Raw genomic sequence first — 982800 nt, 5'->3', positions numbered from 1 at the left:
GCAGTACACTGAAAAAAAAAACTTTGGTAATATTTTATATGGCTTTTCTAAGTTTTTTCTTCAGCTGCTACAAAAACAATGTCTTCAGACTGAATGTGAGACTCTTTCAAGATGCATTTTGTAATCCCTCCCTCTCTTCCTCTTTCCCTCCCTCCCTCCCTCCCTCCCTCCCTTCCTCCTTCCTTCCTTCCTTCCTTCTTTCCTTCCTTTCTTTCTTTTTTTCCTTTCTTGCTTGACAGGGTCTCATTCTGTAATCAAAGCTAGCCTGGAACTCACTATGCAGCTCAGACTGGCCTCAAACTTGTAGATGATTTTCTGCTTCAGTCCCCTAAATGCTGTAATTACAAGCATGAGCCACCATGCCTGAGAAAGTTCTGGAATTTTCTAAGTAGAAAAATCATACATTCATAACTTATATTTATTCACTGGTCTCATTTTTGCTAACTATAATTTCCTAAACAATGTATTACACTGGCTGAGTCATCCAGAATCTTGTTAAATAATTAGAGTGATTGCATTCTAGCCCATTCACAGTTCTAATGAGAATGATGTGTATTTCTTTATTTGGCTTTGACTCTGTGTTTGGAATAACTGTCAGTCATAAGAATGTCCTACTTTTATAGTAGAGTAAATTTTAGTCATAAATAAATGCAAAATGTTGCCAATGTATTTTTTTTTTACTCTTGAGATAACTGCTAGGTTGTAGCAAAAAACCAAAAACTGCTTTATTATTTATTTATCAAGTAGTACCTATTTTATATCAAGGATTGGGGTCTCCTTCTACCAGAAGCAGTGGTCCTAGAATGTCAATCCAAGCCATAGTTTGTGGCTATAAGAGGAATGTAGTTCCTACCATTACTCTGTGGAGCAAGGTTTTTTCTCAAAGAGAAGAAAGACAAGACAGCAGGACCCCTCAGTAGTGGACTTTAGTACCCAAAGCCTACTAGGTCTTGTCTTGCCAGTGATGTAGGGTAATTATCTGTCTGTATCCCCTTCTTGATGCAAATAAAATATCTTTTGGTTTTGGCCATCACACGATGGGATTGTGACCAAAGATCTATGAGAACTTAGTCTAATCCCAATACAAAGGCATAGATAAATCCTTTAACAGGGAATGATGCTGTTGGATAAGGTAAGACAGTAGAACAGGTTATGAGTGTGCCTCTTCACTCTGTTAGGAAATGTTTGGGGTCTGAGGATACATTCATTCTCTGGTTCAGGAGTTAAAAGACAGTGCACATGATATTGACTTTATCAGTTTTTAAGTACTGAACTATTTTCCATTCTGAATATTCAACAGTTGCTGTAATGAACTAAATGCTGTGTCCCCAGCTCACCCATCCATATGCTGCAATCCATACTCTGTAATGTGAAAGGATGAAGAAATGGGCTCCTATGAAGGGAATTAGTACTGAATGACATGAGGCTGGAGCTCTTCATGAATGGGATTTCAATTGTGTTAAGAGTCCTGAGACAATTTGTTCCTCCTCCTCCTATGTGAGAACACAGTGAGAGGAGCTATTCGTATTGAATAGACATAGGCTCATTAACTCACGACGATATTATGAGATCATCTCCTTGACCTTGTTCTCTCCATTCTCCAGAACTGTAAGAAATAAATTTTGGTTGCTTATAAACCATGTAACATATGGTATTTTTTATAGTAGTCTGGACTAACACATACACACATATGCTCACATACATACATACATATGTGTGTGTGTGTGTGTGTGTGTGTGTGTGTGTGTGTGTGTTTGATCTATTTACTTCAATTAAAGTTTCATTTCTGTACTCATATGGGGCTTTTGTATATTTTATATAGCTAAGTATTTAAATTTCAATGATTTTTTTATCATTTAAATCTTTAGGATTTTTTTGGAACTTAGATTTTGAAACAAATAGTACTCAATTTTCTGGAAGAATGATGTAAGTGTGGTTGTTAATCTTGTCAAATTCTAACTTTTACCCATTCTATCTATATTTTCTATGATTTTGAAAACATACAAATAATTTGACATATTTATTTTGGTTTTATTAAAAGGAGATCACTCCATGCTATGATATAATCTTTTCAATAGTTAAACAATATTCTACAATATGAATGAAGTACAACTTATTTTAATTTCCTCAGCTGAATTAGTAGTCATATGAAAAATGAAAAGATTTGATTCTTTTGTCATTTTAATTTACATTAGAAACAGTGAATATCTATCAAGGTGTATTGGTGCACACCTTTAATGCCAGAACTCGGGAGACAAAGGCAGGCAGACACTTGTGAGTTCAAGTCCAGCCTGGTCTACTTAGTGAGTTCCAGGACTCTGTCTCAAAAACAAACAAGCAAACAAACAACAACAACCCCTCCCCGACCAAAAAAAACAAAAAACAAAAAATCCTCACTGAAAATCTTACATAAATTATATTGATGTATTTATTTTTAGACTTATAAAATACATTTATCAAAGTGCAGAGACAGTACAATATATATGACCAAAATTTTTGTACAAATTTGTATTAGCATACTCCCATCAGTAAATATAAGGGCTACCATTTCCTTATATTATCTTTATTGCTGAATTGTATTGAATTATCAATAAAAGATACTATAACATTTTGGTATAATTGTTATTCTCGGCTGTAATTATGGACTATTATTTAAGCAATTAAATTGGTCATTTTATGTGTTTATTTTTTGAGTGTTTTGATCATTAAAAATATAATTTTGTAAAATCCCTTCACTTCATTTTTCTATAAATGTGCAGAAACACATTATTGTTCAAAAAAGCAACTTTTTTACTATATGTGTTGCTAAAAATTCCTCACGTGAACATTGTTTATGATATTTTTTTGCATAACTTCTCAAAGATTCCCCCATATTAGATATAACTTATATATTGCAACATTGCATGGCCAAGTAATTTCTCACGATTTGAACAGGCCCAGAAAGTCATGACTCAAACCAACATCTTTCCCACTGCTTTCCTTCATTCAATGTGGCCTTCCCCATGACCAAACACAAGCTCCACTTTCACAACAAGGGTTACATTAGCTATTTTTAAAAGTTCATGTATATATCATGTATATGTATATAAGTGGGTCATTCAATTGTTGTTGTACAGAATCAGCCCTCATATCAATCTCTATTGAATATACTGATTTTCCACTGCTTTTCTCCCCTGTTTTACCCGCCCTTTTGCACAGTGCCACTCTGCCTTAACCACTCTACACAGTGTTCAGTAATTGGAGACTTGACCATCACTTCCCTCTTGTCTGTCTGACACTCTCTATCTGCCATATGCTGAAGGCAGTATCTCTTGGCACATTGCCCTCTTTGGTTCATGCTCTTCCATTGTCCTACAGCTGTCATCATTTGGTTGGGATGTTAGCAGTATGCCTACGTTTGCCATTCCTTTGCTTTTGCCATTTCCTTAAAAATATTTTATTTTATTTTTTTTACTCAGCAGCCTTACTTGATGTCATAGATGTGTTTTCTTTTTCTATCCTGCTTCATGTTTACAGCAGCCTTGAATGTTCAGAGTGAGGTCCATTTATTATGGAAACATTTCAGTCATCATCTCTTCAACCATGACATATTTAATCCCTACCTGTCACAGCTATAAAAATTCTAAATTTAGAGCTCTCAAAATATAATGGGTATCTTTCATTCTTCTCTCTCTTTCAGCTTGCTTTTTTCTCATATATTCATTCTGCCTATTTCTTAGGATCTGTCATTCACATTACTTCATCTGTCTATGGTAATCCTTGTCATTAAATCAATTCATAATTTCAATATTACATTTTTCAACCTTGAATCTAGATATATGACAGTTTTGATTTTTCTAGTTCACTGTTGGAATTTTCCTTAATTATATTAAGTAACATGTTTTTTTTACATTTGGCAAATAATCTTAACCTTCTGTGGGTGAAAGTACTTTAACATTTTTACCTCAGGGTGAGTTGGATAAATTTCATATTGGTAGTTGTTTCATATGAGTAATTTGATTACATCACTCCCTGGGATTTAGACATCTATCTAAGGACAATGAAAGTAATGTGTAATCATCTCTTATTTTCAAGGTAATATGTATTTTGTAAATAATTTGATAGTTATTAATCCTTTATATTGTCATATTACTATGATGTGCCAATATGTGATTCTTTGCTATATGCTATATCTAGTAATTTGAGCACACACTCTTAGCCCTACAAATATCTCATTTTAATTTTAGATATTTTCCTATTTCTACACTATAAATTTTTTTTCTCTAAAATTTCCTTCTCTTTAGCTCTTTGGATGTGTTTCAGAGTATCTTAATAATATATTCTCAAAGCTTCTTAGTTCTTTTACATGTCTGAAATTGTACTTGGGTATTCCTGTATTCTAACGTCTTGATCACTTTTAACTGTTTCCTCTCTTCATGTCTGTTAGTTTTGGAGCCTTGTGCTATTTGTTTCAATGATAAAGATTTCTCAAGATTTCTAAGTTTTTCTATGTTAATATTTGTTTCATTAAAGTTTACTTAGCTTCATTATTCATCCTTTAATGAATGTAGCTCCTCATATTTAGAGCATTCCAACTAAGTCTCCTAAGATCTGTTTTCTCCTATGATGTGAGTTGACATTCAATAGCTGGATTTATTTTGATCTATTTTTAAGTGTCATATTGCAGTGTCCTAGGATATTAATTAGTATAGTTATTTTGAGGTCTGGAACTCCTTTCCTATACTCACACCTCTATTATCTTCATCCTTATATGACTAGCTTTCTCCTTTGTGCAGATTAGCAGTCATCTTAAACTAATACTAGAGCCCCCAGGGTAAAACTGGGCCTTATTTGGGTCTTTTGGGATTGTCATGCTGTTATATTGTTGCAGGACATGATACTCAGACCTTAAAGCAGTGTGTGATTAGTTTTACTTTCCAGTGTGAAGTAATAACCTTCTGATTTGTGCTTCCCTAACTAGCAGGCTCCAATCTTACCTTAGTTCATTCCACCCCAGTCTCTGTTTAGAGTCAGAGAATTGGCATTGATTTGCTATCTAGTAAAGGGCCAATTATTCCCTGGGGGTATTGTGTGATTCAGATGTTCCCCTTCTCTTGGCCAGAGTCCAGAAAGCCTGTAGATTATCCACTGTTTAGTTGTTTTCTTGATGATGCACAGAGCTAGTCATCTTGGTTTTAATTCAGATAGCAAATGTTAAACATTCTTCTTCTACATGTTGTCTATCATTCCTCCATGTTAGAGGTAGAACTCCCATATGCTAAGGAGCAGAGTTAATTCATCATATTGGCCAAATGTCAGATCCTTATACCCAAAGTTTTAAAGGATGCATTCAAATATCAGAGTTCTCGTGGTTCACACACACAAAAACACCCACCAGTTATGTACAAATATATCTGCGTCTGTATCTATGGCTTTTTTATTTGTATAAAATAAATGGTATACCTACCCAGTGGATATACATTTGCAACTGCAAGAGTTTTCTCTTCTCGGCCCAGGATACACTGTCATTAGTTTAAGTTCATGACAGTCAAAGGAATTTCATTTTTTTTTTCTGCATGAATTATCTTCTCTACAGACACCAATGACCACAGCCTTGTATTAATCCCTATCACCTTTACCCTGGTGCCAACCTACCTGTCTCTAAAGCTAGAGGTACTCAAATTGGAATTAAGTAATCCTTATATCTCACAAGATGAGCAGAATATGTGTCTGAATCAAATTGCAAATGAAAGTCTCTTAATTTTTACTTTCAGGAAAATGCTACTTAACATGTAAAGTAGACCTTTTTCCTTTCAAAATGCATGCCATCCATTTACTAATGAATGCTTTTAAACCAATTGCCTGAGCCTTAAAACATAGAAAATTGAATTTTTCCCACTATACCTATGGATAAAGAAGAACAGGTGTAGGTTAGAGGCCAGAAAAGTAAAAGCTTTATTTAAAAACTGGAAAAGGATTCTGTTTGTTAAACTAGCATCTTCTATTTGTAAATCTTCAATTACTAATCATGTACTGGTTTTAAGTACCACTTTAAAGAGTCTATGAAAGGTGTAATTCTTTCATATTCTTGTAATGTCTTAATTCAGAATAGAAATCAACTGAAGAGAACAGAAAAGGGAAAAGAAAAATATGCCCAAACGGAAAGCGATGTATATGGAAAGGGTTGTAAATAGGAAGGGATGTATATGGAAAGGGTTGTAAATAGGAAGGGATGTATATGGAAAGGGTTGTAAATGGGAAGGGATGTATATGGCCTGTGCTTTTTACTTTGTATTCCAGGGAACGCATTTTGTTCTTCTGGTACTTCCCAGGTGGCATTTTTATAAGTGTATATAATGAGTAAAGCATGCTACATCCTGATGATGGTGCAGGCTGCTTACTAAATCTGTATGGACCACACTCACACTATTTGCTGTGTTGTATTCCAAAGCTCCAAAATATTTATTTATTTATTTATTTATTTATTTATTTATTTATTATGCTCTTTTTTCTTAGGCAAACCATACATTCTACTCTTTCTTCAAATTTGATGTTCAAGCACTCTCCAGTACACATTAATTTTTCAGCCCTTGATGTAGAGAAAAATGGGCAGCTTTGCTGTAAAGACATACTCACTGGGACTTTCCAGTTTCATGTACTAGAAATTGGACACGTTACCTTTCCTTTCCTTCAACAGCTTGCTTTGATTGGTTGGCTTCAGGTAATGATCCCTGGATTGCATGAAGGAATGGGGACTTTGAAATGTGACCTTGATGAGATTTTTACACTTTTAGCATATATTTGTGTTACGGAGCAGAATCTACAGGGCCATCATCTTCTTTGACCTTCATTCTTATACCTAGAGATAACTATGTGGCTAGTAGAGGATTCATGAAGGCATGCAATGTGAGCATTTCATGTTCTGTTTAATTATCTTTGAATTATTAAGTGAAATGATAATTGATATTTTTTTTTATTAATTCTCTTCTTTTATCTTGATTATCCACCAGGAGGCACAGTGTTAGCAGAGCCGATCAAGAGAGACTGATAGAAGAATGAATGAATGATAGGATGAATGAATTAATGATACTCCAAAGGGGAATAAAGAAGGTACAAGGAGTAAGAATGTAACAGAAACATATGCATCAAACATCTTTGCCAGCTTCCATTAAACAGTGAGAATTCTGCCCATGTTCCTTGCAGTACGGAGTGATATCAGGCTGTTCCTCCTGAGCTGCCACAGAGGCCACCAAGTGATGAGATGTGGAAATGGTTGCATTTCTGATACCAAAGGCCAAAGTCACATCATTCCAAGGTTGCCTGCTCCTCTGACATCAAAGGCTGCATCTATTATGAGCTGACACATATTGTCTTTTCTCATCAAAGTTTATTATTTTGAAAGCACAAACACATTAATTTTACTGCCAAAGACTTGTGTTCTTGTTATTATTTTTAAGTTCTTTTCATTCATCTGTGTCAGCGGCTGGAGCTGAATCTCTGGGAAGCTGGTGCTCAGGGAAGATTCCCAGGGTACAAGTAGGAGGCATACTTGCAGTTCAGGAAAAACTTGTTTAGTTGGCGTCTTATCTTGGTGCCCTGCTGCCCTTTTTAAACAAATGTATTGGATTTTCACACTTTATTGCTGTTTTATAGCCCAATCTCTAAAATAGACTTCTCTAATTTTGTCTATGTGTGAGAGAGTGTTTACTTAACAAGTGACCTCATATTGTCTTATACAGAGACGGCCGTTAACCTGGATTATTGTACACAGACAGAACATCCCATGTGAACTGCTTACAGCTTTTAACACCCGTGTCTCTCCTCTGCTTTCCAGTATGTTCATGAATTAGGTGCCAAGCTGAGCACACACCGTACTGAATACAGGACAGCATGCCCACAGTCAGTTGCACCCATTTCTGAATTGTGCCGCTCTTATTGAACAAGACTGTCCTCGGAAATGACTGCCATGCAGCATTCCCACACGGGAGATGTGCAAAATATCTCATTTAATTGCATTGCCAAGTTCACCAATTGAGGCTGCCAGCTGTTGCCCTCTCGTCCAGTTCATTTTCAGTCTTCTCACATGTATTAACATAATTGTGTGATTAATGGAGACAATGGCTTTTATCACAAACATCCAGCAGTTGCAGAGCCAGAAATAGATATTAGTTGGATCTTCAGAAACAGTGGACAAGTTCAAGGGGGAAGAAGCTGCAATATTGTATCACAAGTGTAGGGAGATAACTGGTCCTTGACCGATGCCCAAGAGAAGACACGTATTTTAACCCCCTAAGAAGATTAATTCTAACATCTATTACAACTCAGATTGCCCACTTAGCTCGTAGGCTAGGTAAATTCTGACACAGATATACATTGCATGGTATTTTCAGCTCTTCTTCCAGAAAGCCTTACTGTGCTTCTCAGCGTCTTTTTTTTTTTTTTTTTTTTTTTTTTTCCCTTTTTGGTTATATCTCTGCTCTGTGCCCAAAGGTCTTTATCTCACTGGCTTCAGCATCTTGCCTTTGTTTATTTTTTAAATGAGTCATGTGCTCATCCCAAGAGAGTTTAATCCACTGTTTCAGGCAGCACACAAACAAAGAAAAAGTAAAGAAAAGAGAAAAAGAAAACATCTGCCCCTTCATTTTGAATGCTTTCCTGTCAAAAGTCATGGTTTCCTTTCTTGAGTGTTAATGTTAGTTTTCAGTAGGGTACATTAAAAATACAATGTCTCTGCCCATTGTCGTAAAGAACGATGCTACCTCCACAAACACAATGCTTTCTTGGGATTCCAAAAAGGAAGGTCACATCTTTGGCAAGCCTTCCTATGAACTCTAAATCTCCCATCGTCCCTCTGCATCTCCTAGAAGAGACTGTTTCTACTTTATTCACTTTTCTTAGAGTTCTGCTACTTATACCAAGCAGATTGGTCAAGTACTGTTTTCCCAAATGCAGACAACTCTCCCTAAATGTGCTGAGAAGGATTTGTCCATTGATACAAACATCACCAGAGAAAGGAACGTCAGTTAAAGCATTGCTCCCAGTGATTTGGCTTTGGGCAACACTGAGAGGCTTTCTATTTATTAATGGTTGATATGGGAGGGCCCAGTTCACTGTGGGCAGCGCCACAACGGGGTCAGGTGATCCTGAGTCCTAGAGTAAAGCAGGCTGAACAAGCCCCGAGGAGCAAGCCAGGAAGCAGCTCTTCTTCATGACTCTGCTTCAGTTCCTGCCTCCTGGTGCCTGCTGAGTTCCTGGTTTGGTGTCTCTCAGTGAAGGAGCATAAATAACCTATAAGACAAATAAGCGCTTTCCTTACTCAGGTCACATTAGCACAGTGTTTTTATCACACTAAAGACAGAAACTAAATAAGACATTATAATGCCTATGAAAAATGCATATATGTAGAAGGAATATATCTCCAAACTCAATAGCTATTGCTTCTCCTCCTAGGGTGAGTCATTTCTTTTTTCTTTTTACTTTTTAGAAGTAGAGATGATCTAAGTTTCATACCTCTTTCCTTTGTGGATGAATTGTTATAAAATTATCACCATCAATTCAAAAAGCAAAAATATAAAAATATAACACTTTACTAACTCTCTTCCTTGAATTAATATTAGCTTTGGTCTGAATGTATGCCCCTTTCACCCATTTCATAGTTACCAAGATGATGGGCTCAGGAGGCAGGACTTTTCGTAGGTGATGAAGTTGGAGACCTCATGAATGGGATCAATAACTTCATACAAGAGACCTTCCTTTCACCTTTCCACTGTGAGATGGTGAGAGGTGACAGAGCACCATCAGGAAATGGGTCCTCAGTAAATATTGAATCCACCAGCTCCTTAGTCTTGGGTTGTCTAGCATTCATAGGCGTAGGAATAAATTTATATTATTTGAAGCTAGTCACTCTTCAGTATTTTGTTACAGCAGCCTGATCCTACTAAGACATACTGGGTTATAGTTAATATTAAAGCTTAGCTATAATCCAAGATAATCTCTCTGGAACACAATGTGTTTCTTAAACAATTATTTCAATTCCAGAAGACATAGCTTAATTTCCAATGCAGTTGAGTGACTTGTATTCAAAATCATGATACCCCAGAGTTAAAAATTGATGATTAGTAAATGCAACTGGTTATAACATTGAACTGTTTGCAAACCATTGGTTTGCGGTTGAGGAAACAGGAGGGGCTGATTTGTCTGCCCTAAACCAGCCAACTCTTGGCAGTGAGGGTTTGAGTCCCTTTGTATTCAGAGTCTTAGGGTAGTTATTTTCTTTCTCCTCCCTCTCCTTCTTTTCTTCTTTGTGGTGTGTGTGTGTGTGTGTGTGTGTGTGTGTGTGTGTGTGTATGTGTGTATGTGTGTATGTATGTATGTGTGTGTGTATGTATGTGCGTGTGTGTGTGTGTGTGTGTGTGTGTGTGTGTGTGTGTGTGTGTGTACATGTAGGTACAAAGGTGTTTAAGTCGTGTTTGTAGCTGTCAGATAAGGCCTTTTGAGAATAGGGTGCTCTCCTTCCCCTACTGGATCCCTGGATCAGGCTCAAGTGGACAGGCTTATGCTGTAAGCAAGTTTACCCATAATCCATCTCACCAACCCCAGTTCTCCCATTCTAAGCTGTGGCTGCTTGAACAGAGGAACTAATTGTGAGTGACAACCGCCCAATTGTTTCATCCAAATAGATATTGTTATTTATACAAATGGAACAGCTGCACATGCTGCATTTATCTGAAGTTAAACGAATACAGGAAATTCAGGTGTACCTCATAATATGTCGTGTATAATATAGGGTGTAGATCACTTCTGGTAACACTGAAGCTGCAACCGGTTGTTCAGCCAATAATTAAATAATCCTCTGGCGCCAAACACGCCTGTGGCTTGCACTGTGAGTTTAGAATTACACAAAATGGATCTAGTTCTTGTTCTTATCTTCAACAACCACTTACTTAGACTGGCCTTGGGCAATTTACTCCTGAAGTCAACTTCACTGTCCTTACCTTCTGATAGTGATACTATATCTGCCTTATAGAGTCTTCTTTGAAAACATGAATGAAGACCTGTTCCGGAGACTAGGGTTTGTTCAAAGGTAATTTGATTTCTTCCTCTTTCATTCATCGATTTTTGTTGAAATTATTAATATAAATTTAGCTAATCTGTTTCTCTGAGTCTTTCTCAAAATAAACTGATTTTTACATTCGCTCCCTGTGGGGACAATAGTTAAGAATTAACTATGGCCATAGAATCTTGGAAATATGACTATTTTTCTTAAAAAAAAAACAAAACTCATTTGTAACAGGACTGCCACATAGTCTTGAGGAATACAGAAAGGCAGGCAATGAATGAGTAGCTTCTGGGAGACAGGTGAAGCATATTTGGTAGATTAATTTTCAATTCACCTTCTCAGAAGAAAAGGACAAACCCCTCATTTACCAAGATTCTAAAGAGATTTCCAGGCGAGTCCCTTGCCAGCCTCACATTAGTCTTTGCTTTGAAGTATCCATTCCCCAGAGCTTGGTTTTCTTGCCCAGGACCCACACCTGTTATTGAGCTGCAAGAGCTCTGTAGGAAAAATCAGCTCCTTCTGCTGACATTCACAAGCCTGGTGTCCTCAGAGGGGGATGGTCTATGTGCTTATCAGGTAATCAATCTTTCCATCTATCAGCCTCTTTGTCTTTAGGACAAAGTAAGTTAGTGCAATTACCTCATCCACAACAATCACCTCACCTTAAACTGTTTATTCTCCATAGAGAGGTGTTTGGGAGCAGGAAGTACTTCCGCAAGACATGTTCCCTTGTTGTGTGCATCTGTCAATACTGAGCTTGATAGCACTGAAGAAGAGTCTGCAATGCTGTCTTGAAAGCCAAGTTTTCCTTCTCCCTTGAGACTACCCTGGAAGTGAGGACCCAGATTTCTGACCAGCTGAGTCCTAGAGGCGTTTTGATGGCTTCAGACCGAAAGCCATGGTCTCACTGCGGAGCCCTGGACAGGAAGCCAACCTATTGTCTAGGGGAAGAGAGGTTGTCTGCCTGAAGAAACCAGTAGCCTACTGCAGAGGATAAAAAGCGACGTTGAGGCCCTTCCCAGATCAGTTAAGAAAGATCTCACCACCTAATAAAGAGGAAACAAACAAAAAACTTATTTTTTTTTTTAAACTTTCCCTTTACTTACTAAAAAGGCAGTTTCCAGGGTCTGGGTTGAAATCAACAAAAATATAAGTGGCCAGCAATGAGGCAACCCTTGAGAACTTTGGAGATTCCGGAGTAACACCTAAAACAGAAAAAGGAAAACGAGGAAGTGAGAGTGCTTTCTTCAAACAAAGCAAAGCAAGACTCGATCCCACACATCCACAAGCACCCTCCATTCATCCTCTGCTTCTTTAATTTTCACATTTGGGCATAATTAGCACAGTCGCAGGAATAGTTTATGGTGTTATTTATTTATTTATTTTTCTGCTGCTGGTTAAACAGCAGTAGCTAGGAGAGTCAAGACTCAAAGTTGAGTGAAACCTTGCTTTTCCTGGAAGCCTCTGTCTCCCTCACTCTGAGGTAGCCAGCAAGACGCCTTGCATCCCGCCGCTGGGCGCCCGCCTCCAAGAGGTCGGGCTGCTCCGCACAGCTCGGCTTGCGGACGCGCGTCCTCGCCTCGGGCTGCGGGGCTCGGGCGCGCCGCCTGCCTTCCCGCACGCGCGGGCTCAGCCTCTGCAGCGGGGAGGCTGAGCCCGCACGTGCGGCTGCTGCGGGCTCACCTGCGGCGCCCGCGCTCGGCCCCGCCCTCCGGCCCGCCCCGGCGCGTCTCATTGGTCGCCGCCGCGGAGGGGCGGAGCCAGGGGCGGTCCCGGAGCTCATTAGCGATGCGGTCTCCTGGCTCAGCTTGGTAGTCCCGGACCCAGAGAGGAGCTGGGGCTGCGGTCCGCACAGCGGGGACGGCGGGCGGCGCCGCAGGAGGCGATGGGGACGCGCGCTCTGTCCCGCTGCCCATCCGGTGTCCCCGCTCCGTAGGGAACGGCGGTGGAGAGGATAGACTCACCACAGACCACCACCCTCCGGGGTGGGGGGAACCTACTGGAGGTGGTCCCCCCACCACCACCCAGCCGTCGTGTCTCGCGGACTCCCAGGGTGTGGAAGAGGAGCGTATCCAGAGTGGAGCTCCGAGCATGGGGACGGCAGCTGCGGGCGGCGGCTGCGGAGCGCGCCGATGGCTCCCGTGGCTAGGACTCTGTTTCTGGGCGGCGGGGGCTGCGGCTGCCCGAGGTAAGCTCTGGGTGGACGGCGGTGCGCGCAGAGAAGCGGACGGAGGTGGAGGAGCGGGACCCGCACCTTCAGCGTGGGCTTCCCAAGTTGTGCTCGCTTCTCTCCCGCGTGCGGAGCGCGACTCGGTGGGAACCGGGTGGAGGAGCTCCGGGGGACCACTGCCTGGCAATCCAAGTTTGCTATCTGCCTCAATCCTACAGGTTGCTGTGACCCGGGCCCCTACCCTTGAGTCTCAGCACCTGTTCGGTTTTTCCAAACCCTCCCTATTTGCTGCAGGCTGGATAGCTTGTCTCTTTAATCTCATCCTCGCTCGCCTCGGTCCTTTCCACTTTTCCTTCTTGTGCGAGCTCGTTCCTGGGTGGGCGCCCACGATGATCTTAGGGTGTACATAGGGAAAGAGGCAAGCGAATGAGCTCCAATAGAGACTGCGCTTTTTTTTTCCCCCTTCAGGGGAAGCAGCGGAGCTGGTCACCTAGCTCTGCGCCAAGCCCAGTACCCCTCGGGCGACCCTAGCTCTGGCTCTAAGCCAGCACTGGCTTTGCTTCGCCGAGGCCGCGTGGATGCGGGAGCTCTGGGGAGCTGTGTGTAACCTCAGGGTTTAACAGCGCCTGCAGTGCCCAGCCGGATAAGCAGTTGGCCAGAGGCTTCACTCCAGGTGCATCTTCTCCCTACTCGGTGCATACTCTAGCTAGGAAACCGGGGCCTCCTTGAGCAGCAGGAAGATTTCAGCTTCTCAAAAAGCTCAGGACCCCCTCCCCGCCCCTCCGCGCTTCCCCCCCCCCTTTTCTGGATCCGCTGCACTCTAGCAGAGCATCAACTTAAAGATACACCCCACGGACCTGTTTTGAAGCTGATCACAGACAGTTTCAAACAGCCCTGGTGCCCTGGCTACCTTTGAAATAATCCAGAAGCTTCTCAGTTCCCTGCCCTTCGTTACCTTTCTTTGCTGCGTGACATCCAGCGGGCTTAGAATATGTAATTGTATTAAACGCTTCCCCTCACCTTCTCCTCTGTCTCCTGAACATAGTCGCAGTAGCTGTGAGGCCTTTGGAAGGGTTGACAGCGATCCCCGGAACTGGTATAATGTCATTCTTATAGCAGCTAGCGGTGTTAAGAGCAGTTATACTGCCTGGAAAGAAGAATTTAAAGGGTGAATAGAGGTTTTCAGCTGTACGATCCTATTTTGCGCCTATTTGCATTTCATTTCCTGAACTTTTTTTTTTTTTCTTTAACGGAGCTGGTTTAAAAAACAAAAAGCAGGAAAGGCTTAAATATGAGCTTTGGTGATTCCCACATACTGTTACATCGAGGCATGCTTCATTCTCTTGCTGGAAGAAGCTCGGGCTTCAGCCATTTAATTTACTACAGAGAACTGCAAACTGCATCACTGCTTAGTCAACTCTGAGTGTTTCTTATACTATTAGGGGGAAAAGTGAGTGCCTTTCCTCTTTTTCCTTCCCCGCGATCAAGATGTCGGAGTTTTTACTTACTGTTCACAGTGTGGGATCACTCCAGGTACTGGCCCTTAGAATTTGGTTTGTGGAGTTGTCTTTAAGCCAGCTCAAAACAAGAGGTGGGAACATGCCAAAAGCCTCTTGGATGGAGTTTTTCTGACTGCGAAACCAAGGCTAGCACCTCTAGTCTGCAAGCTGTTCTGTAAAGGTCTCCTGGAAAACATACTGTACACTCTGCAGGCTTATTCACAACAAATGTTTTGCACAGATCATAGAGATGCCTAAGATACATGGAGCAGTAAATCTGAGTAATGCATCTCTTTTCATGTTTCCATTCACCTTTAACAGATGAATTTGGAGATACTTAATGAAATGCGAATTAAGCAGGCTACAGAACCAGTGAATTCTCTTGCACCTGGCTTTGGATAGGTGGACACAATAGAAGTTTTCAAATCAGAGGTGTTTCCCATGTTAAGTTATCTCATTTCAGCAAGGTCTGGTGTGTTAAAACCTGGATGCTGTGGACTTGTGTAGCATCCTTGTTTAGCAGTTTCACTGTGCTGTGTATGGTTGATTAGTTCTATAGGTAATTCCCACATTTGCAAGTCAATAGTTTATAATTCTGATGACTTTTTTCCTTTGGTGGTGCTGGGGGATTGGACCTGGTGCCTGGAGCATGGTGGGCAAGTACTCTCCCATTGACACATAATTGTAGCCCATCCAAGATATCTCTTGTGGGTTTGATCCAAGATGTTATAACTTAGTGAACAGGATATATAGAATGACTCTATTTGCTTTGGTGGTATATCATGTATGAGATTCCATGGCAGTGTCCTTAGAGTACTTACCATGTATCAATTTCCGTGATGGGTACCATCTCCTTTCCCTCTAACTTTCCTTTGCTTCTATACGTCATATAAAAAGATCTGAAAATCTGAGGATCATTTTGGATGATTGATTTCAAATATTCTCAATGAGGAATCCACTTGGGACAAGGCACTACACGAAGGAAGAATGTCTGACACAGAATGCCATTCAGTTTTCTGCCTTCCTAATCAAAGCTTATGCCTTCAGAGAGGAAGTTTCATTCCTGCTGGCAAAGTAAAACAAACAAACAAACAAACAAACAAACAAAAAAAACGACAGCACCCTGATACCATAATTATTGTAGGTTTTGACACTTTACAACTTAGACAAAGGATGTTTAAAGTTACTTGTGACCTGCCAAGTGCTAATTGAATCCACACTGTGTCATGCTGATTTGTTTTATTCTTAGAAGAGAGTGCTGCTGATGGAGTTGTGATCTCCACTACTGTGCAGAGGAGATCATGTCATTAAGCAGGCTAGATGATGATATTTATTTCTGATAACTAGAGGGGTACACTTACACCAAAGAACATACACATTTAGGTCATAGGGCCATATGATTTACACATGCTCACATCTACTTCTTCCCATTTTTTTTTTATAGCTGTTGGCACTTTCTTAGTGCTATTTGAGAACCCTTCCTTTTATTTTTCTTCATGTGTTCCTGTGTTTCAAAAAATATAATCTGCTCATAAGACGGAAGGTAAAGCACCTTCCACCCTCCCAACTTCCTGCCAGGCTTTCTCTGATTCAAGCATTGTGCTCTTGGCTTGAGCAGTCCTGTGGCACCTTCTCTTCCTGCCCAACAAAGCACTCTCTGCTCAAGAGATCTTTAAAGTATCTCATTTCTAAAGAGATTAATTGCTTTGTCTTATCTAATGAAGGTTGTGAAAGCACCTGAACTCTTTATGTATTTCCTCACTATGAGCAAGCTATGGATGAGTTTCAGTCTTGAGGTAGTAAGTACTCAAGTCCCAGGAAGCCCAGCTGGTCCCAAGGGTTCTCCCTGGATGCTCTCGGGACTGACAGGATTGGTCAGGTAGACCCAGTGGATGACAGATTCACTTCTCTCTTCTTTCCTAGATGACTTGTAAACTTGTGTTTTACTTATTTATTCTTCTTTCCCAGAATACAGTACCCATCTTAAGATGTTGACAACATGAAGTTTATGAAGAAATTGGTTTCTTGGGAGATAGAGGCTATTCACCAGCCTTCTCTACTGCCTCTTTTGTTTTGTTTTTAAATATTAGAGTACAGATCCAAGCCACATGTATGAAAATTGACTCCCAACATTGTGGCCTTTAAGGAAGTAGTAGTAGTATTGTGGAGTGCCCTCGTCATGTAAAGGTTCACATGTGTGCTCTCTCTCTGGATTATACCTTTGACAGAAATCCTTATTGTCTTTACCCCAGGCAATGCCCTCTGAGTGACATTGTCCCCCTACTGTCTATTCTGATGCTGTCATAACCTGTGAAGTAGAACAATAATGGAACCCATCCTATCCACCCCAAGTCACATAGGTCATGTAGAAGCCACATGCTTATTCTTCCCTTTGTGAGTGTATGTGAGAGTTCACACAGAGAGAGAGACTAGAAGGTAACATGGTGTCTTCCTTTAATCACCCCCTGTCTTATTTTTTAATATTGTAATTATATTTATTTATTAACACACACACACACTCATTCACTCACCAAGAGACAGGGGTGAGGAGGCATGTGCATGCTATGGTGCCTAGATGGAGGTCAGAGGAAAATTTGCAGAAGTGTTCTCCCCTTTCTAGCCTGTGAGACCCAGGGATAGAACTCAGGGCATCAGGCTTGGTGGCAAGCACCTTTACTGACTGAGCCATCTTACTGGCCCTTCCATCTTATGCTTTATCAAAGGGTCTCTCACTGAACCTGGACCTCATTTATTGGCTGGGGTGGCTAGCCCCCAAGTACCAGTGATATCCTGTCTCTGTCTCCCCAGTGCTGGGGTTACAGTGTGTCACTTTTTGAACCCCGCTTTTAAGTGGACATTGGAGATCCACACTCAGTTAGCAATCTCTGCCCTTTATCTTTCATTGTCTACACTGTTGGTTTGAGAACAGTCATTTTTACTCTGTATTCTGGCTATTCTTTGTAGGAAGGCATTTTTGCATTTTGGATATGAACTGATTTTGATATTATTCAGTATGTACCATTAATTATTCTGAGTATGTTACCCACATCAATTCATTTATTCCTTAAAATGATTCAGTATGGTAAGTGTTATTATTTGTAAGCTAGGAAGAGAGGAGCATGAGGGTTAAATAAAAATCCAAGACCATGGAGTAGTAAGGATATGCTAGATCTTGAAACCAGTCATTCTGACTTAAAAGCTTACAATATATAGTGTAGCTAAGCTGTGCTGGAAATAAGTGGTCCCTTGCATTTTGTTGACAAAAGTGCTAAAATGGTATCTTCATAACTATCAAGAATTATAGAGGAATTTGAAGTAGCTTAAATATATCTGCGAATATATTCAGATAAATCCAAGAGATTTATGTTGTATGAAAACAACACTCTTAACAGCATTCAGTTTAGTATACTTTGAGATTGGAGTCACGCTTAAAATGCTGAATACCACTTTCTAATATGATAGCTTTTTTTTTTTTTCCCTTTCCAGTCTTGAGTGTCAACAGAAAATATTACTCTGATTGAATACGCCATCCATGGAATGGAAGATCCCAAAAGACTATTTGTTGCATGTCTTGTATTTTTAGCCTTGTTTGCCGGGGAAATGTGGAGCATGAGATTTGAGAATAGATTGTTAACACGAGAGGCTGCTGTTTCTGCTGTTTTGGGTACTCCTGCTGCTGCTGCTTTTGCAAGGCAGATGGCTAGATTCATTTATAGAAAATAGATATTCGTTCTATTTTGCATTTCTACTTTGAAAGGAACTTTTAATTGTTTGTGCTGCATTGCATCGTATGGCCTTATTGTGTGCACACACGCCGCACGTAGATAATTTTCCGAATTAGGCGGATGTTAATGTATTCAGTTTGCTTGGTTCTCTCTGCACTGCACTGCTAACTCTGTTTTGGCTTGGAAATTCTCTTTTAGAAGTGGGTATGTCTGTGGCGCTATGTGCACCAAGACTTTTCAGCTCAGTTCACTGCTGCTGTCTGCCTTGCTCCCACTACAGGGAGCTAGAACTCAGGGATAGAAATGGTCTGGCTGTGTTTATGGGGCTAACATGGAATCCTACAAGAAGGCTGAGTATCCCCTAGGAGACATACTTGAGAGAATTTTGAATTAGAAATTGCTCAGATTTTGGACTTTGCCTTATGTATAAATAAGGTATATTGAAAAGGGACTCAAGTCTAACCAGGGTTCATTCATGTTTCACATACAGACTACCTGGTGGCCTGAAGGTAATTTATACATCATTTTTCATGTAGCTTGGCCTTCACTAGACTCATGTGGTCAAGTTTGAAATTTTGCAATGTGGCATAAGGTAGGTGATCCTAAACTTTTTGATGTTGGAGTTTTGTAGATTTAGATTTTTGGAGTACAGATGACCAAACCTCAGATTTGTCTCTCAGATTACATCTTACCTACCCCACAGGATATAAAATATTTCGTGGAATTAATGTGTGTGTGTGTGTGTGTGTGTGTGCACGCGCGCATGATTATATATGTTACATGGGTGTGCATGCGACACTGTATGCATAAGACCAGAGGACAAAATTGTGGTCATTTCTCTCCTGCTCCTTTATGTAGGATTTAACTCAGGCCACCAAGTATGTACTGATCCATTAAGCCATCTCGTAGGCTCAAGGTTTATTTTTATGCTCAGCTTTTGCCATGACTTCATGAATAAGGGCACTAACAGGCTGAAACCTGTCTTTCAAGGGAGTTTCAGTGATGCACTTAAGTTCGTGCACATTCAATCATCCCTGGTGTCTGGAACCAAACATGGTATGGTTCCTTATTAAACACAGGTGTAATAGCCATATATATATGCATGTCTTCCTGCATACATGATCTCTAGGTTTCTGTCATTCCTAAAACAATGCAAATACTATGTAGATACTTAGGGTACTGTTGTAAAAGTTGGGTTTGCAGAGTTGGTTAGGCAACAATAAAATACAATCTGTTTGTGCTCAGTAGAAAATAGTTATTTTTTTCTAATGTGTTGATGTGCAATTTGTTGAGCAACTGATACAGAACAGATGTACGTGGAGGAGAGCCAACTGTATTGATTTCATAGCCCCAAATTCTGTTTTATAAACTTCAAATGATTTTTTATCTCCTGGAAGATACCTCTATAGAGTTAATTATCACATGACTTCAACACTATATAATAGGGATAGGAAGGATAAGGTGGGGGAACTGTCATAGTGACCTGTGGGAACTAAAGATGGACTTTATAGATGCTGAATTGAATTCTGTGATGTCTCAGCCAGAGAAGTCAAAAAATGTGACATCCATCTCAGATAGTCCAGAGGGTAGATTTTTGGCAGACAGGCATAAAAAATAGTAGGACCCAGAGGCAATATTGAAGAAATCATGTTGACTAACTCAAGCGCCCAACCAACAGGAGGATAGCTACATCCCTGCAACATCATTCACAGATTTTGGGAACATGCTAAAAAGCAAATTAATTGGTTAAATAGTAGATATAATTTGCCTCAAAATAAATTCATGGGAATGTCTTAGAGTTGCCTAGATGTCTTTGGTGGCTTCTGCTAGGAAAATATTTACTGCATAGTTTTCCTCTTTATTTAAATATAGTTCAATAAATCTGCTGAGGAAGGAGGGGGAGGCATATGATGATGGGTTATGAAAGCTACAGGGTGATGTTTGGAACTCACAAATTAGGGCTTTTCAAATGATACTATTCATTTGAATAACAGCAAATCCTGTTAAAATGCATATTCTGATCTAGTAATCTGAGGAGGGGCTGAAAGTCTGCATTTCCAGCAGGCTCCTAGATGATCCTGTCTACAGGCTCCATAGATGATGATCCTTTGTGGTGCTGCAGACTTTGTTTTTCATTTGCAAGCCAGTGGGAAGTAGGTTTCAATACAAGACTAAAAAAAGTCTAGTAGGAGGGGAGGGAAACACAAATGTCAGTGTTTATCAGATAGACACAGCTACTTGTAAATGAATAGACATTCATGGACACCATTCTTTGTCTTGGAGTTGATTTTGAAAAAATTAGGGGTCTTATGTCTGAATCTCATTAATTTCTTGTAATAAAGAGGAAATTGACTTTCCCAGAATGTACACAGTTTTCCCGGTGTCATGTTTGCTGAGAAGCTTCTCTAGTCCTCTTCAGCACTCCTTCAATTTATTGTGTTCTCTTGACTTAATTTCTCTGTACTTCAGAGTGATCTGGAATTATGGATAATGAGAGAGGTAAGAGGTAGAAGAAAAACCATTTTAAAAAGATGCAGCCATGTCCGCCTTCAGGTTACTGTAGTAAGAGCATGATGCAGGTACCAAGGGATTGGGGCCATCTGCCTCTGCTCTTGGTTGATGGTGCTCACTTTTGCTTCCTGTTCCCAGGTGGTGGATTGTCCTGCAGCCCAGTAGCCTTTCTCTCCATAACCTTGCTATGCTAAGATATAAGTAACACTAAGGTAAAACTTCTAAAATCTAGTATTGGGCAAACCCCCCCAGCAAACTTTAGTTGCAGAGTAATAATGAAACATCTGTAAGTGATTTTAAGGCATTTAACCCCACGATAGATTATAAAATCTGCACCCTTAGATTTCAAGAAAGATAGTTAATGGTAATATGTATCATCATGAATGTCTCTTTTGAATTATAATGTATTTATATGGGATTTGAAATTTTTACTTTAATTAACTGGTAGTTGTGTTACACATTCATGGTGTAAGGTGATATTTCAATGTATAGCAAATCAGTACAATTTGCATTTCCATCTTTTATTTTTTATCATTTCTTAGTGTTTGGTACCTTCAAATTTCTATCTGCTGGTTCTTCAAGAAATATATAATAGGTTGTTCTGAAGTTAGTCACCCACTATGATTAGAATTCTACATGTTCTTTCTGTGTTCTGAACCCGATTTCCAGGAACCCTTTCACTGTGTGATCATCTCTATGTTCCTCTCTGTCCCTGTACTGAACAGATCACTACCACCACCACCATCACCACCCCAGTTACATGCTGATTACTAGCACCAGAAAGAGAATTCGAGTCTCCAATTGGTGTCAGGGATTTTTCAACTACATTTTTATGTAATTCTATTTTATTACCAGATAGATTGATTGGACTAAAGTTGGATGATAGAGTACCTTTGCTTGTGTTATAGGTGATCAGTGTGTGTGTGGATGTGTAAATGCAAGGAATGAAAATTAAATGAATGGAAATTCTTCCAAATGTCTACCTTACCTTCCTGGTCTGCGGTGTTAGGTTTCTGGTGGTTTTTAGCAGTAATGGCTTCTTCCGGGGGGAAAAAGAGCAATAAGAAATGTGTTGGGAGACTGGGAGAAATCACAGAAGTGACTGCATTAAAAATAGCACACTGAAACCTGGAGTAAGTGGTAAGTAAAATCATTTTAGGAGCTTGCTAAGAAACCTCATCATCTTACATTTCAGAAGATTAGGCCTGGGGATATGGATCAATGGTGGAGTGCTTGAGCACAAAGCCCTCACACACACACACACACACACACACACACACACACACACACACACACGAGAGACAGAGAGAGGAACACACACACACATACACATACAAACACATACACACCTGCACACATACTCACACACATGCACCAACATACACACACAAGCATGTACAACCCACTTATTCAGAATTGCAGTAAGCTCATCAATTTGTGTGTAGTATTCTAAATACATTGTCTTTATTATTAATTTCAAGTGTATTATTAATTTCCCTCTTGAATTTTGTCATCTAATGAGGTCAAAATCTCCTATCTTGTATTTGAAAGGAATTTAGTGGCACAGTATAAACAGACTTCCAATAACATTTCCCATAACTGTCTTTAATAATTATTTAACCCGTCTTTAGGAAGATAAGGAATATTATATATTTTCCAAAGTAAATTTTGATTCTAGAGAAATAGTGATTTCACTGTAAGCCCTTTGGAGTGAGTCATGTACAGTGCCTGTAAAGTATAGGTATTCATCATTTGAGTAGCAGACCATAGAGCTCCCATTGGAAGTCAAGACAGTTTTCTGAAGTTTTCATCTGGACTTTTACAAAGTTGTTTCCCTTGAAAAAAAAAAGAAAAAAGAAATCAGGAGGTTCACAGATTTTGCTGGTGTGAGGTGCGTGGGTGAAATGGAAATGCTTGGGGTTTGCTCTGAAGAAACATGTCAACTTAAAGATCTGTCATTAATTATTTTTTTTAAACTTTGGAGCAAAAAATAAATTCACCTGATGTTTTCTGAAGTTTACCAGTTAGCCTGAGATGCATGTCAGCCTCTGGATGTCAATATAAAAATACAACACTATCATATCCCATGTGTCAGAGGAGACAGTTGTACAGCTAATTATTAATAATTGTCAAGGTGCCAAGTGCTGAATGCATGGATATCTCTGTGTGTATTATACATAGTGGACTGTCATCTATCATCATTATTCCAAATATATATCATCAAAGTTCTTTGCCATTAGTTTAAATGGCATTAATAACAGTTAAGTTGGTGATATTCTTGACTTGAAAGTCATTGTCTAGATGATGTTACTCTCAATTTTACATGTGGCCCTTGTGTCCAGTTTTTCTTGTCCTTTTACTATTTCTAAAGCCTGGGCTTCCTTCATATTGTTCTAATACAGGAGACTGGAAGGTCAAGACTATAGGTACTTATTAGAGTTTGGATATAAAATATTCTTCCAATAGGTTCATGATTTTGATGCTTGATTTTAAACCATGTCTTCAGAGGTGGCACTTCTGAAGTAACTGGATCATGAGGGCTTTGACCTAATCAATGGTCTAATCGAGTGGTATTCTCAAAATTGATAGGCTCAGGGGAAGGAATTGGAAAGTGAGTAAGGTGGGTACTGATTGGAGGAATGTTGGGTTGTGCCTTTGAAGGACATATCCTTCAGACAGACAGACAGACAGACAGACACACACACACACACACACACACACACACACACACACACACACACACTTGCTACTCATATTCTCTGTCTCTCTCTGCTTTCTGGTTGTCTCACTTTCTTGTCATTGTGATGTTCTGCCTCCCTGTGGTCTGTAACAGTGGAGACAGTTGACCATGGGCTGAAAAACTCTGAAACCCTGAGCTGAGATGGTTTACTTAATCTCTGCCAGACTGCAGAACAGGGCAATAATCAGTCTTTTCTAAGTTGTTTTTATCAGATGTTCTTAAAATAACAAAAGGTGACTAACAGTACAGTTCCATGAGTCACCTTTTCCTTCTCCTTTTCCAGAGTGAGATGAATTGACTCAATAATTTTTTAGTTTCCTTCCTGCTTTAACATTACATGATGCCACCTTTTGCTCCAGGACCACTTATTCACTGTAATGTGATCATTTCAAAAGTATATTTTAAGTATATATCAAAACCTCCAACAAATTACTCTGGGAATAAAATTTATGAGACAAGTTAATGGGGCTTTGGGAATGATGCTATAGTCTTGGGCTTATGATTTTTCAGGAATGTACACATGATAAAAGACATTTCTGTTTTTATTTCTCCTAAATCAGTGTCTGTTAGTGAATATGTACAGGTTGAACACCCCTATTCCAAAAGTCTGACTTGGAAAGGTTCTCATGTCTAAAGCATTACATTTTTGTATTAGGGAGGCTCAGCCAGTAAGGTTTTTGCAAATGTTCCCAAATGTGAACAACTCTGAAACCTGAAGCACTTCTGGTATCAAACACATTGGGTAACAAGTTCCTACTCTCTGTGGACTGAGCAGAAGTAGCCCCATTGGGACCCAGCATAAAGAGGTGAGGTCCTTTCACTAGAACACTTGGCTGTGTATGGCATGAGTCCCACTAGGTTGATTTTTTTTTCCTTAAGAAGAAATCAGATGTATGGAATTTTATATTAATTTTCTATCATTGAAATCTCACATTAGATTACTAAAAATCAACTCAAAGGTCAAAGGCTATGATTTCTCAGTTTTCCAGATTATTGGAAATCAGCGGAGAGGACCAGAGTGGACTTGTACCACCTTTTCTCTATGTGTGAAGTAGCTTTGTCTCCTGGAAGGGGTAAAGCTTAAAGATGACCTTTTAGTTTGTGTTTTACTTTGCTGAGGTATGGAACCCATGGCCTCCTGCATGATAGACAAGTTCTCTACCACTGAGTACATCCAGTCCTGAAGTAACCTTTATTTAATAATTGATAAGGGCTGATTTGAACACTAAGTTTATGTGTCTTCTCATAACATTTCAAATAAGGCACAAAATCTCAGTGTGGAAATTATCTCTCTAGAGCCAAACCTGCGTTTATATATGAATAAGCAGGACCTTGTGAAAGGAAGTAGCCTGGCTTGTTGGGATTTGCATACCTTTCCTGCCCAGGAACCCAGACCTTCATTTTCTTACCACTGTCCTTGCTTCTTCTCTTTTCAGACTCAAATAAGGAAAGTAATCAATAAAAGCACAAAAGAATTCAAAAGAATGACACCAGAAGACTAAAGACTATTGATTATTTTCCCTCTTGTCAAAGGATGTTTTCCTTTTATTTAATGTTTCCATTTTTCTGAAATTTCTTTGAAGTGAGCTCTCCCTCTTCTATCTGAATCACTGAACGCTGGCACCACGGTTTGAAGGACGTGGTGTAGCTCAGTGTTAGGATAGCTGACATTATGAAAGATGTTCGCTTGACAGATTGTTTTGTGTTTGGAGGAAATTTAGAGCTAGAATTAGACTTCTGTATCCTTGCTAATTCATTTGTGGAATATGAATCTAGTAGTGGAGTCTATCTTCTGCACATAATTATTTTGAAAAGAACCTATTCATAGGAAAGAGAACATACTCACCTCATTTCCACTCATTTACGTGACATTAGGGCTATGAGTTGGAACAACTAACCTTGTAGCTTAGCCAAAGGAAATCATTTTAGAGAGCCTTTTGCTACAGCCCCTAATTCTTACTAATTCCTGGCTGTTGCTTGTTTCAGTCTGGTTTTCACAGGTGGAAAGGTCAGACTCATCTGTGTGAATGGCCCACTGACCCTAGCTTATATGCTGGTGAGATGTCCCTGGGTTCCATAAGTGTTTATGTTGCTTACTTGAGAGGACACTAGGTGGTGCTTTTATTGTGAGACTTGCTTTATGCACTCTTGAAGAAAGCGTCTGAGTTGGCAGTGACATATTAATGAGACCCTTAAAAAGCCACAGATCAGCCTCCAGAGAGACTGGCTGGGTCTCATAATAAAAGCTTTAGTTGTCTTATTTCTTTTCCTGTAGCCCTGTTGTCTTGATTTTAATGTTGAATGCTGCATCTCTGAAGGGCACAATAACTTGCTGAGTGCCACCATACACTGGGCTGGAGCTTCTGAACATCATGATGATTATTCATGTGAATGCCACCTTGCTGAGAAAGTGTTAGACACAGGGGGTGTTGAAAACTTCCGATTCTTGGAGATTAGGTGGCAGAATATTCAGTTTGGCTATATTTAGTAGTTATCATTGAATGATTTTGCTTCTGGAAATGGTAGGGAGGTTTTATCTCAACAAATCCCTTTTATCACCCAAAGCAGTGTTTTCAAACTTCTACAGGAGCAAACATGTACAGTAGTGCCACCCAGGGTTAGGTTGGAGCATCACAAACAGATGCCTGCTGTGTGTGTGTGTGTGTGTGTGTGTGTGTGTGTGTGTGTGTGTGATGTTCATTTCTGTTTGGTAAGCTAAAAACTGAGTTGTTTGAAGCATACTTATTATCAGTTTCAATGAAATATACTACATTGAAAGCTGAGCTGTTTATAAGGTAATATTGCCTAATAGAAAATATATGTGAGTGATTTTAAATTCTAAAGAGAACCAATTTGACTCCAGTGTTAGTAGTCAGCTGATTACACAGCCTCAGTCTTAGCAATATAGTCAACAGTTGAGCAGGGGCAAGATCATTCTCTAGTAAGGTACTTAGCTGATTCTTGATTTGGGAGTCTAAGATTGAAAGCCACTGACTAAATGTTTATAAATGTAGAAATTCAATGTGTGTAGATGTAGAAATGGATCAACTTTGGGGTTGAGAAGAAAACTAGCGAGACTATAAAGGGATGCAGGTGACTATTCCTCATCACCATCCACCTGCCCCATTAGCTAGTTCTTTCTGCACTCAATTTCAGATGACTTGGATGAATGCAGCTGATTATTTGTGTTATAATGGGCCTTGGATATTCTTGTTAGGTTGGAAAAACTAAGGTATTTGTAAAAGGGGCAAGGCTATAGGAGAGCAATTTTTATAATAAATCAGGAGACTTGAGAACAAAGGATTAGGGATGGACTGTATGGAGTACAGGGCCCATAAATGGAGGACCCCCCCCAACACACACACACACACACACACACACATACAAGCCCTATCTAAGGACTCTTACTCACTTGTATTACATTTCTGTTACTACAGTGGAATACCTGAAGTAATTAAGTTACAAAGAGCAGTCTTTGAATTGCAGTTGTAGAGGTTGCATTGTGTGATGGATAGTGTCTGTGGTAAGGCAGATCACCCTAACATCAGAACCACTCATCTTGAGACAAGAGAGAAAGATGAATGGGTCGGCCTCACAGTGCCCTTCTAAGGGCCAAGGACAGTGGCCCAAAGGCCTCCTAAAAGGTTTCACAGCTTAAAGGTCCCAGAACCTCCCAACAGTGCCACCATGGGGACAGAGACATTAACACACACACGCAGGATTTAGACATGCAGTAGCCAGCATGTGAATACTAAGGAGTGGGTGAATGCATTTGTACTAGTCTAGTTGTCCAAGGGATATATATGGCAGCATGTGAAATCTGGAAAACATTTTGTGATTTATTGTTGCATCTGAGTGAATATGGATTTTTAAATGTATTCAATTTGATGAGTATCTGTGAAGTTAACACTACACTTAAAAATAGACCATAATCAATGTCGGCCATTGGTTCTTTAGCCTATCTCTCTTGTTCTTAGTGGTGTCAGCCTTGAAGTTCATGCTTGCTCTTAACATTTGCAAGCAGGCATACACACGTAGCTGATTCTGTCTCCCTTTGAGATGCCCTTATGCTGTGTTACAGAAGGTAGTCTCCGTATTTTCTAGCAATTAGCTTTTTCATCCAAGATTATGTCTTGTCTGTGTTCCTGTATGTAACGTAGCTGGCTTACTTCCCTAGAGTACAGTGTTCAGCTAAGTGCCAGGAATACTTATGACACTAACACAGTATATGTCTAACTACTTCTTCCATATCTGAAAATAGGTTATTTGGACTTAGGGCATAATTAGGTTAGTTTTCACACACAGGACTTCGTCATTTGTTTCTATGTATGCATTTAACTTTCTTTTCCATGTTCGTTGATGAAGTTAAACATTTTCCCTTGTATTTAGTCATCATGTATGTATCGAGTACAAAATACACACTTTGCTCACTTTTTGTTTGTCTCTGAATCAGGAAAGTTTTAAGTGTGTGTTCCTGTGTGGATATAGAGATGCTCCTGCACTAATGATGGACAAATGCAGGATAAAACCACCATAAGTTCAAAGCACTACATGTTTAAAGTGCAATGAATGTACTTAGCCTTCCTAACCACCAGAACCTAGTAAGACTGCATGCTGGGCAGTCCTGTTCACTCTCTTGATCACATGGGAAACTGGCATCACAGGAAAGCATTGTACCATGCATCACAGCCCACAGGAGAACCAACATTCAGAATCCAAAGTGACAGTTTTCATTGAATATGTCATTTCATATGGTTGTGAAGTGGAAATGTCCTATTTGGGGATGCCTATGAGCATCTCCTTTATGTGATTTCAATCTCCCCTCCCAACTTGTTTTCGATGTCTTCTGATAATCTTTTTTAAACTTTTTTTTTTTTTGAGACAGACTCATACTTTGTAACTTAAGCTGGCAAGGCACTAACCATGTAGGCCAGGCTGGCCTCAAACTCATGTTCCTACTTCAACCTCTCAGGCACTGAATAAAATGAAATTATCTGTGGTCTTTTCATGGACTAGAATTTTGAATGTAACCAGTGGGTTCACTTTGTGTTTAGCTTGTTTTGTGCTGTGCTTAGGAGATCATTCCTAAATTACATTAATGGTACCTATGGTCCTTTATCTATGATCCTTACATTTTGGTCATTCATATTTATGCCTCTCCCTAGTGATTGCAATGTCACATTTGTAGTTTATGAAGGTTTCATGTATTCAAAGCCAGTGAGAAACTGGCTTTACATGTTTCTCAGTAACCACCTCTTTTTGTTTGGTTACTATTGCCTGTCCAAATATCCTCTTCAGGTGACTTTGTACCATGCCTCCTGACTCTCCAGGGCTTTCTTTGTCTTATGGAATTTGTGCTTTGTTCTATCCCCCTTGGTTATGAGCTACTGTTTGGGCATCTTTCTTTCTTTCTTTTTTTTTTTTTTTGCTTCTTTATTTCACTGTCATCTATTGAAAGTAGCCATGGTGTTTTGTCTGTTATTGACCCCCTCAGGAATAATAGAGACTATGGTGTCTTCTACCCAGAGAGTATCTCATAAATCATTGAAATAAAATTGAAATGATTTTGAAATTATGCAGCTCATCATATTGGCCCACCCTTACTTGCTATAATGTATAGGCTTTAAATGTAATATTCAAGTAACACAGGTTGGTAGAAACATGTCTGCTCTCCTTCCCTGCCCCTGTCCCCTGCCCCCTTGAGCTTACTCCAGAAATCCCTTCACTCTCCATTTGATGAACAAATGTATGACTTATTAAACCTCTGCCCAGAAGTGCGAGGCACTAGGAAGAAGATACTGGAAAGCCAAATGAAGACACACATAGACAATAGGACCAAGACCCTTAATCATGTGTCTTAAGCAAGAATGAGGTTCATTTGGCATTTCAGTGGCTGGCATTGTACAACCGTAGCATAGACTTGCACCTCTGTGCCCTGATTTATTCAGTAGACCAGTTACCATGTGACACTGTCCGTATGTCTTCCCAGCTGTAGCTTTTAAATTCTATGGAATGTTGTTCCTGCTACATCTCCTAGCTAGACAGCAGTCCTGCTGCTGCACCAGGCCGGCCTGGCCTGAGTTTATTTGCTAGCAGTTAGATTTATAAGATAGTCTAAATGCAAAACCCATACTAACAAAGAACCAAAAACTCCAAGTATATTTGTAAATTTGATCAGCCAGCATACTGTTTAATGTGTGTTCATTTGGGTAAAACGATGGTGCTGTCTTTCCCCAATAAAACAAACCTGTGGGAGAAGTATACTTGAAAAACTAGCTCTTGTCACAGTAGTCTAATTTAGTTAAAGGACTTGAGAGATGTATCCAGAGGCACTAGTAAGGGAAGTTTTGCAGAGTAAAAATGGTATGCTGAGACTGTGATTGAACACACGTGATTGGAAATTCTAGTGTAACTGGAGGCTTTCCTCTGTCCCACCCCATCCCATAGCTGCTTTCAAATAATCACTCAGAGGCTTATATTAATTATAAATGTTTGGCTGAAGGCTCAGGCTTATTACTAGCTAGATCTTACACTTAAGTTAATCCATTTCTATTAATCTGTGTATTGCCACATGGCCTGTAGCTTACCGATTCTTTCACATGTGGCTTCTGGGGCAGCTCAAAGCATCTGCCCTGACTCCACCCTTCTTCATCTCTGTCTTCAGTTTGAATGTACAGCATGCCATTGGTCAAGCAGCTTTATTTATCAACCAATGAGAGCATTGCATATTGACAGTGTTCCGAAAGATCATCCCATAGCATTCCAGGTTTGGGATGTCCAGAACTGAGCCAGTCCAACAGTCCCTGCTTGCAGCAGCATTCTCTTGAGCTAGGGTTTTCCATCCCATGAGCTGTGAGAGGCTTGTGGCTTTTCTTTCTACTCCAACAGCTTCATTCTGAATTCTAACATCTTGCCCACTTATTCTAAGAAGTTTGAAAATAAAGTAAGTGAACAGAGGTCCTCAGTAGGTTTTCCAAATGCAGCCATCTCAGGGAGTCTCTGAGGCTCACACTACACCCTTCACAGGGCCTCTGTTCACATCCAGGACTGCTGGTCTACTGGTTTTCACCATTGGGAAGAAAAACAGCCAGTTATCTCAGTGCAGAAGCAAATACTTGTGTCTGCAGTTCTTGTTGGGTCAGAATGCTTAGTATTCCTGTACAGTTTGTACCATTGGAGCTGTGGGTGTGAACGTACAGTACATTTGTTTGCAGCACTTGCCCTGGGCGAGTGGTCCTGCCTGCCATGGTGCTCAGGCTCGCAGCAGCCAGCTCAGGCTCGCAGCAGCCAGCTCAGGCAAGTGATAGGTGGTGCTTCCTGTGAAGTGAGCCAGGAAGACACACACACTGGCATCTTTTTTTTTTTTTTTTTTATGTCAAGATGAAGGTAGTGTGTGGTAGTCTGGACCGAAGTTTTGTTTGTTCATTTTAAACTTTACCAAGGCACCTTTGTTTCATAGTTTTTCATTTCTGGGGTGCTGTGTATGTGTTTTTGTCTCAGCATCACAATGAGTGCGAAATGCAGAACTTATAATGCTTATGACTCTTGGAGACATAGGTGAATTGGCAAGCATGCATTTAGAAAACTTAGTGTTTATTTGTGCAAGAAAGTTGGCTCAGTTGTGATGGAGCATAATTTTGTATTAGCTATGATATCATATGCACCACCTAATTTTACTTGGAGTGAGATGGAAATAAACAATTAACAAATTTGATAGGCAAATTTAATTAAGGTTAGACCTTGTAGTCTTTGCCAAGTTCCTTTCTACATTTAAAAAATTATTTATTAATAAAATGAAATTGAAGTAATTAAGAAATAGAAAATAAAATCTGGAAAACACATACACACATACAAATATATATATTTGGAAAGCTGTGGCTTAATATGATGAAGGGGTTAATTTATCCATCTCTCTAGCTCTAAGTTGAAGGCTTCTAAAATTTTATCAGCAAACTTTCCTTTCCCAATTTATTTTGTGTGCATGTGCATATATACATGTATACATACACACATAACAAATAATTGAAGCTTTATAGCTTCTTACCTATGTTGGAAATTGAATATGGTTTCATTTTTCTTTTGAAGTACCTGTATGACATGAACTTCTTTTTGAATCTTTATTGTTTGGAATGCTTACTAAATTAATACATTCTGGCTTCATGATGTGTTTATCTGTCATGGACTTCTCATTGTGTTAGATTTTATATATATATATATTTTTTTTTACTATAACTATGTAATATAAATGTATATTCCCAGGTTTAGCCTGGAAGATTCACAAAGACCATTGCATCTGTGGCCAAAGTAACAAGCCTGCATCTCAAGCTGGCAGCAGAACTGTCCATTTGCATGGTTCTGACCTACAGACATACAAGATAAATGACCCTGGGCTCCTAGAGGTTTGTACCATGGTACAAGAAACTGGTTGAGGTCAGGAAACCATAGCAGGTTCAGACTTTCTTCATGGAGCTCATGACTATGCATAAAGGTCAACTTTCAGTAGAGACTCCAGTTACTGGTGAGACCAAATACATGGATACACTAAGCAAAGGTCATGACATTGAGTGGAGATGGACCAAGAGAGAGACAATTGCTGCAGACAAGAGAATTGGAAGAATGGAGCTACTCAATCCCTTTCGAATACAGATGCTAGACATGGAACTAGAGTTTGGTGTTGGGTTTTGTTGGTTTGGTCTGGTCTTTATTTGCCACACCCCAATTCCTCTGTTACAGAACAATAATGTTTACTCTATGCCATCATGTATTGGATTGCAGCTATATAACTTTTTTAAAAAATATTATTGGGTTTAATGTTAAGAGATTTCCCTCAGTCCCATAGGAGACTGTGGATATGGGGCATTTGAATGGTGTTGGAACTGGGAATTTTGAAGTTGGACGTTATGAAATGTTTGTGAACTTCTGGTGGCTAGAGGGGAATGCAATAGGTGAAATGTGTATTTTGTTCCCTGGCTGGTTGTTCTCTTTCGGGAAGTTGTAGACCCTCTAGAAAGTATAGACTTGCTTAAGGAAGTAGGTCGCTGGGCACTGGCCTTGAGGATAATAGCCTGGCCTGCTTCTCGTCTGGAATATATTTCCATTATTATCCAGATGTAAGGACACAGAGTTGGAGATGTTGCTTAGTGCTTAAGACCCTGAAAGGTTCTTGTATAAGACCTGAATTCAATTCCCAGCACCCATGCTAAGTGGATTATTATTGCCTATCTTCCAGCTCCAAGGCATCTGACACCCTCTTCTGGAATACATGACAATCTACATTCATATACACATTTAAAAATAATAAAAATCTTAAAATAATGTAAGACATGAAGAGTCCCAGCCACATACTTCTGATACCATGGAGCTGCATGCTGCCATGCATTCCTAGCCATAAAGGACCAAACTGTGAGCCAAAATAGAGCATCTTTTGAGTAATTGAGTTTTGTTATTGTTTTTATTTCATTGGCCAAGAATTTGGGCACAGCAACATGAAAAGAAATTAATAAAATGGAGAAGTAGGGATTTGAACCCAGGAAAGTTCAACTATGTCACATGTATTCTTCCTTAGTATCATGTCAGAGTGCCTTCTAACTTTATAATGAAGGTGTAGGCTCCCCAGTTCTTTGGCTATATTAATTCTAGCACAGCCAGCTATTGTTAATTTTCCATTGTAGCTTTCTCTAGCCTTGTCTTAAATAGTGGATGAGGCCAGGAGTTCTCTGAGCAAATGTAAGTTGGAACCCATCATTTTTGTACTTTTTGTTTTTCTGTGATCTCTGCAATAGCTAATATGAAGTCTACAATAACCTCTCTTTTCCCTTTTGGTGCTGCAGAATCACAAAAATCATAGACTATAGATTTCTGAGCATTGGATGGCTAGCAAGCCTTTGGGTCTCAGCTGGCTAGTGGCTGGATCCCAGCTCTCACAGTCTTTCTAATTACATGACTTACGATTTCTGTGTATCCAGACAACTTAAGTTTGAAATGACAATAGTAAGATTTCTTCTGTGAAGTATTTGTTATATATGACATGTCCTTGCTCTGGGCAAAGATTGCACATGCACTGGCTGGTATGAACTAATAATAGGTAGTAGTGGGAATTATAGGTCAAGTTATGGCCTTGGATAAAATTAGTAACCTGCATTTCTAACAGCACTTTATTTCCAGAGTTTTAACTCATTGGTTGTGATTTGTTTAATTATAAATGAGAGAAAAATAACATTGCAGAGAAGAAAGCAAAATTGAAATAACTATTATCCCTCGATCATAACAAATTATTTAAGATGTACGTAAATTAAAAAGAAACCTAAAAAGCATTTGTTGAAAAGCATATTGTCTGCATGTGTGTCTCAGTCTATCCCACCACTGTTAACAGCTGTGGCATGTTTAAGTGTCCCCTAAAAGTCCTCTTTTTAAAATTATGGTCCTTAGCTTTGGGCCACTGGAAAGTAAGTGACAGAGCCTTTATGAGGGGGTGGCATGGTGAGAATCTGAAGTGTCCCCATAGACTTGTGATTTGGAGCAACTGATCCCAGGTAGTAACATTGTTTGGAAGGTTGTGGGGCCTGGCTGGCAGAGATAGGCCATTTGAGACTGGCCTTGGAGAATTATAACCTATTTTCTCTTCTCGTTCTCTACTTCCTGGTCTGCCAAGACAGGAGAAGCTGCAGCCACAGGTCCTGCTGTCAAGAATCGAGTCACTGTGCTGTGATAGTTTGTGTCCTATGAAATGATGAGCCAGTTAAATCCTCACCCCTTATTTCTGCTGGGTGTACTGGTTAAGGACAAGGACAATATCTAATGTTTATGGAGAATTTTATACCAGTGGAGGCACAGCCCTGAACAGGATTGTGAGGCTTCATTTCCTGGCTACCATACTGTGAGCAGCTTGTTCTCTGTCCAGGTATGCTACCTCACCCCAGGCTCAAAAGCAATGGAGCTGACTAACTACAGACATCACCAAAACCATGAGCCCAAGTAAACCTTGCCTATTCCAAGGTTGATTCTCTCAGCTGTGTGGTTATAGAAACAATACGTTAACTAAAGCAATCCAATAACAAAGACTGGATGACTGAATACGAATTACATCTTATAGTTGTGGAGACTAGAAACAGCGGCACTAGCCATGGTGAGGGCTTGCTGCCTGCCCATGCCACCTGTCTGGAGGATGAAAGATGGTAAAGTACTGCTGAAATTCCTTTATAGGGGACTGATCACAACTGTCGGGACAATGGTATCAAGGCCTAACCCTCCCTTACACCTCTTTTAATAGTGTTGTGTTGAGGATTAAGTTTCAACCTGAAGTCTAGAGTTACCCAAAATATTCAAGCTACAGTAATGTGTTAATTTTGAAAGAGACAGTGATAAAGGGTTATAAAGTACCAGGTGGAAAGACAGACCAAATGAGTACCTATTACCTGTGAGACCGTAGGGACATTACCTAATTTCTCTGGGGTCTCCTTTCCAGATTAATCTGGATTACTAATGCTGCCTACTGTATTGCAATACAGAGAAGACAAAGTGGATTACTAAGTGTAAAGACCCCTAAAAGTCTTCAGTACACAGTACAGAATCTGTATTTCTGGTACTGCATTTGAAGCACTGTGCAGAAACTGGGAAGTACAAACAAGAGCATCCACAGCTGCTATCCGCAGATCCAAGGAGTGAGGGGGATGCATGCATGGACTCGGTGTGATGGTACAGGAAAAGGAGGAAGTGCAGTATTTCAGGGAAATAATAACAGCGTAGCAAAGAGCCCCTCCCCAAACGAGGAACTGAGTTTACCAAAGGATTTGTTAACTGAGTCAAGTGATGCCTTTTGGGAGGGAATTATCTAGGGATGGATAGGAGATAGAGGACATTCAAGGGCTGCAGGTGAAAGGAAGTCCCATTAAGGAATACTTTTTTTTTTGTATTGATTTTTTGAGATAGGGTTTCTCAGTGTAGCTTTGCACCTTTCATGGAGCTCACTCTGTAGCCCAGACTAGCCTTGAACTAACAGAGATCTGCCTCCTCTGCCTCCCAAGTGCTGGGATTAAAGGCGTGTGCTGCTGCTGCCGCCGCCACCACCACCACCACCACCACCACCACCACCACCACCACCACCTTTTACCCTGGTTGTCTGCTTGTCTAGTTGTGGTTTGGGTGTTGTCTTGTGATTGCCTGAAGACAACCATCTATTCCACAGTAAAGGCTAAGCGGGGGGTTGGGGGGTGGGGGGTCCCCAGGAAAGATATCATTTGTCCAAATCCTTTCTGTGCAGTCATTCCTGATGGGGTAGGCAGACAGGAGAGCTAGTGCTTTAAAGAAAAATTGTGAACCAGTCAGGGGGATAGAATCCTCTCCCAAGGACACATCTCTAGTGCAGGCAGAGCACGTAGCTGGCACTTGGTTAGAGAGGAAGATCGGAGAGCAGAGTACCAGTTTTACCCACATCACCATTTTGTTCAGGGTAGTAGTGAGTACTGGTCAGATAGTCCTCATCAGGACCATCCTTTATAAAACTATTGGTTCCATCAACAGCCAACACCTTGCGTTGTGGTGTGCCGGCAAGTGCCTGGTGGTGTTTTTCAGGCACAGACTCCAAAATGCTCTCTATATTATTGTAGGGAACTCCTCACACCCATAGTTCATTTTTACCTTTTCCAAGTGAACACTTTAGGCCGACTGATTTCCGTTCTTTCCTCCTCTCTGAAATAGAGGAGTGCTCTTTAGCACTTTTACCCTTTGAAAATACAAAATCATTCAAGGGCTTTCATATTTTCAAAGGGCAGAGGCAACTTTAGTGCTCCAGAAGAGTACAAAAAGCTGACTGATCTTTCCCCCCCTTCTCTCTCTCCCTCTCTCTTTCTCTGAGTGCTATAATGAAAGCATGCATAAGACACATCCTCCAGGCCAATGTGTGTGGACGCCAGTGAGCAGGTGAATGAGGGAACAAGAGTAGGGGGCAAAGCTGGGTGCATGTTCACAAAGCCAGGCAGCTCCTCCGAGGATACTATTTTATTTTATTTTTCTCTTTTTACTTAGTGGCACGTAAATAGTCTGTACTATTTTCCCCAGGTCCCTGCTAAAATACAAATGGGAAAGTGGCCCTCACAATTTTAATTGAGAAGACAAATCCTTCTTATCTTGTGCACTGGTTGGCTATATCTCTGACTCCCGAGAATAAACCATCACCATCAGAAACTTGCTGGCGTTATTCCTGAGTGAGTTTTGCCTTTGGAGTGACAGGTGTAGTTATGTCCCCTTGGAAATGCAGACAAAATGGCTCAGCTGTCAGATGGGAAACAAATAACTGAGCCACCGCCAGGCACATTATCTCAGCCCTCACCATACCTACTCCGCATAGCAGACGCCTCTGCAGCGGTCCATCATTCAAGAGGACCATATTTTACCCAATGAGGTGCTTACTACAAGCAGCTGTAGAGATGATCTACTAACTTGGGCTCCGTCAGCAGCACCAGACACTGGCGTTCTTTTGGAGATGGGCTGTTTGCCTCCTCTGCAAAGCACACAGCTATTATGTGTAAGAGGTTTTTGTTTATGCTCATTATTAAATATAAATATGAGCAGCAGCCTGTGCGGTCTTTGGCAGCTCTGACTCTAAAATGGCATCTGGCAGGAGTGTTGTCTCTTTCTGGGGACCCCAGTGGGAATAGCTTAAGCTGTAAACTGAGGATTGCCCCAGACCTTGTTCCGGGAGACCCCGGGGGCACTGCTGGCTCTTTTTAGGAGTTTCTTTGGATTTTCCAGCCTCTATGTTGAATAAGAAATGGGTTTTGTCATTTTCTTATTTCAGTAACAGCATAATCTCTCTCTCTCTCTCTCTCTCTCTCTCTCTCTCTCTCCCTCCCTCCCTCCCTCCCTCCCTCCCTCCCTCCCTTTTCCCCTCTTACTCCATCTCTATCTCTCTCCCTCTCCCTCCGTTTCCCTCTTCCCCTACTCTCTTTCCTTCCCCCTCCTCTTCCTTCTCTCTTTCTGGTCTCTCCAACATTGCTATGGTCAGGAGCCAGGGACAGTCTTCTGAGTGGTTGAGTCATTGTATTTCATCCCTTGAGTTTATGGCAGAGAAGTGATTAATTGTAAAACTATGCATGAGTTTATGGTGCTTCTTCAGATGAGTCTCCCCCCCTCCCCACATCAAAGGGCAGCTTAAAATTCATGCACAGTCGCAACTGTAAAGGAATACCTAAGACTCATAAATAAGGCAAACCTATCTTAATTTATTGCCGGTACCTTCTATACCCACATTGAGCTATTCAGAACCTGTACAATTGATGTTTCTTTCCTCCAGTTATTTCAGTAAAAAATGAACCCTATTTTATGCCACACAAGAATACTAATAAACCAGTGTTTTGCTGCTTATAAAGGCAAACTGTCACCTGTTAAAATATGTAACTGTCATAGAAAGATAAAAAAGGATCATTTAATAATGATGAACAATGTGCATGTGGCATAAATAGAATCCAAAAGGTAAACAGCAGTTTATTATGCCAGAGTCAACCATGCCAGTCCCTAGTAGAGGCCCTCAGTGCTCATCTTTGTAGTACCCTTCCTTTTAGGGGAGGCAAGATCAGGACTAAACAGTGCAGGCACACAGCTGGTTCTTCTGACCATACACACTTGTTCTACAATGGATGGAAAATATTTTCCAGGCTTGGTTTTTATTTCTAATAAGAACAGTCTTAAGTACCCCGTGTTGTTGGGTATTCAGTTATATTTTAATGATATGGAGCATTTGGAAGCTTCATTGTCCTAGTAAGCCTGGGAAGGAGATAATTTGCAATTACGCTTTTGAGCTTATTTTGAAGGCCAGTACATCTCTAGCAAGAATATGTCTAGTGCTACTTATTGTAGCTTGGGCTGGGGAGCTGTAGTTGTGGTTGTAAGAGTCTTTTGTGTTTCATGACCTCTTTTTATTGACTTGTGTGAATAAGACCACCAAGGGGACAGTGCTTCTGGGCAGTGGGACAATGTTAAGAACATTTTTGTTACAGCTATGAATGGTTCCTTGGTGATTAAAACAAATTTTCATGGTGAGTAGGTTCTCCGGTTGTAAACTTTAGGTGTGAAGCTCGGGAACCCAGCTCTGAGTGGGAGCTTCATCTCTTCTGATGTCATTTCTCCTTGTTTCCACTTGTCACAAATTTATACTGATGAACATACACTTGATGGAACTACAGTCATGCTTGACTGAATATGTGTTGAATGACTGAAGATTATTATCTACATATTTTCCCCATGGAAAGTTTTGACTTCTTAAATGTTTGGCCTTTCATAGACCATCTAATTTAAAAATGGCTTGAAAACTTACCTAACAATGGAACTCACCCCTATCAGCTTAACACAGTGATGACAATAAACTTCCCAAGCATCCTCCAAGCTGGGTAGTAAGTATGAAATAGATGTTGTCCCAGAACACAGACAGGCTGTATTGACCTAATGAGGAGGGTTTTCTCAAGGGCGAGAGCCACATCTGTGGGAATGGATGTGGAGCAGCTTAGATCCCAGCTTCAATTCTCACTGAGGTGGCCTCCTCACAGTGGGGTTTTCTCATCTAGAAATTCTTTCTTAAAATAATTGTGGTATTTTCTTAAGCAACTTATAGATGGAACACTACTTTAAAGCACAATCTTACCATATTTGAACATGATCTGATCCCTTATGGTCAGCCATATTCCTACCACAGTGACAATAGCAGGAAAATGAACTGTGGGGTGTCTGGGTCATGGTTTCAGTGGTATTTGCTTATTGTCGATCACCTGACCTTTTGGGTTGGACTTGTTGCTTTGAGTAGAATGAGACAACAGGAGCCTTTTCATTCCATAGTAGCTGGGAAGAGAAGGGAGGAGACCCTGTGTCCTTTTATCCTCTTCAGGGAATACCCACAGTGTCCTAACTTCCTCTGCTAGGATTCCCCACAAATAAAAAACATCCATTACCTCAAGTTACACATGCCTGGGAACAACCCTTCAACACATGGACTCTGGGTTACATTCAGGATACAAGCTTAGTACTCACGTCTATAGTCCAGTTCATATTCAGATGAAAATCACGTGTTTCTCTGATGCCTTTAACATTAGCATATATTCACTGACAATAAGAGTTTACCCTAGTCTACCATCCTACTTCCATTCTTTGAAGAAAGCCTTACATTAATTGCATGTTTGCATGAGGGGGTGCTCAGTATGCATGTGGGGGTCAGAGGACAACTCGTCATTTCTAACCCTCTTCTTCCACCACGTGGGGCCCTGGGGATGGGACTTAGGTGGCCAGGCTTGGTGTCAAGCATCTTTATCCACTGAACCATCTCACTGGCACCCACTCTCATTCTTGACTGCTCTTTATTCTATACTTTACATCAGCTAGAAGAACTCAAGCCTCCCAGCTCAGTGTTTTCGGTGTTTCTGTGCATGCTTTTGTCTATGACACAAGCTTATGCCACCTGTTAGGCTGACGAACAAACTCTTCTTCAGGCTTCTGAGCCCCTGGTAGAGGTGGCTGGCCTCCTCTAATTCTAATTCTAATAAGCAAACAGAGTCTCTCTCCTCTGAAGATATTTCTTAAAATACAAAATTTATTTTATGAGATTATAATAAAAATATTGCCTTGTTTCCCATTTAAACTAATTGGGGGGGGGGTGCATTCATTCTGTGGTATATTGTCTATAGAACTTCCAAAGAATAATAATAAAGTTTTTAGTTTAGAGCAGTTACAATGTATTATGTTTGTGTATTAAGAGAGTGTTTGAATGGCAAGCCTTGGTAGTGCTACAGTAGATCTGAGAATGCACACTAATTGATCTGACTTTGGGAACTGGAATCAGGTGGTCAAATTGTTTTCTTTTTTTTCCCCCTCAATGATCCTTATTTTACTTCAGACTTGTCTTGTGGTTTTAGGAAGATTCCACAGCTGCAACATTTCCTATTGGACAAATGAGAGTATAAATATCTACTTATACTGTATTATATACAAACTTCAGGATGACAAAGTTTCTACAAACATATCATTTAATATTCACAGGTTTTGTTATTATTGATGCTATTATTCATTTTGGTAAATTATTTTTCCCCTTCAGAATATATTCCACAAACATCCAACCTTCTAATGAGACTGAGATTTCATGGATCAGCCAGTGTTTGGTAGAGGTAAAAACACAGTCATAGATGAAACAGGAGACAGGAGACATGTGGAGGATGAGAACAGGGTCTTGGGTGTCTAACCAGAGAAATTAAAGACCAAATTGACAGCACAAGCTGGAGCTTATCAGTCATTGATCTGTTTGCTTGAGCACTACTGATGTTGTATACACAAACAAATAGGGTTTGAATAAGGGCAGTCTTTCAGAGCAGTGCTTGCAATAGATCTCTTGGGAGTTCAGGTGCGACAGACTCTTCATGTGAAATATTTTTAGTATTTAAGCAAGATGAGGAGACTAATTTTCAATGATTAACCATATGTACACACCAAGCTTTGTTGAGTATCCAATTTTTAATCTTAAAGATAGTAAAAGCATTATTATTTAGTTTAAGAATGTAAACTCCCAGTTGACTCTTCTGCTTACCAAGGTTATTGGCAGGACCATCCTGTGGTGCATGAGTTCTCTCACATGAGGAGTGGGGCTGATACTGCCCAGAGACTGTATAATGATGGCTGCTTGTTTCTGGATAATGGAGAATGGGCAGAAAGACTGTGTATATATTCTTGCAGACACAGTCCATTGAAAATAGTTTTAATAAGGCAAACACATGAAAGCACAAGTATATGGGAGAGACTGTATTCCAGGTCTGAATGTGTACTCTTCTGTACTGGGAGGAAAGCAGTAATAACTAGGTCAGGTTTGACATGATATCAACTCTGTCATTTCAAAATGACCCTGTTTTCTCTGAAGTTAGAAATAAATGTTACCCATACTTATATCAGCTTTTAATAATTTGAAGCTATTAACTAATCTAGATTATTACCTAATTTAAATATGGACCTTTTTGCAAGGGATATAATGCAATCTCCTCACCAAAGATTCTGGATATTTAGAACAGGCACAGCAAGGTTTTCTTGTTTTCTCTTTGTTTGTTTGTTTAGTAAAAGGAATACTGAAAGCATTAGACTTTGCAGGCCATGTGTTCTCTGTTATTATGCCAAAAGATAATTGGTTGTATTCGATTGGAAGAAAAGCTTACTCCTTTTTCTTGGAAAAATGACTGAAATATGCCACAAGCATGGTATTCAGTTGAAGTGTTTTCCTTTGTTGACAAATATCACTGGAAAAATACAGTAAATACTCTAGAGATTTGAATGATGAAGTGTTTATTCTTCATGGGAGTTGGCCAAATGGTTACCTTAAAGTGCAGAAATTTCAGTCTGTCCAAGCCCATGCTCTTGATTAGACTATGTTCCACCAGTGAAATACATAATGGTTGCAATTACTGTTATATCAAACTATCACAAACTTAGTGGCCCCTCTGTTTCATTCTTCTTGTGGGCTCTGTGGAACAGGAGTTTAGTTTAGCACAATGTAATACTGATGGCTGTTCATGGTGTTTGGGGCCTCAGCAGGAAGGCCCCAAAAGCCTGGATGTGACTGGAATGGCTGCTGCTGGAGTCAGCAAGGACATTTGGCACTCATAGATGGTATATAACCCGGTGACACTGAGGTTCACTCAGGGTGGATGACACCGAACCTGCAAGGGACTTGTTTATATAGGCTCCCTTCCCTCCTGGGTTCTGAAGGACATTGAAGGAAGCAACCTCCAAAGCCCCCCCCCCCCCCAACACCTGCAAAGGAACCAAAGGGCAGTGAGTGCTGCAAGAGAACCAGACAAGTTAAAGGACCTAGTTCTGGACATCGAGCTTCGGTGGAGAGGGGTGGGAGAGTGAGCCATGTGTAAAATGGCCACCAGGAGGAACTCTTCTTTTGTTGAACTGTGGTGGCAACGGGTGATGATTCATTAACTTTCCATCTGGCAATTATTTTTAAAAGTGTAGCTCATGATTTTAGTTACGGCAGTAAACTGAAAACAGTGACCTTTGAACTTCTTTCACATAGAACACATTTTAAAGGGGACTTTGGAGATGATGGCATTCAGAGCCTGGTTTATACTGCCAAACACAATTTATATTTCCCGAAACTCTCAGGTCTATTCACTTAAAAAACATAGAAACAGAATTTTATTAAACCTATTTGAAATTGTTTTAAACAGTAAAGTTTTCAGTGGCTTTCAATCTAGTCACAGTTAATCGTGGAGTTTCATTCTGAGAAATGTCCTGTGAGGTGATTTGATTATCGGAGGAACATTGGAGTACACTTACTGAAACTAAGGCCGTTATGCCGAGTCAATGTCCATTTCAAGCTTTTAACCCCTGCTGTTTGTCGTAAGGCCAGGTGCGTCCTATGAGCATTGTCCTCCTGCAGTGCTGGTCCTGGAGGACCAGCCCTGGTTCATAAGGGGTGCCTGTGCTGTGGCCAATGGCAGTTGTTTCAGCCAACCTGAGCAGTAGTAGCCCAGTGAGGTAACCAACTCCTCCGGGAAACCAACTCCTCCGGGAAACCAACTCCTCCGGGAGTTAGTAAGAAATTCAAGGTCACACTTGGTGAGGAGGTTCAGTCAGATCAGTGACGCTGAAGGGCTGGTCTGCACTTAGAACTGCATGTTTGGTATGGGTTGCTGCCACCTTGAGACTACTGAAGTCTGAGAGGTCTTAGGTGGTTCCGAGTATGACCTTAAGTTTGTGGCACAATGATTCCTTTGTCCATGTTTGTTGCTGTTTATCAAAACACATGATCCCTAGGTGATGGATAGGAAGATCTCTCTCTCCTCTCCTCTCCTCTCCTCCCCCCTCTTCTCTTCTCCTCCCCTGCCCTCCCCTCCCCTCCTGTCCTCTCCTCTCTTTTCCCCCTTCTCTCTTAACCTCTTTCTTTCTTTCTTTCTTTCTTTCTTTCTTTCTTTCTTTTTTTTTTTTTTTTTATCTTGAGACAGATCTCACTATTGTATCCTTAACTGGTTTGGAACTCTGTGTAGCTGACCATGAACTTCTGGAAATTTGCCTGCCTCTGCCTCTGCCTCTGCCTCCTAAGTGCTGGGGTCAAAGCCTTGTGCAATCATGCCCAGCCAAGGACAAGGTGTTTCTCTGTCTCACAGTTGGGCAGGCTCATAGGCATGGCACCACCTGGCAGCATCCCATGACCTATTTATTATATATCATGGCTGGAGTCTGTGTAAGATGGAAAGATCACATGGTGAGACAAGAAACCAAGAGACATCTGAGGTTGCTGAATGTGTGCTTCCTAACACATTCCTATTCTATGCTAACAAATCTAGCCCTCCAACCTGCATTATCCCTTCTGCAATATCACCTGCCACTGGACTCTACTTCATAAAAGTTCCAGTACCTCTCAGTGTTGACATTTTAGAGACCAAGCTTTAAGCATATAGGACTTGGGGGATACACACAAACCATATCCAAATCATCACAGCTGGTGGATACACTTTGTTGTTTCAATGTTCCTTTTGTGAATAAAATGGGGAAATTGAGGAAGAAGAGAAAGAAATGGAGGAATCTGAAAGAGAATCCTTTCTTTCACTTCTGAGATTTAGCCCAGTTTTTATCCATCTTGAAATTCGTCATATTTTTCTCATGTACTTGCCTGTTTCATTTTAAGCAGTCATCTACTGGATAGCTTGAGTGTGGCTAAGTAACCTCATTATGGGCTATTCAGCCTGTGTCTCCAGTTTCAGGAATAAGGTTGACTGCAGTTGTAGCTGATGCTCGAAGCATTGGGTGCTAGATGGCTGCCACACCTACTTCTGCTCACATCAGTCATTTTCATTCAGCCAACGGTTATGCTTGTAAGGGGAGTCACTCAAACGCCATGAAAAGCTCCTGTTGTGATCCTGATCACTCCAAGCCCTGAAGGAGCCCCACTTACCCAGCTTTTACCTTTGGAGGGGGTTAGAGCTGGGAAAACCAAAGTAATAACACAACATACAGTCTTTGTTAGTCATTATGGCAAATTGATAGACTGCACAATTATCTTTATAGGAGTGGGTAATGCATTTCAGCCTATTACTCAAATTAAAAGTAAAACCTTGTGTTCTGGTGGCTCTTAAATGACAAGATGTAAGATAAAGCCTCACTGCTCATTTATATTTTTATGAACTCTTTGCTTTGCACACATCTCTAGCATACACCTGCTTGTGGCCATTTAAAACAGTGCTCATAACATACAGTAAATTTATAGGCAGCCATTTCTTTCAGTTACCAACTTATGGCACTGTACTTGTGACTGCAATAAAAAAATCACTATTTATTTCTTTAACTTTAAATGTTGAAATGTGCCCCTCTGATCCATTATGGATATATTGCAGTAATGCTTACTGGTCATAGACTCTTAGCATTTCCCATCCACATAGCACAACTCTTTAAGTGAGTTCTGTTATTAAAATACGTATATGTCATCACCATGACTACTATTTTAAGGGGATTGATGGAATTCTGTTGTCTAATTCTGTATCATGGAAATAACGATCCTTAAACGGCTCATAGAAGCTGAGTTCCACTGATTCTTTTTTTAGTCAACAAATACTGTGTGTGAGTAATTTACCAGGCACTCTGGGAGACACTGGGAAAAGGAAGGGTTTCTAACAGGGGATTCCATTTGAATTGATATGTTTAAGAGAAGTCTCCTGTCACTGCTGTAGATGAGGACGTCTTTGCAAACACAATAAGGCTGGAAGCTGTCCTTTGCTGAGCTTGCATTGTATTCTTTGAAAGGTATATGCCATATGGTCAGTCTGCCCACCACTAGCCCAAACTCCAGAGAACACAGCAGCTGTGGAATGGAAATAATGCTGTGCTGGTTTTCAGATTGTTGGCTTTTCACATACAACAATTGGGAGGTTGAATTGCTGAGTGTTTATGCAGTCCCAAACAAAACTGTGAGATGATGTTTAAGAAATAAATATCACCTAAAGTATATTTTTGGTTGAGTAGCTGGGGTATTTAATTTTTTTTCCTCCAATTTTTTGTTTTTCATTTAAAGTAACTTGTACTAGCTGGGTTTCCTGGGACATAGATTGTGAGATATACACTGGTATAGGATGTCTCCTGGGACATAGACTCTGAGATACACACTGGTATAGGATGTTTACTGGGACACATCCAGGGAGTCAGCTCTTTAGGGAAGAGGAAGGCAGGGACATAGACAGGAATGTTGATCAGCAAAGACCCTGCAACAGAGTCCTCAGTTCATTGTAGGGAGTACCTGTGAAATTAAAGTGGCCTTTTAAGCTTGTCCCATATTGCCACAAGTGCCATGGAATCAAAACATACAACTTTGTTCTACTTCCATGCCTTAGTGACCTGACCTGGCTTATCCACTGGGAGAAAGTGATTCAGAGTGTGATCATTTTTTCAGTCTACAACTAGTTTCTAAACTGTGCCCTGAGCTGGGCGGTGGTGGCCCACACCTTTAATCCCAGCACTCGGAAGGCAGAGCCAGGTGGATCTCTGTGAGTTCAAGGCCAGCCTGGTCTATAAAGCAAGTTCCAGGACAGGTACCAAAACTACACAGAGAAACCCTGTCTCGAAAAAAACGAAAACAAAAACGAAAACAAAACAAAACACAAAACAAAACAAAAAGAAAAACAAACAAAAATTGGTGCCCTGGAAGCACTGGGGCTCATCAGTGGACTCCAGGACCCCACAGAACTCTGCCAAAGCTTCCAGTTTAAGGTCTTTCGCATCTCCAAGTTGTATCACCATTTCCCCTTCAAACCAGAATTTTAGTCATTAGCATGAGCAGAAGCCATTGCATGCAAAGATCAGTATGAAACAGAAAGAGTAGCCATGTGAGATTCTGAAGTTTGCAGAATTGCATAGTGTGCTACATTGTTTGGGCATGAATGCTTATTGTGTGACCCAATTACTACATTTAGGCTGGGGAGCCTTTTTATTTTCAAGAACATCGGGGAAGGCTTCCAGAATTAATACCGTTTGAGAAACTCTGTCATATCTACAGTCCTAAAATGGGGTGACTCACAATTGGGGAGGACAACTGAGTACTGATGGCCCCAACATTCCTGTTGGTGCGGAAGGAATTTTTTGTCTGAAAGATGGAGATGACTCTGTCTTAACACATGACTTTCATTCCTGACTTTAACTAAGTTTGGAGTAACACAGTGTTTTCCTGTCAGCCTCAAGTCTCCAAATTCTAAGGTCAGAAAAGCAAACAGAAGGTTACTTCCTAAATTAGTCAGCTAGAGCCAGCTTAAAACAAAACAAAACAAAACAAAAACATAAATTATGGGTGTGGGATAATATATCTATTTTTTTTTTTTTGATTACCCTGTTGCACTCATTATAACACTACAGAATTGTGAAGAAACAGGTAGATGTTTCAGGATGGCTTCAGGTAGTGTGATTTCAGGACTTAAGCATCTTGCTCTAATTTTACACCCTGGTGCTGTTCCAGTTTGACTCAGAAGTGGCTGCCCAGGCTCCTGTTCTGAGTGTCTGTTTCTTGGTTAGTGGTGGTCTTCTGCAAGACTGAAACTTTAAGGATGTAGAGAGGGGCTGATGACTAAGGATGGTTTGTAGAAAGTTCCAGGTGGGCCCTAGGTGCCTCGTCTTATCTGCTTCCTTAAATGGCCACAATGTGAATAGCTCCTGACTCCCCTCCCCTCTGCTCCCCTAAGGCCTGCTCAGGCAAATGAGCCCAGCAAGTGTGCACTGACATTTCTAAAACCATGAGCCAATATCCATCGCCTCCTCCTGCTGGGTAATTACGTTGGATATTTTGTCTGAAGGTAACTAATACTTGTCTTTACACTGTATCTTGATGTGATAGAAAAGCTTAAACAACCTCGTCAGGACTTAAATTGTCAAACCACAGTGTTGTGAGTCTGTCTGAATTCTGCCATAAGGCAGTAGTAAAAGCTCCGGAAATGTGCATTTTTAGGGGGATCCCCAGAAGAGGAATTTCTGAAATATTCCATCTCAGGGATACCAGAGAATACTGATGGCCAAAACACAGCAAACGTATTCAGATTTAATTTCAGTATTTTACTTCCATTCGCAACCATTTCAGGATGGATGTTTATTGGCTTCCACAAAATTGGTTGCTTTTCCAATGTAAACTTGGGTCCAAAAACTCTTAGCATGTGTCTAGAAAGCTTGGAAAAGTTCATTAAATATAAATTTAATATCTTTGCCCATTAATTGAGTATACAACCCTGGGAAAAAGACAGACTTTATAACACATAGCATTTAGTTTTCTAATAGGTATCCTAGCATCACTTTTATGCCTTTTATGGAATTTTTATATTAGTGTCAATTCAGCTTTTTTTTTTTTTATTGTTTCTTTGTAAGAAAGTTCTCAGGAATGAAGACTCATTTGTCTACTTCAACTGACTGTGCATAATTACATTTTGAATGGAGCTCATTTTAACATTTGAGAATCTCCAATCTTGTCTTTGTAAAGTTCAGCCGAACTGGCTGGTTAGCGGGTGGCATTTCAAGAGTAGAATTTTCATAGCCATCATAATGTATAGTTCCTCCAGCTGAAGTGTGAATGCAGGTGTTTAAAGACATCACAGTGGGAGAGAACTGTCAGGGTGAAAAGTCAAGAGTGAAATGGTTTCTTCAGATGATTTAGCAAATCTCTAGAGAAGGATTTGTCTTAAGAACCCTTTGTGGAAGTTAAGCGTAGCGGCTATCAAGTCCGAAGAAGCTAAACTGTCTCAGAAGGGTGAGAAAATGATTCTCTGGTTGGACTGAGTCTGTGACCTGTTTGCCCTGCAAATGTTTGTTGAGGATAGATACTTCTGATTTGCAAAGCATGAGTGTGTGTGTGTGTGTGTGTGTGTGTGTGTGTGTGTGTGTGTGTGTGTCTGTGCATATATCCAGTGTGGAAGAGTGAACTTGTGTATTTATGACAGCCTGCAGATCTCATTGCTGTGTGGTAATACTCCTTGTTGTCATTTGCTGGCAGAATCTGGTAACATTAACTCATTGTCTCATGCAACACCACCCCCCAACACAGGTGTCAACTTACTAAAAACCTGTCTGTATCTCAATTTCTGAATATAGACTTTTAATACAGTCACCTACAGCCAGAGGACATTAGTAGATAATGTGACTTAATATACTAGTAAGAGTGTTTTGAAATGTCGTCAGTCTGTGAATGTGTTTGTAGCTGATGAAAGGGACCACAGATCTTCCTTGTTCTTGACCATCGTATTTACTTACATCTATCTATAGCCTGTTTTACTGCCTATTGGCTTCCAATCCACCCCCCTCCCCAAAGTCAGGCTAGAATAAATCTCACACTCAGGATAAAAAGTTACGACAGATGTCACCAGCCGCTGTTACACATTAGTGTGCCCTAATTTCAGACAAAGTGTTGGAAAACCTAGTTTCATAAATATAAATCAGGATCAACACTTCAGAACATGAGGCGAACAAAGCCTTCCTACAGAGTGCATTTTCTCCAGGCAATGGATTTAAAATTTCCTATTTGTTTCCTAGCTGTGTTTTCTCCTTGTTTACATTTATTTCAGTTCCATGTAATTACATTTATTTAATTATTCTTAATTCCTGGAAGCTGGGTGGGATTTCCAACATGGTGAATGTAGACCCTGAGCCCGTTTTCCTTGTTTACCTGTGGTATGATATGGCAGTAAATACAGAATCTTCAGTTTTCTTATTGGTAAAGTGGGCATTTTGATACCTCTTGGGGCTTGGTTAGCACAGGTAAAGTGGTATTCACAGGCCATTTGCTATGATTTGCCTTAATTTGATATATCCATCATCTAAATAGGTTTTCACTTATAGCTTAGATTTGATTTTTTTTTCTATCTGTGCCAATTCCTTTTTATAAACAAAATAGTTTGACATTTCTAAGGGATTTGGAGCATTTCATAGAAAAAGGAGATGGGTCTTTGTTCTGATCCTAGAGTTTGGAAGAAAGGAAGTAGAGATATAAGATTTCCTTGGTGGTTTAATATATGATCAATTTCTTGTTAATGATTCATGGAAATTGAAGATAAAATGTGTATGTTTTATTGACAGGCTTGTGAAGGTTTCAATGTACATCTGTTTAATTACCCTTTTAATAAATTTTTCAGATCCTCTGAGGAAGTTCTCATGACAGAGTTGTACAGATTTGCCTCTCAATAACAACACTCCAAAGCAGGAACTTGCCCTTCAAGTGTTAAGTTGCGTATTGACATAGAATGGATCAAAGCTTAGATATGTGAAAGTCCTATTGTTCTTTCCTCTACAGCCTCTGCCCATATCTGCCTCCAAAGTCAGAATTGCTTCTGGCCCAGCAAGGTTTGGCTGGAAGCTGATTGATTGCATTAGCATAGCTAATAAGTAAGTCATCAGGGTGTCACTTGGATTCCCAATGCATAGACAGCAGGAGTGAATGGGCCCCATTTGACCTTGCCAGTGCAGATGCTCTCCAGGTTAGGAGAACTTTGGCCACAGGAGCTCAGGGATTTTTATGTGGGTTCTGGGGATTCAAATCTGGGCCCTCATGCTTGGGTGGCAAGCTTTTTACCAACTCATACAACACCCCAGCCCTGAGCTAGGCATTTCTGATAATGGCTGCACATGTTGGGTTGTGATACCAGTATTCTATCAACTTATCGTCGATCCCACTAGTTTTGATATTTCAGCTCTTTCCATTGCTTTGGTTTCAGTATACAATCTTCTAAATTACGATAGTGTCTCTCATAGATCTGTAAAAATGCAAAATCTAAGCGTGGGGAGATTTGCATAATGGTGTTTGGGGCACTTATCTCTTGCTTCAAATTAATAAATTAACACTGAAGTGATTGGCTTGCTAAAGGACAATTTTTTTTTTTAATTTTTTATTTTTTTCTTAAAAGACGAGTACACTGAGTTTGCTCTTTTTGGAAGACTTTATTTTTTATTTTCTTTTATTTCTTTTTTTTTTTTTTTTTCTTTGAGACAGGGTCTTGCTCCATAGTTGTGACTGGCCTGAAACTTGCTTTGTAGATGAGGATGGTCTTGAATTCACAGATACCCTCCCGCCTCAGCTCCTCAAGTGCTCGGATTAAAGGTGTGTGCCACCATGCCTGGCTTTCTAAGGAAACTTTCACATAGGATTCTTTAACAACTCTTTGCCTTGGCATCTTTTACTGCTGTGCTGTATACCCACTGCTGTGGGCCAGTCTCTGTTGGTGCGTTTCCTTATTAGTCTTCTTTGTGCTTGGCCCTGTGTCTTGGAACACTCTGCCGAAGCTTTTGCTGAGTAGTGTCTTCCACAATGCTGACTGCTTCCCAGAGCCATCATTGTGGGCTCTCATTGTGTGGGCCTTCCTGTCTTTCCCTGTCTTCCTCTTATGGCCCTCTACTTATTTCAGGGATACAGTGTCCTTTGAAGTTCTATTAAAATAATACTTTCAAAATAACTTCTTCCCTGTACTGTTGTCTTACATAGGAAGATACACATTTTGCTTTTTCAAACTTGTGCTCGTGTATGGGAGGAAATGTATCTTCCTGAGGGTGACAATTGGAGTGTCGCCTTTCAGAGATGCTATTGCATGTTCATCAAATGGATGTCTTTAATGAAAGAAGGAAAAACAAATTTGAGACAGGGATTCTCTGTGTAGTTTTGGTGCCTGTCCTGGAGCTTGCTCTGTGGACCAGGTTGTCCTCAAACTCACAGAGATCCGCCTGGCTCTGCGTCCTGAATGCTGGGATTAAAGGCGTGTACCACCATTGCCCAGCAGAAAGAAGGAACATTTTAAGGAAGCTTAAGCTTGGGCTGTAGTGAGGACTCAGGCTGCCTGACCTGTTTACCACTTGTCTTTCTCTATTTAGTGGAAAAGTTAGGGTCTTCCGAGCAGTTGCCATTAACGATGTCAGTGAAAGCCAGGCTTACTCTAGCAATGAGTTCTGTATGTACTCCCTGTTCAGGGCTTGCATCACTTGTGGCCCAATGTCCTTGTGTTCTAGGTGGGATGAAAAATATAAACAGATTCATTTTGTTTTATTCATGATTTCTTCATTAGTTGTTGCTACACACTACACACACACACACACACACACACACACACACACACACACACACACACTCTACTCAGTCCTAATGTTGCTTATATGTATATGTAAGGCTGACCATGGGATTGGCTAGCATACTAGGGGCTTGTCTATGGAGAAGACTGAATCTTCTTCTCTCAGGAGCAATTGTCTGTAATTCTTCTTGTAGGGATGGGGTCTTGTAGACTTCCCCATATATGTTGGCCTATCAACAAGTATTGTCATTGTGCTAGTCTTGTTTAGGTGACTATATTGTGATTTCACGGATGTAGATTCCCTGGTATGCTGAGAAGACACTGATTTGTCAGGTCTCCTAATCCTTTGTATCCTACAATCTTTCCTTTCTCTCTTCTTAGTTGTTCCCTGAGCTTTAAGTGTAGGGGATATATTGGAGATATATTAGTTGGGGTTGTGCACTGAACATATATAGCATCATCAGGATTCAGTGTACCCTCATCATGGATAGTTGGCAAGATTTACAGTACTAGGCTTGAATTCTCTTCTACTAGGTGGGCCTTAAGTCCAATTCGATGGCTTTTTGTTACTCCCAAAATAGGAGTACCACCATTGCACCCTTGGAGATATCTGGCTCTGCTCGACATTGTTGCAGTTTGAAAGCTTAGTTTTGAGTGGCGTAGCACTATTGATTGCTTTATTCCCTTTTTAGCTTTCTTAGCACCTCAGGAAATGTTGAGAACTAATACTCAGGGAGGATCCTTCCATGTCAGTTCTAGCTCAATTCCTGCAAGTCTGTGTCCAGAGTGCAGTATCTTCAGCAATAGGGTCTTCCCTGCAAGTTCTGGGAAACAACTGAGAGCAATGATAATAGCCTCTATTGTTTTTGGAGCCTCTTAGGCTCTGGACCAACAACTTCAAGGGAGGTTTCCTAAGACTGCTACTGGGAATTTTTGTTAGAAAGTCTATGGCTTTTAGGTAAGCATTATCACCCTATATGGTATCATTTAAACTGTAGTGTATGTTAAATGTAATGCATATCAAATAAAAATTAATATTATATTAATATATTCCTAATATATTCTCTTATAATGTTAATATGAATATAATTGCTATTAACCAATAGAATATGCTTGATATATTTAATTATATTACTATATTAAATATGTATATGTGTTCACTTGTACATGCATTTTTAGGTAAATGTAAATTAATTTTTCCCTATGGCTTTTGAGCTAGCCTCATCATCCCTCCTTCCCTCCTGCCCCATCCACAGCTACCATGCCCTCTTCCATTTTCTCATTTCCTTTTTGAGAGCACTGAATCTAGTTGGTTGCCATTCCGGTAGACTTCAGAATGAAGAGTTTAGAATGTCAAGGGCTGATGTTTATGTTTCCCACAGAAACAAATATTCCATTGGGTATCAATTTGTTTCTTTTAAAATGAAAACTGTCTATATTTCAAGAGCACAGCATGATGTTTTGATGGAAGTGTATGCAGTGAAAAATGCTCACTGCTGTCCAGCCAGTGACTGTAGTCATCGTTTTTTTCTATGGTGGGAGCACTTGAGACATATTTCCTTAAAACCTTTTGGTATACAGCGCAGTGTTATCAGCTATGGCCACCATGCTGTGCATTTGGTCTCCAGGCATCCTCATCCTACAGTCACTACATTGTGTTGTCACTCTCTGATGGGCATCTACCATATCTCCTTCTTTTGCTCCATAATACCAAAATACATTTTTAAATAGGAGGCCATTTATATACATACATATCTCGAAATGTCTGACTGTACTTAGTAAATATGTGGAATTTCTGAGCCATCTAAAAACAAAAACATACTTATAGAAAATATGCATTAAATGTTTAAAAAAAGTGTAGTATGATGGTTTCCAGTTATTGCCACCAGTAGTTGAATACTTATCTACCCTGAGATCTAGGATTCACAGTCTGGATGAAGTTGAGGTTTTTTTCCCTGCTTCAGGCTCCATGCTCTGATTTTTAGCCCAAGATGTAGGAGTGCCCATCAGGTTCTCTCTTGCAGAGTTGCAATGAGAAGGATGAGGGTACACGGAAACTTGATGATGCTGTATGCGTCCAGTGCCTATGTACTCAGTCACTTTGTAAGTAGTGTCTCAAGTGGCAGAGTTGAGGCATCTTCCCTAGGTGTTTTTACAAGAAAGTTAATTCAAAAGGGATATTTTGGGACCTCACTCATTGGTCCAGCCTTTACTTGGTAAGTTTTTATTTGCAGTTGGGAGACATGATGTTGAGAATATGAACCTGCTGTTCCTGAGATATAATGATGAACTTCTGCAATGTTCAGAGAACATAAAATAATGTAAATTTTGTGTGGTGGCAAATTACTCTCAAGTGTACTGATTGATCCTTTGCAATGAAGAGAGTGCATGTCAGCATGTATTTTCTGTAGTAGGTCTTTGTGGTAATTAGTGAACACAGGTACCAATCATTCCCCCATGACCAGTTGATGATCAGGACACTACTACAGTGAACCTCAATGAACACTGTGACTTCCTTCATCCTAGCTACAACTATATAAACACATCAGGCTTTGGTAATTAAGAAAGGTGAAATACCCGAGCTTTGCTACAGACAAACATAGAAAAGAGGCTAAAAGTTGCTAGTGTGTCTCCCATTGACAGAAGCATTCTCAATTCCAATTAGCAGAGAAAATTAAGCCTAAACAGAAAGCAGATTATACAGATATAGAGTGGATAATGAAGGAAAATTATGGATGCTGGATACTGTAAAGGCAACATGGGGCAATGTTTCAACCATGCCTTTAAAGAATAAACGTACCAAAAGGTATAAAAGCTTGTCTTCCCAGAAGTGACGGTGCACACTGTTAATACCAGCACTTGTTCTTACTACCAGGACTCAAAAGGCAGAGGCAGGAGATTGCTGTGAGTTTGATGGCAGCCTGGTCTACATAGCAAGTGTTTGGTGAGCTAGGACTGCATAGTGTGACCTTGTAGAAAACAACAACAAAATGTTTTTCATGGTTATTTGCTTTCCATATCTCCATTCTTCAAAATATATGTGAAAGAGTAAGTTTGTAAAGACTTTAGTGAAGTCTGTCTATTTAAAAGTTTGGTATTTCATGAAAAAGTCCATTTTATTCCAGGGATTAGATTAGATCCAGAGGTAAGCTCATTGCTATTTTTCTATGTACCTACATGAGATCTGTGGAATTGTGGTTAATGGCCGTGGTTGTGTGTTTGTGGTGATTGGGATGTGTTCTATGAAGACACAGGGCAGTGTGAAGGTGAAGCTGTCCTCCATTTGGAGGATGGAGCTCATGCCGGTTTGGGAATACTTGGAGTGTTTGGTTCATCCTCAAACAAATTATATGCAAATTACAAATATGCTGATTTCAAATTAGTGTTGTCTCTTGTCTTCCCTCTCACTAGTTTCAGTTTCATCCTGGTTTTTTATCTTGCCTGCTACGTTTAAGCAGCCTTCTCTGTTACTGGCTTTTCCCTCTGTCCCTTTATTCCATCCTTGGTAGTCAGGTTATTTTTTCCAGTGCTCTACCCTAATAATGCCTGTCTTCTGCTCATATTCTTTCTGCTTTCCCATTGCCTACAAGTTTCAAATGCTGTTTGTTTAAAGTCTATGTGGGCCTGGCTCCCAGCTCATTACAGCTCTCAGCTTGAATCATTTTGCTCATCATCCCAGGCACAAAATATTCTCTTTCTGATCCCCTCTCCAGGACTCACTTGGATCATCACCACCTCACCAAGCCTCACTGTGCCTCAGATGTGTCCTGTGATCATAACTCTGTCTATTCTTTTTGCTGAGGGCAAGCTCTTCTCTCTTCTCTCTGCGACTAGACACCCCCCACCCCCTGTCGCCCCTCTAATTCTCTGCATGATGAAAGTGAGGAAGTCCGTGCTAACAATTCATTTTCTCATACTCTGTTGTCTCTCAATGCTCTGTTCACAGTGCCATCATATTGATGGGCATCTGCCTGTTGCATGAGCTTTGAAGGGGTGAGGGGGTCCTGTCAAAGATCCATGATTTTAGACTTAAAAATGTGTTCCTAAATTGAAAAGTAGTTGGTCATAGTTTGTCTCATTTGGATATCCCTAGAAACGGAAGTCACCCTCTGGATACTGCTATTGGTTCTGCACATGAAGGCATGCCCTAACTGGCATGTTTAGGCAACTTTGCAAGTTTTCCTGTTTTTATTGCTAAATATAGTTGGAAGTGAAATACATATAATATAGCAGCTTCTCTTATGGGGAGTTATAAACCAAAGTTATGCCAAATAATTATTTGACTATCCTTGATATCAACTGTAATCACTTCTTGAGTTATCAGGAAAATTTTAAGTTTCTATAAGGCCTCCTTAGCAATGGGTAAGGGCTGCCAAAGAGAGATGAGAAGTTTTCTGTTGTTTATAACTTTGTATGACTCGTGCTATCCTAATATTGAAGTTGGCATCGAACCTGAGTCCTAACCCTTGATTTGGTGCAGTAATCCTCAAAGTAATACCATCTTCCTTTTTTTTTTTTTAACCTATGCTCTTTAACATGTGTTTTCAATACTTTTATTCTTTAAAATTTTCATCTATGCAATGTCTTAATCATATCTGTTAGGCACCTTGTTCTCTAATTTCCCCCAAGAATTCCCCACCCCCAATTTTTCTCCTAACTTCATGTCAAACAAAGAATCCATTGCATCCAGTTAGTGCTGCCCATCATCAGTGTGCCTTCTTCTCTGTTTTGTTTTTTCAGGATGGAGTCAGTACAGTGTTCCTTGCTTACTGGTTTGGAGCAATGGTATTCTTCTCCAATTCAGGGTCAGGTGCTGTAGGTAACCCTCACGGAACTCTTTAAATACACTGATCCTGGTGTTTTCATTTTCTGGCTCAGTTAAGTCCCTGCAAAAGGATTCCTCGTTGGGGCAAGGTTCCACATGTGGAAGTATTAGCATGTTTTTCACAGTGGACTGAGCATGGACTACTACCACTTCAGCTTTTAAAAATGAACTTTGAAGGTGACAAAAACTACTCTGAAGACATGTCATCTACATGCACACTGTTTATTGGATAATTTTATACCCTTTTTTACTCCTTTGGTTAGAAGATTTAAAATGATGTCATGAGAACTAATGAATTGTGAAAGGCATGAAAATAAAGAGGGAAATAGTATAAAGGACATCGCTCCACCTTGGGCTAGCTGGCCTGAAGAGACACAGTGCTTCTTGCCTGTATGTATGCCTGCAGGCCAGAAGAGGGCACCAGATCTTATTACAGATGGTTGGGAACAACTGTGTGGTTGCTGGGAATTATACCCAAGACCTCTGTAAGAGCAGCTAGTGCTCTTAACTGCTGAGCCATCTTTCTAGACAAGAAGCACCGCCTCGATTGGGCCATCTAACCCAAGGTCATGGGGGAAGTGAATAACCACTACAGAACTGGATGGGAATAACTCAGTGGGTAGAGTGTTGAGAACCAGCGATGTTTAATGCTTGGAGTCCACTTAGAAGCATTACTACTCCTCACCTCTTGAACAGTTGGTGGAGGCTAAGAAAAGGGCTTTTCCGAGGAAATGGACTGAGGGGGCGGGGTGAAGCCAATCTGTGGATTTAACAGTCTAAACAAAGCTGAACTTCTAAGTCAGTATTCAAAGTATTTCAACTATTTGAGGAAATTGTTCATGGTTTTAACACATTAAGGTGAAAATTACATAATATACAAAAGAATTTTTTTTTCATTTTAAAATTACTTTTATATTTTTGAATGAAGGTGTTACTGTGTTTTCCTAACTGGCCTGGAACTGGCTATGTAGACCAGGCTGGCTTCAAACTCACAGAGATTCTCCTTCCTCTGCCTTCTTGGTGCTGGGATTAAAAGTGTGAGCCCCCAAGCCCAGCTGAAAACAGTTTTTAATTTCAAAACAATTGCTCTTATATGTGCATTTTTCTTTTTCACAGATTGTCATTGTCTGTTAGCTTCCTTGTTGGTTCATTACCCCCTAGGATACAAATATGAGGACTGGTCTCTCTGCTGGGCAATAGAGGCAGAATTTGTCAGTAGGTTGCATTCAGGAGCTCTGGAGGAGAGATGGTGAGGTGAAATCATGTTAGCCCACAACTTCACAATGCTGATCCCTTGGCCCCAACATCAGAGATTTTCTCTCTGATGACTGGAATGGGACCATAATGTTAGTATTTCTTACGTTCCTAAGATAATTCCATCCCTGCCAAGTTCAAGGTCCTTGTACGTGAAGTTACTGAGTACCTGGACCAGTCAAACTAGAAATATAAATGTTTTTAACAGCAGTAGTTTCTAATGGCAGTATTTTTAGGTTGGATTTATGTTAAATTGAGAAAAGATTTAAAGGAGAATTCTAACAGAAACCTCAGCATTGGCTGTTCCTGTGAATTAATAGAAAAAGATAAAAATGCAGTGCATAAAACTATATTAAACTATTATACTCGTGTATGTTTTTGCTGAAGTAATCATACAGATTAGAAATTATGCACATAAAACAATTACAAACTCACAGAGCCTATATAAGTGGCTTTTATTAAATGTATAACAAATGTGTATCTTTAAAAACATACAGGTTACAAAACACCCTTTTAATTAAATGTTTAAGCAATTTCCTGCTTTTGTAGATGGCATATTTTTGCACAAGAATGGCAACAATATTGCTTTTCTTCTCGCCACCAGCTCCACCCATCTCCATCCCAGGCTTAATGCAATGGACTAGAGATGTGCTACCAAGTGACATTTTCAGACTTATCTGTGTCAGTTATCACTGGCAAATAAACCACATCCATTTTTTGACTTGGCAGTAGAAAAAAATATTTCAGAATACAATGCGGAGGTAAAGAAATTTTCTCTCCAAGTTACATGAAGTCATTGTAGTCTGTTCGCCTCTTTTAACCTGGAGCATGCTGCCTCCCTTTAAGATCAATTCCTGACTGGAGATTACAAAATACATTGTCCTAGATGACTTGAAGATAATATTCTATTAGCTAACATGTGTATTCTGTAAACAATAACACCCATTTTTTGTTGTTGTTGTTCTTTTTGGTTTTTTTTTTTTTTTTTTGAGTTTATAATGCCATACAATAGCACCACATGTGTGATCCGCTTCTTTAAAACCCAACACCAGAATTTAACTTCCCAGATCTAAAATTGCTTGGGGATCATGCTGTGTTTATTGTTAGGCTCTCAGAAAAGCCTGTGGATCCCTTCTGCCCATTCCTTGCAGGACAGGGTCAGTTTATCTCCAGGAAAACACCTGTCACTGCCTGTGCCTGGGAGGATTAGAACATTTGTGGTAGGATGCTTTGTGCCATAGGGAAGAGGATGGATGCTCTGAATGCCTGGCTCCAGGTTTGTTTGGATGTAGTAATTGGTTTCAGATGGAGCTCTGTGTAATTTCAATTTCTGGGTTTCTAGGAATCTGTAAATAAAATGTTCTCTACAGTAGATGACAGACAAATCTGGGAAGCATTCAGTGTACTGGTCTTGGTAGCATGCACTTTGCTTTTATGAGAAGAAAGGAAGTAATCAACTTGATAGATTAATTATATTTACTCAGGGATTTGGAATAAGCAGACCCAAAGCACAGAATGGTAAGGAAGAAAAAAATCACAGCCTTTACAAGAAGCTTCTAACTAAGGTCCAGGGAAGGACGTTTGATGGGCAGGGCAGCAAAGACACCTTTAACCTTGCCAGCGGCTACAAGCTCACAGATCCACTCCCTCCTCTAGAAATCTAACCTTGCTGTAAGCAGTTTCATTCTTGTCTAGGGCAACCCAGAGGCCACGGAGGTGACAGTCCTACGAAGACACAGTTAGGAACTTTTCTATGATGGAGTACATTTGAAAAGTAAAAGTTGAAGCAAAACTCTAAGTCACAGCTTAGGTATTGTGTCAGTTTTAGGGAAGAAAAACATAAATATAATTATTATTCATGGTGTCCCAAAGTTTTATATAAAGATGAGAAATCCACTGGGGTTCATGCATTGCTATAGCCTTCTGTTAAATCAGTGTTGACAACTGTTAAAAGGCATTATCATCAGAAATAGGTTTGTATTTCACTGTCTGCCAACTATATAAAACACTTGAGACTTTAAGAAAGTGTGGCTAGAAGGTGTTTCAGAGCAGTTATTAAAAGAGACAACCAGGGCTGGTGAAATCACTTGGTGGGTAAGAGTACTTACTGTGTAGGCATGGGAACGTGAGTTCAAATCCTAGCACCCACCTAAAAAGCTAGGCATGGGGGTTGGGGATTTAGCTCAGTGGTAGAGTGCTTGCCTAGTAAGCACAAGGCCCTGGGTTTCGGTCCTCAGGTCTGGAAAATTAAAAAAAAAAAAAAAAGCTGGGCATGGCTACAGGTGCCTATAATCTCAGCATTGTTGGTTGTAGAGGTAGATCATGGGAGTTGACTGGCTTGCCAGCCAAGCAGAAATCTGGACTTCCAGTTCAGTGACAGACCCTGTCTCAAGGGACTATGATGGAGAGTAGAGAGGAAGATACTCAACTTTTTTTTCTGATCTCTTCATGCATGTACATGGGTCTCTGCCGTACCTCATATGAATGCACCATAAATATATATGCATGTACATATACTCCACAAATAATTAAAAACATACATAAAAGATATATAGCCAATGGTTAGCTTCTGGCCACTCTTGGGGAGAGGGCTTTGGGCTTTGGGCTAAAACCCAAGCCAATACACAGAACTCCAGTGAGAAATGAGCTGCTATAATTGTTCATAAGCTCAGGAGCAAATAGATAAAGAAGTTTGCTGTATAAACACTGCACAACTCAACTAGCCAGCTATTTTAAGAGACAATGCCATTAAGAAAATAGCTCCACTAAGTTCCTGGAATGTCCTCAAATATTTTGAAGATTAGACATGTTTAACTGTAGCTGGAATTTTAAAAGTTCTTATCAACAAAATCAAACCCAGAGCCAGGTATTGGGGTGAATGCTGGAAGATCAGAAACACAGAACAAGCCACAGCTTCCTCACCTCGCCAGTTCCTCAGCTGGTCTTGTTTCCTCAGACTGCAAGCTTCTGAGTCCTCATCCAGAATGAATCTCAGCTGAACTGTGCTGCTCAAAGCCTAAAAGCTTCACCAGCCAAATGCTTCTAGTTTCTGGTCTTCACGCCTTATATATCTTTCTCTTTCTGCCGTCACTTCCTCAGATTAAAGGCTCGCTTTCTGGGATTAAAGGCTTGAGTCTCTATACTGGCTGTATCTGTGAACACTCAGAGATCCAGCTAGCTCTGCCTCCCAAGTGCTGGGATTAAAGGCTTGCACCACCACCGCCCAGCTTCTGCTATGGCTTGCTTTGACCCATTTTCTAGCCACCATTTTTGGCTCTGTATCTAGTGGCTGTCTGTTCTCTGAACTCAGATAAATTTATTAGGATGCACAATATTTTGGGGAACACAATATCACCACATTTAACTTAGGATCTGTGTGGTCCTCTAGAGCTTGCTCCAAGAAGCCTAGCCACACTTGACAGGAGGGCAGTACAGAAACCCTGAGCTGGCAATCGGGGGACTTGCTTTGGTCTCCACAGTCCTCAGATGTGATGGATGGCTCTCATGTACTCATCTACTTTAGGGTCCTGTTTCTGTGTCTGTATGTTGAGGCAGGTGATGGGCTATGACTTTAAAGATGATTCTGCTTCTCCTAGGTTTTTGGCTTGCCCCCATCCAGCTCCACTAGTTTTAATGAAGTCGTGGTGAAAAGTCAAAGCACATGGACATAAAGCCCCATGTTTTACATGCTAGGACTTGGTTTCTTCTTGGGAGGAGTTTTAAGTGAGAGCTACTCCTGAATCTTCAGTCTGTGGTGAAGTAAGGTCCCAGGGCTCTGGAGTGCCATGTGTGTTGAATGTATGTTTTTCCCACATACATTTTGAGCCATGGGGAGTTTCTGATGGATCTTCAGCAAAGAGGTCAGGCTGAGGAGGTAGCATGTTTCTGCAGATACCACAAAGGATGGTTTTGCCATCCATATTCATGATCTATGAAACTCATGATTAGGACCTAGTTATGTCTATATTCATATTTTCCTGCCCTTCTGATAAACTACCCCTCACATCATTTGCCATAAAGGATGTAGTTTGTAGCCTCAGAAGCTGCACCTAGGGCTCAGGAACTACTGAAGTTTGTCCTTAGCCACCAACTCCAAGCTTCGTTTCTTCTGTTTCTGTCTCTGACATGGTTGAGTTTCAACTGACAAGTTATAGGAATGCCCCAGAGTGACACATTTACTCTAAAGATGAGGTTGGGTTTGAAGGGGCTAAGTGAACACTTACTTTGTATGTAAACCAGATTTATTCCTCAGAGGCTGAAAAAAAAAACCATGCACTTCCTAAAACCAATGAGATGTGAAAATAGAGTTGTGTGGCTTTGCTTCAAAAGATACATTTTCCATAAGACATGTTTCTACAGGTTTCCCTAAGTTCCTTACTGTCATTGGCTGCTAGTGTTGGCAATACAAACTGAAGTTAGACACTTTCTAAAGGTTCAGATTGAACTCTAAGGTGCCTGGTTTCTTTGAGAAATTTCAGAAAATCAAAGTAGGTAGGGGGAATTGTTGCAATGTTCACATCCCGGATCCCTTTTGGTTGCTGCAGCGAGATTGTCTCTTAAATCTTAGTATTTCTCCCCTCCACCAATTTCCCCATTTCTTTCCTCCCAAAGAAGGAACTAAAGGGCCCAAATTGCATGCAGGGCATTTAAAAGGAATTGGTTCTGCATCTCTAATTACCTTTATCTATTATGTGAGGATTTTACTCACTTTGCCAAATTGCACTGCTACAAAGCCCATTAGGGATTTTAAAAACCAGGATTAGTGTATGCTGCACGTTCAGAACTTCAGTTATTAATTCATTTCTAGTGGAAAAATTTTGTTCTAATTGTGGAAGCCTTGTGATTTTGGAAGTTGGTCAAAGCTCTTAGCTGGTAATAAAGCAACTTGAAGTGATTGCTTTTCTACTCTATTTTATCCTTTCTCCAACTTCATTGAAATAAAATTGACAAATAAAACAGAATGTGTGTAAGGAGTACTAAATAATTTGACATAGGCATGGACACACCTCCACCTTGTAAAATAAATGTTTATCACATTCAGGCTCAGCAACATATATATATGTGTGTGTGTGTGTGTGTGTGTGTGTGTGTGTGTGTGTGTATGTGTGTGTATGCTGAGTCCACAATATGATCTGCTTTCTTAATAACTTTTACATAGGTAATACAGTATGAGAAACTATAGCCACAGTGAGCTATATTGAATATCATGAGTTTATACATCATATAACTGATAATTTGACCTTTGACCTGCCATGGTCTTTCTCATCTAGATGTTTTAAGTAGCCTGATACTCTTCAGACTAATCTGCATTGTCATAAATGGTAGGCTTTTCCCCATTTTTGTGGATGAAATGGTCATTCATGTATGTGCTATGTTTTCTTTAGTTTTTGATCTTCTGTTGGCCCTGTAGGTTACTTTCATATCTTGCCTGTTGTGAATAATGTGAAGTGTACATGGAACACAAATAGATGTTTTTGAGACATTAGTTTCAGCTCTCTAATATACATATACAGAAAAGGGATTGTCACATATCCTGGAGTTTATTTTTAGTTTTTTGACAGACTTTTATCACTGTCTTCTACAGTGGTTGGATTAGTGTACCCTTTTACCCACCAGGCCTAGGATTCACTTTTTCATCAGATGCTTACCAACATCAATCCTGATTTGTCCTTTTGATAATAGACATCCTTATATGGGTGCCAGACTGTCCCCTATGTGGCTTTGTGTTGCTCTAATTATTGGTGGTCCTAAGCATCTTTCCATGTATTTGTGTTTATTCATTTATGTTTATATCCTTGGAGAGTTTCATGCATGTATACAATGAAATATAATCCTATTCATCCTCCATCTCTCTTCTCCAATATATCCTCCTCAATTGAATGTTCTTTTGTGCTCAGAAATAAGGATACCATTTCTTTTACTGTTTACTTGTATTTGTGTAATACATTCCAAGGTCATTTAGCAAATATGCCATTGAACAGTCTTCAAAGTCAACTACAAAATAATATTGCTATTAATAGATCACTTAAGAGTCAGTTCTCCTAAATATAAAAATAAGTTCAGGAGCCAGTGTGTTGGCTCAGTCAGTAAAGGTCCTCATGGCCCAGACTGATGCCCTGAGTTGGATCCTGAGGACCCACATGGTGGAAGGAGACAACTTCAGACTGTCCTCTGATTTTACATTTATGAGATGATGTATATTCACCCACACATACACAATAAATATATGTATTTTTGAAAAGTCATTTCAGGACACTTATGCAAAGTACCCTTTTATAGGACTGTGAAGATGGTCTGTAGCAGGAATCTTAAAAGGTCTTATTAATAAAATCAAATCTGAGGCCAGTTATGGGGGTGAATGCTGGAAGATCAGAAAGGCAGAACAAGCCACAGCTTCCTCACCTCAGCAGTTCCTCAGCTGATCCTGTTTCCTCTAACTGGAAGCTTCTGAGTCCTCATCCAATGGCTCTCAGCTGAACTGCTGCTCCAAAGCCTAAAAGCTTAACCAGCCAAATGCTTCTAGTTTCTGGTCTTCATGCCTTATATATCTTTCTGCTTTTGCCATCACTCCCTGGGATTAAAGGCTCGATTCTTGGGATTAAAGGCGTGTGTTACCAAGCCTGGCTGTTTCCAATGTGGCCTTGAACTCACAAAGATACAGAGAGATTTCTGTCTCTGGAATGCTAGGATTAAAGGAATGAGTGCCACCATTTTCTAGCCTCTGTATCTAGTGGCTGTCTGTTCTCTGACCCCAGATAAATTTATTAGGGTGCACAATGTTTTGGGGAACACAATACCACCACAGTGGTCCTGTGGATAAAGCACTTCCTATGGAAGGTTAAGAACCCGAGTATGAATGCTCTGGTACCAAATAAAGCTGAGGGTGGTAGCACATGTCTGTGATTTCTTTGTTCTTATGTTGAGATCCCTTGAGGGGATTTCTACCAAGATCAAGAATAGAAGCTACAAGTAGCTAAGGATTCTAATCTGAGGGATATTCAATGAATCTAAGCAAATTGTGTTCGTTAGTCCATTCACTTTACTCTTCTAACTCAGTTCTTTCTACACAGTTTCTTTTCTGTTCTGTCACTTGGCTCCTTTCAGTCCCTCCTGCTCTCAGTCCCTTCTGCTGTTCGCTCATCATTCTGCGGAGTTCTTTCCATCTCCGTCCTCACCTTTGTTTTTTTCAATCAGTTCTCTTCTTGCTGTTCTCTCATATGTATCTAGGTCTTTCCCATCATCCCTCTTTGTCCTCCAAGCACATATATAATCATATAGCAACTTGTTAGTTAAAAACAACAAAGTAAATTCTTAGGGACAAGTATTTTGATGAGTCACACTTGGCCAAGACTTGCTCAGCTTAATTGGTGATTGACAATAACTGTAGGTTGTAAAACGGTCTGACTATCCCTTAAAGGGATAGTTACAAAGGTTATAAGGAAAGAAATTAAACCAATGAAAGATTTAAGGAAAAGGCAAAGAATATGGGTACTATTTTATGTGATTACTAATATCCAGACATGTTTAGTCAGTTAACAGTCTTTTTCTGTTAGTTACCTGAATCTCAGGACCTATATATAAATAGTCTTGTGAACCTAAAATATTGCATTAAAAACTGGTATAGAAATAAATGCAAAGTGTTAATTGTTATTTGTATCAGAGTGCGGAGGTGCCATTGGAGGAAGCTTAGGGCAACATAGGTGCTATTGATCTTTTGAAGGACTGAGCTATACCAAGGCCAGACACCTGCACTATCACTTCTGGTTCACTATAATTCTTCTGAAGGGTTTTGATCCAGCAAGGCCAGGGACCTGCAATTCCACTCTGTGAAAGTTCTATGAGGACACTTTGGCCAATATTTACCTTGTCAGTGGCTAAGGATGGAGAACAAGACCTCTAAGTGTCTACAGGCTACATGGAACAATAGATCTAGTATGGAGTATATTTTAGTATGTTTCTATTCATAAAAAAAAATGTACAGTTAAATAAGAAACAACCTTCTAGACTATCTACAATTATGTGTGCCCATAAGATTGAGATACAATCATGGAATTACATGTACACATAACATGAAAATGAATGGTAAATGGGGGAGAATCATGGCTGTTAATGCACAAGAAGTTTACCAGAGACAGCCGGTTCATTCAAAAGGCAGTAATTCCATAACACCTTGTGTGATGCTTTCCTCTAACAGAACCCTTAATTCTGATAGGTTGACCTTCTGAACTCTAGCTGTCACTGCTCCATATACCATGGAATTTTGCTACTAGTTGGATTTTTGGAGCCTGAAATAGAGATCAGGAACCAAATGTTCAGTCGGTGGCCTACATACCTCCAGAGTCAGCATTTTTCGCTCTTTCTGGCAGTCTCAGTGATGCTGCCCTTCAGTGTAGTGCTGTAGCTGACCATGAGCGCTATAGGGCAGCATTTTCTGCCTTTGAGCTAGCCTCATATGCCTTGGCTCCTACCTGGGGTCTGAAGAGCCAAGTGTATTTCTTCCCAGTTTACTGATGCTCATTAAAATATGTTTTGGGGTTTCTGTAATGTTTCCATTAGCATCTATTAATTATATACAGTAATGGGTTTCATTATGACAGTCATACATGTGTAGAATGTAGTTTGGTTACATTAATACAGTTACCTTTTAAAAAATAATGTTGATAGTTGGCTATCATTATTCATTTTTGAAATTAAAATATAGTTACATCTATTTCCCTTCCTTCCTCCAACCTCCCCCATGGTTCCCCCTGGACTTGCTCCCTTTCAGATTCATAGACTTTTTATTGGTTATTATTACATATATATGTATTAATGCATAAATGTATAAATATAACGTGCTGAGTCTGTTTAGTGTTGCATGGTGTCTGTATATAATTTCAGGATTGACAACTTGGTATTGGATAACCAATTAGGGGACTCAAACCTGGGCAAGACTGGTTCTCCTGTTTTCTGTTACCTTTTTTATTCCTTCCTCTTCTCCATGAGTGCCCCTTCTACTTTCATGTCCTTTTGTGTGTATGACCCAAGGGATTTCAGGGGTGGTGTTTATAGGGATCTTTGGACCTTTGTATCAGTGGCTACCACTGAAGAAAATGTTTCTCCCTTCTTTATCTACTATTAACAGCATATAATTCCTCAAGGAGGAGTGGGGCCTGTCTGTGAAAAGATGTTGACAGGTCTAGACTTGAACAGATGTTGTTCAGGTAATCATAACTGCTGTGAGTTCAAGAGTACAATAGCCATGTCTTGGAAGTCAGCATTCTACCCTGACACCACCCACCACCCTTCCTTCTGCTCTGAGTGTGTGGGCTATGGTTTTCCAACAGAACTAGATAGTAAGGTCTTTATTGCTGAGCCACCACATCTCAGAACATATAGACATTTATTGCTGGAAGTGTGTTAGAAGCTTCCTCCCTGATGGCTAGCTACCTCTCGTGGTGCCAGAAGGTGCTATGTAGGCTGCTATTGGAGAAAAGGCATCAACAATCTTAGGAGTTTTGAAACCCGTGTGCAACGATACCACTGGCCAGACGAAAATGAGGCTACTGATACAATAGTGGCGACTCGATTAGAAACACCCACTTTCTGTTTGAAATCGATGTGCACTTCACAGAAAGGAGTTCAAGTCTGCTATCATAAACCCAGTTAGAAGCCTCTGGCTGGGAGGTCATAAGCAGCAGTGGGAAAGTTCCTCTGTTGTTTTGCTAAGTGGACATATTGTGCCTGTCAGATCGCCTCCTAAATAACTATGCTTACGTCCATAGATTAGTGCCGCTGTCAGTTCTGCTCAGAGAGGTTTCTTTGTTGCCGTGGTCAGTGATGACTGCAGAGGCTCCTAACCATTTAAATTTAATGACTGTGGAATGCTGAGCCATAAATGGAGCATCTATATTACCCCCTCGGAGGCTTTGGGAATTCTGTGAATAAGATACAATAGTCTGTTTCCCTTGGAGTGCTTTAAAAAAAACAAAAACAAAAACAAAAACAAAAAAAACAAAAACAAAAAAACAACAACAAAAAAACATTCTGCTATAGAAAAGGGGCAGTCTGTTTTTCTCGATTCAAAGGCATGGTGTTCTTCTGAGTGTGCATTGGAGATGGGGTCTGGACAGGGTTGCTGAAAAACAGAAGAAAACACAGTATGAATGTCTCTTCAAATTATTTAAATGACCTAAATTTTCATTAGATTGAAGGTATACTTCAATTCTAGATATTTTTATTTTATTTTAAAATTATTTTTTTAAGATTATGATGTAGTTAAGTCATTTCCCTCTCTCTAATCCCTCTCAGAGACCCTTCTTTGCTCTTTTCCTTTTGGCCTCTTTTTAAAAAACTAATTGTTGTAACATACACAGATGCACGTGTATAAACATATATATTGTTAAGTCAATAAATTTATTTGCTTTTTAAAATGTTTGTTTATATAGAAGAGTGTTCAAATATTCATGCTCAATTAAAGCAAGGGCTGAAAAGCTTCCTCATAGAACAAAGCAGTAGTGCTAGAGGATTTTCCCAAGGATGATCAGGAAGTTGGAGGGATGTGTATTTGCCAGGACTAAATGTAAGTATTGGAGCCTCCTCCTTCCACTATGGGATGGAAACAAATGAGAGAAAAGTCTGCTTTTGAGTAAAGGGTGACGTTATTTTCATGTTATTTACTAATTTTAATCCATGGAAGCTTATGGATTCATTGGGGCCTCACAGTTAAGCAAGATACTGTTCCCATTGTTGGAGGTTGAGAGGTTGACCATTTACTTCTCTCTCTCTCTCTCTCTCTCTCTCTCTCTCTCTCTCTCTCTCTCTCTCTCTCTCTCTGTGTGTGTGTGTGTGTGTGTGTGTGTGTGTGTGTGTGTGTGTGTGTGTGTGTAGGGGGGCCCTGAAAGTGTATGGTAGGCAGAGAAATGAACCATAAAGAGGTGAGAATAAAGTCTGTTCAGCCTTACTTAGTCATTCTGGATCAAGCTTCTAGAGAGTCTGATGCCAGGCAGTTTATTGTAAGCATATTTAAACAAAGTAGATTTTGGAAAAAGGTTTCTAGGCAACATTCATTCCAATTCCAGGTGCACAATAAAGTTTAAGAGGTGTGAATACAGCCGGGCGTTGGTGGCTTACACCTTTAATCCCAGCACTTGGGAGGCAGAGGCAGGTGGATCTCTGTGAGTTCGAGGCCAGCCTGGTCTCCAAAGCGAGTTCCAGGAAAGGCGCAAAGCTACACAGAGAAACCCTGTGTCGAAAAAAACAAAAACAAAAACAAACAAACAAAAAAAGAGGTGTGAATACATAGGAATTCCTTTGCAAAATACATGTTACCATGAAGATGGATTCTATAGTTTAAAGGTCTTGGACCTGGTGTAGTCTCTGACTAAGACAGCATAGAGGTCAGTAGGCATGTGACATCTCTTCTAAGGATGAGTTTTATTAATGGGGAGCTAAAGATAAAGGTCTAGGGAGGGAGGATCTGGGACAAACATTCTGAGGGATTGGGGAGAGGTCTGGGTCTACAGAGAGCAGAGGTCCCCGAGGTCATTAATAATATCCACTCATAGCCTTATGGGCAGAAAACAGCTATTTACTCCTTTGAGGAGACAACCCTGTATGATTAACATTCCTGGTTTCCCAAGTGTTATATGGGCACAAGGACATTTGTGCCCTCCACACTTCCTAAAAACAGTTGGGTTTGCCTGGATCCAAAAACGTAGTAGGTTCTGTGTGAATGAAGAACTTTCACAAAATAAAGGAGTATGTAAGATCTATACCTGCTCTAAAGAAGTGAGTTTGACATTTGAACTTGACTGACAGATGGAGCTAAGAGCCAGTGTATAGAATGACAAGCAAAACAAGCCTATGAGCTCATCTGTAACTTGTGATCTGAATGCAGGGTCTCTAGGAAGAAGGGTCAGTATCAAGAGAAATGTTGCTGAAGATGAGAGTCGCCTAAAGCTATTTTAAAACAGCCTTGAGTGAGCTTTGAAAATCATGGACGCTTATTTTATACACAGTGGAGAATTACTTGTTATATTTAAGTTGGAGAACAATGTGTTCAGTTTTCTGGGTCAATTCTTCTTTTCTTCTAGGTTACTTCTGTATATGTATACATACACATACACACACACATCTATGGAAAGAGAAAGGAGAGACTGATGCATCAAGGAATGAAGTTTATTTATTTGGAGAAAAGCTATATAAGGGCCCCAAAGATCAAAGGAACTAGTCAGTGTGAATCCCTTGGTTATCATAGGTCTAACTAAGGAAACAATATCAAATTTGACTCAGCTTCTCCCTTCAAAGAATTTATGCAATCGTGAAAAAGGTAATTTATTGCAGTATTGTTTATAATTGTAATTTATTGGAAACAATTTTCATGGGGATGAGTTGGATAAGTTATAGTGCATCTATGCAGTTGGAGTACTATGCAGCTGAACATGGAATGACAAGATGGAGGAAGAGGAACCTGAGCTCACTGCCTTTGAGTGTCATGTTCTGGAAGTAGAAAATGCTATTCATTTAATGAAAGAAAACGGATATGTGAAAGTACGTGTGCATATGCTAATTTGTAAAAGAGAGACACACGGAGAACAAACAAGACAGAGGTCAGTGAGCTAGGTTATTTCTGAAGGTGGATAAAGAATAATGCAACAGACTGAAGATGTAGAGTTGAGAGTGATGCATCATCGCAGTTATTACTTCAGCAGGGGCATCTTATAAAGTATTAACCAGGAAGGAGAAAAGTTGATGATTTTAGAAATTTTGACTCTATTAGGAATATTGCTCAGAATCCTTTGCAATAGGTTATATAGTATTAGTAGAAATGACCACTTGTGCTGAGAATGTCACTAAGTGGATGCAAGAAGCCCAAGGTTAAATCCCCAGCACCTTAATGACCACCTGTGGTGTGGTGGCATATATTTGTAAAATAAGCACCTAAGAAGTAGAGATGGGGGGGGGGGACAACACACCAGCAGTCCAGGGTCATTGTTGGCTGGATAGTATGGGCCCAGTCTGGGATACATGACAACTTGTCTCTAAAAGACCATTTATTAAATGGCATAGGAGAGACTGGAAGAAATGATAGTTGTATGTGTATTTTATTTCAGAAGCTTCTACAATGTGCTGATTACCCTCACATTTTATAGATGAAGAAACCAAGATTCAGATCAGCTCTATCTGAAAGCAACTTAATACAAGCTACAAATATGACCCATAAATGGAATTAAAATTTTTTCCCAAAGCCATTATTGAAAAATGTAGAAACATAAGTTATGCTGGGTAATATATATGATTTTAAAATTAATCTTATATAAAAGATGATTTCAAGCTATAATCAATATGAAATGTTTTAAGTCTTTTTTTGTTAGTAAGTCTTTGAAGCCAATGCCTATTTTATTCAGAGAGCAGTTCACTTCAGATGCTGTTAGTTGTCTATTGTGGTGATAAAATACCCTTAAGTAAGTTAGAGAATTTATTTTGGCTTACTGTTCAGAGCAGGTGCAGTGTGGGGCAGGCCTTTAAAACCTCAAAGGCCACAAAGCTCCACCTCCTGTTTCCATAACCTCCTCAAACAGCACCACTCACTGGGGACCAAGTGTTCATATGCATGAGCCTATGGGGCCTTTCTCATTCAACCCACAACAAATGCTAACCCTTCATTGGAAATATCTATTTTTGTGTTTGCAGTTGATTGAAAGTTCATTGGAAATAATCAAATAACATGCTCTATTTGATCCAACATTGTTGAGAAATTTTCCTAATAACCAAGAAGAATATCTACTTCTGAATTTAAATTTTAATTATTTGAAGTAATGCAAAATGTGAAGTTCAATTGCGTTTGCTGCATTTGACATGCCCAGTGACCAGAGGTGGCTGAGAACAGACTATTTGAGTTTAGACATCAGAGTGAATGATCCAGGTCTTCACAGGCCTGTACTGCTGAGACTGGTTTCTTAACTCTGCTCACACCACCAACCCTTCATGAGTTCAACTCTGGCTCCTTGTATGCCAGAGCTGTTGATTAGCAGGTTTGTTAGTGATGAGAGTTCATGCTGCTGAGCCTTCCAATAATTATCCCTAAGTTGCTGGGAGGAATGCCTCCACTCAGTGGCCACCACAAGGCAGCTAGCTGATGGGCCTAGTGAAAGAAGCTGACCTCAGAGAGCAGTTAGCTGCACATTTCTCAGGCTGAGATGCTAATCTTGATCATCACCATAGTGAGATGGAATGGAAATGCAAAGGGTCAGCTCAAATCCTTTCCTCTGGAGGCCTGTAGGGTTTCAGTAGGGCTCCCTGGCTTCCTCATTAGCAGTCTGATTTGTGTGTCCTCTTCATAATACTTTTAATTTTGTTTTTCCATCTGGGGCTCTTCCTTGTTAAAAATACAAAGGCTATTAGACTGCATTTCTCATGGGACTCGCATTGATCTCCCCACGAAGAGCTCTAACTTTTAAGACAAAGAAACTTCTAGATAAAATCCTTTGAGTGTCAGGGGAATTGCCAGGGACTTGCTTCTTTTGTCCCTTCATCATCTTGAAAAACATTTTGATGTTTAGTATTTTTCATTAATGATAATTTACAAAACACAAATACACTGGCCTTACTTTTTAGTAAGGTTGTCCTCTGTTACACCCAGCTGCTCGGGTGGTAACTTTCTCAATACCCATTTGTGGTTTTTGATAGCAGGTTTTTTCTCTACTTAAGGAAAAAAAAATCTGTTGAAAGAACTCTGTTTCTTAAGTTAGAGCATTCTTTTGGCGATGGCAGGTTATTTTTGCAGAGGGGAAAGGAAAAGAGGGAAAAACGGAAAATTGAATGACATGGCAGCAATTTTAGTTAATTTGATAATAACTTAATCTGTGTCAGACAAAGTAAAATGGATTACAACCTGAAAGGAAATGAATTCTTAATGAAAATTGTTCAGATATGCCGTGTGTGTGTGTGTGTGTGTGTGTGTGTGTGTGTGTGTGTGTATTCCTGTTTCTTAGAGAAAATCTGTTTAACACAAATAAAAAATAAGAAGAATAATTATTAAAAGGCTGCAGTAATTTTCTAAGCCAGTGTTGTTTTTCTCTTTAGTTTCCCGTATGAAATGTTGGATGCAAATTATATGGGGTAAAATAATTGTTCTCTCCCTGAACTATAGTCACAGTGTGACCTATTGCGTTTGCTCTATTTACTGTGTCTGCAGCATAATTATGAAGACTTAGCTGCTCTCCCAAATAGTTACAGATGTGGGAGAAAAATAAATTACTTTTGCATGCTAGCCCTGGAAGTCGTGCTGTTGTAATATAATGTAATCGGCCACGAACAAAAGGAAGTTATTATATTCATTTATATTAGTTTGAAAGCCACAGAAATGTATTCTATTATTTCAGGCTGAAGAACTGAAGTGGGGCCAGTGATGATTGCTTCTCCATGATCATCCAGTTTTACTCTGAAGGTCATCTTAAGAAGTGGGGCATTTCAGCCTTTTCACTTGGGTTACTCAAGCTTGGGTGCATGCCATCACACATAGGAGGAGAGGAAAGTGGGGTTCTTTGTCCTCAGTAAGGAATAGGAATGTTAGATGCAGGTGACAGACTGGTTTTAATTGAATGTAAAGATGTGATCTCTCAGGACTACCTCAAGGTATACAGTGAAATTGTGATATGTTTTACATGTTACCTTGTTTTTGTTTGTGAGATTGCTTAAATATATTCTCGCCTAAAGGTACTTGTTTGAAGATGGCCCCTGGGTATCTTCAGTTTCTCAAGGGTAGCATTATGTTTTCAAATTCCAAATGTAACTTTGTATACATTTAATTTTAGTGATTTTGTATATGTTTATCAGTGCTCTTACTATACATGCATGTGTGGAGGCTAGAAGATGGCCTAGGTGTAATTCCCTATTTCTCTCCATCTTAGTTCCTGAAGTAGGAACTGTGACCGGACTGGAGCTGTACTATCTGTAGAGTGAGCCTGTCTCTGTGTGTCTGTGTCCCCATTTCTATCTACTACTCACCCTATCCCATGCTGGTGTAACATATAAGCATCTGTCTGTGCTGGTTTCTTGTGTGTTCTGGATATCCTTGAGTTTGCGCAGCAAACACTTTCCCATTTTGCCTTGCCCCAGGCCCTATCTGTATTTTAAAGTGAGAGATACTATAACTTTTAAAATCATTTTAAAATCTTCTGTGGCTTCCCTTCTTGCCCTGGATCTTACAAAGGAAATATCTATTAAGATAAAATTCAGGTAAGAAGGAAGATCTGTGCTGTCTAAAAGCAATTGATCTGAGTAACTTTTCTGAATTGCCTACATTGTAAAATCCTCAGTGAAATATAAGTACTTGTTGGTTAGAAACTCTCACCGCTTGCCTCTGGGAAGAGATTGCTTTTGACTTAGTTGGGGAACTGGAGACAACAAGCTTCATAGGAAATCATCAGTACAGTGAATCAACTCTGAAATCTGACCCTGATTTGCACAGTGTCCAGGGAAGTTGAACTGCACTTTGAGCATGGCTAGACCTTGTGTGAAGTCTGCATTTCCACTCCATGTGGGATTTTTTTTTTTATTTTATTATTTTTTTTAAGGCTGGAAGCTGGAGACCCTGTGATGGATTAGCCTCATTCTGTTTTGTTGCAATTTTGGTGGTTGAATTTAGTTTGCCATTTGAGATTTCTAGTTGAAAGACAATTTGGCAAATCTCAGGTTTTGTTAGTACGGATGTATTCACAGTTGGGGAAATAAAAATAATAGTGGATCCCATGTGTTCATTTAGAATCCAAGCACAGGACTGATTCGAGGTAAATAATGTGCTTCTCGATGACTCGTTATCATTGTAACTGATTACAAAGCAATGGGATGAGAGTCCTCCTCTGACTGATGTCCTCGATTCCAGATTTTGTGTTTTCACCAGAGGTTCAGGGGAAGGGGCCTCATTAATCTAAGTAGCTGGTATCTTCAGGATTCCATGAGCTGGTGGCAAGGCTATCTCTTGATTGGGGCTAGTTACTGATGGGACTGTGAGAAGAGTGAAGGTTATTCTTCAGTTAAAGAAGATGGGTCCAAGATAGTGAGAAGTGATGGATAAGGGAAAAAGAAGTCTGAGTGAATGTAAAATCATTTAGATTGCCGTAGATGTAAGTGATAGAGTTTGAAATAAGAAGGAAAGGCAGGCAATGCATCATCATTTGCAGTGTACCTGGTTTAATTAACCTTGCATTTCCACTTGCATAGTCTTTTGGGTAGGTGTTGAAAAAAAAATACTGTGGGATAAAATTGAACTTGCCTTCCTCCACATGCATATGGAAATGCCATACAGGGACTTTACAATTAATATTGATTCAATGTCAGAAGGGCAACATTGATTGCGATGGAAAGACTGGGCAGGGGGTTCCTGCAGTCTTCATTTGAAATGTATGAAAGTACAAGCTCTAGTTATTGATCTATGTCGAGATAGTGAAAGCATGTGCTGAGGCCTGTGGTAATCTACTTCTCATTTGTTGCACAGGCGTGTTTCTCAGGCTGCTTTGATGATGATGCTTTCTGTATTTTCTACCTAAAAAGAAGGAAATGTGTTTGATGCAAGCAGTTGAGAGATCTATTTTAAGCTTTACCCACACAAGGTTATACATGGATGTATACATGTATAGATAGATAGCTTAGATAGTGCAGGCTTTTCCTAGCACTGGAATTTTGCATACCATGGGTCTATCAGAAGTAATTCTGTCAGCAAGTAATTCAACAAAAGCCTCACATCAAATAGGCACAGCCTCATTCTTATTGGTCACTATAAAGCTATCCTCACTTGATACAACATTTTGCTACATGAACCCAAGGACATTCCTGCAGGGACACTGCAGGCATGTGGGCAGGTTTTATGACCACAATTCTGAGTTAACAACCACTACAGGGAAGTTGAATTAATAAATTTGTTCATCAGGGTGCTATTTACACTTCTGCTGTCAATGCCAATTACTTATTTTTGAAATAAAAAACTTTGGCCTTCGCAGCATTCTCCAGGGCCTGTCAGTGAATGATAATGTGTTTGACTCTCTTCAGCTATGTTACAATTCTCAGGTCTGCCATCTGCTAGGAGGAAGGAGAGAGCTCAATCAATATTTATATATACAACATGACAATTCTGGGAAGGGGAGCCTCAACTTCAATGGACACATGGTTGATGTTTACACTAGAGTTACTAACAGAGCCATGATTTATAAATGGGTAGTGATGCTTTCATGCCATGGTTGTTTGGATATTTTATAGGAAGATTAATAACTTGAAGACCTACAGGACATGAAACCTGTGCTTTCAGTGGTTAAAGGCAAGAGAGCGATAATATGGGTAGATGGATGGTGTCTTAAACAGGATTTGTATAGCTGTACTAACACACCCTGGCCAATAACACCTTGGAGAGGAAAGGGTTTATTTTGTTTATTTTAAATCACAGTCCATCTTTGAAAGAAATCAGGGAGGAACTCAAGGCAGAAACTTAAGCAGAGGCCATGAAGGTGTACTGCATATTGGTTTGTGCCTCACGGCTTACTCAGCCTGCTTTCTTCTACAACTCAGGACCATTTGCCCAAGAGTGTCCCCCAACCCTTGCTGTGGGATGGGCCTATCCTCAACAACCACTGATCTTGAAAACACACTGCAGACTTGCCAACAGGCAATAGGAAAGAAGGACTTTCTCAACTGAAGTTCCTTTTACCAGATGCCTCTAGCTTGTGTCAAGTTTCCTAAAACCAAGCCAGGATATCCTATATCCTAAAAGAGAAAAACACAATAAAACACTTCATTAAAGTGTTTAAAAATAAAATTCCCAGGTGTGCACCCCAGATATGATGCTGTGGTAGGGCAAGGGGTTGAAATCCAAAACATATTTTTTGTGTATATGTATGCACCTGATCATGTGGGCATATGCATTTGTGTGCATGTTTGTAGGCTAGAAGAACTTTTGATATCTTTTCTCAGGCATCATCCACCTTTATGTTTTGAGATAGTATCTTTTCACAGCCTGGAACTCACTAACTAGGCTAGACTGGCCAGCCAGTGAGCCTCAGGAGCTACCCATTTCTGCCTCTCCAGTGATGAGATTACAAGCAAGCATACATTATCACAGCTAGGTATTTTTTTTTTTTTTTTTTTTGTGTGTGTGTGTGTGTGTGTGTGTGTGTGTGTGTGTGTGGTGTGTTTGGGACATTTCTTTTGACCAAACTCAGTACCTCAAGTTTGTGCAGCAAGCATTTTACTAATGGAGTCCATTTCCCTAGCCTTAAATATGTATTATTGAATCTTGAAATAATTTCAGGTATTTTTTTATAATTGTTTGAGAACTTCACGCATGACCACATCTATATCACTGCTGTCCTTCAATTCTTCTTATGCCCCCAATCTCACTTCCCAATTTGTGACCTCATTTTTATTTTTATTAAACACACACACACACACACACACACACACACACACACACACACACATACCCTACTAAGTCCATTTAGTACATGTGTCCAAGACTATCACTTGGGAATGCACAACTTATACAGGAGCGTGTGCTTGGAGGAAGATGACTCTCTCAGTAGCGATGGACCACCTATAGCTCTCCATCTTGGGGATGGGACTCTGTGGAATTTCCCCTGTCTTTGTGGGCATGTGAACTGGTGTTTACATTATATCTGTCCTGTTCAGGCACCATATTGTTGAGATTTCATGTGTGCACCTTCCCTGTCATATCTAGCAGCAGACATCCTGGTTTTCTGGCTCTTGCAAATTTCCTTGAGCCTTAGGGGAAAAAAAGTGTTGCATTTCAGACAATTAGTTGGCATCCGACAGTCACTTCTCTTCTGCATTTTGACCAGTTATGAATCTCTAAAACAGTCTTCATCTGCTGGAAAGAGGGTCACTAAAGCTAAAGGTTCACCCTTCTCTGATAAAGGGTGAGAGCCATACTTACCTGTGGGTCTAAGCATAAATATTTAAAATACATTTAGAGATTGCGTAAGTTAAGGAAATGGCAGTAAGAGGTTCTCCTCTCTGGACTGTGACCTCTTTGGCCATGGGTAGTAACTAGTTTTACAATTTTAGGTATGACTTCTCTTCCAGCGAGCATGTCTTAAGTGTAATTAAAAAGCTTTTTTTGTTACCCCCAACATAAACTGCTACTTTTTGAGCATTGAAGATATCTTTTCAAGCCAGTCCTTGTGGTTTATTTAGAGCTGAGTAAGACTGGGTAGGGTTGCTTGCTTCTTCCCTTTTGCAGCTTGCCTAGCACCTTCCAATACTATGACAGGCAGTCCTCACAAATGAGAAAAGATAGTAAAGAATTCCCATGGGCTGTTTTTCATCTGCTTTCCCCTCATATGCTCATACACTGACATAGTGTATGTACTAAAGCTAAGAACTTTTGTACTGTGTGTATTACTATCAGCTAAATTACAACCTTAATCCAAATCTCACATTATTTTTCTCATTTTTCCCCCAGAATCCAAGGCATGACTTTATCTTTCACTATCCTAACCTGCTGGTCTGAGAGGCAGGAGGGAGAATCTGGGAACAGGGTTCAGACTGCTGTGAATAAGAATGGAAATAGTTTTTCAAGAGTAAGCTTCAGTGAGACAGCTCAGCCTTATTTCACAGTGAAGGAAAATATATAGAATAGAGACAAGGGATGGGCCATCACCTAATTTGCTTTTGCAGCATAGTCCTACCATACAGCTGGAGCACAATACCTAGTAATCATATGGGCAGCAGGAGAAGAATGTCTGCATGGATCTGTGTAAAAGGTCATGCCCTGAGCTAGATCAGGCATCCAGGCTTGGGGACAGCTTGAAGATAGGATCAGGCCTCTGATCCTAGAGACACAATCCAGGATCTAGTTAGGGAGGGAGCCCTGCTGGAAAGAGAGTCCTCCATTTTGTGCTGATCTCAGAGAGCTGTGTGGACATGGTGGATTGCAGCCTTAAGTGCATGGTCTTCCAACATTTTATAGCTGATGACAGATATTTCATATGGGACCCCATGTGGCATTTTGGTACTTGGTTTTGATTTGTTTCCACTGTGCTAGAGGATGCTGACTTATTTTTAGCATATTTGAATATACCATTTAGATTCTTGTTAAATCCTTGACATAGTGTTTTCCTAAAGTTGTACTGGGAAGAAAGAGTAAGAATGTTTTCTCAGTAGAGGTTAGTAGGCTTAGCACCACCCGTGGTAGGCTTGGCCCTCCCATATCTGCCACTAATGTAGAAAATATTCTACAGAATTCACTAATGTAGAAAATGCTCTACAGAATCATCTATAAGTCATCTGTATGGAGGCATTTTCTCAAATGAGAGTCACTCTTCCCAAATGGCTAGCTTGTTGACATAAAGCTACCAACACAGTAAAGGCAGTAATGGTAAAAACCTAGTTGCCTTGCCTATCACTTGCTTTATTCCTAGCACTATCTAGAGGAAATACTTTGAAGGAAAACATTGCCTATACATATAGCAGCAGATGAAGCATGATTCGTGTTAATTATACTGCTACCAAGGGTCTTATTTTTTAAGAGTATCAGAACTTAGAGAGTTGTATTGCAGGTAGCACACTGAGTTATGAAGATATTGTGACTAGTGTATGTTGACCTGGCCATGTCGTCCTATGCTCAGGATGGAGCACAGAATAAGTGAAGATCTAATAATTTCCTTGTAGCTCATGAAAGATGTTTGTATTCTCTGGGTCTTTGTCAGTTAGGAAGTAGGTATGTGGAAGAATAATTTTCTGTAAACAGTATAAATATTGGTTAAATATGAGTGTTCTTTGAAGTAAAGGAAGAACAGTGAAATATTATACCATATTTTTTAATTGTAGAAAGTTGTTTTGGGCTTTCATTATTTATATTTTTATAGAAAAACAAATTATAAAACACCAGAAGTTCTGTGTAATATTTTTCATTTTTTTTTGGGTCAGGAAAAGTCTGAGCTGTTTACCTTGTGGTTTAGATATTTCTCAAGCTTGAAAAGACATAAACCAATCCTGAGATACTTAAGATGCATATCCTTAAGATGTAGCAACTGTGTAGTTCTGTGTTGGGCTTTACACCTAGCATGTTAAACATATGTTCCAGGTAATTCTAGGTAATTGTATGCCATTCAAGATTCTTGCTTATTTGGCTTCTATTTGGAAAACTTGAATTTTATGTGTAGATATTTTATTCACATTTTTTTTTTGCTTTGTTTTTATTTATTTGTTTAGTTTTTTTGGACATGTTTTCACTATGTACCTCTGGAACTTGCTATGTAGAACAAGCTCTCAGTGGCTCACCTCCCAAGAGCTGGGATTAAAGGTGTATGCCATAATACCTGCCTATTCAAATGTTTGTTTCTTAAATTATTTAGATCAATATTCCATAAAAACTGATAGTTATCTTTCCTACTTAGCTTCTGTAATCCACTGCTGTCCACAATTCTTGTGGGCTACTAGGTTTTCAGGGACTTGTGAATAAAATTCTGAACTCTGCTTAGCACAAGGCATTCCATACACCACTATGTCCTTATCATATCTTTCTTATTTGTATGCTCGTCCCCCCCCCCACTTCTCTTCTTGTCTTTTACAATTAACTTTTAGTTATCAAGCAAAGAAAGGGCTCTGCCTGTGACATTTTCATACATGTGTATTAATTCAACTGTTTGTATTTATTTCACCTGCACATTCCTCCTCTTCCTAGGACAGGCATCCTATGGAATTAGAGCACCATCCTTATGATGGTATTTTGCCCTTATCATAACTTTAAAGATGCTGAGACTTTGTATGACGTTACCAGAGAATTAATACAAAATATTTTAAAAAATTAGACTCTGGATTTAAATCAAGTCACACAGGGGCTTAGAGAATCAATTTACAGATTTGGGGTAGACACAATTCAGTGATAATGATTGCTAGATAAGTCATATTAGGATGGCTGTTTTTCCAACAAATGAATGAACTAACAGGGCTGAGGTCAGTGTCTAATATGGTGAACAATTTGATAAGTAGAATCCACAAAAGCCTAGAGATGAACAAAGATGTCTTAAAACCTGATGGACACTCTGTTTGAACTAAGTCTTAGAATTGGACAAAAATTTATGAAAAGAGGAGAGGTAGGAGAATTGAGGCTGGGTATGTATTATAGTGTTCAATATTTCATCATCTATAAATGGTTGTATGGTGATAGAAGCAGGAATAAATAAATATGGGGAAATTGTGAATCATATCTGGGAGAATATAGTTGCATGTCATTTAGTCGCAGGGATTTCTTCTGAGTAATGCATTTTGGGGTGATTTTATCACCTCCCAAACTTTATAGAATGACAATTAAGATAAACATTACTGTGGATGATATGATTTGCACAAAAGTATGATGTGATTTGATTTTTGGATTATATGTTGCTGTAGTTTAGACCTTGAAAGGCCCTAAAGGATTGATGCTCAGCTTGATGCTATTAGAAAATGATGGGAACTCCAAGAGTTGGTGGCTAGCAAATTAGGTCTTTGGAAGTGGGCCCATCAAGTGGATAATAGAAATCTAGCTCTTTCCTTTCATGGTTGCCATGAAGTAAAAGCATTTGTTCTGTCACGAGATCCCTGCCAGGTGTGTTGCTTCATCATAGGCCAAAATCAACACAACTATAGACCAAGTCTTCCAAAATAAGGAGCCAACATGAACATTTTGTTTGATAAGATGATTATCTTAGGCAGTTGTCATAGAAATAGAAGACTGACTAGCACATCTGGCATAACACAATAAACTAGAGTTGTACCTCGGTGGTGAATAGGCCTGAGCTTATAGAATTATTGTTGGCCAAATTACTGAACCCCAGAAAACATTTTATTTTTCATCTTTAATGTAGGAATAAAAACCCCCTCCTTCACAGGAGTGTCATGAAGACTAATGACATAATGTATCTAAATGCTGTCCACAAAATAAGCTAACAGATTTGAGTAGGGATTGGTGTTACCTTTAATAAACAGTACATATATACTCTAGCTCTGGTGCTTGAGTGATGGTCTGACTCAGATATGCAAATTGGATAGAATTTAAAACAAACATTCTAGGGGTTATCTTCAGCACCAACCTGCAAGACAAATGGTCTCAGGATTGGGTGCAGTGAGGAGGAGAGAGACCAGACCAAAGCCATTTCCAAGGTCTGAAGAAGGCAACCTGTATCAGGTCTCCTTGAGAAATACTGATGGGGTGTATTTTTAATTTGTCATTTCTGAAATCTGTGTATTGATGCTCCTGGACTCCACGGTAGCACAATGCATTTCCATCTATTCCCTAGAGTAATAAGGGAGAAAAGAAGAGCTCCCACATGAAAGAAAAACAGTTCCTTCCATTGTTGAATTCTGACCTTTGGTGCTAGTGCTGTGCTTCATTCAATCAGGATTTCATCCTCTGAGGCAAAGTCATGTTTCCCAAACTAGCACTGTTTCCCAATTAATTAAGATCAGTTTAGAACAATTTAATTGAATGCTGTCACAAGTACCATAAATCACTGTGAGGCCTCACGGTCGTCACCTAGCTCTGGAAAAACACCTCTCATGGCAGGATCCAGTGCAGCTTGGAGTAAATACTCAAAATGTTTATCTAGGCTGACATAATTGTCAGATCTGTGACTGTGCTTGTGTTGCCTGTAGCCTGCTCTAGCATTTTAAAATGTTGGAAATTACCGATGTAGTTGAGCCAGCCATTTAAATATGTGTTGCAAGTTTTATCTTCTTCCAATATTTTAAGAAAAGCATCATTTTTTTTCTTGATGATTGTAGGCTTTAATGCTCTATGTATAAGGAAGTGCCTTCCTGTATGTTCTCACTGCTAGATAAGGGAAGAATATTGGGTAATCTGGCTTCATCTGTACAACTAAGAATTATTAGGCATGGAAATTGGATACAGAGATCCTTTGATGGGAATTAGGATGGTTTAATCACACTGGATAATATTTCAAAATGAATTTTGACATATTGAATAGGCTTCATAACAACTGATGAGCATCTTGAAATACGTAGACACTCCAGTGACACCCGTTGCCCAGTGAAGTATGTCAGAACCTAGGATGGACTCACCCAAACTGAAGGAAGTGTTGAGACTGTGTTGAATTTTGCCTTTTGTTTACACTTAATTTTTAACACAGGAAAATAATTTACAATAGACTTTCCAAACATAGGGCAACTTTCCAAAACAAACACAGTAAATTTTAACTGTTGTTTTGTAATTTTTCATTGCTCTGTAATTCAAACTGTCACATTAATCTGTCGCCTGTGTCCTCCTTCACCTAGGGTACCCAGCCTGTCAGTATGTCTGTTTTTCTTTATTTTGATTCTTCACTGAACACAGGAAAGGTATTAGGGTATTAGAAATGCCATTCTAATGTTCTCAATTTATGGAATATTTGGATTCTGAAAATACTACATTACAACAGCTCTTTTCCAAAAGAATTCTAGTCATAACTGGTAAGCAGATGGCTTTTGACCACTGAGAAAAAAAGCAGGGTGATCACTAACCATCATGTGTTCATTAAAAGCCAGTCATTTCAAAGTAGTTCCCTCTCATTTGTGGAAAGTCACTAGATGGCTTGACTATGGGACAACTTCTGGGTATATGAATTTTTCCATTATGCTTTTCATCAGAAGAGGCAACATGAGCTTGATCAAGTAGAGTTACAGTTTCACGCATACAAACATGACTGTTGCTGTGAGGTGTTAGAGTAACAAACACAAGTAAACTTATTTCTGCCAATTACCTTCCATGTTTACACTGCATGAGCATATGACAAGCATACTATCCACATTTTAGAAGGGTTGGCTAATGTTAATGATGGATATGTGTAAAAACAAACTAATAAACAACAAAGCACACAATGAAACAAAAGAATCCCAAGCTAGGCAATTAAGTGAAACAATGGTTGAAATGAATAGATGTTTATTACTTACACACACACACACACACACACACACACACACACACTCACAATCTTTAAGTTTATTTGAAAAATTCAAATAACCATATATTCTAGGCTCAACAGAAATGTAGCTAAAAGCATTTGAACCTTGACACTTAGTAGTTTTGTTTTGATTGATCAATGCTGGTTGATTGGATCAGGTTGACGTATACAGCAAAGAGTGGTGGAGGTGGACCAGCTTGAGTCATAGTGGTAAGTCTATTCCTAGAAAGGTAATGTGGGAAAGCAGTCTTCCGGGAAAATGAGGATGGTGCAGTACAGAAATGCTTCTGAGAGGTAAGTAAAGTTCTTGTGCATTCACAGCAGGAGCATTGACACCATGCAATGGCATCAAGAAATAACTACAGAAGAGGGTGTAGTTAAGAGAGTTAGGTAAACTCATGCTGAGATTAAGGACAATGTTAGTCTATCTCAATCAACTTTAAGGTTGTTTAAAGTTAGAATTTGTTTTTTTTTTTTTTTATGTATGAGTGCACATATACAAGGATACCTATGTGAAGGTCAGAGAGAAACTTGCAGGAATGTGATGTTTTCTTCTGCCATGTGGTTCCTGAGGGCAGAACTTGGGTCATCGGCCTTGGTGCCAAGTCCCTTTATCTGCTGAGTTATCATGTTAGTCTGAGGTATGAGTGTGTGATAGAGACTAAAATGCTTAGAGCAGTTGTCTTAACAACATGCAGGATGTGGCATAGATGCTCCTAAGTTATGATAGTTAGGAGAGGTACTCATGTCCAGTTCCCATCTCAGCAGTGGGACCCTATTTGGCTTGGACCAGTGTAGGCTGTGTGCATTCTGAGGTCATATAATGTGTCAGGCCTGCTGTGTCTATAAGACATTGTTTCTTTGGTATATACTATCCCTACTGGCTCTTATAATCTTTACTGTCTCCTCTTCTGTATAATTAGTTCCCTGACCCCTGAGGGGAAGGATTTGATGACTATATCCCCTTTAGAACTGAGTGTTCCAAGGTCTCTCACTTTTTGTACAATCTTTCGTTGTAGGTCTCTGTATTAATTCCCTTCTACTGCATGAGGAAGCTTCTCTGATAACTGATGACAGCTGAGCAAGACTTGAACTATGGATATAGCAGAATATTGTTAGTAGTCTTTATATTGCTGTGTTCCTTTAGCAGAAAAATAATCATTGGTTTTTCCCATAGGTCCATGGCCTATCTAGTCTCAGTTTTTTGCTTTTGCCTGGGGAACTGGACATAGCTGGACTATGTGAACATGGAAATCCTGGAATGTTTAGCTGACAGTCAGGGCTTGAAGATCATCAAGAGGAGAAATGCCAGGGTTTAACCCTGTTCCTAGTCTCTTTGGCATAATTAAGGCACATGGTCAGCCCAAATTGAAGTACATGCAAAAGACTCTCATGTTAAGGAGTCAAAGTTTGTTGACAGCTAATTTTGTTATTTGTTACAACTTAGAGATTCCCATTGAGGTAGGTGATATTGTCAACCCTAGTTACATCTCAGGTACATAGAGGTTTGTTAACTTGTTTGCTCCCACATAGCCAATAAGTGGAAGGCCTGGGACTTTGTAGGCAGGTAGTCTGATTTAGAAGTATGGTTTTTAATCACCAACTTCTATCAATATCCTAGGGCAGATGAACAGACAAGAGTGAACATTTTTTATTAAAATAAGAAGTTGATTGTCTCTTTGCTTGTTTTATTTCCTATACTAAGGCTTTTTAGTTTGGCAACTTTTTGTTTTTGATTTCAAGACAGGGTTTCTCAGTGTAGCTTAGGTGCCTGTCCTGGATCTCACTTTGTAGACCAGGCTGGCCTCGAACTCACAGAGATCTGCCTGGCTCTGCCCCCTGAGTAGCTATTTTTTTTTTTTTTTTTTCATAGTTGTCTTAGTCAAAGTTCTAATGCTGTGAAGAGACACCATGACCATTACAATTCTTATAAAGAAAAGTAATTGGGGCTTGCTTACAGTTTAGAAGTTTAGTCAATTATCATGGCAGGAAGTATGACAGCATGCAGGCAGATATGGTGCTGGAGAGGAGCTGAGAGTTCTGCATCTGAATTAGCAGGCAGCAAGATGAGAGTGAGACACTGGACCTGTCATGAGCATCTGAATCCTCAAAGCCTGCCCCCAGTGACATACTTCCTCCAACAAGAACACACCTACTTCGACAAGGCCATGCCTCCTAATAGTGCCTCTTCTTATGTGCGTATGGGGGCCATTTTCATTCCAACCACCACAGTACCAACGCGTATTCAAGGCATTTGCCTTTGTGGTCCATTTATTCTTATGTTTTATTTTGGAAGTACTTTTTTGGAATGGAACCCTGACCCCCAAATTGCTTCCTCAGTGACTTTATTATTAGTATATAGAAAGGCTGCTGGTTTGGGATATTTATTATTTTTCTAAATTTATCAATTGTCATTTGGTGGAGTGTTTAGAGTTTTCTAAATTACTTCAATCTGAAAACAAAACAAAATTTTACTTCTTATTAGTATTCCTGTTATTTCTTTACCTTGTTTGATTGTTCTGGCTCAAGTACTATATTGAATAAAAATGACAAAGGTCAGGGCTGGAAAAATGACTCAGTGGTTAAAGAGTACTTGTTGCATTTTTAAGAGTATTGAGGTTCAGTTCACAGCATGGTAGTTCACAGCTCTATAACTCATGTTCTAGAGGACATAATGCAATCTTCTGACCTCCGAGGATACCAGGTGCACAAGCATACATGCATATGAACCTTCATACACATGAAACAAACAAAAAAAAATAAGAGTGACAACTGTAGATAGCCTTGTCTTGTTAATGATTTTAGAGGAAACACTTTTTTCCCTCCCATTTAATATGATACTGGTTATGGTTTTGTTACACATTGTGTTAGGAAGTTATCTTTCTGTATTAAGTTTCTTCTGCCTATGCTGTGGAGGAAAGGTTTTGCAACTTACTTATTTGATATTGAATATTGAATGGACTCCCAAAATATAACTTTAAGTGAACAAAGAATAGAATTAATAAATTTTCATAGACCACAACTTTTTTAAAGAAGTAAAGCTGATCAATAATAACATGAAGGAATATTCAATATTTGTAAACATATAAGTCAGGCAGTGGTATCACACACCCTTAATCTGATCATGTGGCTGGCAGGGTCTCTGTGTGTGCAAGGACACACTAGGGAACAGCCAAGGGTGGTGACACACATCTTTAATCCCACTACCAACCGCAGACACCTTGAGGTCTGTACAGACAGGCAGTGACAAGGAAGTGAGGTAGCTGGGCTAAGAGCCAATGAGAGGGCAGAAGAGCAAGGCAATACATGAATGGGTTGACAGGAAGTAACTCACCTTTTTATGGCTGCAGAGCTGGAGAGGGAAGGTTGGTGGCTCTCACTATTTCCCTGATCTCTAAGGCTTTCACCCCTATATTTGGCTCTGTGTTTCTTATTTAATAAGACCATTTAGAAATTCGGCTACAGCAAGCAAAAAGGATGGAGGGGATTCAGGGAAGAGAGAACATTTAGGAAGACAAATTGATGAGGCAGAAGATAGTAGGAAGATAATTAGTGTTGGAATGGAGTATATTATGAAATATACCATGTTTATATGCTATGTATGTATATAAATGTCACAATGAAATCTATTAATATGTACTAATGAGGGGAGGAGAGAGAGAGAGAGAGAGTGAGTGAGAGAGAGAGAGAACATGTATGCTACAGTGATTCTGAGGGAGGGAAGGGGATGTATATTTTCCTGGGGCTCTAGAGACCCTCTGAAGCACAGTGATCAGAAGATTGACATTATCAGCTTGACAGCCTAGAAAGATCAGTTGAGCTGCATGGTGGAAAATGGATTATAGCAAAGAAAGACTAGAAATACACTGACCAGTCAACCAGTCAGCACATGAACTGAGAGGATTACTAAAGGAAGCCTGTTCTGAGGCAGTGACAATTGAATTATTAGATGGTTTCATTTCAATTAAGGAAATACCATGATAAAATTTTCCACATAAATGCAAGAGTATTGATGAGGAGTTAATAAGGAACAACGGATGTTCTTAAGGAAAACTAGAATTGTGCATATATAACACATTTAGGGAAATGCAATCACCTTATGATTTTTCAATAAAGTCCAGGTAATAAAGGAAAATGATTTCTCTATGATGTAATAAATGGTAGGAGTTGGCAGCATAGGTATACAAGAGATGTAATAATATACTTGCTATATTCCCCATTCTGTTTTTGGAAGTGAGAATATAAAATCCTTGGTAATTGTCAATCTGCAAAACTAACTCAAAAGGTGTGAAAGTATATTTTGTAGACTGTTGACTAGTCAGCATCTTAGAAAAATCAGAAGCATTGTCCTAAGTATTTGGAAACAAAAGGGGGCTTTTGTTAGTGAGAGTTAGTCCTTCTGAAGCTCTGGATTTCTGGGAGGGCTGTTGAGAGCCTGAATGAACATGATTAGGGCTTCCATGGAGAATGTAATTGTTCAGGCTAAGTAAGGTTTTATCCAACCTCATTCTGTGTGGTGAGCGAGGTCAGGGATAATGCACACACTGTGGGCAGTGCTCCCTTCATTGCTTATATCACTTTGCATTTTCAGGAAATATTCTGTCAGATAGGTTGGCAATAGTAGAGCCACCAGAGGACGTTCATTTAATCACAGAGAGCAACCGTGACAGCCAAGAGCCAATATTTGAAAGAAATGAAGTCATTTCAGCACAAAATAAATGGTCTGACTTTTAGAGGATAAGCCAACATCGCAACTTAGAGCAAGAAGATCCTAGGGCCTTTGCAGGAGCCCAGACAGGATATATTTCAAGGCCTCCATCTTATGGATAAAGGTATTGAGGCTTGGGACAGTTAAATGATCTTTTTCCTAGGTTCTATACCTAATTAGTGCAGAGTTATGGAAATAACCCAACTTTCTAGTTCCCGTTCAATACATCTTCCATCATCTTGTGCTATTTCAATAGCCTATAATAGTTATGATTAATTTATCCCCAAATATTATATGTCACAGGAAGATTGGTATACCTGTTACTGCTAAAATAAAAAAATAAAGTCTCTTTGCTGATATATATACCCTTATTTTTTTCTTGCAAAGAGTTAAAGGGGTTCTATAAATGTCAGAAAAAAAGGCCATTTTGCTCATTCCGGTCACCAGTTATTAATCAGATGATATCTCTGGCCACAAAGATTGTTAAGACACTGTTTTGGTAAATTTGTTGTGGTCAAAGGTATAACTTTTATCTTAGCCATCCCCAAATTAAATTATGCCAGTATATCAGGATGTGTTCAACCAGGGTTGCTGAATCACATTAACTAAACTTGAAAGAGACCAGCGGAAAGCAGAATGCCCATCAGTTTATAATGGGAAGTGTCACCATCAGTCAAAGCAGGTCGATGGGAATCGACCTATTGCATACTCTCTCCCTTGCCTCCACCAATCTGAGAAGCAAAGTTTCTGGGTGAAATCAGAGTTCAGTGGAGGGTAGGTACATTAATTAATCCTGTGGGGGGGGGAGAGACAGAGAGAGAGAGAGACAGAGAGAGAGAGACAGAGAGAGAGAGACAGAGAGAGAGAACTTACTGAAAAATATATAGGTAGATAGACTCTAGAATGCATTTGTTAAGAGAATTGGCTCATGTGATTATGGATGCTATGCTATCTTATGGAAGATTGTCTGTCAGACCTTGAGATGGCAGTTTATGGCAGCTCTGTCTAGTCTCAAAATTTCAGACCCAGAGAAACCAGCAGTGTAGACCTCAGCAGTTATAGGGAGAGCCACTTGGCATGGGTCCTGGGAACCAAATTTGGGTCTTTGCTAGGACAGCATGTACTCTTAATATCTGAGCTTTCTCTGAAACCTCAATCTATAACTTCTTGGTGATATCTATTTTTATTTAAGATTTAAATTTTTTCCTTTTTAATTATGTGTTTGTATGTACACATGTGTATGGATATATGGACACGAGTGTAGGTGTCCAGAAGCCTCTGATAACCCTGGAAATGGAGTTACAATCACTGTGAGCTATCCAATGTAGGTACTGGGAGCTGAACTCTAGCCATCTGGAAGATATACATGCACCTAACAGCTGAGATACCCTCCATCATGGATACTTCCTTTTTCAGAGTTGTTTGAGCTTAGAAACAGTTTTAAGCTAGGTGTGGTAGTGGAGGCCTTTAGGTCCCACATTCAGAGGTAGAGGCACACAGACCTCTCTTGAGTTCAAGGCCAGCCTAGTCTACATAGAGACTTCTAGGGCAGCCAGTAACTTGCATCATTATAACATTAATATGCCTTCTCAGTAAGAAATCACTCCAAGCACTTAGAGATAAATAAAAAAATAATCTTATTTTAATTTAAATTTTTGAGAGCATAAATTAATTACAGTTGTCTCCTTCTGTTTACTTCCTCTAAACCCACATACCCCTACTCTCTCTCACTTTCAAATTCATGGCCTCTTTTCTCACTGTTATCGCATGTATATATGTATATGCATACACATATTCCTAAGAACAACTTAATCAGCCCTCAGAATGTTACTTACTGTATGTTTGTTTTCAAGGTTGACCATTTTTGGTTGGACAACCAATCAGTGTGCTTTTCTTTGGGGGAAACCACCCCTCTCACTCCCAGCATTCCTCTGTGGCCTATGGTTCTTTGTGTGGGCCTTTCCCCAACCACTTTGGATGTTCACTGGTGTCAGCCTTGTTCATCTCTCCTTTGGGTGGTCACTGGTGAGACCTGATGGCTGCAGCTTCTGATGTCACCAGAGACACAATGTCACCGCAAACTCCCTGACCTCTGGCTCTTAACAACCTCCCCACCCCCACCTCCTGCAATGCTCCCTGAGCTTTGAGTGTGAGAATCTATTTTGTAGATGTATCCATTGCGGCAGGGCTCCCTCTTATGCACTCGTTTAGTTCAATTCTACTTTGTGTAATGTAATATTTTCTAAGCAAGTTTAGTAGACATCCATTTATTATTTCCAGTTTCTCTTATATCAGCAGGAGGTAGTAACTGGGACTAGGACTTCTTGGTTTAAAGTTGACATGTGTTGATTACAGGCATTCCTCAGATATGCTAAATCTAAGGTTTAATAATGTATTCCTTATGTTAAAAAAGAAGTCAAAACCAAGGTAGGCTTTAAAGAACTTGCCTCCACCCCTGTGAAGTTAGGGAATAAAATTCTGTCTTCAGGAGTGTCTCCTAAGTGGATGGTTCTTTCCCACCCCTCCTGGGCTACCTGGGAACAGCTTCTGCTTTGGATAGCTCTTTGTTTCTAGTTGTCTGGCCTTCCCTGTGTGGAGCTATTGCTGTCACATAATACATTTTCTGATTCCCCTAGGGGAAACCACTTTCCTGCAGCTTTCAACCCCTGCTTTCTGGAGAGGATTTCATTATGTGTATGCGAATGGCCCTCATTTGCAATGCATGTTGTGTCTGCCTCTTTAAATAAAGTAAAGGTTAATATGTTGATTTCCTATTTATAGGTAACTTAATGCTTCTAATTTTTCCTAATCATGGCATAAGGTTTTGGCTCAGTACCTCCGATTTCTTTAATGATCTTTCTAAATCGTTATAATGATTTGATGAGTTTACTACCCTCCAAAGAGGGAAGAGGCTGGATTGACAGGTTTAAAGAGACAAATCACATATGCTCTTTCTTACCATATAATATGTAGTTAAGTAAGGAAGTGTTAAGTAAGATGTAATTCTTGATATGTCTGTTGACTTTTTTTTTTTTTTTTTTTTTAAGCTTTGGGTTCTGCTCTGGCTTTCACTTTTAACAGTAGAGCTAATATGACTTTATCAGAAAAGAATCAGGTGCTACTCATGGGGAAGGTGAGTAAAAGCTTCCTATCAGAAAGGGAGGATACATTTGAATAAATCATCATTTCCATTTCTGACATGCAGAAACTAGTTGATGTTTACAGTTTGATTCTCCTGCTTTCTTATGAATATAAAACTTTAAATGAAGAATCTTTCTCATTGATCCTTTTGAAACCTGGAGCCTTATAAGGTAATGAAGATACTGCTTTGACTCAGTAGAATGGCCAGTGTCTTCCACAGAGAGATTGCTTATGGATCTTCCTTTGTTTCTGTTGTGGGAAGCAAAGTGCCTGAAAAGAAGCCCTGCCTTCAAAACATGAAATGACTGTTTAGAACTTCAGTGATTTTGGAGAGGTTGGGATGTTGCAGGGTCAGATCTTAATTGCAAACCACCACGGGCATCTTTATCTTCCTTAAATGATTGTTTGGGTCTACTTCCATAGGCTCTAATGTCAGTGTAATTATTAGGTAAATTCTTGGTAATGTCCTACTAGACTTCCAGCTTGTACCAATCTACAAGCTAAGAATGTCATCAGATAACCTCTGAAGCCTGTAGCAGAGATCACCCTACTTTGCTGTAACCCACCTACTCAATGTACTTGAAAATGTGTTGACTTATTTCTTTGTTCTGTTACTCACTAAAACTTAATGAGACTTCTGTGACATTAGAACATAGAGTTTGGGGTAACCTCAGTGTGTGTTCCTGCCAATGGCCAGTCATATTTGGTTCCAGAATAAACTATCTCTTATCCCTTTAAGGTGAGAACTGTGTGGTTGTGTGGACAGTTGGGTTTGACTGTCCAGTTTTGAGCCCCTTGGTTTCTGTGGAAATACAGCAAGCCATAGTTAAGAAGTTGAAGTTGTGCAGTGTCTGCCTGAAGACTAAATAGTCAGTTCTGTATTGTTTTTGAAAAATTTTTCTAAGTTACTTCTAAATGATTCCAAGTTCCATTTATCTCCTTAGCAGATATCTGTGAAAAACACTTTGTTAGACATAGAAATATTGTTATTACTAAATCAAAATACATACATGGGATTTACATTGTGTCCATCAGTATTATTAAATTAATACAAGTTTGCTTAGAACCACCACATGGGGCAGGCACTCTTATCTCTGTTAGTGATTTAAACAAACAAACAAAAAAAACCTGAGGGACAGCTAGGTAAGGATCCGATGTTCTGCTAAGTGCTGCAGTTGAATCATTGTCCAAGGAATATTTCCTCATAATCTAGCTAATTAGACTCTGCATACATTTAACCATTGTTCAGAAATGACTGATGACAAAGTCAGCACCCTCAAGATGCTGTCTGGCTAGTTTTTCATTTTCATTCATGGGTCTTGAGAACATGCTTCCTGCCTACGGGTTCTGAGCAAGCATAAGGAGTCATTCTGTCCTCAATTCATTAACTGACTGTCCTTGAGACTTGAACTCTATTCCAGGTGTACTGCCACTGCTGTTTTTGGTGATGATCTTCATAGGGTCTTAACCTGATAATGTTTCTTGAATGCTTCTCTGGTTAAAATCTTGGGCACAAATACAAATGTAAGGGGATCTGTAATATTTTTGTGACAATGGTGGACAGAGGCTAGTGCCGGGAGAGAAATCCTGGGAGAGAAAACTGAAAAGGACCTGTGGCAGACTGGATGCTGGACACTTTGAATTGAAGAGGAATGATGCAAAGCCATTTGTCAGTCTCTTGCTCACTGCATAGTTTCCACATCTTGGTTAGATGCTCTGCTTTGGCTGAGCCCATAAAGTAGGCCCTCACTGTAGGCAACGCACAAATGTTTCATAAGTTTAAAACACTGGGCAGACATTAATTCCTACCGCTTGTTTTATTGGGCCCTTTTCACACGTGCTTCTCATAGGTTCTTCCAGCCACTTGTGAATTTCATTTATATCCCTGCGTACTGATTAAATTTGGTTATGATGGTTACTGAGTAAAGACATTTTGTCAATCAAAATTTAAAACTAATATTCCGTGTGAGCTGAGCATCGCTAAATGAAAATGATTCTCACGCGATAAAAGGAAGCTGCAAATTCACTTGAATTTTCCTATCAAATTAGCAACTTGCTTGTTAGAGAAAATAAAACCTAATTAGCTCTCTGTGCTGTTCGAGGCAGCCTACACCTGTCCCAAGACAGTGTTTGTGAAACAGCTTGCTTTAGCTAAGGACTATTCTTGGCCTGTTTTTTTTTTTTTTCCTTTTATTTTTTCTTTTCTTTTCCTAACATTGACACATTGACATTGGGAAGAAGAGGACTAAGATAGGATGTACATCATCACCGGCCTGTGCCAGGGCCCATCAACACCCCTGTCTAATTCTATCGGCACAGCTGTGTACCAAGTAGTCACATCTCACAAAGTAGAAACGGACTTTGGCAGAGGAAGTAAATTGCTCCCAGCCATCAGAAGACTGAAAGCAGAGGTGGTCTCAGAGGTGGCACTGTGAGTCATTAGGGAAAGTGGCAAAGCTGTTTTTATCCATGAATAAAGAACCCAGAGCTTGATGGTTAATGATTAACCAGTTAACTTTAATAACTAATCTTTAAAGCAGTTACACTAAGAGGCTCAGGGTTAGGAATGGAAGGAAAAATTCTGGTGATCATTTTAAAAGGGTCTTAACTCAGTAATGCTACTTAAACATTTCTAGGGTTAGTGTTGATTGAGAACATCAGTGAAACTCGAAGAGGAAACAGTCATGGTTCTGTGACAAAGACAGATTGAAGTTCTGGGATGAGAACTAAGAACTTTCAGGGAGGAAAGGATGAAAAGACCTGACATTATGTTTCAGGTTGAAGGAGCTGAAAGCAGACCCAGGCTTTTTCATCCATCTTAGGCTGCCAGAATCCATGAGGACAGCATGATGTGCACTCCCAGAAACAGAGTTACCATCAGAGCAGCAGTGGTGTTGCGTGATGGCCTGGACACAATGGCACTGTTGTAGTTGGAATAAAGTGCCCTCCTGGCCTTATGGGTTTGGACACTTAATCTCCATCTGATGGTACTGTTTGAGAGGTTGTGGAAACTTAGGCTTCAGGGCCTGGATGGAGGAAGTATGTCATGGGTTGTAGCCTGTTCCTGTTCATCAATGCTTCCTGATCTGTTGTGATGTGGACAAGTCCTTCCTTACCCTTGTCGTCACATTACCACTTGCCGCCATGGCTTCCTTGCTGTGAAGGACTGTATGTAACTCTTGACCTGTGAACTAGAAAAAAAATTCTTCCTTCCTTAAGTTGTTTCTTGGTGGGTCAAGGACAGAATGGTGACTAATCCATGAGGGTAGTGTATGCCCTTCTGTGAAGCATGCTAAAAATAGTCAGAGCATGTTCGGTAGTGTCAATTTGAGTCCAAGAGACTTTAAGGGACCCAGCATAGTTCAGCATATATCTGAGAGTGATCCCCTGGGAAAGAAGCAGAAATAGGAAAAGTGGAATACTTAACTGATGTCCATTGTGTTCTAGGCCCTGCAGGGTTTTGAATAGTATGTTTATACTACAAAAAATCCTATCTTGTAATTTAGAGAATGAAACTCCTAAAGCCTGGGTATTATACTATGTCTGTTCAGCAAATAGTACGATATCAAAGTTGGATTTTTGGTCTTAGAAGTTTATATTCCTTGTGTTTTCCACTTTGATCTATCCTGAAGGGTTAGAAATGGGAATAGCATATCAAAACCTTAAGGACTTAGGTTCAGTATATGAGTTATTTTGTACCCGATTCTCACACTGGAAGAGCAGGAGATATCTCATCATGGAGCTGTTCAGGCCTACTAAGGATATCCTCTCAATGGGAATGCTGTAGAAGGGGCTTGTGCGTGTGCCTCAGGTTACTTTGCACCCTCAAAGCAGGTTGCCCTGACCTTATGAATAAACCTTTATTGAGCACCACAGTGCAAGAGCATGTCAGAAGCCAAACAGAGAAAATGAAGGCAGGCAGAGAAGGGAGAGGTCAAAGGAGAAGCTCAGAAATCAGGAGACACATTTTGAAAGGCAAAGTGATGGTCCAGTTTGTCGTAAAGAATCAGAAAACCTTCCAGAGCCCAGACAATAGGGTTTCCAGTGAGGAAGACATGAGATACAACACATTAGTGCACAGATACATCATCTAAAGGTGAAGTTCTTTATCACTTAGAGTTCCCAGGGAACATGTAGAGGGCAGCATGCAATACAGAGCCCTGGGATGATGATGGCCAGTGCACACCTGTGTGTTGCTTGAGAAGAAGGGCTAGATCCCTGATGTAACATCACCTTTAATTTGTTGTGAAATTTAGCTGTGGTGGAGCCATTATGAGTGTTGCCCCCAGCTGGACTGATTGACTGGGGGGGAGATTTGTCTGAATTAGTGGAGATGGCCAGCCATGTATCTTAAGAAGGGCCAGGCATGCAGGCCGTATTACCTTAGTGCCTTGGCAGAAAGATGAACAGAAGGGATCTGTTAGAATTAGACGCCCACTGAGCTCTGCCACAGCTAAACATAATAATATTTTCTAAACCATGTTTCCCAAAGGATGTTTCAGCAGAGATGAGCACACAACTCTCTCACTTGCAACTATGTGAATCAGATCAGTTCATTTTTACATGGACCAAATAGCCTTTGCAAATGATTATTATAGCCATGATGTTTGTTCAGGCAGGTTCATTTTTTTTTTTTTTTTAAATCATGTCTGACTCTCAAATTGTGTTTGTTTAACACATATGTATATATACTCAGAGCCAATTGGATACCCCAAGATTTAATAGTAAACCCCTAGTTTAGAAGGACTGCCACTTAGTCTGTATTTGGCCAGAGGACCATGGCCCTAGTCTGACTTCTGTGACCACATGAGGTTTTGACCAGGACCGGTCTGCCAGGCCAGTCTTCTTCATGTGTTCCTTTCTGCACAGGTGTCTCTTTTGAACATGCTATCCTGTAGCTAGGGCAGGTGATCCCAGCCTGCTTAATTGACTGCAACTGCTCTTTCTGACTCAGGTTCAGGCTGTGGTGGTTTAGCTAAGGCTCTTCTGGTGCATGATGATGGATTGAAGGTGACAACTTGAGTTACAGTTCTAAGCACCCAGCTGGTCAGTTGGTTTCACAAGTACAATGTTGCAAGAATCATTTATTGGAAGTGTGAACCCAGAGATTTGAGTGCCCAAGGTGACAGCTGCTAGATACCGGCCTTAGAGAAACACCCAGCAAATGAGATGGCAGTGTGGGCTCACTTGTTAACTGTGAAACTGGGGTAAAGAAAAGTCTCCATTATATTTGCATGTTTAAATGCCGGCGTGCTTTCCTTCTTTTGACTGTAGCAATATCTGCAAATATCTGGGAAGCAAAAATAGTTCATGAAATCCTTATGAAATATGTGTGTTGTGTGTTTATTTTTTGTGTGTGTCTTTCAGACATAGAGTCTCATGATATTACCTTGTGTTGGCTTTGAATTTGTGGTTGCTCTGCTTGTCTTATTGCCTTTAGTATGAGAATTGGACAATCCTGGAATTCAAGCACTACTGCCATGTTGGGCCTATGTATGGGTGTATCTGTAAATGAATTTAAAAGCTTGAGATAACAGTATCTTAAATGTGTGTTTGGATAACAGATTTTTTTCTTCCTTTTTTGAGATGGAATCCATGTAAATGATGATGATCTTGAATTTCTGATCCTTCTACCTCTACCTTCTGAATGCCAGGATTACAGACAAGCACCACCACACCCAGTTTTGGTATAATGTATTTGCTAATCTCTTTGAGGAACCACAAAGTGTTCAGTTAATCGTTTCAATCACAGACTTCAAAGTCAATGACAGCTCTGTTCTTTAGACTATGCACTTGTGTCTTCTAGTAGGAAATAAAGTGGAATAATCATTAATGGCTGTGTTCAGGGTTTGATTGAGAAGATCACTAGCATTCACTTCCAGCCAGGAACATGGGCTCAATATACTTTGTGAACGAATCATTCCAATCACCAAGGCATAGACTCAAACTCATTTTTTCCCTTCCCACTATAATAATTATTGAAATTATACTTCCAAAATACACCCACAGATCTTCGTTCTTAGAAACTTTAGTTAGTATCAGGTCTCTTGGTGTTACATAGCAGTCCCCAAGGCAGGTAAGACTGGAATTTGAGAGAGGATTTTAATACACTGGCTCAGCCATCATATATAAACTTAATAAAGTCAGATTGGTCCAAAGTGTAAGTTCTCTCTTCAGAGGCATCAGTCTGGATCTGGAGCTGCACATGGTCTTCGGGCCACAGGAGTGTCATTCAGCATATTACTGCTGAGGTGAGCTGCTTCTTTCCTAATACATTTTGGAAGCTATTTTTGTTTCTTCCTGGAACACACACACACATATATATATATCCATTTCTCTACCCTCAGCCCAGTTTAAAACAACACACTCCTGAATTTGTGTCTAATCCAATCATGTTTCCTGAGATACTAGTGAGTGTGTATTTGTTGAGTCTTTTACAATATTAAAAAAAAAAATGTGAGCAGGCTTTTTTCATTTGTCAGCTTCACCTTTGGCATGTGTAACATTCACTAATCATCATTTTATGGTATCTGTGAAGTCAATTTTGATTATTTCTCCTTTGTGCAGGAAATTGTGCTCAGAGGTTAAATGCTGTTGTCAGAGTTAGAGCCAGAAATGGATTTTGAAATTGTTTAAGTGTCAAGTCTGACTTTGGTCCACCTTCTTGTGGTCTCTAGAGCTTCTGTGATTTTCCTATTGTATAGGAACAGTGCATCCTTGTGATATATATATATATAATCTTTAATCAATATGGGTGTGTGGGTGGGTAGCTGTAGAGGCCAGAGGCCCTGGATCTAGAACTGGAGTTACAGGCACTTGTGTACTTGTGTGCCTCCCGACTTTGAGGTGCTTGGAATCAAACTGAGTTGCTTGAGGTCTTTGGAAAAGCACCATAGAGACACCACTCTAGCCTCTGTGTTTTTAATTTTATTTTTACTTTTGACATAGTGTCTTACTATGTGACTCTGGCTGGTCTGGAACTTGCCCTGTGGTGCAGTTTTGCCTGGAACAGATATCTACCTGTCTCTGGAGTGCTGCATTGAAAGGCAGGGGCTACCACACCTAGCTATATTTCTGATCAATGACAAAAAACAAAACCAAAAACAAAACAAAACTTTTACCATATGAAATCAATGGAGGTGTAAAATACTCCCAACTTTCCATTTCTTCTGTTGGGCTGGCCTCTATTTGGAAATGGGTGAATAGAAGAGTGTGACGTCATTCTTGGCAGCAAAAGGAGTAAGGAACATGTTATTCATGTTCTAGACAAAGGTGTCCCCCACCATAGCTATTGTCTCATTCTTCCTTGTGGAGTCCTTTCCTTGTATTACATGGGAATAGTTTGCTGGAAAAGTAATCCACTAAAATATCTTGAAAAGGAAAACCCAAAACAAAACTGAGAAACCACTGAAGTCTGTCATTGGGACCCAGCCTGGTTTTCCCCTGGGATCCCTCATCCTCAGTCTAATTCATGACTGCACCGAATTCTCAGCCCTAGCCTGCTCACGTGCTTCCTGTGTTGAGCTAAATCTATTGTTATTTGTGACTTCTCTGCTTGTGCCTAGACTGGGAGCTTCTAGACTCTGAGAAAGTAGGGGCATTATTGTACTCAGCTATCATCATCATAACTGTCCTTGAATGGATTCCTACAAATAAGTACTGTGCCAGGTGCTTCTTCAATTGCAGTACCTCATTTAAATCACACAATGGCCCCTGGGTAGAGGTCTGTGGGTTAACTACACATCACATGTAGAAAGGAAAAAACTAACAGTGACCTCTCCAAAGTTTCAATCATTAAGAAGTGGGAAGACATCACCTAGCTCTTAAGGTGCAAAACTCGATACAAAGCCTTGCTTCTTCTGATTTTAGAGCCTTCTTCCTTAACCCTAAGTTGCATTATGCTCCCCTAAAGTTTGCCATAAATTAAGTGCTCAGAAAATTCTTACTGAGATGAAGAAAAAGATTGTTTTGTTGAAACAAGTGACTTAGAGTAAACAAAGGTTTGAGTGCCTCCATTTTCTTCCTCTGTAAAAAAGAAGGGGGGTTAATTACCACTAAGAGCTCACCTAAGTGGGAGAACAGGAGAAGTGACTGGAAGCTGAAATCTGAGCTGGTAGCTGCTGCTCTGCAGTCCTGAGCAAATAGCTACTGCATTATTCCAGTTGATCTTCAGTCCTGAGGTACTGGCGTAATTCCATTTAGATCCAATCTAGATAGGCGTTTGCAGGGCCTCTATCATTTTTCAGAATGTTTGAAAAACAAAATGCATTTGGGCTTCTAACCCCGGAGTTTGGAAATCTGAAATATACATAAGATGATATGAAGGAGGCTGGCTTTGATTACCATAGAGCAGCCTAGCTGGGGGCTGCCATAAAAACCTATAAAATTGAACTGGGCCTGAACCATGACAGGCCTCCTTAATGCACGGGGCTTTGCTTTTCAAGTGCATTCTTCCCTGTATTATACAAAATGTGGATGAAGTGATAAGTGAGTTTAAAAATGATTGTATAAGTGAAGTTCACTGTCACACAGTGAAACGTTTGCCCCAGGGGACCAGAAAGCGAATGCAGCCTCATTTCCTCTTAAGTGTTTTCTCAGGCTGCAGAGGGTTTCTGATGATAGGTTTGTTTGTTTGTTGTTTACTAACTCGAGATAATCTTAGGCCAATTTTTGTTGTATTATGAGAATTTTTTTTTTTTTTTTAATCCAAGGGGGGATTTTCAAGAGTCAAAATTAAAGACAGAGATATCTATAAAGAGTAGAAAGGTGAAAGGAGAGAGACAGAGAAGGAGATGGGGGATCGACGTAAAGAAACAGGGAGGTGACGGCCCAATAGGAGAGATTTATAAGTTGCTGTAGATACTTGAACTACTCGAAAGGCTACTGGGTATGCTTTAAGTCCAATGAGCCAATAAAAATTAAACACACAATTCGGTCCCCAAGACCATGAAAATGAAGAAAACTCCAAACTGATGGCAGTGCTGACTGCCTCCTGAGGGAGTGTCTGGTCTGAGCAGAGATGCTTGTCCCCCCAGCTTCTGTAGGGTGAGTGTGTCAGGGCTGAACTGTTCGCTGTTCAGGGATGTAGTTGGCAGTGCCGCAGAGTATCAGCAGGATTTCCTGAAGACCAAAGGGCAAGACAAGAAATGCATCCTGGTGTTGCACCCTCTTCTCTGACACCATTGGCCCTGCTTGGGTGCTGGGTTGGTGGTTAAGGAGAGAGAGCAAGCAGTCGGAGTCTGCATTATCAGTCAATGTTGGTGTTAGCTTTCTGTCTGCGCAGATGGTAGCTAAAAGCAAATCGCAGACAAGAAGGAGCCATGCCTGATATCAACTTCAAGGACACACCTTCCATGACCTGACTTCTTCCCATTAAGTCCCATATCCTCAAGGTCCTGCTTCCTTTCTTTAGCACCATTACCCCCCCCCCCCTTAGCACACAGGGGTTTAGGGGACATGTCAAATACAAGGTGTAGCACTAGTGACCTTGGTCCAGCCTTTAAGGGCTTCTCTGACTCACAGTCTTTTTAATGTTTCTTTTTTGTGTGTGAACCAGATCTCATGAGGAAGGGAAAGCGAACTGAATGGAGTGAAGGAAGGGCTGACTTGAGTCAGGAGTGCAATCTACTGCACTCCTGCTAACTGTGGGACACTTGCCAGCAGCCTTACTTCATAGTGTCTCACTTGAACAGTGGAAAAGGTTTCCTTTGCCCTATTCTTGGCAAAGGAGGGGAGTGCATATACTGCAGAATCCAGTCTGTGGTATGAACTTGAGATTTGAGGGTCAGTACTGAGAATGCAGCCTGTGCCTTGGGCTTAATTAAGGTCTGAGGGTCTGCAGCATGCATTTCCATCCTACTTTCTCTGTTCTTGCCCAAACATAGCAAACTCCTTTGTAACAGTAGGATGCCCCACCTTGCATTGTCCAGTATGTTCAGGTATCAGAATGTGTTGGCAAGGGAATTCTATTGAGGGATAACTCTAAACATTGAGATTCAGGCTTAAACATACTAAAAGAAACACTGATGCAATGATAGGTTCAGTGAGGAGTCCCTCTTTCACAAACAAACAAGCAATAGTAGCTGAAGGGCGATTGAACAAGGTACCAGTCTTGACCACTGGCCTCCACAGGCACAAGTATATATGCCTGCACACACAGATGTAGATAATACACAAGAAATTCATTAATAAACATGACTGATTGATTCCTACACCACAAGAAAATTCAAGAGACAAAATATTAATAATGAACTAATCTTGTTATATAAATAAACCCCCAATATAGCGCAGCCCAGTCATAATTAAGACAGAACAAAATTCTAGATAAAATTCATTTTTAGATTAGGAATTTGGGTAGCAGGCCTGCAGCCTTTGCCAACTTATACAAAAAGTACAGTGCATTTGAAAGGAGAAAGGAAGTGGGCCTAGTTGGAGTTCTAAACTGGGGACGAAGACACAAGGTCCAGGTCATCAACTGTATTATTTTTCCAATGATTGGACCATATACCTGGAAAGAAAAAAAAAAACTTAAAGGGGTAAAGATTTGTTTTGTCTTGTAGTTCAGAGAGATGCTGTCCTTTATGGTGAGGAAAAGATGAGGAGGAATATGGGGTAGCTGGTCACATTTGACCCTGGGGAGGAAGGGATGGGGAAGTATATAGGGCAGCTGGCCACATTTGATCCTGTATCAGGAGGCAAAGAGTGGTGAATGTTAGTGCTCAGCTTACTTTCTCCTTTTATTTTTCTCTTCATTCCATCAGGGATCCCATTCCCAGGGTTGGCACTCCATTGTTCAGGCTGCCTCTTCTTCCCTCTTCAGTTCCACCTCTCTGCAAACTCTCGCACAGACCCAAGTGTCCATGTGTGGTTCCAAATCCAGTAAGGTTGATCATGAAGATTAACCATCACATCACCCCAATAGTAACTGAGTGGTAGGTAAGTCCCAAGTCTCACAGAGTATGGCAAGCATAACATTCTTACCAAGGGCTAACCATTAAAATTTTGAGCCTCTCTGGGGAGATGAACATGGCTTCAGTCTGATGTCATCATGACTTGGAGATTCAAGATAGATTGTAGCTTCATATATGTGTTTGTGGGTGCACATGGAAGTGTATTTTCATATATGGACCCAAGTTTAATGTCAGATGTCTTTTTTAGCCACTTTCCCCTTATTTTATGAGTCCAGAGTCTCTCATTGAACCTGGAGTTCCCCAATTTGTCTAGATTAATTTGTTTGTTTCCCACAACAGTTTTTCACCTTTAGTTTTTTTCAAAAAGTTCAAAACTTACTATTGGTTTTAATGACGACTTGGGAATTAATCGGTTACTACCAATTGAGTTTAGACGGTAAAGTGCTTTTTAATACTTAAAGGAAACACAGATATTAATACTGTAATACATGTACAGTGTTGCCTGATGTTAAGATCCCCAAAATTTTCAAAAGTTCCAAATTTAGCCTTAAGTAGTCTAAGTGAACTAGCCATCAATGTTAATAACACAAGTCTATCAGAGTGTTTTACAGTTTATGGTGATAGGTTAAAACCTTCCTTCTGCACACATCCTTTTGATAATATGTCTGTTGTATTTTGCACACTATACATGCTTATCCTTTTTATTTAACTTCACAACCAAAGGTTCTAAAGTAGCAGACAGTGAAGAAAATAGATGAAATGGGTAAATTAAAAACAGACCCATCTAGGTGAGCAAAGGTAATTTCAGTGATCAGAAATAGCAGAAGAAGGCTGGAAAGCTTCAGTGAACACCCTGCAGTTCTGTGAGGCCATTCTGTGCCCAGGTAAATGGATCAAAAGTAAAGTAGTCCCTGAGGAGCTAGCAGTCACTAATTAGAACCATATCAGTTGGTCCTTTATCTCTTACAGAATAAAAATAGTGTATAGAGTTAAAACAGGGTTCATTGTCTCTTGGTATCATATCTAGTAAAGGGAATGATGTAACATTAAAGCAACATTGAATTAAGATCAGTACGCTGTGCTAAGTTGGACTTTTTATTATATGAGAGGCCCTGTGCTCTTGTTGGTGAAGGTCAGAGGCTTTGGTTTTGAACTGCCTGGACCTATAAAACTTGGGTGTAAGTAATGTATAATAAAGTGCACAACTTAACAGTGCCAAGTCTGATAAATTTTGACCAATATAGTCACCTGTGAAATTAAAATCATAATTAAATTACTGAACTAGCTCTCATGTCCAAAGTTTCTTCTTGATCCATTGGAATCCACCTCACCTGTACTCTCTTCTAGTCTCTCCCTGGGCAGTCTTTGATTAGCTTTGTAACAATTTGGATGAGCTTGCATTTCCTTGAAAATTATGTAAATGAGACCATATGACATCCCTTTTTACTGTGCAGGTTACCCTTTATGAATTATGTTGTTTTAAGTATCATTCATGTTGCTTACATTTTAGTTTACTTGTACTCTTTTATTGTGTGTGTATGAGGTAACATTTATTCCTTATCAAGGACTGATGAACATTTGGACACTTTAATTATTTGTTTATTTATTTTAACTAATTTACCAGGAAAACTGTGACCTTTCTATGCAAGTCTTTGCATGGACATGTTTTCAGATTACGGGGATGAACTACTTTTATGGAAGATCATTTATGTGGAACAGATCCACAGTTAGGACAGTGATAGGCAGAACTGTTTAATTATGTACTCTCCTCGCCTCTGCCATAATTTTTACTGCATTAAATTGAAAGTCCATCATGTTGATCCTAGAGCATAGACCTGGGGTTACTGAATTCCTTACTAGTTTCTCTTCCCTATTTGTACTGATGAACTCCCCTTCCTCTGCTTTTCAACTTTCTTTGTCTCTTTAATTGGTGCCCTGAGGAAAGGGTCTGAGATTAGCCTAGGATAGGTAGCTAAGGCTAACCTTTTGGGCTGCTAGAACCAGGGCTTTTGCTATAAAACTTGGGTTAAAACTGCTGTGCATGGCTGTTAGCTAATAAGTATGTGGAGTGATGGGCACCCAGCCTTTGAAATGATAGATTGAAGTAAGAGATTTTAATTTCTAATACTTCATATGTTAAAAGACCACAGTGCATATAATTAACCTAAAATGAAAGTCATTGATAATTCTTTCTTATATGGAGAGTCAGTGAAAGAAGACGAAAGGTAAAGAAATGCAATCTTATTGTTTGATGTGTAGTAATTGCAGAATGATGTCTAGAGAGAAAGCTGACCAGTCTGCTATTTAGAACAGTTGCCCTGGGGCTCAGAAGATCTGTGGTTCTATGACGTTGTGTGAAAAGATACTTAACCATTCTGGCACTCCATGAAATCTGAACATTATGCTGAGATCATAGATAATTATCCCCACAGAGAATTCTTATGATTGGTTAAGGAGAGGTAGAATATGTTCAGGTCACTTTATAGAAAGACTTCTTAAAGAGTGTCTAGGTGCCCTGCTGCCATTTGGTCTCAAGGCTGGAAACCAGCCAAGTGTCCCAGGGAACACCACAGGCTGTCACCATTAGAAGGTCTAAGGTAGACCTCCCTTAGCTGATACAGCAGTAGCCTGGATCTGGCTGGACACCACTCCCCCTCTATCCCTCTGTGGAACGATGCTTGAAGAAAGGACCATCTCCAAAAGAGATGAATTTTCAAGCATGCATCTGGACAGACAGACGGACAGGATAATTGTCTCCCCTCCCATTGTAGATCTACTGTTTAGCTTTCCTTGTAGTGCTGGCCTGTGTGGGGAGAGCTCTATGTTGTATTTCATTTTCATCTGCTTTTTGGCTGCAGCTGGATGAGCAGATGTCAGTGAGTGATGCCTCCCACTAACTCTCCCTCACTCTTTTGTTTTCCTGTTTATGTATTTCTACACATAGCCACTTTCCCTTGAGTAACATTTGGAATGCTGACCCTAACAGAGGGGTAATGATTTAGAAATCCTGCAGTATTGATAAATTCTGATGCAATACATCACAGACCTCAGCCCAGTGATCTTAATTTTGCTGATTTTTAGATATACACTTGAAGAGACTTCACTGTCCTCAATAAATTCATCTTTGGTCCCACAACTTCCTTACCTAGCAGGGTTCAAGAGATCATTTGTGAAACCAATTTTTAAGACCTCTATTGAGCCTTCTGAATTAAAACCTGGTTATCAGAGTTTCTGGGAGGTAGAGGGAATGGAACCCCTATGTCAAACCCTTCTTTAAATCTTGCCTTTTAATACATTTTCTTTCCCTTCTGAGTTAGAGAAAGAATGTCGGGTGGGTGCTGACATTTTACTTTTGCATTTAGCCTATTCAGTTGGTCCATCGGGACAGTGTTCATGTATTGACTTCACTTGCAGCCCTCTGGAAAGCAATCAACTTTTCTTCAGAGTTAAAAGAGTAAGCCCTATCCATGGGCAATGCCTCTTGGCATTCTGTTTTGGTACAAAGCATTCATTGAATTTTGCTCCCTTCTGTAACTTGCTAGAATGTTTTCTCTCAAACAAACTTAACTTCTACTCATCTTTCTTAGAAAAACTATAAGCCTCATTTTGTGCAAATATCTTTATAGAGAGACTCTAATGTTTGCCTTTTCAAAGGAGAGAACAAAGAAAAACAAAAACCAAATCAGATAGCTGAGAAGGTCCATTGTTGATTAAATTTCAAAATTTGCAACTTGGTAATCATATTTTAGTTATTACTGTTAGGGTCATAAATTATTCAGCATTTGTGTTTGGGATATTACTTTACTTCTCCATTATCCAAATTGATGGGCATACAGTAAAAAAATTAATTTGCCTTTGCATCTCATTGCTTTACAATGTTTACTGAATGTAAATGATGATATTAAAATGATAATATAATGTTCATGGTAAAAGCACACTTTGACGCACACTTTTAACATAGCCAACTATGGTAGCACATGCTTGTACTCTCAGCACTGGGAAGGTTGAGGCCAATCAGGACTCTGTAGCAAATTGTGGACCACCCAAGGTCACAAAAATCAGAACTGCAACAAGTTAAAAACAAACAAACAAACAAAAAACAAAAACAAAGAACTGTGATGTTTAAACTCAGACTGAATCCCCTGAACTTTTTATCCATGGACTCATTCCATTGTGCTATTTCCTATGTATTTCCCCATGATTCTTTAACACAAAGTAATGCATTTCCATTATGACATAGAAATTCCCATAGAATTAATTTTCTCTTGGGATAGGTTGTCAGATGCCAGTCCAAAGAGAGCTTCATTCAAATTGTAAATTGTTAGACTTTTCTTTCTTTGTTTTGCTCCCTTGTTCTGAGCCAAAAATAATGATTGGCAAGTATGACTGTTTAATATCCAATGGTAAGTTCAGTAATTGATACATTTAGCCAATATCGTTTTCTTTGTTGTATGTTGGTGCAATGTAAAGGGGGGCAGTGTGATGATCTGCTTAAACATGACATTCGATTCCCTAGAGCTGACCCCAGAGCCAAGTGATCTGAGTCATGAGCAAGGCTGGTGCTACATACTCACTTTCTCCCTGACCATAGAGGCTTTGTGCTAGAAACCAGGCTCCAAGGGCCCTATATAGGCCTATTGTGAGCTCACTGTGTGATCACTGTAGGTCTATTTCAGGATCCACAGCAAGTCCTCCAAAGATCTGCTATAGACACACAGAGGCTTGCCACTGGCTGTGATTAGGCAGAAGAAGTTGTGGTCCCGGTTGCCGTGGAGACAGTTGATTGAAGGGATTATGGAAAGAGCAGAGAAAGAGTGACAAGAACATCAAGGGAGGGCGTGAGTGATGTTGAAGCCTCAGTTGCAGTGTAGATCCCAGTATGTTGGGCTGTGGAATGCTCACCAAAGACAGTGGCCCTAGTGGAGTGGAGTGGACATAAATCTACAAGACACGCTGTGTGCGATGTGGTAGCACAGCAGACCTGAAGCTGCCCAAGCCCTTTGGGGCTCAGAAGATAATGAGCAAGTCCAAGACATTGGCAACTGAGCTGTTAGATGGTTGGAATTTGTTTTTACTTTGATATGATTCTAACTATACGCTGATTCTGCCTTCTTGGAACAAGAAGGTGTGTAACTTATTTTGAATTTTATAGGGGCCCCCAGTTAAGAGGCTTTGGACTTTTAAAGGGATCTTGAACTTTTTAAATTGTTGGAACCTTTTAAAGACTGCACGTTTTTCTATGGTGTACTGTATTTTATGATATCAGTGTGAGATCTTAGGGACAAATAGGAAACAAAAGGCTGTGATTTAAAGTGAATTTTTTGTGAGTCAGAGTTGAAAATGAGGATAATGTTGTAGTTCGCTTCACCTGTCAACTTGATAAGAACCTAGAGTCACCTGGAAAGAGGGAACTTTCAACTGAAGAACTGTCCATGTCAGACTGGCCTGTGGCCACGTGACCGAAAGGCATTTTATTTATTTCTAATTGATACAGAGCACACTGTTGGTTATGTCATCTCTAGGCATGTGAGCCTAAATGTACCAGAAAGATGTCTGACTCAGCCAGAAGACAGGAAGTCAGGAAGCAGTGTTCTTCCATGTGTTCTAGCTTTGGCTTTCTCTGATGTACTGTAACCTGTTAGCCAAATAAACCCTTTCTTCTCCAAGTGTCCCTTGGATAGGGACTAAAACTTAAATTGTATGTTAGGTAGGTGTGAAGTGTTTTGTCCAAAAATATTCATTTGATTCTCTCTACTTGAGATTATAAATATCTTCAGGAAAATATGACTTTATGGTCCTAAACTTCCCTAATTCACAAGTTGATTTCTTAACATGGAGACAGATAGTGACCAATGAATGTTGCAACCCTAGTTACCTAGGATATCTCCCTACTGTGATTACTGTTGTTGTATTTAAGTCACAATGATTTTCTTCAATTTTCAGAAGCTATAGCTCTCAAAGCAAATATATTTTGGAAAGTATAAATCATTTTAGGAATATTCAGAATGGTAATCTAGAATTCATTTTTAATAAACATTCAAAGCTCTTAAATACAAGAAAAGTGTGTAAACACACACTCTAGGAGGAAAAGAATGCCAGAAAATCAAATTAAAAAATTGTCTTTAGGTAGAGTTGCATGGATTCTAATTTTTATCTCTTCCCTGTCTCTTTTGTGCTGGGGATTGAACCCAGAATTTTTGGCATTCCATGTGAGCACTCTACCTCTGAGCCATATTCATACTCCTTATTTCTTTCTTGTCTTATCACTCAATTGTCTTTGCAAGTAATAGCACATTAAGCAGGAAAGTCTAAACTTAAATAGGGGGCAGGGAAGAGCTTTTGCTTTTTGAGAGGCTGAGTTTAAGGAATAAACTGGTCATTTAATATTCTAGCTGTCATCCACCCTACTTCTTCTTTGAGCATCTTGAAACATCTTTAGTTTGTTATCTTGATATAACCTCTGTACAAGTACTCAGGAAAGCAAGATGCTTTAATAATTATGTAAATTAGGCAGCAGAGACACATCTCTGACAGGAGAAATAACTAATAGCAAGTATCTTATTAACTGGTGGCCATAGATGTGACACATACTTTGTGTAAATGAAATTGATAGTGAAACATGCAGCAGCCAGCTAATATATTTTAGAAATGGGACATTCTTAATTAATTCAGCTTTATTAATCAAAAGCATTAAAATTTTATAGAGATGGTTTATGAAATAACTGTGTTTTTTCTTTTTTCCAATACTTTTACATTTTGGGGGACAGAGAAAAAACATCAAATACTAAATGTCATCCTTCACACCTTTGAAAGTGTTGGATATAGTTTTTCTTTTCCCATCTTCATGGCTCTTTGCTGTCAATCTTGTAACATGCTGAAAAGTTTAAGTTAACACTGATTCACTGACTTGATTCTCTACCACTTATTTCCTGTCTGAACTTACCTTTCATGGAATTTGTAGGTCCCAGTAGAGCTCACAGGCAGGAATCATATAAATAATTTAAAATTGAGTAAGACATGTCAGAATTTAGACCTTTTGCTGTGAGCCTAGCGTCCAAAGAAGATCTGAACTTGCTTTGAGAATAAATATGACAATATTTTTTCTGTTTTTATTTGTTTGTTTGTTTCCAGATTTACTTTATGTCTGTGTGTATGCTACATGTATGCAAGTGCCCACAGAAGCCAGAAGAGGGCACCAGATCCCCTGGAGCTGGAGTTACAGGCAGTACTTGGTGATGGGAGCTGAACTTGGGACCTATGCATGAGCAGTATGTGCTCTTAATTGCTGAACCATGACTCTAGCCTACAGTGATTTTTTAAAAAAAGTCTTTCTGCAGGCTTGCCCCTCCCTAGTAAGTGATTTCATAATGAGTTGTGTGCTTTCTTTTGCTCTCCTGGGATCATGTGAGGAAGTGTCTTTTCATTCTAGGTAGGGCACTGACAACATGCCAAAGAAACCATTACTGAAATGGAGCTAAGTAAAGCAATGAATTTGGGGTTACTTACAAGAGGGTGAGTGAGAAGAACTTAGAGGAACAAGGAGGATGATCCACAAAAGCTACATCATTGGTTCTACCTGCACAACTGTCAGATAGATTAACTGACTCTCTTCTCTAGGTCATTATCACTATTTATATAACCTGGAAACATTACTTATGAATCTTGTGCCCATCAAGGTTTTTAGAGCCTTGTAAATTTTGTTTATTTCCTTAAACTTAAAGAGCTTCCCTCTAGGAAGGGACTGTTTACAGGAAATAGCCACACAGCATGTGTTTACAAAATTGCTGGCCATGTTGCCTTCATGTTAGCAAGATGATGGAAATGCAGTCTGTGATGGTGGAGGGAAACAGCAATCATCAAAGGAAATGTTGAGAGATCATTGTTTGCAGATAACTAGAATGGAGATGAAACTCTTATAGTTTTCTCAAATCCAAGCAATTCTTCATACTTATGAAGTCAGTATCTAAGAAACAGGGATGACTTCTAGAGCTGAGCTGCTTGGTGTGATGCAGCCTATGGAAAAGCCAGGGTTCTTAGTCAACACTCTGATTCCTGGGTCTTGGCCCATTGAAACTCACCCTCTACTCACTATTATCATCTTTCTATATTTCTATCTTTGAATGGGTAGAATATAGAAAGCTATTGTTTCTTTTTCTATTCCAAAGTAAGTTTCAGATACTCTGATACTTCATGTCTAACTGCTGTGGTGGAAGACATTTTAGCAGCACATCTAATCTACATTTTATACTAGCTATGGTCTGATACTAGCTTTCTGAGCAGGAGCTCCATTCTTTAACATATATCAGAATCCCTCTTAGCTTCAGCTTAGCACCATTCCAGCCCCATACTCAGAGTTTCTGGTTCAGTGGTGTAGGGTAGGGTGCGGCAGAGTCAGGCTGCTGTTCTGGAGACTATGCTTGAAAGATCGTTTTTTGCTTGTTTGTTTTTGTTTTTGTTTTTTGAGACAGAGTTTCTCTGTGGAGTTTTGGTGCCTGTCGTGGATCTCACTATGTAGACCAGGTTGGCCTTGAACTCATAGAGATCAACTTGGCTTTGCCTCCTGAGTGCTGGGTTTAAAGGTGTGTGCCACCACCATCCAGCCAAGTAGGATCTTAACTGTGGCATACTCAGATGCAATTGTTTCTAGTAAGAAGCCACAGTAGATATAGTCTAGTCTCTCTGTCTCTACTACTTTTCTTCTCTGCTTCATTTCTATACAGAAGGAGAAGGGGTCAAGCTTTGTATTTCCACAACCAGCAAGGGTTTTTATTCCCACAAATTATGTTCTTATTTTTGATTACTGAGTTCAGCATTCACACAACAAATGTCCCAGACAAGACCACATTCAAGCCCTGTGTAATGCTGAAGTGATTATGGCAGGTAGTTCCCCAGTTCTTCATTCTAAAGGCATTTTATATGATATCCAGACATACTGGGTGAGGTTAGTGTTATTTTCTTCTAAGACATTTGATTTGTGTGGGTACATTGGCTGGTAGGAGGAAGGGGCCTTTTAGAATGATATATGGCTTCATCATTAGGTACCTGCCTCTGGATTTTTTGCAAATAAATACATTTGCAAAGAAATAAAGCCTATATGTCTATCTTTGTCTGAGCATATCAGACTTGAGGAACAGGCATGCCAAAATATCTAAAGCAGTAAGTCAAGGAAAGTATACACTTTCCCTAAACAGGGACAGTATAATGAACATATAACAGCATTTTTCAGAGGTCATCTGAAAGAGTAGTTCCTATGGTTCAGAATCCCCTGTTTCTTTCCCTTCTCCATTTTCCTTTCTGCACCTATGATGACTTGTAGTGTCCCTCAACAATATAGACAAGAAAACTATATTAGCCTATGTTACTACAACAAAATATCTAATATGGGCTATATTTTAAAAAAAGACATTGACTCATAGTGATCAGAATTCAAGATCCAAAGAGAATATTGTATATTCAGGGGAAAGTCCCCCTGAGCTGTATCACATCATGTCAGAAGTGTATGTCTGTGTGTGTGTGTGTCTGTGTCTGTACCTTTAACTTGAAAAGCTAACAGTAATTAATTCTAGAGGCTCAATCATAAAGATCTAATCACTTCCTCAAAGCCTCACCTCTTTACCCCACAATCATATTAACTTTCCATGGTCTTAGTACCATTAATATGAGAGACTTGGTGAATTGTATTTGTCAGGGCTCTCTAGATGAACACATCTAATAGATGAATATATGTTAGATTTGCATGTATGATAGCATCTGGGTGTTTCAACAATGGCTGTCTCACACTGGAGAGGCTGAGAATCTGGGAGTTACTCAATTCATATGCCCAGTGCCTCCAGCATATCTATAAGGTTCTGATGAGTTCCTGGAGAGCCACCAATTTTTAGACCATGTTGGAAGCCCAAAGAAGCTAGACTCTGATATCAATGATGGAATGCAGCAGCAGTAGCCACAACAGAATAGATCAACATGTCAGTGAGAGTGAAAGCTGTCGATGAATTCCTAAGTGGTCTTTCTGCAGCTCCCACAAGTGAGCTCCTTCCTGTATACCCACGCCTTTATCGCCTTGCTGTTCTGTACTCTCATTGGCTCTTAGCCCAACTACCTCACTTCCTTGTCACTGCCTGTCTGTGGTACTCTATGGTTGGTACTTGGATTAAAGGCATGTGTCACCACCTTTGGCTCTGTTCCCAGTGTGACCTTGAAAACACAGAGACCCCGCCTGCCAAGTGATTGTATTAGGGGCATGTGCTACCACTGCCTGACTTTTGTGTTAATGGCTTGCTGTTTTCTCTGGTCACCAGGCAAACTTTATTGATTAACATACAAATAAAATATCACCACAGAAAGCAAGTGGGCAAAAGGGATAAAAAGCTCCTTCTTTCATCACTTTTTCTCTGGGGCACCACTAGAAGACATTGCCCATATTTAAGATAGATCTTCCTACTTCAAGTAATCTAATCAAGAAATTCCCTCACAGAAGTGCCCCAGTGCTTTTCCTTTTAGTTGGTTCCACAGCCATTCAACTTGACACAATTAACCATTACAGTGATTAAAGTTCTTACAGGAGTTTGAGGGCACAAATAATATTTTAACGGTATAAATCTAAATCATAGGTTTGTCTTGTGTATGGAAAAGAATGATTATTTGATGATTTGCCCTGAGAAAGTGTGTGTGTGTGTGTGTGTGTGTGTGTGTGTGTGTGAGAGAGAGAGAGAGAGAGAGAGAGAGAGAGAGAGAGAGAGAGAGAGAGAGAGAGAGAGATAGTTAGTTAGTTAGTTAGTTACAAGGCCAGATTTTTATATTTCTTTGTAAAACCTACTTTATATTTGTAAGCATTAGGTGTTCATGACAGAAGAATCAGACAATTCCAGTAGACAAACACTGTATGTTCACATCATGAAGCATCTAGTAGTAAAATTACACAGTAACACACAAGTCTCCTATGACCCACAGGGGGAAAGAACAGTATTATGTTAAGGAAAATTCTAGCTGTTGTATAGCATTTTTCTCAGGTTTCATCATAGTGGGTATCTCTTTGAAAAGACAGAGTGTCCAACAAGGAGGTGAAAAATTCCATGCTACTGGGAATCTCCATTAAACTCGGGAAGCACACAACTCAATAGATTCAGGAAGTCCCTGAAACTGTGGCCGCATTCTCCTCAAACTCATATGAGATATAGGCACTGCTTAGAGACATCTCAGGACAGCAGCTGAGCTGCCTGGAAAAGGCTCAGAGCAATAGAGCTTCCTGGAAAGACTCTCCAATCTTTTGTGATGCCTGCAAGCTGTGCAGTGTACTCCAGGTTTCCAGCTTTCATGAGCTGTCAACCATGCTGGGTTGGGGTTTGGTGATGCAGATGTCTTTGAGTCATTTCTGCTCCTACAAGTAACTGCTGACGCATATTCCTATAAGCAAGCACAATAAAATGCATTGGTTTACCCAGTTAGACTTTGGTAGCATCCTTGCTTTGGTCTTTTGTTAGTCCCTGTCTGTGGTGGGGAGACCTTTGTTCACATCTTCCTAGGAAACTTGTTACATGACATGTCACAGAAGATCTTTTGTTTCTTAGTGCATGGAAAGAGTGTGGATTAAAAGTGATAATTCATCTCTGATATGTGATCACTTCTGTCTGTATCTGTCATTGGGGTGATGTCTGAATATTTTTCATCAATTTCTCCTAAATTAAAACTTCCATCTACAAAAAACTTCATGTTAACTGGAGTGCAATTTCACCCCCCTCTCTAATCTTTTTCTTTTGCCTCTGTGTTTACATGAGATGAGAAAAGTTAATGTAGGACAAGCTGGTTCACTCCTTGCAAGGCTCAGGAGAGGGAGACACAACAGAGATATATGTTTAGGAGCCTAGAACACAGAAGAAGGTGGAGGGAGGAGGGGAAAAATGAAATACATCACTACATCGCATGTGCCCCAGCAAGTGAATGTTCACAGCATACCTCAGTTCTATGTGACTGTTTGTGAAGCCTTGAAACACATGGTCTACTTTCCCTTTTTATAATTATGTACCCCGAGTCAACATCCCACTCATCATCATTATTAAATGTGTAGATTCAATTAAAATTATAATTTATTTGTCCAGTGTTCTATGACTTGATATGTGTAGTATTTCCATGTTTTCTTCTACTATACAGTGTTCAGCCTGCCTGCTTTTAATTGCCAATTTGATGGGTGTCTCAGAATAGCTCATAGAAGTATGATTAGTAGGTCAGAGGTTGTACTTGTGAAGTGTTTTGATGCTTGATTCCAGGTTATTTTCCAGAAATACACCTGTTTTTGTTTGTTTGTTTGTTTGTTTGTTTTGTTTGTTTTAGCTAGTGCCTCAAAATTTTGTGAGGTCATCATATTATTTTAATCTCCACTTATCTGATTAGGCCAATAATGGATTCCTTTAAGCCCCCAATATTTCTGGGTGCCTTTCATGAATACTTTCTTTGCATTATCCAGTGCCCTTTGAATTTCTTGAATGATTTTTAGCTTCTATTTAAGGAGTAAAACAGTGTACCTGTTGGTTAGAGCTATTTCCTATTTTGTCATTTTTTAAAATATATTAAGCTTGCATACATATGATGCTTGAAGAATTGTGTTCTCTGTGGACAAATTAAAAAAGCCTGCTTTGCCACAACTGTCCCTTTTCCCTTGTGGCTCAGTGGTTTCCATGCTTCCAGCCATAGCAACTCAGATGAAATTGCTGTCTTGGTTCCATCATTTCTTATTTAGTTCCCCAGTAATAAGGGAGATGCATCTGGAAGTCTTTTTTTTTTTTTTTAATGTAAAGGATTTGGTTTTTGTTTTATAATTCTACTGAGGGGACAGGCTTTTATAATTCTTGCAGCTGAAAGTTATTAAAGTATACACAGAGTTCAGCAAGGTTTCATCTTTATGTAAAAATTTCATACCAGCGCTGAGAATTTCACAGAAGGCCTTGGCCAGTGTCCCTAAGTGCAGTTGATTCTCGTGAAAGACAGTGACTTGACATGTCTCTGTTTGGATCTACACAGGTGGAGAAGAGTAGAATGATGGTTTAAAATCAGTTGTCTGTAGGAGGAGAAGAGACCTCTTCCAATGTAAAGCACTCAATGAGAATAAATGGCAGTGGAAGGCCTTGGGCCACCTGCTTATCCTAAATTGTTGCATAGCAGCAAGACGCTTCTGTGTACATCAGACCCAGCTTGCTTCTTAGCCTGTTTCCTACACCCCAGGTAACACAGTGGCTTCAAGTATTGAGTCAAATGTGTTGCTAAGGTGGCATGGTTTTGACTCTACCTGGAGACATTCTTGGTCCCTTAACTATCTTTGTATCAGGTTCATGCACTCTGCTTCAGATGATCATATTGTGCTACCTACAGTACTGAGTAGCTGTGCAGGCATATAAACGTTATTTATGAGGATGTTGGGAGTGCATTAAATATTGTGAAAATGCTGACTTTGACACATTGAGGATAATGATGCAGAAACAGTAGGCTCTTTGTAAACTGTTTAATGGTAACAATTTTCTAAATCAAAGCAATCTACACTTCTCCATTTACAATTCCTCTGCAAGTACCACAGTCTCATAAAGAGGTTTACTATACAGTGACTTCTTCTTTATACAGTGACTTCTTTTCTGAATGGTTATTTCACACTCTGATATTTCAAACCATTTATATTTTATCTTTCAGTAGCATAAAGGTGTGACATGGGATATGAAGAATTGTGTACCTTTTGGTATCATGGTATTGTTAACAGGTAGAAAAATTATTTAAGAAAAGTAAAGTTTAGGAAATGTGAGCTTATCTCTTCATTTTGTGAGTGTTTAACCTGAAGCTAGCAAAGAATTGATGCTTCTCTAAGTGCACTTGTGTGTAGAAAGTTGTAATCTACATGTGCTGTTAGCCTATTGTTTAATGGGTTTGCAGTAGTAAATGCCGAGAAGATTAAGAGGCCAACTCAATTACCTTTAATGTTTCAGATATGGCAAAGTTTAATCTATACATTAACAACTTTTGCATTTTGTAAATCATAGGTATTTACTGAAAAAAAATGAACATTTTTTCCTCCATGTGTAAGTTGAAAAGAATGTTTGTGGTCTAATTACATTTGATTGTAAGAGCCAATACTGTTTGCATTTCATGTCTACATTTGTTCCTGACCTGCTGTGGCTTCACTTAATGAGTTTCTTCAGGAATTTTCTGTGACCTCCTTTGCTTGCATCAAAAGAGAAAATGGCTAACACAAAAATAGCAGAAATATGAGCAAGAAATGCCTGATGGAAAAATGTGAGGTGTTTCCAAGGGACTTGGGAAGAAAAGTTCCTTGTAGTGGGCCTTCTTGCCATGTAAATCTTTTCAATAAATGAGAATTATGTGGCATTTGGCTTTGCATTTGGCATTCAGATACTAGTCACTTCTACTTCATTTAATGGAGTATCTTTCATTCAGGAAAGTAAGCATCATTGTCAGCAGGTTAGCATGGGAGGGAGAGTTAGAATAGCTGTGTGCTAAGAAGTGTAATAAGCCAGCGTTACATCTTTGGGACTTGGCTATAAATTTTTATTTTAAATGTTCTTTGTGCTCACAAAAATTTAGAGGATATGAAATATGTTAGATTTTTTTTTAAACCTCAGACATTGAATAAAATCTCATGCATGAAAGTGCCTAATAAAATGGATAATGTCCAAAGTAAGGAACAGGGATTTTATGATTCTAATAGACACCTGACAAGGAAAAAACATTAACAAGCAGACTCATCTTTTTGTGAGGAGCACCCCACCAGTTGAAACACAAAGATCTGTATGCTTCCTTGCTGGTGGTCTCAGGTCATCTTTACCTTCCAGGTCATGAGTGTTTTCTCTGAAGGGATCCTAAACCAAGTTTAGCTGATGAAATCTGAGAGGGTGAAATTGTATACCCACCCACCCCCTGCCCTCAGAGTTAAAAAATGCTCTGCTTTCCCTGATGTTTGATTTCTGCTTTGTATGTTTCCCTGGGCAAAAGAGAAATGAACTCTAGTTTAGAGGAAGCAGGCCACTTTGTGAGTAGAAGGCAAGGTATTGTGATTGAGAAAAGCAGGGCCTTACCCCTAGAGTTGTGTGCAAACAGCTTTCTCTTTGTTAGAGTGGAAATTATGAATGGGAACTAATTAAACATAAATTTGTGTAAGAGTAAAGGAAACTGGTTAGAGCTGCCCAGACTTTCCCCCGCAACCTATAGAAGAGCTAGTGTAAACCATTGGTGATGTATGATGTATCAGTATGGATTTCCATATCTAAAGGCTTGGGTTTTTATTTTTTTCCTCATACATAGCTGCATAGTCAATTCATGGACTAGTTAGAAAAGGTTTAACTATCAGAGCAGAATAGAAAAATAATGTTAAAGAGACTTGTCATTTTCAGAAAAGAGACCACAGCGAAATGGAAACAGTGCTCCATATACAAAATTTAATATATACATATATTATAATAAATAACTTTAAGCTCAAATATGTAGCATTTGATACAACTAAAAATTAGAAATTTTGTAGTGTGCCTTTGAATATATAATATAGTCAGTCTTTAGCTTCTCCTGAACACAGGATGCTATTGCTCTAAATATTAATATCTTTGTTATAGCATTAGTCTATTAATCCTTTTGACTGGGTAGAAAGCCTTCAATGGGTGCATATTACTGTGTTCCTTCTAATGCCCTTGTGTTAGAAGTTGGTATACAGGGCAATTATTTTCTCTTTTTGTGTGTGCTTCTGTAAAATCATATTGGACCTTATGAGGGAAGCACAATGCAGCTGTGCAACCAATGATGTGTCTGTTAGCCCACAATGGCTACTATTTTTCAGATTCACTGAAGCTGAGCAAACATTGGAATAAGATTAAACAAATATGAAAGAGAAATGCGTATCACCTTTAAAAGGATAGTGAAAAACAACCAATATTTTGTAAGATGACCTTGGAGTCTACTAATGTAAATGTATTCAAGAGACCATATCAATTAACAGGCTAAAATCATTGGTTCATTTGGAGCAGAATTAGGTTCTCTGAGGCAGAGTGCCCAAACAGAGTCCAACCCCATCAATAGCAACAATGACAGGTCATGAACTGGTAGTCATTCCATCCATGTGGTAGGTTTTATAGGACATCTACACCTATCCATTCTCTTTTGGGGGTTTGACTCCTAAACCAGACTTTGTTGTCATTTTGAAAAGGACATTGCTTGCATGCTTAATGCACATGTTGTATTTACCAAGTATTTTTAATGGGTGCTTAAAAATCATTCACGTGTCACTTGTCATTGGAATGTGTTTCAAGAGTGCATCAGTAGATGTCTGTGTTACTGAGTATCTCTGTGTGCACTCATACAGATCCCTGTGAAAAGCCTATCACAGACTTATTCTATATTGTGTAGTCTATTGCTCAGGATAACACCATACAGTAATTTGCTGTTTTCAGTATTATAAACAGTTGTGACAATTGCAATTAAAAGGCTGATAGGTGATAGGAGTTTTGGTGTTCTATCAGTATATATTGGGATCTACTACTCTGTGTGCTATATTCTTGACCATAGTACCATTGTTAGATGCATATCTCTAAATGCCTCATTACAGGTAATTTGCATTCTTTATGAGCTATTAAGTATGTAACTGCTTTCAGCTCCTCCTTACTATGCTTAGAGCTCATCCTTTCCAGCTTGGGATATAGTTAGGTTAGAATTTAGTTGGAAATATTTGAGCAGTGTCATACAAAATTGATAAAACTCCCAAAGTTCCTTCTTTGTTAAGCCTACTCCTGGGAGCCTTGCTATGGTAATATGTAGGAATGGTTGAAAGTGATTTGGATTCCCAGATCAGTGTGCCTTGAACTTTATGATAGTATTCTTACTTAATAATTCTGTAATAATGAATACATGTTTCTTGAATGTTTCATTGGGATAAAATTGATGTCTGTTGAATTTAGTCACAATTTTATTGATTCAATATTGCCAATAATGTTACATAAGTCAGACTAAGGAAGTGTGCTTAGGACCACTGAGCATGTAACAGAACTTATGATTGGGAACTAAGTACAAAAGAGAAATACAAAGCTTCATTTCATATTCCTGTCTTTGGATTCTCTTAGATTACAACAGTAATATGTCTCCTATCAGTTGAAACCAAATAAGATGAAGTCGTTGAAAGGCAAAGCTGATCACTTTTCCCCCACTCTACTTTGTGGCCACCATTCTACTGACACAACCAGCACTGACAATCTTGTTCATTTTTCTGTCTTTTTAATTTCTCGTGTGAATATTTAAATTCATTTAAATTCCTATATCACTGGTGGATATTTTTTTAGCTGAACAAAATCATTCTGTGTATTAGTACGTAATGTTCCATTTTTAAAAAACAGAACACACACACACACACATATTATGAAAAGAAAAAATTGTGTAAATGTGGCAAAAGAGAGCAAATATGAGTGTGTGTACTGTTCCCAGGCAGGGTAGGAGAAATGTGTCCAATGCTTTTGAATGTTAATGAGCTGTACTGATTAAAATGGGGACATTAAATAAACAACTTTTGCCTCTCTGTCTCTACAGAAGAAAGATTTATAAATGCTATTTGGGGCTTTGTGTCTACATGGAAGAATCAATGGAGGTTACAGTGAGATAGAGTAGGAATTTGAAGAGCCTAGAAATGTTTCTTGGCCGTCAGAATGACCAAGATTAAAAATTAATATTTCTAGAAATTGAAGGCTCTGGAGGAAGGAAACATTTTCTCTCAATGTCTCCGTGAACTATCTGGAAAACTTTGTGTGTGTGTGTGTGTGTGTGTGTGTGTGCATGTGTGTGTTTATTCTAAAAGTTGAAGATGTGTATATTCTAACCCTCATGCTGCTGTACTGCGAATGTACTTTGAGCTATTCAGATTATTTCAGAACCACTTTAGAATCTGAAAAATTAGAAAGAACTTTCAAGAGTCTTTGCTGTCACCAGCTTCATACATTGCTGTTGACCAACATTACACGTTAGACTTTGGGCAATTTGGAAGTAGTTATTGTGTTTAGAGAGAATGAAATAAGCTTGTTGATGTAGTCATAAATGCCTCTTTATGAGAAGGAGTTATTATTCTGAAGAAAAAAATTACTAAAAAACCTGATGTTGTTTCAAATTTGCTGAATCTCTTAAAATTTACCTTAATAGGAAACATTTGGTTCACACATCTGCTAGCTTATCCAATTTGTCAGGATGTGTATCCTTTGGTGCCCATCTATCATGAGAGTCTGGTCCCACTCTGATGTGTTCCTGACAAAGGAAGGAGTATCTTAATAATCTTTTCAGATATTTATGGTATGTTTTGGTACTCCACTGAAGCTTCACAGATGTTCACTTTTTCGAGTGCAGTGGAAATGTGGAATGTGGAACCATGTGAAAGAAGGGATGGAGACAGCCTTTATCTTCTGTTAAGCTGTATTTTTTATGCATCTTCATCCATGCATAATTTTGTAGTATCAAGAAAGAGCCAGTTAGAAAAGATTGGTGTGCACATTCCACATATCTTCCAAATGCTAGTGTACTTCATTCAACCCCATGAATATCATGTCCACTAATACTACTGCTGATTTCCCCCTGGAAAATCTCATCTTAGGAAACTCTAGAGTGGCAGGTACATGTTTGTTTTTTGTTTTTTGTTTTTTGTTTTTTTTTGGTTTTTGTTTTTTTGTTTTTTTTTGTTATTGTTGTTGTTTTTTGCTTTGTTTTTTTAAAATCTGATTTTAAACTATCATCACAATTTTATCACTGGTAGGGAATTTTGTTATTCCCTTATTTTTACTGGTTGTCTCTCCTAGGACTAAACCCAGAGCCTAGTACCTGTGATATTATCTACCACACACTCCCTTTGGTATTTCTAAGAAAACACCTGATAAATACCTTTTAGAACTTTTCTGTAATTTTCTATATTTTTAGGCATTTCGACATAAAGGATATTTTATGAAAAAAAAACCAAACTAAATATGTAACTTTATCTTTTAATATCTTTTCCTCAAAATCACCATTACTTCTTCAGTGTTCAGTAAAATGGCTTTGTGCCTAAATTTCGGAATGAAAATAATGTACTCAAAGGTGCACGTTTGAGAATTTATTTATTTTTAATTACTGTATTTTATTTTTTGAGAATTTTATATAGGCACTCTATATTAACATCATTTTTCCTTCCCTCTTTTCTTTCTACATCCCCTCCTGTCCAGATTTCCCTCCTTATCACCTTCATTGCATTTTATTCTTTATTATTGTTGTGTGTGTGTGTGTGTGTGTGTGTGTGTGTGTGTGTGCGCTCGTGTACCACACACATACACATATGTATATTTATAAACACCACCAGCTAAGCTCCTTCAGTCTTTCTCATATGTCTATGTGTTTAGAAATGACTACTTGGAATTAAATTATCTATCTGGGCGGTCCTACCTGGAGAGGACTGATTCTCCCTCTCTTAACAGGCATTTGTTGCTTGTAATACTTCATCAAAGGTTGAGGCTTTCTGAAATTTCTCCTATGCATGTTGGCATATGAGTTGTTGGTGTTATCTTTTAGATTTTGCTCATGCAGCCATGTTCTTTAGAGTTCATGGATACAGCTTCCTCCTCACATATAGAAGATACTACCTCTCAGCAGATGTCCTGGTCTGCTGACTCTTAAAAGCTTTCTGCCCTCTCTTACATGATGCTTGCTGAGCCTTTAGTTTAGACATTATTTTATAGATGTATTGGTGGCAAGCACTCTCCAGGCAGGTGTTCTCTATATTTTGACCAGTTGTGGTTTTCTGTAATGGTCTCCATCTCCTGTACATAAAAGATTATTTGATGAGTGGTGAGAGCTACATTTATATCAACTATGATAATGGATCTGACGCTTTGGTTTATTGGGAGGGAAGTGTGTGGCAGTAATGCATACACGATCCCTGTTTAATAGAGTTCTATATTCCTACTCCTTTTTCACTAAGGTACTGGGAGTTTAGGAACCATTGGTTTCATATCATCAAGATGAAGAAAATGCAGTGGAAATTTATATTCCATTTTTCTATTAATAATTTAGTGTGTATTTCTTGGATATCAGATAGTATGGGAGTCCATATTTATAACAATTGTCTTAGAAAGGCATGCATATGTACACCAGATAATATGTACAGAATGTTTACAGGTTCATCATATGTAACATAAAGACTCTTGGATGAAATTCAATTTTCCCCTGAAGATGTGTCGATTGTAGAACACTCTTCTAATAGAGTTCTGGTTCAGGAACACATAATGATAGATGAATAAGGAGAGTACAGAAGAATATAGTCATCTCCATGAGGTGTTATCTTTGTTCTATTTACATGTGTGTTTAAAGCACCTCATACAAAGAGTGTACTAAGTATAGGTTTAATGCATTAACTATTCTATTAATAAATTAAAAAATACACAAAACAAGGGTCAGTGAGATGGCTCGGTGAGTAAAGGTGCCTGCCACCAAGTGTGATGTCCTCAGTTTGACCCTGGAGTCTTCATGGTGGAAGCAGAAAACCTACTCCTGCAAGATCTCCACTGACCTCCAAATCCATGCTGTGATGTGAGTCCTATCTTAACAACCCCCCCATCAAAATAAATGTTTTTAAAATGTAAAATTATGTGAAGCTCAAATGCTCAGAGAGTACTGAAGGATTAAGGTCTTCTAATCGTTTGCCTTTTCAAATTTCAAAACCTGTTTCTAGTTTTGACATTAACACACAAAAAATTGTTCAGATTTATTCTGATGATTGTTTGTGCATAATTATCTAGAAACAGCCAAATTTCCTATTCTCTGTCCCTGCTAACTCTCAGAAGTGCACTCTTAAATTCATTCAGTGGGGAAATGGGAAGCATCATGTCTAAGAGGCTGTGTGCAAACATGCTGTCTCTGTGTTTTTGCATTCGTTTTGATTTCCAGTCTGTGCACCCTCTCCTTTTGTGGTTGTCAGCTGCTGCAGAGTGTTGTAGTTTTTATTGTTTTCATTCAGCACAGTCTCATTCTTCATTAAGTGGATCATTAATGTTCCACTTGTTGGGAAATATCCTGAAAATTGATCTTAAAACTTATTTCAAACAGACACATCTTGAGAGATACCTGTTATTTCCAGTGAGGTTATTTTTGCTGTCTTTAAACAGAGGTAGGTATGTGTGTGTGTATATGTGTGTGTGTGTGTGTGTGTGTGTGTGTGTATGTGTATGTGTGTGTATGTGTAGTATGTGCACATGTATGAACATGTATCTATGTGTGTTTATGTTTTATAAGCTATAAAATATAAAGCATTATCAAAAATATGCCTATTTATGCTAGGTATGATGGCTTTGATGACTGAAAATTAGATCAATGATTCCCCAATATATGCCAATACTTTTAATAAAGGTCCTTCTTACTTTTAAAATTTTATTTAAATGTTCTACTACATTCATTAATTTAGGTGTTTGTTTGCTGACATGTGTGTTTGCAGGTATATATATATATGTGTGTGTGTGTGTGTGTGTGTGTGTGTGTGTGCGTGCGTGTGACATATGTTCCATGATGCTTGTGCATCATAGTGCTTATGTGGACCACCACATAGCTCATCTGGCTGAAATTGGTTCTGTCTTTCCACCATGTGGGTCCCGTGGAATCAAACTCTGGTTGCCAGGCTTTGGTGTCTAGAGTCATCTCACAGACCCTGGTGATCCCACTTTGAAATCTTTGTGACTGATTCATTGTTATCTAGAATAACACTAATAATCTCCCCCCCAACACCCAACTGGTCCCCTACCTGCCATCTTTTAAAACACTTGATTCCTTTAAAATGGGAGGTAACTTTAGAGAGGGAAATCAGTAATATTTGAAATAATGGTATGTAGAGCAACCAAACTCAGAATATGAAATACACATTTGAGTTGTACTTTTTAGAGAGGGATAGAATGAGTGATGACAATGTATGTTTAACTCTCATGGGTTATGGGGCATACAACCAACACTATACTTGCCTCTCAACTGTATTGCATTCCATACTACCCAATGTGTTCTTCAAGATCTTAGGAATAAACAGTGATTTTTCTGCACATCCATACTTGAGTGTTCTTATGCCTAAGGGAAAAAAAAACTATATCATAGTGTGAATTTTACTAATTTTACTCTCTCAAGCCTAGCAGACAATCATTAGGCTGTTTCCTACTAAGAACATATCCATATTCATAGTTCATGTGCTCACAGAATTACAAACAATGAAGGCCTTAGTTAATTTTTAAAATGATTGAAAATACTACAAAATGCAAATTATAATACCTTTTTTGAGAATATCAGAGAGTTAGGAGTTTGGTAATGACTCCTCTTGGTGTTGGCCTGGCTGTGGCAGATGAGCATGTGGTATTCCATGGACCATTCATACCAACTTACATATGGGGAAGTTTATCAATAAGCATTAATTTGTCTCTTAAATTGATATACATCTTCTAAGCATTAAAAAAATCATAGGAAATCAGAGAAAACAATGCATGTACACAACTGTGTTTTTTATAAGGCCATTTTGAAATAATTTTACTTTCTCTGAAATTTAAAAAGAGCAATGTCACTATTAAGCATTAGGTCATTATAAATATTAATGGATATAGAAGAAGAGTATTGGTTAAAATCATTGTCCCCAGACTTGTAGTTATTGGCAATTATCTTAACCCTTTGTTACTTTTATAAAGGAAGTGAGATGGAACTGTAATTGGGCTTGCATGTTTGTATTATCATTAATATTGAAAATTAGAACCATTATTTTTCTTGTACAGTGCATTTGTCATAGAAGGCAGTAGCCTAGTAATGCTAAGGTTAAGGTACTTTGAATATTGTGAACACTTTTGTTCATTTGTCTAATCATGTTTTCATTGTGATTCAGCCACACAGAGGAGTTTGCTTTCATATGATTGACGTAGAATATTATAATGTGACATTTTCACAATCAGATGCAAGTTTTGATTAAAGGTTTCACATAAATACATAAGAATAAACCATTGGAAAGATACACACAGGAAGCAATTGTGATCCAGGATTTCTAATGATTTTAAGTTGATTTGATTAATCATTTTTATTTTCAGGGTTTTATATCAACAATTTACTGCATAGTGATTATAAAACAATGGAAATGCTACCAAAATAAAAAAAGGTACAGAAATTTCAGTTGTCTAGTGAAAAGAAAGAAATAATGTTGTTTTTATTACAATATTGATATGATGGATGATCCAAATATTGCTGTTAATAAATTAGTCATTAATGACATAAAGATTTTCTCCATGATAATGCTTCTTAATAATGTCAAGTGACTAATACTGCTTTTTCCTTCACTGGGGCATTAAGTATGCACTTAAAACCAAGTAAATTGTCACTCTGGGTCTCACAACTATGACTAGGAATTTAGGAGCTCTTGAAAAAGTTTCATGAGTTCAAGTGCTTTTAAAAATTTCTCACAGCAAAAGTCACCAACCAACAAATTTAGCAGCCATTCCAAAAAGTAAATTTTTCAATTCCAGTCACATCCAGAGGGCTATTGTCTATAAAATAAATAATTCATAAGAAAACTGAGAAGACAGAGACCAATAGTTCAGAAGAGAAACAGAAAAAAAAGGACTTAATATTCCCAATACAGTCAAGCATGAATGGCTCTTCCATGTGGAGAGTGAACAGTAAATTATGAAATAAAACACACACAAACCCCCCTTTACTGACAAAAGTGCATATACTTAATATAACTGTTCTCATCTCTAGGGATAAAATCAGTCATTATTACCTTTAGGAATGTAACTTTTGTAGCCAGAAATTTCTCCGGTCCCACCCAGCTCCAGGGTCCCACAGCTGCCTATAAAATAATCACTCAGAGGCTTATATTAATTACAAACTATATGGCCTATATCTTCAGCTTCTTGTTAGCTAGATCTTTTATCTTAAATTAACTCATTCCTATTAATCTATATGTTGCCATGTGGCTGTGGTGTTACCAGTCTGCTTGATGCTCTTTTGGCAGCAATTTGGGGTCTCTCCTGACTCTGCTCTTCTCTCTCTTTCTCTGCTTGGAATTCCCACCTGGCTGTAAGTTTACTTGCCATAGGCCAAAACAGCTTTATTTATTATCCAATAGGAGCCACATATATTCACAGCATACAGAAAGATATCCCACAGCACTTCCCCCTTTTCTGACTAATCTAAAAGGAAGGTTTTTAACTTTAAACTAGTAAAATTATATATAACAAAAGAGTTATCAAGCAAGAATTACAGTTACGATATCTAGTCTATTTATATTTGGCAAAGTTAAAGAAAATATTCTATCATCTATCCTATTTTGTGAATCTAAAGTTTTATTTATCTGATATCATGACTAAGGAAAAGTATAACTATCTAGTCTTCAACTCTATCAAAGACCTCAGAAGGATATTATATTACCTGAGTAAACAGGAAGTGCATTGGAAGCAACTTCCATAATTATAGAAATGAAAGAGACATCTGGCTGCCTGGACAGTCCTCTAAAGTTCCTCTGTAATGTTGGGGCATCTATCTTCAGCCTACAGGCCTAGAGTCTCTGGCATAGCTTTCAGTGAAGAAGGAAATTTTAGGGACTGTTCTGCCCATTCTGGCAAAGTGCATCAGTTGCTTCTCCCCATGTCCTATAGAATGCCTGATAGTTTCTTCTGCAAAGCAGGAACATGAAGGACCATTTTTCCTTGCAAAGTTCAGTGGTCACCTTCCTGTGGTTTCTGCATGTCCAGTTTATATAACATACTGTCAAGCAGTCTAGGCAAGATCTGGTTCTTGCCCAAATCGCTAACTTTTGCCATAAAGAAAGCAAACTCCTTATGGAGTTTCTTCAATGCCCATTATCTTCTTTGAAATAGATTGTTGCTGCCAGAAGCAGACATGTCTCAATGTCCAGAAAAGTCTAAGTTCTTAAAACATTTAAAATGCCATATTCTGTAGGTCTTTGAAGTGTTTGAAGATTACCTACCTAATTGAAATATATCTATGTATACCTCAAAAACATAACTAATGTGACTATAAGTATGATTATCATAGATGACAAATTATTAATTGTATTTAGTTATATATTATAATTTTAATGAGTTGCATAAACATACCTTAAACAAGAGTAGAAATATATATATATATATATATATATTAACAGAATTAACTTTAAATTTGTATCAATAAACCAAAATCCATAGCAATGTAAAACATTTCAACCAAGCTGATGCTCTTTAAAAGTAGGTTCAATAAATCTACCCTTTCATCTTATCATATCTATATCCCCTTTTCTTTTTGACAAAGAGATTGTATATAATCAACCCCCTTTAAATAAAAACAAACATTCATAAACAATATTTTGAGAATTTGGGCAAAGCTTCCCATACGACTTTCTCCTGATTGGAGGTGCTGGAAATCTTATGAGGATCCTGCAAAAATTCAGAATTATAGTTAAATCTTGGCTGTAGTAGTTGTGAGGCTGGATCACATCAGCTAGTTGCTTTGAAGCTGTTTTGGATGTTGGATCACCTGGGCCATGGCTTCCATCAGAGACCTTTCAAGGGGTCTTGGTTGATCAAACCATATTAGCCTTGAAGCAACCCATAGGTTCTCATTTTCTGTGGAAACAGAAGCAGAACCTCTTTTCCAAAGCAATGTATCCTTAGACATAAATTTTGAAGTCAAGATACCTTTAACATATACATATTGCTTTAACTTTATAGCCTCTACAATCAAATGTCTTTCTGCAGTTAAAAATCCCCCAAAACTATATAATAATATGCAGTATTCAGATTCTTTGTGTAATTTCCATCCTTATTGGCTTAACTTTCATATTATTCTTACTGTCTCTTTAAAGACTTTATTTTTTGAGCTATTTGTTTATATAACTGCCTATATTCCTTTTCCTCTCTCTTGTAAGCATACACATACTTTTACATATATTGTAAACTGTTTAGAAGTTTTGTGTATCTGTAACTCCCCCCCCCCCTCTTATTTTAAAAGATTTATTTATTACATATACAGTTTTTTGCCTGAAGGCCAGAAGAGGGCACCAGATCTCATTACAGATGGTTGTGAGCCACCATGTGGTTGCTGGGACTTAAACTCAGTACCTTTGGAAGAGCAATCAGTGCTCTTAACCTCTGAGCCATCTCTCACCATTTTTTTGACCATTGATTTAAACTGCTGTGTGGTTAGGACCTAAGCACAGCCCTGCCTGTTGACTCCGCCCCCCTCAGCTTCCCAACAAGGCACAAGTATGTTCTGGGAGCCATGCTCACTACTGACTCTGGGAAGCAGTGGGTCTATGCCTCCATCAAGCAGCATATATTCAAGAAATGTTTTTTTTTTTTTTTTTAATTTTCTTTTGTCTGTAGTAACAAAAGCTAAATCCACCATGCAGTACACTGCAAGGCTTGTAGACACCTCTGTACTGTAGCAGGAATCTGCCATGCCACTTAGCTTATGGGACTGGAAGCCAGCTCCATGTCACAGGCAGCTATTTGGAGACAAGTCTCTGCACTGCCGCTGGCATGAGATGGTGAGACTATGAAGCTCAGTGGGGTTCCATTTCTGTGCGTTCAGAATCTTTAAGCTTTCTTAGGTCTTTGTGGATCAATGCCCAATGGCAGCGAACTTTAGTTCTATGTAGTTGAAATTGACAGTGAGTACCTAAATCATGACCTATATACCTTTTGATCTAGAAGTTTCACATCGTGGAAATACTTTCTGTATTGAATAGTAGAATTGGGTGAGAATGAGGTCCCTTATCCAAGCACTGCTCTTAAGGGACAAGGATTTCAGGTCTCCTGGTATTTGTCAGGAGGTACTGATTCAAAGGAGAGCAATATGGTGCATATCATTAGTCTAAAATTAACAAGTGTCCATATCCACTACTATTAATAAAAAATGCAAAACTATATTGAAAAAGGAAACATATTATATGAGAATTTTGTGGAAAATGGACAAGTGACACACCAAGTTACACACAGCCACTCACCCTTTATAAATAAAATGTAAATATATTTAGATAGATAGTACCTAGATTTTTGAATATTTTATACATGAAAGCTAATGTGCATTCGTTTTGCTTATATTGGAGAAAATGTTTCTAGAAAGATATAAATTGATGGTAGTTGTTGCATCCTGGGGGGAGTGTGGAGTAGATGGATATGAGGCTGGGAGGTTGACTTTTCATTCTGCTCTTTACAAAGCTTAGAGTTTGAATAATGTGACTACATTACTAAGCCAGAAAGTCAATGAAATCTATATTTAAAATGAAATTGCACAACAACTTAATATGACTGCCTGTAATAGTTTGTTTTGGGTAATATTTGGCAAGAGATTTTTGTATTGAACATAAGAAAATTTACTGAAATTGCATAGCTCTATTGTTTTGTTTTTATTGCCTTAATGTATTTATCTGGTGTCATACTACAAAGGAAGATATGATGGCATACCGTTCATTTCTTTAAATAGCTATATGGTCTCCCAGATCCCGTCTTGTATTATTTGATCTATTAAGCAAAACAGAAACAGTGTTCAAATGTGAGGGACACATTGCCCTTGAAAAAGTTCATGTAGGAATTTTTATGTTTATGACTTCACATCGTTGTTAATAAGTAATTATGGTTGGCATCTTATGAGATGTTAACAGAGAGGTCCTATGAACTCAGTGTCTCTGGAACTCTTTCACGTGAATATGTCTTCAAGGCAACTGAGCTGTGCCTTTTCATCATGTGTAGATGATTTCATTTTGCTTAATATGCATATTATCCCCCTATACACTCACTATATGAGATGTTCTCCCTAAACCATAAATGTAATTAAATACTTAAGTTTCTCAAAAACTGACTTTGTCTTCTTAGTTCACTTAAAATATTTATTCCAGTTATCCTTTATTCCCTAACTATACACTTGTTAGCTTAAAAAAACAAAAACAAAACAAAACAAAACAAAAAACAAAACAAACAAACAAACCCAAAAAACTGTTGTATACAGTATGATGGTATCAGGCTCATTACACATCTCCATTGGACTTTGTTGTCATGATGTGAGAAAATGAGAGCTGCTGCTGGGTGACTTGGGACTCTGCTGTGACACAGGCATAGAGTCTCTTCTGCCATCATCCATAGGGCCATGCATCCAGAGACTGCTCAGAGTCAGAGGGAAGAAACAGACCCTGCTTCTAGATGGGTAGCGGACCAATTAATTCGTGATTAATTTCACCACACCCTAATGCCTTTCTATGAAAGGATTTAAATGATGGCCTCAGAATACACTCAGAAGTTTTTAATCTCAACTTTTTGTTGAAACCCCAGTGTTCAGTTCTCTTTGCTAGCAATTGACTTTGCTTCTGCATCTAGGTCACTGGACTTCGTCCTGTCTATCTTGTTAAGTGAGCAGCTACCCAAGAAGGGATTGTATTGGCTCAGCCTCTATTGTCCCTCTCTATCATGGCAGACCTCAGAGCCTTCACTTTGATCAATTTTGGCTTATTCTTGGTGTGTCCGTCATTCAGATATCCTCAGAGAACCTTAGAAGCTGTGTCACTACAGGCTGAAAGTTCTTTTTCCAAAATGCTTTCCACTGAACGAGGTTCAGATTTCAGTTTTGGTTCTGTGGGGCGGGGAATACTTGCATAGCTTCCTGTAGGTCTCCCCACCCACACCATCAATTAAAACAACGAAATTCTCCTGAGTCTAAGGCTTCATGAACATCTTCCACACTCAAGAGTTTAGTATTCTGGAACGTATTTCTTTTTGCATTAGGCCTACCCAATGCGTATTACCAACGAGACACAGGATTCACCTTGTTTCTTCAGTTGCCTTTCTTCTGAAATATTTCCCCCTTTAAGTAACTAACAGTGTAACAGTGCCAAGAGGCAGAGAGTGACTCAGCCATCAAGGTGACTGGATTGTGTCTCTAAGTGGCAAGATAACTAGCCCATCTCGGTTGGCTATCTCCCCACTATGCCACATGGACAGCATGCCTGGGGCAGATGTCTCTGTGTAGGGTGCTAGACGAGCAGGGACTATGCCCTCACCAAGCAAGGAAATTATCTATGGTACCTGAATCTTGGATGCCCTGGCCTTGGCAGTGCTTAGAAACAAATGTGTCCTCTTTATGTCTTATCTAGTCTCAGGTATTTTATCATTCTGGCACAATGCACAGAAACCTGCCCAGTCAACAGTGTGGGGGCCTAGCTCTGCATTTTGCCAGCTCTTATTTCTTAGAACAAGGAGCTTCGGGAATAGGATGAGCCCTGAGCATGTTACCTATATAAATGAATAATGATTAAAGGGGCTCTCCTTAACCTCTTGTGAGCATAACCAGCTTCAGTCTGTGCCTGCCCCAACTACCTCAGCTTTGATGCTTGGTAGTTCATGCCTTTTATATTCACAGACTCCTACTGGAGATTTTGAATATGTTTGTTCTAGTTCATTTTTCATATTACAGCTGAAATGACTATTTTAAATTAAAAAAAGATGAAGTTATTTCCTTGCTGATTTTTTTTTTTTATTAATGGGTCTATTACCAGCAGAACGAAGTCACACAGGACACAGCTCTGTTCAGGGTGGCTCCTGCTTACTCTTGCCTCTCTTTGACCTTGCACCTCTTCACATGTGCTGTTCCAACTATGTCCCCTACCTTTGTTCCCACAATAAACTTAGATTAGAGCCATTTTCCTTCATGTGTCTGTTCATTATGAACTGTCTGCCTTCATAAGTCTCTCCTCACCTCTTTAGGATTAGATTTAGTTTGTGTGTGTGTGTATGTGTGTGTGTGTGTGTGTGTGTGTGTGTGTGTGCGCATGTACCTGTGTGCATGAATGTATGTGGCATTGTACACTTTTGGGTGTCAGTGGGAAACTGAGAGGATGTCAGTTTTCTCCCTACCATATGACTCCTGGGGATCAAACTCAGATTGGTACCCATTTCTCTATCCCTCATCCTTTTACCTTCTTTAACTCTCAATACTTCCTATGTTTCAGCATGGAGAAAAGTTTCCTCTAATGTCTGCCCTTTGACCTACCAAGGCTGCATATTTTTTTTTTCTCACCATCTTCTTCCCTCCATAATAAACGTTACTGGATATTGCTGTGCTGGGTTTGCATGTTTCCTAGAATATGTCTTTGCTTAGATTGGAACCATAAGCGAGAGGGGTTGGGGATGAGTATCACACAGCCTAGTTTTAAAACAGTGCTTGGTGCTTCCTGTGTGTGTAAAGATCACTAGGTGAATAGGACAGTTCATAGGAAAGTATCTTTAGCTAGTGGTTCTTTGACTTAAGCAGTCTAACCTGCTTTCATTTACAAGTTGCTTTTGCTTTTTGCTAACCAGGAAGTAGCCTCTTCCCCTTCCTTTCTTTCCTTCTATTGCTTTTCACCATCTTAATACTCTTTTAATCTAGGGTGTGTGGGTTCTATGTAAGGAATTCTAAATGAATGATTACTACAATATATAACATATTCCAATTTTTGTATCCAATTTGGAATACGAGAAAGTTTTTCTCTTGATTCTATACTTTTGTATACTAACTCAGAGTTTTAGAGCAAGTGTCCTGTTTCTTTATACCACCTGTTTAAATCACAGTCCAATTTCTATCTCTCTCAAGAAAGTCTATACCTATACCTACTGACAATCACTGCTTAGACCTATCATCTCAGCTGCTTGGGAGGCCAAAGCGGGTAGATCACCTTCAAAGCCTCCTTGGGCAACTTGTTGAGACTTGGTCTTAAACAGGTTCCTGGAAGGTGGAATAGTTGGTAACGTGCTTGCCACACATGCATGAAAATTTGGACTTGGTCCCCAGAAATTATGTAAAATGTCAAGCCTGGTGATGCTTCCTCATTTCCCCAGGTCTGTGAAGGCAGAGATAGGCAGATCCCGGGTAATTGGACACCCAGCCTAACCTCTCCTAATCAATAAGCTCCAGGTTGCAGTTAATGGTCCCTATGGTGGTCTGAATGAGAACGGCCCTGATAAGCTCATGTATTTTAATGCTGTTCCATAGTTAGCAGAAGTATTTGGGAAGGTTTTGAGGTTTCAAAAGCCCACACCATTCCCAATGAGTTCTCACTTTGCTGGCCTCCAACTTTCAGATAAGGCGTAAGCTCTTAGCTACTTCTCCAAGTGCCTTGGCCGGCCTGCCCCCTGCTGTGCTCTCTGTCACTCTCCATCTGAAATAGTCAGCCAAACCCCAAATTCATTCTGTCTTTTATAAGTTGCCGTGGTAACTGGTGTCTCTTCACAGGACTAGAAAGGTAACTAAGAGTCCCTGTTCCAATAGGACAAGGTGGATGCTTCCTCAAGAGCAACACCCATGGCTGGCATCTGGCACATACACAAGCACACACACACACACACACACACACACACACACGCACGCACGCACGCACGCACACACGCACACACACACATCAGCAGAATGTGTACTCTCCTCACCAACCCCACACAAAGAAATACCCAGACAGAGAGAGACAGATGGAACCACAGACAAGAGGGCTAGGGATGTAGTTCATGGTAGAATATTTTCTTAGGTGCACTGTTCCGTGGGGAAATTGTACTATCACTCTCCAGCCATCCAATTCTTACTTTCTCTTTTATGAGATGTTCTCATATCTGCATTACTGTGCCCATTGCTAGCCATTCATGCCTTTCTGCTATAAGGTTTTCTATTATAAGATTTTAGGAGCTGGTACAATGTCTATATTGTGGTATTCTCGTGCCGTCAATATTACAGGAAGCTTTTATTGGGTTTAGTGGAACAAATGATGTTTCCATAAATGAATAAAGAATTCATTCACCATATTTAAAATTATCAGTGCTATGAGTAGATTAAGCAGGATTGGGAAATGGCCCTACAAAGTATAAGCCTCCTTAAGAAGTAATTGGGTGGCTGTATTCATTTGAATATGTGTTCCCACAGCTGGCATGAAATCAGTAATATATGCATCTTTAAAAACTCAAGTTACAACTATTTACAGTGTGTAGTTTAAAGGCTCCTACTGTGTTTGGTGAATATATATAATTTTTCATAATCTTTTGGCTTATAGTCTGGTTGTTGTTCAGTTTTTTTCTCTCTCTCTGTTTCCCTCTAGTTCCTTCCTTCCTTCCTTCCTTCCTTCCTTCCTTCCTTCCTTCCTTTTTTCTTTCTTTCTTTCTTTCTTTCTTTCTTTCTTTCTTTCTTTCTTTCTTTCTTTCTTTCTTTCTTTCTTTCTTTCTGTTTTCCTTTTTCTGAGACATGGTTTTCTTTGTGGCCCAAGCAGCTCAAATGTATAATCCTTCTGTCTTAGCCTCTGAGTGCTAGGATTACAGGCATGCTCTGTCATTTTTGGCTTGTTACACATTCTCATTTAGCAAAATCTGAGCCTTGTGGTTTCTTTGACATTTATGCATGTAGGCTTTCGAATCTCTTAAGACAAAAATCCTTTACAAAGTCCTAGCTCTCATGTGCTTGCCAAACCAATGATGAGAACTGTTTACCTCCTAGAATATAAATTGCATCCTGGTTTTATATATATATATATATATATATATATATATATATATATATATATATATATATATATATATATATATATATATTTGTGCATAGTTACAGCGTGATTGAAGTCTCTGAAAGGACTGTGGATTTTGTGACAGTCACTTGTGAAAACACTATGATTCCTTGGCATGTGACAAATTTTGGTTAATTTAATGTCCTGGTTGCTAAAGATAGCACATGGTGATTAAAATGTGCAATCACATCTAAATTGTGAGCATAAATTATCATGGTATTGTAAAAGCTTGAGTGACAGGGTTGACAGAGAGCTTCTGTCCATTAGTGGCTCCTAACTGTTTCCTTCTTTCCTCTGAATGGGTTGAAATTACTCTACTTAGTGTGTAAAATCAAATAATGATGCACTGGGAACGTGGTCTGTCCTTGAGGGTGTTTTCATGTCCTCCTGCTATGAACATTCTCCCTCCCAATCCTGAATGCCTTTGTCTGAAGCCACTGTATCGCACCCCCCTCCAGGTGAGTATATGGTTTCTTGCCACCCTCCACTCCCACTATCCTGCCTAGTTTTTAGGTCAACTTGATACAGGCTAAAGTCTTCTGAGACGAGCAAACCTCAATTGAGAAAATTCCCCCATAAAATCGGGCTGTAAGCAAGCCTGTTGTACATTTCCTTAATTAGTGATTGGTGCGGGAGGCCCCAGTCCATTGCTGGCCCTAGGTGTTATAAGAAAGCAGGGTGAGCAAGTTACTAGGGGCAGACCATCAAGCAGCACTCTATGGACCTTGCATCAGCTCCTGCCTCCAGGTTCCTGCCCTATTTGAGTTTCTGCCCTGACTTCCTTAGATGATGGACTATGACATGGAAGTGAAATAAACCCTTTTCTCCCTAAGCTGCTTTGGGTAATGGTGTTTCATCACAATAATGCTAACCCTGATTCAGACACCCATCCTCAATGGTTGGCTCCCCGTTCCTTTCACATCTAAATGTGAATCGCCTTTCCAGAATTCTGTGACTTATTGAATTCTTATAACTCCTGCTGGGAAGTTTCATAGGGTTCTTTAATCATAGAATCTCTTTCCCGAACTTGCCCTAGAACTTCTTTCCTTTCAAGTACTTTTTCCGGACTTCATAGAGTCAGAGTCATCGAAGACATGGAGCCTGACCTCAGGCTTTGAAGAACCACTGATCGGCTTAATGTGAATCGAGGCCTATCCCTTTCAATGTAGAGTGTGCTACAGAATTCTAGGATCTGTCTTGTTGAGAGTTCTGTGGGTGAGTTACATTCATTACTTGGTAAGAACGTTGCCTCCTCTGTTCCATCTGTCTGAATCTTCACTGTCACCGTGTGACAAGTCAAGTGTGTGCATGTGTGAATTTCATCGGTGAATTTCTGCTCAGCGAGGACAAATTTCATGAGCATAGAAGGCTACATGGACAAGCTCTCCATGTCTTCATTTGAATATGTGGAGCTGCAGCTACAGCTACTGAGAGAATCCAGTTTAAAACTCCCATTGTGTTTGCTGCTTGGCCCCCCAGATGGGAAGAACCGTGCATGACTGAAACACTGTGGCAGAACTGCTGTTACTTTACATAATTTTATTTTTATTCAGCTTGCTTTTAAAAAGATTTTTTAAAATATATACCCTCAAACACAAGAAACATACTTAGATTCATTTTTTTTAAAGGAGAAAAATAAATTTAATGAATGCCAAGCTATCTGCAAGCATGTCTGTGAGGATTGTATAATGGTTTGTGAGTGAGGCAAGAGTTGATGGGTGATCGCAGATACTAAAAGATTTAATGTGCCATGACATGACTTAATCAATAGCATTTTAAACCAGGATGAAGGGGATCTGGGTTTTAATTGGGGCTCTTCTTCAGTAGATTATCTTTCCTATCTTCTGTAAAGAAGTTATTGATATATACTATCTTTACAAAATGATGGGTTTCAACATGATATTTTCATATATTCATAAATCATTAACATGATTTCTAGTTCCATACATTTTCCTTCAGATGATATAATTCTGTTTTACAGTTAAATAAAAACTTCACTGTGTGTATCTACCACATTTTTTTATCATTATGTATTGGTAGGTGTCTGGGCTATTGTGAAAAGCAGAGCAATAAACGTGAATGTGCATTTTGGTATTTTGACTTAGAGTGCTTGAAGTATGTACTAAGAATTGATATAGCTATGTTATACAGTTTTGTTTTGTTTTGTTTGTGTGTGTGTGTGTGTGTGTGTGTGTGTGTGTGTGTGTGTGTGTGTATGTATGTATGTATGTGTGCATTTTCTTAATTAGTGGTTGATATGGGAAGGTTCAGCCCACTGTGGGTGGGGACACCCCTGGTTTGGTGGTTCTGGGTGCTATAAGAAAGCAATCTGGGGAAGCTGTTATGGGCAATGTAGCAAGCAACACTCCTCTATGGCCTTTACATGAGCTCCTGAGCCTCTAAGTTCTTGCCCTGTTTTAGTTTTTTCTTTTTTGTGCGAGGGTTGTTGGTAGCAAAATTGCTCCTTGTCTAACATGTGAACCAAGCTAATGGTGGCTTTGTTTTCTCTTAGCTTCGGCTGGCCTGGACCACACTGCAATCCTTCTCTGTCAGGCTCCCACATACTTGAATGGCGTGTACAAGTCCACCATATCCTGCTTTATCTAGAAATTCTAGTTCTGCTTTTATGAGGAACCTCCATCCATCTCTATAGAAGCTGTACCAATTACTGATTACATTCATAAAAGCATTGATTTTTCTTACTGTCTTTGTGTTAATATTCTCACCTCTCTATGTTATGTCTCCCCATATGTAGAAAGAAGGAATTGGCCTGGAGGAAATCTAAGTATAGACATGCGACCTTAGGCTGCCCATGATTCTGATATGGGCACTACACAAGGAAACAGATGGGGTGTGTCTTTGAGACTCCATGCCCTCTACAGAACAACAAATGCCAAGGACAGAATTTCAATCAGATGGGCCACTGTGCTCAGTATCTTCACGATCATATATATCTCTGAGTGCTTAGATGGCTTATTGGTGGATCCCTTTCTTCCAAGTGGATGCTTATTATTGGTGCCACAACAGAGCACTAGAAGACCTGCAGAGGTGTGTGGGTAGGTGACTGGCTGCTGGTCACCACAGTCCCTGTGGTTTCTGTCTATATTCCCAGGATCACTTGTGTAGCTTTAATGATATTCTTTAGAGCTGAGATTTTCCAATTTTGACCAGCAGTGTGAGTCTTAGCCACAGTTCCACTTGGCCATCTGCTTCAGTTTGTATTTTCTTTAAGACAGACCTTGAAGGAGTATCATTCTACAGAGAACATATCCAATTAGTGAGTTAATTAATAAGAAAAAAATGCTATCAAGACGGCATACTGTCCACACACTGAGTTGGTTCTATGTATTTCATGCCAAAAGCATGCGTTTTGTATTTTAATTTCTCTAAATGGGGTGTTATTTATGAACACTGATGTCCTTCAAATAAATCACACCCCTCTTTTAGTAGTAAAAGAAATATGATTTTATTTACCCTGTGGTATCTTTGATTTGATAGGCAATAGAATTAATATTTACCACCAGAAGTTAAGACCCACTTTTCTTTGAACAATATTCATAGTGGAGGCAAAGCCAGTGTTAACTTAGTTTACATGTTAGACAAGGAAGGATTTTGCTACAAATAGCCCTCTTACAAGTAATGGTTACCAATTGAGCCAGCTGTCATATGTTGCCTTCTGTAGCCCTTGTTCATTTTCTTCACTGGTTAGTGGAGTGTTTTCATGGAGTGAGAACTCCTTAAGCAAATGGATTTCCCCCTTTTCAACTGTGCTTCTTTATGAGAAAGTATGTATAAAACACCCATCCTATAGCCCCATGTGAAGTGAGTGGTAGGCCAGAAATGTCTTCTTGATGGGGCACTTTCTAGCTCAGTGTTTGACTTTTACACTTCCATATTTAGTCTTTGGTGAGGGAAGGCAGCTCTCACCAGGCCAGTGAAGCACCAACACTCAGTGCAATCCGCCTAGGCATATGTGATTATTCATTTTTTTTTTTCTTTTGAATTGTTTTCAGACCAGTGTTACAACCTTTAAAAAAAGAATTCCTGTAAATCTTTCTTTGGAAATTCTCCAACATTTTTAAAAAGAAGATTTATTCTTATGTTAACATTTATGTATATGCTGGGGTATGTGTCCATAAGTACAAGTGTCTGTGGAGGCCAGAGGTGTCGTCGGTACCCCAGGATCTGGATTTAAAGGAAGTGGTGAGCAACTTCATGTGGATTTTGGGAATTGAACTTGGGTTCTTTTGGAAGAACAAGAAGCACCTTTAGCCTCTGAGCCATCTCTCCAGCTCTAAACTAACATTCTTAAGACTACAGCGGTTTTCAAAATCTTCACACTGTGTTGTAATAACACTTTTTGGGTCTGGTGATGAGCATTCTCTTTTTGTAGCAGGCCAGAGTCCAAGTATTTTGTCTCTGTTGGATTGCAAGATCTTTATAATGACTACAATTGCTTTCCTTATAGTAGAAGAAGAGGTGTGGAAGATCACTAAATGAACAATAATGGCTAGATCAAAAGGGAATGATCAGCCTGAGTTTGCCAAGCAATGATATCCACCAATATTATCCTAACTTGACAGTTTTTGCTTTTCTCTGTCCTGTAGTCCCATCCTGTACCACATGCTGAATACTGTTGTTGTATGCTCTTAATATCTAATTTGGAGCATGTTCTCAAAAGTTCAAAATCAGGTTATCCTGCTTTTTTGTATGCTGTCTGTCAGTTTGGGCTTTTCTGATGTTTCTTCATGGATGTATTTAAGCTGCATTTTCGTTAAGCACAGAGCAGGGAACCATGTCACAAGTTGCTTTATGTACCACATTAGGAAGCACATTACTAATGTGCCTGACTGTTTGTGTATGTCATCTGACTGGCTTCTATACTGTAAGCTTATCTTTCCATGTGCGACTGGAGTGTTCCCTTCCATTTCTATCTATCCTGTGGTGAGGTAGCTGAGGAAACATAGGCAGGATCCCTTCATATGCTCATAGGTTACTTTAGCATCCTTAGGTGACTCTGTCCTGAATCTCAGTACTGCGACTGTTGCCAAGGGATCACGCCTTAGTTTCTGTCTTGTTTCACAGCTATCACTTGGGGTACATGATCTGTAAATGCCTTTCCCCATTCCTTATTTGTTTCAATGAATCTGAACTTCCAGATTCCGAGTTCATACATTTGGTTAAATTCTACTGCTGTCAGTGTATTTTACACTTCTCAATACTATCTCATCTTTGCCTCTCGTGAAAACCCCACACTTAGCTGCCCTGTCCCTTTGGGTGTTTTCATCATTTTCATAATATTCTCCCATAATTTATGCCACTGCCAGATATGCCGGGCTCATCTGAGGCTTTTGTTTCCCTGGCCTTGAAATTAGGGCATTTTACAATGGTGTCTTCATTCTTTTTATCATAAATTAAAGAGTATGTAGAATCCAGGAGCAGAGGTACTAAGTTTGTTGTTGCTACTGGTCTGCCATTGTTCCAGAACCTGCTAGTAAACAAAACTAGAATACATTTCAAACTTATGCAACAGCCCATGTGCATACTGTCTAGTTCTACACTCAATGAGTGTAAACCCGTGGAATCCATAAGTTCATACAACACCTCTCTTTCAGTTGTATCTCATGGGAATACTTCCATAGGGATGTTAGCTTTTCTTGTGTGCATACTTTCTTGGTCAATCAAGGAACTAAAAAGGAACTTGTTTGAAGGTAATTCTATTTGTCTGTAGCCTTCAACCAAATAATAGTATTTCTAAGATTAGGTTAGACAAGTTTTCATCACTGTGATAAAACACCTGAGCTATGCTGCCTAAGAAGGAAAGGTTTGTTTTGTTTCTGTTTCAGAGGTTACAGTCTGTGATTGCTTTTGCCCTATGACCTTGTTTGTGGCCTGTAGCAGCACATTTATCCCAGCAGTAACATGTGTAGAAAGGTCCTGTGGAGCCTACTAGTAGCCATGGTTGGTATGTAAGGTGACAGTCACCCTATGACCACTTTTAAGAGTGTGCCTCCACTATCATCCACCAAACTCTACCTCTGAAAGTTCTAATACCTTTCAATAAGATCATCACACACTGGCAGCCAAAACTTGGACTAGGACATTTGGAGGCCATGCGATTTCTAAACTATAGCGGTTATCTAGGATGCCTCTGCATTTGATGTGGTCAAGTTGTTGATACATAATGGTTTCATTCTTGAGTGGCTGAAGACCTTCCTCCCGCCCTTATTTTAATTATATATGAGCCAGTACACCAAGTATTACTGTAGGCCTAAACTCAGAAATGTATGAAGAAGTTATATTCAGAGAATTGTTCCTCCCCAGATCCTCTCTCCTATAACCGCACTTCTTCATTTTTGTTCTTTTTGCTCAGGTCTCATTTTCTTTAGTCGTATAATGTAGTCCTACTATTGCCTTGTATAGGCTTTCTATGTTTCATTTTATATAACTGAGCTGATATGTGAGGTTTCTAATTCTTTACATAGAACCCAGAACCTCATACATAGTAAGCACATGGTTTACTACTGAGCTCTGCCTTAATCCTTGGGGGTATTTTTATGTGTTCTTCTCTTTCTACAATAGGAAATGAATATGCACAGATGGCTTTTGCATGGCAGCATTGGTGGTAATAGTAATCCATGGACATTATTTTAGTGCCCATATGGGTAGGGTTGAATTAGCTATTGTCCATCCAAAGTGAGATACTATGTTGCTGTAAAAGGACTACAAGAAGTCCTCACATGGAAATGATTCTAGCTAACTGGTTTGTAGAAATAGTGGAGAAGTGCATGGCCTGTTGGTGACTTTGGAGAAAGGTTTCAGCTGGAGGCCATAATGTGCCTTTCACACTCTCCCTACCATGGTTTGTGCCTGGAATTCTCTCCCAGGAGGGTTACCAGTTCATACTTTCAGTTTGTTGTTTAATCCCCATCATTGCTTACAAGTTACAAATGCAATATAGGGAGACAGGGATTTGGAACTCCATAGCCAAGGGTGACAGGGACTGTGTCTCCAGTCACCAGTCACTGGGAAACATGAACAAGAATGTCATGAAGCAATGTAGAGTTCCTGGTAAGTAGAGTTGATAGTTGTCATGTCTGGAGCAAGGCTTGGGTTAGGTCCAGTCAGTGCTGAGTGTACATTTCTGGGGAGAATGGAGTCTAGGGAACAGATAATAAATGCAGGAATCCTGCTTTCTGTGATAACCACTCCAGGGAAGAACCTGTGCTTTGGGATAAAGAAACAGAATAGCAAGTAACAGGAACTAAATCTCCAGGTATAGCAAGCAAAGCAATGATCAAAATGTCAAACCCAATTCCTGTCTTACGTTGTGTCTTCAAAATCTGTGGAATTTAGTTAGAATGTGAAGGAAAGGGGTAACAGAGATAGTGGTGTTGAAGGCTCTTGGGAAGCTTGGTCAAGCTGTAGGCATATTGAAATTAAATTCTATTTAAATTAACAAATTACACATTACCATCTTCTAAACCAGACATATAAGGATGCGATTGCACACAAAGGTGCACATTCTTTTTTTCAGTTTTTTCTTTATCCTTTCCAGAAGAGGTGCTCTGAGATCCTTCCATTTCTCTTGAATCCCATCTCTATTGCCACATGAATTTGCATTCACACATTACTTGGACACACTGTTTCTTAACCTTCAAAACACACACACACACACACACACACACACACACACACACACACACACACACACCTCCTCTTACTGTGTGGAATATGCTCAGTCCTCTGTTCTCAACCAAGATGTACTTGTACTTTACCAGGAAGTTTTGCTCTCAGTCGTCAGAATTAGCTAACTTGTTTTGTGCCTATTTTATCAGTGCATCTAGAAAACTACTTTATGTACCTCTGGCTCTCCCCATGTACCCATTAGAGCTTTAGCATGCACAAGCTGTGTCTACCTGTCTATCATCACATGTATTAACCACTCATGGTGTGTTTGTGAAGTGCATCAGTTTACCAACAACTCAATGATTTGAATGCTAGACAATGTGGAACCCTGGGTCTTTTTTCCCATAGAAATTTAAAGGCTATGATTATAATTGGAAACATATTTTAAAAAGATGAAAAGAAAAATGGTATGAGACACCATTACCATCATCTTTTAAGATTCGTTGCACATTTTTCCTCATATGATAGACAACTTGATGAAAAGCCTAATTACCTAACATTAGTGGAAATTATTTTCTTAGCTCATGTCATAATAGAGATTATTAGTGTAGTGTCGTCTTCTTTTGTATAACTCCAAGTAGGAAAAGATTAATAAAATAATTTCAAGTGTGTAGCTGTTTGACATGCCTGGAGTGGTTATAATTTGGCCAAGTGAGAACAGCCTGTGGATCGCTTGACTTCAGATGGTGCAGCAGTCTCTTGCAGAAGCCCTGAAGAGACCAGTTACATCCTGCTCATGGCAGGTCCCAGAGGATTTGGTGAGGAGTGCTTCAAAAGTGATCACCACAAGTCCGGTCTTCTGGAGCGTGTCCCATTTTTCTCTTCTACAGAGAATGGCTACGCAGTTCTCATCCTTTACTCCCTGGTTTCTGCATTCTTCCTTTCAGTTTCTCATTTACTCCAGGATGGAAAGAGTAGGGGAGAGGGAGGGCAGCAAGGAGCTTTTCAGATATTCCTGTGACCAAACCAGGAAGCTTAGCCCTCCCTGGGAAGTCTTGCTGGGGCAATCAGTGTGTAGATGTGGGAGTGCACCCTCCAGTTTCCTCCAAGGAGGACTATTTGTAATTATTGAGAACACATTTGCACCATTAGATAGCATATCACTGCTCTGAAAAATCTAAAGTGTTTATTTATTTATTTTTTTGCTTCTATGACAGCTGCAAACAGAAAATATAAAAAAAGAGTAGTGTCAACAGTGAAATAAAAATCTTTGATTAATCAGAGACATTCATAAAACAAAGCAGGCAGGAAGGGAGAATATGCGATGGCAGTATTTGGGCTGCGGGAGATTTGAAGTTTGCCTCTATAGGCTTGGCTGAGCCTTAGCTTGTTCTACCGAGTAAGCCAAACCAGTCCATCATTCTGTCACGTGGAGTGGGACAACACAGGGTCTCTAGTACCTAAGTCATTTGCAGTGCCCTCTGTGCCTGCCTCTCTGCCTGGTTGGTTTCTCTCCTGTCCCCAAGTCTTCCTCCTCCCTTCCTTTTTAAATTTTTTAACAAGCCAATTGATTTCTCATGAATCTGCCTGCAAGCTCAGGTGTGGTCCTACCTTATATTTACCTTGAGGTTGTAAAATATTTGAAAATACTTTTGTAAAGTTAGCATACAAATGAATAGGTCTTGCTCTAGTTGGCTTTCTGGTGCAATTTAAGGGAGAAAAGGCTTTGTTTTAGCTTTCAGGTCCAGGTAACAGTTAATCACCAGTGGAAGTCAGGGAAAGATCTAAAGCAGAAACCATGGAGAAATACTGCTTGTCTGCTTGTGCACATACCCATGTTCCTGTTCATGTACCTTTATTATACAGTACAGACCTAGGGATAGCTCCACCCCTCATGGGCTGGGCTTACCTGCTGCAATGAGCAATGACAATGATCTCGCACAGAAATGGCCATAGGTCAGTCTGATCTGGAAAGTTCTTCAACTGATGTTTTCTCTTCCTAGGTGAGTCTATGCTGTGTCAAGTTAACATTGAGAACTCACCAGCATGGATTTCCTTATGACATTTTTGAACTTTCTGTCACTATATTTCCGGTTTGTCTCTTTGCCCCTACCCACCTCCACTTCTCCTTTCTTTTGTTTTTTTTCTTTCTTTTTTTTTTTTTTTTTCTGAGACAGTGTTTATCTGTGTAGCTTTAATGCCTGTCCTGGATCTCACTCTGTAGACCAGGCTGGCTTCAAACTCACAGAGATCCACCTGGCTCTGCCTCCCAAGTGCTGGGATTAAAGACGTGCACCACCACCGCCTGGCTTTTGCCCCTTTCTTTTGAAGTGTTGCTTTTATGAACACACAATTATTTACTCATGTATGTGCATGTGTGTGTTTATGTGTCATGTCACAGAGTATTTCTTGTGGACTTACAAGAGTAAGTCTCTCCGTCCAGCATGTCAGTCCCGGCATCAAATTCTGGGTGGCCAACTTAAAGGCAAGCATCTTTGTTACCTGTTGAGTCATGTATGCAGCCCCGACCTCAGTCACTTTTACTGGTCTCCTTGCATCAAAATAGTTTCCATTTTGTTCTCTTGTCACACATGCTCTATCACTGTCTCTTCTACACACTCTTCTCTCTCTTCTCTGCCCCTTGTCCTGTTTCTTATCATACAAGTATGCATGCACACATGTGCATGCATGCTCTCTCTGTCTCTCTCTTCTCTGCTCCTTGTCCTATTTGTTATCATATGCTCTCTCTGTCTCTGTCTCTGTCTCTCTCTGTCTCTGTCTCTGTCTCTCTCTCTCTCTCTCTCTCTCTCACACACACACACACACACACACACACACACACACACAATTTCCTCCTGTGTATGAGAGAAAATGTAGCATTTGTCTTTCTGACTCTGGCCTATCATCGTGCTTACCATAATCACCCACTGCTGCATCTATCTTCCTGTAAATGTCATAATTTCATTGTTCTTTATGGCTGAGTAAAATTTCATTGTGTGTAGGTACCATAATTTCTTTATCAATTCATGGAACAAACAGGGACATTATGTCCATTAAATGACACTCCAAATGTCTAGTGAGACAACAAAAATATGTGACACAATTATAAAATCAGTGTTGTTTAGATTTAAAACATCACTGTGCCAAATACATTATTTTCTTCAATTAGAGATCCTGAAGAGAGAGAACAAAGGACATTTGTATCAGAGCATCTCATCCAGATTCCAGGTATCAAGTTTTGCAGTATTTTCTGTTATTTATCCATTCTGTTTTTAAAGTTATTTTAGTTGGACTCTAACAAATTTAGTTCATTGCTGAGAACTTTAACATGTGCTTCCTGCTGAAGACAAATTCCTGCAGATTACAAAAATCACCCTAGTCTATCACACATGTGAAATTCAATATAAAGTCATCTTATATGACTTTAACATGAATTAAGATATTTAATATACATGCAAGACAATAGTAATGCTTATAGGTAATTATATAATGTAAAAATGTGTATTACAACTTTCATGAACTGAGTTTTCTTTTTTTTTTTTTTAAATCCCACACTCTGGTATTTATATGTTAAGTTCATGACCTCTTAATGAGATAGTATGTAGGGGTAGTCAGAATCCTGATCTTAGACTACTAACCTCCATTCTGTTGTATCTTGTTAGAGTAGTCTGAGATAAATATATATAAAACATTGTAGATAATATAGTTTTATCCTATTAATCCTATTATAATCCTATTTTATCAGTGAGTTTGACGTTCAGAATGCCACTGTTGGTATTAGCATGATGTAATACAAGGAGCTTGCCTCTTCTTTTTTTCCTCAGCTTTTCTTGTTTCTTGTTTGAGACAGTCTTATTATTTAACGATGGCTAGCTGAGTCTTGACCATGTAGCCCAAGGTAGCCCCAAACCCATGGCCTTCCTAGTACTGGCACTGCAGGCATAAGCCACTGTGCTTGGCAAGCATGAGCTTCTTAACAGCTGAAAGCAATTCAGCCTTCATACAATGATATCTTTGCCTTCTCAGCCTCAGCACGATGCTGAGTGGAATGACCAACACAAAGGAAATGGACCCATCCTCTGATTATTTCACTGAGATTAACAGAATGATTAATAAATAACTTGTAAATAACTGCATTTTGGTGTCTATGAAACAGGTTGTTTATAAATCCAGCTCAAGGATTATGTTTGTAGTGTAGTTAGGTTGGAAATAGTGATGGCTAGTGGATGTATTGGTTGACGGCCCTTGTGTGAATGCTTCTAGAGGGACATGAAGGCCTCAGTTGATTTCATGTCTCTATGGTCTCCATTACCTAGCAGTCCCAGAAGTGTAGTTTATAAAGATGGCTATGTCCACCCACACGTATGTACTTTGGAGGTTACTTTGTACTTCTGGTTTATTTTCTCTTCTGACAACATCTCCAGAGGTAACACTAAAGACAGGCTAGAATGTTGATAGGTTTTATCTTTCTGAATACATTTTCTTCTTTATTTTTCTTCAGAGTAGACTTATAGCAAGGAGACCTATGTCTCCCAAGCAGTTGCTTGGCAAAGATTTCATTAGAGTTTCTCTCATGCTTTCCCTATGACTCAGTCCATTTCCTTTTGCTATAACTAGATGTGCAAACCAGGCAATTTGCAATGAACACTGGTTCATTTAGCTCATAGTTCTGGAGGCTCGCAAGCGCCTATCTCCTCAGCATCTTGGGAGGGCTTCATGCTACATCGGTGCGTGGTAGATGTCTCATGCGATGAGACAGAGCAGGTGTGTTCACACTGGGCTTTCTAGCTCCTCCTATAAAGCTGCTGAGACAATCATGAAGGCTGTATTCTCAGGTACTCTTTAATACCAGTGATACCCCCAGCATCTTACTTCTCAATACCATGGGAAAGTGACCTGCACGATAAATGTCAGTGTGAATCTTGGAGAAGACACAGTTTGATCATAGTACCATTTGTCTCCCCAATTAGAATGTCAGCGGAATAAGGAGAATTTAGCCTCTCATACATGTGTCAGTCAGGCTGCAGTTTTCTCTATGTTAACGTCTGTGTTTCTACCCTCCTTACATGCCCCAAACCTGGGCAGTATCAGAAATGAGTTTCCCTTTCTGCTTTCCTTACTGTTTCTTACCACTTCAGCTCAGATCCTCGAGGAACCTTCCACATGCCATTTTTAAGAATCCTAACATATATCTTGGGGAAATGAGTTTGTTTCATTAAATTACACCAGGGGTCATCATACCTTGAATCCAGTGAACTATGACGGTGACATTATTATGAGCAGGATGAATGCTATGTGTTAACTATGGCTACTCATTTCCAAGGAAGGATTCCAAATAGAAGATCAGAAAAAGGCATGTGTGCTGTGCCCAGCATATGGCATTGCAAAAGAAAGAAAAAAATACAGTTTGTAGTGACAGATGGATTTGAACCACATTTGGATCTGTTGAATACTTTTTAATATTTAATTTACAATGAATCTTTAATATAACATTTAACTAAGTCTTCTGTCATATTCCTTTGAAATGTATAAAGCCTTGTCAATGTAATTGTGTCTAGGAGATTTAATGGGAATATTGAGTGCTTAGAATTAGAACTGTTGTTGAAAAAAATGGTAATTCTCTCAAGATTTTTATGGTTCACTTATATTTATTTGTGCTGTTTAGAGTGGTGTATATATTTTTAACAGTCTGTCAGCTTTTTTATTTCCTCTTAGTTAGAAAAAAATGGAATCAAATAATGAAAGTAACTTTTAGCTATGGAAATGAAATGCACATGGCAGCTGCATATGGCATGAGACCCAGCCTGCTGCTGATGTGAACAAGTTCCAACAGTGAGTCACAATACAAGGAATCATGGTTGTAGCAAGATGGTGGCCACTGTATGCCTGGAATAGATGAGATAAATGAGGTCACCAATTGCTAAAACAGCCTCTCTGGTCCTGTCCAAAGAAGCCTAGGACTGGGTTTTGTAGAAGTCCTTATAAAACACTTATTCAAACATTTCAGGCACCGTGCAGTGGTGGCATGTGGTGGTATTGTGTTCCCCAAAATATTGTGCACTCTAATAAACTTATCTGGGATCAGAGAATAGAATAGCCACAATATTAAACATGGAGGTTAGGCAGTGGTAGCACACACCTTTATTCTCAGCACTCGGGAGGCAGAGCCAGGTGGATCTCTGTGAGTTCAAGGCCACATTGGAAACAGCCAGGCGGGGTGACTCACACCTTTAATCACAGAAAGTGAGCCTTTAATCCTAGGGAGTGATGCAGAAAGCAGAAAGGTATATAAGACATGAAGACCAGAAACTAGAAGCCTTTGGCTGGTTAAGCTTTTAAGCTTTTGAGCATCAGTTCAGCTGAGATTCATTCTGGATGAGGACTCAGAAGCTTCCAGTCTGAGGAAACAGGATCAGCTGAGGAACTGGGGAGGTGAGGGAGCTGTGGCTTGTTCTGCTTCTCTGATCTTTCAGCGTTCACCCCAATACCAGGCTTTGGGTTTGTTCTTATTAATAAAACATTTTAAGATTCATGCTCCAGTGGCACACACCTTTAATCCCAGCACTCAGGAGGCAGAGCCTGGCAGATCCCTGTGAGTTCATAGAGGCCAGACTGGTCTACAGAGTGAGATCCAGGACAGGCACAAAATGAACACAGAGAAACCCTGTCTTGAAGAACCAACCAAACAAACAAACAACCAAACAACCAAACAAACAAAAACCCCAAACATTTCAGGCAAAGTTCATGTTTAGTTTTTTTAAGTGTAGGATGAGGAGCATTGCAATGAAGATGGGTTATGATTTCTGCCTCCCCCTGTTTTATCATGGGATGGCTGTCTTCATCACCACTGCAGTACCAGGTTCCTGTAACCTAGGTCAGAAAAAATGTTAGTGTTCACACTTCGTACTGGGACTTATTAAGCCTTTCCTTTCATCAAATTTCATGATAATCTTTTTTTTTTTTGGCATATGTTGGGCTGACTTGATGCTTTTCAAACATTCAGATGGGGTGAAGGGTTGTTGAAGACATGTGAAACTCATCAAGGCTCATGGATCAAAGTCAAGTCTTTGTCTAGTCAACACCTGCTGTGGGAGACAGTGACATTGATGGAGGTCTGTTATTCAGGGTTTGGTAAGAGAGATTTGAGCTGTGCTCTGTGATTATACATGCTTAGCTGCCATCACTACAGAAGTTTCATTGGAAAAACTATTGGTCCACGTTGTTATTCTGCTCTACCCCACCCCTGTTGATTTATAATTCTCTCACAGGCATTTTTCTGTTTCTAGTCTTATTTGCTTCATTGACTTTGTATGGTGGTATTCCTGAAGCAGGGTATTTAGAGTTAAAGACAATTCGACAATCTTTCTTAATGAGAATCCAAGAGTGGTCATTCTGAAAAAGAAAATGAATATGAATAAAGAGAGTTTTCTAATTGGGTGCATTGTAATGGAGTTATGGCATTCTAATATTATTGTCTCTTTGGATATTTACTATTAGCTTTGAACTGAGGCTAGCTATTTTATTTCATTTTTGTCTCCTATCCTCATCATTTGGTAATGACCTAACAAGACATTGCTTTGGCTCATCATGAGTTTTTGTCCTTTGATCCTATATTAAACATCTACATTTTTAGGGATTACAATACAGTTGGTTTATATACCATGAACTATTCCCTCATATCTGAAACTGAGGCTTAAGAGTAGAAACGTAAGTGAAATATAGTTGTGCATGCCTGTTATCTCACAACTCATGAGTCTGAGGCAAGAGGATAGTGCATTTGAGAAAGTCCTGGTTGGGATTCATAGTAAGTTCTAGGTACTGTGTGAGTTCTGTGTTACGCATTGAAACCCTGTCTCAAAATAAAAACCATAATAAAAAAGAACAAAACCTCAGTTTCTTAATGGGTCAAATGATGTGACTATTCACAGTTGTTTGAATGCTGGCCTCATTAGCCAACCTGGTGAGTGACACAAACCTAGTTTGTCCTGGGATGGGGCTTCTTGGAATGACCGTTCATATAAATCAAATTGTTCCTGATGCCCATTTGCCTCTGTTCCTACACACTGACCAAGTTGACTATAATACCCCTACTTCTTTCTTTGTGTCCTCCACAGGTAAAATAGAATAAATTCACTAGTGCTCAGCCAGTCCTGATGGAAGGGCATCGAGTGGCAGTGCTACATCTCAATACAGTTTAGCTTTTTAAACAAATCAGTATGAAGTGAAACAGTTTGTGAGTTACTGGTGCTCCACTGCTGAGTGACATTATTGCACCATGTGGTGCTTACTGAATGATTTCAGACACACTGGGAGAAGTTACCCATGCCACATACAGTAGAGATTCCTTTTTAAAAATACATATAGCAATAAAGCAAGACTTATTCATCCTTCTCCTTTCAGGCCTATTCTCTTAACACAGAGAACAGCTAATAAGCATCACATAATAGGCTGCGTGCTTGTGCACTGGGACATGTGCATGAACTGGTGAAGGTTTAATTACCATCTCTAGTGCAATAACGTAGGCAGTTCATGTATCCAAAGAATCCCTTGTTAAGGCAAGTGATATTGTCATTTTGATATCAGCAATGCACTTAGGATTGATTTCACTGGAAAGGCACAGGGAACTGAGACAAGTATCAGAGTCAGCTGTGTGTGGTTGAACCTAATTTGAAAGTTCAAGCTTTAGAGTTACCTCAGAATTCAGGTCTATAAACTTTTCTTCACAGTTTTATATGATTATTTTTTTTCTGAAATGGGTTGGGAATCATTTTGTTTCATGGGGATATATAAGTGGGTAAGAGGATGTGTGAATTTAAAGAGCTTAAAAAACAGATGTATTTGCTTTTAAAAAAATATACCACAAGCTTTGCAGAGAGTCAGGTGGGTCTAGAGGTGACATGTTAGTAGTTTTATGTGCATCCTAAGTGTGTGTATTGATGATACCACATTTCAGTTGGAGAAATTACTACTGCATCTTGCCTTTGCTTTTACCAGAAACGGTTCCTTAGCCATTTAGTGCCAGAAGTAATTCACTTCAATGATGACAGAAGGTACATGTTTTCTAATAGGGTTTGTCTGGGCCTCCTAGCCTGATATCCAAAGACGATGATGTGATGTTGGGCACCTAAAGTTGTATTGGTTAAATGAAGGTGAAAAAAAAAATGGAGAATATTTTTTACAAAACGTATTTGCAACAAGAATGGGAAATTAATATAAAAAATGTCTTCAGAGGGATCATTTGAATGTGGTGTCCACGTTAGAAAATGCTCAGTCTTTGTTTGCAAAGAAGGGGTTTTGTGTTGGTCTGGGTTGGGCTCATAGAGCCCAATTGAATGGCAGATTTCAGGACTTAACATCTTGTTAACCACTTTCCTGCCTCATGTTACCTATCACTGTGGCTCTAAGTGCTTATTTATTTCTGTCTTAAAACAATACACTAAATTCTTGTTTTGTTTATGCTTAGCCTTCCTTCACTTTCTTGAAGAGCTGCAGATATACATGTGGGTCTTCATTGATTCAGACCCCATAGGAGTGAAGCCAAATTGAATTTAAAAATCTGCAGATGTACTTTGGTTTTCTGTGTATGATTATTTTGCTTACATATATGTTATGTGTACCATATACATGTCTAAAGATGATGAAGGTCAAAAGAGGGCCTTGGAGCCCCTGAAGTTTTAAAGAGTTGTCACATACCATGGAGGTGCTGGAAAGCAGACCCAGGTCAAGTGATCTTGACTTCTGGGCCATCCCTCTAGCACTACTTGTGATACTTTTGAACAACCAACTTTTTAAAAAAAGGCATTACAGAAGTTGTGTAGTAGGTTGAAAATTAGAAGCTTAAGTTTTTACTGGGAGTTTTGTGTCCTCCTACCCAACCCCAAGTGATAGAGATCAAACCTAGAGCCCTGTGATTGACAAGCAAGTGTTCTGGCACCTGCCTGTATAGCCAACCCAAACACTTGGTTTTAATGAGTAAGGCTGTTAATTTTAGGGGGCCTGGAGAGATGGCTTAGGTGTTACTAGCACTGGCTTCTCTTCCAGAGAATCACAGTTCAAATCCCAGTACCACATGGCAATTCACAACCATCGGTTAATTCTAAGTCCAAGGACTCCAATACCCTTTTTGGACCTCTCCAGGCAAAAGCAAAAAATTGGTTCACAGATACACATGCAGTCAAAACATCATATACTTAAAATAAAAATAAACATGTTTAACTGGCAGATCTATTTTTTTTACATACCTGAACCTCCCAAGAAGAATGAAAGTATTATATTATAAAGAGCTAAGTATTAAGTTTACAACACTTTCTTTTTTCATTTACTTTTGTAGTTGTTTCTTTTGTTGTGCTAGAGATAGTATGCAGGGTCTTGCACAAATAAGGCACACTGTATCCCCAGTCCCTTATAGCTGTTATTTCCAATCAGGCATAGTGAAATTTCTGAGAACTGTTTTCAAATTAGCTTATTAAAGCTGGTAACAAAAAGTTGAAATAATGAGATTATTTTATAGGAGAAATATTTAAATTATGATCTGGAGTTGGAGAAAAAAACTCTCTTTATATCTAGTTCATTTAATCTTTTCTCCATGGAGAAGTGAGGGGAAATGCTTCAGTGTTTGTTCTCTATATAAGTCTTTGTACACAGGAATCACAAAGTGTTTGAAGTCAAAGATTTGTTAGCAATACTCAGTTAAATGAGCTGAGCTAATTGCTAGGACAATAAAATATGCCTTTCTAATGTTGGACACCTAGTAATTGTCACACTTCCTAGTGCTGGGGCAGAAAGTGGGGGGAAGTGGGGAGAACCACCATGACAAAATCCACAGGTGAAAATCAAATGAGGTTAATGCATTTAACTAACAAAGCAGAAAAAAATGAGCACCAAAAATAACAGGAATTACATACAATGATGGCAGACCAAGCCTCATATAACAATAGCAACAAATAAGATTAATGACAATGGCTTTACAATCTATATTTAATTTTAACAGTAGAATTCTATTTGGTAGAAATTACCAGCATTTTAGAGAAAGCAATAGAATAAATAAAGGTCACTGAGAATTTTCTTCTGTAACCCAAACTATTGATTCAGCTGAATTTCATGGAGTCGGCAGTTCCTAAAGCTGTAGAAGAATTGCTGGGCTATTGGACTTGTTCCATTAGTTCATTTGTGGTTCGGAAGAGAAGAATTGTATTTTTAATCCCGGTAGAATAGGAGCCCAAGGCAATATGTGGGAATCCCAAATGCAGATCTTTTTTAGATTTGCCTTCAGTAGTACAATTCCAAAGCTAATCCAAGCACCTCCTTGTTCTTTCCTACCTCTTGAGTCAGGGAAGAAATCTGAGATGTTTTAGGAATGTGGTTAGGGCCGATTACACTCTGTATCTCACTGTGCTGAAAAGTAAGTCATCGTGCATTTTTGATCACACACAATAGTTTGCCATTTTCTATCAAAAGTATAGTTGATGTTATAAAAATGAAATAAAGTGTACTTTCCTGGAGCTCTTTAGTGGCTAAAGTGAGCATACTGAATCCTGCCCTTTTTAAGGGAACTTTTGCATCAGATGCAGCCTGGTTTGTTGCCATTCCTTGCATATGTCATCATGTGAACACTGGCAACAGAAGTGGAGAGGGGAATGCGTGAGTTCCCAGCAACTTCTGAAATTTACCTAAAATGAGAGCTTATAACTTCAGTAATGAGATAGCGAGTATTCCTACAGAATAAAATATAGATCTTGGAGTACCCTTTCCATCAGAGAATTGATTTGATATAAAACTCTGCAATGCTCAAGTCCCTTGTACAGATATAGCATAACATTTGCATACACCCACTTCAGCTTGCTGTGATGCACAAACATAGAGCAATGCAAATACCATTTATAGTTGTAATACTGTATTGTGTGTGGAATAATGACAGGAAAAGCATCTACATGTTAAATACGGATACATTCTTTTCTTCACATATTGTTCACCCACCTTTATTTTAATCTTTGGCTGCAGAGCATATGGAGGACTTACTGGATTTAGTGAAGAGGGTACAGTTAAGTTATGTCGTCAGCTAGGGTAAACTCTCCCACTCACCTTCAGTCCACAAAATCATCCTCTGAGGACGAGTTTATATTTTACCATCTCACACAAATGCCCTTGGCCAGCTTATATTGGGTAGTACTTCTTTTCTACCTGCCTTGGTTAATCTTTGGTTACCCTTTGGTTTTACTTTCTCCTGTGTGTGTGTGTGTGTGTGTGTGTGTGTGTGTGTGTGTGTGTGTGTGTGTGTGTGTGTGTGTTTATGTTGCATCTGTAGTATTTCCACAACCTCTCTAGGTAGCATATCACTCTGTCTTGTGCTCAGAAAATCATAGCACCCTGAGGCCCAGCAGTTCTTTGTGTCTGGCTGTATGGAACACTGCAGGCCTTCATCACAAATCATTTCAAGCATGCCACATGCTTTTGGATGCAGCAGCCCCTCACCTGTGTTACAGGGACAAGACTTAATGGGCGGAGTCTCTGTGTGTGTCCTGTGCTGTGTCAGTATAAGCCTTCCATCTGCATTTGTAAGTTACCTTCCAGAAGCCCAACACTGGCCAAAGCAAGGCTTCTAGTAGGGCACAGCAGGTGGCACAAGGGCAGAGTGAGCACCGTGTCTCTGCAGGTCCCAGGTTTGTGGTTATTAAAGCAGAGTGTCTCTATAATTGCAGCTCAGAGGGAAAGCTCACTGTGCTACGTTCCAGTCTGCTGACCCAAGCTTCCTACTGAGCAACCTGGGAATATATTAGTAACCAGCCACCAGACTGCAGGGCCAGCATGAATTCCTTTGATTCATCTGCCCTTGTTCCTCTGGTTTATCTGTGTTTACATAGAAAGGTGATGGTGGGTATTAGAGCAATCTATGGGTGAAGCGGAGGAAGCCTATTATATATGTGCATGCAGCTGGGATCCTGTGACATCCTAGGTCACTTTCTGAAGTCCTGAGCAAAGCTGCTGTGTGTGCACTTTAAAATGTGCTCCTCTCAATTTCTCAATGGCCTTGGAGCTCACAATCTCCCTCCTGAGAGAGGGGTCCATTTCAGTTATATGCACATGTTTTGCTTTTGTATTTAGGGGTTTATCTTTTATCCTCCCCATACCCCCATATTGCAAACATTACAAGTCTTCTGGGGCCTTTGCTGACTTTGAGCTTCTCTGTTTGGTACCCTGTGATTGGCTCATAACACACCACTCTGGGATATTTTGTGGTGGTCCCTCACTTCCTGCTCACCTCTATACCCAAAACCTTTGTGTTTTTCAAAACTTGACTGAGCGGGTGTGCATGCAAGCTTCTTCATGTCTTTCCCTATCTGCTTGCCTCTATTGTTTCTTCACAGTATAATGTAGGTGTTCCTTAATGAATTTCTTTTTTGATTCAAAGACCTATATGCAGCCAGCCTCCCACATGGGTTCCAAGCAGAGCAGAAGAATCTTATAGGAAGCTGGTCTGATTCTGAAGAGTCATCTAATTCTCAGTCTTGACTGCTTTCCATAATGCTGAAGCACAGGCTGTTGACCTCTGCCATCATCAAGCAGATCTTCAGTTGCTGTGTATTGTAGGAGTATTTTGCTCATCAGTTGCTGTGATCCAGGCTGTTGCCTAGTCTTTCTGATGGAGACCAACTCCAACATGTGACCTTGAATATTAATTTAGGTTGGTACCCTGAGATTTAGCCTATAGTTTTTCCTATATTCAAGACTCTGACTGACCCTATGGGTTTGCCATATTCCCCCATATGGAAACATATCCTACTATAAATGTGAATTGTCTCATCTTTAAGCTGTTTTGACCTCAGTGCACAATGTCCATTCTTTGGCTGCACTTGCCTGATCCAAGCTTGGTCTCTGGTTTTCAGTCCTTCTAGAGAGTAGGTGAATAGCCAGCGTGTGGTGCCTGTACCATCCATCCCTTAGTTTCTTAACTGAATCTTCCATATTGTGTAAGGAAGCACTAGAGACTACACCTGGGTTGTAAAGGTGCTGGGAGATAACAGTGTACTGAGGCAGACAGAGCCAGGAATGGAGCAGGTGTGTTCAGGAATTGTCATGCAGAGCAGCGATTTCCACAGCACTCCTAGTCAGTGCCTTCTCATTACACTTCATTTGCACTGTGAAAAACCAAAAGTACTGGCTCTGGCATTTACAGGTGCAGGTGTGGCTATGGTTCAATGGGTGTCCTTGATTATTTGGAGTGTACTAGAAAGAAGGATAGGAAATCCTCTTATCTCATTTTTAGAGCTCCTTCCCAGTTCCAAGGTGGTGGTTTATGTTGATTTCTTATATTGTTGATGGGATGAATGGGAATGTCATCTCCTGAAGTAAGGACATACTAAATGTCATCTCATTTTGGCCTACTTATTTGATGAGTGATCATAGATGATTTGTCCTTGAGTGGCCACAGAGTGATAGAGCGTAAGGGCCCTCCCCCACCAGCATTCTTTCCGTTCACTCAAACTCTGGAAATTACTTAGCAATGTCTCAGCTAGGCTCCCACCAATCCAGTGAGTCTACCACCATGGTCCTTTCCCTCTTCATGTAAACGGCATGGCAGCTTCACTACTGCCCCATAATGTAGAGCTCTTCATTTCATACTTTTTCTTCCTACCTTAAAAATGAATTTACTAAATCTAATTGATCTGATTGGGTCTACAGCTGTCACGTCTCACCTCTCTTCAATTATCTTCATATTCTTTGCACTTGACCCTTAGTTCTCCATGATCCCTTCACTTGAACAACTGCATTTGCGTTTTTCCCACTCTCATCATGCAGCCAGCTCAGAATTCGCCAGCCAGACCCACCAACTGGGTTTATCTCTGTTTCAAAGGCCCTCATCTCAAGTCTCCCAGGATTGTGATGCCTGAGAATGTTGACAAATATTTTTACTAAGAAAAAAGTAAAACCACCATTCATATTTACAGGAAGTTCACATGAAGAACAACATACAGAATATCAGAACACTCTACAGTTTGGCTTTCCTGCCTATTTGTCTGAACAAAATCTATTTTAATGTAAGGCTTGTTTTACACACACATATCCACACAGAACTACACACATATTTATATTGCCTATAGTCATACACTCTCTTATGGCATTTCATGAGGCTGAATATTGCATACAGAGCACTGTTACTGTAGTATCATTTTGTTTGGTTTGTGTGCCTAATCATATTCTGTGGCATTGGGGGATGGTGACAATTATGTGGTTAATTAATGATGTATTTCTCAGAAGCAATCAGTTAAGTCAATTATGTTATTTTAGCTTCTCAGGCTGATGTTGTCAGTTCTATAGAAGGGACCCTGAAGAACAGAACTTTACTTCTTACATCTTGAGAGGCCTGGAATGCCCGGGACAAAGGTATTAACCATCAATATGGCTTTTTGTCCAAGGTTTCTTCTCTTGTAGATACCCCACGATGCTGTGTGTACATATGGCCTCCACTCTGTGAATGAAAGGATGGGAAAGGGATAAAAGGGATGGACAAAGGTCAAAGGAACAGAAGGAGAGAAGGGAAAGGGAGGAATGGAGGAAGGAAGAAGAGCATGTAAGACCTGTTTGTCTTACAGAAATGCAAACCCTGATCTAAGGACCTAACCTCCAAGTCTCCATCAACCTAATGGCTCCTGAGGTTCCACATGCTCATCCTATCCAATGGAATATTAGTGCGTCAACATCTAAGTGTGAAAGGGTATAAACACAGAGTCCTTGACATGTGCTGTCATATGTAGTAAGAATGCGTGTGTGTGTGTGTGTGTGTGTGTGTGTGTGTGTGTGTAGTGTGTTTGAACTGATTACATATGGAACATGAGTTTTCCTTCATGTTTGAAGAAATAGCTTTACTTTATGAGATATAGTTACTCAAAGAAGTCTTAACCTTGCACCGGAAAGGTTCTTTAGGTGTGACTACTAATATTTATTATACTTTCTATTATAATTTTATGCTATGTAGACCCTAGAGTTGAGAATAATTCTTCATTGAACTTGTTCCATTAAAGAAGAGGGAGGAAAACTTGTCTAAAACTCAAATTAGGCAACAGGAGATCTTGGGCTTTAGAGTTGGGAATGGTATATGCTGAGAATTACAACAGTGTTGAATTCATCAATGTACAGTATTCCTGGACTGATCTTGGTCATGCACTGGGGTCCTTCAGTCCATAAAAGATTTTATGTCCATTTGAGAAAGAAACCCTAAAGACAAGGTGATTTTTCTTATGTCACATATCACAGGGTCTGGCTTCCCTTCTCTGGCTCATGGCTCTAAATGTTACATTCTCAACAACCAGAAATGTTCACTGAATGGTAAAGAGAAGGATGAAATTGTGCTAAATATTGTGGATAGATGCAAAGGTGTGTATGTGTGTGTGTGTGTGTGTGTGTGTGTGTGTGTGTGTGTGTGTGTATGTGTGTGTGTGTGTGTGTGTGTGTGTGTGTGCGTGTGTGTGTGTGTGTGTGTGTGTGTGTGTGTGTGTGTAATAGTTTGCCAGGAAAAAGTATTGATGCAGTCAAATGCATCATGCAGTCAAAATGTGTGTGATCACTGGCATTAAAAATCAGCCTCTTAAATGTTCCAAATGAATGGAAATGGAAATGCCTAGGAATTTGAATGAGATCCATGTAGGCCGACTGGGACAATCTAGAAAGATTTTATGGAGCAAATGACACTTAAATTTTTGCCTTTGGAGTCCAATAATTTATCTCGTTCTTTTTACCTCCACCTCTTCTAGCCCCTGGATTCTGGGTGATTTATAACACGAATTTTGCTTGGAGAGGCACACACTAGCTGGGTTAACAGGACCCTTCCAGCTACTGCTTCACACAAGTCCTTTTACTCAGTGCCTCGGCTTCCCTGAGAGCCAGATATAATCACCAGCTCCACTGTGCAGCTTTCTGCAGGACTCAGCTGTGGGCTGTGATTACATGTTTTTAACTATTCTTACTTAGTGAGTAATTTAATTCAAGGGGAGATGATCTATATTCTTTTAAGTTTCATTAAGTAGTCATTAGAAGGTTTAATCTCATGCATCTTTGTTTTTCCCATCTGAAGCACTGCCATTAGTTTGGATGGCACTTATTAAATTTTAGCCCTGCCAAGCCGCTCCAGCACCATGAGTAATGAAGTTTTGCTTCCTTGGCTTTTAAGCATAAGGTCTCTATCATGATACATATGTGGCCCCATGCTTTGTACATCTGGCTGTGTGAACATCCCAAATAAATGCCTCCTTCTCTCTTGTTGCTTTGTGTTGGGATGGAGTTCTTACTTCCCATTGTCTTCATTACTTTAATGGTGAATAGATATGGTATAGCAATGGTGCCAGCAAAACCTACTTGAATGGTGCAGGTGATATCCAAAGTGAGCATTGTAATGTTCTGAAAGAGTTCATTTACCTTTTGGGACTGCAAAAAAACCTTGCTATTATGGATTATTTTAGTGCAAATACATCCTTACATTACACGTGTCCCCAAAGGTTGACACAGTAGACAGTGCACAGTAATCTCAAATGACTTTGAGGGGTTCTTTATGGTTGTGTGAAGATGGAGACAAAATCTATCAAAGGTGAACTGAAAGGCATCTCAAGGGTTGGAGGTTGTGTGTTTTCCCTTACAGCACCTGGTGACAGGATTTGATACGGAACTCAAACCAGACAGGTGTATTCCTTATCCTCCTTGAGGTGTCTGTGATGTCCTTAGCTGAGAAAGAAAAGAAAGTTGGAGATATGTTAAGGTTTGCATCAAGTCATCTTTCCTTAGTGTGTAACTCAACTCCTTTAGGGCCCCCAGCTTACCCAGTACTGAATAGCAATGTCCCTTTTATATGTTTTATGTTAAAAAGAATATATTTTTTCCTTTGGCTGATTGGGGATTTTAAAGATATATTATTTATTTTAAAAAGGCAGTTTTCATTCACTCTGAAATTTACTGGCTAAAGGGCTTTGCTTTTTGTATTATCTTGAGATTCTTCATTCACATATCATTGGCAGTGAATTTGGAAGCTGAGTAAGACTTGGAAAGGTGGAGATTGCTCTGTAGATGTGTGGAAAGTGGTCGGGACTAAGTTTCCGCTGCCAGCTCTAGGAAGGGAGTTTGCAGCCCCGGCTTAGCTCCTGCTAGTTTATGGAGTCTGGTTGGTTGATGAGGTTCCTGTGGCTTTTGACTGAAACTGCTTCTTGGATGCTTTTATGAAAATTGCATTTCACTTTTACATTCTTTATCACAGTTATTTCTCTATCTTATAGATGTTGCCAGGATTTTGGAAAAACTGTTACCTACTTTTAACTGACAGTTCCAAGAATTCTATGTAGAGGCTTAGCAAATGTCAGGTGGTGAAAGTCATCTTTCTCTAGACACTGCCTCCTACAATGTAGAAGATTATATGATTATATGGCTAGTAATCACCAGAGAGCCAGTCACACTTTATGGGAGACTTTCCTGTAAGCATCACATGTGAATATATCAGTAAGTTCCACACTGATTTTTGGATCAGAAACTTCATTGCAGTGATGATAAATATTAAATAATGTGTGAACCATGGGTTAAGGAACAGCTCAGTCCAGGCACACAGCCTTGGGGTGTGTGTGTGTGTGTGTGTGTGTGTGTGTGTGTGTGTGTGTGTGTGTGTTTAGTTAGATAGTTACTGTGGTGTTTGGGCACAGGCTAGCTAAGTGTGTTATACTGTTCCATATCCTCAGCCCCTATCCTTTTATTTTTGAGATAGTGCTGGTCTTAAAGTCCTATGCCATATAAAACTATGTCTTCAGTATATGTCTCAGACAAGTGTTCCAGTTAGATAGCCTTGTGAAAAGGTAATAGAATATGGTAATTAGATCACATCATAACCTTAAGGTGCCAGGGTTACATTGATGGAATATAAATGAGACATGTTGCTATACTCAGATAATTAAATATCCATTCCTTTCATCTAATAAATAAACAACTGACCGATGTCTGAGAGTCTTCTAGGGAAAGTGATCATTCAGCAAAGGCTTTTAAAAGAAACTGACCCACAGTTATGGTGAATGACATGGATTAAAAAACACAGCAGGAGTGAGTGTGCTCTGTGCTTGTGCAGGGGAAGAAGTGATGGAAGAGTTGGATGTGCCAGCTGTAACTCAGCTACAGATTAATACTTTGTTTCTTTATTCTTCGTGTCTCGGTTTCTTTATTAACAAAGCCATGCCTGTCACATACATGTTATATGTAGTGATGAGAAAACAACTACAACATCATAGTAATGTGGTCTTAGAAAAATAATTGCTTAATTAGCTTTATTTCATGGGTTTGGAAGAGGTTGTGCACACAGAACAAAGACGCAGTGAATACAGGTCTTAGTGCTGTAAATGTGGATGTTTATAATTGTGCACATTCTGATACATCATGTCACACATGTCCTTATTCCAGTTTAACTGGGATGTCCGTTGTGATTTCACTGTCCACTTTGACAGAGTCACCTCCCAGAAGGAGATTTCTGAGGTACACCTGTGTAGTGTGGAACATTTCTGCTTGTCCCCAACACTTTCTGCTAGCTCATGAAATGCAAAGCTCCCAATCAAAGTTACAGGTGGTGGAAGCTGTGCAAACTTGAACTGGGACGAAGAACAGAAAGAGGCTTTATACAAGGTCCTCATGAATGGCCAAGTGAGAGCTTCAGTGTATTTTTTTTTTCTTCTTTACCTCAGCAGGGTGAAGAAAAATATTTTCCCTGAAAAAAGAAATCTAGGTGCCTCCTGTAATGTTCCCTGGTTTAGTATGACTCCAGGTTTGCCCTTTTAGGACAAATGATAGTAGCCTAGCTGCAGTATGGGAGTGTTCACATGGGAAGGCTTTGGAAAGAATGGTACCTTGCCTGGTGGGAGCCCTTAGGAAGTACTGGTGAGGTTGAGGTAGGAAAGGAAGACCATATTGTCTCCTTGGTGTAATGAAGACACATCCTAAGTGATATTCAGGGGATGCTGGTATTCAGTGGAAGGAGAACATGAGAGAAAGCTACTGCCCTGCATAGATTCTGCACTGATTTTCTCATGGCTTTTCTATGAAACTTTAGAAACTTCATATTCGCCCATCTGTTTAACCTCCAAACTCCCGAGGGCATGGGGATGAGTCCTCATGTTTTAATTTCTAGTTTTTCTTCTGGCCCACTTTTCTTGTTATTTTGTCTTTTTTTTTTCCAGAGCCGAGGACTGAACCCAGGGCCTTGTGCTTGCTAGGCAAGCCCTCTACCAATGAGCTAACCCCAACTCAACTGGCCCACTTTTCAATGATCCAATTCTTTTCAATTTGTTCAAGCTGTCACTCTGTACACAAACTGCTGCAGCAACCTCTTAGATTCCTGCACTCCATGAAGCCTGTGTGCCTCCAGTCTTTCCATGGGCACAGCTTATCTGGTAGATAGGTTTTTACATGTTGTTTTGTCTTCCAATCCTTCTTATTGCTTCTTTTCAAAAGATAGCAGCAGATGTTCTCTTCTGATGTAGGCAGAGAAATAAAGAGCAAGAATGCAATCTTCCTAGTTGAAATGTCTATAGTTTTACAATATCCTGCTCCCCTCTCTGGTAGTTACTATGATGGATCACAAGAGTTTTCTAATGCTAGGGCTAGTTAGGCAAGTGCTTTCCACTGAAGCTATGTCTACTGCTTTCAATTTGCATTTTGTCTCGAAACATGGTCTCCCTAAGTTAACCAGGCTAGTCTTGAACTCATAATACTCCTATCTTAGTCCCCCAAGTAGTTGGATTACAGGCCTGTGTCACAACATCTGGCTCACAATAATTTCTGGCAGAATCACATGCAGCGACAATTTTAGATTTGATTGTCATTGATTGCTTTGTTATCTCTTCTAATATGATACCTAATCCATGTGGTATACTAATTTAGCAGGTACAGAATACTTGTATGTGGTCAAAATTATAACATTGTTCTCCATTTGAAATCCTAACCTTCATGTCTAAATAATTATCTTTATTTTTTCTTTTCTCATGACTTTTCAGTAAAAATTCCAAAAGGGGAAAAATATAAGGGTCAGTTGCTATGGGTTTTTGAGCCAGTTAACACAAAACCTATCAAAGCAGCAAGTTCTGAATTTTAAAGATGAATTTTCAATAAGGGATTATTCACAATATTATCTAAGAAGAGAAATATGATGCATATTTTTTTCTAGAAGCACAAGTGCATATGTAGGCACACAGATGCATGCACATGCACACACACTGATACAATCAGATTTGAATACATGTACCACAATTTGCATAAGGCAATCACTCATCCCTGAGAGTCTGCAAATCAATTGTTTGCCTTGGTAACAATACTACCTCATTGCTTTTTTAACTGGAGGATTGAATGATTTCTTCTGTTAACTTTTTTTTTTCTTAAAGTGAGGCTCAGTGCTGTGAAAGGGGAATCGACTTAAAGCCTGAGAAGGGAAAAAACTGCCAAGGTTGTATTTTTTGAAGAGCTATCGCTAGATTGTTAACCAAACTCCATCTGCACCAGGTGCACCGAAGCTCTGACCTATGAAAAATTGTTTGGATTCCCCCATTTATCTTGTTTGAGCAGTAAAGAAAATATAATTGAAGAAATGGCATTGAAGAGTTTTCTGGGTTATTTGTTATCAAAAGTGGCATGCAGGAGGCTTTCCACATTAAATTTAAACATAAGAAATGACTAAATCTGGACTGTGGGAAAGGCCTATTCGAGTTGACCTGTTTTTGTTTCTTATTTTTTTCCAGACTTGATAGAAAATGATATAGATGGAGCTAGACTGTACACATTTACTCTCTCTCCCTCCCCCCACCCTGTCCTTCTCTCCCTTCCTTTCCCTGTGTGTCTGGTGTCTGTCTCTGTCTCTATGTCTGTCTCCCCATCTCTGTTTTGCTCTAACCTGTTGTCTGAAGGTGCTGGTGAAGGTAACTGAAGCTTGACCAGGACCAGAGACTTGTATTGAGACTGTGGACTGAAACATGATTATGCAGTTTGTAGATGATGGATGGGGAGAAGGGAAGAATTTCCCCTCTGCTGGAGTGGAGCATAACATCTTTGAGTACTTATTAGAAATTCAAACCAGGTCCTCTAAACCCTTCTGATGTCCAATGTCAGGATGCTGTAGCCAGAGCCCTTTTTTCTCTAAAGGAATTTCTTCTCCTGACCACAGTGCTTCCATGTTGGTCAATGCATCAAAGCTCTTTGCATGAATTAATACAGGGGGACATACAGAGTGGAGATTCAGTATGAGAAGCCTTGTATGAATGAGTTTGTCTGCTATGTGGCTGGTATTTGTTTCACATTGGAAAGCTCCTTACCTGGCAGATCTACAGTTCTTGCTGTGTAGGACAAGCTCTGTAGATGACTACAATGATTGTATTTTCCATGTTAGTGAGTTCGTGGACTTAGAAGCAGTGCCTGAGATCTAGGAAGTATGCATAAAGAATTGAATAGTATTTTAATTATGACCCTATGAGCTTCCCAGCTGTTTTTTTCTTCTTGCTTTGTAACCAACACTGTGTATGATAAGGATTAGAAAGCCAAAACTTCAGTCATCTTATTCAATGCGGGCATCTGGTCTCTGTGTTGTGTGGTTATCAAGGTGTATGAGAAAGCTAGTCCAAGCTATCATAGTTCTAGCCTGAAGTTTTCCTAACTAGTCATTATTTTTTGTTTGTCTGATTTTGAATTGACAGAAGACTTGGTCCAGATGATTGTATTTGAGCTAAATATTTTTAGAGGTAAAATTCAGGTGACAGCATGGAGTTAGCTTTCAGAGATGGTAAAACATGCTTTTAGTCAGAACACCTGAGGTTCCTTAGCTTAGTAAATTAATGCAACATTCTTGCTATGGCTGAGGAGTCTCTTAGAGTGGTCTTTTGTACTAACCCCCTTTAAGATCACTCTGATTGGTTTTTATATTTCATGGACTTTTGAAAAGAGAACTGATTTGAGAATCATTATAGGGAGTTATGTCCTAGTAATTTTGACCTGGGTGGGCACAAGATTCTTAGTGTTTTACATTGACTTTTATATTAGGAGAATTCATGGAAATTTAAAAGTGTATAGACACTTGGGGTCTACTGTTAGATTTCTGACTGAAGGTCACATTCTACCTCCTCTTCTACTGGACTTATAGGATTGTAAAGTTCGACATTATTCTTGATTGTCAATGATAAATAGCCTTTTCTTACAAAGTGAAAAAGCTGGCTCATGGATCTTAATGTCTTAAGGATCCTGAAAATCACCCAGGGGTCTTGATACAGTGAAGTAGGGGTAGAGGTTCTGTGTGTCTTAGAAGTTCAAGGATATGTAGATGCTACAAGTTCTGGTATAAGCTTTGAGTGGTAAAGACCCCATCATGCTTTGTAGTTGGGCAGAGAATGCAACCCTGTGACCACAATTAATGAGAGGTCTGAAGCCCACTGCTTCACCTCCTTCTTTCTACATTATCCTCCTTTCTGTTTTATAGTGCCCCAAAAATTGTACTACAGCTTAACTAAACAACTTGCCTTCCCTTTCTTAGCATGATTCAATACATGAAAGCTACTTTGCAGTATAAAAGGATTCTCTGACCATGGTTCACCTCCTTAATGGAATTCTAGAAGTTAACGTTCTGTCTATTGAAATAGTCAATCTCGTAGTAAGATATATAGAAGGAGTGAGAAGTCATAGGAATGGGAACTAATGTGTGTGTGTGTGTGTGTGTGTGTGTGTGTGTGTGTGTGTGTGTGCGTGACTCTTCAGATGAACTTACATGCCTGGTCTTTGACCACCAAGAGAGTGCCTGCTATAAGTGTGGGTTAAGAGAAGGAAAACGTAACTGAGTATTCTGTAAATTGTCATCACTGCCACTTACTACTGTCAGTGTTACCATATGTGATGTGGTCACTGTTCCTTTACAGATCTAAGAGAGCATTCTTAGTGTTGGTTACAATGCAATAAAAATAAAAACAGAGACTAAAATTCCAAGAGAGAAAGTCTTTATGAAATAGACTAAATCTGCAGAAGAGCATTTTAAAATACACACTTGTTCGTTTAGTTGTTTATGTGCACATGCATAAAAGTCAAAGGACATTTTGGGGCACTCAGTTTTCTCCTTTCTTCATGTAGGTTCAGAGATTTGAACTCAAGTCATGAGGCTTATCAGCAAGTGTCCTTATCCGCCAAGTCATCATGCCAAGCCTTTTAAAAGCACATTTTTAAAGCAAAATTGTTCTTTGTGTTGTGCAAACTGATCTAAAAGAAATAATTTCTCTGTTTGAATAAATACTCTGATATTTTCATTAGTCCTTGAAAGCTCTATCTAAACTAACTGATGCATGTATTCCATTAAAAAATTCTCATTCATTTCTCTTTATGGCTTAAAAGCCTGTACTCACTAACAAAAATCCCATTTCAAATGATGGGTATAATTTGAGGTAATGGATTAAATTCTTCTTCATTGTCACCTGAACTGGTTAAGCTAATAAGACAATGTACTGTCCTTGGCCACCTGACTATAGAGTGAATACAATAATCAGGAGAAAGAACACTGAGTTCCACATGTGGTGAGGCTGTGGACATCATGAGACGTTTTGAGACCCTGTGAGGCTGTGTCCCTGTGTTTACTTCTGTGACCTGTGAGCAGGCATTTCTGAGGGGGATAGAATCTGAAGGAGAGTTATGCATAGAGCCTGCTCTGTGCCCTGTGGTACAGGGGGTGGAGTTCTGCTGAGGACATGTGGGAAGGAACCAGAAATGATTATTCTAGGGGCAGTCATTAGTTTAGCCTTAAGCTCTGAAGCAGAAGGTCACACAGTAGAAGAAATTCCTGCTGTGCACTGTCCCTAGGAGCCACAGGATTTCTTTTTCTTATCACCTTTACTTCTGTGTAGTGTAAGTTAACCAGACGTTTGGAATATACACACACACACACACACACACACACACACACACACACATACACACATATATATATATATGTGTGTGTGTGTGTGTGTGTGTGTGTATATATAAGTGTATATATATGTATATATGTGTATATATATAAGTATATATACACACACACACACACACACACACACACATATATATATATATATGTGTGTGTGTGTGTGTGTATATATAAGTGTATATATATGTATATATGTGTATATATATAAGTATATATATATGTGTGTGTGTGTGTGTGTGTGTGTGTGTGTGTTCAACCTAATAATACAATATGGTATTTAAAGAAAACTCATTCTTTTTTTTCTTGGGAATGTGTTTGTGCAAGAATGTGGAGGTCAAATGTGCCAATCCTTGGTGTCATTCCTTAGGCATAGTCTACAGTTATTTATTTTTTAATTATTTTTGACAATTTCATAGATGTATACAGTACATCATGATCATGTTCATTTACCCCTTTTACCCCTTAATGTTCTCTTCCCACTCTTGTTGGCCCTGCGTCACACCCCCAACGTTGATGCAGCTTGCCACAGTTGCTGTGTGGCAATTAGAGCAGCTATCCAATCTTTCTTTGTTTTGTTTTGTTGTGTTTATTTTATTTTTTGAGATGAGTTCCCTTTCTGGCCTGGAGCTCACCAACTAGGCTAACTTAGGTGGCCAGGGAACTCTAGGATCTGCCTGTCGCTGCCTCACTTACACTGGGATTACAAGTATGCATCAGGAGGCCCAGTGCTTTTTAAAAATATCTTAATTTTTTTTTAAGTTTTAGTTTACATACCAATCCCAGTTCCCCTTCCCTCCCCTCCTTCAGCTCCCCAGCCCATTCCCCAATCCCACTCTTCATCCAATCCTCAGAGAGGACTCTGAGGGGAATCAACAAAGTCTGGCATACCATTACTTTTTACATGGGTTCTGGGAATTGAACTCAGGTTCTGTTTCATTACAACCACTTTAGTGACTCAGCTAATCTCCTCAGTTTTCAAGTTTCTTTCTTATTCTTCTAATTCCTTTGATGTATTTTCTCAGATGAATGAGTCTGGGTGTAGTCCGGACTCCATTACATATCCTTTATGAAAACATTTGCAGTTATGCAATGGGATGAATGCATGGCCTAGGTCATGTGTGATGTCCCTTGAAAGAGAGAAACTATAGACAGAACAGAGGTCAATTCATTAGACATTGTAAAAGCAGGGAGTATTAACCTGCAGAATCTTAGGAATAATCAAAGGAAGGAAATGATGGAGAATATCTAGAAGCAAGAAGCTTGACCTGGGTGATGTCAGCCCAGGCTCAACAAAGTGATGGACTGGTTAGGATCCATTCCTATCATCAAATCTGTGTTTGATGGGCACAAGGATATATGGGTTAAGAAAAAATATTAGACTTGCTAGTAAATCACCTATTGCACTTGTTTTTAAACCTTTGGAAATAAATATTTCCTTTTACCATCCCCCATTATTTTTTTAACATAGTTTGAAAAAAAATGCTTGTATCAGTTTTAAACATAGTAACAAAGGAATTAATTATACAGTGTCCTATTGTGGCCACAACAGTTGGTCACTATGCTGGTAGCTCCAAACAGTATAGATTCTTTTCAGAGGTTGGGAGGTAAAAGCACAACATAGGTTTCCCAATATAGGTTTATTCAGCAGAGTTCTGTGTGTTGGACTTCTTTCCATTCTGAATGATTTCTTGGGGAGGCTCTTTTTTTCCCCTTTTTCTTGAGCTTTCTTGCTCCTAAAAGTTGCCAGCATTCCTTGGCTAGTGTCTCTCCATTTCAAAGCCAGAGAAGTTGCATCTCTAACAGTTATTTGGAAAGTTACAGTTGTCTTTTACTTCAGAGGAGCCTTGGGATTCTTTTGGCCAGTTGGATAGCACAAGATACTGCAAGCTCATCAGTGCAAAACCCCTTTGTCCGTAAAGAAACATATTCACAGGTTCTGGGGAGTAAGTCTTGGCATCAGAAAGTAGAGCAGGGCAGGTGTTATTCAGTTTAGCACATAGAAGATGGATTCATAGAAATTGGAAGAGGCAGTAAGATTTGTGTTTTTTAAGCGGTTATGGCAAAAGAAATTATATATACAATCATATTGGTTACAAAATTATTTATATGACCAGAATTGGAAATTATGTAAATATATATCAAACAAATTCAGTTAAATACTTTACAAAAACTGTACATTCCTAGTGAACATATGCTGTTTTGGTAAATTGCAGAATGTCTAAATTCAATTTGTAGTATGTTTATATTTCTTGATTTGGGCACTAACTACAGAGGTCTGAAAGTGCAGACTTGGTACTAACACTATGCACTTTGGCTGAGTGTATCTTATTTTAATTACTATTTGAAGATGCTGTTATACTTCGACTATGAGGAGGGATGTGGGAGAATCTACTAATAGAAACAATGATAGAAGTAGAGTGTCTGATGCTTCTGCTTTTTATTAAATACATAGCTAGGTAATTAACATTTATGATCAGTAATCAACATTTACCATGTTAATAAACAAGGGCCATTTCTATTTCCAGAGATTTCTGCTATTATCTAACACTATGCACTGAGTAATTGTATAGTTGCTGATAAAAATAAATCATACAATGAAGAAGATTTTCCCTGAAGATGTGCTCTCAGAGGCAGAGGACTTAGCACAGCAGTGTTTTAACTGCATGGACAGTGGCAAGTTACCTGCCCTTTCAGGGTCAAGTGGGAAAAGGAACCCACGCAGGAGCAATGAGGGTAGGCCAGTGTTATGGTGATATATGTTTGTTTTGCATTTTTTGTCTGTTTCACTAAAATAGTTATTTTGTAGTTCAACTTTTTTTTTCTCTAAAAAAAATTAAATTCAGTATTAGAGCATAAAATTATTTGAGATACTAGAGAAGTCACATGATATGAACATATTTATTCTTATCATACCACACTGTTAAAATTCATGTCTCTGCATTTAATGTGGGCTCATACCCACCAAGGGTTAGTACGCAATGGCTAACATTTTCTTTTCACCAAATGAGAAAGCGCCTTTTATTTCAGCAAAATATGTGCAAGCCATTGTTCAGCCTCTGACATTTTCCTCAGATATTAGTTGGTGTCAATGTACCCTTTCTTTTTTATTTATAGTCATGCATGTTCTGTGTATCACACAGCTGTGGCACTCAGGCTTGAGTGTTTAGCAGTCTGTAAAGCCAGGACACTGAAATGCATAGAAATTTAATCGAGAAAATACTTTTCCCAGTAATTCTTTCTTTGTCATGGTGATTTTATCTTCTTGGGGATAGGAACTAAGAAACAATATCCCTAGCATGACTCCTATAAATGTCAATTCATGGAGGAGTTAATATTTTCTATGATTGGACTAAAGATGTTCTGTAGTCAACTCCCCCCGCAGTTGCTCTATGCTCTACACTCTTCCCTTCTTGCTTTTGCTATGACATTTTTTGTTGGAAGCCTTCATATTCCAGCTTGATCACTATGCCATGAGCTCCCTGGATTTTGATCATTCAACAGGAGGATTCCCAGAACTCAGACTAGAGTTGGAGCCAATTATCAAGATATATTATACCAAATGTCAACAGAGAGAAATTCACAAAGGGTAAGAAGCATGTGCGCAAAGCCAGGAGAAGCCAAGAACTGCCAGGAGTCCAGTCCCACCAGATTCACAGTCAATCTTTATGGCGGAATGTGTGAAGTGGTGCCAGCGAAAGAAGCTTGGCAGAGATTCGGAGCCTAGAGATCTAACTGGAGCTGGTACCAAATTTCCAGAGCCGCATGTAGAAAGTCTCAGTTCAGATGAAGCTATTCTGTCTGCATGCCAGCTTAGCAATGGACGTACTGTCAGTTCTGGCAATGGTGGAAGCCCTCATGAAACAGGAGTTCAAGACACCAATCAAGGACAGATCATGTAAAGAGACTGTTAAAAGGATAGCCTCTGGCCAGCATTAACCTCAATCTGCACAACCATGTGTAATACACAACATTTGCATCTTGTTTCCCAGAGAGAAGGGATTCTATGTGCTGCAGTTCTCAGACACTTCTCCCATGGCCAACATGGTGCTGACGTGTACCACGTGCTAGGCCTCTCTTCACCCCTCACTGCAGCATGCAGTCCTGGACATGTTCTAGCTCATTTGTCTCAACCGTGCCATGACACTGTCCTGATTCTTTCTGTCTCTTACAGCATTCTACTTCCAGCCCTGCTCCTCTAAGTCCTGGGGATGCCCCCTGTGGTGTCTAAACATGTTTCTCTGCTTTTCAGTGTCTGCGTTCTTGTACATAGTCTATGTTGAGGATCAGAGAAGCATAGCTGCACTGCTGTCATGCCTCTGTCCTGCATTGTTCAAAGAGTGTGCACATGCCGGGCGGTGGTGGCGCATGCCTGTAATCCCAGCACTTGGGAGGCAGAGGCAGGTGGATCTCTGTGAGTTTGAGGCGAGCCTGGTCTACCGAGCAAGATCCAGGAAAAGCGCAAAGCTACACAGAGAAACCCTGTCTCAAAAAACAAAACAAAACAAAACAAAAAAATAAACAAAGAGTGTGCGCATCAATACCCAAGCAAGGCATTTTTTTTTCCCTGTCTTTAAGTCAATCTCTGCATCTGGGCATGGCAGGTCAACCTGTAGGTATATGTCATTATTTGACACCTCTGTCTCTTCAACGGAAAAGAAAAGAAGTGAGAATTAGAATAGAGACTATTTTACAGATCTTAATTTCCATTGATCTTAATCCAACTGGAGTTGAGTTTGACTTGTGAAAACTGGGCACAGCCATAGTCCATTGCCTTCTGGCTAGAATTGCTATAGGTCAGCAGAGCTGCCGTGGACTATAGGAGTGAACTGCTACACTCAGCTTGTAAGACACTGGGAGACAGAGAATTCACCAAAGCGTGATGGGACAGGGAAGGCTGGCAGCAGTGTGAGGGCTGGTGACATTCTAGAGGGCATTGCTTTCTGGTAGAAACAGTCGTTGAAGGTAAAATACCTTGTTTCTGTCTTAGAGTTGAGCTAAAATGGATGTGATACCTACCTAGAGCAGTGAAAGCCTTTGGGAGCTGTGAAAAGCTATGCCTGATGATGGCTGAGTGCAAGCATGGTAAAAGCGGGGCCTTTAATAACCTCACTCGGGAGTGGCACTTGCCTCAGAAGCACTCAGCACTCAGCACCCAGCACCTAGCAGCTGTCTATGGAAATATATTCTTGTGGTTAAGATTACTTTCAGTTGAGTCTCTTCTCTGACCAGAGGGAACACAAACTCCGAAACCCAAAAGAAACACGTGTGCTGGTAAATCAGGAAAACCTAATTTATAAGACTAAATATACTTTTCACATATTTACGTTTGTTTGATACATTTACTGTAACTGCTTGTTGCGTATTCTAGTAACACATTGTTGACGTCCAACTTAAAGAGCGATACTTGATTCTTGTGCTTCTCTGTCAGGCCTTTTGTTACCCTGGGTTATACTCAACAAAATTTCAGCAAAATAAATAAATAAATAAAACAAATCATTTCTTTTTCATTGGCCTTCATTCTTCTTTCCCGAGGAGCATGACCACGGGTCTCAGTTTCATTTCTCATTACTGAAACCCAGCCCACTTCTTTCTTTTCCTAACCATGTCTTCCTGCAGGCCATTTCAGCAACGATCTGGAAGCACTGGGGCCATTTTTATAGGACTGGCTCAAAGACATCATTGGAGTAGTTAATGAAATGAACTTTGTCCATGTCTGTGACATGGACAGTGTCCTCACACTGAGGATGTCCTGCAGTCTTTGTTTTTGCTCCTATCCCTCCATTTTGGGGGAATGGGTTGACAAACAGGACTGGAGAGTCCTTTACCGCCAGCCACTGTGCCTTGCTTTGGAGGCCTTTGTGTTTACATGTTATTGAGTTGGGTTGCCCGCACAGTAGAGGGACATACCACAGCCTAAACACATAGCTACTGATCAGAAGCATCAGAAATGCCTCCAGTGGGCACTCAGTCCCAGTGATGCCTTAGTAGCAATCACACCACATTCTTTTATAATATTCTCGGAAATCAGAAGAAATGAGCTCCAGGGTTACGTAATTTTTGGAATACCAGCCCAGGCCAACTGTACCCTTCTTAGAGGAGAAGGTAAAAAGTTCATTATTTAAAGGGACATGGTCATGTAGCCAGGAGAAAGAGTGATGAGAAAAACAAGCAGCAGATAAATGTGGGTGGAGGATTTCAGAGTAGCTGGACACCTCTCCCCTGCGGGCACACCCACTGAAGCCCTTCTAGTAGCAACCATTTAAAAAGCTGAATAAGGACGTGACTCCAGGCATGTTCTATGCTCGTTCCTAGCTTTGAGGTAAAAGGGGTTTTAGCAGGCCTAGGGCTAGTGTACAACCCTACTAGGTCATCTGCAGGCTCATAGCACCACAGTGCAAATTCCAAAACAACTTCCAGACTGCACCTTTTGTTTGCTTGTTTCATTCTTTAAAAAGAAGAAGAAAGACACATTTTTTTTTCATTCACTTTGTATGTTTGTGTATATGCAGATGCATGGACATAATGGGCATGTGGAAGGTAGAGGGGAACTTGAAGGAAACTGTTAACTGTCTCCCACCATGTGGGTTCTGGGGATTGAACTTAGGTCTCAGGCTTGGCAGCAAGTGTTTTCAGCTCATGAGCCATCTTGCTAGACCTGGGCGCTCTCATTGGAATGCAAGGAAGACAGATTTGTATTTCAGTTTGGCTCACAAATACTATATTTAACTTGGAAAGCCTTACTCACTGTGTGTTCTCTGGTCAGGCATTGTGTGCTTGCTTTCGTGCTCCATCTTCTTGTGGTATATCTCGCTGGGTCATGTTGCTATGCTTCTGAATGTTGAAACTAGACCTGGAAGGAGTCTGTTGGATGGTTTAGAGCAAAGAAAAAAATTATCTGATTTGTTCAGTCAGTCCTATGGTCTTCTGCCTGTTCAACTGTGAAAGTTATGCAAAATTTATGCCTTCAAAATGCACTAGGAGATTTGTGCTCTCTCTCTGCTCATCGTCATGATGACAGATTATTTTATGTGTTTGACAATAGCCTCTCACCCCACCTTCGAACATCAGACTCATTAGAATTCAGCCTTAGAATCCTGTCGCCTTTTCTCCTGTTTAGTCTTCTAACAATGCTTACTATTATCACACAATTTTGTTTTTTTCTTTCTTGCCTCCAAAGTACAGTGTAAACTTGATTCTTCCAAGCCGTGTGGGACTGTGAGCAGTGTGCTGCACTAGCCATTACTCCATCCTGTGTTTGTGTCACCCAGGGTTGCTGTGTAACTGTTTCTGAGTTACTCTGTCACCTCGGAGTCTGATGGCCCATTGTCCACTCCTAGTACTGCCGCAGCCTTGGGAAGTCCCAGTGATGAGGATTCCTTTTTTTCCATATAGACACATTTCCTTCTCTGTGCTGCTCCCAGATCTTGCTGAGTTATTGCAGGACACACACTGTTGGGTCCTGAGAGGTGTAGAAGGTGTATGCTAACTCCTGCTAAGTTTTATCATTTCTGCCGTGTGCCCCCCCTTATTTATTAGGTCAGGCAATAGCATTATGCTGTCTCTCTCTGGTCCCTAAGGTGTATTTGCCACTAGTCCCACACTAGTGCTATATTTATGTCATATTTGTAAAGTTGCATTCATGTTTTTCCCTCTGCAAAGAGCTGTATGCTCACCTGTTGATGCAGCTGCTTATTCTGTGCAGGAAAGAAGCTGGAAGAGGTTAGCTCTGTATCCAACCAAAACCCTGCCCCTAGGAACTGCTTGGCCCTCAGCCTTTCATGAGCTACTGTTTCAACATCTGTTAATTCCAGGACACTGCCTCGGACACTGAACAGGTGAAGAAATGGCTGAGTGTCATAGTGTGGACTTTACTTATAGCAGGAAAATGTGGAGTATTATTAAAAGGAAAGGAACACCCTCACCATCTTCTCCCCTGAGCTCTGTGGAGTTAGACCTGAATCCAGTCAGTCAGTTTTCCCTCTGTCCCTCCATGGACACTGTCTTGTTCCTCCCAAGGATTCCTCATCTGCCAGCACTTGGGTTGCTGTGTAGGGATGACAATGTGACAGTGTAGGCGTTGGCATGTTCTGCCTGTGCTTGTTCTGCCAACCCGAGGTCCTGCAGATGGCGATCCCATCTCTAGCCATGACTCCCGGTGTCCAGCAACAGCCTGTAATAGGACGTGTCTTCCCTGTACCCTCTTGTATTGAAAATTACCATTCTCATAGATGGTAACTTCTGGGAGGGCTGTTAGAAAAGAAGGAAAGGTGGGCTGATGGCTAAAGAGAGCATAGCTCAGCACCATCAAATAGTCCTGCGTGAATAGACTACAACTTGGTCTGGGAAGAGGCTGGGAAAAGCTCATTCCCATTGAGCAGCTTGTCTGAGGAGGAAGAGGTGCTGTTTCTGAGGAACCTGGACTTGAAGAAGACTGGAGTTAACATGTCAGTCTACTTCTGCTGCTCATTCTGAACTGGGACCAGCAAGGTTAACATTAGGAAGTTATTAGAAATACTTGATTATTTAAGACCACTCAAGAATGATGCTAAACTAAAATCTACATATTAACAATATTTTCATGTAGTCTCTACAGACACTCACCTTTAATAAGCATGGGTTTACTAATTATGGCCAAGGTGACTCCATGCACTAGGTTCTTAGTGCTGCAGTATCCTTGTCTACAAATTCAGATTTTTAATAGCAGCCTTAGGACTATTTTATTATCTTAATAATAAAGTGCACATTTAAAAGCAGTTAAGAAAACATTAAACATATTAAAGCAATGTACAAAAGCTATTGAGGCTAAAACTAAAAATCATTTCTTTGTATAAGGAAGCAAACAGTAGCAGAAATCTTAGCCCAGGTCATGATGGCTGTAACAGTAGAGAAAAGAGGAGCAACCAGAATCCCTTTGTTGAGAATTGGAGGAGGCTACCGGTGGTGTGAATTATAGATACCAGATGGTTTAGAAGAAGAATGCATCATCTTCCAATGAAAGTGAGCCTTATACCCCAATTAATATGTGTCTTGTTCTATAGTTCTCCAAGTAGGCCAAGTCTGAGAAGTCAGATTCCAGTATAAGGCTGTCAGTTTACACATCACCTCATGTAGCTGTACCAACTGGCTTTCAACCATAAAGAAAGCTAGCCTGGTGATGGAAGTATGAGCTTGATAATTGGAATATTTAAACCAAAGCTAAGTGGGAAGGAAGTGTAAGAAAAAAATCCCCAACATTCTTTGTTTCCATCAAGATGCGTGTTCATTTGGTAATGAGAGTTCCCTCATGTTCAACTGCTTTTAGGAGTTGATATTTTACATTCACAGCTATTTTTAACAGGCTTTGAAATTACATTATCACAGTTGATTGATTTTTATTACATTCATCTTCATTTCTAGTTCCAACTCTGATCATCTTTTAGAATTTTTGCAGAAAAATATTATGACTATATGTTAAATTTTCAAAATTTGTGTGTGTGTGTGTGTATGCTTGCCTATGTGTTGTACTCCACATGCACAGAAGTGCCCATGAATAAGAGGGTGCTGGATCTCCTGTTTTGGAGTTAGAGATGGTTGAGTACTATCCAATTTAGATGCAGGTAATGAGGTCCTTGGTAAGAGCAGCAAATGCTAGAAACTACTCAGGCATTTCTCTACCACCCTGAGTGTTTCCTTTTGATGTTCTGGTCTAGAGTATATAGAAGCGGATCTATGTGGCTATAGTTCACTGACATCAGAACACTGACACATGTAACTCAAAGACTTATCTCTGTTCTAGGCTTGTATATTGAACTGAACTATGAGGAAGGAGAATGTAAAATTAAATGAGTCTGAGAATTCTCAACATTAATACTGAATTATTTGATAGTAACTGTGAAATAAAAAGATTTGATATATTAAAATTTTATTCACCAGCGGCTGTGGCGTATGCTTTTAATCCCAGCACTCAGGAGGCAGAGCAAGGCAGATCTTTGTGAGTTCAAGGCCAGCCTGGGCTACAGAATGAGATTCAGGACAGGCACCAAAACTACACAGAGAAATCCTATTTCGAAAAACACAACACAACAAAACAAAAAAAAGTTTTATTCTTTCATTTCTTCCACTTACATCACATTTCAGGTTGTCATGCTAAACTATATCTCATTTCCCTTTAATCCTTGGGAATGGAATGTTTACACTGGGCCATTGTATTTTGGAAGTCTTTTGTTGTTGTTGTTTTTAACAAATTGCCTTGAATCTCAAAAGACTTTACACTTTAGACAGTTAGAGGTCAAGGGGACTTCTAGAGATGGAATGAATGCATTCTTGACTCTGAGATGAAAATGAAATGCTGGGGCTTAGAATAAATTGCTGTGGTTTAAATTCATGTATTTGAATGTCAAGTTAACAAGGAGTAGAGTTGTAATGATTAGAGTCACCATGGACTTGTATTTGTGGATGTTTTTATGAGGGTGTTTCCAGAAAGGAGGAGGCAGGGAGGACCCACTGGGCAGTGTGGATAGCACCATGATGTAGACTGTGGTCCTAGACTGAAGAGAAACTAAATTGTGGGGTAAGCTTCAGCATTCCTCTCTGCTTCCTGACTGTAGGTGAAATGTGGCTAGCTGTTCGTGCCTTGCCCATCGTGAAGACCTATGCCTTCAAAGTGTGAGCGAAAGTAAAGCCTCCCTTCCTTAATTTCTTTAGATATTTCATGGGTATTTTGTCAAAGCACCGAGAATAATAATACATTTTTTTAGAGAAAATAAATAACTGAAAATTCTTCAGTGATGTATGTTGCTTGCTGAATCCACAAATTACTATTATTATTGCTCAATCTTAAATATTTTTACTATGTGTAAATAGAGAGACATTGATAAGTTATGCATATTTTATAAAACATAGTATTTTTGTAGGAACCATGTTTTCCACAAGTTAGTTTTAACAAAATGGATTTTCTATGATTTATCATATTACTTAGTGTTAGAAAATTCTGTCCCATTTTTAGACAGTCTCTGAATATAGTTACTTAATTTTCGTGGGTTGTCCTTTATCCCAGCTGTGTTGAGTTGCCTTTTCAATGTTGACATTAAGCAAATCAATATTTTTTTTTTTAAAAATTAAGAATGAAAGATGGTACCAGTTTTGCCTTCAGAAATCATTATATGTTTTGCAGAGAACATTCAGTATAGGAAAGAGGTATGGGAGCCAAGAAGGGGAAAATAAACAAGGAAGTCTTTCTTTTTGACACTTTGACACAGGGTCTTGCTACAATAGCTCAAACTGGCTTTGAACTTAGGACCTCACTTTCCTCTGAATGCCAGAGTGAGGGCTTAGATTACAGAGACGCACCACTGTGTCCCCCCTCCAAGGCTTAGGTTCTTTTGAAATATTTCCCTACACTTCGATAAAATGACTGTGATTTGAAAAGTGAAGATTAAAAATACAAATGCTGCACCTAACATCTCATTGCTAGGTGATGGCACAGTTACAATAGGCTTTCAGTTTGTATTCCAGTAATTCCATGAAGTTTCAAGCTTCCATAGTTATTTCATGTGATATATATATATATCTCCCCACATGTATTTATATGAAGTACAGGTATGAACACACCACACACACATATATATGCGCATACATATATGCGCATATATGTGTGTGTGTGTGTGTGTGTGTGTGTGTGTATATATATATATATATATATATATATATATATATATATATATATATATAAAATAATGCTTCTATAAACATTAATACAGTAGTCACCAACTCCACCTCCTAATCTGGAGTGGATACATCCCAGAATCAGCAGTGAGTTTCTTTTTCTTTGTGTTTTAAATAATCTCTATTATGTCACTTTGGCTGCCCTAGAGCCTACTATGTAAATCAGACTGAGTCCTGGGATTAAAGGCACATGCCATCATTCTGGCTTAGTTCTTCATCCTTGCATAAATCCTACATCTACCTTTTCCTGTACCTACATATACACATGTAATTACTTTTCTATTGTAAGAATTTATGCACTCCGGCTGTGCCTTGTGATTTGATGTGTGATAGTGAAATTAGCATGGATTTATTTTTTTCCCTGCTCTTTGTAGAGTCTTACTAGAGAACTCCCAAAGATCTGCCTGCCTTTGCCTCCCGAGTGCTGGGATGAAAGGCGTGTGCCACCACTGCCCGGTGAGATATTAGAAATCTTAATGTCTGATTATTGTTCTTTATTAAGTAGAAATACTGTGTTCTTTTTTTTTTTTTTACATAGGAAACATGTTATGGCTTCTCTTTGATATATCTGATGTATTGACATAACTACTTTTCCCTTTTGGGGCCACTCTTAAGTAACATAAGGATTCCCAGAACCCAGTCAAGTTCTGTGATACCAGCACAGTCAGACATGTCCCAGTGGCTACTCAGTGTCTAGCCAGAAGCTTGCATATACAATGTGATGCCTTTCAAAACCAGATTACATAAGATGGCATCACACTACCCAGAAAGGCACACAGTTAAAAGCAGGAGCAGCGATTTTCTATTTGATAGTTTCAGGTATGGCTGATGCTAAGTAACTGAACTATGGCTAGTTGATGCTTTGACTGAGAAAGAGATTGCTAGTAATCCCTGTCATTGGAACATTTGCTTGGCATAAAATGTTTTTAACTGTCTAAGGATGTTCTTGGAGAGAGACACCCTCACCACCACCACATTTGCTTATTTTCTCCAGAAAAGTCATCCATCTTCAAATGAAAGGCTGTCTTAGGATTTTTTCCCTTCACTTTCAGTGTATTTAGAATCAACTCTTGGGGTCAGTGAGATAGTTCAGCCCATAGATAGGTCTGAGTTCAAGTCTTGGTACCCTTATTAAGGCATACCATGGCATGTGCTGTGGTATGCATGAACCTCTCACCCTGTATCATATGCAGACAACAAGAGCAAATATAATTTATTTTTTAAAAATAATATGCTTTCTACTATGGAAATCTTGTTATCACTCTTATCATTTCCAGGCAAATATTTTTATGAAAACACTGAAAAATATTGGTGTTTGAAATAAATCCAACTGATTTTGAAGATGTTGGCCTGTGGTAGTTTCTGTCTGGTTTTTGCTCAGTACATTCAGCAGTTGAACATGGAGCAACCATTCCATTCTTCCTCCTCTGCTGTGATTGGCCTGTGCTTCTGAAAGTTCTTTCCTTTTATTTATGTTTCTGCTTAACGTTTTGCTATAGGAATGAAAAAGGCAGAAATATTCACACTTAAGTTGGAAATGACAGACTCTCTTCCCTGGCTTCACACAAAATGGAAATGACAGGTGGAACATGGAGGAACCTCCCCCTTGGGGAATTGCTTCCTGGGTTAAGACAGCTACACAAAGATCTGAAGCTGGGCAATAAGGCCCTAAGCTGCTGCTTTCTGCTAAGGGCTCCTGTTTGTCTGGTCATGACCGGCAGGATAGACTACATTGCTCAATGTAGGGGGAAGCAAGGGTATCAAAGTAAGAAGGAACAATACATATATTAAATTAGGGGTTTGTTACTCCTGAATGTTTTAATATCATTGCAATGTAAAGCCCATGTTCATCTCTGAGACTTAAGAGAAATACCACAAAATCACTATAGGTAGGGAAACAGACCAAAAAAAAAAAAAAAAATGACAACACACACACACACACACACACACACACACACACACACACACAAGCTATCACATACCCATGGATGCACCCTCTTTACACATGCCTCACTATTTAGCTCATGTTGGCCCAGAATTCACATGTGCCCAGGCTGTTCTTGAACTCATGATCATTCTCTGAACCTCCTGAGTGCTAGAGTTAGTAGCATGTGGCACTAAGCCCAATGGATGAATTTTATACAAACATATAACATTCAAAATGCATAGCAGTTCTGTCTTCCCCACTGCTGTCCCTGTAGTGACCCAGTTCCACCATTCTTAGCCACTGACAATTACTTAGCCTATATCTTTGCATTCTCCAAAATATTTTCTATATAGAATTATAAAACCCAACATGCAGCCCTTCCAATCTAACTTATTTCATATAATTCCTTATTGCTTCTTTGTTCCTGTTGAATGTATCAACAATTTGTCCATATTTGATTCTGAACACTACTTTATTGTGTGGATTACTCACTGTTATTCAATAATCATTGGAAAATACTTGCATTTTTTTTCTACCTTTAGGTTGTCATGAATTAAGTTCCTTTAAAAGCTCCCACACCGTTTCTATGTAGACATAAACTTGCATTTTCTTGGGTAACTATATATACAAGTAGAAATTACAGGCTGTGTATTTAATATATACTAACTTTAAATAACAGTAATCATGAAAAAAACAAAACAAACAAACAAACAAAAACTCCTTATAACCTATCTTCCAAACAGGCTAAATTACACTTCCTGTTTCAGTCCCTCACAAAAGTCTGAGGTTGTCGTTCTCCCAATCCTTTTCCTTTGGCTATGCTTGTTTCCAGTTGAGTCTTATGGTACATGGACGATGACATCTTATTGTGTCAACTGATGCTGATGCTGAGATGGCCTGTGTGCTTGGTTAGCACCTCTGCGTTTTCTGCAACGTTGAATGTGTTCAAATCTACTACCCTTTCAGGGTAGGAGGTTTTGTTCTTTTGGTCACACATACTGTAGAGTTTCATGAATTCTTTATATGTTCTGTATACAAGAGGTTATTGGACATGTGATTTTAAAGTATTTCCTGTTTTGTGGGTCATCTTTCCATTTCCCTAGCATTATATTTTCAGAGTCAAAGTTTTTAATTTTGACCAGGTCTGAACTACTTGTTTTTTCTTCTACTATTATGTTCTTGATGTCATGCATGTTAACCCCATGTCACCAAACACCGGATCACCCAGACTCCCCCCTCCCCCTGCCATGCCTTGTTTAATTTCAGAGCTATCTGTAGTTATTGCATTCTATGTTGAGATCTTTGATCTGTTTTTGAGTTAATTTTTGTATAAAATGTCATCTATGTATTTTAATTTCTTTTGCCTGGAGTATCCTGTTGTTAATATACTATTATTTCCCGGTTTTATGTGTTATAAAAAAATTACCTTATTTTTTGAGATACTAGTGTATCATTATCTTCTTCCTGTTCCTCTCTCCAAACGCTCTCATGTTCCCCTCCTTGCTGTCTTCATATCTGTGACCTCTTTTTCATTAACTGTTGTTACATACATGCATATATATATATATATATATATAGTGTGTGTGTGTGTGTGTGTGTGTGGTGTGTATGTGTGTACATTCCTAAATACATACCTATCCTTTTTGTTTTAAAAACTGTAGGTATGTTTGTAGGGGTCTATGCTTTGGCATCTTTTTGTGTTGTCTTTCTCTTGTCACTGCCATTTTACCAGTACCCCATTTTCTAGAGTCCTGTCATGGCATCTGGGGACTTGGTGTGTATGTGTCTTCCAGTGTTACTCTTCTGAATTCTTGACTATTTAGATCCTTAGCCTTTACACGAAGTCTTGTAACCAGCTTGAGGATGCTGCAAAAGCTTCTTGGATTGTGATTTTTATCTTCAGTGAATGTATGGACATAATTGAACAAAAGTGACCTTTGAAAGTAATGAGTGAAGGTCAGGTCACATAGTCCAGTGGTAGAGGATTACTTAGCACTTACTGAAGCTATGGTTTCATCCTCAGTATCTGGGGGCAAGGGCAAACTGATGGTATAATCAAGTGGTAGAATACTGGCTTAGCATTTGTGAGACTGTGAGTTCAATTCCCAGTACTGCAGCATGCAAACGAAAATTACTGATGAAAAAATGAGCCTTTTAAGCCACAAGCACAGTAACTAACAGTCTGCTTGGTTTTGAGTTTGCCTAGAATTACTGTTTTATTTTATTTTATTTTTCTAGAACTTGAGATAAATTTATTAATGCCAATAGCAAAAACTACCTGGAATGCAGTAAGCACTCACTAACTATTTATGGGATAATGTAGTTTATTTGTGATGATACCATTGATCTTGGATTTCTTCTTATATGCTTTTCAGCTAGGGAAACCTTGAAGGGTAAAGGAAATATATCAATTTCCTTTGGGGGAACAAACAAAGGAAGCCATTGGAGGAACTTATGAGTCTACTAATTACTGGGCTGAACTGCCCAAAGGACGTTCTCATCTACCATGCAGGGTTCCTTTCTTCTTCAAATAGTGGAAAGTGCAAGTGTTTATGTGAAGCGGAGCATGGCACAGTTGGTTTTCAGTAAAGTTCTGCCCCTCCTCCAGCTCCCACCGGCAGTAAAGCCTGAGAGAGACTGTTTGCTTCTCATGCAGTCTGAGTATTATAGCATAGAAAGATTCCCAGACTACCTCTTCCCATGCTTATCAAAAGCAGTTATTTTTTTTTTGAAGTCAAGGTACCTGTTTTTCAAAGGAAATCTCACCCAGCAACACAGTCAAAACAGATAAAAAGTAGAGCCACTCAGGTTGAACCAAACTCTGCAGAGGCATTTGAAAACCTCATATCATGACCACAATGACGAGAAAATGGCCTCAAAGAGATTATGTAACTTGCCTGAGGTTGTACAACAAATTGGTGCTGAAGCAAAAATAGAGTCTCCATCTTCTGATTCTTAGGACAGGGCTCCCAGTGACCGTCTCTTCATATCCCTTTCAAGCTGGATTACATGTTTCTATGGGAACTGTGTTTTCATTTCTTCTGTATGCTACAGTGAGAAATGTGCCTGGACTTTATCTGAGCTTCAATATTTGATTTGAGGGGAAGATATCTCAAAGCCCTTTCCACAAATGAGAAACCCTCAACAATTCTGCCTCTACTGCCAGTGCCAGTATTTTATATTATGTTATTCTTGGAATCCAAGCAGAAAACATTGGCAGGCAGGAAAGAAACAAAAAATGCACTGGAAACTTGTTTTGGTGTAGGACCACATTGTTCCAGCTGTTTCTCTATAGTGCTCTGGGCATCTGTAGAGATGCTCCAGGGCTTTCTATGTTTGCTTTTATCTTGGAGTAAAATGTGTATTGCATCTCCGGGTAGCTGGAAGGCCATTCTGAGAGGAGGTTAAGTTATTTGAGCTTGTTGGTTTTATAATTCCTTCAGTGTATGAATCAAACATGCCATGAAACAAAACAACAACAACAAAAAAACCCAGCAGCAGCAATTGCAAACATGAGTTGCATAAGTTTTCCTCAAGGCTACAAATACCATTCCCGAATTGAGTATCAGTATTCTTTCTTTCCCACTTTGTGTGAGGGTATTTATGGTGCATTCAGAGTCCCCAAAGCAGAGCAAGTCACACTAACCCTGGCAAGAGTTGGAATGCTCTGGATGGGTGTCTGGTCAGTTTTCTCTATCACTGTCATACTATTAAGTGGTGGGAAGAGGGAGTCTTTCACAATGAATAGAATGTCTCTCCTTGAAAAAGAATTTATTAGCTTGGGTGCTGGTGATGCCTTCAATCCCAGCATTCCAGAAGCAGAGGCAGGCAGATCTCTGATATCAGTGCCAACCTGGTCTACAGAATGAATTCCATGATGACCAGGGCTAAACAGAAAAAACCCTGTCTGCTGGGCGGTGGTGGCGCATGCCTTTAATCCCAGCACTCAGGAGGCAGAGCCAGGCGGATCTCTGTGAGTTCAAGGCCAGCCTGGACCAAAGCTACACAGAGAAACCCTGTCTCGAAAAACAACAAAACAAAACAAAACAAAAAAATAACAACAACAAATCTTAAAAAAAAAAATAGGAAAAGAAAAACGATTTTTCATGTGTTGTTACTTTATTGCCTGTTTGCCTGCTTTCTCTCAGTTCTCTGGCAATTTCATACATGTATAGAATTCATACCACCTTCTCCTCAGACCTTTGTCTCCCTCCCATTCCTATAAGCCTCCGTACTCCTTACTAACGGTTTCCCACTTCCCTAACCTCTGCTTTTGTCGCATGACCTGTTTCCTCTAAACCGGTCCGTCTCTATGACCGTTTGATTGGGACTGACCATTGGAGCCTGGTGGAGTGGTCACCACTGAGTATCCAACTGAAGAAAGACGACGAGTCCTCTTTTTTCCTGAGTCTATCCCTAGGAAACAGTTCAGCAGTAAGGGGTAGGGCTTCTGAGTCCCCTCTCTATCCTTGCCCAGCTGTGGATGTATCCAGTCATGAGCAGACCCAGCATAGTCCTCTGATGTGATTGTTAATCCCTCCTCTGCTGATGTCTTCCTCCACTGCCTCTGGTAAGTTCTCTTGTTCCATTTCACTTCTACTTCACTGTAAAAGCTGCAAGTATTTCTTCAGGGTTTTTTTTGGGGGGGGGGCGGAATGTGGGGCGTTGGCAGTTAGCTTCCCTGAACCCCTAGCATTTGTCTTATTTTTAGCGTCCTCAGTTGGGCACCGTTTAAGAACACATTTAAGTCACCCACACTGACAGTAATGGGGATAAAATTCTCTGTTCAGATGGGTGGTATTAGCTCTTCTGATCAGATCTTAGGCTAAAAATACAAGCACTATTGCACTGAGTGAAAACAAATGGTTTGACAGCAACTTGAGAGCTGCCCTGGTAGGCTGTGGGTGCTCACTGCTCATATTGCTTGGCTTTTCACACATAAGCACAGAAAAAAAGTCACCGAGGTATGAATCCAAATAATCACACTCTTGTAGACAAAGTCCACAGGTTGTTTAAGGCTTTGGGCAGAATACGCTAGCCTTGTCAGGACATTATTATTTTTAAAAGGGCAAAAATAGTGTCTTTGTTTTTTGGAATGGCCAACTTGACAGAGGTGTGTCAGCACGTGCAGGCAGTTTTCTTGAGCTTTTGCAAGAAGTTCTCCCAATGAGGTGAAGCACAGGGACACTTGGCATTCAGCTCCCCATGCAGTTGAGTTGTCCCAATAGGAAGCCGTTTGTTATCTGGAGTGGGGACTACCATGGCACTTTACTGCTTATCATGAGCAGCTAGTTGTATGACTGCTCCAGCTCCCAAGAAACTGAAGGAAACTCTGACTCCATTGAGTCCTGTGAGTAGGTGGGTAGCTCTTTTGAAAGGCAGACAGATATGCCATCCACACACACACACACACACAGAGAGAGAGAGAGAGAGAGAGAGAGAGAGAGAGAGAGAGAGAGAGAGGGAGCTGTGTTGCTCATGTATTGGTTCATTGCATTCTTTTTCAGGATATGAAATGCACTAGTTGTATTGAATGCCACTGTCAAGGTAGTTTCTTGTTTCCAGTGAATGGCTGCAAATGCACCATGTATTGGATTAGGAGCTGTACACAGAGATCACCAGTCCTGGTTTGCTTACTTTGAGGGGCAACCACAAATTTCAATGTGCAGTCAAGGCAACATGAATGTGTATGAGTTAGGTCCTATGCCCTGGCAGCTTCAATCTCCAACAATAATCCTGTCAGGTTTCCTGATTAGGTGTTTTGTGTGTGTGTGTGTGTGTGTGTGTGTGTGTGTGTGTGTGTGTGTGTGTTTCTTTGCAGTCTTGAGAAAATTGGAGATAGACATCTGGAGGCCAAGGTTTGAATAGACTTTGGATTAAAAAATGTAAAACATGCAGCTGTTTGTTCTCTGCCCTTCTAAACTCATTAAGAATATAGCCAGGGGACGGATGCTGCCAGGATCCTTTCATGAAACTATTCTGAATGTAAAAATAGCAGCCATCACCATGCCTCTGACAGGCTCTTATTAAATGGGCTGGTGATGAGGACGACAGTCAATGATGGTGATGATGATTGCCCTTTGACTTCCTGTCACCAAGTTCAATGACAAAATGTGCAAGTAGACAATTCCATCTTGATGAAGAGTATCTGTACTCAGGCAACTTGGAAGAGTGTTCAAAGCCCCCCGTCCTTATTCTAAATTCCTCAAATCATCCATTCAGCTTCATGAACGGCTGTGCTCTTTGTAAATGTCTGTGAGAGGTGGAGGCTGGCCTAAGAAATCATGGCCACTTTATTCTCTCTCTTAAATTGATAGCACAAGGGTTTCATTCTCTTTTAGGAGAATAGGTCTACAAATTTTCTGTAGTACAAAATTGTATAGAGCATCAGTGTTGCTTCAGTGGGTCTTGATACTGGCTGCACATTACATTCATCTTGAGAGCTTAGGAGGAAAAGAGAGAGGAAGGAAGGAAGGAAGGAAGGAAAGGAAGGAAGGAAGGAAGGAAGGAAGGAAGGAAGGAAGGAAGGAAGGAGGAGAGAAGGAAGAGGGAGAGAAGGAAGAGGGAGAGAAGGAAGAGGGAGAGGGAAGGACAGATCTTATGCCCTAGGCCCACCATAACTGCCCTCTTGATTCTTCACTAGAATGTGATGTAAAGATCATGTGCCTTTTGGTACTTTACCTTCTCATGCTCTGTAGGTCATTTTGAAGGGCTGCCAAGGTTGAGAATGACCTGTTGTAACTTTAATTGATCCCATTAGTCCAGTTTCTCCAGAAGAATTATATATTTTAAATGTATAATGATACTTTGTTCTTATATAGATATCTTACAGTCTGTCCTTGGAGTATAGTTTTCCCTTTCTATATTTTATATTATGTCCTTGTTATCCTTGTGATTTATCTGTCAAGAAATTAGTTAAATGTAAGTCTTCAGTTGCTTGTTTTTAAATCTAAAACTTAAAGAAAAACCAATACAGACATCAGTTATTTTTTTTCACAAAGCCCATGTACCTGGTACCTGAGTTTGATATTATGACTCCATTATGGAAGGAGAGGAGCAGCTCCAAAAAGTTGTCCTCTGACCTCCACATTTGCTCTTGGGCAAGTGTGTATCCCATCTGTCCCCTGCCATAAGTAGTGAATAAATAAAAATTTAAAAAAAGAAACCCAAATCTATGGTCTATCATGATATGCTTGACTTCATTCTTTCTCTTTTTTACCAGAAGCTTGCTGATCCTTCTGCCTCTGTCTTCTGTGTCCTGGGATCATAGGCAAGCACCACTGTGCTTGGTTTGTTCAGGGCTGCGATTTAACCCAGGGCTTTATGCATACTCAACAAGAAGTCTAACTATTGTGCTATATCCCCAGCCTCCAATACATTAACTTCTAAAAAAGGGTATTTAAGTATCAAACATTGGAGGACCAGAATTTCAATGAAAATTAAGCTTCTTGAAAACTATTATATCTTGCAATTTTGTTACATTTTCCCACAGACTGAAGACTCTTTCACCTGGGCTGAGGTTTCAGAACTTGGGAGAAATTATTTGGCCCTGACACACCACCAGTTCTCTTATTTTTAATTAGATTATCATCTACTGTTGCTGGTTTGGTTCTATTGGCCCAGGTACCCTTGTGGGCAGGGGGTGAGAAGAGGCAGAATCAACAGCACAGATTCTGGGAATTATAAGCAAGCTCATTTTATTAAACCAAGGGCTGAGGTATTTATGTGTGTGCTGTTTGGCAGGCTTTGATGCTATGGCTATCATGGTGTTTCTTGATTTTGCCCTGCGTCTTATGTGGGCAGTTGTCATCTTGGGGGTCTGGTTTCTGGATCCTATGGGTCAGGGCACTACTGTGTATGTCACAGATTTACAGCTTTTTTTATTTTATTTTTTAACTCGAGACTTAGCCCGTTCATCTGGTATGTGGGCCTTAGCTCCCTCAATCTACTTTTAATGTGTTCTTAATTGTAACAAACATAACCCCTTTTTCAGTTACAGAAGTAAGGGTGGGAATATCTGTACAGCCCTGAACATAAAGACCCTTTTGTGTTTATTTTACTCCCGAATTCTGTGGGAGTCAATGTCTGTCTGTCTCTCTGTCTGACTGTTTGAATCTATGCTCATCTCTGTCTCCTCACATAATAAAAAATACTAGGAAGTAAGGTCCTGGACCATTAGAAGCATAAGGCTACCCAGGTAATTCCTTGGCTTATTTATAATAGACTTCATTGAAAACCACAAGTCAAAATTGCTTTGAAGAGAAAGCCTAGAATCCAACTGAACACATTATGATAAAAACAAAAAACGTTTAGGCTTCCACTTAGATTTTGCTTCTGCTTGGGTTATTACAAAAAACAGTTACAGATTCCCTCCTATCACTTCATGTCTTTTTTATGAATCTATAGCTAATAAAAACATGATTGTGAGTTTAGGGTATAATAATCCTCAAGATGTAGCATTTTTGCTTTACATTTTATTTTTATATATCTGTATGTGTGTGTGCCTGCCTCTCTATATGTGTATGACATGTGTGCAGCTCCTGCAGACACCAGAAGAGGTCTCCAGACACCCTGGAATTGAAATTATAGGTGCTTTTTGAGCTGCCTTATGTGGGTACTCCAAACAGAACAGAATTCTTCTGCATGAGCTGTAAGAACTCTTAACCACTGAGCCATCTCTCCAAGATATAGATTTACTTACTTTTTTTTTTCTAAATGGTTAGTCAAATGGCAACTTGAGTAAGTGATTCTGGTGTAGATTCAGGGTTGGATATAAAATTTCTAGACCCTCGGCCAGGACAGGACAGTCCATCTGTATAACTTAGTTTTTAATTTTTTGTTTGTTTATGGAAGAATAAACAATAAGTGCATAGCATGTGTATATGTATAAGGTTACTCAGTATAAGACAGGGAAGGGAATGCCTCTGTCTCTCCCTGTCTGATGAAGATGTTCTTTCCCTTGCTTGCCACAGTAACCACTTCATTGCATATTACCCATCAGAGTCCTTCCTACTAGGAAGTGGGGCATGCTTCTCTTCCAGGCTAACTATGAAGGACACACAGTGCCTCTTGCACTTTTAATAGAAAACGATTCAGATAGCTTCTTTGAATTGCCAGCCCTCCCTGTTGATACAGTTTTCCTGGTTTTTAATTCAAAATTAGTTGCACTTTGTTTTAAATGAAAATTTCCAAAAAATATGTTATAAAGGTCATGCTGCTTCCTTTTCTAGGTTTCTGTTTTCCTGACATGCAATTTACCTAAAATCTTAAACTATTTTATGGACCATAAAAGTGAAATACTGTGGAGTAATGTTATAATTAGTATATAGTTTGTTTCTTCCAAAACCCATGTTGAGATTTATGAAAGCATATTAAGAAGTATGGGCAAGTGGGGTCTTAAAGAAATGGCAAGGAAGTAGAATCTCCTGTGAACCTTTAAATCATTGAAAAGATTTTACCTATGGGGTTTTGTGGGACAGTGGTCTCCTTTTCCCCTTTCCCATGGCATCCTAATCTTGCAGGGAATGATCCAGTCCCTCTGTATGTTGGATGGTTTGGAAGAATATAGCCCCCAAAGGGACTGGCACTATTAGGAAACATGACCTTGTTGGAGTAAGTATGGTCTTGTTGGAGGAAGTGTGTCATTGTGGAGGCAGGCTTTGAGGTCTCATATATGCCAGTATGATAGCCCACTTCCTGTTGCCTGCAAAATGTAGGACTTTTAGCTACTTCTCCAACTCCATGTCTGCCTGCACACCACCACGTCCAACTATGACAATAATGGACTGAACCTCTAAACTGTAAATGAGCCCCAATGAAATGTTTTTCTTTATAAGAGTTGCTATGGTCATAGTGTGTCTTCACAGCAATAGAAACCCTAACTAAGTCACTCTAGAATGACCTTCCTCACCCTAAACACACAGAAAGTGAGCCAGTTGATCATGGGTTGAAATCTTGAAAACTCCCTTTCCCTTTGTAAATTAGTTATCTCAGGTATTCATTACAGTAACAGAGAACTGACGCAATTATTAAGTAGAAATGACAATCTAGATTCAGGCATAGAAAAGGGACAAGATAAAGAGAAACAAAACCATGAAAGAATGTAAGCTTTGTTCATAATATTTTGCAGTGAGTCTTAATTCCTTTGAATTTAATTTAATGAATTAATTTAGTGTGTGTGTGTGTGTGTGTGTGTGTGTGTGTGCGCGTGCGCACACACACACACACACACACACATCCCAAGGCATAGATGTGGAAATCAGAGGACAGCCTGCAGCATGTTGAAGTTGGTTTTCTCTTTCACCATGTAGGTCTTGGGGATTGAGCTCAGGTCATCAGGCTTAATGTTGAGAGTGTCAATTACCAGCTGAGTCATTTCACAGGCTCTGAAATGACTGTTTGAAAACATAAAATGAATAATTGGAGCTCATTTACATCTGTCATTTGTTTTAGTCATACATGTGTATGTGTTTAGGTAATGTAAGTATAAACTAGTTGCTAAATCATGTGACAAGTCTAAGGATGACCCTTAAAAGGCCTTAATTGACTGAATGTGGGAAGAAAAAGACATGGTTTTTTCTCTCTTTAACTTTGATGTCTTTGACTAAGCATTTGACTTCCAGATATTCCTTTTTATCATAGTAAGAGGAGAGTCAGTTTTACTCTTTGAGATTTCCCACCTTAAGAGATAAAAATGGGCATGACCTTGGATTACTAATGTGGCATTCTACATGAAGCTTAGCATGTGTTGCTGACAAAATGCGTTAGTGGAGCAGGAGATAAACATATTACAGTGGTGGACAATACTTACCATCCATGATTAAAACTGTAAGCACAATTACCATGGAGATAGGACTTAGTATCTGAAAGTCCTTTGCTGTGAACCTTTGGGCAGAGGATCTGCAGTTGGGAACTCACACCAGATGTCTTGTTTTCAGAAAGATGTAGAGAGCAGTTTTCACATCCAATCCAGTAAGAAAGGATGAGTTTGGGTATTTGGATTAGGCTGGATATATATTTTAAATAGGATTGATGTGGCTAAGAAGTGAGCTGTACAGATGATTTATTTTCTCCAACAGAGCCATTTGAAAAAGTCTAGTGTGCAGAAAAGCAATATAACATGGGATGAATCAACCAGTGTAGCACTTCATTCTGATTTGCTAGAAGTAACAGGTCAAACATACAGGATTTTTAAAAAATGACAGGAGTCTAGGTGTTACACAAATGCATGGTCTTTTTAAAACATGCTAATGTCTTTGCATACACTTATTTATTATGACATCTACTCACCTTTTGGGTTATTAAGCTTTCCTGTTGAAATGTAAGCTGTCTTTTCATTTTAAAAGTGACTGCCAAAGTGATACCCTGGCCACAGGATATTTTGCATCCATATTTTAAGCAGACTAATGAAAGAATCATTATTGTAGATTCACAGATGTAGGGACAGCAGAGACATAGTATATATGTCACACAGTAAATCAGTGGTCTGAAGACAATGGGACTTCTGACTCCTATTTTCAGATTTAACTATGCTCATTTTCAACTTGGCTGAGCACTACTTAGATGAGCATGTTTAAGCAGGTGAGCACATTCATTTCTCTTGGAAAGCCACAAGTGATCCTCATTCACACCCTGAGTCCCTTGCAGGGTACAGCCTGAGAGTGGACAAACAATATTGCAATAAAGCCACTTTGTAGCTAGTTGGCTTTAAGTGTTGCTTGTGTGTGTGTGTGTGTGTGTGTGTGTGTGTGTGTGTGTGTGTGTGTGTGTGTTTGTGTGTGCGCGCACACGCGCGCGTGCACACGCGCTATTTCTTTTGGCTTCTTGCACTCAGAAATCTTCATTATAGTATTCAGAAATACCCTCAGTTGTTTTTATTGTAACCTTAGCCTCCTTCAGTTTTTTTCATACTCATCTCCCAGGCCACAGGGAGTAGTTGATACTACTTGTGGACCTAAAGTTTTGTGCCAGCATTTCACAGCATGAACAGGTGCCAGAAACTTGCTTCATTCCTGACATGTAAAGGTATTTTAGTATACTGTTGCCATCCAAGCATCTGTTATTGATGATTTCAAAGTCCTTGGTGTAGCTCACTTTTTCCTTAAGATATAGATTCTGGATACAAGCTCACTGAATAAAGAATTATCTCCATTGAAATAGAATTTCCAGCTTTTTACTTCAGTCTTTAAATGACAGATCAGTAGTAGAGGTGTAGCCCAATTGGAAGAGCATGCTGTCCCCTCAAAAGTCTTTAACTCCAAAATATAGGTCAAAATGCCTTTTCAGTGTGAGTTGGTATTGTTCACCTGTAATAGCAGCATCTGGGAAGGTGAGATAGGAGAATTGTGTATCAGAGGCCAGCCTAGGCTACATAGCCAATTACAGTAAAGCATAGAATACTCAGCTAGACTATTTAAGGATAGTTTATTAAAGGTCCAGTTGAGATTCTAGATTATTATGCAAAAACAAGAGACACTAGGTGTTAGAAATTAATTGGGAAGACCTTATCCAGAAAAGACCCATTACCGTGTCCACCATGTTTCATTAGTAGTGTCATGTTATACCCTGACAAAGTAGGGGGTTATCATCTAGTGAAGACTCTGGCACATCCTTCTCTTCCATTTGTTCCTGTGTTATATTATAGTTGATTTATTGTAAATCCTCTAACCCTTATTGAGTCAACTAAGTGCCTTCATGTTGGAACAATGTAGAGACAAAAGAGAGCATTAACAGTTGAACATTTGATAGTGTGCAAAGATAGCTAGACAATGTATGGGATAGTCCCTCCTTTCTGAAAGGCATTGAGACTGAAAATCTCATAGTAGAAGCAGATAGAAATCTTCATGAAACCTCTTAATAAAAGGATTTTCAGCTTTACATGGTTTCCAAAATTCAGCACCTAGTATCACAATAAATTAGCTCATTAGCATCTCCCTTTAAACCACTGTACTTCCTAAGTGGCCAAGCCACCTAACAGTGAGGATGGCGCAAATCACACATGGGCTTCTGAGCAGCCAGAGGCTATGGTATCACAAGTGATGCCAATTAAGCTGCAGACTGGACTTCCCATGGGGAGCCATCCTTCACATCTTTGTGGTCATAATGAAGAAGAATCATTTGAGTAACTTTTTTTTCCTTCTTTTTTAACAAGAGGATATAAAATTAAAGAAGCCTCCTGGAGGAGCTGTAGAGGTTTTAATAATATGCATATAATTCAGTACACTCACAAACCTCATACATATCTGCCTGATTAGAGATTAAAGTACAACAAGCTCTTGTGTCCTAAGAATCTTCTCATTTGAGTAAGTCATACACCATTGTTCATTTCCTCCTGTTTTTCCTCTGTGGAGTCCTTCCTGGCAATTTCTGAAGGTAGTTTACTCATGTGGTTCTGTCTGAGCTGCTTATGTATGTCTTGAAGGAAGACACAAAAATGAACCACAGGATAAAGTGCCTGCTACCTGCATTCATCTGAATACAATTTGGAGTCTAGAGACCACAGCTGAAGAATAGAACAGAATGTACATCTCAGATGATGCTGATTCCTCCAGAGAGCCAGAGGTTCTGCTTGCCTTCTCTCCCTCCCTGTATAGCCTACATTTTAACATGTGAGTGCATGTAGATATCTTTCAGATGCCATATTAAGCTATGTTAGTACCATGAGTTTTCCTAAAAGATTGTAACTTCAGTAAATTTGAAGATAATACACTCCCCCACCCCCAGCCATAGAAGGATGGTAGACCCTAGAGATCTAAAATGAAGAATGAATGAATAAAAATTTACAAACTATCTGATACATCAAATAGGATGCAAGTCATTAATGTTGTGTGAGAACTGTGTTCTGGCATTTCTAGAGGTGTTGATTAAAATAATAGGTGGGGAAGTGACCTCTTTCTCCCCTTCATTAATTCCCTCTCTCTCACCTCTCGTTAGGGATTTGTCACCAACTACTACCTCTTACACAGCCCTCTGCTCTCAGGAAAGGTTATGCCATTAATCTTTATCTGAATGTGCTTCACTATTTTATTCTCTCAAAAGCAGAGCAGAAATGGGTGAGGAAATGCACCTTTTAGGGACTAATGACGTCTCCTTGGCACATCTGCCATGGCCCAGGCTGAGGATAAATGCTCCGACTCTATCAGGGTTGGGTGGGTATCAAGCTAGCTTACTTGTCTCTAGATGTTCCTCTGTTTCTGACAGTGTAGCAGGACAGACTGTACCCCTAACTTCTGGAAAGTAAACACAATTCAGGAAGGAATGCTCTGGTGTGTTTGCCAAACATACCAGAACTCCACTGACCAGATGAGAAGTACAGCTCATTTGTAGTAACTTTGAAATCATTCTTCAGTGATAGAGATTGTCTGTGATTTATCCATTTATCGTTTGGTACTAATATTGTATACACCTGGTGTTCAAATGCAATGTGCACCAATTCAGTATTGTCTACTCCCCATGAATATGTATTTTAATAGCCATGAATAATATCACACACTTACATATATACTTATGCATATGTATTTGAATGCATATTTGTGTGTATGTTTGTCTACAAACACACGATATAAACCTTTGAGAGAAACAGAAGCAGTATGCCCAAGAAGTCCTAGCTTCCATGTTTAGGTTGCTCTCAATTACTTTGTTTTATCTTTTTTTTTTTTTTTTTTTTTTTTTTTTGGCTTTTTGGCTTTTTGGAGACAGGGTTTCTCTGTGTAGCTTTGTGCCTTTCCAGAACTCACTCTGTTTTATCTTCTTTTAAATATTTGTTTGAGAATTTTATACATATATCCAGTGTATGTTTAAAATTATTTCCATTCCCCACTCCCTGCTACTCTCTGACTTCCTATCAGATGTTCCCAACTATGTCTCCTTGTCACAAATTCATGACTTTTTTTTTTTTAAATCAGTTACACACTAAGTACAATCAGTGCTACCCATATGCACATGGGTATGGGGTAGGCCACCCCCTGGAACATGGGCACCTTTGCAGGACTACACCCCTGCAAAAGACTGACGATCCTGCCCCCATCAGCCATTAACTGCCAATAGTTCCTCAGTTAGGAGTAGGGGCTTGTGAGTCCCTTTTTCCACCCAAACTGGAATATCAACTAGTTTAGTCTTATGCAGGCTACCATAGGTGCTGTGAGTTCATGGGTAAAGCCCTGTCATGTGGACAAGATAGTGTTTTACTGAAGTCTTTCCTGACCTGAGGCTCTTAAAATTCTTCCTTCCCTCTTCCATGAAGTTCCCTGAGTCTTATGGGAAGAGGGTGTGATATAGTTATCCACTTTAGGGCTGAGTACTCTACAGTCCTATATGCTCTCCGCCTTTACCAGCTGTGAATCTCTTATTTACTTCTTGCTGTCCACTGCAAAATAAGCTTCTCTGATGAAAGTGGAGACCTGCACTAATAATGTAGGGGCGTTATGCAACAGTTTTCTCCTACACCAAAACATCTATCCTGCCTGGAAGCTCTTTAATCAGGGAGAAAAACAACTCAAAATAGCTTCAGGAAGTCCCTAAAACTGACCAGATTCATCAGACCCCTCCCTCCCAGAGTAAACAATTAAGCTGTAGAGAGTTACTCTAAAACAAACCAAGCTGCAAAGACTATGAGAGCAGACCAGCTGCCCACAGGAAGCAGAAATTAGCCGGGCTGCCAGAAAGAAGTTTAGTCCAACTGAGTTGCTTGGAAAGGATACTCTCAAATCCACTGAGCTGCCTGCAGGCTGGGCAGTGTGCTCCAGGTCCCCCAGTGTTTGTGAATTTTTACTCATGCTGGTGTGGCCTTTGGTGATGCAGCTGTATTTGAATCATTTCTGCTCCTGTATGTAAACCCACACTTCTGTAAATAACCCTATTAAATCTCATGGATTACTTTGGTGGCCTTCATACTTTGGTCTTTTGTGGGATCCCTATCAGGGATGAGTAGGCATGTGTATTGCATCTCCCTAGGAAAACTTTTGTTGCACAGCAATGGGCATAAGAATAATTATTAGAAGTTATTTTGAAACTCTATCCATTTAGTAAAATAAGAGTAATAGTTTGTATCCTAGGGCTTATAACCTAACCAGCCTTGGGCTCTTGACCATGTTTTTGGTATCAGATATAAAGTTCCTCCTTGTTGAGTCCTTCTTCTATGAGTAAGTGATTTGTTACTCCTATGACATTATGCCACTGTTGTACTCATGAGTATGTTTTCCCAGGGAACTTGTCATTATAGCTTTCAGGGTTCACAGTGGAGTAAACTATTGATAAATATATTTTTGAATTGTTATATAACCTATTTTTTAATTTTAATTTTTAATTTATCTTTTATTTTATAATTTAATTTAATTTTACATATCAGCCACAGATTCCTCTGTCTTCCAGCACAGGGTAAAACAGTCAAATTAGTGGAAACACATGAACTATGAACCAATAGCTGAGGAGCCCCCAACTGGATCATGCCCTCTGGATAAGTGAGATAGCCAATTAGTTTGAACAGTTTGGGAGGCACCCAGGCAGTGGGACCAGGACCTATCCTTAGTGCATGAGCTGGCTGTTTGGAGCCTGGGGCCTATGTTGGGACACTTTGCTCAGCCTGGTGAAGGGAGGAGGGGACTGGACCTGTCTTGACTGAATCTACCAGGCTGAGCTGAATCCCCAGATGGGAATGGGGGATGGGTTGGTGGGAGGGTAGGGTGGGGCAGGAAGAGGGAGGACAGGGGAATCCGTGGCTGATATTGATGAATATTATGTGTAGCAGCTAGCTAACACTTTCTAGGACTATGAGAGCTAGATATGAGAAAGGAAGCTTCCAGGTCAATACCAGATTGTTTTCCCTATGTCCTATAATCAAAGTATGTGGTATCTTCAGCAATAAGGTCTTATAATCAAATTCCCAGGAGTGAACAAAAACAGTGTTGTCTTAGTTAGGATTTCAATTACTGTGACAAAACATCATGCCCAAAATGCAAGGTGGGGAGGAAAGGGTTTATTTGGCTTACACTTCAGCATCACTGTTCATCACTAAAGGGAGTCAGAACAGGAACAAAACAGGGTAGGAGCTGATGCTGAGAATGAGGAGGGGTGCTGCTTACTGGTTTGTTTCCCATGGCTCAGCCTACCTTCTTACAGAACCCAGGCCCAGCAGCCAAGGGATGGCACCACTGACCATGAACTAGGTCCTCTCCCATTGATCACTAATTGAGAAAGTGCTTATAGCTGGATCTCAAGGAGACCTTTCCTCAGCTGAGGTGCCTTCCTCTCTGATAACACTAGTTGTATCAAGTTGACACACAAAAACACCCAGTACAATAGGCAATAGCCTGTATTTTGGGGGGAGGGTTTGTGACCCTTCTGCCCAACAACCTTAAGCACTCTACCCCCCATATGACAGTGGGCTTATTGTTTGATAACCTATAACATCTGGGAGGAACATTACCTCTTTATAGAGGATAACTCCAATTGAACTCTACTTTAAAAAATACCATTTTAGGATGCTTATAAGTTAGGCTTTCATATGGCCATATTAAACATCCTTAGTGGTAGTTATTCCTTCTTCAACTCCCCTGTCCAACCCATTGATCCCCTGCATATTTAAGTGCCTATCCTCCATCACCCCTTGTTACTACCTGTGTTCTATTATCTTCCTCCTTTAAGATGTTTCTCTCCCCTCTCTGGTCTATCTCGTTTTCTCACTTCTGCAGGTAGTCTAAGGTAAACCAGTAATCTAAAGCTTAGAGATAGGACCCAAGAATGAGAGAGAGTACACTGTGTTTCTCTCTCTGAGCCTGGGTTACTTCACTCAGTATATTTTCCTCAATTCCATCTGTTTACATGCACATTCCATCACTTCATTTTTTTTCTTTTCAGCAGAATAAAATCCCATTGCGTATTTGTTCCATATTTTCATTATCTATCCATCAGTTGATAGAAAGCTAGGATGATTTCAATTTGTAGCTATTGTGAATACAGCAACAATGGACATGTTTGAACAAGTAGCTCTGTAGTAGGATGCTGAGTTTTGGTATGTGACCAGTTGTTGTAAAGATTGGTCATGTGGCATAATTTGTATAAAGAAATTATTTTAAAACAAAGTTTAAAGGTGATATATCTGTCCATATTGCATAATGGATATTATTTATGAAGAAAAGTATTTTCAGTGTTGACAGAAGATATCTGATATGTCAAGAAAACAACTTTCCAAAAAGTGGTTTTGGTTATTTGAAGATATGAAGCCTGCAGGATTTTCTTTTTCTTTCTTTCTTTTTTTTTGGTGAATGGTTGTGCTAGAGAAATGCCTTCATGAATTCTAGTTAGCATTTGTTGCAGGTTATAATGTGGCCCCTTCATGGAAGCTTCTTGCAGGACATGACTGCTGTTAATGGTACTCTCTACAAATGGAAAAAGGCAAGAATGCTTAAGAAAAATGTGTAGTGCTTCGAAATCAGTTGCAGAGGACTGATTTCTTTAGGAGGCCATTTTTGTTGTTGGTTGCTTTGTTGGTTTGTTTTTAAGTCTTTGTCTTCCTGGGTGTGAGGAAAGTTTTACAGAACTTTAAAGGGACATTATTGTACCTTTGTCATTAAAGTCTAGATACATAGTTGCCATTTCCCATGAATTAGTGAATTTGGTCACAAATCCTCAGAACTGCCTGCACAATGCAAAATGACAAAGAGTGGCATTCCTTCAGTTTCCCCACAGATTTCAATATAATACACACAGAGAATTACTTTTTCACTTTCAACCAAAACTAATGCAGATTTCATATGAATGAAAATGAGGACCTAGTTTGATATTACTTAAAATAATGGAGGACAAAATAAATCAATCGCTTGCTGAGTACTTTTTTTATATACCAGTTACTTTAGAGAAATAATCCCATTTAATCATCATGCCAAGCTTATGAGATATATTTATCTTTTATGTTTTGGAAAGTATAATTGAAATACATTATTTAAGTAGTTTTTATCTAAAGCCCAGGGTCCTATTAGTCTATCATTTTGTAGTCCACATTTTTCTGTGATCCTCAAATTGGTAATTAGAAGTATGATTTTAACAGAGACCATATTTAAGGTGGTGGGAGAAGTCTTTGAAAAATATCACAAAGAATAAAAAAAGGTAGCATTGTTTCCAAAGCATTGTGCAGGGTAACTTCTTTTGACCTATACTGAAGCTGCAGGGTTGAAAATGAGCTGGAGTGAGTTAAGATATACACTAACCATAAGGGGCTCACAAGCTGTAAAGGGTTTATATAGAAAAATCAAGTCTGAGGAAGCTTGGACAACAGCGTCCTTCAGATGCTGTTGTTGGAGGAATGAGTCACGTGAGAAAGTATGTGGGTATACTGGACATTTGTAGGATGAGTGAGTGATATGACATCCATGACCCACTATATAGAATCTTAAATTTCTTAGTCATGTTAAAACATTAAAAGAAAACAATCTTCTGATCCGTAGTCAGATGTGTTATCCATTGTGCCACTGGCCCATCGATTTGCAGCTACACTAATGGAAGCAGATGCCGAGATCCACAGCCAAGCATCAGGCAGAGCTCCAGGAGTCCAGATGGAGAGAGGGAAGAGGGATTCTATGAGCAAGGAGGGTCAAGATCATGATGGGGAAACCTACAGAGACAACCAAACAAAGCTAGTGGGAACTCCAACAGCTATGGAGCCTCCATGGGACTGGACTAGGCCCTCTGCATAAGCCAGACAGTTGTGTAGCTTGGTCTGCTTAAGGGTTCCCCTGTCAGTAGGATCAGGATCCATCCCTGGCACATGAACTGGCTTTTTGGTGCCCACTACCTATGGTGGGACACCTAATGCAGCCTTGAGGCGGGGGCGGGGGGGGGACTTGGACCTGCCTCTACTGAATGTATCAGGCTTTGCTGACTTCCCAGGGAGTCCCTAACATTTCGGAGGAGGTGATGTGGGTGGGTTGAGGGGGAAAGGTTGGAGGGAGCGAGAGGAGGGAAGAGAGGGGGATCTGTGGTTGGAATGTATGTAAAATGAATTAAAAATTATTAATAAAGAAAATAAAAAGAAAACAAAAAATGTGTTGTCATGATGTATTTTGTTTAATTTGATTTATCTAAATTGTCAGTTCAACATATGACAAATATATGGCATTCTCTCTTTAGAACTAAGGTACTTAGGAAACCCAGTGTGCGTTTGATATAATGTGTCTCTTTGGGCTAGCCCCATCTCAAATGCTCAATGATGCATGAGGTTGGAGGCTGCAGTACTGGATGAAGTCTAACCCAGGCTTGCAACTGAGGACTGAATAACAAAACCTGTGGTTTTTATGTGAGCTTCAGAATAATATTAAAGGTTAAAAGCAGAAAAAAGAAGGATCCTTAACTGTTTTCTAAGACAGTTTGACTTCCTTGGTGTGACCTGGAGTTTTAGTATCTTGGTTTATGATTCTCTTGGTGACTGAAGTGGCAGGCTGTTGAGGACTAACATTCTACTTCAGCCTCTAGGACTAATACTGCTGAAGGAGGCAGAAAACATGAGGAAACCCAGAGGCCTTCTCTGAGATGAAGATCCTCCTGTTTAGACTGTCTTGCCTTTCAGGGGGCAACTTAGCATGAGACAGATTCATAGAGACAAGATATTAGAGGGATATATGGGGGCTGAGATGAAAAGGGCAAAATCTGCAGGACTTCCAAGTTGATCTTGGTAACCCATGAGCAGCCAAGTGCAGAGGTGAAATCACTTCTCTGGCAGAGGTGACTTTGGGGGAAGTAATACTTTTAGAGTTGCACTTCTTTCTAAAGCCTGTCCCTAGAGAATTCTCTCTGGAGAAACTGAGTCAGTAAAAAAGTAGAAATTTAGGAAGGCTCTGTGTCTGTATCTGGCTAAATGTGTTATTCTCTTAGCTTCCTTTTTGTTTCTTAATGTTTCTGTTTGTTCAGGCAGAAAATGTGTTAAATGCTGATATATACACCTTCCGAGACCCCCAGGTTAAAACAGGCTGTGCTCTGTATTCCACGTCACCTCAGGATTGTGGCAACATCAATGAAATGCCCTGGAGTTAAAGTCACTGTTTCTAGAAAGGCAGGCAGAGCTGTAGGACAGGGCAGACTAACTTGCTCAAGGACAGTGTGTTTCTCAAGTGCCCTAATTCCCCTTCCTTGGAAGCCATTGACTTTCTTCTATTTACTAGTTCAGATATTCTCTGCCATCAACCCCCTACCACCATCCTTACCCTTTCTCTAATATGAAGAGGGAATACATCATCACTCTTTGAGTTTGGGTTTTTTGTTTTGGTCAAATACCAATGGCCTCTTTCAAGACCCTCTGAAAATCAAGAGGAGCCTGAATGCCATGCAGTTTCAGCCCTAATGTGTTTTTGACTATTGTTTTAATAGTTTGGCATGTAACCCCACATTTTGTTTTGTAATGCCACCCATGACAAGTCTTTGCCACAGTTTCTGTGGCAGCCAGTTTCAGGTTAAATAGCTCCTTCCATCTTTAATTTCACCCACATGTTTATTCTCATAGTCCTCTGTGGCTGTGTCTAACATCTGACCTAGCAATCTGCAAGTGTTTGCAAATCGTATTCTGGTGTATCTGTTCCCTCTGCCACAAACTCTACCAGCATTCTTTCCTTCAAGCTGTGGACTCAGAATCTGTTCCATGTTCCTCCTGAAAGAGGATTCTAATCCTCTTTACTTCATTTAAGTAGCATAATGGACAAATCACTAAATGTATGACTCTAAATATATTTGGGACAGCATGAATTCATACAAGTTTTTAGAGAAAAGGAATATAAATACATAAAAAATACTGGGGATATTTCCTTTTATGACATGTAATAATCATGGGCTGGCCTAAAACTTGCTATGTAGACCAGTCTGGCCTTGAACTCACAGAAATCTACCAGCTTCTGCTTCCTGAATGCTGGAATTAAAGATATATGTACCACTATACCAAGCTTCTGCTGGTGCTGATGCTTCTTCTTTTTTTTCTTTTTCTTCTCCCTCTCCCTCTCCCTTTCTCCCTCTCCCTCTCCCTTTCTCCCTCTCCCTGTCCTCCTCCTCCTCCTCCTCCTCCTCCTTCTTCTTCTCTCTTTTATTGGTGAAACCAATTTAGAGGAGCATAAGTTACATCTGTTGCTAGATAATGTTTTCTAGAATGACACTGGGAGACTTACTTTAAGGTTTGGCCGTAGAATTAGGGACAGTTTTATGCTTCTGTTTCTTAACATATATAAAAATATATGTCTCTGTCTCTCTCTCTCTCTATATATATATTATTTGTTCAGGTAGTAGCTTAAAACTGTTTTAAAAAGTGGTATTTTTAACTTCAAAATTTTGTTGCACCCACACTCCCCTTTTTAATGTTTGAAATTAAACAGCAGGGTGATTTGAGCTGAATGTACCTGGACCATTATAGTTAGCTAGACCTCTGAGATGCATTCAGTTCTGCAGTGCTACAGAGTGCTTAATCCACGTCATTTGCTGGACTCTAGGGTGCATGCCCAGTGGAAGGCATTTATTTACCAAATTAAAAGCACAGCAAGTCGGAGCCAAGGTATTATTTAAACACATTTATCGACCCCTGTTCAGCTACTGTTTACTAAATTTCTCGGTGATGGAAGATGATGAACGAGTTGATTGTTGCAATCACTTGGCTCCACTAGAGGTGAAATACATCTTGCTTGATTTATTTCTCTTGCTTTGACAAGACATCTTTTGCTGGGATTGGAGGGTATCCAGCTTTAAGCTGTATACACTATACAGAGATCACTTTTGTTCCCTTGCTTTTGAATGGTTCCTTCCAGTATGCTGGGTGAAGTCACTCAGTAAAGAGATGATGGCACAATGGAGATGTAGAGCCTGTTCTTTCCTCTGTTCACCTGAGCCCCTTCCTTTGCCTTTAGTCCATTGCATACACAGGCTTGCTGAGGACACATGCACATGTCCTTACAGGCATAGGCACAGGTACAGGCAGACAACCATGGCTATTGGTGTTAACTTTGCTTAGCCTTTCCAGAGATGATGAAGCATCATAAAGAATCCAGGGAATTTTCAGACCATGATTTACTGAGTTGCTTTTTTTGTCATGAAAGAATTTCTCATGGCTTTTCATACAATGCATTATAAATAGACAGGTATCTTGGTCTACTCTTAGCTCTGAGACACAAAAGGAATTTCCAGTTGGCACCTCTCTTTCCCTGATCCTGATGCTGTGTCTGTGATCCCTGCGCATTTCAGATAATAAGCAAGTTGAAGTTACTTATCTTTGGTTTTCTGATAGTATTGCCCTCACAGGTGCTCTGCCAATTGACGTAGGCTGGGTGAAACTATGGCTTTGTCTGGATGCTTATTCATCAGTTACAAGCTTGTAGAATATGTTTGTTTATTCTTGCTGATAAAACTGCACACTATTATTTGGAAAGTTGGGTGCATGCATATGTTTCCAATACATTCATGCTGCCTATTAGTACAGATATTGATCATGTGGGTATATCACAGATCAATAATAATCTACCAACTATTTCTAATGGCAGCTTTTTTTTCCCTTTTCAAACTTATATTTAGGGAAGCCCCATAATTGCTCTAGATGAGTGAGGTGAATGTCATATTGGATGGTGGATGTATTTTTCAGATTCCCAATGCATAGGGAAGCTAGGAAGCTGGCTTAAGTGTTTAATCCCTCATTCACCAGCACAAGTCTGAAATACTCCAGGGCAGGTCAGATCACATTGCTAATGCTACTTTCCTAAAGAATGAATAGATTCTGCTCTTTTATCTAGAGGTCTTCTGTAATCCCTGGGTTCTCTATTAATCTGAGTGACTTTCATTCATAAATTAGTCTTGATATTTGGCAAGTATAGATAATCTATTAATGGTTTTGTGAGATGGTGTGAATGGAGCCAAGCAAACAAAATAATGTCTGTATTAGTAACAAATACTTTGGAAATGAAATATAGCAGCAGCAATAACAGCAACAACAACACAGTAAAACCTGAGCTCCATGGATAGCTTTCTAGACCATTTTTACTCCAAGACTTAGGCTTTCAAATATGGTACAAGTAGTCCACAGAGAAAGAAATCTGATATGTTCATTGATTAGTCGGTATTTGTCTTCTATAAAGAGGATGATTTTCCTCAGGGTGCAGCATAGTGGTAATGGCAGATGAGGGAACTAGCTACTTGATGATGCTTTACATACATGCACATGCTCCAAGGGACAACAGCCTTGGCATATATAAAAGGATATAATATATGCTCATATAGTGCAATGGTGTATAAATATCTTGAGTATCACAGTGAGCATAAATATGTAAAAGTTGGAGAAGTGTACCTTGCTTAGGCTTTGATGTACTTGTCTTTATCTGTGTTGGTGTTTGTATCCTCTTCCAGTAAATGAAAAGTTATAATAAAAATTATGTAATAATCAGTATTTTTATTTTTTGTAAACTGCTGGATAAAGACATAAACCAGGAAAATACTATAGATTTCACTTCTATTTTCTAAACTTAGTTACTGGCATATGTCCATAAAACATAAGAATGATACCTATGATGGTTAGAGATTTCATTTGTGGATGCCCTGACATGGTTACTCTACCATTAACTATTCATTTGAACACCTTGACCAGTGGTGGCAGTTTTAAATTATGCACAACTTTATATTAAATTTTATATTTAATCATTGATTACTTAATTCAGAGCAGACAGAGAAGAAAATGAAGATCACAACTAAAAATGTTTATCAGCAGGTTTGCTACATGTGTTGTTAAATACTTGTTTTTCAGGGTGATACTAAATGGAAAGTGGTGACCTTTAAGAGTTGATACCAGTTGGGATAGATTTAAGCCTTTGGGCTGTGTTCTGGAGAGGTTCTGTGACACTTGGACCTTCTCTTTACTTTCTTGTATCCATGCCATCAATGAACAGTTTCCTCCATGCTTGCACTATAACATGCATCTATAACCCATATACACAGTGATAATATAAATGATCATATATTCAAAACTCCAAAACTGTGAGTCAGATTATAACTTTTTTCTGAATAATTTAGGTATTGTGCTATCGTAGTTGAAAATCACACAATGTTTAGCATATTTTCAAGATCAATTGTTTCTCAGATTTCAAAATGCAATTTTAGGAAGAATAACACAGAAAAATTATATTCCATAGACTTTCCATTGGGAAGATATAATCACTTTAAACACAATGAATTATTTGCATAAAATTTTCGAATAAAATCCTTAACAATCTATTAATTAGAAATTAATTACAAATGTTTATAAATTTATGTCAAAATATTTTCTATGAAGTTCAGCAATTTCAAATTATGAAAAAATGTTCTGTGCCATTTTTATAGCATACTTCAAAATTCATTTGCTGTATATAATGTGTATTTTGTTTCCAAACTTAATGCAACATGCCATTTAACAAAATAAATTTTGCTTTATTTCTGAGTAGTATTAAGTTAGTTTTAATAATAGTAATACTTCTGAGAAAATAAATGATTTTATTTCTGAGTTCGTGAAGATTAACTTTGAGTAAAATAATAAAATGATGCTGATATCATAATCTTTAAGAGCATATTGATTTTAGTTGGAACGTTTTATTGCATCACAGAGATATGATTAAAATTACGGGCTCAGCAGTTAGAATGTTGGATTTAGAGTCCTGCGTTTATAGTGTATTAATGGTTTCGACCAAGACAAAATTATTTAATCTCAGTTTACTTCTTTGTGAAACAGTAAATTATATAAATTATGTCACAGAACATATGAAATACAATAAATAGTTGTATTTCAACCAATAGTTGAAATAGAGAGAGGCTGGAGAGATGACTCAGCAGGCAAGAGTGCTTGCTCCTCTTACAGAGTAGCAGAAGAGTTCACTTCTTGGTAGCCATATCATGCACCTTGCAACTACCACCTGTAGCTCCAGTTCCAAGGACTGCCACACCTTCTTCCAGACCTTATGGGAACAAGCACTCATGTGTATGTGCAACAACCAACACAAGTACACATAAACATAAACTGAAAACAAAACAAAAAGTGAAAATAGCAACTGTTCTTATAACTCCAAATATTTGTTCAACTCTCCTAATTTTAATGATGCAATACATTATTTTAGCAGAATTCTGTAAATTATAGAATCTGGGAAGTGCTCTTTTGCTTGGTAAAATATTTAGTCTTTTGTACTGTCCAAGGTGCTGAAAAATTTCGGCAACTATTTTAACAGAGTCAGAATCCATTGGATTAGAGAATATTGGGGTTGAATCATAGTTTTTGTTGTTGCTGGTTTTTGTTTGTTTGTTTGTTTGTTTTTTTTTAAATTTTTGTTTTTCAAGACAGGGTTTCTCTGTGTATCACTGTGCCTTTCCTGGAACTCCCTTTGTAGACCAGGCTGGCCTTGAATTCACAGAGATCCGCCTGGCTTTGCCTTCCAAGTGCTGGAATTAAAGGCATGTGCCACCACCACCCAGTGATTCATAGTTCTTTAAAATTGATATTATCAGCTTAATGGTATTGGCCTGTAGGCAGACATTATTATCCTTCCTGCCAATTCCCAAATAACCAACACAGTCTTAATATTAATTATAAATGCTAGGCTGATAGTTCAAGCTTGTTACTAACTAACTCTTACAACTTAAAATTAACAAATTTCTGTTAATCTACATTCTACCACATGGCTTTTACCTCTGTCCCATTTTGTATGTCTGACTCCTTTTGCATCTGGCTAGTGACTCCTCTGACTCTACCCTTGTATTGGGTAGCCATCCCAGCATTGGCCTGGAAGTTCCAACCCCCATTGAGGCTTTGGTAATGGTCACACCCACAAGGCAGGCCTGAGGGAGGAATTGGAAGACCCAGGATTGAGAGGAGAGGTCTCACTTGGTTCTGGGACCCTGGACGCTGGAGGTGGACCGAGCAGAGTTCTCCAGAAAACATCGCCGGACTGCGCCATACCTTTGCCAGACCCTTCAACCTATCCCTTCATTTGTAAGTTACCCCACAAAATAAACCTCCCTTTTAACTAGATGGAGTGGCCTTAATAGTTTCACCAATATACCCTTCCTCATCCCAGCATCCTTAGTTTGGTTGTCCTGCCTATACTTCCTGCCTGGTTACTGGCCTGTCAGCTTTTTATTAACCAATGAGAGTAATACATATCCACAGTGTATAGAAGGATTATTACACAGCAGTGCAGCAGTGGCCTTAGTGAAAAAATGTTTGATGGTAAGAAGAAGTAGGTGATTCTTCACACAAGTATCAAATCTCCTTATCTTTCTTGCATTGAAGTCATGTGTGTGTGTTTTTTTTAATTTTCCCAATTACATATGAAGAAAGATTCTAAAATCTCAATTAGTTTTGCCAGACAGGTGACCGCCTTGTCTGATCACTTAAGATCTTCAGCCACTTTCAAGGCCAAGACAATTTTCCAGTGCTCAGAACAATTAATCCTTGAGACCTTCTCCAGAATGTTCCACCATGTTCCACAGGTACAAAGTTTGAAACAAACAGACAAGCTCTGGATGCTCACAAATTCTATGTGAGCTATCTAGAGGTATTAAATGTTCATACCTCACGTGTCATGTATCATGACAATCAATAGTTCTCTAATGTATTAGGGGATTAAGTTCTTGTATTATGGAATTGGATATTTACCTAATTTCTAGTGCCCACTCTCAAAGCTAACAGATTTATCCTCCTTGGTTGTTTTCTTTGCACAAAGATTTGATGACAAACTCCTTTTGATATGACATGTTTCTCTACAAGAATTGGCATTCTGCATTGGCTGTTCTGATGCAGTGGAGGGAGCCTAACATGAGTGGATCAGTGATACTAAAAGTACTAAAAGTTTAGTAAAAGGATGTCCGATTTTGTTTAGGAATGTTCATTTCCTTCATTAAGTTTTGGCTTCCAAAGAATGTGTAACATTCCATTTTACACCTTCTGAATGTTCTTCTTTAGTCTATGATGGGACTACATGAGAAGAAAAATCTTAACTGCTGAATTTGCAAAGGAAAAATATGTTAGTTTATATAAGTATTAGTTATCCCCCACTCAACTGAAACAATCTCATCAGTACACTCAACTCTATTTAAAAAAGGTTGGTTCCTTCATTTATTATTGCTTTTGTTGGAGACAGGTTCTAGCTATGCAGTCTTAGATGCCCTCACATCATAATACTTCTGCCTCAGACTCTTGAGTACTGAGTTTCAAATGCTTGTACCACCACACTCAGCTTCCTCTGTAATGCTAATAGAATTTTAGTTGCTTAGTAAACCATAAGTGCTTAGAGGCCTCAAGACTAATGAAAATATTAAAAAAAAATACATAAGAGATTCTATTTTACAACTTCATGGCTTCACATCAATTAGGTGATTTTTCTTTGGTAGTTAATCATATGTCCCAATTTATACAAGTGAAGCGTCTTCATTCAGGTTACTCTCATGATGACTCTGCCTTTCAGTATTTTATGTGACAAAGCACAGCAAACCTCACACAAGAGATTTATTGGGAGGGAAAAAAAACCCAGGAGAGTGGTTGGCTCTGCTCAGCAAGAAACAGTTGAAAACTGAACAGGATACAGGGCTTATATAGAGATTTTCAGGGAAGCGGGTAGAACTTTTCAGGGTGGAGCTCTCCAAGGTGGAGATTAGTGGGATTTCATGTCCATGGGGGTAGGTTCTAGCAGTTAGGGCAGTTAAAGTGTCCTGTGGATGGATCCCAGCAGTTGGAGGTCCTTGTGGGAGGGGCTTACAGTGTTCTCTCTAACTTTCACTTTATTTAGAACATCATTCACTTTTGCATCTTTCATTTTTAAATGCTAAGGAGAGAAAGTATGTAAGTGTGGGGATGAGACCCCACAACTCTTGATTTAAGAAATTCTAAATCAATTGATGTGGGAAAGTAAGAATTGCAACCTTTATTAAAAAGCTTGCTGGCATTAGTGATATCATATTGAGCTAACAGTACATTAAATATAGTTATTATCATGAGTTTTGCTATGGAAATAGATGTGGTACCATTTTAGTGACAATATAGCAGACTCCACTCATAAGAATTGTGGATCTCTTTCAGACTTTTAGAAGTACCAATTATTATCTCACAAGTGCTCCAGATGAAAATATTTCTGTCTTGGTCATAAAATCTGAAGCTAAAGGAAGTAATTTTAAAACAACTTTTAATTTTAAGAAATATCTTTGTAGTAACAACACACAAAACTGTCTCCTTCTAAAGTTTTTACCTGGATATGCAGGACATTTGCTTGTTGCTTTTTTACAAAACAAAAAAATATTCTCCAGAATTAATTAAAATCATCACTTCAATTTTCATCTTTATCTTTCCTCTTCTTCTTTGTGTGTTGTTGTTTTCTTGTTCTAAATCATGGTGAATTTTGTAGAGGATTTTCGCTGATAGTCACCTCATCCCTGGTTATATCTGGGAGGCCAGTTCCATTGCCACAGTTTGCTCAGTTACCAACCATGCCACAGCTTCCTCAGTTACCTACAATGCACCTCTTACTGACCGAGTCCAAGGCAAATGAGGTGCCTGTAAAAGGACATGGCAGATCTCCCCTGACCAAATTCCGACAAACAAACAAACCCAGACAAGTAGAATGTGGTTTATGATTTTAAAGTAATTTTCTTCTTGCAAATAGCGGATACAGGGTATTGCTGCTGTCTTTTACTGATGAGGCAGTGGGAACCTGTCTTTGGTCTGTCATTTTGTGTGTGTGTGTGTGTGTGTGTGTGTATTGTCTTTCTACAGCCCTGTGTACTTATCTGTATACTTCACTATTTATTTTTCATTAGTCAAAAATTATATTAAGTGCCTTTAAACTGGAAGAAGTATAGGGTGTTGGGATGCTGTATTTCTGAAGGGGATTAGTTCTCTGAATTAAGGGTACAAAAACCTTGTTTATATGGTGATTTCTTCAAATTATTGTGCTGTTTCATATATGACCACTGATTAGTAAATCTGTACCATTGTTTAGATACATCCTAAGGAGTCTGAACTGATTTATCCAAGAATACGATGAAGAGTTAATTATGATTCAAATCTAATGTAAATGCTAGGGGCTTTTTTTTAACTTTTGAAATAATAAAAGGGGCAGCAGTGTAACTTTATATCACTATCAAAAGATGTCTATCCTTACAAGTAATTTCTAGCTGCTTTTTTCTTTCCTTTCTAGAGGAGATTGGAAATCAAAGCAGCGGCTAAAATGTGACCGACTTGATAATGCAAAAGGTGTCACACACCAGGTCCTAAGACGAGAGCCTGGGCTTGTGTTGATCAGCTTCAAATTATGAAGGGAATAGCCAGCTCAGAAGAGGCAAAAATGCATTTGAACCCATGGTTTCAGAGGATTTCATCAGTGGCTAGGCTTACCTCACTGAAGTCGGACCATATCATAATAGTAAGATGTGGAACCAAGCAGCTTGTCACAAGGAGGGTAGGAAGCAAAGAGAAAAACAAGAAGGAGCCAGGGACAATGACACACCTTTAGGGGCAAAGAAGCCCTCTCCTTCTAATAACTCATTCAATATGAGCTCATGAATGGATTGAACAAGTAATGAAGTTTGAACTCCCATGATCCATTTACCTCTCAATGGCGCCACCAGTTAGACATTGAGTCTTTGACACATGGTCCTTTTGAGTGACTACGTCTAAATGACAGCAGGGATATGGTTTTAGAAGTTGTGTCCAAATAGTATCATGGAGCCACTTGTGATAACCATAATCTACGGGACATGTCATATTTTAAGCATTTAAAATAATGTGAAAATGCATGTGATTGTTTTTCTGGATGTAGAATGGAAATACAGCCTGAGGGCCAGAGAAATGCGCAATCAGATGGGGGAGATAAACTGTAAACATAGAATTTCAGGTATTGGACATTGAATGCTTAGAATTATGGCATGTTTGACAAGAAAACTATAGTGTTTAGGGTATTCTCTGAAGGCAGCTGTTTAGAGGGCAGACAAAGTCTTAGCTGAATTTCTGACCCTTCATGACTTTTAGAGCACTGGAAAACCAGCTCTAGGATTGAGGGAAGGTTACAGATGATCAAAATGAAATGTTTTTGTGAGCAAGCATTTCTCAGTCTCTCGGGAAGTTTTATCATGAAGCGGGGTGAGGGGTGGGGGGCTTTGAATTCAATGTGCTAATATTTATAGTACCAGGAATTTCAAATACTTGTAATTGCAATGTTTTAGAATATTTGACTCTTAGAAAGTAGATTATGCTATGATTCCATTTTAGATTTGGTAATTTGAATAATTACATTAGAACTGTGATTGTCAGCTGAGTTTTAATAGTCCTGTAAACATTATCAGAGCACTTAATTTATAAATTTTACATTTCTTCACATCACAGTTTAAATGTATTTGATTCTGGTATAACTTGATTATTAAAGTCTCCCAGTGTACCCATTAAAGTATTTAGAATATTAGATGCTTAAATGTAGTTTAAAATGTTTCAAGATTTCTAGGGGACACAATCTTACAGCAGACTGTGCCTCAGGATCTCACAATCTTTCTGACCCCTCTGAAATGACTCCTCATCCTTAGGAAGAAATTGTGGCGCATATGTATCAGTGGGACTGGGCACCACACAATTTCTCATTCACTGCATTTTGATCTGTTATAGTTTTCTTTAATGATCTCCATCTACTGCAGAGAAAATTTTTTCCCATCAAGTCTCATCAGTATGACTTCTGAATAAGACCTGAATAAGGATGACACCAGCAGACCTCCAAAGAAGGAAGGGAAGAAGCTCAGGGGGCCTCTACCCTAGACAAGGAGCAATAGGCACCTGAGGAATGCTGAGAACTGGAGAAAACTTCTTCCTCTGGGAATCCCCATCAATTGGTTATCCAGTACCAAGCTGTCAGCCTTAAAATCATATACATGCATCTGACATACACAGACAGAGCAAGTTTATATATTTAAATTTATATATTTAAGAATAAAGAAGAAGAAGCTGTAGATTTGAGAGATGGCAAGGTGTGAGGTCATGGGATCAAGAAAGAGAAGAGAAGGGGTAAAATTATATTATAATTTTTAAAATATTCAGAAGATATTTTGAATTGGATGTAGATGTCCCAATGCATATGTGTTTATACTCTTTATCCCTTGTCTGTAGCACTGTTTTTAGATGATGAGAACTTTGCCACAGGAAGTGTCACTGTTGGAGTTCACTGGAAACCTTTAAGATCTTGGATAGGCCTTGCTTTCTAATTCTGACTTTCCAAAATATAGCAAGTATCATCCACGTGGTTCAGTCACCATACTGTCACTGCCATGACAGACTGCTCTCCTGAAAATGTGAGCCAAATAAACAACCTTGTCAGGTGTTTTGTTACAGTGATGAGAAATGAAATGAATATAGATGATGTTTAAATTTATATAGAAAATTGTCAATAGAATGAAAACATGCTTTGAAAAGTACGTTCTTATATGTGTAAATAGGGTGACATGACTTAAGTTTTAACACTAAGAATAGTCTAAGTTTGGGAATTTAAAAATCATTTTAGAAATGGCCTTTTGTAAAAGCTAAAGTTAATTTCCATGGAAGTATTCCTGCATATTTGAATCCCTGTTATAGGAATTGACCAAGAGCTTTGTCCATGGTAGGTGCCATAGTTAGCTTTAGTGTCAACTTCATATACCTGGGAAGAGGGAACACAGCTGAGAATTCGCCCCATCACATCGGCCTGTGAGCATGTCTGTGAGGCATTTTCTTAACTATAAACTAATGTAGGAGTCAACTGTGTGTGGTGACATCCCTAGGCAGGGAGGACTGATCATTATAAGTGGCTGAACAAGTCACTAGGCACAAGCCAATAAGCAGCTTTCCTCCCTTGGTTTCTGCTTCTGCTCTGGCCTCCAGGTTCCTCACTTGGCTTCTCTTGAGAATGGACTGTAATCTATAAGTCATATAACCCCCCTCTGCCCCCAAAGTTTTGCCACAGCAACAGAGAAGTAACTAGGGCAGTTGGCAAATACTTCATCCTAAGATAAAACCCAAGCCCCCAAAATGATTTTTTCCTCATTGTTTTCAGTCAAGGTCTTAGCTGTTTATCACAGCCTAGTCTCAAATGCATGATCTTTCTGCCTTATTCTCTCAGATTACTGAGATTCAAGTTGTTTGTCATCATAGCCAGGTCCCTCAGAACTGCCACTGGGTACCTAAGACATATTTTTTTAACTAAGGTTATGTTCTATGATTCCATACCTACACACACATGGGAAGCACTCATTTGTCTTTGGAAATTATTTAATTTAAAGGGCATGAACTTGGGAATGAGTTGTGTTGGCGGTATGGGGAACTGGTATGTGGAAAATGGGAGTAGTTATGAGTATGTTTTACTATATACATTTATGAAATTTTTAGAGAATTTTTTACTTTTGGGTTTTTTGTGAGACAGGGTTTCTCTGCGTTGTTTTGGTGTCTGTCCTGGATCTCACTCTGTAGACCAGGCTGGCCTGGAACTCACAAAGATGTGCCTGCCTTTGCCTCCTGCATGCTGAGATTAAAGGCGTGCATCATTGCTTCCTGGCCTGAGAATATTTTTTTAAGTTTCTGGTATTTTCAAACACTGCCACTCTGTTTAGATGATTGATGCTGTCATCTAGACATTCTTAAGATTATGTCTCTCTATAAATTTGAATAAACATTTTCAAATAAATTATAATAAGGCAAAATAGGATGCATAGATTTGGAGTCAGAAGCACCAGAACTTGTAAAAACTTGAGGTACTATTGCCTTGAAATGACAACTGTAATTTAACCCTACATTGCCCAATTAAAAGACAGACAGTAAGTATACAGTACCAGAACTCTAGAGAGAATCATTTTCATTACCTATTAGGTACTCGTTGGTGTGGGAGTCTCCATTTGGAAAAAGGAATGACATTTCTAGAAATTATTTTGATTATCTATTCAATAGTGATATTTAAAAACACTAAATATATTGCTTATTTTTTTCTGATGGAAATTCATTCTCATACTCAGTTACTCTAATGGGCAAACCGTGGTAACTTTAGGTTGGGTGTTGTATTTTGCATTCCCATTATGCCAATCTAAACATATGGAATGACAGTAGGTGTATTCCTGGAAGCTGTCATGTTCTTGTCTAACCCAAGCTAAGGTGATGTTTAATCTTCATTGTCAACATATTTGGATTTGTGATAACGGAGGAGACAGAACTCTCAATGTTTCCTGAAAGCAGTAATTGAAGAGGGAGGACCCCCCCCTTGAATATGTTTGGCATCATAGCATGGGCTGGGGGTCTGGACTGAATTAGAATGAGATGGACTGAGCAGCATCTATCTCTGCTCCCCACTGCCCGCTCAGTGTGGCCTACTCCTCCATGCTTCTGCTGCCATGGCTGGAGTACTCTTGCCACTGCACCTTCCCACCGCCATGGTTTCTCTCTCTTCACGAGCCAGGAGCCAGAATAAACACTTCACTTTTGTCAGCTGTTGCCTCGCAGTGAAGAAAATATAAACAGTAGTGTAGATTGGTTAAGTGGGATATCTGTCAAATAACCCCAAAGAACAAAAAGGGGATGATTTTGCTTGAAAGTACAATGCTTACGGAAGTTCTTTCTTACAAGTGGACAGGTATTTTTCCTTCATCTATCGATGGTCATCTCTGGGTGATTGACTAAATAGTACTAATTAAATACTCCATACTAGTAAGTATACTAGTGTCGGTTGATTGCCTGAACATTCATTGATCTAAATTATGTTTGACTGGCTTCCTTGAAAGTCAGTGTCCTTCCTAGCTTCGGGTCCACTAGCCACACCTAAGGATGCTATAGAAAAGAAACCTATAAAAATAATGTGAGGTCCGCTCTAAATGTGATATTCCTGTCTTTGCTTGTTTAATTGTAGTGTCTCTTTTTTTTGAAGAAAAATGTTTAGTAGGTTTCCAGAGTCCCTGCCTTGTTTCCAGTATTTTCGTGCTCATTTTCTCAGATGCATATTATCTCGGTGCATTTCATATTGAGTTGGAATATCACCTTCACCTTGGGAACAATAGTCCGTTGGCTGGAAGACAGGCAGATGCTTGAGAGGTGGGAAAGAAAGCCTTGCTTACACCAGGAGCAGAACAAGGGCTGCAAGGCACCCAATGCCAATCCGATGATCATATGGGACTTTATTTCAAATATTTTGATCTCTCAGATTTTCATTTATCTCTTTGCATGATGGATAAAATTCAGTATATTTGTTAATTTGTTGTGTAGTCTTGGCTGTACTATAACTCCCTCTGGAGACCAGGCTGGCCCTGAACTCAGAGATCTGCCTGCCTCTGCCTCACAATTTCTGGGATTAAAGGCATGAGCCACTGCCACCAAGCAGTTAATTTGATTTTTTTTTTAAGAGAAAGATTGTGTTTGTAGAGTATCCAATGATGCTTCAGTAGTACACTGTTAGGATAACCCTGAAATTTGTCATTTAAACTCAGGAGGGTTTTAAGCACTTAATGGGGGTACTGTTAATTTTGATGGTAGGACAACTGTCATAAAATGAGTTTTTCCTGAGTAAAATTTTGTAAATACTGTATACTTCGGGAATTGTGCCTTTTATTCTGATCTGTATTTCATAAGTCATTCTCCATCCAGTGTGTGTGTGTGCACGTGCACCTGTTTATTCAGAAAACAATATGAAGGACCTTTCATAGCTTGCTTTTGTTAATTCTGGTTTTGAGGTAAATTTCTTTTGACAAAGTCTCTAGTAAGACTTCAAATATAAGATTTGTATGCTGGGTTGGGGGTTTAGCTCAGTGGTAGAGCGTTTGCCTAGCAAGCACAAGGTCCTGGGTTCGATCCTCAGCTCAAAAAAAAAAAAGATTTGTATGCAAGCTAAACCTTCATGATTAAGAATATGCAAGGCTGAGACCCCAAATCTAGAGAACTTGGGCTATTTGCTTACCCAAGACCAGGGAGCATTCATCAGGGGCACACTTACCAGAAACAGAATGGGGGCTGTTCTCAAATGTCAGATAACTTTGAGGTCAAGCCTAGTTTTCTAGACAGTGAAGCTAAGCCTCTAAGTGGGATAAAACAGTCTGTGTTCTGGGCCTGGAAATATGACCTGATAAATCAGACAGCTCTGGCTCAAGTATTGATTTTACAAGCTTGTGTGACCTTGGACAAGTTATTTAAACTATCTCAGCTCTTCAGCCCTTCTGTCCAGGTCTTATAATGTGGACAATAATCCCAACCTCACAGAGTACCTGATAGGTTTAAACAGTACTTAAAACAATGTCAGGTACCCACCAAGCTTTAAATAAGTAGTCATCACTCTGTGTGTGTGTGTGTGTGTGTGTGTGTGTATGTGTATATGTGCAGTATTTGCTGTGTGTACATGTATATATGTGTGCCTTGTGTGTATGAGTGTGGGTGTGTCTGTGTATATACTTTGTATGTATGTATGTGTGCCTATGAGTTCTGTGTGTGTATGTTTGTGTTTTATATATGTGTGTGTGTGTGTGTGTGTCTGTGTAAGTTCAGTGCTTATGTGTTGTATGTATGTGTGTTATGTGTATTGTCTGTATGATTGAAGTATATGCATGTATACCCTGTGTGTATGTATGAGTGAAGTGTATGCATGCATACCCTTTGTGTGTGTTATGTATGTCTAAATGTTTGTGGATGCACACTTTTGTATTACTGTACCTCAACCCTTTGTGTGTGGAGACCAGAGGTCAATTGGGTGTCCTCCTCAATTTCTCTGCATCTTTTTGAGACAGTCACTCCTGTATCAGGAGCTCACTGATTTGGGATCTGACCAGTGAGCTCCTGGGTCCCATGTCTGCAACTCCAGCACTAGGATTACAAATGTGCATCACCACTCCACTTTTTCATATGGGTTCTGGGGATTCAAACCCTACCCCACACAGTTGCAAGCACTTTTCTCATCAAGACATGTCCCCAGACCCATTGTATGCCGTTCTTAAGATCCAATATAAAATATACTTACTCTCAATTTGTGAGAATAAATTCACGAGGATTGTCATAGCTGACCATTTGTACTCTTTGGTGTTCACTGTGGCCTGCCTTCCCCTGAGCAGCAGCAGATGAAAACTCTGGGGATTGCTCAGTATCAATATTTCATGCTTTTCTTCCCAAATCAACAGATTCTAAGTGTTAACTACTTGGGCAAGTTTGGAATCCTGTCTGATATAGAGCACTCTGTCACATAGCAGATGCTTGTTTTCCAGAAGTTTCCAGAAGCCAGGGGATACCACCATCCTAATTTTGTAGGCTTCATTTTCCCTATCTGTAGAAGGTGTAATTAGAATATATCATTATATACAAGTACTCCTAAGCATAGTGTTAAGTGTTGAGTAAAGTCTTTGCAGAGTACCCTATTATCTTGGAGCTATGAATTTCTTTTCATAGGAGTTTGCCATACATGTACTATTGTACTGCATTCCTAATCCAACAGTTTCACACACAGACACCCCCAACACACTTCCCATTTTAAAGGCTAACTAAAGGAGATCAGAAAATTGTTTGCATTTATGAGAAGGCCTATGCCAAAGGGCTACACAAAAAATATACAGGTCGGAAGGTGAACATTTTCAGAGTCAGTGCCCTCTAGCTGGCCTAGATGTTTCTTTCCAAAGTTGTCCTCAAGTTGAACTCTATCACTCTGGTGACCTGTGCTGCTGAGCCTTATCCCTGAGCCCCTGGGGGCTCTAACTAACTATATCCTTTTCTTGTGGAGAAATGCTTCTTTAGAGGCAAGAGACTCCCGATCTCGATCTGGGCTTATCTGAGATCCTAAAAGCACTCTGGATGGGTGTTGGTGTTCTCATTTGAATGTCCCCAGTGCATCATAGGCGCACATCACAGGAACACAAATCACTGTTAGTAAATGCAGTCCTCCAAAGCCACTCAGCCTGTGTCTTTCAGAGAAAACATCTACTTTGGCAGCTTTTCAAGAAGACTGCTTTATGCGGGTGGAGCAAGGATTTTAGCTGTGTGTGTGTGTGTGTGTGTGTGTGTGTGTGTGTGTGTGTGTGTGTGTATGTATGTTCATTCTCTCCTGGAGTCTCTTTGAAACTTGGAGCACCAATTCAACAAAAGAAATAGCTCCTGCATCTTGAAGTGCTTTACTAATAGATTTGCTCCCTTTGTGTATCAGAAATCTGCCTGATTTAGACGCAAACCCTTTTGCTTCACTGCCTTTTATAAACCCTCCCTTGATCTCTTTTTCTTTTGTTTTAGAGGAGGAATATTAATGCACATGGACAGCCCTGTGCGAATACCAGTGGCTCTGGGCAACTTTTATCTTCCCTGCAGAGCTCTGGAGAGACAGCATTTGTCACAAATTAATTTGTGTAGTTTCATTGATTAATGGGTGCTATTTTTATCCAACTAATATTGTTTCTGATTCCTGTATTTTATATGTATCGATTGGCAATGTCGACGGTGATCTTACCTCCATGACTAGATTGTAAAGTTCTAGGATTCGGTGGGGCTCAGATTTTACAGGCTTCCTTATGGGATCTTTAACAAGAGTCTCCCTTTTAGTGAAGCTTGGCTTGTATAGAGGATTGCAGGTCTCTGGGACTTGAAATCTCCTGTTAGTGTCATGCTTGCCTTGTCCATGGTCATTTGCATTTTTTGTGAGTAGGCCTTGACTTAAAATCTATAAGGTTGGAGCCAAGGCTTATCAGTTGATTTTTAGTGTTGCCATTTTACATGAAGGAGTTCAGTCTTTCCTCCACACCTTCTTGTGGATTCCTTGAGTTGTGAAATTTGCTTTGAGGGTGGACGCTGATGACTGACATCTACTTAGTATAACAGAATGGAGGCATGGAATGTGGTGGCCATTTGAGTTGACTGGAACATGAAGAGATCAGTGAGAAGATGTTGGCTGTATAGTCTATACTGGACCTTATTTGTGGAGAAGAAGAACGAATAATTTCCATGTCCCATGTACCTCACCATGTCCATCTAAGGTGAAGGAAGCCAGTACCCAAGAAGAATCAGAAATTGTTGGAGAGATTAGGTCAGCTATCCTGCCTTTTGCCAATAGGGCTCTGATTCCAGGATTTATATGTGAGTAATTTTATTGCTATCTCTGCACAAAGTTCAAATAACATGGATTGTTACAAAGCACTACATGTCTTGTATGTTCTTACAAAATATAAATATGTTTATGTATTAGAAACTGGCTTAATTAACACTAAGTCCTACTGTTCATGCTTACTAGATTTCTTAGTAGTGGAGTTTTTGTTGTTGTTGTTATCCTTGATTCTTGTTGGGAACCCACAATTACTGGTGAAGCCTGTGTGTCTTTTGCATAACTTCCCTTTTAGATTCTAAAGTATACTTTGGGTCTAATTGTTTTGCAAGGACGAATATTTACTACAGAAAGGTAGCAAGTCTTAAACAATGCTAGAGAACAAAGGCAAGCAGAGGTGCTGTTGAAATATTCCACTCCTGGCATAGATCAAGATTGATTTTATATAGCTTAGTAGTTATCCTCGAGACAAATGCAACTTCATTGGGCACAGTGGTACATGCCATTAATCCCAGCACTGTGGAAGGAGAGGCAAACAAATCTCTGAGTTTGAGACCAACCTAGTCTACATAGAGAGTTTCAGGCCAGCCAGGGCTGTATAGAGAGACCCCTGTCTCACAAAGAAAACAAAACAATAACAAAAGCATCACTTTATTGCCAGCATTGAGAACCAGCCTCTTTTGGAGTCATGAATCTAAAATCTAAAACAAGTTCCATCTCAAGGTGTCTTTTTTGTGTAGATTGTATAGTCCACACCGATTTATCGGTCAGTCAGTCTCTTTGTATATCTATATACTGAGGGAGCATATGCAAGCATTCATTTTCCAAATAATCCAAACATGATTATCTTAAATCCAAAATGATTTGGAATCCAAACATTTTTGAGTGCTGATAAATGTTTACACATTTCATATTTTGGAACATGTTAGATTTTTGGATTAGGGGTGCTCAACTGGATGTACAGATATTATACAACTTGAAAAAGTCTGACATCTGGAGGCCTCTGTTGCCAAACATTTTGGGTAAGGGATACTCAACCCTTGACTATATATATCGTGTTTATAATGAGTCTCTAGAATTTGAGCATCACAAAATTCATCAAGGAAAAATGAGTTCACCAAACTGTCATATTGGTAAAACTTCTCTTGTTGATCAGAATAAATATAGCCGAAACATTTGTTGTAGTTGCTATAAATTACAGATAACCTAAGAACCAACACAATCCAAGCAAGAAATTAGCTATGTTTACAAATTAAAACTCTTATAATCACATGTTAACACATACATATTCAGATTATACACATCCCATTGCCTCAAATAAAATTGATGATAAGTTACAAATACCATGATACTATTTAAAGAAGAGAATCAGTGTGTATGGAGAGAATGATATCCCCCCCTCTAGGTTTACAGATAGCAATTAAAGAGGAAGAACAGCCTTCTGGTTTGAACTCTGTATGCATGCATCTGTGGCTATTCTTTAAACTGTGCCTCCTGAGCTTGTTCTGGATGGCTCCTGTGCACCTGTTTAAACAAGGATAATATTATTTCTAAAAAAACATGTAAATATATACTACTGTGTCTTAGGAAACACAGAAACTTCTGTAGTGGTGAGCTAGTTCTATGTGTGTGACAGTAAGTTCAGTGTCTAGGAAAGGAGAGCTTCACGCTAATTCAAGGGAGAGTCAAGGTCTCCACTTCATCTTTGTAGGCAGGTACAAGCCAAATACAGAAGCTAATGTGATTATAGAGGAAGAAATGAGAACTGATAAAAGGAAATAAGAATGTAAATGCACACAGTAGACACAGAACACAAGACATGAGTGGATTTCATCTTGATGCAGCTGGGTACTAGTGATGTTGATAGGTTTGATTCTGTCTTGATTATCCGAGGGTAAATTCTGACTTCCACCCAGAACTGAATGAGTATTTAGTTTTACTCTGTGTGATTTCTGTTTCAGGTATCTGCCAGTTTATGGTTGCTGCTTCACACTACAAAGAATGCTCATTTAAAAGAGATGTGATGATGAGTGTGAGGTTTTAATTTTTAATAAATGAACTTCTATATTCCTTGAAGGCCTAATTTTTCATAAAATCAATGCCTGGATATAATGTATAATTTGATTAGCATATAAAACTTAGCATGTAACTATATCTGAATACAGTATGTTATAAAAAGAATTAGCTTATCTTATAACAGTATATATGTAAGCTTTCTCTATATGTAAGCTTTCTTAAGTGAGAAATATAGAGAGTTGGGAATTTAGCTCAGTGGTAGAGTGCTTGCCTACCAAGTGCAAGGCCCTGGGTTCGATCCTCAGCTCCAAAAAAAAAAAAAAAAAGAGAGAGAGAAATATAGAAAATCACATTCTTATTGATTGATTGATTGGTTGGTTGGTGAGACAGAGTCAGTAGTCTGGACTAGTTTCATATTTCCTGTGTCACTATGGATAATCTTAAATTTATAATCCTCCTGATAACCTCCCAAGTGCTGTTGTTACAGATATGTGCTACCATATCCAATTCAAATGGTTCTAGGGATTGAATCCAGAGGTTGCGTATCAGTTATCCTGCATATCAGTTATTTACATTATGATTCATAGCAGTAGCAAAATTACAGTTATGGAGTAGCAGTAAAATTATTTTATGCTTAGAGGTGGGTTACCACAACCTGAGGAACTGGATTAAAGGGTCGCAACATTAGGAAGGTTGAGAACCCGTGCTCTAGAGCTTTATTCCTGGTCTCAACCTACTGAGCGGCATTCCCAGTCGGCTGAAACATATTATTTCATAATTTTTCTTGTTCTTGCTGATCATTCATTTTGTAAATACATTTTTATGAAAAGTTTTGATAGGAAATAATAAGACAATTCAATTTAGTATTACTCACTTAATGTTAACAGGCCTTTGAGAGGAACTGTTTTTCATCCATCTTGTGCAACACCTCCAGACAGACAGTGGCTGAACTTGACATCATGACTGCAAAACCATGAGCTTCCACACATCCATTCTTCCCCAGGGCAGTGCAGCTCTGTTGCAACCCTGATTCTCCCTTCTTCAAAATCAGCTGTTGACCAATTTCAGATTGAAAACATGTTCAAGCTAAAGTCACTCTGAACATACATATAAAGCTTGCTTTGTAGGACCACCTCATTATTGCAGGTGCTTCTCTCTGTTTTTGTTTTGTTTTGTTTTGTCTTTTGGAGAATCTCATGCTTCCCCTCATAGAGACTACATTAATTAAGTGCCCTCGTGTATTTAAGTGTGTGCGTGTGTGTGTGTACATGTGTACATGCACATCTGTGCATATATACATGTATTTGTGCATTTGTGTGTGCATGATTATATAAACTCTAATCTTACGTATACTTTCTCCAAATTCATTAACCCTCAGACATCAAAACAGGAGCAAGGTACTCTTGCCTTAAGCTTTCCTGACCCGAGGAAGTAGAATGACAACAGAAATGTAAAAGCATGTGCATACAGCCTGTTGACTTCTGTTCACTCTGCCAGGACCTCGGAATGGGGACACAGACAGTCATGTCTCTCTTCTTTGAACTATAGTTTGTCCATTCCTAACAGTACCTGCATCCCATCTTATGAGAATAAGACTTACCTCTTTTGACTAGTGGGCAAGGAAATTATTTATTTAATTATTTTGATATTTCAGAGGAGGAAAGCTGCAAATGTAACCTCACCACTTTTGCCCTTTGACTTGTTGTAATGGTTTCTAGCCCCTTCCTTGCTCTACTTTTCATGTGTTTCAGTTTAGGTAACAAATTATTAGCATTCCCTTCCATGTAGGCTATGTGGTTTCTTCATCCCAAAGTCAACTTTTATCACTTCCTTGAAAAATATTTCATTTGACCAGGTGGTGTGCACCTCAATCCTTATCATTTATTTGGTTTGCTGCTGAGGGCACCCCAATTTTTCCTGTCTCTCATGTTATATTTCTTTCAGGCAATGTTCTTTATCCTTCACTCCTCGCAGAATTCTATTTTGAGGTTTGTAAAGACTTCATGGCAAATAATTACCAAAGAATTAAACAGGACTTACTTAGCAAATTAACAGCTATAAGTTTCAAAAATGTGCTAAAAAAACCCTCTCACTGTAATTTGATATTTTTAGTGAAATATGAACAGTGCTAACTTCTTGTTCTTGCCAAAATAATAGTGTATATTTACTATAAAATAAGTGTTTTTGAGCTCTTTATGGATGTTAATTCTTTTAAGCATTGTCTCGATGGGTATATAGCATTATGTGCCTTTATTATTTTTACTTTGCAGATGGAGAAAACAAAGTTTAGTAGAAGACTAATTTATATACTTGAAACAGTGGGAAGGTTGGAGCCCATGATTCTATCTATTGCCCAGTAGTTGAAAGTATGGACCCAAGGAACTCACCAGAAATTTCTAGATCTCAAAATTTTCTATGAACTCCTGATACATTCCTTAATTCTAAATTCTAGGGACCAGTATTATTTCTGCTGTGGGATGTTCTGTATGTTAAATGTGTTGCTCTGATTGATTAATAAATGAAACACTGATTGGCCAGTAGCCAGGTAGGAAGTATAGGTGGGACAAGGAGAGAGGAGAATTCTGGGAACAGGAAGGCTGAGTCAGAGAGACACTGCCAGCCACCGCCATGAGAAGCAACATGTTAAGGTACTGGTAAGCCACAAGCCACATGGCAACTTATATACTAATACAAATGGGTTAATTTAAGATATAAGAACAGATAGCAAGAACCCTGCTATGGCCATACAGTTTATAAGTAATATAAGTCTCTTTGGGTCTGAGTGGCTTCAGGACTGGAGGGCGAGAGAGATTTGTCCTGACCCTGAGCCAGGCAGGACCAGAAAAACTCTAGCTACAATTTTCTATTTGGACTGTAAACACTTTGCTTCAGAGAAAAAAATCCATTTTCTCCCTATATAGTCACCCAGCAGCCAGTTCAGTGGAATCAGAAAGCCCTAGGGTGGGACCCAGCAGCATAGCCTGGGCAATTGTGCTGCACAAAGATGCAGGAGAGCCTTGTTCCACCTTCTCTTAGTTGTATCTATTTCAAGTCTTAATTCTTAAACATGTTTGTTAAATTCTTACTTAATAAATCACTTAGAGGTGTCAAAGGCTAGTTTAGAAAGTTTGGAAAATACATGAAAGTGGGAAAACAAAAATCGAGTTTGTAATAACTATTATGATTGCTATTTTGTAATTTGCTAGTATTTAGTTGCAATATTGTGAATAATTATTTGGTTTCTTTTCATTGGTTCCTATAAACTTTTTCCTGCATCCAATTCATAGACATTGTAGTTGTATGCAGAGTTTATTATATTTGAAAAGACTTTGTTTTGTGTAAAACATTGAGATATAATTCACATAATACACTGTGTTTACCTTTAAAAAGCCTACTACTCAAGATCAAATACAAATTCATTTAACACTTCATGTAGCTACTTCACAAATTTAATTTTTATACTGACTTTAATAACCACTTGTGAATTTATTTAATTTGATACTAGAGATAGATTCAGTTTTTCAGTACTAAAGAAAAATTCAGTTATAACATTAACCTACTGTCATTTATTCACAAATCCCATCATTCCTTTCAATTCTCTGACAGATCTTAGGAGAATCATTGAGTATGATCCAGTCTATTGTGGAGGACCTGTTGCATGATTGTCTTTAAACTTGGCTTAACCTCCAGACTTTCTTGACTTCTTCATAGTTTCTAGTTCTTGGATTATCTTTTTGCATTGTAAACTCCAAGGATATTAGTCTTGCTATTGAGTGTTTAAACCTGTTACTTTGTATTAGAAATCCAACTGCTTCTACCTATCAAATGCTTATTGCTTAAAATGATGACTTCAATTTAACTCCAGTCCTTTGCCCCCAGCCAATCCCAGTGGCCTTTGAACTTCTCCCTAAGAGGAAATTAGAACCCATCTCTATCTAGACTGCTTTACATGATTTCATGAGCAGGTATCTCTTGTCCCATGGCTACTTGTTGGTGCTTGTGTTAGTGACACTGAGCACAGCATCTCTCATGACTGCATCCTCTTCCTTACCATTAACCACAGAGCTAAAAACAAGCATGATGGCACAGATGCATTGTGCCACTGTTGTAGGTGTCCTCTGTAAGAGCTCAGGATAAACTCTATGGAGTAGGTAGACCTACCTTCCATAGTAGTACAGAAATGAAACAAGTGGCCTAAAGCCACACAGCAAAGAACAGAGAAGGCCATTTAGTGGATATAAATATTATAGTAAATGCGTATCACCAAATTATGAATACCTACTAAATGCCTACTGAATTGGAGTCCATGTTCATTAAATGTGTGTCTGTCTCATGTCTATGTCTAAATATGAAGAACGTGCCATTCACTGGGCCCGTCATTTTCTTAGGAGCAAACCACTAGCTCATAAGAGAGCTGCAGTTCTTCTTTAAGAGTTTCTGATTGCCAAATTACTACCAGTTCATCAAGGGCTCTGTCTTGATAAGCACCAATATTAAATCCTTATTCCTGTCTCTCTATTGATAGGCATTATCGCTCTGCCTTTCAAGTCATTAAAACTGACCATGTCTGTCACCTCTTCTATGACAGGGTGGGGAGGTTGACTTTTTCTAGGACATGGTCTCAGATTCCAATGTCATTTGAATTGCTTAAATAGGTGACACATAAGCAAAGTGCTAGCAAATCACCAGTTTATGTTGTAACCATGCGTGGTTTAGGTGAGCAGACTTGTGGATCTCACGGGAAGATGGACTGCAGGTAGAGAAAAATCACCTTAGGACGTTTATTATTCATTCTCACAGCCATTGAATGCTGGAGGTTCTTAGAAAAAAAATCTAGCGCTATATTTCCCCCATTCTTTTCTGTTGCACTACTTAGTACAGTTCTGCTGAAAAGCCTTTAATACGATAACTATAAGGAGGTATTGTTGTACCAGGAAGTAATGCTTCCCTGCCCCCCCTGAATGCTCTGAAATTTTCCCTGAAAATGTCCTCTAATTTTTGTATCGCCTGCAAGAGCCTAGAGCCTCCTCTACCTCTACTTCCGGTTTGTCTCTGGCATAACTGTTGACCACAGTAGCAAAATATTTTGTCATCTATTAGAAAACAATGTATCTTAATGACCATGGTGGCCTGAAGTTAAAATTTTCTATTTAAAATGGAAGGGGGGTTGGGTAAAGCTGTTGGCTTCAGAAATTCTAGTGACTCCTGTCACCAACACCCTTTGTCACCACTATAAGAGTCCAGACCAACTGTTAATATACATAGTTTTAGATCGATAGAGACTGGGAGACAAGTGTTTTGATTTCTTATTGCTTAGAAATGTTAAGCACGTTTTGGTTTATGTGCATTGGATCAAACCTAGAGCTTGTAACATGCTGGGGGAAAAGTGCTTTTAAGATTGTCTTGAGGAAAATATTTATCCAAGGAGGAGTTATTCCAGTTGCCTTAAAAGCTATTGATGGTAAATGTAACTACAGTGAGGCTGAATAATCCTAGCATACTATTATTAAATACTGGTCTGTATTCTAGTCCCAGATAGGATTAAACTCCTTGAAGGCACTAGTACTCTAGGTTAGTGCCTCTTGGTGGCCAGCTCCTTCAGAGAATCTGTGGGTGATGGCAAGCTTTATTCTATGCTTCCTTAAGCCTTCTCGGCATACCTCAGTGGTGGCCAGGAATCCTTTTCATGTTCAGTACTGGGTTCATATAAAGACACAAGGTTGTCATCTTCCAGGTTGCTGTGTACTCAGTTGAACTGCTCCACGTTCCTTTACCAAGTCTTGCATTATATAGAACCCAATGTTTCTCCCTCACCTTAGACTATTTCTCTGGCTAGAAAAAGTCCCTCTCCTCTGTTCTGCCTCTGGAATTATCCAGGACTCAGTACTCATATCAACTCACTTGTGAAGTAATTGGAATCTCTCAGGCTGTCTGGCCCACAGCCCGTGAGCTCGGAGCATTTTGAATCTTCCATATTTGGTGTTCATTGACTTAAAAGAATTTATAATGTTCAAATTTAGATAAGTCAATAAGCAAAACAGAGTTTGTACCCATTCTCATATATCCTCTAAGTTAAGAGCTTAGAATTTCTTTTTGGGTAATTTGCATCATTTTAGGGCAATAGGTCATTTTTGCTTATTGTGGGTACTCTATTGTGCACAAAACTTCATGTAGTGATTGTAACATTTCTTCTACCCTGCCGACCCTGGCTTCAGACATTTGTTTGCACATACCTTTTTAATATATTTAAATTTCTTCAAGAGCCCCCCTCCTCTGAATAAGCTGGTCTCTTACACAGACAAAAATGAGCTACTGGCTAGAATGTGGCCTTTGGTTCCACTACACAACTATAGACCTCATACTGTGCACTCCAATAAACTTATCTGGGGGTCAGAGAACAGAACAGCCACTATATTCAACATAGGTTTAGGCAGTGTTAGCATATGCCTTTAATCCTAGCATTCAGGAGGCAGAGATCTGTCTGGATCTTTGTGAGTTCAAAGCCACACTGGAAACAGACAGGCATGGTGACACATGCCTTTAATCCAAGGAAGTGATGGCAGGAAGCTAAAAAGGTATGTAAGGGGTGAGAACAAGGAACTAGAGCATTTTTAAGCTTTTAGCTTTTAGCAGCAGTTCAGCTGAGATCCATTCAGATGAAGAGTCAGAGGCTTTTCAGTCTGAGGAAACAAGATCATCTGAGCAATTGGCAAGGTGAGGTTGGATGTGGCTTGTTCTGTTTCTCTGATCTTTCAGCATTCACCCCAATACCTGGCTCCGGGTGTGTTTTTATTAATAAGCTCTTTTAAAAATCAAGTTACACACAGTCCCTCTTCTGGCCACAATGGTCAATACCAATCTCTTCCTTCTGAAGCTCTCAAGCCTGATCTTACTTTGAATTATTCTGGAACATTCCTCATTTATTTCATGGCATTTTTATCATCAGAGAACTGTATGATAATAGCATTCCTATCTGATTCTGGAGCTGAGAGCTTCTTGATGCCTAGGGTTTGGGTATTTTGTTTTGTTTTCTACAAGGATTTTTGAATGTTTAGGTATGTTTAGATATTCAGATAATTTCCAGCATGTTACTATAATATATGGTATCTGGTATTGTAAAGTGATACAGGTACATAGGGTAGGAGCAATAGGCTATGTGGCCTAGTTTTGAAAAAAAAAGTTCACACCACAGGGAAATTGCCAACAATGCATTTCTTAGAATATTTACCCATTGTTAAAATACACACACACACACACACACACACACACACACACACACACACACACACACTATACAGTGAAACATTTTGTTGGTTTATATTCTACAAACCATGACACTTGGGAAAATGCTAAACCTCTCAAGAACATAAAATACAAAAACAATATGTAACTTGCTTAGCAGTTACTAAATTATCCTTTACCTTTTCCAAAGTGTGGATTATGTTATCTTCAGCCCAAGTCAGAATGTAGTCCTTAGTGATATAACCAATCATGTACATTTTCCTGCTATGGAGAATAAAATCTTTATTTTGAACATTCTTACTATTACTATGTGTATACTATCTGGATTAATTTGTGGGTAGAGTATGCATTTATGCATTGTTTGTGTAGGATTGTGTGTGCCTCTGTTTGAGCATTCAGGGGCCAAAGGTTGAGGTCAGTGAGCCCTTCATCAATTGTTCTCCACCTTATGTTTTGAGACATAGTCTCTCTGTGAACCTGGAGTTCATTGTTTCAGCTAGACTGCCTGGCCAGTGAGACCCTGGGATCTGTCTGTCTCTACCCAACCCTCTCCAGTTTTGAAATTACAGATGTATGCCACCATGACTGCTTTTATGTGGGTGCTGGAGATCTGAAGTCAGGTATTCATGCTTACATTGCCAAAGACCTATGGGACATCTCTTCAGTCCTGGACTGAGTTCTTTAGCTCAGAATTTGACAAAAGCAAGATTGTTTTGGAACATGTTTCATAATAAAGTCATTTATTTTCTGCATCTTTTAACATAGGTACTGATATTATCTACCTTCAGCCTCAGTACTTTTTGAAAATAACCTGCCTTTCATCAATAAGACACTAATAACCTTTTACCTAGTTAGATGGCTAAGGGACTAACTAGTTCATGTATTGGCAAAACCTCATCAAATAGTGACTGGGTATCAGTCAGGTTTTGACCCTTATTTTATACATTTCACACATTTAGTCATTAAAATAGTCCAAAATTGTGGTTAATATTATCTCAGTATTATAAGTGAAGAAACAAATACCAAGAGGTAAAATGATGTGCCCAAGGTCACATGCCAAGTAATTGTAGAGCTAAGAACTTGACTATAAACATTAAGGAGTTTGAATTTTTAAGTATGTCCTGTGCCAAAGCCCTGGTTTTGTATTATTGGACTAAGAAGTCTTAGGCCACCTCAGATGAAGTTGTTCCATTACTGAATAGAGTTTCAGCTTGTACTTGTTCCGGACAGCCCATAGCATTTGGGTCTTTGCTCTCTCTTGTTTGGTTTCTCATCTTAATTTCATGATCCTCTGTACTCTGGGTATTTGGAGAAGGAAACTGAAGTCTCCTGGCATGGAAATTTTCTTCATACAACATTAAAGTATGTCTTTGTGTTGTGAAGTCGCTAACACTTCAGGTAATGGCCCTACACTACTTACCTTGCAGCCTGCCCTCAGTAAGGAATGGTAGTTTTGACCATTTACTTATTAAAAGGAGACATAAATGGACTTTCTGTATAAGGTAAGCTCTCTATCAAGAGTGTAAAACCTTTGGATGTGTCTACTACATCATGATCAATAAACATTTGATGGATTGGTATGTGATTCAACATTGCATAAACCATGCACCCTAATTAAGTCCTTGTGGTAGTATGTGCATATGCAGAGAAGAAAATTCTAATGTCTACCATTAACAAGCACTCAGTACTCCTAGTTACCATAATGTGGCCACAAAGGGACACAGGCAGAGAGGCTTTCTCTGAATCCATTGACTTAAAGCGCAAAATCAGTTTTGCGGATGAATTTGCACAACACACATGCAGACAAAGAAGGATATTACATTAAGAAATAAATGGGTATTGCTGACTGTTCCTGATCCACAGGTATTTATTGTCCAAATGGACTCATGTGAAAGGTTTCTGATGGAGAGATAACAGACTATGGCCTCTTAGATGGAGGCATTAGTATTCTGATCCAGGAGCTTCAGGATGCATTAGTTTACTTTGAATATTTTCATATCTTTTACTGCAGGGGCCTTTAGTATTAGAACAAATTGATGTGTAGAGTTCAAAAAAAGCTGTTTAGTGTGTGATAGTGGTAAATTAACTAATGCATTTATCCTGCAGGGTTCTGATTTGAACATAAATGTAAAACTCAGAACACCTACAGCCTCTCTCTCTCTCTCTCTCTCTCTCTCTCTCTCTCTCTCTCTCTCTCTCAAATCCAACATCTTCATTGGAAAGTAGGGAAAACTGTTATCTGGCTTCAAATGGCATAAAGATATTTTTTCCCTCCTAACCTCAGAATCTCTGTTCCTCTTACTGGTACCACTGATGATAGTAAATTATCATGCAGAATCCCACAGTTCTTTTTTAGTCATTATGAGTTTGCCCATCTGTACACCAAACTCCATCAAATGGAGAATTGGGATTTATGAACAAATGCATTGTATTTTAAGAGGCTTCAAAAGTAGCTTTGCTAAAAGGAAACCAAAGGCAAATTTAATTTGAAAGTCTGTGGCATTTCCCAGGAAACTTTAAACTGGTGCTCTCCCTTGGTGATAGCAATCTAAATGGTGGCAATTTACAGCACATATTGGGTCCAGTCGGACTACATAGTCTGGAAAGTAGACAAGACATGACCAAATCAGAGAATAATTTTGTTTCTTTAACATTTATTTCTAAATGTGTTATCAAGAGAACAGGAAAAAAAAAAAGAAGAAGAAGAAGCTAAAGTCCTCTGGCACTTTCTCTTAATTTCTTCTCCTAATTGTGTTTGGCCCAGTTCTGTGTTTATCTGCATTCACTCCTTGCAGGCCTCTTGGCTGCCTTGCATCTTGGGGAGGTAGAGATTCAGGACTCTGCTCTGAAACACGTGTTTCTAAAAGGCAGAGTAAGACATCTGCCACCCTCCCACTCTCCTGCCTACCAGGACATCCCTCATCTTCCTTTAGCTCTGGTGTAAAATTATCCTTCTGCCCACACTTGGTAAAAATGGCTGGCTTGGATTTTTTTGAGATATCTTTTTTTTCCTGTGATTTCTAACGGCAGAATGGCAGCAGAAAGGTAAAGATGGCAGGGTGGTCACCAGGCTTTGCTAAAGTTGCATGGCACATCTTACTACCAACCGAACTGGAGTCCCTCACTTTGTAACTTCCCATCTAGGCTTCCATTTGGACACCCTTTTCCCTCTCTGCTCTCTGTAACTCTGTTCAGCAAATGCAAAGTCAAGAGTTAATCAGCAGCTAGTAAGGTCATTGCCCTCAAAGTGCTCAACTGGGGAACAGGGCATTTCAGACTTATCGTGCACAGGAACACACCACACAGCCACACACCGGAAGAAAACGTCTGTCTAGAAACTGGATTAGTGTGGACCACTCCTCAGTGTAAGCATTCTTTTGAGCTGAAGGTAATTTAGAAAAATGTAAGCAGAGAAGTAGCTTCCTGCCCTCTTCTGCTGTAAAACATTTCAATTCTGCTTTGTGAAGGTGTCCTCCTCCCTTTCCTGCATTAGAAAAACAAGTCCCATCACACAAGATGGTAACCAAGTCCTGGGTGGAATCTGGACTAATGGTCCCCATGGTAATACCCTATCACCTGTTAGATCCTTGTATGTGTTTCTTTTCCTATAGATTGCTGATCCTAGAATGCCAACCCCATCTTCTTCATCTACTCAGTTTTCCACAGTGCATTGCCCTGTGTTAAAATGGTATATCAACTCTCAAACTTAACTGCTTCTCGAAGCTTTCTTTTCTTCCCCCAGTGCACATAAAAGTTGAAACAGTAAACACCTTGTGGTTATCCTCCTGCTGATTGTGAGTTTTATTTGCAGACCCCATTCAAATATCCTAAGATGGCAGAGGAAAATGCTGTCTGTGTCCCTCACTGTTAGGGGTTGTTGGTCCTTTTGTACTTACTTTTCTGACCCAGGAATGATTCTCTAGAAGCCGTTTACAAGTTCATATCTGGATCTCAGATGAAAATAGCCCTTTCATTGTATCTCCCTCTCATATGTAGCAAACATTTGTTAGTGTCTCCATTAATGCAGCTTCCTTCTTGTGCTCACATTGTTGACATTTTTTGTGCTCCATGGATACTTCAGGTTTGTTCTAGGAGAAAAAGGACTACAGAAGTAGGACACAGCATGTGCTGTCTCAGCCTGTCTGTCTTCTCTCTATGGACTATGTTGTGAGGCTTCTGGATAGAAAATGACTATATTATAAATGCATTTATAAATTTGCTTACAAGTGGATATTTTAACTTCATGCACATACGTTGCACCAATGAATCCTAAATGGTCTTTTAATAAAAACCCAGAGCCAGGTATCAGGGTAAAAGCTGAAAGATCAGAGAAGCAGAGCAAGCCACAGGCACCACCTCTAACCTCACCAATTCCTCAGCCTGAGTGAGAGAGGTACTGTCTCATCCTGCCTTATATTCCTATCTCTGCCCAGCCATACATATGTGGTATGGCTGATGTAAAATAATTACCCAAAATAAGGGGTATTCTGCCCTTTGTAACTCTTGTCACACTTTGGATTTTGTTTTGTTTTTGTTTTGCGCTTAACACTGAAGTTAGACTTAATGTCCTGCATTAAAAGGACATGTTCTTTTATCTTAATGCAAGTGTGTCTATGTATCAAAAGAAAGTAGCATGCTTTTAATTCTACAGTCTAGAATGGATTTTATTAGAACATTGCCTGGAATTTCATGACCTTGTAAGTTTCCATTCTTACATAGTACCTGAGTTGCTAAATGTTCTCTTTCGGGGGTGGGTCTCAAATTCAAAATTATCACAGTTATCTGAAAGGCTTGTCAAAATATAGATAGTAGGATCCCACCTCCAGAATTTCTGACATAAAATCAAGAATTGGCAATTATGTAGAATGTTGTTTCAGGCTATTAGGTAGTGGGCCCACCCTTTGAAAGCCACACTGCAGTTGCATAGGAAACCCCAGACTGTACATGGATTCAGATAGAATAGGCTCCTCATTATGGAGACAGGTTTTAGTGCTTACCTCTACACTGGCATTATTTCCTCAAAGCCCTGAGAGAAAAGGGGATTCACACTCATTCTATCAGGAAGTTTTTCTTTCACTGTGTTTTATCTTAGCACCACTTTGTCTAGAAAGGCCATTGGGCCTAGATGAGGCAAGTCCACCTGACCATGATGATGAATGGGAGCAGAAGTTGTAGAGGTAACTGACCTCTCTACCAGAATATATATTAAAGGTCACAAGCTAATAAATGTTAATTTGCCTTGCTTTGTTACATAGGATTGTGTGCCTTATGATTTGCTCTGTTGGTGATGTTTTCTGCTATATTAGGAAAGGCCAGGATATTTTCACCATACTCCTTAGAAATGACAATTGCTATGATGAAAAATTCATGCTAGGTACAGGCAGATCTTGCCTACTGCCACTGTGTTAGCTTATCATTCAGAAGTAACAATTGAGCAATTACTATTTAGTCATTTACAGTATGGGATAGATGTTGGACCATTTTCTGAGTAATTATAAGACCATATCCACTAAAGAGAGATATCCTCTTTAAGTAATGCATGGATTGTCTCTGGCTAGATTGCTTGTAATAAATTTGCAAATAAATATGATCTTTTATTAAAAAAAGATATAACATAATTCTTTATTGATTCTTCAGGAATTTCACATCATGTACCCCAATCACGCTTACCTCCCAACCCTTCCATGTCTTCCCTAACCCCCAAAGAAACCTCTCAAAATTAATTAAAAACAAAATCAAACAAACAACCCACCTCACTCCTCCATCTTTCCAACACTTCATTCCAGTGGCACTGGGTACTGTAGGGTTTCACACAGTGTACCCTTTTGTCCACTCAGCCCCACCTACAGAATGTTCACTGCAGTGAGTTACTGGTCTGGCTCAAGGCCTCTGGCATGTTAACATCACTCCTCTTGGATATCCTGAGTCATGAGGATCCTATGGTTATCTTTTTGTATGATCAGTTCCTTCATGAACTCCAGCAGGTCATAGATGGGATAGATGTTAGGGTGGGCCAACCCAGGACCCAGAATATGGGTCTTGGTGGTAGCTGAGCTGGTCAGTCCTGGCCAATGGGACTGCCCCCCTCAGGCCAGGAGAAGAGCCAGCTCTCTTAGGCCCATGCCATCAGGGCCAACTCTCCCATGCCCATGGTGAGATGGGGGGCCTTTTCTTCCCAGTGTGCAGGAGAGAGGGGCAGCTCTCCAAAGGAGGTCAGGACCAGCTCTTCTGTCATGTTGAGCAAGGAGCAGGGTCAGCTATCCCAGTGCCTGTAAGGGGTGGGATCAGCTCATCATTGCCTGTGGATTACAACACACGATTCCAATGATACCTGTGGCAACACAGGCCCTGGACATCATTATAGACCCCAGGGGCAACAGAAACACAGACCCAAACATGGCCCTCAGCAGCAGCTCAGGCCCAGACATCACCATGTCCCTAGGGGCAGCACAGGCTATCCAGATCAGCATGGCCTCAGGGGCAGCAAGTCCCTCAGACATCAACATATTCTTAGGTGGCTTTCCAAACCCTGAGCATCTGCATAGCCCTCAGTGGTAACAGGAGCCATGGGCAGGACGTCAACTCTGACCTTGGCTGCTTCTGGGCCATGGACCCAGACATGGCCCTCAGCAGCAGCCCAGGCCCAGATGACACACCATGGCCCCATGTTGTAGAGCAGGACACCCAGACACTTTGGTCTTGACTCAGATACTCATTAAGTTGGATCTTGAGAAAGTTTCTTATTTGCTCCAATGGCACCTCATTTTCCCACTCTATTGTTGGGATAACAACATTAACAGGTCTGCAAAAAAACTTCCAGAGAACCTCTCATAAGGTTCTCAGAATCCTTTAACACCTGCCATTGATTGGGTTTGATTTGAAAATTAATTTAACCTGAAAAATGATAGGCATGTGGTTCTTATCATTTTATTTCCACGTCATTTGCTTAACATTAAAAATTATTAGTTAATTGACATTTTCTGATCCTTATCGTGATTGGAAAGATTCTTGATGTGGGAACTTTTTTTTTCATTATCATAATAGAGGCTTAAAAATCTAAAGTTTAACACCTTGTAAACTCACATGTGATGAGTTTATCACTTTAATAAGTTTCCTCTCCATCTCAGCACAGTAGCAATGGACAAGATCTGTCTGTACCTAGCATGAATTTTTAGTTATAGCACTTGTCACTTATAAGGAGTAAGGTGAAAGTACCTTGATAGTTCTGACGAGTTCTGAGTACTCACCAAGTTCCATTATGATTGAACCGTGAGTCATCCATGACATGGGGATCCAACTGCCCATTTGACTTGGGTGTAACATGCACGCATATACATGGTGCCTCATTCTGAGTTGCCTAGAGAAGACTTGAGAAAAATGTCCTGATGTAGACACTATTTACAAGGAAGGTATGCAAGCTGAGCATAGTTCTCTGTTGTTTTTGTAAGCTTGCAGATTCTTAACCATTTGGAATCCCTTAGGAGAAGATACATACAAGGATCATCTGTAGTCTGCCACTCCCCATTCCTCATAGTGACCATTGCCTACACTGTAATTGCTTAGTGGTTACTTCTGAATGACAAAGCTCATAATACCATGATATTAAAACTTCTGCAGGGTCTCAGCTGATCCAGAAACCTTATGAAAGTTTCTCAGAAAGTTTTCCTGCAGACTTGTTCAAGTCCCTGTTACATGCAGCAGACCACACCATTATAAGCTGATCTATAATGAACTGAGAACAATCTTTAGGCTGGTTGCTGCAGAACTACATTTACCTTCCATGAAATGGCAATTCAGACCTGGGCTTTGACCCAAACACCTCTCTTATTCTATTGAGGTGGAAACTCACTTGCCATATGACTCTGCTCTGCTTTCTGGTCATGGAAAACCCATCAGTATCCTTCCCAAACTTATAGAAGGCCCAGTGGTACCTTCCATAAGTCAGTGCAAATGATTGCTAGGCCATGCTTTACAAAGGAGTACCACTGTTGACCCGTTTCTTTCCTCGCTGCTAGGGTCTCACCATGCTTGGTAGTTGCAATAGAGCTATAATTTCCTGGAGCCACTGGCACTGACCTGCTGGCTATAGGACTCAGTCCCTGTTTACCCTAACACAGATCCTTTAGTTAATGCCATGAAAAGGGAAACAAGTAAAGGAAGAAGGCCAGCCTGGAGAAATCTCAGTTATGTCACTAGCTCTTCCTGAGATAGTCTGACAAATGGTTGGAAACAGGTGAAGAGCTGAACCCAGGGACCTGAGAAATACATGCTGCACATCTAAAGTCAGAGAGTTGGGCTAAAGGTAAGCACTGAAATACCATGGTGCCAGAAGTCTTTTCAAGACCAGTGTAGCTCCGTACACTTCATCATTTGTCAGGTTTAATACTACTTATCTAAATACATGACATTGTAGTATTTTTTAAATTTGTTTGTGTTGTCTATGTGTGACTATTTTGCCTGCTTCTGTGTCTGTGAAATATGAATGTCTCTGTGGAGGTCAGAAGAGCATGAAAGTCCTGAAGCTGGAGTTACAGATGATTGTAAGTTGCCATGTGGGTGCTGGGGACTGAACCTCAGTTCTCCTGAGGAGAAGCCACTTCTCTTCCATGTTGAACTATCTCCTCAGCTCACATTGTAATGTTTACCTGTGTTACTGCAACTCAATATGCCATGATTTGTTGATATTCATGGGAGACTGGCCCTTTCTTAAACAGAAAAGGAGAAGTAGATTGGAGTAGGGGGGATAGAAAGAGGGTCGGGGAGGGACTGAAAAGGGAGGAGGGAGGGGAAACTGTGGCTGAGGTGTAAAATAAATAAATAAATTTATAAAAATTTTATTTATTTTAATTAACAGAAATCAATAAAAATTACACATATTACTGGCATCTCTTGTGATTTTCAGTATATGTGTAAATTATATAATGAGCTTAAGCCTATCTGTCAGTCAAACATCACTACTGATGGCCAAATCATTAATTTTAGCTTTTGTGAAGTACTTTGAAATCAATTGTGCGGTTACTCTACTAGAAATTCTTACTTCTATCTTAGCACCTAATAGTGCCTTTCCATTATCCAAATACAAGCCTAACACCTTTCCTCCCAATTTCTGTGCCTCTTTCCTCCCTCCTCATTTTTTCCTCCGCTTTCATGCATGGGGTGAGTAGACTGGATGGTTTTGAGTTGATGTATTAGTTCAGTTAAAGTTATCAATTGGTGTATTAATAACTGATTTGTCTATTTCTTTGCAAGATATAGGATGAGATGAGAGAAGTCATTTGTAGAGGAACTAATTTTGTTTGATTTCATCCCCCAGCTACATGACAAGTTTGAGGCCAGCCTATGCTACATGAAACCCTACTTCAGGAGAAATACATAACCTTAAACGTCCAACCATAAATGATAGTATTGCCAATAAAAAGGATAAGCAGGCTAATAACATTTCAATTTTTAAATTTCTAGCCCCATTTTTCTTTCTGGTTGAAATGTTATTGAAGTATAACTGCCTGCTGAACACACATTAATTCTGGAATACATGGTGAATCCAATCATACACAACTGAATTGGCTGGGCTGAGTGCTCAAGGCTTTTGACATTTGAGGCCAAATGTTCAAATCAGAAAGCTGAAGGTCGTGGCATGTATCAGACAGGGAAGAATTAACAAGATATACAGCCCCCACAATCTCCCGCACAGTTCTTACCAACCTGTCACCATTCCGATACATTATTCATTGTATTAGGAGAAGGGCATGTTTGTTTGTTTGTTTTTAAACCATGGCTTCATTATGGGGCAAGGTGATGGCAGCTTGTACTACCTGTCAAGAGGGGAAATATCTTGTTTCAAATCTGGACCCTTCCTCGGTACTAATGAGCCTCCTGTTTTGATTTCTAACATGCTGTTTGTATATATTTTTAGCTTGGGTTTTTGCCATCGGACAACCCTCCTGTAACTGAAAAACATGTGCATGAACATGGCTCATTATGTATTTTTAGATCTGATGTGGCGTTTACATAAGTACAATTCAGCCACAGGATTCCATGCTGCACAATGTTAACTCACATCTTCTCACAATTGGACAAGTAGAACATTCAGGAGTGGCAGCCAGTGCATTAGAACTAAAGAGCCAACCCCTAAATAATCTGGAAATTTGTAATAGAAGTGAATAAAGTAAGCTTACTTTTACATGCACAGAGCCCGAATTTACCAACTTTGATTATTTCATTTTATTTATTTCCAGAAAAACATAATCAGATTAATTGGGCTTCAAGATGCCAGCTCTTGGCTCTGTTGCTTGCTGAGCTTTAGAAAGGGAAGGATTCTCTTTGTCATAAAGTTCCTGAGGCTTGCTTTCCCTACAAGAGATCATCATCTCCTTAGGGACACTTTCCTGACAGCTTGAGAGATACCAGAATAGAGTTTAACATCAGGATTCCTCATGGAAATGTAGGCTAAAGTAAACTCCCCATCAGGAAGCAGTCCAGAGTCTGTAAGATGAAATGCAAAACCTGAACTTGTTAACTTGAAATCACACCAGGACCACAAAACCTCCACAACACACAGTCTTCATCAAATTACTCTGGATCCCCTGGGTAGGTAGGTTTTAAACTGAGGAAGTGCAGTGGTGTGCAGTGGCTACCTTACTAACCACAGCTCCAATTAATTTTTATTCATTGATTTTTGAGGGCATGTTTTATTTATTAGGCCTGCGTCTTTCCCCCCTTTTGTTTAGAACATGATGCTGAGTTCTCCAAAGACCTGCAAGCTGCTTGGAGGCTTTTCGTGAATATGGAGACAGTTTTTCTTGCCTCTCTCCCATTCTGGCTGGTTTTCCTGTTTCTCTACCTCATTCCATGCATTTGCCCTTTCTCTGCCCTTCATCAAATTTATAGGATCATTGGTCCTCACCATCACCAATAGTTTCCAGATTTTTTCTTTCTATCCAGTTGTGTATTTATTTGGGAAACACAGGAGGGAGAGCAGTCTAGATGGTTTTATTAGCTCGTAAATGGATCCCTACCCTTTTTATTATTTCATGTTTACATTTAGGAAAATGATGATTATATTGTTCCAGGGACTGCTCTATGTGGCACTGAAGTTTGAAACATAAAAGTGGAGGATGAGAGAGTCCAGGCTCCTAGATGCAGGCTGGAATGCTGTTGACCCTGGAGGTCTTCAGTAAACTCCCTTATTCTCTGGCCTTTGTGGGGGCGGTGGTAAGTCAGGAATTCAGCAAAACTACTTGAAACCCAGCACTTTCTGCAAAGCCCATGTCCATTGTTTCTATGGGTACATCCAGGGCCTTTTCTTCCTGAGTTTCCTATCTTGATTTAGATCCCACAGCCCGGCACTGTGAGTGTTGAAACTCTCCTACTTTGATGCTATCATCTGATGAGCAGAAGGTGTGGGGTCACATTTGGCAGGATTCTGGGAGCTGAAGCCGGGGAGCTTGTGTACCATTGATGGAAAGCTGTTCACCACTCAGGAAAGGTGAAAAAATCCAATATATAGGCCATTAATGGATGGCAACACATAATAATAGCAGTATCAGTACACCTGGAGAAGAGGTGTTTCCATCCCACCCCTTGAACATTGTCCCCGCATCCCATTTAGTATCACAAGAGCAAACAAGAAAACGCTGTTCTTCAAGTACTCTTGTAGACAAGAGATAGCTTGACACTGTTTCATTAATGACCCCAGCATCCCAGTGTCCCCATTAAGTCCTGGGGAGTCAGCCTCTCCAGGAGAAGGATGGATAGCACTCTTAGGAAAACAATATGCTTAAGGTCATAGCCATTTTTCTATGATAATCAAAATTAGACTGGGTTATCCTATATACAAGGTTGAAAATAAGACCAGTGATGTATAAACTAACAAAATGCCCAGCAGGTGAGGCAAAGCCTTCAGAAGACTAGAACTGGAAAGGTTTTGGAGGCCCTTTAATCCAGGCTATTCATAATAGATGAGGAGACATACACCCTGGGCAGCTGCATGCTATCTGTGAGAGCTTTTTGATGTCCTTAAAAGTGGCTTTGGTCCTTAGAAAAGATTACTTAAAGGATATTTTCATTTTGAATATTAATATTCAATTTATTAAAGTTGCAAATTCAAATACCCAGTTCTTTCTTAAGCTTTTAAATTCAATTTACAGGCCTAATTATTCTTTTACTAAACCTAGCAGCCTTAGCAATCACTTTAAAGAGTTTTTTTTTTCCTTTTTAATCAACCTAGTTAATTAAATCACTTCAGTATTTTTAAATGAACTAATAAATTTGATATAGTCTGTTTTCTTTTAAGTTCTTAAAATTGTTCAACAATACAAATGCTGATATACTTAAGTAATATTTGTAAATCTCATACATTAAAGTTAAAGTATGGTCAATCTTAAAATGTATGCATATTACACTGTTATTTACAAATTTAGAAAAATATCTTCACTAAATTTAAAGTATAGTTTTAAAGATACCCAATTATAAATGATTTTAAGTTATAATACCAAAGAATTCATCCTAAACTCTCTAAAACAAGACAAATGATATATATGTATTTATAAAATACTAATTATAATCAGAATATTTTAAATCTGCAAAAGATAAAATTCCAAAACTTGTTTATTCCATTCCATTCCATTCCATTCCCACTTAGCATCGAAGAGTCGGTGGACCCAGAAGGGTAGATGGAACCAACAGCTTGAATTTTGAAGTAGGATGCTGATTGCTCTTATATAATTCTTGGAAAAATCGATCTCTATTGGATGTAGCTTGGATCTCTGTTCCTGATGCATGTTTCAATCCTGGAACCACTGTACTTGCATATTAATTAATAGCACCTCTGGATGGATTTGTGTCTGTCCCCTACATATTCCCACAGTCTGAACTTCCATCTCACTTCTGCTGTACATATATATCACTTCCCTTTCAGTGTTGCTTGCTGAGCTCTAGGATGTATTTTATTTGTTGGGATATCTATAGACTTCTGAAAAATGTGTTAAAGGAAAGAAAATTTGAACATAAATATGAACATTTATCTAAATCTGGAAAACTAGTGGGGAAATCCAACTAATTTAAAAAAGATATCACCTCTTCAGATGAGATGGAATGCATTTGGGGTGGCCTGGCCACAGACAGTCATTATTTTATCAAGTGGTAATTATTATGTAGCATGAGAAAGACACAAGACCTACAGCCAGGATACCTGGTTTGCCTCCTGCTCTATGTTGTATGGCTATGTGTGATACCTGCTTCATGCAACTTGTACTTAGAAAGATCATAATCATAGCTGGATACATTAAGTCCTCTGAATGGAAAGTCTGTAGGAATAATTCCCTGTATGTAACTATAGAGGGGTCTCCATCACCATGAAGAGTGTGTGGGTATTGAATATGTTCAAAACACATTTGATTATGTAACTAAATATAAAGCTCTTAGACAAAGAGGACATTTTCAGTGCTTTGGTAAGTACTTGGGCAGTCACTTACAGATTCCTGTCTTGTACCAGTTTATTAGACAATAGATGAGTAGTGATCCTATGCTACTAGTTTCATACCTGTATGCAGGAAGGGTATGGTATTTACTGCATATGGAAAACCTTTGTAGAGCTGAATTTCTTTAGCATTTGGTGCCAAGTATATTTGTAATTTGTGTGGGGTGTGATTGTAGACCTTCTGGAGCTTTGTTTGAACGCCTTCCCTCCTTTCATTTCTCTTGTCCCTAGTCATCTTTGATTTTCTTAGCCTTTTATCATTGTCCCATCCCACTCTTTAGTTGCCCTTTGAATGGAGGCAGTCTTTGAAGGTCAATCCTTTACTGTTTACTTTCATATTTCATTTAACCTTTGTAGTTGATCTTATTGACTCCTATAACTTTAAGTAAACCCACCTTTATCCCTATCCCTGACCATTCCCTCCATCTGTGTTCTCAAGTGCTGAAAACAGCATCTTCTCCCATGATTGAAATTTGAGTATATTAAAATCTTTTCTATCCTCTAGAGTCCTGAGCAACTAAGATCTTGCCTACTTCACCTTAATAAGGTTTTGCACACACTCTATTTTTCCTTGGGACAATTGCCAAATGAATCTAACATATCAATAATCACCTGGTTGGTGATCGACTTCTAATTGATTGCCTACTTGGAAGGTATCTCCTCCTATCTACTCTAATAACTGCTGCCAGGATTATATCCTTTGTAGCAGTGGTTTTCAACCTTCCTAATGCTGTGACCCTTTAATATAGTTCCTCATGTTGTGGTGACCCACAACCATCATATTATTTTGTTGCTACTCCATAACTATAATTTTGCTACTGTTAATGTAAATATTGGATAAGCAGGGTATCTGATATACAAGCCTGTTGGGATTCACTTTGGTTGAGAACTGCTGCTTTATAGCAGAGTCAAATAATCTTTCTCCATTTTGAAAAGACATGGGTAGGTTTCATATATCACATGGTTTATTGAATCTCCACTCAGGTGCTCCCCATATGACTTTGTTTCTTTATGTGATGCCTTCCTGCTTACCGTTCTTTTAATATTATTCCCCTTCATCATGATAAACAAAATAATCATCCCTCATACCTATCCTAAGCTCAGAAGAAATGAGTGAAGTTGCTCATGGAATGTGAAATGGAGAATGCTATTGAGCTGAGTTTAACATGGCAGCAGTGTCCTCATTTAGTCAGGAGGGTCTAGTGGGGACACAAGAATCACTTCAAAATCAAACATGCCTGCAGAGGAGGAGAGACAAAGGAGGATATTCCTGTGTGAGAAGATGAAATGGTGTGAGGAACCTTCAACCTCCTACTCAGCCATCTCTGGTCTTGAGAATAGTGGAAGGGGCTTGTCCTTATGGTATGCAACTGGTTTCTAGAACTGAAAGAAGCAAGGGAAATAAACATTCCCTTAGAGAGTTCAGGAAGAAATCAGTTTTGCTGATATTTTGATATTGCTCACTGATACCTGTGTGAACTGATACCTTCTGAACTGTGGAATGATAAGGTAATAAATGTGTATGCTCTAACAAGTCTTTGTCTGTATCACCATCTCCTAAATATCAACAGACGCCTATTATTATTAAAGTTCAGCCTTAGCTTAGGCTTGTCCCACTAGCTCTTATAGCTTAAATAAACCTATATTATTTTATTAATCTATGTTCTGTCATATACTACCCATCCTGTTTCTTCCATGTTTCCTAGTATCTTTTGTGTGCTTAGATTCATTTTCTTCTATCGCTATGCCCAAAAGTCCTGACTATACCTCCTGTCTAGCTATCGGCCATTCAGTGTTTCATTACATCAATCAAAGCAATATATTTTCACACAGTGTTCAAATATCCCACAACATTCCACTGTTTTTGTCTAAATAAAAAGAAAGGTTTCAACTCTAATACAGTAAAACTGTATAAAATAAAGTCAATTATTAGGTAAGAATTACATTTTCATACCCATATGCTGGAAGTGTATGGTATTTACTGCATATGGAAAACCTTTGTCTAGTCCATTTGTATTTGGCAAATTCAGAGAAAACACTGTATTATCTATCCTATCTTAGTGAGTCCAAAGTTTTGTACCTAATTCACTTTCTAACCTAACTTGTATTACCAACACAAAACTATCTTTGTAGACTTTAAAACATTTTCTTAGACAAACAACTTAAGCTTTTATGTTTCTTGACCTTATAAACTTTATATCTCTTATGTTTTCCCCTGAATTTGGTAACAAGGAAAGCTGTATACTATCTAATCTTTAATCTTCATCAGAGACCCAAACAGATTATAATATTACCTGATTAATAAAAAGGGCAGAGCAAGCAACTTACAAAACTAAGAAGCAACAGAGACATCTGGCTACCAGGACAGTCACCCCTGGTTCCTCTGCAACATTGTGGCATTCATCTTTGGCCTACAGGCTTAGAATATCTGATAGACTTTGATAGACTTTTCTGTGAAGCAGGAATTTTGAAGGACTGTCCTACCTTGTCTTGACAACGTTTGGCAGTCACTTTCCTTTGTGTCCTGGACAGTTTGAACAGCATACTGTCAGCAATAAAGGCAAGGGCAGTTTCTTTCACAAGTGGCTTGTTTTGCCACATAGAAAGAAAATTCTATATGGGGGTTCTTCAATGTCCATCATCCTTTTTAGAAGTAAATTGCTGCTGCCAGGAGCAGATGTGTCTCACTGTCATGAAAAGCCTTATGTTATTAAAACTTTTAAAATGCCACATTCTGTAGGTCTTTGAAGTGTTGAAGACCATCTATCTGTTTGACATTGAAAACATACCTTACATGACTAAGTTTGATTGATATAGATGACTAACCAATAACCTGTGTTTCTTTATTACCCTAAATAGCTTTCAAAGACCAGAACTTTACATTACATTTTTAAATGAGAAGCATAGGTACAATACCTTACACAAGTGTAGAAACATTCATATAAAATAACAAATATAATAACAAAAAATAACCTTAAATTTGTAACAGTATATAAAAAAATACCAATGTAAAATATTTGAGACTAGTGGTTATTCAAAGGTACATTTACCAATCCACCCTTTTATCCCATCATTTCTATACTGTATCCCCTCTTTTACCTTCAGAAAGAGATCCCTGAATCTATTCTCCTTTGTTTTGCTTTTTTCCTGACCATGACCAACAACAATTTGTAACTAACTCCCCTAAGCAATGATAAACATCCAAAATACATTGAATGACCAAATCCACCCACCCCACCACTCAAGAATATCATTGTTGCATTCTGTAGACTGATTCCTGTTGTCTAGGGGCAATGACATCATTAGGGGACCATGAGAAAATTGGGATAATGGTTAATTCCTGAGATAAGTAGCTGTATTATTTGTTGTCCAGTCTCTGTATAATGGTAATGTGCAGAGTTTATCTGAAATCCTGGCTGGAGTAATGTGTGAGGCTGGACTGTCTCATCTAGCAGCTTTGAAATTGTTTGAGATGCAGAATTTTGAGAAAAATGCAACAGAGACATTCTGAGAGGCTGGATCACCCAGGTTACTTGTCTTTATTGGTGTCATTTTTTGTTCTTTATGAAAACACAAAAACTTTTAAAGGTCACACACAAATCTATATCTATAGATATTGGCATTAACACACATATGGAATACGTGATGTGCACAAGTCAGTTAATGATGATTTTTTGTTTTATGTTCAAAAAGATAAAAGGCATCTGTCAACTTTTATAAGTTTATTTGGACTATATATACAAACCCCTATCCATGGTATATGAAAAAATTTATGATGACTCTGTAGTCAATAAGATTTACTATGTCTCATCCAGTTTCAGAGTTGTTCCCATATCAAGGGATCAGACTATATATCACCTGTCCTGTACTCTTTCTTGGCTTTTCCCTTTATGTCTATAACCAAGATTCCTAGAAGGTCTCCCTGATCAAGTCTAACCTTTATTAATTTTGAAGAGAAACATAACTTTTTGTTTCCTGTGGAAACAAGGACATAACCTCACCCCCAACACAACATCTTTTCTGACTTTCATTTTGGTGTTAAGTCATGCTTAAAATGTATAGGCTTGTTTAATTTAACAGTTTCTATTATCTAATGTCTCTCAGCAGCTCTTGTATTTTTGTGCATTAGCATTTAAAAAATTCAGAGTTAACAAAGTACCATACAAGATCCAGACACCTTGGGTATTTCCCATCTTTATATGGCTTATTATTTTTATATTACTTTATTCTTTCAGTAAAGACTTTACTATTTTTAAACCATTTTCTCTGCGATTTTCTGTGCCCATTTTCTTTTCTTTCTTTGATGTCTAAGCACATTTTTTTTAACATACTATGTCTGTTCAGAGATTGTCTTGATCTGGGTCTGTCTTTAATAAGAGCCTGCAGCATTCTCTTACATGTGAGCCAAATCTTAACCTGCTAAGCAGCCACTGTGCAGCTCTCATGGCTGTCTCCACTCCCCACAGTTCCCTGAGATCCTAGCCTCACTTCAGACATACAAGGCAGTAGCCACATTTATGGCCCCAGCTCTGAGAATTTGTTGAGTCCCAGGAGTATGTGTTTTCACCTAGTATCCTGGTAGTTCAAGTGCCCTGCTGTACTGCAGTGCCTCATAAAAGAGCCATACCTCTGTACACTGAAAGTCTTGGGCTCTGTGTATGTGCTCCTTCAACTCCCAAATATTGAAACAGACTTATTAAGTCTTTAAGCTTGGCCTTAGCTTAGGTTTGTCCCACTAGATCTTATAACTTAAATTAACCCGAATTTTTAATAATCTATGTTCTGACATGTACCACCTATCCTGCTTCTTCTGTGTCTTCTGGCATATCTTGTGTGCCAAGATTCATCTCCTTCTTCTTTTCTCTCTGCCCAGAAGTCCTGCCTATATTTCCTTTCTAGCTATTGGCCACCCAGCTTTTTATTACACCAATCACAGCAATACATTTAACACAGTGTAAAGATATTCCACAACAGTGTACTAAGGCATTAAATTTGTTACATCACTATTTGGAGGCTAAGATACCCATTTTCATGTTTTGATTCAGGCTAGTTGCAATGTTTAGAATATTCCTCCTACTCATATTAACTTCAAGGTCTAAAACTTTAATCTCATATACTCTAGAGATATTCAGATTCCTGTACACAAAGTTCATCTCACAACACTCTAGCAAACTTGGCTGAGTCCTGTGTCCTCTATTGACACTTTGTGTCTTGTTTTAGGTTCCTTTGTATTATAAGTGTCCAAGAATAGAACACATATACCATTTATCATTGCATCCTCCTATTAACATAAGATTAATGAACATAAGATCCTGCCATTTAGACCAATGACATTTGAACCAGAACTTTTAAAAATGCAACACAATGGAACTGATGTGAACTACATGAGTCCTAAATGCCCACAAGATGGAGATATTTCCTCTGAAAAGTAAAGTCTTTTATCCCCTGAGACCTGTTCTTTGACCCCTTTTTCAAAATGGAAATTCAATTTTTAGTTTAAAAATGAGAAATTTTGGATTTCAATAAGCCTGTGTTTATAATCATAATTTAGAATTTCTTTTTACATTTTTTACATGAAATGTTGACCATGTGAAATAGAAATTTACACGCATATGTTTGAACAAAAGTATTTTGAACTCACAGATCTTTTACTGTTTGTTTCAGAAAAACATTTGATTATATAGCTGACACTGCTCACAGACTAATGATCCTCCTGTCCTATTACCCTAATGTTGGGATGACATGTGTGTATCACCAGACTCAGCACCTCATAGGACTTTATTAAATAGAATGACTGCATTTCCACAGAGCAGCATTGGCCAGGGATATGATGGCATTGTTGCCTTGAGCATTGGCCACAGAAATGATGGCGTTACCTTGAGCATTGGCCAGGGATAAGATGGTGTTGTTTCCTTGAGCATTGGCCAGGGATATGACAGTGTTGCCTTAAGCATAACTTCATAGTGAGTTACATTTTCTAGTTCCTTTCCATAAGAGAAGGGAAGAACATTATCTTGCTGCAAATTAATTTTACTCTTTCTGTTAGGTCAGCAGTTTGCAAACTGAGTGTCATGATGCCTTTGGGGGTCAAACAAGTCTTTCATAGGGGTCATCTAAGATCATTGGGGAAAACACAGATGTTTACATTAAGATTCATATCATTAACAAAATTACAGTTGTGAAATAACCCCAAAATGAATCTTATGGATGGGGGTCACCAAAACATGAGGAACTGTATTAAAGGTTCACAGCATTAAGGAGGTTGAAAACCACTACATTAGATGAAAAACTTGCAGTCAAGGATGCTCTCTGATAAGAGCTGAAATTCCAAGTTCTGTTAAGTTCGGTGGCTATAAAGTTAACATGTAAAGACAATGATGTCATTCTAAGCTTCATCATGCTGGTCAGTTTTAAACATTTAAGTCAAACAGGGCCCTGTCCAAGGTACCACTTTCCTTTATATCAGCTAAAAATCTCCTATAACTTCCGGTGCCTTCTGAGAACCCAGCTTAAGCTACCTGTACACTTACTTCCCTGTGCTATATTCAACATGCACTCTGGGAAAATGAGAAGAGGTAGTGGGAGGTGTGTGGACATACTGACTTAGTTGGTTTCAAAGTGGGTGGATTGACAGTTTGAAAGCACAAATTAAGCTCTGAAGGCAGGGTGGAAGATAATTTAAATTCAGCTGAAATACATGAGATTGTCAGATCCATCCTCTTAGCTATGCAGCATTAATGTTCAGAGTTACCCAGGACCATTATTTTAAATCTGAAGCATCCATACATATAGGAAACTGTGACAGGCACATGAAAACACCACAATTGTTTGAGGAACCTGTCAATATCTGTCTCCAAATATTTTAAGAACTTGTAGGTAGAAGGGAAGAATTGACTTTGTTGAGTGTACATGACAGGGCAAAACTAGAACCTCTGGGTGAGCAGATGTTAAAGGTGGGGGCTGAAGTTTATTCTGTGTCACAGATGTTGCCTTGTATGAGCTAGGTTATTGTCCATTTCTGATGACCAAAGCTTTATTCTACAGGTCTATTGATTATGATTGCTTGGTAATAGAAGGTTGTTGATATATCATAGTTAATCGCCATCACAATTCTTTTCTTACAAATTTTTATAATGTATGATATAATAAGGATATGTACAAAGTCAGACAGGCATGGTGACATACTCCTATAATCCTAGCACTGGAGAGCCTGAAACAGGAGGACTGTGTATTCTAGACCAGCTCGACCTACATAGAGAAACTGTGTGTAAATAAACACAAGACTAAATAAATTACTCAAAAACTGCATGTACACATGCTTCCTTTATGAAATCTTTAAAGTTCCCCTAATAAAATACAAATTGAAATCTTCTAAATGAAATCTTTAAAGTTCCCTTAATAAAATCCAAATTGAGCCCCCTTATTCTTCCTAAAGGACATACAAAGTTTATGTTATTATTAGAGCAGATGTTCTTTTGCTGTTGCCTTTGATTGGATTAATCCCTCAAGTCAAGCCAGGTTAGTACTAAGAATGTCAAAGGAACAAAACCTCATGCTTTTCATTTGTGGTTTTCTTGCACTGGTGTTTGTGGTACAGGACGTGTCAACTAGAGATGTGATAAACACCACTGGTCATGTGACACAGAAGAGACAGACCTGTGAGGGCAGGGAAGTAACAAGAAAGTTCTGTCTTGTCTATTTTTGGATTCCTTAGGGATTTTCTTTTTACCAGAGCTCTGACATTGCCGGTTATCATTTATGTTGAATAAAAGAACTCACTGTGGATTTTAGTCTTTCTTTTTTTTTAATTTTATTTTTTGCTTTTTCCTATAAAGGGGAAATTTGTATGTTGCAATCGTTTCTCATTACTATAGTGAAATGCTTGAGATTTAAAAAAAATATATATGAATAGGAAGGCTTCATTTGCTTTATGGTTCTGTGGCTTCCATTCACTTTGGGATTCTGGAGCCCAAAAGCAGAGGGAAAGAGAGATGAGGACCTTGCCATCACCTTTAAGATGCCTCCAGTGTTCTGAAGATGGCCTGGAGTCTCAAGATGTTAAGATTCTCAGTACCTTCCAATAATGCCACTCAAGGGACCAGGTGTTTCACACAGGACTGTGGAGGAGTCTCATCTGCACAAAGCAGAGAGGCACCCTCCACAGCTGTCTGTGGCCTCTCTCTCCTTCCATTCTCACATTGATGCATAATTATGGAGGTCAAGAGTCTCCATTCTGTAAAGCTATGTCAAACCCCAGAATGGTTTCCAGTATTAAATGGCTTATCAGCTAGCCAGTGCCAGCAAGTTACTCTGGAACCTTTAATCGTGCAAAGGGACTGGAGCCACTTTTTGCTGATTCTCCCAAGTAACAGTACAAGGTGTCACTGCATATGGTGACAAAGAAAGCGTGATTTCTATGGGGCAGTGCTGATGGCTTGTTCATTAGAATTCCTCTCTTACCATGTATTCCTAGGTGTATTAGAAGAAAACTAAAAGGGTAAAAGTACTGGAGACATGGGAAAATTTATGTTGGTTGGAGCTGGAAATGGAGAAAAGTGGCCTAAGCAGCCTTGAGGAAGATGGGGATTATGGAGAGAAACAGAGATGATGTGGCATCAGCTGTCCTTGCTCAGCAAGGAAAGCATGCTCTAGTGATGTGACAGGAGCCATTCACCTGTGCTAATCACAGAGAAAACAAGATTTAGAAGCACTGCTTATCAGACCTGCATGGAGAAAAGCTTCCAATTATCAGCAGTTTTTTGTGTTCATTGTTTAAAATCAGGAGTCCAATTGATTAACTTAAACCTAGACAATTTACTTAGCCTTCCCGAATCTCATTTTCTACGTCTTTAAAGAGGGGACAAAAACTTCTGCCTAGTATACTGCTTTGGAAGTTCAAGCAATTGGAACAGTGCACAGAAAGCCTCATGTATATACTTTGGAGAATATTCAGTATCCAATCAGAACTAAAGCTGAGGATCTGGGGTACTCCTAAATGCTATCTGTCCCCACTAACCACGAGTCTATGTAATGCTTTTCTGAGGAGGTGGTATATAACCTTGATTAGTTATCTTGTTGTGGCATATTGATTTTATATTATTTCTGTGTCTTAATTTCTCCATCTTTTGGGGAGTCTGATAGCACTAATGACATGCTTGACTTGTCTTGACAAACAATAAGGAAGGTGGATATTATAAATCTATGTAATATTTCCCTTTGACCAAAGAAGGACATTTAAAGAAAACTATAACTCATTTCTAAGAAGACCCAAATGATCAATATGAAATCTTCAGTCCAAAAGCAGGCTTGTGTTCAACATATGTCACAGTTTTTGTATCTTATAAATAGAAGCATGATGGATGCAATTTTAGGAGAACTTTAGGTATATAGCTGAAGCATTTCCTGGGTACAACAGGAAAAAGGGAGAGATGCTAAAATTAATGCTCTTCTGGAATGTGTAACCTTGGTAAGCCCTGCCTTGTCTTTGGGGTATCCTTAATGAAATGCTGTACAAGTAATTTATTTCAGAAAATCATTTAAAAATTTTATTTCCAATCATTTTCTCACAGAACATATTCACAATCATTCAAATTTTGAATAATTTGTGTACAATATTGTGAGCAAACATTTGGTCAGGTGCTACAAACAGAAAGGAAATAAATACAACTATCACCGAAGAGACAAGCATATTGAAATAATTACAACTAACTTAGATGCACACTGACATAGGTCTGAATAAATTGGATTAGAAACACAATAGGATGCTTTGGAAGATTTTTCTTCTATATGTGATGTTTTCCTACAACACAGCATATAACTCAATGTGGTTAATTTAATATAAAAATTTAGGGCTAGAGAGATGGCTCAGAGATTAAAAGTACTTGCTGTTCTTCCAGATGATCCAGATTCGATTCCTATACCCACATGGTGCCTCACAACTCTCTGTAACTCCACTTCCCAGGAATCCCATAACCTCTTCAGCATCTCCATGCCCTTTTCCTGCTTCCTCAGATAGTGCATGCAGAGGATTCATAGACATATGTGCAGGCAAAACACCTATATACATAAAAGAAGAACAAATCATTTTTTTAAAATGAAACACTTATTGTTCATCTTCTCTTTTCTGCGTGTTCCATCATTACTCATGAGGCATGGATTAATGAGCCCATGGACTGCCTAATGAAGGAAGATAAACATGCATGTGCTTGGTGCAGAGAGCACCATGCTAGATTAGCGCTGACTTACATATAGTAAAGCACACCTCAGTATAGGAGTTCAAACCCACAGAGGCCTGGTATTGTTAGTATGACTGTGGTGAAAACATGCTTCCACAGACACATCTGCTAAACTTGCTTGTGAATACTTCTCTGCTGGGGAACAAGTATTCCATGACCTTGTCCTTTACCAGGTAGTGGAGAATGAACATTCAAAGAGACTTTGTAATATATACCTCAGTTTATTTAGACCACAGAAGGTTTCATTGAAAGATTCAACTAAAATAGAGAATTAAGGAATCAGGCCCAGTACAGCCACATTCATGCAAGAAGAAAGTGTCACAGAAAGCTCAGAAAACATTGAATGAAACATCTTACTAAAATGAATGAATATAATGCCTTACCAATCAACCTGAGCGAAAAAAATAAACATTAAAAGTTTTTTCCCTATATTAACTGCCCCCAATGGGCCTTAATGTAGTCTATATCAAAGGAAAAGACTTGCAACTTTTGTTTTATCATTTTTTGGTGTTTTATATCTTTCACTTGGTGTCTTTCCTTGTTCTTTTCATCTTCAGTAGTTAAGATAATTAACATTCTAAGATCTGGCAGTGTTATTGTGGTGCAGCAGCCCATGACCACTTTTGAATGTTTGTCTTAATGAATTAAACTAAGTCATATGGGTAAAGACATCTTTTGCCTGTTGGCTATTGTAGAATGTGGTACTTATCTATGTATCTAAAGACCCATTGAGTTATTAAAAGAGGAAACTGCCATTACAATGAGATGAATTGATGTGTTATTGTGCTTTACAGCAAGCCATGCAATAGCTACATAAATTAACAGGAAACAAGTATTCTTTTTTTGGAATTCTGTTCTAGACAGGTAAAACTGTTGGTGTGAATGAAGGTCTCAAGATTTAGATTTTAATTGAAATTTCTAGTTAAACAGATTTCAGAAGTCAAATCCAGTGTAGTATTACAAAGGGTTTGAGATTTGTGTATCTTGATTGGAAGAGCATCTCAAAAAGCCTGCTATTCTCAAAAGTGGGTGTGTCCTGAATAGAAGAGGCTGCTTATGCAGGCTTGTGGGCCCTCATCAAGAGCCTGTCTTGAATGGGCTGTGTATGTAGTGGGATGGGACTTTGGAAAGAGAGAACAACCGAAAATAGCTGTGCTAATTCTTGAGATGTGAGTGGGTGGCAGTGAGAACATTAATAAATGATCTTAATCAGAGATGAATGGGAGAGTAGGAGAACATCAGAAAAGGGACCAGGTTTGGAAAGTGAGGGGAAATGACAAGCTTTGAAAAGCATTTTTCTCAATGCAAAATTCCCTGACAACTCACCAACCAGATAAGCTCTGGCCATGCATGTTACTGGAAAGTGAGATCCAGTCTGACAAGAGTGATGGAATAGTTAACAGGAAGGTATCAGGAAGTAGGTAACTTTTGTGGGGGAGTGATACAGTAGGGCACAGGGACTCTACCATCATCACACTCTTTGATACATAAGCAGTGAAAGTGCCCTTGGCTCATTATCTCCGACTTGAGAACTTTCTGGAAGTATAAAGAAGATTAAATGACTTTTATAAAGGTCAGAGAATACTCGTTTTTCTGAGATTGATACAGACCCAGGTTTCAAGGTATGTTACTAGTCCTGGCATGAAGACTGCTGGGTAGAAAATGAAAAAGAATTTGAGATGGAACACCATGATACTGAGAAGGAAGGCAGTGATTACATACAGCCATAAAATGGAAGCCAGCGTTTTCCTGTGGGTTCAATGGATGTAACAAGCATGGCACAGACAAACCAGAGTCCAAGTCTTACCAGGTTGAAGGAGCAGTGAACCAAGTAAAACAGAAAGTGAAAATAATACTCAAGTTGTCAATGGTAGAACACGCTGTTTCTTTTTATGTGATTACCCTGACAGTAGGTGACAGATCTTCAAGAAATGAATAAGCTGATGACCTCGATCTAGGGAAGGTGCCAACTTTAGTTGACATTATGGAAAAAATAAAAGAGGGCATAGTAATTGGGAACAAAATGATTAGGGTCATCTTGAGATGATGGTTTTGGGAAGACCCTGAAAACAACCAACTGAGTAAATTATTATGTAGTGAAGAATCCAGACATATTCTAGAGAGCAACTTCCAAAAAGAGTGAAGGGTTCTGTTAGTCTAATTCTCTGTTGTAACAACACCATTGCCAAGGTATCTTCAATGTTGAGCCAGTCCCTCACACTCCCCCAACCCCTGCACATTAGTTAGCACTCATCCCCAACAAAGATTATTTTTTCTTTAAACTGAAATAATTTTGTTTGTGAGCCTAGTAGCCCCACAGCTCCAAGAAACAAACAACCACCACAGGCTACTAGTTAATATCACTTGCTTGGAAGGATTGAGTGGGACCCTGCACATGTACACAGAATTGGCCACATAAGAATGGTGTGCGTATGCGTGTGTGTGTGTGTGTGTGTGTGTGTGTGTGTGTGTGTGTGTGTACGCGCGCGCGCGCACGCGGCACACATGTACTCATGCATGTGTGCATCTGCATGCATACCTGCACTATAGGGCACCTGCCTTCAGAAGCTGTTTTTTTGTAGATATAATCTATTTAACAATAGTATTCTATTTTCAATTTTCCTGTTTACAAATTCTTTCTTAATCTTGTCTACTTCCTAATCTTCAAATGCATGAAGTTAATAGAATATCATTTTTGTTTGACATTCTGTTTACTTTTCATAATTATTTTATTATTAATTTTTTGAGAATTTCATACCATGTATTTTTTTTATCATATTCACCTTCTGAACTACTTCCAGATCCAACCCCATTCCCCTTCCATCTGACTTTGTGATCTCTTATTTTTTAAACCATTGAGTCCACTGTATGCTCCTCATAATACTTCTGGGTCTGAGAACATTCACTGCTCCATTGTCAACCTCCCAGGGGCCACACCCTTCGAGAAAACTGACTCTTCTTCTCCAAGCAGTTATCACTTGTCAATGGCTCCTGAGCTAGGTGTGGTACTTCATGTACATGCCTTCTCCATGCTGGGCTTTTGTCTGGCTTGAGCTTATGCAGGTCTTGTGAATGCTATCACTACCAATGTGAGTTTGAACACACAACTACCTTGTTATACCTGTTAACACTGTTTTGTTGATGATGTCATCCACTACCTCTGGCTCTCTAGTCTTGCTTTCTTCCTATTCTGCAACCATCCTGGAGGAAGTGTATGGTATGCACGCCCCATGGAGGGCAGAGCATTTCATAGTCTCTTCTTTTCACCTTGATCACTCACAGGCCTGTGTCAATTGTTATCTACTTCCTAAACAATTTTCTCTCATATGTGTTGCAAGATGACTGATCTGTGGGTGTGATAAGTCATCAAGACTCAGTTTAATTCTGTGTCTGTTTACAGGGTAACAGTAGTCATCTTGCCCCTAGGGTCTATTAGCTGTCTAGTCACAGGTTCTTGGCTCTGATAACAGTGACAGGTATGGTTTTCACCTTGTGGAGAGACTCTTAGTCACTCCCATGACATTTGTGCCACTACTGTGCCAGTGGGCATGCCTTGCCAGGAAAGTTATTTATAACTCTAATGGCTTATGGTTGGGTAAGACAGATAACTAATTTTGTCCTTCATAGCATCTTCTGGCACTATGAAAACTAGCTAGAAAGGCTCATGCTTTTAGATGAGTACCAGCTTGATTTCTCTGTGTTCTAAGACTCAAGTGTATGGTATCTTCACAGTGGAGTGTTATCATCCAGTTTTGGAGAGTAACCAAGACCATTGGCAATACTATGGATGTAACTCTTGAGTCTCTTGGACCTCATTGGCTGCTAATTCCAAAGTAGATAACTCAGTTCTGGCACTGGGATTATTGTTTACCTATGTTGTCTAGCAGTGGCATTGTTCCCCGTTAAAGGCTAATTCCATTTGAATTTTTTCACGTGTGTACATATATGTTTTAGGAAACTTCTGCAGTAATAGGTTTCCAAATGACTTTTTCCATATCCCTTTAGTGTTAGTTATCCTTCCCTTCATCCCTCCTCTATTCTACTTTCCACCCCACTGGATTTTACTCTTTTCCTTTAGCTGTCTTATACCACTGCGCTCTAGGACCCGCCCTTGAAAGCTAAGGTCCAGTTTGTCCCATTATGCAGAGAAAACCACAAGAGAATATGCTCTGATGCTTAAAACCAAATAAAGACTGTTGAGAGGTAGACGGTAGAATAAGAAAAATAAAGTTTAGATATAACATGTATGCTAATTACAATTAAACGAAAGTCATTGTTGCTACTCTCTGAGCAAAGCATCTCTTTACCTACTACCTTCTTTTGTTCTTACAGGCTGTAGTTATAGAAACTGTTTTGAAATTTAGTATGTTGTTTCCGGGGGAGGTAGGTAGATGTTAGCATGATTCTTCATATCCCTGTCATTGCTCCTGAAAGCTTGGAACCATGTGGCAATGGTGACATAAAATATTGGATGATTAGTCCTTGAGACCTGGATGGAAGACATTCCTATTGTGCTTCTAGGACTTTCTGTGAGCAAAGAATACTCTTCTGTGGATGAAAATCATGAGCTAAGTTAATTTACCCTGACTGATAAGGTTTATGTAAGTGGCAGAGAGAAAATATACCAGAAGAGTAAGTCATAAAGGGATCCTTCAGTGAGTGAAGTTGCTAGTGATCAGAGTCTCAATAGGTGAAGTTATTCTTGGTATGAACTAAGCAGCCAGGGAGAAATAAAGATGGCGTTTAATGTTTGCTCATAACAATGAGTAGTGTTTAATATAGGCTTTTGGCGCTGGGGAGAGGAGTAGGGAGCATTAAGAAAGGAAGGAAAGGAGTGTTTCTATTTATTTGGTCTTAGGTTGCTCATTTTTTGGTTCTGTGCACTTTAATGAAGTTGTAAATTAAGCAAGAAAAATTCTCCACATGGAAGCTCAGACTTGGGCTCTCAATGACATTTAGTCAGATTTGAGGACCATAATGAGACCTGTGAGATATGGGGAGGGGGTGTTGCTAAATATCATTAGCATCTGGATCGGCTGTGGTGTGTTGGGCATTCCTACAGGCTGTCTCATGTAGATGCACTGAGTGAGTCAAAAAAACCCATGGCCTCTCTTCAATGCCTGCCTGGCCATGCTTACTCTGTATTCCTAGCTAGAATTCTGGTTTCACTGAGTTTCTCTGTGTGGTGTGCATGGACCTGAGACATGGAATGGAGCTGTCAAGATGAAATGCACACTGAGTTCAGTGTCTTCCCAGGAGAGTTAAGGGGTGTTTCATCTGGGCTTTTGGGTACCTCGTAGGCAAAGAGGGGATATTTAGAAGAAAGGACAAGATGTTTCAATTTACTGAGCTGTTTGGTCTGGCTTTGTACTTGTGTATGTTGTGCATGGACTTAAGTCCTGTGTAGTATCTTTTTTTCTAACTTTGTGCCTCTCTCCCAGGTAATCCTCTAAGGAATTCCATCCATTACACAGCTATTTTAGGCAAATATCCTCTCTTCAAACAACTGTGTAGAGGAGTCCAAAGTCCAGTACAAATTTTGGTCCTTTCTTCCAGAATTATCGATATTACAAGCCTGAAATTTTTGCTTTATTTTTAACAAGGGGGTAGGAAACGTTGACACAAATCCCAATTTCCAGAATGTCCTACTGTTTCTCTTCTGTGTGTCTGTGGGTTTAATACATTACAAATCATGTTATTAGTGGAGATAGGATTTCTCTCCACTGTTGAACACCTGGGATGTAACAGGCATCAGATCCAAGCATCACTTTTACTCCTGGTTCCAGACTGCCCAGTGGGTGCATGGCCTGAACTAAGTGGAATAGCTTTTAGATTCTAGTTGCGTGAGGCCAGTGATTTTATAGTTGCTGGCTCTGGATCATCATGTTGAATGCATTCAAAGACCTCAGTGTGTCTTGCTTTGATATAAGGCAGTGCTGTGTGAGATTTGGTGGGGACTGTTTTGTCTAGCTCACAGCCGCTGCTCTTGCATTAGGATCACTCTTTCTGGGATTGTCTTTCAAAAGCCTTCAAATGACTCAGGGACAAACCCCTTTTGGCCATGCACTCTCATAAACATACAGGACAGGTCAAGGGCCATTGTAGACATCTATATTTTAACCCCGGCCACTGCAACTCCATAGGTCTCCCTTTATCTAGCTGTGAAGACATATCTAGAACTTCTTGCAAACTTTTCTTCTCAAAATTTTGACAGATTTCTGACCTTTCTCTTCTCAGGATTTCTCCAAGGAAGTGCTTGCTAGTGTTTTGCAGAGGCAGATAATGATAAAGATAGCTATCTTCTGGGATATAGGAAAAGAACCCCCCAGGCTTGGCCATCGACCCCCTCCTGTTCTCAGTGTTCCCATGACATGAACCTCTGCCTTGCTTGTTTATAAGCTAGGTTTCTCCTCTGTTGTCCCACATGGTCACCCCTTTGCTCCGCCATGGCTACATTAGCCTCCAGTGATACTTAGACACTTCTGAAAATGGCAACATCTCTGGCTACAGCAGCCCTTCTCCTATTTTCTCTTGAAAACTTGGGCTAGGAAGGTAAAGGAAGGATTAGGTATACATGTACCCTTGTATTTCTTTCTTGTTTCCGAGCCTGGGATCCAGACATTGAGCTGGGATAGCTTTGATCACCCAGTCTTGCATTGATATTGATTTCTGCTCTGCCTTACCTTTTTCCTCCTTGCTCTTGAAATGGCATCTACATCTCTCTCTGCATCTGCATTTCTGTGATCATTTCAGCAGGGTGTTCAATTTGAATGTTCTGTAACATCCAGTGCATTTTCCAGGCAGCCCTGCTCATGGGCCTTTTGAGTTTATCTGATATTAGTGCACTTAAAAAGAGACATCTGGTGATCTTTGTTGGTAATTGTCTTTCATTCATTCATTCATTCATTCATTTTTTCTTTCTTTCAAAAAAAAACAAAAAACAAAAACAAAAACCAGTGGTCTGTTTTCATGATTTATTTCACTTAATTTTGAAATTATTCCATGATTTAATTTTTAATGTGCTCAAAATTCAGAGTGTGGCTTCTCTCTATCTTTGATTAGTTTAAGAATTTCCTTTCCTTTTTCTGTAATTGTTTCTAGAACACACCCTGCTTAAGGCCTGACTGATTTCTCTTTTCCATTAACTCTTCTTTCGTTCCCATCACAGATCATCTGAGAATTTACCTGTGAAATTCCCATCTATACTACACAACCTTCATTTAAGCCTCTCCCTATTTCATCACAGAAAGCTTCTCAGGATGCATGGTATTTAAAGATGCCTCTGCTAACAATGTTATTTTTTTCCACCAGAATAAATTCTTAAACTTGTGTATATGAAGGAAATTTGAATGGAGCAACATACAGAATGGTCTAACTCTCAGGATACATTTAGTAAACAATTCAAAATTGTATAAATTGCTGCTTTCTCTGGAGTCTAATAGCCCCATATCATAATAGTGTATTTTTATTCTGTGCTTTTTATTATACCAATTAATTAACACTCTGGTTATATCTGGATTCAGAGCAAAACTTATAACAATTATATAGCTTTCATAATGTCTTGAATGCTTGCTGATGATCTCAACAGACTAAAGTAATTACTACTTTTGTTGAGTTTTATTTTTAATATTTGTTCCTAAATGGTAATTATTTGTGTAGGAAGTTATCACTGGGCAGGATGCTCATAAGTGAAAGTAAATATTTACAAGGAATTTTGGATTTTTCACTAGGAGCCTGGCACAACAAATAGTAATGTTTGGAGGGCTTTATGTAACTTAGTAGGAAATTTCCTACTTAATTCTTTTAAGCAAGGAAATAGGCATAATCCATGCATCTCCAGGTATTATACTATCTTTACTGTTTTCAAGGTTGGGAACTAAGTAGGTTTTACCTCAATATGAAAAATTCTTCTTGGGAAAACATAGCACATATGAAGACTGAGCCTATCATTGTCTAGTGCACATTAATATTCTGAATAAAACTTTTAAGCAAATTTAGCTGTCCATATGTACTCTCACTAATATTCCTACTTCAAAAACCATGTGTAGACCTATCCCTCATTGATTTGGTGATGATTATTTGTTTAAAGAGAACTCAGTTTCAAGCATTAGTCTGTGTTTTTCTTAATTCCAGTTTATCAGTCTGAGTAATAAGAAATCTGCCCCGTGTTCTCATCCTTAATTTAGATTTTACTTTGTATTTTAAATACTTTTGAATATCATATCTAAAGTGGTGGTAGTGAAATGTGTTAATAGCATTAAACATACTACACTTTTTGATCAAGTGTGAGGTATCTGAGGATGTAAATACTCAACTGTAACATTCTTTAAATTTTAATTAGATCATGAGGGATTTTAGGCACTATTGGTTGAATTACACCATAGCACCTTTCCCTTAGCTATTGAATTTATTCAAATTACATTTCAAACTGGGCATTAGAGAAGAAAGTTTCAGAAAAATTTCTAATTGACATAAAGGGCAAGTCTTTAGATGATGTCTTCTTTAGACTGGAAGACTTAAATAAACATTGCCTTTGGTGCTCAGATTCAGGAATGTGGTTTATAGAGTCCACTTCTACACTGGGCTGTTGCATGTGGTGTGTATAACTAGAGCCCTGCATCGCTGAGTCTCCACAGAGCTCAGGCTCTGTCTTTTGTGGTGTGGACATGCACAGAACTGAGAAACCTACCTTTTTCACACATGGGGAATAAAGTCACCTAGAGTTTCTTCTACATTAACCTATATCAGCCTTGCTTCTTCATGATCGTATTCTCTTCTTTTACATTTAGTTTGTGTCTCCTGGTTTTTTTTTTTTTTTTTTTTTTTTGTGTGTGTGTGTGTGTGTGTACATGCATATATACCACAGAATACATGGGGAGATCAGGGGACTTCTTGTGGAACTTGGTTCATTCCTTCTACCATGTGGGTCATAGAGATCAAACTCAGATTGCCAGGCTTAATGACAAACGCTTTTACCCATTGAGTCATATTTCGGCCCCAATTTTCTTTTATTAGAGATAGATTGTAAAGGAATAAGGCATCAGTGACTGCTAGTCTTCACATTTAATTTCTGGGACAAAGCTATTAACCCTAGGACTGTGGAGCCTAGGGGACAAAATGTTCATGGATATGTACTTCAGTCCTATAGAAAGACTCCTCCCTTTTGGCATATGATCTTGACGGTGATTCCACATCCACTACTTTGCTCTCTTCTGAATCACCAATGAAACAAACAAACAAACAAACAAAGCATATTGGAAGTAACTTAATTCTCTGCAATATTATTGTGATGTGAGTAAGAAGTGGGTGATTAGGACATAGAATGTTCAGCAAACCTTCATTTATAGACAATAAATTCCCCTGTATTCAAACTTAGAAATATATGATTATAATCACAATACTCTTGTTCTGAAGAAAGAGGAGGGTACATTTATAAGCAGTAATACATGATCACTTAGAGTGCATGAAAACTCAAGTTAAGGGTGAAAATCTAAATGTGAATGAACTATAAAAAACCACCAAGCCATTCTGACTTCTCTAGGAAAAAGGCTGTTCTGCTGCTAGACCCATTGTCAGCAAGATCATGAAGTCTGGATACTGGGGATGACCTTGTTTTGCTGTTACAGGTGATCTCATCTTTTTCTTAGTGAAGTTCTAAAGTGGTTTCCTGGTAGAAAAGAAAATCATTTTTTTTTTTTTTTAGTTCATGCCTCTTTAGTATGTGAAAACTAAACAGAAAAACATGTGTACCAATACTTATCCTAAGGTCCATTATGTGCGAAGTTCTGTTCTGGGCTGCTGGGATATGTCTGTGATTAGAACTGGCCAGGATCTCTGTTCCTCTGGCACTTACATCCAGTCAGAGAGCCTTTGGACAAAGGGAAAAGCAAAGCAGAATGTCTAACTTGGAGAAACCAATAGAGTTGTAGGCAATGAATGTACCATTGAAAAGATCAAGATACATGAACAAAACCTCACTAAAGGGGTTTGAGCAAAGAAAATCCATCATCAGTTATTGTATCTATCATCTATTTTGTGCTGGCAGTCTTTAGGGACTTAAAACATTTGGGGTGAACAGTTTTAGTAGAAATGGGTATAGAGATATGGGCTTTAGCATGACAATTAGACTTATTATAGAGAAAGGAAGTGTAGGGATACATGTAAACATCATCATTTAGTCACTGACATGTTCATGGACTCTCACAAGGTTTCTGGCAATATCTCTTAGTTGGTCTTGCAGATAAAACAATGTTTGTTGAAGCCAAATGGTCTTATTGGCTTTTACCATGAGAAACTGAGCATATATCCCACATACTCCACCAGAGAAGGGAGTCATTGAACTATTGCAGAATGGATCTTCAACCTGTCTGATGCACCAGAGAACTAAAGAGCAGAGGCTAAGAGCCAATGCCTTTCTTCTTCTTATCAGAAAGAGGTAGTAAGGATCCATACACTAGAAAATGACCACCAAATGAAAATAAATAAATAAAAACAAACCCAAAATTCCATTTTATGCAGTGAGTTTGAATTCTCTAATTACTCTAAAGTTCATGCTAGCAACATGTACTTACTGAATTCAGGTGTGAAATAGTCTTTTTTGATATATATATAATTGAAAAATGGTTAAAACAATTGTCATAGAAAACCAAAACGCTTCTCAATGGCATCATCCCTTTGTGTCAACGATATCTGTAAAAGCAACCACCCTTAGTTTTATTTTCAGTAAGCAGATTTTCTTACTGGATTTTGTACTAATATTATGGGCGTAATTTTATTTTCACTGAGCTGTATAATATTCTGCTACACCTTTTGGTTGGGTTTCATTTTGTTTGGGTTTTTACTATCCTACTTCAATGCTTTCTCCTTCCCAATATAACCAGTGATAACACCCTGTTGATTTAGCTTTCCACACTATTGTTTGTAGCATTGGACATATATCACAGAGAAAGTCAAGACAATTTTCTGAAATGTTCAATGTGAAGTGTGAGAGAACCATATAGATAAATTCTAGATGTGTAGTACATAAATAAAATTTGCGAGCCTTCTGGAATTTTCTTGGAGGAAAAACTTTTGAATTTCTTCTACAGTTTAGACTGACTGGAGACCCCCCCACCCAGGTCCTCAGATAGAGGCAAAAACACCATCTGTGATGCCTACCCAGTGCTCTGTGGATTAATACCATTGTTTCAAAATTTTTCCCTCTTGAGGAGACAATCAAGTTGACCTTACTTTCTCCTCCCTTGCTAACGCCAGGGCCCATGACCACTTTAAACAGTGTCTGGTACAGAATGAACGCATGATAAATGCTAGTTGTTAAGACTGACAAATTTGATAGAGATAATATGTGCTAGAGGAAAAAAAATGCATATGTTTATCTGTTGCTGAGACCCTGGTCTAACGAGGCTGCTGCAGGCCATCCTTTGCTGTCTCTGTCAAGCCCTGACTTCCTTCCTTTCCCCACCCCAACCTCCTCATCTTCTTCCTCCTCATTCTCTTTTCTCTTCCTCCTCCTCATTTCCCTTTCTTGCTCCTCATCCTCCTCTTCCTTTTCTCCTCTTCTCCCTGGATCTAGCCTCCTACTCATGAAATAAATTATAGCACTTTCTTGAGTCCCCATCTTCCCAATGCATCTGAAACTCATGTCTCACCTATGAAGGATATTTAGACATCCATCCACCCTTTATTGCACACTGACTTTTTGATTCCAAAATAATAGTCAAGGTTTTCCTCTGATGCTAGTTTTCTCCTATTTTTAAACATACAGAATCCTTGGGCTTGGATAGATGGCTCTGTTGGTAAGTGATTGTCGCTCAAGCATGTGGATCTGACTTTGGATTCCCAGTACCCCCTTAAAAACCCACCATGGCACAACAAACCAGTAATCCTGTCATAGGGGAAGCTGGGATAGGAAGATTCCCTAGGGCTTGGTCACCAACCAGGCCAGCTGAATTGGTTTCCTGGAAGAAGGCACTAAATATCTACTTCTGGCCTATACAGAGAAAGAAGGACTGGGGGAGGGGAGGAGTAACAGAGAGAGACAGAGAGAGCTTTCTTCTGTTGTTTGTGCCTGGAAGTTGGTATCTTAGTGTAATTATTATTATTATCATCATTATTATTAGTTATTATATGTATGTGTGCATGATGGATATTTTGTGTGTGGACACTCATGCCACAGTATTCATGTGACCATGAGAAGACAATTTTGTGGAGTCAGTTGTTCCTTCTCCCTTTGTATATTCTGGGCTCAAAGAAGCACCTTACACTCTGAGCCAGCCAGTCCTTCCCAGAGCCTTTTAACCCCTTCACTCCTAACAGCAGTTCATCACAGGAGTGTGTTCTTGGAATATTGCTCGCCTATCCTTTGTTTCTAATTTATACTTATGTTCACCATCCTTGTTAAAATGTTTATGGCTCCAAACCTCATTATATGCTTTTGTCTTCCCCCATCAAATATATCTACCATATGCCACCATAAGCAGTTAGGACCTACTTTGGATATATTACTCTGAAACACATATGTCTAAATACTTGTTTTTGTTCAGGGTGAACAGAAGGGTGACATCCCTAAGCATGGCATTCTGGATGACATTCTGTCTTCTCAACCAATCCAGGGGCCTGCTGCCTGCTGTGGTTCATTCTGTCTAATGTCAGTCTTCACTCGTTGAAATAATTTTAGAGTATGAGCTCATTCTCCTTCCCTTTGGGGTTAAAATATCCCCTCCATTGCCCGTGTGTAGAGGTTTCTTCATCTCTTGCCTTTTGATTAAATCTTGTTTCTCTGGAGCATCATAGTTTGTAAATTCCTCAAGGGCACATCATCTCATTTGTTGCCTGACTCTGTGGCTTGTATAACAGACCTTCAACTCACTTTGCCACCATGCTAGCTAGTTCTGGAAACATTGAACAGTCTCCTTAAACAGGGGCTGTAGAATTGAAATCCTTTATCAACAGGAGACCCAACAAAAAGAATGTATTCATTTACACCTTTTTTTCCTAGACAGAGTCTTAAGTTGTCCAGGTAAGCCTAAAACGTGTGATCTTCCTGCCTCAGCCAACTACATAGCTGAGTTTTTGGTGCTGAGCCACTAGGTCCAGACATTTCTGTTTGTTCTAAGGACTTAACGTAGCTGAAGCTTCAGTAGTAGATACCAGAGACATAATCACAAAATCATAAAGAATATAGACTAAGATTCTGACATGGAAAATTGGGAGAAACCAAAGGAAAATGGTGATTAATTGACACATTAGCTTGTAATTTGACAGAATGTATTTCTTTCAATGTATCCTTAAAAAGATTCTTCCATTGTTGTTGAGTCTCAGGGATGAACAAAGCAGCCCTGGTCAATTCTGAGTGAGGGCAAGGGTGAATACTGGTGAGCAGGGCTCCAGTTTACAGCTAACTGTAAGCAGTAAAAGCTAAATACAGTTTCCCCTTTGAGTACTGGGTACAACTGCTCCCTCCTTTTATATAATTTTGCCTTTTAATATTTATTTGATTACTTACTTTTTTGTGTGGGATTGTGAGTGTGTGTGTGTGTGTGTGTGTGTCCCAGAGGAGGAGTTGCAGGACTCAGTTCTCTCCTACCATATGGGCCCTGGAGATTGGACTCAGGTCATCAGACTTTGTGACCTTTACCCATCTCAGTGACTTTTCTCTGATTTTTTTTTCTCTTTACACAGCGATTAAAACAATGACAACAGAAGCATGAAATCAACTCACAGAGATACACAATTTGTTCAACTTTGCATTTCTCAGGCATATGCTGAGATGTGTGTGTGCGCGTGTGTATGCTTAGGAGTGTACTCACTCTTGCGCAAGGGGCAGGAGGTTCGATCAGAAGCTCCTATATATTTTGAGACATCTAAGTTTTCCTGGAGCACATTTTAGGCTTGCTTTTATCAAAGGAAGAGGAAAGTAGCATAGAGTGCTCTAATTTGTTGCGCTTCCTTTAAGTAGAATATGCTTCTTTGGCATTGGAGTCCCTGTGAGCAGAGAAGCCCAAACATTCAGCTCAAGTTCAAGGCACAAGGGAAACTAAGTTGTGGTGCCAATCATCCAAGTCACCGTAGGGTTTGGGACTTCATACTGATTTGAGAACATAAACCTCAGCAGCTCCAGTTAAATATATATATATATATTGTTACGATAACTCTCAAGGGCACATAAATAGTTTCAGTATCTGATTTTGGTTTGTTTGTTTTGTTTGTTTGGCAGCTTTTCTTACATCAGGATCTCAGAGTGTGGTGAATGTGGGGCTGCCGGAGTAAGAAGCTACAGGAAGTAAATGATGCTTTCAGGTGTGGGGTTAAGAGGAGGGACTTGTGAACAGGACAACCCACTGGCTCCTCCAGAGACCCAGCTTCCACTTATAATTTAATCATATCTAGAAAATGACTCTTAAGAGGAAGATGAGCTCTTTCTCTGCTGCCTGTAATGAATTGTGCATATTTGCAGACATCAGTGTCAAGCTCATTGTCAAAAGCCTGTTAAGTTGGAGATGGCAATGAATAAATAAGGAAGCTAACATCTGCACCCCACATTACCTCTCTGTTCCATTCCTGACCCAAGGATCCAGTGCCTAGCTTTCACTTTATTCTATTTCTTGGTGTCTCTGGCCACTCAAGCCAGAATCCAACACTGAAGAGATCCTTGTTTTCTTAATGTCTCTTTTACCATCATCCATCCCTTGCATGGCTGGCTTACACCTTGCTACAGTGGCATCCTCTGGAACCATTCTTTGTTGGGAATCTCTTTAGTTTCTTAGTGTCTTGAACACTTAGCTTTCTCCTGTCTCAGGACCATAGTGAATGCCTCTGTTTTCCCTTGAGTGGACCCAGTGATCTCCATCTTGTCTTTCAGATCTCAGATTCAATGCCAGCTTTCAAAGTGGTAGGCCTCACCAGCCTCTTCAAGCAGGCCTTCCTTCCATGACTATTTTTCTCATTTGCATCTTGCTTTCTTGTTTCTTCATACCACTGATTGTACACTAATGACTTATATGCTTTTTTTTCTTTCTGTAACTTCTCTCACAACAGAACATATTTTTCATGAGACCAGAGACCATCTTGTTCATGTTTTTCTACCACTGAGTCTGATCATTGTTGATAGAGCACTATTGCTTCTCAGTAATTAAATATTTATGGAAATACTAATATAACAGTATGTACTTTTCATTCTGAAAGCTGTAAGTGGCATCATAAAGAGCAGCAAGTGGAATGTGATGTCCTTCTGGGGTAGCTGACTGCTCTCCTTCCTCCTTCTCGAAGGAGGAATGGATCCTTGTGCTCCCTAAGCAGATGTTTAGGTTGCCCCATTGAACTTTGACCTGTCTTGTGGTTAAAAAGTCATATGGTATGATTTGCACAAAGGACTATCCAGTGCTCTCAAAGACTCTGACTTAATGACATGGACCTTAGCATTCCTGCTCTAAGAACTAAATAAAATGTGTGTACAATGAGTTGACCCTGTGACTAGCATTTTGTTATTATTTGAAGCTTAGTAATAGTTGGTGGAGGGTATTATTAGTATTGTCACCTTCAATACACAAAAATTAAGTTTACAGAGAATGCACGGGTGGCTTGCATTGATAGAGCAAGCAGTGTTTTAAAAGAACTTTCTGTCTTAATATATCTTCCCTGTTTTATGTTCTCAGACTGTTTGATGTATATAGGATAGATACTGCTCCATTGTATGATGGCACAAACTGAAGTGTGGAGGGCTTTATGCAACTAGCACATCATATCCATAGTGTTAACACACGGGGCTGCGGTCTGCAGCAGTAATTCCAGGCTGCCTAACCCCTTGTACAGAGTGGAGCACTAAAGATAACCTAGACTCCGATGTCAGGAAGATCTTGCTTTTTAGTTTTATCCCCCATTTACTTAACACCGAGCCTCTGAGCACAGTGTTACATTTGCTGAGGTATAGTTTTCTGAACTAGGAAACAGACTTGATCAGAATGGTAACGTTGTTATACACATCAAATAAAATAATGTATGTAAAACTATGGCAGACATGAGGGGGAAATGCTTCCTTAGCAGGGACTCTTGTTTGCACAGGCATTTTAGGCTTAAGTGGCATATGACTCGCCTTCAAAGCTGCTCCTCTGTGGTGCTGATTTCATGTATCCTTTTCTCTTAACTTGAGGATTCCACAGGGGACTAGCTGACTGTTTCTCAATGCTTTAAATGTCATGGTGCTTTTTTTTTCCCCCCCTCAGGCAGTAATTTACCTTTGACAGTGATGGATTATTATTCAGCTTTGATTCATAGCTTGATTCATTCCTGCCATATATAGAGACAGTGGCATATCAATGAGGAGGGCTGCTGTTTTAAATATGGGAAATATTTTCAGTAATTTCCTAATTAGCCTGAGTGTATGTAAAAGCCATTTCTGGGCTGCATGAGAAGCGTGTGCTTATTGCTATTATGTGTCCATACAGCTGATTCCTCCTCCAGTGGATCCAGCCAACTCATGTTCTCTGCTGGGATCTATCTCTGAACCTGTATCCATAGGCCCCTGGCGATAACTCTGAGGTAAAGATCAGTAAGGGTGCTGATACTGACTCAGATGCTCCCAGGGAAGGACATGAAATCTGCCCAAGCTTCCCCTTCTGATAAGTGTAAAAATCATCTTTGATCTCTTTACCTCCATGGAAAACATAAGAGGATTTAAATCTGAAAAAAAATTAAACTTAGAATCAAAGTATAATATAAAAAAATTATTGCTAGCATTTTACTTGATTTTATTTTAATCCTAGGGCCTTACTGGTTTGTTCCATAAGATCAAAGTCTCCGCCAGTCAGAATGCCTGTGATGTGTCCTAAGAGAATTGTGGAGGGAAATAGGATTAAAGAATATGTCTGTCTTTAAAGCTGGGGGGAAAAAGACAAAATGAATACATACTTCAGTGAATTAAGTAGCACTGTTGTCCATGCAAAAGCATCACATTTCTAATTTTCTAACTAAGGAAGATTCCAGAAAATAGCAGAAGAGTGCTTTCATTTTGGAGCCAGAGAAACCTACCCTTGCAACACTCCCCGTGATTGAGCCCCAAGGGAGTCTTAGATAAGAGTCATGACAGATGCTTTAAAATTATTTATGTGTGTGTGTGTGTGTGTGTGTGTGTGTGTGTGTGTATGTGTGTGTGTGTAATGTGCAAGTGTATTTGTTTATATGCATGTGATTTGTTTATATGATTGTGATTGTGCATAGTATCCAAATATCAATGTTGGATATTGTCTTAGTCAGTGTTGTATTGCTATGAAGAGACACCATGACCATGGCAACTCTTATGAGGAAAGGCATTCAATTGGGGCTTGCTTACAGTTTCAGAAGTTTAGTTCATTGTCATCATGGCTGGGAGCATGGCAACAGGCAGGCAGACTTAGTGTTGGAGAAGTAGCTGAGAGTTGTACGTCTAGATCCACAGCAGCAGGAAAAGAGTGAGCCATTGGGTCTTACTTGGGCTTCTGAAACCTCAAAGCCCACCTGAATGACATGCTTCCTCCAATAAAGCTATACCTATTCCAACAAGGCCACCCCTCATAATCTGTCCCTGATGATGAAATATTCAAACATTTGAGCCTATGGGGGCCATTCTTATTTAAACCACCACAGATATCTTCTCTGATCACTCTCCAAATTATATATTGAGACACAGGCTTTCACTTAAACCTGGAACTACCAGTTTAACAAGTCCAGCTAGCCAACTTGCTGTAGGGATCTCTTGTTACTACATCTCTGAATAGTGGCATTATAGGCAGACTCCCAAGCCCACCTAACATCGACATGGGTCCTGAGGATCTGAACTCTGATCCTCATACTTGCATGGCATGTGTTTTACCCACAGAGTAATCTCCCCATCCCAAGAAATATTTCTTGCTGTGAAATGTCCATTAAGTTCAGAGAAAAAAAAGGATTGAACTAAACAGTGGCAGATTTCTAGGCTATCCTATCTGAGCCCAAGTCATTGTATTCTAACTAAGATGTGGTGGACAACTTTTATTGTAATAAGTAGTTTGGTTCTAGTTCTCTTCCTTAAAGGCAAAGATTAGTCTTGGGTGCTTACTCCATTACTGGTGACCTAGGAGATCATAGAATTCCACTTGATGAGACAGAAATACTTTACATTATAAACAGTTTATGTATAAGACTGACTGTAAGGTGGCACTCAGATATTTGTTCAAGGATTCTGGCTTTTCTGAGAAGGTAAGTCTTTGGATGAGTTTGACATTTAAGTCAGTTGACTAAGTCTAGATTTCCTTCCATGAGTAAGTAAGTTGACCTCATCTGGCATGTGGAACACTTGGTTAGAACAACAGCTAGGATGTCCTAAGCTCAAAGGAATTGTTTCAGTAATCTGCTTTGGGGCTCAAATTAGAGCTCTCCTTGGCTGACCTGGTTTCCCTTGGAATGTTGGAATGTTAAGCCTCCAAAGCTTGTGTTGCCCAATGAATGGGGACAAGATGGCTTCCCAGGAATAATGGTCCAGGGATCCAGAGGATAGAGCATCAAGCCATAGAAGCTGATTCTTGAGCCTCAAGGTCTGAAAGAACTTGCCCTGTTGGTCCTAGACTCTCTTGACTTGACTTTATTTTCTTCTTTGTCCCCTGTGAAAAGGGAATGGATCTTGTGCCTTCTCTGGAAACAGTTAACTTGTCAGATTTTTACAGATACACAGCTGGAGAGGAATTTCACTTCAGAATGAATCATATCTCAGTTAGTACCCACACTTGAATGAAATATTTTGAGGAGAGCTAACATTTCAGAGCCAATTCTGGAATTTTCTAAGACACTGTGGATTATGGATGGACACATTTTGCATGTGGTATAAATATGGATTTGGGGAGCATGCAAAGTATAGGACCTTAAGCTCAGTCGTCTGCCCCCAAATTGCCTGTTTTATTTACGATGTTCAGCCCTCAGAAGGTGATTGTGTCTTGAGGCAGAGCTTGTAAAAGTTGTTCTAAAGTTAAACATGAGGCTGTTGGACTATACCAAACTGACTCCAACAACCACTACCCTGATTGGTAAAGAAATAAAGATTTCCCCTCATAGAAGGCTGTCAAGGATGACTACACACATATCTGTGATCCAGGGAGCTTTCCAAAAGTCTACACTGGCCCAGACTTGGATGTCAGATACCCACACACCAAACTAAGAGGAAAAAAAAGTCTCCCAAGTTACTCTCTAAGATTTTTCTTAGAGCATCACTAACAAACTAGTAAATGGGGCCAACTTTTCCAGTTGGGTCTCACTGCAGTGTTAAAGTGCAGTTGCTTCCCCAGATTGCCTCAGATTATTTTCTTTCTTGGGTTCTTGGGAACAGTTTTGCAATGTTTTTATGAAAATTTTCTCAGTGTTACAACTGTTCCTTTTTTATTTACTGACCTGTGGCATTCCTTTATTCTATTTTTAACTTGCTTTTTCTTGACTTCTGCTTCGATAATTGAGTTGGTAACAGCTATAGATAGGCACCCATAGGAAGTGGTTGCAAGCCTAATTCTTAATACATGATTATGGCAATATGCTATTAAAAGATGGCAAATATATCTGGCTTCTACATATTTAGTTGTGGCCATTATGCAAAGGGAGCATTGGTATAATAGGTATCATAGAAAGACCCTCTTTCTAAGTGAGCTCCCATCACCATCTTTGAGGACTTTGGAAAGTGTGATATACATGATTTGTTTGAGATAATTTGTGGTCATGTACTTACTATGTATAATAAAGCTTGAATGCAAACATTATTGAATAGAGAGGTGTGGCTCTTTAGCACAGCAATTAATGTATTAAGATTTGCATCACACAGCATTCCCTTGTTTCATCAATGATACCCAATTTTATGAGAGATATCCCTTTAAAGGTCTCCTTTTCTTTGTTTTTTTTTTTTTCCCCATGTAAAAAGCTGTGGCGTAATGTGTTTCATGACATAGAGAGCCATGATGTTGTTTTTCTTCATCTCTGTTAACATAACACTTGAAAATACACTCCAGAAAGTAGACACAGCAGATCTTTAGAAATGATTTTTTTCTGTGAGAAAAGGCCCACAGCTCGAAATGCTTCTGATTGCATTTGCAGTCTTCTTGAGTGCTCTTTAGGAGTTGACAAAATGGTGCTGTGTGAAGTACGGGTCCTCCAGCCAGGTTCGGCCCTGGCTTGCCCTGCGTTGCATCTGTTTTAAGGAGTCTTTTCTTATATGCCCCATACTCAACCCTTTGTATGCCAGACACACTGTCTCTCAATCATGCATATGACTGGATTAAGCTAAATAGGGATACTTCTTTACATATCTCCTCATCCTCAGCTTTTTCTCCCTACAGTTCCTTCTTATCATCCCTATAGTCCTGCAGGAAGACAAGAGCATAGGTTGACTCATGTTTGGTAGATAACATCTCAAACATTGCAGAATGATCTCAAACAGGTCATTATCCATTTTTTGTTTGTTTTTTGAACACTGAACTTTTAGAGACTGTTTCTTCCTTTTCTCATGCCAAAGTTCAATCTGTATCCCCACATTGTTAGTTATTTCCTTATGCACTCAATGAGCATTAGTTTAGGTTGAAAGAACAGTCTTTCCCTGTGATGCATGTCTATAAACCCAACATTCTGGATTGGAGACTAGAGGAGCCCTATAAGTTTGATGTCAGCCTGGTCAACAAAGGGAGGTTCAAGACAGTGACAGCCACAGAGCCTTACCCTTTCTCTAGAAACTGAAACAAAAACACAGGGGCATGAGCCTCAGAGCTTGTGTTTTAACTGAGACAGGGTGTAAATCAAGAGGAGTAACTGTTGGAGGAACACACTGCTTCTGTCAGTTCAGGGAAAGGGACATGTATATGGAGGGAACAGAAGCTCACTTACATTTGCATTTCTAATGGAGAAAAAGCTGGAGTTGGTCATTAGTGATTGAGATCATGGGTCCCTCAAGCTGTTGGATGCATAATGGCACTTTAAATTTTCTCTTATCCATACTTTAATTTCATTAACAATTAAGATTTGCTTCAGCGAAGCCAGCACAGAAAACTGTTTGCTTTGTGCTTAAGCATCTGCTCCCAATCCTGCGAGAAGTAGCATGCGATCCATCTCCCTGGGAGGAAGTGTGTATATTGTGTGTATGTTAGGAAATGTTGTGGCAAAGGGGGCCTGGGTACTGGCTGCTTTAAAACATGATAACAATCTCTTATGCCATTGGTCCTGTCTTTTTTATTACTGAATTTTCTTTTTCAGTTGGCAACCAGTTTAAAGGTGACTTTAGTTTATTTGGATCACAAAACAAAACATAGAAAACAAACAGAAACTACAACTCTTCAATGAGGATTTAAAAAAAATCATTGATTTTACAAATATGAAAAAAATAGTTCATACTGAGCACTTGGCAAGTATTAAAACTTAAATGTATATCATCATTTTTCAGTCTTCAGTTTGGTTTGTTGCTTAAATGGATACTGTTCATTTATTTTTGATATTATTTGATAAATTGTCTTTGTTGTAATAAGGGACCCAGAAGTCCTTTTTTTTTCTAGAATACATCAGAGATGAAAATTACTGAGAATGACTGGATTTTTTTTTTAACAAACCCATGAAAATATTTGGAAGCAAATTTGAATTTTAGCCCTTTTGTTTTCTAACAGCTCACATTTGGGCAGAGCCAGAATGGATTTAATAACTTTGTATGAATAGTCCAATATAGCTACCACAGTGGATGCCACATATAGAACCAAGTTCACAAATGACCTTCCTTTTCTTTTCTGTCCTTCAGAATTCTCATGGTTCAGCAAGCTTTCCTCTCTAAGTCTAAATAAATATACAATTTACTTGTCTTAGTAGATGATTGACAGTTTTACAGTTAAAACTTAAATAAATGATGCTATTCTGAGTGTCTAATTAAATCTTCAACATTTCTTCAGATCAACCTCAAGACTTCAGAATGCTTCTGAAGAAAATAAGATACTGTATTCCATATGCTGATATTCTCAAATCAAGAATACTTTGTCTCATATTTATCTTATTATATTATATTAGGGTTATTGACATGGTACTACTTCCCTAGAACTCTTAGTGCCTTTTCTTATTCTAGAATTTTTTTGTTAAACTCCAAAGTATCCCATGAGAACACCAAAATGTTACATTCATTTTACAGCTAAATCATTGAGAATGACATGGTATTCCAGGATTCTCCACTGCAACTATGTATGTGTGTGGACAGGCATCTAAGCTTAAAGCCTGCAACTTTTGAAAATAGGGTCAAGTTCTTGGAACATTTATTTAGATTTAATTATCCAGAATAATCTGACAGAGAAAAAAAAAAAGCCCTTCCTTTAATGTTTCAATTTGTCAGCTATAAACTTTTATTATTTCAATTCTTACCCCCCACCTCCGTCACTGGTATTGCAGTTCTCTTTTGTAATGTAATAAGGGCCCTCCTGTACCTACCCCAAATCAAATACTGCTTATGTTATGTATCTATGCTAGAAGACATTCCCAAACATGGCTTTGGCGTCTTTTCTGCCTGCTACTTCAGATTTCTATGTGTGTGTGCATGTACGTGTGTGTGTGTGTGTGTGTGTGTGTGTGTGTGTGTGTGTGTGTACGCATGCACACATGCTATGAATGCTCTGCGCTTGGGCCCTGAGGATGGGCAGGCTTTGTCTCACAATACTGACCCTTTGAGGCTCTGCCTTAGACAGAAATTCTGACAGGTAGCCTCATTGCCAAGTGATGACTGGAAGCTTCTTTTTAATCACAGGAGAAAGGGAGAATGAGGACTCTGGACTTGCCAGAGGTGCTGGCAGACCTCAGAAAGCCAGTGCTGGGGAAGCCAGTATAGACGGAGATAAGAAAGCATGTCAGAATACCTTTTGTACCAGAAGGGTTTTGGAAGAATATGAACATTTTTGTTTGGCTGGCAGAAACTCTTTCAATTAAATAAGAGAGACAGAAATTAAGGTGATTTCTGGAGGTAATTGCTTTCCAGGTTGTGTGTGTGTGTGTGTGTGAGAGAGAGAGAGAGAGAGAGAGAGAGAGAGAGAGAGAGAGAGAGAGAGAGAGAGAGAGAAACTTGTCCTGTTCCATTCTGGTGCCGTTTACTGGCTCTCCCAGGGTAGAGCTACCATTCATTTCTACCCTCAGTTCATTTGTTTAAGACAGGTAAAGAGATCATTTCAAAGACAGGTGTATTTATGAATGAGCATTTCACAGAAATAATGAATACTAGCAGCAAATGCCCTAGACTTTGATTCTTCCTTTAAGAAAGGAATTTATTCCCTAATTTATTCATTATCATCTTTTGTATGTGTTGCTGTAGGTCCTTGTCTATGCTAATCAATTTTCCTACAACTGAATTATACTCCTAGCCAAAGAAAGGATTGGTTTGTTTGCTAATAAAAGCTGTACATAGTAAAATATAGAGATATTAAATTTTTTACTAATAGAAAATATGTTCATTTTTTTTTATTGAAGGAAAGGGATTTCAAGAAGACAGGATTTCTTTGTATAGCCCTGGCTGTCCTGGAACTAACTCTGTAGACCAACCTGTCCTTGAACTCACAGAGATTCACCTGCCTCTGCCTCCCAAGTGCTAGGATTAAAGTTGTGTGCCACTACCACTCAGCTCTACAAAAATGTATTCTTTCAACACTAATTTGTGGTCAAGTTCAGGTGCTGAAGTTATAAAAATAGTTTTTTTTTAAAAAAAGGACAGGATTTTTACTGTCTGACCTCAGTGCCTATGTGACAGGAAATGCCTGTAAGGTCCCCCATGTCCTCACAGCACTACATGGGTAGAAGCAGAATGGAGCTTCTTTGCTACATGCAATAACTGTGCTTTTCTGAGAGCAGTCATCAACATGGCTGACTTTGACTGGAGGATCTAATTCATTGTTTTCTGAGAAATTATTGGGGTGTATCCTATATATGTATATGTAGAATCAGATTGAAGAGGGTCAAGATGGTTAGGGGGAGCATCATGGACAAGTGGCTAGGAGGCTGATGGGCCCTTTAGATCTCTTTAAAGAGTGTGGTCTTCCTTTGACAAAAAATAGTACCAGAAAATATTTCTCTTGCTTTAAAAAAAACAAACAAACAAACAAAACAAAACAAAAAAACAAAAAAACAAAAACAGTGGGCAGAAGTCTTGGAGGCCTGGAGCCAAGGGTTTTTGCCACAGGTGTAAGAGAGAAAGACACATCATGCAGATAGTGCTCACATAGAAGATTTTATTAAGGGAAGGAATGAAGGGATGCAGAGCATGCCTCTGGAGATAAGAGAAGAAGAGATGAAGTGGGAAGAAGAGACAAAAAAGGGGAAGAGAGTAGGTGCAGACACAACTTCATAGGAAGAGAGAAAGAGAAAGGTGGGCAGAGTCCACATCTTAAAGGGGGCTTAGGACATGCACAAACAGCCTATACAAATGGGCTACTTAGGATGCCGTTGTCAAGTCCAGTTCCATTGAGCGGTCCAATGTACTGACTGCTTACTGGCTAGGTCCCCACGGGGCTGGCCAGATAATGTCTAAATGCTAACACTGGCTGTGGTAGGAGTTGTTTGTAAAAGGTACCAGACACAATGGAGAGGTCATTGAAAAGATGGCATTATGAAGGCCATGACTTTGTATAGTGAAGATTAACTAATGAGTCTGAAAAAATTTAAAGGACTTTAAAGTAGTTAGGAGAAGACAGCACTCATTAACACTAAAGAAGAGGAAGATGGGGAAAACTGAATACTGGAAAACTGTCTTGAAAGTCTGATGTGGACCTTGGGGATGGGTTGAAAGTAGAAGGTGAGGACAGAAAGGAAGGAACCAAGCATGCCTTCACTTAGGCATGATGAGGTAATTTTGCCACAACTCTCTCCATTTTCACTGTAGACCTTAAAATTTTAATAGAGTTTAGAATTACATGCTCTACCATCACCACAGTCTTATTTCAGAGTATCCAGAACCCCCCCCCCAAAATAACATAGTGCTTCACAGGCACTGTCCCCTCTCCTCCCTGACTCTAGGAATTAGCCAATCCATAGATATGCTTCATCCCCACATTTCAAAGAAATGGTAATATAATATGTGTTTTCAATGCCTGGCTTCTTTCTTTTGGTGCAGTATTTGATGCATACTTATAGGGGAGGAAAATGCACTTAACCTCAATCATCCTTTCTTGTGGCTAAGGCCCCTGTAACAGAAAATAGATTAGCATGTAAGAGAAAGGCAATACATACAGTTCATATAGTTCTATATATTTATTATGTTGAGTTATGTTCCCTCCACCCATATTCTCACTAGCACATTTATCATGAAAAGCTGTTAGATTTTTGTCAAAGGTCTTTTCTTCATCTGTTGAGATAATTGTGTAATTTCTTTCAGTAATTCCATATATACGACTTATTACAGTGTATTAGTTTGTATATGTTGAACCATTCCTACATCTCTGGGATAAAACTAATGTGATTGATGTGAATGATCATTTTTTAATGTGCATTTGGCTTGCAATATATTGTTGAAAATTTTGCATTTATTTTCATCAAAAATATTGATCTGCAGTTATGGTTTCCCCTGGTTTGGGTACTAGACTAATACTGACTTTGAAGAAGGAGCTGGGAAGTGTTCCTTCTGTATCTGTTTGGTGGAGTATTTGGGTAAGTATTGCTTATAGTTCTTTATATGTTTGGTAGAATTCTCCTGGGAGTCTATTGGGAGCTGAGCCATTTTTATAAGGGAGATTCTTTTATAACCACTTCAATATGTTGCTTGTTATTGGTCTATATAAATTATTGATTTTACCTTGTTTTAACTTTAGTGAATAATATATATTTAGAAACCATTCATTTTTTTTTTTTTTTGGTTTCTCAATTTAGTGAAATATAGGCTTTTAAATTATGCACTTAACAGTGCTCTGGATTTCTTGGTATCCATTGTGATATTGGCCTGTTTATCTCTAATTTTGTTAACTTGGGTCTTTTATATTTTTAGTTAATTTGGCAAGTATTTTGTTATTCCCTTTATGTTTACAAAAAAGCAAATCTTTGTACCACTGATTTTTTTGTATTGTTTTGAATATGTATTTCCATTTCACTAATCTTGTCTTCTAATCCAGTCATCAAATCTGTCTTGGGGAGGTAAATCCATTGGTATTTAGAGGGATTGTTAAAGATGAGTATTAACTGCTTTCATTTTTTAAAACAAATTTTGTAGTGGTCATTTTTCCTATTCCCATTTTGCCTAATAACATGATTCATTCCCCCTTCCTTAAGGACCACTTGGGATAAAGCAGACATATTTCTTTCAGCATTGTCTTGTATGATGGTCATGAATTTCTTGGCCTGTTGTTATTGTGGGAAAACTTTCTTTCTGTTTCAGTTATGATAGATAATTTTGCTGACTAAAGTAGTCTGGGTTGGCATCTGTGTTGTTTCAGAACTTGAAGTTAATTGCTTTAAGCTTTGCTGCTTTTTAATTTCCATTGAGAAATGTGCTTTTTATTCTGATAGATATGCCTTCATATGATGTGTAGGCTTTCTCTCTTACAGGTTTTAGCATATATAGTGTTTTTTAAAATATATATATATATAGTGTTAATAGTATGACATGGGGAGTTTCTTGTCTTGTCTCCTTGGTATTGTATGTGCTTATTGTACCTGGGCATATCTTTATTGCAATTAGGGAGATTTTCTTCGATAATTTTATAGAAGATATGTTCTGTGCCTTTGGTCTAGAATGTTTTTCTTTCTTCTGTGTCCTTGATTCATAGATTTGGTGTTCTCATGGTATGACCTAGTTCCTGAATATTCAGTCCATGAAGTTTTGTTTCATTTAGCATTTTTTTTGACTGAGTGATCTGATTCCTCTATGTTATCTTCACACCATGACATGCTATCCCGTGTATTAATCATCCTGTTGATGAGGTTTTTTAATTCGATTTTTTGAATTTTCTCCTGTAATATTCACTTCAGTTTTTGTATCCTTCAGTATTTCTATGTGTTTATTGAATTCAGTTCTCATTGCCTATGTTGTTTTCAGTACTTCAGCCATTTGTGTTGTATTTTAAAAACTGCAGGAGAGAGACCTTGGTGGGTTGGAGTTGAAGGGCCCTATGGCAGGTGAGGGAGAGACAGGCCATGTAGACAGCACTCAAGTGTAGAGTTTTATTAGGGGTGGAGGGTGAGAGGGGAGAGTAAAAGGGGGTACCAAGTGGCCTTGTTGCAAGAGAGAGGGAGAGGGAAAAGGCAGTGGGGTCCTGCCTTTTATGAGGGGACTCTATGCATGTTGCACTATGCAAAGGGGCTATGGGATAGGAAGAAAGGTATTAGGACCCTGGGCTAGCTAAGGTATTGCCTGCTTATTGGCCAGGTCCTCAAGGGGCAGGTCTGAATGCTAACAATTTGTACTTCCTTTGATTTTAATCAGTTCCTGGTCTCTTAAAGTTTATGCAGGTGTCTGTAAAAGTCCTCTTTGAATTCTTTGAGCTCCTTGAGCATGTTTAGAATTGTTCCTTTAAGTTCATGTCCTGAATTTCATATAAGATTTTGTTGATGTTGTTGGGAACCATGACTGTGGAGTTGATGGCTGAAGGGACGTATATTGAAGCTTTTTCCTAGTTCTTATAATTTTATTTGGTAGCAACAAGTCATCTTTAGTAGGCCATTGGTTATATCTTTTGAAGTTAATTTTTACTCCACTGGTCAGAGGCCAACAACTAACAAGTTTAATGGTTTGGGGGATCTCTTAAGGAAATGGACCTGGAGGGAGGAGATCTCTTCCCAGGATCACAGGGGCAGCCAGAGAGAGACCCACAAGACATCCCAGAGGAGTATGCAGCTTAAAATGCCCAAAGAGGTTGAGCCAACGAGATGAAGCAGATCCTAAGTGATGAAAACTGGTCTTCCTGGATTGTAGAGGCCCTGTGGGATGGGTGTATAAAGCAGCTTTTAGGGACTCTGTGCCTACAGCTATAGTGTTAGAAGCCATATCTCTCAAAAGTTATTGGAGGCTTCATTGACTGGATGGATGCTTAGAAAAAGGTTCCCAGGGTAGCATGGGTATGATTATATCTGGGTTTCTCAGTGGATGTTAGGGGTCACATATTTTCATTGGTTGTTTTTTAAAATGCTTATATCTTATGTGTGTGTTTCAGTCTGGTTAGGAGCAACTGCTTTTAGGATTAAGTTGTCTCTCCAGGCCATCATTTGTAACACTTTTATGCCTGGGCCTCTTCTCCCGAGCACAGGCTCATAGGCACTCAGCAAGGTTTGTGAATGATGCTGCTTATTCTCCGGAAGAACTGGGATAACATTATTGAAAGTCCCTGTATGCCTAGAATCGGCAGCCTGCTCCTTGCAATCCCATCGCTTTAATCATGACAATTGGCCTGAAAATCGGCTGGAGAGAAGAGCTTAGGGAATGGTTCAGAGGCATAGCTTCCATTAATGAAATGTTTGTGTCAATAAGAATACGCAGCCTGGCATAGGCTTGCTTTTTCCATCCTCTGGCCAGTTTGCAAGTCAGTGCATCAGAAGGCCAGTTGAGTCTCTGCATCAATGATTGTACCCAAGCAACCGGGAAGAAGCTTGTTTCTAGACATCCTTGGCAGGAGACTGAGTGCTTGTCTTCTGCCTGCTGTTTTCCCCTCTTGGATGTTTATTTCTTTGGTACATTGTAACTCAGTGAGCAAAGGACAGGAATTCTCCCAGCATTTGTGAGTCAATGGCTGCACCTAGTCCAGTTGCCTGGGAAACTTAGTTCTCTGTGGTGCAGACTTTTAAACAAATGCTCTGAATATGGTTTAATTTTGTTTTTTCTGGCATCATTTACCCAGAGGAAACATCATTTTTTTTCAAGAGATCATTTACTCTTACTTTGAAAGCTTTGGTTTTAATATTGACCAGCTCTGGAGAAGAGTAGCTTGGGGGTTACTAAGAGAAAAGGGTCCTGCAAGTTGTCTCTAATCTGCATGTCTTTCTTCTCTGGTAGGATGTTAGGAATATATCACAATCTGGACTTTGTACTGATTCTCACCTGTTGCTCATTATCTGGTGCACTAAGAAACATTCATGAATCAGTCACACAGGCTCCCACAGTCCATGTTCTTTCACTCATACTGTCACAGATTTTTATTAGTACATCTACAGAAAACTCTAAATACCTGATATTCTAAGTGGATTCTGTGCAGATGTAAGTATCTAGTTGGTAGTAAGTAAATACCTTGCCATTCAAACCCAAGGCAACATTGAGCAGTATGACAAAAGTGAGCCATCACCACCCTCTTTCATTTAAAAACAGACAAGGTCCTGGTGCAATAGCGTTAAGCCATGTGTTGTGTTAGAGAATTTTCAAGGAAATATGACTTTTTTCCTTTGCTGACACTATTAAAATGCATCCACTACACTCCTGTGTGCCTATCAAGCTGCCTATACAGGAACTAAAACATTTCCCTATCTGTGGCAGCCATGCCAGCCATCTCTTTGTTTAAATGAACTTCCCATAACATTTGGCAAAAATTATAGTCATGCTACTACTAGAGGTTGTTATGATATGGTGCGTGGGAGGCCTTGATGGGTTGGGCCAAGGTGGTCCAGTGGGTGACAGACATAAGCCATGCCAACAAGGTGACAGGCTAATACGGTGCATGGAAAATCACTCATAACACGCAGACACAGCATCCATGGGGAGAGTTTATTATAATAGAAAGATAGAGGGAAAGAGGGGGAGAGGAAGAAAGAGAAAGGGAGGGAAAGAGGAAAGCAGAGGCATGCACACCTCATGGCAAAGAAGGGAGGAAGGGGGAGGAAGAAGGGAGGGATTTTTCCTTAAAAGAGGATTGACATCAGGGTGCAGGGCAGGTCCCCAAAGGGCGGGTCAGAATGCCAACAGTGGAGGCAGCATAGAGAGGCTGATGATTTTATTAATTTTAATGCAGGCTTAAGCATGAGGGTAAAGGTAAAGAAATGCTCAGAGGAAAGTTAGACATACCAGAGAGTAATCATGTAGACTCTCCGAGAGCCACAGAAAGTTAAGCTATACCATGTATGGCTCCTCAAACATTTGTACACAATTGTATCATCATCAGCCATATATATTATTTTGTTGGATTTAGAAAAAGAATCTCAAAACATTGCTAAGAACTCTTATTTTATCTTTTCTTTTTACTAGTGAGACTTTGAATGCAAAAGTTATGTTTTAAATTTTAATTACTGTGACTAAGAGATCCACACAACAACTATGCCTCTGATCTGTAAGCCCCTTGCCCAAGGACAGATACTTCCTGGGGTCTGGAGGCTGTTATTCATATAAGATAACAAGCACATGTTTCCACTTCCCTAAACAAATTTGGTTGACCCAGCTGCACTGGATGTGCTTGATCACACATAGGTGGGAGTTTCTTAGGCAGGAAGTTTGTCAGGATATATGTTTGCCCCCCCCCCATTGGACAAAGGTGAAAATATGTAGCCTTCGGTGTTCACATTTATAAGCAATAGCCAATATAACTTGTTTCCATTTTCTGGGAACCCTGGAACAGACTTGGCCAGAGTCCATCATCCTGGCTAGTAGTTAATTAAAGCTTGCACTAAATTTGGCTCAAAATTGTGGTAGTAGCCTTATTTTCGTATGGTGGGATAAACAAGAGATGATCTGTAGATATCCCTGATGGACTTATAACCTGATAAAGTAAAACCAGGAGCCACTAGGGTTGTGCAAGTTTAATGCGTGTCCTTTCCCTGTAACTGAGAGTTTATGATGAGATTCCCAAAGGAAACCACTCATTAGATTGTTACATAGCTCAGGGAATAAGACTACAGAGACAATCAAAATAATCCCATTTATATAGAAAAGCCTAGTGTCAGAGATAAATTCTCCTAAGAAGTCCTTCACTTCAGGCCCTGCCCAGGGGCGGTCAACTATGTCAAGGCCCCTCTGGGTTGCTTTCTCCAAGGCCCTCCCCCTTGCCTCTGCTTCCTTGGTTTTCTCTCCTGTTTAAACAGTAGAAATCCTAAGGAGGAAGAATCTTTCAAATGTAGATCACAGGAGGCAAACCTGAAAGTGAAGGAAGCCAGCACTTTAAGACAGCTAGAAATAAGCTCCAATTCAAGGGAAAGTCCCTCTGGTCACCTGGAGCCAAGACTTAACTGTGCCCTTCTCAGTTGAAATCTCTCTGCAAGGGCAAGGAACACTTGTCATGAAATAAATCACACCGAGGGCCTCCATGGACTGAATAGTATATATCTTTAACAATAACAAAAAGGCTGAGAGAGCCAGAGAGAACAGGAAAGTCCAAACATCCCAACTCATCTTTGGCAATTGGGATAAGGAGTTTGGAAGAAAGTGATCCATTCTTAGATTCTAATGAGAGTGGAATTCCCAGGAGCCTCACATATACCTGGGTCTGGGATTTCACTCAAGAACAAATTTAATTTGGAGCCTTGCCTGATGTGATAGAAAACAGAACTGTCTATGTGTCTAGGAACTGTTTGCTGTCCAATATAGTTTCCCTCTGTTGCCAAAAACATATAACTCTCATATCAAAGGGAAAATAGATAGTTTATTCTGGAGCCAAGTATGGATAACTATAATGGAAACACATATTTAGGCTACAACATATATCTTATTTCAGCAAGTAGTAGTTTCATGAAATTTTCATCCTAAGGAAAGAAAAGGAATTCATGATCAAGATCCTTTTAAAAACACATAGGTCAGTTATGTGGGTTTCAGCACAGCAGATTATATATGTACTGTAGGTATTAGATGCTACCAGATGACACTTTAAGCCTCTGGATTGGTGGAAACTAGTTAACACACTCCAAAGGATTTACCAAGGCCTCATAAAAAGGTGAGGTCAACCCAGGGGTGAGTTTAAGGAGGTTAGATGGCAATACAGGATAAGCTGTCTGGGTGTTGTGGAATAGAGCTGGTAGAAGGGACAGGAAAATCCACCTACAGCTGTGGACCTGCAACATGTCAGCCCTGCACAGCCCCCAAAATTGGAATCAGTCCCTACAGCCCTCATAGAATCGTTAACCTAGGTGCACCCTTCCTCACAGACCTCATAGAATCTTTAACGTGGGTACATCCTTTCTTCCCTGCTGGGAACTTGAGTTTACACTTTGTTTACTTTATCATTAAACAACTGTGATCTGGATGGTTGTTTGTGATAACTTGCATTATACATAATAAGTAAAAATAGGAGTATTTTGTAAATATGTACAGACTAAATATGAATCTTCATAGAACGATAAGATGACATAGTCATTTCAAGAACTGGCAAAAGAGTCCTCGGCTACTGGAGTTTTATGAACATATGGATGTGAATGTGTTCATCGCTTATAGCCATTTATAAACATATTTTACAGAAGGTAATCCTCTTAGTTCCCATTGCCTCTCACTGAGGTGAGCATCTCTTGGCATTTCCTAAGTCCAGAGCACAGGAAGTGGGTTGAAAGTCTCAGTGTCAGGTGTCTGTTAGAACCAAAGCTGGTCTCCCTTCCTCTCCCTCCCTCATTCCTTGCATTTCTCCCCTCTGTCCTTCTGTCTTTCCCTGTTCTTCCTTGTTCGTGTAGTCCTCAGATCTCTGTAGCTATCCCATCTCCAGAGGGGCATAAACATATTTTGGGGCTGCCCTTACCACTGCTCTATGTTGGTTTAAGGAGGAAGTTCCCTGAATCTCTGAGCTCCTGATACTGCATACCTGACTTATATCATGTAAGGAATCTCAACTTCCCAGGGACTCTACAGACTTCCAGGGACTCTACAGTAAGCACTTCACAGACACCCCCTGGTGCCTCCAGTAGGTACTAGACCTCCCAGAACCAGAGGATGTTCAAGTCAATGTACACATCTGTGTACTTCTTCATATGTACTTTAAAAGGATCTCTAGATTATGTGAAAATACCTACTGTGGTGCAGATGCTGTGGGGACCATTGTTACGTTGTGTTGTGTGGGGAATAATTATCAAAAGTCTGCACATGCTGAGGACAGATGCTATTTTCTCTTCATGAATCTTTCCAGTGCCTGGTACAGGGAACTTAAATTCCTGTGCACTGTGGGTAGGGGAGACTGTCCATGCTTCTCTCAGCTCATCGCAATTGCTGTACAGTCCGGACACTACCACATTCAGCTTTGTAACAGACAAGATAACTGGACTTAAGCTGGTTGCCATTCAAAGTGTAGCCTACCTCCTAGGAATGTCAAAATTTCCCTGGAATTAACTAGAAATGTAAAACATCGTGTCCCATGCTACAACTGGGTTAAAAAAAAAAATCTTCATTTCAACAAATTCCTAGGTGATACAAGGCATTACCATGGCTGGATTTAGAAGATGTACCAGACACAAAACTCCCATTCAGGAGATCTCCTGGCCCAATATCATAGAGCTGGCAATGCTACTCCGTGGATTTGACCCTGTGCCAGCTCAGGAAGGAGAGGCTGAAACTGTTAGGCGTACATTTGTCTTCTCTCCTGGAGAGGCAAAGAGTAATTAGTAGCCTAAATTTTTGTTAATTACCAGGGTTAAACACTGTGCTGGAAGTTTACTTAATGAGAAGGGAGTTAGAATGTTAATCCCTACTTCTGCTGTTGCCCACCAGTATCCCTTATCAATGAGGAGGATTCAAAGTGACTTCTTGTGAGATGGTAATCCACAGAAGTTGGCTTGCAAAACCACACAGAGTTCAACAGCCCTCTTTACCTGCTAGCTGCTGGTTTTAATGTGCATGATTTCAGTTACAAGAAAGAAATCTGTGCAGCAAGGAAGATGATCTCCCGTACCTTTGCCCTTGAATGGGCTGCCAGGTTTTGGTGATATGAATGAGAGATAAGCCTTGGTGGATGGGGAAGATGCAGAAAAGCAAGGAAGTATGAGAACATTCCTGTCAGGGGATGGGATAGGATAGCATTCAGGGGCCCCAATAGTCACTGACAAACTGAATAGAGGCTCTCCCTTCATCTTGGTACTAAGGCTGTATTGTTGAGAAGCATCAACTCTGGACCAAATCCTGACTCAAACCCTGAATTACTATTTTGACCAACCTATGTTACTTAACCTTCCTGTTTTGTTCTTGTAATAGGGAAAAATAATAGTCCTTAGCACCAGAGCTTTGGGGGCCTGATGGTAGGTCTTCATGTACATAGGCATTGCCTCTAAAGCCACTCTGGGAATACCAAAAAGCCTTAGATACTGGCACTAGAGTTAGCACCAGGCTATGTCATGTCCAAGAACTCTGTCCTCTGAAGAACTGTGACTCTGCGGTGGCTTTTCTTCTCTCCCAGTGACACAAATTCTACTTTCCCTTCCTAGTACTCAGTTTCCATCTCAAAGTTCCCTCTGCAAATTAAGGAAAAGGTACACCAATTTCCTAGTTGTACTCAAAAGAAAAAGCTATTATCCTAGATTGTGTAGACTTACACACCATGTGAGCATGTCAGGAGACTTGGATCAAATCAGTTGGAAATGATGATGATATCAGGAAATTATGGGACTATGTTAAGAAAAGAAGAAAGTGGGTCCTAGTGTGACTCATTGGCCAGAAGCTATTGTGCTAGGTAGGTTTGCAGGAATGTTTCTCAAAGGGTCTGAGGATTGGCTAGAAAACACAGTCATCTAAGACAGAAAGATGGTGCCATTGGAGTCAGGGCTGTAGTAGGGTGGGCACGATGCAGATTCTATTGGAAGGTTGGGCTGAGAATTAGTATAAATGAGAAGCTCACAGATGAGAGACTGGGAGGGATGAGAATTAGCAATGTCTGGGGGGAAAAGATACCCGTACTGTAGGAAACAGGGGGAAAACTTCACCACTGATCTAAAATCACTGTTTCCCACTCCAGCTTCTATTGGTAAACAGTGGAGATGACTTTGTTTTGAAACCAAAGCCTACTATCCCCATATTAGATCGTGTGTATGAAGAAGCAATTCTGCCTGGTAGATGGCTCTAGAGCAGACTGCCTTGATCAAATTCCACTTGGCTTCCTACTGGGCAAATGGGGCTAGTGCCTTTACCTCTGTGTGAAATTTCTTTTTTTCTAATACATATTTTTATTTTATAATTAGCTTAATTTTACATATCAGCCACAGATTCCCCCATCCTCCCAACTCACCCTCTATTCCCAACTCCACCAAGGCAAGGTTTCCCCTGGGGAGTCAGCCCAGCCTGGTAGACTCAGCTGAGGCAGGTCCAGTCCCTTCCTTCCTACACCAAGGTTGAGCAAATTGTCCCAGCATAGGCCCCAGGCTCCAAAAAGCCAACCCATGCACCAAGGACAATTCCCTGGGAACCTCCCAAATAGTTCAAGCTAATCAACTGTCCCACTTATCCATAGGGCCCGGTCCAGTTCCATGGGGGCTCAGGAGCAGAGTAGGAGAACAGGAAGGGAGATACCATGATGAATGAAGACCCCAGGGGAATAGGAAGAAACAGAGTGCTAGAGAGGTCCCCAGAAATCCACAAAGATACCTCCACTGTAGACTACTGGCAATGGTAGACAGAGAGCCTGAGCTGACCTGCTCTGATGATCGGATGGCCGAACACCCTGGCTGTTATGATAGAACTCTCATCCAGTGATGGAAGCAGATGCATGGCTAAGCCCCAGGTGGAGCTCCGAGAGCCCAATTGACACCAGAGAGGATGGATTGTATGAGTGAGAGATATTGAGACCATGATTGGAAAAAGCACAGGGACAAATAGCCAAACTAGTGGAAACACATGAACTGTATGACATTTCTTAAAGAGCTCAGAGCCATCAAGGATACTGAAGTTAATACACTAAAAGGTCACTAATACATACTCTATCCTGAGAAACTTCTCATCGGTTATCATCTGGTATTCAGCTTTGTGTAACCTTAACTAATACTCGAAATTACCTGCTTAAAAAGAAAACACAAATTTTATGTTGGCTCATAATAGGAATGCTTAATCCATAGTCAGTTGGCTTCAATGATTTTGGGCTTGTGATAAGACAGTACATTGTGATGAAGATACATGGTAGTGCAATATTCTCAGTTGATAGAGGTTAAGAAACAAAAACAGCAGAGTGGCAGCCAGAATTCCATTATCCCCTGCAAGTGTACTCTCTACCTCCAGTTCCTCTAATAGGCCCTGACCTGTGAAGATCTTCTCACTTCTTGGTAGTGCCACATGCTAGTGTCCAAGTTTTCAAGAGAGGGACCATATGAGGGGCATTTAAGACCCAAACACTAGAACCTAAATGTTGTCATTATTTTCTATTATCATGTCTTTCAGCTTTGGGGTTGGGGGTGAGGGGTCTAGTTGAAATGGCCTAAACCATAAAATGTTTACCATTTGCTGGGATAGAGACGGCTCATTCTGCACTTCAATGGAAGTATTAGAAGCTCGAGTACTTTTGACTTTTATGCCCTGACTTTCAGTTTGTTGACTATCTCCTTAGGGCGGCTTTCCTTAGGGTAGCAGAATTTCAACAGTGGCTGCTGCCATCACATTCAAGCATAGAATTGCCCAGCCTTTCTTGTTGAGTGCATCCTCTTTGATTTCTTGGTCTCACTTTCACTGAAAGACCCCAAGCCCTGGGATACTTTCGTCTGCGAGAGGGCTCCCCCAGAAACCAAGATTCCAAACCAGTAGATGCAACACGCAAGAGGAATGTATTCAGCACTGGCGCAAGTGGGCTCTCTGTCCTGGTCAGTCAGAGAGCCCGGAGCAGCGGTTACAAGCATTTTTAAAGGCAGAAACTACAAAATTAGCATAAGATACCAGGTGCCCCGGGTTTGGCCCAATTTAAAAATCATCATATATTTCAGCAATCATTTTGTTACACGGGAAATTTTGTATCATTAGTCGTAAACTGGTTGGCTCAGGGAGGTCTAGGGGGAGCGGTTACTCTGGAGGGGAGTTCGCATAGTTATAGGCTTGTGTTTGGCTGACATTTGACCTAGTTTGCTGGACTCACCAGATGGTTCTTATCTTGGGTCCTCTTTGAGGAATTTTTTTAAACAGGGACTTATTATTATTTTAATCTATAATTGCAGACCTTGTCCCAAGGCCGACGGCTGGGCTCTGAAACTTTTTACTTATTTCCAGGGAGAGGATGGGTCAGTGTCTAACGCAAGCAAGTTTACAGAAGCAAAGTCAGCAATTTGCAATTGTAAAATGTATCTCTAATTTTTTTTCCTCATCACTAGTAGTAGACACTCATTCCACTCAAAGGCTAATGTTGTCTTGTCTTTCTACTCAGTGGGTGGCAAATGACAGAAGAGTTATTCTCATTTGCAGAGGAATTGCAGCTCCTCTTAAAAGAAGGTATTAGATAGGGTTTGTCTCCAAAAGCATCAAGACGGTGGAAAAGAGTAAATTTACCAGAGGTTTCGGATAGCCTTCAGCACCAGAGATGAAGACTCTGAAGTTCAGAGGCTTACACTACCTAGGGGTTCTGTCAGAAAAGCAAGAGCAAAGTTTTGAGCTGTTTTTGTTTCCAAAGCTCACGTTTCTAATCCATACTTTGCCACATGATTCATAGGCTTGTTTGCTTGCTTTGGGTAGGGCACACATCTGTGGAGGAGCCTGACAACACTGATTGCATCATTGTATAGACTGTGATTTAAAGAGAGACTCGGAAGGTTACAGCCATGGTGGATTGTTTTCACAAGGCAGATTCACATGCCAGAGTGTGATTGCCTTCTGCGACAGGAAGCCAGCCACTAGCAGCAGAGGGTACAGCCCTACTCTTTCCAAGAACATCCTGGCTCCCTGTGACAGTGACAGTCTCATCCAGGGCAGCCCTCTCCCATCTGATAGCCTTATCCAAGGTCTAAACTCTTCAAGGGTTACCACCTCTTAACTGACAACCTGAGGACCAACCTCTGGTATATACTCTTGGAGGATGAGCCAGCTCTAGCTCCTTTAAGGAACTGGACACCAATGCCAACATAGCTTGGCAGGTGGACAAGTATGTATAGGTTTTGGTCATTGACACAAGAGCTCAAGAGCCAAAAAGGTCAGGGCCCAGCATTTAGGATGCAGTAAGTTGCAAAAGCTGTGCCTTAATGGGGCATGACTAGACCAGAAATCCTATGATGGCAGTCATGGCACTTCAATATTCTTCCTTGTTGAGGATGTATGTAATAGTGATGGTCTCAGGACTATTACAGTTGTAGACAGTTTCATATATGTTCATATGATTTCCATGTTCTTCTGGGACCTTCATGCCAGAGTTCCCCACACTGTTTGGACTCTGATACATCCTGCTGTTCTGTGTGTGTGTGTGTGTGTGTGTGTGTGTGTGTGTGTGTGTGTGTGTGTTTTAAACATCTCACATACTAGTCCAGATTGTCCTCACTTACAATGTAGCATAGGTGCCTCAAGCTCTTGGCAGTGTTCCTGCCTCAGCTTCCTGAGTGTTGTGGTTAAAGGCTTGAATCACCACACCCAATTTAGTGCATTTTTAAATGATTGCCCGGGGAAGGGGTGTCATTTGTTTTATTTATTTATTTGTTTTATTTAAACTTAATGTTACTTTCAGTTATAACTGAGAAAAAATTAAAACTCTGAGGATTATGTCATTTATATACTTATTTTTTAATGATCATCCTGACCATTAGATTTTATGAAAGGGAACCAGAAAGAGGACAGGGCATAATTTGGAGCCTCAAGCTGTTACCTGGGAGTCTTCTCTTCCAATTCCTATGTAGGTATTCAAGAATGTGTCTGGCCGGGCGCTAGTGGCACATCCCTTTAATCCCAGCACTCGGGAGGCAGAGCCAGGCGGAGCTCTGTGAATTCAAGGCCAGCCTGGTCTACAGAGCAAGATCCATGACAGGCACCAGAACTACACAAAGAAACCCTGTCTAGAAAACAAACAAACAAAAGAATGTGCCTCTGCAGTGCCAAGGTGAAGTACCAGTGGGAAGATTAAGCTGACTTCCTATTGAGGTTTTCCAAGGGGAAACTGGCAGAGAGCAGGTTAGGGCAGTACAAAGAGACCTGCACCTTGGGATGTGGGCTCGCTCAACAGTGAGCTATTCAATGACACCACACACACACACACACACACACACACACACACACACACACACACACACACACTAGCTATGTGCTTCTACAACTAAGGAAAGCACTAGGAAGTGAAGCTATAGACCTTTGTTCACAATCTAGAAATAGATGTTTCTAGGATTCTGGTATGTACAAAAAATGAGGTTTAATGTGATACATGCCAGGAGTTTGATTTAGTGATCATATTTTCAAAACTTAAGAAATGCTGTGGATCTATTAATGACAGCCAGTATCAAATGAAGATGGAAATTTAAAATATTTTTATTTACTTTTTTCAAGTACATTAGAAACCTCTTTTTTAATGACTTATTTAACTTTGTTTTTATATGTGTTGGTATGAAGGTGTCAGATCTCATGGAACTGGATTTAGCAACAGTTGTAAGCTGCCATGTGGGTGCTGGGAACTGAACCTAGGTCCTCTGGAAGAACACTTAATGCTCTTAACCACTGAGCCATCTCTCCAGCCCCCAAGAAACCTTCTCTTAGCAGATAAGACATAAAGTCTCAGTGAGGGTGAGGAACTTAGCTATTCGTCATATCCAAGTAGGCCTGACTTGGGACTGTTTTCTTCTTCATTATAATCTACTATACAATTGGAGATAAGTTATTCCGAAGATGTAAGGATGCAGGAAGAATAGAGTGAAGTGATTCACCATCACCATACCTCTGACAGAGCCAAAGAGAGTATCAGATTTGGGTGGGGGGAGTGGAGCACAGCTTCTCGATTTCCTATATGTCACTCAAGGAAAATAGATATGTTACTGTACCCAGGTAGTAGGGAGAGGAGCCAGCCTGGCTTCATCCCTTCCTAGCATATTTGGAAATACACTGAGGACAGGAATAGGAAAGGGAAGGATACTGGGCATATCACAGATTCCTGGGAAGATGCTTATCTGCTGCTCTAGGGAAACAAGTATAGTTTGTTTTTGCTTTTAGGAGGGTGGAGCACAGTACAGGTTCAACTACTTGATGTGTATTCCTCTCCTTCCCTGAGTGCTTACCCTGTTCTTTCTCATGTTTTCACATAAGGGAAGGCAAAACAAAATAAACAGTGTTTTTTCCTTTTCTCAGTACAACAGAATACTTCTGTGACTGTGATCTTCTCTATGGGGGAACACTCAGTATATCCTTTAGTAGAGCCTATTTAATTCAACTCAAAATGCATACTGTTTACTTAGAGATATTTCCAGACCCCACAGTTCCTAAAAGATAGCCCACATCGGGTGTCAATCAAAAGGCTATCTTAATAAATTCACACAATGTCTTAAGTTTTGAAAACCTCCAGGCCCTCCTGTCACTAATCCTTATGTTTAGTAGCCCAGAAGCCATCAAAACCTAGTTCTTTAGGGTTTTTATGGATCCACCCTATGTATGTAGAATTGATTACATGTCTACCATAGTAAACAATTCAACCCTCTTTTATCTGGAGGAGTGATTGATCTGAAATGGCTCAACATTCTCATCGAGTCCTGGGCTTTCATGTGACTATTCTCCATTCTGATGTTATCTAGGGGTTGCTGTCATCCTCCCGTCTGTCTGTCTTTGTCCCTCCCTTCCCTCTCTCCTCCCTTCCTCCTGCCCTCCTCTCCCTCTCTCCCTTATTTCTTTTCTTCCTTCCATAAGTAAGTCTTTTTTCACTGATATTGATGCAAAAAATCACCCTACAACTTCTGCTATATGACATTGCCCAGAGCCCCAGAAACATGAGATTCACAGTCACCAGTACCTTTGCCAGTTAGCTCTGGGCACATTTGCTCTGTGTCGGACTATCAACTGCCATGATCATAGTACCTAACAAAACAACCAAGGAGAAAAGTTGATTGTGCCTGACTTTCAGAGGTTTGCAGTCCATCCCAGTGCGGAAGGAGATGGTAAGAACAGGAGATGGAAACTGGTCATATGGGGCAGGGACCCCTTGCTAGAGACCAGGGATGCCAGAGAGCTTTCTGGCTCCTGGTTCCTTGTTACCTCTCACTTCAGCTAGATGTGAGGATGTGACTGAAACTGAGAGAAGGCACCTGAACACCTTGTGGTTGGGCCAACTAGACTGACTAGATAAATCCACTCTCTATACTTTTCCTGAGTTTGTGCCATATGTCCTAAAAAGGCCTCCGGACTATCACCTCTGTGTCATCCACTCCCCGGGATAGGGTTCTGACTTGTTTCTTCCCTTAAGATCCCTATAGTAAAGTATGCCTTTCTGCAGTTTACCAGCTGTGGTCTGTGAATTTCATTCTTTGAATTTGTGAGACAAGAACTTGAGAACCACCAGCTTTGTGTGGCTTTAGTGGCTGTCCAGTTTTGCTGAGACCCAGCTTCTCCCCATCTTCCCTGCCCTTCAACTAAGCCCATCAAGAGCTGAGAAAGACTTTGTCACTCTCAAAACCACACATAAGTTCCCTGTATCAGTGACAAAATGTTTTTGTGATACCAGTAGCAAAAAGCTGAGGCTTCTTCACATAGCTGTGACCCAGGAAGCAGGGAGCATAGAACTTGAACCAGAAACAGGTACAACCTTCAGAAGCCCACTGCTAGTGACCTACTTATTTCAGCCAGGCCACCTTTTAAAGAGTCTGTACTTTTCAAAGCAGAGTTTCCAGGTAGATACTGTATGTTTAATACATGACCCTGTGGGGAGATTTCAGATTCAAACCACAACACTCAGCAATTCATCTTTGCCAGACTCATGAGGCATACAGTCAGTCATTAAACTGGAATCCATTGAAAGACTGAAGCTCACTCAACCAGATGAAGCAAAATTCCTCCAGACCACCTTTCCTGCTTCTCTGTACTCTTGCCACCATCAAGGACTTAAGAGGAAAATTGATGTTACTAAAGATGACACCCATAAATCAATGTCTGGTATTTATATAATGTCACATGTAAATTATTAATTTTCTCTTGACAGGAACAAATGTACAGTAACATTTGCTAATTTTATCTAATTAAAGGAGAGGGCCATTATATACCAAAGCCTCGATTTACTGGCACCAAGTAACAACTTTTTGTCACAGATGTTGATAACTCTTAGGACTCTCAGACTGTCTCGCTCAAAAGGGATTCATAGATGCTACTGCAAAATCAGACAAACACAGTTCCTAGTTCATGGATCCTTCCAATACCTAGCAGCATGCCATGCTACAAAGTCTCAAGGCAAGTCTTGTATAGGTTTAATGAATGGTTGGCTAATCCTTTGTAGCCCCAAATCTGTGTCCTGGCCATGTAACTAGAATTCTCTGTGCATAGACAAGTAGGTAACTTTTTTACATGATTGAAGTCATAATTTTCACAACAACCTGAATATGGACATCCTATGCCAGTGCCTATGTTGAATGTAAGAGAATACAGGTCTAGAGAAGTACAGAAGATTGCTGTAGGATACATCCTTCAGCAGGCAACATGGGGATCTAAACCCCCAAATGTTCAACCCCAGAATTGATCAGGTTATATAGTGCCAGTACTTTCGGAGTTTCGTGCAATTTGGTGAAAGATGAGGTATTCTTTAGTGGTAACATGAGGTACTGTCATTATAGGGTCAGGAAGAAGGTGAGTGACATGTTGACAGAGTTAAAAAAATCCAAATTGTATTTGAAGTCTGAGATAGTATTGATTCTAACCTCACCTCATATGCATTCAAGCAGATTGCACTGTTAGACAAAAAACCACTATAGGCTATACTGTGGTAAAACATCTTCTCTTGTGTGTGTGTGTGTGTGTGTGTGTGTGTGTGTGTGTGTGTGTGTGTGTCTGTGTCTGTGTCTCTGTGTTTATGTTTTTTTGTGTCCTTGGGTCATCTTAAGACAACAGCACTATTAAATAGATCTGGAGTCCAGAGAGAATGGAGATATTTGAAGTCTTAGCATTTGTTCCTCGTTACAGGAGTCTCTTCTTCATGAATCTTATTTATATTTTAACTTAATTTCACATGCACACATATGTGCACACACACACAAGTGAATGAATGAATGAATGAATAAATAAATAAATAAATAAAATGTTTAAAAACTGGAAGGTTTTAAAGTATTTTCCTTCCCTTGGAAATAGGTTCCTTTCTGGTTTTTAGAATAAATAAATATATATATTATCCTAATATATTAACTTATTCACATTCCAAGCTAGGATCTGCACATGAGAAAGAATATGTGGATGTTTATATTTTCGAGATTATAGCATCTTGCTTAGTAGTTTCCAGTTCCATGTATTTTCTTCCAGATTTCATATGTTTCATTTTTCTTTGTTGCTGAGTAAAGCTTCCTCCCATGTAGGTATCATACTTTTCTTATGCATTCATCTAGCTACTAGTAGAATTTAGGGTTTGTTCCCTTTCTTTGCTGTTGTAAGTGAAATAGCAATGAACATGGGTATGTACATATCTCTGTTACAGAATATATAGCCCTTTGAGTAGGTGCCCAGGAATGGTGTGGCTGGCGTCATTCAAATTTCTGTAATGTCTCTACCAGTTTGCACTCTCACTACCAGTAAATACTGGCTCCTCTTTCACTATATCTTTACCAGTATTTATTGGTCAGGTTTCTTGATGATAGCCATTCTGAGTAGAGTATGATGGTAGCTGACAAGAGTTGAACTTCCGTTTCCCTGATGACTAGAGATTTACAGATACGTATTGGTCATTGCATTTCTTCTTTAGAAAATGGCCTCTTCATTTTATCAGCCCATTTGTTGATTGGCAGTTCTGTTTCTTTGGTGTTTAATTTTAACAGTTCTTTTATGAATTCTGGATATTAGGTCCTATGTGAGGTATAGCTGCAAAGATTGATTTTTTCCCCTATTCGGTAGGCTGCTTTTTTTTTTTTTAATTTTATTTATTTTGATCGTGTCCTTTGCTGTGCAGGAATAATTTCATATAGTCTAATTCATTAATTCTCAGCACTATTTTCTATGCTATTGGAGTCTTTTCAGAACATTCTAGTCTATATTTTAAGTGCATTTTCAGTTTTTCTCTTATATTTTTAGGATTTCAGGTTTTAAATTAAGGCCTTTGGTCCTCTTGGAAGTGACTTGTGTACAGGATGAAAGCCAGGTTAAATTCCATTCCTTCACTCAGGAATATCAACTTTTCCAGCATCGTGTGTTGAATTGTCTGGAGTTTTGTATTTTTGTTTGCAATATATGCTTTTGATTTCTGCATCAAAAATTAGGTGACCATAGCTGTATGAGTTTGCTTTGGGGTACTGTGTCCTGTGCCGTTAACCTACCCGTCTGGTTTCTGTGTCAATAGTAGCCTATGTTTGTCACTGTAGTTGTGAGGTGTAATCTGAGGTCAGTTATGATATCTTCATTGGTGTTCTTTTTTCTTTAGTGTTTTCTTTTTCCTACCCATCATGGTCTTTCGTATGTCCTTAAGAATTCTTTGATTATTTGTAATGATTTGATGAAAAATAACTTTAGAGCTTTGATGGGAATTGCATTGAGTCTGGGAACAACTTTTGTTCCAATAGCCATGTTCACAATGTAAGTTCTGCCAGCCCAGGAGCAGAGTCTACTATCTTCCTTTGTTTCTTTTTACAGTGGCTTAAAGCTTTCATTGTAGTGGGCTGTCACTTATTTTGTTAGCTTTATTCCTCTGAAGGTCAGTCTTTAGCTATTATAAAGGGTTGTTTTTCTTAGTTTCTGTTTATCTGGTTGCTCATTATTGGTGTTTATGAGAGCTACTTATTTCTATATATTGATGTTTATAAGCCACACCGTAAAGTATTTATTAGATCTAAGAGATTTCTGGTAGTCTTATAAGTGTAGTCATTCCATCTGCAAATAGGTATACTTGGGTTTTTTTTTCATTCCTATTTTCATTCCATTGTGTCTCTCTCTTGTCTTATTATTATCCGTTGTCTTATAGTGCTCAAGAACTGTATTGAGTAGGAATGGTGAGGTGAGCATCTTTCACTTGTTTCAAATTTGAGAGGGAATGCTCTCAGTCTTTCTCCCCTATAAGTGCTTCTTTCATATGTGACCTTTATTATTTTCTCTGCATTTTTCTAACTTACACACCTGGTGTTTAACAACCTACTCTGTCTTTTCAATTCCACTCACTCAAGAATTCCCTTCATCATCCAAAACACAGACACTACCTAAAGATGTTTGCTTTGTGGGCGTTTTCCAGATTTGCAGTGGTAACTTGGAAAGAAACATGCTAAGGATTATACTCTGGTGTGTACCTATGTCTTAGTTTTGGTTTCTATAGCTGTGAAGAGATGTTATGACCACTGCAACTCTTATAAAGAAAACATTTAATTGAGGTGGCAGCTTACAGTTTCAGAAGGTTAGTCCGATATCATCATGGCAGGGAGCATGGCAGCATGCTGGCAGACATAAAATTGGAGGAGTAGCTGAAAGTTGATTGAACAGTCACAATGAGGGAAGCTTGAACAAAAGAGACCTCTAAACCCATCCCCATAATGACATACTTCCTCCAACAAGGCCACATCTCCTAATAGTGTCACAGCCTTTGGGGACCAGTTTCTTTGGGGACCACAACCTGATATGTGTCAGGGGTACAGCCCCTTGTGGGTGGTGCTTTCCCTGGGCTGCTGATGCTTGGTTCTACCAGAAAGCAGGCTGACCAAGCCATGGGGCTGTGGGGTGGGTGTGGGGGAGGGGAGGCGCCAATAAGCAGTACCCCTCCATGGTATCTGCATCACTCCTGCCTCCATGTTTCTACCCTGTTTGGGTTCCTGTCCTGACTTCCTTCAATGATGAGCAGCCTTTTAGAAGTATAAGCCAAATAAACCCTTAACCCCAAATTGCTTTGGTCATAGTGTTTTATCATAGCAATAGTAACCCTAACTAAGGTTGTGTGCAATGAACATTCCTATTACATGGCATATAAAATATATAAGATGGAGACTTAATAAAAATCTAACAATGCACTGGACTAGCTATTTTGTTTATATCGTTTATTTGCTTAACATTTTAAGGCTGTTATAGAAATACACTTCACTGGCAAATTTTTAAAGATGCCCAACTAAGGAAATTACAAGCAATTGGTTATCATTGTACACATAAAGCCACTTGAGAAATCTGCTGATGAACGTGAAAGAAAACATCCTGCAAATAAAGACAATAGATTTAATTAAGTTGCATTCTGTGATGTTTCAATGGAACCCTATTCCACACTAGTCCCACAGTGGGATCCATTATCTGTCTCAGCAACCGTACATACTCTGATGTGCAGGCACCCTGCACAGGAAAGGATGGGTGAACAGTTCAAGAGCAAGCCTGCAGATCCAGCCAGCCAGGGTGCAGTCTTCTCTCCATCATTAACTTGCAGCAGATCCTTGAAGCCTCCTCATGTCACCACCTACCCATCTGTCAGGCTGCTAATATAGTGAATGAGTGAGCAAAGGAGAGGTTTGAAGAGAATCTTTCATTCAAACCTCCAGGAATATGAGAATATTTCAATACTGCTTCAGAAAGAACATGGAAGTTGCTGCAACCATCCAAGAATCGTCCGGGCCTCCATAATCTGCAGGCAGGTCTGTGTGCAGTTTCCTAGTCTAAGGATATGATCCTGTACAAAAGGACTCTGGCTCCCAGCTCCTGACCTGAAGGATGCTGCTACCCAGCACTAGCCTTCAGCACTCTTCTTCTTCGTTAGAATTTAGCATTTTTCTCTGGCATTCTGTATCTTGAAATATTTTTCCCGTCCCTTAGTGGCATTGCAAACATAAAGAGAAATCAGCATTTTAAAATTCAGATGGGCAGGAGTTAGCTTACAGTTAGAGATTTTGAGCATACTGCTTTTGTGTGATAATATTTGAAATTTATTTCCACAAGTTATTGCACATTCATTTCTGGAGTTTTCATTGCAGAAAATTGCCAGAAGGAATGGATTTTGTCTTCTTCAGCTGGCAGAACAATTTTCCACCTGTCGCCCAAATATTTGATGAGAAGGATTATGAGGCTGTCTCTGAAAGTTTATACTCTGGATCCTTCCAAAGTGTGAGAGTCTAATGAAACTACTATTCCGGTGTCAGAGTCCAGCTTTCTACCGTGTCTATGAAACGGGGGATGGATTTCCAGTGGGTCAGGCAAGTTCTGAAAGACTAGCTTCAGTCATACAAATAAACAGGCACTTGCTTCAGAATCTGCACCGTGGCAAATGATGGCTTTCATCTGTTAGGCTGTAACTGCGTTCTTCTGTTCGACAAGACTCTTACAGCCTTGCTCAGGATCTCAATTAATTGTCTGAAATTATTGCTGTTGATCTTGGTACATGGTACAAAAGAAAAAAGGAGCACTGGTGCATGGGTATAGATGAAACTGTCATTTGATTCAGGTCCTAGCAATTGACTGCCCCCCTTGAGTTTTCTATTTCCTGTGTAGTTCGTTACCACAGGGCCAGCCTATTCAGTGCAATCAACAAATAACCTTTCAAAAATCCATGCATAATGGCAGCAACCTTTTAAACTGTCAAAGTAAATATAAAACTGTTTCTCTTCCTTGTTTCTTTGAACGCTTTATGGACATCATAAGTAATAATAATATTGCTGCTGTCAGAGGAATGTTCCTGAAGCATGGATTTCACAATGCACTTTAGGATCCCTCAGCTGGCTCAGAGCAAGGGCAGGCTTCTTCTGTGCATAGTCACATCCCTGGGGAATGAGGCCTGCCTGTGGCTTCTCTCTTTCTCCTACCCCGTGTATATTCTGCAAACAGTCCATCTCTGAATGGTCTTTGAAAATCATCTCTCTCTCATTTGTTTTGTTTGTTTGTTTGTTGTTTGTTGCATGCCACTTCTCATCCACTGTGTTAGTCAAGTTTGAAATGTTTTTGAACATTAGAGCCCAGTGCAGAAATTAATAATCCCCTGCTAAGGCCTTCCATGAAACACACACCAAGAAACAGGGGCTTCCTCTCTGAACTGAGACTACTTTGTCACTTTTACTCATGGAATTTATTTATTTATTTTTCCCCTATCACTTGCATACAAATCTTGAACAAAACAGCTCCTGTCATGAAGAGCAATGTTGTCATGATCTCTTTAATGTGGAAATCATGGCCTTGCTTCCAACTAATTTGTCTACTTTTCTCATGGAAATCTGCTCTGCTTCCATTAGCCTTTTGTGTGTGTTGCAGTCCTTGTCACCTGGCTTCTCATTTAATTCACCAGTACTAAAGGCTTGTGTCTCTGCTGAGGCTTTTAGGAGTCCCCCAGAAGGTTTTATCATAATCTGTGCTGAGTTGTGTCATTAGCCCACAGAAGCCAAGCAGCCTTCATCTCTGTGATGCCCACCATACAGAGAGGAAAGAGACATGGACGGTGTACCCTTCTGGTCCTCATAGCTCTCATTCCCCCTCTCAGACCTGCCCAGGCCATGTCCTTCACTGTTCTGGGCTCTCCTATCTCAGCACAGACAGATCACAAAACAGTGCAGTGTGCGTGAATTTAAAGGCAAAAGCCAGGATTAGATACCAGCCCCTTACTCATGGCTGTGCAGTACCCCACCCCCACCCCTACCACCACCCAGAAGAAGTATATGTTCATTGTTCTCTGCTGAAAAATGACTGACTTAGTGTTCTGCTGTTTGCCAGCCCTTTGCAGCTTCTGGGTTTGGGGCCCTGTCTTTGCCTTCCTTTCTGAGATCTGCCTTTTACGACTCTTCTTCCCAACACCCAATATGCTAGCCCATGTTAAGAAAAAAAAAAAAAAAAAAGGACTTCTCTGATGTCTATCCCAGGCAGCTGGGAGGATTACAAGGTCCTCCATATCAGGGGGCTTCTCACCCATAGATTTAGCCAACCTTAGGGAAAACGTACTCCGAACACTATCTCTGTTTCAAACACGGACAGCCACTTTCCCTTTCTCATCATTCTACTAAGTCTAACAACTGTTGGCGTGGCTTCTACACTGATTTAAAAAAAAATGTGTAGATGATTAACACATGCATGTACAGAGGTTTCATATAATTTATACATAATTTTCTGTAAGGAATTTGAGTATTTAGATTTTGGTATTCTAGGAGCCCTTAAATCAGATCTGAGGAACAACTATATATAGTCTATAGATTATAACTGAATGCTGCTTCAGGAATGTGGGGAGCAGATATACAAGAATAAAAAAATGGAAGTGTTAAGAATTGCATCTTACTGTGAGATACCAACTCTAAAGCAAGATAAGTGCTAATATGGAACAGCTGAGATCTGGTGTCTTTTTCTTCACTATTTCCCTTTGCTCTTAAATGAGGAAAGTAAAATTGGAAGCAGAGTTGTAATTGAGAGAGACCTTCCTCATTTGTGTGTAGACCTGTGCTGAACTACAGCTGGGGTGTTGTACTACAGCTGGGGTGTTGCTGGGTTTGACTTTGGGTCCTGCAGCACCTTGGACTTGTGAACAGTTGGGGTACTGTAGTTGGAGATCTTCGCAGGATACACCTTGGACTTGTGAACAATTGGGATGTATGTGTGAGCTTCAGAAGTTCACAAAGTGTGATGTAACAGATACAGTTTCTCACTATGCTGTATTTTGATTTTGACTGTAACTCTTGCACTTCCATAGATTGCATTGGCCATGATGGACAACTTGGTGGTGTAGGCGGATAGCAAATGCCATTTTCCAGCTGTTAAAACAACAGAAATGTATCTTGTATAGTAGTGTGGAGGCTGGATGTCCAAGATGAAGGATGAAGAAGATCCCATGTCTGCTGAATAATGACTGTGTTTCAGGGTCCCCAGTGCAGTCCCCTGGAGAAGGGATGCCCCCTCTCACTTCAATAGATTTCCATTTTTCATTCTTAAAGTCCCTGCCCTAATCAACTTCTCAAGGCCCTGCCTCCCTGTAGCATCATATCTAATGGCAGAGTCTCTTTCTGTCCTTTTTCAGTTTGGGGAAACAGTACGTCACAGTAGACCAGACCATCTTGGAACTCAGCACGTGTCTCAGGCTGGCCTTAGGTTTGTCCTGTCTCTGCATTCTGAGTGCTGGAGATGCAGATACTCAGAGAGAGTGAGGGTTTCAGCAGGGACGTTGAGGGAGGAGATAAACGTCCAGTTGCAATTTATTACTCATGCCTTTACAGCCTTTCTGAGTGTTTAAAATAGAGAAAACAAATACTTTTGCTCCTGTTTCTAACCCTGATAATTAGTTTCTTCTCCAAGTATTAAATGACATGGTTTCTCTATTTACTTTTTCTGCTCTTTTATACTTTTTTTATTAATGTTACTACAGAACCCAGGCATTCCTAATTCCTAGACAAGCACTCTAACACTGAGCTGTACCCTGCCCTTGATGTACTTTTCACAGAGGCACCATCACTATAGAAAACATCAATGTTCTTTTTCTTCCTTGATTCTTATGTGTGTCTTGTCTTTCCATATCTTCCTCAAAATAGCTCTTCTCCATAGTTTAATAGCCTTGCGTATTATTTTTATATTTTGCAGATGTTCATAATCACATGAGTCACATATCCTACACGGCTTTGTGACTAATTCATAATCATGTACAGAGATCCTTCTTTGGCTTCTTCTGTGCAGCATGGATTAGGACTTGTCCACAGGAGTAGATGAAACACAGCCTCCAGCTGTAGCTTCTAGGAATCTGCCTTATTAGGCATGCCAATGGTAGAGGGTAGACATCATTTTCCTTTTTACTCTGGAAAATATCAAACATGCTTCTTCTATTCTTCGTGTTCTATACTTTTGTGTATTTAGTATGTCTACAATTAAGGTGGAGTCATTTCTAGTAAATGCTGTTTGGTTGACTGAAACCTTTAACATATGAACTTCTAAGCATGGTCCAAAACTAAAATTGTATGTCATGTACCTCTCTGCCTGTCCTTTGGAAACATAAAACATACCATACTGTAGGTGTCTATAAATCCTTGTGTAAATACACACACACACACACACACACACACACACACACACACACACACACACCTCCTAACACTAGAGTGAGGAAATTTTAAGCATTTGATTTGAACTCTCTTTTGCAAATGGCCTTTGCTCCTGTCCTCTCCAGGAGCTACATAGATTAACTAATCAACTTCACTATGAATGCCTCTTAAGCCATTAATTTAGCCTCAGCCTATGTAAGTTTAAACATTTTAGCCTTCCTTCTCAAACTTCTTCTCTCATCTGTGCAACCCTAATAAAAAATTTTTCATACTTACCCATATCATTTTTAAGTTTTGAAATTTAAAACTAGAAAAAAATAAAAGCTTTTATAAAAGACATTCTTTGTCTCAGTGGTTAAGTGCACTGGCTGCTCTTCCAGAGGTCCTGAGTTCAGTTTCCAGCAACCACATGGTGACTCCCAACCATCTGTAATAGGATCTGATGATCTCTTCTGGCATACAGAGCACTCATACATAAAATATAAAATTTAAAAACAGACACACTTGTACAAAGCTATCGGGATTGCTGCTTAGTTTTTATATGTGAGTTTCTGTATTTATGTTTCTATAAAAACACGAATGTAGCCATCCTTCATTCAGGAAAGTGTACTGGATCCTTGTGTTTAACTTGTCTTATGCATTTTATGACAAGCTCATATGTGCATAAGCAATACTAGTTGGCTAGAATAGCATATAGCACATTATGAGGAATCCTTTTGCTCTTTGAAATGTTGTACAATGTAGATATTTGCTACTTAGACATTTATTTAGTCGATGGTAAAAGAAAAGGCTCATTAAAATGTACTAGAAGACATGTAAGTAATGTTATAAACATGGATTCTAGTTGTAAGACAAAAATGTAAACAAACTAAAAGTCCATTAACAGAATAAACACGTAAGTCATGGTATGTACACAGAGCTACTACAGGAAAAAAAAAAATGTTTGGACTCGAAGCCCATGCTTTAGCAAAGATGAATTTCAAAATCTCTACTTAACTTAAAAACAAATAAAAAGAATGTAAATGATCCAGATGCCATTATTGACTACCAAAAAACTATTAGTCAAAGCCAAACTAAGTTCTCTCATACCTGGCTGGCTATAATAAAAAGACAGATTACAAGTGGTATTGAGGATGCAGTATATTGCTGGTAGAAATGTAAAAAGAGGTATCTACTTTGGAAAAAAAAGCATTTGGCTTTTTCCCCTCAGAATTAAGCATACAACTACACTATGACTTAGCAAATTCACTCCTGTGTTATATGATAAAAATGAAAACATATATTCATACAAAAATATGTTCATAGGTGTTCATATCACCAATACTTGTTATTAAAAGTACAGACTTCACAACAACAGACTACTATTTTATGATACCAAAGAAAGAATTGAGAGGACTGCATGGAATTTTGGAAGTTTGTAAAGTGCTTTGATGACCTCCTAGGAGAAAACAGTCCATCCCATGCCTACAAGCAGTAGCACTGTTTATACATGAGCATAATAAAGAGAAACTGCGTCTTTATGTTCAGAGTTCTATTGACTTCTAATGGGTACATTTACTTGTCTAGCCAGGCCTCATCTGTTTTTCCTGTTCCACCATCTAGAAAGGAGGAAAATGGCCAGTGGTCTTCCTTCCACATCAGCATGGACTTTTATAATCTGCCTGCAAGGACAAGGTCACTGTGACCCTGTCAAACAATGACATTGAAGTGTTTTCCACAATTCTAATAGAAAAAGGTCCCCAATTCCATCATCATGAATGGATAAACTGGATCACACCTACACAATGGAAAACTACTTTTCAATAAATGGGGATAAAGCACCAAGGCAAGCTATAAATTAGACAAACCTTGAAAGCATTATACTAAGTGAAAGTAGTTATCACAAATGATAACATTTTATATAATTGCATTTATATGAAAAGTCTAGAATGAGTGAATCCACATAGAAAATGTAGATTAATGGTCTGCAGGAGCTGTCATAGCACAGCAACTGATAATGGGCTCAGGATTTCTTTGTGTGAGGGGACGAGATTATTCTAAATTTGCACTGGGATGGTAGCTGACCGCTATGACTAGTCAAAGAGTATTTAATTGTATACTTTAAATTGAATAAATTTAATGATGTGTGAATTTTATTTGTGATTTTGATGAGGAATACAGCCTGGCGAGAGGGTGAGAAACAGAAAGGAATGCAGGTATCCTGCAACAGTTTTTAAAGAATTCAATACGATGATGTCTAGGGTTACGTATTCATAGGTTACACCATAAATGTTAAGGAAGAAATGAGTGTCATATATTGCTCTAAGCCATGGTTATCATGAAAGTATCTGGCATCCAGTACTTCACAGTGGCCTCTGAATGTAGCCCTCTTTGCTTGTGCACTTTGTGATGTGGGGGGACAATCTGTGTACATAGCATTTGGTTCCTGGAAAGTTCGCTAGGGAAAAACAAAGGATGGCACCAGCGAGTGATAGCACATTGCTTACTCAGAACATTAGTGAATCAGTGGCTGGATAACCCTTAAGTGTTTTATATTGGGAAAAGAAGGCAATGCAACTTTCTTCTCTGAAAATAAAGATTTTTTTTTCCCCATTATTGAGAGAAAATAAATGGAAGAATACAGTTAAAAATGTGGGAGAAAGGGCAAAACAACTTGGTGGAGTAGACCCACTACTTTTTCGAAAATGTATATTGAACTCCCAGTATTAACTTTGTTTTCCTACAATGCAGATGCCCTCTCACTCTGTGGACATTAAGATAAATCTCCTATCCAATGAAGACTTTTATGTAGCAAGATATTTCTTCATTAGTTGTAGAAATGCATGAAAAGCTCTCTGGCAGAGGACTAGCTGATGGGACAGAGAAATTGGCACAAGAGACATAAAAGTATAACTCAACAACTTAGCCAGTGGCATCCATGACATACCAGTATGACTCAGTAGCTGAGTTAACAGCAGGAGAAGACAACCCGAAAATGCCTATCTTCTAGGCTTTTGCCCCATAATCTTCCCATCACTTGTGATTACCAGTTCCCTAGATGTTCTGGTTGGTTTGGAATTCTACAAAACCCTGCTAGAATATGGTTTCAGTTAATTCTACAGTAATTATTTTAACAATCTGCTCTGAGAAGGTATTCAAGATCAATTATTGATGAGGCATAAGAAACCTCCCATTTTACTTTGAGGTCTGTTACCTCATTTGAGGCACGGCATTCCTGCTAAGGTGTGCTCCCAATCGGCAGTAATCTGGTCCACATATAATTCCCCCAGTTCCTGAAGAACTGTTCCCATGAGGAGAGATGCTTCTGTCACCCTGTGATCAGGAGCCTTCCCCACGCTCCAGAAGCCTGTGAAGATGCTCACAATGAGCTTGTCATCTCAACATTTCTGTAAGTGTCCTGCGATATTTTTTGCCCACAAGATGTTTGTGCTGAGACTAAATTTCATCTACCATGAAAGAAAATAGTTTCCGGGAACACTGGGTTTAAATGTGTGACATTTAAAGATTTTGTTGGTTGTTTGTTTTTCTGTTTGTTTCGCTTTCCACTTGAATCTTGACATTATGTGGTAAATGGAATTACACTAGGGGATATGTTTGTAATCAGCTAATTTCAACTCTACAATTAGCTGTATAAATGCAGACAATTGACATGGATCCTGATAGGCACATACACTATGTAATATCTGGTAATGTTAATATTCAGTGCTTCCAAAGATAGCCCTGCAGTACTGAGCTCCTGTCTGCTTTTCCATGACAGATACAAAGTGTCCTTCCAAGCCTTCTCAAAGCATCCCCTGAAGAGCGTAATACTAAATTGCACCATTACTTTGAAGGCTTTCTTAAGTAAACGTGATTGATAATATGCACCAACGTATGACAAACTTTGCTATTTGCCAGTCCGGCATAATCAGCATACTAATTCGATCTGCACAGGTATTTCTTCAGCCATTGTTCCATTTTATTCAAAATTGCAATGCAAATGACTTATCTGGAGCTGTAAGTAATAATCAAGCCCTGTCTCTAAAAAGACCCTGTTTTGTAAGGAGATAGATTTTAGGTATTGATAGGTATGGCTATTCAAAGAGAGGAGCACATGGCTTAAGTACAGCTATAGCAATTAAAATCCCTTTTGGAACCTCTGAAACCAAGAGAGTGTTCTGTCGACTTTTTAACTTTTTTTTTTTTTAAATTGGCTAGAAGAGGAATATGTTACTTCAAAGATATTTAGTTATAGTGAAATCAGTTCAGCTATTTTAAAAAAAGAATATCGGCTTTTTTTTTCTCTCTCTCTGCCCTGGAGTATTCATAAAGTCTGCAAACACTGTCTGTTACTTTGTGGGTTTCCCAAATATAACTTGGATAATTATCCTCCTATTTGGCTCATTAAGCATTACATGCTTTTGTGAATCACTGAAGTATGACAGCGGCCCAGCAGTTGAATGGTTTCCTAAAAGACAGGGAGAAAGCCTGACTGTGTTCTGGTACTACTACCTTCAAGTCCATAGTTGGTTGTCAATTGAGGATATGCTCTGACATACAACTAATCTACCTGAAGACTGCTGTCTTCTGCCCTCTAATAGGAAAAAAACAGAGTCTTATTTGCAACAAGCCCAGACCTTCAGCCAAGCCCAGGGTCCACATTTATCTTTGAGGTTGGTGGTGTATCCTGCAGTCACAGGAAAAGCAGAACATTCTTCAGAAACTGGCTCCTGAGTCCTTGGATGCACGAGTTCTAATACATTAGGGGACTGCCTCATCCATCTCTCCTGGTTCCCCAATACAGACTCTGGCCCAAGCATGAAATGAGAAGCTAAGTGGATCTCTACAGCAGTGGATTCTTCTGCCAGTGTGGCAATTGTTTTAGCCAGGATTAGTGTAAGGCCAAGACTACATATTTTGTTTTTACAATGTTTACCTTTTAATGTCAGAAGAATCATCTCCCAGAATTTTGAATTTAAAAAAAAAAGTAATTTTCTTGCTTGAAGAAATTTTTGTTGTCTAATAAAATAAAATTTATAAGGAGGGATAAAGGGTTTATCTTATCTGCAATGTGTAGCTAGAGTTATTTTGGTCCTGCCTGGCAGACGAAAGGAGGAGATGTTAGTGGGTAGCCATTACAGCTTTGATCTGGAAGTTTCAACCCCCACTGAGGCTTCAATTTAACTGTCACACCTACAAGGCAGGGCTGAGAGAGGACCCTAAAGACCCGAGATTCAGATGTGCTGGCAGCTCTTGTGGTTCCTGGATCCTGGATGCTGGAGGTAGACCGAACAGAATTCTCCAGAGAATACCAGAGGACTGTGCTACACCTTTCTCGGACCCTGTAAACTATTCTCAGACCCTGTAAACTATCCCTTCATTTGTAAGTTACCCCACAAAATAAACCTCCCTTTTAACTACGTGGACTGGCCTTAATAATTTCACCAATACCTGGCGCTCCACGTTGGGCACCATTTGTAGCTAGAGTTTTTTTAGTACTGCCTGGCCTATGGTCAGGACAAATCTCTCTCACCCGCCAGTCCTGTAGCCACTTAGACCCAACCGAGTAGACACACAGAGACTTATATTGCTTAAAAACTGTATGGCTTCAGCAGGCTTTTTGTTATCTAGTTTTTGTATCTTAAATTAGACCATATCTATTAGTCTATAAGTTGTCATGTGGCTTGTGGCTTATCAGTACCTTATATCTCGCTTTTTATGGTGGTGGTTGGCAGTGTCTCCCTGCATCAAGCCTCCACTTCCTAAAATCCTCCTCTCTCCTTGTCCCACCTGTACTTCCTGTCTGGCTACTGGCCAATCAGTGTTTTATTTATTAACCAATCAGAACAACACATTTAACATACAAAACATCCCACAACAACAATGGTTTCAGATGACTATTCGAATCACCCCATCCTTCCCCACAAAATTCAAATGTAGCATATGGTTGACGAATATGCTTCAATGGTGTTGTATGTTGATTTCTTTCCTTTTCTGATGTCCAGTCACTTCTGCTTTAGGTTGTGTATGTTTTTCTCTGACCCTCTTGAATGAATGCGTATGAGGTTATTGTACCCCTCATTGGTCAGCTTTTGTTGCATTTTATACTAGAGTTCACTCTGCATTAGAGCATCACCTGGAAAAATAATAAGTGAAAGAAAAAGGAAAACAGTCTGGCGATATAGGTCAGTGGGTGTTAGCATTTGTTGCTCTTCTGGAGAACCTGTGTTGGGTTCCTAGCACTCATACTGTGGCTCCCAGTTTTCTGTAGCTCCAATTCAAAAGGTTCTGAATCCTCTTCTGGCCTTCATGAGCAAGTGGCACACATGTGGGATACAGATATACATGAGGCAGAAAAAGCAGCCATACACATAAAAGGGAAATCAAAACAGAACTAGAAGACAACCTGTAAGTTGTACTCTGATAATTAAAACTGTTCTCTGATTCCTAATCCCTTAATTCCACACCCCCTTTCCAAACTGTTCCTGCTAGGGTCCTCCCTTATTTCTTATCCCAAGTGCCACCAGAATCACCCCTTGTTTGCTAGTGGACTTTATGGCAGGTAAGCAAGTAAGGTTACTGTCCTTTGGATTCTTTGTATGAGATGAAAAATGCAAATAAATATATAAAAGAAGGGTTTTGTATGTTTATATATGTAAAGTTCTTTCCCCAAAACATGGATGCAGTCTCCTTAGTCAGCTTGAGCTTAAATACAGTGTATCTTCTGGGAGCTGGAGGAACAGTGAGACAGAAGGGTCATGACAGGTCTGGCTGGCTGCCTTGCAGAGAGCCATCTTTTGGTGTCCTCAATGTTGGAGAACTCAGACAGATAGGAAGCTCTTTTGCATCCTCCTAGGAGGACACTGTCCCCGGTGCTGAGAAAGTCACCCTCCTACCTAGTCCTATTCTAGAGGTCACATCTCTGAACATCAGCCTTTTGGATGTTGGAATTCCAACAAAATTCAGTTCATATTATCCAATAACTTTTTACTAAGACTCTGAAAACAAAAACAAAAACAAAACAGACTGTCTAAGCCTTAACTTATCCTCCATGTTTTTCACGCCAGACTTTGTTTCCCAGGTATGAAGTGGGTAGCTAGCCTGTCTCTGGAGTTGTTTTCCCCATGGTGACCTGCTTACTCTTTTTATCTGTCTCTGAGGCTGTTGTGTAGCCTGCACAGCTGGGGGCATCCCAGGGACCTGGGGAGGAGGGGAATGGCTTTCCCACTGCTCTTTATACATTGCTTAGCTGGCTACTGGATTTGGCATTGCTTGGTCAAACGGTATCCTTGACACTCTCATCTGAATCCCTCCTTCGGCACTTCCCTGGAAACCGTGTCTTTACTCACTTATTTGAGATCTTCCTTTGCTTTGCTCCAGAGGACATTCTGCCTCAGATTATCTAGCTCCTGTAGTTCTCTGCAGTCATGGGGCTACATCTGGGTCAGGGTTCTAGCATGGGAAAGGAATTGCAGACCATCTGGCCCCAGACACTGTTGCACACTGTTGTACCATTGCACACTATTCACTTCGAGTGTTGTCTTAACTGTGATTCTCAGGGTCTGCCTGCTGTGGTACAGTCTCCATATGTAGGTACTCAGCACACTCATTTCTAATGTGTGGTTCCGATGTTAAATCAGGACACTTAGACCTCATCTGAGGTCAGCCATGAATTCTGCCATTGGTCTTCTCTTTGGTATCCAGTCCAAGATTATTTGAAAATAAAGACTAAGGAAATAGACTTCCTTATTTATGTAGAACCATGTTTGGACAGTATCCAGTCTTATTTTCAGGTAATAATACCTGAGATTTTTTTGTACCGTTGTTATTTCTCTAATTTAATATTGTGGATGACCACAAAAACTTCATTTGATAGGAAAGCATTGAATCACATTTAAAAAAAATTGAGAGAAAAATAATACAATCACATCAACATCCATTTTCTCTTTCTTCCATATTACACAACAAGTCCACACTTAACCAGGAAATCTGAGGATTCTTGGGCCTTACCACACATTTCTTCCAAAAGTCACCTCTAGATCTTAGCAAAAGTTTCATTTCTCCTGGGGCACATTGACCCATTTGATTGATGGTTTAATATCTTCCCTCAAAGTACCAACTAGTGCTGGCTGTTTCTTTTAATTTCAAAAACTGTTCAGTAGTAACACAGGTCATTACTGATCTCCTGACCCAGACCCTGGATGCCAACAAAATTAAGTGCTTGCTATGAGTTAGAGATAACCTGCAGGCTATCAACCTATTGGTGATGAATGTACACTATAATGGCTCCACAATATGCACATGATTGTCTGATTCATATTCATTGGTACATATAGGAAGGGTGCTGAGAAAGCTAAATAATTGATCACATAATGCAATTAAACTTACTCTGTCAGAGTGCTCTTTTACTTCCATTCTTCTGGCTGACACTATGCATATCAGATGTCACCCCAGTGCAATTATGCTCATTAGCTAATACTAAGTTTATGGAGTATGCAAGGGGGCTCTTGTTGTTGTTGCTCTTACAACTTTTTATTTGAATGCTCTGTAAGTCAAATGCCACGCTCTCAAGGCACAAGTTCAGGGCTTCAAATGATGTACGTAAAACCCTGTACAGAACACATTACAGCAGATGCAAGTAGCCTTAATTTTCTAAGAGCATCCAAGGCCCCAGAATTGGTCATTGGGCTATCAACTTAGATATTACTTTTTAAAAAACAAGTAACATTTTCACACTTGCAGAGTGCCCCTGAGTACATTGGGTCTTTAGCAGTTTCTTTCTCGCAAACAAAGCAATAATGTACAGGATGCAACCCTACCTGTATTCCACCCTTCACCATTCACCCATCTCTTCATTTATCTTTAATGATTAATATGCTAATGAGAATTCCTATTAGAGATGGATGTCCACCATATAGCCTACAATATCTGAGTTCATTTCTAGTGACATGTGTAAAATGTGCACAGCAGTCTACAGCATAAATGATTTCCTTTATCTGGGAGAACACAGAGGCTAAGGTAGGTTAGGAAACTTGCCCAAGATCACAATACTAGTAAGAGTCTAGGTTTAATAACAACTCTTAACTCCAAAGCCCACACTCTTCCTGTAACCTGGATACAACTTGATAAAAGATGTTAAAAGGAAAAATATTCTTTTTTTTTCAATACTAGTTGAAATCTGTTTCTGACAGCATCTAGAATAATTTGTAAAGGAAAATGAAGAAATGAATCCCCTTCTATTGTACAAGTTCTCCATCTCAATCATGTAACTGTCAAATCAGGACACAGCTCCTATTATGGGACACTAGTGCCATGCAGTATTGTTGTTTTTACATAATAGTGCATCCCAGAAGGTTCAACTGTATCTGTGTTTTCAGAAAAATAACAAAGGAATTAAAGAATTTCTTATGAGCATCAAATCTCCATTGTCACAGAGACATCTTAGGTGACTTTTCAGAAGTGACTTTGCTGAGCCAAGAAGGACATCTCATTAAGGAATGCTAGGCAGATACTGCTCCTTTTTTTTTTTATATGAAATGCCATATAAAACATTGATTTCTTTTTTAAAGGATTTATTGTGTTCTTTGTATAGAACATTCTTTTTGTCTAGAACTAGCAATCTGTTAAAAATTTTGTAACAAAGCACCTGAACTCCTGATTGTGATAATATGGTAACATAGATGGATAGGGGGAGATAATATAGTAAGGTTACTGCTGTCAAGTGTCAAGTCCCATTCTCACTTGTGTTTAGGTTATACAGACATAGTATATTTAAAAAGGAACATTTAATGATAAAAATATTCCAACATCCAAAAGAAAGTAAATGATAATTGTTGTTAGATGTTTTACTCTTTAATGTAGTATGTAGTCAAGAGTTTATTAAATGATTATTATTTCTTTTACATATTAGTGGAAGTATTAAGGCCACTCCATATAGTTAAAAGGGAAGTTTATTTTGTGGGGTAACTTACAAGTAAAGGGATAGGTAACAGGGTCCAGGGGAGGTGAGGTGTAGTCCAGCGGTGTGTTCTGGAGAACTCTGATCAATCTACCTCCAGCATCCAGCATCCAGTAACCAATAGAGCTGGCACATCCAGATCTCAGGTCTTAAGAGCTCCTGTCTGGCCCCACCTCATAGGTGTGACAGTTACCATAAGCCTCGATGGGGATAGGACCTCCAGGTCACAATTGGAACCCACTACATTTACATATTAGCTATTATATATCCCATGATTAAAGCTAGTGAGAATGAAGAAAACTTGGTATTATGATTCAGTTGTGGTCTACGAAATTTTATGGTCTTCTTGAAGATAAAGTGAGCAGTATGTCCATTGTTTATACTACTTTATGTTGCAATGATGATGGTCTCAATGTTTCCTCACATTTTCATTTATTTGCTGATTTATAATTTTAAAATCTATTCAACAAACTTCTGCTCAGTCTCAAAGCCATTTGGCCACTGGGGATATAAATAATGAACACCATTCTCACATCCTTTACTTTCACAGAACCTACTGTCTAGACTTGGGGGAGATGCAGTGATACCCATGAACAATTAAAGGGCAGGGTAAAGTACAGTAGAAGGAAAGGAACGTGTGATGTAGCCAATACAGAATTTCTGAAGTTCACGTAGAGTTTCACGTTAAGATGTTCAGCTAAGCTGAGCCTGTGATACATGAACGAGAATTAAGCAAAATAAGGCAAATTAATATTCTGGAAAGAAGGAAAAGTATGCAGACAAGATAGAGATGAAATGTGCTTAAATCCCTCGAAGAACTGAAACATTCTTTATAGTTTTCATTTATTGGAGATTGATTTAGCATTGAGAATCTTTGGGCACAATGAAGGAGATATCAGCAAGAAACCAATCTTGAAAGGCTTGGTCAGTTATGTTGGAAAATAAGAATGTTACCAAAAAGGTGGTAGTGTTTAAAGAAAGGGATGTGTGTCTGAGTTACACTTTTGCACAGTTCATGCTGCTCTGCAGTTTCTATGAGGATGAACAGAGGACCCACAGAAAAGATGAGAGGAGATAATTACTACACCTGGTTACCCAAAGACTATGATGGTGGTGAGCAGGAAGAGAAAAGAAGGGAAGTGAATGGAGAGCTGATGCTAAGTCTGAATGTGCTGTGGGATGTTCTGTATGTCAAATGTGTTGCTCTGATTGGTTAAATAAATAAAGTGCTAATTGGCCATTAGCCAGGCAGGAAGGATAGGGTAGGCAGGACAAGGCGGAGGAGAATTGTGGAAAGTGGAAGGCTGGGTAGAGAGACAGCTGCCAGCCACTGCCATGACAAGGAAGATGTAAGGTACTAGTAAGCCACGAGCCATGTAGCAAAGTTTAGATTAATAAAAATGGGTTAATTTAAGATAGAAGAAGTAGATAACATACAGTTTATAAACAATATAAGTCTCTGTGTGCTTACTTGCTTGGGTCTGAGCGACTGTGGGACTGGCAGGTAAGAGAGATTTGTCTTGACTGTGGGCCAGGCAGGAAAACTCTACCTACATGGATGATGCTTGGGAGAGAGAATCACTACAGTTAGTGATGAATAAAGGGAGGAGCAAAATAGTCAATGATAACCATTTTCTGGAAGTAGCTACATAAATATTGAAAAGTACTCTTGTGTAATTTAGTGTCTTAGAGTAGAAAAAAATTTCAATATAAACTATATCATCAAATATTAGCTACCATACTTGATTTTGCTAAAATGTTTTAGATGATTATTTTCTGGGCAAATTTTCTCAATATCTACTATAACTATGCTTTGTATCACACCATCAGAAGGGTGGTTCTGTGAAATTTGGAAATTTCTTTGTCATTTGTTTATAGAGAGAAGTTTGAAATGGCTCTGAATCTTGGAAGTCTTTGACAAATGACCTTAACCCTGGGTTTTAGATGGCTTAGATAAAATGTAGATTTTATCTAAGGACATCCACTACTTTCTTTTTCTCACATCTATGTGGCATGCAAAACATTCTGTTGAACCATGTTGCAGCCACTTCACCCTGGAGTTAATTTTCAAATGCTGGGACTCAGTGGTCACCATCTGAGTGTGTGTGATATGAGCTGACCTCTGGTGGAAGCAGATTTATTTCAATAGGAATTTGGTATTTGTTCCTTACACTTCAGCTTTTTCCCTTTGCTTCTTTTTGTCATTATAAGATTGAAAGTCCCTGCTGCATTAGAGCACAGAATATAAAGCACAAAGCTCTCCTTGAAAGGTAATTTTCCAAGAACAAATAAATATATATATATAAGAATGCTGTTGATTGTTTGGTTTTCTGTCATTCAATGTTGCATTAAAACAACATTTTTCCCATAACTATGAATGGCCTCTCTCTTAAAATCTGGCAGATATAAATGCAACACAGCAATATTTTGAAAGTAAAACCTTCCCCCAAACCCCATTAGGTTTTCAGATGAAGTTGCATACTAGTCAGATGCACACAGCAATGCACAAACAATGTTGACCATTGGAGAGAAGAGTAACCAGTTAATGTATTTTCTCACCTTTCTTCTGTTTACTTAAGTGATGATGATTCTTACAAACCACTTGATCTTATTATTTTTCTTTATTTTCATTAAGGCAGATTCATTTACTCCATCCTTGATTCATGGAATGTACTTTTCTAAATAATATTGTTAGCATTCTTATTGTTGTTCTGCAATTTTTTTTTTCTCAGTAGCCTCCCCCTGTCAACTATAAGGTCACTGTAAGAAGTTACATGTCTTGATTTGAATCCTCAGAACCTAGACGGTGGTTTGATCTTGATAGGAATGCCAATAGATGTCCTTTGAAGAACTATGTTTTTGAATAAATTAAGGGTAGTGTGCTGATTAGGGAATTACAACTATACCTTTATAAACTCTAAATTTGAATTTCTTATATTAGGAACTGATAAATGGCCTTATAACATCCTTATACTTTGCAGAGTTGAAGATCTCTTCAATGAACCAATATGTTGGGCTGGCAGTCTTTGAGATTAGCTACAATGCAAAGCAGAAGCCACATAGATGCACTTACTCACATTGTTCCCACTTTTATTAGATCCTAAGAAGAAGGCAGGCTGGTTTAGGAATTAAAAACTAAAAGTTAGGAACAGCAGTCTGTGACTGGAGCAATGGCTCAGTGGTAAGCACACTTGCTGCTCTTCAGAGAAACTGGGACCACTCAGAATCATCTGTTACTCCAGTTCCAGGGGATCTGATGCCCTCGTTTGACCTCCACAAACATTAGGCACAAATATGGTATACTTTCATGCATGTAAGCAAAACACTCATACACATAAAATGAAAGTAAACTGATCTTTTAAAAAGTAATGTGGATTGGGGCCTAGGAGAAGTCATTCATAAATTGCACTAAATATTTAGTATGTAAAATTCTAGCTGTCTCTATCTGCTTAGCCATGTGAAAACAAGTCACATTTGCATAAACAGAAGAGAAAACCCAGCCCTATTATGTCATCTTTTGGATTATGTAACCTGGTATCCCTAGTATGGTTTTCTGCTCTGGTTTGCATATTGTCAAGGTCCAAAATACTTGCAGACCATGAAGAGAATTTAAAGTTCATCCTAAGGTAGTTTGCTTTCATTTGAAAATTTCAGAGAAGGGGAGGTCTTGCCCTTATAAAATCTCTTATTTATTGTTTGCCTAGGGAAGTCAATAGTTTTGAGATCTGACCAATAGGATATCCATTGTGCTTATCAAGAATTTGCAAGGCTCCTATGAGCCTGGTGGGTTGTGACATTGTGTATTTATTAAATGCTTTACAGTGTATTTTCAGAGTTTTTGTCTTAAAATAATTATATTGATGTGTATACATGTAAGTAGCAAAAGGTAAGAAAATTGTATAAGCAATAATATTATAAAGACTCTGAGATTAAAACTGAAATATGGTTTACAAAGGAAACTGAAATACTATTTACAAAATTCAAAGATAAACATCCAGATACATTCAGGAATTGACATCAAGGGATTATAATTTTAATGATCTTCCCTTTTCCTGCTGATGGTTATGATAAAAGTGAATGAAGTGGGGCTGGAGAGATGACTCAGTTGTTGAGAGCACTGTCTACTTCTGCAGAGGACCTGAGTTTATTTCCCTACACCCACCTGGTGACCCCCAACCATCTGTAATTCCAGAGGGTCCTATGCCTTCTTCTGGCCCCCATAGCACAAAAGATGCAAACAGTGCAAAAACATGCATGCAGGCAAAACACCTACACATGTAAAGTAAACGTTTTGTGGTTTAAAGAGTAATTGAAGTAACACATAGTATTTATGTAACATTTAATCATTTATAAGATTTCATATATATATAAAATCATCCCATTTTTGCCTTTGAAGAACATGTTTAAGAAGGAGAAAACAGAACCTCAGCCAGATTACTCCTTTGATGTCAGAGTTACCCAGATGTGACTGGGTGACTTCATCCTAAAGTCCTTTTGGTGGTCTCATTGCTCATTTCACTTTGGAACTAATACCAATATGGTATAAAAATAAGCATGCTTTAGGTATAGAAAAGAAAAATATGAAATATATTTAAATGGAATGCCCTTTCAAGGAAAAGGAACAGTAACAGTTTAGAATTTCTCCAACTTCACAAAACTCTATTTGACTTATAATCTATAGAATTATTTTTTTGATGTCCTGTGTTTGATCAGTCCCAATTTGTGATACCTGTGGCCAGATGTGTGTTCAATTCCATTACTTTAGGACAGGGTGTCATGTAGCTCTGGCTGGCTTCAAACTCATCATTTCACTAAGGATAGCTTTAAACTTCTGATGTTCTAGACTCTCCCTCCCCAGGGCTTGAATAACAGATGTGTGCTAACACACACAAACTCAGTCCATATGGTACCACGGATCAAGACCAGGGCTTCACGCTTTATGAATGTTTGGCAAGCATTACAACATGACTGTATCTTAAGACCCCATTCCATTATTAATGATACAACCAACACACGAAAGCATCAAATAGCTAATAGTATTGCCTTTGTCCCCACCCTTTTCTGAGGTTTACCAGCTTTTGACAATACTCCCTATGTTTTAATTGGAACTTTATTCTTAAATATTCCTGCTTAAAAAGGCACATTTGTCTCCAGATGATAAATTGGAAATCTTTTCCTTATGTTATTCTCACAGGGTGGGGTGTGTGTTTGTGTGTGTAAATGTGTGTGATGACAGGGGTAGAATCCAAGGTCTCACCTGTGTTGAGCTCTTGTCATTAGCTACACCCCAGCTCCTTACTGCATTATCTCTAGGTTTGGTGAGGATAACTCATAAGTTGAATAAATTTGGGTAGTTACTTGCTTTCCCCTTGAATTATTATTTTTTTCTTATAACCTTCTCTCAACTGTGTCCATAACAGCTGTCCTCACTCTCACTTCCTGATCAACTGACAGGATATGTGTCATAGTTGGTAAGGGACACACAGATGATGTCTGTTTTCATATCCTCTTCTTTAGATTGTGTAAATTATGTACAATCCTCCTACGGCTGGCAAACACTAAATGACAATATGAGACCAAACTGAAATGGGATTATTATTGGTTGGAGCTGGATTCCTGAGTCCATCTTCTGCATCCATCATTTTCTGGCTTGTATGACCTTAGACAAGACATTCATGACAAGTGGTCTTTCATATGCAAATTGGAGTAAAACTGTTGTGATATATTTGATTGCACTGTGTGAAGATGTGTCACTGTGATTAATTTAATAAAAAGCTAAATGGCCAATAGCTAGGCAGGAGTTATAGCAAGGACTTCTGGTCAGAGAGAGCTCTAGGGAGAAGAAAGGCAGAGTCACCAGCCAGATGGAGATGAAGCAGGATGGGCATTACAGAGTAAAGGTATCTGAGCCACAGGAAAGATTGTTGATTAATAAAAACTAGTTAATTTAAGTTATACGAGCTAGCCAAAAACAAGCCTAAGCTATCAACTGAGCTTCCATAATTAATAATAAGTTTCTGTGTCGTGATTTGGGAACTGGCTGTCGAGACAGAGAAAGACTGGCTATGGTAATCCTATCCCACTGGGGAGATCTGTCATGAAGGCTCAGTGATTAGCACTGAAGAGGCTTACACCATCACCTGTAATCACACAGTAAACAGGTCTCATTTTTACCTTCTACTCACATAGTTTCCAAGTTTCTTAGCTTACCAGAACAGATAACAAAATAATGACTCAGTAGCTTTCAAAATGCTGTCTTCTGTTTCTGGGGGTGATGTCTGCTAGTGCTGGAGGAGCTGTCAGCCATTTCTCTTCAGACCTGTGTTCCTCTTTGATTTTCCTTGTGGCCCTCCCCACAGGGAGCCAAGGGAGAAGAGCTGTTGAGAACCACATCTTTTATCAGAGAAATAAGGGGTTTTTCAGAAGTTTCTGTCTGTGGCTCTTTGGCTAGACCAGTGTCTTACCATGCGAGTGTTCAAGCTTGTCAACAGAGCAGCTTGACTTCCAGCATTTACCACAAAAACCAGGATGTTGAGGAAAGCCATTGGCTGGCATTGGTTACCAGTGTTTAACATGTCAGATCTTAACATTTTTATCTGACACACACACACACACACACACACACACACACACAAATGGTACATGTACCAAGATTGCAAGTAGATGTACTTTGAAGCACAAATGCTTCCAATCTGTTTCCATAGAACTATTTACTAAATTAAATGACCCATTCCAGTCTCCCACAGAACAAAATCAATAAACTTCAAAGACCCTAAAATAATTCCCACTTCCTTTCATGTTGCTCATCATTTTCTTCCCTTCCCTAGCTTTGTGTGTGCATATGTGGATGGTTGTGTGCATGAGTGTGCAAGCTTGGATGTATGCAAATGTGAGTGCATTGCATTTATGCCTGCACGTAGAGATCATTAGTCACTCATGCATTATCCCTAAGGAGCTGTCTACCTTGTTTCTCGAGACAGGGTTCCTCAGAGGACCCTGGAACTCACTATTTTAAGGCCAGCTATCCAGAGATCTACATGAAATCTGCCTCCTGAGCAAATTAATAATGTGTAGTACTTTTAGGTGGGTTCTAGGCATGAAACTCAAATCCTCACACTTGCAAAGCAAGTATTTTATCAACTGATATATCTCACCAGCCTCTTCTCTGTTTCTTGAAGAATCACCTGGTGAGTTTCTAAAAAAAAAAAAAAAATGTATTCCAAACTTCTAGTAGTGCTGACCAGGAGGGTTGTCTGTGGATCTGGGGAGGATCTGCTTGTGTTGGTCTGAGAAGGCAGGCAGACAGGCAGCTGGGACACCAAGCCATCTACTGGAAGATGTTAACATGGCAGTTTCTTCTTGTCTAAGGACAGAACCCGATAAAGTGAGGAAATGATATTGGAGATGGTGAGGGTCATTCAAAGGTCAGGCAAGGTCAAAGAGCACACCCAGCTCTCGATACAATGCAAGCAGAGAAAGGGGAAGAGGGCAATAGCTTAGACTCCACTATCATTCACTTCAAATATTTATTGAAGCATGCTGGTAAATGGTAAAAATATACAAATCTATACTTGTGATCTCTCAAGTATAGATCTCTAATTGCTTCTCTTACAAATCAATTGTTTTATTTTGTGTATTCAAGGATCCTGGTTTTTTTTTTCTTTTTCTATGTAGTGCATGAATTGAGCAATGCTTCAGTAATAACTGAGATTAAATATTACAGCCTGCCTCCTTTTCTGTCTCCTCTAAACATTAAGATCCACTGATTCTTAAAGGAATCTGTGCATAGCCAGAACATTTACCCTCAGGCTGCTTCATGTACTCCCCTGCTCCCTATCTCTGATGAAGGCTCAACTGGTTTCTTTATCTAAAGGGCATCTATGAAAATGGAAGGAAGGAAACTTAATAGGTTTTAGATCTCCCTATGTTTTGTGTGTTGGATATTTAAAACTTGATTTATTTTATAATCTCCTGCCTTTGTTTTTTGACATTTCACAAGTGTATTCTCAATATTTGCTTAGCATTTGTAACATCTCCAGCTACTCTCGTACAGTTCCTTCAGATACTCATACATTGTGAGCAGGCAAAAACACATTGGTGCAAATGTATCTCTCTGTCTATTCATTCACGCTCCCACCCTAGCTGGGGGAATGCTGTGTGTTCTTATCAATTATCCTTTCATGAGCAATAAATTACTTTGAACAGAGCTCAAGCCCCTTGTGGGAATGTGAGCATTTGATGTCCATATAAAATCTTTTAATGCCTTTATCATTTCCTCTAATGTATGGATTTACAAAAGCCTATGGGGACTTGGTATTTATTGAAAATGGAAATTGGCATGAGAAGTCAGTAATAAAGTAAATTAATATATGATCTATTTTATGAAGACCATTGTACATATAATTTAATACAACACACACACACACACACACACACACACACACACACACACACACACACCGTCTGATATTCTGTTCTGGAAAGGCTCTCTCCACCTGTGATGTAATATATATATAAAATCAGTGACTTTATTGTAATTTTGTGAAATAAAATTCTTGCTCCCTTTTTAATACTTATTTTATGATTTTTAAAAATTATTTCTAATTGCTCACATAGAAATTAGCCCATCCTTTTCAGCTGCATTGGAAAGCTTATAGTATCTTAAACTCTTTATTAAAAGCTGCCTTCCCCCCCTTAAGTTGACATATTTAGCAGAAAATAGTCATGTTTAAGAAAATCAGCCTATTATTATTTTTTATTTATCTCAGTGGCAAACTCATATGTTCCCGTGGCAAGGAGTCACTTTCATAAATCACGGTCCTCTGCATCCTTATGTAAAAGAATTCCTGAGGTACAGGCCACTCTGTACCTTTTAAAATATATTTGTGGGGGATTGAGAATTTGTATATGTTCATAAAACAGAACATTAGTTATGCTTGCCTCTAACAATGCTTACTGATTTTAGTTTTAACTTAAATATGAATAATGATATGTAGCTCTGCTCAAAATTGATGACATGGGGAAGTACAGGCTAGACTGTGAGAGGCTCATCCTTCACTTGATGCTTTCCTAGAGGTTGGATCTGATAAGGGAGACAGTTCTTGCTAGTCCTCAATTTCATTCTAAAGACCCTGTTGGCCTCCAGCCTCTTCCAGTGAAGACTGGGCCTTAGTATTGGGACTGTTTCCCTTTGTTCTTATGTTGGATTGCCCTTTGGAAGCCCGGAGATCATCTCATCCTGTCATAACCTGCTCGGTAGGCACTTACACCTGACATTCATCTTGTGTTGCTTGCCTCAGACTTAAGTCCACACTAAATGTAGGGATGAGACAGGAGAACAGTCTTTACTGTTGCTTTCCCTAGAAGTGCGTGAGAATGCCCTAAAGTTAGTGAAGAGCCATATCTATGTGTTCTCTGAAGAGACGTCATTATCACTTCTCAGTTATTTTCATGATTTGCTTCATCTGTCAGTCTTGTTAGTACAATATGTACTCCCCTGATACAGCATTATGGGGAGGACAGAGAATGAATAGAATGGAGACTCCCCCATATTAAAATGTGGTAAGTTGGTAAGTTACCAAAAAGTACTATGCAAACCAGCAGTTTCATATGTAAACCAAGCAAGGAGTTGGAACTTTGAGAAATTAGTACCCTCCACCCTCATTCACATATGCTGGAAAACCACATGTACACTCTGTTTTCTTCCAAGGTTTAAGGCAGTTTGCAATCCTCACTGACTATGAGATAACCAACCCTTTAATGGGATAACTTACAGCTTCTTGTCTCAGTTCTTTCCTTAGACCCTCAGATTCTAATGGAATTTTGGAATTCTCACATTCATGTTTTTATTTGTTCAGCAATATGTAGGTGCATCCACCCCCCCTCCCCAGGTTCCATTTTTTGCTAGACCGACTTTTAGAAGATAACCCCTTAAGCAGATCATACAATCATGCTGTATCGACAGTGTTTCAGCTCCGATTTCTTTTAAGCTGGTGTGGATTCATCATTGTGATCTGATGTGTAAACCCTGGCTGCAAGCTGTGTTCTGATGTCCTCTTCAATTTTCCAGGAGCCGACAATGGTGAAGTTCTTCCAGACTCTATCCCTTCTGCCCCTGGAACACTGCCTCATTTCATAGAGGAGCCTGAAGATGCCTACATCATCAAGAGCAATCCAATTGCACTCAGATGCAAAGCCAGGCCAGCCATGCAGATTTTCTTCAAGTGCAATGGAGAGTGGGTCCATCAGAATGAGCACGTCTCAGAGGAAAGTCTGGACGAGAGCTCAGGTAAGAGGTGAAGCAAACAGAAGAAAGGCACCCACCCAAGGCACCTCCTCAGATCCTCACCTTGTTACTTAAATGGTGGGGAGGGGGAGCTTAAGAAACCTGCCATCCCCTTATGTGGATGAAGTTAACATGAATGACATCATCTTAGGCATTTAAGACAAATGATCTCATCTTTCAGGGACCTGACAGCTCCCTTTGTTGTTTATTCCAGAATAGTTCAGGGCCATTTTTCATGTTCTGCATAACTTCAAACATTCTATGAAGGTAATATTCCCATTAGAAATAAAACCAGACAGTTGCTGTTTCCATTTTACAAATTCTAAATAATTTTGAGACAAATATTAAATCTTTCATCAAAGCCACTTTAAGCAGCATAATTTCAATCACTTTTATCTTTCCTCCTGGATGTTACTCTAGTGTCCTTATTCCTCCACAGCTGGTGGCTTCTGAATTTTTTTTCTGAAGTTGTTTTGATTGTTCAATAGTGATATATCCAGGACTAGAGCAAAGCACTCTGATGGGCTTTCAATATGAGTAGATTTTTAGGACCATCTTTATTAGTATGGCTAATTTTGCTGATAAATGATGAGAATATGACCACACTCATCTAAGGTTTACTGAGTACTCAAGCTAGGGGGCCTTATCTAGAGAGGCATTATTTCAGTATTTACAATCATTTTTTTGGGGTACATAAGATTATTGACTTCTAACAGATAAGGAATTGGAGGCTCAAAGAGTCTTAAATATGAATTAAGTGTTTGCATTAGGTCTCAGTATAATATTTTTTGATAAGAACATTCAAATATTTTTAAAAGTTTAGATTTAATTATTTTCTTTTATTTGAATGTTTTATGTACAAGTATGTATGCATACCATGTGCATGCTGGTTACCTAGTAGGTCAGAAGAGGGCACCAGATCCTCTGAAGCTGGAGTTAAGGATGGTTGTGAATCACCATGTGGGTGTTGAGAACCAAACCTGGGTCCTCTGCAAGAGCAATAAGCAGTATTAACCACTGAGCCATCTCTCTGCACACTATCAGAGATTTCTTTTGCCTGCTCTTGAGACTCTTTTCCACCGATTGGATTGCCTTATCCAGCCTCAGTATGCTGGCTTTTGCCTTGTCATATTTAGTCTTGTTTTGTGGTGTTTGGTTGTTGTCTCTTGGAAGCCTGCTCTTTTCTGAAAGGAAATGGAGCGGCATGGATCTGGGGAAGAGGGTAGGTGAGGGAGGATGCTAGAAAGAGTAGGAGTGGAAATTGTAGTTGGGATGTACTGTATGAGAGAAGAATCTATTTTTAATTGTAATAAAAAATAAATTAATGATGAGTTAAATATAAACATACATTTTTGAAAAAGTTGGTTTTATATTTCTGCATATGACAAAAAGTCATACATGCTTTTGAACTTTATTTCCTCTTCAAACAAGTTTAAGCTTGTACTGACCCTATATTATTCTTTTTTATGAGTTCTGATTTGGTCAGTTAACCATATATTAGATTTTGAGTAAGTCAGAAAGCCTTGGTATAATTAGAAAGTTTCAAATGTGCTCATTGTGTTAAATGTAATGCTGATGGTCAGTGCATTTTAAATATTTTAGAATATTTAGTGATAGGAAAGATATAGCTCAGATGGGTGTTCTGTAAACATATGGAAAGGACAAGACAAATATTCCAACAATACAGTGTAAATGAAGTTTAAATGTTTTAAGAGAGGTATATAGCATTATGGATTCCAGGAATCCCACTGGGAATTTTATGGAAGGGACATTGCTTATCCAAATAGGCATCACTGATGATGTACTCTATAAAGGTATAAAGCATCTTTATGCTGTAAAGGTCATTATCATTAGCCAATGGACAAAAGCTTCATGTGTGCACAGTAAGAAATTTAGTTTGTTTGAAATGTAATTTTGCTGGTGTAGGAGAATGGCAGCAGATCGAGAATGCGATCAGTGAGGTGGAAGGCCTCAAAGGCCATTGGAGGAGATCTGCACTTGGGTAGATGTGTTAGTGGTCGTGATTATGTTGCAGTGCAGAAGTGTAGTGACTAGAATGTAGTTTCCAGGACTAATCCTGCAGAAAGGTTGGGAATGGCAAAGAAAAGCAAAAATGAGGAAATTTGGAGACCTAGATAACTTGAGTAAGGAAAGAGAAGTCAGATGTTTAAGAAGGAATTGGATGCTCAGTATAATAATCAGTTTAGTAGCTATGAATTTAGGAATATTTAATAACACAGGACATCAGAGATGATTGGATAAATAAATGCATGGAGACAGATTAATATCAATTAACCTTTTGCTAGGAGAGTGGTATAATTAGTCCAAATTACATTGACAGGGAGAATAATCCAGAGATAGTTGTTGGGACAAGCACAATTTGAAATGCTTATGTGTTCCAGTAAAGAGATAGAGGTTTGAGTGTTGACAGAGTTCAGAGGCACATGGGTACATTGGGCAGTTACCAGTAAAGAATGAAGGTATAGAGATGGAGGAGTTGTCAAGGCATAAGGCTGTGTGAATAAGAAAAGCATCTAGGAGCTTGTCATCAGAATCCAGAGGGAAGGAGAACCCTATCTGACAGAGAATTAACTGGAGTATGCAGAATTCCCAGGTAAAAGAGGAGGTTGCTCAAAATGATGTTAAGGAAATATTCTGTCAATACTGGAAAAGGACAAATGAAAACATGCATACACACACACACACACACACACACACACACACACACGAGAGAGAGAGAGAGAGAGAGAGAGAGAGAGAGAGAGAGAGAGAGAGAGAGAGAGAGAGAGAAGGTAGGGAAGGGAATGAAAGAAGAAGGAGGAAGTATTCTCATGCAATTAACTTAATTAACTTTGGATAAAGGGATTAAAAGTACAAAATTCTGGCTGGTGCAGAAGTACCAGAAATGTTGTACATTCTTATTCTTTTGGGATAAGATGAGAGTAGAAGGTGAACACTGCCTGCCTTGGATGAATGTCTCAAGACCACGGCATGTTTGGTGGAATTCTGGGATGTAATAGAGGAACAGTGGGACATCTCAGGAATCATGTAACAGGTTTATACTTAAATGTCTGGAACCAAGAGATACAGGTAGTTTGTGACATAACTAGATATAAATGCTGTGTTCATTTCCAGCATATTATTCAACACTATGAGCAATTTCCCCTACACATTCATATGTTCTTCCAATCAAAATATTTACAAGTTCTCTTTATGATATTAGGGTGAATTCCATACACGAGTTATAGTTCTCCATCATGAATGTGCTCAGGGTTTTGTCCACCAAGAGTAAAGCATCATATATATTTACTAGGATTTGGTATTTCTGACCCTTTCTATGATCTCTTTGAGGGCCATTTCTTATTCTACATCAAATTTTTTATATTCTTAGTCAAAATTTCCAGAATTGTGAGTATAGTTTCCTTGAAACAGAGATTTATCATAATCAAAGTTATGGGAAAATATACTTATGTTTCCTATTTTGAATTCCCAAGCTTTGGGATGTATAAGGCCTTGTTAGATAAGCTTGCTGGTAATGGTTGAGACATAGGCAATATAGACCTTGTTTAGAATGAGAATTTTGCAGGAGAACACTAAGATATGGGAACATTAACAGGAGTACACCCAGCACATAAATGGTGCCCTACAAATGTCAATGAACTATGAAACATTGTTATGTCAGATGAGACCTCAAATGCTAGCATCCCAATGGGGCTGTATGACACATTCTAATGTATTCATTCCCTACATTGGATAAACTGCTCCAAATGTAAGGAGAATGTTGTCAAATGATCAGCCATTTTTATACCATTGCTTAGAAATCTTATATCTATCCTAATTTTAAACAGCCCTTTGGTAAATATAGCAAGCTAATTTAATAATCCACCCTTTTGTAATTTCACAACATTCTTTTTTGTTATTATTTCCTGCCTTTCAATTTTGCTAGCATTGCTAAGCTTCTCCTTGTCTTGTAGAAAACATCATTGATGTTGATTGTGCATTGTATTTTCTTCTAAATAAAAATCTATCCTCTCATTCTGTTTTTTTAGGTCCATAAAAGTCATATATTTCAGAGTTTTTGTGCAGAACAAAATTTCATAATTGACAAAATCAGGAGAGATTACAAATGCTAGTTTTTTTTAATGCCATTGGAAAGGAATTTAAATCTTAACAGTTACTTCTTTGAAAGAAATTTAATAAGCACAGTCTTTTTGTTCAACTCATTTTGGTTAAATCAATAGGAAATAACTATCGCTCTTTAAATATTTTTCCTGTGTTGTTAATGAAAATTGCCATTTGCCACACCCTGTGATTCTGTTTCCTCAGCTCTGTATTAATACTAGGATGGTGTGAACAGTGGCAAGAAGCATATAGATATTTATCCCAAATCAATACATTAGTACAATTAAGCTTAGAAACAAAATAGCCAAGGTATTGAAAAGTAGAAGGTACACTAACTCTCCAGGGTTCTCCTCAAGAAGTGGATGCTGTGGCTCGACTACCCTTCAGACTTAATGGCTTTTGATGAGATCTGTAAAATAATCCCTTACAATCCAGCAAGACTGAATCATCCTGAGAAGCCAAGGGCAAGAGACACCATTTGGCCAGAGGCACAGCAGGAATGATCCATGTTCTGTTAAATCCCTGTATGATGTCACTCTTGACCTGTTTTTGAACATGTTTCCCAGTTATGAACTACTAGGATGGATACACCTTTGGTTTTTCAACATAGGGTCCTTATTTCTTCAAGGGTATGATGGGAATGTGTAGGATCTGAGAGTACTGAGAGTAGGCATCGAATCTTTTGTGTTTCTGAATTGGAAGCAATAAGTCCTTTTACTTGTTAAAAGCTGCAAACTGCCTTTGGTCTTTCTGGTAATTTGGACCCGTCATCTAACTGCTCAAATAAGAAGAAAAAGGATTGTGTGTTTTCATGCAATTTAGCTTGGAAAACCCTGAGCTAGAGTTCCTTCCTGCAGAAAGTACAATTTATTTGACATGAATTACTGTGTTTTCACGGACATGGCTATACCTCTTAGTAATGTACATTCTTAGTTCTCTGCATGAGCCAAGGGATCCTCTCTCATTTGTTCTGCCTCATTTCATTTGGAAATATGGGACTCTTCTTCCTTGTGTTTGGCTTCTGTTAACATCTGGAAGCATCAAATGGAGGAGTAATCCCAACCCAGGAATCACGCCTCTGTGGTGTGGGTAGTACATTCAAGTTATACAGGAAGGAAGAGCCTTCATGTAGCACGTGAACATATGCCACACAACACCACAAGCACCAAAACCAATACACATCACACATCTTCATCTCCACAATCAATGTTATGTTGCTTGTGGGAAACTTCTGTTATCAGTAAGCTAAACCATTTCTTTATTGCTCAGTAAAAACTAAGAGGTTTTTTTTTTTTTTTTTTACTGTTGTTGGTTTTTTTTGTTTGTTTGTTTTGTTTTTTAAATAATGTTTTATGGTTCTTACTTATTTTGCCCAAGAGCCATTGAACTTGACTGTGTGATATGCTGTGTATTTGAGTGTGTCTGGAAAAATGTCTCAACTTGGCAAACTATTTTTTTTTCTTTTTAAAGAATATCATTTCAGGCATCTCACTCTGTGTTATTCCTCTTTACACAGTGGAGCCTTCCTCTTGGGATAAAAGGTGAATGGATTGCATTGAGAAAAGGAAGAAGAGTAGAAATAAATGTGTATTAAATCTTTGAGTTTGTATCTTAGAACTTGGCTGTGCTGGTGATGAGGATTTGAATATGGTACCTTCCAGGAAAACTATCGATATACAGTTGCTTTCAGTGAGTCACAAATCACCAAGGCACCTGGGGGAAGCATACATTTGAGCCCATAGAACATAGAAAGAATCAATCTCTGGAGTGTTTTGCTGACATCTGTGCGTTTAGAGCTCACTTTTATAGAAACGCCCTTACTCACCACTCTGTAGTTCATCTTGTTGATCACTGTTTCTCTGAGAAACTGACATATTCGTGAAAGGTCTGTAGACGATCATTATGAATTCCATCCGTAACATGTATTGGACCCTGAAGGACTTGTCTCTAGTGTCTAATATAACCTTTCCTACAACAACAAAAAAGTTTGGACACCCCCCCCCAATCTATCTTTGACAGTGCTAGAAGCAGATCTTCCCTTCCTGATGTTAGCCAAAAACAACTTAGCACAGGGTCTCACTGTGTAGCTTAGCCTGGCCTGGAGCTTTCTGTGTAGCCTATAAGCACCTGGACTTTGTAATCCTCCTGTCTCTGCCTTCTTTCAGACCCTAAATTCTTGAGCAATTGTTTTTGGATAATTTTTCAGTCTTTTCTGTTCACATAACATTAATTTGTAATTTTTTATTTGAAGTTTGAATTATAAAAATCTCAAAAAAAAAAAATGAAACACAGTTAAGATTTCCTTATGGTCAAGAAAGTAGGTGTAGATGTTAGATGATGCTTAGATGTATTTGGAATGTAGCTCTCCATTAACGAAGATCTCCATTAGACAGTGTGTCTCATGGCTTCCCTTCATGTTTCTCCTGGTATAAAATGGAGTAGTAAATATATCTACCATCACTTATTTGAAGGTTAAAGAACTTAATACATATGACTTGTTTAGCCTAGTGCTTGATATACATAAACATTAGCCCTAAAATGATAACAATGTGGTTATCATTTTAAAACTTTTTAAAAACTTCAAAAGTGTCTCATGATTCAAAAATCTATTGTCATACTTTAACAATTCCCAAAAGATAAAAGATTAATTTATTAATTATTTGACTTCATTGAGTAATAGTTGACTATTCGACTATAGGCTAACAAATATCATGTGATGTGAACTTAGGCTACAAAGAGGTGATTGTCATGGATGTAGGAAGAGAAAATCATTGACTAGGGCATTAGAATCATGATCCTACTATTATAATGTAATATGGCATAGAAGTAAGTCCTGTATAAGATGGTGTCCTCTACCAAGTCGATTCTGTCTCTGACGTTTCTCCATCTTGCCGTTATCAGACAACACATTCAAGTTAATTTCCTTGCCTCTGCCAGGCACCTCTGAGCTGATTAATTCTAATCTCTGGTGTGGAAGAAACTGAAGAGCTTGGGTGTATTCTTCTTTTCTGTACTTAAGTCTGAACTTGGGGTACTTCTGCAAAGTACGTGATGTGCTTATTATCCTGGGGAAACTAAAAAGCATTCATTAAGCATAGTGCACATACACATTCAAAGGATGGAGGGTTTTTTTGTCATAATATATTTTAATCTTGTTGCTGGGATGAGGAGGCAAAAGACATTTAGCTCTAATTACTCATCTGCCAGTAAAATGAAATATGGTTCTACCTTTTAATTATCTACATTTAATTTACTATTTTTAGTAGCAAACTGTCCTAAGACAGCTAAGATCACCCAAGACATGGAATTACATTTTCATGACATTTTTTCTCCAAAGATTTGTAATTTCAAATACGTGGGGGAATCCATGTGTTCCTAGTGAGCAGGAGAGTCCTGCTGTACAAACTAAGCTTCACAATGAGTTTTTTTTTTGTTTTTTTTTTTGTTTTTTTGTTTTTTTTGTTTTTTTTGTTTTTTTTTGAGCTTTCAAGACTGACAGAGAAGGATACTCAGACCCTCAAGAAGCCTTTCCTTGCCCCAGGTTTGATCTTGTAATATTTTGAAGTTCTGATGTCATAGAAGATGTCACATTGAATTGGTGGGGCAGCCTAAAAGTGTGGTCTCCTTTTACTGGACAGCACCTTGATAGGCTGCTTGTCATGACACTCCAGCACTTGTCACAGGGGCAGGCATGGATAGGCCATGCCATAGGTTCATTTTTCAAGTCAATATCTGCCACGGACTTTATAGCATCTTTGATTCATTTCTTATATTATGATGCTTCAAACAAAATTATTTTTAAAGCCTTGATAGAATAGCACTAGTAAAGGTAAAGGGCATAGCACCATTAAATAACTAAAAATGGTAATAAGTGATTATTCAAAATTTGGAGAAATGTTCTATTGCTCATGCACATTTTTAGACTCTAATCTTAGACCCATAAGAGATAAATAGAAATTGTTGCCTTGAATAAGTGATGAAGGCAATTCTTCCAGGAGAACGGATGATTTACTGACTGCTCAGAATATGGAGGAAGAAGGTGAGGCCACCTCAGAGCAAAAGCTATCTGTCTGAAAGGCTGAGTTCCTAAGGGCCTGAGGATCAGTAGAGAAAGCTCATGATGCCAGAGGCTGAGGCCTCTAATGAAGACCTGGGATCCCTCCCTCCCTCTAAGAGCTGAGCAAGGCCTTGTTACTCATGAAATTGTTTTGCTAAGGTCCTTTGGAATTTTTTTTCTACAGAAAGCAAAATAATCATTCACCTGGTTAGTCTCCATATAATTGTGAAATATCGCCATCTGGAAAATGAAGCATAAAGTATGTGGAATGTGGCTAAAAAGACACAAGAAAACAGGTCCAGAGTTTCCTATAAGGAAAAAAAATGCCGTTCAAATCAAGGTCACTAGGCAATTGCCACTTGCATGTGGTTTGGAAAATGGAAATGTATTAAATGACAAAGAAGGATTCTATCTTTCTTCTGGGATGTGCTTACTCTGTATAATAAGCTGAGCATCCTACTCCAGAGAATGTCCAGTGAGAGAAGGCAAGCTGTGGGGGTGGTGAGCACTTGGGAACTATGTGGAATCCCTCCCCAAGCGCCCATCACCAGGTGCATCCAAGAACTGGCTGCAACAATAACCAGGCAGGATGCTGGCTTTGTGCAAGTGTGATAATGAGCTGAAGATAAAAGGCAGGAGGACAGCTGTTAGGAGGCACCAGGCTGTCGTTGGCATTGTTCTGAATGTTAAATACTACTCCGGGATTCTTTATGTTCTACGCACCAAGTTTGGATCTTACAGTAAGGTTGTATGGTGCTTTTATTGAAAATTTGCCATGTAGAAATCATTTTAATTCTTTTCCTCTTTACCGTTTTTTTTTCCTCCTCCCTCTTCACTTGTCCATTTCTAGGCCTTGAATTCTGATATGTCTACCTTCAATTAGTTTGAGATTTCACTAACTTTTCATTTCCCAACAGGATTAAACCTGTTAAAAGCAACTAGTGTTTTCCTCTCTGATAAATAAGCAGATTACAGCAGTAACTGCTGTCAGCATTTTTCTCATTTAAACAAATAAAGCTGACAAATGATGAAGGTCTGTGCTGCTCTGTTATGTTTAGAACATGCAGAGCAATTATTCATTTGCTGCCAACATTAGTCTATCCACAACTAAACCATCTCAGAGCTTGGAAAGCTTATTAGCATATCAGTACCGTATGTAGTTTATGTTTATATTCTGTGAGGCTCTACTCCATAGCAAAGGCTGATAGGTATAATTTGCACAATAATTTTAAAGTATTGGGCTTTTTCATAGTTAAAAGTTATGCAAGTACAATGATGCTCTTCTTTAGGAGATGTTGTCTTTTATTAGTCTGGAACTTTTGTACCATTAAAACATTTCCTATGATCAAGTTAGCTGCCATCTCTGGAGATAGAAAAGTAGATAGCTATGTCTGCTTGCAAAACAGATGGGTGAACTTCAGTAGAGATGTAGAAGCAGTTCTCTTAAATAGAGAAGTTTTGCTGAGATATTTCTCAAGTGTGGATATAGATTTGCATTACTGTCTGTATATGTAAATGTGTGTGTGTGTGTGTGTGTGTGTGTGTGTGTGTGTGTGTATCACAAAGGCACTGAAAATTTGATAAAGAATGTTCTACTTTTTAAGAAAGATGCCTTATTAAAGTAGCACTATTTTGTTATGCTAGGGAAAACACTAAAGATATAAAAAAAAAAATCATGACTTTTCTTTTTAAGGACTCTCTTAGAAAGAATGCTTAGATCAACCAAAAACCTCATGTTTGGAGGGGACCTCATCAAGACAATTAATGTGTGTGTGTGTGTGTGTGTGTGTGTGTGTGTGTGTGAGAGAGAGAGAGAGAGAGAGAGAGAGAGACAGAGAGAGACAGAGAGAGACAGAGAGAGACAGACAGAGACAGACAGAGAGAGAGAGACAGAGAGACAGAGAGACAGAGAGACAGAGAGTCTTGCAATGTCATTTGTGACCCACCACCTTGATGATGATGATTGGGAGACTATACTGTATTCAGGAGCAGCTGATTGGTGTTGACTTTGCTTCTGGCTTGTTGAAGAGCGTCTAAAGTGGAACAGTAGCTGAACTGTGCTGATGTTGAATTCATGACTTAAGGCTTTTCCTTTTAATCTTGGATGGATGTTGACAATGAGTGATATAAATAGGGCAGCATAAGTCTACTCTCCAAGGTGGTGAGGACCTGTTTTCTCTTTGTTCTTCTCAAAGAACTATATAAATGTCTCTGTGTGTAATAGTCAAACAGGTTCAGGTTGATCCTGTGGGTGCTCCTCTGGTCATTGTGCCTGTATATGCAAACATCTTTGATGCAGCTCCTGTGCTCCAGCCACTGTACCCTGTCCTAATCCCAGGACTATATAACAGCTAGAGGTGGTAGGTAACCATTGTGTCCCCGGGGCCCACTGACATTACTCAAATTAGCGAAGTCTAGGTTTTCCTACTTTGCCTTTTCGATTCCCTCTCATGGGAACCAAAGTAGAAAAGCTCTTGTCCAGTTTTCCCCCCACCCTTCTGCCTTCTGTTTGCCCTGGTGTGTGCTACCCTGGGCTGCTGTGTGCTGCTGCGGACTGTGGTATGCTGTGTGCTGCTGTGGAGTGTGGTGGTATGGTGTGTGCTGTTGCAGAGTGTGGTATGCTGTGTGCTGCTATGGACTGTGGTATGCTGTGTGCTACTATGGAGTGTGGTATGGTGTGTGCTGCTGTAAGTGTTGTATGCTGTGTGCTGCTGCAGACTGTGGGCTGCTGTGGTGTGTGGTATGCTGTGGGCTGCTGTGGTGTGTGGTATGCTGTGTGCTGCTATGGACTGTGGTATGCTGTGTGCTGCTATGGACTGTGGTATGCTGTGTGCTGCTGTAAGTGTTGTATGCTGTGTGCTGCTGCGGAGTGTGGTATGCTGTGCCTGTTTCTTTCTATGTAAGTTTCCTCCTCGTGACTGTCATTTACATATCTGCCTGTCTACCCACACTTGATTAAAATAAACTATGGGTGCCCTTGAGGGAACTATAGCAAACTGGTAGTTTGCATGTGTGCACTCCCTGTTTTCTGCCTTGGACATGTGACCCCTCTGAGCCATTCTGATGAGATAGACTCACAAGATGGAGAGGCTAACAGTGGAAGAGTAGCTAGATCACATTTTTACCTTTCAGGCTTGTTACTGATATGTAGATATGTTTCTGTACAAAACAATGGAGTTTTGTCACTTGTTTTTGTAGGCTCATAGTGCAATTTGACCACCTTCACCCCTCATCACCTTGCTTCCCTCGCCCTCACCCCCCACTTCTACTTTGCTATTTGTCATTGTTGGGTTGGGAGTTTAATAGGATGGTCTCCAGTTCCATCCATTATCTTGGAAATAAACAACAACACTTTGTTCTTAGTGGCTGAATAATAATCTATTGCAAACATATAGCACACGTTACTCATCCATTCATTAGTCGGTGGTTCCCTAGGCTAATTTCATGACAGCTATTGTGAAGAGTGCCACAGTGAACACAGAGGTATAGCTGTCTCCAATGCATGCTGAGTTTATTTGCTTTGGGTATATACCCAAGAATGGTATAGCTGGATCATATATTAGTTCTGTTTTTGTTGTTGTTGTTGTTGTTTTAAAATACCTACATACTGATTTCCATGTAGGCTGCACTAATTGACATTCCCACCAGCAGTGTACACAGTTTGAGGGGCCTGCTTTACAGAGGATAGTGTGTTCTCTCTCTGTATGTGTTCCTGAAACAGGGCCAGAGCACACTACCACTGTTCCATCTCTCACCTGTGCCATTGGTATGATCCTTTCTTTACTTAATCTTCAAAACAGATTATCCATTTGTCTTAAATTGAAGAGCAATATGTAAGCAAGCCCTCTTGTGTACCACATTACTCCTTTTCATCAACTCGTCAACTTCCTTTAACAGAATGTGTGCCCCACTCCTTGCCATTTTTTTGTTTGTTTGTTTGTTTACAAACTGTATGACTGTGACAGGCTTCTTGTTATCTACTTCTTCTATCTTAAATTAACCCATTTCTGTTAATCTATACTTTGCCACGTGGCTCGCGGCTTACCAGTACCTTACATCCTCCTTGTCATGGCGGCGGCTGGCAGTGTCTCTCTGCCCCAGCCTTCCACCTCCAGAATTTTCTTCTCTCTTGTCCTGCCTATCCTTCCTGCCTGGCCACTGGCCAATCAGTGTTTTATTTATACAGAGCGATATCCACAGCACTTCCCAGGCACCAATAGAGTTCTACACATGCCAGGTGTAACTCCAGTGCAGATCACAAGTGCAGGGACCCATCTGGGAACTCCTGCTGATGAGGCTGCCTTATGTGAGTTCCTTGGCCTAGCAATGCTGAGCTGTACACAGACAGCTCTGTGGAAAGACTGGCACTAGCTCTCAGTTCTGTTCCTTCCATTACTTTGAAGGAGAACAGCTCCATTGGTGACAAAAACCTCATTTTCTAATGAAACTGAAACAGTTGCTTTTGTTTGTTTGCTTGCTTGTTTGTTTGTTTTTTTTAATAGACTTTATTTTCTGTGTAGTGTTCTCTCTTTTCCCCTTTCCTAACCAAATCTTCCATTTCCTTACCCTGGCCCTGCTATGTTTCTTTCTTTCTTTCTTTTTTTATTTTTTGTCACTGCTGGAATGGGACTTGGGCTTGTCACATATTAGCCAAATGCTATCACTTGAGCTACACCCTCAGCCTTTTATTTATGTGCAAGGATGTTGGAAATACAAGAGTAACATCATGTTAAAAGTCTTTGCTCTGGAGAAATCCACAGATTGTAGGACTCAAGTCTTCATAAAGAAAGATGCACTCTATAGGCAATTTCCACAAGAAGAAATGTGGATTGTCAGTGGGCACAGAGATGAGTACTGTACGGTCCCTCCTCCAGTCTTGGGAAGCTTACCTCAAATTATACATGATGCTTTATGTGTCCATAACTGTTTCTCATCACATATTATGGATAATATGTTATTGAGTTTGTGGCAGGGCTGTTTTCTCACATGTGACTAATTCACCCCTATTCCTATTTATTGTTTAAACCTTACCGTGAACAGTGGCAGGCCTATAGTCTAGTTCTTCCATCCATAACCTTTGGATCATGTTTTTGTCTTTTGCTGTTGTTTGTTTGTTTTTCTTTAGGTTGACTTTTGCTAGTTTCTCTCCTTTTTTTATTGTTGAAAATAGGTTCTTCTGTCATACAGTACATCCAGATCACAGTTTTCCCCTCCCTCTCCTCCTCCTACTTCCCTTCACCTCCCTTCTCCCCCAAATCCACTCCATCTCGATTTCCCTTCAGAGAAGAGCAGGCCTTCAAGAGACAACACCCATCCATAAGAAAACAGAATGCAATAAGGCAAGGCAAATCCATCTGTTGCCTGGATTCCTTTCATCCCTGGCACTCCATGAAGGTTGGCTAACCTAGCCAAAGAAGAACCCCAATGGTCCTTGGTCAGAAGCATGAAGATACTTTAACTTTCAAGTTAGAAGTACCAAGCATATTTCTAATGATTAGAAAGAAAATGCAAATTCATGAAAATTTCATTGAAAGGTTAAAAGACTTCAGCTTTATCCCAGCTCACAGATGTATCTTTTTTGCTGTTTTAGAACATCTGCCCCTTATACATTCAAATACTATTCTGAGAATTTTCCTTGGTTCTCTGCAGGGTTATTAGACTTATATCAGCTTGTCTGCTTCCTATATGTCCTGTCCATTTGCTTTGAATCCCATTGGTTATGTTGTCCTCAACCTTTGATACCACTGTTTGGGCCATTTCTTGGAAACCTAGCCTGTTTATACCATCTTGCACACATTACTTTTTTTTTTATTTCAAGCCACACTATTACAATGATACTTCATTGGCTACAAAACCCTGTAACCACTCTAAGAACAACTTAAAACTGTGTCCCTGAGCTTAATATGTGGAGAAAATTAAGTTCTAGACATTACTGTTTGTGTGCATTTCTCATAGTACATTTTGTACAAAGACTGAGAGCACCAGGTTAATGTAATAGGAATGCTATTCTATTGCATGGCATTGCGTTGGCTGATAATACTTTGTGTATGCACTTTACAGCCTACTCAGCTCATAGAATTTAATTAGCAGTAATATATTACTGTCACAGTAATTAAAACCTTGCCTTGATTAAAAACAGAATTGTTTAATTAAAAAGAAAAGGTTTGGCTAACCTTAACTTTGTGATTGAGAAATACAGCGACCTCACATAATGTTCTCTGTCTCTGCATCAGGCTTGAAGGTCCGGGAAGTGTTCATCAATGTCACCAGGCAGCAGGTGGAAGACTTCCATGGACCAGAGGACTATTGGTGCCAGTGTGTGGCATGGAGCCACCTGGGAACTTCCAAGAGTAGGAAAGCTTCTGTACGCATAGCCTGTAAGTACCTTTGGGCATGACCTTGATCTTAGGAATGTGGACAAGAGTTAAATACAGTTGAAGAGTCCATTGGATATGTCCTGAGCTTCTGCAGAATGTAGAGGAGAGGGAAGAAAGATGAACTTTCTGATCTCCAATAAATTTAGTGTTTAAAATATCATTTTAAATGTTTGATCATTTTCTCCAGAGGACAATCAGCAAGTCAGTTTGCCTGAGAGATTCTGCCTGAATTTTCAGCACTCAAATGTCTTACCAAAGCCAGGATAACACGTCCAGAGAATAAGAAGCCCACACAAATGGATTCTGATTCTCCCCATCCGTGATGACACTCAGGAGGTGCACATGGGGAAAGCTAGCAATGACTGTTTATTCTACTTTCCAGCCAATCTGCAAAGATAAGGCATTAAAGACATTAAGGGATTTTTAAAGCCTGCTATTTAATTTCTTCTCTGCGAATCCTAAAACATGGAAACAGGTTTTAAAGCTGCATTAGTTTGACCCATGTCAAACATGCATTTAAAAAAAACAGAGATGAAAAATGATGAGAAAATAAAAATAAGAATGGAAGAAAACCACTTTTCTGGGGAAGTCCAAGATTTCTCTATCATATTTCAGCACCAGTGTCTTTATAATCTAAGTATGATTTATGAATACACAAGCCTTTCCTCTTTTAAGTGTCCTTATCCCACCCATTCCCATTATCCTCCCTTTGGATCTTTAGACACTTCATTTTATTTGCCTAGGACTGAAACAAATAAAAACACTTCTAGAAGCGAACTGGGTGGTGCAAGGCAGAAATGCAGACATCATAATTGTTGTTTTATTCAAATACTGCCTTTAGAGTGCCATAAAAAATATGGGACAAGAGGGATTTATCTGAGGACTGAAGGGATTCTTCATAGCAGATGTTGATGGCTTGGGGATTAAGAATAGGAGTGAATTGCTATTTGCAGAGACATTTATGTTTCCTTGGAAATGAAATCTTCCTCTTAAAATATGCATTTCACCTTCACAATACTGGTGATTTGGGAGGCCTCTCCTGGATGCCATGTGGGTCCTCATAGACCAAGAAGAGGTCACCTCGTAAGCCATATTCAGTGTGAGAGCCCTGGGAAATATTTTTCCTGCAGTTATTTAGTTAATTAAAATTAGCCAACCAATATTTTATGACTTTCAAGTAGCAGGTCAACTGAGAGAGGGAGTATGTGTGCACTCATTTGTCCCATAATAAGTGGAGTTCTTTGTTCCCTGTGTGGCATCAATCAGGCCAACCAGAACATTCAACCCTAGTCAAGACAAGGTATATTTCTATAATGCTCAATCCAAACAGAGTGCAGGAAACAGCATGAGAGATTTCAACACTGGCCTACTCAATTTATTTCTTCTGAGCTTCCTTTTTCCCTTATCTCACCTTCCTTCTCCAAGGTAGATGTCATCTCTTCTTTGAACTATTAAAAATACAGTCACTCTGATCTGCCCACCTCTGGTGTCTTCTACCTCTGTTCTTCCTCACTTAATTATTGATTGCCAGGTGCCTGTTAGAAGCCCTTGTTTTTGTTTATAAATGTCATCAACAAATGGGTCAAACACCCATTCTAATTTCCCATCACCTGGACTGTACACATTATATTTCATCTTTCCAAATGCCTGGTTTGTTGGATGTATCAACCTTACCTTTCTGACACAGAGCCCAACTCATGCAGTCTGTAATTTTGCATGTGTATTGAAACAGGAGAGAAGAGCCTAGACTCCGCATCCCTGCTCCATTTCCTTTTCCATTCTGCTTCATCTTTGTTTTGTACAGGTGGACTGCATAGTTGATTTTCCTGGCTCTCAATATCCCCAGATGTGAATTGGTGCCTATTGCATGGTACTCACAAGTACTAATTACTTACACTAGCTGGCCAAGTGAGCACTTCACCCATCATCTGCTACCTGTGGCATACCTGATCCTCTCCAGAACTATCACATGTGCTGATCTGGGCTGAATTTAATTGAATGAGTGTTCTAGGTTAGCCTTTACCATGCTGCTCTTCTAAGCAGGATAGAAGCAGACAGTAGAGAATATTAATAATGGAAAAGGCACTTCACATTTGGTCACGTTCCTTTTAATCATTTGACCTTTGCAGGCTTCTGAGATCCTTTTCTGATGATAATCTTGGGATTCTCTTTGGAGATTGAAAAAACGTGTTTGTCCTTTTCATATGATAAGCTCATTTGTATATAAAATGTTTTTTTCAGGCAAAAATTGTCAGAATATCATTAGAGCTTGTATTATACAACTCACTTAATGTGTTCTCTAAGAGTGTTTGCAACACATTTTTAATTTCTTCTTATGTAGCAAGTTAGAGGCTCTTTAATTTATTTAAAATTATTTATGCAAGCCAAGACATGATTTGTCATTAAATATTGCATTTGACTTGGGGACCAATGTGCATTAAAATGTAAATTGAAATTTAACTAGTGTAGTGGCATTGAAATTATATGTGGGGGTGCCTTCAGGATCTTACTTGGATGTTTTATTTGCTTCCAGGAAAAACACTTTAAAAATAATTTTCCTTTTCTATTTATTGAGAAAGAAGAGTTCTGACTTCACGTGTAAGTACTTCCTAGCAAATAGCACATTGCACACGAGGATACTTTCATTCTCAATAAATGAATAGGCAAATTAAATATAATTGTTACCATGTTTCTTCTTTTTAAGATTGTTTTTTAAGTGATAGAGGCATCTTAATGTGCTAAATAATCATTGATAGATGAATGCAGTTTATGAACGTGAGAACTGTCATCCGAAGGGACTTCACAATTTACTATCATTTTTATAATACTCAGTAAACAGTTCTATTTCAACATCTGAGCTCCTTATGCTTCCTGCATTGAGCCAATGAGCCATTAAAGATTTAACAAATTTTAAATTGCATTGGGCAGAAGCTCCAAGGCAACTGGGACGTTGAGCTGAGGGACGTATTGACAGGAGCATCTTGATGTGATCATGGTTACTAATCTCTTCAAAAACATCAGGAGGCTCTCTGGATGATGTTGCTTAGAGATTGTTTAATTTTAATGGGAAACAATGGTAAGAAAAATCTTCTTTTGCTTTTTATGACTCATATGTTCCTCAAAATGAACCCTCTTGGGGGTAAAAGTTACAAATGAGGAGCAGTGTCTTCTACAATAGAGCTTCTGGATTAGACTATGGAAGAAAGCCTAGGCAACTATACATATTAAAGATTTTGTGATTCAGTGACCAGACATCATTGGGATGTCTTACATAGGAACAATATTCCCCAAACGTCAACATGCACCATCATGCCAATCAGTAAGCAATGTGGTCTGCATATTATGCTGGATTTTTCAGTTCATATAATTTAGGAAACCCATAAGGCCTCTAATTCGGAATTTCTAACGAGCTTCCTAGACTTGAATCCTCCTAGTTGGTTTATGCCCCGTATTTTGAATAAGAAAGCCAACAATGCCTTTAGGGAGCACTGTTTGGGGAATTTTTTATTTACCCATTTAGCATTGTCTATGCCTTTTTTTGTTCAACATGTTGCAAAAAGGTAGACAGCTTGACAGAAGAGAAGGTCACTTAGTAGAGTGCATCAGGGTTCCTTCTGTCCATCCACTGTACTCCCTTGGGTATTCTTACTGCTAATCCCTGTGGGTAGTCTTCTTCTAAACAAAAACTCAAGAATCACGACAGGAACTTTTATGGACATTGGAGTGTTTGCTTGAGGAAAGTGACAGTTGTTTCCCGTTCTCTTTCATGTGTGAGTCAGTTGTGACTCTCATGGTCAAGTTCTAGTGTGTACACACTCTGGATTGGGAGCCAGTGTGCCTGTCATTCATCTTCACTGTTCTGCTGTAATCACTGTGTTAGAACAGGGAGAAGTTGGCTGGCCATCAACAACTGGGGGCTGGAAATAGCTAAGACCTAGTTACCAAAGTGAGTTTAGAAAGGTAAAAATAGATAAATAAAGCCAGCCTACATTGACCCCCACCAAGCTGGCACAAGTCTGTCTCTAGGGAACAACTCCCACAGGCCCTCCCTCAGCCGTCTGGTTCAGCTGGACTAGAGAAGACAGCACGCTGTGGCATCTGCTACTGGATCATTGTCAAAACCAGGAATACTCAATTATTCGTAGTTGTTTATTTTCATGGGTGAACATTTGGCGGCTTAGTGCTATCCTTTATTCTGTGTTTTTCTTTCTCTCCTTCATCTGCTTATGAGATGTTGTACGTGTAGCCTTAAACCCTTGGTCAAGCAAACCCTTCTTGACACTTAGGTAATCTTCCTAATTTGGGGCTGGGAAATAAAGGAAATATTTCTATCCTATAGTTGAGCCTGTTCTAGCAAGTTGGTCTCTTGGAAGAATGCATAGTAGGAAACCACTATTTTGTTGATTTAAAAAAAAAACACCATAATTTGATACATGCTGAATAAAATGTAAATATGATTTTTTTTAGATGCTTCTAAAATGTCTATGCAACTTTGCCAAGAATGAATGAAGAAATGAGAAAAATCTCATTTACAGCCGTGGGGCGTGCTATACTTACATGCTATAGTGAAAACAGGATTATTTCCCCTTTGCTTTTGGGGGTGGTTTCTTTTTGTAAATTGAAGGGGAAAAAAAGACTTTAAGTTGTCTCAATGGTGCATCTCAGCTTCCTAGCTTAAATAAGTAATATCATATGTTGAGAACTGCCAGTGCCCCCTGCAAAGTTAAATGTAGGGATAAATAAATGTCCATACACATTGCAGATGTAACTTCTTATGCCTGTCTTTTCCCATGACATCCTTACAGCTGTACTGGACTCCACCTGAATGAGTGGTACTACTTAGATTATTGGTTCTCAACCTATGGGTTGAAACCCCTTTGGGGATTGGATAACCTTTCACAGGGGTCACACATCAGATATCCTGCATATCAGATATTTACACTGTGGTTCATAACAGTACTAAAGTTACAGTTATGAAATAGCAACGAAAGTAATTTTATGTGAGTCACCACAACATGAGGAATGATATTAAAGGGTTGCAGTGTTATGGAGGTTGAGAACTGCTGGCATAGTGCTTAGATGCAAAAAACTTAGGTTCAGAGGTATGAGGCTTGCTTTCCCTGGCTTTGCTCTGCCTGTGTTCATTATTCATCTGGAGCACATGCATCAGTCCATCTCCCCATATCTGATTCTTCTTTCTTACCTTATGCCTCTATCCGAAGACTATCATACTTGCTGCCTTATTCCCAGAACCCGGCTGAACTAATCACTAGCCTCATAGGCCAGTTTGGACATCAAAAAGTCTATGCCCTACTATCACCAGCTTCCAAATTCACAAATTCAAGTGTCCATGTTTGTCTTCCCACAGCATTTTTGGACTGTTCCCATGGTATCTATAATGTTCTATTTGTAAGTTCATTTCTGTTTTTAGGTTATAAAGTGCCTCAAGGTTCCAACATTATTGCTGTTTTTTAAATTTCTGAGTGTCTTGCAGACCCTCTATATCAACTTTGTAGTAGATATCTTCTGAATAGCAATGCCATCCACTCAGAGCCTGATTCCTCCTTATGAAAGGGCATCTGCTGGTTGTTTATTATGATGATGCCCAGCTGTCTGGCTTCCTTGTGAACCTATAGCTAATGAGAACACAGAAGAATCGTCTTTGGCTTTCCTTGTCTGGAGCGAACTGGTAATCATGAGCACTGTAGTAAAGCAGAGGTCAAAAGGGAAATGAAGTGATGAAGCATTGCAGCCATGATACCCTATGACATACACATGTGACCTCAGCGGCTTGCACTGCCTGCTGTGCTCCAGTACTCTCTGGCAACACACACCTCCATTGTGGAAACCAAACTACAATACCTAGTACAAATTGCACAAAAGTTTGAAATCTTACTTTCTCTTTCCATGGAAGAATGTCCCTAAAGTTAAGAGATAGTATTATACTTTTCTTCCAAAGATCATTCATTTCCTATAGCCTCATATTAACTTCTAGGGTATTATTGATGGATATGAGAGTCTTAGCCTTTGGATAACTACATAACATCATCTAGTCATGGGAAGAATGATTGCTGAAATAGAGCTGCAGTCCTGTAACTAGTATGCACACAGAGGGATGGGGTTGTATCCACCTGAAGCCATACAGGTGCAGTTTTCTTGCCAAGCCCTGTGCTAATTAGTGTCAGGGTTGCACAAAGGTACCATGGGTGCTTACAGAAGCAGAGCTGGCAGCATACTTTCTGAGCCTCAGTGCACAATAAACAGAGTTCCATGTTTAAATGTTAAGAGTTTGGACCATGAAAACAGCCTATTAAATCATGCATGGAGCCCTGCACATTTACATGTAACAAAACACCCTATGAAGCCAGCTCTGAAAAACCAGGTCATATATGTGACAGTTGTAGAGAAACAGAAAAACTGTCCATGGAAGCCTAGGGACACCCTCAAATTGTAACCCACAGAATTTTGGAAAAGCCAGTTTTGCTGCAAAGCCGGCAGTAGTAACACTGGGTCTAGGTACTAAGGTGATAGGTGTCGAGTGGGGCTGGGAAATGACATGACCAATGGTGTATCAGTGTTCCTGTTACAGCAACTCCCTGTGCACTACAATGAAGAAGCAAGGTGCACACATATGGCAGTGGCATTTGAGAATGTATAGTTATGTTAGATGTCTGTAAGATGGAAGACAGTAGGGCTGTTTATACATTTCTAAATATGAGGAGTGAAGGGTGTTGCTCTATTAATAGAGTGCTTGCCTAGCATTCAAGAGGTCCTAAATTCGATTCTCTGCACTCCAGAAATAGCCTGTAATCCCAGCACTCTGAAGATGAACATATAGATTCTACGTCATCAAGCTAAATGGAGAGCAAAGCCAACGTTAAAGACCTAACTCAAGCAAAGTTTGGACATAACAGACCTTAAGAAGCTTTATGGCATTCTACATGGAATTATTTCCTTAAGTCATTTACTGACAATCTGCATGTTGATAGTGACCCTGGTTACTGTTACCACTCTTTCTGTGTTAATCTCTATAGTCTTGTCCCACTCAACAGTAAGATTTATTTTGAGAAGTCCATCATTAGACTGTTTTGTCCTTTTTGACCCAGATGGCATAGAACAGTCATTCCATGGCAAATATGATATGATGGAACTGCTGCAACCTACCCTACAAAGCACTTCTAAAGTAAATACATTTTAATAAGTAGGAACTCAGTAAGCTTACAGTCACCTGGTAGTGTGATTACATGTCATATACAAGACAACTGTATGTCTGAATGTTTGTGCAACTGACTGTTTACAAAAGTCACGCATATACCTACAGCTGTTGGTGTGTAACAGCATTGATGTCAGTGGCAGCATAAATTCTTCAGTTACATTATAATTTTTTATAATGAATATTTTATACACTGTCCTTTAGTGATATATATTGTACCACTATACACATTAGATGCAGACATTTGTGAAATTCTTTTCTATGGTACCATTTCCCCCTTCATTTTCCTTACTAAGTACAATTGTGACACATCTATAGTGTAATTATAAGAAAACTTTGATAGAATACTATTACCCAACTCCAATAACTATCCATTCTCTGCCAATGTGCAGAAATGTTGTTTTGTAACAGAACTCTAGTTCTCATGTTACAGTTGGGTGTGAAGCCTCCTTTGCTTCTTGTAACCCAGTGGATTCTTTGGTCTTCTTCTGTCCTCTGTGACACAGAGTTTGGAAGCATAATGGTCAGTTACTTTGTCTAATGTCCATCAGTATAACTGTTTTCATTGTATAGAATAAAAGCAGCCACACAGAAGGGAGCTCTCTTTGCCTGAATAATTTGAGCATAGCAATGATAGTAAAGAATTATAACTCATTAAGTAAGAATGCACATTGATTATGAATAGCTCAAGGAAGCAGCTGGGGGGATGCTTAGCGCTAAAGCACATACTGCACAAGCATGGGAACTAGAGTTCAGATACCCAGCATCCCCATAAAAAGCTGATCCTGGGGGTATATACCCGTAATCCAGAATCAGGGAGGCAAAGACAAAAAGGATCTGTAGTGTTTGCTGGCTAGCCCATGTAGCCAATTGGTAAGATCAAGTTTAGTGAATGACACTGGTTAAAAAATTAAGTTCAAGAACAACCAAGGAGGATACCTAATGGCAACCTCTGGCTTCCACATGCACATGGTGTACACACACACGCACACGCACACGCACACATACACACACATGGAGAAAGACTGAGACATAGACAGAGAAAGAGAGAAAGAGACACACAGAGAGCCAGAGACAGAGAAAGAGAGAAAGATACACACAGAGAACCAGAAACATAGAATAAAGAAAGGAGAGGGATAATTTTTCCTTACTATGGAATAAAAATATCTATCATAATCTCTGTGAATATAGGCAAGTAGCATAATGGAGGCCAAAACTGATAGGTAAGCGTTTTAGGGTTCTTGGCATGTTTACATAATCTCAGTCTTTTTCTACATCTGCTTATTAATCATAAAGAAGTTGCTAGTAAATTCATAGTGAAAAATCTCATGATACTGTACCTCACCTAAGTGATTAGTCTAATATCACCAGCAATGGGACATTAATGAGAGGTCTCCTCATATGATGAACTGACCCTAATTGCTTCAACATTGTTCTTTCTAAATATGTATAATCTTCACATACTTGTAAGAAAACATTGGAAGAATTGCATTAAAGAACTTTTGACAGGCTATATCATTTTGATTCATTTCTACAAAATGTTGTCTGAATGACAGACACTTGAGAAGCCACAGGATCAGTGTGGTTCATCTGTCTGAAGCCTTCATTATCCATAGGATTTTAGGGCCCTGTAGTACAAACCCTTGGTTGCTCAAGTGTCCTATGATAAATGGCATTGTGCTGGCACCTTCTATCTTATTCTGTAAGTCACCTTTGGATTGCTTACAGAACAATGCACATATATATTGAACAGGCCTTGTCGGAAAGGCTTGGGACCAGAATTTTTCAGGTTTCTGGGTCTATAAGATGTTGGGGTGACTGCCTCTACTTTATTCATTGAGCATCTCCATCCCATACATCCAAAATGAGAAATGCTTCAAATTCACAAAGTTTTGATCATCAGATTTAGGATCATTTTGGATTGGGGATTCTTTTGTTATTGTTGGAGTTGTTCAACCTTTCCTATATTAATCTCTATGAATTATCTATTATGCTTTATTGTTTAAATTTTAGAGAATAATAACAAAAAGTGTATGTATTCTGTACAGCTGCAATTTGTTTTTAAAATTTTCAAACTTAGTCTAGGTTTAATTTCCAAATGTAAAGCCCATGGATATGGCATAATGTATACTTCTCTTAGGTAATAGAAATAATCAGGTATTGGACAGAATGCTGACAATAAATGAATTTTGAGGCTACAACTGTACACATCAAAGGTACTTGATGTACCACATCTTCTTAGATAGCACCCATGGATGGGCCTGCCTCCCTTGCCAGTAAATGCTCTACAGCATGGAAGAACTGAAATCTCTAAGAAGCTGGGTTTCTGTGAACAAAGAGCAATGGTTTGCGCAATACTGATAGAAATTGATCTACTTTTGTTTAACACATGCAACCTTAAAGATATGGTCTACTGACAAGAAATGCGTTAGGGATAAATGAAATTTCCCCAGATAATGTTCTTTCAGGCTGCTTATTACCAGTCACTATTTTACCACAAAGAATTTGTAGAAATATAGTCACTGCCTTTCAATGAAATCACAGATTAATTCCATCTATTATTCTTTTAGTGAAATTCACCTTGAATTTCTTGAAGAAGGCTGTTTCTATAAAAAAAAATTCAGTATTATATTGACAAAGAGAATATAGATTGTACTTCAGTCAATACTAAATCTTTTCATTAAGTAAACCTTCTGACACACCAACAGTTGGAAAACAAAACAAACAAACATAACAACAGAAAGAAAATAAGTCTCTTAATCTTTGCATACATTTTGTGACTAGTAAGTCTTGTTAGGTTATTGTCACATCTTTCTACCTAAGTAGGGAAGGACAGGATTGCATTCCAGAAATTTCCTAAACAGCAGAGGGTTGCTGACTTAAGGGAAGAATTGAGCATCTGTGACTAGTTCAGAAACCTGAATGTTCTAGACATCTGAAGAACAAAGTATTGTCCCTTTCTGTGTAATGAAAGAGATACACTTGGAAATAAGAATTTTTAGTGGTGCATGGCTCCTGATATATTCAGTGTGCATGAGGAACCAACTAGGACAGCAGCTGATCTCAGGGGCCCAAGATACAATTCTTGAGTTACTGAGAAATGTAATTCTTGAGGAAGGATGAGGATTTATCAGGAAAAGAATTTTCAAAGGGACATTAACACATGTGGCTGCTGAAATATGAAACTGAGGAGGTAAAGTAGAGAATGTGGCTAGAGACCTTCTCTCCAGCCACAGCCAAGCCCTGTTATTTCAATAGCCCACTTATAAAATAAGCACACAGATGCTTATATTACTTAAACTGCTTGGCCATTAGCCTACCATTGTCTATCTCTTACTCTTATATTCAGCCCATTTCTATTAATCTATACTTTGCCACATGGTTCGTGGCTTACCCTTACCTTACATCTGGCTTGGCATGGTGGCGGCTGGCAGCATCTCTCCACCCAGCTTTCCTCTTCCCACAATTCTCCTCCTCCTTGTCCTGCCTACCCTATCCTTCCTGCCTAGCTACTGGCCAATCAGCACTTTATTTATTTTAACCAATCAGAGCAACACATTTGGCATACTTGAACACCCCACAGCAAGAGAACTTTAGGTATATTAAGTATGGGACTTTCTATGTTTCTGGCTTAAGTAACTGAATTCCTAGTTGTTCCATTAAGTATAATTATGAATACAGCAGAAGAAATGAATTTCAAGAACAAAGTAACAAGTTCAGTACATAATCATGTTGTATGAAGATATGCATGATTCATGTGATAGTCAATGGACTGTTTTTAATCATACAGTTGTACTTTTGAGCCTGAAGCCCCAGGTATAAGATAAACATCAATGCCCAAAGTTGGAGTCCTTGGAACATCAGTGATTAGGATAATTTCCTACTGGAAATACAGGAGAAACAGATTTTATCAGGAATACCTAAGGTACTTTTCCCTGCTATGTTTTCTCCAGCTCTCAAACTTCTGGTGGAAATAGAAAGGGTAGTGAGCTAGGAGTACAATTCCATAAGAGGAGAGGGGAGAAACAGAGAAGCCCATGAGGAAGGTAAAGATAAAAGCAGAAAAGAAGGTAAGTGGTCCATGACAAAGTGGAGATGGTTATGAGGGAAAAAAAATTGGTCAAGACTTCAGTGTTATCTGAAGATTATGGGAAGATTTTAGAGGTGTCCATTAGTTTTGACATGAGAGCTGCCATTGATCCAGGACAAGTAATGGGAGAAGAGATATGAGATGTGTAGACCTAGGAATTAGCAGGAGGATGTGAAGTACAGAGGATAGAAATGGATGACTCTTTCCAAAAATTGGACTATGTAGGGAGGAGCTAGAGCATGGCTGGAGGTAACCATTTCAGGGCTAGATGATGTTCTAATACAAAAATGAAAACTGAAAAGACTATGTAAACATTTGCAGAAAAGGAATAGGAAAAAAAAAGAATGAAGAAATCAAATCAGAAGACTTGGACTTGAGTTCTGGGCTCAGCCAATGAGCTTAAACTCTGCTGATTGCTGAGACCCACCACAGATGATACTCATGAAAACCTCAGAAATTAAGGTCACTCAGCTCTGCTCAAAACCACTAAAATCATAATCCTTGGTAGGAAGAACAAGAACACTCTGATTTTTGCAGTCTTTTGGCCTTCTTTCTTCCTACTGACTTCATGAGTTTCCTGGGTATATTCCTTTTTTGTCACCTCTAAATGGTGTGTTATTCAGGGGCTCCTTCTTGGAGCACCTTCACAGCATAATCAACAAGTACCCCCTGGTAAAGTCCTCACCTCCATGCCTTCCAATTGTGCTGATTACCTTCAATCTTAATATTATATTTCTTCTCCCAACTTCTCCATCATCCACCTACATTCCACATTTACTTGGATATTTGGTACATGTTTCATACTCAATGTGCCTACTCCCATGTTGCTATATACACATTAATGCCCCAATCTTCTTGCTTCATTAATAGCTTCTTGTGTTCTTTTAATAATACATGGGAACTATCTTTGAGTCTTCTTCCCTTCTGTCATATAGCATTCAGCAACAAGCCTCTAAAACATACTATACATCTGCCTATCTTATAATCACTGTAGATCAACTCTGCCTCCTCTGCTCCCCCTTCCACTCTGCTGCCTTATGATTCATTTCCTACACACACACACACACACACACACACACACACACACACACACACACACACACAGCTTGAATGAGGTTTGTTTTTTTTTTAAACTGCAAGTTATTCATATATATCATGCCTCACTCAAGATTCAGGGACCATTACAGGAGGAGGGACAAAAATCTTGTAAGGGCCAGAGTTTGGGGCAGACCAGAGTAAAACAGTGTTTTCTGAACATGACTAGATCATTGCTCTCAAGAACTCAAAAAAGCTGTGATTGCCTGCTTAAGAACTGTACAAGATCAAGCCAGTCAATAATCTAGCATGAAGAGCACATTAGTCTCCACCCCAACTGAGGCTCTGAGGAAAGGGAGAGTCAGTTTTTCTAAGAGCCTAAGAGTGTGGTCCCTGGTAGGTCCACCATGCTGCAGTGGTTACCCCCATCCATGAGTACACAGGAAGCAATTGGGGGCAAGAGTGGGAAGGAATGTAATGAGTTTCTATTCTATAAAATTCTTAGAGAATTATTGTACTTTTTTAATTTGGGGAAAAAAAACTGGATCATGCTATTCCCTGAGTTCAACTCCCCCAAATAATTTTCCAAATGGACCACTGACACCTTGAGAATTAACCCCACACTTCAACTGCAACACTTCTCTTCTCTGTTGCAGCCGTAGTGGATTTTTTTCTTTCCCAGCTTTCTACAGTTGATCCTGGTTAAGAGCCCTTTTTGATTCTCTTTTCCTGGAAAGTATTCCCAAGAGCAAGTAGTTGGCTGGCTTTATTTGTAGCTTTTATTTCACGTGTAATATTTACTGTCTTCTTATAACACATCAACTGTAGGTTTGGTTCTAACAAGTTTTGCTCTAAGTGATTACTTGGGTCCTCAAGGTGTGGTAGGGTAGGGTTATAAGGAAGGCAAATGTGTTTTCTTCTTTCCACAGAGATGTATTATGGGGCCAGGACAGGTGCTAGATACAGTGGCTATGCTATTCTTTCAATGCTCATGATACTGGCCACATGTTTTTCTTGCTAACCTTCCTCACCTCAGAGAGATTCAGGTTGAGGGAAGAATCAAAGATCTAATAATGCAGTTAAAATATATTTCTGCTTGCTACAGGGTTGACTTTTCTTTTTTGCTTCTTTCTTCCTTTTTTTTTATTCCCTTTCTCTGCAGTCATGGTACTGAATCGTAACGAGGTAGTGAGCATTGAATGCTTGGGGTTATTTTTAGGTCATTTCTTCTGAAACTCATTGTAAGTTCATAGCTCTCTAATTTCCTGTGGAGGGCTATGGAGGTCATATAGGAAAGTCAGGGATGATTCCTCATGTCTGTGTCATTCTTAAAACTCAGTTCCATCAACCATGGCGTTCATTGTGTATTGGAATACTCATCAAGATGCCACACTGCGAGCCAGTGCTTGTAGGCGTGAATAAAGCACCCTCAAGTTGGGAATTCTAATAGGAGAAATATGAACTCTGCACGTACTGCTTGAGAATTGAGCAGCCTGGAAATGCTGACGATTTTGCCATTGTATCTGTTTTTTGTCTTTTATCACCAAGAGTACTTTTATTTGGTGGTTATCTGCATTCACCTAGAACTCAATTTTCCCATTAGCATTGCAAAAAGAGCAGTCATACTAACATGTAGAATATGGGATTTATAGGTAAGTTCTCCCCTATAAAATTCCATGGGGCATGATAAAAGAATATATAAAACATTTCATTATGTATATCTATTTTATTTAAAACCTTAGCAAATGCTATATTTCCATCTAATAACTTCTGCATATTTCCATATATTTTTCTGTCAAAGATTGTTGAAAAGTTTTAGTATGCTTCAGCAAAGCTTCAGCTATCTTTCATGTATTGACCCAAATAATAAATAGAATCAAGGCTCAGATATTCATTCCTTGTCACTTGGAGACAAAGCAAACAAGAAATTCTCAACCTATATGCTTTCTTTGAGTAGCACTCCCACCTGTAGTTCCTTCCTGGGGAAAATAGTGCTACATGTTTTTTCAGTCACATGGGTCATGCTGTGCACAACATGTATACCACATACACCCATTGGACTAAGAACATGTACCTACAAGCAGCTCCCTACACTGACCATTATGGAGTGTCACTCATGAAGAATAAAAGACCCTGCATGTATACTTTATTGCTTGCCTGGGTATGACCTGATGCTAAAAAGAAGTACTCGGTACTGATAACAGAAAGTGAAAAGCAAGAGTAAAGCAGGTACTCATGGCCATGGGTAAGTTGAGTTCACCCTGACAGAATACTGAGAGGAGACTGGCTGGGGTGGAGCAGAGTAACAGATACAAACTGTGTGCTGAAAGGTCTTAGGAACAACCCAGATGATGGAGCTATGCTGGATCTCTCCACTGCCTTGTGGGTCATCATCGCATTGTCTTTCTTGAGATCTGGTTCTCTTCAGACCGATTCATTCAGTGAAGTCAAAGCTTAAGGTATATTTGATGTCCTCAATTTGTCTCAGATCCATAATTAAGATTTCTAGCTTCCCAATTATCAGCACACTCTCTGGTTTTGATGACTTCTGAGTGCACTTTCTTTTTTGTCCTTGTAAACAAGAGAAACCAAGCACAATGCAGTGTGCTTTGCTGGGAGCAGCTCAGTAAAGAACAGGTTCTCAAAGTGCTTTCACAAACTGTCTCTAGTCATCACCAGTTCCCTACCTCTGGCAAAGCCAGACCTATTCTCCTGCACTGCCATTGCTACCCAATAGTGGGAGAATAATGACAGACAATGATAGATATAAAATGTCCTATGAATGACAGCCATCTTCCAGGAGAATTATAGGGCACAAAGTAGCTCAGAGCCCTGAAGTTATTTGATGATCATGGCATCAGCTTCAAGGAGCCTCTGTATGTATCAGGAATCTTTGCATTGGCCAAACATCACAGGGTGTGAATAGGCAGTATCAATGGACTGTCATCCTTGAGGGAGGAAGCCACATGGAGAGTACCATGTTGGCTCATCTGTGGCAGAAGTGGCCTTCTACTGTTGCTACAGAGTTTACTAACAGGAGTTAGTTATAGCTGTAATGCCAATTATATTAGGATGGGGAGGGGAGATGCCTCATCTGTGCTGCTGGCATACAAGAATCTCTGTGTGGAAGTCTGTCTTATGACCAGCTGTTACTCAGTGTCTCCTAAAAGCAGCAATCAGAGTTGGAAGACACAAGACAAAATGACCAAACAGTGTGAATAGCCTGGCATCAATATGAGTCATCAGAATCTAAAGCAAAGCAGATGGATCTTAGCCAAGCTGGCCAGCGGGCACAGATAGTATGCTGTCACCTGGCAGGGTGCTTTTCTTATGCTCCTCTGGGGAACTGGAGTCAGTAACTGACTTCTCAGGCCATTACTGTTTAGGGCCGAAAGACTGAGGCAGAACCAAATAGGGGCACTGGGCCCTGACTTCCATTTTTTGCCGGGCATTTGCAATGCGCTTGAATCAGCTTTTTTATTACAACAAATGACCTGCATTTGGCTGAGTTACAAATTCCCTTTATATATGACAAATGTGGTCTGTTGTTCCTTCTGAAAAAACACAGTGGGTAAGATTCAAACCCGATTTGAAACCCATGTAGCTGGACAACTAATGGGACACCGTGTCATCCTCCTGCATCTTAACAAATGGCTTTGACTATGACTATTAAAAAATGCTTATGATTTTTCACTGGCTGATTTGGTTTGAATGAGTAAATTATTTTTATTTCATTGCATTAACTGCCAGAACATTGAATGAGCCGATAACTCCCTGGTGTTGCCAAGCAGCAGAGAACTATTATTCGGAATTGAATTTTTATTGATTTTCGTGTGCTACAATGACTTTTCTAACATACTAGCATGAAAGGAAAATGAGAAAGAGGCCAAATAGGGCATGAGGTGAGGAAGGGGCGGCTGTTGTATCCTGTGGCCCAGCCTAAAATACACCACTTACGGGCAAATGCTGCTGACTGTGGGTGACTTGTTGCTGATGATATAATTTATAACCAAGCCATGTGCTTGACTTCCTCACTTCCTGCTCTTCTTCCTACCTCTTTGGTTCCTTCCACTCATCTTGTGCCTCGTTGATGTTCTACTGTAGAAATAAACAGGGTAACAGAGTGACGGAGTAAAGTTGCAGGAATAGAAAACATAGTGAATTGGATTATATATTGGTCACACATGGGCCATGTACTGTATGTGAAGCAAACAGTGGATAAGTATATCGTGTTAATAACATCCTTGTATTTATCACATCTGTCCATGCTTTCTTCACCCTCTTTACTTCTGAGAAAGTTATCAGGTAACATGAGCTGAAATGGAAACTTATAAAGAACTTAATTAATTCATCCTGTCTTTCAACCAATATTCATCAAGAGACAGTATATACCATTCCAGATACCAGGGTGTATAACCTTGCTTGCTGGAACAAAATGCCTACAGATAGATTTAATTTAGCTGTGTTTTAAGGCAGGGAAGGCATAGTGGCTGAGGCCCAATTGTCTCTGCGAATCAGGAAGCAGAGAGAGACTTGAGCTATAACTCTTCAGCTCCACCTTTAGGTCCTCTGCCCAAAAGATCTCACATCCTTTCCAGACATACCACCAGCTGGAGACCAGGTATTCAAAGACATGAGCTTGAAGGAGGGATGTCCTGCATTCAAAACAAAACAGTGATATGACAGTGAGCCAAACAGATGAAATGTTTTCCCCCAGCCCCACAACTAAAATAAAATTGGAGGAGTGCTTGAATTCACAGTTCAATGAGTTTTGAAGGCTATGTAATTTTAGCTTCTTCCTTTGATAGATGTGGTGAGGGTGAACCTAGATGCAATAACATGAAACAGAATGCTCCTCTGCCCTGACTCCTGGCTCAGTGTACAGTGCAGACAAGATGTGGGGACTCTAAAGACAGTGGCCTTGTTTCTCCTAGTGTTTGCTGTTTGTGGGTATGAATGTATCTGGTCATCCAGAAATTTTGCCAAATGCAGAGACACATAAAAGTAATTAATGGCAGTCATAATCATTGAGAGGTAGAGATCTGAAGTGTTAAATAATTTTATTTTAGGGTTTTTCCTATAGCAGAGAGAATAGTCTTAAACAATTTACTATTAACAACTGGTAGAATTGTATCTTCTTCAACCACATCTAAAATATTTAAGGTTGTGTATTATACATGTAGTTGAGTTAATTTATTTTGTATAGAATAATGTGATATTATCTAATACATAACTACAGTGAGATCAAAGGGTAGAAATGCATTCAGGTTCCACCCTGTTGATATATATTGATAGAAGAAATGTCAGATAGAAGATTATCCTTCTCCAACTCAAGAGAAGTAGTAAAGGGAGCATTTTTTAAATATTAGAAATAAAGAAATATGATGATAATGCTAAAAGGGAGGTGATAGTGAAGTCAGTGAGTGTGCCTGTGTGTGTGTGTGTGTGTGTGTGTGTGTGTGTGTGTGTGTGTGTGTGTATGTGGTGTGGTGTGTGGTGAGTATGATGTATATGTATGTGTGTGTATGTGGGGGGGTGTATGTGCACATCCAGGCGTGTGTGAGTGCAAGAATACATATGTGTAGAAGTCAGAGGCTCACCACAGATAATGTCTGCTCTGTGTCTTCCACCTTTGGCTTGAGACAGGCTCTCTAGGTGACCTGGAACTTTGCCAAACAGAGTAGGCTAGTTTGCTGTCTCTCCCTTCTGCCTCACTGTCCCTGGAGACATAAGCTTGTGCCCCATGCCTGACATTCCATGTGTGTTCTGTAGGTCAATACTCAGGTCCTCCCACTTTCAAGGCCAAGCACTTGATGACTGAGACATCTCCCCTACCCTGGAGAACTCTGCTTTAAATTAGTGAAAATCAGAAACTATAAATTCAGTCTAGGATGTATTCTATAAGATGGTGAGATCCTCACTTTCAACTTGAATTCTTCTCCATGAAACATTCCTCTGGGTTACCTAGCTAATTGACTGTGCTACATATGAAGACCTTTCTTCTCTGTCTCTTACTCATCATTCTACCTCTTAAATGTTTGTTTGCTGTCTGCCATTACTGTGAGAGCAGGTGAGGCTGGTGGGCCAGGGTGCTGCATGGCACCTCCACTGAAGTACCTTCACTGTTTGACAGGGTCTAGCCCCTACTCAACAGTGAGTGACCAAAAGTGACTGTGGCACAATTTCTGAACACTGGTGTTACAGAAAAAGAAGGGCTACCCAGGCAAGAGTTTTAATTTTCACTTCTGTACTATCATATATGGAAGTAGGGATATTCTGTAACAAGTATATATTTGCCTAGTGATTTTTCTCATGCATATGATTGAGATTTATCATACTATATTATCTTGTCTTGTGTTTCATTGTATATAACTTTAAATCTTTATTACCACAATCTTCTAGTTTTTCATTTCTGCACAGTATTCCAATATGTGAATGCACTAAATGATATTAACTATTCCCATATTATTAAATGTTTAGCTTTCTTCCTATGATTCAGCAAGGGTTTGAGGCACTATCAGCCTACCTACATTTATTTCCACATGGTTCTCTAATCATTTTCTTAACTGTACTTGTAGGATTATAGAGTTGTGTCGGTGAAACTTTAAAAATTATAGTGTTACTGAAATATCATAGAACATGGGATTCCCTTAAATATAGAAATCAATAGTTGTGAATACAGTCGCAGATCTATAACCATCATCCAGGGCAATTCTAGGGTTTCTTCTTATATTAATGAAAAGGTCATTATTAGTCTCCTTCCCTCATTCAACTGCAGCCCCAGCTGACTCCTAACCTATTTACTCACTGTTTGTCATTGCCACCTACTGCAGATGTTTCATATAAATGGAATCATATAATATGTAACCTTTGGTGAATGGCTATGTTCAAGTAATATAAATTATGCATTTAAATTTTAGCCATGTCACAGCATGCATTAGTATTTTGTTTTTATTGCCAAATACTATTCCATGATAGACCATGTATTGTATCTGTTTATCAGATAGTTTCCATATAATTGCACCTTCAAAATAATTTAATCCATTTACAACTTGTTTTTTCATACACACCTGGTCTTTTCTTCTAGCGGTATTCAAGACTATCCCAGCCTGACTTCATTTCCAATACAGGAATTAAAATAAAAAATAAATAAAACTGGTTCACTTAGAGGAGGAAAAGAGATGTGTTCGTAGTTGCTAAGCTAGTGTTTCTGTAGTAACTATTGATACTGCCCCATTACTTATCTTTGCCATTTCTTTTTCCTTTGTAAATGGTTTTCAACCCCTTTGTCATTTTATCTCAGAGTATCTGTAATTGTCATTGTATTTCATAAGAAAATTTTAACATATTAAGGCCATATCTGCACAGTCTTTTGTTTGCAATGTTTTAAGGAAAATAATTTCATTTTTAACTAAATGATGCCTATCAATCATTGTGTTAATGGCTTTTCAAGTTAGAAGAAATCCCCCCCTTTTCTTAAGGTTCTCTACATATTTTATTACTGCTGTGGTTTTCTGTTAAAATGTTTTTATTACTATGGCATTTATTTTAATATAAAGCAAGACATAGATCTACATTTTTTTTCTTCAGAAAGGCAATGACTCATTTTAATACCTTTTCCCACTTAATTTATCATCTACTAAATTATACTTTTTATTTGAGTGCCTCTGAAAAATGCTCCACTTTATAATTAATATCTATCTGATTTATGATAAAATCATCCCATATTAATCATCATAGCTTTATCACAGGGTGTAGTAATACATAAGACCTTAACCCTGTTACATAGCCATTGTGCCTGGAAAGTTTTTTATGTATTAATATTTAATCTTTATAAAAGCTGAATGTAGCCAGGTGTGGTTGTACATGCCTTTAGTCTCAGAATTTAGGAAGCAGAGGCAGCTGGGTCTCTGTGAGTTCAAGGTTATCCTGTTCCACATAGAGAATGCCAGGCCAACCAGAGCTACATAGTGGGACCCTGACTTTAAAAATAAAAAGCTGTATGTATTAGGAATTATTATCCTATTAGAGGTACAGAGTAGTAAGGCCAAGAGAATTCAAGATATTTATTGAATGAAGGTGTTCTTAGTGTCATGCTCAGGTTCAAACTGCTTGATCTCAAATGTTAATGGATCCAGAAGGCCCCATTTTAGCTTCTTGGCTATTGTTTCCTTTTGATGTCACAGAACTTGAATTAGAAATTTTCAAAGATGAATCTTGCTTCTGGTCCTATCACAGCAAGATATTATTTTCAGTCCCACAGTTCCCTTATTTTGTGCAGAAATTCATTTTGTGTGTCTGGAGATAAGTTGTGCATTATTAGAACTTGTGAAGGCACATGTATGTATCTTTCTGGATCTAGGAAAATGGCTGTTGCTTAGATTGCCTATTCAGAAACTAATGAATTTGCATGGCCTGGGGTGAGGGTCATAGATGGAACAGGAGACATTGGCTGCTGTGTCGACGAGTTTATTTCTGTAATTTGGAGTATGTTCAGGGACTAGCTGGGATTTTATATGTGGACCCCTTTTTTAAAGATTCCCAGATGAGCCAGGTGGTGGTGGCACATACTTTTAATCCCAGCACTTGACAGGCAGAGGCAGGCACATCTCTGTGAGTCTAAGGCCAGCCTATTCTCCAAAGCAAGTTCCAGAAAAGACACAAAGCTACACACAGAAACCGTGTCTCGAAAGAAAAAAAAAATTTCCCAGATGCAGCCTCCTTAGGAGGACAGGTCAGCACCAGACTTGGGATTGGATCAGAACTCTTAAGGTCAAGGGTTTTCTTACTTGAAGTGATATCTGGCTCCTGAATTACTGATGGATTCATCCTTATAGACTTTTTCTGCCCTTGCCCTATGTTCCTCTGTCTTTAGTTTTTCTATATACACCTTGGAAAGTGATCATGCACTTCCTGTCAGACTCTTCAAGTGATTCCAGTATTAGTGGGATGAGGAAGCAAAAGAGCTTGGTCCTTGCTGGGATCTGGTTCTTCCATATGAAATCTGCTAGAGATGCCCCCAAATACCTTGTGTGTATGAAATAAACAGATTCCTGTGTCAGTACAAGGTATTGCATTGGAGGGAAAATGACCTCATTGAGGTTGTATTTCTTCCTACTGATGTAGTTAGTATAAAATAAGGATAACCATTTATCACTGTCATGGTTAGGAGTTTATTGCCATGAAGAGACACCATGACCATGCAACTCTTACAAAGGAAAACATTTGAATGGGGCTGAATTACAGTTTCAGAGGTTTAGATCATTATCATTATGGCAGTGTGCAGGCAGCCATAGTACTTAGAAAAGGAGCTGAGAATTCTATATCTTGATCTTCAGGCAGTAGAAAGAGACTGTGAGCCACACTGGGTGTAACTTGTCATAGTAGGGGCAGGCTTTGAGGTCTCTGCTCAAGCTACACCAGAGACTTTAAAACCTGCCCCTACAATAACACACTTCCTTGAACAAGGCCACATCTCCCAAGTGCCACTCCCTATGGGTCAAACAGCAAACACATTCATCTGTGGGGGCCATTCCTATTCAAATTACTGTTTTCACTAGTACTGGGTAAAGCCAAGAAGCAGAATCAGGAGAATGTATTGAAATTCCTAGTATTATACTTTTGTGTTTTACTTGGTTAAACACAGAAAATTCATGGTAGCAAAAAATCAGATGCCCATTTGCTAGCACTGGATAAGACTCCTCTTGGTAGATAAATTGACCAAGGAGGTGGGAAGCAATAGTGAAGACAACACAGTAAACATGCCTTCCACATCACAACTCTTCCCACTAACACCCTGGCATCTTGGCTGTTGAACTTATGTTCACTCCTGCAGATGCATTTGATATAATTCTGAGCAAGGAGGCCCTTCTTGAAAGAGAGCTTTGGCTAGGCACTCCCTTGACTGACAGCAAAACATGTCTTGTGGTGGGATTGTGTAGCAGACAGACTTCCAACTCTAGACTTACACACTCCCTTTGCTCTTTGCTTTTGTTAGCAGTTTTGTGAGTCTGTCACACTGAGAGTCAGGAACTGTGAACCACTAGGGCAACTTACAGACATTGGCTAGAAGGAAGCTTCCTCTAGAACTGAATTTGGGACAGCAGAGAATGAGAAGGCAGATCCTTTACATTCCAGAGACATACAAAGCCTCTGTATATACAGATGCTGGTCGACTCTGGGATGGAAAGCTTTCAGAGAGAAGTGGATATGTGCATGACTGCACTAGTTATTCATCGGGTGTTTTTGACTTGCTAAAAGCAAGTTTAATGTATTTATACAATTTATAAAGATGTAACTGATTCTGGAGCTCTGCTCTTTACAGAGGACATATTTCATGTTATTGTAAGCACTGAAGAAAATTAAATCAATAAATCCACAGCCCGTAATTTGAGATACTCAATTTGAAGAAAAATACATTGTCAGTGAGGGAGGAGAAAATCCTTTTCATGGAGGAAGAATTGTAAACAACCTGTCCTGGCTTGACTGTCCTGTGCATCCAGGTGACAGCAAGAATTACCTTGTTCAGTAACATCATCAGAGGGCTGTGCTGACACCTCCCCAGGAGCCAAGGCCAGCTGCCTACCCTTTAAAATGGTAGAGTAGAAAGCTATGCAAATGAAGCTGGCTCGCTCTCCCTGCTGAACTGTCCTCTTCCCTGAGAAGGCTGAGCTGGTTGGCAGTCAGGCTGAGTGTCAGGAAGCAGAATGAATTTTCCCCTCTCACTGGCACTGATGCGTTCTGTGACCACTGGCAAGCCAATTAACCTCCACAAGTGTCACCTCTCCGTGTGTAAAAGGTTAATAGTGCAGCTTGTTTGCAAAGTGCCCGGAGCCCTGGGTGAAGGGCACTACCCACATACCCAGCATGGCTGCTTGACTAGAGGGCCTTGCGTTTCTTAATTATATATCTGGTTGGATAGGTTATGGATTTTGTTGTGACTGGCTATGGCCCTTTCTCCCTGGTTACAAATAAAAAGACTAATAGGTGATCTCACTCTATTACTGTCTTCTACAGCTCCCCAGAGGGTTAAGGGAATGACAGAGGTTACAGATTAATAATTGTATTCTTCAGTGAACAAAAAAAAAATTCATGTGCATCTCAACTTCATAATGGCTGTGGATGGTAATTTATTAGGCCAAGTGTTTCATCAGATGCTGAACTGATAATGCTGGCAAACAGTCATGAAATTATGAGGTTTTTTCCCCTAGTAGTTTTTCTTCCTTCCTATCAATATAGAGTGGTGAAACTATTTTGTTAAGGTATATTTCAGATGCATTTATGAGTATTGGAAAAGCGATACTCTGAAGTGTCAGCAAGTGACATATTTGTGTGTATCTAACTTTTGACATGAAGCTCACTGTTTTATTGTATTGGGGCCACGCGTGAGTAATGCCAGTCCTAGCTCTAAGTGGCATTCACATATCTTGTGCTTCTTTGCAGATTTACGGAAAAACTTTGAGCAAGATCCACAAGGCAGGGAGGTTCCTATTGAAGGCATGATTGTGTTGCATTGCCGCCCACCAGAGGGAGTCCCTGCAGCGGAGGTAAGGAGTCCTCTATAAGGAGTCAGGCCTGTCCTCAGTGAGAGGCCAGAAGCCCATGTGGCCAAGAGCGGAGAAAGAACTTAGGCCTGGCATCGGCATCTTGCTGTCTGGTCTCTCTTGCAAGACATAATGAAGAAATCATGATGTGGAAAGCTGGGGAATACACATGCCTCTTGTCAGCATTCCTATTGACACACAGTTCTTGCTAGGCAGTCTGGATGGACTATGCCCTTGATTCTGAGGACAGGCCCTGGTGTCATCTTCCCTGTGTTCTGTCAGGACTACCTGTTTTGTACAGTGCTTGTGGGTCACATCTGTGCACTAATAGGCAGCACTCCATGGAAATGTGCCCTGGGAGGGGAAGGGTTAACATCTTCATCCTTCACTTGCCTATGGACAAGCCATCTTCTGAGCATTTGGTGTGTTACAGTCTCTATGCTGGCATCATGGCTATGGTATGCAGTAGAGACACTGTGCAGCATCTAGAATCCAGAGTCACCATGGATTTAGACTCCAGACATGTTTTCTAGAGCCCTCAGCATACTGTGAAAAGTAAGTATGACCAGTAGTGCCCTGTGTCCCACTGAAGGCTTTCTGAGTCCTTGGGTCACTCTTAACACATGTTCTAATCGACTAGTAATATAATTATTGCGAACAAACCTACAAAGAATGAGCATGCAAGCTATCATTTACAGGACTTTGAAAAGGAAATATGTAACATTATCTTATATATGGCAGTAACTGTTCCAGCCAGAGCTCTTCTGTGTGAAGCTCAGAATCTGTAGTTCCTTCAGTGAGAAGTAGAAAGGCTTTAAAAAAAGAAAAACAGAAACAAAGAAAAAGAAAATCAGAAACATCTGTTATCTCTCTTTGCTAAAATATCTGTATTATTTGTAGAGGGAAAGAACAAAGGAAGAGAGGGGAGTGAACACACACACACACACACACACACACACACACACACACACACACACTTGCATAGTTAGGCAGAAATCCTGCTGGATGGATGCTGCTCAAGCTCGGATGCTTCACAGAAATGAAGTAAACGGACTTGAAAATTGAAGTGAGAGCACCATGCATGATAGGAAATAATTAGAAATGAAAATGCTTATTTTTAAATTTTTACTTAATATAGAACAAGAAGATATTAATCTTCTGCTACTTTCTTGCATCCTACAATGTGTGTGCCCCATCTCCTAAGCAGGGCACTCCATTCTCAGGAGACTGTGTCATAAGACCTCCTGCATTCCCATGGGTCTGCCTGCTATAACACCATTCTCTGCAGCCCCCTTGCCTGCCTTTGAGAATTCTACCTTACAAATAGTTCAGCAGGGGTGCATGGAGCCTCTGCAGACCCTGCAAACAGGAGGTAGGCCTGGGTGGGAAAGAGGCTAATGCCCTCTGTTAGCAATCTGCCTGCAAGAAGTTGTTTGTTTAAGATGTCTAGGAGTCAATTTTTATAGCTGGGGGGAAATTTTGTTATTTCCCTGGTACAACCTTGACCTTTGAGACACAGGAAAACCAATGTTCAGATCAATGACCTAACAAAGGCCTCCAAGCCATATATGGTCTCTCTTTCAAATCTTCTAGGGATCTCAGGTACTTGTGGGAAACATGTATTTTTGTGCCTTACAAAGTCCAGCATGGTGAGTTTTCTGTTATCACATCCACTGCTCTGTATGTACTGCTCTATAGCCACACCTTCTTCCTCATGTTTTCCCCAAAGCTGTGCTTTGACCTTAGGTCCTTTGCACATGCTGGGTTCAGCGGTGGCAGTTTCAACCACTCTTTCTTTAGGGCTTACACAAATTATTACCTGCTTAATGTGGATTGCTGTGGACACTGGACAATGTCACTCCCACTTTCCACATCCTCTGCTCCTTAGCCCCCTGCCCTTCCTTCTGTCTCTCCTGTCCCTTGTACTGTATTGGCCTTGCTTGTTTTCTGTTGTCCTGCTGGGATTGAACTTGTGTAAGGAGAACTTTTGTGTATGTTACCCATCCTGGTAACACCAGAATATGAAAAGTACTCATGTGGCTGTTATTATAAGGAGCTAAGGTGACAAATGATGGCAAAGATATGGGAAAAAATACATTCCTTGCATACCAATTGTAGGGAGGTAAATTTAGTCCAGCCACTAAGGAAAACAGGATGATGTTGCTTAAAATGCTCAGTTTCACTATGGGGCATATATAAATAAAAAATGAAGTCAGGATACCTGCAAGGCATCTACACCTCTTCACTTACTGAACACTAGTCATAGTACATAGTAGTCAATGTATGGAATCAGCCTGTGTCTGTCAGCAGGTGAACAGAGAAAGGCAGTATTGTTCATGTAATGAAATGTCAGCCTTCAGAGAGAATGTCATTCTATTTCTAACAACATGCATGAGCCTCTCTGACATCCTATCACATGAAATGAATAAGGAATAAGATGACTGGTAACTGTATGATCTTACTTTCCTGTAGAGACTGAGAACATAAAGTTCACTGTAGAGGAGCAGCTACCAAGAGTTGGTGGGAGGTCAAAGGATCCAGGATTTCATTTGAGAGGAATAGATTCAAAAGCTCTGCTGGACATCATAGCTATTGCAGTTAATAACAATAATTGTGTTCTTGGAAGTTGATATAATAGACTTTAAGTGTTCTCATAAAAACATGATAAGCATGTTAGCTAATAGACGTGTTAGCTCAGTTTAGCCATTCCACTATAAATACACATTTCATAACAACATGTACACACACAGGTACACATATGCAAATGTATATATATTATTTGTCAAGGAAGAAGTTAACCCATAAAAATCCAAAAGATCTTCTCACACCAAGATGCTCAATATTTGTCAAATATGAGTGAGCCTAGCTTCTTGTCTCTGTCAATGAATATTGGAGGGTCTGTCGTAGTTATGAGTATATTTGTTGTTTGTTTCTTTGTTTGTTCAGTACTAGGTACTAGCAAATACCTAGAACATTCCCCATCTATATTTGAAGGCATGAATTAAAAGAGGAAAAACAAAGGGAACCATACAGGGTAAATAATCTAATAAGGTAACATTCCCAAGCACAGTATAGCAGGCTGTGAATGTGCACACACACACACCTTCACCCATTATGGAAGCACCTTCCTAGACAATTCAGGCTCTCATGTTGTGCAGGCTTTGTGGAGGATTCCTGTGCAGGAAGCTGCCATCTAGGAGCAAGCAGCTTCCCTGTCTGGTCATATGCTTAAAAATATTTGACTTGCATCAATGCTCCAAAGCATACCCCTCCATCTTCCTTACCTAACCGCCTGTCCTTTAAGTGAAATAAGGTGTATCCATTGGCTCAGTCCATTTTCTCCCTTCATTTGCTTCAGATGGTGTTTTCAGCTGCGACCCCAATGAGAAAAGCAGAGCTATTCAATGGTAGGAAGAAGAATGTTTGGAAGAGGTGGAAAGGAAGGAAGAATATACAGTTTACTTTATGGCACTTAGTTTCTTGTCCATTTGGAAGCCATACATAGGCATTCGCTTCCTTAATTCATTTCACATAATTTCCTGTCACAAATAAGCACAGCCCAGAAAAGTTGAAATGATAGTATTTTTCTCCCACAGTTCTAGAGGTAGGAGTTGGGAGTCCGTGTTGGCAGGTCACTTTCTCCTGGGAGTGCTGAAAGTGTCCCAGGCTTGTTTTCTAACTTCTCTTGCTTGCAAACAGTCCCTGGCTTCTTTGGCTGGTGGACACATCACTTCAGTCTCTGCCTCTACCTGCACATGACCTCCTTTCTATGCCACTGGGAATCTGAATATGTCCATCTTTATAAAAACACGACCCAGTGAACTATGCTCTGCTCCCATCCACTATAGCCTTCTGTTAATTTTATGGGTCACAAACATTTGTAAAGACTCAATTTCCAAATAAAGAGAGAAATGGAATCATTATTCAGCCTGGTATACGTTCCACTCTTTGTTTGAATAAGGTATAGTTTGTAAAATATGTTTTAGAGTTAAGCCAGCTGAACCTAGTTACATGTCTGTATTAAGAAGCAGTGGAGACTGGAGGATGATTGCAAATAGATTCTGGGCTAAGAGGGGCCAAAGCTTTTGTTTCCTTGATTTTCCATTAAAGGTAGCTATGGGAAAGTTTCTCTTACATTGTGGTTAAGCAGACTGCTGCACAGCCCAGGCCATTATATCTAGCATCACCTTGATGCAGGGAGGCACCCCCTTGCCTTATCATGGAAATGACATTTGAACGACAGGATTTGAAGCGCCAGCACTCATAGCTCTCTAACTTGCATTAGGAACACAGCTAGATGTTATTGTATCATATGTCTGTGTTTTTCCTTGTATGGAAGGTAGACTGGGAGAAGAAAGATAGCGAAGGGAAAGAATAGTGACTGTGTCTATGTATCTGCACTGCTATGGTCTCCCAGGGTGGACATCTCTTCCAGTGTCTGTTGAGTGATCTTTAGATCAGAGAGTATGCTTATTGACCACACAATGAAAGGGCAGTCCTATGGTGAACTCTATAGTATGGCAGTCACTGGGTACTGTGTTTGGAAACTGGTCATTCATGTGATTAACACTGTGAAATATTGTCATCCATTATTATAGTTATTGTCTTAGTATTCTATTACTGTGAAGAAACACCATGACCATAGCAACTCTTCTAAAAGAAAAACATTTAATAGGGACTTGCTTAGTTTTAGAGGTTTAAGTCCATTGTCATCATGTGGGGAGCAAGGCAATATGCAGATAGACATGGTACTAGAGAAGTAGCTAAGAGTTCTACATCCACAGACAGCAGGACGAAAGAGATGCTGGGCTTGGAACAGGCTGTTTTGAAACCCCAAATTCCACCCCCAGTGACACACTTTTTCTACCAAGGCCACACATCCTAATCCTTTCAAATAGTTCCACTTCTGGTGACCTATGGGGCCCGTTCTCATTCAAATCACCATGGTTATAGAACAGCAAAAGGCCGTGTGCTATCCCACACTAACACTTAGTTCCTATTCTTAGCCTGCTGCAGGGCTTGTGATATCTTGACTGAAGGGGAAGGTGCTGTTAGGGTCAGTGGTACATCATCTAGATTGATCTCTCAGCAGCCTAGATAGTTAGTCTCCCACTGGGTTTACTGAAAATCACTTTTGGGGCATGGCAAAATCTTGTTAATAATTAACATGTATTAATACAATGACCTTTCTCTGAATAATAGTCTTAGCAAAACCAACTCATCTACTTGATCAAAATATATGGTTTGAATAAGACTATAAAGCCTCCACTTATGGGGCACCTTCTTATTCCAAACACTGTGTTCAAACTGCAGAGAAGATTTTTAATTACTGGAACAGTCCAGGATTTTCAAGACTGTCTTATAGTAACTGGGTCAGATCTTTCAGATATTAGTCAAGACGACACTAAGCCAAAAGTTCAGAACTAAGCTGTCCTTTCTATAATTGTTTTTGCTTATTTTCTATTTTGCCATGGGTTTTTCATTGTTGTTTGTTTTTGATATTGTTAGGAGGTTTCCTTAAGCCTTTCTGAAGCTTGATAGCCCTGGGTCAGTGAGAGCAAATCAGCCTGCTGTGTTCCTGGACATCTATCCATGACCCTAGATCTGCTGTGCATGCTCTGTGTCTCTGAAACAGTAACCTGGTAGTAAAGCAAAGAGCATAGTACAGAGAGATGGAGGCTCCAGAACTGAGGGCCAAGGAGCCTGCAATACCACATGGTAGGAACCTTACTCGGTGCAAGGAGACTGGGTGATGCTGTCATAGGCTGTAGGAAGGAATTGAATGACCATGGTTCACTTGAACAGGCTTTGAAGGAGAAAAAGAAGAACGCGCTGAGTGACTTCCACAGTCATTGTTCGTGTTCCTGTTTGGCCATGCCCTTGACAAAAGGGGTTGTCAGAAAAAAAGACTCACGTTTGCTCTCAGGGGCACAATGTGAAGTCTGGATCAAAGGGTTATTACCCTGGTGTTCATAGATGTGCTGTGGAAAGGGTAGGACAGATCAAAGAATCTCAGCATGGTAAAGCAATGGGAGACATCATAGCCCTTGGAGTCAAATGCTTACTTGACTCTGTTATGCTGACCAACTGCTATGGCAAGTCACCAGCGACCCTAAAGCTCAGAATTCCAGCTGGAAAAAGAAAACAGTATTTCTTTGTAGAATTGCTAGGAATCAAAAAAGAAAAAAATTGCAAAATATTTAGTACAATTTCTAAGTCTAAATTAATGGCAGACATTGTTGACTTCTTTGGTACTTCCTCTTTTTTATTTATATTTTATTATTGATTTATTTTGTATGTGCATGTGTTCATATGTGTATGCAAATGTGCGTATCAGTACATGTGGAGGCCAGGGATCAACCTTGAGATGCTGTTCCTCAGGTACTATCTACTTTGTGTCTTGAGGCAGGGTCTCTCATTGTCTGGTGCTTGCCTGAGTAGGCTGGCTGGTCAGCAAGGTACAGAGATCTCCCTGTCTCTGCCTCTCTAATCTCTGAAATTAAAAGTGTTTGTGCCACCATACCCAGGTTTTTTCCACATGTGTTCTGTGGATGGAACTCAGCTCCTCACACTTGCATGGCAAGAACTTTGTCTACCAACCTATCACTTTAGTCCCCACTTCATTGCTTTTAAAAATCGAATGAAACCTTGAATCTCAGAGTGAGAAGTAGATTGCTGCTGTAGTTAGGGAACTAGATCAAAGCTGAAGTCTTCTGCAATGCACTGTTTTGAGTAATTATGGGGGTTGCTGAGAGAACTCTCATTTTCAGCTGCCACAAACTTGGCATTTCCCAATAGAAGGGTGCTTTAAAACCCTTCCCACTTCCTTCTTTTGTTATGTAGCCCATGGAGAAATAAAATGTTTGCTGATGAAGGTCACCTTGTTTACTACCCCTCCCTCTGCAATGTATTAGGGAAGGCATTTGTTAATAAAACACCTTTCAGCAAGTGCTCAATGTAAACTTGAAGGTTACCACCAGACATATTTAGACCTAACTTGAATGAAATTATTACATTGACCATACATTTTTCGCACCCAATACCAAAAAAGTGAACTGATAATAACTCAAGCTGTCCCAGATTTCAAGATCCCATCCTAATTGCTGAATGTATCAGAACATACATAACCATTACAATTACTCTTAACATTAACCTTGGGGCAGTTGTAACTAAAGATAACAACTGTAGTGGTGGACACTTGTTGTTTCATTAAAACCAATTTGCTCTTTTCAAAACAATTCATTATCCCACACTGCACTTTTTTATACTGCCCAATTAAATGAAAAATCTATCTTTCATAAAAGTTAGAAATTATGTCCAATGAAAATCCGACATTTTAATGGTTTTCTACAGATTAAAATTGTAGAGTTCTCAATAAACCCTGATTTACTGATGCTGGCTATAAAATGGTTATTGCTGTTAATAAAGCCTATAAATCTTAACAGGTTATATTTGCCTTGGACAATAAAACTTGCCATAAAGGCTTAGTGTCTAGGGCTAATTCTGCTAACATCAAGGTAAACAGCCTGCTCAAAATAATTCAATGTCTTTGAGAATTAAGGCTCTAAAGGTAAGCAGCAGACAGATTCTAGCCCTGAGCCATTGTCTGCCTGGAACTCTTTGTTTTTTAATCTCAACAATGAGTCAAAAATGATATTGGAATTAGAAAATTCAAGGTCAGGAGCCTGTTGAAACCTTGACATCAATGCAACGTTGAGGAGGAGGTTTTCTAATTTGGGTCCAGCACCAATCTAGGTCTGCCATTGACTGATCACCATGAACAGAATGAACTGCTTCTGTTGGATAAATTCCTGTTGAGCTAGGCAGGAGTTAGACACCAGACTAAGGGGTGATAGGGTGTAGATGAATTTCTAAATGGTCTTATTAATAGAAAACGCGGGGCCAGATATAGGGATGAAAACCCGAGAGAGATCAGAGGAACAGGAACAGCCACATGCTAACCTTACCTCATCAAACTACAGGTTCCAAAAGCAAGATACTTTGTCTATCCATGCCTATATGCCTTGCTGTTCTGCCATCTGATTTGCTCTCTCTGTCCAGCTACACCACTTCCTCTTCCTGCCCAGCTCTGTCACTTCCTGTCTGTCTGTACAGACCTACAAACCTCAGTGATTAACTAGTGTTGGAATTTAAAGTGTGTGCCACCACGCCTGGCTCTGTTCCCAGTGTGGCCTTGAACTAACATAGATCCAGACAGATCCCTGACTCCCAAGTGATAGGGTTAAAGCTGTGTGCTAACATTGCATGACTTTTGTGTTTACATATAATGGCTGGCTTTTTCCTCTGATCTCCAGGTAAGCTTTATTTATTAGAGCACAAATAAAATATTACCACCATGGGGTGGGAACAGGCGAAAAGAAAGGAAATTGTTTTCTCACTGCCTTTCTAGAAGTCAAGGGTGGCTTATGAAAACTTGTTTGCCAAGTTTTGCTAGTATTTGGGGATTTCATTTGAAGTTTCACTTATCTGAAATAAAACTCAAGAAAGTGGTCATTTAGTCACTTTTGTGGTCAGCTCTCAATCAGGTATTCTTTGGAAGTTGAGATGGAAAAGTGACAAGTGAGTGGAATTCCCCTCTGGAGAATGTGGTCTACATACCCAGCTTTCCAAAGATCTAGAGGAATGCACCTCTTCCAAATCTCCCAGTTATGATATGTGCCGTGTGTTCAAACTGCTCGCTGTTGCCAACTGTGCTCATCCATGCTGTGATTGCTTATTGCTGCTGTCTGTGTAGCAACTTGGCCTGGCTCTGTAGCCCTGTTGGAGGTTCCAGGCAGGCCTAACATTCTTAAGTCCTCTTCAGGTTATCCTCAGCATAACTAAGAACCTAAGCATTTCACTGTGTGTCGTGTCTTATTACTTTAAGGATGCCATCAGAAAGAGGAGTTTGAAGAAACATAGGTATCTGGATTAAAAGCTAATTGCTGGATATCTCTTATTTGTTATAAAATTAACGGGTGAGTTGAAAGACTCCTCCAGCCCCTTTTTGGATTTCTCATTATTCCTGATGCATACATGGCATGAAGATCTGTGCATTATCTGTCACTTCCCATTGTCTTGCTAATTCTGCTCAGATTGGCACCCAGCCCAAATGAGGAGCCCCTTGCTCTTCTCCCCAGTGAGAATATTTTATAAATGAAAGGGTCCTTTGTTACCAATGTGCTCACCAGCATAAAACCCCAAGAGAAGCTATGATATTGGGCTTCTTAAGACAAGAGTTGCTAGACTGTTGTGTCTAACCTCATTCAAACAGACTATGAAATAAGGATTTTATTTTATTTTATTTTTTTAAAAAAAGGACTCTTAATAACTGACTAGAGAAATGTGAAGTGAGGTGCCCACCTTCGGAAGCAGTAAGCCCCAGGTATAAATAATTAATCTAATTTGGTGCAGCCAAAGCACAGAGAATGTCTAATAGTCCAGATAAACTTTGCTTTGAGGAGACTGGCAATGAGGACCTTTGCAGAAAACTGCATTTGATTAAAATGTATAATATTGTAATAGAAACCTAATGGACTTTAAAGGAAAGAGAATGTTGAATTGGTTAAATACTAGTAATTAAGTGCCAAGAAATTACTCCTCTGAAAACATTCATGGGGAAAAAAAACCTGCTGTTCTAAGAGAGGTGGGAACATGAGGTTAATATAAGTTATTTAAAAAGTGAATGTCTGCAGCTTAAATACCCTCAGTATTAGACAAATACTCATGCAAACCTTGTTGCTGCATGGACCTCTACATCCTGAGCGCCAAAGCTCCCTTCCTTTGCTAAGGAAAAACCACCAGGCACCCAAGTCTTTCTGGGTTTTGGCTATATTCCCCTTCCTTCTTATTTTAGATCCCTGGGGGAGGGGAGCTTAAACATGGTCATTGGGATGGCAGTCAACATAGGCAAGGAGTGAAGTCAAAGACTGAGTCCCTTTCCTTGAGCTCTACAGGTACCACAGTCAGAGCTACCCAACCAGCTGTGTTTGTTCCCACATGCTTTTTTCTCTTGGGCTGCTGTCTCTGTGCCCTATCTGTGTCCTGTGAGTGCAGTACCTTAGTCCTCCTGCCCATCTCTGATTTGCACTGTTTTAGATGGGTTTTTACACACCAGCCTCCTAGGTCTTCTCTGCCCATCCCAGTGAGCACTATATAGTTCATTCATTAGTTACTGGGACAGAAATCTGATGCAAACAACATAAAAAGCAAAGGCATTGGGCTTCATTTTAGCTCCTAGATCCAGAAGCTGCAGTTAGCTGTCTGCTGGCCTCATTGCCATGATTCCATAGTGAGGCAGAACAGTGTGGCAGCTGGAACGTGGAATAGATGAGGCTTCTTGCTTATGGTGGCTAGGGAGCAGGGTTGTGGGGGAGGATTTCAAAGGCATGCTCTTGGTGACTCCTTTCTTCCAATCAGACTCCAGTGTCCAGAGCTTCTAGAGCCTCAAGATGGTCTGCTCAATGCTGAATCTGGCAATATATTAATCCATCTATTAGGGCAGTATGTTTCAATATAATCACTTTCCCAGAGTCCTACCTCTAAATATTCTGTCAATCAAGCCTTCAACACATGAGCCTTTGGAGGATACTTTCAATCAGTATAACACCCCAATTGGTCTTTCACAGAAATATGTAATTTAACAGGTGTGAACCACTCCAGCATTTTCTGCTTCTCTCTGTAGGTTTTTATAACATATTGATTAGAATACTTTTTCATTCTATTTCTAACTATTATATTTAATTTTTCATTCCAATGTGTCATAGTTCCTCAAAGTAATATCCCTTGGGGAGAGGAAGTTAAAAAAAAAATCATTGTTTTCAGTAGACCCTCCCACCCACACAGTAGATAATGCAAACAGTAGACATGCAGAATAGATGAGGCTAAGCAGATGAATTACTGCTAAGTTGTACATAGAGTAATAAAGTTTTAGATTTGCATAGAACTTTACAGTTTGTGTTTTACTTTTATCAGCTCATTTGATCCCTAAAGCTAGGCATATATAATGGTATCTCTGCTTTGTAGAATAATGAATTTAGTTTGGAGAGCAGGAGATCCTTTATCCAAAATGCTGGAAACCAGAAGCACTTCAGATTTTAAAACTTTGGGTTTACTTATTTATTTGTTATTGTTATTATTATTATTATTATTATTATTATTAAAGTGATAAAATACCATGGAGATGGGAACCAAGTTAAATATGAAAATCATTTATGTTTCATATTTATCTTATAGCCTAAGACAATTTTATTCATTATCTTTAATAATTTTTACATGAATTTTTGCTTGTCATGTCAGTATTTATAACATTCTCTAATTGGGTGTCTGGAGAGAGCTCAGTGGTAGATCATTTTTGCAGCATGTGTGGTTCTGGGTTCAGTTCCCTGTCCACAAAAATGGTTTATATTTTGGAGCATTTTGAATTTTAGATTTGTAGATGAAGGCTGCTTACTGTGTATACTCCCTAGAAAACTTCAATGCAGCTCACTAGTAATTCATGTGTACGCTAATCTTCCCAACAGCTCTCTGAGGGAGGGATGGCAGTTTTATAGATAAGGAAACTTACAAGTTTACAAGGTATTAGGCAATTACTCAAGCACATGGTTACCAAGTGAGCCCATATTGGAGACAATGTTGGACAGCCTGAATTCAGCAGTCTCTTCGTTGGACAGACATTCTGTCCTATGCATCAGCTAGGCAGATCATTTGCCTGTCCCTTCCTGGCTCAAAGTCTAATTATAGATACATAGCTAAGCAGTATACCTAAGATAGTGGCCTCAAGCCCTCCTTGTCCACAGTGGCCAGACTCCAATAGATGCCTGAGGGCATGTATTTCAAAACCCTGTATCCAATTGATTTTCCTATTCATACATAATTAAAAGAAAGCTTAGTTTATACATTAGACCTGGTAAGAGATAAACAGAATTAACTCATAATAAATTAGAATAATTTTAACAACATGGAATTGTAAAAATTATATAAATGTGGTCTTGTTCTCTTTCTCAAGAAAACAAAACAAAACAAAACATGTATTTGTTAATAGATCTTAGTGACCTCATCATTTATTTTCTTTTCCCATTTAGTTGAGAGCATCTTACCTTTTCACTTGAAGGAAATGTGCCTTATGGCTTCTCTTTGGTACATCCAAATTGTCAACATCACTACCCCTGCTCTTTGGGTATGTTACTAAGTAAAATAATGATAAACATTGGGTTCACACTCCTGTGATGGTTGATCTGATAACAGATAACTACTGAACAGTGAATGGGCACGGGGCACATACAACATGGGTACTCTGGACACCATGCTTTACTTACTTACTAGTCAGGACATAGTGGAACACCAAGTTTTCATCACTCAGTTTAAAACTTAGGGAATATTTATTTCTGGAATTCTTCATTTAATATTTACATGCCACATTTGAGCATGAGAAACTAAAGCCATAGAAAGTAAACCATTGGCCAGAGGAGGACTACTCTGTATGAATATGTATGCACATGTAGACCAAATGAATTTCCTCTATCTTAAGGGCTCTGATGCAACTCAGGAGTGGAGCCCTTGCCTAGCATGTACCGGATTCTTCCTGTGATCTCTAATAGCACAAAGAAGAAAACTATTAAATACCTTTATTCTATTGCTCCTATTCATGACTCAAGATCTAAGGCTAATTGTGCCATTATCAATTATTTCTGCAATTTGATGGCACTGGATGGTGCCTGCCTTGGGATTTTAGGGATGGCAGGGCAGGGTTACTTAGTGACAGAGATGGACATGAAACCAGTTTAATAACAATCTAGACAGCGCACAACCAACCAGTCAGTACTACGATATATTTTAAAGCCATTCATAAAGAAAGCAAACGTCCTTTTTTTCCCCTAGATTTTCATAATGAAGGTGTAGAACTGTTTCTCCATCCTAGGTCTTCTTACACAGTTTAGCAGCAATAAACAGTCTTTATATCTTGAATTATGCAGAAGTAAGAGCAGCCCAGGAGGCCTCCTCACACACAGCAACGGATCTGTAACTCAGCAGTAATGTTCCATGGGTATGAATCAAGAGCTGCATCCTGGTCCTGCTGAGACAGCATGGGTTTTAATGTTTCTAGGCAGCATACCCCACACCACTCTGATTCTTTTTGCAAATTCAGGCTGCCTGTGTTTTTCAGCTCATTAAAAATGGAAATAAGCAACCACAACTATACCATCAACAGCTTCTCCTGGCGGTCCTTTGCCATGGGGTCCTCAGGTCCTCAGTGCTCTGTACAATCTGCTCTGGAAGACATGATACCTGAAGCTACTGCCTTTTGCTTTTAGTTAATTGTGGGTGACAATGATGAGCCCTAGCCTGTGGACATTTTTTCACATAACTGCCACTAAAATAGAGTGTGCCCATTTCTCCTTCATGGGTGGCTTAGACACCTGCAGAATAAGCACCTGCCTACAGGTGCTATTGAGATGCATCCAGCTGATCTTATTACAGGTAGACTATAATTCTAGAACCTGCTGCTGAAAGAATCCTAGGTGGCCTTTCATTATATCACAAGTTCTCAAGTTTTCTTAGCTCTATAAAATCCTAAGGCATCATTGTGATCTTCCCTGGGAGCCACCTAGATTCTGCCTCACAGTAAGCACATCAAGTGATAAAGTGACTTACTGCAAGTCCCTAGGCTTTGGCTTGTACAAATTGCAGTGCCTTCCACCCCACAGATTACAGGCATACCATCCCAGCCTAGCAACTGCACAGCTCACTTTACATGGAACTCAGACTCACTTGGCTCTAACAGTTAACTTTCCAAGAAAAACATCCAACACTCAAAGCCGAACAGCTGATAATCCCCTGCTGTGGTGAATTTTGATTTAAATATAACTCAGTCTCTCTTGGCTCTGGATGAACTGAATTGGAACTGTTCTTTTCATTGTCAATTCAGTATTGGCTTGCAGATCTGGCTGTCTATTCCCCTGACTGATTCTCAATGGATGTATTTATTAGTTGTCTACAGACTACCCACAGTGACCCTTGATAGTCACAGTGACACCTTAAGCCTCCATTTCTGTCTACAGGATGTTGAGCTGATTATTGTCTTGCTGGCTCAACTGGTCCACTTGAAGATCCTTCTTAGAGGCAGTAATGGTGTGTGTTTCAGGGGGAAAGAACCTATCTACATTGTAACAACACTGACAGGATCTGGCACTATGCTATGAGAATTATACATTGAGCTAGGTGACTAGTCTAGTCCTGTCCTTCAATATTGTCATCTGTATTCTATCTGAAATGTCTTAGTTACAGTATAGAAGGGATGCTGTGTGCCATGGTAATGAGATATTATACCTTTGTGTAGAAAAAATATTTGTCTCCCTTTAGAAGTCACATTCTCATGAACTTGGTCCAAGAGAAGGAATCATGGAATGGTGCTAGAGGCATGTATTAGGAATAAGAGAAAGAGAGGGAAATTAATATATCCAATAGGGAGAAGAGGCTTCAGGGTAGACATGGATACTGTCAAAGTCTGAATATGCTTATGTAATATTTCCTTTGATGCTGTGATCTGCCAGAATGATGCAATCCTCACTAGTGAGGGTCATCATTGCTCACAATTGTTCAAGGACTACATGTCAGGCTTTCTACTAGGCTTTTCATGTGGAAAGTTCTATTTAACTCTTTCCTCCCACTTACTATTTTTTTATTCTGTAGATAGGCTAATTGAGACCAAGGATAAGAAACTTTGAAGAAGTCCCCAAGACTGTAAGATCCTTGATTCCCTTTGACTTCAAGTACAACTTTGGTACAGTCCCGTCTATTGTCACTTCCCACATGCCAGGAAGTGGCCAAGTAAGAGAAGAGGCTGTGTGGCTATAGAAATGCTACCAATGTCTTCTTAGCATAACATAACATGACACTCCTCACTGATGCTAGCCTGTTCTCCATTTGCACTACCAGAGCTTGGATTACTGGCTCTTCACATCCAGTTATGTGATGTGTTCCTAAAACTGTAACCCTCATCACTACAGATTCCAGTTCATTTAGTAAATGAGTTCTTCGCCTCAAAGTATTTGGCAATGAATGAGTTACTTTTTCTGTCCTTAATCAGTTCAAGTATCAAATAAATGAGATAAAGATGGAGATAAGAATCTAACAGGGGTTTGGGAGATGCCTTAGTGGTTAAAGTGTGAACTGCTTTTGCAGAGGATCTGAATTCAGTTCCCAGCACGCATTTCAGGCTGCCCCCAAATACCTATAACTCCAGTTCCAGAGGCTCTGACTCTTTTTTTTTTTTTTTTTTTTTTTTGGCCTATGAAGGCACATACATGCACATACCCATACAGAGACATGAACACATACACATAATTAAAAATAAAATCTTTAAAAAAAATGGATTTGATGGGGAGTGTTACCTAGAAACATAATAACAGTAAGATATATGGGATATATCTATTTCTACTGACCAAGATTTCTCAGAATAGCATTCTCATGCATGTTTTTGGAGCCTGATTATTAGCCCATTGTGTGGAGGGGTTATATATAATGAGAGGTGAAATCACATAAGTGTGGAATGACATGGTTGGTTAGGAAGTACTGTTCATTTGAGATGGCCTAAAAAGCTATTAGAGTGAAGGGTGTAAGGGAGTAGACAGGGGCAAGATCAGAGAATGTGCTGTGCTGGAAGCTTGGACTGCTTTCCCTGGCACTAAAGAGCCATGGAAGGATGTGCATCAAAGAAGTGACCGCCTGGTGTACTTGTTTATCTCTTAGTTTGCTTCAAGGACAGTGTTGTGTCTCACTTCCAGAACAGGAAGTGAGTTAGACTCAGTAGCAAGCTGGTAGGAAGATTTAAATTGGTGTAGAGATCTCAATACCATTGTTGGAAGTAACATTTTAAAAAATGATTTCTTTTTAAATAATTTCAAATTTGTATTAAAAACTCAAGAAGGAGAATATAAGTGAGGGCAGCACTCCTGGGAGTACTCTAGAAAGTATGACACCAATGCTGCGACAGCCAACACCCCTCCCAAACCACAGCAAAGTAGAGTAGCTCTCTCTTTTGAAGCCCTTTAGTTAGGTCTGCCGCCCCTGTCCTGTGGAGCAGATGGAAGGCTAGGTAGACCTGTGGATGCTTTGTTCTCCTGACCTAGGGCAGCATGTCCCAGCCCCAGCCCTGCCAACACTGCCTCTGAGCTTTGTTGTCTAGACTCCACTTTATCCGTTCTGCACCGCTAGTGGGTGCACTCCTGTCCTCCGACTCAGAACAAACATTGCAGCTGGTGAGAGAGTCACAAATCTTTATATCCTCCGATGCCCTTGATCGAGCTTTCCCCCCTCGACATTTGGTGGGGACTCCCAGAACTCTCTGATAGAGCCTTTGAAGGTGGCCTTTCTCTTCTCTGTACTTGCTCCACATTCTGCTCTGAGGACACGGGGAGCCTCCCATTTCCCAGTGCCTTTGATCCCATTAGAGCCATGTAGGAGACCCAGGCTTCTCAGGCGACATGAGTCTGTTAAAGTCTTTCACTAAAACCTGCGCCCAGGGCAGAGCAAGGCTGGTGGAGTGCTGTCATTATTGTTTCCATGCAGCAGGATCCTTTCAGACACATAATGATGATACCTCTCCGTGCTCCTTCAGTACAACAGGATGGCAGATTGCTGCAGTGCTTTATTGTGTGCAGAGAGTTCCTGCCCACCTCAGACCCTCACCCCATTGTCTGAGCTACCTGTGCATCTGCTTTAGACTGTATGCATTGTTCTCTTGGGTTTATTCTGCCAGGCTCTATCACAGCCTTATGATTAGTGAACCTCACTACCTACATTTAATGTGCCCAGTTACAGTTTTTTTCATTTACCTTCACGAAAGCATGAGAGTTAGCTCTGACTCACTTCTCTACCTGGCCAACTCATGCTCTTTTTTGTTCAGTTTTCATGCCTCCGTTTGTTGCTTTCAGTTAATGTCTTGACTATTGTAGCAATTCTGGATTCCTGAGGCAACCAAGGACAGCTTCTTTAAAAGATAGACTCCACCCCCTTTTGGGTACTCATTGGTTGATCTTTGACCCTAACTCACATTAAAAAAAATAAATTAATTTAAAAAGCCTAAGCTGGAGAATTCTCAGCCTTAATAATACTGACGTAGTTTGTGGGCTACTTTTTGGTTTAAGGAGATTGTTCTCATCAATGTAAGCCATTGTACAGCATCCTTGGCCTCTGTCTACCCTTTGATGTATTGAAGCCATCAATGCCCTAGTGAACACAAGTGTAATTACCCAAAACTGTGTCCAGGCATTGCCAAACATCTGTTGTTGGAGCCCTGGCAGAGCCACTGGTTTTCAAAGTGTTATTCTGATACTATAATGATGGGGATGTAACTCAGTTACAGAATGCTGGCTTAGGAGAGAGAGATCTTGGAAAGAGAGAATGTCTAGGGTTTTAGCTCACTGTGTAGTATACTTCTCTCATCCACAAAGCCCTGGATTTTGCCCCTAAGTGTCACATGAACCAAGGCATGATGATGGCACATGGGGAGGTAGAGGCAAGAGATACACAAGTTCAAAGTCACCCTCAGCTACACAGCATAATTGAGGACAGCCTAGACTACATCATACCGTGTCTATCCAAAACGAAGAAAGTTAAAGATGGGAGGCAAGGGAATCTGCAGTATACTGTGTCTAATATGACTGCTGTGTAGTTTCAGTTCACTCCTTTCTGTTGAATAGAGCTCAACATTAATCAGTGATCTGTAACATATTTCCACTGGCCTGTGATGACCTGAAGTCAGTGGGTATGATGTTGTATTCAAAGGCTGTCTTTAAGCCTCAGCAGATACTTAATAGATACTCAGAAAAAGGTATATTGAGGCAATGCATAATGATGAGTTCCAATGAGAATGATTGTGGTGGGTTTTGTGATTGATCAAAAAGCTGTATGTATTACCTAGGAATAAGCTCTACTGCAAAGGATGAGTTGGATCTGGATGAAACTGAATGAGGAGGGAGTGAGAAGCACAGTGTGCTAGAAAGGGGTACCTTCCTCCCAGAGCATGGTCACTATCTGTACTATGCTCCTACTCCCACGTGGGCCACTGGCTCCACATGACAAAAACAAACAAGCAAACCCCATGTTGCATAACTCCTAACTGCAGCTCTGTCTTTGAACTGGTGCTTTTAAATGTTCTGGAACAGAATGCTGATACTGAGTGGGAATCATATCAGGAAATATGGCCCTGCAGAGCAAATGATCACAGACAGTTTTCCCATAGACAGTTTCTGCAGATGGAAACCAATAGTTACACAGTGAAGAACAGAACATTTGTCCAGAGCATGTGCCTCAGTCTTCACCAAAGTCTCTCAAAAAAAAAAATCTAAAAGGGACCAATTAATCCAATGGCTGTATTTGATGAGATTTCAGAGGACGTGTGGCATGTGTTCAGGAGACCTGATCCAATCTTCATTCTCAGAAAAGTTAGAATTCCTTAAATGGAAACATTGCTATTGTTCCTGTATAAAAGTCGGAGGCACCAAAAATCAAATAAGGGGCTCTTAAAATCCTTCAGCAGGTGTTACTTATTAAAATTCTGCTCTTTTAAAAACTCAGATCCTAAGCCAGATGAATTGACATGCTCCCAAATCTCAGCTACTGTGGAGGCTGAGGTGGGAGGGTTACTTGAGCCCAAGGTCTTGAGCCCAACCTGGGCAACAAGGTGAGAGGCATCTCCTTAAGAAAAGCAAGCTGTGAACTCAGCAGATTATATCTATATCCATTTGTATACACTCTGTGTGTGTGTATGTGTGTGTGTGTGTGTGTGTGTGTGTGTGTGTAACAATAATAATCAAAGAGAAAGAGACTATCAACTTGAGTGTGAGAGGAACATGGGAGGAACTTGAGGTAGGGTAGTTGGGATGGGCTGAAGGAAAGAAAGAGACAGGGGGAAGTGGTGTAATTCTATTTCAGTTAAAAAAACAAAAACAAAACAAACAAACAAACAGAAAAATGTATTTTTTAAAAGGCAAGGTGAGGTAGAGAGAGAGGGACCGTGGAGCCAGTCAGGTATAATCCAAACTCCTCTTAGCAGTCTTGTCCTGATGCTGTCCTCCTGAACTGGTGTCCTCATATGAAAAATAAGATCATTCTGTGCAATGATGTTGGGAACGTAACTAAAATTGGAAATGTCTTTATAACATTTCCTTTGGTCCATGGCATATCAAATGTTTATGCTTAGAAGTAATAGTATAATAAATCCATTAGGGAATTAAGAGAGGAGCAAGGGCTAGGGACCAAATTCAATGCCTGGTACATGCTAGGTGAGTAAGCAATCTGTCACTGGTCACAGGGAAACAGCTCTGCCTTGTGCTATTCTTACCTGGTACGTTGTTCTTGACACTCCGTGTTTTCCACTTTACATTCATTATCCCTTCTTCCTCAAATGATTTTTATCCACCTTCATGTCTGGAATAGTTTATCACATTGCAGGCAGGGTAAATGCATTCTTCACCAACGATCATGATCTCTTTCAGCTTTGGGGATCGAGCAACTGCTGGGGGCATGTTTTCTCAGTGACAAATCCATTTACTTTCAAAGTAAAACAATGAAGAATGCGAACAACTTGATTTTGTCATTGGAAGCACTCCATACGAGTCGAGGTGGACGATCTAGAATCAATATGACTAATGGATCCCAGGTACAAGTGATAGAGTCAGCAAAAAGGATAAATTATCACTTCGCCATGCCTCTCAGATGGTAATTCCTTTCTGCTGTCTGCTCCAATAGCCATTGTTGTGTTCCCCTGGCAGCCTTCAGCACAAACATAAGCCAAGCCGGGAAGTACTTGGTCAGTACATCAGTGTGTCCGGCTCTGACTCAGTTTTATGTTTGTTTGTCCTTATTACTTTCTGTGCCTGAGTAAAATCACTATTACTTTGGGCGCAGGAACAGAGAATGTGCTCTGAACACCCGAGGCGTACATTTTATTTTATTTTTATTATTTTTTGTGATGACTTCATTATTCCCTTATGCCAGAGTTTTGCCAAAATTGTTTTGCTCCCTCCTCTTTCTTCAGAACCTCTTCTTTTCCTTCTCCGTCCATTTACTCCAGCTACACATTTGTAAGCTTCTGCTATTTTTACTCCCTTTTTGCCTTCTCTGTGGTAAATGGCCCCTTGACTTCTAGATTTCCTAATCTGCTAAGGCTTCCTTCTCCTCCATAAGACAAGGAACTAGCCAAGTGTTGCCAAGTCCTCATTCCTTCCTCAGGAAAGGACTACTTTATGATAAAGACTATGCATTATTCATTTAGAAAGGGACCACTAATGTTGCCAGGCAGACTCACCATGCCAAATTTTAACTAAATTTACATTTATAATGAAGTCATTATGTTGCTGGTTTTTCCTATTTCTCTACAAAGCTTAAAGGTCATTGTAGGTCATGTATATTATGAGAGAAACACCTAGTCAAAACGTCCACCATCTTCATGCATGTGATGCTAGGGTATTAGAGATACATATTTTCTGATATCTGTGATGAGAACAGAAGTTCCTGTGTTTGCAGTGACTTCAGCATGGTGGGAAGAGAGAGCATCTCATATTTCTCTTCAAAGCTACAGTAGTAAAGGAAGCATTTGAGGGTGCTCAGATAGCCATAGAACATGGTGGGGAGTCCTTTCAGTGCCAACCCTATGTGTGACAGGCACTCTGGGAGTTAAGTTTGGCTGGTCTTTAAGATGGAAGCCATTCATCATTTAATCACAGTGTGCACAGCCTCTGATCTGTGTTGCAATTTTGCGTTTTGCTTGCACATTCATCCCCGAAAGGCTTGAACTCTGGAATCAACAGACAGGAATCCAAACTCTGTTTTTGGTGGCCATTGATCCTGTCAGAATGCTTCACTTCTATCTAAGTTCATTTCCTCACTTGCAGAAATGAAAGTGATAATGAAGGTCAGTCTCTAGATTGTTCAGATATCTTTGTGAAAGAAGGTATGCACACATGCACAAATAGCGCATAGTCTCTTAGAATACAGACACTCCCCCTTCTTTCTTTTCACTTGACTGTATTTTCCGAAGGATAATCTAAGTGAACATCTCCAAATCATTCACAGTGTCTCCATAAATTAACAAATTGCTATGGTTTTCCCCTCTCTACAGCAACCCAGCCATCGTGAGTCACATTGCATAGATGTCGCTGCCTATAAACCACCTTGTTAATTCAGTCTTTAAAAGAGAGCCCTTTTCAATTATGGGGATGTTAATTATTATTTATCACCTCTTAATTATTGTAATCTACTCCATGTCTATTTTGCGGGCGGATGTGTGTGTGCACTGGTGTGTCTGCTTACCCAGCAGTCTATGTGAACCCCAGTCTCCAGCCTTTTATCTCCTTGCCAATCTCATCATTTCATTTCAGCTCTGGCAGGGTGTTCTGTTGTGATGGGCTGTGGCTGCTTCACTGACAAACATAAACTTCACTTTATTTTTGACTATTCTGCAGAGGTTGGTACAGTCTTATAAAATATCTTTAACACTCTATCACTTGAAAAAAATCTGAGAAATGTGCCTTATAGATGCTCTTTTATCAAATGCTTAACACGGGGTTTGGCACTTTAATGGGCTCCCCTCAATGTTTTCGTGGATATCTACATAAACTTCCTGATTTATTTACTACTGTAGCTTTTAATGGAAATGTGAAATAATTTTTCTTCTGGGCAGTGGTGACTTCATTGCAAACACATCAACAAAATGTGAAATTCACATAAAACGCCAACTTGCAACTATTGCTGAAGCTGGAGTTGTTGTTTTGTATTTTCGATGGGTAGTGTATTTACAGCTCTTATACACATACTGTAAAATGTAATGTGGCAGGATTGCTATATTCTAATAAAACAATGTGCTGCTTGCTGAGGGAGAAAAAGGGGGCTGGTGAATTATTGTAGTCATTGTACCTTGTTTCCCGTTATTGAAAATGGAATATGATTATTAAATGCGTGCAGTGTGCATTTTACACACTTAGTTATAGATCTTGGTTTTTATGTGTGCCTAGAATATCAATATTTGCTTTACTTTTAAGGAACATTAGTTACAAATACAATAAGTGTGTTTCATTTTTCATTTAGGACACACTGACTTCAGTGCTCAAGTCAGAGTATGCAATATATGTCTCAGTGATTATTGATCTGAAAACCCACTGAAAGTAACCAAGGCTGCTTTTGTAATAAGCAAACACGGCGGCGGCAGCTGCTCTTGGAAACCTATGAAACTGGAGGGAATAGCAATAAATAAGAGTTTAATTAAATTGCTCCTTGGCAGATAGCAGGGCTGTCTTTCAACTGTGGTTTAGAACCTGTGGGGTCTTTTTTTCCCTCCTGATGTATGTGTAGCATTCTCGTTAATGCTAATGAGAAGCAGTAAAGGGGCAGCTGACCTCCTGTTTCATTGTGTCTGCAAAGTACCACATGTTTTTTTTTCTTCCCTGAGGCTATTCAGGTTATTTTTTTTTTTAATGCCAAGAAAGAAAACTCTCAGTGTATAAGGAAGTTTCAAAGTATAAGTTCTCCATTATTTTCAAAGTGTCTTAAAGATCCAAGAGTAATAATCATGGTATCTTAGAAAGTCAGAAGAATTAGCCATCTATGTTTTGTTTAGGTCTTAGTTTCAAATTGTAATTATAGCCAAAAGATTAAAATACAGCCTCCCCTTAGAATTTAGCTCTCTGATTAGCTATGTGCATATATGTGATTATCCTGTTTGGTAAACCATGGAAACCATGCTCCCAGGCTTAAAAAAAAATGAATGAAAATGATTAATTAGATTCTGTAAGGTGTTGCATTTATGGCTGGGCAACTGTAGCCTTCAGCTCATTTGGGTTCAAAGCTGTCTGCAAGGTATGAGCGCTTGAAACTGATTAAAGCCAAGCTAGCAAGGTACAGTTTCCACTTGCCGTATTGCTACTACTTCCCTGGAGCACAGGCTGGGATATGTATTATCCAGGCCTCCTCAGAGCTCCAGCAAAAGAGCTCTTTCATTATTGCTTTGTAGAAGTTCAAACATTTTCTGGATAATGCCATCCAGCAAGCCTCCCTCTACATGTGCAACCTAAGTCTGTCTATGAAACGGCCTTGCTGGTTTCTGCTTGCCTCTGCTTCCTCTAAGACATGGTAGTTAGGAGTGGTGTGTCTGTTTTTTAAAAGTCTGTAATGCTGGGGTGTTGTCATTAGTTTTGGAAATAGTCACTACCAGGAAGGGAAGATGATTCTTAAACTACACTTTGGTGAACATTCAGTATCCATAACTCTGGACATGCTAACTCAGCATCCATAGAAACTGTTATTGCTCACACCTGACTACTAGGAAGTAGTTAAAAGGCAGATTCATTAATCTTGCTACATTAAGCACAGATACAAACAAAACTGCTGCCTGGCTTTTTTGAACTTCTTCTGGACCAGAGAGAAGCAGCTTTCTATCTTCCCATCCGCCATGGGTGTAGCAGCTCCCGGCTCTCTCCTGTGGTTCATCCACACCTTCCAGGACAAACCAGTGACCTTTAAGGCAAACTCACACATTTTGACCCAAATGTCCAGATGTAATCACCTGACTTAATTAACCATGTGATTTCTGCTCTGATTTGTTTATTCAGCACCTTGTGGGGACAGGAAACAGGGCCTGCAGAGTCTGAGTACATTCAAGGCATCTTTAGTGTATTAATTTGTCACAGTTCCCTCCATAGCAGTCATGCGGGCTTTTGCCCTGGTAAATAATTTATACTACATGGGTCTTCTCTGACTGAGAAGGCAGACATCTTAGCAAAACTCAGCCTTTTGTTTCTATGGAAAATGACCCAAGATTTTCAAATATTCATCAACGCAGAAGACTCCAAATGCCATCCTCTCTGGTAACGTGCCATTGGTGCATTATTTAAAAGGGACTAACGCTCTTCCTTCTGTACTTACCTTCACTGTTCACTGGCTGTTGTTTCTCTGCCTTTTAAAGGTATGCACTCTAGTGTATGTGACAGCTGAAACCACATTCCATAGACTTGAAGATGTCATCTCTCCTAGAAACATGACTTTCTATGCCACTTCAGAAGGTTTTTTTTTTTTTTTTTTTTTGCAATTTAAGATGTCATCCACTAAGAAAAGAAATCCTGGTTTAAACTCTGTTAACAAGGAAAATCATTTGTTCTTCAGAATCTTAAAGATGTGTGTTTTCTACTATGTTCTCCGTGCCTTTACCTTGAGTGGTATACTTGCAACTGCAACTAAGCAAAATACTCTGATATTAATGCTTTCCAGATGTTAATCACATGTACACTTCTTAGACATAGGATAATCCAAGATGTGTTTTATAGGTTCTAAAAGAAGGCAGATGGGGAATAAAGGAAGGCTTGCTATCAGAGACACTGTGGAGAGCTAGCTCCTCCTTGTTAGAGTAATTCAAGATTTCCTACTAGGTAACCACTTTGAGAACATTTGTGCCTTGTGCTTTTTCATTTCCCAACTTTTATTGTTTTATATCTTTTACCTGGAAACATTTTTATTTTACCTTAAAATATTTCATAGATACTTACATATACAACAAGACTTCATTTGAGTCATTTCTGCACTAAAATGAACAGATCTAATGAAATAAGTTCATGAGATTTCCTGACAGCAGCTAAGTTCTGAGACTTTCACACTAAATTTCCTTTAGCTTTATAGGCAGTGTTGTGGTGGTGGAATTGCCTGGCATCCTAGTTAGTTTTGTTGCCAAGTTAACATACCTGGGAAGAGGAAAACACAATTGTAGAATTGCCTCCAGGTGTGATGTGAGTAGGCATGTCTGTGTCACATTTTTTTAATTACTGATTGGGTAGGAAGACCCCTTCAACTGTGGGTGGTGCTATCCCTAGGTAAGTAAATGTGGGATACTGAACACAAGTTTTGGACTAAGCCAGTGAGCAACATTGTTCTGAGGTTTTTGCTTCAAGCTCCTGCCTTGAGTTCCTATATTGGGTGTTCTTCATGATACATAGTAAGCTATAAGATGAAATAAATATTAACCTCCTAGGTTGCTTTTGGTTACAACTGTTTATCATAACAATGGAAATGTTCACCATTAACCCCTGACACAGGTTCTATTTCAAGATCATGGCCCATTAATATTCAACTTAGTTTTTTTCCTGAAGAACTTGTTAGGTCCTAGTTTGAACTCGGAATAGTTTGATCCTAGAAAACTAACTGCCTGGGTAGTTTAATGTCTCTGCCGTGGGTTTACTTGCCCACTCTGGGCTGTATCGGGAGTAAAGGGAGAGGCCAAGCTGAATCTCACCTCACAACAGAGGTGCTTTGCTATGTTTTATTATGCATCAGACCAGGTACGAAGCAAAGAAGCATGTAGGACAATGATCTGTCTCTTCCTACAACCTACATTGCAAATTGTTCTCTTGGAATAAAGTTTCATTATTTCTCAACAAGCTTAGAACCGTATCATCCCATCATTTCCCCTCTATCTACTGATTCCTAGAGGGGAGCAAATCTTCACTCATCTAATGGGTCTGACTAGTTAAAGTACTACCAAAGTAGACTGGTTAGACTTTCATCACAAGGATACATGTAGAGAGAACAAGCTGAAGGATACAGGGTTCATTTAGGGATGGATCTCAGCTTTCAGGAGTTTAGGTCCATGATGGCTGACTCCAATACATCTGGGTCTCTTGTGGAGCAAGAGCATCATGGCAGAAGAGCATGGTGAGGAAGAACTTCTCATTTCACAGCTGCCCAGAAGCAGAAAGAGGAGCAAATTCCAGAACAGGTGGAATACTCTAACATCCTCCCCTGCTTCCCACAACTAGGCTGTACCTCCTGAAATTTCCAGAACTTTCTTCAGATAGCATTGGTTCTGGGGATCAAGCATTCATAACTTCAGTTAATGGGAAACATTTCATATTCACACCATTGCACAAAGATATACATTGAAAATTAGAAAAATTATGGGAAAGGAAAATCTGTCCCAAGACTCTATAGCTCATACTTACTGTAAGGTAAACTTCTCACACACATGGGCACAATTTGGGACTTTAAGGATTCAAGATAATGTACACTGATGCCCCTGGGGCATCTCTAGATACTGGATTTCTTTCTTCTATACCATGAACACATAGTTCTTGAGCTAGGAGTCGTGGAAATCATTTGACCTGGAGCTGGAGAGATGGCTCAGTGGTTAAGTGTATCTACTACTCTTACAGAGGACCGGAATTTGGTTGTAAATACAACAGTTAGCTTGTAGCTGTTTGTGGTAACTCCAGCTACAAGGAGATCTAATACATTACATCTGGCTTCAGCAGGCTCCTGCATTCACATACACATATACATGCATACACATAATTAAAAAGTAAATCTTTAAAAAATCATTTTGCTTGGATATAGCATTTTTGAAAGTTATATTGGACTCAGAGAGGCCTTCAAATTTCCCCAAACTCACATAGCTCCTCAAACTCCTGGTCCAAGTTTCATTCAGCTGTCCCATGCACTGCTGGGCACCCTTAAAAGGGCATTATTAAAAAGGTGTTGACTCAGTCCTCTCACTCTGTTAGATGTCAAGCCTCATTTGTCTTGTCACCACAGGACATGTGTAGAAAAGGGTAATTCTAGTTTATTGAGGCAGAAAAAGGCCTAAGGTGTTCACATCTATGGCAAGTAATGTGAACAGAGCAGGTAAATAAAGAACTTATTTTTCTTTAGACTTCTTAGGAAATGTGCATATTTGTCCCCAGCACATAGATTCTCTTGTTCCATGGAGGACAAGGACGTTGATACAACATAGGACTGGAGTGTGGCTACATGTAAAAATTATTGGCTGGTCCTGATGTGATGGTGCATGCCTTTAATTCCAGTACTTGGGAGGCAAAGTTGACAGATCTCTGAATTCAAGGCTAGCCTGGTCTACAGAGCAAGTCCAGGATAGCCAGGGCTACAAGGAGAAACTCTGTCTTTAAAAAAAAAGAGAGAAAGAGAGAGAGAGAGAGAGAGAGAGAGAGAGAGAGAGAGAGAGAGAGAGAGAGAGAGAAAGAGAGAGAGAGAGAGAGATGAAGAGATGGCTCAGAGGCTAAGAGCACTGGCTGCTCTTTCAGAGGTCCTGAGTTCAATTTCCAGCAAGGACATGTTGGCTTGCAACCATCTATAATGAGATTTGGTACATTCTTCTGGCCTGCAGACATATATGCAGCAGAACCAGCAGAACACTAGATAGATAGATAGATAGATAGATAGATAGATAGATAGATAGATAGATAGATAGATAGATAGATATTCTTAAAAAGAAAAGAAAAACAAAAAAGGAAAGAAAAAATTATTGTTAAATACTAGAGAGCTAATATGTTTCTCAAAGCCTACTTCTGTATCCCACTACTACGCTTTCTCAAAGCCTATTATTACTTTGGCTTGGTTCTTTTACTATTAATTATGATCTCATATTAGCCAGAAAAACCTGTACATCATTTATCTAAGACCCAAATGACTAGATGGGTTTCTAACTGGGATCTCCATAGACATCTAAACTCTGTTTGTGTGTGTCATGTATTTTGTACTATCCTTCAGGCTTCTGGTAAAAGCCATGCCATCCTTTCCAGCTCTAGCACAAAAATCAACTGCATTCCCATAGAGCAATCAGAACCCCTTTGCTCTTTAGACCAAGAAGCAGCCATAACTGAACTATTACATTTGCATGTGACATGAAACTAATGTCAAATTGGTGACCTGCTCTCACTTGACTTGCATTCATTTTGGGCAGCAAAGTTTCCATTCTCTCTATGTGGGATGAGTTCAGTTGTCTTTTCTACTCAGGTTTCCTTGTTGAGACTGAAGTGCAAAATCCTGCAGTATTTAGAAAATGAATCTTTTTAACAAGGCATCGATTCTTTCTCTAACCTGGAGCTGAAATAGCTGCTTTTATTTTGCCCATTACATGGAATGACATAAAAGACTCTTCTCTGAGACCAATAGTGATTACCATTGCTATAAAGGCTAAGGAAGGGGATCTAGGATTCCTGAAGCGCAAGTGTTATTTGACCTCAAATCCATCTGATTGTTCTCCAGTTCAGGTCACCTCTTTTCTAAAAGAGTCAAAGAACATTCAGCCAAAAAACTCCACCTCTTGTTATAGATGCATTCAGAGGTAAGGAAGGAAATGAGAGTCTGTTTGGAGGGTCACATCTCTGAAGCTAAGGTTTGTCTATCATTGTTCTTTCCTGTGGACTGCTGGAAAGTACCCATAGTCAAGCCAAGGTCAGTGTTTGACCTTGTTCTGGTTACCTAGATGCACAAGAGTACTGTGCTTATGTCAACTGTTTTTTGTTTTGTTTCATTTTTACCTTTTAGGCCAATGGTGCTAAAGCAAGGAGGAGAGACTTGGCTGACTGATAGGCTAACAGTATATATGTTCATTCAGCCATCTCAATTTGTTCTCTTGATGGCACATCAGTCATTGGGGGCCTGTCTTGGTTACTATTGCTGTGAAGAGACACTAGAACTAAGTCAACTTATAGAAGGAAGCCTTCAACTGGGGCCTTTCTTGGGGGCTTGCTTACAGTTTCAGCAGGTTAGTCCATGATCATCATGGTGGGAAGCGTGGTGGAAGGCAGGCAGGCATGGTGCTTGGAGCAGTAACCATGGACTTATAACCTACTCACAAGATGGAGGCAGAGTGAGAGTGAAACTTGGCCTGCCATGGGCTTTTAAAACCTCAAATTCCACTTACAGTGACATACTATGCACATTCCTCCAACTGGGGAACAAAAGTTCAAATAGATGAGCCTATGGGGACCAGCCTCATTCACATCACCACAGGGCCTGTTTCTACATGCAAACTCTCCTTGCCATGCAACGTTTCTACAAAGAGCCTGTCCATGGGGTGTCCCCTTCTTTGGGCTACAGCCATATTATTTAGCCTCTGCCTTCTACAAGAAGAGTTATGCTAACTCATGCTTCCATCTTTCTAGGTCCCAAGTCGTTCCCCTCAATTTTTGTAGAGGATTGGTTCTTGAACCCCTATCACCACAGTCCTAAAACCTATAGACACCCAGCTGGCTGACCTAAAATAGTGTAGTGTTTGGACATAACATATACACATCCCTGCCTACTATAAACCTGTATATTTTTAATGATGTCCATAGAATACAGTGGCTACAATACTAGTTAAGACAGTGTTTAGAGAATGACGAGGAGGATGTCTCTACACATTCAGTAAAAGTGAAGTTTTGTCTTGAATATTTGTAGTTCATAATTGGTTGACTCTATAGATTCTGTGCCTACCAATAGAGAAGGTCAACTATAAGTTTCTCCCACTTGGTATTCTTGAGAACACTTCCTTCTTTGCTTTCCCTCAATAATCAGGAATAACTGTAGAGCCTGTACCCTGCAGTATGTGGTATTATTAATTATTTTCTATTTGTATCTATCTATATATTAAAGTCAGAAACTTAACCCTGACAGGCCATTCATACAATTTTATAGAAAAGCACACAATCTTGCTAGTCAAATCAAACAGCTTTGCTATAATCCTGGCATTTGATTTGTAGCTGGGACACATTGACTTATGTGATCTTCAGATTTTTTTTTTTTTTAGGATGAAGTGTTTAATTTTTTATTTATTATATTTGTGTTTTAATTTTACACATCAGCCATGGGTTCCCATCCTCCCTTCTCCCGCCCCTGCCTCCACCTCCCCCCCCAGCCCCCCCTCCATTCCCATCTCCTCCAGGGCCAAGACTCCCCTGGGGATTCATTTAAACATGGTGGATTCAGTACAGGCAGGTCCAGTCCCCTCCTTCCAGGCTGAGCAAAGTGTCCCTGTGTAAGCCCAAGGTTCTAAACAGCCAGCTCATGCACTAAGGATAGGTGTGGGTCCCACTGCCTGGGTGCCTCCCAAATAGTTCAAGCTATTCAATTGTCTCACTTATCCAGAGGGCCTGATCCAGCTGGGGGCTCCATAGCTTTTGGTTCATAATTCATGTGTTTCTATTAGTTTGGTTTTTTGTCCCTGTGCTGTTCCAATCTTGGTCTTAACAATTCACACTCTTACAGTCCCTCCTCTTTCTCGATGATTGGACTCCTGGAGCTCCACCTGGGGCCTGGCTGAGGATCTCTGCATCCACTTCCATCAGTTTGGATGAGAGTTCCAGCATGACTGATAGGGTGTTTGGCCATCTGATCATCGGACTGAATGCTCAATCATACCACAAGGGCATTTGCTCAGCTATGTTCATATCAGCATTGTTTGTAATAGCCAGAACCTGGAAACAACCTAGATGCCCTTCAACTGAAGAATGGATAAAGAAAATATGGTACATATAAACAATGGAGTACTACTCAGCAGAGAAAACAATGACATCATGAGGTTTGCAGGCAAATAGATGGATCTAGAAAAAATCATCCTGAGTGAGGTAACCCAGACTCAGAAAGACAAACATGGTATGTACTCACTCATAGGAGGATACTAGATGTAAAGCAAAGATGACTAGACTGCTACACAACTCCAGGGAGGCTACCTAGAAAACGGGACCCTAGGAAAGACACAGGGATTGCCCAATGACAGAGAAATGGATGAGATCTACATGAACTACCTGGACAACAGTGGGAGTAATGAAGGCCAAGGTTCGAGGGAAAGAGAGCTTAGGGGAGCAGGAGATCCCAGATGGATCAACAACAGAAAGGGAGAACAAGGAATAACAGACCATGATAAATGATGACCACATGAGAACAGGAATAGGCAGAGTGCTCGAGAGGTCCCCAGAAATCCACAATGATACATCCACTGTAGACTACTAGCAGTGGTCGACAGAAAGCCTGATCTTCAGATTTTTAAACTTCAGTTGTGATAATAATTATCCCTAAGTGAGTGTTAAAATTTCAAAATCAGATGTCTGTAGAAAACATGCTGTCAACTCCTAAATAATACGAAACTTTGGTCATTTTGTTTGCATTGCATTCCTAAGCATTTTCTGGAATCTATAATATAAATGCCTGTTCAATCAAGACAACTGAACATGGCAGTTGCTTTCCCAGAAAACCAAGAAGCTAGCACATTTCCAGTCCTGTGGTAAACTATAAACTACACACGGCAGTATGCATAGGAGAAGCAAACAAAGGTTGCCTAATGGAAACAGTGGAGTGAAGCACATCTAATGGGAGCCGTAGTGGGGGAAATTTGTAGGCAGTGTCCACTGCCTCTGACCATCTCTCCTGATAGCTCCAGTTAGAGCTTTGTGAATTCATTTACTAGGCCTCTGGTGACCTAAGTGCATCCATTTGATAGAATTAAGAACATTTAGCAGAATTATACTGAGTTCTAGGGACCAGAGAGGCAAGTTATTTAGTTTTGAAAGGTTACAAATACTGATGCACAAGGAAAAACAGACAGTGCTGTGGCACATATTGATTTTCAAGTGCTTTTTGGCAATTATAAGGTAAGTAAGGGACCAATTTGTATGGTTGTTTCCCTCGTGTGGCTTCCCTACGAAGTTATACAAATTACATGCTAACTGCTTAAAAGATGTCACTAATATTTTTCTTGGTGTGTTCTTCAGCACCATCATATACATGCTATTTGGGGGAAACTATCATGGATTCTTCCTTCCCTGACTTATAACTCATGTCTTTTGGGGTTCAGTGGTAAAGTGATACCTCTGTCACTGTCACCCTCCCACCTGTCCAGGAAGACTCTGAAGATTGAAGAGGTGCACATTTCCCCCTAAACCCATTGCAAGTGTGTCATCTTCTCTTCCTATCATTCGGCCAAGGTCTCCTTCTTCTGCAGGAAATCAGCACTGCCTCTGAGGAGGTTCCACTGTTAATAAGAAGTTGAGCAAAAGTTATAATAACTCATTGCCTTGCCTGCTTGGAAAGCATGATAATGCTCCTTAGTTGTAAGAAATCATTTTAACAGCACTGACTGGTGGCAGTTCATTGATGAGGCCTCTGTGAAACCTGCTATAAATAGCACATGATGCATGTAGGAAAGGGTGCTTCAGTGTGGCTTTTATTTATTTGTAATTTATACGCTGCCTACTTTCACAAAAAGATTTGAGCTGGCTAACAATAAAAGACACATATAGAATAAGGTTGTTATGTATGTAGAAATTGAAGATCAAAAATCGTATGGAAAGGAGAAGGGGAGAGAGTTATGTTTGCCATTTGTTCCTGTCCCTCCTCATCAAGGCAATAGAATGTTGTGGTGTAACCAGCCCTCGCATGGGCTCACCAGGGCGTGCTTAGCAGGGGATATGCAATTCATCCCTCATTGATATCAAATCATTCAAACTGTGGTGGGCATAAGGCAGGAAGCTCAGTTTTGGAGGAATTAGAAACTTGAAAGCTCTTGTTTGGGGCAGGAGGTGTAGGATGAAAGCCTTAGAGCAAGTAAAACTACAGACTGATTAAATTTCTCTAATCACTTTGAGTCCTCATTACCTATTGCCCAATTCTCTATTGTCCTTGTTTGGAATTATACAGGAACTATTGATTTGTTCTAAACATGTTTGTGCAAATCAATTTCATAGAGAGGAAGAAAGAGTAGATGGCATCTAACAATGGGTTTTGTGCCTGGCCATAATAGTTTTAGTAACTGAGCATCAGTCACAGAGCTGACAGTGAATGACATTGCGTTAAACCAGTAGGGGTTAGCTGCTTTTAATTTAGCCCAGGTTGTCTGGACGTCAGCACAGATGGCATTTGGGTCCCAAGCATCCTTTCTCATGTGTGGCACTGTGATTTGCATTGTGTTTGGTAAGAATCTTAGTTCCCCATATGCTCTGGACAAGTAGAGCTGCCCCACCAATTGTTTTCCAGAAGCTGATGGGCAGACCCCCATCCCCACACTGAAGGTAGTGTGCCTTTCTGGGGAAACAACTGATTGAGGTAGAATATGAGAAAGTCTCTTTTTGTAGACTGCCCGTGGAACAGATGACACCATGGAACCTTGCTGGCATTCTGTCAAAGCTTGAATCTGAAATTCAAAAGCTCCTGTATTCGAGACTTGCTTGCCAACTGATGGGCTTTGAGGAATAATTGGATAATGAAGACTTTGGCGTAATCTACTGATGAATCCACTGGTGGATTTGTCCTTTTATTCCGTAAAAGGACATAAAATTTATGGCATTATTGGCACAGGGTGGGAACTGGGAAGTGAAGAACAATAGGAAGAAATGGGTCCTTTGGGTCATGTTTTGAAGAGTATGTCTTTGTAAAAATATTTTTAAATTTAATTTTAAATTAAAAGAATAAAAAAAAACTTTTATAAGCAATATATTTTGATAATACCCTCTTCCCTCCACAAAACTCCTCTGAGATTCTTCCTACCCACTCAGCTTCCTTCTGTCTCCCCTGTTCCCTCCAGAGCAACCCACAAAATAAAAATAAAGGTCAAAACAAACAAACAAAAAAGCAATAAGATAAAAAAGAATGAAAAAAAGTACACACACACACACACACACACACACACCATGGAGTGCATTTTCTGTCTTCCACAAACCCCATCATGGAGTCCATTTTCTGTTGTTTGGTTATTCCTGAGCTTAGAACCTTTGCTGGAGTATGGTTGAGATACAAAGTGATACTCCTTGATGGGAGGAAACTGATTTTCCCTTTCCCAGTAGGTAACAGTTACTAGTAGCAATAGGTTAGGGGTGGCTCTTCATGTCCACTTCACCCACTCCATGATGGAATTTTGTCTAGGTTGAAATTGTGCAGGTCTTGTCCATGCTCTGTGAGTTTATATGTGCATCAGCCCCCATTATGTCTAAAAGATTCTGGTGTTTTGGACTTATCCACCACCTCTTCCTCTTACAGTCCTTTCACTCTCTCTTTCCCATAGATTCCTAACCCTTGATGGGAAGAGTTTGATAGTGAAATCCCATTTAATGCTAAATGCTCCAAAGTCTCTTGCTCTTTGCACAATGTCCAGTTGTAGGTCTCTGTGCTAATTACTCTCCACTGCAAGAAACATCTCTGAAGATGATTGAATAATGGGAAGACACATCTTACTGATGTCATTGAACATGGAGAAAGAATACTGATGCCCAACTGGAAACTTCATCCCTACTGACTAGTGTTCATGGTGCTGAAAGATACTTTGCATGTTACCAGAGGAGAAAAGTAATCATCATACCACCCAGCTACAAACTCTGCAGGTGGCCAGCATTAGTGAATGGCCAGCAAGATATGTTGGCACAATAGTGGCCCATAATGTTGCCACTTTTGATTGTATTTAAGGCCCACTCCATGAGATGGAACCCATATCTACCATTGCTAAAGTGAACAACAACCTAAGACTAGACAGTTCTTAGGGGAAAGTCTACTACTGTTTTTCTGCTAAAGGATCATAGCAATAAAGTAACTCCTAATGACATATTGCTATATCCATAGATCCAATGGTGGTGCAAGCCTCTAATCCCAGCACTCGGAAGGCAGAGGCAGACAGATCTCTGAGTTCAAGGCCAACCTGGTCTACAGAGTGAGTTCCAGGACAGCCAGGACTGTTACATAGCTAGACCCTATCTCAAAAAACCAAAAAAAAAAAAAAAAAAGAAGAAAGAAAGAGAGAGAGAAAGATCAGTGCATCACTTAACCCTCATCAATGAAAACTACATCTTGTCCCTCATCTTACACCACATACCAGCTACCTTGAGGTAGACAGCATTGCTCCACTTCATGTTTCCCACCACAATGTGACAACTTTGCCTCAGACCCTCGGGAACCAGATCACCATGGACTGAAAGCTTTGAAACTGTAAGTCAAAATAAATCATCCTTTTCTTAGTTCACCTTCTCACATACCTTCATACAGAGACAGAAATGTGATAAGTACTTTCTGTCATCTCCAACGACAGAAAACTATCTGCCGATATAGAGACCTCATTGGAGCTGCAGGACTTGCCCATCCTGCCCATGCTCATGGGACCTCTCAAATCTTTCCATCCACATATGTGGGAGAATCTGGCTGCATTCCTTGTCACTCAAAGGTTGAAAGCCACCCTAGTAACACTGAGAAAGACCCCAACCACATTCCTGTATATTGCAACAGCAGATAAAAAACTAAAGGCTAGCCATACAGATTCCGTTACCTAGAGAAACCAATGCTTCATGTTTATCTGAAGTCTGTCCTGCGGGCGTCCTGACTTCTGCTGAGTAAACAGCTCTTCCTAATTCAACCCATGAAGAAGAAATGACTGAAATGCGGCAAGTGGAATTTCAGCCTGCTTAGGGTAAAGCACGTGATGGTTTGAAAGAGAACTGTCCCCCATAGATTCACATATGCGAATGCTTGGTTCCCAGTTGGTGGTGCTATAGGAGGAGGTTATGGATCCTGGGACTTAGAGTCTTGCAAGATAATTAATGTAAGTCACTGCAGAAGGGGCAGGGCTTTGACAGTTAGTTCATAGCCTTACCCCACTTCCGTTTCACTTTCTCTGTTTCCTGCACTTGAATAAAAATGTAATCTCCAGGTCTCCTGTTTTGGATGCCTAATCACAGCTCCTTGCTGTCCTTATAGACTCTCCTTCTGCAATGATAAGCAAAAAATAAACTATTTCTTATAGTAAGTAGTACTTTTGGCTATGGTGTTATATCACAACTGCAGAAAGTAACTTATACAGAAAACATAGTGCTATTCACTGCTATTGGTTTTCCGTGTTCAGGTTCAACTATTCATCTTCTATAGCAGTTCCCCATCATTAGCACACATGGTTTACATATTCAATCCAGAAGCCAGTTGGTAACACTGAATGATCTTATGTCATTTTTATGATCTCATAATTTCTTTGGAATTAAGTTATAAATATATTCTGTATGAGGTAAGATCATTGTCTTGCCAATCAAAAAATATTTATTCTTGAAGCTGGAGAGATAAGTCAGTTATTAAGAGCATATGCTACCCTTGTAGAGGACCTGAGTTTGATTCCTACCACCCATGTGGGTCATCTCCCAATGGCTTGGAGCTCCAGCTTTGAAAGAATCTGACACCCTCATCTTGCCTCTGTGGGTATGAATATTCACAAATGGATGGACCCACACCATGGGCACATACATATGTACATAATTTAAAAATAAATCTTTAGGCAATTAAATTATTGGTATTAGAAAAGCTACACACATGAAATATCAACAACATGGCTTCTTAAATATGACCTAAGCAAGAATGATACCAGTATATATGCTAGTCTGGAAAGGATAAAGCCCATGAGGCCTCAGCCACAGACAAAGAATTCCAGGTAGTTAAGGAATGTTATGATAAAAAGAAACAGTGTTCCCCAGGAAAGAACATAACAATTAGTTCTCCAATACCAAATGGTCAACCCTAAAAATATATGTATACAAATAACATTATACAGACTGAGGAGGTTGTATTTATATATTTAGGAAAACACATGTGTGTAAATATATATACACATATGTATACATATACATTTATCTATTGTACACACACATATATTAAACAATTAAAGAAAAAGAGGCCATGAATTTGAAGAAAACAAGAGAGCAAACATGAGTTTGGAGAGAAGAAAGGGAAGGGGGAAATGACATATTAATAATCTCAAAAATAAAAAAAAATCTGTAATAAAAGAATAAATTATTGGGCTGGGATATATTCAGCAGTAGATCACTTGCCTACCATGTGCAATTAAGGGCCTGAGTTAGACCCCCAACACTGAAAAATATTAACAATAATAGTCATAATAATGATAATCTTATTTGGGTGTCATAGGGAAGCTAAAATTCCCTGTGCTTAGAATAAATTGGCTTATATATACTTTTACTTAAAAGTTTCCAGTGTAACTGTAGACTATCTCTTTAGTCTTTATTATACCTCTGACATATTGAGAGGGAGCCAGTGATAATGAGCCCATTTTAGGGAAGGCTATGAGTTATGGCCTCTCTAATTGGTCTGGGGTAGTCTAGGGTTGGATAGTATCAGTATATTAAACTCTGATGATGAAATAAAAACATAGTGAAGAAAATCTTAACAAGAGAATCCAGCCTATCTATTGACACTGGCATCTCCTGTTGTTAATTGGAATTTTTTCACATTTAAATCAAAGGGGAAATCTTGTGCTCCATTTCCAAGGAGAGGGCTTCTGCACACTTGCCTCATAATGAGGATGCTTTTTCAGGAGATGCTCAACCTCTGATATTATTCAAGAGCTGCTTTATGAACTTGGTTTTTGCTGACCCTGCTTTACAAGCCCCATCACCAGCCAAGGAACAGCACAAGGGACTGGCTCAGCCTACTGTGCTTCGGATTCCAGACCAGCTGTCACTCTCAGCCCTCGCCACAAAGCAGTTGTCTCCCGGAGGTTCTCTGTGTCTCAAGGAGGACAGAGAGGAAAACAATGAAAAACCCTGTGGTTTTAACATGCATTTTTATTCCAGGAGCAACACATGTTTCAATTAGTTCATTTTTCATCTCTGTGAAAACATGTGTATTTATAAGTATTTTTTCTTCATTCACAGCCAAGAGAGAAGACATTTTACCTACATTTTCTATGTTTTTGCAGAACGCTTTTCTCATAGCAATGAATCACAATATATAGTAGCTTAAATGCAGTGCTCTCACACAGACGGTAATGGAATCAACTAGAATTGATGTAGTGCATGATGTGAAATCTTGTTAGGTCAGAAATCATTACTCGAATAAGAAACCAATTCCTGTTACAGTGTCTTGTACTTAGAGGTTCATTTTGGCTACAGGAATGACAACTAGAAGAACTTTCCATAACTGTGTTAATCTTTGTTTGGGGTTGGTTGTCATCTAGTAAGGTAAGGAATAAAATTTAATCCTGAGACAAGTCTGAGGCACAGAATCAATAAGAGGTACAGGGAACTAGGGAGATGGCTCACTGGGTTAGGTGTCTGCTCTTTAATCAGGAGGATATGAGTCCCCAGCTCCCAAGTAAGAAGCATGGGTTGATGGTCATGGCTGTAACACCAGTGCTAAGGAGTTGAGAGGATCCACAGAGCCTATTGTCCAGCCAGTGTAGCCCAATCAGTGACCTCTGGGTTTAGTGAGAGACTCTGTCTCAAAATGTAAGGTGGCAAACAATTAAAGAAGAAAGTGGATATGAACCTCAAACCTCCACATGCACATGTACACATACAAATACTCTCATGAACACATGCATTTTTATTACGACAGCATACACAAATAGATAAAAATGGACATTTAATTAATATAGAAATGAAGCTAAGACCCCAGTAAAAGCAATAGAAGTAAGATCAGTTTTGCTATTTATAATTCATTTCATTTTTCATCTACTCATTAAGGCTCCTGGAAATCTGTTTTAGGAGGGCAATAGACACAATGATAAATCTTTCCCACACTGAACTGCCCAAAGCAAACCTCAAATGCAATGTAAGGGAGAAGTGAATGAAATTCTGAGAATGGTGGCCAATGGGACCTCAAACACCATGGCTATTTAAACAGGCTTGAAGAGCAGGTACTCCTGCTGGGAACAAAGGAACAATGAAGTCCAGAAGAGATATTTCAGAGGAAAAAGTAAACAGATAGGCTATATAATACACTTCCTTATATAGACACCCTGAAAGTTCTTTGGGGGTTTGGGAGAAACATTACTTTTACCAAAAATGAGTGTGAGTATTAACTACAAGAATGTGAAAAATAGTTAAGAAGGCAGAAAAGTGATCATAATAAAAATAACTCCTTTAAATATGTATAATATCAGGTTGAACTAATACTATAAATTCCAAATATTAATTAATTAAATGTAAAATATATCATGTAGTGTGGTAATGTGGAAATGCATTGCTGAGGGAAACACAATGTTAACTCTTCATCTTCTATATGAGGAAAAATTTGTTTTATTTTACTCTTTGCTCTTTAGGACTGCCATTCAGCTTCCAAATAAATACATGGAGACTTATTCTTACTTATGAATGCCTAGCCTTAGCTTGCCTGTTTCTAGTCACCTTTTTTGTTTTTAACTTAAATTACCCTGCCTACCTTTTGCTCTGGGCTTTTACTTTTCTCTATTCTATATGTCTTTCTTTACTTCTTACTCTGTTGCTGGCTGTGTGGCTGGCTGCGTGACTAGCCCCTGGTGTCCACCCCTCCTTCTTTTCTCCTTCTTCCTCTCCTCTCTCCCTTCCTATTTATTCTTTCTGCCTGCCAGCCCCACCTATCCTTTTTCCTACCTAGCTATTGGCCATTCAGTTCTTTATTAAACCACCAGGTGTTTTAGGCAAGCACAGTAACACATCTTCACAGAGTTAAACAAATGCAACATAAAAGAATGCAACACATCTTTGCATCATTGAAGCAATTTTCCATAGTAAAAATGAATGTAATACATCTTCAACTAATATCCACAGTAATAGATAATTAATAACCTAATAGTCACAAAACACAAGTTTTATAATATTAATATAAATTCTGAAAAAGAAAACTCAAAGGAAAAATTCAGAGTGGCAAACTATTTTTCTCAATATGTTATATTTTCATGTTTTTAGTTTTATTAAGGTTAAAAATAATGGCATTTATTATGATTTTTATGTACATATATAGTATACTTTTATCTTACCTAGGCATAGTAGTGTAAGTGTGTAATTCCAAAATTTGTGAATCTGAGTCAGTAAGACAGTGTTCAAGGCTATCCTGGCTGCAGAGACCTTGTCTCAGAAACAATTCAGTATATTTGCACTTTGTAATTTTTAATAGTCATGGTTCATTTATTCATTTAAGGAATATTTAAGGCATTTCCTGTGAATCTTCATAAAATTAACAAGGTGAAAATAGTGATTTCTACCAATGATAAAAGCTTGGTTTGGGGACTTAGGGAATTGGTCAATTGTCAGAGTACCTACCTAGTATTCATGGGGCCCTGCATACACTCCTTTAAGTGGTCAGGTACCCACAGAATGAAACTCAAGAGTTACAATATGATCAAAACTACTCTTTACTTCCTAGATATAATATTTTACAAAGTGGAATACCTTAAATTTAGAATCTGGAGTTTGATTTTGGGAGTATGTCATAAGCTGTCATGAGCAATTCTCTGTGAACAGGAATCTCTGGTGTTATGTATCACAGGCATCTCCCATCATCAGAGGCCTACTGTGAAGAAGGCTGTCAGGGAAGATACTGGAGTTGAAGGTTAAGACTGCTCTGATTCCAATAATTATGTCTTCTAAAAGCTAACATCCTGAAAACCCAGAGAGGCTTTTCACGTTTCTGATCTTAACTACTTTGTCATTTTAGTTTCTATCTGCTTTAAAGTGCTTATTTAATAGACTGTAAATTTTTAAATGTGTACAGGTCCATCTATAGAAAGAAGAAAATGTTTGCTGTGAAATACATTCTTGAGGGAAATTCTTCCTGTTAATAACTTCCATCCTTGCGTTGGTTACTTTTTCCATCGCCGGTACAAAATATCCAGAAGTGTTGAAAGAGGGAAGGTTTGTTTGAACTCCATTTCAGAGATTTTGGTTCATGGTTGCTTGGCTCCATGAACTTGGGCAGAGCATTCATTACATTGGTAGCAGAGAAATGCTCTTCATTTTGAGTTGCAGAAGTAGAAAACAGGACAGGAAGGAGCTAGGCATAACATTACCCTCCCCCCCCACACACACACATACACACATTCTGTCCCCAGTGACCTATGACCTCTACTGAGGCTCCAGCTTCTGAAGTTCCCAGGAACTCCCAAAATGCCATCCTCATTTGTGGACTAAGTAGTCAATGAACCTGTGGGGGATACTTCACATTCCAACTCTAGTAGTCCCTGAAAAGTCAGTCTGTCCCTGTCCTGCTCACTCCCTTCCCATTGCCTCTATTTCTCATTTCTAACTTTCACAGCCTAGAACATGTCTATTTTCATGGTTTATTTCTAGTTTTAAGACAGATTTTTTTTTGAGATGTGAAGTTGGATTAGATTTGAGCCCAGTCAAAGCTCAGAACTGTCAATGGGTTAATGGAAACATTAATGATATCTAAGTTGGTTTGGTTTAGAATATTTTCCAATGAGAAAAGTTTTTCCCACTTCTGAAAATGATATCAAAGGAAATAAAACTACTCCTGTGTTCTTATGTATTCCTTTACTTGATAAAAAGGCAAACTTACTAAGCAATATTATATTTTCCTTTCAGTTTTAAACCAACGGAATTGTGATTTATACCAAACAGGAAAAAAAAAAATTCTATGATACTTGGAAGTCTGAGGTAACTGAAATGGAGGATCTAATCAGATCTCTGTTGCTTTCTGTGATGCCCTTCTAAGGAGTCATTATCCTCCCTTGGAGAGAATACATATGGCCTTGACTATAAAAGCAATATTAACATGCTTTAGAGATTGAGTCATATTCTACAATTTCTAAATATTTTAGGGCAGCCATTGATATACCTATACTAACCACCAATCATAAACTACAAAATGATTCTGATTCTATGTCATTTCACAAGTGGAAAAAGAGGAAAGAACCTCTGCAAAAAATGTTTCTGTTCCAGAACTGTCATGGGAAAATTAGAATGTAGACCTCTAAGCAAACAGACATTTCCATCTTCAAGTTCATAAATCCTAACTGAAAATCAAGATTTAAAAAGATCTGAATATGACAGGTTGGCACAACTTCATGGGAACAAAGTTTTCTCAGAGACTCTTAGTCTTGGTCTTGCAATGACACTGTGTCTCAACCAGATACCCCAAAAAATTATCTAATGATCCCTAGACACGCTGCCAGAAGGTGGGTACTTAGATATGGATTCATGGTATACCACCACCAAACAGTTTATATTTTCTGTCAGAGACCCACCAAATTTCCACACTCACTGAGTTACTTCAGTGAGCAAGGCTTCACTTCTTCTAGTTTATTTTGCAATGATGATCAAAAAAGATGGAAGTCACTAAGCATCATTCTTACACTAATGTGAGAAGCATTAACACAAGCATCACCTCACTCTATAGATGTAAAATTTGTCACAGCTTGTGTGGGCTGACTGTTAATGGAAAGAGCAACTAGGTCTCAGTTCCTGAGTTATCTTTTGGTTTCTCTGGTTTTTTCATTTAATCTTTTCTCTTTGCACAGGTTTTACCAAGGCTGGATTCTGTATCACATTTTCAGTCTCTATAAAATTCAAAGGAACAATGCAATGCAGTCTTTTAGGATTTTGTTGTTGTTGTTGTTTGGTTGGTTCGTTTTTTTCTAATTTCTCTCTTACTCATCTGGCAAGCTGTACTTTGTACATCTAGCTTTAAACTCAGGCTTTGACTAATAGTACGTTGATATCTTCTGTGATAAAACTATATGGTACTGGATGGTGGCACTGTCTGAGCCCTGCTAAGTTCAAATCAGTTCATGATACTTGTAGAATTAATTAGGGGAGGTAACATATCAACAGATTGCTTTCCTTGCTGGATTCCTGGCTAATCTTAAGACATTTGCTAAATTTAATTAGTCTATACACTAAAGATTACTGGGAAGTACTCCTTTTTGACAGGTACAGATTTAATTTTAATGAGACATTAAAGACCTATAAGACATTTTGATGATGCACTAAACACTCTGTAGACACATTTTGGAAATAATTGCAAACTGTGTTTTTTTTCTATTTGGTTACAAGGCATGTTATTATCTTTTCTGTCCAATTCAAATATGGCAGAGTATTTATCTTTCTTTGAATAGTGTTAGCTCAACATCTATGTGACAGCTCAGAACTATCTATAATTCCAATTCCAGGGGATCTAATACCCTCTTCTGGCCTGCAAGGGTACCAGAGAAACAAATTCTACACATACATGCAAATACAAAAGACATAACAATTTTTAAATTTAGAAAAAAAATTAAAGTAAAAATAAAGAACAAAATACTATCATTAGTCCAATGACCCAATGCCTTCATCTTTCTCTAACTTTGGAAAAAGGTTCTTGTCATACCTGAAATAAAGAGGCAAAGAGTAAAGGTGTTTTACTGGTGAGCAATTTCCCACTAGCTTAGTCAGCTGCCCACAGCAGTCCCTATGCATAATCTAAGTTTTTCCTCCACAAAATAATGTATTACAGCATACCAGAGGTATTTAAATTGTTGCCTAGTAGTCACAATTCTAAGCTATGCTTGACAAAAGTAAGACTTTTATTGGATCAAGCTTTCTTCCCCTGCCCAACCCTTTAAGTAAATGTGGAAGGACTCAAATAGACTAGTAAACAAACGAAGGGAAAATAGAAACTTCCACAGGACAGTTGAACCTATGATAATACTTGGGGCATTTATACAAGCTCCAGATTTTCATTCATATAGCTGATGGTATTGAACAGGAAACCAAGTTTATACTCACTGGTTGATGGGTGGAGATTCAGTAGTTCCCTTCCTTCTCTATTACCCTCAGATATTTAGAAGCCCTTGATAACTAAAGCTCAGTGTAGTCTGCAGGGTGGAAACCTTCAGTCATATATAGATTCTGGGTCAACAATCTAACATCACTGTGTTCAATATTGAAGCCCCTGGGGTAATTATATCAGGCAGAACAACTGAGCATCAAGAATGTTCATTCTGAAATCCTCATGTCTAGTGTCCATCATCATCAACAATGAGCATCTCAGACTGTATTCAAGAGTCCATAGCATTCTCTCCCTCCTTGCAAAAGCTTTTCTCTATTCATCTTGAAAAATTGTGTGCATAGTCCATGAAATATTATGTATAATATTAAGCCTCTAAATGGTTATTTTATAAGTGGCTGCAAGACTGCAGAGCCAGGTGGGAAAGGAGAAACTTACCACTACACTACAGTTGTGGCTCCTCACATGTGTGCCCATCCAGTGGGATTCCACAAGAGACCATGGAAATATCAAATTATTTGGTGACTGCTCACTTGAGCAACTTTTTGTCTTAAGATCATTGGTCCTTAATAAGAAAGATATTATTGTAGAAAATATACATACATGCATATACATACATATGCACATACATACACACAGGAATGGGGGCTTTAATCGTAGTATTCCTTGATGATAGTATTATGAAATATGTAGCATGAAATGACAGCAAAGAATGACTATAGTAATTTCAAGTGTGTAACACAGGGCACTGGCATACAATTTATCAGTTATCACTTCCTGACCACTTACTATATATATCAGGCATTATGTTAGGTTTGAGATTGAAATCAGCTCACTTTTGCCCTGCTTTTAACAATGGCATCTGTAGTGTAGATATTTTACACTTTCCTTGTTTCCACACAGTCATGAAAGAGAAGCTGGGTATCTGTTTTCTGAGTTGCTTGAGACCAAAGGATTTGGGAACAATTACATAAACATTACCTGGTTGTACATCCTTAAATTGCAACATCTGAGATGATCCAAAACCCAAGCCTGTGGAGCATTGACATTTACAATATCCCACTATTATGATTTTCAGATTTGGAACACTCAACTTGTACTAAGTGTTTGAAGCTATATATCATGGTTAATATTTGTCTGCAATGTCCATGGGGGTAACTTTGGATGATAGCTTCATATTTCTAAAACCAGAACTTGCATTTGTAGACCCATCTCTCCTATTGTCTATACATATTTCTAATTTGTCATCATTTATAGGTAACCTGGAAGTGACTGCACATTGCCAGTAGATAATGTTTTCAAAGAGCAATTGTAGATAAGAATGCAGGTGGCTGTATTTTATATTATCTGCTGAGATGTCATCAGTCCCTAGAGCATTCATTTCAAACATTAGAGTTTAGAAAATAATCCACAAAACAAATGCAAATCATACTTTTGTGTGTAACATTCAAGGGAGCAAGATATAAAGTATAGTCATCAAAATGATAACACTGTTTACTCTAAAGTTATTAGATCATTACTGTAATTTGTTCTTTATTTTTATGTTCCTTACAGTAAACATGTTATGAGTATGAAAGAACAGTGTTAATTTTCAAAGAAAAACTGTGACTTCATGTGTCCAGTATAACAATACAAATGAGTATTTGCTTCCACAAGAATGTTACTAATGATATACTGTATTTTCCAGCATAACAGACATAATGCTTGCTTACTTGCTTGTAGTTAGTATTCATGTAGTCCTACCACCTAAATGTAACACATTTGTTCACCAATAATTGTATTGCTTCAAATATAGAAGCAGCATTGAGTTCAAACACTTATTCTCAGTACAAGAGGATGATTCATTAGCACATCTTAATGATGTTTCTATCTCTTTGGCTTCACCTGAACCTTATAAACAAACAAAAACCACACTCTATGATAGTAACTGTTCATCAAAAGAAAATGCCTTCTATATGAGGCTTCCTGCTTAGCTGTAACTCTGAACATAATCACATATAAACTCCATTACTTTTAGACACAGTGCAAAAATATTCAAGTTACTGCTGTAATCAAGAATAAGGACCACGCAAGTCAGAGTGGAAAACCACTTATTACTTGGGGACATGGTACATTCATCAAGATGCTTTGCTACTATTAAAAATCCTGGCTTTGAGATCCTCCAAATTGCTTTTTATTTCTTTTGGTTTTTTTGTTTTGTTTGTGTGTGTGTGTGTGTGTGTGTGTGTGTGTGTGTGTGTGACAGACAGAGACAGAAAGAGAATCTATATATAGTTATGTGTCTTTGGTACCATCAGCATTATGCAAGTATTGCATATATTTCTTAATGGTATTCACTATTTTTAATACTTATCTTCACACTGGAGAATAGGAGCTGTTCAAGGGGAGTTTATTGGCTCTTAGCATTAGTTTCCTGTGATTATTGTCTAGATTCTAATCTTGGAAATTAATGCCCTAGGGACAAATGTCATCTTAGCAGATAATATAAAAATACAATCACTCACATTCTTATCTACTATTGCTCTTTGAACACCTTTATCTGTTGGCACTGTACAGTCACTTCCTGGTTAATTATAAATGAAGACAAATTTACAGACAATGATTTGGACTCTATCTTTTGATCTAAATTCACGGAATCTGCTCCTAGAGCATTTCAGACAGCAAGCCTAGGCATTTTGGGCATCTTTACTTCCCAAGTCAGCAATCAAAATAATGTAGTATTCCATATAATTGTGTAGTTTGATGCCTATTCCCCAGACTATAGTCAAGAGAAACAATTTTAGCAACAAGTCACTCTGATGTCAACAGATACCTGTGTTGTGCTTCACTGAAAAGGAAACAGTGTCTTCTGAACAGCTGAGTCTTCTTCAAACAGTGATCACAGCACAGCATCAGCAGGAAGTGAAGAATATATGAGTGTTTCTCTTAAAACAGCAAAAACTACTCTTCTTTACATACTACCATCTTCAATTATGAATTTTTACTCATTTTTTAGGTACAGAGTGACTATGAAATTATGTGGCCTACCTTTATTTCCAGATTGTTGTACCTTTCAATAAAGTTATTCTTACATTGTTGGCATCATTAGCAAGTAGGACAAATTTACCAGCTTTCAGAATTTCCTCTCAGGGCCCAGATGTTAAAAAATGAATATTCTACATCTAATACTGCAATAGTGAGACAAATTCACATGTAAACTCTTGGTAATATTCAAGTTGGGATCTGATTATGTCGTCATGTCGTTGACAAATGGAGTTCATTACGCTTTGGCGTGATATTGTAGCAAGGAAGTGTATTGGGCAAGTTAAATATCTATTCTACAGCCTAGAGATTATAATCTGAAATGCATAACACTGACTTATCCATCCATAAAAATTATAAGCAACTACACAGGGTCTACTGAGGCAACAGAATGTCAAGAACAAAAGCAATCAGAAGGAAATGGAATTGCATTTCTGTCCTGTACTACAATTTAGCATGTCTTTGAGCTTAAATTCCTAGTGAAAGAGCTTTATCACATTGCCATGATCACATTTGTAAATCTGATTTCAACAATTGTTAGATGAAGATATTTCCAAAATGGGAAAAATTTCTCAAAATAATGTGTAAAGGAATTATTATACTGAGTGACAAGGGATGTGGCAAGCCATCAATTCAGACCAAGACAGCCAAAAGTAAAGAAAGCAACATTTAACACACATCTGAAAATTTACTCTACAGCACCAGGAACTAGACATAGACAAAGCTAATACAGTACCAAGAACTTAGTGTAGACAGTGATGGCTGAGCCTCTGGCTTCTATTCCCCACTACCACTATCTACATGTGTATCATCTGAGTGTCTTGTACCTGCTATGGTTGGGTTTTGTGGTGGTGGTGGTGATGGTTGTAGTGTGATTGTTATTCTTTCAGGAGCTCTTATTAGCCATGTGAAGCCATCCTAATATGGCAGATGGTACTGAACAGAATGTGGGCATGTTGTAGAGAAGAACATCTACCCTTTCCATAGAACTCTAAACCAGCAATCACTTGAAAGGAGCCCACAGGCTACAATTTGCCTTGCTATCACTGAGACGCTCTTGGCCAACTATCATGATTTTCAACAAGAACAAGATTTTTTGTCAAGGATTATGCACATTTGTATTTGTTCTGTTCGGTGCCTTCAACATCTAATATTTTCAGTAGTTTGATAAGTGTTTGGCTTTCTGATTGTATGACAAACTCTGCTCATATAATGCCCTTTATGTGTTTATCAGGAAGAGTAAGATACTCATATGGACTGTATTCTAACTCCTCCATCTATTCTGATACATGATAGAACTGAGTAAGGATGAGTTCAAGGAGATGTCCCTAGAAAATGAGTTTCTGGTATATAAATATAATCAACTTTGGCTGGCTATAAGAGTATATGAATGTATTCATACATGTATATAGACACACACACACACACACACACACACACACACACACATACACACACAGAGAGGGGGAGGATACCAAGACTAAGACTGCCCAGGTACCCTACATAACGTACTATACACATGTGCTTTACATAGAGCTACTTATAATAGTTTCTGCAGTATACATGTTTATTATACTGTATTCCTTCAGAATGATGGGCAAAATAATCAGTGTACATATTCAGTGTACATAGTTATGATAGTAGTTTATAGCACTTTGTTGTGTATTTTATAAAGAAATGTTAGATGGACTTTGACACACCCAGTGTATACAGAAGATAAAATGTTTAAGAATGAAAATCTTACCCTGGAGAGATCATTACATATTTTACATATTTATGCACTTAACATGCTGTTCCCTATGAATATGTACAATACTTATGTCTTCATTAAAATGTAAAACAAAATAATTTTCAAAGAGATATTACAAATAAACATAATGAGTCAAAAATGGGTAAAGTAATAAAAATCAAAACAGTCATGATGTTCTGTTTTCCAGTAGTGATGGATGAGCTTATAAAATAACACTTAGATAGTAATGATAAAATGCAGCTGAAACATATTATACAGTTATATAGAAACACTCATATTAGGGGTCAGAGAGATGGCTCAATAGTTAAGAGTATTTGCTACTCTTCCAGAGGACACAGGTTCAATTCCTAGATCTACATGGTATTCACAACCATCTATAACTCCAGCTCCATGGGATTCAGTGCTCTTTCCTGGCCTCAAAGGGTATGAGACATGCATGTAGTATGCAAACATACATTCAGGCATAATACCTATACACATAAAATAAAGATTAAAAAAATTTTCAAGCCAGGTGGAAGTGGCGCATGTCTTTAATCCTAGCACTCAGGAGGCAGAGCCGAGCAGATCTGTGAGTTCGAGTTCGAGGCCAGCCTGGTTTATAGAGCAAGATCCAGAACAGGCAGCAAAACTACATGGAGAAACCCTGTCTCGAAAAACAAAAACAACAACAACAAAAAGTTTTTCCTATAAAAGCACACCTGAATCCACAATAGATACATGACATGTGTACATAAGACCTGAGTTAGAATTGGAGAGATAGTTATTACAGATTTAGTCCAGTCCTACTATCCCTTTAAGAAATAATACTCTTTAATGGCATATGATAGAACCCCACTTTTGATGCCCAATTTTGTAATCAAGAGATGTGTGAAGTCTCATAAGAATACACATTATCTACCCCCCAAATATCCAAATAAAATAAATGATATTTTAGTTAGCATATAGATATTAAATTTTTTTCAAACATTTTTCCTCCAAAGGATCATGAGCTAGAGCCTGGATATAAAACCCATGTATACAGAAGATGGAATATATGCAGTGGCCAAGTCAACAAAGCATGTAAAAAGAGTTCCCAAGTGCTGGGAACTGTGTATACCAGGAATCAAAGAACAAGACATGCATGGCTGGAAGGAGGCAAAACCCAGAGCCTGGCAACATCTCAGAGATGAAAGGATGGAGGTGGATAGGAGGTGCAGCAATATTGAGAGTGGTGGGGTGAGCACAGGTAGAAGGGATCTAGGGGCAGAGATCTGACAATTTTCAGAAGTCTCAGATTTTGCATATGTGGCCTCAATCAGGCTATAGTTTTCCTTTTTGTTTTGTTTGAAAACTGAGAAACATGAATGAAAAAGTACGTATAACTCCTATTTTCAACTTTAAGAAAACAAAACTCAGCAAATGGCTTAAGAAAGAAAATTCTGCTGTGTAACTCCTCAGGGTGCTCTTCCTCTCCACTGAAGTCACCTCCCACTAGAAAATCTAGAAGAGTGCTTCTTTGCTTTTCTGTGATTTTTTAAAAAACTTTTTAAATTTCTAGTTTTTTATTGTAAAATTTTTTGAACATTTCATACATGACTACTGTATTGATATCATCTCCACCTACTCCTTCTCTCTTACAACTCATTCTCCCCTCCCACACTCCTTATTGTTTACAATTATTATTGTTACATATGCATACACACACACACACACACACACACAAACGCACGCACGTACGCACACACGTGCACACACACACAATCTACAGACTCCACCTAGTGCTCTTTGTATATTCATGTGTTTAAGGCTGACCACTTGGGATTGGATAACCTATCAAAGGGCTCAACTCTGGAGAAAATTGATTCTCTGATTCTTCGTCTCCCATGCAAACTGATGACCTGTGGCTATTCCTGTAGGGGTGGGGCCCCCTGAGGTTTCCCTTATCTGAGGTTGACATGTCAACTGTTGTCATTGTGCACATCTTGTTTGGACAACCATACTGTTAAGATTTCATGGGCGTAGCAGGCCTGCCGTTTTCTACAAGACACAACTTAGCAGCAGGTATCCTGGTCCTCTGGCTCTTGCAGCCTTTATGCCCTCTCTTCCGTGATGTTCCTTGAACCTTAAGTGTAGGGTTTGCATTATTGAGGTAACAATTGGCACTGGGTGGTCACCTCTACTCTGCATTTTAATTAGTTGTGGATCTCCATAGTAGACTCTGTCTGCCAAAGTAAATTAAAACAACAACAACAACATACATGTGCTAAAAAAAAAAAAAAAAAAAAAAAAAAAAAAAAAAAAAAAAAGCGTATTTTCTGAGGCTTGAGAGCTACATTTATCTGTGAGTGTGAGGATAAGTATTTAGAAAGCAGAAATTATACTAGTTTAGGAAAATGGCAGTAATAGGTTGTCCTCTAAGATCTATGACCTCTCTGTCTACAGGTAGTTGCCTAGATTCACAATACCAGACATGAATTCCCTGATATTGCACAGGCTTTATGTCTAATTAGACAGTTGCTAGTTATCCCCAAGATAATAGTGCCACTATTGCACCACTGTAGTATCTTGTCTGGATCATTATTGTTGTGATCCATAGGCTTTACAGCAAGGTATGAGTATTGATTGCTGTCATTCCTTGGAAGCTTGCATAGTGCCTTCTGATATTGTGAGAGCTGCTTACTAGGGAAGAGGATTCCCGGTCAGTTCTAGCTTGATTCCTCCGAGTCTGTGTCCAAAGTGTGTGTTGTCTCCAGCAATAGGAGCTTAGCTTCAAGTTCTAGAAGGTAACCAAAAGCAATGGCAGTAACCTGTGTTGTATTAAGTCTCTTGTACTCACTGCTCCCATTAAGAACTCAAAGGGAGCTTCCCCATGCCTGGCTCTGAGCTTTGTTAGGTAGCCTATGGATCTTGGGAGAGAATTATCACCTCACATGGTGTAATTACACTTAATCCATCTACACAGACACATGCATGTGTGTTTTAAAACAAACTTATGAGATAATGTTACCCTATGATGTTTTCAAACATTCTTAGTGTTTTCCTTCCTCCCTTTTTCTCTTCTATATTACATTCCCTGTTAGAGACCATCCCCCATTTTTTCCCTCCTCTATTATCTATTGGTGATGTTACCTCCTCTCTGGAGCTCCTTCTTTCCTCTCCCCCATAGTCCCTTCCTACTCTCCTGGCTTCTGATGTTACTTCAAGTGCTATACTCAAATTTAAAGACTCTGAGTTAGGATCCACAAATAAGAGAGATCATGTTGTGTTTGTCTTTCTGGGTCTAGGTTACTTAGTCTGTGTAATATTTTCCAGTATTCTCCATTTACCTGCAAATGCCATTTATCTTTATAGATGAATAGTATACCATTATGTCTCTGTGCCACATTTTCATTGTCCATTCATCTGTTCAAGGATTTTTATACCTCATTGCAGACAATATACTGTATGAAAGAAACCCCCAAAATTCCACCAGAAAACTACAAAAGATCAACACTTTTATCAGAGTGGCAGAAGACAAAGTCAACTTCTAAAACTCAGTACCTTTCTACATACAAAGCCAAGCGTGCTCAGACAGAGATCATGGAAACATTCTCATTTACGACAACCTCACAAGCAATGAAACAGCAAGGAATAAGCCAAGCCAATAGTGAAAAGCTGCAATGAAAGCTTGCTTCTCCGAAAGAAGAAATTGAGGACACCGAAGGGTAGAAAGACCTCCCATGGTCATGGGCTGATCGACTTGGTGTGAAATGGCCATCCTACCAAAAGCAGTTCACACGTTCATTGCATTCCCGACCCAAACTCTGTGACATTCCTCACAGAAATAGAGGAAGAATCCTATAATTCATAGGGAAGCACAAAAGAATCCTGTATATCCAAAGCGATCTTGTGCAAAAAGTGTTCTTTTCTGTTATTGCTATGCTGGATGGATTAGCATACCAGATTAGCATAATAGCTATATATTACAGGCATATAGTAATTTAAAAAACAAACAACAACAACAACAACAAAAACCATGAAACTGGTGCCACAGTCCCACCTCAGCCTCAGTTCAGGTCGTGAGATGGGGAAGGAGCCTAGGCCCTGAATAGTTCCAGCCATCTTTCTTGATACAACAAAACACGCAGGTTTTTCCACACTAACAAACAAGTTTTTCCCTTCCTCCACCGTTAACCTCTGGCAAAAACAAATATGTCAAGTTTGTTTTTTCCCAACTTTTACATCAAAACATCTTTAAACCAAAATAGTACTTACCATTTTGCTAGCTAGGCCAAATATTGAGACAGGTACATCCTGTCTGCATAAAACTAAAAGGTGATTGGCAACAATCTCATGCAAAACACATTTATAGAAATAGGGATGATCTGCCTCTGATCCTGTCAGCCATGAATTAGGATAGCTCCTGGGGTCTGAATGACAGCTGGCATCTCCAGACTGGAAACCTGAGCAGCATCAGCACCCAAAGAATTTTAGGGAAAATTTCAAGAAAAAAAAAAAGTGTGGTTTCCAGGAATGACCACATCTTCCCTGTGCATGATTGACAATAAAAATGCCAAAAGAATCATCAATATTATGGAGAAAAGGCAGCATTCAAGCTGAGCATTCTCAGCAGTATTCTGCACTTTCCAGAAGTCCACTGGTCCTTGCAAAGTGAGGCTGTCCCCTTTGGGTTTTGCCTTATCTGGAGACTCGTTGAACAAGCACTCATCATATATTGGTCCAAAACTTGGCTGCATGGCTTCCAGAAAACTGGCACAAAAACAGACACGCAGACCAAGGGAACAAAACAGAAGACCTAATCATAAGTTCAGGTAACTATAGCCATCTGATATTTGATAAAGATGCCAAAAACTCACACTGGAGAAAAGACAGCATCTTCAACAAATGGTACTGGGGTTAAAAATAGAGGCAGAAGAATGAAATCTGATCTGTTTCTCTCATCCTGCACACATTTTATCTCCCAATGGATAAAAGGCCTCACTATGAAACCTGAAATGCTGAAACTATTAGCAGAAAACAGAAACAGTGTCGTACAGACTGCAGGTGGAGGAAAGGCCCTCTGGATAGGCCCCCATTTGTTCCAAAATTAAAGCCAGTGACTGACAAATGGAACCTCATAAAACTAACAAGCTTCTGTACAGCAAAGGAAACAATCCATCAAGTAGAGGAATCCTACAACGTGAGAGAGAATCTTTGCCAGCTACCTCTAACAGAGGATTAATGTGCAGGATACACAGAGAACAAAGAATCAAGAAAACAAGCAACCCAACTTAAAAATTGGGCTGTGGATCTGAACAAAGGTTTCTCAAAAGTGGCAACAAAAATGGCTAAGAAATATCTCAAAAAAGTGCCCCACAAACTTAGAAATTAGGGAAATGCAAATTAAAACAACTTTTAGACTTTCTTTTCATCCAGTATGAATGATGATGGTCAATGAAACAACTTACAATAAATAATGACGAGGATATGGGGAAAGGAGACCCCCCCCTTCACTGTTGTTATGTATGTAAACTGGTATAGCCACTATGGAAATCAGTATGGAGAATTCTGAAAGGGATAAAAAATTAACATATGAATCCAGCTATCCATCCAACTTCTTAGCACATACATTTTTTTCAAAGAACTGCGTATCCTACTGTATAGACAAATGCCCAGCAGTGTGCAATGTATCTGTCCTCAATAGCTAGTTTTCTATTCTTTTACTGCATACAACACATCCCCAAACAATAAGTTGTTTGGGTTTGGGTACTATGTCTTGCGTGGTCTCTACAATTGTGTATGTTTGAGATTCAGCCAAGTTGATGTGCATTATTTTAGTGGGTTGTCCTCGCTGCCGCATGCTCTCCTAATACATGCCTCTTTCACTCAGTGTTTGTAACCATTCTTTCGTTTTGTAATCTTTGGCTTTGCTGGTTTTCAATCCCTAGCCTTTGAGGGTACTTTGATTTGTGTCCAGACTTTGGGCATATTCACACAATGGCATGTTCCGTTCCTGTCTGTGTTTACTGGTGTAGAGTGTAGGGATTTCCCTAGAGTGTGCTCACAAAGTTGGCTTAGGTGACAGACCTTGTGCATACCTGTATTTGCTATGAGACATCAAATTGAGTTAGAAATGGAAAGTGCAATCTTGTTCACTGATCTGCAACTAAGCAGATCTGTGTGATCTGCTGAGTGATGTTTTATGCAGATGAAATATGCCTAAATTTGAAAGGTCAACAGGGTCACAGAAGCTTTAAAAAAATATCACACCACTCACCCACTTCTCAGAGTCAAGTTTTAAAAGTCTTTTTAGCAAAAGAAAAGAAAGACATTTCCGTCTGTGCTGTTTTGAGTCTCCATATTAACAGTGCTAACTGTACTACTCAGGAAAAATGAAGATGTCCCTCTCTCACTCTGTGTCTCTATCCCTCAGCAGCCAGCTTCCCAGCTCTGTGAAATACACTCTGGTGAAATGATTATTGGTATTCATATGGCAATATAAAAGCTATTTCCTGATTGGTAACATGTTCTCCCTGGGGAGTAATTATTTGATTCAAATTGTTTTCCTAATTTTCTATCTACTTGCCATTCAGTGAAGCCTTACAGTTTTTCAAAGTATGTAAATCTTTGTTTTGTATATGGATGCCTGTATTGTGTGGACTGTCACATTAATTCTTCTCATATTCTCATCCAGACTAACTTTTCTTCAGGCTATATTTTTTATCAACTCTATTGACTATGATCTGAATTTCTCCCTATGTGTTTTATGATCTTATTGTTGTTTTTGGTGTTTACCATCCATATAAATGACCATTTCCTTTTACTTATCCACGTGAGAGGTAGCCACAGCCCCCTAAATCTGAAGTTGAGTAATAATTGCAGTAATTTTAAGTTATTTTTTATTGTTACTACTCTAATCATTTACATATTCTGTGTCATAACCTAGACTGGAGTTAATTGAGACTAATACTTCTCAAAGCACAGACTCAAAGAATCAGCGAGAGGGTTTGTGATAATGCAGATTGCTATAGTGTGGTCAATCTCCATTGTACTCTAGGAAATTATGATGTTGCTTGTTGCTGGCCCGTGCTAGGATAAACTATGTTAGACCCTCACACACTGCTTTCATTGGGTCTCACCCCTTGGTCTTGTAGGCCTTCCTTTTCTGCCCCAGTACTACTCCACCTCAGAGCTACTCTAGATAATTCTTAAGCTCACAAACTTTGCAACTGTAGCTTTTATATTTTGAGTTTTATTCATTTACATTTTAGCCATTATGCTTTTATTTCTAGAAGTCCTGAATTTTTATATCTTCTTGGCTAGTTTTATAGGCCAACTTTAATGTATTAAACTCTGTTGTCTAAGCTACTCTTGAACTCATTACATAGCCCAGGCTAACCTTGAAGTCTCAGTTCTCCCGCCTCCATGTCTCAGATGCTACAATTATAGATGTGTACTGCCATGCTTAGCATGTATCATAATTTCATACATTCTTGATTTAAGACAGTGAAACTATTTTATATTCTGCTTTAGTTCATTATAATGCCATCAGTCTCCAAAAATCAGATCGTTTGTCTATCATTTATGAGAACATTTGAAACATTGGTTTCTTTATGTACGTACTTGGCAAGTCTCTTGTTTGTAGCAAACTGGTGTTTATTGAAATCCATCTGCCAAGATCTTTATAGTCAATTATGATAGTTAATATTGATTATTGCCTTGACAAGATGGAGAACTCCTAGGGTACAAACCTTGAGGCATGTCTTTGAGGGACTGTATGGATTGAGTTCAGTGAATTGGAAAAACCTGCTCTTAATGAGGGGCAGCAGCATTCCCTTAGGTCAGGGCCTGGACTGCTCACAGAGAAAGGAAGCTGACAACCAGCATTGACTTCTCAGTTTCTTTCCTGTAGATGCACCCTGACCTGAAGCCACAGGCTCATAGCCCCATGCCTCCCCCACCAGGGTGAACTGGACCTTCAAACTATGAGCCAACATAAGCCCTCCTTCTTTGTTATGCTTCTTGTCTATATGTGGTTACATTGATGGGGAAAATACCTAGAATACCCATGCTTCTAGAGTTACTTTCTCTAGAATGAACTTGTAAATTACTTTTGCTAGGTGTTCTGATACTTCTATTTTTTCCTCTCTGAGTTTCCCTACTGTATGAATTCTTTTAGAAATGGACTTACTTTTCAGGAAATGGACTTTGTATAAGGTACTCTCAAGACAAACTTCTGGGTTTCTTTCTTTTACTTTTTTTCTTTTAACTTTTCCAATTAATGTCAATTTTAAGTAAAACCAATTTTTCTGAGGACTGTTTATTCCTCTTTCACTACTGAGGATATGCTTGTCATTCATCATTTGTGAGGTCCTGGCCTTTGTTAGTACTGGCTTTTACAGAGGTACCTGAGATGATCTTACATTGAACTTGAGGACAGAGTTTTATCCCCTATTTTATGTTCATGACCCATTCCCCTGAGGATTAGAGGATATTGAGTGGGATGCTCGGGCTCTTAAGATCACTTAGACAACCCGTAGAGATTCCAGACCTCTTACTGCATGTTCTCCTTAACAGCTTTGCCATGCTCCTGAGGGTTGTCTACGTTTTGTCTCGGATGCAGTTACTCTCTGCCATCACATATCTACAACCAACACTCACATGTATTATTTTTCTATTTTCTTTCTTGTGATCAGAACGTAGAAGCTCTTTCCATAGTGTGAGTGGCTAACCAGTGTATTTGTCATCCCAGAAATGACAAATTAGTTGTATGATTTCAAGTGGCCCATGTCACTCCTCTGCCACGATTTTCATAGATGGGGATAAAGAGGCATTGAGCTGGACAGATCCCAAATTCCTGACATATGTAAACTCCTGTGACCTGAGAGCTGCAACGGTGGTGCATGTACCAAGACATTTAGTGGACATGTGTGGGCATGTGTAACATATGTGCTCAGGGAAGTCAACCATTCAGTTTTTCTTTCTCCTAATAAGATAGTAACAATATTACAGAGCTGATTTTTCCCAGCCTGTTTTGGAGAAGATGTTTTTAGGCTTTATTGGATTATAACTTGTTTTACATGGGTCCTAAAAATGCTAAAGGCATATTTCTTTCTATAATTAACTTTTTCGGTGTCATCTGGTTTTAGCCAATTATTACATGGATGGGAGCCAAAAAATATTATCATCTTCTTTTCCTGAGATGATATTCCCCTGCTATGTATAACAAGCATTCATACACATTGTCCCCTCAGTTGATGACATTGGGCAAATGCCCATTTCTTTAGAATATTTAATTGACATTTAAGGAGCCTATATGGACACAGTGGGCTTTATAACTATCTAGCTCCTTTTTTTTTTCTGCTGATATATTAGAGTAGCATTCATCATTTCTGAATGTATTCATTAGAAAAATCTCTGCTCATCATGTCAATCGTGACTTTTTCATAATAAACACAAGTGGACATCAGAGAGAACAAAGATAGGTTCCACTTCTTTAAGGAGTTTCCAGTATAACTGAGAACACAAATTATGTGAAAAGGTATTTTAAACTAGACGATGGAGAGGAGATGGAGAAATAGCTCAGTGATTAGCAATGCATATTGCTCTTGCAAAGGACCTGAGTTCGGTTCCCAACATCCAGGTGCCTGACAACTGCCCATAATTCCAGCTCCAGAGGTTGTAGTAACTCTGACTTCCATAAGCACCTCCATACACATACACAAACTCACACTCATCGGCACAATAAAAAATAACTATATATGTTATATATATATATATATATATATATATATATATATGTGTGTGTGTGTGTGTGTGTGTGTGTGTGTGTGTTCTTTATAATAGAATTTGGGAGATGTCAAGTCCAATTTTTTTAGTGTGGGCAAGAAAACGTAAGGCCAATGTCCAAATTATACCAAACATCTATGAGATTCAAGTTTATGTCAGGGTTTTACCATTTTACTAGATGTAGATTCATATTCAAAATTGGGATAGTGCATATTCAGTCACATATTTATAGGAAACATTATTGGCGTTTGCACTTGGTGATACTCAGTCTGGGAACTACATTAAACCTTTCTTTGTTTAGCAAAGAAAACATGTGACAGTTTTCGGCTACTTTTGTGTAGCCTCAGCATCAGCTCCTTCCTCCACAGTCGCAGGCTTCTTTGTTTGAGGAGAGGGCCTGGATCACATCCCCACCTCGGTCATCTGTCTCTCAGATGATTGGCACTGCCTGGTGCTTCTCTCTGTACGGAGCAGCCTGGCTTTGCTCTTGGCCTTTTGTGCAGGTGGCTTCATTGCTTAGGCTGTGAGTTTGGCATGCCGTCCCTTCCCATCTCTATTACTACAGGATGACTGTTAGAGGGGAGCATGAGTCCCTTTTGCAAGTTCTTAGTCTTGTAGATTGAAAAAAATAATAATAATAAACCCAGAAACTCCAGGATAAGAGTTTGAGAGAAAAATTGTAGGGCAGGCAAACTGGTGATCTCAGCAGCTGCCTGGAGGAGAGAGATGGACAAGAGGAAGAGAAAAAGGCATGCTTTCTGAGTTGGAAGTCAAGGAGACAGGCAGACTCAGCAATAGAAAGTCTCTGAGCAGCTGCTTGGGGAGTGGTGGTTGCGGGGGGGGAGAGACAGAGAGACAGAGAGAATGAACATAGAAAGGAGGAAAAAAATCAAGTTATGCTTCCTGAGTTAGAATTCAGAAAGAAAGCTTAATAATAGAGATCTGTGAGCAAGCATACTGAAAGATAGGGTTTGTAGTGTATATAAATGCATTATCATTTAAAAGACATAATTACTTCTCTTATGTATAGAGGAAAATTGGGATGCCTTTGAGAATGACAGTCTTTCTTGGGGAGCTGGAAACATGACGGCACCAAAGCCCCCCTGAGCCAATGTCAGTTTCTGGTCTTGAGAATTTAAAGAATGAAGTTCATGTACCACAAAGAGTACATTTTAGAGGGAAGTTCGTTATAGATTCCTAAGTTAAAGAGGGAGAGAGTAGAGCTCTTGTAGAACGAGAGATCCCAGGAAACTAGTACCCATAAGCTGCTAATCTGGAGTTCTTTAAAAGGACTTATGGCAGAAACTGGGTGGGATATGGGGAAAAAGATGAGCTGTCAATCAGTCCAGTTGCTCTTACCAGATGTTCAGGGGTATTTTATCAGTCCCATGGGCACATACAGCCTTTAGGTAGAGGGACTCTCCCTTCTAGCATTTCTGGCTTCCAGTACATTCTGAAAAGTGCTGCTCTGTGGTCCTGGCCCTGCTTGACAGGTTTCTATCTCCTGCTCTCATCATTATCTTATGGCTATAAGGTGAATCAGCTTTCCTGGGGTGGTCTCCTGGCCAGGTGACTGACAATCTCACTTGGACTAATGCTTAAAGTAAGAGACAATAATATCTTTGTGATCTTTCTTATAAGCTTTTGGACAGTTCAAAATTTCATGTTTCTACCAACTAAAGCCACATTTTTTTCAATCAAAAATCATGAATCACATAATAGTATAGATTAAAATGAATTTAAAGCCCCAAAATAAGGGCTGAGGTAGATGGATCAGTTGGTAACATGTTTATTTATCTTGCAAGCATGAGGATCTAAGTTTGAAGCACAGCACTCATGTAAAACACAAAAGTTGGGAATGTGGCACATAATTATACTATCAGTGTGCTGGGGAGGTAGACACAGGCAGATCCCTGGGACTTGGTAAGCTTCAAGCAAGTGAGACAATGTATCTCAAAGAAAAAGGTGGACAGAACCCAAGGGAAGCCTGTCCTCTGGCCTCCCCACACTTGCATGCACACCTGCCCACATGTGTGCACCTCCCCCCATATGCATACAAAATAAAAAATGTTAAGTGTTTTAAAATTTAAAAATAGCTAAGTTGGTTATTTTAAGCCAGGGTTTCTTTACCATGAGAAATTCTTTTAATGGGCTTCAACAAAGCCCTGGAAACCCCCCCCCCCCTTTTCTTATGGTATTTGAAATTATAAGGAGCAATTCTAATGCTTCCTACCTCTTTTCACATGGCATTTCAATTGTGGTAACTCCCCATCCTTAACATTAGTATTCTGTGGGCAACGAGGAGAGCTCCATGTTTAGAGTACTTGCTGTACAAGCAAGAGGACCAGAATTCAAATCCCCAGAACCCAAGTAAATTCCAAGCAAGTGAAACAAGCCATCTATAATCCCAAGCTTGGAGAAGGAGATGGCGTCTCCTGAGCTAGCTATCTGGCTAGAGAGACTAGCTGTATGGGCAAGCTCTGAGTTTGGTTATGAGGCCCTGCTTCACAAGAGTATAGAAGTTAGACACAACATGACTGATACACATAAGAATCACAGAAACCATGGCAGCATGCACAGAGCCTGCACACGTTCAAGTGTGACAGGGTCCCATAGCCTGACAGTTTTTTCTGTCCCACCCTGGTCCCACAGTCCCACCGCCACTTTTAAAAATAATCAGTTAGGTGCTGGGATTAAAGGTGTGTGTAACCACTGCCTGGCTCTGTTTCTAATCTGGTGGCTGGCTCTGTCCTCAGATCCTCAGGCAAGTTTATTAGGGTACACAATATATCACCACATTTTCCCTTTTTTATCTTAAAATAACAAAGAAGGATGTAACTAATATAAGAAAAACTATATAAATAAGTACAATAAGTATATACAATATATACAGTCAAGAATTACATTAACAATGTCCAGTCCATTAACATTTCACAGATTCAGAGGAAAATACTCCATTATTTATCCTATTTTGGTAAGTCCAAAATGTTTGCTTAGGAAGCACACATGCCTTTAATCCCAGGAAGTAATATGGCAGGGCAGAGAAAGGTATATAAGGCATGAGGAAACAGGAACTCTCTCTTTAGGCTAAGGATTTCATAGTGGTAAGAATTAGTGGGTGGCTGTTCTGTTTCTCTGATCTTTCAGCTTTCACCCTGAAAAAAAATCACTCAGAGGCTTGATATTAATTACAAACTGTTTGGTTTATGGCTCAGGCTTATTGCTAGTTAGCTATTATATCTTAAGTTAACCATTTCTATTAATTTATGTGCTGCCACATATCTTGTGGCTTTACCTGTATTCAATTAAACCTTGCTCCCCTTGCAACGCTCAGCGTCTCCCCTGATTCCACCTTCCTTATCCCTGTGTCTTTGCTTGGATTTCCTGCCTGGCTCTAACCTGTCTTGCCATAGGCCAGAGCAGCTTCTTTATTCACCAGTGGTAACAACACAAATTCACAGCATTCAGAAAGACCACCCCACATCAGGGTCCCAGCACTGAGAGGGGGAAGTAGACATCAGATTCCATTCCTAACCAAGAAACTATCTTTAACTGACAACTGCTTGCAAAGGAAAAATCAGCTTTCTCCAGTGGCATCTCATTGGGTATATAAACCACTTTTGAGGGCAGACTGCATACCCAATAATTAATGTCTAACCCAAAATGAACTCCGTGGTGTTTCTGTAGTTTTTGTTTGTTTGTTTGTTTGTTTTTGTCTTGTATTGCTTTATTTGGGCTTTTATTTATTTACTTATTTATTTTGGTTTTTCAAGACAGGGTTTCTCTGTATAGTTTCGGTGCCTGTCCTGGATCTCACTCTGTAGACCAGGCTGGCCTCAAACTCACAGAGATCCACCTGGCTCTCCCTCCCAAGTGCTGGGTTTAAAGGCAATGTGCCACCGCTGCCCAGAGGGCTTTTATTTTTAATGGTCTTTCACTTGTATATTTTCTGATATGTTTATTTTTTTATTTGTTTGTTCTCTCTCTCTCTCTCTCTCTCTCTCTCTCTCTCTCTCTCTCTGTGTGTGTGTGTGTGTGTGTGTGTGTGTGTGTGTGTAGGAGTGTTTCTTGCGGTTTTTCTTTTCATTTTGTTAATTATGATTTGTTCTGTTTGTTTGGTTGTTTTCTAAAGAAAGAGAGAAAGGGCATGGAGTTGGGTGGGTGAGGAGGTAGGGGTGTACCCAGAGATGAAAAGGGAGAGGGGAAGCCATGCTCAGGATATACTGTATGAAAAGATTTTGGGTTTTGGAATGTATTGACTTACCAGAACCATAGTTTCTACCAACCAACCACAGGGTAACTTCATCAGGCAGCATCTGAGGCCTACAGTTGGGGTTTCTCTACTTTGTTGTAACTGCCTTAATGTTTCCACCAAGACGTGTGAAAGGCACCTGCCCTCCACCCGTGTCTTCCTTTGTTCTGTCACTATAAAAATTTCATGAAACTGCTTCCATATGGAACATAGATGTGGGGTACCCTAAATCTGTGGCATCAGAATCATCTCTCATCCCCTTCAAAAGTGAGAGAGAGAGAGAAAAAAGAAGAAGAAGAAGAAGAAGAAGAAGAAGAAGAAGAAGAAGAAGAGAGGAGAAGAGAGGAAAGGAAGAATTAGTGAGGGCGTTTCCATATATCAACCTCAGGTCTCCTCACCTATATGTAACTCAGCACACACACATATGTGCCCCCATATATTCAAGCACACAGGCATAGGCACACACACATACAGACACATGAATAGAGGAAAAGCAGTCTGATGCCAAGGATACTGACTAATGTTGGATTCTATTGCTGCCTTGTGGACCAGCATCTAGGAAGCACAGGGCTTGAAGGGAAATCCACAGTGTCAGCATAAGCTAAAACTTTTCTCTCTGAGGGGGTGAGGAAGAAGGACACTCACACACTCTCTGGATGGCTTCCTTCTTTATTCACCAGCTCCAGGTCACCTGTTCTTCTGATGGACTGACTGGCTTGGGGTGCAGGGCACAAACAGCCATACAAAAGTGCATTTATCGATTGTTACATAAGGTATTTCCTCATATCAAGGTCTCTAACCTTAATTCACATGTCTTACCGAAAGGGAGCATCCCATGCTTCCATGTCTCTAGTCCATCATTATGCATCATGTGCAATACACAATAATACTAGAGCCCCAGGTGTGCCTCAGGTGTCTTGTGACCGAAGTCATGAGATGGCCACAAAGCCCCCTCAGCAAAACAATGATTGTTTTCTGCAAGGATTCTTTAAGGTCAAAGTACTTCTAAAAAACATCTGTTCATTCAAATCTCTATCCCATACAGTGATTTTTCTAAATTCCTACAGAGTACAGGTAATATGTTTTTTTTTTATCTCCCTTACCTGATTAAAAACAAGGTCATCCCAATATCCCATATACATTTTACATCTAAGTAACTTATTGCAGATTAACAGAACATGAGCAGACAGAACGGAATTTTTTCACAGCCAACTCTTCTGCTGTTAAACTGCATACTGTGGTTACTGTATCTTAAAGGAATCACAAACATAAACTTTTGTACATTAAAAGATAATCATTCAGCTGTATTTTAGATCTTTAGGGTGCATTCCCATCTAGCAATAGTTTCTTATATCAGGAGATTAAGGGCACAAGAAGTTAATCATCACCTTTGATCATCAACCAACCTTAACAGTTGGGCTGCTTTGTATTTTTGACCTCAGCTATGTGTCCTTATGGACATTAGATTGTTTTCTGTGTGTGTGTTTTTTTTTTTTTTCATCTTAAAGGTATTATCAAAACATCTGATCTAACCTATAATTATTGCAAGGCTTTGTTTCAGCCAAATGATGCACAACGAGACTCATGACTGTATCTTTTTAGCATTAAGAGAATTAGGGCCAGCCTGACTCCTGGAGAATTCAATTGTTCTCCTTAATTATTAACCTGAGCTGTGATCCAAAGCAGCTCCTAAGGTGGAACCAATAGGCCTTTGCTGTGAAATATATACTTGTATTTACTTTTATTCATCAAAGCTCTGTATAAGCTAACATTATTATCAATTAGAAGGTACAGCTTAGGGAAGAAGTCATATTCATAATAATTCACAGGTAAAAATTTCCAGTAGAGTGGGATGTTACCATGCAATACACACATTACCTTCCAGGCAGTGGGGAATTTCCCCACACCCAATTCAACCATGCCAGATATCAGCAAAAGATAGCAACAGCAAACATGGAAAGGCACAGCAGGAGCAAAAGACACCTGGGGTCTGTAGTCTCAGGGAGCCTTGCCTAACTGAGAATTATCCATGAGGGGGTTGCCTCCTGGTGGGCTGACACCTTGAATGTCAACAACCACCTCCTGCTCCTCTGACATGGCACTGGCAGGACTCCAGAGCTTTTTTATAGGAGTTGAGAGACTGACCTCAGTGACCTCCAAACCCACTGTCTGACTGCTGCTAGCATATCCAGACTAAGCTGTGCCATCCATCCATCAAGTTTACTATGAAGCTGACAGTCAATGGAGAGAGACTTTTATCAAAGAAGACAAAATATCAAAGCTCTAGGTTAAATTTCATCTCCTTCATGAGTCAAGAAATAGGATTTAAGATGTGCACACGCCCAGCTTTCTTGTACACACTTCACAGTCTGTTTTTCCATGACCTTGGTCTTCCCTGTCCTCAGTTCAAATCTTGACTCCTATAATGCAAACCTTTTCCTGATCCAGACTCTTCCCAACCCGTTCTTGCTCCTGCAGTCCCTCTGCAGTCTCAGGCATCAGAACTCACAGCAGTAAACTCCCCAGTGTCTGTTGGCCACATTCAGGGAAGATTTAGGAGCAAAGTTCAGAGTAGTTTGATGTTAACATTTATCAGTCTTTATTAATGCATTAAGGGCACCCATACCTGCTTATCCTTCTATCTTTCTGCTCTTGTTTTACTTTGTTTCTCTTTGCTTTGCTTTGTTTGCTATGTATTGGTTCACTTGTGATGAGGTCTTGCTTTCTTGCCCCAAGTGACATAATTTAACTCTAGATCCAAATGACCACCTCCCCCTCGCCTCCTGGGTATATGAGATGAGAGACATGTGCCACTGGACCCAGGTCTCTAGCACTTCTTAAGAAAGTGTGTGTGTGTGTGTGTGTGTGTGTGTGTGTGTGTGTGTGTGTGTGTGGTGTGTGTATGCAAGTATATCACATATACCTATAAAACATTAGTGTTAATTTTCAGATGAATGGAACCATATTCATCACTTTATCATAATAACTTACTTTTTCTGTACTGCAATCATTTTCTTTTCAATTACTGTTGTAGTCTACAAAGACCTGGTCATAGTGTGAAATTCCTGGGAATTGTTTGGTGCTAGTCTTAGTTTGCTTCTTTTGGTACCATGAACCAAATGAGATTCATGATGACAGTACATTTACAGGACTCTCCATCTGCACAGGTGTGGAGGTAAAACCCAAGCTAAGAGGTCAGAGGAGCCAGGTTATTGTTGTAAATTGGAACCCCCACAAATGTCCGGCACTTTGTCTGAACTGGTAGTCTGATGATTTTTGTAGGATTTTAGTATTAGAAGATTGTCTACAAGTTTGAAGTCTGAACCAGTGGATTCTTAATCTTTAGAGAATTATATTATATATTGAATATATTGATATTATATATCAGAACTATAGAAATAAAATAAAAATCAATGTAATGCTTTAAAAGACACACAGCAGAAGGAAAGGTTTTAGAGAAAGTTTTCTATAAGACGTGACCATATTTATTTTATATAGGAAAACATCATAGAATTATATGTGTGCTAATAAATGTGTGTCTCATAGCTTTCTAATCCTTCACAAACTTCACACTACCTTGGGTTCATTTCATGTATTCTGGTTGGAACATTTATTATACGGCTTCAATATATTAATATTATGTCAAATGTTGTGGAATGGACAAACAGCTTCTATGTTGAGATACTAACTTCAAATATGTTTTAAATACTTAAGTAAATGCATGGTGTAGGGTAAAGCGGCCAGCCAAAGAAACCCACCCTGGCCTTGAAACCAGACCCAGTGAAAGAAACCCACCCTGATCCTGAAGCCAGAGCCAGTGAAAGGAACCCTCCTTGATCCTGAAGCCAGAGCCAGTGAAAGGAACCCTCCTTGATCCTGAAGCCAGAGCCAGTGAAAGGAACCCTCCCTGGCCCTGAAACCAGAGACAATGAAAGAACACAGTTTGGCCCTGAAACCAGAACCAAAGAAACACACTCTGACCCTGAAACCAGAGTCAAATAAACACACTTTGTCCCTAGAATCAGAACCAGTGAAAGAAGCACAACCTGGCCTTGAAACTAGAACCAAAAGGCTAAAAATGGTCAGTGAAAGAAACACACTTTGGCCCTGAAACCAGAGCCAAATCTGCCCCCTGACCAACTGAGCACAAAACCAACCAGTCCCTGGGCACAAAATCTAGCCAATCTGAGCTTGTCCAAGCTGGATTGAAATCCAAACAATCCCCACCCTGAAATTTCTCCGGAAAAGGTCCCCTACTAAGAAGCCCTATGTAAGCCCTGAGCCTTTTCAGTTGGCAGCTGCCCTTCTCCACCCTGGCAGAGGCAGCCAGTCTCCTGGCTTTCTCCTTCCAGAATAAATCTTTTGAAAGAGTTTTGGTTGAAGACCGTCTTTTGCCACGGCAGTGGAGCAGAATCTCTGCTGGGAGACTCTCTTTACAGAGTGGAGTGGAGAAGCAATGGACATCTCTGCTGGGAAACTCCCTTAGGGGAGCAGAGCAAAAGTAACAACTTTTCTCCTGAGCAGGAGCAGATTGCTACATTTCTACAGGGTTTCCCCCTTAGCAGAAGGAAGCAGAAGAGGGAACAACTTGGGAGGGGGCCCAGAAGCAAAGGACCTCTCTTCTGGGAAACTCCCTTGGGGAATGAAGCAGGGCTCAACTGTAGCATCACTGGCTCTCTCTCAGAAAGGAGCAGGATTGCCACATCCTACAGGAAACCTTCCCCCACTGGAGCCCAGCTTCAGGTAAAACCTGACTTCCCCACAAGTCAGGATACCTTTCTCCTCACAGCTGTACGTATCCAGGATACCTTCCCTTCACATCTGTATGCAGTTGGAAGTTTTCTTGTCCTGACCATCCACTTGCTGTCCTGGCAGCTGCTTCCAAATTACTACACAGAGACTTAATATTATTTATAAATGCTTGGCCAATGGCTCAGGTTTGTTACTAGATAACTTTTACATTTAAATTAACCCATATTTCTATTTATGATTTGTCACATGGCTCATGGCTTGTTACCTCATTTTCTACATGTCCTGCTTGCTTGGCAGCTGACTTGAGATTCCTCTGACCCCTCCCTTCCTCATCCCATCGTTCTCAGTTTGGCTTTCCCACTGAAAACTTTATCCTGTTGAGCTAACCAGTTTGTTTATTAAACCAATAATAGTGACATATATTCATTCACACAGTGTACAGAAGGATCATTCCTGACAAGTCAGAATACCTTTCCCTCCAGAGCTTTAGTTATCCAGGATACCTTCCCTTCACAGCTTCAGGTATAGCTTGACTTCCTGACAAGTCAGGATACCTTTCTCCTCACAGTTGTAGGTTTCCAAGATACCTTCCCTTCATAGCTGTAGGTGTAGCCTGACTTCCTGACAACTCAGAATACCTTTTTCCTTGTAACTGTAAGTATCCAGGATACCTTCCCTTTACAGCTGTAGGTATTGCCTGACTTCTGACAGTAAAAGTTCCTTTGCCTCCAGAGTTGTAACACTTGCAGGTATAGCCTGACTTCTGATAGTCAGGGTACCTTTCCCTCTGGTACTATAACACTTGCACATAGTATATGAGCAAATAGATATTTCCTGAGTGGTGCCTTTTAACTGTATATTTCCTAGAGTGTGTATAGAGAAACTCTTATTTGTATTAATAAAACAGTCTTCTCTCCCCCAAAGCATTGTACTATCTTTAAACCCAAGGGATGTATCTACTGTTCTTTCTTATCCTATGTAAAGCCAGAAAAGGACAAGCTATCTTCTAAGTGCTCCCTAAATAGATAGCTGCATTAGTAATCTATGCATATCCTTATGTTTCATGATCTTAGCAAGGTGGAAGGAAGGAAAGAAGGAAGAGAAGAAAGGGGAGAAGAAGGAGGGCAGGAACAGGCCATATGACTAGATGGGTAAAAGTTAGGATGTGATCTTTGGGAATGATTCATGACTTACAGGCATTTCAAATGTCTGCCTGCAGAGGACAATAGAAGTTAGCACAATAGTACTATGTAAATAGTACTGGGAAAAATTAACGACGCAGATGAGACATGAATGGCAGGGTAGCACTTCCAAATGGCTGACATAATGTTGTGCTATGCATTTTTACCACACTTTGTCACTTTTTTTTTTTTCATTCTTGGGCCTCAGGAACCAGAAGTAGAAGCTGATTTATGAATTGAGAGTTAGTGCAGAGTGTCATATTTCTATAATGAGATTATATATTAAATCTAATGAAGGGAAAATATGCTTACCCAAACTAAATGACAGCACTATGATTAAACGACTCAGGATCCCTCTATGGATTTGTTTAAACAACACAGTAGGTAGAGTGACCTCCTCTATGCTTAGGTATGTGATCAGTTCTCTGAAATGAAGATTTATGTCTGTTGCTATTCTGATGACACAACAGTCTGATCAAATTTGAACAAGATAGATCTAGGAGAGCAGGTGATGCTATACGGGTGTGCTGGAGCTTCGGATCCATCTCAGTTACCATCGACTCTGGCTGCTGACTGCCTTGCAGCAACCCAGCCTTTCTATTTCTTCTTTAACTTGAGTCTTCAAGGTCGTGCTGCCAGCACATGTATGTACATGCCCACATGGCCACAGAGGCAGGATGGTGTGCCTTGTCTTAAGAGTAATAGGAGCGTAGCTAGCTTTTCTGCCCATGGTAGGTATATATATCGACTATGAATGACTTCTGAACAATTCCACCACATGGCTAAGAGTACACTGTGTCCATGCTGAAAGCCTTGTGCACTCAAACTGTAAGGAACTCCCTCTGACCCTCCAACACCACCACCACCACCACCACCACCACCACCCATTCTTAGAAAGAAAAGGAATCAACAGAGCCATTAGCCATTAACCCAGAGGAAAAGAACTAGCAGGCATCAAAAACTCTACTGACAGGAAGTGAATACATTCCCATACTTTCCCTAACCTTCATTTACCCTGTTTTGCCTTCAGGTCCACTTTTGGAGATTCATGCTTTAGATTCAATCTCCCCACCCACCCAATTAAAATACAAATATCCAGGGGCAATATCAGATTTATGTTCTCTAAATAATTATTTTTGAGCTCTGATTCTTGTTGGCCAACATGATAGAAAGAGGGTGATCCAGGAGCATGGGATTAACACAGCAAGGGAGGAAGGATGGATTTAGGAGGAATGATTCTGTTGGCTGTGGATTGCCTAGAGCTGGCCCTGTGACAGGCAGGAAAGCTGTCGATATAGTTTTTGTTGTGGTGGCTCCTTCTGCTGGCTCATGTTCACTTCTCTGCTGTTTTCTTCTTTAATATTCATACATTAGTGCCGTGTGATCCGTAACAGGGACCACAGTATTTAGCGTTGCCACATGCAGATTCTTCTAAGAGCAACTCCATTAAAGATCATTTCCTCCTGGTGCAGTCTATGCCCTGATGGTGTTTATCACCCAGCATTTAGCTGCTGATCCCTGTAATGTATGCAGAATCAAAGATCCCCCTTCATCATTCTGATTCTGCTGGGAGTTAGTTTACATTGTAAAACAGGGGAAGTGGAAAAGAAGGGAGCCAGAGGGGAGCAAAGCTGTACACATACTGTGATCTATCTAGATAGAGTAATACCAGGGGACTAGTCAACCAGGGGGAGGTATGGGAATAGATGGATTTCCTCCCCTGGGGCTATCTGTTTACAGCAAACTGTAGCTAATAATAACCAACTCCTTAATGCCCAACTTCTCTTGGCTTCTTATTTTTCTTCTTCAATGAACTGAACTTAGTGCAAGCCGCCATCTTCCAGGCCTAAGGTGTTTACTTAGGATTTTTGATCATAATTTGAGATTCCAAGGTGAATAAGAACATTAAACATTTACTTTTAAAGCCAACCGTGGTGGCACATGTCTGTATTTCTGGTACTCATGTTGGAGAGATAAGAAGACAGTGAGTTCAAGGCCAGTCCCGGCTACATAAGACCCTATTTCAAAATATGAGCATCAAGGAGTACTAGCCTGTAAATTCTGCAACTCATTTTACTTAACTACAAGGCAATACTGTCTACCCTGTGTGGCTTCACCCAGAAAAGTGTTCCAGACTTCCTAATGTTGAGGAGCTTTTGGGTAAATACTAGTGCAGAGTGTCCATTTCCCATTTCCAATGACCAAACTAAAGAAACCTCTTTCGAGGAAAACAGAGGACCAGTGGGCTGCTTCTAAACCCACTCCTGGGTTGGGTGAGTCAGTTATAGTACTTCACGTGTTCTTGATGTGGTTAGGGATTAGTTTTCTCAGGAGGGATTTCTGTGTTTGTCCAGTCTGCAGAAAGCCAAAGAAGTGAAAATGAAACCCACCATTGTGATATCTGTGTTATGGCTAGCTTTCCTTCCTGCCAGACAGTGCCGTGTTAGATTCCTGGGACACCCTGAAGGCATCTAACTGTCCCAAGTGGTAAGGATGTCAGCCCTGTCAGCCAGGAGACCAGATGTGTGCCTGGATCTTGCAGCCTTGTCCATCTCCCTGAAATCATCAGTCACAGATGGAGCAAGTATCATTTAATAAACAAATACCTAAAAGTGTGTCTACTAGGTTGATTTCTCATTTCTCACTCTGCAGGTTTCTTGTCTGGGCTCCATTAAAGAAACCTGCATTTCTCGTAGCCTAATGAATACATTCCACCTCCTCTTACCCCCTGGAGCTTCCCTGCAGCCACTCAAGGTTTTCTGGCCAAGGGTCGAGTATCATTATGCCAACATTGTCTTCTCAGATGGTGGATTTTGTTTTGGGGGCTGACTGATCTCCTGGGTGCGTGTCAAATTGAACATTTCCTCTGTATGAAGTATATAGGAGGTATGATTCCTTACACCTCTTGTGTTTCTTCATAGCAGAGGTGCATAGGACATGAAGTTGACAAAAATCGTACATGGTCATTTTCTAGTTATTTCAGTGAAAGCTGGTCCTCTCTAAGATGTGGGTCTAGCAGCGTATCTGTAGTCAATCTTTCCATGCCTGTCTGGAGTTGTGCAGGCAAGCACTGTGTCTTCCTGACTTTAAAACATTTCCTAAAGCAGCTGTTGCCCACTGGTGATAAGGCTCTTCTGCCAGGATTAGCCAGGATTGCAGGCACACGGATCAGAAAGTGCACGAGCACCCGCAGCCTATGATTTGCGTAAAAATAGCTTTAAGGGGTAAGTCTTGGTTTCAAGCAAAATAGACACTTAGAGGAAAAGGGAAAACATGATGCATTGCAGTTTCTCATTATAAGGGAGGGAGCAAGATGCAGAACTCCGTGCAGGTAATGTTAGGCCTCGCTAAGTGCATTCATCACACTTCCACTAATACTTCAGCCCAAACAAGACCCAGATAAAAATAACAGCTCTAAAATGGAAAAGACACCATAAATGTTCAATCTGTAGATGCAAGCCTTTTGGAGAGGCAAGACTTTTTCCCCCCCAATGCATTCCTAAGGGAATCATTAGGGGAACTGCTTAGGACCAGCAGCATGTGCAAATTCACTAAGAGTAGATGTGAGTGGGGGCTTCTGCTCAATACAAGATGCATCATTCAAGCTGGAGAGCAACTGACACCTTTTCCACTCTAGACAGCCCAATGCCAGGTAGAAAATCATTATCTGATCTTTTAGCACTTCCTGGCCAAGCATCCTTTCTGACCTTCATTCCATTAGTAGAACTCCGAAAACAGATCCAATCAGCTCACATTTCTGCAGTGGCGGGGTACTAGACCGATTGGCACATTGATTGTAATGGCCGCATGATCCATTTGATTGTCTGAGCCTTTTGTCCTCGAGGTAACGTGAGTATAACTGGCAAGCTGAAACTCCCCTGGGAAACAAAGAAGGTATCCCTTCTCCTTGTTGTTCTGGTCTGCAAGCATGGCACACTCTGGCGCTGAGGGTGATGCTGGTGAAGGAGAGATGTGAATGCTCTAGCTGATGTGTGTAAAGGTAAGGGAGAGAGGGGGAAACACCTTCAATCATAATTATTCTACAATGCAAAGCCCTTGTTATTATCCCAGGTATGGGTCACTTAGCTAAATGATTGAAAGAAGCCTTGAGTAGACATCTGTTTGGATATGTCTTATTTATGCCAGAAAATGCAGGTGAAAGGCTTGAAAATACAGAGTAGAATGTCTCCTGGTAATTTTTGTTTCTTTAAGAGAAGTGTGACTTTTAAGTGGAAAGGAATAGGTCATAAGCAAATGCAGAGTGAGCCAGCATGCTTGACCTTCTTTCCATGAAACCAGCTCCGATGTTATCTCCCATCTAGAGAGGATTGATTGCTGAGTCCAGGGTGCTGACAGTCCTGATGCGATACTTCTGACGCTTCTGCACTCCACTTATTGACCGCAATGGGAAATCAGATATAGTCAAAGGGCAAAATGGCCTCATGTTAACTCAAGAACTGTGAAGTTATTTTATAGTTTGACCTATAAGATTGTTGCCTCTCACCCAAAATATACAAACAAGTGCTATTTTCATGGACAACTTCTATAATCCTAATATATGTGCTTTACTGTCAAACCGAGAGCCCCTGCTCACTATGAATTTTCCCCAAAATCTAAATTAAAAAGGAAGGAAGGGTTATGGCGTAGAAGCTGTTGAGAAATCTAATTTTCAAGAACTCATTTTTTTTTTAAAGAAAGAAAATCAGGAAAGCAATTTAGTTTATTTTTTAAACATTCCCAGTAGTGTTGTGTAGCCTGAATAGCAGCTCTGAGATAGTTCATAAAAAGCAAAATGCAAAGACGAGGTGGTAAACTGGATGAAAACAAATAGGAAAACATCCAGTTTAATTGACCAGGCTGATTAAAGTGAGAAATGAAAACACCCTCCCCAGTGAAAACAGGTTGCATATGCAAAGTCACCTGTTTCCAGATCCCTCCTGGAATGTTCATAACCCATGGAACAACCTATGTTATTTAAACAATAAAACCAGAAGTGAAAAGCTCAGTCCTGTTAATGAAGTTGCATGGTCAACTGAAGTGTGGATGACCTGTCAAAGAAATGTAGGTTCATTGCATTCCCCTCCATGGAGGCAGAGCTGTTGTTCCAATATAGGCTCATTGTGCCTGATTGATTTTGCAAAAATCAGAGAGTTGTCTGAAACAGCCATGCAAGGATAGCCATGAATATAAAATGCAGCTTGGGACAGCCACTTAGCCTGCTAGTCATCTACCAATGGATTATTTTTTTAGTTTATGTATTAGTTTAAGGAATAAACGTATAAGCAATATAAGATAATTTGTTTGCTATTTTAAAAGGCTAGGAATAATAGAAATGCTTTTCCAAACTTGGGATCATGGATTTGTGTGTATGATGAAAGTAGCCTTTTATCTGCTTATAAACGTCATATAGGTTGTAGAAAATAGGACAGGCTAGATTATGACAAAGGAGCAAATAGCCTAGAAGTCTTACCGCCTTAAAGCAACAGATATGTATTTCCTATGCTGCATCGCCCTTTGGTGCTGGCCAAGCATCCTGTTTCAGTGATGCTGCTGGTGTAGTTCTAAATCAGTCTTGGAAACTTTGTATGGAAGATGCTACAACTGGAAGGTGAAGTCTGGAAGAATACAACATGCAAAACTAAGTGCCCTGACCTGGAACTAAAAATTCACTTCTGCACAAATAGACCTACAAGCATGTAGCCATTCTTGTAGTTCAGAAAGCCAGAGATATTCTTATGAAAACCTCATGCAGAAAATAACTCTGATCTATGACCCTGTAAGAGAAAACTTACATCCATAAAAAGTCCAAGACAACATTTGATTAACTGCTTTCCTGATATTTGCTTGAATGCAGAGACAACAAAAACAAGCTTTGTGTTCTGCTTTTCCACTCAGTATTGTGTCATTAAGATCTCCCGTGTATTAAAATAGGCATTGTTCTTTTTGAAGGCAACATTCCATTCCATCGATCGAGCATGACATAAGTGAACTAAATGATTGGCAAAAGATAGGTTGTTTTCCCTTACTTCAGTATTATAATAAACAAAGTTGTGATTAACATTGTAATATACATATAATATCTCTTGATAGTAATGATTAATATACTATAAATAGTAGGGTTCTACAGATTTTCCAACTGTGTTTTCCCTTAGTTCAGTACTATAATAAACAAAGTTGTGATTAACATTGTAATATACATATAATATCTCTTGATAGTAATGATTATTATACTAGAAATAGTAGGGTTTTACCGATTTTCCAAGTGTGTTTAGTTCCTGTTAAACTTGTAGGGTCATTTATCCTAATACAAACTATCTTAGTTGCATTTCTTGTTGTTATAACATATGTGACCATAGCATCTAAAAGAAGAAAGGGTGTAGTTTGGCTTATGGTTCAAGGGGAAGTCGATCGTGACAGGCAAAATATGGTAGCAGAAGTGTGAGACAGCTGATTGTAAGGTCTCATCAATCAGCAAGTAAAGAAAGAATGGTTTGTCTCCTATGTGACTCTAGAACCTGTCAAGTTGACAGCATTAATCATCACATAGAATACTATCAGAAAGAATGAAACCTTTATTTCTTTATACCTTTGCTGACTTGAATGGATGAAATTTTTTCCATTTTATGAACTAACAATTTGTAATTTTGAGCTTGTTATTGCTTGGATGACTCCTCACACTTTTGCATTTGACAAATGCTCTATTCAAGTACATAAATCAGTTCAAATATCAATTTCTTATTGATTTGAGGATGCTTTTTGTATGTTAGAGACAAGCCTGATAATTCAGCCAGTTTTTATTAGTACAGCTCAACTTTTGATATTCTTCTTCTGAAGTAACAAAGCAAGTGAGACATGTTTCTATTAATTCTATCTGAGTAGCTAAATTTGGATGTAGGTTTTCTACTGTATACACATCCTTAGTCTGTCACTGTAATTTCTCCCCTGGATTACTATCACACTGTTGGTGATCTCTCTGCTGGGATCCCTCTGTCCCCCTCTTTTAGAATAGTCTAACACATAGTAGCACAACAAAAAATAAGTAAAAATAGTAGTCTCTCTTTCCTTTTTCCCCTTCCCCTTTGATTTTATCCATCCATGAAGTTCCATTGAGTCTACTATTCCTTTCAATATTAGATAATCATGTTAATTTCAAAAGAACTACCTTGTCTCATTAATCTGTGATCTTGGGCATTTCTCTCCAGTTTTTTCTCTTTAGTTGTCAGACATGTTAGATGATTAAATAAAATTGCATGTTTGTTTTTTTGTTTTTGTTTTGTTTTGTTTTGTTTTGTTTTGCTATACAATTTGAATACATAATCTGTTGCCTGATGCACAAAGCACATCTTAGTCTACCTTGTCCTTGTCTGATCATGAGTGATTGGCAGGTCTGTGGGTTTGTCTGTCCTAGGAATGCTCATGAAGCAAGTGCTGGGAGCCACTGAGTTCTACCACTCCAATACAGCAGGACAGGGCTCCACAGAGAATTTCTGTTCAGAGCCTGTAACAACAGGCTGAGACATAGGCTTGTAGAACTGTTTGTAATCTATCTCTGGAGGGAACAGCAGAGGTGACATGGATTCCTGTCTAAACCTTAATAGCTCTCTCTGAACCACTACAGGTGTGCATAAACTATTCATGCAATACTTGAGAGTTTGAATCTGGTTGTTTTGAAGTTGTGTTATTATAGTAGGCATGATCTTTTTTTCTGACCGTGTGTATTTTCTTCTTTAGTGTTAACTGCATATATTGGCTCAAAGCAAACTTGTCTGGAATGTATAAGCATCAAAAGAACAGAAAATGAATGAGCCCTGAGTCTTTTCCTCTTTAAGTGTCATTAACTCTGAGTCACATGTCTGCACAGGGGTACTCTTTGCTGGTTTCATTGTGGTTAATGCAGTGAGCTGGCCTCTCTGATGATTGTATTCTGTCATTGGAAAAAACCCAAAACTATGCTAATTGATCCTTTGCCACACACTATATGGAGCAGAGCTAATCAGTACCTGTCCCTCCATTTCCCACACAGATCATTCCCAGATTAGCCTTGCACTGTGGCTGAACGGAAGAAGGTTTTGGTGTGCCTTTGTGTGTATGGGGTGCTGTCTGCTTGTGTATCATTATCTAGTTGTATGTAACTGTGTCAGCTTGTGTTATGAGCATTTAGAATCTCCCTGCTTTAATCTGTAATAAAATGGGTATTTTCCGAGCCCTTGGGGATGCACTGTATAATAAGGAGAAACAGGAAAGGGGACCTCTTAGTTAATATCCTCTCACCTGAAAGCCCTTTGACAAACCTGAGATGATGAGTGGAGATATGAGTGTACACATAGCTCTTCCTCCCTCGGTGGCAGCTCTGTATCCATGTTAGATCTCTCCACCCCCAAGTAGTGCTTTCCAATTAATGGTACACCATGCTGGAAAACAGTGACTTTATTTTGCCAGTGTTACAAAACACCTAAGAGAAGACTAGCTGCCAGTTCTGTCCTTTATAGCTGGACAGCAATAGCTGTGGCAGTGTTCTGGCCTGAGGCTATAGGAGCTTGCAAGGCTGTTTGTGCATACCTTGGCAGATGCTGAAGCAGAAGGCTTAACTGGAAGGCCAGATTGTAACCCTCAAAGGCTGGCTCCTACCTCACTGTGCCCACTAGCAAAGAACAATATTTAAATGATCCCACAGTCTCAGCCTGGGACTGAGTATTCAAACACAAGGGTCTGTGGAGGATGTCTCACATTCAAACCAGAACATTGATTAGAGCGCTGGGGAGTTAGAATTTGGCAGAGATACAGAATGTATCTATACAGATGACACTGAGCACAGGTAGAATTAGTGATGACAAGATCCACCACACTGGATAATTCAAAAGTAAAGCAATGGTGGCCCAGGCATCATTTACACTCAACCTTTGATTACATGTTTTCCCTGACCTTCTCTTTATAGTGCATCTGCATGATATTCTCTGACCATCATTCTTGTGAGCCCTTTACATGTTTCATTCCTCACTTGTGACAATTAGCCATCATAAGCAGTATATGAGGATGGGCCCTTTCCCAGAGACCATTTGCTTATAAAATCATTAGCTTAAATAGCACAAAGCCATGCCCACTGTTGTACCTGAAGCTGGGAAGTACAAGAACAATGGGTTTGATGGGAGTCACAGCCCACAAGAACCCTGTATTTCACCATTGGCTGGGGCTTCTGTGGCTGCTGTCCATCATCTTCCTGAAGATCCATTAGTGTGCTCTGGCTGAGCTCCTTAAGTCTCTGTCACTTGTCTGGGGCTGCTTCTGTGGACTAACAGTGTGGCCACATTCCTACGTCTTTTTGTGATGCGTAATCAGGTAAGGGGAGTTAAATGGAAGAAACTGCAGTATAGGTGGCTTTCAAAATCAATCTGTCCAGCCTGTGAGGAAAAGCACACACTGAAGGAACCAGGGGCACTATGGGAAATAACTTGAAGGACAGCTAATACCTAACTCACAAGTGACAGAGCAAGTGATGGTCTCAACCAACCTTAGAGGATGGTGTGTTCCATCCTGAGCACAAGCTTGTCCCTAGGGAGATCGCTGAGTCCCAGCTAAGATGTGTGTGACAATACTTTGTCAGATTGCAGGAAATATTAGAAAGCAGTGCTTCATGTGACCACTGAGAAGCCTAAGGAAATGGCAAAAGCTTGACAGTCCACACAATGTTTGAGAACCCAATTTCATGCATGTAGCCTTTGACAAACCATAAAGAATACAAAGTAGAAAGAGTTGTATTATCTCCTTTCCAGTTGTAAGGATCAAGCAAGATATTGCATTAGATTTTGAAGACAAAGACACTAAAAACCTGTGATGTCTTCTCCCTTTTTAAAATGGCCACAAGATAGCTCCCTCCTCTTCAGAACTATGTTCCTATCTGGTATAGGGAAAAAACAGAATGTGTTCTCATAGGCCACCCATTGACTTGGCTACAGTCAGTATATGTACATGTATTAAGATTCTGAACTGGATCACTGTAGAAAAACTTCAGAGGCTTTTTGTTCCATTCATTTTACTCATTGCCAAGAAGCAAAATAAAACTCCAGATAACTTGGAGGGGGTAGGTATAGCTATTCTTGATACATACTAGATTTCAATATTGTCCTCATATCACAATGCAGGTCAATTTCTAAGTTGCCTGACAATGTTGGTATAGCATGGGTGGAACATGTACATGTGACTGTTCTTTTTAATTTTTCCATTTTTTTTTTTACCTTTCTCTTTTTTTTTTCAAATTTTGACATTTTCATTCACACATGTATCTGTTATGATTATAATTATTCCCATTAGCCTCTGTTATCTCCTTCCTTCCCTCAGAACCCTTACTTTCTAACTAGTTCTTTGTGGCCACATGATTGAGTAAATGCTATCCCCTCCCGTATCAATCATTAATAGTCAGTAGCTCCTCAGAAGATCATGGAGTCTCATGAGTACCTCCTCTATCCATGATGGAGTGTTGAAGGGCCCAGGTTTGTATGTGTCCATTTGTTGCTGTATGTTTGTGATTGTATTGACCAAGTTATATCTGGGTAAGCAGTATTTCATAGCACCCCTCCCTATCCTCTGGCTCTTATATATGTTGCCCCTCTCTTACATAATGCTCCCAGGACTCTGGGTTCAGGGTGAGACAGAGGTCCTGTTTGGGGCTGAGAGCTCAACAGTCGCTTATTGTGAGTACTTTGATCAGATAAGGATCTTCATGAATCCTTCTTTGCCCTAGACTGACAGTAGCACTTGTCTGTGGACAAAAACATAAATATTTAAAAGGAATTTAGGCCACATAACTATTTAGGGAAATAATGATCACATGGCACATACCTTTAATTCCAGCACCTGGAAGACAGAAGAGTTTAAAATTGGTTTGGGCTACATAATGAGACTGTGATAGTTTGAAAGAAAATTCCCCCATCCCACAAAGGGAATGGCACTATTAGGAGTTGTCGTCATGTTTAAGTAGGCGTGGTCTTGTTGGAGGAAGTGTGTCACTTTGGAGGTGGGCTTTGAAGTCTCATATATGCTCAAACCATACCCAGTGAGACAGTCCACTTCCTGTTGCCTTTGGATCAAGATGTAGAATTCTTCAGCACCGTATCTGCCTGCACATTGCCATGCTTCCAGCCGCCATGCTCCCCACAATGATGATAATGGACTAAACCTTTGAAATTATAAACCAGCTACCTCAATTACATGTTTTCCTTTATAAGAATTGTCTTCATGGTATCTCTTCATGGCAATGGAAACTGAGACAGAAACCCTGTATAAGAATGTAACTCCATGGTAGAGCACTTGCCAAATGCATACAAGGTTCTTGACTAGATCCACAACACCACACACACACACACACACACACACACACACACACACACACACACACTGGGGTAAGACACATATACTCACAGACACATACTTATAAACATATATACACATGCATACACACATATATGCACTTATGTATACACATACATACATATGCATGGGTGCATGCACACACACACACACACACACACACACACACACACACACACACAAACACACACATGAATTGTAAAAGAGTAGCACTTGGTCATTGCCCAAGCAAGACTAGATCTTATTGGTATCAGGTTAGGACTATGTTTTAGACCAAAATTCACAGTGTGAGTTCAAGTGTATTGATTGACTTGACTAGACCAATGTCCTATGGTAGAAAAGTATATTAGCTTCCTCTTTGTTCCTATAACCCCAGCCTTTACTTCTGCTAGCCCCTCTGTCTCTACCCACGTCACTGTACACATCTGAGATCAGCTGCTTGGGAAGGAAGATAATTTATTTTTCTTCTTCTCTGTTGTTTCAAAGAAATTCAGTCACACTTGTTTTTTGTAACATGGTCAATTCACAGACAAATTTGGAGGTTAGTAGGGGAGGAAGGGGCAATGCTGTAAGCTGTACTGCCCTTCTAGTCATTTCCTGATTCTACGCCATGTATACTGACATAGCCTTGTCTCTGTTCTTCAGCACTATTCTGGTGTGCCTTCCTCAGCCATTTTTTAAGCATAGTTGAAAGACTCATTTACTACTCTTACATAGCTCATACCTAGAATAAATAAATGAAATATAATATGAAGGAACATGTAGCCATTTCAAATACTGGTGACTTCCCAAATATATTCAGGAATAGCTGAAGTCCCACTTCCATCTAATATCTGTGTCACAACTGATACCTACATTGTTACTTTCTCATGGACTAATGTAAGATTTTAAAATTGTCTATGAAGGAACTTGGAGTGAGGAGGGCAAAAAGAAAACAGTTACAAGTGATGACTGGAAGAATTTTTGAAACTCCTTAGATTACATCTATTAAATATAGGAGGAATTCCATGTGACCCTGATTCTAACCAGTTCAAAGAGAAGACCTGGGATTGAGGGAAAGTGCCCATGGTAGATGGCATCAAGGAATGGTCGCTATTGGCATTTTCTGAGAAAAGTACAAGAAAGAAAATTTTCAGGTTGCTATCACCTAGAGTTTAAAGGTCATGGGGTTTGGGGTCCTGCATAGAAGCAGCCATCCTGTACCAGTGGCTCTCCCTTCTTCAAGACTGGATATCTTTTGGATTTGGAACCAAACCAACACCACTCCCATTGTGTGCACAAGAATGCTGATATGCTGTTGAATGACAGTGAACATTATACTTTGCATATGTCCATACATAGTTGTGTTTAGTAAAAGTGTGGGATGAGTGACAGTTAACAATGCAGTGCATCCAAGTATTACAGGTTACTCTCGTTTCAGATAAGATATTCTCTCCCACAAAGCATCCTTCCTCCCCTCTTCCAAAGGAATGGCCCTCCACATTGGACTGTGTATCATGGCATCTACTAGAGAAGAAAGCCCATCCACTCCCCAGCTACATAGCAATGGCAAATCAGAAGCTAGCTCTCTGGAAAAAAATTTAATTGTCTTCAATGGTCTGTGTTTCCAGATTTGTTTATAAACTGGAAAAATCGACAAATTGCAGACCATCTGTACACAACAGTATGCTAATGAATGCAGGCATCCTGCAGACCCATAGGCTCATTACCTCCAAGTAACTAGTTTCTTCACATATTCCTAAGCAAGGCTGTCCATCTGAAGCAAGGAAGTAGAAATCAGATGAAGAATTATTTCTCTTTAGGGTAAGAGCCAGATGCCAACAACCTTTAGAAATGTTAAACCTCTTTGTTAAAAATATGACCTGCCAGAATGAAGTCATCTGGATCAGTGATGTAAATGTCTGTGAGCCTCAGGTGTCGATGTATTGATCCCCCAGTGCTAGACAAAAAAACTCATATCCTTTTGTTAAGAGCATAAGTAGCATCTTCAAGCTCTGCCAACCTCTCATAAAGGAATTTCTAGAATCACAGTACTGTATAGGGTTTCCTACGCTCTGGGATGTTCTCTGGTCACATACATGAGAAAGCACAGTAAATCACAAGGCACCTGTGGAGACCAGGGAGGCCAATGCAAGGGAGAAAACTGTCATCAGAGGACACTGAGCTCCTCTGTGGTGATGTCAACTAAAGAGCTCAGATTGGACATTGCCCTGTAGTTTTATGGCGATGAGGGTCTACTCCCTATCTAGCTAGGGTGCTTGCTTTGTCACATGGCTCCTGCAAGAAATCCTTAGCTCCATGCTTTCTCATGGTGATGACAGTCAGACCCTAAGTAGCAAGGGCTTGTTTGCACATATCTCTTGGTCTACATTTCTCCTCAGATTCCACTTACCCATAATTCCTGTCATGGAAGCTGAAAATCCTGTAAGTCTGGAGGGCTCTGTATAACATATTAATAGAAAAAAAGGATTTTTTTTAAGCAAAAATGAAATGATTTTAATTTTTTATTCCACTAACACCCCTTTTTTAAAGACAGGTCAATGTTTCTAGCAAAAGTGGGAAAACAAAAGGAGACTGAAAGTGCCATATATTTTAAAGAAAAATGTGAGTGAGCTCATCTCTGTGGAAATGGAATAGTCTCTTAATACTCAGGCAGTGCATCTGTGTCTTACACCCAGAACCACTGCACTAATTTATATAGCTTCCTAAGCCCCAGGATAGTGAAGTTTGCAACTAAATAGTTTGAATGCATGTGTACATGTGAGGCGTGTGTGTGTGTGTGTGTGTGTGTGTGTGTGTGTGTGTGTGTGTGTGTGTCTGGTGTGTGTGTGCACTATTTTCTACATTAGAAGCACTTTGCTCATCAAAAATGTTTTAAAGTTTCTCTAAGTGACAAAACCATAAATCTAAGTACAATGTGTCAACTTTATAAGGCCAGAAAATAGCAAACTGATTTCCCTCATAAAGATCGTGCCATCAGTTAAATGGATAAACTATTAGGTTACTAATAAAAGCTCTACTTTTAGGAATGCACTAATGTGTTGATTGTTTATAGACACAGTTGGATTGATGGAGCTCATTACCAACCAGTGTAAAAGAAAGTGTACAAACACCTAGAGCATGTGTACACAAGTGTGTGTATGGCTAAGCTGGTGGAACACTTAGCAGGGCCAGTGTCTGTGGTGGCTCAGATTGTGCATGGGAAATCTCTAGGGGCTGTATTGCCACACACAGAGCAGGATGAGAATACTCTCCCATGGGACACAAAGACAGTGGGCCGGGCATGGCCTCATGCTAGTAGTTCAAGGGCTACAAGTCTGCTGCTGGGAATCCCTCACTCCTGACTCAGTCTCAGCATCTTTCTTCATTTTGAGTTTTCAGAGAAGCTTAGAATTGAAGAAATAGACTGTTGAAAATTGCTGTGCTACATGATAACTAAAAGAGATATTTTAAAGCCAAGGCGTTTTGTTTTTGTTTTTTCACATTACAAATACTTTCACTCAAATGTTCTATAACTCCCAGTAGAAAAAGAACATAACCACTAAGATGTTAAATATGCACATTCAATACTTCTGATCTTTTTCAGGGTATATGTGTTTGTGACTGGGTTTTCATTTTACAAATCTGTAACACTAACTATATAGTTTTGTATTTAACTTTCATGTTTTTTAATGCTTATATAATGTTGATTTGAGTTTCTGAGTCATGATTAGTTTTCATTTTAGGCGTGATCTCCCCCCTTTCCTCCTCTTTATTTTCTTCCTTCCTTTTTCTAACAAAATAAGAAAAACAAAAAACTTGCCATTATCAAATTTTCATCTCCATTCCTGTGTTGATTAGTTTTATGTCTAGTTGACATGAGCTAGAATCATTTTGGAAGAGCAACGGTCAGTTGAGAAAGTTCCTCAATAAGATTGACCTATAGGGAATTATTGGGCATTTTATTGATTGATTGTTATAGGAGAGCCAAGTCCATTATGGGTGGTGCTGACCCTGGACAAGTGATCCTGAATTGTTTAAGAAAGCAGGCTGAAAACAGAGCATCATGGTCCATGCCTTTAATTCCAGCACTCAGGAGGCAGAGGCAGGTGGATCTCTGAGTGTTCAAGGCCAGCCTGGGCTACATTGTGAGTTCCACGCCATAGAAGCAAGCCAACAAAGCTTCTACTTTAGTTTCTGCCTTGGGTTTCTACCTTGACTATATTCAGTGATGGAGTTTGACCTGAAAGTTGTAAACTGAAATAAACTTTCCTTCCTGAGTTGCTTTAGATCTTGGTGTTTCATCACAGCAACAGCAACCCTAAGACAATCCCTAAAACTCTGTTTTGGAAAATTCCTAGGCATAGAATGACCAAAGGATTTGCTAAATAATGGTATTACAGTTTTTAGGCCTACCCAATGGAGATACATTCAGGGGAAAGTTATAGCATGGTGGAGTGATAGCAATTTGTTATTTAGAAAGCATCACTGGGAAAGACATCCCAAAGAACACTGCGTGTGATCCAAGTATAAAATATCAAGTAAATGGGGCCATGGGTGCCTCAGCAATTGGCCTCTAGGTCAAGAATAAGCAGTGGAAGGGACTTGACTTAAATTTCCAGAAGAGGTTGAAATCTTAGTCAACTAGAGAGGATTAGGTGAGCTGAGATGAGGTGAGATGTGACTTGGAGATGTGACATGACATGGGGAGCAGATAGAATCCAAACCACAGTAGGGAGTCCTTTGTTTGGAGAAAAAGTGAACACACTGAATGATATCTGTTTGCAAAGTGACAACATCTGATCTATGAGGCAGAATCCAGTGTAGATGCAGGAATGGAAGCAATAGTAGACCAGTGAGTCCTCGGGCTGCTACAGAAATTCCAGAGGAAAGGAGGAAGGAAGAAGAAGAAGGGTAACTGCCCCACGGTGCAGTCCAGGGAAAACCAAAGAAACCACACGAATAAAGACTGGGTGTCAATGTTTGTTGTTAAGGAGAAAAGTGTGTGTGTGTGTGTGTGTGTGTGTGTGTGTGTGTGTGTGTGTGTGTGTGTTGGGGGTCGGGCATCATGTACATTGTGGGAAAGAATGGCAGTGGACAACCTTAGGTATCATTTTCAGGAGCCATTTATAATCTTTGAAGGCAGAATTTCTTACAGGCTTGGAACTTGCCAAGTAGGCTTGGTGACTGGCATCGGAGTTTAGGGAACACACCTGTCACCACATTCCTAACACTGAGATTACAAGCATGCACACCAACTCTGGCTTTTTTTTTTTTAAGGTAGGTTCTAGTGTTAGAACTCAGGTCCTCAAGCTTACAAGGCAAACAACTTACCATCTGAGTTATATCCATAGTCCAGGAAAATTATATTGTCATTTACCTTATTACTAGTGATATAGTGATATAGAATACATGCTGTTTAATTGTCATGAACATCTTAATGCTATTTCTCTAATGAGCTATATATTTACCTTCATGCCATGTTTACTGGGTGAATTCTAATCAAGTAAAAGGGTTTAGCTTATTTATATTATTTTTCCTCATATTATCCACATTGACCATTTTTCCATCAAGTTTATAGTACAGTTGGCCTAGTTTATTCCATTTGTGCTTGTCCCCCCACCAGTGGATTTTAAGTCTGCAAATAGATCTCTACTTGTAACTATGCTTTGAATTCATCTGGGCCACTTATTCAGGAAAGCTGTCTTTGATTCCCAGACACTGGGGATCTTAGGTTCTGTCTCCATGACCACTGTCCATGGGCTCTGTACTCTAGAACTGATTTGTTTATGGACAGTCATAGAGTTCCCCTGCCTCTATAACATCTGTGTAAGAAGAATATGAAAACAGAGGACAACATACTAAAGGTGATTCCTAAATACTACCAATAGCAAAGTTCAGGAGTTAACTTTTTATTGGGCACTTGAAAGAAGACTTTCTGAGCCAGGAGAGTAGAGGCAGAGAAGTAGCCCTCAGACATACCTTGTGCCAATTTTGTCATATGTGATGAGTTAGGAGTAAGAGTGCTTTTCAAATCACTAGTTATGTTTACCCTGAAGGAAGCATTCATCTCAGAGGTTGGGGAATATGTTACTTGGACTAGGCTTTTGTTGAGGCTGTGGATCCCTTTCCTTATTTATGCCTTGCCATTCAAAGTAAGGCCTTGGAAGGAAGTTACCCTCTTGGTTTGGGAAAATTGTTTTACCTAACCCTCAATATAATATCTGATGATCAGTCAGTGTTTGTATTACTTGTTATAGGGGTAAACAAATGACTGAAATTGACCATGCCAGTTGGAAATTAAAGACATTGTGTCATAGGCTAATATTCAGATGTATTGTAAAGTGGGTTTCTCTACACTGTGTTGTTTAATAGAGCCATACTCCTCAGCTCTGCATAATTAATAAATGATGAATCTCCAGGATGGATCATGGTGATGCCTATAGAGATTCATGGGGTTGGTACTACAATGTGCTACTTACCTCATGGTCTGAGTGACTTGGATGTTGCAGATCTCTATTCATTATTCTGGAGCTCCAAGTTCTCTTCTTTTGTTATTTGGTATTGTTTTCCATTATCAAATGACTTCCTTGTTGGGTTAATTTTAATGATGATAACTTTTGGTATATGAGCATTCATGAATGAGCAATACTTGGGGAAATTTTTGAAGGACCATGATTAAGTTTTCATCTGGTAAATAACTCCCTTTTCATAGAGACTGGCACATCTTTGCTATGTCAAACTGTTATATGACAGATACAACTTACTGATGATAAATTTGAATTCTTTAGGTTTAAAAACAAAATTAAATGAAGCATCTTATGCTAAAACAAACTCTCAATTAGCTATGCTAATAGTGGGCCAAGCATGGCAGAATACCCCCTGTGCAACATGCTCTCTGTGATCTTGTTAGCATACTCACTGCCATTGGAGGAGGTACCCAAATGATTCATTCTCTCTCTCTTTCTCTCTCTCATACATACACACACACACACACACACACACACACACACACACACACACACACACACACACATTGTTCACCAAATCTTGGGAATCCTGATTCTATGATAAATTATAGTTTCCATACACTTGTTAGATTATTGTGCTTTACATATGCTGATAACTTGAGCTAAATAGCACATGTGGTCATGGTATCACAAGACAGTGAAGATTTTTCTGTAGAGTAGAGGACAAAGTGGGGAGAGACACAGTTAAACCATGTGAAACGCCAGGCTCATTGACCTAGGAATTATGTGTTGTGCACCTCCATAGGAGAAGAATAAGGAAATGGAAAGAGAATGCTTCCACCATCATGATTGATGACTTAGAGGTACTAAGGGTGGTACAACTCTACTGGGAAAGAATAAAGAATGGTGAATGGAATGTTTCCAGCATCATACTTGGTGACCTAGTAACTAAGTGTGGTGTACCTCCATTGGGTAAGAATAAGTAATGGGAACATCCACCTGTCTTCCTCATGTGTCCCAGGAAATAAAAGCTGGATAACAGTAGGACCCAAGTGGAATTAATGCTCTTCTAAAACCCAGATGGATTCTAGTAAACCTTTGGAGAAGCAGCCCAGAAGGATAGATCTCCAACTCTGGGGAATTTTGAGAGTTAAATGTTTAATCCTATGATTTCTCAAACTGCATTTCTTCAGTGTGGCTATGTCATCAGGCTTCTGTTAAAACCTAAGTGAAAACACATCGACTTGAAACTTTGCCCAATAAAGTACTCTCATGGCACAAAGTACGAGTCCAACAAGTGTGTTGATTTTTCTAAGATATATTGCCCAACTATAAAATAGTATCTCATCGTCGTCTTCTTTGTCGTCATCATCATCATCACTATCATCATCGGGTTTTTAACAAAAGGAAATGACCTGATTACTATCATTACTGCTCTGTTATAATTGTATAAAATGGGTCAAAGTCATTAGACTATTTGAAGTTGTTTTTGTTTGTTTGTTTGTTTTTTTGTTTTCCTATTGTCAATTTGTTAACTTGGGTATCTATTTCCCAAATAGAACCATATTTACTCTTTAAGCAGACAAGAACACAAAGCAGAGGGTTGGCCACACCTCTGTATGTTATATCCATTTCTCTCCTAGCATATAAGGATTGCATACCTGCTACTCCTGGAAGAGAGTTTATTCTTGTGATAACTTCTGAACATCCTTTTCTGCCTGTAGGTGGAATGGCTGAAAAATGAGGAACCCATTGACTCTACACAGGATGAGAACATTGACACCAGGGCTGACCATAACCTCATCATCAGGCAGGCCCGGCTCTCAGACTCAGGGAATTATACCTGTATGGCAGCCAACATCGTGGCCAAGAGGAGGAGCCTGTCAGCAACTGTGGTGGTCTACGGTAAGACCAGCCCAAAGGCCAGGAAGGGATAGGGCGGGCTAAAAGCAGAGATGTAGGAAGCCATGTACTATATTAAAATTCCCAGTCCAAGAGCTAAGAGGGCCCTGGATTCACCAGTGTGCTGTCCTGCCTCACTCCTTTGCCAGGTGAGAAAACATCCCTAACACTATTAATGTGTTTGCTTGTCCATTCAGTCTTGGACTGTTATGAGACATCCAGTGGTATTTTCAGTCTCTCTTTTAAAAATAATAAAATGGTGGTTTATTTCAATTCCATTGTGTTTATATTTGGAAAGCATTCATATTGGGCAACTTTAGCTCCCCACCCTTCCCCAACCCAGATCCCCCCCTCCCCTATACCCATATCTTCACAGACATTCTGGCAGTCAGTTCCTCTCCTAGCAGATGAAATGCACCAAAAACAAATATTGTTGTTTGCTGATGATCTCAGGCATTGAATTAAAGCATTTCCTAGCTATTTAAGTACAGGCATTTCTTTCCACAATAGAGGAGCCCTGGGAATTATTTTTGAAGCACTTAAAAGTAATAGAAATTCAAATGCTGATGTTTTCTTCTTATACTCTGAACGGTCAAGTGCCTTAGAAATCTGCTGATGAGTTCTTCCTAGTTTTAATAGTTCTCTGCAAAGCCAGCTCTCTAGGTTCCTCTTACAGAAGGGTAGAAGAAACAAGTGGGACTCTGCACCATCTCTTCTTCCCCAGATACCTGACTCACAGCACCTGGCGCAGTGGCTTGCACATAGTAGGCAATCAGTACAAACTTCTCTCCTTTTTTTTTCTCCCTCCCCATTTTTGTCTCTCAGTGAATGGAGGCTGGTCTTCCTGGACAGAGTGGTCAGCCTGCAATGTTCGCTGTGGTAGAGGATGGCAGAAACGTTCCCGGACCTGCACCAACCCCGCTCCTCTCAATGGTGGGGCCTTTTGTGAGGGAATGTCAGTGCAGAAAATAACGTGCACTGCTCTCTGTCCTGGTGAGATATACACAGATTCCCTTTTCCTTCTAATCTGCCAATGCTATTAAGCTGCTGTGGAGCAAGCAATGTGCCCTTCCTTCCAAAGTTACCCTGGTCCTAGGTCTTAGACGCTTGCCTCTGTCCAAGGTGCTGATACTGAATTCATTGTAATGGCCAGAATATGGGCGAAACTCCTCTATACAAGGCTTGTGGTAGCAATGTTTGGACTAAGCCACCAGCTTCTCCCCGTGATTCTCCCACATGATGGCATGTATTTGAATACAGTAACCAGGGATTGGGTGAGCTGCAAAAAAGCAACCACCCAGAACTTGACCTTTTATCAGTTTCAGCTTGGTACTTATTTATAATACAATTGGCAAAGATTGTCCACTGCCCGGGTGTGTACTTACACCTGGCCGGCACTTGCCTTTCTTTCAAAATGGTGGAAGATCTCATTTATGCAATGTTTCTCCTATCAGTCCTTTAGTTGTCTCTTCCTGGCTGTAACCCATCTAATACAATGAGAACTACATGAAGTAGAAGGCGGCTTTCTTTATGGAAAGCATGTCCTCCCACAGAGAACGTAACTGCTCCTGCATTTCACATGCACCACACAAGTTTAATTCCAAGGATCTGGGACCAGAGCCTCATGTCTTTAAATTTTCCATTTGAGTTTCTCAAGAAGCTAAGGTGAGACTCTGACCAACAGCATGTGTTCAGAGTTTAATTTGTCCTTGTATTTCATGAACATTTATTGAGTGCTTACTATGTGCCAGGTACTGTGCAGGGCACTTTCATACATGCCATGCCATTTATCTCTCCATTGTGACTGTATTGTCCCCAGATGACAGAAATGGAAAATGGAAGCCACATGACTTACTTTCTCTGCTGACAAGTTTACAAAACCAAGACTAGGACTCAGACATTTTTGGGCCACATTCAGTACTTTTTAAAATTTTCCCTAATTTTTACTAATTGGTTTAGATTAAAACTTGCAAGATCTTAACCTACATAAGCATGGTGAAAACTATTCCTAGGAGGTAATGGGGCAATTGCCTCAAACATCTGTCCTAGTCTCTTGGGTTGATATTTAATGGAATTAAGTTCAGTCTGCTCATTTCGATGTACAGCAGCAGTCTATGACCCAAGAAATTCTATTTCTGTAGGTTCTGCCATCTTGGGGTTTCACTGACCTGTTTTCGTTTAACACTATCAGTTCATGTGGGTTTAACTTTTATTGTTTAGGGGACCTGGGGAGTTAAAGTCAGTCTACTCTATTTACCACTCTAAACTGTAAGCCCATACTACATCTATGGACATCCCATGGTACTGCACACAGCTATCTGTCCAGCAGTGATGCTCTTGGGTATGAAAGACTTGGGGGGAAATGGATAATGCCATTATTATTATTATTATCCAACTCAAAGATGCCAATGCCAGTCACTCAACTGTCTGCCTAAATTTAACCATGGGTCTTATCCTGATATAGCTTTAATAAGAAAAGGAAAGTAAAGATGCTCTCTCTGTTCTCTCAGTTGGGTTTTATTGGGTTTTAATAATTATTTGGTTTATCTGTTTAAAGTATGGAGCAAGTTTCCCAATAGTTGCTGCTTCCTGCTAACAATGGCCTCTGATATTTTCCTTTGAAGTGGATGGCAGCTGGGAAGTATGGAGTGAATGGTCAGTGTGCAGCCCAGAGTGTGAACATCTCCGTATCCGTGAGTGCACAGCTCCACCCCCAAGAAATGGGGGCAAGTTTTGTGAAGGTCTCAGCCAGGAATCTGAAAACTGCACAGATGGTCTCTGCATTCTAGGTAACACTGTCTATTTTATGTCTTCAGTCTTTGTGGGTGATGTGCATATATCCATATGTTTCCAGAAGAATGTCTGAAGCATTAGCTGGGTTTAATAAAACAGCAGAAAGTCAATCACCAGAAATGAAAATGAATATGTATAAAGGGCTGAAAATTGCATGGGTACATTTTTGGTGCAGGTAGAGTGATGCTATTGTTTTTTTAATTTTTTGATGTACTGGAGATGGGAGCTAGGATCTTGTACATACTATGCAAATTCTCTATTACAAGACCACATCATTAGGCCAGATGGAGCAATTTCAAATACTTTATTACAGCCTACCAAGATAATATTTCCAAATAAATAATTTTTAAAATCTGAAACTTTTAGAAGCAACCACTTTTAAGTTTGGTGGAACCCTGATACTGGGTGCTGTGAATTTGTATCTCTGAAAAACTTTACAAAACTTTAAAATGCTTACTACATCTTTGGAGCCCAAGGTTTTCTGGCAAGGAAAATGCATTGCACCTGTATCTGGCTGATGGTGAGGGAGGGCGAATGACCCCTGATGGTAGAGGTTTTGTCTCACATTGGTCTGGAAGAGCAGAGAATGGGATGTTCATCTCTAAACTCCCAGGCCTTTGTTTCATTTCTGATACCACACTGTTACAACCTCTCTGCCTAGGTGTAGAAGGCATGAAAGGATCTTGTCCAGTCAAGGAGAAGAAGCCACTTTTAATATGGTGCTTTCTTTTATTCACATTGTGGCTCTGGACAGCTCACTTCATTTCTTTCACTATTGGCATCCAAACTTATATCCACTTTCACTTATTAGCCATATGTTGACAGGTTACATCTGAATTTTTCATGGAAGAGACTATATACTCAAATAATTTCTACTCATATGAACTCAGCTACAGTGATATCCTGCAGTTCCTTAAAAATGAGCCTGGGGCCATCCATGTTCTCTAGATCTAGATTGCTTACTTAAAGATTCCCTGTGTGATAGTGAGCAAAGAAATGCCACAGCTTAGTAGGTTGCGATCACTTTATGTTTGCTACTGTTCATTCGGAAAAATGACACTGTGAAGGAAATACTTCTGTTGGATCCATTTCTTTGCATTCATGTGACTGGGTGCTCTTCAAAGCAAGCACATGCTAAATGTTGCACTTTCAGACTAAATCTGCATGGATCATGCATTGCTTAAAATGGCTAATGCATTAAAATCAACACACTGATATTCGCATTGCCTTTATTCGGTAATACAATTGTCTAGTATGTGGACATGTCAGACCCAATGCAAGGGGTGATGATCACAGACCATGTAGCCAGAAAGTTCAGTGCTGAAACTTCTGTGTTCTCCATTAAGTGCACACCAGCCATTGACTTCTGCACATACTCCATAGTAAGATGGTTAAGGAAATGTGTTTCTGACAACCCTTGAACAGCACTAAACTTTTCTGAATCATGTCTTAGTGGTGTGAGTGCTTTTTCACATTGTGGGCATGTTTTTAAAGTGATACAGTGAAGATTATGGATGTAATATGCCTTCTAAACGATGATGGCTCTATAGCTATTTGGCTTCTGGATGAATTTTGGTTAGCTTTTCTAGTAAGTTTTCTTGTAAATCATATATTAGACTTTAATATATGACTTTAGGCTTAGTTGTCTATGATGTCATCTGAGAGTTATGCATAAAAGACATAGTGCTTAGCTCTTAATGTAAGAAAGCAAGGTTATCTTTTGTGTGAATATTACTTGCATTTGTGTCATGATTCATGCTTATTTATCAGTTGAGTAAGAGTGCTGTTGAAGGCAAAAAGACATGATCAGCACTGATAGTGAACCTCTAAGAGTAGATCTCACCTTAAATCTGAGCTGGCACAGTAGTCGATAGTCTCCTGATAAATAGAAGCAGGAAGGTCACACATGTGATTCCAGCCTCTGGGCTCAAGGGTCAGGCAGTAGGATTACAAGGTCATGACTAATGTAGACTACAGAGGAAGACTCTGTCACAAAACACCAAAAATAAAGTAAAATTCAAATAAACGAAGAGGAAGGGGAAGACTTTAGGGAAGGAGAAGGAAGGATTGAAGGGAAGGAAACGGAAGTAAAAAATGAGTACCTTTTCACTGTCTTTGTGGGAAGCAGTGAGAAGCAGTCCAGTTAAATGATATCAATATTACTCCATGCTACTCTTTCACACTGTTATTTTGGTGAAATAACTGTGTTCTCAGGGATACACCAAAGAAAGTTGGCTTTGATTAAAATAGTATTTAGCAACAGCTTTGTAAAACAGCACCTTTGTTGAAGGATCTAGGTCATGTTGCAGTGTGAGAATTTCCTTCATACTCATTTTTTCCCTGTGTGCCAAATATGACCCTATGGCACCTTCTTTTGGAAGTTTGACAATGACATTGTTCAGCTCTTGGATGACCTGCAATGATTTGATTTTACTTAGCTTTCAACAACATGTCTGAATTTCTCCTGTTACCCCGAGGGCTCTGTTTCTCCTCCAGATGGAGCTACCAGCTCTGAGTGATCACTTTAATATTTGGGTATGATTGTTGCTTGGCCACTTGTGGCTGAATCGCAGAAACTTAATGTGATGCTCTCATAGATGGCCACACCTAAATGCTCTCAACAAGAGAGCAAATATCCCAAGACTAAGGAGAATGAGAATGGACAGTTTTTGCCAAGTAGAGGTGAATCCATGGATTCAAACTGCAAGTGTAAACTGAACATCAAATTCCTTTATGGTTGAAAGTTGCCATTTTAAGGAAGGAAGATCATTATGGGCATGGTTGGCAAGACATGAGGACTTGTGTGGCATGCTTTCTGAGCTTAACAGAACCTTGTATCTGTCTGGCCATCATCTACTCAACACATCGTCTGTGCTTTGAGAATCACAGCCAGGACTAAGTAACCCATGTGAGCTTCCTGGACAGGAACAGAAAGATTAGATAGCGGCTGTTTAGATGCATCCCATGGGATGGGAGCCACCTTCTCTGTGGCTTTTTATTCTAGTGAAAAGAAAAAGGTGGGCTTTGGCTTGAGAAGATTAAATGGATCTGCTTCAGAAGAAGGGATTAGCCTCTAGATGTGTGGTGTGACTAAAGCCAGAGAAATGCCACTGGAGACTTAAAGAGAGAAGAAATCTTTGAGGCAGTGCTACCTGCAAACTAATCTGTCCTCCTTGTGAAGACAGAGCATAGGTCAGCTCAATATTGACAGCTTCAAAAAGGACAATCAGGCTAAATGGTGGTTTGTTTTCATTTCTGATAGGCACATTGATAGGAAAAGTGTGAATGGATACTTTGGAAGCCACATCAAAGATAATGACATCTGTACAATAGTGGTTCAAATCAACATTCCCCAGCCCCAGCTAATAACATACCCACTTTGTTTATTGAGCCATCCACTTAAACAACCCAAGGAAATGCCTGAAAAGGTGATAGTGTAATTGCATGAAAATAATGGTTGCTTTGTTAAGAACTTTCTCCGGCCTCATTGTTATCTATTACAGTAATTACCAGCCCTTCCTTTTATTTCTTAGGGCACTGAATTACAGACATTTTATTCTGAAAGAGCTCAGAGCATCTATAGTACATATATATATATATATATATATATATATATATATATATATATACATTTTTGCCAGTGGTTTATATAGAACCTTTATTTTACACATAAGATGGTAACAGACAGGTATCACTTTACCAACACCAAACTCATCTATTTCTTTCTGTGGGCAAAGATTCAGGAATAATAGTGTAATTACAGTTGTTGTTAGCTGCGCTTAAATTTCTGAATGGGGTACACTGCATAACTGCTTAGTTCCAGTGTAAAGTCTACATAGCAAAGACATGAAAATGACAACACCAAGATAATATCCTAAACACAATTTATTCTTAAATGGCCATCAAGCAGCCTACTATTTCAAATTCTCCCCAAGTGGTTTGAAAATTGAAAGAAATAGTCCCATTCCCTGTGTAGTACAAGGGGCTAGGTCTCAATAGTGGAATCCTTGTCTAGCATGCATGAGGCCTTGGATTCCATCTTCTACACTTCAAACAACTAAAAATCCAGCAGTGATTCATATTGATAGTGCTGTTCCTTTTGAAGAGGGACTTGGTAGTTTGCCTTCCTACATAACAAACAATGGATTAGTTGACAGTTGCCTTTGTGTATACTGCACAGTAACCATGGATGTAATGTTACAGACACATAGGAGTCATAAGGATGAAGATTTGGGCACATGGGTTGTCATGGAGCAGATTAGTAACAACATCTCCCATGTACCCCAGGAAACACTGTCCCATTGTGGGACACCCCCCATTAAGAAGATTAGTATACAGCAAGGTTTCAAGAGACAGTGGATCAACTTCAGGCTCAAGTTTCCTTTGGGTTTAATTTAAAAGAAAGCTCATCAGAAACAGTGCAATTCTCCTGTGTCATAATGAAAGTATTCCTTTAAATTCTACAAAGCTGAAACCTGCTTATTTTCTAAACTTTCACTTGTGTGCCATGTCCAGGGCAGAACTGAACATAAAAAGGATAGATAAATAGATAGATAGATAGATAGATAGATAGATAGATAGATAGATAGATAGATAGATAGATATGCAATGAATGACCACGGGACTTCTTCCCTTTGTTATCTGCCCACCCACTAGATACTTTTTGATTTTGCTTTTTTCACAAATAAAATGATGATGGTTTGTTTTAGCATGTAACCCCCTTTCCAAATAAAGATTGGCCTTCATCCACTGAACCATGGTTGATGTGTGCCTTGAAAAGTCTCTCCCCTTCTCATCAGCCAGTTCTGAAACAATTAGAATGCCTTTTGTCACCAGAGCATTTTTCATTGGTCACCTCCCTTTCTTTATTTCCTCATGTATCCATGCCACCTGTAACATATCCTGACAGAGTAGCTCAGCTGAGAAATGTTTTTCCTGGTCTATCTTTCTATCCTTCATCTACTTTCAACTAGTCCTAAGCACTCCTCCCAAGGACGCTGTGATCGCTTTTTCTACTCTGCTTACAAACTGGTCAAGGGATTAGGCAGGGTATGCAATGGAGTATTTTAGCAAGAATTTATGGAAGCTCATTTGCCTTAAGCTTATCTTCTTAAGTGTCTTCTTATGATAAGAAGTATCAAAGCAAAACCTGAAATATAAAGAGAATGGACTCTGAAATTAATTTGGGGCAGCTGGGGAGTAAGATGACAGTTTTTACAAACCAGGTTTCTTACAGGAAATAGACAAAAAAACAAAACCAAGACAATATAGCAGTATCTGAAAAAAACTAAACAAACAAGACCAGGTCTACAACAATGCATAATGAGGAAATACAGCCCTGACAAAGATTTAAAATGTTTGTCATAGGACCCAGGAGTTCATTGGATGTAAATCCACTGGAATAATAGAAGGAAACTTTTGCATGTAGCATCCCCAACAGATACTGCCTTTGCAGTGACCCTGAGCTTGAAATTGTGGGAAGTGTGAAGGACCAGCTTCCTGAGGTGAGGCAGCAAGGAGAGAACTGGCTGAAGGCATCCAGAGGCAGAGCTAAAGAGCCTTCCAAGTCTTCTGGGATGATGAGTTGAAAGTGGTCATTCTCTTTCTGAATGACTAGAGATGGTCATGAATTTAGGATTGGGATCAATGAAAGAATGGATCTTCCCCACAATTTAAACATCCATCCCAAGAATAAGGGACCAGTTGAAGAATCCAGGCACTTTGGCTAGATTGCTTGAGCTCTAATTGTGATTTCCATAAACAGAACTACTTGGAGCTAATTTCTTAGTTTTCCTAAGCCTAAATGTGCTCATTTTGAACAGGAATTATTATATTATTAGCTGTCTTTTTGAGAAGATGCAATCCCTGGAAGGCACATGCTTCCCATATTAAGCATTCATATTAATAGTAAAACCACTTCACCCTGTGTACATGATTTCCAATAAAGAGATTATTGTGGCAAGAAAATATATATGTATATATAATATTTCCATGTTCTTCAGAAATATCGATAATGTGAAATTTAAAGATTTCATTTAAATATTTCCTAATGTATCTGGTTAGTGTGTTTCTAATAAAATGAGATGACTTGTCATTAAAGTGTGTGAGAGGCCACACTTAAACTGTTTCTGAGTCATAATTGGGGAGATACTGTCAGTTCAGAAAAGCAGTGTTTAGAAGAACCTGTGTAGTTTGTGAGGACCCTACCTCAGCACTTATGGCAAGCCATTAAATGAATGTCTCTCAATTCTCTTACCTTAACTTGGCCTAAGGAAGTGGTCCCTTGTAGGAGATCAGGCGACTCTAAAGGCCACAACCAGCTCTATCATTTTATGATGTTGACAGTCATTAAGCATACTTAAGAGGAAGGCTCCTGACAGAGAAGAAGGCATGCCACCAGCCCGATGGATCCATAGGCAAGAATGATAGTCTCCACCACACCAGGAGAGAGTCACCCTGGTTTGCAGATTCATTGGAGGCACCTGTTTTCTAATGACCTGACAGCAAAGAAAAGTGTATAGCACAATCCCAAATTCATCAAGATAAACTCAAAACTCCTTCCTTATGTGGAGAGGGGTCAAATCAAGCAGCATGCCCTTGTGAGGGTTCTGCAGTTCTCATGTTGTCCCGGTCCAGAGCATCTCTGATTCCACATCACAAAACCTATAGATTATCGTCCATGATTTCTTTGTTTGTTTGTGTATTTTTTGTTTTTGTTTTGTTTTGTTTTATGGCTAATAAGAATGACTTTCAGTAACTGCTTCAGTAGCTAACCATGGTCCTTCTCTATTAGGGAAGTTTCCATCATCCATAGACTTCTCATATAAAGGATCAGTTTTATTAATTACAAGTTCTCAATTTACAGTGTAATTAGTTCAAGATTCATCTGCACAAAACTCTGGGTTAAGAAATATTCATCTGGCCTAAAGAAAGATTTAGTAACTGAGCTCATAGACTTGTTGGACGATAAAAGAAATGGCAAGAACCCAATCACGGAGGTGATTTAAAACTGAGCAGTCTACTCTGGTACAAAATTCAGTGGCCTCCAGGGTGTGCTGAACAAAGCAAATTAATCGAGATAGAGGACACCTTGTCTTGGTTCCACCTTCTCTCCTTAAATTACATATTAAATACATGTGTGTCTTTAAGAGAACAGAGACCAGGGAGCCATGAGCTAAAGATGCCATTATTGCAACTAGTTTCCTTCACTCTGGCCTCTCGCTTTCCCAGAGTGATGATGTCATCACACCCAAAAGAGATGCCCACAGTCTCAGGTGTTCAGTGCACAGCAATGTTAGTGTTAGATGGAATGGAAAATTACTAACATCACTTAGAAAAATATGATAGATAGTAAATATCCCTGAGTCAAGATGCCATGGTATCAGTTCAGATGTTTTGTTAATCAGCTGTGACCATGGGCAAAATTGTGATGTTGTACCCTGTAAAACAAGCACACGGTGATGCCTAAGTTCCATCAAAGCTATGAGAGTTGAAATCATCATAATTTTAGATCTGGTCTTTGATACTGATCTCACATAGGTGGGTGCATTTACAAACACATGTGTAACATGGAAATGAGTAAGATACCATTATAATTTCAGGATTCAGGACCTTCACATTATTTTCAGAAACTTATCTAATTCTAACACACAAAGTTAACCATTTGAGAGGCCATTATGTGGAATATGGGACAACTTTTAACTAGGAAATAAATTGCCCTATCTCAAAGAAAGGGGACACCAGACTCACTTGGCACCCAATTGTGTAATTCACTTTTCTTCCCACCCGCCTATACACTCATCATTAGAAAGCTACCATGTCCCAAGAACACATAAAATGTAGAAAATGTGTGGACCTGGCCTTTATACTGCTTTGGTGTAACCGAAATGCAAGGCTTAGCACTAAGTCAGTCCACACATGTTTACAGAGCACTTGTTCTATTCAGTTCCTGTTCTTGGTAATGAACGAGGGGAAAGGGCAGCTTGGTCTCTACCAGGAAATATGTGGCCAACAGGAGGACTGGAATAGCTTCAAAAACAAGATGGACTGGTCTTGATGGGACAGGCCTATAACCCCACACCTAGGGAAATTGAGGGAGAAAGGATGGCTCAGAAAAATCACAAAAGGGGAAGGGAGCAAGGGAAGGAAGGAGGATGTTTGGAACATGGATCTTCAGAGTGTACTTTCTCTTAAAGAAGCTCTTTGTGAGCCAGGCTCCATCGCCCACACAGGGCTAGAACTAGCACCTAGTTATCTTCCAAGGAGCTGATAAGTCATTACAGCCTTTCACCACCACCCACGCCATTCCAGACTTCCCCTGTCCAACAACTAATGGATAACCTTTAAAACAGTAGGCAACTGCCATAAGGCTACATTTAGGCTGGAGAGTCCCAGATGGGATTTCTTTTACCCAACTTTACTGAGATGAAGTCGACAATGAAAAGTTGTTTATGTTTACGTTATACAGCCTGTCTGCTACATGAATCCTTGTGAAATGGCATCACTAAATACTTAGCATATTTAACACCTCTCATCAAGACCCACCCTCTGAGCAAACTTCAAGTGCATAGGATAATATTTACTATATTCACAAAGCTGGACATTTCTTTCTATAACTTTCTGGTCTGCAATGAAACTTTACATTTATCAAATATTCCCTCCAGCCTTTGCCTCACCACTATGGCTGGCAGCAACACTTTACTCTCAGCTTGAGTTTGGCACTTTCAGATTCCACATGGAAATGAGGCCATGCAGTATTTGTCTTCCTGTGTCTGGTTTATTTCACTTAGCATGGTGTCCCACAAGTCTTTACATGCCATTGTGAATTAAGGGAACTCTTCTGTAAAGTTTGAACAATATTATATATGACAATACTACATGTGTATCCATTTAATAGTTGGAATTTAAATTGTTCCTCTCTTTGTTAGAGTGAACATCTCAGAAATAAGCATGAGAATACAGTTTTAATTGTCTTTTCAATGTGCTAATTTTGTTAGAATATTGAAAAGTACTTAAAATATCTGGATAGCACATCTGTCTTAAGTGATTATTTGCTCTGGACATTTTGTTCCATTTTTGGTGATTTGGTTGATTGGTCTTTTGTGGTGCTGAGGCTAGAATGCATGGCATTTATTTGCTAGCCCAGTCCTCCCCCACTGAGCTCTATATCAGCCTGTTTGTGCTTTTGAATGTGTGTAGACATTTATTGCAGACAAATGTAAGTATATCATGACAAAGAATCCTTGGCCCAGATAGGAGAGTGCAGCATGCATCTTCCCTCAGAACAGAGATAGAAACCTGCATTTTGCCACTTTGAAACCAGTTTTGAACAGAGAGGTTTTTAGAAACTCTGGAAAGGCTTTGTAGCAGCCCCAGAACATGAGTACCATCACAGAAACAAACCAAAGCACAGATTCACTGGGAATGGAGAGAGCATTGTGGAAGCTAGTATGTTTCTACATGAAAGAGGTCATGGACCACCTGGCTTTCTGTTCCTAGCTTTGCTCTGTGAATCCAGTGATCTTCAAGTCCATCTATTGCTTCAAGTGACAGCATTTCACCCTTTCAATGGCTGAATAGTATTTGATTGTGTGTGTATACCACAAAATAGTTACCACAAGCTGTGGGGGTCTACATACACTATGGTATAGCTAAAGAGGGAGAAAAGAGTCAGATATTAAAGTGGCGATTGCCAGCAAACAAAATGTGCTGTTTCAAAATAGCTAAAAGAGAATATTTTGAATCTTCTCACATCAGAAAAATGATACATCTCGTAATGGACATCCTGATTACCCTGCACAAAGCATGAACATATTAAAATCACATTATACCATATAACTAAGTACAGTTAATTGTCAGTAAAAATAAAACTTAGGTTGACATGAAATCTAGAAATTTGAATGATTTAGCTTAAAATGAAACATAGAAACGTCACCTAAGCTGGGCGGTGGTGGTGCATGCCTTTAATCCCAGCACTCGGAGGCAGAGGCAGGTGGATCTCTGTGAGTTCGAGGTCAGCCTGGGCTACAGAGTGAGTTCCAGGAAAGGCACAAAACTACACAGAGAAACTCTGTCTCAAAAAACCATTAAAAAAGAAAGAAGAAAGGAAGGAAAGAAGGAAGAAATGTCACCTGTAAGAATAGTCATTAAAGATACTTATCTGTCTTAGATACAGTATTTGGGAAAAAAGGGGAGAGGAGGAAACTGTACCTCCTAAATAGTCACTAATCATGAGCTGTAGCAGAGGGCAATGCTGGAGTCATAGTCATCAGATGTGACATGCATGAGCTGTCTGTGATGGTGCCCTCTGACACCACCTAATTAGCATGATGGGATCTGGAATAAATCTTAGGTGGAAGATGTCAACAGAACTGTTTTTCACTTACTGATGTATGCACAAGTGGCAAACCAGGTAGGGTTTTTTGGTTTTGTTTTATTTTGTTTTATTTTTGCCACTTGTCCCCAGAATTCCAATAATCAACCAGATTTCTCTGGGAAGTCAGTGATTGTCTAGGGGGCATCAGCTGAAAAGGTCCTAGGTCGTTTTGTTCTCATGCACAGATGGTATTTCAAAGGGACATGGTAAGGAAACTGGCGGGAGTTGAGAGAGAGGGAAGCTTTGACCCAACTTGTGATCGAGTGAATAGGTGGCCTTCCCTGGGTCCCCTCTGACTTACCAAGAAAGCATAAGGAGGGACGCATGCATGCATGCGTGCACTCATGCATGTGTACATACGCATACATACACACATATACTGGATAAGTAAGAAAAGCTCTGCCTCCTACTCTTCTATTCTGCATTCTGCTCACTGGACAGGCTTAGCATGCACACAAATATTGGTAGCTGTATTTCTGTGTGTTCAAACACCCAGGAGGCCAGAATCCCAGCCTGTCAAGCCGGTGTCTACTTGACACTCAGGCACCCTGGCGTGGTCAATGTAAATCAGGCCTCCCATTTGTCTGATTATTTCTCTTCAGCGCTAACACAGGCCATCAGGAAGGCCCTGGGACTTTCTGTAGCCTTGGGTTGCATTCAGAGGGCATAAACCTGGCTGGTAATTATTTCCAGCTATAGGGAAAGAGATAATGAATGAATGAAACACACTGATAAGCAATAACCTAAGCCTCTTTTCCTCCCTATCTTCAAATAATAAAATGACTTCTAATTAGCCTTTCTGAGTGATTTATTCTGTTTTGCATTTGTGTGTCTGTGGTATGCACTATATATGTGTGTGTGTGTGTATTATAATTTATATAATTTGTGTGTGTGTGTGTGTGTGTGTGTGTGTGTGTAGGCCCAATATTAAATCAAGAGTCATCCTGGATCACTCTCCATTTTAATTTATTGAGGCAGAGTCTCTCACTTGAACCTGAAGTTCATCCATTTGGCGAATCTATCTATTCTGCTGGCTCCAGGGATCCACACACACACATATTCTGGGATTGCAGCTGGGCCACCATGCCCACCCAGAGTACATGTGGTGATGGTGATGCAAACTTAGATCTTCACACTTGCTTGCGGTGATTCCCCCATTGACTCAGCTCTTTCTGTGTTCTTGCTGTCAATCTACAGTTGCAGTAGCACATAGACTCATCACTTTCTAGCATGGCTTACATTCTAGGGACCTGGAAATGACAGGGATCACAGAAATTTAAAATGTATAAGATCAAACGAAACATATAAAATGATCCGTTTCTTTTTTTATTAACTCACTGTGTTTTACTGACTATAAGGAAAAACAAACTCTCCAGAGAGGGGAGTGATGTGTGCTAATGAAGTCACCAGAGATGTCGTGGTCTGCATCTCTTAGGCGGGAGGCTTTTCTGGGAGATTGGAATGGGAAGGGGTGTCCCAAAGAGAAGCAATGCCGTGAACCAAAGGTTAAAATGGGACTGGGGGTTAATAGATTTATCCCAGTTACATGAGTTTCCTTGAGGATCTCTAGGAACAAATTCATACTTGTGGTGGTGGGACCATGAAAGCAGAACAGCTGGCTACAGTCTGAGCAGCAGAGGATCGTGGTTAAATATTGTTTGCTGAGGCTAGAATCTGTTGTAACAAATAAGGAAACAGCCAGAGCATGGGCAAAAGAGACAGATTATTCCACATTTGTGTCAACTGAACAATGTGAGTTTGAAACATGGGTAACGAAGATGACGAGAAAAGAGTTAGTGTGCATATTTTAGAGACAGAAAAGGTTTCAAAGAATGCAATCTACCGAGAAGGAAACGAGAGTGCTCTTTGGAAACAAAAAGAGAGGAAAGAAGGTCAAATGTTGACTACGGTGACATGCTAGGCTTGCAGTCTGAGGAAAGAGCTACTGTCCTGCATATTTGTCTACCTTAGTGGCCCTGTGAGTCTCAGAAGCCATGCAGACACTGGGAACAAACATTTATTCATTGTTTGAAACTGAGGGGCGCAGGCGTCATAGAATCACAGGCCAGGCATCTGAAGTTGTGAGGTCAGAGATGGAGTCAGTCTGTCCAAGTGTGCTGTCTTCTCAGGCCTGCTCTCTCAAGTCCCCAGCATGTGAGTCACATGAGGCTAGCCACATTTGGTTTCCAGTAGGGGCTACCTGCCCGCCAGTGGGTGGCTTTATAAATAGCTTTCCAGAACAATGGATTCCATGGAAATGCTTTGGGAACTTAGATGGAAGAAAAGAACCAAAGACTAAAGTAAGGTAGAAGGGAATGAACCATCACCAAAGGTCAAAAATAAAATGTTCCCTCCCTTCTACCCTTCCATCTCTTATTCCTCCCTTCACCCCTTCCCATCTTCCCCTCCCTCCCCTCTACTCTTCCCATCTCCCATCCCTCCCTCCCCTCCCCTCCCTGTTCCCATCTCCCATTATTCCCTCCCTCCCCTCCTCCTTCCATCCCCCATCCCTCCCTCTCTCCCCCCTACTCTTCCCATCTCCCATCCCTCTTTACCTCCCTTGCTCCCTCCCTGCCTCCCCTCCCTGTTCTCATCTCCCATCCCTCCCTCCCTCCCTCTCATGCAGATATACACCTTTACACACTCATATACTGGTGTGTGGGGTGGGAGTCACAAAGCCTTATTTACATTACAGTAAACAATAATAATGACAAAGGCAGAAAGCAGAACAATGAGCTATGACTTTCCTGCATGAAAATGATAACTGGCAATTTCCTCTATTTTCATGCTACTACATATGTAAGCACGCATATGTATATTTAATATCATATACATAAAAATCAGAGAAAATTCTAAACATGGATATCTGGCTTAACATTAACAGGGTTTCTTCTTTTTGGTGAATTTTTATTTTCTCCCTTTGTGCCTGTCTAGGCTGCCTAGTGAGTAAACAGCAATGAAGATTTTCTAAGACACAACATGTTAAGACACAGTTAAAAATTCCTTTGATGCATTCACTTGTAAATAAGGCAGAGTTACCATCTATTTCCTTCCACCTTTTTGCCCTCCTGGGGCTTAAGGCAGACCTTGAGAACTGGCTGTGATTTCCCAAAACCACTGCATAGCTGCTACTGTCAATGCTTGTCAAATAGAAAAGCAACTTTCCTAGGCCTGTCTCTCTGCTGCCACCTCACAGCCCCTCAGGGAAGCAGAGACTAACTGGAGCTGACCACACACAGCCCCTGATTTCTTGCCAGGAAGTAGTAGTAATCACAAAAAACACAAACCCCAATTAATCAGGACCTCTTGGAGTGGGGCCCAGGCATGGGTGTTTATTTTAAAAGCTCCCCAGGTGATTCTAATGCGCAGCCAACATTAAGAACCTTGGCCCTAATGGATTAATTTACTAGGGGGCCATTTGAATGCGGCCTTTGGAGAGGGGGAAATTAAAGTGGAGAGGATTTGGTTGACCAAGGCCAAGTTGTTTCATGGCCTTGAGCTTTGTGAAAGGATGATTATGCAAACAGAATAAAACAACAGTGTAGAGTGGGCCAAGGCTTCAAAGTTGGAGAGGTTGCTCCACGGCCTCCTCTAGCGCCTGCAGAGGGCCTATGTCAAATTCAATGTCTTACTGGGGAGAATGCTGTGCCGTGCCAGCTTCCTTTCAAGGGATTCCTATTTCACAAAATACAGCAGAACCCAATTTTGATGCTAATGCCAGGGGACTAATGTCTTTGGGCTCCAGAGCTTTCCAGCCTTTCCTACCAGATGGCCATTGAAAGTGAAGACACACTGGCCAGTCGAACAGTGGCCCTTTGGGGCATTTTACACTGCGGCAGGAAGCCATTATGAATGGCTTCTGTCCCCACGTCATTGGCTGCCCTTCTGAAGGCTGACACTGGTGGATGGAGACAAAGGGTCCCTAGAGGATTTCTGGATCCCATTCTTCTTCTGCACATCAAGAAACTATGTTGTGACTTAGCTTGGCTTCACTATGCAGAGACATTAGTTTAACTGCCAGTCAATTACCACCCCCCCAAATCAGTGCATTTCCTGATCTGGCATTGTGACCTGCCTCCCAATAGGATCACAAATAAACATCATGTTGATGGGCTCGTCACCATCACCATAGGTTGAAATTACTTTTATCAACCAACATTTATTGCAGTTATTAAGCCAAACCTGTGTCTACCCTGTGCTTTATGGCCCTGTATGTGCCCTGCTTAATCCTGAATACCAACCTTTGAGGGTATTGCCATGCCTGGTTCTCTCTAAGAACACTGAAGTCACACAGACAAGGTATACAACCCCTAAAATCAAGTCCAGTTCAGTCCCCCAAGTCTGGGTGTTATTTGCACAGTGCCACATTACGAAATAGCTGGACATCAGAGCGGGGTCAGAGGGAAATGCAGGATCCTCTGCCTTGTGTGCAGGGTTCTCTGTCTCCAGACCTTAACCCTTGGCGTCTCAGTCACATTCACTCATACTTCAGAGCTATTTTCGCTAGAATTCCACCATCCCTTTTTTCTCACAGCTCAGCTATCAGTGAGTTTTTCTGAGGCTCCATCTCACATCTCACCTGTTTTTAATGGCATTTTGTCTTGTTCCCTGGCTCAATCCCCATTTCCATGGTTCAGAAGAGAAAATACGGTTGAGCTTAGCCAGAGTTCTAAACAGATGTCCCCCGATTCCTCTTGTGGCTGTAGCGATGCATCACTTTCAGACATCTTAGCCCTGGCCTGCCACTCGGCGCCTATGCGAAATGCTTTCAGCTGCCTCACAGTAGGCAAAAACAGAAGCTCTGCTCAACCAGCCAAAGTGGTTGCTTTCTGATTCTTGAGAGTGGTAGCATCTGGCTGTCTCAGCTGCCACCTGCTCTCAGAGAAATGTGTCTGTTCTGTGTGGTGAGGGGCATGCCAGGGTTCTTAGAAACCTGAAGGAAAATCCTACATGAGCATGTCAATATAAATAATATACCATCTTCCCAGAAACTGTTCATTTTGAAGACAATACTCACTGCTGTCTCATTCTTCGGTACTAGTAAAGGATCCATATACAGAAGTATGATTTGCATCCAAATTGTAAAATCTACTTCTGTCACAGATCAGACAGCTAAACACACAAAGGCCATATTCCAAGCACTCTGCATTTATGTACTATAAGAGCTTTCTGTCAGGATCAATAAGAAATTCAGAACTGGGTTTAGTTGGCGGAAATTCCTAGGCAAACTGACCACAGCAGCCTGTCTGTCTAGGAGAGATTACTATGCAGTCAGTCAAATAATATTTATGAAGTTTTAAAATGTGTAGCATGCTGGTTTTGATTCTGTTAAAACCATAGTCCACAATGAAAGCCTCACTCTGTATGGCCATCTTCCGACTCACAGAGAACAAGTCTACAGATGTTAGCCTCTCACGACCCCAGCACCATGAGTCGGTAAATGATCACCAATGACCTTGACCTGTGTGGTCTGACAGTGTTCCTTGGAAACCTAGAAGAGGACTATGAGAGGGACAGACACTCCTGTGAATGCAGGAGGCTCTGCAAAATGTTGAATCCTGGCATCTTGATCTGGTGTCTGGAAAGTGCTCATGTCTGCCTTCTATGGTGTGATGATGTTAGCCTGAGTTGGAACCAAGAACAGGACGACAGAGCTGGACCCTTGGCAAAACAAAGTCGGCGACAGGCACCAATGTCAGTGTGAGATTCAGAATTAGATGCTGGTGGGACACAGGATCAGACAATTCTTGGTGGACAGAAAGCCTTGGGGAGAACTGTCACAAACGCCTTAGCTGACTCTGACCTCTGAGGTCCAGATGAATGCCTTTTCCTTTCACTGCCCCATCCCACCAGCTTGCTGCAAAAAACAGTGACACCTTCTTCATTGAGAAAGACAACACACATTTAAACAGATTAGGGAGGGAGAAAATAAAAACCCAAATCAAAAATGCTCATAACACCACATCCATAGCCCCAGGGAATGGCTCAACAGGCAGTTTGGAAGTTTACATCCAGACCATGATTACTGCAAACCGATGCAGGCTCCCTTTAAATATGTATTCCCTGGTTCATTTTTCTGCCTTCCTGTAGAGGGAAATGGCATCTCTTACCTGAGCAGTCTGCTCACTGGGCATTCAAAGGAGCAGGCAGCAAGCTCCTTGCACTAATCATGCAGATAAGAATCGAGCAGAAGCAACAGAGAAAGATACGCTAGCCAAACTGGAGAGAAAATATCTTCTTAAATAAAATAATCATCATATGAAAAAAATTCAAAAAGAGGCAAATAAAAAATTAGAATGCAAAAAAATATGTGGGCCCCACAATCCATATTGCCTGCAAATCAGAGAAAATGTATCATTTATAGAGGTCCATACAAAGTAATACAGGGAATATATCTGCTCCATGTAAATTTATTAAATGCAACTTTCTCTTTCTCTTTCTTTCTTTTAGATAAAAAACCTCTTCATGAAATAAAACCCCAAAGTAAGTTATTTTTCCTCTTGTGAATATAATTTATTCTCATATTTGCTGCCTTACTGTTGTGTTTGTTCAGGAGCTGAGCAGAACAGAAGTCTCTCTGACAGATCCAGGGCTTTCGGGGCCTCTCCTCACTGAGTTTGGAGTCGCACATCAGAGGTTTAAATCAAAAAGAAATATGCGCACCCTTCCCCTCCCTCAAAGCAAAAGTAAATCTCTCTTCTTGATTCTTTCTGCCTATAAGTCCATTTCTCTGCAAATGTCATCTAGGATTCTTATTTCTGGAGAGATTTATAGCATTAAAATTAATAAATATTTGTCAGGACACACATGAAAGCAGACTTGTGGGCAAACGTCTGGCTCCTAGCCCTTCCAGGAAAAGGCAGGGAAGGAAGGGTTGGTTCTGATGAATATAAAGCACAGGGACTCACCTGCTGCGTCATCCATGGTAACTAAGTAGATTAGAAGCCCGCCTTCCTTGGTGAAATAAGTCCAAGCTGACTGTTGGTGTTGGCTTCAGTTCCCTAGCTACAGGCTTGCTTCCTGAGGATGCCTTTGCAATATTTCGGTTTTGCATCCAGGAGATTTAGAGAATGGAGCATGGCCTAAATGGTTGGAAGCTTGGCATTTGACCCTGTGGCTCTCAGCTTTGACTGCAATTATGATAACCAGGAAACCTTTTAAAATTTGGGAGTTGGAGGGCAGGGATTAGAACCCAGACATTCTTATTTTTTAGAGCTCCCCAAGTGATTCCATTGTGCACTCGGGTTGCAGACGGTAGTCTTAGAATTTTGTGGATGGGAGGCCAAGCAGATTAGAGTGCTGGAGTATGATGGGACTTAATGAGTATATCCTACTTACAAGAGAACAAGTGAGTTAGAACCTATGAGGGGGGATACTCCTAGTATCTGCATGTTATTGTATTCAAGTAATTGCACAGATTTTGAGACAGCTCAAGCATACTAAGGAATCTTGAGCTATGAGGAAAGAACCATACAGCTGACATCATTAGCAGAAGTAGACAGCTGTCTAGCTGCTTTGGAATGTAAAGCTTGGGAAACCTGTCTGTGTCCAGTTTCTCCCTTTTAATACAAGATGAATGACTTCTGATCATTTAAATCTACAACAGCAGAATTTAAAGCTCTTAGGAGTGTTAACAGCTTTTATTAGCGAAAAGAATCAAGATCTTAGAGGACAGACAGAAATGGGTACTCAGGGGTGGGCATCAGAAGTCATGACAGGAAAATCCAGGCATTTTGTTCCTATTTCTCACTATTGCTATGGGTAGCCTGTAGTTCATAGAGGCCACTAACTTACAGTCTGAGAATTCCGCAAAACAAAAACTTCCTCCGTGTCTTTATCTGCTACTACCAGCTATGTGTAAAGGAACCATTGGCACCCAAACGGTGTACTTCCGGTTTTGTGCACACTTGCTGGGAGGAACTCAGCAGTGTGTGTGTGTGTGTGTGTGTGTGTGTGTGTGTGTGTGTTGGCATGTGCGCATGTGGAGGGAAGGAACTGTCTTTTAATATGCAGTTCATGCTTGTGTCCTGACTTTCAGGGAGGTAGCTGGGATGGTGGACTCTCTGCTGGCTCATAGTCTCATGTGCATGCCAGCTACCCCCCACTGGCTGTAGAATATAACAAGATCATGGGTATCCATGTGGTAACCAACATGAGGATTATTTGTAAAGCATGTGTGTGTTCTAAAAAGTTAATTTCATGCTTAGTTTGTGAGTCCTGAGCCTTTCTGATTTGGTTACATCTGTACTTTCAGCCTTAAACCCCACAGAAGCGACTCCTTGTCTGTAGGGACCCATGAATTCATTTTTGCTTGGGGTTCTCGCTCCTAAGCACCATGTTTAATTGCTGGATACTGCAACAGAATCGCTTAAACTGGTTTAATTTGTGATTTCCCTAAAAATAAAACCATACCAGAATCAATGTGATTGCAAAACGCTCCCAGAGGAATCCAGTCAGGGTTCTGTGAGCTGCATGGTTAGACGTGCATTACACAAATTCAGGATTAGTTGTTCAGTGAAAGTGGGCCTGGGTTTAAGACTGCATGAATCATCACTGATGCAAAATCAAAGTCAATTATGAAGATAATTGAGAAACAACCTGTTCCTATATATAGCGGTTCATCGTCTTCCACAAGTCCTGGTGGGTAGACTACATCACTCAGAGTGAGTTTTCTACACAGTTCTCCAGAACAGACAGGCAAAGGAGCTAGCTTTGAGTTGCAGGGAGGTACAAAAAGTAGTGAAGTCTTAAGATATGTGTTGGCAAATCATAATGACAAACTGGGGGAAATATGCACACTGCACAGCTCATGAAAGCACTTATTGTAAATGAGATAATTTAATCAATTACGTTTCCTAATGTACTAAACCGAATGTTTCATTTTCTGCTTCTGCACATCTTAAATTATCTTCAGGTGCTTTATGAGATTTAATCATAGTTAATAGAAACTTCATTACCATCAAATGTGCTTTCAATAAATGTTGTGTAACAATGTCAGGAGGTGCAGTAAAATATAGTAGGTTCTGAATGGCAAGCATGAACCCCCAGAGTCAAACTGAAAAAAAATGGTTGCATTCTGACAGTGAGACACATTGGAGGCTTAGAGAATGGGGTAATCTGAATGGCTGTAAACTCTTGAGGGGTTGCTGGATCAGTGGTTTCACCAAAGAAGTGTACTGATAGGATGTAGCATTACCCTAGAAAATGGTTCTGTGCTCTAATCCTTCTCCAGCACCCTTCTACACAGTTGTTCTGTCTTTGTAGAAATGAGCACTTACAGGGTTGGAGAGATGGCTCAGGGGTTAAGAGCACTGACTACTCTTCCGGAGGACCCAGGTTCCAGCATCCACATGGTGGCTCACAACCACATGTAACTCTCATTCCCTCTCAGGCATCCAAGGCCATCTTGTGGCCTCTGCAAGCAGTGTGTGTGTGTGTGTGTGTGTGTGTGTGTGTGTGTGTGTGTGTGTGTGTGTGTATGTGTGTATGGTGCACAGACATATATGCAAGGAAACACTCACACATGTAAAATAAAATTGAATGGATCTTAAGAAAGACAGAGAGGGAAAGTGAGAAAGAATGAGAGAGAGAGAGAGAGAGAGAGAGAGAGAGAGAGAGAGAGAGAGAGAGAGAGAGAGAGAGAAATGCTCTTCATGAGTGAAATTAATGGTTCCAGCTTCCTCAGAGATATCTTCAGTTAAATATCTCCAAGGGACATAGTTTCAACTTCAAAATTCAATTTATCCTTCTCTGCCCCTGTCTCTAGTCCATCCCTCCTGTTGACCACCATGTTAGTGGTCTGTGTCAGAAACTTAGGCTCTGTCTTCCTCACCTCTTGCTTCCTTCTCTGTATCCAACAAACTATCCCTGTCTGCCTCTTCTGTGCTGAAACAAATCTCTGGTTCACGGGTTCCATTTCTCCTCAATCATTTCCATCCATTCATTCAACAGTTACTTATGAGTCCTCACTAGAGGATAAGATATGTCCTGCTGCGTGGAGAATCTGCCCTAAGCACAACACATTATAGGCTTCATAAAGTTCACAGTTTGGATGAAGAAAGATAGAATAAATATGAATGGCAGAAAATGCAACAAGTACTTGGAAATGATGTGACATGTTATGAAGAGAAATAAAGTAGAGTGAGGTCTTTGGGCAGGCTTTGAGGGAAGGTTGCTTTTTGAATAAAGTACTCAGAAAAGGGCTAATAAAGTTGCATTTCAGAAAACACTGAAAAATCAAGGTAGCACAGGACTGGGGTCTTTGCGGGTGAGTGCTCAAGTTAGTGACTAGCAGAAGGTGAAGGCTCTGTGGTGAAAACTTGCTTACAGGCTCTGGGGGAGACATACAAAGGCAAGGTTATACACAGCAAAGTTACAAGAAGAGCAGTAGTATTAGTTAAGACCACAGAAGTGAGGTTACAGGGGAAACTCCATTTGCATTGTAGGTCACCATAAAGGCATGACCTTGACTCCAAAGGAAATGGAAAGCCATAGAGGGTTTTTAATCCAGAGAGATATGGACTGATATTTTCAAAGATACACTATAAGAATAATGTTAAGTATAATCCCATAGGGAACCAGAGCAGAAGAGAGGGCATCTGTTACAATGATCCATTACAAGAGTAATCTGTTATTTTGTCTAAACTGTTAGAATAGTCTAGTTTCAAGATGATTATGGCTTAGGCTGGATGGACAATAGCAACATTTGAAAAAAAAAGTCACATTTTGAACCCAAGGGTTTGATATAGATTGATATGGAAAAAAAAAAGATGTTTTGGGTGATTCCAAATTTGGAATGCATAGGAAGGATGGAGTTGTCATTACTAATACTAGGAAAACTTGATGGATAATTTTGAAATGAGAGCCCAGAATTCAGTTTGAGAGTCCTATTATGTGCCAAATGGAGACTGGAATAAGACTCTGAATACACAAGCCTATAGGGCAGAGAAATGTCCTGGCTGGTGATGCATATTTGGGATTTGTCAGTGCCAAGATGATACATAAAGCCAGCAAGTAAGTTGAGGTCAATGCATTAAGAATATGAATAAAAAAGAGCTGAGGATCAGGACTGGAAGGACAGCAATACTTAGATGTAAAGAAGGTCAGAGTTATTGCAGAGAAGAAAAAATATCACCACCGTAGTAAGAGAAGATCCCAAGGAAAAGTGAATGATCCCAGAGTCCTGGGCAGTATACTACATAAAATCATTTGTGTACTGATGACAGGGAAGTAGAAGCAAAACTGTCTGAGAGACAAAGGAAAGAAGCAGGAAGGAGGGAGAGAGAAGTGGGGTATGAGGGAGATAGGTTCAAAATATACTGTATTACCTACATGAAAATAGCCTTACAAAACCCCAAATAATGAAAATTAAAAAGCTGGGGTTGTGAGCAGCAAAGTTAAGCTGTCTTCCTAGCAGACATTTGCAGTCATCTTCCCATACCTAAGGTTTCCTTCAGTCAGCTTGGCTGAGCTTTTTGAAACTTAAGCTCTTAGTAGATTTCTTGCCTGTTGAAGCCTCTTCAGGAATTTACTAGGTAACAATCTGCTCTTTGGCTTCCTGACTCACATCATGGCCCTACCCTTCACCAAAGCAAAGCACTGAGTACCCTTTGGCATTTGGGCTTATGGGTGCCTTATATTTCTATCATTTGTACCTAAGGCTTTCGCTCTACCCAACTCTTAATTGATTTCCCCTTAATTTTCAGCCTAAACATCACTTCTGTAAGACCTGTAATCCTCCTGCCACAATGTCTGGGTTAGTTTCTCCTATCATCCATAATCTAACTATTCCCCTCTTTCTACTATATTTTCATTACCTTAATGCTGTCCCACATCCCATAATATATCTGGTACTTAAAATATAGTTTAAGTTCCCATATCTGGTACTTAAAATATAGTTTAAGTTCCCTCCTGTGTATTATTGTTATCTGTCTCCAACCCATGCAAGGTTTTCTTTTTAAATTTAGATATATCTTTTATTTTAGAATATATTTTGATTTGTTCATTGAAATTTTCATATATCTATTTTGATCATATCTATCCCAGTGAATTCTGTCCATATGCTCATGATTATGGGGCAAACCACTGGCGCATGGGCAACCCAGCAGTAGCTATGTCTTCAAAGGAGAATGGATATCACTCCCTCAGCTACATCAAATGCCAGTAGCTCTTCCATTGAGTGTAGGGCCCCAGGGACCCCTCCCCAATCCATGTTGGAATTTTGACTGGTTTGATCTTAGGCAGGTTTTATGTAGGTAACCACAGCTGCTGTGAGTTGATATATGGAAAATCCATGTCATATCTGGAAGTCAGCTCTTCACAACTCTCCTCCCTATCTGCCAGCTCTTATGATTTTTTTTTTCTAGCCTGTCTTCTACCATGCTCCTGAGCATTGGATAGGGGGAGGTTGATGTACATTGTTCAGCAACAGCTTGGCCCTTTGAATTGTTATTAGTCCTTTTAATTAATGGAAACCCACTGATTATAGTTGAGAGCAACACACACCTAGTGGCTGCAAGCATAAATGTTTAGAAAGAAGTTTAGCAACACGATCATTTAGCAAAACAAACAATAATAAGTGTCCTCATAGAGCCTAGGGTTTCCCTAGTCATGAGCTTTTGACCAGGTTTACAATAACAGGCCCAGAATCCCTCCTATGATATGAACCTATTATCCAATTGGAAAGTGGTTGGTTACCTCCCTAGCCACCATTCCACTGATGCACCACTGGGCCTAACTGCTGGGCAAGACCATTGCTGTCTCTTTCCTCACAGCAGCCTACGTAGAACCTTCTGGCATTATATAAGTGAGCCATCAGGGAGAGAGTTTCCTAGTCAATTGTGCCTAATTTCTTTGTATCCTGCATCCAAAGTAAATGGTGTCTTCAGCAATAACTATCTAGTTATATTGGGAAACCAAAAGCAATAGCAATAGTTTATGTTATTTTGGGTGCCTGACCAATAACAAACAGGGAGGTGTCCTGTCGCTGGCACTGATATTTTCAATCAAAAACCCATGTCTTCTTAGGAGCAGCACACTCAAGCAGGGGACTTTTCTGCAGACACACCACACACACACATGTGCACACACATGCACATAGTATTTTAATTATCTTGCACATTTGTGGATTTATGTAAGGCTTGTTCAAATGTCTTTAGTTTTGGTCAATCCACTCTTTTTTTTTTTTTTTTTTTAAATTTTGAAACCTAGTCTCACTTTGTAGCCCAAGCTATCCTAGAGCTCAGTAAGCCTGCCTTACTTAGCTTTCTGGTTGCTAAAATTACAAACGAGTGCCATTATGCCTAGCCAGTAGAGTGTCTTATTCATTGTTTTCCGTGTTGCATTAACACCATTACCAAGTTCAATAATATTTATTGAGTTATTGTTCTGAGTCTTCCTGTTAATTCTTCACTTTTTAAAAGCTAAAAGTACAAAATCAAGAGTTTTGCTTCTAAGTCACCAAATGTATTCATTCGTGTAGTAGGCATTTATAATACACGATTAGTCCTGGCTCAATGAAATATGAAGGCAAATCAGAAATGTATTCTCCTTACATTGTAATACAAGATGAAAGATGAGTGATTAGAGCAAATGAAATGAAGAAATTTGAAGAATCACCTACTATACAGTATGATATAGCCCACATATTTGCATCCTGAAATAATTTCCAGCAAATAGTGACCTGTGTGTATGGCTAAGGCCTGGGAACTAGAATCCTCTTCTTTTAACTCAAGAACTTTACATCCCATGTGTCTGTCCACAGTACATTGGCTCGCAGAGGAGAGTAATGCTTACCAGCTAGGCAACTACTCAGAAGATGTAAGCTCAGTACTTGCCCATAAGCTCAATACATGGCCATTCTGCCTTGGGCTATAGACATGAATTGCATTTTCAACTGGCTGAGTTGTCTTTGGCTCATTCCTTGAAACCTTCAGCAGATTTCTAGGCTTTTCTAAGCTTGTATGAGGCTACTATTCTCCCAGCTACACTCTAAAACATTTCTACCTTATTTTGTCCGTCATTTTTCTTCATCCCGTGCTGATTATTTTCAATTACGTAAGTACAGTACTTTCCACAAATTGCATGATTTGCTTTGTCCTTCACAATCATTCTTCCTGTAAATCAATTCAGCACAGATATATGTGCAACATTTGTAATTTTCTTAGCATTTCTGACTTCCTTTACTATCTGATTTCCAGTACTTCATAAGTGGGTGCTTTTTCTTACTACCATTTTCAATGATTTCAGTGGCTCTATCCTTAATGGAAATAATGGGATTTGTCCACTAAATGCCTCAGAACCAAGCAAAGACACGGAGAACAGGTAGTAGACCAGTGTGTTCTTTAGTTGCAGAATTTGCAATCACTCTTCACTTGGTCTTAGCCAAAAGGCTGAGAAGGGATCACAATAACTCTTTCTCCAGTACACTGAAATTTATAGAGTTGATGTCTTCAATGGTCAGAAGCAGAAAGTAACTAAGATGAAGAAATTTGCTCCAAGAGTTCAAATCCCACTCTTTGGCTCTTTTGCCTTGGGTCTCTCCCATTAGTAAAAGTACAGTATTTTTGTAGTTCAAAGAATTGCCAGTTAAAATACAAGACTCTTACGTAAATTTGAATTTCAGATAAACACATAATAAATAATTTTTAGTGTAACTAAATTGGGGGTAGATATATGGAAAATACTTTTGGTAATTTTGCTAATTATTGAACTGAAAATTTAAATTTACTTCCATATTTTTTGAGGCAAAGTTGTAGTCCTGGTTGGGCTAGAACTCACTATGTAGAGCAGGCTGTCCTTGAACACACAGAGATGCACCTGCTTTAGCCTCCTGGATGCTAGGATTAAGGACATGCACCAGGACTCCCAGTTAGTTCCGTATTTTTATTCATTCCATCTAGCATCCATACTAAAAGGAGAACTGACACATGCCTAAACATTCCATAAATTATATGGCTTCCATTCCTAGTCTCAGAAGACCAGGTAGGATTGAAGCATGCATTATAAAATAAAATCTTTCTGTAAGAGTAAAAAATATGAGGAGAAACACTCGAAATCTGGTGAGCGTATGGTGTGTATGGATGAGAAGCAGGTAAAAGGAGTTGCAGTCTAGTCTGGGACAGAACACTGCAGAGCCTCCACCTGGGAATAGACTCAATTGGGAGGTTTGTGAGTGGCAATGTCAGAATAGGGCTTTCAATTTCCATGTGATCAAAGACCAGAACACGGATGGGGAGTACCAGGCAAATGAGAGTGTGCAATGTGAGCATTAGAAGGGATGCCTGCCATTGAAAATAAGTGATAACAGACAGTATAGAGTGCCTGAGACATGTGTGAGGAGGTGAATGAAAGAGAGAGAGAGAGTGAGCCAAAACAAAATGGCCACTGGCGGTGTCATTACCAGAAAAAGAGAATTCATGAGGAGAAAATGTCCAAGGAAAGGAAAAGGACAAATCCTTAACTCAGATGACAAGTGTGGGAGGCGAGTCTACAGTGAAGGTAACTGTGTCCAGCATACAAGAGGAAGACATAGGTATGGGTCTTCAGAGAAGATTGACAGAAGCTTGCCTGAGACTGGACAGGACCAGGGAGTCATCAGCATTGCCTGTATGTGAGTCATTGCCCAGTTAGAGAGACTGAAAAGGGAAAAGGGACCAATAATGGAACAGTATAGCCAGTGCTTACCACTCAGAGAATACAGGCTCTTCACTAAACAGCAAGTGAGGAACAGGGAAGAAAAGCAGAGCACTTGAGTTGAAGCAGGGGCACATTCTGTAAGGGGCCTTAGATGGCTTTGTCTCACTGCAGAGCCATGGTAGAGGCAGAGAGCCTCACGGCTGACAAAGTGACAGGTGAGTTTCAAAGTGGAGCAGGGCTTTGGGTGGGGACAGACATGGAAGGGTAAGAGAAATGACATGATAAGGCAGAGGGACGTGGTTTCAGAAGTTACCACACAGCCTGCCTATCAAGTAGGCAATGTGATAAAGGAAGGCACGTCGATTCTGATAAGGAATTGATACCTTACATTTTTGAAAAATTAGAAAATATGCACAAGGATAGATCATATGGAGCCTTTAGGGTAAAATAATGTGAAAGGAAAGTGAGTAATGGGCATCTGACATCTATACTCCTTTCCCTGAAAGGACTCAAGAGGTACTATGCAGTGGTTAGTTAAAGAGAAGTAACTGGAGGAAAAACATTTTCCTTGCATAGTGTAACTTTTTATACTCCTAAATCTTTTTCTAGTTTTTCACATGTGTTGCTTCCATTTAAAATAAAAAAAAGTGACTAGAAATAATTGGTCAGTGACATTGTGACAAGTGTATTAGCAGATACTTAATTTTTAAAATGCTGGAAGTCTTTCAAATAAAGAGCTAAGAACTCAGGAGAAGGAAGAGCAGGAGGTGTGTCTCTGATAAGCTGGTCAGAATGAATTGAGGGAGGGATTTCCAAAGAGGTAATTAGAGGAACTAGACTACACCATCAGTAGGGAACAAGATACCATTGTCAGGGAAGACCTGGGAGACACAAGGCTAAAAGAAGAAACCTGAGGCCATGTCCCTATAGAGGCAGGAAGGGATGAAGTCAGAGCAGGCCTGACACAGGCAATTGAGAAGGGCGAAAGAAAATGTACACCCCAACAGAGAGGTTTTGAGGTGTACAGGAGTTCATGTAGGATGGCCTGTGTGTGATCAACAAGAAGGAAGATAGATGAGAAATAGGGGTCTCTGGGGAAAGGGAAAGACTAGAGTGACAGTTGTGATGATGGTGCTATTTGGCCATGAGCCATGAGTAACATGATGCTTGAGCTGCAAGGAAGACCCCGGGGAGTTCGTACAGCATCCAACTGCTGATGATACCCAACAGAGTTGTGACTTCCTCTAATCAAGCAGGGCAGGATAACCTGGGTATGAGTCTAGAAGAGAAGAGATGTGAAGAAGGAACACAGTAATCTGGATTAGCAGTTGGGGAGAGGAGGTGGCTTTATGACCAGACTGGACTTCGCTGTTTTCTAATTATGAAGCCACAGATTAGGCACTAGTCCCCTAAGCCCATGTCACTGTGTGTAAATAGGGACTAGAAACCTCAGATTTTTGTTTGAATTAATCGTATCTGCAACCTATAGACATATGAACAAAAGGTTAGTGATGGTTTCAGAGTAGTTCCCTCTATCTAGAGGCAGTCAAGCAGTGTGATTAGATCAGAAGTGAGCAGGTAGAGAACATGACCAAAAGCATGTCCCTGGTGACAGACCACATGGGATCATTCCCAGCTCTGATGCTCACTGATCATGAGGCTTGGGGCAAGCACATCACCATCTTCTTGCCTTTATTTATACAACTAAGTGAGGACATTTGCATCATGTCCTTGGGGTTAATATGAAGTATACAATGATGAAATGATACCTAGTATACAGTAAGCACTGTTTGAGACTTAGCTATATTGCCATTAGTTATAACAAAACCCAGCAGCTACAATCACACACATGAGGCTTTTCAAAGGTGGGAGTCTTGAAAATTGGAGACATGGATTGGCAGCTAAGAAATCAAGAGTTGCCAAGGATTGCAATTACCACAGACATAGATTACCATGGTTGACTATGGCTGACCAATTTCAAAGCTATTTTCTGACAAGTTAAAGGAAACTGTTATCGCTTCTTGGTAACGGTGAGGATAGATGAACAACCCTACCAGTGACTTGTGAAATAGTCTAGTATGTCTGGGTGCCACCAGAACTGGCCACACTGAAGTTTCTTCCTGGGCTGACTATTGGTTGGCTTCCATTTGTTTTGCTTCTCACTGGCTTCCCTTTCTGAATATTTTCTTAATGTAGATTCCTTAGCAGTTCCCTGCCTCTTACATTAGCAATTCAAGTTTGTTTACCTGATTTTCTACAATGGCAGTAGTGGTTACTCCAGGACCCCCACTAGGAGATAAAGCAGAATAATGTGGTTAGAAAGGTACTCACCATGCTCTCATATCACGCAATTGTAGCTTGAGTCCTAAGGATGCGTTCTAGTCTGCTATATGTTAAATGTGATGTATATTCAATTTGTTTCAATTTGCAACATATGAATTGAGTTAAATTTTTATTAGCAAGAAAAATTCATTTGTCTTTCACATTAGAGTCTGGGAAACATGGGACAGAGAAGTAAACAGTATGGCTTGAGTCATCAGGGCATTGGTTACTACAAATGACTAGAGAGGGCTGTCACTCATAAACCTATCAAACTTTTTACTAAGAAGGGTCTTTGAAAGGTCTGTTGTGCCTCCAGCCAACTCTGATAAATAAATTTAAAAAAGCTAAAATAAAATTATTGTGGACTGTTATAAAGTCCTGCTGTTTTTTTTTTTTTTTTAAGACTTTCTGAAAGGAGATTTCACAGTCTACCTAAGAAATATATATTTTTTAAAAAATAATCCTCTGTGTAGGAAAGGATATTTTAATATCCACCCAGACACCCAATTGCTTTAACAAAAGGCCGTTTCTACTCTTGTTAGAGATGGCAAAAAGCCATTGTTTACTAGCTTCCTCCTAAATAGATAGCTAGTCATTGAGTGTCTACTATGGGCCTAGTCTCTTCTTGGAACAATCCCTTATGGATCCCATCACCAAGAAGTAAATACTACCCTTGCCTTCCCAAGGCCCTCCCTATTTCCCACGCCCTATTTCTCTTTGGACCTTCCTGTGTGGGTGCTTCACTGCATTCATACACCCCTCCATGATTTCTTTACAACTTGGAAATAACAGGTTTCTAAGTCAGGTGTTCTGGTCGGGTTTTGCTTTGTCTATAGATGTAGATTATACTTAACTGTGTTTTTGTTTGTTTGTTTGCTTTTCCTCTCAGATATGCTGGAGCCTTCCATGCACTGCCTAAAGCCTTTGTGAGTTTTAGTAAAAGGAAGGTAGAGTTGAAGAGAACAGGAAAAACAACAGTAACACAATGGTGTGCAAAGTCTTGCTTTTGAAATAGAAAGGCCCAGCATCCTGTGCTCACAAAAGCAGAGTAGCCCTGCTCAACCAATGCTTTCATTCACAATCCCTTTGAGCCAATAAATCAGCAACTCTGTGTCTGTGAGAAGACTGATAGTTATAAACAAATATGTACAAATGGAAATGCAAAGGAAATTATTTTCCCTTCTTCCTTTCTCTAATTTTTCTTTCTTTCTGCTTCTTTTTTTTTTTTTCTTCTTGGTTACATGTGTGGTGTTGCATTCGTTTGTGCTTGTGAGTGCAGATATGCACAGAGGCCTGAAAAGATAATTAGATGCCCTGGAGCTGGAGTGACAGGCAGTTGTGAGCTGCCGTATATGGATGCTGAGAACCAAATTCTCAGGTTGTTTGCAAGAATGTTGTTAAGCATTAAACCATCTCTCTGCTCCCTTTACTCATATGAAATAGTTTTAATGTAATAGTTTATTCTTGCAGTCAGATGATTCTGAAAATTTTCCAAGGAGAGGAAACATGGTGAACCATTCCTAACCTTAATCTAAAGGGAAAGGATCGGAATGATGATGATAATTCTGCCTACTTATATATCAAGGATCAAAATGGGAATCTGGGTGGGGAAGGCAGCTTTCCCTTGCCTCCCTCTTTTGTCTCACTGTGCTAACATCCAGTGATTTCCATTTTGAGCTCATGCATTTTTACATTGGTAATCTCCCTGGCTCCTGTCTTCCTGCCTCAGTGCTTGGAACTCTAAGAATGTCTTTATCTCTACTTCACAAGCTCAGCAGTAAATCAGCTGCTGAGTACATAGCCAAGCTGCTTCCCTGCATGTGCTCCTTTCTTGGTAAGGTGTGTGCTCCCCAGAAGTAGCTTTTCAATGGTGGTATCATCACTCAGCAATACACATGGAAGGAAAAGAGCTGACTGGTCTCAATCCAGAGTCTTCTCACTGTGCCTGGTGTCCCGGTGTGATGTGTCTGCTGTGCTCAGTGTGCTCTCTGCCCTGGGTACCGTTCAAAGGAAACAAAGGGATGGGAGCAGAATCAGGTTGGTGGATGCCTCCTTGTCCCTCCAGAATATAGGCAGGCCTTAGCATGGAAATTCTGCAGTGGAGATGTGGCTTATTGTGCCCAGGGTTCTGGGTGGTGAGATCAGCAGGTCTGCCAGTGCCCATCTTCGAATCAGAACGAAGCTTTGCACCATACCCTCTTGCATGGCACATCTTCATGATGCTTTGCTTATTAAATCTGTCTGTGGACTTCTAACCCTGCAGCCCTGACTCCTGATGGCTGTGCTCCTCTTTGCCCATTATTTTTATGTGTTGACTACACTCCTGCTGGTTTGGTTCGGCTTCATCTCCTCATTCACTCTTTCATTTGATAACACCTTATTTTATGGCCCACTAACTTTTTTTGAAAATAAATTCATTTTGTATTGGTGTGACTAGCATTACCCATTTGATAAGTACCATTTTAGGGTGTGGGAACGGCATAGTGAGTGTTATGCAATTACAAGGTAAATATATGATGTGTTTCTTTTACCCCCTCCCAGCCCAACACTGGATGACAGAATAATTATTTTGGACCCATTACGTGTACTTACTACATAATCTGTTGGGAAATTAATTATGTGGTTAGTTCTTGCCACCTTCCATTTCCATACACTTTGAGATGATGCCTCTTATAGAACTACCTTGCTTTAGATAATCCTCCTATGTTGTGTTATAATAGCCATTATCAATCTGCTTCTGTGATGAGCCCTGCCCAATATGTATCTGGAAAAGAATGGGAAATCAGCTGTAGCACATCCTGGGGTTTGGGGAGACATCCACATCCTAAAACTAAACTAACGTTTTTATTTTTGCTTTGCCCATGCATTCAATAGGATGGAGTAGGAGAGGTATGGGAGAAAAAGCATGTGCCCTCTGAGAGAGCAGCCCCCAACAAAGTGTTAGAGTCTAATATTGACTTGGTATCAGAAAATATTTGCCATGGACACAAGAGCCCTTGACAACAAAGATATTAATGTTTCACATAAAAATTGCCCTCATGATAATTACATATGCAAAAACCAAGGTTATTACTGTGCTCTGACTCTGAATATTTATATCAAAGTTGACATATTTGTAAACTCTGATCTCTTGTCTTTTAACTCCCAGACCATGTTAGCATCTTACTCTAGACAGCTTTGTGCAAATGCATGTGCCCCAAGCCCCACATGAGCAGAGAAGCCACCCTTTTCTTTGTCATTTGTTTGAGTCTGTTGTTCCTCAAATAAAAGTAAAATAAAAAGACACTTTTTCAGGTAACTATGACTTCTTTAAATAAGTTAAGGAATTGTCTGTTCTTACTAGAAAAAAAAATGTTATATTCTTTGCAAAATTGATTCTCTCCAAGTCTATTACATGGTAAGCTACCTTAACAGAGTTAAGATATTTGACTAGCCCTGCTCTGATTTATACAAGGGATTTTAGAAACACGACGATTATGTGAATGAGAGTCTAGTTTGTAAGCTAGCTGATCTGAGCCGTAGGCTTCCGACTCCAGAAGCATATCATGTTATGTCCTGGGGTGGCGCTATGGCTTGAGCCCATGTTATCCACTGAGGTCTTCTCTTGTGTCTTTCAGGCATTGAGAATGCCAGCGATATTGCATTGTACTCCGGCTTGGGTGCAGCTGTCGTGGCTGTTGCAGTCCTGGTGATTGGTGTCACCCTCTACAGACGGAGTCACAGTGACTACGGCGTGGATGTCATTGACTCTTCTGCATTGACAGGTGGCTTCCAGACCTTCAACTTCAAAACAGTTCGTCAAGGTCAGCGGCATAGGTCCCCCAACACCTTATCCTCAGTACCACGGGTCGCTCTCACACAGGTGTTCCCATGTTCTTGGCCCGGTGTGAGGGTAGCTCTTGGTACTGGGAGCCGCTACCAAATTGTTTCCATTCATTAAAACACCAAATCTGATAAAGTGACCTTCCTGGTCCCCAACAACTGTGAGGTCTCACTTCATTATTGGCAACATTTCAGTGAAGTAGTTCAACCTTTGACATATAGAGTGCTTAATGAGTTACTATTCTCAAATTATCCAATTGTATCTCTAAAGAAACCTGATTTTAGTTTATATGTTTAATTGCACTAACTAAGATTCTGAGTACTAAAGGCTGAGGAAACAGCCCTAGACTACAACTTCCCAAACACTTTTATCATACATTGTTTAATAATTGCTTCAATTTCAAATAAGTAAAAAGGATTTAAAAGATGTCTGAGGGGTCAGTTAGACGATGACAAAAGGAAATTCCAGCCAAAATGACTTTCAACTATTGCCAAGTCCCACCAATCTTTTGTTGTAGGGAAAGAAACATTTTTCATGTCAATGCACAGCAATGCTCTTTTAAAAAACAGAGAGAGTCATTTGATTCTCTATTATAAACCGAGGATGAGATGCATTTGGTTTTAATTTTAGGCAAAAGGGAACTGTCTCTCTTCAAAGGATGAAGTTTCTGACCTTGACCCTCATCATCCACATCGTCCCCTTTATTTCTACTCATTGTATGGCTATTACCTGTCCCAGAGATTGATCAGTTTCTGTGCTCAGCATCTGTTGGGTCAACAGGCTGCTAAAATAGAAACCCAAAGTTGTTGGACCAAGCGACTGAGACACTAGGCGTGATAGGCTTCTCCCTGGGGCTTTTATTTCTGGGCCCCTTTGTCTTAAGCTGGTATTGTTAAGCCAGCATTGTGTACAAGTTCACATGCTTTAAAGCTAGTTATATTAGAGCACGAAGCGGCTATGAAGTAAAACAGTTATTGTGAGTCACTGCTTCACAACTATAAAATGCTAACACCCTCCTCATGGTGTTCTTGTGAAACTGAATTTGCCTTGAATAACTTGGGGAAGCCCTCGGCATTTGGGGAAGAGCTCATGTTCTGAATATAGCACTAGATAGTCACATGTCCTTTGATCAAAGGATGTCAACATGTTCTGTGGAGCAGCAAGTCACAGATATGAGAGGTGGGCAGTGTGGCCTGGCGTGAACATATTTGGAGAACAGTGGTTTACATAAGTTGGACACATCTCATAGAGGAGTGTCTCATTTTGTTGTTATATTGTGAATCTCTAAAAGAATCACTTCATCAAATCACCTGACCATCCTGTTTATTTTTGGTTAAGCATTTTATAAATCTCATGATAGAAGATAAAATATCTTTTGGTAACTGCTACTGTTCCTACATCCATTGATAATGAGCTTTGTTTTTATAGACTGTGACTTTACCTTCCACTGTCATGAAGATGATATCTTCATGAACAATATGTCTAGTACCCCAGGCAGGGGAACAGTAAGAATGTTAAAGCAGAATAGTGCCCTAGTTTCATTCCTGCAGTGAAATTGTAACAAAATACCCCAGGGCGGGGGGAACTCAAGGGAAAGAGGGTTTATTTGGCTTACAATTGCAGATGATAATTCCATCATTGCTGGGAAGTCAAGGTCAGAATCGAAAGCAGCTAGTCATGTCCCCAGTCTATCGCAGACAGAAATGAATGCTTTGGGTCTAACTTGTGCTCACCAACTCTCTCCACTCTTACACAGGTAAAGACCCAAACTCAGGGCAGAACGGTGCTGCCATAGTGACCATGTTCTCCCCACATCGGTTAACATAATCCAGACATTTCCCTATAGACATGCCCACAGGTCACTTTGATCTTGATAGTCCCTCCTTGAGATTCTCTTCTCAGGCAATTCTATGTTGTGTCCAGCTGAGAGTTCAATTAAAACCAACCGTCACAAGTATCATCTGCCAGGGTGTGGTAGAACACTGACTCGGGAGGTATAAAGCCCTGGGCTCAATGCCTAGTGCTGCAAAATATTAGACAGATAAGTAGATAGAAGGAAATCTAAAAGACAAGCATACAGATAGAATACTATTATTATATTAAATGATCAAAATGGGTTTCTAAAGAGAAGATGGGGATAACCAGAAGAGTGTGTGTGTGTGTGTGTGTGTGTGTGTGTGTGTGTGTGTGTGTGCGCTTCTGGTGATAGGACCCAGAACTTCACATATGCTAGGCACGCATTCTACCACTGTGCTACACCCTTAGCCTTGTACACACATCTATTTTCCATGTCTGTGTGGTCTAAATTTCAGAAATAATTTTCCCCATAAGCTAGGCGAGCCTTTTAAGAGTAGCCAAAAATTAAGCTGCAAAAGGTGGGGGATTTGTGATCAAATATCTAAGAGATTTGAGGATATGAGTATTTGAAGTCTCCATGGAAACTGCTGTTTCAAGCTGTTTTCAAACGGGTTACGTTCTTCAGTCCCACTTTTTCCTTGGGAAAACCACACACAAGAGCAAGGTCTTCATCTCTTGAACTCAGTGCAGTTCTGTTAAAAGGACCACTTGATGGTGGCTGCATCGCAGCACAACATCCCAAAGATGAAGAAAGGGCATTGTCCAAGGACCATGAGAGCCGCCTTCTCTCGTTGTATTTATTTTCTCTGTGATTCTTGGTTCTTAGCACATCCCAACAAGGTGTAGGAAAAGCCAAGGTGATAGATTCCCCTCTTGGCACTCTTACAAATTAGGAAAATAGAAAAACAATAAAGATTAATACAACACAGCCAAGAATTGAAACTTTTTTTCAATACCATATTTGAAACTTTTTTTTTTTTTGGTCAGGTCCCAAGGGGAAATCGTTTAATATGATTTGGGTTTCAATTTGAGCTGTCGTATTGATGAACAGATATGGGTTGGAGGCTGGGGAGTGAGGGTTGTTCTGTTATTTACTAATAAATGAGGTTACTTCATCACGAGAAAATTTCACAGGCTTCTTTTTAGTATTTGGCTTGGGGGGCGGGGGGCGAGAAATGGTGATATCAACAGATGATTAAAGCCCCGATCCAATTTCTTCTGTTTCTATGAAGATTGTTTTTGATCATTTGTGTTAAGAAGGAAAGGATACCTTTCAGAGATACTTCCCATGGAGAGTCCCTGCCAGTCTCAACTGGAGCATTCATTCCCTAGCAGAGTGACATATGTGATGTGCAAGGACATTGCCTCCTCAGAGTGATTCCTGAAGTCCCCTGAACTATTTGCTCCAAAGCACCCCCTCCCCCCAGCTCCAGGAAGCACACGGAATTCCACAAGGAATTCTTCTGCAGCCTCTGTAAGCAGCACTGAGAGTCACCGCGCTGTGGCATCTCTTGCTACTTAAAAGGAACAGATGTTATTTTGCTCCAAATTGGATTGCAAAATATCTCTCTGGTTTCTTTCTTTCTTTCTTTCTTTTTTTTTTAAACCCTTTCTTTGCCAGTTAAAATAATTACACAAACACTACCTGAGGCACTGGCCCAACCCAGTGTCAGTATTCCTCATCTTGAAAAGAAGGCATGCAAAAGAGCTCTGGATATGAAAGAGTGGGGCCCATGGCATTCAGAAAATGACCTAGAAGGCCAGAGGTACCCATTCCCAGGCACTGGTGTGTGGCTCCATCTGAATAAAGTCATGACAGCTGCTGCCAATCAGAGCACCTAACACTCATGCAGGGTATTCTCCCATTAATGAGAGGCAACTGCAGAAAAGTAATGGGGTGGCTTTCAGTGTCTGAGTGACAGATGGATGTTTTCTTACCAGGAAACTCTCTACTCCTGAATCCTGCCATGCAGCCAGACCTGACAGTGAGCCGGACATACAGTGGGCCCATATGTCTGCAGGATCCGCTGGACAAGGAGCTCATGACGGAGTCCTCGCTCTTTAACCCTCTATCTGACATCAAGGTCAAAGTCCAGAGCTCCTTCATGGTTTCCCTGGGAGTGTCTGAGCGAGCCGAGTACCATGGCAAGAATCACTCTGGGACTTTTCCCCATGGAAACAACCGTGGCTTTAGCACAGTACACCCCAGAAACAAAACACCATACATCCAAAATCTGTCATCCCTGCCCACAAGGACAGAGCTGAGAACAACCGGTGTCTTTGGCCATTTAGGGGGCCGCTTAGTAATGCCAAATACAGGTGGGTGGTAAGTGCGTGTTTGTATATTTTCCTTGTTTGTGTAAAGGATTCTTTATAAGCATGCGATAACACCCATCAGATTCATTTTGGGGAAAGCAGCAAAGGCTGTATGTGTACACACAGAGTGCACCTGAAGTAGGACCTAGCCTTCTCTCTGCCTGCAGGGATGGAACACCCACCATATTTGATGCTGCTGATGGTCATCTTTTGTCAGGCAGTGTGAGTGGGCTCCCAGGTTTGAGACCCCTTAGAACATGTTACCTAAAGCATGGTAAGGGGGAAACAAACACAATTCTTTGCTACAACTGGCAAATGCCATGCTTATCATATATTCCGACAATTTAGTGCAAGAATGGTCACATTTCTTGTTCTCTGGCCTATGAACACTCCCCATGACAGTGACCCTTGATAATCACAATGGTTCTTTCAAAATTATTATCACATTGGTTCTCAGCAAGCAATGATGATGAATTTTTGCATTCCTATTCTTTGAAATTCAAATATTACTTCCAGGCCTATGCCATACACGCAACTAACTTGTAAATATGTGTTTCCCCTCCTTTGAGTTTTAAGAGGGGAGATTTTCTCGATATTTTAGATCCCTGGCATGGATCACTTAAAAATGGCATCCTAGCTGTGGATTGATCTTCAGGGTTGCTGCCTGAGGCACAAGTAGAAGGGAAAGAAATTCATTTCTCTCCTGAGTCCTAAGTCATGAGAGCTAGACAGTGTGATGAGTCACAGGTAGATGCTAATGTGCTGATGGCTGAGAGGGATAGGACCATTGAATCTGGCCATGTTCTTGTAAAGAAATTAAGTGTAACACCAGTGCTAAAAAATGGGGAGATGGCCACTATTTTATTTCATAAAATGAACTCTGTGGCAGAGTTGGACTCAGAGTATGAGAGCAGCTACCTTATCTGTCTGGTTGTTTAGTGACTTGAAACTGAACTTCTTCTTAACTTGACAGATGTTCTTCTGCCTTCCCCCCAGATTAGTGGTGTCCTCTCACACACTGTTTCAAAATATACTTTATTTCTGAAAAATAGCCTCTCTTGCAGCTCTAATAATGATGGTGTTCTCCAAATCTTCCTTGCCAGTGTTTTAGGGCACACTAGGATTCTTGATTCCAATATGTTTGAGTGTCCCATCAGTATGATGCCACTCCAACTTTGGGCTCTGGAGGATAACTGACCAATAGGAGACTCCTTTGCCACATTTATTACATGTATTCATAAAGAAAAGTGAACATGTAACCCTTGTCTCACCAAAGACTAGGATCTGAAACCAGAGTTATAGGAAGTCAATGAATCACCATACCTTTATCATAGCTCCTCCCCCAGGTTCTCATCCTCGTTTATTAGGGAGCATGTGTACAGGGTGCATATGTGACTATATTTACATATATTGAGTGAGTACCAAGAGCAAAACATTCATTGCCCATTTTTGCTTAATTTTCATCAAAGAAACACAGAATGTATTTCATCAATGAAAATCAAGATGAACAAAAGATGTTTCTTTTCCCTTGCCTCTCTTTGAGGAACACTCATATCATAAACAAAAAGTCTGATGGCTTGTCAGCAATTCCCACCCAGTCCACCACGAGCGGGAGGCTTTCACGTCTCCTCACAAGAACCACTGGACAAGATTGAAGCTGCAAATGAGCTTTAGGAAAAATAAGTATGGGGAATTGAAACATGCTCCTTGTTATTTGCAGGGCACAAATGCAAACTATGCCCTAGGGAACTGAAGTGTACAGAAAGCATGGCTCCAAAATTAGATCGCTCTAATGCCATCCATCCCAAATCACCAAGCAGTACACTCTGTAAATCATTTATTATGCAAAATATGAAAGAAGAAACTCAGACAGGTGGTTCTGTTGTCATATCAAATTTTAAGGGAAAAAAAAACTGTTAGAGAAGCAGGTGGCATTGGGGAGCTGCATTTTTTTTAAATCAATGATAACTGGTGAATGACATGTTACAAATGGGGACTTCTTTAAGGGACTGTAGACATAAAACGTCCCCACTGTGTTCTCTTTTTCATAAACTGTAACTTGCCACCAACACACTAACGTTCCCTTCCCTATACCCTTGTTCCTGTGGTTAACTGCCTTCAACCTCCATGTGCAATGTATGTTTGGATAGGAAGTGTGTTTGAAGGCTAATATCATTTATGATTGAAGGAGAGTAAAAAACATTTTAAGAGCCAATGAATGAGCTTCTTGATTCAGGTTGAGTTTAGGAATAACATGAATAATGCTTCAATCTAAACATTAGGAATTAAACTTGCTTGAAAGAAATGAGATACAATAGACTCCACACACAGCCCCAGGCAATCACAGTCTACACAAGACAACCTAACTCAGAGCCTGGTTTTATACTCAGGATTTGGAATCCTTTACATACATTTTCATACTGGTGATATGTTTGTTCTGGGTCAGGAAATGTGCTAGGTACTGTTAATGTAATGTGACACAGTTGCCTGATAGTCTACTGAGCTTCCACAGATAAATCTTCGTGTTTCTTTGTGATCGCAGAATAGAGATCCCAAAGAAGAGTAAATAGAGAGACAAAGGCCAAACTAAGATAAGGCAGAATGACTAGGGCATAGGTTGTAAGTGACATATGGACATCCTGACTATCCCAAATTGCAGTCTGTATTCAGTACCAGCAAGGGATACCTACAATGGAGACCATGCCATTTGGCACTTACAGTTGAGGAAGAATGGCAAATGGAAAGGGGCATCTGATTGGAGGTCTCCAGCATGACAATTATAGTTATTCTATTATTGATGTGAAGGTGCAGAATATAAATGCATCTTCTTACTGAAAAGCTGTGAGCAGGATTTTAATGTGCCCCATTCTTACTTCTAGTGAAAGATATTGACAATTACTAGCATGTTACTGACTAATGATGTAAATGTGAATCACAAATGATTTGATTCACAATAAGTCTCACATTCCTTGACTCTGTAGCTGCTAGCACACAGAGAGAGAAGAACAGGAAAGCTTGTCAACAGCAACCTGTAAGCTTCCTCTGCAATTATCTCTAACAAAAGAAAAAAGGGTGAAAGCTGCATTATTCAAAACATAGGAGGATGCCAGAGATTTTATTTTGTGTGATGCTCTTACTATTTCTCTAGTTCATTTCTTTTTATAAGGAAAAGTCACATTCAAGAGAATCCCAGCTTTTTCCAGATGGCTCTGTTTGTCCAAAGTGAAGTGTTTTCTTCATAGCTATAAACAGGAAACTGGTGACATTTCAGATGCAGTAGTGTGGCTTCACAATGACATGGGCATTGGCATGGTTAGGTCACTGTCACTTCTTGGATGGTTCCCAGCTGCTGTTTGCAAATTTCAAGTCATATCACTTGCACAGTGACCTAGAATATTCCAAAACTCATCAGATACACAGTATTTTTCCTAATTCCTTTGGAAAAAAATGTGGTAATTCACAGAGCACATTCCTTAATCTACTTCCAGATGTTGCTTGTAAGACAACATTACAGTTTCAAGGAAATTAATTATTTACCCATCATCCCGGACACCTTTTCTGGAAATAAGAACAAGATATATATATATTAGTTTTGGTAGTTTCTGGCCTTAGGATAGCCAGTCTTTTAAGGGAACTGGGTGATGCTGGCAAAATTTCAGATGAAAATGAACATTGAATATGCTCTCTTTTGGCCACTGATATAGAGCAAGGTCTTCCCCATGCTTTTTAGAGGTCTTCAAAGTTTGATACTTATAAATCATACATTGGCAGGGGAAACTCCTTTGCATGGGCACCTATAAGGTGCCCAAATAGCATGCTTCAAAATGACGGGAGAACTCTGAATGACCTCTTGGCTTTTTTCTGTCTTAGGGGTGAGTCTACTCATACCACATGGCGCCATCCCAGAGGAGAATTCTTGGGAGATTTATATGTCAATCAACCAAGGTGAACCAAGGTGAGAGACCGAGAAGGCTAGCATATTAATCTTTTTTTTTTTTTTTTTTTTAATATCCACTGGGACTTCTGCAGAAAATCTGAATTTATTGTCTGAGGAGGAAGCAGTGACTGTCAAGGGAGTATAGTCTTGCATTCCATCTTAAGGTTATTGGCATCTAAACAAGAGGCACCAAGTAGGAAACAGATACATAAGCAGGTACTGTGCTTAAACTGCTCTACAGTCTCCCCTGCAAACAAAATTAAATGACCTTTGCAGGTGCTACTTGCTGCACAGCTCCATATTGGAGTCATCAGATGGCAAAATCATGACTCTACAGGTTCATCAGAAGACCTGCTCCTTACAAGCCTGGAGACAGTTTCTTAGATGATTTTCCTAAGTGTAGGGGGAAAAAAATGTGGTCTTCGATAGTTTTCAGGTCTGATGAATTTCAACAGCATTAAATTCAATTACATGAACAAATACAAATCTTGTCACATACTCTTTTTTAATGAAAGTAGTTGGTTATTTTCTTAGTGCAACTATAGTATTTGTAGAAATGTTGTCTTCTTACACACAGGATAAAGGGAGCTACTCTTTAGAAAGCAATTTGTCTCATAAACTGGATACATACCTCTGGCATTTTTAGTCATAACATCTTGGTTATTTTAAAATAGATTTTCTGTTGTTGTTGTTTGGATGGAATACATGAAAGAAAAACACTGGGAAGAAAAAGAGCCAGAGAAACATATGGTTAAAACAGATTTTTTATAGTGATTTATACATAAGGATTTGTGGGTACCCAGTGGTTCTAACTAGCTGTTCTGTGAGGCTTAAGAAGAATGCAAGACAATTGTCTGCTAGCTGGTAGTTGGTAAGTCTCTCAGGGCACTTATGTATAGCTATGCTATGGTGGGCACTTATATCATATCTTCAGTTGTATAGGAATCAGTTCCTTACCGACACCCTGTGAAGGTACTCATGCCTTAAGGAACTGCAGCTGGCAGGTGTTAGAAACAGACTCAGAGAGGTTAGCTTTGTTGTGGCATGCAACATCAGGCATTGAACCAGGCACTGCAGAATGCTAGGCCAGTGCTGAACCAATGAGCTGCAGCCCCAGCACAAGGAACAACAAGGGCTTTAAAGAGCTTAGACACAATCTTAGGTACGTTAGTTACTTAGATGGAACCTCTTTTTTAATCCCTAGTTTTAAAAATGGATAACCATGTGAGATTGAGGTCCCTGTCTGTTACGTGTATGTTTTTTAAACTCGTAATCCCCCAACAGCCAAATGGAGTTATCCCTCAGCATCCACAGAGGATTGCTTCCAGGACCCTACAAGGACACTAAAATCCCAAGGTGCTTGATCACTTTATATGAAGTGTCACAGTGTGTGCATTTAACCTATGCACATCCCACATCATGCTTTCTATCATCTGTAGATTACTGATAATTTCTGATACCATATTGTGCTGAGATTAAGACTCTACCCATTTTCAGTCCACATGGGATATTTTTGATCTGAGGTTTATTGTCTATAAATGTGGATGCAGAGGATACATTGTGCTTACTGAATAAGGTATAACCAGTCAATCTTCCCTGAGTCCTTTTGCCTTTTGCCAACACTGACTTCCCCAAATTTTCCCTTCATTGTAATCGATCTTCTACATCTGTGTTCAGCTTCTTCCATTCAAACCTATCCCCAAAGTCTACTACCTCATTATATGAGAGCCTGCCTAGGGCTACTTCACATTTTTCCAAGACAACTAATTTACAGTTCACCTCCATTCCCATCTCTTTCTGGAAGCTTCCCCTTCTTAAGAGGTCAGAAAAAGAAATGTGCCAGCAGGCATCAAGTATATGAGGACTTAAATGCTCAAAAAATATTGGAGAGGAATGATTACATTGGGTACCTTGCAATTTTAATACAAGAGGGAATACTGCCTAGAAACTGACAGAGTCTACTAACCTTGAAAGACAGGTCGGCCTGATGAGGTCACTGCATGGGCCACCTTTTGCTTTTGAAGTGCCATGCTAACCAATTGGACTTGCCCATGTGTATCTGGGCTATGTGCTTCTCCCTGCTCTCTAGGGTGGTGGATCCAGATAGGAATCATTTCTCTAAGATTTTACATCTGTGAGCTGTGTGTTTTCCTACCTATTTTACTGCAGAAATATAGGAGGGTGAAAAGCACATGTTCCCTGTTGTAACCTGCCAATGTGTCCTGGGTCCTGATGGAGGGGGCACACTGGGCCACTGGCTAGTCTACTGCGTTGGCAATCCTTACTCCCCCTTGAGTGACAGCAAAGTGTTTGTAAGATGCTAAAAATGGAAAATGCCTTTCTCTCTCTCTCTCTCTCTCTCTCTCTCTCTCTCTCTCTCTCTCTCTCTGTTTTGTTTGTTAAGCTGGGATAAATTTTTCTGTCTAAGCCAAGAAGCTGCTTTAGGTCTGTGTTCTTTAGCTTTTAATCTTCTGGCCATTGTAGGGTCTTCCTGTGTCCTATCACTTGAAAACCCATTTTCATTTTATTCCATCCATCTGTCAGCGGAAACCTGCCTCTAAATCCAGCACAGAGCAGGAATGGACTGTCCCATTTCATTTCACCGCATCCCTTTTGTTTGGTGGTGGTGTGAGAATTGGATTTGTTGATATTTACAACTTCCCCACACAGAATACAACAGGATCTTACAAAATCATTATGCTATATTTAGATTTATACTTACCATGCCTTCCTCTTTACAGTGTATCTCTATTATCCCTTTTCAAGTGCCTTCGCCAGTGTAGAACTCTGATGTGATTAATCTAAGCTTTCTGCTTGGTTTCTATGGATATATATATAAGGAGTTAAAGATACAAAATGACCCTTCTGTTAAAGGAATCGCACATGGCTCTACTCTCATGCTTTGGTGTGTGTTTGTGTGTGTGTGTGTATGTGTGTGTGTGTGTGTGTGTGTGTGTGTGCTGTGTTCATGTGTGTGTTGGTACATATATGTGTGGTTCATGTGCCTGTGTGTCTGGGATGATGGTCTGACAGGTAGCAGGAGGCAGCAGGCTACAGCAACAGCTCCAAGCTCACATATTCAACTGCAGAAGACAGACAGAAAGAGCACTGGGGAGAGCAGAAGGGTTGTGAGGCCCCCGAGCCCTTATGCCTCTGCTGCCCCTACTGCCTCATAATACAAGGTGATAAATCTTTCCCACCAAGGGCACACCTCCTAATCCTTCCCCAACAGTTCCATTGACTGGGGAGCCTGCATTCAAACACGTGACTATGGGAGCCATTCCTATTCAAACCGCCACAGCGCTCAAAAAGTTTTAGGGTTGGAGCATTTGTGATTTAAGGTTTTCAGGTTAGGGGTGTTCACTGTGTACCATTGCAGTAAAAAGAGTCATGGAAATAGTGAAAATAGTGTAGGTCCTTAATGCATGTTAAAGGCAAGGAGGCAGGAGAGGGGGTTGCTTCCTGAAGATGTCATCTGAATCCTGTCTGAAAAGACGAGAAAGAGGCCTTAGTGCTATCTTTCTCTCTAGGGAAATTTCCTCATGGTTGTACATCCAGGTGTGTGTGTGTGTGTGTGTGTGTGTGTGTGTGTGTGTGTGTGTGTGGCGGAGGGGAATCTTAAAGAGTGGCGTGACCTAAAGGTTTGGCCCTGGTTAAAGTCACTCTGGTGTCACGACACGGCGTTGTCTTTCTTCCAACTGCACTGCAGCCTTACAGCAGATGGACGAACTAGTTTCATGCAGTGTCCCATTCACAAACCAGGATAGAATGGCCTCAGGCGTGGGGACTAGAGTGGTCCATAGAAAGTGAGTGGTAGCCATATAGGGCCTTCCGAGGAGACTTGCAGATGAGAAACCCCTGATTTCTGGATGGAGGCTGCACATCTCTGGCCTGCGTGCACCTGGTGACTCAAATAAGCTCACCCCAGCATCTTCTACATTGTCATTCACAACACTTGGGTTTAAGTTTTTGTTGTTTTGTTTTGTTTTATGTTTTCTCAGCTATCATTGGTGGGGGATTTCATCCTTTACAGATTAACCAATATCTAACCATTTTATAAAAGTTAAATTCAGGTATTCAAATAAAAGGATTCCATGCTGTGGCCCTTTCTGGCCATTCTACAAGAGAACATTATATGTCACATTGGACGACCCCTCCTCACCCAGCTCTCTGCAGCCCACCCCACCAATGGCTGGAGAGTAAAGAGCTGGACCAGAAAATTATTACGGGGAGCTTTCTTCTGAGAAGCAATAAAATGAAACCATAGGCAAACATTCATTTCTTTTTCCAATTACACTGTCATGTGGATATCCCAGACCAAATACTTAGACCAGCATCAGAAATGTAAGTGATCTTGCTGAGGCTTTACAAAAGGACATGTATTTTGGCATTTGGGTACAGCATGGATTGGATATTTTAACCATTTTGTGTCCTAGGTCTTCGTATGTATGTATGTATGTATGTATGTATGTATGTATGTATGAATGAAATTATATAGTATACCTAGTGGGTACAAAGTTTGAGGAGGTAGATTTTAGGGCATTTGAAATACCTTTTTGAAAGATGCATAGATAGTGTATGCTGGCTTTAATAGCAGAGTGTGAAATGACATCAACTGCTAAGAAGGCAGAAGAGCTCTGGAATTCTGAGAAGGGAAGATAAACTTTCTTCCCCAAGATGAGTTTCTCTCATACTATCAATAGCTTTATGTGGGATTTCACAGTAGACACACACACACACACACACACACACACACTCACATGAATTCATACCCCATGTACACACACACACACACACACACACACACACACACACTCACATGCACATGAATTCATACCCCATGTACACACACACACACACACACACACACACACACATGCATACATTTATAAATAAATATAAATGCATATACCTTCCCGTAGATCATGCCTTGTAGGGAATGTGCTGGAAAATGTTGTTAGTCTTATTTGAGATGACCTTATTTTTAGAAGGATAAGAAGAAAACATGGATGTATTCATTTTTTATCAATGAGATTAAAAAAAAAAAAAAAAGAGGCCAACTGGCCATTAACAGAAATGGAGGTTTATGACGTGATGTGTTTGTAGTGAAGTATCTTTATGTCAAACTAATATTTGAAGTCCTTGTCCTAGAAGGGCCTCCCATCCCAGTACAAGACTAAACAATACCTTACTCAAAAGCCTCCACTTCTCAAGAGATAAAGAAGTCTTGATCCCAGATTACTAGAATTATATAGTAGTCTGCATTTAATCTTACCCTCTTGAGTCAGGATAAGAGCAATTGCTATTCATTGACCCTGACAGCAGGTGGCTGGGCAGGATGCTGCTGGTGCTGCTGGTACTGCTGGTACTAATGCTGGTGCTGATGCTGCTAGTGCTGCTTTTACTGCTGGTACTGCTGGTGCTGGTGCTGATGTTGGTATTGCTGGTGGTGCTGGTACTAAGGCTGGTGCTGCTGGTACTAATCCTGGTGGTGCTGCTGGTACTAATCATGGTGCTTCTGGTGCTGCTGCACAGACAGTCTGGTTAAACACTCGCAGGCTAACCCAGTACTATTCGCCTTCCAAACTTGGTGAATTTATGTCTAGTTGAAGCTATCTCTCTCTCTTTATATGGGTAAAATAAAGCAGAGCTGTCTCATGACAAACAGTTGTGGACATGTAGAATAGCCTCCACGACTGATGTTGTGAAAGCAGTTTGGTCAATAATTGTGAAGTGTTAGGTGTGTTCAGTTATGGACCAAGGAGACTTATGATACTACAGATACAAGGTGGAAGAGGAAGGGTCTAGTTATGCAACACAGAAGTGGTTGGGACCCAGTGGGCATGCTGTTTGTTTCTTCTCTATTTGTGGAACTGACAGGGCTCAGAAGCTGATTAGAAAGTTATTGTCAATTACCCCAACATTTGACTTTAGAGATTAGCCAGTCATAACACCAAGGCCAGTTTTGCACTTCCCTTTACCTTGTTGAGAAACAGCATCTCACCCCAGCACTACACCCATGCACACACATTGCCTCCTGCCTTCCTGTTGTAGCAAGAATGCAACTGAAGAAAGACAGAAAAAAATAAATAAATCACATTTTAGAGGAACATAATCTCAAAAATGGTTTTGGTTTTGGTTTTGGGTTTTTGCCCTCTCCAAAGATGCAAGAGAATTGGCTACAAAATTGAAATTATTTGTAGGGAAATGGCATTGGTAGCTGTTCTCATTACATACCAGTTTCTTTACCAGCTCCATGTTACCGGGATCCAGGAGAAAACCTTTGTGAATATAGGGCATGGTGGCTTTCCTTGTTGGTTTTCTGTTGCTATGACAAAGGCCATATCCTAAAGCAACTTGGGGAAGAGAGGTTTCTTTCATCCTACAACTCCTAGGTCATTGTCCAACACTGAGGGAATTCAGGGCAGGGACAAAGGCAGGGACTGAAGCAGAGGCCATGGTGGAACTCTGCCTACTGGCTTGCTACCCAGGGCTTGCTCAGCTTGCTTTCCATGTACCATCCAGGACCACCTGCCCAGGTATGGCACTGCCCCGCAGTAAGTGAGGCCCTCCCACATCAATCATTAATCAAGACTTGCCTACAGGCAATTTAATGGAGACATTTTCTTAATTGAGATTCCTCTTCCTAGATAATTATAGCTTATGTCAATTTGACAAAAAAAGTAACCAGGACAGTGGCAAAGCCAAGGGAAGAGGGATAATTTCCAGGCTCCATATTCCCAAGAAGTGAGATAAACCCTAGCTCTGAGATGTGGGCCACAGCTTTTCCAGGCTGCTGCAGTGTTCCCGGGGGAGCTGTTGCCAATAGGGGCCATAGGGGACTGCTGGTGCTTACATACAACTGTTGGCGAGCTGGTCACATACACCCACCATCACTGAGAAGTTTTAGAACCAGCGCTCATCTAGCTCATCTACAATGAGCCCATTAAGGATTCTTGTCTTTAAAATCTTTCTAAGTCATCTAAGAAAACCATCACTGGGGTTGGGGATTTAGCTCAGTGGTAGAGTGCTTGCTTGCCTAGCAAGCACAAGGCCTGGGGTTTCACTACCTTGCTTCAGATAGTTAAGTAAAAAGGTATAAGTTCTCTGTTTCTTTCCTAGGAGAACAGCTAGGGCATATGTTTGTAAAAAACTATGGGGAAGCTGACAGGGTCTCCTTTCCTATACAGACATTAAGTGTCAGCCTCCTGTGTGCATACACTCATTGTCAAATTGTCCCTGAAAATGCCCTCTCAGACACACCCAGGAGAGCTGTTCCTCACTAATCACCTAGGTGTTTCTTAATGCCATCAAGTTACAATCAAAATTGACCATCTCACTGGTCAAGATGTATGTACACATGCACAAAGGTAGACATTATTGCCCTGCATCTTAAAAGCAAAGCAAAGCATATGGAAGATGGGGAGGGAAATATAAATGTGAATTTTACATCCAGTTGATTTAATGTTAAGGACTGATGAGGCTTCAGATTCTGGAGACCTGGTATGGGTCACTTTCTAATCTTCATTGCCAAAATGCAAGCCTGCATCATCCAAGAGCCCTCCTTGTGGCATTATTGGTAGTGTCCTATTTGCTCCCTCCAAATGATGCCAGTTTGGACAATAAATAAATCATAGCCTCTCTACAATTGAGTGTCCTTGTCTCTGATCGTGAATATTTCAGATCCCTTCACTAATCTTCACATTGGAGTCAAGGGAGAGGGGATAAGAGAATCTATGGAAGGGTGTGTGTGTGTGTGTGTGTGTGTGTGTGTGTGTGTGTGTGTGGTAAAAGACATGAAAGGGTTGAAGATATTGCCCAGAATTCTGGGACTTGATGATTAATTAGCAGAGAGAGATTTGCCAGCTGAAGGTCACCTGAGAGTTCCTGATATCAGTTGCTCTAGGAACAACTTTGGATTTCTTTCTAGGGAATAAACATAGCTCTTTAACTTATAAGGGAAAAAATGATGAAAGGAGGGAGGGAGGGAGGGAGAGAGGGAAGGAGGGAGGGAGGGAGGGAGGGAGAGAGAGAGAGAGAGAGAGAGAGAGAGAGAGAGAGAGAGAGAAGAAATGTGCAACATAATCATGGTGGCAGCAGGGTGGGTGGTGACCTAGTAGAGTGAAATTTTGCTTCATCATCAAGCCAGAAGGTATGGCAGGATTCTGACTTACTAGCATGAGGTGAGGATATAGGGCACAGAATCGGCATCCATGCTCCATTCAAGGTGAAATAGCCTGTCTTTCTAGGTAAGACTCCACCTGCCATCCTAGAACTAATTGACATGTACTGATGACATGTTGCACGTGTCAAGGTTGTATTGCCAACTTAGCCATTGACATTGCATGAAGAATAAAGAATTATCAGAAATGAACCGATATGGCAGACTGTGGGAGTGTGGGGGAAGCATAGAAATTCACACTGCTTAGGCTCCAGTCAGTCCTGGGAAGAGCTAAGGTAACCTCGAGCAGATCATTCATTTTCTCTAGACATAAAAATTTACATAATGTTAACTGTTGTGTGACTTGGATGAAGATAATACAATAACTTCCTTGTAGCATGAATCTTAAAGAGTCTTATTAATAAAATCAAACTACAAGAAGTCCAGTGAAAACTGTAAAGCACCATCTACTTGTTCATTAATTTACATGCTCAGTTATTATGTGGTGATAGGAGTTCAGATCTAGAACATGCTAGAGAAGTGCTCTACCACTGAGCTACACCAGAAGCCTTCTTTTTAGTTTTCATTTTGAGAGAGGATCTCACTAATTATCCAGATTGTCCTGGAATTTATTCCATAAACCAAGCATACTTTGAGTGTAGCTCTTCTTGCCTTAGCCTCAATAGCAGCTGGGATTTACATGCCTATACTGCCAGGATGACCCAGTCCTGATTTACAATGTACTTGTTGAGTTCATATGCATACATGTTCCTGTGAATGTGTGTATATGTACACATAGATCTCCTGCATGTGGAGACCAGACATCGATACCTGGTGTCTTTCTCAATTGCTCACTACCTTGCTTTGTTGAAACAGCATCTCTCACTGAACATGGAACTCACTAATTCTGCTAGACTGGCTAGCCTGTAAGCTCCTGCCATCCCCCTGTCTCTTACTCCTTAAACTTTGAGATTAGAGGTTCATGCCATTATACCTAGTTTTTTAACATGGGTATTGTGGCTCTGATCTCAAGGCCTCGTGCTTGCATAGTAAGAACCTAACTGACTAAAACCACCACCTCCACCTACAGCCCTGATTTTTTTTATTGCATAAACAACAGATGTCCCCTGGTTGCTTTAGCTGTCTCCATGATTCCACCACACTTCTGGGCTTAAAAACAAGTCAATTTTTTTCACTACTATTACAGTGAAAAGATTAGTGGTTCCCTCTCAGGACCCCTATTAAACAAATTACCTCCAATGCTTTTGAGTCTGCCACCTTTTCTAGTGATTCTCTGGTCTGTCCTTTATACCTCCAAACAGTGGAAACCTGGTGGGCTGACACTTGGGTTGGAAGATAAGTAACTAGTCCAGCAAGACAGGTGGCTAAGGTCATCTTGAACATGCTGTATCCCTATACACTCCCAAGCTTTCTTTGCTTGCTAGTGATGGATGAAAATGCATAACTGTCCTTGTTCCTCTTTGCTCAGGGCTCAGTCCAGGGTTTGAATTCACTATGTTGCTTTAAGTGAGTTTCAGAACAGTTTTACTGGATTCATCAAATGGGAGACATGTTCCTCTCCCTTCTGAGAGATTGGCGTTAATTAACACTGTGATGAGACTAAGGAACTGCTGAGGAAAGGTGATTCCTAAGTAACACAACATAACAGGACTCTGCCAGTACTGGGGGAGTAAATTGCTGCCATTTGGGAACTACATTCATTCTTTCAGGCTGCCTTGCCATGCGTTGTAATAAAAGGAGCAATTTATCAAATAGTATCTTAATGGACTAGAAGGGTTAATGCACCTTTAGTGGAAGATTATACTCTTTCCCCCAGTAAAATCAAGATGATTTTTTTTCCCACAAAGTCATTTATGTTGGAATATAATGTCAAAACGAAATACAGGGGGAAAAAAGGTGAAAAAGACAAAAATTCATACATCAATTGTCATTTTAAGACTTGCTTCTTTTCAGGAAAGACTCCCCCGCCCAAACCCAGCCCTGCTTTCTTTTCCACCTCACAACCCCCTCAGTCTACAAGCACACCTCAGTACAAATTGCCGTCATTTTAATCAAAGTGCATTTGGAGCCCAAGTGAGCTCACAATGGGAAGTGATTAGAGTGGTCCAGGGGAGTCTTTAATTAAAGATGCCATTGACAAGATAACAATGGTTTTGAATGCTGTTAATAGAGCAAAGTAGAAAGTATACCTTAACTCAATAAGGGGAAAGTCACTGGTTCATGGGTTTGATTGCACATTGTGAGCAAGGCACCACATACTGTAATTATTTTTATTTGTGTGGCTATCTCTTTTATTGCCCATGCTGGAAGTAGAAATAACCTGCCCTATTAAGATATTTAATATATATCATCCTTTCCACTTCACGTAGTTATACTCTAATACAAATGCCAAGAGAAGACACCAGCCCCCAGTAAGGCTACCTCCATGCTGCGAAGATGACCCACCCAGACCTTGGAAGTCATGAACCATCCACCTCGTACCCTCTTGGGTGTAGTCTTTAAATTAAACCACTAGACCCTCCCAGGTCCCATAAGGTTATGTGCAGTCACAAGTACCTGTCTGGACAATGGTGCAGAGCCTCCACCAACTGCTGCATTGAAACCCTGAAAATGAGCAGCACCTGGATTAGTTGTGCCATACGTGAGAGACAATGCAGGACAAAGAGCAGAGACAGAGGGTGCCAACATACAAAATGTTATTCCACAATAACAAAATGACTCCCTGAAGATGCCTCATGCTGCTCCCAGGACTTGGGCATGTTCTTCCCTTATGCCAAGGGATTCCTCGGATATGAATAATGCTAGTGACCTTGAGAAGCAGAGATGCTGCAAACTGTTTCAGGAAAGCACAACGGAGGGTCTTAAGAAGGCAGGAATGACAGTCAGGGAGATCTGAGAAGGCCATGCTGCTGTCTAACAGAGGGACCTTGCCTCAAGACATACCAGCACCCTGCAGCTGGGAAAGACCAGGAGATTCTTTTAGCTTGGTGAGATCTCTGCTCCTGAGACCTGTAAGAAAAGCTTGTTTTAAACCAATTTGTTTGAGCTATAGCAGTAATAGGACAGAAACTCAAGCTTCTACTTGACCACCATGCAAACCTTCATATTTTATCTTCTTAAAGCTTCCTCCGGTGTAACAATGCTCATGCCTGAATTTGCTTACAGCCCCAGCTTCGGGGATGAGGTGTCTACTTCAGACATCCAACACTTGCCTGGCATGCATGAATCCCTGGTATCTAATCATGAAAGCTTCTTAACAAAAAATTCCAGTCTTGAAAAATATGCTCCATAGAACAACTCCCTACCACCACTGCTCCATGCTCAATACCAATACACACACACACACACACACACACACACACACACACACACGCACACACACATGCACACATACACATACACACACATGCACACACATGCACACACACACAAACACACATACACACACACACTATCAGCACTAATAAGGTGCTTACCAATTCTGCCTCAAAGTTGACATGTGACATGTGGCTTTGTCTTGCCCCTCTACCCAGCAGCATCCCTGCATCTAAGCACAGAAGACACTGGGCCTGATTTCTCTTTAGGTCTTCCCTGACTAAAATGAAATAAGATTCACATTTCCTCCAGAGAAAGCTGTTTCCCCATTCAAAATGTAAATGAATAAACAACTTACTAGATATTAAAAACTGTCACAGCAGCATGATGCATAGATCTGCTCCTCTCCCTCTCCCCTCACTCCTTCACAGGGAGGCATCATTTCACTTCTAAAACGCCCAACACTGCATGAAAGATGAGCCTTAAATCGTGTCTAGGAACTAGTGATTTGCACATGATTTGTGCTTCCTTTAGTATATTAATTGGTAAACACCCTACGAATGTGTGTGTAAACTAAAGCCGTTTAACATATGCAAACAGTTTAATCTCTCTCAGTGTGGTGTTGCTCCATTTCAACAAGCTCAGAGACTCATCCCAGTGTGCCTCTCATTCTCCTCCCACCACATGCCCCTTTGTGCTGTCTCCTTCCCCATGTGATCCTATTTTAGATAATACCATGTGGGTGACCCAAATCTTTAAACCCTTGGAAGGTAGAGAAGCACTTTGGTCCCTTGTGAACTGTACATGGGGGCTGTTTTAATCCAGTGTTCTCAATCTGTGCTTCCCGACTAATGGAATACAATGGCTTGATGAGCTGCAGCATTATTTCCAGTCATTGCTAATCAACCTCCAACCTGGCATCGCTACTTATGAATACATGCTGCTTACAAACTGGAGATGTGAGGAGAAGTCGGCTACAGTGGAATGGTGTTAACATTAGCCACATGAAAGGCCTTAACACTGTGCATTCAACTTGACCAGCGTCCAAATTCCATTTTAGAAACCTTCCCTGTATTTGTCAGAAGCCCAAGTCCCTCTTATATGCAGGGTTCCTTTGAATATTTTCTTAAGAACAATACAAGTTTCAAATGTTAGTGCCAGAGACACATTCCTTGTAAGTAAAAGTAGTAGGGATTCCTGTCCCTAGTTCACAGACACTCAACAGAACCTTTACTGGATGTATCCAGGAATGTAGAATTAACTACCCTGCCCAAGAAATTCTGAGCCGGATTCATGTTTTAGAACCTCTTGAAGATAAAAGGTGAGGGAACTGCTGTCATGAATAGGGGATCCCCCCCACTTTCTCCTCTCCTCAGCTCCTCACTACCTATCGTTGCTTTCAGGGTGCTTGTTTCTCACAACCTGCATACGAGTTGTGAGAAAAAGTTCTCAACACGTGTGTTCACGATTTGAGACGAACGAGTGAGAAAGGGTGGCTGTGAAAGAGGCCAGCTCACCTGCACTTCTAGGACGCTTCCTGGGAATGCTTGGGAAACTGGCCAAAGCAAGACAGAACACCAAAATAAAAACAAACAAAACAACAAACCTCAAACCTTTTGGGGCCTTTTGCCCCTCCATAGTAATTTTAGTACTACGTCAGAATGTGGGTTTTAATGAAAGGGGAACAACTATGAAGGTGATGAGAACAGTATGTCTCCTCAGTTGAAAACTCTAACAGGCTAGAGCAGTCTTACTTTCAGGGGTCTAGTTGTAGTACCACAGCTGAAATCTATCTGCCTTTTACGTCAGTTCCATTAAAATATGATTTAATTATGTATTGACCAAGGGTCTGACATAGTAAAACTATCATTACTCTCCTGTCTGGATTCCGGAATGATGGTATGGGTAAAGGTGATCAAACCTCTATTAATCTAAAATCAAGGCCATAAGGAGGAAGGCAGGGATGGTGATTACCAAGCACAGCAGGGCAGGCAACAGCAGTGGAAACCTCATCTCTGAACTTGAAATTGGCAGTTTGGGCTTGAAGAAAATGATCTTTTACAAGTTTAGTATCAGATCAGCAACTGTTGAGTTAAAAAACACAATGTCTAAGCAGGTACCCCGTCCCTGTCAAGGTCATCAGTGTTGGCAGTGGTGTGCAGACAGGCAAGAAGAATGCTACCCCACAGGGCATACAACACTCCTGGAGCACCTCCATCTCTCTCCAGCTCATGTTTCATGCAACAGAATTCTGAAAAAAAATAAATAACAACTCCCTGAGTATCTTATTTCCATTCACTCATTCAGTTTCAACATTTTAAAATTTGAATACATTTTCCAATGTAATGAATATTGGAGACTGGAAACCGAATTTCTGTCACCTTTGATCAGATTCATAAGGGCTAATGCATATTACCTTTGCTGTATTCTCTCCCTGTATATTTATACAAGTGAGTAAAATGCATGCATGTACACATGAACAAATGGTTTATAATCTTTATGAACAAGATGCCCCTTTATCCCAAATACGTTAGCATATATTTAACTCCAAAGCTGGATGTTATCTTTTGTGACCACAGCATGTTTATCAAAGTCAGATAATTAGCACTGATGAAATACTATTACCTACTGAACAAACCTTATGTTTATTTCAACTTTTACCAAAATAAGGCTCTTCATGGCAAATGAGAACCCAAGATGGTTCATTGTATTTGATTGCTATGTATCTTTAGGATACGTGAATCTGATATTCTGCCTTTGAATCTTATGACAGTGACAATTAAGCCTGCAGAATGACTATGTAGTACACTTCCCAGCAAACTGACTTCCTCTCATGTTTCCATGTGTCGAGATGTAAGTTGTGTGCTTTGGGAATGGTCAAGAGGGGATGCCGAGTTCCCTGCACTGTATCCCATCTCAGGATGCATCTGTCCCTTCCCTCCACTACTGGCAACATTAAAGTTGACAACTGTGTCCAGTTCTGTGTGGCAAATCAGCCATGTGTTGCAATAGTTGCCTTTTGTAACTTGCCTTTTGGCAAGTACTCCATGGTAAGTGCTTTGGAGCTATGTTGAACTCCTCACACTTCCCTCCAGTAGTTTATATTATTTATAATTCTAGGTCACATCAAGAATTACTGTGGCTAATTGCTAAGTGATGGTTTCCTATGTGTATTCCCTAGTCAGTCTTTTGTTGTTTTTAACTTTTTCTTCTTGTACATACATTTATATCAGTAGCTCCTGTGCATTCTTATGTGGCTCAGTGTGTTCTACTTTGCACTTCTTCTCCTTTGCACTTTTCTTTACTTTGAGTCTCAAAGTGTTTCAGACTTCATGATTAGGAGCCCCTTCAGGCTGAATTCTGTGTTCTTTCAACAAATATTTTGAGGGTTTACCATCAGCATGGTTGGACATTAAGAATACAATAATGAACAAAACATTGTTTTGAATCTCTAGCCCCCTGAAAAGTACATCTTAGCTTGGAGGTGACATAAGAACAAATGAGCAGAAAGGGCAGTCCATTAGAAGGCATTGAGCAAAAGAAAAGCAAAGGTCAGCCCTTGGTGTAGGGATGTTCCAATTACCAGGGCACAGGCAAGGAGTGCCTCATTAGTGGATGTCATTTCCATGAAGACCTGAACAGGACAGGGAGTCTGATGGCTGGCTGGAGGACATGTCTTTCAGGCAATGGCTAGCACTGCAAAGCAGCAAAAATAGCCCCAATTCCTTGAGGTTAGAGCAAACTGGCATGTGGCTGAATTGAAAGTAGACTAGAAGGCAAAGACAGAGCAAGAAGACCAGCCTTGTGGCTGGAGTTCCTTAAATCCTGATAGTGTGTACTCCTAAGGCTGTGAACCTTTTGTTTAAGCATGTATTGATTGACACATTGATGAGTTACTGAATAAATGTGTTACCTCAGATAACAAAGTTCCTCTAGAGATAAAACCTGGATCTCAAATTATCTTTACATAAAGAAGATCTAAATTATATGCATATATGCATGTGCCTATAAATGCATGTATATGTATATGTATATATAGCTGGAGAACAATGTAAGAGTTATGTAACAAAGGTCCCAGGCAGCAAGGCTTTCCAATCCGGGAAGCATAATAGGGTGTGTAATGTGGTGAACTAGTTCATACTATGGTGCTGAAGTCACCATCATTAATAGTTGCAGTTATTATTAGCTTATAGCAATTCTAGAAAAAAAATGTGCTGCCTTTTCTCCGCACAAGGACATAGATCCTCGTCATATATTATATAATGTGAGAAAATGCAAATGCCATCCAAGCTTTTCATATAAAGCTTCATCTTTGTCCACACTCAATTAAAGGCTTCTCTCCCTAATCCTGTCCTTAAATGTCCTGAGTCATTCATTATCTGTGACTCATCTAGGATCATATTCTCCATCCCCATCTTTCCTTGGGATGTCACAGACGCCAGGAAATTGGCCAGAAATCTCTTGATGGTGACTGAGAAGAAAGACACAGTCTGGTCACAGACTGACATCTCTGTGGCCTTATACAGCAATCGCATGCCTTCTCAGGTGTGTGAGAGGTTTTAATTAATATCTGTAAGTCTCCCTGATTGCCAAGGATAGACAGTGACAGAAAAGGGCAAATTATTATTACCGAAGGAAAGAGAAATGGAGAGATTAAGTTTTGTTCCACCACCAGAGAGATACCAACGTCTACAGACACTATTTTCAGGGAAGGAGGATTCCATATAAACTTTGATTTATTGACTTTACACTTATGGTGGGGTCCAAGGCCCACTTAAGGCACAGCCCCAGCACTCTGATACCCAGGTTACTGTGGCTGTGAGTGCTGATCCTGGTTTCATTAAGACTGAGAGGAGTCTTGCTATTCACAGTGCGTGTGCAGGTTCCTCTAATTAGCTGATTTCAGTTCATTTGGCATTAAATAATTCCCCCAATTCCCATATGTTTGAACAATATGTTCAATGAGGGGGATGATTCTCTGAAAGCAATTAAGTAGTTCTTTTAGGAGAGATTGTCATCGGTCACTCACAAGCATCCCTGCTTTTCCTGTCCATGATGAATGTAGAAGGCAATTATAAGAAAAGTACTTAACCCTGTCTAATAATCGTTGGCAGCCATTCACCCACACAGGCCACCACTGTGTACTGAGAGCACACACTTGAGTTTCACATGTTTTTCAAACCTTGAGTATATTGTTCTAGACTTTCCAAAGTGTGATTGTTACTGCAAATGCAGCTTTGCAATTTCCCTCGCTGCTCAAATGTAAAGGGGGGAGGGGAGGAAAGGAGGGGGTATCCCAGCTTAACATATGCATTATTTGTAGAGAAAGAACTATCAAATTCAGGCATTTTGGAAAAATAATCTTTTTGAAAGCATCACTAGTGCTTCTTGGGGAGGGAAGGCAACCAAGTCATCGTGTTCACTCTGTCTTGGATGCAGTAGATGGAGGGTAACCCTGCTCCATTATATAACCTGGGTTTAGTGCAATAGAAAACTATAGACAATGAGCTCAAGTGTGGCCACGAAGAATTTGAGGCATGTCAGTGAATGTGAACAAAAGTGATTCAGAAATTAATAGCATTTAGGTGAACTCCTAAGGAATGAGACCAATTATATCTTTGAGAACCAAATTTCAACTTTATGCTGCCAGGGGCTTACTCTGGGGATTCAGGATGACACATTTAAATGTCTTCTTGAGTGGAGAGTGTAGAAGCTTTGTAGTGTCTATCTGACCTAGATCTCAGCATACATTGCTCATCTGTGAGTCGGCAATTACATCATTGATTGTATCATTGTATTTCTTATAAGTGAAAACCCAGGAGAGAAGAAGAGATTTGGGAGACCATAAGTGGGCTTCCTATTATGTTATTTTTACTGATTGTTATTATATAAGCTCCATCACCTTTTTGTTTCTTGGGAGAACTGAATAAAACTAAGAGGTAGTGTAAGGCTTAGTGGCCCTGTGTTCCATTCCCAATATGTGTGGTATGAAGGGAACTGTGTAATGAAACAGGGGGAGTCAATGAGGCATGACCTCTTTACTGAAATTTCACATGGGTTTGTCTGTTCTACAATAGCATTTTTTATTTTAAGTAATTCACAACAAAGGAAAATTTGAAACAACTTTAAATTAGGATTTGAAGTAGAGTTTAAAATTAGATATCATGTGCATGATTATATGCATATAGCTTTCCACTGAGCCATCAGTGTAAAAATATTATAAAACTGATATGTTTGTACATTGCAGAAATAAATGTTTTTAAACCAGAATAATAATGTCTAATTTGTATACACTCAAGGTAGTGTTTTGAATCATAATAACTTGTTTCATCATTTACTACTACTAAAATATTATTGAATATGTTGTTTGGAGAAAGGGATCTGGTGATAAGACAACCAAGTATGTCAGATCTGTAGAATTCTTGGGATTTATCACTGATAGGAATATGCTAACAAGAATGATAATTGAGGAATATATTAGCAAGAATGATAATTTGTCAGCTGGGGTTGGCTCCGCAGGTGCATTTTAGGGCTCTTCCATTCCTTCCTTTATTTCCAAATGACTGGTTGTCACTTGGTTTATTTGTTGGTGAAGTCAGTTGAGACCTAACCATAAGTCAATCTGGATGCCTGAGCCGTCTGAGGCTATGCCCTGTTCTCCAAGTCATTCTCCAGAGGGATTACCCTCTGCTTGTAGACTATCCCTGTCTGTAACTAAGTTCTCATTCAAAGTTCCTCATCTTTCACGTGCTTCCCTGTCTTACTCTTTCTCTTCTGTGAAGCCTGCAGTCAGATGGATCTGAGGTGCTCCTGAGTCCTGAAGTCACCTGTGGTCCTCCTGATATGCTCGTCACAACTCCCTTCGCACTGACCATCCCTCACTGTGCAGACGTCAGCTCAGAGCACTGGAACATCCACTTGAAGAAGAGGACACAGCAGGGGAAGTGGGAGGTGAGAGGCTGGGTGGTGTTGTAATCTTTTTTAAATGGTATTTGGGTTATGTGGATGGTTTAGGTTGAATCTTCATTCTTATTACAATGGATCAGATGTGAAACTGGTGAATATTTGCTAGTTGCCACGCAGTTGCAGTATGCATTTGATACAGTCCTCTAGGTATTTGCTAGCCTTTTCATGTAAGAACGGAAAACAGAGGCAAGATGTAATGCAGAGTTATTGTCTGGACTGAGAACTCAGTCCAGACTTCCTCCTAGGCTGTGTCCTTTTTTTGAGCTGGCATTCCTCTGTGCCAGTGAAGATGTAGCTCAAGGAAGTTAGACTAAGCTTTCAAGTATCTAGGAACACAGTGGGTGCCTAATACATCTGTATGGCTTTGGCAAATATATGGAGGATTATCACTACTGATTTCCTGTGTAAATAAGCACATGTTAGGAGACATATCTCAATCTGAGAGAGGCAAGGAAAAAGAATGGGAATATATAATAGGAGGCTAACAACCAAAGAGACAGTCACCCCTAAGGAAGATTGCAGCTGAATTACAAGTTTAAGTGAAAGCACCGATTTGCCCATCTGATGCGGAATTCTTTGTGTCTGTCTGAAGTCAGTTTGCATGAAACCAGGTGAATTATTCTTATTGGAACACAGTGACCTGTGCGTGCCAGTCCTGGGATCTTGCCTCCCAGGAGGTACTTCAGGCAGAAGTAAAAGGAAATCCTAGTGCTCCAGGAGAAAACACACAGTTGTTGCAATAGATTACATACGCTGGGCCCAGCTATATCTTGAGATAGTCCATTTTCCATGTGCTAGAATGAATTCATTCTGCTACATATTGGGTCCTGGTACTGTGGCAGGAGAATATTTGGGGCTCTACAGTTCATAGAGGGGTCATGTTGTATAGTCTTCTTCTCCTTGTGTTTTGTTTTGCCTTGATTTCTACCACTTTATTCTCAGCTTTTCCTCACAATCTTCTCCAAACAGATGGTGTTATATTTATGCTCCACCAAATCGGTTACACATGCCTAAGTTCTTATCAGAGAGGGTGAAATATTCTAGTGCATCTTATCCAAGTCATTTATTTAATGGTCCCTTGTGAATGATTGCAGTGAAATGAAAGAGGATGAAGTGTTGGAGTGAAAATAAACATCAACTTAAGGGTATTTTAGAAGGTTTTCAGAAATAGATCTTTGAAAAAAAGGTAATAATAATGTAAGTTTGCTTATTGAGGTTAAGGCTTAATTTTTAAAAAAAAAAACTGGTATTGAACAATTAACTAGAAATGGAAATTTCAAAGCAGTGTTTTGTGATTGTTCCTATTAAAATGGACATCACACTGTACATAACCATTTCATGCATCCTTGCCTTTAGCAGTTATTTCAATAGAAAACAACAATTTAACATTGATATTTAAGACAATACAATATTGTGAAAAAGTCTATTTATATCTCTGTAAACCATTGGGCCCTGTGGTATCTCCAAACTGAAAGAATTGCACACATCTTTCTCTAACAGGAAGTGATGTCAGTGGAGGATGAATCCACATCCTGTTACTGCCTTTTGGATCCTTTTGCCTGCCATGTTCTACTTGATAGCTTTGGAACGTATGCCCTCACAGGAGAGCCAATCACAGACTGTGCCGTAAAGCAGCTCAAGGTGGCCGTGTTTGGCTGCATGTCCTGTAACTCCTTGGATTACAACCTGAGAGTTTACTGTGTGGACAACACCCCTTGTGCATTTCAGGTCAGTCTTTTTTATTATATATATATATATATATTTGTGTGTGTGTGTGTGTGTGTATGTGTATGTATATGTGTGTGTGAGTGTGTGTATATGTGTGTGTGAGTGTGTGTATATGTGTGTGTGAGTGTGTGTATATGTGTGTGTGAGTGTGTATATGTGTATTTGTGAGTGTGTGTGTGTGAGTGTTTGTATGTGTGAGTGTATGTGTCTGTGAGTGAGTGTGTGTGTGTGTGTGTGTGTGTGTGTGCTGTGAAAATTATGATTCTCTGTATTCATTCCTTCTCTGTTGCTGTGATAAATTATCATGACCAAAGGCAACTTCCTGTTAAAAGGGGTTTATTTTGGCTTATGGTTCCAAAGGGATAAAGTCTATCATGACAGGGACCACAAGCTAGGGCAGCAGAAGCAAGAAGCTGGCTGATTACATTTTCATCTATACCCAGAAAGCAGAGAGAGAGAATGAGAAATAAAGCAAGGCTATAAACCTTCCATGCCTGCTCTCAGTGATAGGTCTGTTTTAGCAAACTCCACCTTGGTTCCCTAACCTCCCCAAACAGTGCCACCAAATGGGGAAAAGTATTCCAATATGTGAGCCTCTGGGGGACATTGCTCATTCAAACCATAACAGCTTCCTAAACACCAGTATTAGTAGAAGGTTCTTAAGTGAAAACTTGAGGGATAAAAACCCACACCACTTTGAACAAGAGCACTGTTACTGTGTGTCCAATGCAGAGGAGATGAGACAATTGGCACTCAAGATAGAGCCCAGATTAAATCCATAAACACCAAAAGTACTGTCTACTAAATTATGAAACCATCTAAAAGTACAATCATAATTGAGGAAAAATGTAAATGGGTGCAAATGTTGTAGAAGATCTTCTGAGAACATTTTTGCAAACCTTTAATGACAGGGTGAGATTTAAGAGCAAAAGATGGGGATATCTGGTCAAGAAAGGAAATAGCATAAAGCACATAACAGAGAATTATTTGCTGTGGGAAAAGCAGTGAGAAAATTGCCCGAGTCTACTGAAGGATGGAATTAGAAAACAACAATGATAAATCATACCTAACACCAGGCAGATATATAGTATCCTGGACACGGTCTAATAATGGGCTATTAGGGCAGAGGTAGTTCAATGTTCTTTTCCATTTTTGGTGCTTTTAATCATGCAAGATTCATCTTAAATTAGATACTCCTGAAGAGTGTGGTTTATGAATAGCAGCAAGGGTAATGTTGAACAGTCTGTGGAAGCTTTGCTCATATATATATAGCATAGCTCTCCTGACACACAGGGATCCTCATTCCAGATCCCTGCTATTCCAGTCCTGGGTCATTAAGTCCATTATGCAGAACATTTTCTCAGTAACTAGATTTTAAGACACTGAGCTGGAAAACTCATGTTTACCAATGGAAGAGATGCAAGGACCCGAGTCCTGAACATAACCGTTACAACCTGCATTCCAAACCTCCATCCCTGCTTATCTTGTAAGGAACCTATCTTGTGAAGGTCATGTTAATCTTATCTTCCCATGGGGGCTTTTGTTTTAATGCACGTGGAATTTTGTGTAAAGTTACAAGGAAGCATTAATTCTCATCCTATAATGGTTATTTTATGCTCTTCATTCACCTTCCTTCCCATCTCTCAAAGGAGAATTCTTTATAAGAGAAAATGCATTTGGGATTCAAAGCACAAAGAATGAATAACTAGAGAAGTGCATGTTGGGATTACTACAAACACAAAATAGTTGTCTAAAATGCACCAATGATTCCAACTAGATGATGTTGAAGATGGAGCAAACTAGAGTTCTGTAGAGAACTTCAGTCTCTTATGGATAATCTACTGTTGACTACATTCATTCATTGCCATCAAAGTCAGCCCTCAACCAGTTTGGACCTTGGAACAGTAGTCTCACTGCTTATGTATGCACCTAGTAAGACAGATATTTTCCTAGACAGTTTGTCCCCAGTATCTTTCAACAATCTATTTTCATTCCCTTTGATGCAGTCAGATTTTACAGCAACTCAACTGTTTGGACAGATACGCATTGCAAGGGAAGTCCTAAAAACATGCTAAGCTCAGCTTCCAATTCACTGTCTATTCCTGCTGGCCCTCCACACTTCTTAGTGCTAGGGAAAATGCTCTTCTGTCCCTATGGAATACAGGTATCCTTATTGCATTATTCAGTAGTATGCCTGTGTCGGTAAAACTTTAGCTTTGCTTAAGGGAAATGTTTCTCAGTAGATATACCTTTGAAACTCACTCATTAAATCTTTTTATACTAGTGGCCCTTTATTCCAACAATTACCTAAGATAAAGAAGGTTTTCAAGTAGTAGTTGGTCGTACTTGTTGTTGAAAGGTGTTTGTGATAGCTGTCATGAGCAGCAGAGGCCACACATCCCTTCTGGGTTTCTAAGAGATCCTCAACCTGGAATACATAACTTTTTTGAATTGTGGATAGAATAAACATAACTTTAAGCTTTTCTGAAAAGAGACTTTTTCACCCAGAATATAGCCATCTAGTTTTGTTTTTCTTCTTTCTTTTCTTCCTTCCCTCCTTTCCTCCTTCTCTCTTCCTCTCCCTCCCTCCATCTCTTCCTCTCTCTCCCTCCGTCTCTCCCTCCTTTTTCCTTCCTTCCTTCCTTCCTTCCTTCCTTCCTTCCTTCCTTCCTTCCTTCCTCCATTCCTTCCTTCCTTCCTCCCTCCCTCCCTCCCTCCCTCCCTCCCTCCTTCCCTCTCTCCCTTCCTTCCTTCCTTCCTTTCTTTCTTTTCCTGTTATATACTCATGTTTTATGTTTTCATCTTACTATGTAATGTATTCAGAATTTTCCACATAGAATCATTAGTATCACTTTAATATCTTAAATAATCTTGGTTGTATTTTATGGTTTGATGTGTGATATTCATTAATAGTTACTAACCCATTAAAACTGTTTCATTTTAAGAAAGCTTCAACAATTCACTCTTTGAGCCTCTAAAACACTTCATGGCTAATATCAGCTAAAGTGGTATGAGCTAAAAATACTGTGTTCATTGTTGGCTTATTTTCTATCATCCTCACAGTATTCCCCCCACAGAAAAATACTTGATTTATACCATGTCCAAGACTATTAATAAGCCATAAAACTAAAAATAAAACAATAACATTCTAGTTTTTGCTAATTACCAGTTTAGTTTCTAACTTTAAGTATGTAGTAAAAGCTGTTAAATAAATATATACAATGCTGAGAAATAGTCACGTATTCACGTACTCATGACAATAGACATTAACTGTTATTAACACTTTTACGATTTTCATTGTATATATTTATTGTACATACAACTGTTTTAACACAAGAGCATTTTTATACAAGTCTATAGTGTATATTGAGCATATCATGAGCCCCAGAGTCCCATAATCTTCCCTATCTCATACCTCCACCTCCTTCCATTAGACCCTCTCTTAGTTTATTTTCTGTAGCTGTCATAAAAATAAATACCCCAACAAAACCAATTTAGAACCCATAAATGAAGTAGAATAATATATTTGTCTTGCTGAGACTGATTTAATTCACTTAGAATAATCTCCAGTTTTATCTACTTTTCTGCAAACAACATCACTTTGCTCCTTATAGCTAAAAAAGAAAAAGGTTTATTGTGTATGTATACAATTTTCTTCATAGTTCTTCTGAATTGGACACCTAGGTTGCTCCTATAATTCAATATTGCGAATAGTGCTGGAAAAAACAATGATGTTTGATTATCACTGGGATAGGTTTACCCTTTGGATAAATACCCAAAATTAGGATAGCGGGATTGTATGATAGATCTACTGCTAGTTTTTTGAGAAATCTCTATACTGATTCTGATAGTGCCTAGACTAGTTTCCATTCCTACCAACAAAATGAAAGATTTCTCTTTGTCCATACACTTGCAGAATTTCTCATTCTTTATTTTCTTAATGACTATCATTCTGATTGGGGTGAGATAGGATCTCAACATGTTTTTAATTTTCATTTCTAGATGGCTAGAGAAGTTGAACACGTTTTGATGGTTATGGGCTATTTGTAATTCATCTTTTAAGAACTATTAGTTCTTCAGCCCATTTACTTAATTGATTGTTTGATCTTTTCCCCATTTGCTTAGTTTTTTTTTCTTTTGAATTCTTTGAATTGTCTAGATATTAATCTTCAAGCATATAGCTAGCAAAGATTTTCTCACATCCTGTAGAATGTCCTTTCACCCAATGTACTCTTCCCTTCAACAGTGCAGAAGACTCTTAATTCCATGATACCTCTGCTGGCAATTGTTAACATTACTTCCTGAGTGACTAGAGTCCTATTCAGGAACTCTTTGCTTATACCTGTGTCTTACAGTATTTTCTTTATTTTCCTTGGAACAGTTTCTAAGTTTCAAGTCTAAATTAAAGTCTTTAATCTATTTAGAGTTGGTGTTTCATTACATTGTTTATTGAATAGCAGTGCAGGGGGTGGGGGTGTAGGGTAAGCTTTGCCATACTTGTGCTTTATGAGTATGTACATTAAAGGGCTCTTTATGGAAGCTGACTCTCTTCTTCCACCATGTGGGTCCTGGGGATCAAACTCAGGTCTTCAAACTCAATGGCAAACACCTTTACTCACTAGGCCACCTTGCCTGTCCTAGGGCTGATAATTACACAGGGTGAGGGATAGGGATAGTTCCACTCTTCTTCATGTGAATATCTGAGTTTCTCAGAAACAGTAGTTGAAAGGCTGTCTTTTCTCTGATGTATATTTTTGGCATTTTTAATAGAATTTATGTTCATCAAAATTAGTATAGAATTTTTCACAGAGCATTTCGGCAGTTATTGCCCATCTTAGAATTTGTTTCAACTATCACTATAATGAAATGTTTATCATAGTTAGGACACGCTTATGACAACTGTTGTAATTGTTGCATCTCAAAGAAATGATAACAAATATGCACTCAGCTGGAGCTTGGCTCTTCACCAAGAAGGAGGGCTGCTGCAAGGGCATGGTTACATCTTTTTTCTCATTCATATCTCTCTGGGAAGTTCTGTCTCATACAACGCTTAAATGCTAGAAGAAATCCTTTGCAAGAGGATGAGCCTCCAAACCAAATCTACCTGTCTGCTAACACCTGATTATGGCCAAGTAATACAGTGGGGCTGTCAAAGAATAATTCCATTTGAAGCAGTTGAGCAAACCGACACTGTTCCAACCTGTCTCCCTTCCTCCATCCCGACTGCAGGGTTTCCCTGCTTAATTCTAATTTTTCTGGACTACACTGGGTGGAAACAGTAATGTCTTCAAATGACACAAACAAAACAGTCATCTCGCTGCCTAAGGTCTATTTTAATGTAGGCTTAGATGTTTTAAGATGTGCTCTAATAAAGACATCTACAACTGACTTCACAAAAAAATTAGATCAACTCAGGGGTGCTGCTGACAAATAGAAAATGTCAGCTGCCTGGAGGTGAGAGAGGGCTGAGCTAGGAAAGGCTGCTGCCTGGAGGTGAGAGAGGGCTGAGCTAGGAAAGGCTGCAGGAGTTCTAGCCTCTCCTCTCCATGCCTCCTCTGAAATGGTGGGAGCAGCCATTTTGTGCCTTGCTGAGGCTCTGCCTCTGTGGATGCCTCAAACTCAAGGTTAAGGATTCAAGATACATTTTCAAAGCAGTCACATTTTCAGACCTGGTTTTGTTACTATATTTTAGGACAGAATGGCATTCACAGCATGCATGTGTGAGCATACATACACACACACCCATGAACTTTGACATGAAGAAAGCAAAGACTTGAGATCTCGTATCCTCACCTCAGGATGTAAAGAAAAACTAAACTCATTTTTCCCTTTCATGGCAGTTGGCACTTCTATTCAGTACTTCTCGGTACTCATTACTTACTTGGCATTAATGTGGATTTAGAACCTAATTTCAAAGGATTTCCTCCAGATGTAGTTCTTATGTTTATCAATAATGCAACCTTGGGAAATATTGTTCATGTAAAGCATTTAAAGGAAAACACCACAGCAACACAATGTATATATGTGTGTATGTGTGTGTTAGGTTCAAACAGTTTTGTCTCATAAATATGTAAATTCAGCCTGCCTCTGTTCGTATCCCTGAAGCATACCTGACTATTGCTGGCTGTCTCATTAAATCAACATAAAGAACTCAGTGAGCTACAGTGTGCGGGTTTCTCCTGGCTGCAGCTTCAAGAGCTGGAAGGCTTGCCAGCCTGAGTGTGACATGAAGAAGTTGAGGGACAGTAAAACCATCATCCAGAGCATTTCAGGGACATTTTATACACACAGAACCAGGTCTTCTTGTTTCAGTAACAGAATCATTTAAGCAGAAGGATAGATTTAACAGGAGGCAAAATGGAGTGACTGTCAGTCCACATTGTCCATGTAGATGATTCAAAATGAGTTCGGTAGAGGTGTGTACATGACTGCTTCACAAATCCATGTATACTTGGTTTCAGGGGTGTACATTTGTAATATCATCATCACTCTATAGGCTGAGGCAGGAGAATCCTTAGTTCAAAGCCATCCTGGGCTAAATATCAAAACCATATCAAAAAATTAACAAATAAACAACAGCAACAAAACCCCACAGCTATCCAGCTCCTAAGAATACCACATTGCACTCCACTCAGGATTGCACCTCTCTGACAAGGTCAAAATCCTGATTTTAAAGTTCTTTGTACTTAGAAGTTTTGTGGGTTTTTTTTTTTTTAACTCTAAAGCCAACTACACATTTATAAATATTTAAATATATAGTGATTAGTTTGTGATTGGGACTTTTCATTTAATAATTGTTTAAGAATTGATCTAATTGCTTAATATTTTCCCAAAGACTAGGCAATGTTAATTGTACATAGATGGTTCTTGTAAATCAGTAAGCTAAAAGACAAAACATAAAAACACTTGTATTTAAACTAACAAGCCAAAAGCAAGCTGTTTAAAATGATACCTCTCACTACATGATAATTTTAAGTAGCTGCACATTTATTTTGCAAATTCTTCTCTCTGCATTGTGTGTGTATGTATCTGTTGAGTCCGTACTGTGTTTGTAGTATATCTGTCTTGTACATATATAAGTTGTATATGTGTGTATTGTGTGTGTTGTTTGTGGTGTATGTGTGGTATGTGTATATAATATGTATGTTATATATGTACAGGTGTGTGTGTGTGTGTGTGTGTGTGTGTGTGTGTGTTGTGTGCACATTGGTGTGAAAGAGCATATACTTGTGCACATACATGGCAACATCAAAGCAGAATGTTAGGTGTCTTCCTCTATACCTTCCTCTGAGGACTCTAAGTTAGGATGTCTCAACAAACCAGAAGCTTTTAGGCTTTCTGGCCAAGGAGCTTTGGGTTACTCACCCATCAAAGCTGAGACACAGAGTGTATTGTATAGCTATGCCTAGCTTTCTGTGTGGGTGCTTGGGAATTCAAATACACGTCCTCATATTTCCAAACCTCTTACCTACTGAGCTATCTCCTCATCATTTCTACCACACTTTTTGCATTTTAAGGAATGTTTAAATTATATATATATATATATATATATATATATATATATATATATATATATGTGTGTGTGTGTGTGTGTGTGTGTGTATTTGTAATTGTATTATATGTGTCTTGCACCAATGAAAAAATTATCCATGTTAGAGCAGTAATAGTAGTCTGAATGTCACATGACTTTAAGAAAATGGATGCCAGGTGGTGGTGGCGGCGGCGGCGGCGGCGGCGGCGCACGCCTTTAATCCCAGCACTTGGGAGGCAGAGGAAGGCGGATCTCTGTGAGTTCGAGGCCAGCCTGGGCTACCAAGTGAGTTCCAGGAAAGGTACAAAGCTACACAGAGAAACCCTGTGTCGAAAAACAAAACAAAACAAAAAGAAAGAAAGAAAATGGTAAGCCTAGTATAACAAATGACAAGAATGTCTATGCAAAGAAATACTGGACTGTGTTGAAGATGGACAGTTCTATTCTCTGTCATTAGCCATGTAACTTTAGGCAAATAACTTCCTTGGGCGTACTCTAGTAACCTCAGTAGGATCGACTGTGAATACAGCATCTAGTGACATAAATCATCATATACGCATCTATGGATTCTCATTCATGAACACAACATCGTGATCACATGTCAACTGCTTGGTGGTGCATGGTTGCATAGCTACACAATCAGTGTCCAACCGGAGCATAGTTCCAATGGACACTCACTGAATCTCACAGCAAGGAACTACTGCCTCTATCTATTCCATTGCCAATGTCTTATCCCACTATGCATTAAGAGTTAATTAGGATTAATTCTCTTCCCCACCCTGGCTGTTTCCCACCACTCTGCATGAATGACACAGGCCACATGTTATAACCAACTTTGCAGTCTCTGATGACATGAAGTTTCCACCTGGTGCAGTAATTATTAGCCACGGGTATATATTTAAATTAATTAAAAAATATAGTGCTGCAGTCCCACCTGCCATGTTTCAAGTGCATTAATAGTGATCATGGTTCATGGTCACTGTGCTAGACAGTGAGAAAAGAGAACATCTTCATATTCATAGCAAGTTTGCCACTGGTGGATAAGTCCCAAGAAATGCTCTTCCCCCAAGCAAAAACTCCAAGAACATGGAATGGAATCAGTCATTTTATCCTGGCATACTACAGAAGCAACCTTTCCACAATCTACTTGTTTTAGTTTGCTTTCTGTTGGTGCGATTAAAAACAGCACCATAACCAAAAGCTATTCAGAGAAGAAAGGGTTGATTTGGCTTAATGGTCAAAGTCACAGTCCATCATGAAGAGAAGTCATCAAGCTCAGGCAGGACCCTGGAGTCAGAACTTGAAGCTGAGTCCCCAAAGGAATGCTGCTTACTGACTTGGTACCCATGAATAGCTCACTTTTCTTTTTCATGTACCCCAGGACCATATGTAGGAACAGCATTGCCCACAGTGTACTGGACCCTTCCACATCAATCATTAAATAAGAAAATGTACCACAGTCTTCCCTATAAGTCAATATGATGGGGTTATTTTCTCAATTGAGGGTCCCTCTTCCCAGATAACCCTAGAGTATGTCAAGTTGACTAAAAACTTAGCCAGCAAACTACTCAAGAATACAAGTTGGAAACATTTTTATAATAGTTATTCTATAGTCAGGTGTGCAGATCACACGGATAACCTCATGGGATATTGAAGCAGGAGAACCATGAATTCCGGACAGCCTGTGCAACTTAGTGATACCCTATTTTAAAATGAAACATTTTTTAAAGACAAAGATGTAAGTCTGTATTAGAATGTTTGGCAAGTATGTGAAGTTCTGGTACCTCAAATTTCTAGAACCTTAAAAAGAAGTGTCCTTATAACTCAAGGCAGGAGATAGACACGCTATGGGGCTGCTTTTAGCCTCTAATAACTGAAGTACAAATTGTGCTTATCCATCAAATTGCTGCACGTCTTCCAGTTGATTGTAGCATCTTGTAGACTGTAGTACATAAAGGCTGTATAGCCTGGTATTTCTCCTGGGTCTACAAGGAAACTGTAAGTCAAGGATGATTCTACAAATGGACCTGGGAAGGGCTTTCATCTCGAGTCCCTGAAAGCCTTACTATTACAGTAATTTAATATTTTTCAGAATACATATTTATCTAGCTGTTCCACTTGCCCTATCAATGTAATTCGGGTCACAATAAATTCACAAGCAATTAAGTGTTTGCTGGGTCGAACCCGTGTAGGCTTTGTTTGTCATGCGTGTAATTATAATGATCTCTCAGTGAAGCATACGGGAATGTTTACCTTGGAAATCTGATTTCTTGTTTCTGAAGTCAGGCTAACTTGATAAAGAACTTGTTTTTTCCTGGCCTTTTGGCTTAAAAACTCTTCTGAATACTACTACAAATAAACACGCACTCTAGAACATTTGTTTTGAGCCAAAAATGAATGGTAGATAATGTCTCTCTTAGTGAAGAATTTCAGTAGAACAGAGGACACATTTGTCTGCCTGTATTGTGAAGGTGCAGCACTGTGTGCTGCTGATCCCTGGGGAGCGTCACATCCAAATGAAACCTATATACTCCTAGAAACTCAATGGTATTAGAATCAGCTTGGAGGCAAGGAGGAGTTTTAGTCTAGAAACCCAATGGTATTAGAATCAGCTTGGAGGCAAGGAGGAGTTTTAGTTTAAGGAAAGTTCCTGTGAGTTTAAAAGCAGCCAGAAGGAATACTGTCAAGAAAATAAATAACACGTGCTGGATCAAGTGGATGGAGGCAGAGGGGGGCCTGCTACACGCTGCTGGGGGAAATGTAAGTTACTCTAGCCATTATGAAAATCAGTATGGAGGTTCCTCCAAAAATTAAAAATATACTGTTGGATCCAAGAGTAGCACCCATGAAGAAATCAAAGCCAGCGTAACACAAAGATACTACATGGCCCTGTTCAGTGCAACACCATTCACAATAACCCACTTAGAGAATCAGCCTAGATGTTAATCAGTGGGTGACTAGATAAAGTCAGTGTGGCACATATACACAGAGGAGGGGTGTTCAGTCATAATGATCAGTGAAATGGCATTTACAAGAAAATGGATGGAACAAAAGAGTGTCATGCTAGTGAAATAATAGAGACTCAGAAAAATTATGAATTCTCATTTACAATTTCTAGATTAAAAAAAAAAACAGACACAAAAGTGAAAAAGGGCCTATGTGAGAAGAGACCTGTGAAAGGAGGGGAGAAGCAGGAGCAGAGGAACAGGGTTGTTATGATGAAAGTACATGGTGTACATGTATAAAATGTCATGATGATGCTCATTGTTTTGTAGAAGGAATGTATACTACTACTACTACTAATAATAATAAAACCTCAGCAAGGCCCAACAAGATGGCTCAGCAGGTAAAGGCACTTGCTACCAAGCCTGGTGACCTGAGTCCAATCTCAGGAACTCACAGGGTGAAATGATCGATATGATTCTTGCAAATTGATGGCTTACCTCTAAACCTGAGTGCCCATACCACACAAAATAAATCAATTTACATAGGTATACATAACATAAGCAAAAAAAGAACAGTTGTCTCTTGATGGTCAAATCCCTATTTTTCGGCATCTTTCAGTCCCAAGTCTGGGGCTCTATCCGGCTATGGAAGTGTGTGTCTGTGCCAAAGGTGTGCATGGTCATGTACAGGCAGCCATATGTACGCCTCAATGTGGTTTTTCCTTTTCTTTCCTGCTCCTACAGGAAGTGGTTTCTGATGAACGGCACCAAGGCGGCCAGCTCCTGGAAGAACCAAAGCTGCTGCATTTCAAAGGGAATACCTTCAGTCTTCAGATATCTGTCCTTGACATCCCTCCATTCCTCTGGAGGATCAAACCTTTCACTGCATGCCAGGTATCCGCCAAAGGGGCTTCTCACAGGAACGGCTCTGCTGCAACCAGCAAACCTGGCAGGGGCCTTCCTGTATGGGTTGCACCTCCAAACTGTGAGAGAGCTAACAGTTTGAGTGGAACATGCTGTGCTACATTCATGGGGGAAATATCCCTGCCTCTCAGGTTATGTGGCACTCTGTTCCTCGGTTGGAATTGTTCAGTATAGGTTTAAGATGGAAATCTAATCACTTAAAAGTAAGGATTATGTGTTGTTTTTATTAAAATCAATCAATGTGAGACACTGTTTTAATCACAGTCAGCAGTGAAGAGGCAGAACGTCTCAGGGTGATGATTTTGAGTGATAGCTGTGGCTGAGTACAAAGATGTTACCCTTCATATGTGAACTGCTTGCTGCCAAATGTAATGAGCAAGATGAGAAGATACCCCTAGTCAGAAAGCAAAGGCAAGAGGAAGCCTCCCTGGAGTCCTTTTATAAATGCATAAAGATATTTATATATTAGCATGCATAAGTAAAGATTTTATTTAATAAAATTTATTTTATAAAATCTCCTAATAAAGTTTTTTTTCACATCTCAGGGTGATTCAGTTATGCTCACCATAAAAAGATATCTGAGAAATTTATAATCCTGATATTGAAGTCTGAGAATTCCCTTCATTGCTATCATCAGCAGGCCACCTTTTCTTCAAATGACAGGACATTTCCTTAACCCCAAAATAGTTTCTGGTAGACACGTGTTAATTTGCAATTGCAGGACATTTTTACATCGGGCAGCATAAATGCAAAGTCATGTGAGGCTTTTTAACCCTTCCATTCTTTTAGTATTTATTAAACACACACACACACACACACCTACACACACACTCATACCTCACACACACACACTCGTTACACTAACATATAGTTATTCAAAATGGGAACCAGCTAGATAGCAAAGAAAAAACACAGACATTCCATGATAGAAAAAGTTGGGCCACCAATGCTTCCAACGTGTAAAATGCAGAAATCTAAATCTGGATATAAGTCTCTATTTCCCAAGTCTCATAAGTCTTGCTTTTTGGGAACCACTCCTCTCTAAACAGTTTTAGTGCATTCAGATATCCAAAATGATATGAACATCTCTCAGGGTTCCAATTATCCCCCTTTTGATTTGGCACTGTCAACAAATTTCCTGATAGAAGATTCTTGAATCTGTGTAGTGCTGGTGATATTCAAGACCCAAATGTCTTTGTTTTCCAGGAGGTAGTATTCAAAGTTTCTGTTCCAGGTTGAGTGTGAGAGTATTGTTAAGACAAGTCTTGCTAACCATGTGAATGCCTGTATATTAATCTTTATAGGTTTTTTGCACTGTGTCTGATACAAGTCAGTAAGCCCAAAGTTGCTATTGCAGTTAGTGTTTAAAGATTGAAAAAAAAATAAGATGGATGAAAGAGCCATTCCTTTCTAGACTCTTAAATAATAATTCCAGAACCAAAGACACAGAGTGAATATGTTGAGCCCAAGAGGACAGGCTGGAGGGGCAGGTACCTGCAGACCTCCCAGAATGCATCAGCACTGACCAGAGCCAAAAGACACTGGAATGCAAGGAATCTATCATGCTTCACTACTAGCATGGGTTGGAATCCATGAAGTTGTGAACATGTGTAAATATTTGCCTTCTGTAGTTGAGCCTAGTTTGAGAAGGGTCTCGGAAGATGGAAAAACAGTTTCATTTTCTCAATGGCAGGGGGCTTGCCACCAAGTCTTCATTTCCACTTTATTTTTCTAACCCCAGATTACTCTCCACTCTGGTCTACCTTCCTTCCTACCACCCTTACCCACCAATCTTTGCCCATACCAGTGCGAAGTCCCTCGGATCATATAGGTGAGCATTGTGCTGAACTTAATGGCTGCACTGTAGCTGTCCCAGAGCGCTTTGGGTTGGATTTGTAGTCAAAGTGATTGACCCTCATGTGGATCATTGCTTGTACTGACAAACTTGGTGTGGATAACAGAGGAAGACTATTCAGTGGGGCTTAGTGGTTAGGAAATAACGGGACCTCTCTCTCTCTGGTTATCTCAGAGAGCTGTTACAGACAGAGAAAATCATGCTAGTCCTGATATGAGGTATGATCGTTAACCACTAAATCTCCTTGTCATCTTCCAGCCCAAAGCATGGGAAACTGGAGATGCTATTACTATCTGTCTGTCTCCTTCTGACTGCAAACTGACAGTCTAGGAATTGATATATTGCAGTTGGCACACATCCCAAGATGGCATCCCGTTTTGTTCTGGGAGATGGAACTTCCAAGGAACTGCAAGCCTAAAAGAGGGGTTCAAAAAAATTATCTTCCTGTCAGGTAGTAACAGCTGTGTGACAAGTTGTTTTGAAACAGTGTGAGTTAGGTCTGTGTCCTGAGCTCTGAGGAGATGAGGCCTGTTAAGTTTAGGGGGATCACTTTGATTTCCAATCAGGTACTGGAGTCCAACATCACACAGTGTCATACAACTTCTGTATGCGGGATGGGAGGGGCCATCAGCAACACCCACTGACTTTGGTTTAAAGAAAAACCTCTACCCATAATGCTAGCATTCCCAAGTAACTCACTGTTCCACGTTTTCTTCCCAAGATTCAAGACTACCATAATTGGTGACCCACTACGGCTGTCATCCAGCCCTCTCCTTGCCCTACCTGGGAGGTAGCTAAATAGCCCCACTCTCAACAGGGCATTGGACCTCAAGCTTCTTCATTATAATTTCCCTTTATCTATATTGACTCTGGCTTGGAAAGCTATGATAAGCTTTGCGGTAGCAGTTATTTATTTATTTAGAACCAACAGAGCACAAAGTCAGGTTGTCATGTCCCTAGGATAAAGACAGCTGTCTTTGCAGCATGCTATGAATCTTCTAGAAGTCAGTGTCTATCTCCTGCTAGGATATGATTTACATTCTCTCCATCTGCTAGGAACCTAATTATAATGGGGGCCAGAATGAAAACATTTCTGGAATTCTTTCGCCGCACATAACTTTGCTACACTTTGTCCTCAGCACTGTTTCTCTCAGCTCAGGGAACATTGTTAGTGATTTGTTTTTGTTTTGTTTGGGGAAAAGGGTGGATTCCCCCCACCCCCGCCCCTTTCTTTTTTGGGGGATAAATGGAAGCAAATACAATTGCCCTGAGAAAATACACTAATCACAGTGATTCCAGTTCTATTATTTTTAAATGTTTTGTTGAACACTATTGGCAGCTGCTATTCAACTCAACAAAGAAAAACTACTCCTTCAGTACCGTCTTTTTCCAAGAAGATTTAAAAGTGTTTTGATTGTGTGCAGTGGCACGGAGAGACAGAAGACATTTTTATGCTGATCCTCATGTCTTTCTACAAGGAAAGACTATTTTTGCACAGGGTATTAATCTCCTATGTTCTAGTGTTTGGGGGAAAAATACAGGAAATTTAGCAAGTGATATTAGAGGAGGCACTTTCAAAGAAGTGGTCAGTACCATTGTTTAAGAAAATGTAAGTATGACCAAGGATACCAACCCATAGCAGAAAATGTAGATTTTCTTGAGGGATGGATTTTGAACTGGGCTCTGTCTAACCATGAAAGCCAAGCACTTACATTATGCTGTAATGACTAAAATTTAAGTTGTTCTAGCACATAAAACCCACTTGTTAACTTCACAGGTCTGTGCTGTAGTTGGTTTTTCTGAAGGAGACATGCAAAGTAACTTTACAAAATCAACTGTTAAAAAGCAGATTTCATCTGAGAGATTATTCAAATGAGAATGTAGAGAGTAGGTGCAGGGCATGAAATGATTGAGACCCAGGAAGGCCAAGCTGGATTTATAATATGAGGCACTGGGGTCTGCTGTGAACCATCAAGCAAAGGGATCATGGGATAAAGGCCAAGCCCCTAGGTAATGGTCACATTAGTGTCTCTCATGACTAGAAGTGAGAGACCGTGATGCTGTTGCCTTGATGGATGTCAATCAACTGACTTCCATTTGACTCTGCGGTGAGTCTCCACACCCTGCCAAGCTTGTCTAGTAGAGACTAGAGGCAGCAGAGTGTGAAACATTACTTCATTCAGCTCCAATGAGGTGTAATGGGGTTAGGAAAGTTTGCTAAATGACCATGGAAGAGAGATGGTAAAATGCCTGAGAAATAAATGCCAAAGTAGCATTTGTAGAGTGCTTCAGGACTACAGTGCCAGGGACTGATGAGGAGATAAATGCCAGAGATGTAGTTATTAGAGCCTTGCAAAGGGAGATGACAGTTGGTCATGTGCAAGCAGATGGGATTGAGTTCAGTGGGCAGAGGGAGATGCGTAGGAGGCTGAAGTATGACTGAGGAGTAACCCATGGGTTGCAGAATGGGAGAAGGCTCCGAAGGAGGAATTGTGAAGTGCTATAAATCACCCTCATACTTGAGGCTTCCTCTGATCCCTCAGTACATCTTCTGAGGAAAGTCTACCGACTTCTTTGGCTCAGGATTAAGAACAAATACAAGAAAACAAAAGTCCTACACAGTTGTTATATTCTTGCTAAGATGGATGGTAATTGTGAATGTTCCATTTTGTTTTCTCATCTTCTCCAAAGCTTGCTATATCCTCTTGATGCATAGAGCAATCTAAAAATCTAAAATCCATCTATCCTTGATGCTTACTCCAGAAAGTATTTGTTGTTAAAAATCCCTCCCCAAAGGGAGGCATAAGCAACATCTTCTCACATTCCTAAATTTCCAATGACAAACAGAGGCACTATCCCACCAAAGTTCACATTTTGGAACCAGTATTGATTGGGTTTCCTTATAGAATATAGATAAGCTTCTTACAGGGTTTGGGGTGCTCCACACCCCAACAGGTTGCACCTAGAAAGGCCTAACCCAGTAGTCATGAGGGCTTACCCATAGGTACATTGATGGGGCCTCCCTCCCCTAGTCTTCCTTGGCCTGTATATATACTTGCTCCTCCCTGAGGCCACATGCATTTAAGGCAGATCTGTATACAGCTATGGAAGAAAACAGTTGGATACTTAGGTGAGGGTCTCATGACCCTTCCTATCCCACTATGAGGGGATGCCATCAGTCAACAACCCCAGCTGGGATGAACCTTTCGCAGAGCTGAACATCCCATGATGGCAGCTGATTGGCTTAAAGAACAGTCACTCACAACACCATCCAAAATTTAGATGTGTATCTATATAGCTTTTAGAGAAAATTAGGAAGCAAATTATAAGTGTGAACACTGGAGCTCAGGAATAAACAGTTCCCCAAAGTGAGTAATTGTAATTGTGGCATTGGTCTTACAACACACTACAGGCCTATCACCAGCCACACTCTAGAGTTTCCAGCTTCCAGACTTTGTACATCTCTTGCCACCTTTCAGCTTCAGCTTTGCAGAAATTGTATTTTTAGCAATAAAGGAGCAAATTAATGAGGTGATAAAAAGAGGAAATAAAAGTGATGATGAGGGTTATTAGAAGCTGGGCATCTATGGTCATTGCCAAGTCCCCAACCAAATTTTACTAGGAAGGAGATACTTTTCAACACATTAAAAACAAAAAACAAAAATAAAAAAAGTAAGAACAAACTGTAAAAAATTGCCTTTGTCATCATGTTCCAGCTAGCATTGGGGAAAAGGAATAATTTCCATTCTTGTTTAGTAAAACCTACATTTGCCATGGAGATATATCAGTCACTGAGGAGGGGCAAAACCTGGACTGTTATTATTTCTCATTCATATTGTACTGTTTGGTCACTTACCTAATACATGACCAATCTTAGGTGATTAGAGAACTCTGTCACTCTATCAGATATGTTGGCAGTATTTGTCTCTACACAGGTCTACATGACTCTGTGTTATGGGAAACTAGTTCTGGTCAGTCAGTTTCTCAGTATCATTCTTACTTAAATGAGAAAATAACATTTTATTCCCAGCTTATATAGAAGGATGGACTAGAGGAGCCTTCTAAGGAAGATCAATTTTAGTAGGAAAAAAGTTAAATTTTAATGATATCCATTAGTGTGTGTATGTGTGTGTGTGTGTGTGTGTGTGTGTGTGTGTGTGTGTGTGTGAATGAGTGAAGTCTGAGCTCTTGCAGCATGGCTTAGGAATTCAAATGTTATCAATTGGAATTGACATTAATTACTTCTGTGCTGCCTGGCATATGCTGAAATATTATTTCTGTAATTCCACCAAAGTCACTTAGGCAATTATCTTTGCTGCGATCATCATCATCATCATAATTGTTGCGATTAAGTCGCTGCTGTTCTGGTTCCTTGAAGCAGGGCTCTACTCTTCACTCCCTGTCCTCTCCTCCTCCCCGACTGCAGGAAGTCCCCTTCTCTCGAGTGTGGAGCAGCAACCGGCAGCCCTTGCACTGTGCCTTCTCCCTAGAGCGCTACACGCCCACCACCACCCAGCTGTCCTGCAAAATCTGCATCCGGCAGCTCAAAGGCCATGAACAGATCCTCCAAGTGCAGACATCCATCCTAGAGGTAAGTCTGGGATTCTGGTCCTTTGAGTCCCTTCCTAAGGGACAGTAGGAATAAAGATCACATATATATCATGGCTGTGCTGTTCTTAGGAACTTCGACATGTAGGTTCTTGACGCTCATTATCAATGAGGAAAACCATACTTTCTCGGGCTCAGAATTGAACCAAGCTTCCCACTGGACAGGGAAACTACCCTCTCTGAGAACCTAATCAAGGCTCTGTAGAGTGACTTCTGGGGAAGGAGTGGGTACATGGATTCTTTTACAAAAAAGCTAAGCCATTTCCTAATTCACAGCAGGACTGGGATACCCACTGACATGTGTCAGGGATGGATCAACAAAGCAGTGAAGACTGGTGGCAACTGGGTTATTACTCAATGGGTTCTAATGCTTTAGAAGACAGTTGCCTTGTGTACTTTATCTTTGGTCCCTTTCTCACATCCATATCTTTTTGTTTGTTTGTTTTGTGGCCCACTGATTTTGACATATGTTTGTCAGCATATAAATACTAATGATCTATTAATCAATTTATTCTTGTCTGAAGATTTAATATATCTACATACATACAACTCAACTGAAGTTTTCTTCCTTGGAATGTGTATAACTATAATGCATCGTCACTTCTTTGCATTTTCATTTCAACTCATTGTTTATGCAAAGTGAGTATTGCTAATTCCCCAAATAGTTTTCCTGAGGACTGGATAGCTTTCCCAAGGATCATGTCGTACAATTGATGGCTGTCTTCACTGACATGTATGTGTGCTATTTGCATTCATTATTGCCAATTAGCATTTAGTGCTAAAGCAGCTTGGATGGGGGAAAGTACATCCAGAAATCTGGGCAGGGTATTTTTAGAATCTATTTCAAGAACAGTCACGGCATAGTTAATGCAATACATTTCCAGATAAAATACAAACAAACGTTATGGGAAAAAAACTTTTTTTTCTTAGAATGTAACCTCTTTTACTAATAGTAAGATGATGTGTTTTATTTTTGTTTTTAGGTTTTTTTGTTTGTTTGTTGTTTTTTAGTTGATTAAATTTCCTGACAATTGCAAATGTATATAATGTGGTGGTTCTCTGCCTTCCTAATGCTGCGACCCTTTAATACAGTGCCTCATATTGTGGTGACCCACAGTTTGAGAACCACTGATGCAATGCATTCTGGTTACTGTCACTTCTCATACACTGTTCCACTCCCACTTCTGTCATGCCCTCCCTACCAAGTCCCTTCCCCATATCCATGTGTCTTTGTCTGTTCATTTTTGTGACCCAGTGGTTTGATCCCAGGACTCTCTGTTTGACCCTAGGTTTGTAACCGTCTATTAGAGTGTGGCAGGTTCACTAGTGGGTACACAATGGAAAATGGTTACACCCCTTGCCCATCAGTAACCACTAGTTCAGCAAGAGGCCTCTATGCGTCCCTGCCCCATCCATGATTGGCAGTTGACAGGCCCAGTCTTATTCAGGCCCTGCACAGAGGACTGGAATGGATGTGAAACATGTTTGCAATGGCGGTATCATTTTATAGCCCCTTTTTTCTGTTTTCCAGCCCTTATATTCTATATTCTTTCCGTTCCCTCTGCACCTTAGAGGGAACAGTATAAAGGCCCCATTTAGAGATGAGCACTCATCTCTGTCATTTGTCCTCACCATCTTGAGCACTCGTGAGTCTGCATCTACCACCATTCACTGCAAAGAGAAACTTTCCTGATTAAGTAGCATTTGTGTATGGTTAGAAGCCCAAACATTTAGAATGCAGTTTGTCACCATGACAACTTGGCTCAACAATAGTAATGAGTTCCCCTCTAGGGCCTATGACTCCCCATCCATGGATTTTTAAAAGGAAAAACAAAAGAGAAAACCAAGAAACACCTACTTTTCAGTTGCACCCATCAAAAGGCAGAAGAAACAGGCTTCAGATCTGGGTTTGCCTGACATGTGCATTAACAGGACAATCAAAGGATTCTAGATCTGAAGATCTTGTCTCTAGAAGACACCTGAATGCTGGGGATCAACTTCTGCTATTAAGAAGATTTATAGAAGGTCAAACAAAATCAGAGGATTGATACACCCTATTACTTTTTGTTATTGCTTAACTAAATTCATGAAGTACATCAAAGGAAAATTAGCCAATAAACCCAGTCCTTCCTACCTTTTGTTGTTGATCTCTTTCTAATGATTCAAAGTTTATAGTGACATTGAGCCATCAAGAAGACAAGCATCACAGTATCTCTGGATACTGGGAAACAAGTATCAAAAGAGTATCAGAAATGTTGACTGATAATCACTGGTTCACATCCTTCAGCTTTTGGATGCTTTGCTGCTCTTGCTATTCTGTCAAGAATTGGTTTATTAATTGCTTAAAGTATTACTGCAGGAATTTGACCCAGTCCCACAGCATCTTAGGCAAGTCTAATTTATTAGCATTTTCTGTGTTAGAAGTCGACTAATAACTTTTGAAAGCCCCTATATTTCAGACTCTGTTTCATTTGGTTCCCATCTGTCACATAACCATTGCTGCTCTGTGGATTAAGTATTACTGCAGTCATAATTGTACATGATATAAAATCTCAAAGAAGTTACCCTTCCTGTCTAAAGATATTGAGCTAATGAGATGTGAAACCACAGTGCAAACTGAGAGACCTGACTTCAGGCTCCAAGTCTCTACTTACATGTTACATTATTTCAGGACCCCCAATCAGCCTCATCATGAACCATAATGCTAGTCTTCCACTTGGGAGCTCAGACAGTGGTGACAAATATCCCAACACCAGTAATTTTGTTCTTAAATACATCAATGGAGTCATGTAACAATTGAGAGATTCTTTCGTCAAAAAAGAAAGCAGGAGTATGGAGATATTTTGGTCTTTAAAGAACTTACTGTACAAGCACAATGCCCTGAGATCACTCCCCAGAATCCACATAGCCCACAAAATGTATGATGCTGTGCTCTTCTAATCTCAGCTCTGGGGAGGCAGAGACATACAAATTTATGGAACTTATTACCCACTCTACCCTAGTAGGTAAGCTCTAAGTCCAGTGAGAGATCCTGTTTCAATAAAAACATGAGACAGATAATTCCTGAGAAGAAACAATGCTCAAGGTTGTCCTCTGACCTCAACACACTGACACACCCACAAAAATAGGAACACCTGTGCTTAATGCTAATACACAAAGAAGAAAACAAACATAGGATGTCAATATTTGGGTGATGGAGTAAGTCAGTGCTAATTCTATAGATTGTCAAGAAAAGAATGTGTATGTACATGTGGAACTCACCTTCTCATAATGGCATCATTGAACTTTCTCTCAAACTCTTTCCAATGTCTTGGGGGAAGGACACATCTAGTGATTAAAAACAACTGTTATCTTTTCATAAAATGGAGTTGACTTTCATTGTAAATGGTTGAAGCAAAGGGCTAAATATGGACAGTGGTCAGAAACTGATTACTGGGGAAGAGGAAGGTGACATTCTAGACAGGAATGACTTTGGAACCATAAACCAGCTTTGAAGGTGTTTCACATTCCTGGTCACCAGACTGGAAACACTGACTTTAGGGGTTTAGAAAGTTTAGTAAATTAGCCTCTGGGGCTTATTAAATAAACCCAGTCACAATAATATGGAACTTTTGTAGCTTTTGATAGATGTCTTTTGTTTTGTTTTGTTTTGTTTTTTGAGACAGGGTTTCTCTGTGTAGCTTTGTGCCTTTCCTGGAACTTGCTTTGGAGACTAGGCTGGCCTAGAACTCACACAGATCCGTCTGTCTCTGCCTCCTGAGTGCTGGGATTAAAGGCGTGTGCCACCACCACCCGGCTGATTTTTTTTTCCCCCTTAATCTTGATCCCCAAATCCCTATGCGTTTCAGCTCAGGATTTTCAATTTTTGTCTTCCTTGAGTGGGTTCTCTTAGTGTCACAATTTCCTATATTTGACAGTAATCATGAGGAATGTAAGCATGTGTGTTCGTGGGTATGTATGTGTGTTAAGCGTCTAAATGTAGTGAGTGACCATACTCATTGAAGATATTGATTCTATGTATTCAGTGTTACATCTGGCATTTCCCTCCATGTGTATTCATCTAAATGATTTTCTAAATAAATACTATCACTGTAAAAAAAATAAAAGATTTTAACCAAAACTTTTTAAAAATCTATGTGGCCAGAATTGTGTCAGTCTTTAGCAGTATCCTCTTAGATGCAATCCTGTTGAATAACATAATGACTACTGCCAACTGGTGCTCTGTCAAATCAACACTGTCATCTACCTAAAACCTGAGGCCGGGAACACTCCAAGGAACAGGAAAGAACCATCACATAATTTATCCCATCATTTTTTCCTAATACAATATTATTGAAGACAGTTTTTGGTAGAAATGACTTAAATGAGAATCTTGCATGTTACAATTTTCCCTTTAAGCAATTCTCTTATCTTTCCTCCAAAAGTAGTGGAAGTTGGGGGATAATTTGTCTGCTATAAAATAGAGCACTTGGAATCTCTCAGTGATTTACAACTCCCTGTGCTAGCCAGGTAGCAGCCGCTTATCTCAGATGTACAGAGCATGAAAATCTACTGTTCCTCTACATATTTAATTTACACACTCAGAGAATGTGATGTACCTACAGCATTCTTATTACTTGGTTCAGATTTGCTTCAGAATGCATCATAAATGTTACATAAAGTGCCACCCTGGTAGAGGGCAAATATTTCAGTTTGGAAATTTAAAGAGTGAAATGGATCCACTTATTAAAGTGTAGTAAATTTTTTAAAATGCTCAATTTTAGATTCAGCCTCATATATTTTGTTCACCTTCAAAGCAAAACCCCTTTCTGCTACTTTGCTTTCTGCTTCAAAGTGGCTTTTCTCCTGCCAAGAGATTCTTGGGGGTTAAACTATCCTAACTAGTTTCAATTTAGTCTGAGATCAGCTCTGATTGTTTGGGTTTAGAAGACGGTATTCCCCTTTGTTAATAACTTTCAGTGCCATTTCACATAGAAGACTCCCATGTTAACTTGAGTAAAATTCTTTTTTTTTCCCCTTTCCTTTTCTGGCTCCTCTCCCTTCTCTCTTCCTTTCTGCTGTGGTCTTCAAGTCAGGGAAAAAAAAATATGTAAGGAAGCTATTTCCACTTGATTTGCATTTTTAGAGGCTAAAAGAAATTTTACAAACCATGATAAAAAATAATGTCTACTTGTAACCTATTTTATGCAGTAAGAAGCTGAGTTGGTTTATTTTATAACCATCCAATATATCAGAACAGAATTGTCCACTCTGCCTGGAATAAGTACCTGTATGCCCAAAATCTATTCACTCTATGCCTACCAATCCCTCAAGGCCAACTCAAACACCTCTTCCATGAAGACTCTCCTTCATATAAATTTCCAAGACACCGTGTTAATATCAGCCACACAGGAGTTGTCATAACCCCTCTGCCCTATACATTCCATCGTTGTCTTGAAGCACTAACATGGGGGCTGGTGTACTTACTGGGACATCCAGCTTGTAGTTTCAGATGTGTCACAAATTCCGGGGGTGGCTTTGATGGGTTCTTATACCGTTTGGAGAGACATGGCAGAAGGTCTCATTGGGGAGCTGACATGGATGATTATATAGCATCCAGAGTTACAAGGCAGTGAGGATAGAGTCCTACTGCAAAGCCATCTAAAAATTCCTGATTAAAAATCTGCTGTTGTTATGAGGCCATACCAAACACCAACACCGAAAGAGCCTGTTTTAGATTATTCCCTAATATAGTATGTAACAGAACTGAAACCAGTTGGTAGAGCAGAAATGAACTTAAGTGATAGCAGGAATATGAGACGCAGTTCCTACGTTTGACCAGGAAGCTGTTCTCTCTTCGAACATCTACGATATGCTTTGGGGCATCCTGGGTTTTCAACACCCAAGCCATGTCACCATGTCCAATAATAATGGGAAAATATAAAAAGCATTGCCAAACAGTAATAAAACCTCTCCATCAACTAGTCTCTCTACCTGACAGATTTTGAAGAGAACTTACCATACCTGAATTCTTATAGTTGCTCAAGCCAGACACTCTCTAAAGAGGGTCACAATGGCAGTGGTGCCCACAGTAGAAAGACATAAGAAGGTCACAAGTCACTGGGCGGCTGTGGCTCATGCCTTTAATCCCAGCACTCGGGAGGCAGAGCCAGTCGTATCTCTGTGAGTTGGAGGCCAGCGTGGTCTACAGAGAGAGATCCAGGACAGGCACCAAAAACTACACAGAGAAACCCTGTCTCGAAAACCTCCCAAAAAAGAAGGTCACAAGTCATGGAGAAATCAGCCCAGAACTTAGAGTGTTAACAAGCCATGTACTGACATGAAGAGGTATGCCACTTGCCGGTCAAATGCTAGCTGTGTGGTGTTTAAAGCCTCCTAACCAGTCCCTCAACCCTCCTTGATTTACTTTTCTTTGTCAACATAACACATTACCACCAATTTCTTGGCATAAAAAAAAAATCCTATTATTATTAAGTCAAAAGTTCAAATGTGGCATAGCTGTCCTCTCCAGTCTGGGTCTCACTAACTGAATCAAGAGTGTTAGCTAGAGAAATGTTCTTAATGCAGCTCAGAGTCCAAGCTTGTTCAAGTTGTTGCTACAACTCAGTTCCTTATCCTGGGGGACACAGGTCCCCATTCCATATGAAGGCCATTGGCCATGGGTTATTCTTAGCCTCTCTGGTTATTCTACACCTCTCCTCCACAGGCAGTTCAGAACATGGGCATTGTCCATCTTCCAGAGCAGTAGGCGATGACTCTAAATCTGGGGGTGCATCTCAATGGTGCCTTTTTTGTTTTGTTTTGTTGGTTTGCTTGTTTTTCCTACATGCACAAGGCCCTGAGTTCAGTCCCCAGTACAGTCAAAAGAGTTGGGGGCAAGGGAAGGAAGGAGAAAGGGAAGTGAGAGAGAAAATACATTTCAGGAGACTTATCCTTCTCTCCTTTTGAAGGCTACCTAGTTAGGTTAGACCCCCGGGGAGAAGGAAAATAATTCATTCAAAGCCATCTGATTAGGCACTTTAATTATGTCAGCAGTATGTCTTTTATTTTATGGCATATAATAATCATGGGCTCAATTCCACCAGATAGTTGTGAATTCTTAAGGTTCTATTAGTCCACATGAGCCTATCAGCCACTGCTGCAACCAGAGAGATACCCTTATGGCTTCATTTTTGAATGTGGTGACCTAACAGTTGTGCCGCACTGATGTAGCAAATCCTGCCTGGACAGTTGGACATTAGAAGCAGATGGACAGACAGCACACGTAGAACCTTTCCAGCCAGTGCACTGCACACGATCTCACAGAAGTGTTATCTCTGGCAGCATCTGTCTCACAGAGGGGACTTAAATCAAAAGCAAGATTTATTGCAGTGCCACCCAGCTTTAGGACTAGGGAATAGGAGACACTTTTGTAGCATTAACATACAGTCTCCCCTTACAGCTTCCCAGTCTGCTGCTTTGATCAGCCCATTCATCTTTGGTCTCAATGACTATCAGAGGGTCATTCCTCATACTGAACCCAAATCTGTCATCAGGTAGCTTCTTCATAGTAATTCTCATCTATCTCTGAGAACCTTAAAAACTAAACTGAAATAAAAACACCGAATTCTGCCTTTACCTGGCAAGGCAGGATACTAGACTCTGGTGACCAACGATATCCCTGTTCAAGAGGCTACTGTTAATCTTTAGGACGTGACTGATGGACCACTAAAGAAGGTCCTTGCTATTCGGGAAGCTAAGGAACCTGTCAGTGTGTTTTATGTATGCATTTTGAGGATGTGTGTTAACACAGATTTTTCCCAAACTCTCTGTGGTGTTTTTCTTTGGATCTGATCATGCATCACTTATCTTGTTTACAGAGTGAACGAGAAACCATCACTTTCTTCGCACAAGAGGACAGTACTTTCCCTGCACAGACTGGTCCAAAAGCCTTCAAAATTCCCTATTCCATCAGACAGAGGATCTGTGCTACGTTTGATACCCCCAATGCCAAAGGCAAGGACTGGCAGATGTTAGCACAGAAAAACAGCATCAATAGGTAATTGGGGGAAACTTTTGAAAATGCTTTGATGTAGACAACCCTGAAAAATAAAGTGAGCTGGAGCAACCTTGTGGGATGGGTATCTAGGTGGATTTTTCTAGCTCATTTTTGCATGGAGCACAGCTATGGTATCCATGTGTCAAGTGTCTACTGCCATCTCACTGCCTCAGGGCACATTATCAATAAGCCCTATATTGGTTCCGGCCCTGTGTCCAGGTTTGCTGTTTGGGTGATTCAAGCAGAAGCCTATACTGTGTCCTCCTGAGGAATGATTGGAACATGCCTTACATCGCTACATAAACATAGGGCAACAAATAACTTGCATGTCCCCTCCCCATCAGAATTGGAAGCATTGCTTAGCCCCTAATGGGAACACATTCAGTCTGCAAAAAGTTGGTATCTGAATACAATTTAGAGGGCATTTCAGGACAAGTTTTAGATCTGCCACTACATGGACAGAAAGTTATCTCCACACCACCACCCAAACAGGGTGCCTCAGAAAGTGACAATGCTTATTACTGCACGGGTTAGTGGCTGTCCTGCCCTAGAGCCCACAAGAACAGAGAGAAACCCCTAATAAGCTCCATTACCTCAGAGGAGCAGAGGAATTGGTGGGTGAGCGTCCCAGAGCAACCCCGGGGCGTGGGGAAGGCAGGACTGTGCTGGGTTTGGGATGACTCATGGGGATAAGGCCGTGGCAAATCAAAATTCTCCTCTCCATAACCCCCTGCACATCCCCAAAACAAGCTGGTAAGAGTGGGTTCCACCAGAGTCATTTTTATTTTCCTTGCCTTTGGTACTATTGTGTTGTTTTGCTTTGTTTTTCTTTTCAGAAAAAAAAAAAAGCCTTATTTTCTTACTGCTTGGCTTGCTCTTCCTTCTCAGTTTTTCTCCTTATTTTCACAGACATCATGCCTGACTCTTTTTTAATCTGAAAGGGAGGGTATGTGTCTGCCAAGAAAAGATGGAATACTGCTTGCTCCCTGACTCAGAATGGATCCAGCATCCACAAATGAAGGATCCAACCAGAAATCAGGAGGAGGCACTGTTCCCAGAGAAAAATGAATTTATGGAGAATAGGCAGGCCCCCAAAGAATAGATACCTTTTTGAAAAGGCAAAGGCTTATACTGAAAAGGGAAACATGAAAAAAATATGAATATGCAGGAAAAACAATAACTTAAGTTTGAAAGAGGAGAGATTTCTTGGTTGTAATCCATGAACACAGCTGTGTGAAGGTCATTTCTTATCAACATGGACACAGAATGAAAAGTAGACCCAGAAAATGAATTTTGTTGAGGGATAGGGAGGAAAATAAAGAGGGGAGGAACGGAGATGGGAGGGAAGGGGAGATAAGGAAAGAAGAGAGAAGACGGGAGGGGAGGGGAGGGGAAGGGAGAGGAGAGGAGAGGAGGGGAGGGAAAGGGAGGGGAGGAGAGGAGAGGAGAGGAGAGGAGGGGAAGGGAAGGGAGAGGAGAGGAGGGGAAGGGAAGGGAGAGGAGAGGAGGGGAGGGGAGAGGAGGGGAGAGGAGAGGAGGGGAGGGGAAGGGAGGGGAGAGGAGAGGAGGGGAGGGGAAGGGAGGGGAGAGGAGGGGAGAGGAAAGGAAAGGAGAGGAGGGGAGGGAGAGGAGAGGAGGGGAGGGGAGAGGAGGGGAGGAGGGGAAGGGAAGGGAGAGGAGAGGAGGGGAAGGGAAGGGAGAGGAGAGGAGGGGAGAGGAGGGGAAGGGAGAGGAGAGGAGGGGAGGGGAGAAGAGGGGAGAGGAGAGGAGGGGAGGGGAAGGGAGAGGAGAGGAGGGGAGGGGAGAAGAGGGGAGAGGAGGGGAGGGGAGAGGAGAGGAGAGGAGGGGAAGGGAAGGGAGAGGAGAGGAGGGGAGGGGAGAGGAGAGGAGAGGAGGGGAGGGGAAGGGAGAGGAGAGGAGGGGAGGGGAGAAGAGGGGAGAGGAGAGGAGGGGAGGGGAAGGGAGGGAGAGGAGGGGAGGGGAAAGAGAGGAGAGGAGGGGAGGGAGGGGAGAGGAGAGGAGGGGAGGGGAGAGGAGGGGAGGGGAGAGGAGGGGAAGGGAAGGGAGAGGAGAGGAGGGGAGAGGAGGGGAGGGGAAGGGAGAGGAGAGGAGGGGAGGGGAGAAGAGGGGAGAGGAGAGGAGGGGAGGGGAAGGGAGGGGAGAGGAGGGGAGGGGAAAGGAGAGGAGAGGAGGGGAGGGGAGGGGAGAGGAGAGGAGGGGAGGGGAGAGGAGGCGAGGGAAGGGAGGGGAGAGGAGGGAGGGGAGGGGAGGGGAGAGGAGAGGAGAGGAGGGGAGAGGAGGGGAGGGGAGAGGAGAGGAGGGGAGAGGAGGGGAGGGGAGAGGAGAGGAGAGGAGGGGAGAGGAGGGGAGGGGAGAGGAGAGGAGAGGAGAGGAGGGGAGAGGAGGGGAGAGGAGAGGAGAGGAGGGAGAGGAGGGGAGGGGAGAGGAGAGGAGAGGAGGGGAAAGGAGGGGAGGGGAGAGGAGAGGAGAGGAGGGGAGAGGAGGGGAGGGGAGAGGAGAGGAGAGGAGGGGAAAGGAGGGAGGGGAGAGGAGAGGAGAGGAGGGGAGAGGAGGGGAGGGGAGAGGAGAGGAGAGGAGGGGAGAGGAGGGGAGGGGAGAGGAGAGGAGAGGAGAGGAGGGAGAGGAGGGGAGAGGAGAGGAGAGGAGGGGAGAGGAGGGAGGGGAGAGGAGAGGAGGAGGAGGGAAAGGAGGGGGGGAGAGGAGAGGAGAGGAGGGAGGAGGAGGGAGAGGAGGGAGGGAGAGGAGAGGAGAGGAGGGGGGAGAGGAGAGGAGAGGGAGGGGAGAGGAGGGAGGGAGAGGGAGAGAGAGAGGAGAGGAGGGAGAGAGGGGAGGGGAGAGGAGAGGAGGGGAGAGGAGGGGAGAGGAGAGGAGAGGGGGAAAGGAGGGGAGGGAGAGGAGAGGAGAGGAGGGAGAGGGGAGAGGAGAGGAGGGGGAGGGGAGAGGGAGGGGGAGAGGAGGGGAGGGGAAAGGAGAGGAGAGGAGGGGAGGGAGGGAGAGGAGAGGAGGGGAGGGGAGAGGAGGAGGGAGAGGAGAGAGGAGGGAGAGGAGAGGAGAGGAGGGGAAGGGAAGGGAGAGGAGAGGAGGGGAAGGAGGGAGGGGAAGGGAGGGAGAGGAGGGGAGAGGAGAGGAGGGAGGGGAAGGGGGGGAGGAGAGGGAGGGAAAGGAGGGGAGGGAGAGGAGGAGGGAGGAGGGAGAGGGAGGGGAGGGGAAGGGAGGGGAGAGGAGGGGAAGGGAAAGGAGAGGAGAGGAGGGGAGGGGAGGGGAGAGGAGAGGAGGGGAGGGGAGAGGAGGGGAGGGGAGAGGAGAGGAGGGGAGAGGAGAGGAGAGGAGGGAAGGGAAGGGAGAGGAGAGGAGGGGAGGGGAAGGGAGAGGAGGGGAGGGGAGGGGAGAGGATGGGAGGGGAAGGGAGAGGAGGGGAGGGGAAGGGAGAGGAGAGGAGGGGAGAGGAGGGGAGGGGAAGGGAGAGGAGAGGAGGGGAGGGGAGAGGAGGGGAGGGGAGGGGAGGGGAGAAGAGAGGGGAGGGGAGAAGAGAGGGGAGGGGAGGGGAGGGGAGGGGAGGAGAGGAGTGGAGTGGAGTGTAGCTGGAGTTTTTCTGGTCCTTGCCTGGCTCACAGTCAGGACAAATTTCTCTCACCTGCCAGTCCTGCAGCCACTTAGAACCAACCAAGTAAACACACAGAGACTTACATTGCTTACAAACTGTATGGCCACAGCAGGCTTCTTGTTATCTAGTTCTTGTATCTTAAATGAACCCATATCTTTTACTCTATAAGTTTCCATGTGGCTCATGGCTTACTGGTTTCTTAACATCTTTGCATGGCAGCGGCTGGCAGCATCTCTCTGCCTCAGCCTTCCACTTCCCAGAATTCTCTCTCCTTGTTTGTCCCACCTATACTTCCTGCCTGGCTACTGGCCAATCCGTGTTTCATTTATTAACCAACCAGAGCAACACATTTGACATACAGAACATCCCATAGCAGAGGAGAAGAAAGGAGAGGAGAGGAGGGGAGGGGAGGGGAGGGGAGGGGAGAGGAGAGGAGAGGAGAGGAGAGGAGGAGAGAAAAACAGAGGATGCTTGCTCAGCAGGGACTCAAGTTTGCCCAGCAGCCCTGGTGTAGTAGCCAATATCAGCCTCTGTAAACATGTTACTTCCTTCCTCAAGTTTTTCTTTCTGGTCATAGACCATCGAGAATAAACAGTATATTAAGTCTCTATTCTAATTATGAAAGGTATGATTTTTAACCCATCATTTAGCAAACAGATACTTTTCTAGCCACACAGTCCCCCATGCCCTGCGTGCACATCTACTGATTTATAGAGTGAGCATGTGGGTGCTCCAGCTCTGTTCTGTTTGACTTTCCATTTACAGCAGACATAAGGCCTAGAGTATGTGGCTCCAAAGTCATGTATTTCTGGCCTCAAACTGTAGGGAAATTGCAAATCAAGCAGGAACTACATTTAGCATCTTTTATGCTCAGACACTAATGAACATCAATTGTCCACGCTGGAGCTAGCTGCCCTTCTAGTGTCTAGGGTCATGAGGCTGTTGACTTGCTTATGTTCCCTTAATACCTCATCTCCAGGACAGCCTAAACTCCCTTGACATAAGTAATACAAATATTTATTTTGTGGAAATTTTCCAACATAGTGCCCAGAACGCTTTCAACAAATGTTAGTTGTTCACCTTGACATTGCCACGATGAATACCAAATTAAAATAGCAGGGATGTATACAATGAACTGCTCTCTTGAAATCTCACACAGCTAACATATCCGGGTCAGCAGCCGCATTTTCTACCTTCCTCTTTGTTCTCCAACTTTGATCTTAAAAAGCCTAACTGAAATGAATGATGTAGGGTCAGCACACTTCCTAAAGGACCAAGTGGGAACTAGTTAGGCCCCGTAGGGTCTGTTGACGACAATTCAACAACTGCTCAGCTTTCTGTCTCTGCAACATGAAAATAAAATGCCCACCCAGCGCAGGCCTGACTTTTCTAGTGGAGTGTGCTTATACAAGCAGGCAGTGCCCTACATTTCCCCTCAGTCTTCCCATCCCAGAGCCCTGACTTAACAGCAGTCCGTCCTCATTGAATAAAACTTCCTTAGGACTTTGTTGCTCTTAAGACATTACCAGGAACTGAGGATTCTCCTTCAGCTCTACTTCCAGCCTCCTTCAAGGTGGAGGAGGCTGCTGTGTCTAGGGCTGACCTAAATATCTGAGAAGCACATTAAGAGGAGTGCTTACAGCCACCTGGTATCTATCTGTTTCAGAGGCTCAGCTCAGTTTCACCTTGCAAACCTGCCCAAGTTCCTTTTATATTTTCATGTAGAGTACTCTATTAGTTACTATTCTATTGCTGTATAAAGAGATACCATGGCCAAGGCAACTTTCAAAAGAAAAGCATTTAATTGGTTTTTTGACTATAGTTTCAGTGGGATAGTCCATGATCATTGTGGCAGGGAGCATGGCAGCAGGTAGGCAAGCATGGTGCGGGAGCAGGAGCTAAGAACTCACTTCCAGTCTAGAAGTTGTAGACCGAGAGAACAAAACCAGGTCACCCCAGAGACACCACTCCTCCAACAACGCCACACCTACTCCAACAAGGTCATACTTCCTAACCCTTCTCAAACCGTTCCATGAAGTGGGGACCCACCATCCAAACATGTGAGCCTACTGAGGCCATTCTCAATGAGACCACCCCAAGTACATCTTTCATGCAAAGAAGTATATCATCTTTCATGTAAAGAAGCATGTATGACAGAGGTGGAATGAAATCCACCTCCATTTCCTATTGTGCAATACCAGATTACTGATTAAACTCTCTCATGATTAGGAATAACATAGTATAAAATGTATAAATCTGAAACACAGAAAATGTACAATTGTCAATATGCAGGTAGCGCTGGGTAAGAGCACTATTTCAGAGGCTTAGAGTTCCATAAGTCCTGGAGTCAAGACAGAAAGATGAACACAGGGGTACACTTAAGCTTTCTCCTCAGAGAATCCACTCACTTTGATCACATGATTGTAGTGAGGATTCTAATTGGTCTTAATAATAAAAACCTAGAATCCATGCTACACATGATAAACTTTTACCTGACTTTCCCCTTCCTTTCACTTTCCCAAAGCACTGAGCAGATATTGATAACAGCCATCAAATCCCACAGAAAGGATTTCTAAGAGAACGAAGGAAAATATTTGTTCTACTTTTTGTGTTGGTCCTAAAGATATTCTTTAATCTTCTTTGGCAAATGTATATGTCAGTGTTGCTGATGAGGTCTTGTCTTTTTCATACACATGTGCACATACACACACACACACACACACACACACACACACACCTACTTAGATCTGAACATCGGGCAAGAAAGACAAGGAATAAATTAAGACTCAGCCCTTGGTGAGCCTGTGAGACAGCCTTTGTGTGGTTGTCTGACCACAGTGTATCTGGCCACAGAGGCAGTCTTGCAACTAGCCTGCTATGTGGACCACACTGAAAATGCTGCAGAGCCCAATGATTAATGCCATAGATGACAGCTGTAGTTGTGGGTGCTGGGATCAGAGCTGACTCTTCCTCAGCACCCATACTATATATACAAGGTGACATGTTTAACCTGTAATTTCAGCTGTAGTAACTATCTATTGCTCTGGCCCCATGTGATTAGTGGGAGGTGGTTGAGAACATCATTGAGGACTGATTAAACACTTGCTTTCAGGACTAGAGAGAAAGCTCAGTGATTAGGAGCATTTGCTGTTCTTATAGAGGACCTGGGTTCAGTTTCCAGCACCCACATAGTAGCTCACAGCTGGCTGTAACTCCTTTCCTAAGAGAGCTAATGCCCTCCTTCATGGGCACCAGGCAGGCACATACACAGATACATATACAGGAAAATGCTCACACACATAAAAATAAATAAATATGTTTAAAATACTTGCTTCAGCCAGCAGTATTCCACCATATCTAAACTGACATATCACTTAGCATTTTTATGGTACTTATTTCTAAATTACTGTTAAACATGTATTTATAAGGCCATCAACCTAGAAGAACTTCACTAAATAATCCCTGCATAAATGATATGAATTCTTCCACAGGACACTATTTTGACCCTGACATTTTGCCTCCTCAGCAGCAGAACTGACACAAACAAGGATCAGGGGTTTTTGAAAGTGAATCTGAGCATGAAAACAAGTCACAAAACGAAGTTGTCTTTTCCTGTATGCCTTCGTATGTGACGCTTGTGACTAGATGTTGCAAAGTCTATAAGGCCTTATGATTTCCACATTGGAGAAACTCTTGTGAGACCAAAGCTTTACTGCGTTGCTATGGCAACAGCTGCATGTGCTATGGCTGGATGAATAGAGGGGAAACAGCCAAAGTAGAAGAAAATTACATCTTATTAACTGTCTTTCTCAAGGCCTTCCCTAATAGTAGACTTATCTGAAAATTTTGCAGCAACGCCAGAGAAATGTATTTCTTGTTAGTCATCTAGTTCAAACAGATCAAATGTGTCTCAGGTGTGGGGTTCATGGGTGCTGCTGTAAAAGCTGAAGACTAATGAAAGTCCTCCAGCCTTGTGGCTGATAAATGGCACGATGACATCTTGTTTTCGTACCTTGCCATCTTTCAGCAGGACCTTTAATGAGAAGCAGGGTCTTCTCACATTGAGGTCGTATCTTTTCATTCCCTCTGTCCACCCTCTTAATTGGAAGCATCAGAGCAGGGAAATGGCCAGAGGGTGGAGGGAGAGGACCCAGGGAGTCACAAGGGAGCCTACTCATGTGGGCAGAAGCACTGCAGAGAATTCCCAAAGGAATTGGAGGTGAAGAAGGGAGAGAAAGGGAGGTATGCAAAGAAGAGTCAGAATGCACACCAAACAGCAGCCTCCCTCTCGTTCCTGCTGGGAAATTTACTGTGATCGCAGCAGACAGAGCTTTCTTGCTTCTGCAGGCTAGAAGCCAGAAAGCACATCCTTACCTTGCCATTTCCAAATAAAAATAAATAAAAAACCTTCATGACATCTAGGAGAATTAATGCACGGGGCAATAGCATTATGTTGGTCCCTGGAGGTGAAATACAATGAAGTCTAAATCAGATTTTCTGGTTCTAGCCCAGTAGACTTACTCAGGGTCTGAAATCTGAAAAGCCTGTGAGGCTAGAGGGGCCTAACACAGCAGAGTGGTGGGTGTTTGGGCTTCATTCTGCTGAAGTCAACGACTCATGAAACTGCCTGCTGATAGGAAGCAGAAAATAGGCAGCCCTCGGACAGGTCTAGCCATGAACAAGCTGTGTAGGGATTGTAAGTGGCAGGTGTCCATCCTGAAGGCAATATGGAAAAGATGCTTTTTATGTTCTTGTGACCCCACTGTTAGTGCCAAGGGGTGATAACAAGGGGAGGTGCCAGCTTTGGGGTTTTGGGTTTGTTTGGTTTGGTTTCAGATTCATCTCCCACCAGGAACTGGTAAGTTCTCACTGATCTTTAAAGCAATCAACTTCTCCCTTTAAACACGGTCCTTTTCTGAAAAGATGAACATAGCAGAGGCCCACAGACAGCCTGAATGAATGATGGCCCTTCACAAGCACCATTGAAAACTGAACTGAAAATGCTAACACTGTCCCTATGTCTGGAGATGATGTCTGTATGAGAGGAGACAGTGAAATCATAGTGATTTCACTTATTTGTCAAAGTGCCCCTGAGAGTACACTTCCCTTCAGTGATATGTGAGGCCTTGTTGAAGCTAATACCAAGTAGTTTGCAAAGTGGCTAAGTATTTTACCTTCCCTCACTGAGGATCAGATGCACTGCATGCTTTTCTCTTGGAGTAAACTGGAGTCCTACTTTGCCCTCGGGGCTCTCAAAAATGTCTCTGGGTGATTAAAGGAGAAAAACCGATGAATTGGAATCCCACCCCACCCCCCCCCCCCACAGATATATACCAATTCAGAACAAAGTCCAGGTTTTGATTTGGCGGTCTTTGTCATTGTTTCATTTCCAAAAGCCAGAAATTGTCATGTGTATCCCTGGAGGGATAAGACTGGAGCTTTGAAAACAGACGGTACCTAGCTGTGTTCTCACTTGGCAGCTCACAGAGACTTCTAGGCCCAGGGGCTTCCATACATTATCTGAAGAGTGAAGGTCCCTTCTGGTTTTCTTTCCAGGAGCAGATGACAGAAAGGGGCTCTGGGAGGGGCTGGGGTGTTCAAACTAGCATGGTGGATGTGAGCATGGCTTCGGCTGTCCCCATCCTTCCATTCTGTGTTCTCTGGCCATCTCCTTGTCTTGAAGCCATAGGGTTCTTACAGGGATCACCTCTTGCTCACTCAGTAGTTGTACTAGATGAGACCCTCACTTGCTTTCCCTTGACAATGGATTTGCTGTCTTTTGAGTTCCCAGCTAGCTTGAAGTTTGGAGATAGAGGTTGATTAGAAGAGCAAATGGTTATGATGTAGCCAATTACTGTTATTCAGTACAAATGGCTTTTCTCTTCTATTTGCATTTAAAGAACTGAGTGGAGGGTTGCTTTGGGTCACATAAGAGGCTTTCATTAAATGAGACAATTAAGATGATAGCAGAGATACTAATATTGTTTCATTAGGACTGTGTTTCAATTCCCTACTCCGTACTGTACAGTAGGATTATGCACTATTCTAGAAACAATGCTTTCTAATTTATTATTGACAGCTCAACTTTTTACTTTTTTTAAAACTGATAAACCCTTCAGAAAGAAGATATTCCTAAAATAAGCTTTTTAATGACAAAAAAGGTTGATTTAGATATACATTTTTTTAGAATGTAAACAAACTTGCTGCCTTTGGGATTACAGATGCAATTTGCTGATAGTGTTGGGTAGAAGCCCAAATCCTTAATGAAATTATGGCCTGTACCTAGTAGAAGAGTCTCCAGAGCTGAGGATATTTGGCTGCAGCTCAAATGTAGACCCCCACTGTATGTTAGAATAAGATTCATTGGCACATTTATCATAGGAATAGCTGACATCTTTTGAGGGAGGAGGTATATTGGCCCCTGTAGCCCAGCTCTTTTACTAGAAAGGAAAGCTTTGTTGTCTTCGGGTTAGGGAAAAAGGAGTTCCAGGAAGTACAGTGTGCCCTTGATAGCCTTCAGTACATTCCCTGGGGCTCAGATGGCCTCAGATACCAGCCTTCTCTTCCTCCTGGGCTGTTCATATCTTAGCCTTTGATGGCTAATTGAGAATGTATACAAAGGTAAACTACACCCTAAGACATTTGCATTTGAATACTGTGGGGGACTGCTCAAGAAAACCTGAACGATTTCACTGCCTTGTCTCTAGTCAGGTTCTCTTTTGTAGAATTAATTGTGAGTTTCACTAATTATGATGGCGATACGTGGTGGGATTTTATCATAGCCTCCCAAACTCTTCTCTGGGCTCAACTTACAAACCTCAGATTAAAAAGAAGTATCAATAACTATTTCCAAAATCTTGGAACCTAATCTAAGTTCCATTCTCCATCTAACACAGTTGTAAGTTTGAAGGTATATTTTGAAAATTGAGGGTTACTTCTTTAAATATGTATTAGTTAGAGAGAGAGAGAGAGAGAGAGAGAGAGAGAGAGAGAGAGAGAGAGGAGAGAGAATGGGAATTTATTGGAATGACTTAGAGATTGCAGTCCAACAATGGCTAGTTGTGAATGGAAAGTAGACTCCAATGCCAGTGACGGAGTGGATGTGCTGACAGAGTGAGGGCAAGCAGGGGAAGAACACCACACCCCCTCCTTCTTCCCTTGTCCTTGTCTAGGCTTCCAGCAGGAGGTGTGGCCCAGATTAAAGGTGTGCCTTCCGTCCTTGCCTTAAGATGTGCTTTCCATTTCTGGATTGTAGTTCATTCCAGACATAATCAAACTGACAACCAAGAATAGCCATCATATATGGCTTTATCAGTTGGCCCATGCCTAACATGTGATACTGGTAAGGGTATCTCTGCCCTGCCTTCTACAGAAAGCCCCAGATTATAAGTCATGGGGAAGTCTAAAAGATGAAATTAGTCACAGAAGAGAAACCAAAAGGAACTGGGTTGTATAGAAAACTGAAATGCTCAACAAAACATAATTAAATTAAAATTAATAAACCATCATCCTCATGAACTTACATAGATAAATGTGTTTCTTTTTTTATTGTTTTGTTTTGGTTTTTGGTTTTTTGAGACAGGGTTTCTCTGTGTAGCTTTGCACCTTTTCCTGGAACTCACTTGGTAGGCGGTGGTGGCACATGCCTTTAATCCCAGTGCTCGGGAGGCAGAACCAGGCAGATCTCTGTGAGTTCGAGGCCAGCCTGGTCTCCAAAGCGAGTTCCAGGAAAGGCGCAAAGCTACACAGAGAAACCCTGTCTCGAAAACAAACAAACAAACAAAATGTGTTTCATCACCCCAATGTGACCCTTACTTTCCAGTGTCCTACAGTTCATCTCTGCTTATTTAGTGATCATCCCAAAGAGGACCAAGCCATTTGAGTCTGGAGCTCTAGGAAAGTGGCTTGATCTGAAACCTAAAAGATTCAGGGCTTAGTCCTTCTGTCTGTGTGGTAGATGACATCTGCACAGTAGATGCCAGATTATCATGAGGTACCACCCAAAATAATCTTAGTTATCTAATTTACTCCAGTTGGTGAGAATTTGAAAAAAAAGCTACAACACAAGGTTCTGTGAAGTTTAGTACATAGATTAGCAACCTGCAGTCTAATATAATAAAAACCCACCTCTAAATTTTTCTATAGAGAAAGAAAATATGTTGTTGTTGTTTCAGCTATACTTCTGAATATTTAGAATTTTTAGTTTGTGGTAATATTTAGGCTTATTTATTTCAGCTAGAGGAAGGGACAGGGTGATGAAGGGAATGGGAGGGAGAGAGAGAAAGAGAGAGAGAGAGAGAGAGAGAGAGAGAGAGAGAGAGAGAGAACATAATGAGAGAAAGAAAGAGAGAAGAGAGACAGATAGGGAGGAGGAACCATTGTCCGACTTTGGAAACTGCTTAAATTTAACATGAATTCCATTTTTTTCTAGTAATGTTTTGTTAAATGTGTTTTTACCAGCGGGTATCCAAATGCACCAGAGTTATTGTGAAGAAGGACGGGACTGATATATTAGGTTCTGAATAATTTCAAAAGTGTGGTACAGAGAGAGCCAGTTGTATATATGGCCTACCACTTTAAAAAATATATCACATTGCAAATGCATATATGCGCCCCATAAAACGACACCACTATCTTTTAGAAACACCCTGCTGGAATAAGAGTTTAGTTTAGATTTTTACAGTTTTTATTTTCTACTTATAGACAGGTAAACACAGTTGAGTCGCATTCCTGTTAATGGCAAGGCAGATCATATGGTTAAGACTAGTATGATCCTATATCTACTAAAATAATCAGAAACTTGGAATTTATATGTTATACTGAGTGTGTTTGTGTAAATTCAAAGAAGGAGTCTCAAAGTTACTTCAGCAAACACATGTCACTTGCTACAGTATGTTCAGAGATCTGTGCCAATTGAGAGTTTTATTTTTGCTTCCTTTAGACATTCAGTTTCTTTAGCCCTGGATGCCTACTGCATAGACCAGAACATTCATGGAGCTTCCCAGGACTCATGGTCTAGTCTGCTTCATTTTCCTGGGCTGTGTATTCAGAACTCCTGCCCACTGTGGGCTTCTGGATAGTTTTAAAACTGATTGGGACCAAGGTTTGCCACCTGGAAACTATTATTTCACTATTTAGTTATTGCAGCTTTTATCTTGAAATGCCAAAGATCCCTAAACATGTAAAATCACAAATGTCTTAGAGTTCTGCAGTCAGGTTGTCTAGCTTGGGGCTCAGCAACCTTGAACATCTAGATTCTTTTTTCCAAGGAAACACAAAGCAGGAAGTTAGTTTCTTTGGACAGACTTTCAGCTTTAGCCATCTAGTTAAGTCATAAGTGCACTGGTTAGAGGCAGCAGAATGGCTACAGGGCAAATCTGGCCCTTTCCCTGTCTGTCACAAGCTAAGAATAGTTGTTTCTTTCATAAATGTATCAAGGGGAAAAAACACAAGAGTAATATTGTGAGAAAGGTGGACAAGACATGATAATCAAATTCTAGCTTGTCTCTTGTTGCTTCTGTAATGCCATGGTAGAGTGCACTAGCTTAGGAGAGGCCATCTGAGATCCACAAAGCCAGAACTCTTTACTATCTCTCCAGCCTTTGTAGGTTTGTCCACCTCTGAAATAGATCTGGTCTAACATTGGGACCTTTATGATTCCAGCTGCAGTACCAAAGTCTAATGTTGTTTAATAGAAAATACAAAAGAGCAGCATCCCGTAGTAAAATGGGAGCAATGCTCTTTTGGCTACAGATTGTATTTTGTTTGGAGGAGGAGGAATCCTGGGGATCCAGCCCAGGGCTGGGCTAGACCTCTACCACTGAGCCACAGCCCAACCTATGGGTTTTGCCTTTTTAACAAGAGTAGAGTTCATAAAGACTTATGATTCCTTCCAGAAACTGTAACTGACATGGAAATACATGGCCCCACCAGCTAGCCTGAGTCTAGGTCAGTCTAATTTCCCACTTCTTTAGTTCTATACTGCCTGAGCCTTGGAAAAGGGAATATAGTAAGATTCAACAACTTCTAGAAACATCACCCCCAAAACTTGAGGAAATGTCAGTGTTCAAATCAAAGGTTTTCAGTAAGAAACCAGAATCCCTCAAGTGTTCAAGCATGGTTTGCTATTTCTGTTAGCGTAGAATGGGTGAGTGGGGTAGGTGAATGAGAGGGAAGGCATGGGGGCAGGCAGAGAAAGGCCAGAAAATATTTTAAAAAACTAGAGACTAGTGTCAACATTCCTGAGCCAGGCTTCTCCTTGTCTTGGTTAAAAATTATTTTTCGTCAAAGGTCTATGTAATAATCCTGCCATTTGTACTATTTGACAGCCAGCTGACTACAAATGTGCATTTGCTGTCAATAGTCATATATGATTGAAAGTTCCTCTTCCCTTGTTCAGTGCTCTTTCCAGGATTCCACTTTGGGGTTATCTGCTGGGAAGACTGGTAGACAGTGATACTGTCTTCAAAATAGAAACAGCTCTGCAAAATCTTTTCAAAACACTCCAGTTTCATCAGAGATGACATTTCTGTCCTTACTGCAAAAGTCCCCATGAAAAACAGTGACCTTTAATACTTTGTATTGTCTTAGTCCTCATCATGGAAAGTTATTGTCTGAAAGGTTGGGGTTCTTTTTCTCCTTTCACCGAGGATGCTATGTCATCTAGAAAAGACATGTAAGAATCAATTACTCAGTTAATGTCAGCTAATGGATGTTGAATAAATACCTGTCAGAGTATTATGATAAATGCTCTGGTAGATTCTGGAAATGATTCAGTATGATCTTTAGCTTTCAGCGTTTTGTAGTCAAGAAAGAAGACAGAGTAGGGGTGTTAAATGAAAGGAAAGTGTGTGTGTGTGTGTGTGTGTGTGTGTGTGTGTGTGTGTGTGTGTGTGTGTATGTGCATGTGTATCTACATAGCTACATAGCTTCAATAGAGTCAGACCATGCTCGGTAGGAAAATGGGATTTCTTATGACTTGATAAATAGAATGTAGGAATGCAGCATGTGTTCAGAGTTTAGATGCAGAGTTCCAAGTCCTTTACTTGGAAAAGTTGGTGAGTTTATCAAAGAAAGAAACAACAAAGGGGGAGAGTCAAAATCAAACATCCTACTGTAAGGGATCAGAAAAAGAATCATAAATACTGGTGCTTTAGTTAGCAGTTCTGAGGCATTCACAGGAGAATTTCTGATGCACTAAGTTTGAAGTGGTAGATAGATAGGTAATTGCAACAACCCTTAAGGCTATAGTAAAACCCTATAAACAGCTTAATAAACTAAGAAAATGGGAGGTATACTTTAAGCACCAAAAAAAAAAAGGGGTGGTCAGAAATTGAAGACAAAACCTTGGCAGCCCTTGTATTTGCCAAGGATGTGAGGAGTCAAATATTTGAAAATAACAAGCAATGAATTTACCTCATCATACAAACTAGTGTAAAAGAACATTTCAAGAGAACAATCAGGAGGGAATCATACATACATACATACATACATACATACATACATACATACATACATATATGTTCATACATGCAACTTAAGAAAGGGAAGGACCAAGGCAAGATGCAAAAGAGAAAGCCACAGGTATCATTCTGGAGTATGGCCGTAGTTGAGTGTTGGGATGCAAACTACACCTGCCTTTCTGTAACTTCCCACCACTATTTTATTGCTGTCTTTTAAAGTTCATTTTAGGGGTTGGTGAGATGGTTTAGCAGTTAGGGGCACTTAGTGTTATGGTAGATGAGCTTGGTTCTGTTCCTATGTGGTAGCACCCAACTGCAGGTAACTACAGTTCCTGGAGATCCACATTCTTTAATAGCTTATTAGGGCACCTGCATACTTGTGGTACACAAGTGAAAGTGGGCACACACATATAAATATAAACAAACAAACCTTTAAAGTCCATTTTTATCCCTTTACAGTGATCATTTGTCCCATCCTCCCCATTTATTTGCCTTTTGTTTAATTTCATCTAGGAATCTGTCGTATTTTGCTACCCAAAGTAGCCCCTCAGCTGTCATTTTGAACCTCTGGGAAGCTCGTCATCAACAGGATGGGGATCTCGACTCACTGGCCTGCGCCCTTGAAGAGATTGGGAGGACACACACAAAACTGTCAAACATCACAGAGTCCCAGCTTGAGGAAGCTGACTTCAACTACAGCAGGCAAAATGGACTCTAGTCTGTGTTCCTTCCCTCTTGAGGCAGCACTAGCCATGGCCAGCTTCAGGGCAAGTGGCTTCAACTGGGGAAGAAGAGGCAGGCTTCTGCCCAGTGGCATTTGGGAAATTCAGTCTTTATTGAGAGTCATTGAAAATCCCTGGTTGAAGAAAATAAGTTTGATGTAGGTAAGACATGTTCCTAGCAGGGGACCAAAAACTAAAAAATAAAAGGAGACCCTGCTATCTCCTCTGAGGCTCCACACGGGTAAACATTGGATAAACTCCTCAGATTTGGACTGCTGAGGAGAGAGGTGAAGGTAACTGTAGATAAGAGTAGTTCTGAAAAATAGATACACTACATGAAAGCTAGGATGGCAGAGATTAATCGCATGTTGGGAAACAGGTTTAGAATGACTTGCCCCTCCGGGCCAGCTGATTCTGATACTAGATTTTCAGTTTCCCACCAACTAGCATCTGGGATTTTGGAAATCATGGTAAGCCTAATTTTCAGAAGTGAAACCCAATCGCCACCTATTAGTATGATGTCACCATTGTTGGGGAGGGCATTTAGAATTGAGAACCTGAGGATATCACACCAGCACTTATTATATGAGTCACTTAATTGAGACAAGATCAAAAAGCAAGGTAGACCTCAAACTGGTTCTTGGTACCTCACCTTCATTTCCCACCCACAAGAAACAAAACTCATCTCTATTCCCATCCTGACAGATTGCAGGATGGAGATAGTAAAAACATGGTTATAGGTTTCAATATGGAAACATATTTCTCCTGACTTAACAGATCAGGACAACCTCTGTTCCTAGCCAAACTACTCAAATCTCAGAGTGCTGTTAGAACACAGTTCACTCCATAGAGTGGAGACAGGAGAGGCTAGCCCAGGTCCAAGAAAAGACATAGACTGCAGATGTCCCAGGCTGCTTTGAGTAAGCTCTGATTCTAGGAGATGGGTATTAAGCCAACTTCTCCAATATTTTTTTTCCTATAAGAAATGTGTTTTACTGTGCTTTTCCATTCAGATTCCGGAACTCTTCTAACCTTTTCTACTGTGCCGTCACAGTATGTCTCAATGGAGCTTTAGGACATGACACCCTGCTGCCAATTTTGGAAACCTACCTGATAGCTTTTCTGAGTAGGACCCAAGTAAATGCATCCAAGGAATAGCATACCCCACTACACCGGCCTAGAAACCACACGAATCATTCGCAGAGACTTTGTGCACTGACTGCCTGGTCTCACCATGTATGCTTTCTCCTTAGTGCTGTTAACTCATAGCTCTCATTTTATGATTTTTATTAATATAAGGCAGTGGCATTGTAGAGAACTGAAATCTGTAGATTATTTGTGAGCTTCATCTTATGCTTTACTACACTTTTGTATGCAATTATATCGTTTTGACCAATACCCCGGGAGACTCAAGGTGAACCATCTTCTGGTGGATGCTTTCGGTAACCGTTCACAATGAGGATGGCCCAAGTCAGATACCTGCACTAAATTCCAGGCAGCTACTTAACTACTCTGAGGCTGACTACCTTTGGTCAGAAATAGGAGAAGCGAGAACCCTTGGTAATGAGGATATGATTGTGCTTTTATTTTTATGGACCCTTTGTTTGAAAACAAATGTTTGCCATCTCTTCCCAAGTGGAAAAGACTTAAAGACAGGTTGAAGTTATGATCCCATGGATAAGGCATTGAAGAACTCTTGAAAGTGTTAGCCATTTTGTCTAACTAATATGTGATATATCTGGCCACTAATATTACATGGAAGACTTTGCCATGTGCAAATAAAAAAATGTGTATTGCTTTGCTCAGGAACCAAAGGCTTATTCTATTGAACAAACAGATCATCTTATAACTGTCAAACATACTCAGAATCCCATTTCTGGGTCAGGAAAGCACCTTTTTCCTAGTCTTCTCAACTTATTTATTCATCCTTGTGAAGAAGAAAGAGAAAGAGCATAAAACTAAAACTGTTTGGCATCACTGATACAGTTTTTGAAAAAAAAAAAAGGGATATAAATAACGGATGAGTCACAAACTAGATAGGTGATGAGTGGCAGGATGAGATGCAGATTGCATCTGCATCCTTTGTTAGGTAATAAATTGTAACACATTCTAGAGAGAGCTCATATTAATGTCCATTTGGAAGATTTTTGTTTTAAAAAACCCTAGCCATGTCTCTTCTTCTCTCCCACCCACCCCCCAAAAAAAATTGGCCTTATAATTGTTTATCTGTTGTGTGATCCTGCACATGTTCTTTGTAGATTTTTAAAGCTTTTTTATAATACTATAAGCAGATAAAAGCTGTAACTTTCCTTCCTGGCATCTATGGAGGTTATTTTAAGGGAAAGTAACATGAACAACATAAATGTTGGTCAAGTGTATGCAGCTCCCCTGCTGGTTTCAGGTTTTGTGTTTTGTTTGTTTCTCTTTTGGCCTATGTTTATAAGTGCACTTGAGCAAAGTATCCCACGCAGGATAAGGGGGAAGTGAACACGAGGCTCCTTACCTCCCAGCCCATGGTTCTGTGAGATTCACCTTGACTCTTTTGAGTTTCCTTCTTTACAGCTCTCTTCTTTCTGCTAGGATACTACACAGGATTTTGAAATAAATATGTTAAATTCTACAGTCTTTGCATGCTAGGGTTGTGTAATGTTTTACAAAGAAATTTCAAAGAGAACCCTGGTCTGTGAGATTTACAGACCAAGGGATCATATGTGTTGGGGGAGGGTCTGCAGGTCACACAGTCTTAGCTCACACTTGAAAGTGTGATGGGTCACTGTGACCTCAAGTTTCTCCATTATCTTCACCTGTCACAACACAAATGTCCCTCTTGGAAGAAGCTTACTCATGACTCCAGGCACTGAATTTCGAAGTATCACTGTCCTAGTATAAGATGAAGCAAAAACTAAAAGTGGCCTTAAATACAAAAATAGCCAACTTAATGCCAAATTTCTCAGTGCTCGGAGACATTAGGCTAATAGTTATACTTCAAACACAAATGAAAATTATGCTACCAAAATGATGTGATCCACAGTTTCGCCAGACTGCAGCATCGTAAAGTTAATTTATAGTCTTTACAACATCACATACACAGTCTTAGCATTTGACATTAACATCCTTTAAGCCAAAAGGAAGCTTTTTCTGTGGATTTAAATGCAAACTTCATTTACCAGTGCAGGCAGACTCATAAAACTCAGATGTACTCCCACAAAATTTTTATTGGCCTTTTTGTAAGAGGAATTGATACAGTTCCTTTAAAGAGAGGAACTTTTCCCTTATTTTTTATTATTTTTATCTCAAACTGCTATGGTCCTGGTATTTTTTTTTTTCTTTCATTTAGTGGAGAGAAAAACTATTAAGTCAAATCACACAGGGTTCTCTTTGGAGTAAAATATCTGGAGTTATTGCAGTGATTTTTTTCCCTTGACAAAACCTCTAAATATCAAACATGAGAAGCAAAGGTAGGAAAATAAAATGGCATAAATGGTTTTATACACTTTCACTGAATTTACCTGTGACTTTCATAATGTTAACAAAATCTTTGGGATATGCTTTGGGTTTTTTGTTATTTTGTTTGGTTTTCTTGGCTCTTTTTTTTGGGGGGGGGCTGTTTGTTTTTTTTCTTTCAGACGTTTTCAATTTCTTGGTCTGTCTGGCCTCTGTAAATGTGTTGAATGATAGAGCTTTCAGACACGCTACAGGCAACATTCTCTGAGGTCTTTTATTCCAGTAGAAATAAGGAAGGAGCTGAGAAACGTGCCTCTCTGGCCCACTGCGTGGCCCATTTTCATTCTGTCTCTCATGATGCATTGCAAAGCCTGAATCCTTAGTAACTCCTGTTGGCTGGACAACAGGTGACAGCCACAGCCCCTAGGAGAGCAAAAATGTGGGCTTACCAATGGTGACAACATTTTATCAGCCCTTTGGTGTTCATTGTCATAGCACTGTGTTTGGACATTGATGCTTCTGGCCAACAGTTGAATGGCCATTGTTTCATGGTTACCACTGTTTTGTCCGCATAGAATTTTCCTGAACTACAAGCAAAAACGTATTTTGTCAAATGTCACAAAAGTGAAACTGTTAACTAATCTTAGCTGTGTTGCATATTTTGTGTTTTCCTTTTCCAAACTCTTTCAAAAGCTGAGGTGACAAAGCTGTTTGGCTGTGTTGGCAGCATGTGGTGTCGTTCGCAGAAGCAACTCTAGGAGCGCCAGTGTCTACCGTGGACTCTTCACATCCCCACGACAGGGTCACCAACAAAGCTGAAATGGCAGTTTGTAGACTGTAATCATTTTCTGAGGACCAAAGGGGATGGATGGTACCAGGCCTGGCTATTAGTCACTAGTGCGTAGTACTGTGATCTCAAGTAGGAAGTTTATCTCGCGTAGAATAATTGTGGTTTTTGAAGCAGCTACTCATTGCTTTTCCCTTTTGCTGTGAAGATCATGGATTTGGGATGTCCTCATGAAGTGGGCCTAAGACAGGAACATTTCAACTTCATGTCTTTGAACCTACCATCCATCTGAATCCCAAGATTAAAAAAGTCAGTAAACATTCTAGCTAGGCCTAAGCTTAAAATTCTCCCTGCCCTGACTAGTATTAAGTTCAACAGGAGTTGTATCATTTTGCCCCAAAGTTATTATACCTTGGATTCCTTTATATATGAATGAATTTGGTAATGTCTTTCTTTACCTCAATGGAAATACGTGTCAAATACTTTCACAAAAGGCATGGGTATAATGAATATATATGCCTTTTGTCTTAAATTTGGCTAACTCTAAGAAAATTTTCACCTAATTCAAACCATACTCCACACCTAAATTCCAGAATTGAGAAAGTTGTTTAAGAACCTTAAAATCTGAGCCATTTCTGGTGGGTGTTGATCTAACTGGGGTTCTGATGAAAGCGTGATATTAAAGGGGACTATGCAAGCCACATGTCATGCCACGAGACCCCTCTCCTGAAACACAGGAATTCTGCTCAAATGTGGAAGCAGCAATGCTAATAGTCCTTCCTTAGCAGACGTGGGGAGGGGAAAAAGGGAAAGTCCTCAAGCTACAGTCCTCAAAGCCTCCTGGGAGAAAAGCTGAGCGTAGAAACCCCTATAAGATCTCTCAAAGATGCTTCCTGCTCCTATGGAAAACTCCCCAATAAAGGGGGACATACCCAAGTGTCAGAATTCCCCAGTCAGGAAAACAGCCATCTCCTTTTCTTCACAAGATGAAGAACAGAATTTCCATTTTTCCTAATTAGGTCTGCTTGATACATACACTCCAGCAAAGCTTGACCTAGAAGTATTGTAAACACAGGCAGGTAGAACAATACTGGCTCATTTCCCTAGCCCAAACTTGGAAACATGAGTAATATTTTTTCTCCCCTTCTATATGGAAGAATTTAAAACATTTCATTTTGTTCTTTTTATTTTGGGAAGGTATATGGGGGTGTTCTTTCAAATGATTCATTTTTTTTTTCAAACCCTACCACTCTTGACATTTATTTGGTGTGTTCAAAGCCAAAAATTATGAAATAGTATTTAAAGCAGAGCTGAACACTAACTTGGACATGAAGCTGAAGGAGTGAACAAGCCAGAGGAGAGGGTCTAAGCAAAGCATGGCCTTGGCTTCATACCACACTTTTTGTGCCTTGTATTATCAGTGTAAATTCTGAATGTTGTACAGTAAATACTTGGATGGACTCCTTAGAGAAGGATGCACCGGCTTCTTTTTCAGCACATGTACATATCTATAAATATATATACATATATATTTGGTAATGCCAAACAGCTATGTTATATTGTACTGAACAAAATGGCCCGTTTGGATGTTTTATGTAGTTTGCAAAAAAAAAAAAAAAATGGATGGTTATCGACTTTTCAAGATAAATGTACAGGCATAAATTACTGCTTATCAGTTATTTATGAATAAAGAGTCTTTTATTGACATTTTAGGATATGCTCCATGAGTGGGACTTTGAAATCTCAATGAGGACTCTATCATATCCTCATAGGTGTTGGGACATTCTCCTTAAGGACAGTTTTCAAATCCTCTAAACTTAGTGAAATCCACTTCTCCCTCTGGCCTCCAAAAATACTATGGGCCATTTGAATCAAATCCATTATCCTCTAAGAATCAAAGGCCACCTAAATACACACTTGCACACATGTGGTTGTGCACACACACACCCTTTTTAGGGATGCAGCTTTAGATATTTCAAGGCAATCATAGCCTTACCATAAGAGAAATGCCTTTTTTCACATCCCTCAAATATGTTACTTTTATGCACTGTAGAACATGCTGTACAAGCTGAAGAGATGGCTCCATGATTAAGAGTACTTGCTCTTGTTCCAGAGGATCTGAGTTCTGTTCCCATCATCCACGTCCACTACAGGTGACTCCCAACCATCTATTATTCCAGTTCTAGGGAACTCAACTTCCTGTCCTGGCTTGCAAGGGTACCCTCGTGCATGTGCACATACACCTGTGCGTAGATATACATTTAAACAAAATCTTCAAAATATGTATAGAACATTCTCTGCCTTGCCATGGTAAAATAGCTAGACAAAATGTAGAATATTTAAGGAAAGATAGTAGGAAAGTATGTAGAATTTAGGCATCCCAACCACATTGACAGCCTGATTCTCTTTTCGATAATGTTGAGAATATGGAAAATTACCTAGACATTGAATAATGAAAGATCAGAAAGTTATTCTGAGCTGAAACAATATGCTCTACTCAAAAATATTTTCTAACAAAGTAATTGGTGACTATCTAAAAGAAGATTTAAAAAAATGATTAAATCTGTAGTTTCTCCAAACCTATTAACACACACACACACACACACACACACACACACACACACACACACACACGGAAAACACAGCTAGAGCAAAACACTGTTTTCATAGAAATCTGATAGGTTTTGCTGTCCTACTATTTACATTTTGGAAGCTGTGACATACAGAGAACCATCTCTACTTCCTAGCAACCTGATGTATGACTGTCTTAATGTGTATGAAGAATCTTGGAAACAAAAATGTATGCCTAACCTTTTTGGACCATATAGTTCTCCTTCCTGCACCATCTGATGGAACTATTGGGTGGCATAAGGATGAATGTCCACACGGTGTCTGTAAATGGCTCCAAAGGTTCTTGCTGATCATTGTGAGACTTGGCCAAAGCTTTAATGCTGGTTTTAAATATTTAAATTTCAGGAAGAAGGGAATGTGATTTCAGCTAAATTGAAAGTGGGTGAATCAATGATAAAAAGGCAAAACTAAGCCAAATTTTTAGTATTTTCTAGACAGTTAAAACAAGAAAATCTAACTTGATGTGGCGGAAACAAATTTTAACTAGAAGCATGGTGTGAGCAACATAGGGACCCAGATAAGATGACTCCAAATCAGGCTCAACCTATAATAAAATAATCAAAATAACGAATTAAAATCATTGCATAGAGTTTGCTCAGTGAGCAGCCAGGTGTGCTGGCACATGCTTCTAATCCCAGCACTTGGAAAACTGAAGCAGTAAGATTGCCCACAACTTCAGAACCAGCTTGGACTTTGTGTCAAAAAAAAAAAAAAAAGAAAAAAGAAAAGAAAAGAAAGAAAAAAGAAAAGTGTGTGTGTGTGTGCATGTATGTGAAGCAGATCTAATTCTGAATGGATTCAGTTAGTGTGGGCTTTGCCTCTACAGCCAATATGTGTGAAGATTTGATTATAATAAAAGCTTACCCATTTACTCCAATGAACGCACTATTTACAACCTGTAGCATTGAGAATAAGCATGATACTTAACATTTCTGTTTCATGGAATGGAGCAGTAATCATAGAATTCTTCATCCTTCACAACTTGACAAATGAAAGAGACAGGTAAAGCTCCTAGCCTACATGTCACTTACAAAGGAGGAGCAAGGATTCATCTCCATCTTACCTTAAACATACCTTGTAGATTAGTTAGCTGAAAGAGTCTGAAGGCAGATGTGTGTGGAGAGTAATTGACTCTGCCATTCTGGGCCTATGTGACCTTGGCCCTTGACTCTGCCATTCTCTGGATCCATCACATCCAACAAGAAATTCTTCACTTTAAAAAGGGGTAGTTCTATTAAGTTCATTGAGATGAAGCAATTGACCAAGACTGGCAATAAGATCTGTGTTGGTGGTTTGGTAGGTAAAATGCTTGCCTTGCAAGCATGAGAAGCTGAGTTTGATTTCCAGGTACCACATAAAAAGGTGTTATAATACATTTATTACTCCATCCGATGGCTGAGAAACCACACTCAAGGTCCTCTGGCCTCCACACACACATACGCATTTGTACACACCCACTCACACACATGTTCCTGCACATATGCAAATATCCAAACATCTGGGAAACTAGGCAGCTGCCCTTGTCTAGTTCTGACTGTGGAAAACATACATTGTGTGGCCATAGAATGACTTTATAGGAGAATTTAGAGAAGCCACTGGTGAGACAAATACATATTTAAAGCAAATCCATCGGAACAAATTTAAACATTTAACCAGGAGCTAGACTGCTTCCTGGTTTTCAGATAACCGAAAATCCCAAAATTGAATTTGTGCATAATCCAAAAATGAGCTGGTTGAGCACCATCACCTTCCAGACTTCTCCACTATAAATAGGGCATACACAAATGATGCCCTTGAAGGTTATTCAGTGATATTGACTCAACCTCCATCAAGAGATTCCAGAGCATCAAACAGCTAATGCCACGAAGTTGGTGAGGACAGAATATTGAGGGAGAGAAACACTGTAGGTTTCATGGAGAAAAGTTACAGAAGTTGCACACATAAGTTACCACTGAATTAAGATATAGATATGATTTATTAATATCGCTTCACATGTAACATTATATAACAAATCCCATTATTTGCAGCTGGAAATAACCACACTTATTATTTTTATGCATTTTTGGATCTTCAAGGTCTAAGCCAAGTGTACCAAGTCTTTTGAAACTTGTGCATTTCTGCAGTGGCCTCTCAAAACCAGCATATACGCATGGTTGGAAACTAGAAGACACTCCTTAATGTGAATGGCTACAAAAAACAAATCACAACCAATACAACATTACAGGAAGTGTTGGAGAATTTGTGTTAAGATTTTCATTTCTTCTAAAGATGAAATGTGTCAGACAAGACAAAGAAGAAACAGCACTCAGACAGAAAACAACATTGACAAACAAATTAATAAGAATTTCATTTAAGAGAGACTACCATGTTTTTCATGCCTCTAATTCTTACAGCCCACTACATTTTTTTAGAGTAGCATATCCCAGACTTGAGTGTTGTGACTGTAGGAGATGATTCTGTGCTTTGCTATTTGGGCAAAGCTGATATACAGAGATCTTCTCATGGAGCGTCCTCTTATAGTACCATGAGTAGTTGAATGAGTGCATTCCACACACTTGGTCTGTCACATGGATTTATTCCTTTAACCCTCTAGTGATCACATGTAGCCACCACTATTATTTGAACTAGTTTACACATAGGGAAACTGAGAAAAATCGAGTTGACTACTGACTAATCACTCCTCCATGACCACTAATTCCAACATTTTTTGAATATTTATCAACCATTATCTACTTAAATAGCACAAAATGATATCTTAAAGTTCAATTCTGAGATTTTAATGTTTGCTAACTTGATAAGATTAAACTATATCTTCCATCCTGAATTAATGTAATTCAGGTTACCATCAGGTTCTGTTTCTTCATCTAGTTGCCTTTTTTTTTTTTTTTTTTTTTTGCATCTGAACATATAAGCCCATACCAATGTCTTTGGCATTTTCATTCTTGCCTGCAAATGCTTTATTGCATTTCTCTATAACTCATTAGAATTAATCCTTGGAATTGACAAGGAGTTATCAATACTTTGCTAAACCTCACAAAGACAACTTTAAAAACAAAATGCTAGAGGCATCTTTAGAAGCAATTAAATAACTTGTGTCAAATGATCCTACACTTTCTAGGCTTGGAGCAAAATCCAATGTGTCCTTTCCTTCCTGGGAATGTTGGAAATCCAGCCATAAATGCAATGGTGCCCAGGCAAATTGAGTGCTCTGGTCCTGGCTCTCAGAGAACTCAGTTGTATTTTGAGTTAGGATTTCTCCATCTGCAAAATCAGCATCATCAATATCCTGGGACAAGAACTGAGTTGGAAAAATATTTTTATTCTAGTAAAGGATATTTTAATTTATAATAAAATGAAAATACCATAGTAGCTGTTAATGCATAAGTATTAAGTCAGAATGTAGTTATTTTAGACCAGCTGTTAAGCAATGTACATCCAAACTTCTAAGTGATGACCACTTGCTTCTTCAGTTCCTGCTATCCCACAGATGAATGAGCTTGCTAAAATGCACAAGACTGGAAACCATTTCTTCTCCTAATATCATTAATCTAAAATTCCAAATACTTTGAGAAAGATTGTCAATGTATATATATTATTAGCAATATCATAAGTAAAACTATACAAAACACCAATCCAGCCATGTTTTTATCATCACTGAAAAATATGCAAGCTCTTGTGTCTATTTGCAGCTCTTATGGACCTTTGCAGTGATTTCCTCTTACTGCCATGTAAAATCTAGGCAAACAAGGGAACTCATTTCACCACTTGATTGTACCTTCTGCTTTCTTGCTGCTTTGCCCAGCCTTTGAATTTATTTTAAAATAGTATTTATTGTGTGCACAATAAATATTAAAGGGCACACTATAGTAGGCAATGGAAATACAGCAGTGAACTAGACATCCTAGTTTTGCAGGTATTTCATTTTTATGTTAATGGACAAAGTAAAGAGTAAGTAAGACAATACAGGGTAGGGGAGATATAGGCTAGGAGGAAAAATAGCACTTCCAGGGTGTGGCTCCAATGATATTTTAAAACAGGACTAGCAGGCAAGACCTCACTAAGAAGGTAGCTTTTAACTAAATAGATAAGAAAGAAATTTTATGAAGAGGATGCAGGGAAGAGTATGCTGGACCTACTCAAGGATTGGTAGTGAAATCAGTGTAGATGGAGTAGTGTTACTGAGAATGGAAGACAAGCTTGGAGGAGAAGAGGAGGACAGACCACATGTGCTTTTCTATGGCCATGTGTTATGCTGTGTGATATGGGAAGACACTGCTGGTATTGGAATGACATTGGCAGGGGTGTAGGGTGGCTAGTGTAGACCCTAAGTATGGTAAGGATGATTTGTATGAGGCACTACTGTAGAAATACCCTGCAGAGCCTGACTATTGGGAATTACAGGAGTATGGTCAGATGTGAGTCATCAATAGACTCTGCATGGTAGAGCTGACAGAATTTTCTGATGAAATGGATGGATGGTGTGAAAGGGAGAGTAAAAACTAGCAATGGCCCCGAGATTTGGGTATAAACAACTAAAAATACAGAGGTGACATCATTATGGTAGAATTTGGCAAATGAATATTTACAGAGAGTTTCCTGTCCAGTACAAAATACCCATTAAACATCTATTAGGAAATTTGAAATTCACAGCTAGAATTCATATATGAATGTGGAGCACAAAGAACAATAGATTGTATTAAAAGCATGGTCCCACATTGGTGTCAGTCCCTGGGAAACTGGAAAATTGTGACCTTCACCTGATCAGAAGAAATCTGAAGAGACTGGGAAGAGTGGCCACTCAGAGAGAGGACTGTGAGGATGGAGGGAGGGAAACAAATGGAAATCTGATGGCAGAGAGGTGCATGATGAGCTTTGGCAGGTAATGCTAAAATCTCCATCTGTGTGAACATGAATGATGCACCTCAAGTTCAGCAGTGTAGCTGTTCCTTAAGACAGTGGGAGTAATGAAGGGCAAGATTTGAGGGAAAGAAAGATTAGGGGAGCAGGAGATCCCAGCTGGATCAAGAACAGAAAGGGAGAACAAGGAATAACAGACCATGATAAATGAAGACCACATGAGAAAAGGAATAGGCAGAGTGCTCGAGAGGTCCCCAGAAATCCACAATGATACATCCACTGTAGACTGCTGGCAATGGTCGAGAGAAAGCCTGATCTGACCTAGTCTGGTGATCAGATGGCTAAACACTCTAACAGTCATGCTGGAACTCTCATCCAATAACTGATGGAAGTGGATGCAGAGATCCTCAGCCAGGCCCCAGGTGGAGCTCCAGGTGTCCAGCTGTCGAGAAAGAGGAGGGACTGTAAGAGCATGAATTGTTGAGACCAGGATTGGGAAAGCACAGGGACAAATAGCCAAACGAATGGAAGCACATGAATTATGAACCAAAGGCTGTGGAGCCCCCAGCTGGATCAGGCCCTCTGGATAAGTGAGACAATTGAATAGCTTGAACTGTTTGGGAGGCATTCAGGCTGTGGGATCAGGACCTGTCCTTAGTGCATGAGCTGGCTGTTTGGAACCTTGGGCTTACACAGGGACACTTTGCTAAGCCTGGAAGGAGGGGACTGGACCTGCCTGGACTGAATCCACCAGGTTTAAATGAATCCCCAGGGGAGTCTTGGCCCTGGAGGAGATGGGAACGGAAGGGAGGGAATGGGGGGAAGGTGGGGGTGGGAGGGGGGAGGACAGGGGAACCCATGGCTGATGTGTAAAATTAAAACACAAATATAATTTTAAAAAAGTGTTAAAAAAAGACTATTAAAGATCCGGTTAGAAGGAGTACTAGAGTAGAAAGCATATTTAAGTTGTATTCAAGATTAAGTGGGGAAAGAAAAGGAAGCAAACTTCTGTCTCTTCTTTATTGGGGGAAGGGTTGTTGAATGAAGAGACAGATTTGCTGGATTTGTTTTCATTTCTTTGGGGGCTATTCAGAAATTAAGAGGGCTGATACTAAAACTATATAGGTACTATTTGTTATAAACACAAAGGCTTTCAGAATCCCTCTACTCTGTTGACACATTGTTGAGGGGAGCTGTTCTGATCTCTGAAGGGTCTTCAAGAGCATCCCTGACCTGTATCCTCTATATGCCAGCAGCATCTACTAGCTGTAGTAGTTGAAAACACCCCTAGACATTCTCAAATATCTTTTAGAGAACTAAACTGCCTACAGGTGAGAGCCACTGATTTATAAAGTGCTGATGGGGAGCAGCTTGTGTGGAATGAAAACCAAGTCACCTCAGAATCAAAATTCAAAAGAAGGAGGAGAAATTGAATAATCATCTATACGTACAGTGAAATTTCCAATAATTAAAGGATAAATACAGGATTGGGGATATAAATAACTCTCAGCACCCCCAATTTTAAGAAAGCCAACATGGTTGCGTGAACTTGTAATCCCAGCAAGTGCTGGAGAGTGAGATACTGGAGGATGACAGCCACTGAAGCTCAATGGCCAGCTAGTCCAGCCTGCATGTGATACCCTGCTTCAATAAACAAGGTGACAGCTCCTTAGGGAACAATGCCCAAGGTTCTCCACATACATCTGCAAGCACAGAAAACACATGTATACACACACAACACAATAAAAGAGCAATGTGTTGGCTAGAATGACAAGGAAGCAGAAACTCCTGTGAACAAGGAGAATGTAGGTATCAGACAGCTGCAACCAGGACAGGTGGTGGGTGGATTCTTTCAAAATAGAAGTGTGGAAATGGAAAATATTAGGGTGGAGAAAGGATAGACAATCTGGAAGTAGCAGTGAGAAGGAAGGGGAATTCATACCCCACCTCCAGGGGCAGAAAAAAAATAGAATAAATTGTAACTACTTAAAAGACAGAGAGATGAAGGAAAAGAAAGAGGTTAAAAAAAACATCAAGAAGGAAACACTGAACAATATGATTGAGGATATAAGGCATGTTGCTGATCCTTGAGGCACCCTGGGAGAGTTTTTCAGTTGATGTGCATGGGAGATGGATGCACGTACAGACAGACTCCTATGAAGGTTATTTTCAAGGATGTAGGGGTGACCTGGAAATGGAGGCATCCTTTGGTGATTGGCTTCAGGAGAGAAAGAAGACACAATAGAAAACAGAATATTAATCAAGGAAGTGGCTGACTACAAATTCATTAAGTTTATGTGCTTATTCACACACCTAAACATTTATCTGTGTCATGACTGGAATCTTTCTTCAAGGCTCTAGGGTATAGAAAGTAATACACTTATGAAACAGAGCTAAAATGGAGAAATGCAGAACTTAATCAACGATTACAAAGCTCGTCAGCAGCCACATTTAAAACGCACCTTCCTAGGTAATATTATTTCTCTTCAAGAAGAAAATGGCAAGCATGATAGTACATACCAATAAACACAGTCCTATGAGACTGAGACAGAAAAGTCACAAATTTGTTCCTAGCCTGGGCTTCATAGAGAAAGCCTACATCAAAAAGTTATATCAAAGCAAATTAGAACAAAACATCGCCTTGACACTTTTCATCTACAGTATACATAAAACAAAAAATCTTCCAAACTTCAAGGTTTAAATGAGAAGGTTTCTGACAGGCAAATTGCAAAAAGAGTGTAGCTGGTTGAGCTTTTGGAGCTGTGGAGGTCTACTGGTAATGGAAGACACAGTATTGGCCCAGAAATGCTGAGCTCTTCTCCAGACTCCTTTCTGCCTTAACTAGAGGAAGTGAATGCCAAGAGAGAATGCTTTGAAAAGAAACATATTCTTGCATCTAATAATTTTGTAATAAAAATACTGCTACAGCTTTTACATTTATTTCTCCTCCTCCTCCTCCTCCTCTTCCTTCCTTCCTTCTCTCTCTCTCTCTCTCTCTCTCTCTCTCTTTCTCTCTCTCTCTCTCTCTTTCTCTCTCTCTCTCTGCATGTTATGCTTATACCACAGTGTGCGTTCATGTGGAGGTCCAAGGACAACTATTGGGAGTCCTTTATCATCTTCCACCTTGTTGAGTCTAGATCTCTTGTTTCTGTAACTTCTCAGTATCTCCAGGATAGGATAATTGACCTGTGAGCCTCCAGCTGATTCTCCTGCCTCTTCCAATCACCTTTCAGAAAGAATACTGAGGTTACAGATGTGCACCACCAGGTCTGGCCTTTTCTCTTAGGACCCAAAGTTCAAGCTTAGGCCATCAGACTTCTGCTGAATCATCTCCCCAGCCCTCACCACTTTATATTTTTAAAAGAAAACATTTCAATGAGTTAAGAATATAACTTACATGCAAATATGTAATAGAAAGGACATTAACACTTTTATTTAACTTTACTAGAAGTTGATGAGTTGTTAAAAGTAATTTAGAGAAGAATCTGCAGAACAGATCATGTGTGTGCATACACGTGCATACAGACATATTCACTTGAGAACTTCACAATGGCTTTGTGATTACAGAAAAAAAAAGTTCATATTTTACAGGATAACAATAGAAATAAAATTAGTTAATAATATGCAGGGAAATGATAATCTACCGTAGAGTCATACAAATGTAATACTTGGATCTGGTTTTCCTAAAAGTGAAAATCAGTTACATCTAGTAAAAATTCACTTGCATTGCTGTGGACTGGAATTATTCTGAGCTCCTTCCAAGTTTCTATGGTTTAACTTCTACTGCACAGCAGTGTAACCAAGTCAATAGAGGTAAGGCAAAGGAGCACAGGCCTATGGGGATCAGATATTCCCCAGAACGTCAGCCAGACACACCTGTTACTTCACCGAAAAGTTACTTGGCAATGCTTTTGCCCATGTTCACTCACTCTTTCTGGACAGTACACGTTGTGTCTTGGTAATCTGTAGGAATCCTCTTACTTGGCATCATCTCTCCAAGTCACTTCTGTTTTCATTTGTATTCCCCCAAGCAGCTTTCCCGTCCCTTCTTTGCTATCAACATCCGAGACTCCATGGTAGAAGCTAAGTGAAGGTAGAAGCCACATGGTTCCTTGCAATCTCCATCCTTGTCTCTACAACAATCCTTGTCAATCCTGAAGTGACACAAGGATTACTTTACATAGCTGTGGTACAGTGGTTAGCCTGTGTGGTGGTATTGTGTTCCCCATAAACTTATCTGGGGTCAGAGAATAGAACAGCCACAAGATTAAACATAGAGGTTAGGCAGTGGTCGTACACGCCTTTAATCCTAGCATTCCAGAGGCAGAGATCCACATGGATTTCTGTGAGTTCAAGGCCACATTGGAAACAGCCAGGCTTGGTGACACTCGCCTTTAATCCCAGAAAGCGAGCCTTTAATCCCAGGGAGTGATGGCAGAAAGCAGAAAGATATATAAGGTGTGAAGACCAGAAACTAGAAGCATTTGCCTGGTTCAGCTTCTAAGCTTTTGAGCAGCAGTTCAGCTGAGAGTCATTTGGATGAGGACACAGAGGCTTTCAGTCTGAGGAAACAGGATCAACTGAGGAACTGGGGAGGTGAGGTAGCTGTGGCTTGTTCTGCTTCTCTGATCTTCCAGCATTCACCCCAATACCTGGCTTCAGGTTTAATTTTATTAGTAAGACCTTTTAAGATTCCTGCTGCAAGCCTGTGAAAATAAAAACAAACTAACTAACAAATCAAAACAAGAAAGAAAACTTCCATTTCCAGTGTGGGAGGCTTCATCCATCACTAACAAGTACCGATTCTCGTATTTTCCTTTCTTTCCTGTTTTTCCCACATTCAGTATAATTAGACTCAGGAGCACTTGATATTTTGTCTTCAAATATCTTAAAGTCTGTCACATGGAAGGCAATTAGTCCATTCCTGTCTTTTTTCCTATAGTAGAACTAAGACCAATTCTGTATAAGTTGTAGGAAGGCATTTGCCAGGGATCATAGTTTTCATAGAGATTACAAAAATTGGCATGAGCTTTCAGGGAACCTTAAAGGAAACTCTGATCTATGATCCCCATCAAAATAAATCTATGTAGGGTCAAACTTCCTTTTTTTTTTTTTTTAGTTTTTGATATCATTTCTTCCTGAACTTGAATCAGAGTTCTCCTTTGAGACTAAGATTCTTAGTTTCTCACACATAATGGCTCTTTATCACTCAGCCTAGGGCTGAGTAAACTGGTTTAGGAAAGATAAGACAGTAACACATTGGGTTTAGTGAGCCAGCAGAACTCAACTGAAACTTTACTGTGATGATCAGCAAACAACCACAGACCACCCACAGAGCAGCAAGCATGGTTGTGTGGCAATAAGATGTTCTTGTGGAAATGGAAAATTGAAGTTAATATGATTTTACCAAATTAGCATTCTTTATACACACACACACACACACACACAGAGAGAGAGAGAGAGAGAGAGAGAGAGAGAGAGAGAGAGAGAGAGAGAGAGAGAGAGAGATTTGAAAATAGAAATGCTATCCTTAGCTTGTGAGTCATGCAAGAAGCAAAATCTAGCCAAAGGACACCGGTTCTCTAATACCAACCCTAGCCTCCCATTACACACCCTAAGGAGGAATGCTTTGTCTATATCTCATAATAAAATTCACTGAAATTATGCAGGAGATGGGCAGGCTCAGTGTCTACACAAATTGGGAAGGAGGATGGCTTAATCAGAAGTCTCAGGTCTTCGTGATTTTTTTTTCAGTGAGCAGGCATTATGTGACTGCTGTTGTCCTCTCTCTCTCCTCTCTCTCTCTCTCTCTCTCTCTCTCTCTCTCTCTCTCTCTCTCCCTCCCTTCCTCCCTCCATCCCTTCCTCCATCCCTCCAACACTGCCCAGGCTTGTTTTAAATACCTGAATTCAAGTGATCCACCAGCCTCTGCTCCCCAGTAGCAGGGAATACAGGTGCCCACCATTGTGCTTAGCCATTGGGCAGTTTTAGAAAATGGTTTCAGGGGTTGGATAGTACACTCCAATGGTAGAACATTTGCTTAGCATGTGTGAAAGTCCTGGGCTCAGTCTCAACCAATGCAAAAATAAAAATAAAGAGGCTTAGTTGAAGATCTTAACAAAATGGTGACAGTCACAGTCATTCGCACACTCAAGAGAGAAGGATGCAGAAGTCTGCATGTTGTCATGAGTGGTAGCCATTTCACAATTGTCAGAGAGCTTCCCTGGGATAAACTTCTCCACAGTCTGCCTCTCAATAAAGTTTGACTGCTCAGTCACTACGTTATTGCCTTGTAAAACCAGAGCATCCACTTCTATTATTATCCATTTCGGGCTTCAAGTACAATAGATTACAATAAAGACTCTCTTTATAAGATATGTTTAAAGATTATTTCCCAGTCCGTTTGGTAGCACTTATGTTAATACCATCAAGGCAGGTCCCTAAAAGGCAGTAATAGAAAATTCAGCTGCACTTACAAAAATCTCTTCAAAAGGAGGTTCCAGCTACAGCTTTTCATTTTATAGGAACCAGTGGAAAGAGGAATTCTGAGGTACTTGTCTGTGCCTTTCCCTACTTGTTTCCATATGAGGACTCATCCATCACTGACATGTACAATTCCCTTTCTTCCCTTCCTGTACTATTTTTTTTTCAATTTTCAATATAATTAGACTCATGGGGACTAGATATTTGTCTTCAAATATTTGAAAGTCTGTCATATGGAAGAGGGATTAGACTTGTTCTGTCTGGTCCCAAGTGCTAGCTAGAACTAGGGCCAATTTTGCAAAATCGACAGGGAGGGTTTTTTTTTTTCTCCTCCTTTTATAGTAAGCATAATTTTCACAGAGCTGTCCAAAACTGGGACAGACATTCTTAGAATTGCAAGTCACTGAAGATGGTCAGGCAGAAGACAGGTGACTATTTGGAGAGGATTTTGCAAATGAAATTCAAGCATCCTAAGATAGTTGAACCACTGATTGTACAGCTATGTGAGATGTTGGATCACTGACGACTGTGTGATGTAATAATTGTCAGAGCTCCATTATCTAATGATCCACTATTGTCAAGTACTAACTGTGGCCTGTGTGTATACCTAAATTAACCCTCCCAACAGTATTAAGTATACAATAGTGTAATTGATAACAGGGGCTGAGAAACCAAGTAACCTGTTACATCATAGTCGCATAGCCAGTAAAGGGAAAAGTGTAGATTAGAGTCTAGGTGCACCTGACACAGCCCCTTAAAACTGTGGCTTCTTTGTGTAGGTGACATATAATGAGCTTTTAAGACCTCATTGGTATTCATCAGTGGCTTTTACTGGAAAGTAGATAAAAACAAAGAATATGGAATTTGCACAGACTGTCTTACCAAAGTGACATGGAATTCATCAGCATGTAAATACACAGAAAGGGTACTAAGCAAAACAGAGTTGTGGGAGCTCCTGTTCAGTGTGTCATTCACTGTTTGTATAGAATCCCAACAATCCACGATGGAAGCACATAGTTAGGGTTGCATGCTATTGTTTATTTTTGCTCTTTCAGGGGGGGACTACCCAGCTCCCAAATAAATCACACACAGAGGCTTCTGCTTCTTCTTCTTCTTCTTCTTCTTCTTCTTCTTCTTCTTCTTCTTCTTCCTCTTTTCCATAGCTGAGGACCAAACCCAGGGCTTTGCACTTGCTAGGCAAGCGCTCTACCACTGAGCCAAATCCCCAACCACTCTTCTTCTTTTTTTATAATTTTTTCATTTAAAAAAATTTTCTTTCCTTTTACACGCCAACCCCATTCCCTTGCCTTCCCCTTCTCCTGATCCCCACACCTCCCCTCATTCTACCCTCATCCTCTCCTCATAGAGGGAGGCTTATTCTTAATTCTGAATGTCCGGCCTAAGCTTGGCTTGTTTCTTGTCAGCTTTCTTTAACTTTCAATTATCCTGTATACCTTTGCCTCCAGGCTTTTTTCCATTCTCTTACTTCTATAAATCTTACTCTTACTCCATGACTTGCTGTGTAGCTGGGTGGCCCCTAAAGTCCTCCTCCTTCTCTGGCTACTAACTTCTTCCTCCTAGATTTCTCCTTCTATATCTTCTCTCTGCCTACCAGACCTACCTATCCTTTCTCCTGCCTTGCTATTGTCCATTCAGTTCTTTATTAGGCCATCAGGTGTTTTAGATAGGCACAGTAACACAGCTTCACAGAGTTAAACAAATGCAACATAAACAAAAGTAACACACCTTAAAATAATACTCTACAACAGTTACATACATGAACAATAAAAAAATAAGCACAGACTGTTATATATAATAACATGATAGCAATTATTACCTTTGAGGATTAAAACAAATTTAACTGAAATTAAAAGAAGTTTCGCCTATATTTTATGATATGTTAATTTTTAAAAATAAAGTAACTGGAAAAAGGAGAGAATGGGCAGAGGGGAGTTGGAGAAGGGAACAATTGAGAGCAAAGTATAATGACACACATGTATGAAGTTGCTACGATGAAACTCATTACTTCATAGGAAAATAAACAACAAATAATAATAGTAATAAGATGTAGAGAGGAGCCTGGGGATGTAGGTCAGTAGGTCAAGTGCTCACTTAGCCTTCATGAAGCGCCAAGTTTGATTCTTCAGTAGCATATAATCATACACCTATAATCTTAGTATTCAGGAAGTAGGGACTTCAAAGATCAGAATTTATGGGTCATCCTCAGCAACATATTGAGTGCAAGGCCAAAGTGGACTTCCTGAGAGCCTGTCTCAAAGGAGAAAAGAAAAGATAGAATTCCAGAGGAAAGAACAGTGGTGGCGAGTATGACCAAAGCAGCAGCACATACAATTTTATTTCATGTTTTCTTGATGTCTGAAGTAGTTTCTTTAAATACTTATCTAGTTATGACAACATTAAAACAGGAAATCTCTGTGCCAGTTTAAATATATATTAAACTTTGTAGCTCCTGATGCCAGTGGCAGCAAAAGAACAAACAGACCAGACCATTAGCCTACAAAGGTAAGAGCAAGGGAGAAAGAATAAAATGGGAAGGAGTTGAACTGAGCAGAGAAGAACTGAACTGCCGTAGAAGAGAGAACACTGCCCTGGACTTGCAGTGTAGGTGGCACACTTCATGGTGGCTGGCACCCTTAATGAAGGGGGGCTTGGCCTTGGAAGATCTTAACTCCAACAAGCAGAGAGGGAGTTTAGGTACAGTTTCACAAAGGAGTGTGTTCCATGCTCAGATCCCATGCGAGTGACAACAGATGTCTACAGCAATGCGCCCATCCCCACCCCTCCCCTGCTTCTCTCCTGCTCTGCTCCCAAGCAGGCTTATGGCAGACACTCCATTTTGAGACAATGAACAAGGCCCAAGGAAAGATCTTGGAGTGCTGACATTTAGATTCTTTATGAAAAAGGCAAGGATAATCTGGACACCCACATGAGGATATTGACAAGCTGGGTCCATCAAGGACTTTGTGGTTGTTTTTGTTTTGTTTTGTTGTTTTTTTAAATTTCATTTCAAATTTTATTTTTTATATGGATATTTGTATTTTAATTTTACATATCAGCCATGGGTTCCCCTGTCCTTCCCCCTCCTGCCCCTGTCTTCCCCCATTCCCATCTCTTCCAGGGCAAAGACTCCCCTGGGGATTCAGCTCAACCTGGTGGATTCAGTGCAGGCAGGTCCTGTCACCTCCTCCCAGGCTGAGCAAAGTGTCCCCACATAAGCCCCAGGTTCCAAACAGCCAGCTCATGCACTAAGGACAGGTCCGGGTCCCACTGCCTGGATGTCTCCCAAACAGTTCAAGCTATTCAATTGTCTCACTTATCCAGAGGGCCTGATCCAGCTGGGGGCTCCACAGCTTTTGGTTCATAATTCATGTGCTTCCATTAGTTTGGCTAATTTGTCCCTGTGCTTTTCCCAATCTTGGTCTCAACAATTCTCGCTCATACAGTCCCTTCTCTTTCTTGACAATTGGACTCCTAGAGCTCCACCTGGGGCCTGGCTGAGGATCTCTGCATCCACTTCCATCAGTTATTGGATGAGAGTTCCAGCTCGACAGGGTGTTTGGTCATCCGATCACCAGACTAGGTCAGTTCGGGCTGTCTTTCAACTACTGCCAGTAGTCTACAGTGGAGGTATCATTGTGTATTTCTGGGGGCCTCTCTAGCATTTTGCTTCTTCCTGTTCTCATGTTTTGTTTTTTAATCACTCATCTTCAATGGGAAGTCCATGGTAACCAGATATTTGAGGAAAGCCTCTAATATAAAAAGATATGAGAATTCCAAAAGGAGAAGTAAGAGGAAGCAAATGGATAAAAATCGTAAGAGAAGAAGAAATTCAGAGTGACACAAAAAAACGAGTGGAGATAGAGGCTAGTTCCTGCCTATCCTGCAGGAAGCACTAGATCCCACCCCCTGTATAGCAGAAACCAGGTGTGGTAGCATGCTGAAATCCTGCACCTAGAAAGTAGAGGCAAGAGGCTCAAAAGGTCAAAGTGTTCCTGAGCTATACAGCAAGTTGGGGACAACCTAGGCTACATGAGAACCTATGGGACAACCCTATCACATCTGTGATTGATTTCCTTCCTGGATACAAAATGAACCTAAAAAAAAAAAAAAAAAAAAAAAAAAAAAAAAGCAACAACAAAGATTCAATTAGTTTCTTTTCTTGTTTTGTTTTGTTTTATTTTTGTTTTTTATTATTATTATCGTTGTTTAGAGAATAAAAAAGAGTTTCAAGAACCTAGAAATCAAATTGAAACTTCAAAATAATAGTGTGGATATATTTGTAGTATCAGTTTAATGGTTGAGAAAATCTTTCCCAGAGTGAACAAAGGTAGGAAAAATGATTAGATAATATAAGAAAATGAAGTGACTTAGTTACTTGTTAATTGCTGTGGGAAAACACCATGACCGAGACACATCTAGAAGACAGGTTTCTTGTGTTGAGGTTCCAGAGGGAAAAGAGTCCACCATGCAGGGAAGCATGGCCTCCAGCAGCCGGGATGGTGGCAGTAGGAGCTGGATACTGAAAACCACAAGCATAAAGGAGAGAGAGTTGAGAACGCCATAAGGTTTTTAAACCACTAATGGCGGACCAAATCTTCCAGTACAGGAGGCTGTGAGGGATGTCTCATCCAACCCACCATGTTAAGTAAACAAATCTAGACATAAGCTTTTTCAGAGAGAGGAGATAGATAGGACTGGGAAGGGATTCCAGCCCAATAAAAATAGCAACAAGAAAAGAAACAAAAACCATATCTCAGATGGGAAGACAAGGGTTAGTCAGGAAGCTGAATTGCCCTGTTGGGGTTCTTAACTCTTATTGGAAGAAATATCAAATGTGAGTCTTTCCTATCAAATATTACGAAACTTACATTTTGGACAAGGAATTAAAATCTTTTGTTTTCTCACCCTGTAAGACTTTTATGCAAATTTTAAAATCATGTCTATTTGTGAAATTATTAAGTCCTCTCCACGTAGTTAAAAGGGAGGTTTATTTTGTGGGGTAACTTACAAATGAAGGGATAGGTTGTAGGGTCTGGCAAAGGTATGGCGCAGTCTGGAGGTGTTCTCTGGAGAACTCTGCTGGGTCTACCTCCTGCGTCCATCCTCCCGGAACCAAGAGAGAGCCCTCCTCTCCTCCTCTGCCCCGCCTTGTGAGCGTGACCATTACCGAAGCCTCAATGGGGGTTGGAACTTCCAGGCCAATGCTGGGATGGCTACCCACTACACATGTCTACCCCTAAAATCTTTGCTTACACAAAGGTTCATTGCTCTGTTCTAGGAACTTGATGACCTGGAGAAGTGCCCCCTTTTCTCCTTGGAGGAATGGCCCTTCTCCCCTTCCTCCACTTCCTGTGTACCAATTCTTTTTAGAGTAGTCAATTGGATAAAACATGGTATGAAAGAGACAAATATCTATAAAATACAAAGACCTGAAAAATAAAGAGTTTTGTTTAAAAAAGAGTCAATGAAACTTACATACAATTTAAAAGACAAAGGACTAATGGTTAATAGATACATGGAGAAATACTCACAGTTCTTAGCCACCAGGGAAATGAAAATAAAAGCTGCATTGAAATTTCATCTCATTTCTCTCAGAATAGCTATCATTTATAAAAACAACAAGTGCTAAACCTTCAGACCAGAGCTACTTAATTTTCCACATTTGTTACAGTAATATCATAGTAGCCAAGTTGTGGAATCCTACTGAGAATACTCCAATAGCTAAATGGATAAATAAAGTGGTATATACATACAATGAAATTTGTTCAGTTATTATGAAATTATCTGACGGAAGGAAATAGATGGAGTGGAGGTCATCATATTGGAAAAAAAAAATAAGCAGAGCCCAGAAAGACAAATATTGAAATTTTTTCTCATGTGTGGAATGTCAGATATGTATCTCTGTTAATGATTTCCACAGGGGCCGTACTGGGTTATAGCACCACCAACAGTGTATATGGATTCCTTTTATTTATATCCAAGCACATACACATCATCTCAAACCATATCCACATCACATGAAAATATAAGTGGGAGCATATGGGAAGAGGAAGTGAGGAGCAGCAGGAGGTGGTACAGAGAGAGGTGATAAGAATGAACGTAGCCAAAGAGCATGATATACATGAAAAAAAAAAAGAAATCCTTACTTCAAATAATGGATATATACATACACATTTTCTTTTTAAAAGAGAAAAAAGTGTAAGACAAATGAAAATCAAAGGCATCCCCCAAATGGTGGTTTAAGCTAGATCTAGGAAATCTGTTGATCTTCAAGTTTAGGAAGCAATTAAAATTAGGACATATAGGCTATGGGTTTGGGTAGCAGTGTTTCCAATAAGAAAACAAAACTGAAGAAATAAAAAAAGTCTGATGTGTTTGAAGCAACTTAAAGGATATTTTTACTTCTGTTAAAGAATGTGGAGTTCAGTTTGTAATTGACAAATAGATAAGTAAAAGTTAAGCAATTGGGGTTTTAATGAACAAATATGGCTGTGTTTTATGTACATATACTTATGAATGTGAGATATTTGTGTTAAGAATGTAAAGGTACTAAATTAGCATTTTTGTATTTTTCTGTGTATGTGTGCATGTGTGTTACACATATGTAGATGTAGAGGTAGATGTGTGTTACACATGTGTGTGTGGTTCCTTAAAAGACAACCATCTTGGGGTTTTGTTGTTGTTGTTGTTTTTGTTTGTTTGTTTGTTTGTTTTTTTAGTGTCTCTCATTATGTTCTGGGCATTGATAATTAGACTAGGCTAATTGGCCAATGCACCCCAGGAGTCTCCTGATTTTATCTCCCCAGTGCTTGTATGAGAAATGTATGCCACCTTGCCCAGGAACACATTAAATTTTTTAAAAATTTAAAGTTTTGCTTCTTGTAAAATGTTTTAAGTGTTTTGACTTCATTGGACATGCAGTGCCTTACAGAGACCAGAAGAGGGTGTTAGATCTACTTTGTGGATGCTGGGGATTGAACCAAGGTCCTTCGAAAGAGCAACTAGTGCTCTTAGCTGCTAAGCTATCTCTCCAGGTCCCCTTAAAGTAGTTGCTGGGCATCACACTCAGGTCCTCACATTCCTGGAGCAAGTACTTTACCAACGAAGTTATTCCTTAGCCCTTAATTCTCGTTCATGTAGAAAGAATTCAACACAGGGAAACCATCTGAGAAAATGTGTAAAGATGGGGGCGGGGAGAGAGATGTTGAAATTGATTTCCATAGAGATTTAAGAAAAAGTAGGGTAGATTATCAAGGGAGCAACCATAATTAAGCTCAATGCGTCATACCCCAAAGACATCAAAGCAGGAGAGGGCTGGAAAAAGAAGAATTTCAGTGGGGGAAGGGAGATGGTGAATGTGTGAGATTGTCAAAGTATTTAAAAATGAATAAGATAGAGAAGAAATAATTATCTTTTAGCTTAAGCATTAAATTTTAACCACTAACATTTATGCCTTGTAACTTTTAAGATTTAAAAAATATATTTTGTCTTGACAAGTAAAAGGTATTAGACAAAAAGGCAGTACTACAGTGTACCCAGTAGAGCATGGTTTGAAAAGAAAACAAATACAGGGCACAGATAATTCCTGGTAGAACATCATGGTGATCTGAATGAGAAATATCCCCCATGGGCTCATGTATTTAAATATTTGGCCCCCAATTGATGGCATGGTTTGGGGATGTCATGGAACCTTTAGAGGAAAGTAAATCACTGAGGTTGGACTTTGTAGGTTTAGAGCCATGCCCTACTTCCTGTGCTGTTTCTTTTTGATTCCTGTTTGTGGATGAAAATATGATCAACAGTCAGCTTCTTGCTCTTGTAAACATCCTCCATTAACTATTGCCATGCCTTCTTCCCACTGTGGACACTATCCCTTCGAAACTTTAGCAATAGTAAACCTCTTTCTCCTGTAAGTGCTTCGTAGTGTGTTATTTTATCACAGAAACAGAAAAGTAACTGCTACAAATTTCTAACTGAAATGAAATGCCCTCAGCAGCACCCATTGTTCACTTTAAACTGCAGAATGGAAGATAGAGGACATGTCACCAATCACAAATGTCCATATATCTATAAAAATTCTGACTGAGGCTAAAAGTTACCTGTATGCCCTTTGATATTTTCACAGGTCTCCCATCAGATTCAATGTCGTACTTTCACGAATGCAATTAAAATGATCATCTTCAGCTTGCATGGTACACGTTGAGATTATTAAACTTGATTGAAAACATATTATGAGTAGGTGCTTTTTGTCTGACACCTAGGAGATTCAATCTAAGTCAGATCAATGATGTAACATTACTGCTGGCTGTAGGAGATGAGACAGGTCACAGCTGAAGTAGCAGCAAGAAAGATAAATTGTTTAAAAATTACATGAAGCAGAAACACAAGCAAGCGAGTATCAAATCATCTATCATAAATCTCTGGTCTGAATTAAAACAAACCAAAACAAAAGAAAAACAACAGAAACAACCAAACAACGTTCAAGGTCAGAAAGTGAACACCTAAGAGACACAAACTATGCAAATAATCATCCAATAAAATCACCCCGTTCTTTGCACAGTTGTATTTTGGCAATACAGACATAATTTGAAACAAGTTCCCTGATTTTAATGAGCAAGTAACATAGTTGGTGAGATAAAATTAAAGTGCATGAAAAACAAAGGATTTGTAAACTGTAATGACTGGATTCCTGAACTGGTTAATGTTCATTGTCAACTTGATTGCATTGACTAAGAGACTTGTCTCTAGCTGGGCCTGGAAGGGTATTTCCTGGGAAGTTAATTGAATGGAAAAGATCCTCTCTAGGTGTGGGTGGCAATTTCCAGAAGAGACCCACATATGGGGGCACCAAGTAAAAGGTGTTGCTTTTTGCCTGTTTGCCTTTGCAGATTGCTGATGGGTACATCTGCTCTATTGTTGCTGCTGTTGTAACCATCATCCTTCCTGGATGCCAGGGCCCAGTTTCTTCAGCTTTCCCACATGGACCAGAATCTTGGTACTTGAAATGAATTGTCTAGGCTTTCAGTATCAGATTGGGAATAATTTTTTAAATTTTCCCATTCTTTTCTCATTTTCATTATTTTTTCATTACATGTGTATAAGTAAGTGAGTGTGTGTTGCCTGTGTATTAAATATATGGTTTTGCCCTTCTACCATAGGTTCAAGGCCTCAGCAGGTGGCCAGGCTTTGTCCATCAATGACTTTTATCCATTCAGCCTTCTCTCTAGAGTGGCTGGGGGTAGAGCCTCATAGACTGAATAGCTATTGGGTTCTAGCCTCTCCAGTGTGAAGATAGCTGTCATTGAACTACTTGGAGCATAATATGTAAACCCATCTAGGATTCTACCAGTTCTGTTTCTCCAGAGAATTCTGACTAATACATTATCCAAAGTTATAAACATCATGACCCAGAGTTCAGAGGAGAGGAATTGGACATAACAGGATTCAGAGAAGGCATCTTCAGGAAGACATTGTATGTCCTGGGTCTTGTATGTGGGAGAGGTTTGAATCATTTGTAGGTCACAAAATTGAGACACCTCATGCTAGCAAATAAAACACTCTCTACCATGAACAGGTAACTCTTTTTTTGAATTGTTAGCCAATGTGGTCACATAGACCCACAAGCACTACTGGTTATTGCCAGTACTCTTGGCTGCCTTCCAGAATTTGATGGTAAAACCTGTTGTGGAAGAAACTACACAAGTCATAAAACATGGAGAAATCAGGCTGGTACTTACTTGGGAGTTTTATTCCTATAGACTAACTTTAATGGTTCTGGAAGATGTTGTGCTTATGCCAGAGGAGAAAAGTAATCCTCCAATATCATCCATCTGAGAACTGTACAAGCTATGATATTGACTTACATAGTGTGCTAATTACTTTAATGTCAACTTGATACAGACTAGAGTCATTTGAGAAATGAGAACCTAAATAGAGAAAAATGCTTCCATAAGATCTGGCTATAGATAAGTTGCAGGGCATTTTCTTAATTAGTGATTGATGGGGGAGGACCCAGGCCACTGTGGGTGTGCAATCCTTACCCAGGTGGTCCTAGGTTCTATAAGAAAGCAGGATGAGCGAGTCATGGTGAACAATCCAGTAAGGAGCATCTACCCATGACTTTTGTATCAGCTCCTGCCTCCAGGTTCCTGCCCTGCCTGCGTTTCTGTTCTGGCTTACTCCAATGATGAACTCTGACATGGAAGTGTAAGCCAAATAAACACTTTCCTCTCCAACTTGCTTTTGGTCATGGTGCTTTATCATAGCAATGGTAACCCTAAGACACCTGGCAAGACATACAGACTAATACAATAATGGCATGCATGTCATAGGAGTAACCAATTTCTTCTGATGCAACTGAAATCTCACTTTATAAAGTGGAACCCATACCTCATACAAAGGGACCAAGAACCAGTAGCTACAAAGATAATAGGCCAAAGGAGGAAACCATACTATGATTCTGCTAAATGGTCATAGAATTAAAATGACTCTTAATTACTTATTGTTATACCCACAGATCAGAGCATCTCTCAACCCTCTTCAGAGAAATTTATTCTTGCAAGTATTGTACCCATATTGCAAAGTCCCCAGAGACCACCAAGGAGCCAGTTTCTGACTCAAGTACATAATGGTCTTTTATTGTCAGGTTTGGAACCGGACCACCACCCTATGCTCTGAAGCAGCAGATGTAAGAAATGAAGGGGCCCTTAGCTCAGTGGTAGATGAGTTTTTAAAGAAAAAACACATGAGTCAGAAGTTAGATGCCTCAGCATTTCAGGATTGAGTAAAAGCATATGGGGCAAGGTGATTTTTCTTTTTTAACTATTGGTTAAACTTTCGGCACAAAACCACAACCCGCTGCAAGACCATAAACCAGTATGTCTGCAGGAACATTTGGATCCAAATAAATCTTACTGCCCTGTTTTTTAATTGTGTGCTCCTAGGGTGAGTATCTGTTCTAATTTCGATATCACAGCATATTCCTGAGGTTCCTCCTGGAACTGAGCTCAGCCTTCAGTCACAGATAGTCTAAGATGGTGGCCCTTCCCTCAGATGAAGTCTGTAAAGTTAAATCTAGGCCTTCACATAATTATATGGCAATTAACACAGAGACCCATGACTGAGAATATGTAGAGAATAAGAAACTGTGGAGTGCTCAATCCTACATAGGACATGCATATTACATTCCTCCCACTGATGGTCAAGGATATTCAAAGAAGAGAAGTTAGAAAGATTATAAGAGCAAGAAGTGGTTGATAATCTCAAGGACACTGTTTTCCAGACACAACACTACAGTTGCACGTGTGAACTCATGATGATTGTGACAGCATGTACAAGACCTACATAAGCTCCAGCCAGACTAAATCCCAGCATGGGTGAGAGCGAGGGTGGTTGATTGTTGATTGTTTTTGCTCTTTACTCTTTGGACTTTTGGGAGGATCACCATGCAGCTCCCATATAAATCGCATGCAGAGGCTTATTCTTACTTATGAATACCCAACCTTAGCTTGACTTCTTTCCTGCCAACTTTTCTTAAATTATCCCATTTACCTTTTGCTCCTGAGCTTTTTTGTTGTTTTCAACTTCTGTATATCTTACTTTTATTCTTACTCTGTGGTGGCTGACTGTGTAGCTGAGTGGCTGGCCCTTAGAATCCTCCTCTTCTTGTTCTCCTGCTCTTTCTTTTTTTCCTCCCAGATTTCTCCTTCTGTTTATTTTCTTTGCTTGCCCGTACCACTTACCCTTTCCCTGTCTTACTATTGGCCATTCAGCTCTTTATTAGATCATCAGGTGCTTTAGACAGGAAAAAAAAATCACAGCTTCACAGAGTTAAACAAATGCAACATAAAAGAATGCAACACATCTTTGCATCATTAAACAATAAATAAATATAACACATCTTAAAATAACATTTCACAACAGGGATGGGCAGGAATCCCATCAGTAACTTAGGAGCTGCTTGCATTTGATAACTCCTAGGAAAGGAAGAGTTAATTTTCTTTAGTGATGTGACCCCAAGTAGGTCAGCCACATGCCAGTCTAGGCCCCACTCCCAAGACTGGCTGAACTTAGTATAGAAAGAAAAAAAAAAGACAAATCTCAAAGACAGATGGAAACGGAATAAGTATGTTCATAATATGTTGTATGAAAGCAAGAAGGAACATGGGAAGTTGGAGGGAGGGAAAGGGAAGGAGAAATTATGTAATTATAATCTCAAATAATAAAAAAATTAAAATAATAAATAGTTGCTATAAGCCACAGGAAAATGTAATTGAATTCAGCTACTATCACAAAAGCTACTACTTGGAAAAGTCAAGGACTTTTCCAAAGGTCAAGCCATGGCTTAAGAAGCCTTGGTGATATTTTAGCTTTTGTATATATATTAGCTGGTTCCTACAATGATTTTCTTGTATGCTGTGTACTTCTAAGAACTCCTAACAGTGTATTTATCTAAAATACCTATCAAACATCCAAGGCCAAATGATCTCCTAAACTAAGCTAACACCCTTGTGGAAACAAGGCCTGTCTCCTAGGTCAGGTGGATAGCTTTATTTCTTGTACAATTTAAGCTGAGACCCTCCTTTCTTTCTTTTTTTCGGGGGGGGGGTGCTGAGGATCGAACCCAGGGCCTTGTGCTTGCTAGGCAAGCACTCTACTACTAAGCTAAATCCCCAACCCAGAGACCCTCTTTTCTTTTTGTTTTTTTCTTTTGTTCTGTTTTGTTTGTTTGTTTGTTGTTTTGTTTTTTGAGACAGGGTTTCTCTGTAGCTTTGGTGGCTGTTCTGGAACTCGCTTTGTAGACCAGGCTGGCCTCGAACTCACAGAGATCCACCTGCCTCTGCCTCCCCAGTGCTGGGATTACAGGCATGTATCACCACTGCCCAGCGACCCTCCTTTCTTATACAGCATTACTAACATTATAGACTCCTAACTTCTTACCTAATCACTTCTAGGAATGTAGACTGAGCACACAAATTCCCTTGTTTGTATACTAATTGATATTAACTCTCAGTTGACCTCCTCCTTTAACCACTCCCTTTTTGGGTTGTAAAGCCTGATGGTTACTGCCTGAGGAAAACTCTTACCTGCCTTTATGACCCTGTAGGAATTCAAGCCTGGTGACCTGGCTGGAGGGGGAGCATTGCTATTGATTGGGTTTATAACTGAATACCTCAGAGACTTGGAGAAGAACTGAGAGGTATAAGGAGGGTTTTGACTAGAGAATTTGAGGATGAGATGGAAGATGAGGAAGAGCCAGATGGGGAAGTACTAGATGGGTAAAAATGAGATGAGAAGAACCTAGATGAGGCAGAATTAAGATGAGAGAATTAAGATAGAACTTAGAGGGGACAGCAGATAAAGGTAGAGAGAAATCAGGCAAGAAAGGAGCCAGGCATGAGAACAGAACTGAAGCTGTGTGGACAGGATTTTATCCCAGAGGAATAAAGTAGACGGATAAAGATCTTGGTGTACTTAGATTTATTTCCTGAAGATAATTCTCTCCACTAGTTGTTTCTCTTTTGGGCCCCTGGTAAGAATATTATTAACGCAGGTCCATAATAATATTCTGGAAATAATTGATGAAAATACTGTTTAAACTTTCAAAATGAAGTAACCACCACCAACAACAAACTGAGGTGGAAACATCATACTGTGTTGGGGAGAAGTTCCTCCAGGCCCTGTATCCTGTCCTACCAGCTGTTTCCTGGGAGACTATATCTACATAACTAACTCCTCACATCCTCAGCTGTCACATAGTATAATTCTATGTCAATATTGTCTTACTTCTCTGTTATTTAATGGGAATAGAAAATTTTAATATGAAAATCATCTGTTCATATCATTATTGCCCACTGTGAATACTGCTGGGGTCAGGCAGATGGAATAGAGAACAGAAGTAGAAGTGATGGGCCATTAATTAAAAAATATAAAATAAAAGAGGAGAGAAACAAATCTGGTTTCTAATGAGTGCCACTTCTTCAAGACCATGTTGTATCTTACTGGCCATGACACCACTTCCCTCAGATGGATGGCTAGAAGAAATCATGGAGACCCAAGGAAATAAATTCCAGGTAGCTCCAACCTCAGAATCAAACATGGTGGTAGAAGGGGAGGATGGAGACTTCCTTCTGACTGTGTCATTATCTTTTTCTCTGTCCTCCTTTACTTAGCTAAGAATGGATTACAGCTAAATCAAAGGAACAAGCAAAATCCCATCAAACCAAACCAAAAGAACCCAAGCCCTAAACCAAGCTAAGCAAAAGCCCAGCTAGATTAACTCTATTTTTTTTTATTTATTTGCCCATGTATTGGTTGTATGTGTGTATGCAGTTGTGTGTATGTGTGTACCCAACAGTATATGCACACATGTGAAGTGATCCTATTTATGGTATAGAACACACATGGACACCAGATTTGTCACAAAGGGGGGCTGCCTCTGGGTCAGGCAGAGACAGTGATATCTGATTGGCACACATTTTAAGGGCTTTAGCACAAGAAAGGAAGAAAGAGGGTGTGTCTCCCTCTGAGAGGGTTGGGGTGGCTGTCTCTGATTGGCTAGGAGGAGAACAAAGGAGATGAGGTAGCAGGCTTTTCATCATGTAGCCCCTTGCTGTTTTATGAGGTAGTGTGCTTTTGGTCACATAGCCTGGTGGGTTTGAGAGACCGCATCAGGACCAACAATGTGGAGGCTAGAAGTTGAAGTCAAGCATCCTGCTCAATTGTTTCTAACTTGTTTTCTGAGATGGAATCTGGTGCTTACCTCTGACTGGCTGTTAGACTGGCTGGCCAGTGAGCCTTCAACATCTTTCCCTCCACCTTTTCAGAGCTGGGATGACAGGTGTGCCCTCTCGTGCCTGACTTTCATGTGGGTGCTCGGAATCCAGACCCAGAGCCTCATGCTCACAGAGCAGTCTCTTTGCTCACTGAGCCATCTCTCTAGCCCAAAGATTAATTTTCATTAATCTGATGCTAGTCTATAAATAAAATAGATTCAGATTGCTGCCCTGTCACATCAATTATTATGAGATATTTTCAAAGAGTAGTCAAGTGATAATTAGTCAAGTGGTAAAATTAAGTGGGTTCATGTAGTTCTCGAGCTGACAGAAGATAATTGGCACCGAGGAACGCACCCTTAGTAAGCCAGATGTGGGGCATGTACCTAGGATTTGTTGTTATTTTTCTAAGATTTATTTTAACTTCAGGTACCCACTTCCAGACTTCCTCCCTCATTACTCCCCAGGCAAGGAAACTTTTTTGGAAATAACCCTTCAAGGCCTACTTAGTGTTTTCACCCATTTATAACCATCACCAGGGGCATCAAATGTAAATAAGATTCTGGTTAGAACTTTCAAAATGTGCAGGCTGTGTGCAAGCAGTTTCTCCAGTGGTAAACCTATCATTTCTGGGATTCTTATTAGTGGATGGCAATTAACGTTGCAATACTGAATTTTAGGTGTCAAAAGGAAAATAAGCCAGCAGAATGAAGTGATCTCTAAGCATTTTGAGTGCCTAACAGATGGTTAGAATCCAACATACAAACTACCTGAACAAGAATAAGCCTCAGAGGAGGTCAAACTTGAGGCAAGGATGATGACAAGCCAGAGACAAAATCCTCAGCCAGAGAAGGGAGTAGGCTGATTCCCATTTACCTTAGTGACAGCTCAGCAGGACTAGATTAGAGCAGGGAAATGGGAGGTCACATCAATGTAAAGAAGGAAGTATTAGGGTAAAGTGAGTCCTGGAAAGATAAAAGGCACAATGTGACAGACGAAAATCACTAGCATTTAATATAAGCAGTAGAAGGAGAAAATTCAATATCAAGAAAATAACTAACCTGACACACACAAAATGAAGTCCGAATTAAAAACTTCCATTCAATATAGCTACAACAAAGTTAAAACAAGGAAGTGGAATTCAAAATTATACAATGCCAATAGAAATTTGGGGGTTTCTGTTTGTTTACTTTTGTTTGTTTGTTTTAACATCCTGAACAATGTTCCCCTCCCTCCTCTCTGCCCATTTCCTCTCCCCACTTCCAACCCCCTCCCCCATCCATTCCTCTTCCTGTGTTTCCCTTCAGAAAAGGGCAGGCCTCCTCTGGCTATCAACCAGCCTTGGTATATCAAGTTGCAGTGAGACCAGACACCTCCTCTTCTCTTAAGGCTAGACAAGGCAACCCAGTAAAAGGAAAGTGTCCCAAAAATCAGGAAACAGAGTCAGAGACAGCCCCTACTCCCTCTGTTAGGAGTCCCACAACAAGACCAAGTTATAGACTGTAACATATAAACAGAGGGCCTGGACCAGTTCCATGCAGGTTTCCCAGATTGTCAGTTCAGTCTCTGTGAGTGTCCATGAGCCCAGGCTTGTTGGATCTCTGGGTTTTCTTGTGGTGCCCTTGACTGGTCTGGCCCCTATAAACTTTCTTCCCCTCTTCTACAGAATTCCCAAGCTGAGCCTAATGTTTGGCTGTGGGTCTTTGCATCTGTTTCCATCAGTTGATGGGTGGAGCCTCTCTGATGACAGTTGGGCTAGGCAACAATCTATGTGTACAGCAGAATATCATAAGGAATCATTTTTTCTTCTTCTTTTTTTCCTTTTTCCAGTTGTGTTTGGTTCTATCCTGAGTCTCTTGGCTATCCTGCCTCTGGATTCTGGATCTCAGGGGTGAGCTCTCTCTCATGATATGGGTCTTAAGCTGGGCCAGTCATTGATTGGTCACTTCCACAATTTCTGTGACACCTTTACCCCAACATATCTTGTAGGCAGGACAAATTATAGGTAGGCTTTCTGGTTGAGTTGGTGTCCCAATCCCTCCACCAGAAGTCTTTCCTGGTTATAGCAGATGGCTAGTTCAGACTCTGTATCCCCCTTTGCTGGGAGTCTTAGCTAGAGGTGCTCTCATAGAAATTTTTGAGTGAATACCGTTAAAATGTCCAAAGCATTACACAAGTATGTTATATTGCTTTTATTGGAGAGATGTAAAGAAACATCTATATGTTAGGCTTTGAGAAGGAATAGATGAAAAGGTAGCTTGAGAAGACACTGAGTTGAATTGTCTGTCAGTAAGGGGTTTAATCACACAGCAGAAGCAAGTATGGTGGGGTCTAGAGAGAGAAGCTTTATCCTGGTAGATAAAGTAAGGTGTCCACTTTTCAAGATTCCAGGGAAAGGAGAAGCAGTGTCTAGGTAGAGTTTTCTTTCACAGCTGCCAGTCCCAAGGAACCACAGAGAGGTTTATATTAATTACAAATGCTTGGGTGATAGCTCAGGCTTATTACTAACTAGCACTTACAACTTAAATTAACCCATTTCTGTTAATCTATGTATTGCCACATGACTTAGGACTTTTACCTGTCCTCCAGTATGTCTTGCTCCCTCTGTGTCTCCTCATGACTCCCGAGACTCTGCCCTTCTTCTTCCCAGGATCCTCCAAGTCTGGCTCCCCCACCCATTCTCTTCCTGTCCAGCTCTAAACCAGTCAGCTCTTTACTAACCAATGAGAGTAATACATATTTACAATGTACAAAGATTGTGCCACATAAGTACTGTATTGAAAAAAGTAGGCTTTGTTAACCGGTGATCTATGTTGTGTGTCAGAGAGCAGGAAATCAGGGCATATGTAGCCGGTTAAGTGACAAAGTCACTCTTTCGCTGAGTTTGGAAGTGGGGCTAGGTGAATCTGTGACCTGGAGTCAGGCTGCTCTGGACCCAAGGCAGTAATGGCCTAAGTGTTACTTCCACATTTGTTTATAACCTTCTCTGCTTAGGGGTTGGGTGGCCTGGATGCTGGAACACTATTCACATAACAAATAGAGCAAAAAAAAAAACAAATAAAATAAAATAAACAAAAGAAAAAAAGACAGCAAAAAGAAGAAAAAAAAAGCAATGAAAAGGAAGAGAAAACATTTCTGTCGACCAATATGTCAAACTAATGAATTCCACTGGATTATGCACAGAAACAGTGCATAAAGGATTGTTAATAGCACCATAACTTACTCAAAGACAATGGAACATCAATAAAAGTTCCACCCAAGCATCGGTGATGACTCAAGACAGCTGCTCCACTGAAGAGTCCCCACCCATAGCAACCTACCCGCCAGACTATGTACGTGGTGGGGCTGTGGGGTGAGAGGAGCCAGAGAATGGTAGCTGGGTTCTAGTGACCTTGGCGTGTTCCTATGCAGGGAATTTTAATAACATCATTAACATAAACGTATACCTAATCATCACTGTAGTTTTCTGCTTATTTTGCTGCTATGACTACAGGCCATAAGAAACAAAAAGTGAAATCACAAAGATGAAGAGCTAAAGCAGATGTGAACATAGAAAACAAGGTTGTAGGTGGTACACTCTCTTATTTCAAAACACAGTACAAAACTGAACTCACCAAAACAGCGTAGCATTAGCATGAAGAAAGACAGATGGATGTATGAACAAAAAAGAAGTTCAAGAATAAACCCATGCATTCATATCCTTGATTTTTTCCCCCAAAGATTCCAAAACCACAAAATGAAGAAAAGGACAGTCTCTTCGATAAGTAGTGTTAGGGAAATGAGACCCACAGCAACGAAATTTGGCCGTATATCATACTACTTAAAAAAATAAACAAAATGGATTGAAGAGTTGAACATAAGACTGGTCACAGGAAGCATGCTGTTAGCTAGTTAGACATCAGCATGCTTGAAGGCCATTGATGATGGATTCTTCTCTCATAATAAGCAGCTTGTAAAACTAGGAATTGAAACTACAGGACTCTCATTAGTGATCAAAGGGTAGGATCTAAGTTCAGGCTTTGGACTAAAATATAACATTTTAACTGCTGAGAAACTAAAGAATACTACAGACCAGAAGCTTTCTAGTTGAAAAATAAAGACATAGCATGGTCTCCCCTTGTGTAAGCATTAATCCAAATGGCCTGCCAATCACCTAGGCAAGAAAATGCCCCCTCGGGAAAACTGCCTTTTGGGAATAGCTTTTTCTGAAAATACATCTTGCCTTCAGAAACAAACCTTTTGCATAACCTTGCAACCAAGTAAGTAATATGCCTTGAGGGTATTTAAAACTATGTATTCAATGTATTTCCCAATTGTATATTCAGCTTGCTGAATTTTAGTCCATCTTTAGGAAAACAATACAACCAACCTAGCTGTGCCATGGATTTCCCTTGAAATAAGCTTTTATAGCCCAAGTTAAACACACAGCTTTAAATTTAACTTGTGGACTCGTCCTTGGTACAGACCCAAAATAATGTTTGACTTGTGGTAATCATTTGTTGGAGGCAGCCAATACATTGAAAGCAACCTTAAAGAAAACAAATATCCACCATAAATGTTGAAAGTAACATATATAGGTTTACAACATCTCTTTGTGGTTTTGAATGCTATTCTGGGTTAGCTGGGGTCAGTTAAGTAATTTCTTTCCCTGTAAAATGCTGTTATAAATTTCTGTGAAAAATAATTCATCATTCTTTCCCCACACCATGTTTGCAGTGCTGTTCAATAAGTACAGAGCAAAATCTTTGGTTAGGGACAAACAGACACCAGTCACACATAATAGACAGACAGCAGACAGTCTTCATACAGCAAACCATAGAGGACAAGGACAGATGGAAGACATGAGGCATGAAGGGAATTCATAATTGGGCTTGCTCTTGGTCTATACTACTCCAAGAAGAATGGTTTTAATTCTTTTTTTAAAATTCATTTATCTGTTTTACATCCTGACATACATACAGACACACTTCACTTTCTGTTCTAGAGACTTGAGAAATAATATGTCTCCCTAAAGCAGTGGTCAGCACTGGGGCATCTTCTGCCATTGTATCTTCTTCATACTTAAGAGTGTTCCCCTGTAGTGGGTAGCCATTCCAGCTTTGATCTTGAAGTTTCAACCCCCATTGAGGTGAGGTAACTGTCACACCTACAAGGTGGGACCAAGAGAGGACCCTGAAGACCTGAGATCGGGATGGGCCACCTCTTGGTTCCTGGACCCTGGACACTGGAGGTAGACCAAGCAGAGTTCTCCAGAGAATACCGCGGGACTGCACCACACCTTCCCCAGACCCTCTTGTAAGTTACCCCACAAAATAAACCTCCCTTTTAACTATGTGGAGTGTCCTTAATAATTTCACCAATAGTCCCTTTTACTCTGTGTGTTTTTTTTTTTTTTAGACCATACTCTGGCGTCTCTTCTGAATTCTTTCCACGGAGATCACAGGAACTAAAGAGCCACACAAGTCATCATGCCCCATTTTCAGTTCTTCTTAGAGTTCATCAAACAGTTACAGGGGAGCAGCAGCACTAGCACCATCTCTTCAGGGTGGTGGCTGGTGCCTAGTTATCGCAGAACTCAGAGAGCTGGGAAGTTGCAGGCTGTCTGCTACCTGACCTGATGGAGGGCAGGATCAGAAAAGGAGACCATCTCCGGTCTCAGACTATTCATCAGCTCAAACTTCCTATCTGAAACAATAGGGTGGACAATTTAGGAAGGGAGCTGTGCTGCAAGAGCAAGAAGATGCTCTCTGGGCAGGACCAGCTTACAGAAAAAAAGAGGTTCTCACTTGCTATCAGGAACTTTAAAGACCACACTGTCTTGACCAAGTGAACACATCAGCATTTTTTTTTTCCTTTTCTGGTCTTTTCCATCCTGGTGTCTCTTTTTGCAGAATGCTATATTAAAAACTGCTTTCCCTTCTTTGGTCTTGTTAATTTATTGCAGATGGATGGTCTTGCTTTTCACACCGAAGAGACTCCAGTGGTCCAGAAGATGCTGCCGGAGGCAGACCCTGGTGGGAGAAAAACAAAGCTGTGTGGTTTTGAGGTAGACAGTGACTTCTTAGATATGGTCCCCAAAACATAAACAACAAAACAAAACAAAACAGGTCATTTAACATTACCAAAAACACTCCGTAGAGGAAACAAGTGAGTGAAGAGACATTCCACAAAGTAAACGGATCTGCAATCCACATATCAGTAAGGGGTTAATATGCAGCTAGCTACACATAGAACTCAAACTTAACAGGAAGAGAATAAACAATCCAGTTTTAAATGTCCCAAATTTCTAAATATCTATTCTTTACAAATAACCAACTGTTATGAGAAAAGAAAGTCTAAACAACACTGATGGAAGAAATACAAATTAAAAATCACAATGAAATATCATACCAGTCACCATGCTATAATCATACCAAGAAAAGTGTTGGCCAGAGTGAGGCAGGAGGATGACACAGGCACATACACCATTATTAGAAATGTAAATAATGCTCATGATTAAAAAAAAAAAAACCTATAAAGTTTACTAAAATAGGGGTTGGGGATTTAGCTCAGTGTAGAGCGCTTGCCTAGCAAGTGCAAGGCCTTGGGTTCAGTCCTCAGCTCCACAAAAAAAAAAAAAAAAAAAAAAAAAAAAGTAGTTTACTAAAATAAAAATAAAAATTGTACTACCATTTGGTCTAGTTGCCACTATCAAAAAGAAATGAAACAAACATGCCAAGAAATAGCTACACCTTATATTTATTGCAGTTTTACTAACAATCGTCAAGAAGTGTAAACTAAATAAGTGCCCATCACCTACAAAATACTAAAGAAAATGTGGCATATAAATGCACAATAGAGTACTACCCAGCCATTAACACAAATGAGATTCTGTCATTTGTGACAACTTGAATGGAACCAAAAGACTTTATGTTAAATTAAGTAAAACAGGTTCAGAAATACAAATGTCACCTGCCCACCTATGTGTGGAATTTCAAACACTGATCTCATAGCAACTGAGAGTAGAATAGTCCTTACCATAATGTAGGGGAGCGTGGTGGGTTGGTGACTGGGAAGAGAGTATGTTAGTCAAAAGACTCAGTGGGTTATAAGAAAAAAATAAAAAGAATAAGACATGAAACTGAGAGGAGTGAGAGAAGAAGCATGGGGGTGGGATGGAAATGTTCCAAATACAGGAGGGCCTCAGGGTGCCTAGCTCTCAGTGACGAACTATTTTCTACTCAGAATCAGGGAGGAGTCATTGCACTTAGCTGTGGTGAGTCTAACAGGTGCTAATGGATAATTCCAGACCAGTGGTCACATAGATGACCTGGTTAAACAGGTCACAAAACAAAACCAGAAATCATGAATCTGGGACAGTGACTGGTAGGAATGTGGTACATTTGTGGTAAGGATGGAAGGGAGATGAGACACAGAATAAGAACATGATTATAATATGTTACATAAATGCACGAAATTGTCAAAGAACACAATTAATCAATTGCATTGTTTCTTAAATAGTCGGCATGATAGCACACTTGTAATTCTAGTATAGGAGCGGTGGCAGTACAGTATGAGCATCCCTGGGATTCACTGGCCAGCCAGTCTAGTCTAATTGGTAACTTCCAGGGTAATGACAGATTCTGTCTCTAAGGAGGAAGACAGTGCTCTTGAGTGTTCACTGGGGTTGTCTTCTGGTCTTCACTGAACATGCATGTATATGCACAAGCACCTCTGCACATATACCTACTCTGTATCTGCATACCTGTATGTACTCTGCACCTGCACCTACACACACACACACACACACACACACACACACACACACCTGACATAAAATGAGGAGAATGTACTTAAGAGCCATCTGTTACTATCATCTCCTGAGATGCACATGAAATAGTTTGGCATAGAAGGGCATGCTTGCTTCTTATAGTTTCCACTCTTAAGATTGGATATAATCAATAAGGATGACACCCCACTTTACTTTTCTTATTTGAAATAGTTGTTGTCTAGAGAGTATATAGGGAAAACATGACAACTGATAAGCTAATAATTTTATTCTAATTTCTTTATTATATGGTGACAGAATTGTGTTCTTATACTCATACTTCTAAGTAGCCATTGATGTTACAGTTTATTCTAAAACTACTCACAAACATACACAGACGCAGACATACATACAACACTGGGAAAATGTCATCTTTAACTTACTAGTAAAGTATCATGCCTTCCAAGTTATTCTCATTTGTAGACCAGGCTGGCCTTGAACTCACAGAGATCTGCCTACCTCTGCCTCCTAAGTGCTGGGATTAAAGGCATGTGCCACCACTGCCTGGCTCATTTGTATCTTAATTGGTACAAAGCCTAGCATAAAATTACTACAGGCTCTTCAAATGCAAGGTAGGTTTTTTGCTGTTGTTATTGATGCTTTTCATCAAGACACACCCAAACCCTCTAGCTTACAAGGTCCCCACAACAATGCTATATAGTGAGTAGAGTCAAAGGCTCCATTTTCAGGTTAGGTTAATTGGGATACAGAACCCAAATATAGTTCCTTAGAAATGATATCACAAAGCTAAGGTCTAACTTGCCTGAACCTGTAACACTTTAAACCTTAACGAGATACTTGCAGCCTCCTCACTTCATCACTGATCTTTAAGAAATTAAAACTTTTCAGTAAATAAGAAGCTTGCAGGACCAAAAGGCCAAGGCCTGGGAGATTCAAAGCAGAAAGAGAAACTCAGTGTTTGTAGCACATGAAGATGGCAGGAGAAAGCCCTGGAGACTGCTTCAAACAGAATCGTTGACATGGCATTCTGTTTATTGTTTCCTCGGCTTTCTCCTTCTGGGAAAACACCATTCTTCTGTTATAGATCGCCTGGAATCTGATTCTTAATGTGTAGGGCTCTACCCTGGTGATTATAATCACTATTGGTATTAAATGAGGGAGTGGAAAATTAGTTGGATTTCGTGCTTCTCCTCCCGTTAAGTTTTATATTTGAGGAGAATCCAGCATATCAGGCTGTCCTTTGGGGAAAATGAAAAAGAACAAGTGCCCCAGGATAGCATTGCAAGGCCCAATTTTGTCAAGCCTCATTTCTCCATTCTAAGAAGAAAAGCACTTAAAATGAAAGCCCGCATCTCCTAGGCAACCCAATAAACATCTGTGTAAGGAGCAGGCACATGTCTCTCACTTGGCATTACAGGGATGGGGGCTTTACTAACAACACTAACAACAGCAGTGGAGTCCCTCAGCTCTTGAAAACTTGAGTGCAAAGCTGAGTGCCAAGGGCTGCAGCATCCTTCACCCGATGTTAGCTGTAAGTGGAAGCCCTGTGAGGGGTGTGTGTGTGTGTGTGTGTGTGCGTGCGTGTGTGTGTGTGTGTGTGTGTGTGTGTGTGTGTGTGTGTATGTGTTGGGGGGCTCTGCTGTTCTCCAGTAGAATATTGCACACCATAGGTATAAAATTTCACTCATTCCTGGAAGCAATTCTAAATAACACGGGAATGGTAAACATTTAGGGGATGATAATTAGGTGTGAGGTGTTCGGAAACCAATGTTACCTAAATTATATAATTTGGTCTTCACAATGGTTTTGTAAGATTGGAATGATTATCACTTATACTTTCATTCCACACAAATGAGAAAACTGGAGTCTTTACATTATTCAGTTGCACTGGAGTGATGGAGCACTGATGTTTCTCAAAGTTCCTGCCAAATGAGAAAAGGTCTTCTCAGTCTGGTCATCTCTTCCATTCCTTGCTCACCACGTCTTACTGTTGGAAAGGGAGATGGGAGCTCCTACAGTTGAATATGAAGGAAGGGCAACATCTTTCTCGGCTCCCCTCAAAAATCTTCCCAGGTCTTTATTGAAAATATGATGCATTTTAACACTGTTTTCGTCTATTGGCCATTAAATTCTCATTATGTTTTTTGAAACTACATGCAGAGCAGCATAGGCTCTGATCCTAGGTCTCAGGAGACTGAGGCAGAAGGATTGTGAGTTTGAGGTCACTCTGGGCTTTATAACAAGAAGTGTGGAGGAAGAGATAGGAAAGGAGGAAGTAAGAGGAATGGAAGAGTAGAATAGGGAAAGGAAGGGAAAGAAAGAAAGAGGAAGAACTAAGGGTGGCGCAATGTGCCAACATTTGACAGTAGGCACATGTTGAATTTCAGCATAAGAATGTGACCAGATATTCCAAATATCTTCCTTTAAGGCACTAGGAGGCTATGGTGCAGAAGAGGGAAAAGGGACTGGCAGTGACCTTATAGAGGCTGACTCCTGTCTTCCAGATCCACTCTGCTCAGTTTACAGTTCATTTATGAACGGCTGAGCCATCACACAAAACAGACAGCATTGCTTAGGAGTGAAAAAGCAACCAGCCTCTGATCTGCCAAAGTGCACAATAAATGTTCCTTGCCTTTAAAGGCCATTACTATTAACTTAGCTTCTCTTTGAAGGCTTTTCCCACAGGTGAAAGGCAATAAGGATAGACAAATGCAAATCTGTGCCTGCATGCAGAAAAGGCACCCAGAGAGGAGTTGTACTAGGTCAAGAGGAACTTCTGTCTCCTTCTGAACACACTGTTATTTCCAGTGGTGAGTAAATAGAACAAAACACCTAAAAGAGACTAATATTAAAATGGTCTTGCCTTCCTGCCGTCTGTGTAGGAGCATTCAGTTGTATACTAATGTGAATGGAAAGGGATGAATAAAATCAATAGCAGGATTTCTCACGGTCTCATTTCATGTGTGTTCACGTGGATTTATGTACATGTGTGTGCATATGCATGTAGAAGTCAGAGGTCAACCTCTGAGTCATCCTCAGACGTCATCTACCTTCATTCTTTTCATTACAATTTTTCTTTGTTCTTGAGAATTTCATGCACATCTACAATGAAATAGGATCACATCCACTCCGTAATTCTCTCCTCCAGCTATCCCATATCCTCTCCATTATGCCCCCCTTCCGTCATACCTTTTTCTTTGTTGCATTGTTTGATAGCCTACTGCCTCAGTTACTTTTCTATCACTCTGTGTGTGTGGGGGGGGGGGGCGGCGGGGGGGGGGGGACGACTACCATGGCCAAAGCGAATTATAAAAGAAAGCAATTAACTGGGCTTATGGTTTTAGAGAGCAAAGGCATGGTGGCAGGAACTGCTGAGAGATCATACTTTAGTCCACAAGCAGGAAACAGAAAGAGACATTGGGAACAGTACCAGTCTTCTTGAACTTCAAAGCCTGCCTCTGTGACACACCTTCTCTAACAAAGCCACACCTTCTAATCCTTCCCAAACAGTTCTGTCAATGGAGACCACGTATTCAAACCTATGAACCTATGGGGTGGGGGCCCATTTTCATTCAAACCATGCTACTCTCTAAGTTCAATTAGGGAGGCTCCTTTGTGCCTGGGTCACCACTGAAACATGGGAAATGTACCAGTGGAAAACCTGCAAAAAGGAATGATTCTCCTTTCCTCAGCAGCTATTAAGTATCAGTAGCTCTTCATTAATTGGTGAGAACATAATGTGTCTCTCTCACTTATTCTATTATTAATAAAAACTTGGGGGTCAGAAATAGGGATACACACCTGATAAATCCAAAGAGCAGCAGAAGCATGATCAGCTGATTCTACTCTCTATGTTTCTCAGATCAAAAAGTCCTAGAATCTCTAAATCCTTCCCTACTACTTCCTGTGCACCTTTCCATCTGGCTCCCTGGGTCCTCCAACTTCTCTATGGCTAATTCTGGTCAGCTAAGTGTTGACTCTGCCCTTTGATTCAAGGTTTAACTTTATTGACAGTCTCGGAGTGTCAATACAAACAAATCTCCCACAACAAGAACATCAAGAACATGCTACCACCTCATCCATCTATGCTGGAATTTTTCTTGCTTGGTCTTGTGCAGGTAATGACAATGTTGGGAGTGTATGGGTGTAATAATCCAGCAGAGAGCACCACAGAATGCTCCTCCCCATCCCCAGCTCTTGCATTATTTCTGCTTCCTCTTCTACAATGTTCCCTGAGCCTTGGTAAGTGTGTGGAGGCTGATAAAAATGTTATACTTAGAGCTGAACCCTCCATCTCCCCTTCCCAGCACTTTGATCAATCGTGCATCTCTGCACTGACTTCTGTCCACTACAAAAAGAAGCTTCAATAACTAAGCTTCTCTGGCAAAGGCTAAGAGGGACCCAGATCTGTGGGTGGTTTTTGTTATTGTTGTTTTTGAGACAGCATCTCTCTATGTAGTCCTGGCTGTGTTGCTGTCATAGAGTTTATAGACCTAGATGGCCTCTAACCCATAGACTTCCTTCTGCTCCTGTCTCCCAAGTGCTGGGGATAAAAGGTATGTGCCACCATGCCTAGCCCTATGGGTATTTTAGTCATGTTTCTGTTGATGTGGTAAAACATCTTGACCAAAAGCAAATTATTGAAGAAAGAGTTTACCATGGTTTATGATTCTGAGGGTTGGGGTGGTCTATAATGGTGGGAGAGATACAGAAGCAAACATTCAGAGTAGAAAGCTGAGGCATCACATCTTCAGCTGTAAACCTGAAGCCCAGAAAGTGAACAGGAAGGGAGGCAATGCTGTTAAGTTCTCAAAGCTCACCGCTAGTATGATGCTTCCCCCAGAAAGGCCCCCATCTCTTAAAGCTTCCATAACAACTTCAAACAGCACCAGTGACTCAGAACCGAGTGTTCCATTACATGAACTTATGGGGGGGTTCATTTCTCATTCAAGTTACCACAATGGGCATAGACATAAATAGTTAGAAGACATTTAACAACATGGCCATTCCGAAAAATAATACTGGTTTCTATAGTAGTGACTGTGGCTTCTCTAGCCATGGGCTCTTGATCAGGATTAAAATACAAGATATTGATTCTTTTCTGTGGAGCAGGCCTCAAATCCAAGAAGAAAGTAGTTAGTTACCACATTACAGTTATGACATTATTGCACCAGCAGGTGCATATTGCTCGTCAGATTAGGTTTGCAGCATTTAAAGTCCAATGTTAATGTAAGACCATTTTGCTGCCTTTTCTTTCCCAGCAGCCTACATAGCACCTTTTGGTAATAGAAGAGCTAGCCATCAGGGAGGAAGTTTCCTGATTAGTTTGAAATTGATTTCTCTGTATCATAGAGCCAAATGGTTGGTATCTTCAGCAACAGGCTCCTATCATGGCGGGTAACTAAGGGCACCTTATTTTTGACAAGCTCTATCTTTGAGTAGGGTAGGCTTGCTGACTGATGAGCTCTAGGCATCTATATATCACTACCTCCCCAAGTGCTTGGATTACATGTGTGGGATAGATACCACACTCGGTTCTTTATACATGGCTTTTGTAAGCACTTTACCAACTGGGTTATCTCATCAGCCTTTGCCTTTTCTACTTATTTTTTCTTCTTCCTTTGACAAATATATAATAAATGTGGGGATATAGCCTCTCCATGGTCAATATTGACATGATCATTAGACTAACATCATCAGCTAGACTCATAACATTGCTTTTGTTGGCTTGGATCTTAGTGTATTATTTAGTGAGTGTCCAGATGAGTCAGTTAATCTTTAGGGCTAGTAGTTCCAGACTCCCTTGCTTCTGCTAATTTGATTTCATCTAATCCCCATGCCTGTCTGGTTGAGGTTCCAGCTGCATACAGCTCAATCTAGTATGTGAAGGGCAAAATGAATGCACATATATCTTAAAGCATCACCACAGAGAATCAGCATGTTCTGTGATCTGTCTGGGTCGAAGGAGCCAGTGGTAAAAACATAGTCTTGTATCACCACTGGGATTCATAGATCTGTGTGAAGAATTGAATAGACCCTGATGGCAACCAGACTGCAGGGACAAAAGGCTTTGAGGCAAAGCATCAGCTGAAGGAGGAAAGCATATTAGCTCAGCAATAGAAATGCACTTCTCCTCAGGTTAGCCCTTCCATGCACTGAAGCTGTGCTTGAGTGTCCTCCATTTCAGTTACTGAGGGTGACTCTTGTGGGGAGAGATGAGGGTCAACCTTAACAACTATATTCTTGGGAGCAGTGGAAAACTCCTGTGCTGAGAGACACCTGTGGCAACAATGGGATTGAAAACTGAGATGCTGGGGAAGAGGGTGGAAGTCAAGCTGGGGATAGATAAGCAAGAAACAACTTCAGAGAAGATGCCATGATTTCTGAACAAAGACATGAACAAAGATATCCTGTGCCTGTGAAGAAAGTGTGTAGAGGGTCGGGGAGGGCAAACTGAGAGGGTCAGTGCCTTAGTCAGGGTTTCTTTTGCTGTGAAGAGACACCACCACCACGGCAACTCCTAAAGAAAAACATTTCATTGGGGCTGGCTTACAGTTCAGAGGTTTAGTCTATTGTCATCAAGGTGGGAAGCATGGTGTCACACAGGAAGACATGGTGCTGGAGAGGTCTCTGAGAGTTCTACATCCAAATCTGAAGGCAGTAGGAAGAGACTGTGAGACACTGGGCCTAGCTTCTGAAACCTCAAAGCACACCCCCACAGTGACTCACATCCTCCAACATGACCTTGCCTACTCCAACAAGGCCACACCTCCGAACAGTGCCACTCCCTATGGGCCTATTGGGGCCATTTTTATTCAAACCACCACACTGAGCTTCTCCCACCTGAAGCAGGTGTCAAAGACATCAAATGGGGTATGCCAAGGCTAATACATGGGCAAGTATAGCCGAGGAACAGCTTGGTACCCCAATTTCCATCTCCTGTGTACACCTCTCTTGAGAGTTCCAGGAACAATCCCATGAGTCCTTGTCATTCTGCAGGGGGTCAGGCATTATCAGTGCTGTGGACATAGGGTCTCACAACCACAGGAATCTAATGAGTCTGATGTGGGACTCATTAGCTATTGATATTGGGAGGACATTAAAAGTATAGTTTTATATATATATATATAAATATCCACACATAAAGGAATATATATGACATTTCACATGCAATACAAATGTCTTTACTTAATACGAGCTTCAGCTAAAACAAAGGCTAATACTTTCTCTACAACATAAACACAGAGATTTGAGAAACAATAATTCATACATATACATAAATATGAAATAGAACCACTTTCTTCTACAAATATATCATGCACATGAGGAAAGCAAACACATGTATTTATTAAATAGAAAACGACAGTGGTTATTTTTCCCTCTGGTGGCATTCATAGAGCGATTCTCACAGACAATGTTGAGATGGAGAACTGTGCTTCTGGCACTCCCACACCAACACTCGAGGTGACATGGCTTTAGGTCCTTCTGTCAAATAGCTCCCACCATATGGTGCAAGCAAAATAGAGTTATTTCCATTTCAATGACAAGGAGGCAAAAACTGACAAGCACATTCACAGTCTAACTAGACAGTTCCTTGGCTTGAATCCTATATGGGGCAGAAACACAAACTCCTGGGGTTGCTTCCAGTTCCAGGCTTGGAGACCCAAGGGATGCTAATTCTTCCCAGCGGGCTACTTCCTGTCTACACTGTTGTTATGTGTAGTGAAAGCTAGGGAGCTTCTCCACCATCAGTACCTGTCTCCCATTTGTGATTTGGAGGTGTCTTGAAGCTGAGCCCCAGCTTCTCCTGCCCCTGTGGTGAGATAACCACCTCATTAAACAGAAACTCGGAGGTCATTTTATTATGGAGGATCAGATCCAAAGATTGACTTGCCCATTTCTCACCTCCCTTCCTGCTGCTTATCCCTTTGTATTCACTAATGGCCTTTCTCCGTGTTATATAATCCTGTCATGGGTATAAAAATATCATTCCTAGGCTGCTCATGTGGTCTAAATCATTCAGCTGTTAGCAGTGACAGGGCAGCTGTATGAACAAACCACACTGGAGGCAGGAGGACAGCTGTCCCCCTCGCCACACATTGTCACTGAGCTAAGAAATGCTGAGATTTTAATAAGATCATAAAGTAGAGTGACATGGTCTGGCATGGAAGGTAGTTTTCATTAGCATTCTGAATGCCTGGGATAATAAATTAGAGCAATTGGGCAGAAATGGGCAATTTGATAATTCAACATTTTTCAACACCAGTCCAAGCAGCTGGACCCAGAGCAGCACCGCTGACTTCTTCCCATGTGTCTAGCTTGCAGGGCACAGGTGAAACAGCAGCCATTGCTTTCTCCCACTTGGGCTCTTGGAACGAGAGGCTCGGACGGTTTCGGCCATGATGGGTGAGTGTGAATTGATGATCCGGAGGAGGAGGTACTCAAGCATCTTTTCAGCAGAAAGTTTGACTGGCTGGCTTTCTTTTCCAGTAACTGCTGCCTGTGAATCCCAGTTCAGAGCAATATGAAGGGAGACCTCACATGCACAACACCTGCCACTGCAGGCACGGGCTGTCTTTTTGCTCTTCTGGAGAAACTTGAACCGCATGAGACTAAACTTCAATTTATGTACTCTAGCCAAGGGTACAATTTTCCCAGACAGTTGTCAAATTTTATATTATACACATGCATACACATACATAGGTACAAATTGGTTAGGTAGGAAGGCGAAGCATTCATGGAATTTTGTATTTCACACAGGATCATTTGAACTACAATGGCATTCTCATGACTGTTCTATTTTAAGCTTCCTGCTTATTGTTATCCCATTAGAAATATGAAATTCAAAATAATTCCAGAACTCAGTCACTGCCTACTCTCCCCTAGTAATACACATCTGGACATAGTGACAGAGAATGTTTCACCGACAACATTGGCGTACACACGCTTTTCAGTCACTCTGAGGTATTTACCAGAATAGAATGTGCACTGACTTGAAAACCACATATGGACCCCATCACCTCATGCCTGGGGATAGCTTCCATTTGTCTTGCCTTGGATGCTCTCCTTTGTGCTTCTTATGATATGCCCTGGACTCAAACTGAGGTGTTATGTCACAGGTCAGCAAAGGGACAGTGCCGAATATTTAAATCTTTACAGGCAAATGGGCTGCTGTGGCAATGATGCAGCTTTATCATTGTTGTGTGACTACAGCTATTGGTGATGAGAAAATGAATGAGTATGGGTGTGTTTTGTTCTATAGACACAAGCTGTAAGCCATGTGCCAACATGTGGAATGAGGGAAGGTCAGGGTATATACTCCTGAATAACTCCAAGGTCCTTGTGCCTGGCTGTGTCTCTAAGTCAAAGGTTCATCCCTGGACAGATCCACTCCATGCAGCATTTGCTGCTTCTGGATCCTTCTAACTACCTTCTCCTGCATCCTTTCAGGCCTAAGAATAGACTAACAAACAATAAAATCTATTTCTGTTGAAATTTCCAAAGACAATAGATCTCTGTATCTTCTTGGTTCCCCATGATACACTCGGATTAGAGCATCCTGTACCAATCAGACCTTCCTCATACCATATTAACACAGAAGCTAGAACTATTTATTATGCTAAAATTGGTGACTGCATATCACTGCTCCCAGCAGCAAAGCCTGGCCTTTTCTCTTGCAGCCAATGGTAAAGTTCTAACAATGACCTATAAGAATTCATCAGTTGCTCTGTTTGAGCCATTACTTTTCAATTTCTCTTTTTTACACTCATTTGATATCTTGGGCTGGAACACATCAGGTGTGGTCCTGCCTCAGTCTGAGCACTATCTGGAGACCCACCCGCAAGCTTCCAGTATCCAGAGAGCTCAGAACATTGTGATTGCTTTCTCCTCCTCCTCTCCTCCTCTTCTTCCTTTTCCTCTTCCTCCTTCTCCTCCTCCTTCTTCTTCTCCTTCTTCTTATTCCTTTTTTCTAACATTCACCTATCTTTTCACTTTTGCTCCCAGGTCAAATTACAATTTGAATGCCCCTTCTTCATTCCTGAGCCTTCCTCTCCAGCTCAATTCTATTTCATAGGATTGCTGGTATACTTTATGAAAAATACATGGGATCAGAAACCCTTTGAATTTCAAGCTGAGGAATATTTGAATGCATATGGTAAAATGCCTTGGGGGAAGGGCCCTGAATCCAAACATGAAATTCATTTAGTTTTCTCATATATACGGCTTGAAGGAATGCTATCCAGTGTCTTCAGTGTACCTGTATATTTTTACATCAACATATAGGTAAGTGTGGGATGTTTTACTTGTGGCCTGGAATTTTCCACTGATGCTGAAACCGTTCTGGGTTTGGGAAACATCAGCCTTTGGAGAGGAGATGCTCATCCTGTATTTATTCTAGTCTAACCTGCCTGTTCATGGCTCATTGTCTCTCTCTGCTACAGTGTAAGCTCTGTGATGAAACAGAGTTTTGACAACCATGTGCTGTGAGATATCCCGAGCATCTGACAACTGGAACTATAGGAGATCCCATACTTCCTTGGTAAGAGAACATTAGTAATTTGGGGAAGGCACTTTGGACTTAAAAGTTTGAGGAGTTGATCTGGAATCCAGGTTCTAGGCCATATTCTCCATCCTTTCTGTCTCCTCTCCCTCCCATTTTCCCTCTGGTAGCCCATAAAACAAATGTTTTCGGAGTTACCTAAGGGATATTATAGAAATGTAAAATTTAAAAATAAATCTCTTCAGTCTTCCAAAGTGATTTTGACATCCAATGATCCTTCAACATGAGATGAGAACTATTCGTATACCTTATATTTTGATCATTGTTTTCTCATGGTAGAAATGTCTTATTAAAAATAAATGAACAATGAATATGTATAGAAAAGGCAATAAAAAATTAATATTTTAGTCTAAGATACTATCATCAGCATTTTGAAAATCAGCCTTTTTATTTATATTTCTTACCTATCTGTCTGCCTAAGCATACTTCTCATCAAAGACTCTTTCTCTCTCATGATAAATTCTGTTCTTATCATTGGACCTACTTAAAAATAAATAAAAATTTGGCTTCTATAACCAGGATATTAACTGGTCCATGATACCTATTCAATTACAACTTTTTTTTTCCAATTTGTTTCATGTTTAAGGATTAGATTCCAATGTTTAATTATTTTTCCTAAAGGAAGTAGTACAACCTGCATTTTATTTCAAAGTTGACATGTCACGGTAATTTTAAAGTAAAAATAAAAGTTTTTTAAACTCTGAACACTTGTTCCTGGTATTTTGTCAAAATGCTATTTAATATTTATTAGTATGTAATTTAATATATTCCTTATGTTTATAACTCATGAAAACCCAAAGCAAGTTTATAAATTAAATATAAAATAACATTGCAAAATCAATAAAACTCAAAACAATATCATTAATTTAAATAATATGATACACAATGCTATTTTGAGTGAATGTAATTTGTAATGTTTAGTTTAATGATTAAACAATGCAGCCTCAAGTCTGGACCTGTATTTAATCTTTTTCAATATTTTTCCTTCAGTAATACAGAAAATATTAATTTTTAATAATGTTTTATAAATCAGTATTAATAACTTTAAGGCCATGTCAACTAGTTCCAGCTAATTGGACCACAACACTTAATCAAAACAGCTACCAATCAATTCCTGATTGCAACTTTTAATGAACTTTCATGCTGTAAAGTTGTCTTACTTAATTAAAGATTCCAGCAATCTTAGCATTTGCTACAGCATCCTCATCTGTTTACAAACAAATTTTGCCAGCATTAGTGGCTAGCATTAGTTACCATTTCAGTTCTGTGGTGTTACTGCCACTGTGCTGTGTACAGAGAAGAACTCAGCCAAGTACCAAATAGCAATCTGCCTGTGGCTACAACAGCCTGTGTGGCTTTCATTGCATGAAGTGCCAGGTCATTTGATGGCTCCAGTTTTGTGACCCCCATCTACTTCTTCTTCTTCTTCTTTTTTTTCCCCAAGACAGGGTTTCTCTGTGTAGCTTTGCGCCTTTCCTGGAACTCACTTGGTAGCCCAGGCTGGCCTCAAACTCACAGAGATCTGCCTGCCTCTGCCTCCTGAGTGCTGGGATTAAAGGCATGCACCACCACCACCACCTGGCCCCATCTACTTCTTAAAGTGAGAAACTACCTTATGAGGTGTTTTGTGACATCATTTGGTTACCACGCGGATTGAGTGTACCTACACATAGCTTGACTTTTAAAGCTACATTGTTCCGTGGTTACATTTGGATAAAAGAAGGACAAAGGGATGATTGTCATGGAATTTTGAATTAGGTTAAAGTAATTATCACATTTTCCTAGCTATTTCTCTTGCCCCAAGAATGGGAATCCTAGCTTCTGATCAGCAGCCCAGGTAAAGTAAGTCTTAGGACCCAGTTGGTCTTGGACGCGTGCAACAACTACACAGTTTTGCAAGCTGGATAAACTTGAGGAATTTATTTCACCTCTCTGCTAACGTCTGGAGTGCAAACACCTCCCCAGGGTCTCCCTGTTAACTTCATATTCCCTAGTGTGGATCTCTTTGGAGATAGTGGAGTCTTTAGGAGATGAGGCATAATGAAAAACCTTCCTGTGACTTAGAACATGCTCTCGAAGAGGATTGTGGGACTCCATTCCCTTCCTCTCCACCCCATCTTTCCTCTCTGCTACAGGAGATCACTTTGGTTGTGTCACAGGCTTCCTCCATCACATGCTGCCTCACAACAGACCCAAATAAACAGATCAGTTATGAGCTTGAGCCTCCAAAACTTCCAGTTAAAGTAAACTTTGTCTCTTGGTAAGTTGATTATCTTGGGTATTTTATATACTGGCAGAAATCTAACACACTATTTCCCCTTATTTAAAAAAAAAAAAAAGACTATTATCCCATTGTTTACATGAGGAGCACAGCTTCACAGAGCTGTGGGGAGGACATAACGAACTACTCCATGCCAAGTGCCTGGCAATATCTGTATGGTACCAAACTTGTAGTTGCTGTTACAGACAGTACAGCTGGCGGAGTCTCTAGTGCCAGAGGAAAGCCCTCTATGGCATCAACAGTTCATTTACTGAGTTCCTAAATCTCTCCATAGAGTAGCTGATTACAGACATAATCACCAGCTGGATATTAAGCCCCAATTTTATAACCACAACATTATGTAACTTTCCAACAAGCAAGGGCTAATCTTTTCTCATATGACTAGTCTCTAATCTAATAGAAGCATTTGTCTTTACTAAGGTTAAGAGCCAAAGTCAGTTCAGAGATAGTTGACCAGTTAAATAAGCACATGAATAAGTCACAAAGGTTTCAGGAGGAGTAATCTGGGGCAGGGAAGGAGAGAAGGCAATTAAAGAAGTTTGGGAATGATTAAGTGTCCCAACACATGCTGTGAACAGCTTTCCATGTCTGAGGGCAGGATAATGGGAAAGTGGGGTTGACTAGGATAACTCCCACCTAGAGAGCAACTTTTAATTCATTCAGCAGGTATTTATTTAGACCTGTGGGCTTTGCTTTATTTCTCAGCACTTGAAACTGTCTGGATGAGAGGATACTAAATACTTCGGAAGGACAGGCATGGACACATGAACATAACCTTGTGATACAAGCCGCATCATTGAAATATATTGAATGCAGTGTAGGAGTTATCTGTGGGTTCATAGCAATTCTTCATAGATAAAGCCAGGTTTCATTCATTAGTTTCTCCTGTATGCTTCCTGAAGCACATTGCACTTCTATACCTCCTCATTCATCTTGCCTTTTCTTTTTTTTTTAAACTATTATTAAATAATTCATTTTACGTACCAACCATAGATCCCCCTCCTCTCCTGCCTCCCACCCCCAGCCTTCCTTCCCCCCAAACCAATACAGCCCCCTCCCCATTTCCACCTCTTCCAAGGCAAAGCCTCCCGTGGAGATTCAGCAAGGCCTGATCCACTCAGTTGAAGCAGGTCTAAGATCCTCCACCTGCACCAAGGCTGTGTAAGGTGTTCCACCACAGGCAGTGGGCTCCAAAAAGCCCGCTCATGCACCAGGGATTGCCTTGTCTTTAGAGTAAAAAGCTAGATGCATAATGGTGGTGTGGTGGTATGAATAGAAATGGCCCTATAGACTCATGTGTTTGAATGCTTGGTGGACAGGGAGAGGCACTATTAGGAGGTGTGGCCTTGTTGGAGTAGGTGTGGTTTATTGGAGGAAGCATGTCACTGTGGAGGGAGCTTATATGCTCAAGCTAGGCCTAGTGACACAGTCAACTTCTACTGCTTGTGGATCTAGATGTAGGACTCTCAGCTCCTTCTCCAGCACCATGTTTGCCTGCAGGCCACCATACTGATGACAATGGATAAACCTCTGAAACTGTAAACCACTCCAATGAAATGTTTTCCTTTATAAGCGTTGCTGTGATCATGGTGTCTCTTTACAGCAATAGAAACCCAAAGACAGGCAATATACTAGACGGTGTTCAGTAAGAGTTACATGTAGATGGGCACCCATGCTGCCCTAAAAGTGCATGATGCCCAGGACCCTGTGCTAGGGAGGAAACTACACTCCTTCCAGTGGGACAATCCAAAGTTTGCTTTTGTCTCAGAGTGCTCACTTCCCCAGTGAATGCAGGAGGAGATGAGCTAGCTAAAATTGAAGATTTGAAAAAAAAAAAAAAAAAAAAAAAAGAGGGAGATTGAGGGAACCAAGCATAAATTACCAGGGAAGAGTGAAGGGCTATCATTCACTTTATTATCCATGTGCTAGAGGAGCCTACAAGCTTGGCACCAACTAACAACACTGTGTTCTAAACTGGGGATCAGTTCCAGGGCTAAGCGAAGATTACCCGCACTCAGCCCTGCCCAAAGCCCAGGTTACCCGTGGTCCTTAAGTCATTATTTCTATGATCTTTTCTTCCAGGAGGCCACCTGGCTCCTGTTGACTTTCTCTCAGCAGACACTTTCTCGCAGGTGTTTCCTCCAAGTCCTCCCAGCGACTCTGACTCTCTCTCTGCCTTTGCCTTCCCTGTGCTGGGTTGCGTGGGGGCTGAGGCTCTTTATAACTTGCTGTTCAACAACTGGCAGCTACAAATTAACTTTTTGACTTCATTAGGCTAATCTGCGGAATTATTCCTAATTTGGAGCACCTGGAATCCTCCCTCCCGCCTCCCTCTCTCCCGGAGCCACCTCCTCCTCATCAATCAGAAGCGGAATGGCAGGGAAGCAGCATATGGAGGCACAGGCAGAGCCTGGTCAGGACTCTCCGTTTGTTTTCCCATCCCTCTGAATCACTGGTCTCAGACTGCTTCCATCAACACATGGCTTCCCCACAGGCAGGGCTGGTGTGACGCCAAGATGCCAAGTGCCTTTACGAGGGTGGAAATGACCAGAGGCCAATCATGTCTTTGCCCTTGGACACAGGCAATTTCCATCCTAGTTATTCTGATGAAGAGTCACACTCCGGTAAGGCCACCCATGATTTCCTCCAGTGTTTCCTGGAAGCACGAAGTGGAAGAACATTTCCTTTTCTCCCCTTTTCATCTGTCCAGAAACCAGGATGCAGATGCTCGCACAATCAGTAAATAAAAAGAGAAAGTTGCAGCTGCGTTCTTCGAATCCCACCTGCATCTACTGGGGGGCGGGGGGCGCTCATGGCCTGTTCTCTTCCAGCTGGAGTCCTTAAAGTCCCCAAATAGTCTCACACAAATCTGTAAAGTGGCACAAATATCTTGCCACTCTCCTTTCAGGCACGGGTGCCAGTGTTTCTGCTGGATCTCTTGCCACGGAGGGCACAAAGGGCTCAGAGGGCTCACCAGCCTGGACATAGCCCTTAAGATAATTTGCAGTCTCTGATGTACCACTCCCTGCAGTTTTAGTGGGACAGCTCTTCTCTCTAGATAGCCCTCCTGGAACCTTCCTTACCTAAAAGCTTGGCCAAGAGAATGAGGCTTGCAGAGCTGAGAAAAGGCAGATAAACAAGATGTACTGCAATAAAGAAGCCCAACTTCCCCCCCCCCCCCACAACTTTATAAGTCTTATAAAGGGAGTCCTACTTTCTAAAAGTAATTCAGATATGTGTACGGAGTAGAAGGAGCAATAGTTTCTTAGAGCTGGAGGTGGAGCACACCAAGTGAACACAGACACCAGAACCCAAGTAGATATGGCTGGCTTTGGTTCCCACTGTACATAGTCGTAAGCTTTTATTTCTATGGCTTATAGTCCAAGCAGCTGTAGCACACATTTCCCTAGGACAAACCCTGTTTACATTTCTTGTCAAGCATAATTTTGAACAGTGTCTTCTTCCAATTTCAAAATTATTCCCAGTAGGGGACAGGAGCAATGACTCAGTGCTTAGGAGAGCTAGCTATTCTTCTGCAGACCTGGGTTCAGATGCCAGCACCCAAGCAAGGCACTCACTGCTCCCTGGAACTGCATCTTCAGGGGGATCTGTGCCATCCTCTGACTTCTGGGGGTGCCTGTGGGGGAACATCAAATCATGCAGGCACACACACACACACACACACACACACACACACACACACACACACACACAAAGATGCTCACACTAATTAATTAAAATTTTAAAAGTGGATTCCCATTAAGACTCTAAGTCAGAAGATCTGCCTACTTGATATTTAGTCCCAAATCACCATTTATCTCATCTTCTAGTCTCCAGATGAGAGGCAGATTCAGGGACTTACTTTTTGAGAATTTATATTAACTTCTTAATTGGGAAGAGTATTGTGGTCTGAATAGGAATGGCCCCCGTAGACCCATGTGTTTGAATACTTGGCTCATAGCGAATGGCCTTGTTAGAGTAGGCATGGCCTTGTTGGAGGAAATGTGCTATAGTGGGTAGCTGTTCCAGCTTTGACCACGAAGCACTGCACCCAGTGTGGCAACAAGTAACTGCCACACCTGCCTATGACCTGCACCTAAGGCGTAGCTGAGACGGGACCCCTTAAGACCCAAGATGCATACCTACTGGCTCCCTTGGCTCCTTGTGGTCCTGGAGGCTGGACTGCAGACTAAGTCAGAGTTCTCCAGAGAACTATGCTGGACTGCACCTCATCTCTCCAAGATCCTGTAATTGAACCCTTATTGGTTGTAAGTTACCCCATAAACAAACCTTTTTTAATTACGAGATAAACTATGTGGAATTGCCTCATTAATTGCTGCAATAGTGAAGGTGGGCTGTGAGGTCTCCTATGCTCAAGCTAGGCCTAGTGTCATAGTCTCCTGCTGCCTGCAGATCAAGATGGAGAACTCTCAGCTCCTTCTCCAGTACCATGCTTCATGATGATGCTTCTTGCCGCGAAGCTAATGGACTAAACCTCAAAGTGTAAGCCAGCCTCAATGAAATGTTTTCTTTTATAAGGGTTGCCATTGTCAAAGTGTCTCTTCACAGCAATAAGAACCCTAAGAAAAACATTGATTTTGATCTTATTTTTTCTCTGCTACTCTCTCCACCCTCATTAGGGGTCAAAGTCATAGAGAAGAAACCTGTGGGGAATATGGGAACTAGGGTCTTACAGGCTTGGATCTCAACCCCCTAGCTGAGTTTGGTCTTGTCAGTTGAGTTTTTCCTTCTCATGGTCTTTTTCTGGAAGAAAAAAAATGAAGCTACGACATTTTTCTTGAAGGTGATTACAAGGTAAGACAGGTATGGAGCCTGACTTGGTGACTGGGAGCAGCAGCTAGAACCAGCAACTAGAGCCACCATAGGACATGTAGCCACTGTGGAACCTCTGCTTGCCGATGGATTTCCTTTGGAGTTGCAGAGAATAAAAGGCACAAATTTGGGTCAGATCTCTTGTGGAACCTTTCCTCTAATGCAAAATTAGTAAGCCCAAGCTCCTTTCCTCCCCCTGGGTCTTACTTAAATTGCAGTGTCTTTCTTTGATGGCAAAATGATTACTACTTTAGAAACTTCATAAGTGATAATGCATATATGGAGATGGATTCAGAAACAGTCATTTCTTGGAAGTAGTGCCATTTAAAGCAGTGTTCCTGTGCCTAGTGAGCAGTGGTTGATATTATACTTAAGCATTTACAAGCATGGTAAAGAACAGAAAATCTGGGGGTCAAAACATCAAGATCCTCCAGGAGTACACTGTGGGCTACAGATATAAGTTGAGGTACTTGGAGCCTCAGTTATCAGTACAAGAATCATAGTGCCTTCTTTATGGGGCTGACATGATGAATTTCTCATTGAAAATCTGTCTTATGTTCTCTAAATGGTCCCCAATTTTTGAAGTACAAAAAGGCTCTTTATCTAAATGGAAGGTAGATCTATTCACAGTCTCAAGGATGAACTAAGGTTTGGTTCAGCTCACGCATGGTTTCTGCTACCAGTGATCATTTTATCAGAGTCTTTGGCTCTGACTCTGGTGAGGTGTAGGGAGTGGATGAGGAGCTTGTCCATGACAAACAGACTGACTCTTTTGCTTTCTACATCAAAGCCCTACCTTGGCTTCATGTGAAAGTAGTGGTAGCTCTATTGCAATCAGGGAATCACAGAATGAGGATGAGAGCCAGAATGGTAAAGTTGATGCCCATGATACTGTTGAATTACTGAACAGTCCAGAGATATCCATCACTGGTCCTCTTAAAGGAGATAAAATGTGTGTGTCTTATTAATAAGAACAAACCTGAGGCCAGTTATTGGGGTGAATGCCACAGTTTCCTCACCTCGCCAGTTCCTCAGCTGGTCTTGTTTCCTCAGATTGCATGCTTCTGTGTCCTCATCCCAGTGGCTCTCAGCTGAACTGCTGCTCGAAAGCCTGAACTTAACCAGCGAAATGCTGAACCATCCAAATGCTGAACCAGCCAAATGCTGCTAGTTTCTGGTCTTCACGCCTTATATATCTTTCTACTTTCTGCCGTCACTCCCTGGGATTAAAGGCTGGATTTCTGGGATTTCACCAGGCTTGGCTATTTCAAATGTGGCCTTGAACTCAGAGATCCAGAGGTATTTCTGTCTCTGAAATGCTAGGATTAAAGGTGTGTGCTACCACTGCCTATCCTCATGTTTAATATTGTGGCTTTCCTGTTCTCTGACCCCAGATAAGTTTATTTTGGGGAACACACAATATTTTGGGGAACACAATACCACCACAATACACATACACACACACACATACACACATACACACACACACACATATATATATAGGTGTTTGTGTGTGACTGTGAATGTGCATGTATGTAGAGGTTAGAACCAGCAGCTAGAGACACTAAAATAAAAATGAACTTTGCTTGTTATTACTCAGTTGCTGTCTATCTCATTTTATTTTACATTTTTTTTGAGATTAAAGTCTCTTAATGACCTGGAACTCACCAAGTTGGCTAGGCTGACTGGCCAGAGAACTTGTGGGATCTGACAGTCTTTGTCTCCCTAGCTCTAGAATTACAAGCATATACCAACACAAATGGATTTATTTATTTTTTTTTAGTATAGGTTATGGGATCAAATGTAGATGTTTTTCTCTTAGAGAAATGGATTCCAGTTTCTCTCTCTCTCTCTCTCTCTCTCTCTCTCTCTCTCTCCCCCCCCCCCCACCTCTTGTATTGTTTTACTTTTTAAAAACAAATTTCCTAGGCTGGCCTCACACTCATGATTCTCCTACTTCATCCAGAGCATTGGAATTATAGGTGTGGGCTACAACACTGATCCCAATGAGGACTTTATAATTTGTTTGTTACTATTGCCTTTCAACTGTCTCTGACAATTAGCATTGTAGTTGAATAGCTATCAGCTGAGGGTAGAATTCCTCTCTTTCCACTTATTTACAAAAGTGAGTGTGGGCATTAGGGATAGAAAGACATTGCTCTCAGAAAGAATGACTCTCTCTCAGTGGATGCATGAAACCCTGCTCTGATAAAACCTGGGGATCTAACTTCCTCAACTGGTCTGAACATTTTGAATTTGCATCTCCAGAATCTATTGGTGTTCTTTTTGTCTCTAGACCATGTAACATGCATATAAAAATTAAGGATTCAAATAATAAAAATAAGATTTGGACAACCACACTGGGCCTCCCTGTTAGGCAGCGGTTCCATTTTTTATGTGTCAAAATTAATATTTCACACACAGCAGCTCATTATAAAAAGTAACCTTGGAACACTGTGTTAGGTGGAGATACTTTTTTAAGATGTTCAGGAAATTATGCAGCCATAAAGAGCATCCCTACTAATTGTCTTGGCATTCGTGTTAGGCTAACCAGTTTGTCACCAAGTTGGGAGTGGCAGAGGAAAGAACCCCCTCACTGCTATCTCATGCATTGCTTTGCTCCATTTCTCTCTCACACTCTTTTATTCAGTGTTCATATTTATGCAAAGGAGGGTAATGAGTTAGCCAAAGGTTACAGGGGGTGCAGAGGGCTTTTGGATGATGAGAGTATTGGTAGCTTGTGAGGCTAGCCTCAGGCTATCTGAAATTGAAATTTGGGGCTAAATTAGTAAGTCAACTTGAGCACATGCAGTTTTACATTAAGACTTCTCTAGGGTTGAAACTGTGTTGCTTGACACAAAAGAACCTTTAGATACAATGTTTTAAAAAGTTCCAGCCTGTTTGGGATGGGGGAGGTAAACAGAAAGGTGATGATGAGGCACCATTATTGAAATTCTCCCTGGAATGGCTTTTTTCATTTTGCTACGTAGAATGTGTGTCCCTCTGTATAGCCTTGGAGGTCACCAATGATTATAAGAAATATCTAACTGGTTGCTCTTGCAGAGAACCTGAGTTCAATTCCCAGCACCCACAGGGTGGCTCACGACCATCTGTAACACTAATGCTAGGGGTGTCAGCATCTTCTGAATTCCATGGGCACCTGATATACATATGTATATGTAGGCATTCATACTAATAAAATAAATAAAAATTTAAAAATATCAACTATGACTTGTTTCTATCAAATACTATAAAACTTGTGCTTAGGACAAAGAATTAAAATCTTTTTATCTTCTCCAGCTTTTAAAACTTTTATACAAATGTTTTAATCCTCTCTACCCAGTAAACCTTTGTTTTCAGAAAGGTCCCCTGCTCTGTTTAGGAATTTGATGGCCTGGAGCCTTTTCTTCTTGGAGTGATGACTCCTTTCCCGTTCCTCCTTCACTTATGGTGTGCCATTTCTTTCCAGACTAGCCAATTGAATAAGATTGCGAGGTTGGACCCAAGCCAATGGGGAAAAGGCACAGCTACCACCTGAGTTAGAATAAAAAACAAATGCACTTCCTGTCTTCGTGTGCTCACTCTTTGGAGGGCACCTCCTTAATCATGAGTAAAGTCTGACTTGTCCAAATACTTTAGCTGGAGTGTTAATCTCTTTCTTTGCAATCCTGAACTTATTGCTCACATGATCTTACACACAATCCTCCCTGAAGCAGATGGTTTATTTGCTCTCCTTGCCATTCCTCCAGATCAAGTGTCAACTCAGGCTAAGGACAACTTGGGAACAAAATGCTAATTGGAATTGTGGCTGTTTTTCTTTTATTTGCATTTTAGGAGCAAGGACATTAGAAGAATTTCATGAAATCTGGTTAAAGATGTAATGGTGTACCGTTTTGTGTATTCAGGGTAGATATGCCCAAGGGAGTACTCCAAGAATAAAAGCATAGTGAGAGAATGGGAGCAAAGAAGAAACACCTAGGCAGCATCACAGACCCTGAAGACACTAGACACTAGCCTATAGTTAGAGGTAACTAGCGGCTGATTAATATAAAAATACAAAACATGGTCCCATGTTCATGCAAGCCAGGTTCCCACCCAATGGTAAATGCTGACATGAGTGTGCTTCCCAGTCCATGTAACACCTTAATAAGATGAAAGAAAACAATACCAAATATTGAGGAGGATAAATGAGTTACTGTAAGATAACTAACATTGTTTGACCTAGATAGTATGGAAGGTCATGGTCAAAACATGACCTCTTGAAGACTATGCTGGAGGTGGAAGTAATGGTCTCATAATATTCACAGTTGATGGGAATGGAGGGGAGGGGCTGGGGGGAAGGTGGGGGCGGGGGTGGGATGGGGGAGGACAGGGGAACCCATGGCTGATGTGTAAAATTAAACCACAAATATAATAAATAAAAAAAAGGATAAAAAAAGAGATAAAAATAAAATAAAATAGACATTGGGCCCATTAAATGATTCCTTTGACCAAGTTGAAAGAGACAGGATTTAGGAGCTGTTTTCAGTGCCAGACTGCAGCAGTCCTCAAGGCCTGGTCTAGTGCATGCTGCAGAGGATTTCTGTCCCAGCTGTGCTCCTGGGACCCATGTCAGGAAGTGACCAAATGAAATGTTCTCTCCCTTCTGTCCCAGCCATCTGTGATACAGGGCTCTCAGATCATATGTGATGGGCCGCTGATAAGGGTCAGTCTGTCCATTGATAATGTGTAGGGTCAGGTACTCTATTGCCTTTGTAAGAAATGTGTATTCTAGGGTTTTCTTTTTTATACAAATTTATTCTCTCATCAGTGGAGAAACACCATAAAGACTAAAGTGACTTCCCCTCTTCCCAGCACAACTGAAATGAGTAAGATATTTATAAGAAAAAAATGGTCTCTTCTATTTAAGTTTTTCTCAGAAAGTATCTTTTTCCCCCTGCATTTCCAAGGTGGCAGCCAGAAGCCAAAGAGCAGACATGCTGAGACTTTATGACCAATGCTGACTACATTTTGGCCTCAATTTTCACTTCTGAGATAATTTCCTATGACTCAAACCCAAAGTCAAAACGAGCTCTTTTTCTTTTCACAAATGCTCATTGCTCTTTGACCTCTGGCAGCAGCCTCTTCCTTGAACTTCCTGCCTCTCTTTATTCGGGGAAATTTATCTGGCCTCCAATTTCACAGAGAAATAAAATTACATGTGTAGCCCGATCTTATCATGACCAAATTACTGCCCTATACTTGGGTCTGTCTTTTCTGGATTCTTTGGGAGTATTATTGTTTGTGTTCTCCAGTGCCCTCCCCATCCTGCCTCTTAAGATTCATGAGATCCACTGAAAATCCCCAGAAGGGAGTCAGAGTGTGGCCTACTCAGGAAAGCCTAGAATCTCCAGGCTTATGGGTTGGTCAAGGAGAAGTTACAGATAAGTTCTCAGGAAAATTACTTAAACATGAAACAGAACCACCAAAGAGGGGAATCATGTGGCTGTTTGTGTGTCAGGAAATCCTTCCTTGCTGCAAAGATGAGGAACACACAAACAAATGGTTCATGATGTACATAAGCATTGATTGGAAGTGCATTTGTATATGAAAAAAAATGATAGGGACTTCCATGGGGGAATGGGGAAGTAGAGCTTGCTCACTGTGCCTTTGTTCTTGGTTCCATATATTTTGTGAGTTGCATTTACCTTGAGGTAATATGTATTGTGCATCTTGTCTGGTCATTTTTTTTCCCCTGTAAGACTTTAATAGTCTTCTCAGGTTGTTTAGAATTAATGAGGCAAATGTCCTCAATCAAGAAGCAATTTAAGAACATGCTGCTAATTTCAATGAGTTCTGTAAATGAACTAATTTAATACCAGTTGACCTTTTTATTTGGGGAGAATGATTTGTGGCAGCATTTTCCTGATTTGTGCCTACAAGCCTTGGCAATCTGATTGGGCATTTTGAGCCCAAGGGTAAGCATTAATCATGGTACAAAGATGGAGCATGGCTAAGAGGGACTTAGAATATTCACCCCAACGACCAACTAGTGGCTATCATTTAGCAGGAAGCCCTCAATCAGGTTTATTAGAATCAAAAGCCATAGAATTAAAGGCCGTCTACTTTTTTAGTGACAGAGACCATGCAGAGAGATGCTGAATGATGCACTATTTTGACTATGTCCTAGCAATTTTGTTAACCTAGTTTTGTTTTTTTAACCTCTTTATGACAGGAATGTAATAAAAATATTTTTAATTTGCTTGCTTCGAGGAACATTTCAACTTCCTGAGTAAAGTTGAATGACACTTAGTGGCACTATTACAATCCTATCACTTCTGTCCTTTACCATTTCATCTAGGGAAGAGCCAGGCTTTCTGCACTTTGTAAATCAATCAGGAGAAATGGATCTTATACTGGTGTTTTTTCAGTGCAGGGTTTTGCCTTCAACCAGAAAGCTACACGTCTACAAGCAATGAGAACATGTGGCAATGGCATCATATCAATAAAAAGGTTGGGCTACTTCGGTCATCAAAGCTGTTTCTTTATGATGAGAAAGCACTCTCTAAGCATGATTTATATGGCTGAATCATGACAGAATCAGCAGACCCCAAGCACCTGGCAAACTCAGTCTTCTCTGAAGCAGAGGGAGGGAAGGAGAAGGAACTCAGAGCACCAGGAAGGAGGAGGATTTCATTTAAGAGAGACAAACACACACACACACACACACACACACACACACACACACACCCCTCAAAACTAGCCATAAAGGAAATTATTAAGAAAACGATTCCTTTAAAAGTGCAAATACCTATTCATAAAAAGATATCTCATAAACAGAAGAAAAAATAGGCATGTCAGAGAAGGAAAAAGTATCGCTGCACGCTTAGGCACCAGGGGCTTTTGTCAGAAGTGTAAGAGACTTTCTTCAAGCCCAGAGACAGTGGCTAAAGGGCTGGAATGGGCACTTGGGGAAAGAGGGATGTCAGTGGTCAATGAGTATCTGAAAGAGACATTTCAGCAAGCATCAAATAACCACTTACCCATGAGGTACCCCACATAGCCGTATAACAGGTAGAACGTAAGCTGCAGCAATGCCTTTCTGCTCAGTCCGAATCAAAAAAAGAATGAGTGTCCTGACACTCACTAATGGTTGGAAAAATACGCTCAAATGATCAGAAGAGAATCTGATCTTACCATCTCCTCAAATGCAGAAGGTTCAGGCACTTGGTTATCTTGTATTTCCACTGCAAGAGTGGAAAGTCATGCACTTGGTTATTCATAGCTGTGCTTTGAAACTTTCCAAAAAGGGCATACTTGTTATTTTGATTAAAACAGAGAATCTGGAGAAGTCATGGGGTGATGGACGGCTTAGAAGCAAATCAAAGCTCTTCTTTGTTTTCCTTTTACTTTGCAGTGCTGGTGATGTTGTGCATGCCATGTAGGGCTCTCCCACTGAGCCACAAGTACAGACATAAAGGAGAAAGAAGAATAAAAAGATGGAAAGAGCTGTGTTTGGAAGAAGGCACTGGTAAGTTTTTAAAACTATTTGTAAAATATGAATGAGCTAGAAACTGAGACAAGGAAACAATTTCTGAAAACTCTAGGCTATGGCCTGATGCATGCAACTCTCAAATATGAGAAAGAATAGATCAGGGTGCTCTTGTTCATCTTGCATCATAAGGAGAATACAAAGCATATCCCATATCAAATGTAGGCCTGTGGACTTGGCTCTTCTTCCTCTGTCCTATACTCTGAAACCACGTGTCAAGGAAACAAGCAGGATTCGCTAAAGCCTTGCTTCTCCTGCCCTTTCTAGAGTTAGGGGAAATATCTTTTTGGGGGAACTTACAGCAGCAAGTCTTCTTAGGCTTCCCACTCCGAGCCTGATGTAGGCAACTTTTGCTTGTAGAGAAACGAAGTGAAGAAGCAGCTGCTGGAGTCCCATGGACCTTTCTCCATCCCAGTCTCCATTCCATCACTCCTATCCCTTCTAAGTGGAGCAGAAGCATGGGTGGAAACTTGCCCCGCCTTGTGGAGCCAACAGCTCATCTTTGGGAAGCTGGGGATATTTGCTCAGATAGGTTGGTCAGACAAAATGAATTTCCAGAGCTTAAAGGTTAAGTGTGTATGGGGATATGCATATGTACAGTTGGGCAGATCTTCTCAGTATAGCATGATGTTATGGTCCACTGTTCTCATCGTAAGTTTAAAATCTTGTAAGGTGAAAGTGTATTTATTACACCTAGCCTACTGAACACCATAGCATCTCATAGAGAATTGGCTACTTTTCCTCATAGCATGGCTGCCTGGGGCCTGTGGCATGCTGCCACTGCCCAGCATTGCAGAGAATATCATAGCCTAGGACATGAAAAAATTCAAAATCTAAAGTAGGATTTTTGATTAATACATGGTGCTATACCATTTCAAAGAAGGGTGATGGGGATTGTCTATACACAAGTATAGATGGTATACATGGTAGAAGCAAAGCCTCTATTTGGTCACAATACTCTGCCCTCAATTTGGACCCCAAAGATGCTAATAAGAGGATGGATTCTCTCTCTCTAACAGTGTAATCTTATCCACATTCTAATAACCCCTCAATATGGATTAATGTAAAAAGCAAGTTAGTTTAATACCCTACTTTTCTCATTCACTTATCTTTCCTTATCCAAACCTGATCAAAACATGACATGTTCAATCTTGGGGGAGATATAGACATAAGAAAGTTAGACTCACTGTCCTTCCGAAGCCCCCAGATGAGGAGGTAGCAGGTGCAACAACATTGATTGTGATACTACATTAAACATATTAATACAGGGAGCAAAGACCTTTGCAAGCTGAAGGCCAATATTGGTAAAGAGGCAAAATTCACATTTGGAGAACAAATTTAACGGCATCAAAAATATATTTAATTTTTTCTTTTGGGTAACTCATTTTTTTTTTCTGAGACAGGGTTTCTCCGTGTAGCCTTGGCTGTCCTGGAACTTGCTTTGTAGACCAGGCTGGCTTCAAACTCATAGCAATCACCTGCCTCTGCCTCCTGAATGCTGGGATTAAGGGTGTGGACCATTATGCCCAGTTTAATTAATCTATTTTTAAAGTGACATACATCATTCAAACTAAAAGCAGTAACTGTTGTCACTGACAGAAAGCCATTAGGGACATTGTTTTTAACTGTACGGTACAACTGAGCAAACATCCAGAAGACCTAGTCTAACAAGTCCCCATTCACGAGGAACACGCATGCATCTCCTGGGTTCTGCGAGGTTGGATCTTTGTTCTGCTACAGCATAATTGGTAACTTTGCAAGGGAAATTCTCCCAGTCTCTCTTTCTTAATGTGCTTTGATTATTTGTGTTGCTTTTGAGTGACAGCTACACAAACATCTATTACATATGCTTACCACCTCGAGTGAACTATTACAAGGGAGTACACTCCAGAGAATGTGACAGGTAAGCAGCAGAACAAAGGGAGAGCAGTAGAGAAATAAAATCTCTAAGAAGTCGGGCTGGAGATGTGGCTCAGTGGTAGAGCACTGGTCCAGCATGTACAGGGTTCTGGGTTCTTTGCCCGACACTGACAAAAAAAAAAAATCAGAAAGTATAGGGATTATTTGGATATTTTTCATCTGAGGTTTTAAGGTAGTTTGCTTAAGCCTGATAGTGATCATTTTTGAGAGGTAATTTCATGAGGAAAATGAGTAATGATACACATACGTGTGTCCTCATTATTTTATGTTTTATTTGATTTTTTTTCTTAGGTGTCTGAGGTCTGAGCAATCCCTATTACCTCAAATGCTTTTGTGCCCTTTCCTTGTCTTTTACTAATCATGAACTTAATGTCTACCTCATCGATCTTTATGACTTAAGTTAACAAAACAACATCTATTTTTTTTTATTTCCCAAGGAAATTATGATTATCAGTGGTGTAACAGTACCCTCCTTCACTCATATGCTGAGCTGTTTAAAGATCTTAGGCAGGCAGTCTGCTTCTCTATACCTTGAAAGTTGGTTGATCTGCCTATCTAACAATGCATGTAATCTACCTATATGCAGTATGTTTTTCAATATTCTGAGTATTTGTCACTCTTAATGTGGCAAGGAAAAAACAAACAAACAAAACAAAACAAAACAAAAACAACCAACAACTAAGTGGAACACTCGGCTGAGGAAGGCCATCTGGTGTTAGTGGAAAGTAACTACAGCTGTGTGGTCGCTGAGGCAGTCTGCAGGTTATGAGCACACATAGGTCCCCATGGTGGGCTCTTCCTCAGCTCAGAAAAGTTGCATCAGTTGATACTTGTTGATATTGTTTGCTTGTGGTCGTGTAATCTTGAGGTGGCTTACACTTGACTTGAGGATGATTTTGAACTGCTGTGGGACCACGATAATAGATGATAGTTTCCAGTTCCCATCTTGGAAGACGCTAGTGTGTTATATTATCCTGCTGGATCCTATTGTCCTTAATGCTCCACTACACAGCATGCAGAAATATGACCTCTGAAATTTCTACAATGCTCTCTTCTCACTCTAGTTCTTGTCTATGGCACACTGCCATTTTTAAAGTCATGGATCCATAATTATGTCATTTGGGACATAGACCTCTTTCTAATTGTTTTAGGGACTGCAGAGGAAGCACTTTGGTTAAGAGTACATGTGACTTTTCAGAAGGACCACCGTTTGGTTCTCAGCACCCATACGAGGTGGCTCACAACTGCCTATAACTGTAGCTCCAGGGAATATAACCCCCTCTTTTGGCCTCTGTGACCATCCACATGTGTACATGGCATATAATACACACTGATATACATGAGTAAGAATAAATTTAAACAATTCAAAAGAGTTTATAATTTTATAATTTTATACTGGAGACCTTAAATATGGCAATTGTAGAAGGCAAATTTAGGAGATAATATAATGATATTTTATATAGTTTTACCCTGATCAATCTAGTTGACATAGAGCATACAGAAGTCTTCCTTTACCCTGAGTGAAAAGCTTCAAAAACAAAATTTTAGAAATGATAAATATTGAAGTATATGCTATTTGATTGTTAACAGTGGGACCAAAAGGACTCACTCAATTCCTCTTACTCCCTTTGTGCTTATAATCCCAAGACGACATATTCAGGATAGGGCTCTACAGGTAGGCGAGTGGAACTGAAACAAACCCGAAGCTCTGCCATTCTGCTTGGCCATTGCTTTCTCTTACAGCTTAGTGGGTGATGCTGCTGGGGAGATACCTGGTTTGAAGATGTGACTTTTGTTCCCTAAGTTGTTGCTTTTCAGTGGTTCATTTCTCAAGTTCATGACTGCTGAAGGTATAAAGAAGATGCTTCCTGGTAGGAGACTGACTGGGGGGGGGGGGTCATCTCGCATTTTTTTTTTTTTTTTTACTTTGTCCTCCAGTTGAGGGTTTCAGAAATTCTGGATAGATTCCTTCTCTGTCGATAATTTTAGATGGTGGAAAAGCAGTATAGACTGAGTCTGATGGTGCGATTGTATGGGGGATTACATTAAGCTTCTTAATGCCCCAGATTTTCCTGTGAAGAAAGAGACCATCTGGGAAGTTCTCAAATGATGAAGTATGTTTTTAAACACTCATGGCTACTCTTTAATGGTTTATGCTGTCAGACATGAAGCATTTCACTGTGAAAATGGGTAGGATGCCTTCTGTGTAGCTGCAGCATCAGGAAGGCTAATTCATTAGTGGTTTGAAAAGTGCTTTGAGCTAATGGAATAAAAGGCACTGGATAAGTTTGAACTAATATTATTAAAAATGAAAAATTGTAAGAGAGAAACTTATTTCCCTTAGAACACAGACATTAATATTGAGACTGATTAATAAAGCATAATCAACCAGTTGGATGGAAAACATCAGCCATTCATCAGGATATTTCCTCTATGTGTTTCCAAATTACCATTTGGGTGTTTTATATGCTGTTGGATTATATTGAGTGAGAGCCTGGGTTCCTATTCACACATGGGCCTCCCTAGACTTAGATACTACATGAGCTAAAATTTTCAACACACTACTTTGTTGTTGTTGTTCTATCTTGACCTATAAGGGTCATGTGTCAATTTTCTCCATCTTTCCACATATCGCCCCCCACCCCTACTCCAAGTCAACACATTCCTTCATCGTCTTTAGGGCTTTGCATTAATCATATTGGAGAATAATTAAGACAGGCTGTTCTGAAGTAAAGGTAATGGATAGCAAACATTTGCAAAGGGATCTGAGGATATGGGGTAGATTATTGCTTTGTTCACATTTAGTTTTCCCACAATAATGTTGAGCTGGAAATTAATGAACACAATTAGGACTTTTTGATATGGTAAGCCTTCGAAACCATTCATTATTCTGTTAACAGAACCTGGCTCATTTTCTTCCAAATGAATGTTCTCCTGTTGTGATGTAGATTATATTTTATAATGCAGCTCTGTTGGCTTTCTCCCTCTCATACCTTCCTCTGCTCATTGGTTTCCGTGTCTTTGTTCTCCAGGACATTCATGTGAATAATAAGATAGAACAACTGTCAATGTTTTTTAGGTCATAATATACTTACTTCACCCTAATGGCAATTGTTTATCACAGCACTGCTTTTAATGTGATCATCCAGCTACAAAGAACAAAGACTCTCTATATCACATCAATGTTTATTGCACCCCTATTCACAATAGCTAAATTATAGAACAAATATAGGTGTTCAACAGAAAGAAAAATAAAGGAAATGTGACATAAATATACAATGGAACTTTTTTCAGACATAAAGAAGAATGAACTTGTGTTTTGCAGGAAAATGGATTCAAGTAGAGCTATTAAGTAAATAAAGCCATTCTCTGAAGGACAAATGTATTTTCTCTCATTGTCTTAGATTTTATGCAGATACATAAAACCATATACCTTTGAAAGCAGAAGTAAAACTGTGCAGTAGTACAGAGGATTAAATGAGGAGAAAGAGAGTGCAGGGTATTGGGGAATGTGCTTAGCATATAATATAAATAAGAATAAACATATATTTTAATGGACTGACTTAACTCCTATTTTTCTTAAGAAAATCATACTTCATGTCCTCTGCTAAGGCTCCATATATAATTCATACATTGTCATTTCCTTTGTAATGTGATGCAAAGTGCCAACAACAACCACAGAGATTACACATTAAGAGAGTCTAAACATGCATTGTCTTGATGCTGCTAGCCCAATTACTAAACGAGTTAATGTGGGGCAGAGAAGGGAGCAAAGGTTAAGTGTTTGCCTTTCAATAAATTTTAAACCTGAATGAGCTACTCTGAGCCTTCATGCAAATGCAGAGCTGGTACATGCTAAGTCACAAATACAGTGTTAGCAATACTGCATTATTTTATTAGTACGTGTCAGCTGTGGGCAAAGAATCTCTGTCCTGTGAACAGACTTGCAGTGAACTCAGGACACAGCTTTAGCTGTTCGCAGAAATGGAGGGATACTCGATGTGGACTTTGATAGATGTATTTTCTCAATTATCCTCATTTCATTCCTCTGAATATTGGTTTTTTTTTTTTTTTTGTTATTTACTCCTAGGCCGTTTTCCCCATTTTCTGCTAACGTTTTGTGTTCTTTCTTCCTATTGGTTTGTAAGCAGGTAAACTCTATGTTTATCTATCCATTTTAAGCACCCTTAATGTTACGGGTTCTCTCTCCTATGCCTAATCAAACTGGAGTTCAGCCAAACAGAGAAGTCCACAGAGAATTCAGCTAATGTACTATAATCAGTAACTAAGCTTTCGTTAGAGCACACTCTATACACCTGGACCTCAGAAAATCAGGTTTGCAAAAGGCATCTTGGAATATTTCCTGATAGCCTTTCACATTTGTTTTATGTGGTGACTGCTAGAGAGACCAGATGACAGCTGAAAATACCAAGCAAAGAGAGAAGTCGGGGAGAGAAAGTGACTTTGAAGCCTGGTGCTCTGAGGCTTGCTTCAAGAGGCTGATGGTTGGCCGAAATTGAATTGATTTACACACAAAAATTGGATACAGAGTACCAAGTGAAATGTCAAATGCAAGGGAAGAATTACAAAACCTGTAAACACAATAATTATACAAAAGAACAGTGATGGTTTTCACAGCAAGAGGCTAAGTGTGTCTGATTCAGTTTCTTCACTTCTGCGACAGAACAGAAATGAAGGACCCGTGAAGAAAGCATGTCACTGTGTGTTTTATTGATAGCCTGGAAAACCTGGTATTTCCAGAAGTATGTGGAGCAAAGATGCCTTCAAGACACAAAGGAAGAATCACCAGGACTAAATACATGCATCCAGAGATTTACACTTCTCGGAGGCCATTCATGTCTATGTTTTTTTGTTTGTTTGTTTGTTTGTTTTTGTTTTATGTTCCCTGTTGTCCTGAGATGTGCAGGTTTCCCATTTCAACAGATGAAATATTAACAGGAAACGTCACAGGGACAAATGAGGTGGAGCTTTTTGTTTGTTTGTTTGTTTTACTTTCCAGTTCAGTAGTACAGTCATGTTCATCAGCCAGTGTTCACTCACCAGGCAGTAGGGAATATGTAAGGCTCTGGTACCACTGAAGATTTCTTCATGGATAAATGGCAGGATAACAATGATTCCAGGACTGTGGAGAATGTTCATGATGTGGAAACGGTGGGCATGGTGGTTCCCGAGTGGGATGGGAGGTCATATTAATGGCATATGAGTTAGAAGAAAATGAAGATGAGTTGTTTATTTTTTCTTTGTTTTTTGTTTACAAAAAGATCCTAAATGAGAAACCTCTAAAAATGGTAGATGAGATTTCTGGAGGAGGAGGACATCAGAGTTAGAAAAGGTGGGCAATGCCCAGAAGAATGTGATGTAAACGTCTTGGGGTTTCCATGTGTCCATACTCCCAAACTTTCTCTTCACCAGTTCTCTTCACATTACCAAGTTATTACGTTTACTTTTGATGCAATTCGACCTGCAATCCTCTGGAAACAAATCACCCTGGAGATGGGATATATACTTTAATAAATTCTAGCTGTACTAATTTGAAATCTGTGAGCTCTTGAATGGCACTATTAGTTAGACATTCTGCATCATCTGTAGAAAATAAAGATTCTTTCTGCACATTGCCAACAAAAGGAGACCAATCATTGTCCTTAAAATCTCAAGGCAATTCATTGTTTTCATGTATTCTGAAATCACTTGAATGAGGATTAGTGGAATGTGACTAACACTAAAAATATACAGTTCTATTTATTTTACAAATACAGTATTTCACGGCTTCCTAGTGGAAAGTTTATTTACAGAATATATTTTATATATATATTTTATATATTTTATATATATATTCATAGAATAAGGTTGATGATTTTTATAGCTGTATATCTTGCTTCTGCCTAACTAGTCTAAATTAACATGAGCTTAGTGACACTGTTAATCTAAAGATATCATATAATATTTTTATTTCTTCCAACATTACAGATATTAAATAGTCATTCAGGTAAAACATGGTGAAACAATCTCAAAGAAGTTCATATTGGCTCCAAGACATAACTGGCACCTGATAGCATTTTCATGTCCTATTTTAGGGGCTGATATGCAAATGATGTAAATCGATTTGTTTTTCACTGAACACTAAGGTCTCATTGATTTGACCTTTTGTGGTAGGATCTGTGGAGGTGGGGGTTATTTAGGCATCAGCAGCAAATCACACTGAGAGTTCACCCCAGCTATGATTTCTTCCTGGATTCCTGCTTGCAGGCACGCAAGTCTAGGTTATAGAAAACATCAAAAGCTGCTAAGTGGAGGCTGCATGACTAAGCCCACTTTTGTGCTCAGCAATGCTGGCAGAACACATGGGCTAATTTTATACAGATTCTGTAGAAAGCAGTTTGGAAAGCAGTTCCCAAGGGAGTGGCCTCAATCCAGTAAGCTCATCATGAACACATGCTTAATGTAATGATCCAGAGTCTGCTGCTGTGGTTGCATTGAATAACACAACATAGTCAGTTGACATTACAGTTATTTGATTAGAGGAGGATTAGGACTTCCTGTATTTAAAAAAAATCAAAAGTGATAAGATGAACATGGAGATGCACACCTGCAGTCCCAGAATGCCAGAGGGTAGGCAGGAGGATTGTAAGCCAGCCTGGGAAACATAATGAGACATGCCTCCAAAAACCAAAAGGCTGACCTGATTGTTCCTAAGTGTACTCCTCATGCTGATGTCATTTTAACACTGGAAAAACACCCAGGCACCTGCATAGAGAATAGCTATGTTTTCTTAAGTGTTTATGTCTCGTGTTTTTCTTGGCTGCCTCTTTTGGTCTGATACAAAGGGTTGCATATATGGTTATGTGAGGTTCACATCCAATGTTTTGTTCTGTGGAGAGTTTGAAGGGGAGTTATCCATTTCTCCTGAGTTGGCCTTCTACCTTATCATAACTGTACCCAGGAAGTTTTATGAAACCATGTCGTGTTGTCAGAAACAGCCTCCCTACTGACCTTGGCCTTGTCAAAATAGTTTTTATCATTCATAAATATTTCAGGGAAAGAAACCAAAGACTGCTTATGAATGATTGATTTGGTAGGGTTCATTGACCTTTCCTGTGAAGGCTTTTACTAACATTAGAGTATCCCACCCTTCATTTGACAGTTAAATTGTTAATAATTTGCCAATGGAAACTTAGGCTTCTCTAAAATATGAAAAATCAAAATAGTAGTCACGATGATACATTGAAATTAAGAAAGATAGTTCACCTGGGTGGCGGTGGTACACACCATTAATCCCAGGACTCGGGAGGCAGAGCCAGGGGATCTCTATGAGTTCGAGACCAAGCTTTTAGCATTAGAGCATATTTGGGGCTTCATTATGAAACCAGGCAAGCTTTTACCTGAAGGCATACTGTGCTGACTGCAGATATCCAGAAACAACAGGTGAAGAAGAGCTTTTGGGAAGGTCGGGTGCTGTTCTACTTATTGTTTTTCCTGTTTCTATGACAAGACACCCGACAGGAGCAATTTCAAGAAGGAAGGGACTATTTTAGTTCACTGTTCAGGCTAAAGTCCACCATAGCGCAGACATCAAGGCTGTGGGAGCTTGAGGCAGCTGGTGGTGAGCCTATGGTGGGAGAGAAGAGAGCTGGGAATGTGCTTGGTTTGTTCAGCTAGCTTCCTTTCTTTGATGCAGTCCAGGACCCAAACCTAGGGAACGGAGCCACTTCCCTTTAGGGTGGATCTTCCCCTAGAGTCAATCTAGTCAGGATGATCCCCCACAACCAGGCAAGAGGCTTGTCTCCTAGGTGATCCTAGATCCTGTCAATAATCAATGCTAACCATTATAGGTGGGTTATGCATGCATCCTGTAAGCCATTTCATTTCTCTTTATTTTTTGAAGTATGACACTGTGGCTATAGGGGGGTGTATAAAGTAATTGCCACCCAAATAACCAATTGCTAACGTTGTCTCAAAGTTGAAACCTCATAGAGATAGAACTAAATTGAATTTAAAAAGCCACTTTTGCCATTGTATGAAAACTAGATTGAAAAATGATTTAAAAAATACTCTCAAAACTCTTCCCAAGGGCACATATTTGCTTGCAGGAAAATGTTAAAGATGAAAGAAAGGAAAATAATAAAATGAAGAAAACAATTCTACTAACCATAGACACCATTTTTAAAGAAAACATCTCTATATTATTTTGTGGTTTAAGCAAGGCCTATGCAGGCATGTGTTTTACTATGCTTTGCTTTTTTTGCTTTTTGTAGGCATTGTATTATTTTAAAAGTTGCAAGTTCATGGCAACTTGCCTCAAGCTAATCTATCAGGAATACTTTCCCAATAGCTCAGATGAGTATTAGCATTTTAGCCATAAAGTATTCTTGAAATTAAGGAATGAATTGTTTTTGGACAGGATGTTATTGTATACACTATAGACTGCAGCATAAGCATTGTATAAGCATAACTTGTACATGTTCTGAAAAACAAAACAATTCACAGAGCTCTCTTTATTAGAATAATTGACTTTAAAAGTTCTCCTAGCTTACTTTATTGGGAAATTTGTCCTCAATGTTTTCATAACTACCATAGCAGTCTGCAACTGAACCTGAGGTTGTATTTGTGGGGCAGTGCTGTGGGCTAGGTACTGAAAGTACAACACAACAGTGAGACAGAATCTGCTTCCCAGAAAACTACAGCACTGTTAGAAAAAGAAGTCACCCAGGTATCTTAGTCACTCATCTACTTCTGTGGAGAGTCATCATCATGATTAAGGTAATTTACAAAAGAACCTTTACTGGCGCTCAAGGTCTCCAAAGTTTACAGTCTATGATCATTGTGGCAGAGAGTATGGTAGCATGAAGACATGGCATACCTCTGGAGTGGAAGCTGAGAGCTCATATTGGATCCACAAGAATAAGGCAGAGAGGGAAAGGAAGAGAAAGGAGGAGAGGGAGGGAGGGAGAGACAGAGGCAGACAGAGAACTGAAATGGTAGGCTTTTGAAACTTCAAAGCCTACCCCCTGTGACATGCCTCCTCCAACAAAGACATGTCCTCCAATAAGGCCACACCTCCTAATCTTTCCCAAACAGTTCACCAACTGGGGACCAAGTATTCAAACCTATGTGTCTCTGGGAGTCCATTTTTTACTTCACCTGCACATAGCCAGCATCTTTTGGAACAACAAGGCTGCAACAAGTTCTGAGGGATGTGAAGGTAAACAAGTGTAGTAGGAGGCCTGATTTGACTTTTGGTCTTAGTGTGTCTAGTGATCCAGTAGTTCCAGATGTTAAAGTGGTGATCTACAGGGTACATGAACAATACACTCCAGGACCCTTAGATATTCTATATACTTCCTAAGGGCTATAAGTAATGCTTTCGGTGCCCCATGCATACTGTGTCCTCAGTGAATGAGCATTGCCTTCCCTTACTCTTGATGTGGAACAATCCTTTTCTACACTATGAATATGTATTCCTCTCATTGGTTAATAAGAAGCTGACAGGCAAGTAGCTGGGCAGGAAGTTAGGCAGAAAAGCCAAACTAAGAATAATGAGGAGGAGGTTGGAGTCAAGAGAGATGTGAGCCCGCTGCCAAGCAATCAGGACAAGTAAAAAAAAATAATAACAAACGATGATCCATGTGGCAAAGCATAAATAGAAATATGGGTTAATTTAAATATAAGAGCTAGCTAGTAACAAGCCTGAGCTATTAGCCAAGCATTTGTAATTTATACTCAGCCTCTGAGTCAGTTATTTGGTACTGAGTGATCAGGACAGAAAATGTCCGATTACATACTCCCATACAGATATATCTGGGGCATGATCTACTCTGTCTTATATACTTCTCTAGAGTGTTGAGGGCTAATTAATTCATAGCAATAACAAGCCTCCCACACCATTTCCTGTACTTACTCTGTACCTCTCTCACTTCTCAAAACTTCTATGATTTTTTTTCTTATGAAGTCATTAATATTCTCCTAGGCAAACATCTTGCCAGTGTGTCTCTGACCAAGGATCAATGATTGAGAATGAAAAAGAAATCCTAATTTTATTACCTTCTCAACACCTACCATTGTGCTTGCCAGTGCTTACTGTAGAAAGTACTGCAGATGTAAGGAATGATCAGTCAACATCACCCCCACCTGCCAAATCAGTTTCCAGGCATTGAAGGCATGTTAGAAGTCATCAAATCCAATCTCCTTCAAGCACATTCTATCTGTTCTTTGCCCAGATCCCCTTGGTCTACCCTGGAGGCAGTTCTATGCCCTGCTGGTTTTCAGCAGCTCGCTGCCTCAGGGTGTACTCTGGCTGTGTAAGCACACTTGATTCTCCTGGGATAGGCTGATGTGCCATGTCTTCACATCAAATGGCATGCAGTAGGAGATAAGTGCTAATCACCAAACTCTACAGTGGACATTTCTGAAAGCTGATCAGCTCAAAGGGTCTCTGGCAAGATTGATGTCCACTTTGTCACAGGGCTAGCTCATCAGTTTACAACCTCATTATTTCCCCATTCTTCCTTCTCCACTCTTCACTGTGCCAGCAGTAGTCATTATGCTAATAAGCTCTCCTATTCAAAGCCTTCATCCATGTGTGTGCTGAACGACACAGATTTTCTTACAGTAGATGGTAGAGATTGTGGAACATGTATGATTGGCATCGAGTGTTTGCCACTTCCACATCTTTTAAAATCCTTCAATTTAAAAAATATTTTAAAATAACTATTAATGCAAAAAACCCATAATTTCATTAATAAGCCCCTGTGGGTTACTTTATCTATCAAGGGAACCTTGTAAACTCATTGAAGCAGAAACTTTTACCCAAAGAAACTCCTGATTTCAATTTAACTATGGCTATCCTTCAGTTGCATTTGTAACTGTTGAAGCCTACCGTCCTCTGCCCATATTCATGAATACCAGATGGGCTCTTTTTGAATGATAGCACAGTAAAATAATAGCAACCCATTAAGGTCATTAAGGGAAGACTGTGGAATTTATGATCAGTGGGCTGCCATTTCTACCTCCAACCAGGATCCATAAACTACAGCATAATGTGACAGCAATTGGATCTCTGATCTGAGTGAGTGCTTGGGACCCTCTACATCTGTAAACATGGACTGTTTCCCAAGTTTTTCCAATACTACTCATTTTTATCTCATCGATTATCATTTCCACAGCATTATTCAGGTATAAAATTAATTTCTAACTCCAAGGTTTCCTTACGGCAGTCAGTTAATGCAGAACCTGTTTACTACCAGCCAGATGGCTCCACAGTTACTTAGAAAGGGACAGATATTGACAAAACATTGTCTTCTGTGCACACCAGGCCACTGAACAGTTCTGTACAACAGACCTCTGAAATGAGGGATTTAGAGAAAATAATGATCTTCCCAAGTACTTGCAGATTATTTCTTTGAAAACAGTCACCAGTACTGCAAATGCCAGCCCTAAATTTCTGCATTTTAACAAGGAGAGGGTTTTTTTTTTTTCCCAATATCTTCAAAATGGTTCTTTTTGTTGTTGTTGTTAGAACTGAGAGAACAAGGAATAAATGAGATATTATCGGGAAGAACACAACTAGGAAACAGCCCCTGGAGATGTTTCTAACCCGTGCTATAGCAATATTTTGGTCAGGGAAATGGGCTGCACACTCTTCTGATTCCCCTTGTTTTTGAATCTATGTCTTCTAATGGTGTCTTTTTCATGTTTAGGCTGTGATGCCTGCACCATTCATAGGACCCTTCTTATCTATGTAAGTATGAAAGTTACTGAACATGAGACGGTGAATGAGCTCTGAGTTCTATGATGGCAGAAAACACCATCATAGAACATTAGGTTTCTCTCCTGGTTTAAAGCCCTAGAAACTCCTGCAAAAGGGGAAGTGTGAAAGGCTGCTGCCTAGAAGGGAGGGCACATTAAACTCTAGAAACCATTAACAAGTAACATCCACATGCAAAAATTAGAGTATCACTATCACATTATCATTGTAGTAACATGTGTTGAGGATATCGAGGAGGAGAAACTGCATGCTTCAGTTGCAAAGGACTCTGTGCATAGGAGGAAAGCTTGACCACATGGGGGGAAACATACCAGGACTGGAGGGGAAATGGAGTGTTCCTGAAGGTTTTCACTTCCTTTATACTATTTCCCGAACGAGACCTGTCTTTTTTTTTTTTTCTCTCCTCACAAACAGAGTTTTGCTCAGTGTCTTAAGAATTACAGATACATCTATGAATATTGATAAATGAGGATGGAGCAGGTATGAAATGTTATAGGGTCTCTGGGGAGGCTCCCAGAGCCATTTCTTGATCAGATTAAGAAATAGAATGCCCATTAACATTACCTCTTTGGAATTACCTTGTAGATAAAGCATTAGCATTTAGTTAAAATCTAGGTTATATTTCTGAATTCCTAATTTGAATCCCCCTTTTAACTCAGGAGCTGAAAGAAAAATTGTCATATTTCTGCTACTAATTAAAGAAATGCTGATAGGTAAAACTTACAACACCCTAACTTTCTTCTTAACAGTTCTGCTGAACTCGGCACTAGAAATCTATCTACATTCAAAGGATTGATTGTAGGGCATTAGTTTCATCAATACAAGCCCAGTGTTTTAAGGAAATGTTTGAGTTCAATGTTGCATAGGGCTTGTCAGTTATGACATGGGAAACCAGGAAGAGTTCTGTCCTCCTTATCTGGTCTTCCCCTCCCTCTCTTCTTTGCCCTCTCTCTCCTTCTCTCTATTATTTTTTTGTTTCCTTACAATGGAGTTTCTCTATAATTGAGAAATAATTTCCCTTATAAACACCATACACTACCAAATAAAAAGCCACATGGGCTTCCTCTTTCAGCATTATTGGTCAGTGGTGCCCCATAGACTCTCAAACATTATAAACTATTGTTAGTACTGGTTTCATTTTCTTTTTTTTCCTCACCAGAGCTTGATGGCGAGTCATTATTGCCTAAGACATCATGTATTTGAGTCATGGAACATAGATAAATCAAACTGAGACTGACCTGGAAGATTCATCTTACCAGCTAGAGGTCATAGTGCTTATAGGTTTGCTATGTCCACCAGCTGAAAAAAAAAAGCAGTCATCAATTTTACCTAATTGTGAACTATGTGAGCTATAGCAATGACTGACCAAACAGGATTGGTGCAGTAGTGGAACAAATATTATAGAAGTAACCAGTAACTTTCTGTTTGGATTTAGGCCCATTCTACAGAATAGAACTCAGATTTAGCAACACTGTTAAATCCAAGAACTATTTGCTAGATAAGTCCTAGACCCTGGGGGAGAATGAACTACTATTATTTTACTGCATGAAAATAGTGTTAAACAGATTCCTAATGATTATATTTACATTCATAGATTAATGCATCTTTCGATCCCCATTAGGCAATTAACATAGAAGTCCACAGCTGGTTTAGGTTCAAAGAGTAAGCTATTGAGAAGTGCTGATCTCTGAATGGGACATCTATGTCACAACTCCTCCCCTAGGGCTCACATATCATCATCACCTCACCGAAAGGGTGGAATAATAGTAAGATTCAGAAGGGGGAGGTGACTATAATGAAACTCTTATCTGATGACAGCAGGGTACTTGCACATATGAACTCACAGTGGTTGGGATAATATGCACCAGACCTGTGCAAGATGAAGCCAGACAAAATCCCAATACAGAGTAGAGATGCAGGAATGAAGTCCACCCTAACTGAGGAGCAATTGATAATCTCTGGCTACTGGAGGATGTGGAGTCACTTTTCTTTAAGCATGAGGCTCTTAATCTGCTGCCCCTGCTCCAGAAGGTGGCCCAATACCCAGGTACACATGGCAGCATTGAGTGGTCTCAGTGGGCAATAAACAGAAAGGAACACATGAAGTTTAGAGGGACCGATGCTGTGGTGGGGAGGAATTGGAGAAGAGAGAATGGGGAGTGGACTTGGTTAAAACACTATGCATGCAAACATTCTTGAACAATAAATATATTTGAATTCACTTACAATCCAGTGGAATTTTATAAGATTTCTTAATAAATCTTTAGTTTGATGAACTCATCCTACATTCGCCTTTTCCTCCACCTCCATGTCCTCCTTGTGGCTTAAACCAGCAAAGGTTAAAGTATTTTTCATATCATTTATGTTCTACTATCTCCTCTTGTATTTTCTTACTTGGAATTACAAAAATCAAAGGTTTTAAGTAGTTTCTTCATGCAAACACCTCATTTTGGCTAAGACTTTGCCTTGCCCTGCCTTTCTCCATCCTTGTCCCTCTACCACCTGCTTTCCCCCCAGTATTTTCCATCTCTACTTTCATTTAACCTAAATTCTATTATCTTCCCTCTCTGAGTTCACGCTGCACACCAATGACCTGTTTCTAGTTTTCTAACTTCCATATATACACTACATTAAGCACACAAATAAAATATTTAAAGCTAGGGCCCTGTGATGACTTATCTTTGGTGTCAACTTGTCAACACCTGGAATCAATTAAAATCTAAATATCTGAACACACCAGAGAAGGATTTTCTTGATTGAATTATTTGAGGTGGGAAGTTCCACCCTAAATCTGTGCTGCATTTTCTGGTGGTAGTCTTCATAAAAGGCATGTTAGAACGAAGGTTTTTGTTTTTTGTTTTTTTGTTTTTTGTTTTCTTTCTCCTGCTTCTCCTCACTCTCACTGGCAAGGCCATCAAGTTCATCTACCCTGCTGCTGAGGCATACTTTTGTCCATACTAGAGCTCACTTTTTTAGGATTCCACTGTAGAGTGAAGAACAGCAGGGACATTCAGCCTCATGGATTGAAAAACTACCAGATCTTTGGCTTTTCTGTTGGGAGACAGCCACTGTTGGACTAGCCAGACATGTAAACCACTATAATAAACCACACACACAGACACAGACACACAGACACAGACACACACACACACACACACACACACACACACACACACACACACACTTTCTATCAGTTCTGGTCCTCTAAAGAACACTGACTAATACAGACCCTCATATAAGAGAGAAACATACTGTGTTTGTCTTTCGGGCCAGGATGAAGAAGATGCATTTAAGGGGGTGGTATTTTCCAAGTCTATTGAGTGAATGCATTTGTTACCTTATGAATTTTTTTTAGGATCCCTAAAAATCCACAAGCTTTTCTTTGGGGCTAAAGATGGCTGAGAAGGAGGTAGGTGGTTCTGGCTAGAAATAATGTCTGTAAGCCCCCTTTCATGCCATTTTATTACAGAGGCTGGATTTTCAGAGATGAAAGTTTGTGAGATCAATCACTTCCCAATGTGCCAGAGTGTCTAAATTTCACATAAGCTCACCAACTTAGGTGAAGGCAAAAACACAGTAGGATGCAGGAACAAACTGAGAAGCTCCAAATCAATAGATTATATTCAAGAACTAGAACAGTGTTTTGAAATCCAGTAAGTACCAATATTTGCTGTTTCAAGTGGTCTGTAGTTTAAGACTTCCTCCAACTAAACAAATGTCAAAAGGTGGGCAAGGTGTCACCACTAAGGGTCTTTAACTCTGCTGGCTGGGCAAGTCCTCATGATACTGTTGACCCTGAGTAGATGCAGACGTGTGTGTAGACATGCAGCCACCGAGGTAGATGCTCTGAGGAAAGGGCTAGCTTTGAGACTCAACAGTGAAAAATATTTCCACAAATAATTGGTCAACAATCTAAAATATGTTATGACTAGTTCAGTTTTTGCACAATAGGCATTTTAAAAGTATCTTGCAGATTTAATAGTTTTCATATTAGTAATATATACATTGTTTTTTTTAATGTCCATCCCAGCGGTTAATACAATGTAAGAGACATGAGTCCTCCAGTCAGCATTTCCCTAGATAGCACAGTCTCAGGTTTGGGGACATGGAGAAGCTTAAACAAATTGACAGGCTTGGTGAGGAGTGGAGTTGATACATCTTACAGTTGGTTCTTTCAAGGAGGTGTGGAAAGTCTTGAGAAGGGAAATGAATTACTTCTTTAAAAAGTCCTAGGACTGCAAGAGGTTGGTCTTATGGTGCTGTTCACTTCCTTGAGATCTGAAATTCTGTCCAAATGTGGAAAATTCTAAGTCTCCCTGGGGTAACAAACTACTGTTAAGGGTAGGCTGCATGCCTAGCAGTAGATGGCCAACAGGTAAAGAACTCAACGGCATGGTTGGAGATCCCTTGTCTGAAAATGTCGTGTTAGAGCTTCCTATTTTTAATCCTATGGATTTTTAATACATAATCTCTCTCTTCACTCTACAGGCCTTTGGATATATATTATGGCTTACAGTTTCATGTTTTTATGGGATTCCTGAGTATGTGAACAAGTGGGCCTGTGCATCTAGATTTGTTTGTTGGTTTTTTTCTTGGGCTCTTCTCCTTTGGTTTGTTTGTTTTGTCCTATTCTAATATGCTAGTCTTTGTTTTCATCTTATTATGCTTTTTAAATTTCATTTTATTTTATTATTATCCTTTAGAAATCAGTTCGTTTTCTAATGATAGACAGAAAGGGGGTGGATCTAGATGGGCAGGGAAGTGGTGAGGAGAAGGATGGAAAACTGTAACCAGGATATATTATGTGAAGAAAATACATTTATCTTCAATAAAATTACAAAGATTCGAAGTCTTAAGTATATTTATGAGTGACATGAGTTGTGGGGATAGGAGAAGTGGAGAGTGTTAGTATGCATTGAACATGCTGCCTGACCTTTACAAAATAATGAATGAACCATTAGAGTAGTGTATGCATTATCACCAGTGCTTGGCAAACAAGAGACGCTAAAGCCGAGACAGGCTCCGGAAGTGTCCATGCTGCAGAAAAAGGATATGAAGCCATGTGTCTGCTCGTATTATAGTGAGTGGTCCCCTAGCACACCTCTGTTTAGGTCTTTCTCCACATATACATTGCTTTATGTTTTGTGTGGTGAGTGAGATGTAAGAAGACAACAGATACAAGTAGAATGAGAAACAGATTTAGTGGAGGAATATTCCCTACCAACCCAGGAAACCATTAGAATCATTGCACTGCGGTCTGAGATCCTCTGAGACAGACAATCTGAGAGACGTCCAGAGGACATCTGACTAATCTTGGTGACAGATTACTATTGTGCTGGTTGCACTATTACTCAATAAGTGTGCCTCGTCAGTGTCCCAAATCAGTCAAGATCGTTTAGAAGCTTCACACAGATTTCGTCTCATTTCCTTCAGCAGGGTGGAAGAAACTACCCTGCAATGTTTCTACTCTTATTCTTTCCTTCTAAAAGGGCTTGGGGCCAGAAAGAAATGTAAATATTCCTAGGGTACATTAGACATGAAAAACAAGGCAAGAAACTAGAATAGATTTGAGGCACCACAATATTTTGATTAGAAATAGGAGTTGGGGTTTGATACCTAAGTAAGGAAGTTCAAGGAAACAGATTTCAAATACAAACCATTTTCCATTCCATCATCATTAAAATATTCTAGCTAATTGCTTTAGAGAGAAAACCAAATTATTTAAACACTACCGCCTTTGTCCACCAGTGTAATGAAAAACACAAATGTGTCTTTCCAGGTCTATGAGACAATAGGAGTGCATTAATGAAATGCCACTTTATCATGAGGTTAAAATCATTGAGCACAGGAAATAGTCATCCAAACCAGCAATCCCGAGTCTATCCATGTCTTCTGGGCTAAACTGTGAAAAGTAGGCAAACAATCCAAATATTCGTGATAAACGGCAGAATCTTTCTCTTTACCCTTAGTAAAATAAGGGGAAGAATGGAGAAAATGGTGCCCCTTAGCACAGTGCAGATTATGGCGGCTGTAGAGAATTCAGTCCTGTCCAAAGGCATTTAACTGCTGGGATTAGAAGCAAGATATATATCTGCACAGCACCTGAGTTCAGACAGAGTCACGAGGTTCCCTTAAGACCCAGAACAGTTGGCAGACAAGGCGAGTTTGCCTGTAGCTCTCATGGTAATCTTGTCAATAGTTGAGGCTAACAGGTTGCATTTGCTTATTGCTGCTCTTTTCTAAAGGTTGGTTAAGGTACATAACTTGAGGTCCATCCTTGCTTCCTCTCTCAACTGCAAACCTCTTCTGTGTAGTTCCCAGATGAAAGCATGTAGAGAAGGTCCAAAGCATTGCAAAGTAGTCTGGCAAAGAAATTGGGTTACCCAGAAGCAAAACAAAGGAGCAGAGAAAATATGAATTGGTATTTCTTTTGATAGGCAATGTTGACTCAGCACAGAAGTTTTGCTTTTACTCACTTTGCCTTTAAGTGTGGTGATTTTTTTTTTTTTTTATTGTCAGTATGTATGTGTTTATGTGTTGGTGCTGGGACCTGAACAGCATGTTTAATTGAATGATTCCCAAAGGAATTAACTCTGACTTTACTCTCTGCTGTGAATGACTTGGTCAGGTTCAAATGATACTGCACTTCTTTCAAAATGCAGGTTAACTAGCTGTTGACCCACACAAGATCCAATAGACATGTAATGGGAAGAGAACAAAGTTAAGAGGAAAGGAGGAGGCAGGGACATTTGAATTTGTCAGCAAGAAGTTTTTGAAGAGGCTGCAATTTTAAATTCAAGAAAGAAACAATATGTGGGAACAAAGATGTGAGGTGGTTGGAATAAGCTATTTCCAACAGAGGAAATATCCCTCCATGCCACACAGCCCTGCAAGATCCTGCTCTCATGAGTGCAAGAATACCTTCCTAACTAGACAGACACCTTCTGGGTTGCTTTGAGAAACAACAATATCAGTCATTCTCGCTGGGTGGATAGTTTTTCCCATCATGCTGAACAATAATAGTAGTTTGGAGTTGGAGGAAATGAGAGGAAATCTGTAGGAAGGTTTTAAATGATCTTGACTGCTTTGGGACACTGGCAAGGACATTATTACTCAAGTGTCCTCTTGCCTATGGAAGCAACTCAAGTTTTTGTAGGAGAGAAGATGAAAACACTTAGAAAGACTTTGTAAAAGGCTGGGTGGTTGGAGATGTGTGACTGGAAAATGTTTTCCAGTGCTACCTGATGAATTTTCTGTCTCAACTGAGGAAATAGTGCTTGTTAATTTTCAAATCAGAAGTATGACAATCCTGAGAAAGGTTTCCTAAAGCAGAATGTTGGCCATGAGTCCCAGAGTTGCTTACTCAGTGCTTTCAACTTGAGTCTGGGAATTACATTTCTCTTTTGTGGATAGAGTTACATTTTATTTAATAGATAGATAAAAGTACACCGCCCCCCCCAAAAAAAAAAAGGAAAGCAAGAGATAAATTTCAAGGCAAATGTGCATGATATATGGCCAGTGAGACAGCTCAGTGGGCAAAGGCACCTGCTTTCAAGCTTGAAGTTCCATCCCTGGGACAGATATGTTGGAATGAAAGAACCAGCTTCCACAAGTTCCCCTCTGACCTCCACATATGGATTATGGCACATGCACACACATAGGAAAGTTTTTTTTTTCCTTTAAAGTCTGCATTGAAACAATTCTACAAAGAAAGTACAACGGAAGCATGTCACATTTAATTAATTAATTCAACTAATTAACTATTTAATTAATTAATTGGTGCAGGGGATGGAATCCAGGGCCTTTATAGGTGCTTTTTAGAAGAGATCTTACAAATCAATTGGCTAGACACATGGGTCTAATAGAGAGAAACTGAAATGTAATGTGATTTTATTTCCCTTATCTATAAGTACTTTATTGGCTTGGATATTTTCCTTCCCATTAGGAGTATTGCTTAAAGATAATGGATCAAGTTTTCAATGTGTTCATCTCACATTATGCTTGCCACAGTATACGGCCAATACCAAAGTCACATTGGAATAACTGCCTGAAATGGAATGGTAGAAGAAAAACAAATTATAGTGATTTATTTCAAGAAGTGTGTAAAGTTCTCATTTCCTCACATAACTGCCTTGTGATTATGCAGACTATGGTGAAGAGGGGCATCGTGTGTATGATTTTGGTTCACATTTTCCAGTGGCTAATGGTGCTGAATGTCATTCCATGTGCTTAGAGATTATTTAAACATCCTATGTGGAGAAATGCCTACTCAGATCCTTAGCCACCCTTTTAAATATGTTCATTATCACTTTATGACTAAGTTATAGGGTTCTTTATATATTCTAGGTACATTTCCATTACCAGATATACAATTTTTAAATTTTCTCCCATCCCAGTAAATTGTTTCTGTCTTTGAATCACAAATACTTTATTTTGATATAGTCTAATGGACCAAGTTTTTGCTTTGCCATTTTGACTTTGATGCTATGTCTAAGAAGGTTTCACTGAAATCAAGATCACCAAAACCTGTTTCTGTGGTTTTTTTTTTTTTTTTTTTTAAGGTTTTAAAGTTCTATATCTTATATTTGAGTTTAGGATTACTTTTGAGTTAATTATCTCTTGCATAGCATAAAGAATCACAGAACTTCATTTTTTTCTATGTAGATCTGTAGATAGCCTGTCACATTTAATTAATTAATTCAACTAATTAACTAGTTAATTAATTAATTGGTGCAGGGGATGGAATCCAGGGCCTTATAGGTGTTTAGCATGCACTGTAACCCTGACCACTAGTGGCCACTTTTTCTTTTTCTTTTTGAGAGAGGTTTTCAGTAGGTATCCCTGGCTGTTCTAGAACTTGCTATGTAGAGCAGGGTATCCTGGAATTCTCAAAGATCTGCCTGCCTCTGCCTCTTAGGGGTTGGAATTAAAGGTATGCACCACCACACTAGACACCTGGCACATTTTTTGAAAACACTAAATTTTTGTCCCATTTATTTCTCTATAATTTTGTATTATAGTTCTACCTAAATTTTTGGGCACATTTTTTTTTTCTACAATTTTAGAAATGTTCTCCAACCTGTTTAAGGTGAGCTAAAAGTCTTTTAGTAAATGTCTCTTCCCAGAAAGAAGCCTTTCCCTGTGCCTCTGAAGTAGAAACCCTGTACAGAACTAGTGATCTCATCCCTCTCAGTCATAGCTGATGGGACTATGGTACCCAGGTCGCCATCTCCCAGATGCAAGGCCACTGAAAGAGCAGGAAAAGGCATATGCTAATTTCCTTGTTGATAGGTGGAACCCTTGTCTCCTGAACTTGGGCTAGAAGTTCACTAGCTTCTTATCTTTTGAAGACTTTCAAAAGTGAATTTTAATGTTTCACTGTATAAAGCATAAGCCACTACAGTCCCTAGATGGAGAGAACAGTGAAAGTTGTAGCCTGCTAGTTACAGATCCATCTACAAAATATAAATAAATGAGTGTCAGCTCTGTGGAGAAAAATAATAAGAAAAGAGGAGGCAGGGGCTGATAACTAGCAGCAATTCTCAAACTTTGGCCTATGTCATAATCAGCCAAAATAGTGGTTCTCAAATTGTGGGTTGAGATCCCTTTGGGGTTGAATGGCCCTTTCACAGGGGTTGCCTAAGATCATCAGAAAACACAGACTTTATATTACAATTGATAACAGTAGCAAAATTATATTTATGAAGTAGCAATAAAAATCATTTTATAGCTGAGAGTCACTGCAACATGAGGAACTATGTTAAAGGGTTGCAGCATTAGGAAGGTTGAGAATCACTGAACTATGAACTTATGAGGTTTGGGCTAGGCATGTCTTTTTCTTTTGAAACAATCTTACAGCATTCTATAAACATAATGCTGCTATAAGTACCTAGGAACTAATAGTAACATAAGCAGTTAGTACAGGCTGCCGCAATGAAATATCATAGCCCATGTGGTTTAAACATAAAAGTTCATGTCTCAGAGCTCTAGAAACTGGGAAGTCCAAGGTGGGTGACAGCCAACTTGTCTCCTCCTGAGGATACCCTCTCTGGCTTGCAGATGGCTACATGGTCACTGTGTCCTCATGATAGAATGAAAACATGATGATTTCTTGGACCCAAGTCCAGTTCCCAGTACTCACATGGTAGCTCATAAATGTAGTGGTAACTCCACTACCAAGGGATAGTACTTCTTTATCTCTGCAGGCACTAGGCTTACATGTAGTAAATAAACATCTATGAGGACAAAAAAAATCATACATATAAAATAATTTTTTCTTTAGAAAAAAATTGATCTACTGGCTCTGTGCTTTCCCCTCTATCATTAAAAGTTTTATTTTTCTTGCTGTTTTTCTCAGAATCTGTGATTGAAGACTGGATCTTTAACTTGCATGTATTTTTAAGTCCTTCTGTAGCCTGTGCTCTGGACTACCTGGATCTCTTTCTTCCCTGATGATTTTGGACTTAAGATGGGCATTAGTATACTTAGAGAGATCTAGAGTTTCTTCATTGACCTCTTTTCTAAATGTCCTGGAGGTTTAGTTGCTCCCCTAAAGAAAAGAGCAGGTAGTAGGATAGGAGCTGGGTTACGGCTGCATGCTGTGAAATCACAGACTGAAATCTACTCACGTTTTTTCTTTATATATTTAGTATTATTTTAGAAATGTGGAATTCTTCATTATATTGAGGACTTGGTTTTTGTGCTCATCTTTCCATTTTGATAATTCAGGATTGTTTTCTGGAAGGAATATTGCAAAACTGAAAACTAAGTAGTCTCTATTGTCTATAGACATCTGTGAGCCCTTTTAGGCTTGTCAAAAATACAAATGAAACAGACCCCCTATTTTTAAATACTCAAAAGTTTTTCACTCAGTGGGTCTGGGTTGAGGATTTTAGAGACTGTATTTCTGATATTCTTTCTACATAACACTTGATGGTGTTGCCTTGGAAACTATACACTCCAACCCCCCTGGCCTCTGTGAATCAAGGCATTGGGAAAATGAATTCACAGGAAGTTATTGTGTCCCAACATACTGGGGTATGCTTCTGACCCACACTGTGATGAAACTTAAGCCAATCATTTGCATCCAACAAGGCTTCAAAATCAGTGTGACTGATCAAGATGTTTGTTTCTTAGTTTTTCCATAGCCTTAAGTATTACTGAATTAGATACTTGAGTTCTCTGACTTTTTTTTTTTTTTTTAATGCAGGCACTCACCCTTTTAAGACTGTCTTCATCACATACAAAAAGAGGTTAGTAAGGTTTGTTTTTTGTTTTCATGTTCATTCAGTTTTAGAAGTGTGGAGGTTGAATAGGAATGGCCTTCATAGACTCATGTGTTTGAATGCTTAGTCCATAGGGAGTGTCACTATTAGGTGTGACCTTATTGGAATAGGTGTGGCTTTGTAGGAGAAAGTACATCACTGTGGGGGTAGGCTTTGAAGTCTCAGAAGCTCAAGCCAGCTCTCTTCCTGCTGCCTGTAGATCCAGATGTAGAACTGAGATCTCAGCTCCTTCTCCAACACCATGTCTGCCTGCATGCTGTCATGCTTCTCTCCATGATGACAATGGACTAACCCTCTGAACTGTAAGCTTGTCCCAGCTAAATGTTTTTATTTATAACAGTTACTGTGGGCAGGGTGTCTCTTCACAACAATAAAACTGTAACTAAGACATGAAGTATTAAAATTTTCTTTCTTAGTTTTTCAGCTTATCCAGTCTCCAGGAGTTTGTTTACTTTCTCAAGTTTCTCTTATTGATTTTGAGTTGTAATCCTTTGGGATGAGATAGATTACAAGAAGTTATTTAATTTTCCTGTGTTTGTTGAGATTTGTTTTCTATCCTAATATACAATCTATATTTTCCCCCACAAATCAACAGAACCTGAAGAATGTATATTCTTTAGTGTTTGGATGGAACGTGTTTGTAAATGTCTATTAGGTCTGTTTGATTTATGATGTCATAAATGTTTCTGAGTTTACTTTTTGTTGAGGTGATCTGCCAGTCTATTGGTAAGAATGGGGTTAATGTCTCCTACCATTACTGTGTCGGAATTAATCTGTGACTTTATATTGGGTTAACCTGCACCCAATGAAATTGGTGCATATATGTTTAGAATTACAGTGACCTCTTAATGAATTGTTTCTTTAACCAACCTGAAGTGACTTTGTCTCTTTTGAGTAATTTTATTTCAGTCTATTTTATCTGGTCTTAGAACAGTTATACCAGTCTGCATGAGCCCTCATTCCACTTGCTTAGAATACCTTTGCCCAATCTAAAATTTTGTGTAGTATCTTTGATGACCAGATTGTGTTTCTTGGAGTCAGCAAAGAGGCTCTTCCTGTTTTCTGATCCAATCTGCTAGTCTTGTGTCTTTTTATTTGGAAACTGAAGAGCAATAATATTCAACATTATTATTGAAGCTGTATAATGATTCCTGTCATTTTTGTTGATTAAAAAAAAATTCCTTACATGCTTAGGGGTTCTATTACTGCTCCTGACCCCTGTGTTCTCTCGGTTGTTTTTCCTTCTGTTCAGTCTGAAGGATTCCTACCAGTATCTCCTGTAGAGCTGGCTTGATAATCAGGAACTCTGTCAGCCAGCTTTTATAATGGAAATTTTTTCTCTTTTTGTCAGGAGAGATGTTTTTGCTTCATATAGCAGTATGAGTTGGTAGCACTGGTCTTTTAGAGTTTATAACACATCTTTCAGAGTTGTTTTGCCTTTTAAAGATTCTATTTAATTGGCCTGTTTTTATCAGTGAGTTGATTCTTTTTTTTTCCTTGAATCTTTCAGTAACTTTTTTGTTCTTTATACTTAGTATTTAAAACATAATATGATATGGGGAGTTAATTTCTGGCCCTGGCTTTGTGTGTGTGCGTGTGTGTGTGTGTGTGTGTGTGTGTGTGTGTGTGTGTGTGTGATGTGTGTGTGTGTTCTGGACTAGGAGCTCTTTTCCTGGATTTCAGAAATTTTCTTCTATGATTTCATTGAAAATATTTTCTGTGATTTTTGATGTGGAATTCCTCTTCCTCTTCTTCTATATCCACAATTCACAGTATTAGTCTTTTCACTGTCTCCTAAAGCTCAAAAATGTCCAATTCAATTTAAAAAGTTATCATTGCTTTTGACTGGGTATTCTACTTTTTCTACATAGTCTTGAGTCCTTGATACTCTGTTTTCCCCAGACTTCATACTATTGAAGAGGTGTTTCTTCTTAGTTTTTAATTTGAATTGCTTATTATTGAATCTTTCATATGTGTTTTGGCTTTTCTTCAGTATTTCTATATCTTTCTTGAATTCTATTTTCCAATCTTGAATTGACTTCCTTATTTCATTGAACTGTTTTTTCCTCCTGGCATACATTCATGCTGTTTGAGATATTTATATTTGTTCCTTTGAACACTTTGGAAGGTTTTCTAAGTTGCTATCATTTGGAGCCCTAACTCTGGAATCAGAAATTCTAAGACATTAAATATTGTCTTATTATTTTCATGTCACTTTTGCTTATGTATTGGGACTTGTTCATCTGGAGTTAGTAGAGTCTATTGGCTGAGTTTCTATCTATTTAATTTTTAAATTTCAAGCAACCTTTCTTCTTTCTGTGGGAGTTGCTCCAAACATCTTCTTTCAGTGCAGTACCATGGCGTCTTTCTTTTCTGGAGTTGTCTTTTACATTAGTTTTCTTGGATAGGAAAGAAAACTGGTAGGCTGGTATGTTAGCCAAATCAAAGCTCTATGTCCTTTTGGTTGGTGGTTCTTCTCCCTTCTAACTTGACCCTGCTCTGTTCTATACTCTACCTTCCAGGGACTTTATGTGGTGTCTGGAGTTCTTAGTCTGTGGCAATCAAATTCTGCCTTATCCCTGGGCTGCCAGGGATGTGTACCAGGTATGTGGTGCCTGGGTTTCCATGATCCTGTGTGTGCTCAAATAAGCACATGGTATTTTACCTATAGAGTCTCATATAAATATCAGCATATTTATCTTTTTGTCTTAAAAAAATGAAACAAGTTTAATTACATAGCTACCAAATGCATCTATTTTTAAATGTGAAAAAAAAAACCCATATATTTTCTTCATGATTTCAGCGTTTGCACTAAAATTAAACCTTCAATGTCTGGCTTTATGCAGTGCTATGGACTGAACCAGTCCTTTGAAGAGAAACCATGACCTTGGCTACTCAAATGAAGGAAAGCATTTAATTGGAGCTTGCTTACAGTTTCAGAGTGTTAAGTCCATTGTCATCACAGCAGGGAGAGTGACAGCATACCAGCAGACATGGTGTTGGAGGAGTGGCTGAGAGTTTTATATCTGGATCCAGAGGCAGCAGAAAGAAAGAGACTCTAGGCTTTGGCATGGACTTTTGGAACTTCAAAGCCCACCCTCAGTGACACAGTTCCTCCGACAATGCCACACCTCTTATTCTTTCTCAAGTAGTGCCACTACTTGATGAGTAAACATTAAAATCTATGAACCTATGGGGGTATGTTATTCAAACCACCATAGAACTTATGGATTCATTCATGACAGGCAAGAGTTTTACCCACTGAGCTACATCCTGATTCACTATTTTGCTCACATTTCTGTAATCCTAGAACTTAGGATATTGAATAGAAGGATAGATTGGGCTAAGTTATATCTTGAACATCCAAGAGAGGGGATATAGCTCAGTATTAGAGCACAGGTCTAGCATAAGTTAGGCCCTAGTCTCAAGCCTCAGTGTGATAAATATATTTTAAAACAAAGCTTGAGGAAAACCCCAGACAGAAAATAAAATATGAAAGAAAAAAAAAGGGGGGGGGGAGATGGTTATTGTAAGAGCCAGAGAACCAGGAAGCCTGCTGTAGCATGGTGCCTTCTAGCTACAACAGGAAGCTATGCCAATGAACTCTCAACAAGATGACTCCCAAATCAAGACTTGAACAATTCTAACAACAGTTGACACCAAATCATAGAGCAGGGAATCTCAAGGGGTCTGTTTTGGTCATATATATATGGAATTTGTTAGAATGGTTTATAGGCTTGGTCCAGCTAGCCCAACAATGGCTCTCTACTAACTGAAGGGACAAGAATCCAGTAGTCATTCAGTCCATGAGGTGGGCTGTCTTGGCTCTTCTTCAGTGTATATTGGAATTCTGAAGGAGGCTCTAATACCAGTGAAGGAAGTCCAGTGAGAGTGAGAGCAAGCAGACAAAGAGAGCAAGCTTCCTTCTTCCATGTCCTTTATATAGGCTTCTAGTTGAAGGTGTGGCCCACATTAAAGGTGGATCATCCCACCTCAAAAGATCTGGACTAAAATGGGCTCTCCCCATTTTAAATGATTCAATTACAAAAAATAAAAAATAAAAAAAATCCCTCATAGGTGTATCCAGCTGCTTGGATTTTAGTTAATTCTGCATGGAGTCAAGTGAAAAACATACAGAGCCATCACGGGGCCCAATCCCTAGATGAACAAGCTTAACAGCTGCTGAGACAGAGAGAATTAGACTTTCCCAGAGATAAGCCCCTTGATTCATCATCCAATTTCAAGTGGTCAGCCCTAGAAATGTGTACATGCACAATAAAACTTGATGTTTTACTTCTCTCTCCTATAAAAGTTAGATAGAATTCTACATAGGAGAAACTGCACATCAACAGATATTCCTATATTGGGGACCCTTTATTTTAAATACTGCACAAAATCAATGGCTTGGGATCTGGGCGATGGAAGCTTTTGGCAAAAGGAACTAGCTTCTGCTTGGGCACACCCTTTGAAATCTGGACACATTGCTTCCTTTAAGGGAAACAGCTGCGAACTAGCTAATGAGCTCTGGTGGAAACTAAAATTTTCAGTCGAGAATGTTTTGTCACTGACAGATGGACGTTTTTTGTCTCAGAGCTCAGTTTACACTTGTGGACAAGGTGAGAGGGATAGCAAAGACTCCTTTCCACTGGAAATGGCATCTGTGAGTGTAACAGGCCTGACTTCAGCCGGAGCTCCATTTACCAGCAAAAATGTCTGCTGTTCCGCATGGAGGAACTTCATCCTGCAATCTGCTATCCGCTGCAAAGACACAAGGGCTCACTGCATAGCTGGGCTGGGTGATGAGTGCAGATCATGCCTAACGATGCCCTCTCTCTTCACAACAAGTGGGCTGTATACAAAGCCATTCTCACACTTGTGGCCCCTGCCGCCATCATTAAATACTCTGTGTAATCACTGCTTTTAAGCTGTTTCCAAGCAGTCTGGCTGTTCCCTCTGCTATTTGAATAACTAGAGACCTACCCACTAAGCACACTGTTTGGAGAAGATTTATATATCCTTTGGAAAGGATAGAAAGCCTTGTTTGATGCTGCTTGCTGAACCCTGCATGTTGTGTATGTAGGTGCCTACAGTCAATGCTTTCTGTTAAGACCGTGTTGCTAGTGAACTTTCAGTACAGGAATAGATGCTAAGACCCAGCAGTTGTCAACTATCTCAGAGTAGGCACAAAAGATTCTGTTGCTGACACCAGTTTGATCTGGGGCTATATCATTCTTGCCCAGGAAGCTAATCATGTCAAGTTTTCAATTTTTCAGGCCATTTTCAGGCTGGAAATGTGGCACAATTGTATAGATTTCATTTCAATAAACACTCAAGAGGCTCCAAGTTCAGGCATTGATGGACGGTCCACATTTCTACAATCTATGCCTATCTGCTTTAATGAGGCTGAAATGGCCTCCTCAAGATTGGCTCAGGAAGATTTCGATCTGCCTCTCTCTCTAGTTTCATGCCCTTGTAAGTAGTTGAGCTTGGTTACTTCATAACTCTTACCAGAGGAAGTCCATCTCTCAGATACTCACGGCATATCATTATGATAATTTCAAAAAGAAGTTATGGTATTCTAGAAAACGTTGGATTTTTCTCTAATTTTAGGCATGATGATATTTCTTTTCCTTAATGGCAACCCCAATCTAACATGTATGACACATCTTTGAATGATACTGTAGACAAAAGGGAATTTTAAAGATCCAAATTTAATTTTGTCTTAGTCCTGGGATACCCTGATTGATTGATAAGTTCAAAGACTTCAATATAATGCTTTCAGAGTCCTCTAGGGAACCCCATATGGGTCAAACTTGGAAGGCACAGTGGGTGTCTGCTAAATTTATGGAAAACTTCTTTCTGTCTTTATCATTTGATCTTACCAGACAAACCTTCTGAGTATATGTGGGAGACAGGTGACATCTTATAGCACTGGGATGTAAACAGCAGTAGTCATGTTGTGAGCGCTCTCTCTCCCCCCCCCTCTCTCTCTCTCTGTGTGTGTGTGTGTGTGTGTGTGTGTGCGTGTGTGTGTGTATGTGTGTGTGTGTATGTGGTGCCTTTGGATCTTGGGGATGCCAGGGAATAGGGATGGTGGATATTTACCATCTCTTCTCTCAAACATGCTCTTTGGACATTTTTTTTCTTTCTTTTTTCAGGACAGGGTTTCTCTGTGTAGTTTTGGAGCCTACCCTGGAACTCACTCTGTAGCTCAGGCTGGCCTCAAACTCACAGAGATCCACCTGCCTCTGGCTCCTGAGTGCTGGGATTAAAGGCATGCACCACCACCGCCCAGCTCTTTGGCCATTTCTAATGGAGGAAAACTCCAGTCTTGCATCTCCCAAATGATGTCTCTTAAATTTAACTAAGTACTGGCTATGACCTAATGACCTTGACTTCTGATAGGCAATGTCCTGATCAAACACTTATTACCGGGGTTTGATCACTTATTTCACAAAGTTTTCCTTCATAAGCTTGCTGATGAATCTATCAGAAGCACCAGAGGATGGCTTTTTCCCCTCTTTCTGCCTGCTTCATCTGTTCTCAGTGATTCTATGGGGCAAAAGAATGTCACTCAGAATGTGGTGTAGATACACAATTAAAGGCCAGACTGACTATTTCTGGACGTTCAATCAAAAATAATTGTTTCCACTCACCTGGAGAATAGAAATAGGCCTCATAACTGAGATGCCTTGCTGGAGGCATTGCCCATCTCCCACCATACTGATGTTGGTTTTACTCTGTAGGCCTTGACAATTGTAGACCGTTTCCTGGAGTGTGTGTGCTCCCAGGATTTACTTCTTGTCAGAAAGCCACACTTCCATTCATTTTTCTGATTCCCAAAATTTTGTGGCATGCGTCTTCCTGGAGATTTTAAGACCTTTAAGTGACCAAAGAGGCTCATTTTGAATATTTAAGAGTTGTCTTAGTCACTGTTTTATAGCTATGAAGAGACACCATGACCGAGAGAGAGAGAGAGAGAGACAGAGACAGAGACAGACAGAGACAGACAGAGACAAAGAGAGACAGAGAGAGAGAGAGAGAGAGAGAGAGAGAGAGAGAGAGGCAGAGACAGAGGCAGACAAAGACAAAGACAAAGACACATACAGAGACAGCAGAGAGACCCAGAGACAGATATAGACAGGCAGAGACAGCAGAAAGACCCAGAGACAGACATACACAGACACAGAGACAGCAGAGAGACACAGAGACAGCCATACACAGACATACAGAGATAATAGAGAGACACTCAGAGAGACAGAAACAGAAAGACACACATACATACAGACATATACACAGAGGAAGAGAGAGAAAAAAAAAGGGATAGATAGAGACAGAGATAGACAGACAGAGAAAGACCTGGCTTGAGCTTTTGAAACCTTAAAGCCCACTCCCAGTGACTCACTTCTTCCAACAAGACCACACTTTTTAATCTTTCTAATGCCTTCCAAGAGTTCCACTCCCTAGTGACTAAGCATTCAAATATATGAGTCTGTGAGGGCCATTCTTATTCAAACCACTGCAGGGGGAGAACCTCCTGAGGAGATAATTGTCTCATCTTACTTGCTCACTCAATAGATAGTTATTTGTACAATAGACAGTTTTGTATATAATGTCCAAACAGAAAATAATGGCATTAAACTTGCCTCAGCATGAGCTGAAGTTATCAGTGACACCAACCTTACCCTGAATGGAATTCTTTAGAGCCTCAATTCATTGATAATCTTAGGGAAGATGAAATTGCTTCTGACTTCTTCCTCATTAGTAAAAGCAGAGCCTATACATATGATAATACATTCTGCTGGTCCTGGGTTGATATCCAAGGTCAAGTGGGAAAGACATTAAAAACAAAGACGTTGAACTTTCCAAAGTAGACCTGGATAGATTTTGAGCTTGTTGAAACCATTACTGTAAGTTGACCTCACACTATTTGCTATGCAGTTTCTGGTATCATCTGGTCCTAGCCTTAGTTGGTCTGACTTATTGAAGTAGATATTGGTATTTCATATTCATAGGAAATTTTTCCCGAAGCAGAAAGACAGAAACAAGACATTGTTGGGGTAATAATTCTTTATGGTTTCTTGCATTTTTTTCCAATGTGTTATGCAACACCTTAACCGTATTTTGTTTGAGACTTTTACTTGATTGGTTTGTGTCTTAGAAAGATACACTGTCTTCTTTTGGAACAAAGGGCAGACCTGCTCTGTGGCCATTGTGAAGAATTTAATTTGCTTATATTAAGGACTTCTTGATTGAAGAGGAGTAGGGATTCCCATGGCCTTTTTAGTGTTACTGTTATGTAGAACCAAAATAAATATTAGTGATGATGTGAGCTGAAGTTGTGATGAACATCCTTTGTCACTGTCATAGGAATTTTAGATTTCTATGGTAGGTTAACTAGATATCTTACAATTATAATATAATGTTATGCTTGATAATAGTGTCCAGAGAAGTTACACCTCTCTACTAGAAACAGCAACATTTATACTATGAATCACATGACGTGTAGAGGTTTTGGCACCAGTCTCTCTTACTTGGCTTGAAGAAAGAAGACATTTTTGAGTATTGTAGAACAAATCCCTGGAGAAAACAGGCTGTCTACTGTCCATACCAGGTAAGTACTAAAGAGATAGGTGACAATAGGGAGCTCATAAAGATCCTTGGATGTGAAGAAGTTAATGAAAGCAGTTCATTAGTGACATTTTATAAATGGCCAGATGCCAGCCCTAGCAGGAAGCATCTGGAAAGGGTTTGTGGAATCTTCCTCAGGGTGATTAAGGAAAGACACAGAGACCAAGCATGTGGCATGGGAGTCCCTGAATGGATGCCTAGACAGGCCGTTGTATGAAGTTGTGAAGGGGTGGCCTGGATTGTGTTGGAAACCTTAAAATGTTGGAGATGCCAGAGCCATGGGATACCTGCCATGGAGAGGGACAGACAGGGTATGGAACCAGCCTAAGAAAGAGAAGTGTGTTGTAGTTGGCATAGCTGGAAGGAGATATGAAGAGCCCATCTAATAAGTTCTTGGACATCAGGCATAGATGTATAAAATTTGGAGTTTTTCCTACTGGATTTTAGTTTTGCTTTGGTCTCATATTTCCTCATTATGTCAATGTCTTCTTATGTTGAAAGTATGTAATTTGCTCTTTGATTTTATACAGAATTACAGCTAAGAGTCTCACAAGAGATTTTGGACTTTTAAACAGTGTGAACAGACTGTGAAAGACTGTGGGGACTTTTGAAGTTATACTAAATGAATTTTGCATTATGACATGTCTACAAGCCTATGAGGCCAAGGATTGGAATATGTCAGTTTGATTAAGAATGGTCTCTATAGGGTCTTGTGTTGGAATGTTTGATCTCTAGTTGGTGGACTGTTTATGAAGTGTTAGGAGGTATGCCCTTGTTGGAGAAGATGTGTTACTTGGGGTGGGCTTTGAAGTCTCAAAAGCCCATGCGAGGCTCAGATTTGCTCTCTGTCTACAAGTTATAAATCAATGAGAGCTTTTAGCTCTCCAGTGCCATGCCTGCTTGCCTCCGGCATGCTCCCTACCATGATGATTGTGAAACTGTAAACAAGCCTCCAATCAAATGCTTCTTCTATAAATTGCCTTGGTAGTGGTATTTTGTCATGGCAATAGACCAGTAACTAAGAAACTTGGTTTAAAAATATATGAAATTATGATACAGCTTTGAATAAAGTAAGTAAAGCAGACTATATGCCATGAAAATGGAAGTGAGCGCAAAAAGGTGTTAGGTGTTTGGAAAGATGCCTGATGGCTGTGTTTGATTATTGGCTTCTATGTGAATTCCATGTATGTGCTAGTCATCCATATTCTACTGGGAAGGCTACAGATGAACTTTTGGTTAAAAGAGGGCAGAGCAGGAACCTGAGAAAAGAGCTATTACAAGCTCAAAAACATTTCTAGGCCTTTGTGGTGCTACCTTGGAAATCTTAGGTATCAGAGTGATCCTACTTTTTACTCATTGAAGGAGTTCTCTACTGTAGATGGGGCAGAGTGGAAGACAGTGGCCTTAAAGAAGAAAGAGGCTAGACCAAGAAAAGCATTCTGTATCTTTTTCAAGTCATAGCCAAACAAGAACCCAGACACTCTTCTGCTCATGTACCTGTGATTGCTTATGGAAGCACAAAGACATCTCAGAACTACAGCTTCATAGCATGAGTCAGCATTGTTTTCCTCTTTAAGCACCTGTATGCACAGCATGTGTGAATTAAGCTCGTGACACAGTTATTTAAGAATTAATTTCAATCAAACTCATGACAGAGTAGCGTCTCCTGGAAACTATTTTCTTAATTCTTTTATTTTTGAGATTAGAATGTAATTACATCATTCCCCTCTTCCTGTTCCTCCCAGAAACATTCCCACATAGCCTTCCTTGCTTTCTTCCAAATTCATGGCCTCTATTGTCTCTAATTGTTACATGCATATATTCCCAAGCACATGAATACACCCTGCGCTGTCTGTATGACGTTACTTATATGTTTGTTCTCAGGGCTTGCTATTTGGTGTTGGATAAACAACTGTTGTGTTCTTCCCGGTGGAAAACAATTTCTCCCACTCTCATCACCCTGTGGTTCTTTGTATAGAGTTGAAGCCTCATGGGAACCAAAAATTGTATTTATTTATTTTTCTGTTTACTCTTTGAACTAGCATACAAAGGATTAGGTTTCACGATGCATTTTCAAACATATTTTTGATCTCCCCTTCTCTCATAGCCCATGTCCCCCTCCTATGCCCTTCCAGCTTCATTAGTTACCTCTGCTCTCATGTCCCACGTGTTCTGTTTCTCCCCCACAACCTCATACTCCCCCGTCCCGTCTCTAGTTTCATGATCCATGACACCCCATCATAAAAAGCTACTAAAATCTGCATATGGGAAAGAACATGTGGTATTTGATTTTCTGAGTTTGGGCTGTCTCGCTTAACATAATACTTTTCAGATCCATCCATTTTTCTGTAAATTTTATAATTTCATTTTTTTCTTTCTGGCTGGATTAAATTCCACTGTGTGTACGTACATATTTTCATTATCCATTCATCAGCTGTCATACCTCTAGGCAGATCCCATTTCCTTATTGTCTTAGTTATTTTTCTATTGTTGTGAGAAAACATCATGACCAAGTCAAGTTGTAAAAGAAAGCATTTAATCTAGGGCTTGCTTGCAATTTCAGAGCATGAATCCATGACTGTCAAGGCAGGGAGCGTGGCAGCAGACAGGCAGACATGGTGCTGGAGAAATTAGTTGACAAGCCAGAGGCAGAGATAGAAAGCCAACTGGGATGGAGTGACCTTTTGAAGGCTCAAAACCCAACCTCAGTGTCACATATCGTCCAACAAGGACAGACACACCTCCTAAACCTTCCCAAACAATTCCATCAACTGAGAACCAAACTTTCAAACACATGATCTTATGGCCCATTCTCATTCAAACACCACACTTATAACTGATAATAAAGCACTAATAGATATAGATGTACAAGTATCTCTATAGTAGGTTCTAGAGTTCTTGAGTCCTGGGAACTTGCTCAGGAGTGAAATAGCTGGGTCATATGGTCATTTTATTCTTAATTGTTTTATGGAGTTTATTTTTATTTTTAATTATGTGCATATGTGTGTGGGTTTGTGCATGTGAGTACAGTACTAATGGAGTCCAGAAGAAGATTTTGAATCATCTGGAGTTACAGGTAGTTGTCAGCTGCTCAATGTGATGTGTGTGATGGTAAGCAAACAGGCATCCTTTATAAGAGCAGTCATTATGTACCTTTAACCATGGAACCACCCCTCCCCTACCATATTTTTAAATTTTTGAGAAATTTTGTTTGAAGATTTCTATTGCTATTATAAACACCATCAGGAGACGAAGGGTTTATTTCACCTTCCATCACAGTCCATCATGGAGAGAAGCTAGTGCAGGAACTAAAACAAGGTAGGAACCTGGAGACAGAACCTGAGGCAGAGGCCATGAAGGAGTGCTGCTTACTAGGTCACTCTAATGGCTTTCTCAGTCTGCTTTCTTATAGCACCCAAGACCACTAGCCCTATGTGGCACTGCACACAGCGAGGGTTCTCCCACATCAATTGCCAGTCAAGAAAATGCACCACAGGTTTGTACACAGGCCCATCTGGTGGGTGCATTTTCTCAATTAAACTTCTCTTTTCTGAGTTGAAAGGTTTCCTAGCTTGTGTCAAGTTGATATTATCACAAACTAGAGCAAGCCTTCATACTGATTTCCACAGTGATTGTACCAGTTTACATTCCTATGAGCAATGAATGCATAAGGATCTCTCTTTTCTCATATCCTTATCACCACTTATCCTCACTTTTTTTTTTTTGATGGTAGCCCTTCTGACTGGAATGAAATTGAATCTCAAAGAAGTTTTTATTTGCATTTCCCCAATGGCTAATGATATTGAACACTTTAAAGATATTTATTGGCCATTGCGTTTCTTCTTTTGGGAACTGATTGTTTGATTCATTGGCTTATATGTTGATCAGAGGTTTTGTGGGGTGTAGGGTTTCGTTTTGTAGTTCTTTATGCATTCTAGATAGTTATCCCCCATCTGAGGAATAGCTTGCAATGGCTTTCTCCTATCCCGTGGGCTGTTTACTCTTGTGGTAGCCTCCGTGGCCTTACAGAAGATTCTTAATACCATACAGTCTCATGTTGATGTTGCATCTTATGCTATTAGAGTACAACTCAGAACCTTCTTTCCCATATTACAAATTGAAGTGTTGTCTGGATGATTTATCGTAGCAGCCTCAGTTTTCAATACAGTCATTAATCCATTTGAATTGATTTGTACACATTTTGGGAGATATGGATCAAATCGAGTACCCATGCAGGTAGAAACCCACTTTGACAGTACCATTTATTGAGAAGGCTGTCTTAATCTTCAGTGTATGCTTTGGACTGTTTTTTTTTTCCCACTATGAAGTGTTCATATCCATGTAGGGTTATATCTGGCCCCTCTTTTCTGTCAGTCTACATGTTTCTGTGTCTATACTGTGATTTCTTTGTCATTATGCCTCTCCAGTATCACTGAATTTTGTTGCTGCCCTGCTGAGAATTGCTTTGGCTGGACTCATTCTTAGTGTTTTCCCTAAGTTTTAGGATTTTTTCCCCCAATTTTATGAAGAATATCACTGGAATTTGATGGAGTGACATTGAATCTATGGATTACCTTTAGTAATACAGCCATTTCCACAATATTAATTCTGCCAGTTCAAGAGCGTTGAAGACAGAAATCCAGTGACTGGTGTCTCCTTCAGTTAATTTTTTTTTCAGTGTCTTGAAGTTTTCATTGTACATATCTTTAAATTCTTGGTAAAGTTTATTCCTAGGTACTTCATATTTTTTAAGCTGTGGTGAAATAGATACATATCTCAATTTCTCTCTCAGCAAGTTCATTATTGGTACAGAGAAAAGCTACTGATTTCTTTATGTTGATTTTGTACCCTACAACTTTGTGGAAAGTTTTCTGGTGGATATAGGGTCTTTTAAGTGTAGAGTAATGTATCCTGTGAATAGGGGTCATTTGACTTATTCCTTTTTGTATCTCGTTTATATATTTCTTTTGTTTTATGGCTTTTGTTAAGCTTCAGGAAATGTATTGAGCAATAATGGAAAGAGTGGGCATATGTATTCCATTCCAGATTTAGAGTGCATTTCATTTCACCCCACTTAGCACGAGGATGACTATAAATTTTTCATTTACAGTTTTTAAAATTTTGAGTTAGGTTCTATCAGTTCCTAATTGCTTTAGGTGTTTTATCATGAAGGCATGTTGAACTTCATCAAAATCCTCAGAATCAACATTTTTAGGTTAAATAATATAATATCTCATTTGGAGACAGCATTTTTTGTTCACTTATTATTGTTTATTGGTAGTTAAAATTTTCATCTAATGAGTTAAATATACTTATTATTTGTTACATCTAAAATTCTGCTTAGATATTTTCTAGGGAGAGAGGAGCTATCACTCCAAAGAAATATGAATATTATTGCAATTTATTTAAATAATACAGACTAAAAATAAACCAAATATTTATTAGCAATAAAATCAGTCAGCAAGATATGGCATTTCCTTATAATTCAGAACAATTCAACAATTAAAAAGAAGCACAATGTAGATATATGCTTCATGAATGAATCTCAAAATTACAAAATACACACAAAATGATATGTAATGTACAATTCTACTGACATAAATTCCTATAGAATACAAATCACTGTTTATTTTTATACTTTATATAATATATATATTGTTATTAGTGTATATGTGTGTCTGTATGACATGTGTGTAGGAGTACAAGTGTGTGTGTGTGTGTGTGTGTGTGTGTGTGTGTGTGTCCTAGTGTACATGTAGAAGTGAGAGGACAACTTTCATAAATCAATTCTCTCGTCCCACTATGGCTTTCAGGATCAAACTGAGGTCACCAAGCTTGTCCAACAAGCTCTTTGACCCACTGAGCAATCTTGCCGTCCCAATAAGTACTTTAAAGTGACAGCAGTTGCTTGTGGACGGAGAAAGATGGAGGCTGGATTCCAAAAGACATGAAAAAGCTCAGAGGTGATGGAAATATTTTGCTTCTTGATTTTTCTGATGGTGCCATAGGTAGAAACATAAATCAAACCTAAGTAAGTTATGTACTTTAAATACGTGTTATTCAAAGTGGGCATGTTTGTCTCATTCCCGATATAAGTGACATCTCAATAATTCAAAACCTCTACGATTTGGTATAAAACTATATATTGATATGTGACTTTTAACTGAGTTCATAAATCTATTTTTACAATATCGTTTCCTATAATGCTTTCCTAGAGGGCATATTGCTGAGAAAATCCATGAACTTTTCGGGCTCTGGGCACATCTTGTAAAATTGCTCTTCCATAGATCTTAATATTTAGAGCCTCACTGTAGTGAGTGTGTGCTTATTTTCTAAGAACTGCAAAGCTACTTTTAGTCATGCATTATTTCACACTGAGAGAGGTTACGCTCACTTTGCAACCCAAACAGTTCCTTTCTGGAAAAATAAGTAGGTAGAGAAAAATCACCACATTCTTACAGTGTCTGGTTGTAGAAATTACTGCCTGTAGAACCAAAGACAAGAGAAATGACTTATACCCAGGACTACCAAGTGAACCACCACTGCCTGCAAGTCAGAAAAACCAAACCTTTCCTGAGTGTTCTAAATTATTATCCAACTGCATCTACAAAGCAGAAACTGGGGCACATTTCCACAGCACAGGAAGCCAACCTGGACGAGATTTTGTTTACAGCTGGTCACATAATGAGGCTGAGAATCAGAATCTGGGCCAAGAGTTCAGCAGGTTCATAAAGTTCTGGCTGCTATTCCCATCGCCCAGCTCACCAACATTATCACTATTCGGGGCACCCTGGCTCTTGAGGCTCTTTACCAAAATCTAGACTTTTGTTTTCACAGGTGATACTTGTTAGAAGCTATACATGGTGTCACTTTAGAGGAAAGGACAGAGAGGAAAACCGGTTTTGAATATGTGACTTAGCACAGCTATTTTGTTGCTAAGGCTGAAATGAGGCAATGCAGGTAAAATGTGGCCATGATGCCCAGTAGAGTAGTAGGTAAACACGAGCTCCTCAGCTGAAAATAAAAATGGACATGGTCCAGTCTGTCTCCCCAAAGAGATTGCCAGCATCCTGTGTACTTGTGTCATCTATAATTGAGAGGAATGTATGCCATATAGGAAATCATTCTGTAAACTTTAGATGACTATCCATAGCCAAGACACAACTGTTACAATGAATTCTCTACCCATCACTAGCTGTATCTAAGCTTTCACCTCAGAGACAGATGGACATTTTGTTGTAACAGGAATCTTAAAAGGTCTTATTAGTAAAATAAACCTGAAGCCAGGTATTGGGGTAAATGCTGGAAGATTAGAGAAGCAAAACAAGCTACAGCCACCTCACCTGGCCAATTCCTCAGCTGATCCTGTTTCCCCAGACTGGAAGCCTCTGAGTCCTCATCCAAAGGGATCTCAGCTGAACTGTTGTGCGAAAGCCTGAAAGCTTAACCAGGGCAAAAGCTTCTAGTTTCTGGTCCTCACACCTTATATACCTTTCTGCTTTCTACCATCACTTCCTGGGATTAAAGGCTCACTTCTTGGGATTAAAGGCATGAGTCACTATGCTTGGCTGTTTCCAGTGTGGCTTTAAACTCACAGAGATCCGGATGGATCTTTGCCTCACAAGTGATAGGATTAAAGGCGTGTGTGCCACCATTATCTGGCTTCTGTATCTAGTGGCTGTTCTGTCCTCTGACCCCAGATGAGTTTATTAGGGTGCACAATATTTGGGGGAACACCATATCACCATATTCTGTAATAATTAAGATAGAATGAGGGGTATACATGACCAAAGCACTGTATAGTCGTAGAAAGGTCACAGTGAAACACAGTGATCTGTACAATTCATATGCTTGAATGATAAAGAATATAAGTCAAGAGCACAAGTTTGAAATTTTCAGTTGACACCAGGATGCCAGCTACTCTATTTGCTAAAAGAAGCAGAGCAGGGAGCTGGAGGTGTCTTCTGTCTAATTACCCCGGTTGCTGCTTCTGCCCTTGGCAGTGGTTCACAACAGGTTGGAAAGTAGCCAGGCAATTTTATTTAAGGAAGAAATGTTGCTAGATGAAATGTTTTCACAGAGTAGTAATGGCTTCTAACAATGGGGATGTTTCAAGAAAACCAGGCTCCCCCCAAACTTATTATTATTATTATTATTTTGTCCTGGGTTCCAAGATCTATGTAGATGGCTACTGAGCTTAGAACTTCCAACTTTCTGTGAACAAAAATCTTACATGGGATGCCAAGCTGGGAAGAAAACCAGATAGCCTTGTGTCCTAAGGGGCAGAGAACATGCCAACTTGTTCTCTTGAACCCGTACAACAGCTTGGGAGATCTTTGAAGTTACCTTGTATTTTTGGAAAGTAGAGATCTTAAAAAAAAAAAAAAAAGTCCTGGGAAACTATCCAAGTTTTCTAAACATCTCATCTCTTCATGGCCCTCCTGTTGTGATTTCAACTCTCAGCAAAGGACAATGAATAGTTATTTTTAGATATTTAACACACCATGAGATTGGTAATTAAGCAAGGCAATGTTTTGGAGTATAGTTTGTTTCTGTAGAATAAGACTGCAGTGTTTGTATAAGGATGCTCTTCCTCTCAGAGCAAGCCCTTGTGCCTCCCTGCAGGCCATACAAAGAGGTCGTGGTTATCTGTCTTGTTTAAGGTGTAGGTGTTTCCCTATCATGTACTCAACACCAAATGACAGAAGAAAAGAAAAGGGAGCAGAAAATCCGAGCCAGCTGCATGGCTAAGAGGAGTTGGCAGCATTAGATCATTGTTTTCCTTTCTTGGAATGAAAAGCAAAAAGATGCAGCAAAGCATGAAAGGCTGAGAAACTCACAGTGGAGAAAGGATAATGGTTGGTAAGCTGTTTTGATAGAAGGTGAAAGAAAAATCAGAAAAGGTCATTGGTTATCACATTTGGGAACACAATACCAGACAGAGCTTTTAAGTGCTCTTTTTTAAAGCAAGCATATAGAAGAAAAGACAATTATTCTGGGAGTAATAAGCAGCAAGCTCATTCTTTATTTCCATCCCTCTGGAAGGGGGAAATCTTTTAAAGTGCCATTTTCTTTTTGTCATCGAGAACGGGTGGTGGAATCTCCATGGGTCTTCATGTTCTCCTTCAGAAGTAACTGCAAGGTCCACTTCAGAGGGTGCCCCGACGTTAACACATTGTGAACGTCTGATCCCTGATTTGGGGAAATGATGAAAAATTAATGGATGTGAATGTGCTCAGCTTGCCACAGACAGATGTTCACTTTACACATCATTTAGGATTCTCTGAAGTGTTTGACTTGGAGATGGTGACTACAGCAACTAACTGAGAAGAGAAACTGAGGGAAAGTAGGGGACTAGCTAGAGGGTGAAGAGGGAGAATAGAGAGGGTGTGGCGGCACATGACTAAGGCACACGATATGCTTGGAATTATCACTATGAAAAGAGAAGTGAGGAAATGGAGTCACCCCTCTGATGTTGTCAGTACACACTGTAGACATGTAATGAATTATCACTGCCCTCTAGACATACATAAAATTGTAGGCACTAATTAAAAACAAGAAAGCATAAGGGAAAACTTTCCATGTCATGGTATCTGTATACTATATATGGTCAATAGATGTTAGATTCTTTTCAAAGTACATAAACATTCAAACACAGACCATGACATTATGCTCATGATTAAGTAAAAAAGTCAATGAAGAAATGTAAGGCCCAAATTTCTTCTTGTGACAAAAAGAGGCCAGAAAAGGGGTGAAAATTGAACCTAAGTTGTAAGCAACATTTTACGCCCTGTGCAAAGCTGAATGGTTTACATATCAATTTGATTATTTTAATTTTATAATTTAGTGTGTTATACCATCAGTGGTATGTTTAGTGTAGAAAAGCCTGGAATATATATACTTTATAATAAACAAAAACATAATGTGAAAAAAATGCAAAATCAGCTAAGTGATGTAGGGATCAACAAAAGCACTAAAAAAATAGTTTATTCTGGACCATGGCAACACTTCCATCAGCTAATACCAGTGTGGCTGCCCCCACATTGGACAGAGATGGAATCAGTGTGGGTGGATGTCACACTCACACTGTCTGGCAATATCAAGACCCACACACTGTTTCAGAGGAGAATGAGTCACCCTAAATGTCTAATTGGGTACTAGGACAGGTGAAAGTTATGTACTTAATTTGGTGGCCTCTAGCTATTTTCAGTTCATATTTGTCATGTGACTAGGACAACTTAGCTAGCCTGTACTTGCAAAATAATGTTTTTCAGAGTGAGCTGTTATTATGTCATAGGTAATAAACTTGAAATAATCAAGTGTTTTTTCTTATATAAACATGGATTAATTTATTCTATAATTTCCAAGCAGGAAAAAAGTCTTTTGTACCTGATTTGTGTAAGATCAACAAAGCTAAAGAAATAAGGAATGTCATATAACATTTGGAGAGTATCTAGTATATGCCAAGAAATGCACTGAGGAAATTAGTAGGAATACATATTGGACATCTAATATATGACACAAAGTAATATATAAAATAAGCCATATATTACTATCCAAAATGGTCTTACATTTCACATGTACCTACTTGAGTTCTGTATGGATGGCATTTATACATTGGGTCTTGGATCACCAGGTACATATCAGAATTTATGTAGCTTTATGATTGTGCTAAAAGAAATTTGAAGCACCATGAACATAGCTCAGAAAGCTCAAGGTCCTGAGTTTTAGCCCCAGCACTCAGAGAGAGGGGAGAAAGAGAGAGGGGGGGGGGGATAGACATTAGGAAGTATATGGTTTGTAACAAGCACAAAGAGCTTAAAGGAAAAGGAAAGCCAGAGAGAAAATAGAAGAGTAAGTGTAGCCATGTTGCTGCTTGGTGTTTGGGGAACCAGTTTCCATGGCACCTACAGCTCAGTTAATATTGTGGGGTTAAAGTTTTGAAGTAAAATGACAAAGGCAAGTTCTGAGGGATCACTTCCCTAGTCCAGGAGAGTCTATAAGCACCTTATAGCAATTGCTGCAGCAGAATAGCTTAAGGGAAGAAGGACTTGCTTTGGCTCACCTGGATCCACTGCTTTGAGCCAGAGGCAAGGGAGAGTATCTCAGTCAGTTATGGGTGCATGGCAGCCAGGAAGTAAAGAAGAGTAACAGGAAAGAATCAGATGTACAAACCAGATATAAAAAGCCAAGATATACAACCCAAAGTAATTTCCTACTGCTCCACTTCCTCCAACCATGTCCCACCTTTTAGTCCCACCATGTCACAAATATTCTACCTAAAAATTAAGTCTATCAGCAGATCAAACCATTGATAAGGTATAGCCTCACGATCAAATTGTTTCTCTAAATACTGACACAAATACACTCCTGGATTGTGCATTTCTAATCTCATACACATCTTTAAATCCAACTGAGCCTACAAACAAGAACAACAAATGTATCTCACGTGCCAAAGGAGGCAATATATGATTTGATGCAGTATAGTATACAATTCTCGTACTGGCACTCTTGAATATGATCTTATCTTTCCATGGATTCTTGCCTGCCTGAGTTTTTGTCAAGGAGGGCATGCTCTTACTTTGTCCAAATAGAGTGGCTTTACATAGCCAGAGAGAAGACTGGAGATGTCCCCAATGGGATTAATTGAGAGCATCCAAAGCAATGACAAAGATATCCAGGACTCAAAGATGAAACGATGACAGTAAACTGGTCCGAGGAACAGAAGGCTTGCTGACGAGGTAATAATCATTTTTCAGATATTTTACTAAAACTGAAAAGAGAAAGGGTATTGGTGAAATTATTAAGGCCACTCCACATAGTTAAAAGGGAGGTTTATTTTGTGGGGTAACTTACAAATGAAGGGATAGGTTGTAGGGTCTGGCAAAGGTATGGCACAGTCCTGCGGTGTTCTCTGGAGAACTCTGCTCGGTCTACCTCCAGCATCCAGGGTCCCGGAATCAAGAGAGACCTCTCCTCTCCATCCTGGGTCTTCCGCTCCCTCCTGTGCCCCGCCTTGTGGGCGTGACCATTACCGAAGCCTCAATGGGGGTTGGAACTTCCAGGCCAATGCTGGGATGGCTACCTGCTACATCTGGGTGTTTGAATTAAGCAATGCAGGAAGTTGGATGAACATAGAAACTTCACCAGTAAAGGCTCCAATCCCACAATGTAATAAAAGTACTTAGAATGCATATCTGTTAAAGTAGGACAAAGGTCACTCTAACTGGACCAGTTTCTAAGCCAGCTTACCTAAAGACAGAAGCAAGGTGAGTTAAACAGTGGGGATTCCCTCCAGAAATGCAACGTGGAGACTACAGAGCCTGAGCCTTTGTGTGCACTGTGTCCTGTTACTTCTCAAAACGATCTCCTGGGATCACCTAATCCAAAGGTGCCTTTCCCCTTCCCCCTCCCTCTTCCCCAAGTGTCATAACATCTTCACTTATTTCTTTCACGCGATCAAGATAAATGTGTAAGTAATGTACTTTGTTTCCTGTTCTCACACTATCTCTTTCCTGGTGAGCACACAGGGATCCAGGGCACAGACCTCCCAGCATGGGGGCTTGCTTTGTACTTGGTAGATACTCAGGAAGTATGCAGGAAGATATGCTGCAGTGATGGCAATGAGCTAGGATGCGGTAGAAAAAAGATCTCTCTCTCTCTCTTTTTTTTTTCTTGTAGCATTTAAACTTTTACTTCAAAAAAGTCTTTATAGTTTTTTTTCTTTCAGTTTTTTTGCAATGAAATGGAAGGCAAGGTAGCAGCAGCAAGATGTCCCAATTGAAAGCTCAAAAATACACAGGCCCAGCCTCTCCTCAGCGCTCTTGAAGATCATTAGGTATCTCTTGGTCTGAGCCTTTCCGCTTGAGGAGTTGGCCGCTGTTCCCGAAATTATTATTTTTCCCTTCTATTATGCTTGTCCAATGTGGCACTTTAATGCCTTATAGATAAAATGGTTTCTGTCAGCCTGCACTTCTCATGCCTGGAGAAAGTTTTACTGCTTCATAAAACCCCATAATGCCCCAGTGTTTAAAGAAGATCTATCACTCTATCAGCAGGTCTTTATGGGCTCTGTGTACGCTTTTTCCCTTCTTCTTTTATCTTTGCAATGCAAGGTTGGTTCCTGAAGCAAAAAAGGGACAAAGATGAATGGATGTGTGTGTCTTAATGAATGTCAGGAATGCAGCCCAATTTATACTGAGGTGGAATTAAATAGCTAAAGCAAATTGTAGAATACCTCTCAGGCAATGGCAGTCAGCATCGTGAAGGAAGTCTAACGTACAAATGTTCTTTTGTAAGTGATCACAGGAGGCTTGCTTGCTGTTTCATTCACTGGTTTGGCTAGAGAACCTCGGTGGTTGCTGTGTTTCAATTTTCTCTCATCTTACAGACGCTTAGAGGCTTGATACCTACTTACTAAATGGACAGACAACGTTGGACACAACCCGCTTCCAGCCACCTGTTCTGCACACATGTCTCTGTGTGGGTTATAAAATCTTTAAAATGCATCCGTTCAAAGGGTGTAAGCTGAGAGGAGAGTTGCCAGGTTTCAGGCAGTAGACATGTTTCTCATGTGTTGTCTTAGAATTTGAACTCTGTTAGCTATAAGTAGCATATTGTTGTCAAGTTGTCGTTATTGATTTTTGCCTCTCTCTCTCTCTCTCTCTCTCTCTCTCTCTCTCTCTCTCTCTCTCTCTCTCTCTCTCTCTCTCGTGTTCATGCACACAGACCTGTATGCCTTCAGGCTGTGTCTGTACATGTGAATGTGACCCAGAGTGGCCAGTGTAGAGTTGTGATGGAGGGAGTCCCAGGTTTCTGCTTCTCTCTGCAGTGCTGATGGGTTACCATGTGCTGCGCCTGCCATATGGAGAGTACTTGTCTTCCACCATCACAGGCATCCCATCATCACCTGTCCAGATGGATGGAAATGACCTCATTGGCTGTCAGCAGGTGCTCTTGTGCCCCTCTGTTCACACTCTCTATGATGGTGCACTGGAACCTTATTTTCAGGAGCTTTCAAAAGGCAAGTGAGCATCTGTTCCCACACTGCTGAACGATTTGTTTTGTTTAGTTCAGGAAGGATGTCCTAGCTAGTTTATCTATGCTCTGTGCTTTTGGTAATAACTATGAGGAATAAACACAAAGCAACAATAACAAAGAAAAGGTGGCAATCTGAAACAAGGATACTTTGGTAATTAAAAAATTATTATTATTATTATTATTATTATTATTATTATTATTATTATTTGTTTGTTTCAAGACTAGGTGTCTGTGTGTAGCTTTGAAGCCTGTCATAGAACTCAATCTGCAGACCAGGTTGGCCTTGAACTCACAGAGATTTGCCTACCTCTGCCTCCAGAGTGTTGGGATTAAAGTCATGCACTATCACTGCCCAGCATACTTTGGTAATTTAAGCCAAATAATTTAAACAGATAACAGGGACATGCTGGAAGATAGGGATACCTTTGAACTCTGATCCATAGCACACAATTTTGCAGTTCTGTACTTGGTTAGAGCAAATGCATATGGAGAGGAAGAGATATCCCCAAACAAATACAGAACACATTTTTTTCATATTTTTGAAATTTTCATATTTATCAACAAGATATTTATTTTTTAACCTCCAAAGATGTGGTTATTATTTTGTTTCTCTAAAATATCTTTTATTTGTTCCTCTACAATTTCATATGTGTACACAGTATATCTTGATGTGGTCTGTTGCTGTCGAAATGGGCAGAGAAGACTTGCTTCCTTTTTGGCTTCTATCTTGCGGAAAAAAATGCCTTTTTAGAAGGGTGGATGATTGGGAATGTTAAAGCAATAGCAACAAGGAAGAGACATTACATGCCGTATACACATACAGTCTGGCCAAACATCTTCCATGCCTTGCATTGTGTGATGATACTCATGAAGGTTTAGTTCCCTCTTAAAAGAAAAAAGTAGTATGTATGGGCTTAGGTGAAGTATGTGCCAAGCTATCTTTAGTACTTTTCAGGGTTATTACAACATGGATGTGAAGTATTCAAAGGCCTTGAAATTACATTGTGCTTCTAAGTCATTACTCATTAGGTATGAAGGAAGGGTCAGACTCCATTAGACAGGTAGAGAGTAGATGTTGGTGAAAATGATGCTCACAGGAAGTGAGCTAAGAAGGAAAATTTTCACAGAAGTATCTACAGCTCAATCTTGATGTTCTTTGTCTCATGTTCTTCCTACTCCCCAAGCACCATGCCCTGACTAGCATAAAATAAAAAGTAACATTTATTACTCTCTATTCTATCATCAATATTGAACTTCTAATCAATACCTTGTAATTTCTAAAAAGTGTGGCAAAAGCCGAGCTTATGGTCACCCCAAGATCTTAGAACAAACAACCTTGGAATAAACATATAATTATGCAGGAGTGAATCAGAACTTAAGGGTGATTGATGCTGTAGACCAATAGCAATTTAGCTGTGAAAGTCAATTTGGCACAATCTAGAACTGTTTAAGGGATTACCTGTATCAGAGCTGCCTGTGGTTATATCTGGGAGTTGTCTTAATTGTTAATTGATGTAAGAGGACACATCCCACTGTTGGGTGGCACCATGCAAGAAAACTAGCAAAATATGAGCTACTCAAGCCATTAAGACATTCTTTTCCAAGGTTTCTGTTTCAAGCTCCTTATTGGGTTCCAGACCTGACTTCTTTCAATGACAGACTGTAACATGTAAACTGATACTAACCTCCCCATCCCCAGCATTGTTTTGGGTCATGCTCTTTGCCACAGAAACAAACAGAAAATAAGGACAGAAAATATAGATATTGATATCAAACCATTCAGGTGTGGGCAGGATTTCTCCTTACCAGTGATCCTAAATTCCATTCTCGTTGCTGCTTTTCCAGGATGTCATGACACGTGGGTATCAAACCTTGTCTAAGGGCTAATTGGAAAAGCCTAGAAATCTCCATTTGTGCACATGAGTCAGTAAGTAGGCCCCCTGCCATTCTTTCACAATGTGGTCGGATTAACCTGCTTCAAAGCCATAGCTGTTCTCTACTTCCCAGAGTGAAGACTGAGCTCACCCAATTCCTATTCCCTGTGTATTTTCCCTCTCTTTGCAAGGGACAGACCATCTTCATAGTATGTTCTGATCATTTTGAGAACCAGTTCCATTTAAAGAATTCTTTAGGTAACAACATGATCAGGTTCTGGATTCTAATATTTCTCTTGAATTCGTGGTGAAAATGTTTGCTGTTTAAAAGTTTACAGAGAATGTTCTGCTTCTTCAAGTAGAGAAATCTGAATTCTTATTTTTGGTGTAACTAGGAAGATTTATCTATTATAACCATAGACCAGAAACTTTGTAAAAATTGCAATCTTTAAGGACTCTGATCCTACAAGAGAGTAGTAAAATTGATATCTGAGGGAGATCATGTCTTTCCGGAATGCTTTGGATAAGGTGAAGGATGAGGAAATACTTACATTACTCCAGTTCTTTTTCTGGTCTACTGGACTGGGTTAGGAGATCCATGATTTAGAGATTCGGTGCACTTACCGGAAAAAGTATGAAAACATGAATGGAACTGTTTTTAAAACAAAGCTGCCTGCCATGAAAGGTGGAGTTAGAAGAAAAAAAAAAGATATTTTTCTTGCTTATGCAGAGAATTCAGCTCTGCCTTGGCTCTCTGAGGGACTGAAGCTTTGGGACATACTGTCAGAGCCTATGATTCTGCCTCCTGTGTTGAGGTTCTGTTCTCCTGGTCACTCTGAAAAGTGGCAGAGGAGAAATTTCACAAAATGTGACAAGTGGAAGACAAGGCAGTGTAGTATGAATCTTAAGTGTTCTTATTAATAAAACTCAAACCCGAGGCCAGTTATTGGGGTGAATGCTGGAAGATCAGAGAAGCAGAACAGGCCACAGCTATCTCACCTTGCTAGTTTCTCAGGTGATCCTGTTTCCTCAGGCTGGAAACTTCTGAGTCCTCATCCCAATGGTTCTCAGCTGAACTGTGTTGCTCCAAAGCCTGAATGTTTAACCAAACAAATGCTTAACTAACTACATGCTTTACCTTTTAGATCCTGATCCTCACACCTTATATACCTTTCTCTTTCTGCCCCCACTCCCTGGGATTAAAGGTGTGGGTCACCATGCTTAGCTGTTTCTAAAGTGGCCTTGAACTCAGAGATCCAGTTAGCTCTGCCTTCCAAGTGCTGGGATTAAAGGCGTGTACCACCACCACCCAATTTCTGCTATAGCTTGCTCTTTCCATTTTCTAGCCACCAATTTTGGCTTTGTTCTAGTGGCTGTCTGTTCTCTGACCCCAGATTTGTTTATTTTGGGGAACACACAATATTTCAGGGAACACAATACCCACCACAAGGCAGAGAAGGGAAACGATACACATCATGTGATGCTCAGTCTTTGGACCTCTTCAAGGTATCACATTGAAAACCACTGAAAAAAGAAAACAGGACAACCTAATAATGTTCACAGAAGAAGATGATATTTTGAATTTATTTGGATATAATTGGGCCTAGAGAAATTGAGTTGCACATGGAGCCACAATTGTGTTCCCTCTGTTATTACCAGGGTTGCTGCTGTTTAGAGAATCCTGCTTCTCACTAAATATATTATCAGGGAGAAATTTTAATCTAACTTGAGCATTCACTGGGCATCAGTTGACTTTGTAGATTAAAACATTTACAATATTAATTCCTCGAGCCCCAGGCCTAACTTGATTCCTTCTTCTTGAGTTACAACTTGTAAATGAACAATATAAAGAAATTTGTTAAAAGACTCTGAAATATTTAATAGCTACAGGTTAGGGACCTACCATCTAAAGGAGATAAAATCTTTAAGGTGATGTTTTAGGTATAAAGAAACAAGGCAAAATGCATTTTAATAATATACCTACGAAATCCAACAAAATTGGCAGATGTCGCTAAAAATGGGTTAAAATGACTCACTCAAAGTAAGACAAGTAACAGCAAGGAGCAAATACTTCACCAGTACCATAACAAAGGGAGATTTATGACCACCTAACTTTACCTAAAAGCATTTAGGCATGAGTCTTTGTGACAATTCTGACAACATATTTAAAATTTTTGCTCTGACAAGAAAGCTATGATTGGAAATTTCCATCACTCTGATGTCACAGACAAGGATCATGCTCCCTTGGCATTGTTCCTCTGCCAATGAAATGGACACATGAACCACTGGTGGCAGAAAATCAGGCATTCACGACTGCTTTCATTGTTTTCCAGCACCATGTTAGCAACTCTTAATCTCCCGAGCAGCAAATGAATTATTTCTGCATGAGTTCAATCTTTCATAACACACTTAGGCTTCATGGAGTTATATGAAGATATACTGGCCACATTAACTCAACAGATTAATTCCTCAAGTAGACTTTAAAATTTCTAGAAATAAGTGTTTAGTGTATTAATGATGTTGGAATTTTATTTTATTTTATTTTTTTATTGTTACTGTTGTTCTTCGTTTTGAGACAGAGTTTCTCTATATATCCCTGGCTGTCCTGGACCTCTCTCTATAGACCAGGCTGGCCTCAAACTCAGAGATCCAGTTGCCCCTGCCTCCTCAGTGCTGGGGTTAAAGGCATGTGCCACCACTACCTGGCTTAGTGTTGAAATTTTAATCTCACAAGGTGGATTGATCTCTTATATCTTCTTGGATTATATTGGCTATCAAACTCTGAGCTGAATACTATGAGACCCTGATTATAGTCTTGAAGTTTAGAGAAAAGTTCAGAACTGTCCTGAGTGAGATTTCTAATTTTCTCTCCAGGAATATAGAGGTGCAAATTTGTTAATACTGGTGCCTAGGGAAATGTTATTGATGCTTCCACTACAGCACTGTTAACTCACGGGGGTATTTCCAGCCCCAGGGTCAGAAAGGCTAGTTGTTTTTGATAGCACTCCTGTCCAGACAGATGCAGAGAAGGGGTGAGTCTGAGGGTGATGCCTGGAAAGGAGAGATAAAAAGAACAGTTTCCTTCCCTACACAAGGGATGGAAGAGAGGAAGAAAGGAAGAGTAAGGGAGAGAAGGAAGGAGAATGAAGAGAAGGAAAAAAGGAATGAAGGGAAGGAAAGAAAGGAGAGAGGGAGAAATAAACAAAAATAAGAGACAGAGGGAAGGAAGGAAGCAAAGAAGGAGGAAAAGAAGGGAAGAAGGAAGGGAGGACACATACAAAAGGAGGCAGAAGAGAGTCCAAAATGCCAGGTATCTTGTATACTGAATATATTCTGAAAGTAGTAAGTCGTGTTTAATGAGGTCAACCTTTAGACCTTTCTGTGTTCTTAACAAGTCAGTGTAGATAACCTTCAAGGCAAGTATCTGTCTTAAATTGTAAAAAGTATTCTGATGTCATGAAATACAAATAATATTTGTGCATTGGAATTAGCATCTAAAATGTTATGAATGTACTTCCTAGTTTAATCAGTAATAGAATTATATATATATAACAGAGACAAGAGAATAGAGACAAGGATGCATAAAGGAGAGACCTGCCAATCTTAAGCTAAGATCATTAATATCTTTAGTGTCACTTCTCAGGAAAATGGAGATTAGGATATAAAATCTAGATTTAACTAGATCAATATACTATGAGTCTATCATGTGCTATCACAAGTACATGAGAGAACAGTGACATTGGGAATTGGTCATAAGACTGTTAATCAACCATTCTTGTGATCTTTGTCCTAGTTTCAATATGTGAATGAGTGACACAATAGCTAAAAGTATCAATGACTTGCAAGGGCTATGATAACTTAGTCAAGGGAGGGAGGAGGTAAATTTCTATTGTTATTATTATTATGCATGGTTCTTGGAAGGAAATAGCATAACCACAGAAAATGTTTTCTTCCCAGAGTGTGTCATGATGTAATCCTTGAGAGTAGTTCCCAGAGCTTTTTGCCAGGTATACATATCTCAGTGGTAACATGTGTTACCATCTGTTCTAGACTGAAAACTGGCCTTTCCCTGGGTTCATATCCAGACGGTCAAAGAGTTTTAGTACCTGGGCAATGCTTTGACCCCCGCTCCCTTCTGTCCCTTTACACCCCAGATTGGGGAATGAGACTCACCTACATGTATTGGCAGTTATTTCCGGAGAAGCAGTATAAAATTTAGATATAGCTCCTGAAAAAGTCAGCAAAGGACCAAGCATATTTCAGCAAAGGGAATGGATTAAAAGCATCACTCTATTTCATCTGTATCAGCAGAAGGGTGGGACTGGAGTCTGTACAAACCAAGAGACTTGGCTGTTCTGCCCTCCTCTGATGGAATGTCATGAAGCCTCTGATTTAGTTTCCAGAACAGTTTACGGCCATACCACCCTGAACGCACCCGATCTCGTCTGATCTTGGAAGTTTCCAGAACAGTGTCAGAGAATTAGTGAAAGCCTGGGCAGATGAGTGGATGTGAGACTTTTCTTCTCAATATAGCTTCCAAGTCCAAATAATAGATATCTGAACAATTTACTTAAATTCCAGGGTCTTAGTTTCACATCTCAAAAGTGAGGTTCACTGTCCCAATAGTATTCAACCACACTGATTAAATGGGCTACTATACATAAAATACCAGGATTAATGATCTATTGAGTAAATATCCAATAAATGATAGCCCCATGTCTCAATTTCTATGTGAAACTGATATTAATTGCCTGCAGGGTATTTTCTGGAACAAATTGATGCTCTTCTTTTGGTTTAGTGCAAAGCTTATGACAAACAGAAACTAGTTTTCACACAAATGTTCTTACCTGCCACAGGTTACTCCAAGAGAACAGGGACTTTCCTGGCCCTGTGATGCTATTGTCAGTATTATCGTGAGTTATAGTATAAACCCAGCTGTGCTTTACCAATCAGGGACCCAGGATTCAGGATAACAACCACCCAAAGAGTGCCAAGATTGCAAAATTCTGCTGAAGGGGTCAACATTAATTTTCGAATATTATTTATAGTTTATGGGGATGTGATTAATCCATGCAAAAAGGGGAAAGTAACCCTGCTTCTCAACTGAGGGAGAAAAGTCCTCTGAGCATAAACAGATTGTACTATTTATACATGAAATATTTTCTGCATCTATAAACTTACCATGCTCAAGTATTCTAATTAATTGTGGTGGTTGCCAGGGAAACAAAAGTAACTCAATTATAGGTCTGCAGGAAGGTGCAGTGTATTTATGACTAGGAAGCAGGTAGTTTTCTGTGCAAAAATGAAATCAGAGCAGATGCCAGGGATTTTTAAATGTCCTACAGAATGATGTTATTTCCATAGACTTCCTAAAGAACATTCTGATTTGATTTGATTTTTTTTTAACTGCTTCATTTGAAAGCATAGATAATGAGTGTGATAGGTTATGGAACATGCTCACAAGGACATCATAGGAAATGGCAGAATTAAGGGGCTGATCAGACCACCAGGGAAAGAAATCATTGTATAAACCATGTCTGTCTAGTCACCATCTTCTTGGAACCTCTCTGGTCTAAGCAATGGAAGAACTAAGAAGTTACTATTAGGCAAACAATAGAAACAGAATTAGTTAAGTTTAGACAATGTAACTATCTGAAGATATTGTGAGAAATTGATGACATCTTGTTGTCAGAGGACCCAGAGATCATCTCAACCCTTCCAACTACCCATTTTCCTATGACGATCCTAATGTTGCATATAATATAAATCAGAGGATTTACCTTTTGAAGTGTCAGTCTCCTAAAATCAACCACATTTTGAAAATAGTAAATGAAAACACTCAAAAAGTTGCTGAGATTTAGTCTCATAATGAGGTCTTCAGTCTTTTTTGTTTCTTCCAACCTGGACCACGATTCATCCTGCTGTACTATGGTGATATTTTAATTGTTCTGAAATGTGATTTTATTTGTATGTTAATAAATAAAGTTTGCCTGGAGATCAGAGGTCATAAGGAGCCAGGAACAGAAGTCAGGCAGTGATAGCCCACGCCCTTAATCTGATCACATGGCAGGCAGAGTCTCTGTGTGCTCAAGGACACAGCCAAGCATGGTGACACAGCCAAGCGTGGTGACGTGAGTCTTTAATCCCAGTACCAACCATAGAGACCTGAAGGTCTGTATAGATAGGCAGTGACGAGGAAGTCATGTGACTGGGCTTAGAGCCAATGAGAAGGCAGAACAGGAAAGTAATAGAAGTGCAGGTCAGGCAGGAAGAAGCTCTCTCTGGGGAAGTGATGTTGGCAAGGTGGTAAGATAAGGTAGTCATGGCTCTTCACTAGTTCTCTGATCTCTTCAGCTATTACCTCTGTATTTTGCTCTGTGTTTCTTATTTAATAAGACTATTTTGAAATTCATCTACACTGTCCAGTGTGTCCATCCTGTATTCATTACCCACTTCCTAATTCAGCTGTCAGTTATCAGTGTGACTGTTACAGTATCACAGTAATTTTGTTCAAGTAACTATTTTGTAACAGTGGCTCTAAAGTACAGGAATAATGATGCTATAAACTTTATTACACCATAAATATTGTTTTATTTTATCCATAGTATTATTAATCTCTTATGGTGCCTGAATTATTAATTAAGCCTTATCACAAGCATATATGCACACAAAAAAGAAAACAGTGAACATAGGGTTCAGTACTACCTGAGATGTCAGACATCCACAGGGGTGTTGAAATGTATCAAAATAGAGACAAATGAAGTTAGTGGAGAGACAGGGTGCAGTTGGATCAGGCACAAAACAATTTCTAACAGTGAATAACTGTAATTATTACAACTTGTTGCTTTAATTTTATAACTTAGATGACCCTGATACTTCTTCCTTCCACTAGTAAAATGTATTACTGGATTAAAAACCCCTGTACAATGTAATTATCATTCAGAATTAACATACTCTTACTTATCATGTATAGAAAACATATTGCTTTTTTTAAGACTCAAACTACTGTCTATTCATCAAACCACCCATCTAGTTTAGTTAAGGTAGGCATTGAAATCCTATGCTCTCTTTGTTCCTATGCAGATCATAGCTACATAATAGCAAATAGAGTTTCTGTCATTGGTGAATTTATCAGAAAGTTGAAACATGAGCTGATAGGTATAGACACCAATGTTAATAAGTCTATCCTATCTTCATAAGACGACACATCCTTGAGTGAACCAGATATTTCCATCATTCATTTCCTTACCTAAAGCATGCTTATTTCTTTGAAGTCTACTGTTTATGCAAGTTACTAATTTTTATTAATGTTACAATCTTTATAATTTCTTTAAAAATAAATTTAAGGCTTAACTTTTACAAGCATCATATAATTGAATATAATCTAAAATCTTATCTGGCAACATTTATTTTTTGTGTATTTGTTGTGTGTATGTGTTGTATATTGATACTTGTTAGTATGAGTGTGTGTGTGTGTGTGTGTGTGTGTGTGTGTGTGTGTCTGTGTGTCTGTGTGTCTGTGTGTCTATGCAAATGCATAAATGAATGTGTAGAGTTCAGAGACTGACATCAGGTTTCTGTGATTAATCACTCTGCACCTTCATTTTTTGAGACAAGACTGCTCACTGAACCTGAAACCCATTGACTGAGCTAAACTAGCTTGCCAATGAGCCCTACCTAGTTTTAGATGTCCTTATACCACCATGTGACTTGGTCTTAACAAGTTACCTGAGGGATTGACATTAGTCCCAGGCTTTGTGGATCCTGAAGAGTATTTTTGTTACTCCATTTCTACAAAGCTGTCAAAAGTTCTCATATACATCCTAACTACTAAGCCACTTCTTGGGCGCTCTGCTTCTCTGGACTCTGAAAATACCTTCAAGGGAAAAACACTCAATAGTTTCCCCTATGGAATCTTAAGCCTCTAAATCCTAGTTGCCTTTTAATACTATCATGCTTTCAAAAACAATTTAACCTCTCCTTCTCCCTACCTCCTTCCTTCTGTGTGTGTGTTGTGTGTTGTTTGAGTGTGGCTGTACATGTACCACTCACAATGTGTGTATGGAGGCCAGAGAATGGGTTGGTTTTCCTGTTCCATCTTGTCTCCTCTCTTATTATTTCTGTGCCTTTACCATATATTCCAGATTAGCTGCCCAGTGAGCTTCTAGGCAATTTTCCTGTCTCAGTCTTCTGTCTCACCGTGGGATGCTGGGATTGCACATGTGTGATACTGTATCTGACATTTTCCCTGTATCTTGGAGATCTCAACTCAGGTCACCAAGCTTGCATGGCAACTGTTTGTCCACTGAGGTATCTCTCCTTATTCCTCAAACACAATTAAAGCAAAGCAAAACAAAACTGTCCAGTTTTGGTTCTTAACAAACAGACAATTGGTTTGCTGTGAACACTTCCACTACCAGAAGGAAAATTTTCTCATTATTTTCTTTTCTCCAGATTTTCACATTTATTTAAGTTGTACTCACAACTCAACCAAATGCATTTTTTCAGTTGCTTCCCTGTCTTAGTTGGGCTTACAATCATTGTTATGAAACACCATAACCAAGGCAGTTGGGGAGGAAAGGGTTTGTTTGGCTTTTACTTCCATGTCACCCTTCATCAATGAAGGAAGTCAGGGCAAAAACCTGGAGACAGGAGCTGATGCAGATGCAGTGGAGGAATGCTGCTTGCTGGCTTTGCTCATCATGGTTTGCTCAGCCTGCTTTCTTTGCAACAGAGGACCACCAGTCCAGGGATAGCACCACCCACAATGGACTAGGTCCTTCCACATCAATCACTAATTAGTAAAATGCCCCAACACTTGCCTACAGCATGATATTATGGAAAGCATTTGTCTACTGATGTTTCTTCTTCTCAGATGACTATAGATTATGTTGGGTTGACATAAGACTAGCCAGCATACCCCCACATTTGTATTATTATTTCCTTTGTGAGAAACTATAACTTGTCTTCTGTTTTGTCTATATTTAGTGTTCCTTAATTTACTGACAAAATTTTTTGTCATCCTCTATTCATTCTCTTATTGGCAGATTTTTGATAGTATTCACAATGAAAAATCCATTGAATTGAACAATAATCTTTATTACAGTTTTCATGTGGCCTATTTGGGAGCCATGGTCTTGCTATGTCATCCAGGCTGACCTGAAAGTCACTAGGTACCTCAAGCTATCTTTGAACTCCTACCTTAGCCTCCTGAGTGTTGAGATTCCAGACATATATCATCATGCTTTGTCATGGCCGTATCTATGCAAGGTCATCTGGTAACTACTTCTGCTTCTCTTGAGTCCCTGAGATAACTTTATCCTGAATTCCTCATCTTCACAGTTTTTCCACCCAAGAAGACCATTGTGGACCATGGAAATGTCTCACAAATGTCCCATCCCACATAGCTGTAGGACAGTTTTTCATTGCACCAATGATACCTGCTTTACTTGAAAAACAGATGAACTATGATGAAAAATGAGTTTGAGCAACTTCTGTGTTGTATGCCTCTCTGCATCCTCTGGAGAATTATCTGGTGACATAAATGAACAGAGATGAAGCCACAGCTTTGCTGGTCCGAGTGCTGTGAGACAGAAAGTAGCTAAGATTAGCTACTTAGAGTAAGGTGTTCATTACTCTAAGAATAATGTCTAAAATGGAGGTTGGAGTCCATGCAGTTTGGCCAACTCGGCTTGACAGCATATTACACAGTGCTTTTGACAGCACCAGGGATTCTAAAATGGAATTGCAACTCTCCGGCTCGAGTTATGTTTTAACATTTAGTTATAAAGGCCATGTCATGCCCTCAGAGATGCACAAGGAGTATTAGGCCTGACATTTTGAATTTGAAATGCAAATTAGAAAGTCCAGCCCAAACTGGGAAAGGACAATGTGTGTCGATTGCCTAAGTTCAGTATTCAGAAATGGCCCCTGGGTTAGGGTAATCAAGTCTCCCACAGGTGCTTGCTTTACTCATATACCCATATAAAGGAAGACCAGCTCCACTTAGTTCATGAAGTGGCATCTGGAGTTCATTGTATGTGTAGTGAGGTTGTTGGTAAAATGTATCTATATGGTACATCTGATCATGCCACGCCAATATAGATTTTTTTCCGCAAGTGGAATGTTTCAGATGTTTTGTTTTTATTATTGTTATTGAAACTGTCCCAGAAACACCTTTGATAATAAATAGTTCTTTATTTTTAAAGCTGTTTGCCTGTTAGAACAAAGCTTTTCAGAGAATCTAAGTGATTGTCCCAATTTGTATTTTGAAGAAGACATGATTTTGAATTCAGTGGTCTTTCTTTAAATTTAGTATAGTTTGTGGCTACAGACCATGGATGATGAGAAATAAATAAAAAAAAATCTCAGTTTAGTTAACATAGGTTTTCTTCTTCTTTTTTTTCAATTAAGCACAGATGTAGAGGATGGCACAGGTAAGAATTAACCAGTCAACACAGGGCTTTAACCCTAGATCAAAGCATCTTGCAACCAACTGTGTCCTTAGGGATCTTCCTAAACCGTGCATTTAATGAAGCTGTCTTCTACTTAAAACCTCTGTTGACTATAACATTTTTAATTTTCACAATTGTTATATAATTACATCATTTTTCCCCTTCCTTTTTCTTCCTCCACCCTTCCCATGGTGCCCCCCCCTCCAGCTTTCATTTAAATTCGTAGCCTGTTTTTCTTTAACTGCTGCTGCATATTTATATGTAAATAAATAAATATGTGAATTTACACACACACACACACACACACACACACACACACACACACACACACACACGTTCCTAAATATATACTACTGCAGGATCAATCCCTACAATATCACTTGCATGTACAGGTTTTCAGGATGCCTCTTCCCATCTTAGGATACAACTTCATTTCCTTACTACATCTTACTGCTTCCTTCCCACCTTTTCTCTTCTTGTATTTCCTTGAATGTGCCTTGCCTTCTGTGGCTGGATCAGCAGATTTGCTCACCCTATGTCAGCACAAGCCCTTTCCTTCTGCCCTTTGACTAAGTCTTTCTCATTCCTTTGGCTCCAAGCAGCACCACACTCCACAGGAAATACTGTACCTGCCCCAGATTTAAATTATAGTCCTCTCCTGTGCTTGCCCGCACCCAGTGCCTTCTCTCTCTCAAGCATCAAGACAGACATTGTCATCTCTCATTTGTTGGTCTTTCTCATCCATTGTTCTCTATGTACCCCCATGTGAAGGATTTATGTCTGTGTTGTTTTATGTTTATTTCTGGATCCTGCCTGGCATATAGCAGTCACTCTGCTTATCCAAATTAATAAATAAAAACATTCCAGTACTTTGCAAACAACTTTCAAAGGGCAAAGGCCTTACCTCAGGACACAAATCACACTGAGTTAAAAATCTATTATGTACCAGCTGTATTTTATACATTAAGTTTAGAGGTATTTTATGGAGAAGTAGAAAAAAAAAGTTCTCATGACAGATTGTATTCGCATTCACAAAATTTCAGCACCTGCTTTCCCAACCCTGTTAGACTCAATGTGGTCATATATCTTCTTTTGCCTGTGAAATGGGAGCAGAAATGAATGTGCAAATTCTTCACAGTTTTTCATGCTTCCCCTCTTGATGGTTTGCCATGAGGTTGATGAAGGATATGCACCCAAAAGAATTCTAGCTAATTGGAGTAGGTGTGTAGCATGAATGATACATAGACACCTGTGTTTATGTGACCACTGATAGTTGTTTTTATGTGAGTCAGCATCTCAGACTGTATCCTTTCCTGGAAAAGTTTCATTTAATATAGATCAAGTGAAGGGAAGGGAAGTTGTGGGAAAAGAATTAGCAGGGAATCTAATGGATGTCACAAATTAGAACCAAGAAGAAATTGGAATAGGAATCTAAAAGCCAGAAACTGGGAGGATTTATGAGTGTCCTGGGAACTGCATAGTTTCTCATGTTTCTGCTTCTCACCTCTTTTTGCTATTCTCTCATGTTTAGTGACTTCATAGACTGACTAATCACAAATATGGTACCTTTATCCAAAGGGTGTAGACCTTTACCCACGTTTGTCTCTATTTGAGACAAATTTCAGTACCCACTACCAACTACCTCCATGCTCTAAGCCTCTTGATGTATATTGCTGAGAAATATACCTATAGCCTTTTTATTGTTGTTGAATCAAGCTGCAATATAGATGGCATGGACAGTCAAGGCTCCTGATAACCAATCTCATTTGTCTGGTCATATGTGCATCATATATGAGTGTGACAGGGTGTGGTGATGTATTGCATCCCCAATATATTGTGTGCCATAATGAAGTTTATCTGGGGATCAGAGTAAAGAGCCAGCCACTATAGTAAACGTAGAGGTCAGGCAATGGCAGCACACGCCTTTAATCCTATCACTCAGGAAGCAGAGATCCCTCTGGATCTCTGTGAGTTAAAGGCCACACTGGAAACAGAGCCAGATGTGGTGGTACACATGCCTTTAATCCCAGCACTAACCATAAAGGTGTGGAGGTCTGTACAGACAGACAGGAAGTGACAGAGCTGGGCAGGAAGAGGAAGTTATGTAGCTGGGAGGAGAGAAAATGAGATGGCAGAACAGAAAGGTATATAGGCATGTATATACAGAAAGTAGCTCCCTTTAGTGGAGAATCTCCAAATGGTAAGAATGTGTCTGGCTTCTTTCTGCTTTTCTGAACTCTCAGGTTTTTTTTTTTTGTTTGTTTTGTTTTGTTTTGGTTTTTTTTTTTAAATTGGGGTGAATGCTGGAAAATCAGAGAAGCAGAACAAGACACAGCTACCTCACCTTGCCAATTCCTCAGCTGATCCTGTTTCCTCAGATTGGATGCCTCTCAGCTGAACTGTGCTGCTCCAAAGCCTAAAAGCTTAACAGCCAAATGCTTCTAGTTTCTGGTCTTCACCCCTTATATACCTTTCTACTTTCTGCCATCACTCCCTGGGATTAAAGGCGTGAGTCACCATAGCTGGCTGTTTCCAATGTGGCCTTGAACTCACAGAGATCCAGAAGGATTTCTACCTCTGGAATGCTAGGATTAAAGGCATGTGCTACCACTGCCTATCCTCTATGTTTAATATGATGGCTGCTGAACTCTCAGTTTTAACTTCAATATCTGGCTCCAGGTTTTTTACTAATAAGACCGGTTAGCAATTCATCCTACAGCAGGGGGATGGGGTGACAGTTCAGGGTTGTATGCTAAAGATCATAGCAGTTTGTGACTACAAAGACTGTATGGTAATGTGCAGTGCACTGAAGAAGCATGTAGGCAGAGCAGGTGTCTTAACATATGCCAATTTGCCACAGTGGTTTCCTGAGGAATGTATCATTGTCATTATCATCAACTGGGAAACTGAAAAGAACAGTAGTGGGGTGATTTAACTAAAGAAGTAAACTCAAAAGCCAACAGCAGAGTGAATTTAAAAAGTCAACCCTGGTCTGTGTAGCTGGCCCCAAATGTTATGCTCTGTGAAGTGCTTGTCATCAGAGATGGGAACTTCCAATCAGAGATAGAAGCAATTACAGACAGTATAGCAAATACAAAACAAAATACAGACATGATATACACATGGGTTTTCGAGTGCAGAGAAGTGGGTTGGGAGGGTTTGTGTGTGTGAAGAAACAAGGCGAGGGGGGTGGGCTTCAGGGTCCCTCAGGGTTTTCTTACTAATTTGTTAATTTATTTTTTGTTAAAAATTTTAATAGATGGAATTTTAGGGTGAGCATCCATGAATATCACATGCACACTAATGTCTCTACTTCACCATGTTAATTTTGTTGCATCTGATCTTATCCATTCATCTGTCCTGGTCCATCCATCAGTTACTATCGTTTCTGTTGCATTTATAGTCTTCAGGGATTTACTTTCTGCTTATTGAGTATGACCTTTTCCTTCAGTGTGTATTATTCAATATTTGTTATAATTAGAAGAAAATTGTGTATATTGAAATGCGATAATTTAAGTGTTCTATATGGTCAGGTTTTTTTTCCTAATTCTCATCCCTTTCAAAAGAAAATTACCATCAAGCAGAAAATTCCCTTGTGCCTTTTCCCAGATTAATATTACATCTACTCTTCTGTTCTACATGGCAGAGTGACCAGGCCAGGTCTACAGTTTTGTGCAAATGGAGCAGTGCCAGCCCCATACTTCATAATGGTGCATAGCATTAGAAAAAGATTTAAAACATTTATTTATTTGTATGTTTGTATGTGTGTATTTGTTAGCTTATGTGTGGTTGGGGGGGGGGCAACTTGTAGGAGCTAGTTCTCTTCTTCACCATATAGATTCTGGAGGTAGAACTCAGGTTATCAAGCTTGAGAGCAAGTGCCCTTACCTGCTGAGTATTGCCAACTCACATCTATCTATCTGTCGTCTGTCTATCTATCTATCTATCTATCTATCTATCTATCTATCTATCTATCTATCTATCTATCTATCTATATCTTACAATCTGTCTGTGTCTGTCTGTCTGTCTGTCTGTCTTTTTCTCTCTCTTACACACACACACACACACACACACACACACACACACACACACACACTTACTTCACTGTTGTCTACTACAAACAGAATCTTCTCTGACTAAGATTGAGAGCAAGATCAACCTATGAGGGCTGGAGAGATGGCTCAGAGGTTCAGAGCACCGACTGCTTTTCCAGAGGACCTGAGTTCAATTCCCAGCAACCACATGGTGACTCACAACCATTTGTAATGAGATCTGGTTCCCTCTTCTAACCTGTAGTCATATATGCTGTATAAAAAATAAATAAATCTTTTAAAAAAAGATCAATCTATGAGTATAAGCATAAAAAATTAGAAGGCAGTTTGGCATCTTGCCTATTTAGCAAAACAACAGTGATAGGTTTAACCTTAGAGCTTTGATCTCCAGCCAGGGGCTTTGCTAGAATTTTCAGCACCAGGTGTATGTTCTTTCAGCTATCCAGATAATACTCACGCCACTACTGTAGTACCATGGGTACATCTTGTATGACAGGTTGGTATAATAGTTTGCAGAGCTCACAATTAGGTAAGGCTTCCATGACTTCTTTCTTGCTATGTAAGCATAGCACCCTCTAGCAGAAAACCAGCTCTCAGCTCTCAGCTCAGTTCCAGCTTGGTTTCTCTATATCTTATAACCAAAGTATATGGAGTTCTGATCAATAACATCCTACCCTCTACCTCTGGTGGGCAGCCAAGAGGAATGGCAAGAATCTATATTGATTTGGAGGCCTTTGGGGCCTCCTGAATCTTCTTCAAACTTCCTTATTAAATTCATATTTTCCATTAGTTTACAAAATGTGTTTCCATGTGGCCTTTATATGCATATTCGTTTTGGTTGATGAACCTCTCTACCACTTTATTTTTCTCATACCACCACCCCACCCCACTTAAACCACTCCATGCTCAGAATCATTTCTTCTTTTCTTTCATGTCACCTGTGTTCCACTATCTTTCCTTCTTAAGGTATCCCTGCATCCCTCTTGGCTTCCTGGGCTCTGGAGGAATACAAGCTGAACAAACAAATCTCAGATCCACATGTGACAGAGAAAATTCAGCATTTGTCTTTCTGGGATGTGTTCCCTCACTCAGTATAATATTTGCAAATCCCATTCATTTTCTGTATAAGTTACAATTTCATTTTCTTTACAGCTGAATAAAATTTCATTATGTATTTGTACCATGTTTTCATCATCAATTCATTAGGACATCTAAGTTTGTTAGATTGCTAGCTATTATGACTAGGGCAACAATGAACCTGGCTGAATAGGTGTGTCTGTAGTAGGATATCAAGTCCCTCGGTATATGTCCAGGAATGGTATAACTTGGTCATATGATTTACCACTGTATTTTAATTTTCACAAACCTTATTATTATTCTGTGTCCATGATGTTTGTGTGTGGATGCCCATGTGGAGTTGGTTCACTTATTCTAACGTTATGTAATTGCAGAGACCAAATTCAGATTGTCAGGCTATCAGTCAAGTGTCCTTACCCACTGAACAATGCTGCCAACCTTGACTTACCATGTTTTTATAATGGTGTGAAAATAACGTTCAGTATAAAATGAATTTTGAACTTTTTTTTCTGTCTAGTGATGTGATACTCTCTTTGAATGCTGGGCAGCACTGAGCCAGAGACACCAGTTAGCCATATGATCACCAGGACAGACATCCCATGTACTACAATGAGAGGGTTGCTGAGCTGTGATGTTTTGGGGTTAATCACATTCACAGCATTTTGACCTAGGATGGCCTTGAAGGATTTGATCCCATCTTACTCCAAAAGCATCAGTGAATACAGTATATTTCTCTCTGTGTAAGTCTTTTTTTCTTTTTTTGCTCCATTTATTTACTTATTTATTATTTGATATGTTTGTGGAGCTAGGGTTGAAACACAACCTTTCTTGTACATACTTCATGCATGTGCTTATAATGCAGCTTCCTTGATTTTTATTTTTTGTAATTTAAAACATATTTGTCTTTAGTTTTGAGGCTAATTGATGTTTCTATCAGTAGTTTAATTGGATTTTTCTTATTGGGTAAGAAGCTTGGAAGCAGTAAGTTAGAGAAATACTTTCCTTTATGTGTCTCTTACATAGTGGTGTATTCTTGAGCAATCACTTTCTTGAGTCTTAGCCATGTGCAGGCAATGAACACTGTAGTGTGTGTATTCGGTATCTGTGTACACTGTTATCATGCCCTACTGTACCAGTTTGAGTTTCTCCATCCCCCTGCAGATAGACATATGGGATTTGCTATCCGAGGTCACTAGAAACACAACTTTACTCTATGTTCTCTTTCAGGTTGATGATAAGGGTCAATGGTAGAGCACATGACCCTACATTGGTTTAGCTCCAGGACTGCCAAAATCTGTTCATGTTCTTTTTTCTTTGGTAAACGTCCAGGAGTAAAATTATTGTTATACTTTGGTTGGATGTTTAGTCCTATAACCCATTGCCAGACTTTCCCAAGAGTAATTGTAATATTTTGGAGTCTCACCAATGATATATGTGAATCTCAAGTTTTCTACATTCTTACCAACATTTGGTGTTTTCAGTAAAGCTAATTTTAGCTAGCTTTGTGGGTGTATGGTGCTATGCCATTGAGATTTTAATTTTCATCTCTCTGATGACTAATGGAGCTGAAGAGATTTTCCTGTGCTTCTTAGCCATTTGTACATCTTCCCCTGTAAATGATACATTTGAGTCTTTTTAAGTAGCGTGTTTGCCTTTCTGTTAAGTTGTAGTACTGGGTATGTCCTGTGTATTAAATTTTCATTTTGATAATATCTTCTCTTGGTCCTTGGCCTGATTATTCCTTCTCTAAATGATAGATTTCTATAAAAAATTTTACATTTTTTTATGAATGTCAGTTTATTATTTATCATTTTACATTTATTGCTCTCCCTGATCTAAGAACCTTTTGCCTAGTCAATGTGGTCATGAGATTTCTATTTATCATATTCTGGAAGCTTTATAGCTTTAAATTCCATTTATGTATGTATGTATTATGTTTATAATTGTGTGTGTATGTATGTGTGTATGCTTGTGTATATCCAAAGAAAGCAGAAGAAGGTGTCAGTTGTGTGTAATTCTCTATTACTCTTTACCTATTACTTTGAGATAGAGTCTCTCTTTGAATCTGAGATTCACATTTTCTCAGCACCAAGCCCCAGGAATCCTTTTTTTCTCCACTCACTTGGATCTTGGGTTACAGGCATGCAAAGGACACCTGACTAGAGTAGATGAATCTTAAAGAGTCTTATTAATAAAAACAAACCCAAGGCCAGTTATTGGGGTGAATGCTAGAAGATCAGAGATGCAGAACAAGCCACAGCCACCTCACCTTGTCAATTCCTCAGCTGATACTGTTTCCTCAGACTGGAAGCCTCTGAGTCCTCATCCAAATGGATCTCAGCTGAACTGTGCTGCTCAAAGCCTAAAAGCTTAACCAACCTAGTTCCTGGTCCTCACGCCTTATATGCTTTTCTACTTTTTGCCATCACTTCCTGGGATTAAAGGCTCTTGTTACCACTCCTGGCTGTTTCCAGTGTGGCCTTGAACTCACAGTGATCCAGGCAAATCTCTGCCTCTGGAAGGCTAGGATTAAAGGCATGCGAGTCACCATTTTCTGCACCCTATATTTAGTGGCTGTTCTGTTCTTTAACCCCAGATAAGTTTATTAGGGTACACAATATTTTGAGGAACACAATATCACCACACACTAGTTATAGGGGTGCTGGGATTTGAACTTTGTTCCTCATGATTGAATTTTAAATGCTCTTAGCCATTGAACCATCTCTCTAGTCCCAGCTTTACAGCTGTGGCTATTATATCTAGGTCCAGGATCTGACTCAATAGATTATAGTATAGAATGTGAAACAGGGATTTTACTTTCTCTATATGAAATTTCTACAGCATCATTTTCTGAAAAGACTTTTTTTCTATTAGGTTATTTTGATTTTTTTTTTTTGTGTGTGTGTGTGACAAATTAAATAGCCCTTGATATGATAGTCTGTTGCTAGGCTCTGCTTCCCTATACAAGTTTGTGAATCTTTAAGGAAGTGTTACATTCACTGCCTTCATTGCATGTCTTTATGAGGAGTCCTGAAGTTAAATAATCTATCTCCTGTGACTTTCACATTCTTATTCAGAACTGATTATGGTTTTAAAATTCTTCTTTATCCTTGTGGTCACACTATGGCTGTGAAGGAAAACCTTGTCCTATTCCTGGAACTTCTGCATGTTGTTTTACTTACAAAAAGAGTCATGGCAGGTGTGACTCATATAGGAATTTCCCATTGTGAATGTATGCCAAGGCACAGAAGCAGAACTACCTTCATTGAATACTTGTAAATTATAGAATATTCTAGACTTAGTGTCTAAGCCTATCATGATATACCCCCTGGGATTGCAGAACTCACATTTCTTTTGCCTTCAGAATTGGATCTTTCCAATGATTGGTTCCTCTTTTTTAGTATTGTGTTGATCCATTAGTTACACTTTCCTTCTAGATTTGTGCTTTCATTAAAGTGCCCTTTAAATTGATCTTTTGGTTAGCACAGAAAGCAAAGGGTTTCACCATGGCATTTCCTATCACACATCTCACTTCCTCTTCCATCCCTGTAAAGGGAAAGTCACAAGGAAGGGAGAGGAAGCCCCTTTGATAAGTAGAAAAGCCCCAGTCTTAGAGGACATTCAGTCACATTTTACTCTAAACAGTGTAAGTAGTATGCTGTGCCCATTTTTCATTTTAGCTTCTTAGGGGCATCATCATGCTGGCACTGTCACGGTGTCATGAATGCTTCAGGCACCTTCGCCAAAGCATCACCTGATAAATCCATTCTCTGTACCAGATGTGCTTCCTTCTCATCAGCAGTTAGAGATGCTATTTTTAACCAGAGCTGAGTTTTATCTTTCCACAGCAGGGCTGTTGCTACAGCTCCTTTGATTTTACTCTGCTTCCATTTGTTAAAAAAAAAAAAAAAAAAAAGACTCATTTCAAAAAATTTCCAAAGACGCCTTTAGCAAATTTCAATGCTATTTCTTCTAGTCACCTAAATAGAACAGGCCAAAGAATGTAGCCTTTAGACATTCTCTTAAAGGTTAGCATTTGATTTGAGGAAAACAATCTGAACTACAGTGATTCAAAGTTAAAAAAAAAAATCTGAACCTTCTAAAGAGTGAATATTTCGATTTTAAAAGGCAAGAAATAAATTCTAAAAAGACAATGGGAAATGGAAGTTATAGATACACAGTTTCTAGCATAAATGGAATTGATCTTCTACAGCAAATGTATGCTGATTTTAGAACAGGTCTTTTGATCTTCTCAATACATAAGAACCTGTGAGTGACAAAAAGCAAAAGCAAATCTACCCAGTATTCCCTACCCTGATTTATGCTTGACTTTTGGCCACAAGGGGGCTGCCTGGAAGGCTTCCTTGTCTCTAACTTGTAGTTGGTCTTGGCTAGCGAAAGTATCATCTGTTAGAGACACAAGGACAAGAGAAGATTGAGGATCGATATTTCTTTTCCTACAGGCTGCTTCTGAGTGGCATATTTATTTTACTGAAGGTCACAACTTCTGTTGAGTTGCTTCATCTGCCAGACACTCAACATACTGGCATCCAATTCCCACCTTAATCCTTTCGGTATGGTGGTAGTTCCCATTGTCCTTGAACCCTGTTTATTTCAACATTCTTCTTGAACCATTCAGCTCTTCTCTGTTCACTCCCTATTTGCCTTTTCTGATTTGTGATTCAAGAGACAGAAGAATTTACTTTTGTTAAGTCTCTTATTCACCCACTCACTCATTTATGGAACTCACATCAAGTACGGTGCCCTGCACAAGATCAAGCCAGTCAACATTCCAATATAGAAGGGGGAAGAGCTCATGAAGCCCCATTCCTAACTAGGAAACATTGATAGTTGATGGCAGTTGAAGGAGGAAAGAGTCATTTTTGGGGTGTAGGGTGCTGTGGCCACTAGTAGATAATCCATGTATGGATTGACCTACTCTTATGTACACATGGATATTAGTAATTAGATAAAGTAGAATAAAAGGAGATGGAATGACATTTTGGAGTTGAATTCTATCAGAAAGTCTGTGGGGAGCTGTAGAAGTGAAATAGGATGTAGATGTGATCAAAACAAATTGTATACATATAAGAAATTCTCAAAGAACAATTAAAACTCCTATTTAAAAGTAATATTGTACAAACAAATCCTAAAGATGTTGCAAATACAGTTTATGTTCAAGTCTGTGGCTCAAGAGGACAACTGTGAATAAAATATATGTATAACAGGCACTAACATTTGTGTAGTTTCGGGAGCCTCATGGAAGCATGGGTTTATGATGAAAAACAAAGCCTCAACAGAGGAGAGAAATGAAGAGGCCAAAGGATAAAACCCTAGTGCCCAATCACAACAAATGTGGAAGGAAATGGACAGAAGAATTGAAGACAATATCCACTAAAGCAGGACATCTATGATCATATATGTCATGGCTAATCCTCATCTTCAATTTGATTGAATCTGAAATTAACTAAAATGTAAGTTGTTGGACACTGCTGTGATGGAGTCTCTTGATCAGGTTATATGAAACAGGAAGACCCACCCTAAATGCAGCATCCCAGATCAGAATTCGGGAAGTTTGCTCTTTGCCTGCTTTTTTTCTCTCTCTTTCTGGTTGAGTCATCTATCCTATTGCTACTGTTTTCTTTCTCTCTTATTAGAACAAGCTTCCTTAGGCTTTCAATGTAGACTGAATAACAACAGCTCTCCAGGAGTTTTCTTGGCCTTCAGATTGGACCTGCTGGGATTTCCAGTCCTATAGACTGAGCCACTACTGGATGCTTTGCCTCTCCATTGTTGGTCTATCAGACGCTCATATATATATATATATGATAAACTAATACATCCCCCATTTTTATAAACATGTTTGTATCTTCATTGTGTCAGTTCTGTTTCTTTAAATAGAATATTATCCTTGGCTATTATAATATAAACCCGTGGAAACAACTTAAACTTCAAGGAATAGATGACTATATCAGTGGTTCTAAACCTTTCTGACACTGACACCCTTTAATACAGTTCCTTATGTTGTGATCCCCAACCATAAATTTATTTTTATTACTACTTCATAACTATAATTTTGATACTGATATGAATTGTAATGTAAAGTTCTGATATGCGAACCCCATTGGGTGGTGACTTACAGGTTGTGAACCATTGGTCTATACCCAATGCTCAGGCCAGTTAGGACTATGAATTTCTGTTGGATTTAGTAACAGGATTGCTAGCAATGATGCCCCCACCATGAAATTTTCTACATCATAGAGAAGGCCGTACCCTTACTTTAGTGAGTGTAAGGAAGAATATAAAGGGAAAATGAGGAACAAATACATAAAACAAAAGATCCACAGAAGAGTTTGCTGTATTCCTTAATCATTACTTCCCTTTATATTCCTTTTTAGGTTCATACAATAAGGCTATTGCCTCCATTATTCTTTAGTAATTATCATTTTGGAAGGGTATTTTTTTAAAAGAAGAAAGCAAAGCAAGACTGGGTAATAACACGATGTTGAGAGGGATGAGAAAGCACAATGCATCATATATGTATATGGATGGAGGAAAGCCAACAGAGAGGCAAAACATATTATGCATGGGAGTGAAGTAGAGTGTCCCTAGTAAGGTCCTTGAGGAATCAGTGCCCACAATAAGATGTCACCTGTGTAGGAAATAGCCCTTTCCAGGAGTACAAATGCTGTACATTCTAATAGTCACAAAAAACAAAACAAAACAAAACAAAACAAAACAAAACAAAACAAAAAATGGGCTGGAGCTTAGGTAAGAGAGTGGGAGTATGTGGAAATTCTATTCTTAGTGCTTGCATGTTTTTCCATTAAAGTGAAAGTAATGTCCTCAGATAAAAGTGAGAATGAAGAGGAGGGTGTTCAAAAACAAGAAGGAAAGGTAGGATGTAGCATCCGAGTGTGAAATGAATGAGTGCACAAAGTCAGTATTGTGAGATTTCTTGGGAGCACTAAGGTTTGTGATCATGAATTTTAAAACAGTAAGCATTGCTGCTTGAAGGAAAACCATGGAGAACGGAACAGACTGCACTAGGTAAACTTCACAGATAAACTTATTGTGGGAAGAGACTGACAATCAGTGACTCGTGTTGGTCCTTCCTCTCTCTTTCAAGTGCTGGGATGACAGGTCTGTGCCACTACACCTGATCCTGCAGAGATTACACTTAGGAAATTATTGCTGGTCTTGGCAGGCCAAGCTTCTATACTGCATGGATATCCTCTCACAGTGAAGAGCAGCATGTAGCTAGTTACGAAAAATAAATCAAGTCTCGTGTTTACAAGGAAATAGAATTCTGCCAACAATCTTGGTCAGCCTGGAATCTTCTCAAGTGATTCAGGAATAACAGCTTTTGACAGAAATGATAAGGCCACAATAGTAAACCAGAATGTTCACAGAAAATCTGAACATTCCAAAATTTCAAAGTCCTATGTTTTCTCAAGTCTCAAAATCACATTACTTACCATTCAAGGAGCTAATTGTAGTGTGGCTGACTCTCCAAGTTTTCAAAATTCTACTTTATATTGTCTGTCACTGTCATTGAATTCCTGGGCCTGATAACCAGCTCTCTTTGTTCTCCAGCTGCTTTAGATTAAAGACTCTTAGCAAGTGACCAAGAAAGTTTTCCATCAATTTGCCTTAAACTGAGGATTAATCATGCTAGGCCTTCTATTATCCTTCTAGGATGTTTTAAACATCTGTTGCTGTGGATATCGCTCTGTGTAAATAAAGTTCTGATTGGCCAGTGGCCAGGCAGGAAGTATAGGCGGGACAAGAGAGAAGAGAATTCTGGGAAGTACAAGGTTGGAGAGGGACACCACCAGCCGCCACCATGAAAAGCAACATGTAAAGATACTAGTAAGCCACAAGCCATGTGGCAAAGTATAGACTAACAGAAATGGGTTAATTTAAGGTAGAAGTAGATAACAAGAAGCCTGCCACGGCCATACAGTTTCTAAACAATGTAAGTTTCTGTGTGCTTTCTTGGTTGTGTCTGAGCGACTGTGGGACTGGCAGGTAAGAGAGATTTGTCCTGACTGGGCCAGGCAGGAAAACTCTAACTACAAATGGTGCCCAACATGTTGGCAAGACTTTCCACCTAAAACCTGAGAAAAAAAGATTCTAAGACAGAGCTAAAAAATGCTTCCTAGTTGTCTCTCTCAAGTTAGCAGCAGCCTGTCGGTTTGAGCTACTATGGCAGGTTCCTGGCATGTGCGTCTGACCTACAGTATGATAGGAATGAGGAGTCTACAAGCGGCACTTTACTCTGCTGCATGGTAGATTTAGCCTTTGTGAGTTAAAAAAAAAAAAAAAAGGTTCTGGGCTATGCACTGCTTTGATAGTTGATGGTACACATGGCTCCAGACCCAAAGCTGGCGGTAAACTGTACCACCGCCATCTTGGGAAGCTGAGGTGGGTGGAGCCAGCAGCCACAGCAGCGTTTCAGTCTTATAAAGTTGGATATTACACAGAGAATCTGGCTTATGTTGTCTTTGGGATTTTTAACTGCAGAAAAAAATTTGATCATAAAAGCTGTTGAGTTAAACAAATATGTAAATTTTAAAGGTACCTTGACTTCAAAATTTGGATATAAGGATATGTTGCTTTGGAAAAGAGTCTCTGTTTTTGTTTCCACAGAAAGCCAGAGGCTGTGGATTTGTTCCAGATTAAGATACATCAGGTTTGATCAGCCAAGACCACCTGAAAGGTCTCCAATGACACCATGGTCCAGATGATCCGACATCCAGAATGGTTTCTAGGCAACTGGCTCAGAGGTTGACCCTAATGGACTACTCCATAATCCTAAAATTTTCTTTGTGTCCCCATAAGATACAGCGCCTTCCTCCAGCAGGAAGTAGTAAGAAAAACTACGCCCAAATTCCTAGCTGGCTTTGGAGATGGAATTGGCTCACTCCTTCTCTAAACCCAAGCACATTGTTAAAAGAAAAGGTTAAGAGCTTCTTGTGTCCCAAATCAGAAGAGCCCTCTGGTGTGGGACAGAGAAAAACCACTATTTTATTTAAAACAGGTTGATTATAAATGCAATCTCTTACCAGTAGACAAATGTTTGGAGTTTTGAATGGTCATATCACCAGCCAGTGGATGTAACTGTTTCTTGAGCAGGGATATGACTGTAAGCAAATCAGCTTTCTTTAGTGGAGGTGCAATTCCAAGGGGAGAGATTCAGTCATAAGCCAATGCCAGCCTTACGGTCTCAGTGGATGAATGCCTCTGCCCTGAGATGTAGGTCTGGGGTACACTAAAGAAAAGTATTGAAGCTGGAGAGGGATAAAACACCAGGAGAGAACACCAGATTTAGAGAGGTTAGAAGGAAAAGAAGAGCCAAAGAGGCAAAGAAGTGATAGAGTTATGAATATTAGTGATGTCAATTGAACAAGTGACAGTGAGCCAGAGGTAATACAAGAAAAACATCACACAGTATTTGGAGAATGATATTGTTTGGACTCAGATTTTAGAAAGCTTCATTGTCCATCCCTTACTTATGACCATTTATTCTTAAACTAACATACTGGATCACAAAGTCTTGATATATATCCAATCACTTGCCAAATGAAAGCTTTCCACTTATGCCAAGGTATAATCCATTTACAATTGTATGCACTGAAACTCCCACATACAAAATCTTAAGAGAGTCAAGGAAGATCACAATCATTTCTGTTCTAAAAATTATTCTAACCAAAAAAAGAAAAAGAAAAAACAAGGAAAGTTTGGTGATACCAATTAGGCTGTTTTCAGACCATTTTAGTGTTTTGTAGAAAACACTGTCTCCCTCTCCCCCAGTAGTTAAAAAAATTGTCAGGTAGTCAGTTATCCTGCTTTGTTTATCTGTACTTTGAAAGTCAAGTCTCTTACTTTATGACTTTAAAATTGTTTTAATCACAGTGGAAATTTTGGCTTTTTTTTTTTTTTTTTGGAAAAGCATTGAATTGGAATCAAGTTCATAGACCTTAAACACAATGTAAAAGTTTGAAGGTTATCCTTCAGCTCTTCCTTCATTTCCAGAAAAAAACTTCCTAACTATCCCTCAGTAAACTTTCAAGGTGGTCAGAATAATTCATAGTGAAGTGACTACTTGTACAGATGAAAGATTGTGTGAATTTTAATCATGATTAGACAAAGAAACCACCATTTGACTCATTTATTTACCAGGGGTAGAAGTTACTTAAAGTTATGTAATTTAAATTAAATTTTCCTATCAGGGCAGACAATGTTCCCACCAAGAACCAAAGATCATCTAAAAAATCAACACCAGGCATGAAACGCCGTTTTTTGAGTTATAGGTCATGGCTGTTCAAGCAACTACTAAAACATTACTCTTGCTATTGCTCTTGGTTGGCCCCCAGAGATTGAAGGGAAGACCCTATTGCTGAAGATGACATGAATTTCAAATGCAGGGCTCAGAAACCCCTGAGCTAGAAAGGACCTGAATGCGTTTTCATTGAGTATAACCTTTTATGGGACCAGAAGGTATCAGGAAGCTTCTAGAATTAAGCAACCAATAGTCCATCCAGTCATAATGCCTATGAACTACAAAACAATCAACATGGCATGATAACCCAAAGGATGTAATGTCACACAAATCTTATGTCACAAATAGCTCTTTATTGGACTTAAGACCAATAAGAGGGAAATCATGCCTGGTACTGGAAACCTAGCCAACTACTTAGGGTCAGTGAAGTCATGGATCTTGGAAGAGAACCTACAACCACCACTTTACTAAACCAGCATAATCCCTAACTACATTCTAAACACTCATACTTTTACCACAGATAAGTGTAGTCCCCACCCATGAACTAGGAACTGTTTTTTTTTTTTTTTTTTTTTTTTTTTTTTTTTTTTTTTTTTTTTTTTTTACAACAGACTGAGATGGTTACAGAAAACCACAACCACTGAAAGTACAGAATTGTAGAGCCCAGTCCAAACAGATACAGGAAAAAGATGCCATGCATTTGAAAAAGAGCAAGAAGGGGTACATGGGAGGGCTTGAAGGGAGGCAAGACAATGAGGAAATGATAATTTCAATATATACATCATATATGTATATTTAAAATACATACTTAAACCTTTGAAACCTCCACCTCTTCACTACCGGTACTTGCATTAGTTCCCGTTTTTCTATGTGAATAGCTCAACTTTATAGCCAACGACCAAGGTAGCTAGTTGACTTTTTAAAAATAACCCTGTGAATGATTTTTTTTCTTAATTTTCATGCTGATTTTTCTATTTGCATGAAATGAGTATTGTGCATTTTATAGGGTCATACATGTCATGACTAAGAAGGGTTATCAGAGTTGGGAAGAGGAAGGAAAATGGCAGGAGAGAGAGGGGAACAAGAAAGGATTACAGGATAAATATGTAAAATACGTTATATGCATGTTTGAAGATGTCATGATCCAATTCATTATGTATGACTAACACATACTAATAAAAAAATCCCAAAGATGTAGTCAGTTCCACAAATGTCTATTTCAGACTAAACAGGAAAGAGAGATAAAAGAGATTAAGGCTAAGTAAGCTAACTATGCCACATCAATTGTGCAAGCTCATGTGAGCTGATTTGATTCTTTGCCTTGGGATGTAAAGTGGTTTTTATCAATGTGAGGAAGGTATTGGGTCACTAATAAGCCCCCAAGATTAGTTTTGCTTATCTTCTCACCTTAAAGATAAAATGTTCAAAGGCTGTTTAGACTTTTGAGTAGAATGTAATTAAACTACCATATGGGATATATTTTAATGAAAAAAAAAAAAAACAGCTGAGTGGAACAATGGACCAAATCCCCCTGCATATCGATTTTGTTTTCCTAAGGTAAGGGCAAATTTGTATTCCATTAACGAACACTGAAGTCTACAGAAAATAATTTCTGAGGCTTCACAGGTGAGGGTGACAGAGAGAAGAATGCACATGAGCCCCTACAAAACTTTTGTACTTATTTTAAAAATATCCAAGAAACAAGTTTCATCACTAATATACTATTCTACAAACTAAGAGATGGCTACAGGTTTTTTTGTTTGTTTGTTGTTGTTTGTTTTAGACAAGGCTTCTCTGTGTAGCCTTGAGTGTACTGGTACGCACTATGTAGACCAGGCTGGCCTCAAACTTAGAGATTAGCCTGCCTCTTGAGTCCTTGGATTAAAGGCATACAATACCACTGCCCAGCCATAACAATACTTATTGTAACATTCCTGTTTGTGTGTGTTTGCAACATGTCATAATAAAATATTCTAAAAATACATGTAAGAGGATATATTAGTGTTAGATTTAAGTATGAAGTTAAATATATATATATTTGGGTTTTCCTGGTTGTTCTGGAACTCACTGTGTAGACCAGGCTGGCCTCCAACTTGCAGAGATCCACATGCCTCTACCTCCTGAGTGCTAGGATCAAAGGCGTATGCCACCACTGCCCAGCTTAATTGTACAAAATATTTTGTTTGATTAATGAATAGCTGATTTCAGATTGTTAAACCTAATACCACAAACACTGGATGTGTTCCTTTTTAGCGTCATTTCCGGAATACATGTTTCCTGTTTTCCAACCTTTTGGTAACTGTATTCCACAGCATGGAAGGTTGTTTGAGGTTACAGTTACATTGGTTTTTTTTTATAAACACAGATTCTCTGCTGTCACATGTATTTTGTAGGCAGTAATTACAATGAGTACTGTATTTCTTTACATGGAAAAATCTTATATTTCCAAGTCTGTTCCTTAACCTAGGCACTAAACACACAGAGAGGTTTAATCATTGTTTTCCTAGGAAACAATAATTTTCTTTAAAAAAAAAGATTTATTTATTTGTTATGTATATAGCATGTATGACCAGAAGAGGGCACCAGATCTCATTAAAGATGGTTGTGAGGCACCATGTGATTGCTGGGAATTGAACTCAGGACCTCTGGAAGAGCAGTCAGTGCTCTTAACCTCTGAGCCATCTCTCCAGCCCCTAAAACAATAATTTTCAAACTGTATTAATCCAAACAGATCAAGTTACAAGAAAACTTTTCCAGTGTATGACAGGCTGAATGGCACAATGACTCTCTCAAAGTTTATGCCTTCTGATGTTTGATGTTTCCTTGTTATTCTTTTGGTTTCTTTCATTAAATGTGAAGAACTCACTTTAGCATTGATCAAGGACAGTGCTGATTGTGATAAATATAGTTTTTTTGTTCATCTGAGAATGTTTGCACCTCCCCTTTGTTTTTAGAGGATAGTTTTGCTGGGTAGAATAGTTTATTTGTCAGACTACCCCACCCTGTACCTTCAACACAGCAAATATCTCTTTACTCTCCCAACCCCTATGGTTTCTGTTGAGAACTGTGCGGTCAGGAAGTGGAGACATCTCTGTGTGTTCTTTCTTTCTTTCTTTTTTTTTCCAGCTGCTTTGAGAACCTTGTCTTTGTCTTTATTCTCTGGGTAATTACAATACATTTTGGTATAGATTTGGCTGGGTTAAATTCAGATGGTTGCCTTTGACCTTCTTAAATCTGCTTATGGCTGCTTGCTCTCAAGATAGAATTTCCCGGCATCATTTCTTTGAGTAAGATTTCTACATCTTTAGTGTTCCCAATGCCCTCGGGAACCTCTACCTTGTGGACATTCCATCGTCATTGCCTTCCCCTGTGCTCAAATAACTGTATCCATTCTTGTCATTCCTTTGTTTTTGTGTTCTTCCAACTGTGCATGTGCAGCGGTTTGAATCCTGTGATTATTCTGTTGCTCAGATTCTGCTGCAGATGCTTTTATGCCAGTCATCTCATGTTGCATAATTTTTAGCACATGGGTTTCTCATTTGTTTAAGAGCCATCTCATCCTCCTATTACCTTTCATTGTAAAGTATTAGGTTGTTTCTCTTTATTTTTTTCTAATAGCTACTCAAAATTATCTGTTCAGGAGTTCTTACATGCAATATGCTCTACATCAGTTTCCAGTGTCTTATTCTGTAAATTTGGTAAGGTTCTAATAGCCCAGAAAGTCTTGATTTATACTGTTACATGATAATGCCTCCAATTGAAAAGCTGCATACTGAGCCGGGCAGTGGTGGCACATGCCTTTAATCCCAGCACTTAGGAGGCAGAGGCAGGTGGATCTCTGTGAGTTTGAGGCCAGCCTGGTCTACAGAGTGAGGTTAGTTCCAAGAAAGGAGCAAAACTACGCAGAGAAACCCTGTCTCAAAAAACAAAACAACAAAACAAAAACAAAAAACAAAAAAACAAAAAAGAAAGGTAGAAAGAAAAACTGCATACTGATTTCAGTTTTTCCTACTCTGACTTGTTTGTTCCCACTCTTGCAGAAATTCTAAGTAGGATGTTAATTTTTTCAAGGTGCGATCACTGCCTACTATTAAAGCACTAGATGACAATGGGAGCATTTTGCCAAGAGTATTTGGTTAGGCTGTTGTCACTTTTGAGCATTAGAAGATGGAGCCCAGGCCCAGGGTTATGCCATAGACAGAGAGGTGTACTATTCAGAGTGACTGAAATCACAGTTGATTCTTGTAAGACTCCAGGCAAGCCTACGGTCTCAGCTTAATTCTTTCTCTTTCCCAGTAGTGCATCCTTCTCCAGAGCATAGCTAGGTGTTGGAAGGATGGCATAGGCAGTTCTGTCTTTCCTGCTTTCTTTAATACATCTTCTCTTATTCTTATGGCAAAACCATGCTCTGTGCTGTCATTGAGTTCTTTAGTTCTTGGAAGGGAATTCTATATGTGAATACCTGTTCACAACCATGGTTATACCTGTTTGCAATCATGGCTTCAGTTGGGTAGATGATCCCTAGAAGGTCTTCTTCTGCTACCATAATGTTCTGCCTCCAAGTATGTTCTGTCAGCACTTCTGAAAATTGAACCAGAAGAAATGCTATCTCTGTCAGACTCATCTATTGACGTCCTGCCGGTACCTGCTTCCAGGGCTCACAAAAGCTACAGAGATTAGAAGCTGTTCTTCAGTGTTCCCTCTTCTTTCCATGAAACCATGCCAATGTAAAATGTATTTCCTGTTTAAGCAATTAGAGAAGAAAACACCTAAAAATATTGATCACATGTTCATGCCAACTCTGAACTCAGCCAATCTGTCCATTAACTCCTTACAATGAAACTACCTGAAAAGGCACAGACAGGGGATGTTTTCACTCTGAAGATCTGGTCTTAGAGCCTATCTGTGGTTCTTAGTACGAACAGGACTTGGAAATACAAACCACACACAAAATTCTCAGCTCTTGTTCATAGTAGAGGAAGTACTCAGCATCTAGTTTATTTCTTCCTATTTTTTTGTTATAAAGAATTAAATAGGTAAATAAATGTCAATATTTATGCTTTGGTGAAGAGATAATGATAAAAATCATAGTTGGACTCTTGCATGAAATAATAAAAAAAGTGAACAAAACCTGTGAAAAGGCAACTTTCCACTGGAAAAGCTTGCATGCTAAGGTATTGAAGAGAAAGTGAGGAAAAGCCTGGGAAAATCCCAGAATTCCTGAAGAGACAGACTTTCAAGCCTGACAAAGTGAGAGAAGCTTAGGTTAAGGAAAAGGACAGGGCCTAGAAAGGAGCAAACTGCACGTGTCACAGAAAAGGAAGATTGCAGACAGCTTCCATTAAGTATTCAGCAGAAGTATGTACTGAAAACAAGTCGAGTTGGGAAAAACCCATGGGAAATGATAAACAGTAATAGTTCTGCAGTCAGAGATAGGCATAGTGCCCATTTCAGCCAAAGTAGGAAATCTCACAATGCACACTGGCAGCAAAGAGAATGTACAAGAGGGTTTATCTTTAACAGTGGAACACACTGAGCACTGATTTGGTTCAGTTTTATAAATCTTAAATTAATAAAAAAATAATTATACTTATCCAAATCGACTATTTGTACTTTAAGCATGGCATAGTCTTATTTCCAGTAACAGCAACAACAAATATCTAGTGTGCAAAATATGCAAGTAATAGTTCCATTCCAATAAAACATTGCAAAGCATGCAAAAAGTAGAACAAAGACATCACACTAAAAGAGAAGTCAATCAATCAAAACAAACCCAGAATATACGTTCTAAATTTCAGAATTAATTCAGTCAACATTAAGACAGTCATAATCATTATATCACGTAAGTGCAAGAATAAATATTGTCATAGAAGACAAAAACCAATGCCCATATAGAATTTCTAGATTGAAAATTTCAAGGTGTTAGAGGAAAAACATTCAGGACAGGATTAGTGGTTAGCTTGACATCAAAGAAGAAATTACTAAAATCCCAAAAGTTACAATAAGAGAAATTCTCAAAACTGGAGTACTATTGGTCTCTGCATTGTATTCAGTTGTACTTTTCTGTGATGGCCGGTCTCATTTGCTGTAAGAGAAGCTTGGGACAAGGAGAAGTAGCCTCTCCCAGGGATGAGCTCACTTATTCCTGAAGCAATATACACACAACAAAAACAGACTCAGTAGACTGTGTGTGTGTGTGTGTGTGTGTGTGTGTGTGTGTGTGTGTGTGTAACAATAATAGTCAAATAAAAAGAGGCTATCACCTTGGGAATTGGGGGTTGTGATGGGCTTGAGGGAGCGTAGATGGGAGGGGCTGGATGGAGGAAGGTAGGGGGGGAAGTGATATAATTTCATTTCAATTAAAAACATAAAATATGCCTGAAGCACTGAGGGAAAAGAGAATAGTAAGAAAAAGCATTAGACAACCTTTTCACTATGAAAATATTTTAGGCAGCATGATGTAAATACAATTAAAGCCTTTCAAAAAGAGAAAGGTTGGTGGATAGGCAAGGAAAAGAGAATAATGGCTGAAAATTTCAAGTCTTTATTAACACTATACAATCTATCATTCTAAGCAGCTTAATGAGCATCAAGCACAAGAAACATAAATTAAATACCCAAGCCAATCATAATCAAATACCCCAAAGTTGGGGACAAGAAGAAATCTTAAAAGAATCTAGAAAGAAAAAAAAATGACATCAACTACAGAGTAAAAAAATCTGAGAATGACCATGGGCATTGGACTTTACACTTGTTAGCTTACATTGTCACACCATTGTAAGGTAACTCCATTTAAACACAATTTGTCCATGTGGATGTATCTATCTTAGGAAGTTTATATTAAAAAGTAGTTTTAAATACAGACTTGTTCAAAAGGTCTTGAGTGCTATTTCTCCCCCTTCTTTTACAATGCCCTCTGACACCTCATCCCATTTAATACCTCTTGCTTCATTATTACCCTTCACCCCTTTATTCCATTGTGTTCCCTGGTTTCTTTTTCTGTCTGTTGCTTGTATATAGGAAGGCTACTGATTTTTGTGTGTTAAGTTTATATCCTACTAATTTTTTGAACACATTTGTCAGCTGTAGGAGTTTTCATGCACAGGCTTTAGGGTCTTTTATATATAGAATCATGTCATCTGTAAATAAAGTTACTTTGATTTCTTTCTTTCCTATTTGTATCCACATTACCTCGTTTCCTTGTCTTGTTGTTCTAAGAGTTCAAGCACAATATTGAATAGGAAAGGAGACAGTGGATATACTTGTATTACTTCTGATATTATTGGAAATGCTTTGGGTTTTCCCACACATGGGATGATTTTAGCTGTATGCTGACTGTATATTACTTTTATTGTGTTGATCTATGTCCCTGTACCCTCAATTCTCTAGGACATTCATGGTGAAGGTATTTTGGATATTTGCTACTACTGCACCAGTGGGTCTAACTTGCCTGGTAGATTGGCATTGTACCATGAAGAGTTCATTTCTGGGTAAGACCATTGATGTTTTGATCCCCAAACAGCCTACATAGTGCCTCCTGGAATAATTCAAACTAGCCCACAGAGAGACAATTTCTTGGTCAGTTGGAGATAGATTCCTCTATGTGCTACACCCAAAGTGAGTGGCACTTAAGCAATAGCATCTTCCTATCTAGTTATAATGGATAAGCTCATATTGTTTGGGGTTCTTCTAAAGTCTTCTTGTCCAATAACTCATGCCTGGCATTAAGAGTTTTTGCCTAATAATACATCTCTTTCTGTGCCTGGATGACATCATTCAGAATACATTTCTCAGTTCCAGGTCAAATGTCATAATTTCATTTTTCTCTGCAGCTGAATAATATTCCATTCTGTGTATATATCATGTTTCCCTTATCCATTCAGCCATTGGTGGATATTTTGGTTGATTCTATTTTTTAGCTATTGTGAATAAAGTAGCAATGGACATGGATGTGCGAGTATCTCTGAAGTATGCCATAGAATGCTTTTAGTACCTGCCCTAGAGTGATAAAGCTGGGCCATATGTTAGCTATATTTCTATATTTTGAGAATCTTTCAGGCTTATTTCTACAGTGGGACTATTGTACATTCCCACTTACAGTATATAGGGGTTCCCTTTTCCTCATATTCACGACACCATTTATTATCATTTGTGTACTGACATTGGTAACCCTGACTGGTGCGAACTGAAATCTTAAAATCATTTCAATCTGCAATTCCTTTAAAATTAAGAATGTTAAACACTTTTATAAGTGTTCTATAAGAGCCTTTGAAATGTTTGTTCTGCTATAGATTTAGGTGGGTGAAGGAAGAATCTTCTTATTGTGGGTAATAGTTATTGCAGATTTATAACGGATCAAGGTACTGAGTATAGATAACACTGAGTGCTCAGATGTGGATGAGTCATCTATATCAATCTCCCAGCGTATAAGGCTTAGAGAACCTTGTGGAAGTGGCAGGGGCCTTTGGGTGTGGAGTGGAAGAATACAGGAGCTGACAGATGGACGAGAGCTATAAAGCACTGTCCTCTAGACATGCCGTGGCTACTGCACACATCAACCCACAACAACTATAGTTACCTGGGCATGACCTACCTAAGACCAAACTAGTAAAAAAATCAGCATGGATGGAGTAGGGGGCCCTGTAGTGAAGTTGTTGGCAATAGATGGCTGCTGAGGCAAGAACTGTCACTCTCTTTGGGGGACATAGGTGATTGGTTGCTCATTCCTAAGTGGCTGACCTCACATCCATGTGCATATAAGCAGCAGTAATTGGACTCAGGGTTATTAGTAACAGTAAAGAGCAGAAGACATAAAGTTGAGAGGGAAATGGGATGTGGCACTTAAGGGAAGTTATAAGGAGGTAGTAGTAGATGGATGTGATCAGTATACATTGTATAAATGTATAAAGACTTTCAAAGTGTTAAGAATATGAAATTATATAAATATATTTAAGGGATAATTTAATCTTTTAAAACTAAATAACAACCTAGAGTTTAGTTTATAATTTATATAAAATTTAAATACGCTATTATAATAGTGTAAAATCTAGGAGAGGAGAAATGAAATTATTTAGTTATGTGATTATTATATTATTTGTAGGAATACTATACCATTTGTAAGTAAAATATATCACCTGAAGAAAGACAGAGATACATCAGACATATAGTAAGTCTGACACATAAAATATAGATTGTAAGTAAAATAAATGAATAAAGTAAAAAATCTAATTAATCTAAAAATAGAGGGGAGAGGGAACAAAAATTAGATGGGATCAGTAGGATACAGAAACACATTACATTTGCTTTATTCATATGATTAATCACATTGAACATAGGCAGTCTACATACACAATGTAAAAGGCAATAGGTGTCAGGATCACTGAAGAAAAACTGCAAGATTCAATGACTTTGAGGTTTTTCAACCTCAAAGGAATGTAATAACAAATCTAAATACACAAAGTACAAAATAGAGGATCCAAGAATAAAGATATTAGAGCGAAGAAGATTGCTGTGGGCAAAGACTATATTATAATGACAAAAGGATTAATTTATAAAGATAATGTAATATTCCTGAATGTCTATCTAATAGATAAGCTATGCAAAGTATAAACCAAAAGCTGCCATTTCTACAAAAATGTTAATGTACAACCTGAAGTTTCCATGAGAGATTTAATAACCCACTGTGGAGTTTACAGAATGAACACGTTAAAAAAATCAGTACAGATGTAGATTTGAACAAGCTTGCAGACATTATTGAATTGCATTTCACAGAGCATTTCTTTTGGAATAATATATGTATGTTTTAAATGAACAGGACATATTTATCAAGGCAGATAATACTCTGGACATAAAATAAGTCTCAAAAATTAAAAGAATTCAATTTACACAAAATATGTTTTCTAACCACAATAGAATGGCTACAAGTTCATCAGGAAAATTAATTTCTAGATTCTGAAAGTCATGCAAAAATGCAAGATTTATAATTTGCCAAACATCTTTTCAAAAGAATGAATATAAAAGAGTAACTATACCTGATTCTAAGAAAGAGAAAGCCACAGTCATCAAAGCAATGCTGGGAAGGCAGACACACTGACCAAGAAAACATATAGCAGAGCTGATAGTCAAACACGCATATGAATCACTCCTTTTCAATCAAACTACAGAAGTAATTCAGTGGAGAAATGAAGCCCTTTATTACTGAATGGCTATATATAAAAAAGGAAATGGCAATTTGACAGGTGCACATCATATCCATTTAGCAAAACAGCAAATTGTCTTCTAAATAACTATGTTTAAGGCAATGGAACAAAACTCTTGTCAGTTGTGACCAGAGAAGCTTCTTTCTGTACTGGTCAGCTGTGCCTGCAAAGATGCTTATGTGGTCAACATACAGAAAATAAATGACTACAGAATGCCCAGAAAGGAGATCTATGATACTCCTTTCAAGCTCATGGGACATCACAGAAAAAAGAGCAGAAAGGATGTAATAGCCAGGGGAAGAGAAGGTATGGAGTGCTGGCTTCTGAGACTGTTACAACTGTTACGTTATTGAACACAAAGAAGCAGTGATTATTGGCACAATAGTCACACATAATTGTGACTCTACATTGTAATGGAAGGGGGAAAGTATATAGAAGCTCACTGTTTTAAGGACTTACATGCTGCTAAATGTTGATGAGTTAGAAGAGATATTTTCTTTAGTGTAGCCACTGGTAAGTTACCCATTTTCCTGTGAACGAACACTAACCTTACCCATACAGACTCTTGTAAAGAACTCTGATGAAACTCATTGGACTCTGTCTGTCTCTCTGTCTCTCTCTCTTTCACACACACACACACACACACACACACACACACACACACACACACACAAAGAGGAAAACAGAAAGAAGCATAGTTAGAAAGAGAGAGGACTAATGGGAAATAGAGGGGGACAAGGGGGTAGTAGGGCTTAATATGATCAAGATACATTATGCACGTATGTGAAAACTGTGATAATGATGAAACATTATGTATAATTATTAAGCATAATTGTTATGTTAATAAAAACACCAAAGAAAGAAAAGAGAAAAATAACAATAAAGGAAAATAAAGTGAAAGAAAAAGATACTGATGTGTAGTTCACATAGGCACAAAAGTTAACTAAATTGATATTAAACAATAATGTAAGATCCCCTAACTATGATTTTTATGAAAGAGTTCATAGAATAAAAATGCCTTTATATAGTTAAATTAAACAGTCGTTTTAGATATGCGCAGAATTATCTATTATAATAACAAATTTACACACTAGATTTCTTGAATGTGACTGAATGTTTTCAAATCATATGGTGAAATTACTTAAAGAACTCAACACACAGCAATAAGAAAACCATAGCCCAATTACAAGATTAAAGACACACCTATATGCAACCTCCAAAGAATATAGAGTAAATATCTAATTGTATGGGGCATATTATTAATATTTAGGGATTTACAAGTGACACATAATGAAATATTTGTATATATGTGTAGGAATAGATGAAATCATAGGCTGGTCATACTAAATTGTAACAATGACAATGAGTAACTAGAATCCTTACATGCTACTGGTGAGTTTAGAAAAGTTAAGCATTTCCTTTTTTTAACTTTTTAAAATTATTATATTTGTGTTTTAATTTTACACATCAGCCATGGGTTCCCCTGTCCTCCCCCCTCCCACCCCTGCCCCCACCTTTCCCCATTCCCTCCCCTCCATTCCCATATCCTCCAGGGCCAAGACTCCCCTGGGAATTCATTTAAATCTGATGGATTCAGTACAGGCAGGTCCAGTTCCCTCCTTCCAGGCTGAGCAAAGTGTCCCTGTGTAAGCCCAAGGTTCCAAACAGCCAGCTCATGCACTAAGGACAGGTCTGGGTCCCACAACCTGGATGCCTCCCAAACAGTTCAAGCTATTTAATTGTCTCACTTATCCAGAGGGCCTGCTCCAGCTGTGGCCTCCACAGCCTTTGGTTCATAATTCATGTGCTTCCATTCATTTGGCTATTTGTCCCTGTACCTCTCCAATCTTGGTCTCAAAAATTCACACTCTTACAGTCCCTCCTCTTTCTTAACAACTGGACTCCTGAAGCTCCACCTGAGACCTGGCTGAGGATCTCTGCATCCACTTCCATCAGTTATTGGATGAGAGTTCCAGCACCACCGTTAGGGTGTTTGGCCATCTGATCACCAGACTAGGTCAGATCAGGCTTCCTCTCGACCATTGCCAGCAGTCTACAGAGGATGTATCATTGGATGTCAATGTGTAGAAGGCTGCAAATAGATCCATATCTGTCACTGTGCACAAAACTTAAGTCCAAGAGGATCAAAGATCTCAACATATATCCAGTTACTCTGAACCTGATAGAAGAGAAAGTAGGAAGTACTCTTGAACACATTGGCACCGGAGATCACTTTCTAAATATAACACCAGTAGCACAGACACTGAGAGAAACAATCAATTAATGGGATCTGTTGAAACTAAGAAGCTTTTGTAGAGCAAAGGACATGGTCAACAACACAAAATGACAGCCTACAGAATGGGAAAAGGTCTTCACCAACCCCACATCTGACAGAGGGCTGATATCCAGAATATATAAAGAACTCAAGAAATTAGATATCAAAATGCCCAACAATCCAATTAAGAAATGGGCTATAGAACTAAACAGATAATTCTCAACAGAGGAAGTTCAAATGTCTGAAAAACATTTAAGGAATTGCTCAACATCCCTAATTATCCGGGAAATGCAAATCAAAACAACTCTGAGATATCACCTTACACCTGTCAGAATGGCTAAGATCAAAAACACAGAAGATAGCTTATGCTGGAGAGGATATGGAGCAAGGGGAACTGTCCTCCACTGCTGGTGGGAATGCAAGCTTGTACAGCCACTTTGGAAATCAATATGGGACTTCCTTAGAAAATTGGGAATCCATCTCCCCCAAGACCCAGCTGTAGCACTCTTGGGCATATACCCAAGGAATACTCAATCATACCACATGGGCATTTGCTCAGCTATGTTCATATCAACATAATATGTTTGTAATAGCCAGAACCTGGAAACAACCTAGATGCCCTTCAACTGAAGAATGGATAAAGAAAATATGGTATATATACACAATGGAATACTACTCAGCAGAGAAAAATAGTGACATCATGAATTTTGCAGGCAAATGGATGGATCTAGAAAAAATCATCCTGAGTGAGGTAACCCAGACTCAGAAAGACAAACATGGTATGTACTCACTCATAGGAGGATACTAGATGTAAAACAAAGATGACTAGACTGCTACACAACTCCAGGGAGGCTACCTAGAAAACGGGACCCTAGGAAAGACACAGGGATCACCCAATGACAGAGAAATGGATGAGATATACAAGAACAACCTGGATGACAGTGGGAGTAATGAAGGGCAAGGTTAGAGGGAAAGAAAGCCTAGGGGAACAGGAAATCCCAGCTGGATCAAGAACAGAAAGGGAGAACAAGGAATAACACACCATGATAAATGATGACCACATGAGAACAGGAATAGGCAGAGTGCTGGAGAGGTCCCCAGAGATTCACAAGTTAAACATTTTATTAAAACTCTTAAGCAGACATCTAAAATATCACTTGCTGTCCTGGATAATTTTCCTTAGAATGTGAAAGCTTGTAGGAGAGCAGATTTTTCATAAAGATAAAGACTGAAAATATTCCAAATATCCATTGACAAACAAACAATTTAACTATTATATTTACTTGCCATTGCTTGTTACTCACTTACCAACAAAAGGAGATGAAGGTCCACACAACAATAAAGTTGAATCCTAAAATAATTGTGCTGTGTGTAAGAAGCTGCAGAAAATCCATGCACATAGTATGACTATTCTATATAAAATACTAAGAGTTTGTCACCACAGAAAGATCAATATGTAGGTAAGCCACTGAAGGTTACTAGAAAATGGCATGGTGGTGGATATATGGTCCTGTATCTATCTGAGTGTCTCACTCTTTCCTCCCCCTGCCTATGGATCCAGATGTAGAACTCTCAGTTATCTCTCCAGCACCTTGTCTTCCTGTTTGCTAACATGCTTCCCACCATGCTGATAATGGACCCTGAACTGTAATCCAGTCCCTATTACATGTTTTCCTTTATGAGACTCATGGTCATGGTGTCTATTTACAGCAACAAATCTCTAAGATACTCATGCAATTTGAAAATCTTATTTCTCTGTGAAGTGCCTTTTCATTTGGCATGTATGAGCAAAACCAAGGTGTGCACGGCCCCCATTCAGAGTATGGGATATTTCCAGGTATCAACCATTGTTTGAAATATAAAACTACTAATATGCTTGAATTTGATAAGGAAAAAATGGCTATTTCAATTAGCCTTTAAAAGAAACCTAGGAAAGAACCACCATTGAGGCTGCCTTTACCAATGATTCAAAGAACTACCCAGAAATTTGCCCAATGACTTGACCCAACTGGCTGTTTCTTTAAACATTTGTATTTATGAATCTTTGTTATGAGGATGATGTCTTAGTTCTGAGTGTGTGATACTTGTGGCTTTAAAATAAAATAATTTCATGCTATCTGTATTTAGAAAGCATCCTTATAACAATAATATGGCTTCCCACTGATCATTGCAGTAAGTGTGTTTGTCAGGGGACACTGAGCTACTTGGTAATTCTATTTTTTAATCAAAGCCAGAGAATAAGCCTTTGAGTGTGAAGCCACAGTTTCTATATGAGTGGATACAGTGAAGCCTCACTAAGTCCAGGTGGTTCTCTTCAAGTTGATACATCATGCAATGGTGATAGAGAGCCAGGCTTGTAACCTTACAGGTCCAGGCCATAGCCAGATCTGTAAGATCTTTGTAGCTACTGGTGTAATATATAAGGAGTGGATGAGTGGATGGTAGAGATGAAGGAGGGAAGATACCATCCTCAAAATATATCTCTACCAAATGCAATGAAGATTTTTTTTTGTCTTAAGTTGTCAGCTTAAATCCCTCTAACCCACTGTAAACATCCATTGGTCAGATTCAGCCTCATGGCATTCATTTATATTGTGTTGACGCTCCACTTTGACTAGGAATAATGTGCGTTCATGTGTGTCTTTTGTTTCATGTATACAGGTGAAGGTGACAGGTGAGTGTGCATGGGTCTCTTTAGACACTGGTGGTAATTGAAGATGATTTTCCTCCAGCAGCAAATGCTGAAATAGGATCCACATAGAATCACTCCATGGCTCAGTAGCCCTGGGAGCCTCAAGGGCTAGGATTATCAGGCTTAGTTTAGCAGCTAGATCCATTACAGTTCATTGTACATGACTGGGTCTCTCCAGGGGCTGGAGAGCCCTGCTAAGGCTTTGAGGAGTTGTCAGCCTGGATGGTTTCTGTGTGAGTAAAGTGAGAGGCACTTCCTTCATTGCAGAAGAACTGAGATAATTAAAAGTGATGTAGCTAATCTGTTGCTGGGATCAGCATGGCGAGCTGTTATTTCTGCACAGTCAGGGGCTCACCCCAGGCAGTCTTCTTCCCAAAGGAAAAGTCACAGTCGCCAGTCTTGCTGAATGAACTGTTCTGCACAGACCTACAATCAGCTCACTATCTACTAGAGTGAGGCTTGAGAGGAGCCCACATTTTGTATAGAAGTTTTCAAATGAAGGCAATATAGGAAGCCTCCTTATCTAATTGACATTTACAGTAGAATTAGGTTCTAACCTTTGGGGAACAATGTATATAATTTTCACTTGTGGGTTTAATAAATATTTGTAGTATTTTGCTAGGGCATAATTCCAAACTACAGTTGACCCACAAGTCAGGTATTTCAAAAATGTATTTCATAGTCCAGTAAGATGGCTAAGCAGTTAAAGGTACCTGCTGATGATTAACTAAAACCCACATGGCAGAAACAGCAAACTGACTCTCACAATATGTCCTGTAACCTACACACATATATATATACCCTGTGGTATGGAGATATAAAACACAATATAGAAATATGAATGCAGTACAAAATTTTTAAATATATTTAATAAAGTTATTTTGACACTGTCTACTCCCACCACCATGAGCATCAGCATCTATAGGTTATTGTACTTTCTATGGCAGTCTTGTTCTTGGTGACTATGACTTATAATTTGCACATATTCATTTTCATTATAGTTTTTACATATACTTATTCAAATATAAATACATGTATACCTACATACTCATGTAAGCATGTTCATGCTTTCTGGTTTTATAGGGTGAGAAGTGAAGCTGTACAAAAGAAAGAAAGAATCTGTCTTAGGAAGATTGCTTCTGGTAGAAATGAACTTGTAGCATGTTAGTAAGAATGGGAGAGGCAATTATCACTCATTCACTGGATTAGTTTGATGACTTTAAGATCACACTACTGTATACCTAGGCTGACTCCTTTTTACTACTTAGCTTTAGTACTGAATATCATCATTTTTCTCAGCAATTTCTTATTCTTATACAAAATATTCACACTATTTTAGCATTATACTTAAGGTGGTATTTAAAAAATAAAAACACAAGGCAAGTTATTTTGCTTGAAAATTCATTATATCATGTTTTTATGATCATGCATTGATTACTACTGTTAATTATAACTATGTACTTTTAAATACATGTGGAATTATATGTGATCTATGTGATCCTCAATGCATTTTGTTTTGCTTTATTTTGAGGAAGAATCTTACTATATAGCCCAGACTGCCTTCAATTCACATTGCTATTATCTCAGCCTCCTGAGTGCTAGATTAAAGGGATGCATCATGGGGCTTAGCCACTTGTCTTAGTTATTGTTCCATTGCTGAGAAGAGACAGGATAACCAGGGCAGTTTATTTAAAAAAGCATTTAACTGGGGGCTTGCTTATAGTTTCAGAGTGTTAGTCCATGATCATGGCAACAGGCAGGCATGGTGCTGAAATAGTATCTGAGGCCTCACATCTTGTCTTCAAGTTGCAGAGAGAGAGAGAGACAGAGAGAGAGAGAGAGAGACAGAGACAGAGACAGAGAGACAGAGAGAGACAGAGAGACAGAGACAGAGAGAGAGACAGAGAGAGAGACAGACAGAGAGAGACAGAGAGACAGACAGAGAGAGAGACAGACAGAGAGACAGAGAGAGGGGCAGAGATGAGAGAGACAGAGACAGAGACAAAGACAGAGAGAGACAGAGAAAGAGCAAGTGCATCAGACTGGGTCTGGCATGGGCTTTTGAAACCTCAAAGCCCATCTCTCATGACATACCTCCTTTATTCAGCAAGGCCTCCTCTCCTAATTCTTCCTAAACAGTCCATTAACTGGGGACCAAACATTCAAACATAGGAGCCTTTGCAAGCCATTCTCATTCAGACCAACACACTTTTGTTACATTTAATTAATGTTTATGAAGTATTGCTTTAAGTAATGATCACACTAGAACATATATAACCATGTGTATTGTAATGTACATATATAATTCATATGTAAATATATCCAAAGTCTACTTTAAAAAGTAATCAAAGAAATTAATGATTTGAGAATTACTATAAGGTGTTGAATGATGGGATTCCTGGGACAGAGAGTCAAGTATTTTATAAAGCAATATCTTATTTTTATGAGACTTCAGAAATAAAGAAGGCGAGTAATTGTTTTCTGTGCTTGTTGATAGTTAATGTGTTTGGATATTTCATTTTGTATTTTTAAAAACAAAATATGTGTATCAAGTGTCCCTCTGCTATATTTTCAACTGGAAACAATACAATTCCTTAAAATAATGTGCCCACTATGCACAGCAGCCACATTATGTAGTCGGCATGGGCAATGAATGGATAAGGAAAACCTGTTAATATATGAAAGGGTTTGATTTGGCCTCAGAGAATGAAATTATGTTTCTTTCAGGAAATGGATACAATATTTTACAAAATACATCAGACAGGATTCTGGATACAGACAAAAACATGCATATATCTGTGTCACAAGTTAAAAGCAAAACTTATTGGGGAGTGGGATAGGGTAGGAGAGAAAAAGGATGGCATGGGATGAATATGAGCAAAGTATGCTGAGGATGTCATTCTGTATGCTGTTAATATGCTGCTCTGATTGATTGATAAATAAAATGCTGATTGGCTAGTAACCAGGCAGGAAATACAGTATAGGCAGGATAAGCAGAGAGGATAATGCTAGGAATTGGAAGGCTGAGTCAGACTTCGCCAACCAGACACAGAGGAAGCAAGATGTAAAAGAATCGGTAAGCCACAAGCCACATGGCAACTTATAGATTGGGTTAATTTAAGATATTAGAACTAGATAGCAAGAAGCCTGCCACGGCCATACAGTTTATAAGTAATGTAAGTCTCTGTGTGTTTACGTGGGTCTGAGCAGCTGCAGGAGACAGGTGGACACAGGAAAACTTCAGCTACAAAGGTACATGACATGATAAGATTAAAACATCTTTATGTCATTCATCACCATGCACAATGAGTAAATGCCAATAAGTGATACAAAAATAACATGATAAAGATTGAAAAACATTCTCTGAATTAATCTATCAATAACTCATTTATGAAACATCAGTTATATGCAAATCACTGGGATAAGCAGAAAACAAAATAATAATAAAGGGTTCATTAACTGCTCTTAGTTTATTGTTTGTTTGAGGATATATGGTTATACAACAGACTTTTCAATACAAGGTATAAAATGTAGAAGGAATGGTGGTAGGTGTTATGATAGCTATGATAAAGACCAAAATACAGATCTCTAATTAAGATATTTATTGTTTAGTAGGAGGTTAAAATAGGCATATAATATGTTGAGTAATGGAGAATTGCATGAAGCATTATGGAGATAGCAAAATGTAGTATTAAATTCAAAAGGCTGAGAGACTACCACAATGTCAAGGGTTTCACTGAGCGTGGCCTTTTGAATAAAACTTAACAGACACAAAATTCCAATTGCTTTCCTGTCATCCTCAATATTTCTAAGATACCAAAGAGCGTTTGACACTCTTCCCATTTCTCTTAATAGTTATAATATCAGTGGGCTGAAAACTCATGAATGACAATAATATGTGTGCACATCTGTGTGTGGCAGGAAGAAATGTTACCGATTAGGCCTGTAGCTCTCATCTACATCTGCATTCTCTTCCACAGCCATAAATTTAGATAAGTACCCCCAGAGTGTCACTGACTCTTAGACTGTTTCTTGGGCCCATGTTTCTCTGAGCTCCTGCCTCCTCAGAGCCAGTGTCTTACTTACCAACTTACTTAGGATGTTAAAATAGATATTGTGAGCTCAGCATGCACCCAGCTGAGCTCTTTCTCCATCTCTAGGTTGTGGTGATAGTGATCTATGCTGTACCTGGGTTTCTTCCTGTAGACTGTTCTACACCCTGGATTTTTTTCAGTGGCTTCCCTCTAAATAACTAGCACCCACCTTCTCAAAACTCAGAAGCTCAGAGTCTCTTCTTGCTATTCTTCTCCACACTAGTCCCAGCTACCGACAGCTCCTGTGGTTCACTTCTGCATATTTCTTGCATTTCTCTATTTTCATATCTTTTGGTTCTAAGTTAACGCCTCTAATTTCCCATTCTTCTATCAGAGTTCCCAAATTCTTAGGGGCAGTAATCTTCAGGATTTGAGAATAAGAAGTCAGAATGCTTGTCACTCCTTTGGAAATTCTGAAATCATCTTGTCTTTTATAATTTTCTGCTTACATATTTTATGAAGGGCACTTGTCATTTTAATAATATCTACATATTTAATAAGTTGTCACAGTCATAGGTAGTGCATACTTTTCTGGGATGGAAAATATTAAGTTTATACATGTTCTGTAAAATTAAGATGATTAATTGTGACAAGATTTTATATTTTAGTTACATAAAAAAAGTGATCACTGCCTGGTAAAGGCATCTGCTAATGGGAAAGAATAAAAAACAGACACCCTGAACACAAAATGAATAACAAAGAAGAATCCTTTAACAATTAAAATCTGGGACTGGAGATCTGGCTGAGTGGTTAAGAGTGCTTGCAGCTTTTCCGGAGTTTGGTTCCTACCACTCACATTGGGTAGCTCACAAACACATGACTCCAGCTCCAGGAGATCCAATACCCTCTTCTGTGGGTACCTGAATTCATGTGACATGGATACACAGATACACATACATAAATTGAAGTAAATATCAAACTTGAAATGTGAAAAGTAACCATTCAACAATTAGAAGTGATCCACAAAGTCAGCATTTTAGAAGCTAAAGCATTACCTGGACCATCCAGTAGTTTGGGCTTTTCTTTCCGGATAAATATTGCAGAGGCAGAAACATTTCTTCCATTGCTCCTCAATATCCAAATTTCTAGGAAATTGTCCGAAATCATTTCAAAGCTGCAGCTAAGGTATAAGATTTATTTATTTATTTTTTGCCATTGGTAGGAGGCTATCCACTTGCCCTGATGTTGGTTTTCCTGTGAAATCCATGCTGTTTTCAAGAATTCTGTTTCTTGATGGTTTCTGACTTCCTGTAGCCCAAGTGTCCCCGTCATTCTGCTCTTTGCACCGCTTCTGTTTATTGCAGCCCATAGCAAATATTTTGATGCAGGCAAAGACTTGGTTAGAAAGGACTTGAATAACAGGACTTGCATCTCCTAGCAAGGTTACTAACCCTGTTCAAGGTCACATGTCCTTAATGGACTCAGCACCTAAATTTGGGGGGGAAAGTACATGGAGGATTCTTTATGAATCCATTTGTTAATCATTTTTATTAGTAGGGACAACTCATTCTGATGAGCAGAAGGGCACTTACAATGTGATTTGCCATATGCAAGCCTTAGCCCCTTCTTTTCTGGGCTCCCACACTAGATCCCACATCAGCTTGCCCTATGCCTGCTGACACCTGCCAGTGGAATCCCACTGCCAGACGTTTTTGTGCTGCTTGACAATGGATATGGGACATTTTATTGTTTGACTGAATTCATTTTTTTAAATTTATTATATTTGTGTTTTAATTTTACACATCAGCTATGGGTTCCCCTGTCCTCCCCCTCCCACCCCTGCCCCCACCTTCCTCCCAACCCCTCCTCTCCATTCCCATCTCCTCCAGGGCCAAGACTCCCCTGGGGATTCAATTCAACCTGGTAGATTCAGTACCAGATACAGTCCCTTCCTTCCAGGCTGAGCAAAGTGTCCCTGTGTAAGCCCAAGGTTCCAAACAGCCAGCTCATGCACTAAGGACAGGTCTGGGTCCTGCTGCCTGGGTGCCCCCCAAACAGTTCAAGCTATTCAATTGTCTCACTTATCCAGAGGGCCTGCTCCAGCTGGGGGCTCCACAGCCATTGGTTCATAATTCATGTGCTTCCATTCGTTTGGCTATTTGTCCCTGTGTTTTTCTAATCCTGGTCTCAACAATTCACACTCTTACAGTCCCTCCTCTTTCTCCACAATTGGACTTCTGGAGCTCCACCTGGAGCCTGGCCAAGGATCTCTGCATCCACTTCCATCAGTAATTGGATGAGAGTTCCAGCATGACCTTTAGGGTGTTTGGCCATCTGATCACCAGTCTAGGTCAGATCAGGCTTCCCCTCGACCATTGCCAGCAGTCTACAGAGGATGTATCATTGTGGATTTCTGGGGACCTCTCCAGCATGCTGCCTATTCCTGTTCTCATATGGTCATCTTTTATCATAGTCTGTTATTCCTTGATCTCCCTTTCTGTTCTTGATCCAGCTGTGATCTCCTGCTCCCCTCAGCTTTCTGACCCAGCTGTAGCACTCTTGGGCATATACCCAAGGAATGCTCAATCATACCACAAGGGCATTTGCTCAGCTATGTTCATATCAGCATTGTTTGTAATAGCCAGAAGCTAGAAACAACCTAGATGCCCTTCAACTGAAGAATGGATATAAAAATATGGTACATATACACAATGGAGTACTAATCAGCAGAGAAAAACAATGACATCATGAGGTTTGCAGGCAAATGGATGGATCTAGAAAAAATCATCCTGAGTGAGGTAACCCAGACTCAGAAAGACAAACATGGTATGTCCTCACTCATAGGAGGATACTAGATGTAAAACAAAGATGACTAGACTGCTACTCAACTCCAGGGAGGTACCTAGAAAACGGGACACTAGGAAAGACACAGGGATCGCCCAATGACAGAGAAATGAATGAGATCTACATGAACAACCTGGATGACAGTGGGAATAATGAAGGGCAAGTTTCAAGGGATTGACTGAATTCTTGACTAATTCGTTTTTTTCTCCATGGAAGTTCAATTTTGTTTTTCCTTAGAAGTGCCATACATCATTCCCATATGGAAACATATGTTAATCATATCTGACAATATGATTAAGTTTCTATGAACTTACAATAGTGTCCCCACATATAGTCAGGCTCTTCCTCAATCCCTTTCCTGCCATATTCCAAATACATTTCCCCAGAATATAAAGTGATGGTTCTTTTTCCTGCTGAAATAATGAGGGTTCCTCCATTATTATTAGGATAAAGATCAAGTCCTTTAAATGTTCTATAAGGCTTCTGCAAACATCTGGCCTCTTTACTGTAGTATTCTTCCAGATGCAGACATCTGGCCTCTTTACTGTAGTATTCTTCCTGCCAGATGCAGACATCTGGCCTCTTTACTGTAGTATTCTTCCTGCCAGATGCAGACATCTGGCCTCTTTACTGTAGTATTCTTTCTCCCAGATGCAATGTGCCACTTGAGCCACATGGATCTCTGTCTTGTTCCAGTGTCTCCCCTCCAGCAGGCTTTTGCATACTTCCTATTTATTATATATGAAACAACTTTGGTAGTCATTCTTTCAGTCTCAGTTCAAATACATTTTAAAAATATTATGAATATATCAAGAATTTCAGCATATTTTAGGTGATTTTAACACTCTGTAAAAATCTGTCTTCACTTCTACAATACACTTGGGTCACACTCGTACATTAATTTCTATGGGCTTAGGTCCCTAATCTCTATGTCTCTTCATGTATGATATAAGAAAATAAAGGAATGTGGCCTTATATTCACTAAATATCCCTGATGTCTTACAGTACATAGTATAGAACAGATCATTGAAAACATGTGCTAAGTGTTTAGTGGATAAAATCATGGTTAGTACAAACATTCAGACCTGATAAAATATAAAATTTATAGTCCTCATCAGCTATGGTTAAAAAAAAAAGACATCCTATAACCAATATCCAACAATATAATGAAGTTCCTATGATGTGGGCACTGTGCTGATTGCTGGAATATAAAAGTGAATGAGCAATGCAAACCTCTATTTCTACTGGAGCATGCACACACTCATGGGAGCAGAACTCCATATGCAACATCAGTTAAGAGTTCTCTATGTGCCAGATGGAGATAAGTGCTATGGGAGAAATAAAGCAGGCAGGTGGCATAGCAAAGTGTGTGGGTGTAGATGTGTGCACAGACGTTACACATTTATATAGGATACCCAGAAAACCACATTTACATTGAGCAGAATACAAAGGCCAAAAAGAGATGAGGAGGTGTGCTGTTTGACACTGGAAGGAATATTTTAGGCAGGGCTGTAAATAGACTGATGCCTAGAATGTTTAAGTTTAACAAGAAAACTCCTGTGGCTGGAGAGCAGTGATGAGAAGCATAGGATGAGTAAGTTTGTTAAGTAACAGGGAGAGGTGAGTGTATCAGTTATAGCCTGTTCTTTTGCTTTGAGATATGAAAGAATTGGAAGTTTCTAAGCAGTCATGGCATTACCTGACTATTATTTTAACAGGATGGTCTGGCTACTTTCTTGGGGATAGACAGCAGTGGATTCAGGACGGAAGCAGTGGGGTTTAGGAAGCTCTTACAGTAATCTCAATAAGTATTCCTGGTCAATGGTATGGTGATTAGATTATAGCAGAGGAAAAGAGGAATAGATTCTGGATAAATGTTGAAGACAAACCAATGACATTTGCTTGTGATGGGCTATGTGCTGTGGGAAAAAGGAAAGAATCAAGGAGACCTCCACACTGGTAAGTATACTTCAGTGATGGATGAACGTCTCAGTATATTAAGTATGAGTGGCAAGGTACATGTTGACACAGTATATTTGGACTAGGAGGAGATCAGGAATTTCAGTTAAGGTTCCTTAATGACATAACCAGAGTCAATACCAGGCACTATGGTGAATAGATAAGAGAACAAGGATGATGTTCAGGGACCAGAATGTGGCTGGAGAGAGCAATTTGGTAGTTGCCAATGTTCCAATGGTCTTTATAACCATGATTTGGGAAAATGCATGTAAGAGGTTGACAAGTATTAGAAGGGGTCTGGGCATTGTAATAATATGGATGATGATAAAGATAGGGAAACCAGCATAAAAGAATGAGTAATGACCAAAGAAGTAGGAGAAAACTGGAGAAAGTGCCTGCGGGTCTTGCCCACACTGTGATCCAACTTTCAGTACATGTGAGTTTTTTTTTAATCATAGATGGTAAAGAAGCTGTTTTAATCCAGCTTTTTCATTGCTCCTGATGGAAGCTTCCATGCTAACACTTCAGTAGTTTACTCTGTGACTACTAACACTGGAATCAGGAAAACAGCTGATCTTAGACCTCTTAACGGCTGAACCATCTCTCCAGCCTCAAATGTCACAGTCTTAGTTTACCTTTTTGGCTAGGGCTTTAAGAAAGAAATTAGGATACTGGATTCTGAGCACAGTCTCTTGTTATTGATGATGGCTGGTATAAATCATATTGTATGACTGGCTTTACAGTCTCTCTTTAGCTGTCTTCTACAGCACTTGCTGTGGTCATGTATGGTTACTCTTTTCTACGGCTTTTACAATTTGTTTTGTGGAGTTTTTCTTTTAAAAAGTAAACAACGATATTCTGTTTGTTTACATCTTAAATGAGAATGAGGTACAAGTATTAGCCTTGTTTGTTCGTTTGTTTGTTTTTTCATTAGTAATAAAGCCATGGATTGTTCCAAAAGTACCATGGTACTAACGTCTGTCTGTCAAAATGAGGCAAAAGATGGCTTAAAGTGTTGGCTCTCTCAGAATCCATATCCTTGGTCGAATACCCTGGTCTTCCAAACATTCTGAGGAACTTAGTAAAATGCTAGTTTCAAGACCTGGCACTGATACATTCATTGAATTACATTGAAATAGTGAAGTAGCATCTCCTTCAGAGGGTCAGTTGAGGACTAGGAGACACTTTCTGAAATCCCCTATGACAAGGCAGGCATTCAGCAGGACTGACTAAGTTTAGGGCTACTCATGTATTGAAGAAGAAAGAGAAAACTTTAGAAGACTTGCAACACAGAGGGATAGAAGAGTATAAAAAGAATACTTGCTTCATAGCTGGTCACTTGATAAAGAACTAGGCAAGTATACAGTCTGCAAGAAGTCAGCAGACAGTGGGGAGCACACAGGAATGCCATCCCAAAAGAGATCTTCCTAACTGGCAATCAGACATAATATTCTGACAATTAGCAGCTGCAGGCAAAGCTTATCATTATTTTGCAATGACTATTTTTTTTGTCTGTGTTTTTGTACTCTTTTTATATAGGATGGAGGCAAATAAAATGTTGCAATAGCTTATTCAAGGCCTTACCAGGGACATAATAGTAGGAAGAGCATTCATTATATTTTCTTTCAAAACTGACTTTTGAAAAAAAAAAATGTCACTCAAAGGAGAAAATTGCAAAGTTGAAGCTTGACAGTGTAATAAGTATTGATATGCATACTTGTAGGGAAATGCATACTCTTCCCATAGAATAGCCATTGAAACTATGCTAAGATCACAAGGCCATCTAACTCTGGCAACAACATGACAACACAAATGTTTTAGAGAAAGGATGCAGTAGCTCTCAAGGCCTGCCGGATGACAAACATTTGTTTGCATTTTCCTGAAGAACCTAACATTGAAAGGAAAGAGATTAGAGTAAATAAAATTGTGTTGAATTTTCAATGAAATATGCTGGGTCTACAACAAAACAAGCAAACAAACAAAGTTTGTTGAATTATTTTCAGGTTCCTAAAGTTACATTAATTACATTTGCTTATTCAAAATTTCCCTTTTGGTTCATTAAATGGCTTTAAAATGAGAACTTTTGCTCAAATAGTCTCAGTATTTCTTTTCAGTTCTTCAGCTTTAGATTTATATTCTTTCTTTTTTTAAGTTGGGAAAGGAGGGCAATATTAGCTTTTAATACAAAAATCTTAATTTCACCAGAAAGACACGGCAACATGGCCTTGACTGAATGGCTGTCCATATAACATAGTTTGCTCTCGGTACTTGGTGTTTGGCATATAAGCTAAAAAAAATCAACAAAATTCACCAGGGGCTGGAAGGAGGCAGAATGATCATAGCTATAGATGATAAACATGTACTGTTATAATCCTAGTCCTAGACAGGGACGATTTGTAAGAATATTTTAAAATCAGGACCCAGCAAAATACTTCTCATAATCAAAACCAACAGGTCTTGAGTTCTTGAAGGTTGCATTCAATGTGGTCATTCTAATGGTCATCTGGTGAGCAAATGGAGTCATTGCATTGAAGAATAAATCAACACATTAGTAGCAGTGAACCTGTCAAGTATAAATTTTGAGTTCACTGACATTAGAGACTTAAAGGTGTGTAATCATTTAAAGAGTGACATACATAATCACTTGGATCTGAACTCAGAACAAGTCCACACTCTTATGTGTTTGGTCTCTGAGTGTGCTCAAACTTGCATGACCTTGTCAAAATTTGTCCTTTACAGAATATTTTCTGCACCTATAAAGCTATAACATGTTCAGAGAAGGACAAAACTATATTCATAGGATTCTTGTTACTAAAACAAGAAGGCTATTAGCTGTGGAGGATATTGCCAAGGTAATTAATAATTTTCACTATTAAAAACAGATGGGTTTACATTTTGAAGACACTTTTACTAGATGTTGGCTCAATAATACAGAAGAGTCTCAATGTGATGAGTTTTAAATTCTGTTACTTGTGCAAATTATGTTTATTAGTAAAAACAAGTCTGGATTGAATTAATCCTCCTCAAACAATAAGAACTATAAATAACAGTAAATATAGGACTTATTCTAAGTGCCTTCACAGGTATGCATTTAATACGTCTTCAAAATAATAGTAAGAATGAGTTGCTAATATTTCTGTTTTTACAGATTGAAAACAAAATGAAGAGCAGAGTTTGGACAATTTGTTCAGCATTCCATAGCTATTAACTAGTGCCATTTGGATTTAACATTCAGTAACCTGGTACCAGAGTCCACGATCTTAAGCACAGTGCAATACTACTTTTTAAAAAAAAATCCTTCATTGCTATGTCCCCTCCCCTCTTACCTGAGAAAATTACCAGTGGTAGGCAGAATAATGCCTTTAACCCAGTGTTTAAAATCTGTGCGTATGCGTCATTAGATGGCCAGAGGAACTATACAAATGTGATGAAGTTAGAAACAGCAAGTTGAACACACTAACCTAAGTCACCTATGCTGGCCCGGTGGTAACAGAGTCCTGAAAGAGGCAGCAGTAGTGTCATTACTAGAAGGAGTCACAGGTCAAGGAATACAGGTGGGGGAAGCATCTACAAGCTGCAAAGGAGAGGAACAAATGCTCCCTTAGTCTTCAGACGAAATGCAGCATGGCCCAATTTAGATTTGAGGTCTTCAAGGTTCATCCAGACTCCTGACCTCCATATCTACAAGGCATTTAACCACTAAACATTTAGTAATTGGTTACAGCAGCAATAAGAACAGAGTCCTTTCCACAAGGAGATCTGTTGTTGAGGAGTGTACTTTTCACAAATGCTGGAGTAAAGAAGATGTCATAGACACGTGGATCAGACTTCTCTTGAAGCCCTACTAGTCTAAAACCATGTGCATATGTATGGTAGTATTTTCTAGTCCAGGTAATGAATATTACAACTTACCAGGATCCTTTAAGACAGCTGTTCTCAACCTGTGGGTCTCAACTTCCATACTATCAGCTATTTTGCATATCAGATATTTACATTACAATTCATAACAGTAGCAAAATTACAGCTATAGAGTAGCAACAAAAATAATGTTATGGTTGGGGAGTCACCACAACATAAGGAATTGTAGTAAATGGTTACAGCGTTAGGAAGGTTGAGACCCACTGCATTAAGGTCATACTTTACAAACAGAGCCAATAAAAACCAAAAATGACTTAGCAAAGTGTCCCTGTGTAAGCCCCAGGTTCCAAACAGCCAGCTCATGCACTAAGGACAGGTCCCGGTCCCACAGCCGGGTGCCTCCCAAACAGTCCAAGCTATTCAATTGTCTCACTTATCCAGAGGGCCTGATCCAGCTGGGGGCTCCACAGCCTTTGGTTCACAATTCATGTGCTTCCATTCATCTGGCCTTTCATCCCCGTGCTTTTTCCAATCCTGGGCTCAACAATTCATGCTCCCACAGTCTCTCCTCCTTCTCGACAACTGGACACACAGAGCTCCACCTGGGGCCTGGCTGAGGATCTCTGCATCCACTTCCATCAGTCACTGGATGAGAGTTCCAGCCAGACCGTCAGGGTGTTTGGCCATCTGATCACCAGACTAGGTCAGATCAGGCTTTCTCTCAGCCAGGAAGGAGGGGACAGGACCTGCCTGTACTGAATCCACCAAATTTAAATGAATCCCCAGGGGAGTCTTGGCCCTAGAGGAGATGGGAATGGAGGGGAAGGGATGGGGGGAAGGTAGGGGTGGGGGCGGGAGGGGGGAGGACAGGGGAACCCATGGCTGATGTGTAAAATTAAAACACAAATATAATAAAAAAGGGAAAAAACCCAAAAATGAAGTCATAAATTCCTCTTTCCTTTGGAGATAATACCAACATTGAAAGGAAAGGTCAATCTGGCTTGTGTGAAAGATATCTTTCATATTGTACATAAATCCTTGAAAATATTTAAAATACAAAGATTAAAAAATTAAATAAATAATCATGTAAGTAATGTTTTCTTTAGGGGGGTCAGAAATCACAAAGAAGACTCTATTTGAGTTTATTTATGGATTTCTCTTAATTAGAGTTGGATGCTATACGATGGCAGTGTTAATCCAATGTGAGTATATTTAGGGAAATATTCTACTTTGTTTAAATCCTAATTTTCTTGTTCTAAGAAGAAAATTACGGTTGTGAACACTAGTACTTTTGACTCAGAGTTTGGAGTTTGTATGTACAAATATGCCTTTAACAACATAAGAAGACTGATTTGAACCCAAGAGACATAAATGGCATGTCTCAAAAATGAGCAGCGAGAGACATGGGTGAACTAATGAAGCAGCTACAATCTATGTCACCCTTAAGGAAAATATGAGTCACAACATGTTAAGCAGATTAATGCAGAAAAAACGGAGAGGATTAAGTTGAATTTGCATAAGTACTAAATCTTTGTGCATAATTCTTTATACAATAACTTGATGAAATCACAAACATTTCAAAATATCAGAAAATACAGAACTGTTCTTATGGTCATATTTAGCTGACATGACTGCTTTTGATATTCTTTAACACACAGCTTACAGATAAAGGCATTTTTTTTTCTTACCTTCAGGGACATGAGAAGGGGGCTCAGAAATGAACTAATTGGCAAACGGTTGGAGAAACACTTGGAGCAGCCTATAAATTGCAGTGTTTTATGTTGCCTTACATGTTCCGAAATAATTTAGTGTATCATGGCAAGTTGCTAAGTCTCATTGGAGCTTTTTAAAAAATTTTTAACATCTCAGGATTTCCTTCCCATGTGGAAAAGTGGATTTCATTTTATAAAGAGAATATAATAACTGTGTGAGTGTCAGAAGAGAGTTCCTTATGTAGCTCAGCTGTTTTCTTCCTAGACCTTATTACTCAACAAACTGAAAGCAATCATATGCCCTTTACAAAAACACTGTGTTTCTCGGAAGTAGAATCTTCTGTCAGATGTGTGGGGCTAGGAAGTTTATTTCCACGGGTTAATAGTTGTTCATGAGTTAACAATGTAGGAAATGCATGCTGTGGGAGTGCGGAGGGGTCGAAAGAGTAGTTCAGAGAGGAGAAAGTGGACACAATTTCCAAAGTATTCTTTGAAAAAACCAGAGATGAACATGTGAAGGAGATGGAAGAAGATGCAGCACAGGGTCAGAAATACCAATATTACCTGGGCTAGAACCAGGAGAGGAGGGAACTCAACGTAAGGAAAATCAGTGTGCCATGCTGAGCTGGTGAAAATGGGCTTCTGAGTCATCATGACTTGATTAGTGAAGGTAAAACAGGTAGTGCAAGATTCATATAGTCTGGGGAGAGAGAGAGGAGAACATTCCAGAATGATAAAGGGCAAGGCGCAAAAGGCTGTTCATTGAATTATTACTGTGTGTTAGAGGTGGTGCTGGATACAAGCAATGCAGTATTATACATGAAAACGAAAAGTCTTTGAAAGATGTGTCCTATTGGAATAAACGGAACAGGTAGTTTGTTAGGTGATATTGTAATAGCCATGGAGAAACAGCACAAGAAAGATGATTGAAGGCTATCATTGAGATGATTTAAGGTAAATTAGGTATCACTGGAGAGAGAACAAATCACATGGGGATCTAAGAATAAAGAATAGAGTATTTTTGGCAGGGTGAGGTACTGAGGACAGGCATGCTTGGTGTATGTGCCTCTGTGCCTGTGCCTGTGCCTCTCTGCGTGCGTGCGTGCGTGCGTGCGTGCGTGCGTGTGTGTGTGTGTGTGTGTGTGTGTAAGAGCTGCAGAAAAAATTAGCCAGATCTGGATCATTCTGCACAGAAGAGAGAACTGTAAGGGATGAGGTTATAGAAGAGATAAAGTCAGACTACATAGAAGCATCTGAGTCCCTTATGGATATAGATTTTTTTCCCTTAGAATAAAACAAAAGTAGACAACGCTGAAGAAAGGGATACACTGGTTCATAGAAAATAGGAACACAGCGCATTATGTATTGAAAATAGATCTTATAGGGCTACAGTAGGAGAAAAGCATAGATGGGCAGGTGGAAAGCTGCAGTCATGTCCTGGGGTTAGAAAGTGGTAGTTTTTAGACCTCAGTGGTAGTTGTTGATCTTATGAAAAATGGTCAATGAATTTAAATGTATATTTCAGGTGAAACTGAAACTTTTCTGAGAGATTATAAACTATAGGGACTGTTTGGAGAGGCTGCATAGAGACCTTAATTAGAATTACACTTCATAGTGGATACTGTTCTTCTCAGAAAACATAGGAAGCCAAACAAAAGGCCCAGTACTAGGTATGGGATACCTTGATTAAGTTTTTGGTTTGGGATGACCCAGGGATCCCCCAAAACAATACAGGCTATTGCCATTTCTCTTAGTTGGCCACCAGAATTTCATGGATGTTTGGAGCCTGGTTTTGTCTCTCCTCTTACCCCATCCCCTACACTCTTCTCTCTTCTGCATAGCCTGAAGTTGATGGTGGGAGCCTGTTGCTGAAGGCATCATCCCACACACATTGGTTAAAGAATATAGGGAAATTAAGTTGGTACTGACTGCAAATCTTCCCTCATGCTGGCTGGCTTTAATAGCACTGGAAGATGCTATGCAAGAATGGGGATAGAATATCATCAACAGTCTTACCCATCTACAAAACCTGTGAACTACAATAATGACCAATTTGGCAAGATATGCCCATGAGTCTAATGGTGGAATACACATTATGGGGGTAACCAACCACTTTCAGTTTGGATTTCAGGCCTGCTCCACAGGAAGAAATACATGTTTAGCATTGTAAATCTGGACAAGAACCTGTGGTTGAGGAACTCATAGGTCACAGGGGTAAATCTATTACTATTACGTTTGTAAATGCACATAGTATCAAACTTCCCTCTAAATTTGTATCTCTATAATTATTGATTTGTGGACCTTTGAGACCTTATCAGAGAAGCCGTTTTTGTGCAATGGATGGTGGTTAGTGCAGAAATTCACAAGCGCTCAAAGTGCAGGGGGTAAGTGCCAATGGAAGGTTTAGCTACAAATGGCAATCAATATTATATACCAACACTGAAGGCCGAAAGACCATTGTAGTAGAGGAGGAAGAATGATTATAAGAGCCAGAAGTTGGGGAGAACCAGAGTGACAATGTCTCTTGGACATGGGAAGAATGCTGCACCCACAAACTCACAGCAGCTGTGGTTGTATGTGCAAGTCCTATATAATATCAAGCTAGTCCCTATCCCTAGCTGAGGAACTTTTTGTGTGTGTGTGTGTGTGACAGGATTTCTCTGTGTAACTTTGGAGCCTTTCCTGAAACTCACTCTGTAGCCCAGGCTGGCCTTGAACTCACAGCAATCTGCCTGCCTCTGCCTCCCAAGTGCTGGGATTAAAGGCATGCACTACCGCTGTCCAGCTGAGGAGCTATTGATAATTGATGGCTTCTAGTGTGACAAAAATAAAACTGAATGTTATTAATTGTGGCATCACAACATGGTGTCTTATTCTAGGATCTGATGGCAAGAGTTACCTGGACTAAGATATGCAGCTGAATTCATGACCAGAATAAATTCTAATTATTTTAAAACTCCAGGCAGAGGGATCCGGACCTGTTCCTAGTGCATGAGCCTGCTCTTTGGAGCCTAGTGCCTATGGTGAGATACTTTGTGCAGCCTTGGTGCAGGGATGAGGGACTTGGACCTACCTCAACTGAATGTACCAGGCTCTGCTGACTCCCCATGTGAGACCTTGCCTTGGGGGATGTGGGAATGGGGGGTGGGTTGGGGGAGAAGGCCGGGGGAGTGGGAAGAGGGAGGACAGAGGAATCTGTGGTTGATATGTAAAGTGAATAGAAAAATCTCTTAATAAAACTCCAAGGATTGGGATAGTAGTTTGTTGTAGATTGAGAGACAGCTAGCTCAGATTTTGGTATCTGGAAGTGAGACACCACTGCAGCAAATGCCTAAAAATGTCGAGTAGTTTGGCAATGAAATAATGTGCAAAAGCTGGAGTGGTGAAAGAGAGTCAGATGTGACGTAGACAGACAGGACAGTTGAGCTCACACAGCCGAGGTCAAAGAAAGCGAGGAATATGCAGTTGGAAACTAGACAAAGCATCCCTTGCCTCTCTAGATAGCACTCGATGCTGAAATTAGTAAATAGTTTCCAAGGAAATACTAAATTAATGTTCACTTGCTGTGGTTCAATGAAACTGAAGCACAGCCATAAACTTCATCATTGAAACCTCAGAGAGAGCAGCGACAGTGTTGAAAACTAAAACGGGCTTTCAAAGGATCTATAATTATAAGTCTAGTCACTCCCCTCAAACAATAGAGCTCTGAGCAGCTTAAAGAAGCCTTAAAGTAAGCACAAGTCCAGGAGTCAAGCCTAGCTTGAACTGTAGATACAAATTTATCAAATGGGTTGGGTCCTGATATTTGTAGATATAAGTTTATCTAATGAATTGAGTTCTGATATTATAATATGCCCAGGAGATCTTCAAAATTTTAAAAGAATGGTTTTGGCAAAGCCATGGGAACTGCAAAGGACAGAGACAATACTAAATAACTTGGGTTCTTTGGACCTTATATACCAGTAGACTCAGAAAAATCACTCAGTTACAAATATACATGTGATGCTTTGAATGAGAGATGTCTCCCACATGCTAGGTTATTTGATCTTGTGTTTCTCAGCTGGTGGTACTGTTTGGAGAAGTTTAGTGGAAGTGGCTTTGTTGGAGGAGGTATACCCCTGAGGGAGGGTTTGGGGAGTTTGAAATCTCATTCCACTGCCACTTCACTCTCTCTGATTCCTGTTTGCATGAAGATGTGGCTTTCAGTTTTCTACTCTGGCTCCTATGCCTGCTGCTTGCTGCCACAATTTCTGCCATGATGAACTGTTATCCCCCTGAAACCATAAGCGTTTCAACAGACCATTTTCCTTATACGTTGCCTTGGTCACGGTGTTTGATCACGACAATGGCAAAGTAACTCAAACCAAATATTACCTCCATGAAGAGGATGAGTAACAGAAGAGAGAAGCAAAATAGGAATTAGTATATTTAGAGGATTGTTCTTAGGCCTTGAAGAACGTCCTATGTGAGGTTTTCAGAACTGGTGTAAAGCATCAAGCCCTGTGTGTCTAATACTTTCATCTGAAGAGCCATGTCTACAGTGTAACCAATTCTAGCACTGAGCATGGGGTATGGGGAAATAAAGAACTTGTCTTCCTAGTATCAGGTCTTTATTTGGGTCAAGCAGAACAGTGCTTAAGGGGTTTTACACTTAATGAAATACACATGAGATCATTCATCTATCAATCTCACTTGTGCGACCACATGCTGGATTTTAAGATGATACTGTTCCTGAGGGGTATGGTGGTGAATAAATTTTGCATGTGGGAAGATCATAGAGGAGTTAGGACTTTTGAAAAATTGTGGTTTATAAAATTTTTGATATGTCCTTCTTTGGAAAGTAACTTAATTTTATTCTTCTCAAGTTTGGGCTTGACTGGAAGACTTGTTTCTGATGAACCTGATGAGCAGAATATAATAGTGATGACAGAATGTGACTTCTGGCATGAGAACATGAAAGACATCATAACTTCCTCTACAATAGGGACTGATTACCCCAAGAAAACCAAATGCCATGCCACAAGGACGTTCCAGAAAGTCTATAGACAAACATGTGCAGGGAGAAGCTGGGGCTTCCAGCTGGATACCATGGAGTGAATTTGGAAGCAGATCATCCATAATTATTAAAGACTTCCTATAACCCAAATCTCAGCTAGAACTGTTGGATCCCTGTAGGAAACACTGAAAACTATATGGTAATGAGTATTTATTTTTTACACAAAATTTTAAGGTCTTTCTTTACGACTGTTCTATTACTGTGAAGAGACATCATGACCAAGGCAGTTTATTAGAAAAAGAATCTTATTGTGAGCTGGCTTACACCTCCAGAGGTTGAGTACATAACCATAATGGCAGGAAGAATGGCAGCAGATAGGCAGGCAGGAAGGCATGGCACTGGAACTCGAGATTGTATCTTATCCACATGCAGCAAGCAGAAGGAGAGTGAGACTTGGACAGGCAAGGACTTTTTAAACCTCAAAGTCCACCTCCGGTGACACACCTCCTCCATGGAAGCCACACCTCTTTTTTTTTTTTTTTTAAAGGATTTCTTCTTTAAATTTTTTAAAAAGATTTATTTATTATGTATACAGCATGTATTACAGATGGTTGGTTGTAAGCCACCATGTGTTTGCTGGGAATTCTGAGAATTGAACTCAGGACCTCTGGAAGAGCAGCCAGTGCTCTTAACCTTTGAAACATCTCTCTAGCCCAAAGCCACACCTCTTAATCCTTTCTAAGCAGTCCAACTGGGAGTCAAACATATAGGGACTTATGGGAGCCATTCTCATTAAAACAACCACATATGTAATGTTACATATCAATAGATGATCAAAACCAGGCTCATCACCTGCAGTACTGCTCCCAGAACCCTGGTCCTAAGTTCTGTTCTGTGGTTCAGGAGGTTCGTGGTAGACACATGTGCATGTGTGGCAGGTACAAGCACAGAACTGTCTTTGGACTTCCACTTAGCTCTTATTTTTATGATCCATCTCTTAAGAGCCATTGACACATAGTTCTATAGTTCTTTATTTTGGTGAGACTTGTAGAATTTTGTCTGTCCCTGTTGGTATGTCAACTGGTATTGTCATTATAACCGTATTGTTCAGGCAATATGCATTTTCACTGCCATATCTAGGGGACTCTCTCTCTCTCCCCCTATGTATATGAATTGTGTATTTTGTGTGTATATGTTTGTGTACATGTTTATATATAAATGTGTGTCTGTGCATCATTCTGTGTGTGTGTGTGTGTGTGTGTGTGTGTGTGTGTGTTGTGTAGACAATAGTAGAATCTTTCATTTTGCTCCTCAAGTTTTACAGAAAATATTTACAGATTTAGTTTCAGCAGTTCTCTAAGGCTGTCACTCTTACTTGCCTGCTTTAGGTTTCAACACCTTTGTAGGATGATAATATTGGCTCCAAAGGGAGAAGATGGCAGACTGTATGCGATAATGCACCTTGAGGCATTTGGGCTCCCGTCTATCCCGATTTCCTACCAGCAGAGATTAGGTTCTTGCACACTGCAGCTTTTCTGCAGCTCATCTCACTCACATGTGTAATGCACTTGTAATAAAACCACAATGATGAGGACAGAAACTTAAAACTTAAGAACTTAATAAACTGACCGCTGTGATATAAAATACCTTATTTGATGACTTCTTTATAACATAGATGAAGTTTAGCATTTCGTAAAATTATTTACAAAGATATAAAATGTTCCTCCTTAATAGAAACTGTACTGAAGTCACCACTAGACACCCAGGAATGCAAAAGTTCATGAATATCTTTATTCTACAAGCAGTAGGAGGAAACTAATGATGCTTTCATTTCCTCAAGTGAAACAAATCAAAGTGATTCTCAACAGATGATGCTAAACTTTAGGCCTTTTGGCTTAGCTGCTTTATCCACCAACAGTTATACCAAGGACTCAAATGGAATACAAACAATTCAGAAGGCTGCCCAAGAGATGTATGGGCCTTATGTTACATTCATGATGGTGGTTTACACTGGGCTAGGACATTCTAAGACAGGATTTAGTGTCATAACTCAATTCCAAATACAAAGAAAGAAGACAATCCTAGGTTTAGGAGGAAAAAAATATTTAAGAGCATTACACAGCAAAACTCTTGGCAACTTGAGTGAAAAGCAGAAGTCTATGGGGAACAGGGCTGCTCAGTGCCTCATGACACTTGCTGGCACCACTCATGAGACTAATTTACCTCTTTTGTCACATTGCTGCTGCCACTGTTGACATGGGCATTGAGGTGTTCTCAATGAATAATCCAAGCACAAGAATTTCGGTTCTTACTTGAGACCCGCCACTGAACTCATTGTGGCTAACTGCCCTCTTATATGTTCCCTCACCATTACTAAAAAAATCTGAACCCTACTGGAGCAACATTATCTGCCTCTAAGTCCTAACACAGAGGATCACAAATTCGTGGTGGGATTATGCTCTCATATACCTTTGTAAATTGAAAATATCATTGTCAAAATTGCATTGTCTCTACCTACCTCACTAACATCATAACTCAGCTCGCCTGCCTTCAAGATGCTTAGAACATATTTACACTAGTCACAGATAGGCACTGTACACTAGAGCACCATACCGTGTGTCATTTAGTGTGAAAATAATAAAAATCCAACTACCCAGTGAATATTAGTCTCATGCCAGTGTCCAGGAAAGACAACCATTCGGTTAAACTGTCCTAAGTTAGAGATCATCTACAGTAACACTAATGCTACCTATTGAAGGAAGTACTGTTCTAAATATACATTATCAAAAGGGACTGGACACTTTCTTCACCACATTAACCTATACTTATTTTTAAGACTTATGATTTCCCTTTGAAACATGAAGAAATTTAATTACCAAGTGATCTTAGACCAAGGTCAGATAAAGAGCAATTTTCAGAACTGGGATAAAAACAAAGCTTTATCTATGTCTGAAGATGTATCCACTACACCAGTATTGTCCAATGTACAAAAATGGGAGTTTATTCACTCAACTAGTTAAGTGTTGAGTTGTCATTATGCACCAGTCTCTGGTCTTGACATGGAGGATTGAGCAGAAAATAATTCCTATCCTTGTAGAGCTTATGTCTAAATATGATTGTTATTGCTGTGATAAAACATGGCCCCAAAACAATGTGGATAGGAAAAGCTAGAATACCCTGGGTCACAGTTCACTGACAGAAGCTGGGGCAGGAACCTGAAGGCTGGCATCTAGGTAGAGGCCATGGAGAAGTGTTGCTTACTGGTTTGCCCTTCATGGCTTGCTCAGCCCGTTTTCTTATACAACTCAGGACCACTTGCCCAAGAGTGCCCGCCACCCTTGCTGTGGGATATTTCTACACATACCAACCATTAGTCATAAAAATGCACTACAGATTTGCCTACATGTAATCTGAGAGATGCATTTTCCCTACTGGGGTTCCTGTAGATCTTCTTCGAATGAGCTGGTAATATTAAAATGTGCTCAGTGTAATCTAACCCTGGCCTGTCTCTAAGGCATCAACAGTGAGATACTTAATGTAGGCCAGTGCCATGGGAAGAATATTCTCAAGCCTATACACTAAGGGCTGAACTGTTATTCTCTTTGTTTCCCTTTTCTGCAGCCAGGACTCTGGAGTATATGTTGAGTAATAACTATGCAAGAAATAACTAGAAAGTGTCAGCCTTATTACAGATGAGCAGTTCACTGCTAATGTATTTAACTCAAGTTCTTGTTCTAATGAATTAACTGCACTTAAGTGGCCTGCAGCTGAGAACTTGCTTGGGGAAAACGGCTCAGATACAAATCCCATCTGTAATCACCCTTTGAAAACTCTAATACTCCTGCAATATTTAAATCAAGGATTCTTTCAATTCCACCCTTTGACAATGGAATCTTAAAGGAATGTAAACAACTTGTGTGGCGTTTTGTTTTTAACCATGACAATATGTAATGCATGCAGAGGACCATTAGAGATGAGTAAAAATAAATGCAAAGCCCTCTGTAATTGTGAGCTTGTCTCCCCTTAGGCTGGGATGCTATATTCCAGTGCAGCTTAATTACTTTGCTTGAGAAAATTCCAGCTGATGACTGTATCTACCAGGGACAAAACCCTGCTGTAGATCAGCTCTAAAATTTGAAGTCAAACACCCATTATATGATTTATCTACAGTTTGGAGAAAGCAGATACACATGTCTGAAGTGATTCTTTGGAGTTAATATCAGAATCAGAAGTGCCATAGGCTCATCTAACTTGCAATTCATCATGTGGTGATTGGAGCAGCATTTGAGAGCCCCGTGTCACTTTATTGAAGGAGAGTCTATAAATAAACACTGGGCTTAAAGTGCTTTTTCTATGAGCTAACACTATCAGAGATGTCTAGAGAGCTAATGATGTTCTAGGAACCTTCAGCAGTTTTTTCTGGCCAGCAAGCAGAGTCCTCACTGTCCCTTCTCTTCTTTTAAAAGGGCTCATCCAGCTGCACTTGAGCTACTCACTGTCAATGACTCTGGTTTTAATAAGACATAGAAACTGTGCTATTCAAAACTAGCTGAGACCTTCACATCACATTGCACCCATTTTAAGTCAGCATGCCAAAATAGATGCAACAAATCGGAGAGAGAACAAACCGGAAAGAGATGATGAAAGGGTATGGAAAACAATAGTTGCCAGAAAAGTCTAAATTGATTGATTTTCTTTTTCTTTATTTATTCTTTTTGAGAAAGATGGAAGTTGTAGAGTTACTGACAAGTCATTTTCCTTTGGTAACAAAGAATTCTGAAGTCATATCGAAATATTGCTAGTAGTTTTGCTTACCTCACATTAGTCCTTACCTGGGTAAAGGTCTTTTGATAATGCCATTACACTATTTAATTAGTCAGGTAGCATTTATAAGAGGAGAAGGTAAAGGGTAAAAAACTGATTGAACTTGGAGTGAAAGATATGTCAAGATCACTTTGAATGAAATGTATATGTATAAAATATTTGTTGGATGGATAAGTTGGTTGTATTTTTATTACAAATTTAAAATTTTAAATCACCTTCAAGCTATGTATAATGGTAAAACATCATATTGACCATAGGTTGGATTCCTACTTTACTGAATGGGCCACCTGGGTATTTGGAGTTTAATAAATAAAGACATTTTTCATATTTTGAATTGGAATTCAGCTCTACCTTCCCTTCTCCTATAACCATGAGCCCAAGCAGAAAGAGAAAATGTCTGGAACAAAAATCCCTCTATTTCAGGAGCTCAAGTATAAATAATAAATCAAAAACTCCACCACATTCCTGTGGCTTACTGAATTGCTGCATACTTCAAAATGCTCTATGGTATGTTTAACTAATCATTAACCATGTCCCACAGTATAATGCATAAGTTAGCATCAAATACTTAGGAATTTCATAAAGTTTTGAATTCTGGTTCTGATGTTAACTTTTAGAGGAGAAGTGAAATGTTAAGTATGTTTTATGTGAGTAGAAGTGATACAAATTTGCACATTACAGAACAGCATTATTTTGTTGTCTTTTCTTCTTGTTTTGTGGCCATTAGTTTTTGTTGTTGGTGTTGTTCATTTATAATGAAGTCAGTAGATATGAGAAAATTAAATAGATGATACATTTATGTAGACATATTTGGTGGCTTGGAATGTTTATATACTCCTTGCATGGGCAGAATTCAGGATGAGAGGATTCTACACTGTCATTGCTTGCTTATTGGAAGCATTCTCTCATACTCATTGGCAAGAGGCATTATTTTAAGAAGGTGAATACCTGAAACTATCATGTGTGTTGCTAAAACAGCCAGAGAACTGATTCTCCCTTCTCCTTTGCCATTTCTTATTCACACATATTCATTTGCATTCACACCCTGCTTCTTCAAGCTTTTTATTTTTTTTTGTTTATCCTCTCCTAGCCCAGCCTCCTTTGCAAGATATTGAATGTCAGCACATCCAGCCCTCCTGGCTGGACACACCAGCTTCCTTTGTTTCTGCTCCACACAGACAGGTTGACTCAGGAAAGTAGCAGGAATGAGAATTAGACTAAGGTCCATCCCATTGTTCTATATTCATCTACTGCATAGCCCGCTGCTCTCCTTCTAATCCACACTCCTAATTTAGAAACCATCTCCTATTTGTTCGTCTGAATACAAGTTCAAAGCAGAATGAAAAAAAAAAAAACTGGAAAACGTTGTAAGGAGGATTCTGTATAAGATTTACAACAACACTTTAGTCTCTTAACCTAAGGTGGTATGCTTAATGAAGTCTGTTGGTTCCCTGTTGTGACATAGCTGTTTGCACTTGTTACCTCACAGTTTTCATGGGTCATCAGCCTGGACACAGCTTAGCTGAGTCCCTGTCCAGGATTACACAAGGCTGCAATCAAGGCACCAGGCAGAGATCGTGTCTTATGGTGGTTTGGGATTCTTCCCCACATGGTGGTTGCAGAATTCATTTCTTTGTGATGGTAAGGGAAGAACCTGATTGCCTCCAAGCTCTTCTTCTCGATGAATAATTCAAACCACAGTTCTTGGGTGCTTATAGGCCAACAAAAGGACATTTCATGATTTATTTTCTGATGGCTTATATTGTCAACTTGATTAGATTGTGCTCTGCCTTGGAGATGATTAGTAAAGGACATCCCTGTGTATGGTCTGTAAGATCATTTCTGGAGCAGATGAAAAAAAGGAGGGAAAAACTTATTCTGAATGTGTGAAGTACCACTCCATAGACTGGGGGTGCAAGTGGAATCAAGGAGAAAAAGGAGAAAGCTTCAAGAATAGCCATTCTTCTGCCCTGCTTTCACAGTGAGAAATGTTCTGCTCTGCTGCACCTTCCATAGCTCTATACACTGAGGCCTCTAGAATCATGACCCTAAACTAATAACTCTTCCCTGTAAGTGACTTTTCTCAAGTACCTTCACATAGACAGAAGATTGACTAATATCTCTGATAAACAATCAGGTCTTCTAATGGCTCAGCTAACAAGTTGCATCAACACATTGTAAGTTCCTTTCTAAATTCTTAAGTTAACTGATTAACTTAGGTACATGTTCAGAATCCCTTGTCTATTCCACATCAACTAACCCAGTCAAGTAGATAGCATGCCATCACTTTTATATATTTTCTTGATCAGAAAGTAACAGGTCTCTCCCACATTCATAAGCATGACATACTCTCAATGGTATGAGGCCCTTGCAGTCACGGATAGTGCTGCTATCCATAGCTCAGAACAAAGGAGTTCACTGATTTCCTATTCTTTTCTAGCTATCTTTCCAAAAGTTCTTTCTTCCCCCAAAGGCTCATCAATTAATTCTATCTTGTATATAATCACAAATGACTTCAGCGTGTAATTTTGATCATCCCAACATGCTAATCTTAACTTTGTTTGTTCTACTCTGAGGAGCTCACCCTCAAGCAGTACACGTTTCCCTTCTCAACCCTCACCCCCACCCAGAAATCTGAACTATATCAAATCAGAGCTCTTCAGCTAAACACCATGCTGCCTAATTTTAGCTTTTATTCATTATGTCCTCACTCCAAGTACTCTGGCTTCAGAGAACAAAAGGCCTTTTGACTCTTCTACTGCCTTCCAGATCATCAGCCATCTCTTGGATCCTTCATTTATCTACCTATTCTACACTGCCCCCATCACCTTATTCATGTGTTTATCAGTGTTTTCAGCTCTCTGGAACTGCAGTATTTCCACTGTTCCTTTCCTTTATCAACTCACTGTTAAGTTCTTTTTTTAACCTTACTGGCTGCTTGGCACTGGTGGAGATCCATTAGCCAAATAGATATTTTCATGTCCTTACAAATCCACAGAAGGCAAGGCTTGTAATTATGTTAAGTTTTTTTTTTCTTTATTTCTTCTCATCCAAATTCCCCTCAGACAATCCATGTCCTTGGCATTTTCTTCAAGACATACACCTCACATCTCTGTCCTTTAAATTAAGGAAACCTCTCATATATAACACGGAAAGCTGAAGCATTCACAGGTAATAATGGCAATTAAAGCATCCACAGACTTCTCTTTAATTATACTTACTGCCTGTCGTGCACTCTAAGATCAGTAATTGTCCTCTCTCCTCAATACAGTCATCTTCCTTTCTTCTTGCATTTACTTTCTCCCTCCTGGCCTGATATCTGTTCACTGAGCACAGAACACCTCCATTCTCCATCCTCATCACTGCAGCTCAAGTTCATGTTCTCACTCTCATTCATTGAATCTATCTATATATGACAGATGTTCAACTCACACGGAATGTTCAGTTGGTTCTCATTATAGCATGTTTTAAGTTCTGTATTTGACTTTAGTTATTCATTTCTGTGTTCATTAGTGATCTTACACAAACACAAGGGAAGTTCCATGAGTGAAAGGGTCTTTTGGCATTGTTTACTCCTGTATCATTAGTACTCTGACCAGTGTCTGGCACTTAATAGATAGTATGTTCCTCATGAATGAATGACATATATAAAATATCTCACTTATAATAGGTGCTTAATAAATTTAAAGATACATTTAGGGACATACATTGATTCAGAGTGAGTACAAACTCTATTTGTTTTCAAATCAGCTTCTATTTCTATTCATAGAGGAGAAAATTCTAAGCAGGAATTGTATATTTGTGGACTTGAGAACCATCCATCAGAATACTTCTAAAGGCATTATGATTTCTCTGGGCTTTTGTTTCTTTTTCTTTTTAAAATATCTAATGGAGCATAAAAGCATGTCTTGTTGAATGACACCAAGCATTATCCAAAGCACAGGGAGTGTCTGAGCAGGTAGGTTTCATTGTATTGTAATGTAATTACATTGTTTTGAAGTTTCATTATTTTTTCATGTGAATGAATATAAGATCTAGAATATTAATGCAATGAAGATTGGCAGTTGATGACCCTACAGAGGATGCACCAAGCTGCTGATAAAATATGCACTGTGCTACCTCCAACCCAAGTCATTTGTAGGTGTCCTGTAATCAAGATTTGCAAGTGATTGTATATGAGCTATTCTTGAGTCATTGTTATTCTGCATCATCACCTACCATTGTCTGCAGTCGTAAATGGGCTGTCTCATCAATCAAACCCACCCTTCCCATACCCACATTGTCTGGAGGATCAACAAAGCATGAAGAACCTGCACTTCACCAAGTACTTAAGGAGACAGGAGTGACCAGCCCTCCCTCAGCTCCTCTGACAATTTATGGCTTATTCTACAGTCAACTTTTCCTAAAGCCTTCCCACTGATATAAAGAGGTCCCTGGGGTTGTAAGGTGAAACAATCCTGATGAATGCCATTTCTCTTTAGCTGCCTTACTGTCTGAGTGCCATGTGGAAGATTTAATACTAACTCTGTTCCTTTGATGCATGTGACAATATAATATCCTCTAATTGCATCTGTTATGTCTTTGCACAAAGAGGAAAATATTCTTTCCAGTGGGACTACAAAATTACACACATTACAACAGAATATTCAGGTATGAAAATAGGTTTTCTTGCTTGTTAGGGAAGAAAGAAACTGGAAATTGTTTTGGTTTGTACTTTGTGTTTCATATCACATGGGGCTGCAAGAATGAGGCTGGGGTAATTTTATAGGTGTCTTGAAATACGTGGCTCATGGAAATTTGATAGAAATACCTCAGTGTGGTGATACAAATGTTTATGCATGTGAACAAAAGGTGAATCCATGCCACATACTTTTCTGTGGTGGCAGAGGGAAAGAATTGCTTTGTTCTCTTTGAAGAGTGTTTGTTTTGCTTCCACCCCCCCCAACACATTTTAGCCTTCCATAGTCAATGAGAGCTATGGTCAATCCATGTGATATTTAATGAATTGCATTTTGTAAGCATATGGAACTACCTGCTTCATAATTGTCCATGTTTGGCCATTTACATATTAAGGGAGGTAACTCTGCCATTTTCAAAGCATTAGAAACTCCATGTCCACTAATACAATCTGAGCTAAATGATAAATCATCCAAAAGGTCTACCCGTCTTTCCCCTGTGATGTCATTCATTTCTTCTACCTCTGCTTTTAAACATTCCTTTTTAGTGCAGGATCAGTTTACAAATGGCAAGTGGACAGCCATTTTTGTGTGATGTATATTGGATACTGATACATCTTTGCTTCCAGTGGGAACAGACTGGTCCATTCCCATTTTCCTTTCCTTATGGAAAGGCAGGGCTTTGGATTCCTTTTCAGGTGCCCAAAGGAAGATTATATTCCTCTACAACAGGCTATCCCATGTCGTAATGAACTGCTCATCTTGATTTTGTAAAATATTTTGAATCCACAGACTCAGTGATTTCCTAACTCTTGGTCCTTTTCTTTACTCACCAAAAGGCCTATCATTTTTGCACTGCATTGTGAAGAAAGTCTAAAGAGTTGTGTTTGTTATTCAAGACTATAACATATGACACATTATATATACATGTATATATATAGTAAATTTTCTGTCAAAAATAGCTACTTTTCATTTACTTTATCATTAAATTCACTACCAACCTTAGAACTTGCTGAAGGTCACAGCATCCATGAGGAAGAAGCAGAGCTGTTTACTTGTGCCCTTCTCCTAATGTCAGAGCTCTTCAGTCACAGCACATGAAACACTCTATCTGTTTCTCTAGGGCTTAATAAGAAGCATCAGCAAAGACAAAGTGACAGAAAGAAATGCAACAAGTTTTACAAGTAATAATTAAAATCAGGTTTTCAGTCTGTGGTGGGTGGGAACATCAATTAATACTCTCAGAGAATTAGAAGACAGTGACTTTGCCCCTCCTCAGCTCTTTCCTTCATGTTCCTTGGCGGCAATTAAAAAGTGATTAACTACAGTGAATTAAGAGCTTTCATACTCAAAATAAATAATTCATATTGTTATGCAGTTCATTGTAAATTATTGGAAAAGTCAGTGGTCTCTCTGTATTTACTGTTGTCAAACTATTGGCACTATCTAGGGGAAATGGCATGTCACTGTGTAAAACCCTTTTGTTGTTTGTTTGTTTATTCCCTTGGCCTTAAACATAAAAATACATCTTTTATAGGAGTCACATGAGCTGGGCAGTGGGGGCACATGCCTTTAATCCCAGCACTTGGGAGGTAAAGGCAGGCAGATCTCTCTGAGTTTGAGGCCAGCCTAGTCTACAGAGTGAGTACCAGGACAGCCAGGGCTATACAGAGAAACCCTGTCTTAAAAAACAAGAAAGGTACATCTTTTGTTTGTTTGTTTTGAGCTGAGGATCAAACCCATGGCCTTGCATGCTTGCTAGGCAAACGCTCTACTGCTGAGCTAAACCCACAGGCCCTGAAAAAGGTACATCTTTTATAGGAGTCACATGAGTTTCCTCATACATGTTTTGTTTTAATCTATCTTTCTACTGATGACTTTGAAGTTTTTTTTTTTTTTTTTTTTTTAAAAAGACATACAATGAGGTCCAGACCTCAAGTTGTCATGTCTCCAATGATAACTGGGCTCTGACAAATGATCTAAAAATTCAGTGTGTCACCCCCAGTGTAGCCTTCATAGTGTCTTCCTTTCTAGAATCCCCAGGTAGATGTTTGGTAAAATCACTAAGGTCACATGTTCTATAGCAAACTCCTCAGTTTTAGCTTTCAATTTGCTACAGTGACAAGGGAATGAAATAATCACATTTTTAGAGCTTGAGAAATTAGAGACTAGCAGAGTCCTCATTTTCAGATGAAATTATTGAAGGCTAGAGAGCCAATGATAGACAGTAGCAGAGTCAAGATTAGAAAAGTGTGTCTCATGCAGTCATAAATGACTCAATGTGACAGCAAGCTAAATGCTCTTACTAATCTTACAGTGTCAAAAGGATTTAGTATTTAGTCTTTAAGTATAACTGCAGCAGATTTTTATGAGTCCTTGTAATATTAAAACATCCTATTCCATTTCTGATACTATACCTTTAAATACTCATTGGTTGCTTCATTTAGTTAGTCAATGAATTATATAAAACCCAATTGGAAAGTGTTATAGGAACTGAAAATAAACAAAGTCTTGTCCAATGAGATGGCATGGAAGAAAATGGGATACCAAATGCTTTGGATCATTTTGTAGTTAATGGATAGTGAATTGGAAGAGTCTGTGTCAGTTGGGAGCTAGTAACATTGCTTTTATTCTGTGCAGAAGAGATGAGTGATTTCTGTCTTGAGCACAAAGCTGGTGAGATATGGTAACAGTTTCAAGGAAAAGAGCATTTTTGAAGAAGGAGCAAGGCATTTGGTGTGAATTAAAAGGCTTCCAAGGAGAATTGAGAGTCTAGCTGTGTTCTCAGCCCTGGACAAGACAGAGCAAAATGTTGTAAGCACCAAATCCACTACAATGATATTGGAACTCCAAGTGCAATGTGAAGGTAAGTTTGGTGTTCAGTCATGTAACAAAGAAACTTTCTGAAAAAGCTGGGGATTAAACCAAAATGTTTAGCTGTAAGAAAGTCATTTGAACAAATGAGAAAGAAATAAAGTTTAGGAGGTTTGTCATGAAGTGCAAAAGAGATGATTCAGGGCTCTAAAATTCAATAAGAACTTCAATACAGATCACAAGGATTTAAAAAGGATAGAAAGAAAGGAGAGAGCGGAACGTAGCACTGTGAGATGATGACAGATTGTGGCCTTGAGAATGCTTCACTGTGGTAGAAAAATGATGGTGTCTATTTCAGGAGAAGTCAAGGAACTGTACGAAAGGGTGTTGACTAGGTCATTAACATTACCTGAACATATGCTCAGAATGTTATGTATGAACACCAGTGGCTGTAAGTGGATTATATCATCTGGGAGGGTATAAAAGGAAATATTTATTACTATTTGTCTATCAGGTACTGTCTGAACACTGAAATATGAGATGAGTAAGAGTTTATATCCCCAAAACAAACAAAGAAATACATGAACAAAATATCTTAAGTGATGGTGACTGCTGTGAAGGCAAAGGAAAAAGCATGGGCTAACTATGGGTGGACATACAGGAAGACCTTGTGGAGGTTATCTGAGCTGAAACCCCAGGAGAAGACAGCTATGTCAAGATCTGTGCAAAAATTTTAGGAAGAAGTAGATGTATACAATATTTCTGAGACAGGGAAGCATTTTCAGTGCCTTAGAGAGAAAAGATTCAGCTTAAGTGAAATGTGATGTGCCATGTAATGAAAGGGAATGGGTCAAGTTAGAGAGGAAGTGAAAGTCAGATCTCTAGGCATTCCTGTCTATCAGAAGAAATTTAAATGCCATTATAGGGACAACAGAAATGCAGTGATATCTTCTGGTGGTCAGAATTCATTCAAAGTGTCAGGGATTATTAAAATAAAGTGTAAGTCTTGTTTTCCAAAGGGAAGAGGATAGCCTAAAGAATGTTATCCCTTCAACACATCTCATGATATGAAGGGAGGGAAAAGGAAAGGGATGAGGAAATGCATGAAAAGTAAGAGTCAATATTTCTTCCCCACAGTCATCTTTGATGGAGGTGTCATTGAACAATCAGGTATGATCCAGGGAGGTAAATGAGGGCAACACACTGAATTTACACTACGTGCTACATCTTTCTTCATTCCTGTAATAGGACAATCAAGAGACAAATGCAGGAAGAGAAATAAAGAAGGAAAAGGTACCAGATTAGCCTCAAGAATCAGGTGGAAACAGCAGGCAAGGAATCTCTTCCTTAGGAGAAACCGCAGTCCGAAGGTTCTAGATGTACAGGCTGTAAGAACAGGAGAAGCAGAAGGCCTGGGAATGGACTATTTGTGACTCTAAGTGTGGAAAGTGCCTTGACCTTGGGTTATGTATGTGGTTGTGGTTGGGCCAGGCCATGGATGTACTCTTGATAACAAATCTCTCCAGAAACATGTGATGTAGAGGAAATGAACCAAGTCTGGACTGTAGAGCACCATATTCTCTCTATAGGGTCTGATAGACAAAGACAGGGTAGGCCCACAAGAAGACAGAAGACACTGGCTACAGCAAGAATCCCCAGAAAGAAACCAACTATTTAATTAAAATGGAAAGACAGGGGGGATCCAAGATGTGAGGTGGAAGAAGGAAAGATAGGATAGTGTATGTTGACACAATTGTATCTCTGGAGCATGTTATGCCTGGGACAAAAAGATAGTCTCTTTATATCTATTAGTTCTCTGTAGGTAAAACTAAGACTTCCTTTTAGAGCTCATGAATTTTAGCCCCTTTAAAATGGGGCTTCATCTTTGATTCTCAGGTATTAACCTAGTTTATAAAAAATACGCATGTTAATTAAATGAGTCAATGAATTATGGCTAGCTTCTCTAAAATTACGCTATAGAATAGTTCTTAATGTGATATTAGCAAATGTCTTAAAGAACCAGGTGGCAGGTAAGGTAAGTGCATCAGTGACCAAGGGTAAGACATAGGGTGGAATAGCTTATCAACACCAACAATGGTGATCTGTTTATAGAGTCAGACTCACTAAATGTAAACCCATCGTGATGAGAGCAGATATCCTACTGACATTGGAGGGTTTGAGTGAAGCAGAAATAAGATAAGATTTAGCATCTTTAGTATTTATGCATTCTTATGGCCTTCTGTGAAAGAAGGCATCTGCAGTGACATCATGTTTCTACAGTTCTGCTAGCATGTAGCAGCCTAAGCCAGTAGACAGTGCTACAGACTGTGACTTATGTCATTATACTACAGAGTACAATACCTACCCACTTATCAATAACACACTTTACAGCACCCCACATGCTTGTCTACAGCTGAGTGGAAAGGCTAACTGTCATCACCCCAAATCTGATGTTTAGACTTGTAGTTTGGGTGATGCAAATCTCACTAGAAACTTAAGAAATTCTGGATTTTCTATGCATGTGGTTGTTCTCTATTATGATAATATGCACTAGGCATAAAAAAATGAATGGCTTCTTTATCTGTTACCTCTCTTTTGACTCTCTCTCCCACCAAGATGAAGTTATATAAAGTGGCACACACTTTCTTCTAGGGCATAGGTGGCATTTTGGCATTTGTAGGCTCAGAAACATTATTTTCAAGGGAATGGGAAAAATGGATATTTATAGGCCTTGTATTTTGGAAAATTACTCATTGGTGGATAGTAGAAAGATTCTGGTGCAATAGAAATTCCAGAAAGAAGTCAAGAGATCTAGATTCTGCTGAACACTAATCATAATTTTTCATTTGGTCCACATATATAAAATGTAGAGAAAAAATAATTAAATAACCCTAGTGACCTGAGCCACGACTGCAGTTTGATTCTTACAAAGGAAACACATGCCTTTTGACACGAGATGCACACAGCTTGCATGTTAGCAAAAGTCCAGGATAGCTCTGGGCAGACATGTGGCATTAGGTGGACATGTTTGCTTTCCTCCAGTTAAATCCCAGAGATTTCTACTTAGTCCCCCAAAGTCTGGCTGGTGCTTTTGCTGGGGAAGATCAGGTGCAGGAAACCCTTTTCCTGCCTGTCCTTTACCTTGTATCAGGACTGCTCTGGGTGTTCTCCTTCCTTGATTCAAAATAGAAAATCCAAACAGCAAACTGTGAGGAGGGAAGAAATGTGGTAAGTTCATACTCATGTTTCCTGAAAAGGACTGGGTAGAAGTTCCTTTCTCTTAACTACCTTGGGGATCTAGCTGCCTCCACTATGAAGAAAAAGTTAGAAGGTAGCTGGAGCATATTTTGCTGCCAGATGAGACAGGGATGTTAGGGATATTATTGGAGGCTTGTGCTAGAACTCATCAAGCATTAAAGTGTCAATGACCGATGCCAGCTTGGGAGGTTTCAGATTGTTGATCGTTTATATTCCCTCCTAGCTCTCAAACATGCTGAAGTGAATTAGACACAGACAGTAGCCACCTCCCACCCCCTTTTATAGATGAAAGCACCAAGGCCATGACGTTCAACCTACTTAAGAGTTCTCAAACTGCCCGGGATGTGTGAAAGAACCTGCTCTCAAAATGTCCTAAATTCACATAGCTTAACAGTTTTTCACATTCAGCATTCAAGTATATGTGCTTATAATAAGTGGGGAGAATGGAGACACTCTCTGTGGCCCTTCAGGTCCCAGTACCTCCTAGGTGATTCCATAATGGTGTCTGCCTCTGGCCAGTTTATAGGGAACAACATAACTCATTTTTTTTTTTTTTTTTTAGCAGTGAAAGATGTCTCATTTATACCCTATTCCATTGGTGAGCACTCAGGAAAACATGTACACTTAACCTATAGATGTAACAAATGTTGTTTTATTTATACCCTGGGCAAGACTGAGACTAATTTGGAACATACCTAGCTGTCATTGGCACAATCACAGGACATGCTGTCATTCTGCTGTTCTTTCTGTAAGCCTAATTTTATTTATTTATTATTATTTATTTATTTATTCATTTAATTATTTTAGTCATGGTCTCATTCTGTCGTTCAGAAATGCTTGGATCTCACTAGCCTAGGAAACTCATGAACACTCACTGTTCATGTCTCTGATACCCAAATGCAAAATTTACAGGCACAGGCCACACCACACAGCTTTACCCTACTTCACTTTTGCTAGCAGCCATACCTAAACCTGAATTTAGATTTAATTTGTTCAGTTTCACAGGATTGGGAGTATTCCTCAAAGATAGGGTATATTCATAAATTCTATTTATTTCACCATCCACCAAGTTATTCTAAAAGTCATAGCTTCTCTCAAAAGGATTTAGGAAACAGCTAGATAACAGAGAAGCAAAATGAGTTCTGATCGTATCTGGGAATTTGAGTGCTGACGGGGACATCTCAATGCCATGAGTTTGTCATTACTCTATTAAATTTGGTGATGACAACTTAACCTAAATTCTAGCAAGGGATTTTACTCAGTCTGTTGATTCCAGATAGACAGTCTATAGGTGGAAAAAAAAGCATTCCCTTTGATAGTTCAGTCCCAACTCATTCTGCCAGGGACAAGTCAGGAACCTACAAAAGCCTGCACCTGCCAATCCTCACCTCCCCCATGGTTCCTCAATTTTCACATACCCTGTACTTTCTAGATTTACACTATTTCCACCTTGGTGTATTTCTTAGGTATAGGGTCTCTGTGATTGCCATGGCCAAAAGAACAACAATTTGTGGGAGGCAGGAAGGTAGTTCATTCAACACAACTTAGTAGCTGGTGTTGGCTCAAATTTCAAGAGTCTGACTATTCAAGCACAATTTGGTGATTTTTTTTTCTGGTGATAAATAACTAAAGCCTGTGTGCACAAGAAAGCTTAAACATGATTACATTGAAACTCTTGGTAAAGTACATATGCCATCTTCAATAAAGATAGGTTCTATAGATTGACTGAGAGAAACAAGCTCGTGATAAAGGTCTTAGGAAGGATATGGTGTGGTCTCAACCACATCGATATTACAAAGGTCACCAGGTTATTAACCACATCAACTCCCAGCCTTTTGGGCAGAAAACAGGTTATGCTTCAAAAGACAAGGATGATGGTGTCTAAGGAATGGCACACAAAGTTGATTCCTAAACACACACACACACACACACACACACACACACACACACACACACACCCTCTGCTCCCTGTATAAAACAAAGAGAAAGAATTTCTGCTTTGGAGGTGTTAGACCATTTTTCATGTTGATTCACTTAGATGACAACATTCCTTACTCAATCATTACTGTTAATCAAGAACAAGAACACATTATTTCAAATCATTTTAGTTATTTTTCCATAACTTCTATGACTTAGTTTTCTTGTTGCTATGGCCATGGATGTTAAAGAAGTGTTTTCCCTGAAGGTTTCATCATTTTCACAACAGTGCCATTATTTGGAGCCTGTTTGCTCATGATGTGTCTGGCGTGCCAGGCTGCTGGCAGAGCAAGGCAAGCACCAGTGCTTCCATACGTGTTCCAGCTTTACTGTCGGCGAAATGGGCTAGACAGCCTCCTAGACACCAAGAAGTTCAGGTGATATGCCCTGATTGGTCAGACATGTTTTATTTGATCTTGGGACATGAAGGTGGGGAGTCATCAACCCCAACTACGAAGCTCAAAGTCCTTTAACAAGATGAACAGTTGTGGGAATGATTATGAACCAGCATCCAAAAAAAAAAAAAAAATGCTGAGGTGTTAGGAGGCCACATTGTCTGGAAAACTGACTTGGCCTTGCAGACACAGAGGAGGCAACTGAGGCAGGGCCTAAAATGGTGTATGAAAATTGGGGAAGGACATGTGGGATGAGGGATTTACTTGGAAAATAATATGTATGCAAGACATAGGCTCCCTAAAGAAGAAAGCTAAAACCTTACCTTCTAAGAAACCTCATGCAACAAAACAGTTTTCTTTAATATAGGCCAGTGGTTCACAGCATTACTTTATAGCCCGCTCCCACCTGAGAGATGGAATGGGGGCTCCCTGGTAATAGTGACTCTGTGATTTGTGGCACACCAGAGTCTATCTGCATCTCTGCAGAAAGAAACATCACAGCTTTTAGTTTAGACAACACAGGTATAGATGCTGCCAGGGCACATTGACCTTTATATCTTTCTTTCCCTGTTAAATTTATAATAAAACTATAGTGTAAGAAAAGAGAAATAAAAATTTCAGAGCCGTAACTCTTTGCAAGAGAAAAGGAATAGGGATAAGTTGCTACTACACACTGTTTAAAATATATACTTATAAATAAACAGTGATTCTACTTGCAGTCTTATGTGGAATTTAAAAAAAAATTCCTCTCCAAAATCCATTCTTTTGGATATAACATCTTTAAAAGGCTGTAACCAGAAATATTGGAGATTAGACATTTTTAAGCTATTATATTTTTAATAAAATAATGGATAATGATGAAGCAATATTCTTGAAGATTCATTCTCAGTTGAAATGAGGATTTCTCTTTCATTAGTTTTGACTCCAAATTAAAAAAAAAAACAAAAAAACAAAAAACCACTCTGTACCTTTACCAGGAGATTGATCACCACATGGAAGAGTTACGGCAAAGAGAACAGTGAGAATTGGATAGATAAAGATGTTCCAAAACACGAAGGTCTCTGGAACAGTTCTTGTTTTATGTTGTCTCATGACAGGATGAGTATAGGAGCTGCAAAGTGATCAGATGGTAAATTTAGAGCCAATAAAAAGAAGACAGTTTGCAGAGCAGGTAGCTTGCTTCTGGGAATCTCTGACATGGAAGGTCAAGGAATTAACTACTGGTGTTAGATTTATACTAGGGCTGACTGTTTTTATGGGCAAGGCAACATTTATTGGTATGTGAGGATAAAGTTAATCAAGTCTTGGGCTTCATGGTGGGGGAGCAAAGATTTTCTCCCAGAGTTAGGAAAGGATCCCTCCCTCACCACTGTGGAACTCACTGCCACTCACCTACCCTTCTCTCCTTTCTAGAGGTTATTGAAAGAGCAGGTCATATTTGGTGAACACATGGGTTCATAAGAAAAACTTACTATTACTCTGCAGTTGTCGTGTGGGTGCGCGATCAAAGCCTTTTTAAGTTTTTAACAAACCTTTCCAAGTCAGAATTTAAGTCTAAATTACATCCCTGATTCTTGGTGTGGTCAAAAGTAGTGTCTCTAATTATCTTCTTGGACTTTGTTTTCATCTTTAAAAGCGATTGCCAGACGCTTCAGGGGTGGATGCACTTCTAGGGTAGGGCAAGGAGCGCGTATTATTTCAGGAAGATGTGATCAGAATTTGATCTGATCCCTTTCAGGACGGCATTTCCATTTGATTTCACTGGATGAGAGGCAGTGGTGGAGCTGAAGCACTTGATCATAACCCCTAAGGAACTGATGCATGTCATGAGATCCTAACTAGGTTTAAAATCACTAACTCGTTATATGGTCTTGGTCCGTCTTCCAACCTTTCCTAATTACAGTTACTTCCTTTACAAAGGGGTGATAATAATAAAAGTTATCCTGAAATACTCTAAGATTAAACGTAATGTTTCTTAGTATGGTAGTTCAGTTCCTAAAGGGGAGTGTGGGAGTGTGACAATGTCTTCAGACAATTTCCATTGCCATACCTAGGTAACAGGTACTTCCAGGCTCTAAGAGGTAAAAGACAGGAATGACTTCAAACATATTAATCACACAAGATGGTTTCTGATTGGTAATTCCCCCCCCCCCAAGGAATTACTGGGTAAAAATGGCCACGGTGTTGAGTCTGAGAAATCCTGAACTGAATTAATATAAAGTAGTTAGTGTCACATGTGAACAAAGTGAGCAATGGTGATTGTTATGGACTTGAGTTGTATCCCCAATAACACAGAATGTAACTACATTCGCAGATGTCTTGAAAGGGGATGTTTATGTTAAAAGGAGGTTTGAAGGGTGGACTGAATGACCAGAACCAAAGAAGAGACTGGGACATTCTCTAGAGACAGCAATGGTGTTTTCTTACAAAGGAAAGTGTGTTGTGAGGATACAACAAATGCCATTCAAGACAGAGAGAAAACTCTGAATGAAATAAAGTCTCAGACACCATTTTCAAACTCTAGCTTTCAGCAGCTATTTAAGATGCTGGAACCGTTCTTTCTTATAGCACAGTTAGCAAAATAGTACAGTAATAATTATTGTCATTGCTGTTATGAAACTAAGCATTTATTTTTGGAAACCATTGCCACAAAACTTGTAACAAGCATTCCAACTCTTTATCAGTATGTGAATATCCTGATGCCTCACTCAAAAGAGAGTACCAGATGGGAGAAATTGTATATTTGAAATACTTAGTTCATAGATGGTAAAAAACTTAGCATTAGCATGGATTGGAGCATTAAGAACCCAATGAGGCAGGTCTATCAAAGATCATGTTTTTTGAGTATTTCTTCATATTTCTTGGGACACTGTGAATGTCCTAGGAGCCTGCTGAGGTACTCATTCCTGCTTGAGATCTGCTCCAAGCATAAATCCAGCAGACAGATATTAAACAATTTCTGGCCCTGAGCATTGTGCACAACCTTAGTGTTGAGGTGATGGATCAGTATCTGCTGAGCATGACAATTCTTTGTGCCATGCACCGTGTATAGCAGCTCACCAAACACAAGCTCTTTGTGCCCTTATCCTGGGCTCACAAATTTGTCTGGAATGTTCAAACTTCATTCTTCTCATAAAAGGTGGCAAGAAAATCCATGCAAAGCTATGAAGTATTTGTCTTGAAACCTAGCCCAAAGCTGTTGAGCCAATGTCTCCTTAAATGCAACTCCCAAACCAGAACTTCCTTTGACTTGTTCTCTTGTACTGCCAGATATGGGGAGAGAATGTAATGAACACCAGGTGATGCTTCCAAGAGACTGAGACATGCTTCTGTCCCTAAGAGCTTTAACTCAATTAAAAGGAAATGATAATCATGGTAATCAGGATAAGAGTGGAACACCTATGCAGGTTTCTCCTACATGTTATTAGAGTCAAGAACAGACTATTATAGGAAATGCCAAGGCTGCTCTTAAGGGAATTCAGGATCATGAAAACAGACATTTCCTTCTGCAGCCATATGGAGCATTCACATTCTTATTAAAGGCGAACAGTTTGAAAACTCTAAAGAATATTCTTTTTTTTTTTTTTTTTTTTTTTTGTCAACAGGGAGGACCCAGCACCATGGGCTGCTAAAATCCCTGCCCTAGACCACTGCTTCAGATGTCATTGTGATACAATTAAAAGCTAGAGATATTTCATATGCAATGCTTTCGACTCGCCCACCCTTAGTTTATAAGTGCAGAAATGTAGTGATCCAATGGAAAACTAGTCAGCCATTCAGAGGCCGTGGGGCACATGTACTCTTATTTCCAGGACCCTTCAAGATCTTCCTAGCAAGAGTCAAGGTACAAGAAGCTACTGAAATGATGCATCAATTCTAGCAAATTCACCATCTTTGCTTTTTCCCTCCTGTTTATGTTTTTTTTGTCTCTGAATACTGCTCTTCCTCCCAACCTCTTCTCTCAATTTCTGTTCTACTTATGATTAAAAAATTATCAAACAGCATGCTTTTTATTTTATTTTATGTTTATTTTCACTTGTGTGTGCACACGTGTGTGTGTGTGTGTGTGTGTGTGAACATTCTATGCATACTAGTGTACATGCATGTAGAAACCAGAGATCAATGCTGAATATCTTCCCCAAATAGCTCCACTTTGTTTCTTAAATTTTTATTTTTGTTTTTATTTAGCGCACGCGTGCGTGTGTGTGTGTGTGTGTGTGTGTGTGTGTGTGTGTGTAAGTGTGTGCCATGTGTGTATGAGTGTCCCCAGGAGCCAGTAAGGGAGGGCATTCACTCTCCCTAGAGCTTGAGTTACAAGTGGTTGTGAGACATCCAGCAAGGGTTCTAAGAACTGAATCTGCGTCTCCTGAAAAAGCAGGATGTGCTCTTACCCACTGAGTCACAGCTCCAGCCCCTCCAGCCTACATTTTGAGACAGAGTCTCTTACCACAGGTGTTCACTCCTATGCCCTGATTTTTACTTGGGTACTAAGGATTCAAAGTCAAATCCTCCTGTTGGTGCATCAAACATTTTACTAACTGACTTATCTCCAGGGGCACCTTATTTTGTTTCATGGAGGTGATAGTCAGTGTCACAGTCCTGAGTTAAGAATGGATTCTACCAGCGGCTTACAATTCCCACCCAACAAATGCTTTTAGTATTACACAAATCAATAGTAGTGAATGCTTGTTTTCAACTTAAGAAAGTGAAAGTGTGTTTTATTCTTGAAAAAACAAATCCAGCCATCTCAGTCTCCTTTTGTTTGAAAAACTGTGATAAATTAAACATATGGGGTTAATAAAATCTTAAGAGGTTTTGAACCAAGAGGGAAAGGAATAATGTCACTGAATAAAATTATTTGAAAGTATGAAAATAGAAAAGTGAGGTGAGTGCCTGGGGTTATAGCCAGAGAGGCAACTGCCCCTGGGTCCCACCGCTGGACACAGGCAACTCCCAGAGGACCTGACCAACTTGGCCCCAGTTTCCTGCCAATCGGCTGGCCCTGCGGGAAGGCTCCCCTTTTCCAAGACTGCAGGCAGACACTGCAGTCTCCACAACCTGCCCCCACACCCATCTGCTGGAGACCCCAGCCACTTCCTGAGAAACAGAGACCAGCCCCAAGCTTCCATCCTGCCCTGGAACTTCCACCTGGACCAAAGACCAGAGGAACTCCCATCTGGACAAGAGGAGCTCCCATCTGGACAAAACAAGGAGACCCCAGGGACTTCCTGAGACTCAGAGTCCAGCCCCCCAGCTCCTATCCGGCCAGCATTCTCATCTGTACCAGTGCTCCCATCTGGCTCAGAGCTTTCTTCTGGACCAGAGAGAGGCTCCCTAAATCTGTCATCTCTCTCTGGACCAAGTACACTGATAAGACCAAGAACGAACACAAGAGGGGATAGGCAGACGTCAAGGCAGAAGTACATACAACAAAATAAAGAGCAATACAGCATCATCAGAACCTAGCCCTTCTCTAACAGCTAGAGCTGAACATCACAGAATGGAAGAAGAAGAAGAAAATAACCTTATAAGTAACATCATGAAGAGGCTAGAGCCTTATAAGAAATCAAAAATAAAGTAGAGGAACAGACGAACAAAAAAATGGGAAGAACACTATAAAAAACTAGAGGAAAGGACAATTAAAGCAGAAGAAAACAATAAATCCTTGAATGAAAATCATAAAAAAGCAAGGGAGACAATCCAAGACCTGAAGAGGGAAATAGAAAAAATGAAGAAGACACTAGCAGAAGGAATGTTGGAAATAGAAAATCTGAGTAAACAAACAGGAACTTCAGAGGCAAGTATAACCAACAGAATGCAAGAGATGGAAGAGAGGATCTCTGGTGTTGAAGATACGGTAGAAGAAATACATTCATCAGTCAAAGAAAACACTAAAACCAACAAAGTCATGACCCAAAATGTCCAAGAAATTTGGGACAACATGAAAAGACAAAACCTACGAATAATAGGGATAGAGGAAGGAGAAGAATACCAACTCCAAGGCACAGAAAATATATTTAACAAGATCATAGAAGAAAACTTTCCCAACTTAAAGAAGGAAATGCCTATGAAGATACAAGAAGCCTATAGAATACCAAACAAACTAGACCCCCAAAAAAGTCCCCTCGCCACATAATAATTAAACAACTAAACATACAGAATAAAGAAAGAATATTAGGGGCAGCAAAGGAAAAAGGACAAGTGACTTATAAAGGCAAACCCATCAGAATAACACCCGATTTCTTGATAGAGACTTTGAAAGCCAGAAGGACCTGGATAGATATAATGCAGACACTAAGAGACCATGGATGCCAGCCTAGACTAATATACCAAGCAAAAGTTTCAGTCATCATAGATGGAGTGAACAAGACCTTCCAAGACAAAACCAGATTTAAACAATACTTATCCACAAACCCAGCTCTACAGAAAGTACTAGAAGGAAAATTACAACCTAAGGAAGGCAGATACACCCATGAAAACACAGGCAATAGATAACACCACAGCAGTAAACCCCAAAGAAGAGAAGTACACACACACTACCACCAAAAAATAAAAATAACAACAGGAACGAACAATCACTGGTCATTAATATCCCTTAATATCAATGGACTTAATTCATATATAAAAAGTCACAGACTAACAGAATGGATACGAAAACAGGACCCATCTTTCTGCTACATAGAAGAAACAAACCTCAAATTCAAAGACAGACACCCCCTAAGAATAAAAGGCTGGGAAAAGACTTTCCAAACAAATGGTCTTAAGAGGCAAGCTGGTATAGCCATCCTAATATCCAGCAAAATAGACTTCAAACTAAAATCAATCAAAAGAGATGATGAAGGACATTACATACTCATCATAGGAAAGATCAACCATGATGAAGTCTCAATTCTGAACATTTATGCCCCAAACACAAGGGCACTCACATATGTAAAAGAAACATTACTAAAGCTTAAATCACATATAAGACCCCACACATTAATAGTGGGAGACTTTAACACCCCACTTTCACCTCTGGACAGAACGGCCAAATTGAAACTTAACAGAGACATAATGGACTTAACTGATGTTATGGTTCAAATGGACTTAATCGATATCTACAGAACATTCCACCCAAACAAAAAAGAATATACCTTCTCAGCACCCCATGGAACCTTCTCTAAAATCGACCACATACTTGGCCACAAAGCAAATCTCAACAGATACAACACAATTGGAATAACCCCCTGTGTTCTATCAGACCACCATGGTTTAAAGTTAGATTTCAACAACAGAAAAAACTACAGAAAGCCCACAATCTCATGGAAACTGAATAATGCTCAACTGAATCACCAATGGGTTAAGGAAGAAATAAAGAAAGAAATTAAAGACTTCCTAGAGATCAATAAAAATGAACACACCACATACCCAACCTTATGGGATACTATGAAAGCAGTGCTAAGAGGGAAATTCATAGCACTGAATGCCCACATAAAGAAGCTGGAGAAATCTCATGCTAGTGACTTGACAGCACACCTGAAAGCCCTTGAACAGGAAGAAGCAAAGTCTCCCAGGAGGAATAGACGCCAGGAAATTATCAAATTGAGAGCTGAAATCAATAAAATAGAAATAAAGAGAACAATTCAAAGGATTACTGAAACAAAGAGTTGGTTCTTTGAGAAGATCAACAAGATAGACAAGCCCTTATCCAAACTAACCAAAAGACAGAGAGATAGAGCATCCAAATTAACAAAATCAGAAATGAAAAGGGGGACATAACAGCAGACAATGAGGAAATCCAGAGAATCATCAGGTCATACTTCAAAAACCTCTACTCCACAAAACTGGAAAATCTAAAAGAAATGGATAATTTTTTGTATAGGTACCATATACCTAAGTTAAATCAATACCTGATAAACCATTTAAATAGTCCAATAACTCCTAAGGTAATAGAATAAGTCATTAAAAGTCTCCCAACCAAAAAAAGCCCTGGACCTGATGGTTTCACTGCAAAATTCTACCAGATCTTCAAAGAAGACTTCATACCAATACTCTTTAAATTGTTCCACACAATAGAAGCAGAAGGTATATTGCTAAAGTCCTTCTATGAGGCTACAATTACCCTGATTCCTAAACCAAACAAAGATGCAACAAAGAAAGAGAACTACAGACCGATCTCCCTCATGAACATTGATGCAAAAATACTCAATAAAATTCTGGCAAACAGACTCCAAGAACACATCAAAACAATTATCCACCATGATCAAGTAGGCTTCATCCCAGGGATGCATGGGTGGTTCAACATACGAAACTCCGACAGTGTAATACCCCATATAAAAAAACTCAAAGAAAAAAACCACATGATCATCTCACTAGATGCAGAAAAGGCATTTGACAAAATCCAACACCCCTTCATGATAAAGGTCTTGGAGTGATCAGGAATACAGGGAACATACCTAAACATAATAAAGGCAATCTCAGCAAGCCAACAGCCAACATCAAATTAAATGGAGAGAAACTCAAAGCAATACCACTAAAATCAGGAACAAGGCAAGGCTGTCCCCTCTCCCACTACTTATTCAATATAGTTCTTGAAGTTCTAGCCAGAGCTATAAGACAACATAAAGAGATTAAGGGGATACAAATTGGAAAGGAAGAAGTCAAGCTCTCCCTATTTGCAGATGACATGTTAGTATATATGAGTGACCCCAAAAATTCAACCAAGGAACTGATGCAGCTAATAAAAACCTTCAGCAACATTGCAGGATATAAGATCAACTCAAAAAAATCAGTAGCCTTCCTATATACAGGAGACAAACAGGCTGAGAAGGAAATCAGAGATACATCACCCTTTACAATAGCCACAAATGATATAAAACACCTTGGGGTTACGCTAACTAAGCATGTGAAGGACCTATATGACAAGAACTTTAAGTCCTTGAAAAAAGAAATTGAAGAAGATATCAGAAAATGGAAAGATCTCCCATGCTCACAGATAGGCAGGATTAACATAGTAAAAATGGCGATCTTACCAAAAGCAATCTACAGATTCAATGCAATCCCTATAAAATTACCAACAAAATTCTTCATTGATCTGGAAAGAATAATACTCAACTTCATATGGAAAAACAAAAAACCCAGGATAGCCAAAAGAATCCTGTAAAATAAAACAACCTCTGGAGGCATCACAATCCCCGACCTCAAGCTCTACTATAGAGCTACTGTAATAAAAACAGCTTGGGCTTGGCATAAAAACCGACAAGTGGACTATGGAATCGAATTGAAGACCCTGACATTAACCCGCACACCTATGAACATATAATTTTTGACAAAGGAGCCAAGAATGTACAATGAAAAAAACAAAGCATCTTCAACAAATGGTGCTGGCATAACTGGATGTCAATGTGTAGAAGGCTGCAAATAGATCCATATCTGTCACCGTGCACAAAACTTAAGTCTAAGTGGATCAAAGACCTCAACATAAATACAGCTACTCTGAACCTGATAGTAGAGAAATTAGGAAGTACTCTTGAACGCGTTGGCACCAGAGAGCACTTTCTAAATATAACACCAGTAGCACAGACACTGAGAGAAATAATCTATCAACGGGACCTGTTGAAACTGAGAAGCTTTTGTAGAGCAAAGGACATGGTTAACAAGACAAAGCTACAGCCTACAGAATGGGAAAAGGTCTTCACCAACCCCACATCTGACAGAGGGCTGATTTCCAGAATATATAAAGAACTCAAGAAATTAGACATCAAAATGCCCAACAGTCCAATTGAGAAATGGGCTATAGAACTAAACAGAGAATTCTCCACAGAGGAAGTTCAAATGGCTGAAAGACATTTAAGGAGTTGCTCAACATCCCTAATTATCTGGGAAATGCAAATCAAAACGACTCTGAGATACCACCTTACACCTGTCAGAATGGCTAAGATCAAAAATACAGAAGACAGCTTATGCTGGAGAGGATGTGGAGCAAGGGGAACTCTCCTCCATTGCTGGTGGGAATGCAAGCTTGTACAGCCACTTTGGAAATCAATATGGCACTTCCTTAGAAAATTGGGAATCCATCTCCCTCAAGACCCAGCTGTAGCACTCTTGGGCATATACCCAAGGAATGCTCAATCATACCACACGGGCATTTGCTCAGCTATGTTCGTATCAGCTTTGTTTTTAATAGCCAGAACCTGGAAACAACCTAGATGCCCTTCAACTGAAGAATGGATAAAGAAAATATGGTACATATACACAATGGAGTACTACTCAGCAGAGAAAAACAATGACATCATGAAGTTTGCAGGCAAATGGATGGATCTAGAAAAAATCATCCTGAGTGAGGTAACCCAGACTCAGAAAGACAAATATGGTATGTACTCACTCATAGGAGGATACTAGATGTAAAACAAAGATGACTAGACTGCTACACAACTCCAGGGAGGCTACCTAGAAAATGGGACCCTAGGAAAGACCCAAGGATTACCCAACGACAGAGAAATGGATGAGATCTACATGAACAACCTGGACAACAGTGGGAGTAATGAAGGGCAAGTTTTGAGGGAAAGAAAGCTTAGGGGAACAGGAGGTCCCAGCTGGATCAAGAACAGAAAGGGAGAACAAGCAATAACAGACCATGATAAATGATGACCACATGAGAACAGGAATAGGCAGAATGCTAGAGAGGTCCCCCAAAATCCACAATGATACATCCTCTGTAGACTTCTGGCAATGGTCGAGTGAAAGCCTGATCTGGTGATCAGATGGCTAAACACCCTAATTGTCGTGCTGGAACTCTAATCCAATAACTGATGGAAGTATATGCAGAGATCCTCAGCCAGGCCCCATGTAGAGCTCCAGGTGTCCAACTGTCGAGAAAGAGGAGGGTCTGCAAGAGCGTGAATTGTTGAATCCAAGATTGCAAAAAGCACAGGGACAAATAGCCAAATGAATGGAAGCACATGAATTATGAACCAAAGGCTGTGGAGCCCCCAGCTGGATCAGGCCCTCTGGATAAGTGAGACGATTGAATAGCTTGAACTGTTTGGGAGGCATCCAGTCTGTGGGACCAGGATCTGTCCTTAGTGCATGAGCTGGCTGTTTGAAACCTTGGGCTTACACAGGGACACTTTGCTCAGTCTGGAAGGAGGTGACAGGACCTGCCTGTACTGAATCCACCAGGTTTAAATGAATCCCCAGTGGTGCCTTGATCCTGGAGGATATGGGAATGCAGGGGAGGGGCTGTGGGGAAGGTAGAGGTGGGGGCGGGAGGGGGGAGGACAGGGGAACCTATGGTTGATGTATAAAATTTAAAACACATAATAATAAAGAAAAAATATTACTTAAAAAAAGAAAAAGAAAATAGAAAAGCATGAAATAAACGTTAAAAGTTTTAGGTCGCATGAATCCTGGTTCAAGGCAAGTTGGTCACTTTCCAACACCTGATAGTGGACAAGTCACTTAGGGTCACTAAGCTTCAGTATCATCAACTCTGAAACAAGAACCTGATGGTTAAGTTGTAAAAAATTGGTAAAATTTGTGCAAATTATCAAACACGTGGTCTGTATCATGATTGGTAAATGGATTGCAAAATGACCCTTGTTTGTAGTAATACTCCTTCTAGTATGTAGTATGTAGCCCCTCCTAAGAATTCATAGAGTGAAATTCCTTCCCTTGTGAACTGAATCCTGGCTATTTGTTCTAAGTCAAGGTCACTAATAGGTTCCTCAGACTTTTGGAAGCAGATACACATATTTGGGAAAGTTGGCAAAAGATGAAAGAAATGTAACCTGGTCTCACAGTCACCATATGTGACAGACAAGTGACAACTTAGTAGTTAACCTTAGCTGATATGCATTTGGTTATATGTGGTGTCCAGCCATGGTCAAAAGACCTAGATAATGAACTCGCCCCACATTTCCAACCCTTAGAAATATAAACTAATTCAATAGATATTGTTTTAATCACTAAGTTAGAGATCATCAATAACAATAATACACTGATTTACATAATTCTTACTGTAATGTTAAAAATATTTTAACTTTTAAGGACCTTAAAATTTAAGTGGAGGCTTTATAATTTCTCCAAAACACACAGGGGATTGCTGCAGATTTTCTTTTTGAGTTACAGAAGCATCCTTACTCAATATTTCTAATTTAGCACCTAGAGTATTGATTTTACTCAAAAGGTCAGGAAGTAGCTTCAATAAACGACTCTCACAAAGAGCAAGTACAAATGATAGTGAAATAGACTGGAAGCCCATGTTGTTTCTTGAAGGGGGAAAAAAAAAAAACACCTCTGTTTAAAAGACACTAAAATGGAAATAGAGGAGCATGGGAATCATTAAAGAAAAAATTAGTGGTAGTGTAGTTTGGAGTATTAATTACATGCTCGTCTGCCCCTCCCCTCTCCATACAGTCATACACAATCACGCTTACCCCTTGCAACAATACTTTTACAAGGACAGTCAATGCATTACTGTATTCTTTGCCTTTTCCAAGAAAACTAAATCAGCCTCAGGCTACCCCCCCACCCCCCACCCCTGCACATTTTCTGTTTAGTTCTAGTGTCAGAAACAAGTCCATTTATCCCACCCGATGCTGACCTCTGTATCTTCAGATGAATTCTGACAAAAGACAGTTTGGTTCCTGCCTCAGATCGAAGGTCCAGAAGGATGCTGTGAAGTGGTCCCCATGCCAGATGTCTGCCTAATGGGCAGACTGGGTATGGTTTGCAAACAGACATAGATGGAGTCTCTTGAAAGCAGTTAGTTATGGCTCTTGCTGGGAAACAAGGGTCCAGACATCACAGAGATTTGGAAAACCAGGTCACATGTGATAGGAACTTGGACAAGGGCAGCTGTTGCTTTTTATATCTGCATTTATAGAGTATTTTTTTTTCTGCTTCCAAGAGCAGCAGGCATAAGAAAGTTTGGCAAAAGAGAAAGTTTCTCATTTCTTACAGCAAATTGCTCTTGGATCTGTCTTTGTTGGAAACAGGACAAAGGACACCTAACAATTTCAGGTTTAGGCAAAGCAATCACGTTATAAAAGGCAGCATGGTACTAGATCTTATCTAAAATGCATGTCTAAGTGATGTACAATGTAATCTTTTTCTCCAATTATTCTACATGGCTATGATAACTTCACTACAAATGAAATCATGTGAGTTTAAAGGAGTAAGATATGTAAAGAAATTAAAGGAGTAAAGCATTCACAACGTTGAATCTATCCTATTCTAACAATTTACAAATTAAGTAACTGGAATCCAGACAGTATAAGGTAAAAGCAAGCAGTTGCCTCCAAGATCCTGGTAGATGTAGCAATTCGATGTTGACTGAGGTTCCTAACAGAGCCCGGACCACAGTGACTTGCTTTGCTTGAATATACTTACTCTTGGAGAGAACACCACTGCCATGCCTAAGTAGCTGCAGGGGCACCAGAATGCTCTCCCTTCCTTGGGGTTTCATTTCTAGTAATCACACACACACACACACACACACACACACACACACACACACACTTTTAAAGATACCAGAATGAAATTAGAAAGTTAATGTATGGTCTAGTTACAGTACAAACCAAATCTTTGCTCTGTAAATTTTCATACGTCAAATGACATTGTAACTGCATGAAAATGCTCTGATTATTTGAAAGAAAAGCTCACTCGGGATTTCTATCTATTATGTCCCTTACAGAATTTACTTTCAAATTTCATGGTTTTATTTTTCCTTACAGCTGAATACTATTCCAAAGTGTGTGGTGTTTTAGTTTTTTGTTTTTTGTTTTTGTTTTTGGTGTGTGTGTGTGTGTGTGTGTGTGTGTGTGTCTGTCTGTCTGTCTGTCTGTCTGTCTATCTGTCCCATTTTCATTATCCTTTGAGACCTTTGGGGCATACGCCAAGGAGCAGGATAGCTGGGTTGAATAAAACTAGTTTGAGCTTTTGGAGAACTATCCCCACTGATTTCCACAGAGGCTACTTGAGTTTTCAATCTCACCAACTTTCCCTCACCAGCATTTGTCCTTGGTTGTTTGCTTGACCTCAGCTATTGTCAATGCGGTAAGCTAAAAACTCAAAGTAGTTTCAGTTTGCTTTTCTCCAGTGGCTAAGGGTGTTGAATTTCGAGAGATTTCTTAGCCATTTTTATTTATTCTTTTAATAATTCTGTTTAGATCTCCAACCTATTTAATTTTTTTTGTTTTTAGCTCTATTTTTGAGTTCTTTATAGATTTTGGATATTAATCCTCTATCAGAGAACATAATATATATAATGAGTGAGGCAATTTAGACCCAGAAGGCAAGCATAGCATGTTCTCTCTTATTTTTGGCCTCTAGCTGTGAAATTTCAGTTGTGATGTATAATAGCTGGCATAAGAGCAGATACCGGGAAGTAAAAAAGGGACCACAGTAGGGATGGATGATAGCAGAAGATGGGTGCTAGGAAGCGGAAATCATGGGGAACAATTTAGGTGGGTGAGGAAGAGGGGGGAGAAGAGCACACAGAGGGAGAATAAGGGAGATGGGATAAGTAACACCAGGGTGTTTGAAAAAGTCATAGGAAATCATACGATTGTCTATATACAATTACACACACGTCTCTATCCATCCATCTATCTATCTATCTATCTATCTATCTATCTATCTATCTATCTATCCATCTATCTCAAATGAAGTCATAAAACTTGGGGGCAACAATACTCTACTAAGATCCATAGATTATCTAACCTCCCAGTGTCAAATATGGGAGACCTTTTTGTTTTAGCTGTTGAACAAGATAGTCTAAGAAACACCCAAAACAGTATAGATTATTATAGATTATTGCTGCTGCCTTTGTTTTTTTTTCCAAGAAATTGAAGGTTAAGACCCTACCGCTGAAGATGCCATATCCTTCCAACACAGGACTTAGAGGAAATGACATGGAAGTGACCTAGAAGCCTTCTCCCTAGGGACTAGCTTTCATAGTACCAGGAAGACCTATGTATGCTTCCAAAAGAGAAAAACAGCTGTAATGCCTATGGACCACAACAATGAATAGAATGTCAAGACATCCCAAAAGATGAAATGATGGCACTTCTATCCTGGGAGTAACCAATAGCTATATGGTTGGACTTAAGACCCATTCTATAGAACAGAATTTATGCTTGGAACTGGAAACCTAGCCAACTGCTCGTGGGGTAATAAGTGAGGCATGGACCCTAGAGGAAAGCCTAACCACTGTCCCTTCTCTAAACTACTTTAATTCCCAACTGCATTCTAAACACTTGTGCTAATAAGCAGAGAGGTGGAGCTCTCATCCCTCATCAAAGAAACCTCTTCTGAGGCAGATAGAGACCGGCACCTAAAGCTACACCTGATCAAAAAGATTCAGAGAACAGCTGATCTTGAAGTTTGCAGCCTTATTTGACACAGTTGCCAGGCCTTTAAAGTGAAAGTAAGAAAATCCTATAGAGAAATGTCATATTGCAAATTTAGCAGAAAGGAGTAATCAATGATTACTTATGAAGTGTTGTTTTTCATTATAATTCAGAATTTTCCCTCCAGATTTGATACATAATTTGCCTTGTTCAAAGATAAGAGGACAAAGCGAAAGGTATATTAATACTGAGTAGTGGGATAAGTAGGTCCACTTGGCTGAGTGTGGCTGTATGCAGCCAGTGGACCTGGATGGTCTTCAAACCCAAATAGGAAGCCTGACTTCAAGTTGTAGCCTCCAAACTTTCTGATTGTTGACATGTCGTCATATATTTCAGTATGTGGCTCACTCAAATGCACAGATATTATACACACATAAACAAGGTATTAAGTTATGCAGTAAGAATGAAAATCATTTAGGATGAAGTTCTATAGAGAGCACAATTTGTATTAATAAATAGTAAGTATCATTACATATTCCAAAAAGTACTTTTAATGTATTTTCTGCAAATCCGGGGATTTCTTGCAAGAGCCCTTACATTGCCCTTGTTTTCACCTTGTAAAGCTTGTAGAGAAGATGCAGGAGGAGGGCTTGTCGACTCTGTTAGATATGTTTTCTTTACTTGTTACACTGTTGTTCTGAATCAGTGCTGATTGTATTCAGGAATATATTAATGAAGTCCAATTTTGAGGATTAGTTGCATCTAGATACGCAGCTTATAAATACACTGATGTGAGCAAATGTGAACTGTGTTACATTGTAGCAGCCCAGAAGCAGTGAGGATGTCACAGTTTATGTGTGTAGTAAACTCTTTTGCTTTTCTTCTAGCCTGCTTACACACACACACATACACACACACACACACACACACACACACACACACACACACACACAGAGTGATTCTGGAAAGTAAGATAAAAATGAGAATGTTCAAATGTCATCTTATTTATAATTCTTTCCTTTCTCTGAAAAAAATACAGAAGATGTCTAATATGTTCTTTTTCTCATTGAGAGGATTGTTTCCCACAGTCTAGATTTTGGCACCTCTCAATTGGATACCTCTAACATAGAGACCAGGCAGAATTATTGGTGTGTCCTAGGATCAATATTTGAAGGTTAAAGGTAACAAGACTTGGAGAAAGTACAGTTCTGTGTTGATGTGCAATATTTTGTATTGTGAAGGTGATCTATTTGAGATCTCTGATGGTAAAGAACATTACCTATTCCTTTCCAAGCACACAGAAACTGCTCATAAGGATGATCAGGTAATGCTTCCTAAATAAACATGTCTACACTGAGATGAAAGGTATAAAGTAGCCCCACAACAATTGATAACAGAATAAAAATACCTCCCAAGAGAACAATACCTCTATAGTGTGACTATTAACACCTTACATGGGAGAAAAAGAAATGGCCACTAGGTGCATCAATCTCCAGGAAACACATGCTTTGAAAAGCAACACAGAGGGTCATCCTGGGAAGAGTTGATGCTATTTCACCCCTGACCATTGCCCACCGACAAACCTCTTGCCTTATAAGAGCCTGCTATGAAGAATACCCAACATGGCTGGTCAATAGTGACAAGAATGGCAGCAATGTAATGAATATCCTCTATCTTCCTACTAATTCAAGGCTATCTGGGACACTGTGTACAAGGCTAATGACTCCAATAATACCTTTTTTCCTTTGTTTTTAAACAATTCATTTATGCATGTTTCCCAGGCATCAAGGTCAAGAACTACTTTCTGTATTTTGGGGCTTGATTATTTTGCTCTAAACAGAGAACTTAAATCTACTATGGGATGGTCCTGTGCTGATGCCCATACATGGACTGCTGCAAAACTGTAATTTTGACAGAACTTGCTGTTCAGAGCCTGTCACAGGTCTGGCTAAGCCCCTAGGTGTGAACTCAAATAAAGGAGTTGCTAAGCATCTTCATGGTTATGAGTCCAGTTGGCATTACCTGTCTCGGTCAATGAAGGATCCACAGACACTCTCCAGTTTAGTCTCCAGGAAGTGATTTTCATTATCCCCAAATACAAATTTTTATGCATAATATCATTAAAAATATGAAAGATATGATTTAGTGAAGTACAACCTAGAGGGATCAGAATGTGGCTGTGGGAGGGAGAGAAGGAGATTCTAAGGTAGACAGTCTTAAAATATTAGGAAATGACAGCAATTTCTGTCTTACCCTCTTCAGCTCTGGTTGCTAAGTTACCATGACACACCACTGGGTGTACTTCTCAGTTTTTGGTCTTGGATCTGACAGTTTGACTAATTCTCTGGAGTGCAGAAATCTTCATGTTGAATATTTAAAAATTACACATGCATGCACACACACACACCCACACCCACTCATCCAGTACCCCATTATTGCTTCTGATGTATAAAATCTGTTTTATAATTAAATTGACATATGTAGGAGGAAACCTAAAATGACACTTCATTTTAATGACAGAAAATACTCTCCCATGTGATGCCTCTTGAAGTTTTCCTTAAATATAACACAGTTCAGTCTTTCCTAACAGCAACCACTTCCTCCCTTTAGTATGTTCACTCAATTCTTGACTTTGTATCGAGGAAATATGGAAAAAATAGTTTTTTCATAGCTGATATTGCTTTTCCTTCTCCTGTATGTCTTGCTTACTGTGTGATTGAGTTCAAAGATGTTCATAAACATTACAGCAAGCTGGTGACTGGTGGGCTGTGGCTGTCAGATGTAGCTATGGGGACATGTCAATGTCAGCCAGCTAGGCCAGCCTGACTTAAATCCAGGAAACTGCTCCAAAAATAACATAATAATGTATACTTAAAAAATATACCAAAATGCAGCATCCCAAACCACACTCTTTTCTTGTTCTCTGGCATTTTTCGACAATTGTTCTGTATTATTCTGTATTCAAATGGCATTTTATTCTTCTTCCACGCAGTGTGGGTGGGGGAATTTCCTTTCTTTTACACATTTAAAACAAAAGGATGACAACCTCAAATTCTTATCAATAAAACAAATGAGCTTTTGTAGTACTTATAAGAAATGATGCTGCAGCAGGTGTATACTCTGTGGGTGATTAGAGATAAATATAATCCAGCTGCTGACTGGGATTTACTGTAGCTACCTAAAGTCTGACATCGCTCCACCAGAAAAAGTTGTAATCCATGGACTCACCAACCAAGTAGCAGGGGTAAATCTGACTATTCTAGTCATTCTATGACTTTATTACATTTTTATATAATTATGGTAGTTTTGATGGCTGACCTGAGCATGTAATCATTTTTTTTTTCAAGACAGGGTTTCTCTATGTAGTTTTGGTGCCTGTCCTGGATCTTGCTCTGTTGACCAGGCTGGCCTTGAACTCACAGAGATCTGTCTGGCTCAGCCTCCCGAGTGCTGGGATTAAAGGAGTAAGCCACCACTGCCTGGCTCATGTAATCATCTTTATTCCAGTTGCTAACAGGGAAAGATGACGTGGTGGTCTGAAATCTCTTGGTAAGGCTATAAACGCACATGGATCTATTGTTTTCTTCTACCTTCTTTAGCAGTAACACATAAAAAGGAATCCCCTGTTTGTGCTCTGGATCCTGGATCCTTTCCAGGTATCACTTTCCCCAGAAGGTCACTCTCGAAAACTGTGTCTCTTTGGAATGCTTTGCTGTTCTCTTTCACCTATTCATCCTTATTAGGTCATCAGGACCAGTGGATACATTGTTCTAAGCAACTCATACCTTTCTAAGGCTTCCTTTAATTCTGTTTCCTTGACCTATTGTCATATTCTTTAGATTCCAAGATAGCCAAAGCTTTTTGAAGTTTTGCTTTGTTTTTAACTGACAAATACTAACTGTACATACTTAAGTAATGTGACATGATGTTCCAAAACATGCATATATTGTGGAATGAATAAATCAAGATAATTCATATATCCAGGATTCTGAGTGTTTGTGAACTTTAAAGGTCATTTTAGCTATCACAAAGTAGAAAATAAATTCATATTCACAATAGCTACCACTATGGAGAACAGAACATTAGAACTCATTCTTCTTACGTAGCTGTAGCTTCCTGCTTAGGAGTTTTCCCTTCCTAGTCTGCCTTCAATAGGCATGTCCTTCTTTAGGTTGGGAAAATTTTCTTCCGTAATTTTTTTGAATATATTTTTCTGTGCCTTTGAGCTGTAATTCTTCTCCTTCTATTTTTATTATTCTTAGTTTTGATCTTCTCATGGTCTCCCAGATTTCCTGGATGTTTTGCATTAAGAATGCATTGAATTAAACATTTTCTTTGACTCATGAATATATTTCTTCTATTGTATCTTCAATGCCTCTTTTCCATCTCTTGTAATTGTTGGTTATGCTTGCATTTATAGTTCTTGTTCATTTACTCAGATTTTCCATTTCCATAATTCTCTCAGTTTGTGTTTTCTTTATTCCCTCTATTTCAATTTTCAAGTCTTGAACTGTTTTCTTCATCCATTTGGTTGTTTTATGTTTGTTTGGCTTTCTTTAAGGGACTTATTGATTTCTTCCATTTGTTTTTCGCCTTTTCCTCAATTTATTTAAGGACATTTTTCATTTCCTCTTTAAGAGCCTCTATCATCTTCATGAAGTCATTTTTAAGGTCATTTTCTTCTGCTTCATATGCATTGGGATATTCCGGTTTTACTGTTGTAGAACAACTAGATTCTGGTGGTGACATATTGCTCCTTATGTTGTTGCATGTATTCTTACACTACTGTTGTTACCCATCTGGGTTTGGGATAGTTATAGGTACAGGTGTTGATTCTTGTGATGTCTTTGTTGGATGGGTATTTTATTCCTTTACTGTTTGTTTCCTTTATCTTCCTGAATGTCTAAGGGTTCTGGTGATTGGCTGGTTGTCTAGTCATGTAGGGTTGTCTCAACTTAGGTTTGTGGGGCTTTGGATGCCCAGATACAGCATATCGTCCAGTTCTGCTGGCTGGTGTGGGCTTTACTTGCGCCTATGGGGTCTGTTCTTTCTACTAGTGTGGGTTGTGCCTAAACCTATGGAGTCTGTTCTTCCAATTGGTGTAGGTTTTGCCTGTGCCTGTTTCTCCAACTGGTGTGGGTGGTACTTTTGCCTATTGAACCTGCTGAGGTTGATGGAGAGGGCTGTTCATGGGGAGGATGCTGGGGTAGGTGGGATTGAGCAGCAGAGTGAGTCTGTTCTTCTAACTGGTGTGGGTGGAGCTCATGCTTTCGTGTTACAGGGGATGGTTGGCCAGGAGGAAGGTGATGGGTTTGGTGGTTTTGGGTGTCAGAGTGGGTCTTGTAGGTTACAGAGTCCAATGGGTGGTAGCTGTGGTGGAGCCCCAACGTCATTTCTTTTATGCGATTTTATCATAATGAAAAGGAGAGTAATTCCAGCTACTTGTCTAATTTGTCTCTTATTTGACTATATCACTGAGAAAGCTCATCACACTATACAAAATTCCAGGATAAGATTCTAGGTCCTTATCGCTAGGGCACAGATTTATTTAATAAGGCAGTTCTGTGTTTAGCAACTCAGGTATGTTCTTAAGGCAGATGAGATGGCCACATAGAGGAAACGTTCATGGGCATTGAGTCAATCAAATCCTTGCATATAGACATCTCATAGAAAGAAAACCTTCAATTTCAATTTTTATAAGGGAGAAGGCTCAGTTTTACTTACCAGTTCTGGGTCAACAATCCCTTTTCTCATCATTTGATATAATTCTACCAAATACTTTCAAATACATAATAAGATTGATAGCATTAATTAAAAGAGGGTGGTTTTTTCCAAGTTAAACCTCAGATTTTTCAAAACAAAAGGCTGAGAGTTTTTAGGAGAATTTCACACAGAGAATTTTCTTCTTATATCCAGTAAATGAAGGATTACATAATGCTTCAAATTGTATGCATTAAGATGCTCTTAATAGTAAGGTAATCAAGTCAAGCAAGAAAGACTATTCAAAACAGCCATGCTTAAAAGAAAGTTATAGCACACTGGATGTTGAATATAGGCATATGCCCATTGCTTAGTGCTCCTTTTTGTATATACAATGAATCAGAAAGTTTTCAATAGCTCAAAATTACCAGTATATACTTTTGTATTTAGGTGAATGAATCAGACCTATCTTTCCTGAAAGGAGGAAATAAGTATCAAAGGAACAATAACAACAACAAAAAATAAAACAAGAACAAAGATGGGGTCCATGACAATATTCTATAAAATAATAAATAAAAATTCAAGGTGTAAAAGATAAATAAGAGTATTTTAAAAATGATTTATAACAGTGGCTGGAGGGCAGGTTCAGTGGTTAGGAGTGCTTACTGTGGAACCACGAGGACCAGAATTCAGATCTCAGCACCCAAATAACAAGCTAAGCAGTCATAGTCTCAAGTACATCTGTACTGCCAGCATTTCAGAGGCAAAGCCAAGCTTGTTAGCGATCAACCTCCAGGAAATGTACAAACCCCAGGATTATGGAGACACCCTCCCTCAAAAGAACAGAGTAGAAAGTCAAAGAGGGAACAGCTGCTGCCTTGCTTTTGTATCTCTGTGGGCACACACACACACACAAAAGCACGTGTATACCACATACAAAAGGTGCACCCATATGTACATAAAAGAATCAGAAAATAATTTTTATGTGTGCGTACTCTCACACACATAAAAGATTCAAACAATACATGGTTAAGGATCATGCGAGTAAAAATATAAAGACCAAGGAGTACATAGCATAACTCACAACTTCCATGACGAGAATTTTAAGTATTTCCCTTTTTATTTCAGTTTTTTCCCTTTTTCTCTTAAGTTTTGTTTTATTTGGGGCATGCAGGGGCAGAGGGTGAATGAGAAGGAATGAAGAAATGAATGGGACCAAGATACATGATGTAAGAGACACATATAATACAGTTTAAAAAAGAAAAGGATGCAGGTGGAAGTTCATCAAAATATAAGGTTTATATTCTGAAGAAAATTCACAAAATAGGCTTTAAAATCAGAGATGTATATGGTCAACAGTAGGAAAACATGGATCCTTAAAAGGCAGCAACTCAATGTCCATATAAACAAAGGAAAGAACTGAAAATGACTGAAAGTGATAAATGAAGGCTGCTTTACCCATAGATGCATCAAGTGGAAGGCATACTATCAGAGATGGAAAACAAGACAGATACTGTAGAACGTTTACATACCAACAAACATAAAAATTAAGAAAATATGAGCCACATACTGAGTTCACTAGGATACTATTAAAAGACACTTACAGATCCTGAATATAGAAGAACACAAGGCTGAATGAATAAAGTCTTTAATAACCTCATACTAGAAAACCTCTAGTGAAAGAGGTGGACCTACATATTCAAGAGGCATGTAGATCTCAAATGGACAGGATAAAAAAGAGCTTCCCAATGTTATATTATCATTAAAGCACTAAGAATAGAAAACAAAGAAAAAATACTGAAAACTTCAAGATAAGCATGCCTCCTCATGTGAAAGCAATCCCATCAGAATTATAAAAGATTTTTCAACAGAAACATAGGTAAGAACATGAAAGATCTCTATAATGATAATTATAAAATATTAAAGAAAGAAATCAAAGATCCTAGAAGATGAGCTTTCCAAGCTTATGGGGTGGAAAAGTCAATATTGTACAAATACTACCAAAAGCAATCTTCAAATTCAGTGTAAGGCCCAGCAAAAATTCAATGTCATTATTTATAGAATTAGAAAAAAATTCCCAAATTCTTATGGAAGTAATAATAAATAGTTCAAGTTATCCTGGGGGGAAAAAAAACAATGCTTGGAGTATCACCATACCTGATTTTAACATTGGAACAATATTAACAAAAACAGCATGGATGGTACTGGCACAGAAATAAACCAGGATATAATAAAACAGAGAAGACTTGGAAATAAATCCATGCAGTCACAAATATCTGATTTTTACAAAAGTTCTAAAAATACACATAGAAGAAAAGATAGCTCTTTGACAAATGATGCTGGCGCAACTGGATATCTGAATGTAAAAGAAAGTTAGATCTCTATCTCTGAATGTGTGTGAAAATTAATTTCAAATGGATCAAAGAACTGAATGTAAGACATAAAACTATAAAACTGGTTGAGGAAAAAATAAAGGAAATACTTCACAATATCACCATAGGCAAGAACTTTTTAAATAGGACTCCAGTCACTTTGGAAATAATTTTAATTGACAATGGTATCTCATGAAATTAAAAAGGTTTCTGACCAGCAAGAGAAGCAGTGAGATGGCTGAAAAGATGGATCACAGAACAGGAAACATGTCTTTGCCAGCCATGCATATGATGGAGAATGATTACATAGAATATACAGAGAGAAAAAATACAAGAAAAATTAATCAATCCTTTCAATAAGTGGGTTAATGAAATGAACAGACAGTTCTCAAAAGATAGAACACAAAGTGGCCAATAAATATATGATAATACTAGCTATCAGAGAAATAAAAATAAAAAAATACAATGAGATTCTTTTGTAGCTAGAGTTTTCCTGCCTGGCCCAGTCAGGACAAATCTCTCTTACCCTCCAGTCCCACAGTTGCTCAGACCCAACCAAGTAAACACACAGAAGCTTATATTGCTTATAAACTGTATGGCCGTGGCAGGCTGCTTGTTATCTACTTTTTCTATCTTAAATTAACCCATTTCTGTTAGTCTATACTTTGCCACATGGCTTGTGGCTTACCAGTGTCTTTTCATGGCGGCGGCTGGCAGTGTCTCTCCCCAGCATTTTACTTCCCAGAATTCTCTTCTCTCTTGTCCCGCCTATACTTCCTGCCTGGCCACTGGCCAATCAGAACTTTATTTACACAGAGCGATATCCACAGCACTTCCCCTTTTCTTTTTTTTTTTTTAAGGAAGGTTTTAACTTTTACATAGTACAATTACATATAACAAAACAATTATCAAGCAAGAATTACAGTTATAATATTAAAGAAAATATCCTATCTATCTTATATTTATGAGTCTAAGGTTTTATATCTAATGTATCTTTTATCATAACTGAGGAAATTATAACTATCTAGTCTTCAACCACATCAAAGACCTCAGAAGGATATAATATTACCAGAGAACTGGGAAAAGGATGCAAGCAACTTTCGGGAATCTTGCAGGGTAGACAGAGACAGCTGGCAGCCTGAACAGTCACCTAATGTTCCTTTGTAATGTTGGGGCATTTGTCTTCAGCCCACAGGGCTAGAGTCTCTTGGTCACTTCTCTCAGTGTCCTGTAGAATGTCTGTCAGTTTCCTCTGTGAAGCAGGAGCCTGAAGGACCATTTTGTCAAGCAAAGTTCAGTGGTCACCTTTCTATGGGTCCTGTATGTCCAGTTGATCGAGCCGTCCAGGCAAGAACAGTTTCTTGCCCAAATGGCTATTTTTGCCAAGGTGAAGATAAACTCCATATGAAGTGTCTTCAATGCCCATCCTCCTCTCTGAAGTAAATCAGTGCTGCCAGGAGCAGACATGTCTCACTGTCCAGAAAGTCTAAATTTTAAAAGTATTTTAAATGCCATATTCTGTAGGTCTTTGAAGTAATTGAAGATTACCTATCTATCTGAAATATGTCTATGTATATCTAGAAGACTTAACTAACATGGCTACGAGTATGATTATCATAGATGACTAATTATTCATCTATTTTTAATTATCCATTTCAATTTAAAATGAGCTATACAAACATAATACCTTAAACACGATTAGAAATATACACACAGTGTAACAAAATTAACTTTAAGTTTGTATCAATAGACTAAACTCTATACCAATGTAAAACATTTTAAACAAGTTGTTGCTCTTTAGAAGTAAGTTCCTTCCTTAATCTACCCTTTCATCCTATTATATCTATATCATATCCCCTTTTCTTCTTTAGAAAGAGATCGCATTTATAATCAACCTGCTTTAAAGAAAAATATTGGTTTTTCTCTGTCCCACACCAGAGGGCTCTTCTGATTTGGGACACAAGAAGCTCTTAACCATTTCTTTTAGCAATATGTCTGGGTTTAGAGAAGGAGTGAGCCAATTCCATCTCCAAAGCCAGCTTGATAATTTTGGGAATGTGGGCGTAGTTTCTCTTACTACTTCCTGCTGGAGGGGGGCGCTGTATCTTATGGGGACACAAAGAAAATTTTAGGATTATGGAGTAGTCCATTAGGGTGAATCTCTGAGCCAGTTGCCTTGAAACCATTCTGGATGTCGGATCAACTGGGCCACTGTGTCATCGGAGAACTTTCAGGTGGTCTTGGCTGATCAAACCTGATGTATCTTAATCTGGAACAAATCCATAGCCTCTGGCTTTCTGTGGAAACAAAAGCAGAGACTCCTTTCCAAAGCAACATATCCTTATATCCAAATTTTGAAGTCAAGGTACCTTTAAAATTTACGTATGTATTTAACTCAACAGCTTTTACAATCAAATCTTTTTCTGTAGTTAAAAGTCCCAAAGACAAGACAAACCAGATTCTCTGTGTAATATCCATCTTTGTAAGACTGAAACGCCTCTGTGGCTGCTGGCTCCGCCCACCTCAGCTTCCCAACATGGCGGTGGTTCAGTTTACTACCAGATCTGGGTCTGGAGCCATGTGTACCATCAACTATCAGAAGCAGTTCTATTAAAGCAGCGCATAGCCCAGAAATCTTTTTTTTTTTTTTTTTTTTTTTAACTAGCAAAGGCTAAATCCACCATGCAGCAGAGTAAAGTGTCACTTGTAGACTCCTCATTCCCGCCACACTGCAGGTCAGACACACATGCCATAAACCCGCCACAGTAGCTCAAACCGGCAGGCTGCCGCTAACTTGAGAAAGACAAGCTGTTTTTAGCTCTGTTTTAGAATCCTTTTTCTCAGGTTTTAGGTGGAAATTCTTGCCAACACGTTGGACGCCATTTGTAGTTAGAGTATTCCTGTCTGGCCCAGTCAGGACAAATCTCTCTTACCTGCCAGTCCCACAGTTGCTCAGACACAACCAAGTAAACACACAGAAGCTTATATTGCTTATAAACTGTATGGCCGTGGCAGGCTGCTTGTTATCTACTTTTTCTATCTTAAATTAACCCATTTCTGTTAGTCTATACTTTGCCACATGGCTTGTGGCTTACCAGTGTCTTTACATGTTGCTTTTCATGGCGGCGGCTGGCGGTGTCTCTCCCCAGCCTTCTACTTCCCAGAATTCTCTTCTTTCTTGTCCCGCCTATACTTCCTGCCTGGCCACTGGCCAATCAGAACTTTATTTACACAGAGCGATATCCACAGCATTCTTTCTTACCTCAGTAACAATGTCAATCATTAAGAAAACAAAACCAATCCATGCTGATGAGGATGAAGGCAAAGAGGGGCTCTATTTCCCTCGTTTTCATTTGTTTTTTGAGAGTTTCATACTATGAATATATTTTAATCATATTCACTTTCTTCCCCTCTCCTCCCAGTTCCATCCTTGCCTTCCCCATCCACCCAACTTTGTGACTTTGTTTTTCTAAACTCTGGCTCTAATTTGTGCTATCAGTATAGCCTTTGGTATGTGGCCATCCATCATAGCATAGTCAATCTACCAGGGACCACACCCTTAAAAATGAACTCTCCCTCTTCCAACAGCTATCAGTTGCCAATAGATCCTCAGTTAGAATTGGGACTTTGTTCCAACCTCTCAATTCCACGTTAGGATTTGTCTGGCTTGAGCTATCATGGGTCCTTTGTTTCCTGTCTCCATCTCTATGAGTTCAGATGTCTATCTGCCCTTTTATGGATGGAAAAGTGTTTCCTTGTAGTCATCTACCACCTCTGGCTCTTCCAATCTTTTTATCTCCTCTTCGGAAATAATTCCTGATTCTTGCTGGGAGGACTATGACATAGATTTCTCGATTTGAACTAACCACTCTTCAGTTTCTTGTTCTCTGTATGTTGACTAGTTGTAAGTCTCTGGATTAACTGCTCTCTACTGAAGAAAGAAGTGTATCTAATGAGGGTGGCAGATGCACCAATCTATGGATATACTGAAAACTCATTAGTAATCAGTTTAATTTTATGACAGTTTATTTGGATAATGATGGAATAATATCCTCTAGGACTTATTACTTACCCAGTCATAGGTTATAGGCAGCATTGCCAGGTATGGGCTTTATAGTGTACAATGGTACTTGAATCTAATCAGGAAATTATTGGTTACTCCCATGACATTTATGGCACTATTATGTCAGTGACCATGAATTGCCAGGGTAGTCTTTATTGAAGCTCACAGGGTTCACAGCTGGTAGTACTGATGATTACTTTTCTCTCCCAGTAGTATGTAGAACATCTCCCAGCATTATGAAAGCTAGCCAATGGGGATGAAGCTTCCTGTTTGGTACCAACTTTCTCTATGTTATGTGTCTCAAGTGTGTGATATCTTTGGCAACAATGTCTTATTGTTATTTTCTTAAGGGTAACCAAGAGTGATGTAATAGCCTGTAATGTTTAGGGGCTTATGGGACTTTACAAGTGAACAATTCTAAAAAAGGTAACCTACTCTGTCATTATTATTTTTTTTTCTTGTACATTGACCACTGGGATCCAAAGTAGACTAACAACTATGGAAATCAGTATGGCAGTTCATTGACTACCACTCAACCAAACTATTCAGTATTTAGTCAAAAGAGTCAAAGTTAACCTAACACAGAGATAATTATGCATTAACACTGTAGCACTGTTTGTGACAGATGCGTTATAGAGCCAATGAAGATGAGGTGTGTAGCAGGAATTTAGAAGGTCTTATTAATGAAATCAAACCTGAGGCCAGTTAGTGGGTGAATGCTGGAAGATCAGAGAAACAGAACAAGCCACAGCAACCTCACCTTGCTAGTTCCTCAGCGGATCCTGTTTCCTCAGGCTGGAAGCCTCTGGGTCCACATATGAATGGGTCTCAGCTGAACTGCTGCTCAAAAGCTTAAAAGCTTAACCAGCCAAATGCTTCTAGTTTCTGGTTTTCACGTCTTATATACCTTTTTGCTTTCTGCCATCACTCCCTGGGATTAAAGGTTTGCTTTCTGGGATCAAAGGCATGAGTCACCATGCTTGGCTGTATCCTTGAATACATAGAGATCCGCCTAGCTCTGCCTCCCAAGTGCTAGGATTAAAGATGTGAGTGCCACCATTTTCTGGCCTCTGTATCTAGTGGCTGTTCTGTCTCTGACCCCAAATAAGTTTATTAGGGTGCACAATATTTTTGTGAACACAATACCACCACAGGGGTGGATGAAGAAAATGTAGTTCACATATACAATGGGATTTTTCCATCCATGAAGAATAAAATTATGTCCATGCAAGGAAATACATACAAGTGGAATTATCACAACAAACAAATTAAATCAGGGTTAGAAGGCAAATATCAAGTTTTCCCCCATTTGTTGGTCCTAGGTATAACAAATATGTAATATGACCTGATAATATTAAAGTATAAATGAAATTGTCTATGGAATACAGGGGATTAATGGAAGTGAGGAGGAATGAGATAAGGAAGTATGGGGGAATACATTCAAAATACATTATATACGTCCATGAAATTAATTTAAGCAATTCTATATAATAAAACATAAAGACTTCATTGTAAATATAAATGGAGTAGGGTGACAAATCAGTATTAATTGGGTGAAAAGGCAGAATTAGTGTTGTATTATACTGAATTGTGAGTGACATACTAAAGAAATTCTTCCCAAAATGAAGAGTGGAATGCAAAAGACCAACATAAAATGAAAGTCCCATATGGATAAACTGTGCAGATGTATTTATTATGTTTGAATATGAAGTGTTCTCTCATAAGCTTATGTGTTGAATACTCAGTTTTCAGCTGCTGATGGTATTTAGGGGGTACTACAAACTTGAGGATCTTGGTCCTCCCTGGAGAAAGCAGGTCCCCATGGCATTACTTTAAAGACTATCTTGTCTCTATGCCCTCCATGACATGGAGCCACTTTGCTTCATCATATCCTACTCTTGATGATATCTATCTTAGTATACATGACCAGCAGTAGTGGAGACAAGTGAGCATAAACTGAGTCTTCCAAAACAGTGAGCCAAAATATATCTTTCTTCATGTAAGTTGTTTTGTATAATGTTTTATCAGAGCAATAAAAAGTGATTAACACACTAACATCCCCCAAGAACATGCAAAAGAGGAGTATTGGTGCAAACAAAGTATATTTTCTCAAATTTTGAAAAAGCTTGAGCCAAAACAATCAAAAGAGCATCTAAGCAAAACTAAAGTTATTGAATAACCATACTCTTATAAAAATACTGAATTGAGAAGAATGAAGAGCTAGCCTAGGCAACAGAACAGGAAGGCTAGGAGAAAAAGCAGGAAAGTAAGACTTAGACAGCTTCAGTAGGACCAGTTCCTGGAATTTGAGATTAGTGATCTCAATCTTTTGGGGACTGGTGATCACAACTGTTCTGATTCTAAGACAGCTGTCTTCAGAGGACAACATCCCACAAGAGCAACCAGTCAGTGTAGTCTGAGAGCTAAGGACAATCCTTGTGTGATAATGCCATGTGTAGAACTCTTGAACACTACTCCTCCTGGCCTCTGAGTTGCTCAGTGAAGGCTTAGGCAACCTGAAGTTCTATCCAGAACAGTTATCAGGGAACAAAAATAAGACTCTGCCAAGGAACATACAGCAAGAATCCAGAGAGGCTAAAAGGTTTTAGCCACAACACCACTAATAAGAGTGCAAATGAGCCTTGCCAGTGATGCTGGGTAGATGACCTTAGAGCTTTCCCAGAAACTGGAATTCTAATAACACAAATCCTAGAGCTACTACAATGGCACAGACAACATTGACAGTGTTGCTCTGTAGCAGTGGTTCTCAGCCTTCCTAATGCTGTGATCCTTAAATAGCATTCCTCATGTTGTGTTGACCTCCCAACCACAAAATTAATTTTGTTGCTACTTCATAACTGTAATTTTGCTGCTGTTTTGAATCATATCTGATATGTGACCCCTGTAAAAGGATCAGTCAACTCCCCAAAGGGGTCACAACCCACAGGTTGAGAATGGCTGCTCTGTAGGGATGGTGACAGTTACAAAAGCAAGAGCAGACTCCTCAGAATGTGACTCAGTCTTAGGATGGCTCACTAGCAGTTATAGATCGAGTCCTCATCCCAGGGTAGTGAATTAGAAAGTAGACCATGTAAGAGACCTCAAATTAGCATATGCCTGGAGAATGGGGCACATTCCAGCAGCTGCTATCAAGATGTGCTCTGCAGTCACCTGGAGGAGAAAGCACAAATAGTCCTAGCTACCCAGTTATCTGAGGCAAGACAATCCACTAGAGCTCTGGAACTCAAGGCCAACCTTGGGCAAACAGAGCCTGTTCAGAAACAAAACAAACAATGAAAAAACAATATATAGGTTATAAAAGCAAATACAGAGCAGAATCATTAGTGGAAAGATTTGTCATGGAACTCAATTACTCCTCTGAAATTTTCAACTTTTGGTGAAGATCTCCATCCAAATTTGTGATCCAAAGTGTTTCTGGAATACATCAGAACAAAGAAATTGGGGTACTTTTTATGAGCCCTCTTGGCCATCTGAGTTTCAACTGTCTTGAAAAAACTGTCCTGAGGCAGTGTGTAAAGCCTTGTCTTGGCTGGCAAGGAGCCAGAAGTATAAACATTGATAAGAAAAGGAACAGGAGAAATGTCAGCATCTGTTGGTACAGCCCAAATCAAGCAGGGTGGTGTGATGAGGCTCTCACGTTGGCAGAGTGTGAAACACAGGGGCAGGGATGAGAAAGACCTGGAAATTAAGTGTGGCAGCTTAGCAGCTCGACTTCTCCACCAGTGCTGAAGACACCAAAGGGAGAGAAAGAAGATGATGGGGAGTGAAGCATGGAACTGCTCTACAATGTTCTTCTAAACAGCCAAGCATCCAGACCAACTCATCTCATCTTTTGAAAAGTGCCAACTCTTCAGGCAACAGAACTTCAGTGTAAAGCAAAGCTCTAGCCCTTCCTTCACTCAATTTGTGAATAGGAGTGGCAGAGAAACAGCTCCAGTCTTAAAGTGTGAGAAGGGGGAAGTTGGGAAAGAAGAAGACAGAGTAAAAAAATGGGAAATTCCACTAGGGATCCTGATCGGATGGGAGGGCCAATCAGCAGCCACTGAAAGGAATCCAACAGGAAAAGTGATCACAAATCAGTGAGATTCCAGACCTGTAAGATCTGGAGGAACCTGGAGAAAATGCAGTTGTTTAGAGTGGAGAGCATTGATTAAGAAGGCTATTTTTTTTTAAATGGGCAGGCAAGATAAAACACAGAATAGTATTTGCCCCTCACTACCCTGGAACACTGAAGACTTTTTAAAAATACTGTCACCATCATATAGAAATATTTTAGTTTTCTGAAGCCATATTCTAAGTGAGCAATCATGACTGAAACTACTGCAGTGGGCAGCACAGATAAAGCATATTCCTTCTTCTCGTGAAGCCTTCCTGCAAAGCTTTGTTCTAGAGCACACCAGGCCTTCCTTCTGCATGCAAACATTACAAGGAAGCACACAGAAACAAAGTCCACCTTGGTCTTACAAACCTGAACATTGGATGTACTAGATATAGGCTCCTAAAGGCCCAGGAGGAAGGGGGCATTTGAACCTAATGAGAACATATGGTAAACATACATATTATGGGCCAGTGGAGAAAGATCTTCAAACGCACCTCTGAATAGCCTAGAAATAAGTGACAGACAATAAAGAGCTAAAAAATGAGAAAACTATAGTATTTTTGTCCCAGTATAAAATCTTAGCAAAGATTGAAGACAGAGTTAATACTAAGGAATTTGTAAATCAGATGATATCATAGTTAAAATATTAGAAGTAATTTCTGATAGAGAAGATTTATGAAATAAATGGCATCATTGTCTAGTACTAAGTCAGATTTCCTCCAAGTGTGTGTAAGGAGTAGGTGTCCAGAGTACATAGGTTGTAAAATGGTGCCCTTTTCTTTCTTACTCATGGGGAACTAAGTTATTTCCTTTGTTACATTGATTTGTAGAAAACGCCTATGATTTTTGAATGTATAATATTTGAAAGTATTCACTATTAATCCAATATGTCTACTACCAACTCAATAGGAAAATGAAAAATAATGGAAATAAAGGAAATTTATAAAACAGATACTTTATAGTAAAGGAAATGGAAGCATGAAAAACCCAGAGCTTAAGAAGTATTTATGATATGTCACCTTGTATGGCTGAAAGAAAATCTCAAATGAGTTATAATAACCAAAACACAAAAGTCATATGTTTTTACAAGAAACAACTATAAAAGAATTTCAATAAAAAGTTAAAAATTCAGAGCAAGATTAATCAAGCAATGCCAACAGCAAAGAACAGCAAAGTGGCCACATGCATCAAAATAAAATCAATTTCCCTAAGCAGTAAATGGACAAGATGGTGATTTCATTTTGATGAAAAAGTTCTCAATGAAGACATAACAGTTATGAACCTCCATACACCAGATTAAAGTAGAATAAGCACTCCCTCAAAAATGCTTTCAAATGTGTTCGGGAAATTGGACAGAACAATAGTAATAGGGGATATTTAACACATCTTTTTGATTTTGACAGTGTTTAGAGAAAAGTGATAAATGAGGGTAATGCTTCAATGGGCTACAATTCATTCTTGAGTATGCTTGGCGCTGTGTGGCAATAATGGAAACTCTTGTGCATTAAGGGCTTAGTAGACACAGAGAAGCATATTCATAATAATTAGTAGGTATTATGGAGGTTGGAAGATAAAAAGATGGCTCAGTGGTTAAGAACACTTACAGCTCCTATATAGAAGATATGGACTGGATTTCCAACACCCATATACAGGTTCACAGCCACCCATAACCCCAATTAAAGGGGATTCACTGCCTAGTTCTGCCATCCACACCATCAGGCAGTTACATAGGCAAAATACCATATACATGAAGTAAAAACAAAAAGATAATATATACATAAAAAGGAGAATGCATACATTTTTGTATTAGTGCACTTTGAAGAATGTACTGATTTCCAAGAAGCTGTGGGAAATTATTTAAAATTAAGAAAAATAAATCATCATCACACAGGATACATTTTTTATTACATGGTCTAAAAGGAGTAGATTATTATAGAAAGCCTTATTTACCTGGAAAAACAACTTCAATAAACAATTAGAATGAAATGAAATAACTGCAAGCTGATGCTATTTAGGGAGTAAGGGCAAGAGCTGTATGTTCTGTGTGATGATTTACAATGTGGTCAGATATTTACTCACGTGTGCTAAAATGCTTATTAGTAAAAGAACCATTTGTTCTAAGTATTAAATGAAATTTAGAAAGTAAGAGTGATATAACCATAGAATTCTGTTAAAAATATAAAATATGATACCTCTCTCCAATTTTTCCAGGGTCTAGCCTAGGGAGTCTCTCTGACCAAGCCATCTACAACTTCTTGCCAGCTCACTAGATCCAGCCTGGGTCCTGGCTCCAGAGGATGGTGCAAATCTCATGAGGCCTCAACTCTACAAACAAAACAAAACAGAAAACCCACAAAAAGCCCTGCAGATAACCAAGGAATGTTGATGTTGAGAGAGTGGGAGAAATAGTCTTCCCCAGGAAAGAGCGTGCCAGCTGTTTACCAGGATCAAATGGTCAAAATGGTCACCCCTGAAAACATACGTACAAATAACATCATATGGACTGAATGGGATATATTTAGGAATATATATATGAGTGTGTGTGTGTGCGTGTGTGTGTGTGTATAATTATTTCGGATATGTGTATGTGTATATCCATATATGCATATAAGAATAATTGAGAAAAGTCATGAATTGTATATGCATAACCATATATGCATGTAAGAACAATTAATGAAAAAAGCCAGGAATTTAAAAGAGAGCAAGGAAGGGTATATGGGAGAGTCTGGATGCAGTGAAAGGAAAGGAGAAATAATGTAATTATGTGATAATCTCAAATAGAAAAGAAAAAAGTGAAGAAATTGTGAATTACACACAAAAATCAAGTAATTATATACTTTAGTACAACATAAATTAATATGTTAGCAAATTTTAAACACACATATGAAAACTAAATACATATGTTCTTACATAGATAGACTCTTATAATGCACATTTAAAATATGTGCTGAGGAATAGCTTCTTATGTAACACATAGAAATAAACCTAACAAGCTATATGTTCATCAGTATGAATAAAGCTGCTAAAGTATGTAACCATAGTATGTGGAAAAGGTCAGAGGTATCACATTTATGAGAGAGGACGCTCATCCTTGGAAATTCTTATTACAGTCCTCTATAATAAGAGGGCTATAATAAGAATTTCCATTTGAAAAAATGGAAACATCAGGAATTATGGGGAGTTGGGAATGATTTGTGAGATGATTTTTAAACCTGACCCAAGAACAAGTGGATGGGATAGTGAACTAATTCCATTCCAATTTCTATGATTCTGGAAGTCAGTGCTCTCGGACAACATTGAAACATCAACAGGTGTACCTCACAGGGACTGGCCTACACCTTGGTAGATGGCTGTATTAAAAACTTCCCATTAGATTTGTGTTTTTCCTGGGGAGGTTTCAAGGATGGAGTTTTTTTTTCCAGGTGTATTCCTGTAAGAAAAGTAATCTTTTGATAGCTGTATTTGACAAGTGGTAGCCTTAGTGAGAACAGTAGAGCAAAAAAAAAAAAAAAAAAAAAAAAAAAAAAAAAGCTGTGGTTGGCTCAAAATCTTAAAGAGTTGGTTGGCATTCCCTCCTTTGTATCTGGAGAGGGGGTTGATTGGTATTTATTGATTTGTCTGGTTTCTGTGGCTCATTATCATGAGCTCAAAGTGATCATGCCCAATGCTTGCCTTCTGTGAGATTATTTCTGTCCAACATGAAACCATCAGAGCCTCATTCTGGGCCAGTTCTACTTTAACAATGTGGCCTATTGGTGACTATTGTGTCCGCTCTTGGGTCTCAGCAGGTATGTTCTTTCTCACAATTATATTTGGACTTAATGTAATTAAGTCATTTTTTTTCATTTTCATTTAAAAATTTAATCTATTTTAAACTATTTATTTTCTTTTCTCCCATCTTCTTGAAATAATACCCATTTTATTTTCTATTATAGGTGTTCACTTAGTTTCTTTGAAGAATTATATAAAAGCCCAAGGCTAGCCCATTTCTGTATCTATGAGTGGCACATGACCTTTGGAAATTATGAACTCTACTTAAGTCCACTTCTAATATCAATGCCTGTACTATTTTAGTTTCTTCTTGTTTTTAGCTCTGACAAAGTGCATCATTAGTAGCATTATAATTAACCAACCCTGACCTGAATTCTAATAACATAGCTGCCATACCTACATTCATCTTTTAAATTTCCCATTTGCTTGTACTTTCATTTTCTCTCCCAGTGCAAACAGACCCCTTTGCTAAGTCTTATTTCTGAGGGCTTGTAAATGTGAAGATCACTATGCGGGCAACAGTTGTGTTCATTGTTGTTTTGCATTCAGAATTTCAGGTTGAAGGTAGTTTTCTTCTTAGGTGTCTGCTCCTGGCATTCTTCTGTCTTTGTGATTCTTTTATTATTGATGTGATTCACTGTTCTTTCAAGTTTAGCTCCATTTTTGATGAGTTCACAGACTTTTCTGTTACCCATTAAACTTTTGTGAACCTTTGACAAATAAAATAACATGCTACCAAACCTGAGTGACCCCAAGAGTTGTGCATTCATTTCTTCAACAGAACTTGTGGTGTAACATTGTGATTACCTTCAACATTATTTGGAGGATTTCCTGGTTAGTTTTGTGGTCAACTTGATACAAGCAAGAATCACTTAGGAAGAGGTAGTCTCAAGGGAGAGATTATCCAGATTGGTTTGATTTATGAGGAATTAGCTTGTCTTGATTGTTGCTTCAGGAGCCCCCAGCTCATTGTGGGTAGTGCCATCCTTGAGTGTATAGCTGTGGGCTATATAAGACAGCTATGGGAAGCAAGCTAGTAGGCAGCATTCCTCTGTGGTCTCCACTTCTGTTCTGTTTCCAGGTTCCTTGCTTGAGTTTCTGCTCTGAGTTTCCTCAGTGATGGACTGTTACCTTAAAGTATAAACAGAAGTAAACCCTTTCCTTCCTAAGACACCTTAGTCAGAACATTTTATTACAGAAACAGAATGAGGACTAGAGACAAGGAGAAAAAAAAGTGTTCTATGTATGAAACAAATTGTTAAAACACATTTCCTGATGTCTACATGTCAGGGCTTAAAATGATCTAGTCCATGACTACAGGGATGGCCTATGGAGAATACACGAAGGCTTTGGGAGATTGGTTTCCCATCACTTGGCTTACCACTATTCTAGAGGTTTCAAAAACAAGGCCAAGGGTGTATTCTGCCATTGAAGATTACCAAACAGTATATTCTTAGAGAACTGCCAATTGTAAGGTAGGTAAAAATGTGATCCAAAAACCTGTGAGAGAAGTTGACATACCTCTGGGGATTCAGAGACTAATGGACCACACTTGTGAGCCTTCAAAATTAGCAATGAACTCATGAGCATGCTCCCTGCATAGTATGAAAAGGAAGGTTCCAAAAGGATATTTGATGAGATAGACTGTGGTGTGTGACTGATGGATGGTGAATCTGTGTTCAGCCACACTTAGTGCTCAAGTCCAGTTTTCTCTCTTCTATATTATACTGTAGGGAAAGCCTTATGGTTTGTTGCCAAGTCTAAAGCCATTCCCTTACCATATTGACAATCTTCAAGATAACATAGAAGTACCCTCTTTCTTCTGACCACAATGGAGTAACAGCCACTGGGGTTACCCTTTTTCCTGAAACAATTAAATGCTAGGCAAACAGTAGAAAATTGTAGATTATAAAGATACAAGATATTAAATGACCATAACCATTCACTGAGAAATAAATGAAGTGAACTTTATAACTGTCCCTGGCCACTACCTAGAGACTCAAGTCCCAGTTGCCACACAAATTATTCTGCCACTTAGGCCTTAGGATCTAGGAAACTGATGTACTTCTCTGTCAGCAGCACAAAATCCTTTAGGATTTTGGAGCAAAGCCCTACCACCCTTTGTAGACAACTACATTCCATTTGAGAAGCAGATTTGAACTGCTACTGGCCTTACTGGAGATCACTGTTAAGCCACAAATCATCAAATTACCTCTATGATGGGGTTGTCCATAATCAGCAGGGTGTAGCTTGCCCACCAAGAGCTAAAGCTTAGGTACACATAGCAATGCTACATTATCAAATAGGTTTGATATATATAAAAGAAGGTCATGCTGCCCCTGAAGGTACAGGAAGTTATAGGGGAAACTGGTTCACTTGCACAGGACTCTACTCCTGCTATATCACATCTCCCTCTCTCTCTCTCTCTCTCTCTCTCTCTCTCTCTCTCTCACACACACACACACACACACACACACACACACACACACACACATACACCTTACATTTATAATCCCACAGGGCATTCTTAACAATCGAAGTCTCCAAGCTCATATCTTCCCACATACATCAATTCCCATTTCTTACTCTTATTTATTCTTAATTTGTGTCCTTATTTAACTATCAAAAACTCCCAGGGTCTGGGAGTTCAATTTGTGTTGTAATTCAACTACGTGGATGATGAAATTCTGTTTTTGTGTTTTGTTTGGCTTAGCAGGCTCAAACCCATTGGTTACTGATCTGAGTCTCTTTGAAGGCAAATACAGTTTCAAATCATTTAGAGAGCACTTGGCCAGAAACTGGAATCCTTGAGCTGATTCTAATCTCTCCCCAGTTTGTTCAGTGAAATTAAGAGCAACCAGCCCATTTCACTTTACGCTCCTTAGTTTGACAAATACATTCAAAGCTATCATGTATATAGACACCCAGAACCTGCCTGTAAATTTGTAAGTCATTGAATAGGAGTACCTAATGATTCCATGTCCCTTCTTGCTACATCCTAAAATAGACTATCTGTACTTTCTTTACTGTCAGAAATAGTAACGGGTGCATTTAAATCTAATTAGATCAGAGAATCAATGTATTCTACTTCCACTGAGATACTAGAAACCCCAGAACCAATTCACATGGCCCATCATTAGCATTCCGTTTCTCTAAAGCACCTCTGACTGCCAAGTTCTATTACTAAATCTCAACACAAAAAGCTCTATTCCAGAGAAAGAACCATTTGTGTATGTACATGCACACGAGTGTATACATGTGCAGTCATGTATACATGGTAATGTCTCTGTCAGTTATGGACTGTGTATATGATGGTAGTGCCAGAACATTATAATGAAACTGACGGTGCACCCATCATAATGTTGTCACTTGTGAGTTTGAGAGATGCTGAGCTGCCAGCTAAACATCAGTCATGTGCAGTCCATGATACTTTGCTTTCCACTGACTGTATTCTATTTTAGTTTTGTGAGCTCTGATTGGCTTGGCTGATCTATATTTCCACAATCTCCATCTATTGTAAAATTAAATTGGTGCTTATATCTTCAAAAATAAAATCATCTGTGCTAGTCTGTCACCAATTTTCTATGTATCTAATTGTTTCTACTAACAGAATAAATTACTAAAGTTTATTTTGGTTCATGGGTCTGGCCTGAAGGACCCATATCCAGTAGGTGCTTGCTACTGGAACAATTCCAAAAGAGTTCAGAGCATTGCATGTCCAAAGACAGGAAATCTATGTGTGTATTTGCTGTGTTTCTTTTAGTCTGTGCCTTTCTTGCTTACTAGAATTAAATCACAGAGACGCAGCCCTAATTATCATTACCTGATTCTATTCACTACCCAAATCCTTGCCTCTAAACCCAACTGGATTAAGTTTTACTCCCAAATTCCACATTGCGGGGATGAAATTTTAGCATGTGATGTCTTGGGGGGCACACTGAGTCTGCATGCCAGCAATAGCACTGTGGAAATTAAGTCCATGCTTTCAGTCCTAGCAACGATGCTGCTCTGTGATCTAGAATGGCACTTGTAACTGCACCACAGAATTATCACCGCAGATTTCAAGATAGCAGACCTACCAACTGAGATGCAACTTTACTGAAAATGGAGGTGGGGTCATCTTTGTGGATTCCTGGGGACCTCCCTTGCACTCTGCTTCTCTGAGACATTTTGCACAGCCTTGGTGCAGGGAGGAGGGGTTTGGACCTGCCTCAACTGAATGTACCAGGGCTCTGCTGACTCCCCATGGGAGACCTTGCTTTAGAGGAGGTAGGAATGGGGGTGGGTTCCAGTGGAAGACTGGGGGGTGGGAGGAGGGAGGACAGACAAATCTGAGGTTGATATGTAAAATGAATAGAAAATCTCTTAATAAAAATAATTGTTGTGGATATCGCTCTGTGTAAATAAAGTTCTGATTGGCCAGTGGCCAGGCAGGAAGTATAGGCGGGACAAGAGAGAAGAGAATTCTGGGAAGTAGAAGGTTGGAGAGAGACACCGCCAGCCGCTGCCATAAAAAGCAACATGTAAAGACACTGGTAAGCCACAAGCCATGTGGCAAAGTATAGACTAACAGAAATGGGTTACTTTAAGATAGAAGAAACAGATAACAAGCAGCCTGCCACGGCCATACAGTTTGTAAACAATATAAATTTTTATGTGCTTTCTTGGTTGGGTCTGAGAGACTATGGGACTGGCGGATAAGAGAGATTTGTCCTGACTGGGCCAGACAGGAAAACTCTAACTACAAATAATAATGAAAAAATGGGGATGAAGAACAAATACAGTCATAGCTTTAATGACAGAAAGTCCAAACATGTTTTCCTAAAAATCCAAGTCGACCAAAGTTCTAGAATAGTGACAACAATGAGCTTGTCTCAGCAAACGTTCTGTGTCTCTGCATGATCTGTCACCATTTTGTTCTCTCTTTCAGAGTTCCTTAGAGGAAATTCTCGGGGGCCAAAATGCATATTGCCCTGCCAGTCTTTGTGCCTGCTAAGCTAATGCCACAAGAGGGATCTGAATAAAATTGAAATTAGGATTTTCACATTTTTAATTGGCATTGTTTTGATATTATATGCATATTATATAGTGTTTGATAAGCTTAAACATATTTCTTGCCTCAGAACTGTGCTGTTAATTTTGTTAAAAACTTTCAAAGTTCTTTCCTCTAATATTCTAAGTTGTACAGTCCACTATAACCCCCATAATCACCCCACTAGGCATTAGCATGGCAGAACTTCTTGCTTCTATCTAATTGTAACTTAATACTTATTAACAAACCATTCCCCATCACTATCTACCAACTCTTCTCATCCTTTAGTAACGCTCATTCTATTGCCAACTTCATTATACTCTGAATTTCTATGAGATTTGCTTGCTGGGGTCCTCTTATAAGTGACATTGTGTCTTTCTGTCTTTCATATTTCACTTAAGACAATGAACCTCCATTCCACCCATGCTTTTGCAAATGACAGGATTTTATTCTTTGTTCTGGGTGGACAGTATTCCATTGTATATGCATACCACATTTTCTTTATCCCTTCATCATTGGACAACTGTAATATTTGATGACGATTATAAGTAAGTTGCTAATTTTTATATTTCACTATATTTTAGCACTATTTCATAGTATGCTTTAAATTTTATTAAAATATACTAACTTTAAAACAGCTTCAGGCAATAGCTTCTAGTAGGCTGTAGTCCAGAAGCAGCCTTTGCTAATGTGGAAGATGGCAACCCCATGTGTGTTAATGTCTCTGACTACTTGACAGTGGGAAAGGCCGAGGTTGCAGCTGGTAACAATTGTGACCCTGTTGATGGGACAAAATTAGTGTATGTATTCATTCCTGTGAAGCAAAAATCTAATTAATTTTATCAATAAAAACCAGGAGTCAGATATCGAGGTAAATGCTGAAAGATCAGAGAAGCAGGGGAGCAGCCATAGTCACGTCTTACATCTCCAGATCCTCCGACCAAAAGGGCCATGACATCATGCAGTTTGCAAGCACATTGATAGATCTAGAAAAAATCATCCTGAGTGAGGTAACCCAGACTCAGAAAGATAAACATGGTATGTACTCACTCATAGGAGGATACTAGATGTAAAATAAAGATGACTAGACTGTTACTCATAACTCCAGGGAGGCTACCTAGAAAACAGGACCCTAAGAAAGACGCAGGGATCGCCCAATGACAGAGAAATAGATGAACAACCTGGACATGAGTGGGGGTAATGAAGGGCAAGTTTCGAGGGAAAGAAAGCTTAGGGGAGCAGGAGATCCCAGCTGGATCAAGAACAGAGGGAGAACAAGGAATAACAGACCATGATAAATGAAGATCACATGAGAATAGGAAGAAGAAAAGTGCTAGAGAGGTCCCCAGAAATCCTCAATGATACTTCCACTGTAGACTACTAGCAATGGTTGAGAGAAAGCCTGATCTGACCTACTCTGGTGATCAGATGGCCAAACACCCTAACTGTTGTGCTAGAACTCTCATCCAATAACTGATGGAAGTGGATGCAGAGATCCTCAGCCAGGCCCCAGGTGGAGCTCCAGGAGTCCAATTGTCGAGAAAGAGGAGGGATTGTAAGAGTGTGAATTGAGACCAAGATTGGAAAAGCGCAGGGATACATAGCCAAACTAATGGAAACACATGAACTATGAACCAAAAGCTGTGGAGCCCCCAGCTGGATCAGGCCCTCTGGATAAGGGAGACAATTGAATAGCTTGAACTGTTTGGGAGGCACCCAGGCAGTAGCACCTGGACCTTAGTCCTTAGCGCATGTCCTTAGTACATGAGCTGGCTATTTGGAACCTGAGGCTTATGCAGGGACACTTTGCTCAGCCTGGAAGGAGGGGACTGGACCTGCCTGGACTGAATCTACCAGGTTGAGCTGAATGCCCAGGGGAGTCTTGGCCCTGGAGGAGATGGGAATGGGCAGGGCAGGGGGTGGGGGGAGTGGGGGAAAAGTGGTGGGTGGGAGGGGGGAGGACAGGGGAACCCATGGCTGATATGTAAAATTAAATTAAAAAAAAGGACCGAGATCCTGCCCCACCTTGTCACTTCCTGTCTCTCTTGTGTACAGACCTCCAGACTTCTATGATTAACTAGTGGCTAGCTCCAGCCTCTGATCTCCAGGCAAGCTTTATTTGTCAGAACACAAACAAAGTATCACATAACATTCCTGTATTATCTTTTTGCCAGAAATAAAGCAATTAAAAATCCAAATAAAGTGTTCATAGAAAAATTACATAAATATGTTTGTTGAAGTTTACATGTGTTTGTTTTAAACTGATTGTTTAAAAAGCCAAAAGTTAAAAAAATGAAAATATATAACATGAAATATGTTAAATATAGTATGTTGTTTAGTTTTTGTCAAATGAACACAAAGCAGAGATAACTAGGGAGCAGGAACATCAGTTGAGAAATTGCCTCCATCTGATTGGCCTGTGGACGTAGGTGGAATGATCCAGCTCATTGTGGAAGGTACCATTTCTAGGCAGGTTGACTTGGTTTCTATAAGAAAGGTAAGTAGACATGGGCTGGACACAAGCCAGTAGCCTTGCTGCTCTGTGGTCTCTGACAACAGTTTCTTACCTTGAATTCCTTCTCTGGCCTGTAAACTGAAAACTGAACAAACACCTTCTTTCTAAGTTGCTTGTGGTCACAGTGTATATCACTGAAACAGAAAGCAAACTAAAACATGAGGATATGATTAATCTACTATTGAAGTAATGTTTATTGTGAACATAATCCACTCTGTGTGTATGGTATCAGGAGAGCCCAGAGCAAAGCACAGTGGTGACCATGGCCTTCACAGTCCCTTACCATTCACTCACTGACTCTCCTGAGCTTTGTGCATGGTGGGTGCCCTTTCCAGCTTTGCTCACAGATTTTATCTTGTAACTATATATATCATATATATGTCTATATGTATATATCATATATACATGTATATGTGTGTATATATGTATATATATATTTTTTGAGACAGGGTTTCTCTGTGTAGCTTTGCACCTTTCCTGGATCTCACTCTGTAGACCAGGCTGGCCTCGAAGTGACAGGGATCTGCCTGCCTCTGCCTCCCAAGTGCTGGCATTAAAGGTGTGTGCCACCACCTCCCGGCTTGTAACAATATTATTACTGTGCCCACGTTCAGAAAATGTGGTGCTTGAAAGAAAATAGCCCCCAAAGGTAGTGGCCCTGTTATGAGGTGTGGCCTTGATGGAGGAAGTGTGTCACTGTAGAGGTGGGCTTTGAGGTCTCATAAGCCACTCCCAATGAGGCAGTTCACTTCCTGTTGCCTGCAAGATGTAAGACTCTCAGCTACTTCTCCAGCACCATGTCTGTCTGCATGCCACCATAGCCCACCATGGTGATAATAGACTAAACCTCTGAAAATGTAAGCCACTCCATTATATGTTTTCCTTTATAAGAGTTGCCATGGTCATACTGTCTCTTCACAGGAATAGAGACCCTAAGTAAGACAGAAATGTTGTCATCGTATTATGTTGTCTACAGTACAGATGCATGTCGTAGAGGTTGGTAACCAGATGTGTGATGGGCTATACCACCTGGGGTTGTGAAAAACTATCTGTTGTTGTTCCCACAATAATGGAATTGCTAAATGACAAGTTTCTCAGAACACTCCCCTCTGTTACTTAATGCATAACTCACATACAGGGGAGGCCACCAGGTTGGAATCATGGAAGAACTGATGTTGCTTGAGCCTAGAGGCAGGACAGGAGTAGCACTTCCCTGTCCACTGAGGAGGTGATTTTTCTGTTGTTTCACTCAGAGCTTTAATTGATTGACTGAGTTGGCTGAGATTCACCCATATAATGCATGATAATATTCTTTGCTCAAAAATCTATTGATTCAAATATTAATCTTGTATAAAAATACTGTAGGATGGATCTTAAAAGTTCTTATTAATTAAAAACAAACCTGAAGCTAGGTATTGGGGTGAATGCTGGAAGATCAGAGAAGCAGAACAAGCCACAGCCACCTTACCTTGCCCAATTCTCAGCTGATCCTGTTTCCTCAGACTGGAAGACTCTGAGTCCTCATCCAGAATGAATCTCAGCTGAACTGCTGTTCAAAAGCCTACAAGCTTAACCAGGCTCTAGTTCCTGGTTTTCATGCCTTATATACCTTTCTGCTTTCTGCCCTCAATTCCTGTGATGAAAGGCTTGAGTCACCATGCCTCTCTGTTTCCAGTGTGGCTTTAAACTCACAGAGATCCATATGGATCCCTGCCTCCTAAGTGATAAGACTAAAGACGTGAGTGCCACCATTTTCTGGCCTCTATGTCTATCTAGTGGCTGTTCTGTCCTCTGATTCCAGAGAAGTTTATTAGGGTGCACACAAAATATCTTCACAGAAACATTCAGAATAATGATAGACCAAATATCTGTGTCCTGTGGCTCTACCTATTTGGTACATAAAACTGAACATCTAAAAGCGCTCTCTCTCTCTCTCTCTCTCTCTCTCTCTCTCTCTCTCTCTCTCTCTCTCTCTCTCTCTCTCTCTCAGAGCAAAATACTCTGATTATCATATTCTGGTCAGAAAATGCCAAGACATGATGCAAAAATAAACCAGTTTTCTAGATAATACTGTTAGTTGAGTTTCCACGCAGTCACTTGTGTGTACTTAGAATCAAATTACCCTCCCTGTGAAAAAGAAGATGAGATGTGAGTTTCTGCCCCATTTGTCTCTTTTTAAGTGGTGTTTTCTACATGAGGTCTAAATTCATACTTTAGGAGTCTAAAATAGAAACGTTATTTCTGCTCAGATTTTGCAGTGACGTTTCAGGAAAATAGTTACAGTTGTGCCAGCCTTTATTTTTTATTTATTTTTTTATTCTTAGCTGCACCACGTGCTGAATCTTGTTACCTCCTCACTGAGGCACTTGGTTGAATTTTTCCATTTGCAGAGAGAAATGGTGGTGGATGCTTTCAATTCTAGATTATGCCAAATCTCATTTTCCCAAATCTCAGCAATAAGATGAATTTTAAAAACAATAACAAAACAAAAACCAATATTTTCTGCCTTTTGCCTTGGGTCTGTTCTGTGAGGCAGATACTCCAGTCACTGTAGCAGAGGGGACATCACTTTGCTTGATTTGAGATAGCTATTCGAAGTTTTCTGTTGCTCATTCAGTCTGTTCCTCCTTCTAACCCTGCCTGAATCCTTTCAGCTTTGTCTTTGGCTCCCTAACTCTTCTGTTTGCGTTTCTGATCCCAGCTCAGGCAGTGATTTTGAAACATGGGTGATTTTGGCGTTCCATACACCGAGGAGCTTGTACTGTGTGAGTGTCAGTAATTTTTATGGTGACTTTTTAAAATAAGCTTGTTATTTGAGAAAATGATAGATTAAAGAGCATTTGTAAGAAATACAAAGAAATTCCCCATGTATTCTTTATCTGCTTGCCTCTTCTCCCCACCAATAATTTACTTAACCGCATTAGGAAATGACAGCCAAGAAACAGGCTTTGACTCAGGCAAGATATTGGAGCATTGCAATCCCACCCCTGCTGGCCAACTGGCAACCACTGATCTGTTCTCCATTTCTACAATTCTGTCAGCCTAAGACAGATATAATGGACTCAAAGATCATGTCATTATTTGAAATTAGATTATTTTTGGTTCTGCATAATTCTTTGAAGACTTATATAGGTCATTGTACTATCAACTTGTTTCATTTTATATGTGAGAAGTGGGGTTTTTTGTTTGTTTTCTTTTGTGTTTTTTGGGGGGTTCAACTATCTCATTATTTGTTCACTCATCAAAGGGCATCTTTGTTGTTACAATTAAGAGGCTTTTAGGGTGTGTGTACAAGTTCATATAATGCTGCATTTTTATTTTTCTAAGTAAATGCTCAGGAGTTTAACCAGTTGATTTCTAAGAAATGGAAATCTTTTTTTTTTTTCCTTATTTCACAAACATACTGTATTAACCTTTGGAAGAAATCAAGACAATTACGGAAAGAATCCTTTGAGAAAACATAACTTTATACTATGTCTGATTTTTGTTCTAAAAAGTCTTAATTGAAATTCTAACCCCAGGTACGTTAGAAGTTGCCTGCGCTTAAAGTGCCAAACAAGATAAAATGGGTCCTAAGGATGAGTATGATCAGTGGTTTTTGAGACTAGGACACACACAGTGCAGACAGAAGAAGCCATGTAAATGTCATGAATAGCAGGAGCCAAAGGAAATCAAATTAGCTGATACTTTGATCTTGGAATTTCAGTCTCCAGAGCTGTGAGAAAATGAATTCTGTGGCTTAGCTACCTGGCCTGTGGTGCTGACACAGCAGTTCTATTGAACTAAGAGAAGCCAACGGTCATGCAAGATAACAAAATGGAAAACAAAATATTTAAAGAAACTGCCAACTGTTTCCACAGTGTCCAAAATGTTTAGCAATGGTAGCCACACTATACAACTGACCCAGTTTCCGACCACCTGCTCCAACACTTGGTGTAGTCATTACATTTTGTTTTTGTCTTATGAAAGATATGTGATGTTATTTAATTTGAATTATTTGATAGCTAAATGATTTTGAGCATGTCTTTATATTTGTTATCTGTATATCTATATATTGAAATATATATCCCATCTTTTGCTCATTTTCTGAATGGAATGTTTATTTTGTCACATTAAGATTTTATTTTTAAAGTAAGTTCTAGGTACTAGTGGTTTGTCAGATAACATTGTCTGAGTATTTTCTCCAAGTCTATAATTTGTTGTTTCCTCCTCCTAACAGCTTTTCAAAAATGAATGAATGAATAAATAAATAAATAAATAAATGTCATTAATGAATAACACCACATTGTTCTTTCCTTGTTTGGTTTGTCCTTTCAATGTGAAGGTCAAGATCATTTTATCTAGCTGAGATACTGAGGATCTCCTACATATTCTTTGTAACAGTGTTATAATTCTACCTTTATTCATGTGATCTATTTCAAATCAATCATATTCAGTAATGTGTGGGTTGAATTTTGGGCTTCATATCTACAAGGCAAACAAATGTTCAACCACTGTGCTACTGTTCCATTGATTCAAGTCTTGGCTGAAATATTAATTTGCTTTCCATTCTATGATAAACACCATGACCAAAAGCAGCTTCAGGAAGAAAGGGTTTATTTCAGCTCACAGCCCTACACGAGGGGAAGTAAGTGCAGGAACTGAAATGTCAAGCATAATTTGTTGACAATGTTCTTCTTGTTCCACGGAATTGCTTTGGTACCTTTGTGAGTGTCAGCATTCCATACACTGGTCTGCTGTTTCTAGATTATTGAACTCCATGGCCTTTGTACAGATTACACTATCTTCTCTGATATATTACAATTGACAATTTATTTCATGAATTACATTGACACTAAATTAAAGAAAAACAATAGAGTATAAAGAGAACCTGTGAGTCTTCACTGTCAGATTTCTGTTTTGTTACCACTAACTTGGTTAATCATTCTCAATGTAGACATGTCTATGTTCCTATCTATTAATATTTAGGATAGTATCTACAATAATACCTATTCAACACAGTGGATGAAATTAATTAATGATGCATTAGAGAAAGAGTAGACATTTTCTTTAAATATGTGGAGTTAATTTATTAAAATATATTTATGTGTTGTTATATAGTATACCCCTAATTGATAAGACTTTTAATTTATCTATAGTGCTTACAAAAATAGTCTGCTCAGAGTTAAAATTGATTATTCTGGCTGTATCTAATAATTTGCTAAGGATCTTTATTCAAATATATTTATTCAGAATAAGGTTCTGAGACCAGACTAAAGTCACAAACTGTATCACCCTAAAAACAATTTCCATTTAGAATTTGCACATGGTCTTTAATATTAGTACTCTTTAGGCAGAGGCTGGTAGATCTCTGTAAGTTCAGGCCAACATGGTCTACATAGTGAGTTTTAAGGAAGACAGGGCTGCATCGTGAAACGATGTCTCAAAATAAAAAACAAAACAAAACAAACAAAAAAGCAAAAACAACAACAAAGAAAACTTTGACATATCACACAATCATGACATGTGTCTTAGTTAGGGTTTTTATTGCTGTGAAGCAATACCATCGCCACAGCAACTCTTACAAAGAAAATGTTTAATTGGGGTGGCTTACAGCTTAAGAGGTTCAGTCCATTACCATCATGATGGGGAGCGTGGTGGCATGCAGGCAGATGTGGTGCTGGATCTGAGAGCGCTACCTCTGGCAGGCAACAGGAAGTCGACTGTCACAGAGAGAGAAGCTTGAGGAAAAGAAACTTCAAAGCCCACACCCACCAGTGACACACTTCCTCTAACAAGGCCACACCTCCTAACAGTGCCACTCCCTTTGGGGGCCATTTCTTTTCAGACCACCGCAATCTGTTACTTACATAATAAGTCTTGAGACTAGGTTGTTCCCACTTTAATTTTTTTCTTAAAAACTGGTTTAGCTATTCTAGTTTCTCTGGTTTTCCATTTCAATTTCAGAGTAGCCTCTGCATGTGAAAGTAGTGCTGCTGAGATTTTGATAGAATTGCATCAAACCGGCATATAATACCTGGAAGGAAACAATATCTTTTGTAGGTAGATTCTTCCAGTCAATAGACTTTGTACATACTTCCACTTACTTGGGTTTTGCTTCTCTGCTAGCATTGCAAAATCCTTACATATGAGAATTTCTCCTTCACACATTTTGCTAGAGATACAACTACGCATTTAATTTTTACAAGCAATTAGAAATGGTGTTATATTTTTTGATCCCCACATGTTTTACTTCTGACAAAAATACAATTGTATTTTTATGTTTATTTCATATCTTGTAATGTTGATGCTCTGGGACTTTTTAAAAATAGATTGTGTGGGATTTTCTACGTAGACAATCATATTTCCTAAAACACACATCAACTAATTTCGGGATTTAGTGCCATTAGTCAAGCACCTCTGTGTGTGACATGGCAGCCTTGTGACTCTCCATTTTCCACCACCCCAAAGGCTGAGAGCATCATCAGCTATCACTTAAGTTGTGTGACAGAGAATGCCCTACTTTGCTATTATCTTGTTTCCATACCTGATGTTTCCAACAGTATATTTTTTAACTGTCTTGGTTTATGACTTTCATTTTTTTGTTACTGTTAAAAACTTCGTGAAACCACTACCTAGTTAGAGTACAGTGAATATGGTGTTTGGGGTAAGCTGAATAATCTATGTTCCTAGGTCATGGGAACTCAGGTTTGACTTTTTTTTTTTTCTTTTATGTTCTGCTTTACTCAGATACATTAATAAATGATGTAAGTCTGAGTATTCTGCTTTTTATGCCTGATAATTTGGGATAAAACTAGTGGATGTTACTTAAACTCCTCTCTCTTTCATGCCTGTTGACATGGGAGATTTAATTTCTTCTTAACAGGATGAAAATAGTTCAATTGTATATATATAGTTGTGGTGGTTTGAAAGAAAATGGTCCCCAAAGGGAGTGGTATTATTAGGAGGTGTGTCCTTGTTGGAGTAGGTGTGGCCTTGTTGGAGGAAGTGTGTCACTGTGGCGGTGGTGGGGCTAATGCACAAGTCAAGCCCAGTGAGACAGACCACTTCCTGTTGCCTGTGACATAAGATGTAGGATTCTCAGCTACTTTCCCAGCACCATATCTGTCTGCACACCATTATATTGTACCAGGATTGACAATGGACTAAACCTCTGAAAAATGTAAGCCACTCCAATTAAATGTCTATCTTTTATAAGAGTTGCTGTGATCATGGTGTCTCTTCACAGCAATAGAAACCCCAAGATAGAAGTTAATGCTATAGTACTTTACAATAAAAATAGGTAAAAGTCACACTTTCTATTGTATGTATTTTATCATACCAAATAAATATTAAAAATTACATTTACAAAAGCCTTGCCAAATTGAGGGCAATTATTATTAACATTGCTAATACCAGCTAAATGGATGAAAATGCTATGCTAAGCCACAGACAGGCTAAATGTCTTGCACAACAGTATGCAGTTAATGAGTATAGGGACTAAGCCTCAAACCACATCTTCTAATAAAAAAAATCAGTTTATTTTCTAGAAATACAAAACAACTGATAAATCCACCCCAGGGCACAGAATAATCCTAGATTTATCATTCTTAAGGTCACTGAAAAAGAGAGTTGATGGTTAGATGAAATAAATAAAATTCAGTCCATGAATATGCAATATGTTTGTCCAGAACTTTCTAATTGGTAAAATCCATAATCCTCAAAGGTAACTATTAATGATTTGATGCATGATATGTGTTCCTCATTAAACTGTGATGTTAATTTCCTGCTAAAACCTTGATATTATTTAAGTATTAGAATATGCAGTTCTGAATGTCTCCGCCTTCATTGTACAAATTACAGGTATTTTATACATATACATTTGCTTTTTATATATATGCACAGATATACATATATACTATATGAATATATATATGAATGTAAAATATATGTGGTTGTTTTATTTGTATTATATATTACACTGGGTTCATTTTATTTGCTTCCTTACATAGACTATAGTCTGTAACATGGCTAGAAAAATGCTGAAAAATACTTATAGCAAGGAATAAAACTAGGGAAATGAGTGGTGCTCATGTTTCAGTTAAGAAGGAATACATTTTTTTTTTTTTAGTTTAACTATAATTTACATGCTGTTAAACAGGATAAAACATTAAAAAAATTATATGAGGTTGCTGGGCTACTGAGTAAAACCATGGCATTTGAACAGATCTATGAAAACCTTCAAGGTTTTGCTTAACAAAGACATATCACAACTCAAAGTAAAATATTCTAATTGAGATAAAGAACCACACAAAGGACTGGAGAGATGGTTCAGCTAGAAAGTGCTTTCTCCACAAGCGTGAACACTGCCAGTTTATATTCCTAGTACTCACATAAAAAGCCAGGCATGTCAGCACATCAGTAATTTAGCACATTGGTTAGCCTGTTTTATTTAACTGGTGAACAATCATGACACAGGAGGTTTCTTTGAATTTGATCAACACTTTTTCTTCCTCCTCAGATGGGTTTTAGCTAAGGAGCAAAGTTACCTGATGCTCACTGTCACACAAAACATCTACTGAGCCAGTAGCCTCCAGGTTCTTGTATTATGAATTTGAAGGAATAAAGGGTGAGGTCTTGAAGGAAGTTTATTATGGATTCATAAATAGGAGCTCAAAAGAAAGCAAAAACTCAACAACCTTTGGGAATGTACAAATGGACCCTTAGCCTCCACCAACACAAAGGCTAAGAATATTGTTAGTAATCATTTGAGGTCTATGACAAAGATTTCCCTACTTAGCTGCAAATCCTTCTCCCTGATGTTTCCAACAGTGTATTTTTAAGTGCCTTGATTTATGAATTTCATTGTTTTATTACTATGAAAACATTGTGAAATTATGTCTTATTGTTCCTATTGCTGTAATGAGACACCATGATCATGGCAACTCTTATAAAGGAAAGCATTTTATTGGGGTTAGCTTACAGTTTCAGAGGTTTAGTCCATTATTTTCATGGTGGGAAGCATGGCAGTGTGCATGGTTCTAGAGAGGTAGCTGAGAGTCTTACATCTTGATCCACAGGCAACAGGAAGTGAACTGTCCCACTGAACATGGCTTGTGCATATTAGACTTCAAAGTTCATCTCCAGTGACACACTTCTTCCAACAACACTTCTTCCAAGTTCTTCCAACTTCTTCTCTAATAGTGCCACTCTCTATAGGCCAAGCATTCAAACACATGAATCTATGGGGGCCATGCCTATTCAAACCACCACAAACTACTGCCTAGTTTGAATATGGTATTTGGAGTAACCTGAATCTATGTTCCTAGGCCATAGACACTTAGGTTTGGCTTCTTAATAACCTCTTTCTCATTCCTGTTGAGGTGAGAGATTTGGTTTCTCTTCAACAGGATGAAAGTTGATAAATAGTATATATGTATGTACTAGAGTCCTCAGAAATGGGAAAACATTAAGGGTTATCTTGTTGGAGTTAATAAGGTCTTAGTAAATGGAAGCAAGGAGAATAAACTGTTCGGTACAGTTGGCCAACTTGCAAGGTGTCCAGGTACCTCTCAGTTTTAGTCTTATCCTCATGTTGTTTCCAGGAAGGAGTCTCACACAGGGGAAGAGAGATAAGAAATCACACCCTTCTCTGTCATCTCTGGCCTCTGGCTGGGGCAGAACCAAAGGGCTTCCATACTTCTGACATCTCTGGCCTCTGACAAGGAAGAAACTGATAACAAGGCTAAGGACATTTCCTGCCTTTAGCCAAACTGTTTCTCTCTCAGCATCTTCTCTCCTACATTATGGGGCATTTTCTGCCTCCTGTTTTCATCATCAGGTTCCATGAGAGACCCTGTTTCAAACAAGATGGTGGAGAATGCTAGAGAAAGACACCCTGCATGTCAATTTCTGGCTTCAACATTTTCACAGATGTTCCCTTCTTCATACACACAAACGTGCACACACACACACACACACACACACACACACACACACATACATACATGCAAACATGAGCACACATACAAAATTCTGGGGGTCAAGGGTAAGCACCCATTATCAAAATAATCAGCAGTGTTCCTTAATGTAGATGTTAACAGAAGAGCAATGTGTTTGTTAGCCCTAATATTGTAAAACTAATCCATTCAAGTCAAATCATCTAGTAACACAGACAACACTAGGCAGCTTTAAGTGGTATATTTTGTATCATTGTGGAGCCTCAGCCTTGGTTTCTTAGAGCCCCATAGACATTGACTAGGGACTGAAACATAAGATCTGGTGAATTAAAGGGTTAACTAGGGTGAATTCAATTTTTATTCAAATGCCAACTCCTCTGGGTTTTAAGGTTAGGGGTTGTGTTTCCCTTATCTCTCTCTAGCCTCCATTCAGAAGGTGCTGGTGCTTAGTGAGTATTTGAAAGGAAAGGACAAGAATTTCCATGAAAATCGAGAAAACTGTTAATGTTAGGAAGGACAACCTTTACAGGTCAAGTCACATAGAGCATAAAGAGGTACTCACAAGAAAGCTGGTGGCACAGGTAGAAATTTAAGAAATGTACTGGAGAAATTAAAGCTCAGAGACAGAAATCAAGCCACTTTATGAAAGAGTTCAATGTGCCAGCTCAGTGATTACCATTGGGCAACACAGGGAGATTCGGATATTGAACTACTTAATAAGTTTAAAAAAAAAAAAAAAAAGACAGAGTGGTAAGCTGAGAGTGATTACCTGCCTAGAATACAGTCCTTAGGAGGCTGAGGCAGAAGGTCCTGAGTTCGACAGGACACCCTGGCCTATATAGGATTACCCTGACTCATATAGCAGCAACATGAAAAAAGTCAGTAGTAAGACTGACCTTTGTAAGACAAATGGCTAAACGGTCTTATTAATAATAATAATTTAAAAAAGCCAGATACTGGGCAAAAACAGATCAGAGGAATAGGATGAGCTACAACCAACCTCACCTCACCAACTCCTCAGCCTCCAGAGAGAGCTACTTCCTGTATACTCACATCTATATCCTGTTTGTGCCCTGCCATCTCACATCCTCTTTCTGCCCATCTCTATTACTTCCTGTCTGTACAGACCTACAGACCTCTATGGTTATCTGGCACTGGGATTTAAGGCATGTGCCACCACACCTGTCTCTGTTCCCAGTGTGGCCTTGAATTCACAGAGATCCTCATGAATCTTTGCCTCCTGAGTGATAGGATTAAAGGCATGTGTAACTCCACTTTCTAGCCTTATGTCTAATCCAGCAGCTGTTCTGTTCTCTGACCCCTAGACAAGTTTATTAGGGTATACAATATATCAGTCAAATTCCTTCCTTTTTGTCTAAAATAAAATTATAACTAATATAAGAAAAACTATATACAATAAGTATATACAATATATACAATCAAGAATTACATTAACAATGTCCATCCATTAACATTCGACAAATTCAGACAAAAAAAAAATTTCATTATTTATCCTATTTTGGTGAGTTCACTACAAAATTTGTATACGATATACAAAAGTCCAACCCAGTGCAAAATATTTAAAACAAATAGTTCCTTTTTAAAAGTAGATTCAATAATCTACCTTTTTATCTTATCATATCCATGTTCTATCTTTTTTTCTTTTTTGAGTAGAATTAAAAAAAGGTCTACCTTTTATCTTATCATTTCTGTATCTTCCCTTTTTCCTTTTCAGACTAGATTCAATAATCTACCCTTTTATCCTATTATTTCTATATCTCCTTTTTTTGAAAGTAGATTCAATCCTCTACCTCTTATCAATACCCTTGCTGTTGAACTAGTGAGTTATTACTTCACTGGATATTCATATATGTCCCTCAAATCAGGTAAAGATGTGTCCTCGAGTCTGGCAACCTTTAAGCAATCACATCAATTTTGCAGCTGTAGACATGGAAAGGTGAGTGAATACTACAAATGGGGGGGAATGGAAACACGTGTACACGTTACCTCAGTTAGCTGCACTTTGGCACTTAGGCTTTAGTTTACTACATATACACCCACCTACCCCTCACTTACCACACACACATACACACACATCTATGTATATCTCTCCATCTATGGATCTTTTGTTATTTTTGAGACCAGGCCACACTTTATAAGCCAGGCTAGTCTGGCACTCACTATGAAACCTAGGCTGAACTCCAACACGTTGCTGCTCTCCTGTCACAGATTTAGAGGTGCCTTGATTGCAGACAGAGACCTGCCTAGCTTCTATGTTTTCCATTCTAGCTTTTCAAGTATGGTTTTGCTGTGCTTGCTTGTTTTGGAGTTTCGCTGAGATGGAGAGGGGATTTCCGCCGTAGAGACTCATGGAGGACATTTGTCTGGGAAAATAAATTCTAGTGTTAGTTTAAAAGATTGAAAGTGTCTGGTTGCATATTTTCTCGAGTCCCTATTAATTTTCCTTGGCTTCCCTTGAACATCTATCCAGTTCCATTGCAATTTCCTGTGCTTGCCCCATTACACCAGTCAGTGTGAGCCATGACTTCCTGGTCTTACAGTCTGATGTGTGATCCATTCATCTGCTCACTGAAGTACTCCTTCCTGGACACTGACTTGGGGCTGGACACAGAGGATGCCGGTTAGCTTAGGGGCAGAGGTACCAAGATGAGGCTGACAAAAGATTTACCACTGAGTGTTGTGCAATCGCTGAGATTTTTTTTTTAATGGAATTATTACAGCTTTCCCCACTGGGATACAATGATTTATTACCTACTGATAGTCAAGAGTGTTTAACTGTGTTCTCATTAATTGAACAATTTGCTTTTTGCGTTGTGCTCACACCTGTTCTTGATCAAAACTGGTAATTATTCCGCTCTTGGCTGTTGCATGACGCTACATTAATGCTTTCTTGGTTCCACTGTGCCTATAAGACAGCAGTTTACGATGTTTAATAAAATGACGTGTCTAAATACTCTCTCGGCTTTAAATTGTCTTTTTATCAAATTAATATCATGATGTAGATTTTTCTTTTACTTGAGGTTTACAAGTTTTCTGTAATCATCAGTCACACAATAGTTTACACATTCTAGCAAAAGTTATTTTGGAATGTATGAGAAGGGAAAAATGCTTTCTGGTTAATTTATGTTCTTTCCCTCTTAGGCTTCAGATAGTTAAGGAACTATACAAGAATTCTATAGGAAGTGTGGGCTTAGAAGCATGAGGAAACTTTTAGGCACACCCTGTACCTCTCTTTCCACGCACTTAGACTTTTCTAGGAAATTATGAAGAATATTTAATTCTAAGGAAAAAGGGAACATGGAGAGTTCTTTCTGCAATCAAGAAGGTGAGTAACCTATATAAGTAAGTACAGAAGAGCACATGGTACCTCAAAAAGGTGGGTTTATTTTCTCTAAGCATTGTGAAGGGAACCTGAGAGTGGGGATCTTCACTTAACAAATTTTATCATCACCACACCATTCTGCTTCTCATGAGGAGAACATTCTCTGAAGACTTTCTATGGATAATGTATTACTAAATATTGAGAATGGCTTCTGGAACCTGGCTGCTTGACTTAGAACTAAAACAACTGTTTGGTATATGAAACAATTAGGTTTCTGTTGCTGTGACAAAACACAATGACCAAAAGCAACTTGGGAAAGAAATTACTTAATTGACTCATATGTTATGTTCCATCAGGGGAAGTCAAGGCAGAAACTCAAAGCAGTAACTTAAAAGCAGGAACTGAAGCAGAGACCATGGAGGAATGTTGCTTGCTAGATTACTCCTTATGAATTTCTTGGGTTGCTGTCTGATACAACACAGGACAAAGGACCCAGGGCTGGCACTTCCCACAGTGGCCTGGGCCCCATTACATAAATAAATAATCAAGAAAATGTCCTACAGATGTACAATCTGATGGAGGCATTTTCTCAGCTGAGGTTTCCTCTTCCCAGATGTCTCTACTTGTGTCAAGTTGATGAAAAACCACATAGTACAGTGTACTAAGCCTCCGATTCTTTTATAAATTGAGTAAAATCCCTGGTCTAGATTAATATAAAGTTTAAGCAGTTAAGGTTATAAAATATCTTCTCATAGTCCTTGACATTTTAATCAATATTTGCAAATGTTAGTAGTTATGATCATCATAATGGCATTAAGAATAAGGCATGCTAATAGTTTGATAGTTGAATGTATAGTACCTGGTGCACAGGAAGTAAGAAGCAGGAAAGGATGAATTACACCAAGTGGTGGTTCTCTTATTGACCCATTTAGGTCAAATTACAAGATATTCAGTCCATCTTGTTAACAAGGTTAGTCAATTCGATTACTGCAGCCCAAGATTACATTCCTACCCTTGATGAAAATCCTTATAACTGTGCTGGAGGGGAAAGGGTGATTGCATCTTCATTAGAGGAAACAAAAAGTATTCAAAGGACAGTGCTGATGGACGTTGCGTTCCTTTATGAAGAGCATCATGATTTGTCACCATTAGAATACAATGACACACAACGAAACAGAAGGAGAGAAGCTACAGTGTTTTCACTTGTTTCTCCAAATGCCCAGCTGATCTATCCTCAACTGACACGTGGCTCCCTGCAAGTGGTCCCACCTGACAGGCATCTAAAAGTTTACTTCTGCTATACATGACTTTCATTAGTTCCCACGGTGTCTTTGGGCAAATTGGGGAAAAACCATCACTTCTTCAAAACTTTGCTCTTCCATCTTTCAGAAAGTAGCCTTAGGATGAAGCTTGTTTGGAAAAGGCATTTCACTTTCATCTGTCAGAATTTCCTCTTTGTGATAATTCTGCAGTACCCTTAACACTAGTGGCTCTTCCTAAAGTTGCATTGTACAAATTACACATGGTTATATACAACATTCTTTCACTTTAACGTTCACCACAACATCTTGTTGGTTTCATTTTTAGTATATACTGCAGGTATTTTTTTTCTCAGTTACATATGTTCTTGTCTATATATGACTTCCATGTCTGGGTTATAGTCTCTAGGAAACTGGGAACACAGCTTTCTTGCTCTTTGCTCTATCACCCAAACCCAAACTGTAATATCATGAGTATTCTCAAAGTATATTTGTTAAGTGACTGAATAAATCATAAAAGTAAATGATCACTCATGCACTAAGGACAGATCCGGGTCCCACAGACTGGGTGCCTCCCAAACAGATCAAGCTATTCAATTGTCTCACTTATCCAGAATGCATGAGCTGGCTGTTTGAAACCTTGGCCTTACACAGGGACACTTTGCTCAGTCTGGAAGGTGGTGACAGGACCTGCCTGTACTGAATCCACCAGGTTTAAATGAATCCCCAGGGGTGCCTTGATCCTGGAGGACATGGGAATGGAGGGGAGGGGTTGGTGGGAAGGTGGGAGTTGGGGCGGGAGGGGGAAGGACAGGGGAACCCATGGCTGATGTATAAAATTTAAAACACATAATAATAAAGAAAACAATTTAAAAAAGATTAAAGGTCAAAGAAAAACTATGAAAATAAAGTAAATGATCACACCTGCTTAAATTTTAGGTCTAGCTTATCTGTTCATATAGCTGAATACAAGCTGCAGAAGGAAGCAATGATTTAAAGCTTAGTTGCTCACAACATGCATTGACTGAGACTAAAAACATTTCTCTTTCAATGATCTATGAGGGTTTTTTTTTTTTTTGAGCCATGTGACACCTAGGTGTTTCCATTATTGTGGGAGCCCACAACTGACTCAGTTTCCCAGTTTGAAACTGAAGTCTATTCTGAGTCAACAGAGTTCCATCTTGCTTGCTCCAGGGCTGTGAGAAAGTCCTGATTAGCCCACAGGAAGGAACATGCTATCTAGCTAGATGCAGGCTGCTGACACTAGCCGGAGGTACATTGAGATAGAAAATGAAACTGCCTGCTTCTTGACACAAGGCAGGATACATAGTGGTTGAATGCCTATGTTGTGCACTATTCAACCTCTGTTCTTCAAGACTGTGTATAAGCTGGCTGTGAAATAAACTCGGGACTGTTCGGCACTGACTGGCAGTTCTCTCGACTCCTTTCTGTCTTCTTCATTGTCTCTGCAATCTGCATGCCTCCATCCAGACACCTAGTCGACTGTCCCTGGGCTCTGACACATTATGAAATAAAAACCTGAAATGGATTATCACAACTGCTTAATTCTTTCCTTTCAGGATAAGAATGGGAATAATTAGAAAACAAATTGTAGGAGTAGATTTGAACACTCAGTTTTAGGGGAGTGTGGTTTTGAGAGCCAAGATTCATAGTATTTTGAGCCTTCTTGTTGGCTGTGGGCAAGCCTTCTCATCTTTCTGGTTCTCTGCTCATGAATTTACAAAACAAGATATTTGAATGAGAATTCTCAGAATATTTTGGCAAATATTTTGTTTTATCGCTACTTTGGCAGTGCTGAAGATAAAATGTAAGAGCCTGTGCATGCCAAGCAAATTCTCCCTCACCAAGTATCTCCCTTCAAAATATTTTGGATTAAACACTGGCAGCGTTTCTGAGCCAGGAACGCTGCTCAAGTGCACGGCCTCTTTCCAGATCCACTCAACCACAGCAGTCTATGAATATGATGCCTAATTCTAAGCTCAGCCTTTGTGTGTATTGAAAGGGAATTGTTGATTCATGCTTAAAAAAATCTAGTAGCAAATGAGATAGGTATATGAGGACATGTTGGTTTATACCTAGCAGAGCCTCATTGGCTAATTTACCAGTCAGTCATTTCTGAGTCATGAGCTGTTAATTGCATCAAATAAAGAGAATGAATTCTTATTCCTTATGACATTAATGGAATGGTCAGCTCATGCTTGTTTGTGTAAAAGATATGTTATTTTAAACATGGTGTGCTGCATGAGTTGGGATCTATTGGACAAAGAGTATTTAAAATATTTAGAAGAGAGAGAGAGACTAAAATGCAGATGATTGGTTATGTGGAGTACATTTACTATTTCCAGTGCTGTGATGGAATACCTAACAGAAACAATTCAGGGAGGGAAGACTTATTTTGGATCACAATTTAAGAAACGCAGTACCTCGTGGTAGGAAACCATGGTGGCTGAAACGTCTCAGTCTGTGGTGATTGGAGTTTGTTGCTTTGTTCCTCATATTGTGATAATTCCTAAATCAGAGCATTAGGAGTGGAAGAAGCAATGTGGCTTCCATGGCCCACCTCTTGGGGCCTGTATCAGGCATCTATGCCCATGTCTGAAAGGTTCCACAGCCTCTCCAAACAACATACCAGCTGGGGCCCAGGTATTTATACACATGTGCTTAGTAGGGAACATTGTATATCCTGTACATCCTAACCATAATTAAACGATAAATATCCAAGGACTGGAATTAAGTCCACTGAGAAAGAATCAAGAAGAGAAGAAGTAGATGTCATCACCAGAGGCAGGAATCAGGTGGTCCCAGTTGAAAGTCATGGTGGATAGGCTGCATCTCCCTGGACATTGTACTGATGAGTGATGTGTTAGCTTCTGAAGATACTCCCGAGAGGAGAAAAAGAAGAGAAATGACCAGAATATTATCTTCTTCCTACCCTTTAAAATTTCCCCAGCATCTCACAGCATCTTTATCCTTTGCAATCTAAGTGAAGGATAGGGGTACAAACAGTGCATGTAAGTCCAAACAGGACTAGTACTGCCACCGATATCTCTCATGAGTTATCTGACACAGAGAAGGATCCTCGCATTTAAGAAATTCATCGGAAGCCGGGGGTGGGGGGTGGGGGTTGGGGGGGGGGGGGTGGTGGTGGTGGTGGTGGTGGGGTGAGGTGGTGGTCACACCTTTAATTCCAGCACTCGGGAGGCAGAGGCAGGTAGTATCTGTGCCAGCCTGGTCTACACAGTGAGTTCCAGGACAGGCTCCAAAGCTACAAAGAGAAACTCTGTCTTGAAACACCCCCCAAAAGAAATTCATAGAGAATGAATATTTCCTTAAGTGAAACAATGTGTGCACCTTTAAATTATCTTTTTATTGTAATTATACTACACATTAAAGCCAGACAACAAATATATATATATATACTTAACATACTATCCATTTTGACAGCTACAGTGATCAAAATTGCTGAATATTTATAATTTCAACTGATCAGTTACTATGACTAATCACTTAAATGGTTAAAGATATAGAACTGTATATGATTTTGTACACATCATCTTGCTGACCTGGTATAAATTTGGACAAGTATGAACAATCTGAAGGATAAAGAATAACTCAACATCACCTTAAGTATACTAGGAAGGAGATCTCAAGAGAAAAGTTCTGAGTTGTGTATACAACTATGGGGTTTCAATAGGAGGCATTATAAATCTGAAACATATGTGGGATAGGGAAAAAGGGGAGACATTTATCTAACTTGCAAGAAAAAGTTATGCTATCAATTATTATCTCTGATAATAAATTAAATGAGAACTGAAATAAATAAGCCTAAATTACTGAGTTGCTTTGCCTTCAGCTGGTGAAATTTTACCAAGATATCATTGTGGTTTACAACACTCTCTGCCCAAGGGCTTTTTCTCTTTCCACTCTTGACTAAAAGATCCTACAGTGATTTATTTTTATTTATCAAATGCCTTTCATTATATTGCATCTTTTAATGACACTAATGGATTTGTACTGCCTTGAATACTGTAAATGCCTTTAGTAAAGGGATTATGGAAATTCATCTGGGCATCCATCACAATATTAGGACCCTAGAGTCTCATGAATTTTTGTTTGATTGCCTATAAGAATATATGTGTTCACCTTTCATTCAATCTGTGGATATTTAAATATTTACAGTTGCTTCTGAATTATTTCTTTGACTTTGAACTTTAATTCTTTAGGTTGTTTTAAATTCATTTAACATGATATTTGTTTAACTTTTTATTGAACTATGTATGCCAAGATGCACCCCTGGCATAAGTCCTCAGCTTTGAGTTTATTACAGCTATAGGACCAAACTCAGGTGTGAAAATTCAATGTTATCAATACAGCACAGCCATTTCTGTCTCTTCTGTTCATTGCATTCCTATCTGTGGCACAGTTTTTACTTTGAAAGCACAAACAGGTTTAACTGGCTTTTTCTGTTCAACCCTGTTTTTCAGTACAGGTACTATTTCTATAAATTTATAGACCAAGGCTCTATTGCTATTATTTATATACCAAGTAGTATTTTATTATAACTATTATAATATTTTGTTGCTTTTCCTTTCTTTCATTATTTTTTTTAACAAAGATTCTCACTCTATAGCCCAGGCTGTGCTACAATACAACTATGAAGGCCAGCCTAGATTGCAAATTGTAGCAATCCATCTGCCTCAGCCTACCAAGTGTGGAGCCTGTGGCATGGCACACCATTATAAGCTTCATAGGTTTTTTTTGAATGCATTCAGTATTTCCTGAGAAAACTGACAATTTGGAGCTATTAATATAACTTTTGTAATATTCAGTTCATCCGTATTTAGTGGAATTTTAAACTAAAAGGTATATTGTTGTTGTGTCCTTGGGTATTCACATAGTACTGGATTTTATTCTGATCAGTTTGGAATCCCTTTCACAAGAATTTTATGTTGAGTCTTGATATCTGACAGATGTTTGTTATTTATGCAGGATATGTATTGTCTTCAGCAAGAGAGTCTTGCTATCACATTCTGGAGGATAACCAATAATATTGGCAATAGTCTGGAATGTTTGGGGGTATAGTGGCACTTGCCAAAACCACCAAAAGATTAACCCATTCCTAGTATTGAGAATTTTCTTTATTAGCCTGTGGTATCTAGTAGAGACATCGTTGTCCCTTATATACAGTTTAAAAGTTGGATTGATTAACTTGGATTGGTTGTTTTCTTGATGCCTAGCTTTTGAGTTCTTAATATGTTCTAGATACTAACACTCTATCAGATATAGATCCAGGTAAAAAACAATCCATCTGTTGGCCACCTCTTCACTCAAATGATGGTATTCTTTGCTATTCATAAGCTGCTTTGGTTTCCTGAGCTACCAATTAATTGTTGCTCTTAACACCAGTGCTATTAGATTCATGTTCAGAAAATCCTTTTCCTTGTCTATAATTTCAAGTATATTCCTTATTTTATCCTCTATCAGTTTCAAGGGTCAGATCTATGTTGAGGTCCTTGAGCTATTTGACAGTGAATTTTGCATAGGGTGAGTTTCATTTTTTAAAATGCAGCTATTCAGTTTGACCAGCATCAAATTTTAAAAGATATGGTAATGTATACAAGCACACAGCCAACACCTTGTTAAAAGTAGTACAACTTAAAGTATTTCACTAATCAAAGACCAGATAGTCATAACTCTACCTCATCCTCTTCAATATGGAATTCCTATAGCCTGTTTTTTCTCCACAAATAATTTTAATAGAAAAAACTTAAGGTAGAGTATATGGGAACTCTCTTTCTGCCTAGATACACCCAATCTTGTCTGTTTTACTATTTTGAAACTGATTTTAAAAATCTATTTAAAAACAGCAAAACAAACCCATTATAAAAATATCATTTCCTAGAAACCTAAACATTTAACAAATATAATAGAAGACTTCGGGAAATACCAAAGATGGTTAGGACTCAGCATGATGTCATCAGATGCATGCTGTTTTGTCTATGGACACTACACCCTTTGTCCTGGCAAAGATACAATGGGAGCCTGAAGACTGATGACCTGGATTTTTAATGCATTATGAGGAACACAGAAGCTCCCTCTTTGCTTTTTTCTCAATTCTCTTCAGTTCAGAATAAAATCTTCACATTGTCTCAGGTGGTATATTTGGGAATAGCATATTATAGTCTTTGCACTAGAATTCTTTCCTATAACAGATATTTTTCATAACAATTTTATTTAGGACATTTTCTCAGGTCAGCATAATGAAACTGAGCTCCAAAGGAGGTCAAAGCTGTATCTCATGCTTATAGCTGGAGTTTTCTCCAGTCCTGCCCAGCCCCATGGACCCCACAACCACTTATAAAATAATCACTCAAACTGCTCGGCCATTAGCTCAGGCATACCATTGTCTAGCTCTTACAGTTTAACTCAGCCCATTTCTGTTAATCTATATGTTATCACATGTTCCGTGGCTTTACCTGTTGCCTTTACATGTTGCTTCCTGGACAGCAGGCTGGCATCTCCTCATTCAGGTTTCCACCTCCCAGAATTCTCTTCTCTGCTTGTCCTGCCTTTCCTATATTTCCTGCTGGCCAATCAGCATTTTATTTATCAATCAATCATAGCAACATATATTCACAGCATACAAGCTATTCCACAGCACATGCTGGCACCAGGACTTGGTAGTGTACAAGTCACCCAAGGAATATTAGTTTTTAAAATATGAAGAGGTCATGGAGAGTATCTGGGGCTTGACACTGTTTGGCAGGACTAGAATCCTTTAAGAGAGACCAGGAGAGGCCAGTGGTGAAGGTGCAGCCTCAGTTGCAGTGGTAGACCCAGGATTGAAGAGGTCATGTTGAAAAGTTGATGGCTGGTACCATGAGGCACTGTCAGAGTTCAGAAGAAGTTACTGGTGAAGGTGGAGCCCAGTTTTTGGTAGAGACCCCAGCATTTTGCAGGTGTCTGTACCATGGGATGTCCACCAAGGGCAGTGACATCTATGGAATAGACACAGCCTGATCCAAAGAGAAAAGCTGTCTGTGCTATGAATTACAGAGCTGTACCAATGAACCCACTGGAGCCCAAAAATTCATAAGTAGATCCTAGGTACCAGGCACCATTTTACTGTATGCTGTTGAACTTTGGTTTTGCTTTGATTTGGTTATAACTCTGCATTGGTTCTTCCCTTTGAAACACAGAAGTGTTTAGTGATTTTTAAAAATTTTACAGGAACCCACAGTTGAGATGCTTTGAACTTTTAAATAGACTTTGGATTTTCAGGGAGACTTTGAAAATTTTATAGAAACTTTGGGTAGTTTAGAGAGATTTTTAGATATGTTAGGATGCCTTTGGATATTTTGTAGAGGCTTTGAACTTTTAAAGAAAGTTTGGATGTTTTAAAGAAAACTTTAAATGTGATTTTTGTTTAAAGACTGAGACTTTTAAAAGTCTTGAGGTCTTATACTGTGATATTAATATTAATATCATGATCTTTGGGGGACAAATGAGAAAGGAAAGATTCTAGCTCAATAGTGATCTGCTTGTGTGTCAAGTTGACAAATCATCCATTATGCTAGATGTTTTTGTGTTTATAGCGTTTTATCAGAGCAATAGAAACTTGAAGACATATACTGCTGCCCTTAACTTGCTAAAGATTTTGCACCTATAGAGTACATGAGAAAAGGGTTTTAATTTTTTTCTTTTGTATATGTTTGAAAATTTTTTAGATCTGAGGTTATGCTATCCTCATGTTATGCTGGCCAAGATGTTCACTACTTCCCTATTTTCTTCTTAGACTTCATGCAAAATTAATTTATTCCACAAATTAATTCATTTGCACAACAGTTTTGATAAAAGAATCATTTCCTTATTAAGCAGAAACTTGCATGTATTAATTTCCTCTGTCAGTTTTAAGGGCTTTTCTTATATCATTCAAATTTTCAAATATATTAGTGTAAATTTATTAACAATGTTAGTGTTATCTTTTGTTACTACAAGGAGCCAAAAGAATGGCTTATGTTTAAAAATTTTTCCTGCTTTACTGAGGTAATGTAAGAAAAACACCACATATATTTAAGATCAGCAACTTGAAGTATTCATGCATACGTTGTAAAATTATCACCAAAGTTAAGTCAATTAACACCTTTATTGTTACCTTTTTTTCCTTTCTGTTTCAGTTTTTATTTAATTATTTCCCTCACAAGAACGCCCGAGACTGTCTACATTAACAAATGATCTCTTCACCATCATGTTTCCCAGAGACCATGGCCTGAATTAGCGTTTACTAGACCTTCCACCATTTCAGCACTGTCTCTGTTTATTGCACTTTGCCTCTGGTATCACGATTTTATTTTCTGTTTCTGTGAGTTTGACTATTTCAAATTTTCTGAAGAATGATCATGAGATCATGCAGTAATTTTCTTTCTGTATCTTCTTGTTTCCCTCAGCAAAATCTTATTTATGTGAATATACATTATTGCAAATGTCAGAATTTCTTTTCTCTAAATTCCACTAAGACTACAAATATGTCTTCATATAGGTTTACTGATAATCTGACAAAAAATCAGCAAACTACACAAAACCAATCACTACATTATTTAAGATATGGTCACAAAGATACATATCTGATCAAAACAATAAACATTACACAGACAATCATTATCTAAATTTAAGATAGTGTCTAGGGTCATACCCAGAGAGGCCTGAACCTAGGTCCCATCCCTGGGCACCAGCCATTTCAGGGAAGACCTGCCCAACTTGGCCCCAGGTTCTGGCCATCGTGCAGGACCCCTACCCCACTGGGAAGGTTCCCCTTTTCCAAGATCCACAGTACACCTTGCAATCTCCATGCCCTACCCCCACACAATCTACCCCAGACCCCAGCCACTGCCTGAGACTCAGAGACCAGCCCCCAGCACCCTTCTGGTCCAGAGCTCCCATCTGGAACAGAGAGAGGCTTCCTGCATCTGTCAGATCTGTCTGGATTAAGAGTGCTGATAAGATCAAGAAGGATTCCACGTGGAGATGGGCAGATGTCAAGGCACAACAAAGTACACACAACAAAAAGTACACACAACAAAATAAAGAGCAATACAGCATCACCAGAACCTAGCCTCCTCCAACAGTAAGACCTGAACATCACAAAATGTAAGAAGCAGAAGAAAACAACCTTATGAATAACATCATGAAGATGCTAGAGGCTTATAAAGAAGAAATCAAAAATGAAATGGAGGAACAGACAAACAAAAAATGGGAAGAACGCTATAAAATCTATAGGAAAAAACAAATAAAGCAGAAGAAAACAATAAATCCCTAAAAGAAAATCATGAAAAAGGAATTAAACAGATGAGGGAAACAGTCCAAGACCTGAAAAGAAATAGAAAAAATGGAGAAGACACAAACAGAGAGAATGCTGGAAATAGAAATTTTGAGTAAACAAACAGGCACTTCAGATGCAAGTATAAGCAACAGAATGCAAGAGATGGAAGATATGGTAGAAGAAATAGATTCATCAGTCAAAGAAAACACTAAAGCCAATAAAGTCATGATCCAAAATGTTCAAGAAATTTGGGATATCATGAAAAGACCAAACTTACAAGTAATAGGGATAAAGGAAGGAGAATACCAATTCAAAGGCACAGAAAATATATTCAACAAGATCATAGGAGAAAACTTTCCTAACTTAAAGAAAGAAATGCCTATGAAGATATAAGAAGCCTATAGAACACCAAACAAACTAGACCCCCCAAAAAGTCCCCTCACCACATAATAATTAAACAACTAAATGTACAGAATAAAGAAAGAATATTAAGGGCAGCAAAAGAAAAAGGCCAAGTGACTTATAAAAGGAAATCCATCAGAATAACACCTGATTTCTCAATGGAAACTTTGAAAGCCAGTAGGACCTGGACAGGTATAATGCAGACACTAAGAGACCATGAATGCCAGCCTAGACTAATATACCCAGCAAAACTTTCAATCATCATAGATGGAGTGAACAAGACCTTCCAAGACAAAGCCATATTTAAACAATACTTATCCACAAACCCAGCCCTACAGAAAGCACTAGAAGCAAAATTCCAACCTAAGGAAGGCAGATACACCCATGAAAACACAGGCAATATATAACACCACAGCACTGAACCCCAAAGAAGAGAAGTACACACACACAACCACAAAAAAAGGAATGAACAATCACTGGTCATTAATATCTCTTAATATCAATGGACTTAATTCACCTATAGAAAGGCACAGGCTAACAGAATGAATACAAAAGCAGGACCCATCTTTCTGCTACATATAAGAAACACACCTCAAATTCAAAGATAGACAATACCTAAGAATACAAGGCTGAGAAAAGACTTTCCAATCAAATGGTCCTAAGAAGCAAGTGGGTGTAGCCATCCTAATATCCAGCAAAATAGACTTCAAACTAAAATCAATCAGAAGAGATCAAAAGGGCATTACATACTCATCACAGGAAAGGCCCACCAAGATGAAGCTTCAATTCTGAACATTTATGCCCCGAACACAAGGGCATATGTAAAAGAAATATTACTAAAGCTTAAATCTCATATAAACTCCCACACATTAATAGTGGGAGACTTCAACACCCCACTTTAACCATTGGATAGATCTCCAAAATCGAAACTTAACAGAGAGATAGAGGACTTAACTGATGTTATGACTCAAATGGACTTAATCGATATCTACAGAACATTCCACCCAAACAAAAAAGAATATACCTTCTTCTCAGCACCCCATGGAACCTTCTCTAAAATCAACCACATACTTGGCCACAAAGTAAATCTCAACAGATACAAAACAATTGGAATAATCTCCTGCGTCCTATCAGACCACCATGGTTTAAAGTCAGATTTCAACAACAAAATACTATAGAAAGCCCACAATCTCATGGAAACTGAATAATGCTCAACTGAATCACCAATGGGTTAAGGAAGAAATAAAGAAAGAAATTAAAGACTTCCTAGAGATCAATGAAAATGAATATACCACATACCCAAACTTATGGGACACTATGAAAGCAGTGCTAAGAGGGAAATTCATAGCACTAAATGCCTACATAAAGAAGTTGGAGAAATCTCACACTAGTGACTTAACAGCACACCTGAAAGCTCTAGAACAAGAAGAAGCAAAGTCTCCCAGGATGAACAGACACCAGGAAATTATCGAATTGAGAGCTGAAATCAATAAAATAGAAACAAAGAGAATAATATAAAAATTAATGAGACAAAGAGTTGGTTCTTTTAGAAAATCAACAAAATAGACAAGCCCTTATCCAAACGAACCAAAAGACAGAGAGAGAGAACATCCAAATTAACAAAATCAGAAATGAAAAGGGGGACATAACAACAGACAATGAGGAAATCCAGAAAGTCATCGGGTCATACTTCAAAATCCTCTACTCCATAAAACTGGAAAATCTAAAAGAAATGGATAATTTTCTGGATGGGTACCACATACCTAAGTTAAATCAAGACCAGATAAACCATTCAAATAGTCCAATAACCCCTAAGGAAATAGAATCAGTCATTAAAAGTCTCCCAACCAAAAAAAGCCCAGGACCAAATCGTTTCAGTATAGAATTCTACCAGATCTTCAAAGAAGACTTAATACCAATACTGTTTAAATTGTTCCACACAATAGAAGCAGAAGGTATATTACCAAAGTCCTTCTATGAGGCTACAATTACCCCGATTCCTAAACCAAACAAACATGCAACACAGAAAGAGAACTATAGACCAATCTCCCTAATGAACATTGATGCAAAAATACCCAATAAAATTCTGGCAAACAGAATCCAAGAACACATCAAAACAATTATCCACCATGATCAAGTAGGCTTCATCCCAGGGATGCAAGGGTGGTTCAGTGTACGAAAGTCCTTCAATGTAAAATACCATATAAACAAACTCAAACAAGAAAACCACATGATCATCTCACTACATACAGAAAAGGCATTTGACAAAATCCAACACCCCTTCACAATAAAGGTCTTGGAGCAATCAGGAACACAGGGAACATACCTAAAAATAATAAAGAGAATTTACAGCAAGCCAACAGCCAACATCAAATTAAATGGAGAGAAACTCAAAGCAATTCCACTAAAATCAGGAATAAGGCAAGTCTGTCTGTTCTCCCCATACTTCTTCAATATAGTACTTGAAGTTCTAGCCAGAGCAATAAGACAACATAAGGAAATTAAGGGGATACAAATGGGAAAGGAAGAAGTCAAGCTTTCCCTATTTGCAGATGACATGATAGTATATATGAGTGACGCCAAAAATTCAACCAAGGAACTGATACAGCTTATAAACACCTTCAGCAAAATAGCAGGATACAAGATCGATTCAAAAAATCAGTAGCCCTCCTTTATACAATTGAAAATCAGGCTGAGAAGGAAATCAGAGATATATCACCCTTTACTATAGCCACCAATGATATAAAATACCTTGGGGCAACTCTAACTAAGTGAAGAACCTATATGACAAGAACTTTAAGTCCCTAAAAAAATAAATTGAAGAAGATATCAGAAAATGGAAAGATCTCCTATGCTCATGGACAGGCAGGATTAACATAGTAAAAATTGCAATCTTATCAAAAGCAATCTACAGATTTAATGCAATCCACATCAAAATACCAACACAATTCTTCACGGACTTGGAAAGAATAATACTCAACTTCATATGGAAATACAAAAAACCCAGGATAGCAAAAAGAATCCTGTACAATAAAACAACCTCTGGAGGCATCACAATCCCTGACCTCAAGCTCTACTAAAGAGCTACAGTAAAAAAAAAACAGCTTGGTACTGACACAAAAACCAACATGTCGATCAATGGAATCGAATTGAAGACCCTGACATTAACCTGCACACCTATGAACATATAATTTTTGACAAAGAAGCCAAAAATGTACAATGGAAAAAAGAAAGCATCTTCAACAAATGGTGCTGGCATAACTGGATGGCAATGTGTAGAAGGCTACAAATAGATCCATTATCTGTCACCTTGCACAAAACTTAAGTCCAAGTGGATCAAAGACCTCAACATAAATCCAGTTACTCTGAACCTGATATAAAAGAAAGTAGGAAGTAGTCTTGAATGCATTGGCACTGGAGATCACTTTCTAAATATAACACCAGTCACACAGACACTGAGAGAAACAATCAATCAATGGGACCTGTTGAATGAGAAGCTTTTGTAGAGCAAATGATACTGTTTACAAGACAAAGCAACAGCCTACAGAATGGGAAAAGGTCTTCACCAACCCCACATCTGACAGAGGGCTGATATCCAGAATATATAAAGAACTCAAGAAATTAGACATCAAAATGCCCAACCGTCCAATTAAGAAATGGGCTATAGAACTAAACAGAGAATTCTCCACAGAGGAAGTTCAAGTGGCTGAAAGACTTAATTAAGGAATTAAGCATCCCTAATTATCTGGGAAATGCAAATCAAAACGACTCTGAGATACCACCTTATACCTGTCAGAGTGGCTAAGATCAAAAACACAGAAGACAGCTTATGCTGGAGAGGATGTGGAGCAAGGGGAACTCTTCTGTACTGCTGGTGGGAATGCAAACTTGTACAGCCACTTTGGAAATCAATATGGAGCTTCCTTAGAAAATTGGGAATCCATCTCCCCCAAGACCAAGCTGTAGCATATACCCAAGGAATACTCAATCATACCACAAAGGCACTTGCTCAGCTATGTTCATATCAGCATTGTTTGTAATAGCCAGAACCTGGAAACAACCTAGATGCCCTTCAAATGAAGAATGGATAAAGAAAATGTGTTACATATACACAATGGAGTACTACTCAGCAGAGAAAAACAATGACATCATGAGGTTTGCAGGCAAATGGATGGATCTAGAAAAAATCATTCTGAGTGAGGTAACCCAGACTCAGAAATACAAACATGGTATGAACTCACTCATAGGAGGATACTAGATGTAAACCAAGATGACTAGACTGCTACTCACAACTCCAGGGAGGCTACCTAGAAAACAGAACCCTAAGAAAGACACAGGGATCTCACAATGACAGAGAAATGGATGAGATCTACATGAACAACCTGGAAGTGAGTGGGGGAATAATGCAGCGCAAGGTTTGAGGGAAAGAGAGCTTAGGGAAGCGTGAGATCCCAGCTGGATCAAGAACAGAGAGGGAGATCAAGGAATAAGAGACCATGACAAATGAAGACCATTTGAGAATAGGAAGAAGCAAAGTGCTAGAGAGGTCCCCAGAAATCCACAAAGAAACTTCCACTGTAGACTACTGGCAATGGTCGAGAGAAAGCCTGAACTGACCTAGTCTGTTGATTGGATGGCCAAACACCCTAACTGTCATGTTAGAACTCTCATCCAATGACTGAGGAAAGCAGATGCCAAGATCCACAGCCAGGCCCCAGGTGGAGCTCCAGGAGTCCAATTGGCAAGAAAGAGGAGGGATTGTAAGAGTGTGAATTGTTGAGACCATGATTGGAAAAAGCACAGGGACAAATAGCCAAACTACTGGAAACACATGAACTATGAACCAAAAGGTGAGGAGCCCCCAACTGGATCAGGCCTGCTGGACAAGTGAGACAGTTGATTAGCTTGAACTGTTTGGGAGGCATCCAGGCAGTAGGACCAGGACCTGTCCTTAGTGCATGAGCTGGCTGTTTGGAGCCTTGGGCTTACACAGGGACACTTTGCTCAGCCTGGAAGGAGGATACTGGACCTGCCTGTACTGAATCCACCAGGTTTAAATGAATCCCCAGGGGAGTCTTTGTCCTGGAGGAGATGGGAATGGAGGGGAGGGGAACCCATGGCTGATATGTAAAATTAAATTAAATTATAAAATAAAAAAAAGTATTTACCGGATACAACCAAAAACAGCAGCAACAACAACAACAACAAAGAAAACCAAGGTAGTGGCTGCATCTGGGAAGAAGACAAAAGGTTCTCAACTGTGATCACACATTCTTTTCCTCAAGTGATCTAAATGGAAAATAAATATGTGTGAATGTTTAAATGGTACTTTATAATGTGTTGCCCTTGTTATTTGCATCACAGCAAGAAAAATAACTAAGGAATTACATGTTTTTGTTCCTGAAAATAGCACAGTTCAGCACTGGAGGGAATGCTCAATGGTTAAAAGCTCTCGCCACTCTTCAAAATGGGTAAGTTTGGCTTTCAGTGCAGCCTAGGACCACTTACAACTACCTCCAAGGAAGGGATCCAATACCTTCCCACAACATTTGCATACTTCCAAACATGCATAGTATACACCCACAAAACATATGCACATACACATAAATACTAAATACATACATACATACATACATACATACATACATACATACATACATACATACACAAATATCCCCAAGCCATTTCTGATAGAGTCTTTTCTCCACTAAGAGTGATGCCAGTATTTTGGCCACCATTGTCAACTCTGGTTTCTTCCCATGTCTCTGTTCCTTAGAAAATGACGGGGGTTACCTTACAAATCTTTCTTCTTGGATCCCAACCAGCAGTCTGGCACCTGGCACTACCTGGAAAGTTGTGCTAGAACAAGATTGAGAATCAGATGGACACTAGGTTTTATCCACTGAACCACATATGGCTTGCTCCATGAAAGGACATGTGACCTAGCTAAGAATGGCATAGATTCCCAATACCTCAAAACTCAGTTCCTAGAACCAATGACCACTTAAGAGACAACCCACCCCAACCCACCCAACCCACCTAGGTTTATAATGTCCGTGCTGTTTGGGTAAATGGTATCTAGGTGCCCACTTCAGATAGGTGTTGTCTATTAGCAGTATATTCATGTAGAAATGAAGAATGGAGCTAGCATAGCCGATGTTGTGATCTTTACAGAGGCATAGAATAAGTTTGAAATTATAGGTTTATTCCTTAAGCCTAGAACCACTAGTCATACTCAACATTTTTCCTGTAGACTTCCCACTCCACAACAGAGGCAGGAAGCCTCCAGAGTCTTTAGTGTTCAGCATTTCGTATAAACATGTTTCATGGCTGGGTGATGGAGGCACATCTAATCTCAGAATAATGCTTTGCTTTGACCCATCTTTGAGGAGCTTTTTTCTTCCCTGGTCCATCCTGTGATTGGATCTGTACTCCTAACTTGGTGGTTCACAGACTTTTATTCTGTACTATGCAACAAGTATGCTGACCCTTTTGAGCACTGAGAAGCATTCTTTCTTCCTGGGGTGTCCTTCCATTTCCATTCACCTTTTCAGTTTATTTCAACACTTACAGCATTACTAGATATTTCTCTATGATTAGAGCAAAGACCATCCTCTGGAAAGCCTTTCTGATCTTCCTCATTCAAGGATCCTTTTCCCTTGGCCATTGCACCTGGGAGATTTTTTCTTTCCCTTGACCAAGATGGTCATGTGAGCATGTGAACTGGACCTGAGTCTCCATTGACTGGCAATAGACTGGGATCAAACACTATTTTAGTTAAGAAAAGACCTGCCTCTAGGGCAGACAGTTTCCATTTAGAGTCCTGGCTCTGATACTTGATGGTTTTGTCAAGTTAATTTCTCCTGGGTTCTTTGTTGATCAGTAGAGTTCAGAAAAATGAGGTTCAAATCATTTGAGTGGGTTTCCAAAATAACCACAGTTCAATAATCCACAGGAAGAGTAGGACGAAAGAGACCTGGGTGGACCAAGGATAGGCTGGGGGAGTGGGAAGAGAAAACTTAGAGTAGTTTTGTACCCCTCCACCATTAACTAATGTTATTCATTCTCAAGCACTTACAGAAAATAGCCTAAAATAAGATGCAATTACTGATTGTTTACTGAGGCGATACAACCATGGCACTTATGAGTGAGATGGAAGCTGGACAGGAGTTTAGAAGCGATGCTTTTCCAAAATGGCACTGCTTCATGGCTACTCTTGAGAAGGTATCCAGATGTGTCAACTGGCTAACCGGCAGATCTCTCCCTGAGCCTTATTCTTTGGAGAAAAAAAAATAGTACCCTCTAGCAATTCATGGAAATGTGGGAGGGCAGAATTATTTTACAAGTCTCTTCTTTCTCCCATTTCCTCTTGGTCATTATGCTGTGAGTATTACCAACTTCTTTTAGGTTACTAGGCTACATGGGATGCTAGCACCCATCCACAGAGTTGTATTTATGTGGAATCACTTGACCTTCATTTACAGAAGGTCGGGAGTTGGAACCATTTAATTTATTCACTCATCCTTTATTTAGTGTTTTGAAGTAGGCAGAATTGGACACAGGATATATATATGAAATTTGAGATTTAGATAACTGAAGTGTATTTCTATATGTCAGTCAACATACATGTAATAATATATGGTGCAACTATGATTGCAAAAATAAAATATGGGAAAATTAATTTGGAGCAAGCAGGCTTATTATATTCTACTCATATTGTTTGTTCTTAAGGCAGATCTTAAATCAAACATCTATAATCCCACGACTCTGTAGGTGGTATCAGAAAAACCTCAAGTTCAAAGGTATTCTATGAATTGTGCTGATTTGTTCATGGATGTGCATGTATCTGCAGTATATCCTGATTTCGATTTCTTGGAAATCACCTAAGGGTGATACATGAGGATCATCTGGTGGTTTTATTTTTAGGGAAAGCCCATACTTCTTTCCATGATGGTCACACTAAATTAACATTTTCACCAGCCATGAACATATTTCTCTTCCTCTTACATTTTGGCCAACAATCATTTTATATCATCATTGTGACTGGATTGAAATGGTATCTTAGTGTAGTTGTGACTTGTATTTTCCCCTGATGGCTAAAGATGTTGTCTGTACTTCATTTGCCCAATAGATTGGATTATTTGCCCTTTGGTCTTTAAAAGTTTTAAATTGTTATATTAATGTCTCAAATAATAATTTGTATACTCACTTCCTCTTGGGTGAATAGTTGGCAAAGTTTGCCTCCTTTTCTGTAAGCTGTTACTCCATTGCTTCCTTTGTTGTGCAAATTACTTTTAGTTTGATGCAAAATCATTTGTCTATTCTCTCTAATATTTCCTGAACTGTTAAAGACCTTTTCAGAAAAGCATCAGCTGTGACTGACTTGCAATGTTTCTATTTATTTCCTGTAGTAGTTCCAGACTATGTATTAAGGTATTTAATCAAAATTGAGTTGAGTTTTATACAACACAAGAGAGAGAGATATCTCATTCTACTCCACTGCTTCTCCAGTCTATTGTTATTTTTTAATTTTTTTTCCAGATTAGTATAATTATATCATTTCCCTCTCCCTTTCTTTGCTCCAAATCTGTTCACATACCCCTTTGCTCTTTTTTAAATGTGTGATCTTTTTTCTTTATTATTACATATGTATGGTGTGTGTGCATGTTGTGTGTGTATAAATGTATATATTACAACATAAGTGAGTTGTAGAGCCAAGTTCCAACTGATACAACTCCTGCATCTAACGTTCAAGAGTCAGTATGGAAGAAGAGATGGAAAGATTGTAAGCGTCAGAGTAATGGGGAGTTTGCTGTGAGATGGTCTACTACAAATGCCCAAAGCTATGCCCAACGTGGCTCCCTAAACATGACCCAGTGGAGAATAACACCAATTGAAATCCTTATGTGGGAGAGGGAAAGCCCATGAAGTCTCAACTCTAGAGAAAGAACTAAAAGTAACTAATGAATGCTAAAAATGGGTGAAATAGTGCTGTGGGATATCTTTCTGTATGCTGTGAATATATGTTGCTCTGATTGGTTGATAAATCAAGCTACATTGGCCTATGACAGGACAGGAAGAAGTCAGATGGGAAAATCCAAGAGGGACAGGAGAGGAGAAAGGAGAGTGGGGAGATGCTGCTAGACCCTGCCAGGAGAAGAGAGATATAAGGTATCAGTAAGCCACAAGCCACATGGCAAGGTATAGATTTATAAAAATGGGTCTACTCAGTTAAACTAATATGAATATTTTAAAGGTATCTTGACTTCAAAACTTGGATCTAATGTTAGATTGCTTTGGAAAGGAGGTTCTGCTTTTGTTTCCCAAAAGATGAGAACCTGTGGATTGCTTCCAGACTAATATGGTTTGATAATCCAAGACCCCCTGAAAGGTCTCCAATGATACCATATCCCAGATGATCCAACATCCCCAAACAGCTTCAAGGCAACTGGCTCAGACAATAAGCCTCACAGATTATTCCAGTCAGGACTTAACTACAATTCTTAATTTTCTCAGGATCCCCATAAGATTGCCAGAGCCCTCAACTAGCAGGAAGTAGTATAAAAATCTAACTCCAAATTCCCCAAATATTGTTTATAAATGTTTATTTTTATTTGAAGAGGGTTGATGATAAATGCAATCTCTTTCTTAAAGAAGAAAAGGGGATATGATATAGAAATGTAGGATATAGATATGATAAGGATGAAAGGGTAGGTTATTGAATCTATTTTTAAAGAGCTTGTTTAAAATGTTTTACATTGCTGTAGATTTTACTTTATTGATACAAATGTAAAGTTAATTTTGTTATACTATATGTATATTTCTGCTCTTTTTTAAAGTACTATGTTTATGTTACTAATTTAAATTGTAATGGATAATTAAGAAATACTGATTAATAATTAGTCTTCTATGATAATCAAACTTATAGTCATGTTAGTTAGTTCCCTCTTCACGTCCCCTTCCCTCTCCTCTTCTCTCCATCCCTCCGTTTCCTTCTACTGTATGCTACCATTCTCTGATAGTGAGCTAGCTGAATCATGTTAGCCTTGTTTTTTAATCTTTAAAGGGAAATTTATAATGTTTTCCATCTGGATATATTAAATCACATTCTTCCACCAAGAACAGTACATAAGAGATTCCTTTTTCTCTGCATCTTGGCCAAATCCAGTTCTTTCTAGTGATCATCCTCCTCCTCTTCCTTTTATTCCATCTTTTTTTTCATTCTCTCCTCATGACCATTGTCTTCCTCTTCCCCTCCTCCTTTTCCTGCAACCACACTGAATTTGTTTTATCATTCAAAGAGACACACACACAGACTTTTGTGATTTTCAGGTGTATGATCATGCTATGTGGAAATAAAGGTAATTTTACTTCTCTTTTAAAAATATTAATTTTCATTATTCTTAATTATGTGTATGTGTGTGTGTGCATGTGGATAGCTGCATATGAGTGCTAGTGCTTGTGGAGGCCAGAAGTATGGGATCCCTGGATCTGAGTTATAAATTGTTGTTAGCCACCTGAACTTGGTGCTTAAAACTTGACTGGAATCGTCTGGAAGAGCATCATGTTCTCTTGAGCACCAAGCCTTCTCTCCAGTCCCTGATTTTATTTCTTTGCCCAATTTGGATTTCTCGGTTGTTGTCTAAATGTTCTGACTAGAACTGATAGTTGCATGTTTAAGAAGTAGGAGTGGGTATCCTTGTCTTGTACCTCACAGTAGAGGAAAAGATGCTGGCATTCTCCCATCGATGATGAGGTTAGTGCAATGTTTTCCACATGCAGCCTTTATTATGATGAGATAAGTTCCCTGTACATCTAATTTGTTGAGTCTTCCTTTTTCATGAAAGAATGTTGAACTTTTCAAACCCCCTTTGAAAGCATCCACTGTAATGATCATGTGGTTTCTGTTTTCCTGTTGACTGTTGATGTGGTATAACACACTGATTTGCACATTCTTTATCATATTGGGGAAAAGTCCTCTAGGTCAGATTCTGTTATTCTAATGTACTATTGAATTAAACTTCCTAGCATTTTATTAAGAAAAAGTCTCCTTTGCATTTCTTGTTTACTTTTGCTTTCTCTGATTTCTTAGTTTATGTAATGGTTCATTAATCTCATTTACTTAAAGAAAAAACAAAAACAAAACAAAACAAGCAGCCAAGCCTGCTGGCCTGTGTGGTCTAGAGTCTTGTTTAAGTTTCTTTACTGATTTTCTGTCATGATATTCTTCCACTGCCAAAGCAAGTCCACTGAAGTAGCGACCACCATAAGTCTTCCTACTCAAAACTGTGCCACGAGATTTTCTTGATTAGCTAGCTACTTTTAGGATTTTATCCACTTCGAATTTATTTGAAAGAACTCATTTGTGCTTCGAGGCTTTTCTTTGTTGTGTGTTTGTCTGCTACCAACTCCTCCTTTGCTGTTTGCCTTTTGCACACACACACACACACACACACACACACACACACACACACACACCCTATTTGATTTTTTGAGACAGGGTTTCTCTGTGTATCTTTGGTTGTCCTAAAACTCACACTGTAGGTCAGACTGACTTCAAACTCACAGAGATCTGCCTGCCTCTGCCAGTGCTGGGATTAAAGGCATGCACTACCACACTGGGCTATCTTTCCATTCTTTTGTATTCCTCAGAGAACATAATTGCAGAGAGAATGGTCAGATTGGCACTGTTTTGTCTTAAGCAAAACTCATTCAGTTTTCAGCCTCTTGAAATATTTGTTGGAAAGCCATGAGCATCCCCCTCTTAGCCTTTGGTTTGCAACTCACTTTACAGATATTGGCTTCTTCATTGCTGTTCTTTTCAATGTATTTTCCTAATTTTTGTTCTAGTTTGTCTTGTGATAATTTTGAGAATAGCAGTGTGTTCATTTCCACAAAATAAGATTTCTGAGGCTGTATTTTAAGCACTAGAAAACATACAGTAGGGAACAGTAACATTTTCAATTGTTTTACTACTTTTAATTTTATGTTCATAAGAGTTCCATGATTTTTTGTTTTTGTTTTTGTTTTTTGAGACAGGGTTTCTCTGTGTAGTTTTGGAGCCTGTCCTGGAACTCTCTCTGTAGACCAGGCTGGCTTCGAATTCACAGAGATCCGCCTGGCTCTGCCTCCTGAGTGCTGGGATTAAAGGCATGAGCCACCACTGCCCGGCTTTTTATTTTTCTTAAGATTTATTTATTAATTATGTAGACAGTGTTCTGGCATGCATGCCTACATGCCATGTGCCAGAAGGTACCAAACTTCATTATAGATGGTTGTGAGACACCATGTGGTTGCCAGGAATTGAACTTGGGATTCCTAGAAGAGCAGCCAGTGCTCTTAACCTCTGAGCCATGCCTCCAGCCCAGGTTCCATGATTTCATGTATACTTGAAAATGCCCTTGTTGAAGGCAGAGTGACAGTTCAGTCTGTTGACTGCGTCACTCAGCTGTTTACTTTGATATTTTGTGATGTCTGTTTCAAGTCAGTGATAATTGTAGAGTGGGCCCTCAGGTGGTTTCCACATTTTGGCCTTCATGAATAATGCTATTGGATATTCATTCACCAAATTTTAGGTAAGCATAACTTTCTTAGGCACTTTTTAAACTTTATATTTTTGAGTCTGTGCTTCTCACTGAACCAGGAATACATAAATTTAGGTGGGCTGGCTAGCCAATGATATCTAGTTATCCATCTTTACCACACTACCACCTCTAGGGTTACAGAAGCCTGCTGCTCCATTCTGCTTTTGATGTGGGTGCTGGGCACCCAAACACAGGTCCTCACTCTTGTGCACCAGACACTGTACACTCCCCAGCCCATAGATTTTAATTCATCATTTTCTATGTGAACTGCCTTCGGTTTTTAAAAACAATTTCTTACTTTTTTTTGTGTGTATGTGATTGTGTGTGTGTGTGTGTGTGTGTGTGTGTGTGTGTGTGTACCTGCATGCATGTGGGAACCAGAAGAGGATGTTCTGGTACCTCCCTCTGTGGTGCTCCACTTTAATGTATTGAGGCAATGTCTCTCCCAGAACCCAAAGCTCACTGTTTTGTTTAGACTGGCTGGCCAGAGAGATCTTAGAATCTACCTATTTTTATTTATTTTGACATCTAGATTCTTTTAGTTCTTTATATATTTTGGAGGTCAGCCCTCTGTCAGATGTGGGGTTGGTGAAGATCTTTTCCCATTCTCTAGGTTGCTATTTTGTCTTATTGACAGTGTCCTTAGCCTTACAGAAGCTTTTCAGTTTCAGGAGGTCTCATTTATTCATTGTTGATTTCAGTGTCTGTGCTACTGAGATACCATCTTACACCTGTCAGAATGGCTAAGGTAAAAAACAAACAAAAAAAAAAAAAAACTGATGTCTTATGTAGGAAAGGATGTGGAACACTTCTCCACTGTTGGTGGGAATACACGCTGATATAGTCACTTTGGAAATTAGCATGGCGGCTTCTCAGGAAAATGGGAATCAATCTAACCCAAGACCCGGGCATATCAGTCTTGGGCATATACCCCAAGGATGCTCAATCATACCACAAGGACACTTGCTCAACTATGTTCTTAGCAGCTTTATTCATAATAGCCAGAACCTGGAAACAACTTAGATGACACTCAACAGAAGAATGGATAAGGAAAATGTGGTACATTTACACAATGGATTAATACTCAGCTGTAAAAAAACAATGACCTCATGAAATTTACAGGCAAACAGATGGAACTAGAAAAAAATAATTCTGAATGTGGTAACCCAGACCCAGAAAGACAAACATGATATGTACTCACTCACAAGTGAATATTAGGAGTAAAGTACAGGATAACCAACCTACAATCCACAGCCCCAAAGAGGCTAGGTAATAAAGAGGGCACAAAGAGGGATGCATGGATTTCCCTGGCAACTGGAAACAGAAGAGATCTCCAGGGTAAACTGGGGGCTGGAGTGGAGATGAAGGGAAGGGAACTTGAGGGAGTGGGTTGAGTGGGCTGGGTACAAGAGACTGTTTGGAGGCAGAACAGAGGGCTAGGGAGAAACCTGGTACCAGGGAAACTCCCAGGAATCCACAAGGATGACCTCAGCTAAGAACCCTAGCAATAGTGAAGATGGTACCTGAACTGACCATCTACTGTAATCAGTTGGTGACTACCTTAATTGCCCTCAGAGAGCCTTAATCCAGTAACTGATGGAAGCAGATGCAGATATCTACAGCCAAGCATTGAGCTGAGATCTGGGAGTCCTCCTGAAGAAAGGGAGGAGGGACTGTACCAGCCAGAGGGGTCAAGGTCATGATTGGGGAACCCACAGAGACAGCTGGCCTCAGCTGGTGGGAGCACATGAACTATGGACCAACAGTTAGGGAGCTTGCATGGGACCAACCTAGGCCCTCTGCATGTGGATGGCAGTTGTATAGCTTGGTCTGTTTGTAAGACTTCTAGGAGTGAGATCACTTAGCACTTAGCTGGCTTTTGGAAACCTATTCCCCATGCTGGATTACCTTGTCCAGCCTTGATACAAGGGGAGGATCTGGGTCCTGCCCCAACTTGATATGCCATGCTATGTTCAAGGCCATGGGAGGCCTGCCTCTTTCTGAATGGAGATGGAAGAGAGTAAGTGGATGGGGACAGAGTAGATAGGAGTTGGGGGGATGGAATGGGAGGAGAGGAAACTGTGGTCACTTAAAAAAAAAGGAAATGATTTTTAGCATATCATGTCTCTCATGCTCATTTTCTTTAATTCTCTTCCCCTTATCTGTTTCAATTTTTATGTATTATTTTTTTTACATAGAGACTAATACCTGACTAATACAGTAATCCTATAAAACAAATCTCTAAAACTTTACTAGATTCTAATTTCCCCTCAAAGAGGCTCTTAGTAAGTATCAACCTTAGTGCATGCATGCCCAGGATTGGCAAATACTCCTATATGGTCAGATCATCTGGAAGACACTGATCCCTTCTGGAGTTTTAAATCATCAAATCTTCATTACTTCCATGCTCTTTCTTGCCTTAACATATGTGAATTTTTAAACTATGTCTGACTTTTTTTGTTGTTGTTGGCCCTACAAATGTGCTGGCTTGCTGATGTCTATTACACTCACTACTACATGAGTCTTATCTACCTTAGTTCTTCAGATGGCAATATTTCCCCTGAGTATAATCAGAGTTCTAGAAGTCTCTAAAGTGCCTTTTCTGTGTCTTTTTTATGTTGTTAACTATTCATTAATGTCTTTTAAGTACAGAAAATAGTGACTGATACTGACATTAGGTACATATTTGTCATTGTGCATTTATAAATTCTCATTCCAGGTTGGAGTCAGGGCTGCCTTCATTTTTGTATAAAGCACAGAATGAAGGGCATCAACCATGGAGACCCTTTAAAGGGCTGAGTTGAGGCCCAGGAATCTTAACTTTAACATAGTTCCTAGGCAACTCTGATATGCTTCATCAACATGAAGGTATTCCAAAAGACTGAACTAAGTATGCCATGATTAAGAAGTAATTTTCTGAGTCACTATTTTTATGATAGAACGCAAGAAACTTTATGGGTTGTAAACAGGAAGGAAGATCAATTTTCAGTTCCCATTTCTAGCAGGTGAGAAAAATATATCTTTATAAGATGGGTTAAAACCACATCCCAGTCTCACAGCATGTAAATCAAAGTAGAGATAATAGAACATAAAAGCTAGTATGGAAAGAATTCTGCTCCTCTAAGAAGAGCCATACCTAACACGTGTCTACAGTCAGGTCTGCAGGCTGACAAACCACTTCAAGAACTATTCAGAAAAGTCCCCAAATTCTTGAAGTGGCTATTAGACTTTTTAAATAAAAAGCAGTACTTCTAAGAAGCCCAGATTTGGTGGGATGAGATCATTGATCATCATATGGGGATGGGTTCCACCAGAATCCTAGGATACTGCTATTAGATACTTCAAAACTAGTGTTTTATGAAAAGGACATAGAAGCTGAGGGCAAACACATGCATTTTTAAAATAGTTATATAGAAGTAATTTGTTTTTATGTGATCTCATTTCAGAAAAGGAGCTTAGTCATTTTTAATAAATTGTTTTATGGTGTCATGTTTCCAAATTTGTATTTTTTAAGTATTAGTTTTAAGTGCTAACTGATGCTCCCTGAAATAAATAACAACTAAATAATAACTAATTAAATAAATAATCAATAAATAACTGCTGAAATAAATAATTTAGTGCCCAGAAGTGGCAGAGAAGGCTAGTCAGAGCAACTTCCAAATCTCAGAAGTTTGCCAATTATGAATGGTTGCCATGTGCCCGGTATCACAGGAAATGTGCCCCATGATTCAGATACCAGACCAACGACACTTGATGCCCTGTGCCTGTCTAACCGGTTATGAAGGCATATATCAGGTTTGAATATTGGAAAAGAAGGACCTGATCCTACTTATTGGAAGATGAAGCATCACAGAAACTCCATCATAGAGATGAGCATTAACATACCTTTAATATGAGTCACATACGTGGACAAATATATGTAAGGCATTCAGTCACAAAAATGGCCACTTATGGTAGACTCTGAAGAGTTTGATAGTTGCTTAGATTGACATATCTCACAGTACTTGATATAAAGTGGGGAACTAGGTTGATAACTTAAGAGCTATTTAACTTAAAACATCATTTTATTTTATGTAGTTTTATAATTTAAAAATACATCTTTGTAAGTACTCTTGTTAGTTCCTGTTGTTCCCTTAGACAATTTCACTTCTACATTTCTGTGAGATAAATGTGCTACGTAATGATTGCGCTAGTGAGGTAACTTCACTTCCACATTAAAAAATTACTTGTTGTCTATTATTATTATAATTTATTCCTCCTCCTCCTCCTCCTCCTCCTCCTCCTCCTCCTCCTCCTCCTCTTCTTCTTCTTCTTGTTATTATTATGTGTATGCGCATGTACATATTTGAGAGTTGGCTCTCTCCTTTTTCTGTGAAATCCAGGAATGAGACTGAGGTCTTCACATTTCCATTGGCAAGTGCTTGTATCCACTGAGACATCTCACTGACCTCACTTATACTTTTATGTCATGTATGCATCAAAAAGGTCTTACAAATCTATATGATACCTTAGAACCACAAATGTGAGGAAAACATACACTATTTTTAAGTGACATTTTAAATAATGCTTATGCTTAGACTTACCTCCGAAGATGAATTGAAATCACTGAATGGTTTTAAGTGGAAGAATGGCAAAATCAAGCCTGAAGAAGCTCATCTAGGCAGCAGTTAGCATGGGCTAGGAAGGGAGAGCCTGTGAGCAGAATAACAAGTGCAGTTACTTTCCAAGACTAAAAATTCTGTATGAGCATAGGAAACTGATTTTGGACACATTGATGATATAATTTGTAAAACCTGATGACTGATTAGCTGAAGAGAATCTGCACCACCACCACCATTCCAAAAAAAGTAAAGAAAAGTCTGAGGATGATCTTACCTTTCTAATTTTGTGGTAGAAATAACCAGGAGAAAAATTACATGAGAAGGAACAAATTTATAGCTTAGGAAATAACTTTGTGTCTTCTTTCTTCCTCCATCAAATATAGTTTGTGCTGTTCAAATACTCAGTGGCGTAGAGCCTGCTCTGCAGTTTGGGTAACCTGCTAAGGGACATACCCTTAAAGGAAATTGATTCTTCCTCTCCCATATGCTGTTATTTGCTAATAGTTTTTCAGATAAAGGTGGGACTTTGTGCCTAATTCTGCCTCCATGTTGGAAGTTTGACTGGCTTGAGTTTGTACAGGTTTTGTACACACTGCATCACCACTGTGAGTTAATTTATGTAACTACTATGTTGGGTCCATAACATAATTTCCTTATAGCCATTCCCTGGCTCTTATTACAGTCTTTCTGCTCCCTCTTTCACAATGATCCCCAGAGGTTTGTTGGGGAGGAGAGTGGTATAGATGTCCCATGTAGGGCTGATGACTCTTCAGTCTCTTATTCTCTGTATGGTGACCAGTTGTTGCTCACTGTTGCCTGCCATTAACGGAAAGTTGTTTCTCTGATAAGGAGTGAGTGATATAAACTTCTTTGAGATCACTGGTCTATCCTATGCGATATGATTATTAACAACACTCTTTTCAAGAAAATCTTTAATATACACAAGTGTTACATGGTTTGTGTCTACAGGTTACAGCAACTTATCTGTGCTGCTTAACCTCCATGGTGACTAACTGCTCTGTCACACTTGTTCCAGTTTGCTGGGCACACCAAAGTCTGATATCACAACCCAAATCCTCCTTGAAGTCAAGAAGACAAGGTAAATGAATAAAGCAGAAAGAGGAATATTGATGGGCAAATTTCAGGGAATGTGGCAAGTAAACAGTGCTTGTCCTATGATTCACAAATGTACATAGTCAACTACCTGCTCTTCTAGCTTCAAAATTTTTAAAAGCTTTGAAAACCCAAGCTTTTACAGTAAACACTTAGAATATAATCATTTGAAAACTAGTTCTAAACATAGAAACAAATTCAAATTCCAATGTTCTGATCTAGAAGCAAAATTTGAGTCGAACTCTATGAAATATCCATAAACTCCACATCCACAGCCCTTCTGTCTTAATACATTATGTTCTGCCTGTTGCTCCTTCCACTAAGCAGAGTTGGCCACTATCACCACCAATAGGTCTACTCTCCCTGACACCCATTAGCATCCCTGTGTATAAATGAGCACTGTATTTGCAGAGTTAAGCTTCCCTTCTTGCTCAATTTCAGAGTGCCAGAGACAGAAAATGTGTATTACAAATTACACTATGACTTCTAAGGAAAACATATATTCTTATACTATGAACTGTGGCTATCAATTTCAACTGTCTTTTTATGCTGGACCAGCACACAAGAGTGGGAAGGATTCAGGTGAGCATTGGGACTGAGAGCTAATGAGCAAACCCTGATGAAACCTCTATGTAAACATAGATTCTCATCTCACCTCTGACATTTCTCAGCAGCTTGAACTTCTTTAAGTCCCTTAGACCCATTTAGTTTTCGTTTTTTATATGCAAAATGAAGCTAATGATAAAAGATTGTTATAAAGATTAAATTAGACAATATAAAACAATGAACTAAGTAATCAGTGATATTGAAACCTTGGGAATTATTATGATTGGTGTTTTTAATATTTAATTCAAACTTGCTTTGAATTTGTGTTTTATTAAAATTACTTATTATTCATTTTTTGTGTCGTAGAATGGAATTAAAAAAGACTGTGTACATAAAGAATAACCAGGTCTCATAATAGTTTGATTGTAATTGAGTATAGAAACCTGATACAATAGCTTAAATATTTTATTTTTTTAATATGTTTGCTGAAGATGTGCTATGAACCAGTACTATTCTAGATACTCAGGACTTAGGTATAAACAGAATCCACAGTGAAGTAGAATCTTCTATATATGATAAAGAAGATTCACTCATATAATCTCAACAATATGGTCTCCTAAATAAGACGAGCATAATAATACCATTTGACATACCAGTATATACCAAGCTCCATCCACAGATGAATAGCTATAGGCAGTGGATTAATGGCTGATGAGACAGGTAGAATCAGTCTTCTCTAGGGATGAGTTCTGTGATAGGTTATTCAGTCCCACATGGTCATCCCTAAACACACATACAAGCCATACACCACAGATTCAGTCCCTTACTACCCTGCCTTTTCATTAACTATCTCAATCCTGGTCCTTACTTTGCTCACTTATACTTGTAGCCATATCTGCCTGGGACATGCCTCACACCCAGCTCTGTGGGATGTATTCTTACAGCAATGTTTCTGGTTACATACTACTCCCTCTCTGCTCTCTGAAAGAGCTCCTCTCTTACCTACTGTAACTTGCTCTTTTCCACTTTGTGTGTTTATTTGATTTGGCTTAAAACACTTAGTCACATGTAAATTATGTGCCTGTGTGCCAATAATCTGTCTCCTTAGAAATATCAGTTCCATCAAGACAGGCTCTCTGTCCACATTTTTAAAAATGTTTTAAAACATTGTTTGAGAATTCCATACATAAATTGCATCTTTGTTCCTAGTTCAAGATTATATTTGTTGGTCTGTTACTGAAACAAGCCATCTGAGCCTCAGAGAACGTGTTGTGCATCTTCTTTTCATTCCTGTGGACCTCTTCCTTCCTCTCCTCCTTCGTTCTCACCTTGGGAAACTGCCTGTCACTGGCAAAGAGAAGTTCTTTCATTGGGTTTTCTTTTGCCTTTTCATTGGGAAACATATCCAGGGAACTGGAGGGTAGAAGGTATTTGTGGCCGGGGCAATGGCCTCCTCACAGGGACACTACTATGGAGTGTTCATCTTCAATAAAGCTCAGTCAACACACTGCATAAAGCTTATCACTCTAACATCTTATGGCGGCCCTCCTTTCTTCTTCACAGGGAATTAACCCCGTAAATGCCTAACTCTGTACTTTGCAGATCCTTTAGGGTTTACAAATAATTTCCTTATTAAGCTGTTTCAGTGACACCAGCCCATCTTTTTCCTGGGACACTGACAAAGAAATGATTGTTGTTGAAAGTGGCAGATTGGCTCTTATGGAGTCCTAATTTAAGAAGAGAAGCATGCAGGCCAGGATCTAACATTGGTTTTCTTTAAAGTATCTGCAAATGTCACACTTGTGAAGCAAGTATTAATCACTGTACAGATCCTAGCATGAGGGAAGAGACTCCAAATCTTGAGATCAGTTCAAATGACTCTCCCATAATTCTGCGACAGATGCTGAAATCGTATCCAATACATGAGTTAAGTTATGGCATTTCATAAGAAGTGGCAGGAAACCAAGGAGTTGGAGTAAAATATAATTGAATATGTTTGAATAGGCTGAAATGTGGCACTTGCTAGCTTGGATTGCTTTCTCTGCTGGCTAGTATTATGTCAATTTGACATGAGCTGGAGCTATTTAGGAAGAGGGAACTTCAGTTGAGAAAATTCCCCTACCAGATTGTCCTGTGGGGAATTTTCTTCATTGGTGACTAGTGTGGGAGGGTCAAGCTCACTGTGCACAGTGCCATACCTGGGGTGGTGGTCCTGGGTACTATAAGAAAGCAGGCTGAGCAAGCCATGGGGAGTAAGTCAATAAGTAGTATTCTTCCATAGTTCCTGCTTCAGTCCTAGCTTCTAGGTTCCTGCATTGAGTCCTTGTGCTGACTTCCTTCAGTGATAGAGTATGACCTGAAAGTTATAAATGGAAATAAATCTTTTCCTTCTCAAGTTGCTGTTGGTGAGGCATTTTATCACAGCACTAGAAACCCTAATTAAGCAGGGTGTGCTGACACACACCTTTAATTCTAGCATTTGGGAGGCAGAGGTGGGCTGATCTCTGTGAGGTCAAGAAAAGCCTAGTCTCCATAATAAGTTCCAGGACAACCAGGCTTATATAGCATGACCCTGTCTCAACAGACCCTTAATTAAGATACTTTCTAAGTTCTCAGTAGGAATACCCTTTTCCTCCTAAGCTGTATACATTTTGAAGGTTCATAATAGGAGGGGCATGTGATCTGTTCCCTCCATCAGAGGACACACAGCTGCTTGAGTAACTCCTAGGGTGGGATGCTAAGCCTCCATTTTTATGGGGTATATATAAAAGATTATCCAATAGTGTAGGATGGGAATGAAGGGGAATTTTAATTTTATTTGATGCAAACAGTAAAATATTGCAGTAATATAAACCTCACATTAACAATGATGGTTTGGGTCAACAAACAGAAAACAAAGCAATAAAGAGGGTCCAAAGAACTGCAGTAGATTATGAAATAAATCAAGTGAATTTGGATACAGGTGATAAGAACAGAAAATCTTTGAGGCATTTACTGCATCTGGGTTCTATCTAGAAAGCCTTGAAGAGACACCTTAATAAATACCAGTGAAGGAATGTTAAAATGAGTGCTTCCATGGGCAATATATAAAAATTCTATCTGGATAACACTACAGTCTCAAATAAATTAATGGGAAATGGCTTTCAGATATTGAGACTACAAGGAGTTAATTTTCACAGGTAAAGAGAGAGACTGCCATGTCAATGATGAATGGGCTTGTTGGAAATGCACTTAAATGTGGGCTCAAGCAAATGAGCCATGCTTTTATTAACCACTGTGAGCCAAAGGCAGACCAGGATATATGAATGTTTCAGCTAAGCTAACCATGATGGACCTTGCAAACTTTAGTTAATATTTCTTGGGGAAAGATAGAGTCTGACTGCAAGAATTAGCATTCAAGTTTTCCTTTTTCTTTACTTTACTTTTTTTCTTGGTTTTATTTCAGAGTTTAACTTTGCTCCTAAACTGCATATTGCACTCACCAACCCACAATCTTCCATTTAACCAGATTCATCCTTTTCCAAGGCAAAGTTATCACTGTCTCACCTATTGTTACTGAAGCATATGTCCCTGAGAGAACTTAATTTAGTCTCCTTCTAGTATTTAGAATCTACCCTAAATGGAATTCCAGTAGCATATTCTTAATGAAAGCAAACCTCAGTGCTTGGACATATGACTTTAATAAACAATTGTCTGAAAATTTTATAATGTCACTTTTTTTTTTTTTTTTTTTTTTTTTTTTTTTTTTTTTTTTTTAGTGCTGAGTAAGACTCCATTGTATAAATGTACCACATTTTCTTTATCTATTCTTCAGTTAAGGGACATCTAGGTTGTTTCCAGGTTCTGGCTATTATGAATAATGCTGCTATGAACAGAATTGAGCTAGTGTCCTTATGGTATGATTGAGCATCCTTTGGGTATATGGCCAAGAGTGGTACAGCTGAGTCTTGAGGTAAATTGATTCACAATTTACTGATAAACAACCACACTGATTTCCAAAGTAGCTGTACAAGTTTACACTCCTACCAACAGTGGAGTTCCCCTTACTACACATCTTCTTCAATACAGGCTGCTGTTAATCATCCTGAGTGAAGTAACCCAGACCCAGAAAGGCAAACATAGTAAGTACTCACTCATAAATAGATAAGAGATATAAAGCAAAGGACCAAGCTACAGTCCACAGCCCCAGGGAAGCTAGATAACAAAGAGGACCCTAAGAGGGATGCATGGATTGTCCTTGGAAGGAGAAATAGATGAGATCTCCTGGGTAAATTGAGGGGGGTGGAGGGAGGGCTTTGTAGGATGGGAACATGAGGGATCTGGTTGGTCCAGTTGGGGGCAAGATGGAGGGGAAGAGTACTGAAAGAGATATCTTGATAGAGGGAGCTATTTGGGGGTTAGGGAGAAACCTGGTACCAGGGAAACTCCTAGTAATTCACAAGGACAACCCCAGCTCAGACTCCTAGCAATAGTGGAGAGGGTGCCTGAATTGGCCTTCTGTCATCAGATTGGGGACTACCCTAATTGTCAACAGAGAACCTTCATCCAGTAACTGATGGAAGCAGATGCAGTAATTCCCAGCCAAGCACTGAGCTGAGCTCTGGGAGTCCTCCTAAAGAAAGGGAGGAGATATTATACCAGCCAGGGGTGTCAAGGTCATGATGGAGGAACCCACAGAGACATCTGATCTGACATAATGAGCTCACTGACTGCATGGGACTGACCTAGGTCCTCTGCATGTGCATGACAAATGTGTAGCTTGATCTGTTTGTGGGGCCCCCAGCAGTAGGATAAAGACCTGTCCCTGGCACATGAACTGACTTTTTGGAACCTATTCTGCATGCAGGGATGCCTCCCCCAGTCTTGATGCAGGGGGAAGAGGTTGGTCTTGCCTCAATGTGATATACCATGCTTTGTTGACTCCCATGGGAGGCCTGCCCATTTCTGAACAGAGGAGGAGTATTTGGGGAAGATAGACAGGAAATGGGGGTAGGGAACAGGAAGATCAGAGGGAAGGGAAACTGTGGTTGGTACGTAAATTAAATAAAAAAAAATTTTAAAAATTGATTATATAAATGACATTAAATTAGGCCTGCAGAGATGGCTCAGCTGTTAAAGGCTATGTTCACAATCAAAAATAAATGAAATGAAATTAATTGCCACCTGCATACAGCATAACTACCCCCCATTCTGTTTCCTTTATAATTAGTAGTTTCTACTTGTTCCCCTGCACTATTTTGTCTTCTTTTGAAATTCTACTTGTGCATTTCCCTTCTTTAAGAAACTGTTTTATGCTATGTTTTTTGCTTGCATGTATGTGCACTGTGTGTGCCTGGAACCCATGGACTCCAGAAGAGGACATCACCCCCTCTGGAGCTAGAGTTGTGAATCATCATATCGGTGCTGGGAACTGAATCAGACATTGAGTGCTCTTCACTATTGAGCCATCTCTCCAAAGCCAGCATTGGCCTCTGGATGTGTTCCCTAGGCTATGCTATTTGTCAGTTTGTCTGTTTTTATGCTCGTGATAGTGAATATGCTATTGTTATATGTGTTACAAACAGTACCACATTATTGTGAGTTATGTTTTATAATGTAGTAATATTATGATGCACAGTTTTTTATAAATATAAGTCAAGGCATGTCTCCCCATTACCTGCCTTTAACACACCCCATATAGTCTTTTTTTAAAGTTTTTTTTTTTTTTCATATCGGCGGTGGTGGCCAACGCCTTTAATCCCAGCACTTGGGAGGCAGAGGCAAGTGGATCTTTGTGAGTTCGAGGCCAGCCTGGGCTACAAAGTGAGTTCCAGGAAAGGCACAAAGCTACACAGAGAAACCCTGTCCCGGAAAACAAAAACAAAAACAAAAACAAGGTTTTTTTTAAATTATTTTGCATACTACTTCCAATTCTCCCTTCGTCCCCTTTTCCTGCACCCCCACCTCCACCCATCCCACCCCGCATCCACTCCTCAGGGGAGGGGCTTGGTCCTACCTCAACTTATTATGCTAAATTTTTTTGACACCCCACAGGAGGCCTTGCCCCATGTAGTCTTGACCTTTATATATTGTAAAGAAATTTAATAATAAGCATAGAAAAAAGTGAGAATTTGATTAGAATTTCACTGTATTTGTAGAACAGTTTGGGTTGATTTCACACCTCCATGGTATGATAATATTATAAACATAATATTCCCTCTAGTTATTTATGCTCTTTCTAAGATATCTCAGTGAGAACTTTTAGCCTCTTTCTCTTGGGTCCTACATAAATTTGGAAAGATTTACTCTTAAGTATTTTGCATGTTGTGTGTCTATTTGAACATTTATGTTTTCTTATCATTTATTATGGATCTATAGGAACACAAAAGCCCTTTACATACTATTCATTTCAAATGCTTCAACTCTATTATCTGTATGTATAATTTATGTAATAAACTCTGTAATATATTTATGTCAGTTCTTTGTTGATGGCGTAGGACTCTTTTTAAGTAAACAATCACAATCATCTATGAATAACAGTGGTTTTGTTTCTTGTTTTTCAAGCCTTGCACTTTACTTCCTTACCTTATTGCTCTGACTAGGTAATGGGATGTGTATGTCACATCAGGAGAAGTAATTTCTGAGGCACTGAGTACTCAACAGCAAAAGAAAAATTTAAAGTTTTGCTAGGAAATAGATGATATAGAAGCATGAATTTTTTTTTTCTAAAGCAGGGTCTTGAAAGTAGTGTCCAAATAAAGAAAAGATACATAAATTTACTTGTATTAAAAGGAACACTCTTGATAATAAAAAAATGCTCAAAGAAAATGGGAAAATGAAAGTATAAGCTATAAATTGAAGAATTTGTGCTGTAGCACATATAATTGTAAGGAAAAGTCAGTCACTGGCTCTTTAGGATATAAGCGACTATTCAACATAATATTGGAATGAGAAAGCATTCATTTTACAAAGAAGAGTTGTTGATGTCCATAATACTACTTAAGCTTAAGCTTGCATTCGAGGATGGCAAGAAAGGACAATCACTTCAGCAAGACCTGCTGTGGAAGGATACACGTGCCTGGACAAGGACAGGGCTAAGGTCACTGGGAGATGTGCTAATTTACTCACTGTTGGAAGTTTAAGCCCAGTTATTGATATCCCATCCAGTGGCTAACAGATGTGCCTGTCAATGTAGCCCTTAGACTATTTCTTTTGTGTTTCTGTGATTACAATAAAATGCCTTGTGTTCCACCTTCCATTTTCTTCCTCTAAACTTTCCAATATACTACTCCTTCCTTCCTGTCAAATTCATGGACTCTGTTTTCTTTACTTCTATTTCATGATTTGAAAGATTCTCCCACTCCTACCCCAGGATTTTGATCTTATGAAGATACATGATTTAGTTTAGGATTCTCAAGTTAACTTAATCAGAAAAATCCATACCATACATATTCTTTTTTTCCCTCTTTGGGGGACAGAGTCTTGCATAGCTGAGGATCATCTATGACTCATAGTGGCTGTAGCTGGCCTTGAATTCTGATCCTCTTCCCTCAGCCTCCCAAGCACTGGAATTATCTGTCAGTACCACCATGATTGGATTGCGTCTTTTCTTAGACAATGAAGAGCATCTTTCCCTCTGAAAATGTCAAAGTACCTGTCAAATTATACCAAAATAATGAAGAGAGGTATCAGGCCCTAGGACAGAGGTAAAAGGTGTTTGAAATGGAAAGGGTAGTAGAGCTCTTGAAACTGAGAAAATTGAAGGACAGAAGATAAAAACAGTTGTATGATGGGTGGCATGGTTGATGAGTGAGTCAATTCAATGCCTGTTTGTTTTGTCTCACAGCAGATCTAGAACTAGGCACTTCCTGTGTCATCTTGCTACTCTTTACCCACTGCGTGAATCTAAGAGCCAACCAGTGATGGTTGCTGTTCTGCCTATGCCTACAGTTCCTGGTGTGTGCTTGATTAATGGCTCCCCAGGAAAGGCACCAGTCACTTCCAAATCTCTTCAGTGAAAAAGGTCTTCCCTGCAAAGAGACACAAGAATGGCTCCTACCAGGTACCATCCCCAGGATTCCCAAGGAGGCCTCTGAGTCACTGAGATCATTTTTTTACAATGGGAGAGGTATTTTAGTAGGTGGGAGGTGCAGATGAAGCAACTGTACATACCTGTAAACCATGCATGAATTATTTAGTGCCCAGAGGAACTCTGCCCACAGCCTTTCACCTACACTGACCTAGTATGTTTAATTTTATCCCACAATCACATGAATTTGTTTTCATTCATCTCCGTCCTCCTTACTGTTAGTTTCTTTGCAGACTGCCTTTTAATTAAACTCCTAATATATCTATTTAAGGCCTCCCCAGACTGATTAATCAAATGCCACTAGGAAACTGAAATTCCATCATAAAACAGTTACTAATGTGTAAGGGGGATTATTAAATTGCTGTTTTATTGCCCAAATTGACAAAGATCAGTGATGAAGAGTGAGCACACGGGAGTCTCGTGGCAACACGCTCATCTAATTAAGGAAGTGACAGCTTTATGCTGTGAAGTAGCAAAAGGACTTGACAAGACTCATGGCTTTCCTTACCGACTAGAGCAGCTGGAACGCTGTTTCTTAACATCCTCAGAAGCTTTGGCTGTAATATATTAACCTTGTAACACTTAAGGAAGGAAAGAGGGGCAATTAGCTTCCCCATGTACTGTCAGAAATTCCAGTATTCCTCTGTCTCCACCCAATTTGCTAGCATCCACTCTGCCACCCTACACAATGCAATCAGTTATCTCTGATGTGAAGCTTCTTGTCCTGTTGGATGAAGATTAGAGAAATGAACAAATAATGACATGAATTTCCCCAGGAAGCAAAAGAAATAGAAGCTTAAGGCATGGACAGTTTATTAATGATTCTGAACTTATAAGCCATAGGATATGAAACAGCAGAGATCTTATTCTGAATTAATCAGACATGAATAACACCACTGAATGTTTTTGATCTTTAGACTATCAGATGACAAGTCAGGCAAGTTAATCTGCATTTTCAGTAGGTTATTATTTTATTTGAATTATCGGTCTTGGCAACTTCTGTTGCTCGGCTAAATATTTTGGCATTGGTATGTTTGCATTCTGCTTAGATAGGCAAGGAAAAGCAGATGGACTCTAGAAGTGTATCTCTCTCTTGAGTCTCTGAGAATCTCTAGGGATCAGATGAAACAGAGTTTGCTCATTTTGGGGACTAGGGAGTCCAAGATAGACAGGCGATGTGGTCCTCCAAAGACCGACTTATTTCTGAGAGTCCGCTAGCCTCTTCTTTCACTGTTTCCCCCCTCCAAGCATCCTCTGTTAAATTACAGCAGGAAACATCTGCCTCTCTTATGCATGTTTCCCAAGCTGCCGACATTGCTAGGTGGAGCCTCAATCAGATGTAACCCCAAGGTTATAAGCGTGAAGCTGGCTTCTGGAAACTAGCAGTTTCCGAAGGTAAACGATTATAAATGTAAATTTGAACTCCCCACGGGGCTTCTTGGCTGAGAAGGATTTGTGGGCTTGGCACAGCTCGGTGGTAATTATCTAGACTTGAACATGGTTTCTGTTTCAAGGGGAAAGGCATTTGGCAGCGGTTTTTGCAGTCGCTAAAAGGCCACATCATTTCTTTCCTAAGGATGCCAAATCCTCTAATTTCTAGACTTCAAATGTCAGTTCTCCTCACTCACCAGCACGCTGGTCTCCACCAGCTTTGGGCAACAGGTATGTCTTTTTCTGGAACAGTCACTGCAGGAAAGCAGAGCGGCTGCAACCTGGCAGAATGTCTTGCGTCCCTGGCATATCATTTATGCCAGTCCATGTGGGGTGGCTTTCAAACCCCCACAACCAGACATGTGCTTCCCTTGAAGGGACAGACTGTAGGTCCTGAGCAAATAGCACCACGCTTTCTGTACAATCTATTTCAAGGATTCATACGTTTTGATCTTGAGTCAGCAAAGGGAGCAACACAAACAACATTTTATTTTTATTTTAAGCATCTACTATGTGCCAAGTCTTGTATTACCCAATGCACATGGTAAAAAACAGCTCACAGTCTTTAAAGGTTTGTGGTCTGTAGTAACACATTTATAATACTAAAAGAGTGTAAGTATAAGCAAAACTGAGAGGTGGAGTGTGGGGTGTAATGCATTCACTTATTCAAGCAACTCATAGTGGTGTGTCAGGATTCAGACATGGCTAATTTACTATTTTAAGAAGCACACAGGCCGGGCAGTGGTGGTGCACGTCTTTAATACCTGCACTCGGGAGGCAGAGCCAGACGGATCTCCGTGAGTTTGAGGCCAGCCTGGTCTACCAAGTGAGTTCCAGGAAAGGCACAAAGCTACACAGAGAAACCCTGTCTTCAAAAACCAAAAAAAAAAAAAAAAAAGAAGCACACAGATGATGATGAATGCATAAGACAAATATGCCATCCAATATTCCAATATTCATCCAATAAATGTTTTTTGAGTACTTTGTATAAGCTATGTGATGCAGCTACCGCACCAAGAAGCTAAATAGGGATCCTTCTCTCAAAGGATTCATTATTATGCACTCACTCATGAAAACAGTTCACAGTGCTAAGGGAAAACAAAACAAAACTGTAAGTGGGGTTTGAAGAAAAATTATCTGATGTTTGGTGTATCTATGTGGCTGAAGAAATGACTACATTTATTTAAGCCTTGCAACAGGGTTGCGGTGATTAAAGGCATTTAACACAAACACAGCACCCACTGCACTGTCAGGTAGGTACCTGGGAATTATTAGTAATTAATTGTAGGTACAAATGGGAATTTTTATTGCAAAGTAAACAATTCCAGGGTTTGAGTGACCTAAGATGTGTCTGAAGTCTGAGGTTCGTCAGGAAGAAAATGAACAGTATGTTAAAGAAAAAAAAAAAAAAAAAAAAAACCTAGGAGTTTTTGAAAGCTGGTTGCTGTGTTCATTCAGGCTAGAACACAGTGCTGCAGGTGTAAATGGTGTTAGGGATGGATAAACACAATGGAGAAGGATTAAGTTGGGCAGGAAAGGCTGACTATGAGAGCCCACTATGCCATAGTAAGACGTTGGGATTTTTTGATCCTGAAGATGGTAGGAGACACTGGATCGTAACTCTAAGACTACTTCTTAAAGCAGTAATGCTGAAGCTAAGCTCTAATCATAGGGAAGGATGCAGACTGTAGAGTCAATGGCCTGGCATGAGGTGCTTGAGAGGCAGGAGCAGAGCTTTCTGAGGTAATGAAGATGTCACTGACAGACACAAATGAGCTTTGTCTCTTGTTTGTCCTGGAGTGGCCCAAGAGGCCACGGCCTTATGGTAGAATTCCAGTAGTGTCTAGTGTCCAAACCCAGTAATTTTCTTCTTCAAATTGCTTCTGATGGTTTGATGTCTGTCTTTCAGAAACTGTTTGTTAATATTACTTATGCTTTAGAGGAAATAAAGATGCTTCACTTGCTGTTACCACTATGATTATGGTGGTCCATGATTGCCTGCAGAATCTTGGCTGCCTTGTTACACTTGGGGTGACTATGCCTAGCTCTGTACATAGTTATGCTTTTGCTTCTCCAACTCAAAGCCAGTCGCTGTTTGAAATGTCTAGTAATTTCACAGAAGATATGCATGATATGTGCTTGAAACTGGGCTAGGTTGGCCAGACGTGGCTTGCTGTGGATGTGTGTTGAGCATTACTAGGTGGAGGCAGACATGCACCAGGCCCACCTGGACTGGTTGTTCCTGTACTTAGTCCTTAAAATCCATCTTCTCTTATAATTTCATTCAAATATTAGTCAGTTTTGAAACATTCTAATTGTGTTGGCTTGTTTATGAAATATAATTTTTCCTCAGCTTTCTGAAAGCACTACAGCCCCTAAAACCTTATTTCATTTTCCATGCTCCCTCCACTTTTCATCACATGTTTGACTGGTCGATGTCTTATGAAAAGAATGCTTTCCTAATGTTACAACATCTGGGTCATACATGCTACATAGGAAGTTGAGGCAAGAAGATCACTGGAGTAGTTCAGGACTAATTTAGACAACATAGTTGCCTCTGAAAAATAAATTCATAGTAACTTCTCTGATTAAGGCTGAGAGCATCATGTGTCTGTGAGTATAAATGTAAGTATTTAGAAGGCAGCTGGAGAACATGTCGACTTAGCTAAGTAATAATAGTCAGTACCCCACAGGCCTAAATTCCATCTTGATTTCTCTGTATCTTAAAATTAAGATGTATGGAGTCTTCAGCAAGAGGGTCTTACAAACATTTTCTGATGGTCAACCTAGAGGAATGGCAAGAGACTCTATTGATTTGGGGGTCGCCACAGCCTCTTAGACCAAGAACTCACAAGGCACTTTCATTCATGGCAACAAATGCAGGGATGGATGGCAGCTCAAGATGCTGAGGATAAGAGACAGTTGAGTAATCAGCCATAAAACAGAACATTTATACCACTCCACCTAACCTTCAGGGAACATTATAGAAGAAGGGAGGATGAAAGAATGTAAGAGCTGAAAGATGGGGATAAGGTCTAGAAAATGTTGTCTTCTGAGCAAGAAACAGCAGTGTCATAGAAGATGCCTACAACTGGGACTGCATAAGACTGGTCTATCAACCACCAATCATAGATTGGGTTGGGGCAACTGTTACCTTAAGTTGTGACTCTACTGGCTAACCTGCCACACTCTAGTGATCTCCACACCCATGATCACACAAACAGCCTTAGTTGAATTTAGTAGAAAACAACACATAACCAGAAGACATGACTTTGGGAAATGGACTTACTGGGAAAAGTAAAAAGGGTAGGAGGGAGATAAGGGAGAGTGTAAAGCAACAAGAATCAGAATCCACTATACACTTGTGCGAAACTGTCAAAGAATATATTTCATAAGCAGATAAAAAAGAAAAAGAAAACAATAAGTAAATAAATGGGTGCTGCAGAAGTCATTCAGTCAGCAACATGTTCACTATGCAAACATGGAAACCTAAGATCAGCCCTCAGAACTCACATAAAGAAGACTCAAGTGATAGATAATCCCTGTAGCCTTGACTGGATCTGGAGTTAACTAAAGTGCAGAAACAAGAGGCCCATGAGATTCTGAGAGATGGAAAATGGTAGATGACATCTGAGGAGTAAATCTTGGTGTTGATCTCGGGTTTGCACATGCACACACACACATGCATGTGCACATGCACCTCAATACAGGTGTGCACACACAGATAAACAGAAAAATAAATTAAATAAATGTAGTATGTCATGGATCTTAAATATGAATCTGAAGAAAAGGGCTAGAGAGTGTCTGAAGATCAAATTCCAGTTACTCAGCTTTCTAATATCCCAAGTTCACTTCAGTTTTCATGGCAGTGAAGCATCTGGGATCCTCAGTCTTGAGCCTTCACTGTGTCCTGTGTTCTGTCAGAATGCTGCTCCTTCTTTCTGCAGCCATCCAGGACCCAGCTCTCTGGTGTGCCAAGGCAGCTGTCAGTTACCATTTTGCATCTTTCCGAATTCTGTTGGGCCTTTTGTTTCTGGTGATGTTCCACTTCCATAGTCTGTGAACAAGGGAATTATCAGGTTCCATGAGGGAGAGAGTCATCCTGTTCAAGTATACGTTTAATGTTTTAAGTATTTGTAAGTGTTTCATATAAAAATTATCAAAGCAATTTACTGTTGTGAAGAAAGATACTCCTGTGTAGCATGTGCTACCATGTAAGCCTCCAAAGCCTGGATATAGTGAAAAAGTGCTTATTAAGCATGAAACAGAGTTCCTCTCTGTGGCCAAAGATTATACTGGGAGCCTGACCTCTAGGGTGGTTTCTTTGTTTATTCTGGGGTTTAATACTTTGGCTGGGATTCTTGATATTTCAGTGTTTTGTTACATTATGTTAGCATAGTTCTGAATGTGCTTTACATTGTCCATTTGTTTACTCAATTAATGTTTATAACTGCTACTCTGTGTCCTGACTTTCAGCTGCCTTTTTATATGATGCAGGGAAGGAGGTGCCTGTGTGCTGACCCTGTTATTAACAACATAAAAACTAGGTTGTGGTCCTCCTTTCTCTTCAGGATCATCAGGAGCAGGTCTGCAAAGTAGGAGGAAGGCGAAGTGGGGAACAGGGTTCAGATAACTGTGGATTCAGTGGAGATAACCCTCCAAGAGATGACTACAGTGAATCAGCTCAACTTTACTCCAGAGTGTGGGGAATATATAGGATTGAGAAGCTTGGGTGACAAACTACTTTGCATTAAGTGGCACACTCCTATCATAAGGCTTGGTTAGTGGCAGGATGGTCCCATGAAAAGAGCTAGAGCATGTTACTTAGTTATCATGTGGTCCATAAGAGAAAGTGTGTTTGCAAGGAACTATGTCAAGGGTCATGCTTGAGATAAATCATGCATCCAGGCCTAGGAGACATCCTCCAAATAATGGCTGGTAGAGAGCAGGAAGCCCACTGTATGTGGAGGGAGTCCTCCATGTTGTCGAGCTTAGAGAAAGCTGCCAGGCTATGGTAGACTGCAACCTCTGATGATGAGGCCTCCCAACACTAGATGATGAGGTTGGGCTATGGCTATGCCTCAAAAGATGTGACTCCTGTCCAAGTCTGATCCTCTAACCCATAGTATCAGCTGCACACAAAACTTTGTAAGAAATTCAAAATTCAGAGGTGTTGCCACTCATTTCTAGAATCAGAAACCTAGGCCAAAGGACTGGTTATAAAAGCCTGTGACATAATCTTGGCAAACACATACAAACCCTTTGTTTCTTTTCAAGAATTGATGATTTCTGTGAAGTGCAATTGTGGGATGTTCTGTGCACAAAGGGAAAATATCTGGGGAGCAGGGGAGAGACTATTTTAAAATAATGATACTTCCTGAGATCTATTTGTTTTAAAGTGTGCCTTTTATTTTTTTAAAAGGACGGACGTAAGTTTTAATGAGTGCTTTGTTGATGATTGTTTGTGGAAGTGGTCTATTTTACATGCTCTCCTTTCTGAATAGATGGCAGCGTAGGCTACTTCCTCTATGGTACTTACATTAAAACTATGGCTTGGAAACTGAGGGCACCAACCAATCAACTAAGAGAGATGCCCCCATCACTACTAGTTCTGTCATTTTGGAAGTGCCTTCCACTGCACTTTCTGTTTACTAAGATAATATTATATCCTTTTGGAGTCTTTGATGAAGTTAAAGACTAGATAGTTATAATTAGTTTTCCTTAGCTATGATAAAAGGTGAATTAGCTACTAAATTTTGGACTCACCAAGTTAGGATTAATAATGGAGTATTTTTTCTCAATTTACCAAATACAGGTTGACCGGATATCGTAAAAGTAATTCTTACTTGATAACTGTTCTTATTGTATATAGTATTATTATGTTAAAGTTAAAACCTTTCTTTTTATTTAGACAAAAAGGAAATTTTGTGGAATATAATTTTAACTAGGCAAAGATGTGTTGCATTTGTTTCTGCTGCCTTTGTTAATGATGTAAAGATGAGTTACATTTGTTTATGCTGTATTGTTTTAATTATGTAAATATGTGGTACTTTTTTTTTAAACCTTGCCTGCCTAAGGCACCTGATTGGTCTAATAAAAAGCTGAATGACCAAGCTGGGCAGAAAAGGGATAGGCAGGGCTGACAGGTAGAGATAATAAGTAGGAGAAAAGGAGAGAAGAGAAGAGAAGAGAAGAGAAGAGAAGAGAAGAGAAGAGAAGAGAAGAGAAGAGAAGAGAAGAGAAGAAGAGAAGAAGGAATAAAGAGAATGATGGAGAAAGAGAGGGACATGCCCAGGCCAGAAACAAGGCAAGCCTTCAGCCAGCCAGACAAAAAAGCAGTAAAAGTAAGACATACAGAAAGAAAGGAAGGAAGGAAGGAGGATAAAAAGGCCCAAAGCAAAATGTATATGAAGAGAAACAGAATAAAATTAGAGCTAAGCTAAGGCAAGCATTCAAAACTAATAGTAAGCCTCATTGTCATGATTTGGGATCTGGTTGGTGGCCTAAAAGAAAGCCTTCTACAGTTAATAAGAACTAGACTGGGCAGAATATTGGTGATTACCCTACGTGTTCAAACTTATTTAATCCTTTCAATGATGGTTTATTATGTTTTACTTGATCCTATGGCTTGCTCTCTCTCTCTCTCTCTCTCTCTCTCTCTCTCTCTCTCTCTCTCTCTCCTCTCATATATATAATATAACACATCATCTCTCAGGAGGCTTTTTCTATGCTCTTTAAGTAGACATCTATAGAACTTGTCTGCAGAATTTCTTTCATGACAAGACAGACTTGTATGTGTAGATTAAACCTATAGTTCTGTCTCAGGGGTTACCCTTTGGGTTCCTTAATTCCATATGCTGATCACAGCAGGAGCGGAGACTCTCTGCACAACGAGACATTATGTCACAATGGGAAGAATACTTGATTTACAGTTAAAATGAGATCTAAAGATTCCTATTCCTAGGGAAGTCACGCGGATTAGGAAAAGAACTGTTGTTTCTTATTGACATGTTCTAGCTTTGGGAATTATGAGATTTATAATGGCCTTCTGTTTCTAACTGCAATGCTCCTATAGTACATCTACCACAGGCACTCTATGCATGAACACTATTCTTGGGACTTTAACCACAAACTTCATGCATATTAGAAAATTCAAACTCGAGAATCAAAACATGGGTGTGTATGCAGTTAAAATGCTGGGAGGACAAAGGACAGAGAGATTTAAGGTCAGCTCTTTGCCTCTTAAATCTGGGGTTTTATAGAAATCCATTTCCTGAAAAATGAAATGTGCACTTCCCATCAGTAAGCTCACCATTTCCATCAGTGGGTTGTGCTGCTGTGTTGCTGCTCTACAGAATGCAAATTCTCCATCAACATCACATTTCTCCCATTTCCATTCCTCCATTCCTTAGGTGCAATACATTTTCACCATATATTCCAGAAATTGTTCATTATTTGTTCATGTCTTCTCTTACTTAGTGTGTTGGAGGTCCTATTATTGATACTAAGCCTTTCTTGTCTGGAGAGCCCCAGGATCACATTTCACAGGCTTTTAAAAACAGGCATAGTTTTCTGATGCCAAATCTGAGGGCTATAACACAAATCTTAAACAGTCTTAATAAAAACTCAGTGTCAGCTGTTGGAGTAAATTCTGAAAGATCAGAGAAGCAGAATAATCCACAGCTAATCTCACCTGGCCAACTTCTCAGCTGATCCTGTTTCCTCAGACTGGAAGTCTCTGAGTCCTCATCCGAATGGATCTCAGCTGAACTGCTGTTAAAAGCCTTAAAGCTTAAAAAGCCTAAAAGCCTCTAGTTCTCGGTCCTCACACCTTGTATACCTTTCTGTTTCCTGCCATCACTTCCTGGGATTAAAGGCATGTGTCTTTTCCAAGCAAGACATGAGATCTCAAATCGTGGGATTAAAGGTGTGTGCCACCGTGCCTGGCTTCTATGTCTGTCTAGTGGCTGTCCTGTTCTCTGACCTCAGATAAGTTTATTAGGGTGCCCAATATATTGGGGGACACAATGTCACCACATTTCCCCTTTTTTGTCTAAAATAATAAAAGAAGCTTATAACTAATACAAGAAAAACTATATCCAATAAGTATATACAATATATAGCGTCAAGAATTACATTAACAATGTCTAGTCCATTAACATTTGACAAATTCAGACGAAAAATTCATTATTTATCCTATTTTGGTGAGTCCATTCCAAAATTGTATACAATATACCAGAATCCAATCTAATGTAAAATATTTAAAACAAGTAGTTCATTTTTAAAAGTAAATTCAATAATCTACCTTTTTATTTTATCATATCCATATTCTCTCTTTTTTCTTTTCATAGTAGATTCAATAATTTACCTTTTATCTTACCATTTCTATATCTTCCCTTTTTCTTTTCAGAGTAGTTTCAATAATCAACCTTTTAATCTTATTATTTCTATGTCTCTTCTATTTTTCAGAGTAGATTCAAATGTACCTTTTATCTATATCCTCTTTTTTTCTTTTTCTTTTTTTTCTGAACAAGGACCCTGAGTCTAATCTTTTTTAAAATATTTTTTTGACTATTAACAATAACAACTTGTAACCAACCATCCTAAACAATGACAATTATCCATAAGCCATTGAAGGACCAAAAAACACCTACCCTACCTCTTGGGGATGTGGGCATCATTTTCTTAACATTACTTTCTGCTTTCTGGGGGTGAAGACACCTTTAGGAGACCCTGAAAGAAAAAAAATTGGGGTTAATTGTCAAGTCCTGGGAGAGGAAGCTGTATCATTTGTTGTTCACACTTTGCATAGTGGGAAAATGCAGGGTTTATCTCAAGTAGAGTAGTCTTTGAATCTGGATTATCATTTCAGCTATCCATCTCAAAACTGTCCTGAGTACTTTGTAGTCCAAAGCCGGTCTTTGGATGGTGTTGAACAGCTTAATGGCTTTATCATAGTCGATGTGGAATCATTGTTGTGGGATCCCATCATCTTTTTGGAGACTTCAAAGTTGCTGTTAGGTGTGGTCATGGTTTCATCCTACTGCTAAATGAGAGGATTAAGGGTGGGCGTGTGCTACCGCTCCCTGACTTTTTTTGTTTAAATGGCTTGCTATTTCCTCTGATCTCCAGGCAAACTTTATTAAAGCATAAAGCACCATGGAGGGGCAGGGTGCCTGGATTTTAATTCAGTACAGCCTCCAATATATACTAGGTTCAAACAAATAAAAGCAAAGTTTTCTCTGCTTATAAGAGATTAGTGACATTTAGATCATAGTCTGTAGATTTGTCCCAGCCTTGAGAAAGACACAATTTGACAGCAAATGCTAGGACACTGGTTACAGAAACTCGACATTAGTGTGACATCAATGTATGTGGCCAAAAGACTTTCTATGCAAAACATCAAGCATTATATAATTTGTACATCAACACCATATCCACAGCTGCTAAACATTCTTATCATTTCTACTTGCCTTTTGGTAGATTGATTGCAATATTAAGTATACAACTCTGTCATTGGCCAAAAGCATTTTGTTGCTTCCTTTCTGATATGTGAGCACTCTGATTTTGCTTTTATCTGTCTCAAGAATGCTAGGATAATTTTGAATAGAAGTTATAAGGAAGATTCATGCCTACTTATTTTCTATAGAGAAATAACTCAATCTTTTACCATTAATTGCGGTATTAATCAATCTTGCTAGAGATGTCCCTTTGTTTTTCCGCAAATCCCTTTTCTAGTCTACTGAAATTATTACAAATGTGCATCAAATTGTGTCAAATTTTCCCTCTTGAAATCATCATATAGTCGTTCATTTTGTATGTGGGGAAGGAGGAATATGTCTGTGATTACAAGTCTGTGTGCATGTGTGCATTTAGGTGCATGTAGATCACAGGTTGACATCAAGTGTTTTTTTCTCAGTAGCTCCTTGCTTGATTTTGAGACACAGCCTCTCATTGGCCCTAAAGCTATTCATTCTTGATTGCCAACAGAATGAATATCAATTTCTAAGCATCAGACCAACTTTGCATTTTTGGGATAACTCTCTAATGCCAATGATGCATGTATTCTTGGATTTGCTACATGTATGTGATGGACATGCATGTCTATATTCACAAAGAATATGGGCTTGGATTTTCTTTCACTGCAATATTTTAATCAACCTTTAGATATATGGTAATGTTACCCTCATAAAATTAGGTGAGGAAGCTTCATCATGCAATTAATATCTCTTCCATAAGTGTGAGAACCCACCAATGATGTTATTTGACTGTGAGTTTTAGCTATGAAAATTTTTAAAGGTCTGATTGTAATATTTAAATTAGATAGAAGACTATTCATTTATTTCTTTTGAGCAGGTTTTGGTACTTTGCGTTCTATATATAATTTTTACTTGTCTTCAATGATATCTACATTTTTCATAAAGTGATTCACAGAATCTAATTATAGTTCTGATGTTTAAAGAATTTGTAGTGATGGCCTGATGCATTCTCTACTGAAATTGTTTCAACTGGTTTTTAGTCAGTCTGGCAAGTGTTTTCAATTTTGTTAGTTGGGTTAAAGAAACCGAATGAAGTGTGATATTCTCTATCAATTTTGCATTTCCTACTTTATCGATTTCTGCTGTTTCCATTACTTTCTTTCTCATTATTGTCTCATTTTCTGTAACTGTTTTTAGTTGTTGCTCTGATCATGACAACACACATCTTCAGCTTATTATAGTCTGTGAATAAAATGTTATAACTTCATGTATCATCAAGAGATTTGGGTCCAAAAATGTAACTAATTTAAGACACACTTTATGTTTTAATGCTTCACTATGTTTTCTGTCCCATCATATAGCATTACAGGTTTTCTTAAGCTTGTCAATTACATTTGAAAGAGACATTTAAAAATGACTTAGATTTCTGAGAATTCACTTCTTTGAATAGATCCAATTTATAACTGGTATTATTTTTTTAAGCCTGAAGAAATTTCTTGAAGTTTATAGTACATTCCTTCTGGAGATAAACATTCTCAGCTTTAGTTTATCAGGAAAAAAATCTTTACCTATATTTTGAAAGCTACTATTTCTTTACATAAAATTCTGGGTAGACCTACCACTATTTTTCTTCTAGGACCTGAGGATGCTATTGCAATGTCTTCCAGCTGGCATAGTTCTCAATGGACATTAGTGAAATTCTTCCTTTGGTCCTTTGTAATTAGTGTGTCCTTTCTTCCAGATGATCATCAGACTTTCCTGTCACATTGTCAGCAGTTTAGTTATGATGTTTACCTATTTTGGCTTATGATAATTGTGTTCTTAGTAGGTTCCAAGTTCTCAGAAATTAGGAAGTCATGACATCATCTTTTCTTTGTGCCCTTGACTTCCTTCTTACCAGCAGCCCAAATATATGTTGCTTGAATCATGGGGTGCAGTCCTATGTGTCATTGATCTGCTTGTTGTGTCTTCCTGCTTTTCTCTTTCCCTTAGACAAATTCTATTACTGTCTAAAACTACTAAATTTTTTGTGTGGTGTACAACCTGCTGTTGATTATACAATGCACACTTTCTTATCCTAGATATTTCATTTGCAATCTCTCAATGTTTCCCCTGGGTTCCATTTAGATATTCCAATTTTCTTAACATCATATTCATCTCTACTTCTATTCTATTGGTAATATGGAGCATATTTATGATAATTGCTCATACAGCCTTGTGTGTGAATTCCATAAACTGATGCATTTGGTAGTTGGTTTCACATGATTGGTTTTGTATTGTTGTACATTGTAATTTTTGTTCCTTGGGAAATCTGGCATTTTTTTTTAAGCTGACAATCTTCCATCAATTTATTATGTACTTGTTTTATAACATGTATTCAATTATGTTCATACCATATTCGTGATTATTCACTATAGTCAGCCATTAATTGTCTGACTACACTGAGATTTAATTAGCATTATCTCACATAGCTGTCACATTTTTCATAAGAATGCTTCTCAATTTTGAAGAAGACAGACTCCTTACATGCAGTTACCATGTTATGCAGTGCAGCTCCTAAACTCAGTCCTAACAAAGTGAAATTACATATTCTGGTAATGCCATGCTTCTCTATACTTCTATGAGTGCAGCTATCTTTTGTAAACAATATAAGTAAGATCATGCAGTAATGTCTTTTGTGCCCATTTTCTTTAACTTAATATAATGTATTCCAGATTCATCCATGTTTATAATGAGCAACAGGATTTTTTTTTTTAGGAGAGTGGATAGTATAGTACTCTGTGGTATATGAATAGCAGAGTTTCATTACCCTTTCATCCACCAATGGACAATTGTGTTGGTTTCAAATTTTCCCTGTTGTGAGACTTGATGATATTTGACTGAATTCCAGATGTTATGACATTGTTTTTGAAAAGGTTAGAAACTTTAATTTTTTAATTAAAATTTATTTTTATTTTTCTCCACTTTTGTATTTTTGAAATTATAATATTATTACAATCTCTTCCTTCCCTTTTCTCCCTCCAGATCCTCCCATATACCCCTCCACTCTCCTTCAAATTCATGACATCTTTTTCTTGCTAATTGCCATTGTATGCATACACACACACACACACACATACACACACATATATTTTTAATATATATAATGTATACATTTAGTCTGTAAAATGTTTGTATGTTCCAGAGCTGACCATTTGGTACTGGACAATCAGTTGGAGTACTCTTCCATGGGGAACACAAACTTTTATGCTCTCAGTTTTCCTCAGTTGCCTACAGTTCTTTGTGTATGGTTAAGGCCTAGTGGGCTTTTCCCATCCAATTTGGCAAGTTCATTGGGATCGTTGGTATCATTATTGTTCAGCTCACACTGGGACTGTTATGTTGGGAAGACTTTATAGGTATAAGATTAAGGCATCATGGGCTTTTCCTCAACCATGTTAGCATGTCTGTTGTTGTCATTGTTTAGTTCATGTTTAGGCAGCCATGTTGCTGAGACTTCACATGTATAGCTTTTGATGTTACTAGGAGACAAAATCTCACTAGCAATGGATTGTGAATTTTATACTCCTATCTTCTACCATTCTCCTTTTCTACTTTTAGCCTTTCCTTTACTTCCTCTCAAATTCATGACCTCATCTTCTTCAGTTATTGTAGTCACATATACATGAGTGTATACATAAATACACCCTGCTGATTGATTCTACTTAATGTTTCTCATATGTGTATATGTTTTGGATAACTTATCAGGGAGTTTGTCCCTGGAGAAAACCTATTTCCTTTTCTTAGTAACAATTAATTATTGGTATTTCTTCATCTGGGGTAGAAGGCTATGGGAGTTCTCCATCTGTGTTGGAATATCAGCTGGTGTTGTCATTTCATTGTACAGTTCTTTTTAGGCAGCCATATTGTTAATAATATTTCGTGTGTGTGTGTGTGTGTGTGTGTGTGTGTGTGTGTGTGTGTGTGTGTGTGTATCTTCTAACAGACAACCTGCTACATGTTCTTGCATGCTTTGGGTGCTGGAACCTTGACTACAGGTTATGAAAGAATGAAAACTGACAGACATGTGAACACAGAAAAAAAATCTGGGATCAGATAGTTTGATCTCTTGAATGGAGAATCTAGAGTACCCACAAAGTTCAACATGTTTAAGAGCACTTGCTACTTTTTCAAAGTACCTGGGTTCTAGTACCATTCATGATACTCAGTACCAAAGCATACTATGCCCTCTTCTGGCCTCTGAATGCAGCAGGCATGAACATGGTATACAGATATACATGGAGCCAAAACACACATACATAAAATAAAATAAAATTGGTTGAGTACAGCACCACTTTTGGGATGTTAAGAAAACTTTGGAATTTCAGCATGGAATATTAGAGGCAAGAGGTGTCTGCCTATTGACCTTGCCTTTCTCAGTAATATTTTGTTCAGAAAGTACAAATTCTTAGAAGCCCCATTCCTGAAGCTCAAATACTGAGATAGGAGTATGTCAAGAGTTCCTGTTTGTATGGATTCTCCATGTTAACAGTCTGTAGATGTGGAAAACACATGGAGACTCCCAGTAAATGGTAGATGCCTGTAGTGACATTAGGCTAAATCAAAGTCAAGGGACATTTTGGATGTTGAATTATATTTTAGTATTTGAGTGGAAGCTTTATTTCCAATTTATCATTTTACCTTTAGTTAATTCATTTAAGCTTCTTCATGAATGACTTGTTTTAAGAATGTAATCTTGAAGAAATAGGAAACAAACTAGGTATTTTGATGCTCTTCCCATAATTCATTCTAAGTTAAAGCCCAAAGATACATAGGAATCAAGTCTTTTAAAAAGCATAATATTTTTTACTAAGTCTTTGACAATTTTATGCATATAGTATATTTTATCATCTCCACCTCCATTGCTTATAATGTCTTTCAGGTCCACACCTTCCTCCATCTTGTCTCAACTTCATGTCCTTTTTTTAAAAAAAAAAATAAAAAAAAAAAAACACTTACCAGGATCTCAAGTTTCTACTAGTCAGTACAAAGACATGAGGGATCTTCACTTTTCATTCCTACTCAATCATAAGCTCTACTCAGAAACATGGTATAGTATCTTTGGTAATGCTTGTCTTCAATGCATAAGCTGCAGTCAGTGCTGGGTGCATTGTGAAAAAATGCCAGGTAATTCAGATGGTAGCCAAGTAGATTATACGGAAATGGATGCAACATAGAATCCTGAAATGTATTAATTCATAGTAGGGAACCGTATTGACCATAAGGATCTCAAAGAACTGGTAAAATACTCCCCTGCCACCAGAACCTGAGTAGTACTACGGCGGGGAGGATTCTGCTTGGAAAACTATTGAATGGAAATGCTCCCAGCCTTGTGAGAATCCCAGTGCTAAAGTGGGTGAAGTCAACTTAGAGTCTGTCCTATACTCCACTGCCTGACTTAAGGTTACTAGTTTTATAATCATGGACTGGTATCTGAAAAAAAATGGAAGAAATATTTCTTACCTGTAAGATTTATGTAAAAAAAATCTAATGAGGCATAATTTGCATATTTGACATAAATTCAGATCAATATTCTAATATGTCTAGATAGTTTAAAAAGATGATGGATGGGTTTCCCACTTCAAGGTCAAGGAGAAACATAGTAGACAAATTTTGTTCATGGTCACAATAGAAATATTGTAGTTAGTGCATAATTTCAGTACCATAAGTATTCTACCCAGGGTGTGAACTTAATTTGGTCTCAAGACATAGGTTGTCACCAGCAAAAAAACAGCTTTAGAGAGAGTTCTCAGTGTATAAAACTCATTTTGTTGTAGCTGTGTGTTGTGCTTCTGTGAAGGAGTTCTACTTTCCTTCTTTTAGAACCTGCTGGAACATGGTACAATATGAGAAATCACATCAACATAATGAGTAAAGCTGAAGGATATACACATGGACACCCCAAAGGAGTGTCATACTATGGTAGCCTAACACTGCATAAGATCACCCAGCCAATGGTAATAAAAGGCAATTTTCAAGCACTATGATAATTGAGGGAAAAGGGTGGACACCACTTGTCAGCTGTGAAGATATTCATTAGCAGATGTATGACATCAGCTAGGCTTCCCACCACAGTGGGAGTTTTCTTGAGATTTTTTAGATGCAGATTACTGAAGCCTATAATATAGGAAGCCTTGAAAGTACATGGCAGTGTGGTGCTGGCTATAGAATAAGTAGTCTGTAATTAGCATGTCTTCTTGTTTCTTTCTGGAAACACGCATGGGTAGTCAATCCAAAGGCAATGACATTTCTGTTTAATTTCTACATTGCTTAAGCTACTGCCAAGATCTTGCTTCAAAGAATTTGTCCTTTTTTTTTTAACTTAAATAACATTTATTTCATCTATTCCATATACCAATCTCAGTTTCCCCTCCCTTCTCCTTCCCATCTCCCTTCACCCCCAAACTTCCCATGTACATCCCTGCCTTGAACACTCAGGGGCACCTGGCTTGAACAAAGTATGGCACATCAAGTTGAGGTAGGACTGAGCTCCTCCCTTTGATTCAAGGTTGGGCAAGGTAATCCAGCATGGGTAACAGATTCCCAGAAGCCAGCTAAGTGTCAGGGATAGGTCCTGACCTCACTGCTAGGATCCTTACAAAGAAACCAAGCTACAGAACTGTCGCACACATGCAGAGAACCTAGGCTAGTCCCAGCCAGGCTCCCTAATTGTTGATCCAGAATCCATGAGCTCCCATGAGCTCAGGTCAGATGTCTCTGTGGGTTACCATGTCATGACCCCATGGTTTGTAAATCCCTCCTCCTTTTCTTCAGCAAGACTCCTGGAGCTCAGCCCAGTACTTGGCTGTGGATCTCTGAATCTGCTTCCATTAGTTAGTTACTGGATAGAGTATCACTGATGACAATTAGGGTAGTCACCAATCTGATTACAGTAGATGGCTAGTTCAGGCACCCTCTCCACTATTGCTAGGAGTCTTAGCTGGGGTCATCCTTGTGGATTCCTGGGGGGTTTCCTGGTGCCAGGTTTCTTCCTAAACCCGAAGAATGTTAAGTCTTCACTCTCAATTAAGAAACTGCTTAACTGAAACACACCAGCAAACTAGGGCAGCAAGGAAGGCTGACAAGAGTGAAATGGCCTTGAAAGTCTTGGGTCTGGCCAGCCTGCCATTTCCTTCCCATATGCCCTTGAGCACTCCTCTTTCTTGTTTGTGGAAGAGGTCTCTTGGATCACCAAGGTCTTTTCACAGGCTGGTATTTCATTCTGTGAGTTCCCCCATGTTCTCAGCTGTCTTCTTCTGATGGGCTTATTTCTTGATACATGCCAGAGGGGAAGGCTAAAGCCTTCTGGAAGCACCAGCTACTGGCATCTCAGAAGAATTCTCATATTGTGTGGAAGATGAATTGGGTGCAAGCTTGTCCATAGAGATTAAGAAAACCATTTTTACAAATATTAAATCTTGTTTGGGGATATTAATGTAAGTCTAAAAATGAGCTGAAGTCCAAAGGTAATCCAGGGCAATTTAACATCCTTTGGTTACTTTGATTTCTTTCAGTTTAACCTAATAAGTTAGGACTCAGGCTTATCTCAAGAGGTCCACAACTACCTTAGGGCAAAGCAATGATGACTGCACATATTTTACTTTAGTGTGTAGTACACTTCACACTTCCACAGAACAATAATAACCATAATTACCATTTGTTGAGTGCATGCCTGGACCAGTTACAGCTCTAAATGGTTCATATTCTCATTTAATTCTCATAATACCCTGCGAAGTCTAATTCATTATTTTTCAAATGATGAAAACATAGCTTAGAGTTGTTTAATATCTAAATTAACACAACTGGTAAGTAATGGAGCTAGGGTTTTCATCAAAATCTGATTTGACCCTTATTACTAGGCTTTGATGTTGACTTCTTCAAGAAGCCCATACAGCAAATCCACTGGTATACCACACAGTACAGAACATGTCAAAGTCTTTGGGCAGTTTAATGGGAAATGAATTAATCAAAAATAATTAAACATATTAAGCATATTAAACAAAAAATAACTAGGACATGGCTGGATCTCCACATGAATTCCCCCTGATGAAGCACTTTCTGCTGTGACAGAAATAAAATAAAGCCTCTTGGTAATTTGAAGCATATACAGCAATTAATTCTGCATTTATATGGCCTGTTTTTAGAACTGTATTTCAATTTTTTTAAAGCACTGTTTTAATATCTGTGCTGTAGCTGATAATTATTTGGGGAAGGGGGCAAGAGCAAGGGGAATTTAGTGATACTGCAAACATTTTTAATGCAACAGCTGCAAGGCTTAAATCAATGGCGTGCCAAGAGCATCGGGACCTGTCAGAAAGAAGGTAGTATATAGATACTGCCTTCTATTCAAGGTCACTGGTGAGAGTTTACCCAAACCTGACTGCTGCTAAAGGTCAGTTTCCCTTTGATGGCTCTTTGGTGGCCCCAGTAAATGAAACAGAGGGTTTGTTCAATTAACTCCTGGGTGACCACTCAGGACTAATGCCAGAGAGTCTCACTGTTGATGGGAGAGGGATGGTTCAATGTGCTCCTCAAGGTCTAGGGTTGTCTGATTATTGTTGTTGTTGTTGTTGTTACAGTGAGATAGTCTTTGACGAGTGTCCAGCTGAATACCAATTTTGATAAAAGAACAAGCCCCGTAGTTTAGTTGATACGTTAGGTTTGCAAAAGTGAGCACATAATTAAGAATAAAATCCATCATTCTATTCAAGCCCTATATCCATCTAAGGTCCCCACCTACTACAGAGTTGTCCAGGACGGCAAACCTATGGAGTTCTGTGAATTCCAATTGCTTCTGGTGTTCATATATCCTTTTATGGTTCATAATCATTCATAATTTCATATTGTGTTGTCATCACACTCAGGATACTCAAGTGGGAAATAGCAGGCAGGACATTAAACTCTTCCATTGGTCCACTGACTCATGTAACTTAGCTTGATACAAACATTCAGATAGCTTAGTGTGAACATGGCTTTCTCCATAGTCCTCCCTGAAGCCTTTGTTATATAAAGGCTAAAAGTCTCCTATAGTAGTTACATACCTCTTGCATCCTGATACCTAACTAAAGGAAGCATTTTATAAGAGATGGATGTGTGCTCTCTTCAGCTACTTTAACTCCCCTACCTTGCTTCTACCATATTGCTCTTACATTCTTTGTAGGAAGGGGTAGAATATGAATCAATTAGATAATTTGTTTAAATCTGTGATTTTTATGGGCTCTTTTCAGTCATAGCTGCTCATTTTAATTCTATTCATTCTAAATAGATACTTGCTTTTTGTATTTTGGCTGCTCTGTCTTAGAGATGAATCCCTGGGTCCTAGTGAGTAGAAGTTTCTTGATTTACTGGTAACCTCCCAACCACTCTTGCTGAGGCCTCTCTGCCATAGGTGACTCTTCATTTGGAGACAAGTTGCACTCCTCAGAGGGATTTAGTATGGTATTGAAACAACTGACTCTGAAGATACTCTTAAGAGTCATGGAAGAGTTAATGGTGCTTAGTAAATATTTGTGGAATCAGTTGAATAAGTTAATGACCCCGCCATGCTTCTGTAGGCTCCTATGGGCAGTTCTCTTCATTTTTTCCCACTTCCACTTAAAAGTCTCTGATGAAATCCCGGTCTCCTGAAAAACGCCAAGCTTACATGCTTACTGAAGGAGATAAAGAATTGTGATTCACCCACCTGGTCCCAGACTCAACAGCCACCTGCATACTAATTACTTCAGTGATTCAAACAGAAGCCCCTGACTGCCTAGAGTGCATATGAATTTCTACCTCTGCACCTGATTGTAAGAAATGTCACATTGTTTAATTATTATAAATCAAATTAGTTCTGGCTTTGTGCCCACCTGAGTCATGATTGGGAGAAATTCAAACCCAGTAATATGTTTTTGAAGACAGGTGGCTTACATGAGAATCCATATAAGATAAGAGAATGGAGGATATGATGTTCTCTAGTCTTTATACTACTGATTGTTTCTGACATAATTATGTTTTATGTGCATAATCATTTAATATTTGGACCTGCTGACCTGCTGGTTTTCAAGATTGGGTACAGGGGTCATGATGAAATTTAACTCCTTATACCTGGCATTCTATTGTAGTATACATACTAGGCATGTCCAGAGTATTGTGAGAAAATAGCTTCCTCTCCAATCCCTACTTTCTTTCCACTCATTATGACTGCCTTCTTTATTACAGCCATTATCTCTCTAAGCCTACACACACACACACACACACACACACACACACACACACACACAGACACACACACACACACAATCATCCTAAATAGATATTTTATGGTTACATAGGACCATTATTACATCAGAAAAAAAAGTATTAACCAGGATACATGATTATCATATGTGTAAATATGATATTATCATATAAGGATTTAGTTCAGTGGTAGAGCGCTTGCCTAGCAAGCACAAGGCCCTGGGTTCGATCCTCAGCTCAAAAAAAAAAAAAAAAAAAAAAAAAAAAAAAACAGGAAATACATATTTGAAGTCTGCTTCTGGTTGCTGGAACATATCTCTTTAATTTGTAGACTCTTTAGAGAGTGATAGCTGTATTTGCTATGCTAATGAGATGCCTGGGGACTGGGGGCTCATAGATAGTTTGTGAATGGGGACATGATTATAGGGCTTGGGCTTTTCAACTCCATCTCTTGACAGTGAAGGAGAGGTGGGACTAAAAATTGAGTTGTAATTAGCAGTAGTAGGTTCTCTTCTTGAGTTTATTTTCTTCAACCACACCTAGTTGACCAGGTTTATAGTACCAGGCATGAATTTCTTCCTGTCTAGTAGGCCTTAAGTCTAATCACAATTGGTTGGTTGATTACCTATGAGCTATAAGTGCCACAATTGCATCATTGGGAATATCTTGCCATATCAGTCACATTGTGGTTAACAGCCTTTACAGCTGAGTAGCCATACTGATCGTTTTTGTTTTTTCCTCTTAGTAGCTTGTATAGCACTTGTATTGCTCTCCTCCCCATCCCAATTAAAGCCTTTCCCCATTTCCCATTCTCTACCCCTTGGTCCCCTTTCACATTCCTGGTGTGTGCAGTTAGGTCACTGCAAGTTATGTACTCCCATCGAAAGATTCAGAGCTAGGATTCACAAATGAAAAAAAAAAATGTGACCTTTCTGGGTCTGGTTTAATTCACACATTATATTTTCAAGTTCCACACATTTGCCTGCAAGCTTCAACATCTCATTTTTCTTTATTGTGGGTGAAATACTATTATGTATCTATACCATATTTTCATTATCCATTTATCAACTGAGGGGCCTTTAGGTTTTATCCATTTCCTAACTCTGGTGAACAGAACTTCAATGAACACAACTAAGCAAGCATTTGTGCAGTGGGATGTTGAGTTCTTTGGGAATATACCAGAAGGTGGTACAGCTGGATCATGTGGCAGGTCTACTTTAAGTTTTTTGATTTCCACAGTAGCTGCACCAATTGGTGATCCCACTGACAGTGAAGGAGGGTTCCTTTTTCTCCTTATTCTTGTCAGCATGTTTTTTTTGTTTTGTTTTGTTTTCAGTACCTATCCTTATGTGTATAATGTAAATGTAGTTCTCACCCCTCACTAAAAAAAACTTCATTTTGCAACAGATGGAGACTGTTACAGCTATTACACAGCTGGTCAAATGTAGAGATTAGTTACACTGGGGTATCTAACCCCAACTAATACATCCTGCAATTGACCCCTGAACCTTTAAGCTCAGGAAAAATCCTAGAAGAGGGGCAGAAAGATTGTAGGAGCCAGAGTCTCAGGACATCTGTTGAGTGATTGTGTCACCTGAATGAAGATGAAGAGCTATAGGTCAATGGCTGCTGAGAAATTGAGAATCAGTTGTCTCAAGAAATAAAGAGCCTCATAGGAGGTCCATTCCCAAATAGTCAGCCTGGAAACATGCACATATAAGCAAAGATAAATGGGCTCAATAGGTTATATGAGGGTGTGTGTATGTATATGTGTGTGTGTGTGTGTGTGTGTGTGTGTGTGTGTATGTGTATCTATCTGTCTGTCTGTCTGCCTCTCTCTCTCTCTCTCTCTCTCTCTCTCTCTCTCTATATATATATATATATATATATATATATAATATTTAGAGATAATACATATAATTAAATAAGAGATATAAATATTAGAAAAAGAGCAGGAAGGAATTAGAATGGGCAGAAGGAGGGATGGAACAGATGTAGATATAGTACTCATATACAAATTTTTCAAAATATCAAACTTAAAAACCTGAATTGATTACTGATAGTGATTTATTCAATTATAGATGTATCTGACCTCAATAAAAGCCCAAAGGAATCTATTCATAGAGATTCTAGGTTTCTAGACTGCTGAGAACATGGAAATTTCTGGAGGATGAAGTTCAGGGAGGGCAGGAAGCCTCACACTGTCCCCACTTTACCGTATACATCTATCTGTATATCTGGCACATCAGTATCCATTGAAATATTCTTTATAGTAAAAGATGATCATAAGTACTCCCCCCACCCGATTTCTATTATCTATCCTAGCAATTTAACTCCTTGAGGAGGGTTGTGGGAAACCCAACTGCGAGCTTGTGAGAAGGATGACCTACAACCTGGGGCTTAAAAGGGGTATTTGAAGTGGAAAACAGTCTTGGTTCTGAGCTCTTGACCTGTGGTATCTGATGTTCTTCCATGTAGATACTGTCAGAATTAAATTGGGTCATAAAACAGCCAGCTAGTGTGTACAGATTTGATTGTGTGATGTTGATGGAATCATGTTCAAAAAGTGTTCTCTTTATATCAAGTGAGAATAGGCTCAGTTTCTCCAGTGTCTTTCAGAGTAGACCTTCCCAAATGGGTCTATGAAGACATGACATTGATTCCTTTTTCTGAACAGAAAAAAAAAAAAGCTGTCCTATGTTGGCCCTGCCATCACACCTGTACACACAGGTGAGAAAGCTGCCCTCTTCCCTTGCTCTGGCAATGTGGATGCACTGGGAATAATACCAACCTCCTCTTGGATACTACCCTCTACCATACCTATCTTAGAGAACACTGAGATAAAGAGTCAATGAATCAGTCAACCAGGAGTGTAATCCTGAACTGGGTATAATTCTAAAATGTCAGCTGATTGTCTCACAAGACTACCACTTCTCCCCTCTTTACGCCCAGGGCTGAGCCTGCAAATAAGCAGTGATTTCATTCAACCGTAGTGAAGCCTTTGTCAAGTTGCAAGTCTAAGTACAGCTTGCCTGGGATGCTTTCAGGTTCAGTGCTTTTCCTCAGCAGGAAATGCAAACGGTCTAGCCTTCCCAAAGCCACTGTGGGAAAGCTGCTCGCTCATGCATTTCACTTTAACAGCAAAGCCCCTCCAGTTCTGGAGTTTGCATCAGTCTCCAAGGTGAGTTGAGGAAGGTGGCAGAAGTATAGTTGTTATTACAGCAATTTGCTTCCTACAGCAGCCCCCAGGTGGAGATGTGAGTGGCTTACTTGCCTTTTTCTCCTAGATTATTTTTCCTGAGTCCCCAACACAACACGCCCTGAGCAGGCCAACCTGCCTTTCCCTGTCCCCCTGACATTCTGCATGCAGCCCAGCTTCTACTGGCCACAGTGGAAGTCCAATTGGATAGTTAGGCCCTTTGTGGGCAGAGTATGTCTATTTTCCTTCCTAAATGACAGCGAACAAAATTATCCCACAAAGGAACCGAAGGGAATGCCACCCTCCTCCCCCATGCTTCCCAGGCTTGTAAGACAACCATTCTGAAGGTTTCTGAAGACTCATGTTGGAGCATGAACAGGTGCAGGGGTACAATGTTGATGCTGTTGCCTTTATGAATGAAGAATTTTTGCCTTTTGGGAGGAGGTCCTGAAAATAGGACTGTACTTAATTTAGTTTACACAGTAAAAAATAAAAGCCTAAACCAAATATCCTCCCATGATACTGAGAGATGAAAATGTGTTTGTTTTTCCTTTTAATAGCCAGGCTTCTCCAAATATTATTTTCTCATATTTCTTATTCAGTGATTGCTCCCCCCGACCCCATATTTCTGAGGAGAAAACATAAGGTACATTAACAGGAAAAATCTCACTCTCTTGTAATTAAATATACGCAAGAAGATTTTTCCATATTTCAGGGAATGAATGTTAAATCTGAGCTAGGGGGCCAGGGCTTATTTCCCTAGCCTGTAACAAGTAGTATGAAAAATATCGATTTGCTCCTGAGCGATACTAGAGCAACTTAATTAAAGTTGTTTAAGTATTTTGGAATCCTTTGATGGAATGGAGCATATAAATGTGTAATGTGCTTTAATGTAAAGTTTCCAGAAGCCAAAGGAAACCTTTCCACATGCCACCCCATTTCAAGCAGTTTACTCACAAAGATCTCTTTTCCATATCCATGTATGTCTGATGGTGATAAATATAGTCTCTGACCTTTAGCAAATGTAAAAGTGAAAACACAAAGAAATTGGACATGCTGTGATGGCTAACCGCCTGTTTCACAGCCTTTCAGCATATTGATTGTCTGGAAGACACTTCTGAGAGCTGGTATGTGACTCTTAATAAATCCACTCCACTGAGGGAGGAGTATGCATGCTTCTGAGACTGAGCACAAACTAAGTCACATGAACAAAGACTAAACCAGTCAATACACCTGCCCTTGTGACAAAGGCCAGCAGGAAGCACTTGGCAGCAGGCAGCTGTTTTCTCCCTCTTGGTTCTCTACACACAGTAAAAAGTGGTGTCTTCATGACAGAAAGTTCCCAGCATTCTGTTAGCATCCTTCCAGAGCACAAAGTTTCCTATGAAGTCCTTGCCTTCTATCCAGCACACTATCAAGGTCTTGAATGATTCATTTTTCTCTTTTGTTGCCTCCCAAAATTCTCTGCCTGGTTTGTGTTTGCTTAATAAAATGGTGTTGAAGCCATCTCTTAACCTTTACTCCTAAGAACAACATTGGACGTGAAGGGCTTCATTTCCTACAGGTCAGTTATGGCTATGCCCTCTTGGTTTGAACACAGTATAGCACTGGGCTTGGGGCTTTAACAAGGGAACCCACTTCTTTACTTCTTAAGATATACTCACTATTATCACAGTTTAAATATTATGATATCTGGGGAAATGAGTGAGGGGCTTTGCAGGAAGAAGAAAGTTTCCCATGGTGCCTCAGTGTTATGTGGTTCACCTCTAAAGAGCTTTGGTGAGCATAGCATTCACATATTGGCTCCTGCTAAGGGAAGTGACTTCCTTGTGTTTGTGAATTTCTTTCTTCCTTACACTCAGCTTATAAGAAGAGATTTCAAACTGTGGGCTCAGCTACTTACTTATTTTTAAGCCAATTTCATTAGGTTCAGATTTGCCATATTCTGGTATTCACTAAGGAAATGCTCTTTCCAATGGTTTCACATCATTCTCCTCAACTAGCTGGCTCATGTATGTCTAAGCTGTAATCTCTACTCTCACTTTGGAGTTTGAAACTGGCTGTTTATTATTGGGCCTTGGATTTTCTTAACCAAGTGATTTAGTTATTCCCATACTCTTGGTGTCTCTGCTCATCTGGTATGGCTATCTTTCCTCGGATTTCACTTAGAGAACCTAAAACTAGAACCGAGAATTGGACTACAATCCCTCATAGTTTCTCCGTGGCAATCCACTAATGACTAGGGCTTATGAGCAAGTGGCACTGAAGTTAGTCTTGGGTTGGTTGTGGACATTTCAGGACTTTTCCAGCTTGTCTCATTCCTGGTGAATTACCCGATTACAGGAAAGCCAACAGATGAGGCCCGCTGGTGCGAGTGAAATTCTCTCTGACCTCTAGGAGCCAGAAACCTGGAACTTTTTCACTCTATTTGCTTCAGTCTGACCAATCCTTAACTTTTTCCCCCTAAGCTGAGTGGTTTCTAGCCCAAGTTGCTGGTTTTTGTTTTGTTTTTCGTTTTGGGTTTTTTTTTTTTTGTCTTTTTTTTTTTTTATTACTCACTGATGTCTCATATTTTAGACCAATGATAACCTCTTTGCTTTTTCCACCACTGCTAGGTTGCTTCTATTTTTCCTATTATAAAAATTATATTGTGAAGCTCGGTATGCATATGTTTTTATGCAATTTTCCATCAGGATGTACCCTGGGAGTTTAAACTTTTGGGTCTTGGAGTGTGCATATGCTGATGACACCACCAGATGGCCTTTCTAATAGGTCATCTCAGTCCAGATGCCAAGGACACTTGTAGAAGCACCTTGCATTTTGTCCTTGCTGTTCGGCTACTTTATAGCCTTTTCCCCATCTGCTGTCAGTCTGCTTTTTGTGTGTGTCATCCAGGTCTCAATTGAAACCCTTCCTAAGAAACCACCCTTAACCACTGGAGCAAAATGCCTCATCTCATCATTCTCTGTCTTTCTCTCTGTGTCTCTGTCTCTCTGTGTGTGTCTGTCTGTCTCTGTCTCTCTCTCTTCTCTCATTTCACCATCTTTTGCCTTCACCACCTCCACCTGAATTATCCAGTTAAATTCTTTTTATGGAAGTGTTTTCCTGCCTCTGTTTTATTAACCTTTTCTTTGGCCACTCTCTTCCTTTCAATTTGTTATCCTTGTTAGATAGAACCCTACATTCTCAAGGATTCGCCATCTACTCTGCTGTAGGCTGGATTTGCAGCAACAGGGATCATAGTTGAGGGCAGTTCAATTTGGTAGAGAGAGAATCACCCAGGAATTCCATGGGGGGTTTCCAGCTGTAGTGTTGCCCAAGGGTGGAGCTAAGCTCTAGAAAGCTTTTCACAAGAACTGTTGTGGTTGGGTGAGAGACTGAGGAACATCCTAATCCAGAAATGAAGAAGGATTGAGCGTGCACTCAGAGAGGGATGCTGAACCAAACAGCTATAAGAACACCCACTGGACATGGTACTGCAAATGGGCTGGCCAAGGAGCTCAGTTTGGATGGAGACAGGAACAGAATGCACACTTCAGACGGCACATACAAGTGCCTCATAGCTCATCAGAAACCAAAAGGAAGTGTCACACAGTTGCGAAAAACCTGCTCATTTTCTAGCTGCTATCTCAAGGGCTACAAAAAAGAAAACAAATTAAAAATTCAAAGTTGAAGAGGAAAAGACACAAAATGATTGAGTAAATATAGAATCGACAATGACTTGTATCTAGTCAAACTATTAAATTATTGGGTCTTATTGTATTTTTAATTAAATTGTACTAAATTAAACACCTCAGTTCCTGTTACATATTAGTTGGAGGCTACCAGAGAAATCAAAGCAATTTAGAAAATGAAAAACATAAGACAATTTGTTATCCTGTCATATTGGGAACTTGCTCAGCATTTAATATTAAGAATGATGCTTACTAACGTTTTCTAAAATATACTGCTAAACACATTTGGGATGATTTCCTTTATTCTTAGTTCATTATGAAATTCTAGAGAATTGTAATTGAATATTTTTGAAGAAATATCTTTCAGCTTCTATTGTTTCTTTTGTGAGTTTCTGTAGTGAGATATATTAGTATAATGCCTAATACTAATGACCCTTATCTTCCTGACTTTTTGTAAAATACCAACTTGTTGTCATTTTAATGGATTGATCCAATGTCATCTGCTCCCCTGACCCCCACCAGGAATTCCCTAAAATTTTCCTTGGCATGCTTCCTCAAATTTACTTTGACTTTTTAATAGAATATGGTGATTGTAGTTATCTTCCAAGTAACTATCATTTATGTTTGCATCTTCTTCACTTTTTATGTTTTATAGATCATCCCCAGGCTCTACCAGAAGCCATGGATGTTTGTTGCCATGATTCTCCCTCTCCAAGTCTTTGTTAGATGTTGTACTGTTAAAAAAACAAAAACAAAAACAAAACCCTGAGCTTTGAGATCCTTTGTAATCCTATCCACCCAGAAAACGTTAATCAAGAGTTGGGATCTGGTTACCTTGAGAGACTTCCAAAATTATTTTGTTTTAGAGAGAGAGAAAAAAAAAACCTAGCCAAAGAGGACCTACATCATTTTTCACATTCTGTGATCATGCCTACCACCAGCCTGTCCCAATGATTCCTTTATTTTATATAATCCCACACTTCCTCCTACATTTTTGGGAGGAAAATATCATTAGTAGATATTTTCTCCATAGCAATGTCTTAAATGAAATCATCTTAATTCTCTGCAATTTGTTTTGGACACAGGGAAACAGAACAGACAAATAGACCAACATAACTACATGAGCAATGTGGTCAACTCAGATATGTAAGGCCTACTGGAGGAAACTCTCCCCAGTTCTTGAAAGTTTTCAGATTCAGGCCTTGATCCTGGAGAAAGAGTGTTGCGTTTCCTCTTTCATCATCATATGCCTTAGTTCTGTGTCCCTATGACAGGTTACTCGCTGCTGGTCAGATTAAGATGATTTCTGTTTTCTGGGGTCATGGAATTGGTTTTCATGTACAATCCCATCTTCTCATTCAGAATTTTATAGGGAGGTATCAATTCACTGTGACAGAAGTGATATTTCTGTTGGCAAATGCTCAGTCCCTTTCTATGGGCATTTGCCAACAGAAAAAAATGGATAAGTGAACAGAGCGGGCATCTTCAGCAGGACCACACTTTGATATTTCCTGGATGGTTCACTACATGGGAATGAGTGATTAGATTGACTTTGTGTAACATTGTCATATCAATAAACAAATGTTGTCAGTATATAGACTCAATTTTGGTGTTACATAATGGCAATAGTTACTAACAGAGGATATAAACTGGCAAGGAGAGCGAGCAAGTGCCTGATCTTTAAAAATTTGTTGTGTGTCACTGCTAAGCCTTAATTAAATTTCCTTTTGCTTTTTCTTTTATTGTGTTATTTACTCTATGTTCCCTATCAGCTAATGTTGAAACTAAATGGAATAATTGTTACTCTTGGGATTTAATTCTATGAACAATATTATACTTGCTGTGATTTTTTTTTAAAGTAAAACAAGTAGAAAAAAAGGATAAAACCCAGGAACTTTCAGATGAGCAAACAGGATTTTATTTGTGGGAGTTCTAATAATGTAATTTTCACAACAAAGAAATAAGACACTTGGATGAGAATAAGTAATTATCAGAACATAGACAAATATATCTATTATCTTCTGTAGAGAAATTTTTTTATAAATTGTACTCATCTTGAATCTCATCTCTTATTTATATTCTCACACTTATTGAGTACAAATTGCTTAGCACATGGTACGCTATATGCCCTGCATATTAAATTGCATCAGCTGTTAAGAATATATAAGCTCCAATACACAAATCCAGGTGGATGATAAACAGAACATTTACACACTTTCTCAAAATCAATCAATTTCTCTTCTAGGGCTTATTCCGTGTATATTGGCAAGAAACTCAGGCTTGGTGTATCTATTTCCCTCTTATCATGCTACTATGAGTCTTGCCACATGCAATTCCAAGCATCCATGATGAGGAGATACTGCAGGGATCTCAGCTGCAGAGATCTGTCTCTCTCTCTCTGTCTGGTGTCATTGAGTTCACCTCATCTATGCACAGAGGGGACCCTGCGGGGAAGCTAAGGATTCCAGTGCTTCTGTTTTTGTCTTTGACTTTGCCCTTGCCATCAGACTTCTTTGAAGCCCTGGTTCTACAAGTTGGCACGTCATCTACTTCTCAGTTGTCCAGGGCAATGTCTTCCCTAGCCCGGACATACTCTCTTTTTCTCTCTGGCTACTTGGCGTGTTCTACTGTCCCTTCTAAACTACTGCCTTTAACGTTTATAGGGCATTCTACTAGGTTAGGTTATGGGAAACAGAAGCTGAACTTTGTAGAACAAATTTGTTTCTCAGCCTAGCCACATTTTCTTTGAGAAAATGATGGCAAATACCCTCCAAACAATCTGTGTAGTCTTGATTCAGACCATCATAGTGTTTTTAGGACCACTGTTACTGCTGTAACTTTCCTTCCTTTTCTTTTTATACTCTAACTAGCATGTAACTAGCACATTTCTCTTTTCTTGGAGTAGCTCTGATGTTATGATCTCTGGTCCCCAGTCTTTCATGGGTTTCTATTGTTGATAAAAATAAGTCCTCATGTCTTAAATATTTTAAATCTCCCACATTGGCCATAACATTCTTTGTACAATTTTCTACCCCATATTTGTCCTTTGTGTTTCTATGCTCTGACAAAAGTGCAAAACAACATACCTGCTTCTTCCTTTTTTGGCTCATGTTTCTTCTGTAGGAATTGCCCTTCACTTCCTCTACACTGATTTGCACATAAGCAAAGTTTGTTCACTTTAGATGACCAAATGCTATGCCACTTGCTTCAGGAAGTTGCTAGGGTTTTCTGGGGGAGCTAGCTGTAGGAACACAATGAAACCAAAGACTGAAAGCAATCTATACAGCTGGTCCAAAGAGCAGAGTGGGAAGAGAATGTGGCAAAACGTGTAGTGGAAAATCTCACAACAGATCTCAGGGGCTGTAGGACCTAAGTGGGCAGTCATCTGGGACAGAGTAATGACTGAGATCTTCAGTGACAACTATTCTATTTGAAAGCCAGCTGGGCATTAATTAGGAGAACATAGTCCTTGCTATGGTTGAGTTTCTGATCTCAGGGATCTTTTCTGACCCTACCTGAAGCAATGCTGGTATTGTTCCCTTTGAAGGCATTAGTGTACACATGCGTCTCAGTGACTTATCAGGGCTCTTGATGTGCTTTACTTATTTTCTTAGCAGTGCTAGCATGACTTATATTAGGGCATTATTGACTTGACCTTTCTCCATTGCTGAACTAGAGCTTCCTCAGAGGCTTGTTTCTACTTCCTTCTAACCCAGTTTCCAGTGATTAATTCTCACCCATTTGTAATTGGAGCCCTCAAGGCAGCCATACTCACAAAAGTTTTGTTCCCATCAAGCATTTCCTCCATATTAGACCCAAAGGCTAGTGTGTTGGAAACAAATATTTTGTACCACTCGGCAGTGTTCAGATGGAATGTCAATGCTTTGATGGTACCGGGTGTAATTTACAGTCTAGTGTCTTCAGACAGAGAGTACAGTGTTTCTTTTCTCTGTTCTAAGTGTCTGTTGTCACATGTGACTGAGGGGTACTCTCTTGGTGTACTGGAACAATACTTGTGGGCAGAGTTGACCTGTGAACAAAAGTATATGACATCCAAATCATCCCCAAGTGGAATGAATAGAGTCAGCATACTCATCTTAGCACACGAAGAACTTGATGAAAAAATACTGTTGATCTGAAATTTGGACTCTACTATGAATACTGTAGTAAGCAGAAGAAAGTTCTTGATCAGTTCATCTCTAACAAATGATGACTTTCTCCAGAAAGGTACCCTCAGGGTTGGTCTGGATAAAAACAACATGATAATGGAGCTTTTGTCAATTTTCAAAACTTGTTTGTTAATCTGCCATTGTGTCTCATTGGTCACTAATCTTCCTTTCAGGGCCACTGCATATATTCATATAAGCATGTCTGGACTCAAACCATTGAAGCATGGCCTTTAAACAGTTTCTTAAAGGATGCTCCTGTAGAAGGCTTCAACATTATACTTCTAGAAAGTGGAACCCCTCAAAACATGAGGTTTTAGGTTTTCCCTTTCTGCCATCTTTTAACAAAATGTTTTCCTTGCCTTGGACAAATGTTTTCAGTGGTGTCTGAGATACTGTCAGTCTTCATAAGTCTTTGGCCTGAGTGAATAGAATAGAAAATGTAGAGAGCTGCGTGTAGCCGCACCTTAAAGATGGCGCTGGCTTCCACCCTCTGCCTTCCCGACGGCAAGTACTCTTTGTGGTAAACAGCTCCTTATTTGGCTATGGCTGGATTTGTGTGCCGCTTGCATATGCGTGGACCTATGGATAGTGCCCACGTGGCTGTCTGGGGTTGGTAGCCCAGACCTACTTAAGGGTTGGGAGAGGCTTGCCCAAGGGGAGACATCACTACTAACAAGGTCCTGAATAAACTGCTTAAAGAAGAGCTCCGGTGTTGCGTCATCCTTGATGGTCGAGGCGGTCGCAACAAGTGGTGGCCCGTACAGGGAACTACCACGTCTCTCCGTGGGGCTCAGAACTTTCTGCAGTCAGGGGGTATACCGGTAAGTCCTCAGATAAATTGGGGATCCGCGACAAAAGCGGGTTTTTTGCTCTCACCTGTAGATAAAGGGGGAGCGGGACAGTAGAGCCGCGACCATAGCGGACGGGTAATCAGAAAAACAAAATAAGCAAGTGAAACCGGAAGGCTGGGGCTGTTCGGTGAAGGCTCTGAGAAACCTCTCAAATTGAGGAAGAAAGGATATACTAAGATGGGTGCTTCCTCCTCACACCCAATTTTTCTGGCTCTTAATGAGCTGCTTCTCTCTAAGAAATTGAAGATAAGGAAAAGCACCCTAGAAAGATTTCTGGAAGAGTGTGATGTTGTTGCTCCTTTGTTTGTAATTTCAGGAAGTCTTACAGTGTCTTCCTGGGAGAAATTGGGAAGAGACCTAGACTTCGCTGCAGAGCAAGGCACACTTAATCATGGGGTTAGACCAGTCTGGAAACTAATAAGAGGATTTTTAGAAGATCAGAGATGCAGTGAGGCAGTTGAGAATGGCCAAACTGCTCTGGAAATACTGCAGGAAGAAAGATCAGAAAAGGCAACCTCAGAGAAAGCAGTACCTGAAAAGGCAACCTCAGAGAAAGCAGTACCTAAAAAGACAGGGCAAATAAAGGATAAAGAAACAAAAGGTAAGAAAAAATATACAAGATTATATCCTAGCCTTTCTGAGTTGGAAGACTCGGGTGCTTCCGATCTCTCCGACTCTGTCTTGGATGATGAGGATGTTGAATCCATTTGAGAGTCATTGCAACGAGTGAAGGTTAGAAAGAAAAGAAAAGAGAGAAGAGGATCCAAACAGTTAGAAGAGGGCCATGAGAGCGTGGTCCCTTCTGCTCCCCCTCTGTATCCTGGAGCAATGGGGGCAGAGGGCGGAATGTCTTTTAATCCTAGAGTATGGACAGAAGTTAGAACAGAAATGCAAGTTGTATTCCCAGTATTTCAGAATCCTCAAAATCAGAGATATCATGAACCTCTAGATTTCAAGATTATTAAATCATTAACAGAGTCTGTCCGGACATATGGTATTACAGCTTCCTTTACAGTAGCTCAGCTGGAAGCTCTGCATAGACATGCTATGACTCCATCAGACTGGATGAACCTTGCACGAGCCTGTTTAAGTTCTGGTCAGTATTTAGATTGGAAAGCCTTTCTGATAGAGTTCGCTAGTGAACAGGCTGCAGCTAACAGGGCTGCTGGTGGAGGCCAAGCTGATTGGGATATGGATATGTTGCTTGGGCAAGGTAGATTTGCAAATCAGCAAAATGGGTATCCTATCCAGGTTTATGAGCAAATTAACAACATTGCTACCAGAGCTTGGAAGGCATTACCCAATAAAGGAGAAGTTAGTGGTAATCTCACTAAAATTGTCCAAGGACCCATGGAACCTTTCTCAGACTTCGTAGCTCGCCTAGTGGATGCAGCTGGAAAGATATTTGGTGATCCTGATACAGCCATGCCATTAATTAAGCAGTTGGTTTATGAGCAGTGCACTAAGGAATGTAGAGCTGCCATTACACCTTACAAAACTAAAGGATTGGAGGTTTGGATGAAAGTGTACAGGGAATTAGGGGGACCACTAACCAATGCTGGGCTGGCTGCTGCAGTTTTACAAATTAGTCAGAAGAAGGCAGGCGGCACTGGGACCTGCTTCCGATGTGGTAAAATGGGGCATATGAGACTCAGCTGCCCCCAAGGAGGAAGTAATCAAGGGGGAAGTAACCAGAGACCAGGGAGTGACCAACGTCTGGTCCCGGGACTATGTCCTAAGTGTAAGAAAGGAAAACATTGGAAGAGTGAATGCAGGTCAATCAAGGACACTAATGGACAGCCTCTGAGGAATAATACTCCTCCAAAAAATGGACAGCGGGGCCCTCAGCCTCAGGGCCCGCAAATATATGGGGCAATGGAGGATCAGAGACAGGAAGGGAATCAAGAGCAGTGGCCAACCCTCAGACATCCCAAACACCACGGCAAGCCACTGCAGGTTCAGCAGGATTGGACCTCCATGCCACCACAAGACTCATATTAACCCCACAAATGGGGGTGCAAGTAGTGGAGTCTGATTTTCAAGGCCCCCTTGACCCTGGGACAGTGGGATTGTTAATAGGGAGATCATCTACTAAATTAAGGGGATTGCGAATCCATCCTGGGATAATTGACTCAGATTATACAGGTATAGTTAAAATCATGGTTAAATCACCAAAAGGAATCACTGCCATTTCCCCGGGAGACAGAATTACACAATTTATCCTGTTACCCAGCTTACATGATTCTCACCCAGCCTGTGACAAAGAAAGAGGAAGTAACGGATTTGGCTCCTCAGGCACAGATTTAACATTTTTATCTTTAGACTTAGATCAGAGACCCACATTACAGTTAACCATTAATGGCACCAAGATAATGGGACTTTTGGATACTGGGGCAGATCACAGTATCATAGCTAACAAAGATTGGCCTCAAGGTTGGCCTATACAGGCTTCCTCACAAACATTGCAGGGATTGGGTTATGCCAGTGCTCCTAATATTAGTGCAAATTTGTTGAATTGGCAAGATTCAGAAGGTCACTCTGGCATTATGCAACCCTATGTTCTTGAACTTCCAGTGTCCCTTTGTGGGAGGGATCTTATGAAATCCATGGGCTTTCAATTGAGTAACAAATATTCCAAAGAATCTAAAAATATCATGAAAAATATGGGGTGTCATCCTAATTTTGGCTTGGGAAAATTTTTACAAGGCAGAAAGGAGCCTATACAAGCAGTACCTAGGAAACCCAAACAAGGATTGGGTTTTTCCTAGGGGCCACTGAGGAGGGTATTCCCATATCCTGGATAACAGAGGAGCCAGTGTGGGTTCCTCAGTGGCAACTCTCCTCTGAGAAATTACATACTACATATCAATTAGTAAAAGAACAATTGGAGGAAGGGCACATTAAACCCTCCCTTTCTCCCTGGAATACACCCATATTTGTCATCAAAAAGAAATCAGAAAAATGAAGATTGTTACATGATCTTAGAGCTATAAATGAACAAATGAAAATTATGGGACCCGTACAACATGGTCTTCCATTGCTGTCAGCCTTGCCTGAAAATTGGCCTATTATTGTGGTAGATATTAAGGACTGCTTCTTTTCCATTCCACTGAATAGCAAAGACAGTGAGAGATTCGCTTTCACTTTACCGTCCATTAATCATGAAGAACCTGATAAAAGATACCAATGGGTTGTATTGCCACAAGGCATGGCCAATAGTCCTACAATGTGTCAATTATTTGTAGCAACTGCTTTAGAACCTTTGAGAGTACGTTTTCCTGGCTTAAGATGCCTCCATTATATGGATGATATACTGTTAGCAGCTAAAGAGGAGAGCATTCTTCAAGCAGCATATAGCTCACTTATAGAACTGCTAAAGCAAAAGGGACTCTGTATCACCCCTGAGAAGGTGCAACAGAACAAAGTTGTCAATTATCTTGGCTCTAAAATAACTAATTATCATATCATGCCACAAAAGGTAAAATTAAAAAAGGATCATCTTTACACATTAAATAATTTTCAAAAATTATTAGGAGATATAAATTAGATAAGAGAAAGTTTAGAAATGGCCAATTATGAATTAAAACCATTATATGATATTCTAATTGGAGATGCAGCCTTGGATTCACCGAGGCAACAAACCAATAAAGCCCGAGAAGCCTTAACAAAATTAGAGGATAGGTTACAAAGGGCTTTTCTTCAAAGAATGCAAAATAATGATGATATTACCCTGTACATTCTGCCTACCTAGTTACAACCTACAGGGATTTTATGGCAAAAAGGGCCCTTATTATGGATTTATGCTAAAATCTCACCTGAAAAATCAATTGAGTATTATCCTACTGCTGTAGCATTACTTGCACAGCACGGTATTCAGCAGTGTTTACAATATTTTGGAACATCACCACAAATGCTATTTATTCCTTATGATTCTACTCAAGTCAAGATATTATGTGCTGCCATAGATGATTGGGCAATACTGCGTTGTACCTATCCAGGACACATAGATTGCCATTATCCTAAACATCCACTATTAACTTTCTTTAAAGAACATCCTGTAATTTTCCCTAAGGTAACTGCTTCCCAGCCCATTCCAGGAGCCAGTGTTATATTTACAGATGGGTCTAAGACAGGCTGTGGTGCTTATATGGTGGATTCTACTGAACCCGTAAAGCATCAATTCTTGCCAGGGGCACCCCAACAGGTGGAGTTTTCAATAGTTCTTGAAGTTTTTAAGGCTTGTCCGTTTGCATTTAATTTAGTGTCAGATTCTAGTTATGTTGTTAATGCCTTGAAAAGCCTTGAATGTGCAGGGCCCATCAAATCTTCTAGCCCTGTTAGCTCATTGTTTGGCCAATTACAGAAACTGATCTGGCAACGTAAGAATCCCTTTTTTGTGCAACACATCCACGCACATACCAGTCTGCCAGGTCCATTGGCTAAAGGCAATGATATAGTGGACCAGTGTACTAGACAGGAATGGATGTTTGTGGCTTCTGCCATACAACGAGCACATGCTTTCCACAAAGAATTTCATGTTAATGCAAGGACATTACAACAAAAGTTTTCTATCTCACATGCGGATGCACGAAAGGTGGTACTAGACTGTCCCCAATGTGTCATTTTTCATCATCCTTCTAGATTAGGAGTTAACCCTCGTGGTCTGCTCCCCCTAAAAATATGGCAAATGGATGTTACACACATCTCTGAATTTGGACGTGTCAAATACGTACATGTATCTGTTGATACCTGCTCTGGAATCATTCACGCCACCCCAATGGCAGGAGAGAAAGCCTCTCATGTTATTGCTCATTGCTTAGAAGCTTGAACAGCATGGGGGTAAGCCTCAACAGTTAAAAACAGACAATGATCCTGCATATACCGAACAGAAGTTCGCTTCCTTCTGTCAACAGATGAATGTGCAACTTGTACATGGCCTACCATATAATCCACAAGGTCAAGGCATTGTGGAGCGTACTCATCGCTCCTTGAAGGAATTGCTTCAAAAACAAAAAGGGGGAATAGCCGTCTGGTTATATATCAAGACACAAGGCTATGGCCATACCCCTAAGGACAGACTCTCTCTTGCATTATTTACCCTGAATTTTTTGAATTTGGATGCTTCCAATTGTTCTGCTGCAGACAGGCATCATTGTCAGCACAGTCCTTCTAAAGGAATGGTGAAATGGAAAGATGCCTTGACAGGTGTTTGGCATGGACCTGATCCTGTGCTGACATGGGCATGAGGTTCTGTTTGTGTTTTCCCACAGGATCAGCAAGACCCGGTGTGGGTTCCTGAGCACCTCATGAGAAGAGTCCATTGCCAAGAAGAACATGTCTGTGCAGACAGTGATCTCCCTGTTCGCGCTAATGATAATTCGGCTGGGAATGATGGACCTAAGATGGGGGATACTGTCAGTGTTCCCGAGACCAATGCCAGTCCGTCATGATGCAATATTATTCCCACGGCTATTCAGTAGTAATAAAAGTATGGATGTTCCATACCTCCCTGTGGACCCAGAGGAAGCTCCTATAGGAGAAAATAGGTCTTTTGATTTAAACGGAACTCTTTGTTTCCAAATTGTCAAAAACAGATCAAATGTTTCCCCATGTGTCTTGATATATAACCAGACGGCTGGATGGTTTGATTTGCCTGGACCAGGCCCTTGTTTTTCAGCCAATGCCTCTTGGGTGTCTGGATGGTGGCCTGCTAAAGTGTTGGGAAATGATACACCTGGTCAACCAAAATGGGCCCCCTTTTGTTGGGGTCAAGATGGAGGGAATGTCTGGCCCTGGACAGGTTGTCAGTCTCGTACTGTGATCTGGGCCAATCAAGGGAAGAGTTTCACCTTTTCTCCTAGAATAAGCACAGACTTCAATCAGACTTTTGCAGGTAGTAATTATAGTGAGCAAAATCCCTCTCAGTTGTATATTTCTAATCCTTTTGATAATTGGCTATTGTGTGGCATTAATAAAAATATAAAGGGTTATATGTGACTAATGTCCAATATAATAATTTTACCCGTGCTACAGATTTATCTAAAAGGTTGTCTAGTTATCTTTTAGGCAATTGGACCGGAGAGTTTGATAACCTGATGGACCAGCTGAGGGTGGCTATTGTCAGGGTGAATTCGACTCGAATGGATACCGGACTAGCGGAGGGATTATCTTCCTGGATTGCTACAGCCATGGATCACCTGAAGGAGTGGGCGGGAATAGGAGCCCTAGTAGGCTTACTGGTGCTCACCTCCCTAGTATGCTTGTGGTGCATTTGTCGCATTAGGATCTCACAGTGTCACCATGCAGCCATGATTATCCAAGCCTTTATGGCCATTGAAACAGGACAGTCCCCCCAAGCCTGGCTGGCTACTTTAAAAGATATTTAGGCACAGGATGCGAGACCTGCGCACTGCACTTGAGGCTAAGATACGCTGACCTCAAGAAGACCAAGTCTGATTGCATGTGGGTTGGTACCCTAACTCCCACCTCTGTGTAAAGGGTATTGGACGGGTCTAGTGTTCTCTGGGTGGACGACGCCTGGACAAACATTAGTACATGTTCCATTTTAGCAGAGATCAGACCTCTACTCTTGCCTGTTGCTCTGCAAAACAAAAAGGGGGAACTGTAGAGAGCTGCGTGTAGATGCACCTTAAAGATGGCGCTGGCTTCCACCCTCTGCCTTCCCGACGGCAAGTACTCTTTGTGGTAAACAGCTCCTTATTTGACTATGGCTGGATTTGTGTGCCGCTTGCATATGCGTGGACCTATGGATAGTGCCCACGTGGCTGTCTGGAGTTGGTAGCCCAGACCTACTTAAGGGCTGGGAGAGGCTTGCCCAAGGGGAGACATCACTACTAACAAGGTCCTGAATAAACTGCTTAAAGAAGAGCTCCGGTGTTGCATCATCCTTGATGGTCGAGGCGGTCGCAACAAGAAAATATTTCAGTCCTTTAGGATGATCTATGTCTTCTCTCAGTCCCCCCACCACCAAGTCTGAACGAGCTGGAGAAGAGAAACCTTACCGCAGCGTGGCCCACTGGTGCAGCTTGTTTGCATTCCTGCCTTCTCTTGGGCTGAATGCTGCATTGATTGTTGCAGTTAAAGTGTTGCCGTATTCAGTGACACCAGCTCCCATGATTTGATATTTCATTCATGGGAAAGGAGCCCAGATCTTGTTCTCCCTCTTTTTTCTACCACTGTGTTCCCTGAAATAGGAAGTGTCATAACCAGTCTGCCTGTTTCCTTTCAGCCCATTGTTTTAGGGAGAATAGGGGTGGACCTGACTAGCATTCAAAATCAGAGTCAAGAAAAGCACACATCTTCTTTCTTCTCATGCATCAACATGTTTAATCAGAACATTTATATTTTGATGTATTATTATTGCTTCTCTCTTTGGGAATTGATTTGTACTGTTACCTAATTAGTGTGGTTCCAATTTTAATCTGGGAGCTGAGTAATAAATACAAGACATCAATTTCCATAAACCATATATATTTGAAAGCTTCATTTACATAGTGAACAATTTAGGAGTATAAATTCTAATGGGTTTCTATTCCTTGTGGGTTTCTGTTTGCATAACCTTTTGTGGCTCTAAAAAAATATAATGCTGCCCAATGTTATCCAATGCATAAAAATGTACTTTAAGTAACTCTTCAAAACCACCTCATTCATTTCTCTTCTTTCTTTCAGTCACTAATGAGGGTAATAGTTTTGTAGAAGCTGAATAATTCTATTCCCCTCCCTCTTTTTTAAACCATTCCCAGCATCTCTTCTGGCATTTTTCTGTAGCCCCCTTTATTCCTCCTATGTAGAAGGTACAAATGTAATTCCAGGTTTCCAAGGTAGAGCATCTCATCTTTGCATATATTACATGAAAACACCATCCTTGTCTAAGAGAGAATGCCATGAGGCAGAGTATCAACTGAGTACAGTTAACAAACCACCTAAGAACCTTCCATATTGATGTGAGAATGTACTAAAGATGGTAAAATTATATTACTGTAGAAAATATGTATAGACATATGTATATTTATACACATCACTCTGTGCATGTATATCTACATATGTATACTTGTGTATGTCTGCAGATGTATGTTTATACATGAACTTACATATACATATTTGAAGAGAGAGAGATTTAACACTGAGAAAATCTATTTGGTTTCTGACCATCTTGACAGTTTCTACATGCTTAAAGCTACAAATATCTAGGACATTTTCTCTTTATAGGCAGCTCACTTGTAGCTAATCTAATAGTATTCTGAGTCTGCATATATTTCTGTATTTTACACTTTATCTTTACAGCATTTCCCTAAAGCATAACTATATTAATCTAAAACATAAGGAATATAATGGCCAAAGATTATTATTATACTATTATTGATAAAAATGAATACTTGAGAGGATTACATGGAGTGCAGAAGAGCTGAAATATATAGCTGCTCATGCACAAATAGTCATTAAGACCTTGGCATCTTTTTGTAAGGACAGAGAGCTCCCTGGTTGCCTAGTCCATTGAACCTAAGGGAGGATGAATTCCAGCCAAGGTGAGCATGCACTGGCTTACACCGTAACTGGATGTCCCATGATTCCACTGGAACAGCTCTCCCAGAATTTAGTTCAGGTAGATAGTGAACCAAAACCATTAGATTTTGTTTCACAAACGAGGTGAAATAAATCAGGGATTCAATTCAGTTACTAAAAATAAGACTCTGTTTCACCCTCCTACCTCTGGTAGGCAGCCTTAGTGGTCAGAGATTAATAGGTCCATGAGATAGTGTTCATGCTTTTCTTGGGAATCAGATAAGTAAATGCCAAAGAGGAAGCATCTTTGTATTGTAGATAGCAGCAGAGGCAGACAGCTGAGAGGCAGAGAAGAGAAAGCTTCAGTGAGAATGCTAAGCTACAGTTGGGATCTCATGCATGCTGATTCCAGGTGCCTTTTTGTGCAAACTACAGGAAGGAAGCCGAGGATCTGGAGTTCAGGGCATGGAGTTTGCAATCTCTGCTGTTCCATTTAGCAACACTGAGCACTAGGCTGTGCTATTCAACCTCTTTGATTCTCAGCATGGAGTTGTTAAATATTGCATACCAACTTCCTACTGCTGAATAACAAATTGCCACCAGTACAGCAGCTTAAAGCAACATCCATTTATCTCTGAGTGACTGCAGTTCAGAAGCCAAGGCACACTGAGACTCTGGGTTTCACAGGACCATAAACAAGGTGTTGGTTTGGGTTGTAGATCTCATCTGGATCTTGTGTTCTTCTGTGCACAGAGGTTAATAGACTTTGAAGTGTAGCACTAAGGTCTAAGTTTTTGCTAACTTCTAATCCAAACCTGCTTTCGGCTCCTGAAGGCTGTCTTCATGCCCTCTCTAGAGCCACCATAGATAGTGCGCAGTGTGCACACTGTATTTTATCAGGAAAGCAAAGCCTACACCTATGAATTCCTACCATTCCAGAGAAAGGTTTCCAATTGTAAACAATTTCTGTCTTTAGGCCAGGCCTTCTTGGATAATATTTTTATGTAGAGGCCAGCTGTGCCATATAATGAAAGCCAATCACAAGAGTGAATTCTTTATCAAGTTCATAAACCAAGGATAATGCCGAACATGTATCTCAGTGTCAGGAAAATCTAAGGGACACCCTATAATTCAACAATAACACAACGTGTATGAAAATAAACCAACTCTATGTAATATTTTTTTGGCAAATAATGAATGACCATTCCATAATATAGCATGAGACTTAATAGATTTTTAAGGGTATAATAATTCTGGTAACAGTTTTATGTGATATTCCAAGAAGAGCCAATTCCTTATAAAGTAGTCATCAATATGTTATCTAGCTTACCACTGAGCACATAATAATAGCTTAGCACAGACTTCTTTGATATATGCTATGGTGAGGAGTATCCATTCCTTCAAATTGTAGACTTGTCTTGGTATTGTAAAGATACCCCCAGAATGTTAGCAGTCAGACTCATAGTTTTAGATAAGGTTTCTTATTAAATACTTACAGATTTACATATGAAAATTACATAACAGCCAAGTACTTGAACCTACAGTAATAGTTACAGAGTTATTTTTAATTCTGTAATTCCTAAACATCTCAAACTCAGTATATTACAAAGAGAACTATGCCCCTCAAGTCATTTCCTTCTTTATAATTTCTGTCTCAATGAGTTGGTCATATCATGTCAACTCTATGTCTTAGGGAGGCTCGTTGACTTGATGTCTTCCTTCACACGAATAAATTCTGGCCTTCATCACTTCCTACATTGATGATTGCAGTAGTACACCCGTATTTTATATTTTCAGATTCAGCGTTCTTTTCTCTGACTTAATTTTTCACAAGTGTACAACTGACTATATCTCTTGTCAGTTTTCAGTGACACTGAACTGATCTTAAGGAAAAAATGAAGGCTGCCAAGCTGCCACTTCTATTTGACAATATAGCAGGAAAAATTACTTTTTAAAACTATTTTGGGGATGTAGTCAACATACAGTAAAGCATTCATATATTACATTTTGTCTATGCTTATGAATTTTGACAGATGTATGTATTTGCAGAACAAAACATCAGAGTCATGTTTTGAAAACATAAATCATGTTATCTTCCTTTTCATAATTCTCCAAAGTCTGCTGTCACAAAACAAACTTCAGTAAAATACTTAGGAATACATGTACCATCAAGACCAATGGCCTGTGCATTGAAAAGGACAAAATATTGATGAATGTAGTTGAAGAAGTTACATATATATATATATATATATATATATATGTTGTTTGTTCTCATGGGTTGCAATAATTAGTATTAAAAATTTATACTACCTCATAAAGTATCAGTATAATCATCTACTAAAACACCATTGGTAGTCTACATAAGTGGGCCAAAAGCCAAAACTTTGAATGGAACTACAAAAGACTCCAAATAGCCAATGTAACTCTAGAAGGAAAATGTTGAAGGCATCCTATTTTTACCTCTATAGCTATACAGATAGGTGAAGCCTGCCTTCACCATCCTTCACCATTCTCCCATTAATGCCCTTAGTACATACATGACTGTGCTTTTCCTAGTTATCTCAAACACTGGGGGTCTATCTCTGCCTTGGCTGACAAAATTTTCATGCTCTCTCCCCTCACCACCTTCTGGTTTGTCCAAATGCAACATGTTCTTAAACCTTCATTTTTATGAGGGATTTACTCATTGTCCTATTGGAACAAGCACCCACATCACAGTCCATCACATTCCATGTGTCACCACTGACTTAATTTTATACATCAGTTTACAAATGTGTTTTCTAGAGTGTAAGAAGACTTTGGATAGCCTGTTTATTTTCACTTTCCCCCAAGTGTTGAGATGCTGTTTACAAGAAGTTCTCAATTCACATTGTTGAAACATGTGGATGAAATATGAACTCTATAAAGCATGGCAAGCAAGGTCCTTCATGATTACCTGCATTTTCTTTCATAAACCCCAAGCTTCAGTACCTGTAGCCACATCCAGTTCTGTATAGGCTACAATTTGCCCTTTACCTCTGCCCATGGATGCTCACTGGGGATGGTCTTTGCCTCCTTTGTCTGCCTATCAGGGATACTCATGCTGCCCAGCTTTTCTTTCCCTGTGGATTTAATAGTTTCTTATTTTTCATAGTTTTGCTTTTCATGGCTTCATTGACCTGAAGTAATTATGGTTGGAAATTGTCGAACTAGACAAAAGCACACTAGCATCTTAAGTGAGCTAGAGAGAGGACCACACTACTTCCTGGACTCTGCTGTGACAATTAGATGGCACTATTCTCGTTGTTTTCTTCTTTATATACATATAGACTCTGTCCAATATACATTCACGTTCAGAAGACTGATACTTCTTTACTAACCCTCGAGCTTCCATGATGTGCTATCAAATTTCATCCTGCTAAGGATGTAAACTATTCCTTTGGTGGTGGTGGGGGTGGTTGTCCATGGTGCAGATGTCTCCTACCCTTAGATATTTTGAGAAATAGCTACCTTCACATCACTTTTGTGGCATATTGTTTATAATGTGCTATAATTGGCATATTTTATCCAAGTATCTCACATACAAACTGAGAATTTAAACATTTAAACATTACAAAATTAATATACACACGCATGCAGATATTTATACACCAGCTATATGAGCTTCCCATGCAATATATTCCTTAGTGTTTTACTTAATATTGTGAAATGTACTTACAAGGCACTCAGAGGTAAACAATCTTACTGTGCCTCATTTATGAATTACAACTTACTATAGGTTGTAATTTGTGTTCATAGGAAACACTGTAGTTTGGGCAGGAGTCAGTGTTATCTCCTTTTCAAGGCACCCATTGGTAATCTTGGGATGCATTCCTGAAGATGAGAGAGGACCACTTTGTTTTTGAACTCTTCCCTCACACTAGACCTAACAGTTTTTGATTCCTCTTTTGTATATGCATAGACAAGCTACACCACATCCAATACACATTCCTGTTTCAGCAGACTGATGTTTTTTAGTAATATTTGAGTTCTTCCAGAATATTAATTATCTTTTCATCATTTTACCAGTGAGGAGGCAGCTTATTGTACTGAGTTTAATAAACGTTTTTCCAAGAAAGTAATGCAAAACTAAAGGCAGGAGAAGAAATGGCAGATAAGAAAGGGATGAAGAAGAGGGAGAAGCAAGAAAAGGATGCAGCTTGAATTCAGGTCCTCAGTTGCAGAGATCAAGGCCTCAGCAAAATTAGTGCCTCACCCATATCTGTTTTCAGCTGTTAAATCTAAGGTGTACTTGGGTGTACTTGGATTTAGAACTTTCAAATTCCCCTTGTGTTTGTGTGTATCTTGTGTGTGTGTGTGTGTGTGTGTGTGTGTGTGTGTGTGTGTGTGTGTTTGTAAATACATGTACCTGTTTCTAAGCAGAAAGTTTACGTAGAGACTACATAGAAGGAAGACACATCTCTATGCAATGGCTTGAGGACTAGAACATATTTAAACCCTAATAAACAGATGCATGTGTGCATGAAGATGAACACACAGCTATGGGAAGCTCACATACAATATACCCCCTCATGTTTTATTTAAATGTCATAAAATATATTTATAACATACTTAGAAGTAAGCATAACTTTGAGTGGTGCTTAATGATGCACCAGTGTTTCTCATGTCAGCTTATTTCCTCTCTTAATGCTCTTTTTTTTTTTTTTGAGGCTGTTAATACCTAAATTTAAAAATATGGCAAACATTTAATAGGTGGCTGTATTAACAACATTTTCAACTTCCAATATTACATAAGACTTATACCTCTGAGAGGCTTAGATGATCTAGGAGGGAGTGCGTTTCTCAGAAGTAACTGCTTCCTGGAGAGAGCAAAAGGCTTCCCTGTTAATACGCCTATCACCTGTGCAGAACAATGACATCAAAGTCTGCTGTCTCCAGCTGACTCCTTCACACCACCATGCACCCAGACAATATTTCCCCATCCTATTTCCTAGGGGTCAAGTATTAGCAAGCAGAGGCTTCCTCTTTAGCTGAGAATCCGTCAATGTTATCCCATAATTGAATCCTCAGCTTGCTCAGACTTGACCCCTATCTCCTTCTTTGCTCTCCAAGGAAACTCCAGGAAGGTCCCCAGGGTCATGCTTTCTCCTTTGTTCCTTTCACCTCACACTGTGAAGGCCCTTCTTGTAGTGCCTGGCTTGCTTTGTGTCCTATTGGGAGCTGTGAGTAAAAAAAAAAAAAAAAACTCTTGTGTCCTTACTCACGCTTCTTAAATTAAATCCTGAGTTACGGTCACATCAATGGTTCTCTACTGGTAAAGCAAGAACAAAGAATGAGTCCTGGAACTACTTGATTAACTTTAATTATCAATATTCCACATACACCTCTCCCTCCAGGATTGTGCCTAATGGTAATCAAACCACAAAAATCAAGAATTGCCAGCAATATTCATCTACTAGAAAGCAGGGAGCTACGATGAAAAGAAATGAAAGAATTCCCTGGGAAACATGGCAGTATGTGCTCACATCATTCTCTGGAACCATTCTTTGGACAAAAATCCATTTAACTTATTCTCAGCCATCATAGCTGTTTTCCTGAATCATAAAATCCCCATTATGAAATAAACCCTGACATCGACTTGATTAGTATGAGCATAAATCTGAACAGTGCTGTGCTAGCTTTAAACTAGTTTTTCAGGCCACAATTAGAGATTCTATTATTTCCATGGCTACTGCAGTAATTAGAGATTATTTCAATGTACTGCCAATTGTTGGTAGTATTTCTTTAATGCATATAAAAGTCCTACTGGTTTAAAACTATTGACATGAAGTTTCAAGAAATCTGTGATAATATATTAAATACTAAATTTATTGATTAATTTTGAATTGTATCTCAATGAAAAAAACCAAATTTCTATAATAAGTTTATAAGCTTCCATGTATCATTTTGGAGCATTTACAGCTTGTGTATATCTATGTAGAGAAATTAGTTATCTGATGTAGATACATTTTAAAAGGGAGCCTTCTGTTTATAATTAAAATCTTTACAGTGACTACTTCTCTGAACACTTATGTAAATTTCATAGAATAAGAAAATCTATTAGTAATTTTTTTGTTCAATAGAATTCTATTTATGCCCTGTGTGCATTCATTCAGAGTGCATGCTTACAATTCAGTCCTGGATAACACAAGCAACATTAAGTTCTCATCTTTTCTGTCAAACACTATAAAACAAACTTTATACTCAATCATCTCTTCCCCTACCACAGCACACACACTATCACACACACTTATATAGTCACATACATATGTGCACACGCACATTCATATACACATACTAATGTATGCACTCACATACATATATATTCACACACTCATACTTACACACACATACACCACACAAACTCATATTCATACACACTTATATACCCATTTAAATGCACATTCACACATATACATACACACATTCACATTCATACACTCACACACACACACACACCCAGCCCTGTCTCGTCTCCACCACCCTCATGTAGCCCTTGGAGCTTTAGTCTTTTCTATGTAACTGTTAATCTCAAGTCCCAAGACAAATTGCTCAGCCAAGTACAACAACCAGCTTCCTTCCTACCTTAAGAAAGAAATGTATATACAGACAGAGATAACTAACTTCATGAGATGATCTCCTAGTCTGTATTTTGCCTTTAGATAAACTTTTCAAACTAAACAATGAGGAACAACCAAGGACTAGACTGTGAAGTTGACCTTCAGTGAATGAAGGACAGCTGCTAAGCCATCTTTGCATTAGGGATAAAGGTGGAGTCAGTTTTGGACATGTGGACTTGCTTTCCTGACCACTTCTGCTGAGTGACCCCAACAAAATTTCTAATAGTAACTGGGTTGATGGCTGTGCAGCAGGTAAGGAATGCACCTGCTGCTAGACATGCACACACAGTTTCAGAGCTCAGAAGATCCATCCACAGGGAATGCCTACATTTAGATTTCATTAGGAACAAATCAGCTTGGGTCTATTATTTGACCTCCATAATTTGTTTTTTTTTTTCATCACCTTTTTTTTTGTTTGTTTTTTGAGACAGGGTTTCTCTGTGTAGCTTTGTGCCTTTCCTGGAACTTGCTTTGTAGACCAGGCTGGCCTTGAACTCACAAAGATCCTCCTGCCTCTGCCTCCCGAGTGCTGGGATTACAGGACTGCGTCACCACCGTCTGGCTCTTTCATCACTCTTAAAGGTAGAGTTTTAGATTAAATGGCTAAAGCTTTATTTATTTTGCTAAACTCAAAGGTATAGAATTAAGAAAATGTTTAACATAATCATATGCATAGATGTATATGAATAAGTGAGATAAAGATGTTAACTATATCATTTGTTATCTTTTCAGAGGTGTTCGCTTTCTAACTCATCTTCAGCCCTCAACAAACACCCCTGGAATGCATTTAAGATGACACATGAGTTTTCACTGTCCAAGTATAGAACATCTTTAGGACCCAGTCCACAGTGGCATTCTAAGTCCTCAAAGGTGTTTCTCCTCTTCTCTACTCTGCTTCAGGACCCTCCTTCAATGGCTTTGGCTGTTTGCTTTTTGGTTCAAGCTCCAAAATGGCAATCCCTTTGGCTCTCCAGCAGACTTGCAGGATGGTGGCATATTTGTGTAAACTCTCAAGTACCCTTTCAATCCAGTTCTGAGTAACATTTCTGGGAAATAAATTTGGTGATAAATCAAAAGCAGTGTTCACATGTAGCTGTGTATAGCCTAAGCATTTTTTAATTCCTAAACAGATAAATATATGAAAATTGCTCAATTGTTATCTATATTGGTAGGATTAGAGAAGTTTTCTCTTTGTTGATAGAGGTTAAGAAGGACTCTTTAAACAGGGCAGTGGTGGCGCACGCCTGTAATCCCAGCACTTGGGAGGCAGAGGAGGCGGATCTCTCAGAGTTCGAGGTCAGCCTGGGCTACCAAGTGAGTTCCAGGAAAGGCACAAAGCTACACAGGGAAACCCTGTCTCAGGGGGAAAAAAAGAAAAAAAAAAGGACTCTTTAATTATTGTTTAACTCAATTGTCTTTAAAAACTAGTAAATATATTTTTAACTTTTTTTTAAGAATTTTTTTAAGGTTAAGGTAGATGAACAACTGAATTCCTTGTTAAGTAATCAAATCTTTTGTTGGAGTTGTCAAGCAGATTTCTTGTCAGTGGTCTGAAACAGTATGAAGGAGGACACAAGTGCCATGGAATGTTCTAGCGGTGATGAAGGAGTGATGCAAGAGAATGCAGCCTAGCCTCCCACTGCAGTCACCCCCAAACCTAAGTCAGTTCTCCCGAGCAGTCAGACAACCAAATGCAGAGACCCATCAAAGGAAACTTAGGCAATCTGTGGTATGGACAGTGAACACAGAACCCCAGAAACCACATGCTCATTCTCCAGGAAGAGATGGACCTAAGGTTAAAACTCAGAAGTTGAAAGGGCATGCCAGCAATCCTGTTGCTTGTCCATCCTTCAGAAGCTTGTTCCTCTAAGACATGCTTTGGCTGTTCTGCCCGCCAGCTGTTAGTCACGTGATGGGGTGGGGGTGGCCTGCTGCTTCCCATTAGGAGGTGAAAAAGGATGCAGCAGAATGTCCAGTAGACAGGAGTCCAGGCAAACAGACTAAATATTCCATGGGCTTCAAAAAACTGATTACCGGGAGAGGAGCTAGAACAGCTAGTATGCACGCAGGCTCAATTAACCCTAATTAGTTCAGAGTCAGGCTACAAAAGACTTAATTAGCAGTTATTAGGTGCTGTTCAGAAAAAAAGAACATAAATAATGGTTGGTAGCAAGCTGTGTTTAAGAGTCTCCTGGCTGAATGACATCAAATTTTAAAAGAAGGTGAAATTAATGTTGCTTCATTGAGGATTAAACATAAAAATAATAACACAGGTCTTGACTAAAATTTCACTTACTTGGTTTGGATTGTTGATTTATTATTATTTCCCTAGATAATTGAGGTGCTTCAGGGAAGGCATTTGAGTTTATTTCTAGTGGTATGAGCATTAGTATCTATTGCAAGTAGGAGACTGCTGCTGGGTGGTCAGCAGGGCTCAGAGCAGAAAATTAAGTTTTTCTAAGCACTCAGTCCTCCTTGGGAGGGTCCCACAGAGTGGATGTTTGAGCAAAGCTGCCCAAGTCCTTCCTTCTTCCTTGTCCTATTTATTCATCAACATTTTTTTTTTCTCACAGGAAACAAAATCTAAAGATTCCCTTCTAATATTGTGGTAAGACAGCACAATAACCAGATTAAGATCTTTAAAATACAGAGGTAAAAATCAAGATTTTGTATGTGTTGCCACTTCATGTCTCTGTATCCCTCACCTCTTTCTAGAAAGTTCTTGGACCAAGCATGGACTTCAGAGGAACAGTTACCTTTAGGGTGATAGCTCCACATGATGCTATAGCCCTTCCCTAACATGAACAAGGCCCTGGATTCAATTCTCCACACCACATGGTGTGTTTATGTCTAGCAGTTCATTATCTTTACTTTTCATGATTACATATGTTACCACTCCAGAAACTACTCAGCCATAGGAGTTCATAGAAGAGTACAGTGTACAAGTTTATCTAAATACAGAGAGCTGTAGTTTGAGCAATATAATTAAGCAACCATTAATTTCCAGTAACTACCTTTCTCTTTAAAACAATTGTGAAGACAGTTTAGAGAGAATGGAGATGGATTACTTCGTATTAAAAACAAACAACTAACTGCTTCAAATAATAACCTTATTAGCTGACAGAAAAGGGCTAGAAGGTCAGTTTGACTTGATTAGGGTCTCAAAAGGTAAAAAATAAAGTATTGGCTAGGTGGATTCTCCCAGAGGTTTTATGGGAAAATCCATTCCCAGGACTATTGCAGTTGTTTCAGTATAAATTAGGTATGATTTGTATATAGAAGGGCTACTAATTTTTTTGAGTTAGTTTTGTATCCCGCCACATCACTGAAGGTGTTTATCAGCTGTAGAAGCTCCTTGGTAGAATTTTTCTGTAAGGCAAAGGACACAGTTAATAAGACAAAAAGGCAGCCTACAGAATGAGAAAATATCTTCACCAACCTCACATCTGACAAAGGGCTGATCTCCAAAATACATATAAAACCTAAGATGCTAGATATCAACAAATCAAATAATTCAATCTAAAATGGTGTATAGATATAAAAAAATAATTCTCAACAGAAGAATCTCAAATAGCCGAGATACACTTAAAGAATTGTTTAACATCCTTAGCCATCAGAGAAATGCAAACCAAAATGACACCATCTTACATCTGTTGGGATGGTTAAGATCAAAAACCCAAAGATAACTTATGTTGGAGAAGATGTGGAGTAAGGGGAACACTCCTCCACTGCTGGTGGGAGTACAAACTTGTACAGCCTCTTTGGAAATCCATATGGTGGTTTCTCAGAAAGTTGGGAATCAATCTACCTCAAGACCAAGCTATAGCAATCTTGGGCATACCCAAAGGATGCTTAATTATACCACAAGGACACTTCCTCAACTATGTTCATAGGAGCATTATTTGTAATATCTGGAATCTGGAAACAACCTAGATGCCCCTCAGTGGAAGAATGGATAAAGAAAATGTGGTATATTTACATAATGGAGTATTACTCAGCTGTAAACAAACAAACAAAAACCAATAACATCATGAAATTTTCAGCTAAACGGATGAAACTAGAAAAAAAATCATCCTGAGTGAGGTAACCCAGACCCAGAAAGACAAACATGGTATGTACTCACTCATAAGTGGATATTAGCTGTAAAATAAAGGATAACCATACTACAATCCATAACTCTAGAGAGACTAGGTAACAAGGAAGGCCCAAAAGGGGACTCATGAATTTCCCTAGGAAGGAGAAATAGAAGAGATCTCCTGGATAACCTGAGAGTGGGTAGGGTGGAGGGATGGGAACATGAAGGATTAAGTTGGGCCTGTTGGGAGCAGGAAGAAGGGGAGAACAATGAAAGAGATGCCTTGATAGGGGTGGGCATTTTGGAGTGAGGGAGAAACCTGGTGCCAGGGAAACTCCCAGGAATCCACAGGGATGACTCTAGCTAAGACTCCTAGTAATAGTGGAGAGGGTGCCTGAACTGGCCATCTCCTATAATCAGATAGATGACTACCCTAATTGTCATCAGAGAGCCTTCATCCAGTGACCGATGAAAACACATGCAAAGATCCAAGCACTGGGTCAAGCTCCAGGAATCCTATTGAAAGGGAGGAAGGATTGTATGAGCCAGGGGGCTCAAGGTCATCACAGGGGAACCCACAGAAACAACTAACCTGGTCTCATAGGAGCTCAGAGACTCTCGACTGACAGCTAAGGAGCTTTCATGGGACTGACCTAGGTCCTCTACCTATGTGTGACAGTTGTGTAGCTTGGTCTATCTGTAGGATTTCTAGCTGTGGGAGCAGGGGCTGTCCCTAATGCTTGACCTGGCTTTTGGGAACCTATTTCTTATACTGGGTTGCCCCTCCCAGCCTTTATACAAAAGGAGAAGTTTAATCCTACCTCAACTTGATATGCCCTGGTTTGTTGACACCCATGGGACACCTGCCTCTTTCTGAACAGAAACAGAAAAGGATTGTATGGGGGTAGGCAGAGGAGGGAACATGCAGAGGGCAGGTTAGGGGGAGGGAACAGGAGGTGAGGAGGGAAGAGAAACTGAGGTCAGGATGCAAAATAAGTGAAAAAGTAATAAATACAGGTATGGGCTACTACCTAAATTCAGAGTTTGTCCCAGGTCCTTCTTGCTTGCCAGCACCCCTTTCCATTCAGGGATGGAAGAAACCCAAGTCTTTGCCATTCTTTGAAACTCAGATGTCTGTTCCCATACATATAAAACTGACCACTTAAAAAAATAGTTCATGTGATTAGCCCAGTCCCACTCATATAATCTCCCTTTCTTTATTATTATTATTATTATTATTATTATTATTATTATTATTATATTATTATGTGTTTTAATTTTATACATCAGTTCCCCTGTCCTCCCCCCTCCCGCCCCCACCTTTCCCCCAGCCCCTCCCCTCCATTCCCATGTCCTCCAGGACCAAGACTCCCCTGGGGATTCATTTAAACCTGGTGGATTCAGTACAGGCAGGTCCTGTCCCCTCCTTCCAGGCTGAGCATGTATGTAGTTGGAGTTTTCCTGCCTGGCCCAGTCAGGACAAATCTCTCTTACCCGCCAGTCCCACAATCGCTCAGACCCAACCAAGAAAGCACACAGAAACTTACATTGTTTAGAAACTGTATGGCTGTGGCAGGCTTCTTGTTATCTACTTTTTTTTTTATCTTAAATTAACCCATTTCTGCTAATCTATACTTTGCCACATGGCGTGTGGCTTACCAGTGTCTTTACATGTTGCTTCTCATGGCGGCGGCTGGTGGTGTTTCTCCCCAGCCTTCTACATCCCAGAATCCTCTTCTCTCTTGTCCCGCCTATACTTCCTGCCTAGCCACTGGCCAAACAGCATTTTATTTGTACAGAGCGATATCCACAGCACATGTATCCCTGTGTAAGCCCAGGGTTCCAAACAGCCAGCTCATACACTAAGGACAGGTCCGGGTCCCACAGCCTGGGTGCCTCCCAAACAGATCAAGCTATTCAATTGTCTCACTTATCCAGAGGGCCTGATCTGTTCATAATTCATGTGCTTCCTTTCAATTGGCTATTTGTCCCTGTGCTTTTTCCAATCTTGGATTCAACAATTGACACTCTTACAGTCCCTCCTCCTTCTTGACAGTTGGACACCTGGAGCTCCATCTGGGGCCTGGCTGAGGGTCTCTGCATCCACTTCCATCAGTTATTGGATGAGAGTTCCAGCACGACTGTTAAGGTGTTTGGCCATCTGATCACCAGAGTAGGTCAGATCAGGCTTTCTCTCGACCATTGCCAGCAGTCTACAGAAGATATATCATTGTGACCCTTTCTTGGTCACACAGATTCAACTGATTGACAATCTTAATCACCTCTCAAAGAGCTCCTTTGTCATATAAAATCACGTAGTCTCAGGCACACACTCTCAATAGATTTGAGATTTTAGAGATTAAGACTCTGATTGCTCTTATAACCATGCCTAGAACCCTGTATAGGGTGAGGGTGGAGTGGTCACTGGGTGGGGACAGAGGGACTCCAGCAGGCCTTAAATGTCTGGTGGTTGTAAATACATGGCCTGGGGCTACATAGCTTGAGTCTGGAAACCTGACTAGAAGCAGCAAAGGAATAAAGAGAGAATGGAAACATACGTCCGTGTCCAAATGCTGTGCTCAGGTGGGCTGTGTGGACTCTGATGAAGACATATACAGCAACCTGGAACCTCAGGGGATTCAGGAGGTACAGCACAAGGGGAAGGGTTAGCTAGCCTTGGTAGCAGGCCTCTCTCTGTAGGTGAGCAGTCTCAGGCTGTAAACATCTGGGAAGCAGATGCAGTTGCTGGTTTTGTGCACACTGGTCAATTTCATAAACTGTCAACATTCACACTCAGACCAGAGGAAGGCTTTTCTATCCCTCTGAACTTGATCCTGGGGTGTGTGGTTTTGGCCAGTTTCCCATGTGTCTGAGGTTTTGGTTGCTGATATGGCCATGACCATGTCAAACAACATACATTCACTCAGTATTTCCCTAGCTTCCTGCAGTCTAGGGGAACAGTTATGATCAAGAAGGAAGGATAGTGCATAAACTAATACTCGAAAGCTCTAGGAGACATCCTTTGTTCTTTCAGGGTTCACTGGTGAAATATCCATGAAGTCTACCTCTAGAAATAAGCAACAGAGGAATGTCTGAATCTTTTTTTGTAGCAGAAGTAGAAGCAATATTTTGTAGACACAAGACAGTTACCATAATGCTTAGTTGCATCAAAACATGATTCCACCTTCATTTTATACAGAGTTACTTATAAGTCAGGACTGGGTAAGGCTTCTCACGTTCAGTGCTAGCCATGAATGTTCCTCAGGGGGCACGGCCATCAGAACTCTAAACCACCGGTTTAAAGGTGTTTCTTCTTTCTGAGCAAGTGACACTGACATTTTACGTGGCCCATGTAACCCTCTTCCATTTTTTACCTTTTATGTCATTCTGGATGCTTTCCTAATCCCCAAACTCCAAACTTGATTCATTCCACCTTCTCTGAAATTAATTAAAAATAATTCACCTTGAACTCACGTTCACTTTATTTTTTTTAAGCACAGCACACAATTCAATTCAAATTCAAATTTATCACAGAGAAACTTATGAAAAGTGCACATAGTTTCCCCCTTTTTTTTCTTTTTTTTGCTGCTATAGATGGAACAAACATAATCCCAAGGAAACCAATAAAGTGAATTGTTCGCACAATTACATATTATTTTCCTGTTATGTACAATTCTCTCTGGGAGCCTGGTATTGAGTGATTGACTGATCTGTGAAGCTAGATTCCTGTCTGATTTTGAGCTTTGAGTATTCAACCATCTCTACATTTTTGACAAGGCTGTTGCATGAGCAGAGTGATTGAATCATAAAACTCCTCAAAAGCCCCAAAATATGCTTTGTTCTGTGTGAGGAAAAAAAAATCTCTTACTTACACACACAAAAAAAGGAAAGAAAAATAGAGACACAGCAAAACTCATGGAGGTACATGTTGGAGAGAGTACATACATACATATAATATAGATATAAAATGATGAGTCAGAATGTCAAGGTGATAACAGCCATTTGGATATAATCGAATCTAGTCGGGTCTTGAAATGCCAAGCATCTATGAGCTTCTCCAGGCTGACCTTACAGTTTATAGAGTGCCTCTAGACCATGGTGTCAGTGCTGATCCATACTCATCTTGCTCCTTGGTTGCTGTTAGCTGCTTAAATAAGTCTTCTCACCCTTTCAGGCACAGGGCTACATCTTAGAACATGAAATGCTGATTTCTTTTGTGACTACCAAACAAAGAAAGCGAGTCCTAATGCTAATTCTTAGGAGATGACTGAAACACTGTTGCTTTAATTCTACTGATACTTGAGGAGCACTTCTATGGGGAAAGGATCATGTGACAATGAATGGGAAGATCTTACCAGCTATGACTCCCATGAGAAGTAGCCCCATTTCTCTGAGCAAACAGATTCCCGTGTGTATCGTGGCAAGTGCAGCCATCTTTGTAGTATTTGTCTTAGTTTGTCTTCCCACCCCAGCAGGTCTCCAAATAACATTTGATGACAAATAGTTTTCTTGTGAGATGAAGCCAAGAAACCACCAGAGAGAAAGCAGAGGAGGAAGACAAAGGAAAGTAACAATGAAAGGAACCTAAGAAGTGAAGTCAGTATGGGGATACCTGGAGCAAAGCCAGAATGATACTCTTGGCAGGCCAGCACCAGCATCCCAAGGCTCTTGTTATAAACACATATTTAGGGTCCTACTCTAGAATGGCTGAAGCAGAAACCCCACACATAATGCCTTCGAGGCACACTTGAGCTAGGATGATACTAGGAGTCTACACACAGCATGTGCTTCAGAGCTTTGTCACTGGAGGGAAAACAGTAACTGGGATAAATAGACATCAGCTTCCACCAGTTACTGTTGGGAGCTGTTGGATGGAAGTATTAGAAGAAGTACTTAAGAGTTCTTGGTCCTGGCCACTAGAAGTCCTTAGCACTTCCCGTTTTCTCCTGGCACAGGATGGGACATCCATAGCTTCTACAACACTCTCTTGAAGATAAAGAATGCACTAGCAGCCTACGTGGTACATAGTCTCAACACATTATACATTAATATTGAGGGATAATACAGAGATTAAGAAGTGTTGGGCTTGGGAGACGGCTTAGTCGGTAAAGTGTTAGGTACAGAAGAATAAGGACTTGAATTTGGATCTCCTTACTCATGCAGTAGTAATTAAGTATTGTGGCATAATCTATAAACTCAGTACTTAGGGACTAGGACAATGGTATTCCTGGAGCTCACTGGCCAGACAGCCTAGGTAAATTGATGAGTTCCAGATTAAGTGAGACCCTGCCTGAAAAAAACAAAAACAAACAAACAAACAAAAAAACAGAGAGCATATATAGAGTATATAAAGAATATACTCCTGTGGACCTCTGTCTTCCACAAGTACATACACATACAAGTGTGAAGACTCACAGAGGTTTCCTAGTGAGATCTGAGATTGCTTTACCCAGTAGAGCTGCATTAGGGAATGATTTGACCATGGGCATGGTTACCAGCTGTTTGGAAGGTTCTGCACTTGGCTGAGAGGTGTGCTTTGATCTAACAAGGGGGAGGTCTTTTGCCTGACCCTTTGCTATTATTATAAAAAGCCCTTTTGAAGAGACAGAAGGGACCAGTGGATTTTAATCCAGGACCTCCTGAAGTTATCCTGTGTTTCTATCTTTCTCCTCACTGCTATCTTTCTATCTAAAAGTTTCTTACCCCTCTCTCCTCCTCATAGGAACCCTTTAAAAAGGGAGCTGGACTCCCACATATGTTCATGTACACCCCTGCCCTCAGAATGCAGCAGTTTCTAGAGTGAGGACATGGTCCTGTAAACAGAATCAAGTGGAGGAAGAACGAAAAGGAGATAAAGGTACTAGGAGAAAGGTCACACATGGACTGAAGACACAGAAGGGCATTTGTGAATCAGTGGTGTATGGGAAGGAAGCTGGTTATCTTGCTGGACTGGAGAAAGGGCTGGATGAATTATGGAGAACATAGGTTGCTGGTTCCCATTCTCTTATCACTATATCTCTTTTCTTAAATTGAAAACATTTTTTCATATGATATATTCTGATTACAGTTTGCCTTACTTTATCTCTCTTCCCATTCCTTCTGCAACCATCCAATCAACTCCATGCCTTCTTTCTCCCTCTCTCTCTTTAGAAAATGAAACAAAAATCAAAACAAAATGAAACAAAAACAGAAAAAAAAATGAGAAATGCACAAGAGAAACACTATGCACACATACCACCCCCCCCCCACACACACACACAGAAAGAGAAAGAGAGAACCATAGAGCCAGAAAATCAGAAACCATCAAATACAATCAAAAGAGGAGGGGCATGCTCTCGGAAACATGGCTGAGTGTGGTTAGAGAACACAGAGGCAGAAGAGCAAAGGTAGCAAAGGCAGAATTCACTTTAACACGTAGTGTGTAGGCTGGAGAAATAGCTGAGAGGGTCAGAGTGCTTGCTGCTCTTCTATAGGAGGTCAGTTTGGTTCCCACCATCCAGTCAGGGAGCTGACAACTGTACCTCTGACTCTAGATCTAATGTCTTCTGCTGGCTTCTGTGGGCACCCTTATTGTGGCGAACATAGACACACATACACACACACACACACACACACACACACACACACACACACACACACACACACACGAATAAGTCTCACAAAAATTAATAAGATCCCAGAGAACCAGGAAAACTGCTAGTAATGCTGTAACTTCTAGAAATGATAGGGAAGCTATACCCCATGCTACCATAATAATACGGCTGCTTAATCAACATCCAAACAATAATGCCAACAGACATGCTTACATAGAAGGCCCACTCCAAAGAATTATAGGCAATTAATGACTGCAGAGAGCTGGAGAACTAGTCTAACTCATAGATGAGCCCCAGCTGGTGGCTCAGCCCTGAAATCATGTACATACAAGTAATACTAAACAGACTTAGCATGCTGTGTTCATATAGTTTACACACACACACACACACACACACAGACCAGAGACAGAGAGACAGAGAGAATTTATTCTTGAGAATTAATTCTTATTTTAGTTAAAACATAATTACATCATTTCTCCCTTCCATTTTCTCCCTCCTACCCCTTCCATCTCTTCCATGGCTCTCCCCACAATTCCTTTAAAATTATATAATTATATTATATATATATATATATATATATATATATATATATATATATATATATATATATATATATATATATGTAAGGGAAGATGGAAGGGGAAATGATGTAATTATGTTTCAACAAAAATTAAAATTAATTAAAGCAATAGGAGATTATAGACTAGTGTAGAACTGAGACCAATTCCACATACAATCAGAATAGGTGGGGTTTATACCTATCAGCATTACTTCTGAATTGCTTTGATCCCAATACTTGACTTAAGCCATTTAAAGAAGAAAAAAGTGATTTTTGCCTCATGATGTTTAGGGAATTTCAGCCCATCAGGTCAGGCCAGAATGGTTTTAGGAGTGTGTGATGGAATATATTTACATTGGGTTGGATCAGGAATTAGGAAACAGTAACCTGGAGCCAGGTTATCACCTTGAAAAGCCTGCTGTCCAAGTCCTATCTCCTAAGGCAGCATTTCTCAACCTTCCTAACATTGGTACCTTTAATATAGTTCCTCTCACATTGTGTTGATCCCCCAACCATAACATTCTTTTTATTGCTACCTCATAACTGTAATTTTGTAATGTTAAGAGTTATAATATAAATGTCTGCGTTTTCCAATGGACTTAGGCAACCTGTGTGGAAGGGTTATCTGACCCCCAAAGGGGTTATGATCCTCAGATGAGAACCACTGCCCTATAGGTTCTACCTCTCCAAACGACACCAACAACGAGTAACAAGCCTTCAAGACATGAGTCTCTGGGGGCATTACAACCTGTAACATCCAAGAAGCAAATTGTTTTGTTAGCAAAGGTACTGGTGGCTGGAAACTCTCTAAGTACATACATCCTATGTGAGAAGATTCTGGGGTTGGGGATTTAGCTCAATGGTAGAGTGCTTGCCTAGCAAGCACAAGGCCCTGGGTTTGATCCTCAGCTTCAAAAAAAAAAAGAGAAGACTCTGGCTTTATTGACTTGGGAGTCTTACTAAAGACAGGACAAGGTGGAACACATCACCTGGGAATTAATAGTGACCAAAAGGGGACCACAATGATATCAAAAGGGGAAGATTTCCTAATCTGACTTAGTAAGATTCTTGCTAAAACTGAACTCAACAAAGAAGTTCACAAATGAACCTCATTGGGAATAGGGTTCAGAGCCTGATTAATGTTTAGATAAGTGAAACAATCTTTGCCAATTGTTATCCACAGGTGGAATGGTGGTTAGAAGCTTAGATGTGAAGGCTGTTAAGACTTAGAGCGCATCTTAAGCATGTTATTTAATCTTTCTAGCTTAGTTTTCTCAGCTTCATAATGTTGATAATTCATATTATCTACCGTGTAGGATTATTATGGGGATGAAATCATGTATATCGAGAGCTCAGTGAAAAATCACTGTAATCCTATAGGAGATATGGTCTAGTTTCTTACCTATCTAAGGGGTTATGTATACTTGGTTTGCAGGTACATTTGCTTGCTTGCTTGGATTTTCTGCAATTACCTCCCAGACTACACCTCTGCCTCTTAACTCTACTATTCCTTGCCCACTTCATAAAAGAGGAAATAGAATTTCTGATTTTTTCATTTTCTTTATTTATTTAAATGTATTTTTTAATTTTTCTATCAAGGTTGAAGTTTCCTCTCCCTCCTCTTTTCCCAGTCCCTACCCTGACCTCCAACCCAACCCCTGTTCCCAGCCCCTAATACACTCCTCTGTTTTCTGTTTAGGAAAGAGCAGGTCTCTCAGGTATATCAACAAAACATGGCATATCAAGTTACAATAAGACTAAGCACCTCCCCCAGGTATTAAGGCTGGGCACAGTATAAAAAGGGTCCTAAAGCCAGGAAAAGAGTCAGAGACAGTCCCTGTTCCCACTGTTATGAGTCCCAGAAGAGAACTATGCCACACAACTATAACATATATGCAGAGCGCCTGTTTTCTTTCTTGTACATGGTACATAAAACCTAGCAACTAAGTATTTAAAATGAGCTGTAGTAGGAATCTTGAAGAGTTTTGTTAATAAAACAAACCCGAGGCAGGGTATTGGGGTGAATGCTGGAAGATCAGAGAAGCAGAACAAGCCACAGCTATCTCACCTTGCTATTTCCTCAGGTGATCCTGTTTCCTCAGGCTGGAAGCTTCTGAGTCCTCTTCCACATGAATCTCAGCTGAACTGTGCTCAAAAGCCTGAATGCTTAACCAGCCGAATGCTTTACTCACTACATGCTTTTTCCTCCTTAGTTCCTGGCCCTCACGCCTTATATACTTTTCTCTTTCTGTCCCCACTCCCTGGGATTAAAGGTTGTGTTTCTGGGATTAAAGGCGTGGGTCACCATGCTTAGCTGTTTCTAAAGTGGCCTTGAACTCAGAGATCCACCTGGCTCTGCCTCCCAAGTGCTGGGATTAAAGGTGTGTACCACCACCTTCCAACTTCTGTTATGGCTTACTCTTCCCATCTAGCCACCATTTCTGGCTCTGTTCTAGTGGCTGTCTGTTCTCTGACCCCAGATATGTTTATTTCGGGGAACACACAATATTTCAGGGAACACAATACCCAACACAATGAGCTACAGATTAAGAAGTAAAATTTAACCTTTTAGAGTTAAAACTTTCCTGGGATTGGTATTAAAACAGAATTAGGTTTGTGTGAGCCCAACTTTGCAAGATACCCTGATAATGTTTCCACACTCAAAATGTAATTATAAAACAGGAATGTTTAAGTTATAGTATATGTTTTAATGTGATTAGAACTGCAACAGTGAAACATCTGGGTGTTTTAAGATGAAGATCAAGTTCCAAATCCCCAGTCGAGCTGTGTCATTAAATGCAAGGCAGTGGCTAACAGTAATAACAAGTTACCAGCCACGGAGAAATTGCAGCACACCTCAAGAATCTCCATAAATGCCACACATGCCACTGGAAGAATACTATTTTCTACAATGACTTGGTGCTACTGTAGCTGCTGGGAGTATTTTGGAGGTGTGATCATCCTCCATTGATTTTCACAGTTCCTTGGCTTTAGTCATCATACTACATTCAGTACCTTTTTGTGCCTTAGTTTACCTCTCCATGCCAGATTAACATGGTTTTACAGTTTTTGAGCATCAGCAAAGTGGGATGGTCAGTGCAAAAAGTTCTTTATAGTCAGAAGAATTCTAGAAAATGCAGGCTCTGCCCTGTTCTTTGTGAAGACACATTAACTTCCAACAGATGTTGAGAATCCCCACTGGGAAGAAACTAGTGTTTCCAATTCTGCTGCACCATGGGCACTTCACAGCAGACAGGTTTCCACGGACAGCACTTCTTAGAGAACTGTTGCTCAGCATCTAATTATAGTTCATAAGCTGCCAGTCAAGAACTCTTTCCCTAGCAAAATGATCTCACCAAAAAAGAAGCCAAATAAAGGCATTTCTAATAAACAGAAATGCAGGGATTTTCTTGCTGGAATATCTGCTTTGTAAGAAATTCTTTTAGACTAGAGGAAAATAAAACCAGGTGTTGACTCATGTAGACAGAAAAGCTAAGAAATGATAAATATGTAGTGCCTGAAATTGTCTCTATTTCATCCCTTTCACTCCCTCCTTCCTTCCCTCCTTCCTGTCTTCCTTACTCCTTCCTATATGTGTGCAGAACTGATCTCTTAAAATATTCATAAGGCTATTTAAAGCAATGGTTACATTACATTACCATGTTCATAGCATACATAAATATAACTCTGTAGGATAATATTGCTCAAAGGACCCCCATCTTTTGTATTACTGAAGCTATATTTTCTAGACTTAGGTCAGTGTTACTCTGAAGATGTAACACATTCATGATGCATGTTATAACTCCTAGTGAAAACTAATCTAAAACCTGACTGGAATGATAGTGATAACTTAAGCAGAGTACTTAAAATGGATGACTATAAAATACTCTTTTAAGGGGCAAAGGAGAAAGAAGGAAGGAAGAGTAAGGGGGTGAAAAGACATGAGGCATTGAGAAAACAAGTATCAGAGTGACAGACAAAAGTTCATCCATATTAACAGTTATAGCACGTGTGAACACATGAAGCCAGCAGCCTAAAGCTCTGACAATTGTGGAGATTTCATTTTATTTTGGGGTTGTGTTTATTTGTTTTTTTTTTTTTGAGACAGAATCTACCTATCTAGACCAGGATGGCTTTGAACTCACAATTCTCCTGTCTCTGCCTCCTGAGTGATCTGATTTCAAGTGTGTACTTCCATGCCAGATTTTTTATTTATTCCTTTTTTTTCAGTGCTGGGATTGAACTAAGGGATGCTTCCATTCTAGGCCATGCTATGAGCTTTGTCTCCAATACCAGAACAGAGTTTTAAAAGCAAGATTGAATTATATGCTGTATATAACAGAAACAGTTTAGATTCAGATAGACAGATTAAAAATAAGTGATGGAAAAACATAACTTCTCAGTAACTAGAAAAGAGAACTGAAGTATTTACAGCAAATGGTAACAGAACAGTTCTATTTAAAACTGTGCTTACTTGGAAAGAGTTGTGATGGTGAATGTTATATTTTTAAGTTTAAATTACTGTACTTAAGAGATCTATAAAACAAAATTCCTCTAACCTGTCAGCTGCACTTGCCCAAGGACAGATAACTTCCTAGAATGATAGAGACTGTTCATGTAAGATAATAAGCCAAATATTTCCACTTCTGTAAACAAGCTTGGTTGCTCCAATTGCATGAGATGTGTACTTGACCACATGTAGGTAGGAAGTATATAGACAGGAAATACATCAGAATGTGTGACTGTCTCTGATTGTACAAAGGCAGGAGGTTCATAGCCTTGTAAATTTTGTCTTTATAAGCTCCTGAGTAACGAAATTCGGGGACATATTCTGAGCATGAGTTTCAGATATGGACATGACCAGTATTTAATAAAGGTTCTTACTTGTTAAAAAAAAATATCAGTTGTCAGGCTGGTGAATCTCTTAGTGGCCCCAGATATATAACACAGTAGGGCATTCCTCTGATCCACACTCCCAGGAGACAGAGGAAAGAGCATCCTAAGTTTCAGATTATTCTTGGTTATGTGTGAGATCCTTTAACAGAAGGAGGATGGAGAAGAATGTTTCATTTAAAAAAATCTTTGAAGATACATTTGCATACAAGTCTTTAAATATTTTTATTAGAAAATCTAGATTGTCTTTTAACATATAAGAAGAGATACAATTTTTTCAGTTTTGTTTGTTTTTAGAAACTATGGGAGTAAAGGTACTGGAAATATGCTCTCATTCTGTAGAGAAAACAAAATAAAACCAAGTCCTGTGTGATTCTTATTTATTCAAATTCATAATTTGAAGAAAAGTAACTAGTAAAAGTGTTATATATTTTCATATCTGTATTTTGTTGTTTATTTAAAAGGCCTTCAGGGTCATGAAGCTCATGAAGTGGAGAGCCATGTTTAAAAACCTTGGCTACAATCTTAACTGCAAAATTTTGAAAAGTTGTCATAATTACTTAGTGGCTTGGTGATTTATCCATAAGATAATGATGTATCTAAAGAGTTCTGTGAGATAACATGTAGAGAGCTTAAAGAAATACTTGGTATGTAGGTCATTTTCCATAAATGAGACATATCCCAATTCAAGGCATTGTGCTACATAAAAATTGTCATCACATCTGCCAGCATGTTTTCATGCTGTGGACACAGACTTCAGAACCTCCTGAATCCGATGTTGGATGCACATCTGGACATCAAGACATTTCAGCAGTCAGCATTAGGAACTGAGTTGTAAAGAGCTCAAGCTGAAAGGAAAACCTTGTTAACAAGATAATACATGCTGAAGTCAGCAGCTTTGTGTGTTACTGCTGATGAAGGAGATAGAGTATGAAATGTGAGATGTGGGACATGCAGAGCAAATCCAGTGTGATGCACATAATTTATTGCTTGCTGGAAGACCAGAAGTGGAACACTGGGTCAGCATGCTTGCCAGATGGCAGTCCATTGACCCATGACATTCTCTTTATAAAGAATAACCTTTGTTTCAGCTTTCTGCTGCCCGAGTTCCACATACCTGGCTCAAAATCCCATCTCCAGATAAGCAATATCTCTTGCAATTGTGACTTTGTCCCATTTTTCTGGAATACCCGGGACACCCTCACACCATTTACAACCTGGTATATTAAACAATTCATTAAAATGAAGACTTAATATGCCCCACACTCAATATGCTGCACACGTTGGATGGAGTCGAACAGTGGCACAATCTAGTGTGAACGTGCCTTCTCCATTCTGTGTCTTGATTGGCTTCATGTATGCTCCTTACCCAGCCTGAGGTGATCATCTGCCCCTCCTGAAGGGCTTTGAGAAGTAGAGTTAGTGCTGTGTCTGGAAGTTGTCTGCCTACTCTATGCTAGAAAAATCTGTTACCATACTTTGCGTGGGATACAGATGGACTCAGGGACAGTTAGTAAATAGAGAGCATGAGGTGGAAAACGCAAAATTTTTGGTTAGATCAATAGCGGTGTATGCTGTGATAAAGATGAGTATGGCAGTGGCCTTCCTAAACTTGTGTGGATGCAATTGTGAAGACATTAATTAGCATCAATGAGGGGAGGTTACAGAGACATTTCCCACTATGCAATGGTATTACTTACAATCCCATTGTAAGTAGGATTTCCCACAATTGATGTTATTACTTCGATGTAAGACATCAGGGCAGGTTTTTTTAATTTTATAATGGTCCTCCAGCACAAAGTAACCAATAGAGGGCCTCATCTGTGTAGAGAAATGTATTGCAGGGAATTGGCTCACATGGTTATGGGTAAGTCAGCAGAGTAGAGACCCACAAGACTCAACAGTGGGATTCTTACACAAAGATTGTGCATTTGACAGGTGAAGGTGTTCTATGTCTCTGTTCTTATCCAAGGGGAGGAATAAATCTGATATCCTAGTTTGAAAACCATTAGGAAAGAGATTTCTGTTACTGAGGTAACGATCACCTGTTTTGTTCTATTCAGGCTGCTGGGTCATAAGTGCAGATGCAGTGGTGCTAGAGAGGGCAGTATACTTAAACTATTAATTTAAATGTCAATCTAATTTTTAAAAAACACCCTCTAAGAAATACTTAAGGGTAATATTTGATCAAATCTATACACATTCCATGACTCAGTAATCAACCAGTAAAATTAACGATTTTTTCTATCTAGAGATTGGCTGATCTGAGTCCAGTTGTAAATGGCATAATCAGGAATTTAGTTGAACTAACCAACAACAATAACAACCACCCCAAACAAGGAGAACCACCACCAAGACACATCTCATCTCTGAGATTATTCAAATACTTCATTCCAGAGGCTTCCAAGTGAGGGCTCACTGTGCTGAGAAATGCTTGTATTCTTCCTGGTGCATGGAGCCCAGAAGGTCACACAGTTGTTGGTCAGGATTAGTGATAACACTCTGCATCTAACAACAACTCTTAGATCATCCTTGAACCACAAGCATCATCAATAGCCTGGATTCAATTTTCATATAACCTTTATTGGTTGTCTTTTCTAGTGTTTCTTCTTATAAGTCAGTTCCAGAAACAGAGAAGAGAATAAAATATGAACATCTAAAACGTCTTTTTAATTAGAGGACTTTCATAATCCAAGGCATTGTAAAACTTCTAGCAACGATGGTGCCTTAGTTCCCACTTAATCTTCATTTCTCCAGCTCTCGTCAGCTGTGCATGCAGATGCTGAAATCTTGTTTGTTTATCATGGGGCCAAGAAGATTTATGGTTGGGTGCATATTGGGCTGCCTTCCCTGCTCTCTTGGCACAGCTCCTGAGCTCCGCAGCACGGGGGACACTTAAACATGCTTAATGGGGAAGTCAGTCCCACATGTTCCCTGTAGTTTTCATCTGGTTATTTTTCAGCTTCTGCTTTGCTTGAAGTTAAGGTAATTACAAAGTTATTATTTGTCATTTCCATTATCTTTGGGGTCAGAAAGGCATCTGTTGAAAGTTAGCATCATCTGTCACTTTTGCCAGCTGGTGGTCAGTACCTGAGGGGACTTGAAAAATGAGTGAAGAGTCTGCGGTCCATGCAGGCTATCATTGTGCATGTGCGTGGCAGAGAGAAGAGGGAGAAGGAGAGGGAAGGAGGGAGGGAGGAAGGGAGAGAGAGAGAGAGAGAGAGAGAGAGAGAGAGAGAGAGAGAGAACTCTGAAATGAGAACTTGTGCACTGAAGAACTCGGTGCCTCCTTGCTGCATGGTTAACTGTGAAGTGTAAAGAACATGGGATGCTACTGCCCATGTTAGACCCAGACTTTTGAGACCACTCATGTGGAGAAAAGTAATGGAGTCAAATGAACTGTTTGACAGTTTCCTTCCTGCTGGGTTATTTGTTTTCTTCCCTGACGTGCTGCACAGAGTTCTCTTTTCAGAGTGAAAATGAGAAAATGGTTTGTGTTTGAAATGCTGTTTCAGTCAATGAAGAGACATAAGTGAGGTAGAGGATCAGTCTTGGCTTTTTGAGTCAGTAAATGCCTTCGAGTTTGCAAATCTAATGTTACAATTGAACTTTCAGCTATTGTACAGAATCTTTTTAATTATTTCCCCATCAAAACCTAGCAGGAAATAATTTAGGCAGTGTTGGCTATGAGGTCTTTATTATAACAAAGCAGATCTACAGTGTAGCCTTAAAGTAGCTACAGGCAGTGTTTGAGTAATTGCTTATGGCTATGTTCTAATAAAACTTTACACAATCTATATTTGTTTCACAGGACAGAGTTTGTTGACATCTGTTTTCAGGGATGTGTGACTTAAAGCTTGATTGTGAGCTAATCAGCAGCTGAGACTAGGATATACTTAAATACAGCACAAATCCTAATTGGTCTTAATAAAAACCTGGAGCCAGATATAGGGGTAAGTGATAAAAGATCAGAGACAAAAGAACAAGCCACAGCCATGTCTCACCTCACCAACTCCTCAGCTGAAAGGACTGAGCTCTTCTCTCTTCCTGCCGCAGATTCCTTTCTCCATCCAACCATATCACTTCCTATCTCAACCTCCCTAATGCTGGGATTAAAGGTGTGTGACTCCCAAGTACTGGGATCAAAGGCATGAGATCCCAAGTGCTGGGATTAAATGTGTGTGCACCACTGCCTGGCCTCTATGGCTAACTAGTGGCTGGTTTTGCTCTCTGATCTTCAGGCAAGCTTTCTTTGTTAGAGCATACACAAAATATCACCACACTTAAAGAGCCAAAGGGACAAGGCCAACTTATGTGGGTCCATAGATGTTAGACATTGCTAAACCCTAAATTCTCTCTGAATGACCTACTTACTCATCATATTCTCTTAAATATTTTATGTAGTCATGGAGACCACACTTCCTTTAAGATTATGGCTCATAGCCCCAGTGGGCACATCTACAACACAACTCTTATGCCTCAGGGATTTTTGCAGAAAAGGGGCTGCAAAGATTGTTAGGGCCAGAGGACTAGGAAATCTGCTGTGAGACTGTTTCCAAAAATGACAGAGAAACTTCACCCATGATACCTCAACAACGTGGCTACCTAAACAAGACCCAAAAAAATAGCAACACCAGTAGATTTGTTAACACAATAAGGGGGAATCTTATTGAAGGGGATCTTTAGGGACCACTACCCTAAAGAAAAACTATATGTAACCAACTGATTCAGAGAATGAGAGAATAATCTTCCCCAGGATGAGCCCCTTATTTGGCTATTACATACCAATTAGTCAGTCCTGAATCCATATACATACAAGTAACACTAAACATATTAGATTGAACAAGTCTCTCTCTCTCTCTCTCTCTCTCTCTCTCTCTCTCTCTCTCTCTCTCTCTCTGTGTGTGTGTGTGTGTGTGTGTGTGTGTGTGTGTGCGCGCGCGTGTGTGTGTGTGTGTGTGTGTGTGTGTGTGTGTGTGTGTAACAATCAAAGAAAAGTAAGCCATAAATTTAGGGTGGAACAAGAGAGGGTATATATGGGAATGGAGAAATGAAAAGGAAAAAGAAATTATGTACTAATATATTAATTTCAAAAATAAATAATGATGAAAAAGAATATGATTTTCCCATCCTACTTTGCTTCATATGTTCTGAGGAGATAAAATTTTGTTCTGTTTCATCCCTAGAAGATAAAAATATGGGTAATGTTCAAAACTTGCCACACTGGAGCACTCACATGTTCCACAAATGACCAGTATCTAAACATTAACCATGGATGCAGCTTTTGTCAGATGACGTCACTTCAATAAGCACGCATGGGGTGTATTAATAACATGCTCCCCTGGTAGACAGGAGGCGATTCACCTAATCCTCAAAGAGGGAAATGGAATCTTTGCAGATCAGTGAAGTTAGTCCAAATGTCAGATCAGAGAAAGATAATATGCCAAACCAAAGACCAGGGCTTAACCTTCTGTGTGTTGGGCATTCACCAGGATTTAGAAAGTGGGGGACTGATGTTGGGTTCCATTTCAGAAAAGCCTTTAACTTTTCTCAGAAGTTCATTTCAATTTGATGAATCTGTGGATCTTATTCTCTATTTTGGATCTGTCCTACAAAGAGGTACTTAAAATTAATATAAACAGGGACTCATTACAACTTCATAAAAATCATACTACAGCCAAGGAAGTTTACTTGAATTTTATAAATTTTAAGGCAAGAATGAAAAAAAGCATTTATATCTGCTAAAACTCCAGTTAAAATTCCCCTACCTTTAAAATGTACATAATGCTTGCCCCCCAGAGAAGTCAATCTCAAGGTTCTTTCTCTTCATGTTCTAACAGAGAAAAAAGGATTAAGAAGATCACTACAGCTAGATTCAGTGTTAGTTATACAAATGCCAACCAGCATGTGAGGACCAACTTCATCTACCATGATTTCTTCTAAGCATATGGTTAAAGGTTTATGTTGACCAGATTGAAAGTTCCCTTCATTGTCCTAATGAACATCTGCCATGTCCCAAACTCAGGCATTCTTTCTAAAGACTGTGGACATTATAAAAGCAATGATCCATATTCATTTGAGGTAGGGATTCTACAAAGGACATAAATGTATCCAACATATGTAAATCAGGAGAAGGAAATATGTGCATTCTAGGGACTTAAAATCCTTTAACAAGGTCCTTAAAGGTAATACTTTTAACAGAAATTACCTTTATTTAGTACAAAGCAATAAAATGACCCACTCTTAAAGAGTATTAGCTATATCCTCAGTGTATTTCCTCAGTACATAGCACCTAGAGATAGATATTGATAAGGTATTTAAATATAAGTAGAAATGTGATTATTCTAATGCTAAGTGAGATGCTTTGCCCATATCAGACATCAGGTATTTGGTGTAGCTGATGGATCACTACAGGAAAGATAATTTGCATGGTCATTCCACAATGGTGTTAGTTATGACCTGACATAAAATTGTCACCTTAAAATAAGAACTTAAAATAATAAAAAGTTAAAAACACACTGACATTTTGGAACTAAAGCAATTTATATAACCTTCGATCTTATGTCAACTTCTGTAAAATTAGAACGGTTGGAAAATCTGTTTTTAAGTATTTGTGTTTGCAATATAATATTAATTTTATTAAAGGAAAAAAGATGTGAGTGATCAAGTATGTCTTCATTACTAGAAAGCTGATGTTGTTCACAGGTAAAAATAATCAAATGTTATGTTGGTTAACTCTTAATTTTTTTAAGAATGGCTGTTTGCTCAGTGTTTACTGTGTATATGTCATTGTTCTGGAGGCTGTGAAACTTGATAGTAAATAGCAAAGTATGCTTTAGGATACCAGTTTGCCAATAAGAACTCGGATTACTCATTTTTAATGAACTCTAACAGCTAGAATAATCTTAACAACACTATCTAAGAAACACTATTTAGTATATATTTTTAGATGCATGAAATATATTGTGAATGTTCCAAGTAGGAAGAAAAAAGGAATGAGTCTAAAGAAATAACACTAGAATGAGCTACTGACTTATAATCAAGCTATTCACCTATAAAATAAGGCTCTGTTGTCTGCATAATAAGGTGGCACGTATACTACACTTCTGAGAACTTGAAGTTTGCAATACTATTTTATGGACTACTTTATCAACGAACCTTTCATTTCTTAAAGACAGTAAGAATGTGTGCTGCATGTCTCCTCACCAAAGGAACATTGAACATCAGTCTTTATTATCTTACACATTCCTAACTGTAAGAGTCATTTTCTGCCTTAATCAATATACACCCAGGTACCCATGCTCTAGATCCACATGGCTTTAAATTCACATCTAAAATTAAAATGACAAACAGAAAAAACTTGGATGTGATAAGCCAATGCTAGCTATCCAAATAAATTGTTACGTGACAACCTTTTCTGAACATAAAATTATAAGACTAATTTTTTTTTTTTTTTGCTGAATCCTAGTCCTTATCCTTAAAGAATTGGTCTTTCATTTTTTGTCATTATTAAGGTAACTGGATTTTACTGTTGTCTTCTTCATGGCAAAATTTTAGAGTCTAATACTCATGCTATGGTGCAAAATTATAGGATACTATAAATATTCCAGACTAGGAACAAAAGGCACATTTTCTCATCCATAGGCCCAAGAAGGTCATATGTCCTCGAATGTCAGAGTTGAGGCAGAGTGACACATTGGTAAAGTTAGAGACACAGACATCAATGCAAATTCCATGGTTAGTTTTTAGACTAGATAACTTTGGATATTTAATAGAGTCCCCATAACCTCTCTGGTTTGTAATAATATAGAAATTTGGGTCTTGGCTATAATACATCCTCCAATAAAAGGAACCACAACTAATTAGAAAGATGCATGAGTCAAGAACTGAACAGCAAATACTCATGATGTTATTCCAGCACTTGGGAGGCTGAGGCAGGATTATAAGTCAAGGCCTGCTGGCTACATGGCAGGATCTTAGCTCAAATATAAAAACTAAAAAAAAACCAGATATCTATGTGTTGGGTTTTGGTATTGTGTGTGTGTGTGTGCGTGTGTGTGTGTGTGTGTGTGTGTGTGTGTGTGTATCCCAAAGTTTCACAACTGCTGAGCAATGGGGCACCTATGCATTATGTGGGTTATATGGTATCCCATCCCTTTAAGAGACTGTTAATGTAGCTTTAATGTTGTTAAAGGTGCTTTTTCTGCTTCTCTATTTTATTTTTCTCTCAAGCTAAGAGACTTTGAAGAAACATACAATGAACAAACAAAGATTTCTGTGTCTCTCTGATTCACTTGTCAAGGTGACCTGGAGCATTTTCTTAAGTGGCAGGTCATAACTCAACAAGGGATCATGTAATTGAATGTAGGGCAGCAATAATATTGGCATCAGTAGAAGGTCTTAAAACCTGTATAAACAACAGGCAAAAACCATTTCAAAATCAAACATACAAATGGCTAACATTTCTGACGCTGCTCACCTGTGATGCATTACATCACTTCAGTATAGCCTTGGTTCTGAATACATACTTGCATTTTGTCTTTTGCATGCCCTCATGACAGGTATCAAAAAATATTTTGACTCTGATTCTGTACTACTTCAAGGTATGCATTGCAATGTTTTTACTGTACATGAAAAAACCTTCTGCTCTTATAGAAACAGAACAACTGTATTATGTAAAACAAAAACTCAGTATTTTTCTTCTGCCATGCCTCAGTATGTATCATCAGTATATCTTTGGATTATATTGTGTTAAATTATTATAGTAAAAAAACCATTATTTGAAATATTTTGTGATTCATAAATGATCATTCACTGAAATTTAAGTTAGCATTAGGGCAGAATTTCTAATAATTTTCACCCCTACACTTACTTTTCCTGTTTTGTTCTACCTATTTATGTACAACAGCGTTCCCAGAACTGATGATTATAAAATGAAATGCTAACAAAGTGAAGCAAACACTGAAGACGTTAGTCAAGATACAATTATGGAAAATTTATCTCATTAGTATGCAAATTTGCTTTATATTTAATAAATGACAAAATTGTATGTATACCAAAGTACTGTTTTCAAATAAATTTCCTTATGACTTGTGATCAGTAGATGTTTATTGCCTATTCTGTATATCTATATACAGAAATTTTTATACATTTTCTTCACCAACAAGAGAATAGAAATTTTTTAAAAGCCCAGGACTTGAGTAAACTTTGGTAATTATAATACTAAGTTCTCAGCCTGGATGTACTTGCATTTGTTTTTTTTTTTTTTCTTTTTGACTATATGTTTTATGTTCTTGATGGAATATGTTCAGAAATGTAGTTTAAACTAAGCATGCTCAAGAACATACCCATCATGCTAGGAATGGTGACACACACCTTTAACCCAGAACTAGGGGGCAAAGAGAGAGGGATCTCTGTGAGTTTGAAGCCAGCCGGATCTTATGAAGCAAGTTCTAGGCCAGCCAGGGGCTACATAGCAAAACACTGTCTCAAAGGAAGAGGGTGAGGTGCAGAGGATATATTCATAGCCACCTATGTTTTGCTTTGTGAATATGTATATCCTCCACAGTAAGATATCCCAGCTTTCCTTGTGTAAAGGGGGTACTAATTTCCATGTAACTAGTGTCCCCTTCCCTTTCTGCAAGTAATAAATATCTCCATTCTTCTATCTTTGTGTTGTGCTCATTAGCTATATACCCATTAACAAGACAATCCATTGAATACAGTTACAACACTGCTAAACACTTGTCCATGAATTTATACAAATACAAAACAAAAGAGTAAATAAATACGGAATAGGAGATAAATCTTCCATACAGAAGGATTTCAATTAATTTATATTGATTCCCCTGCTCCTTGATAATGGAAGGGGAGCACAGCTGCTCTCTTAAAATGTGGACTTCACTTGTGACTTTGTTCCAAGAATTGCATACAGAATGTAGAATAGGCAGAGAAGTCTGATCAACACTGATTATGACTGACAAGGACAAGAACATCAATGGTATTTGTGTTGGCAGTGTCCATCCTTGACCAAAGACAACAAGAAGGGCATTTTACCTTTGCGGTTGTGCTAGCACTGGCATGTGGATGAGGACATGCAAACTAAGGCTGCATTAAGTACCTTGAAGTGTAACACTCTTACCGTGGGGGCCTCAAATCAGGTAAAGCCAAATCTTTGATTGCATGACAGAAAAAAAATGTTAGAATTAGACAAAAATAAAGTTAGGAAATGTATAAACAGAAGGGATAGTACACACTTCAGATTTAAACATGAACATTGAAAGAGAAGCACATAGAGGAGAGAGAATGAGGGAGGGAGGGAGGGAGGGGGAGAGGGAGAGAGAGACAGAGACAGACAGACAGACAGACAGACAGACAGACAGACAGAATACAACAAGACAGTATGCAGCAAAATCATGGGTTTAGGCTTTTCAAGATGGAAAGCTACTCCCACATGTCTTTAGTAACTATTTGTAGTTCTGTGGCTTTCCAAGTTTCATTGCTCAAAGGATATAATTTGTAACAAAGTCTAAAGATTAAGCAAAGTTTAAAAATGACACATTTCTCTCTTTCAAAGATTTTCCATTTGCAATAAAATTGAATGGTTCTTTTTGTTGTTGTTGCTGCTGCTGTTACTGATGGTGGTAGTGTTTTATTGAGATGCAGTATCATTCTGTAGCCCAGGTGCTGGATTGTTCCATCATGGCACTCACCATGTTGCCCAAGTTGACCTCAAACTTACAAAAATCCTCCTCCTTCAACCTTAGGAGTTCTGGGATTTCAGCATTGATCACCATGTCCAGCTGTAAGGTAAATTTATGAGCTGCTTTGTTTATATTTTGGATTGAGAAGGGTGTGATGACACAGATAAATTTGAGGTCATAGACATAGGGTTTGGTGGAAGTATGGAATACTTGCTTGTAACATCCTACATTTAGACTGGAAGTTTCTAGGAAAATAAGCATTGTCAGTGAAGGCCATTTCATTTTTTTTTCAGTTTTGTTCAAGTTTCTTGATTCCATCCAAGCCATTTCTATAGTTCCAACAGGATAGTAGTTACATAAGACCTTAAAAATGAAAGAAATTAGAGTTGTGAGAAATCCTTATCCAATTATTTCCTCTTTTCTGCAAATGTACAACTAGCCTAAAATAAAAAGATTATTTAAATACAAAAGGATCATGATTGTATTTGTATTCTACTTGCTACATTTTATTCATCACTAGGCATTACTACACTGTTCTTTTGTGAGTGGGGGCCTGAAGAACTCTGGTCATTCAATGTGGTTATGTGGTTATGTGGGGCCCCTACTGCCCTCATTAATCTTGAACACTGAATTCTCAGTATATGTTAAATGCCTGAAGAGAGTTGTTCATGTTTTCCTTTTCCTAATAAATAAGAAGTATATTGTCATTTGGGAATCAAAGCAATCTTAAAAACAAATTACCAAGGACACAAAACATTCTTTTAATCTTTAAGATATTCCCCAAGTCCAGCAAGGGAAACGTGTAGTCTGATTTCAGATTTCACCTATATTTCCTCTCCTCCAAATCAAATCCCCCACTCTCATCCCCAGGTCTACAGCAGACTACCTGCTGCAGTACTCCTTCTTCTTCTGCCCCCATCTCTGGTTGACCATACAGACCTTCCCCCTCTTCTTATTCATTGCTTTGTCCAGGCCCCCAACTCTCCAAATCCAACAGGAATTCTCTGAGAACACTAAGACCATTCCAGCCAGGGAAACAGGCACACTAACTGAAGATCTTAACTCTCCTTCTATTCCTTCAAGTCTATTAATCAATTTCATCCCCAGTTCTGTAGAAGATCACCTGCTGTGGCCTCTCCTTACTCTCTACCCCTACTCCCAGGGGACTAAGAAAATTCTAGTGAAAACTCCTGCTGTCTTCCCTCCCGTGGACTATCTAGCATCTTCCCAGCCAGCCCTATTCCTATGCATCAGCTCCCAGTATTCAGAAAATCATTTTGCCTGGAACCCTCAGTGGCCACACCAATTAAGATCAAAGAAGAATTCCTTATCAGGCAACACACAGCCACCACAGTAACTTAAGAACCAGAGAGGACAAAAGAAAGCAAGGAAGAAAACACCCAAAAAAGACAAGATCAGATAACAGTACCCAGAACTGCAATCTTGCCAAACTCAGATGCCAGCATAAAACACAAGCCAAGACAATATGTCTCCACTAGTGCCATCTGCCCTACTATAGTGGCCCCTAAGTATTGCAACATACCTTAAGGACAACACAAAGACTTTAAAATGGCCTTTATGAATATGATAGAGGTTCTTAAACAGGCATGAATAAATCCCCTAAATAAATTTATGAAAATAAAAATAATAGAAAGGAGTGAATAAAACAGTTCAAGACTTGAAAATGGAGATAGAATCAATACAAAAACCCCAAATGAGAGAAATCTAGAAATGAAAGAATTTAGGAATTGAAACATGAAGAGGCAAGTCACAACAACAAAATGCAAGAGATGGAAGAGAGAATCTCAGGCACTGAAGATACAATAGAAGAAATGAACACCTTAGTCAAAGAAAGTGTTTAACCTAAAAAAAAAAAAAAATCCTGGCACAAAACACCCAGGGTATCTGGAACACCATGAAAAGACAAAATTAAGAATAATAGAAATAGGGGGAAAAAAGGAGAAGAAAATCAGGTCAAAGGCAAAGTAAATATTTTCAACACAGTTATTTTCCTAACCTAAAGAAGATGTCTGTCAAGTAATGTCCCCTTAGCACATACAAATCAAAATATTAAACGTATAGAACAAAGAAAGAATATAGAAAGCTGCAAGGGAAAAAGACCAATCACTATATACAGGAAGATCCATTACAGTAACACATGACTCCTTCTTAGAGAGGAGCTGAACAGACATTCTACATACCCCAAGGGACCACAGATGCTAGCCTATACCAATATACCAAGCAAAACTTTTAATGACAATAGATGGAAAAAAATATGACATCTCATGATAAAACTGAATTTAAGCAATATCTATCTATAAATCCAGCTCTACAGATGTCAGTAGAAGGAAAGCTCCAACCTAAATACACTACACTCAAAGGGGAACAAGGAATAAATAGCCCCAGGCCAGCAAATCAAAAGAGGGAAAACACACACACACACACACACACACACACCACCACCACCACCACCACCACCACCACCACCACCACCACCACTACCACCATGACCACCACCTCTACCACCACCATCACTACCACCACCAAAAAACCACAACAGCAAAATAACAGGAATCAACAAAGACTGCTCATTGGTAATTCTCAATATCAATGGTTTTAATTTCCCAATAAATAGACACAGACTAACAGTACATATTCAAAAATAGGGCCTGTCCTACTGTGTCCAAGAAATACACCTCAGCATCAAGGATAGACATTACCTTGGGTTAAAGGGTTAGAAAAAGATACTCCGAGCAAATGAACCTAAGAAGCAAACTTGTTTAGCCATTTTAATATCTATCAAAATAGACTTCAAACCAGAACTTATCAAAAGAGATAGGAAAGAACATTACATATTCACCAAAAGAAAAATACACCAACATAACATTTCAGTTCTTAACATCTATTCCCCAAACACAAGGGCGTTGTAGTTCATAAAAGAAACACTGCTATAGCTTAAATCACATATTGACCCTGACACACTAATAGTTGAAGATATCAATACCCCACTTTTACCAATTGACAGGTCATCCAGACAAAAACTAAACAGAGAAACGCTGGAACTAACAGATGTTATAAATCAAATGGACTTAACAGATATTTATAGAACATTTCACCCACACACAAAATAACATACCTTCTCTGAACCTCACAGAACTTACTTCAAAATTGACCACATATTCTAACACAAAGCAAGTTTCAACAGATCCAAGAAAATTGAAATAGCTCCCTGCAGCCTATCTAAACATTTTAGACTAAAGCTGAATAGAAACAACAGAAAGATTACAAACTCTTGGGAATTAACAACTCTCTACTGAATGGAAAATGTGTCAATATAGGAATAAGAAAGAAATTAAAGACTTTTTATAATTGATTGAATATGAATATACATCATTCCCAAACTTGTGGGAAACGAAGCAGTTCTAAGCAGAAATTTCATCGTACTAAATGCCTACATAAAGAAACTAGAGAGATCTTATACTAGCAGTTTAGCAGAACACATGCAAGCTCTGGAAAAAAATAGAAGAAATCAAACTCCAAAGGAGTAGAAGACAGAAAATAATCAAACTGAGGCTGAAATCAATATAATAGAAACAAGGAGAACAATACAAAGAATCAATGAAAGAAATAGTTGGTTCCTTGAGAAAATCAATAAGATCAACAAACCCTTATTTAAGTTAATTAAAAGGCAGAGGTAAGATATCCAAATCAGAAATTAGCAAAATCAGAAATTAAACTGGGGCATAACAACAGGTATAAAGGAACCCAGGAAGGAAATCCAGGAAGGACATACTTTAAAAACCTAAATCTGTACTCTACCAAATTGGAAAATCTAAAAGAAATGATAGTTTTCTCAATACATACTACTTACCAAAGTTAAACAAAGATCAGATAAGCAATTTAAACAAACCTAATGAAGTAGAAGCAGTTATTAAACATCTCCCTACACCTCCCACCCACCCACAAAAAGCCCATGGCCAAATGGCTTTAGTGCAGAATTCTACCACAATTTCAAAGAAAAGTTAACACTAATGCTCCTCAAATTATTCCGCAAAATAGAATCAGAAGGAACATTTTATGAGAACAGTTACCCTGAAACCCAAACTACATAATAGCCCAACAAAGAAAGAGAATTGCAGACAAATTTCCCTTATGAACATAGATGCAAAAATTCTTTTTTTTTCTTTGAGCTGAGGATCAAACCCAGGGCCTTGCGCTTTCTAGGCAAGCGCTCTACCACTTAGCTAAATCCCCAACCTGCTAAAATTCTTAATAAAATACTTGTAAGCCAAATCCAAGAGCACATCAAAAAGATCATTTACCATGATCTAGTAGGTTTCATCCCAGAGATACAGATATGATTCAGTATATGAAAATCAACAATTATAATCTCTCATATCAACAAACTGAAAGACAAAGGCCATATCATCATCTCACTAGATACAGAAAAGGCCTTTGACAAAGTCCAACACCAATTTATGATAAAAGTCCTGGAGAGATTAGGGATATAAGGGACATACCTAAGCATCATAAAGGCAGTTTATGGCATACCCATAGCCAACACCAACTTAAATGGAGAGAAACTCAAAGCAATTCCATGAAAATCAGGCAAGGTTGCCCACTCTTTCCACACCTATTTAATATAGTACTTGAAACCTTAGCTAAGCAATAAGACAACAGAGAGAGATAAAGCAGATACAAATTGGGAAGGAAGACATCAAAATATCCTTATTTGCAGATGATAATATACCTAAATAACCCTAAAAAATTCACCAGGGAACTCCTACAGCTGATAAAACTTTCAGCCAAGTAGCTGGATGCAAAATTAACTAAAAATAATTCAGTAGTCCTCCTATACACCAATGACAAGCAGACTGAGAAGAAATCAGAGAAGCAACATCTTTCTCAAAATCCTCAAATAATACAAAATATCTCAACTCTAACAAAGCAATATAAGACTTGTATGATAAAAACTTCAAGTCTTTGACAAAATAAATGGATGAAGATATCAGAAGGTGAAAATATTTCCTATGTTCATGGATATGATTTACATAGTAAAAATGGTCATTTTACCAAGAGAAATCTATGATTTGAAGCAAACTCCATCAAATTTCCAAAACAATTCTTCACATATCTTGAAAAGATAATTTTCTGTATCATAAATACACACACACACAAACAGGACTGCTAAATAATTTCCGAATAATAAAGGACCTATGGGAGGTATCACCATCCCTGATTTCAAGCTGTACTTTTGAGATACAGTATGGTGTGGTATTTTCACAAAAATAAACACATTGTTGTTCAGTGGAATTGATTAAAGATCCAGACTAAAATGCACAAACCTATGGATTTTTGATAAGGAAACCATAAATACAAAATGGAAAAAAGACAACATGTTCAAAAAATGGTGCTGCTCACACTGGGTGTCTGCATGTAGAAGAATGCAAATATAAGAATACTTACCACCCTGCACAAAACTCAAAGACCTCAACATAAAACCAGGGGCATTGAACATGAGAGAAAAGAAGGTGGGAAATAGCCTTGAATTCACTGGCACAGGAAACGATTTTCTGAGTAGAGCCCCAATTGCACAGGTACTAAGAGTAACAATTAATCAGTGAGACCTCATGAAACTGAAAATCAGCTTCTGTACAACAAAGAACACTGTCATTTGCACAAAGCAGAACCCTGCACAATGGGAATTCCCTTTTTTTTTTTTTTTTAAACCAAGTACACATCCAAAAGAGGGTCAATATTCCTCTATAACTATATAAATATATTAAATATATAAAAACATTCAAATATATAAAACACCTCCAAAAAACTAGATATAATGAAAGCAAGTAACTCAATTAAAAAAAATTTTAACAGAGAATTCTCAAGAGAGAAAACTCAAATGGGTGGGAAACCCTTAAAGAAATAGTCAACATCCTTAGTCATCAGGGAAATGCAAAACAAAATTGCTTTGAGATATCATCTTACACCCATCAGCATGGCTAAGATCAATAAACCATGTGACAGCTCATGCTGGCAAGGATGTGGAACAAGGGGAGCACTCACCCAAGTCTGGTGGGAGTGCAAACTTGGAAATCAGTGATGTCACTGCTCATCTCAATAATTTTCTGGGTCTACTCTACTCTAGTGTATGATTAGCTAAACCCCATCTTCTCCCAAGGCATGTTGCACAGAAGAGGATGAGAGGACCTTTCTGGGGCCTTGTGAGATATTATCTATTTACATGTGTGGCCATTATTGAAATTGTTATCACATGATTGGCAACAAACTATAAACCACTAAGCAGCAGCTGTGCTTGGCACTTATTTCTGAGACTGATGTGCTGCCCAGTGAGCCAGGGCCTCCTTTAACTAGGAGATGAGAAGACAAAATAATAAAATGTACAGCATTTCTCAAATGATCTCTTTACTGTGATGGAAAAACAATAGATGTAAGAATCATATTTATTGATTTGTTTGCTCCATAACCACATTTTTGTTTGTCATAGGTAACACTTTTTATTTGTTAAACTGTACTATATGCTCGTAGGATTAGTAGCAACGGGAATAAGACCAGCTGAAATTTAGAGACATGTAACTGTTGTGCTTAAAAATAACTCTCTTCATTAAATTGTATCAAATGTCTTATGGTATTCTGTTGGGGAATATTATCTTAAGGTGTGTTACTTTTGTTCATGTTGTATTTGTTTAACTCTGTGAAGCTGTGTGACTGTGCCTGTCTGAAACACCTGACAATCTAATAAAGAACTGAACAACCAATGGAGAGGCAGAAGAAAGGATAGGTGGGGTTGGTAGGCAGAGAGAATTAATAGGAGAAATCTATGAGGAGGGAAGAAGAAGTAGCCAGAGAAGGAGGAGGACCAAGGGGCTAGGCAACCAGCTACACAGCAAGCCATGGAGTAAGAAACAAAGAAAGGCATATAAGAATAGAAAGGAGAAAGCCCAGAGGCAAAAAGTAGATGGGGATAATTTAAGAAAAGCTGGCTAGAAACAAGCCAAGATATAAGCTGGGCATTTATAATTAAGAACAAGCCTCCATGTGTGATTTATTTGGGAACTGGGTGGAGGGCCCCTCAAAAGAGTAAAAAGCAACCAGTAACAGTATTCCATAGAGTAAACTTTGTACTTTGTATAAGAATGTTATTAGCACTCTTAAATTGAGGCTTTTTAAATTTTAAAACTTATTTTTTACAAATAAAATATCACTATATTTCCCCTTTTCTATTTCAATAAAAAGAAAAAAGAGGAAAAAGTTATAACTAATATAAGAAAAACTATATACAAAAGTACAATAACTATATATATCATATATACAAACAATAAATACCTAAACAATGTCTAGTCCATTTGCATTTGACAAATTCAGAGAAAATAATTCCATTATCTATCCTATTTTGTTAAGTCCAGAATGTACCTGATTCACTTTTTATCCTAACTTATATTGCCAATGGAACTGTCTTATAACGTCTTTCAAATTTATACACTTACAACTATAACTAACTGATCTTCAACTCCCTCAGAGACCCAAGAAGGAAATAATACTACCTAATAAAAAATAAAAACAGAAAGTGCATGCAAGCAGCTTCCAAAAAAAAAAAAAAAATGTGAGTTGACAGAAACAGCCAGCTGCCTGGACAGTCACCTGAGGTTTCTCCACACTGTGGAGAAATTTTAAAACTTTATTGTAAGATTGTTAGTGGAAACATTTTATTCTTGTAATCCAACTTGTAAATATTAAAGTATAATGAAATTATATTAGTTGACAATACTCTGAAACTCAAGACTTCTAATTTTCTTTAGATGTGTATGGGTGTTTTAGCTCCATGTATATCTATATAGTATATCCATCTTTGGAGCCCTTAGAAGCCAGAAAAGCATATTGGATCTCCTGAAATGAGTTACAAATGACAGTTACCTACCCTGAAAGTGCTGGGAACTGAAATTGAGTACTCTGAAAAAGTATCGTGTCTTAAGTGCTGAGACGTCTCTCTAGCCCCAAGAACTTTTAATACTTCAAAATAACTTTGCCCCAAAGTATAGTATAGTTTCTCTCTGTCTCTGTCTGTCTCTCTGTCTGTCTCTCTGTCTCTCTGTCTGTCTCTCTGTCTCTGTCTCTCTCTCTCTCTCTCTCTCTCTCTCTCTCTCTCTCCTTCTGTTTCCGAGTTTTAGAACCTGTTGTAAAGATATGGTATTTAAATTTAACATTTCTTAGTTAGGGTTTCTATTACTGTGAAGAAACACCATGACTGTGGCAACTCTTATAAAGGAAAACATTTAACTGAGTTGGTGGCTTACATACAGTTCAGTCCATTATTATCATGGCAGAGAGCATGGTGGTGTGTAGGCAGACTTGGTGCTGCCTATGTCTTGATCAGAAAGCTACAGGAAATGGACTGTAACACTTAATGAAGCTTAAGCAAAAGCCTGCTCTGCAGTGATGCTCTTCCTTCAACAAGGCCACACCTCCCAATAGTTCTACTCCCTATGAACTTACAGGGGCCAATTACATTCAATCTGCTACAACTCTCTTAGAGGGAGAAGGAAAGATCTTTGGACACAGGGACCTAAGGAAACTCCTGAGACTCAGGAAGCATAGAAAAGTACACTATGCATGAGACACCCCTCCCCATGATTCCATGAGTAGCAAGTGAGTGCTGAGCAAGAAGAGGACCTGCAGTGGTAAAATTGCTTGTTAGACTGCACATTCATGAGCTGTCTTCCATGCTGGGGTGAATTCTTCAATGTTGGAACTGCTCCTGATTAACCTATACTAGTCTGAGCTGCCCCATCATGCACACTGCTGGAAGTTACCCCAATACATATTTTTGGCTACAAAGTGACACTTAGATGGAACCCTTTCTTTGGTCTGTTGTTGGGAGATAGAGATGTGTTCATGTTTCCTCAGGAAAAGTCACATCATAAGATTTTTAAAATCGCTACTGTAACCATGTAATATTTGAGATGGTAATAGTCAAAACACATGAACAACTAAAACAATCGCTTCAACAAAGACAGTTATCACAGACTGAATTTTCTTTGCCTTTTCTGCCTAAAACCTATTTTATGTGATGTCTTCCCTTGATATTTTTTCAAGTTTTTTGGGTTAGTCAAAGAATTAATGCATTAATATGAGGCTTTAATAATGATGAACTTCTATTTAGAATAGAATAACTCAGAATAACAGTAGTTGTGAGAGATTATCCTTACTAGTGACATGCTTCTTCATTTTACTATTGATAAAACAGAGACCCCAAAAGATCAAATGGGTCAAGGCTCATGCCTAATCAGAATGTCAGAGGTATGTGGCCTACATGCATGAATGCATCTGCTAAGTTCTATTGGGCTAACCATATATCCTTTTGTGACACTGAGGCCCCTGATTTGATGCATTTTTAATAGTATATTATGATTTAAGAATAATATTCTCTATGGAGTCTTTTAGTAGCAAAAATACCTCCATTTAATAATAAGTGCATGTTCTCTTAAATTTAAGTCAATTTCCCATTTGAATAAATATGTGCCCAAACTATCCTATTGTTTTGGTCTCTGAGACTTCTACAGAGCATGCGTTACAGATCTGTACTGAGCCTTGAGACACAACCATTTCATCCAAAAATGAAGGAGCAGGGACTACAGAAAAGTCTCTTAGGTAAGAGCATGCCATAAACTTATTTTTAATAGAGTCCTATCCTCACTTTGTCTATGTCCTTGCACATCTTGTTTTCTGAAAGTCAGTCTCTTTACTTCATCTTCAAACAAAACCTTTCTTATCCTTCTGATAGAGTGTCCTTTAGTGACAGAGCATTTACTCAGCATGCATAAGGCCCTTGTCATCAATCCCTAGCATCTAAAAAGGAGAGAGTAGGAAATTGAGAAAACAAGAGAGGGAGAGAAGGAAAGAGAGAGGGGGGAAGGAGGAAGGGGATGGAGGGATGGAGGGAGATAGAGAGATTTAAATGTTTGAACTAGGAGGTCAGACTATAAAAAGTGTTGGTCCTTTGAGAAACTCATCTTTTTTTAAAAGGATATCACCAAATTGTGAAGATTCAAACTAAACTGATTCAAAAATTAAAGGATTTTAAAAGCAAAGAATCAAAGAACTCAGGGTATTCTGTTACAGCTATCCTCTCAAGTAAATGGCCCAGTTAGCTCAGAGAGCTGTTAGTCTATTGATTCTCCACATGTTTCTCACCTCAAACTGAGAACTTGGTTAGAAACAATGACCTTTTCTTTATGGTCGGGAACTATATGAAGTTAGGAATATAAATGCAGTTTCAATTCCTTCTAGAGCTTTCACATCAGCAGTTAAATGTCATTTGTTGAAGTTCATAGAAAATACATAAAGCCAAGAACTTTTGAGATCTATATTAATCTACTCAATTCTCATTTGCATGTAGTAAAGCTATAAACTTTGAGATGTAATGGAACTCAATTATATGAGGAAGATACACTGACTTTAACTTTATAACACTATGCTTTTAATTACTCAGAATCCTTTTGTTCTTTCCCAGAGATCATATTGTATAAGATTACTGTGATATGGACAAGTAAATGCTACATAAAGAGTATTAAGTTAATATTTAAGTTTGCAACCTATTCTGCAGTTGCTTAGTAATACTGCCTTTGATGATGGCTCTGTCAGGACACACTGTAGTTCAATGAATGTAATGAGTTGGGCTATTTTGTTCCTTTTAAGTGAAATAAAGATTAGAAAACATTGATTTACATGGCAGGGAGACTTCTAGATAGGAAGAAGCAAAATACAACTATGACTGGTATAAAATTTGAGCCGATCAGCCAAATTATTTGTAAAAAATAAATGAATAAAGCTCAAATCTCATCTACATGCAACTTACTGAAAGTAGTGTAATTGCAATTGATGACTACAGTGCCAAGTAAAGAATGATAAATTCTGGAACATTAATCTGTTGATAAATGAATGTGGAATATTTCTACAGTGAATATAATGTTTGAAATATTATTTTTGTTAAGATCAGTGTTTTCTTTCCTCTGTACTGTTTCTGCTATGAAAGCTAGCTAGTATAATTATGAACCCAGTGAAAGGAATGGGAATATTAAAAGGTCAGTAAGCTGGAAGGTCACAAGTTGGTCTGTGTCTTAGTCATGGTTACTATTGCTGAGATGAAACACCATGACCAAAAGCAACTTGGAGAGGAAAGGGTTTATTTTGCTCACAGTTCCAAATAACAGTTCATTATCAAAAGCAGTGAGGGCAGGAAATCACACAGAGCAGGAACCTGAAAGCAAGAACTCATGCAGAGACCATGGAGGGGTGTTGCTTACCGGCTTGCTCATCATGGATTGCTCACCTGCTTTTACATAGATCCCAGGACCGCTATCTCAGGGATGGCACCACTCACAATGGGATAGTCTTCTAAGAAAGTGTGTGCATTTGAACTCAGAATAAACCAAATAACATACAGTAATGATATGTGTAGCAGCAGCATCATTCACAGTTGAAGTACAGTCATTAGAACCTTGCTATATGCCTACATTGAATAGGAGAAAGCAAACAAAATACAGCTAACATTTGTGTTCTAATATCTCATTTGGATATTAAGAATAATTCCTTTGACCTATTTTATGGGTAAATCAACACGTATAGACATTTATTTCTACCAAAATATTGATTTTTATTTTACTGTTTAATGAGGTATAGCAAATAATAACACTACAGAAATTTTCACTTAAGGCTGAAATATTTGGATTTAATTTCATGTTGTCCCTTTTTTCTCAGAGCTGAAGACTGAACTCAGGGCCTTGTGCTGGCTAGGCAAGCGCTGTGTTACCAAGTTAAACTTCCAACCACTATTTCATCTTGTAGAAGCATGATGAAGTATATATTTCAAATATCTAATGTGATTTTAAAACTCAGTATACACTTTAAGTATTTTAATTAATTACTGTGTATAACAGCCCAATGGAGATTCTAAAAGAAAATATCTTTATATTTGGATGCTCTACTTAAAGGAAAGTCTGACATTAGATTATGTTTTGACATGAGCTAATGTATTCCAATTAACTTGGTAGATGATAAAGCCATAGTGTAAGAGATCCCCAACGATAAATGGATGAAGATATGGGTAGAAGAAATTGAGGCTATAAACCTGCTGAGTCAACAGAACAATTAAGGAATAGCATGTAATGCTCAGAGGAAGGATGTGAATGAAAACAAAGTGAGAATTGCTAATTTTGAAGGAAATTCCTGGTATGAATCTTTCCCAATATGACCTGTGGAAGCATCACTCATCCAGGAACCAAAACTGTGACAGTTGCTATGATCAGCTTCACAAAAACATACAGAAATGTCTTCTCTATTTCTTCTTCCTGCCTGAGCACAAGAGGTATAGGTGCACAGCAAGAAGGTGTACATGTGTACCTATGAGCACATGCCTAGTACACACTTGGACAGGGGAGATTAGAAAGGGAAGTATGTAGCTCAGAAGAGCACTGCGATGGCTGATTATTCTCATACCAGAGGGATGGGTGGGTGCATATACTGGAGTCATTTGTGAAAATATTTATGTGAGTAAAACTGCTCTCCATAACCAAGTAGAATGGAAGACATGGAAATCAAACCTGATTATCATTAAGGAAACCCACTTTTCAAGAATGATTGGAGTTCACCAGAGCAAACTGTGGTGACAAACATGGTAGACAAACAGCATTTTCTTGTTTTGTCTTCATTGTGTTGACTTGGTTTATGTATTATTATGTGTTTTAATTTTATACATCAGCCATGGGTTCCCCTGTCCTTCCCCCTCCCGCCCCCACCCCCACCTTCCGCCCAGCCCCTCCCCTCCATTCCCATGTCCTCCAGGATCAAGACACCCCTGGGGATTCATTTAAGTCTGGTGGATTCAGTACAGGCAGGTCCAGTCCCCTCCTTCTAGGCTGAGCAAAGTGTCCCTGTATAAGCCCAAGGTTCCAAACAGCCAGCTCATGCACTAAGGACAGGTCCAGGTCCCACAGACTGGCTGGAGAGATGGCTCAGCCATTAAAGGCTAGGCTCACAACCAAACATACAAGTCTCTTTATAGTGTTAATTTATTGAGAAAAAAGTATTTATTTTGTATATTATTAGTTAAATTTTAGTCAAATTCTTATTGGAAATTTTAGTTTCCTATCAGTGAGATCTGAACTGATGAGTGTTTATTATGCAGCAATGTCAAACTCAAGCTCAAATTAAGCCAAAATGATTTACTAGTAAACTATACTATAAGTGGTGGTTTTAACTGGATTCTATGTAATCTTGTAACACTGCAGAACTCTAGTGGATATTTAAAAATAAAGCTATAATTGAATTTTCTTTCAGGTCTCACCCTTTTCTTCACTCAGTTAAAAGATGAATTCAGTAAACTGAATCCTCATCACAACTTGCTTCCTCTCCATGACCATAAACTTGTATCTTCTCAGAAATAATTACTTTCCTTCTTTTTATATCCATAATGAACTGAGTGACTGTGAACTGACATTGGTTAGTGAAGAAGTAAATGCTATATTCAAAGGCACTTTTAAAAGGCAACTAAAGGAGATGTAATCCATGCTCTTTAGAGGTAGAGGCAGGAAGATCAGGAGTTCAAGGCCAGCTTTAGCTACATAAGGATTTTGAAGCCAGAATTGGATCCCTGCTACCCAGTTTCCAAACAAATAAAACCAAGAGCAATTGAATGCTGTTGCTTATATGCACTTTAAAAAGAAAATCCTGGTATCTCATCCTTGGTTGTTTTGGCAAGAATGACCTTCCAGGTAGAATTGCTCATCGTATATCATAATTACCCAGACTAGATGATATACCCCTTCCTGTTATTCTGAGGTCTAAAGAACTTTGCTCTTTAAAGGCTGTGGCCTCGGGGCAATCTTTGGGGGATAGAAAAGACAGAATGACTAACATATCTGGACATTAAATATCAAAAGTGTTTCTTATGTTTTACTGTGGATATTTTTGCTACACTTCATTGATTTTAGAGGAAATTCAGCAGCTTTTTTAGTTCAGGCAAATTTGACCTAAATTTTTTTCTCTCTGAAGAAATAAAGGAGGAAATAATTAAGGAAGAGGCTTTCTTTCTCATGTTCTCTATGATGTTAAAGCTAAATGAAGATTATATATATCCAGAACAATAACGTCTAGAAAGAGGTGTGCTAACTGCAGGGAAGAACAAAACAGCAAGCAATGTACAGTAGAGCCAAGCTGGCTGAAGTTAGACAAAAGGTTACTATTATCGTTTCACTTCTGCTGTCTTGATAAAACATCCAAACAAAAAGGAACTTAGGAGGATATCCTGACCCACACCTCTGGTGGAAGCCTTCTACTCCACCATAGGCCAGGCCAGCTCCCTGAAAATGTTCCCATCCTGCCACACACATCCATCATAACCTCAACCATTCTTCCTCTCTGCATCATTGTACCCCAGCCCAAACTCTGATGGAAGCCTCCTACCCCATCATAGGCTAGGCCAGCTCCCTGAAAATCAGGTAAGCCACTCCCCCTACCTTGCCCACACCCACCTGGCATAACCCAACCACCGCTCTTCTTTTTATCACCATATCCCAGCTTATACCTCTACTGAAACCCTTCTTCCCCAACAGTGACCAGCCTCTTGAACCCCAGAGATCAGGTCAGCTTCCTAAAACTCAGGCAGAAGCCTCATACCCTACCAGAAGCCAGGCCAATATTCTGAACCCTGCCTAGCCAGATCAGAGGCCATATACATCTCCAGGACTACAACTGCTAATATGGTTGATAACTCCCATGTTGGGCCAGAAGCCATCTAGGACATCAGAAGTCCAGCCTCCACCTTGTGCAAAGACTCTCTAGTCAACCACAGTCCACTCCAGTCTGAAGACCAGAAAGGAAGCAGAAACCAAGGAAGAAAACACCCATCTAATAAAAACAAATCCAATAATCAGCACCTAGACCTATAATCACTACAAATCCAGATGCCTAAACATCAGTGTAAGAACACAATCAACAATAGCCAGGGTAAAATGTCACATTAGAGCCCAGTCATTCCCACTACAGCAAGCCCTGAATAACCCAATACAGCCAAAGCATAAGAAAATGACCTAAAACCAATTTTAGGAAGACAATAGAAGTCCTTAAAGATGAAATGAAAAAAAAAATCCCTTAAACCAATCAAGGAAAAGACAATAAAATATTGGAGAAAATCAATACAACCCTTAAAGAATGTCAAGAAGGCAAAGAAAAGGCAAAGAAACAGTTGAAAAAAAAAACAAATAAAATTGTCCAAGACTTGAAAATGGAAATAGAATCAATAAAGAAAGCACAAATTGAGGGAATCTTGGAGAAAATCCAAGTAAGAAAATAAGAACTATAGATGGATGCAAGCATTGCCAACAGAGTACAAGAGATGGGAGAGAAGACTTAAGCCATAGAAGAAACTATAGAAGAAATAGATACATTGGCCAAAGAAAATGTTAAATCTAAAAAATTCCTAACACAAAACCTCCAGGAAATCTTGAACACTATGAAAAGACCAAACCTAAGAATAACAGGATAAGAGAAAGAGAATATTCTCAGCTCAAAGGCTCAGAAAACATCTTCCACGAAATAATAGAAGAAAAATTTTCTAACCTAAAGAAGGAGATGCCTATAAAGCTACAAGAAGCTTATGGAACACCAAATAAATTTGAGCAGAAAATAAAGCGCCCCTACTACATAATAATCAAAACACTAAATGTATAGAACAAAGAAAGAATATTAAAAGTTGCAAGGGGAAAATGGCTAAGTAACATATAAAGGCAGACCTATTAGAATTACACCTGACTTCTCAATGGAGACTTTAAAAGACAGAAGGGCCTGGACAGATCTGCTGCAGACTCTAAAAGACCACAGATTCACACACCTATGGATAACTGATCTTTTACAAAAAGCCAAAATTATACAATGGAGAAAAGAAAACATCTTGAACAAATGGTGCTGGTATAATTGGATGTTGACATGCAGAAGAATACAAATAGATCCACATCTATCACCCTGCACAAAACTCAATTCCAAATGGAACAAAGACTTCAACATAAATCCAGATACACTGAACCTGATAGAAGAGAAAGCGGGAAATAGCCTTGAAAGCACTGGGGCAGGAGACCACTTCCTGAATAATAACACCAATAGCATAGGCACTAAGATTAATAAGAGGGACCTCAAGAACTGAAAAACTTCTGTACAGAAAAGGAAAGGACATGGCCAATAGGACAAAATGGCAGCTAACAAAATAGAAAAATGTCTTGACCAGTCCCACATCTGACAGAGGGCTGATCTCCAAAAATATATAAAGAACTCAAGAAACTAGAGATCAAAATAGATTTTTAAGGTAGACTTGAGGTGCATGGGGATGGGAACAGGATGAGTCAGATGGAAGGTATGAAGGAAGAGAATATTGGAAGAGAAGACTGGAAATGGGGGATTTCAGGGTTAGGTAGATAAACTAGCACAACGGAAACTCCCAGAAATATACAAGGGTGACTCTAGCTAAGACTCCTAGCAATAGGGGATATGTAGCCTGAACTGGCCATCTCCTGTAACCAGGCAAGACTTTCAGTGGAGAAGTTGGTGCACTAGTCTTGCCACATAACCTTCAACCTACAGTTTGTCCTGCCTACAAGATGTGCTGGACAGAAATGTAGTGTGGCGCAGAAATGATGGGACTGGCCAACCAATGACTGGTTCAGCCTGAGCCCCATGCCAGGAGGTGGGGCCCACCCCAGACACTGCCTGGAATGCCAAGTCCCATTCTGGATAGCCTAGAGATGTAGGAAAGAACCAAACACCTGGGGAAAAAAATTCAAAGAAAAGATGCCTAACTAGATTATGCTATACTCATAGATCGGTGCCTAAATACTCCTAGCCCAATTATCATCAGAAAGGTGTCCTTCAGTAACTGATGGAAACAGATGCAGAGACCCACAGTCAAACATTAAAGTGGAGCTCAGGGAATCCTGTGTGACAGGAGGACTGTAGGAACCAGAGGGGTCCAGGATACCCCAAGAACCCACAGAATCAACTAACCTAGGCTTATAGGGGCTCACAAAGACTGAATTGACAACCAGTGAGCCTGCATAGGACCGACCTAGGCATTCTACATATATACTCTAGTTATGTAGCTTTGTCTTCTTATGGGACTCCTAACAGTGGGAGCAGGGACTGTCTCTGACCCTTTTGCTGACTTTGGGACATTATTCCTCATACTGGGCTACCTTGTCCAGCCTAAAACAAGGAGAGGTACCTAATATTACTGAAAGTGTATATGCCATATTTAGTTTATATCCATGGAAGGCATAACATTTTCTGACTAGAAATTAAGAAGGAGTGGTGGAAGGGGAGCAGATGGAAGTTAGGGGCAGGGGATGTGAGGAAAGGAAAGAGGGAAAACTGTGGAGGTTAGGATGTAACTCACCATCATCACCATCATCATCATCATCATCATCATCATCATCATCATCATCATTAAAAATATGTTCAAGGCCTGAAAATGGAAATATGTAGAATCAATAAAGAAAACCCAAACTTAGAGTGGAATTTTTTAAAGCAACATAGGAGAGAAGGGGGGTCACTTCAGGGTGTAGTTCAGCTTAGAGTCCATCATTGCACAAAGGTCACAGTGGAAGGAGTTTGAAGTAGAGATATATAACATCCAGATTTAAGAGAAGAAAATGTTTGCCTCCTTGCATTTTCCTCTCTTATACTATATAGGATCCTGTTTGGAAACAGTCCTGGGTTTTCCTACTTCAGTTGATAATTAAGATAATTCCTCAGAGACATGCACTTAGGCCAACCTGATAAAATCATTCCTCATTAAGACTCTCTTCCAAAGTGACTCTTGGTTGTGTTATTAGTAATAAAAGATAACCATCACAAACAATAACTGAGTAATAAATTCCAGAAAGAATCTCACGTCAGAGGAAAGAAGTCTAACACAGGAAGCTGCTACAGTTAGAAATTGGAGTTGAAAAATAAAACATGACATTAGTGGAAAACTAAACATTTCAGAAACCTGGAGTTTGATTAAACATAGATGTTCATTTCTTTTTTGACAATGTTTCATAGTAATATAAGTAGGGGAATCTGAAATGGGTGAATACGTACAGGATTTCTCTGTAATGCCTTGTCAAGTTATTTTTTTTAATTATTTTTTAAAAACTCCAAAATGATCACAAGTAGAATACTGTCCCCAGATTATTACAAAGAAAAAAAAAAACCTAGGTGCCCTTCAACTGAAGAACAGATAAATAAAACATGGTACATATACACAATGGAGTACTACTCAGCAGAGAAAAACAATGACATCATGAGGTTTGCAGGCAAATGGATGGAACTAGAAAATAACCTGAGTGAAGTAACCCAGACTCAGAAAGACAAACATGGTATGTACTCACTCATAAGTGGATACTAGATGTAAAACAAAGATGACTAGACTGCTACACACAACTCCAGGGAGGCTGCCTAGAAAAGAGGACCCTAAGAAAGAAATAGGGATTGCCCAATGATGGAGAAATGAATGCGATCTGGATGTGATGTGGGGTAATAAAGGGCAAGGGTCGGGGGAAAGAGAGCTTAGGGGAGCAGGAGGTCCTAGATGGATCAAGAACAGAGTGGGAGAACAAGGAAAGAGATATCATGGTAAAAGAAGAGCCCATGGGAATAAGGAGAAGCAGTGTTAGGTCCCCAGAAATCCACAAACATACCTCCATTATAGACTATTGGCAATGGTGTGCTGAGCTGACCTGCTCTGGTGATTGGATGGTCAAATACCTAACTGTCATGATAGAACTCTCATTCAGTGAATGATGGAAACAGATGCAGAGATCCATGGCCAAGCCCCAGGTGGAGCTCCAGGAGTCCAATTGGAGAGAAAGAGGAAGGATTATATGAGCAAGAGATATTGAGACCATCATTGGAAAAGGCACAGGGGCAAATAGCCAAACTAGTGGAAACATATGAACTGTGAACCATTAGCTGAGGAGCCCCCATGGAATAGGAACAGGCCCTCTGGATAAGTGAGACAATTGATTAGCTCGAACACTTTAGGAGGCCCACAGCAGTGGAACTGGGACCTGTGCTTGGTGCATGAGCTGGCTTTTTGGAACCTAGGGCCTATGCTGAGACACTTTGCTCAGCCTTGGTGTAGGGAGGAGGGGACAGGACCTGCCTCAACTGAATCTAGCAGGCTGGGCTGATTCCCCAGGGGAGACCTTGCCTTGGAGGATATGGAAATGGGGTGTGGGTTGGGGGGGGGGGAAGTTTGGTGGTGGGAGGAGGGAGGACAAGGGAATCTGTGGCTGATATGTAAAATTAAATTAATTATAAAATAAAAAATTGCTTTTTAAATTTATTATATTTTTGTTTTAATTTTACACATCAGCCATGGGTTCCCCTGTCCTCCCCCCTCCCATTCCCACCCCCACCTTCTGCCCAGCCCCTCCCCTCCAATCCCATCTCATCCAGGGCCAAGACTCCCCTGGGGATTCATTTAAACCTAGTGGATTCAGTACAGGCAGGTCCAGTCCCCTCCTTCCAGGCTGAGCAAAGTGTCCCTGTGTAAGCCCAAGGCTCCAAACAGCCAGCTCATGCACTAAGGACAGGTCCGGGTCCCACTGCCTGTGTGCCTCCCAAGCAGTTCAAGCTATTCAATTGTCTCACTTATCGAGAGGGCCTGCTCCAGCTGGGGGCTCCACAGCCTTTGGTTCATAATTCATGTGATTCCATTTGTTTGGCCATTTGTCCCTGTGCTTTTCCAATCTTGGTCTCAACAATTCATGCTCTTACAGTCCCTACCCTTTCTCAACAATTGGACTCCTGGAGCTCCACCTGGGGCCTGGCTGAGGATCTCTGTATCCACTTCCATCAGTTATTGGATGAGAGTTCCAGCATGACCTTTAGGGTGTTTGGCCATCTGATCACCAGACTAGGTCAGTTCAGGCTTTCTCTCGACCATTGACAGCAGTCGACAGTGGATGTATCATTGTGGATTTCTGGGGACCTCTCCAGCATGCTGCCTATTCCTGTTCTCATGTGGTCTTCATTTATCATGGTCTGTTATTCCTTGTTCTCCATTTCTGTTCTTGATCCAGCTGTGATTCCTGCTCCTCTAAGCTTTCTTTCCCTCGAAACATGCCCTTCATTACTCCCACTATCGTCCAGGTTCATGTAGATGTCATCCATTTCTCTGTCATTGGGCGATCCCTGTGTCTTCCTAGGGTCCCATTTTCTAGGTAGCCTCCCTGGAGTTGTGTAGCAGTCTAGTCATCTTTGTTTTACATCTAGTATCCTACTATGAGTGAGTACATACCATGTTTGTCCTTCTGAGTCTGGGTTGCATCACTCAGGATGATTTTTTCTAGATCCATCCATTTGCCTGCAAACCTCATGATGTCATTGTTTTTCTCTGCTGAGTAGTACTCCATTGTGTATAGGTACCATATTTTCTTTATTCATTCTTCAGTTGAAGGGCATCTAGGTTGTTTCCAGGTTCTGGCTATTATAAACAATGCTGATATGAACATAGCTGAGCAAGTGCCCTTATGGTATGATTGAGCATTCCTTGGGTATATGCCCAAGAGTGCTACAGCTGGGACTTAGGGGAGATGGCAACCCCACATCTGACAGAGGGCTGATATCCAGAATATATAAAGAACTCAAGAAATTAGACATCAAAATGCCCAACAGTCCAATTAAGAAATGGGCTATAGAACTAAACAGAGAATTCTCAACAGAGGAAGTTCAAATGGCTGAAACACACTTAAGGAATTGCTCAACATCCCTAATTATCTGGGAAATGCAAATCAAAATGACTCTGAGATACCACCTTACACCTGTCAGAACGGCTAAGATCAAAAGCACAGAAGACAGCTTATGCTGGAAAGGATGTAGAGCAATGGGAACTCTCCTCCACTGCTGGTGGGAATGCAAGCTTGTACAGCCACTTTGGAAATCAATATGGCACTTCCTTAGAAAATTGGAAAAAAATATTTTTAAAAATATGCTTCCAGTGAAGACTATGCAACTCCTTAAATTTTGACACTTCACATGGGCACTCTGAAAAAAATCTTAGAAACATGATGCTGTGGGAATCCTTTGGTCCTTTAATGTGTGATCCTGAAATGGGCTTGTTCATTTTGGTGAAAGCGAATCAACTACCTTGGTTTATTCTAATTCTGTGTACAAAAACAGTAACAGTACAAACGGTGCAGGGGAGATGGCCAACATCTACAGGGTTTGCAGAAGAGGACTGTGTCTTGGAAGATGAATATCTACATCATAATCCTCTAGACAGTGGCTCAGAAATGGTGAGACATTGAAAATGAACCTATTTGAATCATAACATAAAGATCATATCATGTCCTGATAGTGCTGTAACAAATTTGGGAAGACAGCTAAGTCTAGATAGACACTGCCCTATACTGTGTACATAGTCTCCTTGACCACTGAGCAGAACAGGGCCTCTTCAAAAATGCTTTTGAAATGAGGCCAGGTAAACAAAATGTCAAATATAGGCCTTCTGGCACCAGTGACCTCCTCTGTACCATCTACTCACCATCCAGATACATAGTCCAACCTGAAGACATGCCCTCCATCACTTAGAGTTATAACCATGTTGATCTGAGGGAAGACAAAAAATGCCAGCTTGTCCAAAATATTATCCTATTAAGACTGAGAAGGGTTTTCAATTCCCCTTACTCTTTTTGCTTAGGATGGGTCCTGGGAAACTTTGAAATATCACTTTGGTGGGAAAAAAGTGTCCAAAAACAAACCATTAGCTAAACAATGCTTAAAAGGGACTGAGAGTCTCAAACCACTCTTTGTGGGTTAAAAAGGAAAGCTCAACGCTAAGGGCATTTGTGACTTGCCTGCACCAGGGCATTCCTTTCAATGGTTATATTCAGACACTTCCTCAGATTTCAGTACATACACAGTTTTGCTCCACTATGAGTTTGGAATTAAACCAGCTAAGAACTATTATCAAAAAGTCATGTTAAAAGTCCAAAGTTAAAAACTTTTAGAACTGTTAAGAAAAAATTGCAGTGACTGGTGAAACTCAGTGGATTGGCCCAGTGAGGTGTATCCATCTGTCTATAACAAAGTGTCATAGACTGGCCAGCTTATGATATAAGAGAAATTCATTTCTCATGGTCCTGGAGGCTGGAAAAAAAAGATCAAGGTGCCTGTTGTTGTGATGTCTAGAGGGAAGCCTGCTTTGTTGTTTCAAAGATGGCACCTTTTTGCTATGTCTTTCCTCGTACAGTGCAATGACCAGAAGCATCCAGTGGCCATTTTAGAAAGACACTAACCCCACTTATGGGAGCTCTACCTTCATGATATAATCACCTCCCTACATTCTCACCTGCTAAAACTGTCAACGTGGGGATTAAGATTTCAATATGTAATAGTTGGGGTATCACAAATATTCAGATCATGATACCCTCTTTCTGAGAAAAAAAAATTCCATTTCCAGTAGGTATGTGATTTTACTTGTAACTGACATGTGAAGACAGATGCAGTAAAAGAGGACAGTCCAATTTTAGGTCTGGTTCAAGATGGATACAGTTGTTCCCCCATGAGTAGTTGTCACCCGCTGCCAAAGAACAGCAGACCTTCAGCCTCCAAACAGCCTTCCAGACTATTCCATGGCAATGCTTTCATGTCTAATTAAAATTGAAGATGGCTTTAATTATCAGTTTCATTAGCTTGAATGATCATTTTCATTAATCGTTACCCTATAAAAAAGTGCCTTGTAAGGTCAATTCACAAAAGCATTTCTTTCTTATACAAAAGCACAGAGGAGACTGAGAAAGTTATGCATCCATTCAGTTTAGGGCTCAACATGCTCCCAATGAAAATTATAATGTTCTTTCTCCAGTAAAGTGCTTTGAAAAAGTTCAGTAGCTTCTCCAAGGGCAGGGTATTCATATTTACCTCTCTCACAAAGGCACGCTTCACCATGGGAGTACTTACAAATGTTACCTAAATTAGCTCTCTCGCGCAAATGAAGCTGAGAGAGCCAGAACTGCTCATCCCAAACACTTCCTATGTGAAACAATGACACTTTTGATTTCACTGTACAGTTTCTCTATAGGTTGACAGGATCATCTTCTAGAAAAGTCAAAACACCAATAAATAAACAACCAGCAAGCAAGGGCCTTAAAAAGGGAGAGTCTAAAAAGTGTTCTAAATCTTAACATGAGTGCTAGTTATAGGAGAAGATATATTTATAATTATATCTATCAAAGTACACAAATTGAAGGTAGGAATAAAGGTACAGGATCACTAAGATATACAGAAACACAGAATTGGAATTTTAACTGTGTTTTCTGAATCCAGCATTTGCCTTTGTTTAGCATATGACACTGGCAGATGTAATGACGTTTAGAGGTCATAGTGGTGATGCACAGACAGATGCGTTTCCATCTTAACCCTTTCATTTAGTAATTTTGTCCATATATCTATTACTGTTACATCATATATTACATGCTGTGATTACTAAATTTGTTCTCTGGTTTTTCCAATTAGACTACACAAAGAGTAAGCATGGCTTGATCATTGCAACATTTAACACAAAGCCTAGGGCATAATAGATGCTAAGTAGAGTTTTAAGGTCAGTTTAATGTAAATATAAATTATATACTGTAACTATCACCAACTTGAAGAGTACTGTGTCAGGAGTCTGATAATTCTTCCAGATATTAAGTACCACTATAAAGGTGTAGGACCTTTCCATCATCCCAAAGTCTACTGATATCCTCCTTTGTCAGTCCCCTCTCCAGTATAAAGACCCTGACAATGATTAATCTGCTCCCTCACTGGAGTTTAACTTCCCTTGCATTTCATAAGTGGATTTATAAAGTCTGTGTCAGTGTGAATGCATTATGTATTTTTCCTTTAGAATAATGCTTTAGAGATGCATGCAGAATCTACAACTAACACTACATTGCATAAATATCCCAGTCATTATTTTTTCATTCAGTAGGTGATAGGCATTGAACTGATTTAACTGTTTATAGTTTTTAAAGCTACTGTGAACAGCACAGCTGTGTCAACATATGCTTTCATGTCCTTGGGTTAACTTTCTAGGAGGATGATTACTGGGTTGCATAAGGCTATTTGGAAATTCATGATACTGGCAAACTATTTCTCAAAATGGATCTTCCATTTATCCCTTTCAATAGAAATATGTGAAGACTCACACTGATGCTTATATCTCACTGATTAGCCCAAAGTATGCAGTAAGACATCATTTAACTTTTACTTTCATATCTTTACACTTTAGGTCAACTTTCATTTCTCTCAGGAATAATGAAGAACACTGTCGTTGATCTGTTTAACAACATTGTCTCTTCCTACATGAGGTTCATTTTCAAGTATGGGCGCTTTTTACATTTGTTGAGCTATAAGTGCTCTTCTCATGTTCTGGATAAATTCCTGTCATAGATAAATATTTTGCAATTTTTTTCAAGTTAGTAGTTTATATTTTATTTTTGCTGCATCATTGAAAATATAAGTTTTGATATGATGAAGTCTGATTTATAAGTTCTTTTCATTTATGTCATCTATATCATTGCTATTTGCCTTCTATCTGCTTATTTGTCATTTTTTCTCTTGTTCTGGCTTTTGTCAGAATAGATGAGTACTATGTATGATTTTATTTGTTTCCACTAGTAGCATTATTAGCTATACCACTTGGTTTTATATAGAGATGTTTGTTTTATGATTCAAAACTTATTTTCCCCCTGTTTTCTTGTTTCCCTTTCTGTTCCCCCTTCATTCTCTCTCTCTCTCTCTCTCTCTCTCTCTCTCTCTCTCTCTCTCTCTCTCTCTCTCTTTCTTTCTTTCTAGACCTCTCAAACTCATCTTGAACATACTATGTTGCCCAGACTGCAATTTCACAATCCTCTTGAGTGTTAGGGTTACGGGGGTGCCTTACTGGGTTTTCTATTGATGGAATAAAGACTATGACTAAAAGCAACTTGGAGAGGAAACAGTTTATTTCATCTTATACTTACAGATAACAGTCCATCACTGAGAAAAGCCAGGTCAAGAACTCAAACCAGGAATCTGGAGGCAGAAACTAAAGCAGATACCATAGGGAACACTGTCACAGGCTTGCTTGCCATGGCTTGCTCATTCTGTTCTCATATTGCACCCAGAACTACCTTACCAAGAGTGACACCATCCCCAGTGCACTGGATCCCCCCTCACACATTCATAATTAGTCAAGAAACTACCCCCACAGACTTGCCTATAGGCAATGTGATGCAGGCATTTTCTCCATTGAGGTTCCTTTCCCCAAGATAACTCTAGCTTGTGTCTAGTTGACAAATACATAAACAAACAAACAACCAGGTCAAGGTGTGTGCTACCATGCTCAACTCAATGTATGTTTTTAACATCACAGTTGCGGAAATTAGATCTGATATATGGAAGGTGCAAACAAAGCTTCTCACAGTTTCTTTCATCAACCAAAAGAAACTTTAAGTACCACTGACTTAAATGGTTGCAGAAGAGATTCACCACCAGAGTGGAGACGAACCACTACAATTGAAAATTTTCACAGATACATGTCACAAATCTCTAAGTTATGCCCTGACACTCCCTTTCTTCCAGACCACTGGTTTTCCCAGGCAAGCCTTCTCTTCCCTCCTTATAGCTTTTAAGCTGATTTGTAACTCTGAACTCTGTGGATAGTGCATAAGGAAGGCATCTGACATTGTCCAGTTGTACTGGTTTAGATGGAGAGTGTCTGGGAATGATGAATTATTGTTTCTGAAAGTTGAGGCCAGGAAATGTGTGAGTGTTGGAGATGGGACAAAGCCCCCAGGAGCTATTGTGTGAAGTTCTCAGGATGAAGTGTAAGTCATCATGGAGACTCTGGGATATTAGAAATGCTGCTGATGGAAACAGTGGGTGTGGAGGGGGTGTGGTCTTAAAGATTCTATGTGTGCTACAGGTAGCAGAATTGGAGGCACAGAGCTACCTAAGCCATTTAGAGCACAGCAAATTTCATAGGAGCTCCAGATTCCAGCCACTGAGATGCAGGATGTGTTGCTTTCCCTGATGATTTTGTTCTTACTTTGATCTGATCATCTGTACTCAGATTCTTCCCTTTTGCAATGGAAATGGAAGTTTACTATGTGTTATTATAGGTTGGAAATATGTAACTTCTATTCATAGAAGAAGACAGTTAGCAGACTTAGAACTTTTAAAGTCTAGGGACCATTGAAGACTACAGAGACTTTGAAAGCTAGCCTAAATGCACTTTATATTTTAACATGGTCATAAGGTTGTAGGGATACGGGGCAAAAGGTTATGGCTTAAAAGTGATGTTTGGGGTGTCAAGTTGATTGTGGAGTTGTGATGGCTAGTTTTAATTGTCAACTTGAAAGAATTTAGTATCACTTTGGAGATAGGCCTCTTGGAAGGCCTCTGGGGGGTTATCTTGATTATATTAATTGAAGTGGAAGTACCTGTTCACTCTGAACCATTCCTTGTTGGAATCCTGGACCATGGCAATGGAAAATGGGACCTAAGCAGCAGCATGTGTTTAGTACTTTCCCCATCCCAATTGTGGGTGTGATTTGGCCAGCTGCATCAATCTCCTTCATCCTTGATTTCCACACCATGATGGCCTGTCCCTTTGAACTATGAGCTAAAATAAGCCCTTTATTATTAAGTTGCTTTTGTCAGAGTATTTTATCACGGTAACAGGAAAAGAAACCAAGACAGATGGTTAGTCCATTAGTTAGTTATTTTAAGACATCTCTGTCCTGTTCTGTTCATCGTGTGGGAACCTCTCAGTGTTAGGCAATTAGAAAAATATTGCCAGCTGCTGAGACATTTGAAGTTGGACAAATTCCTCTTAATCGGCTTTGGACCCCACCTCCTCTTTCCATAAGAAGAGCAGCTTTATAAATTGTTTCTCCTTGGAATTTAAAATACCGTGTGAAAATGAGGAGACAGCCAGAACTTTCAAAGACCCATTAGAGGAAAATGACATCCTCTTCATAAAAAGAATAGAATCTTTTCTATTGTGCTTCTGACTCTAGTGGGGACACGACATTCCACACCAGCCAAAACATTACCTACCATCCTCCTCTCCCTTGAGTTAATCCAGCTTGGTTTATCAATCACCTGGCCAGAAGACTGATCCTTGGGAATGATGATTCAACTGAAGACAGGTTAAGGATATGGAAAGAATAATTGTTGTTATAAACCCTTCCAATTTTCAGAGTTGTAACCAAAAGAATTGTAACATTTCCTTTTCCCTTTCTATCTCTTGTAGATAAGGGTCAAAGCAATAAGCATGATTATCCTGCCAGCCTTTTTTGAAGAAAACCTCTCTCCCAAACCCAATGCAACCACCTGCTGATCTCCATTGCTGGATCTGCCTACTTTTTTGGTCCCTAACACAAAAACACTTTCTTCTTTTTCTCCATAGCAACGGCCAAGATTTGCAGCTTGCCCATCCTATTTTCTCTCAAATTCTAATAAAATGAGCTTCCTACTGAGTCTGTTTTAAAATTATTTTGTCAACAAAACTAAGAAGCCACTCAAAGGAGCTCAGATCTCCAATAAATGATCCTGACTAAAGCCTACATGTGGTGGAAAGCTTCATCGTCCATATTGAACAGGTATCAACTTGTCCCGTAAGCCAGAAACACAATGGAAAGAAAACATAAAGGGAGACAGGGATGGGAATCTGCGCTTATGTAAATAAGCTGAGGAATTTTTGTTTTGCATTATTGGATTTATGTCTGCATCAGTCATGGAGAAAATTTTAGAGAGAGCTATACTCTGTTTGCATCTATGTGTTAGGATGTGGCCAAATTAATTTATGAATTTTATTTTAATTGATATAAAGGAAAATAAGTACTTGAATACAGTATTCAGAAAAATCTCATAAGTATAAAAACTAATACATATGTTTTCACATTCATTTGATTTGGATAAATCTTCGATACATTAGAAAAGTTTAATATTAACTAATTTAAAAAAGCTGTGTTTTGTGAGTTAACAATAGTTAGCCTGAAAATTAGTTTTTATCTTTTCTGTATTTATTAGCAAAATAAAGAATTTATATTTACTAGCTGTTTAAGTTTATAAAAATTATACATTTCAATATATCATCTTCACAAATTTCATTTAAGCAATAATAAATTTTAGAAATGTGCCTAAAACATATTCTCCACATTATCTTTTTGGTACTTGTAAATTTAGAGTTAAATGAAGTAATTGAAACTCATTAATGTGTAGGTCATTTCTAAATAAGTATTATAAATTTGTAATTCTCTTGTTTACTTTTGGGTTCTTGCTGCTATATAGTGCAAAAATAAAAAAAAAAAAAACACTAAGGCTATGCCTCTTGTATTAAACAAGTTATTTTTATCTTAGTGAAATTTTGCACTGGGAAGAATCATTTACTTCTAAAAGTTGTGACATAGAATACTTATAAGATTTGTTAGTTTGCTATAAAATGCTAGAATTTGACTGCTGATTCTAATTATCAATTTTCTAACATTTTGGGAAGAGAAAAGTAATACATGGTAAATTTCACACACATACACACACACACACACACACACACACACACACACACACTCCTCCAACATACATAAATGAAACTACCAGAAATAACAGTGAAGGAAAATGACTGCATGAAGCATATGCAAGGAATAAAGGTTGCATTTTGTGAAGGATAAATCAGAATAATTTTGTCCTGAAGCAAAATGACTGGTTATTTCAGAATGAAAATGAGGAAAATGTGAGACGAAACTCTACAAGGACATAGAAAGTGGCAGGCAATTAGAGAAAGGAGAATTTTGTATTGCTTCACTCAATCTAGTCAAAATTGCATATATTTATTTATACATTTTTCAATGAATTTCCATATTACAGCAACTACATACAAAATCATATTTAGAATTTTCTGTTTATCAAAGTGACAAAATTTTCTTTATCTTTTGACCGTTTAATAATAAGAGATCTTTACTCTTTGGGAAACTAAGCAAAGATATAGATGTCTTCCTTGAGTAGCTCCCCATTCTTTCTGGACATTATCATGTCTTGGCTCTTTAAGATCTAGAATGTTTCCATCTTTGAAAGACTTAAGTGCTTGTGTAATCACATTACCTCTTATATTTGCCTTTGAAGTTTTTATTTTTGTTGCTTCACTCTAGTAAATAATCATTGACTCACAGCTACATGTAATCATCTTTAATCAAGTATTCAAACCTTTTGAAACTTTGGGCATCTTATGATATTTTGCCTTCAAATTAATTCCTACATAAAATTCTGATCTCTACTGAACTTGACATTTCCCAGAAGCCCCTGTAAACTCTGATAGGATTTATTCATTCACCCTGGAATAGGAAAGGTTAAATTTATTAGGCCAAATTGAATTGTGTGACAAGCCCTGCCAAATAACAAGAAAGGCTTAAAAATTTCCATGTCATTTTTATGTGGGGAAAAATTAACATATGTATTTCAGAAAGTGTATGGAATTTCTGTAGATATACCAGTGGCCTCACTGTATATGATATACAAAATGGCATACTATTACCAGTGATGGCATTCTGGTTATTTTTTCAAATACTATATTTCACAGAAACAACATAATTTTTTTAGCTGTATTATTTCTATAGTTAAGTTTCACCACATTTTTAGCCAAGTTATTTTAATTCTTTGCCACTCAAAAATCATAGTGTTTTACTTTCATGATTTCTGTAAGCCTACTATAACCATCTTCAAGCCAGAGTACTTCTCTTCAAAAGGAACCACAAGAACAAGCTGTGCAAAGTTTTCAGGGATCCACAAATCTGATAACATTAAGTAAATTTTTGTTCATATTTCTGTTTTGAATCAAATATTCAAGGTATTCATTAGCTCAGTAATTTAAGATTAGGTAGAACAAGGATTAATTCACCTTCACTCTATTTTGTGGTACTTTAACAGAATACCATAGATTGCTTACTTTGTAAAAACAGACTTTTTTCGCACTCTTCTCAAGGTTGGGAAGTCTAAGAATGAGGCACTGGTGTTTGGTCTTGTCAGTTTCTATTGCTATGATAAAAAGTCTAATGTGAATAATATAAGAGGAAGAAGAATTTAACTTGGCTCATGGCTTCAGAGGTCCGTGGTTCTTGACTCCATTGATTCTGGGTATGTGGAGAGGAAGAGATAATGATGGTTGGATCTTAAGTCATCAGATACTCAACTCATGGCACACAGGAAAAAGTGTTTGAAGGAAAGACATGAAAATGTATAGTCCCTCATGACACACTTGTAGAGACCCACTTTCTCCAGTTATGCTTCACCTCATAAAGTATTCTGAAGTCCTCAAATAGCACCAATAGCTGAGGTCCAAATCCTTAGCACATGGTTCTTTAGCAATTAGGAAGTTTCATAGTCAAACCATAACAAGGATCCTCACAAGGCAGAAGATAAGGAAGCTATCTCTGAAGGCTGAATGAAGCGTCATTTACAAGATCTTTAATCCTGTTAGTGAGGAGGCTCTCCCATGTATCAAACACCTCTTAATACTACTGTAACAAGGATTTAAATGCTGCATTTATATGACTCTTCACTTAGGCCTGAGTGTATCCAGTGGGACCAGGAGATGGGATGAGATCTTAGTACTTCTGTCTCCATGTTGTATGTGTCTCCATTGCTGAGTCTTTTCTATAGTTACCTGGGATTCCAGTAACAAATTTCTAGGAACAAAATTGAATATACTTCTAAACATCAGTGACTTGTAAAACTACTACAAGGCCTCTAGTGAACAGTCTAGTGACAAAGGTCTCTAGACACAATTTGAACAAAACTGGTGAACTGTGTACACCTGCCCATGGCCCTTTACCACATTCCATCCTACAGTACATGTAGGTGCCTTTCTCTTCCTGGCATAGCTCCACTGGCATTAGTTCCATTTCTGTTTTCTCTATTACTGTTTTCATTTGATTTTGAGGTTAACAGCCAGACCTAGTGTTTTAGGATCCCCAGAGTCAGCCCCTGTAGCCTGGAACTCCAGTCCCGCTGTCGTATTAGCCACACCTGGCATTTAGAGGGCATGTGTTCAAACTGCAGTGTGTCCAGAGACTGAATACACTGATGAAGGAAGATGAAAGATGATTGTGGTTCTTTATTTCTTCATGGATATTGGATTTCTTTGTTATTACTCCTTTTAATTTTTGAGATTGTAATATAATTATATCATGCCCCACTTTTCTCTATCCAAACTCTTTCACATGCCCCTTCCCATACACTTACACACACACACACACACACACACACACACACACACACACACACACCAAACTTTGCAAGTTTAAATAGCAAAACAAAACAAAGTTGAAAATCAGTAAATGGGATAATGAACTGAACAGAGAATTTTCAAAAAAAAAAAAAAAAAGGAAAGGAAGGAAGGAAGAAAGGAAGAAAGAAAGAAAGAAAGATGAATGACTAATAAATACTTTTAAAGTTTTCAATATCTTAAGCCATCAGGAAAATTCAAATACAAACTACTCTACTTTCCAGAAAGAATGTCCATCATCAAGAAAAAAAAATGCTGGTGAGGATTTGTGGAAACACAGAGTCCTGTTTCTTCTACTAGGAATGCAAACTGGAGGTATCTGTATGGAAACCAATATGGACATTTCTAAAGAGACTGAAAATAAAAGGACCATATGACCTAGTTGTAGTGTTCCTGAACAGATACTCAAGGACATTATATCTGTCTTCAGATATACTTGCAAATCCATGTTCACTGCTGCTCTATTCACAGTAACATGGAAAAAGAACTACCTTAGGTGTGTTCTTGTGTGTGTGTGTGTGTGTGTGTGTGTGTGTGTGTGTGTGTGTGTTTTATTTAAAACATTGGAGTTTCTATTTTCTCGATAGCTTTCCTTTTCCTCTTAAGTTACCCTTGACTCATAGTAATTTTGTAGAAAATACTCTTATAAACAGAAGTGATGATATTTTTCCTTCCTTGATATCCCAGAATTTGTGAACTTATTCAACATTATTATTTTCACGGTGATGTTCTTATTACTATAAGATCAATTATAACAGGATATATTGAAAATATTAGATCTAAAAACATGACCTTGATTAACTAACACCTTATATGTAACATGCACACATGAAATTGGAGATAACCAGACAGCTTTGAGAAATTAAGATTTATATTATGGAGCTAAAGATTACAAAGCTCACTTGAGAATGCAAGCCTGGTACTTTCTATTCACTGTCCTCAGTTTGATAAAAGAAGTAAGTTTCTTTGCATATCCAGACTCCTTAGGATGTATGGAGACCTCAAGAACAACAGAGTGGTCCAAGTCTACAAACACTGTGGGCATCTATTTTGTGCTGCTATAACAATACCAAAAACTCTGCTTTCCAAACAGAAGCATATTCTCCCTGGATTGTAGAAGCCAGCAATTTCTAGAATATGGCAGCAGCCTCTTCTATATGATTGTGTACTCAGGTGGCAGAAAAGAGAGGATTGCACCTCTCTTACAAGACTCTTCAAAATAGCATTAATCTATTCTTGAAGATAGAGCCTTTATTACATAAGTACTTCCCAAAAGACACCACTTTCTAGCACCACCATCTTGGAGATTAAGATTATAGGTCATGATTTTGGAGATACATTATAAGCCAATGGCAGCAGATAAATTTTAGTTCAAATCTTGGCTTCCTACTCTTGAGACTCCTTAGAAAGATAAAGCAAGACAAATGTAAGAAACACTGTATGATCAGATACTATTTTATTCTACTCAAGTTTAATGAATCAAGACATATTTTATAAACAAGTATAGTGTTTCTTTTATTATATCTAACAATGTAAGCATAAAATATATATTTCAATGGAAAAAGATTTTATAGTTACATGAGTTACCAGATTCTAGTTCAGTTGTTTTGAGCTATTTTATGGCTTTTTAAATTAGATCCTAACATTTTTCATATTCTATCAATAATTAAAAATTCTAGGAAGGAACTCTGCACACTACTAGAGGAGAAAGGAAATCACTGTAACCTGCTTGCAAGATACCCCAGTTCACTAGTGGCACAAATTGGGAGTAACCAACCACTATCCAATTAGAATTAAGGCTCCCTCATGAGATGAAATGCATGCCCAACACTGCTTGAAGAATCTGAGACTAGATATGACATGGGCCTAGGGGAAGACCAAATACTACTATTTTGCTAAAGGAATATAGCCATAAAAATGACTCTTAAGGACATTCTGTTATACTCATAGATCATATCTTGTTCAGCCATCATTAGAGAAGCTTCCTCTTGCAATAAATGGGAACAAATCTTGAGACATATAATTGGACAAAGTGCAGAGAATGAGACACATTGGGATACTCGGTCTTCATCGAATTTTTCCCCTCACAGCTCAGGGAACTCTGCAGGAGAGGAGGTGGAAAAATTGTAAGAATCAGAGGGCAATGAACACACCAAGAAAATTGTGCACATATGAACTCACAGAGACTGTGATAGCATGCACAGGACCTGTACAGGTCTAAGCCAGATGGCGCCCCAGTTCTAAAATGGGAGTAGACACATAAGATCCATGCCTAACCCAGAAGATATCTCCAATTGATAACTGCTCACAAAGGAAAAAAATAGTGTTCTCTCACTATGTATACAAATCATCCATAAGGACAGGCTCCATGTCCAGCAGTAGACGGCCAACACAACATTAGTTCAATGGTACTTTTAGACATTTTTTTTTTTTGTTTCACAATGTTTTGTCTGAGCATTTTTCCCTTACATATATTTTGCTCAATATTATTGTTTCCATGGGTTTTCTAGGTGTGTAAATGTGTGTGTCTCAGTATCTGCATGTATTTCCTGTGCCGTTTCTTTGGCTCTTTTTTGGTTCTTTTTTTCCCATTTGTTTTGTTCTAATTTTTCTTGTTTGTTTTGTTCTACTCTTATTTGTTTGTTTTTATTGTTTGTATCTTTTATTTATTTATTTAGTTAGTTAGTTGATGCCTATTTGTATTCTAATGAGAAAGAGAAAGGATGTGGATTTGGGTGGATGGGGGAGGGGGAGGATCTGAGAGGAGTTGGGAGGAGGGAAGATATAACTAGAATGTATTATATGAAAAAAGCTATTTTCAGTGCAAAACAACAACAACAAAACAAAAGCAAGTTCCACTCCTATGATTTGGTGTCAATTCCCAAATCAATCATTTAAAAAACATTTAAACCCAACTTACGAAGTCTTATTAACTAGCTGCATCTGGATTCATTAGATTTACTATCTACTCAAACTATTAATCATTGTTTTTCCTTTAGTTTCAACAGAAATATTCAATGCCTTATTAAGGTTATGGGTATCACTCAGTGGAAAATTTTGTGTAATGTGTATAAGAGATCTAAAAATCACCTCCTTGAACTACAAGAACAATAACAAAAAAAAAAAAAAAAAAAAAAAAAACTTGGTCACTGGTAAGATCCAGCCATCATTCTCTGTGGCTGAATTTTCAATATCTCTTTTTTTTAATGAGAGAGGCATTGAAGGAATGCCCTTATTGATTGTACTGCAGGCTAGCTTCTCTAACCTCCCATTTCAGTTTGGCCTCACCTTTTACCTATAAACACTACAAACTCCCATCATAAATGGATAAACACCAGTATATTTCCTTCTAGTTTAAACCCTTGGCCCATGAGATGATTTCCAATATTCCCAGAAAGTTTCTGCTTTAGAAAACACAGTGCTACTGCCAAAATTTAGTTTGCCCCAAGTTCACCAGAAAATTCTTGTCGAACCCAACCCAATTATAGAAGACAGGGCCCTGAACCCCCTTTTGCAGAACTTTCTTTAAAGACTTACAAATATAAACTTTAGATTATAGATTTAGATTTTTCAACCATCCACAATTATCTTTCCAAGGACTTGAGACATGTCCATTAAATGCAAAAGTCAAGGAAAGAGCCCTGAAGTTTCATTTCTAAGACTAGTTGGGAAGATAAAAAACTACTGATATTATTTGAATATTGGTCACCTCTGAAATCCATTATTTAATAACAATGTAACAGAATTTAGAGACAGGTCTTTTAAGAGAAGTTATGCCAACAAGGATCCACCATCCTGAGTGGATCGATGCCATTGTTGTAGGAATGCATTCTGCATAAAAGAGCATTCTAATATTTCCCTGGCCTCTCTTGACCTTCCAGCGTCTACATCTCATACTCTAGCAAGAAGACCTTCATCGATGCTTAATACTTAATCCTTGATCTTCTCAGTCCCTACAATCATAAGCTAATAGAAATACTGTCCAATATGAACTGCATGGTTCCAAATAGTATATTATATCAGCAAAACCAGATGAAGATATCTAGCTTGAGAAGGTGGCCTGCTTTTACATGGACCACTACATCCTAAAATGAAGCACATTCATTTAAGTTATTTGCTCTGAGGGCTGGGATAAGGAGCAAGGTATTTAGATTTGTTGATTTATGTTTTTCAGCATTTCCCCTCAAAAAAGTGAATAAAGCTCTTTGTGAAAATTCAAACAGGAAGTTTCAAATGGGAGAAAATAACTGTACCTGCAGTCTCAAAATAGAACACAGAGAGAAAAACAGAAATAAACCCAACATTGACCTCTAGCCTACACAGGTGCATACACAGGTGAATGCATATGCATGGAGTGTGTACCTCAATACACATACATGCAACACATATGCATAGAGCACATATCCATATCACACACACATACATAAGCATAACACACACACACACACACACACACACACACACACACACACACACACAAGCTTTTCTTTGGGAACTTCTTTGAGCTGATGATAAGCAGAATTTAAACCCATACATGTGGGATGACAAGTAGCCCAAATATCATAATTCTTTTCTGTAATTTTACTGGTTTACATCAACCACTTATCTCTTCCTTTCTGGTGGAGTCAGTGTTTGATTCCCAGCCTCTAGCACGTTTACTGTCTTGAAGTTAATACGTGGACTCCTGCTGCTAAGACTTAAATTGGTAGAAAATGTTTTTATCTCTTCCAAACTGCCTACCTCTAGACAATATTACAGCTCTCCATGAGTAGATTAACCCTTTCCCCCCTTACATAGTCAGTATTTTCAAAGACATCAAGCAATGAGAAAATTTGTTTTGTGTTTTCTCACTATTATTTCCCATTGCTTTGGATATATACTTCTCCCCACCAAATTTCCCTCAGTGTTTCCTATGGATCCAACCTGCTAACAGTAGATTCACTGAGCTTTCATGTCTCTGAGTATGTTTTTTTTTTCCACTTTTATCTTTGAAGATATTTTTACTATATGTAATTTTTAGGTTGGTGTGTTGTTTTGCTTCTTCTCTTGAATCATTTTAAATGTCTCCCCCTTCTCTAGTTCTCAGAGTTTCTTAAGGGCAGTATGTTATCATTCTTGACTTTTGAACTTTGTAGATGCCTTTTGAACTTTGTCTACTACTCCTTTATGACTTTTATGACTTACCTTGGGTATAACTTATTTCACAGTTTAATCAGGTTGTATATTAACATTGTTTTCTTTATGTTTATTCCTCACAAATTGTAAAACTTGAATCTTTTTTGTCTAAACTTTGTTAAGCACAGGTAGTGTGTAGTCTACTTGTAATTATACTAAATGTATGTATTCTTTATTTTAAATACTGTATTATAACTCAATAGAGGTTTGTATGGATCTTTCTGGTCATTTATTTATATCTAATCATATTTATTGAATAGATTTATGATAGTTACTTGAACATCTGCACCTGGTAAATTTATCATCACTGTCATCCCTGTGTCAGTTTATATTGACTGATGTTTCTGCTGTACAATATTTTTCTGCTTGTTGTAACATCTGGTAATTTTCTTTTGGAAGTCAGCCATAGTGGATTATATATTTTGGGTATCTGGGTTTTTTTTATTGCTTTAAATGATGTTGTACATTTTTCTCTGGTGCAGTTAAAACACTGATGTCAGTTGGAATGCTTCACACACTGCCTTTAAATTGGCTTAGAGTGAATTCAAGATCCTATGGGCTCAGAATGATGTCTCCTCAGAGCACTGCCTGAAGACTTGTGTATTAAAAAGTCATCCCATTTTGTCTGATGGGATGCTCAATGATTCCAGCCCACATGAAATTAAGATTCACTGCCCCTAATGTTTGCTATGGTTATTTCCACTGTCTTTTTTTTTTCTGCCCCACCCTCTATTTCCACTGTCTTACACAGTCATTTTTTAGATGGAGGAAAGGTGCTGCTGCCCTATATAACTCTATACAGTTAGTTCCCCTCCCTAATAGATTCACACAACCTAGGTGGAATTGACCTTTTCACTTCTGATGCCAGTCTCTTTGGTGACCATCAAGGAGCAAACCCTATTGTGCTTCCTCTTGTGAACAACCAGATGAATAATATTTGGTTTACACCATTTGCTTCCCTTTCATGAATCACAGGCCAGAACTGCCTACAATCTAATGTTTGACAGACCCTGCCCCCACCTAGTTTCCTAAGTTGTTTCAGTTAGGAGTGTGAATTTGATTCTAGTTACTCTGTCCTAATGCAAATCATTCTTACTCATTATATTTATCTTTTCAAATGTAGTATTTATTAATTAAGGATTTCATACATGCATACAATGCATTTCTATAATATTCATCCTCTACTCCTTCCTCTAACTACTCCCATATCTACCATCAATTCCTCTTCTTCCTCCCAACTTTGTGTCCTCTTTCTTTTAATAACTCATTGAGTTCTTCTGCCCATATACTTATGGGTAAGGTACCATCCACTAGAGCAGTCCTACCAGGAAAACACCCTTAAGACTGACTCTTCCACCCCAAGAAGCCATCACCTGTCCATAGGTCCTCAGTTAGGGGTGTGGGCTTGGGAAGTCCTCCCTCCTCTATGGTAGACTACTGACTGACTTCCTCTTATGCAGGTTTTGTGTGGGCAGTCACATCTGTTCTACGTTATTAAGTACAGTGATTCTGTCATATTCTCAATACACTGTTGCACTAGAGTGTTCCCTACCCTATGCTCTTAGAATCTTTCTACCTCACTTTGCAGATATTCCCTAAGTGGAAGGGGGTGATAGAGATGTCCCACCTCTGGCTGAGCATTCCATTCTTTGTGCTTTGACCAGTTAGTTGTCTCTGCTTTAACTGCTATGCTTGCTAGGCTTTGTAGTTGTTCTTTTGTTTTGCTTTTGTCAACCCGACCCAAATGAAAGTCACCTGGGGAAAGGGAACCTCAACCGAGAAAATGTCTCCATCAGATAGGCCTGTAGACAAGTCTATGAGACATTTATTTTATTTTTTATTAATGATTTGGTATGGGAAGGCACAGCCCATTGTGGGTGGTGCCACCCCTGGGCAGCTGGCTTTAGGCTGTATAAAAAAGCAGGCTGAGAGAGCCATGGGGTACAAGCCAGTAAGCAGTGTTCCTTCATGTCTTCTGCTTCAGTTCCCACATCCAGGTCCCTTTCCTGCTGTGTATCCCTGCTCTGAATTTCTTCAGTGATGGAATTTGACAGAGAACCGGAAGATGAGACAAACTCTTTTCTCCCCATCTTTCTTTTGGTTAGAATGTTTTATCACAATAATAGAACAGTAAGGACAACTGTCATCCCCTGCACAAGAAACTTCTGTAATGAGGCCTGAGAGCTGCATTAATCTGTAAGTGTACAGATGCAAATTTAGAGGTAGTTTGACACTACGCCCCTTAAGAAAAATAGTTGTAGTAGTAGTAGTAGTAGTAGTAAGTTCACCATGGGATGTATGAGCTACTCAGTCATGGGTTCTTGACCAGATTTACAGTACCTGGCATACATGCCTTTTTATGGCAGGACCTTTACATCCAATCAGAAAGCAGTTGGATACACTCATAAAATCAGGTCAGTATTGTCCTTTGCAGGGTTCACAGCCAGGTAGGAATGACTCTCTCCTAAAGCAACTTAACACCTTCCTGTGCAATGAAAGCCGTCAAAGCGTCCTGGTCCTTAACAACTTGATTTTTCCATTCTGTGACCAAAGTGTGTGGTGTCTTCACCAGGTGTTAGTCCATGACAAATATTTTAAAGGAAATGGAGGAATAAAAATGGCATGGTAATTTAAAGTACAAATGAAGTAAATTAAGAGTAAAGGAGAAAAAAGGGCAATATTCAGATTCGAATGAAAGGACAACCTACCAGAAAAAGAATAGGAATCTGAAACTGTAGTGACTCAGTAAGCTGAAGCAAAGCAGGGGGCCTCTAGTTTAATGGCAGTTAATATAAAACTGGAACTTTTGGAAATTATACAAAAATTGTGCACATTAGCTTTACCAAAGAAATTATTTTATGTTGTTGTTTTTGTTTGTTTTGTTCTGTTCTTTGAAACAGAGTTTCTCTGTGTAGCCCTGGCTGTCCTGGAACTTACTCTGGCTTCAAACTAAGAAATCCACCTGCCTCTGCCTCCTGAATGCTGGGGTTAAAGGTGTGCGCTACCACACCCATCTAGAAATTATTTTTAACATAGTCTTCAAAAAACAAGCATTTGGCTAAAGCAGTGTCCACATCAAAGAAATGGTGACTTTTTTTTTCCCTACCATGCCATTTTAGAGTGTTTAGTTTAACATTCTGTTTTATAAACATAGGCTATCATTTAAGTACAGCATTGAAGTAAGGATACCACAGTTAAAATTGCTGCCTATGCTTCAGCAAAACTTAACATCTAGTGGTCCAAGTAGTGTTCAGAGATAAAAACTGAGGACCATCTTCTCACCTAACATACTCAGCTTTCTATTTTCCCACAATCCCTTTCAGTGGATGATTCAGCCATTTGCCCTAGAATGTAAAGTGTTCATATGCTATTCCTTCATGCATATTGCCAATCTCTATCTCTCTCACTATTATTTTCTCTCTTCCCTTCAGACTTTTCAATTCTTGCCTGTCAGGAACCAAAGAGAGAGCACTGTGCTCCCATTCAAGGCACCCCTGCCACCCCATCCCCAATCAGGCCTCTGTAAGTGATATATCTTTGAACTTAAGTCCAGTTTCAATGGTGTTCTGAGTTTGAACCTTATAACTGAAAAGCCAGGAACTATCATAGGTTATCTCCGGGAATACCAGTGAAGGCACCCAAGTGGAAGACAGAGGCAGAGTGGGGCCTATGTAGGCTTAGGCTGAACTAAGGTCTGTCAAGAGTCATCAGACATCTACTAATAGAAACCAATTCCCCTTGTGAGAGACCCTTGGTCACAGGTTAGACAGCTAGGTATTAGGATTCCTGGTGGCAAAGGAAGTATCCTGGGACAGGCACACTGTAAGTCCCCATACCCAGTGCCTTCTTTCCTATCATGGAAACTTGCTAGCTCCTCTGGCACTGGGATTCCCACACAGCAAAGGCACTCAAGACAGGAACCAATATAGTAGCTGTTCCTGTAACAAGAAAATCATGTCCTGTCATAAGGAACTGGTGTATAACTGTTCTGCTCACTAAACAGTGGTTCTGAGAGTAGGAACTTGTCACCTACCCTGTGGTCTATGCTCCAAGCTTCCCTCTGTAATGTCACTAGAGATTCTAGTTTGTCTTCTTCCCATTTTGACTTCCCCTCATATCTAGATTCGTTATACACTTTATAAGTTATTTGATCATGAAACAGTTTTGCCTGGAATCCACTGATAAAAATTCATGAAAAAAGTGGAAGGGAAAGTAAAGCAATTTAACTCAGAAATCTTTATTGGAACTGAAGGAAACATCACTCAACTGAGCACAGGGGGAAAAAAAGAAGATGGAAGTTGTGTCATGGACAAGATAATGCTTTTAACATGGCAATTCCTCCCAAATGTATTGGTAGATTCAGTAAAATCTCTACCAAATTCTCAAAAAAAATGTATTTTCCTTTTAAAAATTTGTACTTATATATACATATATGCTTTAAACACATGAGAAGTGAACTTATATTCCTAACCATTAGCAAAAATCAGTTAAAAAAGTATCATAGACCTAAATGTAAAAACAATTTTAAGATGAATTTTAGAAGAAAATGAAATAGAGAGTCAAAGTAGCTTAGATATTACAGATATAAAAGTAACAAAACCATCTAGGCATGAAAACGATGTTAATAGAGTGGAGCAATTTAAAATATGTTTTTTCTTTTCAAAAAGTATCAGTGACATAACAGAAGAGCAAATCACAGGGTCTAAAAGAGTAGTTTCTTTATATGTTATATATCTTACACATAGTATATAAATTATATATCTTTATATATCATATATCATTTTTAAGGACTTGAGTTCAGAATGTATGAGAAGTATAAAACTTCAGTAAGATGACTCAAATAAATCATGGGCAAAAACATTTAAATAGACAATTCATATAGTGTGTGTCTCCATGGCCAGTCAGTACAAAAATGGAAGCTCATTAGCACTAGGAGAATGCCAAGCACTATGTAGCACACCAAACCCACACCAGGTAGACAGGTTTTGACCGATCAAAAAGATTGCAGATGGGAATGCCGCTAAGATGAATGAAGAGATTTTGGAGAAGCAGGAGAGATAGATAAGCAATGTGGTTTTTTGTTTCTTTTTAATTAATAATTTTAAAAATTTTCCTTTTATGAGGGATACTACTGGGATGAGGGGCAGATATAAAGGGACTGAGGTATGAGTATGACTGGGGTGCATGATGTAAAATTTCCAAAGAATCAATAAGAAAAAATGTTGGAGAGGATGTGGAGCAAGGGGAACACTCCTCCACTGTTGGTGTGAGTACAGACTTGTACAGCCACTTCAGAAATCAGTATTGCAACTTCTCAGAAAATTGAAAATCAGTCTACCTCAAAACCCAATGATATCACTCTTGGGAATATACCTAAAGCATGGTCAATCATACCACAAGGACACTTGCTCAGCTATGTTCATAGCAGTATTTTTTTTTTTTTAGATTTTTTTCTTTATTATCATGTGTTTTAAATTTTATACATCAGCCATGGGTTCCCCTGTCCTCCCCCCTCCCAACCCACCCCCACCTTTCCCCCAGGCCCTCCCCTCCATTCCCATGTTCTCCAGGATCAAGGTACCCCTGGGGATTCATTTAAACTTGGTGGATTCAGTATAGGCAGGTCCTGTCACCTCCTTCCAGACTGAGCAAAGTGTCCCTGTATAAGCCCAAGGTTTCAAACAGCCAGCTCATGCACTAAGGACAGATCCTGGTCCCACAGACTGGGCGCCTCCCAAACAGATCAAGCTATTCAATTGTCTCACTTATCCAGAGGGCCTGATCCAGCTGGGGGCTCCACAGCCTTTGGTTCATAATTCATGTGCTTCCATTTGTTTGGCTATTTGTCCCTGTGCTTTTTGCAATCTTGGATTCAACAATTCACGCTCTTGCAGACCCTCCTCTTTCTCGACAGTTGGACACCTGGAGCTCCACCTGGGGCCTGGCTGAGGATCTCTGCATCCACTTCCATCAGTTATTGGATGAGAGTTCCAAGACGACTGTTAGGGTGTTTAGTCATCTGATCACCAGACTTGGTCAGATCAGGCTTTCTCTTGACCATTGCTAGCAGAGTACAGAGGATATATCACTGTGGACAGGAATAGGCAGAGTGCTCAAGAGGTTCATAGCAGTATTATTCATGACAGCCAGAGCCTGGAAACAAACTAGATGCCCCTCCATGGATGAATGGATAAAGTATTTGGTACATGTATTCAAGGAGTATTACTAAGCTGTAAGAAACAATGTCATCACGGAAATTATAGGCAAATGGGTGGAACTAGAAAATATCATCCTGAGTGAGGTAACCCAGACTCAAAAAGACAAACATGGTGTGTACTCACTCATAAGTGGATAGTAAATATAAAGCAAAGGACAACCAACCTACAACACACAGCTCCAGAGAATCTAGGTAACAAGGAGGACCCTAAGAGGGATGTACAGATCACCTTTGGAAGGGGAAACAGATGAGATCTCTATGATTAAACTGGAGATGAGGGGGCAATGGAGGGGGCAGTGAGGGAATGGAATGGTCAAGCTGGGGAAGGGACAGAGTAGGAGAGCAATGAAAGCGATATCTTGATAGAGGGAGACATTATGAGGTAAGGGAGATACCTGGTTCTAGGGAAATTCCCAGAAATCCACAAGGATGATCCCAAATTAGACTACTAGCAATAGTGGAGAAGATGCCTGTACTGGCCTACCTTGGTAATCAGATTGATGAATAACCCAACTGTCATCATAGAGCCTTCATCCAGGAACTAATGAAAGCAGATGCTGAGATCCACAGCCAAGCACCAAGCCAAGTTCCAGGAGTCCAGTCAAAGAGAGGGAAGAGGGATTCTATGAGCAAGGGGGATCAAGGTCACAATGGGGAAATCTACAGAGACAACTCAACTAAGCTTGTAGGAACTCACAGACTTTAGCCCAACATCTGTGGAGCCTGCATGGGACGTGAATAGGCCTTCTGCATATGGGAAGGAGACAGTTGTGTAGCTTGGTTTGTTTGAGGGCCCCCCGGCAGTGGGATCAATATCTAACCCAGGTGCATGAGCTGGCTTTTTGGAGCCCATTACCTATGGTGGGATGCCTTGCTCAGTCTAGATGCAGTGGGGAGGAACTTGGCCGTGCCTCAACCGAATGTACCAGGCTTTGCTGACTCCCCATGGGAGGCCTTATTTGGAGGAGGGGATAGGAGGTGGGTCAGGGGGATGAGGCTGGGTAGGTGGGAGCAGGAGGAGGGACAGGAGAAGGATCTGTGGTTGATATGTAAAATGAATAAAAAAAAGAGACATCAGTACCAAACACTACTTAGGATACTGATTAACGGTACTTCTAGTCACATTAAAATAGTAGAATTATGTTGAAACAGTTTTTTTTTCTTAACGGTTTAAAATTAAACAGTATACAATATAGCAATTCTACCCCAAAATAATATAAGTTTCAAAAAATTTCTACTTGAACTTGCCAAGTGATATTCTTCATAATACTCTCAAATTTAAAACAAAGTATATATTACTTGGTAAAAGATGGTGAAAATATGCTACATCAAGACAGTGGAATGTTGTTCAATATGTGAAGAAATAAATTAAGGCACATTTCAGCATGGGTTAATTAAAAACAAACAATATTCTGAACGATAACAGCCAGAATTAATGCTGATGTTGTATAAGTCTATTTATGTAAAATTCCAGAAAAATAAAAAACACTAGGATAGAGAAAAGAAGCAGATGAACTGTGGCTGAACCAGGAGATATGGCTGGCAATCCAGTAGAAGCCAGTCAGAAACATGTCACAGTGGTGGTTTAATACCCCTTTAAATTTCCTAACAGTCCTTGAATTAATGGTATTCACAATATGGGTAAAATTCCTGATATGTAAATTACACCTTTCTAAATGCATTCCAATGTGACTGAATGGAGTCCTTCAACCAAGCAGGAGGAAGACTTGGATGTGATCAGTTCTCTGAGAAAAGTAAACCTGATTTGCATACAGTAAGAACAAATCTCTATGCTTCTCAACTCTTTGTGTGTGTGTGTGTGTATGTGTGTGTGTGTGTGTGTGTGTGTGTGTGTGTGTGTGTGAGTATATATCACACATATCTTTGAAAAGTCTCCACTATTTAATTAAACTGTATTTCTATTTGGTAGGCAGGGAAATCAAACCTTCAAGGTGTTAATGTACACACATTTAGTCATATGGCAAGTATGTCCCTGGCACATTTCAAATTAGATTTGTCACACCACATAGCCCCTTTTCCCTCTTCTTAGGGGGACTCTTCTATCTTGTACTTTTCCTAAGAATTTCAGTTCTATTTTAGTAGCATGTTGCCTCTATTTTTTCTAAATTAGACATTTTCTAAACCTATACTAAAGACATAGGTGTCACTGAAGACTAAATACATGGATGTTCTCTCTCAAATCCAGCACTGATCTTTTTTTTCTTTGTTCACACTTCTTTTTTTAACTCCACACCTCTAGTTCTCCACTTTTCTTCAGGCATCTGAATGTCTAATTTTCAACAGTATCCCCCCGAATGGAAATCACTATTGGTATGGTAAGCATTTGGAGTTTTATTATTGATTTATGCCTTGGGTGAAGAGGTTAATTAAATGTGAATTTTAAGCCGACAACATGATTAGGAGAGTGAAGCAACTGGAATTCATGAATACTTCCAAAGCCATTAAAACGATTTAAAATGAGCAATGAATGAAGGTGGGAATGTGCGGGTGGGGTCGTCATACAGAGCAGCCCAGTTATTTGTGACTAGATTAATGAAATTCTGAAGAATTACAGAATCTTTCCAAGGCATTCAAGTCCAGCTGGGTTTTTACTTTGCATTTATATTGACATTAGCATGGAATATAATACATTCTTAATAAACCACTCTTCCATATTCTCTTTGTTTTTTTCTTTTTTTTTTTTATTTCAAATTACATTTTCAAGCCCTGAGTTTATCCACATCAACAAGCCAGTCTAGAAGACAGGGAAAATCTTAGCTTACCAACACAAAAAGGGTTCACAGAATGGCTTATTAAAATGCAGGCAGATGACTTAGACTCAACCCTTCAATTCTCGATGGTTATCAGGCACAACTTTGAAGGTCATCTTTAAAAACCTGAGTGGGGATGTTATTTTTATCATAAAAACATGCTGAAATATTATTATAAACAGGTGATTTGTTATATTTTGATGCTGTTGCAAAATTGTAACTATAAAGCCCCACATTCGTTGCATTTTAATTTGTAACAGGCTTAATCCTACTTACTGTACAGTGGGATGAATAGATCTGTAATTGTGATGCAGGACATAGAAACAAGGTGACATGCCAACTGGAGTAAGACCACATCAGTGTCAACCTCACTGTGACAAAGGAAGCCTGTAGCACTGCAGTAACATGCTCTCAACCATCTATTGTGTAGAAACAGAAAACATTTGAGCATGGATGGATACCAAGTCAAAATCAAAGGCTCAGAAAAAATGGAGTTTGAAAAACAGTCTAAAATCAGATATTTCAGGTAGAGAGGATTAAAAATTCCGACAAATGCTAAACTGATGGCTGGCTAAGGTGGTTGCATGGGAGAATAAACATTTTTTTCAATTAAAAACTATGAAGCAGAAAAAGTTCTCTCGCTTCATACATACAGGACAGTGACAATCCTATGACTCTAGGTAAGGTGTCACTGAGTTTTGTCCTAAAAGCACCTCCATAACAAGGTGCATAACAGCAGCATTCCAGAAGGTTGTGTCCTTTGATAATTGGGTAGGATTTTGGGGATCTAGGGATTGATCCTCCATCTGGAGGGACTAGGTGGAGCATTTCATGATGCTTAGAGTCCCCAGGATGATAGGAGAAACTTTGCTTTGGTCCAAATTCAAAATGTTCACCATTGGCCCTGCAACCTTAGTTGTAAGCTAACAGGCTTTGAGTTACTGACAGCATCCCTGGGGCTCTGAGCTAGGGAAAGTATTAATCCCTTGATGGATTTATAAAATGGTGGTGTAAACAGTTAAGAGGTTGCTCCTAGCTGGAGGAAATAGGTCAGTGGTGTGTAGACATAAGACCTGTCCTTCCTTAACTTCCTCCTTTACGTCCTGCCCTTTGCTCCTTGCTGGGGGTTTTGTCTGGCACTACCAGCTCCTTGATGTTTGGCCCTCACCCTGGTTCAAAGCAACGAGCCAAAATGTGAAATCCCTGAAACCAGGAGCCAAAGCCTTCACTTCCTTTTGCATTGTTTCTGCCTGATGTTTTTTCGTAGCTTTGACACACCTCCTTCGTGTTTTTATTTCCACCTCAGGAACTCATTTTGTCGATAGTCAATCAGACATGTTCCTTCAATATATTTAGTCACTTGCCCTGTCAATAACTTCACTTGGTTCCAGATGGCTAGCCAGGCTTCCCACACATGCCTGGGTTATACCTTATTCACATCTATTATTGCCTACCATAGAGGAGGGTCATCATATAACTATTATGTTTTAGGATGATACCTTCTACATTGCCAGCTACTCTGGAGGCTAGGGCAAGAAGATTACAAGTTCAAGATTAGCCTGGACTACAGAGTGAGTAGCTCAATCTGGGTAACTTAGTGGGGGCCCTGCCACAAACTAAGAAGCAAAAAGGGGCCTGGGATGTAGTTCAGGGATAGAGCATTTACCTAGCATATTACAAAGCCATAGTTTCCATCACCAATGTCAATCCAAAAGGAAAAAAAAAGAGTAATTACCAAATGTACCCTAGTCTAGAAGACCTCTGGTTTTGAAGATCATTTTAGAGGCCACTGCATTGATATGCTGGCCTTGAAGACCAAATTTAATATAGTTAATCTCTGACTGTATTCTTACCCAAAAGGAAATGAGTTATGTGAACACTTAGTAAGAGGTAGGTATGAGCCTGGTGGTTGTGTCACATGCCTTTAATCCCAGCACTCGGGAGGCAGAGGCAGGCAGATCTCTGTGAGTTTGAGGCCAGCCTGGTCTCCAAAGTGAGTTCCAGGAAAGGCACAAAGCTACACAGAGAAACCCTGTCTCGAAAAAAAACAAACAAAAAAAAAGAGGTGGGTATATTCAACAAAACTGGCTGTTAGAGGAGGCTGTTCTACCTCTATTGCCTAACAAGGACACTTCTACATGACTCCCCACAGCCACCTTCTGTCTGCTTTAATGTTAATCTTGCATCATTCTGACCTGAGAGATCAGCAGGCACAGTGGAAGAATTTGTTTTGGTTCTGAGTTTCAGAGGTTTCAGTTTGCAATTTTTGGTCCTGCTGCTTCTATAGCTGTGGGGAAGAAGAAAAGCACAGTGGGAACATATGCCAGAGCAAAATGACTCATTGCATGGTAGGCAAGAGGCAAAGGGAAACAGAGAGTAGTCTGGAGACATCCAATCCCCAAGGGGACCCACAACCAAGAACCTGCTCTTCCAACAAAACTTTATCATCTAAAGTGTTTAGAACTCCCTAGAACAATGCCATGCCCAGGGACCAAGCTTTAACATGTTGAGCTTGAGGGAAACATTCCATATTTAAAGCAAAGCACCAGCAAGAGGGATGTTGTGCCTTAGGACTACTCAGTACCCATACATGTGCTTAATCTTTTCCATGTTTGCAGTAGTCCAGGCTCAATGGAGCCAGTGTTAGAGGAAGTAATTTCCCTTCATCTCCCTGTCGTGAATCTTTATTTCAAGCTTCCATTTCATTTCAGAGAAGCTGCCAGATTGAATATCAGCTCCCTCCAGGGAAAACCCTACTCTTCACTGGTGGGTGCCCTTGCTAGATGTCCTTAGCAGACAGTTATTTCCAAACCCTCTAGCACAAGATATACACACAAAGCAACAATCCGTGATACTCTATATTCTCCTTCTGAATTACACATGTGAATTGTGAGCTCCTTCATCTGTAATATTCATTAAATTTTTGTTTCTTCAATGTTAAACTTATATACACTGAATTTCAGCGTATTTTTCCCACTCAGTGCCTAGAACAGTGTCTTCTCTATAAAACACTATAAAGCACTGAGTAAATAAAAGAAAGCCTATTTTTCTTTAATAACTTAAGATCATATAATTTTTTTCTTTAGGTTTCAAAGTTCTTATTCAAACAAGCAAGCAACAAAAAAGATGTAGTCTCATCTGTGTGTGTCTATGCCAGTAGTTCTCAACCTATGGGTTGTGACCCCTCTGGTGGGTCAAATGTCCTTTCACAAAGGTCACATATCAGATATCTTGGATATCAGAGATTTATGTTACAAATTGTAATGGTAGTCAAATTATAGTTGTGGAGCAGCAACAAAATAATATTACGGTTGGTGATCACCACAACATGAGGGACTGTATTAAGGGGTCACAGCATTAGAAGATTGAGAACCACTGTTCTATGCCATCTTGAGCCCCCTAGAAAAGTTCAAACACCCTAGAGTGATATTTCCTTCATAAGTTTCTTTGTCTATGATTATCTCTCTGATAGATGCTGAATCATTCTTGGGTGTCCTGGTAATAGCTGCTACTTACCAACATAATTAATTATTTGTGTTAATAATTGCTGCTTTCTTAACCTTAACTGAAAGAAGTTGCTGGCATATTTACTCAAGGTACACCTGTGGAAGAGGTGCCACAGTGAATGGACTTGAAAAAATCATGTGTGTGCATAGGACTTGGCAGAGGAAATTTTGAATTAGTGTGCAGATCCTCAAAAATTGCCATCTGTTGAGGAATTAAATGAGACATCACTGAGGAACAATGCAGGGCCAAAGGAAGGAATTCTGAGAGCCAGTGGATGTTCAGGGCATTGGATACACAAAATGGTAGTGAGTTCAAACACCTTTGGACACTCCAACTGGAAGCCTGAGGGGTTGCAAAAGGAGATCCCTGCAGAGAGTTGTCCAAGATGATCTTTCCTTTCTTTGTCTCCGTGGACACCAGAAGATACAGCACCAAAATTGTAAGCCAGTGTCCCTAGCACAGTGGCCCTCAGTGGTCCTGAATTACACTCTGCTCCATTAAGAAGGGTCAAGAGAGCAATTCTTTTACCTTCCTCTTGTATGCATGCTTATTTAATTCATTTCACAAGAGGCAACTAAGCACTTTGGAATCACAGTTACTTACTTTTTAATGAAAATATTTGTAACGATACTGTAAAAGTCTTATGGTCATTAAAATCCCATGGCTACATTAACAATTGGGATGTGATTCTGATTGGGACATGGTAGTAAAGTGCCCACTTCACTTTCTTCATAGTTTGTGCTGTCCTTGCTTATCCTTAATGGAGCCCAGGAGAATGGCTGCTGCTCTCCTGTCCTAGGCTTACAGTGGAGTTCCCCTGAGAGCCCCTGCTCCCTGCTCAGTATGGATACCAAGGGTTCTATGCCTAGGCTCCAGAGGATTTGTGCCAAGGAGTGAAACAAGCTGGAGGGGGCATGCCACGCAGAGTGTGAGACGAAAGAGGGATGGCTGCAGAAAACAAGGGAAAACACAGTGGGAAATCAGCCGATACTGGGCATCTTTCCTATCCGAGTTACTCAACTTTACCTCCAGACCCACCCCTGGTTACTTTTTCATCAGCTCTAGGCCCAACCATGAACTTGGCACTTTTGTGCTGTATCTGAAAACCTATACAGCAATGAACCATGGAAACTGGCAATGAGGTGTTAGGATTTCTCCTTGCTCTGGGCCTGTTGTGCCAGGTGGATCAAGAGTAGAGGGTGCTACCTGATCCATCCTTGTAGCAGGCTGTCTTTTAGGCCACCAACCAGCGCCCAAATCATGACACGGAGGAGGCTTATTATTAGTTATGAATACTTGGCCTTATCTTAGCTCTTATTTTAATTTGTTTCTCTTTACGTTTTGCCTCAGGGATTTTTACCTGCCCCCCCCCCTTTTTTCTGTATATCCTACTTTCTAGGTTCTTGTGTCTGGCTGGTGGCTGCCTGGCTTCTGGCCCTGGGTGTGTCCCTCTCTTTCTCCTCCGTTATCTTCTCTTTCTTCTCTTCTCTCTTCCTACTAATTCTCTCTGTTCACCAGCCCTGTCTATCCCCTACTGTTTAGCTACTGGCCATTCAGCTTTTTATTAGACCAATTAGGTGCCTGAGGCAGGCTAATTGACACATCTTTACATAATTAAACAAAAACAACATAAACAAATGCAACACATCTTTACAGTGTTAACAAAGGCAGCATAAACAAATGTAACACCCCTCACATATTTAAAGTAATATTCACAGTATAAACAAATGTAACACATCTTTACCCAGTTAAAATAATATTCAACAGCACATCTTGTCCTTTAATATACTATTGATATTTGTTTTCTGGTGAGGAGTGGCGAAAGCAAGTACTTTGTTTTGTTGATTTCCCAGCCTCTACAATATTTGCTTATCCGTTGAAAGGTTAGATTTAGAAGGAGTATGTCTCCTGGAATACCAGTCCTCATGATGATAGGAGAGAAGCAAGGACAGAAACTTCCCAAGGCAGATTAATAATCAGAAACTTTAAAGCACAGAGAAGGGAAATGCAGAAGCAAAATTGCTTTTGCCTTCTTTTTATCTGCAGTACACCTAGGAAGTCTTTTCATTTTCCACTGATTTACAGCATTAAACACAGAGAATATCCTGTATGCATACATAACATATGATGGGTAGCCCAGTTGAAAAGCATGGGGCCAAAATATCCACTTCAGTGCCTGAATTATTGAATTATTTGTGAAAGGTTTCTGCATCAGCCAGCAAGCCAGATGACTGCTCAAAGTTACTATTTTCTTCTCCATAAGCATAGATGCATTTGTTGAATTGGATTAACAGAAGCAGGAGGAAATATTTAGCAGACGATTGATTGAAAGGTGCAGCGTATAATATAAAGGCCAATTTTGAAAAATTTCTGGACGAAAAAAGGTTTTTCCACTGTCTGCACTCATTAGAAAGTGAATCAAGCCCTGGGAGAAGATAATTTTGCTTAATGGCAATAATAAAGTCTCATCCATTTAGCCTTCAATGATTACAGACTTGGGTGACATTTCAGGGTATGGATTGGATTACACGTGAGGTTATAACTGACAAAGGCAAATTTTCCTATTCCCAAAAGTAGCCCAGGAAATTTTATCATTTGTCAAAACACATTACTGGATGTATAGTTATCTCCATGGTCAAACACTATTCTTGTCTGTGTGAGGTTCTGGGTTCTATCCCCAGCCCTTGCAGTATCATAGAACAACTGTACATTCATTTTCCTCCTTTCAAGCTATCATCTGAACATGTTGCAAAGTCTTTAGAATATTCCTAATTATCAGAACTCTGAACAGTTTTACCAATTTTTTTGGGTGGTGGTGGTTCAAGACAGGGTTTCTCTGTGTAATTTTGGTGCCTGTCCTGGATCTCAATCTGTAGACCAGGCTGGCCTCAAACTCACAGAGATCAGCCTGGTTCTGCCTCCTGAGTGCTGAGATTAAAGGCGTGTGCCACCACCGCCCAGCCAATTTTACCCATTTCTAAGAAAGGAAACATGTCCTCAAAAGATGACTAAATTTGGCTACTAAATTAGATAACCCATTCACTTTCAGTCACACTTAGCAATAATTAGTAAGTCCACTATGCCAGGCAGGATGAAGTCAATAAACCCTAGGATGGTATTCTCATTATAAAATAATCATATGCTGGAAGGTTATTTATCTTTTCATCCTTTCAAAACATGCAGAATGCCTTGTCATTGTTGGACCAGAAAAAAGGATGACCTTTTCTCATGACTTCAATTTGTATGCTTGTGTTTATTTTTCTAGATATCAAAAGGGGTTAATCTTATACATTATTGGAATATGTTTGCAAGAAAAAACCTTAAATAAAGCCAAAGTTATTCTGCAGGTTAAATTTAGTTATACAATAATAGTCAATTTCCTTATAATAAGTTTATAGAAAGTTCTCCTTTGTTTCAGTTTTGCTTCATGTAGATACATAAATGTCTTGTTCTCCCAGCTAGACTATGCAACGGTCACAGTGCAAGGATTCCACCATTGCATTTATTAATGTATTTTCATTTCCTCACACCAGTTTAACTATGGCTTAAAAGGTATTCAAATGCTTAGGTGGTGCTTAAAATATGCCATTGATACTATTTCATGTTGGACAAATATTGACTTTAAAAATGATTCTAAAGAACTCTAAAAGCATTAAGATATTTTTAAGGATGACTGACAGTTTAACAAACAGGAAATTGGTTTGTTTTTGTTTTTTGGAGACAGAGTTTCTCTGTGTAGTTTTGGTCCCTATCCTGGATCTTGCACTCTAGACCAGGCTGGCCTCAAACTCATAGAGATCTGCCTGGCTCTGCCTCCTGAGTGCTGAGATTAAAGGTGTGTGCCACCACCGCCCAGCACAAATAGGAATTTATAACTTTCCCCTGTAGAATATTTATTACATACATCATTTGTATATTTCAAATGTACTATTCAATCTTATTGACTATCACACAGTTGGGTTCTACCTCCTGGAATTTTTTTTAAATAAAAGAAACAAGTACACATGTCCTTGAACACACTTCATCTACTTCTCAAGACACAAAAGTACAGGGCACAAAGTTCATATTGGACCTCCATCACTTTCTTATTGTATCAATTTGGACATTTTATTTATCTTCCCCAAACTCATTCTTCTCATCTGAAAAAAAGGGGGGAGTATTAAATATATCTCATAATTTTGTAAACCAAAGGAGGTGACACATGAAAATTATCTAACACAGGCCTCTGTGTTTAGTACTGACTTAATAAGTGTTAGCTCTCACCCTACTGAAGATCAAAAAGCATTTCAAAATTAGGCCATTGTGTGGCCATGGAAATTGAAGCTTTTGGGAGATATCCATCTTATTTGTTCATTAGAGCAGAAACACTTGTCATCTAACTGAAACTATCTGAAAGTTACCACATGCAGCTGAAGGTAATAAAACTGCATTTGCTCTGTAAACACACATAATTGGGCTAGCACTTCCCATGCCCTTTAGTTTGGGCTTTATGTGCCCAATATTTTCTCTGAAGCTTCTGGTTGGTTGTTTCTTTTGGTGGGGGGCCGTGGGGGGGTTGTTGTTGTTGTTTTTCTGTACTTAGCTCCTTACACTCCCCACTACCAATTATTCAGGAATGAAGTTTTCTTCTGAATATCTTCTGAAATTAGAAGAGAAACTCCCTGAGGCCTTCTCCTTCAGCCTGATCAATATCACATTCACAAACCACTAAATGAACAGAGGCTAGCTAATCATCCTGGCAGAGGCCATCAGTGTAGGATTGGAAAGCTGAGTTGAGCTCTGGCTTCTAACGTGCGCCTGAGTTGTCAGAGCTGTTAGATTGGAAATGTTTGACTCTGAAAAGGAGTTGGACAGAATCTGATAGACAAGTGCTAGCCCAGGCCTGGAACTTAATTCACCTCTGAAACGAGAAAGGTTTCATCGCTTCCCTTTGCCCATCCTCACTCCCTTTTTCTCAAACTTATTTCCTCATGTTCAAGGACCAGTCACCCAGTTGACAGATCACACATTGGAAATCTGTACCAGTTAGGTTGACTCAGAAGAAGTGCACCCCCACCCCCCTACTCACCCCCCCTCAACTGGAGAGGCAGCTTCATCCCATTTCAAGCTGGCTCTGGAATCAATATGTCATTACAAACACATATAGAACAGGCAGAAACAGGAAATGGATATAACTTCATGATAAAGTGATTTTGAAACATTAGTTACTTTGAAATGTACTGTACAGCAAGGAGACTGGATCATAATCCTAGATTTCTCTGCTTCTTTGCTCACTTAGAGCATTTTGTTGTTGTTTTCCACAAACAAGGTCATGTACTTGGGAAAATTTCAAATTCCAGGGACACCTTTTCACTGTTCATTTATCAACAAACCTATTATTGATTAATTAAGCCATAACCCATGTCATTGACTTTGAGGAGAAAATTCCTGGCAAATTAAAACAAAACAAAGCAATGACTCGGTGCTTCGGTGCATCCTCCCTGTGTTTGTATGATTGTTTCGAGCCTCACGTCTTTCAGTGGCCTGCCCACCTTGAGAGGAAACTCCTTGATCATGTTCCCATCCTGGAACTTCCTCAAAATCCGCAATAAGCTATGATGAAGAGCATGCAACATGCAACACTACATCCCATTGAGGAAAGGAGCAGAGCCGGATTACAAATGTCTCTTCTAGATTTTCATGCTTCTCAACCTCTGACAAATCTCTCTAAAAAGGATTCATTTCTACTAATCTTTTTTGAGGGGACCTCCTTCTAATTCAACTTCCAAACAGCTTTTAGAATAACAGCTATTTCTTGACTGCTCTACCTCAAGCCCTACCCAAAGTTTAATGAGCTATAATATTTCCAAGTTGAAGCTATTGTAGCCTTTTTTATATAGAAAACAGTTGGATTGCTGGGCGGTGGTGGCACACGCCTTTAATCCCAGCACTCGGGGGTGGGGGGTGGGGTTGGGGGCGGGGAGGCAGAGCCAGGTGGATCTCTGTGAGTTCGAGGCCAGCCTGGGCTACCAAGTGAGTTCCAGGAAAGGCGCAAAGCTACACAGAGAAACCCTGTCTCAGAAAAAAAAAAAAAAAAAGGAAAAGAAAACAGTTGGATTTATTGTCCCAGAATAGGGACACATTTTTGCTTGTGGAGATGCATTTTTTCAGGGGTAGGAGACGGCTATGTAAGTTTTGAAGTTTGACAGGAAGAGAGCTAGATGTTAAGTGTGAAAATTATTAGCTCCTGAATTTCGACTCCATTCACATCATGTTCCTGCTAATTGATTGGCATGGTCCTCAAGAGGGTCGGCTCCATTCTATTCCTTGCTTCCAATCACTTTTCTAAATTTTAAGGGTTAAGTTGGTGACAGGTATTTAAAGGCTGCACTCTGCGGGTGAAGGGTGCTGACATATACATGCTTAGTATGTTGGAGCCTCAGGTCTTGGGTGCTACATCCAACATTACTGCTACCACCAATAAATATCCAGATGTCATAAATAAGCTGACTGCTTAAGAACCTGCTGTGGTTCTATTAAAATAGAGTTTATTAATACACCTTTCCTGATATTATTCATTGACTGTTTCTCTAGTCTTGCTATATGAATGGCATTAGGTTGATAACTGTGTGTTCTGGCTGGGAAATGAAGCATATGCAGTTCTGTAACAGAAGGCAGGGTATGGTGCATCTTGCCAGGAATTCATACAGGCTGGTGAAGGTGAACATATGTAGAAAGAACAAGGTAAGTTTCTAAGCAGAGATGAACAATGTCTCCTAGAACAAATTGAACATGAAGCAGGGAGGAGAACCATGTGAACAAAAAGAGAAAAGGAACCCAGAAGGATGGAACTTGATTGGTTCAGATGAAGGCAATGTATGTAGAAATATCTAGGGAGAATGAATATCAATACTAGACCAACGAGTGCTGAAATTGGGTTAAAATTTTGTATGCTAACAAAGAACTATTTAAAAGAATTTTATAAAACTTCCTCTTTTGATTTTTTTTAAGCAAGAAAACCATCTACAAGTGCAAGAAAAAGTCATGATTCTGTTAGCCAGGTGAAAAGTATAGATTTTGTTCTATATTTTTGAGACAGGGCCTCACAATGTAGCTCAGGGTATCCTGGTATTAAGTAGGACAGGCTGGCCTCAAACTGACATCAATCATCCTGCCTCAGTGTTTATTACAGGTATACACCAACAAGCCCAGCTAAGGTTTTGAGCAAGTTAGCATAGAAGAAACAAAACTGAAGTAACACGTTGAGACATGTTATAATTGGTTCTAGATGGAGAAAGAGCTAAAACCAAGAGCTACTACACAAAGGAGCAAAACAGAAAATATAGAAATAAAGGGAGAAAAAAGTAGTTTTAATGTTCTTCACTTATACATGCCCCTATGGAGGTAACACAACCTCTTCCTGGATCATTCAAATGTATGAAAGTGCCTTCAAGCAAAAGGGCACCAACTCAGATGTCTGATCGCTTCAGTCTGAACACTGGCCATCTGCTAGAGCTGAGGGTTTCCACCTGGTCCCCATGGTAAGCTTTGATAAAGGTCAAAGACCCTCTTGTGTGTTTATCTTCCTGATGGTGATTGGTCTTGGGTTTCAGCTTTTGCAAAGCTGGTATTTTATATTCATATTCTTTCAAGACCTTGGTATACAATTCTGCATTAGAACTTAGTCACTGGTCCCAGTTCCTGGACTCAGGAGGCAGGAGACTATCTTTGCTTTACTCACTCTATCTGACTTCCTCAGTCCAGCAGGCTGATTACCATCCTCCTCTACTCAGGTGAAACAAGAATCCCAGGCTAAATGAACAGAGTTACAATATGGAATCATTTCTGCTGGGTTCTCACTGACTTCTCTGTGTTTTCTGATGTTTGAAAGTACTAATTATCTTCCTGATATCAAATCTACTTCTTTTCCTTGGACTCTACTCCTCCCACAGCACCTCCAAAAAAAAAGACATAAAATATGTGCACAAGTACACACACACACACACACACACACACACACACACCCATCTATATACATTTATACACACATAAATACACCCCTATCTATACATATATATATATACACATAAACATACACACATAAATACCTATACATATATACTCACACACATACATATTCATACACTCAGATACACGCTTCAACACACACATAACTAATATGCACATATTATATTTAATTTTTTTCTCCCAGTGTTTTCTGTAACATTTTTTGTCTGCTAGTTTTTCTGTTTTTACTTCCTTCTACTGTACAGTATCTTCTTTGATCCTCTTAATTCAGATTATTTTGTAAGAATTTTCCCCTGGGCCTTTTGTTTCTTAATGCTCACTTGTGTGTAGAGACAGACATAAGTCAAACACGTTAGGAAGAAAGAACATAGAGAACCTTTGGTGATAATAAATGGTTATGAAAGCTACAGCTTGGCTGGAAATATCAAAGCCTGGCTAGATGGGTGACCACAGGTTCTGGAAGAACTTCTGGGTCACAGTAGAAACATTGGTAGTGTCCTGCCAGGTAAAGGAGGCCAAATGATACACTTCAACAATAGTGACCAAAGTTCATGCTTTGCTTAGGAAAGAACATAGTACCATATGGAGAATATTCAGAGAGAGAGACAGAGAGACAGAGAGAGACAGAGAAAGAGAACAAACTTTGGACATGGTGTTTGTGACTGTGCATGCTGGCAGGAGCAAAGGCCATGAGTAAGTTAAATGGAAATTACAAACACCATTATTTTAGACCAATGGGCTAACTTCACACGCGCTACCTTCAATCTGAAGATGATGTCTCCTCTCAAAGTCCTTACACAGATGTTCCAATCTGACTTAAATTGATGTAAAAATTCAGTTACTTCTCTAATGCTGTCTCCTAGTGTTGGCCACAAGGAAAGTGACTTGGAAAAGACCAGGCTGCTTTGGGGGTTTGTTTCATTTCTTAACCTTTCTGTCACTGAAACATCTTCATCTTCCACACACCCATGAGAGCATTTACTCTTTTTTTTTTATGGAATACAGTGTTGCCCAGATCTAGGGTAGCAAATAAAACCAATTAAGATTGTTAACTAAACTCTTGTAATGGTCTCTTTGGGCAGCTGTTGCGTTGGGGACAACTTCCAAAAGACTTGTCTGCTGTCACTTCCTTACTTCCAAAACGCATTTGGCCTCACCATGCATGCTAGTGTTCAAAATGCTCTGTGGATTTTGTGGAAATAAGAGTCAGGATAAGATTCAATTTTCAGAGAAATGCCTTTTGCTCTGTTGTCAAAGTAACTATAGCGTCAGGGGGATGGGCTACAACTTCGCCATCAAAGACCTACTGGTGCAGCTAGAGCAGGAGGAACAGTTGGGGAGCTGTGGCTGGAATGCAAAGTAGACATGTTGAAGTTCTAAATTAAGTCAGTTGTGCCCGAGTGAGGTGGATGGTGTGGGTGGAGACTAAAGATGGAGGTGAAAATACTGACAGAATCGTGGGTCCATGAGGAATGAATTGGCAAGCTCAAGAGCTTGAGAAGACAGTAGAAGGGAGGGCTTAGGGGTGTGAGAAAGCAGTGGTGTGACAGCAGGCCACTTCTAGATCAGGAAGTAAGAAACCTGTTCAGAAAAGAGGAACTTGGGGTAACTGAAAGATGTCCTTTGAGTTTAGATACTAGTATTAACCCTGATCATAATTTCAGGTACCTGTTAGAGGGGAACTTAAGGCAACCCTCTTCATCTCATAGCTATCTTGTTGAGAAGCTCAGCTCTGAGGCAAGGAGCGTGGAGCTACTGTAAACTCAAGGTCTTGTCTCCTATATGCTATTGCTTTTGTTTTTTGGAAGGGGAAAATAACGTAGAGAATGTAGAAGAACTCTCCCAGGTAAGAGAGAGGCTAGAAGTAAGACAATTAGAACAATGGAGAAAGAGAAGAGGTGTGAGTGCAGATCAGTTTGTAGGTCAGAGGAGGGAGCTGAGGCATGTCAAATATCATGGGCTCATTTCCTGGGAGACTGAGTGGAGGGCCTCAAAAGATGTAGCGTTTGTCCTGGAGCTCTTGGTAAATTCAAGGCAGATAACTCGTATCAAGTGAGAGATTATTTGCTGAGCTCTGAAGACTGAACCTAAGCTTTTCAAGTGGAGTCCATAGCTGGACGTTCTCTTAGGATCATAAAGCCTGTACTCTGCTGTTTGGAACAACACAGAATCTCTGGTCCTGGAGCCAGAGGAGTCAGTTGCACAAAGCTGGTTATTTGTCTAAAAATTCCAAAATGAAGCCCCGAGACCTTTATTTCACAATAATAATTGCTCCACTTTTCTGTTCTCCTATCAAACCCTTGCTCTGTATCTACGAGTTACAGGGCACTGAAGCTGTATACTCATCTTGGATTTTCCAGCACATTCTGTGTAGCTATGTTATCTTTAGATGTTCCTGAATTAGAAGCCTCAGTCTTGGAAATGATCCTTGTCTGATAAAGGATGCATGTCCTTCACCAGTAAAAATCCATGAGCTTTTTCCTCGTCCAATTAATGCTAGTGAGCAACTTGCCCTGAGGACAGAAAGCCAATAGACTCTTTCCAATAACTGACTCAGCATGCTCCATTTGGGATGTGATGAGATGGGCTGCTGGGCTCCGCAAGCTGCTATATCACACTGTAGTTATAGGCACAAAACCCGGGGTAGCACCAATGATGGCAAGTTTTGTGTGACAGCCTTGGGAGGTGCACATCACACAATCTATAATTATTGACTGATCTTGTGGATTGTGTCTGCTTGATGCCAGTAGGTTGGAGTTTGAACTAAACACATGCACTCATATGTACACACATACAGGCACATTTGTGTGTATATATAATCTATAAATACACAAAGCAAAGAACTTGGCTTCCAGATAGAATTGTTAGTTTATAGACAAGAATTATTCTTAGAGGTGAGCATAACATTTAGGCTTTAATAACAAGGGTAGGTTATCTAATCACAAGTATAATGGAAACCTGTGCTTTAAGATTTTGATTTGGTTGTTTGACATTTGACTAGAAAAACACATAGCATGTTCTTACCCACAATTATGCAATCTCCAAAACTTGGTTAGTAAACAGCAGAGGTTATGTGAGCAGAGGAAATCATTACATGATAAAATGGGACCTCAGCTGATGTGAGATTATCCAGCCTCAGTTTCTCACTAGGGTGAATGAATGTGCTCCTATAGAAGTGGCAAGATTCCCACACCCTCATCAGAAATAAATAGACATGTGGTATGACAGGTACTACACATAAGGTTCTGATCAGTAAAGCACATGCATCTCCCAGGCTTCTCATAAGGACTCCTGCACCTGTCTTTGCATCCTTTCTGTTAAAATGTGAATGTTGTTTGGCTGCACATTGAGTGACAACATGGTGACCTTTTAACAAATTTATTAACACTGGAACATGTAAGGAATCTTTGAAAAGTATTGAAGATGGGTTCCCAGCCTAAGCTTGATTAAAGCCCATGTAACTAGACAATGGATTCACTCTCCTTAGGCAAATCTAGTAAAGACTGAAGTTGGAGGCCATGTTTTTCAATACAGAGCAGAGTTATTTCTGGAGACATGTACTCCAACAGAGTTGAACTTGGCCATCCTACAGAATGCTTGACAACACCCTGACTAAGTTAGGGACCTGATCCTTAGGCTGGAATACTGAAAAATGGTTTGTACTGTGATAGTATTTCTTCTTTAAGGCATGGGACTTTTTTCATAGATGAAGGGTTCAACAGTATTATTTCAGATCACTTCCTCACAAAGTCCTCCAATTTTCTACTCTATACACTTGATGCTTATACAAGTTGGCAAAAATAGCATAGTAGATTTAGCTACTCATAGCCCATAATATAATCTTTCAACAACCAATATTAATTATGTAAGAACTGTTCTTCTCCTCCATATTAAATGATTGTTGTGACAGCATCTTGCTTAGAAAAAATGCCACTTCCATGTTAGAAATATTTAGAAATGAAGGGTATCATTAGGTAATATATTCTTAGCCATATTTATGCATAGATGTAAGAGAAGAAATAATAGAATAAGGAAATTAAGACTTCCCAGAGAGCCTAAATGTCAGTTTGGTTTCCACTCATCTCCTGATTCTCCTTCTTATTTATTCCTTTGGACACACTAAACAGTTTTGGAGTTAGTGCCTTCCCAGATGCCTACACTTTTATAACAACTTTATAAAGATATGGGAGGGATTTTATTAAGTATGTAGGACATGACAGATTTTTTTAAATGAGAGGAACATCTTTTTTAGTTCTAAAAAGGGGGAAATGAAAAAGCTCACAGAGTCTTATATTATAATAAAATTGAAAAAAAATAAATTTTATTTTTCAAGTGATGCAGAAGGAAAATTCTCCTTAGTTGATGACTGAGTTATAATGCAGCAAATTCACTTTGGTGTGTGAAAAGTGGTTTTCATTGTTAGAGGAGGCAAATGAATTAGTGATAAGCTTCTTCAGCAGGGAGCCTGTGGCAGTCATTTTCCCAAGGGAAGGAATGACTAAAAGGGACACATTCATTATTTGTCACAACATAAAGGAAAGTGGCTTGCATCCACCACTGACTACCTGGCTAGTTCTGGTAGTGCAAGCTTCTGAACCAGAAATTGCGTCCTCAGCACATGCTGTTTTTCTCTGCCTTCTGCACTGCTAGCCACCAAACAGAAATTAGGGCACAATTAGTCTCAGAATTAATGAGAAAATATAAGGAGAAACGCACCTTTATTAGCCCTTCTTTCCTTCCCCAACCCTTCCTTCCTCTCTTCTCTCTCCCTTTTCTTCTCCTTTCTTCCCCTTCTTCCTTCCCTTTCCTGCCCTAAGCTGAGGTGCTGGGGTAGTATGGAGTTTTTAGTTAACCTGTTGATAAAAAACTATATTTAAAGTATTCCCAGGAGATTTAAGAACTAGGTGGTGCAAATGATAGTTATTAGATAGCTGGTGACTAGTCCCTAGACCACACAATCACAGTGACATAGTATTATCAATATCAGCAAATATCAATTTATGCTTAGAAGCACAAGCCTCATGGGAGCCAGCTGATTCAATATGTAATGATTAAGTTACTTAAAACTCTACTACAGGTTAGAGGTTATCCTGTTTTAGTGGTTCCTGAATAATTAATTCATCTATATTAACTGAGCCCCAGAATTCTCCACTCGCCTCCTTTTTGCTTCCTCTCTTTCTTCCCAGCTCAACTCACACAAGTTAAATGAAAGTTCTTAAGGGTTTAAAGTGCTTCTACCAAAATCTGTTAATTACTTTTCTCATTTCTATGACCAAATGCTTAACAACAACAACAAAAAAGGAAGGGGAAAGATATTGTCTTGGCTTACAGTTTGAGGGTACATAATGTGTCATTAACCATTACAACTTGACCAGTTGTTGAGGTGATGCTCAAATGCAGCATTTCAACCTTATCATCCCACCCCTGGTCCTCAAGGGCTTATGACTACCCAATAATATAAAATGCATTGAGGTCACCTCTAAGAGTTCCCCAAACCTCAGCAGTTCTAACCTTATTCATAACTCCAAAAGCCAAAGACTCTTCTGTGACTCTAGATAGACTTTTAACTATTTGCCCCTATGTAAAAAAAAATGCATGCTTCCATTATGCAATGCCACCTTTTTGCTACATTGGGTCACTAGTTACTAGTGCAGCCAGACCAGGAGGAACAGTTAGCTGGCTGTTGTTGCAATTATAAATTAATTCATTGGTGCTAGATAGGGGGGTAGATCAAGGTAAGAGTGAGATGGAGTTGAAGACATTGATAGAAGAAATGATTGGGCTAACATACAATCCTGCAGCACCATGCTTGGCATCCAGGTCTCTTGGTGATATTGCCTGGATTTACCTAATGTCATAAGTGCTTGGCTAGCCTATTCTTCCAGTGTGGCCATGTGTAGAGCACTCAGCCTTTCTCACGGGATGACTTCATTCCATGTCTGCAACTTTCGTCATTGGACATCCTCTGGACCTGGCCTCTCCAATATTCCAGGGTCTCCACTGCAGCTTCAGCTTCACTTTCACATCTTTACAAAATGTCATTTGGGGACCTCTGTTAGGTGATTCTCATACTGTCACACATTGTCTGGCCATGTTGGCTTCCCAAAGCCCTGGTATACACCTCAGTTACCCTGCAGCTTTTGCATTTCACATGTCTACATCACATGAATGATACCAAGTTCTACTGCTAGCTTGAGATGTAGTCTGACTCACATCTATCTCAATTAGTGGTTTCTGTGCACCTTGGCAACTGACCCTCTTCAGTTGTTTTTGGCCTGGTTTTCAATGCAGAATCTCTCCTTTTGCATGGACTTTCACTGACACAAGGTGGGGCCACTGGAAGGTAGGAACTCACTCTCAGGGCATCTGCCCTATAGTCTCAGTGTGGGAGCACTATCCCAGTGACCCCAGAGCTAAACACTGTCCCAGTGCTCAGCACTGGCTTGATTTTTCATGATGCTAATCTCTTTAAGCACTACAGCTGTTATCTCCACATGCACACATCTGCAATTTTCAATTTTTTGGCATTCCTTTCTTCAACAAAACCCGTTTTCCATATCTTCCTGCTCTTTCACTGAGAGAAGTGAGCACTAACCATGGCACTAACATGGTCTAGATGTTCTGGCTGGCTTAAAATTGCCTCTACCAAACAACTTCATAATTTTATTTTGAATTCAGTCTTACTCAAATTTTCAAGACATGTAAGGATGCCAAATTCTTTGCCAGAATGTTGCATAAACTACCTGTAGTCCACTCCAATAGAATTCTTATAACGTTCTAAGACCCGATGATCACAATCTTTACTGCCCAAATGTCTATTGGCTTTTGGGCCTTCCACACTCACACCAGAATGGCCCATGAAGTTTGACCATCTGATTGGGTCATAGGTAGCACATTCAAGCGTGAGCTCATCAGATCCCATGGGCTCAGTGCGAATGGGGATTGGTGGATTTGTAATTAGCAATGCTTTTTCCTTCCTGTTCTAGTAAGATCATCCATAGAAGATGTATAGCACCCAGGACAAAGCAGTACTTGGTTTCCCTTACCGATTATGTTCACAGCACTGGGCATGCACAAAACCCTGCCCACCACTAAGAAACGTGTGCTAATACAAATGCAGGAAAACTTAAAAAGAAACAACAATGCGTTATACAGGGATGAGCTCCACAACAGATGGATCTACTTATGACAAACTCTGTTGCTGGAATCCAATGTCTATTTATCTACAAGCTGCTGCTTCTTTTACTGGGCTAGCTTCAAAGGCAAGGTCCAGGAGCATGTGGGTAGTGTGTCCAGTTTGCTGAACCCACAAAGTCGTTAGTTCTTGGTGACTAAAGTGGTCCTTCAGGGT

The 982800-nt window shown here is 39.5% G+C and overlaps 1 protein-coding gene across 7 annotated transcripts; it reads left to right on the top strand.

Annotated features, from left to right (window-relative positions):
* Positions 1-12841: 12841 nt before the first annotated feature.
* Positions 12842-561331, top strand: Unc5d (unc-5 netrin receptor D). Of its 7 annotated transcripts, none has more exons than XM_036209474.1 (18): positions 12842-13226; positions 324077-324295; positions 338705-338848; positions 362629-362732; positions 450251-450431; positions 451254-451421; positions 453053-453217; positions 470047-470079; positions 484429-484443; positions 485172-485318; positions 489176-489553; positions 493421-493505; positions 511767-511935; positions 513451-513678; positions 524899-525048; positions 531360-531524; positions 539401-539579; positions 555180-561331. In XM_036209474.1, exons 1-18 carry the CDS (start codon positions 13130-13132, stop codon positions 555382-555384), a joined length of 2832 nt encoding a protein of 943 aa, XP_036065367.1. In that variant the 5' UTR covers positions 12842-13129; the 3' UTR covers positions 555385-561331. The 7 variants fall into 7 exon arrangements, with proteins under 7 accessions (XP_036065367.1, XP_036065365.1, XP_036065369.1 ...); XM_036209472.1 differs by having other exon boundaries at positions 485172-485357; XM_036209476.1 differs by lacking the exon at positions 451254-451421 and having other exon boundaries at positions 485172-485357.
* Positions 561332-982800: the final 421469 nt, after the last annotated feature.

This window comes from Onychomys torridus, chromosome 17 (genome assembly GCF_903995425.1).
Source record: "Onychomys torridus chromosome 17, mOncTor1.1, whole genome shotgun sequence".
Classification (NCBI taxonomy): Eukaryota; Metazoa; Chordata; class Mammalia; order Rodentia; family Cricetidae; genus Onychomys; species Onychomys torridus.
This window is presented reverse-complemented; position numbering and strand designations above follow the sequence as displayed.

What these genes read in the sequence shown, in the direction of transcription:
- Unc5d (XM_036209472.1), top strand. Translation starts at nt 13,130, where the DNA reads ATGGGGACGGCAGCTGCGGGCGGCGGCTGCGGAGCGCGCCGATGGCTC. An exon ending in AGGGAGTCCCTGCAGCGGAG is followed by an intron (nt 362,733 to 450,250) that starts GTAAGGAGTCCT and finishes TTCTGCCTGTAG; the next exon opens with GTGGAATGGCTGAAAAATGA. An exon ending in GTGCACTGCTCTCTGTCCTG is followed by an intron (nt 451,422 to 453,052) that starts GTGAGATATACA and finishes TTTCCTTTGAAG; the next exon opens with TGGATGGCAGCTGGGAAGTA.